The 1,153,433-nt window shown below is 46.3% G+C and overlaps 3 protein-coding genes across 7 annotated transcripts; all 3 read left to right on the top strand.

Moving 5' to 3' along the window:
- The first annotated feature begins 82,407 nt into the window (after nucleotides 1-82,407).
- SGPP1 (sphingosine-1-phosphate phosphatase 1) lies at nucleotides 82,408-188,928 on the top strand. The gene is made up of 3 exons (XM_085626204.1): nucleotides 82,408-83,534; nucleotides 144,385-144,474; nucleotides 181,691-188,928. Exons 1-3 carry the CDS (start codon nucleotides 82,977-82,979, stop codon nucleotides 182,237-182,239), a joined length of 1,197 nt encoding a protein of 398 aa, XP_085482330.1. The 5' UTR covers nucleotides 82,408-82,976; the 3' UTR covers nucleotides 182,240-188,928.
- WDR89 (WD repeat domain 89) lies at nucleotides 144,434-365,377 on the top strand. 2 transcript variants are annotated; one of them, XM_085626202.1, is made up of 3 exons: nucleotides 144,434-144,474; nucleotides 181,691-181,782; nucleotides 364,027-365,377. In XM_085626202.1, exon 3 carries the CDS (start codon nucleotides 364,027-364,029, stop codon nucleotides 365,227-365,229), a length of 1,203 nt encoding a protein of 400 aa, XP_085482328.1. In that variant the 5' UTR covers nucleotides 144,434-144,474; nucleotides 181,691-181,782; the 3' UTR covers nucleotides 365,230-365,377. The 2 variants fall into 2 exon arrangements, with proteins under 2 accessions (XP_085482328.1, XP_085482329.1); XM_085626203.1 differs by lacking the exons at nucleotides 144,434-144,474; nucleotides 181,691-181,782 and adding an exon at nucleotides 341,988-342,242.
- A 210,600-nt stretch (nucleotides 365,378-575,977) lies between these two features.
- Nucleotides 575,978-1,097,817, top strand: PPP2R5E (protein phosphatase 2 regulatory subunit B'epsilon). 4 transcript variants are annotated; one of them, XM_085626201.1, is made up of 15 exons: nucleotides 575,996-576,264; nucleotides 613,417-613,577; nucleotides 728,215-728,411; nucleotides 745,112-745,213; nucleotides 775,182-775,274; nucleotides 818,862-818,992; nucleotides 822,760-822,819; nucleotides 824,151-824,259; nucleotides 847,298-847,351; nucleotides 847,450-847,500; nucleotides 917,097-917,216; nucleotides 950,327-950,454; nucleotides 1,015,784-1,015,885; nucleotides 1,083,216-1,083,304; nucleotides 1,093,783-1,097,817. In XM_085626201.1, the coding sequence occupies exons 2-14, from the start codon at nucleotides 613,421-613,423 to the stop codon at nucleotides 1,083,301-1,083,303; spliced, it is 1,392 nt and encodes a 463-aa protein (XP_085482327.1). In that variant the 5' UTR covers nucleotides 575,996-576,264; nucleotides 613,417-613,420; the 3' UTR covers nucleotide 1,083,304; nucleotides 1,093,783-1,097,817. The 4 variants fall into 4 exon arrangements, with proteins under 4 accessions (XP_085482324.1, XP_085482327.1, XP_085482326.1 ...); XM_085626200.1 differs by having other exon boundaries at nucleotides 575,998-576,264; nucleotides 613,414-613,577; XM_085626198.1 differs by lacking the exon at nucleotides 1,083,216-1,083,304 and having other exon boundaries at nucleotides 575,978-576,264; nucleotides 613,414-613,577.
- The last annotated feature ends 55,616 nt before the right edge of the window (nucleotides 1,097,818-1,153,433 follow it).

Genomic DNA, 1,153,433 nt, shown 5'->3' with positions numbered 1-1,153,433 from the left:
GATCATGGGAGTTGCAGTTTGTTCATGTATTATTCAGCGTTTTTCATGGATGGTTGTGGTGTTTGGGGCCCTAGGCCCTCATGCTAGCAAGCACTGACGCAGACACATGGTTCTATGGTGGGTTAACTGGCCACGAGCACGTGCGCTCGGCCCTTTTATTAGCCTCGTCACCTGACCCAGTGACGTAGGTGGTGGGTGGGTGTAAAGTGTAGAGCATACACTTATGAACACTAGAACGTGTCCATGCTAGGACACTACAGATGGTTCAGTTTTCTCTTGTAACATTGCGAGAAAAAAGGAATTTTGATGCTTTTCTGGCTGCTGTAAATTGTGTATGTTATTGAAGGCGGAGAAAGGAAAGCATAATCTGAGCCTCCGGTCCTGACATAGAATCTTCCAGGTAAGTGATGTTCACATGATTCAAATCCAGAAGATAGCACAATAATTTACATTATTGGAGTTTTATGATCACAGTGTGATTAAAATAACAATAACACAAACATGTCTATTTTATATACTATCCTTATTAAGGTGCTGACATGATATGCCAGTGGAACATTACTTGTTTTTATTTGTCTTACATGAAAACATATGTGTTCATCGGAAGAGGATATAGTGCCACAGAACATAGAACAGCACTGGAAACCTGAATTATTTATACCACATATATTATTAATAGTTCGACTTGTGTATACCCCAACGCAAAATGCACTAATAAATACTACAGAGGGGAATTGTTTTTTTAAAAGAAATAGTAGTTATGTTCACTTGTATTAATTGATGTAAACCATATATTGAATACAAACTATGGTTTTGGCTTACAGTATTCCTTGTTGCTAGTACATTTTGATTTATGATCATTTGCGGGTCGCTACCACTTGCGTGAAGCACAGAGCTCAATATTTTATTTAAACACATAATTTTTAATGTATTCACAATAATACAAAAATGGCAACAACTTGTTTATAAATGTGTTTGCTTTTAGTTATTGTTTTAATGTAGTCAGTAAGCACACATTGCACTGTTGAATTTATTTTCTTTACAAAACCTAAAGCTTAACATCCAGGTCCCAGTGAAAACTGCAGAAAGTGAATAGTGCTCATCAAGACACTGTTTAACTAGTTTAACTGGTATGTTTACTGTGGTGGAGGGTACTATTTGCTCTAAATTATAGAGAACAATAAAAGCAAATGAGCCCTACTTTTCTATGTGAGTTTGAGGGGTTCGGGTTCTCACCCCAAGTGCATTTTAAAGCACAGTTTTCACACAAACTTGCTCGAATACCACAGACTTTCAAAGAGCATCCGTTAAATATTCAACTCCTTTCGTGGTGTGCTAAGCCAACGAAACCTGACTGTCCCCAGTAATTGACACTATTGTCAGAAATGACCTCTATTGTGCCTGGGGCAGTATTTTGTCATGGATGCCTTATGTGCCTTGGGTGTCCCTTGGGCCACAAATTGCATACTTAATGCCAATGCCTGAATGTTGGCAATCTTGCCATCCAAAACTATCAGTTACCCTTATGTCAAAAAAGAACTCTAGTAAGACAGGGCCAGCATTTTGTTATGGTTGCCACCTTCCCATATGTCATGAGTGTTTCCCTAATACAAAGAATTACCTCCAATGTGCCAGCACCAGGATTTTTCTATAGGTGACCCTATGCCAACAATTACCATATGCCAGCACATGCACATTGCCATGGATGTTCCATTTGCAAAGTATTACCACTGTTATGCCAGTGCCAGTTATGTGGCCACCACTGCTTGTAATGCAGGCAATTAAACGGGCAGTCTATTTTTGTATGCCCTTGTTTTGGGTCTCCCTTGATAAGAAACTCACAGCTACAACCCACTTTCCTGCCAACACTTGACTACAAAGACTATGGTTGCACCAATCTGACTAGAATAAGTAAAAGGCAGGAACTGCCCAGAATCTGTTTCAGAGCTGACTGTTGAAATACACAGACACTGCCTGCAACTTTGGTATAAGGATGGGCCAGAAACTTCCAGCCAGTGTGCCAAGAACTCTCTTCTATGATCTGTCGAATGACCAATCGAAACCGTGAAACTTTATGTATTGTAGGGTGGGTGTAGCTATCACAAACTCCCCTTGCTAGGTGTGGGACAAGAAATCTGGGAAGTTCTACCAGCTACTCCTTAATGACATCTAAAATCAACAAATTTAAGAAAGACCTAACTTCGTTCTCATTAGAGAAACTGTATCCATACATCAGTTACGAATACACTCCACCATCCATGAATCAAAAGGAGAAAGGTACTAAGGGACACAAAGAGGGCTTAACCTACTCCTCCTCTGACACAGATGAGTGGGCAGGTGACTCTGGATCCAGCAGATCCAATTGCTCCGGCTACCAAAGAAGAGAACACAGAAGGTGGACCAGACATTTCTTCGGGCCCCCCCCCAACCCACGGTAACCCCTGACACCTTGGTGCTACCCAATGTCACAATTCCAACCCCCCCCTTCCATAACCCTACTGTTTTTTGGGCAAGGGCCGAGGCAGTTCAAGAGGACGAAGAAGGCAACAACAAGCCCATGTACAGTGGAGGCCCTCACCGTCTCCCTGACACACACAGAGAATGATGAAGGGCGACTCACAAGCAGGCATGAGTAGCGGGATGAATTAGTCATTAATCTTAGAAGCCGTGTTGTGCCACCATTAGAGACTAGGTTACTAAATAAAGTGCTTGGTTTTTTCCCTGTATATAAAGGTGATGACTATGAAATACTCAAAGAACTTTCACAGGTCTTTCGCAAAATATGCTCGCTTTACTTTTTCAAACACAGAACAGACATTGACACTGGGGAAGTGCAACCAAATACGGACCTTAGGAACAAATGCACTTTCAACCCTCCTTCTCACATGGTTCCTCCTGAAGTACTGACCTTTGAAAAGGTAGTACTAAAGGATTTTGAGAACAATAAATAGAATGTGAAACGACCTTTCTACAAACTGTCCAAATTTGAACAGTCAGCTGTTACCACCCTCAGTACAGTAATTGAATGTTTATTACAGAGCTACAGCTCCTCATTTTACGGCTCGTTATAATGATGCTCACAGCTCTTTGCGATAAGCGTTTTCCGGATCACTAGCGCTGGTCACAGAGCTGCAGCCTCAATAAATGAATGTGTCCGCCTGCAATGAAAATGGTGCCCATGTAAAGCACTCTGATACTTTCGGGTTGAGTTTGAACTGTATAAAACTGCAAAACATTGGGTTTTTTTTAAACCATGACAAGCAGAGGTTTTCTTCAACATGTTTTTGTCCATCCCTACAATAGAGTTGGCAGTCATCCCTCAGTCTCTGCCTTGCAAACAAACATCTGTGCCAGCTGGGTACCACCTCGGAACCCAACTCCCTGCATTCCTGCACCAGAAACAGAATTAAATCCTGAATCCATCACGAAAGAACTGTTTTGATAGTCTTTCTGTGCCAATTTAGTTTGCACCATCAAACATTTCTCGTTGATCTTCTTCTACTTTGCTTCTAGATTGTCACTGCGATATTTCGCATACCTGAGAATTTCATCTAATGACTTTGGCAGCTAACAAATCATTTTCTGCTGTATCTGAGAACTAATTTCTGGACGCAAACTGAGAGAGAACTGAGAAAGGAAACCACTAAGATTCTTCTGTGCCAGATGTTTAACACCACTACGCTGTCTAAAAACTTGCATCAACCTCTCAAAAGAAGCATGTACAAAATCATTATACTCCTGAGTTGTTCTTGTTATTTCCAGCCAATCCACCTCTTTCTGTGGAATTTTCATTTTCAAATGTAAAATCACCTGGTTATACTTCTTCATGACAATCAGGGAAGGTGCCTTTGTCTGGGCCTCCCTCGGCGGCTCATCCACATACAACCCACAACCACTATGCATTCTGTTCACAGATCCTTGGGGACCACAACTTTTAAAAGCATATTGAATGCTACCCTAAACACTTTCAAGATTTTCACAAAACTTTCCAACTCAGTGTAACCACTGTAAAGATTCTCTCTTAACTTCAGAAATTGATTGGTCAACGAAAGAAGATCAGAGTGACTCCAGGCCACATGAACATACGTACTCTTGTGCACCTCTCTTAACGGGAACTCTCCCGCCTCTTAGTCATTCACACCAGATCTCCCTTCAGTTCCTCCTGTGCCTCCTTTCTTATTTCTTTTCCCTTTAGTCTTTATACCTTTGTATTTCCCCCCACTTCTTAGTATAGTTCACAAACACTTTAACATGCGCTTTGAAACTCAATGGTTTCATTTTCTTTACTTTATCATCCTTTATCACCATCCTGAAATTCTTCCGCAAGTTCTTATTTGAGCCTGTGGGTCAAAGTTACCCTGTCGAAATTATGTGATGTGCTGGCGATCAGCCAGCCTATTTTGAACAGCTGTGTTGACACTGCGGGTGCACAAATGAAGTGGATCTATGGCGCATTAGCAGAAATAGCTCCATCAGAACCTCACATTTTTTGCAGACATAAACCATCGGCTGAATGGTTTAACGATGATTTTGATGGTATTGAAAAAGCAGCTTGAGCACCTTTGGCACAGAGGATACGATCCTGCATGTAAAAAAAATTATTTGGCATCACCAAAAATCTACCACTGTAGCATTAATAAAACCCAGGCGTGACTTCTACACCAATAACATTCAGACTGCTCAAAGCTCTACCATTAGAGGTGGGATGTAATGCCCTAGCCCAGTTCTTTTTGGAAAAGGTAGCAAAGTTATATAATTCATTTCCTGCAAAAGCCAGAGATGCCCTGTGTTTGAGTGCCTGGTTCGACTGGAGAACAGCGCTGGGCTGTCGAACTTCAGGCCCATTGAGTCTGAAAAGCTTACCGTGCTAGCTGCTTCGAAGTCCGGCTTGCCACTGGACCCAGCATCTCCATTCATCTTGTTAAGAAGTGTGGAGGTGGTCCACCCAGTTTCAGGTGAACTGATTAACTGTTATCTGGCCTCGGGTGAGGTACCTGGGCAATGAAAGCACGCTGTGGTTGTTCCACCATTGAAAAATACCCTGGTGGATCCCTCCAAACTATCACCCGGTCTTGCTGCTACCAGCAGCTTTCAAGCTTTGTAGAGAGCCAAGACCTACTACACATAACTCAAATCTGGTTTTCGGCCCTCCTATAGCACTGAGTCAACCTTGTTGCTGGCAACAGAGTCTAACATCCTGATTGAGAGACTCTGGAAAGTTGCTGTGGTCCATAAAGCGATGAGCTGGTTCGCCTCTTTTTTGCAGGAGTGCATCTTTCAGGTTTCACAGAAACCTTACCAGTCAGAAGTGCTTCCAATGAAACAAGGAGTGCCGCAGGCCTCCTCCTTAAGTCCAACTTTGTTTAATGTGTAGCTGCAACCGCTGGTGGAGTTCATCAAATGCTATGGATTCACCATAATTTCATATGCAGATGACACTTAGTTGATCATCACACAGTCACAGGATACGTCCCACATGACCTCTGCCCTATGCCTCTATGTTGCAAAGGTTGCTTGGTGGATGGCCCTGAATTACCATAAACTCAGCGGTGCGAAGTCTGAGGTTTAGACCTTGGGCAATCAATCAAACATCTAATCAACTGTATGGTGGCCTAAGGAGTTGTGCCCAGTACCTGTTCCCAAATCCAAGGCCAAGAATCTTGGTATTTGGTTTGATGAAAATTTGGCTTATGACAGTTTTTAAGTTCAAGAAAAGGTTTATTGGAGAGATTATTATGATCATAAAAACAATACTTCATATATGCAGTTATTTGTTAATATATAAATACATGAAGGTGTAATAAAGAATAACGATATATAATATCCATTAAAATAGTAAAAGGATAATATAGAAGATGATATGAATACAAGCAAAGGTTCACAGAAATCGTAAATAACAGTACATGTCAAAAATACACAATTAAAATTAAAATATATATATATATATAGATATATATAATAGAAAATGATAAATTAAACATAATTATAAATAAACAATAGGAGGTCACGGAGGCTTGGTCACTTCTTGTTGTGAGGGAGCAGGTAAAGGAGTTTTCTTCACGGTATCGTCTAGAAATTGTGTGAGTGGGCCCCAAAGGTGAGAACGTTTAGTAGCAAGAGAGATAGGATGAACGAGTGCTGTATCAAGGCGATGATTGTGACATACAGCATACCACCAAGCTAAATAGGACAATTTAGAGGAATCTTTCCAGTTTTTTGATATTTGCTGAAAAGCTACAGCTATTAACAAATCAATAAGTGGTAACTGAGATTGACTTGTTTTCCAGTCCGGTGTTAAACTACCTAGGAAAATGTTTGTAGGGGAGAGTGGAATTGTGGTGTGAAATATAGTGTTGATTTGGTGCCAGACCTGTTTCCAAAATATAAAAACATGTGGACATGTGAAAAGCATATGATGGAGATCAGCGTGAACCTGGGAACATGTCCAGCAAGTGTTGAGATTTGTGTTGTGTATTTTATGTAGGTATGTGGGAGTAAGAAACAATCTGTTGTAAATAAAGAAGAGTGTTTGTGTTGTGCTGGCCGCTCTGGATGATTTCCTAAGTTTTGTCCAAATTCTGTTCCAAAAAGAGATAGGCCAATTTGTTCCCAGATCGGATTCCCACGAGAGTTCCACTTTGGTTTTGTCTCGGATCTCAGGAGGTACCATTAATCGGAAATAAATGGTGGACGCTTTGGGCTTTATGTGCAAAAGGTTATGCCATGGGAAAAGGGGGTGGGAGGGTGAGGAAGGTGAAGATTTGAGTTTAGCATAAGTATCAAGTATTGCTTTCTGCAAGGTCAAAAATTTAGGTTTAAAGGAAGAAGGCAAATGATAAAGAGTTTGTAATTGCGTAAATTGAATGGGTGTGCCCTGATCTAAAAATTGATGAACCCAGAGTAGACCTTTATTTCTCCAAGCCTTCCAAAATATAGGTTTCCTATTGAGAAGGATTTGTTTATTGTGCCAAATTGTGGAATTGAGAAAAGTGTCTAAATTATGTACTACTAAGTGGGGTGCAGTGGATAGTAGTTTACAGGATTGCTTAATTATGGGAGTAGAGAGCTTTTGTGGTTTGCGAGTAAAGGAGAGATATTCCTGAAATGAAAAGGGAGCTAAAAACGAGGTCTCAAGATCCACCCAGAGAGGTTTATCTTCAGATTGATTAGTGATCCAATTTGATAGTTGTCGTAACTGAAAGGCTTTGTGATAATTGGAGAAATGGGGGAAATTGACACCGCCTTCAGATTTTGGTCTTGTTAATTTCTGTAACGCCATTCTTGGTTTTTTAGCATTCCATAAAAAAGAAGTCAAAATAGAATTAATCTTTTGAAAGAATTTAGATGGAATGGAAAGTGGAATGTTAGAAAGGATATACAAAACTATCGGAGTCAACATCATTTTGATTGTGTCCAGACGACCCCACCAAGAAAGATGAAGGGGATGCCATCTTGCGACCAAAGTTTTAAGTTTGGCAGAACATTTGTCTATGTTTAAAGAGATAGATGTCTTTATAGAGGGAGAGAACCAGATACCAAGATATTTTATATGTTTAGGGCTCCAGGTAAAATTGGAGATCTTAAAATCATCCTTAAAGGTGTATTTGGTTAAGGGTAATATCTCACATTTTCCTCTATTCAGTTTATAGCCAGATACCAATCCATAGGCCTCCACCTCTCCCATGAAAGCTGTAAGTGAAGATTGTGGTTTGGAGAGAAAAACTAAAATATCGTCAGCATATGCTGCCAGCTTAATTTGTTGAGGATCCGAGACAAAACCTGTGATTGAGTTATTCTGGCGTATTCTTGAGAGAAAGGGTTCTAAGGCCAAATTGAAAAGAAAAGGGGACAAGGGGCATCCTTGGCGTACTCCTCGTTTAAGATTAAAGTAGGGGGAGATGAGGCCATTGGTAGATATGGCGGCCTTGGGCTCAGAGTAAAGTAGGGCTATTAAAGAAATGATTTTCGGTCCAAACCCAAACCACTTGAGAGCGTGGAAGATGAAAGGCCAGTAAACCCTATCAAAGGCCTTTTCTGCATCTAACGCAATTGCTGCCAAGGAGTCCGGATAATGTGATGATTTAGATAAAATGTCAAAGAATAAGCGTGTATTGTCAGTGATGTTGCGACCTTTGACAAAACCTGATTGTTCTTTTCCAAGCAGCATGGGAAGATATGGTTCTAATCTTAGGGCTAGAGCTTTCGAGAAAATTTTATAATCTACGTTAACTAAGGATATAGGTCTATAATTCTTACAGTAACGTAAATCCTTATCAGCCTTTGGTATTAGACAGATCAAGGCTTCGGAAAAAGAGCCAGTGGAATTATGGGAAGAGATAAAGGAAGAAAGAAGAGTGTGTAAGTGTGGGAGTAATAGATGAACGAAATGTAAATAAAATTCCACTGTGAAGCCGTCTGGGCCTGGGGCCTTGTCTTTTTTAAGAGTTTTTAAAGCATTTAACAATTCTGTTTGTGTAAGTTCAGCTTCCAAAGAGGCTAAATCTAATTGGGGATTAATATGTTTTTGAATCGCGGAGAAATATTGGGATATGTCTGTATCTGAGGGTGTGTTTTCTGGTGTGTAAAGGGATTGATAGAAATGTACAAATTCTTGGAGTATTTCAGTGTCTTTGAATTTCGGTGCTTGGCTATCATCGATAATGGAATCAATATGAAGTTTCTGTTGTTTAATCTTTAGATAATTGGCTAGAAGTTTGCCTGATTTATTTTGGCCACCATAATACTTTGCTGAGGATTTCAGTAAGTATAGGGAGGCCTGTTCGGTAGTGGACTTGTTAAAAGCGATTTTTGCAGTGATGAGATCTTTAAGGGAGTCCTTCGACTTGGAGGTGTAGAAGGAGTGCTCAAGTTTTTTAATCTTAGCAAGAAGTGTGTTATGTAATATGCGGGAAACTTTACGTTTATTTGACACAAATCTAATGATGAAATCCCGAGCGGTGGCCTTAAAGGCGTCCCACACTGTATGAAAGGAGACATCATTCGTTAAATTAATGTGAAAAAACTCTTGAGCGAAAGAGGTAAAAGATGAATTGAAATTAGGGTCAAGGAGTAAGGAATTATTGAAACGCCATTTTTTGGGCAATGTGGATTGATTTAAAATGTCTAATTGAATTGAAACAGGTGCATGATCCGAAATGAGTATAGGGCCTATGTCAGCAGAACGTAAGGATTGGGAAATGTTGCGGGAAATAAAAATATGGTCTATCCGAGATTGTGTTTGATGTGGAGAGGAAAAAAAGGAGTATTCTCTTGTGGATGGGTTGCAGAGGCGCCATGAGTCTAATAAGTTTCTTTGTTGAATAGTTTGTGTGAAAACTTTGTGTGGCGTGTTTGGGATAAAGGGGGATTTGGAATTTCTATCAATAAACGGGTCCATCACTTGGTTGCAGTCTCCTGCAAGAATAAAGTTTTCTGATGGGTACTTGAGCAATAATTGAGATATACGAGACCAAAACGTGGCATCACCGCTAGTAGGGGCATAAATGTTGAGCAAAGACAGAGGGGTCTTCCCCAGCAGGAGGTTAGTGAGAATCCACCTACCCTCTGTGTCGGATTCTTGAGATACAAGCTTGGCATTCAGTGTTTTGTGACAAAGAGTTATAACCCCATTCCTTTTGCCATCTCCTGGTGAGAAAAAGATTTCACCAACCCAATTTCTTTTGAGTTTTAGTGATTCTCCTTCGGTAAGATGTGATTCTTGCAGTAACGCAATATTAACATCTAATTTGGAGAGGTGAGATAAGACTCTCTGTCGCTTAATGGGGGAGTTCAAGCCTCGGACGTTCCATGTGACAATTTTCAAAAACATTTGTGAGATGAAAGTAATAAAAACATAAGTGAACCAATAAAATCTCGTAAATTGTGAACGATAGTACATGTGAAAAATTCAGCAATAGAAACTATAAAAAACATTGAAGTAAACCTTATATTAGGTACGAAGATATTAAAAGTTAAAACCCATTGAGAGAAGCTGAAAAGGTGGGAAAGATGAAGAAAAGGAAGAAGCAAGATTGGAAAAAGAGGCAAATGATAGAAACATGTATGATAAGAAAGAAGAGGGAAAAAAGGAGAAGGGGTGAGAGCTGTAAAGAAGAATATAAGAAAAAGGATCATATCCACAAAGAAGTCAAAACAATGGAAGGATGTGGGGGGGGGGAGACCACATGGAATGATGACGTACCCAGACTCCATGAGGGAAGGCGGGGAAGACTTCGGGATGTAAACAACATTCAAAACTAAAAGGTCAAGCACATGAGGTTAGGTCCTGTGTAAAAAGAAACAACAAATAGTTAATACAAACAGGATGGAATATGTCACGACACATCATGAGGTCATAATGTGAAATGGAAGAAGATAGTGAGAACAAACAGACCATTATACCATGACAAAAACCATTCTAGAATTCTGTAAGTAAAACAACATACTGAAAAGCTAAACCCTATTCCAATATATAACAGAAGAAGAGCTATTTAGAGATTCATGAGATCAAACAAACCATTATACCATGGCAAAAGGTATATTAAACTTCTATAGTTAAAACAGCACACTGAGGATTTAATCCCTATTCAAATATATTCCAGTCAAAAAACTATTTAAAGCGAGTGCTGGAAATGTCCATCTTTTCTGGGCATTGTGCATTGAGGAAACTCTTCAGCTTTGTTGGGTCCTCATAAGTTGTGGTTTTATTGTTGAGAGTGACTTTAAACAAGCAAGGATGAAGCAATCCGAAACGAGCTCCAATTGAACGCAACGCTGGACGCATATTGAGGAATTCTTTGCGTCTATCTGCTGTGGATTTGGCGTAGTCTTGCGAGAAGAACAGTTGATGACCTGAAAATGAAATACGCTTCAGGAGCCTAACTGCGGAAAGCACTTTGAGGAGGTCCGTATACTCAAGGAAATATAATATAACCCCTCTTGGTCTTTTCGTGCTTGAGGGTGTTGAATGCAGTGGGCCCAGTCTATGAGCACGTTGTATATTGAGAGTAGTGCCCTCCGGTAGATTTAGTACTGTCGGTAGAAATTTTTGAAAGAAGGAGATGGGATCCGATCCCTCCGTGCCTTCCGATAATCCATAAATGCGAAGGTTGTTGCGTCTGTTTCTATTTTCAAGGCTTTCAACCTGTTTTTGCAAGGATGTAATCTGGGAATGAAAGATGTCTACTTTGTTGTAACATGCACTGAGAGTTTCAACATTATGTTCAACCTTGGTGACTCTTTCTTCCAATTTTTCCCAGCCATCGGTTAAGATTTGTATTTTAGAATTTGTCTCTTCAACAAATGGCCGTAGAGCTCGAATTTCCTCCAGAAGGAGATCCATGGAGACAGACGAAGAAGGCTTGGGTGGAGAGGGTGGATTTTGTTTAAGGCGTTTAGTTGTTATTTTAGTAAGAGAAGAGGAGCCATTAGTCGTATTCGAAGAAGCAGCTGTTTTGGGCGTCGATGTTTGGGAGTCCTCCATTTTAATGAAGTTCACACGTGACTTTGAATGGACAATAAATCTGCGATGTGAAGATATTTGCGATGAAGATACTTTTTTTAACCTACCCATTCAATGGGGAGAGTTAAAACCTATAGAGACAAGATAATGTAAAACTGCAAGGTATAACTTACGTGCGTAATTCCACCTAATAATAGTGGGCGAGGCACACTGTAACAGAATTTGTGTGCATTTGGCGCATGACAGAATATCAAAATATACATTTACCAATAAGCATGAAGTGAAATATAAAAGTGATATCTGTATGCTTAAATGGAATAGAATATATGTATGAAATGTAAGTCACCACAATACATTACAAGAGTGTGTCTATGCCCAAGCAAACCATACCACATGCTTAGCTTAATACCATATCCAATAAAGCCACTTTAAATAAAGAATCTCGTGGTACACTCATATAACATTGTAGGTTCTGAGAGAAACACAGCTAAGAAATGCAGATATTTGCACATACACATATTAGCAACACAGGACCAAGGTTGCTGAAATGCCCATCTAAAGCCTGTTAATACAAGCGCAAGGGAGTAATGTCCAAATTCACTTTTCAATATGATTTCTAGTGTGAAACATCCATAATCAGTGAACCGGGGTCAGTAAATGAATAAAACATTGCTCCTTTCTGAAGAAATTCAGAGTGCGATGGAAATAATCTCCTCAGTGTGCCGACTGCTTTGAAGCCACATTTCTCATTCAGTTAGTCAAGAAGCCATGTGTTTCACAGAAAGGGCATTGCGGGGCAAAGTGAGGCAATAAATCACTGCAGAATTTAACTTTAGAGTTCTTCTCATGTTAGTTCAATTTGTTAACTTGCTGCCAGTGAAAATGCAAACTGAAAGGAAACCGGGCTCTCCCAGCGCGTGAGCGGCAGTTAAGCAGCTGTCACAGATACCTCAGCTGTGAGCAGAAAGGTTAATAAAAGGTCAAAGCTTGCCAGAAAGAAGACGAAAATACTTCCATTTAGAGGCTCTTACATTCCGACCATAAATTATGCAGTTTTGCAGACCTTCAAGACTCCGGTAAAGCCAGAAAATCCCTCAGAAACCCCCGTCACCTCAAGCGAGTCACAGGAATGCCGCCATCTTCCTCGGGCTCAAGCCACGCCCCGGCTTATGACAGTTAAATCACTGCAGTGGCAAGAAAACGTTTTGGACTGCTTGAGATATTGAGTAAAAACCCTTGCCTTCTGCCAAAGTCGGCAAAAAAGCCAGGCCCTGAATGTGTCTAGGTTCAACTATTGTAATGTTTTGTATCTTGGAATCACACAGGGGCGGATTAGGAGACTCCATAGAGTGCAGAACTCTGCTGCATGTCTTTTATTGAACTGCCAAAGCTTGCGTCGATCGGGGCAGTGCTAAAGAAGCTGCATTGGCTTCCGGTGAAGCAGAGATCCTCTTTCAAAGCCCTGTGGTTCTATCACAAAGCACTTGCTAGCAAAGGTCCACATTACCTTCAATCTTTGGGCAGACCACATGCAACATCGAGGAATTTAAGATCAGCAGGAGAGATGTTGCAGATTGTTGCCAGGGTAAAGAAAGTGCGCACAGGTGGGAGCTCTTTCCACTATTTGGCGCCAAAATTATGAAATGCTTTGCCCCTGGTGGCTCATCAGGTCCAGTCGGAAGATTGTTTTAGGAAAATTAAAATATGTATTATTAGCTCAGGATCTATGGAGGTTTAATAGCTGCATCTAGGCCTACGAATGCTTATACCTAGCAATGGGAACCTCGCATGAGGTAGCTATGCACTTTAGAAATGGCATTATTATTATTTATTATTAAACTTGTCAGCCAACTCTTCCAAACTAGCATGCGCCTCGCAGGTGTATCTTACAGCTTCTCTAATCAAAAACATGAGCTCAGCCTCATTGCATGCCTTTACAAAGTCTAGATCAAGAGTCCCCGTGCAAGCTCCTCAAATTCTACTTTTAATTGTGCTACATGAGCCTCTTTTGTCGGAGGGTGTGATTCTGAAACTAAAGTGGCAGTGACCACAAATGTATTAGGTACGTCTAGAGGTGGACTGGATGTGGGAGGGCACAGACCTCGCTCAGACTGGCCCTGTTCCAAAGGTGCAACTTCTCCCTCTCTGTGCCTGTTCCTTCTCTTCCTGACACCAACTGTGGTGGAGGCAATATACATTTATGGGAAAAAGATTGTATGGAGGTCAGCTAGTCATCCGTATCAGTGTCAATCTCAGGCTCTCTCTGGTCATCCTCCCCTCCCTATCATGACTTTTCTTGCCTCCGACTCCTCCTTTACAGGAAAAACACCTACCCTGTTGTCTCATGTTCCATTCTGACTCCATCCAATTTTGTTTCTCATTTGAGTTTTATATCTCTTCTTTTACTTTTCATGTGTGGCATGTCCCCATGCATTCAATGCCACAATCTGTATAGGTCTTGGATGAGCGCTCATCTCATACATAACTCTTCTCAAATGTTCAATTTTTTTCCATATTGAACATGCCTTATAAGGAAAATTACAAATATCCATCTTTTGCTGAGATCTTATTCCACTGTATGACTGAAACACGTGTAAAATCTGACATTTGTGGCAATGTCGTATGCAGGTGTACTATCTAGAGGAACCTCCTCACTCTCAAAGTAGACCAACCAACCTCAGTGCGACACCCAGTCATGTGACTCAAAACACATCACACAGCAGTTCTCACTTTGCTCCAATCTACTTCACATAAACAATAACAAAAGTACAACAATGCTTGTCTGCTTTTCAAAAGGAAAATGAAATCAGAAATTGCTCTAAGGAAAATAGGTAACAATACCCTCCTGGTACTAGCACACGCACAATGCAAGTCCTCGACCAGCGGGGATCCACTCTGACTAGTATGATCTATTACTGTGCTCAAAGGATCAACTGAACACCAATCTCACAATGCAAGTTTAATAAGTCCCTATCTTTGGTGCAGCTGTGACGCCTCACAATCGAACTCTTCAACCTTATCAGACAAGTCAAATACCAGTGAAATATATCTATCCTGGGATCTTGGATTTCGACAAATTAGATGCCCTTTACCTCAGCTTTGAACGATAAGCAAGCTAATCACAATAAGCACAAGCAAAAAACATGAGAACACTTAAATTTCCAAATTCAACAAACAGCCTTCTTTGACACCCAGAGACATCATAATGATTTTGGGGGCCCTGGGCCAAGCATATTTTGGGGGAACCATCTTCTCAATAAATTTTAATTCATTATCAATTTTGAGTAAATTCAAACCCATGTCATACCGAGCGATATTGAATTATGCATTAAAAATATCAGAAACAATGAAAGAAGACATAAACTTCTGCAGTGCTTAAATTTGTTAAATAAACAGCCAGCGGCAAACAAAGATTAGTGGAGTCCCCTACTTGTGCAAGGCCACGACCTCCAGTTGGATGTCTCAGTCACTCAAAGTATCACTTATAATAATATCAATGTGGGTTAGACTTTTGTTTAAGGTAAAAAAAATAGAGACATCTAGTGTTGTGACGCTCTCTTAGGGAAAAAAAGCATTTTGATTGGCTGGTCCAGTGAGAACAAAGGAGCTGATTGGCTGGCCACAACATGAACACAAATGTTGCGACTGCCACAACAGGATTCTGGGACTTATCCAAAAGTCCTGACACAAAAAATAAAAATGCATATAGCGGGGCAGGGTAGTGATATATATAAGGAGGGGTGCCTGTACTTCTCAGCAGCAAGCCAGTACTGTTAGTGGGTGAGTGCTGTCACATCTCAGAAGCGAATGGGTACTCTGAGACAGTGAGTACCTATACTTTCGCATTTCCTTTGAAGCACTGAAGTGTCCCAGTATTCCTGATGGGGCAGGTAACAGTTACTGAAATCCACAACAAAAGGGGGGGAGAGGACTACTTCCTACCTCAACCTCCCCAAACTTTCACTGTCCACACAAAAGAGAGGGAGGATTGGAGCATTTAACTGTATAATCTTGTGCAAGTGACATGTGATCAGTGGAAAAGAAACTGCCCTCACTCACAAATTGTGACATGCTGCATCATTGGGCTTGCTAACTAACACCCCTGCGCAGACAATGCCTGGGGTAGAACAAAGGGGAGGGGAAGACAATATGCACATACAAATAATAACAGGATCAAAAAATAATAAATGTGCAGTTAGTGATCATTAAAACTAGCTCGGGTATATCCGCTGCTATGCTTTGTTCCTGGATTACCCGGCCAGAGTTAAAAGAGAATAGGATGATGGTGAAAAAGATTGTTAGTAACCGTTCACCCCTCCTTACTGCATGTTCGTCGACATGTTTCAGCTGGTTTCCAATAGCCCTCAACGGAAGGTCTGTACGGTTTTCATCAGGACCTCCAAATCCTTTTTTAGACCCCTCCTGTCCTACCTTAATTCTGTAGGTTAATTTGGGAATTTCCCTTTTCATTCAGGGGATATGTATAACACACTCCAGTGGTATCTGTGAATATAAGTATTGCCAGAATCACTTATATAGTAGACAAAACAGCAGATAAATAAAATCACTGGACACATATAATATATCCCCAAGTGTCTACTTGTGTTAAGCACTGGTACAACTCTATCCATCGTGTACTATGCCCCCTTAAAGGGTCTATGAGACATGAATATTTGTGTGTCCCTTCAGATACATTCGACTCAAAAACCCAGTCATTCATTTTTAATTAATACTTTTAAATAATTTTAGCAAACGTTTTTACACCGGTGTACATAACCCTCTTAGTGTTCAAATCACCCATTCTGATTGTTAATCTATGGTCTTGGCATAAAAAGGCCCTATCCAGTGTCCCGATTAGTACGAGGCACTTACCGAGCCTCGTCAGTATGTGCGCTCAAAATAGCGTGGGAGTAGGACCGGCTCCCTGTAGTCACACACTGTATAAGTTAGGAGACAATAAGTTCTTAGTTTATTGTAGCATATGCTCTCATTTCTGTTTGGCCTTGTGGTCAGAGCCCTGGCACTTAATACTTTACAAATTAAGCACTGGATGCCTGTCCAAGTAATCGGAGGGTTCTGCAACGGTGCACACGCTTGTTAGTCTTGCAGGATAGGCTTTTCTAACACGCCATCTTGTAATGGCACGCGAGCTAATTCATACGATTGATTCACCCCAGATAGTGCAACCTGGTCCATGATTTAAATCTTCTACTGTGCCTCATATTGTTACACATTCCTTTATGAGGTGACTAGAGGGTGTAAAAATTAATAATTGCAGTTACTGAACACATCTGAAATTCCCATTGGGAATTACAAAGTCCCTTGAGACACTGTCATGTTTCTGCTAGAGATTTTGGCTGCTTCAAGCTGCCAACATAGTGGGGAATACTGAGGGGAAGAATTAGCAATTACTGGGTAAATCAAACTCAGAAGTGCCAGTTTCTCCAGTAATTCCTCATTATTCAGTCTTCAACCTGGAATCACTAATACATCTGCACCTTCAGAGTGAGGAGGACCCTGGTACTGTTAGCCCTTGAGGCACGGAATTAACATCTCTGCACCGGTTACTTGTGATGAGGTCCTAAGTGGTCAAGCATCTAATTAAGTTGGCCGCACATTGTGCCTTGGTGGTATTTAATATATTGACTGGCACAGTGCAAAATTGTATTTGTTTTTAAATAACCTTTCTAGCTAAACACCATAACAAAAGTAAACTTATTTTTTTAACAAATATGTATATTTTCATTTGATTAGGTAAACTAGTAACACAAGAACCATAAAAAACCTTAAGCATATACAGATGACTCGAGCCTACTGGTGTGTTAAAGTAACTTCATAGCCATGCATATTTCTTCCATTACTGGCACGCAACTCAAATCAACTCTGAACCAGGGAAGGGCTGAGTCAGACCGAAAGGATAAGAAACTGTGACCATCCATTTTTTACACATATTGTTCTTATGCTTGCTGCCGCTCCCTATCAGAGGATGTATTGCCATTTCAGCATCACCCAACTGAGATAATTTACTAGCTGGAAAAACAATTTTTTTTTATTTTTAGCACTGCCTAGTAAGCCGTTTCACTTCCCTCAACAAAGCTTATATGTGTGAGAGAGAGACTAGAGTCTTAGTAAAATGGACGAAAGATAAAGTCCAATGTGAACAAATAGTGGGTTCATTTATACCTTGCAGTCATTAACTTGGCCATAATGGGGTACCTCGGTAGTGCTGATGTATTTATATTTCTGTGCAGTGGCCTGTTTGGGTGGTGGGAGGGCCAGCATCACTTATCTGAAGGCCTAGAATGTCACTGCATATGACTCCAGGGTAAGTGTATGAGAGGCGAACTTGGCCCCTTTTATTCTAGACAGGTTCCAAAGCCTTAATTCTCCACATTCAATGCAACAGTCATCCCTCACGAGCATGTGCGAAGAAAGCGTCTTAGCAAGAAGGTCAGCAAAAAACTGACAGCACTACGCTGCCCTTGTACTCACCGTTTTGGGTGGCTTGGGCCTACACAAAGAATATTTACTGGCTCCTTCTGCATACAACCCCACTGCGCTGGCAAGGAGATGTGATGAGTCCCAGTGCCTCACTAAACAACATGCAGCAAAGCAATTAAAAAGGCATGTGTGCCTGTGCTGGGCAAGCACAGGTATCAGACGTATGCGCATGCCCAGCTCAACCAGAAAATAACCTGGCAGCCGGTGATGATATTTTTAACCTGGGGTGACAGAGGGTGTCTCTGTTGACACCGCATCTCAAAAAAGACACAAATCTCAACATCACAATCATCACAACTCTCAACCCCCCACAATCAAAACGCAAAACCAAAGATATGCTGCCCTGCTTATACTCACACTCCTAGGATACTGCCACCACTTTCAAGAAGGCCAGAACACTATCAGATATCCAAATGGGACCATGGAAGATAGGTAACGCATATTGAATTGGGGCAAAAGTTTAATTTTTGGGAGTGATTTTTAATTCATTCAGGCCCAGTTGGTACCCATCTTCTGCTAGGAGATTTGTGAGGGCTTTTCTTTATGCAAATCTGAAAACCATAAATCGCTTCAGTCGCTAGACCGAGAGTTGTGGTAATCTAAGGATTTTGGTGATCCACACTCTAGCCTGGTCAACAAATCAATACATTCAATATTATGTGAAGCACCTTCGGCTCCACAAAATGGACACATAATATATGAATATCAAACCATGAATGTTTATTAAAAGTTAATAGTTGACAGAAGACACAAATCAGTTAGCAGCAATTTATAAACAGAACGCATATGCTTCAATCAATAAGCAATCAAATTAGATCAAATTTTTCGAAGCAGAGCATGGAGTTTGCCCCATAGAGAAGGGCAACCTAGAAAATAGTTATCTCTATGACCAAGCATTCTAAAATCTTCTGCTCTGTTCTGCTCTATTCTGATATGAAAGCACACAAAATCTAACATTTTACACAATTACACTCTGTTCTCTAAAACACTTACGAATCAAGCTATAGCAAAATGATATAATTACATACTCAATAGGTTCTCAATATTTCTCACATTATAATCATCTCTCATCGCCCTTTAAACTTACACAATCTTTAACAAGATATGATATATCGACTGGTCTGCACACTGCAGGCTTCTCTTGAATGCGCTAGTCATTAAAACAACATCCCACGATAATTACAAAGAAAAGAAAACATTTCTTTATATGAGAAGGAAGGAAAAAGAACATCGTTTTCAACAGCATTTGAACTTCAACTTCACTATAAATAAAAGTTCAGGTCACAAAGCAAAGATGGCAACCAACGTTAACTCATTTTGAAATTCAGACCTACATTAGCTATAATAAAATCTAAACATGATAAAACATAACTCCTTTTACAAATAGCATTTCTGTGATTATTTGTTAATAACATGTTCATGTAAAACATTTAATATGTATAAACTCTCTCATCTGTGTTGGTGTGTGTGTGCTGCCTTCAATATTGCAACATTCATTACTGTTGGTGGGGGGGGGGGTAGGCGTCTGAGTTTATCTCATGCTTATTTGCATCGATGTAGTGTCAACCGAGCTGGAGAGGCAGAAGAGAGCTGTGTTTTATTTTTTAATCCAGTTTAATCACAATAGGTATTCATGTGACATTGTGTGCAAAAGCTGTGTACACTTTTTAAAGCAGTGCTGCTGCCAAATGAGTTTACGTCAAATTAGCAAATTGGAACAGTATTTAATGGCACGGAGAGTGTCCACGGGTACACATTTAGGTTTAAATAAGTGAGGTAACAAGTGGCATAGCAGTCTAATTTGGCGACCCAGGCATAAAACCTACAAAAACTTTTAAAAGACAGATTTGGGGGGCGTGGCCAAGATGGCGGGGTGAGCGGACGCTTCCTCCCGTAGCTCCTCCGGCCCGGCCAAGCTAGAGCCCTTTTCTTATGCTTTTCTCCCCCCGCTGAGGCTCAGCGCGGGAGAGGAGCGTGGCGTAGCATCAGGGGTGCACATTGGTGCTGTTTTGGTTCGGATCGCCTCGGGGGAACCCCCCCAAAAGTTCGATCGAGACCAAGGAACGACGACGGCGAGCCCGAGGGGCGGAGCGCATTGGAGAGCTGTCCGGGCGCCTCGGCGGGGCCTGGTGCTGAAAGTTGCGATCTGGAGGGGATCTGGCCCGCCGTTCGACGGTGACTGAAGGAGCCTTGCGGGAAGGGACCCGACGGTGTGGAAGGCTTGGGACGGGTGCCCCGGCACTCAGACTGGTGACGGCGACACCCCGCACTGCGGAGGCCCTAACCCCTAGCCGAGGTACAGCGGACTCCCTGATGGGGTTGGACCATCTAGACCCCTGTGCGTGACAGACGGGGGCCGGTGGTGGAACTTATTTTACTGTGGGGTGCCTCGGGGGGCCCGGTGGTGTCGTCGGGCCTGGTCGTTTTGGCTTGCTCCGCCCGGTCGCTATTTTGTCCCCGAAGGAGCAGTGGTGGCAGCCTTCGCCGGAGTCCTGGCTGCTGGATGCAAGCGACCCCCGCTGCTGCTGGGCTGATTACCGGAGGGATGTGCTGATGAGACCCCTCTGCTGCGGCCCCCTTGGTTGTCTCACACAAGCTCTTGCGGCTGACGGTGACCGGACTGGGCCGCCATTTTGTCACCTGTGACGCAGCGACCTCACTCGTGGGGGATACCCAGGTCGAGTGCTAGCCGGCGGCTGAGCATCCCTGGAGTGCCTGGATCGGTGCCCGACTGCGGAGCTAGCGATGTCTGGAAGAGGAGGCCCGAAGAAAGGGGACCGTACCCTGCCGGACATGCTTGGCAGGGCCCAGCACTTGCGGGACAGGGCGCAGCCCTCACCGGGGCCCTCCCGGGCTCCGGTGGATGTGACTGGAGGGGAGCCACCCGTCACGAGGGCCTTTATGGAGGAACTGTTCAGCTCCCTCAGGGAGGACTTCCAGACACTGAAGCAGGAGGTGGCCAGCGAGGTCCGAGAAGTGCGCAGGGAGGTGGAGGGCCTTGGCGAGCGTGTGGAAGTGGCGGAGACGGAGGGCCAACAGCGAGCGGAGGAGACAGTCCACCTCCAGCAGGACGTTCTTCGCCTCCGGGAACAGTGTGTGGAGCTCCAGGCCCACTCCGAGGACCTTGAGAACAGATCTCGGAGGAACAACATCCGAGTGCGGGGCGTGCCGACTGCGGACGAGGGGTCCGATCTGGGGAGCTACCTGCGGGCCCTGTTCCGAGAGATCCTGGGGGAAGCTGCGGACTTTCCCATCAGCATTGACAGGGCGCACAGGGTTGGCCGGCAGCGCCAGTCATCGGCGCCTCCACCGGACATTCTGGCCTTCCTGCCCGACTTTCCACTAAAGGAACGCATCATGGCTGAAGCCCGCAGGAAACAGCCCCTGACTTTCCGGGATCGGCCGGTGGCGCTTTACCAGGACCTCTCCGCCATCACTCTGCAGAAACGCAGGTCCTTTAGGATTGCCACTGACTTTTTGCGCGAGCATGAGACGCCGTACTCTTGGGGTCACCCCTTCCGCCTGATTTTTCGGTGGAACGGAGTGCTACACCAGCTACGCTCCTTGCAAGACATTTGTGGTGTCCTGGGGCTCACGGCGGCGGAGGAGGAGGGAGCTACGCCGTCGTGGAGGTCCTCGGAGAGACGGAACCGGCGGAGGTCAACGAGGCGGCGCTCAGCGACCAGTGTGGGGCGCCCGGACTCCCCCACCATCAGAGCGGACATGGCCGACGCCCTGAGGGTGGCGGCCGGGGACTCGACCGGCTCCTCTAGCGTGGCCTTGACGGCCTAACACACACTCCGGGGGGAGATGTCTTTTAGCTTCTTTACATGCTTGGTACGGGGCGGGGGGGTTGGGGGGGAACGGTTGGAGGTGAGTGGCTGGACGTCCACTTTGCTCTTTTCTACGGACTTGCCCGTTTTGGGGCTTGACTGAGACTATGGGGTGTTTGAGTTTGTGGGTGGCTAGTTGCCAGGGTTGGGTTTTGGGTGGGGGAGGGGGTTGTTTGGGGTTGGGAAGGTCCCGTCCGATGTTGTATGCCCGCTTTGTTTTGGCTTGTCCTGCGCTGTGGCCCCGCGCGCCCCACCCGCTGATTCCCTGCCCATTGCATGGCGCTCCCGACCCCTGCGAGGAATGCCGGGCCTAAAGGTAGTGACCCTTAATGTTCAGGGTCTGAACAACCCGGTGAAGCGCAGAGCGATCCTGTCGTTGCTGGAGGGGACGCAGGCGGACATTTGCCTTTTGCAGGAGACACACTTACTGCCCCGAGATTGCCATAGGATGCGCTCTGCTAAGTTCCCTACCCAGTTCTTTTCCTCGGCAGCGACCAAGACGGCGGGGGTAGCCATTCTCCTAGCGAGCTCCTTTCGGGGGGAGGTGTTGCATAAGTTTGCTGAACAGAAGGGGAGGCTCCTTGCGTATCGCATGCGCCTGGGAGGCATAGCATTTACGGTCGGTTCCGTTTATAGCCCAAACGATCACCAAGAGCGCTTCCTAGATTCCGCGCTGGTGGATGTCACTGCTTCCCCCGACCGCCACATTATCTTGGGGGGAGACCTCAACATTGTCTTTGACTCTGCGATGGACAGATCGGCGCAGCGCTTCCCGCAGACGGGGGAACTGTCCCAGGCTGGGAGGGCCCGGATTGCGGAAATGGATCTGCACGACCTCTGGCGCTCCATGCACCCCACGGATAGGGACTACTCTTACTTCTCGCACGCACACCGAACCTACTCACGGCTGGACTACCTCCTGGTGAGTGGACCGATGCGTGCCGCTGCCACGGCGGCGGACATCGGGGTCCTGACCCTGTCTGACCACTCCCCAGTCACCGGCGTTTTCCAGTGGCCGGCGGCCTCCCCCTCTCGGGGGGTGTGGCGCCTCCGGGATACACTTCTACACAAGAAGTCGGTGGTGCAACGCATCGGGGAGGTCATACAGGACTATCTCACCCACAATAGCAACACTGACACCTCGCGGGCGACACAGTGGGCGGCATTGAAGGCTGTCCTCCGGGGGGAATTCATCTCTATCTCCGCAGCTGAGAATAGGGAGCGGCAACTGAAGAGGGATGAGCTGACAGCTCAAGTCCGGGAGCTTGAGCAGGTCCACCGCCGTACGGGGGCGCCGAGGGTGTGGAGGCAGTTGAAGGCAGCGAGGAAGCTCCTGTCGGCTCTGGATCTTGACAGGGCGGAGTATGCCGCCCTACGCTTGAAACATGCCTACTACACTGGGGGGGACAGATGTGGCAAGCTCCTAGCCCACCGGCTCCGGGTCGCGCAACAGCGCAGCGTTGTGAAAGAATTGGTGGGCGCGGACGGGGGGGTTGTCTCCGGGGACGCGGAGGTAGCGGAGTCTTTCCGCGGCTTCTACGAGGCGCTGTATGCTGAGGAGCCCTCCTCGCCACGGGATGCCGACGGCTATTTGGAGTCGGTGACCCTCCCGGTACTGGATCCGGCTCAGGCTGACCACCTGGAGCGGGACATCCATGTTGAGGAAGTGATTTCCGCTATCGCGCGGCTGAAACATGGCAAGGCCCCGGGCCCGGACGGGTACACGTCGCTATTTTACAAGACTTTTTGCACGCCGTGGCCCCTGTCCTTACTCGGCTATTTAACTCTTTCTCCGAACCCGGAGCCATCCCTCCGGATCTCCTGAGGGCGACGGTCGCGGTAATCCCGAAACCTGGGAAGGACCGGGCCCTCTGCGGCTCGTACCGACCCATCTCGCTTTTGAATGTCGACCTCAAGCTGTACACGGGGATTCTCGCGTCCAGGCTGAGTCCACACCTCCCCGACCTGGTGGAGGCGGACCAGGCTGGTTTTGTGCCCGGCAGACAGACGGTTGACAACACCAAGAGGGTGACGCATGTTCTGGAGAAGGCCTCAAGGATCTCGGGGGAGCGGATGTTGCTGTCCGTTGATGCGGAGAAGGCCTTCGACAGAGTTCACTGGCCGTATCTTGAGCTGGTCCTCAAGAAACTGGGAATCGGCGATAAGTTCCGCACCATGGTCTTTAACTGCTATAAGCATCCTTCAGCGTCGGTGCGGGTCAACGGGTGTAGCTCCGGTGGCTTTGCCATCGAGCGCGGCACGCGGCAGGGCTGCCCTCTTTCGCCGCTCTTGTTTGCCCTCTACATGGAGCCGTTTGCTCAGAGGATTCGTAATAATCCGGATGCTGTCGGGGTCCGGATGGGCCAGTACGTCCACACCGTCAGTCTCTACGCGGATGATGTCCTGCTGACTTTGGACGACCCTAGGAGGTCGCTGCCTGCTTGCCTCCGAGAGCTGGACGCCTTTGCGGGGGTGGCCGGCTTCAAAATGAATATGAGCAAGTCGATGGCATTAGACGTGTCCCTGGCTGCGGAAACCAGGAGGGATCTTCAGCGGCTCTTCCCCATGCAGTGGTCCTCGTCCACGGTGCCGTATCTGGGGATTCTGCTGGCGCCTACATTATCGGGGATGGTTACGGCCAATTATGCCTCCCTCAGCAGGAAGATCAAGGACGAGCTTGGCCGCTGGAACAAAGGCCTGCTGTCCTGGCTGGGGCGAATCGCGGCGGTCAAGATGACGGTGTTGCCCCAGATACTATATCTTTTCCGGGCCCTTCCGCTCCAACCCCCGGCGGGCTGGATACGACAAATGCAGGCCGACATCTCCCGCTTTGTCTGGCAGGGCCGCAGGCCACGCATGAAGAGGGTCCTCTCCACGCTTGCTCCGGAAGCGGGGGGTCTCGGCATTCCGGACCTCCGTAAGTACTTTCAGGCGGCACAGCTCCGCTATCTGGTGGAGTGGAGCAGGTGGGAGTCCGACAAACATTGGCTCTTCCAAGACCAGGCAGTGGCGGGCCGCACCTTACAAGAGGTTCCATTCGTGCGCCGCGCGCATCGCCCCCCTAATCTTTACGCTTCCTTTGTTACGCGGGTCCCCCTGCGGGACGCGGTCTGTGAGGCCCGGGGCCTTACCACCTTCCCTTCGCCGCTCACGCCCATTGCGGGCAACCCGGACTTCTCCCCAGGGATGGAGCCGGGGGTTTTCTCCCACTGGGTGCGGGCGGGCTGCAGGGCACTCTTCCAGATCTATGGCCCGGAAGGAGTGGTTCCTTTTCAGCAACTCCGCCAGGAGTTCGGCCTGACGGAGCTGGACAGATTGCGCTACATGCAAGTTCGGCATTGGGCCCTCCAGCCCCAGGTGCGTGCCACCGCCGCCCGTCCAATTACACCGTATGAGAGGTGGTTGGCTACTCGGACCTCCGACGCTAAACTGATCACCGATCTGTACAAATACCTACAACCCCCGCCGTTTCACTATTACAACCCGGGGAGGGAGCGTTGGCACAGGGAATTGGGTAGGACACTCAGCCACAAGGAATGGGACAAAATTGCGTATCGGGCGCGGCACTCTGCATATCACACGGGCCTTACGGAGACCTTTACTAAGGTATCCACATACTGGTACTACACCCCGGAGAGACTGTATGAAATGCATAAACACACTGACAGGGGGTGCTGGCGGAGCTGCGGGCAGGAAGGTACCCTTACACACATTCTTTGGGATTGCCCAGTGCTGACCGCCTACTGGAAGGAAGTCTTGGACGAGGTGGATAAGCACTTTGGGATAGAGCTACCGCGACTCCCGGCGTATGTCCTGTTGGGCCTCCCCAATGACCTAATGTACCCACTGAAGTCCCGTAGGGGTAGGCAGATCGCAATCGCTCTGGGGTCTGCGGTTCAGAACATTCTAATCCACTGGCGCACAACCACCGTCCCCTCCATCACCGGTTGGTTGCATAGGCTCTGGCATGTGCTGGGGATGGAGAAGCTGTCGCTTACGGTTGCGGGGGAGATAGACCAATTTGAAGAGCTGTGGCAACCCTTTCTAGCACTGCTGTCCACTGAATTTCGGGAGCTCACCTGCCCGAGGTATCTTCGGCTGCTCAGGCTGACGCCGCCGATGACCCCGGCGGACTAGCTTACATGTGAAACGGGGACCCCCCGGGGAGGGGGGGGGGTGCGGGGCTTCCTGGTTAGGATTACTCTGATGCGGGACCATAGGACGGGGGGGGGGGGGGAGTGTTGTTGTTTAGTTACTGGGAGGATGGGGGATGGGAGGGGGGGGATTGTGTTCTATTGAGGTGTTGATGGGGGGGTTTTTATTGCTTAGATTTGGGGTGTCGGATAAGCGTGCGGGGATTTCACAGCTTGTATTTCTAGACTGTGTTTTTCCCCCTGACCCACCGCGCTACCTATTGCCAACCCTCTGGAGTTGCACCCTTTTTCTTTGATTGTATTCCATGTATCCTGCCCTCCTATCCCCCTCCCCCATGGTTTGTTTTGTCTCAATAAAAACGTTTTAAACGTAAAAGACAGATTTGCCCTCCTCGTCGTAGGTTGAAAGAGTCACATTTTGAGCAGACGTTCGTGCTTTAATCCCCTTTCATGTCCCAAAGACTTCAAAGGTAGATATTCTCCAGTGGGGCAAACTCATTTTGGGTCATGAACCAAACCCTAGCCAGGCTAGCACCCTGCACATGTGTGGGAGAGGCATGGGTCACTTGGTAAATTGCTGTCCTCCTGGCTAAACAAGACTAACCAGGCCTAAACCATGTAACACCTCTACCCCCACCCCTCCATACCTTGTTTTACATCCAAGAGAAACGTGTTGTTTCACCTCGACATGGCATCGTCATTCCATCCTAAATCTCCGTTTCATCTTCATTGCTGTGATAAAGGTGAGACTGACATTAAACTGTCTATAAGATCAGCAAAAACTGAAGATGTTGTTAGTTGAATGGAGAGGAGTCCAGAATTGGTGCTACTGCTCCAAGCGGCAGTCAGTCCATAACTCTGCCTGCATCCCACCCGCTTGTTTCCGACCCCTATGCCCTGTTTAGTGCGTGCATATTTGAAGTTTGGTTTTAGCCTGTAACATGTCACTAACACAACACTACGCCCCCCCCCCCCTGCTTTATTTATATTGAATCAATGCCTGTTGAGAATTTCTCTGGGATTCTGTTCTGCCAAGCCTGGGGAGTGTTTAAGACAGATAAGATAAAGGGACAATTGCAGATGACAAAAAGAGAATGGGGATTCTGGAGGGCCATGTATCGAAAGGCAGAGTTAAGTCTTAGATCGTACCGGGAAAAATGGTTTTCAGGCAGATACTTTTCAGGCAGGTTATTTACCTCGGTGTCTCCTTCGTTCTTTTATGTTCTTTTACATTGACATGACAGACAGGTCACATCTGAAAGCACAGACATAAGAGGTCCGACCATCACTACTCATTGCCAGCATGTACCCCTTAATGTCCATTAGGATGTCATACAGAGTCATCCTTTTGCAAGCATTTAAACTTGGTCGGCACATTGTCCTCTTGGCAGAGATTGGATGGTTTTGCTCTCTTCTTCTAGTCGGCATATTCCTTCCTGGTTCTTTTCTTATTCTCATTTTGTCAGACATTTTTCGAACCCGGAATCTTGACAGGCTGCTCTGAGGGTACAGGTGCTTAGTTTTCTCTCGAACAGCAACTCTGTGAAGGGTTCTTGTGGCAGCTCCTCTGCAAAGGCGAAGGAGCATCGCCCACTGCTTTTTAGCTGTGAAATAAAGGAAAAGTAAAATGATAATAACTCGCGTTATTATCATTTTACTTTCTCCTACTTCCACAGCTTTGTGTCAGGGGCGGGGGCAGGGGAGGAGTGGTAGCACCCGCCTAAGTGCACAATGACTACTTGGCCGGTCCTCTTGCACCTGCCAGTCTTGCGCACTTTGCATGTTCTCCATGCAGGCTGCATTACAGTCTGCGTGGAGAACATGTCCAGGCTCCCTGTAGGCGTCTGCGTGCCAAAACACGGCACTCATACCAATCACAACCCTGCTAAGGCAGCGCTGTGACTGGCTAACTGGGAGCCTGGGTGAGTTTTTTATTTTATTTTTTAATACACGCTTCCCCTGTGTCCTCTCCCTCTCCAGCCCCTGCCCCGTCCCTCTACCTCCGATCCATGCCTGCCACCGCTGCTTGCCAGTGGTGCCCTGTGGAGTTCCTCAGTAGTCCATAGGAGTTTGACAGAATGCTTCAGAAGTAGGAGCCTACGTCATGCTGCATGGCGTTCTTCAGTGTGGCTCAAGCATGCCACTAGCTTTGGGTTATAATGGTGAGATTTTGCAATGTACCCAATTTAATCTGTATAGTTAGTGAAGTCCTTGCCATTGAACGGAGGACCACTGTCAGATCTGATGACTCGTGGTATGCTTAAGGTTGAGAAGATTCATAATCGCATCAGTAGCCATTCTTTGGACAGCTACAGTTTCTACAAATCTAGAATATTCATTCATTACAATCAGAAGATGCTGATCTGAAGCAACAGACCTGTGTAAGTCAATGGTCACTTTTTTTCAAAACCCTTTCAGGCAAAGACAATATTACAGGAGTCTCAGGGGGTGTAGCATTTCAAGAAGTTGAAAAAAGGCAGTTAGCAACTTTCAACCATCTGATCCCAAAAGGGACCCCATAGTTCACATTCGTTTTGTGGCCAACATACTACAAAGTTCTTCCTATGCCAAGCCAGCCATCCTTCTCTTAAAACCTTTAGGAAAGATCAAGCTGTGCCTCATAATAGCAGACTTTTCTCATGTGCATATTCAACATACATATTGTGGAAAGAACTGAGCTCTTTGAGATCAGTGCTTGTGAAATTTCTTAACAGTCCAAATCTCTCCATCATTGGTAGTCGAATCGCTCAGAAATTGGGATGCATGAAACACTTCTGGTGCCCTGCAGAATATAATTACAGCTTACGGCATCAAGCTGGGTCTGTTGCATGATAAAAAGTAGGTATTCCTCTACAGTCAACTACATTGAAGACAATGATACTGCTGCAGATCGGCGCATATAAAATCTCCCTGCTTCCACGGACAGAGTAAACCTACAGTCACACGCACATACACGCATCATACGCTAGGGCCCATCACACTGAAATTCATACTGTTACTCTATCCACACTGAATATAGGAGAGAAACCTAAACCAATCTGCATCTAAACGAGGTCAATGCAACCATATAGTCATTGTCCTGAGTCATGATTTTGAACATAGGAAATACATTTGAAACTCAATAAATGACAAAGAAATGACCACCCGACACCGGAATTCAAACAAATGGTTGTTTATCTAGATTAGTTCAAATGAAAGTCAATCATCAGCAAAATCATTATTCTCATAGTTACCTATTCTAGCTAAATGGGTCAGGACAGGTCTCTCGGTAAAGTCTCACGAGCTGCCGTCCTCTGCATAGGTTCAGGAAGAAGTGGCCAAAATCGGGAAAATGCTAAGCCACGACCCTCTCTAGTCTAACAATATTTATACCGAAAATTTGCATATTAAAGTTACAAACAACCTTCGAATATCCGCTGAGCCGCTGAGCAGAGCGAGCAGGAAAGGATGTTGCAACATTTAGAAAAAACCTCCGCTCAGGAAAAATCACAAAAATAAAAACACGGAAGGAGGAAGCTCGAGTTTGCAAGTGATACAGTTATCAGTGCCTTTCCTCGGGACTATAGCAGAGCCACCGCAGATTTATCAATGTTCATTGTGGCTTCATTCTTCTCCAAGGACAATTGGAATCATGCCCAGAGCTGCTGTCCTCACGGAAACTTTCTATTCAGGCAGAGGCTATGGTCAGGTGACTTTCAACCATGTTCAGCAAGGCCTCTCGTCAAAATTCAATCACTCGAGCGCAGGCTGTAAATAGCAGCCATCTTTGTTTAGGCCAAAACGGACCATCTTAATTAAAAGAAACACAAAACAACGTTACCACATCATAATGATTGTTCAGTGTTAATCCCCACTAATACCCTTATGTGTATGTAATTACCTAGCTGTCTGCAACACAAGGAAGCATTAGAGCACGTTATTTAAAAAGCGCAAACTCGAAACAAATAGCACTACGACACTCATTTAGTAAAACCGCACATTGTTATTAAGCAACATATATGCATCCCACGTGTAGTTTCTTCTCATTAGTAATGTTGATTAATAAAAACAAACAAAACAAACTATTAATTAATGATTACAAATCAGTAATTTTAGTCACGACAAACAACATAAACTGGAGTTTAAATCTCAATAAATTTTCAATAGAATACTCTGCTCCAGCAATCCCCCCTTTGGTGATATATTATCACCACAAAAACCAAACCCCCCCAAAAAAATGTAGTCCCAATTTTTAGGAGAAATTGGAAATGTCTTTTATGACACAACATTAAACACCAGACTCTCTTTCATCATCCCTCTTCGACTCCAGGTAAACACTCTCCCTCATTTCTTCTAATTCTATTTCTTGTGGGTCTCTCTTTGACCTCTTTTGTTTCTTTGCAGTATTTTGCCCAATTTTCCTCTTTTTCCCTCCCCTGTTTTTACAACACAAACACAACAATCTTAGTATCAATAAAGCAACAATCACACATGTCAATGGAAATAATATTTTACCAATAAAGGTACTACCTATTTTAGCAATAAAACTCTTAACAGCAACTATCTTATTAGCTATTTTAGTCCAGATACTTTCAGCTTCCAGTGGTACTAATTCTTCATGCAAATCAGTAATATTTTTGATATAGACTTTTAGATCTTTACTTTCATCAGGAATGTAAGTGCAACAATGTTGAACTTTCAGCATTCCACAGACTCCACCCTCCTTGGCCAATAGAATATCAAGGGCAAGTCGATTTTGCATAGACATGGCACGTACGGCAATCATCTCCATATTTATCAAAAGAAACCCTCCAGCGGTACTTGTCGATAAGCGATCCACCACCGTTGATAGTTTCCGAATCCCATATGCATTTAAAGAAATTCCCACTGCTGGAATTAAAGCTCCAAAGATATCACCTACAATCTCTGACCAAGTTTCTCTCTTAAAACGTGTTAGTAGATTAATGTGTTCTACATCTTCTATCCTATCTATATGGAAAATTTTTGGAAAGACCAGGCCCACATAACACGTGCCATACCAATGGTCAGGCAACTTGTAATAAGCCTTGTTCCCACAAACATAATACACTCCTGGGAAAACCGGATCTTCTCCACCTTTAAAACCCCATCCTGTTGCAATGAAGTATGTATCATGACACTCACTAGTCCCAACAAAATAAGTATCATATTGGGATTTCCTTCTGGTAATGCATAGTTTACCCTTCTGTGGTGCATCTAAAGCCAAAGTTGGACTAGCCCCATTCTTCAACTCCTTTCCCATCTCAATATCCCAAATTGTCTCACTCACTTTATATTTCCCTGCCTTTTCATGCATTCTCATTCTCCTTTCCTCTACCATGTTTAGGAAAGCCTCCTCCTCCTCTTTTAAACTACAAGTCAAATTGTTTCTAAAAATGTAATCTAATGTTAATTCTTCTTTTTCAATAACAATCTCACAAAAAATGTTAGCTTCTTTAGCTGGATTCAGCTTTTTATCCATAGGCAATTGCCCAAAAATATTATCCTTGTTAGACATCTCATAATCTATTTTCCCTAACAAATAAAAAACACTACTTAGCACACTACATGAAATCCCATATGTAGCTGGTAAATGGTGATAAGTAACACCCTCTGAAACGGATGCAGGTAACTGCATACAGACGTAGCAGTCCCTAACTTCCATTGTCTTTACGTATTCGTACAACAACTTTGAAAAAACATTGCTAGAAAAATCATTAATCGACCTATCTTTATGTATGTAAATGTTACTAATTCTAGTTGGAACTATTTTTTGTGCACTCTTCTCTACATTAGTCACATTCTCAGGATGTATTCCAAAGGTGTCTACTGTAACCCTAAAGGTAACTAATAAAGCTAATACACCCCATAGCAGCATTAATATTCCAGTACAGCAGCAGCACATTCTACACCATCTTTTCAAAAAGGCACATCTACTTTGATTATTCTCTGTGTTAGCCATTTTACTACTTCGGCAGTGTCTTTTGACTCAGCCTCTTCTACTCCACTACTGAGTTTTTAGAACTCTAAATTATCTCACACAGTTAATTTCAGATTTTCTCTTTCACTTTTCTCCAAGTGACTCCTTCAGTTCACTCAATTTGGATTTTCATCACTTTTCACTTCTTCTTCAGCAACATCAAATTGTATCAGATCTTCAACAACATCCTGTGCGTCCGACTCCTCCCCAATGTCAGTCAGGATAACTTTCAGGATTCCAACAGATTTTCCCTCTTCCTCAACCACTTTTCTCAAGATCCCGTCCGGATTGACTTGGCTCTCTACTTCTTCTCCTTCTTCTTCAGGCAGTGCCACATAAGTCCATTCCGGTGACCTGTACTTTTGGTTGGGTTTTCTGATTCTTTTGATCTCCTCTGGTTCTCTTGATTTCTTTTGTTCTTCCTTCGCTTGATTTTGACTCGACACCTCATTCACCTGTTCAGCTTTTGATGAATTCACTCGTGTCAGTCTATACCTCAGCCTCTTTATTCTGTTAGGCCAAAGGTCTCCTCTTACGCTCCTTTTTGGTCTCACTTCTTTATTATTTCTCTCTCCGATCCAAGTTCTCTTTCTCAGAACTCGACCCTCTGATTTTTCACTCTCACTTTCATCCGATTCTGTCTCATTTGCCTCTTGTTCATGAACAATTCTCTTTTGCTCCACAGACTTTCCCACCACCAATTGAGTTTTCCCTAATTCTGTCCCTCCTCGGGTCTCCGACACGCAATCTTCTTGCTGCCTACTTGTCCCTTCACCTAGCTTATCAGATGTGTCCCCTACACCTCCTCGCGGGTCTTCCGCAATCTGTCCCTCTCTATCTTCTACTGACCCTGCTTCTTCAGGTGTAATCTCAAGTGGATTTTCAACTTCTTCATTTGACTCAGGTGTAGTCTCTGTGGAATTACTCTCTTCTCTTCTTTCTTCACCACTGTTCGTTGGAACTTCAGGCACTCTTACAGAATCCGATCTCTCTTCTGAGACTCTCAATGTTTCTCTTGAAGCCTCTCTTGGAAAGAAAAAAGAATCTCCTGACTCTCTTTCTCCTTCACCCCTTTCAGGATTTTTTCCTCTTCTCACTGGTTCAGTGTCTGGATCATCACTGGAATCTGACTCTTCAAAATACTCCTTACCAGTCCCATCCTTTGGATTTGGAACTCTCAGAGTATGACTCGCATGAACCCAGTTCTTCACACCAGCACACTTTACTGCAGTTGTCGTAGTCAGAATAACTTGTCTTGGCCTTCCCCACCTTGGAACCAAGCAATTTCTTCTTCTGTGCACCTTAATCCTCACCCAGTCCCCTGGACTTAGATCATGGGCTTGCTTCTTCTCAAGTGTGGTAGCGTCTCCTCCAACCTGGTGAAACACAGAATGAACTGCGTCAGCCAGGCCTTTACAGTAATCCAAAATCATGTCATCAGTTATTGTCATCAACTTGTTGACAGGCACAAATGCATGTCTCATCGCACGTCCCATTAATATCTCGTGCGGACTCAAACCTGTGGTTCTATCTGGAGTAGACCTAATAGTCATTAGCACTAGAGGCAAGACATCAGGCCATTTCATTCCAGTGGCTAAACACATCTTACCAATTCGGTTTTTAATTGTGCCATTCATCTGTTCAACGACTCCAGAAGCCTCTGGTCTGTATGCACAATGTAGCTTCTGCTGTATGCCCAATGCTTAACAAATTAAACCCATGAGCTCATTGTAGAAGTGTCCACCTCTGTCAGACTCAATTGTCACTGGGAACCCGTACCAAGGAATCAACTCTCTTAACAGTAACTTTGCAACTGTTATTCCATCATTTCTCCTAGTCGGATAGGCCTCCACCCATCTTGAGAACAAACAGACTACCACTAGAACATACCTCAATCTGTTCACTTGGGGCATTTCAATGAAATCTATTTGCATTCTGGTAAAAGGACCTCCTTCTCTGCCTATTGTTCCTAGACTCACCACAGTTTTCTTTCCAGTATTGAACTGCTGACAAATCAAACATCTTTGACAAATGCTTTCTGCAATTAGTCTGAATTTTGCATTGTACCAGGTTTGCTTGAATGACCTAATCATCGCATCCCTCCCCAGATGTCCTTGGCCATGATACATTCTTGCCATTGTCGACAGCATGGAATTAGGCATGACTGGTCTACCATCTCTATAGATCCAAACATGATCCGTTTCTCTTGGGGCACAACCTGCCTTAATCCAATCTCTCATTTCTTCATCTCCCGCCTCATCCTGCAACTGTTTCACTTCATCCCACGTTTCTAGGACATTAGTAAACATCACAGAACAAAAAGACATTTCCCCTTCTCGTGCCCTATTAATCGAATGATTGTTCTTTGCACAATACTGTGCTATGTCATTGGCAAAACGATTACCAAGGGTAACAAAATCATCTCCTTGTCCATGAGCTGCACATTTTACAACTGCTAGTTCTTTAGGCAGCTGTATTGCCTCAAGCAACTTTCCAATCACTTCAGCATTCTTTATTGGAGTCCCACTCGACGTCAAGAAACCTCTCTGCAGCCAAAGTTGGCCAAAATCATGAACGACTCCAAATCCGTACTGACTATCAGTCATCACAGTCACTCTCAGATTTTTCCAAATCTTGCAAGCTTTCGTCAAAGCAACCAATTCAGCCACTTGAGCAGATCTTACTCCTTTCAAAGGCGAAGCTTCCATAACTTCTGAAACCTTGCACACCGCATATGCTGCACTCAGCACACCATCATCAGTTCTCAGACACGATCCATCCACAAATAACACATGATCACTCTCAGGCAGTGGCAGATCTCTTATGTCTGGTCTAGGTTTTGTGCAATAATCAAGCACATCCAAACAATCATGATCAACATCATCTCCCACATTCACATTGTCAGCATCTGGCAACAGAGTTGCTGGATTCACATTCACACATCTCTCAAGAGTCACATTTGATGCTCCCAGAATGATTTTCTCATATTTAGTCAAACGACTATGTGACATATACTGAGTCCTGCTTCTTGTCAAAAGAATTACCACATCATGAGGTACAAATACCCTTACAGGATACTCCATTATTATACCCTCACTCTGTTCCAAACTTCTGCATGTAGCAGCTACTGCTTTCAGGCAACCTGGCAAACCCACGGCTACGGGGTCAAGTGTCGATGAGAAGTACGCAATGGGCCTTCTCAGTTGTCCATGTTTCTGAATTAATACTGAAAGTGCACATCCATTTCTCTCACTGCAGTACAACTCAAACTCCTTCTCATAGTCTGGCATTCCCAAAGCAGGGGCTTCACACATTCTGCTTTTTAACTCTTCAAATGCAGCCATCTGTTCTGCGTCCAATTCCAATGGGTCTCTCACCTCACTTTTAGTCAATTTAATCAGTGGCTTTGCTATCAGGGAGAAATTACTTATCCACTGACGACAATAACCCACCATCCCCAGAAACATCCTCACTTCTCTTTGGGTCATTGGGGCTCTCATTCCTCTGATAATTTTGATCCTGTCATCGGTCACCTTTCTCAGACCTTTTTCAATATTGTGTCCAAGATAATGCACCTCTTTCTTGCAAAATTGCAATTTGGCTGGAGATACCTTTAACCCTCCATCTGCCAGATGATTCAGTAAAGCTATGGTATCTACTTCACAAGCTTCACGTGTCTTTGATGCTACCAGTAGGTCATCAATGTACTGCACTAGTACTGAGCTTTCGGGCATGATCAAACTTTCCAAAGACCTTTTTAACAACTGATTGAATATCGATGGACTCTCTGTATACCCCTGTGGGATACGACACCATGCTAAAATACGCTGTCCAAACCGAAATGCAAAAATCGGCTGGCTATCATGATGCAATGGAATTGAAAAGAAAGCATGACACAAATCAATCACTGTGTACCACTCAGCATCATGAGGAATCTGATACAAAATCACTGAAGGATTTGGCACAATGGGACAACATGCCACCACAATTTTGTTAACCTTTCTCAAATCTTGTACAATCCTGAATTTACCATTAGGTTTCTTCAGCCCCATTATCGGTGAATTACACGGGCTACTCAGTATCTCTCTCAAAACACCCTGCTGAATCATTTTGTCAATTATAGGTGTTATTCCCTCAATTATTTCTGGTGTCAATCTGTACTGTGGGATATTAGGATAAACAATCCCCTCTTTCACTGAAATCTTCACTGGATCAAAATTATTCATCAATCCCACATCTTCTCCAGTAAAATCCCAAACCGCTGTTTTCACTGTATGTCTCAACTCCTGAGGCAAATCATCTGGATTAAACACAGCATATGTACCAACAATCTCACTCTCTCTATTGTCTAGAGTCATCCGGTACAAAACATCCTCATCTGGTGTCTCAAAAGCTATTCCATCTGGAGTACAGAAAATTGTACAATTCATCTTGCACAATAGGTCCCTACCTAACAAGTTCACCGGACTGGTGTCACAGACAACAAATCTGTGCATGTCTGAAAATTTCCCTATTCTTACCCTAACTGGTTCAGTAAGACGAGTCTTAATCTGTGTATGGCTACACCAACCACTTGGATTGCTTCATCCGAGAGAGGAAGATTTCTAATATCTGCTGACCTGACAGTTGATCTCGTCGCTCCTGTGTCTACCAAAAAAGTAACACTCTCCCCATTTATTTTCCCATCTACAAATGGTCCTGCCTGGTCTATTTCTAGAGTTGCACCAAGTATGCACTCTTCCTCCTCTCTTCGGCACCGTCAATAGTCCCCTTCAGACTCACTCCCCTCATTCTTTAACCAGTACTGCTGTACCAGATTTAAACGTCTCGGTTTGTTTACCTGCTCATCATTGTAGAATCCTGAGTCCTGGTTATACTTTTGGGACCCTCTATTCTGCGGCAAGGGCGGTTTCGGCTCTTGGCTCTGCTGTCTGACAACCTTCTGCTGTTGCTGCTGTTGATTACACCCCTCGTTCTGCACCTGTTGATTTAAGGGTTTATTTTCATTACTCACTAATGGTGGATTGGTACACTCGGATCTCCAATGCCCCAATTGTCCACAGTTGTGACAAGGGAACTTTTTCTTCGCTTCCTCTAAATTCCCCTTTCCTTTTCCCGCATATCTGGGCCTATTTCCTGGATTATTTGCTTGTTCCACCAACTGTGCTTCTTGTCTTTCAGCAACCTTCACCTGTGCCCACATTGCTTTCTCTTTCAACTTTCTCTGTTTTGCCTCAATCTCATCACTGAAGTACTTTGCATGTCTCAAGATCTCATCAATCTTTTTACTCTGCCAATCAACCGTATGCTCTCGTATCCTTTCACTGATTTCAGGTCTCAAGCCATATACAAATCTGTATACAAAATGACTCAAATCCTTGTCACCCAGATGTTCATCTCCACTAAACTGTTTAAACGCCAGTATCAGCCTTTCGTAAAAAGCATGAACTGATTCTTTTGCTTCCTGATGTGTTCGATCTATCTTAACCCAATCTGTCTCTTTCGGGGGTACCTTATTTTTCAGGAACACCATTACCTGCTCGTATTTTTTCATTACCTCTGGATCTGGTGCTCCTGTTTTCGGATCTCTAGGATACCCTTTTGCAGGCCAATCTACAACTATTTTGCACTCTGCCCACAAGTCTGCTGGAACAATTATATCAAACAGACTATTCAGGTCAATCCACAGCACTTTTGACAATTTGACAAATCTGTCTACCTGCCTATACCACTCGACGGGCTTTTCTCTCAGTCGAGGGAAATCATTCGTAAATGACAAAATATCCTGTCTAGTCCATGGGACATGTACATATCCTCCTCCAGGAATCTCTCTCATAGGATAAGCATCCACTGTTCTTTCCTTTTCTCTCATGGGAAAAGCTGAGTAAGTCCTGTCCACTGAATCTTCCCTTTTCTTGTACCACCTATCCTTCCATTTTTCTACATCACCCCATTTTCGCAATAAGGCAATCATTTCCTTAATCTGTCCTGTTCTGCCAGCACCATTTAGATTTTCAATATCCTTGTCAGTGAAATCCATCCTGTAAGACTTCTGCAAAGCTTTTACCTTATCCATTTCAACTCCTTGTTCACTCGCTATGGCTCTCAACCTGTCATGTGTACTCTTAGCCCTCCAGGTGATACTCTTGCACATGAATAACAACTCTCCATCATGATGATTTTTCAGTATATCTGTAGGAATTGTTCCTGCAATAAGTTCCTTTAATTCTATGCGCAACCTGGCTACATCAATTGCCTGTGAATCTTTATCCTTCTTTTGAAGAACTTTCAACCAATCATTCAAATCTTCAGCTGTTATTTCTGTAGACTTTTTCACTGTACTCGCTTGTTCTGTAACCCTCTGTGGTTCCAAAATCGATCCTCCCAAACAACCAACATTCAATCCTGAATTAGGCTGTACATTTAATCCTTCACCACATGTGTCATGTCTCGACTGCCTCAAATTATTTTCACCAGTCCTCATTCTTGATTCCTCCAAAGTGCAAGAACCAACTAAACCATTACCAACATAGGGAACTGTCAAACCATTTTCTCCCATTCTTTGTTTATCAAAAATAGGCACAACCGGACCTATTGTTACAGGTACTGTAACAGCCTCTAGATTTTTCGTTAGCTCTCTTATTCTTTCAGTCAGCTCAGATGTCGTTCTAGCTAATTCTCTTGTTTTCTCATCACCGACTCGATTCTCTTTCTCTCGCTCTCTCTCTCTTTCCCTTTCCGTGAAAGAGCTACCATTTTTCAGATCAGGTGTCACAATCTCAGTTTTAACAATTCGCGAAGTATCTCTTATTGGAGTAGCAACTGGCGTGCTCTCTTCTGGTTCCGGTCTATATGGAGGCGGTCTCTTGTAAATCATGTCATCCAAGACCTCATCCTCATAATCATTAGCCCTATACCTTGTTAATTCTGCATCAGGTACCTTTTCTGTACCCTTCCTTCCTCCCGTCTCTTCAACTGTCCTCATAGGATATAATCCTTCTGACATACTAGCATCTCGCCATCTCCTCATTCGATCATGATGAGTCTCACGATCATATTTCCTCCCAAAAAGGTACCTATAATTGCCTCCACTCCTCTGCTTTTCTCGCTCATGCACCTCATCTTCCCATTCCACCAACGCCTCGAACTGTGTCGGCCTTGGTCTAGGCTCTAGACACATCATCTTTTCCCGTAAATTTCTCAACGCGGCCAAATTAAATGAACCATGTTCCGGGAACGCTAAGACACCATCTTCCTTAGTATACTTAGCCCAGTTATTCAACCATATACAGGTATGATATCCATATTTCGCAACCATGAAGGATGCAGGAGTTCTAGTCGGAGGTAGCAATTCACCTTCTCTAGTTATTATGCTCTTATCCTTGTCGAACCATCTTTTAATTTTACCGAACAAGGATTTCTTTTTCTTTTCCTCCGGTTGGTAATACATTTTAACGTTTACCAATATTCTCTAGTCCCTTCCGCAACTGTACGATCTTTTATCCAATAACAGCGCGACTCACACCAACGCACCAATCCTGGAGCGTCTATGTCACAGGAATATAGGGTGACTCCTTCCAATCCCTGCGCGGCTCACACCAACGCACAAATCACAGCGCGAGCACTGTCCAGATCCACTACCCAATCACAGCACGGACTGCATGACGTCAGCAGTCGCTGCAGTCACTTCTACTCCTGTCTCCTATCACTCGTCTACCCCTCCTTTACAAAGCCTTCTTGGTAGACTTCATTTCAGATTCTACAAAATCTATTAGTTACAACATATAAACATCTCCATTGTCTGCTTCGCTAACCACAGAATAGTAAAGAAAAGTCTTTCTCACAAGAATCCCGCTTTTCTCCAGAACAGCGCTTACCTCTGCTCCACTACGGAATTATCACTTTCGTTGACACAGTAGCACATCCCTCTACTCTGCCCTTCTAGCATGCATCTATTAACTGTTTCCTCTAGGACTGCTCCTAAAAAAGTCTCACAATCAATTAAATGCTCATACACTCACGCACTTTCATACCAGAAAATGTAGCACATCTACACAGAATCCTGTCTTTCCCGAGAACAGCGAACAGTCTGTCCCTCTACAGAATTATAACACACGTTAACCAAGCAGCGCTTACCTCTGCTCAGTCCTTCAGACAAGCTCAGAGAATACCTATTACTTACTCCAGCGACAAGCTTTAGCGGCGAACCTTACGGATCCCTGGGACTTAAGACCAGAGTTTCACAGATAACCTTCGCTACCATACGCACTCCTTTTATACCGAAAATATGTCCCTAGTAGTAACACACAACGATGTCACTGATTCCGAACCCAGACAATATGACGCGCAACTTCAATTGTCACACGTTTCTCCTGCATACATACAGGTAATTCCAACAATCCTGTTTTCCCCGAGAGCAGCACTCACTTCCGTCTGCCCTACTACAGAACCGTCACCAGCTCCCAAGTTCCAGAAGCACTACATAAAACTCAACACGACGACTTTAACATATAGTATTAGTACATATACCAACATAAATCAATAAATCAATGAATCAAAAGCCAATGTACAAGCAATCTTATCAGATCAAGACAATAATCTAAACCATCATACTGCTACCAGGAAACTGCTGCAGATCGGCGCATATAAAATCTCCCTGCTTCCACGGACAGAGTAAACCTACAGTCACACGCACAAACACGCATCATACGCTAGGGCCCATCACACTGAAATTCATACTGTTACTCTATCCACACTGAATATAGGAGAGAAACCTAAACCAATCTGCATCTAAACGAGGTCAATGCGACCATATAGTCATTGTCCTGAGTCATGATTTTGAACATAGGAAATACATTTGAAACTCAATAAATGACAAAGAAATGACCACCCGACACCGGAATTCAAACAAATGGTTGTTTATCTAGATTAGTTCAAATGAAAGTCAATCATCAGCAAAATCATTATTCTCATAGTTACCTATTCTAGCTAAATGGGTCAGGACAGGTCTCTCGGTAAAGTCTCACGAGCTGCCGTCCTCTGCATAGGTTCAGGAAGAAGTGGCCAAAATCGGGAAAATGCTAAGCCACGACCCTCTCTAGTCTAACAATATTTATACCGAAAATTTGCATATTAAAGTTACAAACAATCTTCGAATATCCGCTGAGCCGCTGAGCAGAGCGAGCAGGAAAGGATGTTGCAACATTTAGAAAAAACCTCCGCTCAGGAAAATTCACAATAATAAAAACACGGAAGGAGGAAGCTCGAGTTTGCAAGTGATACAGTTATCAATGCCTTTCCTCGGGACTATAGCAGAGCCACCGCAGATTTATCAATGTTCATTGTGGCTTCATTCTTCTCCAAGGACAATTGGAATCATGCCCAGAGCTGCTGTCCTCACGGAAACTTTCTATTCAGGCAGAGGCTGTGGTCAGGTGACTTTCAACCATGTTCAGCAAGGCCTCTCGTCAAAATTCAATCACTCGAGCGCAGGCTGTAAATAGCAGCCATCTTTGTTTAGGCCAAAACGGACCATCTTAATTAAAAGAAACACAAAACAACGTTACCACATCATAATGATTGTACAGCGTTAATCCCCACTAATACCCTTATGTGTGTGTAATTACCTAGCTGTCTGCAACACAAGGAAGCATTAGAGCACGTTTTTTAAAAAGCGCAAACTCGAAACAAATAGCACTACGACACTCATTTAGTAAAACCGCACATTATTATTAAGCAACATATATGCATCCCACGTGTAGTTTCTTCTCATTAGTAATGTTGATTAATAAAAACAAACAAAACAAACTATTAATTAATGATTACAAATCAGTAATTTTAGTCACGACAAACAACATAAACTGGAGTTTAAATCTCAATAAATTTTCAATAGAAAACTCTGCTCCAGCAATACCTCTACCGGAAAATGTGAGTGTAGGAAAATGCCTAATTTTGCATGATGCAGCTGTTTGTTTGACTTTGTGCACTGGAACTCTGCTAACCAGGTCCCACTGAATGTGCTGGGATCCAAAACATGTTGAAATTGGATATAATCCAAACTGGCAAAATGTAAGTCACTTATAGGACCCTAATGTATGGTACAAATTGTACCTAGGACCCTTAAGTTAAATGACACTAATGGACTGCAGCAGCCATTGTGCCACCCACTACAGTAATAGTGCAAATATGACTAGAGGCCTACTGTTGTAGCCTACAGTAGCTAGCCAGCTAGTAAACAGCTGCAACTTTCATTCTTGGTTTTTTAAAAATATTTATTACAAGCCGAAATCCCTGGTGAAATCAGATTTGTAATACATATTTTGGAAAAGGTACGTTTAGAAACTTACCTATTCTCTGCTTGTGTCCGCTAGATGCCTATTTGCATGAGCTCCAACTGTCACCTGGAAGCTGAACAGCCCCCTTGATGAGGTGCGAAAGCTGTTCTCAGAGCCGAACAAAGGCCTTGGTTGTGGGGAGGTGTTTTGTTCCTCAGGCTTGGTGACCATCTGGGCTGTGTACAGGAACTTGATTAAATTCAAATTGGCCTGAGCTATCTCAGGCAAATGTTAGTGGACACCTGGGCAGGGCCCTTCTTTGTCCCCTCGGTCAGGCAAGTACTAACCCCAGTGGGAGAGGAGCTCCCGCCAGAACTGCTTTGAAGTGACCACAGTAGAGGGGTTGCTCATTTTCCCAGCCACACACCTGCAGTGGGCATACAGGCTCTGCACAAAGGGAGAAGGATTTCACCATCTTGGATTTGGGCAAAGAAGATGTCATGAACATAGCCCGGTGATGCGCTGCTCACCCAGTAAACGAGCTATCGACCAACACAACGATCTCCATTTGAACTACAATCCCCATGATGCCCGAGGAAGCACGCCCCACTTGATGGACGTAACGCTCGGAGGAGCGGATATAGACCGAGACGCCTAGGGGGGCGTTGCCGAAGATTCCCGGATGTTTTCCTGATATCGGCTTTCCGAATACCTGCAGTTCCCCATCGGTTGTTCCTCGATTGGGACGCCTTTCGTGTTGAATTTGAGAAAACCTTTGATCGATGGGCCGACACTTTCTCCACAGACCGTGACCTACTGGATCTTAAACAAGGCAGTTCCGACTTCATTGGATACCTTAACAGCTTCCGTCGCTTAGTGGCGGAAACGGATTGGCCCGAGTCTAAACAGTCCGCCATCTTCTACAGAGGAGTAACGGAAGAGCTGAAGGACGTCATAGCCCAAATAGACCCTCAACCTCGTACTTGTGCAGCCATGATAGAACTAGCGTCCCGGTTGGAATACCGGCTCAAAGAAAGAAGAGGGGACCATAAACGGAAAGAGAAACTCCCCTCGTCCTACGAACACTCCCGTGCTCCTGAGCATGCTCTATCCCGGGCCGAACCTATGGAAATAGGGACGGTGAGAGCATCATTGACATTGAGCGAACGAGATCACCGCCGAAAACAGGGTCTCTGTCTCTACTGTGGCAAAAAGGGCCACTTTCTCCGAGAGTGCCCCGTTCGACCCAAGAACAGCCGATTTCGCGCAGGGCAAGCTGCAACGGTGACAGGTGACGGAGCGGCGGGAAACTCAAGCGCTTGAAGGACCAGGAAGGGATGCCTTCAAGCTATCACTCCATCCCTTCTATGGAGTCAGAAGCAACCAAAGAACCGGATCATTTTTTTATCACTTTGGACGTAGTGATAAACCAGCACCCCCAGACTATACGGGCTATGATCGACTCCGGGGCTACCGGATGTTTTCTGGATAAAACGGAAGCTGAACGGCTAGGGGTACGGCTACTAACCAAGAAAACGCCAGAACTAGTCTACGCTGTAGACGGTAAGGAGTTGGAGTCCGGACCCATACGTTACGTTACGCCGTCCCTCTGGGTTACCATAGGGGGGACTCACAGCGAATGGCTTACCCTTAACGTTATCCAAGCTCCACGGTGTAAACTCATTTTGGGGTTACCATGGTTGAGAAGGCATGAACCTACCATAGAGTGGTCTACAAATTCGATATTCTTTTGCTCCGCCTTTTGTAAACACCAATGCAAGCACCCTGATTCCTCTCCGGTCCCAGTAACAATGTCCCCCCAGCACGTCGCCACAGCCGCAGAGAAAGATGTGACGCTCCCGGAATGGTACGCCCCTTATAAAAAAGTGTTCGATAAAAAGATGGCAGAGGAATTGCCCCCACATCGGGATTACGACTGTCGCATCGACCTAGTACCAGGTGCCATCGTCCCGTGTGGGAGAATTTACGCACTCACGGGTCCAGAAACCTGCCATCTTCGAGAGTACTTGGACACCTACCTCGCATTGGGATTTATTCGCCCCTCTCGGTCACCAGCAGCGTCCCCACTCTTTTTCATGCCAAAGGCCAACGGCGAGTTACGCTGCTGCATCGACTACCGCGCCCTCAATTCCATGACTATCAAGAATCAGTATCCGTTGCTTTTGATCCCGGTTTTGTTGGAACAGGTGCGGGAAGCACAACTCTACACCAAACTAGACCTCCGAGGGGCGTACCATTTGGTGAGAATGAGAGAGGGCGACGAATGGAAAACCGCCTTCAAAACGCGGTTTGGCCTGTTTGAGTATTTAGTGATGCCCTTTGGGCTATGTAACGCCCCTGCCGCATTTCAGTTTTTCCTCAATGAAGTGCTGAGGGACTTCCTGGATAAATTCGTCGTGGTGTACATCGACGACATCTTGATCTTCTCATCCAACCAGGAGGAACATGTCGTCCATGTGGGGCTGGTATTACAGGCACTGAAAAAACATTGGTTATTTTGTAAGCCTTCACTTCCGCTCCCATTTTACGGCACGCCAAACCCGACCTTCCTTTCATCGTGGACGCCTCTGACGTGGCTGTGGGAGCCGTTCTATCGCAACGTCATCCAGACACCGGACAGCTCCATTCCGTAGCCTACATGTCCAGGAAATTAAACCACGCAGAGCAGAACTACACCATCTCCGAAAAAGAGTTACTTGCCATCCGGGAGGCTTTCTTGGAGAGGAGACACTGGTTGGTGGGCGCTCAACATCAGGTGACGGTATTCACAGACCACCGTAATCTCCAGTTCCTGCGGTCAGCTCGACATCTCTTCCCTCGTCAGAAGAGATGGATGCTTTTCTTTGCGGAATATCACTTCCTCGTCACGTACTGACCCGGAACGCAGAACAAAAAGGCCGACGCCTTGTCAAGACAGGAAACAACCTGCCTCCCTTTGGTGGATATAGATCAACCCATTTTGTCCCCAGACAACGTGGTGGGAAGAGTGGAAACGGAGTCATTCGTGCTCGGTGTGAAACGAGGAATAAAGACGTTCGCCTGGACCTCCTGGCTGAGGAGCCACAAGGAATGGCATATGCAGCAGGGTCTACCCATGTGTGGCTCAAGAGTTCTGGTCCCTACTCTCCGCCTCCGTAAACTCGTCTTCGCCTGGTGTCACGAACTACCCTGTGCGGGGCATATGGGGGGAACTAAAACCCTGGAAAAAGTCCTGAGACAGTTCTGGTGGCCTTCGGTCCGGCCGGACATCTTGCAGTGGGTGAAATGTTGTTCCATATGCGCCCAAATGAAGACTGATCATCGCAAACGGCAAGGCCTCCTGCTTCCACTACCAACCCCTATGTTTCCATGGGAAAGAATTTCGGTCGATTTCATTGTGGCACTACCTAAGGACCAAAACTGCACGGCTATTGTAGTAGTGATAGATTCCCTCACGAAAATGGGACACCTTATAGCGTGCAAACAAGTGCCTACGGCTGGAACCTTGGCAAGACTCTTGTTAATAAACATAGTACGTCTCCATGGCCTTCCTCTCAGGATCGTGTCAGACAGAGGCTCCCAGTTTACCGCTCGATTTTGGAAGGTGTGGTGTGCGGAGCTGGGCATCCAATCGTCCCTGTCCACGAGCTTCCATCCTCAAACCGACGGACAGACGGAGCGGCTCAACCAGACGTTAAAGCAATATCTCTGATGCTATGTGGACAACGCTTCTGAAACATGCGTGGACTGGTTATGGGTGGCAGAGATAGCATATAATAACACCATTCACTCCTCCACTCGACAAACACCCTTTTTTCTCTCATCAGGGTATCACCCCCGTTTCACACCGATCTTACTTCCTCACACACGCGTCGGCCTTCCAGACTTGCAGAGCAGGCTTACTACGATCCGCTCGACCCTCACGAAAGCCCACGCCAACCTTCGTTTAGCGAAGACGCGTTACAAGGCTCAAGCCGACAAACACCGCAGGCCCAATCCCGTGTACCACAAAGGGGATAGAGTGTGGTTGTCCACTAAGAACATCAAATTTAGGAGACCCAGTGTGTTCAATCCCAAGTATATTGGACCCTACCCAGTGGTTCGACACGTGAACCCCGTGGCGGTGCAATTGCGCCTCCCGCCGCACCTGCACATCCACCCGGTATTACACGTCTCGTTACTCAAGCCCTCGCTCTGCCCGGTTCGGAAGGTCTCTCCTCCTGTATGGGTGCAGCATGAACGGGAGTACGTAGTGAGGCGGGTGCTCGATTCCAAGCTGGTGAAGGGCAAGGTTTGGTACCTGCTGGCCTGGAAGGGGTATGGGCCGGAAGAAAATTATTGGGAGCCGGCTGGGGCAGTTCACGCGGCCCGTCTAGTGGCCGTCTTTCACCGCCGTTGTCCTGCTAACCCCGGGGCTGCTCTCAGCGCCCGAGGAGGCGTGAGGGGGGTGTACTGTCATGAACATAGCCCGGTGATGCGCTGCTCACCCAGTAAACGAGCTATCGACCAACACCACGATCTCCGTTCGAACTACAATCCCCATGATGCCCGAGGAAGCACGCCCCACGTGATGGACGTAACGCTCAGAGGAGCGGATATAGACCGAGACGCCTACGGGGGCGTTGCCGAAGATTCCCGGATGTTTTCCTGATATCGGCTTTCCGAATACCTGCAGTTCCCCATCGGTTGTTCCTCCGTTCTAAGGATTCCCGTCTTGCCCAAGGATTTCCGGGTCCCCGAACCACTGAGTGCGCGCTCCTCCGCTCGAAACTGCTTGAGCGTTGAGTAGCAGCGCGAGCACCAGCCTTCTGAGCCCTCGGAGTTCCGGGCTCCAACGCACACCGTGCGCGCTCCTCTGCCCCAAACCTTCAGGGCATAGAGTGGTAGCGCGTGAAACCCTCCGTGATCTGCCCAAGGATTTCCGGGCACGGAACGTCAGCGTCGGCGCTCCTCAGCCCCAGGAGTTCCGGGCATCAGAGTGGTAGCGCCCTCGCCGATGGTCGTCCACCCTATAGGCTCCTGACACTGCCGAGCCACTCCCGCTGCGCTACTACACCGTGAGTACTAACGGGGTTGTAGTCGCTATTAAGGCTAGTGAGAGAGAGAGAAAAAGGTTTTGCTTTTCTTTCCACCACGTTGCAGAAGCATTGGGGGCATGAAGCTCAAGCCGCATTGTGCTGCTCTTTGCTCCATGAAGCACGCTCCTGTCTTCTTCCACAAGTTCCTCCAACTGTCACACCTTACGCCCAAGGCCACCCACCAGTGTCGATTAACTGGAAGGTGGAAGTCGGCAGCTTCGTCGAAGGAGGGCACGGATGGGGGGAGGTGGTAGCAGGTAAAGAGGTTGAAAGCAAAGTGATTGGGTTTCAAGCGGGGAGGTGGTGGGAGTGTCAATTGTCTCATGGTATGCTTGTCTCTTTACAGGTCTCTCTCCCTGCTGTTCCTACCCTTCCTTCCCTCTCTCACCTGTCTCCTTAGTCCGAGGGTGTTATACTTATTCCGGACTGGGCGCAGATGGGAGGTGGACCCCTATAGAGCATCAGCGCCATCCCGAGGAGAAGAACCCGAGGCAAACTCGACAGAAGAGCACTGTAGGATTGTTTGTAGTAGGGCCCACAGAAACTCCTCCAAAAGTGGGCAGAGTTACCCTGGGAACCTTTTCCCTACTGGTTGGCGAGGGACCAGGAGTGACCCTGCTCCCACAGGCTCTTGTGAGGCATAACTGTGGCACTCCTGTTCACCCTCTTCCGAACACTACAGCACCTTTGGAAGACAGACGAAGGACTGCACCTGCTGTTGAGACCTGTTAGACCTGGAAGATTGGACCTCCTCCCACTTCTACCCAGGACAAAGAAGTGGACTCCAACAGTCAGTTGGCTGACCTTCTGTTAAGCTATAGGGACACAAGCTGCTACAAGCCTTTTTCCTGAAGAGCCCAGCTCACCAGTTCCAACTGGACTTGCCCTGGACCCTGCTGGTTGCTTCTTCTGGAGTGAGTCCTGACTCCCCAAAGGTTATCCCTGAGGTCAAGGGACTCTTGGCTATGTTAAATTGTGCTCCCCATAACATCCTGAGAAACCTGGGACTTTCAAACTTTTTGGCTCCAAAGATCTCTGGATTGCTGGGAAAAACCTGCTGAGTCAATCCAGCAAGGGCACATTGCTGCTGGGCCAAGGATTCAGGTTGCGCCCACTCCGTGCTTTTCTGCAGAAGCAAATTTGTTTCAGCATGCCGTTGCAGAGAGGGTATTCAGCCTTATGGAGCCCTGTTGGACTACAGCTTGCAGGCTTGCTCTGCCATAGGAATCCGAGCTCTAAAAAGTAAGTAAATTCGAACATAGAAATCGTCACGGGCAAAGGCGTCAAAGGTTTCTGGCTGGCAATGGACCTTCATTGGGTGTGAATATTGAATTTCATCCGCTAGAAGGTGTAGATGGGTTCAATTTTAGAAAATTCCTATCCATCTTCAGATAGATTCCAATGCCCCTAATAAACCGCCTTAAGGTTATCTGATTAGCAGAAAGGTTGATCAGCAACTGGGTGTTATCGGCATACAAATAGGGGGTCGAAAATCACGCAGTACTGCTTGCTGTCAATGGTCTAAGATAAAGAACTGAAGAGCAGCGTTATAGGGAAGATCCATGAGGAATTCTCCAATTTAAGTATTTATGGCCGCAGCCCTATTACTTGGGTCCAACCAATCCTCCAGAAAAGATGAAAAACAGTCAAAGCCCATGCCTCTAGTTCCTATCTCAGGTAATCTTTTCAACAGTTTAAGGGGGATAACTTTGTCAATTGTGGCTGATAGATCTAATGAGGCGACAGCCCCCGAATCACCTTTACCTTACAATAACCTCAGGTCATTCTCTACAGAGATTACAGCTACTTCTAACTTTAAGTGAATTATGAATAATAAATACAGTCGTGCAGCCCCATTTTTCTTTACAATCACATTTCACAATAATATATTGCAGAGGGGTCTAGACCTCCATTAACAGGTTACAATGACATTTAACCAATTTTATGTTATGAATAATACTTGCTACTTCTCATTAATTTATTTTTTACAGTGAGGTTTTTTTGACAGCTGATCTTGTATTACATAAGCCTGCTTTTATTTTTAGCATCCCAGTACGATGTCATGCGTCTGATTTTGAATAAGATGCAACCGAGGTCAGTTAAAATGAATTATATAGATTTACTCCAAAAGGTCTTTCTTCCACTTCCAAATTACTTAAGACTAAAATTCAATGATAAGAGATAGAATAGGTGCTTTCCATCATAGATATGCGGCAGCATAAGACACGTGGCATTTTGTGAGGTAGAAGCATCGCTGCTGGATGCGTATGAGTGCAGACCAGACAGGCTTGCCTTTGGCTTACCGTGCTACAGTCTTACTTAAATATGGCCCGGTGCTCGCCAAGTGAACAGCGTTCCAAGCAGCAGGGCGCTTGACTTTACAGTTGTAAAGGAGTTATAATGGAGAAGAAACTATGACGCCTACAAAGATAAGTTGCTTAGATGTTACACATCTCTGCTGGCCAATGATAGTAAACTTGTGATAAACACTCACAGGGAAAGACAAACACATTACAAATGCCAGTTTGTAAATCTCCTTCAGAATAAACCATTTTATGACTCGAATTTTTTTTTTAAGTGAATAAGAATAGATTGTCAGGTAAGTATTGTTAAAAGTGAAAGCTGCACGTCCTTGAAACATTTTCACTTCAATATGAGTCCACGACTGCCACATGACCAGCGTCCCAGGCAGCAGAAATGCCGATTTTCTAATTGTAAGAGAGTGACAGGTGGGGATCAAATATAATGTCTTCCAAGACATGCTGCCCAGCTTCTTACACTCCTTTTATTGGTCAATGTAAGTGAAAGTGTAATACCAGTTTAAAAATCTCCTTAAGAACACACCTTTTTGTGACTCTAAGTTTTAAAAAGCAAATCTGTATAAACCGGCAGTACAATATTGTAAAAAGTGCAATAAGACAACAGAGACCTTGCAGCAGGCCACGTATGACTGCAGTCCAAAACTTCACAAGCATTCGGTGTCTTCAATCGTTTTCACAACACAGATATCAAATTCACAACAATGTTCGTAGTGTGAGAGGCATGTCCAAAAACAACCCTTGCAGGGAAGGGTCTTTTATGAACCACAGACATAGGCGAAACCTACAAGTACCCAAGATGGATATGAGGCATTTATCAGACAAAGTAAATACCGACGTGTAAGAATTTGGGGTCCTGGTTGAAGGGGATAAAACCCTTAAGCAGGAACCTCAATCCTTGTCCGGGTAAAGTCACAAGCAAACCCCAAATCGATCTGTGGTCAAACCTTGAGTAGCTTTGCACAAAGCATTTAGGTTTAACTCAGAGGCAATGTGTACATTATTGCTGCAACCATTGAAACAGTAATAAAGTCAAAACACACCACACAAGTTATACCACACAAGGTTAGAAATACAGAATACATTTTAATACATGAAACAAGACCAAAGGGAGAGAAATACAATCAGTAGAACCTGAGTTATGAATTTTCAAAGATTTAAGTGAAAATTGCACCACACAGCCACTTGTGGCCATCTGGTCATGTGAGACTGGGAGAAAGTCACAAGGTTAGGCCTACCACGATGGAGCGAGGGTATACAAGAATCAGGTTAGTCCCGCTTAAAGGGTTACCTTCTCAGTCCAGCGCCAAGAGTTCTGTTCACTGTGAAATGGCTGTCAAGGAGAAGGGAGAGCATCGCTGGTGTCTGTCAAAGATGCATGAAGAGCAGGCTGGCATTCGCAGACACTCACTGCTGTAGTGCGAAGATCCTGCTGGTGTCAGGGATGGTCGGGGCTGGCACTGCGCATTGGCAGTAACGGAGGTGGTCGATGCTGTAGTGTGAAGAGTTGGTTTGCCTAAACTTTGCATTGGTGATGGGTGCGGGCAGCAAGGTTTTGACACAAACAGGCTTGTTCGCGGCCGTGAAGAGCCCAAAAACTTTTTTTTAAACTTTATTTATATGTTTCAAAAAGAAAAAAAAGAAAACTTACAGTTCAAGACACGTGCTCGTGTGCTACAATGATTCTCTACTACACAGTGGTCTTGTACAATGCAGGTACATTTCAATGCCTGATAGTACAGTGACATTTCTCATTTGCCCCTAGTTCCCATCCCAGCTAGCTGTCCCATTTGTGTGTAGTACTCTACGGGTGGATATATTGTTCAGTCTGTGAGCTAGCAGATGTCTGTTCCAAAAATAGGACCTGGAAGGCTGTCATATATCTAACGGTCTAGACACTGGGTGCTGTAACTGTGCATATGTGTCACTGTTAGTATTACAGTATGACATGCTGAACATCCTACCCTTCAGTGTTGGCGGACGGTTACTCCCCCACGGAATAGCAACCTCTCTTTTTGCTAGCAGTAACGCAATTGCACTGAAACGCTTATACAGCTTAGCAATATCTTGCACATATCCCAGCAGCGCCTGCATAGACGAAGGAGGGAGGCCCAAACTAGACATATTCGATACTTCGCTAAAAACTTGTGTCCAAAAAAACACGCTACCTTAACACAGGTCCAAGTCATGTGCGCAAAATCAGCCATTGGAGCGCTGTGGGTCCATATGATGAATTTTAACAGGAGAAACATATGCTCTCCATAAAAATTTGAGCTGTAAGATCTTATGTTTATGGTTGAATGAAACGTTAAGCGTTTGTTCGCAGCATGCCTGCCACTGTGCGTCTGTAAGAGGGGCGGCCAAGTCCCGTCCCTAGGCTGCACGCACACCCTCATCCCTAACTAGCAGCATAGCCACAGAAGCTCAGTACATCTTGGCCATAAGGTGTTCACCAGTTGTGTCTTTAATAATTGGTGTCAGTGGAGGAAATTCCTGTGGTTCCAAAGGGAAACTCGGAACCAGGGATCTGAACTCTCTCTGCAGTCTATACAAATTGAACTGCTCAAGGAACGTAGCGCCCTGAAATCTTCCATCTTCTTCCCTGGAGAATATGTGGCCATCAGGAAATATGTCTCCAATTGTGCTCAAGTTAAATGTAGTCAAGTTCGTTGCATCGTGATCTCCTTAGTAATGGGCACCCAAACGTTACCAGCAAGCGGGAGGGCCGGGGAATACAGCAGTGGCGCTCCAGTAGCTCAGGCTAATTGCTTCCAGGCCCAGCTAGTTGTCGATAGTGTCTGTATGTCCACCGGGTCTCTCTTTAACCCAGTCGGAAGCAATGCAGACAAGGGAGTAGGGTGTTCTAAGTCTGCCTTGGGGCACAAAAATGGAACTCGTGAGTTAAAGTAAAACCATTGTCTGGCGAACCTATACTGCGCTACTAGATAGTATATGCGAAAATTAGGAGTTCTAAACCCCCCCACTCAAAAGGGAGCTCCAGCGTGTCCCAGCTAATCCTCGGCTGTTTGCCACCCCACAGAAACAGGATTAGTTTAGTGCGCAGGGTGGCAAAGAAAGTCTTATACAGTGGTATTGGAATGTTCTGGAATAAATTTAAAAATTGTGGCAAGACCACCATTTTGACCAGTGCTATCCTACAAGCCATGGCCAGTGGGAGTTGAAGCCACCTCTCTATTTTATCATCTAACTTCTCCATTGCTGGGCCATAGTTAAGTTGGAGTATTTGGGCCGGACCTCTATGTATAATTATCCCAAGATATCTAACTGAGTCATCGCACCATTTCAAAGCCAGTTCAGTGTCCCGGTTACAGGGTGCCTCCGTCAATGGAAAGATGTCAGATTTACCCCAATTAATATGCAATCCCGATAGAGCACTGAAACGGTTGATCTCCCGCAAATGAAGAGCCAGGTTTTCATTCGGGTGCCGCACATATAAAATAATATCATCGGCATATAGTGTGATCAACAACGGGCCCGTTTTAAATTGAATACCCCTGTGAAAATGATTGTCTTGAAGGTGACGCACCAGGGGTCCATTGCAATTACAAATAACAATGGGTAAAGAGGACATCCCTGGCGCGTTCCCATGACAGCGTGAAGGATGCTGTCAACATGCCATTTACCTGAATACAAGCCGACATGAGCGTATATAATAAAGAGACCACCACAGCAAACCGATAAGCAGCCTTATCAGTATCGCCTGGAGAAAGGGTCATTCTAAAGAATCAAAGACCTTTTCGGCGTCCAACAGCACTGCTGCTGCTGGTAGCGTAGGTGATATCCTGTGAAGCATGGCGAACAGGGTGCGAAGATTCAAAGCAGTAGGCCTGTGCGGAATAAACCCTGCCTGGGCGGTTGAGATCAGCTGATCAACTATCAAGGCCAGCCTGGTAGCCAGCATTAGGGGAAAAACCTAGTTCCTCTGGGGGCTACAACCCCCTCTATTTTTCATAATTTTCTTTTTGCGCTGCTCCCTCACTCATACTTCCAGCTCTACATTTGTGGATTTAGCATATCCAACATCATATTATAAAACATCCCTGAGCTCCTCCCTCTCAGAGAGGGGGTTGTAGCCCCCAGAGGAACTAGGTTTTTCCTCTGGGAGGAGAATCCCAAATGATGAAGCACGTCACCTTTGGTGAGTGAGGGATTTCATCCTATAAAGGGAGATGCCCAAAGACGTATCTATTGGGTTTAGATATTGGTTGTGTTTCACTTTTTTGTTTTGATTTAATTTTGATTTTCCACACTTTCTTAGCATTTGATAGACCTCTGGGTTTCGTATTGTTGTTTACCAATGCGTCTATAGCCTGAACTACATCATCCACCGTAAATGGGTTAGCCAGGAATTCCCTATCAGCGTTCTCCAACCATACTTACGCTATTTCATCCAAATAGGAATTGCTGGTGTCCGTGTCCGAGGGGACTTTTGTAGCATATAAATCTTTACATTATGCTAATAGTTTAGCCTCTAATACCCTTGCAATCAGCAAGGGTATCAGGGCTTACCTTCTTCCCCGTTCAGACTAGTTATGTACGTTGGGGCCCTGTGAGGCCGAATCAGTCTAGCCAATGTGCGACCTGGGCGCCCTCCCTCCCCATACCTCCTAGCGACCGCAGGCTTCCCCAGATAGTGTGATTCCCTCTCTGCTGCTTCTTGAAATTCCACCAATAATGCCACCCGTCGCCTCAGCCTAGAGGCTGTCTGATCATTTCTCTATTCTTGATGGTCACTAATTTATTTATTTTATTTATTTAGAAAGTTTTATATAGAGCGATTTACAGTTTATACATCAAGAAGGGTACAAGCAAAAAAACAGAACCAACAAAGCGAAAAAAATCACAGTCTTATAAAGTTCGGCATTCTCCTGACTCCGGCAGCTGGGCCAAAAATTGCTGCTCAATCCCAGATAGGGTAGTACGCAGGTCTTTGAGTATTCCAGCCCCTTTTGATACACACACACCTCTCATATATGCTTTAAATGCTTCCCATAGCATCGCTTTCATGTCCACTGTGCCCTCATTGAGTTCAAAATAGTCATCAATGGCCTGACCGAGCTCGCTGGCAAATACTGAAGCACACCATGCCATCTCAGGGAATCGCCATCGCTTGGCTCTAACAACTGGGCCAGGACTCTTCAGTCTCACCGTAACCGGGGCATGGTCCGACAAGGTATGTGGCAGACACCCAGCCTCACTTAACCATGTAACCACATCAGGGGAAAGGAACTAATAATCCAACCTTGTCCATGTGTTGTGTGGGGCCGCATAGTGCGTATACATCTGTGTATCTGCATGTAAATGACGCCCAGCATCAGTCAGTTGATACGCCTCTAATAACCCTATCAACATCTGCCTAGCACTTGGTTTCGTATCTGAGGTGTTTGCTGTGCTATCCAGTCATGGTTCAACAAGATAATCAGATCCCTACCCATGCACACCCGTCCTGCCCCCATCCTATCAATACTAGCATTCAGATCAACAAAAAATTCCGGGTCCTCTATATTCGGGGCGCATGCATTAACAAATAGTATTGTGATACCTAATAACCAGCCTTTTACTAGCAGGTACCTACCCGCCTGGTCGCAGTATACCTCTACTGCTCTGAAAGGAAATCTCTAGTGAATTTAAATGGCAACTCCTCTAGAATAAGAGCTGTAATTGGCAAAATAGCGGTTTGTGCCCCAACTACAGGCAAAATTGTGGGGATTATGTGGTGACAAGTGGGTGTCCTGCAATAAAGGGATGTCAACATTGTGTAGCTGTAAATAGTGTAATTCTTGGTTCCTCTTTCAAGCATCATTGAGTCTCTGCCCATTCCAGGACATAAGCGTTAAGGCATCAACAACATTGTTACTATGCATTATTCTTCAATTTAATATCTATGATGCGGTACAATCTCATTGTCAGTACATTTATGTCCAGCATGTGTCTACAAAATTGCGAATACAAATCTATAAAACGTACCCATCGCTCCCTCCCCCCTCCCATCCCCTCAACCTTCACTAGGGGGAACACCCCAACTCCCAAACATTAAAAGAATCATAATATTGAAGACGGGAAAACGTGACACACAAAAAGAGTATGTGCTTAAGCACGGGGGGGGTGACAACGCTACGCCTAGTCCCCTGTTGCACACAATCAATAAAAGAAAACAGTATGTAAATCAGCCCACCCCTCGGACAGAGAGCACCCTAATATGCAACAATGTGATAAAAGCACCAGCAATACTCATCAACTGTTTTCATAGCAGGCAGTCCATCAGCTAGCTGAAAACAATTCGGCACTGGCCCCAGAGTCCAGAAGACCAGGTGGACAATCCGGTGTCAGGGATTTCCTCTGACGCCCATTCACATCCCGCGATCGAAGAAATTCTTGAACAGCAGCAGGTGTTTAAAATATTCGGGATCGACCATCCACATCCACTCAAAGCCACGCCGGATACAACATGCCATACGTCAGTCCCGCTTTCCTCAATGCAAGTTTGACCGCAGCATACTTTTTACGTGCGTCCTGCACCATTACCAGAAAGTCCGAGTACAAAGCGATAGTCGATCCTTGCCAATCCAACATAACTTTCTCTCAGGCCATGCGCAAGGCGATGTCCCGGTCCCTAAAATTGAGAAGCCTTGCTTTTATAGGGCACGGAGGACAGCCAGGATTGGGCCGAGGGCCAAGAGTGTGATGTGCTCTTTCAACGACAAATGTAGCAGTGAAGGATTCTCGTCCGAACAATGCGACCAACAGGTCTTCCACAAATCCATCCAACCGACCTGCATTTGTGGACTCCGGCACCCCCATAATGCAAACGTTATTACGCCTTCCCAGGGCCTCCAAATCTTCATTCTTGATAGCAATTGTTTTGAGCACCCTTCCCATTCTCTCGATCTTTTTAGTGGTTTGTGCAGCGCCGTCCTCCAGGTCTGAGACCCTGCTGTCCGCCTTTTCCAATCTGCCTTCGTGTTAATCCAGTCAAGCCCCCATTGTATCAAGCCACTTGTCTACAGGGTCAAAACGCGTATCCAACGATTTGAATCCTGCACGCAGCTCCGACAGTAAAGCTTCATTACCCTGGGGTGCCATCTGCGGGGGACCTGCAACCTCGCCTCCCTCCGCCATTGATGTGCTTGTGGGGTCTGTTCCACCACTTGGCTTCTCAAAGGTAGGTTTCCTTTGCTTAGGGTCCCCCTTGCCCATGACCCACCTTGTCTGGCATATCCATACAGCGAACGAACACTTGCTGGCCAAATGATGTAGTTACCTCAGCGTGTTGGTATGCCTAAGGCCCTACAATGAATCAGGCCCAGTAATGCCCACGCTTCACTCCGTCAGACAGCACACCTCGTGGTGCAGGATTCCAGTCACATATATCTCAATTTTTTTAAATATGGGCTCGCAAGGTGGTCATGCCCCTTCTCTTTCACCTTCCCAGCAGCGCTACGATGTCGGGCTTCACCGCCCACTCCAAGCCCAGATCGTCTCCTGCCTGGGGAGTGTGTATAGCCAGCCTCTGGGCCCCCACCAGTTTTTCATGTTCTTTCCCCCACCATGCAGCCGTCCTTCGCATTGGGGGGGCTAGGGGGGACTCCGCTGGAGCACAAATATTCCTCACGTTTCTGCTGGGCAGTAATGGACAAGCTACAGACCAGCAAATCACACACCCGCAAGCCAATTCCCGTCTTCTCTCCACGCTGCCCGTAGCTCTTCCAGAGCCTCCAGGTAAGATAACTGACCCAGCTGTCTTACTTGGTCCCGGGGGGGGGGGCCGCTACAGCCACCACACCTATTCATCAATCGCCTCCCCAGGGTGCGCACCACACCGTCGATGTACGGCCGCTGTTCTCTCGAGGCCCCCGGGGGAGACGCAGAAACCCCACCTGCTTGCTTGGTTCTGAGGGGGGCCGCCACATTCATCACAGTTTGGTCGTCTCTCGCAGCTCCAGGAACGCATTCCACCTTTAGTGTGCGGTCATGCCCTACTTCCGCATTCGCGTTTCCGGAGCCTCCGAGTCAGGCCAGGCCTGCTTCGCTGTTCGTTAGTCCAGCCTCAGGCAACTCGAGTGCCCGGCTGTTCCTTGACCACGTCTCTCCGAGTCCCACATTCACGGCTCCGTTCTGCCGATTCCACTCAAATCAGGCACATCACAGCGCCCAATCTTCCGTAATGCTCCAGTCTAATCGATGCACCTCTAGGGGTGCCACCGCAGACAGGCGGCCGAAGTTGATCGGGGGTTCGACGGAGCTTTGACGCTATGCGGCCATCTTGGCACACGGCTTGGTCACGCCCCCCAAGAGCCAAAAAACTTCGGGGGAGCTCAACCGAGCCACACCAAGGGTCCAGGACCTGAGGTGGTCAGGAACTCACTCCAGCAGAGGCCAGCAGGGTCAGGCAGGTCTAGTTGCAGGTCCAGGTAGCAGGTCAGCTGGGCAGTTGCAGGGAGTCTGTGGAGCTTGTTATGTCCCTTCAGTTCAGACTAGGAGGTCAGCTGGCCCACCCTTGGAGTCACTTCTGCCTGGGATGAAGAGTGCAGATCCAATCTTCCTTCACAGCAAGCAGAGCAGCAGGGCAGCATAGTGGCAGCCCTGCAAAGCAGCACAGCACTCCTTTTTCTGTACTATCCACAGGCCCAGGATTGCACTGAAAAGTTGGTGTATGAGGCCCAATATTTATACCTGGACCCTCCTTTTAAGTGGGAGAAGCTTCTAGAGGTTTCTCTTTGAGGTGCTCGGGTTTCCTGCCTCCCCTGTCCTGGCTCCAGACTAACTAAAGAGAGTATGCAGTCACTTTGCCACTGGATTCAAGCAAGCCTGGCTGAAGATGGCTGAAATGCCAGAAACCGGTCCTAGGAAGTTGTTTCCGGTCCAGGGAAGACATGGCTTGGCAGTTCGGGCTGGACGGTTCCCATGAGGCACAGGGTCAGACTGATTTGCATATGGCCATGTCTGAACTGGGGTGGCAGAGTGGGCTAAAGAACGGTGATGGATTAAACCCAGATCAGTTGACTGGGGGTGAGTGCTTGCAATGTTCAACACTCCGTCCATCATTTCCTTTGGTTTTTGCTTTGTTCGCCATAAGTTGGCAGGGTATGCTCAGAAGTGAGTCCCTTGCTCACTTTGCCACTGGATTCAACCAAGCCTGGCTGAAGACGGCTGAAATGCCAGAAACCGGTCCTAGGAAGCTTGTTTCCGGTCCAGGGAAGACATGGCTTGGCAGTTCGGGCTGGACTGTTCCCATGAGGCACAAGGTCAGACTGATTTGCATATGGCCATGTCTGAACTGGGGTGGCAGAGTGGGCTAAAGAACGGTGATGGATTAAACCCAGATCAGTTGACTGGGGGTGAGTGCTTGCAATGTTCAACACTCCGTCCATCATTTCCTTTGGTTTTTGCTTTGTTCGCCATAAGTTGGCAGGGTATGCTCAGACGTGAGTCCATTGCTCACTTTGCCACTGGATTCAAGCAAGCCTGGCTGAAGACGGCTTAAATGCCAGAAACCGGTCCTAGGAAGCTTGTTTCCGGTCCAGGGAAGACATGGCTTGGCAGTTCGGGCAGGACTGTTCCCATGAGGCACTGGGTCAGACTGATTTGCATATGGCCATGTCTGAACTGGGGTGGCAGAGTGGGCTAAAGTACGGTGATGGATTAAACCCAGATCAGTTGACTGGGGGTGAGTGCTTGCAATGCTCAACACTCCGTCCATCATTTCCTTTGGTTTTTGCTTTGAGTGAAGGCAGGATAGTGCCTATTTAGGTTTGTGGGGCTGTGCCTAACCCCGCACTCCCATCCTGCTGGTGATGGCTCATCTAAGCACACCTAAGCAATATATTGTGTGTGGCTATCTAGGAAGAATACACAAAGTCCAACTGCCAACTACACCCAATCATCTGACCCAGAGTAAGACTGCGGGCTCTACATGGCAAAGGCAGGAAAATGCCAATTTTTGAAAAGTGGAATTCTCAATATTGTAATAAATATCCAGCGTCACCATGAAAGAGGATTTTTCATTGCAATTCCAAAGAAACTAAACATGAACTGTTTATCTGTTCCTGATTTGGATGTTACAGCTTATTAAATGTAATAAGATAACTTCAATGTTATCCTATGGGCGAGGTAGGCCTTGCAATAGTGAAAAATGAATTTATGAGATTTTCGCTATCAAGGTATGTAAATCTTAAAAGTACATGTCCTACACTTTAAACACATTGCATCCTGCCCTTTGGGCAGTTTAGGGCCTTCACTGGGGTGACATATGTATTCAAATGGAAGGTTTGGGCCTGCAAAACGTTCATTTTGTGAGGTTGAAATGGCAGTTTAAAACTCCCCTCACAGGCTGCAATGGTAGGACTGAAATATGTTTTAAAGGGCTACTTAAGCAGGTGTCCCACTAGTACTATTTAAGTTACAGGCCCTAGGCAAATTTAATACCACTTTACTAGGGACTAATAAGTAAATTAAATAAGCACATTTGGTGCAAGTCAATTCTACCATGTTTAGAGGAGAAAGCACAAGCACTTTAGCACTGTTTAGCAGTAGTAAGGTCCACAGAGTCCTAAGACCAACAAAAACAAGGTTGGTCAGAAAACTATAGAAGAGTAAGGCAAAAGGTTTAGGAGAACACAGTCCAACAGGTCTAATACAACATCACAGGATGCAGAATTTAATTATCAGAAAATTCATCCTAAAGACTCTCCTTAAGGTTCTCCCTTACTTACCAGACTTTACCCCATTCTACAGGATCTGATAGACTCTCAAAAGGATTATGCATTTTATATATATCCATATTCGTAATGAGAGCCATAGGCTTAAACATTTTCAGGCTTGAGAAAAATGTCTGCTGACAGCTTGATGAAAGCAGTATGCCCCTGTCCAGTAATAATTGTTCCTGTGTGTCCACTAAGAGAAGGTATTTTATGCTGAGAAAATCAATATTCAGCACAATCTAGAGGTACTGAAGAATAACTTGTGGATTTTCCTTCAATCCCTATCTTCAGACTTTGTGCTATCATGAGCAAGTGCTATTCTTGGAAGGTGTGAAAGGTTTTTGGGAGACTGAAGGAAAAGAGCTGGAGTTTTAATTTGTACACTTTCTAAAAACGACCCTCTGACCATATTTACTGGAGTCTCTCTTACATGCAGGAAACGTCCTTCAGACCGAAGCTGGAATCCAGCTGGGCCTTTACAGCACCGGCAAAAGAACAAACGCACCTTTAGTACACATTCATTCAGCACGCAAATCGTTATAACGCAAGTCCAACACCTTCCCTACTATTGCGCATACTGGAATTGGAATAGTAAGTTAACCTATTCCAAAATCCAGTGCCCCCCTAAGGCAAGTCAAATAACGACGTGCGTGCTGAACGAATGAGTACTACAGACACATTCATTCTAATGACGGCGCTGTGAAGGCACAGCCTGATTACGGCTTACGGAATACCGTCACACATTCATGCAGGGTACTCACCAATGGGTGAGAGTCTACAGCCACAGCCGTTAGATGCCCAGCTCATGATTTGTGGTGTGGTGTGAGGGTCTATCTAGCAACATACTTCAAGATGCTACAATCAGTGTCTGTGATGGGTCAGCATTCCCACATGAATGTCAACAGTTCACGCAGCGCATGCCATGGCATCAAAACTTGGTTAGCAGATCCCAGGGTCTGAAGAAACAAATGATGGCCCTTTATGGTTGATGGCACCTTTCGAGGTATGAACAACCCCCCCCCCCCCCTCAAAGACACTAACTGTGGTCTAGTGGTTATAAATCAAAACAATATTTCAAAGGATATTCCACCCCTCTCTACGCAAAAGGTACTGGAGTTTGGCACTACTGCATCCCTTTGGGCAGGTTCAAGATAAGCAAAGTTAGGTAGGGAACAATAGAAAATGGGTTGAAAAAAATGCCCCTTAGAACCATTCAATAACCCCCTTCTAGGCCTGGAGAGGGGCGAGGACCAGATTTGGAGCAGGAAGTGCAAAGCAGAGGCTCCACAACCCCTTCGTAGGTTGCGCCATGTCCAGGTATAGGAAAGGCATACCCTTGGGGCACTCTTCCTAGCTCTAGTAGTGCTTTTCACCTCAGGTAGTCAGCTCTTTACTCAAAATCTTTGCGTTCCAGAAATTCCGTACTGGAACCTCATGCTTCGAAAGTCCTGGGTTCATTCGGTTGAGTCCCTCGTGGATTCCTTGACGCATTGGCTCTGCTGCAATGTTGTTCCTCTTCCGGGTTTGTCCCACTATATTTGCTGGCAACTTAGTTTTTAAAGAGACCGCTTGTGTCAGGCAGAAAATTCCACCAGTAGCTACGCATCCTCTGCAGTCCTATTTCCGTGTCGATGCTGCAGCCTGATGACTGATTTTGTTTCTTCTCTTTCTGCTATCTCCCCATGTGGCTCTGCGAGAGGATGGTCAGAGCAGCAAGTGGACATCTGCCAGCACACAGGTAACTCCGGCTTAACCCTAATATATGGTACACCTTGTACCTAGGCCCTGCAAGTTAAATGCAACCAGTGGACTGCAGCACCTCTTGTTCCATCCTCTGCATTGGCAGCGTGAACATGGTTTCAGGCCTACCATTGTAGCCCGACTGAAGCAGTTTTCAATCTGTAATTTGGGCTGGCAAAATAAATCCTTTGGTCGTTCTAAACCTTCTTCAAATATTAATAAGTCACTCCTAAGTAGGCCTTACAGCCCATAAAGCAGGGTGCATGATATTTAAAATTAGAACATGTAGAACTTTAATGCTAAACATGTCCTTATAGTGACTAGCGCCTAAAGGCTATTTTCACTGTAGCAAAGCTGGCTGTTCCATAGAGAAACACTGCAATGCATTATTACATTTAATAATGATATCTGCAGTTAGGAGAGACATCTTGAAATGTAATTCTTGAACTCTTTCGAATATTAATTAAAAGCCCAATTCACTGCTGAAGTTTTGTTTTTAAGACATATTAACATAAATGCACTTTTAGAAAGTTACCTTTTCTGGGTCTAAAGTCTAAGACGCTACTTTTCATTAGCCTCCAGCTGTAACCCTTGGAGTGCTCAAGACTTCAGTGAGGTATAAAAACTGTCACGTGTGGGGTGATGTTTATGTTTCTCTGGCATGAATACCATTTAGGCAGTGCACAGGAACTTTATTAGTTCCAACGTGGCCTCCCCTATCACTGGCAGATGTCAGATGACACCTCCCTTGTTCCCCTAGTCAGCCAGGCTCCAATCCCAATGGAAAGGGAGCTTACCCCAGAACTGGTTTTAAGTGGCAACAGAGGAGCAGTTGCTCATTTCCCTGGCCACACCTCTGGGGTGGGCACAGGTTCTGCGCAAGGGGAAAAGGGTTTCACCATTTTGGATTAAGGCAGAGAGTGACACTGTGGAGTTATTTGGTATAGGACACACAGAAAATGCTTGCAAAAGTGGGTAGTGTAAACCCAGGGAATGTTTACCCTATTTGTTAGGGAGGAGCCAGGAGTCACACCCAAGCACAGGCTAGTGCCAGACATAAAAGCGGCATCGTAAGTAATCTTCTCGCAACACTACTAGACCAGAAGAAGAACAGAAGAGGACTGAACTTGCTGTCTGAGACATGAGAAAAGTCCCAAAGGACTATACCTAGTGCTAAGAAGTGGATTTCAAGGGTCATACAGCTGACCATCTTGTTCTAGCTACACAGAGACAACAAGCTACAAGAGGACTTTCCTGTTATGAAGCTGACCAGTGCCAGATTGACTTGCACTGGTTCCTGCTGGTAGTCTCTGCTGGAGTGACTCCTGACCCCCAAGTGCTGTTCCTGAGATCTATAGATCCCTGGATGTGTCTGGCTGGACTTCTTCCACCACTCCTGATAACTTGGGACTTATAAACTTTTTGTTTCCAAAGCCAAAAGAGGACTGGGGCAAACCTGCCAAGCTAATCTGACCACGGTGCATTGCCGCTGGGCAGATGATTCATGTTTCACTCGCTCTGAGCTTTTTCACAGCATCAAATCAGCAGGACCTCGCTGAGAATGCATCTGGCTTGTGGAGCCCTCTTTGTCTACAGCCTGCAGCCTTGCAACGCTGGAGGAATTTGAGCTCCAAAAATGTGTGAAAAAAGAAATCTTGACTGGGCAAAGGCATCAAAGTGTCCAGCCAGGAAGGGGCATTCCTTGGGTAAAAATGTGAATTTCTCCCACTTAGTGCTTTCCTGTCAAAAACCAACAGTTTCACTGGGAACTGGTCAGATGGCTACCAGTCCTCATCAAGTCCTCCTTGGCTACAGCCTTCTGTCTTGCCCCACTGTAGATTTGGGACTTTCTTTTTTGGGTCTAAGTCGCAATGAAGAACGTCCAACCTGATCAGACCTGCTTTCTGTATTTGACCTGCGCTTCATCGAGTTTGGCCTCAAAATTGCACGTAGGTTCCGGTCAACCACTACTATTTCACCAGAGGTGACGCCTAATGCTTTTTCTTGCTATTTTTATTCAAAACTTCGAGAATTTATATCTGCGGCTTCCCTTATTGGATTTTTGCAATTTTTGTGTAATTTAATAAAATGTACTCTATTTTCCTAAATTGGGTGGGAATTTTTCTTGTGTGGCGTTTTGACTTATTGCTTTGGTACTGCATAAATACTTTACACATTGCGGATAAAAAAATTCCATCTTGGGACCCACATCCTTTTCCAAACCATCACACAGTGATACTTTCAAAAGGCAGTACTTCTGGTATAACAGGTTAATGAGTAAAATCAGGCCAATGAACACGGGCAGCACCTCTGATGCATGTGGCAAAGCTTTTATATATATTTCTTAATGTTACACACAAATATAGGCCATATTGTGTCTTAACATGGTCACTGTTGGTGCATTAAATGCGCCTGAGCACAGGACCCAGAACATAAGCTTAGTTATCTAAATAATGCAGCTAATAAAATGTGTACTTGATTGCCATATTTTTCTGGCATGGATGCTGGAGAAGGAAACTTTTCATTCTCTCTTTCACAAACACAGAAGAGGAAATGAGGATATGAGGATAAATTACCTTATGGGCTCCTTCTTGCAGGAAGAATGAAGAAAACAGTAAGCTTCTGTGTATAATTATATTTTGGACAAGACGCATTGTTCATACTCCTTTGTAACAAAACAGGAGCCAAGCATTAACTGAACTCTTGTCACTCCATGGAGGACTTTAAATAAGACTTGCATAGAAGATACTGGTGCAGGCGTGGGGTCAGATATAATGAATAGTAGCTGGAGAGCCCGTCACAGACTTCCCAGCTGCTGAGCACCAAAGAGCACGTTGGGAAGCCATTTTGTCAGAACTGGGCACACATTCCACTAAGGAAGAGACACCGGTTCCCTCCTCTCCCTACAATACTCATCCAACCAATATTTCCAGCTACATAATCCACCACAGCCTCATCAAGGCAGTGGAGAAAGAAATTTCCTGAGACAGGAGATCAGGTCCTTGCAAAGAAAATGATATGGGAAGAGCCACGCTTCATTGGTCTCATGATGAACAAGACCAGTAGGCGAGTTTATGATAAACTATCATGCGCAGTGTGAATGGGGCCAAACAATCACAGAAAGGGTAAGTGTGGTGTAAGTGACAGTAGGATCCGGAAGCTCATGGAGCTGCACTGTAGCAAAACACTTGCAACAGAAGGAGTACCTACCCTTGACTTGGGCTAGAGACCTGAGAGTGGTGCGCCATAAGGAAGCAGTGAATCTGGTAAGTACCCATAATCGTTCACCTACTTCCTATGGTATGTACACTGTCAAAAGGAATGCCAATGCCATTCAAATGTAGGCCCAAATTAACTCAAACCCAATATTTACTTGTCACACTGTGTGCTATTTAGTAAAGAACAACTATAATTATTAGAGTAGCCATTATGAAGACCACCAAACAAGGAACAAGCAGAAGTCTGAACTTGGCTAGTCATCCATGGTCATATACTCAAATGCTTGGGGATGTCATGACTATCAGTTGTTCCCACCCCACTCACTTGTAAGGAGGCCAAAGATTAAACCAAACTCACTTGTCAGCAATACAGCATGCTGGGGGTGTCACCACTCATGTAATTGAGAAGCTGGTGAACTGGATTACCCAAGGAAAAAATGATCTGCAAAATGTGGTTGCTGAAAACAAGCACAGGAATACTACCAGAGACAACCTAAAGGTTTGTAGGACAGAATCGAAGAAAGCACCACATCACTGAGCTGATGTGTACTTAATTCTTTGAGAAACTCAACCTGTAGGTTCTCATATGAATAATCCTATATGCGATGTAATGTCGAGTCCTTATATAAATACAAGGTGTAAAAACTGAAAACTGTGGCCACAAGTATAACTAAATATGTACATTGTTCAATGTCAATTTTATCATAAATAATGTCCTCTAAGTGACTTAAAAGAACATGCACCCCTGTTTTCAGTTCACCAAAGAGAGTTCTGAAAGTATTTTTGAATTTTAGGCCTCAGTGCACATGAGAATCATGCGTGCACGCTGACGGCCCGTGTTGACTTGACGACAGCCTCAAAGCTAGGCACTCTAGTCTGGAGGGAACATCATGTGAACCGTTGTTTACTGAGTAGGACTACTGTTTGCTCACCAGGCTCAGGAAGGCTGATCGTGGTAGAAGCATGTTGATCCTATTAGCAGTTCATGCCTTTTTGCCTTGCACCTGCACTGGGTGACTGGGTTAATAGCCTCTCCAATTTAAATTGTTCTGGCAGCCCACTACAAATGAATGCCTCAATCCTTTTGTATGGGATACGAATATTGTGTGATTATTTAACATTTACCTGGGTGGCAGAGTAATCATGGAGCTTGTGTACTGTGGCAACTAGGAATGTATCTTGAATTGACTTAGTAAGAGTGGTTCACAAGACTGAGATTATAGAGAACCTGCCAAAAAAGCAATGTAGATTGCAGGGCTCCTCTGAAGCACTCCTGACATCCTTTGTTGTGGACCAGCCTCTACAGTGTGGAGGATACCACACAGAAGGTCCTTTGGTAGTGCAGGGACCGCCATTGCACACTTCTTGCTACATTCTTCCCTACGTGCTGTTACCCCCATCAGGTTAAGTGTTAGTCGAGTGAGGAAAATTCTCTCTATTTTGTGTCTTTGTTCTAAGTTCCCCTAACAGGGAGTTCCTAGCCCACTGCTCCTTCCGTTGAACTGGCAGCAGAAAAAGTCTTCTGACTGCAGTCAGTGCCAGCACTAAAATTGACAAGTGCCTTTGATGGGCTGGAGGCTGTGCAAACATTGCATCCTCAATCGACGGAGCCTTCAAACTCCAAAGATATCACCATTGAGACCCTGGACGGCCTTTCAACTTTGACTGGGTGGTGGTTTGAAGCTGGGTAAAAGAAAGGCCCCTTGAAGAGGACCCACGTTTTTCGATGAATGAGAGCACAATCACTCCTTCTCCGGAGTCGGTCCCATTCCCATTGGGAGAGTGACGCCTGTGCAATAAGGACTTGAGCCGGAGGACAGTAGGCACACCACGCAGGCAAGGGTGCAGTCACCTTGACCTCTCCCTGCAGCACAATGCAACTGAGCAGAAGCAGGATAACCCTCACCTTAGATGACGAGAGCTGCCCGGGCCACCAGAACCTTGTAACAGGTACTGTGCATAGACTTTGAACAAGGGAAAGGGCAACTAGTGGACAACCAGAACCCCTCACAGCGGGCTAACAATATCTTCCTAAAACAAGCATTCGCGGGGTGGGAGGGGGGGTCACCTGAGAGCAAAGAAAAGTGTTTTTTTTATCCAAGTTCCCTAAGGACCATTTATGCTCGATGAACAGTCTAGTACCTATAAGGACTTCCTAGGCCATATCAGTGTGTTCCCCAACAGTGATTATTTCCCAGAAATAACTGCCCATTCTGATGACCTTCTAAACTCATTTGTACAGTATTGGGTTGAGTGTAGAATGAACATACTTTTTTTAAGGAAAAACAGTGGCTGGACAATGATTTTTTTGACTGAGATTATTTGCTTCTGTTTTCAGTGTCTACCCCACACCACCTTCTGGAGTAAACCTTAGACTAGATGACTCAGCTTTCTTGAGAGTCCAGTGGACTTAGCTTCCCCACGAGTCAAGGGCTAAAGAGGTGCACTTGGTGCTCAGTTATGGGCTTGATATTAAGGCTACGCCTCAGGACACCTGTGGGACAACTCGAGCCCAGTAAGTCCTGACTGCTGCGGGACTACTGAAATAATTTCCCATACTATACTTGCCCATCCTCACAGCATATCGCTAATTTCTGTACTTCTTGTTGCAGGTGACATCACATAATGAGGAGATGGTCATACACCATGCACCATGCACCACAACATCCACCATTTCAGCTGGCACATCTGCATGCAAGGCTTCCACCCCTTTAGCTGCCAAACCTGCAACCACTACATCCACTATGCCTCCTTCCACAAATGCAGCTACCATGACCACCACTCCGGCTGTAACAATTTCTGCCATGTCAATGACCTCCTCAAACATTACTGCTAATTACACAGCTTCTCAAGCACACCTGCAGTAGGAAGTGGCCCTTCGGCCTCCACAATAAGTGCCACATCTGCCACTTCATTACTCCTGCTTCTGGTAACACTCCAACAATGACCACTGTGTTAGGTCCCACCACTGTGCCCTCTGCAGCTATGGCAATGCCTACATATCTTTCCCCTAAGGCAGCCAAGGTTGAGAGATGAGTCCAGCTGATGGGTGACGGTGACTCCCAATATGCCCTCTCTACTGAGAACAAAGTAAAATGGTCAAACCTTTACCTTGCTTGACCAGTTCACTTCAACACCCAGGCAGAAACTGTGTATGAATGAATTTAAAAGCCCTTGGTGTTGGGGTTTCAACCTAATTAGGGCACTTGCTCAATTGTTTATGGATGTTCATTTTTTGGGAATCAGTTCTGGATAAAAATCAACACAGCTGTTTATAAGCTTGCTGAATAAACGTAATTGTTTCTAAACACAATAAACGTCTACTGACCTGACTTTGCTTGGAAGAACTAGAGATTACCCACTAATCGGGGCTACAAACTGTCCACTATAAGCCACTTTTCAGCTTTTAATTTGTGGCTTGTGAGTAAATAGGAAGATTAACCAGCTCCTGTACCTGAATCGTTCATTCTGCGAGAAGGGTAGCCTGCAACTTTGAATGCACTGCGGGTAGGTTGGATGTTCTACTGGTGGGACATTGTATTTAGCCCGAAAACTCTGTGGCCAATGCTGCTGCCTTGGAAGCACTTCCACACATCAGTACCAGCATCCCCGACCCAGATGAAGTACAGCATATGGGGTAAATCTCTGCACTGCGGCACTAAATGCAGAAGAGTCAAGTCATCAGGATTGCACAGTGGCATGGACTGTACCAGTTACAGGTGGACAGAGGCTATGGGTGCATCTTGAGACATGACAGCAGATGTCAGGGATCCCAGCCAGCAAATGGGGCAGGGACATGTAGCTACGCTAGACCTCACTTAATTACCTGCACAAGGATAGAAGGCAATGAGATTAGCTCTAGAGACATACCTGTTCACAAGTACAGGGAAGATGCAGATTTTGCTGGAGCACAAATGTCAGAATGCAACCTGGATCAGAATAGAACCACTCCCTCTGTTCTTCCATCTATCTTCTTACTGTTCAGCATCAGCAAAAAGCCAGGGTTATTAGCACCTTTGAGAGGGAAGAAATATTAGCTTGGCCAGTGGTTGTTTTCAATTGGTAGAATTCCCCAAAGCACCTCTCCCTTTACCCTTGCTTTTTCTTCTGTTAAGCGGGGGCTTGGTGTGGTTCACTTGCTCTCCCCTCCTTTTGCTCCTTTTTATATCCACCCTTGGCAACATTCCTCTATTTGTAAGCTGTGGACATGTCAAGAGGGTTTAGAATCCTCTTGAAAAGCTTTGGCCTACTCCTTCATCAGAGGAGTGGTAATGTTCAGGATTACTTGCTGATAATGTTCTTAACTCTTAGTCCTGTATCCTCACACAAGTCATTACAAATGAGGTTGTAATATCCTCTGAACAAAACAAAAAAAACACAAGGAAAGGCTGTAAAACCAAGCCTCGCCCATACATCCCTGATCACCATATATGTCTTGGTTTATCCTGTCCTGCATAACGAAGACCGGAGAAGAGTAACGAGGGGCAGGGCAGGTCATAATGACTGGTATGAGGATGCTAGGACTAACAGTAATGAAGACTGCCAGTAAGTAATTGTAAACATTACCTCTACATCTTAGGTCCTCGTCCCAGTGATTACTTATGAGGCATACCAAAGTAATAATTGGTCTTTGTTAAATCAAGGACTTTAATAAATACATAGGACACTGCTACGCACAGTGCTTTAATGTAGTCCTTGGCCTTTTACACCAAAACTGATTTGAGAACCTCTACACCAAAATTCTCATCATTAGCAAAAATTCCCTATAGTCTGCAGTGAGGAACGGTATTAAGAATGGCCCAAGTTGCTCCCCTACAGATTGTTTCAAGTAGAACCTATTTACCTCTGCCCATGAAGCAGCAAGACTTCTCGTTGATCTGCCTTGAAAACCTTCCAGGAGATATTGATCAATAATAGGCGAATGGAAGATCTAATTCACATACTGCTAGTCAATAAAGTAGCCTTTTTCTCCTGACCTGAGGCCAAACGGTCAATAAGAGTCACTTTTCTTTAACAGAGATGATCTACTAATGCAGACAGTCAATACTCTCTTTACATTCAAGAAGTGCAATCTTTCTTCCTCTAGAGAGGATGGAGACAGAAAAAATCCAGGTAGAATCACTTTGTGTTGTGTTGGACTTGGTGCTCTCTGCAGGGTCATCACAATTTTGCCTTCACCCTCCTGTTTTCTGAACACATTTTTGTTGACATTTAATACTCTGAGCACTTTACCACTGCTAACCAGTGCTAACGTGCTTTCTCCTTTAAACATTGTGAAGTTGGTTTACACCCAATTAGCACATTATTTTACTTGTAAGTCCCTAATAAAGTGATACTACATGTACCCAGAGCCTGTAAATTAAGTGCTCCTAGTGGGCCTGCAGCACTGATTGTGCCATCCACTTAAGTAACCCTTGAAACATGACACAGGCCTTCAATTGTAATCTGTGTGTGCAGTTTTAAACTGCCATTTTGACCTGGCAAAATAAACAGTTTTGCCAGGCCTAAACCTTCCTATCTAATACATGTAAGTCACCCCTAGAGAAAGCCCTACACTGCCGATAGGTCAGGGTGCAGTGTATTTAAAAAGTTGGACATGTAGTTTTAACTTTTACATGTAATGGTAGTGGAAATCTCTTAAATTCATTTTTCACTACTGCAAGGTCTGCTTCTCCCATTGGATTACATTGTGTTACCTTATAACATTTTATATGTGATATATTTCAATCGAGTAGGTAGGAATGTCGAGTTTGGTGTAAAAATAATTTTAAATTAAAACCCGCTTTAATGTCAAAGAAGGATTTTAAGTCACAATTCTAAAAATATCACTTTTAGAAAGTTGGCGTTTTCTTGTCCAAACTATTTGGTACTTTAAACCTGGGTTACATGACTAGGCGTAGCTGGCAGCTGGCCTTTGTGAATTATTCTTGGATGTTGATACAAAGGTGGGAATAGGTCTTGGCAGGAGAGGCCATCTCAGACTTGATAAAGGGAAGGAGCTGTCACCTACCACACTTAAAACCACAAAGGTTCTGCCTCAGCACACTCACAAAGGGTTTCATACTAGTCTTTTGTACCCCCAGACAAGCTGGGACCAGGGCAGGGAGGCAGGACATTTCAAAAACCTTTGATGGTGGAAATTTCTCCTACTTCAAAGCTGCCACCAAGTATAAATATTGGACTCTCAGACCCAATTCTTCAGTACACCTCTGGAACTGTGGAAGACTCAAAAGGACTGCTGTGCTGCTCTGATGCAAGAAGGACTTCTACTCTACAGCATGAGTGAGAAGGACTCGACCTGCAGCTTGAACCCAAAGTGACTCCAAGGGCTAGTTGGATGGCCACGTTATCAGAGCCTAAGAGACAGAAAAGGCTCCATCCACCTTCAACTCTGCACCTTCATTCTGCCTGCTGTGAGCCCTGTTCTCCAAGTGGTGCCACCCCAATCCTGGCACTTTAGACGTGGGCCTGAAGGTGCTCTCCAAGCCCAGCTGTGGTCCCCATCGGAGCCAACTCAAAACCTTGCTGCACAGCTGCCAGCCTCATCAGCATTTAAACCAAGCTGTGCAAAGCCTCACCGCACAGCTGCCAGCTTGTTCGGAATCGACACAAAAAACGCACAGCCCCGCCAAGCTTCACCGCACAGCTGACCAGAAACGACGCAAAGCCTCGTCACACAGCTTAATCAGAACTAACGCTGGAAAACGCAAATCCTCTTAAAGCAACGCTGCGCAGATCGTGAACCAAGGACATAAGGTACTTTGTCCAGTGGACCTAACTTGGTTCCTGTATCTGGCCTGTGCGCCTCCCCGGTTGGCCTGAACTTATGACTATGTGTAGGTGTGCATGACCAGATAATCACAGTTGGAGCTTTGTGCTTTTAAGCACTGTTTTTACTTTCATCTTCAAAATTGCCTGTGTCCCATTCTACTGATTGGGTTTTTGTTGTTTTGGTCTCAAAAAATGTTTTACATTTTACTCTATTTTTCTAAATTGGAGTGGGATTTTTCTTGTATTGTGTTTTCCCTTCATTAATGTTTGAAGTGCTGCATACATACTTTACACATTGCCTCCAAGTTAAGTCTGACTGCATTGTGCCAAGCTACCAGAGGGTTAAGCACAGGTTAATTAGGTTCAAATCCCAAGGAGAAGTTCTAACTCTTCCATTGAGCGTTTTAAAAAAGTCCTTCAAAGCAGAGGTCAGACTTCCCTTTCATCCGAAAATTGAAACCTTCCTACAGACTGCATTACAGATGGAGGTTACAGTAAAGAGCTGAAACAGAATGTCACACAGAACTGAAAACTCTTCCAATGTCTTGTATCAAATTTTAAAGTGGAAGATTTTTGTGATCTCTGAATTACTTTTGACAAATGAGATGGGATTCCTTTCCTTTGTAACAACTCCAATTAATTTCCAAACAAAAAGATCTAGATGGTCTGGAAACTGGGGCAGAACCCACTAGGATGTTTTTGCCATTGAATTCAACATTTGGAAACATGACCTGCTCGTCCAGAATACCACTGCTGCAATCACCTCCTCAGGATGATCTTGATCTCCTGTAACACTTTTGGAATAAATGCAACAGGGAAAGACATACAGAAGTGTGTGTAGTCATATGACTATCAAAGCATCGTATCCCCCCACTCCCTACAAGCTGCCTTCTATGAAAACCTGGAGTAAACTTTCTGCACTTTTTCGTTCTTCTTGGTTGGAAAGAGGTCTAGGTATGGCACCCCGGACCTCCTACATTTTTGCTGGAAGAATGAAGGCAGCAATGTCTCCCACATTTTTACCCACCTACTGTAGCTCTCACTCAATGAAGGTACATGACTTTCTGCTCATTGCCCCATGCTGCGAGCAATTTCCCATCCGGGTCCTCGTTCTTGTTCCTCACTGGAGATTCCCATAAGATACTGTCACTGGATTGTCTGATTGTGTTAACATGTTTCCCTATTATTACCTTTTGGAAACGTCTTAATGTTTTCTCCACCGCCTTCAATTCCCTCCAGTTAGATGCACTGAAGGCTTTGAAGTGGCGACCATTGTTCTTGCATTGAATAGTCCTTCAATGTTGCTACTCAGCCTAAAGAACTTGCATCCATTGTAATGAAGGAAGGATCCCCCGGATAAGGAAGCATTCCCTTTGACAAGGTATCCCAATTCAACTATCACCTCAGAACCTGTTTGACAAGAGGGAAAATTGGAATTAATGTGCTTATGTCCTGGGATTCTCATCTCCAGTGAAAGTTTGGATGAAGGCTGATAGGTTACAAATGGAGATGGGCCCAGGGCACTAGACAGATGCATGATGCCATCAACTGGATGCATCAACCGTAGTCTAACCAGGGGTTCAAAATTCCGAAATAATTTTTTTACTATTTCTTGAATCACCAGTTCTCTCTGTTCAGAAAAGAACTTCATTCCCTTCAACGTCAAACTCTGCTCCAATAAACACTAGTTTCTGTGTTGTAATTAGAGAACATTTTATCATATTCATTAGGAAACTATGTTGATTCAGACATTCCTCCACAGCTCCCAACCCTCCAATGCTTTCTTCTCCGTTAGAGCATGGAGTAGCCAGTAGGCAAAATATGGGAATACACTCCTTCCCTGTAGATCAAGCAAAGCCACCAGTGTCATTATTATCTGCAAAGAATATTCAATGTAACATCTTGAAAACTGTGGCTGATCCAAAAGAAAGATGGGTACGCGCCCAACTGTTATTGTATTCCCAGAGTGTCATTATCTGTGCACTATATGGGACAAACATTGACGATCCGGAGGTTTTGGATAAGCTTTCCCTAACACTTTTAGACTGGGCAGGGGAACTTATTATTTTGGGTGGTTTTAACTGTGTAATGGATTACAGCATTGATTCAACCAATCATAAAACTACCCCTCATATGACTAGGACTAGGGCATCAATCAAAGAGCTGATTCGGCTTCATAGGCTATCTGATGTATGGAGAATTTTGCACCCAGCTAATCCTCTATATACTTTTTATTTTTGTCCACATAGGCAGTATTCCAGGATTGATATGGTGCTCGTCAGGAGGACTTTATTATTAAGTGCAGAAATAGACTCATGCCGTAGACCACAACCCACTTTGATTTACATTCTATCTCACCAATACATAAGACACGCAATCTAAGTTTTCATTTCACCTTCATCTGTTGACTAACGATGGCTATCTAACTTACACTAAAGGTTTATTGAGGGAATTCTTTGTCAACAATACAGGTACCGTGACACCGTCTATTGTCTGAAAAACTAGGAAATCTTACATTCGAGGTACCACACTACAGTTTATCATCAAACAAAAATGAGCTGCGCAGGATGCTGCACGTAAACTGCATCAAGAAATTCCACGGCTCAAAATCTTTCATGCCCAGGTAATTGTTCAAGGCAGTACAGATGAACAAGCAATCTTTTCACAACTTATTGAAAAGCGGTCTGTGTCAGGACGGGTATTGAAAGAGCAGATTGCAGCAAAGTATGTCAAAAATAAAGCGCTACAATATGAATATGGTGATAGGATCATGCTACGTTCTAGCTCACCAAATCTTGTATAAGCAGTCCAAGTGTATGATATAATGCATTAACCCGTTTACCGCGGTGAACATTCCACCACGGTGCGGCCTTTCTAAAGGGTGGGCGGTGCTGCATCGGTCAACGGTCGTGCGCAGCACTAGGGAGGGAGTGCTCGCGTCGGCCAACGGCCGACGCGAGCACGGAACGGGTTAAAGGTGTAGATGGTAATCTTCATATGAACCCAAACTCCATTTCAGAGCAGTTTTTCCTGTTTTATCAGGATGTTTATTTTCAGCCTTATGTAGACTGCCAGTTGGAAACTGCGACATACATACAGAAGTGTAAGCTGCCCCACCTAGAAGCCTATCAGGCAGGCGAGTTGGAAACCTAATTTTTTATAGATGAGGTGGAGGAGGCTTTGGCAGCTCTTCCTTCGGGCAAGGCGGCAGGGAAGGACGCTTGTCTCTTAAGAGTTCTATAATGCTTTTAAAGATGTACTAGCTGGGGAATTCTTAATGCTTGCACAGCATATCTATGATGAGGGGAAATCCCTGAATCCTGGAAGGTAACTAACATTATGGCCTTTTTGAAGAAAGGTAAGTCACCAGAGGACATGAGGTCACATCGACCCATTTCCCTGATTACCGCTTAACTGTCTTTATTAGTTCATACTCACTTGCCGAAAGTTTGGCAGTACCAATACATCAGGGTAAGGTAAGGTAAGATAATTTTATTATGCATGATTAGTTAAAACCGTTGCATACATTAAATTATCTTAAAATAAAAATCCACTATTACAAAAATGTGATCCGTTTTTAAAATTATTGTCTGTTACAAAAAGATTAACCAGTTTTAAATAATCCACGCTGTATCATACATAAAACTGTTTAAAATGCAATTAATGTTTTAGTCAGGTTAAAAGTCTATCTCATGTAAATTATGTTATTGAGCAATCAGCCCTCTAATCCATTATCAAGAGTTGTATTCAGTGCGTTAATGTTTTTTTCCATGGGGTTCCCTTGCCACTCAAATTGTTTGAGGCACCAAAAACAGCTTCAAGATGTACCTGCTGGTGTGGTCCAGATACTATGCTAAAATTATTGAGAATAACTTTCCTAAGCTGGCTAGATTAGTTCCCAGGACCATCACGTGGTGCTAGTTCTTGGCCAATAGGGATGTGTTTTTCAGTCTCTGTTCAGTGAGATCAAGGAATTTTGTAAGGCGACAATTCAACTGTACTAGGGTTGGATTGAAGCACAGGATTACCGCCTGCCTGCAAGACCTGATGCCATGCTGGTTAAATGATGGCTTTAGTAAAGTTTTCCATATGTCTTTTAATTTATCGCAGATACAGATGATGTGGATGAGATTCTCGACTCTACGAGCGCATAGCCTGCATGGCTGGTCTCCTCCTCTACTTTCCCAAAGTGGTAAAAATGGATTAATTGAACCAACTCCCAAGCGAAGCTTCAAAAAAATTTCTTTGGTTGTTAACTTTAATCCTGCGTTTAGGTAAGGTTGAGGTTTACCGGTTTCGTAATTGTTGAGCACAACCGAGCCATGAGCTCGTTTTGACAGTGCTTCCTTGTCCTCTACAGTAGATTTAAGTCTTGTTGACTTTGTGACTAGTTTTTTGAACACACAGTGAGCCGCTGAGGTATTCCAAAGGTCTGTCAGGCCTAGAGCTTTGATGGAATCCAAGAGATATTTATTATCTGGTGATTTACCTGTTTGTGTTAGTTCTACCCAAAGATGGTTATTTAGGGAACCATTTTCGGCAGCTCTGATTTTATGCCAGCATTTTGCATATGCTCCCATTCTCTCTGTCGCTTGATTTTGTAGCCCAAATTCCAACCGTATTTGGGCCAGGGAAAAGTATTTAGGGAGCTGAAATATTACTCGGTAAGAGGTTGTTATTATGCTGTTTAAAATTGCTGCATCTCTTCCTCTCATTGGGTCACTCCCGTAAGTGGTTGTCGGTTGCAATTTGGCTTGCAGGACTTTTAAGAAAGGATCTAGTGACAGGACCGGCAACATCTTCTTTAAGGGTTTAAGTGCCAGATAGGTCATAGCACCCTTCCTTCGCAGGGATTCCAGCTGCGGCTTGAAGGAATTATTTTGATCTAAAAGTATCCCCGGATACTTGTAGCTTGTTACTTGATGTAGACATTTCCCGTCAAGATACCAGCTTGGACTTGTTTTCTTATGGTAGTTTACTGTCATAATTTGGGATTTGGTGAGGTTTATTTTTAAGGCGTTCCGTTGAGAAAAATTGCTAGTCGCGTCCAGGAGATGTTGAAGTCCAATGGGGGTCCAACTGATTAGAACTAGATCATCAGCATATAGCAAGTTTGTCAGTGTCATGCCTCCTAACTTCGGGGCATGAGATGAACAACTGTCCAGTTCCCCCGGTAGGTCTGCTAGGAAAAGGTTAAACAGCAGTGGGGCTAGGACGCACCCTTGTTTTAGACCCTTAGTTGTGGGAATTCTGCTTGAGAGGTGCGTCCCGCCACCTAGTTTTATTCTGATCCACGTGTTGGTATACAAGTGCCTAAGTTGATCTAAAAGAGAAGTTGGTATCCCCCAGCTGGCCAGCTTATGCTAGAGCTTAGTGCGGTCAAAGTGGTCGAACGCTGCTGTGTAATCTATGAAGCAGAGATACAGGGGGTATTTGCCCTCTTTCGCAGCGTCCATAAGCATGGTCAAGGCCTTGATGTTAGTTGTAGTTCCTTGGCCTTGGTGGAATCCTGTTTGTGTTGTGGGGATAATTTTATTCTCTGAGGCCCAGTTGTCTATTCCTTTCAAGATGATCCCTGCGTAATATTTAGCCTCAGTGTCTATAAGGGCTATCAGCCGGTAATTGTTTGGAATAGACCTCTCGCCTTGTTTATATATTGGGACTGATAATTGAGCCTCTCCATGATTCTGGAAGTATAGGAGTTCTTAAAGCATGTCTGAAAACTGGTACCAGTGTGTTGCTCCAGAAATCAGGGTTTTGTTTAAACAGCATTGGCGGAATGCCGTTGGGGCCGGGAGCTCCCGCCCGTCTGCCTTTTGCTATTTGCTTCTTTATGGCCAGTGACGCAGGGCTATTATGCTCTTCTGCTGCAATGGATAGGCAGTTTTGGTTTATTAGGACTTTCTCCTGCTGCATCGGCCAAGAGTTGCTAGTGTTCTCTTTGCTGGGACAATGTTGACTAGTTGCTTCTATTTTTGGACTGATAATGCTAGCGTTGCCCTGGTAAGTGAAAGGGGTGTCTGATTTTTGATTCGAGTCATTGAAGTGATTAAATAGATATTCATTCCAAACCTCTTCTGTGATCTTAGAGTCGATACCAGGATGGCTGGGCCTCTGTAATTTGTTAACTGGTTGCCAAAATGTGGTGCTATTTTTCTGTTTAGTGTCATGGAGAAGTTTTGCCCATGCTTCGTTATCCTTTGCTCTTTTGATTGCCCACCTCCTCTGTTTTAATGATTTCTTACCTTCGCGGAGGGAGCTTTGCAGACTCGAATTGTTTGGAAATTTATGGAGTTGTTTTAGTGTATCATTTATAAGTTGCTTCAATTTTGTAGATACTGGAATTTTTTCCATTTGACTAGGAACATGTGAGGCATTCCTCTGTTTCAAGCGTTGCCTGTTTGAAAATGTTTCTCCAAGAGATTTGACAAAATTGACCCAGTATTCCAAAGGCTGTAATGTCGGTTCTCCCCCTTGTTTGTACAGATCTTTAGCAATAGATGTTATTTCCTCTAAATTCGCTGAATTACACCTTATTCTTTTGAGGTTGCTGGTTTCATTTTGCACTATTGTTTTACTGACGAGCGATGTCTGGCTTGAGCTTGCTTTAAGACTTAGTTCTTGTGGCATATGGTCGCTAAGTTCGTTATTGCCGATCTCAAAAGTGGCTATGTAGTTAAATAGTGTTAGAGTTGCGAAGATGTAGTCTAGATGGGACGATGCTGTGGCTGAGTGGTACGTGGCAGCTGGTGGATTATCGTCTTTAGAACGGCCATTTACAGCTCTCATATTCAAGTGCTCCAGCTCCTGAAGCAGGTATTTCGCGCTTCGCACTGGCTTGATGGCAGGGAATAGAGCTTGCATCGTAATTCCCCATGCATCAGATAGATCCTGAATTTGGTTGTCATCTTGAATGTTACCTAAGAGGTGCATGTTGAAATCTCCAGCAAGGATAATGTGATCTGTTGCTTCCTCTTCCATCAGCCTTGTTAACTCCGTTGAAAACTCCTTTGCTGCTTTTAGTTTTTCTTTTGGGTGTACGTAGATATTTATTATTATTACTTCCTGTGGGTTCTGGTTAATCTTAAGCGTTTATTTTATAGCCTGAATGCAACTTGGAGGTGATAATTGAATGTTCATTGGAACAGTCTTACCTATTTCTGTTATAGAGGTTAAGAGCAATAAGCCTCCCGAGTGACGACCAAAAACAGATTCCTTGTTTGCCGGCAATAGATGAGAGATGTAACGATGCAGTTATTAATTTCCCTGATTAACTTGGATACTAAATGGTTTGCTAAGGTCAGACTTGCCCCTTTTGTTCCGATGTTAAGTCTCTGAGCAATAGCATGGATTTGTATCAGTAAAGGATACTACCAGTCACATAAATACAGCAGTCCTCGCGTTCAACGTTAAATGGAAAACTGACACTAGGATGGGTATGATCCTTTTAGTTGCCGAGAAGGCCTTTGATCGGGATTTTATTTGGGCTACATTGACCGCCTTCGGGGTTGGGGATACATTTATACAAATACTGCAGGCACTATATAGGACCACGCGTGCTAGGGTGCTACATCTTGTGTGGTACTCAAGCACACTGCAGATACATTGTGGAACTCATCAGGGATGCCCATTGTCTCCCCTGTTTTTTTTTTATATTGAACCATATCCGAGATCGTTGTTAACGAACCCTGGCATTTCGTCGCCAAAGTTCAGTGGCTATGATCTCAAAGTCACTGCTTATGCAGATGATGTGGCCGTATATGCATCGGATCCGCTTTATACCCGAGGACAAGTTGTTAAGGAGGCTGTTGAGTTTGGAAAGCTTTCTGGGTATATGTTTAATATTTCTAAAACACAGGTCCATATGAACTTTAAGCTAGATGCCCCTATGACAGGGGTAGTTCTGACTGCTATAATCTCGGTGTGAAATTGTGCTTGGAGGTGGTGGTAATAATTAAGTTGAACTATGAGCCTTTTTTATGTCGGTCATCGCCAAAAAGAAGGCATGGAACAACTTACCACTTACTATACTCGGATGATGTAATATCGTCAAAATTAGTATCCTCCCAAAATTTCTTTATTTATTCCGGACCTTCCCTCTACGGGCCCCAGACTCCTTTTTTAGACGCTTGGAAAGAGCTATTGGAAGTTTTTTATAGGGCTTCATGCAAGCGAGACGAGCAATCCAATTTATTAAGCTCCTCCCATATAAATAAGGGGGGCTACAACTTCCTGATTTTCTGTTGTATTTTTGGGCTTCGTTCTCGGGGCGCCTGCGTAGCCTGCTAGTTCTGAACGACACAGATCAAGTAGATTTCTGACATCAATTAGCATTAGGTGTAGACTATAAGCTTTTCTTATATCGAATGGGGGACTCGAACAATTACATGAGGGTCCGCTTTAAGGTGTTAAAGAGTGCTATTCGTATTTGCCAGGAAATGTGCAACAAATATTCGATCTCTTTTTTGAATAATTCAACGCCATTGGGGGACAATCCTGCCTTTCCGTCAGTGTTTCAAGATCCAAACGGGAATGCCTGGGCTCAATATGGGGTACAGACCATTGGGCAGGTGTTTGATGTGAATGGCTTCTGTTATTTTTCTGGTTTACAAGCTAGCTATGGGCTTCCGCATCACTTTTTCGTTAAATATGTACAAACAAGAGATTATTTCTTGACACCTTGCAGTTAACCGATGGATTTTGTAGATTCTGACTTAATGGTCTGTATTTATACAGTAGGCAGGAAACCAACGATAAGCTTGGTATATCAGTCTCTTTGTCAGTATCTAACTGACAGTAATTTGTTACTGGCTTTTAAAAATGGGTCAGCAACTTGATACAGCTGTGCATGTTTCAGATAGACGGAGTGCATTGGAGATTGTTGACAGATCAGTCCATTCTATCATTCTGAATCTGCAACAATTTAAGACTATCTGTCTTTAATATTATACACCTGAAACAATCTCTAAATGAAGTTCTAATGCTCTTGGGGATAAAACTAGGTGTCCTAAATGCTGGCTACAGTAAACAGATATGGCTCATATGTTTGTTGTATGTCCCGCTCTCCAGCAGTATTGGTCCAATATAATTAAGTTAATGTCTCATTGTTTTAGTTTACATATGGTTTTGTCCCATAAAGAGATTTTGATGGGTGTTAAATACAAATGTGATGGCAGTACCAAAGGTTTAGTGTCAATATTGATAGTGTGTGCCCGGTTATGTGTGACCGTGTTTGGATCTCAGATGCTCCCCCTAAAGCATGGCGGTTGCTCCGGAGACAAGTATACATGTCTGAGCTGGCCCTTGCTATAGCAATTTGCCCTACTTCACTGAGGAAATTTGACAAAATGTGGGAGAGTCTCAGCTGGGACATGACATTACATTACTGAATAAGTAAATATATTTTTGTTAGTATTTAGGAATATCCAGCACCCTAGCTATTTTTATTTGTTTATGTTGTAAGTATATTCATATATGATTATAATGACACTCTGTTATGTATAATTGCACTTTTGTTTCTAGCGACTTGTTTTGAACAGTCTGACTGAAAAAACAAAAATCTATTTTAAAAATAAAGCAAATAGAAGACCGTATATTCTGAAGCCTTGGTACTGTCAAACTCAAGTGAAATTTAAAAAAGTAACATGAAACCCTATGGGAATACCTACCGCTCAACTAGTAATGGATTGGCTCTTAACCGTCATTACCAGCGTTAAAAAAATTAGCATTCCCCTGGCCCCAACATGCATGATTTAGGCAGAAGACTACCGAATGTTAAAATTGAATATGATGCTGTTTTAGTTATTACCTGCTGAAAACCACGTACTCTCTCGCGTAAGTTAATGGGTTAATTCACTTCAGTCGTTTTTTTCTCTAAAGTTCCATTGTTGTTCTCACATTTTTGACAGGTATGAGTCACGTTCAATAAAACGTAGAAAGAGTTCAGTAGACAAGTACAAAAAAACGCAGACGTCGTCGACTGGTGGTTAACAATACCACCACTTACACGAATGACCTTACACAATAGCAGCACTCGAGGTAGGTAACTCGAGCGCTGTTTCCGGTGAAGCGGGCGCGAGGCCGCGTGGCTCTGCACCCAGAAAGGGGCATTTTACAAACTCCGGGACAGCTGTGCCTAAACCTTATTTTTCCATTCTTATAACGCGTACTCGACCCGAGAGTATCGACGCACTTTAACATGAGCACCAACCAATTGCATTACAGACGGACATGTTTTATTTTAGGCGCGGATAGATTTAAGTGTTATGCCCAGAATCACAGGTAGCCAGAGCCTCCCGCCAAGACTCATACCCGGTTCCCCAGCTTCAAGGTCTGCCGCTGTAGACATTACAACACATCTTCTCTCGGCTCTTCATTTAATTACGGTTGCACAAGAAGCCTCTGAAACAGAGGGGGTCCTGTAATGGGCGACAGGAAGCCGCCTTCGTGCTGACCAGGAGGAAGCACTCGTAGGATCTCGTGACCGCTGTCACAGCGGCCTCCCTCTGGCGGCTAAGGCCGACTGTGTGGCTGACTGGTCTCTGTCTCGCCCCTGAAAGTAGGGTGGGTTCTCACATTTACAGGTGGGGCTTGGTTGCCTGAGCGCGGCCCCTCAGAGCCTGGAGGGAGTGGTGGGTGTACGTAGTTGACTTTGCCTCAGACAGTCGCCTCGGCTCGCGGGTTTCCGAGTCAGTCAGCAGTAGTAACGCAGGGCCTGCGCTGCTAGCCTGCTCCTCTGGTGGTGTCCTGTATTCCATCGCATCGTGGCTCCTCCTCTCAGGGGCGGAGGCCGAGCAGCGCTGACTGCCTCCAGGTGCTGGGCGGCCCCGACCCAGCCTCCCCCCGCAGCCGGATACATACAAGCTCAGGCCGGAGGGGAGATAGCCGTTATCAAGCTGCGGCGCCGAGTCCGGGCCCCGTGATTTGGAACATGGGGACGCTGAAGAGGCTGCAGCAGCTCTGCGAGGACTTGCAGCACCCGGACCAGGTGGCGCGCTTTCAGCGGCTGTGTGGGGTAGGGGAAGCCGTGGAGAAGCATTCCGGGGCGGAAGATATCGTAGCCAATGGAGGGGAGCATCAGGATCTGCGGCACAGGCCACCCAAGGACAGGGTTTGGGGGAAAGGACAGCGCAGGAACTCTCTAACCGGGGAGGAAGGCCAGCCTTTCGTGATCAGTAACCGGGCGCTGTACTACTTGTTCACCCTGGGCACAGAGCTGGGCAACGAGCTCTTCTGTATCTCATTTTTTCCCTTCTGGATCTGGAACGTGGACCCCTACGTGGGCCGGCGGCTGATCATCGTCTGGGTGTGGGTTATGTACCTGGGCCAGTGCACCAAAGACTTAGTACGGCGCCCCCGACCCTCCTCTCCGCCCGTGTTGAAGCTTGAGGTTTTTTACAACTCCGAGTACAGCATGCCCTCCACGCACGCCATGTCCGGCACCGCTATACCACTCTCTGTGCTGCTGCTATCATACGGCCGTTGGCAGGTGAGTGCCCATGGGTGTACTGTCAGTTTCACATTGGGGTCGCAGTTTTGCACCTTAGTTTTGAGGGCGAGAGTGGCTGGTGCACGTTAAGAGGGTTGCTGTCAAAGGTGTCACTTATTAAAGGAAATGGGGGGGCTATTCTATTGGGGCAGGGTGCTATCTTCCATCAATCTAATTTCACCACCGGTTGTATTGGTGCATGCGATGGGTGTCCTTAAATTGCTGCTTGTTCTCCTGGTGAGAGTGACAGGCGATGCACCGAAATATCTATGTGAAGACCGAGATACATTATCAGAGTGTCTGAGTTAATTGGACAGTCAAGTGACGGTATCTCAACGGGCCCCAACCTCAATGTGGTTAAGTCGTGTAACAACTAACAATTCTTTAAAACAGGGTCATTTTGCATGCTACGGCTATTGCCGTTCAAAAAGCTTAACGCAGCTGCTTGTCTAACGTACATATAGGAGTGAAAGAAGAGCACAGTTTATATGTAAAAACGTCCTTCTTCCACCCCCTCCCCCCCCCCCCCCCATTGTAGGACACACAAATCTCAAGCTCCATCATGTGCTGCACCCGCAACTAAGAGCATGTAGTTAATTTAATGTACTTAAAGGCATCTGGAACTAGGGAGTTCCTACAGTCTTCTTAATAATGTGCGATTTCCCTGACAGAAAAGCGAATATCTGTGCAACATGTCTGCCTGTGTTCTGCACACTTTAAGTAGTGCATATGTGGCATAAAGATGAAAATGCAGACGGGCAGGGTTGGATGACCCACCAGAATGGACTATAACATTGTTTGAAGTAATGTTTTTCCAGTAAAAATTGTTTGGAAAGCGAGAAAAGATTAGTCAATTGGTGCTAAAAAAATATTCCACCCGTTAACCTTTATTCCTACCATTGGCACTCAAAATAAACGCATCCAATCCTACGGGTACTAGTTTGTACTGGTTCAAGTAGTGCCCACCCATTTCCCACACTAAGAATGGAGATCTTAGTCTCTGTTCTGGAAGCCAAAATATATCAGTAGCACGATGCATAGAACTGTGCCTAAGAAGAGCTCCATACGTCGGATGCTTTGAGTTTTCTCAGTTCTTCACTCCCCAGATCATTTGTGCAGCATCCATCTGCTGCTATGACGTAGTACCACCACTACTACGGAAAAGCAAACCATTTGAGTCTCTGCAAATATCTTTTGTTCAGGTTGCTAATTGTTCAAAATATAGCAGGACACCACTTATTGAACCTTTGCGTTTGCACTTCAGTTGCTAACCATCTCTCTTATCTACACTGGGTTGGAATAGAGAATATGGTTTGCTATTAAGGTGGTATAAATACAGTATTCTTTCATTCATGTTCCTGCTGGAGTGTAGATCTCTGAGCAATTTCCACCTAAAATCACAGCTGCTGAGATGCCATGTTTGTTGTTAGGCTTTCCTGTTTTCAAATCAATTTTTCTTATTTTCTAGGGGTTTTTTTCCCAGTCATTTCAATACCTTAAAAACAGTGGTTACACATTTTTGTGCCGTTAAAGACAACAGAAACAGTGTTTTTCTGGTGTTTTTGGAACGTTTTGCTTTTATTATTGCTTGCTCTCTGCACTGATAGTGCATGGTATATAGGCAATTTACGTACAGTGTATATGAGGTCCAAATACATTTTTTACAACAATACTTCTTTTGTGAGTCTTTGGTCATGCATGCTCGCTTTTTCCTTCCCATGTAAGCTTTTATCTGTGAAAAGGCTCTTGCCATTGCCGCTTGAGACTTGCAACACCAAAACAACCAGTACGCAATTTGCTAACTCTGGCCATTGACCTAGCTTTCTATGCCAGTACTAGTGCATCTGAAGACTGTGATTTTCTGGGACAGCTTCTGCAACATACGTGCTGAACTGGGCTCATATGCCTTCCGAGTTATTGAAGCAGTCAAAAATGAATCAGTACTTTTCAAAGTCTGGATAAAATTCCCCTTTTATGGAAGGGATCTAGAACTTGTGCAGAGTATCACAGTGAGGCTTCATTGACTTCAAATGCCATGGTTGGTGAATGGGCAATTCTATGCATCATTGAAAGCCATTTCTCATGCATTGTAAAATAACATTTTCTGAATTGCTCCTCAGCATTTCTTTGCTCACCAAGTGGCAAGCATTCTAACATGGAACATGTTGCAGTACCAAAGTCACGATAAGTGTTGCCAGCCTACTCTAAAGGAGATGTTTCACATCTACACCAATTATGCTGAACACTTGGGAGACGAGTGTTTTCAGACTCTAGTTTCTTTTTATAATTTCCACTACTGCAGTCATGTTTTCCTGTAAAAATCTAAGAACGCAATAAGAGTAGTTTATTCACATCACTAGCAATATGCAACCGAAGATTCTCACATTTCCTTTGACATTACTGAGCAAAAATTCTGTAAATGGTTGCCACATGAATAATATAGCATTCACAGCCTCTAGGACAGAAAACCGCCATCTAAATGGCACAGTTGGGAGGACTCTTTCTCTGATGCCACACAAAGCACAAAATGAGAAATATTTGCATTTGAGTTCCCATGCTTTTTTTTTTTTACGAAGTTTTATATAGCGCAAACTTTACTCGAAGGAATCGGGTATCAGAGCGCTTTACATAGCACCAGTTGCGTTACATGAGAACACATTAAATTTTTTTGTTAGGCACAGGGAGATTAAGTGATTTGCCCAGAATCACAGGATGTGCAGAGACACGAACCCCGTTCCACAGATTGGAGGCCGACCGCCCTAGCTGTTAGGCCAACTCCTCTCCCCAAGCTTAACAAAGCGGTGCACCAGAATGAAACTACAAAGTAAATAGCATTCTTCATTAACTCTGAGGATTGTAAAGATGCTTTCAGCACATCATTTAGTAAGTGGCAAGGATCTCTTACAGGGGAGCACTTCAGATCAGGTTTTGATTTTGACAGGTCATCACGCAACTTTTCCATATACATAGCTGAATCATTACAGATACAAACAATATCACTCCAATCTTTGTTGAACTTGGAAAGAACTTTTTGCAGCTGCATTCCAAGTGACACTGCATTCCATGTTTTTCAAACGTCTGGTGTCATGTTTCCACCACTATCCCAGAAGCTTGGTGACAGCACTCTTTGCACCTGTCACTACACCTTGCATTGAATGTTTAAAGCCTGGAGTGTTTGACAATTCACCTACAATCAATATTCACTCGCTCGAAAAGTGGGCTGATGTATCAAAGGGTTTCACCAATTCTCTGTCTGTGAGTAATTGTGATGGTACATATTATCAGTGAAAGAATCACTATGTAATGATGTAAATTAATTTTGACTGCTACTGATTGACACTGCATTTAGTCTTGAGTGCTAAATAAGAGAAATACCACCCAGCAAATTCAAAAGACAAGTTATCAACAACCAAGTCTTTACTAGACAAGTGTTGAGAAGAGGTATAGTGTGCCTTTGACCTAATTGACTGTTGCGTAAGGTTCTAATGACTCTTGGGTCTTGCAGCTGATTAGTAGAGTTGTAGTTGTAAGATTAATATAATATCACATTTTGCACTTTTCTTGTAATGAACTCAAACAGTGCATGTCTGTCATTTCCCTCAATGGTAAGGTGGTAAAAAAAGTTGTAAAATTACAGGCATGATTTTTCTCGGGCAGTTCCCTATTTTTTTATGGCAAAAAAACAAATTCGGAGGTAAAATCTGGCACAAAATTGTCTGGTTCACCTCTGGATTTACCACTTAATCTCACTCAAATTGTAAAGCTAACATAGAACTGCTGTAATCAAACCTAATCAACTGTAAACTTTACCGATCAGTGCTTTTTTTTTTTTTTTTTTTTTTTTTTTTTTTGGTGTGTAGGTTTTTTCTCATGTCCAAGAAGACTTCTGGGTTCAATCTGTGCGGCGCCTGCCACGCGCCATGTCGGTAACGGACCCACACGTAGTTTGTCTCTGGTGCCTAGAGTGCGCCGACGACTCAAAGTAGTGCTCCGACTGCTGGGCAATGGCTCCAAAAGCTTTGAGGGACGGGTGACTAAAGCTGCTTGCGCCTGGGCGCTCGGGCCCCCTGTTGTTCTCTTCGGAGGTCTTGTTCACGGTCCTGGTCGAGAGGAAGGTCTGAACACTGCTCCGTGAGTCCTAAGTCCTCCCACTCAAAGTGGTCGAGTTGGTTAGGTAAGAAGCACACAAAAAAAAGAAGTCGAAGTGTGCTTAGACTTCTCCTTGGCCGACGTGACGGATGAGTCACAACGTTCCTGGAACCGTTCCTCTGAACCTGTGCATAGGTCGGCCCTGGGCTTTCCTGCCTGCCTGGGAACCGGAGCAATCCCGCCCAGCTCAAATTATTTTACGACCTCATGGTGCCGCATATTTGGGCAGCCTGACCCTACTGGTGCTCCTTCAGGCCCCAGAGGCTCAGAGGGTGCTTCACCGTGATCCGTGCCCCCATGGATCCGACAACGGATGTGGACCGATGTCGCTCATACCATTGCGACCTTCCCCAGCGTCGGCCCTGACAGACTCCAGCACCAGCCCCATTCTCATCGCTTACCAGCTGCATCGGCTTCTGCTGACGCAGATATTGGCATAGACAGAACCCCTTTAGGTCCTAGGTTGGTTCCGCAGCCTAATTCTGAGGGGCTAGGAATGGAGCAAGATTGGGATGGGTCGTTGGACCCTTTACAAGACCAGCCTTATCTAGACATGGACTGGTACAAGGAATTGGGTGAGACCAGCGGACTGGATACCCTTCAAGACTCTGGCCTCTTTTCTCCCCCTTCCGTGGCTGTGGAGGAGGGAGCATCATGCGCTATAGTTGTGCAAAGGGCAGCTGAGGTACTGGACCTTAAGCTCCCTCCAGTGGCAGTCAGACAAATATCTTGACAGATGCCTTGCAGTCAGGTGTCTCCTCCTCGGAACCCATGCTGCGCTTCAATGAGGCTTTAACATATGTCCTACTGGGAACCTGTTCCAGGCCCAGCACAGGGGCTTTTGTGAATAGGACAGTCGCCTGCCGCCATCGCCCTGCACCGAGCAACCCATATTTCTTAACAAACCACCCTACCCATAAAGAGCTTGGTGGTCCAAGCCTCAACCTCCACACCCCCGTACAGGGAATCCAAGAGGCTGGACAGTTGGGCTAAGTAAAGTTTCTCTTCCACCAGCTTTGCTTTGCGGTCGGTGAACACAGCATGCTCATTGGGCCGTTACTCCCACTCTCTGTGTGAAACCATTGTGGAAGTTCTGCCATAGGTCCTGGGGGAGTCCCGGGCCATCCTCTCCCAAGCAGTATCAGACAGGTGAGATGTGGCAAAGTTCGCCATTTGTTGTGGTCTCGACACGACCAACTCGCTGGCCAGTGCAATTTTATCGACTGTGGCTGTTCGATTCCATGCCTGCTTGAGAACTTCTGGCTTTTCAGGGGATCGCCAGACTTCTATCATGGACATGAACTTTGTTGACACCCATATCTTCGGAGACGAGGCAAACATGGCGCTGGAGTGCTTTAAGGACTCGCAGGCTACTGCCAAGTCCTTGGGCCTCTCAGTGGCCACATGTCAACATCTGCCTTTTGCCTCTTTCGTGGCTACAGAAGGGGCTTTGAGCCGTGCCAGCCGTACCTCAGCCACAAGACTGCGCAAGTTCAGCAATCTTTGCACAGCTCAGGGCGTCGGTCGGGCGGCCAGAGGTTGAGTTAGACCCCCAACCCCTGTTCCAGCCTCAACCTTTAAACTTTCCTAGTCCAGCACTTCCAGATCATGGGTGGCCAGTTGGAGGCAGGCTCAGCCATCACCTCCACCACTGGCAGAACATCACTTCAGACAGGTGGGTTCTCCTAGATAGTCTGAATGGGCTACTCCCTCCCCTTCGAGACTACCCATCCCTCCAACTTGCGACCGGCTGGCGGAGGATCACCTGACTTTGCTTCAGGAGCAAGTCATGACTGTTGGCGAAGAGAGCCACTGAGAGGGTTCCGGCATCAGAACCAGGCTGTGGTTGTTATTCCTTCTACGTTCTGGTCCCTAAAAAGGACATGAGTCTTTTCCCAATCCTAGATCTGCGAGCCCTCAACTACTTCCTCCCAAAAAAGTTCAAGATGGTCACTTTGGCTCAGGTCTTCTCTGCCATGGGCCCAGGAGACTGGATGGTAGCGTTGGACTTGCAGAATGCTTATTTGCACGTTCCTGTCCTGCCTGCTCATGGGCGCTACCCTTTGATTTGCGGTAAGCCACAAGAACTTTCAGTTCACCATGCTCCCCTTTGGCCTTACCAGCACCCCTCAGGTGTTGGCCAAGGTGATTTGCTGTGGTGGTTGCTCAGAGCAGTGGTGCCAGTCCTCTCCTATCTTGACGACTGGCTGTTGAAGGAGGGCTCGCCCCAGGCTGTCATCTCCCACATCTAGACTACATTCGCTGGGGTTCACTATCGACGTGCGGAACTCACGCCTGACTCCTCAGATGTTCCTTTTCATCTAAGCTGTTCTGGACCCGGTGCCGTTTCGGACCTACCCTGCTGAGCTGCTAATCCAGGGTCTTCAGGCTTTTATACCGATTTTTAAGCTCTATCCTGCATTTCGATGAGAATGACTCTGAGGCTGCTGGGCCTCATGGCCTCCTGGGTCCTGCTAGTGACACATACCAGCTGGTATATGCAGACTCTGCAGTGGGACTTTGAATCTAGTGGGCGCAACATTGGGGGAATCTCCAGGGGTGTGTAATTTAATGAAATACCTACTTGTCCATGGGGCAGGTTGCTTCATAAATCTACTTGTCCTGTAACAAAATCCACTTGTCCCTTTTTGTGTCATGTTATGCAGCGACAGATTATGGCAGCAATCTCATCGTATAAGAACTCTGAAATAGCCTCTGTGATTATGCCAGGACTCCTTCCATAGTAGGGTTTGAATACTAGCAATTCCCTTATGTTGCCATATTTCCGCAGATCTACAGACTTGAGCTGAAGGTAATGGTAATCAACAGTTCTAGGGTTGGAATGCCCGTTTGTGTCTGTGCAAACCTACTAACTTGCATGTTTTAAGGGTTTTCACCAACTGTTCTCAATTTTTTTTCCTTTCCCCATACTGAGAAAGTCTGGAAATATATTCCTGACCATGGCAGACATACAATTTTTTTCCGGGGCTGGAAAAAAGTGGTTGGAGGGAAAGTGAACTTGCAAAGACTTAGGATTTTGCATGAGCAAATCTAGAAGTACTATTTCTTGCCCTACTTCTGTAAAGTCTTGTGAATTCACAAAGCTGTATATCTGTACTTAATGCAAGGACGTGGGTGCACTTTTGAGACTTTATTTAATAATTGGTCCCCTAATTAGGTCTGGTGTTACCCATGACCTGTTCTGTCTATTGGCTAGCTTCACTGTGAGTGACAGCATTCTGTTCTTTCACAAGGAGCATATCGACACACTCATTTGTTTAGTGCCAGGAACTACTGTGGCAATGTGTGCTTTTTGAGACCAAAACTATTTTTGCTTTTGCCAATGTTTGTTATAATGGTGAGGGCACGGCAGCTCCCACACTAATAAGGTTTTACAAAAACCATGCCAAAACAAGTCACACATTGGCAAAACCAAAAGGCTGACCAACAGTTTCAGACCTACTGGCTTTACCAATGCTTGTTTATTGTTTGTTTTCCATAATCGTATTAAAACTGCTTACACTGGTTTTCTATTATGAGTATTTTTAGGAAATACTATCATACATCAACACATTTTACTAAATGATGCTGCAAAGAGATGGTACCTAAAATTTGAGATTGGTTTAGCAACATTTTATTGGCTTTTTTTTGTGTGAACATTTTATTTTGAAAGCAAAGAATCCTCAATCTTGCTTTCAAGCTTCTGCAAATATTTGCATCTACTCAGAGAGCATTCTGGGAGCATCATACTTGGCCTCATATAGCTAAACATTGAAAATGTGTGTACACATTTCTGTACTGGAACCACTGTCAGTAGTCTAGTCCGAGATTACAACATTTACTTAGAGCGCTCACCCTAATAATAAAGGCTTTGCATTAATGAACCATAAATACAAGTTTGAACAACATTAACACATGGGCACAAATATTACCTTAACTGCAGGCAATGCCTTTCTCTGATCCATATTGTGGTGCTGTAAATTGGTAACCAAAGGGTTTGTGCTGTAAGGGGTTGGGCCTACTTGCCCTGAGGACAAAGTACACATGAAAACTCGTTGCCCTTGACCTCAAACAATATGTCCCGGGCGTCGGGCTATAGGAATTCCACATCCCTGAATCTCTCCGACATGGTCCAAATCTCAGAGGGAACTGCACAGGACCTGCAGTGGGGCTGACCAACTCCGATTGGGTAAGAGGCAGACTTCTCTCCTTCCCCCCCCCCCCCCCAACCAGACCACACAGTAGTGACCGACGACTCATTCCTGGGATGGGGTTGCCAACTGGGAGAGGTGGAGATCAGAGGGCTCTGGTCTCCGGCGGAATCTGTACTCCACATCAACCTGCTCGAGCCCCGAGTGATCCCCTTGGCATTGAAAGCTGTTCTTCCTTCAATCAAGTTAAAGCTGGTTCAAGTGTTCACGGGCAACACCGCCACTGTGTGGTACTGCAAGAAACGGGGAAGGGAGGAGGCTCTATCAAGAAGCTCTGCGTCTCTGGCCATGGCTGGAACAGTAGGGCATATCTGGTTGTTCAACATCAGGCAGGTTCTCTGAACGCGAAAGCAGACCAACTCAGCCATCGATGCCTAGCAGGTCCCGGGTGACATCTCCATCCGGAGGTGGCGCAACGTCTCAACAGTGGGAAGAGCCTTGGTTAGATTTGTTTGCTCCTGCCGAGAACGTGCAATGCTAGTAGTTTAGTGCGCTGGAGTTTCCAAGGCAGCTCTCGCTCAAAGATGCTTTTCACCTCGAGTGGAGCTCGGGCCTCCTATACGCCTTTCCACCCATACTACCCTTGTCCAGAATGCTCATGAGGATCAGGAGCGACCGGGCCCAAGTCCCCAGGTCTGGTGTCTCAGTGGACTAATGTGTCCCCTGTAGTGGCCTTTGTTCGACCTCATGGTCATAGGTTAAAATCTCTGGTGGGTCCACTCAGCCTTTAATCCTTCTGCGGTTGACACAGTGACTACCATTGAGTTGGGTAAACATAAACCTCAGTTATTCTGCACCAAGATACCCGTCGGGGTGAACGTGCACTTTACAAATACACATTAGGTTATGTTATTCTTGTGGCGCCTGGACCCAAAAAGATCATTTTCATTCTCCTTGACTGCCCTAAAGAGTTCCGTGTGGACGACCAACTCTTTGTGGGGGTACGTGGTCCTGAAGAAAGGCTGTGCTGTGCAGAAGAGGACTATCTTGCGATGGGTCATTCTCTGCTTCACAATTTCCTACACTCGCGCCAAAAAGCAGTCTCCTGAAGGCTTAAGGGCTCACTCAGAGCTACGACTGCTACCACGACGTTGCAACGTGGAGTTCCAGTCATCGACATTTGCAAGGCAGCAACATGGGCGTCCCTGTACATGTTCACACAGCACTCTACCTGGACAGTCAAGTCAGCAGGGACATCCTTTTTGACTGCTCTGTCCTGCAGGATTTTATGGTCTAAACGTGTCCGCTGTCCCTCCTCTGGTGATGGTATTGCTTGGGTATCTAGTCAAAGGTAAGGAACTGCAGCTAGATGGCTCTATCAGATGGACCAGTTAGTTACCTTGGTTAACGCCCTCCTATCTGGTAGAGACATGATCTAGCAGCAGATTCCTTACCGACCCACTCCTACTCGCCGCACTGCAGGTTTCTGTGGCCAGGGTTGATCCCTTTCAGTTCCCTAGTTTTTCGGAAACATACCAATGTCAGTGCATTTCATGGCTCTGCGCTGCTGGCGTGGAAAGTCATGACCAGTAACTGAAATCAGCCCGCCAAGGTGGTGCCTATATAGGTGACGCAGATCACATCAACACAGTCAACGACCTCACAGAGCCGACTGACACCACCTACCGGCGCGCAGGGGTATTCCTGGAAAAAAAATCTTCTGGATCCAGTCTGACACGTGGGAAATTGAAAGGTGCGGCTAAATCATATCTATACCAATTAAGGCGTTACCGAAGGTAAGTAACTTGTCCAACATAATTATCAGTCCATCTGCTCAACAAATTAAATTTTTAAACATATTATTCTTGATTAACGTGTCATAAACTAATCTTGCAGCAGTCAATACCTACACCAAAACTGTGGTGCAAAACAGGTGCCACATTGCGAGAGCCCTCGGATTAAACAACAGCAAGCAAATCCTGTCCAAGTGGGCTGACTTAATTCATATTCAAATAATTATTCTCAATCTAAAGTCATTGAGCGCAAGGCAAGTCAAAATAGGAGCAGTTCCATAAATCTCCACAAATTACCATAGATCACGCACTTTCAAACAAAATAATTAGATCGGTCGATCTCGTGAGACCAAAGTATAGAAAAATACAACAAACAACTCTCATTACAACCCCAGTTGTTCAGTTCTGCCCAAGTGGGCAAACATTCATTTATATGCAGTAAAGCTCAGCTAAGCAAAATAAATCCGTTGCAAATAAACAAAGATCACTACATCTGTTAATCAATGTACATGCATACTAAAGGTATTGAATTCAAACATGTAGTGTCATATCTTCCCTTAGTTTATTGCCTGCGCCTGGTTCCCCAACCCCAGGTAAGTCCCCTAATACTGTGTCCCTCCCCCCCCCCCCCCCTGATATTTTTGGATACAAAGTCTTGCCTCATAGGTCGGTAGTTCTAAAGGTCTGCGCTCATCTGGTCCCCTTTAACATGTTTCCCAGCTTTGATGTGTAAGCATCTGGCAGAAGCCCACAAGCTGTAGGCTGAGAAAGTCAACAGAACGAAAGGAGACCCAGGTTATACGCCTTACTGCCTGTACAGTAAGAGGGGTCCTCTCAACTTTCTATGTAAACTAATGCGAGATAATATTTAGGAGGAATGAACAAATGAATTCTAGATCACAAGTTCTGAATTGTTGATCCTAAACAGAAGCAGTTACTGTAGGAAGTGAGCCCAATAACACATTCCCTACAACTGACACATCTAGAATGTATTTGTTTATTGAAAAACCTGTGTGTAGAGCATTGAGATGCCAGAAGAGGGTGCTGGCACTTTACTTTATCAGCAAAGAGAGTAAGAGTTCAAAATTTCCTAGCTATCGTAACAGAAAGTTACAATTCTATTAAGGATTCGAAGGGAAGGATCAGGCTTCAACTTTTTTCACTTTTATTAGCCTGCAGCCTTTAAAAGTTTTTATCAACATTAAACTACATTTCCCATAAGTCCATGGGAAACAAAAGAAAGGCTAACAGTTCACCCTCTCAACCTTCCTCGGACGTTCCATCCTCCTCTTTCTTCCCGCAAACACAGCAGATCACTTCCAGGATCACTCTTGTTGTTCAAATCCGTCCCAAAGAAAACAAACGAGTGATGTAAGGTTCCAGCTAACCTCATTACGTTATAAACGCGAAAACAGCTGATAAAACATTATGCAAATACACCACAAAATGAAATGTCGTATCAAAATCATCATCATGACAACTATACATCATCATTAAGAACATGATGATTCTTCAACTGTAATTCCTATTGGCTGGGATTAACCAATATTTTTATCAGCGGGTGGGCTAATCCTCGCTTCTGAATCCTTAATAGAATTGAAACTTTCCATTATGATTGCTAGGACATTTTTCATTTTATCTCAGGACTGGACGTTAGCTTTGAAGCTTTTTCAGCACCAGAGATGCCAGATCCGGGACTGGCATAAAATAAAACCTTTTGAAGATAGAATCTGAGGACCAATTTACAGCATTTAGAATGTCCTCCAAACGAGCTCCCAATGAAAAAGCTTAGGAGGCCATTGCCCCCCCGTACAGAATGAGCTCCCAAATGGGGAAACATCAATCCCTGCTTCTTGCATGGCCCATCGGACTCACCTAGCAATGGTAGGGGGAAAAACTCCTGTAACATAAATTTTTGTGGTAAAGGCATGCATGGTAAACCGCTATATGTGGCTGAGTTTACAACCCCCTCCTTCTCCCCCCTAAGCCCTAAATACACCTCCATCCTCCTTAAAACAACCCTGAACCCCCACCCCCTAAACCCCCAATCTGTACCCCTCCCACGCCCTAAAAACGACCCCAAACCCCCTACCTTTAAAAACTAATCTGTACTCCTCCCACCCCCTACAAAATACCCCTTAAAACTGCCCGGAATCCCCCACCCCCACAAACCCCTCCCACCCCCAAACCCCTCTTACCTGTTCCTGTCCGACGCTCCTCTGACATCCTCTCTGCCCGAATACTAGACCGACTTAGTCTAAACCACGCACATGCGTGGTTAAGGCTACGTCGTTGTTAGGCTTCCGTGACTCCAGAACTCGTTGTTCCAGAGTCGTCGTTGAGGATATTTCCCCCACTAATTAATTTAGGTTTTGGTTAATCCTAACTAATACCTCTCATCCAAATGATCTAAAAGGATTAAACTCTCCAAACTGAAAAGTTCACTTTTTTTTTGCGCAATTTCCGGGAATCGATCTTTTTGACCCAAGTTTAATAGTTTTTGTATTCATAAAACCTTCAGCAATCTCAGTGGGCCAAAGATGGTAGATCTACTGATTGAATTACTCACCATGTACCTGCACAACCGGCAGTTCCCATCCAACACAGGCTGATTGTTTTCTTATGATTTGTGCCTCATTTTCCTTTCCATGTTCTATTTCTCTCAACCGCTGCACTTTCTTTGTGTGCTAATGGCTTATTTATGACTGACTTTCTCAGCTACTGTACTTTTATTTTTGTAAATTTAACCTTAATGTACAGCGCTCGGTCATCCTTTAATTGGCTTATCAGCTATATAGCAATTGCAACTGAAAATAAATAAATACTTGCAACCAGGTTAGACGTTGCTCTTTCTACAGCCCCTTTACCCTCTAGTTGACCTGACCGTATCATCCTTTTAAGTGGTCAATTTGGGAACAAATCTCCCAATAAGCGGCCTGCGGTGGTCTTCTGTCTATTAGTGAAGCTTGCAGCTTTCTTGCTCCCATTGAAAGTAACATAAGCATGCCCCCCCCCCCCCCCCCCCAAAAAAAAAAACAGTGCACTAACTGGTTGTGGGTCTTTGCACTACTGTTGCCCATTTTGTACTGCATTGGTAAGTTAAGTTAACTTTGTTTGTCCTGTGACAATTAACTGACATTTATTGTCAGTAATAGGAAACTATAAGCAATGCATTATGCATTTTTGAGTTTCCTTAATGCCCGCCGGTCTCCAGCTGTTGTAAATATTTTGTCTGTCTTCTGCTTGCTAATGTGAGCAAACAAAGGGCGGAAGTAAAAGAAAACTAAACTTGCTTACATTAATTGTATTGTAATTTTATTTATATAGCGCTTACTACCCCTGACGAGGCATCGAAGTGCTTTTTTGCAAGTAGCACGCTACTCTGGAACCCAAAAATGATTAGTGGTGAATTAGTATAGGTAAATAAGAAATTCATTTGAGTAGTGGACATCCAAGTCTGTTAGTTGGATTGAATAGGATAATGGAGGGATAAAAGAGGGAAGGGTCTAGAAAGTGTTTGGGGAGATCATAGAAGTTGGAAGAGGTTTGGCATGAGAAAAGAAGAGATGGGGGGGGGGGGAGAGAGTGTCTAAAAGTGGATTAGGGAAAAAGATGAGGTATTAGATGAGTCATGGAGGGATTCATGAGGGAAGGGTTTTAGAAAGGCTTGTTTGGGAGATCTGAATGGCAAAAGAGGGTTTAGATGCAAGAACGGATATAGGAGGGAAGTGTCTAGAAAGTGGTATTTTGGGAATCAGAGTAGTAGAATGGCGTTTGGGATGAGTCAGAATGGAGGTAGAGGATTTATTGAGCGAGGTATAGGCAGAGAAATGGGGTAGTTCATTGGAGATGCTGAATTGGGAGTAAAGTATTCAACAGACAGACAATACATGTGTGCACTGTACCACGAAAACTGAGAAAAATAATTAAAGGGAACATTGATTAGTACCAGGCTTTAGTCTACTGAAAAATGGACGATCCGTACATTCGCCTATAGATGTTGCTTGTGGGGGTCACTCACTCCAACCATATCATCTCCAGAGGTGAGGCCCCAACCTTGAAGTAAAAATATCAATCTTATAACTCTCGTTATTGGAAATAAGGCTCATGTCTCCCCCTACAATACCAAACTGTTTGCGGTGCAGCCCACCGACTATTGAGATCACTTCACATATGTTTGACGTAGTTTCCCTACTCACCTCTGCCCTGCTACCATAGCTTCCCCCACCAATACTCTAGCTTTCACAATACTATCCCCACCCCTACCCACAGCAATAATCACCACACCCTGAACTTCAGTCTTCAGCTCTAACGGTGTACAAATCTATACAAAGAGATCGCACACTTTGCATGCATATACCACTCTACCCAAATGCATCATAGTAGATGTAGTTCAAGGCAGGCTCTAAACTCATTTAAGCTGTACTTGGTGATAAATTCAAGTGCAGCTAGTTGTGGGCATCTTGCAACATATATATGTTTTATACTTTTGTTACCTGACAGTGTTATGGGACTGCACAATTTGCGGCTTTCAAGTTTTCTCTGGTCAAATACTTAAAGCTCTTTTAGCAGGTAGAAGCTTGACTGACATTCAGACAGAAGGACTGCATGCCTACACCAGTCATCACAATTGCAGCTTTACAGAAGTAGCTCGTAGTTTAAAGCAATCTGTTAGCTGAACATTTTGCAGTATTCACTAACCAATTCAAGACCGGATTATGCTGCAAACCTCCCGACATACATGCATGTGTCCATCAGAAAAGTGCAGTCTAGATTGGGGCGCACAAGTTGTCTTCTTCTGTTCCTCTGGTCAAAGACTTTACAAAATGTAGGCCCAGACAATCCCCACCAGCTCCTCCTGTAACATGCTTTGCATTTTTTCCTGTGTGCTCCCTATTCATTGTAAATGCATGTTCCATTTATCTTCCATTATATACAAATAGGATGTATTGTTTAATAGCACAACAAATAGTTCATATCTGTAATTTGATTTATGCTGATATTAAGTTTAAATTAGGGTGCAACAATTCATTTGCTAATTTTGTGAATTTTAAATCCCAGATCACAAGGTCTTCCTTTTTAGGTCTCGCTGGCGTTGCAGCGCAAAGCGCTGCCGCCAACGAGACTATTGTTGCCGTGTTTACTCCCAAGGGAGACAGACCTGGGCACGAGCCGATTCTGGTCTGTGAACGCGCTTCACAGTGGAACTTCTTGTGCGCGTTAATTCCAGTTGAGCGCTCGTCTCCGGAAGACGTGCTGCGCATTAATTATAGTTCAGTGCTCCAGCAGCCTGGGGCGCCTGTCGACATGCTGTGCTAAGGATTACTGTGGGGTCTCATGCTGTGATAATTCTCACTTTCTGTGTTGTGATCGGGAGCAGGCGTATTACTGGCGCCACCGCCACGCCTTCATTAGTCATAAAAGCTGCATGGTAAGCGATGATTAGGGCGGCATGTTTTAGGACATTTTTAGCAATTACTTTGTTTACTTAGTGCTATTAGTGATATCTTTCGTGCATCCAATGCTCTATTTAAACGTGCAGCACTGAACATTTTCAAAGAAGGCGAATCAGCTACATTCATTGGAGACACGACCTATTTGAAGACGCTTGTTTTACTGGGGTAATTCTGTGAACTGTTTAGTTTGTTTACTTTATTATAGTATAACTGGCAGGGTTGGCTAAATTATGCGAGAATAGTAAAAATATGCAGGAGATGATGGTATGAGGCAAGTGTGGCAAATGTATAATTATGCGTACACCATATAAAAGCAAGTTGCAAAATGTCCGGTGTTGGGCGGATGGGTACACTGTGCTGTTGCGTCACCTGTAGGTGTGGTTATGAGTGCATGTGACTAGCTGGCGACATGTCCTTGTACTGTTACTTACCTTTGCACTTGTTTTGTTATATATATATATATATATATATATATATATATATATATATATATATATATATATATATATATATATATACAAATCACGAACTCGACCCGAAGTTTATTGGAGCGCTTTACACGAGCACCGTATTTACATTACACATTCAGGCACGGGGAGATTAAGTGATTTGCCCAGAATCACAGGATGTTGATGCGACCTCGGGGCTCAAACTCTGGTTTCCAGCACCAAAGTCGGCAGTTTAGCCGACGGACCACTTCCTCGCCCTTGCCCTGCTGATTTTCAGGGACGGCTGCTCTGTCTTCACAAGGGTCGGGCGAACTATGACTCCGCTGCCTGACCTGGAACAGATCTGTTAGGTGTTTGTATTTATTTTTTAGTTTTTTTTATTTAGCGCAAACTCAATTTGTAGGTATTGGAGCACTTTACATGTATACCACATCCATTATAGAAGGACACATTCATGTTTGGTAGGTACGTGGATATTAAGTTATTCATAACCGGCGGAGCCAAGGCTGGTCTCTCTACCTCTGTGACTCCGGTTGCTGCTCGCGCCTCGTGTATAGCTGGTTTACCTAGTTATCTGGCGAATACAAAAGCGGGCTTTGCTGTGTTTCTGTTTAAAGGCTACACATAAGGGGCTCAACTGATCGAATTGTAACCAGCTGTCCAACACAATACCGGCAGAAGGGCTCAGTGAGACGTACACTTGTAAGGGGCAGAGGTTACACTCCCGGCAAGTCTGCCTCAGCCTTCATTCTTCCGAGGTGGATCAATTGAATACCATTGATTGGGTAGTAGTTATATCTGTTAACCGAGCGTAGAAATGGAGCACATTTAATACGGAGGGCTATTTGAAAAGTATAATTTTTTTCCAATGTGCCAGATGAATTTGTTATTATGTTCTTGGGACTTATAAGAATCTTGTAGTGTGTACATCAGGCAGGTCATGTGTCTTTGGAAAACTAGCACCTTTTTGTGATATTGTAGTTGCATGATAGTTTCACATTATAATAGTGGGGGCTCGGATGTCAAACCTCCTTTCCAGGTGTTGGTCCTTGCCAGCAGTCATCACCTACTGCCAAAGACCTGCTTTTTAAAATGTATATCACCTGTCCACCTCCTTCCCCTTCCGGTACCCCCCTCACTAGTGCCCTCTCTCCCTTTCGTTTTCACCCTTCCAGCCTCTCTTCCCCCGTTCTCTCTCGGTCCGCCATTTCTCTCCATGCTCCCATTTCTCTCTCCCTGTGCCCCCTTTCTCTCTCTCCCTGTACCCCCCTTACTCTCCATCCTATTTTCCCGTGACCCATAGCTTTGGCTGCAGGTGAGTTGCACAACTCCTGTGAGAGAAGTGTCTCTAGATTAGGTGGCACGTGCCCCTGCTGGGACCATGGTCAGGCGTTTGTCTGTTACACAGAAAACCACGTCTCCGTTAAACTGCAGTTTGAGAGTATTTTTGGTTATTTACTGTACCAAATGAATCATGGTGGAACCGGGAATCTTATGCCAGAGCATCCCAGGAATCCAAAAAGTAAAACTGAAAAAACACATTTTGGAGAAAAATCATGTGATGATGCAGAAATCGCTTCATCTCTTAGTGGTGTTTAATGTAGGTTCATTTACAAACCCCAGCCATCATATAAGGTCTCTGGAATGCCTTAGACCTGGCAGTCTCTTGATGCCCCTGAGCAACAGTAAAGAGCATGTTCACCGCTGAAGAGAGTGACCACTTCACGATTCATCCCTTTCTGCCTGCAAACAGAGCTGAATACTTCACCTTTCACCACTTTGCATCTGCAAACAGAGCTGACCACTTCACCAGCTGAACAACATTTGCACAAGCGTCGCTGACAACCCGTACTACCTATATTATTATTTTTTTTTTTTTTTTTTTTTTTTTATTGCATATGATGCCCCAATCACTTCAAGTACATTTGTTGTGATCGGTAGTCCCTGTCCCCTGCTATACATTCCATCGTAAATGTTTAGATCCTGTTTTTTGTATTTTTATTCATCCATTCACACTCCTTTACGTTAAAATAGCCATAGCTTTACTGTACAGTTGCTAGAATAGATTATAATATGGTATAGTGTGTAATTCTTAAATCACTCCACGGCAAACAAAAACATTGATAAAAAACACTGCCATTTACAATGCCAGTAGCTCCAACTGCAACAAATGCGAGACCTATTGCATTGCAAATGCTTGTTAATGTTGAAAGTTGTCATCCATCTCACTGAATGGGACATTTCAGATTTCTATGGAGAGAAGGGCTCATGATATGCAGACAAATCGGCACTGAAGCCGTAGACTAGCTGCTCTAGTCTTATCTGTACCCTTGTAGTGTGAAATGCCAAAACAGAGGTACAACTTGACTTTGTAAAGGAAGCGGAGCACAGTAGCAGGTTAGAGTGCAAAACATCTTGTAAGAATGTGTGTCTGATGCCATCGGAGAAGAAACTCATATATAGGCTTTTGGTGCTGAACTGGTTCAGCTCCTCTCTGGACTAGAAAGGGATTAATTCCCGCATTGATTTATTAAACCGAAAACCATCTAACATGCTGTTTTATTGTCTAATTTATCATTACTGGTCTGTTTGTTCTGGTTACAACATTTATTCATATAATCTGCACTTATTAATTATCATTATAGCCTTTCAAATATTCAGTGTGGATTTCCTATGTATGTGTGTACGTACATCCATGGGAAATACAGTTCTGGAACTCGCCAATAAAACAATCTATTCTCACAATATTGATCCTTGCCCCACATTCATCATCTTAAAATAGGTGGTGGGAGGTGATTGGTCCTGATTTCCTGGCTCATAGCTGAAGGATTCCACAGGGTTTCAGGGTTTCGGATTTCTACACTTCAGGCCGAATTTGACTGTAAGAGGAGGAAGGTTGGTTGTCAGCATGTTTGTCTGGAGAGTGTGCACCATGTTTAACCTTTCTTGCCACATAAGATATCCATGCCAAACTTGCTTTTTCCCCCCCAACATTTTCGGGATTCTAAATATACCCAGGGCCTGTGGCTTCCACTGGAGAGAACAGAGAATTTCGACAAAATATAGCTACATTTTGAGTTTTTTAGGAAAAATAGTAAAAAGTGCTCCGGACAGAAGTGTTTTTCTTTTTTTTCTTCTTTTTTCCCCTTCCTAAAAATTGCATCAACCGACGAATGGTTTGCTGTGCTAAAGTCTCCATCTTACCAGCTTTCAGGAACATGCACTTGCGCTGGGACACCCATTAATCTGTTTGTTCCATTCCTATCCCGGGCATGGCCTAGCCACACAGCTTTTTTTTTTAGCAGCACAAGTGATGTAACGCTGGGTGGTAGGAAGTTTGTGGATTCATCCTGATTCCATCACAGAAGTCCAAGAATTTTTTTTATTTAATTTTAGACAACGTTTTAGGTTTGCAGGGCATTGTGAGGAAGAAAACCTCATGGGAGCCTTGTGAAGCGCCCCACCCTGAACTCCCCCAGATGCCTACGTTTCAGAAATGTGTGGCTTGGGTAGGTTACCTGGGTGGTGGCTGAACCAAATCCCAGTTAACGCGCCTAACCCTATTGCCAAATCCGGTAAATTTTTTTGACAGGAAATCTAAATGTTTCCACATTACGTTTTGGGGCTTTTCCTGTTTTGGACGCTAGTTGTTTTTTGTCACAAGTGCGGGAATGCTGGGCAATAGGATTTTTGTGAGTCCCTGTGTATTCCTGGAGTAAACGTCACATTAGTGATTTAGGGTGGTATGCAAAGCTTTTTGGGTAAGAAAACGTAATGGGAACCCGCAAGGCATACCACCCTTGAGTCCCCTCGATGTCTCGTTTTCTGGGACTGTTAATTTTCTCCAGTTGGTGGCCTATCCAAGCCCAAAAAGTGCAGCCATTCATCATGGCAAGTGGAAGATATTGGGATTTGGCCCTACTCGCCTTGCCTATATGGAAAAACACCACCCAGAAGAATCAAATGCCCTCTCTTGCCTGTGGGATGGGATGTTATAGTTCACAGGAGAGCAGAAAGACTGTTGAGGCTTTAGGGGTGAGGATGGGTCTTGATGGCAGGATGGGGCAGATGCACCCCATTCTTTAATAAATGTAATAAAATATAGTCCTGCCATCCACTGGGTTTTATGTCCCTGGGTTCAAATTGGGGGCGTACTCCTTCTCTAACCCCCCCCCCCCCCCCACCCCCCTTTGGGGTGGGGGTGTGGCCAATACTAGAGTGCAGTGCCTGTGCCCCTTTCTTTTGCCCCAAAGCCAAAATACCTTGTGGCTGGTGAGCTTTCTAAACCCCTCTCCCCCAGAGGGAGGGAAGACAAAGATTTGGGGCAGCCTCCCTAATTGGGACAAACTTCTATTGGCTTTGGTGGGAATGGGGGGGCTCACAAAGACTATTACTCCTTCTGGGGCGGGGTATGGCTCTATGCCAGCTAAACCACCACCTCCTTTTGTTTGTTTTGGTGATCTTTTGAAAATCACTGTTCTTCCCGGGGGAGGGAGGGGCACAGGAAGACTGTTACATGTTTAATGTATGTTGGGGTGGGGTCAAGGCCATGCCCTGGTGAATTTATATATATAATCTACTGGAGGTCGCCAGTAGATAGTTATAGTTACAACCTAGTTTCCATAGGAAATCTCAAAATTCTATTTTGAATAACTTTGGCGCCGGTTGACGAATCCTCGCGAAATTTTCAAAACAAATGGGGCGCTCCGTTCAGCTCCTACCCTGAAAGTCTCGGGGTGATTCGTCAAGCGGGGGGCGAGAAAAAGGGGGGGTCCCAAAACGCGTTTTCCCCATGCATTTTTCCATAGGACCTTTAGTCGCAGCTACAGCCCGAACGGCTGATGAGAATTACGTGAAATTTGGCAGAGAGGTAGCCATAAGGTCAAGGAAGTGCCTTTTGTAGGTCTGGTGTAAATGTGTTCAGTATTTCCTGAGAAAATAGCATTTAAAAGCATCAATATCTATACGCACGCACTGTGCGCGCACCCTGCCGTGCGCGAGCGCAATTCTGATTGGTTGTTAGATGTCGGTAAACATTCGAATCGGTCGAAACCAGGAAGTGTCGGCCGCCATTTTGTCTCTCGCAGTCTGAGGGGGTGGAAAAAAAAAAGGTGGAGAACGTGAAAAGGGGGCAGAGTGGACAGTTCCTGACCCCCTAGCCTTGGTCAGGGGGTCACAGAAGGATCCCCAAGGGAGAAAAAAACTATTTATTATATATATATATATTTTTTTAAATAGCGAACCGTGGGTGCTCGGTGCGCAAAGCGCACCGAGCGCCCACAGCGCGCGCATGGTGAAAAACCTGGGGAAAAAAAAATTATAAATACATAACTTGGCATTTAAAAAACCGTACAAATTCACTGAAAAAACCATAGGTTTCACACACGTTATAGTTACGAATTAGCATTTAAAAAACCTTGCAAATTCACTTAAAAAACCATAGGTTTCACACATGTTGTAGTTAGATGGACATTTCACTCGTAAAAAACCAATGAAATTCCCCCGTTATAGTTAGTGCAGGCAACTATAACTCACGTGACCGCAATCCTCTGCTGATGACGTTAGATATTACATCACTGATGACATATGTGTCTTTATGAAAAATAAATATTTGTAATATATGTATAGCTAAAGATTAATGGAAGAAGACATGGGTAAATAAGTGTCTAAATACAGTGATGTAATATCTGACGTCATCAGCAGAGGATTGCGGTCGCGTGAGTTATAGTTGCCTGCACGAACTACAACGGGGGAATTTCATTGGTTTGTTACGAGTGAAATGTCCAGCTAACTATAACGTGTGAAACCTATGGTTTTTTAAGTGAATATATATATATATATATATATATATATATCCCCAAAGCTCCTGTGATTACACTGCAGTCAGTGCACTCGCGGACGGGTGCATCATTGCATGGGGGTGTGTCTGTGCTATTATACAAACGTTTCGTTTTACTCGTGCCCAATACGCACAAAGTAATGCATTCGCGGGGGGTGAGTTCATAAAGAATTTATTCGAACTCTGCAGCAAACTGACACGTTTCGGGAGTCACCTTTGTCAGTCTGACGAAGGAGATTGCCGAAACGCTTCTGTTTGCTGTGGAGTTCGAATAAATTCTTTATGAACTCACCCCCGCGAATGCATTACTTTGTGCGTATTGGGCACGAGTAAAACGAAACGAGGGCCCTTTTTAACCCTCCCCAAGCTGACAGACGCACTCTGGGTGGGAGGGTCAATGCCTGCACTTAAGGGGTTAACTCTGACTTAAGGAATTACATCGGAAATGACACAAGATGGTAACCACATTCGACCACACCAGTTGCATTGTATACATGTGGAATGATTTCACTGACCTTGCTGCTAACATTTTTAGGGGCACCAGAACCACTGCTAAGTGGGCAAGCTAGACATTTTTTTTGTTGGTGCTAACAGAGCTAAACTCCAGTAAAAAAGGGAAGTGTGGATGTCACAATATCCCTTTTTTTTTTCTCAGAAAATTGCCAATTTTTAGGGTCTCAAGCTCTCCTTCTTCTAGTCCTTTCCAGACACCAAATTCGATTTAGAGTCTGAGTCTTTGCAGTTTATGTTGGGGGTCTTCTTTCTTTTGAAGTGCCAACTCCTCTGCCCTCTCCTCCAGAAAGCAGTCTCTCACAGCAGGAGCAATTCCAAAACTGATAGCACCACAGCCCAGGCCATTGGAGTGACTAGAAATTCACACCTGGATGTCAGTTATAGTGATATGTGTATGAAAAGGTTAACCCAAAGCCTCATCCGTACTCTGGTTCCCTTGTCAGCCTAATTTCCTTCCTGAGATGTGTGTGGGCCCCTTCTAGTGTGACCGCCCTCAAAATCCAGTGTATCCCACCCAGCTTACACAAATGCAGCAATGCACAAATGTGTGGGGGTGGATTCCTCTACCTCCTGTTTAACCATGTAGTCCTGGGTCTGCCAAAATGGAACCCAAAGTCATTCATGTATTGTACCACACGCAGGCGAACATACACCCAGCAGGTGCATAAGACATACATGCACTGCATCCTTTATGTATTGGACCGTTCAAAGGCACACATACACCCAGCACATGCATATAACCTATACGAACTACACAGTACTACATTATCCCTGTATTGTACCATTCACAGGCACACATACACCCAGCCATCTACACCACCCAAGCACTTTGCAGCACTACACACCAAACCAATGTAGGCCAAGGGTGAATTAAGCGCACAGTCGCAGTCCTTTAAATGCGGCCTCACTCCAGTGACACAAATTAAAAGTATCTGTTCACTCCTACTGAGCCTTACACGCTATACTGCCACCAGCGTGCTCATGCTGCTTGACTCCTGGTAAAGGCAGTAGCCTTTCAACACTATAAGGGTAGCGCTTTGGGTGCCCCTCCTGGTTCAACAAGACTGCAGTCCATGAGGCAGGCCTAGGTCATGGCGCGCACACATGATTCGTGTTTACCTGTGACAGCAAAAATCAGCATTTGGGATCCAGACATCATTACAGTAGGGTACGGGTGACTTCATTACCATGTGGAGGGCTTTTCCATCCCAACAAAGGCCTTGGTTTTATCTGGGAAAAATCATGAAGCAAAATAGCCCATTTGTTAGAGTAATAGTTTGCAGTGCTTGCAAGTTGGTGGTTTTCTCTGATGAAACCTGGTGAAAACCAGTTTGGTTTCTTACCTTCTCTTTATATTTTGCATCCTGCGAGCAAAAGTAGTAAAAGGAATTGACTTGATGTGTGTTGTGCATTTTGTGATGATGGTTTTGTCATGATGGTCCTTTAGGTAGGTCAGTCAGTAAATAAATCAGTATTTGTTAACCGCGACTACTCACCCGTGAGGGTCTCAAGGTGCGGGAGGCTGCTGATCCGACTGGACGCTGAGGTTCAGTCGAAGAGCCAGGTCTTGAGTTTCTTAAACTGAGTCAGCTACTGGGATAGCCTGAGGTGGGGAGGCGGGTGTTCCAGGTCTTTGCGGAGGGGTAGGAAAAGGATCTTCCTCTGACCTGGTCTGTCGGAACTGAGGGACGATAGCAAGGGCCAGTTGAGCGGAGGTGTCTGATAAGTATGTGGAATGAGAGGCGATGGTTCAGGTATGCTGGTTCTGCATGTTAGAGGGCTTTGTAAGCCTGTGTGAGGAGCTTGAACGGGACTCCTTTGTATGACTATGAGCCAGTGGAGTTCTCACAGGTGTTCGGAGATGTGGTTGTGGTAAGGGATGTTTAGGACCAGTCTGACTGTGGTGTTTTGAACGTTCTGTAGTTTCCTGAGGAGTTTCTGGGTGAAGTAGTTGACCTACTTCAAAATAAATGAAGCGGAGGTGGCAAATCCCTTACATCTAAATGCTGCAGTATGTAATAAATATGTACTGTTGTAACAATGAAGTACACAGATGTTTATAATTTACATCGAGCAAGGCAGCCACACAGAAGGCAGAATGGTTGACCATGTTTGCCAATGCCCTTATGGCTGAAAATGTGGCGTTTAAAGAGAGACTGACCTCAATGACACATTAAAAGTTTTTGGTTGCAGCTTCATGCAGAGTGGGTATTTTAATGACGACCCATGGAGGAAGAAGGAAATCCTCTGCTCTCGGTATGGACATCTATGGAGAATTGTAACACAATTTCTGAGGAGGCCATGATTAGTACCGTGCATTGCCTTAATTTCCTAGTGAATTGGCATACAAAGGGATCCTTTTGCATCTAGTGGGCCAATTTAGAATCTAATTTGTATTAGGAGAATGATGCCCTGACAGCTGCACTCCAGATTTTTCACATTTAAGTCCTACTTTGGGAACAAAAGATAAAATCTAGAAGGGCTTCCTTTGTAGTGTTAAGTAGCATGCCATGTATTAATCTAAGACTAATGTGCCTGTTCTTTGGATATCCCATAGATCTTCACTCCACCCACTGTCTCAACACTCTTTCTATCACCCATTCTATGGATTGGTAGCTTTACTTTGCTTGAATGCAAATAGTAACTTATTGTAGTATCTTCATGTAAGGTTATTACTGTTCTCCTGTATCTTGTAACTAGCTGCTCAGCCAGTGTGAGAGTTCCATGTGGAATGTTGACGTGACTGGAATGTTGGAGGTTGGTGTGGTGTGAGACAGTTGAGAGGATGGGCTGAGCAGCTAGCAGGCTGCTCCTGGTGGGGCTAATCTATGGACTTTACTAACTTAATAAATACGCTTAAGATCTATCCTGGCTACGTCTGCTGTGTCAAAACAACCTATGGAACCAGGTCACTTCAATTGGCGACGATTTGGAGACTAAAGAAACAATGCGTGTAACCTGAATAGACTGGTGTGTAACTAAATTGGTGTGACTTGAAGATGTTTACTTAAAGAAAAGAAACTCCTCATTAGGCGGAACTACCTGGCACCGTGAGCCCCACCAGTGACCACTATACCGGTCGCCCAAACCTCCGTGTGCCAGTTCGAGTGAGGAGTGGAGCTGCAAGATGTTCCCTAGTGCAGCACAGAGGTTTGCCTCAGTCCTGTGTCTACTTCGAGGTGTTGTGTCCCTGAGATGTTTGCTGGATGTCTTCGCTACCAAGATCGGTGTCTTTTGAAGGCTGCTGGCCCCTGTGTAAGAGAAGTGCTTGCTGTCTCTTTGTGTTGGACCGTGGAGGGCCACTTGACGGTCGTGAGGAGAGCGTTTGGGGAGCTGTCACCGAAGAGGTGTTTCTGGTGAGGAGTGCCACTAACCCCAGATCCCCGTGTGGTACTGTCTATACCAAGGCCAGGTTGAGTTGCAGGTGTGAGGTGTCCCTGTGTTCTGTGACTCAAGTGGCTCTGGGAAATGGATACTGCACCCTCTGTCTCTACATCACCGGAAAATATGTTTTCAAGTCTGCCTACATCTTGCAGAAGAATCTATGCCACAAAAAAAAAAAAAAGTCTACGGTATCTGATGTTGTAAAGTAAAATGTCGTTGCCTGAGTTTCCACCTCCAGTGCGGAGTGTCATGTTGCTGTTTTGCATCTTGCCTCGCTTTTTTGACATTTTAAAATTCATTTGCCTCCGTGTGAGTGCGTGCCTTGAAGAGTTCAGCTAGTGCTTGTTCACCCCATTTTTGCCTGATTACAGCGAAAAACAGACTTTTCGTGTGTTCATCTGCTGTTTGCGTTTAGAAGATTGTTCGAAAGTCTGCCTGTCGCACTTCTGAGCCAACTAGGTGAGACTCTTTTAGTTTTCAGTGTAAACTATGCAATGGTTTGTTTTTCCTACGTTCTGGCCGCTAGAGCAACAGTTACGCTCTAATATGAATTTAAAATACTGCTCGCGCCTTACCTGGTTAGTGGAGTCACGCGGAGCAGCTCAGGAGTCTTCGATGACGTCTTCTTTTCGTCCCGGTTTTCCATGCTGCCTAAGCACGTTTTGGTGCAAGAGCGCGCCGTGACCCACTCGGTGTGTGTCTCCTCAGCGTGCCGCCATCTTGGAGTTGGTGGATCCAGGTTTTCAGCATCCCTGGTTATTGTAAAGGGCTCGCTAGTACTTTGCCAACCATTGTTCATTCAATAAAGTTTTCTTTAATGGTGAATGCATTTCAGCAGCGTCGTAACGTGAGGACCTTCTTTCTCAACATGGAGTCTTCGTCTCTTCAGTTCATTGCTCGAGTAGTGAGTCCTATTATTCATGTCACTGGACACACGACTCCGGTTATTTCCATCTTCTGTGGACATTTTAGCTACTGCTGCCATCTGCTGTCAAGTACTTTGATTTGCTGGCAAGTACTATGTCTCGTTCAAGCACTGTTGATCTTCGGTGTCAGTGGGCACTGTATCGGTTGCAGAGTACTTTCTTCTGGGATGTCAACAAGTACTGTCACACGCCTGTCTATTTATCGCGCTGACAGGCACACTAGTGTAATTTTAAGCTAACCATGATAATTTTTTTAGTTTTTCTTTGGTGGTGGTCATTCAACATTTAAAAGGTGCAGTGTTTTTGAATGCCATGTCGTTTGCTCATGTGTAGTTTAGTTACAACTTTATTTTCATGTAGGTATGTTCTTTTAAACCTCATGATGAGTTTCTGGATGTGTTTCCAACTTATCACATTTTTGTTGTAGTGCTTCTAAGGGTTATTAAAGAGTTGTGTTTTGTTCAGCGCGATTGGTCCTGTGAGGCGTCTCACGTTTTTTTTAAGGATATTTCTAATTTGTCATGACTGTAGCGTGTATTAGTCGCATTGTGCTTCACGTTGTCTACTACTCTGTCTGTTGGTCATGCTGTGATTCACTTCTCGGTGTTTAGGGGGTGTTAGTCCCACCTATTTTATTAGTAATGGGTGTTAGTCCCATATACTTAGTGTTTAGGGGGTGTTAGTCCCACCTAGGTCATTGTTTATGGGTGTTAGTCCCATATACTTAGTGTTTAGGGGGTGTTAGTCCCACCTAGGGTATTGTTAATGGGTGTTAGCCCCAAATACTCAGTGTTTAATGGGGGTTAGTCCCATATACTCTGTGTTTAGGGGGTGATAGTCCCATCTACGTTTTAGTGTTGGGTTTTAATCCCATTTACTACTCAGTGTATAGGGGGAGTTGGTAAGTGGTATTGGGTTCCAATACCTTTTATAGTTTGCTTTAGGGTTTTTTCTCTCTTATGTATCTTATGTGGTATCTTTTCAATTTCCGTTTGGGAGTTTAATGTTTTTTTTCGTGTCTTATTAAAAGAGGAGGTTAGTGATAGTGAGTGAGTTTAATGTTCTCTTTTGTGTCTTATTATAAGAAGAGGATGGTGATAGTTTATTCTTATCTTTTCATCCTTTTTCTTATCCTTTTTCTGCCGTTTTATAGTCTGGGTCCCTTTCGTGGTATAGTTTATTCATCTTACCCTTGGGTTTTGGACTATCTATCTCTTGTTTATATTTTGTGTATAGTTGCTTTGAACTTTTAGTATTGTTTGTTGTATTTTCAATTGTAAAGAAGGGAGATATTATGGTATCTTCATGTAAGGTTATTACTGTTCTCCTGTATCTTGTAACTAGCTGCTCAGCCAGTGTGAGTTCCATGTGAAATGTTGACGTGACTGGAATGTTGGAGGTTGGTGTGGTGTGAGACAGTTGAGAGGATGGGCTGAGCAGCTAGCAGGCTGCTCCTGGTGGGGCTAATCTATGGACTTTACTAACTTAATAAATACGCTTAAGATCTATCCTGGCTACGTCTGCTGTGTCACATCAACCTATGGAACCAGGTCACTTCACTTATCTCCCTATTATAATGCATATCATAGAAAACACGAACGCATCCTCACAGGGATGGTTCAGCTATGTGTGAAGGGCTATTCAAATACATTTATTTTAGGTAGCGCCCCCTAAAAATGAAGCAACTATCAGTTTACGGCCAACGAGAGTGTACAAACATTCGACAAGGACATTCACAATAAAAGCAAACCGTATGCTAGTTAGAAGTGCAGCTGTTGCTGATGCACCATGGTTTGTGTGTGACAAGTTCTGCTATTTAGATAGACCATCTGGCGCCACTCCATTCATATGCAGCAGTTGTTTTACATAGTATTTCTAGCACGATGCTTCTGGCTTGCATTTGGTCATCGCGACTTGTGGGTGGCAGGGATCGGCTTATCACGTGATCTTCATATGTTCAGCGTAAAGAAAATATGCAACCGCATATCAAATAGATTTACAAACGCACATTGAGAAATGTCTGTGGAGAGAACAATGCTGCCTATACAACTTTTAACTTTCTCTGCTCCGTATTCTCTTTCCTTAACATTCAGCTGTTTGGGTTAATTTACGTAACTTGTTTTCTCCCCCTTTTGCACTGCGTTGCTCTTTCTGTAGCTTCAAGGTTTGACTGATATTGGCACAGGTTTATGTTTTCAGCCCTTTTTAGGTCTCGCCTAGCGTTGCGCACATGCGCGGCTCGCTCGGCGAGATTTAATGCTGAGGAGTACTTTCTGAAAAGGGCTTGAAGCCCCGCCGCTTATTCCCATTGGCTCGCGTCACCGTTTATGTTAAACGGTGCGCCGCCATTGGGAATAAGGTTTACAGGGTACCTCCTTTTAGCTTTTTTGCCCGGCCCATCCAGACTGGATCGCCTGCATTACGGCTGTTGTGCCGAAATTTCTTATCAGAAGCTTCGTCGCGCTGCCTTGCACGCGCCAGTCCGGCTCTCTGATTGGGACGGACAAAAATGGAGACATGGCGCCGCGTGTTTATTTTTGCATCTCGCTTTCACTTTAAAGTGAAAGTGTGATGCAAAAATAAACAGCGGATGCCTGGCCAGCGCTTGTTTACTCTCTTCCTCACTCCCGTGTTACGTCAGGGAGCCGGACGGTGCGCTTCTTATCTCTGCAGAGATAACATGACAGGTTCCCACACGACACAGTGCGGGCCCCCTCGCTAAGCCACGAAGAGACCGATAAAAACACTTGATTGTCCCTCGACTCGAGTGGCTCCCGGACAGATGGACTATGTTTCCCCTTTATCCCTTTCTTTCTATTCTTCCCTTAGCTCCCCCTTTTCTTCCGTTATTTCTTGTCTGGGTTTTTTCGCGTTTTCTCCCTTTGGTGTCTGTTAGGTGAACACTGGAGTCGGAGCTCCAAGATCATCCGGCGAGCATCCTATTACGGTCATTAAAACCTGCATAACCACCGGGTGCTTCGGCACCGTGCTTGTCAAACCTGGCACTCGGGCAGCGCCGCCATGTTGTCCCCTCACGAAGGAGGCCTGTTTGGGAGCTGGGCACCCTTTGCTATTTTGTAGGAACATTTATTCTGCACACTGCAGCGGTGCGTGTCCTAAAACAAACCCAGCCGTACAGTCACGAGCGCTGACGAGATCGTAAAAAAGAGCAGCATTTCAGTCATTTCTTTTTCTCCCTCACCTTTTGAAGTGGCTATAAGTGGAAATGTCACTAACCTCCAGCAGAGACAGCAAATACAGGCGAGCGCTGATATGGAAAGATTTACTCACTTTTGGGTCATAACGACGATACCCAGGCTCAGGCAATGTGTTCATTTGGTCTTTGTTTCAGAGCTAGTAAGGTCATCTCTGTGGCCCTGGCAGTCCACTGACTTAAGTGTTCTGTTGTTGTTGTAACTTGTCACACTGCGCGGAGCGTACTCTGCCGCACTGCAAGATATCTATTTCAGACAGCAAATCTGCAGGCAGAGCTGCTCTGTCTCGTCCTCCTTCTGATATTTATCTGATTTCAATTCAGACTGACAGTTATCTGCAGCAGGGCTGCTCTGTCTCGTCAGGTTATCATTGGCACAGCGTGGAGCGCACGCACTGATAATTAGTCAACTCTGCAGGCTGGCAGGGCTGATCTGTCTCGTCATCCTTCTGGTGCAGCCACTGGCTTAAGTTTTCTGTTGTTGTTGTAAATAAAACAGAGCACATTCAAACATGTAGCACGCCCCTACTTGAGTTCTATATGTGTGTCTGCAGCCTGGGTGTCCCCTTAGGAGTGTGAGACATAATAGGGCTGAGTGAGCGCCTCAGAACTCAGGAAAGTCTGGAGATGCCAGGGGTCATTGCCATAACGTGCTTAGAAGCTGAGCGCCTCGCACATTCCCATCTAAGTGCCATTCCATTTCTGATGCTTTGATGCAGTTTTAAAATCTTCTCAGTTTCTCGTTGCTCCAATGGGAAAGTTTCACTCCTAGTCGTTCAAGTGTCACTCATAATTGCACTGAAATTATGAAAATGTCACACATAGCAATCTGAAACCTTGGCAGCTATGGTGCTGTGGTTTCCTCTCAGTTTTTGGTAGATCCTTTTCTATTTTCTCACAATTCGAACAACTGATTTCAATTAATGTGCCGACGCTCTTCGGAGGGACTGATGGGAATGCCTGTGTTTGAAAACACGGGGTGTGTTTTGCATAATCTTGCAGAACGTGTCCACAATTCTCTAAATCACCATGAGTAAAATGTCGATCCGGTTTTGAGGGTCCTGCCCCCTTAGAGCAAGCGAGTCTAGCTTTTCACGGACACTCGCTCAGATATCGCAGCATGTCTCCCGGGGGCTCCACAAACAGTTCAATATCTCCGATACATTGAGCATGTTAAATTTATGAGCTAGCATTACTCCTTACTACATTTATTGTTATATGTTCTATAATGCTCTCGAGCACCCTAGGATGGAATTTAAATCAATGCGGATATTCTAAACACTGTATAAAAAATAAAGCGTTAAAATTACATTTTTTACTTTTGCTTTTTATACCAATGCTAATAGCGCTATGCAAATATGAACTCAACTGCAAATAAACAAAAGTAAAAAAGATTACCATTTTCAACCCAACAGCTCTAACTTTATAACAAATGCAAGACCTATTGAGGGGATTGTCCTTAATAATATGAAAAAAGTCGTCATCCAAATTACACTACCTAGTGGGGCTGATAAATATATTGTTATTAGCAATATATTTATCAATCACATTAGTAACAGCCATTACCATTTACAATGCTAATAGCTCACACTAGTGTGAATTAAATGCAATAGGTTTCGCATTTACAAAGATTTTTGCTATTGGCATCTTAAATTACAATGCCTTTTTATTTATGTTTTACAAAAGAAAAAAAAAGAAAAATCAGTCCTTTACAATGTCAATAGCTCAAAATAATGTCCTTGCGAGACCTATTGCATTGTAAAGGCTTGTTCTCCTCCTCTTCTCTTTTAGTTTTCATCATTACAGTCTGTCGCGCCTAGCCCACAAGCTGTGCTCTTCTTTCTGTTTGGTTTGCAAGTGAATACAAATAAAAGGTGATGATGACATATATCATTGTGTTTTTTTGCACAGGCAGTCTTTCGAGCTGTTTTACTAAGGACAATGGGACAGCCGTGTGCAGTTTTTAGGTCTCGCCTGACCCAGCGCTTTAGCGCTGCTCTGGCGAGAGCTTTAGTAAACGGGGGATTTGGAAGTGCAAACTAGTGCTTTTCAGGCCTCCAAATACAGTGCATGTGCGCCGGACACGCGCACCATTTGGCAGCCTGCGTGATCATTTCGCGGCTGCTTTGATGTTCTCAGTGAGCCGCGCGGCCACTGAACATCAAAGCAGCCGCGAAAGTGCACACCATTTGCCAGCCTGCGTGCCTCTCTCCCCTTAGAGGGCGCGAAGTGCCCTACCCCCTCCTTTATCCCACTTCCTGCTTGTTTAGCCTGGCTGCCCTCTCGTAATACAGACATCACACAAGTCTCCGAGGTCTCCACTGCATCCCATTAAAAGGCACTCACTGATCACGTCTTGACCTCATGAGCCACTATATGCCTGTAAATTGTGCCACTCTTACATTACTATCTTTATGAACTCAATTCTTCCAACATGTCCTTGATGAATGATGCCTTGTGCGTAGCTTGCGATAATGTTTCTCACATGTGTACTTGTCAAATATGATGCCCCGGTTTCGGTTTTTCATGTATTTAATTACGAATATAATTTCATTACTGTACTGTTTGGCACTCCGTGCTGATTGCTCTGTACTTGCTTATGTCAAAATGCCAATAAAGAAATAAAAATATAAAAAGTGTAATTTCGCAAAATTTCTATGATGTTTTGTGAAAAGATCATGCAATTTTGCACACCCTAATCCCATTAATCTGTATTCCCTACCAGAGGAGAGTGGCCTCCTCTACAATCTACTGATATTCATAGAACATTTGTGCACTTGTACTACCGTTTTCTCTTCGGCCCGCTGTTTCACCCCACACCTAAATACTGCAAACTTTGGATTTATGGAAGGGCAGAGTTTTCTTTTTACTAATTATGTGAAGGTTTTGTTTTAATATTTTGGAATTACACCATGGCACACATCGTTTTAAGCTTGCCATTTGTGGTTGTATTTATAATGCGTCTGCAATCTGTCAGGTAAGGCATTACTGCCCTTTAAGAACAATAAAACAAACCAGCATTGGGATAGCCAATAGGTCTCGCATTTGGGACATTATAAGTGATTAGCCATGCAACGGTTGATGTTGTTGCACCAAGGATATTGTATTGCAGAATTAAATACTTATAAGGTCCCAAAGGCGAGACCTATTGGCTATGCCAATGCTTGTTGATTTGTTTGTTAGCTGCTTTTAGATCAAGCCTACCAAACCTGCCTGGTTGCTAGAGTCCTATGGTCAGTTTACCAAGAACTTACAGTGAGCTTAACCCCTTCTCTGCTGGACCTTTGCAACCCCCAGCCCCCCCCCCATGTGCTAAGCCTTTTTTTGGCCATTTGGGGTAGTTTGTGCATAGCCCCCATAACATTTTGTCCACATAAGCTATCCAATGCTAAATTTGGCTTCCAACATCCTGAGAATTCTAGAGGTACCCAGGGTTTGTGAGGGGACTAAGAAATTAGCCAAAATACAGCTACGTGTGTTCCCCTAAGTCTCCCAATAAAAATGGTACCTCACTTGTGTGGGTAGGCCTGGTGCCCGCAACAGGAAACGGCCCAAAACGCTACGTGGACACATCACATTTCCACTGAAAACGGACCCATTTTTTGCAGTGAGTTTTGGGCCCTAGCTCAGGTCGCACGTAGGGAAACCATGCAAACTTGTACATTTTTGTAAACACGATATCATGGGGATTCCAGGATGGAGTGATTTGTGTGGCCCTCGCCAGCTTCTGTTACCCAGAATCCTTTGCAAACCTCAAATTTAGCTAAAAGATCAAACTTTCCTCACATTTCTGTGTGGCATGACCGCGCGGCACAAATCTCCGAATATTGAGCATTCACCTCGGGGGAATGATACCTCACTTGTGTGAGTGGGCCAAGTGCCTGCGACCGGGAAGGGCAAAAATGTGTAGATATTGAAGGTATATAATTGATAAGCGCAAATTATTTTGTAATACATTTTTAGGCTGACCCTGCTTTGGGCACTCACACAAGTAAGGTATAATTTTTATCGGGAAACCAAGGGAAACGAATGCTGGGTGGTAGGAAATTTGTGCCGGCGCGGTGATACCAGTCAGAAATGATACCAGTCAGAAATGGGATTTATTTTTTGAAAGCTAAATTTAAGGGTTGTAGGGGATTCTGGGTGAGAAAACGTTGGAGGATCCAAGCAAGCCACACCTCCCTGGACTCACCCGGGTGTCTAATTTTCAGAACTGTCTGGGTTTGGTAGGTTTCCCTAGATGGCCACCGGGACCAAAAATGCAGGTGACCCTCTTGCAAAACCAGCTTGTTTTGTGATCTATAATTTTGATGCCTCCACAACACCTTTTGGGCCTTTTCTTGTCACAGGCACTTGGCCCACCCTCACAAGTGAGCTAGCATTTTTATCAGGAGACCTGGGGGAACACTGGGTGGTAGGACATTTTTGTCTTCTTTATGATTCTGGGAGAATATGACACAGTAATACAAGCAACATGTTAATAATTGAACGGTCAAAAAAATTACCCAGTGAATATCTTGTGAGCTGTAAAGCCGTGACAATGCACCAACCGCTTTACAGGCCATTCACACCAATATCATACATGACCATTCACAGCGCCAGCCGCCGGTCCACATCAACATAGAGCACCATTCAAGGGCCCATCACTTTCATACGCTCACATAACTGACACAGCAATCACACTTCGTGGCGGAGTGTGTGCACCGGCGTTTGGCTAGCAGTGTGTGCAGTGACCAGCAGCAAGTCACAAACCGCCAGCCAAATGCCAGCTCTCACACACACCGCCAGTCAAGCACCAGCCCAGGCACGCTGCCAGCCAGGCGCCAGCCCACGCATGCTGCCAGCCAAGCACCAGCCCACCTACTCTGCGTGCCAAGCACCATTCCACGCACCCCGCCAGCCAAGCACCAGTCCACTCACACAGTCATCACAATTTCTTTTAAACAAAAAAGGAAACCCAATCCAATTCCAATTCAAAGTAGATACAAAACTACATAAATCACACAAATGCCAACCATGAAATCTGAACAAAAAATATAAAACGATACAGACCAGTCAGTTCACTTTGACGTTTGCAACCAAAACCTGTGCTTGTGGTACAATTTAAAACATGTGGGCACACATAGCCCAGTATTAGATGGACAATTGGGGCAGTACGTATGACTCTCCTTCCACATACCTCTTCGGGCACAGACTCTACATTCCTTAGCGCGTAAACTCTTTTTTGGCCGTGAGAAGAATGTGATCAGCAAAGCATCGATCTTTCACTCTAGCCACATCCTCCACTGCTGCAACTGTTGCTTATTCCACTACAACAAGGCTGCGCATCACAGTCTGCTGAAACTGAAAAAATGTAATTGTCGACTGGTGATCAATCCTTGAATACAATAAAAGCATTGAAGTTTGCTAAATGGAATAAATGGATAGCCATCTTCTTATACCAAACGCTAAACTCAGACTACAATAAGCACATGGAAGGTGTTAATAGAGTCGAACAAAAATGCTCACAGGTTTGTGCACTTCAACAACCTAACATCAAACAGTCACAGGTGAAGTACTTTCATCATGGATGGTAGTCTGCTTGTAGACATCTCTCCAGTCAAAAAATGTCACGGCCTGAAGTGCATCGCTGCGCAAGACACTGCACTGTTCCTTCGCAAGTATTTTTTACAAACAAGCATTTTTTGGGTAACCTTTACGGTTAAAGTGGATTTCGCCACCAGCAACATTGTCCACTTTGACCAATTCCCTGATCAATTGCACACCAGTGTTGAAGTTATCTGCAAATAAATGGTGACCTTTGTTAAAAAAACTACTCTATTGATTTCCCACACAATTTTCTCACTGAAAGTGGACTGACAAACGTGGAGGGGGTGGGATACTGGAATTCCTACTGGTGTACACCATGATTTTGTAGACCTATCCAGTACTACTCTGACAGCATATACATCTCAATTCCTCAACATGCCCTCTTGCTAGGAATGTACTGCCTAAAAACGAAACGGCCCTAGAACAGGACCATCTACTGCTATTTCTCTCCCTGGAACATTGATCTCTGAAAATCGATCTACAAAGTGATCAAGGTCAGGCCGAATCTTAAAAAGATGGTCATAATTGGTGATCTTGTGGCAATGCTCAAACGTTATCAAGAAAATGCAGCACCCAAAAAAGAAGCAAATACCTTTGCAACTCATGGTTGCAGGAAATATAGCTGTTACGATTAAGGGACTAGTAGACCAATATGAAGACCGTGACAGCTTCCTTATCAAGCCCATCAAAAAAGTTAAACCCAAGAACTTCAACTCATCCAGTGTTGTGGGAGTCTACCGGGTTGCTCTAGAGTGGGGCTTAAGTCTGGGACTGTTGTACCTCAAATGGTGTTCAGCATACAAATTAATCTGGTCGACAATCTCATCCAAAAATACACAGTCTATAAACAACTGCTGAAAGAAAGTTTTAGGCAAAAAGTTTTCAGTATTCACTCTACACCCTGCAATACCACTAAAGGTAGTCAACACCTGTGCACCATGGTTGGGGCATAATAGAGTCCAGCACTTCCAATGGGAAGCATTTCAGCCCCAGAATGCAATCCAGAGGCCTCTTGCTGCACTATTGGCACATCAGGGTCCTCCTCTAAAAGTGGCACTTCATCCTCACTGAGAGTGGCTTCATCATCAGATGTCAGAAAATTCCCTACCATAATCTTGGACTTCTGAGATAATCCTAGTCAGAGGAAGACTCCAAAACAATATCCATAACATCCATAACCTACCGAGCAGTAATCCTGCGGCTAGCCATAATCCTTGCTAAGAAAAGTAACTTGACAAATATTCAACAATACCCAACACTATGTAAAATAAGTAATCCACCAAGTGTGGTTTTTTCAAACGGAAAGTCTAACTACTGGTAGTCTGAAAGGAAAAATCCATCCATACAAACCACACAAAGACCAATATATGTTTTTTAAATACAATACCCCCACTTGCCATAGACAGTTAGACTCGTCAGCACCTAATCTGCACAGACACGGCAAGTCCAGTAATATCCCATTAGAAACGAAAAACAAAAGAAAATTACACACAAGACAACACAATACACATTGTGCACAAATACAAGGAGAATTTCGCACACAATTAAACAGAATCTAAATATGCTGCTATTACACCATTTATTTACAAAAGATTTATTCATGCAGGACAATGATACTCCGTTGGAGTAAACAGTACAAAAAGCTTGTTTTTACCAAACAGATACAACTGCACAAACTGAAGATCAACCAGTGGCGAAACTGCAAGCAGGAGACTCAAAGCACAGCAAAAGCTTTGCACTAGAATAAAAAGGAGAAATAAATCATTACGATCACAAATGCATATGATGACAAGAATTAAAACAGTTAACATTATAAAACACTATGCAGTCTGCCCATTACGATTCAAATGCCAGTCCACATAAACAGCCACACACCAGAACACGCAGACTATCAGCCAAACTACAGTTCACATATACAAACTTTCCCTGGTGTCTAGTGGCTTTTGCCCCCCTTGGTGCCTTCTGCCCTAAAAATATAAGGCTGATCTGCCCCCCGGGGGGGGGGGGGCAGAAACAGCCAACATTTTCAACCCCAAAACATGATGCGCCACATATAACAAAATGCCTGGTGGCTTCTGTCCCTTAGGGGCAGTTGGGCCTACAAATATGACCAATCTGCAATTGAGGGGGAGGGGGGAGAAAACAACAAAAACATTTCCCCAATAAAAGGGAGTGACATTTGCCCAAGGGGATACTTCCAGAAAAATACCAAATAATATCCCTGGTGTCTAGTGGGTTTCCGCCCCCACCAGATGGCAGATCGGTCAAAAACACGGCTGTCTCCCCAGGCACAGTGGGGAAGGAAAAACTTTATTTTTCACTGGTCTGTTCCCCCTCCCCAACCCCCCCAGGAGTCTCCTGTTGTGCGACTATCTCTTGATGCTCTGGAAACAAATGGCTTCCAGCTTGTCCCCGGCTGCACTTGATGACGTTGACGTGCCGTCCTTTGATTTCTGAGAGGGGGGGGGGGGTGTACCTGTAGTGGCATTGGAAGCGCTTCCTTTGCCATTCCTGATGGGGGGGGGGGGCCCGTAGATAGGCAGCCCACGGGGGGAGTGGGACAAGTGCCAGTGCTTTCCCTGTGGGTGGGTGCCAGGACATAATTGTTACATCCTCGACACACGAGCACCGCGGCTCAGGACGTAACCATAGCCCCCAATGGGTTGAAGCCCTCCTGTTTGCTACTGGTTGGCTTTGTTGTCATTTTCACTTGCTGCTTATTTGATGGCTTACTTCTCCATCTTGTGTTTGTCCCAGGGCATAGCCTCTTTATTGCCACTCCTCGCTTTTAGGGAGCTACTTTTTAGGTCTCGCCTAGGCAGCACATGCTCTCTCTTCGAGTCATGCTGTATCCACTTTGTGGGCTTACAGCCCGCCCATTGCTTTTGATTTGTTTCTTTGCTTGTCCTACCTAAAAGCTTGTTTCTTTGTGGGCTGTCTGTGTTTTTGTCACTCCTGTTAGGCCACTGCTCTGTGGGAGGGAGCAAGAGACAATCACTTGTATCCTTTCACTATTTCAGTTTGTGTATGCGCTCCATATTTTTTGTTTTGTTTCAGCCAGTCTGTTGGGAAGGATCCCTTTTTGATTCTTTGTAGTGTTGATGCTCCTAGTGCTGTTTCTGTAAACCGCTCTGTAAACCTTGTTCTTATCTCGTCAAATTTGCTGTTTTCCAAGGTTGCCTGTTCTGTCCACCCACCCCTTTCTTCATCGCTGCATGTCCCCTCCATCGTCGGCCGCTCTTTCCGTGTCCTCTCTGGGTCCTGATTTAGCCTCATTACAACTACTTTCAATGGAGAGCTACACGCACATGTGAGACCGCCAATCATCACACAGAGGCACAATGCATTAACAACCCAAAATGTTACAGCTATGTTTTTTTTATATAACAAACGTTCACTATTGTCTATTTCAGTTCGTGTATACTCGCTATTTTTTTCATTTCTTTCAGTCCGTGTTTTGAGAAGGTTCCCTTTTGCTTCTTTTGAGTGTTGATGCTCCTAGAGCTTGTTCTGTAAACATCCCTGTAAATCTTGTTCATATCTCGTCACATTTGCTGTTTTCTGAGGGCGCCTGTTCCATCCACCCCCCCTCATTGTTGCATGCCCCCTCCATAATTGGCTTCTTTTTCCGTCTCCTCCCCTTTTGATTCCTGCTTTCGCTTCCTGTCCCCTCATTACAATTGCTTCCAGTGAGTAGAGAGCTACACACACTCACGAGGCCGCCAAGCATCACTTGGGGGCACAATGCAATAACAATAATTATTGCAACCATTTACGCAAACCCAAAATGTTACAGGTATGTATTTTATAAAACTAACCATTCACTTTTGACGATTTCAGTACATGTATGCGCGGTATCTTAGTTTTTCAGTCCGTGTTTTGTGAAGCTTCCCGTTTGCTTCTTTTTAGTGTTGATGCTCCTAGCACTGTTTCTGTTAACAGCCCTGTAAATCTTGTCCTTATTTCGTCACATTTGCTGTTTTCTGAGGTCCCTGCTCTGTTCACCACCTTCATCGCTGCATGCCCCTCTATAGTCTACTTCTCTTTCAGCCTCCTCCCCTCTGATTTCCACTTTAGCAACCCATCCTCTCATAACCCCAGTTTTCAGTACACACACACACACACCTCCCCCCCCCCCCCAATGCATTAACAATAATTATCGCAACCATATATGCAAACCCAAAGCTTTACAGCGATGTATTTTATGAAAGGAACCGTTAGTAGTCTTGCAGCTTCCTTGCATTTTGCAAAAGTTAACATTCAGCAGCAAGGAAAGGAGTTGTGCGAGCATTCTACTTCATCTTCTTCGCGCTGAGTCACGTGACCCAAGTTAGCTGGTGGGTTGCGCAGAAACTATGTTGCAAGAGGTGATTGATTTACAGGCATTGATTCACACTTTTACATCAAACCACATTATCTGTACTCCACAAACCAGCTACCACTTATTTCGTGATGGTTCTGCCATGACAATATACAGAGCTCCACTGCCTTTCAATTGGGTTTATATAGAAGTACCTTATACAAAACAACTTCTGTAATGATGGAAGGCTAAAATAAGACCCCTGCTCCTACTAAAAGAACCAAGCTACTGCGTGCTATGCCAAAATGGCTTAACAAAATCATGTACTGTAGCAAGCTGAACACATGTCAAAGGGAACTTATGTAATCTGCAGTAATGGTTTCCAATGCCATTGAGGTAGTCCAGGGCAGTAATGCTTCAGCTGACTAACATCAACAAAAAACATTTGCAAAGCCAATAGGTCTACTGTGGCAGACAAAACATCGAACATATATCACTTAATCAGCAAAACATTAAACTATTTTGTTGACACAATCTACGCTTACTATCCACACAACTACTGTAGAATAGAGAAAACAAAAATAGAACCTCTGCAAAGGCGAGACCTATTGGCTTTGCCAATGCTTGTTTTTCTTTTTGATTAGAGTGCATGGTGTTTCCAGTTGTCTTCCTCATTCACCCTTGGGTTCTCTCCTTTTGTGTGTGTCCCCCTCTGCCCTCCTTGTGGCTTCCTCAGTTGTTTGCATCTGTTCCCTTCCTCCTCACACCACTACCCCAACCCAATAATAAGTTGAAAATACAACACAATATAAAAATCCCACTTTAAATTATAACAGTACATAATTTTTAAATGGCCACAAAAATCTGATTAAGGGAATTGGGATAGGATTTTGAGAAGCTTTAGAGTTTTCTAACAACCAAAGAAACGCACGCGCATACTGCGGTCATCTGGTCACAAAGTAAACAATTAAGGCCACCCGCAATAGATGGTGCGTCGGCTACAGGGACAAGGTACGTTCCAGTGAAAAGTTTGCCTTCTGACTTAGTCTTTTTTTCTGGTGGAATTTCCTCAGCGGTAAGGCAGGCTGCTTTCTTGAGCCGACTGCAGGCTCAAAGACAGCGGGGTGCTGCTCTGCAATGGTCCCGGTGCAATTCTCCACGTTGGGATTTAGAAATGTTTCTGGAAGTAGCGCTGGTTTCAGTAGAGCAAATCAGCAAGTTGAATACAACCGGCGAAGCAACAACAGCCGCTGTGGTTCGGCGGTGGTCCTGTGGTAGCCAATGGTTCTTTTTTTTAAAACCTAAAAGTTCAGAAAAAGTTTTTAAGTGTCTTCTACTGCAACCCTAAGTGGTAGAGGGTACTGTCTAATACCAGCCGCCAAGGGTCAAGGACCTTTTGGGCACCACTAGGTGAGTTATGACTCAATCTCCCAGAAGTCACCAGCAGGGTCCAGTGCAAATCCATTTGGAACTAGTAGGCTGGGCTCTTTGTTGCAAGTTTCTTCCTTTTGTGTACCTGGAGCTTAACAGTGGACTACCCTTTTTAGTGCACTCTTCTGTGCCCAAATCTATGCTGTCAAAATCTTCCTTTCCTGGATCTTAGCTATGGGAACACCCCTGAGGTGTGTATAGAGAAATTAAGAACTCCCTCTGCAAAAAACAGTTCTGGGACAGGGATTTCCTCCACTGGCAATAGTGCTACTCTCGCTAATTAGACAATGACAAGAGCCAGGCGTGGCTGAGAGTTAGATCTGTCTGTGACAGGGGTGGCCTCTGTGAAGCTGGTACAGTTGGATGCTGCATTCCCAGCCATCCTGTCAGGAGGAGGTCACCTCCTCCCAGCCAAGGCCCTTTTATTACCTTTCCTGACAACAAGTCACACCTCCCAGCAGGTTGCCAAGTGACAGCTCTGGATTATCTCTGAAAGGGTTATTAGAGGCTTTTGGCCGAAAAATGTCAACTTTCTAGAAGTAGCTTTTGCAAGATAGTAATTTCAAATCCGAATTAACCCTCAGTTTGGAATTCCAATTAACATTAATTGGAGTCCTTTAACCATGGTTTTAGCTATTCCCAAACTGAAGTAATACATTATAAAGTGTTATAATATAACTCAGTGCTTTTCTATGGGAGAGTCAGCCTTGCCGCGGTGGACATGTAAAAATGAAATGCGCATATCCTACTTTTTAAATTCCATGCACCCTTCCTTATTGGCACTTAGAAACTAATTTAGGGATGACTTATAAGTATTAACAAGAATGGAAAATGCAATAGGTCTCGCCCTCGTTTAAGTTAAAGCCGTCCTGTTTGTAATTCGGCGGCTCTTTAGCTTCGCTTTTATTAGTGTTTTTCAAACTTTCATGTTCATAACATGCATGTATATGTATACATGCATATATTTGTATTTATGAGAGGTAGCGGCGCAGAGAGGTAGCGGCGCAGAGAGGTAGCAGAGGGTAGCCGAGAGTAGTGGCGAGTGAGCAGAGGGTAGCTGATAGTGTGCGTAGCAGAGTGTAGTAGAGAGCTGCTACCGGGCAAAATGTCTTGTATGAGGCTAATATATAGGGTCGCCTCAGCACCAGCATTTTTAATTTAGCATTATCTGATTCAAAATAAATATACAGGGTCACCTCAGTGCTCTCTGCTGTCGAACAAATGACCTTGTATGACCCAAATATGCAAGGTCACCCTGGTGCCTTCTGCTACCGCACAAAACGGCTTCTAGGAGGCAAATATATGGGGTCACCTCCGCACTCTGTGCTCCCGAGCAAACAGCAGTGTGACTTCAACATCTAAAATAAATGTACAGCGTCGCCTTGGCGCTTTCTGCTACCAGAAAATACAATGTAAACCTGTGTGTGTGTGTGTGTGTGTGTGTGTGTGTGTGTGTGTGTGTGTGTGTGTGTGTGTGTGTGTGTGTGTGTGTGTGTGTGTGTGTGTGTGTGTGTGTGTGTGTGTGTGTGTGTGTGTGTGTGTGTGTGTGTGTGTGTGTGTGTGTGTGTGTGTGTGTGTGTGTGTGTGTGTGTGTGTGTGTGTGTGTGTGTGTGTGTGTGTGTGTGTGTGTGTGTGTGTGTGTGTGTGTGTGTGTGTGTGTGTGTGTGTGTGTGTGTGTGTGTGTGTGTATCGCTCTCTGCTATTGATCAAAATATAATGCAACGTTAACAGTTTCTGATACCAAATAGATCTACAGGGCCACTTCGACAATCGATTAAAATAGATTATAACATTATCTGAAATAGAGCAGAATGCATTCTAATGCCGGTCTCTCAATCGAGCAAAATACATTGTAACTTCAGAAGTATGTTGTCCAGATCTAAATAGTGTCACTTCAACGAGCTCTACTACCGAACTGAAAATATGGGCTGTCCTCAACACACTCTGCCACGGTGCATTATTTATTTAATTTTTTTATGTTACCTTGCGTGCATTTGTAGGGCGCGCTTACTTTTAACTAATAAGGTACACGTTGTAATTTCGACTTCTTTCAGCCACTACCTCGCAAAAAACACAGGTGACCTCAACGTTCTTTGAATAAACTACACTGTCATTTCATCGTTGTGCCATAGAACAAGATGCACTGTCACTTGACCATTAACATGCACTTCACTGCTAGTTAACCGGCAGTGGGACGTCATCGCTGTGTCACACGGAGAGGACGCAGCGTCGCTTCACTGCTACTTAACAACACGCAGTGTGAGGTCACAGTTATCTCACCCCGAGAAAACGCGGTGTCGCTTCACTGCTACTGCTTACACATAGTGTGACGTCACATCGCTGGTGTGGCAGTACATAGTGCAGTTTACGTTCTGTGCTGTCTTAAGGAACAAAATGCAACGTCGCTTCAGCACCCACTTCCACAGAGCAGAGGGTCCATTCGACTGTAGTTCGAAGTACAAACTCACATCAGCACTTTTTGAATCAACATAATAGAGATAACTGTCCAGGCTATGGTACAGAACAACAGTGGTAAGCAGCTGTGTCTCGGAGAGACAGACAGAAAAAGGAAACAAATAGTGCTTCCCCAGTAAATAAAGGCACTAGTGTAACGTCGCGGGTAAAAGATCCAATCCCGCAGGACGTAGATAAAAGGAGACAGGGTGGCCACAATAAGGGAGTGATATGCCTTCAGTGCATTCATTGCACTGCCTTTGGCATAATTTGTGACGCAAAACAACGCGCTCAAATAAAAAGTTAAGGTGGAGCTGGGACGAGGCTTCTGGAATCGCATCGATTCCAAGAAGCCTCGTATGACGAGGCAGAGCATGCGCTGCCTACTTCAGGCCGAGACCTAAAAATTAAGACTAGGTCTGGTAGAAGATATATTTGCTAGTTTGAATTTGTAGTTATAAAACAGCACACTGAGGCTGAAGGGGCAGGCCTGAAGACGTTTTGCACCTTCACTTTAGTGGTTGCACCACAGATGCTGCAGTTCCACTAGTGACATTTAACCTACGGGGTAAACAACAAGGGGGACAATGAGGGCTTGATAAAGGTCCACCGTACTTGCCCTGGGTAGAACTAGAAGACAAAAGAGGTACGGTGTTCCTGGGTGGCAAGTTGGCCACCTGGTGAGTACTCGGAGTGGTGGGGAGGTGGGAAATACCTCCTTTTGGAACTAGGACCCTCACACACCCAGCAAGCTAGGTGTCATGCTTAATCATATGGGTCTGCTCCTCGTCGAACCGGCGCTGCAATGCTCGACAGGCACCCATAAAGGGGCTCTTTATCGGAGATCTTTTGTTCCTTGCCGTATAGGTGCTGTGGGTGTGAGGGGCCTGGTAAGATGTAGATGTGGTGTGTGGGTTAAAACAGGTAAGGGAATCCTCTAGAATTATTTTTATTCTGGAGAGGTCACAACCTGATTAAAACGTAAAAAGAAGGAGGGCGACTATTTTGTTTTAATCTGACAAAAATTGCGCTCTACCCCTTAGTAGTCAACATGTTTCTCGCCTATAAAATGTCTCTAATAGATCAGTTGGCGATTTCTCAGGACCTAGTGACTAAATTAAAACTATCTACAGTGTGTGGTGTGGTTCTACATACCACTTCTTCTCTCGGTAAGATGTTCCCCCGGAGAAAAGCAGCCAACCTCTTCTGGATTTAAGTGCGGCTTCATCAGACCGCAGCGGAGTATATGGACACTCAAGGTAGTGTCGCTGCTCCCGCTCAGAGCAGTCCGGCTCACCTACCCGCTCCGCTGCATCAGGAAGGATGGGTACCAAAAGAACCATATATCAGGGGCTTACAGGTACATTAGATTTGCGAATCAGGAATTAGCCAATTCTACATGTTTTAGGGGTCAGAGCACATACACTGGGCCTGGATGTCAGCGCTTTAGTTAGCAGAGTCAATAAGCTAGTACTAAATCTAGCAAAAATGGCTGTGATCTTGCAAAATGGGCACTTCCGCAAAACAATTCTTCGGACAGTCAACTAAGTGAGCACAAATATACAAGAATACATTGTGCAAATTATGTGAGCTTTTTTCTTGATGATAGTACTAGTCTTCCTTCACCAAAAGAATATTATCTCCTTCACATTTAAACTTTAGGTTGAGGTTTATTTTTAGAAGGACCTTGGAACCACAACGCTCTTTTTGTGTGACACATATACGTTGAAAAGAACACTCCTCACAATATGTATATTTTCTCAGAAGAGATGGAGATAACAGGCTGAAATGAGGAACAATAACACTCTTCTTATGACACTCTTAACTGAACACTGCTCGTGACTCCAGTACTCTCTTTAAGGAGATAGAGATGATGTGCTGAAATGGGGGATGGCGACACTCTTTTGTTAAAACAAAGGTATGCTTAATGGAATACTGCTCACTAGGACGAACCTGTCTCAAGCACTCTTTCTTCTGTGCCAAATCTTGCGACAGGTTGCTATTGACAGAACCACAAGATGATTGCGTCTTCTAATAGGCCATCTCGAGTGTTCTATCCTTCCATAGGACTCCACAGGTGTCAGCATTCGTGTTGTTGGATTTCTTTTCGAAATGTAAATAATGACTAAAGTCTTCAGTTTGGGGGTTTAAAATGGTGGTACAAATGTGATCAGTAACTCCCTGCAGCTTGCTTTAAGCACTCGACCATCCCTCCCCTCCATTCCACCTCCCCTCAATGATGATCTCACAGGGTCCACAGCTCTTCCAGTCAACCAAGTAGTACATTTTACCGCTAACTCTTGAGTCCAGGATTCTCTTGATTTAATATTCGGAACTTCCAGTAATGGTGTCTGGTATTTTTAATCTAGTACTTAGTGCTGTTTGCTCTAACACAGACTCATGAAAGACTGCATGTATTCCAGGGCTTTCAATTATTTCTAATAAGACTGTAACTGGATATATAATCTTTTCTTCCTGATAGAGCCCCATATAACAGGGTTTAGTTTTCTATTCCCTTTGTGGCAAAGATGACAACCACACCTGTTGTCGAATGTGGAAATCGGGAGCCTGTCTTCATTTTTTTTGTCAGCCTGTGTCTTATCATTCTTTTAGTGTGTCTGTTTTCCTTGGTTGATTTATCAACTGGTTCTAACTGCTAGGCTGTTCCTTAACTGCTTGGCAAGATATTTCCTGAAACCACACTGGAGGATTTGGGTGTCTACCATAATTGAGAAAGAATGTAGTGTAGCCAGTGGATACATTTGTGGCATTATTATGTGCAAACTCAGCTGCCAATAAGCGGTCTGGCCGCTTATCTTATTGGCTTAAAAGGAATAGGCGCTGGTACTGTTCAGGTTCTTGATTGCACTTTTCTGGCTGCCTGTTTGTCACCAGGTGGTAGTTAGAAGAACATCTACCTTCTGTCCCTCGGCCTTGCATAATGGCTTTCCAAAAGCGTGATACAAACTGGGACCCACAATCCTGAAATTACTATCCTTTGTACCCTATGAGCATTGAGAGTGTACTGACTTAATAATTGCGCTAATACCCTAGCATGTGGAAAGCCTTTAAGGGAATAAAATGAAGATAGTCTTGTAACCTTGACTAGATGGTAGATCAGCAATCGGCTCCACAGTGATGGCATGTCAGTCTTTTTTAAATGTTTTATGTATTTTTTATTAATGACCGTTCTGTTTATTTCTTTGCGAAATCACCAACACATATACCAGAATGCAAAGAAAAAACCGAAATAGAGGAGAGCTTTAAACACTTGAGAAAATTTGAGCACGCTCCTATCACATCAGAGGTGTAGCTACCAAATAGTGCAACAGGTGCAGTGGCACCGGGCCCTATATCATGAGGGGCCCTGCTCACTCTAAATTAATTGCGGTTTTCATTTGGGTCAGGGAAGCCCAATTTTCTGGCTTGCAGTAGAGTCAAGGTGGCCTTGCTTTGCCACAGTGCTTTTGTGTTTTGTAAATTAGGCAAACGAGGTCCTTTCTACACAGTACTTTTTTAAATGTGGTTTTGAATATTCTCTATCTCTCCTCTTTGTGCACTGTCAAATATTAATCGGTAACTACTGACGCAGCACAGGCATATTTTTGAAACTTCAAGGCTGTAATGCAGGCATTTCCCCCTCCTTGTATTTGATTTACCACTGTTAGTAGTATTTTCTGATGGACAAAGCCAGTCGTGTGCATAGTTTTTGACTGTTGCAGAGTCTGAACGTTTATGATATTTCAGTAGTTCCTCCTCAGATGTACTTGGTAAACTCTTCTTGGGGTGTTAGCTAATTTGTTTTTTTTTAAAATGCCATATGTGTACTGTTTGACATCTACTATTTTGCTAAAGTTTCTTGGGGGAAGGGGTGAACCCAAAATCTTCCTCGCTTATGAGACTTTGGGATTGCTCACTGTGGTTTTTCTGCACCATACAGGGTAGGCATTTATGCCCACACCGATTTGAAAGTTCACAGGCGCTAATGCATGCGTTTTCATATGCTTGCAACCAGAAAGTCCGATTATTATGATTGCTGTTTGATCAACTTGCGGTGAGAAAAAAAAAATTGTGTAGTTATTTCTGCATGCTGTGTTGCAACAAGCTGCTTCACCAGAGGAACCGAAAACTTCTGTTCTTCTGCATTCTTTGATCCTTTGTGTCGAAGTCAAGTCCCCAGTTTGTTTAAGGGAATCGGAGAAAAATGTCAGGAATCCATGGTAAACCCTCCATTGCATCTTGGACCATCCCATCAGAACTATTTCAGACACTCCCTTTCCTACTCGCGGACAAGTGCTTGTTTTAGAGGCAGTTAGACAAACTGTCAAATAAGGGAGAATAGTGGATGATTACAGGCGACTGAAGTGAAAAAGGAAAGCAGCATAGCATTATTTGGAACTAATAGTAGCATTCAAAGACACTATAAATCATCAATACTACTTCAATTCTGGATAGGAATGAACAAGGTATTGTACGGAAGACAGACTTCTTTGAAAAAATGTGCTGATCCACAAATTTTCTAAAGCTCCGGATAAAATGTGACAGACATAGAGACCATGATTGCTAGAGGGACTAGACGTATGGAGTGAAAGGGCCATTAACTGAAGATAAATATTGTAAGTTGGAGAGGGGCTGTTATTTGCCTTGGACTGTAGGGTGGTAAAGTAAGAGGCAGGAGAAGGTTGGGGTGGAGCAGAATTTTTTTGGTTAGTGAGGTATGGTTGGAGTAAAGTCAGGATCCGTTGGATGGATTTGGGAGCAAGGAAAATGCATGGAGAGTAGTGAGATGGAGATGTGAAGAGAAGGTTAGGAAAGTGGTGTGAAGAAGAAAATAGTTGCAAAGATAAGACAGGTGAAATATATTGGTGAAAAGAATGCATAGCATTCTTGTTATTTTTATGGGAGTCTAAAATTGCTGATATTTTTATAGGTCTGGTGACTCAAAAGTCTAGAGGTACCACGAGTAACATGGCTGATCATTCCACTAAGCAATTAATGTTTTCCCACAGCTGCATTTATGTAGGTTTCGAAACTAAACCGGGATCTGCCGGCAACCTGTTATTCTCCTGTAGCCTCAACTTGTGAGATAGTCGTAAATTCAGGTATAGCTGTCTGGTCTGAGACCTTGACCTGTATTAAGATTTGTATGACCTTAGCCATTACTCTGTTCTCTGCATTTGTAGTATGTGACATACCCCAAACTCTCTGAAAAAGTTTTAGGATGCAAATAAGTTACTGACTCGTTGGATTGTTTAGTTGTCAGATGCTGGATGGTGAAAAGATGTTCACAATATCAATGTGCGGACATTGTGCTCACTTCACTCATTTAAGTCCGGTTATGTCTGGCCCATTGGTTTGAAGTTATTTCCATTGATATCCTAATTCTAACTTCGAATTTGGAAACGTTACAATTCCTACCTCTTCTTGGTCACAGAATGTTGGCAAGCATGTTTAAAATCCCAAAGAAATGGCCAAGAGTCTGGAATCGAACTGATTACGCCTTATATGAGGAGGCACTCATGTTGAAGTTCAAAGAAGGAAAGCTGGGGCTCTCGCAGAGGAAGTGAGTCAATTAAATAATTAAAGTGGAACAACCGCACAGCTTACGTCGATGACACTAATCATTTTGCAGACTTTTACTAGAAGCAAAATGCAATCAGTGGCTGCCTATCCATAGGATGTCTCTTGACAGTTTTGGTAATGGGGGACCATTGTCAAACGACATCTCTTGTTTTCGGCTTTCAGAACGATTAGCATCTGAGACAGCACTGGCAGATCAACCAAACATTTGCTGATGCACCAAGTCGGCAGTGGGACCAGCTTCACATGTTTCTTTAGCCGATCTAGTTTTGTGAACTAGAGCTACGTTTCTTTTCCACTTTTTTGGGGTTGGTTTAGTGCATGCTACATGTTCTCCAACATCCACAAATTATTTGGTAGTTTTAAACACATAAATTGTTAGTGAGGTCACCAATGCCCCGATTGAGGGGGGAAATGCTACTTGCTGTCGGTTGACAGTATCTGCAGTTGAGGGTTCAAAAGAAGGCCAATTAAGACCGATCATAACCATGCACAAACATTTGAATACCACCATGTTCTGGATACTTGCTTTCAAATCTCTTCAGCCACAGAAGAGCGATACACTTGGGTCTTCTGTCACAGGCACATTTATGGGATGGGAACTTCACATAGCTGCAAATATTCCTTGTTCTGTTCTTTGTCAGTCATCGGCAGCTAGGCATTATTTCAGAGCTAGTGTTTAATTTTAATGGATTGTGTACTTTTACATGCATTGCACAGATGAGATGATTTAATTTCAACGCCAGATGGTTCAATTTTTGTAGTTTTGATTTCCTTTCTAGGTCTTCATGTCTCCCACTCTACCAGTGCACCACTACCTAGTTGTCCTGTTACTTTGTGTGCCTTTTCGGTCCCTCCCATTTTCCTATTCTCTTAACCTCTGTGCAAAGCAATGTGCCTCCCTCCATGCTTTATGTTCAGAAGTTGTGGGGTACTTTAACAAGTTGAGCCACCTATCCATACATCAGTATTTGGTAACTTAAGTGCCATGAAATTGAAGAACAGCAATATTGCAACTTTTTCTTGAGCCCCAGGATCGACTAAGGTTGCTTGGCTAAGGTTATACAGAGCTGTTTTTTACTGGTTTCATTGTGAGTGACCGTACTATTGGACGCAAAACTGAGAACCAAGTATACCCCTTTTAACACGTGACCATCAAGATTGCGAAGTCAAGCAGTCCTACACTTACTGAGAGAGATGGTGTTCGGCTAGAAACTCGGCCCTGAACAAGTTAACCAACAAAAGGCAATAATTTCACATCCAGCTAATGAATAATTATTTTACTCCTTATCAGTAGACCAAGAACAAGAAACATATGTTACTGTGCAATCAGAGTCCTCAGTAGAAATCTGCGTCAATACTGCTAGTCCCTTGCCACTGGCATCAATGATTGCAACACCGCGGGCACTAGTATAAAACCCTTGCAAAGGGACTGCAGCATAAAGCTCTTGTGTATTATTTTCAAAGTCCTTATGCAACTCTTAAGTCCACTTAAACTCTTGTGGCTCCTTCAACAATTTCCTCAATCCATATGTTATTGCAAAATTCCTCACACATTTAGAATAAATACAATTCTGATAATTGAAGGAATGACCTGACCTCCTCCTTGGAAGATGGTGCTGGCATGTTTCTCATTGATTCAACAATGTCCCTTTTAGGAGAAATACCTTCTCTACCAACTTCATGCTCAAGGCCTCGTGGCGAACTTGCACTTCCTCAGTTTAGCAGTCAACCTCTTAGCAGCTACCCCTTTCTAAAATAACAATTTCAACCTGTGGTCTTGTTCTGTTCGTCTCTCCCCTTAATGAGTATATCGTCTTGGAATCAAGTTACACCTTCGAGGTCCTTAAACAACAAATGCATCAGACGCTGGAACACAGCTGTTGCCAAGACAAACGGCATGCACACATCTGTAAAAGCCAAACAGTTTGATGAATGAGTTCTGCTAGACTGGTGAAGTGTAATCTGGTGATAAACAGCTGTTAGATCGATTGTAGAAAACCACTAGACATCTTTAGTTTTTGCCAAAAGCTCATCGACCCAGGCAAGTGGAAACTTATCCACCACAATGGTTTAGTTGAGATCCCAAGAACAATGAGGAGTCTTATCGGCCCGTTGGAGTTCCGAGCTACAACCATTCTGCACTTTCCACCGGTTGAATAATTCTATTTCTCTCCAGTTTATCCAACTCTTCCATTTCAACCTCTCTCACACTCTGGGGTATCATTCTCACTGTATGACACACTAGTTCCGCACCCTCCTTCAACACGATCTTGTTCATAAATCCACTCAACTTTGCTACAGTTCCAGAGAACGCCCCAGGGAACTGTTCTTGCAGCTCCTCCACCATGAGCACCACAGGTTCCCCCAACAACAAAACTTGATCTACACTTTTGGGGTCCAGTGTGATTCTTCGATCCCCTTGATCCATCTAACTTAGAACAAAATGTCCCTTTTCTGCCACATACAATTTTCCCTGAGATTTCCTTCCTCTGAACTCGAAAATTATAGATCTATACCTGATCATAGGAACTTATTTTCCCCTGAAAGTAACCAGATGCACATTTGTAGGAACTAACTGATTACCCAGGACACTCACACACTTGACATCCCAAACAGAACCCTGCAGAATAGTATATGGAGAACCCGAGCCCGCCACAATTTGTATATCCTCTCTGCCAAGCCTCATCCTACATGATGGTTTCTTCTTAGCAACCTCATCAACTTCCAAAACCGTGTCATCAGTGCTCAGGATGCTGTCATCACATGTAGACTCATTCTTCGCACATAGTCCTTATTAGGATTATCTATCCCACACCTTACAGCGGCACTCCCAATTCTTTTCCTACAGACCTTTGCAAAATGAGTGATCCCACAATAAGAACATTTGGACCTTAACACTGGTCCGTTTTTGTTTCTAACCAATTGGTCCTTATTACCACACCTGAAACAAGTTGGGCATTTGTAACTTTTAGAATTTTCATGTACAGACTTAGTGATAAAACTTCCCAGGTTGTTTCCAGTTCATCTTCTCCCCAGCAGACGTACTTGAAACTTTACACACAGATTCTACTGTCTTCCCATTTTTAGGTCTCGCGTGCATTGCAGCACAAAGCACTGCTCTGCCTCCGCGAGAGATTTTGTGAGGGAGGACTTTTAAAAGAGGGCTAAAGCCCCGCCCCTCATTTCCATTGGCCGGCATCACCGGCCTGCCAATCGGAAATGAGATGTTTGGGTTGCCTCCCTTTGGTTTTTTGTGCCGGCCCACCCAGACTGGCTTGCCTGCTTTGCGTCTGTCGCGAAGAACTTTCTTATCTTTATGGGGCCATGTGTTTCTCATGACCCCATAAAGACAAGAAATCGGAGCTTGTTTTAACCAGTTCCCGTGTACTCGTCATCGGCCCGCAACCACCAGCGCTCCTGCCTCCGAGCCTGTCATGCGGCCTGTCACTCAGGCTCGCGCTCTCTCCTCACGGCAGGTCCCTCCAGAGGCCCGTCCTCCCTTGCCTCGCCCATGCTCTGCTTGCTCCATGTCTTCTCTCCGGCCGGCCCTGGAGCGCTGGTCCCGGTATAATGATGCCTGAGATGCGTGTGCTTGTTTTAACTAGTCCCCGTGTACTCTTCATCGGCCTGCAACCACCAGCGTTCCTGCCTCCGAGCCTGTCATGCGGCCTGTCACTCAGGCTCGCTCTCCCCCTCTCCTCGTGGCAGGTCCCTCCAGACGCCCGTCCTCCCTTACCCCGCCCACGCTCCGCGTGCTCCATGTTTTCTCTCCGGCCGGCCCTGCAAGCGTTGGGTCCCGGTAGAATGATGGCCGAGATGAGTGTGCTGTGGCTTCTGTGGGCCCCCGGCGGGGACGGCATGTACTCTCGGGAAGACCCGCTGGTCATCTTGGACTCCGACTCGACCTGCTATCACCTGCTCAACTCCAGCAGCGCCTCGTTCGCCCAGTTCTACGTGTTCTGGTGCGGACACTGCCAGAAATTCTCCCCCATCTGGAAGAAGCCAGTCTTGGACATGCAGGGTAAGAGACCCCCCAAGACAGAACGCGAGACACACAGCCAACCCGGAATGCTAACCCTGTATGCAACACGCACCTCTCCTAACAGAACTCCCCAAACATTTTAACCCAGAATAGACAGACAACTTCTCACTAAACCACCCCAAGCGAGAGACCCCTAGCAAGAGACTTCCCACTTTCAGAGAGAACACACACACACACACACACCACACACACCCACACACCCACACCCACCCCCCCCCCCCCCATTCACAGCGAGAGACAGTCAGAGAAACTCCACTCTAAAGGCACAGAAAGCCCACACAAACCATAACAATTTCTAAACCGATTCCCCAACATGCTTCAACTCTGCTCAGTGACCATTCATAGCGAGACACCCCTCCTCCCAATCTTTACCAAAGGAGAACCAGCCCCTTCTCCCCCAAAAAGAACAACCTACCAAGTTAGATTTTAAAAAAATGACATCAAAGCAAACGCGCATCTCCTTGGAAAATGTATTTGATTTCAATTATTGGTTAGAGTACGATTTTATTGTTATCTTTCTTAAATCCAGCTTCCGGTCTCCGACAGTCCAGCCACTCGTTCTTCTGCTCCGATAGACCTTTCAAGTTTCCCATGTCTGAGCGTGAATAGCTCAACTAGTCCAGGTTTCTGCTTTTCATTCTGGGATTTCTAGATCTCATTTTATAATGGAAAACCGAACTACACGTTCCACAATGCAATGGGGGGGGGGGCTGGGTGAGTTACCCGTGCATGGCCTGGGAAACTTTGGAGCTCTTACTTTGGCTGGAGGAATTGGGCTCTGCTCCCTCTGACCCCCCTCCTCCCCCAGTCTCTGGGAATGACGCCTGCAGGTGGGGAGGGAACTCGAACAGAGGATCAACATTTCCCCCAGATCAAGTCGTTCTTCAAATTGGCATTCAACCATCTTTGCCTGCTAAAAGTTGTACTGCTGCTACTCCATTACGCTTGGAAAATCGCATTAATTTTAGCTGTGGCTATGTGAAGTGTGGATGATACCCTGGTCTCCACTGTTTATCTTTGTCACAACTAGAGAGACTGTAAAACCATGCGGCTCACATTTTGTTTGGTCTGAAATGATACAGTAGCATCACACCAGCCCTGAAATTCTTATGCTGGCTCACAGTTAAACAAAAAGTGACGCTTTAAAGCCTTTTGTGATGTATACAAGGCTCTCCATGCCGCTCACAGAACTGCTTGTTCCCCCACTCTTGACTAGGAGCTTCAGGTCCACCAAGCAGGGCTAATGTTGCCCTGACCATTCAGATAACCGAGATGGTGGTCGATTGCTTAAGGTCCAGGGCTCCTCCCTAGGGAAAACCGTACCTTTGCATTCGACACAGGAAAAGGACTACTCCAAATTGAGAAGTTCCTGAAAGACCCACCTCTTTTCCTTGCCCTTTAGATAAAATGATCTTCTCCTTACTGGTAGTTTCCAGCTGTACCTGAGCCCTCCCTGCTCAGACACATAAAAGCAGCTTCGCCTTCCTCACTCAGGATTGTGGGACTCTGGTTCTTACTCTGGAAGTCATCATTTTGGGGACATATTTGACCTGGTATCGCCAGGTGCTCTCCATCCCTGTTTGGTAATTGACCAGTTCTCCGTCACTGGTTACTTGCAAATGTACTGTATTGTAAATTGCTACACACACTCTTACATGTGCCCTACAGAAACCTCTCTGATGCCACTGCAGGGTGGTTGGAAGCTTTCAAAAAAGCCAAATAAATTAAATGTATTTTGCCTTTTAACATTTTCTGAAAAAACGTAGAACAGCTAACCTGTTTCAGGGCCCAAGTACACTCCTGGTGCTATTCAATTGGTTATATTGGTTTGGGAGTTTAGATTTCTTTTCTATGGACAGTGCCATCTCTGCATGTAGTTCCTTTAAAGGTAAAAGCCTTATGTTTCATCTATAAGGTGGTAGTATAAAAAAATGCTGATTATAATTGTAAACTGATCTCGCCATCCCTTATTAAAACCTTCTTATATTCTGTGTCATGCAGCAGTTTGCCCTAAGTTTAGATTCAAGTTCAGCAATCACCTTCAGAGGGTCCATAGATTGGTGAACATGTTTCAAGTTATTTACTAAAGTTAGGAGATGTGGAACTCTCTTAACTCCAGGGATAAGTAAGGTGTAACAGAGTGTAAGGGAGCCAAGTAAGAGAAAGCCTTCAACCACACTTCTGAGTCCTGAAACGAGGATTCCTCTAGAGTAGACAAACAGAAGAGTGGAATAGTCTGAAAGTAAGATTGCTGATTGTGCCTGTCCTTCAGGAACCCAGGCGATGTCCCAAAATAAAGCTTTGGGAACCTTAAAGGAAGCCCTGTCCCGGACAGGAAGCCAATGTTGCTACTTTAAGATAGTAGACACACCGCTAATGGGAGGGCTCTGACTGCTAACCCGACAATGTTATTTTCATGGCCTGAAACTGCTCAACCAAATATTTAGCTGTCCCAAGGCAGAGGCTTTGACATCACCAAGGTTGGATATCCTGATAGCGCTAATCCTAAAGCTAGGATAGTATCTCCCCTTTTGGCACCACCCGTTGTCCCAGAGGGGTTTCTTGTTCTAATACTTGATTCAAAATTATCATCAAGTATGAGAGTTGCACGTTTTCTTTTTATCATTGAATGAGTCAACTGAGTTCTCCAATGTTTTTCTACATCTTTATTATCTTGTATTCGTTGTAAATACATCCAAAGGTTGAAAATCCCCAATGCGTTTCGGACCCATGAAGTTCCTTCATCAGGAGGTTTCCAAACGACTAGGTTGACCTCACAAGGATCTGTGTTTGAGCACTGAGAACCTTGCGAGTTGATCTTCATCGTTTGGAAACCTCCTAATGAAGGACCTTCATGGGTCCGAAACGCATTGGGGATTTTTAACCTCTGGATGTATTTACAATGAATACAAGATAATAAATATGTAGAATAACATTGGAGAACTGAGTTGAGTCATTCAGTGATGAAAACAAAACGTGAAATTCTCATAATTTATGATAAATGAGGTTTTAATCAAGTATTAGAATAAGAAACCCCCTCAGGAACCACAGGTAGTGCCAAAAGGGGAGACCCTATCCTTGCTTTAGGATTTGTGCAATCAGGATATTCACAAATTTGCAACAAATATCGGAAGTTGATACCCCACACGCACACAACAAACTCTTGAAACAAAATGACTTGGTGATGCCTTCAGGAGTGCTCTGATATTCGCAGTCTGACACTCCCAAGGTTGGACTGTCACCCCACAACCTCCAGCAAACGAGGCACAATCCTGGCAACCTCCAACAGTGGAAGTTAGAGGGGAGAGTTCTGAAGATCTTGTACATGCCCGCAACCATGAGCTCAGTTTTTCACAAAGCAGTTTTAGCAAATGCCTTTTCATTAGCTCACTGATCCACCCCACCCTCTTATGTGCTTGTGGAAAACTGCAATTGATGCTCCCCCCCCCACCTCCCCCTTCAAACAGAAGAATTGTAGTACCTTCTGCGTACATGTAGAATGAGGGCTTCTGAGGGCCAACCTGAACTTTGAAAGGTAGGGCAAGAGCATGGAATGTTGCAAGACTCCATCCACAGAAATGTCAGCTAGAGACCCTCCTCCAAGGTGAACTACTGTCCCTGTTCCCCTCTTTAGCCAAGTCTAGACAAGCATTTGCAATGCAATAGGACTCGCAGTTACGCAAGTTTAAGCTATTGGCATTGTAAATGTCCATGCCTTTTATTTGTTTTTAAAACGAAAACAAAAATAAAAGGCATTGTTATTTGCAATGTCAATAGCTCAAACCTATTGTATTGCAATTGCTTGTTTAACACTACTTTAGCACACCTTTGGACAGCTCTGCCTCCTTGTTGATGGTAATAATTTCACTTAACGAAGCATCACCACACACCCACAATTTCTCTTCAATACTAGAATTATTAGAATGCATAATGATTTGGTTTCGAATTAGTTCATCCTGCAAGGGACCAAACTTGCATGTAATCGCCAACTTTTTAAGTGCAGTTAAGTCATTTTCCACTGTTTCTGTCTTACTCTGTTTCACTCGGGAAAATTGTATCTGTCAATGGCTGTGCAGACAGCAGGTTGGTAGTAGCTGTCTAAATACTCTAATGCATCCTTAAAGGCAAATGTTTTAGCACCCGTTCTAGTCTCCTTTTCCATCTGACTATATACCTGGAAGTCTTCAGGACCCAAAATATGCAATGATTTTTTTTCCTCTTATGGGTAAACCCCTCCCCACTTTATTCTTCTATGGCGGAGACCTAGTTTAGGAAATAATCTTTCCAGTCTGACAATTTCATTTGGGGCTCTCCAGCCCGAGGCGAAAAGGCAACAGTGGAGTAAGAGAAAATGTTTGGGCACACATGTGTTGCTGTGTCTCACAATCTTCTAAAGGAAGAAGTAAAATGACACTTTAATTATGTCCCCCCTCCACCCCCCCATGTACGTGTCCAGTATCCCCGAGTAAAATTAATGGAATAGAGAAACTGCACCGCACTGTCAAATTGCCACAATAAGTTTAAATGTCTCGTAACAAATGGTGGATCACCGTAAATACACAACTACCTTGTAAATTAGATTGGAGCATTACAACAAGGGTGTGCGCATCACCAATAGATATGCCGAAGAGGTATCACAGCTGCATCCGCTGCTGTGCACAACAGAATCTGTTGCGGTCGTGTCCACTGAAGAACGTATTGTACCAGGAAACGGCTTAACAAACGGTTGTGTCCACAGAGGAACTTATTGTACCAGGCAGCCGTTTTAACAAGCTCAAGGGCCCTATCCAAAATGGCCCTTACATCCATCACGTAGCCTCACCTGCGTAGCATGTGGACGTTCATCACGTAAACTTTCAGTTGCATATCCTGCGGCATGAGCTCACTAAGAGGCATGTGGTGGATGCGCAACATGGGCTAAGAAGTTGTGGTCTCGTGCTATTGGTGGCTCGTGGAACGCGCAGACTAAGTGGCCTACGATCCCCACTCCACGGCCAAAAATATAACCTGCATTCGCCACGGGCTTCTCAAGGGGTGCTGGACACAGAAGAAATCCTCCACTCTCCCTCCTGCAAATAGCAGCGTTCCACTCGCTTGCTCTCGCACCATGGATGCACAGCAGGTACTTCAGTGAATGCTAGGAACAAAGGTAAGATCCTTGTCACCATATTTGTAGAGATATGAGGTGGTATTTAATAGGAAAGATGTTTATTGCGAGAGAAAGCAGGAGGCGCTCCTCTGCCTCCCAATACTGCTTACATCTGTCAACCTCCTAACCCTTTTGCACTATAGAACCAACCCCATGGCAACCTGCTACCCTGGATGTCGCAATTTGCTCTGTACCTTATTTATTGTCTCACTTAGGTCTTTGCTAGTGCAGCCCTGTCCAGTGGTCATTGGTGGGGCCTCACAATTTGACAAAGTGTACCCTACACAGTTACCTGAACGTGAACAGCAGTGACTGCTCCGATCCTGCTCTGTGATGTGCGATCATCACCTCCAGTGCCAGAAAGGCAGAGCTTGCAGCTCTTGAAGAGGCTATACTCAATGAATTTTGTGGCTTGGATTCTTCCCCAGGCCCAGGCACACTCCACAGCCCTCAAACAAGCTAGATGCCCACCCCTTGTGGTCATGGTAAGTGCTTGGTGGTGAATGCAAGCCTCTTGGTCAATGTAGTTCTACTCCGGTTGTGTCTTCATGATGCTTTGGTTCTACAACAGAATTTCTGGGACATCCTGTATTTCTCCATACCCTGTGTCCACAGGGGTAAACGTTTTCACTTCCACTTTGGGAGTGACTTTCAGAACCCTAAGTGTCGCTTTCGCAGAACCGTGCATGTCCTCCTATGATGCGCCGGTGTACATCTTCGACTGGTCCCGCCTCTGCTCCTTTTAGAGGCACTAACTTTTGAGTAGCATCTTTCTAGTGCAACGACAACTCTAGTATCCCATCCAGCGCACCTGGTATGTTCTCTCCTTCAAACAGGGTATAGTGACAGTCTGCCCTCCCGGTAATCTTAGACGAAGTCCCCAGGTTTCTGGTTCTGAACTTGACCAGGGAAGTTGGCAGTGGAACCTGAACCCTGGAGCGCAGAGAAATTCTCAGTCACCTCTTGTGTGTTGTCCCTAGATTCCTAGTAAAGTATTCTTGACATTCTGGCTGGGAGACTTAGCCTAACTTCATACTAAAGTGGCAGACAGAGTTGTATATTCCTTTTGCTCAGTTCTTAGACCAGTTCTGGGCTGTTCTTCTCTTTTGTTCATTTCACTGAGGCTGATCCAGACAAGGTGTTTTGCTCAAGTTGTGAGCAGGATGGTGGGGTGGAGGTGGGAGTCTGGAGGCAGGAGAAAACTAAAACAAGGGCATAAAACCAGACCGTGCTTTGTGTTGAAGTTTGAAGATTGCACACCAATATAGGTGTCTTTCCTTCAGTTAGAAAGAGAATGCTCTGTCTTGACAGTAACAAATCCAAGCTGTGCCTGTGCCTACCTATCCCTCACACAGGTGGGATTTTGAAAGCTGCAAGTAAATACAGACCATGACAAGTGTGTTACTTCACTACTTTCTAGGAGTAAGGCTAGATATCCCATGTGAACTGCTATTTTGAAGTTACGAATACACATCATTTGGGGATTTTATGTAATAACAGTGAGTAAAAAGCTACATATTTTAGATAAATTGTTGGGACATGATACATTTAGAATCTGTTCCTCCTTAATTCGATGTTTTGAAGGTCGCTGAGGTGGGCTGGGGGAATGATTTTGTAAACCTGAAAACATATTTCCATGGAACAGTGCTGTTTTTTGATAGAAATAGTGCTTAATGAGTGAAGAGTTTACTTTAATGATGTAATTATGAGGACTGTCTTTTTCGTAAATCTGTTGAAAGTAAAAAAGCTGTTCTCACCAAGGCCTAAAATATGCCAAACTGAGCAACTTTAACAGTTTTTGTTATTTAACATAGAGTTAGCAGATCGTATGGTTAACTGGGCAAATAAATACAAACCCTACCCTTAACATTGCTTTGTGATCCAAAGTAAAATACTTGAAGAAATATGCTTAGTGTCCACCTAAATGCAAATGTATGTGCACGTCCCGAAGCCATGATTCATTCATGACCAGCATAAAATGTAAAACCCTACAAGTAGGCATTGCCCAGTGACCATGGGTGTGGCAATCGATGCTTTTTGCAAGAATCATTTTAGATTATGAGAAAACCAAGAAATAATCAACAAAATGGGAGCAGGCTAGTCATTGGTGGACAATGAATGCTAAATGATATATGCATTTGATAAGTTTAAACAAATACTTTTTTAATAAATAGCTGACCCTTTTCATGAAAATTCAGTTTTATGTCAGAAATCTCTTAAAGCATTACAAGTAAAGCTAATGTGAAAACCTCTTGATTCTCGGTGAAAGGTTGGTACAAAATTATGTATTTTGGTTGTATAGATTGGAAAGCTACACGAGCAATCTACCTGCAGATTCAGTTTTGCTCAGTTGAGGGATCGGTTTCTATTTGTCAGGTTTGCAAGGTATTCTTGAGTGTATTTAACATTTTTTTTGTTCTCCTTACAGTTCCCATTTATGCTTGGATTATTTCTTGTTATCGTGTGGTGTACGTTGGTTTGTACAAGTCGCATTTATATGGGAATGCATTCAGTTTTGGTAAGATTTACAAAACTTAATTTTCACTTTATTTATTTTACTGAAGTTATTTGTAATTTGACTAGTAAAGAAAAGTTACAAGTACCATGGGCTGTTACATTTTGTCTAGAATCAATGCTTTATAATTTGTTAAATCGGTTTGAGTTCCGAAATGTTAATGTCAGGTGTCAGTACTTTGTACCTTTCAGCTCCTTTCAGCTCTTACCTGATACCAAGCGGAACCTGGGTAAAAACTTAGGAAATGCCTGTATTAGAATGTGTTCAGCTTCCTCGTTCCTGTCAGTAGGCATAATAATCACCAGCCGTCATTGTTCACGCAGAAAAGTCAGTCTGAGATAGTCATTTTGAATGCAGTGATAATTACATTAGAATTCCAAGATGATGACGATCCAATAACTGTACAAGAAACTGGATTTAATGTTTCAAGCCTAGAGATTTTATAGTATAGGATCAGACAAGATCCAGAAACATTTGCACAATACCTTTGTGCACCTGTATGTGCACCGTTCAGCTCTGCACTAACACCATACCCCTCTGGAAATGACATGCAGGGCCAATATAATTGCCCCTCCCGCATGCTGATATCTGTTCCTTTCTTACCTTGTTTCCAGTGACGGATCCGGAGCTCCCATTTGCCTCTTTGAGAAGAGTTTACCTCAAATTTCCACTGTGTGTAAGGAAGATATAACCTTCCAAGAGGACATGGTTTAGCCCTTGTAAGAACTGTTATAAACAAATGTCTGTGACAGATCCTCATCCTTTTTTGGTCTCGCTGCATGCGCTGGCTCGTGAGTTTTCAAAGTGCTGCTGGCTGGCCTAGCGCTTGTGTTCACGCGACTGTGCACGCGAACTGCTAGCCTTCAGCAGCACTTTGAAAACTCGTGCGTCATCGCGATCACTTTCGCTTTCAGAGCGATCACGATGACGCACGCTTTCAATGCTTGTGTTTTATGCTAACCAGTTCCGACAGTGCACGTGCTGCCAATTAAGCGAAAACACAAACTGAGTTAGCATCAGTGATGCGAGTACGAACCCTCGCCCTTCACAGGATGCACAAACGTAGGGTGACCAGATTCTCAAAACAAAAAACGGGGACAGGTCATAGACATAGAAGTAGGACTACGGTTTGCAGTAACCATCGACAGAAAAGTAGGACTATTTGACAGCTGTCATAGACATAGAAAAAGGACTACAATGACAGCTCCCTCCACAGACCGAGATGAAGCATTACAGACAACAAATCCGCGGTCTTTTATTGGCACCCCTCTCCTTTACACAGCAGCATTAGTACTTTTTATTACATTTACACTAAGGACTATAGCATATATTTGCCAAAAATCAATAAAACATCGCAGGCTAGCAAACGCCAGATTTACTAGCTTTATCCTTGCTAGTTTCAATAGCTGCGCGTGCATGCTCAACCGGAACAATGAAAAACAGGGACATTTCTGTGTTTAACCTGGACACTGTTTGAAAACAGGGACATTTGAGTCACTTGGAGAAAAGTGTCGGGACACGGGGACACTTCTCCAAAAACGGGGACCGTCCTGGGAAAATGGGGACGTCTGGTCACCCTACACAAACGTCACATTTACGAGCGGTCTTCGTGGGGGTGAAAGAGGACCACTCTTTATGCCAAGTTATCTGCTCCCACCTCCCAGAGGTGCTCTGGCAGAGCACGGCCTGCCCGGGGGTGAGGGGGACCCCCTTTCAGTTATTCAGTGACGGCCTAGTAAGGACATCGGATCGGCAGGCTGTTCCTACAGCCAAAACAAAGTGCACGCTCTTTCTTCGCGCACTGCATCCTGGGAAATGGATGACCTCCGGGAAGGGATGCGCTTATGCAAGGCCACTGCGCTTCTCGCAGTGTTCTAGGTTACCTCTCCGGGTGTAATGACAAGGTAAGGAAGTACTTGTACTACACATTCAGCGCCAGGGCATGGTTATGTACTTGGCTTGTTTATTGGGGCTGTGCAAAGTCTGCTTCTAAGAATTCTGCAGCCATTTGACCTGCTTAAAATAGTCCGGGGATGAGCACAACTGATGTTAAGCAGGGCTCTAAAGTTTCCTATGTTTAACTTCCAGCAACAAAACGCATATTGAGTTACTGCTTTAATCCACCCGTACCGACGCAGCACATGCTCATAAAACTTCACCAGAGTAAACCTTCAGAGAAAACCTTAGAAAAGAAACTGTCTACACCCTGGGCAGCCTCCCCCAATAGAATACAGGCACTAGCGTGCAAAATGCAAGGAACTTGGTGAATAGACTTCTGCATCCCCAAAACTTATTACCAGTGACAGGGACAGTGAATAATTAATCTTTGTACAATCACTAAACTTGAGTTATGGCACCTGCAGAACCAGAGCCAACCCCCTGAAGATTCTTCCTCACCATTAGACTCCTCATAGCATGCGCTCATTAAAGTAACTCTAGGTAAGGGTCAGAACCCCAGTCCCTTCCGGCGCGTGCACCACGCAGAATGCTCACTGAACAGTTGCTGGACCTCCGTGGCTGGCTTTCCGCTTCTTTACCCTACGACCAAGTGAGCATTTCATTCAGATTTCCTCACCTTGTGGTGCTTTTAGGAGCGTATGATGGGCACCGGCATTAGTTTCCCAAACCTGAAATTAAAGTCCCAAGAGCAAACCAAATACTATTTCTTTCTGCTCTCCATCAGATCATGTATTTAATGTGCGTTCCGAGCCTCACTTTGTGTTCTTCCACTGGTAGCACAGCTGCCGCGCGCTCCAGTTTCTGCTTACATTGGCTTAGATTCGTGGTTGGTAATTTGGAAGTTCAGGTCCTCTCTGAGCTCTAATTTATGTTGAAAACTTCCAGGCTGCAGTTCAAAGCCTTCGGAGCGCCCTTGTAGACAAACGTTTAGTCATGTTATAAAACATGCTAGCGTAATGGAGTGTGACACCTCTTCCAAGCGCAGTGCCACTCCACTTTAGCCGCGATCGGGATCGCTTTCGCGTATTTTTGTTGCTTGTTCTTCTTGCAAAAAAGGTTGGGTCCCCTGTTGCTACTCGTTTTCCTGCTGCCGCCCTTCAATACAGCTGCTCCTCTCTCACACACTCGCTGTCAGATACTCACCTACCCAACTCCCTCAAGGCCGGGATCATAGCTGCCATCTCCAGTCCCTGCTCCAGCATGTTTTCGGCTCCCTGCTGTCAGACACAACTTTCAGATCCTGATCCGGAAGCAGCGGCAACCCTCAGAAGCGTCAAAATATTCGGAATACTAGCATTCAGTCCAGGGAACCAATCAGATCTGCTGTTGTGATCATAGTTTACCTTGCAATCGAATCAGAGACAGTGACACATTGGGGCTTACTCACTCATGGAATTACAGCGCAGGCTGCTCGCAGAGTTATAAAGAACTAGACCGCTAAGTGATAACATGCTGTACTACTGACAAGACCTATTGAAGATTTTTTCGGGCTTCATGCGGCAGGATTTCATGCAGAAGGACACAGGAAGTTAGCTATACATTGCATTTCATCGTGCCGTGTTTCGTTAATACGCATTTGCAACTGGTGTTTCACGAATGAGTACAAAGGTCTGCCAAAATCAATTAAATTAAAACATATTTTTAATAAGTAATATAGCTGGTCAAACAAGACAATTGGCTATTTGTAGCATAGATGTACAAGGATTTGTAATTGAATTTATGTAGCACTTAGACACATATAGCAGTATGAATGGTCATTACTAATTTAGCATTCTTGTTTGGCCCAATAATCAAATAGAAAATCTTATTATTTTATTAACTCAGTGGATTGGCTCTCTACAGGTTAGAACATGTAGTGCATTAATGGCTGCTTGTTTGAAGCTCAAGTGTTTGTTTACCCCAGGCTTTTGCTACTCAAGGGTGTGATCTTCATTGTAGATTTAAACTAACTAATCTTGCTCTTCTGGTCAAACTTCGGCTCGCTATAAAAGGCGGCCGCTGCTTTGCTTATCACACCGTACATGTGTCAGTCTTCCTGCACATGTTACTTACCCAGAGCATTGCCAGCCGTAGACCTTTAGGACGCTTTCCCTTCAGAATGGGACTTTGCCCCTCGCGTCAGCACTGGCACCATCCGTCATTCTTGCTTAATACTCTGATTTGTACACCATGTAAGCTGGTATCTTCACTTGCTGGTTGACTTACTACCACTGTTTTCAGACAATATGAATTTAAAGGTGCACATCAAAAACAACTCGTCAGACGGAAGCAATCGTGGGAAAAAGGGACACAAGTGCTGAAAATGCTGTGGTAGAATTATTTTAATATAGAAACCACTTTAGTTTTGACTTATGCCAGATTTATTTCAATCAAGTGCAGACTCCTGCTTTCATCACTGTCGGCAATGACTCACTCATTTTATCAATTAATAAACAGTAAGTGGAGGCTGACAATATCAATGAAACCGTTCCTGCCAGGAAAGAAAGCTAGTCTGGATTCAGGGGGATGATGGCGGTAATGATTATGTGATAAAAGCTGAAATCAAACGAGGGCGTTGTGAAGCACATGGCGCCTCAAGTGGCACATGTTTTTGTTTCTCAAACTGTCCCATTAATACAACTTCGTATTTCGAACATCTAGCTCTGTTTCCAAGGAGTAGCATTTCCCACTATGGCATGCTGTGCGTAACAAACATACAGGAAATAAAAACAAACTCCGCAAAAGTGACATAGCATATGCTATATAGACCACGTTGATGCTGGTCTTTTCACAACAAATCCATGTTTTCAGATATTTTAGTCTATCTAGTTCAAAACAAGACTACAACACCCAGAGTGCCTTGGATTATCAGAAGACATTCCAAGTCTCATGGCATCGTCTGGAGAAAGAGTAGCACTAAACAGATCTGAGAATCTGTATTTAAAATCAACATTCAAACATTGTCATTTCTCTTTCTGTGAGTAAATGTTGGCTCCATCAGTATAAACTGGATCCTACAATTTGAAAGCGAGTCCCATGCTGAAGCGTTAAACTTCATACACCTCATATCACCAGGGACTATTTTTCAGTCGTGGGTTCCTTTTTTACATTTTCTGGGAATTTGACCTTTGACTCGGGTCAATCATAATTATTAGGATTAACACCAAAATGTCAGGACTGGGGAAAAACCTGAATCTGTGATATGAAGTAAGTGGTAATTGTTTGATATAAGTGAGACCAGCATTGGCATAGCCAATAGGTCTCGCTTTTGGGACATTAGAAGTGTTTAGCCATGCAACAGTTGTTGCATCACCAGGGATATTGTGCTGCAGAATTAAATACTTATAAGGTCCCAAAGGCGAGACCTATTGGCTATGCTAATGCTTGTTGCTTTTGGTGTCTGGGTTCAAGTCACGACTCTGAGGCCTGCAGTGACACCGTGTTGATGAACCCGAAGTCCATACAAGACCGTGAGGTAAAAGTTTACGTCACCAAGTATTGGAAGTCTCCACGCCAATACTGGTACAAGTCCAGGGGTCAATGTTCGCCCCATTCCCAGCCCAGAAGTCAGAGAAGTCAATCCTGAGGTTGATCATTGCCACGCTTCAAATCTTTTGATCAATCAAGACAAAACATAAAAATCCAAGCAAGACTCTGCCCTTTCCCTCCCTCTAGTACAACTGAAAAGGCAGAAGGGATTCAGCATGCCTCTCGATCTCTTCTTTAAGTCAGTCAACTTCTGAGCCCGTTCTTCAACTTGTTTCGGCACATCCAGAGTTTCTGAAGCAGTCTGCACCACCGAGGCACATCCAAGAGTTTTGTGAGACAATGCTCCAACGCTTTAGAACCCTTCCTACTCACTCTGGTGCGCCAGCAGGCCCCTCGGAGCCAAAAGGTTCCCCATCTGAAATACCACCATCAGGGTCGCCCTCTGTGCCAGTAAGACCCTCTGACACCATTGCTTCTCCACCGGTTCAATTGCTGACCTCACCACCCTCTCTCAATCATGGCAGTTCTCGGAACACCAGTGCTGATTCCATTGACACTGAAACACGAGCCCCAACCCACTGTGCTCTCCAAGTCTGTGCCACTCCAGTCTCGACCAAGACTGCGCTCTGTACGTATTGAACCACAACCATCTTCATCTGAGGTTCCTAGCGTCCCACCTACGCATGGCATATCCCATATACTACATTCCTTGTTTGAGATAGAGATAGATTCCTGTAATAACTAGGATGTGGCAATGAAATTGGCCAACCTTAACAAAACTAGTATGATGATCTCTAGGATAGTGATACTGACTCCTATCCTGATACTGCCCTTCTTTCACACCCAAGTTCTGCCACTGGAGAATGTGCCTCCATTGTAGTGGTCATGCAGAGGGTGGCAGAAGTTCTCGGTTCTAGTTCCCCACGTCGGAGGTCAAGCTAGTTTACTGACCAGTGTCCTCCAGCTGATGCAAACAAGTGCCGAGCCCAGCTGTCCTTCAATGAAACGCTCACTGACACCCTCTTAAGCACAATGGCCAAATCTTTCTCTGGTTCCCCAGTAAATTGCCAAATTAGGAGGCACCACCGACCTGCCCCCGAAACCCCCACTTTTTTTCTCAGGACCCCTCTCCTGAGAGCTTAGAGGTGCAAACGTCCACCTGTCTGGCAAATCCTAATACTTTCCCAACTACCCCCACGAATAGGGAGTCAACAAGAGTGGAGACCTTTGGGAAGAGTGTAGTTTCTTCCCCCTCCGGTCAGTCGATGCCAGTTGCCTGCTGGACTGCAATTACCATGCTCTCTGGGATTCTGTTGAGCAAGTCCTTTTGGTTGTCCAGTAGGACCTTTGCCCTTTAATGACCCAGGCCAAACAGGATGGCTGTGAGGATGCAAAGTTTACAATCCGTTGCGGCGTGGATGCCACGAATTGCATCCGACGAGCCAGTGGCACCAGTATGGCTATTCCACACCTGGTTACGGTCGACAGGCTTATCAGACGATGTCCAGTCATCCATTATGGACAATTTCTTTGATGGGAGTTGCCTCTTTAGGGACAAAGCAGATTCGGGTCTGAAGCTTGCTTCAAAGAAAGCAGGGGCACAGTGCGCCCTTGGGCGGTCTGCTCCACCATGTCAATCCTTTCATTCTTTTTGCAGCTTTGGCAGGAATACCCTTTACAGACAGTCACATCAGCCTCAGTAAGGTGGTCTGCCATGTAATGACCGAGGCCGTGGCACCCACCGACCACCCACAAACTGAGACAGCGTTCCAGTCGGTTCACTGTCCGCCCTTTGACCTCACTTCCCAAAACCCTTTAGATTGCCCTTATTGGAGCACAGCGGTCTAGTTGAAGGCAGGATCCAACGATCTTCACTGGGTTGGCAGGCCATAACATCAGACAAGTGGGTCCTGCAAATTGTCCAGAAGGGGTACCGCCTACCCTTCAAGACTGCTCTGCTGCATCTTCAACCATCCCCAGAACAACTGAGGGAGGACCATCTGTCCATCTTAAGCTAGAAAGAACGATCCCTTTTGAACAAAGGAGGTATATAGAGGATTCCTGTGCCAGAAGTGGGCTGTGGCTGTTATTCCCACTACTTTCTGGTGCCAAAAAATGATGGATGCCTTTGTCTTATTTTAGACTTACACCCTCTCAACACTTCTCTTTGGAAGGACTGGGTGTTTTAACATTGTGTTTCTTTGTCAGAATCTGAGTTCGTAGGAACAGAACTTCCGAAGGCCTATATTTCAGCACCACAATTCTGTGTTCTTGTAACCAACGTGACTAAAAGCGAGGAAAGGTTAGAAGGATGCTACTCTGGGGAAGGTGATCTGGAGCGGGGGAGTGGATTCTAGTGAGTAATGTATTGAATACCTGATCAGAAATATAAACTTTAGGTAATAAGAATCTTTGCCATAACATCGTATCTTGTGCTCTTCAGACTCTTTATTGCCAATAAATCCAAAGAATAACAATCAAATGATACACTTATAGCTATTAAAATAGATATTTATAACCATAAATGTTAAACCTACTTCAGCTACTTCATATTGCTTGCCCTTCATCATATCACCAATGTTTGCAAGAATGTCTTTTCTGAGTTTTTCACTCATAAAATCTTTGACTTAAATGTCTTTTCACTGCAGCGTTCCTTCTCGTTTTTTCTGGAGTTTTATCCGGTTGCTTTGTGCCTGGACGACTCACACAGGGATGCATATTACACTTTTATCAATCAATAAATACGAAATATAATATAACATTGGAATAGGATTGTTAGAACAACAGATACTAAAAGTCTAATCTTAACTATGTGTTCTTGTAATATTAGTTGACATCAAACATTGCTAAACTGGTTCAACTCGTTCCGCCAACACTTGGCTCAGAAGCCTAGTGCTAAAATAAACCAAAGTCAAAGGACAACTTGTTGTCCCCAAGGGTCCAAAAAGTTTTTTAGGAGTAGGCAATAGTCCACGGAACCACTGCCTACTCTTACAAATTAGTTTTTCATGCATTTCTCTTTTTTTGTTTTTGTAAACTCCTCCTGTTTTCCTTCAAGGAATACGGACTGCATTTAAGAAAAGAAAAAGGATTACTCTATTTAAAAACCAGGTGGTCTGGTGACCTGGGAAGGGCATCATTCCTTTGATGGCAGCGAATCATAGTGGGTTGCAATTTGTGACCTACCTCATTCGTATTCATGAAGTAGGTCAAATTGTGGCCCACTGTGATTTGGCATTTTGTAAACCGCTAAAAGTTGGTGCCTAGATTTCTACCATTTTCAATAGTCCAAAGTACATGCATCTAGTCGGCGCCTGATTACCTGGATTTTCTCTACAAGCACCCTACTCTGGAGAGTCTCATTGTACAGGCCTCGACCAGTCAGGTGAGCACTAATTCATGCCGAACAATGGCTCCAGATGGAGAACCCAAAAGTATTGGTGCCTTTGGCAAACCTGTTTTCTTCTGCCAGCTTGGCACTGTGGGTAGTAAATACTGTGCGTCTATAAGGCTCTATACCAGTTTCTTTTGGAACTAGTCAGGTAGATCTTGCTGCCAGTCCGGGAGGAACTTGGGACCTCTCTGGCTCAGGCGATCCATGACAGGCAGGATATGGCCAAATAGGTCATCCACACAGGCTTGAATACCATGCAGTGTTTTGGAAGTGGCAGTCGATGCCAGTGCTGTGTTATCTAAAACCGTTCTTGACGATGTTAACTGGAATTTTCCCGCAATATTCAGGCATTTCTAATTTATGCCTTTTGGTAGGTCTCCCCCTGTTCCAGACTCTTCTTTTAAGCGCTATAAAGACAACCGAGCTACAGCTCATTCCTTTGGGCTATTGACCCACAGCAAGACTGTTTCACCACCAGTTCTGAAAATGTACTGGCTATTCCAGGGGGTAGGCATACAGGCAGAAACAGCCTCTCCAGCCAATGAGGCAGCAGAATGTCACATTGATGCTGATGTTTTTTTGACAGAGTGCACGGAGGCCTGCTAATCAAATCGCAGCGCCAGTTCGCTGACCGTTAAAAGTGAATGTTTAATTGGCTTATACCCAATTGGTATAAGTCCCTAGTATATGGTATCAGAAGTATCCAGGGCCTGCAAGTTAGTGCCCCTTATGCACTGCAGCACTTATTGTGCCACCCCAAGTGTAATAAAATAAAATGTCTCCCAGCTTGCTACTGCATACTGGTAGAGTAGTCTAAACTGCTAACTCAATGTTGCCATTTAATCTAATGGCAAAGTCCAGACCTCCCTTTTTAATATGTATAAGAAACCCCTAAGGTAGGCCTGTTGAGTCCTAAGTTAGGGTGCTGTATATTCTGTATATTTAAATGTAGGACATGTGTGTTTTTATATGCCCCAACAGTAAAAATCCAAATTGTCGTTTTTACTGTGGAAAGGCTAGTAGCCCCATTTGCGAGTACAGGGTGAAAAGCGGACAGCTCAGCTGTGCTAACATCTGAATGGGACCGCTAAAGTTGATACTTCAAGGTATCAAATGAATTGTTACATTAAACCCAACTTGATGCCCAAGTCTAATTCATTGTAACTTTTGAGTAAAAGACAATTTTAGAAAGTTGCCATTCTGTTGCCGGATTTTTCCAGTGGCCATTAGAAGATGCTAGCCACAAGACGGCTTTCGGCCCTCCTTAGAAGAGGTGTGAAAAACTCCCAGGAATCAACACAGTATGGGCCTGCTGTTGAAAGAGGTGTTACCACTCTGTGTCAGGAAGCCACACAGAGTGTGAGCTCAAAAGGTGAGCTTCAAAAAGGAAGCTTCCTTTGAAGGGCAAATGGTGGACACAAGAGGGGCTGCTCTTTTGCCCTGGTAGACCGGTTAGTGCTGGGGACAGGGAGCTGGAACAATTGCCAAATCAGTCTTCTTGTTGGCTTGTGGCCCTCAAGTAACCACACCTCCAGGGTGAGCTACCAAGCTCCACACACCGAGAGAAGGGTTCTGCCATTTTGAAAGTGGGAAGAACATTGCGTTCTGGAATAGCTAGATGACCTCCTTTTCAGGATGTCTTCATCAGGCAGAAGGGGACCTGATAGCCCATTCACTAGTAGTCCCCACATCCTGAGTGCAATGTTTGAGCATAAAAATAGGCACCCAGACCTTGAATCACGTCTGCACTGTAGAAAGGACAGAAGGAATGCCCTGCGTTCCCTGGAACCAGCAAAAAAGAGTCTGCACGGTTGATTGGAGTGCACCTGCTGATCCTTGAACTAGCAAAGAGGAATGTGTCAGTGGTGCCCTGGTCTAGGAAATTTGTCCCCGAGTCCCAGACAGAAGGGGGTGAACTCCAAGAGACAGTTTGCTGATTTCCTATTACAGGTCAAGGGTCACAAAAGCTTAAAAGGCCACCATGGCTAGTTGGTAGGCATATTCACTTGGTCACCACTGCCGCACAGCTTAGGAGACTGAGTCCTGATGCTCAGCAATTGCACTCAAGTATGCTGGCCCTGGGAGAGTCATTGGAGTGAAGTTTAGTCGCCCAAGATGGACTTCAGCCTCAGTTAAAGGGAACCCCTGGTTCCACTGTAACCAGAGAACAGTATACCAGTGGCAACTGTTTGGCTGGATTTCACCAGGACTTTGAGGGACATCGACCTCTGTGGCCGTAGTCCCCCACTGTGTTTGTGGAAGACGCTTGTCGACCAGATCAGTATCTTGTATCTCTTGCACGCAGACGCCTCTATTGATGCCTATGGCGGTTTGCCCATAGAGCCTGGAACTGGGCTGGGGGCTACTTTTACTAAAAGGAAACTGTCCTGATAAGCCTTACTGGCCCCTGTGACTTGCTTCCTGCCAGAGTTGGTCGGCCAAAGCATGCCAGAGTACCTGAACACAACTTTACAAAAGTCTTCAAAGTAATCGCTATCCGCAGTAGTTTCCAATGCAAATTTGCATTTTAAGTGAAAAGCAGTGACTTACAATTTGCTTAATAACGTATATCTCTCGAACCCTCCAGTGGATTATGTTCGTTTTGGTGTCTAAACATTTGTGGAAATAAGACCCATTTTAGTAATTGGTGTTGGATTTCTTATGTCATGTGTTTTTTTTTGGTTTTTTTTCTTATTCACTTGTTTTGATACTTCTAAATGCTTTGCACTTGTTCCTTTGTTAAAGCCTGACTGCTCAGTCACACTTACCCAGAGATGAGTAAGGGTTTTACAAACTAATTTGACTGGACCATGACAGTTTTGTGATTTTATTACACAGTGAGGTTGCATAACCACACCATAAACTAAACTGCATTTCTTCACATCTGTCTTAGACCGAAGACCCCTGAATGCCTTCCTGCAGAAGGACAATTTCGAATTGCTCATGTTGGCTCATATTCTTTATGCTTTGGATCCAAAATACTGGATGCTGTCCTTGGACTTGAAGGATGCATATTTTCATATACCCTTCCTGGAGTCCCACAGGTATTACTTGCGATTCAAGAAGGCCAGAAGTATTTTCAGTTGCCGTGCTCCTCTTCAGCATTACTGGCAATCCGCGGGTTTTCACAAAAGTGATGGAGGCGATCACTGCCCATCTCTGGAGGTCAGGAGTATCTGTAATCTCATACCTCAGCAACTGAATGCGGAAGGAGGACTTGCCGCAGTCAGTCATGGACCACCTCTGGACAGCGGCTGAACTCCTGACCTTTGAGGTTTAGAGGAAACAAGACAAAGTTCCCCCTAATTTCATCACATAGGTTTCCATTTATTAGGATGATCCTAGACACGTGGAGTTCAAGGATTTCTTCTGCCACAATGAGTCTTGGACATTCAGGGTACGATCCACATGTTCAGGCTTATTCTAGGTGTGGGGGGCTCTAAGGCATCTTAATCTCAAAGCCTCGTGCATTCTCTTTGGCAACTGCGCCAGCTAGCATATGCGAGCCCAGCAGTAGAACCTTAAGTCCCAGTGGACCATGCATCTAGGCTGCCTTCCCAACACTGTCCAGATTGTTGAGGGAGATGGCCTATAATCTGCAGTGGTGACTAGCCGATCACAAGCTGTCCTGCTGCAGGCCACTCTCCCTCCCCCACCCAAAACTGACCTTGCTAATCGCATGTTACCACTGTCGTGGAAAGATCATTTGGGAGAGGTGGAGATTAAAGGCCTCTGGTCTCCCGTGGAGCGCCGCCTTAACATCAGCACTGGAACTGCAAGCCATTCATCAGGCTTTCTTGCTGCTGTCCATCAGGGGAAGCTGGTGTAGATTCTCCGGGCACAACACTGTCATGGGAGAGCATCCTGCCTCTCTTCCGAGAGGCGTTGTGTTTCTGGAGATGGCTGGAGCACCAGAACATCTTCCTGGTCACCAACCATTGAACAGAAACCCTAAATGGCGAAGTTGACAAACTGAGGTGATGTCAGTCTGATCTGGAGTGGGGCTAACATCCCACGGTTGTGCAGGGCATCTTCGACCAGTGGGGAGAGCCTAGGCTCGATGTTTTCATCACCGTCAAATGCACAGTGTTGAAAATCATGCATAAGAACATTCATTAGCAACTGTATTCAAGCTGCAATGGATCACCTTTCCTACCCTGAATTCTGAAGGTCAGGACAACTGTGCCCCAGAGCTCTTAGTAACCTCAGATTGGGCCAGAAGGCTGTGTACCTTGACCGCCTGAGCCTGAACGCCTGTCCCCCGGTGAGGCTGCTAGTTTGGGAGGATCTTTTTTCTCAGTGGCAAGGCAGAAACCTCTAACAGAATATCTGCAACTTACACCTCCATGCGTTTAAATTGAGTGGTGACAATTGATTGCTCTCTTCTTGCCGGCTGAAGTGGGGGACGTAATTCTCACAGCCACGCACCCTTCTACAAAATCTATCTAATATGGGCTCTAGGAAAGAAAGTTTGACCTGAAGAGATCCCGGGACACTGACCCCTAGAAGGGCAGTCTGTCTGATGTCCTTTTGTTGGTTTTGTCCTTATCCCCGGGCAGGTCCCAGACCAGCTCTCCCTTGTGCCAGCCTCGTCCTGTGTGCTTGCCTATTTAGCCATCTTTCTTGCTCTCTTGCCACGCCACTTCTCTGATTCTCTTTGCTCCCTTGCCACTTATTTTTCTCTAGCCACTTCTCTGATTCTCTTCTGTTATTTTTCCACTTCTTCTCTTGCCACTTTCCATTCTCCTCTTTTTTGTTCTCTTGCCACTTCCTCTTCTCTTGTTGCTTCTTTTGCTTCCCTCTTTCTTTTGTTTTCCCCGATTTTCTTCCTCCTGCCCGTTTCCGCCACTTGCTAAATTACACTCGCTGCTGCCTCCTGCCTTGCCTGCCGACCCCCTCCCAGTGCCCCTCCCTTCTCTCAGGACCTACTTAATGGAGGCCGCAGCACAAGCGTGCCGAGGACGCGTGCAGCAGGTGTGCCAAAGGCAAGCTTGTCTGCGCCTGGACTGCAACCAGCACCAAGACCACTGGTCCCCATCCCTCACAAATCTACAGCACTGTGTTCCTCCACTCCCTGAACACTGGGCGCCCCAGCTAACTCTGCTGCAGTGCCGCTCCGCACTCTGCGCTAGAACCGTTCTCCTGCGCCAGATGCACCTTCTCCTGCACCATCACTTCTACGTCCAGACCACCCTAGCGCAGCACTCCAACCCCTCGTCGCACCATACAAGATGCAAGCCACTGACTCCACGGCCTACTCCTCAACACGCGCTCAGTGGGCAAACACTCCACCAAATTATGGGACCTTATCACCACCCCCACACCCGACATCGTCTCCCTTACTGAGACATGGCTCAACCTACTCTCTGATTTTGTACATGTCGGGGAATGCTGTGTGATGTCAGGGGCACTCACCGCAACCGCACCAACAAACTAGGAGGGATGGGCAGGAAAAGCCATCCTACACAGAGGAGTCCTACAGTGCACCATCACCACCGACAATGACACCACCCACATGGAACACCTCAATTTCAAACTCCATACGGACGGCAAGAGAACCATCAGAGGCACCATTGCATACACCCACTGGCACTCGCGCTAGCTTTTGCAACGCCATTGCACCCTTAGCCCTGTATTCCAAGGCTTCAATCTTCCTCGACTACCTCAACTTTCCCATCGATTACCTCAGTGACCACAATACCGCCCACCTCCTCGACAGCATGAAAAGCCTTGGACTGACCCAGATCATCCACGACCCTATGGACACCACAGGACACACATTGGACCCTATTTTCACCTCCAGCAACCATGCCATCTACAGCCATGCCACGGAACTCACATGGACCAATCACTCTATTCACCATCTCCAGCCCCCAAGACAGCAGTGCCCCCACCAGAACAGGGGAAAAATCTCCATGACCAGCTTGATGAACCCCCTCAACACCTCTATTCCAGCCGCCGCCACCAATCTGGAACTGGGAATTATTAACTTCAACGACTGGACTACCTGCACCGACAGAATCGCCCCCATCAACAGCAACAATCGGAGAAGATCCACCGAAAAGACCAGCAGGTACACACACAAACTCAGAACAGTGAAGTGGGAAAGCAAACCGCTCGAGGGGAGATGGCGCGCCAGCAAGAACACCTCCGACAGAGCAGCGTTCAAAACCTCCCTCTACCACCGCCTGATCAGGACCACAAAGAAGACTGTCCTAGCCACACACATTGAAACCGGCACGAAGAACAGCAAGGGGGTATTCAACATCATTAAGGAGTTCTCCTACCCAGCCGTCAGCGAAAACACCAGCACACCCTCATAGGAGCTGTGCAACAAACTCCTCGACTTCATCCATGACAAGATAGCAAACATTTACAGAAACTTTGATTCCCCAGCCTTCACCCATGGACCTTCTCTACAGACTGCCCCCACCCCTCTACACACACAACTGACACAAGCCACACACTGACTACTTGGAGGCACCTCTCCACCCAGGACACCACCTTCATCATGAAGTCCATCCACTCTGGATCCCCCATGTTTTCTTTCCCGCACCACATTTTCAATCTCGGAAACCAAAAGATCGGTCAGTAGCTGAGCACCCTACTTAGCCCCTCGATCACCACTGTAACTTTTCCAGATGCCTGGAAACACGCAGAAGTCCAACCACTCCTCAAGAAACCCTCTGCCAACCCTAACAAATTCAAACATTTCCCTGCTCCCATTCCCGGTCAAGGTACTAGTGAAAGCCATCAACCGGCAAATCACAACGCACCTCAAGCAGAACCAGCTACTCGACTTATCCAATCCAGCTTCCGCAGCAATCGCAACACAGAAACAGACCTGATTGCAGCCACCATTGATATCCGAACCTTCCTCAACCGAGGAGAAACAGCAGCTCTAATCCTCCTTGACCTCTCGGCGGTCTGCTACACTGTATCACACCATACGCTGATCAAAAGATTCCACCACATCGGCATCCAATAGAAGCACTCAGATGGATCACTTCCTTCCTCATTGGAAGAAATCAGAGAATCTGTTTAACAACCTACACCTCCAAACCCAAGAAAATTGTCTGTGGAGTTCAACCTTAAGGCCCACTCCCTGCAAAGTCTACATGACGCCACTTGCCCAGATCATCAGATCGCACGGACTCAACATAATATGCTACGCAGATGACCCCCAACTGATTCTCTCACTCACTGCTACCCTACCACCATCGGAGCCAACTTCCACAGATGCATGACTGAGGTCGCCAACTGGATGAGGAACAACTGCCTGAAGCTGAACACAGACAAGATTGAAATACTGAACTTCTCCAGTATTGGGGTATCTTTCATAGATTCACATGCCTGAATCATTCCCCGTCGTCGGAGTGGGAGTCCCACGGTACATAAAAAATAGCAATAAACAAGCATATAGAAACCATATCATAGGTAACCTTGAACCAGGAAGTAAAGTAGCTTGAAATCAAATGAAAAAATCCTCCACTTTCATGACTCGTCCAAGTCATTATATGTGTATATATATGTATATATATATATATATATATATATATATATCAAAAAACACCCGTCCCGATAAAGACGAAGGCTGTCTGCTGGGCGGTCCGTGTGGGGGTAATCGGCAACCCCAATTATGCAGCACCATACACTTCTCCTCCAGGAAGTATACACGGACACCAGGGATATTTGCAGTTATCAAATTAGTTTAATGGACTGCACAAACAACGCGTTTCAGCTTTCGCCTTGTTCACGTTACAATGACGTTTTTTTGTATAAAGTTAAATACAGTTCCTGTGCACAAAAATAAACAAAATAAACAGACTCTTAGCACCAGAGAATGTGTAGAGTGGCAAATTGGTAAACTTGGCGGCCATCTTAGCCTAGTGCAGAAGATCAAACAAAGGGTATCAGTTACCCAGTAGCATTTCGAAAATTACACTTCATGCTTAAAAAGTTAGTACCCAAATTTTGTATATACAAAGTAAATGAACATATCCACTGCCGAATTACATCGTGATTGAAAACGCATTGTCATGTTATAAATATAACATAAAGACGTGTATTCAGCCCTAGTGGGCGTGCTTTCATGAATGATTTCTAATGAAATGATAAACAATCACTAAATTATATAATTTCGTAAAGGATATGCACACAATCTCGCCCCAGTGGGCATACTGAAAGAGTAAATTGATGCTTGAGATATACATCGAAGTTCTGCAGTACCACAGCATAATTCAATATCATTCTCTGAAAACGAAAAATAAAAGTTTTAGTACATTACAAAAGGAAAAAACACAGTAAATACATGATCGCAACTCCATATTCTATTTGTGTAAGTGTACCGAGAGTTCTTCACTGGAATTCAATCCTCTAGGGAACATTGTATCGAAATCTACGATGTATCTAGATTCCAATTGTCTCAGATGGAGCAATTTATTGCCCCCACGTACAGTGTCAGTCACAGCATCAATCACCACCATTTTTAACAACGCTTCATTCTGTGCATGTTGTTCAAAAAAATGTCGGGCAACAGGATATTGTTTGTTGTTGTGGCGTAAAGCCCTTATGTGTTCTAACACTCTCTTTTTGGCACGATGAATAGTGCTGCCAATATATGCCTTGTTGCATGGACAGGTTAATGCGTAAACACAATACATTGTGTTGCAAGTTAAAGCTTTTTTGATAATGAACTTGCTATTCATGCTGGAAAATTGTACCTCCATACAATCCACGCTGTTTTTGCAAGCCTTGCAATTTTTGCAACAACGGAATCCTGGTCTACCAATAATCTTCGAAGATGTTAAACTCGATATTACATTAGGACTCAGCTCATCTCTAAGAGAATTGCTTCTCTTAAATGTAATTTGTGGATGGCTGGTCAGATGTTTTTTGAGATTGTTGTCCGTTAAAAGGACATGCCAGTGTTTATCAAGAACACGGCGTACCTCCTGCGCTCGTCCTGAGTATGTGGTAATGAAGCGAAGACTCTCTGTTTCTGATGTCCGTGGCCTAGGATGCAGCAAATCATTGCGTGCAACTTTATCCACTTTGTTACATGCTTCATTGATAGTGTTGGAATTGTAACCCCTCTCTTTGAAGCGTTGTATCATCATATTTTTCTCGCTCTCATAACCACTGTCAGTACTACAATTGCGCTTTGCACGCAGTAATTCCCCATATGGAATACTGTGTACCAGCTTGCGGGGGTGTGAGCTGGAAGCACTTAGAATGCTGTTACCAGCAGTCTTTTTACGGTACAGCTGTGTGTGCATAGATTGATCCCTAATCTCCACTGTGACGTCGAGAAATTCTACAGAAGTTCTACTGACGTGTTCGGTGAACACTAAGTTATATGGATTGTCATTCAATGTGTTCACAAATGCTGTAGCAGAGTTTAAATCACCATTCCAAATTAAAAAGATGTCGTCTATGTACCGGAGCCACAGGACACAGCTGGAGAAATCATCCAATTGTGTGGCCACCTGCTCCTCCCACCAGCCCATGACAAGATTGGCATAGCTGGGGGCGAAGCAGGTGCCCATCGCTGTGCCCTGCGACTGCCGGTACACGACACCATCAAACAGAAAAAAATTGTTAGTCAGACAATATTCGATCATGGCCATGATCATTTCTGAGTGACGTAAGTAGGAAATAGAGCGGGTTTTCAGAAAATGTTGTACAGCCTGCAGACCTAACTGATGTTGTATGCTGGTGTACAGGCTGCCAACATCCAGGGTAACCAAGGTGTAATCTGGCTCCCAGTGTATCCCATCAATGATGGTTAAAAAATGGGTAGTGTCGCGAAGATAAGCTGGTAAGGCAACAACATAAGGACGTAGGTAATGATCGATATACCTGGAAGTGTTTTCCAAAAGAGACCCAATTGACGACACTATAGGCCTGCCCGGGGGGTTCACTGGGTCCTTGTGCAATTTGGGAAGTAAGTATAGCACAGGTATCCGAGGGTGAGGACATCTAAGGTAGTTGTATTCCTCCCACTCTAGCAACCCCTTTTCCCTCCATTCTACTAAAAGTTCCCAGTATTTTACATTGGAAGCTGATATGGTCTTTTTGTCTGACAATGCATAACATGTTTGGTCACTCAATTGTCTCATACCTTCTTGCAAGTAAGAAGTTTTGTCCAAAATCACAACATTGCCACCTTTATCCGATTGGCGGATAACGATGGCATTGTCAGTCTTTAAATCCTGTAATGCTTGGATTTGAGACCACTTGAGATTTTTCTCACTAGTTGGAATTTTGCCGTGTCTCATTTTCTTGAGGTCATTAAGGACACCCCTCTCAAACACTTCGATGGCATCACAATCAATATTAGGCAAAAATACAGATTAATCTTAATGTTGACGATATTGAGGTTCTTTATGCAATATCCAATATGGAAGACTATGTTTCTGACCAATGTTCCAATTTAGATGATTTTGCAATTGATATGAATGTCAACCCAGGTAGTCAATTCAAACCCAAATCTGTATTTTTGCCTAATATTGATTGTGATGCCATCGAAGGGTTTGAGAGGGGTGGATTTTCCTTGGAGGTCCTCTCTCCAATTCACACCTCCCCTACTAAGGTTCCTCTTGTATTACCAGAGCAGTTGCTGGACTATGGAGCAGATGATGAATTGGATGAGGGTGATAGGTTTCCTACTGCCAGGAGCCCTTCTGAGCTCTTCATTAAATATCAAGATGTGGATCAAGAAGATGATTATTGCCCGGGGTCTGTTCTTTCGGCTCCAGATCAAATCCCTACGTCCCAAATGCCTTTGGCTCTTCTAAATAATCTGCAGTACATGTTGGACGATTATTATCGCAGTTTCCCTCCATCTGAATCGGCTTCTTCTATACCACCTACACCTGTTCCACAATCTTCATCAGCATTGAGGTCGCCCAGACCAAATTCTCAGGTACCTTTGCATCATTCTCAGGACGTTCACACCACGGACGACGATAGGGAGGAAGGATAACTGGATGACAGATCACTCCTTACGGAATGGGATGATTATCAAATACAAACTCCGTCTCCTTCTACTCCTGCTCCGGTCGACTCTCCTCCAGTTGACATTGGAGGTTTTCATCTTCTCATGGAGAGGGCAACACAACGGTTCCTCCTTCCTATGGAAACAAAGAAGGATGATTGTTTCCTTTATGATCAACCGAGGAAACAAATACGGTCTATCCCTATTATTGATCTCATTTGGCAGAAAGGACTAAAGGTTATGAAAGCTCCTGCTTCTATTCCTGCGGTCCTGCTCCGCCTCGAGAATAAATACAAGGCACCAGACAATTCGCCAGCATGTCTGATAGGTCAGCCAAAGGCAGATTCCGTTATCGCCCAAGCAGCTCAACGACTAGCGCCGAATCCCTCCTCTCCGCTGTCATCTCTTCCTGTATTTTAAGTAACAAGAGCCACCCTTATGTCCTTGTGAACCGGGTAAGTACACAGTACAGAAAACAATATTCACAAGGAACTCATTTATAAACATTGGTCTCTCCTGTGCAACATCTGTCGTTGTTTTTGAATTAATCACAAAAAATGACCTAGTAAGCAATACAATATCACTCAGAAAATAATATATACAATGAGCCCACACAAAACCCTTTTACTTTCAGAATCTACCAAACCTCAGCCGAGGTGGGTTTATTTAATATACAATTTCTATGTCGCGGATTTATTATCCATATACAAAAAGATACAAATATTCCTAACATTAACAGTGATTTGTGACCCCAAGTGAAAGAACCATAACCACTTATTATGTGACAAAGTGAAAGACTTAAAAAGGTTATTGGAAAATTATAAGGACAGACTTTATACAATTTTTACTATAATTCAATCAAAGCTGTCTCTATATGTATTGTTGACGGTGTTTCGACCCGTTCTAGATACTGGGTCTCATCAGGACTGTGTTTCTGGGGACTAAAAAAAAAAATAACGAAGTGTAACTATGCAATTATGGACTTAGTAAAGTAATATTAATGATTGGGAGTGGGGCTTGTGGGGCAAGGATCGTGGCTTACCAGTTTAGCTCATACATGCGTTCATGTAGGATCCAGTATGGTATTGATATGCTGGATAAATGAATCTGACCAGACCTGGAAACAGGGAGTATAATGTTTCAGTTCTTATACTACGTTCCATTAAAAATTGTGATCACCCAGGTGTAATTACAGGTCCCACTTACTTTCGTTTATCTTTATCCAAAAGTGTCAGTTTGGGATATAAATCTTCTTGTTATAAAGGAATCTGCCGAAATATAGATTCCTTAGGTTTAGATCACTCCTGTGTCGAAATTCTGGAACATATTAGATGTTGGGGATTATTGGTGAATAGCTATTCACTATAATTCATAGTTATTCAAGGCAATTTACTCGGTTTTTACTTAAAGCAAGACTTACTTGTCTGGCCTTTTGATAAGGAAGGCAGAATCTTCTAATCTTTAGTTGTTACTTCAATAGTAACCCTCTACGAGGCGCTGACCCGCTGTAATTGATTAAGAGTAGATTAGCGCGAGTTCTAGAATATACTGTTATCTCTCATTAAATTTCTTTGATAATACAGAGAGCTTACTTACTTGGTGACAGTTGCCTGGTCTACAATTCAATTGCTTCCGTGTGTTGGTAGCTGACTAAATCCCGCTATAAAACCCGGAAGTGGACAATCCCTATAAATGCGAGGCTGCATGCGCATCGCAAGTAGAAAGATGGCAAACGGCGGCCATCTTGTCATGGAAAGAAAAACTTAGTGGTCCTGTAGAATATCAAGCGATGTGCTATCATGGACCATGTGGCACATAGTTTAACTATTTACTATGAAGCTTTTTATTTTTCTTGACAAAACTATGTTTAGTGCGAGTACTGCAATATATGATATAGTATTGGATTTAACTTAATTTTGGTAGACACATTGGGCACCACCTTATTTAATTACAGTTGCCCAGTTCGCTATCAAGGACTAATGCATGGACATACTCTGCTATGTAACCAAGAACTGGACATTCCCTATATTTGTGAAGCTGTTACTTACCACAAATAACGAGATGGCAAGAATGTCGGCCATCTTTAAATGGTAATACTGCCTATCATAGCCCTGTAAGATATCTATTACCATTCTTGTACAAGTAAACATAACTTAATGTGTAACCATATTAGAAGCAACAGCCATTTTGAAGTACTGAATGGATTCATTACGATCTATTCTTTCATAAAATAACATTAATTCATATGTATTCATCTACAACTATAAATCATATAACACATCACAACTCTGTAACAATCATCTATACAGTGTATACAGTGACATATTGAATTTTATAAAACAACCATATTGTCATATACCAGCCAGTATTCCTGTCCAAAAGCTATTTGAATATCTACAATCATTGTTATTCCATACATTTAAAAAGAACATTCCATAAATTTGAAAAAGCATTTTGAAAAAACATTTAGAAAAACATTCTACGGAGGGGACACCTTGCATAGTATTTTCCCATACCAATACCATTGGGTCTACATATTGTATATACCATTCATCCCAATCCATGACAGAGCCCTGTCTGATACATGGGAGACGGTGTATGGAGTAGTAGTCAGTGTAGACTTGTATATCTCCGCCACTCTTCAAGACTGTTTAGGCCATCACGGATAGATCCACACTTATCTATCCATTTACATTCCAGTGCTTGTAAAATAAGTGAGATGTCACCTCCTCTAGGTGGCAATTTCGCCTTCTCTACCACCTGCCATCGCACATCGTTGGCAGAATGGCCTTTTTCAATATAATGATCCACCAAGGGTGCATTGATCACTTGACAACGAATTCGGCTCCTGTGTTGGCCGATCCGTGCTTTTACCGGTTGTGTAGTCTGCCCTATGTAAATCAAATCACATGGGCACCAAACACAATAGATAACGTTAGTTGTAGCACAATTGGTCAGATCATATAGTTTCACATTAACATTTCCATGTTTGAAAAATGTAGTTTCCTTAGTGAAATTACAGGCTACACAACTACCACATTTGTAATGCCCTGTTGGTGCTGGTAATGACCATAGATCTTGTAAGGTCCTGTTGTTTTGATACATACTCGTATCTGAATGGACCAGATGATCCCTAATGTTTTTACCTTTTTTAAAGGAAAACACCGGCATTTCGCGACATGAATCAAGAGTATTTAATGTGGACCGTCTTCTGTATTTGCGTGCTCAATGGACAGAAGGTGGTGACACACACTGCTTTTTTTCATGGTTTTTCTGGTTGTTTTCTCTAGCAACACCTCCCGGGGGCTGAACCAGGCTCTCTTCATCGAGGTTTTTACTAATCTTTTTGGATAGCCTCTTTCCCGTAACCTGGAACTCAATATATTGGCCTCCCTGAAAAAATCTTCTTTTTCTGTGAAATTTCGCCTTAACCTCAAGAATTGCCCATATGGAAGGCCATCTTTGAGGGACCGTGGATGAAAACTAGTATACTGCAGTAAGGTGTTTCTATCTGTGGGTTTCCGATACAATGTTAAATTCAAACGGTTTTCCCGACATCTTATTTTCAGGTCCAAAAATGGTACCATTTCTTTGTCTTATATATATATATATATATATATATATATATATATATATATATATATATATATATATATATATATATATATATATATATATTGATACTTGTATAGCGCACTACTCACCCGCAAGGATCTCAAGGCGCTTGTACGAATACCGCTGTGGAACCCTTCCTGGCTTTCCCTGTGAGGTGTCCACTCCTGGGCACCCCCAAGGTGGAGGCCAGGCATCCTTAGCGTTGTGGGGGCCGTTGTGGAGATTAAGCAAGCTATTGCCCAGAGTTGCAGAGTGGGACTCCATGATTGGAATAGGCACCGAGGCGAGAATTGTCAGGTCCGTGGAATTTTGAGCCCAAGACCCGACGAGGCGGGGAATTGAACCCTGGTCCCGGGCCAGACCTCTGCATCAGGGTCTGCCGCTCTAACCATTGAGCCACACTTCTCCTTTATAGTATGTGAAAGTCAGTGCAGTTTGACATGTGTGTAAGTACGTCACAAATGAGTTAAAATCTTCCTCAGTTCCAACCCAGATAAAGAAAATATCATAGATATATCGCTTCCAACACTTTGTGTGGAAGGGATTATCGGCATTGTTGATGTACTTATCTTCTAGGTCTCCGACATAAAGATTTGCCAGATTAGGGGCAAAAATTGCACCCATAGATGTTCTGAACATTGCTGATAATAGTCTGAATTAAACTTAAAATAGTTTTTTGTCAGTGCAATTTTCAGCAAATCAATGATAAATTCAGTCGGAACCTCAACCGGTGCCGGTCGCTTATCTAGGATATGTTTAATGACCTCAATACTTGGTTACTATGGATATCAATTCGTTATATACGAATATTCCCCAACAACAAAGGTTTCAATAATGGGATTATATTCCATACCTTCTACCAGATTGATCATATAGGTACTATCCCTGACATAAGTGGGTAAAGCAGGGACATATTCCTTGATAAAACTATCGATATATTGACCCAATGGTTCCATAACTGACCCACATCCTGAAAGGATTGGTCTTCCTGGAGGGTTATCTATGTCCTTATGGTAAAGTATATAGGACTGGAGTCCTTGGGCAGCTTTTATTTAAAAAGTCAAATTCCAATTTAGTTAGAAAGCCTTCATCTAATCCTTTTGTGGTGACCAATTGTATTGATCTCTGAACATCTTTGAGGGGATCTTGAGGCAGTTTCTTGTAGTGGTCTATATTACTGATTTGTCTCATTATTTCTGCCTCCTATTTGGTTCTTTCTTGAATTACAATCCCACCCCCTTTATCCGCTGGTTTCAAAATAATATTTTTATTGTTCTTTAATGAAATCAGGGCATCTCGTTCAACTTTGGTGATATTGAAAGGGGTAAATTTCTTGTGTTCTTTCAGTTTCAAAATATCTACCAACACTCCTTTTTCAAATGCCAAAATTTCAGGTGGCATCATGCTGTTGGTAGGTATAAAGGTTGATTTAGGGCGCATCTGTGACCTAGAAGAAGGTAGAATTTCTTCACGATCACTGAAAAAAACTCTTAAGTCGTAAGGACCTGAAAAATTTGTGTAATTCTGTTTGCAACTTAAAAAAATCTGTTGTTTCAGTTAGTACAAAGGACAGACCCTTACTTAAGAGTGATAATTCATGATTGTTCATTATATGAGTAGACAAATTAAAAACTGGTATGATACCCTCCTCCTGTTGATATACCATATCTACAGGAACACTTATATCCATATCAGTTGATCTTCCATTATTACTAATCTATGAATGTTGAATTGCCTCTTCAGTAATTCCGTCCGTCATACCCACAGAGATCATCATCTGTTTCTGTCCTCTTTCTTTTTCACAGTTTACTAACTCTCTGGGCCCCATGTGTAATATTCGCGGCGCGTTTGTCTTTCTCCGGCAAACTGGTGCCAAACACTTATCTGATTCCGGTTGGCACCCCTGCCTCTCTGTACCTGTCCTAAAAAAGGCTGCTGTTGTTTCCTTGGTTGTGCCCTTGTACCTTCACCTGCGTCGTCCGAGGATTCTGACCCAGCTGAAGAATCTGAAAAACCCACAAGGTTATTGTTCTTGAAACGTCCCCAAGTCACGCTCTTTTTAAACTGCTGTGGTTGAACATAGAAATCTTCCAGTAAATAAGGAAACGCTTTTTCTTTACTGTAGGCGTTAATGTCTTTTTGGACCTTATCCGCTTTTTTCCTTAATTCACAGGAATTAGACTCCTGTATAGTATTGTTCAATTTCTCTAAGGCTAATTTAGATTCCTCAATGTTATCACATCCAAAAAGCTCTTTTTCTAAATTCTCAATTTCAATAAGTTCTTGTTTATTGTGTTCTAAGGCAGTCTCTATGCCCAAGACCATCCAGTGTCTTGAGCATGTAGTTGATATATGGAAAAAACCTCCTTTGAATTTTTCGTCTTCTCTAAAAATGCCGGGAATGTTCCTCACTATTAACCCTTGTGGGATAATATTAGCCCGTAGATACTCAGTTAACATTCGGGCATGTAACTCTGTACGAACATGTTTCTTCTTAGCCCGCTCTAATTTAGCCAGAAGAACTGCTCTAGGATTAGTGTTGACTGACTGTGTTGTTGTCGAAAAAAGAGAAGGACCACTGATCACTCTTGCAATATATTCCCCTGTGTAAAGAGGTGCCTCTCTATCTGACATACTCTTACGAATAACTCCTCAATAGAATGCCAAAACTACAGTCAATAAACTTCTTCACAACAAACAATTGCACACACAACAATATTAAAACACAAAACCCAATATTTGGGTGAAAGCAATATACACAAAAGCTCTTGCAGATGAACTGCACAATCAATATTTTAAGTAACAAGAGCAACCCTTATGTCCTTGTGAACCGGGTAAGTACACAGTACAGAAAACAATATTCACAAGTAACTCATTTATAAACATTGGTCTCATGTGCAACATCTGTCGTTGCTTTTGAATTAATCACAAAAAATGACCTAGTAAGCAATACAATATCACTCAGAAAATAATATATACAATGAGCCCACACAAAGCCCTTTTACTTTCAGAATCTACCAAACCTCAGCCGAGGTGGGTTTATTTAATATACAATTTCTATGTCGCGGTTTTATTATCCATATACAAATATTCCTAACATTAACAGTGATTTGTGACCCCAAGTGAAAGAACCAGAACCACTTATTATGTGACAAAGTGAAAGACTTAAAAAGGTTATTGGAAAATTATAAGGACAGACTTTATACAATTTTTACAATAATTCAATCAAAGCTGTCTCTATATGTATTGTTGACGGCGTTTTGACCCGTTCTAGATACTGGGTCTCATCAGGACTGTTTCTGGGGACTAAAAAGAAAAATAACGAAGTGTAACTATGCAATTATGGACTTAGTAAAGTAATATTAATGATTGGGAGTGGGGCTTGTGGGGCAAGGATCGTGGCTTACCAGTTTAGCTCATACATGCGTCCATGTAGGATCCAGTATGGTATTGATATGCTGGATGAATGAATCTGACCAGATCGGGATGGGAGACGTCTGGACGCTAATGGGAAGAACGTTTCGACCATGGCAGCAACGACCGTCCGTGCAGCTAACTCACTGGCTATCCTAGGCCGATACGACAGACAGATGTGGTCGGACATTTCTCCCTACATTGACATGTTGCCTGAGCCCTCTAAGTCAGAGGCGCTAAAGATCCTTCAGGAGGGGTAAAGAATCTCGGCTGAGATTATTGATTCGGCTGTGGATGTTGCATCTACAGGTTTTCGACAACTGACAGGTGCCGCAGTCCTGCGGCGACACGGCTGGTTAAAATCTACATCATTTCGCCAGGAGGTTCAGGCTAAAATAATCGATATGCCTTTTGACGGCGAGTCTCTTTTTGGTCAGAATGTTGACGAGGCCCTCCAGGCCATTAAAAAGGATACAGAGACAGCAAGATCTCTCGGTACTCTTCAGTTTCAGAAACCGCCTTTTCGTGGCACTAGAAGCCGTGGATCCTTCTCTGGCCGAGGAGGCTATAATCAGCAAAGACAATACCAGTCATATCACCGTAACCAACGTTACTCTTCTCAGCGCCAACAATCCTTCAGGCAACAACCAACTACCTCTTATTCACAAAACAGAAGAAAGTCATCCTACCGCGGACGTAATACGTCTAAGAAGCAGTGACCACTGCCAACTGCTATACCGCTTACCCCTTTAAAAGTTGGAGGAAGAATCTCCCGTTTTTACTCCCAACTGGTCGGTTATAACAACAGACAAATGGGTCTTGGAAATTGTGGCCAGAGGCCATGTTCTAGAGTTTGTAAAACTTTCTCCGAATTCTCCTCCCAAAGGACCACATCCAGCTCACTTCCCAGAGCTTTTTTCCCAAATAAATGTGATGTTACGAAAAGGAGCGATCGAAGTAGTTCCTCAATTACAAAGAAGAACTGGTTTCTATTCCAGATTTTTTCTAATAAAAAAGATATCGGGGGAATGGCGCCCCATTCTAGATCTTCGCTCCCTCAACAAATATCTAAAAAAGTTATCCTTCCGGATGCTGACTCTTCAAGAAATCCTTTATCTCCTCACTGCGGGGATCACATGACGACCCTCTACCCCAAAGACGCTTATTTTCATGTACCAATTCTACCCAGACACAGGAAAGTTCTTGAGGTTCAGAGTGGCTGGTAGGGACTTCGAGTTCAAAGTCCTTCCTTTCAGACTACGTTCCGCGCCCCGTGTCTTTGCCAAGGTCTTAGCACCGGTGGCTGCACACCTTCGACTTGAGGGAATTCAAATTTTTCCTTATTTAGATGACTGCCTTATCAAGACTAATTCTTTCACAATCGCATACGCAGAGATGTCTGTCTCTTTTCCAATCTCTGGGCCACTCCATCAATTTCAACAAGTCTCACCTCGTCCCATCGCAAAGGAGAACGTTCTTGGGAGCCACCATAGACACTCTGCTGACACAAGCCTTTGTCTCAAACGAAAGGCAACTGAAACTTTGCAAACTCACCCAACTACTGAGATCAAGAAGGTGCGTTTCAGTTCGGCAGTTCAAATCACTTCTGGGGATGATTTCATCCTGCATCCCTCTGGTCCCCAACTGCCGTCTCAAGATGAGACCACTGCAAGAGGAGCTCAACAAACAGTGGTTACAGGTTTCGGGATCCTTCGACGATCACATCCACATCAATCCTCTGATTGGGGACGCTTTATGCTGGTGGACTTGCAAGAAGAACGTGACAGCAGGCTGCTTTTTCCTAGTGGAAGCTCCAAGTTTCGTCATCACCACGGACGCCTCCCTCGACGGATGGGGAACACACCTGCAAAGACTCAGTCAGCAGCAAATTGGATGGTCAACAACAGACTTGGCATAACAACCTCTTAGAGTTGCTACCTATCTTTCTGGTCCTAAAATCTTTTTGCACCATCATTCTCGGAGCATCAGTGTTGGTCCAGACGGACAACACGACAAGTATCCACTACTTGAACAAGGAGGGACAAGATCCATTTTGTCTCCGCAAGCCTAGCAAATTTGGGATTGGGCGATCCGACATCGGATAAGTCTGACAGCAGTCCATGTCCCGGGAGTTTCCAACGTCCTTGCGGATTCCCTCAGCAGGTCAGCAGTTTCCACTCACGAGTGGGAGCTCCATCAACCAACTTTGGATCGTATTTTTCAGAAGTGGGGTCGACCTGATCTGGACTTGTTCGCGACCAATCAGAACCGCAAATACCCATTCTTCGCAAGCTGGCTTCCCCACAAAGGGTTGTGCGGGAATGCGTTTTTGATGAACTGGTCGCAGATCTATGCTTACGCTTTTCCACCGATACCGTTGGTTCCCAGGGTTCTCTGGAAAATGAAGAAGGAACCTTGTCGCCTAATACTCATAGCTCCCAGGTGGCCTCGCCAGCTCTGGTTCACCGAACTCCTCCTTCTCTCCAAATGCGATCCCATTCAGTTGCAACCAATACCGAAACTTCTATCCATTCAGAACGGACAGATCTGCCATTCGGATCCTGCATCTCTGCGCTTAGCGGCCTGGCGCCTGAACACCTTGAATTCGCTCACTTAGACATTCCTTCGGACTGTAGGGAAGTCTTAGCCAATGCTAAAGCGCCTTCCACAAAAAAGACATACAGGCTCAAATGGAAAAGATTTTGCCTGTGGTGTCAAGCCGCCAACATTCATTCAATCCATGCAAAACCGGAACAAATTTTGCCTTTCTTTTTACATTTGGCAAGATCAGGCCTTTCCCATTCTACTCTTAAAGTATTCTTAGCGGCTATCTCAAGATTCCAACAGGATGGTTCCAAGTCTCTTTACTCCTCTAGGATCATTCAGCAGTTCTTCAAAGGATTGTTTTGTATGTTTCCTCCCATCCACCGTCCACCTCTATCCTGGCATCTTAACATTGTGCTCTCACATCTCATGCGGCACCCTTTTGAACCAATGCATAGGGCAGATTTGAAGTTTCTTTCATGGAAAGTGTCTCTGCTCTTGGCTCTCACATCAGCTAGGCGGGTCAGTGACATTCAAGACTTCACTATTAAACCTCCTTTCCTTCAATTCACCAGGGATTCGGGAGTGCTACGCGCTGACCCCATTTTTCTGCCTAAAGTACTTTCGGACTTCCATCTCAACGAACCGATCATTTTAAAGACTTTCTTTCCAAATCCTCAATCACCTGCGGAAAGAACTTTTCATACTCTTGATATCAAGAGATGTCTAAAATTTTATTTACAAAGGACAACCGGAATACGAAAATCTGATCAGCTATTTATAGCTTATGGAAAGATGCGTACAGGACACCCAATTTCCAAACAGACCATTGCTCGTTGGATTTCTGCTGCAATTTTTCTGTCATCAGCAAGCAGGCAGACCATTACAAACAACTCCGAGAGCGCATTCTACTAGAGCAATCTCTTCCTCTACTGCTCTCTTTGCTGGTGTGCCTCTTCATCAAATTGCATAGCTGCTATGTGGTCCAGCGGGCACACCTTTACCAAGCACTACTGTCTGGAGGCTGCCAGCAATGAAGACACGTCTGTGGGACTTCGGTTCTCTGTAATCTTTTTAAATAAGGTGAGCCTCTGTTCTTCCCTCCTCCTCTTTGGTATTTTCATACGTACATATCTTCTATGATTGTTTATGGATACATGTATATAGATCTATATCTGTAATTACATATCGCCTCTGTTATGCTTATGCTGTAAAGATAATCTCACAATTATTATTGTGATCCATAGTAAAAAGAGCATAGAAGAGCCTCTGAGGTGAGGTGGGTGGGTTGCGTGAATGAACGATACCCCAATACTGGAGAAGAACAATAGTTACTTACCTGTAATCTGTGGTTCTCCAGTATTGGTATCTTTCCTAGATTCACATGCAACCCACCCACCTCACCTCAGAGGCTCTTCTATGCTCTTTTCACTATGGATCACACTTGTGCTAGAAAATCTGAGAGCCTGAGCCTCTGAGGAAAACATTCTGGAGGGTGCCGTCGCTGATTGGCTGTAGTTTGGACTATATATAATGACTTGGACGAGTCTTGAAAGTGGAGGATTTTTTCTTTTGATTTCTAGCTACTTTACTTCCTGGTTCTAGGTTACCTATGGTATGGTTTCTATATGCATGTTTATTGCCTTTTTTTATGTACCGTGGGACTCCCACTCCGACGACGGTGAATAATTCAGGCATGAGAATCTATGAAAGATACGAATACTGGAGAACCACAGATTACAGGTAAGTAACTATTTTTCTTCTGCAACAACAGCCTCTCCTCATGGAGCAACACATGGTGACCCTCAGATCTGGAACCTGCACCCATTTCCACAGAAACCTCAGAATCCTCATAGATGACCAACTAACCATGAAATCACAGATCAACACCATCTCCTCTGCCTGCTCCCTCACCCTACGCATACTATAGAAGATCTTCAAGTGTCTACCACTGCACACCAGCCGCACCGTTACACAGGCCCTCTTCTCCAGCTGTCTGGACTATGGCAACACCCTTTACATAGGAATCGCTTCACATCTCCTCCACAGACTTCAAACTATACAGAATGCGAAAGCGAGACTCTTCCTTGACCTCCCACAACAAACCCACATCACCCCCTACTTCAGGCAACTCCAATGGCTCCCAGTACAGGAGAGATGCCAATTCAAGAGGCTGACCAGTGCACACAAAGCCCTACACAACCAAGGACCCGCCTACATCAGTCATTGCCTGAACTTCCACCAGTCTTCAAGAAATATACAAGCCACCTGCCCACATGCCTCGCATTCGCAAAAGCGGAGGATGCTCCTGCATCTACATGGCAGCTAAGCCCTGGAATGGCCTCCTTACACCGCTCCAAACTATTTCCTCTCTCCCGGACTTCCAAAAAGCACTCATGACCTTGCTACTTGAATGAGCACCTGAGACCTGCAAGCACCTGGATACCCTTTCGGATGATAAGCAGCCCTTTATAAATTCAGTTTGATTGGATTGAGCCCCCTTTCATCCTTTTAACATTGCCGGTGTAACTGGCCTTGTTTCAATCACCTGTTGTGATGAGGTTTAGTAAAGGTTTGACTCGCCCTGCATACTTCAAAATTTGGACATGTGGAAAAAAGAAAACAAAAATCAAACGTTCTATGTGAAGAATGTTTTATCGTAGACTGAATTAGGCAATGCTTCATAATGAGGGTGGAGGTACTATGTCAACCACAGTTGAATAAATTATGCCAGACCATCCGCAATGGAAGTTGGGTTTTTTGTTAATTAAGAATTATTATTGAGCTGCTGGCATGCAATGTTTAGTTACTGACCTGATCTGAATGTCAATACCTAAAATATTTTTAAGATGATTTAAGTTTAATGCATTATTTGGCAATGTTGGCAATCACTTTAAGGGAGGTGCAGTTATTCTGGTTATGCTAGATTTATCTGCAGCCTTCAACACACTAACTCCAACTAGGCTGGTGCAAAGACTGTGACAGGTTGGGCTGAGGGATTTGCCATTAAACCTTCTAGACTCCTTTTTAGTAAATAGGACCCAAATTGTGAGCTGGGAGGACTTCACGGCTAAATCTTTCCAGCTTCCTCGAGGAGTTTCAGGTGTTTTCCTGTGCGGACAACACCCAAATTATTGTTTCCATATCCCATCACTGGGCAGGGGTGGCTGACAAGTTCAGGTCCTGCATGGCTGAAGTCAGAGCTTGGATGAGGGAGAATTGGCTTAAAAAGAACTCTGAGAAGACGGAGATTGTGGTCTTTGGGGCGGAGAATTTGGTTTGGACTGACCTGTGTTCGCCTGAGACATGTGGTTCGGTACCCGCTCCAGTGGCCTCTGCTAAAAATATGGGTGTGATCTTTGAGAATACTCTGCAATTTGACTCTCATGTTAATAGAACCTTGAGCTTCTGCTTCTGGATTATCAAGAGCTTGAATAAAAGTTTTCCCTTTCTACCCCGGGGAATTAAGAGTTTTGGTGGTCATTGCGCTTTTTACATCTTTCCTCAACTACTCTAATACCCTGTATTTAAATGGCAACCAGTACTTTCTCAAACTCCAGGTCGTCCAAAATACGGCTGCTTGGTACGTTCTGGGCGTTGAAATGAAAATAAAATTTATAAAGAGCTCTATTACTCTTGGGTGTCAAGGCTCTGGCTCAGGAAAGGGCAAGCCGCCCAGCAGAATTGAAAATTAACCAGATACAAACATTTAACTGATTAAAAAGCCATGTTTTTAGGGCTTTTCTGAAGGCTAGTACCTCTGACTTCTTTTTGAGATCGAGCGACATAGCGTTCCTCAACTTAGACGTATAAGTCACAAGGCTTCTGCCACCCCAATTAGATCTTTTAAATTTGGGAACAATTAGATTAAAGTTAGAGCAAGTTACAGAGTTATGCAAGGCTTTAAAGTAACACATAGGGCTTTAAAGTCTAAGCACTTCTTGACAGGAAGCCAGTTGAGTCAAGGTCTCCGAAACAGACTTGTGTCTGGGGATTTCCAGTAACCGACTTGCTGCAGCATTCTGAAGAATCCGTAATTTGCCTAGGAACATTTTCTGTATTTTTGTAAATTGCACATTACTGTATTCCAATTTAGAAGTTATCAAAACAGAGACCACAGTTTTCTGCAATTCCCACGGGATGAAAGGAAGGATCTTCCTAAGTAACTTAAGCATGAAAAGAGGAAGAGGAGATGGAATTAATCTGACCTTCGGAAGATAACTTACTCTTAAACTGTACACCCAGGTTTTTCACTTTCGTAACCGGACTGGTGAGAGAGCCAAGTTCCTTTGGCCACCAACTCTGAGAACAGAAAAGTGTTTTTGCCAAATAGCAGCACCTCCGTTTTAGGCAAGTTCTGTATCAAGCAGTTATCACCCCTCTATCTTCTGTTGTGAAGCATGCAATTATGGAACCTAGTGGCGGTAGCCTCTGGGCTGCTTGTTGTAGACACCTCAATCTGGGTGTCGTAGGACACCAGTGAGAAACCAAATAATGTTATCAAATTTGTAAGTGGAGTAACTTATAGATTAAAAAGAATAGGGCTCAAAGAAGAGCCCTCTGGAACCTCGCATAGCGATGTAAAAGAGGGTGATGTAAAATCCTCTAAGGCCACAACTTGCTCTTGATTGGTAAGAAAAGATTTCAGAAGAGCGAGAGCTCTATCACTGATTCCAATGGAGAAGAGACGGTCAATGTCGTGATTGACCGTGTCAACTGCCACTGAGGGGTCTAATAAAATCAAGGCTGTGTTTCCCCCAGCATTGAACATTTGTCTAATTTCTTCTGATGCCATTATCAAAGCCAGTTCTGTACTATGTAGGCTTCTAAAGCCAAACTGGGACTAGTTCAGGAGAAGATTATCATAATGATTTCAACTCCCGAGTTATTAGCATTCTGGACAATTTTTGACGGGAATGAAAGCTGCGAGATCAGCTGATAGTTGTTAGGATCAGTGGCATATAAGTTGGACTGCTTGAGAACCGGCAGAATGGAGGCTTTCAAAACATCTCCCGGTGAGGGAAGGATTGCGGACACTATTGGCTACCATTGAGAAAGCGGGTGATTTAGAAAGCTCTTTGGTGTATAATGCTGTTCCCCGGCAGGACTCTAGCTATCTGAGAACCGCCTTCATCTGATTTCCAAACAGACTGGTAAGATATGCAGGACAGATGGAAGTGATTGTCCCTAGATTCTGGAAAGCCAGATAGGATGAACAAGCGTTTTTCAGCGGTAGTGGTCAGGTTAAGGATCACACTCCCTGAACATATTAGGAGTCCATTCTTAGTCTGTGTTTCGTAGGCATGTGAAAACTTGGCTATTTTCGAAACACTACTGCTTCTGCCTGCTTCCCCAGTTTGCACTTGTCGGTGACAGCGTTTTATTGCCTTTTTAGTTTTATGAGCTTTACAAATTAAAATGTATTTACGCCATTGAGGGAAGAGCTAACCTTTTCCAGAATTTATGTATAAGGGTGTAAGTGTTATGAGAAAGCTAAATGAGGTTCCTGGAAATGGGAGCAAATTGAGCGATACCACTGACTGACTGATTTATTTGGTTGCATATAAGTGCTTCGTTTTTGAGGACCTTGCTGAATCATGTGATGTTATACTATAGTACAAAGCTGGGATGAAGTTTAGAAAGGATTCCTCAGTGTATACCATTTTCAATAAGCATAAACTCCGATAATTAAGAAAATTTTAAATCTATGGTGGACTTAGTTATTCGGCATGTAGAGGATTCATTAAAGGCCTCTACAAAATCTGTTATGTTGCGTTACGTTATGCAGATTTGTAGAGCGCATTATGACCCTGGAGGGTATCCTGGCACTGAGCTGGTGTAAGTCTGAAAACATTTTGGGGCTTGTGGGATTACTTGAAAAGCCTTGTCTTCAGCTTCTTACGGCATTGCAAGAAGGCTCTTATGTGATGTGGGAGGTCGTCTCACACTGTAGGAGGGATCTAGCTGAAGGCTCGACTGACTGATCTCTTTTTCCAAATGCATTGAATTTCTTCATGTAGGAGTCTGGACGAGCAACTGTGTTGTTAGGTCTGTGAAAGCAGATGCAATTGTTGAGGTATGCTGGACCAGTGGTATGTAGAGCCTTGAAACTGTGGGCGATGAGTTGGAATTGTGTTCATTTGTGAATGAAGAGTCAGTGGAGCTCCTTAAGTTGTAGTGTTATGTGAGTGCGGTATAGTTAATAGTTAAGTGATTCTGGCAGCTGAGTTTTGAATGGTCTGCAGCCTTCTGGTGAGGTTTTTTTTGTTGATCCTGGACTAGAGGGTGTTCCTGTAGTCCAGCTTAATTGTGACCAGGATGTGTGTGATTGTTTTCTGCTTGCCGATTTGAACCATTTGAAAATCTTTCTCAGCATCTTCAGGGTATGGAAGCATGAGGCAGTAACAGCATTGGCTTTTGGTGGCCATGTCAAGTGTACAGTCAATGGTGATCCTGAGGTTTTTGTTGTGGTTGGTAGGGGTTGCCGGCGCAGCTCCTCCAGATGGGCGGAGGAGCGTCGCCCCTCTGCTTTCTCGCAGTGCGAGAAGCAGAAACATAAAATAGTATTTTAAATACCATTTTATGTTTCTGCTTCTCGCGCTGCGAGAAAGCAGTAGGGTATGCCTGATTGGGGAATGGCGTGTGGGTGGTCCTGCAGGAGTCCAGGGGAGGAGTGGCTTGCCCACTCTGAGTGCGCCCCAGGGCCAACCAAACCAGTCATACACACTCTGCATTTCTCTATGTAGGCTGCAAGCAGCCTACATAGAGAAAATGGCCTCCCCATAGACGCCTGTGAGGTTGGACTCCTAGCCAATCACAACGTTGCCATTGCAGCGTTGTGATTGGCTTAGGGGAGGGAGGCTGCCTGCTTCGTGTATGGAGAGGAGTGAGGAGACTCGACACGAGGCCGGAGGAGATGGTAAGTTTTTTATTTTTTTTTTTTTTTTAAATTAAATTACCCCCCCTTTCCCCAAGCATTGGGGAAGGTAGCAGAAGAGATGTCATTCAGTATGGGTGTGAGCATGAAGCTGATGGGTTGCAGTCCTCTGAAGTAGGTGTGGTGGGGGTAGGGGTCCAATGGAGCCCCTTAGTGGAAAGACTTCATGGTGGCAGCGTTTTCTTCTGGCGTTTTTCTTCCAGGGTGAATTTGGGCCGTGTGGTTAGCGTTGCCCTTGAATGAGTAAAGAATGCAAGCGGTGAGGATTAAATGAAGGTATATGGTAACATAAAATGTAGACTTGCCCATAGTGCAGTTCTTTTGGGGGGATAGGGGCATTTTTAAAGAATATGTATGTTAAAGGCATTTGTGATAGAACCTGATAAATAACTGTTTGTAAGCTCATTTGGGTGTAACATGAATGTTAAGTGACGAAAATATTGGTTTAAGACAAGACCATGAGTAGTTCAAACATTAATAGTAAGCCATTGGAAGGACCACCTACCAATGAAGGGAATAGGATAATTTGATAATTGTTAATATATGAATTTGTTACATGTAAAGAATCAGTTGGGAGATCTGTTTATTCGGATTTAGTGACTATTTGGGAATTTTAAGACCATGTTTCCAGACAAATGTTTGGGTTTCATTTTTCAAAATGCTGCAGTTATCAAATAATTTGAAGCCATATACACACTAACTACCCTTTCTAATTGAGCAGCTAATGTGCTTATTTTTGACCATGGGAAATGTAATGAATGTTCGTATATTTTATTAGTGGATTTATGATCTCCTCTACAGACAGTAAACATACGTTTAGACTGTGGGTCCCAAATGTGACTTACATGCACTTAAATTAAGTCTCTTTTCTGTTTTTCTCACTAAACAGGACGTGATTGCTGGATTTCTGTATGCAATTCTCATCATGGTGGTCTTCCATCCTGCATTAGAACTGATTGACAACTTCAACCTAACGTTCAAGTACGCACCAATAATTATCATCGGTCTTCATTTGGCCATGGGTATATTTTCCTTCACTCTTGACACCTGGAGCACTTCACGTGGTGATACAGCTGAGATCCTGGGCAGCGGGGCTGGCATTGCATGTGGTTCTCACGTTAATTACTTGTTGGAACTAATGATTGATCCATCGCCAGACCAGTTGCCTTTTATTCCTGCTCCTATTACGCTGACTCTCTTTGGAAAAGTTGTGCTTAAGTTTATAATTGGAGTAATGCTACTGCTCTTGATAAGAGGTATCACGAGAAAGGCTACAATCCTTCTGACCTGCAAAATCTTCAACATACCATGCGACGATATTCGGATGGCACGACAACATATGGAGCTGGAGCTTCCTTATCGATATATCCCCTATGGAATGGTTGGGTTTAGTGTTATTTTTATAGTACCTTACGTTTTTACTCTAATTGGGTTGTAAAAAGGCATATTCACAGTCCAAATGCTAGAACTTGATAACCACTCAAGTTGGTGCACATTTTGAATTATGGAAGATCTTGGAGGCCTTCTTTTAACATTCTCCACATTAATTACAGGTTACTGGGCAAGAAACCACTATTATGCAATTGCTTGTTTTGTCCCAACTTCCTACAGACGATTTACATGGCATACCTTTGCACTGGATCGAGCAAGCAGTCATGTCCTCTTATAAAATTTATATTTCTTTGCACTTATGATCTAGGAGGCAGGCTTTGGTTAAAGGTATGACCACAAATGCTACTTGTTGCAGGTACTGTAACAGCTTAATGATTGTGCCTTTATGTTGCTTAACTAACATATGCCATGTAAACTGTGATCTGAAATAGGACTACAGAGTTAAAAAAATAAATCTGGCAAATTGTATTTTTATATATATTTTAGTTAATAGTAGTTTCTATTACTTGCCTCATTTTAAGTATTCCATATTTATAGATGCAAAGTATGCAGCTTGGAGAAGCTGATTGAACAGCACGGTATGTTCGCAGGAGTTGTGTGCCGATTTGTATTCCCTAAACCTAGACTGCAGATAAAAGCAAAATGTAAAACCAGACCATGGGAATGTAAATAACATATTAAGTGTTTTGGGATTGGAAACGACATTACTAAAGCCCAGTTTAAATCTATAATTTCCTAATTTTAAAGAATTGATTTAAGTCACAAGCCGTTCTACCATCGGCCTTTTTAAGAGAAATTAAATGTGTATTATTTTTTCAGATTTAGTTTTGTTGAGGAGAGAGTCCAACTGAAAACGTAAATTTCATAGGGAAAGGACCGATCTGTAAACCTCATCAGGGCAGTTTTATTTGAGCTGCATTACAGTTCACTTTACATATAAACCACATTCAGTGCACAGCATATGTTTACTCATAACAACAAGTTTGTTTCTACGTAGAAATGGATATGCTCAGGGAGGAAGGCACGGACAGACTTCGAAGAGTATTATATAAAGTTATCTGGGGCTTACAATAAAATAAACTATTGTAAGGCATCACGGTTTGGACGTTTGTAAGTTTGTATGTCACAAGTTGGTAAAGTGCTATATGTTTCGAAGTTAGGATGCAGGTTTAGCCAGAGTAAAAATTACAATAGTTACAGGGTTGTGAGTAGACTAGTTTTATAATAGAAATGCTAAACAAAGGGTTGTTTCTTGCTACTTAGTTCTTTTAGTGTACTTGGAAAATGGAAGTCTCATAACGGATGTGCAATAATGCTTTTCAGCAAATATTATTTAAGCCTACTAGATCCCTTTCATCACGGATGGAGCTCATTTCTGCCCTCAAATTGTCACAGTAAGACACCGTGATTACTTTTTCTGTTAGGCGCTGTAACTTGTTACATTTCTCCTACACTTCATCAACAACATGCTTATTTTGCTGGAACAATAGAGACAGTGTCCCACTCTCCATATTGAGGCAGAAAGTTGCGTTTAGGCAAAGGCTCCTCTCGCTAGGAACAGCAACCACAAGTTCTCAAAGATTCACAAACTGTAGCTGATGATAAGATCTGCACAGATCCCGTCACAAGGTAAATGATTTTTTGGGTCTTTTAATGGTTCCACCAGCCTGTCTCTCGGTACGCGCACATACAATTGCACAAATTGTTTACCAAAGCAAATTAGTACTCCTTTCTCTGAAATCCACTAACGTGTTTAAGGTTTTGTTTTTCTGGAGTAAAATGAACCTGAAGAACCTACAGATCACATTAACAAGGAAGTGATAACAATCCTGGTTGATTTGTTTTGTTTTTTGGATGTTGCTGTTTTTCACAGTGGCCTTACGGCGTTTCCTTGTTTACAGCTGCACCACTTAATGTGTTTACTTTGAATGTACATAAAGAATAAAACTATATAGGGCTGATGGTAGTCATATGAATAGTCTGCATTTGAAAGTTGGGTACTAGACCTATTTTAGTTGGTCGTTTCTGAATAAACAACAAGAGCATTGAACTATAGAGATCTTTATTTTATACATGTCTTATTTTAATGCCTCTTTAAAAGGCATCTTACTTCATCTGTTCAACGTTTTTTTTGTATATGTCTTCATCATTTTCTCTTTTTTTCTTTTGTAGGCATACATGTGACCATTAACATATGAATATTTGACTGTTATTAACCGTACATTAAGTGGTTTCAACCCCCTAATTCACATTAACATAATTACTTTGAGCCATGAATTTCAGCCAGTGGGTTTTCAAGTAATATGTATTAGAAATTCATAACTGGTATGGCCTGTTATCGTCTTTTCATATCATCCCTTAATTTTCCTGATGTTTACAAGCCACTCATTAGGCTGCCTACCACCTTGCTGCATTCTGGAACTATCTGCTTCCGGGTGCATTTCACATATTCTATTTCCCAAACATGTCCGCACAAAATAAACCAGACTAGCAAAAGAAACGGAGTGAATTCCGTTTCATTCTGGCTTGTAAATTTGGAGAACTTTTATTTGCTGTATTAGACCTTTTTTTCGTGTGAAACATGACCTGTGGAGCATTGAGTTTTTTTTAGTTTTTTTTTTTTTTAAATTACCCGCAACCACCCATCTCCCCAGAATATTACAACTCCCAATTTTATTGACTAGCCTCAACCGATGAAAGGTTTGGTTCAAAGTGATCACCAAAGGTCAGTGAGACAGACTTTGTCTGGGGGGTATAATTTACACACGTGTTTTTGCACTTTTTAGAGGTTTTAAAAGCTGTATCACATAGCCAAAAATCCTTACCTGTAAATGCCTCTCCCATTTGAAAGGAATTGTCTTTGCAATGCTTTAATGGTGCCCAGAGCAGCCAATGGGAAGCCTAAAAACCTTTCTTGTACGTAATCCAGGGATCGGGTAAAGTTGCTCAATAATGAGATGTGATTTATTGGTTCTGGAATCGTTCACTAACCTCCGTACTTTGTCATGACACCACAACACTTTTTTGGCCCAAGCACTACCTTGCACACTTTCTCTCTCTCTCTCTAGTTATGCTGGCACCATTCAGTGATGATAGGCTGCAAATCTGCACCAGGGCCTTAACCACAGTATAAAATACAGTTACAATATTTTAACTATATAAAATCCTCATAGGCCAGATATATATACAAAACCCTTCCAAAAAAAGAAAACGGGTACTAAACCAGTACTACTAATTTATTATTTTACACCAGTTAACTGACGATGCATAAAGAAGATGCTTTTCTACCAGCTGGAGTCTTGCTCAAGACTGGACATACTAGTCCTTTTTTTTGTTGTTTCTATGCTATTAGTCACTCTCTCCTCTACTGTACTCCACAGTCAGGCTCTTTCTTAATTTTCAATGCATTTTTATAAATGGTGTTTGCAGACTGCTTTTTTCGTTCTGCCCCTTTTGTTACAGGGGTTCTGCTCCTCTCCCCTCGCTTGTTCTTCACATTGTAATAGCAATATTAAGTTGCTCCTTGTATTCATTTAAGAGTTGTGCATTATTTTACACCTACATACATTTCCTTTGCAGGCTCCCATGGGACCAAATCCACCTTTACACTGTATAGTTTCCATTACTTTTTCAGTAAATCAATCTGTTTTCCAATTATCAAGATATCTGCTTGTGCATTTTATAATCCTAGCACTTTTTTGTCACATTATAATGGCAATATTAATTGTTACCAATGTTTAAAAAGTTGGTTTAGCTGGGGTATCAGACTGGGTATGAGTAAAATAATTTTTCAAAGCCACTGTGATATAACTATCAATATTCCAAACATTGGCTTGATATTAGGATCATGTCCAACATACATGTGGTCTAAATCATTAAAAGACTTAAGCGGTGAAAAAGCCAGTGCATTGATAATCACCAGTAACCTTAAAATGTAAGATACAGCCCAAAGACGAATATGTTGGAAATATTATCAATGTAACATACTTGTAGGACATATGTTTGGGAAAACTAAACCGAAAACTATCAAACATTAATTTTTAATTTACATTTTGTGATGTCGGTGTCAACAGACATTTTAATAGTACAACATGCTTGCAAAAAGATTATTGATAATTTGCAGGTAATAAGAACTAAATATAAAAGCTATCAGATCAGTCACCCAAAGGAACTTCAGAAAACCGTGGAATCAATCACATTTTTGGCAGTTTCCGAAGTGTAGAAAGGGGGATAGTGATAGAGTACATAGCTACACCCGATGGAGGAAATGCTGTAAATGTAATAAAAGAATATGTGAGTGAAACACAATAGTCGGTATAATAAATGTTTGAGTGGACAAATCGCAATGTCCTCCAAAGAGCTATAAAATACACAAATGGATAATTGTATTTTTTCACTAAATCAATCCATCATTATTCAAACTACACCATTTGAATGGTGGATTCAGGTCCACTACAGGCTATAAAATGAATTTGTCTCTATAGTGTAGTAATGCACAATTCTGGATTGAAAAGAAATAGTGATGTGGGAACCACAGTGTGACGAGTATAAAAGGGGAGAGTTTTTGAATCCCTTCATAAAGCAGTAGAACGAGAAGGAAAAATAACTAAAACAAGCACTGCAACTATCCAGCTGTTTTGGGGAAAATGAGGAAAGATGACTTGGCTGTGGCTAGAGTGAGTGAATATAAACAGAAAAAAAAGCACTCAATTTGCGAAAGTTGATCCAGGAAGCTTTGCTGTAAACCTATTTCTTTTTTGAAGCGTTTGAATTGTGTTTATTTTTAAACATGAGCCGACGTGTTTTCCTTGGACGTGATCGTTGTCTGGTCAGAGGTTGTTTAATAAAAATCCTTTATGATTAATTTTGTAAATATTGTTTGCATATGTGCTAATGCATTCAGATAAACTAACCCAGCTTTATTTACATCGATCCCACCATAAATTTGGCAGAGAATGAAGACGGCCCTTGCCAGATGAGAACCTTTTAGCTTTTAAAGTTGGGGAAACAAATGACAGGAATTACGTTGCAAATACTGAAATTGCCAGATGGTTCTATGATTTTGTATTGTGGACAATTAAATGCCCAAAGAACGTTTTAGATAAACTTTGCATCCATGTCCTTGAAGTGCAAGTTCTATCAGTTTTTGCTGCACTGTGTGTTGGAAGTAAAGTTTATACAACGTTCTAAATGGTACGTTAATGAAGGGTGCAGATATAAAGTCGAATGCGTACTTGTCTCATCTTAGTCCAGTGTAGCAGCACGTGGTTTTAAGAGCTTGACAGAAATCAAGACTACCCAGTCTTTTTATCAGTCGAAAGAGTTGGTCATCCTCCTCTGTAGACTTGCTGCTGAGATAAGAGTTCTATTTATACAGCCTCGTTAGAAGGATCCCAAATATCGTCTTTTTTGTATATGTTAATTTAGAAAGAAATGACAGTACAGACGTTTAAAGTACATGCCTAGGTTAAATACATATTTTGTCATATTCCTGCTAATCTAGAAGCAGCAGCACAGCCACTTACTCCATCCATCCTTTGCATGATGGCCAGCCATGGGTGTTAGCTTGGGAACGTTTGGGTATTATACTGGCGATAGCACTCTTGAGGGGTTCTGGAGCAAGTTTGATTTATGCTTTTTTTTCAGCATCTTATGAAATGGCATATGGAGCCTGAATGGTAAATGTTAAGATGGGCAATTAACTGGTGTTCGTATTCAATAACGCAATATAGTCTAAACCACATTATGCAAGCCATCTCATTCGTTTACGAAATAAAAGATTTGAGGTGCATTTACGAGACAATATTTTACCTTCATTGTAGGATGATGGCAGCTGCATTGCAGGATGCATTCTTTACTCAGTAATGTTGTTAGTTTTATAAAATAATTTTTTGTGCATGATCACAAGTTTGTCGTGTTTCACATGCATTTGTTGTGATGGTTTACAATATATTGGTGAGCGAATGCACTATCAATGGTACTACTGTTATTGTCTGTCTTTTTTGTTTCTACATTTTCAAATGTTCATGCTATATTTTCCTTTTGTCAAATAACTTTGAATTTAAAGGTTCTGTGTGTAACCCGGCCCGTAAAACGCTATTTTTATTTAATTATAAGTTCGTAATACTCTGTCAAAATCGCCTCTATTTTGAGACATTTCTGAATGTTGTAAAACTCATTAAAACGGGCATGCAGTACTACAATACAATAAGTAAAAATTTGTAAAAGAAAATTCTTTTTACAAAATGGAAATCGTGGATTGTTGAGAATGATTTCACAGAAGACAATATGATTAGAATAGTGAAGTTTTTGCCATAAACTGTTTGGCAGCTGTAACGTTGTCATTGTTGTATGGTCCTTGTTTTTCACATGTTAACATTTTACTGTTTTTGTTTTAAACCAAATGTTGTGTAAATTGCCATCTAAGGACTGTTAATTTGAGTTTGAGCTGGCTTATGAGAGATAATCAAGCTATTTTTAAATACACCATTCTTAAAAAAAATATATCTTGTCCCTTTATTTTTTGAACTTCATCAATGTCTATTACTTTTGTTTTAAACCAAGTGTTGTGTGAATTGCCATATAATGCCTGTTAATTAAAATGTACTTAGTTTGAGAGGTCAAGCAAGCTACTTTTAAATACACCATTCTTTAACAACCCTCCATTTCCAGTTATTTTTAAAATTACATCAACTTGTTGCAGTAAAATAAAATGAAGGTGTGCAGTGTTCATTACTCCTTGAGTTGTCTTGATTTTTTTATTTTTAAATCCCAGCGATAACAAACCAACTCTGAGAAACACAATTTAATCATGAACCTTGCAATTGGGATTATGTGGCCACTAACGTACCTCTGTTCATTTAGCCAAGGTGCAGAGAGCTGCCGCCAGACATGTTGTGCATCGCAACCAAAGAGCCTAGTTGATTAGCACCAAAATGACTCCTAGTTCTTAAGTATTCTTAAAATCGTAGATTCCTTACCTGAATAATATCCCAAGATACCAGGAGCATTGCTGAGAAAATTCTCAGGATCAGTCTGCATGTTAGGTGGCTCAATGGTGACTCCACATCGTGCTGGAAATGTCCAAGCAAAGACACATATAAGTGCCACCCCTGCGCGCTGACATCAGTTCCTGTCTTTCGACACATTTAGATCCGGACCTCTGCTCCTAACTATATTGTTTTTCCAAGACTTGCAACTGTACACCGTGTGTAAGAGACAATTTCTCCCCCAAAACACCAGGATTCAAGCTGTGCCATGACTGCAGTAAGCAGATGTCGGTCATGGAACCACAGCATTTGTTACTTTTGATGCTTGGAACCCGGTCACAGCTCAAAGTCATGCATTAAATGCTCCCTGATGCACCCGAAGACTATCTAAGAATGGGAAGTGAAGAAGCTGCATCTCCGGACAGGAAAAGGACACGGTCAAAAAATAGATCCTGCTCCAAGTCGTGGGGCTGTTCGCGATCATGTTCTCTGAGTCAGTCCTTCATGAATTCCTGTTTTGCTGTAAGTCTTCTGATAAGTTGAAGACAAGTCCTAAGTGCAAGAAGGCCAAGCAGGGCTTGACCCCATGCTGGCACTTGAAATTAAGTGAGAAGGCTCAAGGACATCAGTCAAAAGGTCATACCTCTCCACTAAAGCATCTTCCAACTCATATCAAGTCCAGCAGTTTTTTTTGGGGTTCTGCAAGTTCCCCGGGTAATCATCTACCAGAGAGCAAAATGCAGACTTGAAGGAGGCCATGCTGGATCACTTTCAGATGCTTCCAGCTCCCTCTGGCAAGCTTCTGGCCCCACAGAGCAGGGAGGGGCTCCAATTTGACTTCCACTTGGCCATCTCTTAGCTCCAACTGACCCTGTTGGAGTTGTACCTTGGACCCATCCAGACACTGGGTCATACTGCCAGTCCCATCTGTGCCAATACTGACTTAGCTGGGACCAAAATCCAATGCCTCTGTCTGACCCCTGAACCATTGGTGTCTCCTTCTAGGGGTATGTCGTGCTGTGAGATTGCAAATGTGCAGACATGCAATTTGATGCCAGACGCTAATTGTCAGACTCTTCCTCAATGCCAGTACGATCAGAAGCTAGAGGCATTATTTGGATCCGACTCTGATTCAGTTCAGGGGATGAAGAATGTTCTCCATGAGACTGATGATGACTAGGAAGCAAGCATCCATGTTTTTCCTCACTATACGAATGATGGGCTATCCCTCGATCTTCCATATCGAGGGACAGCCCATATCGATAGATCCACAGCGACTGAGTTAGCGGGCCACCAATGGGAGAAGCTGCCTGTTTTGCTGTAGTTTTGCAAAGAGCAGCAGAGATGCCAGATTTACAGTTGCATGCTATTGAAACCAAGGCAGATTTGTTAACTGAGGTCTTTCAGTCCGTTCCAAACTCTCCTTAGCTACTATTAACATGGATTGAGGCCCTTACAGAGATATCCTTATTGCCACTTGGTCTGTGCTCATGCCTTTCGGTCTATCAACCTGTTCCCGGGCGACATAGGCCACCCCCGGTGATCCTAAGTTTGAAAACTTGGTGGTACAGACATCGAAGAATAAAGTCACTTCTAATGACATGAATACATATGTCTCATGCCTCAACTGGTTGCTGAAGGAAGGCTCACTACAGTCATGGACCACTTTAAGACCATGGCCAAACTCCTGACCTCTTTCTGGTTTTCCATCAACAAGCCGAAGATTGAGCTGAGCCCCATAAAGAGGATTCCCATCATTGGGGTGGTTTTAGTGTTCTGGTGTTTAAGGCCTTTCCAATAATAATATTCTGCAGCACTTCCAAGTAATTCAGGGTATCATTGCGATGTGTCAGGTTCAACGCTGGATCTTAGTGAGGGCGGTTCTTTGGCTTTCTTGACTCCTCAGGTAATGAATCCTTGTTTTGAATGCCAGAACACAGATGTGGGTCCTGCATTGGAAGCTTTTGTTTCGGTGGGTCTAGTAACAGGACTGCCTCTCAGACCTGTCCCCTTGCCCTGGCAGGGGACAGGTCAGGATCTTCTGTGGTGTGACTAGTGCCAGCGTATGCTGCAACACGTCATTTTCCGTCCCTCACCCAGACTTAGCATTCAGGACAACTGCATTTCTCGGTTGCACGAATCATCTGTGAAAAGTGGATATCCGTGTCATACAGTCTCTGGTAGAGAATCTTCCCCATATAAACCTTTTGGTGCTTCAGGCGTTCTACATCTCCCTGAAAGCCTGCCTGCCATCATTCAAGGAATGGCTGCAGTAGGACCGTGCATACAACACAACTGCCTTAGGGTCCTGGAACCTGTCTCAAGAGGCCCTTTACCTATGGAAATGGTTGAAAAAGCAAAACATCTTTATGGTAGCCAACCATCTAGCAAGATCTCTGAATGACAGTGCAGACAAGCTCAGCAGACGTCAGCTGCTGAGTCATGAGTGGCATCTCCTTCCCGAAATGGCACAGCACATCTTTGACCAGTGTAGCATGCCATGGTCCGATCTGTTTGACCAGCACGGACGTGCAGTATAAGTACTACTGTCCTCTGGAGTTTTCTCCAAGAAAGTCACTGGAAATTGCATTTTAGCTGTGATGGTACATATGTCTCATGCACGCATTCCCATCACTACATCTTACCTGCCTCAGAAAGTTCGGACTAACTGGGACAGGGCAATATGGTACCCGTAGCTGCTGAGCATGAGCATTTGCTCTCTAAACTTGCCACCACTTTGGGAACACCACATATCTCAGCCACAGGGGTGGGTCCTGCACCGGAATCTCCGCCACCTACATCTTGTGCGGAAATTGATCGTTGACAGTGAAATGCATTTGATTTAAATCTTGTACCGTGATGCATCGATCAAACGTCTAACTCCCTCGAAGCACTTTGTCATGCTGCATTGGGACCTTAATTTTGTGTTTATCTCTTATGTTTACACCTTTTAAGCCAGTACACAGTTGCTCAAAGAGACCACTGGCGATAAATACTGTCTCCTAATAGCCATCACTTCTGCGTGCCCTGTGTGTGAACTGCAGGTACTTTCTTAGGAACTTCTCTACACCATCTTGTTTGCAGACTATTCGTGCTGAGGATCTGGATGGCCTTTTTACCCAAAATCATGACACCTTTCCAAGTTGGCTGGTCAGTCACTTTGCCAGCATTTTACGCTCAACCTCCCTCTTCGTAAGAGGTGAGACTCCATCTGCTCATGCCTAAAACGGCATCAAGCTTTTACATTGACCTCACAAGAGACCATTGTGCGGATTCTCTGGAGCAAAGAAAGGGAAGTCAGTTCAGAAAGGAACCTTGTCAATTTGGCTGGTGCTCCGCATTAAAATCTGGTACTGATGATACAGCCCCTGCAAGGCATGCCGACTCCTTCCACCAGGTCCAAAGCCGCTATGACAGGATTGGCATGGGGCTACTGGTTCTGGACATCTTTCAGCTGTGAAGTGGGGCATCTGTGTACATATTTATACTACTGCCTTCACAATCGGGTCTGGCATGTAGGCAATTTTGTCTGCTCTGTCCTGCTAGACTTCTGATTAAGTCCCCTCTCCAGATCCTCCTCTTTGGGAGATACTTCTGGCGTATCTACCTTTAAGGTGAGGAATCGGACTTTAGATGTGCCCATCAGAAGATCAAATTACTTACAGCATTGGTGAATTGTCTCTGTCTCTGTTCATCTTTTCATCTATATCATATCATATCATATCAAAGAAATACAATACAACATACTAAATACAAAATGGGGCTTTAGGTCATTTCTCTTCAGTAGTTGGTGCTTGAAGCAGTGAATAGGCAAAGTAGTTTAATGTGTGTTTCATTTGTAATATAATGTATTTCTCATTTTTTATCCTATGTGTGTGTGCTGCTTTCGGCATTGGCCGCATGACGCATTTTGTAGGTAATAGTAAGGTCTGGCTGGGGAATGCTTATGATTAAAACAGATATATACATAATTTATTATTAGATATATTTTTTTGCATACTTAAGAGTGAGACTGTGGCTCAGCCAGGGTGTTGTTTCGCCAGAGTATAGCTACTGATTTGGCAAACGCACAGTGTTTCCAAAACTAGAGTACTTACCCTCCAATCAGCTGTGAGAAGTGCCTTTTAGTTCCAGCCTGGGCAATCCATATGCTGCTCTGCGCGGCATGCTGTAATCTAGACTGAGTTGAAGCACCTCCCATCTTTTCCATTCGTTCCTATTTAATTATTGTTTTAATTTTTAGGCCTGTTAATGACGTGCCCACTTTCATTTTCACCATTGTGTCTTGTTTCCTCCTTCTGGCAGCCTGTGCCCTGTGCCGTCTCTCCCTTCACCCAGCCCCCACAACCCTTCCGAGATTGCTGCTAGTATTTTAAGTGATTTGCTCAAAATCTTTGTATGTTGAGCTGATGCCGAGACTCGAACTCCCGAGTCGGCAGCTCGCCCCTTCACATAATGTTTGATGCTGTTTCATTGATTCCTTTTTTTTAATCTTTTTAAATGTTGCCAGGTGGAGTCATTTATAAGCTCAAATGCTGTTCCAGTCACATTGCATATCATCTCTCCCCACCACCTCACCGCTTTCAATTTCACCATCTCGTCTTGTTTCCTGTTTGCCCTGTGCCATCTCTCCCTACCCTTTCACCACCCCTCCGAGATCGCTGCTTGTATTTTCAGTGAATTGCCCAAAATCACAGGACACCGTTTTCATTTTCACGATTGCGTCTTGCTTCCTGCTCGTGGCAGCCTGCTGTCCCTGTGCCGTCGCTCCCCTACCACTTCACCACGCACCCACCACCCCTTCGAGATCGCTGCTTGTATTTTAAGGTTGCCCAAAATCACAGGATTCTGAGCTGACGCCGAGACTCAAACTGCAGAGTCGACAGCTCTGACCGCACGCCATTCACAGCATGTTTGATGCAGTTTCATTGCAGGCTTTTTGGTCTCACCTAAGCCAGCGCATGCGCCGCTCTGCAAGGCATTAAGTAAGGGCTTTTGAGCTCTGAACACACGCTCTTGCGAGGTTTTTTTTTTCTTTTTTTTTCTGAGCCCGCAATTGGCTTGTGCATGTGTCTTTTTTAAAAACAGCACGCAATTGGTGCAAGGTGGGTGATTGTCCCGCCTTGTTTGTTGGATGGCCTAGGGTCCGCGGGTACAAGCTTCAACCTCATCTGTCTCCAATTATCGCGTTGGCGGTAATTGCAAACAGATGGTACTCTTTTTTTTTTTTTATTACCTATTTTGTTTCGTTTTGGAATTTCTCCAGCGCTAAAATCCTTAGCTGCAGCCCCATCTACTAATAGATTAAAGAACTTGCTCACCCATCTCAGGGTCACATTGAACAAACCTTTAAACAAATGAACGCCAGTCCAAATGCCTTAAGAAATGGGCAGTACGCCCTGATGTTAAAAAAACACTCGCTTTGTGGTGTGGAAAATTACTTGCACAAGACCAACAGGATCCTTGATAAATGTGTCTACAAACAAGCTGCAGCTGATTATCACAAGCTGTCCTCTGGGTGCACTACCCTTTCTTTATAAGCAAAATCTCCCAAGCCACAAATAACACCAACGTGTATTTTTGAGAGTACAGATGCTTGCCAGCCAATCCATCTTGGATACGCTTTTTTTTTTTTTTTTTTATTGTTTCCCGTAAGAATGAACCTTGTGTTCTGTGTTTAGTAAAACGTTAAACGTACAAGTGACATGCGTAGGGCACAGAGTGAAGTTGAAAAGCACAGTAGACAAATTCAGAAATCCTTACATTTCGAGCAGCAAATCCGAGTGCTGCCCTAAGCATGCTTGTAAAACTGCCCCAGGCACGAAAAAACATGTTTACAACATTTTCTTTTTTATTACACATCGATACTGTAACAAAAAGCCCTGTCTGTACCACGGAGTTGTCTTGTGTCCAGAAAGCACTGCTTGCAGATGTGCACAGCGGAAGCAGCAGCTGGTGACAAGCGCATGAGCAGGATGGGTTTAGAGTGACTCGGTCCAGAGTGAAAAGGCAGCAAATGACACATAATTACACTCTACTGAATACAACGTTCTCCCATAATACCAAACAGTACCACATAATTACACTCTACACATTTCAATATAAATACACTCCACATAATACCACTCAGTACCACATAATCACACATCACAATTACTCTATTCAATGCAACATAAATACACTCCACACAATACCACTCAGTGACATAATTATATGCTACATAATTACACTGCACTCAATACAACATATACTCCAAATAATACCACTTAGTGCCACATAATTACACTCTACTAAATACAACATACACTCCACATAATACCACTCAGTGCCATAAATTACACATCACAATTACACTCTAGTCAGTGCAACATAAATAAGCTCCACATAATACCACTCAGTGCCATAAATTACACATCACAATTACTCTATTCAATGCAACATAAATACAGTCCACCTAATACCACTCAATGTAACATAGTTACAAGCCACATAATTACTCTACTCAATAAAACAAATACATCCCACATACCACTCATTACCACATAATTACACGCCACATAATAACACTACTCAATACAACATAAATACACTCCATATAATACCACTCAGTGCCACATATTTACACTATATGCAACATAGACTCGACGACATACCACTCAGTACCACATAATTACACGTTGGATAATTACACTATTCAATGTAACATAAATACACTACACATAATACCACTTTGGCACATAGTTTCACGCCACATAATTACACTACTCAATGTAACAGAAATGCACTCCACATATTACCACTCAGCACCACATAATTACACATCACATAATTACACTCTATTCAATGCAACAGAAATACAGTCCACCGAATACCACTCAATGTAACAGTTACAAGCCACATAATTACACTCTACTCAATAAAACAAATACATCCCACATACCACTCAGTACCACATAATTACACACCACATAATAACACTACTCAATACAACATAAATACACTCCATATAATACCACTCAGTGCCACATATTTACACTATATGCAACATAAATACAGTCCACCTAATACCACTCAATATAACATAGTTACAAGCCACATAATTGTACTCTACTCAATAAAACAAATACATCCCACATACCACTCAGTACCACATAATTACACACCACATAACACTACTCAATACAACATAAATACACTCTATATAATACCACTCAGTACCACATAATTACACGTCGCATAATTACACTCTATTCAATGCAACATAAATACACTCCACATAATACCACTTTGGCACATAGTTACACGCCACATAATCACTCTCTCCTCAATGCAACATAAATACACTACATAATACCACTCAGTGTCACATAATTACACACCACATAATTTCACTATACTCAATGCAACAAAAATACACGCCTCATAAATGCACTCTATACCAGATACCATCAATCAACATAAATGCACTCCACGCCATTACACAAATTTCACTAAGCATGATTTCACTCAACACCACAGTTCCAGGCCACACAATTCAACTCCACACATTTCCAATACACACCACATAATTACACACCAAACAACATTTCAACTCCACAATCCACAACGTACCTCCAATCCACACCATATAGTTTCACCACCTGAGCACCAAACATCATTCACCACCACCATTTTGCATCAGCACACCACCCAAGCATCACGTTAGTCTGCCCTTGGAATATGGCATCTGTTGAGTCTCCCCTAGTGTCTGTCCGCTGCTCGTGTTCTAATTAAATTACTGTTTTCCAACTCCACTCCCCCGTAATTTATGTTCCGCTCCCCCATAACAAAAAAATTTATAACAAACAAGCATAAGAACAAGCAGGAAGAAGTTGCCAGCAGTGCAAGTACAAAAAAAAACTAGAAAACATGTTTTATGATAAAATCTTGTTTAATCTGGTTTTTCAGTTATATATAATATCGTCTTCGTTTGTATAAAAGTAACAAGAATGCCTAACACTTTTTGTTATAACTTTTCAACATAATGCACAGCAGCCACAATGCTCTACAACATAGCCAAAAGCTCTAGCTAAACACATAAGATCCCGAAGGGGAGACCTATTGTCTATGCCAATGCTTGTTTAAAAATGTTGCCAGGTAGAGTTATTTATAAGCTCAAATGCTATTCGAGTCTCATTGCGTTATTTGTTGTTTAGTGTGGCCTCATAGGTGCTGGTCAGGGGACTGAAACATGGTTTCGAGGTTAGCAATTGCATATCACTCAGTGGAATTTACCCCCATTGGTGCATATGCAGTGCTCACCGCCAGCGGCACGCATTCTCTAGGTATACTTGCACCACCACAGCGTATTAAGTGAATGGCTCTTTATTTTGCTAATTGTTTGTTTACGTTGCTACTTGCGTGCTGCCAATTCCATGTATGAAACTGTTCCCATCATTTCCCTGCCTGCAGGCTTGCTCCAGCGGTGTACCATTAAGGCAGACGCCGTCGCTGCTTCGTGTATTGACTTGTGATGAAGTCCTGCAGTGACAGGAGTTGAGCAAACTGCATTTCATAATTGTTAGCGGCGGCTCGGATGCTTACATGGCCTGATTATAACCAATCCTCCGGAGTACAGCCAACAGCTCCTCTCGTTCCGACACCAAAACGGACACTGGGCATATTTCTTCCGCAGCCATCTCTTTGAACTAAGAGTATTTGGACAAGATACGTTAGTATCTTATGTTGTGCAGCCAGAGTTCTTAAATGTGCACCCCTCTCAACGTGCCATAGGAATGGGTCTAGCTGTCTGGTACAAAGACAGCTATGAGCCTTGTTACTATAGCAATCTGGACGTGTGTGTGTGTGGCGTGTGGCGTGTGTGTGGCGTGTGTAGGGCGTACAGTGTAAGTCCAGGCTGTGGTGCATGCCTAGAGAGTAAGTGTTGTGTGAATGGTGGGTTACTGGTATATGAGTGCAGGATAGGCCGTTTGTAATGGTGTACCTGTGTGATTGTAGGGTGAGATGTGTGTCCATGTGAATGAGCTGCATGCTTTTGTGAGTGCAGGTGCACATTAAAGACAGACATGTTGGCACTGCCAATGCTCATTTAATTAGAGGTTGAAGTACCACTTTCATCTGGTCACTAATCGAGGGCGGCCCAGAGAGAAACCAGCACTGGCAACGCCAACAGGTCCTGGTTTAAAGTGCTTCTGCATCCGAACAAGTATGTTTAAGTGCACATTTGTGCATGCCTCTATTTGCTTGAATTAGCACTATAAAGTAAGACCTATTGGCATTGCCTGTGCTTATTTTCTTCGCATGCTCAGTTGAGGGGAAATAGTCTAACGTGAGCAAATAGTTTATTTGTTTAACATGTTCCCTTTAAGGACTGCACGCCCAAGCTTTCGTGTGCTCCTTACTGTTTGAACAAAACAGGACCTGCCTCCTTGGCCACAACCACTCCGATATGGAGTTCGTTCTTTTCACAAAAGGTCGAGTGAAACTCCTTACAGTGTCTGTTTTCCACTATTTTAACAAGAAACTGTGAACATCATTGATGTAGAGTTAAGTGGTAGATGCTGTCTTTTCCATCTGTCCGCACAGGTCAACCCATGCCTAATTGATAATCTGGGGAAAGTTACTCTAATTTAACTATCAACATGAGTGGAATTATTTATCCCAGACTGAAAAGTCCAGTTATCCCAGGATCAGTCCAGCACTATTCTAATCCCACACGTTTTAGACCGAGCACATTAAAGATGTTTAAAATCCGAGAACCATGGGTTAAGGACACTGACCGCTCTTTAAATCACACCTCTTTTGGGCTTTATGCCAGTTCATTTAATGCCCCCCAACCCTGCAGCATCCCCACCAGCCTCCCGCCTCCTGAATAAAAACTGAAACGCTTTGATAAATTCAATTTCCCGAACAGAGGCTACAGTTTAATCGAAATAGGGAGAGAAGTGAAAGGTTTGTCAACATTAACACCTTAAATGTGCATCACATGGTGCTGGGTCTAATATTTTTTTCTCCATTGAATGTAATGGGGCAACCCTGTGCCCCTCGAAACCTGGGTATAATAGATAAATGCTACAGTGTGTTCTGTCGGGTAAATCAATTGCTTTGTTTCAATTGCAACTAGTCAACATCAATCACACACTTGTGAAAGTAAAGGGATAAGTCCGCTCAACCGTCGTCGCTACTTCAGGGTAGCTGAATATGCCCCCCTGAATTGGCCACGCTAGGGATGCCTGGTGCTTGATCTCGAGAGAGCATTTGACTCTGGAGTGGGAGTACCTCTTTGCTGTGCTACCAAGGTTTGGTATAGGCCCCTATTTTCTCAGAATGGTTCGGCTATTGTCAGTGCTTTAAGTGGGAAAAAAAACTGGGGGTGCTCTAAAAGGGGCGTGGTTAATGTCTTGAAGGGGCGTGGCCTATCCGACTAGGGGCGTGGTCTAAATCAAAATAACTAGCACTGTGTGCTTACGAAAATCATGAAGTCGCATCCTCTGTCATTACACACTGTAAATAATGGGGGTTTCTCTACCCAGTGTAATGACACCAAAGGTGTCCTTTTAAAAAGCGCAGATCATTTAGCGTGACTGAGTGCATAATATCACACCAACAGTATGATTACTAAAGCAGTAATGGAAAAGCACTTTTTGAAAATGAATGCTGCAGCCACGCCAGGAAAAACACCATTGCCAAGTATCTATGATCATACTTAGATTTTCGCTGCCTAATGTTTCCAGTGGCCTCGGACATGGAATCTCCTACTATTTCGGGCCGCCCCTTTTCCACTGCAGGAAAAAACGGCTCAATGTTGTTGGCAAATAAACATTGCAAGTGTAAGCATATGAACAATATAGTTGTTACACAACTGCCTGGCGCGGTACAGTCCTGGTCAGGAGGCATTGGCTTAATGTATATGTTCCTCAAATCGTTATGAGCTTTAGGTCAGAAGGTGACACAGCACATTTCTTTTGTAGAGAAGGGACCGGAGTGATTAGGCTGTTCATTATGGCTTCAGTAATCGCACGTCTTAATCTTTACCTGCCTTCATGGTGTGATCCTTGGCAAATGACGCTCAATTCTGTCTTCTACAGTCGTGTCATAAATGTAGTAAAAAGCACAAATGCTCCAGAACAGGTGTTTTTGTAACACCTTTTGTAAAGGGTGGTTCTACTTTAAAAAAAGAATATGTATGGCCCAGTTATGCTGAAAGAGCCGCGGCTTCCTGCCTTTGTATTCATTGCTTCTTTGTGGTGGTGTGTAATGCTTGCATACAAAGCGATGACCACGTAGTTCCAAAAGTTTGTCAGCCGTGCACCATGCAAGCAGCATTTTCAGTCCTGTTTTCTTCATTGTGGGGCCGGTGTTCATCTGCTCGAGTCCCATCCCCCAGCTGACAGCTGGTGTAATCCTCGGCATGGGTTGGTGCTTACAAGCAGCCCCTGTGGCTGTAAAACCAATCCCTTAAAAATGACAGATACATTTAATTCTGGTGATTGTGCAGGAGGACGTTTGTTATGTGATCCCTAACAGTGCAGCAACAGTGGGCAGAGTCAGCACCGGCAGTTTTTTTTTTGGGCCCTCAAAACGGGTCCGAAAAAAAAAAAATATAAAGAACGGACTACCTTTAGTAGCCACGAAAATAGAGCCCGATAGAGACCCGTTTCGAGGGCCCCAAAAAAAAACTGCCGGTGCTCAGACCCGGACAGACCCGGCCCACTTAAAGCCCTGGCTATTGTATAAACGCCCAACAATTCGCGTGAAAACTGGTCCCTACATATCAGACACTATCCAGGTGGGTTGCGGGACCCGGAAAGGCTGCCCCCTTTCCCAACTCCTTTTCTCCCTGGCGGCGTTCATTCGTTCCCCGATAGACATGGGTATTCCCATGGGCGACAGCACACATACGATCTCCTTATATGCTGATGACCTCTTATTGTATGCAAGAGACCTCCACGCTATACCCCACTGGCTAGAGACTGCTTTATCACAGTTTACCGTAGTATCAGGGCTGAGGGTCAATGCAGCAAATTCCACCCTCTTCCCGTCCTCGCTGTCTACTCCAGATCCCAGGTACTCACGGGAGGGGTCCCAGTGTCATGGTGTACTGTCACATTCCGATACTTGGGTGTCCACATAGATCGTACCAAAGCTGACCTGTATGATGGGAACACTACTAGAGCCACCTCCTCCTTTTACTTTCAGATGGCAATCTGGAGGACTCTCCCTCTGTCCATCTCTGCGAGGGTAGCCCTTGCGAAAATGGTGATCCTCCCACGCCTTCTTCATTATTTTGCGACCCTGCCTCTTTATATTCCCCCTCCTACTTCAGTGAGCTGGAAGCAAAGGTCAGGGATTTTCTATGGCGGACGTCTAGACACATTAATAAGCTATATCTACCTGCAGGACAGGGTGAGCTAGCAATGCCCAATTTCGTGCACTATTACTTAGCGGCGCTGCTGCAATGGGCAGCAAGATGGCTGGCCTCCAGTCACCTGTCAGACACTGCAACAGCCAATGGCACTCCACACTTAGCTCAGCATGTTTAACCCTGGCCCTAAGCCCAGAAGAGCCGACTCTTTGCTGCTCTCCCTAGTGTATAAATGATACCGCAGACTCTCGTACATTACCCGTGGCGCCACGCCATATGCCCTGGCTATTCCTTTACTGAGGTCACGAAGGGGAGGGTCATACATCACGGCAACGGAACTGTGCAGTTGGGAAACCGCAGGCATTCATGACACAGGGGACCTTTTTAGAGACAGCACCTTAATCCCATATACAGACCTAATCGCAGAAGATGGCCTACCCCGGGGCAGTTCTTAACACATTGTGTGCTCATTGCTTTACTCTCAATCAGATGGGGTAACCTAGCAACAGAACCCCCAAACATCACCTGTCGCAGTACTTTCATATAATGGGCACAGGGGGACACTTGATACGTGCCTTTGGATTTTCCCTTCGCGTGTGAGGAGAGAGACAGACTTTCGTTGCCTCCAGCCCTGCTAACTCTGCTACCTTTCGCGACACCCGCTTCGCGGGTGCCGCTCATCTGCCCTGTGACCCTCTGCTCCCTGGTGTGAGCGGCTCCACAGCCGGTGGAGGGATAACGCGCTCCCAGGTCGAGTTAACTTAAAAGTGCACAGTGCGTGGAGCCTACCGGGGGACTGCGAGGACCAGCAGCCCCAGCTCTTCACAGCTGCTGCCTCTTCCCCCGGCGGCCACGCCCCCAGCCTTCAGCCTTATCAACGCCTGGGTGTGTCTGCTGAGTGGGTGCCTTTGGATTTTCCCTTCGCGTGTGAGGAGAGAGACAGACTTTCGTTGCCTCCAGCCCTGCTAACTCTGCTACCTTTCGCGACACCCGCTTCGCGGGTGCCGCTCATCTGCCCTGTGACCCTCTGCTCCCTGGTGTGAGCGGCTCCACAGCCGGTGGAGGGATAACGCGCTCCCAGGTTGACTTAACTTAAAAGTGCACAGTGCGTGGAGCCTACCGGGGGACTGCGAGGACCAGCAGCCCCAGCTCTTCACAGCTGCTGCCTCTTTCCCCGGCGGCCACGCCCCCAGCCTTCAGCCTAATCAACGCCTGGGTGTGTCTGCTGAGTGGGTGCCTTTGGATTTTCCCTTCGCGTGTGAGGAGAGAGACAGACTTTCGTTGCCTCCAGCCCTGCTAACTCTGCTACCTTTCGCGACACCCGCTTCGCGGGTGCCGCTCATCTGCCCTGTGACCCTCTGCTCCCTGGTGTGAGCGGCTCCACAGCCGGTGGAGGGATAACGCGCTCCCAGGTCGAGTTAACTTAAAAGTGCACAGTGCGTGGAGCCTACCGGGGGACTGCGAGGACCAGCAGCCCCAGCTCTTCACAGCTGCTGCCTCTTCCCCCGGCGGCCACGCCCCCAACCTTCTTGTACTTCATTGGCCTCAGCACCACCGCGACGCGGGACGCGCACGGGGCGAAGACCGGGCAAAGAGCGGGCCGTTTGAGGCCGTTCGAGTACGTGAGAGTCCGGTCCGGGCCCCCCCTCTTTGCCTGTATCCAAAGGTCTTTGAACCATTAGTAAAATGTGTACACGGGAAACCAGGAGCAAAACTTCTTCACTAGCTGCATCTGGGGCTGTTAAAGGCCCTATTGACACTTACTTTGCTAAAGCTGGCTCCCTTTTGATTGAGGAAATCGAGGTTCTGGAGCGCAGAATCTCACAAGAAATAGACTGGGTAAGGAGGTCTTCAATGGGCCCTATGGCCCAAGCTAGAACCCCAGAAAACAGATCTGGTCTTCCAAACAGCTATAGCACAGACCAGGCAACATGTCCACTCCCAGTCACTATTCCCACCAACCCCGAGCTCACTATTGAGGTCCCGAGTGACTTTGAGGACATGAGCCTTATGGCCCTACCTAACACCCAAATTCTCCAGCTTATAACCACAGAGAACATTGAGACAGCCAAAGTTGTAGGAACCAACTTAGATAGCAATAGGGGTACTAGGGAAGGGGCTATTCCTAAAAAGAAGCAGGGGCTTCAAAATAAAGAAGATCATAGGACCAAAACTCCGAAATCCAAGCAAGTCAGAGGCAAAAGGGAGAAAGGTGCTTCCTCTGACCCTATTGTGAATATATCAGGACCGCCATCTCCCCCTAGAATGATCAATTCAACCTCACTACCACAACTCAGCAGCAACGCACCATTAGACACTACCTTAGACGACATCACTTTAGAGGATATAGGCACACTAGTTAGGTCTCTGCTGAGCCCCCTTGAGGCAAGACTTATCAAGATCGAAGCTAGACTAGTTAGCATCGAAAAGGCAACCGTGCAACTTGCCGACTCAAGGAAAATTGTTAACAGTGGGACCAAAACAACAAGAGAGGGACCAGGACCAAAATCCACCAAAGGCAATGGTCCTCCCACAACAATAATTAATAAACCCCCACAAACCAATCCCAAACCCTCACAACCTGCACCAATCAACGCTCCGGCATCACTAGTTGCAAACAAGGCCCCTATCCCTACCCAACAAACGGCAACTGCTACCCCAAAATCAACCCTTCCACTGAAAGATAATATTCAGCCTCCGGCTAAAGCTAAGAGAGATCCTCCTACTACTGGAGAGAAACCTAATACTACTCCCAAACCTAAATCCATAAACCTCCCCCCAGAAGCAGCACCCTACACTCTAGTTCTGGCGGGGGTTCCTGAACTAAATTCCACCACATTTGAATCCACCACTTCACTCAAAAACAAAGTAATCAACTGGCTCTCCGTAAACAGACCGCTACCGAGAGGAACTACTAGCGATATATCCATGGCTAGGAGGGCAACGTGGGTGGGCTACACTAAGAAATCCATTAGAGGTGACTGTATTCTGGTCACCTTCAGAGATCCGAATACAGCCGCATATATCTGTACCTGTGCTGCTGATGAGGATTTTGCGAGCATCATCCAACCATTACCCCTCTCATTTTTTTACCCCTCAAATCTGTATAACCTTGAGGACCACAGGTGGAGGTACCATCAGGAGTTGCTGGAGGGTTGGGAAAACTGTCACAGGGAGAACAACAACTATCCGTCACACAGGGAAAGACCAACAGAGCAGTTCCCTACATATGGGGATGAGGCCGGCTGGGAAACTGTCACAAGAAGGAGGGGGGGAGGTGGTGGACACAGGAGGGGAATTCCAGGGCCACATAGAATACACTACCCCGCCTATTTATCTACCCATAACCGATACAGCAGTCTTGAAATGGTAGACTGACATGCGGTTGATGAGGGGAGCGCAACTCAAATATCTCCCACAAACGAGTCCAAATTCGCCACAGCTGCTGATACTTATTTTTTAGCACCTGGCACAGTTGATCCCAGACAGGTCCCAAGCGTTACGCCTTCCCCTCCTTCCCCTGATAACAGACCCAAGGGTACGTTCCTCGTCCCCACAAATCCACGGCCGCCCCACGAGTGTACTACTACCAACTCGGTTTTTATGGGCACGGCCTCCACCCAACCACTAGAAATAACAGTGATTTCTTGGAATGTGGCAGGCCTTGCTAGCAAAATAGATTGCACAGAATGGGGTACATACATCAGATCAAAAAATATAATTCTTCTACAAGAAACTTGGGCGCGCGAAGAAACAGCATTCCCGGGTTTTGCCTCCTTCTTTAAAGCAGCTAAATGGGGGGGAAGGGGTAGGCCATCTGGGGGACTAACTACATGGGTAGCCACGGACTTAGGTTGCCAAGCTACTTATTTAGAGACCGCTTCTGATGATCTATTGGCTGTCTCACTCGAGTGGCCGGACTCATCGAAGTTGCTAGTAATCAATATCTACTCGAGGCCGGTTCCAATGCACAAAGAATCTGGCACAGTGGATGAGCTAGCCAAGCTCTTAGAAGGAATCCCAAGCGAACTTGCTTGCCTGGTAGGAGGCGATTTCAATGCTCAATACGAACCACTGCCTGGGCTACGTGATGGTCCTTCCCTGGAGGAAGATTCATATTGGCTTATACCTGAGACGGTGGCACCACCCCCACGGGCCTGGACTCCTTTAGCCCTACAGATAACTGCCCTCACCCTTGGTTTAAGGGCATGCAACGGTCGTACCAAATCAGACACACCAAGTACCCATACTTTTAATAAATCCGGCAGCGAATCCAGATTGGACTATATTATGGTCAAACTGTTTATGTGGCCAGCAATAGTCGACTTTAAAGTCACCCCAAGATTAGACAGTGACCACAATTCCCTGGAACTGACTTATTCCCTGCCTGGGAGAGAGGCAATAATCAATGGGTCGGACAAAGATAAAACGGGCCTCCTACTTGAAAATAATCGTAGGAAGGTCAAGTGGGAGAAACTGGCCAGCAACCCAGAACGAATATCCCGGCTATATGAAAGGATAATCCCATTACTGGAGGATGCCTTCCAGCTAGGAACTAGGGTCTTAGACGATGCTACTAGAGGAGAGCTTGCACAAATACATGCAGGCATCCTCACCACCCTAGAGCAGGACCTATTCTCATCTGCAAGGCAAAGGAATGGCCCTAAACCGAAGACATCTTGGTATAATGCCGCTTGCAGGGAAGCCAAGGCCCACTTGCTACTTGCTATAAAGGAACACTATAACAAAGATGAAATCCGCGCCAGGAGAAGATCATATAAAATCCTCCTGGAGAACGCAAGGGCAGAATGGGACCACGATTACTGGGAAAACCTCACTAATGCATTAACAGCTAGAGATTCCCGTAAATTTTGGCGCGTAGTGGCGAACGGCACGGAGGATTTATCCTCCGCAATAGAGCCCAATATAGCCTCTACGGTATGGCAGACCCACTTTGAGGCCCTGTACGCAGAGGGTGGGGGTGAACAGAACAGAGATGGTCCCACAATTTCATTCTGTCCCACTAGGGTTGTTTTCACCGAAAAAGAAGTGAGGGACGCCATTAAAGGGCTAGCTGCCGGAAAAGCCCCAGGACTTGATGGGGTGCCCGGTGACCTGTTTAAGCAGGAACCCGGGATATGGGCACCCTATCTTACACTAATATTCAATGCCATTGCGGGGGGACTGGAGGTGCCCGATACTTGGAGGGGAGCAGAGGTGGTCCCAATTTACAAAAAGGGATCCCCCTTGCTCCCTTCCAACTATCGTCCTATCAGTCTAATCGACATATCCCAAAAATTGTTCGGTAGACTGATTCTGAATCGACTGCAGTCCTGGACCGAAGAAATGGAAATTTTGTCCCCTTACCAGGCAGGATTCAGGGAGGGTGTATCAACCATAGACCAAATCTTCAGGTTAAATCTCCTCTACTGGAGAACAGCTGCAATCGAGGGCGGCAGTCTATATACCATCTTTGTAGACCTACGTGCCGCCTTTGATTTGGTTCCCAGAGCGAGGCTATGGAGAGTCATGGAAGAGTTGAATGTCCCTACTGACATCCTGACAATCCTGATGAGACTCCACCACAACAACTACGCTCGCGTAAGGTGTGGCAAAGGTGGCAAACTAACCGAAAGGTTCCCCGTTCGCAGAGGTGTGAGACAGGGTTGCGTGCTCGCACCGACCCTGTTCTGCATCTTTGTGAACGGGGTTGTTGCCCACCTAAACAGGATCCCCAACTCCGATGCCCCAAAATTGACCGGCAGCAGGGTGCCTGCAATCATGTTTGCAGACGACACCCTGCTGCTGTCTAAATCCCCCATGGGGATTCAGCGCATTTTGGACGGTATTCTAGACTTTTGTAATGATCGGGGATTGGAAATCAACCCCCAAAAAACTAAGTTCATGATCCTGAACCCCAACCCCCAGAATCGAGCCCCACCCAGGCTAGGCACAACACAACTGGAACATGTGCACAATATTGAATATTTGGGGATCACGTTAAACGAACATCTATCGTGGACGTCTCATCAGGCCAAAGTGACCATCAAACTGGCACAGTTGGCGGGTGGCACTATGCGCCTGGCGAATAAATCCTTTTATCGTCCACTAACCCCAATTATTCACATATATAAAACTCAAGCACGGGCGGGTGTCGCATATGGGGGTGAGCTCTGGGGTCACACTCATCTCCCAAAGTTACAGTCCACCGAAAATAAATTCCTGAGACAGGTCACTGCCCTCCCCCAGAGCACTCCATTACTCCCCCTCAGATTAGATCTGGGAGTAAGACCAATAACAGAGGAGCTAGGTCTTAAACCCCTAACCTTTTGGAGGCGTTTGTGGTGCAGCCCCGATCTCTTAAATTACAGAGAGGAACTCCAGGAATTCTTGCAGCTGCGGAATGCCACGAGGATCCCGTGGCTGACCTATGTCAAGGGAAGGCTCGAGGATCTGGGCTACCCGGAACTATGGACGGATCCTTCCAACTCCTGTACAAAGATTTCAAAGAAGGTACTCGCGAGAGCATATTACGAACTGATGCTCACAAGAGCTATCAACGACAGCCGTGAAGGATCCCAGACACACTTATTCCTGAAAGCGAAAGACTCTTACTGTCTCGAAAGTACTCTTGATGCGATCTCCCCTCTGCTAACGAGGAAACTATTCTTTCAATGGAGATACGGATGCCTCCCTCTAGCATTTTTTACAGCGTCTTGGTCTCCTTGCTCCACCATAGCAACTTGCCCTGTCTGTGCTCATCCGAAGGAGGATGAAGTTCACGCTGTTTTCTTCTGCAAGGGCTACGAGAGGAGCAGGAAACGTTGGTTAGTCCCGTTACTCAGGAACTTGGGCTTCAGATCCTTCCAACCTGCCTATAGAGTCTTAAAGACAGATCTTTCTCCTATTGTTGTCTTTGCACTTTCAAAATTTTTAACCTCCCTGTGGTTTACTCGTAGTCGCGTGCTGAAAAGACTTGTATAACAGACCCCCTGATAGACTTTAGCACAGTACACTGTACCCTCTGTTCTCCTTTTAATGTATTTTAATGTCTTAACTATTGGATCACATCATGTTTAATACGTTTATAACTGTGTATATTTTGTTATGTATCTTTCATGATCTGTGATCGAAATAAAGATTTTTGAAATGAAATGAAATGATACGTTGGTTTGCCTCCTCCCTCCATCAACACACTGCGATCCCACTGAACCCCCCCCCCAACATCACTGGGAGGAGGTTCTGGGCTGTGCCCTGTCAGAGAGGGAATGGGTGGCAATACTGGAAAGCCCGACACAAGTCCCTCGCAATTAACGCTTCCGGGAGATTCAGTATTTTATCCTCCATCGTGCATACCTCTCCCCCTCCCATATAAACAAGTATTTTCATCGCGCCGACTCCGAATGCCCCAGGTGCGCTAACAGATGCGCATCTGCTACACATGCTATGGTCTTGCCCGACCCTAGCGGAGTACTTTCACTGGGAGGTGAACGTTCTGCGCCTCTTTCAGAGGAGCAGGAAACACAAGGTCCTCTCCCGAGTCCTAGAACTGGGCCTAGTCACGGCGAAACGCCTGATCACCAAAAGATGGAAAGCACCGGTGGCGCCTCATGCAGTTGCCTGGCCCCACTCGTTGCTCAACTGGGTCAGGGCAGAGGGGGTTAGCTTTATGGTGGGAGGACCTTCTGGGGCTATGCAAGTTTGCCTTGGCTATAGACTGGGGGGGGGGGGCTATCGTTGAGGAATTACAGACGAAAACTGCATCCACATTAAACACTTAGGAGGTCACAGGGGCCTCATTGGCGCCAGCGCAATATGCCACTACCGCTCCTGCGTCGCCCCACAGGGGGTGGCCCCCCCTTCAATCCCCGCTCAACCTGTAGCATCATGCGTCCCAACCGCGTGCTACAAGCTGTTAATTACCCGATACAACACTTTACGGCCTCAGGTCACGGACTGGTACCCCCTTCCCTCAGTTCCATTATTTTGTCCTCATTTTGTTGAACCCACTGTTCTGAGATCACACCAGACATAGACTGGCGCTGTGGTACACAGCAAGACGGCCGAACTTGCACTAGCCTTCCCTCCCAGAGGGCCGGGTGTAACCGATACCCTCATTTCCTCAGACGAGACATGACTCGCATGCTATCACTGTTATATCCTTTAACACTTGATTTACTATTGTATTGTCCCCCAGTACATTGTGTCGTTGATCTTTTATTGTACTGCATTGTTAAAAATGGTAAATGACAAAAAGATTTAAACAAAAATAAAAGTAAAGGGATAAGTCCAAACACACAGAACAAAGGTCATACTCAATTTATATCTTATTTATATATCATTTAAATGCATCATGATATATATATGGCTGTAACGCAGTTAATTCACTGGACAAAAACAACGAAAACGAAGTTACAATGACGTGGAGTGACACTGTAGTACATATTTAAAAAAACTGACAAATATACATAGACCTGTCAAGACCAAGCATACATTTTTTAAGAATCCATCCTATCGCAATGCATGTAGTTCAACTTACACCGTGTCGTGACTGTGACAATGATATATACGGTAAGGTGACTTCAGGACGTGGATGGATTAAGCGCCGACATTTTAACCCTGAGTATGTCTGTTATTGTGTGAACATCCCAATGGGTCCTCCTTAGGACAGGTATGCAACCTGCAGACAGCCAAGGTGAATGTATTCATAAAGATGTGCTAGTCCAGATGGAGTAGGAATGAATCGCAGGCGAATGTATCGGTTCTTAGATAATGGATCCTATGTGTTGTATTCCGCGTGAGTAAATTCGCAAAGAGTACTCCTCCAGGCCTGGATGAAGTACACAAGCAGGAATAATGCCCGGTCTGTTTACTCCTTGGTTCGAAATAGGGGAACAAAATAGTGTTCCGAGTCCATATCCAAACTGTGAATTCAATCCGAAGTAAATGATGGCTCAATGAATCAGCCTCAATGTAACCTTAGACATGACTTGCAGTGTACTCGGATTCACTGCAAGTTATCACTAAGGTTACATCGAGGATGATTCATTGAGTATTATTCCTGCTATAATATATATTGAGTCTGACCTTTTGTTTGGTGTGTTTTGACTTATCCCTTTACTTTCATAACAAGTGTGTGATTGATGTTGACTTGTTGCAATTGAAACTAAGCAATTGATTTAACCCAGCGTTAACTGTATAAATATGCTGTTTCCCACTGCCATCCTGGATTTCTTTATTTTGTGTATCCCTATTCTATGAGGGACATTTTTAGTCTGAAACAGGTGTTGGACACACTGTGGTCAGAAGAACTTCTTGGTGGCAATTGGAGAGAATGCCATTAATATTCTTGCTTTTAATGTCTTCTTTATTTGCTGGATGGCTTTGGCAAAAAGAGAAACAAATTATTAATTTTTTTTTTTTAAAAAGCTGTGATTTATACACAGCCATGCGTTACTCATGCACGTGTCCATCATGATAAGGAAGCTGCTGCATGATGTAAACATGCACACGCGCCACCATGTGCATTATGTGGTGGCCATTTTGTTTTCCCAATATACTTTTCCAAGATGGCAGAAACTAAACTTGTATCGGTCTACTACAAAGTATGAGCTAAATCGCATTAAAAAGAAAAGAAGTGTTCCAGTAGCAAGCGGTTACCGTTCTGAAAGCTGTGGTTTCAAGTCATCCAACCAGAACACAGTAAAAAAAGTTAACGATCCAGCTATAGAACAAAGAAATGTTACAAAAAAAATATGGAAATTAGATGAAGACGAAGCCATCCAATCGGGAGCAGGCAGCTTAGGCTGTCTGTACGTGAAATCTAAAATTGCAGCTTTTTTTTTTTACTAGTGTAATTTCCATACTGTGGTGAGCCCCGGGTCTCCCTGAAGTTTGAAGGGAATGGCTGCCAGAGCTAAATATTTGCATGCCTGAGATCCTATTTGATGGTCTGTTCACATTTTACGGTCTGTAGAACTTGACTTCTGAAGAATACTTCTACCTACAGATTCCTAACTTTTAAATATCCCAGGCACCAGTCTGAATCTGGAATCTTCAGACATAGCTCTCCTGTGCGGGTAGAGGATGCAGGCTCCGACTTGACATCCGAAACTATGTTGTGGTGACAACACTAGAGTCTTGTTGCGCCTTCACATAAGTTCTGTTTCTTCTATCCAATCTTTTCTCCTCAACCCTGGGGCGAAGAGATTTTGCTCTCTTTGTTTTGCAGTGCTAGGGACAGTTCTCCACCTTGAAGTAAGGGTTTAACCCCTACCACAGGTGTGATGGGCAAATGTCCATCACATAGACACAAGAAGACTGTTTGTAGTGCCTTTGCTCGAGAGACCGCTCATCACATGACCTTTATTTCCACATGAATCCCAAGTCCATCCAAGAGTATGTGGCTAGGTTTTTAGGTCTACGCCAAGGGTCACCACAGAGGTCACAGATGGTTAAGGTCAACAGCCAGAATGAGATCCAGGTCACCTTCACCTTCTCCTTTTTCCCTTCTAACTCTTCAAGAGAAAAGAGGAGATGCATAAAAACAACACTCCTCTTTGCCCAGAGATCTTCTCCCTGGCTCCCTCCGCTCTAGAGTTTAATTTTCTCCTCAGGCTTTGCTGGCACCGACTCCTCCGATACCAATATCAATGCCAGTGTACCCAGAGTTTTCAATGCTGGGTACCATCTTGTCCTGCCTTCTCCAGTCCTTATTCAATATGTTCAAGAGGGTAGCATTCCCCTCTAGTGACTGTCAGTACCATTTGGAGCCCATTCTTTAGTGCCAAATGGTTTTCCCTGGTGTCACCTGACTTGAGCCCTCTAGCAAGCCCTTGGTCAGTCTCCTGCTCAGACGTCAATACTGAAATCTGCATGTCCTCCACTCCATCTACAGCATCACCACCTGTAGCACCCCTGGCAGCCACCAATGCCTCTACTCAAACTCTTCATAGACATGGCATAGAGGATGACCTCTCAGAGGGGCTGAGCCGCTTTAGAAGGAAGCACAATTCTAGGTAGAAGAAGCTGGTGGTTACTGACAGTATTGGGACTCTGTACAGGATCTTTCTCGATAAGACTCCATCCAGCGGACCCCAGATGGTCAAGTGTCATGTGGTTAGGATAGACGCGGTAAGAAATGCTGCCGTTTACATGCTCACGTTTCCTAAGTTGCCTTCTCTTTTACACAGTGACTTTTGTGTGCGTGACCATGCCGGAGAAGATTCTCTGAATCTGCATTGCTTACATTTCCGCTTCCTTTGCACATTATCCCGACACCTTGAACATTCAGTACAAAGAATAAAGTTCACTGCGCAAATGTTATCAATGTTATTGTCCAGTAGGCGACTACGCTATCCAACTACAATAAACAATTGCGGCCTGACAAGGGTTGCGACATGGCCACATGGGTACTGTTGGTGTATATATATACAGAACCATTTCCTTGTTTAGTGAGAGGAGCACTCAGCAGACACTGCGGTCACAGCATGTCAGAATTCCAGCTCATCTGATTCCTGTGTACCAAGGGATGTCCAGCTCTACACCAAGACCGGCAGCCTGATGACATTCACAAGTATGGGAGAGTTAGGCTACCCGGGCAGGGACTTGGCAGATCACCCACCCTAGCTAGACAAGACCAGGTTAGGGAGCGATAGTTAAGCGTACACAGTACTTATAGGCCTACATAGTTTCACTGTCTTAACACAATTATGGAAATGTTCATTTTTTTCACTATTCTTGTAACACTAATTACTCTAATCTATTTCACTCTATTGATTATTGCAGCACACTCATTTTATACAAGAATTAAAATGCTTTTTGACAATTATTGCTGAGTATTTCTTGTGTATTTATCTGGGTATGCATGAGAGTCCAAATGAAAGGGTTCTAGATCTGTTACTACGATTTCCTTGGGGGATCAGGGTTGTCATGTTCTGAGGTTGCACACCCATTTGTTACCCTGCAAACTTTGGGGTGGAGATGGTACACTGTGGGCTAGCAGGGATAATACAGGCCAATATATCCTGAGGGTATGCATGGAATCAGTTTGGCACAATCCTGACGTTTATGTTGTCCACTAAATGCAGGTTTACCAATGAGGTACAAGCCATATGACATGGCGCCGCCAACGTTCTAGTTTGGGCTCATAGTTAATGGTTTGCCCGAGTAGTTTTCTATTGTATACCCAAATACCGCTACTCACCTCTTAGCAGCAGACGTTCTTTGTTTTGGGTACAAATCCTCCTCAGCTGAGTAGGTTAATCCTATGAATTAGCTGTAGGTTGTTCAAGCTTGAACTTTACAAAGGATCTCCTCATAGGAGTACCCTCTCTGAATCTATTAACACATTCTTATGGCTGAACCAGCAGCATTAAATATACCTGAGAATTGCAGACATGCAGTTACTCAGAAGCTGCTACAACATGATCTTGCACTTGTGGGTGGTGATGTTACCTTCAAGGTTGAAGCACATAAAGCATTCAGGACCGAGGTATTCTATACATTGGTTACATTCCCAGCAGCGAACGACCGCACAAGGTTGTTTCACACTTACACTGCAACTGACGTTCCCAATAACTATACAGCTAACAAAGCACTAGAAATACTATTATCATGCAGAGAACATCAAAATTGGTTTGGAGGTGCCCTAACACAGTCTACTGAAGAAGTTACACTAGGTCCCCTTAGCAATGAAGGAGCAACAGGGTCAGTCTTAGTCGGTTACACACCACATCCAATTATAGCTAATATAACAGCACTACAATTACGCATACAACGTATTAGTCTAATCAGAATATATAGAAGTGTGTCACAGTCATGCGAACAATGGCAATAAATCCTGTGAAGACTGCTCAAGCTGCACAACCAAAAATTGGCTACACCAGGCATTAGTACACAGACTATCAAAGATGTTATAGGTAAAATTCCCACCAGACGGGAGGAGGTTCCATTCTGAATTGCACAAAAAAAAGTCCACTTGAAGCAGTGTTTCCCCATACAGGACCCCAGGAAAAACACATAATTCTTACAGTATGGTTGCTGATGGGGATGGCTCCTCCTCTAGAGGAATGTGCCACTTGTGGCACAGGTTTTGCTGTAGTATATACCAGAACTCATGGTTCACCCTCATTATATGTGGTGCCAGAGGTGCTTAAACCGATTCAAAATGAGTACAGGGCAGCCTTTGTCCTGCATTTGGGGATGAACCCAATGGGCAATTTTGCCCCAGTATCCGCCATTATGTTGAGTAACATTAGAGGGGAAGCAGCAGCATTGGCTATACGCTAATGCCTTAGGGATTTGGCTCCGGGAGAACAGGAGCGTGAATTAGCTAAACTTATCGTATAAAACTGCGCAACAGTAGGTAGAGATAACTTGGTAGCCAGACATGGTAAACCACAAATTAAGAGTAATTCTGAAAAGGACAAGTCAAAGCAAGCACCAAGTCTCCTAAGAAGAACTGAGATAATAAGAAACAAAAGACTAAGTCACAGGATGGATCTCTTCAACAGAAGGCCACTGAATAGCACTGCAATTTGAGTAATCATGATAACATTAAAACTCCTGACAGGTATCCGGATACAGATACACATTCATCTCGTTCCTTTCAGGATACATCCGAGAAATGATCGGAGAGAGGTGGACAGTCAGAGTGCAGATCAGAGGAGTACCTGAAACCAAGTAGGACTCGCAACACTCTTCTGACTACATAATAAAAAACGAAGACAAACCTAAACAGTCAAAGCCTCAATCCAAAATGAAGGTAGCTGGACTCAAGGTCAAGCATGCTGCGGATATTGAGGATACTGCAGCTGAGTGGGGAGTAGGCTCTGACCATGCTGGACTGCTCAGCAACAGTGACAATTGTTTGCTGGAACCTGATGAATTGTCTGGTGGCAATAACGTTGAGTGACTATATCCAGGTAGAAACACCAGATACTAGGGTGAGAATACCACTTTTTGTTTTGCGATGCAACTCCAATTGGAGGGGGATGTACCTAGATACATTAATGTTCTCTTTTGGCAGAACTTGTTATTCACTAGAATATTCTCTTGGCCAAAAAGTAGTGGCCACCTGAATTTGTGATAGAGTAAGAGACTGTAATTTTACCTGCATTTTCTCACCTTGTCTCTGAATCAGTTAAACATTCATGCGCGTTAGCTCCTGCGTTATACTGCAACCATCTGAAGTGGGATGACGGTTCCCTTTATCTTTGTATTATCAGTGAGGTCATCCCCACAACCTCCAAGACAATACCCCATTAAAAATTGGGCTAAAAAAACAAGTTGTATTGATTCTCACACAATATGACTATCAAGGTGTGATAGGAAGTTCCACCACTCCTATGAATAATCCATTGTTTTCAGTAATGAAACCAGATCATTCATATAATCTAGTATTAGTTTACAGATATTTAAACACAGCTACATGAACATTAGATGTACAAAATGCGCACAGCGCAGCACTAATGAAGAATATAATGTGTAAAAAATACAAAACTACACTAAATATCTCGAATAGATTTTTCTGCCAAAATATAGCACCTGAAAGCAGGTATTTGAAAAGCTTCAGCGCTCTGGGTTCTCAAAAACAGTTCTGCCATTTATTCCAAGGATATTAGAGCATCTTAGGGTTGTTTTCAGCCCGGGTTACTGTACTTCTATAACTATTTGACAACCAGTCATTGTCCTATGTTGATAACATTTATTGGACAGATAATGACCTTTCTACACACTTGACAAGAGTAAATTGCATAGTACTGGGATTTGCTTACATTGACTACAAATTCAACTATAAAAAAATGAGATTGTCCATCTCAGTGTCCTGTTTCTGGTATACAAGCTGTGAAGTGCAGGCATAAGCCTCGCAACACACTTCTTAGAGAACTGTGTGCTTTTTCAATTCATATTGGGATTCCTACATTTTGGCAGAGCATATGTCCAGATTACGCACAACAGGTTAAACTATTCTATGACTTGTTTCGTCCAGATGTTTCAGGCACTTACTGCACCATTGAACACACACAGGTTTTGCGCTCAGTACAGGCTGACATGCTAGCTTCAAAACACTTGCGTGTCAATACCACAAACCTGGTGATCTGTATCATTGCGGGTGCATCAGGGTATACCTACTTTATATTCAGTAAAGGAGGCACTGAACCAATTGCATATAAATCACATTTATGCCAATGCTGAGATGCGTTTTGCACGGACAGAAAAGATTCTGACAGCAGGACAGACTGCTGTGGTGAGAGAGAGCGAGCATTGACTTAGGGGAAACGACTAATTGTCATGACTCCAGTGCTGGCCTTAGAAGCTATCATGAAAGCCAGTGTATCAAATGTAAAAGCATTACATCTGCGATGGATACAGTGGGCCAACTCTCTCACCGCAAGAGATGTAGACTACAGATTTGACGCTACACAACTAACAAAAGCATGCCCGCAATACAAAAATTAATACCCTGTGCCAAATGATGTCCTGCCTCTTGATCAGTATGATTACATCATCTATACTGAGGGATTTTGCACAGCCTGCCGTGGGGACAATACCACAACACTCCGCTTCATGCGCAGCCATTAAGGGTAGATTGCAGAATGATGAATTCCTTCCTACACGCAGGTGGTTGCACAGCGCCGCTTGCAGAACTAAAAACTCTCATTCTGGCACTTGAAAATATGAATCTCGAATTCCCCACATTTCTAGTGTGTGATTCATAGTATTTGGGCCAGTCTTACAATAAGTATCTACGTTACTGGAGTCAGAATGGATTCAGAGATTCCAAGGTTTGCACAATAGAGCTTTGGGGACAGGTGAATAAGCTGAAAGAATGCTTGCCACTTACTCATATGATTCACACCTTGAGTCATCAACATGTAGGAATACAAGTTGCAGGGAATTCAATGACTGACTAAGCTGCAAAAGTGCAAACTGCTGCGATTACTTGTTCCAGTACGAGGATAGACAGAGAAATTATGATGGCTGTCAACACTGCACGTGAGAACAACCCATTTGCAGAAAGCCTTCCCGGCAAAGTACTCCTATCAGTTAAGTGCGCAAAACATACCATTTGCTAATATTCCCAGAGTGGGGGATAGAGTAATACCAAACTCTGATTTCAGGTTAGGTTGAATCCTAGCAGCACATGAGGTCTTAGGCTCCGTACTCGCAGGGGTGGCAGCCACAATTTAATTATTACAGCAACGCTATTGGTGGCCAGGTCTTTACAAACAGACGAGGGACTTCGTCCTTAAATGGGACTTCTTCCAGCAGATGAATGGTTTGACCGTAGCACACATGCCACAGACAACACTATTAATATCAAGCAAGCCTCTTGCTTGTATTTATCTGGACCACTGCAGCCCCTTACGATCAGATGGGAATTAGAAATACATCTTGGTTGCAGTGGATTCCTGCTCTTGCTTCCTGTAGGTTTGGCCACAGCAATCGGCTGATGCCCGAACTGTTATCAAAGATCTGCAAGTCTTTATATAGACATTAGCAGTTGGCACATTCCATTCAGACCAGGGGCTGGTGTTCACCTCTAAGGTTCACAAGGCACCATGATGAAATTGGATGTGACAGTGCGGTACTCCTTCCCCTATCCTGAGGAAAATTTGGTAGTGGAGAGTAAGAACCAAAACTTAAAGCAATCTTTAACCGTGAGGGTATTCGTCTCAGGTCGCAGCTTGGTCCATCACCTACATAGGGTCAAGAGAGCACTCGACAATCTGCCTAGAAAATCCCTGGGTGCTCTGACTCCCTCCGAGATCCTATTTGGGGTTAAGATGTGGGTACCTGACCGCAGCACTCCCAGCACAGTGGTGACTGAAACACCTTTTGACATCAACAAACGTTTGGCTGTTTTAAAGGAACTGAACAGTTTCTGGGATGCACAGAGCAATGTCTATTTAAAACCAAGCGCCACTGTAGAGGTGAAGGAAGCACCAGCAATCTCTGGTTGGAACCCCAAGATTGGGGAACTGGTCAGGGAGAAGAGTGCCTGTACCTATCCTGGCTGTTGAAGGTACCAGAATTGTAATTCTACCGCCCTTTGTTGGTAGCAAAAACAAGAGATTTGTGTCCCTAGATCTCATTGAACTGCATCATGTGGCTACTTCAAGTTCTACACAACCTACAGAGCTGCCAAAAATAGATCGAACAGCCTCTGCCTACTTTATCGCTTTCAATGACTTCTCTTCAGATTTAACAGAACCACCACCTTAATGAGGTATATTGCGTGTATTCTACCTTTAACTTTGTGGCTTCAACTCCTTTACCTGTGGATTACAATTTTGTTACTCTACCTCATCCTTTGGATTGGTTTTGTGACCGACTTTTTCTTGCTTCTGAACGGACACGATCTCCAAGAATGCTCTGCTGTACAATTGGTCAACTTGGTTGTAACACCGCTTTCATCAACACACCATGTGCTAAGCTACCTTTCACTTTTTAACATTGCTGCTGTTCTGATTCCTGATTAAATTATTTGGGATAGGGTATTGTATGATTTATTCAGTCCTACTGAACTTTTGCAAATTATGTACAATGGGAACACTGCCCCACACCATCACGGGCTTGCTTACAAATGTTTGCACAGAAGTTTGCATATTTACCTAGTCACAGTACAACAGAGCCAGTGTCTTAGTATTACAGGCTCAAACCATCACAGAAAAATATGCTTGCTAATAAAAAAGCTGATCTACTCTGAATCTTTTCTTTTCCCATAGTCTATGCAAGGGTTTATCTTTTGGAGAAACACTGTTGATTTAAAATCAATTTGGGCAACTAAATATTGGCAGGTTCAGGGGAACGAGGCAATATTTAGAGCATTCCAGATATCACATCAAATGATTTTCCTGAACTAAACCATGCAGCAGACATCATGTCTTGGCTAAGATAAAAGGTAAATACACCGAACATTCCTGCATTTGCCCGTTTTGCAAACTGGCAACAGTTCACAAACTACACAGAGGAAACATTATACACCATGCTTCACCACGGTTCATACAGTTCCTCAGGGACCAATCAGAGGGGATGGTTAATGGGCGTTAAATACCAACTGATGTCATGCACGTTTCCTAGGTGACACCAAAGGGTTCAAGGCAGCAGCTGGCCCGACCCACATTACTTTGAGCTACAACACCTGGGGGGGAGGGGGTGTAACAAATTACAGTGTTGGAAAGTTGTGCCTTTATTGGCTTACAATCTCAATATTGTCCCAGGTGAAACAATACTTGTCCCTTCTTTCTGACGACGTGACTACAGGACATTTTATTAGGTACTCGAAAATCACACCCAAAGCGCTTCTTGTATGAAGTATAGAAGGTTTCCCAGCAGGAGGCTGCTGAGAGACTACGTGAAATTGACAGGGCAAATTTAAAAAGGCCAATAGCAGTAGTTTATAATGGTATGACTACATTGTTCACTAGGATATACTTTCTGGGTAACATAGTGTCATCTGCGTTAGGCATACAGAGTGACATGGCCTCTTTGCAGCATGTGAAAAACAGCCTCAGTCTGCACTAATTTCTTGAAAGGTTCAATCATTTTAATCCCTAAAGTAATTTCAATTAATCTTTATATTCTGATTTTCTTTCCTTTATTCGTTTTCCATTCCTTACGTATTCAATGATAGTAATGTGAGTCACATTACAATTTGTTCTTCACAATTTTCACATTGTGCCCAATGCATTTTGGTCTGGGCCCTTCATTAGGAGTATACTCCTTGAAAGTGGGTCACTTGTACGAGGCCATAACCCTTCTTTATTGTTACACGTCGTGCATCAAACTTGCGTGTGAGCACGTTCAGTTTAACCGTGAAAGTGCTTCCCTCCCCAGGTCCCTCCCGTGCGGTGTAGCGGCCAGGTAAAAAGCGTGCTGGCACTAGCTCGCTTTAAAGTAGAAGGGTCATTTGATTAATTTGAATTACTTTGGCGATTAAATTGTTTGAACCTTCAAGGAATCAGTGCAGACTAGGGACGTTTTTCACAGTTTGAGGAAAACACGTGAAATATTGAATTATTGTACATCTCAAGCCAGGAGGTGAAAAACGTCAGCACCAAAAATTACATACCTTCAATATACGTTTAAAGAATAATTTAAGGAGTGCAATTGCCTCATCTTATCTATTTTAGCTCTTTACAGCATGGGCACTCACAGCTTAGATGGATTGTTAGTAAGCTGGACTCTGCAGACATTTCGTTCGGGTCGTATACCATATCTTAATGCCACAAGCATGTTTTTACCTTACAATCTTAAAAAACAGAAAACCATCATGGCAAGGAAAGATGCAACGTACACTATGTCACACATAGCGAAGTTAAAGAAATTACCATTCACTGTTGCAGAAGTATCTTCTGCGGATTGGATTAACCACAGGTCTGTTTCTCTGTCAATGTCGACATTCCACTTCTAATACTGTTTACAAACCAATCAAGTAGGCATATACGAAGTGTTAGGAGAATATGTGCATGAGTCTTGGAATTTACCTTTCAGATATCACTGTAGCAAGGGCGAGACTGAAGTTTATCTTAGCGGGTCTGACTGTAAGAATAATTTTGCACATTCATTGGTGTGTAGTGAGGTTTTGATTCATGGGGCGTGTAATTAGTCCATGGTAAATGTTTCCTGTTATCTGAAGGGTTCCCCAGCTGCTGTGATATGTCCTGCTTTCAGATTGATCTTGAATGGGTCATTTGATGTTGAACATTCAGAGCTGCTTTGGCATGAAACCGGGCATCGCCAATATGGTGACGGTTTCTGCAGTTGTGACATGTTGCACACAAGTACTGTTTCCACCTGGCCGCACAGTTAGGGAGGCGAAGCTTTGGCCTTTGATAAAGCTTTCGAATGTGCTCTTTGATGCTTTGAGCAGACTGCAAGCTTTATTGTTCCTGAAGGATGTGGCCTTAACATCTGCAAAGTTAACATTTGATCTTCAAGTGCAAGGTCCTCTTCTGAGCTAGTCACTACTTCACACTAATTTCCCACTACATTTTGGGCAACTCGTCCACCGCATTTTTAACATGTCTAGTACCGGCACACTTTTTTAAGAAAATATGCTGTGGTGTGGTTAGTCCAGACAGTCTTCTGAGTTATTCCATCATTCATACACTGTGAAGAATTTTTGGAGTTCTTCCACTGGTCCTGTCCCTAATTGTCGGAACTTTGCTTTATTTTTCTGCTCCGCAATAGATGTCCCCTCAAGAGACCAAATGGAACTAGCACTTCCACATGTGCTCCTGTGCCGTGAATGTATGATAGTGTTTTGGCGCACACTTGCTTCAGGAACTAAATGATTACTGGTTCTTGTCCTTTCGGCCTATGTGGCTGTGCTGCGTGAAGCCCATATCCCGCTGTCTTCTGTGCATTTTCAACTGTTCCCATGACATATGCCTAGGAATGCAACTGGTTCGGTCTTTGGACATTGGCTTACTGGTGAGCGCTTTAACAGGCCATTTGTACTGTTTCCCTTTGCGCTTATAGTTGCTCCTGAACTCATTCTAAGGGCCGTCCTGGGATGCTTCTGCTCCTGGTGATCTGGATCTTGGTTCAGCTTCTGAGGATACTGCACTGGCTGCTCCTCCTTTGGTGGCTACTGAAGTGGATGGATGGGAACATGTAGCTCGATGGATCTGATTCAGTGGGTGCCACGGAAATATCTGAGGTTGCTGAGAAAGGCAATGTTTTGTCTACCTCTCGGAACACATAAACAATCTGGCAGTTTTGATTTGTGGGCCATTTTTTCATTCAGCTGTATTTTTAATGCTAAATTGCTTTTGAATTTGTTTTAAATATAGATTTTAATACTTTTAAGGATTTAAAAAACGCTTTCTCTATCCTCCTTGCTATTGAAGTCTAATGCTTATTTAGATTTTTGTAGGGTACTTCTTTAGCCTTATATTTTAGACTTTGTCTTGGGATAGCTTTTACTGACTTGTGTCAAAGGAGTGGGTGTTGAATGAAATAAGCTTTATTTCGATAAAACATATCTTAAAAAGCACATACAAATATGACATACAGAGAAAGATTTGTGGGCCCAAAGGACAAGCCATGCGAGTACAATATCGTCATGCTTCCCAAAATAAGCAAGAGGTTAAAAGTACATGTAAACACTATAAATAAGACCATTTAAAAAAAAGAATATATACAAGCAATAAAAACAATCAGCCTACTTAATTAGGGGCTGCGAGGGCTTTAGTTCTTAAGAGCCAAGACCACCTCAAAAATTTTGATAAAGCACAGACGTGGAGAGATCACGCATCTGATTTCAAGATGCGCAAAGCTATGTGATAGTCACGTGTACCCAATGTTCTACATAGGGGTTTAAGCCAGTAAGATCTTGGAACTTTGTATTTGGGGCACGCAAATAGAACATGTGCAATTGACTCAACTTTAGTCCTACAGAAAGGACAGAATGGTGATGTCTGGGAAGGTGGTTTCCAGCGTGCGGTCAACTCGCGGACCGGAAGGGTTCCAAACCTGAACTTGACGTAGAGGGCTCGGTCGTATGATTTTTGAATAATGTCAAGGCTCGTAACACACTTCGTCTTTGAGGATAAGAAACTCAATGGTTCTACTGCCACCAAGGGAACTAGAATTCCTTTTTGCAATCACCCAACTCCAGTATAATTTCTTTAGCTCTGCTTTCGGGGGTGAAGTTCTATTTACCCATGCATCTTTAAGGCCAAGGTCGGAAAGCAAGGCCTTCACGTATTTCAGCCATTTGATTTTATGCCAAGAAGGCATAGACAGTATTTCGGTTAGGCCTTCCGCATATTTGGCTAGCTCAGGGGTCCGCCAGAGCCGGGCCCAAAGGAGTAGGGGGCGTACTTTTGCCAAGTCTTTCATTGCATGGCACCCTAGATCCATTAGTAAGGGCACTAAAGGAGTGCTCTGTGGAAGTGCCATCAATTCCTTATAAAAACTAGACTCGGACTTGGCAAGCTCATCAATGTTATTTAAGCCCCATAATTCGGCACCGTAGAGTGCCGAACTCACACCTTTTGCTTTGTATATATCCAGAGCTGGAGCTATTGGCCTAGATGTGGAGGTACGATGTTCCCTAAGGAGGGCACCAGTAACCCTCTTGTGGGTTAAGAGCATCTTCTGTAAATGGGATGACCAGCGCATGGTGTCTGTGATACGAATGCCCAAATAATCGAATTCCTTTACCCGTTCAAGGGTAACCGCATTTAAGACTGGGGGCCTCCCTAATTTTCTAGGTGGATTCAGAATTAGGTATTTTGTTTTGGTAGTGTTTATAATAAGGCCTCTAGCACTACAGAAAGTTTGAAAACTATCAAGGAGGGTTTGTAGACCCATGGGTGATTTGGACAACAGAAGAGTATCGTCAGCAAACAGGAGAGTTGGAATACGTTCGCCCGCCAGGGATGGTGCATCAGAAGGTGCTTTTTTCAGATGTTCCACTACACCGTTCACATAAAGTGAAAAAAGGGTAGGGGCAAGAACACATCCCTGGCGGACGCCCCTGTTCACTGGGATTCTTTCTGTTTTCTGGCCCTGAGGGCCCCAGCGCACTTGAGCGTAATTTCCCTCATGGAGTTTTATTAATAGGGCCAGCAAATAAGAGGGAATATTCATGTTGGCCAGGACGCACCACAAGGTATCACGGGGAACAAGGTCGAATGCTGTTTTAAGGTCTATAAAGGCAAGATAGAGGCTGCCCTTTCCAAGAAGGACAACCTTCCAATAGATGAGAAACAGTCTAAAGACCTGTTCTATGGTGCCTGTCCCTACCCTAAATCCTGCTTGATAGTCTGAGAGGATATTGTTGTCATTCGCCCAGTATCAGATCCTCTCCAAAATCACTTTCCCGGTCACCTTCTGGGATGAGTCAATCAGACTAATTGGGCGATAGTTAGCTGGGTCATCTCTAGCGCCCCTTTTAAAAATGGGAACAACCTCGGCCCCCTTCCAAGATTCGGGGACCGGGGCACCGTTATTGATGGTATTAATTAGGGTAGAGAGGAGCTTCCCCCATCTGGAAGGATCTAATTTAAGGACGTCACCAGGAATGCCATCCGGCCCAGCTGCCTTCAGGGGGACGATGGACTTGATGGCATAGAGCACTTCCCTATCGGTAAAGGGGTCAACGCTCAGTGTGTCCATAGAAGAAAGCACCCCTTCAAAAGGAGGCATCCCCGCATCTTCGGGCCGAGAAGAGTAAAGTTTAAGAAAATGCTCGAACCAAGCCGTGCTCGTAATATTACATGTTAAAAGTGCATGGGCTGGTCTATTTTTAGATCTAATTGTGTCCCAGAAGGAGCCAGGGTCTCGATTGAGGGAAGCCTCTCTTAATGCCTGCCAGTACTGTTCTTCCCAAAACTTTTTGGCGTTGGTGACAGTGGTCTTATACTCCTTCCTGGCCATCTGAATCTTGGGTATAATCCTAGTTTTGAGAGCCGCAATTAAGGCAGATTTCTTCTTTCTGCAATCTTGCGTATACCAACCGTCCATAGGAGTACGTTTGGCCTCACCTCTCGGTGGGCCACCTTTGGTACGTACTCGAAATAGGTTTCCCAGCTTGTTTATGGTGTCTTGGAAGACGAATGAAACCTTATCACAAGTAATCTCATGGGTGTTTAGTGGGGTCAGCTCGTCTTGTGCTACATGCAATATTGACCTTATCAAGTCAATTTTCTCGTCATCCAACCTCACTTTGCGCCATTTGAGGCGCCTCTCACAATTGGCAGGACATACCTCATGAGTTTGCATAGGGCTGGGTGCTGGAGGGGGCAGGGTCCCATGTGCATCCTCCCATAGTGATTTAATACTGAGGGATAGCTGGTTATGGTCACTATCATATGAGGGGATTATTTCCATATCCACCTCATATGCCCAGAGATTAAGACCGAGGAGTATATAGTCGATCTGAGATGTATGGTTTATCCTATTGTAAGTATGTGTGCCTTGGAGGTCAGAAGGTGTTCTACCATTTGCCGCCCTTAATCCAAATTCTAGGGTCATAGTGTTCATAAAGACAACTGATTTAGTCCATCTCTTAATAGGAGGCAATGAGAGTATTGGGATGCCTCTTTTGGTATCGTCCTCAAGAAGATCAGGGAGATCCAATGAGGCAAGGGGCTCAAAGGAGCAATTAAAATCACCTGCTACCAAAATATGGGATGCATGATGGCACTTGCGTAATTCACCCTCAAGGAGTGTAAGTGCAGGTGACAGAGCACCACCATTTAGGCCCCTAGCATAGACATTGAAGATCTCGAGAGACCTCCTTCCCTGGGTTCCCTGTAGGGTGAGCCTCAAGATGTCAGGGGAAACAATGTGGGCCTGCCTAATGGTACACCCAAGGGAAATACTAACCCAGATCAGGAGACCACCCGAAGGGCGACCTCTTCCTGTCAATGGTGAAATGGCCGGTATAAAGAACGTAGTATAACCGACCATATGATGGGGCACTGTGCTCCATGTCTCCTGGAAAATACAGATGCTATAAGGCACTATTAAAGAGTTCCAATATGGGAGATCTAATTTGCTGGCGAGGCCGGCTACATTCCAACTTAGAACCCTAAAGGAAGAAACTTCAGTGGCTACATCTTGTGTTATGGAAGAAATAAGAAAATTAGAAATAGCCTGTGGCGAGCTATGTGAGGAGTGCGAGAATGAATAATTGCTATCCTGATGAATTGGGGTAGGCTGTAGGCTAGACTGCTGGATATTTTGGGAAGAATTCTCGACAAGATCAATAATCACATTAGCATCTTCAGTATTTTGGACTCCTAGGAGAAGGTGAGTGCCGTCCCCAAAAAAAGTTCCATGTCAGTAGGGATCATAACAATTGTAGGGTTCACAATATCTATTAGGAACAGATGAAAAGTGTGCATTTCCACTATGGAACCAGTCTCCCTTAAAATGTTCATCCTGAGACAACTGGGGAAGGGAATGCGAGTGAAGAGTCTGAATAAAATTGGCTTAAATCTGCACATCCTATGCCATTGGTATTAAAGCCTGATTGACCATGGTTACAGATTAGCTTGGTTACACGGGGGTCCCTAAAGTTTACAATGACGCAGTCGCCAGACATTTTCTTTGGTCTGTTACCCACCCAAGAAACCCTTCTAACATGGAGGACATGACCATCCAGATGTCTAGGGAGTGGCCTATTAATATTCAGCCAGTGTGTTGTTTTGTTTCTTAACTCGATGAAAGATTCTGGCTTGCCAGCTTTAAGGTGTGGTACTCCTGTTAAGACGGCAACAAAGGGTAGGCACTCCGGTGGAAGATTAATATGGGGTAACTTTTGCTCGAGATAGGTGGCAATGTCTTTCAATTGGTCTTGCGCTGGATCTTTACTAGGTAATTTAGGAAGGTTCTGTGCGGGTTTTACCGCACGTCCCGGTGCTTCGAGGGGTATGGGGCTATCAGTCAAGCCAGAGGCCAATTTTTTCTTAGTAGATAGGGTGCCCCGTTTGGATGTGGATGCTGGGGACTTGGTACCAGAAAAGATAGCTCCATTCTTTAGTCCTGAACATGAGGCAGCATTTAGCTGCAATGGAGCGGCTTGAGAAGTAGGGTCAATGTTAATAATTTGGGGGGGATCGACAGTAGGATAATTATCCTGGCCCATCTTTGAGTGTAACTTAATCAAAGATTTAAGAGAGAAGAAATTGTCCAGAGAGGCCTGTTCAAATTTCTCAAGCCTCTCGGACAATGCTCTTACTCTTTCCATCAAGGGTGATATGAGGGATTTGATGAGTGGCTCGAGTTGGCCAATAAGAGAAACTTGAATATCTGAATCTACTTGCGATTCAGGGTGTGAGGAGGGCTGCTCAGCAGAGTTTTTGGGAACCGAATTGGTGGACTGTACAGGGGATGATCTAGTCCTCTGGTGATGAGGTTTGGGAAAGGCTGTACGACCTACTTTCTTGTCAAGGTTATGACGCAATTTACTTTTACATTTCTTGGGTACTTTTGTATGGTCCTCGTTATTACCGCTACCCACTCTTTTTCTTTTACTTGGAGCGGATTTTGGGACTACTGTAGTAGATGACTCAGGGGGGACAGAAATTTCGTGAGAAGGAATTATGTTACTAATAGGTTCAGGAACGACTAGAGAAGTAACCAAAAGAGGGGAATAGGACAAATCAAGCTGTGTTTGGGAGCCATAGTCTACAGATCTAGCAGGAGTTGCATCCGCACTAATCTGCGTATATTGTGTGTTCCCCAATGTAATACCATCTAGTTGAATGTTATCTGGAACAGGGGAAACAGCTGATGCAAATTTGCCCATTGAGGAACGTTTATCTTTAAGCAGGTCAAGGGAAAGTCGGCGTTCTGTGATGGCAATTTCCTTTTCAAGTACGGAACAAGCACGTATTATGAAATGGTCTAGAGTGCCACTCACTGACGCCCCACCTTTATCACCTCCCTTACCCGAACGAGTAGACATTGCCATAGAGAGATTATGTACATGCAAGTCACAACGTATGATGTAACAAACAATATGTTGCACGTATAGCACACCAAGTCAATCAGAATAAAATGCCAATAGTCACTTTACCGGAAGATGCGGAGTCGCGGGGCCTAGAGGGGTGGCCCAGCCTCCAACGGCCACAGACGGTCCCGCCCTTGTCCCGGGCTTAATCCGGCGCCACCCGCGTCGCGGGGGCTGCAGCGATGATTTATGCGCCTCCTGGCGCGAAACTGAGCGTCAGCTGGTCTCTAGCCGCTGGGGCTGCTGGGATGTGTAGTCCCGTCTCCCCACCGCGGCCGCGATGGTTGATGACGCGGCGGCGGGAGACTGGGACAGCCTTGGCGCTGCGAGGCAACGGGAACCAGTGAAAAGGGTCCGCAGGTCCGCACAACCGGGAGTAAAAATGCTGTCAGGTAGGAAGTAGAGCCCGCTCTGCCGGGGCTGCAGCGATGATTTATGCGCCTCCTGGCGCGAAACTGAGCGTCAGCTGGTCTCTAGCCGCTGGGGCTGCTGGGATGTGTAGTCCCGTCTCCCCACCGCGGCCGCGATGGTTGATGACGCGGCGGCGGGAGACTGGGACAGCCTTGGCGCTGTGAGGCAACGGGAACCAGTGAAAAGGGTCCGCAGGTCCGCACAACTGGGAGTAAAAATGCTGTCAGGTAGGAAGTAGAGTGGGTGTTGCGTAGTCAGTTGGCCCGGTAAGAAACGCTGCCATTTACGTGCACACGTTTCTTAAGTTGCCTTCTCTATTACACATGGTGATGACTTTTGACATACATTTGCTTGTGTGGCCATGCAGGATAACATTCTCTGAATCTGCATTGCTTACATTTCCACGATGTAGGCACACTATCATGAAACCTTGAACACTCTGTACAAGAGATAAAGTTCACTGCACAAATGTTATTTATGTTCTTGTCAGGTGAGCCACAATGATATCTAACTAGAATAAACAATTGAGGCCTGGCAGGGTTGTGATATGGCCACATGGGTGCTATTGTTATATGTACAGAGCCACTTCCTTGCTTAGGGAGAAGAACTCTCACCTGACATTGCGAGGTCACTCTATGTCGGAATTCCAGCTCAGCCAATTCCTGCTTACCAGCACGAGGGTTGGCCAGCTCTACACCAAGACGGGCAGCCTAATGACACCCACAGGTAATGGGGAGTTAGGCCACCTCGGCAGGGATTTGGCAGATCACCCACCCTAGGCAAGACCAGGTTAGGCAGTGATCGGTAGGAGTACACTATACACAGTACTTATATGCAGCATATTGTCACTGTCTTAGCACAATGGTGGAAATGTTCATCTTTTTCACTATTCTTGTATATGCCTGCGTAAATTCACTGTCTTAGCACAATGGTGGAAATGTTCATCTTTTTCACTATTCTTGAAACGCTAATTACTTGAATCTGTTTCATTCTATTGATTATTGCAGCACACATTTTACATAAGAATCACAATGCTTGAATAAATATTGAAACGTCTCACTGAGTATTTCTCTGAGTATGCATGATAGTCCAAATGAAAGGGTTCTAGATCGTTAACACAGTTCTCTTGGGCAATCTAGGTTGTTACGTTTTGAGGTTGAACACACATTTGTTACACTATAAGGTTAGGGAAGCAGATGGTGCACTCTGGGCTAGCAGGGAGACCAGCGAACATATCATGAGGGTGTGCATGGAATCAGTCTGGCACAATCCTAACGTTTGTTGTCCAACAAACGCACAGTTTTACAGTTGATGTACAAGCAGTACGACACAGAGATGCCGATGATTTGAGCCCTTGCCTATGATTCAGATCTGTTGGCTTTTCAGAACGCAAGTGGGCTGGGTGTGTCACATGACATATAGATTGACCCAGTCCGTGGTACAGCACCTACAGAGATGGATAATTTTCATTCAGTGCTTAAGAAAGCGGCTAATGTATTAGAACTTCCCCTTTCTTTGGTGGAATATTGGCCAAACATTTTGACTGACTTTCTACAGTCAGCTAGCACCACAGAGACGACCCTGTTGCATTTAAATGAGGCCCTTATTAAGGCGGGTAAAGCATGATGGTCTAAATCAGCAGCATACACAATGGCCAAATAGACAGTAGCACAATGCTACAGACCAGCACCTAGAGACCCCTATTTCTTATCCCTGCATCCATCTGTGTAACGTTTGGTGGTTTAGGAATCCTCCACTAACCCTCCAACTCACCCCTTCCAACAACAGGGAGTCCAATTGGAAGCCTTGGGAATGAAGTCTTTTTCTGCAGGTAAGTTAGCATTGCGTTCTTTGAAAGCTGATTATCTTTGGGACACTACTCCAGTGCCCTTTGGGACATTGCAGCATTGTTGGCCTATGGTAACACCATCAGAGCCACTTTGCCGAAGAAGTTTGTGATGGGCAGGATGTGTGCCATCACATCATCCAGGCATGTGTAGACATAGCGGACTGTGTTGCCAGGACCATAAGCTTGCCTGTTACCCTGAGAAAACATGTCTGGCTACGATCTACAGGTTTCTAGGCGGATGTACTGAACACTTTGTTGTTCGACGAGATGCAGGTTTCTGGTCAAAAAGGGGATGCAGCGCTTCACCACTTCAAAGAAGGCAGAACCACAGTGAAATTTCTTGGACTGCAGTCGAGCATAAAGGATTTTCGTTCCTTTGTGAGACTCAAAGTCTTTAGCAGGGGCTTTTAGTGGTGGTGGAGGCTATCTACGCCAGCCCGTCAATGCGAACAGAACTCCTCAGTCCGAGTGAGGGACGCACCTGACAAGTCCAGCCTTCCTCTGCTCCACCAGCGAACCTTCAGTAGTTCCTTTGTGAAGGAACATGTGATGCATGTGGGAGGGCAGCTATTCTCTCTTCTACAAGCCTGGAAGGCCATTGCTTTGGACCAATGGGTCCTACGAATTGTAGAAAAGGGGTATAAGCTGCCCTTCCATCAGCAACCCCACCACTCCCCCATACTACTTTTCTTCAAGAGAGCATATTCTGCTTCTACAGGAGGAGATGGCAGGCCCGCTGCAGAGGGGAGCAGTTGAGTTGATGCCAGTAGAGGAAACTGGGCGTTGGGGGAGGGGAGATGCTATTCCCAATACTTCCTGTTTCCCAACAAGGAAGTTCCTAGAACTCCGATCCTATGCAAGGAGAGGTTCAGGATGGTGTGCCTCAGATTTTGCTAGTGCTGGATGTGGAAGATTGGGATGTCTTTCAACCTGCAATTTGTGGTGGATTCTGCTTATTACCAATTTGTAGGCCTTCACTTCGGACTGACTTTGGGAAAGTTGGGACTTCATCAAGTTGATGGTGGTGGTCATGGCACATCTCAGGAGGTTGGGGACTCTGTTTCCATAGCTAGAAAACTGGCTGCTCAAAGCTGGTCTGCTGCATTTGGTGTTGGACCACCTGCAGTTGACAGCTTCACTGCTGTTTGATTTGAGATGATCAATCTATTTACCCAAGTTTTACCTGGAGCCCTCCAAGTGTCTCCTGTCATAGGAGCAGTACTGAATTTGATTGTGGTCTAAAATTTCTGTTCACCTCAGAGGATTAAGGACACTCGGGATATGATTCAGATGTTTTTGCCCTAAGCTTGGGTTCCAGTCCTGACAGTATTGGGTTAGCTTGATCTGTTGTCTTCTTGTACCCTCCTGGTCACTTATACATGCTGGCACGGGAGGACCATTCAGTGGTGTCTCCACAGGCAGTGGTTCCAAAATCAGGGAGATCTGGCAGACTCGAACAGTACAAAGAGTCTGTTGAAGTGGACTATGTTGATCTCCAGGGACTCCAAAGCGGATTTGTATTGGTGGGGATCAGAGAAGACCCTGTCTCAAGGGACGTCCTTCTATCCCCCCATCTACTGTGGCCACAGTGTTAACGGGTGAGTCCACCTTCGCGTGAGGTGTGAATGTGGGGGATCTGGAGATCAGAGGTATCTGGTCACCGGAAGAGAAGAGATTACACATCAATCTGCTAGAACTCTAGGCAATCTGGTGAGCGCTGGAGGCCTTTCTCCAGTCCCTTCAAGGTCACCTCACTCAAATCTTGACAAACAACGCAACAGTTATGTGGTACATCAAGAAACAGGATGGAGTAGGGTCTCTCCTTCTCTGTAGAGAAGCACTGAGGTTCTGGTCTTTTGTGTAATAACAGGGGCTGTAGTTCATGGCGGAGATGGGGCAGGTTCACTCTGTCAGTCAACGGTGTCAGTCAGACTAGAGGTGGCTCATGGCATTTTTGCCCTTGGGGGCAAGCCTCAAGTGGACTTGCTTGCCACTAACAAGTGTCCATTGCCCGATGTTCTGTAGCCTCCAGCATCCTTTGCTGTGAGCCTTGGGAAATGCATTTCAGTTGAAATGGAAGTTTCCCCTTCACTATACGTTTCCTCCCATACCCTTGATTCAATGGGTTCTTAGCCAATTCACAGGATCGGACCCTAGCTATTCTTTTTGCCATCTCCCTGTGTGCTCCTTTTAGTCTCGCATTTAGAGTGGAACTTTTTCATTCAAAGAGCCAGAACCTGTACCCTAATCTCCAAGGATTACACCTTCTTGGAGATTTGCGGGCAATTCGAGTTCCTTTCAGCTATCACCAGAGGTGGCCGACATAAGTCTGTCAGCCTGCTGCCCAGACACTAATTCAGTCAATGCTGGGAGATGAAATGAAATTGTAGCCCGGTGCGAAACATAGACGCATTGAAAGCAACTTCCTCCAGTTCGCATTATCCTTGGCTCAACAAGGTTCACAGTTGGTATTGACTAGGAGTATATTATCGTCTTGTCGGCATTTTTATAACTCCCAGACCAAGCTTCTTTATCCAGGTCATCGGTGTTTGCCAGATTCTTGAAAGGTTTAGCACACCTATTTACTCCAGTCCCTTTTGTTGTTGTTCATCTGTAAGCCCTGAATTTAGTGTTGAACATTCTTAATAGGTACTCTGTTTAAGGCCCCTATGTAGTTGCTAGTTGAGGCCCCTTAAATTAAAGACTGTTTTTGGTTGCAGTGATGTCTGTGTGATGCATTAGCAGGCTGCAAGCTTTAAGTGTTTGTTAGACCTGTCAGCCTTAGGGTGGTCTTCCCCCAAACCTTTTGCCTGCTTGCCTCCAATTTGGCTGAATTCTTTTTGTTGGCCTTAGGACTCTTCCAGTTGATAACCAGCAATAAAGTGCTTGTGTTCACTCCCCTAAACATGGCTTTATTTGCATATACCTAATTGGCATATTTAATTTACTTGTTAGTCCCTTGTAGAGTGCTATGCCAGATAAACAAGGCCTGTAAATTAAATGCTACTTGTGGGCATGCAACACTCATTGTGCCACCCACCTAATTAGCCCTCTAAAACTTGTCCCAGGTCTGCCATTGCAACCTGAAGTCAGTGTCACACTGCCATGTCGACTTGGCATTAAAAACCTTTTACATGTCCTGGTAGTAAAAAACTGCCAAATTCGTTTTTCAAATCCTCTTTAATGGCAAAGTTGCATTTATCATAAAAAATTTGAAAATTGCACTTTTAGAAAGTTGTAATTTACCTGCTCTTAACCCTGTGTACCTACAGCCTGTCTCTGATGCTCATCTTGGGAGGTTGACAGCTGGGCTTTGTGTAGTCCCCCTAGACGGCAACACTCAATGGGAGCTTCGGTGTGACTTGATGGGCCTTCCTGGGAGGATGGGAGGGAGAAGCTGGGCACAGCTTCATACCTATACCTGAATAGACTGTGTCCTGTCCCCACACAAAGGGCTGCATACCAGCCTGTAGTAAGTCTGGAGCCAAGGCAGGAAGGGAGGACTTATGTGCACTTCAAAGACCCTTCTTTGAAGTCTTCCCCGCTTCTAATGCACCACTTGGTATAAGAACTGGACCTCCGACTCTACCACTTCAGTACACTTCTGGACCTGTGGATAGTCTACCAGGAAGGACTGCTGTGCTTCTGAAGGACTGCCACGTTGCTGGACTGCTGCCCTCGAAGAATTGCTTTCTTACTGTGCTGACCTCCTGGTCTGGGTGAGAAGGACTGGGTCATCACTTGACCCTCCCCAGAACCCAGATGACTCCAAGGGATAGTTGGCTGGACTCTTGATTTGAAGTCTCGAGGACATCAAAGACTTTTAATTATCCTGCTTCTGCACTTGGACTCTACCATCTGTGAGTCTGCCCTGCCAAGTGGTGCCAACCCAGTCCTGGACCTTTGGAAGTGGGCCTAAGGTGCTTACTTGAGCCAAATCCACGCATCGGCACAGTTGCGTGGATCAGTACTGGCACATGGCCCCTGTTGCATGACCAGAACCGGTGCATTGTCTCTGCTGTGTGTATCGACCCGATGCACCGACTTAGGAACCACAACTATGCGACACTCTACCCAGCTCGAAGTCTTCACATCTCCGTTGAGGCTAGCTTTGACGATGACGCCAAGAACTCTGTATTGCAGCCCCTGCGCACAATAGGGAGCTGCAAGACTATCATCTCTCATTGTAACAAAAATGCTGGATTGTGTTAGACTCCTGACCTGGAATGTTCGGGGGCTGAACAATCCCAAAAAGATCCACCAGATATTTGTTTATCAAGACAGGCACTGGGTACAACTGGTCTTACTGCAAGAAACCCATCTCACACAATCACATGATCTACGGGTGGGATCAAAATGGGCTGCCTCCTCATATTCTTCGTACTCCAGAGGGGTTTGCGTATTAATAAAAAAGGGAATACCAGTCGCACTTACCCATATGGAGTCAGACAACATGGGCCTCTTCACACTAATACAAGGTGATCTCTGCTGTACAACAATTACAATTTTTACTACTTATGGGCGAAATGTGAATGATCCTGACTTCTATTGCCGGATAGCGAGTAAGCTATATGCCCTACAACCACCACCAACAATTATATGGGGTGGGGACCTAAACACATACTTGTACCCTAATCTGGACCGTAGCGCAATAACTGAGTGGCATGATAAATGGTCTGCATGAGTGCTACGTGAAATTATGGACACACATAAGTTAGTTGATATATGGAGGGCATGGCACCCTACGTCGCAAGAGGGCACACGTCTCTTCAGTGCATAAAATGTGGTCTAGATTGGATTACTGGTGAATTTCAAGGGAGGCCACAACATGGGTGGGGTAGGTCCTTCACCTGCCAAGAACAACGCCAGGCCACTGGCCAGTGATGCTAGACCTAGCAATTCCCACACACTCTTCACAGCCGTTTCAATTACAAGCCCTATCCCTACTAGATACTGTATTCAGAAGGGGGGGTGCGTGAAGTAATTATCCACTATTTCCTTGAAAATAAGGCATCTGTGGAGGGGGCAGGTATGCTCTGGGAAGCTTTCAAGGTCACTATATGAGGGACATGTATAGAGTTACAAGCAGGAGTGCTCAAAGCTTTGCAATCCAGGATGCACACCATAGAGAAATGACTGGGGAGGCTGGAAAGTCAATACAAGGCGAACCACAACCTGAACACTCCGGCAGAAATTAGAGATTTGATTACCGAGTATAGTGAGACCGCAGACCAAGAAGTAAAACACATGTCCAGACGCTGGGTGGAAAGATCCTTTGGTGAGGGCGGGAGACCCGGCTGCAGTCTGGCTTCTAAGATCAGGGCGCAGCACACACAGACACACATTACGGAGCAAGAAGCACGAGATGGGAAGAAAGGCTATAGCACATCTGATATACTGTCTCAGTTTGTAGAATATTATTCAGAGCTTTACGGTCTCTGCGTACGAGACAATTACATATCATGGCTGTTCCCTGGGCAACGAGAGTTTCTAGTACAGCCAATCGCGGTCGAGGAGGTGAGGGAGGCCATTCAAACACTGCCTAATGGGAAAGCATCGGGCAGTGATGGGACACCTAGAGAATTTTACAAAACATACGCAGACCTGCTGGTGCTGCACCTACATACGATGTACATAGAAGGGTATGAGAAAGGACAGCTCCCCCCACTCTAAAGGAAGCCCTTATGATAACCTTGCGGAAGCCAGGCAAACTCCTGGCGGAATGCGACTCTTACAGGCCGCTGTCAATTCTGAATATCAATACGAAAATAATAACCAAAATTATAGCGACCAGGGTGAAGCCACTTCTGCCTCCATTGGCGCTCCCGGATCAATCTGGATTTGTTCCCAACCGATAGACCTCGCATAACCTGCGAACGTTGTTTGCACTACTTCACCAACTAGACCTAAATGTTAAGGCTGCGGCTCTGTTATTGGATGCAGCCAAAGCCTTTGACTCTATAGAATGGAGCTATATGTTTGATGTGCTACATCACATGGGAATGCCACAAGCATTTACACAATGGATACTGTTCCTGTACACAGGCCCTGTAGCCAGAGTGCGTGTTAACAACAATAACTCCTCGCTGATATCGATATGTAGGGGGAACACAGTAGGACTGCATGCTATCCCCCCTGCTGTTCGCGTTGGGATTGGAACTCCTGGCTTGTAGAATACAGCAGAAATATGCAGAGGTAGCATTGGGGTTCAGGCAGCGACCACTCACTATTTCATTATATGCGGATGATATGGTACTATGTCTGCAACCCGGAAGCGCAGCTAGCCCCCTTGATAAGGGAGCATATTAAATATGAAAGGCTCTCTGGCCTCAGTATTACCTAGGATAAGTCAACTATATTTCCCTTGACAACCAGTACCGTGCCACATGAACTCTTCCCGCTCAAGTGGAGCAATGAGCCAGTCAAATGCTTAGGGAAGTGGATTCAGAGAGATCCCGAGATCGTCCTTAGGGAGAAATATGCCTGGGCGGTGTCAAAATTTGAGGAACAGGTGGCGAGATGGATAAAGCTACCCATGTCACTGGTGGGTAGGGTGGCAGTCATGAAGATGGTCGTCCTTCCACGATTTCTTTATTTATTAACTAATGTACCCCTTAACTTGACTAAAGCATTCTTTACTACACTGCACTCCATTCTGATCAAACTAGCGTGGGCGAACAAGCAACCACGATGTCGATGGGATACACTTACCAGACCATATGCGCAGGGAAGATTCAGGGCACCAGATTTATATTTATACTATGTCTGCACGCAAGCGTACTTTGCACATTATTGGTACTTTCCTTTCCCCTATCTCTCCCACCTAGCGATAGAAGTGGACGGTGTGCACCCCGAACCACTAACAGCTAGTTTGCCAACGGCACAACTGATGAGCACCAGAATGGAAATTAGCACTATCGACAGCACTGTAAAAGCTTGGCAGTAGCTAGCAGCACAGACGCGGAAGCTGCCACTGTATGCCCCTGCAATGCCATTGGCATACCACCCAGATGTATCCGTTGCACAGGAATCCAAGGCGCTGTCTATTTTGGCAGACATTGGAATAGTCACTATGGGAGATGCATACTTGGAGGGTAAATTCATAACTCTAGAAACTATTTTAGCACGACAAAAAAGTACTCCCTTATTAGTGTTTACATACCATAGGCTAAGAGAGGTACTTGAAACACTAAACCCGCTACACCCAGCCACACCACTGACAGTGAGACCGCTCAAAACCATGCTTGCCAGCTCTTCCCGCAAAAAATGAGTCATCCGCTTATATAAGGCGATGCAGGCAGAAACTTCCCCCAATCACAGCAGATATTTGCAGAGGTGGAAAAAAGTGTTGGACACCCCAATCACACTAAAAGATTGGGAATACTGTTGCGCTTTGACTAGCCTCTGACAGCCAATTGTAATCTGTGTATCATTTATTTTAAATACATACAACAGCTGTATTACACCCTACTACAGTTACATGGTTATGGTTTACGGGCGACTGCCAACTGTAAGAGATGTAGGTTGCCAGATGCTGGCTTCATACACCTAGCTTGGTACCGTGAGAAAGTGCAACATTTCTGGGCACATGTCACTCGGGCACTGTCAGACATGGTGATAAACAGTGGCATGCACCCCACATATATGTTTGCGGGGACTCGTTGAAGACTTACAACCCAAAAGTCGCAAACTAGTGGCAAATGCACTGTTACTGGCAAAAAGCAAAGTAGCACAAACTGTGGGGGGCAGAAGAGCACCAAAACTTGTACAATGGTTAACCGTTGTAGCGTATTGCAGAGACCAGTTGACTACATATGTGTTCCAGGGCCATCGAGGCCTAAGGATACCTTGGCTCTGTTTACAGCGTACATGTTCGCAAACCAGCGAGAAGGCTCCCCAGACATTCCTGATAATGTCTGAACTGTTTCAGCCACTAGCCCCTTGATTTGTGTACGATCTATGATGTAAAATACAACTGTGTGATGGAAATGCGTCGTCGGAAATGTATGGGTATTGTGACAGTACTATTGTATGAGTTCTGCTAATAAAACTAAATAAATAAATAAAAAAGAAGATTGATTCCAGCAGTAATGGTGGCAGTATACCTGCAGTGTCCACTGGAGAAGGAAGGGTCTGCATATCCAAGGATATGGTGCCCCGTTATGTGGTGGTAGACATTGACAAGTGGTTCTTAGCATATGAAGCAGTTCTATGGGTGCACATGGTTCCTGAGGAGCACTGGGGGAGGGTAGCTTGTGGAGGTAAATGCCCACAGTGAGGAGGGACACACTCCTAACACTAGTGGAACAGACACTATACTCCCATGAAGGTCATACTTGTCAATACATTTGGGTGACCCCCAAGGGATACAGGCAGAAATTCAGAGACAGCCACAAAGGAACAGAAGGGCTGGGTGAGGGTCAGCATGGCACAAGATTATACTGGGCTGTACAATGTAATGTTGAGGGAGCACATGCTTGATATGGGTTCTACAGAGCTGCGCCAGCACCTGGTTGATAGCAAGCAGACGGACTCCTGAAAGCTTGCTGAGGACGTGGACCTCTTGGTCTGCACCAGTGTCCAAGAAGGCATCTGAGGGGCTCCCAAAAGAGTGGTCAGGGTTCCCACCAGAAGAAAGAGGGGAGTTAAAAAGGTGTTCTCTCAAGGCCCCTAAAATAATTCTCAAGGGAAAGGGTGGTCTCATTCCCAAGCTGGCCACAAGAAAAAGAGCTTCTCTGATAAGAATCAGAACAAGTGTGATCACAAGTGTCCCAAGAGGGCACAGCCTCCCACTGAAGGAAATACCCCTGTGTTGGCTGCTGTAGTGCTTTGGGAGGAGTTTGTCTCAATCAGTGGGGGGGCAGGAGGTAGTCAGTGAGGCTACCCTAATGTCCCTGGGTGAAGTGGAGATGGTGCGCACATGCCTTCCAATGCTGCAAAGTATAGCCACTGGGTCACCATCAATGGAGGAAAAAGTGAAGGCTCTGAGGGGCACAGGAGCCACTATGACTATGGTAAGGCGTCAACTTCATGTTGGCTTATATTCAGTCAATGTGGAAGGAGTGTGGAGTTACTTATACTTTTTCCACACCCTACCATCCCCAAACCAATGGGCTTTTTGAGAGATTCAACAAGACCCTGAAGGGCATGATTAAGAGCCTGCCTGATCCCAGGAGGCATAAGTGGTACATCCTTTTGCCATGCCTGATCTTTGCTTACAGAGAGGTACCACTGAAGGGGTTTGGATTTAGCCCCTTTGAGCTTCTGTTTGGTCATCCTGTAAGGGGACCTCTGTCTGGTTAGGGATGGGTGGGAACAAACTCCTAGGAAACCTCCTCAGGATGTGGTTCGCTACATGCTAGCCCTTTGGATCCAGATCAACAACAAAAGTGGGGCGACCTGGTGCCCCTCAGAACCTGGGTATAACGTCTATAAACAAAAATGGTTCTGTCGGGTTTATAATTTATCTTTGCGCATACAAAGTCACAAGAAAACACAAAATCTTTTATGGAACAAACATGGAGCACAAACTTGACCAGAAATTGACGATATCTGAAAAAATCAGAGTAGCAATGTTTGTGTATAACTTTGTATTTATCAGAATTAATTCATTTAGATGTATCCAATGTTACAAAAGTACAAAGAACACAAAAGCGGCTGTTCACAAATATATACATATAGTGCTCATGTGACAAGGTGCTGAGTGATCAACTTGGTGCAATATGTACAAGGTGGTAACAGGATTCATGTACATGGGGAATGAAAGGGAACAATGTTGAATGTTAGGCCAGAGAAACAACCAAGGAACCAACTGGATTCAGCCAGTGATATCCTTTGGATTAAAGAATGCTCCTGCCACCTTCCAGATGCTGGTGAACCAGGTGTTGGCTGGTATGGAGGCCTTCAGTGATTATTACTTGGAAGGTATAGCTGTCTTTATTGGCAGCTAGAAGGACCACCTTTTTCACTAGTAGGAGGTGCTTCAGGCCCTGTGAAATGCAGGCCTTACTATCAAGGCCAGTAAGTGCCAAATAGGGCAAGGGTCTGTAGTGTACTTTGAACACCTGGTGGGTGGCGGTAAGGTACAGCCCTTCCAGGCCAAGATAGAAACCATCATGGCCTGGCATCCCCCAAAAACTCAAACTGAGGTGAGGGCCTTCCTGGGCTTCACAGGTTAGTACAGGAGGTTTGTCAAAGGGTCTGTCTCCTTTGTTGCCCCATTGACTAAGCTGATTTCTAAGAGCCAGCCCAGAATGGTGATCTGGAAAGAGACATGCCAGAAAGCCATTCACTCCCTAAATCAGGCTATGTGCACATTCCTTGTACTCAAGGCCCCTGAATCTTCCAGGAAATTCATTGCACAAACTGATGCCTCAGAGAATAGCATAGGGGCAGTTCTTTCACAGCTAAATGATGAGGGCCTAGACCTAACCTTAGCTTTTATCTTTAGGAGGTTAATTCCTAGGGAACAGAGGAGGAGTGCCTTTGCTGTGGTCTGGGCATGGAAGAAGTTGAGACCATACCTGTTTGGGATTCACTTTCAGATACAGATAGACCCCAGGCCCCTCATGTGGCTATTGCAAATGAGGGGTGAAAATCTTAAATTGTTGAGGTGGTCCATCTCCGTACAGGGAATGGACTTTACAATGCAACACAGTCAATGCTGATGGTCTCTCCAGATTCTTCCACGTAAGTGATGAGAACTCCCAGTAGGCTGGGTAGCTCTCCCCACTGTCAGCTGGGGGTGACACGTGTTAGACCTGTCTGCCTTATGTTGTTCTTCCCCCTAACTTTTTGCCTACTTTCCTACAATTTTGCTGAATTCGTTTTTGTTGGCCTTAGGACTCTATGCACTTTTTCACTGCTAACCAGCAGGGCGGCAGCTGGGCTTTGTGTATTCCCCCTAAACAGCCACACAAAATGGGAGATTAGGTGTGACTTGATGGGTAATCATGGGAGGGAAGTGCTAGGCAAAGCCTCACCCTCACACCTGAGTAGGCTGTGTTCTGTCCTCACACAAAGGTTTGCATCCCCCTTATAGTGAGTCTGGAGCCAGGGCAATAAGGGAGTATCTCTCTGCACTTCAAAGACCCTCCTTTGAAGTATCCCCCACTTCAAAGGTACCACTGGGTAAAAGAAATAGAAATCGGACCCTACCAGTTTAGTGCACTTCTGGGCTTGTGGATACTTTGCCATCAAGGACTGTTGTGCTGCTGAAGGACTGCAACTTTACTGGACTGCTGATCTGGAAGAACTGCTTTCTTGCTGTGCTGACCTCCTGCCCTCCTGGTCTAGGTTAGAATGACTGGATCTTCATCACTTGACCCCTTAGAAGCCAGAGTGACTCCAAGGGCTAGTTTGCTTGCCACCTCATCTGAAGTCTCAGGGATATCAAAGACTTTCAACTATCCTGCCTCTACCCTGGAGTCTGTCATTTGTGAGTCTGCCCTGCCAAGTGATGCCACCCCAGTCCTGGACCCTTGGAAGTAGGCCTAAGGTGCTTACTTCAGCCAAACCCATGCATCCCCTCTCGAACCGTTGCATCGGCGCCACTGCATGGATCAGAACCAGGTCATCACCCCTGTTGCATGACCAGAACTGGTGCATCACCACTGCTGTGTGGATTGATCCGATACATAATCTTTGGAACCACCACTGGGCGATGATCTACCCGGCTCAAGGTCTTCGCATCTCCGTTGACGGCAGCTTCGATGACGGCGCCAAGAACTCCGCATCACAGCCCCTTTGATCATCGGAGCAGACGCATCGCCGCTGCTGCGTGGATCATGACCAGCACATTGCCGCCACAGTAAGGAACAACACCAACGCAATGCTTTGACATAAACGCAACGCTTCGGCTGCATTCCGCATTCTCCTCAGCGACAGGACGTTCGATGTCGACGCAACCTGGACTAGTGTACTTTTGCTCAGCAGGCCAAGCCTGGTCCCTGTAGCCTGCCCACGCTTCTTCGCGGTCAGCCTAAACCTTTGCCCTTGTTCAGCGCAACCAGATGTTCCTTGTTGGCGCATAATGCTTTTTGGTGCTATTTTTCCTTCATTCTTTCAAAATCAACATGTCCGGGTTTGATCATTGAATTTTTTTTGTTTGTTTTGGAGTCAAATAATGTATTAAAATGTAATCTATTTTTCTAAAACGGTTTGGGCTTTTTCTTGTGTTGTGTTTTCCCTTATTAATGTTTGTGCGCTGTATAAATACTTTCCACATTGCCTCCTTGTTAAGCCTAACTGCTTGTGTGGCAAGCTAACCAGAGCTAATCACAGGTTAATTTAGTGTCTTTTAGTGGTTCACCCTGCAACGGATGGTGGCTGGTGCTTGACCAGGGCTCGCATCCCAGTCAACCAACAACCCCAATTTCTCAGTGTTTGTCCACCTTTCATGAACGTCTTCCAAGATTAGCTTGTACTTGGAACTAAAGAGGCTTTCCTACTTAAGATGGTATGCCCATTACATTGTGGTCAGTCTATCACCTCGCCCAATTTCTGTCAGCCGTCCCATCTTACCAAGGAGGAGCAGCAGTTACATACGCTGCAGCCTTTGTGAGTAGTAATCTGCTATATCAGCAGCACAGATGAGATAGGACAGAAGACCAGCTCTTTGTCGGGTACACAGGCATAAAGAAAAGTAAGGCTGTTCAAAGATGAACTCTTTCTGCTGGATTATACCATGTATAAAGATCTGCTACGCAATGACGAAGAAACAACTATAGTGGGGCCGACTTTGCACCAGGGTAAAGTCTTCCGCTAGAGGCGTGCCAGTGGTAGACATTTGAAAAGTGGCAATGTGGGCTTCCCTCCACACCTTTGCAAAACGCTATTGTTTGGATTCAAAGCTGAGTACAGATGTCCACGTCACCCGCTCAGTCTTGGAATTTCCTTGTTTAATACTTTTCCTTCAGATTCACCACCTGCAGGGAATATTGCTTGGGATTGTATTCAAAGGTTAGGAATCTGCAGGCAGAAGTATCCATCAGAAGAAAAAGTCCTAAATGCCAACAAAAATGGGATCAGCAAAGCAAGGGAGTGATTGCAAAAAGTTTGGGGTGATCCTGCTGAGAGGGCCAAGTCCAACACTTACCCATAGTTGTGTGTATTTATCATAAATCTATGCGACGTCCAGCAAGGAGCCGGAAGCTTCGAAACACGTTGAGTCTTGTAATTGTTGCAATGTACTAAATCATGGTTGTGGAAGCAGATAAGGAGCGGTGTGTTTTGTTTTGATCTACTTAACAGGTCGGATGGATTTGTAGGGGCTCGCTACCCCGCCGCGGCCCTACTGTTCAAAGTGGTTCGGGTAAAGCGATCCCTGTTTGATGGTGGAATAGATATAGATAAGTATATAGATATCACAATGGAATGGCTGTTCCCCCTGCTGGAGGCTGGGAAGGAACTGGAGTGTAACACCGCTGTCAATAAAGAACTGGAGGTGCGCAATATCTTCTCAATCATTCTCCAGTTAGGTTAATCAACTGTGAAATCCATGCCAAACTCGAGTGGTCTGCAGAAAGCAATGTCCTGCTGCACTGCTTTATTTATGCACCTGCACAGTGCATGCCTTAACTTTTAGTTTTATCCAATGCCATGGCCAAATTTGTAGTCTTCTCTGCGGAGAGGTGTTTTGTAACAGGACGTAACATGTTTAGCATCTGTCCCAGTGTATGGTTTAACTTGCAGTCCTGTCGAAGGGGTGTTCTGCACTAGCGTGTGCCATTACTTTTAGGCCTGGCTATTGCATGGCATATTTTGTTGTTTTGCCCAGGACATAAGTTTAACTTGTAGTCCTATCCCACTGCTTGGCTCAACATTTAATCCTGCCCAGTGTATGTCTTATCTTGTAGCCTTGTTGGGTCTCGGCTAAGACCCTACTGCTTACCATTGTTTGGCTTTATTGCCACTTATATGCTTGCTTCCTATCTGTCACCTTCTGTCGCCTTCCATCTCCTTCATGCGTTTGTCCATCCCCTGGGGCATGGCTGTCTTACTGGGTCCTCCACTGATCGCTTTTCAGGTGCTTCTTTTTTCTTTTTGTTTAAGCTATGAAAAAAAGTGTGTATGTTTTTCATCTGTCTCCTTCTTAACCTCTTCTGTGCCCATGACGAGATAGTCTCGTCATGGAGCACGGTCCCACTGTGCCCATGACGAGACTATCTCGCCATGAACCCCACCCACTAATGCAACTCCCGGCACAGGAGGGGGAAAGGGCGTGGCACTGAAGGGGTTAAGCACTTCTACCACCTTTGTGTTCTACCACCAGTCCATCCTATCAACCCTTTATCCGCTGTCCATGTGCCTGCCCAGCACCCCCTATACTCCATTTTTCTTGTGGCTTTGCCATTGCTTGTTTTTTTCTTTTAGTCTGGCTGAAGGGGTATTCCCACATAAGTCCTTACTTGTAGCCTTACCCCAGTGCATACTGTGCTTGTTGGCTATGCGAAATGCATTATTGCGTGTGTTGTCCTATCTCATTGTTTGGCTTTGCTAGCTGCTCTCACTGCAGGGCATTGCTTTTATTGATGTCCTGTCCATCTCTACAGCTTTCTTTCAGTCAGAAACCAAAAGCTGTCTTTGTCTGTCATTGACATGAATTACCATTTTTCAGAAGGGACAAGAGAAAGACTTGCCTGTCACCTCCATAAGAGAGGACATGACGACTCCTCTTTGATTCGAATTGTACATTCGGAGAATGTTCTGCTGTATATCACATCCCATGCACGCTCAGGATTGGGCTCGGATGCAGTAGGTTGTTTTTCTTTCAAGGAGGCCATTTCTGTTTGGGAGTGGCTCGTGGTGCCTCCCCTGAAGGCCGCAGAGCACTAGGGCACAGACTCTACCTCAGATAGTTTTTTTTCTGCCATTAGGTTTGGCCATGTATCTTCAGCTCTGTGAATACTGTGCAATGGAAAACGAGCTTGTGGCACCGGACAACCAGAGCACCTACAGATGCATAATATCAAACTTTTGTAACAAGAATAATCACCATAACATCCTTGCTTCAAAACCAGCTTCTGTGACGATCCTTTGGCCAGGATGTATAAGAATGACATGTATATAGTTAAGGATTGGGTGAACAGTGAATTTCTGTGGTTGGAACAGGATCAGGACTGTAACCTATGTCTGCTTAGGGACCACAAATGAGAGCATCTGTTTAGCATCTACATTTTTAGATTGAAAAAGATAATTTGGCACTGAAACGTAAGAGGACTGTATTACTCAGTATACCGCAAGCACTCTATTAAGTTTCCATTTGCTGTGGTTGCCAAGGAAGTCAAAGGACTTGGATCCACCCCCATTTTCTGACTCATCTCTCCATTTGGATGCCCTGGTTATAAAAAGGGGAGTCCTATATATGTTCCCTCTGCCGACTCCAGAGCTGATCGGTTGCAAGGGCCCCATTAAAACCTACACCCAGGACTGGGTCAATACTTAAAGTTTCTTGTACAGACACTGAGGATCGAGCACAACACCCTCTGTTTTTTAAAAAAAAAAACACACATGAGGACCTATCCCTCCTCCCTCCTCCACAGGCCAACTGCCATCAAAACATTCGTACCAAAAAAAGCACTTGAGTCCCGAGAGATCGCAAAACGGAGACTTCCGACCTCAAGAGTGCACTGAGCGGTCATTGGCCCTGAAGTCAATGCGGAAACACTCTTCAGAATGTGGGCTAAAGAGGAAGAGTAGCAGAACCACAAGCCAAAGACCATAGAGATTGACCCAATAATAGAGCGTGTCCACCTCCAAGCACAACACTAAAAGTGTGGCCTAATTTGAGAAGGCAATTTTAGAAGATATGGCATTCTATATCCCTAAGAAAAAGGGAGACAACACAGACACCATTAGGACCAGCCTGGAACACGGAGAAACAGCAGTCGTCATCCTACTCGACCTTTCCGCAGACCTTGACACCATCTCCCATTACGCACTGTGATCAGAAGACTCCAAGACAGAGGCACCCAAAGATGCACACGCCACTGAATCTGCTCCTTCATCACGGATAGAACCCAAAGAGTTAGTATGCCACCATTTACATCAGTAAGCAAGAAACTGATCTGCAACATCCATCAGGGGATCTTCCCTCAGCCTCACCCTGTTCAACATAACATCTACGTGAACGCATTAGCCAACATCATCCGATCTCATGTCGATGACACCCAACTTCCACCCTAACGGACACGACTACCACCTCCAAAACCAACTTCGCCAACTGCTTGACCATGGTAGTAGCCTGAATGAGTACAATCTGCCTGAGGCTCAATTACAATAAGACAAGTGCTGATCTTCGGTAACGGGACTCCACCAGGTGGCCATCAGAGTTAAGGCAAACACTCACCGACTACGCTAGAAACCAGGGAATCGTCTAAGCTACCACGCTAGAAACCAAGAAATCATCTAAGCTACCACGCTAGAAACCAAGGAATCTTCATTGAAGACAAACTTTCCATACATAACAACACAATCCAACGCAGTAAAGACCTCCTGCGTCTGCATGCTACGTGAGATCTGCAAGTGGCTGCCCCAGAATCCCAGACGGATCATCACCCAAGTACTAGTCACTAGCAGGCTTGACTACTGCACGGGACCAAACATTGCTGGAATTCAGCCCTGAACCCTGGCTATTGAACTCACCTGCTACACCTGCGCTGCTGTCCTGGGTGAACCAGCTCAATTTCGCCTTTCCTCCCGCTGCCGCACCGCAAACCACCGCAGCCGCAGTGTGGAGGAACTACACTTCCCAGCTTCCCTAGCGCGCTGGGAACGGAACCCGGAAGCCTCATCCTCGCGCCTGGAGGCGTTATAAATCGCTGCCTCTCTCCGGGGGAGCGGGGGACCAAACATTGCTGGAATTCAGCCCTGAACCCTGGCTATTGAACTCACCTGCTACACCTGCGCTGCTGTCCTGGGTGCACCCGCTCAATTTCGCCTTTCCTCCCGCCGCTGCACCGCAAACCACCGCGGCCCCTGTGTGGAGGAACTACACTTCCCAGCTTCCCTAGCGTGCTGTGAACGGAACCCGGAAGCCTCATCCTCGCGCCTGGAGGCGTTATAAATCGCTGCCTCTCTCCGGGGGAGCGGGGGACCAAACATTGCTGGAATTCAGCCCTGAACCCTGGCTATTGAACTCACCTGCTACACCTGCGCTGCTGTCCTGGGTGCACCAGCTCAATTTCGCCTTTCCTCCCGCCGCCGCACCGCAAACCACCGCGGCCGCAGTGTGGAGGAACTACACTTCCCAGCTTCCCTAGCGCGCTGGGAACGGAACCCGGAAGCCTCATCCTCGCGCCTGGAGGCGTTATAAATCGCTGCCTCGCTCCCGCGTCGCGGGACAGCGTGCGGGCAGCGCTGGGCTAAGCCCGGGCAAAGGGCGGGCCATCTGTGGCCGTCAGAGGCCGAAGGAGGCCGGGCTGGGCCGGGCCACAGACCTTGGTTCAACGATCCGGAGGAGCGTATACTTCCCAACTATTGTTCACGTGAGACAATCCCATATTGTGGACCTTGCTTGTCTTTGTGTTGGAGTAATTATAATTCATATAGCTTGGTACTTTTCAAGGTCAGGATATCTTTATTAGTGCTGTTGTCCCCATTTGGTCTATTACTGTTTTATTATTTATAATATCCCAATACTGACCATGCCTATTGGTAAACATGATAAATCCGCAGCTGGAGCTGGTCTAATTGACAACTACCTAGTCAAAGTGGTTAATAAAATTAATAATGACCGGAGAGCCTCACTTGGCAAAGGGGGCCTCCCTGCCCCTTCTGATATTACCTCCAATTCTGCGGTTGGTAGTTCAAATGAGGATACCACCGGCATGAGCATCCGGCCGGTCACAACGGTTGAAGCTCAGGTTTACCTAGAGCCCTTGGAGGATCCTCCGGATACATCCACTATTGATTTAGAGGAAGCTCCCCCTAGCCCTAGACCTGTGAGAGCCTGTAGGAAACAACTTAGTAAAAGGGGGGGGAAAGCATACAAAAAAAAGAGCGGAAGCTCTGCACCAAGCTCCAAATAGTACTGCTCATGGAACCGTATTGCAGGAAGGTAACAGCTCAGCTTGTATTAACTTATCACCAGACCAATTTGCATTACTAGTATGTACCTTAGAGGCTACATTTGAGGCTAAGTTAGCCGAGTATACCCAATCTCTAATGCTTCAAATAAATACGGCTAACTCGGAAGTTAAGAGGCTTGGAGATCTCTTAGAGAATTTTTTGTCCGCAAGTGAAAGAGCTAAGGCATTAGCCACGGGTTCTGCTGTTGTCCCCCAGGGCACAACATGTGATTCTTCTCAGCGACCCACCCAGTGTTCCGTTATACTGGAAATTGTCCCCTCTGACCCTATACCACTTAATGGTTTATTTAAGCAATCTTCCATGGGTCAAGGAGGTACATCAACCCTTAGACAGGGAATAAATATTGGTTTTACTTATCTTCCCCCAGATTGCGCGCCATATGTGGTTGTCCTGACAAATGTGCCCCCCTTAGAAAATCAGCATGCTCAGCCCCGTGAGGAATCGCATGAGTCTTTAAAAAATAAAACAGTGTCATGGCTCAATAGAAGATGTGGCTTCCCGACAAACCTCGCAGATCAAATTTTATCCACTAGAAGGACGAAGTGGGTTGGCCCATCTCGAAAAATCTGTATTGGGGATTGCATTATAGTTAATTTTAAATACCCCCAACATGTTAAATCAGTCTTGCTACGTGCTGCTTCTTTGGTGGGCGATGCTAACAGTGATTGTGCGCGCCCGCTGGGTTATTTTTATACGCATTTAATTAGATCCCCGAACCGCGTGAGACCTAGACCATTTATCTTCAGGGAGCCCCAGACCCCTGTAGCCCCCCAAGTGTTTAATGTTGATAATTATTGTGGGTTTGGTTCTAACATCACCACCCATAATAGATTTGGGGCACTTACGGGCATGGAGGCCTGTGATTGACGTGAGGTCCCTGAGATACAGGGAAGTGTTAGTCCGGCTGTTTCGGGCTCCCGAGAAACTGTAGAACCAATAATGAAACATGGAAATCGTCAACCTAATTCTGACAGCGTTGTAATTGACACCTGGGAAATGGTAAAATTGTTAAGTTGGAATATTGCGGGCTTACAGACAAAAAAGAATGATAGTGGCTGGCTAAATTTTTTAAAACAATATGACATTATAGCCCTTCAAGAGACTTGGGATAAGGACTGTGACTTTTGGATTGATGGTTTTACTTCCTATTTTGTTCCTGCTCAGAGCTCTATAGCGGGAAGAGACAGGGGTGGTCTTATGTTTCTGATCTCAGTAAATATTATAGGAAGAGTTAAGAAGGTTGTATGTACCTCCCATAATTGCCTTATATTGGAAGTAAGCCTGACAAACAACACCAAGTTTATTTTAGTTAACTGTTACAACTCACATCAAGAGGAGTCCCCTAGCGAGCATATTCATTGGCTGTCAAAATTTTTAGAATCCTATAAGGAAAATCAATCCACTTTTTGTTATTATATCCTGATGGGTGATTTTAATGTGCATTTATGTAATCTAAATTGCCATTATAGAGACAAGGATGGCCCACAATTCACAACCCCTCAACATTTTGAACATAGCTCTAAGGGGGAAGCTCTGGAGACCCTTTTGTCTAATAATGAACTGTATGAAGTAGGGTTCCCTGACAAGAATATTCGTGTCCCCACGTATGTTGCTAGGGATTGTGAATCTATAATAGATTACATATTTTTATCTGCAGGGCTTTTAAGGCACGTGATTTTTTATAATGCTTTACGTTCCTGTTTTAGTGATCATAACCCGGTGGCAATGATATTAGCTAATGATTTCCCCCTTATGGATAAACCAGCTCTGACACTTGCTTTAGTTAACGTGAAAGTCAAAGATCAGGGGAGGAGATTAAACTGGAGTAAGGTAATCCCTGAAGATTTTTTTAATTCAATCACCTTAAAGGTTGGCCCACATTTAAACATATGCGCTGATCCGCCTTCTTATGGCAGGGATGTAATAACGTCTTATAAAGCTATTTGCTCACAAGTGGCTAACAAACTTACTACGAAAGGCAGTGCTGATAAAAGTAAACCTGCCTGTGGTTGGTTTAATCATAATTGTTCCTCAGCCCATAATTTACTTAAAAAAGCCCTTAATGACAATCCTAGAAATAAAGGGCTAGTTACACAGCTAAGGAAAGAGTATTCGCAAGCAATTCAGGCACGGAAAAGGGAAATTAAACAAGATGCATGGGTAGCCCTAATGGATAAAGCCACACTGAAAGGCAGCTCTAAATTGTGGGAAATTATTAATTCCCCCCTGCTAACTGGCTCCAAGAACTCTGCGCTAGAATTGAACATCTCTGAGGAGGACTGGTTAGGCCACTTTGAAAAAATCTATGGGAGTAACCTTGAGCTGGAATCCTTTGAGGTACCAATTTCTAATCCTTCCTTCCCCCCTATCAATTTTACTATTGAAGAGGTGGAGAAAGCTATTGAGGGTACGGCCGGGCGCAAGGCGCCAGGCCCAGACGGGGTGCCTTCTGATATGTATAAGGCTAACCCTAAGTACTGGGCTAAAATATTGTTAAATGTTTTTAACTCTGCGGCCGTAACAGCTTTTCAGAAGTCGTGGTCCCAATCGATTATAATCCCTGTGTTTAAGAAGGGCCAAAGGGGAGACCCTAGATGTTATAGGCCCATATCCCTGTTGGATTCTTCGATCAAAATCCTAGGAAAGGTTATTTTAGCCAGGATATCAAACTGGGCTACAGAGAAAGGTATAATTTCCAATGCCCAGTATGGTTTTAGAACAGGGAGGGGTACAGAGGATCAATGCCTTAATTTACACTTAATTGTCGCAAAATACACAAAAGCTATAGGGGGCTCGATTTTTCTAGGTTTTATGGACCTGTCCACGGCTTTTGACCTGGTTAATAGGTCTAAGCTATGGTCTATGCTCCTGGAATTGGGTCTGGATAGGCCCCTTGTGTACTTTTTGGCGGAATTACATAAAGATCTGAAAGCCTCAATAAGGATGACTCAGGAGGGGAAATGTACTGCCAGTTTTAAATCTGGTAGAGGGGTACGCCAGGGCTGTATCCTTGCTCCTATGCTATTTACATTGTACATAAATTCCCTAGAAGATGATTTGTTAACTGCATCTCTTGACATTCCACGGATAGATGGTACTCCTATACCTGTACTTCTCTATGCGGATGACAGTTTTATTGGCCCGGACTCCGCTCGGGCTCCAAAGATTATTGAATTCTTTTGGGGATTTTATGAAATCTTTGGACCTTGTGGTTAACAATGGTAAATCCCATATTATGGCACTGGGTAAGGGAAAGAACCACCTCAAAACCTTTTATTGCAGTGGAGAAGTTATTACTAGAGTGAAAGTGTTCACCTACTTGGGAGTCGTTTTCGACGATAAAGGCACCTGGGCACCTCAAATATCTACCAAGGTGAATGCGGTACGTAGCTCCTCGGCTGCAATATTGGGTTTTGCGAAAAGGCTGGGAGGGAAACCCTGTGAGGCTATTCTAAATATATACCAAGCTAAAACTGTTTCAATAGCTAGGTACGGGGCTGCAATTTGGGGGTATATTAAACCTGATCCCATACAAACAGAAGAAAATAAATTTTTACGTGCCCTTTTTGGCCTCCCTCAATCTACTGCGACACACTCGGTCCATCTTGAATTGGGGATAGGATATATCTCTGGCATCGTAAAAATAGCTCCAATTCTGTTATGGATCAGAACCTGGTTGAATCCGGACCTTACGTTGAATCATAGTATCCTGAAAGGTTGTATTAAATTAGATAATATGAAGGAAATTCAGTGGCTGTCCTACATTAAATTGATATCTAAGAAAATTGGACGCCCAGAGTTTTTCACCAATCCCGAAGGCCTGTGTAAAGCCGATCTAATGTGGGTTAAAACTAATTATAATAAGCACTGCGAGGTTGAGCGAGAATCCCAGGAGCTATGCAAACCTACAGTAAGGGCTCACTTCTTGCTTATTCTATCTTTGGCTATGCACCCATATCTGTCAACAGTTACGAATTTTTATCATAGATGGTTATTGACTAAATTCCGTTTCAACCAGATCCATTTAGTATTAAGTGTCCCACAGGGTTGGTCTAGGCCGGAAGATGTGGCCCCTTGTAAATGTGATGATTTTTCTCTCCAAGATACAATGCATTTTATGTTTTTCTGTCCTCTGTACCTTGAAGCTAGGAAAAGGTTTATTTTCCCTATTTTGAGAGAGAAAGCTTTCGTACGAATTAAACCTGCATTATTGTTTTTACAATTAATGGAATCCCCTGTAACTATGTTTGGTGTTGCCAGCTTCCTCGTTGCATCCATTAGGTCAAGGAGGAATAGACAGGCAGCCATATTGGAGGAAATTAATTAGATTTTACAAATTTGATCCACCGAGATAAATTATTTTTTAACTAGGAAACTGTTGGAACGTTTTTAAACTGTTTAATCATGTACTGTATACTTTTATGATTTTAAATAATCGAATAAAGTGGTTTTGATGATGATGATGATACTGCACTTTACACCAATGCTCTCAATGCCATAATCTCCAAGCAACTCCTACAAAGGCTCTTGACCATCAAGAATACAGCTCAAAGACTCATTCTAGACCTTCCATACCACACAACACCGCACCCACATCACACTGCACCCCATGGAGCTCCACTGGCTCCCCATACAGAAACACAGCCAATTCAAACTTCTCACTCACACTTACAAAGCCCTACACTACATCGGACGAACATACCTTAATAACCTCACATACTTTCATCACCCATCTACGCTCTACCTCACTCTCGCTCGCATACATTCCCCGCATTCACAAGAGCAAAGCACAAGGTCACTCCTCCTACATCGCACCCAAAACAAGGAACAACCTCACACACCACATTAGGGCCTCCTCCTCGCTTCTTGAGTTCCACAAGAAGCTAAAGACCTGGCTCTTCAAACAAGTGCCCGGGATCATATGCGGATCATATGTCCACTCAAGAGCCTGGATATCCTCACAGGTGATTAGTGCGCTCTACACGTCTACCTAAAGTAACATAACAGAGATAGCCACTGTATAGTTCTGTTTCAGCTGCATGTCCCATTGAAAAGCCATTTTTGATATGCTTACGCATTTTGACCAATTTGAAAATTTGGACGAAGCTTGCACATCTATTAAGTCAATCAGCTTAGTTTCAGCATGCCAAGTTTCATCAAGATCTGCCACGGGAAAATGTTAATGGAGGTTGAAAAGGTGTATTTCCCATTTTTGTCTCCTATAGGAACTTTTGGCTAAAGGTTGAGCAAAAACCACTAAACCGAATACACCGAACTTGGCATGAAAGTAGAACTTTATGCAGAAAGTCTGCTTTTTTGTTTTGTTGTATGTCTAAACAGTAGCGTTTGAGATAGCCACATTAATAATGGATTTTAAGGGTTAACGCTGTTGAACATCTTGTGGGGTAAAAAAACATTTGTTAATTTGCATATAATTTTGTCAGTTTTATGTGGAATTTTACAGACATTTATTTAGTATGTTCAGATTACTATTGGTATTTTCAAATGTGTGTGTACCCATAAAGGGGGAGGGTTAGTTAAGAACGGATGAGAAAAAACGGTTCATTTGCTAAGACGTTTGGCACTGTGATTAACCAGCACAAAATTTTGCAGAAGCTAGAAAGGATAGTTTTGCATTTGTATGTCCGCTTTTGTGCCAATCCATAAAGGGAAGGCATAGTTAAAACAAAAGGAGAGTCCGTAAAATGTTAATTTGCTTATAACTTTGGCGGGGTTTGAGCAATTTGTGTCAAGTGAGGCAAGCAGTTTGCAAGTGATACCCACTGCAGACAGGGTCAGACTGGCCGTAGCGGGCACCGGGCGTTTCCCCGGTGGGTCTCTAGGGTGGGGGCCGGTTTTTGGCCCCTGGGGGCCATTTTGGTTACCGGGGGCCTGCAATATCGGCCCCCTGTAACAAAATCAGTTGAAACCGGCCCTTGCAAACAGCTCGGCCGCACCCCCTCAACCCCCCCGGGGGGGGGGGGGGCGGCGAGCAGTTTGCCAAGGCCGGTTTCGGTTCTCAGTCCGGCCCTGACTGCAGGTATAGTGAAAGTGGGGGAATCAAAAATATACTTGATTTACTAACAACGTAGGCAACATTTGATGAAACTGAATGAAATTTGACAGGGACTTAGCATGTTTAACCTTCTTTTACTATTTTTAAGTTCATGCAAATCCACCGGGGGGATGCAGTTATAGCGAGGGGGCAAAAAGTTTTTCATTCCATTCTTTATTCTGGTCGGTGGACCATAAAAGAACATACGCAGATATATACAAACTTTGCAAAAACAGATTAAAAAGCTAAAACCCAGATAAAACAAAATTGGATTAAAAAAATGCCGTTAGATTAAAAAGATAAAAAAATCAGTCAGAATTAGATCCATTACTAATTCTTAAGAAATCTTTTCGTGCCCACCACATAGAACTTAAGAAACGTGATACAGCATAGACAATTTGGAGATCAGTATTGTATTTTAGGAGCCTGAATGCTTCATTTCAGTGTTGTGTACCTAGGTTCCTGCATCATTGGATCAACCATCTGTGTCTGGTTTTGTGGTATCCCGGACAAAAGAAAAATACATGGAGTTCGGTCTCCTCTTCCCTGTTGCAGGCTGGACTCCCCAGACTAGCGCTACTGGACCATTTATTAGTGAATGAGCGCAAGGGGAGAGAGCCATGCCGGATTTGCACACACAGTTTCCTGTCAAGAGCCGGTCATATTTCATCTAAACAGGTCTCCATATCATATATGCCCTTTACTGCCAGGAAATTTACTGTGAGCGAACCAGTGGTGGAGTTTTCGTGGAGTTGAGCAAGTTTACCCCCCCCCTGTAGCTGCTGACTAGTTGATTGTGCGTAATTACCACACAGGCCAGCACCGGGTTGTGCTATAGGTTGTCTCTACCAATGATACTAAGACCTTCCCTGATATGCGCAAACCAGCCCAATTTACCTATACCAGGGAGTCTCAGAAGTTCTAGGAGCTCAGACCTGTACTCGGCCAGTTCGGGTGTCACCCATAAGCACCGCCAGAATAGTAGGGGTCTGCAACCTATTTCCTCTGCGATGGGTCTCACCCCTAGATCCAAATGCAGTGGGACTAGTGAGGAGCTCACTGGTCAGCCAAATAGCTGCCTAAGGAAACTGTTCTCAGTTTTAATATTAGACCTGGGGAGGCAGTGCCCCCAGAGTTCAGCCCCGTACAAAGCAGCACTCCTGATTTGGGTTTTACGGATCTCTGTAACTGGGCTTACAGGCTTGTGAATAGAGTTTCTAAAAAACTTGGCCAGGCCACCAGCGGTCTGGGCCAATTTAAGGCTTGACTTATCCATTTGGGGCCCCCAGGCCATATTTTCGGTTAAAGTGAGGCCTAAATAGCAAAAAGGTTTTCCTTTACTAGTAAAACTGGATCTATGTAATGAATCTTCACACAATTTGGCAGAAGCTTGAAAGGTTTGGGTTTTGATTGGTATGTGAAGTGTTAAGTCAATCAATCAATGGGGTGGGGGATTAAAATATTTTTCATCTAGTAATAACTTTGGCACGATCTGATGGATCTATACAAAATCAGGCAGACTTTGCATGTTTAGCCTACTGTTGGTTTTTCCAGTTTCATACTGGCCTTTCAAGGGGGAGGGGAGCAATTTTAAGGGAGCGGGTGAAATAAGTGTTCATATGCTAATAAACATGGCACTATGTAAATCATCCACGTAAAAGTTTGTAGACATTTAGCAGGTTTAGCTTACTGTTGGTTATGTCAAGTTTTCAGCATATCTTTCAGGGGCCAAATATAAATGGGAGCGTAATTAGAGTTTCAGTCACTATTAACTTTAGTGCCATTCAATTAATCTGCATGAAATTTGGCAGCTAGAAAATTGAGCCCTGCAACCATCCCTCACTGCTCCCAGCTAAAGTAGATTCAGCAGTGGGCCTGGCCGAAGGCTGTGCACACCACAGAATGTGTACATTTCAGGCTGTGGGCAGTGGGGTTTGGGTGACCATGGTGGGTTGGGCACATGGCCAGCCTTACAGCCATCCGCTGAAGTAAACAGCCAAAAGCCACATGTGGTCGCTAAGGCAAGCTGAGAGGAGGGCCTGGTCTGTAAATCATAAACAAATGAAATTCACTGGAAAAAAGAGAAGTGTTAAAAAGTGAGTTTTGCTTCTAGCTCGAACTCATCAAACAACTGAAATTTGCCAGTTATAATTAGCAACAGACCCAACATACATCATAGCCCACGCCATCGGCCGTGCTCCAAACACCAATTTGGCATAGGTACAGAAAAAAAGAAATACGCCAGTTATAGTTTAGTAAACAAACTATAACTTGCACCCTCATCATGCAGTGCCTCGAGCATATTGCATCACTCATGACATGTTGATTGAGATCATTGATGAAATCACTCATGAACTCTGTCATTGCCTCCGGCCACACCCTGAATCCAGTCCACATTAGGACTCGGAGCCTAGACTCCAGCAAGGACCTGCACCCAATCCTCCGCAAGCATCAAACTTCCACTGCACATAATCTTAAGCCATACCTAAGAAATGTTTTACACATTTCATTATAATTATTGATCATTTTCTGAAAGAGGCAATACATGTGTTTTATATATGTTGCTACACTGATCTCGTCATAAAGCCAATAAATAGGCCCCCTTTTCAAATTTTGGTTCGCCGACCCTTTGGCAAAGTCAGTAACTCTGTTCTATTTAAAGTTCAGCTAGGTGCCCCCGTGGGAGGTTGGGTGCCAGGCCCTGCACCCAACATTGCACTGTACATGGCTTGTGCGCAGCTGGGTGGGTTGGGCACTAACACAGCTTAATCACACCTTAAAAGGTGCTTTATTTGTGGAAAAAATCATCTTTTCTTCCTAGAAGGCTAAAAAACAAATCGCCGCTCCATGTAATTATACAGAGGTTTACTCTGTATTCACCTTAAAAGCGATCATGCTCCGATGCACTGCGGTCTGTGGTTGCTACTACTCTCCTGTCACAATTATCATGTTCTCAGTGAAATGGAGACCGATTGAGGTTAGTTTTAATTCTGTTTATTGTAAAGTTACACAGCAACAGGAGTGAGCTACCAGCCAGCTTCACCACAGACCCTCCAACTGCCACCACTAACCCCCAGCATTCCACCTACCCACCAGTCTATAGAATGCCACCATGGCATTGGAAACCCCGATGCAACACATCTCCACCCTTATTTTGAACAATTACCAAAATCATTGAACAAGAAAACTGATGTCCTTCCCAGCAGAAAAACACACAACACACTGCCAAAAGAGAATACGAAACCAAATACACTTAGCATGATTACAATGGACATTTTTTGACAGCAAGAGTGCAGCTTAGGGAAAAAAACATTACAGAGCCCAGATTGCACCAGAACATATCCCAAGTACATAGAACCCCGCAATTTGGGCAATTTGGGTAACATAAAGAATAGCATAGACACTATCAAAGGCATAATGAACCACAAACTGGGAACAACTCATTCCTGAAACCTAATGACGCATGACAAAATCTTGGAACTGCTTTGACATGCAAAATATTTTTTCCTGCCTCATCTTCCTCTGCTCAGGCACCCCCGGGATCTCATGCCATCACAATCACACTCAATACCCAAACTCCTCACAGAAAGCTTTCCATCTATCAAACAGTCGGGCTTCTTCACTTCCTTCTTCTTCTCCTTGGATGACTCTCCATCCATCAAACAATCGGGCACCTTCACCACCTTCTTGTTGTTCCACACATTAACATCACTCAACAACACAGAATGCCAATTGACCCTCTTGATCTGTAGGATTTAGAAAATGTAGACAAACCTTTACTTTCCTTCCACCCTTTTCTTAACCGTAGCTAATCACCAACAACTAGCTACCCCTTGAGTGTACTCTTGGAATCACCAAGTAAGTCGTCACACCTCCTTTCTCTCAGTACTCCCTTAGACAGCACCGCTCTTGACTTCCTGCCCCTCATGACTTCAAACGGTATCTTACCAGTGACGCTGTTAGCAGTAGTATGAGAAGCCCATACCAGCCTACGCGCAGCAACTCTCCACTGTTCACTCTGACCTATGGCCAACTGAATTCCCTCCTTCAACAGCCTGTTCCACCTTTCCACCAGGCCATTGCTCTGTGGATAATATACAGATGACCTGAGGTGCTCTACACCATACATTTGCAAAAACTCTCTCATTGCATGGGATACAAATTGTACACCGTTGTCGGTTACGATGTTTTTTGGAACACCTTCTGTCTCCCACAGCTTTTCCAAAAATGTAATCACCACCTGTGTAGATACCTGATTCACGAATTCCAACTCAGTCCACCTGGAATAATAATCAACGGTGACCAAAGCATACACAGGATCAGCTTCTAGGACATTGTACGGCCCAGAAATATCCAAACCAATTTTTTTTCCATGGAGCATCCATCTTGTCCACATCGACCGGGGGATAAATCAGTCTTTTGAGACTTATCGCTACACGAACACGATAAGCACTCTCTAACCATCCTTTCCACATCTTTGTCCAAACCCAGCCACCAATATTCTGCTCTGATCCTACGCTTGGACGCACTCCTACCCGATGCTCCTCATGGGCCATATTCATAATGTGTGACCTCAAAACCGCAGGTACCACCAATAACTCCCCTCTGAAAAATATACCAGCCTTCATTAATGGCTCCGGGCTAACATTCCTGTATGATTCCACTTCCTTGGAAACCTTTCCTTTAACCGGCCACCCGACAGACGTGTCTCATGACTTCCTGCAAAGTCCCATCTCCCTTCACAGCCTGCAACCACTCTTCATGTTCAATGCGACCTTTTGTAACAGCAAAAACACAGGCAGCCAACTCACCCCGTCATCAGTCTCTTCAGTATTCAGACATTCCACTGGCAATCTCAACAAACAGTATGCGACAACATTTTTCCTCCTAGGCATGTATTCCATGGTATACGAAAATACCAACATTCTTAAAACCAAACTTAGAATTCTGAAGGTAGCTAGGCTGGTCCCTTTGTTGGTAAACACATCAACCAAAGAGTGGTGATCCGTACGAATCACAAACTCTGTTCCCCACACAAACTGACTATAATGATCCACTCCTCCCCCACAGACCCCCCCCCAACATGCCATTGCTTCCCTTTCAATTATGGAATACATCTGTTCGGCATAAGTGATTGAACGCCTCAAAGGGTTCTGTCAGTTACCTCGTGTCTCTGCTGACCTCGCTTAGCGTTACTTCGATACCTGCACTGATTTGCGTGTTTGCAAATTATTCTAACCCTCAGAAACCTTATAATAATAGCTTAACTCCGCAACCCTTTATTACTTTTTAACTTGTGTTCAATAGACTGTGTTTGGCAATACTTTGAATCTGACTGTTGCCTCTGACACACTTCCTGGTTCCCCGTGCTGCCATTGAGAGACGCCATCTTTGGTAGTGCGCTCTCTAGTCATTCATTTCATAAGGTTTATTCGGAGCTTAAACACAAAGTCCATAAAAGCGCATACATTACATTACAAAAACAAGCATCATGTAAATACCAAAAAAACAAAATAACAAACCCTAAAAGCAAAACTTTACACTACAGAAATCAAACAGACAAGTAAAATACGGTTTTAAAAACAGTTAAAAGGTCATACTAGGCCTTGCTTTGATTGCTTGAAGAAGAAAGGTAGCAGTAAAAAAGCATACATCAGGTGGCGGGTTAAAAAACAGTTTCATAGAATCTTGTACATTTCTAACTCCATACTTCTTAAAAATAGGTTTTAAAAAAGCTGAGCGGAAATTACCATAAAGTTTACACAACAGTAAAAAGTGCATGGTGCTTTGCGCAGTGATATTGCCGCACGGGCATGGACCAACCGGGTGTTTTTTGATACAAGGGAAGGCCACCAAATGGTGCACTATCCCAAAACGTAGTCTTGTCAATACGAACCGATGGGATGGTCTGGTTACAAAGCTCAAATACGGTTGATAACCTGCCGTCTCACAAAATCTTCCGTAGAGCAAACAAGTAGTTAAGTTACCACTGGCCCTCCCACGCCTCTCGGACTTGTGGCTCATAAAAACAGACTTCATCTCGTTTTTCGACAAACTAGAGGCTGCATAACAATCCCCTCTTAGATTGAGACCATAAATCTCTAAAAAACAACGGGTAACAAATTTAATCCATGGAATCTTTAGATGGTTATCAATAGAGAGGCAATCTTTAATGATGGCTCTATTTAAGGAGGTCTCTTCCTTTATCCAGATTGCGCGCCACAGCATTAGTGGTCTGAGGGCGATTAAATCTGATAGATGTTGAATTCCAAACTCCCTGTGCACCAAATCGGTAGAAACCGATATAGGTAAACATAGGAGTCTTTTAAGGAAGAGATTTTCCTCCGCTTGTAGACTCCCAACCGTAACATGCCCCCACACACCAGCACCATAAAGGGCAATTGAGAGACATCTCATTTGATAAATTTTTAACATATCTTTGAGCCGTTTATCCCCTATTTTGTTTGCAAACTTGAACACCCCGTGGGCACATTTCGCCATTCTAGCCGTAACGTGGGTGATCTCGCTGGACCAACTACCTGCCTTAGAAAAAGTAATACCAGGGTAGTTGAAAGAGTCCACCGTTTGCACCTTATGCCCATCAATAAAATAAGGGTGGGATTTTTTACGACCCAAACCACATTCCATAACAAAAGTTTTTGTTTTGTTAATCAACAGCTTCCTTTCCTTAATGAACAATGAAAACCTGTCCATTAGGCGTTGTAGGCCAATAGGGGTCCTGGACAAAATCACGGCATCGTCCGCATATAGTAAAACTGGGACGTAAAAATCATTAATTTTTGGTGCATCTGCCGCAACAGTCTTTAAAACGGAGTCTACCTCATTGATAAAGAGAGTAAAAAGTAGAGGGGCAAGCACACACCCTTGTCTAATGCCACGCCTAATATAAAACTTTGGGGTGCGCTCCCCTCCTGGGCCGTAGTGTACACTTGAACTTAAATTGGCATATAACCGGGCCAAGAAATAGAAAATGCCCTCAGGTGCCCCCATTTCGAGTAATTTCCCCCATAAGATGTTATGGTTCACCAAATCGAAGGCACTGCTCAGATCTGCGAAGCAGAGAAAGAGGGAACCTTTCTTGGCCTTCGTATACTTCCCAATTAATAATTCTAGGTTAAGACACTGTTCGACGGTCCCGCGTCCCTTCCTAAAACCAAATTGAGAATTCGCCAATATGTTGTTCGATTCGGCCCATTCTTCTGGTCTGACCAGAAGCACCCTACTCATGATTTTCACAGAGGAATCGAGAAGGGAGATCGGACGGTAGTTCTTTGCGTCCCTCCTCTCTCCCTTCTTATAGATAGGGATAATAATGGATTCCTCCCATGAGGGTGGGACACCATTACAAACAGCTACATTAAACACGTTAGTTAATAGCGGGCCCCATAGCTCCGGTTCTTTTTTATACACATCTACGGGCACCCCATCTGGCCCCTGGGCCTTCCCACCCCTACTAGCATTAATACTATCCTGGACTTCGGTAATGGATATGTCTAAAGGAACGACTGGCCAGCCGTTTCCACACACATCCCTTGGTTTATCCGAGTCAAAGATCGTAGAGAAGTGGGAAACCCAACTTTCCGCACTAACGTTTGCCGTCAATTCCGGCATTTCTTCATCCTTTAAAAAAGGGCAGTTAACTGTAGCCCAAAATAAGGAGGAATCCGAAGTTTCGGCTGCCTGATCTAACTTATCCTATGCCTCTTGTCTTAATTCGGCCTTCCTATATTTGACTGCAGCCTGATAGGTAGCTCTAAGCTGCCTAATCGCAATTCTATCTCTTGGTTTAGCTGCCAGTGCTGTTTTGAGTCCCTTAAGCGCAGTGGTACTAGCATGATCAAACCACCCCCTTTGCCGACATGTCTTACCCTTAAAAAACTTAGTAAATTTATTATCAATGATGAAATTGATATTAATAAACTTAGGCACAATTTCATCTGTTAATTCCTTGCTCTCTAAAATAGCAACAATATCAGTAAAACAGTCTTTAATAATGGAGTTAGACAAAATGTCTGCTTTATCCCCTTTCCACCTGATTCTGGTTCCATTTGGACGGTGCGGTTCAATGTTGGCTATTAATCTTGTTTTGGGGCCCTGCTTCACCTTCCAGAGTACAGCCTCAATAGTTAAACAATTATGATCACTAAGTAAATTATAAACTACCAAAGGTGCTGTACACCACGGGTTAAGGCTTGAGGAAATGCAAATAAAGTTGATCACAGTATTTGCATTCCTACCCGTAAATGTGGGAATAGTTACTCCAGAGGCACTTTTCGAATTTACCAGCATCTCCATATCCTAGGTCATCAAGATTTTATTCAATGAATCGCCATAGGAGTTATGGGGAAAGTGGGAAACACCCTCCCCAAAGCTATTTACAAAACCGCAGACTCTGTGGGCGGAGGAGGAACACGCAACAGTATTAAAATCCCCTAACCAAATGAAATCAAAAACAGTGTCATTCTTCGTAACAATGTCTGCCAATGCAGACTCCAAGGCAAGCACTACCTGGTGCCTAGTACTATCAAAAATGTTATTATAAAAATGTATTAAAAGGGTATTTCTACCTTGCTCCTGATAAAGCCATAAAATCTGGGAATGGGCCTCGATCAATACATGTTTCTTTACAATGATTGGTACTTCCACTGAAATCAAAACCAAGAGCCCCCCCCTTTGCTCTTCCCGAAGTGGACGCCACAGCCGGCAATTGGTAGGAAACGAAACCATTGTAATTAATAGGGTCCAGACACCAGGTTTCCTGAAGACAAATTATATTAAAAGTGTTGATAAAATCAAACCAACCCAGGCAGGCATCCTTTTGTAAAAGTCCAGCTACATTCCAACAGGCAATTGAATCTAAGCCACTATTGGCCGGTAGAATAATCTTAGTGGGATGGTCCCCTTCCCTGCCGTCGAGGACCAATCTCCCTACTTCACAGCAAACAGAGTCATTATTAGAATTAGTCATAAAACCGCTTTTGCCAATAGACCCCACAATATCTGGTACCCCAGGGATCGCACTACTCCCCCCCCCCCCCTCTCCTAAGGAAGCATCCGCAGTCCCTGGGTCTGCCAAAAAAGATTCCAGTCAGTCGTTGCAGTCAAGTCCGCTCAGGGGCTGGAATCTATTGGACGTGGTAACAGTAAAGCCAGCACACATATTCAGATTTATATTCCCCCCCCGATTGTACTCGATATTAGATTGAATATCATAGTCCCTATAGAAGTACCCAAGGGGACGTAGAGAGATACCTTGGTCTCGGGTAGGGAGTGATGCGGCTTTAAGCAATACAGTGGAGGTAAGTTGTGGGTTTCGGAAGTTAATAACTATACAATCTCCTCCGCAATTCTTACGAGAATTACCTATCCAATTAATTCTTCTAGTACTTAGAATATCCCCTGATAGGGCTACAGGGAAGCCACACTCTCGGTGGAGGCAATCCACGGTCTTGTTCTTTAGTGAGGAATGAGATTCACTGTGTTCGTTATTACTACCAGACTCTCTAACTGGGGGAACGTTGGTTAGAACTGCCACAAAAGGGGCACAAGCCGGTGGTAAATCGGGCTGTGGGCTATTTGGACTTTTTATATTATTTATATTAGGTCCCGCCTGATTCCTTAGTGCTGGGCTGGGAAAAGGTTTGGTTCGACCCGACATCTGTGGGGGGGGGGAGTTAGATACAACAGATATCTCTTCGCTAGCATCCCCGGTGCAAGGATTAGAATTAGTGCTCATAGCCGTCAATATTGCTTTATTAGAAGTTTTGGAAGGGGCCTTAACAAGTCCCTGTTCATTATCCTTAGTTTTGGGTCCTGTACAGGCATTAACATGTGATTCCAGTAAACCTCCCAGTCTGACTACTTCATCTGTAATTGTGTCAAGTTTGATCAATAGAGGTTTAACAAGTAAATCAAACTTAACATCTATGGCATTAATCAGAAAGTCAAGTCGCTCATTATCTAAAGTAATCATAGTACCATCCAGTGCTGTTTTTTGATCACGAACAGCACTGGCCAATAAAGGGTCAACTCTCTTAGTGGGACGGTTCCCCCCACGTTTTGGCTGATTAATCTTACTATTATTCCTACATGAGCGTAATAATCTTTGTGGCCTCGAGGCCGTCACGCTAGGAATCAATGGATCTGAAGTAGTGACTTGACCAGATTCCAAATCGTTAGAAGCCCCTGGAGTTATACTAACCATGCTCACTTTATCAATTGGGACATCCGGGGTGGGACTATCCATAAAGTCAGGGTGGATACTACCGTCTTGGTTACAAATAGACTGGGGAATAGAACAATTAGATGAGGGGGGAGTCGTGCCTTGTGGCCCCAAACGCCCCAGAGACTTCCTCCGTTCATGGTTGATTTTGTCAACCATCTTGACCAGATAATTATCCATAGTAGTAGTCGCTAAAGCAAGTTTGGCTTTGGACATTATGAGCCGGGCCTGGCCTGTTGCCTAACTTAACAGAAATAACCCCACAATATGCAACGCACCTATTACCTTTTACTATATTAGGCTTTTGGCCCAAGAAATCACGTTATTCCACAGCGCCAGTGACTAACCTGGTTGCAGTGATACTATTCGTTACAGCCTACAGGTTGAACATCAAGCGGCAGACATGATCTTAAACCCCCGCCTGCCCCCTCCTGTCCCGGACTGTCACAGACTGTCCGCCCTTTGTCCGGGCTTCGTCCTGGGCGTCCCGCGGCGCGTCCCGCACAGCGGTAGCAAATGATGGATAAAGGGTGCAAGAACCAATAGGCAGGTGGGCGGGCCGCGACTCAGCTGCAGACAGGCACGGGCTCCTGGGAACTGGAGTCCCGTCCAGCAACCCCTCACGTCCTCAGCAGCGGCACAGCAACACCCGACACGGCCCCTCCAGGGACAGCAAAAGCACAGTTCGTGGTATGCCCCCACAAGCGATGCGGGACCCGCGCCAGCGGGTTCCGCGAGGTTATTTAAATGTTTGTGGGCGGGTGGGCGGGCCGCGACTCAGCTGCAGACAGGCACGGGCTCCTGGGAACTGGAGTCCCGTCCAGCAACCCCTCACGTCCTCAGCAGCGGCACAGCAACACCAGACACGGCCCCTCCAGGGACAGCAAAAGCACAGTTCGTGGTATGCCCCCACAAGCGATGCGGGACCCGCGCCAGCGGGTTCCGCGAGGTTATTTAAATGTTTGTGGGCGGGTGGGCGGGCGTGACTCAGCTGCAGACAGGCATGGGCTCCTGGGAACTGGAGTCCCGTCCAGCAACCCCTCACGTCCTCAGCAGCGGCACAGCAACACCAGACACGGCCCCTCCAGGGACAGCAAAAGCACAGTTCGTGGTATGCCCCCACAAGCGATGCGGGACCCGCGCCAGCGGGTTCCGCGAGGTTATTTAAATGTTTGTGGGCGGGTGGGCGGGCCGCGACTCAGCTGCAGACAGGCACGGGCTCCTGGGAACTGGAGTCCCGTCCAGCAACCCCTCACGTCCTCAGCAGCGGCACAGCAACACCAGACACAGCCCCTCCAGGGACAGCAAAAGCACAGTTCGTGGTATGCCCCCACAAGTCTTCTGGCCGCCAGGGCTATTTCAATGCGCACTGTGCGGACGCAGGGGCCTCAAGGGGTTCTGTCAGTTACCTTGCGTCTCTGCTGACCTTGCTTAGCGTTACTTCGATACTTGCACTGATTTGCGTGCACATTATTCTAACCCTCAGAAACCTTTTAATTGTTTTTTAACTCAGCAACCATTAATTACTTTTTAACTTGTGTTCATTAGACTGTGTTTGCCAATACTTTTAATCTGACTGTTTCCTCTGACATACTTCCTGGTTCCCCGTGCTGCCATTGAGAGATGCCATCTTTGGTAGTGCGCTCTCTAGTCATCTGGCGGCTGAGACTATTTCAATGCGCGCTGCGCGGACGCTCCGCTGGTGTGCCGAAGGCACGCCTAAGGCAAGCCTTTCTGCGCCCGTCAGCGCCCCGAAAACGGCCAGCGCCAGCCACGCTGCTCATCGGGCCCCAGGACAGGGAGTCAGATTACGCTACTCTGCGGATGCTCTACGGGCCCTTGCCTCCCATACCTGTCGCTCTCAGGTAATTGGGATGTTCTTGCTGACAACAACAGGGTGCGCCCGACTTGCGGCTTTACACTGGGTTTGGGACTTGCTCCATCCGCCCAAGTCAGCACACCTTTTCACCATCTAATGAAGGCCCCTCCCATTGTTGCAGCTTTGATTAATGTCCGACCCCTTAGGAAACATCACACGGAGGTGTTTGATCTTCTTGGCGACGGTTGTTTAGATCTACTGTTTATAACGGAGTCTTGGCTCGACTCTACATCAGATCCTGTTGTTACCCTTGCCACGCCTTAGGGATATAAGATTGCTAGAGCCGACCGCCCAGAAAGGAGGAGGGGGGGGGGGGGGGAGTGGCCATATTCTACAAGAACAAGTGGGACCTACGCATTGGGATGTTAGGCTGTGAGGTCTTTGATTTTAGTATTCGCTTATCGGACCACTTTACACTGGGAGGCTCCTTGATTTACAGGCCTCCTGGTCCGGTGGGTCCTTTCTTACAAGCCTGTGAGGACGCCATAGCTCCCAGGGCGCTGAGATTCTCCCACTACGTTGTCCTAGGGGATCTCAATATACATCTTGATCATGCGGAGGCCAAGGACTCGTGTGATTTCCTGGATATTCTACAATTGGCCCAACTCGACCAGCGGGTTAGTCTCCCTACCCATCAGGCTGGCCATGTACTAGACCCAATCTGAACCAACATCCCCATTCTGATTAGAGACCCGTGTCCGATTTCTTGGTCTGACCACTTCTTGATACACTTCTCGTGGGAAGTAGCGTATACCGAGCCCTTACTGCGCTCATTATGTAAACCTGCATTTGGCAAAATTGATCCTGGTGCGTTCAACCAAGCCTTGGAAACCTCTAGAACTATCCTCTCGGGTGACCTGGAGGACCGACTTGATGGTTTTAGCAGCTGGGTTTCTAAGGCTGCTGACACACTCGCCCGCAGTGCTCTCCTAGGCTGTCTAGGGAATCTCCTTCCAAACCTTGGTACAGTCCAGAGCTTAAAGCACTCAAACACAAATGTAAGACCCTTGAGCGAGCTTGGCGTCGAAGTGATTACTGCTCCGCTGCTAAGCTGAAGCTCAGAATTAAGCAGAAAATCTACTATGAGGCCATAACTCAGGCCAAAAGGCAGTTCTACTCAAACCGTATTGACTCTGCTAAAAACAACGTGAAATAAATGTTTGCGATTGTTCAGAGTTTTACATCTTCTGCAGCTCAAGCCAGTGTGTTATCTTCCTCAGTCACCTGGTGTGATACTCTCTCGAATTTATTCTTGGTTAAGATCTGCACTATCCAGGCAGTTTTTTAGCCCGGTGACAATGGGACAGAGACTACTGTCCTGCCTTCACCCGCTTGCGCCAGAAAACTTTTGGATGCGTTCAAACCGAAGGATTTGCCTGACTCTCTTAAAATTCTTAAGAGTTTAAAATCTGGCTCTCCCTCTGACCCCTGCCCTGCTACAGTGCTGGCAGCAGCAGCTGAAACGATTAACGAAGAGGTGAACAGCATTATCAATGTATCCCTCCAGACGGCTAGTGTCCCAGTGGCCTGGAAGCAGGCCACAATTCTGCCACTTATAAACAAAAAAAATTCACTAGACCTTCTTAATCCAGGGCACTACTGGCCCATCTCCCTCTTACCTGGCCTGGCCAAGGTGTGCGAGAAGGTTGTCAACAAATCAATCAAACAATCAATCAAATATTTGTAGAGCGCACTACATACCTGTGAAGGTCTCAAGGTGTTGGGAGGGGGGGGCGCTACTGATCGAACAGCCAGGTCTTGAGTAGCTCCTGAAGGTCAGCAGGTCTTGGGTTTGTCGTAGGCTCAGTGGGAGGGTGTTCCAGGTCTTGGCGGCGAGGTGGGAGAAGGATCTCCTGCCGGTGGTTGTTCTTCAGATGTATGGGACGGTGGCGAGTGCGAGGTCGGTGGAGCGGAGCTGGCGGTTGGGTATGTAGAAGGAAAGTCGTCTGTTGAGGTAGGCTGGGCCGGTCTTGTGGAGTGTCTTGCGTGCGTGGATGATGAGCTTGAAGGATATCCTCTTGTTGACGGGCAGCCAGTGCAGGTTTCTCAGGTGGGGGGTGATGTGGCCGTGGCGTGGTACATCGAGGATCAGTCGTGCCGAGGCTTTTGGGTGCGTTGCAGTTGTTTGATGAGCTTGGTCGGGGCTCCCGCGTAGAGGGTGTTTCCGTAGTCGAGTCTGCTGCTGACGAGGGCCTGGGTGACTGTTCTTCTTGTATCTATCGGGATCCACCTGTAGATTTTGCGGAGGGTGTTGAAGCAGGAGGAAGAGACGGCGTTGACTTCCTTGGTCATGGAGAGCATTGAGTCGAGGATGATTCCCAGGTTGCGTGCGTGGTCGGTGGGTGTCGGGGCTTCCCCTCAGTACCGTCAGCCACCAGGAGTTGTCCCAGGCTGAAGGGTTGGAGCCGAGGATGAGGACCTCCGTTTTGTCTGTGTTCAGCTTCAGTCGGCTGATCTTCATCCAGTCGGCGACGGCCTTCATTCCTTCGTGGAGGTTGGCTTTGGCGGTGATGGGGTCCTTGATGAGGGAGAGGATCAGTTGAGTGTCATCGGCGTAGGAGATTATGTTGAGGTCGTGTTGTCGGGCGACGTGTGCGAGCGGGGCCATGTAAATGTTGAACAGTGTCGGGCTGAGGGAGGATCCCTGGGGTACGCTGCAGATGATCTCGGAGGCTTCGGATCGGAATGGAGGGAGGTGGACGCTCTGGGTTCTGCCGGAGAGGAAGGAGGTGGTCCATTCCAGGGCTTTGTCTCGGATCCCTAAGGCGTGGAGGCGTGCGCGTAGTGTGCGGTGGCAGACGGCGTCGAAGGTGGCGGAGAGGTCCAGGAGGATGAGGGCTGCGGTCTCACCATTGTCCAGCAGGGTCCTGATGTCGGTGGCGGCAATGAGGGCAATCCCGGTGCTGTGGTTGCTGCGAAACCCTGACTTGGAAGGGTCCAGGATTCTGTTTTCTTTGAGGTATCGGGTTAGCTGTCTGTTGACGATCTTCTCGATGACCTTGGCTGGGAACGGGAGCAGAGAGATGGGCCGGAAGGTCTTGAGGTCTCTAGGGTCTGCCTTGGGTTTTTTGAGTAGGGCGTTGATCTCGGCGTGTTTCCAGCTCTCTGGGAAGTTCGCGGTCTCGAGGAAGAGATTGATGACGTTGCGCAGGTGGGGTGCGATGGAGCTGCTGGCTTTGTTGAAGATGTGGTGCGGGAATGGGTCTGAAGGGGAGCCAGAGTCGATTGTGCTCATGGTCTTGATGGTGTCATCGATGCTCACGCTGGTCCAGGCTAGCAGGGGTCGTTGTCGATGGTGTGCGGAGAGTCTGTTGTGTTGCTGTCTGTTGGGGCTGTCTGGGTGTTGAAGCTGTCGTGGATGTCTGCTATCTTGCGGTGAAAGAAAGTGGCGAGGGAGTCACACAGGGCTTGCGACGGCGGAATGTTGTTTGTCTTGGAGCTGGGGTTGGAGAGTTCCTTCACAATGTTGAAGAGCTCCTTGCTATTGTGTGCAATGTTGTCGAGGCGGTCTTGGAGGCTAGGAGTTCTGTGGTGAACCAGATGGCCCTCTTGCTGGTGTCTCTGTGGGGGGGTTTCTTCAGCAGGGCGAGGGTGTTGGTGCAGTCGATCCAGCGTCTGAGGCTGTGGGCAGCATCATCGGTGTTGGAGGGTTCGGTGGGTGGGCTGAGAGCGAGGTTTGCGTGTAGTTGGTCTTTGGTGATTTTTCTACAGCAGCAGCGAGGGATCTGTTGGTTGCGGTGGTGTGTGGTGGGTTTCTGGAAGGAGAAGTGGATGCAGTGGTGGTCGGTCCAGAGGAGTTCGGTGGTGTGGCTGAAGGCGACGTGGGGGCTTGCGGAGAAGATGGGGTCAAGCGTGTAGCCAGCGGAGTGGGTAGGCGTTGTGACGATTTGCCTCAGCCCGAGGTTATCGATCAGGGTTGTCGAGTTGCTGTCGGTGTTGTTCTCAAGGTGAAAGTTCAGGTCTCCGAGGAGGATGTAGTCCGTGGATGTCAGGGCGTGCGTGCTGATGAAGTCGGCGATGGAGTCGCTGAACTGGGGTCGGGGTCCGGGGGGTCTGTAGACGAGGGTGCCTCTGAGGGTGAAGTTGGTGTCTGTGTGGATCTGGAAATGCATGTGTTCGGCGGTGCTGAGAGTGTCGTCGGTGCTGGTCGAGACCCTGAGGCTGTTTTTGTGGACGATGGCGATTCCTCCTCTGACTCCGTTGGTGCGGTCTCTGCGGGTGATCTTGTAGCCGTCTGGGATGGCTATGGCGATGTTGGGTGCGGAGGAGTCGTTCATCCAGGTCTCTATCAGGAAGGCGACGTCCGGGGATGATGTGTCGATCAGGTCCCAGAGCTCAACGGCGTGTTTGCGTGCGGAGCGGGTGTTCAGTAGGATGCATTGGAATTGGTAGAGGTCTTTCTTGGCGGGTTGTTCGGCGGCCCTGAGGCTGGTGTAGCTGCAGTTCCGGCAGGTGAAGGGACCGTGTGTGCGTTTCAGGGCGGCCTTGAAGCAGGTGTGGGTCCGTCTGGGGTTGAGAGTGTGGAGTGTGCTGGCATCGTAGCGGTGGTGGTCATCGTGGCGGGTGTGGGGACCAGGGGTTGTGGCGCTGGATGCGATCCAGGCACGGATGGGCGTAGACGGGCTTGCCTTAGGCACGCCAGCAGCGCGGCCGTCATATATGGGGATGTGGGTGGGAGGAGCAGCTGGGAGGCGGGAGGCAGGGGCAGCGAATGGGCAGTGAGGGGGCGGGCCGCAGGGGACGCTGCGGCGGGAGCGGCAAGGGCACCGAAGGCAACCGGGCACAATCAGGGGCAGCGAGGGGGAACAGAAGGCAGGCAAAAGAGGGCAGAAATCAGGGGCAGCGAGGGAGAACAGAAAGCAAGAGGGCACAGAATGAAGGGGCAACGAGGGGAACAGAAGTCAAGCAAAAACTGGCACAGGGCAGCGAGGGGGAACAGAAGGCAAGCAAAAACGGGCACAAATCAGGGGCAGCGAGGGGGAACAGAAGGCAAGAGGGCACAGAATGAAGGGGCAACGAGGAGGACAGAAGGCAAGCAAAACAGGCACAGATTAGAATGCAGGCACAGGGGGGAGACAGGCAACAGCGGTCACAGACACCAGAAGGCAGTATGGGCAGTACAGGGAAGACAGACAGACAGCGACCGAGATACAAACCTAAGGCCTACCACCGGCCACCAGGGATGAGGCACAGGTGGTAGCCTGCGGGTGGAGGAGGGCCTCAACATCTAATGCAGCGGCAGTTGGGGCAGTGTCAGGACACACAGGCGGAGCTGTGTGGTGGGGGAGCGACCTACCAACAAGGTCAAGGGTCGCTCTCCTCACCGCGCAGCGGCTGCCATATATGGGGATGTGGGAGAGAGGAGCAACTGGGAGGCGGGAGGCAGGGGCAGCGAATGGGCAGTGAGGGGGGTGGGGCCGCAGGGGACGCAGTAGCGTCCGAGCACCGAGTTTGTTGAGAGGGAGGGCCTTCTGCATCCGGCACAGTCTGGGTTCCGGGCTTCCCACAGCACCGAATCGGTCCTGGTGGAGGTCGTGGAGGCTATTCTGGAGTGTTTGGATGCTGGCGGGAGGGCAGCACTAATTCTGCTTGACCTCTCGGCGGCATTTGACACGGTCCCACACTCCCTTCTCCTCTCGCGACTTGCCAGGATCGGTGTGTCAGGTACTGCCTGGATTTGGCTTAGGTCCTTCTTAGAAGGACGGGCTCCGCAGATGTGGATTCCTCGGTCCACCTCCTCTCTACAATCTGTGACCACAGGAGTTCCTCGGGGGTCATCCCTTAGTCCCCTTCTCTTTAACATTTATGTGACACCTTTAGTTTATCTTGCCGAGTGCCTGGGGGCCAAGGTAATGGCCTACGCTGATGACACCCAGCTGCTCTTTACTTGGGACAATAACAATGTCTCAGTATCTTCGGTTTGCCAATGTCTCTCTTACATTTTCCAATGGCTAGCTGCTGCGCAATTAAAGTGTGATGAGGAGAAGTCAGAGATTCTCCTCTTTGGAAAATTCCCTTCTAATTTCCGGGAATCTCTTTGGCCACCTGGGTTCCCCTTGCCCACCTCTACAGGGAAGCCTGCCAAGAACTTGGGGGTGTGGTTCGATGAGAGTCTCTTTCTCAACCCATATCAAGAAGCTGGCCGGCAATTGCTTTGGTCTCCTCAAGACTCTGAGAAAGTTTTTCCCCTCTCCTTCCCCAGGCAGTGAGAGAACCGGTCACCAGTGCTCTCATTCTGTCCCGACTGGATAACGCCAATGCTCTCTACATTGGCATCCCGGGCTAAATGTTGAAAAAGCTCCAGGTGGTCCAAAATGCGGCGGCCAGACTTCTTCTGGATATCTCCGCCAGGAACAGCGTGCGGCTTCACCTGCACTCACTACACTGGCTTCCTGTGGCGGAACGGGTGAAGTACAAATCGTTGGTTCTGGCCCATTGCGCTCTTCATGGTCTTGGCCCACTCTCTTTACAAAAACGGTTCTCCTTTTATGTTCCATCTAGACAGCTGCGCTCTATGTCCTTTCGCCTTGCTCAGGTTCACCGATTGAAATACCAGAGGCTAGGAGGCAGTTCATTAGCACGGAAGGCCGCTGTTGCCTGGAACGCATTGCCCCTTGCCTAACGCAACATCCAGGATCCAGCAGTATTCAAGAAGAACCTGAAAACAAACTTCTTCGCTTAAACAGACATCTCTGCCCTTGTTGCGGGGATTCTGCTCATGCACAGAACTATGTACAGGAAACCAGGACCTCAGTAAATTGTGGTGTACCAAAAAACTCACCTCAGTACCCAGAACGCCTATCCGACTAGTATCAGTGTCTCATAAGTTCTCCGTACTACAGCGAAACTACCAATGATTAGACAACCCAGAACAAGCGACTTAGGGTACTCTCAGGAATGGTGGGAATCAAGAACACTCTTTTGTTTTTATTCTCATACCAGTCCACAACGTGGGTAATCAGAGACACGGAAAAGTTTAAAATGTTTATTTTTAACTATGTGCTCTAAGATGCAGTATTTTGGCTATCATAAGCAGGCAAATGAATAGAAATAAAACAATCAGCATTGTTACAATTCCATAAAACACAAAGGGAGAAATCATGTTACAATGATAGTGGAAACAGGTTGTATAGCACCTTGTGTACCACCCTCCCCTGGCTAGGAGCTAGGTTTTATAATAATAGAAGGTCTATAGGTTTGAACGGGGAACTCCATACCTCCAAGATCAGTTGAGGTGAATCACATCACAGGATCAATATTATCTAATGTGTAAATTCTGGAAGAAAGAGTATTAATGCTATTATCAACGACAGCAAGCACTTTTTTTTTAATTATCTTGATCAATAGCCCTCAATCTAGAAGCAGCTTCAATTTGAGATAATTTCCAAACTTCGTTGTAAATAGCATATACCCATCTTTTTGACCTGCCCCCTATAGGGCCTCTAACAAAGTCATTCAAATCAACACCGTCAGCCAATTAGAACAAATGAAGTTTAACTGATGCTAAGGTGGAATGTTTAAGCCAGTTTTGACATAATTTGCCTACTGAATAGGTCGTAACAGCATGGGAGTTTTCAAATCGGGGGTCCACCCTAACCTGTGTATAGCCTGGTGTCAGACCCAGAAAACGATGTTGGCATGAATCCAAACTTTTTTCCATAATAGCCATCCTTGGGGATCCAAGCTGGAAATATTGAAGGAGGTATTAGTAATTGGGGACTGCAATTCATCAAGGGACATATCTGTGTGATTGTCCCAGGTAAAATAAGCACCCAGATCAGGAATGGTAGGGGCATTCATTTTTTTTTTTAGAAGTAGCCAATCCAAAGCAAGTGGTTTGAAAACTAGTAGAATTAAAAAACATGTAGTTCGGGATGAGGCACGCACGATGTAAAGCCTCGGTGCCCTGCACCTGTCAGCTTTTAGAACCCCAAACAGATTTAAGATCAATTGTATCTTTCCACACCTCATAGCCCCCTGTAGCTAATTGATCCATAAAATACTTTGAATACAGCAATTTAGTGTGTGTGAGTCTGACTGGAAGTGGACTGAGTATTAATTTTGAAATAAAAGGCTTCAGGATTGGATCGACTAAAATCGGTAAAATATGTAAATCTTTTCTAATAGAGTGCTGGAACTACCTTCAATGGAAGCTGGGCAATGTTCCCATTGCGTATAATTAATCACATTTCTAAATGTATTCACTTTATGCAGGAAATGATTGCCATAGTGTTGATGATAAAACAAATGTGCATAATATGCTGAGTCCAAGTACAAGTCTTCAGCATCAAATGCAGCATAATATTTCAAATCAGATAAAAGAGCCTCAACTGCTTGGACATCCCAATCATCATTAGTCTCTCACTAAATGTGAACAGCCCAAGCAGCATGAAGCTCTGAGCTCCTCTCTCAAGACTTTCCAAATATGAACTGGGAGTGACTTTAACTAAACTTATTGGCTGCAAATCATTAAGCGCAATTTATACAGCTGACCCTGCCTTTCAAGTTTACACACACGTGATATTCTCACACTCGTACCTTCAGTGAATTAATCTGGGTGAACTCGTCTACCCTCAGCTGTTTTCTGAAGCCCTCAATTGCTCTTCCTTGCGCTACGAATAATTGCATCAATTCAGCTTGCTCACCTGTTATATGTCCTGATGATGATCTCGAACAGTTGAGATCGAAACGCCGTTGACCCTTTACAACAAAACTCTTCCTATTCTATAAAGTTGCTTGAGGAGTTTTACACTATTGTTGTCAATGCGATGCCGTTATTTTAAACTTCACCATCACTCTGCACCTCACACCTCTTTCACTTATTGTGTGAGCACCTGAATTCAATTGTTGTGGAAATAAATGTTTCACATGAACTGACTTATGTCCCTATGTACATTATTATTTTTTTTTGTTCCTTTAAAATAATTAATCTTCAACTCTCTAACCATAAGTGCTCTCCTTAGGATTACTTTATTATTGGACCTTTTGGCTACACCCGAACCATTGTTTTTTTACCGCATATTTCACCCCAGGTTCACGTATTGGGGTACCCTTGTTTTTCTTAAAACATCCCAATCATCAAAGCGTATGTTTTGTTTCACAACATCCCCCATAGAAACACGAAGTACATTGGGGACATTAATCACCATTGTTGGACCATGAATTTGAAATTTTACAGCATCCCATACAATCCCGTCTAACACAGGCCAGGCAGTGATATTGACAAAAGTCTGTTCCCTCTTCATGATGTACGATGAGGAGTGGGGTGCCAAAGTTCCATCAATTAATCTAATTGCAGATCTTTCGGTAAGATAATGTCCATTTACTAGACGAACAAAGACGACCACAAATCCAATCGACATGAAAAAAAAATAGAGATGAGCACCAACCAAATGTAAGTCCAAGGGGGAATTAAAAAATGTCTCTTAAACCAAACAGCAAAAATAGAAATTTTCGATGGGGCTCTCGATGTCGTTGAGTTAGTGTCAAATGAAAAACGTGACTGGTCAACTACACTTGTCTGCACACCAGGCAATGACACATCTGTGGGATAGGTATACTCAGTATCATCATGGTGATAACCAGCCGGTGGATTCAACAATGGATTAGTAACTGTATGCATCTCGATGGTAATGTCAGGCCTGATCGTACTTGCCGAGGCCAAAACAGAATTTACCAGCATTGCTGGACAAGAGACCGCTGGAGTCATACTAAGAAGAATCGGCCACTCGTAGTTTGACATTGTCAATGGAGATGTACCTGTTATCCTTGCGACCAGGAAGTGGAGGTAAAATGACTGTTATTGTACCCTGCACGCCAAGCACTGGAACAGGTGCACGATAAGAGGGGCCGAACTCCTCCTTGTTCTCCACCTTCTCACGGACCAGGTCACCGACTCGAGGTAGCCTGCCAACTACCGGAATCTGAAGTGCAGCATCAGTTGTGGAGGGCAAGTGTTCCTTTTCAAGCCTGTCTCAAGCCTCTTGTAGGTTCTGTAACACAGCAGAATGATCATCTACGTCAAAGGGTGTGGCCGACGCCGCCATGTTTAGACCATCAAGGTCCGGGACAAACATTTTTATGGCAAAGAGCATTTCGTATGGGGTCCGCCCACCCAGAGACCTTCTAGGGAGATTATTAAGTGCACGTTGTACGCTATACAAATGGGCGAACCAGTTTCTGCCAGTACCTATAACCCTAGCTGTCAAGGATAGCTTTAAATCACAGTTCATTCGCTCCACAACAGAATTGCCCTCAGGCCGGTATGGGGACGAAAATTTGACCTGGACCCCCAAAGACCTCATGGCTTCTTTGTACACCTTAGAGGCGAATGCTGGACCCTGGTCAGATTGGAGGGTGCCACATGCAAAAATTCCCACAAAGACACACAAATTCCTGAAGACAGTTCGAGAATCAGCACTTCTCTGTGGCAAACCAATAGAAAGCGGGTGCACGAATCCACTGCAACTAAGATGAACTTATATGCAGTATCAGAGGAGAAAGGACCTCAGTTATCTAAATAAACACACCCAAGTGGTTTATTAGATATGTACAACTGTGTTTGAGGTGGACGCGCAGCAGTCGAAGGCTTAATCTGCTGGCAAATGTCACAAGTAAGGACATAACCACGAGTCTGTTTATACAATCTGCGCCACCAGTAACGTTGCTGCAAGATAGTGAGAGTCGCTGAAATGCCTGCATGAGCCGAGGCCATGCCTTCATGAGCGGCTGTTATCAAGGAAAGCCTGCGGTCTGCATTGGGAATCAATCTGTCACCAACGTCGTTAATTCTCACATAGGGAACTTTATCAGGACTTAAATGATAAGAGTATTTAGAAGGGAAACCTCTAGGGTAATTATCTCCCTTCTCTGTTGCAGCAATAGCTGCCAAGATGTCGTCATCAATCTTACTTTTGGATCTTGTAACTGCTACTACTAAATATGTTGCCACTGCTGTTTTCACTGCTTCATCAGCTAAACTGTTACCAACAGCGTGTACTCCTACGTGCTGGTGACCAATAGTATGAATTACATTCATGAGAGGCAGACGTTCTTTAAGTTCTGCGACTCGAAACCAAAGCAGTTTGTTTGATTGTGCTACCTTTGGAATCACAATATTCATTCTGAGTCCAAAAGAATAAATTGTCGTTGAAACTCTGAACACAGTAGTAAGAGTCACTTACAATAAGAGTAGTCACACGGGGATCAGCAAACTCTAGTGCAAGCACCAGAGCACGTAGCTCTGCCAACTGGGCGGTATAGTCCCCTAATGTCTGCATGTGCACGACATCGGACTTGAATTCACCATTCACCATGCTACCTACCACTATTGCGCAGTCTGCTGAATAAGCATGCTTAGATTCCGTCGCCGGTTGCGCCGAACCGTCCGTGTACATGATACAATGGTAATCCTCAAGCGGGCGCATGGACTGAGGAGCAGGATGAACAAATTCATACTGCAAGTATTCCTGTGTTTGCAATGAGGAATCAAAGATAAACGTGACATCTGGAGACGTCAAGGAAGTGTCCCATTGTATCCAACGTGGATGCAAAGCTTTAGAATTCGGTACACTGGCTCTCATCACTGCCTCAAGGGAGTGACAACCAACATGCATTTCCCCTGCGACAGCACTCTCTCTTTGAGAATCGCCATCTGCACAGCAGTCCATACTTTTTCAACTGAAGAAAAGCGCATTTCAGCCAAAGTGCACAAGTGTGACTTGTAAGCAATAGGAACTGTGTCTCCTTCATTAAACGTCAAATACGTGAAACCCACTGTGCCTGGCACAATTCTTATTACCAGGTTTGTGTGGTTATCACGTCTCAGTAAGTATTTAGATTCAAGAAGATCAGACTGCAAAGATTGCAGTATAGCTGAATGTTCTGGAAGCCAGCAAGATTTTGTAAAAGTAGGTTGTATCAAAACATATAGTGGCTTGATACACTGGGCATAATTGGGAATGTAAGTATGCCAGAAATTCAAAAAAACCCAGCAAAGATTGTAGTTTTTTCAGAGTTGTTGGAGCGCGCAAACATGTGCATTTCTCCAGGAAGTGAGGTGCTAAACCACGTCCTTCGTTGTTGAACTCATAGCCCAAAAACAACACTGTATACTCTGCAATGTGTGATTTCGAAAAGTAAAATTTGTAACCGAAGTCCACAAACATGACAATGATGCGGTCAACGCGAGACAGATGCGGCCATAATTCGTCGTCTGTGAGATAAATCTAATCAACATACGAGTACGCATCAGGGTCGATGCTCTCTAACAGAGAGACAACACGTGCGGCAAAGACGCCTGGGCTGTTTTTATAGCCCATGGCTAATCTCTTGAACTGTTTTTGTTTGCCGCCAGAAGTAAAGGCTGTCTATTGACTACTAATAGTGGACAGGTTATGACTATAAAAGCCATTGGAAAAGTCATGTGAGGTCTTAAACCTTTTTCTCACGAGACTATCAGCCAGGGCAGAACTGTGGGTATTCTGCACTTGCGCATGTTCGACAATGAGAGTTCAAATGCCGATATTCCAAAACTAGGCGGTACGACCCATCAGGTTTGGTTACAGTGAAAAGAGGATTCTTCATGGGTGACACACGTTTCAATTACACCTTGATATTCCAATTGTTCAAGGATTTCTGCAACGGGAGCTTTCGCTTCTCGCCGCATGGGATATTGGGGTTGTGGCTATGGCATTGACCGCAATGGAATCTCATGTCTGGGAGAAAGTTTATCCCATCCGACCTTAGTACGGTATAACGCCGGTGCAAGCACCTGAGCCCACTCTTCTGCAAAGCTCTGCGCCTGCTCCTTTTGCACAGTGTGTGCGAAACTAGGGAGGATTACCTCCTCCCCTCTCGGAGCAGCCAAAACGAAAGGTGGGGGCCAGTCAGCCTCCGCTAACAAAATGTCATATGTAGAGGTCAGATTTTGCCAAAAAATCCCTTGTGTTGTATGTCACCTTCAATTAAAAGGACTATTTCATATCGTCTCTCAGGGGGAGCCCCTCTAGTGTCAGCAGTTTCCACAGTAATGAATGTGTCAGTTGCTGTCGCCTTCAGATACGGGCGCAGTGCTTGCCGCACTATTGTAACCTCCGCTGGATAGCAGCGTTAGCGCCCATGTCAGATTCCGAAGCTGTGTTCTCACTATCTGTGGCATACCTTGCAGTTAATGCAACTTTCTTTTTCTGAAATGGAGGGCGTTGACGTGGAAAGTCGTCCTGCTTGCCTTTACCATCAGCCGGGCGGGGCTGCTCACGTCCTTGCGGGGCACCCCGACCTCTGCAGGGTTCTCCTCCACCGGCTTGTGAGCCAGATGTTTCTTGTGAAGAACGAGGAGAACGTTGATCAGGAACCTGAAATCTATCAGGAGACCTAATTCTCGCGCGATCACGCAACTCATGTGCATTCAGTAGACACTGGTATTGGTGATGCAGGACGTGACCCTTGTTTCTATTGCCGCTTCCCCTGTTTTTAATTTGTCCAATTATGTTTTGGAAAAACTGGACGGCGTCTTTAGTAGACTTAACCATCTGAGTTTGCGGTTGAGCTGCTTTTTTAGCAAAAGGCTTAACACTCAAACTATTGTGGCTAATGGTCTTATAAGCCTCCGCAATAATCTTCGGTAACTGCCGGGGTTTATCAGTCGGCGATGAGGCGCAACTCATTAGACACTTGAAAGTTAACTGCATCTACCTTGACGTTAGCAAGGATGAGATCAGCAACTACGTCAAACACTCCAATAAACCTCATTCCCAACTCGACCGCAGCCTCCGGACCGTGCTCATCCTGAACACGCTTGATCACGGTGGGCAGGACAGTCATAGACGGTGTGCCGAAGCACTTCGCATAGCCTGCTGCAAATACTTTACCCCAGTTCTCACAATCGGTCACCTCAGGTACTAAGTCTTTCTGCAAACTAATCGTCAGAATTCTGTGTTTTTCCACAGGAGTCGTATTAGGAAATACTGCTTCCAGCTGGTCAAATTTCTCAGCAAGCCAATAAGGCATATCGTCCTTATTCTGAGGGCGCTTGCCCATTACCGAATTAACCATGACGGGACTAATAGAAATCCCGGCGGTCCAACTGGTTGCGTCACAACCCCAGGTGCTCCCACCTGGAGGTTGTGTGAGACGTATTGCACTAAAGCCCTGTGTACCGCTATCAAGGCGGTATGTAGCTGACGTACGTCGTCCACTGGGGATTACAAATAACGTGGATGTGGTGTGAACCCGGCCAAGACTGGCCAAGTGGCCCCAGGGATAGACAAGGGGCCTAACAGAACCGGAGTTACGGCGTGGGGGAGGGCACCATTAAACCAAATACAATGCTGCCATGCCGAAATTGGAATCTCCTGTGTCCTATATGGTGTGTTATTCTCAGTTATCGCTGAGGAGTGTAAGAATGGAATGTTTCATCATCCGCATTAACTGCAGGAAATGTAACCCAAGAGTAGAAAAGCTCAAAGGGGAACGCTGCATCGACACTCACCACAAAGATTACTGACATACCATCGTCGGGCACCCCAAACTGCGTCAGATGACGCATGAGCGCTGCGCGACTATGCGGTGCTATATTAATATCACCCATAAGGACACAGAGAAGAAAAACAATCTATATGAAATGTAGCACAAAAAGGGCAGTAATTCAAAATGCAAACCTTTCTAATTTTCAAGCTTGAATGAACCAATAATCCTAACCATATAGGTAGGTTAATCCGTCACGTCTGTCAACCGGAAACAGGAGTGAGGGTGTTGTGGACAAATATAAGCACAACTACTAAAGCGTCTTGAATACAAGACCAAACGTTGGGTGCACCATGTTGCGGGGATTCTGCTCATGCACAGAACTATGCACAGGAAACCAGGACCTCAGTGAATTGTGGTGTACCAAAAAACTCACCTCAGTACCCAGAACCCCTATCCAACTAGCATCAGTGTCTCATTCATTCTCCGTACTAAAGCGAAGCTACCAATGATTAGACAACCCAGAACAAGCGACTTAGGGTACTCTCAGGAATGGTGGGAATCAAGAACACACTTTCGTTTTTATTCTCATACCAGTCCATAACGTGAGTAATCAGAGACACAGAAAAGTTTAAAATGTTTTTTTAATTTTTTTTTAAAACAGTTTTTATGAGAAACAAACAGCAGCAATAAAGACATTATGTAGACATCTTTGGCAAAGTTATACAAGATTTAAGCATTGCATCACAACCTTCAATCCACCAGGAGCACATAGAATTACACTCTTTAACAGCTTTACAGTTACTATGAGGGTTGCAACTATGCCCCCGGGTCAGGAGAGCAACTGGTTCACCACCGATTCTCATTATTTTAGTTGCCCTGAGTGTGTGTCATCACCTCTTCATCTTCCACCTCCAACATCGAGAGTCTCTCCCGCCTCAGTTCCACCGTAGGAGAAATGCAGATTTCCCCCCTGTATTTATTCCAGCGTCCCCACTTATGGTCCCATTTTCATGGGCATCCTCTCCCTTTATACACTATTTTTTCCGCAATCATGGCATGGTCCATGTCTTTTGCCCAGTCCCGTAGATGCGGTACAGTGTCCACCCCCCACTTCTGAGCAATATTCCGTTTCGCTATACTCCATCCCATAGTGGCCCACGACTGTTCCGCTTGTGTGAAGTCCGTAGCCTCCCAGATATTAAGGAGACATAGCGTGGGAGATGGCTGTATAGGTTTGTCACAAGTCCTGATCATTTGTTGGGTGACGTCCTTCCAGTATTGTTGTATGTGGGGCAGTCCCACAGGATGTGTATGAATGTACCAGTCTGATTACAATGTCGGAGACAGCGTGCATCTGGCCTCCTACCTAACCTGAATAGCAATGTGGCATCAAAATATACCCGTGGAGAATCTTGAGCTGGACCAGCCGAGCTCATCGGAATGGCAACCTCTCGGGGGGAGGCCAGTGCCTCTCTCCAGTCCTCTTCGGCCAGTTCCCCCAGGTCTACCGCCCAACTCGACCGTAGTTTCAGCATTGGGTCGGTTATTGACCAATTTCTTATACGTGAGGGAAATGGCCTTACGGTCCATTGGGTCCAACAATAGTCTGTCCTCAAGAGGAGAGGAATCCGGAAGGGGGGTATCCTTCGGGAGGGCAGAGTCAATGGCAAGGCTGATCTGGAGATAGTGGAATTTCTCCGACGGTGCTAGTTGGAACTGAGTTTGGAGGTCTGCAAACAATACCTTCTTGCCTTTAACCCACATATATCTCCCACAGTGGAAATCCCCATCATGTCCCATTAATCAAACCCCGCACAGGCACTGAGTTGTCCCAAAATGTCTGGTTCCCACAGAGGGGTAGCCTTCGTTAGGCACCCCTGCCAACCCATCCGCCGCCGGACTCCATGCCACACTTCCACTGTACGTGCCGTGGGGACAGTCAGGCGTAGCTTTTTGTGGTTTGTGTATAATGCTCTATTGTAGCCTCCCTTACCCGTTAGCCAATGGTCGGTGCGGAAGCTGGGATCGTCATGTGGCCCAAACACCCATTATTGATGGCTGTTAGCTGCGAAGCCTGATAGTAGAGGCGCATGTCTGGCAGCCCAATACCCCCGTTGTACCATCCCATGGTGAGTTTATTTATGGCTATCCGAGGCGGCCTATTCTCCAAAAGTAAGTCTCTCACCGCTGCTTCGATATGGAGTTAGGAACTGGATTAGGCGTATTTTGTAGGGCATAAAGAAAGCGTGGTAGGGCGAGCATTTGGAATAAAGACGCACGTCCCAGTAAGAGTAAGGGGGAGTGTCTTCCAATGTGTGACATTCGATCTAAACCTCTGTAGCAGCCCCAACAGATTTTGTTAATAGAATAGTGCAGCATCAGTTGTTATAAAAATGCCCAAATATCGAAAACCCTGGGACGCCACTGGGATATTATATCCTCGAGGACTTTGCGGGGCGTCTCCCCAGAGAGAATACATCTTAAAGCACCCTCAGCGGCACTAGGGCAGCCAGGTGCAGAGTGCTGAGGCCCAATGTTATCCAATGGGGGATAGGGGGCCTCCAGTTGGTGGCTGCTCACGAGCAGGCCACAAGGTTGAGGGAGCAAAGCTCCTGGACTTAAGCTCAGGGCAAAGAGGAGGGGGTGGTTCAAGTTGGCACCTAAGGTACACCCACAGCGGCAGCCAGTGTAGGGTGCTGTTTTGGCGTCAGGTGCCCTGTTACTTTCAATGGGGATTTTCCGGTTTGCAAAAACACTGCATACTCGGGGACGAAGATCTTCTGGACGTGACCACCACTTGGAGAGGTAAGTTGGGATGCTGGGGATTGCCTGGACACCATTGGTTGGGCCACCCAAGGCCATGGGACGTCGTTTGCAGGAGTGGTGTGAAAACGTTCCAAAAACGTTGTTTATATGCTGAAGTGTCCATGCGGCCTGCCGTATATCGGCAAGACTGAAAGAAAGATGAAAACTCGACTAAATGAACACAAAAGCAATATTCGCAATAACAATCCCAAATCCACAGTAGCAGTACACTTCAATGAACACAAACACAATGTTAGTCAATTACGCTTCCTAGTGTGTGAGTCAGTTCCATTAAGAGAAGGATGTGACAACAGGAAAATTCTGATCCAAAGAGAAATCTCTTGGATATACAAAATGAACTCCATGGTACCCCTTGGGCTGAATGACCGCCTCGAACTCAGTTGCTTCATTTGACTTTGCATTGATGCCTACGTGAAAGTACAAATGTTTAGACATTTCTCACTTTAATTTTATTTTTAAATTAACTAATTTTGTAATGCTTTCAATGTTAACCAATTTTGATCCTTTCCTATTTTTTCCCTATATTTCCTTGTCTTTTCAGACATTCTTGTTTTTTCAACCTATTCCTCTTTCTACGTTCAGTTATTTCTTCATTAATATATCTCTGGACCTATTGTTGATTTTTTCCTACTTCGCACAACTTTATTGTTCCTGATACAACTTCCTTCCAACTAACACCTGATATCATAAGCTGTAATCACATGTAGTTACTTTGCACCCAACTAATCTCGCGTTATCCAGCAAACACACACGTTTTTCCTTCGATTTATCCTTCACCTATGTGCATTACACTTATGTTTTGACACCGTCACAACTTTAAGCCCATTTTTTCTTCTTAAAGATGGCCGCTATACTTCGAGTCCTCTTTTTCTGTTGACTTTTTGCTTTCCATACTTAACACGGCTATTCACACAGCAAACTTCCTTCCGGATCGGCGCATTTTGGTGATGCCCGTTTAACTAACGAACCGAGGTAACTTTGTATTTGTATTTGTATTTGTATTTTTAACTTGTAGAGCGCCTTATCACCCCGGGGTCTCTAAGCGCTTAGCAGACGAGTGAGTACTGGCAGGAGGAAAAACCGACTAGATGTTACCCCATGCCTCTTGAAAGAGCACAGTTTTTAGCTCTTTCCTAAAAGGCAGGAGTCTGGTTTCTTTGCGCAGATTTTCAGGCAGTTGGTTCCAAGCTTTGGGCATTATGTGGGAAAATGTCCGACCACCGATGGTGGATCGTTTGATCCTAGGGCAGATCAATAGGGCGGCGTTGGCTGAGCGTAGGTTCCTGTTAGGAGCATATGGGACAAGGCGTTTTTTGATGTATTTTGGGGCTTGCCCATATAAGGCTTTCTGCGTAATGCATAGGCCCTTGAACTTGGCTCGTTGATTCACTGGCAACCAGTGTAGCTCCCGGAGGAGGGGGGTGGCCGGTGTCCTTCTTGGTTTATTATATATAAGTCTGGCCGCGTCATTCATGACGATCTGGAGTCTCTGGGTGAGTTTTTTCGGAATGCCGAAGTACATGGCATTACCATAATCCAGTCGGGCCAGAATTAAGGCTGACACTGCTCGTCTGAGAGTGTCTGCCTTTAGGATGGGAGCTAGCTTGCGCAGTTGTCTCAGGAGGCCTACACAAGTGCCCACCACCGCCGAGACCTGGGCTGACATAGTGAGATTTGTGTCGATGATTATGCCCAGGCTTTTTACTGCTGTTGCCGGTATTGGGGCGTTACCTAATTCGGATGGCCAAAGGAGGTCGCACCAAGGGCTAGATGACGTTGTGATAGGTAGAACCTCCGTCTTGTCCGGGTTGATCTTCAAAAAATTTGCCGTCATCCAGTTGACTGTAAATTTTAGAATATTCTTCAATTTTTGATCAGCCATAGGGGAATCGCCTATCTGAATGATGATCTGGGTGTCGTCGGCATAATTATATATGTTGCAGTCCATCTGATTCAGAGATGAAATGAGGGGCTGCAGATATGTGTTAAACATCAAGGGGGACAAGGCAGAGCCCTGCGGGACGCCGCATATGATTTTAGCAGCCTCTGACACCATGTCATCCAGTTGTACTTTCTGAACCCGTCCACCAAGGAACGAGGTCAGCCAGGCGTGGGCCGTGCCCTTGATGCCAAACTCCCCCAACCGCGACAAAAGAAGGTCATGATTGACCGTATCGAATGCCGCGGAGAGGTCGAGTAGCACCAGGGCACAGGGATCTTTATTATCTGTTTTAAGACGTAGGTCATCAAGTACTGATAACATGACTAGTTCCGTGCTGTTGTGGGCTCTAAACCCTGCTTGGTTGGGTTCGAGTAGTGCGTTACTCTCCAGGTGGTGCGAGAGGGCGGACAGCACATGATGTTCCAGTATTTTTGCTAAAAAAGGCAATTGAGATATGGGCCTGTAATTCTTTAAAATCTTGGAATCGGCACCAGCCTTTTTTAGCAGGGGGATCAGTCTCGCTTCTTTGAGAGTAGATGGGACTAGTCCCGAGGTAAGGGAACTATTTAGGAGCGATAAAATGTCCTCCTCAAGGCCTGGCCATGCTTGTTTAAATATCTGCGGGGGGCAAGGGTCCGCTGGGGAGCCTGATTTAACTTGGTTCATCACTTTTGTCAGGGAGTCCTTGGTAAATAGGGGTAGGGAGGTTAAAGGCTCTGTGATTGCGGGCGGGAGAGTTAGCGGAGTTTCCGGGCAGTCGAATCTAGGGGTGCTTTCGATCTCTATCAGGAGGTCAGATATCTTTGAGGTAAAGAAGGATTGAAATTTATGGCAGTCCTCCTGCGTAAAAGAAGGCGGTTGTTCCTTCTTTTTCCTCAGTTCAGTAAGTACTTGGAAGATTTCCTTCTGAGGGTTAGGTGCTGTGGCAATTCTGCTCTCGTAGAACTCACTTTTTCTAGTTCTGATGGCTTGTTTATACAAGGCGAGCTTTTCCTTGTATAGAGTCTGGCAGTTGAGATCATACCCCTTCCGCCAGGCTCTCTCGCACTGACGCAGGGCCCGTTTTAGGAGTCTCAAATCGTCATTGAACCAAGGAGCGCCTTTGCCTTTTTCCCTGATTTTTATCTTACGAGCTGGGGCTACCACCTCAATTGCAGATTCTAGTTTTTGCGATAGCTTTTGACTGGCCTTCTCTAGGTCATCTTCAGGTAGTCTGTTTAGGTGGGAGGGTTGCAGTAAAGTAGATAGCAAAGTATCCGGATTAATGGAGTTCCATCTTCTCACTACCCGCCATTTGTCGGCTGAGATGCTTTCTTGTTTCGGGAAAGCTAAGCTACCCTGTAAGAGATAATGGTCTGACCAAATGCAGGGCAATGAAGTGACTGGGCGCAGGGCAGGAACAGAGGTCCATATCAGGTCCAAGGTATGGCCCTTCATGTGTGTTGGGCCTGTCACAATCTGGGTTAATTCTAGTGCGGTCATTGCGTCTTCAAGCTGTTTAGACGTAATGTCTCTAATGGGCTCCTCCCAGTGGAGGTTAAAATCGCCCATTACCACAAGACCCTCATATCTTGTACGGAGGTCGTGGACCAGACCCAAGAAAGGTTCTAAAAATGTTGGGGGGGTTTTGGGCGGGCGATATACGATGATTATCGTGAGGCAGTTTGTGGGAGAGCAGAACTTGACGCCTAGGATGTCAGCTCCCTCAATGCATTCAGCACAGATAGTTTCTGCTTTAAAGGCATTATTATATAGCAGCGCGACTCCACCCCCTTTTCTGCCATCTTTTCTGTTATGGGAGATAGCCCCAAAGTTGGGTGGGAGGGCGGCCACTAGGTCGGGTGCGGAAGAGTCATCCAACCATGTCTCCGTGACTCCAAGAATATCTATATTCCCCTCCTGGAGCAGGGAGAATACCTCTAGATGATGTTTTTGGAGCGAACGAGTGTTCAGCAAGCTGACGCTCAATGACGTTACCGTTGCTCTCCTTCTCTGATTGGTTTTTTTTTTGGCTGTTTCAGCTGCGGGTTTCAGTATGTTCTCCCGCCTCAGAATCTGCTGTGTAGATTGGCTGATGGAATAGGTAGTGCTATTAAGCGCAATTAGGTTTTCCTTGGAATACCACGGCGCTGAGCCAAGGGTCCTGGCCCCTGGTCCCGGCCGGTCGTGGACGGGCGCAGACGGGCTTGCCTTTGGTGCGCCTTCGGCGCCCCGCCGGCGCCCCCGCTGCGCCCGTCCGCTGCGCTGCCTGTATGAGGGTTCCATTTTATGCCCACGAGGGCGGGAGGGTGGGCGTGGCTAAGTGCTTGCTTCTTAGTCCCCCAGCCTTCTCCTCATCTAATATGGCCGCCGCTAATAGTCCTACCTCGAGGTCAGTGACCAGAGAGCAGGGATAGCTTAGGATAGGAAAGCAGATAGATTTTGAAAAGCAGGACCCGGCTTTCCGCCTCAGGACACTGCAGAACAGAGCGTTTTAGGCAGAGGGTAGGTACTGTGCAAAATAGCAGTATTCACAGTGCAAAACACGCAGGTTAAAAAAAGCAACAAGTATTTTTAAAATTTGTTAAAAATAACCAAACGCTTTCGTGCACAAATCGTAGTACTCACTCACTCTCAATCGGTGAGGAGAATGAAGGAAACGATTCTTTTATGCCCACGAGGGCGGGAGGGTGGGCGTGGCTAAGTGCTTGCTTCTTAGTCCCCCAGCCTTCTCCTCATCTAATATGGCCGCCGCTAATAGTCCTACCTCGAGGTCAGTGACCAGAGAGCAGGGATAGCTTAGGATAGGAAAGCAGATAGATTTTGAAAAGCAGGACCCGGCTTTCCGCCTCAGGACACTGCAGAACAGAGCGTTTTAGGCAGAGGGTAGGTACTGTGCAAAATAGCAGTATTCACAGTGCAAAACACGCAGGTTAAAAAAAGCAACAAGTATTTTTAAAATTTGTTAAAAATAACCAAACGCTTTCGCGCACAAATCGTAGTACTCACTCACTCTCAATCGGTCAACCTTTCTGATCTTGGTGCTTGGTTTTATCTCACTTATTGTTGCCGTTACCGTGTTTCATCACGGCGCATTCTCCACACGCGTCGAATACAATACAGTGGCTAGTTTGGGTATAATTTCACACGTTTGGTGACTTTTCACTATCACGTTTCTTTACTTTTTATTACGCACCTTCATTGAGTTGCCGTTATTGTGTTTCACTTTGGCGCACATTTTACACGTGTGAAACTTAAAACAGCCGTTTGGTTTGGAATTTGGATACAACGACAACAGTTCTGGTGATTCTTCATAATTGAGTTCCTTCACGTTTTATTGTGCACTTTTTCAGTGTTTGGTATCCCGGAGGGAATATGTCACATACTCATTCGTATATGGTTTTAGGTTTATATATTATGATTCTCTTTACATCATTTGTTGAATTATGGAATCCCCTGAGGGGACATGCTACATTATCTCCTATTTTTGTTATAGGATTCCTCCTGATGAAGGGTTCCAACCCGAAATGCATTGAGGATATCCGTTGGTACCGTTGTTGATACAACATATGAAATCTGTAACACAGCACAAGAATTTTCATTATGAATAAATGAACTTTGATTCAATTTTCGTTTGAGAAGACTTGGTAACTTTGTTACCCCACAGCGCTGTGCGCATAGAGGGACACCACCCCGGATGGGGCAGTGCAACTATCATTATTTACCGACCTTGGTTCAGGGGTCGCTCCTCTAGCAGCACGCCACTACCTGTTAAGATTTAACAATACTCAGAGAAAGAACTGGTGTGCGTGATATCTCAACTTTTCACTTCTGTAAGTGGACACCCTGCAGCAGTCCGGACAACCCTTATGGTGATTTAGGAGGTCATAGACAACCTTAGAAAGCTCTCTAAGTGTTAGCTGTGGAGAGCAGCCTTCAGGCTCAGTCCAGAAGGAGCATAAAGCAGCTAGTTTTACCAGAATACAATCTTATATGTATAGATTAAGTGAAAAAGAACCACACAATGTGTTTATAAAAATATTTATTTATTATATAATACTCTGTAACACATACAAATATCTCCTACCCGGAGATATTCACATTGCACACAATACTTTGCATAGAAATCATGTAAATAGCATGAAATTCACAGTGGACCCCAGGGGGGACCAAACCATATGCTAAGAAAGTGGAATAAGAACTGCAAACTTGTGTCAAGACAATGTCCAGTGGACGTAGAAGTGCTGGGCGCCAAAGGAACCACCCAAGGTGAGAGACTAGGAGCCCCACGGAGATCGTGAGCAGTGTGGGTATACGACTGCGTTCTCCATACAAATCAACGTGTAAGTCGCGGTTGGTGTTTTAAAGATTAAGGACCTTTCCCAGTGGACCCCGAAGAAACCCCGTGGAAGACAGAATGTTGGAGATTCACCCCACCAGGGGATACCCTAGTACCCAAGTTACCTACACCAGGAAAGTCAGGGGCATAGGTGAAGTGGTGTCGAAAACTTCCCCGCCAATGGAGGACTTCAGTAAAGTACCACTGCTGGAGAAGGAGAAAGTGCCCGGTGGAATCTGAATGTGGATTCTAGTTGAGAGGTACCTGCAAGCAGAGGGGACAGAGTCTGTTACTCAGGAGTGACCAGGAGATCCAGAAGACGAATGACCACCGATGTCGGGAGTTGCAGGAGAGTTGATGGTGACCTTGACTCTGCAGCTGTGAGAACCAGGCGATGCAGAGGAAGACCAGGAGCCATGCACGAGCTGTCCCACACCGGATCTCGAGAGTTGAGGGGTCGGTGTCTTGCGGGAGCACCAACAAGCCTTGGTAACTGCAAACAATGTAGAAGTCGAAGAATGTGTAATGTCTGGACCAGCAAGGTCCAGGGGACTCACCACAAGCAGAGGAGTCAGGGCAGACCCCGATCAATTGGGGGAGCACAAAAGAAACAAATATGACTCTCAAAAGGACCCACAGGCCAGAGGCACTGGAGTTGCAAGAGGACCTCGAGCAGCTCACCAAAAGATGCAGGCCACGGTGCAAACGATGCGATGTGGACAAAGACTTTAGTCACTGAAGATGCTTGAGGTTGGGGAAACTTGGAGCACAAAGATCTTGGTGGAAGGAAGCCAACAAGCCTTTGCAACTGCAAGTTGACGAGGTGCACAGGGGTTCGGTTCCTGCGGCTCCCACGAGGGATAATAATATAATAAAAATAATTTATAAAGCACCTGGTTACACCAACTGGTGTGCCACCGTGCTAGGAGCTGCTACTACATAAGTAGGCTAGAAAAGGGGAAAAGTCTTGCAGCAGGGACAGATACGGACATACAAAACTCAAGACTGAAAGAGCCAAGTTTTCAATCCTTTCCGGAAGACGTACTCCGATGGCTCAGCTCGAAGAAGAGGAGGTAATGTATTCCAGTTTTTGGCTGCTATGTAGCCAACTGAGCGTGCACCCATTTTTGCTCTTTGGATTTTAGGGACTATGAGCAAGTGAGCCCCTGTTGATCTAAGGTGACGTGTCGGGTTATAGGGGGTAAGAAGATTATGCAGGTAACTACGTTCCTTGCCCTGCAGACTCCGGTGGCAAAAGCACTGGGCTTTAAAGAGAATTATTTACTTAACAGGCAGCCAGTGCAGGGAGTCAAGGGTTTTTACAGAGGAGCCTCTCTTCGGTAGGTTGAGAACTAGGCGGGCTGCCACATTCTGAATGCATTGCAGCCTATGAAGAATTTTTTTTGTTGCTCCAAGGTAGAGGACATTTCCATACTCCAGCTGGGACGTAACAAGAGTATGAACTAGGGTCATACTCTTGTTACATTTTGAGGATTCCAAAACATTTCCCTCTAACCTTCCTAGTATGGGTCTTGAAAGAGAGTTTGGCGTCAAGCCAGACTCCCAGATTTTTAACTTCCTCTTTAGGGATAGGCGTGGAACCCAATGTTTAGGGCCACCATGCTGAGCACCAGATGGAAGGGGACTTCCCTATGACCACGACCTCAGTTTTACTGCCGTTCAACTTTAGGCAATTGCTTGACATCCAGGAAGCAAGGTCCTTCAGACAGAAAGAAAACTGGGTAGCTGCATCTTCTGAATTATGGGATAGAGTGACAACAAGCTGCATGTCGTCCGAATAGGACACAATGGTAACATTGTGTTTTTCCACAATCTCCGCCAGTGGTCCGATGTAAAGATTAACAAGCATTAGCATAGCCAATAGGTTTTGCCTTTTGGGACTTTGTAAGTGGGTGCCTCTGAAGAACCGAGAGCTTGAAGAAACAAAAGCGGTAAATAAAAATAAACAAATCAGCCATGCACTTTAAACATAATAATTTTCTTGCAAAGCAACAACAACAAAAATACACGCTATTACTGCACACCCCTTGCCTTACGTTGTGGCTGCTAAAATAGGGATGGTTGTGTATTTGGGCATAAGCAAAAGCAGAAATATCGAACGAAAGTACCTGCTTCGCAAGTTTCTTTGTTGCATTGACATATTTGAAAAGACACATCAGTAGCACAGACACGAGTTGTGGACCACCGTATTATTGTGGTTAGGATGGATTTATCTTTGCACTTAGACAAAGTGCTTAATTTGTGCCGGTTGTTGCAGGTGGTGGGCTCCTGCAGTTATTTCTGGGGACCAGGACTTAGTCTTCATAATCAGAGTTTGAACTACAGCAAGAGAGAGAAAGATGGGAACAAAGGAGGAAAAGAAAGGATGTAAAACGGTGAAAAGGTGAGGGAATCAGGGATGAAAGAGCCTGCAAGAAGGAGGAATTGCAGGGAAGTGAAAGAAAGAGGGAGAGGGAAGGAGGAAGGGAGGAATTCACTCAAGACGGACAATATATTCGCCTTGATGGGGGCCTGTCCCTTCCTACATCTCGCGCCAAGGCTGCCGGTCACGTGCAGCCAGGAAGCGCGTGCTGTGAAGATCGCAGCGCGCAGTGCGTAGCAGCCATAAGCTATCCGCGCACATGGCTGCTTAAACACCACTGTGAAACTGGGAACAGTTATCAGGGGGCCCTGTTCGTTGGCCTCCTTTTCAATATTATATATAACAAGTCATAGTTGCTGCTTATTTATCTTCTGCAGTTAACAACCATTGACAATTAAGCCAAACCTTTAATTACATTGACCACGCCCCTTAGAGAGACCCCCCCCAGTTTTTTCATCCACCTTAAAGCCCTGATTTATGATGATTATACTTGGACATTTATCAATACAACATAGGATTGTGTAATGTTTGACATACACTTTGTCCACTTTTCCTGCATAAGGATTAAGAATGGTAAATTAAAACCCCATTTTTAAATGATATAACATGAACGCACTGGTCCAATGCCCCCTCAAAACGTTGTGGTGCGACATAGCGGTGGCATGCTTTGGCGTTGTGCAAACCTCCACATGAGATAAACAACAGACGACTGGTGACTTGTTTGTTGATTGAATATATTCAGAAAATACGAAAAAACAAAGCATACATGCCCAGCAGATTGACTGTACTTGAGACTCACAGGTACTTATACAGGTAGGGTAAGAGTCTGCAGGGCACACTGGAACATCAGCAACGGGTAAAGTGACTTTCATAGGGCAAAGACACTGGCTCCATGGACCAATGAATCCACATCAGAGACCTGATGACCACAGGTTTGATCTCTATGGGTCTCTATGGGTCCCATCAGCCCTTTATCCTCCCGAAGTCGATGAAATGAGTACCATTGAGCTAGATCTCCCCCCAAAAAAATCTGTTACTCAGCACCAAGAAACATATGGGTGAGTGCGCGCTTCACAAATACAAGTTATTCATGAAATAACACGTATTCCTACATATTGCAGCATAGCTGCATGTCGTGTTTAATAAAATCGTCAAAGTGGAACGATATTTGTACTGATTTAAAGTTTTTAACAAAACGTAATCTTAAGTCCAAAAATATAAGCAAATGTTTAATTTGGCAAAAAGCTCCCGGGAATATCCCAAACGATAACAAAAACACAAAAGCAATCAGCCTTAATACAACACACCGCATCGAGGAGAACGAGCAATCAATTGCTCTCTTTTTTAAAAGAATATCAAAAAGTGACCCGCGATGGTTGGTGTCACTGCTTCGTCGCGGAACGGTACTCATTGGACCTATGTTCGAAAGACTACGGGTCGAGTAAAAATAAAAGTAACTGCGACACCAAAGCAAGTCTACTCGCTCCCGCGGGCAAAACGCTGTGGGAGTGACCCACGAGAACGAGGAATGCAGCTGCCAGCCTGCACACCACTGCTTGCTCCCGCAAGCCAAACGCTGTGGGAGTGATCATTTGCCAAAAAGGTGGTACATGCGCCCGCCTCTAGCCATTTGCAGGCTACAAAAACAAAATGACACAGGCAACAGCCAACCAAACGCGTGGGGGGAGTCAAACCCACACCGGAAAGTTTATAGTGATTACAAGAATCCTCGCAGAGCAGCGCATGCACGCTGGCTCAGGCTCGACCTAAAAAAAGTTGTGTCCAGAATTGAGACCTGTGGGACCCCTTGTGAGAGTGGCGTGCTTTTGGACATTTGTGGTCGATGTGCACCTTGAAAGCTACAATCCTGTAGGAAGGAGGTCATCCACTTTAGAGCTGCTCCGTCCAGCCAACCTGACCAGAGTCGCTGCAGGAGCACTTTGTGGGATACTGTGTCCAAGGCTGCGCTGAGGTCCAGCAGGATCAAAGCTGCAGTCTGACCAACATCTGCACGGCTGCGTAATGTGTCAGTGGCGATGAGTAATGCTGACTCCGTAGAGTCTGTGGGTCTGAAGCCTGATTGCGTGGGGTGGAATAGATTGTGTTGATTAATATGTGAAACCAATTGCATGTTCACCACCTTCTCTGCTATTTTAGAGAAGGCAGGAGTGAAATGAGACGCAGATTTTCCAACAAACCCAGATCTGCTGATGTTTTTTTTCTTAAGGGGGAGAACAATTGCTTCAAACTGGTGCGAGGGCAAGGCAGGCCTCGAGAGCTGTGGAGAACCACCACCTGTGTTGCAGAACCTTTCGGAGTCTGTAGGAGCTCAGGACCAGCAGACTGGTTAGCTTAGTTGTGGTGCTTGCGAATGCAGGGAAGTGATTCCTTTACTTCAAGGGAGATATCTTCAGATGTCTTTGATGCCTACAGGTCATAGAAGGTTCCTGTATGGTGCACAGTCACGGATGATGCGGCAGACTGGGAGGGAGATGAAGTCGAGCCAAAACGAAGGCCAGCGAAGTCAAGAGTGCCCAGACGGTAGAAGTAGAAGTGGTCTCTGACTTAAATCTTGGCCCACGACTAATTTAGGGACCTACAACCAGTTAAGCCCTTAAGTACCCTAAGGAAAGGGTTGGGACGATTCAGGGGACCCTCCCAGGGGAGGGTCTTGTCAGTGGGGAGGTTACTCCCATTTCCTTTGTCCAGTTTCGTGCCAGAGCAGGAGCCAACGGCTCCCAGGGCTGGTTTGAACTGAACTATGCAAGGAAGCACCAAATGTGCCCCTCATGCAGACTTAGTGGCACTGGCAAGAGCACCCACCCAGCCCCAGTACACTAAATCCTGGTTGGGAGGTGGTTACACCTCCCTGTGACAGGATGCCTATTGTTCTGCCTTCCCTTGCTCAAGCTTGGCTGAGCAGCAGGAGGGCAGATTTGTGTCTTTGGTTAGCAGCAGCCATTGTGTGATGTCCGGGTCTAGAAGTCTGACTCAGGGAACACTGAGAGCCTAATGAAGGGCTCTTCCAGTGCTTGGAATCATACCTCCCACACCATTTACGGTGTAGGGGTATGATTCATACATATACGGTGTGGGTGTACGAATCCAACATGTTTGATACGAAACATGATAGGATTCGTTGCAGCCAATTTCGAGATGGTCATCGCGTAATTACGCGGTGCCCCTCTATATGGTATATAGCTGTTTCACTTACAAACCGGGAGAATGGACTTCGTAGGCTGTAGGGGTGTCCTGCTCATGCATTCAGAATGAAGCAACCTGCCTTCAGGATTGCAAAGGCCTGCTGTAGGAGTGACTTATAGGTTTTAAGTACAGTGACACTAGATATAGGAAATCTATATCTTTAGTAAGTGGTGCTAGCACCGGCTTACACAGGCTGCAATGGCAGCCCTGTAGTTCCATTTTGAATGGTCTCCCATGGGTGGCATAATGCCTGCTTCAGCCTATGGGGGACCTATGCCCTGTATATCTTAGTACCGTATGCTAGGGACTGATGAGGGTACCCCAGTGTCCAATCTGGGATATATCTAACTACTTGTCATAACAATTTAAGGAAGAAAGCAGAGAGACTGGGGTCCTGATTAGCAGGATCCCAGTCAGACTAGTCAAAAACAGCTTAGCACCAGGCAAAAAGTGGGGATAACCATGCAGAAGGATCTTACCTTTGGCGTTGGGTTTTCTTACCAGCTCCTGGTCGCGGTCAGGGGGACCCTCCGGATTGAAGCTGCAGGCATCGGCTGGAGGCTCGAGATAGGTCAGAGGTCACTGGATCTTGGGTCAGGATCACCAGGGACACCTCCTCATGGTGTTGGGCCTCTCGAACTCAGGCTGTGGGCGTCTGGTGCAGAGTGGTGCAGACTTGTGGATCGGGCTGGAACCAGAGTCTGGTGGTGAGCAAATCCGGTGCTCACGGGAGACAAAAGTCTTTTTGGGGAAGGCAGGGCAGGTCCTCCGGGTTCTGGGGGGCTGCTGGCTGCAGGACATGCCCGGATTCCACTGTAGCAGGTCAAGATCAGGACAGGCCAGTAGGACTGGGGCCAAGGCAGTTAGTGCCCTCCTCTTCTTCCTTCAGAACAGCTTTTCGGTCCTCCTTCTGGTTTCTTCTTGTCTTAGGAGGCAAGGTTCAGGGTGGTCCCTAAATACTAAATTTAGGGGTGTTCTAGGTAGGTACAGGTCAGTACCAATGGGTCCCTTCCTTGGGGTGGGTACACCCTCTATTTTGCCACCCTCCAGTGGGAGGAGGGCATAAGCCTCGCTCTGGTTAGCTGGGTCCCCCAATCTTCAAGATGGCGGGGACTGAGAGTTGTGCTTCACCTCGCCTCCCCCACCTGAGGGGTGGGGTTGGCAAAGGTGGGCACACCTCTCCTCCTAACTTGAGTTTCCTGCCCATTCTCCTGTCTAAAGTGGTGGTCAAAACCGGTGGGGGACAGTTGCTGGGAGCAGCACATGGCTGGGGTAGCTTACAAAGGCAGCAAGCTTTTGAAGCTTCCCCTTTGTGGACCCTGCCTATTCTGAGGGTGGAGGCTTGGCACCTTGACCCAAGATGTGCTTTGTTTCAGGACCCCGAGAGCAGCAGGCTCTCAACATAGGGGTTCAGAAACATGTCTGGTTGTGGCAGCTGGCGAGCAGCCACTCAGTCAGGACACTGGAGTTAGGTCGTTTTTCAGGAGGCATCTCTAAGATGCCCTCTGAGTGCATTTTTCATTAAATCCCACAAAGGCATCAGTGTGGGTTTAATGTGCTGAGAAGTCTGATACCAAACTTCCCAGTTTTCAGTAAAGCCATTATGGTGCTGTGGAGTTCTTAATAGGCAAAAGGAAGTTTATAATGACATACCATATACTCTGTATGGCTATACTGCACTTACAATGTCTAAGAATGGACTTGGACACTGTAGGGGTACAGGGCTCATGCACCTGTACCCTCACCACTGGTATAGTGCACCTAGCTAGAGGGGTGGCTAACCTATGCCAGGGCAGTGGATTGCAAGCATGGCACACAGGGATGTGTGCCAAGTTGACTCTTCACTTTGCTCTGCACCAAACATGCAGCCTGCAATGGCAGTGTGTGTGTTTTTAAGGTACAGGGCCTCTAAGGGTGGCACAATAAGTGCTGCAGCCCTTAGAGGCCTTTCCCTGGTCACAGTGCCCTTGGTACCAAGGGTCCTTTTTAAAAGGGACATAAATGTGGCCAGAGAGTTGGCAATTGAGTTTTGCAACAGTACAGGTTAGGGAAAGAACATAGACCATGGGCACCTGGTTGGCAGGAACCCAGGGCGCACTCAGTCAAAGAGTATCAACATTAGGCAAGACGTGGGGGGCAACCATGTAAAAAGGGGCACTTTCCTACAGCTGCTACATGGAATGAATTCCTGTTTGAGAACAAATAAGGGGCGAAACAATTCTCAAACAGGATCTTTTTTTTAGCAGCACCAGTACCTCTAAGGAACATGAGGTGCTTTTATAATAATAAAAAAAGAAATCTTGTTTAGTTATTTAAACACGAGGATTGGAGGTCAGCTGTTTCTTGCAGGCCAGTATACCGATCGTATTTTTGCCTAATCACAGGCTGTTGCAAATTTCAAATTGGGAAGCTAGCTATTATAACATAGGTCACATTGGCAAACCAGAAACAGGTCACATGTAATCGATGCACAATTTGTGACCACTATTGGCAACATATCTCTTTGTATATCTACCCCATAGTGGTTTAGTGTTAAATGGAAGGGATGTTGGCTACAGAAGTTTTTTTTTGTCTATTGCTAAAGCTAACAAGATCAAGCAATTCATAAGACTTGACTAACATGTTTTGATAATCTTCAGCTTAAGACAGTTGGTTCTAGAATAGTACTGGAATAGCTATATATTTTTTTCTGACTGGAAAGGGTTTGTTTTCAGGACCCTTCACAATGGTTTGCGGTCTAAATTAACTTTGATGCAGACCAGCAGATTGTTCCACAGCACAGTGGCTTTGGCCGGAGAGGGATCTTTCTGCTTCTTCGTTTCTTTCTCAATTGTACATGGAGAACCAGAAATAAGGAGGGTTAATGAGCTGTGATTGTCAGAGCATACTTTCAAGAATTTGTTACTGAAAAAGGTGGTGCGGGTGCTTAAAGAATAATAGACACAATGAGTAATGTTGGGTGCCTTAAAGAGAACTCAATTACATTTCCACAGCCAGTGCATTGTTTTGCTGCTCAAGAGATATGTTTCAAGGGATCCAAGTGGAGAACCATGCACGGTAAAACTTTTGGCTGCTACGACAAGCTTTTGATCAGATAGATGCCTAGGTTGGTGCTGTTCACATAGGCAGTACTTGGGATGACCAATGAGCACTGATGGCACTTTGATGAAAAATCTATTATGAAAATAATTGGCAAAGATGCAGTTGTGGTCTCTGGAGCCCCTGAGCAGTCAACCCCAGATTAGCACCAAGTTCTTTAAATATCTATGATACATGGGACAAGCATGCCTCTATTGAAGTAAACAAGATTGCCATGGGCCAACGATGGACACGAGCGCCTACCATTACCCTGTAGGTTTTTAAAGCCTTTACCTTCAATGTGTTGAACAACTTGGAGCTGTTGATTGCTAACGGACAGATAAAAAAAACTTGATGAAAGATTCAAGATGTGGTTTCGATCGGTTTTAGTGCTGAAGAGTCTTTAACCTTAAGCACTTTCAATGATGAGAACATTGTTTAGCAGGGCCAACCATTAAAGAATGCTTCTGATTAGTAAGGTTGAAACTGGAAGCTTGGGTACACTTTATAAAGAAAATTTTAACAACCAGGGGTTATTGTGGAACCAAACATCACTAAATAATATGCCAAATGTTCAAATATGTTTTGTGTAGATTCTGCATGTTTATTTCATTATTTCATTGTAATCTTTACTTCCACATATCCAAGTTATAGTCCTGCGGCATGGATTCCAACATACCACACCTTAAGCACAAGTAGGAGTCTTATTTGATTTGAATATGTTGAAACCACTATACAACAACCAAATCAGCTGGGGCCCATTTTGAGAGTTTATTCTCCTTAAACCACTTATTTCCATATTGCCACCTTCCGTAACTGCTGATTCTTCCTTGATGTTTGCACAGCCTTGTATTAAAACCGCCAAAGCTTTACAAATGCACAAATATCACTCTTAGCACAGTAGTCGAAAAAGGTTGTCTCTGTGTACCTTTTGAGATTAGCAAAACAGCTCAATCTAAAAATATTTTATTTTTTTGCTGGTATATCATAGCTCTTCTATCAATCTATTTATGAAAAATTGTCTGTAGATCTCCTGGTTTAGTCGCTTGTATTCGTTTGACAGGGCTATTCTACCAATAATACTCGATAAACTTTAAATCAATAAGCCAAACTCACTTTTATTATTATCCTGCACTTTTGCCAGTATGCGCCTCCTAAAGATATGGTATTTTATGATTTGGGACCAAACGCTGATTAGTAACCACTACTTACAAGGGACGTGATCATTGCTGGCGAGATCAATGTGTTCTACATACATAATAAGGATTCAGGGAAAGGCCATATTTTGTTCTGTAGTCTCTCCTGTCTTTGGTAATGTATTTTTAGGGCAGCTGAACCTTTGTGATTAGTGGGTGTGGCAGAGGAGGCATCATTTAGTAAATCTAGTCACTAGATAGGCACGATACTACCAATTCTCTCAGTAAATGTCAGCTACTTAGAGCATCACTTTTACAATAAATTGCTAATATGCTAACATGCTAGTGCAATTGCTCAAGTGCTTCTAATTCCCATAGCTTTGTAGCTGATCTTAGTTGCATGTTTTTTAGACAGAAACTTAGAATTTGTGGACATTTTGCAGGCCCTAAATTAGACACAATATTTGGAATGAGGAAGTGAAAGTTGCTGCTGCCTAAAATGACTTTTCTTCTACTGGCAAGTTTCGTCTTGCTAGCGTCGCATTGGTCTAGATTTGAAGGGTGAGCGCTTCTTGGAATGTACACTAAAACATAACAGGAAGATAGCGTCACAAAATGTTGTCACTGTTTTCATAGCAATTCGATTGTAGGACAGAAGCTGCACCTTGGATCACCATTGTTTTCCAGAAGATCTCCAGACTCAAGTTAGGGAGAGATGGCAAGCTACAAATTATCACTGAATCCCTACGTATTTATTGCAAACTACTTGCGAAAAGAAATTGTAATATATACTTAATGGCCTAAGGCTGGTTTGAACAGGACTATGCAAGGAAGCACCAAATGTGCCCCTCATGCAGACTTAGTGGCAGTGGCAAGAGCACCCACCCAGCCCCAGTACACTAAAGCCTGTTTGGGAGGTGGTCACACCTCCCTGTGACATGATGCCTATTGTTCTGCCTTCCCCATCTCAAGTTTGGCTGAGCAGCAGGAGGGCAGATTTGTGTCTCTGGTCAGCAGCAACCATTGTGTGCTGTCCGGGTCTAGAAGGCTGGCACCGGGAACACTGAGAGCCTAATGAAGGGCTCTTCCAGTGCTTGGAATCATACCTACCACACCATTTACGGTGTAGGGGTATGATTCAAACATATACGGTGTGGGTGTACGAATCCAACATGTTTGATACCAAACATGATAGGATTCTTTGCAGCCAATTCGAGATGGTCATCGCATAATTACGCGGTGCCCCTCTATATGGTATATAGCTGTTTCACTTACAAACCGGGAGAATGGACTTCGTAGGCTGTAGGGGTGTCCTGCTCATGCAGGGGCACCCTCTCATTCAGAACGAAGCACCCTGCCTTCAGGATTGCAAAGGCCTGCTGTAGGAGTGACTTATAAGTTTTAAGTACAGTGACACTAGATATAGGAAATCTATATCTTTAGTAAGTGGTGCTAGCACCAGCTTACACAGGCTGCAATGGCAGACCTGTAGTTTCATTTTGAATGGTCTCCCATGGGTGGCATAATGCCTGCTTCAGCCCATGGGGGACCTCTTGGGTACCTATGCCCTGTATATCTTAGTACCGTATACTAGGGACTGATGAGGGTACCCCAGTGTCCAATCTGGGATATACCTAACTTCTTGTCATAACAATTTAAGGAAGAAAGCAGAGAGACTGGGGTCCTGATTAGCAGGATCCCAGTCAGACTAGTCAAAAACAGCTTAGCACCAGGCAAAAAGTGGGGATAACCATGCAGAAGGATCTTACCTTTGGCGTTGGGTTTTCTTACCAGCTCCTGGTCGCGGTCAGGGGGACCCTCCGGATTGAAGCTGCAGGCATCGGCTGGAGGCTCGAGATAGGTCAGAGGTCACTGGATCTTGGGTCAGGATCACCAGGGACACCTCCTCATGGTGTTGGGCCTCTCGAACTCGGGCTGTGGGCGTCGGGTGCAGAGTGGTGCAGACTTGTGGATCGGGCTGGAACCAGAGTCTGGTGGTGAGCAAATCCGGTGTTCACAGGAGACAAAAGTATTTTTGGGGAAGGCAAGGCAGGTCCTCCGGGTTCTGGGGGGCTGCTGGCTGCAGGATACGCCGGGATTCCACTCTAGCAGGTCGAGATCAGGACAGGCCAGTAGGACTGGGGCCAAGGCAGTTAGTGCCCTCCTCTTCTTCCTTCAGAACAGCTTTTCGGTCCTGCTTCTGGTTTCTTCTTGTCTCAGGAGGCAAGGTTCAGGGTGGTTCCTAAATACTACATTTAGGGGTGTTCTAGGTAGGTACAGGTCAGGACCAATGGGTCCCTTCCTTGGGGCGGGTACGCCCTCTATTTTGCCACCCTCCAGTGGGGGGAGGGCATAAGCCTCGCTCTGGTTAGCTGGGTCCCCCAATCTTCAAGATGGCGGGGACTGGGAGTTGTGCTTCGCCTCGCCTCCCCCACCTGAGGGGTGGGGTTGGCAAAGGTGGGCACACCTCTACTCCTAACTTGGGTTTCCTGCCCATTCTCCTGTCTAAAGTGGTGTTCAAAACCGGTGGGGGACAGTTGCTGGGAGCAGCACATGGCTGGGGTAGCTTACAAAGGCAGCAAGCTTTTGAAGCTTCCCCTTCGTGGACCCTGCCCATTCTGAGGGTGGTCGCTTGGCACCTTGACCCAGGATGTGCTTTGTTTCAGGACCCCGAGAGCAGCAGGCTCTCAACCCAGGGGTTCAGAAACATTTCTGGTTGTGGCAGCTGGCGAGCAGCCACTAAGTCAGGACACTAGAGTTAGGTCGTTTTTCAGGAGGCATCTCGAAGATGCCCTCTGAGTGCATTTTTAATTAAATCACACACAGGCATCAGTGTGGGTTTAATGTGCTGAGAAGTTTGATACCAAACTTCCCAGTTTTCATTAAAGCCATTATGGTGCTGTGGAGTTCTTAATAGGCAAAAGGAAGTTTGTAATGACATCCATATACTCTGTATGGCTATACTACACTTACAATGTCTAAGAATGGACTTACGACACTGTAGGGGTAAAGGGCTCATGCACCTGTACCCTCACCACTGGTATAGTGCACCCAGCTAGAGGGGTGGCTAACCTATGCCAGGGCAGTGGATTGCAAGCATGGCACACAGGGATGTGTGCCAAGTCGACTCTTCACTTTGCTCTGCATCAATACATGTAGCCTGCAATGGCAGTGTGTGTTTTTAAGGTACAGGGCCTCTAAGGGTGGCACAATAAGTGCTGCAGCCCTTAGAGGCCTTTCCCTGGTCACAGTGCCCTTGGTACCAAGGGTCCTTTTTAAAAGGGACATAAATGTGGCCAGAGAGTTGCCAATTGGTTTTTGCAACAGTACAGTTTAGGGAAAGAACATAGGCCATGGGCACCTGGTTGGCAGGAACCCAGGGCACACTCAGTCAAAGAGTATCAACATTAGGCAAGACGTGGGGGGCAACCATGTAAAAAGGGGCACTTTCCTACAGCTGCTACATGGAATGAATTCCTGTTTGAGAACAAATAGGGGCCGAAACAATTCTCAAACAGGATCTTTTGTTTTTAGCAGCACCAGTACCTCTAAGGAACATCGGGTGCTTTTATAATAATAAAAAAGAAATCTTGTTTGGTTATGTAAACACAAGGATTGGAGGTCAGCTGTTTCTTGCAGGCCAGTATACCGATCGTATTTTTGCCTAATCACAGGCTGTTGCAAATTTCAAATTGGGAAGCTAGCTATTATAACATAGGTCACATTGGCAAACCAGAAACAGGTCGCACGCAATCGATGCACAATTTGTGACCACTATTGGCAACACATCTCTTTGTATATCTACCCCATAGTGGTTTAGTGTTAAATGGAAGGGATGTTGGCTACAGAGGGTTTTTTTTGTCAATTGCTAAAGCTCACAAGATCAAGCAATTCATAAGACTTGACTAACATGTTTTGATAATCTTCAGCTTAAGACAGTTGATTCTAGAATAGTACTGGAATAGCTATATTTTATTTTCTGACTGGAAAGGGTTTGTTTTCAGGACCCTTCACAATGGTTTGAGGTCTAAATTAACTTTGATGCAGACCAGCAGATTGTTCCACAGCACAGTGGTTTTGGCCGGAGAGGGATCTTCCTGCTTTTTCGTTTCTTTTTCAATTGTACATGGAGAACCAGAAATAAGGAGGGTTAATGAGCTGTGATTGTCAGAGCATACTTTCAAGAATTTGTTAGTGAAAAAGGTGGTGTGGGTGCTTAAACAATAATAGACACAATGAGTAATGTTGGGTGCCTTAAAGAGAACTCAATTACATTTCCACAGCCAGTGCATTGTTTTGCTGCTCAAGAGATATGTTTCAAGGGATCCAAGTGGAGAACCATGCACGGTAAAACTTTTGGCTGCTACGACAAGCTTTTGATCAGATAGATGCCTAGGTTGGTGCTGTTCACATAGGCAGTACTTTGGATGACCAATGAGCACTGATGGCACTTTGATGAAAAATCCATTATGAAAATAATTGGCAAAGATGCAGTTGTGGTCTCTGGAGCCCCTGAGCAGTCAACCCCAGATTAGCACCAAGTTCTTTAAATATCTATGATACATGGGACAAGCATGCCTCCATTGAAGTAAACAAGATTGCCATGGGCCAACGATGGACACGAGCGCCCACCATTACCCTGTAGGTTTTTAAAGCCTTTACCTTCAATGTGTTGAACAACTTGGAGCTGTTGATTGCTAACAGACAGATAAAAAAAACTTGATGAAAGATTCAAGATGTGGTTTCGATCGGTTTTAGTGCTGAAGAGTCTTTAACCTTAAGCACTTTCAATGATGAGAACATTGTTTAGCAGGGCCAACCATTAAAGAATGCTTCTGATTAGTAAGGTTGAAACTGGAAGCTTGGGTACACTTTATAAAGAAAATTTTAACAACCAGGGGTTATTGTGGAACCAAACATCACTAAATAATATGCCAAATGTTCAAATATGTTTTGTGTAGATTCTGCATGTTTATTTCATTATTTCATTGTAATCTTTACTTCCACATATCCAAGTTATAGTCCTGCGGCATGGATTCCAACATACCACACCTTAAGCACAAGTAGGAGTCTTATTTGATTTGAATATGTTGAAACCACTATACAACAACCAAATCAGCTGGGGCCCATTTTGAGAGTTTATTCTCCTTAAACCACTTATTTCCATATTGCCACCTTCCGTAACTGCTGATTCTTCCTTGATGTTTGCACAGCCTTGTATTAAAACCGCCAAAGCTTTACAAATGCACAAATATCACTCTTAGCACAGTAGTCGAAAAAGGTTGTCTCTGTGTACCTTTTGAGATTAGCAAAACAGCTCAATCTAAAAATATTTTATTTTTTTGCTGGTATATCATAGCTCTTCTATCAATCTATTTATGAAAAATTGTCTGTAGATCTCCTGGTTTAGTCGCTTGTATTCGTTTGACAGGGCTATTCTACCAATAATACTCGATAAACTTTAAATCAATAAGCCAAACTCACTTTTATTATTATCCTGCACTTTTGCCAGTATGCGCCTCCTAAAGATATGGTATTTTATGATTTGGGACCAAACGCTGATTAGTAACCACTACTTACAAGGGACGTGATCATTGCTGGCGAGATCAATGTGTTCTACATACATAATAAGGATTCAGGGAAAGGCCATATTTTGTTCTGTAGTCTCTCCTGTCTTTGGTAATGTATTTTTAGGGCAGCTGAACCTTTGTGATTAGTGGGTGTGGCAGAGGAGGCATCATTTAGTAAATCTAGTCACTAGATAGGCACGATACTACCAATTCTCTCAGTAAATGTCAGCTACTTAGAGCATCACTTTTACAATAAATTGCTAATGTGCTAACATGCTAGTGCAATTGCTCAAGTGCTTCTAATTCCCATAGCTTTGTAGCTGATCTTAGTTGCATGTTTTTTAGACAGAAACTTAGAATTTGTGGACATTTTGCAGGCCCTAAATTAGACACCATATTTGGAATGAGGAAGTGAAAGTTGCTGCTGCCTAAAACGACTTTTCTCCTACTGGCAAGTTTCGTCTTGCTAGCGTCGCATTGGTCTAGATTTGAAGGGTGGGGGCTTCTTGGAATGTACACTAAAACATAACAGGAAGATAGTGTCACAAAATGTTGTCACTGATTTCATAGCAATTTGATTGTAGGACAGTAGGTGCATCTTGGATCACCATTGTTTTCCAGAAGCTCTCCAGACTCAAGTTAGGGAGAGAAGGCAAGCTACAAATTATCACTGAATCCCTACTTATTTATTGCAAACTACTTGCGAAAAGAAATTGTAATATATACTTAATGGACTAAAGAACATAAGCACACACAGGGTAAAATAAAAATGTATAAGCTTGGTTCTGTATTAACATGAAATATTTGTTGACATCACAAACTTAATGGCAGGTCGCCACCAGAACATTTAACAATCATTCCTGAAGTACACTTTTTTGCGGTAACCTTTGAACTTTACCAGCTACCAGTGTGATTTCACCACAGTGTGGAGTGATGCACTATAAGGCAAGATTTCTGCAATTCACACTGATGATATTTAGCACAAGCACGACAGAAATGAGCGAGGACTCGCAGTGGTGCACATTAGAAGCATCAATTGCTAGTTGGTCTTCTTTGTCCATTCAAAGCCCTAAGATGGTCGCCCGGGTGTGTTTGGTCTCAGAACATGAATCGAACTGTAGTCTCCGAACAGCAACATACAGCACGACAGCTCAGGAAGCCTCCCGTGTTATATTGCCTGCAGCAGTGGCTATGAGGCCAGTGTTCCTTTCACTGTGGTCTAAGACCATCAGGTGCAGAGACCCCTGACCCAACAACCACAGGATGATGGGCAGCCAGACTCCAGGCATGGAAGAGGAGTAAGTGCCTGACGGTGCTTATCTACTAACCTTCAAGCCCCGACTATCCTGCTGTTGTAAAGATTTTCATAAGGCTAAATAGTCCTTTCACCCAGAAAAGCTCTACTGCTGTCAATAAGTTTAGATCCATAATTGTATTTGAAGAGTTGCTTCTTTTCGTCAAAGTAGATGAATAATTTATTCACCTGCACAGTCTTTGCTTACCACCATCCATCTTTTTTTAATAATAAACGTCTGAGACAGACGTAGAAGAATCATAGCATCATTTTAGAATGCTAGTTCTCCACAAAATGAGTGTTCTTGCACTTTTATATCTTCCTTCAACCGCCTCCCCATCCAAGCAACTTGTTGCTGTCACATTTCAGACTGCTTTGTTCAAATTACTTTAAACATGCCAAAGCCTCAGTCACCCACAGACCCTGACCCAATCTAGCTCCTGAGAGAGTTTTCCAATAAAATTGCATTTTGTAGTCTGTTTCGATTTTGCAGCCTGTGCTGTAAAAATAAATCCTGAAGTGCCCCCCCCCCTTACCAAAACCTGCTGCCAACCCATTACCTTCTTGCTTAACTTGGGAGAGGCCTTGCAAAACGCTATTGTAGCTAGTTTTCTGCACACAAAAGTGGACAGCCACTTACAAAAACACATCACAGCACTTTCAACAAGAAACATGGCAGATTTCTAGCAATGTGCCACCGGCCACACTGTTAACGTTGTTAATTTGACGTACGACTTGCTACTCTGACCAGACAGATGAATCTATGAAAGACCCAATTCTGGAGAAGAAATATGTTACTCACTTTTAACTACAGATCTCTGGCGTTGGTGTCTTTCAAAGATTCCCATTTTACCTCTCTTTTTACCCTGACTCCTCTCCAGTTACTCTTTTCATGATCATGTAGGAAATCTGAGGTAAGGTGGTTTCTGGGATTGGAAGAGTTCAGGGGACTGTCACCTGAGTAGTTTGATTTTGGGCTTTTTCAATGAAGTGATTGTGCCTCTAAAATAGTACTCGTTTAATGACTTTTAGGAATACTATCTTCTCAGACTGCTTGCTATTCTAAAGTTTTTTTTTTATTTTTATTTTTTTATTTCTTTATTATCAAATAGCACGAGCTGGCATACATCATAGAGCGCCTACAACTCGGAGGCCGGCTACTTTTCCACATCACTTCACAGCAGCCCAACAGCTTATCCCACATCCCGGAGGCCGGGCATCGCTGTACCCCCAGTTAGTCCAGCCGTGAGGCATTCCCAGTATCGTAATAGAATGTCGCAGCTTGTATGCCCTTCCCCACTGAGGAACCACAGTTTTTATTACTGATCTAATCAAACTCCCCCAACACCCTCCCCAACCCCCCCAACATCTAGGCGTCCGAACAGCTCTCCTCTAATAGTGCATATCCCAGTTGCCACCAGTTTGCGCGGTTCACCCTGGCTCCGTCCCTTCCACGTGCCAGTCCCAGAACACTCCTGCCCCTGTATCTCCAATCTCCCCAACCCTCACATCACACTCCCCCCGCTGGTACACATATGTTCTGGCCCTCTGCACACCAGACAGCTCTCCTGTCTACAAGCAAGCACCCCCTAGGGAACCTACTGCGCCACCGTCCCCTGTACCCCAACCGCCCCCGACTCCGTATCCCCCACCGGTGCCCCCCCCTGTGGCGTTCTGTATATAGTCCCCAAAAAAATTTCGGTCCACTACGCGGCGGGAGCAACTCACTAAACACCTCGGTTTGCGTACAGCAATATAATACATCTCGAGCCCATTGTTCTACTGTGGGCAATGGCCCTCTCATCCAACAGAGTGCCACCCTTCTCTTAGCTGTTAGCAGTCCCAAGTCTACCATTTTACGAACGGCTCTAGGCAACTTCTTAGAGTAGCCCAGCAAGGCTACTGCCGGATCCGGGTCCAACTCGAGCTCCAGTAGTACCCCCAGTTTGTGGAAAATTGCTTGCCAAAACCTGTAGACCCCCGGGCATTCCCATGCCAAATGAAGAAAGTCAGCCATTTCATGACCGCATCTCTCGCACACAGCATCCTCTCGCAATCCATAACGGTGTAACCTGCCTGGTGTATAATATACTCTATTTATGTACATAAAATGTAGTAATCTGTGCCTCCCGTGCAGTTATATCCTACGTGTGCCCGCACAACAATACAGCCATATGGCGTCGTCTATTACCATCCCTAGCCTTGGGGTACAAGTGTATTCGTTGCTCCATGGTTATCTTATAGAGTCGAGATATTAGTTTGCGGGGGCATTTGTGTTTGATGATATATGTTAATTCCGGCACCTCCGGGGGCTCCACCATATCGTCCACCAGTTGCTGCCGCAACGCCCCCTCACTCTATGAAATTGGAAGCGATGCAGTTGCGACGGGGCTTCCGCCCCTGCAGCAACCTCATCCCACGTCCTCACGGCGCCATCCTCAAACAGGTCTCCCATCACATGCACGCTGAGCTCTTTAAGAGCTCGCACCACGCCTTTATCCCTACAGGGGGATAGCCATCGCGCCCACTCCACTGGCATTGCCGGTGAGTACAGTAATGCCCCAGCCTGGAGCCTAAGTATGCTATCCCAAGCGTGTCTCGTGGAGTTCAGGGAGTCCAGGTAACCCGTCCGGCGGTCGGGTGTGTCAAATAGAATCGCTGGTAGCGGGATGGGATCGGCGAACAACCGTTCCAGTATGAGATACGGTACCGAGTCCTCCCCGTGAATCCAGCCGTGCGCTTGCGCTCCCTGAGCCACTCGGTATTACAGTTCCAGATCGGGCGCACCGAGTCCTCCCATGTGGTACGGCAATGTGAGCACCTGCCAGCTGACTCGAGCCTGCTTGCCCACCCATGCCAACTTCAATAGAGACCGACGCAGCCTATCAAAAAACACCCGTGGTAACACCATAGGGATATTGACGAACAGGAAGAGGAAGCGAGGAATCACTACCATTTTCATGAACGATATCCGGCCTACTAAGGAGAGTGGGAGGCCAATCCAAATTTCCACGTCGTCCTCAAGTTTAGCTATAGCCCTGCTATAATTCTCCCTCATTAATATTTCAGGGTCGGTGTGTAGCCGTATTCCCAAATATCTGATCGCTTCCTCAGACCAGTGCAACGGGTACTCCATCTCAAAGGGGGACGTGGATGGGGTGAGCGGAAAGGCAATGGACTTACTCCAATTCACTTGCAGGCCCGAGAGGGCACCGAAGTGCACCACTTCTCTCAGCACCGAAGCCAGATTATTCTCTGGGTCCCGCACATACAGAAGAGTGTCATCTGCGTACGTGGAGACTACTATTTTATAGGTGGGGAAGTTCACCCCCCTCAGGCCATGATATTCACGCAGGGCGCAGGCCAATGGTTCAGCCACCAGCGCGTATAGTATCGGCGACAGGGGGCAGCCCTGACGCGTTCCCCTGGAGATGTGAATAGCTTCCATAACACGACCCCCCAGTCGTATCCTCGCGCTTGGCGCCGTGTACAGGACCCCCATCATTCGCGGGAATACCGGGCCCAAGCCCAATTTAGTCAACACCTGCCTCATAAAAGGCCATTCAACCGAGTCGAACGCCTTCTCCATATCTAAGAACACTGCAAGTGCTTTAGTGTCCCTGCGGACATGTTGCATGGTGCCAAATACCGTCCGCAGATTGTAGGTTAAATTCCAACCAGGCATGAAGCCCGCCTGCTCCGGAGCCACAAGCTCGGGCGTCAGCAGCGCCAGTCGCGTAGCTAATATTTTCGCATATATCTTCGTGTCCACGTTGAGCAACGACAGTGGTCTATAGGAGCTGCACTCCTCCGGGGGCTTCCCTGGCTTAGGGATGGCCACCAATATGGCCTCACTCCTGGACTTTGGCATTTGGCCCGTATCGCACATGTCGTCAAACAGCTGCGAAAGATGTGGGAGGAGGAGATCCGCGAAATTTTTATAAAAGGCGGCCGTTAGGCCATCCGCCCCGGGTGCACTGTTCGCGCGCATGCTCGCCAGAGCCTCAAGGATTTCATCCCTCTGTATGGGGAGGGCCAGAAATTCCCTACGAGCATTGGAGAGAAAGGGCATCTTTATGTGATCCAAGTATTCGCGTATCTCTTCCTCCATTCCCGTCTGCCGAGAAGCATATAATGCCGCATAGTACGACCGAAAGCAGGCTGCGATCTCCACCTCCTCAGTCAGTAGCTCCCCAGCGTCCGTTCTGACCTCGTGAATGTTAGCTTTGCTCCTTCTGGCCTTAAGTAAATTCACTAGGACCGAGCCCGATCTCTCTCCCTCTCCATAAACCCTAGCCGTAGCGTACTTCCCTAGGTGTTTGACTTCCGCATCTGCGGCCTCGTGGTACTCTTCCAATAGTGTCTTCAGTTCCTCCGTAGCCCCGCCTCCCAACTGTCTAGCCTCTACCTCTCCCAAACGACGCTCCAGGGTCGCCAATCTCCTACGGATGTCACGCAACACCCCTGAATGTTTAGCCATGGCCACCCCTCTAATGTAGACTTTGAACGTTTCCCAAACCGTCTGGAAGCTGTCAACTGAACCCACGTTAGTGTCAAAAAAGGTAGTTATAGCTTCCGCCAGTTCCTCCTTAAACAGGGGGTCCAATAGCGAATAGGGGGGGGAACCTCCACGTGAACGGCGGGATAGATTTCCCAGGCGTGTCAATAGTCAGTAAAATAGGGGAATGGTCAGACAAAGTCCGCGGCAGGACCTGACACAGGCCAACCCGCGGGAGAAGCGTCGACGACGCAAGCCAGTAGTCTATGCGTGTATGCAGATTATGGTAGGCTGAGTAGTGCGTGAAGCCCCCCACCGCGGGGTTAAGCGTCCTCCATACATCTGAGAGCGCCATGCGGATCATTTCCCTGCGCAATATCATAGCCGCAGGTGCCCTAGCCGCCCCCCCCGATCTGTCCAAGCGCGGGTCCAGCACCACATTAAGATCACCTCCCCACAGAACCTGCGAAGCATCACAGCTCCTCACGGTGTCGGCCAGTTTACTGTAAAAGTCAGGACAATCAAAATTCGGGCCGTAGACATTCACTAATAAGAAGTCTAGTCCTCTGCACTGGTAGCGCGAGAGTACATACCTGCCCCCTCCATCTGTGACAAGCAGCTGCGCAGCAAAGTCTGATTTTGGGTTAAACCAGGTGAGAACCCCTCTAGCGTGCGTTGTAAACCCAGCCGCATGCACATTGCCTCTCAGCCCCCCAGTTCGCAACATGGGACTGTGGCTCGGAAGGTGCGTCTCCTGCAGGAAGGCTACATCTATACCATGTCTATTAAGATATTGCAGGACTTTCCGCAGTTTACGATGATCATTCAATCCTCTGACATTCCAAGTCACCACCCGTATGGGGCTGGGTGACCCCTGCTGGACTGCAGTTCTAACCATTATCTTCCCGGTCACGATACAGTGGCCCCGTACTCGTAGTCAGTGGGCAATCACCAGGTATCCTCCCTCTCATCTCTCCAGTCTGTCGGACTCACCTCTGAACCAACAACATACCCCCCATCCCCTCCCCCCCCCCACAGCTGACCTTCCCCAACTCTGCCACGCTGGATCTCATTTAGAGATTTCCCCCACCTCCCTCTCCCCACCCACAAAACAAAAATCCCCGTCAAAAGTGTGTCGTGCACTCGGAGGCGGAGGTAGCTCTGTACAAAAGTATTGGACGAAATCCACTCAGTACCAAGCCCTCCCCTCCGCACACAGAGCAAAAGTACTTTCCCCCACCATGTATGGAGCCATGAGCCAGTATTCACTTCCCTGCGCCCTCGGCTCCCAAATTGCGAAGTCCCGGCGGGCTCCGCAGCCCTTTCATCAGTTCCACAGTATATCAAATCGTGACCCTGCACACAGGATGTTCACCACCGGGCCAGCCCCCCTCCCGCATGTGTCCTCCCAGCCCTGTACTGCGCTATTCAGGTAGTTGGCCCCGGTTTTCCGACTAATGCTCCAGGCTGGTTTGTGCCCCCATGGTGTCCCTCTTACCAGCTTGCCCCACGTGCTTCGCCTCCAAATCCCGTCGCCAGCCCGGTTCGTTCCCGGCCACTACATGTGTTTAGTCCTGCTGCTCCAAGGAGCCCCCGATCTCCTCGTCTCCTGAGTGCCTCGCTGGGCTGTTCCTCATCTCCCTGCTCCAGTCCTTCAGTGCCCTTTGCAAGGCCTTAGGATCAAGAAAGATGTGAGTCTTTCCTTGCCTGTTAACCCGCAGTTTCGCGGGGTATAGCATCGCATAATCCAGGCCGAGTTCTCAAAGTTGTTTTATAATCGGGATGAACTGCCGCCTGGCCTCCTGGACCCTAGCGGTGAAGTCCGGATACAGCGAGATGGACGACCCCTCGTACTTCAGCGTCTGCTTTTCCCTCGCTACCCTGAGGGCGGCATCCCTATCCCTATAGTTCAACAGCTTAGCGATGATCGGTCGCGGCGGCGCTCCCGGCACCGGCCCAGGGATCTATGCGCTCTCTCCACCACAAACATCATCGAGAAGGTTTCCGGGCCGAGCAGACCTATCAGCATTTTTTCCACAAACACCTCCATGTTGGCCGTAGGCGTTGTTTCCGGTAGGCCCGTAATGCGCAGGTTACAGCGTCGCGCACGGGCTTCCAGGTCTTCAGTTTTGTCCTGCAGCACCTGCATGATACGCCCCAGCTTTTTATGTTCGGTGTCAATCGAGGTCTGCGCCTCCTCTACCCCGCCAGCCTCTCCTCAGTTTGATCCAGGCGCTCCGCGTGTTTATCGAGTCGCTCCCCCATGCGGTCCATGCGATAGGAGAGAGCGTCGATCTTCGCCCCCAGGGAGGTGATACCTGACTGAAGGCCCTTCTCCATCGAAAGCAGCAGACTCCTGATGTCCTGGGCGTCTTCAGGGGGGGCAGTCACGCTACTCGTCGCCCCCTCCCCCTTTTCCTGGGGCTTGGGGCGCCTTTGCTCGAAAGAGAGTTTCGCCTGCGTTTTGTCTGATTTTGCCCATTGTGCCACGACCTGTCTGTGGGCGCCACCCATCTGCTTCTCCTCCGCCTCGCTCTTAGGACCGGGAGTGTATCAATAGTTCTCTGAGTGCGCTATCCGGGTGCACCACCGCTCAGGCCGCAGGCCCCAACCCTCTCGCTGCAGGCACCAGTGTCTTCAGAGACAGGACACCGCCCGCGCCAACTCACTCAGCGCCGCTTTACCTCTTCAAGCCTCAGTACTCAAGGCCTCTGCCGTGGGTCGGGGGCGCCCAGTCGGACTCCGGTCAGCCAGGAAGATACAGTGGCTATGGCGCAGACGACCCTCACCACTGGCCTCAGCGGGCGCTCCAGTCCCTCACGCAGCTCCCTCTCCAGGCCGCTCCTCTTGTGCTCCTCTTCAATCCGCCAGTGAAGGACCCTCGCGCTCAGCGCACAGGTGCCGGTGCCCACTGCCTGGACTAGCCCCCAGCATTCTCGCCGCTGTGAAAGCAGGTCCACGATCGTGCAACGCGCCGCTTCTACCAGTACCAGCAGGGAAGCCCCGAGGTCGCTAGTCCCAGCGCCTCGCCGGCCGCGCCCGTCCAGCTCCCGGCAATCTTCCTCCGCAGGCCTTTGTCACACCCCCGATTCCACCACCATTGGCTCACTCAGGGGGTCGCCGCTACTTTCTCCCTCCACTCGCCAGCCGTGGCCCCTGCAGTCAGGCCGCCATGATGAGCCACCGCTCAGTCCTCCACATCCGGGGCTTCTCTCTGTCCGCAGTGCTAGGGGATCACACCACCCACCTCGCAGTGTGTCACAGCAGTGGTGGCCCCCCGCCGCAGCAGCGCCCCTAATCCCGGACAGGCGCCTTCACCACTTCGTCACCCCCAACTCTTGACGCCGCACGCAGAGCGACGTCGCCGGACCCGCTCCTCACCCGAGAGCGGGGATCAGGGGCCTTCACTTCTCCGTGTGCCGGCGACGGTCAGCGGGCTTTCAGCTCCCTCCGCTCTCGCCAAACTCGCCCCGTGTTGGCTCCGCTCTATTCGCCACCCCTGGCAGCTCCACCACGTTCGCTCGACACGGTGTGGGGCAGGATAATTAAAGGATAGTGGCCCCTGTGTGCCGGAGCTCGAGGCTCAAGCCGCCATTCTCGCTGCGAGCCAAGCTCCGCCCCCCTGCTATTCTAAAGTTACCATAGGACTCCCACCTCAAACACAAGGAATTTTCCAAGAATGTGAATCTATGAAAGCTACCAAGGCTGGATAATTGTACTTGCATGTAAATAACTTGTTTTATAGTCTTTCACAGCAGAATGCACTTCGCTAATGTCTCACTGTTTTTGTTTTTAACTGGTGTGAAGTAAAGTTCATCACGCAGGTAAGAGTAAAATCCTTTATTTGGTATCAACGATAACTGCACCCTCAGCTTGCTGGCAAAAGGTACACGCAGTGAAGGCAACCTGTCAACATTCCAAAGCTGCCTTCATGTCAACATTCTAAGCATTACCAGTGTGAAGGGTGGAAGGGGGGCGGATGGAATGTACCAAGTGGCAAACTATAACACATCTTCCCTAAAGAAGAGCAAAGGAGATATAAGAGAAAGTGGTTTCTTTTGACATAGGGCGGATGGAACCAGGTGCCCTGTAAGTGGAGACCCCTGGACAGAGAACAAGCGGGGGAGCAAAAAGTTATAACAAATGTTCAAACCATTCTGAAATCTTTGTGCCAACTTGGAGGATTTCTTTGTCTCAGCCCCCTTCCCACTTGAGCCTCACATGCTCTGGAACTCTGGACCAGAGACCTGCTGTCCCCCTCCAGGCCTGTCTCCCTCGGACCTATGGCAACCCGATCCATGCTCCATTTTTTCCCATCTTCCAAGATGACATTTCTTTTGACCTCTCTTATTTTCTCAGGGGCGTAGTACTTATCATCTTTGCCACCTAAACTCACCGGTTTCCTGATATACACACTTTGCCCCTTGCTGAAAGACCCTTCCTTTGCACCCCATTTTCTGCCATACCACTCTTTGTACCTCTTTTGTCTGGAATGAATTTTCTTACTGATTTCTTCCGGATTGATCACCACTGAATCTTTGGGATACAACCAATTAGGGGACAGTTTTGAACCAGCCTTCCTCCCTCTCAACAGCTCAAAAGGAGTATGACCCGTGGAGAGGCGTGGTGTGGTAGGACCAAAGCATGTCTCTCAGAGCCAATTCGATAGAAGACTCTGACTTGACTGCTAGTTGGATGCACTCTTTCAACATTCGATTGGCCCTCTCTACTTTTCCATTGGCCTTAGGACAGTACAATGGGGTACGTATGTGAGTTATGGACCTGTTCTTTAAAAACTCCCTCATCTCCTCCGACACCAATTGAACGCCATTGTCTGTGATCAAGGTGGAAAGTATACCCTCCTTTGAAAATACCTCACTCAAAAATTCTATCAAAGATTTGGTGTTGATGTTGTTCACAAATTTGTAAGTGATCCAATTTGAGTAATAATCAATAAGCACTAAAAGGTACCACTGCTGCGGTCCTTTAGCCCGTATGGGGCCAGTAATGTCAAATCCTAACTTGTCCCATGGAGACCTTGGGATCTCAACAGGAATAAGTGGGGAGCGCCTGATACATCTGGATTTATCGCTTACACCACACGCATAACAATCCTTCACTTTCTCTTCCATACACAGATCCATACCTGGGAACCAATATTCAGACCTCAATCTTGCTTTACATAGACTCCTACCAAGGTGCCCCTCATGGGTGAGGTCAATGATTTGTCTTCTTAACCCCTCTGGAGGAACAATTTTCCCTGACTTGAGGAGATACCCTCCTACAATTGTCAGTTCGTTACGTTCATTCCAAAAAGGTTGAATGCACCCTGGCAGGTTTTTGCACTTGTTAGGCCAACCTTTAATTACAAATGTTTTCACATTGCTGAGGGTACTATCCTGTTCCATGTGATAGTCCCACTGTTCTTTTGTCACCGCTGGGAGTTTTACTTCCAGGACACCCTCCCTGCCCGTGACTTCTGCCTCCTGTCTTTCCACTGGGGACCTAGATAAGAAATCGGCAACTTTGTTCTGTTGGCCCGGAACGTATATCATCCTGAAATTGAAACCTTGCAAACCTAGAACCCATTTTGCTATGCGGGGAGTCATGTTTTCTAAGACCTTATTGCCAAACAAGTAGACTAAAGGTTTGTGATCGGTGCATACTTCAAATGGCAAACCCCACACATAGAAACTGAAATGTTTAATCGCCCAATACACAGCCAACGCCTCCTTTTCTATTGTAGAGTAATTTGACTCAGCCCCAGACAAAGACCTTGATGCAAAAGCTACCACTTTCACACTATTATCAATTCTTTGTGAAAGCATGGCTCCTATTCCTTTGCCACTTTCATCAGTTGTAATGATAGTGTCCTTGTTCACATCAAAGTTGCCAATAAATGGTGCTGACACAATTGACTCCTTGATATTTTCAAAAGCCAGTTCTTTTTTCTCCCAAGTGAATGGCAAGTCTTTTTTTTTTAAGATTTCTCTGAGAGGTTGTGCTAACATCGCAAAGTTCTTGATAAACTTAGCCATATATTCTGCTAATCCCAAAAATGAGAGAACTTCCTCTTTGCAAGATGGAGTAGGTGCTCTCCTCACTGCTTCAACCAGATCAATTTTAGGCTTTATCCCCTCCTCGGAAATTGTGTGCCCTAAATAGTCAACTGAAGTTACACCCACTTTACATTTGCTTTCTTTAGTAGTGAATCTTACATCTCTTAACCTTTTGAGTACTCTCTCTCTGCATTCAAATTATGTTCTTTGTCACTCGAACCATAAATCAGAATATCATCCTGAAAACACATCGATTTAGGACAATCTTTTAGAACATGTTGGATTGCTCTTTGAAACGCCGAAGCTGCTGACGCCAGCCCAAAAGGCATCCTTAAGAATTTGTAGCCAAATGGGGTGGTGAAAGCAGTCAATGGTTGCGAATCAGGATGAAGTTTAATTTGGTGATAGGCCGATGAGAGGTCGAGTACACTAAAAACCTTAGCACCTTGTAACGTGCTCAGCATCTCATGCACCCTAGGTAAAGGATGCCTGTCAACTACAATGTTGGCATTCAACGCCCTCAGGTCCACACATTAGTCTAATGCTTTTCCCCCCATCCTTACTCGTTATGACAATGGGCGCCAACCACGCTGAACATTCAATCTCTTGTATGACCCCTTGTTTGACCAATTTTTCTAATTCCATTCTTAAAGGTTCTTTCATCAATAAGGGGATCGAATGTGTTTTGTGCACCACTGGTGTAGCTCCATCCTTGAGTTCAATTTTATGCATGTAATTTTTAAGTACCCCCAAATTTTCATTAAAAACTTCAGGAAATTCTTTTACCAGATTGGCCCCAACCACTGGGGGATCAATAAGAAGTACTTGCTCATGGTTATTGGGGTTGAGCTTAATTCCCAATTCCTTCTGATGTTTCCACCCTAATAGACTTGAGCCCTTCCTGGTTACATATACCTTCCCCACCGTGTGCCTGTTTTTGAAAGAAATTCTCATTCTTACCATTTCTTCCAACGGGATGGGAACTCTATTGTAACCCGAGGGAGCAATATCAGCTGTCTCTAACTTGATGTTGTGTTTTGAAAATTTCTCATTGAACATGTTCTTATCCACCAGGGTAAAAGGAGAGCACGAGTCTGCATAAACCTTGAATTTTTCCCCATCTAGACTAATCTTACATGTGGGATACTGTGTTTTTTCTTCCTTGCTCTCATCCTCTATCTGAAAGATAAAACTCTTTTTCTCCCCTTCATCAACCACATTGTGTTCAACCACATGAACCTTAGTACTACTTACATTGCACACTTTAGAAAAATGTCCTTTTTTGTTGCACTTCCTACATATAACATTACTGGCTGGACATCACCAATTGTTAGCCAAGTAATTGTGGTTTCCACACCTAAAACATTTCAGGCCTTCCATTTTATTGCTAGGGACCTCCCTATTTTTATTTTCAACTTTGCAGACTGCCTCCGCACTAGAAGAATCTTTAAGTACAGACTTTTCCTTAACCTCCTCTGAAACTTTCATTTCTCTCATACATAGTGCCGTGTGTTCCAGACCTTTTGCTATACTAATGGCCTCCTCTAGGTCTGGATTTCTTGTAAGTAATTCCTCCTGGACCTTCACATCATTAGTGCATCTTACTAATTGGTCTCTAATAAGAGAGTCCGTAAGCGCCCCAAACTCACAAGTGGCCGCCATACCCCTCAACACAGCAACGTAAGAGGAAACCTTCTCCTCACTCCTTTGAATTCTTTTGAAAAATGTGTGCCTCTCAAGAACCACATTTATTTGAACTTTGAAATGCGCCTCTAGTTTTCGTAAAGTATATTCATAGACATCCACCCCTTCATCATCGTTATGATGTTCATCTTCCACTAGTCTACCAGTTATGTCCTCGAAAACTTTCCTACCATGTATACCAAGATTATGTAACAGTATATGTTGCTTCCTTATGTTTGAAAAATTCCCGCCCCCAGATAAGACTTGAAAATTCCTTCCCATCTTTTCCAAGGAATCTCCGGCTCCCGTAGCTCATTTAAAAATGGGGGCGGTTGACTCATTCCTGCACCTGCCATAGTGAGGAGTGTGTACAATACTGAACTAACTACTAGACAAAAGCTAGACAAGAGTTACCAACGCAGATGAAGGAAGAGCAAGATAAAGTACCAAGGTAAGGACAGTAGAACGTAAATAGTGTAGACTGAGAAAGAGTAGAGCCAATTAAAAATTGATTAAACAACTAATTACTTAATCCTTCACAATACCTTCCTACTTTGGATAATATACAACTTACCACTACAACAATATAACCCAAGAGGAACGCAATTTTCACTCGCTCTCCTCTCCTCACACAAAATTCTAGTCCTATTTTTGTGTTTAATGACAATCTCCCATAGTTCCCCCAGCGAGGCAGGAGCATACACTTCCTGCAGCTGTATTCATGAGCAAAAAAAACCAAAAAAACAACAACACAGGAAACACCGGATAACACCTCCTCTGGTAAAATCCTGACGAGAACGAAAATGTCCGTCGAAGTACGATTGCAGCTGGAGACTGTTCCGTGCCTTTGAAACCGTTGATTCTCAGTCGATCTTGAACACTTTTCTCCCTCCGAGGCCCCTACACGTGATGCGCTCGTACGGAACACAGCTCCACTGTTGCGAGAAGCTCCACTGTTGCGAGAATGCCCGGGATATGGAAACACCACCTCACTGCATCTCATCCGCTACACTTCAAATGCGCGTTGTGGGAGGCAGAAGACGCACTGGAAAACAGGTTTAATGAGGAGACGCAAGGAACCACAATGCAGGTGGAGCGCACACAACCGACTTCCTGCTGCCACCAAACCCAGCAGAGACCTTCCAGCAGAACAATATCCCTCCGTGGGGCACAACAAAGCGTAAGGATGTCCTCTGAGGGGCACCTAGCAGCGGCAGCCCCTTAAAGATGAATTGACTCCCTGAACAGACTTCGCAGGGATCACTTTTAAGGGCAGGCTCCAGAGTAGATTTCACCCCTCAGCCTCACCCCCCACTCTCCAGATAGATGAACTTAAACCCTGGATAAGTCACGGGGGGCAAGAAATCGACACCTTACACGTCAATATGTCAACGCCACAGCAAATTTCATCTCACCATCAGAGATAATAAAGACGAATCCATTCAAGGAAAGCCTCACTCGTAGAAGGACATATCGAAAACCTCCAAATGCCAGCAAGGTGTAATCTTCACAGGGAAGGATGCAGCGCTGTCCCTGTCACAGCTCCATTTTCCCTCGTCGCCAAAATGAAGTAAAGTTCATCACGCAGGTAAGAGTAAAATCCTTTATTTGGTATCAAGGATAACTGCACCCTCAGCTTGCTGGCAAAAGGTACACGCAGTGAAGGCAACCTGTCAACATTCCAAAGCTGCCTTCATGTCAACATTCTAAGCATTACCAGTGTGAAGGGTGGAAGGGGGGAGGATGGAATGTACCAAGTGGCAAACTATAACATGGTGCAAATGTATTTCCTTTCAGCTGAGTGTCCATCTACATGCCATTTCTGGCTCCTGTTTTGTGTTACCAGGATTGTCACACTATTCCTGATACTTATGTAGGAGGCAGGGTTCAACTGATTTGTGCGGCTTGCCTACTTTAGGCAGTGCCTTGTTCCTTTGCTGTCAATTGTTTCTGGAAACTGCATGCATTCAGTGTTAATGTATTTTGATTGGTCTTGCTAAACTGCACGCCATTTACAAGTTACTTCAAGGAGTGCTCTGGATAGAGAAGAAAACATTAAGTGTCTGACCCTTCTGCAGCCTGCAGTTTTTGTAGCGGGATATTTCACCTAGTGAGCTCCTCTGTCTTTTGCTCTATAGTTAGTGTAATGTTTTCGAAGACTTTACCGCTTTTGTTTTATCTAAATTGAACAAAAAGTGTATGTAAACATTTCTCTTGTCCTGCACCCTTTTATATTTGGTAGGTAAGTAATAGTTTATTGTCTGGTCAATTAAAACCTTTACAATTTCTCATAAAAGAAAAGTTATAGCAGCAAAGTTCATGATTTAAGACTAATTAAAAATAACATTTTGTGAAACATCCGTGCATTATGCTAACATCAATGGTGCAGTTATCAATAAGGTATAATACACTTTCATTGGCTCCCTCACATAAACGGTATGTTGTCTGACTCGGCGATCGTTTCCAAGAGGGGAGGTGCGGCTATGATGGTAAAATGCTCATTCGGAGATGAAGATATTTTTCTTTCTTCCTCCTACTGAAACCTGTGCCTAGGTAAGATTGCGGAGAGGACTTGACATAGTTTGCACAACCAACCATCCGTGGGCTCTTTCTGTGAGTGCCGCCTTGTCTTCTAATAGGGATAGTTTTTTCACTGTCTTGTTTACAATTTGTTTAAAACAATGGTAGGACCCTGAGGCCACCCAGAGATCCTCCAGTCCCAGACGCTCCTTTGATGCTGTCAAATAGCGCATTGCTGCGCAGTCCCTCTTTCGATGTATTTCGTTCCATAGGTAGGAATTCAATGTTCCTGCTTCGGCCCTTTTGATCCTGTACCCGTTCTTGACATAAGCTCCTTTGCGGGCTAATTCTTGGCCTTGTAGGCCAAATTCTAACCTTATTTGGGCAGGTGAAACATACTTAGGTAGATAAAAAATCATTCTGGCAGCTCTAGAGACAGTGCTGTCTAATATGGCCGCATCTCTTCCCCTCAGGCACTCACTCCCATAAGTGATCGCTGGAATGAGCTTTGTTTGCCAGACTTGTAAAAGTGGAGTAAGATTTGGGCCAGTAGTTTTATGTTTGATAGATTTCATTGCTGCCGCAATAGAGTTGCCTCTTCTTTTGATAACATCTTTTTGTGAGTTAAGTGTGTCTCTCTTGTCTATTAATACTCCGAAGTATTTGTATTGGTCGACTACTTCTTTTGTTGAGTTAGCCAGGTGCCAGGGGAAGTTAGAGGTTTTCTTTCTTGGATGAATGCTCATTACCTTTGTTTTGTCATGGTTGATGATTAAACCATTGTTTGCTGAATATCTACTGGTTGTGTCTAGTAGAGGTTGAAGGCCAATGGGGGTTCGACTAACTAGCACGAGGTCATCTGCAATTATTTTATATTTGGGGGTTTTTTAATGTCCTTTTCCACACTGCCAGCACAACTTCATACATTGAATTTCCAAGTATATAAGTTTAGATTGCACGAAAGTGTAGGGAAAGCTTTTGCAAATACTATTGAATGCCATTCTGAGGGATCCAGTGGGAACATCGGTGCTGCTGACCTCAGTGTGACATCTATGTTAATGTACGGAAAAAACAGCAATATTGAAGGAAGCCTGCTACTTAAAGGCCCCCTATTGCAATGCACAATCACTTTTGCACTACACTATTCCCATGTTCTATCATGAAACAGTGAGGTCTAAGGCTTGAATATGTGAATTTGTGATGTCTGGCTCTCTAAAGCAGACATTTCTCAAAGAAAAAAGTATTACAGTGGGAGATTTCTTAGGCTGCTGGTGTCAGAAGGCACTAACCTTGTACTTTAGATCCAACAGGAGGTGATGCACTCTTCCAGCCCTAACTGCATTCACCACTAACTACACACAATAAGAATATGCTTGCCGACAGTAAAAAAAGAGAAAGGATAGTGGGATAAAACAGAAAACACTGAATATCTGCACACTGGCTTTTCACTCCACTGAGCACCAATGTCTGAAGGTCGAAGTGGGTATTTAAAATCAAGATAAGATATCTTAATAATCTGTCAATAAAGGGTTGCATCTAAACTGACATTGGAGAGGATAAATCTTAAAAGCATATCAGGATGGATAACTGAGCAGTCGTGGGACCCTGAATCAATTCCACAGGCTTTGTAAGACTGCAGAACAGAATGCTGCCCTGGATTACTGGCCTTAAAATGATCAGGTGAGTCAGTGAGGAGGACGATGAGGGTACATCTGCCATCCTGTCGAGCATCGAAGACACCGGACATTTTCACATGGCAACCTGCTGTTAAGCCTTGGGGAGGGTCGTGAACAAGTGGGGCCACATAGGAGGTGGACAATAAAAGGGCATTGCAGGAGCCCACGAATGGGCAGACCAGAAGAAAGAGATCAAGGGGAGAAGTATTCTGAATATTAGCCCAGCCTATGTAATGAGGATGTATTAGTTGTCACTTGCCCTTCGGAATGAGGAACCCCTTACCCATTGAGTTCATAGACATGTAAGAGAGCCAGGACAAGTAAAAATATTTATAATATATTGGAAAGCTTCATTCAATGTAGTGATCCGGTGTTTATTTCGCCAAAATTCAACAGATCAAGGGATTCTTAGGAGATCAGAATCACAAGTTCTAGAGACAAAACGTGGAACTGCGATGGGTGCAAAATTTGCGCCACCCTATGCATGTATCTTCATGAGTCACGTGGAAAGATTCTGGCTCTGGGACTCATGCTTTTCTGATTTTACTACACACATTGTCTACTGGGGACGTTACATAGACGACATCCTCTGCAAATGGCATGCAGAAGCTGATCTTCTGCAGCAATTTCTGGACCAACTGGACGCCAACCACTGGAATATCAAAACCACTCACTACTTTTCACAATCAGAGGTCAATGTATTAGCTCTTACACTTTACATATGGAATGAACAACTTCACAGCAAAATAATTCATTAAAAAAATCAGTTAATTCCGTTCCTCGGGCAGACAGCTGTCACCCAAAACACAATATCTGTAACATACCGAAATGTGAATTCTTGAGGATCAAACAGAACTGTAGCAAGGATACTGTATTTTTGGAGAAAGGACACAAACTAATAACACGCCTTCACAACAGAGGACAGAAAACGCAACAGCTCAAGTCAACAATGAGTGCAATGTCCCGAATTGACAGATCTATTACACTCCGTATTAAACCACCTACAACTGCACAAGAAGGTGATAAAATACGCTTTATTAGTGATTACCATAATGGCCACCACAAAATCAGAACATTAAAACGCCATTTGCACCTGCTCAAAAGTATACGTAATATCAAGGACAAGGTTCAAGACTATCCGGAAATGAGTTTCCGGAGAGCACCGAACCTATAACAACTAGTATGTAAATCAGAGTTTTTGATAAAAGGAAAAGTACCACCACTTTTCTGGGTAGACTAGCTGGCTTCCACACATGTAACAACTGCCATGTATGCAATTTGGGCCTGAATAAAACCACACAAATTTGGATGCAAATAGGACCACCCATTTCAATAACAGAACAGATTTATGTAAGTTTGTGATTTATGTCATCCTTTGTGTCTGTAATCGACTCTATATTGGGAGCACCATTCGGCCTCTACGCACCGGAATTCAAGAGCATTATAGGAATATATGCAAATTCTCCATGGGCTACCCACTTACTGACCATTTTCATGAAGTCCATCCCCACAAGAATTTGTTCACCTTTCTGGGTATCAAAATCATTCACAGAAATCGATGTGGCGGAAATCGTGAACTCAAACTTCGCCAAATGGAGATTGAACTAATCCAATAATATAGTAGTCATAAGTCGACTTAACAAGGATGCAGAAATTCAATACTGGATAGATGGGTTCTAAGTGATCTGCCGCAGCAAAGGCTGACCAAGCATGTGTCTGTTTTTCACCCCGCTACTCCTTGTGGAGAGACCTAAGCCTAATCGTATCATTATGTAACCAGTGCTTCTATTTCTTTATGCCCCATGGTACACTGTATTATAATTTCTCTCTGAAATACATACCTTTGCATACTGAGCATAGCTATTTATGAGATTTGCTACATTGGACTTGAACCATCATAGATCCATCTTGTACTTTGAGATACCCCTTACTACATACCGATTAGGACTTCTCACGCTATATTATATGATCTGCAGATAACTCTAGCTGAATCTCTAGCAGCTACTTCCTGGTTTACCTAATTAGTGTGATCATATAGTACACCCACACGCTAGCCCATTTTGATTCACTGACCCGTTATCACTACCACACTCTGAGTTTCAGTTGATGGAATTTTTTTTTAATATATTCTGTTTATTGAAAACTTTGACAGGGTAAGATACAGTTCGCATTTCTCTGTTGATGGAATATTTGATGTGCATCCTTACCAGGCTGGCACGGCTTTTTCCCTCTCCCAATATGGCACCAAGACTGTGCCGCCCTACTGGTCTGTATTCATAACCCAGAAATTTAGCACTTTCAGTTTGCCACCTTCAATCGATGAGAGCAGTGTAGCCACCTGCCCATACCGACCGCTAGCAAACCTATCCTTGGGCCAATCGGAGATAAGGACACCGTCTAGATGATGCATCTCGCAATTAGTGGCCCTGCGAAATACCCCCCACTCAAAATCTTTCGCATTCTTATGTTTTCAGATTTTCTGATCTACATGGCCGACACAGCTCTATGGCAACACCCTGCTAATAATTTACAGGTACCAGGTCAATACGCTCACATACTTAAAGCAGTAATAAGATTCTGCAAAACTGAACCTCTGATGATTAGATTAAATGATTATTTTCTTTGCAGCAGTCTCAGACGCATTATTATTTCCTTTATTATGTACGTCTGACTAATTAACTACGGTAAGTGCCCACCCGAACAATACAAGTTATCATGGGTGATGATCACCGCTTGATCTTACACGGTGATAACTCTCTTGGGTGTTTTAATACCTTACTGATTCACAACTTTTTCACGCACAGTGAGTAAACTACTGAGGCTGCAAAACTTGGCTTAATGCATCCTCACCTAAGGATTGGCGCCCTGACATGATTTTTCTTAAAGCTGAAATTGCCTTCACTGTCTCCTTAATATTAAGGAACAGAACACTCAAATCTATATTAGGGACCAAGGCTGACACATGACGAATGGAGCCCCCACCCTGTCTGAAAACCATCTGTTGATGACAAAGTATTATCCTTGAAATCAGTTTTACCTTTTTTTTCTTTTACATATTGTATCATTACTTCTCCTATGATGGACGGATTGACGTATGTATATTACGTAATATTTCACATTTAATGCCGATCACTTTTGTATTACCGATCACGGTTCTTATATGTCTCACTGAGATTTGCTGCCTATGCATATACATATACTGTCAACAATACCACGATGGTTATATATTTCTATACCTCACATATGAAAAATTGTTGTTGTTTTATAATCATACTATATATTTTCCTAATACAAATATACATATGTTAATAATGCCAATATGGCTACGTATTTCTATATGTGACATATGGTAAACTATTGTTTTGTTATAATCATGCCATATATATATATATATATATATATATACACGCTTCAAGGTCTGGATAATCTCAATTTGCATATCCTTACTACTTTGTACTGTTCCATATTTGCAATGCCGTTGTCAATGTTTTTCCTAATTGGTACGAAATGTTCGTTCTTGTGGCCACTGGCCTCTTCTTTTTCTTTCTGTGTGTTTGATTCTTCTATTTTATATTTTACATTTAGATTTTCCTCTTGGGTTTTATGCTTTTATTGCAAAGTGGATTATTTAATCTGGAAATGCCTTCAATTTCCACAGGCACTACTATTGCTTGATCATTTTGACAATGTACATCTACTCTGTTTTTTCTCAATACTCTGCCAGCCTTGAAAAAGCCCTAAGCTTGCATGCCAAAAGGGGGCGAAACACGTGTTAGCTGTATTATGCCCATGTTTTGGTCCAGTGATTCTGATTTCCTAAGAATCACCCTTGATCTGTTCAATTTTTATGAAATAAACACTGGATCACAATATTGAATAGAGCTTTCCATTATATTTTAAATATTTTTACTTGTCCTGGCTCTCCTACATGCTGAAGAGAGAGATGACTGTGACAACACAGGCTTGGATGCTGCCATCGTGCCAGGTAGGGGTGCTGTGGCATCCATGACCAGGCCTCCTAGTGGTAGGACCAAGCCTACTGCTACAGAGCTGTGAAAAACGTCATCCGAGGCCTTTGCTCTCCGTCATACAAATGACAATTTTGAACAAGATTTTTGCAGTTGGCACTAATGAAACCCTGACCACTGCTCCACTAGTCGCACCCTTACCGCAACAGGTCTTCGATGTGCTTGGGACTTGGGGAGCTCCGCTGGCCTGTGTAGAGGAGATCCAGACTGACATAACACCTATCACATGATGAGAGAAGACTGAGCTCAGAGTGCTGAAACTGCACCAGTCACTGCAGCCCCTCCCTCTGAAATAGCCCCAAGTAGATATGAATGAAAACAATCGGAGCCTCTGATGCTAGGAGGGCCTCTGCATCCAGCGCAACTGAGCCCATCCTCAAGACTGTGAGCACCTCCACTTACACAATGAGTGTTTTCCAGGGGCACTAGACACTGGTGGCTGAGACGAGAACAAGAACCAACAACCAAAGTTGGCGTCAAAATCCTCAAACAACAAAGGCACCCTCACCAACATCCCACAGGGTGATCATGAAGAGGCCAGAGGATTGAAAGTTGGCCAAGGCGACTGCCGTTAAAGACAAAACAGTAGCATTTGCGGCACTAGCTGCATCTGCCAAGAAGTCAGACAGGGCTCCTGGGTGAGTCAGAGAAAGACTAGGGCTCTGGCGGCAGCATGGCGGTCAAAGACGCTACCCTGTGTATTCTACTGGGTCAATTGAAGAATCAAGTTGGTCATTGCCATCCTGAGGAAGACTTAGCGAGGGTTTAATAAATGTGAATCTTCTCTGGTACATTGTTTTGGATTTGGTCGATGACACTACTATATCAAGGTGGGGCAAAGAATGTAACTTTCCTCTCATTGATGCCAGCTTTCTTGGCTTATACTTGTTATTGCTCAGTTAGGATGGGTGATCTGAACATGGAAGGGATTTTTCTCCCTTGGGCTAGGTACCACAGTTGAGAGACCTAAGACAAGGGAGGGGCATGAGAGAGTCACATGCAGATTGGGCACATCATACATTGCTTTCCACGCAAGTTTGCTATTTCAGAAGCATTCACATACCTAAAAGGGGAATCTCTTGTGGGGGACTGACCTCAACATTGTTATGGACAGCACCAGGAATTGACGTGGGGCTCTTGGATGCTTGGAGACAAAGCAACAAAGATGAGACAAATTGCACTTTTTGGCAGGGACTAAGCTGTCCGAGCAAGTCAACAGCACCTCAGTAGCTTATATTGCCCTTGCTGATCATGCACTAGTCAGACGATCTATGCACTGTCTACCACTGCCTCAAGTACACTTTAAAGAACACTTTTAGAGGGCCACGGGAAAAGCAGAACCACTCGGCCCGACCATGGGAATTGAAGCTGTTTGCTCCTGATCTTCCAGGGCCAGATTTACTATGAGTCCTGATCAAACTGGTTCAAGTACCCCTTCAGCACTTGACTTCAGTAGTAGCATGGGTCGAGCAGTTCAAGGTTTCTCAGTGGAATTTGGATGCAGGGGAGTGAATAGTCTCACAACTCAAACTACCTTCAATTGCAGCAATAAATAATTTTCCAGTCAAATACTTTTATGAAAAAGGAGTATTATACACAAACAAAAAGTAAAATATAACATGCACTAAAAAAACACCCAGTTCCCGGAGGTTGGGACTCTAGTATTTGATAGGCCGGTCGCTGAGTGCCACTTTCTCACTAATGGTGGTGGATATTCCCTATTCATTATAAGAGAAATTCAGGTTTTTTTTTTTTTGAAAGCTTTATTGAAATTGACACAACGTTACAAACATTAACCAACAACACAATCCAGCAATATTACATCCTGATTACATATGTGGTACATGCCAATGCAGTCATTTATATACATCCATAGCTTTGGGTGCTCCTAACATCATGTTCGACAATTCACGGTAAGAACCCATCCACGCAGGGCCAGATCAGACCCGCCAATTCGCCCATCCAGTAGTACACATTGTCGGGCCCGGACCCCGCCATGCCCAACTGGGCGACTGCTAATCAGAATAACCGCCCAGAGTGCCTCCCCTCTCTCCCCGGCGAACCACCCCCTCCCCCTGCCACGCCCACGGGGCCCACCCCAGACCTCCCACACTCATTCATCCAGTGCAGCCTCTTTCTCACGTTGCTCCTGAGCCCATCTCACAAATGGTTCCCAGATGTCTCGCGGGCAGGAGGTGGATGGCATCAAGTCCCAGAATACGCTCAACTGCCCATGACCATAAGTTACGTCTGCCAGCCATCCGTTCACCGAGGGCACCCGGCTCCTACCCCAGTGGATCGCCACCTGTCGTTTAGCAAATAGTAGAAGCATGGCATGCAGTTTACGTTCTTTAGGCGGCGTGTTCTTGACATATCCCAGTATCCCCACCTCGGGGGAAGGAGCATCAGTGCGTCCCAACATCTGATTTGCTATCACAAACACCCGGGACCAAAATGCCTGAAGCCTGGGGCAGGACCATGCCATATGCAAAAACGAGGCAGGTTCACCTCCGCATCTCCAACAACCCACCCCCTCCCTCAAGCCCATTCTATTTAAGGCAATCGGTGTTCTGTAGAATCTATGCAAATATTTGAAATGTATGAGCCTCAGTTTATAGTTTGGGGAGAGCTCAGCTAGCTGTCCACAGCAGAAGGTCCACTGCTCCTCCGACAAGGGAGAGTCCAGCTCCTCGTTCCATTGCTGGAAGGACTGAGGCTGCACCACCGGCGCCTCAGTCTGCATGGATCTATAGAGTCTGGTGACTAATCTCCGAGGGGACGGGGAACCCACCACACCCTCCAGCGCCTGGAACACCTGGGGGGCCTCCGGAAAGTCCTCGCTCAACGCCCGGCATGTCTCCCGCAGTTTGTGGTAGAGAAACAACTCAGAAAAATGCACCGCCTGCCCCTCCGCTGCCACCGGCGGCTGTATGAAGGTATTATCCGGAAATAGATCCGCAAATGTATGCAGGTGCATCCTACGCAGTAGAGGCGGGCTAATTCCATCTCCAATACAAGGCAAGAGCGGGTTGCGCTCCAGGGACAATGACGGGGCATACAGGAGTGGCACACCCGCTCTGCGTCTAAGTTCCACCCAGACCCAGCGCAGCATCTCCGCAGTGTCCACGTCTCCTCGGGGGCGGCGCGCCTTCGCACAAATTGCCACTCTCAGCGGGATCGGAGCAACAGTGTCCTGCTCCACAGCCACATGCGGCTGGAAGGGCGTCGGATGCACCCAATAGTGCAGGAACTGCGCCTGTGCGCACATGGCATATAAGCGCATATCTGGCGCTCCCAGCCCACCCTGCACCAACGGTAAAGTCAGCACGTCCCAGGACGCGCGCGCCTGGCCACCAGCCCACACCAGTTCGATCAAGTGCGACCGGAGTGTGACGAAAAACTGCGACGTCAAAGGGATTGGTATATTCGCAAATAAGTACAAAAATTTAGGCAAAACCACCATTTTGACCAGAGCTATCCTGCCTGTTAGTGACAGGGGCAGCCTCATCCATATCTTTATCCTTTCCTCCAGCCACGCGACCGCCCGCCCAAAATTAAGAGTCCAAATGTCCTGAGGCACTCGACTCACCCAGATGCCTAGATACTTAACAGCATCCATCTCCCACCGTAAGGGGTATTCCGAATGCATCCTCGGGGTACTCTCCGTCAAGGGGAAGACCACCGATTTGGACCAATTGATCGTTATACCGGCAAGCCCTCCAAATCGGATGAATTCACGCAGCACTACGTCCAGGTTTACCTCGGGCTTAGTGAGATAGAGTGTTACGTCGTCCGCATAGAGCGATATCAACAGGCTGCGCGCGCTGAACCCAATTCCACGTGCCGTGTGGTGTTGCCGAATGCGAGCCGCTAGCGGCTCCATCGCAATGGCGAAGAGGAGCGGGGACAGCGGGCATCCCTGGCGTGTACCACGCGAAATCGGAAACGGGTCTGATATCATACCATTCACCCTAACTCTGGCACAAGGCATAGTGTAAAGTAGGCGGATTTTGCTGATTAGGAGCGGACTAAAACCTATACGAGTCAGTATTGCGAACAGATATGGCCATTCCAGAGTATCGAAAGCTTTGGTGGCATCCAAGAATACCACCGCAGCGTGCACATCTGGATGCAAGTAATGCAGTATGGAAAAAATCGTACGGAGATTATGAGACGTGGACCGCCCTGGGATAAACCCCGATTGGTCCGGCAAAGCTATCAGGGGTAGCATTGGTTGTATTCTATTAGCAAGTAATTTGGCCAGTATTTTTACATCCACATTAATTAAGGATAGAGGTCTGTAAGAGTCCATCTCGTCTTTTGGTTTGTCCGGTTTTAACAGGGTAATAATTGACGCTTTGCGCATTGTTTTGGGAAGCATTCCCACCTGTAACGCCTCCTCATACACCGCCAACAGCCGGGGAGCCAGTTCCTCCGCGTATGCCTTGTAAAAGGCCGTAGTCAGGCCGTCAGGGCCAGGGGCCTTGTCAAGGGGCAAGCTTTTGATCACCTGGGCCACATCTGCGGCGGTTATCCGGAGATCCATATATTCTCTATGTTTATTATTAAACCAGACCAGTGCTATGGAGTCAAGGAACGAGTCTAGCCCTTCCGGGCATCCCCCCTGGGTGGTAGTGTACAAGTCGGTGTAAAAGCCCGAGAAGGCGTGTAGTATGTCCTCTTGGCCTCTGATCGTGTCTCCGGTTTTTGAGCGAAGTTCATGGACAAATGTCGCAGCCCTGGACGGCCTTATCATATTCGCCAGGGTGCGCCCCGGCCTATCTCCCTCCCCGTATCTCCTGGCCTCTGCATGTTTACCCAAAAACTTAACCTCCCGCTGTGCCTCCGCATCATACTCTAATAACTTAGCCTTCAGTAAATCCAGGATGTCTGGGGTGTTCGCAGCGTAGAAGCGGCTCTCCAGATCTTTAATGTCCGCTTCCAGCGATGTGAGCGTACCCCTTATAGCTTTCAGTACCCCGGCCTGACGCGCAATACACTTTCCACGAATCACCACTTTAAAGGCCTCCCATAGGGATGCCTCCGTGTCCACCGATCCAGCATTTAGCGCAAAATAGTCAATAATGTCCTCCCGTATCTCCTCCTTAAACGCCTCGTCTAGCAGTGCATGTCGCGGCAGATGCCATGAAAAGCCCCGTGGGGGCACGCCGGGCAGTGACAATTGCAACAGGCAGGGCGCATGGTCTGAGAGCGAGCGCGTCATATGTTCGGCCTCCACTGTCCACAGAGCCGCGTCTCTAGATAGTAGCCAATAGTCCAAGCGGGACCAGGCGCACCGGCGGTCAGTGATGCATGTACCCTCTCTCAGCTCACCATGTCTAGCTCTCCACACATCCACCAGGCCCTCCTCCTCAACTATCGCCCCCAGGGCAGCACCCGCCGCAGGGTGTAGGCTGCGGACGGCACCCCGTCTATCCAGATCATCATTTAATACTGCATTAAAATCTCCCCCCCAATGAACGGTGGTGCATCCAGTCGCCCTCACCCTCGCCCATACATCCTGAAAGAACCCAGGGGAGTCTACATTCGGGCCGTATACGACCACAATTGACACCAGTAGGCCACATAAGAGACCCCGGACTAAGACATATCTACCCTCAGGGTCACAGTGCGCAAGTTCTTCCCGCCAATCCAACCCACGACGAACTAGAATGGCCACCCCTCGGGCATAAGTGGAGTACGTAGCAGAGTATACATGGCCCCAGCGGGCATGTCGTAGTCGGGGAGACGAGGGGGAACCCAGATGCGTCTCCTGGAGAAGGCAGATGTCTACATTGGGACGGACCAAAAAGGCATGCACTAACCTGGCCTTTCTACAGTCATTCAGACCCTGCACATTCCACGTCACACAGCTTAAGACGTTAGGTAACTTTTGGGTCATGTCGGTAGCCTAACGATACACCCAGTATTCTTCACAATTCTATGCACTCTAGCGACCACAGAGCAAATTACATATAAGCTGGAACCAGATACTAAACAAAAACATCCCAACATCCGCCCCCCACCCACTCCAACCCCCCAAACAGGTCGTGTATTGCCCACCCTAGAGTCAAGAACCTCCAACATAATCGGGAACCTTCCCATGGGGACGTGCCTAAGCCAGCTTCTCACCCCGGTGAGAACAGGGCGGCCAGAAGATCTGCAGGCAACCCGGCCCGCTCGAGATCATATTTACAAGATAAGGGTGCATGGCAGCGCGGCGGGAATTTATAGGATAGGGAGCTGATGTTCACAAACCATCGGTAGAACTGTTACCAAACGGCAGCGGCAGTTAAAGTACTTCTCATAAATACGATACCCATATCAGTCATTGTCACTCAGGTTTCCAGCCTCAGCCTCCGCTCCCCCCGTCTGTCGTTTTTGCTTCTTTCGGCCCACATGTTTGGCAAACTTCATCGCCTCCTTGGCCTCCGCAAAGAAGTGTGTGGTGCCTTCAAACGACACCTTGAGCTTCGCCGGGTACAGCAACGAATACGGGATCTGCGCCTGAAGGAGGAGTCTCTTGGCTGGTGCGAACTCCCTTCGCGCCGCTTGTACTGCTGGAGTAAAGTCTGGGTAAAATGATATCGCATTTCCCTGGTGCGTGATCTTTCCTCTCTCTCTCGCAAGTCTAAGGATAGTGTCTCTGTCCTGGTAGTTAAGGAGTTTAGCAATAATGGGCCTCGGAGGTGCCCCAACTGGCGGCCTTTGGCCCAGCGACCTATGTGCCCTCTCCACTACAAAGACCGCTGATAAGTGTGGGTCAAACAGCTCGTGTAGCAGGTCGGTGACGTACGTCTCCATTTTGGAGATGGCAGTCGTCTCCGGGATCCCCGTGACGCGGAGGTTGCTTCGGCGCGAGCGAGCCTCCAAATCATCATTCTTTGCCCTTATGACGCTCAGCAGCCTATCCATGTGTAAAAGCTGTTCCTTGGTCTCGACCTGAAACTCATGGAAGTCCGCAGCTCGTCCGTCCAATGAGTCCAGACGCATTTCGTGGGTGCTAACTTGCGTCTTGACAGACTCGAGCTATGATGTCAGGGTGTCCAGCTTAGTGTCGATGTTGCGGAGGCTGGATCTCATCTCCAGCATTAGGGTCCTCAAATCCTCCCCTTGATCTTCCACCACCTGGTTGGGCCTGCTCTCCGCCTGCACCTCAGCTCCTGCGTCCACCTGCCGCGTCGGCCGCTTGTTGTCAAAGTTAATCTTCGACTGTTTGGCGTCGTGTTTCCCCATGGCAGCCGCCGAGGAGACCGCGCTTGGACCACCAGACAGGGTGCGGCCCTCCCAGCCAAAGTGCAAGGCCCTGCGCTTCCCGCAGCAAACTCACAAGTAGGTGCCGGTCAGTTTCAGAACCGAAGTTGGCGTGGTCGTCGTCCGGCCGTGCCCTGGGGTCAGAGCCACAGCTCCCTCTCATACGCCGGTAGTCCGCGGGCTGCCCACCGCTTCTGCCTCCCTCTCTCCGCAGCTCGGTTATAGCTTCTCAGGTCTAGCAGCGTCGCTCTCAGGCAGGTGTCTTCACAATGCCCCCGGCCACACGACACTCCGCTCGCCCGCGGGGCACAGCTCACCTCCGCACAATGCCACGAGCGCTTCGGTGCAGGCCCACGACCCAGCCTCACATGTCCTCTCCACCGTCGCACGCCAGCAGCTCGCCAAGGTCATCCGCCAGTGTTCGTTTCCCCCAGATATCGCTCCTCAGTAGTTGCGGCCGCTCGCCATGCCAGCCCGTCAATTAGCGGGCCCACGCGGATGGCAGCACCTCGGCTAGACTCACCCGAGCAGTGGGGAGAGAGCGCACACGGTCCCTTCCTCCACAGTGCGGCTGTTCAGCCACGTTTTCTGCTCATCTCCCCCACTCCAAGCGCATACCGTCTTGAGCGCCGATCAGTGGCCTCCGTAAGTCTTCCACTCCGCACCACAGCTCGATCGGGCATCCGCGGCATCCGCCGCCTCCCATCCGTCGCCGCAGCTCGGTGTCAGGCCCCGATCTAGCTGCCCGTCAGAGACGCCGGGCCTTCCGCCACGCGGGCGCCCCGGCCTCAATTTACGTATCGCCGCCTCCAGGTCACGGCAGCGGCAGCCTCCCACAACGGCGCGGCCGTCGCAGGGCCGTATCTCCACCGTCAAAGCCTCCCGGCCTCCAAGATTTCACCTGCTGGTGCCTCGCTCCATGCGCTGCCGTCTCCGCAGATCTCGGCGGTCTCAGCGCGCCCGAAAGTTCAGGATTAGTTTCAGGATTAGATTCCGGCCGGCGGAGCTCGCTTAGGTCGCGGCCATTCCGCAGCTCGGCAAGCCACGCCCCCAGGAGACATTCAGGTTAAGCCCCACTACTAGTCTCAGTAGTCCCACTCCAACTCTTCCAAAAGAATTTCGATGCCTGAAGCACTGTGCAGCAGAAAAAGACCCCCAGGAGTCGTACCGCCCTGCATTCAATCTTACCCACTCCTGCAGGAGTTGTGCTACCGGAGTCCCTGCGATTCGGTCACTCTCAGATGTTTGGGAGGGCTGCAGCAGTTGCAGCTGGTGAGTAGTACTTACAGCTCTGCAGGAGCAGCTGCTGGTGGTCCATGGTGCTTCCTCCAGTTAGACTGTAGGTTCCTCTGATCCTTCCCAATGGTTTGGCCCACACAGGTCACCATGGGTTCCTCTCCTCTCGATGACGGTGGAACCAGGCAATATTCCTTGTTCTTCAGGGACCCCACCGACCTTACTCCGCACACAGGTGGCGACTTGAAGAGTTAGCACGGCAGTCATGCAATCTTCAAGTCGGCTCCCTCCGGCATACAGGGTTGACTACTTCACTCTGCACACAGGGGACAGCCTGATTGGTGCAACCAAGGCTAATTGAACAGCAACCCCCATTTGCATATGGGACCTGACTTGTATCTGCACACTTGGGACGACCCAATTGGTGCAGCAGACATATCCGCACACCTCGCTGCAGGGATGCATTTGCCTGGATCCCCCACTGGAACTTGCTCCCTCCAAGATCTATCCTCTTCCTTTCATAGCAAACTGTCTTCACAAGCAGGCAGGCACTGGATGTCCAGGCGCCAGGGGCATTTGGTCTTGGATTACCCTGGGTGATGTCTCCTCACCCAGCCTGGAGACTAGCAGACCTTAGCCCCCAGCCCTGGTCACAGACAGAAGTCTTGTAGAACTTCTCCTCCTCAATAGACACTTCGACTGACAGCTTGACAATTTTGGGGACCTCAAACTTCCCTTCTAGTCCATTTTCAGACACCAAATGGGGTTTACGGTCTGCGTCTTTGAAGCTTATGATGGGAGTCTATTTCTTTTTTAAGTGCACACTCTTCTGTCCTGCCCTACCTCCAGAAAGCAGTTTGTCACACCAAGGACGACTATAAATTGGATCGCCCCACAACACAGGCCACAGGAGTGACTAGAGGATCAAACCTTGATGTCAGCCACAGAGAAATGTGCATAAGACGTTACCCCAGGGCCCCAGTACTACTCTTTATAATCCTTTTATCAGACCCATTTTCTTTCTTAGATGAGCCCTGGCCCTTTTCAGTGACCTCTCCCTAAATAAGAGAGCACACTATGAAGTGTACTGAAGAACCTGGTTCTTCTCCCTCCACTGTGTCCCACCCAACTCACAGGAATGCAGCAATCCACAAATTTGCCTTGGGGGATTCCTCTAGCTCCTCCGTCTCCTCCAGTCAGCCCTGGATCTCCCAAAATGGAACCCAGATCCTTCCATGTATTGTACCATTCACAGGCACACATACACACAGCACATGCATGCAACAACACTAGTTGCACAGTGCTACATACTGATTTGATATGAACCAGTGGAGAGTTAAGAAAACAGCAGCTGAACTTTACATGACTGAGCCTGACGGCCTCACTCCAGTGACACAGGTAAAAAGGCCTGTTCATTTGTTCTCATCGGATTTGGTATGCTGGCACCTCTGCGCTCAGGCTACTTAACTCCTGGCAAAAGCAGTAGCCTTTCTCCACAACGAGATTAGCACTTTGGGTGCCTCTCCTAATCCAACAAGACCACAGACCAAGAGACAGGCCTATGTCTGCATGATTCGTGTTCACGCATGACAAAATAAAATCATCACCAGGGATCCAGACCTTATTGTAGCTGCGGTACTAAAGGCAGGGCATCCGTCACCATGCAAGGAACTTTTCCGTCCCAACAGAGACTAAACAAGTACCTCTCCATAAACCAGATGTGTGTGAGCAGACCAAGAATGGAATTAGCAACTTCATAGCAGTGACACACGAGAGGTATCGGCAACCACACTTGGGACATACTCACGGTTGATTTGAGGGGTTTTGACAACTGAGTACTTGAAGCTGGCTAGGGCAAACACCAGGGTGAGACTGGAGCTCCAACTGGCTACATTAGAAGCTGAATATAAGTGTACCTGTTTGAATAAAATCTGGCATAGAGTTTTGGCTCTTGGATATCAGGTACAACCTTTAGAACTGCAAAGAGCAGAAAATGCTCTCCTAAGAACAAAAGAGAAATACTGTTCCTCTGACTAGTACATTGCTATGTATCTAGCATCTCAGCTGAAAGTGAAAATCATGTTGGATAGGAGTGCAAGAAGTCAAAGATAAGATGGGGGTAATGGTAACAGATGACAAGGAGAGGTGAGCCTTTCTGATGGATACTTCTATGCGCAGACTCTTCACTTGTTGAATATCCCCGGCGCAAGGCTGGATCCATGAACCTGACATAGCCCTCCCACATCAGTAAGTAGTGCTAGCCCTATCACAATGCTGGAAGCAAGGCAATGGAGATGTCAACTGTGGATCCTTATGTCAGTTCCTTTTTTCCACGTCTTTCAACATGGATCTGGAGCTCCTGAATCTTCTCTTCAAAATGTTGCTTTTAGACTTTTAGTGTAGTGCATTAGGGATATCACGCCTGAAAGTCCAGATTCAAGGCCTGTTGCACCAGCGACAAATGTCCACCACAGACCTGCATGAAGAGTGTTAAGTGAGGCTAAGCTGTTCATGGCTCATGCCTGGGATGACCGTCGCACTTGATGGCATTCTCGGGCCATGTTGAGGTCACATTTTGTTCTCCATCAACATAGTCTTGAGAGAGAACAAAAAAATACACAAGAAGAAGTGAACTGAAACCCCAAGATATCTCAGGGTAATTCACCTCAGCATATCCTGCCTGGGGCTGAATCTACATCTACAGAGCCAGATTAGATGGTTATCACCCAACCTCAGGAGCCTCCTCTGGGATGACCAATGCCAACATCTGCCCCAGAGCCTTTCCTGGCTCCACTGCAAATGATTCGGCTAGCAATCTTAGTGCTGAACTACCCAGGGATTCTGACGTCGGGAATGGATCTCGTACCTTTTTTTCTATGGTGTGGGACATGCTCTGCCATGCTTGGGCCCCTTCTGGGGCATCGTATTGCCACGTGGGACCATGTATGACCACTTTCCGGCTCCTGCTGGTTCTCCTCAGCTGCAAGCATCCCAGTCATTCAATTTGGAACTTTCTGATGCTGATTAACGTCATACTGGCACAGAGTCTGGCACCTGAGCTTCCTGTGCTGATATCAATGTCAGTCCTGGTGCTACCGCCACCATCTCTGCAGCTGCCTCAGCAGACAACAAATGCTCTGCAGGAGGCCCCGAAAGTCCTAGTTAAGGTCCGTCATTCAAGAAGAGAGGCTCAGAGAACAGTAGAAGAAGAGGAATTCTGGACTGGTATAAATGGGTCACATCAAGCATAATTGCAGAGAATGTACAAGCTTTCTGGCCCTGATTCGGAATTTCTATAGTTGCCAGATGCACAACCCCAAGACTCGGATGACAGAGGTGATCACATATTCAGACTTCATTCTGTGGAGACAACTGACAACCTGGCACTTCAAAAATGCCAGCGGCCTGGGCACCTCCTCGGATATTGACATAGGCCCACTATCAGACCCACCTTGGCTCTTGTGGAGATGACATTGTTCTATTCAGTTTTAAAACAGGTAGCGGGCTGTTGAACTGCCCCTTACGTCGGTGGAGCTGAAGGCTAACATTTTGACTCTCCTACAGTTCCCCCACTTCATCAGCATAGCCACTTTTGCTTTTCAACAAAGATCTAATGGAGAAGATCAAAGATGCATGGGGCACATCAACCCCCCCTCAGTAAATACATCTGTAGCATTTAGATGAAGGCTGGCACCGGGAGATCAGACATTCCAGTCAGTCCACCCCCACCAGAAAGCTTTGTGGTTCATGTAGCTTTATGTGGCAAGCAAAACCTAGCCAAGAAGGTAGAGGCTCTTGGGAAGAAGTCCTTTTCAGCAGGAAGCCTAGCACATCGTTTCCTAAGTGCTGCATTCCTCACTTCAAGCTTTATCGGACATGGTGGTGATACCCAACCTACTGGAACATTACAAGGACCACTAAAGCGAAGTGATCTGTGATGGTCAAGATGCATCAGGACACATCATAAGACCCAGAATGAACACAGCTGAATAACTGGTTAGGGCAACAGGCATGTTGTGCTGAGAGTGTCCTGCTTTTTGTGGGTGTACAAGCTGCACTTATGGATATGACTTTTTGACTGGGTGCATCTCTTCGGAGACAAATGAAAAGCAGTTTTGCAGCATCTTAAATCAGTAAAAGCCACAGCCTATTCTCTGGCTCTTCAGGTGGCCCAGAAAGGTTATCAGCAGTTGAGGAGGTTTTGTATCAACTCTGGGGGCGTTCCATTTTCACCAGCATCAGCCACTTAGTTGCTTCTGAAGCAACCATTACTGACTCAACCAGCACCTCCAAAGCAAACTTAACCAACTGCATGTGCAACATCACTGCTTGGGTGAAAAACAACTGCCTCCAGCTCAACAAAGACAAAACTGAAGTCCTAATCTTTGGCAAAACCACTCCCCATGGGATGCCTCTAGGTGGCCCTCCAAACTTGGCCTTCACCCAGCCCAGTGGACCACACCAAGATCCTCGGGATCATCCTGGACACCAACCTCTTCATGAGCAGACAGATCAACGATGTCTCCTCGTCAGGCTTCCACATACTGCGAATGCTACACAAGACTTTCAAGTGTATCCTACTGAACTCTAGATGAACGGTCACCCAGGCTCCTATCACAAGTAGACTTGATTACAGAAACGTCCTCTACATCGGAATCCCAGCCCATGTCCTACGACGAATTCCAAACCACCCAGAACGCCGTCAGATTCATCCTGAACATATCGCAAAACAAAAACATCTCAAACTATCTCTACGAGCTCCCAGTCCAGGAAAGATGTAAGTTCAAGCTACTCACCCATGCCTAAAAAGCTCTCCACAACAGTGGTCCAGCTTACCGCAACCACTGCCTCCACTTCTACCAACCCACCAGGCACCTTTGATCTGCTTCCCAGGCAAGACATTGCTCTTCCAGATGAAACAGGCATAATCTCCACCTCAAGCCTGCCCTACTCAGCACTTGGATACCCTCACGGGTGATTAGCCACACTCTACAAATTTACATAACATACTGGGTTTGCCTATGGTTTTTGGGAGATGCTGTACAACATCCCTGATGCCTTTGCAGCAGAACTAAAAAAAAAATAATTTTAAAAAGCTTATTACGCTGACACCTCTGCGCGTGCACACCTACAAAATGAGACCGGAGCCTTTTTCTTTACCTATATGTGTTGGACCGATAAATAAAATGAAAGAAAAAACACAATTGTCTGGGAAGCAGTCAGAGACAGGAAGCAACAAGAACGGAGCGGGTGGGGGGAAGCAACTCAGAGGTCATGGATTGGGGGTGTGGGGCGGCGGGGTGAGAGAGCAATGTGGAGCGCAGGGTAGGTAAGTAAACCTGTGAGAGAGAACAATGTGGACCGTGGGGGGAGAACTACTTGGGTGAGAGAGAGAGAGGCATATATGAGTACACTAGGGTGATCGCTGGAAAACACATGCAATCTCATGGAGTGCTTAAATAAATAAATAAAAAGTAGATCCCAAAGAGTGAACAGTGGATGGGCATAAGTAAATTGACAATACTACAGGGGAGGGACGGCTACAAAATGGACAGGGAAAGTCACTGAAGAGGAAGCAGTCAAAAAAGTGCCAATAAATGGTAATCAACTGCAGGCTGCCAGCACCTCTGTGCTTTTGAAAAGCCCACACTGTCTTTCGCTACTAGACAACTGCGCTGCAGGCTTGACCTAAATATGTGTAGCAATTTTATGCGCCTAGAACAACATTTTCCATCAACATGCTTTTTTGAGTGGAACTAAACCGTCCTTTTCTAAGTATTGCTATGCTGCTCTTTCATTTTATTCTTTGTCCAGGCTTTGTTTGGTGCCCCTGATGACACTTCCAAAGTGAAGGGAAGACATGCTGCTTGTTTCCAACGCAGACCCTCCCTCTCAATAAACAAGCATTGGCATAGCCAATAGGTCTCGCCTTTGGGACCTTATAAGTGTTTAGCCATGCAACAGTTGCATAACTAAACACTTATAAGGTCCCAAAAGCGAGACCTATTGGCTATGCCAAGCGGCCGTGGGGCCGCAAAAGTGAAAGTGATCGCGATCAAACCGGCCTTGCGGCCGCTAAAGTGAAAGTAATCGCGGTAAAAGTGGCGCGCGCGCACATGCACTGTAGCTCTAGGCTGGCCTGGTAGCACTTTTTGGAGCCCTCTCAATAAGTCTCGCCAGACCAGCGCATGCGCTGGGTCAGGCGAGACCTAATAAAGAGCCTGGTGCACGCTGTTCACCCAGCTTACAGCTCCTCCATCGCTGCTCTGTGTGCTCTTGCTTTGGTCTGCCCATTTCTAGGCGGGGCTACGAGAAAAGCTCTGCGTGATTACGCGTCGTCGCCTTCAACTGTGTTTATACTATGAGACGTACAAACAGCCATGTGTGCTTAGAAGAGTTCCATAAAAGAGTCGATAAATAGGTGATGAAGTTATACCAAAACCGATAAATAACACCGACTTCAGGTTCGAGGCCTCTCGGTGCCGTGGGTGTACCTAGTAAACAGACTAATGACTGGTGAGTAAACATTTTCCAATTGCTTGTTAAGGCAGGCTTTTACTCTGAAGCAGCTGAGTGGTGCGGCTGATCGCCGAGTGCCAGCCGGTCTCAATTTTCGTCATCCGTTACTACTGTCCTTTCCCTCCTGTTTATTTATACCTAAAGTTTCATCGTCGTCACTGCCTCATTGGGTCAGCCTCCACCACGGGGCTGAGCTGCCCTGCGAACTGCGCTGGCGCTGTTTGTGATGTACTTCCGCACATCCGGCAAACGTTTGTCAGGTGTTAATTGACCATTACTCAGCGGTCGTGCATTAAAACATGCATTGGCATAGCTAATAGGTCTTGCCTTTGGGATCTTTAAGTGGGATGGAAAAAACTGGGAGAGGACGGGGGACTCACATAGGGGCGTGGCTTAAAACACCTATGCTAAAAATCTGTACTTCGCATAGTGTGCTGCCCCACTGGTATTTTGCTGCTTCTGTCCATTCATCCAGATATATAACACAACAAGTGACATTACACCTGCAACAAGCCAGCACTATTAGCTTTCTCAATGGTTGTAAATTGCATAAGGTACAAAAGCAACAACTATGAATTCGCTTTATATTATATCGAAAATGCTTACGTTCTCGTTGTTCTGTGACAGCCATGCTTTTGCTTGGAGCTTCATGAGGGGTTTTTTGCTTCCTCCCTCCCACTTTCTCTTGAGCGCTAGCATTTTATTTTCTGTCCAGCAGGTTCGAGCCTTACATTGGCTCAGCATCCTGTGATTCAAAACATGAACATGTCCTTGTATAATGTAACTGGTGCTCATGTAAAGTGCTCCAAGTTTGCGCTATATAAAACTGAAAAAATGAGTTTCTTTGAAGTTACATCAAAAGCAATGACAGATGGTGACATTGCAGAGTTACGTTTTTGTGTGTTTTTTTTTTTCACCCTGAGGGTAAAAATGGAGAGCCCGATAGAGACTTGTCTCGGCACATTTTTTTAACATCTGCTGGTGCTGAGCACCGACTGGACCCGGGCCGCTTAAAGCCATGTACAGGACTTTAAACAATCATCGGTGCCTCTGCTTTGCTCACTGAAGACCCACAGGGCTCCCCAGTTGTACTATCAGCAGTTCTGGCCATTACCCACATATTCTCCCCGAGAATTAAAGGCAGAGATTGCCTGCTCATTATTTTCATTTGACAGTAAATCCCTATGGATTTTTCCATAGATGTGTGTGATTCGTAATGTACTGCCAGTTTATGTATTGATTCAGGATACAACAGCATTCACACGTTGCGTGTTTCCATTCAGGGAGGGCGGGGGGTTGGGGGCCTTCATAGCCCGTTCGGAGATGGCGCTGACTGACAGTTGCAATACTTGGGGATCTGTAGTGCCTGTGACTGTAATGCAACTGATGCTCATGCTAAGCTTTCTGATACCTTTGGGTTGAGTTTGCGCTATATAAAGTTCCCAAAAAAGAAATGTGTACAGGATTGCAAAGTGGCTTTCTCTCGTTAATTCCGCAGATGCTCCCTGACGGGGGTTCCAACAAAAGCATGAAGGACCGCAACACGCGGTTAGTGGTGTAGGGACGGCAAGTGAGCTGAAGCAAAACAAAAAGTAGTGCACCAAACGCGCATATTTGGTGAAAAGTGACCTGATCCATGTAACTGGGTCAGTCGCCAGGACGGAAACAAAGAGCCAAAATGGGGGACAAACACAACAATGCAACCATAGAAGATGAAGATTTTATGAGGGGCACTACAAGGAGCCAATTTCAAGTGGTGGGCGTGGCCTAAGTCCACAGAGAGACTACATCGTATTTCGCAGAGCAGCGCATGCACGCTGCTAGGCTCGACCTAAAAAGTAAGGGAACTGTGATGCTGTGCACAGTGGGGACGGGTTCAAAGGCGTGGCTAGAAAACCAAAATATTATGTAACTTTTTCCGGTCTTTCACCTTCCGGTACTGTCAAATTAAATAACAATCAGTTTATATGTAAACTAAATGCAAGTCAGTCAGTGGGAAATTCACTATGTACTTTATGAAACCTATATTACTTAATGCACTGCAGATGTCTGTGACTGTAACCAGAGAGCCATGGAATTGCATCTTGATGGGGCAGTGAAAATAGTTAGGATCGTAACACTAGCCCCTGCAGCCCCTTTAGTTAAGGGGCCAGTGTTATGTACCTTTAAAAAAGCACAAACTTAACAGCTCAGCAGGTAATTCCTTTCCAATACCTCTCAAAAAGAATGAATCTGCCTCATCAGGAAGCGTCAAGTGATTCCATTAATTAAAGCCAATACAGGCTTCCAAGCTCCATTTTGACCTGTTGTGCACATTTACACTTCTTTTAGGCAAGCAGGCACCCTGGCCAGAAGGACTGTTTGCCTTCGGTTTCACAGGACAGGAGACTCCCCTGCCTTTCACTTCAGCTGAAGTGTTTCAGCTCTCGGGATTAGCCGTCCCGGGACGGTTATCGTTTCACAGAAAGTAGGGGAACTGTTTTCCTTAAACTAAAAAAGTGTGAGTAAGTCGTGCCCCTCTGATCCCACCCACTTCGACCACTGCTGTTACTCAACCTGCTTATGAAATATAAATACGTGAAATATACACCATGCTATTGAAATACTCATTTGGATTGGTTAACTTGCCCCACTAAAACACCAGTCTTGGAGGATAGGGGAAAACTTCACTGTATAGTTATAGCTTATTCCAAGCTTTAAGTGGGCTGAAAAAAGTGTGTGGTGTCTATAAAGGGGGCATGTCTTATGTAATTTAGGGCATAACTTAAACACAAAACTAAGTCGCTGTGACGCCCTTAGAGTGTCACCGCCCCCCCCGTGACCCGGCCAGTATTTTGTATCCTCGATGAGCTTTCTATTATTGTATCCAGATGTATAACACAGCAACTGACATACATCTAAAACCAGACAGGACTACTGGTTACGCCACTAGTTGTTAGCTGTTTAAGATAAATGATTAACAGTGATTTTGTTGTAAATAATTCATATTGGAAATGTATTCCTGCTGAGAAAATAAGACTTTTGAGTTAAACATTACTGATGCCTCTGGAAGGGATTTGTCTTTGGAGTGTCTCAATCACTCCCATTATGTTCACTCTGTTAGAAATGTATGCCCTTGTCTCTCCACAGCTTGTCCGTCTGCATATCTTACACCTCTCTTTCATCTTCTGCACCCTCTTCTGAATGCACTTCCTTAATGTGATCAACCACCCAATTCACCTACTCCCCTATAAGCACTGCAATTACTTTTAATTTCGCCTTGTCAATATTTTGACAACTGTGTATTTCTTGCACACACATTTGCACAGAATCACAATGCCAACTAAATTAGATGATCACTCCTCTGTGCGCTTTTCAGAGATGCCAAGCATTGGATGTGCAGGTATTTGAAACACCTTTTCAACCCACTGACAGGCACTGTAAGAAACTCGCTTTTGCCTTCAGCCTCAACTTCAGAGCTCTCAATGGTATTCCTAGTGTTATACCCTGAGCTGTACCCTCAGGGCAGCAATTTATGCATTTCAAAATTACTTCTTTTGAACCCTTCCTAAAAATACTTGGAAAATTAATAATATTCCTCAAAATATTCAAGGACTAAAGTTAGAAGAGTAAATCAGCCTCCTGTAATATATGGGAGACAGTTGCCCTTTGCCCAAATATTTGAGGACTGGAGTTGGAATAGTAAATTTGACCTTCCAGTGCCAGCCACGCCCACTGCTGACATGGGCTTGCAGTTCAGCTCAAGAAACACAAACATGCGCTCTCAAATAAGGGCGCTATTAACATCTGGAGGCGACCAAGTTCAAAGCAGGCACTATATAACAGTAAAGCGCTATTGGAAAAAAATACAGAAACACAACATCCAGGAAATACAGGAGCACTCTTATGGAATGCAAGAGTAAGTAAAACGTGAAATATAAACAGGAACTAAATCACTGACATGGATTACCTTGAAGTTGTTTACCTTCAGAAACCAATCAGTATTTTTGCTAGCATTGTTAAGGACTTGAATATAGAGCCCTACTTAATATCTTGGTCCTATTTAGAGTTTGTTTTTGTATTGTTTTAGTTGCATGCAAGATACCTACTCTGGAAATGGAAGGGTTCTGTAGGAATTCAACAGGTTGTTTAAAAAAATGTTCTTGTATCCCCTATCCATTTGGGATGGGCTACTGTCGTACTTGCAGTGCCGGAAAAGGGGATGGAAAATTACTCCGGGAATCCATAAATTGGTCATTAATGTACAGCAGCAGTAAGGTGGTGACCTCAGTATGGGTGGAGTCATGAAAAGCTGGACTTGACAGTTTATTACATTTATTTTATTATTTTTTTGAATCTGCTGCAAAGGAATTGGCAATAAGATCAAACGTGGCAATAAATGTGTGCTCTGGTTTACTTAATTTATCACAAAGAGGCTGCATTTTTAAATATCTTACAGGCGTAAGGCACCTGCTGCACGGTTCTTTGTGCCCCTAGCTATTTTTTTTTCTTCACAACATATTTTATTGTTGACATCCAATACAACACCGGAGTTTGGAGGAGCACTCCGTACATATAGCAGTGATAACCAGCAAAGGAAGCAACATTTTGAAGAATAGCAGCAAATTAGTTCCAATCAAAATATAGCACAAAAAAAAGATTATAGCCTCAGAAAGGAAGAGCAGGAGAAAAGAGAAAACCGAAAGAAAAGGAAAGGAGAGGAAAAAATTAAAAGGGCTAAAAGAACATTTGTGCCACATTGCCTGCTTTTTAGGAAACAGAATAGCCTCAAATAGAGAAGAGATGGTCCTGTCTTCTACATTCTAGAAGAGTACAAATTCTACATACATGCCAAACAGTAGCTATCACAGTAGTGGTTCTTCAGCATCAGACGGGGGGGGGGGGGGGGGAGGCTCGAGATACAGGCCTCTATAATCGGCCCGCCTTTTCCAAATTTTGTAATGTTTACGGGGGCAGCCCCTCGCCTCAAAGACCGGGAGCTCCAATCCCATGCAAAAATCTAGCCCTTTCTTCCATACTCCAAGAGTTGGTGGGGATTCTTCTTTCCAGACCCGGGCAATATCCCGTTTGGCTATTGTAAGACCGAAGAATAAGAGGTGTTGCTTGTTCCTATTCCCACCTATAACTTCCGTAATTTATAATCGAGCAAGGGTCGGTGAGAGGGTGATGGTCCACCCCAAGACCTCTGATGTGCATGTAAACACTTCCAGAACTTAGATAGTGTGGGACATGACCACACAGTATGAAGAAATGTACCCTCTTGGGATTTGCAGCGCAGACAGTGTGGGGGATGTGTTGAGTCCGGCACGCCATAGTCTATGCATGGTGTAATAGGCTCTATCCAGGGATTTGAACTGAATGAGGCGCAGGCGAGCCGCAATAGCTGCGCTGCATGGGGACTCCAGAGACTCCACTCAGTCATCCTCCTCCAGGGGACCCAGATCCATCTGCTATGTCTCTCTAGTTTTAGACCGCGTGGTGGGGGTATTGTTGATAAGTGTATGGTAGATCTTAGTAATCCTGTGATCTCCCAGATCACCCATAAAAACCTTTGCTTCAGTGGGGTTGAATTCGGGGATTTCCGTCAAGTGGGACAAGTATGGGGTAAAGGCATGTCTGAGTTGGAGATAGCAATATAATTGAGTGCGGGGCATATGGTATTCTGTTTGTAGGTCAGAGAAGGACTTAAGGGTGCATCCACTCACTACCGCCCCTCACTGTATCAATCCTAATGGCCTCCCGGAACCCGGACAGGTGTGTTGGCTGTAATAATTGAACATTATTCCACAGTGGAGTCTCCATGGTAAGTTTCCCCCACCAGCCCATCTGGCGGAGCGCCGTCTTCCAGATCCTAAAAATCGTGGGTGTGTCAGGTGGTAATTCACGAAGTAATGGCACTGAATACAGAAACATGTGGAGGGCATTATCCCCATCAGCCACAGTTCAACCGTGTGTGCCGGGTCCCGACGGTCACCATACCACCAATGATTGAGAACAAGCAAATGGGAGGCCATATAATATGCTTGAATATCTGGGGTGGCCACTCTGCCTCTGTAGGTGGACTGAAAACAGGTCCTTAGAGCTACCCGTGCTGCACTGCCTCCCCAGAGGAAGCGGGCTATAATCTCATTCAATTGGCGGAACCATGTAGGTTTTATTGGAAAGGGATGATTTTGTAGCTGGTATAGGAGATAGGGGAGGGATATCATTTAAAAAAATGGCGGATCTACCAAACGAGGTCAGAGGCAGGTGTGACCATACTCGCGTCTGATCCCCCACCTGAGCCCATAGGGGGGCAAGGTTTTTATTCCACGCCAAAGTCAGTGACGAAGAGAGATAAACTCCCAGATATTTAAAACCGTCGGGAGCCACCACCACCTCCTGTGACAGTCGCCCAACCGCTCTTCACCCCGCAGCGGCCATAGAAAGGACTTGCCCCGGTTCATATAGAGGCCAGAGGTTTCGCCAAAGATCTGCATAATGCGGAGGAGGTGCGGACTGGTCTGATCCAGATCTGTGAGAAAGAAAAGGACATCCGCCGCATAGAGCGCGAGAAACCTGGAGCCCACTCAAAGCCGCCACATCTGTGCGTCTATTCGTGTCCAAGCCCTGAGCGACTCCATGGCTAGGGCAAAGAAATATGGAGAGAGCGGACAGCCCTGATGCGTTCCCCGCCTGACGAAGAAGCCTCCAGAGACCAAGTCTGTCACGCGAACTGACGCAGTTATATCCGTGTAGAGCAAGCGAATATACCGAAGCAGCCGGAGGCCGATGTTGAGGTGATTTAGCAGGGCAAAGAGAAATGTCCAGCTAAGGGAATCAAACGCCTTGTTCATATCTGCCAACAAGAGTGTGGCTGGAGTACCAAGCTTGTGTCGCGTGGCTCGGTGTGGCATAAATCCTGCCTGGTCGGGATGGATCAGCTCTGTAATATATGGGACTAAATGATTGGCAATCACTTTAGCTAGTAGCTTAGCTTCCACGTTGAGTAAATAAATCGGGCAATAGGAGAAGAAGTGCTCCAGTGGACGACCCGGTTTCAAGAACACGACAATCTCAGCGTGTCGCCAATCAGGTGGTAGGAGTTCGCAGTCCCAAGAAGTCTCTAGGGCTGCTAGATAAGGTTGTAACAGTTGTGTGTGATATTTTTGGAAGAACTCACATGGGTAGCCATCTGGGCCAGGTGCTTTTTCCACTCGCATAGCCAATAGTGCAGGTAGGAGTTAATCCGTCAACAGTCTTGTCGAGTCTCCTAGTAAAACATATTTAAGTTCCAGATTTTGCAGTGTTTGGATTGAGAAGTACACGCTAACACCAGCCAAGGGTTCAAGACCTAGGGGTTACAACTTGGGGATTAGGACTCCAAAAGAGGCCAACAGCAGGGTCTAGAGCAGGTTCATTTGGTACTGGTCAGCTGGGCAGATGCAGGGAGAAAGGCCCTGGAAGCTTGTTGTGTCCCTGTAGCTCAAACAGGTGATCAGCCAACTGAGCCTTGAGTCACTTCTGGGGTCCTGGGTTTAAGGTAAGCATATTCAGTCTTCTTTCAGGTTGTTCGGACAGCATGGCAGGCCTTTTTAGGTCGAGCCTAGCGCAGCGCGCATGCGTTGCACTAAGAAAACGACTTCTTGGAATCACTCTGGACTTTTCACACGCTTGTGCGTGTGTTTTTTTTTTTTAGTCTTTTTTTCTATTGGGCTCTGCATGCGTCTTTCTAAAAAAGACAGCACGCAATTGGGCAAAGGCGGGTGCATGTCCCACCTTTCCCAGAAAATGTTTCCGCCCACGGCCTATGACTTGCGGTTACGAGCAGGGGCACCATCTGTTTTTCATTGGTGCGTTCGCTGCGCTTGTTCCTTCTGCTCTCACTCCAGCCGCCATCTGTTTTTAGTAGAGCGTTCACCGCGCTTGTTTATTATTATTTTTTAATTATCGCGCTTGTTATTTTTAGATTCACCCACAACAGCTGTCTAAGCCCACATCTATAAGTGCTCCCTGGTTATCCCGTCCGAGACCAGCTGGAAACTGAATGAGTGCCCGCTGGCAGGAACAGCCCCACGGCCACGGGACATCAATAACAGGGCACGCGGCAAAAATAGCAAAGCGGAAAAAGGAACTTCAGCGCGGCAACAGGTCCACACAGGAAAATAACATGTTGCTATTCTCAGAAGCCTCGTCCCATGTGTGAGCCGCGCATGACTTTTCATGATATAACTGGAAGTGTTAACACCTGCAGGCCCAGCACGGGGACATCTGCACACTGCTGAGCATATGTGGTGCAGGAACACACGGAGAGGCCACCGTGTCTGCTCTGGGACTCGGAGACGCTGGCGGGAAGTTAGCTCTTTTAACATATTTGTGTGCGCTCTCAGGGCCCCATGTTAAGGTCTTAGATCTGTGTTTGTGTGCCCCAAATCTCTCTGTGTAAGCCGGCCGTGTGTCTGCAGACACAAGACTGTTTGTGCTTTCCAAATTCCCCATACCTGTGTGCATGTCTGTTGTATAAGATCCCAGAATGAGCCAGAGGGTTGTGTGTGGCTGCTGCCAGACACTCAGAAGAATGGCTGTTGTGCTGTGTGCTCATGCCCGAGTGACTTTAAGAATGTGTGCTTGTGTAGAAAACCTAGAATGGTCCGTGTGCATTGTATGTCCGTGTGTCTCCTCCAGGCTGGGCCCCACCCCCCAGGAACTGGCAGTGCTTACTTCTTAGTTTTGCAGCATGCTAGATTAACTATTGTGGCACACAATACCTGGCGCAAATTAAGTTGTTATTATACAATTGTTGCTCCTTGTAGAGCAGACCGTGCCCTGGCACATTGGTCACCAGACACTTTAATCTGGGTGCTCCTGGCCAAGCAAAATGCATTCTAGATGTGCCTTAGGTCTGAAATTGTGAGTGCCTTTTGAAAATAAATCTTGTTTTGTTTATTGCAAACACACGTTTACATACACTAGACTGCATAGACTTTCATGATTGTGCATGCCGTGCTCGAGTACTAAGAACATGAGAACATTGGTGCATGTGTATGAGTGAATGTGTTCATGCTTCAGCCCTCCCAGCATTCTGCCAACGTGTAGAGCAGAACAGCATGCGTAACTTTGCTGGCAGATCAGTCTGCATGTGGCACTCTGCTCTTCTGCATGTTTATATGCTTTTGACGTGCTTTCAATTGGGTCCTGCATTTTACTATTATTTTTTGTGGTAGCGAATAGAAGAAATCATCACTCAAACAAGCTCTCGAATTGCAGATAGTTAAAATGTAATAAATGTACTCAAACTCTGTAAACAGCAACCTTAACAAGCATTGACCAGGCCAACATATCTTGCCTTTCGGAGCTACTGGCTTTGCCAATTACTTTAGGTGGTGCTGTACAGCATTATCAAAATCAACAAGCATTGGCATAGCCAATAGGTTTCCCCTTTGGGACCTTATAGTTGTTTAGCCTTGCAACAGTTGATTTTGTTGCACCAAGGATATTGTGCTGCATAACTAAATACTTACAAGGTCCCAAAAGTGAGACCTATTGGCTTTGCCAATGCTTGTTCTGATTCCCCACAGGTCCATGAGTGTTCTGAAGAGAGGTCTGTTGAGTCAACTTTTATGCCCAGTGCCAGCCTGTGGTAGAGGGCAAGTCTTTGCCCACCCCTTAAACCAATTATTGTCCGTTCCTTTACTCCCACTTGGTGTGATGCCAGCCTGACCAGAGAGACAAAGGGGAGGCAGGCCTAGATGTGAGCTTCATCTGCCAGTGACAAGGTAGATATCTTTTGAAGCTTAGGAAGGGACTGGACACATCCCCCATGCCATCCTGTAAAAGGAAGAGTCCCCCCCCCCTCACCACACCCAGAGCTCTTTGTCTTCTCTCTGGGAGCAACACACATCTCATCATAGGTCAGCCCTGGCCACTGGCAGGAAATTATTTTGATTTTAGGCAGGAGAATGTACTCTGTACACCGCATGTACTCTAAAATGTATTTTTCCGCATCTAGGATTGCATCAGAAGCTCCGAGCTACCACCTGCCTTGCTCTGTCGTGTCTTGACCGTAACTGGAATTCTTGTTGTCTCTACTGTGAAGATTACAAATAAATATCACAAAATAGAAGAGACAAGGGATTGAGTCTTCTCTGACTCCCACAACAGAGAAAAACTTTATAACAAAAATAGCTCTACTGTACGCTACATACGGGAAAATCAAAAGATGTCTTAATACTGCCCTCACACACTTGGTAGTGTCATGCTTCATCATTGGGCCGCATCATACATCCAGGTGCAGACCAACACTCTGGATGGAGCGCAATTTTTTAGTAAGAAGATGAAGAATAGTGGTGAGGGTAGAGTGTAATAAAGAAAGGCAAAAACCAACGATATGGGGTATTCAGGGAAGGTAACGACCCTTCTATCCCCACTGCAAATACCAACATGTTTCTGCCAGCTTTTTTTGCGCCAACCCAGGTCGCTCTGGCATTCGTCAGGGTGTTGGTCCCTATTTTCTGGTCTGTACCCCTATTAGGGTATTCATTACCTTATTACTCTGTTTGTTTGGGCTTTGCCCCAACGTCACTCTTTTCTGGAGATTTCCAAGAGGATTCACAATTCTACAATGAGAGAAAAACATAAAAGAGGGAAAACCATCCATGATTTCCATACTCATCGTTATTCTCATTAGCATTTTCTCTTTTCGAATTTCCCATGCGTTATTTAAGGGCCTCATTGCAACCTATTCATTCAACACACACCTTAACCCCTAAACGTAAGGACACCACACCACACGTGAACACAAACTACTCAACAAATGACGTGGGTGCACAATCTGAATTTAAAATCCGCACGTATATTCACAATACATATACTTAATAGCGGAGATATACCCAGCCATAGCTCTCTCAAGTCTCCCAGTGAGTAATATTGATTGCCAATACATCCTCGCAAGTCCATGTCTACTTACAAGAGTTTACGAATATTTATTCTAAACCCGGGACTGCGGGGGATGGTGCTCTTGTCGTCACACTCTAGATTCGTGTGATCCATCGAGTGCAGAGGAAAATAAAGTAGAGAAAACAGGGCAGCGATATTAGTACAATACTTCTCATATATATATATATATATATATATATATATATATGCCCCCGCCTATTATTCATCAAACTCTGCTTGATTTAGAATGTCGATATTCATCCTTCGCCCAACACATTTCGTCTGCTCTTTACTTAGAGATACAACTCAAAGTCCTACTGATGTTAACGCTAGGGATACTCTGAGAGCAGCAAAACATCCAGGATTTTTTCACAACCACATAAAGCAATGTCTACTCACTACTCCAAAGAGACACTGTCTCCAATATACCCTCACACGTCCTCCGTCGACACGGATCTTGTTGTGTTTAGCCTCCATATAAAGGGCCGACAAGTACGGTATCACCGTTACTTCCAAACGCGCTAACATATTTCCCAGGATGCACAGCGATCCATAGCCATAGAAAGAGGCTCTAGCTCTAACCTATGTATTAGAGACCGCTCGCATGGCGGCCATTTCTAAGTAATCTTACCAAAACGTAACAAACGCCTCAAAGGGCTTTACAAGAAAATTTTGCTATGCCCATATACATGTGTTCCAAATGTATGTACAACATATATTTTTCCATTTTGTATGTATAATATCTAGAACGGATTTTACAGGACCTGCTCTATCTAGTATGTCCAACCGGGCGGATCTTTCCACACATCTCTGTTCTCTCAATAAGAGGAAGCTCGAAATATCGCTCATGTTTGGCGGAATAAAGGGTTTATCCAATACTATCCACCTCAGTTCCTTTTCATTATGTTTGTACTCATTAAAATGGGCCGTGAGTTTCGTATTGGTCTTACCACAACGTATCGTACTCATATGTTCCAATATGCGGGTTTTCACTTTCCGAGTTGTCATGCCTACATATTGCATCTCACAGGGGCATTTGAGTAAGTAGATAACGTTTTCTGTGTTACATGTGGAGTGTTGTCTCAGTTCCCAAGGGCGATTTAAACCAATGTCTATACTTTTTCCATTGATTGACACTGGACAAGCTCTACAGTAGCCACATGAATAATGACCTACTACTGGTGGTAAAAATTGGTTGTGATTTAGTAAATTACCAGGGTCCCTCTGTGACGATCTTGTCCTTGATGCTCGCACTCTTTTTAAAGGAGAATAGGGGGATAGGTTGATTCAATCCATTGGAATTCAAGATTCGCCATTTTTTCTGTACAATTTTCTTTAGATGGTTAGTTATTGTATTATATGTGGTCACACATATACTCCTTTCTATTGTCTCTCTTACATTGGTTTCCAATAGAGACTCTCTATCACAGTTTCTAGCTCTTTTCTGTGCTTTTTTGATTACATTCTCGGGATAGTCTCTGTTTCTAAGTTTCACACTGAGACTCTCTGCTTCTTTTTTGTAATCAGCAACATGTGAGCAGTTTCTACGGAGACGCAGAAACTGCCCATAGGGTAGATTTTCCCTCAGTGAGCGAGGGTGAAAGCTATGGAAGGATAATAGATTGTTTCTGTCCGTTTCTTTATGGAAGACGCTGCTGATTAGAGTTCCTCCCTCTGCTTTGATATTTAAATCAAGAAAGGGAAGAGTATCATTCGTTATCATACCCGTGAAGAAAAGAAATGGATTTCTTTGGTTGAGCCAGGTTAAGAAGGTTTCCGCAGAGGATCTACTTCCCCTCCAAATGATAAGAACATCATCTATATATCTGTGCCACTCCCTTATATGATTCAAAAAGGGATTGGTAGATGGAAAAATTGTTTCTTCTTCAAACTTAGAAACGTAGAGGCAGGCCAGACTAGGGGCACAAGAACTCCCCATGGATGTACCATGGGTTTGTAAATAAAATTGATCTTCAAATGTAAAAAAAATGTTTGTAAGTGTCAATTCCAAGAGGCAGAGTATAAACGCCCTTGGAGTCTGGAATGCCCAATCTTCTGTAAAGAGAATGTTTTCAATAACCCTCAGGGTTTCTCGTTGGGGGATATTTGTGTATAGAGATTCTATATCCAAACCAATCAAAAGGTCTCTGTCTCTATCAAATTCCAAATTCTTAATGAGATTTAATACCTCACGGGTGTCTTGTAAGTAAGCAGGCATCTTTTGTACAATGGGACGTAAAAAGAAATTGCAAAATTTTGAAAGGGGTTCCAGGATTGAATTTATTCCATAGACGATGGGACGTCCAGGTGGAGGGCGTACAGGTTTATGCACTTTTGGTAAAGTGTAGAAGTATGGAACAGTAGGATACTGATTACACAAAAATAATGCCTCCTTTTGACTTATCCAGTCATTGGCCAATGCTTCCTCTATAAGCGAGGAAATCTGAACTCTTCTGTTGGGTCACTATTTAGAGTTGTATAATTTCTTCTGTCATTTAGCAGAAGCAAACACTGAGTATTGTAAGTGTCTAGATCTTGGATCACTATTGCGCCTCCTTTGTCAGCAGGTTTGATAACTACTGACAAATTGTCCCTAAGTTCATTCAGGGCTTCGTTCTCCAACAAGGAAAGGTTAAAAAAGGGTTTATTAGTTTTTGTTATTGTCAGTAAGTCTACCTCTCTTAGGACTGCCTGCTCGAAGACTTCCACTTCTGAAGGTAACTGGTTCAAGGTAGGGACAAACGTGGACTTATTCCTAAATCCTGTGTCGTCCTCCTGCTCAATGTTGTCCTTTCCTTCAAAGAATACTCGTAGACGTGCGCTACGAAAAAACCCAGCTAGTACGCATTTAAGTTTAAACGTATCGGGTTGATTAGTAGGCACAAATCCTAGTCCTCTCGATAGCACCCTCTCTTGTATAGGTGTCAAGCTCTTACTACTTAAATTCATAACTAAACTTGGTCCCTGCTGGTACTCGGTTCCCCTTCTCGGGCCATACTGCGGGTTATCCTCTGGTTCATGTCTTCCCATTGTACTCTCTGCGCTCACTGTGGTTTCTGTCTCCCCCTGCCCCTCCCCCTGCCCCTCCCCCTGCCTCTCTCTAAAAAAGGCGGATACTCTTTAGGGAAGAATTGGGGTGGGCCCATCGGAGGGTACAAGGGAGGCCAACCAAATCCCATCTGTGGTCCTGGTTGATAGGGGCGCATATATCCCCTTGACCAACCCCTGCCCCTGTATCTGGGTCTGTAGTCACTGTCGCTGCTCTCACTTCCTGAACTAGAGATGTCTGAGTTCTGACGTGTTGGCTTCTTCTGTGTGTTTAGATTTTCTTTATTTTTCACATACTCATCATTTATATACGGATAAACTTTCTCCCTGGAAAATTTCTTAAGATCTTTTTGTAGTTTTTGTACTTTAGATTACAAATAATCCTGGATGTCGCAAGGCAGCTTCTGCTGACCCATCTAAGTGAGCACATCTCATCGATGTTTCAAGTGTCTCATTTCCCAATGCCTCACGGTCATCTCTTGATATACCATGTGTGACGCAAGGAGCTGTCACAGCAAATGCCGAGGTTCATCCAGATAAAGCTCCAAAAGTTTTCAGATTCACAGACTAGAACACACTTCTCTAGACTGCCTTCTATCTGACTATCCCACCTTAGTAGAAGAAATGCAACTGTAGAAATGTCTTCTTGAAACTAGGGGCAAAACTCTTTCTCTCCCTGAAAAAGTAAGAAATATTAAAGAGCTGAATTTCAGGAAGACTCTGAAGACTTATCTTTTCTAAAGATAATGCCACAAGGGTACCCAAACCTCTCTAGCTCAATCTAGAGAACGCTCACCTTTTGTCTGGTATCACAACCAAGTTGTAGCCTTCCTTAAAAGTGTGTTAGTGGAGCGTTTTTTCCTGTATATGCAAACCGCTAGAACTGTGTTCTAGCAAAGATAAAATACAACAAAGACCACTTATAATTCAGGAAGGCACTGAAAACTTGTCTTATCCAAAGATGAGGCAAAAAGAATAGACCTTACAATCGCCCATGACTAGGAGAGACAGACAGTGGTTATTACTCACCTCCTCATGGGTGCACATTCTGTACTATGACTGATTCTGTAGTAGTTAGTCCTCTACCAGTGTTGGCTGGATTGGTTGCCCCCTGCTGTTCTCAGCAGAGCCCTTGTTCTCCCATTATGACTGCATTGTATAGCATGTACCCCAAGGGTTGTTAAATATGGATCCTCGCTGGAACCTGTAGCATATACTAAGGTATAATGGCTGCCCCTCTACTGCTCTATTCTGCCATGTCCTGTGGCTAGTTATATAATTGGATGATCTTCTTCCTCTACTCCTCAGAGCTTTACTACAGCTTACTCTAGTATCCACTCTCATAGGGTAGTTGTACAATTCTAAGTCCTTCTGATTGCTCTTTTATCACCTCTGGGTGGACTGCTCATAACACGTCCTATGATGTGATCATTCATGTGAGTTGCTCTCTGCCACTCCAAAGTAAACTTCTCTGAGCATATATTTCAATTGGCTTTAAACTTACCCTGTTCCATGGTTTATTCCTTGTTGCTTTTAGGTGTGGACTAGCTCAAAATATTTATCATTGGCAGTTGAATAATTACCAATTCCAGCAGGATGATCCTTGCCTTTCTTGCACTGAGTTCGCACACATATAATGTATCTGGTCATATAATAGCTGCTCCTCTACTGTTCCACCTGGGACCCCAAACCCCACCAGCCTCCACTTGCAATTCAGTGTGGGTGGGTGTATTAAACTCATTATTCATCATCATTGCCATCTTTATTCGGTCATATGTATGACCATAAAAGCACATTAAAATAACTTACAGCATATCACAAACATTAATAACCATGATTATACAAACTTTCATAATAAAAATTCACAGGGTATCATATAATTGTGCCTAGTGCCAATCCGTGATATATACAGTGCAATCAGAGGGTAAATCAGTCCTTTATTAAGTTTATAACCGTTATTTCTTAATTTCAAGGCATGCACAATAAAATTCAAAGCTGAGAAACATGTCGAAAGAAGACTCAAGACGCTGTAAAAAAAGCAGGCCCTCTTTATTTATGTTAAAGATCTGACGCATTAAATGGGGCGAAGAAAACATTTTCTAAAAGAAGAGTACAATGTGCAAAATAGCACGAAGTGATTAGTTGTTTGAGGAGAGACCCCATGACATGGACAACACTGCAATGAGGTAAACCAAGTTCCTGTAATTGGAAAGGCTCCTAGACAACGTATCGTAATAACTCTTAGCCGTGTTAGATAAAATCTTAATTCATGGGTCTTTATCCAGACTAAATATAGTTCCATGCCGTCAGTGGTTAAAAATGGCACGTATTATTAGACAGTGACCATATTGACTGCTTTTATGATCCTAGCATTCTCTTTATGTGAATCATACTTTTTCTTGATGATCTCCTTGTTAAGACAACTGATGTCAAGTGTGCTTTCAAAAAGACTGCTCAGACCCAACTCTCGTAAGGTGTTTTGACATACTTGAGCTACGGGCTGGCTAACGCATTTGTTTGCTTCAGGCAGTCCTCAACTATTCTGCGAATGAAGCATTCATATTCAGTGTGGATTAAACCCAGATCAGTTGACTGGGGATGAGTGCTATCAATGTTCAACACTCCATCCATCATCCCCTTTGGATTTGCTTTGTTCGCCCTAAGTTGGCAGGGTATGCCCAGACGTGGGTCCCTTGCTCACTTTGCCACTGGATTCAAGCTAGCCTGGCTGATGACGGCTGATTAGCCAGAAACCGGTCCCAGGATGCATGTTTCCAATCCAGGGAAGACATAGCTTGGCAGTTCGGGCTGGACTGTTCCCATGAGGCACAGGGTCAGACTGATTTGCATATGGCCATGTCTGAACTGGGGTGGCGGAGTGAGCTAAAGAATGATGATGGATTAAACCCAGATGAGTTGACTGGGCGTGAGTGCTTGCAATGTTCAACACTCCGTCCATCATCCCCTTTGGTTTTGCTAAATTGTAGGAGGCAAAGTGACGCAAATGTGGTAGATATCCGCATGTAGTCACACGCTTTATGGTAGGTATCCACATATACAGGCGGTCTCTCAATTTCCTTCTTCACCAGGCATATGCCCAGTTACCTTCTTGCGATGACATTCTTTGAATGGTCTCTGCCATACACGCCCGACACCAAACACTTCCCATTTTGGCCACACTGCTTCTACCCATCCGCACACTAGCATTTAATTTTTAAGCGTCCAGCCTCACGCATTTTACCTTCAAGGCAAGCCACAGTGCCATTTATTCTCACACAGCATCGAAATACTACTTGTACGGGCCACGTGAGTCTTATATTCTTCCATCCAAAGCACTGCCATGGAGTATCGTGCTGCCTTTCAGCAATCGCACTTCGGCACTTGTATGAAGTGCTACATAAACGCAACTACGATACATTTCAAAAGCCAATAGACACCTACTTGGCAATTGTTTTATTGCAGTGTGTAGAATATGCCGAGCGGTGTACTTCACTGAGATTAGATCAGTTTGTATGATATGTGCTAAATTATTCTACTTATGGTCTGTCAGTTTTTCTTGCGTTTAGTCATGCTAATTAAATGTGCCAACAACTGTTCATTAATTAATTAGCACCAGTAATTTTGTAGCTGTTGTGAGAAACACAAGTTTGATGTATACACTAGATTAAAATGGGTAATACACTGATACCACTCAGTTTTTAGGAACTGTAGCTCAAACTGCCTGTTAAATAAAATTATTTGAAGTGAATTTGAGTGAAACCACTCTAATGAGAGTCCTGCCCTTTGCGTCTCTGAAATCCAGAAATAATGTGTAAGCAAAGGGCTTTTATCAGCAGCAAGTGTGATTTGCTTAGAGGCGCAACTAGAGCCACATTTCGGGGGGGGGGGTTTAATTCTTCCAGTGACAGTCAGAGTGGAGATGCAGGGGCTCTAAGAAGGGGTGAAAAAACAACAAAGCCTCGTTAGCAAGTAAATAGTCTTTTAAAGACCTGTGAAGTACTCGGGTGCGGCTGTGTGTGCGCCCGGGAAGCTGTCTCTGCCCGGGCTGCCACACATGACGGGGGGGGGGCTACAGCCCTTTCAGCTCAATGGGGGTTGCGCACCTGGATTTGCTAGTGGAATCTGGACCTTGCTTTATAAGGAGTCTCCTACTGTGGCTAAAGAGGTGCAGCCGCCCCTGACTTTGAGCTGCATAGCAGGACTCGATGCGGCCCACTAGTTTAGCAGTGTAAATACAGCACACGCCATTTGAACGGAGTCATTTTCTCTCTCTGTTCAATTAATGCAACGTCAGAGTGGCTCTCAGACCACATTTAACATGTGTGCCTCTTCAGAGGTGTTTTCTATCCCTAACCTCTGGGTAGAGCAGTGGTCTTCAAACCTTATGCGGAGACCACCCCCCAATCAAACGTTTTTATGCATAAGGGCCCCCTCCAGGCAAAAATGTCTATAACCTTGTACTCCTTATCATTGACAACCATAAATGTTCTCCAGAGAAACGGTCAATCTGTGGTTGCACCTCATTAGTACCAGTTAAACACCCAAATATAGCAATAAGCAACAAAAAGGTGACCAGTACAGCTTTACGAAAGGCCTTCTACAGAGCGGCAACACCTGTTGCTGCTTGTTTAGTAACTTTTGAATCTTTTGAGTAAATAATTTTTCTTTGTTAAAATCAGCAGATTATGCGGCAGGTGATAGTTTATGTGGCAAATGCAGCAAATCTATAACTATGCTAAAATCGCTGTGGCCGCACAATCACAATTCCAGTGGCCCTTGGTATAATAGCTGTAATGCATGGGCTGAAACTATTGCACAGCATTAGAGGAAAGCCATACTATATTTAATGGGATGCTGACAGCTTGGCATTCACAGCTGCATGTACATGCAGGAGAACAGCAGACAAGACTGGTGCTGCTGCTGTATATTTTAAATGAAGCCACGATTGGGCCAAGTGGACTACAATTGAAGGAGGGTAAAAATAACTCCAACCCAAACTGCGATGCATAGTATTTTATTTGGTAAATTTTATACATTTCCTAGGAAAAGGTTTTTAATACCAATCTTGAAGAGCATGGATTTTAGACAATGCAGAATAGCTTACTTGAAGTTACAATCTCTAGAAAATCAGTTGATTATAATGGCTATTTCCTTATATTTAAAGACTGTTATTAGGTACAGGAATACAATGTAAAGATATAAGCCATGTAACTCTTGTTTGCTGGATATATATTTATTGAATTTACTCTGTAATATAAGTAAATGTGTCTTTAACTGTGCTTTTATGATTTTTATTTTACAAAAAATCGAATAAAGCTGAATTTGAACTCCAACCCCACATCGATTCTGCTGACCTAAGTTTACATTCATCAGATCTCTAAGCGCCAGGATACCCGTTGGGTGACAGCTGCGCTATATAAGCATTCCATACAATACATACAATACAATACATCGAGTGAACCTCAGCTGGAATCTGAGATGTCATGTTACATATCTAATAGATACCGTTTTGTGTCTTTCTTTGAATACATTAAGGGTGCACTTTGGTCTGTTTTAGTCCTGTGGAAGATCTGCCATGATGTATAGTCAATAACACTTGAACACAGGGTTGAAGCGTTGACAACATTACATTATGTCCTATGTCAGCTATCCTTGGAATATGTAAAAAAAGATATAAGGATACACTGAACAAAACATTTTTGGGACATTTTGATTATACGTGGTTCCAAGGTCTCATGTTGGTGTATGTGATCACTGGGAGATTTTTGATTTTCACTATTTATATGTTAATGTGATGTGGTGTTCTTTATGTTTTCTGGGCAGCCATTGAAAAGAGAAATATGAAAAGAGATAAATATACATTTTTTGATAAATGAAAAATAATATATCTAAAATAAGTTAATGGTTGTGTTGTGTCAGTGGTTTTTAAATATCATTTTTTTGAACCATTTTTGTTATTTGAGTTATGAGAAGCTTCACACATGTTTGTGGGATAATTTGTAGGCCCTTCTAGTATTTAATGATTAATAAAAAACATTATTTTACAATTCCCCCTGAGGAGATTTAGTTTGCCCGACACCTACGTTCTCGTGGGCAAAACATCTTTCCTGTGCTTCATAGAATATTTTCTGCACGTTCTTTTATACTGCCCTCTTCCTTCTGTAGCAGCGAGGACCATTCTCTGGTGAGATGTTAAGAAAATTCCAAGCAGTTGATGCTAAGCCTAGAGTGGGGACCCCAGCGACTGCCCACTGGGCTGCTAAGTTGTTTGTGTTGTTGTTCAAGTGTGTTTGTTTTGTGGTGTTCACTTTGTGTTGTCAAGTAGCGTTGTAACGTTGTATTGTTTTATGAGCTGTTGCAGTGTTATGGTGTGATATTGTGGTGCTGATGTGCTATGTTGTTTGAATTTGTGTCATTTTGTTGAGAAGTTTTACAGTTGTGTGTTTGTGTTGACTAGTTATTGCCGTGTTGTGTAGCCAAGTAGTACCTGGTAAATTTGCCTTGTCACCTTGGCAGTGCAGGTATATTGACTTAATATATGTAGGAGGGAGGAATGGGCAGGTGTCTGGTGCCTCTCCCAATAGCTTACCGAGCCAGCAGAGCCTTAGGAACACTCATATAATGCCAGAGATGTGCAGGGTAGATGTTTGGATTCCTCTAGACCTCTCCTTTGAATCAACAAACGCATAAGACCTCTCATTGAGATGTTTCAGAGCCTTTTATTGTAATCCAGGAAAGTGCAGAACACATGCAGAATAACAGTGGCAAATATCACACTTATTGTGGTAATAGAGAAGGCAATGTAAATATTATGAGAAAAGCTAATGTGAAATGTTGTATTTCACCTTCATGTAAACCTCCTGCCACAGATCTTTAGCAGATAAAAGCGTTGCCATTGTGAGAGATGGAAGACAATCCTTGCATGCCTGATGATAAGTGATGCCAGCAGTCTGTGGAAGGCCATGTTAGACCAGACGTTCCTGGAGTGAGGATCCTCTTTAACTGAAATGAATGTTATCTCTGCCCACAACAGAGCACGGCTCCCCGTACTTAATCATTCACACGTGGACCATAAGAAATTGTCCTTGTGACACTGACACATTATGAGAAGAATAACATGGGAATTCTTATGCAGCTGCACATATGCAGATCAGAACTATGCCTAAATACAGCACTACGATATTTTTGGAAATATATACATAATATCGAACATCAAGCAAAATTGTTATATTTGCATATGTACATAATGCCATTAAAACAGTTGGCGACCAAAGGCCCCAAGTCACTCCATGCATGCTTTTGTTGATGCTGTTGTGTGGTCTCTGTGAATGTTTTTTGTCATTAATCGCATGTTGACAAAGTTGTGTCTTTGTCACAGGGACATTGTGCAGAGCTGTTTACCAACAGACGGAGCGGAGTGGGCTGATTAGGGACCAAGGACATTTCTAAGGGTCTTGTACATAAATTGGTTTATATGTACGTGTAAGTGTGTATATGTATATTATATATATCTATTAGGGCTTGAAAGACTCGGATGTTTTTTAAGGTGGTGAAAAAGGAAGATCAAATCAGCAGGTGTGATTTCATGTCGGCAATAATTGATACCAAGGTTATGCGCAGCACCAGGAGTGAGCTTGGAAGTGTCTTTTTCCCATAGATTTCAATAAATATTTGTGTGAATTTTTGTAAATCCCTTAAAATGGAGAACTTTATCATAAGAAGGATCTTAAAATTAGTACATGCCCACTTTTTTCTACAGTCAATGCCTAAATATTACGATCCTTTTCCAAAATAATGTTTTCTTTTTTTTCTTCTTCAGATGCCCTCTTATGAACACAGCAAGCCTGCAATGGAGAAAATGCTTCAGCAGTTCTCTAATTTCAGTATAGCAAAGGATTCCAAATTGACAGAAGATTCTGTATACCTGTTGGATATAGACATTTCAAAATCTCAAGAAGAAAAGACCAGTCAATTCCTTGGCGTTTCTTGTTCTGACAATTCTGTAAAGTTGTTTAACAGAGAAAAGCTAACTTTGATAAGGGAGTACGGTGAGAATTCTGGTCTGCTGTATGGAATCAGATTTGCTCAGACAAACGAGAATGTGTTATTTTCAGCATGCAGTGATGGAACGGTCAAGTGCTGGGACTCTCGTTTATCAAGCTCCAATCCATCACAGCTGTTAAAAGGTTTTCCTTCAAATGTTTTCATCAGCTTTGATGTCAGTTGTAATGATACATTAATTTGTGCAGGCACGGAGAAAGTTGAAGATGACGCCTTCCTTGTGTTTTGGGATTCAAGAAACCCCAATAATGTATCTGCATCGAAACAGCCATTAGGTGTTTATTCAGAGTCGCACAATGATGATGTCACACAAGTCTGTTTCCATCCCACGTCTCCAAATCTCTTACTTTCGGGGTCCACTGATGGGCTAGTTAATGTATTTGATCTGAACAAAGAAAATGAGGATGACGCATTAATAGTCACCTGTAATTCTGATTCTTCAGTGAGTTTCATTGGCTGGTCTGGACAAGATTACAATCAGATCTATTGCTTGACACACGATGAAGGCTTTTATTGGTGGGATATTGCTCAGTTAGACACTCAGGAACCTATCACTTTATTGAAGATCCAGGATTCAAGGGAGGCGTTTAACACCAGTTGTGGTAACCTCGACTATCTGACTGGTGGTTTCTACAATAAAAAGGCAGGTGCATTGTTTGTCCTTGGAGGAGCACACACTGGAAACCTCTACCTAATGAACTGTCAGGCTGATGGACTGCATTATTGGTGCGACCTTCCAGGTGGACACTCTTCCACTCTGCGTTCTTTCTACTGGAACGACGAGGACCAGTCTCTGTTGACTGGTGGAGAAGATGCCAGGCTGTTGTTATGGAAGCCCAAATCTGTTGAAAAGCCTCTTGTTGGGAAAGACTCGTTAAAAATGTCTTCCTCTATACTTCAGAGAGTAAGAATTCACAGCAATTCGTCATACAAAATCAAGCAAAAAAAAGGGAAGCACTGACCTTCTCTTTGGCCTGGAGTTTTTTTCCATTTGCCGAAAAAGGCTATGACTCTGTGAGAGCAATTTGATGGTTCTTTAAATTGCATTTGTGGATTGCAAACTAAATGAATCAATTTGTAATTAAAAAAATATATCCGTGTTTTACCAATCTTATTGAAGCAGTCTTTGGATAAATTACAACAACTGAAACCGCACTAACACCATGTATGCTTGTATGAGCCAGGTGCTGTTTCCGTTACAATACTTTTCACTTAACTTCCTCCAAAAACAGTCATTAGGGCCAGTTATGCAATAGAGTGGGCAAATGAGTGTCTGCCGCTGTTACTTTAGCTGTACTGTTTATATAGAAACAAAGATTGATCAAACACTCTTGGTACCCACAGTCTTTGGTCTTGACCTTTTGGTGTGCGTCTGTTTTTTAAGATGCCCCAAATAGTCAATAAATTGCTTCAGATGTTATTTTGTTAGCCTGTGTTCTGGAGTTTCAGTGGTTTTACCATACAGGATTTGAATATGAGTGATGATTTTGAAAGTTGTAGTAGTTGACATTAATCTTGGGTTTATTTTTCTTGTTTATTGATCACAAGACTGTCTGAACATCCTAGTTATTGTTACTGGCATACCTGTTACCACAGAATATTAGGCAATTATACAGCATGGGGTTCGCTATTCCTTAAGAGCTGCTGTTCCCCCCCACTTTCAGAAATTCTCAGCGGGGAGCCAATCGGGTGTATTGGGTTTTTTGGGCTAACCGTTTAGCATTATTTTTCTGTACAATTAGTGTCTAGGGTTTGAATCGCGCTTTCACATACGTGTTTTTTTTTTCCCTTTCTTTCAAAGAGGATCGATTTTTGTACCCACTGGCTGAAAATCGTTTGATGAAGAACATTTGTTATGTTATTTAATTCTTGGTATAGTGCACGGCTCATCCCCAAAGGAACATCTCGGCGCTGCAAGGCAGGTGCATAAGCAAATGGAAAGAGGAAGTTTATTCCAGCGGAGCCAAATAGGAGAAGGCTCAGCCTCCATAGTTTGCTGTGCGAATCTGTCAGGAACATAAGAGAATGGTGGCTAGATCAGAGGTTTCTACTTGCGATATAGGGGGTATTTTGGCACGGACCCTGATAGAGATTTGTATGTCAGTAAGAGCAATTTGAATAGTGATCGCTTTTGGATAGGGAGCCAGTGTAGATCTCTGATGGGGATTGCGGAGGTTCTAGGGGATACGTTGTTAACCATATGTGCAGCAGTGTTTTGGACGATTTGTAGTTCAGACAAAAGAGATTCATTAGAGGCAAGAAACAAAGCATTCCCATAGTGCAGGCGGCTCATAATTAGCGCCTGGGTGAGTGTTTTTTCGTGAGCTCAGTGGTAGCCAACTAAAGATGTTTTTGAGCAGACGCATGATGCCAAAACATGGGCTACATATGGAGGCGATCTGGTCTTACATTGATAACTGAACGTCTAAAATGATGCCTAGATTTTTTGCGGTTCTAGTGGCCTGAGAAGCAAAGCACAGTTCTGCCAGCCCACCAATCATCCTTCCATTGACTCTGATCTGTTCCAAACTGTATAATTTCTGTCTTGCCCCCTTTAAGTTGGAGGCAGTTGAGGGACATCCAGATGGCAATCTCTTTCATGCAGGTGGGGAATTTCTGTTGACACTCTCGATGTCCTGCCGAAATGAGATAATCAATTGAGTGTCATCTGCAGGATGTCTCGAACCCATAAGATTTAATAAGTTGCGCCATAGCGGTTATATAGATATTGAAAAGTGTAGGGCTTAGAGAAAAGCCCTGAGGGTCACCTTTGCTCAGTGAGATTGTTCTGGAGTGGAATGTCCCCATGGACGTTGTATGATGGCCATTTCGTCACTCAATCATTTAATAAACCACTGTTTTATAGTGCATCGCTTAGTTTAATTAATCTCCATAAGCTGTAACTGCTGCAAAGTGAGCTGAAGTAAATGAAAATATCTGGCCACTTATTTCACTTAAGCAAAATGTTAAAGATGGCACCGGCAGATGCACAAAGGATAACAAGCAATCTATAGCTTCTGGAATAGCTCCCCTAAAAATAAAACGTTGGTAGCTCAGATCCACACTGGGATAGTAGACCTCCTGTTAAGCACTTTATTTAAATGACTACCGCAACTGGAACATACTAATCTTTTTAAATAAATTTGGGCCCTGCCCAATGAGATTATCATATGCCCAACATGAAAGTTCAACCTAGAAATTTTGCTCTAATTTTAATAGGTTAATGCGTAAAAAGGCAATTTAGAATTTCTTTGGTAAGATCTGCATAGGTGGCTTATTTTGGAAGATAATCCATTTAAACCAAATATGTTTGTCAATAAAGTGCAAGTTGGGCTTGTCCATTGTGTTTTTCATTTCAGGTTTTTAGGCAGTGATTGTTTTATTGAGGGCTCATTCGTATCAGTAGCCATTCTATTTAATCCAAGCATATTAGTTCATTACACGAGTCTTATTGGTATAGTTGAAGGGAAGGAGCACTGATTTAGTCTTCTCTACATTGTAGCCAGCGATCCAAGCACTGCTTGTATGATGGTACTTCCAAAGAAGGATCATTGAGACCAGCTATGAGGAATCTTTTTCCTTCTTGAAGACCTTTGGTGATCTCTGCATGATTTTTTAAAAACGTTGTTTTATTATCATGTTAATGAAATACAGTCACAATTACAGTTATCACTATTCTTCACTCATCAAAAGAATATCATCTGGAGTTATGACCAGAGGTATCATTTATTGTAAGTGTCTCATTGTGTGGTCTTGAAGTGTGTGTCAGGTGAAGGAACAGCTACCATCTCCTTCCTCGCACTTTAATATTTCCGCATGAAATCTCATATCTCATACCTCTCTATGCACACCATGATTCCCAGCTCATCTCCCCATTTTTTTGTGTGCCCCCTCCTTTTTTCACAATCGTATTTTTCAGCTAACATACATTAGTGCATATCCTTTCTCCATATATCGATCTTAAGTTGGGATGGGGGTGACCTGGACACACACTTGAAAAGCCTCACAACATTAGTCCTAGCCACGGTCAAAATAAGGCAGAATAAGTTTCTCCAATTTTTTCGAGGGTGGGAGGCATCTCTTAACTCAGTGTTTCCAGGATACATAGTTTTACACTATTCTAAACGGTAGGCACCTGTGAGGTGTATTAAGGATTCCACCACTCCCTTTCAGATAGAACCAAGGCATGGGCATGACCACAAGGTGTGGATAAAAGTGCAGAATTTGCCATAACCTCTGACACAAGTGCCATTCCTCCTACTGTCTTCCTCATTTAGGTATACACTGGAGTAATATGTCCTATGTAGGATATTCTTTTGTACCAGCCAGAACAGTGCCTTAATGCAGCTTCCCTCAGGGCTTGAAATGCTTCCTTCCATTCTTCTTTGGTCATCTCTTCCAAATGTTTCTTTCACTCATCTATCACGGAGTCTCCCTAAAGATTCCAGTGAGTTATTTCTTGTATATTAGGGATATTACTTGTTTTTGGGTTAGGGTTCGAAAGGAATCTTGGCTTTAATGGGAATAATCTGCAAATTCAATGCAAAATGAGATATGGTCCTCCAAGACATGCCTGTGTGTAAAATCTTTATATGCTTTGGTATCCCCTAATCCATATTCCCTCTCCAATGTCTCAGGGATTATCAGCTTGTTTTTAACCCAGACATCTCAAATTTTGCTGATTGCTATTAAGTCCTACTTCAGGATTCCAGGGATGACACTAACGTCTCTCAGCATGCCACTATCCTATAGTGGGATATCTTAGGGCAGGACCCCTTCCCACCCCAGGTATTATGTACCTGATTTTCTGAACTGCTGGCATGTGTGGGACCAAGAATCTTGTGTTGTTCTTCCTATAAAAATCAGAGCAGTAACACCAGGTACCGATTATGTTTAGCATCCTTTATAAAGGGTTCGTCCAGTGGAGAAAAGACCTATACATTCCTATCCATTTGTGTGTGTGTGCGCGCATGTGTGTGAGTGTGTGTGTGGGTGTGGGTGTGGGTGTGGGTGTTTTAAAAAAATAAAAAAACTGTTCAAGCCATGACCCACATTTGGGTATGAAACACATTTTTTCCAATGACTTCAAATACATTAGACCACTCCAAGGAATCGAAGACTTGTTTTGACCGGACTCCTGCCGATTCCAGTGCACCCTCTGCACAGGTCATATATCAATTGAAGCATGGTAGATTAAATCTAGTCCTCCTATTGGGCATTAATCCCAACTGGTCCGGGTGTGTTATGTTTTTCATTACAATTTAGGTCCCATTATCTTGTCTAGTATCCCGGTTTTGGCTTTTATATGAGGGACGTTCATCTTCTGCTTCCCCCAGTTTGTGTTTTGCCTCAATCATGGCCATACACAAATCATATGGCAGGATACCTTCTTTTCTGGCATTGTTGAAGATATTTAGCAGGTTGTTAGTCAGTTTGCTTGCCATTTTTTTAATAAAACTCCATTGGCATGCCTTTGGGTCCTGGGGCTGTACTGGCTACACCTGATGGTATTTCTTTGACTTCTGCTTTTTCCTTTGTCATTATATCAAATTGGAGGTTGTTTTGTCTTCAGAAGAGAGGCTGGGAATAATATCTGTCAGGAATACCTGAACTCCACCTGCTATACCTCTGGTTCTTAAATGCTCCTAGCCATCTGCCAATTTCATCCATTTTCTCAAGCTATGCTTATTGCTTTGACGCTTTCTTTCCTTCTTAGGGTCAATTGTGTGAGATCAAGAATTGATTTTGCACTTATTACTCATTATTGCTTGATTGTCTTTTCCTTTTAACTTTACTGAATGTTGTAAGTCTATATCTTGTGTTCATAAGTACGGCCTTAGTAGCATTAGCATATCAGTCTTAAGATGATTGGCAATAGCCCACTCCTTTATTTTATGAGCAGCTTTTAGGGAAATTGCTTGTCCTATGACCACTGCCTTTTCCAAGAGGTACCGATCGGTGGTCTTTTTTTTTAGCTCCACATCACTCTCTCTCCCCCGCAGGGTCCATGTAGCTAGCTTCGATTCTGATCAGTATATCATGTCTATGCTGGCTATTTTGGTACTTGGTTGAAGATTCTCTGAAATAGAAATTTGACATTCCTTAATCTTTTTGTATGTTCTGTTTACGTGTCATGATGTAATCTAAATGTGAGAAGGAATTGTAGGGCCCGAGTAGAAAGAATACTATCATCAAGGTGTTGTGTGCCAAAAGTTCACTAGACCTTGGGCTTCTATGTAATGGTTTAATTGTGTATCTTCTCTCTTGCCTTTTATGGTGCTGCCTGTGAAACTTGTTCATGTTGCCCTCATACCCCCGACTAAGTTACTCCAATATACATGCCAGAAGTGGTCCGATTCTGTTTATGGCCATTGTTGCACTAGTTTTTTTAATCGTGTTCAAGTGTTTTATGATTTCATATGGTTAAAATAAACACATTTTTACTTAAAGTGTGAATGCAAACCATGCATGTGAGAAATTGGGTTGATGGTTGAGGGGGGTGTGAGTCCTTCTTAAGCAACAGCCTCAATCCTTGTCAGGATGGAACCACAAAAGTCAGTAAATTAACCTGTGCTTAACCCTCTGGTAGCTTGGCACAAAAACAGTCAAGCTTAACTTGGAGGCAATGTGTAACGTTTTGCAGCACTCAATCACTAATCAAGTAAAAACACAACACAAGAAAAATCACACAACAATTTAGAAAACTTGAGTAAAATTTAATAAGGTATTTAACATAAAAACAACAAATATCCAATCAGTAGAACCAGAGATGTGCAATTTCAAGGATTTAAGGTAAATTTAGTGCCTAAAAAGACAAAGTGCCACTCGCGGTTATCTGGTCATGCGTGACCGTGTGAAAGTCCCAAGTACAGGCTGACCATGATTGAGTGTGGGCTGGCTAAAGGGACCAGGTTAGTCCTGCTGAAAAAGGTACCTTCTAAAGTCCAGCACAAACTGTTCCGGTCACAGGGGAGGAGGCCGAGATGTGCTGTGAGAGCGTCATGAATGGTCGCCGCATTTGCGTGAAAAGCAGACCGGGGTACTGCGGACTGTCGTTGCTGGAGCTTTGCATTGGCGGTCACTGTGGGCTGTCAATGCTGTAGCGCGAAGTGTAGATGTCCCGTTGCTGGTCGCGAAGATTCGGGCTTCCCAAAGCTTCGTGTTGGCAGATATTTGCGTGAACGGGCATGGTTGTGAAGAGCCCATAACTTTAAGATTTTTCCTTCTTTTTTAGGAGGAGCTCAGCTGATGCCACACCAAGGGTCCAGAACCTGGGAGGCACCTCTGGGGGATCAGTAACTCACTCCAGCAGAGACCAGCGGGGCTCAGGCAGGTCCAGTTGCAGGTCCAGTGCAGCAGGTCAGCGAACAGTTGCAGGGAGTCTTTTGGAGCTTGTTGTGTCCCTGTAGCTCACACAGGAGGCCAGCTAAATAGGCCTTATAGTCAGTAAGGTAGCCTGCAATGAAGGGAGCAGGTCAATTATTCCTTCCCAGACAGCAGGGTAGGCCTCTGGCAGCAGGGCAGTCATCCTGTAGTGTCTACCGGTCCAGGAGTGTACTGAAGTGTGGGTCTTAGGGTCCCATTTTTATACCTGGTGTTAGCTTTGAAATGGAACAAGCTTCTGGAGTTCGCCCCCACCACCCTCACAGAGATATTGGGAATTCACTACCTCCCTGCCCTGCTTCCAGTCTGTCCGGAGTCACAATAGCTTAGTGTGAAGTTCTTTGTGTGTGTGCTGAGGCGATGTCTTTGAAGTGCAAGTGTAGTAGGTGATAGCCCCGCCCCTCCTATTAAGTCATGATGACCTATCCTGCCCACACTCAGTCCCTCTATTGTGCATCTGTCTGGGAGGACTAGACCAGGGCCAACTGCCACTCACACCTGTCCATGTGACCCAGGAACAGGCTATGGGCCCCAATTGTTAGGACAGATAAATGCCACCTAAAAATGGAATTTTCAGAATTGTGACTTGAAATCTGACTTTACCATTAAAGAGGGTTTTAAATTACAATTTCTCAGACAACAAACATGACATTAATACCTGCTCCCAAGCAAAAGTTATCACAAATTAAATATGATAGGACAACCCAATGTTATCCTACGAGAGAGGCACGCCTCACAGAAGTGAGAACAAATTTGAGTTTTCATTACCAGGACATGTAAAGCTTAAAGGTACATATTCAACTTAATAATTACAAGGCACCCTGCCCTCTGGACTGTTTAGGGCCTACCCCAGGGGTGACATATGTATTAAGAAGCATTGGCATAGCCAATAGGTCTCACTTTTGGGACCTTATAAGTATTTAGTTATACAGCACAATATCCTTACTGCAACAACATTAACTGTTGCATGGCCAAACAGTGATAAGGTCCCAAAGGCGAGACCTATTGGCTATGAGCATGAGGATGTGTGCCACAGGACGTCAAATTATGGCTTTGTTCAGATCAGCAGTGATTTGCAGCATGATGCTGAATGTGTGCCTATACTAAAGTTACAGTGATACAGAGAACTACAGAGCGGTCCTGCACAAGGTACGTAACACACACATCAATCAAGAGTAAGAGGTTCTAAAGCAATGGACTACAAATGCGTATCTTTAGGAGATTCCAAGAGACCCTAATAAAAAATAAACGCCAATGACAATACACATAACACCTGTCAGCAGCGATGTTTACGTTTTGTCGAAATTTACCATTTGTATTTTGCCAGTAGCGGTCCTTGAAGTTTGACTTTTTGAGGCAGTTTTCACTATATACAATAAACTAAACTTCCAAATAAAAAGAGGTATGACTCTAGCATAAAACCAATCTCTGTCAAACCAACGTAAATGGAATTCCACCTCTGAATGAAGGATAAATAACAGAGCGTGCCAGTGTTATTCGTGTATTCGAAATTTAAAACAAATTAGTGCAAATGTTGCAGTTATAGCGCTTCAAAATTTCTTAGTGTCAGATCCTATTTAACGTTCTCTGCAGAATCTACTTACACTTCACTTACAAACCATCGTTCCGCAGCCACTAAATAAACTGCCCCCCCCCCAAAAAAATAAAAAAGTGGCCCGCCCATTGTCTGTGAACGCCATCACGAACAACCAGAACTGTGCTAGATAAGAGCCTTACCATAGGATCACAGGATGATAAGTCCATTACATATCCAATATGTATATAATTAACAGGCCTAAAGCTTTGCACACAAATATCAAATTCTGCATTTAATTACAGTTCTAATTGTACAAAACTAATAGCAGGTCACCCGCAACGAGTACGAATGTATATTCAGTTGAACAAAACCGATTCACTGATGGCAATAATCTGTGAAGTTGAAAGGCTGCAGTTGGGAGAACCTGCCACCAAGTGGCCAAAATAAGTAAAACATTTTCAACATAAATCGAGCCGCACTCTCTTTTTCGGCTTAGTTTTAGAGTGCGTTCAAATTGTTAAATACACGGTTAGGCAAACACTATGAATATATGCAGCGCACACAAATATTAAACAAGAACCAAAGCGGAAACTGTGTCGAAAAACAGAGTATAAAGGTAGTCGCACGACGCGAAAGAGAAAGTGATCGCGATCAAGCGCGCGGCGAGCGATGCGCTGCATGAGGAATGCCATATTGCGCCTCTGCTCAAGCGCGCGCCCGCACACATGCACTGCAAGCTGTAGCCGGCAGTAGCATTTTTTGAAGCCCTTACTTAGTCTCGCCAGACCAGCGCAAGCGCTGGGTCAGGCGAGACCTAAAAAGGGAGTTTTGAGCTTGGCAAAATGAACATTTTGTCCACTTGAATTGACAGTTCAAAACTACATACAGCCTACAGCAGCAGGGCTGGGGCATTTTAGAAAAGCTACTTAAGTGGGGGGGGGGGGGGGGCACAAAAATGCTGATGACCCCCAAGTAAAAGGCACAATTGATGGACAGAATGCAGAACAAATCAAAACATTCACCCCCAGTCCAGAGATCTTGGTAAAATCCATCATTCTTTTACTCACCATGCCACCCCAGTTTAGACCTCGCCATATGCAAATCAGTCTTGACCCCTCTAGTACCACTCTACTGGGGACTTCAAAGTAAATTAAATGTGGCAATTGGGTGTAAACTGATTTTACCATTTTATGGGAGCCAACATCCATGGGTTCAGAAAACAGGAGGGGAGAAGGCACATAACGTTTGGGGGCAACCCTACAGAGAGGGCCAGGTCCAACAATGCAAATAAACACAAATGTGTTTTTTCATTTGTTTGCTTCCAATGTTATTTGTATGTCAATGTGCTTTAGTATGTAAGGATGTTTGTAGCAAAAAAAATGCTCTGGCTTGTATGGAAAGCAGTTATGGATGACTCATTTAATAAAATTCCTTACCTCCATGCAAGAAGAAAATACCACTGAAATGAAATGGTCTGAACGTGTTGTTCAGAGAAAGACACTTACGGCAAAGTATATTTCTTCCTTTAAGATTTTTGGTGGTCGTTTTATTTAGTAAGTAAAAATTCAAATTGTGCTGCAGTGGTTTTGATTTCGGTTCAGAGAGGGTCAGATCAGGAACAGAAAATAATCCGGGGCACCAAACTGAAAGTGACCTCAGTAGTAAATGAGATAAAAAGAGTGGCCCACATTTGCAAATCGGGGATGTTTTGATCTTGTAAAGATACACTGTGTAAGTGTTTTGCAAGATGTAGGGAGAGTGCAAGCATCTTTGCTTGTTGCTGGCAATGTTTGTGGTAATAACGGAAATAAACAGTAAAATCTAGACCAAAAAACAGGCCAGATTGCCAAATATGCTAGTCGAACCATGCGTTCTGATGAAATAAAAGATACACCATTAAACAAGTATGAATGTATATTTTTTTTCACTAAAACGCTACCTGCATGGTTTTGGTGTACTTGTTGTAGTTAAGGGCCTGTGAACGTGAGCTAGTTTGCTTTGACTTGTTTATGTTTAGTAAAAGAAGAAAATAAAAGTAATGCATAGGCCTGTAAACCTGTGTTTAATTGTGCTTTGTTTGTTTCTCCCTTATCCATAGGCATATGTTTTGGATATTATGGCTCTTACAGTTCTAACTTCAAATTCCTCACCTTTAGAATATTCCCCTGGCGCCAGACTAGATCCGGAAACTTTTCATAGCAGTGCTCCCATGTGGCTCCATGTAGGCTTCGTTCTGCTTCAGAAGTAACCGAGTGGACCCACTCCCCTACACGCCAACATATGGTCCTTTCTTTCCACACCTTTGAACGCTGACTCGGAGCTCTGCTCCTACTTTAGTAGGTCTTTCAGCGACTCCCAAATATTGAATCCAATGTGCAAGGGCAATGTTACTGCCAAAAATGACTGGTTCCAAACTATGTTGCAACTGCAGAAACCAAATGCCGGTCACGGACCCGCATGAGGTGTGCCTATGGTGTTTGGGCTCCGTGCATGACTCCAAGTCATACAATCGGCCTGTTCTCATGCATCTGAAATCAGTCTGGGACCATGAAGTGAAACTGTCCATCGCTGAACAGAGGACAAAGTCATGGACTCAAGAAGTCGCAAGGCCATCAAGGTGCCACTCAATCTTGTTCCCAGTTCCCCATTGAGTAGCCAGTTCCACAATTTGTCCTGTTGCACCAGAGTTCCTAGAGCCATCAGCAATTCCGTAGCAAGTTGAGACTGTTAAGAAAGCTATTCTCTGCATATCTGGTAATCTTTCGATTCTCTCCTGTCATGCCATAGGGCCTTAAAGAATCTGCAGAAGCCTCGAGTTGGGTTACTGCTGGCAGATCCATCTTCAGTGCCGTCCAAGCCCTGGAAACCTGTCTCGAGTTCTGCACTGACAATGGTGCAGACTTGTGCTCCAAGATCTACACTGGTCCCTGCCCCATCCATGCCGGTACTGACTCCACAGGCACTGGCTGTGGATCTTGTGCCGACAACCATGTCTGATCTCGATCCAGCTTCGCCTGGACCCTGACCAAGGTCTTTCTCTGAACCCGCTGTAATGCACCCGGATTCCTTACCGCGTAGGTGATCCTCGGTCTCCATTACAATGGAAGTATACAATAAAATGATAAGTAGATGCTTAAATTAATCTCAGCCAATGGTAATTACTCGGCCTGCTTCCCAGTCCATTGTTATGTTGCACAGCAGCCCTCATCAGATTGGACAAAGGCATATGTAAATCAGTCTTGAACCTGCCCCAATAGGAATAGTCCTGCCTGAACTGCCTGGCAAAGTCAACCATGATTAAAAAAACAAGCAACCCAAGGCCAGTTTCTTCCTGATTGGGGCACTTCAGTCAGTTGTAGCTAAGTTCCAGTCGCACAGTGAGCAAAAGACCCACATCTGGGCATACCCTTCACACTTATGGTGTTGCACGGAAGTGCACTAAGTGATGTGTGTAATGCTTGAAATAAACTTAGCCATTGGTAATTACTTGGGCTGCATCCCAGTCAATCGTTTTTTGTATAATTCCATTACCACAGCGCCATGCTCAGAGACTCCATTATCAATTTGACTCTGATTCTGACCAGAGCTTGCCACCACCTGGAGATGATGGTGGTGGGGATGGGATGATTTACCTCCTCACTATGAAGATGACTGTTTCTTCATGGACTCGCAGGACGCCAGTGGGCTTGATACTTCTCCTGATAAAGGGTTGATTTCTCCTCTTGGGCGCCTAACAGACTAGAGTTCCTCCTTTGCTGTGGTGATTCAACGAACTGCTGAGACCCTGGACCCACAACTGCATTCTGTTGTAGTTCGGAAAATATCCTTAAAGAAGTTTTGCAACTTGGGCCTGCCTCATCTGTGCTCTTGTTCAACAAAGCCCTCACTGATGCCTTGATAAGCTCTTGGCCAAAGCCTTGTGTTTGCCTGCCAGTAAATCGGTAAGTGGCCACACACCTCAGACTTGTTCCTGGGGATCCTAACGTCCTTTGCATCATCCTACTGCAGAGAGCCTAATGGTTCAGGCTTCCACCCGCAAGGTGAGTCCCAATTAATTCTCTACAACCCTCCCAGTCAGGGAGTTAAGGAGGATTGAGGTGTTACGAAAGCACATGTTCTCTTTGCCTCGCCTATCCTCGAGGTTGGTAAATACTGCGCGCCTTTTGAACCGCTACATGGATGCCCTGTGGGACATGGCTAGTGAGATCTTGCCAGCAGTCCCAGAAGAATTTGAGGTCTCTCTGGCTCAAACCATTCAAGATGGTCATGAATCGGCCAAGTACATGATTCACGCGAGCCCGGATAATGCTGACTGGCACTAGTGTGGTACTCTGCTGCCATTTGTGGATGTGAGCTACAGAGTTTTTGGGTGGTGTGCAGGCAGCCATTAGTAATATGAGTTTTGATGGCTGTTAAGAAGAGTCTGCCACAGCACGCTTTCTGGTACTTATGGCCTTGTCCAGACAATTTTCTTATCAGTTATGGGGCTTTGGGGGCTACTCCAGGAGGCTGGCACCAGTCTCCCTAGCCCTTGCTGCAGTCATCCCAGTGGCATCTCCGAGGGGTGGGGCAGGAACTGTGCCCCAGCTCTATTTGTCCTGCCCTTTGTGTCACGGCTCTATTTGTCCTGCCCCCACCCTTGTGATCCACCACCACAGCTACTGAATGTGCCAGTAGGCAACACAGTGCACCTTGCCACATATGTTAATTTGTACAATGTGTGTCTTTGCAAAGCAGTGTTTGCTTAGAATGGTTAAGTCTGACCCCATCTATATGTAAGTATAGAACTGTATTTACATATTGATATATACACAGTGAGGGTCAAACATTCCAAGCATATGTATGTCTCCATTGTAGGTGACCCCACCAGTTTTACTGGTGGCCCATTGTGTGCCCCCCCCCTAAAATTCATGTCTAGAGATTGCATTGGTCCTCCCAGTCCCCCTCCCTAGCGGCAACAGCTTCAAGGCCTCTTCAGTTTGCCCTTTGTGGCACACAACAACCCTGTGGGAGGCCGGATCCAGTATTTTCTCCCAGGGTAGTGATCCATCATATCTGACGGATGAGTCGTCCAAATCGTTCAGGATGGTTATGCCCTACCGTTTCTTTCTGCCACTTCACAACTTATGCCCGCATTAGACCCGCTTTCAGAGGAGTACCATCCTTATTTAAGAGATGCAAGCCTCATGGGAACAGTCCAGCCCGAACTGCCAAGCCATGTCTTCCCTGGACTGGAAACAAGCATCCTTGGACCGGTTTCGGGCTAACAGCTCAGAATTAGGGAGGGTTGTTAAACTTGCCATTTCCTCGTGTCGCAGATGGATGGAGGTCTTCATCCTATCTTGGACCATTGTACTCTGAATGCCTTCCTGCTGAATGTACTTCCCCAGGAAGATGGCATTCTGGTGTTGATCCCCAGGAATAGGGTGAGTTTGTCCGCCAAGGATGGACGCAGGCACTCCTCTTGTAGGCAGACTCTCACCTCTTTCTCAAGGGGCTTACGTAGGTGGCTGGCCATGTAGGAGGCGACCTTCTTAGCTGGTGACCATTCAGAGGAGGGTGGGTGTAGGAGGTCATCCGGGCCCAACATGTCATAAGTAGAAACATCCGCTCCCTGAGGGGTGGATTGAGGCACTGGGGGTGGGGCGTTCAGAGACAGAAGGCACGGCCGGGAAGGGTCCGCTCCTTGTTGGAATCCCCATGGGAATCGTCATTGTACCTGTCTGGGTGTATGACTGGCAGGCTGTGCCCTCGAGGGGGGTGAGATGGGGATGGGGCCTGATGGCCCTGCAGCTTCCTCCTCAGTTCCCAGGGTAGGACAGGAATGCGATAGGAAGGCTTTCTTCAGCCTGTCAAAGGCACTCCTATCAACCCGTCTTGTGTTTGCATTTTGCTGACTATTGCGCCAGAAGATCACTATCCTGCCCAGCCAGTTGTAAGGGGGCCACAGGGTTGCTCTAGGTTCAAGTTTAGAGGGCTTGGAAAGACATAGCTTCCACTCAAGAGTTTCAATTGCCGAGTTGACAGACTGGCGGATAAAGGTGTCAAAAGTCTCACAGAACTCATCATTATTATTTTTGGGGATTTATGCAGCGCAACCGCTACTCAAAGAGTGTCCCGGCACTAACAGTAAAATCCAGCCCAACAAATAAAAGGCTGACTCAAAATGCCAAGTCTTGAGAAGTTTCTTAAAGAGCAGAATAGCCCTTGTGGCACGGAGTTGTAGTGGAAGAGCATTCCACTCCTTGGCAACCAAATAAGAATAAGAGCTGCCACCCCATTTTTCCCTTCTAAATCGACCACCAGCAAGAGTTAGAGGACCGAAGTGGCCTAACCTGTTGATTCGGAATGAATATCTTGGACGGGTCTTGAGGGCCTTTGTGATAAAAAGCACAATGGGTAAGAATTAAACCTTTGAACCTCACACATTCATCCTCCAGGGGGGAGGGGGGAGAGTGACTCCTCCATGTGGGCGCCTTTCACCTCATTGGGTAACTGCTTCGGATCCTCTAGCTTCTGGCAGGCTTAAGGAGGGAGGGCAATTCATTTTAGCATCCAAAGGACAACGTAGGGGTCTAACCCTGGGGCAACATACCCCTTATAACCTGTGTTGCAGTCCTGAGCTCTGTCCCATTAGTGCTGTGCACAAACTTACCATTAACACCCTACTGAGAAGAAGAGAATACAGACCCAATTACGTTGGGTGTGGACACTGCTTTGAAAATCAGATTATTGACCCCCATGCAGTGTCCAGCAAGACACGTCGTGAAGCAGCCTCTCCCTAGGGGCAGCGCTAACACCCACCCGCAGATATCTAACAAAAGTGTCACCAGTCAGGTGACCCTGCTAATAAAATGGTCGAGGCACATGTGCCCAGGGCCAGTTTTGTAACCATACATGCAGTGTCTGTGTCATCAGTTCTTTAGTATGTGGGCCTAGGGCCCACAACGTTACATTGGCGACTAAGGTGTACAACCCCCCGTTACACCCAGCTCTGACTCTCCCCATTTCACAGCAGGTGACGATCGTCCTGATGAAGGAGGTGTAGTGGAGGTGCCCTGCACTGAAGCCTCCTGGACCGTGGAGGGTCTTGTCCTGTGTGGGCAGAATCTATTGGAGCTGCCCGCATTTGCAAACTTGTAAAGCGGAAAAAAATAAGTTGGCAGCCCGCTGTAAAGGAGGTGCATTGGAGAATGATCTGGGCGCCCATCCTAAAATCAGTTAGAGGATAGAAGGGCCCTCACATGTCCTAAGGGAAGAGAGACTGCAGGAGGCGAGAGCAAGCCACCAGAGGAAGTTTCAATCCCAGCGCCTCTGAAATGGAGCAACAAAAGTCCCCGAAGTGACCCAGGTACCTGCAGCTGTGACAGGGAGGTAAGACACTGCCCGCTTCCTAGTGGGGGTCTGCCACCAGTGCACGGGGAGGAGACTGTTCTGCCTCCCACGCTGTGGCGGCTGGCAACCTTAGAAAGTGGTTTGAAGAGTGAAGTGCCTCACCACTTCCCCAAAAAACTAAATAAAGCACACCCTCCCTCCACAAGCTCATAATTAAACCCCCCCTCCCAAAAGCCCAAAATAAAACACTTCCTCCCTCTAAAAGCCTATAATAAAGCAACCCCCCCTCCACCAAAAATAACACTAACATTTTAAATATATAAAAGTTAAATAAACGGTACTTACCGACTGCCCACACGTCTTCTGGTCCTCCTCGGTGAAACTGCAGTCTGCTGTGGAGCTCCCCTACCCAATCCTAGCGTTGCTCTCATGCTGTTAACCAACATGGGAGAAGCCCCAGGTTTGGATGGAGTAGGTTGGTCGGACGCTCCCTTTGGCCCTGGAGGCCTATGCTTGCTCTCCACCCAGCTGTCTAAGAGGGCTGAGTGGAGAGCTGCAAAGAGCACAAGCCATGATGGCCGGCCAAACTGAAATGCGCACTTTGGAGCATCTGGCCAGCGCTCCAATCCACTATGCTGCCAATGGGCAGCTTGGGCCACGCCCCTTTCTTGTCTCCGGGCACTGCGTGCGGCTGCAGTAGCACCTACTTTGGAAACAAGCATTGGCATAGCCAATAGGTCTCGCCTTTGGGACCTTATAAGTGTTTAGCCATGCAACAGTTGCATAACTAGATACTTATAATGTCCCAAAAGCGAGGCCTATTGGCTATGCAAAGCGGCCGTGCGGCCACGAAAGTGAAAATTATCGCGATCGCGATCAAACCTCAAAGCGGCCGCGAAAGTGAAAGTAATCGCGGTAAAGCGGGGCGCGCGCGCCCGCGCACATGCACTGTAGCTCTAGGTTGGCCTGGTAGCAATTTTTGGAGCCCTCTCAATAAGTCTCGCCAGACCAGCGCATGCGCTGGGTCAGGCGAGACCTAAAAAAAGGGCAATTAAATCATTTCCTTCATTGACATTTTATTTTTCACGGGTGACTGGGGGGGAGGGGGGGGGGCGATGCTCCCCACCCTCGTGGAGAAACCGCCGCTGCTTCCAAGACACCCCACAGTTCCAGCATCGATTCCCAACAAGAGAAGGGAAGAGGTACATTAATGCAAGGATAGCCTTCACAGACAAGAAGGATGTCATGCGTGTGCCTGGCACTCTGCTCAGGTCCCTCCCTACATGGCAGGAGAAAGACATGCAGGGCTTTAAGTGGGCTGGGTCTCACCGGTGCTGAGCACCGGCGGTTTTTTAAAGCGGGCCTCGAAACGGGTCTCTATCGGGCTCTGTTTTGTGCCCTGGCACAGGCGTTCCTTTTTTTCTGGACTGCAGTGACAGCAGGCACATCGATTTGCACGTGGTCACACTGCTCACTTCTCACTAGTGGAGAAGTTACCGCATGACGTCATGCCAGGTGAGTGTTGTAGGGGAAGGGAAATGCTTTAAAGAGAGTCATTATCTCTCTGGATTTCCCTTCTCTTTTTGAAACTCAGGAGCAGCAAAATTGTTGTGGTGTCACCAGGGCTTAAGTGGAAGCTTTTTCAATATTGTATACAAGCCATACTTGCTGCTGATTTATCTTATGCAACTAACAACCGTTGACAAGGCCAATCGCCCTGGCCTTGTTGTAGGTGTAATGTTACTTGTATCATATATCTGGATGCAACGACAGAAACCGCAAAATACAATTTGGGCGGCACACTATGCTAAGCAATGTTTTTTTTGCTTTTGTGCTTTCATGCCACACCCTTAATTACATTGGCCACGCCCCTTTGAGAGACCCCCCCAGTTTTTCAACCCACTTAAAGCCCTGATGCCAGGGCCAGGGAAGATGGGATGGGTGCAGACTGCACTGTGTGCCGCTTTGTATCCACCCCCCTCCTCCCCACAGGCATACTAGTAAACATCAGTGTAGTGGGGAGAGACAAAAGAAAAGAAGCCCCCGGCAGACAGTGCAGTGCCTGATAGTAATTCTTCTGATCAGCCCTCACAAGGTCGTGCAAGCCCCATACCAGAAAAGAAGTGCCGAAGGTAAAGAGCGCTCGGATTCCGCCTGGAGCGGAGAGACTCCACGCCCGACAATTTCTATCCATCACTGTTATTAGGCCTGTTGAAGGATTTGGGGGGCCCTCGGCCAAACGTTTTTGGGGCCCCAGTTGGGAACAGTTTTGAATTCATGATTCAATATCAGCTCTTTCATGCAGTCTTTGGCCAGATCACTAACAGGCACACTCGTACAAATTCTAAATGTGTTTACATAAAAAATTCAGGGATAGTAATGTGTGTTTTCAATTTTGTAACACAGCAGTAGCTCACTAAAATTGCTGCAAATAATCTCCGTGACACCCTCCCATTTCTTAAATGCGAGGTCCTGTTTTGATCTAAAATAAAGTTTTTTGTATGGATGTTGCATGAAACATAAGCACAATATTTCTCTGCAAAATGTTTGTAATAGACTCTCACATATCTCCACAATAAAAACAAATTGAGGGAAACATGGTATTTAAAATATTGTGTTTAGGAATTTGTAAATGTTCTCAGGGGAAGACTCTCTGCAGAACAGAACTGGCTCTATCACGGGACCCTGGGCCAGAGCCCACTTTGCCCATGCCTTAAAACGACTCCTCTGCCTGTTGTATTTACGCCACATTAATTGAGAATTATAAGGGGCAGGACAATGGCAAGAAATGCCCACTTGAGGGCACTGTGTGATCAAAAATACCAGTAAATGATGACAGACACTCCTCACATCGGATGGGACCAACGCCCTAGAATTAAAAACAAAAGCGCGACCGACCCGTCTAGAACACAGAGAAATCTGTAATTAAGACTTTGGAGCACCTAATCTTTGGGACACACACAGAAAGTACACTAAAAGTAATGTTGCAAAAAGGTGCATTTGCCTGGAAATCAATTTTCAGTATAGACAACCCCCAACGATGGTGGTACGTTTTAAATTCTGAAGTTGTGTTTCTTCGGATCAAACACTCTTAAAGTATACTGCCTACCAGTATGGGTGACGTGACTCCTATACCTTGTAGTCCTCTTTCTGATGTAACATTTCTTGTACACTGATTTACACACGTGATTCATTGTCTGTGTAACTTGTGTGTGATGTAAAGGGCTCTGACACCCTGTACAAAAGAAGAGCATGTGAGAGAGTGGTTATGGAGACTTGAGGGTCACTGTTAAAGGGTGGTGAGGGAATTCATGGAGAAAGAGGTAACAGGGGGGCACAAGCAAAAATAGTCGCACTGGGCGCCTCCAGCCTCAAAGCCAGCTCTGGTCAGGGCTTTAAGTGGGATGAAAAAAAATGGGTGAGGGGGTCTCTCAAAGGGGAGTTGCAGATGTAATTAAGGACGCGTCTTAAAAACAGGTAAACTAAAAATCTGTGTCTGGAGCCAGCTCGGCCCTTTAGCGGGACCTTGCGAACATGGTTTAGCAGATTACTCACTAGGGCAATCTGCTCAAGCCCGTTCGCACGGTCCCGCTCAACCACATTCACACGGTCCCGCTCTAATCACCTTTCTGCAACGCGAATGGAGTGTTGAAACGGGCTTCAGGAAAAAGGTACCAACACTGCCCAATACAATTTTAAATACATAACCTCTGGTCTAGATTGGCACCTCGCCTCAAAATCCCACCATGCAAGACAAAAAAACATAGGTGGCAAATCCTTCTCTGTTCAAGCAGCCAAACTATGGAACTTTTTACCCCCAAACATAAGATCCACGGATAACTACCTTATCTTCAGAAGACTACTCAAGAGCTGGCTCTTCCCCACATAACCACCATACGCAAACAGAAATATACCGCATATCCCTCTGTATATAATCATTTATTTAGACTGTAGATGTGTACCTAGAAATGTGCATTGCTTTGTATAAATGTGTATAATAATTATGTTTTTAAATATATAGATATTGTTACTTCTGATTAACAAAAGTACATATTACTTATAGTTATATTATTCTATGTTTAACGTGTATAGGTGACTGCATAAATAAGTACATCTTTTATCATAACTATTTATCTAGAATTGCTTCACTATTGAATTACGCACAAAAAAATAACACTTGAAAGTCTGAGTTTATTAGATACAACTTAAATCTACATATATTACCTTCCTTATACATATATACCTTCTGTGTACTTATGTATCTTTATATTTCTTACATTGCTTCTAATTCTGTATCTCCAATGCACTACCCTATATCTCACCCTATACCTCTCGCAACATATATCCTCTACCTTCACTCTGACTCATCTCAAACCTCATTCTACTACTCTCTCCAATGCACTACCCTATTCCTCACCCTATACTTCTCTCAATATGTCCTCTACCTCCACTCTCTCACTCATCCCAAACCCCATTCCACTACTATGACCCCCAAAATAACCCTTTCTAGACTCTTCCCTCCTCTACCCCCTCCTTGCATAATCTCATACTTTTTTGCTATTCAGACCTCCCAAACAAGCCTTTATAAAACTTTTCCCCCCTCCACCTCCCCTTTACTCATCCCAAACCTCCTCCTACTGCTATGAACTCCAAAAAATAAATACATTTCTAGACCCTTCCCTCTTCTTCATCTCCACTATTCCTTTTCAATCTTAATAACAGGCTTACATGTCCACTGCTCAAATTAATTTCATATTCCCCTATACTAATTCACCCCTAATCCTTTTTTGGTTCCCGAGTAGCATGCTACTTGCCAAAAAGCGCTTCAACACCTCATCAGGGGCAGCAAGCGCCATAAAAATGCAATCCCTTTCCTCTTCTATCCCTCAATTATCCTTTTCAATCCAAATAACAGACTAACTTGTCCACTGCTCAAATTAATTTCATATTTCACAATACTAATTCAACACTTATCCTTTTTGGGGTCTGGTGTAGCGTGCCACTCGCCAAAAAAGTGCTTTGACGCCTCATCAGGGGTAGTAAGCGCTATATAAATGTAATTGCAATTACAATTATAACTCAATTCATGCCAACAGTACTGAGCTAGAAAATACTCATTTGTTTGCTGCAGGAGCAGCTAAGAAATAGGAGGCTTAGAGGTAGACACAGACCTATATTGGACATTATGGGGTCGATTAGGATGTAGGGCGGATCCACCCTTCCTCCTTACCCGCCCGCCACCCATTTCCCCCCGCCATATTAGTATGGCGGGGGGAACCCCGGCGGACGGAAACACCGTCCGCCGGTCGACCAGTCGACCGGGTGGAAAAGGGGCTATATATGGTGGCGGTGTCTGCTAGACACTGCCATCGATAGTAGCATGGGCAGCGGAGCATGGCTTTCCATGGCGGAGACCCCCCCATGGAAAGCCATGCGGAGTCTGCTTTTGGGGGCCCGTTGCAGGCCCCCAGGGTATTGGGGGGTGCACATTGGGGGTACCTATGGTACCCCCCTGCATTGTCATGGACATGGTGGCAGGCACCTCGCGGTGCATGACAATGCACAGAGTGCATTCCCAGCATTGTGGCGGGCGGTGATGTGAGCACCACCCGCCACAATGCTGGGAATGGAGGAAGCCACTGCCACAGTGGCGGTGGCATCCTAATTGCAGGTGCGGGACCGCCGCACCACTGGCGGCCGGACCCAGCACCGCTAGGGTGGCGGTCGGACTAAAGTCCGCCCGCCATCCCAATCGGCCCCTTAGTATTCTGATTGGTTGATGTTTTTCTGTTTTCTTTCCTGTTGGTTCATAGAAAAGGTAGTTTAAATGGTAACGGCTGCTGTAGAAAGTTGAGCATTATTCTGACAAAGACTATCGCTTTACTGATAACTCTGCTCCCTTACTTGTTTTTGTTTTTTTGCCATAAAGAACACTTTACTTTTTTAAAAAGCATTTTAAGTAGGAAACACAAACATGTATTTTGTATTTCATAAGGATATACCATCAGTATTTGAGAAAACATTTTAGAAAGTTATTAATCTCCATATGAACAAAGTAGGACTCTTTGTAGTCACACTGAAGCGTGTGGTCAAAAAGATGCTTATGATATTTCTGTTTTTTGTGTATGTTCTTATAGAGCTATACGTTGCATTTCACTGTGCTTCTGTGTTTATGGATTTGGTTATATCAATCAGGAGTTTGTATAGCATGACTACTCACCCGTGAGGGTCTCAAGGCACTGGGGGGGGGGGGGGGGGGGATTGTGGAGGGTCAGTCAAAGAGCCAGGTCTTGAGGTCCTTCCTGAATTGGGTCAACTAGGCAGATTGCCTGAGGTGGAGGGGCAGGGTGTTCCAGGTCTTGGCGGCGAGGTAGGAGAAGGATCTTCTTCTGGTTCTGGTCTTGTGGATCCGTGGGATGGAGGCCAGGGTGATTTGGGCGGAGCTGAGTTGTCTGGCGAGTATGTGGAACACGAGGTGGTGGTTCAGATATTCTAGTCCTGCATCATGGAGGGCTTTATAGGCATGTGTGAGGAGCTTAGAGGGGATTCTCTTGTTGATTGGGGGCCAGTGGAATTGTAGGAGGTGTGTTATGTGGCTGCGGTGGGAGATGTCGAGGCGTTTTGGACGTTCTGTAGTTTCCTGAGCTGTTTCTGAGTGATGCTGGCATAGTGCCGTAGTCAATTCTGCTGGTGATGAGTGCATGGGTGAGCATCTTTCTGGATTCCGTGGGGATCCATCTGACTGTCTTTCGAAGCAGGTAGAACGTGTGGGAGCAGGATAAGGATACTGCATTGATTTGGCGATTCATTGTCAGCGAGGAGTCCAGTATGATGATGAATTTGCGTGCGTGGCCCATAGGGGTGGGAAGGTTTCCTAGTGCGGCGGACCACCAGGAGTCGTCCCAGACTGAGAGGCCGGGTCCCAGGATAAGTACTTTGGTCTTGTCCGAGTTGAGCTTGAGGCAGCTATCTTTCATCCAGGTAGCAACTGCCTTCATTCCACTGTGAAAGTTGATTCTGGCGGCTGTGGGTTCGTTGGCGAGGGAGACGATCAACTGGGTGTCGTCAGCGTAGGAGACAATGTTGAGTCTGTGGCTTCTGACGATGGCTGCGAGGGGGGCCATGTAGACATTGAAGAGGGTGGGGCTCAGGGAGGAGCCCTGGGGCACTGCGCAGCTGATCTCTGTAGGTTCTGAGAGGAACAGGGGTAGTCTGACTCGCTGTATATGGCTGGTAACGAAGCAGTGGATAGAGATCAGTGCCTTGTCACGGATGCCGGAATCGTGGTCGGTTCACAGGAGTTTAGTGCTGTGGCTGTAGGTGATGTTCCAGCTGGTAGACAAAATGGAGTCAAGTATGTGTCCTAGTGTGTGGATCGATATGGTGACTAGCTGCTTGAGCCCAATGTTGGCGAGGTTCTTCAGTAGGGAGGTCGTGTTCTGGTCACTGGGGTTGTCCAGGTGGAAGTTGAGGTTGCAGAGTAGGATCTAATCAGTGGATGTGAGTGCCTGGGGTGTAATGAGGTCTACAATGCCGTTGGTGAAGGGTGGGGGTTGGGGGGCCTGTAGACAAGGGTGCCACGGAGGGTGGTGTTGGGGTTGGTCTGGATCTGGAAGTGGAGGTGTTCCATGGTTGTTGTTGGGTCATTTGAGTGCGTGGTCAGTCGGAGGGTGTTCTTGTGAATGATGGCGATGCCACCTCCTGGTCAGTTGGCGCAGTCCTTGCGGATGATTTTGTAGCCATCGGGGACGGCGGTGAACAGGGGTTGATCCATGTTTCCGTGAAGAAGGCAATTTTGGAAGAAGCGGCATCGAGAAGGTATCAGATTTTGGTGGCCTGTTTGGAGAGGGATCGCACATTGAGGAGGATGCAGTTGAGCTGGTCGGGTACACTGTTGGTCGGCTGGGTGGCATGAGGAACTGGTGTGTTGGCGTGGGTGAAAGTGTGGCTGCAGTTCCCTCAGGTGAAGGGTCCTTGGATCTCCTTCGGCGACAAAAGGTGGCAGGCAGCATGGCGTCCTTACCTGAGGGCGAGGAGGGTGCTGGTGTTGAAGTGGTGGAAGGTCTGAGAACCAGGGTCACTGGAGCTGAGCGCGGTCCAGGCGCGGACAAGTGCAGACGGGCTTTCCTTTGGCTCGACCGCTGCGTGCGGCCACCATTAAGTAGTGCTGCTGGGGGTGCTGGACAGCTGGGAGGCGGGAAACGCTGGAAGGGTCACTGGAGGGGGGCAGGGGGAGATTGCAGGGGCAAGTATGGCGAAAAAAAGGAAGAAAAAGGCAAAAGCGGAGAAAAAAAGATGAATTAAAGCAGAAAAGAGAAACAGAGGGGCAGCTCAGCAGCAGAGCAGTGACGGTCTACCACTAGACCACCAGGGATGAGGCGTAGGCTGGAGCCTGTGGGTGGAGGAGGGCCTGTCAGGGGCAGCAGCAGCTACCAGGCGGAGCTGCGCTGTGAAGGGAGCAAATCCACTAGAAGGTCAGTGGACTGCACTTTCACTGCGCAGCGGCCGCCATTAAATAGTGCTGTGGGGGGGGGGGGGGGGGGGTGGTGGCTAGCCATCTGGGAGTTGGGAAACGCGTGAGCGGTCACTGGTAGGGGGCGGCACTGCGGGAGATTGCAGGGGCTTGGGCGGCAAAACAAGGGAAGAAAAAGGCAAAAGCAGGAATGAAAGGTGAAGAAAGGCAGAAAGCAGAAAAGAGAGACAGAGGGGCAGCCCAGCAGCAGAGCAGTGGCGCTCTACCACTAGACCACCAGGGATGAGGTGCAGGCAGGCGTCTGCGGGTGGAGGAGGGCCTCGAACACCTGACCAGAGGGTGAGCAGCAGCAACAGGGCCAGCAGCAGCTACCAGGCGGAGCTGCGTCGTGAAAGCAGCAAGTCCACTAAAAGGTCAGTGGTTATATGTAAATTAATTTCTTTGTATACATTTTATTAGTCATTCCGTTCCTTAAGTTAACCCATCAGGATACAATTTCCAGTTTAATCGAAATAAGTCCTACGCCTTTGGAAAACGTATGTTATGACTTGTTGTTAGACCTGGCACCATTGGCGTGGGTCTCCCTTCCATTTTTTGCTGTTGCCTCATATGTTTTTGCTGGTTTTAGATGCTTTGGGCACTGTGCCACTGCTAATCAGTGCCACAGTGCAAGTGCTCCCTATTGTAAATTAATGTATGGATTAGTGACTCCATGATTGGCTTATTTGGTTTACTTGTCAGACCCTAGTACAGTGCACTGCATGTGCCCAGGGCTTGTAAATCAAATGCTGCTAGTGGGCTTGCAGCACTGGTTGTGCCACCCACCAAAGCAGCCTGTAAAGTGTGTCTCAGGCCTGCCATTGCAGAGCCTATGTGCAGTCTGGTACCGCCATGTTGACTGGGCAAGTGCACCCACTTGCCAGTCCCTAAACCTTCCATTTTCTTCATATCAGACACCCCTAAGGTAGGCCCAAGGGCAGGGTGCATTGTAAGTAAAAGGTAGGACATGCCCTGGTGTGTGTGGCATGTCCTAATAGTGAATTACAGCCATTTTCGTTTCTCACTATTGCAAGGCTACTGTTCCCCATAGGCCAGAACGGACAGTTTGATTATAACACCTTATAATCCTAACTGACCCAGGGAACATGGTAGAAATTAGAGTTTAGTATGCCTGAACTCAGAAGTTAGTGAAGTTGGTTTTAACATTCTGTGTTTGAAAATACCACTTTTAGAAAGTAGGTATTTTCTTGCCTAACTGTCCAAGCCTGCCTCTGCTAGGTTGTGTATTCCATGTCTGGTTTATGAGTGACGGGGGCTGGGGGATTTCAGGAGACAGGGTGAGTCAGCGCAAGGCTGAATAGAGAGATCTGCATGTAGAGTGGTGGGAGGAGTTGCACCTGGGACCTGAATAGGGCTGTGCCTGCCTTCCACAATGCTGGCTCCACCTCCTGTGGTGCGTCTGATGTCCCTGGCCCACACTGTCAAAGGAAAGAAGGAGTCCTGTAAACAAAGTGCTCCAAGACAGACCAGAACTGGTTTGGAGTAGGCAAAGGCCTTTCTGCCTTCAGAGAACAAAGAGAATAGGAGTATAAATATTGGGGCCCAGACCCCAAGACTTTAGATCACTTCTGGTAAACTAGAAGAACCTTTACTGAGGAGAGGAACCAGAGAGAGAGACTGCAGGAGGAGACTATCCCTATGCTGTGTGCTGTTTGAGGATTGGCCTGCAGTGGTTACCTGATTGCCAAAGAAAGGAGAAAGGACTTTGTGCTACTTTCATCAACTAGTATGAAGATCACCAAGGGCGTGAACTAGAGCGTGCCTCCTGCCTGAAGTCTCAGGGATACAAGACTTCACCAACCAACTCCCCTGATTTCCCTTGATCGGAATCTGAAGTGCCTGCTGTTGAGCTGGGCCTTCTGAGAGACTACGTGTCGCTGGGGGCTGGAAGCGCGACTCAAGATGAAGAAGCGTGTCGCTGCCGCAGCAGATGCCGTCACATCACTGAGGATGCGTGCCGCCGCTGCCGCTGTCACCATCGCATCGCCAAAGCGCCTCGCATCACCGTAGAGTGTCGCCGTCACAGCACACGCCGTCGCATCACCAGAGAAGCGTGTCGCAGGGCCTGTTGCGGCTCAAGAAGATTCACTGAGTCGCCGCATGGCCGTCAGGCATGCACGCATCATCCCTTCGCTGTCGCAAAATCATAAGACGCCATGTTTGTTAATTGCACCGGGTCGTCATCGCATCGCGGCGTTGCTAGTTGCATCGCCACAGAAGCGCAGTAAGAAACCGACACATCACCTCCCCAAGCGGTAAAGAACCAACGCATCACCTCCTCTCCGGTAAGGAACTGACCCATCACCGTCCCCTACGCAGCAGTAGGGAACCGACGCATCACCTCTGTGGAAATATGGATTTTTATGGTCAGTTATGTCCCCTATCTTGGACCCCAACGGTTTCATGTATAAATCATAAGTACATGTATGTTCCCTCCAGTTCCAGTTATGAAGACGCAAACACATGCGCGTCCACCGTCAACATGTCCTCTTTCAGATCCGCCATGTATGGGTCGGATATTCCATTCCTAAGTATGAAAGGCCACCGGCTTTATATGGTTCATTTATGCCATTTTATAGTCCAGACGAGTAGGCCCTGATTCTGCCATCAAGCCTTTTTTTTGCTTTCTGCCTCTGAAAGCTCCAGTCTGAGCTCGCATCTGTACCCATGAACTTTGTCCTACTCCCTGCGCGGCTAACGGTGCCTGACTCGATTTGTCTGCTTGCCAAAAACTGTATTTCACCTTCAAGATTATCTGCTCTGCTCCGCTCCTCATCCAATGCATTCCTGTCTAGTAGTTTAAGTAAACATTCTTTCAGCTACCGAGCAAAAGGCCCGGCTTCTCCGTCTTTATGCAAGTAATTCATAGCCCTGTTACTATGGAAGATTTCTGCCCTCGCATCTAGTGTAGACATTTAGACGCTTGTACATGCACTAACAGTCAGTATAGTCAGTATAGAATAAGATTCTATCCTAAGAGACATTTCTTTTTGGATAACACAGTTCTTTAAACATAGGATGTTAGATATGATTTGGGATTAGGTTGACATAACCCCAGACTTCTGTCTCCACATGTAGAGCTAAATGTCAAGTCCCCTTCAACCCCCTAGTTGCACGTCAATCACACGTCATACTGCTGCGCGCGCATCTATGCCAAGTATTTCTGCTGACATTGCGAAATTCTTTCATGAAACCACCCATTTATGACATCATACCTGATGACGTTCTTTAGTTACGCCTCCTGCATCTGTTTCACTGTAATGCCTATTGTATAAAAATGATTACTTATCAATAAAGTATGGTTCTTCACTTCCTGAACCTTCGTGGTGATGGAATATGGAGTCCTCAATTCGAATTGATTTTGGAATAAAGCCCGTTCCGAACCTCTAATACCACGGATTCTGCCTCTTATTTTACTGAGCTATTATTATAGATATTCCGCATCAAATTAAGTTCCGGTAATTAAATTATTTACCGAAGCAAGGAACCAACGCATCACCGTTCTTGCATGTAAGGAACCAACGCATCACCTTCCCTGCAACTCTTTTGTTTGTATAGCGTTACGCATCCAAAGGTACATTGAACGTAAAGTGTCGCATTTACCCTCTAAAGAGAACTAAGCTATTTCTACCATTCTAATGTACAGTATTGTGGATTTTTGTCGTTTGTGGTCTTGTGTTAAGCCTATATAAAGATACTTATTTTTATAATACAACCTGTGTGGTGTCCATCTGTAGTGTTGTTACTGTATTACTGTATGTGTTCACAAATGCTTTACACACTGCCTCTGAGATAAGCCTGCCTGCTCGTGCCAAGCTACCAAGGAGGTGAGCAGGGGTTATTTTGGGAGTGTACCCCCTTACCCTGACTAGAAGCAAGGGCCCCTATTTGGTCAAAGGTACCTACCTCTGCCAACTAGAGACCTACAAATCTAACACTTGTGTATTGCTATGTGCCTTTCCTCGACTTACAGCCTTGCAGCATCGAGTACTGGCCTCCCACTTTGCAACATCTGGGTCATGTTGTGTTGTGTCTGTGGCCGCACACGCTCTCTGTCCAAAGTGTATGCCTTGAAGTGGAGGTGCCGTAAAATAAAACAAAAGCACAAACCAATTTCATGGGCAAGAGATGCAGAGTTTGGTGGCCGTCTTTGTCGGGGACCCAGTATAAAAGGCAGCCACGCCCTAGGCTTCTTGTCAGTGGCGGCTGGCACAGATCGTGGGTGACGGCAGGGGGTGGAGGGGACACTGGCACATTGTTAAATAAATAAAAAAATACACTTACCTTGCCGCTGGGTCCCACATCTCCACTCGCCTCCGTCTCAGACTCCAGGAAACAGCCAGGCTCCCCAGACCAATCACAACGCTGCAATGCAGCATTGTGATTGGTCTGAGAGCCGTGGTTCAGTGCTCAGCCAGGGACTGGGGGCCTGGGCATGTTCTCCATACAGGCTGTAATGCAGCCTGCATGGAGAACAGGGAAAGTGTGCATGCCTGTTTGGGTGGCCCGAGAGGGCAGACCAAACAGTCATTGTGCCCTTAGGGGAGTTCTACCCCTCCCCCCTGCTCTGCAGCCCCAACCTGCCCCCTCAACCTGCCCCCTCACGCATAGCTGGAGCAGCAGGAGGACAAAATAAAATAATAACATTCCTTAATTTTCATTTTATTTTTGCCTTTTTTTACTGCTGCAAGGCAGTGGGGCAACGCTCCTACACCTTAGAGGAGCCGCCACCCCTGCTTCTTTTTCGGTATTCAGTATGGACAGCGTTAGGAAGGCTATCAGGGTTCCTTTCATAGAATTGGTTTGTGCATCACCGGAAGCCCTGAATCCGGAGGTGTGCCCTGCAGACCCATGTTTAGACCACTTCACATGCATATTAACACTAACCTTGGTTATATGTGGGTCTCGGGGCACGACTTTGGGCCACTATACTTGTTATTTTGTTTTGTTTAAACAATTTACATTGGTTTTTCATCCTAGACTCTCGGCACGATTGCAGAACACAGAAGTAAACATTATATTACAGCAGGTAGTGCATATCAAATTGTATTGAATGAGCCTCTATATGCTCCATACTGAAGCATTAAGGCATCTCATGTAAATACATGTAAGGACGTGATAAACGTGTCATCATTCAATTTATTAATTCAACTTTAAAAATTAAAAGCGAACATGGTGCCAGTAGTACACAGAATGCATTTTTTTTTTATTACTGTGGGTACCTGCTTATGGTCCACACATGTGGTTTATCGTCAGGGGTTTAATTAATTTGGTAATATGTATCCATCTGTATTTGAGGGTGGTACCTAAGATAAATAGGGACTTATTTACAAACCCCTTGCGCCACAGGTGAGTAGCTTTTAATATGGGAAAAAGTGACGTATCACTGGCGCAAGGGGCTTGTAAATAAGCCCCATAATGTCACATCTTGATTGCTCTCTAATTCAACACAATCCGCGGTATTAGTCTCTTCCTGTTTCTACCATTTAACATTTAGTCAGTCAGCTGTCCACTGGTGTTACTAATTCATAGTGGATTTGCTGGGGATTGTTACCACTTTAAAGGACAACATAAACTCTTCCCTCCAATGGGTGTATTCATAGTTGCCCTTACCCTTCCAATTTTCCAAACACAGTGCCTTTGCCACCCAATATAATATGTTTCGGAGCCATTGCTCTCTATTCTCCACCCCGAATGGATTTCCAGGTAGTGTCAATACCTTTCTTTGCCAGTACAAATACCAGGTGTAGAAATCTGTTTCTCACCTTTCTTTTTTAGGGCAAGGAAATAGCTCTAATATAAATTTTTGGGGATTCAATACACTACCTGTCAAGTGTTGTTCCAGTATTTCCCTAAATGTCTGCAATGACTACACATGTTCAAATTGAATAGAAAAAATCTGAGTTCTCCCCTCTACATCTAGGGTACTCAAAGATGGCTGTAGGTTATACCCTTGCTATACATTTAGGAGTAAGATATGCCTTATGTAGGAAGTTAATTTGTTATAATTTAAATCTCACATTTGTTGACAGTCATGAAAGATAATCCAGTTCGGTATCTCATTCCCAGTCAGACTATTCCGGGCGAAGGTCCTGTGCCCATCTGTCCCTCAACTTGGTTAGCTTACCACTTAAATCTGACTACAGCAGTGCTCTATATATGTTGAGTACCGTGCTCTTTCCTTATCCTGGTGTTAATTTCATGTACGACTTCCGGTCGGCTAATTCAGGACCGTGGGGACCCACTTACCATGCAATATACCTAAGAGTCTGACCCAATGGCATTGCATGTTCATCCATTAGATCAGTAAAGTTTCTTAATTCACAAGCAAGATGGCCGACGGGAGAGGAGCTCACTAGGAGAGCTCCGCTAGCTTGGGGATCACTTCGCTTAATATCCCTGTGTTAGCTCCATCAGACACCCTACCGACACTGAGGAAAGAAGAAATATTCTACAAGTAACACGAACATTATCATTGCTTACCGCCACCACAGCAGGGCAGTCCACAGGGTCCGGAGATCTGAGTACGTCTCCCCATCTGGCATGGCGACAGAGCTCGGAGCTCAGGGACAACGCTGTCGTTGCTGCAGTTGCTGCCGCTGTCGGTCCCCACCGGAATGCCATCGCAGAGCACTGCTAGCTGAGCGTGAGCCACTCTTGTCGGTGGTCGATTGCAGGATCAGGAGCACTCTGGAGACCGGGACGCCCCCCCTGCTGCCTATGGAGCCCGACTATGCGAGCGGTCTGATTACTTGCACCGGAGCACACGGGTAATAGGGACGCCTTCCCTGTTGGTGCGGAGGAGTTCAACAATCGAGCGAAATCACTGCGGAGCCCAGAATACTCCAAGGCAACATGAAGGTACGACGCAGAGCGCTGCCCTCTGAGCACTAGCCACTCTCGGTTGGCGGGCTCGTCCGATGTGCCGGAGTCGACCTCAGGCTCAGGAGCACTTTGGAGACCGGGACGCCCGCCCCCAACCGCCCCCCCCCCCGGTACCTGTGGAGCAAAATCCAAGACATCACGCAGGTACCAAAGCTCTCCTGGCTTGCGATCCACCACGATCCACTCCCTCCCCCCATCCCCCTCCCCTGTTCTCTTCAGCGCTGGATCCGTAGCAGGACAGCGTGAGAAAATAGAACGTCCCCCCGGGCCTCCTCCTCGACAACGGAGGGAGGGATGCCAGCGCTGATTAAGAGGCCAAAAGGCAATGAGCTTGCAAGGAGCACAGCAGGCATAGCCTGGTCTCACCCCCACCTCTCGTTTTTGCTGAGCGAGGCTGGCACACACCGAGTCACAGCGGACTCATTTTCCTTCATGTCCTCAAACTTGACACTTATTACGTCGTCAGCCTGAGTGTGACTGAGGGGCACAGGCAGGACCCCCAGCCCTTTTCACTTCGGCTGGGGTTTGCATGGCTTTCCGGGCTTTGCCCTCTTTCTTCACTTCCTTGCCACATTGCCACGCTCATTCTATGGGCCACTTGGCCCACTCCATGTCTGAAGGCACGCAGAACCATCACAACCAGATGGCTATAAACTAGGAATCCCCCCCAGGAACCCGAATTCCTCAATAGGGGAAGAACTCAGCTGCCTATGCAGGTCACACAAAATGGTCGCAATAGTTCAGTAGATAAACAATGAAAAAGGACTACCTCCCGTGAGGACCTTAATGGAAAAAGACAGAGGACTTCATTGCAAACACTGACCCAGTCAGTTAACAGAGCAGCCATCTTGGACTGACTCTTCATTCTCAACCTCGCTACACTTAATCCCCATAGGGCAGCACTTCGCACATACCTCATCCCGTCTGTCTATCACCCGCTTACCAAGTGCTCCCTTCACTATGGAGCGCACCTGTAACTTCACCTACTCCATCACTTACCCCCCAAACCTTTCAAAAAAAGCAGCTAAAGGTTTTAAACACAACTTTTTAAAATCTCATCCTGAAACCCCAATCTCTGACCCATACTTCTCAATGAACAAAGGGCTCATTAAGAATGACATCTTCTATACTAAAAGAAGAGCTCAATGGAGAAAAGCCTTTCTCGCTTTCTTTAAGGTCTCTCTCATGAAGAAAACAGCGCACGGATTCACACTCTCTATCCTCCCATCCCTATTCTTCAATGCAGCAGCCACCGTCAATATCTACCATAATGGAATCATTCTCATCCAATCTTCTGACGGCAACCTAAACCTGATAGATCGCATCTTTCCACTCATCAAGGAAAGAGTCTCTCTAACGCACCCTTCCTCCCCAGCCAATCGCTCTGAAATTATCAACTTACTTACAGACTCCCGAATACAATCTATCCTGATAAACACATACAGAGCCACTAGACACAACTCCAGAGGCATAGTTGAAAATAACCTCACTAGAATCCCCCTCACAATCGAACCCACTACAGTATCCAATAAGTCGTGGCTAAATTGCATTCTCCTAAACTGCAGATCCGCATCTAGACATGCAGCCGATATAGCTGATCTATTACTCACTACGAACGAGACATTCTAATCCTGACGGAAACATGGTTAAATGAAGCATCTACTCCCATCATGGACATTTTGCTTCCCCCTAACTATTACATCACCAGACTAGACAGAACGGATAGGCCAGGCGGTGAGATAGCCTGCATACATCAGAACAGCCTAACAGTGATCAACACCAATGCCCCCGCCTTATCCTCATGTGAATACCTCTGCTTAAACATAGCCAGTAATAACAAACAAATATGTTCTTTACACACTTTCTACCACCCTCCTGGAGATATCCTCACATTCATAGAACACATCATGGATATTCTAGCTTCAAACGACAGCCAACAAAATGAGCAAATATTCCTGGGGGACTTCAGCATTCACTGGGATGACCAGAATGACCCAGGAGTAAACAGCCTCAAAGCTTTCCTCTCTGACCTTAATCTTAACCAAATATATAACAGCCCAACTCACGATAAAGGCGCAATTCTCGACCTAGTAATCTCCAAGGTGGACTCCACACAGCTCGACTCGATCCTCCCCTGCGACTGGTCTGACCATCACGTCATTATATTCCAAGTCTTAGAAACGGTTAAACGTCTTTCAACACAACCCCTGAGAACCAAAATTTGGAAGAGAGACCTGAAAAACGTCAGCTCTGCCCTTCTAGCATCATCTAATTCAAACCTATTGTATCCCCCCGGAAGAACTAGCTGATGTCCAGGGGCTGACCAATCACTACTTTCACTCCATGAACAACCTACTGGACAAAATAGCCCCTCTTCAACTGAAAAGAAACTCCACAAAAGTCTCAAATCCTTGGTATGATGGACGGCTAAATGAAGACAGACGCTCTCTTAGAGTAATTGAACAACGTTGGAGAGCCACACCCTCAGCTGGCCTCCTCAAGCTACTAAGAACTTCCAGAAATTCCTACTTTAGAAAGATCAGAAAATCTAAAACTGACTTCTTCAGGACTCAACTAGACCAAGCTGAGAACCGCCACAAAAAGCTATTCGATCTTATCAAAGCTCAAACCAAGAACGCACCCATTCTCCCTAAGGCCATCCCAGTCACTCTACCCAATTGTGAGGAATTTGCCTCCTTCTTCGCTTCTAAAACAGAATCCATTAAATCAGACCTACTCAAGGACCTCATATCTCTCTGAGATATGCAAAATAACTCATCACTTCCCCTTTCAGTTGCGCAAGCTAATGACCTCCCAAAATTCAACCTCAAAAACAACGCAACCTGGTCCCACTTCTACACTTACAGTGAAGAAACCATATTAAAGACGCTAACCACTCTGAAACCTTCCAACCATTTCACAGACCCGCTCCCGGCCAACTACTTAAAAGACTTCATTCCTCTGTTACTACTCCTCTGGACCAAGATCATAAATACCTCCCTCCTTCAAGGATCCATTCCAGACATCCTGAAAATAGGTCAGGTCTCCCCTATCATAAAGAAAACTACAGCTGACCCCTCGGATCTAAATAACTATCGTCCGATTTCTAACATACCTATGCTAGCCAAACTCCTGGAAAAATGTGTTAACATGCAGCTGAACAGTCACATTGACCAATTCAACCTGCTTAATCAATTTCAATCAGGCTTCCGAGCAAGTCACAGTACCGAATCAGCCATGACACATGTAATTGACGACACTCTAAATATCCTGGACCAAAACGAAGCGTGTTTACTAATCCTACTTGACCTGTCATCAGCATTTGACACCGTCAAACACGGCAACTTGCTAGAACTCCTGAAACACAGAATGGGACTGTCTGGAGCTGTATTTAACTGGTTTGCCTCTTTCCTCCAAAATAGATCCCAAAGATTCAAGGTCAGTCAATCCCTATCCAACTCCATGCCAGTCACGCTAGGAGTTCCGGAAGGCTCCTCCCTCTCACCCACCCTTTTCAACCCTTTCATGGAACCTCTCACAGAACTTCTCAGCCTCGCTAAGATTCACTTCCATATGTATGCAGACGACACCCAAATCTACATCAAGATCAACTCACTTGAAGACATCAAATCGCTCAACACCACACTACAAAAAACCCAAACATGGCTGGCCGAAAACCACCTGAACCTAAACTCCCTCAAAATGGAATTCCTCCTAATCGCCCCCCCTAACAAAACACCCTCTATCCTGGACTGGCTGAAGCACTTAACTGCTCTCAAAGGACAACCTCTCATCGTTGACTCAGCGAAATCGCTAGGTGTAACTTTGGACAGTAACCTAAAAATGCAGAAGCATATCAGCGCTTCCACAAAAGGAGCTAACTTCCACATGAAGACACTGCGAAAACTGAAACCCTTTCTGCCATCCTACGATTTCAAACAAGCAGTTCAAGCTCTAGTAATCCCTAGAGTGGAATATGGGTCGGTAACCTTATGCGGCCTCCCAAGGTCGTCGACAGCCCCGCTAAGAGCTGCCACCAACTCTGCTGCCAGACTCATCACGGGCTCAAAGAGAACCTCTCACATCTCCCCAGTCCTGAGAGCCCTCAACTGGCTACCGTTTAAAGCAAGAATTCATCTGAAAATCGCGTGCATGACGCATAAGGCTCTTCACCATAACTCCCCGCACTACCTAGCTCAGAAACTGGTTCTTTCAGCCGGCATCAGAGCCTCTAGGAGTGCCAAGACTCTTCTTCTGAAACCACAATGATTTGCCAAGAAAAAAACCTACAACCGATCCTTCTCTGGTATGGCTCCTAGGATCTGGAACGCTTTGCCCATTGAAACAAGAATTAACCCCTCCACTGCCTCATTCAAAAAATGAAGTGAAAGCGATCCTCATGGCAAAATTCACGTGAACTTAGACTTATTACTGTATTTTATTACTAGTTCTGTTTTTATGCTCCATACTGTTTTCTTTCTGTTATCGTTAGCTGCTTTATCACTTTTATGAGTATTGTATATTTGACTCACTGATATCTTTGTTTGCTATGTATACTCCTTTTTTTCTGCATCCTACATGTAAAGCGATCTGATACTCGCAAGGGTCTTGTTCGCGCTGTATAAAACCTTCAAATAATAATAATAATACTTGAGCCATATAGGTCCGCCATCATTGCAATATGGTGCTCCTCCCACATCTTTGCCCTGTTCAGCACATTCCCAGATAAAGATCTAAGTGGTATATAGTAGGTATAAGATGTTACCTACTAGAATACCTTGCCATCCAGCTACGAGGGGAGGGTCGGACTTGTGGCATCCCCCTAATGGGGGATAGATAATTCTGATGTTCCCACAATATGTTTTGGGCCCTTCCCTGTCACGGGTCCTTAGCCCACCCACACAAGTGAGGTAGGATTTGTGTCGAGAGACCTGGGGGAACGCTGGGTGGTAGGAAATTTATGTCGGCCCTGTGACCCCCCAACTTTCCCACATAATAATGTGAGGAACATTTTAAAAAAATTATTAGCTAAATTTGAGGTTTGCAGGGGATTCCGGGTAGGAAAACGTTGGAAGATCTACACAAGCCAAACCTACTTGTACTCACCTGGATATCTAGTTTTCAGAAATGTCTGGATTTGGTAGGTTTCCCTAGATGTACGCCGAGACCAGGACCAAAAACTCAGGTGCCCCCCTTGCAAAATCAGGTCGTTTTGTGATAGATGATACCGATGTCTCCACAAGATGTTTTGGGCCCATCCCTGTCACAGGTACTTGGCCCACTCACACATTCAGGCAGCATTGTTATACGGAGACCTTGGCGAATGATGGGTGGTAGGAAATTTGTGTCAGCCTGGTGATCCCACAACTTTCCCACAACTTTCCCACAAAGAATTGTGAGGAAAATGTGTTTTTTTTTAGCTAAATTTGAGGTTTGCAGGGGATTCTGGGCAGGAAAAGTTTGGGAGATCCACGTAAGTCACACATCCCTGGACTCAACCTGGTGTCTAGTTTTCAGAAATGTCTGGACTTAGGTTTCCTTAGATGCCCGCTGAGCCCGGGACCAAAACGTATGTGACTCCCTCACAAAACCAAGTCTGTTTTTGTGATCGATAATTTTGAAGCATCCACAGTACTTTTTGGGCCACTTCCTAGGTCACTAGGTCTACCCTTACAAGTGAGGTAACATTTTTTATAGGAAGGATTGGAGGAATGCTGGGTGGGTGGAAGTTTTAGGCTCCCTGCAGATTCCAGAACTTTTCATCACAGAAATGTGAGGAAAATGGGTTTTATTTGACAAAGTTTGAGGTTTGCAAGGAATTCTGGGTAAAAGAACCTGGTGAAAGCCACACAAGTCACCCCGTCCTAGATCCCCTTGGATGTCTTATTTAAAAAATGTTTTAAAAATGTACAGGTTTACTAGGTTTCCCTAGGTGCGTACAGAGCTAGGGTCCAAAATCCACAGCTAGGCACATTGCAAAAAAAGGGTCAGTTTTCTGTGGAAAAATGGGATGTGTCCATGTTGCGTTTTGGGCCGTTTCCTGTCACAGGCACTAAGCCTACTCACACAAGTGAGGTACCATTTTTATTGGGAGACTTGGGGGAATACTGGGTGGGTGGAAGTTTGTTGCTCCCCACAGATTCCAGAACTTTCCATCACAGAAATGTAAGGAAAATGTGTTTTTTGACTAAGTTTGAGGTTTACAAGGGATTCTGGGTAACAGAACCTGGGGAGAGCCACACAAGTCACCCTATCCTGGATTTCCCTGGGTGTTTAGTTTTAAAAAATTGACAATGTTTGGACGGGTTCTCTAGGTGCCGGCTGAGCTACGGTCCAAAATGTATAGCTAGGCACTTTGCCAAAAAATGGTCAGCTTTAACTGGAAAAATGTGATGTGTCCACATTGCGTTTTAGGCCGTTTCCTGTCGCGGGCACTAGGTCAACCCACACAAGTGAGGTACAATTTTTTTCAAGAGACTTAGGGCAATACAGAATAGTAGAACAAGTGTTATTATCAATTGACTTTCTGTACATTTCTGCCTTCTAAATGTTAGACAATATGTAAAAAAAGAAGTAATTTTGGAAAATGCCCTTTAATTCACATGCTAGTATGGGTACCCACAATTTCAGAGATGTGCAAATAACCACTGCTTCTAAACTCCATAACTTGTTACCATTTCGGAAATACATAGGTTTTCTTGATACCTGTGTTTCACTCTTTATATTTTACCAAATGATTTGCTGTATACCCGGTATGCAATGAAAAACCATTTCAAGGCATAACTCAGTTATTGAGTCTGGGTACCTCGGGTTCTTGGTGAACATGCAAATCCTATATATCCCCGCAACCAGAAGGGTACAGTGGATGTAACTGTATATTGCTTTCAAACATCTGCCCTACTTAAAAGAAGTTACAGGTAAAAATGTAGGCCCAAACTGCTGTTTTTTTTCAACTCAATTTCAATATATATTTTTATTTCAACTTTTAGTTTCTATTGGAAAACCTTGAAGAATTTACACGAATGACCCCTTGATGAATTTAGAATGTTATCTACTTTTCAGAAATGTATAGCTTTCCAGGATCCATGATTGGTTTTACACCCATTTCTACCACTAATTGGACGGAGGTTGAAAGCACAAAAAATAGGAAAAATAGGCTATGTCCCAGTCAAATGCCAAAACTTTGTAGAAAATGTTGGTTTTCTGACAAAAGTCTGCCTGTTCCTGAAAGCTTGAAAGTATGGTGATTTTAGTACTGCAATATACAGTTACATCCACTGGACCTTTCTGGTTGTGGGGATCTATAGGTTTTGGTGAACATCTCAAACTTGCATGTCATGTCTGTATGCCTTGAAGTCATGACATTTCAACTGATGTGTTTTCCAACAGTGTTATGTCGGTATGCCTTGTAATCCTACCATTTCAAATGATGTGTTAGCTGTGTATGCTCCTTTCAGGCAAGTTTGAGATGTTCGCTCAAAATAGGTGTAGGAAATTGGATTATTATTTGTGATGGATGACTACCCACCTCAAGGAATAATCGCAACCCTTGTCAGAGACGACCCTCAAAGTTACTAAATTTACCTGGGCTCAACTTCCTGATAGCTATATCACAAAGCACACTGGCTTACTTTAGGGTAATGTGTAAAGTATTTATGCATTAACCTAAACAGTAATAAAGGCAAAATAACAAAACAATAAAAATCCCAAACTGAACAGAAAAAAGAGTAACATTTTAATTAAAAAAATGACACAAAAATAACTAAAACTATCCAATAAGGGAAACCGAAGATATGAATTTTCAAAGTTTTAAGGAGGAATAGCACCAAGAAGCACCAAGAGCCAATGATAGTCAATGGTCGTGGTAGGCTAGAACCTAGGTGTAATTTGACGCTGACCACGCTGGAGCGTGGGTCAAATACACCAACCAGATTTGTCCTGGTCACAGATTTCAGCTTCTGACTTTAGTCCTTAAATCCCAATCCACTACAGCAGTAGACTTGTAAAGTCCTATGTGACCTTAGGGGAGGCATTTTGAGACTCCCATGGTTTTAAGCAGAAGCCAAACAGCATGGTCCAGTCCAGATTCAGTACCACTATTTATATGATTATGTGCATGAAATGACTCTTGTAGCTAATTGTATCCCTGTAGCTTGAGCAATTGGTCAGCGTTATGACCCCTGGAGTGCACTTCTTTGTCCTGGGTACAAGAGTGGAGCAGGTGCAATCCCTTAGGGATCGTTTCAGGTCTCAGACAGCAGGTTTAGTCATCCTCTGATCTTCCACAGGTACATTAGTGTTCAGAAGTGGGTGCCTGGAGATGCATTTTTATGTCTGGCATGAGCTTGTGGGGGGAATGACTCCTGGGCATGCACTAATCAATGGGGTAAACACTCCTGGGGCCAGCCCTTCCCACTTTATGCAGTTTCAAAGATGGTGAAAGTCTTTGGCCACACAAACCTTGGGCTCTGTGTGTTGGGGGTGTCTGTGGGGGAGTTTACTATGGTATCCTGGTCTATCCTTTTGTTTTCACCACTAAATAGGACTACAGTTTGACCCCCTGCACACCTTACACATTCCTTTGAATTGAAGCAGTATCATTACCCCTCTCCAGTCTACGGATTTCCAGTGTGTGTTTTTATTTATGGCACAGGAACCCAGTGAATAAACTACCCTTAGAGAATCCTGTAGCTATTTTTCAACCACACTCACGTTATCCCACTTCTACTCACTACACATATGCCCTCACTAGAACTGTTTTTGCTTCACGTCGGCAACCAGAGAAGATCTCCGGTAAAGAGCCCCCTTGCGGGGCTCGTTGGGCATTGCAGAGCCGGCCCAATGAGGAGCTGCCCTATGATGACTCATGACACCCTCTGGGGTGTGTGAGGGCTCTTGCTCCTTATTGGAGCTATCCCTTTGCAATCACGCTTTTCCTTTGTAAGCACCTGGCTGTAACAATTTTCCATCTGTGGCTGTCCCCCCGTATTCCCACCCTTCCTTTTTTCATTCCCCCTTTTCCCACATAGGAACAGCATACTCTTTTCCTTTCATCATAACTGTATGGTGCCTGTATGCTGGATCTCCCAAGCCCCGTTCCTCCTCATGAGATTAATGTTAGTGTCCTCCCACATTTAACACTAAAATCCAGTTCACAGCAGTCACTGTACCCACAATAAACCCAGTGACAGAAGTTTGGTAGAACAATAGTAGGGCTTTCCAACAACCAGATAGTGGATACACAAGAACTCTTTTGGCAACCTTTTTCCATTCCTTTCAAGCATTCCCTCAGCATTACATGTAGACCCAGCAGACCCCTCAAGCAGAATTTGACATTCAGACAGGATCTGACACTCTAATGTCAACAGATGCTCACAGCCCCACGCTACATATTCTGTCAGGTTCAGAGGAGTCACCTCTGACCATTCCCGTCAGCCTATTGTTTGCACATTTTCCACACCTATTCAAATGCAAATTACTGGCTGGCAGAAGTGGAAGAACAAATGCAAATTTAGCCTCCAGGATTCAGGCAAGGAACAGGTAACTTTCTAAAAGTCACTGTTCCATAATATTAATAAAAATCCTAATTCTGAAATGATTTAGTCTATTAATTACTATTACAAATAGTTGTTTGATTATAATTTTAGCTAGTCCTATTACCTAGTATTAGTATGTTATTCTGTACTCTACATAGGATGGTTAGGCCTTCCACGGAGAAAAATAGCTTTTGGGTGCTAGTCACTGTAAGGACATGTTAACATTAAATGTTGCTACGTACTACTTTTAAATACCATGCACCCTGCCTTTTGGACCACAAGCCATACATATGGGTGATGTGACTAATTAATATTTTAAAAAGAGGTTTTGACCTATCAAAAGGTTTTATATAGCCAGGTTTAAATGCAGTGTTTAAACTGCCACAGCCAGGCTACAATGGTAGGCCAGAAGTGATGTTGACTCCTGTCACTGTAGTAGATGGCACATATACTAGGGACATATAGGTAAGTTAAATATACCAGTTAGGAAGATGTCAATTCAACCATGTTTAAAGGGGCAGCCCCGAGACTTTACCACTGGTTAGCAAAGTTCTAACACATGCAAATATATAGATTCCATAAAAAGCATAAAAGAGGGGAGCACAGACACTTTACCACTGGTTAGCAAGGTTCTAACACATGCAAATATATAGATTCCATAAAAAATTAAAGATTCAGGGACCACGCAGAAACAGCAGATTTCTTACAATAGCTGTTTTTGGCACTGTATGTTCAAGCATGTGATGTTTGTCTGCAGCGTGTAGTACTGATTCTAATCTTTCCATGCCCCATATGCGACTCTGATGCAGTGGCCTCTTATAACAATCCTAAAGGCCTCACATTCAATAAGCATGTTCAACTCTCCCCTTGTTTTCATGGAAAAACCTATCTCTTCCCCAGTCTCCGCTCTGAATGCTGAATCCTCCAGCACTGCAGGTTGGAGTCTCCAGGCATGAATGGCTTGTTCTACTACGTCCCCATGTCAAGTGCAGCAAGAATGAGCCATGATCTCAGTATATCTTACCAAGATATACCAAAGGAAGGACATCCCTGGTACAGTAGATATTATCAAGCCGAACATGTAGCTGATGCATGAATAGAATGAAAATTATTTAGGCTCAAGGTTTCCTATGCACCATACATCATTTAATTCCCAGTGGGACTGTGAGAGCTTTGTCTATTCTCACTGCCAGAGTTAGGAAGTGGCGGGTGTAACCTGTCTTTAATAACATCTTCAACCCTGTCATAATCCCTGCCTACTATCATTGGGACATCCACGATGCCAGATAGTTAATTTGTTACATTATAAAATATATTTTGTTCTGTATTGTGGACACAAATTCTCACTAGGAGGATTTCAACACCATCAGGTTTTCTCAACAATAACACAAAACAAATATCTTGATCTTTTATGCACAGGTCAGTCGCATTATCAGCGCTTGTTTTTACATCATTAGGACCTCGTAAAAGGTCTTTCCTTACATTCCATTGGAACTGCACCAGACAGTCACTATCGCCCTTGTACCTCACGGTTGGACTACTTTAGGTCATACAGAATGTGGCAGCTCGCCTTATTCTGAACATTTCCAAATGGCACTCGGTTTGAGACGGGATTCGTTTCCTTCATTGGCTCCCTATCAGGAGGCGAATTTCTTTCAAGGCCTTATGGTTCATTTTGAACGCTCTTCATCACAAGGGTCCCATTCAGATGAATGCTCTTTTTCACTGGTACACTCCTGGCAGATCATTATGTTGTAAAAAACTTAGGATGCCCAGATTTCGGACGACTAGATGGGGTGGGCGCTTCTTTTCGGTTGCTGCTGCTAAACTATGGAACACTCTGACTACCTCTGTCTCAGAAGCAGATTGTTTTATGTCCTTTAAATAACATCTGAAAACCTGGTTCTTTTCATTTCAGAAACCTTGACTCTTAGCTGTGCTGCTATTGTTGACTCATCTGTCCCGCTATAGTGCTTTGGCACCTTCAGTTTTAGTTCGCTCTATAAATTCTATCCTATGCATCTTACATTTTAAATGGCACCCTGGTTGGATCTATACCAGGGCGCCCCTAGCAAACACTGAGTATCTGGTACTACAAAGTTAGCCTCTCCATTGTCCGCTGAGCCTTATAGTCAGCATTAAGGTGCGTCCATTACATATTTTAGTGACATTATATAGCCGTAAATGTATTTAGTTCTTGAGGCAATGTAGCGTTCCTGGTATTCACTATGCCTACTGTGCTAACTCATTAAGATCAGCCCCCTGTCCCCAGCCCTCCATCGGACCATGTTTAGGTACATTCACAACCACCCAATAACTATCCCACATCTTATCTTGTATACCCGGTACAGGGCTAGAACTATACCCGTCCAAAACTTTCAACTAACTAAACTTGATTCACTCCTCTTGCTAAAAAAAGGAAGGGGGAGAGTAAGAGCTAATGAGGGTTTTTTTTAGCTAGCTGCAAATGCTTCATATTATCGATGAATCCCAGGTAAATACACTCATTGTCCACACTGTCATTTCTCCGCTGTCCACATAGTCTCTCTGCTGTTTTGGCAATGTATGCCTTTGTTTTCCGTTTAGCCTGACAAGTGAAGGGGCCTCCTTTCTAAGGCTGCAATTTTCTGTGTTTGCGGCTTTTCCATTGTCTCTCTTTAAGGGGAGTGTCGAGAGTGAGCGGTATAGTGGTTGGAGTGGGCGGAGTCAGGAGGGCAGAGGAAGGGGAGGAGAAACGGCAGGAAAAGGCAGATAGAGTAGGGACAGGGACCGAGTGAGAAGCAAGGAAATAAAGCTCATGATAAAAGCATATTGCGTGTCTTTTGTCCTTGGTCCTAGACACGACAGCTGGCGACGAGGGTGGGATACTGCAGCCCAGTGTTCCCCGAAGCATTAATGGAAGCGTCCCTGTCCCTCTGGTGCAACCGAAGGAATGCGCGTTTGAATTAGAGCACCGGTTCGCACCGAATTGGAAGTCGCCCCTGAGGTGTGCAAGCCGCGGCGCTAGTGAAGAGGATAAAGCGGGAGCCCACCCCGACTCTACTGGTAGCGCCTGTGATTGAATGACGCCTGAGATCGCATTGAAGCCTCGTGGAAGAGTGGGGCAGAAGGAGCGCTGGTGCGCGCTAAAACGAAACCTCACCCCCGATGCGTGAGAAACGGCACACGCGCGAAGAAAAACGTCGGGAGCTCACTCCGAGCCCGCCTTGCCAGGTGAATTGCTCCAAATTGTGCGCGAAGCACTGCTAGTGTGCTGTGACTGCGGGAGTGCTGAGAGAAGTGTGGCAAGCTTGATAAGAGTTACAGCCAAGACCTCGTGGGAGTGAGAGGCCCTGTGTAGCGGCCATCTTGGAGTCAGGCGGTTTCCTGGAAGACATCCCTATGAAGTCAATGGGGCGGCCATTTTGAAGTCAGGCAAGAACAAACAAGCATTTGACAAGTCGAAAAAAAAAAAAGAGAAATTAAACAAGCACCAGCCAAGGCAAGCAAGAAACAAACAAGCACGTGCACAGACAAGACGAGATCAGGAGTGTGCTGCCGAGATGTCGAACCATAGTTCGCCACAAAGAAATGAAGTCCAACCAATCATGACGGGGGTGCCACATTTGCGCTCACCAGAGCCGTTACCGCTTACGACTGGAGAGAGCATGGGTCCCAGATGGCAGGAATGGCTCGAGGACTTTGAGGATTACATCAAGGGATCAAAAGTGACAGAGGATGAAGACAAAGTGATCGCGCTGCGCAACCTGGGGGGTAAAGAAATTAGCAAGTTAATCAAAGAACTGCCAAGAGCAGACACAGGAACATATGATAAAGTGCGAGATGCTCTAAACAAGAAGTTCTTGCACAAAAGAAATGTGGATTATGAACGATATGCTTTTCACCAAGCCCGTCAAGGGAAAGAGGAAGTGATGAGCACCTTCATAACGAGACTACGTCGATTGTCCAGATATTGTGAATTTGATGCGTTCTCAACGGATGATGCCATCAGATCACAAATAATTGATGGTTGTCAGTCCGAGACACTGAGGAGGAGACTGTTAAGGAAGAGTCACAACTTGGAGGAGATAGAGTAAATGACCCGAGTTTATGATCAAGCCGAGGAGCAAGCTAAGAGCATGGAGACCGGACGCCCGGAGAGACGAGAGCAAGTATGTCGAGTGCAAGACAGTCGCAGTCACAGATATTCGAAGGAGCGACGGCACCCATCCCGACCATCCTCCCGCCAGCGACGCACGGAGCGCAGGAGGCATGAGTCGGGCAGAAAAGACAAGAGACAAGACAGTGGACGGAAATGCTATCGGTGTGGGTATGACTTCCCGCACAGAGAGGCCTGTCCAGCCATGGGTCAGCAATGTCGAAAATGTGGACGAACAAATCATTTTGAAGCGATGTGTGGAGAATATCGCAGGGAAAGAAAGAACGAAGGGACGAGGCCAACTCGCTCTGACACCAGACGACACCATGTGAAAGCCGTACAAGATCGGCCAAAATCGTCTTCTAGCTCTTCACATTCTAGCAGGGAGTCAAGGAGGTCTCAATGGGTGAGAAGATCGCCGTCCCGAGACTCTCGATCAGGGTCCTGTGAATCAGAGTACACTATGGAATATGCCAGCATGGTCGCAGATCCGGACCAACTCAAAAAATACCCGAGACTGAACATAAGTGTAGGGAATCATGCCACGCAGTTTGTTCTGGACAGTGGAGCATCGTTGAATTACATCCCGGTAACGGAATACAAAAAGATGAAGTCACCGCCGCCTTTGTGCCCAGCGTATGTCAGGGTATTCACTTGGATGTCAAAGAAACCACTTCCCTGTTTAGGAAAGTTCCTAACCACTCTCAGACACCAGAACAAGTCTGTGTCAGCATTCATACATGTAATTGATGGCCCGGAAGCTGATTGTCTTCTCAGCTTACCAACGGCGGAGCAACTTCGTTTGGTCGAGATTCTATACCGGGTCAGTGGTGACCATGACATCTTACACAAATTCCCCAAGCTGTTCACCGGGCTGGGAAAGATGAATAAATGTCAGGTTCGGCTTTACATTAACGACCAGATAAGACCTGTCGCCCAACATCCCAGGCGAGTGCCTTTCCACCTTCAGCAAGAGGTGGAGGATGAACTTCAAGAACTACTCGCCTCTGACATTATTGAACGGACTGACGGCCCCACCCCGTGGGTATCACCTGTAGTCATTGTGCCAAAGAAAGGCACCTCTGGGAAAGTGCGGCTGTGCGTTGACATGCGGCTTCCTAACACTGTGATTGAAAGGGAACGCCATCCCGGGCCTCTCTTGAGTGATATGATCACTGCGCTAAATTGTGCCAGGGTATTCTCGAAACTAGACTTAAACAATGGCTACCATCAGCTGGAGTTGCATGAAAAATCAAGGTATATAACAACTTTTGCAACTCACCTGGGTTTGTTTCGATACAAACGATTACGTTTTGGCATTTCCTCGGCTGCGGAGATCTTTCAAGAGGCGATACGCCAGACCATACAACATATACCCAACACACTGAATTACAGCGATGATATTCTTGTGTACGGGTCAAATGTTCAAGAACACGATAAGGCCCTCGATCGGGTATGTCATGCCCTTCTGGATGCCAATCTAACTCTAAACAACGAAAAGTGTGAGTTCCATCAATCCACCCTCAAATTCTTTGGGCATGTGTTCTCCGGAGCGGGAATGAAGCCCGACCCTGAAAAAGTGATGGCCCTAAACGACACCAAGAGTCCCCAAGACGTCAGTGATGTTCGTTCATTTCTGGGTATGGCCAGTTATTGCGCCAGATACATCAAGGACTATGCCACAATTAGCCATCCCCTCAGAACTCTCACAAAGCAGGGACAACCCTTTGACTGGACCCCTCAGTGTGAGCGGGCATTCCAAGACATCAAACGTGCTGTTGAGTCGGCCGACAATCTGGCATATATTAACCCCAAAAGAAAGACGGAAATAACTGTAGATGCTAGCCCGGTGGGCCTGGGTGCAATCTTGGCTCAGTACGATAATGATGGTGATCAGCGCCATATCGTAGCCTATGCGAGTCGCAGTTTGTCAGACACCGAAAAGGCGTATTCTCAACCAGAGAAAGAGAGTCTGGCTGTTGTCTGGGCCTGCGAACATTTCCATGTCTTCATCTATGGCAAGCATTTTACAATGGTGACTGATCATCAGGCGCTTGTCACCATATTTGGAAATCCCAGGTCAAAGATGCCACCTCGGATTGAGCGATGGGGTTTGCGGTTACAGGAATATACCTACACGATACTGCACAAGCCGGGAAAATCAGCAAATCCGGCTGATTACATGTCACGCCACCCTCAAGCAGTGTCGGCGTCACGAGTGTCAATAGCTGAGGAATATATCCACTTTGATGTGGGCCACGCTCAACCACCAGCGGTTCCCCTGGAGGCCATTCGAGAGGTTACTGCGCAGGATGTCATTCTGCAGAAAGTACTCCGTCGTCTGCAGACAAATAGGTGGAGATACGACAGTGAGGAGGAAGGGAAGGATCCCGCAATTAGACAAGAACTGCAAGCTTTCCGACATGTGAGTGAGGAGCTTTCTGCCACCTCGGAAGGTCTTCTGCTGAGGGACCAAAGGATTGTCATTCCGACGCAACTACGGCAGGGCATCATTAATCTCGCCCATGAAGGTCATCGAGGAGTGGTTGCAACTAAGAGAGCTCTGAGAGAGCGAGTGTGGTTCCCACTCTTGGATCAGATGGTGGAACTCGCCCTCAAAGACTGTCCACAATGCCAACTCGTCAGTCAAGGAGTTTCCCCAGCTCCTTTGCAAATGACAAAACTGCCCAGTGGCCTGTGGCAAGAACTTGCCATGGACTTTTATGGACCTCTTCAGTCAGGAAAGTATGTCCTGGCAATTATGGACGAATATTCAAGCGAGATCACCATCCATATGTGAAGGGGACTGTGTCCTCGTCAAACAGGAACAGCAAAGGAAAACGGACTGTAAGTTCAGAGCCGAGCCTCTGACGATTACTCAGAAAAAAAGTACCATGGTGACTGCAGAGTCTGACAGCCGGAGAGTTACCCGAAATGTGTCACATTTTCAGAAATGCACTCCAGTGATGAAAGAGTCGGTCCAAAAGATGTTGGGGCACCAAGGGAGTGAAGGAAGAGAACAACCTGCCGTGGCTGTCGAGGATCAGTGTCCTGATACCCACAGAGAACTTGAGTTGGTAGCAGGAACAATGTCACTTCGACCGCGACGGGACATCCGCAGGCCGAAACGACTTATTGAAGAACTGTAAACAAGTCAGTCATTTCATTTTGTTAAAAAAGGGGAAGATGTCGAGAGTGAGCGGTATAGTGGTTGGAGTGGGCGGAGTCAGGAGGGCAGAGGAAGGGGAGGAGAAACGGCAGGAAAAGGCAGATAGAGTAGGGACAGGGACCGAGGGAGAAGCAAGGAAATAAAGCTCATGATAAAAGCATATTGCGTGTCTGTTGTCCTTGGTCCTAGACACGACAGGGAGTTGTCGTTGTTGTTGTCTTCGTCTGCTCTGCCTCTCCAGCCAATCACATGCTTCTTTCTGGTCCTCAAAGAATACAGTCTGATTTTCTAAGATTTTGAGTCTGGCTTGGAAAAGGAGAGTGTACGTAAGTCCAGTTAACCTAAGCTAATTTTTACCCCCCATAAAAGTTGATCTCTGGTTCTGCATCGCAAGGGTTTAATCCTTGAAGTGCTTCAACTTTGTTCCCTCCACCATGAATTGTACATGTTTCCTTGCAGTCTGGATAATCATAGCCCTGTAATTCAAAAGTTGTACCACCAGAGGTCTCTGTGGGCTCTGTGAGAAAGTGGCCTAGCAGGCACACTGTATGCTCCTTCTAGCACAAAGCATTTTGACATGCCCTTCGTTACCACCTCTTGCCATAACTAGTCGTCAGTGTGACAGAGCCCTTTATTCATTCTGGGATGCCAGCCACTTTCACGTTATTATGATGGGATCTCACTTTGATATCTCCTTTCCTCCCTTCCAGGATTCTACTTCTATTAATAAGTTCTTTCTCCACGATCCGTAATTGAGCTTTTTCTTGGAACAGTTCTTCAGTTTTGCCTTCGTTCTTCTGAACTGTCTCTTTTGAGCTCCCCTGAGGAAAAATCAATTTCAACTGTATCAATTTTCTGTTCCATTGTCTCCTAGGTACTGATTATTGCTGCCAGTATAGTGTCTAGCTTTGCTTGTGTGCTACCAAAAATTAATGTGTATTTGTGCAAATGAACTGGTGCTATTGTGAAGCATTCCAGTATACCTTTGGGTGCTGTTGGCGCTATATAAAACTGCACCAAAAAAATATGAAATGCAAAGTCGGGGGAGAAGGGGATCAGTGCAACGGAGTTCAGCAGGGCAAGCAGCGGCGGGTGGGAGGTGAACAGGCAACCAACAGCAAATGCGGGCTGGATTAGGCACATTTTTTACTTGTTTCCAATATTTTCTTCTCACTTGTGCTTAAAAAATGCTATATTTGGAACCCCTTTTTTCATTAATTCGCAGTAAATATGTGGTGTAAAAATCTTTAATTGGAGCCATTTTTCACAAAATTTTCTTGTGGGATAATCTCCCACACCTTGCTTTTGCACATTATACTTGGGTAAAAAATGTATGCCCCATCCTTTGAAAATCCACCAGCCGCCACTGCCTGGGAGCCCTTGCGGTCCATGCGACAGATATCACTTCGTCCTGGGTGCATTTTCAATCCTCATGTTTGGCTTCTTACAACCTTACCATCACCCTATAGTTAGGATGTCAGTATTAACTTTAATTTGCCACTTCTCTTGCATAAAAGTAATGTCTGCCCTCCCGGGCCCTTCTCATTCTGTTTCTTATGCCCTTTGATACCCTGGGGGTTGGAATACATGGGAAAGTACTATAGTTCCTCTCCCTGGAAGGATTATGGCATGGCATGCGCATCATGGATCCGGGGGCCATTTTCTTCTACTATTTTACACTACTTCTACTGTGATGCCCTCTATTTACTGAATTAGATCTCACCAAAAATTCCTTGTGAGTCGCACTCTCAGGTGTCCACCAGGCTCGCCTCACTCTAAATTTCACTCAGCACAATGGCCTCTGCTCTGCTGGCTCCAACAAGAGCCCCATTCACCTGAGAGTTAAGCTCCCCTCAGGTGCATAGAGAAGCCGGCAGCAGTGTCAGTCTCATAGGCCCCTGTGCAGCCTTTTGTTTTTACTCCTGCCCCAACCCAGCCGGGGACTACTAGTCCTTGCTGAATTCTTTCAGCCGACGTACCAAGCGATTTAAGCCAAGCCTTCAGTGGCAGATGACCGACCCACTTTGTAGATTATTTCTGATTTATATGCTGGCTCCATCTAGAGCTCTGTTACGTGCATCAACTATCATTGCCTGCCTAGCAATGCCTTCGCCCCTTTCTACTATACTCCAGGGTTTTGCTGCTAATGGTGGCGAGGAAGATTTGTGTTGTTTATTGGTCTAATGTTTCCTTTACATGACCATAGTTGGGAACAAACTTACACTCTGGATAAACCAATATTTGTTTTTGATTGTTAATCATGTTTTAATTGAAAGCTAAATTAGACTTGAGAGCATTATGCTGTTAAACCACTTCGAGTTTTTGGAAGCAAGAATGATCATTTTACCCCAAACATTCTGGTATGTTGCTGTTTGAGTGGAATGTTCTTCTATGTTAGTATGAGCATGTTTATATGAGCAGATAATCAGTGATCTTGTGTTCCTATTGGAGTAGTCCTAATCCATCATTATCCTCTTAACACCTTTGTGACAAGATGTTAGGAGCCATGTTGTGAGTTATGAGAAAGACTAATTGAGAAATAGGGATAGCAATAGCGTCCAACAGCGTCTCTTCCTCTCCTTCTGTTGAGTCAGGTCCCCTTCCTTGTTGGACCATACTCCAACGCTTTCTCATCTTCTGGCCAGTCTGACAATCTGTACAGTTCAGTAATAGTATGTAGTCAGAAGGGGATTCCCTTTGGGCATGGTGCCAATCCCAAGAATATTGGAGGTTCTGACTGCTATAAAATTAAATTAAATACTTCAAGTAAACTAAGACATCTACCTTTCAATGGGATTTAATTGTTTATTTACAGTGTTTGTGAAGGGCATTTATTTCCTCTACTGAAGGTGTTGGATTGGAAAAGTCCCCATTGTGCTGGATAGGTGTGTACCCCTGCCATTAGTGCCCAACTGCTTGTGAAATTGGTATTCTTTGTTTTAGTTTTGGCCATGGTGTCATGGTAATGTGAGGTCTCTCCATAGTAATGTGAGGGTCAGAACCTGTTATGTCACTTGGAGGGGCAAACAACGTGTGCCTTCATAGTGGACATTGGACTACTACCTATGCCCTGGATGCTTCAAGTAAAGCAGTGGTGGCAGTGTGCTGGGTTAATTGGCTTTATAGTGTGACCAGCCTCTTTTCTCTGTGTTAAGGGGGAAGCAAGCCTACGGGCTCCTATTTTGTACTGTTATGCTGTTATTTAAAACCTAGAACCTTGTGCTGGCATCCATGTGCTTGTCAAGTGCATGTGTGAGCAGTGAGTGTGTAGCATATGTTTGTAGTAGGTGACCCTGACCTTGTAGTGAGGTAGGAATGGAGACAATGCTATCTTAAGAAATTCCATGAGGACCCTTTTATCAAAGGATTGCAGAATAATTCTTCCTGAGCGGAACAATTAAGTAGATGGTAAGCTTGAGGGGTGGGACTGCAGTTTCTTTTGTTCAAAGTGAGGAATTTTTAGGCAGGGCCTGCCATTTTGTTTGTCCCTCATTACTGCTTTAGGAACACCAATGATAGCCATGTGCTAAGAGGTTACATTTAATTGCGGACATGTATTGGATTCTCCTGCTTGAAGCCAGCCTAGTTGCTAACTGCTGTGAGAGCCAGCACTTTACACAATTGGAGAGCAGCCTGTGAATGATATCTGAAAAAAAACCCCAATGCTAACTGGTTCTGAAACTGAAGACAGTGGATCCACATCCCCTATCTGTAATATGTGATCCAAATTAGGGGTGGACGGTGTGAGAGTCGCGACGGTCCGGCGGACCGGAAGAGGAGCGGAGCGGATCAAGACACAACTTCCGTGCCGGAAGAGCCCAGCGGTCTAGTGGCTGTGGGGAGGATCTGAGAGGCTCACCCAATGTCATCAGGAGAAGTCCAACAAAAAGGGGTGGGACTAGACAGCGATGATGGTGGTGGTGAGAGGAGTGGAGAGAAGAACAGAGAAACGGAGAAGAGCGGAGAGCGAAACGAGCCTGAGGAGGAGCGCAGAGGAGAGAGAGACGGAAGACCCGAGATCCCCGGATTATCGTACACTGCGAGAAAACCCGGCGGCCCAGAGAAGGGAGAGGACGCCCCGGGTACCAACCCCACGGCCCAGACTCTGGGTCGTGGCACAAGGCAAGTACCCTTGAGGGGTTTGTTTTTGTGGGGGTGGTGGGGTGACACGAGGAATTAGGGCACGTGTGGTTTTGTTTGTCTTTTTTTCCACAACAGAGAGACCCTCACAGTTTATCCCCTTTCCTTGCACGACGCCTGGTGGTGGTGGCACTTCATAGTACATAAGAGGCCCTGAGACTAAATCCCGGTCTGTTGTTTTCCCTTCTTCTTTTGAGTGCTCTGGGCTGAGGGAAGACGGGACGCCCCATTGACTGTGCTGTTTCTGAACCTCGAGAGGCCAAAGGGGACGGTTGAGAGACAAGAAGTCTCTGCTGTGTTTTTTTTGTGTTTTGTTTTTGTGCTCCTGTCTTTTTGGACCTTTTTCTTTAGTTGTGATATCGGGGTCTTTTGGGACTAACAAGCGGTAAATCCCAAAAGCGGTTACCACATAGAAAAATAAAGGCCCTTAAAAACCTTTACTGTGCGTGTCCGGTGTTCCCTTCTGCCCCGAGGGCCATTAAGCCACCTACAAAGTGGTGTCAGAAGTGGGATTTTCTACCTTTCTCTACGTGTCGAACAATAACACAACCCGTGCCTGTAAAGGACGTCATAGCCCAACTGGCTGAAAGGCAACAGCATCTACAGCTTGTCTTAGAACAGAAAATCCAGACAGTCCAGTTGGACCGAGAGAACATGCAGGGGGCCCTTAAAGACCAGGCCAACCTGCTCACCACTAACCAGCAAGTGCAGGATACCGCAATATTACGCCTCACAGATGTCATTGTTAACACCAGAGTATGCCCTAATGTCCCCAGAACAGTTCTCCAGAAATTCGAAGACGGCGATGACCCTGATTATTTTTTTATAAACTTTGAGTGGGTGGCAACCACAGCGGCATGGCCCCAGGAAAGCTGGGGCCAGTATATAGCCCCACTCCTATCAAGTGAACTACAAGCGGCTTATCAGACCGCCAACCCTGCTGGTACTACCGCCTACGAGGACGTAAAAAGGGCCATCCTTGAGAGACTAGGGTGTGACTAGGAACACTATAGGAATAGATCCCGAAAAGAAAAGTGGTCTGTGGGAGACAACCTCAGTGCCCTGTATTACCGAATAAGAGACTTAGGCAACAGATGGTTAACACCCCATTCTTCTACGATGGAGGAAGTGGTGAAGAAAATATATCTAGAACAGTTTTTTTATTCCTACCCCCAATACCCGGTCCTGGGTGAAACAGCACCCTAATCTTAATTCCACAACAGCAGTGAAGATTGCTTGTGCCTTTCATAGGTTTCCTGATTTTAAGGCTGGTATAACATGACCCCAGTATAATCCCCCCCGCCCCTGAGAAGCACCCCCAGAGCCGAAAGCAAACCCAGATGCCTCCTCGCCCGGCCCCTAGACCTACCTTCCCACCTTCTGGTCCAAGCGGACAAGGACCACAGTGTTACAATTGTGCGGACCGGGGACATATAGCCAGGCTATGTCCCCACCGTACCCCGACAGTTGAACCTATGGAGGTGGGTTATACCAGGGGCCGGATATACGCAACCGGGAGAGGTCCTCATCAGCATAGGAAGGAGGTCTTCCTTAACGGAAGGAAACAACAAGCCTTACTAGACACCGGGTGTCACATCACGGTAGTAGACGGCTCTTTGGTTTCCCCTCCTCAGTTAAGAGAAACCGAACAGGTGAGAGTGACCTGTGTACACGGGGATACAAAAGCCTATCCCGTGGTGGAGGTCTTGCTGGAGGTAGACAATGATCCCCACCTGCGGAGGGTAGGGATAATATCCTTCTTACCCGAAGCAGTCATAATAGGGACCGATCACCCCAAATTCGACCTGTATATGGAGAAAACAAAGAGGAATGCCAGGACCTGGTTACAAGAAGCCCCCTTTAGTGGAACTGAGATAGAAACCCCAGATGTCAAAAGGAAAAAGGGCAGACAGGAAAAGCAACAGGATAAAAGAGGCTTTTCATCACAGCTATCACGTCCTGCCTTTCCTCTTTCCATTGCAGACACAAACAGAACGAAACCGAATATCTTCCGTACAGCCCAACGGGAGGACAACACCCTTACACATGCCTGGGAGCAGGTCCATGAACAAGCACCGGAACAGGTAGGACCCTAGTTTGTTGTAAAAAGGGGATTATTGTATAGAGTGGAGAAAGGGGAAACACACACTAACACACAGCTGATAGTACCAACACCGTTTCATGATCACGTACTTCTCTTGGCCCATAACAAGGTGGGGAGGACACTATGGTAAAGAAAATATCGTACAATACCTCTTGGAGAAGTTCTATTGGCCAGGGGTGTACAGGGATGTGGCAAAACACTGCGCTGCTTGTGTACGCTGCCAGTACACCAATCCAGGGGGGTGATGAAAGCCACGCTACAGCCTTTACCCATAATTGACATCCCCTTCAAACGGGTAGGGATGGACCTGGTGGGGCCCTTAACCCCCTCAACTAGAGGACACTGATACATCCTGGTTATTGTGGATTATGCCAGTCGATATCCTGAGGCTTTTCCGTTGTCTAGTATGACCATCCCCGTGATAGCCCAAGCTATGATAGCACTTTTCTCAAGGGTGGGATTTCCGTCAGAAATTGTAATAGACCAAGGGACCCCTTTTATGTCACGTCTCATGATGCAGATATATATGGCATTAGGCATAGATAAGATTAGAACCTCTGTTTACCATCCTCAAACAGATGGCCTTGTGGAGAGCTACAACCAGACGACCAAAAGCCTACTCCGCAAGGTCATCTCGCACTCTGGGAGGGATTGGGACCAGAAATTACCATTGGTCCTTTTTGCATTAAGGACACATGAAGAGCGATCCATGGGTTATTCCCCTTTCGAGCTGGTGTTTGGGTGAAAGCCCAGGACCTTACTTGACATGGTGGCAGAACAGTGGAAGGTGGAGGAGGAGGAGGAGGAGGAAGGAAAGCCCCTGTTACGGTATGCCGCTGACCTGAAATCCTCGTTATCCCAGCTATGGGGTATCGTACACGACCACATGAAAGAAGCCATGGGGCACAATAAAGGAATTATGACCGGAATAGCCACCTAAGAGAGTTCACCCCTGGCGAAAAGGTACTGCTTTTACTCCCTTCTACTGAAGACAAATTGTTAACAAAATGGCAAGGACCCTATGTCATAGAACAAAAAGTGACGCCGGTTACCTATAGCGTTTTAATACCACATTGGGTTGGGGGCAAACAAATATACCATGTTAATCTTTTTTTTTAAATGAGAAGAACCACAGGCATCCCAGTTGGCAAGAACACCCGCCTATCTCGCCTGTACCAACAAACAGCTAGAGATACCCCTCCTATCGGCCAAGGAATCAGTACCCGAAACGGTGCCTTTCCCACGCCCAAAAAGACCAACTAGAAATGCTATTGGAATCCTTCCCAGGTCTCTTTTCCACCCTTCCAGGGTTAACCACCATGGCCCAACACGAGATCGTGTCCCCTGACAACAAGGTTATAAAACAAAAACCATACCGCATCCCTGTAGCCCGAAGGGAAGCAGTAGAAAAAGAAGTTTCCAACATGCGCCAGTCTCATATAAGTGAACCCTCCCAGATCAATTGGAGTTCTCCAGTGGTAATCGTACCGAAACCCGACGGTAGCTTGCGTTTTTGTATTGATTTCAGGCAGGTAAACGCGATTACCAAGTTCGATACATATCCCATGCGCAGAATAGACGAGATGGACGAACGTCTAGGGAAAGCCAGGTATATGTCAACCCTTGACCTCACTAAAGGGTATTGGCAAATACCCTTGTCTCCTCAATCCAGAGAAAAGACGGCATTCGCAACCCCCTCCGACCTTTACCAATTTCGAGTACTCCCCTTTGGATTACATGGGGCGCCTGCTACTTTTCAAAGACTGATGGACCGTATTCTGAAACCCCATAGTGATTACGCCCCAGCATATCTTGACGATATCGTCATTTTCAGCCCAACATGGAGGGAACACTTAGAGCACCTAGACACTATTTTCACAGCAATACAAACCGCTGGCCTTACCATCAACCATAAGAAGTCCCTACTGGGTACCAACACTATCCAGTATCTGGGTTACACGATCCAGGAGGGACGCATTAAACCCCAGGTGAACAAAGTAGAGGCTATCAGGGCAATCCCTAGACCCACAAGAAAATGGGATATTCGCTCCTTTTTGGGTTTTATAGGATATTATCGCAGGTTTATACCTAATTTATCTTCCCTAGCCAGCCCCCTAACTGACCTCTTGACAAAGAACTGTTCTTCCCGCATACACACCTGGACTCCAGAACACAAGACAGTTTTAGCATGTTAAAACATGCCATTTGTACAGCCCCTGTATTGCGCTGTCCTGATTTTAATCAAACATTCGTTCTCCAAACTGATGCCTCAGGCCTCGGTCTGGGTGCTGTGCTATACCAGCCTGACCTCAATGATGACCTTAAACCCCTGCTTTATATCAGCAGGAAGCTCTTTGCCCGGGAGACCAAGTACTCAACAATAGAGAAGGAGTGTTTGGCCATAAAATGGGCCATAGAGGCTTTACAGTATTACTTGTTGGGACGAAAGTTCATAGTACTTACCGATCATGCACTCCTCACCTGGCTAGCAAACAACAAAGACACTAATCCTCGTATCCTTCTACGGTTCCTTGCATTACAACCTTTCTTTTTCCAGACCATCCACATTCCGAGAACAAGACAAATCAGTGCTGACTACCTGTCCCGACATCCGTCCTCTGAATGGCCCCAACGTCCATTCCTAAGAGAGGAGATGTGTGAGAGTCACGACGGTCCGGTGGACCGGAAGAGGAGCAGAGCAGATCAAGACACACCTTCGCGCCGGAAGAGCCTAGCGGTCTAGTGGCTGTGGGGAGGATCCAAGAGGCTCACCCGACGTCATCAGGAGAAGTCTAACAAAAAGGGGTGGGACTAGACAGCGATGATGGGGGTGGCGAGAGGAGATGAGAGAAGAACAGAGAAACTGAGGCGACGGAGAAGAGCGGAGAGCGAAACGAGCCTGAGGAGGAGCGCGGAGGAGAGAGAGAGAGACGGAAGACCCGAGATCCCCAGATTATCGTACACTGCAAGGGAACCCGGAGGCCCAGAGAAGGGAGAGGACGCCCCGGGTCCCAAAGCCACGGCCCAGACTCCGGGTCGTGGCACATGGCGAGTACCCTTGAGGGGTTCGTTTTGGTGGGGGTGGTGGGTGTCACGGGGAATTAGGGCACGTGTGGTTTTGTTTGTCTTTTTTTCCACAACGGAGAGACCCTCACAGTTTATCCCCTTTCCTTGCACGACGCCTGGTGGTGGTGGCACTTCATAGTACATAAGAGGCCCTGAGACTAAATCCCGGTCTGTTGTTTTCCCTTCTTCTTTTGAGTGCCCTGGGCTGAGGGAAGACGGGACGCCCCACGGACTGTGCTGTTACTGAACCTCGAGAGGCCAATGAGGGCGGTTGAGAAAGAAGAAGTCTCTGCTGTGTTTTTTTTGTGTTTTGTTTTTGTGCTCCTGTTTTTTTGGACCTTTTTCTTTAGTTGCGATATCAGGGTCTTATGGGACTAACAAGCTGTAAATCCCAAAAGCAGTTACCACATAGAAAAATAAAGACCCCTAAAAATCCTTTACTGCGCGTGTCCGGTGTTCCCTTCTGCGCCGAGGGCCGTTAAGCCACCTACAGACGGTAAACTCTGCTCCGCTGGCAGATTGCGAAGTTTTGCCCACTTCATGCTCCGCTTGGAGTGCGTAGTTTGGCAAAAAACCCACGTGGCAGAGTTTTTCATGCTCAGGGCCTCACCAACGTTAGCGGCAATATTTGAAAAATAACAAGCACTAAACCACCTCCTGGCGAGATTTTTCAACATGGGGGGGGGGTCGCAGCAGGTCGCTACTGCTTATGTTGAGAAAGTTACTGCTCGCATTGTGGAAGCAGAAAATCTACTTGAGCGACAGAAAGAAACAGCGTCCTCTGGCACTCTGCATGGTGCGGTTTACACTGGTTTTACAGTGCGGGACAAGTTCTCAGTGCTAAAAATCAGCACGAGTTGCAAAACTGACCGCAATTCCCCCACTCACAGGTAACTCCATGGAGGAATTCTGACCACCCCTAATTTAAATCACAGCACTTTGTTACAGCCCCTAATTCTTCTAGACCAACGAAGGGAGTATTCCACAGAATCCTTGAAGAGCTGTTGTGAACCAGGACTTGTGTCTCCCTGACAGCAAGTTTCTCAAAGGCTGCACTTTCTGCTGTAGGAGTGTGTGCCAGGCCCTGCAGTAGGCGAAACTATCCAGGGAAGCCAGTTTGTTCTCCGCATGAAGAGCATGCAGGGAAAGCTCACATGCTCAAAGAGCAAAGAGTGACCCTTGTCATGGAGGGATCTCTCTGGCTTCTGCCACTCAGCATAGTTTATGAAATTAATATTGCAGAAGATACAAAAAATGTAAAGGGAGCTCAAAAGAATCTTAAAAGCAACACCTCCCACTCACTTACGGGAAAAAGAATTCCAAAATGATCATCCTTCCTCCAACTAGACAATCAATCTGTATTACAAATTCTTACTACCACCAATGTTCCCTACCTAGACATCAACTAGAGGTATGGGATTTAATATACTCTGCTCAACCCGACCTCTGCTTCCTAACGGAAACTTGGCTGAAACCCCACACTGTCCCTGCTATTGCTGTGGGGGTTCCCTCTGGTTACAAGCTTGTGCATTTTGATCGGCCAGTAAAAACAGGTGGTGGCTTAGCCATCATGCATAAAGAACATCTGAAGATCATCACACTAGAACAGAAGCACAGCCCTCTCCTTGAAATATTAATTTTCAAAATGCAATATGCCTCAAATAATTTTGGAAAGGAGCCTTAGTTTATCGTCCTCCGGGGCCCTCCACTGGCTTCTCCCTGGCTTTACTGGAACTCCTGGCCCCACATTTCAAAGCAAAAGAAGATTTCCTCCTTCTTGGCGACTTCAATGTCCATGCTGATAATCCCGCACTCCCTGAAACAATCTCCTTGGTTTCTGAATTATCCTCCCTCGGTCTGACTTTGCAAAATCACGAGCCCACCCACATAGGTGGCCACCTTCTTGACCTGGTGTTCACCAATTTCCCCAAAATACAATGCTTCTCCCCGGTTCAAATAATTTGGTCCGACCATTTCATAGTGGAATTTTCAATATCTAAGGTGGATAAGCCCTCCAATAAAAACTCCCTACCACCTATCTGGCGCCAACAATGGCATAAAGTCACCGTAGAGGAATTACAAAAGAAATGGAAGCAGCCCACTCCCATAGAGACAGATAGCATAGAGACCATGTTAATCAAATTTAATAATTCTCTCAGAGAAGCAATTGATAAAATAGCACCTCTAAAATTACACAAGCAATACCCTGCCATCAAACAGGAAACATGGTATACTGAGGAGCTTAGAACAGAAAAACAAAAATGTAGGAGGTTGGAAAAAAAGTGGAGGAAAACACGAACTGAAGAAAATAAGAAAGCACATCAGGAGGCTCAGACTAAATATCACAAAAACATTAAACTTGCTCGGAAGAATAGTATCTCCCAACAACTTGCAGAAGCGGGAAACCGATCCAAGGAATTATTTAAAATTCTTCAGGATTTCGTAAAACCCACTGCATGCAAAAGCCCTGATGACTTCTCCCAACAACTATGCGACAATCTCCCTGTTCTTTGAAAATAAAATTAATTTGATATACAACAAAATTTTATTGGCTGCCACTCAAAATAGTAATAACCCCTCTTCCCTCTCTATTCTGCCCACACGTAATCAAACCACACTTACGACATTCCCAGCAGTGGGTGACTCTGACCTCACTTCCCTTATGAGCCATATAAAATCTGGTTCTCCAGATGACTTCTTATCAGCTAAAATAACTGCCTCTTTGCAACCTCTGCTCGGGCCCCATATTCAAACATTGATTAACCATTCTCTTAGGGAAGGATCTGTACCCACAGAATGGAAAAAAGCAGTAGTGAACCCAATCCGAAAGAATGCAGCAATTCCATGGACTGACCTCTCCAATCTCCGACCCATTTCCCTCCTACCCCTTCTCAGCAAGATGACAGAGAGACACGTAAACACTCATTTGTCCAAATACATCGAGGCAACGGAGGGCCTAGATTTCTCTCAATCTGGATTCAGGCCCAATCACAGCACTGAATCTGCCCTCCTCTCAGTGACTGATAACATCAAGATGTCACTGGATGGAGGTAATTCAATGATTCTAGTGCTGTTAGATTTATCCGCTGCCTTCGACACTGTGTCTCATGAGATACTCCTCGATCGTCTAAGGGAGAGGGGTATAGAGGGTGTGACTCTTTCTTGGCTGGAAAGCTTTCTTTCAGACCGCCAACAAGAGGTAAGATTGGGCTCCCACCATTCTATCTCAAGGGAGCTCACCAAGGGAGTACCACAGGGCTCATGCCTAAGCCCTACACTGTTTAACGTGTACGTAGCCCCCTTGGCGGATATTGTAAGATCTCATGTATTCACTTCTGTGTCGTATGCTGACGACACTCAGCTTTTGTTCCCCTTTAAAATCTTGACGCCCGCAATACAAAAATCCTTTGCGGACGGAATGAGGGCAATATCTCACTGGATGGCCGTTAATCGCCTCCAGTGTAACGTAGGGAAGACTGAGGTAATGCTATTTGGGGAGGCCACACTTTTGTGGTCTCCGGAATGGTGGCCCCCGGATTTAGGACCAACCCCAACCCCTAAACAGACTGTCAAAAATCTTGGTGTGCGCCTAGACAAATCCCTTCTGTTTAAAGAGCACACAAACCAAGTAGCAGGCTCTTGCTTTCAGACCATTGGACTGCTACGACGAGTCTTCCCATTTTTATCAGATTCCTATAGGAAGACTCTTGTCCAAGCCTTGGTAATAAGTAGACTCGACTACTGTAACGGCCTGCTGTTCGCGGCAAATGAAGAACAGCTACAGAGATTACAGGTGGTCCAGAATACGGCTGCGAGACTAGTCCTCAACGCCCAGCCAAGGTCTTCATCAATTCCCCTCTTGACAAAACTTCACTGGCTGCCAATTAAACAGAGTGTAAAATTTAAAATTTGCTGTATTATTCACAGTTGTCTGTTTGGCCATGGACCTAAATATTTAAAAGAACTATTCAAATCTTACATACCCAGCCGTACCCTGCGCTCTAGCAGTCAGCAACAACTTCAGGTTCAAAGGATAAAAAAAGCTAGGCAGGGAGGGCGTGCCCTGTCCTACAAAGGTCCTATCATTTGGAACTCACTGTCCCCTGCTCTCAAAAATATTACTAATTTTCAACTCTTTAAAAAGTCTTTGAAAACGTTCCTATTTGTCGCCTGCTAGGTTCCTCCCCCTCTATCTCTCTGATTAATATAAGATCTTGGCTCTCTGGTAATCATAAGCGCGGAGATACCCTTTCGGGGGTTGAGTTCCTGCGCTATATAAGAATATTAAATAAATAAAATAAATAAATGTCCAAGACATTATTACACACCTCATTCTAAGAACCATCAACTTGAACAAGACACATTTCCCATGAAAAAATCAACCTGTATTCTAGAAACCCGTAAGATCCCTGAGCTTCTTACTTTGGGGAAACAATTTTGACCGCTGTTTCAAAACAACCTCTTGCTCACATTCCCAACAAAAGCCTTCTGAACATCTTTCAATCTGGATTATGCCCTGAACACAGCACAGTAACTTTTATCCTCCAAGTTCTTGACCGCATTTTGCACATTCCAGACAAAGGTAATGACTTCCTAATTGTTCTCCTCAGCTTTTCATTGGTCTTTTTCTATAATAGACCAAGAGACTTAGCTGAGCATATTGTACTCTGGGTTGGGAAGAGAAGTCAACTTCTGAAATGGCTCGGTCCTTCTGATCATCACAATTCATACAAACAGACTTCTAAAGCTCATCAGCACTACATCAGAAGAGTAATGGACTAGAAAATATTGGAGTTCCTGCTCTTTTTCTGTAACTGTTTATAGATCAGTTCTGCGCATCCTCGGTTGGATAATTTCACAATGGCATAGGCAGTGTACACTTTGCATCTTACACCATGAAATAATGTGTATTTTGTATTCTGGCATGCTGCCACCGGTTTCAAGGTTCTGGGGGACAATATGTCTGTTTCAGTACTATCTGAAGTGGTCTAGGGTGGATGGGTGTTCATCTACTATCTCCAGGTCCTCACTTAGCATAGGGGCAGTCTGTGTGGCACTCTGTGTGGATTACTTGTAAGCAGGAGTTAGTGATTGAGCACCTGGATAGAAAAAACAAAAATAGGGCTTTGAGATTGTGAGGATAAAGAAAACTGGGAGAAGCACCACACTGTCATAGAAAAACAAGCTCAAACACAACCCTCTCATCCAGGGTAGTGAGCTTTGTCCCCTTGAATAAAGTCTTAGACCTCACTATTCAGTGTTTCCCAACAACCAAAAGAGATCTTAATTTTGCTTGAAATTAAATGTAGGTGTGCAGTTGCATTAAGGGGATGTTCTATCACTGGTTTCCTCAAATGAGGGTAAACTAAGTGGCAACCACTAGACTCACTGCAAAAATAGATCAAACCCTGCTAAGGAAGAAGGAATGTTTTAAGTCGGGAACATATCAATAGTCGTTTTTTTTATCTCCATTGCAGATGTCTACGGCAAATGATAGAAATTGTAACAATGAATATCACATTCTCAAAATGAAGTGGCTTTGCTCTCAGACCACAGAGGGATTCTAAGTTACGACATCCAGCTCTCACCGTTCAAATGCTGCCTCTTGAAACACACTCATTCTTTCCTTCAGTCCTCAAACATGCAGTCCACATTCATACTTGAACATGACTTGCTGTCTTCATTATCTCAATTTGTCCACTTCCAACTCCCTGATTGTCAATAAACTGGATTACTGCAACAAACTCCTATTCAACCTCACACAACAGTGCTTGTGCCTCCTGGATGGAAATGTACAATTTTCAAATGGCACCCGGATGCCCCCACATCCCACTGACACCATCACACAAGATAGCTTGTTCATATACCCAAGCTTCTCACCATGGGTTGCGAGTTGACTCCAATTCTCCTAACATGCCTACATCATTACCCTACTTGCTCCAGCTGGTTCACTCTGCTCAACAACACAGAAACTTATTTTCAACCCAAGCACTCATTAACCCACCAGCCAGCATGAATTCACCCAGTGCCTTCTGTGAAAAAATTATGATACTATGTTCTTCAACTGTTTCTTTTTTGATTTTCCCTTCTTTCACACACCTTGCACATGAGCATATTTTTCATGCACTCCTTCCTAGAGCGACCGTCTATTGATATACCTTCATATGTTTATTTATTATGCTATTTTCATAACAAAAGAATATAAAGAAGATTTTTTTCTCTTTAATTCAGTTGTTTTGTCTTTCTCTCTGGTGTATCTTGAAGAGTACTCATTCCTCTCTTGTGTAACAAAAACCTTCTCAGTGATTCAGCCAATGAATTTAAAGAGTCACTGCCTCTTTGGTTTTTCCAAGGAGGGACGTCAGGACCAATTGCTGTCCTTACCAGATTGTACCCAGGTCCTTTGACATATTTCGGGTTACCCCACCAGTTTGTAATGGTTACAGGACTCAAGCAGGTCCCGCTGACAAAGTATCTTTGATGGGGCAAGCGTCAGCATTGAAGACTCGTGGCGAGGAGTAGGGGAGGTGCCAAGTCGTCATCGATCCCGTGGATGGAGGCGAATCATCGGCGCCGATCCATACAGTCGATGAAGGCTTCGGTGTTCAAACCCCTTTATGATGCAGGTTCTGCTTCGAGGTCGAGCTGCGCTTTTCACGATGTCGAGCTGTACAGTCTGTTGATGTCGCGCCGCATAGTCCGTCGATGTCAATCCATGTAGTCCGTCGAGGCGATGTAGTCAATCGGCGCTGAGGGGCAATGCGTCAGTTCCGATCAGCGCAAAGTCATCACTGCACCAATTTTAAAGCAGAAACAGCTGCAGAACCCACTTCTGAAGCCCAGGACTGCATTGGCACCTCAGGCAAGGGAGGACTCGCAGATGACAGAGTCCAGCAGCAAACTTGCAGGAAGTATTTGATGGCCCTAACCTTCAAAAACAGAAAGCAAGCTAGCAAGCACTTGGAGTCACTCTGGGTTCAAGTGATGTAGGTCCAGTCCTTCTCCCCAGGCAGGGGAACAGAAAGCAGCAGGGCAGCTCAGCAGGGCAGGAGCACAGCAAAACAGAGTCCAGAAAAGCAGTAGTCCAACAGGGTGGCAGTCCATTCAGCAGCACAGCAGTTCTTCTTCCTGCAGAGTTGTCACAGGTCTAGAAATGTACTGATTTGGTGGGATCAGAGACCCAGGACTTATACCTAAAGGTGCCTTTGAATTGGGGAGATTTCAAAGAGTAGCTTTGAAGTGCACCAGTATCCCTTTCAGCTGATTCCTGTCTGCCAGGCTATTGGTGGTAGGTAATCAGTCCTTTGCGCAGGGTCAAGCCACTGCATATTGAAGCGTGTTAGCCCCTTCCTCCTTTCCTATCTAGGAAGGGCCATCAGTATGTAGATGGGTAATCCGCCAACCCAGCCTTCCTGTGTTTGTGGCTGTCTGAAGGGAATGCAAAAAGTGTAACTGTCAGCAATTCAAGGCATGTATTGGAGACAGGTTTGTAAGGCACACAGAGCAGTAAGAGCAGAGAAATGTCCAAAAGTGGCATTTCTAAAACAGTAGCGTTACATCCAACTTTACCAGTAGAGAGGATTTGTCATTACCATTCCAGAGATATGAAACATGATTCAGCTACTCATTTCTAATCAGGAATTACAGCTTGAAGGTATTTGAAGGAATTCCTAATGTTAGCCTATGAAAGTAGTAGGTTCACAGTAGTGAAAAATTGATTTAACTTTATCACTACCAGGACATGTGCATGCCCTACATTTTACTTACACATCACCCTGCCTTATGGGCTAATTAGGGCCAACCTTAGGGATGATGTATGTGTAATAAAAGGAGAGTTTGGGCTTGGCAATTAGTTTTGACTGCTAAGTCAAAGTGGCAGTAAAATGCACACACTGGCCCTGCAATGGCAGTACGTGGGACATGGTTAAGGAGCTACTTCTGTGGGTGGCATAATCAGTGCTGCAGGCCCACTATTAGCATTTAATTTACTGGTCCAGGGGCACATCCAGTGCAATTTACTAGGAACTTATAAGTTGATTAAATATGCTAAATGGTGAAGAACCAATAGTCCCATGTTGAGGGGAGAGAGAACAAGCACTTTAGCACTGGTTAGCCGTGGTAAAGTGTGTAGAGTCCTAAAGCCAGCAAAAACAAATACAAAAAATGGAGGGAGGCAGGCAGGCAGGCAAAAAGTTGGAGGAAGACCACACTAAGGCTGTCAGGTCTAACATTACCAAACAAGGGAGCTCTTTGATATTATTGTAAGTTGTGTAAAAATATATCAAATAACAAAGTGTCTTGAAAATCAGTCCATTGTGTTCCCTATAGATGCAGTAGGACTGTAAGATTAAATATTGTAGCAGGTGTCTTAACGTAGTGGGCTACCATCATGCCACAGATCTGCCAGCCTGTGAATTTTAGAAGGCCTGCACTATTTAGGAAAGGCCTTCTGACACTGCTTTTTCTTAATTGTCCACCATGAAAGGCATGGCAGTCAGGTGTAAGAAAAACCATCAATGCCCCCACTTCAAATCCCGAGCCCCAGACGCTGGGGCTTAACTGCCAGTGAATCTAGGCCATCGCTATATTGTTTACCAGAAACAAACTCCAAACAGTGCTGTGTGGGACGCCAAGATATTTTTGCCAAAAGTGCCCTCTCATTTTCTTATTTGGGTGGGATGCTACAGGACCGGCAGGTGCAGAACCACCACCCTAACGATCTGACAAGCCCACCATTAAAATTACCCCCTCCATTCCAACGCTTTGCATACAGATTTCAAGTAACTAAATTATACGTAGGCTAAAGTCTATTTCTCAAAATGTGATTAACACGGCTATATATAAACAAGCATTGCCAATATCAAGCGGGTTCACTTATCTTCACAAACAAGTGAGACCGATTGCCAATGTCTGTTTAAAGTCTTCAGTGTTAGTCAAGATCGTTATTGTAGCTCCAATATTTCTGCTGCAGTTTTTCTTGTGGCCACACAGTGGCGCTGAAAGGCCTGGTGTTTAAAAGGTTCTCGATTTACAATGCGGGCTTCACACCAGGAAGAATGACGAATCTACTGGTGCGAATCCAAAAAGCTCTAGTAGTTGGGTCAAACACAGAAAGAGAGGAAAGCAACAAATAAGAGCAAAGCAATTGAGATTGACATGCAAGCCAAAGAATCTTGAGCAAGTATTAGCTCTCTGAAGTATTGTATACAACGGAGACTGCAAAAATGGACACCTCACATTACAGCACAATTAATTACTCAATAAAACAGATGATGGTATCATGTCCCCCCTACAATTGAGGGTTTGGAATGGATTGTGTCAATGTTTGTGACTACAACTGTGGCCACCGACCATTGATGAGTTACCAAACCCAGATTTAGGTTGGTAACTGAATCAGAAACGGGAAGGGGCCCCCTTAGGCTGCCACTTTGTAAACCATTTCAGTGGCACTGGAGAAGCAGGCAGTGATGTAAAGGAACAATGTCTGCCTCCTCACAAATGGGAAACCCCTCATTATTTTTAATTCAGCAACTCCATTTATAACAGACAGGGCCTGCTTTAAAAACACTTGGAAAGCAAAAGCAGGGACAGAGATCTGATGTCACTTGCAGGCCTCTCCATATCTGCATTGGTAGCAAGTTGCAAATTGCAACAGGCTTACTTAATATTTTTAGGCTGGTAATTTTGCGATCCTCTGCAAATAGTTTGCGATGAGACCTATTGGTACATAGGCCACATCGCACATTGCATTCCCATTTGTAAACCAATTGGTGGGTACATTTTACATCCTACAGAGCTCACTATAGTTCTAAATTCCATCCAACTTTTGAATGTTAGAGTGACCCGGGAGTCATGAAAAAATGGAGAATAATGCTTACGACTAAATGGAGAGGGTTTAGGGAAATTTAAGTAGGGTTGTGGGAGGGACATATATGTATTCCGTTCTAAGCCAAAGTAAAGCACATACTCAGGGGATTGATACTCAGGCAGTTACTTTATTCCAGTACTACTGGAATAAACTAACTGCCTGGGTATCAATCCCCTGAGTGTGCGCTTTACTTTGGCTTAGAACGGAATTATAACGTCCGGTGTGCACCGCCGACTCAGCGCACCAACTACCGATGGGCTAAGGAGAACAGAAGGAGCAAAAGTTTGGGTGACATATACTAAAAATAAATTACACTTTTCCATTTATTTAAAAAAAATTAAGAATGTTATAAATTAACTAAATACATAACTTTTGACCATGTTTACTAAGTATAAAATACAAAAGTTAGGGTGAGTAATTTGTTTGAACTGTTAATTGAAAATTAACATTTATAAACTGAATGTTAATTGAATTTTTTAATTATAATATTATTTAATGAACATTTACTTTATGATTTAATGTGCTTTAATACTTTATTTTTTATTAAGTTCAGGTTATTTTACATTATTTTCCATTTATATTGTTTATTAAAACCTTATGTATAGTTTACTAACGGTAAATTTCCCTATACTTTCCCATATGGAGCTCTCCACATAGGTAGAGGAGATCAAGGGATAAAAAGTTACAATTAGTAACTTCACACTTATAAATTCTGCAGTAAAATACCCCTGCGCCCCCAACCCCAATTGGAGCAAGTGGAGGCATGTATGTCTACTCCTAGGTTTAGCTCTCCATTTGGGAGTGTTGAATAGCAAAAAAGTGGACAGTTGCACTTATGTGTTGGAGTATATATACACAAGCATAATGATACACATGCATATTTATCAAACATAAGCAAGACAGTAGACCCCCTAGCACAAATCGCATCTAACCTCTATCCCCTGCTAATCTTAAAACACCTTAACCTGATATGTGCACTCAATTTCAGCACCTACTGCCAAGGTGCAGTCCAACAAAGGGACTATACAGATTCAAATGTACAGAAAGGTGCACCATATAACAATGTTTTCATTTACATGAAAAATAAATAAACTGTCCAATAGGATTACCGAAATGTGTGCAAATCTTTTTATTCTGTATATTTTTCCAAATTTCTTACATGAAAGTTATATACAACAGATAACAGCCAACACGTTTTGTCCAGCACACTGGACTTCTTCAGGGCTATAAAGACAACATATGTAGACATACATAAAAATATACTTAAATATATATATCAACCACATCTGTGACAAAACATATATACAAATACCTTATAAGTTCCACTTGTGGACCAAAGACATCAAACCCACATGCTCATTTGTTCCTTATAAACACACATGTGCTCATGTTCCATCAAGGTTTCAGTCCATTTTTTAAGACTTAACATATCCAAACAAACAAAGCAAAACAGAATACAACATATGTCAGAAAATCACATGCATATTTGCCTTTGTGATTTGGACCCATAATATTTCCTTTTACAATCTCAGAAGGTATCTTTTCTTCACATCAGGGCTTTGTTTCACAAATAAAATTAATGCCATTGAATGAAATTCCACAGGGAATAATTCAATTAAACTTTGTCCTGAGAGACAGAAAAACAAAATACATCACACAAGCATTGACTGACTGCATAATGGGGCGCTTTTATTACAACCCTTACCATCCATAAGAATTGCTTACTCACTTCATACAATCCAAACAGAATGTCATAATACTTCGACGTGGTATATTTCTATATAGATCTGCATTTGTATCAGGTGACCAAGGTGTCCGTATGTTTGTCGTTTACAGTGGGGCATTTGTTTTGCCACAAATAGGGGCATTTATAGGATTTGACATGCATACATGGTTATGGATTGCTTATAGATGGATAAATTCATGTGTATAAGTGAACAGACTTCCTCCCTGTGTTCTTTGGAGTTTTGGTCTCTTCGTTTAGACTGTTGTTACAGCTTGCTGTTAGTTTGAGTAAAGTGGAAGCATGATCCTTGTTTTCAGTAGAATCTAGCCTATCCTGTACGCTAAAGTGGACAATCTCTATTTGGCTTACTTACATTTTCGCCTACTTTTAGAAGATAAGACTACATTTAGTAAGCCAAGGTTAGGCAGGACATGATTAGTTCTTGCTGGAGACAGCTATAACTGTTTTACCAGCCTCCTGTTTAGAGGAAAAAAGCATAATAAAAAAATATATATACAATGAATGTACATATAGTGGTGCCCTCGCTCAACCCTCTTCAACCTCTGGTCTGCTCAAGAGTCATTCACAACTTGCTTCAGCCCACTTCAGACATTGTCTCTCTTCATGGCGTTTTCTCTTGCACATGCAAACATCTGCCTAGAAAGTAGTCCACTACAGTGTCATGGCTGACAGCTCAATCGCTGCTTCCCTTTCTGGATTTCTTTCGTATAATTTTTTTTAAATGTATTTTTGGTACATTTGTTTTTTTTGCAAACATGTATGCCACCTTATGATGTCGTATTTTTACTTTTTATAAATTGTACTCAATTCTAATGCATATGTTTGAAAAAATGAAATAAAAACTGCATGCTTATTAAAAAGCAGGACCTAGTAGCTTTCTCAGTGAGTGTTCTCTATTAATTTCTCAAGGGTACCATTGGTTCGCATCCTAATATTAGGTATGCATTTATGGAATTCCAGTCTAATCAATCCCAACTACTCAATACAACAGTGCATGGCGAGGGTGCGAGTTATAGTTACCTTATGGTATGAGGGCAGCCAACCCGAAGCTGCGCATGCCTTTTGTCCGTGCATGACATAGGGTTGGACACAGGGCCTGCCAACAACCAACCCAAGGGGCTGTGAGGGGAGCCCTAGGGCCCCAGCGGCCCCATCAGATCTCCTGTCAGCACCCATCGTGAGTTACAGCGGGACCCTGCAATTCCTTTTTTTTTTTTGTTAAATAGATTGTGGGAGAGGGGTATGTATCCCTCATCCCCAAGTTTTTACAGTCCCCGGGGACTTCATTCCTCGGAGGAATATTATATTTTTTGGAGAGAAGGGTCCACTTCACCCCCTTCCACAAGCCTTTAGTGTCCCAGGGATCCCATCCACCAAGGACTTTATTTTTTGTATTAAGGAAGGGTCGTGCGGACCTTCTCCCTGAGCCACTTCTGGCCCTGGCGGGCCCTGCTAATTTATTGAGTGGGGTGTTGGCCCCCCTACTCGAACCAATAATACAAAAAATGCTTTTCGGATGGAAGCACGATCCTAAAACCTAACTATAACTTACCATTGGCACTATATATATTGCTGCTAATGGACCTGCAGTACTCATTGTGCCACCCACTTTAGGAGCTCCTTCAAACATGTCTCAGGCCTGCCATTCCCAATTCGACTTGGCAAAATAATTCCCTTGCAACTTTAAAACTCCCTTTTTATAACATATTGGTCACCACTAAGGCAGGCCTCAGACAACCCATAGGGTGGGGTGCATTGTAATTAAAAAGTTGGGCACGTACTTTTAAGTTTTATATGTCCAGGTAATGAAAAACTCACTAATTCGTTCTTTACTATCGTGAGGCCTACCTCTCCTATAGGATAACATTGAGGTACTTTATTACATTTATTAAGTGATAAGATTTGTTTGCAAGCAGGTAGATTTGACGTGTTTGGTGTCTACAGAATTGTAATTTAAAATCCTCTTTAATGGTAGAGTTGGATTTTAAGTCACAATTCTGAAAGTGCTACTTTTGAAATTTGGCATGTTCTTGTCCTATCCATTTTGTGCCTGCAGCATGTTTCCTGGGGCATGATTTGGTGTGGCTGGCAGCTGGCCTTTGTGTATTCCTCCCAGACAGCCACACAAATTAGTGTTGGCAAGATGGACCATCCAAGGCAGGATAGCTGTGCACAGCCCCACTTGTACTTCACATAGCCTACTTCTTCTCCCACATATAGAACTTCACACTAGCCTATTGTGTCCGCAGACAGACTGGGACCAGGGCAGGGAGGCAGGAAATTCCAGACTCTTCAGCGGGGAAAACTCCAGACGCATCTTCCACTTCAAAGAGGGTACCAGGTAGCAAAATAAGACCCTCAGACCAACTCTTCAGTTCACTTCTGGCAATGCAGAAGGACTCTCAGAGGACTGACCTGCTGCCTGTGGCCTTCTGTGCCCTCAGAAGACTGCCATGCTGCTTGAGACCTGTTTTCCTGCCTGAAAGAAAAGATATCCAGAGTGACTCCAAGGGCTTGTGGGCTGACTGTCTGAGCCTCTGGGGCAGAAAAGGCTACAACCATCTTGAATCCAGATCTCCTTTCCTGCCTGAACTCAAGACTTCCATAGGGACTCCAAGGGCTAATTGTCTGGCCTTCTGATCAGAGCCTCTTGGACAGAAAAGGCTCCAACCATCTTCAACCCACACCTTGAGACAGCCTGGGTATTCCTGACCTTCGAAGTGGAGCCCCTTCAGTCCTGGACACTTGGAAGTGGTGCTAAAGGTGCCCAGATAGCCCAAATCCAAAACTTAGGACTTCATTTCTTCTAAGTCCGAACATAAGCAGAGACTGGGCCCAATGCACTTTGTGTATCTGATCCGCGCCTCATCGCGGTCGGCCATAGCTTTTGACTTTGCACGGGTCTTGTTCGACTAGTTGTCTGTGGTTGGCGCTTTGATTTTGTAGGCACTATTTTGCACTTTAAACTTTAAACATTCATAACTCCGGTTCTACTGATTGGATTTTTGTAATTCTGGTGTTAAATAATTTATTAAAAATTTACTCTATTTTACTAAATTAGTATGGGTTTTTTCTTTGTTGTGTTTTTACTTTATTACTGTTTAAGTGCTGCATAGATACTTTACACATTGCCTCTAAGTAAATCCTGACTGCTTTTATTGCCAAGCTAGATGAGGATTTAGCACAGGTTAATTTAGTAACTTTTGTGATTCACTCTGACAAGGATTGTGGTTTTTGCTTGAGTAGAATTACACCCCCTCAACCATCAACCCAATTTTTCACACTCACCCTTCATTAAAATTCGGCGGGTTAAACCTGCTAAAATTCAACAGGGGAAAATGGTATTGAGAATGTTGGTGCTATGTATCACACTGTGTAACTAACATACCCCAGGATTTTGTTATTTATCAGGTGTGTTAAATAGTACTTATACTTTAAATCAAGGCCCAAGTAGTTATTGATCAGCCACATGTACTATGCTTCTGCATTAGGCTTTTCCCTGACTAATAATGCAAACTAGCATAACAACATAATTGCTGCCATTTCGCCTAGCAACTGTTAATGTGTTATATTGGAAATTACATGAGATTACACCATCTTAATTTTCCTGGGCCTATTTAGGCGGCCATTTAAGTGAAAGTAGGTACATAGCTGGTTCGCATCTGAAGAATTTTTAAGAGACTCCTGATGATGTTTGTTGGACAAGACTATTTTTTTAACAGGAAAAAAAGAAAAATGCTGCCAACTAAACATGGCGGTCCAGAGTGGCACAAAACAATCAAAGCACCCTTGGGGAACTACCGCAAGTCAAAAAGCGAAGAAGCAGAAGGAGCATCCATATCACTGTTTCTGCATGCGTAATACGGTCAATTTCCATGTGCGCATGATCATTCACCCTGCCTGTATCTATGTCACCCTCTTGGATCAACATGGTAAACATATGCGATGCTGTTCCCCCACATTTTTCAATGTATGCCACTCAGTTTTCTGCATTATTTGTAAAAATACAATCTGCAACGTAATTATATTGGCTTTAAGCGAGTAAATGTGTCACCGGCATGGAGTAATTGTACAATATCCATAATGATTGTTTTCTTTAAAAAGGCATTATTTCTTAGCAGTGATATATTTAAAGAGCAATCATCGTCGTTTGATCACTTGACTTACAACCCTGAAGTGTTTCATTAGTCTGCACACATACTACACGGTTCCTGCTTGACTATATACTATTGACTTACAAGTGGGTAATGCGCCTTTTGTCCTGCTGATTTACAGGAAATGGTTGGCACTGAATGACACTGAAAGAAATAATTGAGTATTATAATGTGTTCTGCCACTGCGGTCTATGGCATGCTGATCTGCTTTTGTTCGTGCCCTAAAGAAACTAGCACATGCTGAGAAAAAGAGCTAACCTGCCTATTTGTTGCAAGTCAAAGTTTTTTATATCTGCAGCAACATAAAGTATTACGGAAAAAAAATCCTTTCTTGAGCTAAAAGCAGCTGTTAACATTGGATGTGATATTGTTACTTTAAAAAAATGTCTTTCTCTGCTATTTAGAGTCTGAAGGGTTTTAACACAACATATATTTTGAGATCATTTCCTGCCAAAGCCTCTTAGAGATGAGTCACTGATGCTTGTACATTTTTGCACTTGCAGGTCGCTTTTAATTGTTGCCTTTTCACAAGAAAAAGCTATTCCTAAATGCCATGTTTATTTAACAATATTGAACATTGAGGCCTCATCTAAAAGGATTATAGGGTTGACTGATAGTTTACATGCGTTATAATGTAACTTTTATGAAATGCACTTGTAAGCGGATGAAGGAATACAGGGCCACCGATACCTGACGAGGTTCATTTTCTGCAATAAGACAACTGTGGAAAAACGTGTTTCTTGTAAAATCATGCCAAGAGAGAAATGTCACAGATAAGATGGAGAAGCTTGTAGTAGTAATGTTTTGTGGCTATATACTGAAGGGAGGTTATAGAGTGGATTTATAGGACGGGCATTTTGAGTATCGAGTAATGTTAATGACCTGGCGATGGTGCAATATTTATTGTGAAGACGAGAACTACAGATCTAGCCAATAGTGTGAGGTTATTAAGTCTGCAGTTGTTTTCCTATTAGCTGATCCTAGATTTCCAACTATTCAGTGCAATGTGGACAGGGAAACGACTTTAGAAGCAAACCTCTGGGGGTCAAGGGTGGGCAATGTCCAGAAAATCTTCTTTGTGTGTTTCGTAGCCACCAATCCGCATTTTCGCCTAGTGGATTGGTGTAAGGAAGAGGGGTATAGGACAGTCGCATTGTCCTAACTGAGAGGCAAGATGTATGATCGGGAGCTTGACGGGTCTTGCTAACAAAGTTGGGCATAAGGATTGGAAGTGATTTATTGGTGAATTATGCTTTCTTAAAGAAACTTTGATAATGACTCCTTTAAGTGGGGAAGGCTTTCAGACGTTTTGAAAGCCATCAACCAATGGATGCTAGAAGTGACCTGCAGACCTTGGTGTCAGTGTTACTCGAACCAGTGCTTAATTTGTAAAATAATAACTGCCAGGGCTCGCGTAAGGAGGCCACTGCAGCTTGCACCACCCAATTGCCCCTGCCAGTGCTGGCGATGACTACCTATACAACGACTAACCATCACACTCCTACAAGTGTGACAATTCAAACTATTTCAGGCCCCTAAAGCTATAAGAATAGCTAAGGTGGCAGGTCTTAGTGGTTTTAATATATATAAAATGAATAAACAACTGTTGTTCTGCTCATCTCTAAATTAAATAAACAATGCCACAATGTGGCAGACTGTAATAAGTGCCAGTGTTGACAATTAAGTGCCGGTGCCGTGCACTGGAAACCACTGGCTCAAATTAAGCACTGATAAGCACCAGAAATGGAAGAGATTCCAACAGCTAACAGACCATAATATCTGTTAGACTTCGTCTGATAGATGCCCTCTAGTAGTACATATTAAGGTTTATAATAACTGTGTGCGAAATTTGCAAAATTATACACATTTTAGGGAAAATTATGCAAAATTAGGAGCATTAACATGGAATGCAAAACAATTGGGGAGTGTATTTCAGTGTGAGATGCATCCTCGTGTTAATTTTGGAGCAGGGATGCATTTTACGCTAAAAAACACAAGTGCCACAAAGAGCAGCCTCTCGCGCTCTAGTCACTGTGCTTGCTCTAACTTTATGTCAAGAATTGAGTGAGTTCACACAACGTGGCACAATAGTATAATTTCGGGAATTTTATGTACGAAGCATAAGGCGAAATGACCAAAATTATGCAGGCATACCTGAAATTTCACGCAAGCCTAGTTCATAACACAGGCATCTTCTCTGATGGAACTTCGCAGGAAATGGGTAATCAGAAAACTTCATAGTGAAATACCTGAGCTTAGTCATTTATACTGGTAGAATCGCAATTAATCAATATGTCAGTAGAAGGATGCTTGTAAACATAAATTTATTTGAATTATTTCAAGGCATCTTTGTAAAGTATCATTTACCAGAGAAATGTGTTGTATCTGAAGATACAACGTGACATGTGTGCAAAGACTATCTCCATGGATATTGTTTTTCCTGCAGATTTAATTTTATAAATACCTTCTCTCCCACGCTTGAGAATGAGGAAGTGGAACATCATTGTCATCAAAATATTCACTTGCCAAAAGGATCAACAGTCCCTATCACCTTCATTAATATATAGTAATCATATCCCTTTAAAACATCCATGATCCAGAACAGCAGTTCATATCATATATACAATCATACACAACATTATTTAGACATAGATTATTTTTTAGTAATACATATTGATTTTTTTACAGTCATTTGATTAAAAAAAAAAGCCTCACTAACACAATACAATGATAAAAAAAATTTCCTATCAGCAACTGCCTCCTACCTTCATTCAAGCTACAAACTCAATCCGTGCCAAGATCTGCAACTATTGCACATCTTTACTGGTTTCAAAATAGAAGTTCATAGAAAAAATAATCTCTCCTCCAACAACTAATTGAACCTGTTTCCTATGGCGTGCATACATTTTACTCGTTGACTTTTTGTACTCCAAATAATTAGCATAAGTATTATGTGATGTTAAATAATCTCGATCTTCTCGGTCAAGGATCGTCTTTATGTGTAAACCTTAGCGAACTTTTAATGTGAAAAAAACTAGTCTTAATCATCCATAGTATTTGTGTTGTACAGTTGATAAATGAGAGTCTGAACGAAGGATAGGTCGTGTGCAACCTTATCAATTTCACCTATTTCTGTTTTGATATTTTCTTGTCCTCTTACCACATATCCATGTAGCCTGCAGAAGACCATCAATATTTGATACTGGGGAGAAACATTCTCCTTCCATGTTGTGAGCACCTCCTGTCTAATAACTTTGCAGTAGTAATTAATTGAGCACGCTGCTATAGTGGCGACTCAGTCTGCTAGATTATGGAAGGAGCAGTAGTGTAAGACTCCCCTGAGTGGATTCTAAGACACACACTAGAAAACAATGCCCACAAGACAGTCATCTATGTACACTAAACTAAAACAAAACAGTGGCTGCTTCCTGGACCCAATAGTCAGAATACTGTTAGCAAATGTGGCACAGGAAACAACACCGAGGGTTGAAGCAAAAAAAAGGACCATTATGTGCTTGGGAATGTCGCATCCAACCTTGGAATTAAAGGTCAATTGTAAGTGTAGTATGAGTAAGAAAAAGAAACGATTTCTCAACCCTTAAGATTTTTACTCACCCTATACCGAGAAGGCAAACACAGAAGCAAGGGAACTTGATCGAAGAAGCATCCTGGATTTGGAAAAAGAAACAAAAAATGCAGTCATGAATAACGAAGTACAGAGGAATGGTATAGGCATCACATAACAGGAATGGGAGGTATGTTAATAAAGGGTTGCCAGATAATATTAATGATACACCTTAACTTGTAGGAAAAATTGTTGAACTGTACAGAATAATTTACCTAATCAGAAAGAGGAAAAATCCACTAGATACCAGACAGGTATTTTTTGTAATCGGTGTACAACTGTCATTAAGAATTTGAGACAGATTAAAGAGAGGAATCTATAGGTACTCTGTTGTTCTTGTACATGGTAAGCCCACAAGTCAGAGGGGGAGGGCCTAGATTGGAATGCGAGCAGAGTCAAGTCCTGCATCCTATTTATTTCCACTCTCATTCTGCTTTACCCTACACACCAGTTCCACGTTCTGGGCATGGAGTGCAACGAGTGGCATGGCCGAATTGTCTTCGCTCCTGCCGAAGAAATTAATATAAACAGGGCCGGACTGAGAACACAAATCAGCCCGGGCAATTTTATTGGACCGCCCCCGTGGGGGAGGGAGCAGGAGGGGGTGAGGGTGCAAGTGTGAAGCACTGCTGCTTAACTAAACTGGCCCCCAGCACTGCTGCTTTTGTTACTGGGTGCCAACAGTGCATCACTGCTGTATATCCGGCCCCCAGTAACAAAACCGGTCCCCACCCTTCCAGCCTCTGGGGTAAACGCCCGATGCCAGCTTCGGCCAGTCCGGCCCTGAATATAAAAGTTAGTGCTTAAAGGAGATCCTTTCTGAAATCTTTCAATTGAGGAATTTTCTGGCTGGATGGCCCATAAGTAAATTAAGATGACACTCACCGTGCTAACAGCTCGAACCGTTGCCTCACAAGCAGTCCATGTTGAAGTTTGTCTTCATACCCACATAGATCTTTTCCAACATATCTTTGACCAGCAGACCTGGTTGATCATTTAGACAGTAAAAACCTAACCCCACGGTTGGTATTGGAAATCCTTGGATTCCCTTGAGTATTGTCTTGGAATGCAATATTTTATGATTGTGTATTCATATTAGTTCTCTAGCCCTAGAAAGCAGTGGCCCCCACACTGTACACATACACTGTGTAGAGGAATTGGTAGGACTTGGGTGGGGGAACCTTGAGACAATGTCTGGTTGCACTTTCCAGGCATCCAGAAAAATCATTACATCTTTTACATGAGCATGTCCTCTTATGGAAATACATTTGGGATATCTGTTGAATTGTGGTCTGCTCAGGGAAGATTTTCTTTAATTGACCTTCTTCCTACACACAAAACAACCCTTTTCAGGAAGTAAGCATTCTTACCCAGCTACTCTTATGACCCTTGGACATCTGTCCTGTCTATGATCCCTGGGAATTGCCATGGTCATTATTGTCAGGCCTTGGTGTATGCACTACGTTTGCACACCTGTCTCGGTCAGCAGCTATGGATCTGCAATCTAAGTTTAAGGAAAAAGCTTTCACAGTTCCATTGCACAATAATCCAAGAAGTATTCTACTGATAGGATGTTGCACGAGGAACCACAGTCTTCCTCCCATAACCGTTCATCTTCAAACTATGCATCCAAGCTTCTGATGAGAGTCCAGGGCCCTTACTCATAGTATTATTACTATTGCTATAGAGACCTATAGTCAACCCAAACCACCTAATCACAGCATCAGTCCTTCTCATTTAGCTCTGCAATGCTCTCAATCTCACTGTGGTGAAAACAACTCTAGGGTACATTTCTTATACTCTTCAATCAACATGGACTTGTCACAAGCTAACTCAAAATTAGCCAGCCATTATGGCACACCATCACCAGTGAAATTGGATTGTTAAACTATGGGAGAGCGAGAGGCTAAAAGACTGAAACAACCTGACCCCGAAAAGGTAAACCAAATTCTGTGTGTAATCCCTGGCTCACCTGTGGTTGATTAGCTACCCTAATAGAAATGCATGTGACACATGCACTACTACTAACTGAAAATACATACAGGTTAGAAAAAAGGAACCTGAGAGTTCCAAACAAAGTTAGTGAAAATGGTAAGGATTTAATAAGTGGAAACAGAAATGAAGAAAATTGAATGGCAGGGGATAAATGTTTTAGCAAAATGTAATTGTATTTACTTGTTGGCTAAGTCAGCTTTATGTAGCAAACCAAATATTTCTTTTTTTAAAATGACCACAGTAGTGCAGAAGATCATTATTATTTGACAGTGATCGAAAGCAATAAACCCGAAAGAAGTTTCTTTATGAGACAAGTGTTTTAGAAAAGGAAGAATTCTTAAATTCTACTCAGTTGGATTAGTATTACTTAATCTCACAAGAAATGTTTCTTTTGACTAAAAAAGTACCTTGATAAAAATAGTCTTCAGAACTCCAGAATTCGTTTTTTTAGACCCTCGTCCATGGCTTCCATTTTCAGAAGATTTCCCACAACTTCGGTTCAGGTTGAAAGTAAAATGTTCACTTCAAACTTCCTTTGCAGCAGTATCAACCTCCTCTGTCAACAAGACTTTCCAAACCCTCCAACTATTGGAGGCAAATTTCCTTAGGATCACAAAGGAAGTATGGAACATGCTGTTTCCTCCATGCTGACACCAGCTTCCTCTGCTCTAGGATCTTTTGGACCATTTAGTCACAGGAAGTAGGGTCCTCTGGGCAAACAGACTTCTTCGGCAGGACGTGGACCCTTGTAGCCATGAGGGTCAGCAAGAGTATAGCCAAGCTAGCTTTTGAAAAAAAACATTCTGGTCTTGGGAACTCAATACAGCTGATACCGTCGCTCACCACGGTCCTCTTTTAGGCAGGTAGTAATTCATCAATGCAACAATAAGTAAAGTCGACTTTTATTCTTCTGCCTGATGAAGCTCTCTCATTGGAGTAGGTCAAACAAGGTGCAAAATCAGTCTGCTTTGACTAAGACAAAAGTTCCTTCCATTCCACTTACAAAATTTACATCAGTGTGCTCCAGTTCCTGCTTTAAGGATATGCTTTCATGCAATAGCTCCTTGCACAACACAACTCACCATGGTTTATCCTTTGCACCGCTATGCTTAGCTTTCCCAGTCTCCCAACTCCATCCTTAGCCTGTCAACTTATTCCTACCATATCCACATCTCTTCTTATGGGATCTGGCACCTATGTTCTATCTGTGTGCTACCACCTCAAATAAGATGGTGCTGGAAGAGCTATCGGGAGGCAGATGTGTCCTGAAAGGACTGAGGTCAGTAATCCCTCCTGCTCCTTGGTTAAGCTGGGTAGTGGTGTTAAGGGATAGAAATTCGAATTAACTTTACCACTGGTATTTTCAGATCAGATTACAAATGGACTGCAAATTTATTCACAGAGTTAAGTTACGAGTAGTATCTTTACATCTGCAGTTGGAGATTCTACTCTGCACATGGAGTGCACTCTCCGAATAGAGTACACTACGGGTGCAGAGTGAAATCTCTGCACTACGCCCGACTGCAGATGTAACTATACTACTTGTAACTTACCTTTGTGAATACTGAAAGCCGTAAACTTAGACTTTTGGTCTAAGTTTACCTTCATGAATCGGGCCCGTAGTTTTGATAGCACTGTCCTATCAAAAGTTACTGAATTTGGGACCAGATGTACAACCATTTTTAGTAGTCGCAAACAGAGATTTGGGACGTTTACGACCGCTAAAACAACTTCTGGCATGCACTAATCCTATTTTATGAGTCGCAAACCTATTCCTGACTCGCGAAATAGGGTTTGCGATTCTCTATTATAAAGGGGCGTGATAAGGGCGTCCCTTCCTAGTAGCAAGTCGCAGGGGCATGTATGAATGTTTTGCAACCGGAATGCGGCAGCAAATCTTTCCTACTTAACCGACTCTGTGAAGGAGGTGGTAACCTATTCGCACACTGGAAAGGGCCCTGATGGATCCCTTCCCCCTTGTGAATGTGGGCACCAACATTTTTTAAGAGCATGCTGTTGTCCAACGGACTGCTGCTTACTCTTAAAGAATGAAAAGGAAACTTTTCATTTTTCTTTTGTAAATGCATCCCATGGCAGCATTTCAAAATCATTAAAAATTGCTATATTTAACAAGCATTGGCATAGCCAATAGGTCTCGCCTTTGGAACCTTATAAGTATTTAGTTATGCAGTACAATATCCTTGGTGCAACAACATCAACTGTTGCATGGCTAAACACTTATAAGGTCCCAAAGGCGAGACCTATTGGCTATGCCAATGATTGGTTCTTCTTTTATCCTTTTTGTCCGGACTCGGGCTCTTGCATGTGGGATGCAGACGCTGAACTGAATAACCCCTTCACCTTTTGTTATTTAATGAACCCTCAACAGCGCTGTGTGTGCCATCGAAAAGTGGTGAGAAAGATTTCTTAAATTAGATCATGGGTGAAAACACAGAGACCAAAGGGGAAAGACCCATTTTGTTGAAACATGTAGGGACAATAAAGCTGTCTCAGAGGGATGTATGACGTTACAACGCACACTTTTACAACGCATGCACTTACAACGCATTTTTTACAACGCAAAATCCATTACAACGCACTACACTTACAACGCATGACACTACAACGCATTTTTAAAAACTACCTTTACAACGCATACCATTACAACGCATAATATTAAATTGCATTTAAGGTAAGTATTAGATAGTATAGGGGTAAAAATTACTATTCTAACTCCAGGGGGTGCAACAGTAGGGTAAGTGTTGGATAGTATAGGGGTAAAAATTGCTATTCTAACTCCAGGGGGTGCAACAGTAGGGTAAGTGTTGGATAGTATAGGGGTAACAATTACTATTCTAACTCCAGGGGGTGCAACAGTAGGGTAAGTGTTGGATAGTATAGGGGTAAAAATTACTATTCTAACTCCAGGGGGTGCAACAGTAGGGTAAGTGTTGGATAGTATAGGGGTAAAAATTACTATTCTAACTCCAGGGGGTGCAACAGTAGGGTAAGTGTTGGATAGTATAGGGGTAAAAATTACTATTCTAACTCCAGGGGGTGCAACAGTAGGGTAAGTGTTGGATAGTATAGGGGTAAAAATTACTATTCTAACTCCAGGGGGTGCAACAGTAGGGTAAGTGTTGGATAGTATAGGGGTAAAAATTACTATTCTAACTCCAGGGGGTGCAACAGTAGGGTAAGTGTTGGATAGTATAGGGGTAAAAATTACTATTCTAACTCCAGGGGGTGCAACAGTAGGGTAAGTGTTGGATAGTATAGGGGTAAAAATTACTATTCTAACTCCAGGGGGTGCAACAGTAGGGTAAGTGTTGGATAGTATAGGGGTTAAAATTACTATTCTAACTCCAGGGGGTGCAACAGTAGGGTAAGTGTTGGATAGTATAGGGGTAAAAATTACTATTCTATCTCCAGGGGGTGCAACAGTAGGGTAAGTGTTGGATAGTGTAGTGTAATATTATGCGTTGTAATGGTAGGCGTTGTAATGGAATGCGTTGTAAAGGTAGTTTTTAAAAATGCGTTGAAGTGTCATGCGTTGTAAGTGTAGTGCGTTGTAATGGATTTTGCGTTGTAAAAAATGCGTTGTAAGTGTAGTGCGTTGTAAAAGTTGCGTTGTAAAGGTTGTTCCCCGTCTCAGAGTCTAATTCAGCCTGTGGATGAGATACATCTGTGAACGTGAAGGGAGAGTGCATGGGCAGGAAACAAATGCTGTGTGTGTTAGCTGTGAAGTGAAAACCCTGCCTGCAACTACAGATCGGAGAAAGTAAATTAACAAGATAGTGCAATGTCAACCATTTACTATGAAAGCAAGTTCCACTGAGACTCGTTGGATAGCGAGCGCATAATACAAAATGGATTCTAAATACTTTGTGGAACGTTTCATTCATGTCTAACTCCGTGCAGTCTCCATTGGCCATTATGAACACAGTGCAAAAAGACAACTTTAAAAGGTAACTCAAGCACTGTCCTAACTTAACTTATAACAAGCTACATATGCAGGAGTGGGGCAGAGTAAGCAAGGACGCGGAATGGCATTAGAGATTGGGAGGTGTAAGCAAGAGCGTGTGGGGTTCAGTGCAAGCAATGTGGGAGGAAGGCGTGTGTTAAGTTGCAGGTTCCATCGCCTGAGGGGGGTGGAAGGGGCAAACAACATCGGGGCAGTTAATGACGATGCAAGCAATGCCAAAGCTACAACGACGGGGCAAACAACAATAGAGAAACAACAGGGGAAAAAGCAACGAGCCCCATGGTTGAAAACACAGAGACCAAAGGGGAAGGACCCATTTTGTTGAAACATGTAGGGACAATAAAGCTGTCTCCGAGTCTAATTCAGCCCATGGATGAGATACATCTGCGAACGTGAAGGGAGGGGGGAGTGCATGGGCAGGAAACAAATGCTGTGTGTGTTAGCTGTGAAGTAAAAACCCTGCCTGCAACTACATATCGGAGAAAGTAAATTAACAAAATAGTGCAATGTCAGCCATTTACTATGAAAGCGAGTTCCACTGAGACTCGTTGGATAGCGAGCGCATAATACAAAATGGATTCTAAATATTTTGTGGAACGTTTCATTCATGTCTAACTCCGTGCAGTCTCCATTGGCCATTATGAACACAGTGCAAAAAGACAACTTTAAAAGGTAACTCAAGCACTGTCCTAACGTAACTTATAACAAGCTACATATGCTGGAGTGGGACAGAGTAAGCAAGGACGCGGAATGGCATTAGAGATTGGGAGGTGTAAGCAAGAGCGTGTGGGGTTCAGTGCAAGCAATGTGGGAGGAAGGCGCATGTTAAGTTGAAGGTTCCATCGCCTGAGGGGGGTGGAAGGGGCAAACAACAGCGGGGCAGTTAATGACGACGCAAGCAATGACAAAGCTACAACGACGGGGCAAACAACAACAATAGAGAAACAACGGGGAAAAAAGCAACGAGCCCCATGGGTGAAAACACAGAGACCAAAGGGGAAGGACCCATTTTGTTGAAACATGTAGACCATAAAGCTGTCTCAGAGTCTAATTCAGCCCGTGGATGAGATACATCTGCAAACGTGAAGGGAGGGGGGAGTTCATCTGAGGGAAGCAAATGCTGTGTGTGTTAGCTGTGAAGTGAAAACCCTGCCAAGTGAGAGGGTGAGAGCCAATGGTGGAGAGGGACACGTGGAGGGAATGAGGGGAAAGCGTTAGTAGGCTGATGGCAGAGAAGAGGTGAGCGAAAACACGAAGGGAAAGGTAGCGAAATAGAAGACGAAAGGCCTTTCGGAGAAAGCAAGGAAGTACAGAAAATGGTGAAGACAGACATGAAAATAACGAAAAGACAGATATAGGCACTACAAAGATACTGGTATTGGGGCCAGCGAGAGGCGGCAAAGTATTAAAATAATAAGCAAAACAACAGGAGGTAGGGGTACAATCACTTTTGAGTAAAGAAAATGAGAGAATAAGCAAACCATCTAGCTGCGAGAGAGCACGAGAAACCGGTGGGTAGAAGATCCCCTTTAAAGAGTATGGAAAATAAGGAAGTAAATGAGACATCGGGATGCGTAAGAGAAACAGCAGGGGATAAGATCACCTTCAAGTAAGGAAAATGAAAGAATAAGCCAAACATCTGGTAGGGAGGAGAAACGGCAGTGTGAGTAAGAGAAGCAGAAGAGGGTGAGATTCACAGGCTCGGGAGGGGGCATTAATGGGAGAACCTGGGTAGACACTGGAGACAGGCACTGGGGAGGATGACTAAACAGGTCAACAGGGAGCGATTTAATTTAAAGAAGGGTAGAAAGCGATACAGAACGGTGTACAGAGTGGGATGCCCAGAAGAAGGGAGGCAAAGGAAAGGTACAGAGTCATAGAAATAATGGGAGAGATGCAAGGAGCAGAGAGAAGAGAGGCAATCGAGCGTAGAGGCAGACAGAAAGAGATAGACAGGAGAGAAACAGGAAAAAATGTCGAAGGGTAGAGTGATGCATAGTGAAGTGATGCAACGAAGTAGATTGGTATTGTGAATGGAGTAAAGTGAGAACCAATGAAGGGTGGGATGAAAAAATATAAGAGATAAAAGAGGTGGGCACAAGTTAAGAAACTAACAGGGAGGACACAAAGTATGAATGAACGGAGAGAGGTAAGCAGAACGGAAGAGAATAAAGTAAGGGCGGCGAAGGGGAGAGGGTTGGAGGAGCAAACGAGAAAGGCAGCAAAAGGGTAGAAAGACGTAGGGGCCTCAAAGGAGAGAAAAGATGTGTGAGTAGACAACAGAGAGAGATGTGTCTACTGTAGAATCTGCTGGGTGGGCTTTAGCAGTGTATGGGTGACCGTACAGAAGGGTGAATGGACAATAGAGAGGAGTATGTGGACAGCATAGAGAGATAGGTAGACAGAAGAGAGGTTTGGGGAAGTAAAATGGTATGGGTAGCTGCCATAGAAGAATGGGTGTATAGCATAGAGAGATGGGTAGACTTGAAGAGAAGTTTGTGTCAGTAGAATGGTATGGGTGGATGCCAGAGCGGAACTGGTGGATGTTTCAGAAGATAGGGGTGGAAAGTAGAGTGGTCTGAGGACAGAAGAGAGGAATGGATGGACAGTAGTGAGAGGTGGGTGGACTATAGGTTAGGATAGGTGGACAGTAGAAATGCATGAGCTGACTGTACAGTGGGTAAATGGACAACAGAGAAGAATAGGTGGACAGCATATAGAGATGGGTAGATAGAAGTGAAATCTGGGGAAAGCAAAGAGGGATGAGTGGACAGTGGGGAGAGGTAGATGGACTTTAGCAATGGGTGGGCTAGCTGTACAGAGGAGCAGGTTGAAAATAATTAGTAATGAGGAGTGAGGAAACCCACTGAAAGGAGGGGTGGGGAGGAATGACGCAAGAAAGATAAAGAGCATCCGGGTGAACATAACAACAGCATGGGAAAGAGAAACAGCAAGGAGGGGGAGTGAGAATCAACTATAGGAAATCGAAGACAAAAACAGACAGAGAATTCTGGGGGAGGGAAGAACACTAATAGGAGCGATAAATAATAACAGCAGGGAGAGTCATTAGGGCAGAGAGATATAAACAGAAGGGAGAGAGAAAGAGAAAAGTGTGAGGGCAGCAGATGGAGGAAGAGTGAAGGATACATTGAACAATAAAGGGTAACACCAGAGGAGAGACAGAGCAGGTGACGGGCGCAAAAAGAGCAGCAGCAGGACAGGGCAAATCAACAGAGAGGATGGGTCGAGAAGCAGCAAAGGGAGGGTGTGAGAAACAGCAGAGCTAGGCAGCGCGGAGGGATGGGATAGCAGGGAAACTACAGTAACACGAAAGACAGGAACAGCAGTGGAGACGAGGTCTCTGAATTTATTTACATAGGTTAGGGAAACAGCAGACTGTGGGTGAAAGAAGAGATAAGGTGAGCAAAGATGTGGTGTAACGACAGAACAGCTGGTTTTGGAATTGGGCATACAGATTTGAGTCTCGGCGTCGGCTCATCAGCCTGTGATTCTGGGCAAATCACTTAATCTCCCCCTTCCTACCAAAAATGAATGTGTCCTTGCGTAATTAAACCGGGGCTTAGGAAAAGCGCTCCAATACCTTCAAGTTGAGGTCGCACCACATAAAAACTGCAACAGAAAAAAACGCGGGTGGAGTAGAGGGAAAGGCAGAGGAACAGAAGTGGGGGAGCAAAGGGAGAGACAACAGGGAAAGACAAACAGAAGGGGGGCAGAAACAGCAAGCGGGAGAGCAACGGAAAGGAGAGAGAAAAGCAAAAGCATTGACCGCGCGGCAGTAAAAGTAACGCCGCGTGGCCGTAAAAGCAAAAGTCATCGCGATTGCTCTGAAAGCGAAAGTCATCGCGATTGCGATGACGCGCTAAAGCACGAGTTTTCAAAGTGCTGCTGAAGGCTAGCGGTTTGCGCGTGCACGCTCGCGTCAACGCAAGCGCTAGGCCAGCCAGCAGCACTTTGAAAACTCACCTCCAAAATGTCTCTCCAGCCAGCGCTTGCGCTGGGCTCAGCGAGACCTAAAAAACAATCACAGATAACGTGGTCTGCTGTCCCCAGCAGGCCACCATCCCTGTGAGTGTAGGCCATTCCCTGTGGGTTGCAAATTGTGACCTGCCTCATGAATATTAATGAGCCAGGTCCCATGCAATCCATTTGGGAATCCCAAACAGTTTCTGAGACACTGTTGTGCATTTCATTTTGCGAGTCACAAAAATACACAATTCGAGACTCGCAAAATGAAATGGTTGTACATCCGGCCCTACATTTTTAATCCATGTTCCACATTGGAATATGCTGTGGTGCAGAAAACACAGTCTCATAAAAGCACGTCACATTTTAAGGTGCAAGAGGGGAACTCATTTCCTTTGCTTGTGTGCTCCATATCTGCTTTCTCTAGAGGAGCACAGGTATTTTGCACACAGACAATGGATTTTCCAGAGTAACAGTTATGGAAGTTTAGAATTATAAATCGTTGAAAATAGAACCACATTGGAATAAGGCCTTACATGTTGGCGACTTACCAATACAGAAATCAAAACACTATATATTCACCGCAAGAAAGTGGGGGAATACAGCAAAAAGTTGGATTTCCTTATATCTTTGGGGATATTGAGACATGAAGAACTGCTGTTCCGTGGAGCTGGGGTTAGCAGAGAAATTGGGAAACCCTCATCCTCTCTAGGTCTAAATCCTAATGTTTCAAGTACAGGCTGGCGTAACTCTCTCTCTGCTTCTTGTCACTCAGCTACTTCAACCAGACTTTTTCTTCTGTTCAAACCATCTGGGCCTGATCCACAGAGGTAAACTTACACTTTTGTGTAAGTTTACAGCTGTTGTAGTAAGTGTACTACTTTGTGATATTAAAAAAATACAGTGTAATTTAACTAGTAGTAAAATGATAATCTTACAATTGCTAGTAGTAAAAGTACAAGAACAGCCAGTGTAAACTTATACAAAATTGTAAGTTTACCTTTGTGAATCAGACCCTTTGTCGTTATCTATTTTGCTGACCATTTCCATCAAAACTCAGTTTATAGTCACTTCCTCTCTAGGCTGTTTAAATCAGGGAGATCTATATGGGCAAGTGTGCCTCAGGAAGTTGGGGCTCATTAGTAAAGCAACAATTGTTGGGCCATTGTTGTGTGGTCAGCACTGGGTCTGTCCTGTTGCTAGGCTCTGTAACTAAATGGCTCTCTTCATCTAGCTTTAAATTCAGAAGAGTGCTCTAAAGCTAGTTTTTATGTGATCTTAGGACTTGAGACTCTTGGATTTATGTCATTTCTTCATTTGTTTCTGCTGTGAAATCTTGTAGGGCAGATTCCGTCAAAACCCATGTACATGACTTATTACCTTTAAATATGCTGACCTTAAAGTAGTATTGCATATTTTCTAATTATGGAATGTAGGTATTAATTTTGCTTGCCCAACCAAGGCCCAAATTGTAAGAAATTGTATTTCCTAAAAATATTTGCATTCAGGCATTCAAAGGAGGAGAGATGTTTGTGCAAAGACGGCTTTTCTTTGCTTAATCCTGTGCTAAAAGTAGAAAAATAAGTTTTGCAACATCTTTCATAATTTCCTTAACTAAGCGTATTTGTACAAAGCAACACAATGTTTTAAAGGATTACGTCCCATTTATTTGTATGTAAAATATTTTAACAAATTTGTAATTATTGTGGGAATTTTACATTTAATTCTGCAAAAAATGGGGGTGGTTAGAAAGTAATTTATTATTAATTATTTTTCCATTTTCTAATATATTTAAGAAATTATATTTATTTTATTTTTTTGTTGTTGTCATCTTATGTTTGTGAGGGAGTATGGTGGGAAGTGTAAATAGCTATGTTCTGATACTTAATCAATTTTTTATTACATTTTTACATTTTAATTGATGACATTTACTTATGTAAATTAGTTATATTTATACGTAAACTTTTCTGTATGTATTTTATAATGTTGTTAATAATTTACACTTTTGTGTAATGTTTGCATGTATTTTTCATATCATAACTTAATAGATCTGTTTTAATATTTAATTCAGTTTGTTGGGTTTGTAAAGGAGTTGGGTGAAAGTGTTTTAAGTATATATATCTTTGGTTTTTTTATTTGAACAATTACATTTAAATGATTAACTTGTTTTTTGAATATGTACATTATTATAATTACTTTTTTGTAGAATGTTTTATAAATATTTGTAAATATTTGGTTCTTATGAAAAATGTTAACAAATATATATTTCATTATGATAAATACAGCTTTAGCTGCAGCTTGCATATGCTGGACTACTAGCCGCCCACTGTATAGACATTGTGTGATGCACTATTCATTTAAGCTAATAGTTGCTGCTCTTTACAAGTGCCCAGACACTCTGAACTTCAGTCAACATACTGCTAGTCATACAGATATTATCTGGTGCTCCATGGTCCATAGCTATAAGTGCTTAATAAAGTTGAACTGCCCTGATGAAGTGATGCTGTACACCATAGCATTCCAAAATACATGTTAGCTTCAAGTATTGTTCTATATATATTCACTTACTTATGAAGTTAACTGACTGTATTAATAAAATCACCATTAAAAAAATCATATCTTTACAAATTCTGAGCAACTCTACCAAGTTATCGATCAACAACTTCCAAAACAAGCCTAAGTCTTTATTTTAAAATTCTTCAAATAAACCCGTATTCAGTGTAAATCCAGATTTTCAGCTAGCCAACACGTGTATTGAGGCACACACTCTATTCCTCAGGGATTATGGTTATTTATTTTAGTTTCTACGTTTTCTTATTCCGACGGTCTTATGTAAATTAAGATATACAATTTTTAAGATGCCCCATTTCGGTACCTGCAACAGAATTTGTGCTGCCAGAGCCTCATTGCCTTATGTGTAAGGCTGGCTCTACATTTGGATATAAAATGAATAAAGGTAGATTTGAAGAAACAAAATACTTTTTATTGTGAATCACTGTGGGATGTCTTAAGTGAAAGAATGAATTACAATAATTATGTACCTCCTTCTGATGGATTTGGAATCCTTAAATCTGTCTATATCATTTTTAAATTGGTAAAATATGGACGGGGCTTTATAACAGAGAAGCTTAGTGGCTGTATGACGGAACAATGCATGCAATTACCATGCATGCCTTTACTACGCTGTCAATATAACGCATGAGTCATTACCACACAGTCATTTACAGCAAACCTTTTTACAACACATATCGCTTTACCACGCATGCCTTTACCACAAAATGTTCATAGTAAATGCATGGTTGGTAAAGGCATCTATGTCCTCTAAATTTGGCATGCGTGGTAATGAATTTCAGTCTGCCACAGACAATTGCAATTGTACTTACAGGCCAGTTTCTGTCAAGTGCAGGTTAATTCTGTGCAGATGTGTGTCATTCGGAGAATGAGCACCATTATTTCCTAAAGGAATCCGCACCCCTCACCACAGAATTCTGTTCTCATTTTAAATAATATCATCCTTTCAGCTGGGCAGAGCTCGTGGGGTCCAGTCCGCTGGTCACATGGGGACGCTCTTCCTTCAAATGAGAAGTCTCCGGGTAAATGGACATACCCTCTTTGGCTCTTCAGCTGGTGCACACCATTGGGAAATTGGGGAGAGCAACATGACTGCCCTTAGAGCTTACAACTTGGACAGATAAAATTACATTTTGCCTGCAGGGACTCCCCATGCACTGAAAACTGGCAATTTTGGGGGATTTTGTTTTGTAATTTGGCATCACTGTCCGGTAATGTTCTTGCATCTGTTCTTGTTGCAGCGGCTGCTCTGGCAGTAACAGAAATATCTCTACACCACCCACAACATCAGCAGCAGTACTGCAGCTATCAGCAGTGGCAACAGCAGTGCACCAAACACTGAAACCAGCAGCACCAATATGAGCAAATGCAGCCATGTCCACAACACCTGTAGAACTCCCCACCAAAATCTGCATCAGCAACCCAACCAGAAGTGCCAGTATCCAGCCAATCTCTTGCTGCTCCCCCGCAGCACTCACACTAGCCCAACCTGGACTTGCCTTTATAACGCATATGCCTAAACCTTTACCACACATATGCCTTTATCATTCATGCCTTTCAAATGAAATTTGTGGGAAAGGCTTATTTGTGGTAAAGGCATGTGTGCTAAACGGAAGCGTGGTAAAGGCATATGCGTAGTATTGGCTTTGTGGTAATGGTCGTGCATGGTTTTAACCATGTTGTAATGACTGTTTCCCAGCTTAGCAGTTGGTCTTTATTTGATTTTCCTTCCAAACTTAGAATCTTTAATAAATCCGCATTTCAATTTAATTCAAGTTCTTTATTCAGTTCATATATTAATAAACCATTAAAGCACACAAGCGTTTTGCATTCATATACTTAAACTTAAAAACCTTTAAAACTACATTTCATCTTGAAATAAACGTGTAAGACTACATCTCAAAACCATAACAGACTTTAAATTGACAGATTTCTTCTTAAAAGAAATACACATATCATATTAAATCAAATTTTCAAATTTCTTAAAATAAATGTACACATTTAGACCATGACTGGGAGAAGAGAAACAGATCCAATATGAATCTAATGTTGTGCCTCCTCTTGATTAGAGATTTTGATCCTTAGGGCTATTACACTAACAAAGTAGTTAACTAAAGCCTAAGAGACCCCAATTTCCTCCATGTCCATTAAAAACTGAACTGCCTTCTGTTAATGATCCACCACTTTCTTAAGAACAAAGGTTTAGAAAAGTGTTACCTGTGGTCATGATAAAATCTCAAAAAGAGAGTTAAGTGCAGTGTTGACTGGATTTTATATCACATGGGCATTTAACATCACTGGAGGCCCAGGTATTCCCATTCGAGAAGGCAATAAACTGGTAAATTATTGAAAAAATGGATCTATTATAAAAAATCTGTTATGGCCATTTGGGACCAAACTAATATATTTGTGTAGTCTGGGATCTCTGAAGTGTGATATATAACTCTTCACTGTGCATTTGATCATATATCTACTTTTATTCTCCTGAGCACCTTTGTCCAGGGCGTAGTGTTATAGAGATATTTTTGAAAATTGCACAACTTTCTCTGGGATCTCCCATAGTCTCTGACCCCATAATCTAGAAGTTTCAAGTTACTCCTCATATAAGCTTATGGTCTTTTTTTAGCATGCTTCATAGCCAGACTGCCGGCAGGAAGGATCCCTGATTGCTGACCGCCGGGGAACGGGGCGCATGGGCAGCTCTTCTTGGGCACCTAGAAGGTGATGAGTGATAGGCCTTAGGCACTGCTAACAGGGGTGGGCGCCGCTGGGGTCGGAGGCTGTGGACACAGACAATACTAGTGTCAACCACTTCGAGGGGTTGCTTCTGGCTGGCGGTATTTGGTTTTGGGGAGAGAGTCTGATGGGAATAAATGCAGAGACTATAATAGGACATGGACCGGGCTTCGCTATGAGGAGATCATCATGATAATATGAATCACTGTCTTAACACGCTGCCCGGCCCCTGGGATGTGGGCTGAATGGCTGTGTGCATTGCTATAACGATGGGTGTGATTTGAGATTATAAGCGGGTACCGGTTGCCCTAATGGATGTTTTGTTTATAATGCTGCAATAAAAACATGTTTAAAAAAAAAAAAAAATGGTTCATAGCCAGACAATCTCGAAGTATTAGTTGAGTTGATTGAGTCTCAGGTTTGAACCATATTGAGTGCCAAAGTAGAAGCGTTTCGGCCGTTATTATATCATTAATAGGATTAATACCCAACGCCATATGTGTTATAGTTTCTGCGTTAAGTGGAGGACTTCCAGTAGCCTTCTAAGCAATTTATTCTCCTGCCTTTGTAAAACTTGATTGTCTTCCACTTCCCAAATTCCTGCCCTATAGGTCTCTGCTGAAATTGTTTTGGCATTATAAAGAGTTAACGTTTATTTAGTTGGTTTGGCCCCAAATGTAGTATCAAATCAAAAATCCCTTCATTATTCCTTAAGATAATGGCAGCAGTTGTCTCTCTATGCGATTTCCATCTACTGTCTTCAGAGAAATTCAGCCCTAAGTAACAAAAGTGCTTAGTAATAGAAATTTTAGATCCCTTGATGTAGGAGGAGTGTATTTTTCGTTTCTTTCTTTCGCATGACATGGTGAAGGTTTTCCCTTGAGAAAGGGAATCCATTAAGAGGGATTGTAACACCAGCGATTTCCAATTGGAAGAGTTTTAAAATGCGGGGTGGACATAGATCCAAGGAAGAACCTGATTTCACCATAGGCATCAAAAAAACGAAACAGTTTTTATCAATGGGGGAGCACCTATAGACGGTAGTGGGATTCCTTTCTGGGTCAGGCTGTGGCATCATTGACTCCTTAGGAACGTTGGGATTACTATCCTTAGTTTTATTTATTTTATCTATGAAATAACCATTCAGAAAATCACAAAAGTCCTGAGTAGGTATGACCAGCTGAGATAGTCTATCAGTGGCTGAGAGTTAATTTGCAGTTTAAAAAAATATCTTTCTGTTTTTTGGTAGATGCTATGGTTTTATTGGTGAACGAGGAAATTTAAATATGATATCATAAAATCTTATGTCTAGTCATTCCTTTCTTGAACATCGTCCTAGATTCTGCACAATAATGTTTTAGCCAATGACTCTCTAATTGGGGTAACTTAAGCTTAACCTTCTTTAGTTCCTGGCAAAACCAGATCTGGTCCTCAACCTAGTTCTGATCTTTACTAATGGGGCATGTTGATCACCAGCTGCGTTCAGCCAGTGATACAATTATCAACAGCATTGTTGACTTCATGAGTCGCACAGGGGGTAGAGTTCAGTAATGTGTTGCTGCTCATACTCTCAGCATTTACTAAGAGCCAATTTCGACGAATGATTGATGTAGTCCTCCTAGTGGGACTTTGCTGAGAATCAGGGAACTTAAATGTAATCATATAATCGTCTGATCAGATGCACAGAATTATTTTGCTCCCGAGGTTAAATGTCCACAATGAGTATAACGAGTTGCCTTTAATATGAGTAGGGCCAGAGGTATGCTGGGACCAGAGTAAGCTATCCATCAGTTCTAGCAATTCTCATCCTTTAGGGTCTCTATGCTCCTCATTAGCCCAGTAGTTGAATTCTCCAATTAAGAATAATTGTGAATAATAAACCAAACCAACAAAGACATTTAACATTATGAAATTGTAGTGGAAAAGCAGTCATATATCTGGGAAGTCGGTAAGTTAATCCACAAATCAAATTCCGATGATGTAGCTCAGTAACAGTCCCATCTCTAGTATGTCCTCACAATGTAACAAGGAAGATTTAATATTTTAAAATAGTGTTCTAATAGTAACACCAGTCTAAACCTCTTCAAAGGTTAAGTCATTCCTCAGTACTTGCCTACACTCCACGAAGCAAGATAAAAACAAGTGTGCTCCGATTTGCAAAATCTACTCATTTATCACACAGCTTCTGGGTCTCAAAATGAATATGAAGGAGATCATTTCATTTGGTTGACTCAGAAAGTGGAACCCTTTTTGCTGTTTGTACCTTTAGGTTTAGTGGGTGTTCTTTAACGAGTCTTTCATAACTCGATTTGTTGCCTAAAACTGCTCAATGTAATTTGAATGTGTGATGCCTGGGATGTTAAGTTACAATACAAGGAAGTCTTTATGTGACTGGTGGCTACCATTGTCTGTAGAGTGTGCTTAAAGCACACACACACACACACACACAACCACATTACAGGGCATACTGTACTTTCTTTAATTATGCAAAATTAGTGGGGGGGGAAACACCAGATGTGTTTCTAATCGACTGGACCTTGTTCAATTTGATTATAACGCCAGTCCTCTTGTATTTTATGTAAGTATAATGTAAACAGTGATGATGGGTGCCACATGCATGGGACCTTGAGAAGGTAGAACTCCGAGAGAGAGGAGGCATAAAGAGGATGGAAGAGAAGGAGAGGGACATTTAAAAGAAAAAAGTGGCGAAAACAGTAGTTTCAAACTAAGGCCTGTTTATTAGTTTTTCATAGGAGATTTATAAATAGGAAGGTTTCTTTTCGAGATAGCATGATATTTGTGGATGCAAGACTGAAGAAAGCAACAACATAATTTGAATGCGAATATAGTGAAATATTAGGTACTTTTGATGGTACTAGAATCAGGCGAACAGTCTGTCCACTGCGAAGCTACCACTAGATCACTGCTCCATCAAAGTCAGCTGATCAGCACAGGGATTGGAAGAATAAAGTAATAGCTGCTGCATATACTAGGAAGTATCAAGAGGTTTAGGGTGTGCTTGAAGGATGAAGGCTGTCTCTAGAAATTAAGTGAAGACTTTGTTAGCAGGGGGCAGCTGATTAAACTTCCTGAAGCACAGCCCTGTGGTGAATAGTAGAGATGGTTTGCGCCGGGAAATTTTGTTTGTGCAAGGTGAACGGGACCCTTTAGGTGATACCCAGCCTTTTTTCTTTCTTGGCCAAACTGTTTGTTCCATGGGCATGTAGCCCCAAGGTTGCAATGCCTCTAAGATGGGCTATTAAGTTCCATACACCAACAGAAGGCTTCATCCATCTTGGGAGTGGGCAGAACAGGGCACTCTGGAATGGCTAGATGCCACACTACACAGGAAGTTGTCATCAGGCTGAGGGAACTAACCAGCCCATTGGCTAGTGACCATGACCTCTCCTAAGGGCACTTTCGGGGCATAAAAGGGGCACCTTTGACCCCCAGATCTCATATGTTGCTCGGACTGCAGAAGAGGACTGAAGAACTGCCCTGCTGACCTTGGACCTAGCAAAGAGAGGCTTCACCAAAGTTGGACTGCACCTCCTGCTCCTTGGGCTAGCAAAGATAGGACTGTGCCTGTGGTTCCCTGCTTTTGGAGGAGTCATCCCTCGAGCCCAGCCAGAAGTAGAGACTCAAACAGTCAGTTGGCTGACTTCCTCTTTGCAGCACCGGGCCACAAAAGCTGAGGAATCATGCCTGGGGGAGTTGGTAGCCCAGATCACCTGATCGTCACTCCTTGTCACAGCGGAGCCTGGGAAACCAAGACCCAATGATTAAAAGTTGCACCCAGGTCTGCTGGTCCTAGAAGAGTTGTTGCAGTGCAGTCTGATCGCCAGGAAGGAGAGTTGGTGTAAGAAGAAGTGAACTGTTGGTTTTGTTGGCCCTGGTGACCATTAGTCCAGTTGCAACTGGACTTTTGCTGGAGTAAAGAAGATTTTGAGGGACATTGAACCCTGTGGCCAAAATCACCCCACCTGGACTGTGGGCTAAGTAGTAGCCACAGGAACACCCACATTAAGCACACAGCATCTTCAGCATCCTTGAGAATCTTCAGCATATTGTATCCCTTGCATCTGGACCATTCCATAGAAGTAAATAGCAAGTGACAATTAACGCAGGAACTGGAGACTACTTTTCTTGCAAAGGTAACTGTTTCTTCAGACCTTGCTGGTCCCTCTGACTGGCTCCCTGCTGGAGTTGGTTGTCTAAAGTAATTGAATGTGACCGCTTTCAACATTGATGTAACTGAAAAGGTTTCTAACTTTCAAACTCGTTGAATTAGCCAGTGCTTGATTGTGGTTGAGTGAAAATTCTTCATTTATTGTTTCTTTAAAAATCTACATCTCTGGAACCCTCCAGAGGATCTAATTTTGCTGGCCATAAATTCATAAAAATATAATCTATTTTTATAAATTGGTGTCAGATTTCTTAAGAGTCGTATTTCTTTCATCTTCAATTGTTTTGGTGCTGTTTCAAATGCATTAGACTTGTCCCTTTGTTGGAGTCTGACTGCTTGAAACCACAGCCGCCCAAGGTTGAGAAAAGTTTGGCAAAGGAAGCCTCTGTGGTCGAAATAAACTTCATTCGGTTACATTTATAACCAAGAAAATACAAGGCAGCATAGCATCAAGCCACCGTACAAAACATCAGCAAAATTGATCGATAAAAACAGAAGATAAGATACAAGAAATATTAAAAACAGACCATAATAAATGCCATAAAGACATCAGGACAAAGCTACCTAAGACATGTAACTATCACATACAGTACAATTAATCAGTCCTGGTAAATCTCAATTGCATTGCCGCTCTTAAAAATCAAGTTACTTTAAAAATAGTGTGCTCATCAGATAAAAGCTGTAAAAACATATGAGCTGGACGAACCTGCAAAAAGTTCAGGGATTTCAACAGAGGAATGATAAACAGTCTCCTGGTAACTTAAAATACTCACATAAAATGGTAAATTGTAGGGTATCTTGTGGAGGCATGCTGTAGAAGCCACAGGGATCCAGGGAACCAGGGTCACTCCGTACATTGGGAAAAGCCAGCAGATGGAATTGCATGTTGAATCTAAATCTTGTCAACAAAATCTACCCCTATCACTTCTTACAATCAATTAAATTTCAATTTAAATCATTATTCGATCTATGTACAGACAAATCATAAAAGCACAAGTTCATCAATTAAATCCCTGGCCCTTCTATTCCTCCCAACAGGCCCATAAAATGGAAGCTACAAAATAACAGACACGGGGGTTCGAAAGAGCTTTCAGAAAATGCAGTGCCACTCTGCACTGCTAAAAACATTTCGCCTTAACATTGGAAGGAGGAACCTTTTCCTTTCATTAAGATAAAACTTACAGAAAAGAACCAAATGTAGGTCAGACTGTGGTGAACAGTTATCACAGGGGCAGGGAACTAGATCTGCATTCTTGTACCTCTTTTCTGGGAACCACAACATCAGGGGAATTAAATTCAGGCGAAAGCACAGCAGAATAAATCTGTGTTGGGCTACTGTAACGGAGGAAAGGTAGCCTTCCTCCGGTCTTGGTGGAATTTGATCAGAAAGACTGCAAGCGCCTGGGAATGCCTGTTCTTTCCCCTACGGTCCCGGTTGGCCTTCAGCAAAAGAGGTCAATTAATTTCTGTTTAGGGACCTTGATACAAGATGTTGGGTCCCTAAAGAGGTCTCCCAGCCCTATTGCATTCAATTCCATCTCCACATATCTGAGCCAGCCAATCCTGCTATGGCCCTCGAGTCCCAGGCAATCACCAATTATACATTGGGTTAAGTTGATGGTGGCCCTTCACCTAATCGAGAGCCACAACAGGATGGGTGCCATTCTGATACAGTCAGAAAGATATGGGAGGCCCAGTTCGAGATGCAAGATGTAATTAGATGTTAAAGGTGGAGGGAGACCCTGGTCTTAAAAAAGGTGTCTTCCACTATCTGCAGTTGATCGATTTGGGCCATTCCCACACTCCGGCCCCATAGGTTGCCACCACCTTAGTTTTAGCTTGGTGTATATTTTTTATTATATTAAGAGGACTGGCGTCTAATTTTTTGGCAAAACACTTTATGGCTTGGGTTCCTCTTTCCATACCCAGGGCCCATGCTGCCACTAGTTTGCTCCAGGATTGATTGTTATCAAACAAGATCCCTAGGTATGGGAAGGAATCAACTACCTCGATTTGTTTTGAGGCCAGATGAAAGTATGGTGTTTTAACGCTTCTAGGAGCTCCCGCTATAATAATGAATGATTTAGATGCATTCACCCTGAGGTCTAATGAGGCCATAAATGAAGCATACGAGGATATAAGGCTTTGAAGAGCTATCCCAGTCCTGGCGATTAAAACGGCATCGTCAGCGTATGCCAAAATTGGGAGAGAGATGTTTTCACATTTCGGCATGTCTAGGGAGAGACCAGACAGGGCCGCCTCCACCCCGTTGGTATAGATTGAAAAAAGGAACAGGGCGAGGACACAGCCCTGTCTGACTCCCTTTTCAATCTTGAATGACCGCGTGCACTCCCCATTTCTGCCATACCGCACAGAGGCGGTGGCATTGGCATGCAACTGACAGATGAAGCAGATAATCAGCGGGTCAATCCCCATGCTCTCCATCATCAGCCACAATTTCGGGTGGAACACACAATCGAAGGCCGCTGACAAGTCCATGAAGACCATGTCTAACCTCCCTCCTTTGGCCTTTGTGTACTATGCAAAGCGAGAGATTGAGACATTGATCCACTGTCCCCTTGCCTTTCTGAAAGCCATATTGCGCTTGCATTAAAATATTACGATCTTGGGCCCACTTCTCCAACCTGGCTAACAACAGCCGGCCCATAAGTTTAGCAGTTGTGTCCAGGAGGGAGATGGGCCTATAATTCCTAGGACAGCCTCCCTTTATAAAAATTAGGACTATTATGCTGTTGCTCCAGGAAGATGGGGGGGCTCACCACCGCTATACTGTTAAAAACATTTGTCAGTAATGGGACCCATAGCTCAAAATCAACCTGAAAAAGGTCAATTGGGATCCCGTCTGGACCCAGAGCTTTTCCTTTAACTCAGGCTTCCAATCCCTTTCTCACTTCATGCAGAGAGAAGGTTGGGGTCCCATTAATGTGGCAAAGTTGGTCTAATTGAGGAAACTCTTGGGGGGAATGTAACGCAAAAATGCTTTCAAAATGCCCTATCCATGCATCTTCCTCTACGTGGCTATCGAAGGACGGATCATTTGAATCTTTGAAGTATGGAGCATTTATAACTTTCCAGAACTCCCTGCTATTACGTGAACTTGCAGCTTGTGCCAAATTGTCCCAGGCCTTTTCCCTTCGTTCCTTAACACATGTACTTCTTGCCTGTTTATAATCTTTACGAAGAGAACTTATCAGTGCTGGAACTCTGGGTTTGATTTTTAAGGCGCTATCAAGGGTTTTCTTAGCTAGGGAGCATCGTGAATTGAACCACCGACCGGATGGTATGCCGTTTGCTGGTTTATGTTGGGTAAGTGTGGCTTTTAATTTTAGGAGAAGGGTTACAAGCTGGGAGACTAAAAGGGAGGGAGAGACATCCTCAGTCAGACAGAGTAGAATGTCCCCCTTCACTTTAGTTAATATATCAGGAACCAAGTTATTTTTCTCCACCTGTGCCCACTTCAGTTGATTTCCATTATTCACTAACGGATGATGTCTCTTCACTTTTTGGGGGATGCTTAAATGAATGAGAAATATTGCATGATCACTGTGGTCGGTGAATATATTGCTAGAGTGATCAAGTCTATCCTGTAATACAGAAGATGCTAAAATAAAATCAATTGTGGACTTCGAGTTGTTTCTCCTAAATGTGGGCTTAATTTGACCTGTCTTGCCACTATTAACTATAGTCGGGTGACTTGTATATATTAGCCTATTGCGCGAGTCACCATATTCGCTGTGCGTAAAATGTGTAAGTGGGTTACCTAGCGGATCTTCCAACCCACACACGCTCACCTCGTTATATTTACATAGATGGATATTAAAATCCCCCAGCCATATTAGGCTGGGAGGGCCCTTCTGTGTCCAAAAATTAATTGATCGAATTTCATTGTTTAAATTATCAACCACTTGTTTCATCTTGCCCCCAAAATTATTATTGTAATAATTAATTAATATCCAATGGACCTGATCTTTCACCTCCAATTGGAGAATTTAAAAATAATTGTTCTGAGGACCCTACAGTTTTACTTGTACTGAAAGTGTGTTAGAAACTAAGGTTAGTAAACCACCCTTAGCTCTGCCTGACACTGAAGGGAAACCTGGAGTGTGAATAGACCGAAACCCTGCAAAGAAAACTGGCTCCACTGCCCAGGTTTCTTGGAAACATACAAAGTCCCTCTTTTGCCAATAATTAAGCCACTCCACGTTTCTTACTTTTGAAGCAATTCCTGCTACTTTCCATGAAGCTAGACCTATGATGTTCCTATCCTATTTCCTGGGGTAAAACGGGCAAGATTAAAACCTGCCTAGTGGGCTCAATATTGGCTGAAGTTGTATAAGGTGGGTAGGTGGGTATTGATGGTCAGTCGCATGCTTCCATATCAGAAAGGGCTTCAAATCTGTTTGAGAGCCCAACACCCAATGTGGTGTTTTGGCAGTCTAACTAATGTGACGTTAAAGAGCCTGATCTTAGGCTGCCCCTCTGATTGTGACCTGGAAATGGGGCCTGTTTATAAAAATATTCCAATGGTAGAGGAATAATGTGCGTGTTCCTAGGGCGAAGTCTATCCAAATTTCTAAGGATTGAACATGGCAGTATAAGGGTTATCAAAATGTATCACTACGCAATCTCCAGGGAAAATTTTCATTGATTGGCCCACCAACCTCACCCTCCTGGCCATAATAATTTGGCTGGCTAACTTATGACTGCCCATACCCCAGTTCATGGATTGGCTAGATAGCCAGTGCAGGCATTTGTCCATAAGCTGCGTAGTCGATTCCTGCTGATTAGGGTGGTGCAGAAGGGGGACATTGGTCAGCACCAGCACTAAGGGGGAAGCTGCCGGTGGAAGATGGAGGCATTGTTGACGGTTATTAGCATCCCTTGCTACAGGAAGATGGTCTGTTCCTGGTGGATGAGGTGCCATTCTTAGTCCCCCTGGCCCTCGTGCATTCTGGTATGCCTTGTGTGTCACTTCTTCTTTGTCCATAACTAATAAGGATTGGGCCAATGGTTGAGGGAGGGATTGCTCATGCACTAGAGGTGGTGGACCCTCCGATATGGCTGTACCTGGGGGGGATACTCAAAGATGGTAAAGTGATCACGTCCCCACAGTCACTGGCATTTTGTTGTGGATTAGCCATGCGTAGGTGTGTAGATTCTGCCTTCTGGATTAATGATGGTACAGATATAAATTGAGACTCAAGGGCAACTTATGTTTCTTCAATCTTAGTCAATTTAAAAAGAATAGGGCCAAGAAGAGTGGTCATTCGATTGGTGACTTCTGCCCAAAAAACATTGTCCACCTCCAACTCTCAGGGCATGGCACTTAGTAGAGCTTGCGCTATCACAGTATCCAGACTATCTGGTTTTACATTTAATGCCCTGGGTTTAGTTGCTCTTGCAGGTTTAGCTTGTTTTGATTTGGCAATTCCATGCGCCTTCCGTTGTTTGAAGGGGGCAGGATTGGCCACACTGATGCAAGATGGCATTTCATTTCCCCTCGGGGTGAGTGGAGAAGGTGATTGAGTATTTAATGAGGACTCCCTTTGACCAGGTGGAAGGTCGTCAGGTGACAACGAATGGAAACCAGGGGACAGGGGGGCGATCTCAACAATGCTGCCAGGGGATGATCTATTGGGTAGGAAAAGCGGTTTCATGGACAAGCGTCTCTCTGTAATCTCTATTTCGTGAGAAAGGACGCTTGCAGCTCTAGTCAGGAACGCATCAAGGGTTGCCACTCTTCCTCTCCCTGCTTTGTCCACAACCGGTTTCTTTCTTACCATGATTAGTAAGGGGTTCAATAGGTAAAACAAATGAGAGTACCTTAATCCTGATGTCAAATATCAGAGGGAGGGCCCAGCCCGGGCTCCGATGGGTGTGGACCGGCCCGCCCTTAGCCCAGGCTTTGCCCAGGCGCGTCCTCATGCACGTCCCGCGCAGCGGGCCGGCGTCGGCGTTTTCAAGCGCCTCCATGCACTGGGGATGATGGGCTTTGTAGTTTGCCCCCGCTGCCACTGCGAGCACGCTGGTCTCCTCTCCCCGGGCACAAAACACAAGCTCTTCGCAGCTACACCGCGCTGCGGACCGGCGTCAGCGTTTTCAAGTGTCTCCAGGCGCTGGGGATGATGGGCGTTGTAGTTTGCCCCCACTGCCACTGCGGTCACGCTGGTCTCCTCTCCCCGGGCACAAAACACAAGCTCCTTGCGGTTACCAATCAATAAATAAGGTTCCATGAACTGGACCATTTTTAGGAGCATGTGACCACGTACAGAGGGTTTCAACAGTTCCACCTGCTCTCTATGAGCCATTCTACATTCAAGAAAATGATACATCACCCATTTCATCTCAGATCTGACCATGGACCGTGGGCTGAGAAATAAGTCCTCTCTCGCCAGGCTTTTAAAAGACTCCTTGATGTATGCGATCTAAGGGATCCTAGCTGCATGGTCGAGAGACAAACAATCTTTGAGAATCATCCTATTTAGATGAGATTCAGCCCTTGTCCAAACTTTGATCCAGCATAAAAGAGGCCTGAAGGTAATGCAATCCCCAATAAACTTTACACCTAGCTCTTCATGAAAACAAACTGATAGGGTACTTAGAGGCACTTCCAACAAACGCCTTAAAAACCCATTTTCAATCGTTTGTAAGTGTTCTGCTTTTACATATCCCCAAATGTCACTACCATACATGACCTTAGAGACATGCTTAGCCTGATAGACCTATGTTAAAGCTAATGGAGGCCAGCTCTCCAGTCTGTGGGAGAAGCTGGTTACAGCTGGGTTTGCCTTTATAAACTCCTCCCTCTTGTTGACAAACAGGGGTATCCAGGTTGTACTTTAATCAAACAAAACCTCAAGATAGGAGAAATCTAGGACTGTAGTCAGGTTGTGAGAACACATGCTGAATGTTTTTGTTCTAGTTGAACGTGGGCCCACAACCATAATATAGGACTTGCTAAATTTAACAGAAAGTTGCAGGCTATCCATGAATTCTACAAATGTATTCAATAGCACTTGGAGACCCAACGCGGTACTGGCCATCAAGACCGCATTGTCTGCATATATCAGCAACAGACACATACTCGACCCTACCTTTGGACAATCAATCTCAGATAACAATAGGGCTTGCTCTAACCCATTTATGTATATGGTAACTAAAAATGGGGCAATAATCTGCCCCTGTCGTACTCCTTTGGTCGTTCGCAATGGACAGCTGCAGGCAGAGTCTTGGGTGTACACTCAAACTCACAAATCCCCATTCTTATTTCGTGCCATTACCATAGTTGACAACGATAACAAAAATTCAATAGGTTCAAATATCAACTCGTTCAACTCTTGTTCCAACTTCTCCCTGAGACTGAAAGGTGCACTTTTCATTCAGTGTTTGACCAGAATCACTCCACCTTTCACCTTTATCTGGTGAGTGAACCCTTTAATCATGCCTAGTTGGTCACTAACAACAGAAGGGAAATGTTTGAGGACACTTTAAGCAAAATACGTAGATTCTACCACAGAGACCGGTTCCTTGGTGCCTGGTCTAAGAACCATCTGAAATAAACCTTGGTGAAACCACCCCAGATTTGCAAACCTTTAATGGCAACACAAATGTTTCCAAGAATTATTCTCCCTTTAAATCCTAAAATGTCCTAACAAAACCCTGCACATTCTATTATGCATCCCTCATACGTAAGAGGTGCCCTGTCTGGAGGTTCCAAAGGTCTATTCCCTCATGTTTGTTCAAACATTTCCTGTGTAATCATGGTTATACTGGCACCCGAGCAAATTAACCTTTTTGTCTACTATTCCATTCTCGACATAAGGATCAACAGATGCAGAGGCATCTCCTCTTAGGATTGAATCATCACCCATAACCATCACCATATCTCTGAGATCATCATGGATCTTTTGGACAGTTTCAAACTCCTCATAATCAACCTTGCAATTCCAGTATTTGTCACACTACTTCTGTTAAACTGGACGATTCCCCCAATGCGTTTGCCACTTTGACACATTTTGGCAAAGTGACGGACTTTCCCACAAATTCTGCATGTGACACACTTTAAAAAAATTTATATTTATTGGATTTGATTGCTTACAGTAACAAAGGAAAGACAAAAATAAATAATACGTACATTGACATTGGACATTGTATGCATCCATAGTGGCTGAGCTGAGTGATTGGGTACATAAATTATAAACAGAAGTAGCGTCCAGAACATGATATAATATATACAGCTGCTGAGGGGCTATGCATTGGCAACATAAGCAGGCGGCACGTTTGCACGGAATACAGGAGGGTAGGGCGGTGCGTCCACAGTGACATCATTAGTATCACACATAAGAAAGAGTTCTTTGGACCATTCCGTTATGGAGGGCACCGCCCCCTGGACCAACGCATAGCTATTCTACGCTTTGCAATTAACATCCCCATGAATCCTTTTTTATTTGTCTTGAATATCCTAAGAGAGCCAACATGGGGTCCGGTGTTAACAGAAGCTCTATAATTTCATTCAGTTTCTGAAATATCAATCTCCAAAATTTGGCTATATTGGGGGCAGAGCCAGGCAGCATGCATACAATCCCCTGGATTGGTACCACACCGCTCGCAATCCATTGTGTCACACAGACCAGATCTATGCAATTGAGCTGGCGTGTAGTAAACTCTGTTTAGAAATGTAAAATGTATTAATCTATGACGCCCATTTAAAGAGATGCGCGTGTTGCCTCGCAGCAATAGCCCCAGTCATCACCCAACTGTTCAAGGAGAGCTTGCCTCACCCTGTGGAAATGGAATCGCACTAAAGGGGAAACAACTGGACCTTCAGCTTCGATTTCATACCAGTCACACACAGGACCTGCCAAGAACAAATCCCCAAAGTTGGTAATGTTGAGCGCCTCAAGTGCATTGACCACCTCTCTCTCTCTACTAATCAGCAGCCACTGATACCAATCTAGTTGAGTTAATGGAGAATACAATATGGTGTATGCCTGCCTCTTCAACAGATCGTGCCAAGCATGTACTGTTGCGTTGATTGAGTCTAGGATACCGGCACGCCTGACTGAAGCTTGAAACATCAGGGTTGGTAATGGGGATGGCGCAGCCGCTACCCTTTCTATCTGCAGGTGAGGGGGGATTGCCTGTTGGTGAACCCAGTAGTAAGCATGTGAACACTGGACCACCCTGTAGTAAAGCTACAAATCCGGAGCTCCCAGTCCACCCAGGGAATAACGGAGAGTGAGAATCTTCCATTGGACTCGTGGCTGCTTGCCAGCCCAGGCTAGTCTCAACAGCAATGATCTGGTAGCTTCGAAAAAATGAGCGGGCAGAATCATCGGGATATTTAGCAACAGAAATAAAAACCTAGGTAGCACCATCATTTTCATCAGAGAGATGCGTCCAAGTAGAGACAGAGGTAGGCGAATCCAGCGTTCCACGTCTTCCCCAATTTAGCAATTGCTTTGCCATAATTCTCACTACACACCAAACCAGAGTCCATGTGAACATTAATTCCCAGATATCGCACCGAGTCGTCAGACCAGGTGAGGGGGAAGTCTAACTCGATAGGAACAGTAGCCGGGGTTAGTGGAAATATTGTGGATTTGGTCCAATTAATTCTAAGACCCGAGAATTCCCCAAAGCGCACAACTTCTCTCAATACCGGCAATAAATTGGCCTCAGGGTTTATAATATACAGTTGTGTGTCATCTGTATAGCTGGATATTATTAGATTATACCAGTGGAAACAAATCCCTCTCTGTCCGTGATATTCCCTGAGGGAACAAGCCAGAGGCTCCACGACAACTGCATATAAAAGGGGCTATAACAGCCACCCCTTGCGAGTGCCCCTTTAAATTTTGATCGGAACGGTCACCGCATCACCTACTCTAATCCTGGCAGTTGGGAATTATAAAGTACTGCAACCAGTTGTAGGATAAACTCGCCCATGCCCATCCTTCTCATTACAGAAATCATGAAGGCCCATTCCACTGAGTTGAAAGCTTTTTCTGCATCAAGAAAGACCGCAGCAGCCTTGATCTCTGGCCTAGGGTGCTGTATTGCACCAAATTCCGTGCCCAGGTTGTATGTCAAATTGCGCCCCAGAATGAACACTGCCTGCTCTGTACCAACCAGCTGTGGTACCAATGGGGCCAAGCGGTTAGCGAGTACTTTAGCAAAGATTTTGGTGTCAACATTAAGGAGTGATAATGGCTTAAATGAGGAGCATTCATTGGGGGGGTTTGCGTGGCTTCAAGAGTGTAACTATCAGGGCTTCTCTCATGGTGGGGGCATCTCCCCATTCTCGCATATTTGCTTGAACAGCGTAATTAAATGTGGAACGAGAAGGTCTTTAAATTCTTTATAAAATGTGACTGTTAGGCCATTTTGCCCTGGAGCACTACCCGAGCACATGGATTTTAAATAGCTGAGGATTTCCCAGGATTCTAAGGGCCTCATGAGATACTCTCTGTGTTCTCGTCCGCTAACCAAGGTAGTTTAATGTGCTCTAGGCAATCCGAAATATCTGCATCCTCCACTGACATTCTGGATCAATACAAGATAGAGTCGTACTGACTGAATCGGTCAGCTATGCTGGTCTGGTTTCTTAAGATCTCCCCTGACTCTGCACGTATTTCTGCAATAGCAGTTCGTTCCCTTTTGTTGTGCAGCAATGCCGCCAGGGTTGCCCAGGTCGTTCACCCTCACCGTACGGTTTGGCAACCGCGTATTTCCCCATATGTTTGACTTCGTTATCTTCAACTTCATGGTATTCCTCCAGAGTCTTTTTGAACTCCTTTGTAGTGAGATTGTCCCCCCCCCCCCTCCCAAGGCAACATTTTCTAGGTCAGCTAAGTGCTTTTTCAGCAAATCCAGCTGTCCTCTCAACGATCGAAGGACACCGGAATGCTATTCCCCGAATGTAAACCTTGAAAGTTTCCCAGACTGTTACAAATCGGGGCACCGAACCAATAATTGTATTAAAAAAGGATTCTATGGCCTCCGATATGTCAGATTTAAAAGTATTATCCAATAAAGAATATGGCAGGAATCGCCACGTGAAAGGGGCTGGTCTCTTGTGTGGGCTTTCAATGTCTTATAATATAGGTGAGTGGTCTGAAAAAGGCACGGGTGAATCGCACACTCCCTGACTCGGGGGTGAGACGGGGATAGAGCTCTGGGAATAAACTAGTAGTCAATTCTAGTGTGCAGGTCGTGTGGGGCAGAGTAGTGGGTAAAGCCACCCTTTGCAGGGAACCAGGCACCAGACAACTACCATATCTAATTTGGTGATAGCGTCTATGATTGTTTTGGCAGCAGCTGATGGGCAACGGCTCGGTCCCCCGGAGCAGTCCAGTGCCGGATCAAGAACGCAGTTAAAATCCCCGCCTCAAAGTTGCGGTAGCGAGTTGTTGGTTCTCAATCGATCCTGAAGATCGCAGTAGAATTGGGGGTTGTCGAAATTAGGACCATATATATTAACTACGAGTAGATCAGAACCTCTCACCTTACACCTGGAAATAGCATACCAGTCCCTGTATCCATCTCAACGACCTCTAATGTGATCCCTTAGTTCGGGTTGGCCCATGTGAGTACCCCCTAGCATGAGTAGAGAAGCCAGCCAGTAAGGGGCCATGTAGCTGTCTGCGTGTTAACATTTTGCCGTCCATGGGAAGGTGAGTTTCCTGTAAAAGAGCTATATCGATATGATGTCTCGTGTGGTAGGCCAGCACCTTGCACGCCTTTCAGAAGTCATTGAGGCCCCTGACATTCCATGTGAGGAACTGCAATGCACTACCCTTGCTCTATGCCATCCTTGATCTTAAGAAGCGAATATATGCAATTTCTGACTACCATGTTCCTTATTGAGCTGGTGTACAGTAAAGCACCCTCAGCATGATATTTTACAGTGTTGTGCATACTGTGATCACAACTACAAACAGTTATAACCCCCCCACCCACGCCATGTCATCCCCAACTTGTTATGGTTAGATCCCTTCCACCCCCAAATGAATATAGGTCAGGCATAACGCCATTCGGTGGGACACACACAGGGGCGGATGTTGCCTCTCCGCCGCTCTATACTCCGCCAAGGCAGAGTAGTGACCATGCCATCCATGACTACAGAGTACATTCAGCATCTAGTCAAATATAATTTCTCGGATAAATCGTAGCCAAATTCCAATGCCTCCTTATGTGCGCAAATGCCTGTTCACAACAGTAGCACTATCCCTCTGTTGGGGCAATGCCCCTATAGCTACACAGGAGAGCACATATTATAATTGCCAGTGTTCAATCCACAGTTTTACCTTATATCTCCAACAGTTAGCGACTACCCCATCCGATAGCCATCATTCGAAAGTCGGACCCAAATAAACTCCACCCCTTCGCATCAACTTGTGCATATTACCAGTCTGTCAGATTAATCTTGCTCAGCAAGGTCTCCACTAGCTGCCTCCGGCAGCTTCTTCAAGTCACTGCCCCATTTCTCCGGTTTGGAGTATTGCATAAGTGCTTTCTGTGAGGACTTGAGGTCTAAGAAGATCTTTGATTTGCCGTTAATGGTGACCCTGAGCCTGGCTGGGTAGAGCATAACATAGTCGAGGTTGTAGTCTCATAGCTTGCATTTCAGGGGAGCAAACTGTCGCCTTGCTTCCTGGACCTTCAGGGTGAAGTCAGGGAACAGTGAAATCAAGGAGCTTTCAAACTACAGATTTCCCCTTTCTCTGGCATGTTTCAGGGCGGCATCCCTGTCTCTGTAGTTCAGGAGCTTGGCAATCACTGGGTGAGTCTGCGCCCCAGGTGGGGACCTGGGGCCCAGAGAATGGTGGGCACGCTCCACTACAAATATGGGGGAAAAAATGTCATGACCCTGCAGCGTAACTAGTTGTTTTTCGATGAAGATCTCCATGTTGCCCGTGGCAGTGGATTCCAGGAGACCAATGATACAAATATTGCTTCTCCTGGATCTAGCTTCCAAGTACTCTGCCTTATCTTGCAGAACAGTGAGAATCTTGCCAAATTGTTTCTGCGTGAAATCTGTCTCTGTTTGAGGCTCCTCGACCTCGGTCACGCGTTTTTCAGCCATGTCTTGATGCACTACATGTTTATCTAGTTGCTCTGACATTCGATCCAGGCGGTAGGCCAGCGAATCACTTTTCCCGTCTATTGTGGACAGGCTTTTTTGCATGGCTGACAGAATTTGCTGGATATCTTCAGCCGGTTCTTCGGGCGCGCCCCCCTGTCTCTTGGGGGACCGGGCATCCTCCAACTCCCTATTCCTTGACTTGCGCTGCTCTGATTGCAGCTTGGACTATGATTTGTCCACCTTACCCATTGTGATGGGCCTTGCATCTAGCACCCCGCTGTCAGAGTCAGCCAAGTGCCACAAGTTTATCTCTTCTTATTCGCAGCAAGGGTTAAAGACTCCCACAAGCGACCGTTGGCCAGCGGGATGTGGCCACTCCCGAACCTGCCAGGAAGGATAATGTGGCTAGCAGAGCGGGTTGTGAGGTCCCCACGCCATCTCAGGAAAGGCCTGGCCGACTGTGACTCCAGGAAAATGAATTCCCATACGCTACGATATATCTTTTGTGGGCCAGGCCCAAGGCAGCAGATGGAGAAGCCTGGCAACTCTAGGGAGGGCCCCCTGCAAGCATTCAGGCCTGTATCAGAGGTTTTCAGTGTAGCAGCAATTACTCCCAGGTTGCCTCTCCCGACTGTGTGTGGGTGGGTTTCTCCTTCTCCATGCAATCTATTGTGCTCCTGGTATCTGCGTGATGACTGATGTATTGCCCGAGTGTGCAAAAGTTTGGCTAGCCAGGCCAGTCTTATAGTACTCGTGGCATGAGGGCCACACCACCACGCCAGCCCTCCGCCCCTCGAGTAGAAGCACCGGAGGCTATTTGTGGGGCTTCTTACTGGGCCCGGTCCTTTTTCTTATATGGGGACAGGTAGAAAAGACACCCCCAGCGTGCCACGCACCTCTCGCAGCGTCCCTCAGACCAGATCAGTCTCTCGGTCTGTCTTGGCCGCACCTCAGCTTCCTCGGTCTGCCGGTGCCAGGCCACACTCACCCAGAAGGCACCGAGGAGGCCAAGGCCCTCATCTCTATGTCAGGAGAGAGTGTGGCGCCGAACGTGGTCGCTGATGCCGCCGCTTGGCTTTACGATTCTGCCTGTGCCTGCAGCGGATCCTGTCTGTGGCTTGAGGGTGAAGGGGCGCACCGCCTCTCACTCGTCCCCGGAGACTGCTGCGCCGCTCGGCGTTGGGAGGCCCCGCAAGTATGCTGCACCTCCGGGTGCCATGGCAGCTCCACCAAGGGCGGGAAAGGTATTATTTGAGTCAGCTTCGCTGCAGCTCTGAGATGCGGTACCTGGTAGTCTGAATCTCAGCTGGTATTTGAGGATTCCTGTTGAGTATTTTAATCAATGGCTTGCATGTGACACTCTTTGCAGGGCACACTTTGTTCCCTCTACCATGAGTAGCATTGCTACATCTAAAACAAGTGTTGGCTTGCTTGAAAAAGGGTTTGTGGTCCCCTTGTGTAATTGTATTAGATATTAACTTCTTGACCTTAACTGCTCCAACCACCTCGGTGGACTTGTCTTAAAGTTCCCTAACAGAAGCGGTGGACAACTCCGTACTTTCTGCCGTGCGAATAGTTTCTTCAAGTGAAGGTTTTCCCATAGACAGTATTGGATTGTTTGTCTGAGCATTAAAAAATATATTGATCCCTGACTAGTTACTCAGTGAAACCCTCAAACTAACAGTCCACGCTTAAGTTCCGGAGTGCTGACACAAATGCAGCCACATCTTCACCTGATCTTTGTTCTCTATTGAAAAACTTGTGCCTAATGCCAAAGAGACTTGGTTGTACGTCAAAATGCAGGTATAACTTATTAACCATTTCTATATACTCATCAAGGTTCTCCTCTCCTTGAATACCTACAGGTAGATGTTTAAACACAGACCTTCCTTCAAACCCCAGAAAATGGACCAACAGAAATGTCTTTATTAGGTCTATATCGTGAAGCACAAATTACCCCCAGATATGAAACAAAAGCATCATGCCAGTTCTTCCACGCAATGGGGGGATTACTAGGTACCTCAAGGAAAGGCGATGGTGGTGCAACAGATCACATTATGAAACTTAAAGAAACCTACCACACTCACGTTTAACAATGGAGACAGTTACACCTGATAGCTTTATCACCATCCTATGCCTTTACTACATTTGTACACAATGGCAACTGTTGAGGAAAACGTCAGTAACTTTGCAATAGTATGCACATCACTGCTTTGGAAAAACCACCAGCAGTGCACTTTCGCCCAGAAACTGACCCGTCTACTATAAGCTAGGCGGGTTCATAGGTGTTCACATCACTGTGATATGTACCTTCTAAAAAAAGCTAACTTTGTTTTAGTGTGCGCATCACCACGTTGTGTAGGTGAAACAATGTGCCCGATAAATGCAGTACCTCATTATCTTGGTGTGCGCATCACCACATTGTGTTGGTAAAACAATGCACCTGTAATTGTCGATTTCAATCCTTTGGTGTAGACATCACTGCATGTTTACAAAAATAAGCGGGTGAGCACAATTCCTTAAAATAACTTTGTTATGGTGTGTGCATCACTATGCTTTGTTGGTTACATCGAGCAGCTGAGGCGATGCATGACAGAGATGAGGCTGTCAGCCCATGGTGACAGGATGCATTAACCACTCCACCACTAGGCCGCTGACTTCGACAAGACGTGAAGTCTGATCTGTTCAAAACAATGATGCCAGGAGATATGTGCAATACTCCAAAAATGGTGGAATACGTAGGTGATTTGCGTGATTTACAAAACGGCAGCCGTGTGCAATGTCAACAACTATACTGTCAGGTGATCAAAAAGGTAAATTGTGTGATTTCCAAAATGGCAGCCACATACAGCGTCAACCACTAGACCACTGACTGATCACAAATGGTGCTGCTTGCTTCTGAGTTGCCGCTGTGTGTTGCGCATGCACACTGATCGTGTAAGCTTCATTCACACCGTCCTTGGCCACACGTGTGATTCCTTGTGAATACCATCTTCTGAAAAGCTGGCTTTATGCTGTTCACTCCTTGAACTACACTGCTGGTACAGTGGCTGGATTGAGTATGGATGACACTCTTCGATCAACCTTTGAACATGGAAAGAGTGTCTTAAAAATCCGGCTTGCGGGTTCTGCAATCTCCTCTCAGATCGTCACCACAATATTTGTAGTAATTATGCTAGAAGTATTGGTTGAAGAATAGATGATTTATTTAGTAAACAGGGACTGCACAACAGCACAATTGAAAGAGCCTCAGCTGGCATAAACTGCTGTTAACTTCCCCCTCACATAACATTCCACAATAGAAGTTAACATCTTAAAGCCCTCATAGTGAATATTCCAATGGGTGCCTAGAGCGTAACCCCAGCGATAACTACTACACCTTCTTTACTTCATCTATATAAGGTTCGACCATCCTAGCAAGGGCAGATGCAAATCATTATCTGTTCGAATAGATGAGCAGTTATAATCCTGTTCAAAATGTGCTACCCACTGTTTGGCTGTTCTATGGTAGCATAAAGCCGGGCAGTTATCATTCACAAAACACGGCTGGTTGATAACATGCCAAAACAGGGAACTATTTTGACCAGCACGTGCTTGCTCTAGGTCATTCCAAGCTATTTCTCTTAAAGTGGCTTTATGTTTTTTGAGTTCCATTTTATAAGACCTTCTGCCGGCAGCTACACATTCCTGGTCTTTGGGAAGGCATTTTAATGCCTGCTTTACATTTCATGATGCCTTAGAGCAGTTGTGATCAAACCATTTTGGAGCGGATGAAACATTATTAATAGCCGGAGTGTTAAGTAAGGCTATCACCTTAAGGGAGATGCCTTCATAGGCAGTTAGAACCGCCCCACTGGAGGAGCGTAGATTGAGGCAAGCAAGGAGCTCTCGGAGACAGGCAGCAAAGAGAGATTTCTTAAAGCACCTAGGCTCTACTTGAATCCACCTTAATTGCTGGCCTCGGTCAGTGGGGAAGAGCCCCCCTCGGGACCCTCGAGGCTCCTACCTCGAGAGCCCAACCCTCTAAATGACAACAAGAGTGGGTTATGAAAGATAAATTAGCTAGGCAGAATACTAAAGTTGGAAATTGTCATACAAAGGGATGCAGATACAAAAATGAAATATATCATTGATGAGCAACCCCGTCCCGTGAAAGTTGGCAATATGCAAGGCCTCACAGAACTAATCAATTTGTCCACGCCAAAGACAAGATTATAATTATATAATATTTCATTAAGTGCTGAGCCTTCCCTGGAATGATCCATGTGTTGCCCATAAAAATATAATCTATTTTTATAAATTGGTGTCAGACTTCTTGACAGTTGTGTTTCTTTCTTCTTCAATTGTTTTGGTGCTGTTTCAAATGCATTAGACTTGTCCCTTTGTTGAAGCCTGACTGCTTGAAACCACAGCTACCCAGGGTTGAGCTAAGTTTTGACAAAGGAAGCCTGTCTGGTCCTAGGTTGACGACACCCAGCTGACCCTCTCCAACGGACCCACATTCGCCAACAACAACTTCCACGCTGTTGCCACTTGGATGAAGTACAGCTGCCTCAAGCTCAACTCAGAGAAGACTGAAGCCGTCATCTGGGATCCACTCCATCCATCTGGGAGGACTCCTGGTGGCCTGCAGTACTTGGATCCTCTCCACAGACCATGCACAAAACCATGCCATCATCTTGGACTCCTCACTCACCATGAACGGCCAGATCAACGCCCTCTCATCATCCTGCTTCCACGTGCTATGCCTGCTCCAAAAGGTCTTCAAGTGAATCCCCACTGAGTCCAGAAAGATGGTCACCCACACACTCACCAGCAGCAGACTCGACTACGGCAACATACTTTACACCGGCATCACCCAGAAACTCCTCAAGAAACTACAGAACATTCATAACGCCTCTGTCAGACGCATCCTCAATATCCCAAGCCACATCACCGGCCGCCTGAGAGACCTCCACTGGCTCCCAGTCAACAAAAGAATCACCTTCAAGCTCCTCACACATGCCTAAAAAGCCCTACACGACGCGGGACCTGCGTACCTCAATCACTGCCTCGCATTCCATGCACCCACCAGAGACCCGAACTGATCCTGTCCACTGTCCCACGTATACGCAAGACCATGGCTGGAGATCCTTCTCCTACCTTACAGCAAAGACCTGGAACACCCTGCCTCTCCACCTCAGGCAATCACCGTCACTACCTCAGATCAGGAAGGACCTCAAGACCTGGCTCTTCGACAGAACCATTCAGTCGAAGTTAGAAGTCAGGGTTGGAAATATATTACATAGTGAGTACCACACCATATAATCCCATTAGGTCTCTTTCAAGTTAATACATTTCAGAATTGGTGTTATCCAAATTGCTCTGGTAGGACCGGGAAGTGTGGAAGTTCAAAAAGAAATTCAGTTATCAATCTTTATTGCAAATCCCCAACGGTTCCCGACCTTTCAGGACAGTTGTGCTCTTCCAGAAAATATTACCAGCATATAATGTTGAATGTTAAATGCAAGCGCTATATAAATGCAGACTTTGGCTGTAAACTCGGGAGCCATATCCGCTATGTATATATGCAAGTGGCTTCGATGTCACGCAAGATGGCGCCCTAAGGTCTGAGCTCTTCTGCGTTCAGGATCTACAAATGCCGTTTCTGCATCTCTAAGGTGGTGCAGACGAAATCCTCAAGGGAGGAAGGCTTGCAGATGAAGGAGGAAAGCTCCGCTGTTGCTTTCCTTTGAGCTACCAGCAGATTCACGCTCGTATTTACAGCCGCGGCTGAAACGGCCACCATCTTGGGTTGTGGACAACTGCCGTTTTCGGCAGGAACTAACGTGGTTTGCACTGGGTTCTTTTTTTCCACGTTGTGATGAATGCCGCATAGTCAACATCTTTTAACTGTTAACTACTTGAAGGGCTTACCAAATTTATTTTCTCTCTCTTTTTTCATGAAATCTTTTCATGGCACCTTTGTGAATTATCTGCAATTTATTAAGTCCTGGTTGCTTCCTTTATGTACAGATTAAAAAAGCCGTAATTTGTATTTTTACCTAAAAAACAGCTGTTTACCACTTCTAAAAGTACTTCTACCACAGACACCACATTGTTGACGAAGTTGAATTCCTCTGGAGAAATGGCTACTTCTGCTGCTCCACGCACTTCCTCTCAGCAATCTTCCTCGAGTAAGTCTCAGTCTGCCTCTTCAGCTCCTAAGAGGTTAAAACAATACCCTACGTCACTAGAGAAATCTCTGCTGCTTGAGAAATCTCTATCTTCGATCTCTTCAGAAATATTATTGGAGGAGATTCAGATATTGAATTCCTTTGTTGAGGAGACTAATTAACGTACCCAAAATATGGATTATAAATTGACATTAATGGAAAATTGTGCCTCCTTTGTGGAGCAGAAGGTAGTGGACTTGCATGATGAAACAGCTAAAATTCAGCAATTGGAGAAGGAGGTTGGTCAGCTAAAAAAACATGCAGAAGATTTGGAAACCAGGAAAGGCAGAATAACCTACATATTTATGGTCTCCATGAAGCACTTGAAGGTGATGATCCTGTTTTCTTTTTTACCTCCTTTCTTCCAAAATTCCTAGACATGCCATCTTCCTACTCGCTTAACATCCACAGAGCTCATAAGCTAGGTCCTCATCTTACTTCCTCTATGTTGCCTGCAAAACCAGGAGGAGTCATCATATTATTTCTGCAATTTACAGATTTGCTACTGGTTCTTGCATCGCAGCCTAAGAGACAAGTGTCCTGGTTGGGACAAAGGATCTTCTTGTCTCAAGATGTTTCTAACACCACCGCAGCCAGGAGAAAATAATTCCTTAATCTTCAAAGTTCTTTAAGAGCTTTAGGTGCCAGATATGGTCTCTTTCTTTCCTGCATTTTCAAAGTGGCTTATCAGAACAATACTACTGCTTTTGAGGATCCAGCAGAACTCAAACAATGTATACAAATTCACACGTCATACGATACCATGGATACTGGTGGTCCTTCTCCATGTTGACTTTTTATCTAACAGGGTTTTTTCCAGCTGAACTCTAAGCCCTACTAACCTTATATCCTGGTTGTTGCAGATTTGATAGGTTCATTTATAAATTGATTATTCTTCCAACATGGTGTTTAAATGTTCTATTATGTTTTCTTTGTTCTTTACCTATTTTGTAATATTGTCATAATTTGTAATATAGCTTATTATTTTATTTTCCTTTTTCTTTCCACAGAATCGTCTTATTCGTCTGCACAGTACAACATCCCTCCTGCATGTATATTGTCATGATTAGGCGTACACTCCTTCCTTTTGGGTGTGTCATCTGTTCTTGTGTCATCACCACCCCATTTCTTTTTGTTCCTTTTTTAGGTATGTCTTTTCAGTCATCCTGTTTAGACTTGTACTGTTTTCTCTTCTTGCTCCGTGTTTCCGTTTCATTCCTTGCTTCTTACCTTCCTTCCTTGTCTCTCCCTTTTTTCATTCCTACATTATACTTCTTCTTTTCTGTATTCTATATTGGCTTTTTCTTATATGCCCTACTGTTCTTCAACAGTTATTCTCTTCATTCTGTATAATTCAGAGTAATAACATGGAATATTAAAGGATCTCTCAATCCAGTTAAGCGACATCTCATCTAGGTAAATCTAATCCTGATCTGGTTCTCTTTCAGGAAACTCACTTTGTTCAATCTGAATCATTGAAATTTAAGCTGGCCTGCGTGTGCCATGTGTTTGTTTCCCCATTGCTGAATAAAAAGAACGGTGTTCTGATATTGTGTAAAAAAAAAGAAGTAGATGATATGGGAAATGGATTATAGTCATTCTTATTATAGATAATGAAATGAATGTTTAGGCCCCTACACAACCTGATTTCATGATACGTACTTTATTTTAGGAGGAGATTGTAATCAAATAATTGGATCCGTTTTAGACAGATAATCCTAGGTTCAATTTGTGCCACATAAAATGTATAAGCAATTTCATTTTGCTATCTCTAAAGGAGCTTTGGTAGATTCTTGGAGGCTGTCTCACCCTACTGCCCAGGAATATACTTTTTATTCAGCTGCTCATGGCACATTTTCACGATTAGACCATATAGTTCTTTCTAAATCTCTTGCATAATTTATCATGCAGTCTCATAGCACTCCAATTGTACTTTCTGATCATGCTATAGTTATTACAGACTTGGATTTGGTTCCCCCTCATTTTCCTTTGCATCGATGGAGGTTCAAAAATTCTTTATTACAAGATGCTCAGTTTTCTTGTTCACTTGTTGCTTTTACCACTGACTTTTTTTCGTTCAATGATAATATAGATGTCTATCATTCCTTACTCAGGGATACATTAAACGTTTCGGCATGAGATTTCATTTTAAATTATGTATCTAAGCAAAAGAAGAGGCATTCAAAAGAACGTATTACATTGCTTTTGTCAATTAAATCTTTGGAAAATAAATATTTCTTTTTTAAATTGTCTTCTGACCTTAAAACTTTGCTTAAAGCTAAATTGAAATGTAATTCTGTTTCTACTAAGGAAGCTTCCTCTATGCTTCTTCAGAAAAATGCCCATTATTATGGTGGAAGAAATAAAGCTGGTAAGTTATTGGCAAATTATCTTAAGGGAAGAAGGGAGAGACACAATATTGGCTGGATTTCAATGTCCCTGGGGCAGTCCACTACTAATTATCAGGCTATTTTAGAGGAATTTGTTATATTTTATAAAGCTCTTTATACTTCGGAATCAGCTTCTCATACCTCCACAATTGTAGACTGTAGGAAGGTAGGATGCTTCGGCATGGTTACCTCCTCTTTTTGCCTGGAGTTGTTATGGTTTCTGACTAATCTGACTGGGATCCTGCCAATCACGACCCCAGTCTCTGTGCTTTCTCCCCTAAATTGGATGGTGAGTACTTCGTACATCCCAGATTGGCTACTGGTGTACCCTTGTAAGTCCCTAGTATATGGTACTGAGGTACCCACGGCACACCAGGGGTTTCCCATGGGCTGAAGCATGTATTATGCCACCCATGAGAGACCTCTCAAACTGCAACTACAGACCTGCCATTGCAGCCTGTTTAAGCTCGTGCTAGCACCACTTATGACAGCTATAGGTTTCCCTATATCTGAGGTCACTGCACTTAAAACCTAAAAGTCACCCCTAAGGCAGGCCTTTCAATCCTGAAGGCAGGGTTCTAGGTTCTAAGTGTGAGGGTGCCCCTGCATGAGCAGGACAGCCCTACAACCTACGGAGTCCATTCTCCCGGGTTGTAAGTGCATCAACCATATAACATACAGAGGGGCCATGCGTCATTATGTAATGATCATCTCTAAACTGGCTGTTACGAACCCTGTCATGTTTGATATCAAACATATTGGAATCAACTGTAAAGCTCCTCTGGGAGGCCCTCAGTACTCCCGGTACCAGTCTTCCAGAACCGGACAGCAAGCTAGGGCTGCCGCCGACCAGAGACATGCTTCTGCCCTCCTGCTGCTGAGCCAAGCTCGAGCAGGGGAAGGCAGAACGATAGATATCTTGTCACAGGGAGGTGTGACCACCTCCCAGACAAGGTTTAGTGTATTGGGGCTCAGAGGGGGTGCTTACCAGCCTAACTGAGACTGCCTAAAGGGCACATTTGGTGCCCTCCTTGCATAGTCCAGTTCAAACCAGTTCAGGGAGCTGTTGGCTCCTTCTCTAGCATGAAACTGGACAAAGGACATGGGAGTATCCTCCCCACTGTCCAGCCCCTACCCTAGGAGGGAACCCTGAATTGTCCCAACCATTTCCTTAGGGTATTTAAGGGTTTATCTGTGGGTTGGTCCCTAGATTCGTTGTGGGACAAGAGTCAGATCAAGATACACTTCATCTTCGACCATCTGGGCACTCTGGACTATGCTGGACTGTGCTCTGGGCACCCTGGACTATCCTGGACTATGTTCTGGGCACCGAGACTGCAACTGGGAAGACTCCGGCTGCTCCTGGTCTCATCCTGCTTGTCTGCTGTAAAGTTCATGCTTGTGCTCCATACAGGACCCTTTCAAGGCCTATGGACATCCAAGACAACTGAAGGAATATCCTTTGAAGTGAAGGAGTAACTTCTCTGCATCTGCAGACAACACGATCAAGCTGACCGGTCTGCTGCTCCTGGGCTCCCACGGACTCTGAAAGGCTCAGCAACACAGGTGGTGGTTCTTCAACCCCCTCAAGGCCTGCACTATCTTCACACTGAGTTTGAGACCAGTATTCCTCGTCAAAACCGCAGGAACCGGACCCCTGTGCACGGCGCCGACTTGTCAGTGCAAAGGCTTGTTGGCTCTCTGCCTCAGAGATCTTCGGGCTCCGAGTAGCCCCTACCTCAAGCATCTCCTGTGACCAAGATCTTTGTCCTCACCACATCACTTGCACCGTGTGCCTGCATCTTTTTTGATCTGCTTGAGGTCGTCTTGCGACTCCAGTGCCTCCGGCCTGTGAGTCCTCTTGAGGGTCTTCTTTGATTCCAGTGGGATCCCCTGATTGCTCGAGGCTTACTCTGACTCCCCTGCTTGTGGCGAGTCACTTGGACCTTGCTGGTCCTGACATTGCAGCTTTTTCGTTTGTGACGCTGGTTGCGGTTGCCAAGGCTTGTTGGTGCTCCTGGAGGACATCGACACCTCAACTCTCGACATCCTGGTCTTTCACAGCTTTGTTGGGACCACAAAGCTGCAGCCCCAAGGTCACCATCAACTCTCCTGAAACACCCGACATCGGTGGGCATTCAACTTCCATGCCTCCTGTTCACTCCTGAGTGGCATAGACTCTGTTCCCTCTACTTGCAGGTACTTCTCAACTTGATTCCACCTTTGGGTTCCACCGGACACTTTCACCTTCTCCAGCAGCGGCATCTTCCTGAAGTTCTCCATTGAGTTCGACAGCAATCTCCGACGCCACTTCACACCTATACACTAGGGATGGGCGGAATTTGCGAAATCCACTTCCGCAAATTATCGCAAAAATGTTTAAAATTATCGCAAACAAGCGGAAATATCGCGAAGATGCGGAAGTTTTTTTCCCGCATGTTCGCGAGATTTTCTGCATGGTTGCGGGTCGCCAACTTACCCATGTGGTTGCTCGCGGGCGCGGCCATCTTGTTTTGAGTTGTCTCGCGGTGCATGATCGCGAGAAGAAAGACGTGCTCGCGCGACGCATGACGTCACTGCGGGCGCGAACTGTCGCGAGACAGCGCAAATGGCTAAAAACAATACAACATCTCATGGAGAACGCGACCGGATCAAGAAAACTTGTCGGCGAACGCAGGGATTCAGGTAAGGCGATCGCGCGCGCGAGAATGTATTATTTTACAGCGCGAGCAAGAAACAAATTATCGCCAAGCTGCGGAAAGTGGAAATTTTGACATTTTCGCGCTCTCCGCGGAATGCGAAAATGTCAAATTATCGCAATTTCCGCGAACGGAACAGTATTTTCGCCCAGGCCTACTATACACCCGGCTTCCCTGGTGTAGGTATCCTGGTTCCTAGGGTATCCACGGGTGGGGTGGCTCTCCAACCTTCTGTCTTCCACGCGGTTTCTCGAGGGTCCACTGGGAAGGGTCCTTCTTCTTTAAAATTGCAACTGCGACTTACCCACTGACTTGAATTGAGCATGCAGTCGTGTTCCCACTCTGCACACAGCCTCTGTGGGATTCCTGGTTACTTACCTCGGGTGGTTACTTGGGTCCCTAGCACTTCTACGTCTTCTGGGTATAGTCTTGACTTGAGTCGTGGTTTGCATCTCACTATTTTAGTATATGTTTTGGTCTCCCCCGGCGACCACTGTGTATTCGTGCTACTTACCTGTTTTATTTGCAAAGTATTGTGTGCATTGTGTACATCTTTGGGTAGGAGATATTTGTATGTGTTAGTGAGTGTCTTATAATAAATACCTATTTTTAGAAATACACGGTGTGGGTCTTTTTAGCTTAATCTATACCAATAAGATTATGTTCTGGTAAAACAAGCTGCTTTACACTCCTTCTGGACTAAGCCTGAAGGCTGCTCTCCACAGCTACCACTTAGAGAGCTTTTTTAGATTGTCTAACACCACTAAAATCACAATAAGGGTTGTCTGGATTAGTGCAGGGTGCTACACTTACATAAGTGAGCACCATATACTAAGCCAGCCTCCTACATGCACTATTTAGATCATATTCCTCATTCTATCCCTTCTGATTTGGACTTGGCATCCCTAGAGAATAACCTTACTTCTGAAGAAATTGCTACAGCCTTAAAAGTGTTTAAGTTGGGGAAAACACCAGGACCGGATGGTTTCACAGTAGAGTTTTATCATCACTTTTCTAATATTCTCCTTCCTGATTTGTATCATATGTTTAACCATTTTATTGTATCTTCTTCCATTTCTGGTACCTTTCAAGAAGATATCATTTGTCTTATTCACAAGAATGGTAAAGACGCTCGGGAGAACATGGCGGCAGACGGCTGATCTGCCGTGGTGCTCCGCTAATCAGGCTCCCGTTTTTGCTTTACCTGAGTCCCTGATGCTGGCTATCAACGCGATTTCTTCCGTCTGAGCCTTTTCAAATCCTCGCTACTTGTTTCTCTGGCTCTCATCTTCGAGGACATTTGTTTTTTTGCATCTTTTTCTTTCTCGGCGTTTGGCGTCCGAAGAGGCTTTTCGACGGACTGGACCCTGCTGTTTATTTGGGTCTGTCTTTTCTTTCCATGGTTTGTGCCTGCATCGGTGTCCATGCCGGTAGTTTCCCCGGTGTTCCTGGAAGTGTTGAGTGTGTCCCTGTATGCCTCGCTCTTCCTGTCGCTGCGGGCAACCCACTGGTCCGGTGGTCGTGGTCCTCGGCCACCCTGGAGCTGCGCCGTGGCAGGAGGGCACGCAGTCTGGTGTGTGCGGTGTGCGCTGAGGATATTGCTACTCAGCAGGCTACAGTGGGGGTTTTAGAGGAAAAGGAGGCTACGCCGATGTCGGAAGGGCATACCATAAGCGAAGGGAAGGTACAGGCGCAAGAGTCAAAACTACAATTGCCCCCCCGTGGTGTACTACACGATTTTGAAGGTCTGTACTCTCAACAACATCAAGCGCCCAGAGGTAAGGGGAGAGGTGGGAGAGGTGGGAGAGGTGGAAAAGGTGGCCAAAGAAAAGGTAAGGCGCCTGCCCCTAGTTCTCTTCCATTTAGTACCACTACCTCCTCCCATTATAAGAGAGCCTCCTCCTATTTGTCCACCGAGGTTAAATCTAACGGCTATGGGTTCCAGGTTTGCGCCCGCTTATGCCGGCCTTTTTATGGGCTGGTTTGAGCGGGTGCACGCCTGGGGCCGACATGCCTCCACATGGATGGAATATGTACTTTTCTGGGGCAGGTACATTGATGATGTCATCATCATCTGGAGTGGACCTGTCCCTGATTTGATGAGTTATTTCCATTTTCTCAATGACAATCCGTACAACATAAAATTTACGATAAACTGGAGTAAGGAGAGGATTGACTTCCTGGATATCCAGGTTTTTGTACATAATAACTCAGTACAGAGTACAGTTCACCGCAAGAGCACTGCCTGTAATAGTGTATTACGCTATGACAGTGCTCATCCCCGACATGTTGTTAACAACATCCCCTATGGGGAAATGATAAGAATGAGGAGGATTTGTAGTACCCAGGAGGGATTTATCCAAAATGTGATAGAAACCAAGAAGAGATTAATTAATAGAGGTTACCCTGTGCCCCTTATGAATAAGATTGAAAAGAGGGCCCTGAAGGTGAAGAGAGAAAGCACCTTGGAGAAAAACACACCACGAATAGGATACAGTAAGCAATCCCACCACTGCCCTTGTTACCACCTACAATAGAGACAGTGGTAGGATTTATAATATCCTTAGAAAACACTGGAGATTACTCTGTGAAATACCGGGTTTAAAGGATGAAATTCCTAGGACACCCAGGGTCACCTACAGACGAGGCCACAATTTGAGGAATCTATTATGTCCTAGTTTTGTAACGTCCCCCAAAACCCCCAATTGGCTGACAGGGGGTCAAGGGTTTTTTTTCACATGTATGAAATGCAATGTGTGTAAAATGGGAAGAAATAGGACACAAACGTTCCAATATAATACTGGCAAAACTCACAAGATCAAACACACCATTACGTGTAAATCCAATTCTGTAACATACATATTGGGCTGCCCGTGTGACATCATCTATGTAGGCAGTACCAAAAGGGAACTCAAAGTCAGGATACAGGAACACCTGAGAGCGGCCGTGAAGGGTGACACTAAGTATCCCCTTACCACACATATTCAGGACAAAGGGCACAAGCCCAATGAATTGTGGTTCTTTGGGATAGACCATATACCACCATCACCTAGAGGTGGAAATAGAGAGCTGGAATTAAGACGGAATGAGGCAGGCTGGATATGTAGGCTTCGATGTGTGGAAATGGGGCATAACACCGAATCCGAAATGCATTACTTTCTTTAAAATATACCTTATGAAAGACTGATTCAGGTTTATTGTATGTCATCATATGAATCTTCTGTATCCATTCACCATCACTGCCTACTAACCTTATTATCCTTGACTGTTACCTTGGTAATACCAATGCTTTGATATTATGTACAATTTTGTTGGATTCTTGGGTCCTTGTGTATGAACTTGTAGCGGAGCAAACTGTTTTTTGCTACGCCCCCTGCATCCATTTACCATTACTGCTTACTAATCCCACTATCCTAGAGTGCTACTTTGGTAATGCTAATGTTCTGTCATTTATTTACAACTATTTTGGATCCATTGGTCCCTGGGTATGAATTTGAAACAGAGCAACCTGTTATTCACTACAGCTATTGCTTATCAATCACTTGCTAATGTTCATAACAGTGTTTATGTTGTCTCTTCTTTATACGTCAACCTATTATTCACTACAGCTATTGTTTATCAATCTCTTGCTAATGTTCACAACAGTATTTATGTTGTCTCTTCTTGGTACGTTAACCTGTTATCCACTACAGCTATTGCTTATCAATCTGTTGCTAATGTTTATAACATTATTTATGTTGTCTCCTCTTGGTACGTTAAGTTATGCCAATGGACTCGTTGAACTTTAATGGGTGATTGGCAACAAAGTAACTTATCACTAATGATGTTATACAGTTATTGTTTATTAATCTCCTGTTTATGTCCATAACAGTAATTATGCTGTCCCTCCTTGGTGCGATAGGCAATGTAACTAGACTCGTTGAATTTTGATGGGTGATCGGCAACAAAGTAACTCAACATTAATGATAGCTATAACTCGCTTTGATCCTCATAACCATAAGTATAACATCTGCTCTTTTCACACGATTTATGACATACATATACTCCAATGCAATCCATCACGAAACTGTAGTTATGAGTTGACACTTTAAAATGTTTCCGCATGTATATTTTTTTCCTTATCTGAGACATATGATTAGTTCTTATGAGTCAATATGGTGTATTTTACTTCTCCAACATGGCCGCCATGTTTTTATTTTCCGCCGTTACAGGATGCCCGTGCCATGTAAAAAACTTAAAAAGCATTCCATCTACATCAGTTGGGCTTCTTATGCCTATGTAAATTTTTTCCCTCATTCTCTGAGACATTTGATTATTCTTTAGCGCTATTATGACGTTCTTCACCTTACTTAACATGGCCGCCAGTCTTGACTTTCGCCGACATACAAAGCCCATGCCATGTAAAAACTCTAATTATATGTTATTGCTTTATATTTACTCTGTTGACGAATTAAGATATCATTTTGCAATTTTGCCTACCCAAAAAGTCGATACGACCAATTATACCTTTTCAAGCATGGCCGCGGGGATGCTTGCCTTCTGACTCATTACAGAGTTGTGACATGTCTGTGCCAAAACACCACCGATGGGCTGTCATCTGTCTAGATATTTAGTGCTTTCAACATTCTTTGATCGCTGATCTCTGGTGTTTTTTATTCATGAAATATTCTATCGTGTACTTGAACTCGCTTAAGACTAATGCACACGTTTCACTCTTCCAACATGGCAACCGAGCGTGCTTCGGTCTTTTCTCTGACCTTTTGTGATGTCAATTCCCGGCAGCGAGGCAGGCGACTCAGGTGTTTTAAGTTCACAACCCCTGGGTCAAACACTATTTAAACACGGGAGCGCAGTGTTTATTTGTTACAGACCACTGACGGATTGGGTCCCGTCCCGGATTTTGAATATGCGGAATCAGGTAGGTTCTGAAATATTTTTTTGTGTCTTATTTCTTGGAATTGAGCTGACCTAATTTTTTCTTTTCCTTTCTATTTCAACAAATTTTTATTTTTATTTAGCTAATATTTAAGGGCCTGTGGTATTTAAATAACATTTCTGGATGTCAAAGCGACATCACCCTGAACCTCTATGTTAGCACTAGGGCTTAGTTGCATACATTACCTCTAATCTTAAACATCAGTGATGGTGATAATGGGACCATTCGCTCTTATACTGTTAGTTTGTTTATAATCATTTTGACCAGATACCTCCTTTTTTGACCTATTAGACTATTCTTTTGAGCTTATAATATGAGTTTACCAACACATAATGAATGAGTGAGTGTGTCTAAATAACCTAACGTAGTTTGACTCATTTTGGAGTATTAGACTGTTGTTTCTTTACTTTATTTTTAGGCATTTTAAAGACTTTGACCTTTATCCTTATCATTGGATAAACTTTTGACTCGGTGTTATACTAAAAAGACGGGACCAGTGATTGCCATTTGTCTGATATATATCTGCATCCTAATCGACTTATTCTCTATCTCATAAATGTAAGTACATATACCCTCAGGGTGGGCTTTTTTCCCTTTCTTTCTTGTTTATAAAAATGTCTTTTTACAAAAACGCTTTGTTGGGGATATATATGGAATATCGACTTAGGACAAATACGCTTACTAATGCGTACCAGTAAACCATCTTTTATGCTTCTTCAACGTTTATTTTGCTTGTTAACTTCTTCCGGTCAGGACTAAGGTCATCATAACTAATGACATATTAACGTTAATTTGATTTTTAGAGACATTAGAAATTCCTCTGCTTAATGCCTTCTCACTTTGACTTCCCCTAGTGACATTGACTGACGCTCTAGAAATCCCCAGATAACAAACATATACCGACTTACTGTTCTTTACGGTGGGTATACTCTTGGGTCTTTCTTTTCTCTTGTTGCTTTTCTTTTAAAACTTTATTGAGTCAGTTAAGGTTACAACACGATGATGTTCACAAACTCGCTCTTTCTTTGACTAAAATCGGAAACGGTCAATGCAAATTTGGTTGAGGATTGAGCCTAGGGTTAAGAAATCAACTGCTTTCTATAAATATACGCTCTTAAACTGTTATTTAATCAGAAATATGTTGATATGTTGATAGGTTGTTCTTATCTGATAAATGATGAATATGAACTCATAACAACTGTTAATTCATTGACAAATCCTGTTTTTAGCTCGTTTATGTCTTCTATGTATTGCTAAAAGTAACGTTTGTTCTTTTTGTAAAACGCTTGTGAACTTATTTTATGTCACTAATCATGTTTGTTGGGTTTGTATATATTAGATGTGGTTATTCGTGGTTTTTATATATTGTTTTATATATGCATTTTGCAGCCCTGAAGAAGTCCCAAGTTGGACGAAACGCGTCGGCTGCTTTGGCTGTTCTTAAATGTCACTTTAACGAATGAACAATAAAGAAGAACTTTTGAAAAAGAAAACATATGATGTATATGGACTAATTTGACATTACTTACATTCGTATAAGTGGTGCGCCTTTTGCTGTTTATTTCTCACTTTGCCCCAGTGTCTGGGGAAGTATTGTGTCAGCGGGTACTACTCAAGAGCGCACACATAGGGTGAATTTGAACTATCACCAACTAACTTAATGGGTTAACTGATAATCCGGTGCTGTCCTAGAGGGATACCGCTGGCTTTGCTCCTTCTTGTTAAATCTAAAGGGTCCAGAGAGAAAATAACACGTAATCTTAATATAGGAGCAGAGGCTATATCAAAAATTACACCTTCGCTTCGTTCCTATTTTAAAGTGGTCCCATAGGTTTTGAATCTCGTTAAATCACAGGCAATGTCTGCACTGCACTGCACTGCACTGAAAAACTCTGTCCCAGCGACTCTTTCTACCCTATCCTCATCCCTTGTTCTCCCTCCCCCCTGGATGTTTCATCTACCCTTTTGGCTCCAGGCGCCTCTGGTGCCATTGGGGGGGGGGGGAAATGCCGGTAATCTCAGTAGCTTCTTCATCTGCAAACATACTGACGACTGAAGCCTCCTTGGATGAGGGGGGTAGCCATTGGGCACTTGCTGTTAGCCCTGATTTGAGGAATAACTTGCCTGTAGCTACGGATCATACTCTGGACCAGGGGGGTGGTGACTTGGACCAATCTATGGTAATCCCCCTCCCTCCTATCCCTTCTTGTGATGGTGATGTTCCGGCTACAAATCTCTCGGCAGCCTCCTTATTTGCGATGTTCACCGCTTTGTCTCAGGATATAAAACGGGGGTTTGAGCAATCTTCAGTTATGCAGACAGAGATCCGGGACTATTGTCAGTCGCTAGACAACAAGATTGATGGGTTGTCTACAAGGACTGGAGTTCTAGAAAAAAAACTAGCTACGATGTCGGTACATCTTGATAGAGCAGGAGAGGACATTGTTAATCTTAAAAGGGATGACCAAGCCTTGTTAGATAGGATGGAGGTTTTGGAAAATAATGCGAGAAGAGGAAATATTCGCATTCTTAATGCCCCCGAGGGAACGGAGGGCTCTGATATAAAACAGTTTGTAGTCTGTTTGCTGAAAGAAGCTCTATGCTTGGAGCATTCTCTGGAGCAATTGGCAATTGATATTCAAAGGGTTCATAGGGAACCATTCAAACTGAACCCCCAAAGATCCAAATCATGCAAAATCCTTGTCAATTTCCATACCTATTCCCTTAAAGAGCAGATTCTTAATGCAGCTCTTAAACAGAAGACATTACCTGGTAAGGGGTTTACTTTCCTTATCAGGTCTGATCTATCTAGGGTTACGTTGGAGAAGCAATGGGAGTTTGGTAGGCGGCTGGAGGCCTTCAGAAAGCTGGGTGCTTCCGCACAGTTGGTGATCCCGGCTTCTCTAAGGGTTATGTACAACAATAAAATGGTAAACATTAGGTCAGTCCAAGCTGCCGACGAATTCCTTTCGGATGTAGGCAATAAGTCATCTGGTAATACTACATGAAAGGTTTTCTAGATCTAGTCCTTAGCTCTGCTAGAGTTCTTATGTATTGCTCACAGGTATTATAGCATATTAAATCTCATTCTTCTAGTAATCAGTAAAGAAAAAAAAAAAACAAAAGAAGAAGAAAACAGGGGAAAAAAAAAAGGGATTAAAAAAAACTACATAATTCATAACTTATATATAGTGTGCTTTTCTCCCTTTTTCCTCACTTTATTTGCTGGATTCGGGTTGGGTGTAACGGGAGCCTGTGATAGGGGTGCCATCTACTGGACTTGATCCGGTTAGATACACCAAGGGTTCTCCACGGGGAGGGTGAAGGGTGGGGGAGGGGGGGTTTCACGGTTTAAATTTTAAAAAAATTCCTCATCAGCCAGCTTTTTTTTTTTTCTCTCTCGTTTTTGTCAGTTACACTTTTATATTGCACTGCTATTTTTCTCATGGAAGTGGGTCAGCTTATATTTGATTGTATGTGCAAGGCTGATTGCAGTTTGGGTCAGTGGGGATGGCTAGCTTAAAGATTATGTCTTGGAACGTCAATGGGCTCCGTACTAAACCTAGGGCTAGAACATTGATGCAGTATCTCCGGGACTCAGATGCCCAGGTCATCATCCTTCAGGAGACACATTTGCTCCAGTCTGAAATCGATACCTTGGCTAAAGGGAATAAATGGATTGATTTTACAATATCGACCTCTCAATCTATGACTTCCTGAGGCGTTTCATTGATTTTCAAAAAGCAGCTTAAGGCCAGGGTATTAGATTCTAAGGTGGATCCGGCGGGAAGATGGGTTATCGCCTCTTTGGTAATTATGGGTGCCCGTTTTACTCTTGTTGGTTACTATGGCCCAAATCTCGATGACCCTACATTTTTGGAAGCGATTTTTTTCTCATCTTCTGTCTTTCCCGGAACCAGTTATATTAGCTGGTGATTTCAATATTGTCTTGGATCCAGTCCTGGATAAATCCCATAACAATAGATCTCGTATTCCCTCGAAATCAAGATCTTTTTTGTTGAATGAAATGAGACAATATGGATATGTCGATATTTGGAGACTAAGGGCTGGTCAGCAGCAGGGTGTGTCTTTTAGAAACTATAAATACAACCATCAGTCTAGGATAGATTTTATATTAATTAACCATAGTTTATCCGACTCAGTTAAGGACATTCATTACCTCCCGTTACATCTGTCTGACCATTCTGCTGTTATCCTGGAACTCGTGGTTTCTATTTCTGATGAAGTAAGAACTTGGTCTTTTGACCGTACTTTACTTTCTCACCCTGAAGATGTCACTTTTCTAAAATCTGAAGTGAGGTCTTTTTTAGAGGTGAATGTGGGTTCTGCGGAACCCGGTGTGGTCTGGGACTCACTTAAAGCCGCCTTGAGGGGTCTTATCACGGGTAAGATGTCATATAGAAGGAGGGAGTATAGAGAGGCCATCGCCTTAATTGAGGCGAATCTGTCTAAAACACAGGCTGATATTGACGCCAACTTGGCCTCTACAGATACTGTTTTGGCATCCTTGCGGTTTAAATTATCTACTTTAAAGGGCCAACTGACTTCGATTCTTAACCGGCGGCTTCAGGAAAGATGGGAAGCCAGTAAAATCGCACATTTTCAGTATGGGGAATGTGCCGGTAAGTTGTTGGCATGGAAAGTAAAACCTGATCAGGTTCGTAACAACATTAACCAGATCAATGTCAATAACGTCCCTCTTTCTTCTGATGCAGACATTAGAGCTGTGTTTAGAGATTATTATCAAGGCATCTACCGCGAAGATAAGATATTGGATGCTGCTACGGTCAATGATTGGCTTGGAAAAATAGCTCTACCAAAACTTTCCGTTGATCAGTCAGCAATACTGGATAGTAAAATCTCGGAAGAGGAGGTAAGGAAAGCCATTCAGGATGCCAAGAAAGGCAAGGCGTCAGGGCCTGATAGCCTGCCTGCTGAAATATATAAAACGTTAGAGCAGGAACTTGTTCTTTTTTTTTTGTTACATTGTTTAATCAGATCCTGCTGGATGGAGTAAGACCACCTGTGTCATGGGATAACGCATCCATAACGGTTATTTTGAAACCAGGGAAGTCTCCAACAGCCTGTGGTTCCTACAGACCGATCTCTATTTTGAATGGAGACTATAAGATCTTTGCCTCCATTCTTGCAAAGAGATTGGCCTTGGTCGCCCCTTCCATTTTACATACTGACCAGAAGGGATTTATTAAGGGGCGACAGCTGTTTGAATTGACTTTCGATCTGATTGGATCAATAGATATGGCATGTTTAAAATCTTTGCCCTTGGCGGTTCTAACGCTGGACGCCACCAAGGCCTTCGACAGAGTTAACTGGTTTTACCTGTCGGAGGCCTTGGCAAAGTTTGGTGTGGTGGATAGATTTCGTCAGGTGATTGGTCTTCTCTATCAGAACCCTAGGGCTTGTGTTTTGGTAAACGGTATACTCTCCGATTCATTTGACATTTCGAGGGGCACTAGACAGGGCTGCCCTCTCTCCCCGCTCCTGTTCGATTTGTATGCTGAATCCTTTGCCCAGATTTTGAGGGATAGTGTTAACATCAAGGCATTTACGCACAGGGGATGGGAGAGAAAAGTGGCCCTGTATGCCGACGATATCCTTATATTTACTTCTGATCCGCAAGAGGCCCTCCCAGTTATATTTAAGTTGGCCTCAGAGTTTGGGATGGTCTCTGGTTACGAAATTAATACTCTGAAAACTGAAATGATGACCTGGAATATTGACCATAGTATCCTTAACTCCGAAATTAGACCGGCAAGTCGGATGAGATATTTAGGTTTGGATATAGTAACTGACCTTGACCAGATTACTATTGTTAATTTTGCAAAAGTTGCAAAGGAATGCCGTAAGTTGCTTCAGACCTGGGCACACCTCCCACTCTCCCTACTGGGTAGGGTCAGCCTTGTTAAAATGTCCATCTTACCGAAAGTTTCTTTTTTGTTTAATACGATACCTTTATATTTTGATCCCGCTTCCATCAGAAAATTGCAGTCTGACATTAGTACCTTTATCTGGAATAAACATCTTCCAAGAATTTCCTGGAAAAAAATCAGGAGGCGTAGGGAAAAAGGAGGGGCTTGCTGCTCCAGATCTCCAGGCGTACGCCTGGGCTTTCCAGCTATCACATGCTAGGATCTTATTAAAAAGCCCAGTAGGGTATGGAGTAGGGTCCCTTTATTCAATGCTATTGGATGTAGAAGGGGTAAGCCAGTCAGGGTTTCTTTTTAAATTTGGTAACCCTAAGTTTTTCAAAAAAATTACATTGAAAATCTTAAGGGGTATGGCTAAAATATGGGCACAGATGTCTAAATCTATTAAAGTTGGGTACTATGGAAGCAGGTCACCGTTGTGGGAACTTCCTGATAGCCCAGCTTGGTTAGGGGATGCATTAGCGAAACCTATGAGAGAGGCTGGCTTGAAGGATTGGGGCAACCTATTCGTTGACGGGGAGTTGTTACCCTGGGAATATCTTAGTGTTAAAATTGGTCCAAACTTCTCCAGGCTTAAGTATTTCCAAATATCAAGCTGGTCTCGTGCATACTCTGTTCAAGCTCCACGCGGTGTTAAATTTCCCTTGGGTGCATATAGTCACCTCATAACGCTTTTGGTAGATAAGCCGCCTGCCAAGAAGGAAATTTCACTGTGGTACAATTTAATTTTGGAGGAATCTGATGGAACATTTTCATTACCAGAGGAACTTTGGTCTCTCCATGTCACCAATTCCGATTTACAACATCTTTGGAATTCCTCTTGTATGATGATGTGGGATATTGTCAAACCTGCATGGTTACGCAGGAACCATTTTTTTACTATTCATCGTGCTTACTACTCACCTCTTCGTCTCTCTAAATTTTCTGAGGGGAGTAGTGTGGCTTGTGCGAAATGTGGTTTGGTGGCTGCTTCTGACATCCACATATTTTTTGAGTGCCCGCATTTGTCCCTATTCTGGGAAGACATTAGTAAAACTCTTTCTCTTTCGGTTGGAATTAACATTACCCTGGATTTAACATCAGTAATTTTTGGTTGTTATCAAGGGGTCCCCTCCTCGGCTAAAAAGCTTATTTTTTATGCTGTCCTGTTAGCAAGGAGGGAGATATGTAGGAAGTGGAAGGATTCCTTATCTCCCTCTATTAATGACTGGTATGCTTCCATCATGCTCATCTCTAAGTTGGACCTGGCTAGATCTGGTAATCCAGATACAAGATCTTTCTGGTATCTCCTGAATTGGGTTCATTGAGTATCTGTTTTTTTTTTTTTTTCCCAGGTCCAATGATTAAGCCATTAACCCCATTTTCGGGGTTACCTGTTTGGTGGTGCTAAGTTTAGTACCTTGGCTGGATTTTAGCCACTGCCTGTCCGGCAACTATTTAGCGATCATCGCTGGGTGCAACGTTGGTGCTGTGGGGTTAGTCTCTCCATTACCTTACTGCCCCAACCAGTTTTTAGTAACTGAGGCAGCACAATGCGTATAAACCTGCAAGATTGCATATTGGAACTTGAGTGGCAGATGAGGACAAAAACAAAAAAAAAACAAAAAAAGGATGGTAAAGACGCTCATTCATGTAAAAATTATAGATCTATCTCTTTGTTGAATGTTGATTATAACATTTTTGCTAAGCTCTTAGCTCTTCATTTGGAATCCTTTCTCCCTCGTCTTATAGGAAATTAACAATCAGGGATGTATCAAAGGGAGACCTATAACAGATAATGCTAGATTATTTCTTAATGTTCTTTGCAAAGCTCCATCATTAAAATCTTGCAGCTATAACGACAGATGCAGTGAAAGCATTTGATAGAATAAATTGGGATTTTATGTTTTATTCACTAAGATGGCATGGGTTTGGTCCTAAAATTATAGCTCTTATATCCTTTTTATATCATGCCCCTTGGGCGTCTGTACTAGTAAATGGTATGGCATCTTCATAATTTCCTCTTTATAGGGGGGGTCAGACAATGTTGCCCACTTTCTCCTTTATTATTTGCCTTAGCTCTCGAGCCCTTTCTCTCTGGTTTTCCTTATGGGGACCGTCACCTAAAATTCTCTGCTTGTGCAGATGATATCCTTCTATTCATTTCTTCTCCCGACAGCTCTTTACCTCCTCTCTTACAAGAAATCCATTTATGTTCAAACGTCTCTGGATATAAAATTAATAAGTACAAAACTAAAAATTCTTCCGCTTACTAAATATACTTTCAGTCATTCTTATTCTCTTACTGTTCATCAATGGTCTACTTCAGCTCAAATTAAATATTTTGGTGCTTGATTCACAAATTCTATTCATGATACTATTAAAATTAATTTGACAGAACTTAGTATCAAAGACGATAATATTCTCTTCTCTTGGAATCCTTTATGTTTATCAAGATGGGGCCGTTTAGATTCTATTAAAATGATGATTTCCCCTTTATTGTTCTATCTTCTTTCTATGTTGTCAGTTCATATTCCAAAATATATATTTTTAAAAATTAACTCACTACTTCTTAAATTTCGCTGGAAAAATAAAAAGCTGAAAGTAGCTTTAATTACTTTACAAAAGCCGAAATTAGTGTGAGTGGTCAATTTGCCACATTTTTATTGTTATCATAGAGCTTTTGCTTTACGTCAAGCGGCTCTTTGGACTCATATTTGTCCTCGTCCTTCTCTTCATTATGGATGGATATTGAGTAAGCTTCTCTTCTTCCTTTTACCTTTTAAGAAGTTTTATCTCCCTCTGCTACCATGTCGTTTCTTCACTCTCCTCTTTTACGGAACACGGTCTCGCTGATCAAATCTACTTTCCTTCTACTCACTCGGACTATGGCTTTGTTTTTGAAAATGTGGATATGGTACAATTCTTTACTTAAAATTAATAGTAGGCCCTTTTTTGGCGTTCTTGGAAGGATAAAGGTCTAATGTGGGTATCTCAACTTTTTTATAATGATTCTCCATTCTCTTTTCCTCAATTTTGCCTTATGTTTCACTGCCCTAAATCTTTTTATACTCGCTTTTTATCATTGATGAATGTGGTTCTTGATATTATTGTCCTTACAGAATTCTCCGAATTTGGTTCCCTTTTCTTCTGGTATTACTGTATTTCTGAAAACAAGCCCTAGAGCATCGGCTATTTGTAAGTGTTTTTCCCTTCCAGATCCTTCCCAAGCCAAATCTAAGTCTGAGCTTTTATGGAACAGGGTTCGAGAAGTTTCATGGACTACCCTTTTTGGAATAAGGTGTGGTCGCGCATGTTTAAAATTTCACGATCTGCTAGTATTGCACAGTCTCTATTTTTTGTATTTATCACTGGTTGTATTTTACTCATTTGCAGTGCTCCGAGTTCTCCTCAGATACTCCTGCTAAATGTTGGTCTTGCTGTTTTCCTGAAGCAGATTTTATGCATATTATTTAATTGGCCTAATACCCTTTCCTTCTGGCACAAGATTTGGCCTCAAGTCCAAAAAAAAAATTATTTAGATCACACTAACTATCTCTTCATCCTGCTTGTCTGCTGCAACGTAAAGGGAACGTTTAGAAAGATTTGTTTGGGAGATCTGATTAGCAAAACAGGTATGAGATGATGCAAGGAGGGGTAGAGGAGGAAAGAGTTATTTTGGGGATTGTAGTAGAAGAATGGGGTGTGGGATGAGTGAGAGAGTGGAGGTAGACGATATTTTGAGAGAGGTATAGGGTGAGAAATAGGGTAGTGCATTGGAGTGAGTAGGAGAAAGAGGTTTGAGATGAGTCAGAGATGAGGTAGAGGATATATTGCGAGAGGTATAGGGTGAGATATAAGATAGTGCATTGGAGATGCTGAGTTAGATGCAAAGTAATAAATATAAAGATACATAAGTCCATGGAAGGTATATATGTATAAAGAAGGTACCATATGTAGATTTAAATTGTATGTAATAAACTCACTCTTTCAAGTGTTTCTGTATTTAAATCTAATTTATTTGTTTTTATTAATTTTGCAGTGCCCTTTGTAGCAGATTATCAACCAGAAGAAGCGTCGATAGAGGGAGTGGTGGAACTTCCCATGGAAGGGCGTGTCCACCTGACAAAATCCTGTGATGTCATTTGATGAATGGCGCAGTTTACATTTAATAACCACCTTTTACATTACAAAGCGTGTAGCCACTAATAGGGTAGGACTGGCCTATAGAGCAATATAGGCAGTGACCCTTAGGCTGGTGTCCCAGGTCAGTGTATGGGCTGGGATTTTGGCTGTTTGTGGCCTGACTTATGGAGTGATGGGCCGGATTTTAGTGTTAATGTCCCTGATCTTAAACAAACATTGTCTGCAGCAACCTCAAATGCATGTTGTTTTCCACACCTTGCAAAACACTTTTACAGCATAACCTTACAAGTTCATAACTACCTCAATTTGTAAACATGGGCCACTTTATTAGCATTCTAATTTAATAATAGGGGCCACTTTTATTTTGGTGCCAAGGCGTATTTTCTTTCTGAGTCCAACCCTGGCTAGTATTATATATCCACCAAGGAAGGAATGCTTGAAAAACATGATAAATGACAAAGGGCCTGATTATGAACTTGGCGTATGGGATACTCCATTACAAACGTGACTGATATCCTGTCCGCCATATTACAAGTTCCATAGGATAATATGGAATTGTAACTGGAGGACAGGATATCCGTCATGTTTGTGATGGGGTAAACCTGTCCGCCAAGATCGTACTCAGGCCTAAAGTTATTTTAACCAATTGCTTCGTTATGACGAAGCAGAGGGCTAGAAAAACTGTGAAGCGCATTATGCACTCTGCCCACTTTCTTATACAATGTTGCCTCTATATTCGCTCTGGTAGTTAACTCTGCCGGCCAAATTACAATCAATGCTTTTCTTGTTGATTTTAATTGTATAGGAATTTTCTGCTTGGCACATGGTACTACATTCAACAACGGCTGCTTTTGATGGATTCATATTAAATGCTTTTTTTAGGATAGTCACTATTTCGAAACAGACAACAAAGGTTATCTTACAGAATATACATTGCAATTAAAGAAACAACAGCTCCAAAAAAGGTGCTGCTATCAACAATCCCACGTAAAATGTTTTCTGGAAAAGGAAGTTGTATCGCTGTTCGTGCTAAAAAAGGGAACCTATCCAAAGTAAGTTAAAAAGCGTAGAAGTATTACATTATCCTTTTTGCAGAAAATATTTTTATTCTATGTTTCCCACATAAGGAAGATTCTGTTTTAGCATGTAGTTGCAGTCATCCCATGTCTGCATCGCCCAAAAAACAGAGTGAAGTAGATTTAAGCTATATGACTGCACTCATGGCACAGAGGTGGAGCAGAATAGCCAATAGGATGGCCTTGGCATTTTATTTTATGTATATGCAACACAAATTATTGTAAAGAAGTAAACAGGCTGCTATCTAAATATGCTTGCAATACAAATGTTAAATGTAAAAAACATGATGTGGCTGTTTTGCTAGTTATGTTATTTAAAAAAAATAAAAAAACAAGCATTTTAGCTGTGCCATTCGTTTTACTACTATTTTTATGAAGAAACAATCACCCAACCAAGCACTCGAATTGCAGGCAGCTATAATGTCATTGAAAACCCTTATTACGGCAATTTGAAAAAAGAGACAAGAAATAAATCACCGTCCCTAATTGAGCACCTGAAGTGCAGGCTAAAAAAATATGTTTTTTAAAGACCGTATTCAAAAATAGAATTTAAAAAGCACTTTTCAAAAAGTGTAAATGAAGTGAAAGGATCTACTTTAAAGTGGAGGTGAACAGTATACACAAGCTTTGCGCAGTCACTTAAAGTGAAGAGAGACAGTGGGTAAAGAGGCAATGTAAATGACAATCAAACAAACCAGTGAATGAGTCCTGCTGTTAGTATATTATATGTGTATTTTGGAAAACAGTAGTCTGTCTCTTAGGCTAGACCTGAAAAAAGAACATTTTCGGACTGGAAGATGACACAGTGGACGTACTATCAAAAAGAACGGACATACCGATGGGAACAATACGGGACCAATATGATGAATATAAAAGCTGAAGAGCCAAGTAGAGTAGAGATACTTCTAAAAGAAACATTCACACCACCCAACAGGTTTGTCATTTCTAAAGTACAAATAATTTCTCGAGCTCCACTGAGACACAAAGAATTGGTACAGAACAGCAATTGGCAGAGCATGCTTCCCTCATTCACAGAAAGGCACTGTAGCATCACTACAAGCACATGTGCAACACACACAAATGGGGCCTATTTATAATGTCGGTCGGAGTTGCCTCCGCCCAACACAGTTTCGGGGAAGGATCACCCAACCATAGGTCGGCGGTTTCGACAACCCCATTAGGATGCGACTGCACATGGTTTGGTCCCAAACTTCAATTTTTCAAAAGGGAGCTTGTGTGGCAGGCCGAAACCGCCTGCAGCACAAACTCCCATTGAAAAATTGAAGTTTATAAACACGGTGCCTGCCACATGGTGCAGGGATGTTTAGGGTGGCCAGGCCCAAATGCAGAAGGCGAGGGTGGAAGTGAGCTGTCAGAAACCAACATCATAATCCCATTGGCGGAAACGCCGTCCATAAGGGCTTATAAGTGCTTTCCGACCGGCTGAAGGGCTCCTTGAGCCCACCGGAACAGAGTTGTATTCCCTCACCGGTTTAAACTCCGACCGCTGTCATCATAAGGCGGTCGGACTTTAAACCTACCATTTCCATCAAAAAGCCTCCGACCAGCGGTCAGAGGCTCCCCGACTGACTTCGTAATCAGGCCCATGGTGTCTCTGGACAGGTAATCACAATGCAAGTTTCGCTACTATGAGAAATTGGTGTAACATGGGTAGCAGATATAAACGCCACAATTGAACTCAGTTTGCACATCCAGCACACATACAATAGGTACACCTCCACAAGTGCCATGTAAACCATAACCTGCACACCAAATGCACTACTCATGACCTTGCCTTTCATATAACAGATGACTTCATAAGTAACATAAATGAACTCACTAGTGACATAACATCTTGCCTTACCATTGACATTGGGAATGACAACTATAGATACAGAATGATCTCTTTGTGTGTGAGATAATTTAATTAGGTGGCATAAAGTCCCATTGTGTGCTGGTACAAATATTCTGCATTTATATGTCGTGCATTTAGCGTGCAAGTCATAGTTTGCATGATGAGTGCAAGAGCTATGGTTTGGGCAATGATGTCTTGCCGTAGGCAACCAATATCACATGTGACCAACTGCCAGCTGCACATTTAGCTAACCCCTATTCAGGCATCTCAACTTTCATGCAAATCCATCAAATGGTGCCAAAGTTAGTAGCAAATCAAAGTGTTTTGCCCCCCTTCTCTCTTGTATCGTTGTCTCCCTAGCCCGATCTGCATGAAATTTGGGAACTCTGTACTGGGCATAACTTGATTTAGCAAAAGATAACCTGACATTAAAGGGTGCTAACACTTTCCGTCCCAGCCCTTTAACCATTTACCCACCTAACAGATCTACATGAAACTCAGCATATCAGAAGTTAGTTAAACATGCCAAATGGCTGTCAATGTGATTTTGCACTAGTTATCAGCTAAGAAAAGATTTTTTGACTCCCCTTCCTTATCATAGGTCACTGAAACAAGAGATTCCAACACTGGGCTTAACTTGCTAACAGTCTGCCAACTTTCATGCAGATTAATTAGACAGCACTGAAGATAGCAGCAATCAAAACTTTTTTACCCCACCCTTTTGACTGTGTCCTATGTTAAGACCCACAAGCTTATCACTATAGCTGTCTGCCAAGTATTGTATCTGTGACACTATGCAGTCATTATCAATTCAATGATTTTCTGGCCTCCGGCCCCAACTTTAAACCCCCCCCACCCCACCTTTTTGAATTGCATGAAGCCTGACATTGCTGCACTGGGCTTTTCATGCTGAGAGGCTGTCAAATTTGATGGCAATACATTAAACAGCATTGGCGTTATTAGCACATGAAACTGTGTTGGCTCCCCTTAATAACTTTGCCCCCTGTTATTTGATCTGCACTAAACTTGCTGTACCCACAGAAGACTAAACCTGCTACATGTCTGCCAATTTCAAGTGTCAAAACTAAAGATGCCACAGGTATCAGCAAATTACCACTTGTTTGCCTATTTGTAAATGCTAAACGTTGCCATATTTGTGCAAATTATCAAAGTGATAAACTTATAGGCAAGTTAAAAAACACTCATTCAGCTGTCAAGCTATCTTTAAATTTCAAACCTTTGAAGCCCACCCAAAACATTTTTGTAACTACTATCTCAAAAACTACTGGAAGGATTTACATGAAACCAAGCCAGGGCGATCCTCAAAGTAAAGTTATAGCTTCTCGCCAAGATTGGTGCAATTCCGTTTAATACCTTTTCTGTGAATCTTTGCTCACTGTTACAGGAATAACTGCTGAAAGATGAAAGACATTTCATCACACCTTACTGGAGGAAGTGCCTTGCATAAATCCATTCAGTAATTTTAAATCTATTAGGGTTTTGAATTTTTTTTGCCATTTTGAAAAGATTCATTTAGAGAGCCATCTGCCCTGATAATTCTCAAAAGTTCACAATCCCCGTTTGACAAGACCCCAAAACATTTTTTAAACTCAAATCTGATTGGATGTGGGAACTTATTTCATCCTCGTCCCTTTCAGAGCCACAAATTCAAATTTAGGCCCGTGGAAACAAAGATCTCTTGATTGGCCAGCTGAAACGTGAGAATAATATGGCCACCATTTCAGGTCTCCAGTACTTGGTCCCAACGTCCTGAAATTAACAAGCCTTTGCAATGCAATAGGTCTCTCATTCTTGAGAGTTAGAGTTATTGGCGTTGTAAACGACAATGTCTTTTAGCTATGTGTTTTGGCTTGAAGTGTAGTGGATGTATCAACAGAGACAAAGCTGCAGCACTGTCTTGAAGTCTTAGAATGCAGAACTACTGACGGGACCAGAGTAGCAGCTAGCAGCACTGCCTAGAGGACTTAGAATGAGGAATTACCACAGGGACCAGAGAAGCAGCTGTAGCACTGTCTAGGGGACCAAGAATGGGGAATTACTACGCAGAACAGACACAGCTGCAGCACTGCCTAGAGTACTTAAAATGGAGGAGTTAAAACAGGACCAAAGAAGCAGCTGCAGCACTGTCTAGGGGACTAAAAATAAGGAATTGCCACTGGGGCCAAAGAAGCAGCTAACAGCTCTGTCTAGAGGACTTAGCATGAGGAATTACCACTGGGACAAGAGAAGCAGCTATCAGCACTGTCTAGACTAGAGGACTGAGAATGTGGAATTACCGATGGGACTAGAGAAGCAGCTAGTAGCATTGCATAGAGGACTAAGAATGAGGAATTACCACTGTGACCAGAGACACAGCTGCAGCACTGCCTAGAGGACTTAGAATGAGGAATTGCCGGCAGGACCAGTGTAACAGCTAGTAGCACTGTCTTGAAGATTTAGAATGAGGAATTACCACTAGGACCAGAGAAACAGCTAGCAGACCTGCTTAGAGGATTTAGAATGAGAAAATACCAACGGGACCAGAGAAGCAGCTAGTAGCACTGCATAGAGGACAAAAAAAGAGGAATTACCACTAGGATGAGAGAAGCAGCTGCAGCACTGTCTAGAGGACTTAGAATGAGGAATTACCACTGGGATGAGAGAAGCAGCTAGTAGCAGTGTCTCCATTGGTTGAAGTGTTCAGCCCACTGCGTGAGATGGGTCAGTGCTTAATTTGTCCACCAACATTTATTTTTGAGAAGGGTACTTTATTATTATTATCAGACTTGAACCCAGGGAAAATGCAAAAATGCAATGAAAGGGAGAAAAAAGGAGGAAATTAAAAGAAAGCAGTGATTAATAGTGAACGCAAGGAAAAAGAACTTGCAAGAGTGAGATAAAAATATAGGAGGTGTATGGTGGTGAAATAAGGAGGTATGAAGCTGAATGAAAACTAGCCTACAGTGACATTCAGAAGCTCACAGCATTCACCAGTATGAGCAGTGGGCTCATAAAAAAAGTTGGGCCACTGCACTTATGGTTTTTTTTTTACACACTGGGTTGTGTGCGGTGTGAGGAGGACTTGAGGATTGCAGAGGTATGGAATTATGTGGCTTTTCGAATCCCACAGAAGGTGCAAATTAGCTCCAGAAGCGGGTGAGGGCTCACAACCCCTACTACAGAATCTGCAAATTCTAAAAACATATTATAAAAAACAAAGTACCTGGGAGGGTTGGCTGTCTGTGGTGGGTTGGATGCAGGGCCTGCCCGGCTAGCCAATTATAGTGGGTGGGGCACAAGGCCAAATCCCGCTGCTCATAGTTGGCTACCCAGGATGCAATGGCCCTCTGGCCATCTCCTACTGCACACAGCTGATGACCATGCATAGCAGCGGTTCATTACAAAGAGAGTATTAGGTGCAAAGAGCAATCGCATAAGGAATGTAATAAAAAAAATCTCCGAAATTTACAGATAAAACCAAGGTTACAGTGAAGTTATTGCTAGCATCTTCTTATAAGACCTTAATGTATGTTTGAAAAAAACTAGGAATTCACTGAAAATAATCACAGTTAAAGCAAAGTTATGATAAAAGAACAAGTCCTAAAAACTCATACATTTTACCAGTTATACTTAGGTAAACAAAGTATAACTCATACGCCCTACAAGTAGAGCTTGTGATCTTACATATAACATCACTCACGACATTTTACAGGATTCTGCTCACCCTGCCCTTTTTAACCCCTCTTCTCAGATCTGCACTTAACTTTGTATGCCTAATCCAAATTACTCTTTATGGGAACATTTTGTTCAGATTTGTCAAACAGAGTCAAATTATTAAAATAACAAACTATTTTTTCAATGGATACTCTGACCTGACTATAACTACTAATATTTCAATATAACTATAGCTGCCTCGTTAACATACCTGTGTACCCTAACAAAATAAAGTTGAAAGGGAGTTAAGGTTGATTAATATGTTTTCTTATAATTGCTTCACAAAAAAAAGTTGAGATTCCTGGGCTACGGTGGCCTTTATCTCGTGTCCCAACCATAAAATTTGATCCATGACAGATTTTAACCAATCAATGCATTAAACAACCGCCTGCCAGTACTGCGGCAAAACCGGCGGTACAATTAGGATCATCCGCCCCAAAAAAAAAACACCGCGGCGGAACGAGGTAAAGAAAAAATGCCCGTAGCGGGCAGAGAAGGCCAAAAACTGTCCGTGGCGGTCGGATTTGTGGTGAAAAATAACCAAACCGCCGCCAGGACAGCGGAGACATCGCACTGAAAATTAGGATATCCCCGATGTGACCGCGGTACGTTCCGCTGTTAGTGACCGCCACGGTCGTAAACAGTGATGAATGGGAGAGCCGGCTGAAGAGCTGTAGCATAGCCACCACTGCGGACGCTCCGTGACAAATATGGCAGTCGACAGAAAAAACTCAAAACAAGGCCACAAAGTGCACACAGCAAACTAGCCATGCACCCAAAAACACATAACACACCCACATGGCAAATACAAAATTACAAATCCCAGGACAACCCACACAACACACCTGACAGCAATACCCCATTTGGACACACCCACATAGCTGAGTATAAAACCAGCCCCTTCCCTGACCACAATCCCTTACAATACTCCAGAAGTGAAGGGACAAACACCACAGCTGAAAGGAGAGGCAAATCATCACACCATCACAACACACACACACCACACACATCACCACCACCACCAATTCCACACCTGCACCCATAACCCCTTTGCTCATCACACACCATGGCACGACAAAAAATGCCCAAATTCACAGAGGGTTGTCAGTCATGGTAGATGGGATAATAAGAGTAGAGCCTCAATTGTTTGGTAACCTGGTTCAACAGACACCATTAGCCACCAGAACACAAATGTGGACAAGGATAGCTGACAGGGTTAATGCAGTAGGGACCACCCCGCGCAACAAACAGGAAATCATGAAGCGGTGGCATGACCTGAAGAGTGTAGTGAGAAAGAAGAGGAACAAGAACCATGAGCTGGCCCAGAGGACTGGCGATGGCCCTCCCATTCCACCAAGAACATTCACTGCATGGTAGGAGAAGGTGCTTGCCATACTGCATCCAGAGAGTCTCACAGGAATAGCCGGGGGAGTGCAGGCTGGTAAGTACCAACAAATGTATACCATTACACTGCTATGTACTGTCTTGCACAACTGCAAAGCCACATCTCCCATGCCCAAGTACATTCATCTGCAGCACAATACTCAACACAGGTCACGCAGATGTAACATTCACTCCATCTGAATCGCCCCAAAGGGAGCCAACATTTACAGGATTGTATGTGTCCAGGCAACCAGCACTACAACTCCCACCATGCACCCCTGAGCAGGATGGAACACTCCCCCCCACCCAGGAGCATGTGGTAGCCATTGTATGGTTCACCCTCACCTAACGGGTAGGTAGCCATCTTCCCAGGGAGGGCTGTTTGGGGGTGGGAGGCCTGCAATACAACTCCCACCATGCACCCCTGTCCCACCCCTGAGCAGGATGGAGCACCCCCCCCCCCCCCAATAGGCATGTGGCAGCCATTAGATCACTACAAACGAACTAACAGGTAGGTAGCCATCTTCACAGGGAGGGCTGTTTGGGGGTGGGAGGCCTGCACTACAACTCACACCAGGCCCCCTGTCACACCCCTGAGCAGTATGTAGCACTCCACCCCACCCAAAAGCATGTGGCAGCCATTAGATCACTACAAAAAAACTAACAGGTAGGTAGCCATCTTCACAGGGAGGGCTGTTTGGGGGTGGGAGGCCTGCAATACAACTCCCACCTTGCACACATGTCCCACCCCTGAGCAGGATGGAGCAACCCCCCCCCCCCCCCCACCCAGAAGCATGTGCCAGAAAGTCCACAACAATGTGACAACAGGACAGGTAATCAGACAGTGCATGCACCCCAGCATACCTCCAGAAAAGCATGGAGACAGATGACAACACAAGGCCTCACATCACACAAAAATTGACACAGATACAATCTCAAAATACAGTGTGTAGACAGCTAAGTGTATGCAACTGTCACAGACACAGGAGTGTGACTCACCAAGTCCAATGTTGAAGCAAATCAGTGCACCAACATGCACAGCAACGGATGCTCTCTGTAAATTCCATGGGGGCTGAGCATGAAGGCCCATAGGAAAAGTAAACAAGCATGGTCTGTTGAAGAAATAAATCAAAGCACAGGACAGGACAAAGGAATGCATGAGATGAAAATGGCTAGTTAATGCGCAGATGTAACGGCTGCCAGGCAGAGCAATCAGCAAAGATGCCTCACATCAAGTTGTATATCCGACCAGTTGTCAGATGACAACCTTTCATCGTAATTATAAAATCTGCATGTGGGGCATGGTAGCCATTGACATGTCACCCCATGAGAAAATAATGTATGTACCCCCACATCATGTCATGATGTACATCACTGTGCAAACATACATGTGTGAAATAGTTAACTGTGTGTTGCATCACCTGTAAATAAGAGACAGTGAACAGCAAGCTTGAGGTGTGCATGTCAATGACCAACTCCCCTCTGTCCCACAGGTTACCAAGAACTGACTGCGGAGGACGACAACACCAACCTGCAGAGCCAGTCTCCTCCCCCGGTACATGGACTCTCTGGTGCAGACTCCCTGGATTCTGATGATATTGAGCAGGAAGCCGGCCCATCTGGTATGCCAGGGCGCAACTGGTCCCAGGACACCACAGCCACCCCAACCCCCTCAGCAACAACTACAACAACAACAATGCTGAGCCACCAGTGCTGGCTGCAACACCCGCCCTGCCACAGAGGATGTCCACCCCACCACACCCCAACAACTGCGGAGGGCAGGGAGAGTAGGCGTGTGTAGAGAGTGGTGAGCCAACAGGGCCGTGACAGCAGGGCAGGGGCAAGGCCAAGGGAGACACGAAGACAACAGGAGCATGGGACCGAAGCCCTGGCAAACATCAGCAGAGTCATTGGGGCCTACGAACAGGTCCAGAGACAAACGGACCAGGCCTACCAAGATGTACGTGAGCTCCAACAGGTGCTGAGGTCCAAGGACCACCGCATGGGCCAGATTGTGGACCTCATGGGACAGCTGGTTGCGGAACTGATGATCAGGCCTGCAGCACAAAGTACATCTCCACCTCCCTCTGGTGTCCCGCAGAATGCCAGTTCACCATCCTCCCCTGTGGACAAGGAGAGGGGACTGGCCCTGCAGCTGTAGCCCCCCCTGCCAAAAAAACAAGGAAATCCTTGGGAACAAGCCGTGGCAAAGCAACTGCAAAACGCCATCCAAGGGGCCAGCCATGATGGCACAGCTCTTCACCCTGCCATTGACTTTATCAACTATCCTTCCCCACACTGCCATGTTAATGGCATCCGTCTGTTGGACTGGGTTACCACAACAGTGTGGTGAGGAATCAATTGTCTCATCTACCATCACTGAAAACTCATTGCTTCACCCTTCACATTTTTGTAAATATTCACTCCCCTGTCACATATATCCCTTATAAATAAACACTCCTTACACACCAATGTCATTGTGTCTGCTCCATGTTTATCACAGTATGTGCATTGTTAACCATGATTACAATGTCACAGGAGCACGGATTGTCTGTAGGCAAGGAGAGGCTGAAGGGGCCTAGGAATACACAATAGAACAATAGTCACTAGTCAGGCGGTGGCATCACAGCCAACACACAACACTTGTCATCAAGGTACTCAAATCTGCACACATTACAATGAGCAACAGTACCGACATAGACATCCTGTAGCTGTGCATAACTACCCTGTTCCCTAAACATTGGCAGCCAGCACTGAGTCAACAACAGGCTGCAGTCACAAAGCTAACATCGACCTTTTCAACAACAACAACATCAGCACACAATGGCCCCATTGTACATTGTCACTCACCTTCAAGTGAAGTAGCGGTTGATGACACCTTCCTCCTCTCCACTATCCTCGTCACTGGACATGGGTTGGTTTGCAGGCGGGGGCCTCTGCTGCTCATCACCACCCAGGAGCAGTGGGATCTCCTTGCGCAAGGCCAGGCTGTGGAGCATGCAGCATGCGACAACGATCTGACACACCTTTTTGGGCGAGTACATCAGGGCACCTCCGGTCTTGTCCAGGCAGTGAAACCGTGACTTCAGGAGACCAAAAGTACGCTCAACTACACAACATGTCCTCCCATGGGCATCATTGTAGCGGACATCAGCTGGTGTCCTGGGATTCCGCAGTGGGCTCAGCAACCAAGGACGGTTGGGATATAGAGAGTCACCTAGGTGTGAGGAACACAGAGAAACCTTGTAATGTCACTGTCACAGTGGCAGAGGACAGCATGTCACATACAAAGCACGCTATTTGACTATGCATACTCACCCACAATCCATGGACGCTCAGGAAGCAGATTAGCCATCAGCTGTGGTACGATGCTGTTACGCATGATGTATGAATCACGGGCTGAGCCGGAAAATTTGGCACACACGTGCGAGATGATCATATTCGGTTGGCACACTACTTGCACATTTATGGAGTGGAAATGTTTACGATTCCTGTAGATGTGCTCACGTGCCTGTGGTGGAACCAGCCCAACAGGTGTGCAGTCAATGGCACCAACAACATAGGGGATGTGTCCAAGGGCATAAAAATCTCCCTTCACAGCCACCAATTCATGTCCCCTGGGGAAATGGATATATCTGTCCTTGTAGATCATCATAGCGGACAGGACATCATGCAGCACCATGCTGAACATAGGTAGCGACATCCCACCTGCGCTGGACACCGTGTGCGGGAATGATCCAGTGGCAAAAAAAAGCAGGGCCTCCATCACCTTAGACGTTGGGGTGAAAGCTCTTGGATATGTTCGGCGAGGCTGCAGGTGGGGCTCCAACATAGCACAAAGGTTCTGTAGGGGGGCTCTATCCAGACAGAATTTCCGGATGATCTCCTCATTCTCTATGTCTGCCAGCACTGTGAAGGGACGATGCAGATTAGTTGAGATGAAAGTGGACACATGTCAATGCAATACACCATGAGATGGGCACAAGATCTTACGTTTTGACAGACACAACGCCAACAATGACTGTCATCACAATTGAGTTATAGAGCAGGTTACATGTAGGGACACCTTCAGCTACACTAATCGTACACTTGTTCACTTTCACACAGCAAGTACCTCCAAAACAACCTCGGTCTATGAGAATGCACATAGGTATATGGCCACATCTAACATGGGCACACCTGAGAGTATATCATCCAGCATATGTGTCAAAATGCAACACTACTGTCTCTTACCTAGCTGCTTTACCGGCAACACCTTCAGGCGTAAGTTGAACATGGCACACTTCAACAACACAATTACCACAGACTGAGCGTAAACAACAAGTGTGTGCATGATCCAAGATAGGAATACGGTGAAATCTGCACATTTTTCATTAAGACATACATAGCTGTGATTTACACTGCACTTTCACACACTGACATTTGTCCACATTGGAGAGTCCATAACAACATGCTCTGTATACATGCCCATCAATATCACAAGTGACATGTGAGGGAGTACATGCCAATGTACCAAATTACATACACAAACATGGCATGTGTAGTCAGCAGTGTGTTAAATGTCACATTGGCATTGTGTGCACAATGATGTGCCATTATTCATGTGGCCACTGTGCACTGTTGATGACTGCCCATTGGCCATTGACACAGCATGATGTGTCCATAGGTGCTGTCAAAGTGCTCTGCCACCCAAATCCCGGTCACTCATGTCATTGTATGGCACCCAAAAGCGCAGTAGGCGTGCTCCGCCACCGCGGGGGCGGTCATTGGATGCATTTGAAAAAGGTAGACCTGGAACATCAATTGCAGCAGCTTAGAACCACTGAAACGACCCCAGGGGGCTATATATGTGTGGGAGAGAGCCTCACATTTCCACTGCTACTACAGTCTGCTTCCTGAGACACCTCGCCTGCTGCTGCCTCCAGGGACTGCTGCCTGAGACCCCTCACCTGCTGCTGCCTCCAGGGACTGCTGACTGAGACCCCTTACCACCCACTGCCGCTGCTGCTGTCACATGGCCACAGTGATGGGGAGAACTGAGAAGGTCCGGGCCAGTCCCTTCACCAGCGAGGAGCTGGAGGTCCTGATGGACGAGGTGCTCACACAGTATTCAAGGCTATATGGTGCCCCAAATGTCATGGTAAGTCTTCAACAGTGTGAGTGAGAGTTCAGGGGGGGCACACATGTAGTTGATCTGATGCAGTATGTGCCTGAGAGTGTGGGGTCGTGTCATGCACTGCCTAACATGCTGTCTCCAGGGGTAAGGGGTGTGTAGCCTATATCACACATTTCCCTGCCTGCACATCAAGATTGGAGGGACATGTATTGTCTTGTCAGCCATACAGTGACACTGCTAGTTGGTAATGCAGGAGTCAGGACAGTGATTGCTTATGTGAATGTCTGTGTGGGTACCTGTTGTCCATCTCAGTGTGAGCCCACCTGGCCTGCACAGTCACCGCTCAAAATGACAAGGACACATCACTGAATGTACAGAGTGTTACATGTGTCTTTTTTCATTGCTCTCCATCAATGAGCCATCTCAGCCCTGTAGATTGCACACGACAGGCCTTGTGAGAAGGGGGTGTGTTTGTGAGATCATGTCCCTCAATGTGACATCCATGACACAGTGAGCAATTTACAGGGCAAGGACATTGAGGGCTGTGCAGTGTTGGACACAGTGAGTCTACCCCCAAACATATGTTGATATGTAATGTATGTCTTGCTCTACCTCAGAAATGGACAGTAGATGTGGGCAGACTACACATGGCTTTCTGTGCTGGCATCCTGCATGTGTATGAGATGGGCAGGTACTGTGTCCACCCTCACACCTGCATGCATTTACATGTGGTTCTCCCATGGTGATGTACTATGTGAGATGCATTCTTGTCTCTGTTAGACATATCTGTGGATTTTGGATGAGTCAGTATCATGCTACTGTCCTGAGAGATGTTGGTACATAACACTGTGTCACTGATGTTTCCCCCTCTTGTCTCCCATGCCTGCAGCTCAAAGTACACCAGCGTAAGGCCGTGTGGAGGGCCATTGCAAGAAAGGTGCAGGCTCTGGGTGTCTCAAACTGTTGGCACACCCACTGCCACAAGAGGTGGGATGACATCTGCCGGTTGAGCAAGAACGTGGCGGAGATGACACTGGAGCTGCTCCCTCGGACTGGCAGGTTGGCACGGCACAGCATGACACCACTAATGGCCCGCATCTTGGCCGTGACACAGCCTAAGTTGGATGCACGATTGAAGGAGCATCAGCAGCAGACTAGGGGTGAGTATTCTGGGAAGGGTGACTTTGGCTGTGAGTGGCTGCATGTGTACAAAGCGTGGGCCAGCGCTGGGCTATGTGGTGTTGGTAGTGTGATGTAGTGGCTTGTAAGTGGCCTCTGTGCTGGGTGCAGCTATCATGCATTTGCCCTACCTGTACTTCCTAATGTAATATGAGTACTGTTCATTTACATAGCATTCTTAGTCGTGGTCTTCAGGTATCGTCTGCATTGGGGTAGTCTGGGAAATCACATGGAAGGGAACGGCAGTGTGCCTAATCTGAGTGTGCTTTCATCAATGCATGCATTGCCTGACCTCAGATTTGTGAGGCTTAGACATCTTACGCCAATGTGCAACAGTAGTTGTGCCCCAAAGTGCAACATGGTTGGTGGCATAGGCTCATGGCCATTGCGGAATGTCATGTTGGAGTCTTTATCTGTTATGTCCTCTTCTGCTCCATCCAGATCTGACAGTGGCAACATGTTGTGGGGTTCATCCTTGCTCCCATCAGGGCCCGAAGGTCTGCTCTGAGTTATTTGTGTGTTTGGTTGAACTAAGCCATGGGCAGGATATTGTGTTGTGTGGTCATCACATGGCTCACTTATGTGTGGTTTTCTTGTTTACACGCACTGTTTGAGTCAAAACTTTAGGTTGCACAATGTTATTGTACAGGGTGGTGTGCAACGTGTCGATCTCTTCATCTTCAGTGATGCTTTGCTTGCATTTGTTTGTTCTGTTGCTGCCACTGAACTGACCCTACATCTCTCTCATGCAGCATCTCCCGTGGTCACGGAGGGACAGGGGATGGACACCAGTGTTGAGGCATCAAGCACAACAGCTGTACAGAAGCACAGTGACACTGATGTGACCAGAGCCTCAGAGGGGGACAGGAGTCTGATGGAGGAATCACAGGTAGAGACGCAAAGCTCAACGTCATCTGACGCCGGCAGTGACGCATCCATGTTGGCGGGCACAGGGAATGGGGACTCTGCCTCCTCTTCCACCACACAGCGTACAGTGGTACTTCCACTGTATCGGCCCGTGTCCGCACCAGTAAGATGGGGAAGAGTGTCCTTCACCCCAGGCACTGCTGCCCCTGCCCCTGTCCCCCCTGCTGCCATCAGTGCTGAGTCTGTGGACCTTTTGCACCAGCTGTGTGTGGGCCAGACAGCTCTCCTCAATGCCTTCATAGACCACGACAAAAAGCTGGCATAGGTGGTTGCTTTCATGGAGGGCATACATTCAGACGTCGGTGAGCTACACTGGACTGTCCAGTCTTTGTCCTCCGCAGTGACGGCAGCCCTTCAGCTGGCACAATCTCAGAGTCCAGCTCCAGTCCCTTTGTCCACCCCCCTGCTAGTGGCCACATCTGACGATGCACCACAGACCTCAAGGGCAAGATACAACACACGCAGCACACAGCACCAGCAGCCCAAGCGGTCCAGGGTGCAGACACCATCCCCACAGAAAACTAAAGTCACCCCAGAGCGCAAAGACAAAAGCCCATCAGGCGACACCAAGGGCCACAAAGCCAAGAAGCAGACCTCAGGGTCACATGCCTCAGACGCATCCCCAGCCAAGGAATCTCCTGTCCCAAAAGCAGCTCGCAAAGACAAGCAGACAATTTCCGTGCCCACTGAGAAGGTTGTGCCTGCTAACAGTACAAAAAATCCAATTGGCCGCACTCTGCTCGTCCTACCAGCATGTTACCCCAAGGAACTGTAGTCCATGTAGTGGCGACGGCAATTACGCCTGTGCCAAAAGTATTTGAAGAAAGTAAGTGTCGCATTAGCCATCCCTGGACACGTGTTTCGAGGTAGTTGCCTCTCGTCAGCAGGGAGTAGGTGAGTGTGTGGGGTTGCCGCGTAGACTGCCAAAAACGTATTATCAGGTAAAGTACCACTCATGGCGTGCAGGTGCTGATCCGGGGCTCGTCAGCCCAATGGCTCAAGGGAGCCTTAATAGAAAAAATCCAATTGGCCGCACTCTGCTCGTCCTACCAGCATGTTACCCCAAGGAACTGTGGTCCATGTAGTGGCGACGGCGATTACGCCTGTGCCAAAAGTATTCGAAGAAAGTAAGTGTCGCATTAGCCATCCCTGGACACGTGTTTCGAGGTAGTTGCCTCTCGTCAGCAGGGAGCAGGTGAGTGTGTGGGGTTGCCCCGTAGACTGCCAAAAAAGTATTATCAGGTATATTTTTTGGCAGCCTACGCAGCAACCCTACACACATACCTACTCCCTGCTGACAAGAGGCAACTACCTCGAAACACGTGTCCAGGGATGGCTAACGCAACACTTATTTTCATTTTAAACTTTTGGCATAGGCGTACCCGCCGACGCTACTTCATGGACCACAATTCTTTGGGGTAACACGCTGGTAGGACTAGCAGAGTGCGGCCAATCAGATTTTTGTTTACATTCAGGCTCCCTTGAGCCGGTGGGGCTGACGAGCCCATGGCTACGCACCTGCGCGCCGTGAGTGGTACTTTACCTGAGAATATTTTTTGGCAGCCTACGCAGCAACCCTACACACATACCTACTCCCTGCTGACGAGAGGCACAACCTCGAAACACGTGTCCAGGGATGGCTAACGGGACACTTATTTTCATTTTAAACTTTTGGCATAGGCGTACCCGCCGACACTACTTCATGGACCACAATTCTTTGGGGTAACACGCTGGTAGGACTAGCAGAGTGCGGCCAATCGGATTTTTGTTTACATTCAGGCTCCCTTGAGCCGGTGGGGCTGACGAGCCCATCGCTACGCACCTGCGCGCCGTGAGTGGTACTTTACCTGAGAATATTTTTTGGCAGCCTACGCAGCAACCCTACACACATACCTACTCCCTGCTGACAAGAGGCAACTACCTCGAAACACGTGTCCAGGGATGGCTAACGCGACACTTATTTTCATTTTAAACTTTTGGCATAGGCGTACCCGCCGACGCTACTTCATGGACCACAATTCTTTGGGGTAACACGCTGGTAGGACTAGCAGAGTGCGGCCAATCGGATTCCTGCTAACAGTACACATAAGAAGAGCTCCAAGGCAGATTCACCCACAACTTTGACTCTCATCCAAAGCCCAGTGAAGCAGGGAAAGGAGGGCACTGTAGGGGGTACATCTGGTAAACAGGGGATGGAGGGGCAAAGGCAAGGGCAGGCCAAGTGTACCGCTGGATCCAGCACATCCCCAGAGGGACGGCCATCGTCTGCACCTGATCCAGCTTTGGTGGTGAGTGTGCCTGTTGTGTCCACTCCACTTCCCATTAATCCCAAGACAGGGAAGCCATTTAGAGTTCCCAAGAAGCGGAAAGGCACCCCTCCACAATCTCCCACCCACACTGTGTCTCACGTCAGCATGACTCGACCTTCACGTGCCAATACACCACCTGGTCCAAGCAGCCCTCTGGCTTCCCAAGCTACTGATGCCTCTACCTCAGCTGGGCCTCTCTCTCCCCGGTCAAGTGCTCCAACTGTCCCCGACACACAGCCAGCTCCCAGTCCGACTGCTAGCCAATTTTAACTGGTAGTCACCCTCACACACCTGTCTCTCCCACAGCGGTGCCTATACTGCCCATTGTTACCCACCTGACTGTGTTGCTGACCATAGCAGGCTACAGCCGCACACATTCCCTGTGCAGCTTCTCATGGACATATTCTGCACTTTGAACTGGCCACTGGCCTTGCTCTTGTCTAATATTGGTGCCTATCTGTGCAATATGTGAATAAAGACAGTTGCTCCTGTTGTCTGTTTTGTCAATGTCCTTACTGAACAAAGTTTTTGCTGTGTGTATATGGTTTACTGTGCCACTTGCTCTGTATGCCACTTCAACATTGCCAATGGCTTGTCTCACTTTTTCTTGTTTTTACAGGGGTGACAGGGCTTCAGTTCTTCCTTACTCTGATACTTGTGGGTGCAATGATGGTGGTCTTAGATTAATTACCGTTATCATTGTCATTCTTTGTTCCTGTTAGCTATATTGTACACGTCAGGTTTGGGGGCACTGCCAGCACATAGTGGGATTCTATCCACAGGATTGCAGACAGGCTGGCCGGGGTCATCATGTATGTGTGTTCTGACTTTATGTGTGCTCAGCAGTGTAGGTGTATAGTCATCTTGTGATGGTCAGTCATCCTAGTCACTTGGCTTTCTTTCAATGTGTGCACTTGGGTGGTCAAGAAGTGTGCAGTGTTTGGGCTGTGTTGTCTCTTGCAGCTGACATATGCTCTGTGTGTGGTGTTCTATTTGCATGTCTGTGTGTGTTTTGTTGGTGTGGTGTGTTTCATTCAGATGTGTGTCCCCAGTGTGGTGTGCCTTACTTGTGTGTCTGTCACATGAACCTAGGTCTACTCTAGGTCCTGTGCTTGTGTTAGATGCGTCCTTGGTGTTTTCTCCTCTCATATTTGAGCTGTCTCTTGTCATTCTTGTGCATGTGCCGGCATGTGGTACACTGTGACATCATGTTGACTTGATGGGTGGTGTGGTATGTTTGTCTGTGTGTCATTGTAGGCCCATTTCTCCCAGTTTGTGTCCATGTTTGTTTAGTGATGCTGCACTTCTTGTCTTTGTTGTGGTATGTTGTCTGTGCATTGTTCCTGACTGATGAGGTTGTGCACTCCTGTTCTGTCTGTGCTCCCATTGCCTTTCCACAGTTTGGCTCCACAAGTCATGTCTGGTCGTGTTGTGGTTATGTGTGTGTTTTTGTTGAGTTATGTGTTTGGCAGTTGTTTTTTGTGCAGACATTGGTTCTGGCATCCCAGTTTGTGAGTGATGTTTGTGGATACCCCCAGGGAGTGTGATTGTTTGTCTGCGTATTGACTGGACATTATTGACACCCTACTGTGTGTCTGACACTGGTGTTGTGTGCTGCAGGCGTGATGGGGGGTATGTGTGAAGATTCCTACTTGTGTTTGAGTCAAGGAGTGTGTCAATGGGCCCTGTGTGTAGTGCTGCTGACATACTCCTGTCAAGTAGTTGGATACATATCTGTGGTTGTTCACAGTTTGACTTCAGGGCCTTCCTTTCATCCCTGTGCCTATACATGGGTTGCCTTGCAGTCTCCCTGAGTTGTTGCACTGAGGTGACTGTGGTTTGATCTCACTCACTGTGCCAGCCATAGGTGATTTAATGAGCTGAGGGTGTTGTTATATGTTCCTTGTCTTGCATGTGATGTACACATGCTTGGTGGTTATCTCCTTGGCCTTCCATTTGTGTGCATCTCACTTTAGATTTCCTATATGTTGTGCTCCATTGCTGCTGGCATGTGGTCTGTGTATGTGGCTGTGTGTCAGTGTGGGGTATGTCTGTGTGACTTGGCAGGATGTGTGTCCAGTGGAGAGATTGTTAATTATCTGTGTGTGTTCATTTTGTGCTTGGAATCAGTTTTCTTGCCATGTGTGTGCTGTTGTAGTGGTGTGTGGGCTGCCCTGGGCCTGTGCTTCTGTGCTGTGTGTTCCTCTGCAGCCACTCCTGCTGTGGCTGTCTCCCTAGTAGTTGTTTGCTGTGTGGTGCAGGGTGTGGGTTCACATGGCTTGTTGTTGTGCTTGAGGGGGCACAGGAGGGTCACATGGCATGTCCCTTCATGTTGGGGGGGCGGCCAGTGTGTGGAGGATGGAGGTGTGGCCCTGAGGTCTTTGTGCACTGCCCATGCCTGGCGCTGGCCCTGCCTTCTGCATTGTGCACATGTTTTCTCGCGTCTCCACCGCTGCGGTGACGTGACCGGGACATAACTTCATGATCGCGGTAGATGGGTGACCTGGAAGCGGAGGGGTGATTTAATGACAGGTAGGACATGTGTGGATACACTCGTGGATGTGTTCCTGTCCCCACCAGGGTGTCTTGTGTGGAAAGGAACCCTATATCAGCCCATGGGTTGTGTGTTATGGTTGTGTGCAGGATTGTTATTGCATACCTGCGGCGTCGTCCGCGATGGTCCATGAGTTTCTGGTAATGTATCAGGTACAGCACCGGGAAGACGTGATCAGCTGGGGGGGTCCATTGCGGTCGGGACTGGGTGGAAGGGACCGTGAGTCTGGTTTCGCGCTCTGCTGTCGTGCTTCTGCTGTCCCCTGGTTGGGCGGTTTCTCCGCTGCGGTGCGACTGGCTGTTTGGGGCATCCTGATTTGTACTGCGGTCGGGACGTCATTCCGCATGGCGGTGAGTCTCCATTGGCTCCCACCGCCACGGTGGCGGCGCACTTTGATGGTGGTTCGCGTCACTCCGCGGAGGACGGGAAATGGGCTATTTTTGGCCATACTAATATGGCGGATGTGAGAACCGCTGCTGGCGTGCGGAAAAAAGCATTTTCCGCCAGCACCGCGGTGGTGCCTCCGCCCGCCACACCAATAGACCCCAAAGTTCTTATATGAATATTGACCTTCAAAATGTTGAACTGTCATTTTGTGCACGTATGAAAGATAGGATTTGTATTAATGGGTTGTTTTTCTTTTAAGTGCATGTGTGTGTTTAGGTGTATATGTTTTTCTATCGGTTATTCATGAATAACCACAATGGGGCAGACTTGTTATGTGCAAAGTGAAATTCCAAACGTTACTTTTCTTGTGTATGTGAAGGTATTGATTTATGTTGTGGTGTATATTGTTTGTGTTTTATATCTGTGTATGAATATTTCTCTGCATTGTGTAAAATGTTCCCTAACAAACAAATTAATGGCAAGTAAATGTTCAAAATTGAAACTGCACATGTTCCTGTATTTCATGGAGGTTGGATCCAGCAAGGCAAGGCTTTTGGCCATGACACAGCCTTTTTCATCTTGTTTGCCCCTTATTTGTACTTTTTTGTTTTTATAAACGTTATTTATACGTTATAGGTAACAATTAATCCAGGTGTACATTCCGTAGTGAGCCTTCATGAGTAGCATGGAAATAGCCACATTAGTTACATTCCCGGCCATTGGACGTACATAAACATTTGCATTTGGGTCCCTCCCAATACACCTGCCAGCTAATTCATTTCCTCTTGAGAGCTCGGGAAACTGCTATCCCCATATGTACTACAAGAGCTTGCCTGTGTCACCTCCACCAGCAGTCCTCAGCAGAGTTCCCTCCACTCTCTTAGATTCTCTTCAAGCTTTTCATCTCTACGACGCCTATTCATGTGCACCTCCTCCACTAGGGTCCATTCACGTGCATCCCTCAGCCACGCCGAGATCTCGGGTGCCCGCACCCCCATCCAGACAATCGCATCTCCATGCCGCACCAGCACTAGTAGTAGTAGCTGAAGCTTATAAACCATCTTGGTTTGTTTTATAAGTTTATGTATCAACCCTAGCAGGCAGTGGGTTGGCGTCAATTGTACAAGACCGCTACAACTGCTTCTGACCCTCTCCACTACATCTTTCCAAACCCTTATTTGTACTTTTAGTACTATTTGCGAACTTTAAACATGGCAATCCTTGATTATTATAGATCCATGCTTAAAAGGGAGTTGTTGGATAAATGTTTTTTTAAAATTTCCTGCTTTTAAAGACGAGCAAATGAGAGGGTGTGCCCAAAATGGTGACTGAATAGGAGCCTCTTCTCTCAACTCCACGCCAAAGAAAAGTCGCCCTCGAGTTCCCCTGCCTGGGTTCTCTGAGCTATCCCTGGGGGCCCTTGAGCTATAGATGTTGAGCGAGCCCCAGAGCGAGAAATTTTACAGTCTGCAGCATTTGCAGCCCATCCCAGAGGACTGTGGACAGCAGTGGCGGCCAGCAAGGGAAGTGCCAACACCGGACCGGGGCCTGCAGCTACAGAGTGCAGGTGGGGAGTCCAGTGAGTGCCCTCAGAGCGTTGGAATGGGTAACGGTGCTGAGAACCCTTCCCCAGCTGTGAAGAGGAGCGGAGCTGCTGTGGGGACTGTGCCGCGAGATCCTGTGGCAGGGAGAGGCTGCTATAGTGACCAGCTGGTCACTGTTCTAGTGTTTGTTGTACCACCCACTCCCGGAGGGGTGGCTTCACTCCACCCCACACCCATCCATCAAAGTCGTTACAGGACATGTGACCATGCTAATAAAAAGCGGCCGGCACACGTGCCCTGGGCCAGTTCTAGTAACCATATTCCTGTGTGTATGTCCTTATTATCAGTGCAGAGCCCTTTACATTGGCGACGAGCGGGTGGACCCACGTGTGCAGCCGCCCTGATGCAGGGGAAGGAGAAACGGTAGCCCATGTCGAAGGCACCCCCTGTTCTTGCTGCTAGCGTGAGGACCATCAAGGCCTGGCAGGGTGAGAAGGTCGTCCAGTGCAGTCAGCCACGATCACCAGCAATGCCCTGCAGCCCCCGTGGCAGTGATCCGCCGGGGACTGAGAGCTGGAGAAGTGGGTAGAAAGTAGCAGTCGACGCCTCAAAACTGCAGACGTTGACTGGATGAAGCGGAACACCCCCGCTCTGAAGCGCATGGGTGAACAGAAGGCGCAACACTAAAGCGGCTGCAGTGTGTGCAGGTGAGGGAAACACAGAAAGACTGCTGCGTCCAGTGTAAGTGAACCCCCCTGCAGTGGTAGGGATGGCACCAGCAGGAGAGTACCAGGGTCCACTACTGAGTAAAGCTGCTGCTGGGGAGCCAACTCTGAGTGGACCGCACCAAACAAGAGGGGAAAAAAAGCAGCACCAGAAGGGTGCTAAGGTGAAGCGCGGGCAGACCAGCATCCGCATGCCCCACATGTCACGTCACCCCAGAGAAGAGGAGACAGAGAAGAAACGGTGCAAAAACGGAGGCGGCCAAAGAGCCTCCAGGCGTCCCACTGCCTTGCCCCCCTATTGTGGTGTAATGTAATTGCCCGCAGGAGAAGGAAAATGAGACTGGGCATGTTGCGCAACCCAGCACCACAGCCGCGGTATAGGAACGGTGCCTCACTTGCCTGCTGTGCTGATGGGAGCCATGCGGGAAGGAGATGGTGAGGCACTCCATGGTGCGGGTCTGATTCTGGAGTGTGGGGCCACATGGGTGTGGAGGAGGAGAGAGGCAGCCTGCACTGTGCCCGTGTGTGCCTTTTAATTGCAGGCAGCCGTGGGGATGAAGTCTCCTTGTGTCAAAGAAAACTCCGGGATAGAGAGCAAAGAGGCCCGCAGCAATAGAGAAGCTGTTGAGGCCCAGGACAAGTGCAACAGATCCACCAACAGGTCGTAGGAGGCACCGCGGCCTGCCATGAAAAAAACGTTATTTTTAAGGAAATGCACCGCAGCACAGGGACAGCTGCTGAGGCCCAATGTTGATGGGGGAACGGGCACCTGCACAAATTGAAGTAGCAGACCCCCCAGGGCCCTGACATGCTATATGTATGCCAATGCAGGGAACACCCAAGAAGAGCAAGGCTTCCAGATAAGGAAGCTGCCGAGAGTCCACTGATGGCAAGAAGCACCAAGCGGCAAAGCCCGAGGCAGCACGTCCATGAAAGACTGAAGAAAGTGCGCTGCATGTGCGTCCAGTGACAAAAGGATGTCATTACAAGAGGAGGAACTGGGTGCGCAAGGTAGTACCCTCAGATGAAGGACGGAGAGGGCAAAAGACAATAGTGCACCAAAGACAGTGTCGGATGAACTGAGAGTACGGGCTGGAGTCTGAGAGTGAGAGCCCTGCGAGGAAAGAAGGCCTATGTTGTTACAGGGTGTGATAGACCCTGCTAAGCCTGTCTGAGTGGAGGCTGAAGAGAGGGCTATGTTGGTGTAGCCTTGAGGCGCAAGGAGTGCCTCCTCAAGAGAAGAGACCTGCAAGAGGTCAGAGGAGATGACCTGCGAGAGGTCAGAGAAGATGACCTGCGAGAGGTCAGAGATGACCTGCGAGAGGTCAGAGAAGATGACCTGCGAGTGGTCAGAGAAGATGGCCTGCGAGAGGTCAGAGAAGATTACCGGCGAGAGGTCAGCGAAGATGACCTGCGAGAGGTCAGAGAAGATGACGTGCAAGAGGTCAGAGAAGATGACCTGTGAGAGGTCAGGAAGAAGATTTGTGAGAAGTCGAAGGAAGAAGACCTAGGAGAGGTCGTGAAATGAAGGTCACAACAAGAGGTCTGATCGCTGGATGAGGAGAAAGCATCGTCCTAGGGGTAGGACACGGCCAGGGAGACCAATGTGAAGTGCACATCACATGGATAGGCCTGGTCGTAAAAAGAAGAGTAAGACAAGATGGGACCAGACCGCGTTGTGAAGTGAAAGAACAAGGAAAAGGAAGTTGTGTGGCATAAGGAGTCCAAAAAAAAGAAAAGAAAAGAAAGAAAAATAGAGTAGTGTATGATAGACATCTGGCACACCACAAGGTACAGAAGATGACTGAGTGCAAGAACATCTTAGGAGTGTTGGACATCATGAGTGAAGCACAGTACCCATGTAACATCTGTGGCACCATGAAAGGCTGGCTTATGAGAAGTCTTCAGCTACATCAAGCAAACCTGGCACCTGTAGAAGAGAGCAAGCTGGACCATTTGTACCATCTACCTTTGGGGTTGCACAGGAGACTGAATTGTGGTCCTGCTCGGACATCTGAGGGACCTCAGACGTGGGGTCTAGAACAGGTTCCGACCACTCCACAGTAGACTGTGGCGGTCCAGGGGCAAGGGCTTCAGGGATTACCGGTGACAGCGGGATCCCGACAGAAGAGATGAGTCTACAGCAGCTTCCCCGCAGGTCCCAGGAAGCACAAAGATCTCTTGTCGTAAGATGGTTCCTCCAAAGAGTATCCTGTCAGTGCCGGTGCACCAGAGTCTGGATGGCAGGAGTAATCCGATCTGGAAACAACTACCCCCTAGGCGGAGCAGGTGGCTTGAAGGTGGGACTCATAGCGATTCCGCCATGAGCCTAGAGAACGGCGTTGGAGTGACACGGCAAAGTACACCCAGTCCAGTGGAAGCCTGGTGAAGAGGACCTCAGGGGCATCCCGTGAGAGGGAAATCCCAGTATGAGAGGGGAATCCTGGTGAGAGAAGGATATCTGAACTTACTCCACCACCCTGCAGCTAGAAGCACTGCTGCATCTGTGGAAGACCCGCCAACAATAAATAGGAGGTCATCCGTCGGAGGAGGCTTGATGTTCATGGAGCCAGGACGTCCTTGTGAAAATGTAACATCCACAGTCTCCATATGCACTATCAAAGAAAACTGTGCTTATAGACCTTGGCTGTAAACTACCACGCATTGAGTCCAAGGAGGACAGGATCTGCAGTGCACCGCTGAACTGTGTCAATTAGAACTGGTGATCCTAGCTGCTGTTGCACTATTGTCCTGTTCTGAAAGCAGCCTCATAGACTCTCTGGAGGGTTCTGTTGTTCTTTTATTCTCTTCCATAGGTTGGACTTATTGTTCCAGTTTGGGAGGGATGTAGTGGCTGGCTGGTCACTGTTCTAGTGTTTGTTGTACCAGCCACTCCCCAAGGGCTGGCTTACACTCCACCCCACACTGATCCATCACAGGACATGTGACCCTGCTAATAGAAGGGGCCGGGCACACGTGCCCTGGGCCAGTTCTAGTAACCATATGTGTCTGTGTCATTCTTATCAGTGCATGGGGGACTAGGGACCCAGCCCTTTACAGCTGCGTCGTGGGCATTGAGTGCCCCTATGATACTGGCGCCTGCATATGCCATGTGTAGCAGAGGCTGCACAATTCAGATGGGTGGCACCGCACAACCCCAGGAGTGAAGGTGGCACAGCTGCAATATGGGCACATTCACACAAACTGAAATCCGACTCTCTTGTGCCCCCCATTACGGGATTAGACAGTGGGGGCACAGCCTGGAAGGCCCAAAACGCATGTGCTAGCCAGGCTCAGCGGAGAATGTCACCACCAGAAGTGGGCTTGAGGTGTTTACCCTCTATGTAAGCATAGAGCAGAAGACCACCCTGAGGAACTGGTTTGCTAACACCTATTGAGGCCTCTTGACTTTAAGCAGGCTGTGGTGCGGTGAGACCGAGACAGGCGCCCACTCCCCAGGAGCAGTGGGGAGATCAAACCCTGCTTTGGGGCGGAGTGGCTATGATTACACTGCTGGTCATGGCAGATGGTGCTGGTGGTCCTCAGGGCATACGGAGGATGGTGTCAGCCAGGAGCAAGAAAGATGACAACTTGAAGGACATCCTTGCGAAAGCAGCTGCTAAGAAGATGGAAGGCAGGAGGGATGGTACAAGTGAGGGAGACCACAGTTGGGACTCTTCTCCCAGTAGACCATCACAAGGGGCGGCGGAGACACCACTCATCTGCGCCTTTATGAAGGACTTTTTCCGCAAACTAGGCAATTGCATTGCAGCCTGGTGGGAGAACTTCTCTAAAGCTCTAAAAGAGGTGAGACACGAGTTGGGGGACTTGGGTCAGTAAATCCGTACACTGGGAATCGCAGGAGCCTCCAGGGAAAAATACATTTAAGTGCTCAGGCAGAAGTTTCTTGAACTGTGCGACCAGAATATAAACCTCCAATGCCACTTGGACGACCTGGAAAACAAGTCCTTCAGATCTAATGTTTGAATAAGGGGAGCCCTAAGCAACATAACAGAATCCACCCTCAAGGACTACATGAAGAGACTCTTCCACCATATCCTCCCCCGGCTGGCACAGGAGGATGTTCGGGTATATCGCACTCATAGTGTTAGAAGGCCTTCAGAGCCATGGAGAACCCCCCTAGATGTTCTCACCAGTGTGCACCATTTTAAACAGAAAGACGCAATCATGATGGCAGCCCTTGAAGTTGGAGCAATCTCTTTTGAGGGGGGCAGCACTTCATCTTTACCATGATATTTCACACAACACCCTCCAACGCAGGCAACAATTCCGCCCAGTAGCAGTGTACCTCACAGAGAAGAATGTGAAGTATCACTGGGGATTCCCATTTAGCCTCACCTTAGCCATCTCTGGCTCTACATGCGCAGTTCATACCCTTGCTGAGGGGCTTTGCTCAATACACTGTAGATCTCACAACCTGCTGGCACTGCTCAATGGTTCGAGGTGCCAGAGCGATGGGATACAGGGACACTGGAGCAAGGTGCAGACCTAGCTGCACGCCCATCGCCTCTCCCAAGATGAAATACACAGGGAACGGCAAGCAGTCCTTAATAAGTTACAAGCTGTGGACATGGTGAGGGTGGACTGACGTTACTGCATGCTGGGTGGACTGCATCTACATTGACTTGCAGCCGAGGTGGAGGTGACATGGGTTGTGGTAAGCTCAAAATTATGGGTGACGGGCGTAGGCATGGACGGAGAATGGGTTTAGACTCAGACTTCTTGAGCCCGATTATGGGGATTGATGATCTGAATGCTCCATGGAGGGGTGAGTGAACTTTGTTTACTGTTGTTATGCGATTACTAAGAATGGAAAGTTGGATCTATGCATATCACCACATATACACTTACATGCATATACATGCCTGGGCATACAAAGCATTCTGAGACGCTCGGGGAAGAAGCACTGTTTCTTCAGAGTTATGATGGTGAAGGTCCTAAGTTTTAAAGTGAGAGGCCTCAATGCCCCGGTTAAACGCTTGCCATTGCTCTCTTTCCAGCGAGACAAGGACTGGGTCTACTGCAGGAAACACACCTTATCAATCTGGACTGGCTGAAGCTCAAATCCCGCTGGTTCAATAGACATTTATATTCCTACGGACCTAAAAAGTCAAGGTGGGTGGCGATCTTGTTTGCTAACAAGCTTAAAGGTAAACTGATAAAAACCCTGACAGACATATACGGATGACTCCTTATGATACACATATTACTTGGATCCACTACCCTTACATTATGCTCAATTTATACTCCGAACAACAATTAGGAAACATTTCTCAAATCTGCTCTAACTCAAGTCCTACCAAAGGGGATGATGGACAGAGCGTTTGAGCAAATCAAACACTCACCCCCAGTCAACTGATCTGGGTTTAATCCATCATCATTCTTTAGTTCACTCCACCACCCCAGTTCAGACATGGCCATATGCAAATCAGTCTGACCCTCTGCCTCATTGGAACAGTCAAGCCCGAACTGCCAAGCCATGTCTTCCCTGGAGCGGAGACAAGCATCCTGGGACCAGTTTCGGGTTCATAACCCTCATCAGCCAGGCTATCTTGAATCCAGTGCAAAGTGAGCAAGGGACCCACGTCTGGGCATACCCTGCCAACTTAGGGCGAACAAAGCAATACCAAAGGCCCAGATCTCTGCGCTGGGGTGAATGTATGACATTGTTCTGCAGTCTGTCCATCAACAGTTCTTTTTGCATTTGTCACCCCGAGTGGAACGGGTATGCTCAGAAGTGAGTCCCGTGCTCTCCATGCCACTGGAATCAAGCTATCCTGGCTGAAGAGGGGTGAAACCCCGAAACCGGTCCTAGGATGCTTGTTTCCAGGCCAGGGAGGACCAGGCGCGCAACACCCATTGGGCTCACCGGGCTTCATCCCCCCCCCCGTCATGTGCGTCAGCCCGGCTGAGATAGCCTCGCGGGCTGGCGTCCGTCTGATTGCAGCCGCACCCGAGTACTTCACAGGTCTTTAAAAGACCATTTACTCGTTAATGAGGCTTTTGTTGTGTGTTCACCCCTTCTTACAGCCACTCTGCCTATGGCTGGAAGACTTAGCCCCCCGAAATCTTTTTCAGCCCCCCCCCGAAATCTTTTTCAGCCCCCCCCCGAAATTTTGCTCTAGTTGCCCGCCTGGGGAGGACCTGGCCGGGCAGTTCGGGCTGGACTGTTCCCATAGGGCACAGGGTCAAGACCGATTTGCATATGGCTGGGTCTAAACTGGAATGGCATGGTGAGCAAAAAAACGATGGATTTAGGCCCAGATCTCTGTACTGGGGTGAATGTATGACATTGTTCTGCATTCTGTCCATCAACAGTTCTTTTTGCTAACTCAAGTCCTGGCATCACCAGACAGGGATGCGTTTATTGGAAGGGATATTAGCATAGTTATGGACACTGCCCTAGACAGACCCGCCCAAAGGGTGGTGCACACCAGAGCGCGAGCCTGCGGTGGCTGTGGGATCTGGGGCTTGTTGATATATGGCATGACTTGCACCCACTGTAACAGGACTACACCTTCTTCTCAGCCTCCCATCAGACTTATACAAGACAGGATTACTTCCTGGGAATCACGCACATCCACGCACAAACCATAAGAGCCAGCATTGAGAAATCTGCGCTTTCCAACCACTCATCTATCACCATTGAATTCTGGGCGGCAGCTTTAGGCACACCTACACGAACATGGAGACTTAATGACAACTTACTGAACCATGAGCAGGCAATAGACACTTTCAAACGCAGAATAATAGACTTTCTCAACATTAGCGATACCCCTTACATGAAAATCTCGGCAACGTGGGACACATTAAAAGTAGTTATCTGGGGTGAACTGATCTTACAAGCGCCACGATTCAATAGAGAGTGACGTGATAAGAGACTGGAGCTAGAGGGGGAAGTTGGGGATCTAGAGACGCCCCTAAACAAATGGCTTCCAAACGTGTTGCCGCCAACTCACATTAGCAAGACAACTTAAAGCATTATATACTGACAAGGTGGAGCTGGCACTACTACGACTAAAACAATGCTACTATACAGGGGGCAATAGGGTGTACCATTTGCAGGCCTGCCAATTCAGAGCTCCGTGGTAGGAACGCACAATAGAGCTCACAACTATACAAACGGAGGGCAGTGAGGGCCGCTACTAATATAGCCGATGTAGTTTCTATGCAAGGCTCTAACCTGCCGACCCCCTCTCCCTCTCCAACATCAACACGTACCTAGCAGACATCTAGCTATCATCCATAACACCCAAACAGGCGAGGGCGCTAAAAGCAGATATTACAGTGGCGGGAGTCGTTTCCGCTATAGTCAGACTCCACTTGGGGAGGGCGCCTGGCCCTGACGGACTCCTGGGGAGCTTCTATCAGATGTTCTGCGTCCTGGCCACAGTGCTGACACAGCTTTAGAACGACTTTGCAAGGACTGGAGCCCTCGCTCCATCTGTACAGTACGCAGTGGTGCCTGATATACCCTGGCCTAGGAAAGACCCTGCGCACTGCTCCTCCTACAGGGCCATATCGCTACTGAACGTCGCTGCGAAAATCTTTACTGGGATATTAGCTCAGAAGCTAGCTCCATACAGGCAGTGGCTGACAGACTCATATCAAACAGGTTTCCTGAAAGAGTGTGATGTGACAACACTAAACGACTCCTACACCTCCTGGATAAAGCCAAGCAAATGGGCTACCCCATATTTCTACTCTCCATTTATGCCAAAAAGTAATTTGATTGAATCCATTGGCCATACCTAGCAGTGACACTCAGAAAAGTGGGTCTAGGTCCTTGGTTCCAGAAGTGGATATTTAGTGGCTATGCTGCGCCCATAGCAAGAGTTAAAGTCAATGCCCTCCTTTCAAGGCCATTCGCAGTGGGACGGGGGATGAGGAAGTGTTGCTACCGCCTCTCCTGTTTGCATTGTATATGGAGCCATTGGCAGAAAGAATACGGCACCATCGAAATATAAAAAGGGTTCAATTTGGTGGGCACCAACATAAAATAGACCCTTAAGTCGATGAAGTCATGGTGATGCTAACAGATACCCTGTCCTCTACACTGTATACTTTCTGAACTGGAAGAGTTTAGCAAAGCCTCTGTGTTTTAAAAAAAACACCTCTAAATCTCTAACTATGGCCCTTAATGCATCTCAGGACCTTACTGATGCCCTCGCACAGAAGTACCCACTGCTCTGGAAACAACACTACATTCCATGCTTAGAAGACTATCACTCTTAATTACACAGAATCACTCCTGGCTACCATTGTCAGAACTCACAGCTGGAGAAATGGGGGATTCACTTGGTTGGACAAAAGCAGGGCAATAAAGAAGACCTCTCTCCCTAGAATACTGTATGTTAAGCAGCCAAACTGGATCTCCCCTCAGGAGGTATGTTAGAAAAACTGCAGAGCTGCATAGATCACTTCATCTGGGAGGGCAATAAACCCCTTATGAGGACCTACCAGGTTATAAGAAAGGGGGTCTTGGAGTACCCTACCTCTCGCACTACTATGCAGCGGCACAGCTCTGTTATATGGTGGAATGGCATCACCCCACCTCTGAAAAGCACTGGTGCTTTATGGAGCAGGTGGAAGTATGTATACAGATTTGGAAAGTACCCTGGCTGGCAAAAAAGTATAGACCACCCAGCGTCTATACCTCTCCAGCTGTGAAGGTGACACTAGAATTATGGGATAGACTCTGAATTCCATATTAACCAATCCTGTGTTTACGCCAGAAGCAAATGGTGTCGCATACCAGGCCTGGCAACAGGTCAATTGAAAGAGGGTGGGTGGACTCTTCAATTCAGAGGGTATTGTATCTTTTGAGTAGCTGAAACATGACTATGAACTCCCAGAGATAGAACGAATACACTGCTGGCAAATCCGACACTGGGCCCTGCAGCCCAATTTCAAAAAGGCAGAATGTAGGCCTGTTACACCCTATAAACAGTGGGTAATCACGAAAAGGGATGACAAACACATTCTATCAAATATCTATAAACTTCCACTTCGCCGGATCATCATGGGCCGCTCCCCAGTGCAAGAGAGACGGGAGACAGAACTAGAACGGCAATTGACATACAGTGAGTGGAGGGATATACACACTGGAGCACGAGTCTTAGCTACTAGCAGCTCAGGATAGGCGCCCTGCTGCAGATGACTCATTATTGGTACTATAAAGCGGAAACTATACATAAAGGGGGCCCAGCCACGCCTTCCACAGTTTGGAGGAACTGCGGGACGTTGATGACACTAACGTACATCATATGGAATTGCCAAAAAGTAGCTGCATACTGGGAGGATGTTCTCCACCACATAGGTGCTATGTGTCATACTGAATTGCCGCAATTCACGGCTTATATTTTGCTTGGTCTACCTAATCCATTGACCTCCCATTGCGATCCCCCAGGGGTAGAGCCATAACAATGGCCCTGTGTGCAGCCAGACTGGTGATACTGGCATGCTGGGGCACTGAGAGAGCACCTGATTATGGTGAGTGGCTTCAACAACTTTGGGGCCTTTCAAGGTTAGAGAAAATCACAGAAACCATAGAGAACTGAGAGACATCCTTCCAAAAGACATGGAATTGACTTTCTGCCCCAGGAGTTTTGAAAACTCACCTACCCCTGGTACCTACGAATACTACATCTAACGGAGATACCACACAAATAATAATATTGGGCCTTTCACTCATCTCCAAGCTATCCCCAGCGAAACACCGTTGTGCTATGCCCAAACCTAATGTGTGTTTTCCTACGGAGCTAGACCTGGGGGAAGGGAAGCTGGGTCTGGGAGGGGGGATTACTTGTTGATCTGTATGCTTTTTACCTAATTTAGTTTTATTTTTCCACTGCACTGATGCTGCAAAGACACGGCCCGTTGTTCACTGTTATGTATCTTCGCTGTGCGGTATGCAACGAGTCCCGTCTGCTTTTTGCATTGGACAATTTCGGAAATGGAAGTTGAAAAACTCCAGCGGAATTAAGCAGAGGGCTGAAGCCAAAGACAGTTCCACAAGGTTGGCTACCCCTTTGGTGAAGGACTGCTGAAATGGAATTGCTGCTGTGAAGCAGAACATAGTTGGAGAAGTTGCAAAGTCGATCTGTTTGGTTCCGGTCTCCTCCTGGCTCTCAAACCACTTTTTGGCCAAATTTTCTGTCCTCAGTATGGAAATTGTTTATCTGGGCACCTTTAGCACCACATCCTAGTGTCCAGGACTGGTGAGACACCGCTTGAGGCTTCAGGACTCACGCAGGTTGGGTCCAAGAGCAGGTTCAAGCTGGGGGGAGTCATTAATGTCCATGTGGCTCAGAACAGGAGGGCAGTAAACTAGCCCTTAGATTCACTTCTTGTAGTCCTGGGTGCTGCTGAAGTTGCAAGGCACAATAGCAGGGCTGGCCTCAATGGGTTCAAGGCAGGTTGTAGGCAGCAAAGAAATCCTTCTAGGTACAGCAGTAGTCTGGCAGAGTGCGCAGAAGGTCACAACAGTAGGCAGTCCTCTGAGAGTCCTTCCACAGGCCCAGGAGCAAACTGAAGAGTGGGTTTCAAGGTCCTATTTTTATACCCCGGGGCGCTTCTTCTGGAAGGTGGAAGAAGGTTCTGGAATAGTTCTTTGAAGTATATGGAATTTCCTGGCTCCCCTGCCCTGGATCCAAGCTGGCTGAAGTGACAATACTGGGTGTTAGGCCCTTTATGTGAGGGCAGAGCACAGGCCATGCATGTGTTAGTGGGGCTGTGCTCAGCTGCGAACACCCCATCCTGCCAACAGATGGCTAATTCAGGAACTCCTAATCCCTAATTGTGTGACTGTCTGGGAGAAATTCACAAAGGCAAACTGTCATTTACACCCAGTCATGTGACCCAGGCCAGGCTACAGGCACAAAAGGGCTATGGGCAGGTGCTGGGTTTAAGATCAGCTTAGTCAGAAGGATGAGCTTAATTGGTAGTCTAGTTGAAGGGACAATTTATCAAAATAAGTTCAAAACACTCCATAGAAGATTATCCAAAACAAAAGAACTTAAAATAATATCCTTCTCTCTGCTTCTCTGTAATCCTTCTCCCTGCTTCTCTGTATCCTTTTTCTCTCTCTCTCACTCTTCTCAACAAACAATGAGGTGGTCTTCGGTTACACAGTGTCTTGAATACCCTTTGGAGGTTTTGTCTTGCCCTCAAAGTAAACACACAGAACACCGGTTCAGTCACTGTGCTGTCGCTTGAGAGATATAGGTGCTTAGGGGTTTTGTGCCCTTCACCGGGTGCCACATAAAAAAATAAACAATTATATAACGCATGCTTCATTTGTGACCTTATAGGTCCACCCACCACCTCCTAAACACAGCTATGTTCCCAGGTTGGACTTGCCTGGGACCACGACCCTCCTGGGCCATGGTTTCGGGGGTCGCAGCATCCACACCTCCTCGGGGCTCACTGAAACCAAACACAGTGCTCAGAGTGGTCGCCTTCTTCTACTCTAGTCACACCGTCAGCCTCCTCGTCCTGCATCAACCGCTCTCCGCCTAAGCTGCTTTCCCCAGTTCAACTCATAGCAGCATTTTCTCTCGTCCCGTATGCGTCTGCCTCATAAATCAAGCTTTTCTACTTCCGCTTCTCACCGCAGGAAATGGGCAGTCCTTCTTTTATGTTGTCCGCAGTTGCAGGCACTTGGCTGTGCATGGCTGGTGCGGAGTTGTCTATCCCCATGTCATCAGCGGTGACCATGTAAAAGTGCCATTTCCAAAATTGTAATGAAAAATATGTCTTTACCATTAAAGAGGACTTATAATTACAACTTCATAGGAACTAAGCACAATATATTTACCTGCTCCCAATTAGGAATTACAGCTTATTGAATGTAATGAGAAATCCCCAATGTTAACCTATGAAAGTGGTAGCCCTCACAGTAGTGAAAAAAGAATTTGGGAGTTTTTCACTACCAAGACATGTAAAACTTAAAAGCACATGTTTATCCTTTTAATTACACAGCAACCAGCCCTATGGGCTACCTAGGGCCTACCTTCCTGGTGACTTATATGCAAAAACAGGGGAGTTTAAGACTTGGAAGGATTTTTAAATGGCAAGTTGACATGGCAGTGACACACTGCATTCAGTCTGCAATGGCAGGCCCGGGACATGGTTTGGAGGCTACTTAAGTGGGTGGCACAATAAGTATTACAGGCCTACTGGCAGTATTTAATTTACACTCCCTGGGTATATGGTATACCACTCTACAAGGGACTTATAGGTAAGTTGAATAAGCCAATTAGGTATATGCCACTCAAACCATGTTAAGGGGAGTGAGCAGAAGGACTTTACCAATGATTTGCAGTGGTACAGTCCTACGGCCAACATAAATGAAATCCAGCAAGATTGGAGGTAAGTAGGCAAAATGTTTGATGGAAGACCACCCTAAGGCTGACAGGTCTAACAACAACTTTATAAAAGTTTTACATAGTTAACGGCTAGTGCAGTCCATTACAATAATACATTGAGCTAAGTGAAAAAGCAGTGATTTATTGTTCCTTCGAAAATTCCAATCTCTAGAACCCTCCGCTCGATATTTGTTGTTGAGGTATCTATTTAAAGATAAAAATACAATCTATTTTTATAAATTAGTGTTAGAATATTTACTAAGTCCTGTTTCTTTCTTATTCAACTGTTTTTGTATTCCTTAATGCTTTACACGTCTTCCTTTGATAGAGTCTGACTGCTCAGAGCCACAGCTACCCAGGTTTGGGCTAATGCTTTTCAAACAAATCTGACTGGATCCATTACAGGCAGTGAGTTTATTACGAGGTGTGGTCTCATAACCATACCATATAACAAAACACTTTCTTCACCCCCCTGCACCATTTACCATATACTCAAAGCAGATGGTAAATGTGTATGCCCCACATAAAAAGGAACATATGTGGAATACCACTTGGTAATCCCAGTTTGTACAGTAATTCCCCATTCCGTGGGGTTTGGCTGGGTCCTGCACTTCACTGGTGGATTGCTACTGCACAGTATTGGTAATAACAGGTGCACAGTTTGCATTCCGCCAGTACTGTGCAAGTTGTAATCGAGGCCATGGTGGACTACTTAAGGTGCCTGAGGCTAGATCATCAGGGATCAATTGCCCAATTATCATATTTCTCAACATCTACAAATACATACCTGGGGTACCTCACAAGAGTTTAACTTCAGCAAAGGAAAGAGAATGCAAGATTCCTTCAGAATGTAATACAGAGAGGCAGTGATACTGTATTGTAGTGTCATTTGTATAGTAATGTACTAACCCTTGGAAGCACCAATGAGCAAATATGGCAGAAATTTTGCTTTGTTTGATTCTCCTAGTACTTTGAAGCCATTTATAACATCAGGCACTATTTCAACAGAAACTGAAAGAATACATTATACATTATGTCAGGCTTCCTGATCCCAGGTAATTGTTGCATTAAGCAAAGTGTATTGTAGCTGCTACAGATCCTGTAGTATTTTTAAGTTCAAAGGTAATTTTTTGCTTCCACAGAGGCTGTTTTGAAATTGATTGGATGCCCTGCCTGGCCTTTTAACTGCCTATTCCCTGAGTTTGCACCTCCCAAGAGTAACTCCCATCACAGTCTGGGATTCTCCCCACCCTCCCACCGCTGCCGACAGCCAGGAGAGCTCTCTGTCTGAACTCATGAGATTTCCGGTCAGCTCAGCGCGGGACGTGCCTCCTGAAGTGCCATTTATCGGTGACCTGCTACAGCTGCTATCCTGTTGGTGCCATTAATGGGGGAGAGGGACAACATCCACCACGCAGCAACGCGGTGCACACGCTGACCACGTCACCATCTGTGCCTGGATGCGCTTAAATTGCTGTCGGGCCTCCTGCAGTGCGGGAGTTTTCTTTATTGCCACCGGTTTGCCGGTGACCTGCTACAGCCGCTATCCGGTTGGTGCCATTAACGGGGGAGAGGGACTAAATCCCCCACGCAGCAACGTGGTGTGCACACCGACCATGTCACCATCTGCGCCCAGAGGCGCTCAAATTACTGTCGGGCCTCCTGCAGCGTGGGAGTTTTCTTTATTGCCACCAGTTTGCCGGTGACCTGCTACAGCCGCTATCCTGTTGGTGCCATTAACGGGGGAGAGGGACTACATCTCCCATGCAGCAACGCAGCGTGCAAGCCGACCACGTCACCATCTGCGCCCGGAGGTGCTTAAATTACTGTTGGGCCTCCCGCAGCGCGGGAGTTTTCTTTATTGCCACCAGTTTGCCGGTGACCTGCTACAGCCGCTTTCCTGATGGTGCCATTAACGGGGGAGAGGGACTACATCCCCCACGCAGCAATGCGGCGCACACGGCAACCATGTCACCATCTGCGCCCGGAGGCGCTTAAATTGCTGTCGGGCCTCTCAAGGGTGGGCCCGTCTGTGCCCGTCCGTGACTGAACGAGCCCAGGCTGGGCCATAGATCTTGGCCCCGCACTATGAAGATCTGAGAAACGGTAAGGGCTGTTCCCTATTTACTTTAGTTGTAGTATTTGGAGTACCCCAGATCAAGATGGGTAAAAGAAAACTGACTCCAAGTAAAGTGAAGTCTGGGGGGGAAAACAAACCGATTACTATGTACTTAAAAAGTGCCATGGACCTTATCAATAATGAGATTGTTCAAGTGGAGGAGCAACTAGCGGCCACCAAATCAGCACTAAATGCCGCCCAAAGGGAGGTGATATTAGCCGCGGGAGACCAGGCTTGTGGAAAGGATACAGCCGTAGAGCCTGTACCTCATGATACAAAAGAAATTAAGAACGGTAATACCTCTAACATCATAAATGTGGTCTGTCCCACCTTACCGGGGCCATGTGTCTCAATACAACCGCTTGAAATATCTATGACTTCGGACACCTCCGATTTGATACCACCCCCTGCGAAAAAGAGTAAACAGCAGATTGTGGGCACGAAAATTAGCTCTCAAAACATAAACCGACCAGCTAAACAAAAGAAGGGTAAGAATACAAAACCAGATGGAAAAGGAACGGGGTCTGGAGACTCATTATACCGTATGCAAGGCATAGATACCCTGTTCAAAAAATTACACCGTAAAATTGACAATATCAAAAGACGTGTCACAAATGAAATCAAACAAGTACAAAAGGATATTGCCCAACTAACGGGGTAGGTTACAACCTATTGTCATCAAATTTGTGTCAGAAGTCCTTGCCTAGTAGTAATCCGGCTACGAAAGTACGAACTGTTCAAATTCCTTACAATGAAGCAAAAAGAGACACAAGTAACCCAACATTGACAAACTGTTTAGAGGAAGCTCCTAGTGTCAGTGCCTCAAAACATAGGGCTAATAATATACAAAATCCTAAAAATAAGTCTAACCCAGCAACGGCAGATGTAACACGGTCTAAGAGGTATCATGAGGCTCCCCTTAACTTACCACCACAGGCTACCCCTTATTTTGTTGGTTTATAAAATGTTCCCAAATTGTCGGACAATACTACAGAATCTTGGGGGTCACTGAAGAATCAGGTTGCACATTGGTTTTCAGCAAATACCCGCTTTAGTATAAGAATCCTCACCCAGGAAATAATCATGTTGAGAAGAGTGAGTTGGGTGGGTAAAATCGAAAAAAGCATGTGAAGGTGATTGCATTTTATTGACCAAGAATAGAGCCTCCCTATCCAAGAGGTAGATCTAATTATAGCATTGCGACAAATGTTACTGACCACTCTGAATAGGTTTGCCTCCTTGGGAAGTTGCAGTGAGGTTGATTGACTGGATGAGGAAGTTGTGCAACCAATTGAAAGTAATAATGTTATCCCCCCAAATAATATTTCTGGCACTAACTTAACTAATTGTCTGCCATATGGTACATTAAAATGTATGTCTTGGAATATTGCAGGGGTCAAAAACAAGTTACATGAAACAGATTGGCTTAATAGTTTCCGAGATTGTACACTGATCTTATTACAAGAAACTTGGCACACCGAATGCTTTTTTATAAATGGTTTTAAATAATTTTTACAGAAGCAACCCCATCAAAGGCGGGAAGGGCTAGAGGAGGCTTAGCAGCATTATCTGCGGTGACCTCCCCCCTGATTCAAAAGACGTCTTATACGAAATTACAGTTTTTTCAGTTCTTATTCTTTGCTGTTTAAGGGAAACAGCATTCCATTTTGGTGATTAACTTCTACAATAATATTTTTGATAAAACGAAACATGGGGTAATTATTACAATGGAAGAGGAGCTGGATGTTTTCTTGAAGGGGGAGGGGGGGATTATATATTAATCTGGGCGGGGGGATTTTAATAGTGAAGTATGTAACATTTCAATACCGGTTCAATGTGGCCATGGAGACACCCATAGCAATTGTATTTTTCACTTCCCACATAACTCTTAAGGTGAGGCAATTAATCATGTATTTATTTATTTATTTATTTATTTCAATTTATATGTCAGACCTCTAGCAGACATAGCATAACAAGCAGGCCTAACTCTTTTTACGTATGCAGACGATTCCCAGATCATCTTTTCCCTCTCCAGTACTGACCCCAGCTCGACATCCCTTCTTCAGACAGGCCTAGGGAAAATTGCTAAATGAATGAACCGCAATCACCTGAAATTAAATGGTGATAAGACGGAAGTCCTCATCCTAGGCAAAAATAAAGATCTGTGGGGCCCGCTACATTGGCCTGCTGAGATGGGCGCCCTCCCCAAACCCTCCAGTCATGTCCGTAATTTGGGGATAACTATCGATGACTCTCTAACCATGCACCATCAGGCAGTAAAGGTCACAGCTATCTGCTTTACCATCTTGAAATTGCTCAGGAAGATCATCTGGATGCTCCCAGATGACACCCAGAAAACAGTGGTCCATGCCCTCATCACCTCTCGGCTGGACTATGGAAACATCCTTTACCTTGGCTCAAACAAAGCAGTGACTCAACGACTGCAGTTAGTACAGAACATTGCAGCAAGATTACTTTGCAAGGTTCCCAAAGCCACCCCGATATCTGGCTACCTCCGTAACCTACACTGGCTCAGGGTGGAGACCCGCATTAAGTTTAAAACCCTGAGCTATATGTTCAAGATCAAAATGGGAACGGCACCACAGTATCTTAACTCTCTTGTCCGTCCCTATGCCCCCACTCGCCATCTACGATCTACCACTCTCGGATATTTCACAGTACATAGGTTCAAACTATCCAGGATGGGGGGAAGATCTTTCACTTACCTAGGTCCATCACTGTGGAACACCCTTCCTCTCGCCATACGCAAAGAGACTGTTTACACCCGCTTCCGCAGATCACTCATGACCTGGGTATTTAACCAGTAACTCCTTCTATTACTGCCTTCTATTAGCTACACCTAGTCCGCTTGGCGCCGGGAAACCCTTTTTGGGTAGCTGTTGCCCCCTATAAATTAAAATAATAAATAAATAATATAGGCCAGCTTGTACAGTGACCATCACCCTCTGCTCTTAATGCTAATCCGAGTTTATATCATACAGAAAAGGTGTTTGTGTTTACTGGAGAAATTAAACACAAGGTGAAAATGGGATCTCCATCAAGTGGTCAGGTGTTAATCCGACAGCCTTGATGGAAAACATAGTCCAAAATAATAATCATTTTATTAATATATGTCTGGACAAATCATCCATCAACACCGAGATAGTAAGTGCTTTCCAAAACATTGCTGCTGAAATTTCCAACAATTTGAAATATAGGAATAAGAAACATAAGGACCACCATCCTAGATGGTTCAATAAGCAGTGTTCCAAATTAAATAAAGATTTGAAGGAGGCACTAAAAGTAAGACCTAGAAACAGTGAAAGCATCTGCACCCTTAGGAATTTTACAAGCAAGCATTAAAATTAAGGAAAACAGAAATTAAGGACTCTGCCCTATTCTGGAAAATAATAGATCAACCGCTATTTAAGGACATTTCATCCGTCAAAGTTGAAACGTTAGTGAGCCCTGAAGCATGGCTGTCCCATTTTGAGAACATTTTTAATCCTAATCATGAGATTATTAAGACGGATGAAAACTGTAAAATTATACTCCTAAATGTTGCTAAAATAGAACCTATTATTATAGAGGAGATTAAAACCGCCTTAAAGAATAGCGTTAGTGGTAAAGCCGCAGGCCCAGATGGGGTCCCTATTGATATTTTTAAGTATAATGTTGATTTTTGGTTCCCGATTTTAGTTGCCTACAACCTGGGCGGAAAGTATGATTGTCCCTATTTTTAAAAAAGGCAACAGAGGAAGCGGAAAATGCTACCGACCAATATCCCTTCTCAATTCCACGTCCAAACTAATGGGTAGAATTATGCTGAATAGATTGGAATGTTGGGCAGAGGAGAAAAACATCTTAACAGCAGCCCAATTTGGTTTCAGAAGGGGTATTGGAACGGTTGAGGAATGTGTCAACCTCGAGCTGCTAATAGGGAGATATCCTATAGTTAAGGAAGGTCAGCTTCATTTATGTTTCGTTGACCTAACCAGCGCTTTTGATTTAGTGAATCACGTAAAGTTTTGGCAAACACTGGATGGGATGGGTGCCTCATTCGATATAAGAAGCATTTTATCACAGTTATATGCCCTCTTAACATCTAGGATACGCTACTGCCCCAAAGGGGAATGTACCACACAATTTAGAGTTACCTGTGGAATTAGACAGGGTTGCGTTCTTGCGTCCCTTTTATTTTCACTATATATTAATGGTATCGACCTTTTATTACAGAACGTAAGGGCTGGTGCTCCAGTTGTTGGTAAACGCATAACCCCAGTTTTATTATATGCAGACAATGCAGTCCTAATATCTAGGACTGCAAATGGTCTACAAAGTTTGATAGACAACTTCACAAATGTCATGACTGGAAAAGATCTAAAACTCAATTTGAGTAAAACACTAGTCATGACTTGCGGGAAAAGTAGAGCTACGAATAGAAGACATTATGTTGATGGAGTACCCATCGAAAGAACATCTACTTTTTCATATCTGAGGCTTCTTTTTAATGGTAATGGATAATGGAGCGCACACATTAATTTAACTAAATTAAAATTTATTAGATCGAATGAGGCTATTTTCAGATTCTCTCATAAAATAGGCAACAAGCCAGTATGTGAAATCCTCAAGCTATACGGTAGTAAATGTATTACTGGGGCCTGTTACGGTGGAGCATTATAGGGTAGGACAGACGCCACTGCATTACAAACCCTTGAAAATAAATTTTTAAGAAGGGTACTATCGGTAGATAACACAACGGCTACCTACATTGCTCCTAAGGAATCAAACGTACCTTATATTCGCGATTTGATTAGCATGGCTGCGCTTACACTGTGGTTTAGAATATGGTCCAAAGATGAGACTTATTTTACTAAAGATATAATTATGGACTGCCTTACACTTGATCAATGTAGGAAGGAAGATACCATGGTTAAAGTACATTCATAGTCTTTTATCTGAGTGCAGTGTGGTAATCGATTTCCGTGACCCCAAAACTATTCTGAATTATACCAAAGGGGTACTAAAAAAGAGATTATTGGAATCCAGAAAATCTGCAAGAGAGGTTGAATCAAGGAAAAAATCACTTGTTAGATCGTATTGTGAAGGCCCGATTTCAGTAGGCATCCATTCATACCTTATTGCCATAAGAAATCCACACCATATATTCTACTTAACTAGATTATGGCTGAGCACTTTGCACTTTCAGATCGTTTTCACCAAGATGGGCAAGTGGAGCTCTAATTTACCCAAATGCCCGTGCGATGGTAATACGTCTCAGTCCACTTTGCACTTTTTTGTAAATTTTATAGGGACATCAGAAATGCAATTTTACGACCTTTATTTATTGATAACAGATTGTTTACGTACTAATCTGCCTTTTACCACATATGGAATTTGGAAAATGTAATAACATGTAATATGGTTGTTCTCTTTGTTCAACTGGCTATAAAGCGAGAAAGGACCTTTCATACTTGGAATTGTTAGTTATGAAACTGAATAGCTACTTACCTTGACGAAATTGCAATGCATTTTCCAATTATTCTACTTTTTGACAGTTCTGTGAGGTCAAGGTATAACAATTATCTTGTTTTGATTACATTTTCTAAATATTTTGTGTACGGGAAACCCTATTTCAAATTTTATACATGTAATTCATTTGTATGAACTTTTACTATGATGAATTGTTTTATGTAGAATGCTTTTATGGATATATTGCATATTCTGAATAAAGCCGATTTGATTTGATTTGAACTCCCATTACCTCTGCACACTTTCTTAGCTATGTATGCTCTGTGGTTTGAACTAAATATACACAGACCACTCTATAGATGGCAGCTATTGGTGTGTGTGGCAGTGTCTATACTCACACTTCTCTCCTATACCCTTGAGTAAGTACAGCAACACGCTTGTTTATGACTAAGGGGCATATTATCAAGAACGGCGTTAAAATTATCGCCGCTTTAGCGGCAGAAAACTGCCGCTAAAGCGGCGATAATGGGCTTGAAGCCCAATAGAAGCCCATGTTGACACCAGAACATGGGCTTCTATTGGAATTCTCAAGGGCATATTATCAAGCCCATTATCGCCGCTTTAGCGGCAGTTTTCTGCCGCTAAGGCGGCGATAATTTTAACGCCGTTTCTTGATAATATGCCTCTAAGTTTCAGCAGTTTCAGCTATAAACATACACTAAAACACTTTAAACATAGGCCATACTACACTCACACACTTCTGCCAAAGGATTAGAATTGAATGCTTAAGCAATCTATCTCTCACTCATTTTCTCTTCGAATTTACATAGATAAATAGCAACAAAACACAGTAAGAGCATATGTCTTGTACAGATTCATTGAACTATATGGAATTGAATGCTTTGGAAATTACTTGGGGCAGCATCCCAGTCAATCATTATACTGCACACCATGCCATCCCAGTTTGCATCTAGCTACAGGCAAATCGGTCTTGACCCTTTTCCAAAGGGAACAGTCCTGCTCAAACTGCCAGGCCAGGTCCTCCCTGAACCGGAACAGAAGCAACCCAGGCTCGGTTATGCCCTTAATAGTGCTCATCAGCAAAGTAGAGCTTAGTTTCAGTGGCACAGTGTGTCTGGAACCAACATCTGGGCATACCTGACCCACTGAAGTATACAAAACAGTGATGGAAGGAATGTTTGAATTAATCTCAGCCACTGGTAATTGCTCAGGACGCATCACAGCCCATCATTATTCTGCACACTATGTGTATTATTTTCACACAAATTCAACATAACATATAACCCTGGTCTTAGTCTCCAAATCTATCTTTGTGTGTATTCATATCCATTAAGGTACATAGCTTACAATATATTAGCCTCACCAAACCCACCTAGTTTTCCCATTTTTGTACCTGCTGTAACCTAGTAGCCGCTAATAAATTCTTTATTTGCCCTGATAACACAATTACATATTATAATTAGAGGAGTGGGAGTGGGGTGTGGATGTGTGTGTTTTGGAGAGTGTGGTGAGGAGTGATGGGAGGGCCATCTATTATTTCCATTTTTCTGCAGTCACCAGCCCTCTTTGCTCCTGCACTATGATTACATCATATACAGAGGATAGCTAAATACATAATCAAGAAAATGCATAGATATTGATGATACTAAAAAGACCACATGCCTCACCTGATATGTCAAAGGCCCTACCATCCTTAGGGAGTCATTCAGAACATGGTGTTCAGTCAGCAGATCTGTAAGGGGGAAAAGCCCATTTCAGTGCTCAAAAGTTGGGGGGCCAATTAATGACCAATGCAAACCCAAAGCACTTACAACAATGGCCTCCTATTTTTAGCGTATTCAGGCAAATGGATCATTGCCACTGAGATAAAATGGAGCTGTAGTAAATTGCATTTCAAATTGCACTATCATCTTTCAGTATCTTAATGTTCAGTCAATGATGAGAGGTTTGGAATCATTTCAAAGCTTTGTTTCTCATTAAGAGTGTAATGGGCACAGAGGGACAGAGAAGGAGTTTGTTTGGTCAAATCAAAGTTTTCTTTATTGTATCGGTTTCACACTACTAAACACAAGAGGTTATACAGCTTCCATCTTCTTGCCAGAGGAAGTGTTCAGGGTCTTCTCTTTTCTCTTTCATTCGGTGGTTGAGGGGCTTCAGGAGTTAGCTCGGCATAAACAAAAAGACATATGTTTTAGGGAACCGAGGCGTTTTATGAACCTGACTCACGGGAAGAAGGGGAGTGAGGGAAGGACACCAATATACCACCACCACGGGCTTTCTTTAATTCACACTGTTGCACCCGGTACTAGCAGATAAAGGAAACTGGTTTGGGTGAGAATAAGTCACCCTTCCACTCCCCTTTCACCGGAGCCTTCGCCCACCGGCCTCCCCTTCCCAAACCAGTCCCGGATACGATTACGTACCTCGGGTAGCCACGCTCCTCCAGGAGCACTGCGGGTCAGCTGACGATACCGGAGGGGGTCCGGTTCCCTGCTCTGCTCTTCAGGATCCCAGGCGTCCCGGGGTCTCGGACGGCGTCTTCTCTTCGCTCCCCACGGTTGGCGTGATAGGTCGCGTCGGGTGTCTGCTGCTAATCCGCTCCGGATGCCCTATGTAAGGATTCCCTCCTGTTTCAGCCTCGCGACGAGCGTCTTCCTTCCACCGTGGGTCCGCTAAAAAGCTGGTCTCCTCCGTTACGGGGATGTCTATTGGAGCATGTGACCCTGTCACATGACTGGAGTTGTGTTCCAGGAAGTGTGTGGAATTAAAGGGCTCAACACCATCTCCTGTCGCAGGTGACTGCAAATAGAACACAGGGGAAATGTAAGGAGGTAAGGGGTCACTGTCTCTTCTGTGTCCCAGGGTGGTCCATCATGACACATCCCCCCTCCCCTAGCCAGTTCACGTTCGGGGAACTGGGTCACCCTGGAAAGAAAGTCAGCGTTCCCGTTGGAGGCACCCTTACGATGCCGGACCTCGAAAGAAAATGACTGGAGGGAGAGGAACCACCTTAAGACGCGGGAATTATTCCCCTTATTGCGGCTTAACCAGAGGAGAGGGGCATGGTCCGTATATAGGATGAAGGGAGCGCCCTCAAGATAATAGCGTTGCTTGTCTACTGCCCATTTGACAGCAAGGCACTCTTTCTCAATGGTAGGGTAGTTCTTTTCACGGGGGAATAGCTGTCTACTGATGATGAGAACCAGGAGTTCTACACCATCATTTGAGATTTGGGATAGGACGGCACCTAGACCCGAGTTTGACGCATCTGTCTGGAGGATAAACTGCTTTGAAAAATCCGGGGAAACAAGCATAGGGCTGGAGGTGATTGCCTGTTTGAGTTCTTGAAAAGCGTGGCGAGCCAAAGGGGAAGGATTGTGTAACTCTTTGGTCCCGATGTGTTTCTTAAGGAGTTCTGTCAAAGGGGAGGCTATGTCAGCATAACGAGGAATGAACCTCCGATAATACCCCAAGAGACCTAAGAATGCCCTGATCTCTCTTTTTGTGGTGGGGAACGGGGACGGGTGATAGCCCTGACTTTCTCTTCTTGTGGCTCTATGACTCCGTTACCCAGGAGGTACCCCAGATAGCGGACTTTTTGGTAGCCGACCCGGGATATTTTTGAATTAACATGAAGTCTGGCGTTAGCAAGGGCCTGGAGGACCTTTTGACAATGCTCCAGATGTTTATCCCAATTCGGACTGTATATGATTATATCATCCAAATATGCGGCCGAGTATCCACGATGGTCCATCAAAACCACATCCATGAGTCTTTGGAAGGTGGCGGGAGCACCATGGAGGCCAAAAGGGAGGACAGTAAATTCATATAGTCCTGAAGGGGTAGAAAAAGCAGTCTTGCCTTGGTCTTTTACGGATAGGGGTACTTGCCAGTATCCCTTGGTGAGGTCCAATGTGGTAATATACTGGGCTTCACCTAACTGTTCTATTAACTCGTCAACTCTTGGTAGGGGGTATGAATCAAACTGAGTGATAGCATTTACCACCCTAAAATCAATGTAAAATCTCACAGAGCCGTCAGGTTTGGGCACCAATACTATAGGTGACGACCAGTTACTATGAGAGGGACGAATGACCCCCATGGCAAGCATTTTTGTGATTTCTTCTTCAACCGCCTTTCTCCGAGCTGCTGGAATTCGGTAGGGGCGTTGTCGGATCACCTTCCCGGGTTCTGAGGGGATGGAGTGTTCTACTGGATGCGTATGACCTGGAGTGTCGGTGAATATGTGGGCAAAGGAAGACAGTATAGGATCTAGTGCCTCTCGTTGGGGTTTAGAAAGGGTCTCACTGATGTTTAAATCGGGGAGAGTGGTCACTGCATCTTTAGTTTCAGGGGTACCTAATAGGACAGTCGATGGAGGCGGACCTAACCATTTTTTAGAAGGTTTATATGGAATAAATGGTTTCTGGTTTTACTTAACCGTAGACGATATGTGGTTAGTCCTATCTTTTCTATAATTTCGTAAGGACCTTTCCACTCAGACCGGGTTTTCGTGAGGGAAGAGGGTAAAAGCACCAATACACAGCCATGAACCTTTAGGTGTCACCATTTTTTTCCCCTGTCATAAAAAGTCTGTTGACGTATTTGAGCCTTCTCTAAGTTAGCATGGGCGAAATCGCGTAGCTTATGGAGGCGCGAGCGTAGAGTTTGGGCGTAGTCCAAGAGGGACCGAGTTTCTTCAGGGTCCTCCCGCTCCCATGCCTCTTTGGTCATTTCAAGAAGGGTGCGCGGTTGCCTACCATACAGCAACTCGAATGGGGAACAACCTAGACTATTCTGGGTCTGGCACCTAATGATAAACAAGGCCAAGGGTAGCAGCACATCCCAGTCAACTCCCTCCGCAGTCATCATTTTTTTCAGAGTTAATTTGATGGTACTATTGTATCTTTCACACAACCCGTCTGTTTGTGGATGATAGACGGAGGTTCTTATCTGAGTGATATCGAGGGATTTACAGACTTGTCGCATCAGACGAGAAACGAATTGGGTGCCTTGATCCGTGAAGATCTCGCGGGGAAATCCTACTCGGGAGAATAATTCCATCAGTTTCTCACAGATAGTGGTGGTGTTGGGGGTACGGATGGCAAAGGCTTCGGGGTATCGGGTGGCATAATCAATGATAACTAGGACATATACATTCCCTTTTTTAGACCTTGGTAATGGCCCTACAAGGTCCATCCCCACTCGCTCAAATGGCTTCCCAATAATGGGGAGTGGCTGTAGGGGAACGGCAGGAGGGCGATATGGGTTTTTCTTTTGGCATATTTCGCGCTCCTGGCAGTACTTCCTGATGTTAGCGTGGATGCCAGGCCAGTAGAAATGCTTCAATATGGTTTGAGTCGTTTTCTGGGCCCCTGTGTGCCCAGCTATGAGATGACTATGGGCGAAGAACAGCATTTGATTTCTATAGATTTGGGGAACGAGTTACTGTTTCGGTTCAGAGGGACCTCCTTTTCTATAGAACAAATCTTCTTGTACCATAAAAGTGGGATAGGTATCAGGGAGAGGTATGGAAGAGGATGCTTGATGCCACGCTGCCCTAAGAGCGGGATCGTTCTTCTGTGCATACCGGAAATGGCGATCCCTTGCCAAGGTGCTTGAGTAAGAAGAACAGGGGTTCTCTTGATTGAGGTCTTAACTTTCTGAGTGAGAAGAGACATGAAGTCGGGGTTATCTGTCCCTAGTATTAGTTTTTCAGGCAGTGTAGGAAGGACCCCCGTGGTGACCTGTACTTCTTTACCCTCTGGTAACCTGACTTTAACAGTAGCAAGGGGTTACTCTTTTATGTCTTCATGAACACCAACGTATGGGTACTTGTTGTTTCGGGAGTATATTACTGTGACTAACTAGTGCTGAGTGAATGACTGACTGTCTACAGCCGGAGTCGAGTAGAGCTCTGACATGAGTGTCATTGAGAACAAGACTTACATAGAAACAGGTCCTAAGTTCTTCTGTATATAGGACATGTTTGGGTCCATCTGCTCCTCGACATTTTTCCTTTGTGGACAGAGACAGGCTATGCGCCCCCAGGTCCCGCATTTGAAACATTGAGGTCCTTTGGCAGTCACTATGTTGCTTTTAACTAAACGGGATTTCGCTATTTCGGTAGGGGTTCTATGGGTATTTCTTTTCTGGTTTGCTTGACTGGGGTTGTAGGGTTTTGTCGCTTCCCATAGGCCAGACTTTGGTTGAGCCCGGGCAAATGTAGTAGCCATTTCAACTGCTTGCTCCACAGATAGCTGGTTGTGTTGTCGGAGCCATCTCTGAGTAGGGAAAGGAAGAGCCTCCATAAACTGTTCAAGATATATGAGGCACATGATCTCCTCTTTGGTTCTTTCTTGGGGTCGTAGCCACTTATCTGCAGCTGTTTTCAGTTTAAAAAACAAGGTCTTGGGGCTATCCCCTGGACACCACTTCTCCTTCTGAAGCGCACGCGATAAGCTTCCGAATCCATTCCGAGGTTGTGAGAAAGTGGCTCTGTATATACTGTTCCTTAATAGGTACAGGGTGTACAGAGTCCACAGTCCCCCAGGGTTTGACAGAGGTTAAAGTTAGATATAACCTTACTCTCTAAAGTGGTAGCTTGGTCGAGCAGTAAGGCAGTATCAGAGGACAGTGTAAAGCATTTGTTGTACACACTCAGTCAGCAAATGGTCTCACACACTCAATAACTGAACTCTAGGCCAATGGTTTATATATAAAAAAAATATATGCTTGTTTTATTTTAGAACCAACACTTGGATTTAAAATATACTTTCTCAGCAGGAGATGTTTCATATAAATACTTTTGCAATATGCAATAGACTTTTGTAAACAGTTACAAGTGGTTGCAGTAGGCAACTCTATTTTTAAACACAACAATACATTGAGCTCAATGGTAAATTCAAGTTATTTGCAACAGATTACTTTTTAGATTACTTTTGGAATTCCAGGACTGGATCCTAGATTCAGTCCTGGGTCAGTTCTCAGAATCAAGTGATGAAAGTCGACTTAATTACTGTAATGATTTTTAAACAATATTTAGCTATTTTAAAAGTTGACACTTAGAAAATATTTCAGAGAAAACAGTCAATGATTCCCTATGGAAGAAAATTCAGGTTACAGGTACAGTATGTTCTCGTTACTTTTGTAATCCAGTACTGGGTGCCTAGACTCAGTACTGGGACCTTTATCCAAAACAGGTAAGTAATTACGTTTTCAGATATAATACGATTTTTGAAGAATATTTAAAGATTGCAGAAATCGACACTTAGAAGAAATTTCACAGAAAAACAGTCAATGGTTTCCTATGGAAGAAAATTGAGTTAAGGGTAAGTACAGTTGTAAGTATTTTTCAGAGTCAGTGCTGGGCACCAAGATCCAGCACTGGGAGCTCACCTAAGAGCAGGTGAGTAATTTCGTTTTTGTCACTCGGCTGATTTTTGGTGAATATTTTAAGATTTGAAAAGTCCACACTCAGAAGAAATTTCAGGAAAAAGCCAGTCAATGTTACCCTATGAGGAAAATAGAGTTTGCGGTTTAAGGGTAAGTACTCGACTGGCAGAGTTGAGGTTCTGGGCACAGACTCTGGGGTCTCCAAGGGTCAGGTAGGTACAGTTGGTTCACCCTCAGAGGCTCTAGGGCGGCCGGGTGCAGAGAGAGTTAGGCCCAATGTTATCCTATGAGGGATATGGGGGCCTTGGTTGGTGGCTGCTGACTGGCAAGCCACGCGGCTGTGGGAGCTGGGCTCCTGGTCACTTACTCAGGGCAAGTGGAGAAGTAGGTAGGTGTAGAGCTTTCACTGCCAAGGCCACTCGTGCGGCTGGGTACAGAGGGCTTTTGAGCCTTCGGGCGCTCAATTGATCTCAATGGGAAATCTCCGGTTTAGAAAAAGACTGCAAGCTCGGGGACGAGGACTCTTCAGGTGCCACCACCACTTCGAGAGGTAAGTTGGGTAGTTGGAGGATAGGTAGGTACCCCGGGATTGGGCACAGGGGGCCGTGGGGCGCCGCGTGCAGGGGTGCCTTTTGGTGTCGGGAAATCTTACCCTCTGTTGATCGCGGTTGGGGGGGCACCTTGTTCTGAGGCTGCAGGCTTCTTCAGGAGTGTCGAGGGAGGTCCTGGGGTGCCGGACTCGGGGTCACAGTCGCTGTGGGGTCGTCCTCAGGGTCTTTGTTCACTCCGGCACTGGCCAGGCTTGGCTAGTGCAGTGTGCTGGGTTCGCGGTTCCAGGCTGCTGCCAGGGGTTAGAGATAGGTTTTGAGTAGAGCCTCTACTCATGGGAGTCCCAGGGGCTTAGAGCCAAAAGGTAGCCAGATCCTCCGGGGTTGGTGAGGTTGCTAGCCACAAGAGATGCCGGGTTGGAGCAGGAGCAGGTTCGAGGGTCGACAGGCCGGTAGGGCTGGGGCCAAAGCAGTGGGGGTCCTCCTCTTTTCAGCAGCAACAGGGCAGGTCTTCTTTCTTCTTGCTCTTCGCAGTTTTGAATCTGGAATCTGGGGAAGAAAGGTTCAGGGTGCCCCTAAATACTAGATTTAGGGGCGTTACAGGTAGGTGAAGGGCAGGGACCAATGGGTCCCTGTCCTGGGGTGGGTACACCCCCTATCCTGCCTCTCTACTGTGGGAGGGGGCAGTAGCCTAGTCCTGATAGGGTAGGGCTCCTCATCTTCAAGATGGCGAGAGCCCGAAGATGTGCTTCACCTCGCCTCCCCCACCTGAGGGGTGGGGTTGGCAGGCTGGCACATCCCCTGTCCTTATTTGGTATTTCCGGCCAAAGCTTCCCGCCAGAGTGGGGGGTTGCAGGGGCCTGGGGAAGCTCACAGAGGCGGCATGCCTTTGAAGCTTCCCCCTGCCCATCCTGGGGGAGGAGATTTAGCACCTCGCCCAGGATGTGCATTGTTGCAGGCCCAGGAGAGCAGGAGCTCTCCTACCCAGGGGTCCAGCAACATGTCTGCTGGGTGGCAGCCTAGGCAGCCTCAGAGCAGACGTGGATTGTAGGTTAGGTTTAAGGGGGCACCTCCAAGATGCCCTCTGGGGTGCTGGGTACATTAAATCCCACACTGGCATCAGTGTGGGTTTAATGTGCTGAGAAGTTTGATACCAAACTTCTCAGTCTTTAGTGTTACCATTATGGTGCTGTGGAGCTCGTGTTTGACGAGATCTCAGCACCATGTACTCTTAAATGGCAGCACTGCACTTACAGTGCTCAGGAATGGACCTGGACACTGTAGGGGCACAGGGCTCCTGTGCCCACACCATTGGCATAAGGCACCCAGCTAGAGGGGTGACTGATGTATGCCATGGCAGTGTAGGTGATGGGCATGGTACACAGGGGTGTGTGCCATGTCGACTTTGTTTTTGTCTTGCACCCAAACATTCAGCCTGCAAAGGCAGTGTGTGTGTGTAAGGGTACAGGGCCTCTAAGGGTGGCACAATGAGTGCTGCAGCCCTTAGAGGCCTTCCTTGGTCACAAGGCCCTGGGTACCTAGGGTACCATTTACCAGGGGCTGACATGTGGCCAGGGTTTGCAAATTTGGGTTTTGGTTTGTTTTAGGGAAGGAACATAGGCCCTGGGCACCTGATTGGCAGGAGTCCAGGGTACACTCAGTCAAAGTACATTCAGCAATTCAGCAAAAAGTGGGGGCATACCATGCAAGAAAGATGGCACTTTCTCACAGAGGTGTTCTAATATAATTTCCTTTACCTCTTTATACGTAGTATTACCTTGGGGATTGGCGACTTGATAAGCCGCCTGTGCCTCGCCGCTTATTAATGGGGCTAGAAAGAAAGGCCATTTTTGTTCGGGCAAGCATGATGCTTTAGCAGCGCGTGCGAAATTCAAAAGGAACGCATCCGGGTCGTCCCCTGGTACGTATTTTTGAAGGGCCACAGAGGGGAAACCACCCTGGGACCCGACTCAAGTAACGGGAAGTGGGTCCTGTCTTTCGGACATTCGTTGGAGGCTTTCCAGGTGTTGGGTAATGGAAGTAGATAACATTTCCCTATCGGCTTGGGCCGCAATCGTTTGTCTCTCTACCACCCATTCAAGCTTCTCTTGTCCTCTTATTAGTTGTTGTATTAAGTTCTCCATTTTACCGCTTCCATGGTGGACTGCCCGCATTCTCCACCATGTGTAATGGGCACAGAGGGACAGAGAACGAGTTTTTGGTCAAATCAAAGTTTTCTTTATTGTATCGGTTTCACACTACTAAACACAAGAGGTTATACAGCTTCCGTCTTCTTGCCAGAGGAAGTGTTCGGGGTCTTCTCTTTTCTCTTTCGTTCGGTGGTTGAGGGGCTTCAGGAGTTAGCACAGCATAAACAAAAAGACATATGTTTTAGGGAACAGAGGCGTTTTATGAACCTGACTCACGGGAAGAAGGGGAGTGAGGGAAGGACACCAATATACCACCACCACGTGCTTTCTTTAATTCGCACTGTTGCACCCGGTACTAGCAAATAAAGAAAACTGGTTTGGACGAGAATAAGTCACCCTTCCCCTCCCCTTTCACCGGAGCCTCCGCCCACCGGCCTCCCCTTCCCAAACCAGTCCTGGATATAATTACGTACCTCGGGTAGCCACGCTCCTCCAGGGGCGCGGCGGGTCAGCTGATGATACCGGAGGGGGTCCGGTTCCCTTCTCTGCACTTCAGGATCCCGGCGTCCCAGACGGCGCCTTCTCTTCGCTCCCCGCGGTTGGCGTGATAGGTCGCGTTGGGTGTCCGTTGCTCCTCCGCTCTGGATGCCCTTCGTAAGGATTCCCTCCTGTTTCAGCCTCGCGTCGAGTGTCTTCCTTCCACCGTGGGTCGGCTAAAAAGCTGGTCTCCTCCGTTACGGCGATGTCTATTGGAGCATGTGACCCTGTCACATGACTGGAGGTGTGTTCCAGGAAGTGTGTGGAATTAAAGGGCTCAACACCGTCTCCTGTCGCGGGGGACTGCAAATAGAACACATGGAAAATGTAAGGAGGTAAGGGGTCACTGTCTCCTTCTTCTGTGTCCCGGGGTGGTCCATCATGAAAAAGAGATTAGTATTGTTTTTGTCATTTTTATTCAGATTAGACAAATTACAGAATTATCGAGAAAAGTTTTTGTAAGAGTCAGCAGAAATTAGTGAGCGTGTTTCATAAATGAAATAGTCCTAATTTAATCTAAGAGTCCTGGCCTAAATAAGAACCCATAAAAAGTTCTTTCATAAAACAGCAAGATTCCGGAGCTTCTAGTTAGTCAATGAATGAACTCCCCATACAGAGCAGCTTCGGAAACTCAGCTGAGTTACCCAACAAGTTGCAGAAGCAAATGGTAATAAGAATGGTAGAAAGAAACTAATCACAGCAGTAGCTGTGATCAACATGAGGAGAAAGTCTCCCTGCAAAAGGGTCAGCAACCTGGAGAAGAAGAAGAAGGGAAAACAATGCAAAAAGCATCAAGGATTCAAAGCATAGGGTCGCAATGGGAAGAAGGAATATATAATAATAATCTTTTTAACTAGGAACAAGTATATATGAAAACATAAAACATTATTGCAAAATTTAGCACGGTTAAGTCATCCTTGTCCAATGGAAACGGATCTTCTGATGGTCTGTCGTTTCTCCTCCCATTTCCCACTGTAAGCATTCATGCCAGTGAACAGTTATTTAAAAGTTTCTAAATTGCTTGAGAACCTTTGCAAGCCTATTCTGTTAGCTGTTGTCAGTATCCCATTGTGTGGACAAAGGGCTAGTCTAAAGCAATGAAACATTTCTATCAGTAAGTATTGATGAGACCATGCAAAAGAATATCTTTAGTAAGCTTAAAATTACTTGTACTCTATTCATAATAAAATATAGTGAAAAACAGATGTGAGAGAGAGCCCAATCCCAAGCCACCCAAAACCCATTACTTACCGTGGGTTGAAACACCTCCTTGTGGAAAGCAGCCGAGACCACCACGGACCTGGGGAAAATAAAAACAAGAAAGGGTAATCCATTACTCCCGGCCACTCCCATACAGGAAGGAGGAGGAGCTCACCACGAGAGGGACCAATACGGAATTCACGAGGGAGGAGAAAAGGCGAAACAGGAAGGGGAAGCGGTGCCCGGAGAGGATGTCAAGAGGTGGAGACAGAAGGAACTGGAGGACACCGAGGAAAAGAGACCACGAGGGACCCCGAAAAGTGGAAGCGGGGAATTGGAAGAAGGTTTTGGTGATGACAAAGGACCGACTGAGGAGTGGAGCGAAGACTGGTGGATTTCCCCGAGGAGTTGTGCAAGTGCCGCCGCAACTCAGGAGAGCTGCGGCACAGATGGTGAGTGACCCTTAATTGGGCGACGCTGAGGGAGTGGGACTGAGTCTCGAGAAAGCGGGGTGGGTAGCAAGGAAACGGGGTGGAAAACCCTCAAAGGACCGTCAAGGTTTTCTCTTACGTTTTTCCTTTCTTTCTTTTTGCCACGTCGAACTGTCTATATATAAAAGCAGCCAGGTATCAAAGAGCACTCTTATACTCAGGATACTAAGTGGGTGAGGAATCTTGGTGGTTTTGGTGGCGATATCTTTTCTTTATGGTTTATGTCCTTATTGTTAATTTTTATTGTGAAATGGGATGAGAGTGTGGGGTGGGAGGTCAAGACATGCCCACCTTTAATTCAGCTAAACCTTACACCTGACCCTAAGAAGTGTGTGAAACCCCATCGTTTCACTCTCAGTTTGGTGGAGGAAGCTATCCCAACTCTCAGTCAGAACATACCTACCTGCAGATACTCACCATCCTTTTTCTTCTCTTGGGCCTCGTGGGGGATCCGTGCCTGAAGACAGGGAACCTGAAACAGAAAAAGAAGAAAAGTGGTAAGCATATTTACACAGAGAAAAACTAGAGGAAGACTTATAAATATAGTCTGGGAATTAAGAAGCAAAAATTGATAAACATATCAAGCCTCCTAGCTTCCATTTCTTCCTATCCCTCCCACAGGTGGCGTCAGGCGTGGGCTCCCAGGAAATGGAGGCAGTCATGCACAAAAAAACATGAAAAGCTGGGAAAATAATGAAGAAGTTCCTAGCGGTGGCTGAGGAAGACAGAGGAAAGCTACACAAGACCCTCACTGAGCAAAGCCACACCCAAGAAACTGTGTTCGGTAAATTAGCTGAGATGCTCAGTCAACAGAGGTCCCATACTACCCTCCCCTCGGTGGTCATGCAGAAGTCTGTCAGTGGAGAAGATCCACATTTCTTTCTCTTTAATTTCAAAAGAATGGCAAGGGCAGCTACACGCCCTTGGATAAGTGGCGACAATACCTTGGTCAGCTTCTCTCTGGGGGCTTCTCCAATCTGCTTATCAAGCGGACAATCCTCTTGGGATAACCCCATATGAAGATGTTAAAAGGAGTATCCCATAATGCACGGGTGTAGACGAAGAGACCTACAGAATCTGTCTGAGGCAAATTCGAGAAGGAACCCAGGAAACCCCAAGGGCTCTATAATATAGGGTAAGGGACATAGCAGACCGATGGTTGAAGCCCTACCAAAGAGGAAATAATGGAAAAAGTATACTTAGAACAATACTTATCATCCTTACATCCACCCATTTAAAAATGGGTGCAGCAACATACTCAGCTTACCCTGGAAAGGGCTGGTGAAATTGCCAACGCTTTTAGTAGAGTGCAAGAGATACAAAGAGGATACGAGGAGTCCCAGTGGAAACATCTGGGAGGGGGGTTGCATCCAGAACACCTAGAGGTTGCCCCATAAAGAAATCAGAAACTGTGAACCTATTACCGGGACCTTTACCTGTAACCCTGAGACCTCCACCTAACCCTGGACCTCAGTGCTTTCACTGTGGTACGTTTGGTCATATCGCCCGGTGTGCCCCCAAAAGGAAGAACCCATGGAGGTGGGCCTAACCAGATTCTTCTATTGTACATCCGAGGGACATAAACCCCCACCCTATCACTGAAAAGATTCGATTAATGGGGAACCCCTCGAGGCTTTCATAGGCACAGGGTGTCTCCAAAGTGTCATACAACCCCAGGCTGTCCCGGGAGGGGTACGAAACACTACTGGAGTTGTAAACATTCAATGTGTACACAGAGACAACAAACAATATATGACCACCGAAGTATGCATACAACATGAGCCATCGACCGATCAGGTGCCCCTTAAAATAGGATTGATTCCCTAACTATCTGACACCCTGGTTTTGGGTAATGACTACCCCTTAATGGATAAATTAATAAGAGAACAATAGACCGAGGGAGACGAATGTAGGAAAACTGCCCATTCTCCCAGATATCAGACCAGTAATAGCCCCAAGCAAAGCCCAAGAAGAGTAGGGGACAGAGGAGAAGAGAAAATAAGACTGGACCCGGATTGCTTTAGCTCGAGCAGACGGGACCAATTTTTGGGAACATGGTCAATGTTTCCATGCTGCCCAAAGGGGAGATCCCACACTTCAAGAAGCCTGGAAAAGAGACCTTGAGGATTCCCATCAAGTAGGTCCCCAGTTTCTTGTAAGGAAAGGGTTATTGTACTGAAAGGAGGGAAAAGGCCTAAGCCACAGTTACTAGTACCACAGTCATTCAGGAAAAAAATCCTTGCACATAGTCATCTACTTGGGAGGCATTTTGGAGGGGAGAAAAATGAGAAGGCCATCCTAGAAAATTCTATCGGCCTGGAATTTACCATCAGGTATGTAAATATTGCCAGGAATGCCCAAATTGTCAAACAAGTGTTGAAATCTTCCCAGGAAAGTTCAGTTACAACCTCTACCGGTAATAGAAGAACCATTCTCCAGAGTTGGAATGGACATAATCGGGCCCCTACTTCCCTCACGCAGTGGACACCGTTATGTCTTAGTCATAGTAGACTATGCAACCTGATTCCCAGAGGCAAACGATTTAAAGACAACCTAATGCCACTCAGATAGCAAAAGACATGATTAATATCTTCTCCAGAGTGGGGTTCTCCAAGGAGATCATAACTGACCAGGGAATACTCTCTGACCACATTTAATGAAACAGGTCAGCCAACAGTTGAGCATAAAATAATTACGCACTGCCGCTTACCATCCACAAACAGACGGATTAGTAAAAAGGTATAACGCCACTCTTAAGACCACTCTAAAAAATGTACTAGAACTAGAGACCCAAAAATGGGAAGACATGTTGCCCTTACCCCTTTTTGCTATCGGGTGCAAACAACAAAAGAGCACTGGGTATTCCCCTTTTCGAGCTTTTATATGGGAGACAACCCCATACCTTGCTGGATATGGTAAAGGAGGAATGGGAAGAAGAACCCAATGGAGCTAAACCACTTCCTGAGTATGTATGGAACCTGAAATCCCCCCTACATCAGATCAGTAGTATAGTTAAGACCCACCTTGAACAGGCCCAAGAGGCCCAGAAAAAAACCAGTATGACAAAATACCTACAGAACGAACCTTAGACATAGGCTATTTAGTCTTATTGATGATGCCCACTCCTGATCACAAACTGATAGGTCAGTGGCAGGGCCCCTTTAAAGTCCTTGATAAGATGACCCCTGTCACCTATCACCTGGAGCTAGACCCTCATAACAAAAAGAAAACTAAGATCTATCATATCAATCTACTTATCAATCAATCAATCAATCAATCAATCAATCAATCAATCAGTCAGGGGTTTATAGAGCACACTACTCACCCGGGAGGGTCTCAAGGCACTAGGGGGGAGGGAGATGCAGCTCCGGATCAGCTGAAGAGCCAGGTCTTGAGGCTCCTCCTGAAGGTGTGCAGGGTAGGGGAGCATCTGATGTTGACTGGGAGCTCGTTCCAGGCCTTTGCCGTGACATCGGAGAAGGATCTTCTGCCTGCTCTGGTTCTGCGGATGCACGGGGTCTCGGCTAGAATGAGGTCAGTGGAGCGGAGGTTTCTTCTGGGTATGTGGAAAGAGACTCTTTCGTTGAGGTACTTGGGTCCGATGCTGTGGAGGGATTTGTAGGCGTGGGTGAGTAGCTGGAAAGTTACTCTCTTCTTGACGGGGAGCCAGTGGAGGTCTCGCAGGTGCTGGGTCATGTGTTCATGTCGGGGGGTTACGAGGACGATATGGGCTGCAGTGTTCTGCATGGTATTGAGTTTGTGTAGGAGGGATTTGTTGATTCCAGTGTAGCGGGCGTTAAGGTAGTCAAATCTGTCGGTTATGAGTGCGTGGGTGACAATCTTTCTGGCTTCGGGGGGGAACCACTTGAAGGTCTTGTGGAAGATGCGGAGGGAGTTGAAGCAGTGGAGGCGACGGCGTTGATCTGGCAGGTCATGGTGAGGGAGGAGTCTAGGATGATGCCGAGGTTCTAGGCGTGGTCCGTAGGGGTGGGTGGGTTTCCGAGGGCCACCAGGTGTTGTCCCAGGCCGAGGAGGAAGGTCCAAGGACGAGGATCTCTGTCTTCTCCGAGTTGAGCTTTAGGTAGTTGTTGTTCATCCAGGCTGAGACATCCTTCATTCATTTTTTTTTTTTTAGAGTTTTATATAGCGCAAACTTGACCCAAAGGTATCAGGTATCAGAGCGCTTTGCATAGCACCAGTTGTGTTACATGAAGACACATTAATTTTTGTTAGGCACAAGAAGATTAAGTGATTTGCCCAGAATCACATGATGTTCAGCATCATTGCCGAGACTCGAACCCAGTTCCCCAGATTTGAGGTTGACCGCCCTAGCCGTTAGGCCAACTCCTCTCCCCTTCCTTCCTGGAAGCTGAATCTGGTGTCTTCATGGTTCTTTGTGAGGGAGAGAATGAGTTGGGTGTCGTCGGCGTAGTTAGTAGTACTTAAAAAATGGGAGGGTGTTAGGCCTGCCCTATTAGGGAAGATAGAGAGTCACACCCAATGTATCAACAAAGCATAGATTCTGACTTGCCTACTCACCTCCAGCAAGAACTGAATACTTGGTTACCCCCTTTTCACGACGTCTTTTCTTTAACCCCGGGGAAAACATCCCTGATTCAACATGCAATACATACAACCACAGGTAAAAAGGTATGGCTACGACCCTATCGCATACCTGAGTCTTGGCGAGAGGCCAACGAAAATGAAGTACAACTAATGGGGATAATTGAACCCTCCATCCGTGAATGGTGCTCGCCCATCGCCATAGAACCCAAACCTGATGGCTCTATCAGCTTTTGTATAGACTTTAAAGAGGTCAATAAAATATCCCAATTTGATGCATACACCCTACCTCGAGTAGATAAAATGATTGAGAGACTAGGTAAAGCCCAATACATTAGTACAATGGACTTACGGAAGGGATATTGGCAGATACCGCTACGGGAACAACAAAAGGAAAAAAACTGCATTTTCCACACCCGGGGGTATCAATTTACCATGCTCCCTTTTGGGTTACAAGAAGCCCGTGCCACTTTTCAGAGGCTGATGAATAGGATTCTTAAACCATGTGATCCCTTTTCTGCAGCTTATATAGATAATATAGTTATTTATAGTGATTCCTGGGAAAACACTTGACCCATCTATACAAAGTAATCCAGGCTTCAAATCCTGCCAAGAGGAGTTTAGCCGCCCGCTCTGTGAAATACCTTGGATACCTCTTGGGGGAGGGATACATTAAACCACAGGAAGAAAAGATAACAGCCATCTCCAGGCTACCCTTCCCTCATACAAAAAAAGACCTACAAGTTCTCTGTACACTGGAGTGGCTCTCCGAAACAATGGACACAATGACAGGATTTTACGTTGGTTCTTAGCTTTATATAAAACTTTTTATTAACAGTCATCGACAATGAAACCATTGTCACAATAGAGCAAAATCAATATATATAGGCATGACAATCAGAGGCGGTACATTTCAGTATTATACACAGCAGGGGCTGATCAGCGAGGTGACAAAACATTTGGCATGGTGTACTATGGGGGAGCGGAGATTCCTCCACTCTATGGGTTACACAACATTCTTATGTGGGAACACACATCAAGGCAGGCACGGGCCACCTATCTCGCCTCTCTCGGGACACCGACAATACAAATATGATGCTCTAAATACAAATATTTCTGCACATTATGACTATTAAGAGCCATTCAAGGAGGGAGCAGATCATCAAGTTCAACATTTTGCAGGGGTGCAGATGTCGCCCCGATATGAGTTCCACCCCGGCCAAATACTGGACCATTTTCTGGGGCAGCCCCGGGCAGTGTATACTGTCTTTTCCCGGAACATACACCAGTCCATACTCTCTTTCCATGCTTCTAGTGTGGGAGGTGTTGCTGCTCCCCAGGCCTGAGCGATGTTTCTCTTGGCAATCATGAAGCCCAGAGTGGCCCATTGTGTTTGGTAGGTGCCTAAATCGGTTGGTTCCCATATATTTAGCAGGCATCTACGTGCTTCAGGGTGAATTGGAACGTTTAGGACTGCTCTCATCACCGCGTGTATCTCTTCCAAGTGCCTCTGGATGAGTGTACATTCCCATATAATGTGCATAAAGGTAACGATGTGTCCGCATCTTCTACGACAGTCTCCTGTTTCCGCTCTTCCCATCTGTACAAGCCGCGGTCCAGTCATATATATCCTATGCAGGATTTTCAGCTGTACTAACCGTAGTCGGGCTGGGAGAGCCACTACTCGAGGAGAAGATATTGCCACCTGCCACTCCTCATCATCTATTTCTATGCCATCCACTACCCATTTTTGCCGCAGTGGCAAGAGGGGATCCTCCATGTTATTAATTAGTTTGTTATAAATTAAGGAGATGGTCTTGTCTGGTACGTGACCGTCTAATATTCTATCTTCCAGTGGGGATGATTCAGGGAGGGAAGAGCCTTTTGGGAGGAGGGAATATAGTGCATGACTAACCTGCCTTTATCGGAAGATCTCAGCGTGCTGAGCCTGGAAGGTGGCAAACGACTTCACCACCCCCGGTCCATATATCTTTTATTTGTGAGATGCCGATCATGTCCCACTTATCAAATCCTTTCGACGCCCAAAGATTGCCCACTTGCGCACAGTCCCACAAGGGAGTAGCCAGTGTCAATTTACGTTCCCAGCCTAGGGATTTAATAGCAGCGTGCCATACACCAACTGAGTGGCCGGTAGGGCCTGTCAGCCGAGGTCGGCCAGGTTTTGAGTAAAGCGATCTATTATCGCTCCCTCCCGGGAGGAGCCACCTATCCATACGATAACCTGGATCTTCAGGGCCACCGTATGTGCCATGGTTGATAGCCGCCAGGTGCGCTGCCCAATAATATTTCCTGATGTCCGGTAGACTGATGCCACCATCATACCATTTTAGCGTAAGTTTACCCAAGGCTATATGAGGCGCCCCATTCCACAGTAAGTCCCTCTGGAAGTGTTCAATTATTTAAAATATTTCGGGGGGGACAGGGTCGAGCGAGTTCTGAAGGGCATAAAGGAAGCGGGGGAGTGACATCATTTTAAAAAGCTGCCTTGCCCAGAAGGGAGAGGTGAAGAGACTTCCAGCTAGTTATGTCTCTCTTCAGACGGAGCATAGGGTGAAGGAGATTTTTTTCGTATCGAAGCGTGGGATCTAAGGAGATGAAAATACCTAAGTATTTAAATCCAATGGTGTTGACCTGGATTGGACATTTGCGGGGAAGGTCGGGCAGGCCTCCTTGTAGGGGGTATAGATAGTATTTAGACCAATTTATAGTAAACCCAGAATATTTGCAGAATATCGCCAATATGTCCAGTAAAGCTATTAGGGATTTTTTAGGGGAGGTCAGATAAAGTAAAATATCGTCTGCATAGAGTGAGATACGGTCCTCCCATTCATGAGACCAACGCATACCTCGGATAACTGGATCCCGTCGGATCCAAGCCGTCAGGGGTTCCAGTGCTAGGGTGAACAGGAGGGGGAACAGCGGGCATCCCTGACGGGTACCCCGGCTCACCACAAACGTATCTGATTTTTTATTGTTAACCACAACCTTCTCCAGTGGCGTCGAATATAGGAGGTGAATCCACCGAATAAATTCCTGGCCGAACCCCATTTTCCGAAGGACCGCCATGAGGTAAGGCCATTCGATGGTGTTGAACGCCATTGTGGCGTCCAAGGAGACAAGGATAGCTGGTTCCAGGATTGTGTCCATTCTACCTAAGACCCCGTGGACTTGGCGCAAATTCAATGCGGTATTTCGATGCAGTATGAACCCGGATTGATCTGGGTGGACGAGATCATCGATTATCTTAATTAGACGGTTGGCTAATACTTTGGTGAGAATTTTAGGTTCTGCATTAAGGAGGGATATCGGCCTATATGACGCACTCTCCGTTTTGGGTTTGCCTTCCTTGTGTATAGTGACTATAGTGGCAATGCGTTGATCTATTGGTAGTTCGCCCACGTCCCTACTTTCCTCAAACATGCCTTTAAGATAGGGGAATAATTTGTCAGGGTTAAGTTTGTACAGTTCGACTGGTATGCCGTTGGGACCTAGGGCTTTTCTGGAGTTTAGTGCTCTGATTGCCTGCGCAATTTCGTACGTTGACAAAGGGCTATCTAACAAATGACGGTCTGCCGGGGAGAGGGAGCGGAGCGCGATGTCTCTAAGCAAGTCAGCTGAGTCTTCTTCGGTGTAGGGTGCCACCGGGGTGCATATCCTTTCAAAGTGTCTAGCAAAATGATCCGCTATGCCTTGGGGTTCAGTGATGTGAGAGTTATCAGCATCCCGCAGAACCGGGACCAGTCGATTCGCCCACTCCCGTGTCAAGCCAGGCTATCAGCTTCCCAGCCTTATCCCCCAGGTCGTATATCCTTCCAAGTTTCTCCCTCCCCAATGTTTTGGCTTTTTCGGTAACCAATGCTCTATACTCCTCCTGTTTGAGACGCAACAGGTGGAGTGAGGTTGGTGTTGTTGCTACTGCCACGTCTTGCTCCAGTTGGTAGATTTCATTCTCTATGTTAGACATTTCCTTCCGCTGTTCCCTCCTCTGTCCGGCTATCAGTGATAAGGCTTCCCCCCTAATTACCGCCTTGAAGGCCTCCCAGAGTGTTTGGGGGGAGAACGGAACCCACGTTTTCATCAAAATATGTGTCCATTACCTTGTTGAGGCCTTCCGGATTTTGGGGGGTTCTTAGCTTTAAAACCGTTTAGAATCACTACCCTCCATAGAAAAGGAAAAGAACAAACCAATGCTGACTATCTCTCTTGGTATCCCTTGGATCTGTTTCTTGCAAGGAAGAAAATTAGAGAAATGGGATGTGAGAAAGAGCCTGAGCCACCCAAAAGCCATTACTTACCGTGGGTTGAAACAACTCCTTGCGGAAAGCAGCTGAGACCGCCACAGACCTGAGGAAAACAAAAACAAGACATATAGGAAGGAGGAGGAGCACAACGTCAGAGGGCCAATACGGAACCCATAAGGGAGGAGAAAAGGCGAAATAGGAAGAAGAAGCGGCGCCTGGAGCGGAGGTCAAGAGGCGGAGTCAAGAGGAACCGAAGGACGCAGAGGAAGAGAGACCACGAGGGATGCCGAAAAGTGGAAGTAGGGACCCGGAAGACGTCTTTGGTGACAATGAAGAAACGACCGAGGAGTGGAGCGAAGACTGGTGGATTCCTCCCAGGAGATTGTGCAAGTGCTGTTGCAACTCAGGAGTTGCGGCAAGGACAGTGAGTGACCTTGAACTAGGTGACGCTGAGGGAGTGGGACTGGGTCTTGAGGGAGCAGGGTGGGTAGCAAGGGAACGGGGTGGAAAACCCTCAAAGGACCGTCAAGGTTTTCTTTTCTTTTTTCCATTCTTTTGAGTTTTTCCTTCCTTTCTCTTTACCACTTGATACTGCTATCGATAAAAGCAGCCCGATATCAAGAACACTCTTATACTCAGGATACTAAGTGGGTGAGGCATTTTGGTGGTTTTGGTGGCAATATCATTTCTTTATGGTTTATGCGGTATAGCAGCAATACCAGGAGGAGTGAGGGTGAATTCCCAGACAAAATAAGGCAGAGAACCTCTCTCCTATACCTACTTTGGGTTCTTAAGTCCTGTTATCAATACCTTCAGAAAGGCTCATTGTGGACACTAAGTTGCGGTTGAGGTGGATGTTCTTTCTCCTTTTGCTAATTCTATTTGGGATGCACTCCTTCTTGGCCTTTGCAAAATAGAGGACCATTCTATGTTTAAGAAGCCTCTTAAAATGCATCTGTCTTATTAATTAGCTTCATATCTTTTTTGATGTTGTTAGTCAGTTCAGTACTAAGATGCCTCAGGGCATTTGTCAACTAATATGTTGTATCCATGGATTTTTAATATATCTAATAGGTGCCCTCATGCACTAAATGGTGACAGTTTTAAAAAAAAACTGAGCAGAAATGATGGTCTGTGGCTCTTGCTTTTGCCCTTTGGTGATGAGCATTGTAACCTGAGGGATATCTCAGGTGTCTGGTGCCTGATCTATGGTAAGACTAAGAGATAGCTCAGCTATGTGAAGCCTGAACATATAATTTATGTCTAACCAGAGGCAAAACTCTGCTGCATAAACCAAACGCCTTTAAGACCAGTTTCTAAGACTACAAGACAGATGTAGAATTTGCTTTAACGTATGCCCTGTTTTACTCTGGGGTGGTATCTATGCAAAGGCAATAGACTCATGTGCAACTTTTGCAGACATTGCTTTGGTGTCCTTCCTCTTCAAAAAATGTTAGTGTGGCAGCAAAATGCTTGTGAAAACCTTATTCTGCTATCAAATTAAATGTGGATCTGTCAATAGCAACATAATTCTCTGTACAATAGTCTACCAATGTAAAAGCACCGCACAACACAAACAATACTGTGTGCACTACTTGTTCAAGTGTTACAATTACAACAGTGGTCAATTTGTAAAAAAATTAGTCTCGGGGCTCTCATCAGGAGGCAGCTTCGACCAGCCCATTTCTCCTGTTAGTGCTGCCAAACACAGAACCAACAAACCATACAAGCGGGAAGAGGACATGACGTGATGGCCAGAGCTACCAACTTTGGAGCGTGAGAACCAGGTTCAAGTCTTGGCATTGGCTCAACATCCTGTGATTATGGGCGAATCTCTTAATCTCCCTGTGCCTACCAAGAAGGAATATGTCCTTAACTGGTGCTCAAGCGCTGGTGTTGATGATTAAGTGCCAGTGCTGAGCAGAAACCACCGGCTCAAATTAAACACTGAATGACAAACTTGTTACAATACTGTTTGCTTGGTGTTGCTCTTGTATCCCATTCAAGGTTGACCCTTTCTCTATTCAGTCCCGGCAAATTGCTATAATTAGTATAGATAGTTAGGAACAACCATTATAGAGAATATGGCCATTCTTCTCAAAGGAATTTTGGAGGAATTTATAACAAATGCTACTTTTTATAAGTTGCATTGCCCCTACAGAATTTAAAAACAACACATATTTTAATGGATTTGACAGTTTATGCATTGTAGGCTTCAGAACAGAATTAAAATGAACCTGGAATTTCAAGCCACAACCAAGTTCAACTTGAATATTTGCCTCGTCCAACAAAACTGAAGAAACCTCATGAAAGGAGAAAATGGGAACTGTCTGGTATTCTTTAGATCAAACCATGCAATTCAGTCTCCTGAGAAGGACGTCCCTCAACAGATGGATTTCCTCCATATTTAAGTGGTGATAGACCAGCTACTGATACCTCTCAAATTGAGGAAGCGTCTGCGCCCTTTGCCCTTCTTCTCTACAATAAAAAAATATTGCTTAGAAAGCCTTTGATGTGTATTGCCAACCTGCAAATGGCTTCTTTCTTTTCCATTTCTGACATTTATGAGAACTGACTCATGCTCTGTGAACCTCAGTGGTTTGTGTCTTATTGTTTGCACAGGGGGAACCATAAAACTTTATGTAATACCTTAAATGCTTTCCAGAACGCAAGAGGTCCCTGTAATTTCCATCCATTCCTCTAGAACTCCCCCACTCTCCACAACCACTCTTGCCCCCAACCTTAGAAGGGAAAACAGGATAATCCTTACAGGAATAACCTCCTATGGTGTTAGCACCTCCTCAGAAGTACCTCCTGCCTCTGGCATAGCCTGTCTATAGGAAGATGGTCATTAAATGTTTTCCAACTTGCCAGCCGTTATTCTGCCTACCCTCTCCTGGGATCCATTGGAAGGGACAGTCAGAACAGTCCCACTGGCTCTTCCAGGCCCACTGAAAAACGTTCCTAAAGATTTCTCTTATCAAAATCTGAGCCTCTTCAAGAGCTGTGAATGCCACCACAAAATTCCCGTTTCTTTAAAAAAAGGTTTTTCAAAGAGGAATCCCCTGTTCTGCAGGACTGCCTTCTGATGTAACCAGTTACCCCAATTTCAGATCTAGTTTGATCAGGTGAGATCAGTGTTTCTCTATCCACAAAGCACAGTTAGCATTTCCCAACTTGCAGATAGCTCTCTGGGACTATCTTGAAATGATCTTGTGCGGTAATTTAACTCCACGGGCCCTGGCCTCCTCTGCCATGTCCAATATTTTAGTGAGGAGTCCCACCACATCCATTTTATCTAAGCAGACCCTCCAGGAGTGGTCTAGCCCCTTCTTGGGACATTTAATAAATCTCGCCAAAAAATACACATTATGTTGTCTATATCTGGGGTCAGTTATCATTGGACTCCAGAGTGGGGAGGAGGATCCTAAACTTCTTTTTTCCAGTGGCTGCCAAATTTTCTTTGCCAACAAATCTCCCACTATGGACACGTTGTACAATTGCTTAGGATTCAACATATCAGATATCTTCTGGTAACCATTTACCCCTCCAATCGACTGAGGGTCAGGGCGCAAGAGTTTGCGGCACCACTGCTTCTCATCAGACGCCTTTTGGTTGTCCAACTCACCCTTCCCTTCTGGGGGGAGCTGGGGGGGGGGGAGTACTGGTGTCAGCCGTGGGGATCGAGGTGACATGCAACGTTTGCGATATGCCGTATATATGTAGTGACTCCTAAGAATAAGCTGGAGAGAAGAGGAGTGAGAGATAGAGACACATTTGTACATAGCATAGTTATGCTTAGTTGCAATGGTGTGAGCTTATAGTGTGGCCTAGGTAGGAAGCATTTTGCTGTGGAGTAGGATGACCAAATAGAGGCACCTATTGTGTTGCAGCTATACTTGAGATGTGCTTAACCCTGAAGAGGAGCCAGGAACTCTCTAGGAGTGAGAAATTCATGCTCATAAACTGGTGACTATCATCTACATGTGGGTGACAGCCCTAATTTGTAATTTTGTTAGGGTCTGGCACTACCTTGTGGTCTGGTGTTATGTGCTGGGTAACAGCCATGCTTTACTGCATTCCTAAATTCCATGTTGTCTGGGTTGTTTCTTATTTTTTCCAGAACATAGTTCCAGAATTTTGCTACCTAAGCAAAGAAGGAAGTTCCACCAAGGGACAGGGTTTAGGCTGTGTATGTCACCAAAGCTTTATTTGGATTACACAGTTTGCCATCAAAAACGCTTCGAAGGGAGAGGGTCTGGTTGTGGGAAGCCAGTGACGTATGTAAAGAGATAAGAGTAATGAGGTCACTTACGTGCAGTGGGAGCAATTGCCTTGCTGCTGCATTCTTTGTGGTCTTATGAATAAGTATTTTCCACCGGTGAAGATCTCTATTTGGTTGAACTGAGCTTCAGGTGGTTCATTTGCATCCGTTTAGTTCATGGCTTCGAAGTAATCATTTAGGTTGAAGCAGATTAAGACTACCTGTCCCACATGAGAATGATTTGGGTGTGGTCTCTGTCTTTAGAACAGGTTGGATTGAAGGACTTGAGGCCTGGCAATGGGCTGGGGAAAGTGTGGCAGAGCAGTGAGATTTGCTAAGCTTGACAGGAAGGATCTTGCATTCAGTTACAGAAACTCTTAGAATTTTTTTTTAAAAGGCCACTCAGAAAGAAACACCTCAGAGCAGTACTAATTTATTTATTTTATTTGAAGTTTTATATAGCGCGAACATGACCCGTTAGGGTATCAGAGCGCTTTATAAGGAAAGATACGATACGTACAGGATAGCATAGGTAAAATACAGGGATGGAGGTTAGGGAAATGTCAATAGTGGGACTAAGCCATGGATATATACAAGAGTCATTACAGTTCCAAAATCAGTGAGCGACTTGAATACAATAGGACACAAGAAAGAGATATATACAATAAATGAAACAGTTCCAAGTACCGGGTGGCCTAGGCAAAATACAAGGAAGTGGGTTAGGGAAATGACAATAGTGGGACAAAGCCATGGATATATACACTAGTCAATACAGTTCCAAAATCACCGAGTGACTTGATTACGATAGGACAAAGAAGAGATATGTACAATAAATGGTGCAGGGAGCATTAGAAGGAGTGAGGGTTGTAACATGAAGGAGGTCAATCAAAAAAGGGGATTAAGCGCAGAAATAAAATCAAGAAAAGGCGGTATGTGCACCAAGGGAGAGTTATTGGAGGAATTTGCTCATTAAGAATGTTTTAGCTTCTTTTTTTGAAGAGCGCCAGAGAAGGTTATCTTCTGATGGAGAAAGGAAGCGAGTTCCAGATTCTTGGTGCAGCCCCGGATAATGCTCGATTGTATGTTTTTACTTTGCGGAAGCGGGGTGGCTGGAGCACACGGTCTCTGGAGAATCGTGAGTTTCTGGATCTCCCAGATAACACAATTTTCTTGGGGAGATATGCCGGGGAGTTCGTGTACAAGGCTTTGTGAGTGATGCAGACCAGCTTGAGTGGAATTCTGCCTTCAAGGGGAAGCCAGTTCAAGGCCTTCAGGTGTGGTGAGATATGGACAAATTTCCTTGAGCCAGATACGAGTTTAGCTGATGCGTTGAGGCAAGCTTTTAGGGGGGGCTACAAAGTCTTAGGTAGGTCAGATAATGTGGAGCAGCCATATTCGATTCTGGAGATAGCTAACGCCTGCACAGCGGTTTGTAGGTCGGCAGTTCCAAGGAAGGGTTTTAGTTTTCTCAAGTAGCTCAGATGGAATCTGGCAGTTTTGGCCATCTCGTTGATATGTTCAGTCATATTCAGGTTGCGGTCCAAAGTAATCCTGAGAGATTTGGAAGAATCCACTATGGTAGGGGTGCAGTTGAGTGCTGTGAAGGAGTTAGTCCATTCCAGGATGTCATTAGATTTTTATGGGGAGGAGATGAGAAGAAACTCAGTTTTTTGGGCTTTCAGTTTGAGCAGGTTGTTGGCGAGCCAATGGACAGTCAGTTTCAGGGCATCATTTAGAAAGGTGATCTAATGATAAAAGCCACTGTAGAAATGCTAACAAGATAACAATTCATGTGGACAGGATAGTAACCTATGGTACAGAACTAGTACTGGTATCGGCTTTGTGCAGAGCTGCACGTCGTGTTTTTAGGCTAATCACTGAATCCAACTTTGTTCTTTCTGTGGACATCCCCACAACAGATGAGTCTTAGCTACATTTAAAGTGGTTTTCCCGAATATAGCTGGGTCTCTTTTTACCATTTTTATGTACACATTGGTAACCCAAGTAGACTATATGTTCGAGTAAAGATTGGTCAAAGTTGATTTGGGATTTAAATATGGACATTGAAAACAACCATTTGGGAATACACACCTTTTTGCCAATGAAATCCTTGCTCTGTGATATAAGATAGAGTGAGAGGAAAGTGTGTTTGGTGCAGAATGAGAGAGAGAAGGGTAACAGCGACTACATACTCCTGCTCAATTTCTACTGTAAATGATTTCTTAGTTTTCTACTCTCCCTCTTCGCACAAGCCAAGACAAGGCATCTGGGAGAGACTGAGAACCAGAAAGAGATTTATGTGTCTTACTTATTGCATGTTTTGTAAAGCACGACCATGACCAGGAAGTATCAGAGCACTTTATAGAATAAAACATGCATAGAAAACATATGAATTTCAAGTGCAACAAGCAACCAAAAACAGGGTACAAGAGTATGGTTAAGAATTTTATAGCAGATCCAGGATTGTTATAGTTGTCCTTAGCTATTCTCTTTACATAGTCAAATCACTCAGTGCAATAAGTAAATTTTGAACAGTAGAGATTCTATGCTCTTCTTATGCGTATCTCCAGTGGTGAAGAGTTCCATATCGTGGGTGAACTACCAGAGAAGGAGCGAGAGAAGAATCTCTCTTTGGATCTTGGTGGCTCTAGGAGTACTCTTATTGAGTGGCAGCCTCGGGAGAAGTTGGGTTTGTCTGCCAGGTTCTTTGGAGATCCCATGGTGCAGCACTTTGCGTGAGATATACGCTATCCTTAGGATGCAGCATGCTTCGATAGGTACCCACTTGAGCATTATCAGAGCGGGATTGATGTGTTCAAAGTGACTAACTCCTGATACTAGTATAGTGGCTGCACTGAGAATGGCCTTCATTGGTATCAAACTTCTCAGCACATTAAACCCACACTGATGCCAGTGTGGGATTTAATGAAAAATGCACACAGAGGGCATCTTAGAGATGCCCCCAGAAAAACGACCTAACACTAGTGTCCAGGCTGAGTGGTTGCTTGCCAGCTGCCTCCACCAGACATGTTTCTGGACCCCTGGGTCGAGAGCCTTCTGCTCTCGGGGGACTTAAACAATGCACATGGGCAGGGTCAATGAAGGGGAAGCTTCAAAGGCTTGCCGCCTTTATGAGCTTCCCCAGGCCTTCTGCTACTTTCAGCAACTGGCCCCCACCGGTTCTGACCCCCTCTTTGGGCGGGAGAATCAGGGGGAAAACCAAGTGAGGAAGGGAAGTGTGCCAGCCTTTGCCAACCCCACCCCTGAGGTGGGGGAGGCGAGGTGAAGCACAACTCTCAGTCCCCGCCATCTTGCAGATTGGGGGACCCAGCCAACAAAAGTGAGGCATATGCCCCCTCCCACTGGAGGGTGGCATAATAGGGGGTGTACCCACCCCAAGGAAGGGACCCATTGGTCCCAACCTTTACCTACCATTAACGCCCCTAAATCGAGTATTTTGGGGCGATCCTGAACCTTACCTCCTCAAACAAGAACCGACCAAGAAGGAAAGAAGTAGGACCCAAGAAGCTGTGCTAAAGCTAAGAAGAGGAAGACGCCCACTAACTTGGCCCCAGCCCTACCGGCCTGTCCCCACCTCGAACCTGCAGAAGTGAAATCCCAGTGTGTCCTGCAGCCTCAAGAACCCAGAGGTCCTGCCCTGCCTTCCAAAGAAAAGACTCTGTCTCCCATGAGCACCGGATTTGCTCACCCACAGACTCAGGCTCCAGCCAAATCCACGAGCCTGCACCACTCTGCACCGGACGCCGAAGGCCCGTGTTCAAGTGGCCCAACACCACGAGGAAGTCTCCCTGGCGATACAGACCTGAGATGTGGTGATCTCTGACCTGCCTCGAATCTCCAAGCGAACCCTGAAGCCTCTTACTGGAGGATCTCCCCTAGTTGGCTGGCCTCCTGATCTGAAGCCTCAGGGGCACAGCAGGCTTCCAACAACCTTGCACCTGCACCTGGACTCTTCCATCTGTGAGTCTACCCTGTCAAGTGGTGCCACTCCAGTTCAAGACCCTTGGAAGTGGACTAAGGTGCTCTGTCAGCCTATATGGATCCCACGGAAACATTGCATCTCCTCTGCTGCGCGGTGCAACCCCCGAGCAGAACTGACGCATCTCTTCGACTGTGTGGATTGGACCAATCGCAAAGACCTGCAACACAGCTCTTCAGAACCGCTGCTTCGCCCCACAGGCCCTCGTCGACAGGAGCCTTGGCGATGATGCTGGACTCTACATCGCAGCTCTTTGGAACCAACGCATTGCCCTGACTGCTCGCCACATCCTCGACATCCGACTTCGCATCACAAGCCCCATCGACGGGATTCTCGACGATGAAGCAGGCCCTCGCATCGCAGCCTTGTTGCAAATCGGAACCGATGCATCGCTTTCGCTGTGCAAGGCATATTCGACATGGATCCACGCAATGCTCCGCAAACTAGGCTTAAATGTACAGTGGGCCTAACTAGGTCCCTGTATCCTCCATCGTGGCCGGCCTGAACTTGAGACTTTGTCCCGGTCCAGCGTGACCAGATATTGATAGTTGGCGCTTTGCGGTGCTATTCTTAGTTGAATCTTTAAAATTGAATATCTTCGGTTCTACTAATTGGATTTTTATCATTTCTTGTTGTATTTATTAAAGAAAGTGCTATTTTTCTAACTTGGTGTGGGATTCTTTGTGTGTGGCGTTTCCACAGTTTTACTGTTTGAAGTGTTGCACAAACACTTTACACATTGCCTCTAAGTTAAGCCTGACTGCTCTGTTTCAAGCTACTGGGAATTGAGCACAGGTTAATTTAGGTTGGCTTGTGCTTCAACTTGACGAGGACTGTGGTTGCTACTTGACCTAGGAACACACCCCAGTCAACCAACCACCCAATTTCTTACACGAAGCATATCAAAAACAAGAATATTTAAAGAGAGTTGGATAATGAAGTAACATAGAATAAAGATTGAACCTCCTATGTGTTAAATAGCTGGATCATGATGCCATCTACTAGTGACAGCAAGAGTTGTTTTTTAAAACATCCTGTTCTGCAAACAACATAAAAATAGAGGGTGCTGGAAAACACACTACAATGAGAACATTTACTAAAGTACTGTCGTTAAACTGTAATATTTGCAACCAGTTTTCCAAGACTATTTTGAACAGCACATGCCATACTAAAATGCTAGTCTGCTATTAACATGAAAGTATGGTGTACTAGTAAATACAAAATGAACCTAAAAATAAATGAAGAAATGTGTTTATAGCGCACGATTTTGCTACCAGTTTTTCAAGGACTGCTTTGAGATCAGATCCTCAATGATTTTGTAGACGTTGCTTTGTTATGTCCTATTAGTCCCTTGCAACTGGCCTACTGTATTTAGAATGTACAGTTTGCCATGGATTGTCCTGTAAACAGAAACGCAACATTCCACACTGCATTAGGCTTGGGCTGTTTGGCCCAATATGTCTTAAAATGTAATATTTACCATTCATTTTGCTACATTCATTGAGAGAGAACTCCAAAACCCAGGTATGTGTTATTAAAACGTCATGTTGATAAATATTTTGCTGACCTTCTGTGCTGTAAAATTTGTTGTTCACCACAAACAGCCCAGAGGATTGACACCCCTGGTCATGCAATGTAGCAGAACAGTGATGAGAGCCCCTGCCCTAGTTGTTTTTCACCTAGCTCTTAGGAGGCCTCATTGCCCACTATTCGGCGTTACCCCCACCCCAAGTTGCACCCTTGATTCCACCTCACACCTCTTTCTTCCACAACTGTACAGCTCCCTCCTCTTTATGTCACTCTTGTAGGGCAGGAAATGAGGGGGGTCCAGCAGGATCCAGGATCTTGGCTGGCCCCAGTGAAATATGGTAAATTTCTTCCAGTGTAATATGCCAACACCAGGACACAATCAACAGCGCTAGCTAGCACCTTCTATGATTTACATTGCAAGTAGCATTGTGGTGGGCTTTCTTATTTTATCCTGCACAAAAAAAGGTGTGATTAAATGGCCATCAACCCTCTTTCTGTTTGAGTATCATACTGGCAGGTAGCTCTGTGGAGTTTATCACCTAGCTGTCAATGCAAAAACAGGAAACAAAGACACACTGCTTGTTGTCATGACACAGGTACTTAAGAGACACTGTGATTTGAATGCATGTTTTTTTTAACTTTATTCATGCTTTGTATGCAGGGCCACTGGAATTGTGCAGAAGGGGAGCACCAAATTATGCAGCAGAGTTCACTAAATGATGCGTCAAAGAAAGGCAAATTATGGAGCACTTTTTAAATAGAATTGTTTCATCATTTTCTCATTTCACATATTAATACTGTCTGGGCAAAGATTTCACCTCATTAGTACCAGTTTATATTAGAGCGATTGCAATCTATGAGCTACGGGGTGAAAAGGGATCTCTGTCCAAAAAAATACCTATTTACACAATAATACACATTTCTGATCTGCATGTTACACGATGTGCTTTGCAGGAGACACCTAGTCCTCTATGGTACTTTGAGTCAAAGCTGTGACTAAACTAAGAAAAGATTTCGTCAACAAGTGCTTTAACCACCTCGATTATCGTACCAGTATTATTATCCTCTGAAAATTGTTGGGCACACAAAGATCTCTGCAGTAGGTGTCTTAACGCTATACGATAATTCAACATGCAGCCACTTCGTTGCCTATTTAGTGAGCCAGAACAGGTTCCCTGTCACGTTTGTCATTGTTACAAATTTCCTTGCTGCCGAGTTTTAAAAACACATATATGAAGAAGTTGGTGGTCGGACACTGCTTTTCAAGACTTCGCCTCTCGCGGCTCTACCTTTTTCCGTTGCTAAACCTTCACGTCTATTTTATGGCTCCTGCAGAGGTGTTTTTTCCAAATCCAGCACTGCACTCTTGCATTGTGTTTTTCTATCCGTGCATTCTCTCGGTTTTCCTTGCTTCCTCCTTTCTTTCTTACATGGTCGCTTTTCTCTCTATTGCACTGTGTCAAAGCCTGATGGTATAAAAAATCAGCCTGGTCGGGAGAAACGAGTCAGCCACCTCAATAATTGCACCGATGCTCCCTCTCCGGCTTCTCTTCTATATTTCCTCACTTGTTTCTCAGTCCCTCCAACCCCATTCCTTTTGAGAAATGTCCACCACACGCCCTGATCCTCAATTGGTATCCGTGGTCCCGCTGTAAACAGCATCATGCATAGAGCTCAGGCTAAACATAGCAACCAAACACAGCTTGACTGGAGTCCCCAGTACAGGAAGCAGTTCTTCTTCTGCCCTCTGTCTCTCGGTTCCACTCGCCACTATGCCACTTGCTCCGCCTCTTATGACCTTCTCACCCAATAGTGGCCAGAGGCGCACAGAAAGCCCAATGCAGGAAAGGGCGGGGTTTGATGTTCTCTACTACGCATGCGCAGGAGCCTGAAGTGACGTGCGAGTCACGTGACGTCAGCGTCGTCGCTAGGTCGTTTCCTGTGATGGGAACTGGTCGCTGCCTCTGATGGGACCCGCAGGATCCTTGGAGTAACAGGAAGGAGCCGGGGCTGGACAGAGGCCTACACAGCGCTGCCGCAGCCCGAGGGGACCCGCGCCGGGAGCCGTAGCCCGCCCCGGAGGAGCCCTGACCCGCAAGGCCCCCGCCGCCTGTCCGCACCTTCCTTCCCCTAGCAGCACCTCTGAGCCTGGATCAGCAGCTTCAAGGTAACCCCAGTTTCCCAGGCAGCAGGGCAATCGGAACCAGACTTTGCTTTGAAGATCACACACCGGGGCCGAGTGCATTTGCTCTTGAGTGTGCTCTGTGCATGATAGTGCATCTCCCCGCCCCCTGCGGCCTAGTGTAGGAACTCTGCAGGGTGCACTGCTTGACTATGCCCAATGAACACTCACTCCACTTTTTGGCCTAATGCTGGCGTCCTGCAGGATGCACAGTTCATAGTTGTACCTTTGAACATCAGGTTCCGCTTTGACGTGGTGCGGGAGTGTTGCACGGTACACTGTGCACTATCGTGCCTCTGAACGTGCAATCTCAGATTTTATAACTAAAGGGGAAATACTTCTGCTCTGTCATTAAACACGGGGATTCACAGAAGTGTGTTTTGAGAGTCCCTCACTTCTTTGATTATTTAGATCTAGACTGTTTTACCCGAACCCAGGGCACTAAGTACCTGACAATATTGTTAGGAGGCTGCAACGCGACAGATCACCTGCATCTGTTTGCTTAAAACGTAGAATGCCATATGCAGCGCATCTATAACCCCACATTTGCTGTCAGATTTTAAAATAAAAAAAGCCCTGTCACGGTTTTTTAAGGATATGTATTTAGGGTGTGCAATCCTTGCAGCTTGTTCGGCTTATATGTCTGCTGCGTTCATAAATGATTAACCTATCCTTTCAGTTCCCACGGGTTGGCTCAGCCGTTCATCCTTCGAAGTCGACAAAATGACTGCCTTTGTTTCAGCAATAGAAAATATCTGTGGTTTCCAGAACAGCTTAACTGTAGAGCCGTGGCAGTAATGTGTCCACCACACTCATATTTTCAGCACAAATATCACCCAGAGCATGCTCTAGTTAGCTTAACAAGATACAGTGCAAATAATCTCATATACTTGCTAGCTCTATTTCAGGGTACACTTTCAATCAATCAATCAATCAAAGGCATTTATAAAGCGCACTACTCACCCGGAGGGTCTCAAGGCGCTGGGGGGGGGGGGGTCCGCTACTGCTCGAACAGCCAGGTCTTGAGCTTCTTCCTGAAGGAGAGGTGGTCTTGGGTCAGGCGTAGTTCGGTGGGGAGGGCGTTCCAAGTCTTGGCGGCCAGGTGGGAGAAGGATCTACCTCCTGTAGTCGCTCTGTGGATGCGGGGGACGGCTGCGAGGGCGAGACTGGTCGAGCGGAGGTGGCGTTTGGGAGCGTAGAAGTTGAGGCGGCTGTTGAGGTAGGTCGGGCCTTGGTTGTGTAGGGCTTTGTGTGCGTGGGTGAGGAGCCGGAAGGTGATTCTTTTGTTGATCGGGAGCCAGTGCAGGTCTCTCAGGTGTCTGGAGATGTGAGTTCGTCTGGGGACGTCGAGGATGAGTCTCGCCGAGGCGTTCTGGATCCGCTGGAGTCTCTTCTGGAGCTTGGCGGTGGTACCGGCGTAGAGGGCGTTGCCGTAGTCCAGTCGACTGGTGACGAGGGCCTGGGTGACTGTTTTCCTGGTCTCGGTGGGGATCCACCGGAAGATCTTACGTAGCATGCGCAGGATGTTGAAACAGGACGAGGAGACGGCGTTGACTTGTCTGGTCATGGAGAGGGAGGAGTCCAGGATGAAGCCCAGGTTGCGTGCGTGGTCTGTCGGTTTGGGTGCGTTGCCCAGGGCAGGGGGCCACCAGGAGTCGTCCCAGGCGGAGGGTGAGGAGCCCAGGATGACTTTGCAGGTAGAAACCCGAGACCCGCACATATTGTGAAACTAGTCAGTGTACCTCTGGACCATTTAACTCGCTCCTGCAGTATAAATCACTTCCAACTTCTTAGAAGGCACAGAGTGCCTTCTGCCCTCAATAGTTAATAACGGAACACTACCAACTGTTATCAAATGTTGTAAACTTGTACACATTTTGCCCAAGTCATATTTAGTTGTAATATTGTAGTTTTCCTTTAAGGTGATAGTCTATTACATTTGTTAATTGGTCACACAGCAGCTGCTATGAGCCATGCCTCATTTACTCACTTTTGTTTTGTGTTAACCCATCCACTACGCCAGTGTTTCCCAAACTGGGGTCCGAGGACCCCCAGGGGTCCGTGGCACATTCCCAGGGGGTCCGCAGGCAGCAGTTCTAAAAGCACTGCAAAGTTCCTTGTAAAATTAGCAGTTTTCGAGCAACTATAAAAGTGTCAAGAAAATGCCTGTGATTAATGTACCTGCTGGAGAGAGATGAGAGTTTTTTCCAGTGGCAGCTTTGACTTATCTAATGTAACACAGAGGGTTAATATGCCTACTGCAAAGAACGTGTACAATGCATTTTAAAAAACAGTATTTTATGTGCATAGGTCAGTGGGTTACTGATTTTTTTCACAGAGATTCTTTTGTCACTGTGCAATTCATAAGGGACAATCGTAATCTAGCACAGTGTCCTATAAACTGTCAAACAGCTGCTTGCAAACTGCATGGTAAAATTTAGCAACATATGTTTATTCCCAGTCTATCATTATACTGATACTGCTATGTTCCCACTTCCTGCACATGAACAATTTTGTAATGCCTTTTTGTCACTTCTATGTGTGACACATGGAAGTTGCAAAATGTCATTTTTTATTAAAGATTGTTTATGTGCAGGAAGGGTCACCTTCCTGAACATAAACAATCAAAGGTGTTTTGCTTTTTCCGTTGGAAAAAGCAAAAACGAGGAAAAATATGGCATTTCTTCTTCTATCGCCAACTTAAGACCAGGTTTTTCATGGTCTTAATTTTGGTGCTGTCTCATATTTAAGCTGACTTTGTAAATAGAGGGCAGCATCAAAATCAATGGGTGTTGGAGTGAAACTCCCACTGCCCACCTTTTTCATGCTAAGCATTGCGTGAAAGGGGGCCTTATTTACAAGGCAGCGTTAAGCCACAATAAGTGGCTTAACGCTGCCTTGTAAATAAGGCAAAGCCCCTATTGCCACAGGAACATCGCAAAATGTGACGTTCCCATGGCAATAGGGACTTGTAAATATGCCCCTAGAATCCTTAGTAATTTGAGTATTTGTTTTGTGTGCACACGTGCGTTTTTTTAATTCAAATTACTGTTTTAATGTTTGAAATTTAAATCCTACAAATTGCTTGGGGTCCCCGGCTTCCAGTGGTGACTCAATGGGGGTCCTCAGAAGTCAAAAGTTTGGGAACCACTGCACTACGCCCATCTTGCTGTGTACGGATTCTGTTCTTTTTTTAGAGCTTCTCTGTTCAAAATAGTATTGCCATAAATAAATGAACTAATAAGATTTTGCTTCCGAATCTCATGCCCCGGACCTTGTGCAGGGAGCTGCCGAGGATATGGCGATGAGTATAGAATTGCACGTCTCGACAGTATACCTCTCACGGGCCTAGTACAGAAATCTTAGCGGGACTTAGTCCAGTGTGCAATTTTGGGACGGGTTTAGAGCGCTCAGCATGTTTCAGTGATGTGCCTTTAAACACCATGATGAGACTGATAAAGACTGTCCATCAGGATGCTCTAGAGTGCAGTCATAATTTAAAATCCTGTCCTCGACCTGTAGATTTAGTGATCATAGTCAAGTTGTGAGTAAGTGGGAGAAATTGCCTGCTTTCTTCAGATCTACTTTGTCATTTTCATGAAAATGTCTGTAATTCTTGGCAGGCATCTCTGAAAATTGTACGTGAGGTGTACCAAAAAAGTAACATGTTCACTCGCTCATTAAAGTTTCCATACCGTATCTAAAGTTATGTGGTGAATGTTGCTGGAGTTCAGTGTATCTAACGTAGATTCTTCCTTGTGAGTGTGCCATCTAATCAATTTTCAATGTGTAATACAAGCATGTTTGATTGTCGTGTATAAGGATCTGTCTTGTACTCCATATATAATAATGGGGGCATTGTAGTTTTTCGAGAATCAACAATAAATGTACACCAGAAGTATAAATGATGAGGTGTCTCTGTTGGTCGATTTCTCAACGCGGAAACATGAAGTAATATGCATGTTTCGAGTTTGAATCCTGACAGTGCTGACTTGACTTTTCATCCTTTCTGAGGTGTTACATCGAGTACCACTCAATTGGACAATAGTAACACTAGCTACTTACATTGTTTAGAAATGGAAGTAGTGAAATATGAAACACATCTATGTATATATGTGTGTGTATGTATATATATATATATATATATATATATATATGTATTGACAACAGGGACAGCTTATCTTTTACACCCCTAATGTTAATTTTTATCTCCTAAATCCGTTGCTTCATATTTTTTGGGCTAACATTTTTTTGAAAAGGAACCTTTGTAACAAAGGTATAATATATAAACGTATCAGCGCAATTTTGTCAAAGGAAAGTACTTGATTTTCTTGTATTTCACTACGAGGGTGGGAGCATAGGTTTCTTGAGGTCGAGAGGTTATTGGCCTTCCTGACCAGTTGTCTGCCATCTTCCATTCATTTTTGTATATTTTAACTGAGTGCACAATAAGTATTTTCTCTAGCCCTTAAGCGGCATGAAAGTATCATACCCCCCATGCTTTGCCCTCAGTGCCAAAGTGTAAACATGAAGCAGTGAATCCAGAAGATTTAATAGTTATCTGTAAAACCACAAATAGATAAAGGTTAAGATGCCCCACAAATTATACTTCCCATACACGTTAAAAAACACAAAACAATCAATGGGTCGATGACCTGACCTCTCGCCTTGGCCCAGATTTATAACGTGTTGCCAAGTTAGTCACCTTTTGCCAAGTTAGTCACCAATAAATATCACAGTGACATGGAATCAAAGGTTTCCAGACATGAATATTGTGCCTGTCATCTCAGCCCACTCCATTGTCCTAGACCAGCGAGATGACAGTGCACCGAGCAGGACTCAGCAGATCTGCCATGCACTCTGCAGAGACAATGCATCATTTTGCTAAAAAACACCTCAGACTTGACATGATGTTGCTGCCAAAGAGTTTCCCTCTGATTGCAGTGCTGAAAGTTGCATTGTGCCTGCCAGCGCCACATAACACTACTAGTTTAATAACAATTATTTATATAGCACATTACAGCTTTAGTCAGCCGTTTCTGAATGAACGTTCGGGAAAGTATAAACTTTAGGATGCATTTAAAGTGAAATGTGACAATACCACATTTTTTTAAAAGAACATTTTAGTACCTATGCAAAAAACAGTGGTGAGTAATTACAGCTCAGCCTACACAGAGAAGTGCGTCTCACACCCATCTGTGCGAGACATTTTTATCAGTACATCATTTTTTTACATTTCGGGTATAATATAAAATTGTAAGCTAAGATTGAATTTCAACTGGCTTGTATATGAAGCAAGATGTAGCTTGTAAAAATTGTTATTCAGTTTTCAAAACAAGCACTGGAAATGTCAATAGGTCTGGCTTATGAATGAAAGTGCCTTTTGCATCATTGATGCATTTAGGCTCTCAATTCAATATAACTTTATTCGATCTAAAAACGATAGACCATAAAAGTACATAGAAAATTATTACACATGGCTGTAAGCACTCAAGAAATTGAAATAATTTTACAGTAAAAACCAGTTAAAAATGAGTGTGTAAAAATTACAAAGTTTAAGAACACAGCGAGATGTGTGCCAGATATCCATACTTTGGATGAGCAAGGAGATACAAATGAACTCAGGTTTCAATAAGCAGCATAATATTGTTGGCGGGAACTGCATTTGACGCATGTAAAGGGGAGATAGAAAGAGGACAAAAACCTCAAAATAGGGTCCGCCGTGCTAACCCAATATCCCCCATTGATAAGCAGTATCTTTGCCTAGTCTATATGAAAAAAAACACCCTATCCCTGTCCAACTAGCCCAGGATAGTATGTCTTGCCCTTAGTGCCCTTAGTAAGGGTATCAAAAGGTGCCTTTGTGCTTCACTGGGGAAATTACAGAAAAATACAAAGTGCATTAATGATTGTGCTGAATGATTGTTGCAGGAGAAAACTAAGTTACCCTTGGAATCAGAAAAATGTTTGAAGAAAAAAGACCAATAAATCGTCCCTGCTCTGAAGCGGAAAAGAAGAGACCGCTCCCATCTTGACAGTTTCATCGACAAGTACAGTGGGGAAACGTCTGTGTATAAAAAGCTATAAAAGGGCAACACCGAGGGTTTAGAAAATTAATGTTTCAACCTAATGTTTGCACGGTGGTTCTTACATTTTTTTCACCTCAGTCCTAACATTTTTGGTGGATGTGACTGGGTTCGACAAGCCACTGAGCTATACAGAGGGCTCCAAAAATATCTTGTATTTAGCTCAACCAGGGTATAGAGCCCTATCCAGCGTCATACAGTCAGATACTATGTCACTGCAGAGTTTAGCGGCGGGGTTCAACCATACGCTTACCCACAATAAAAGAGGCACCAGTTGTCTCATGTCCTCGATTAAACCCTGATTTAATTCAAGATGAGTAATAAGAATGTGGGTGGACAGAGGGGTACCTAATAGCTGTCGTAAGAAATGGTTTTCCTCTGTCTGGAGGGAACCGCATTTGATGAAACCCCATACTCCAGCGCCATGGGTAGCTCTACTAATGCATTGTAAATTATAGACGTTCAAAGGAGGAAACACTGACCCCCTTCATTTGGGGTGTAAAAAGGTTACAGATTGTGCCCGCAGTTTATAGTTTTAAACTGGCCTGTGAATGATGGGGGTTCCTTGACCCTGCTGAATTAAAATTCAGCCCTAAATAACAAAAGTCATCTACAGTCGTCCGAGTGTGTCCATTAATGCTAATTTTCTTTAACCTTCATTTACCCTGGTCGCAAGACATAATATGCGATTTAGAGTAATTGGTATTTAAATTCAAGTTGTGCATAAAGGAAGCAAAGCAAACCACCTGATGTCTCAGTGCTTTTTGGGTGAGGGCTAACAGTACCGCGTTGTCAGCATATTATAAGGCAGGAGTAGGATAACCTGTGATTCTAGGTGTGTCTGTGTGGAAAGTATGGTGTCTGTTAATATATAAAATAAACAATAAGGGTGCCAGAATACAATCCTTTCTCACTCCAGTCTTTAGAGGGAATTTAGAAGAAAGCTCCCCAAGAGAATTTATACGAACCCAGGCTGTAAGATAAGAATGCAGGCAATAAAGATAATTCACTATAGGGGGGTCCACGCCTTGGTCCTGCAACATTAACCAGAGTTTGGTTCTGATCACTGAATCGAAGGCGGTGGATAGGTCCATAAAAGCTAAATAAATAGGGGAACGCTTGGCCTTAGTATATTTGGAAATGATCAGGGCCAGATTCAGGCATAGTTCGGTGGTTCCTAATATTGGCCGAAATCCAAATTAAAAAGGGGAAAGTAAGTCCTTATCAGCCGCCCACTCGACCAAACGGTCATAAATGGCTCTGCTGATGATTTCAATCGTGCTATCGATGAGGGAAATATGTCAATAGCACTTGGGCGACATACAATCACCCTTTTTAGGTCTCGCATACCTAGCGTTGCAGTGCACGTGCGCTGCTCGCTCTGCGAGGCATATTGTAGAAGGGTATGTTTTAGAAGTGTGGTGGAAGCCCCGTCCCTATTTTTCATTGGCTGGGTCGTCTATGGTAAACGCTGGCTTCCGATTGAAAATGAGGTTTCTTAGTCCCTCCTTGTTACCGCCCTGTCTCCTTTTGGGACTGCCCATCCGGACTGGATCGTTTACTTGCGGCGTTATACCGTCTCCTTCATTTACTCAGTAAGCACTATGTTATTTTCTTTCTGCTTTGGCAATGGGGACAGCTTGTGTTATAAATCGCATACGGCGGTCGCACAACTTTATCATCACACGCGCCGCCAAAATGCTTTTCTTTTAAAATGTATATGTTTTTTATAAAGTGCAGCACGCCAAGCTTTGTATTCATGACGGCAGCACACATTTCTCCCACTTCGTGCGCTCCCTGTACGGAAAGGACTCCTGGCACTAAACTCACGCTTGGTTTATTTACTTGTTTTTTTTTGTTGCTGGTTTTTATTCCTGCCTCACACCGAATCTCCGACAGCTGCGCTTGGTTCAGCTCCCTATGCCGCCGGTTACGCCCTCCAAAGTTTCCCAGTCACTTCCTCGCAGGCTGCCTACTGAAGTTCCTCGGCCCCCAAGCCCTCTGTGAGCGCTTGTTTACCAAGCTCGGTTACCGTTTCTGAGCTTGGTTGCAGTTCTTGAGATGGCTGTGGCTCGTGTACTGCCAGCTTAGAATGCTTTGCTGCAGTTGATGTGCTCTTAAAAACCCCACTGCGTTTGTAAGCTGCATGTTTTAAACCAGCCTTTGTGTGCTTTGTGTTACTAATACTCAGTTACACAGGAGTGTTGGCAGTAATCTTCCTGTAACCTGCGTAGAAGTGCAGATTTGTATGCATGCTTCCATGGTCCCCCTTAGTTCTTCTGCTTCGCAGCTCGACTCCTACGCGCTTTAAAGCCCAGCGACTACAGTTTGTGTGCTTAGAAACTGCTCCGGTGTATGTTGAGAAACCTGCTTACAGTCAAAATGTAGATCAGAGAAAATGTGCGCATATTACAGAAGAGCTCAATTCAAGCTGATTTGATGGTTCTGAACAGTTTAAACCAGACAGCCACACGCAGCAGATGCCAGCCCTGCCATATTTTGGCAGGGCTGGCTACAGACCCACCCAGAAAATCAAATACAGCAGAGCTGTTTCAAGAAGCACAAAATGAAAAATGCCGCTCCTCACTCACAAGTTGTAATTCCAGAACCAAGTAGAATTTACTTAAAAGTGCAAATGGTGCTTTTGGTTTACAAAGTCGGAGGAACAGTGCATGCATTGGTCTCTAGAAGGTGCGGTTAATGTACCTGCCAACTGTTTGATTAGCAGCCTTGGAAGTTTCTGCACGATTATTTCGGGCGTCAGGTACCAGTGAACTAGCCTCTTAACCCCTTGTGTGCCCATGACGAGCTGGACTCTTCATGGAGCACAGTCGCGCTGTGCCCATGACGAGTCCAGCTCGTCATGAGGCATTCCCTGGGGAATCCCTCTGGTGCGGGCACCAGAGGGATTCCCTTTTACTGCAAATAGCCTCGGGAGCTGGGGAAGAGCTTCCCCAGCTCCCGAGGCCCCCCATCCCTCCCTTTCACTGTAATGACGATCGGCGCGCACGTCGTGCCGACATCATAACATTGAAAGTGAAACTGAAATGAGCCAAGAGGCTCATTTCAGGTTTCACTTTGTACGTGCTCAGGGGGCTATCTCAGCCCCCTGAGCACGTAGAAAGACGGGAGAGGTATCGTTGGAAAGGGGAGAATCTCCCCTTTCCAATGGTACCCCTCCCCAGTGGATCCCTGCTTGGGGATCGCCACAGGAGGGCGATCCCCAAGCAGGGATCCACCCACTAGACACCAGGGAGGGGGGGAGCGTCCCCTTGGGCAAGGGCCTTTGCTCCCCCAAAGGGGCAGATGGGGCAGTAGCCCCCAATCTGCCCCCCCCCGGGGGGGGGGGCAAAAAGCCCACTAGACGCCAGGGAATTTTTTTGACAATAAAAATAGGGGTGGGGGCTGCCCAAAACGGGCAGGCCCATGCCCCCACCCCACCCCCCAATTATCACAGTCTTTCTGCCCGCCCCCCCCGGGGGGCAGATGGGGCATTGGCCCCTAATCTGCCCCTTCGGGGGGGCAGAAAGCCCACTATACACCAGGGATTTATTTTCAGTTTTTTTAGGGTGGGGGCTGCCCGAAACGGGCTCGCCAATGCCCCCACCCACCCGCCACCATTACAGCCTTCCTGCCCCCCCTGGGGGGCAGATAGGGCATTGCCCCCCAATCTGCCCCCCTTTCCCCCCCCCCCGGGGGGCAAAAAGACCACTAGACACCAGGGAATTGTAAAAAAAAAATAAAAAAATAGGGGTGGGGGCTGCCCAAGACGGGCACACCAATGCCCCCACCCCCCCCCCCCCCACAAAAATGACAGTCTTTCTGCCCCCCAGGAGGCAGATGGGAGCTGTAGCCCCCAATCTGGCCCCCCCTGGGGGTGCAGAATGCCCACTAGAAACCATGGATTTTTTTGTTTTATTAGTGATGGGGTAGGGGCTCCCCAAAATGGGCATGACAATACCCCTCCCCACCCCCAGAGAAATTCCAGTCTTTCTGCCCCCCCCGGGAGGGCAGATGGTGGCAGTGGCCCCTGATCTGCCCCCTGGGGGGGGCAGAAAGCCCACTAGGCGCCAGCGAGTACGCAGGCTTTTTTTATGCGTGGGGGTAGGGGCTGCCCAAAATGGTCATACCAGTGCCCCCACAAAAAATAGCCACAGTCTTTCTGCCCCTTTAGGGGCATATCAGGATGAAACCCCCTTCCCCGATTTCCCCCCCCCAGGGTGGCAGAAAGGCCACTGGACTCCGGATTTTTTTTTTAGCAATGTGCATACCTGTGGATTTTGGGCCCTAGCGCAGTTGGCACGTAGGCAAACCTAGCAAATCTGTACATTCTTTAAAACTAGACAACAAGGGGAATCATGGATGGGGTGACTTCACTGGCTCTCACCAGGTTCTGTTACCCAGAATCCATTGCAAACCTAAAAATGTGTCCAAAATAACACATTTTCCTCACATTTCTGTGGTGGAAAGTTCTGGAATCTGCGTGGGTCCACAAAATTCCACCCACCCTGCGTTCCCCAAAGTCTTCAGAGAAAAATGGTACCTCACTTGCGTGGGTAGGCCTAGTGCCCGTGTCAGGCAAGGGCCCAAAACCTATTGAGGAGACATCAAAATTACCTATCACAAGACAACCTGGTTTTGCAAAGGTGGTCCTATGAGTTTTTGGCCCCGGGCTTGGGGGCCACCTAGGGAAACCTACACATTTCTGAAAACTAGACACCCGGGAGATTCCAGGGAGGTATGGCTTGCGTGGATCCCCCAACGTTTCCTTACCCAGAATGCCCTGCAAACCTCAAATTTAGCTGAAAAAATCACCTTTTTCACACATTTGTGTGTGGGAAAGTTGTGGTATCACCGGGCTGACACAAATTTCCTACCACCCAGCGTTCCCCCGGGGTCTCCCGATTTAAAAACGGTCCCTCACTCGTGTGGGAGGCCCAAGTACCCGCGACAGGCAAGGGCCCAAAACGTATTGAGGCGCGCTACGTTTAGGACCCTTGCCTGTTGAGGCGCACTACATTTTGGACCCTTGCCTGTCGCGGGTACTTGGGCCTCCCACACGAGTGAGGCACCGTTTTTATCGGGAGACCCGGGGGAAAGCTGGGTGGTAGGAAATTTGTGTCAGCCCGGTGATGCCACAACTTTCCCACACAAAAATGTGTGAAAAAGGTGATTTTTTTTGCCTAAATTTGAGGTTTGCAGGGCATTCTGGGTAAGGAAACGTTGGGGGATCCACGCAAACCATACCTCCCTGGAATCCCGGGTGTCTAGTTTTCAGGAATGTGTGGGTTTGGTAGGTTCCCCTAGGTGGCCGCCGACCACCGGGCCAAAAACTCAGGTGACCCCCGTGCAAAACCAGGTCGTTTTGAGGTAGACAATTTTTATGTCGCCTCACTGCGTTGTGGGCCCTTGCCTGTCGCGGTTACTTGGGCCTCCCACACGAGTGAGGCACCATTTTTATCGGGAGACCCGGGGGAACGCTGGGTGGTAGGAAATTTGTGTCAGCCCGCTGATGCCACAACTTTCCCACACAAAAATGTGTGAAAAAGGTGAATTTTTTTGCCTAAATGTGAGGTTTGCAGGGCATTCTGGGTAAGGAAACGTTGGGGGATCCACGCAACCCATACCTCCCTGGAATCCCCCGGGTGTCTAGTTTTCAGAAATGTGTGGGTTTGGTAGGTTCCCCTAGGTGGCCGCCGAGCACCGGGCCAAAAACCCAGGTGACCCCCCTTGCAAAACCAGGTCGTTTTGATGTAGGCAATCTTCATGTCGCCTCAATACGTTTTGGGCCCTTGCCTGTCGCGGGTACTTGGGCCTCCCACACGAGTGAGGCGCTGTTTTTATCGGGAGACCCGGGGGAACGCTGGGTGGTAGGAAATTTGTGTCAGCCCGGTGATGCCACAACTTTCCCACACAAAAATGTGTGAAAAAGGTGATTTTTTTTCCAGCTAAATTTGAGGTTTGCAGGGCATTCTGGGTAAGGAAATGTTGGGGGATCCACGCAAGCCATACCTCCATGGAATCCCCCGGGTGCCTAGTTTTCAGAAATGTATAGGTTTGCTAGGTTTCCCTAGGTGCCGGCAGAGCTATGGTTAAAAAACTACAGCTAGGCACTTTACCAAAAAAGGGTCATTTTTCACAGCGAAATTGAGGTTTGTCCACGTTGCGTTTTGCGCCGTTTCCTGTCGCGGGCACTAGGCTGACCCACACAAGTGAGGTGCCATTTTTCTCGGAAGACTTTGGGGAACGCGGGGTGGGTGGAAATTTGTGGATCCATGCAGATTCCAGAACTTTCCACCAGAGAAATGTGGGGAAAAAGTTTTTTTTTGGCCATTTTTTAGGTTTGCAAGGGATTCTGGGTAACGGAACCTGGTGGGAGGCAGTCAAGTCACCCCATCCTGGATTCCCCTGGGTGTCTAGTTTTCAAAAATGTATACGTTTGCTAGGTTTCCCTATTTGCCGGCAGAGCTAGGGTTAAAAAACTGCAGCTAGGCACTTTGCTAAAAAAGGGTAATTTTGCATTGTGAAAATGTGGTGTGTTCACGTTGGGTTTTGAGCCATTTCCTGTCGTGGGCACTATGCCTACCCCTACAAGTGAGGTACCATTTTTATCGGGAGACTTGGGGTAATTCAGATTTGTAAAGGAACTGTTATTACCTATTGACTTTCGATGCATTTCTGCCTTCCAAATGAAAGACATTGTGTAAAAAAGAAGTCATTCTAAAAAATGACTGATAATTCTTATGCTAATATGAGTAGTCCCAATTTCGGAAATGTGCAAATATCTACTGTTTCTAAACCCTATATTTTGTTCCCATTTCAGAAATACATAGGTGTCTTTCATACTGATTTTTCCATGTACACATTTTTACAGAATAATTACTATATACCCGGTACATAATAAAAAAACCATTGCAAGTTGCTGCTCAGTTTTTGGCTCTGGGTTCGTCGGGTTCTTGGGGAACCTACAAGTCCTATATATCCCCACAACCAGTAATGTCCAGCGGATGTAACGGTACATTGCTTTCAAAGAGCTGTCATAATTACAAGAAGTTACAGGTGAAAACGTTGACACAAAAGGCGCTTTCTTTTCAACAAATTTTCAATTTATCCTATATTTAACTGTTAGTTTCTATAAAGAAACCTTGATGGATCTACACAAATGACCCCTTGCTGAATTGTGTCCACTTCTCTAAAATGTATAGCTTTCCAGGATCCATTATTGCTTCTGTACCCATTTCTACCATTAACTGGAAGGAGGTCGAATGCACACAAAATAGCAAAAATAGGCTATGTCCCAGAAAAATGCCAAAACTGTGTAAAAAATGTTGTGTTTCTGACAAAAGTCTGGTATCCCCTAAAAGCTGGGAAAATGGTGATTTCAGCCCCACAAACCCTTTTTTGATAACACTTGCAGGGAAAACCCCAGAAGCTTTCATTTGCAGCCAGTTTTCCCATTTTTCCAAAAAACAAAACAAATTTTACTGTATTTTGTCTCATTTCTGTGACCCCTCCAGGGGAATCCACAAACCCTGAGTACCTTCAGAATCCTCATGATGTTGGAAGAAAAGGACGCAAATTTGGCGTGAATACCTTATGTGGTCAAAAAGTTACAGGGGCCTCAGCGCACACTACCCCAAATAGCCAAAAAAAGGGTGTGGCACAGGGGGGGAAAGGCCTGGCAGCGAAGGGGTTAAAAATAATACATTAGGTTGATTTTGCAATTGCTTGCTATTTTTTTTGCATTACACGTTAATCTCAGAAGTGTAGCCTGTATGGCCAGGACTCAGAGTTGATATTTTTTTCTCCATCTGTAGAAAATACGATATGACTCTTGTGTTTGCCACATTTGAATAATCCACCGCCTTCCCTACCAAGCATTATCTCTACGGGAGCAAATGGGCTGGGCAAATTAATAGATAGAGGACCTAGAAACCGGCAGGAGAGGGTGTAACTTTTCATCCCCTGCCGACCCCTTTTCCCACCGGCATTAGATGGTAAAGTGTGTTTTCTGGCTCCACCTCATTTCTTCTAAATGCTGGGTTCACCACCACCTTCCTGACAGATTACTCATCGAGGTTCAATCTTCGGGCGTTTACCTCACCCTCACTGCTTTAAACTCTGCATTACAGCTAATTTTAGAGTAATTTATAATGTTGCAGCATGGGTAGTCCAGTGGGTAATATTACAGAGCGCCATTCGTTGTGGGGGTAAACAGCCAGGCGTGGTCCCCTGCCCGCTCCTTTCGAACTAGAGGTTTTCTGCCTTGTGCTGTCTTCCAGCCCGATTGTTTATCTGTACACACATTTCAGCTGGCAGCGAGGCAGTCCTGGTTTTGTGTCCGTAAACGTGTAGTCTGGGGCACGACTTTAATCAAATTTAAAAAGTATGTGGGTGGAGGGGGTACCTAAAAAGAGCGGGTCTTATGAAGCAAAACTAGGAATCCTTTCCAATAGGTCAGACCTAAGTAATTAAGAGCACGACTTTAAATGTGTACATTAAAAACCTGTGCTTCCCATTGCAGCCATCTGACGAGTATTTATTTTGTCTCTGTGAGCTTTCTGTTATTATCTCCGGACATATAATTAACAACAACTGACATAGGCCTAAAATACGCTGGATCTATTGGCTTTGTCAATGCTTATTAACTGTATAAGATAAATAAGTAACAATGATTTTATTGTGACTAATTAGAATTGCACATTTTTTAATTGTGAAGTTTGAGAGTGTGAATTAAACATTACTGAGGTCTGTGTAAGGGGTAGAGGTCTTCGGAGTCTTAATCGCTCCCGTTCTTCACTTCACACCTCTTTCCTTTACGGTTTCTCTATTCGAACACTTTATGCCCCTTTTCTCTCCCCATCTTTCTAAAACCCTCCGCCTGCATATCTCACACAGCAGTTTCTTTCCACTGACTCTCTCCTGCACATACTTCCAGGCATCTCCTTCACTTCACCATTGCCCTGCACACACCCACTAACCTGTAAGCAATCCCCTTTCACCTTTTCTTTTACTTTCGCAAAATGCAGGACTCTAAAAGCAGTTCACACTGTACAACGGCATTTATTCATAGTGTCCACCTTCATTGTTAATCGCAACAATAATCCCCATATTTAACAAGCATTTACAATGCAATAGGTCTCGCAATTACGCAAGTTTAAGCTATTGGCATTGTAAATGACAATGCCTTTTATTTATGTTTTTGTTTGTGAAACATAAATAAAAGGGATTGTCATTTACAATGCCAAATAGCTCAAACTCGCGTAAATGCGAGACCTATTGCATTGTAAATGCTTGTTAAATATGGGGATTATTGTTGCGATTAACAATGAAGGTAGAATAATAGTAGATAATGAGGAGTAAAATGTGTTCGTTTTCCTTGAACTGATTCATTTTATTGTGTCCCAAAAGGTTTTGCTATCCTTTCCACGTGACGCATGCTCCAAAAGTTCCCAGTCTTGTTTGCATACTTCGCTCCTTCTATGAGTAAGTGCAATTTTATATTCAGTACGAACCACGGAAATATTGGACTTTATCCTGGGGCAGGAATTTAGGCTTTCCTCAGCTTCCTGTTTGCCAGGGAACAGACGCAGTCAAACCATCTTGGGTCTAAATTTGAGCTGCAAATTGGTTTGAGCATGGAGTCCTGATTGTGAGGATTAGCCTATTATAGTGGGGGGACACAGATCCCTCTACACTATCTGATAGGCAGTAAAATAATTTGTTTAAGTGTGACTCGAGCAGAGTAGCTAACAACTCTTTTGGGTTTTTCATACGCCAGACTAATTGAAGGCCATCCGAGGAAGGATGTGCGATAGCTAAGTTACTGCTACGGGCAAGATGCTTGAGCGGTAGAAACATGTGAGCGCTCAAAGCGCTACAATCGCCCCAATCTGTGGTCAGAATCTCACATTTGAGAAACCACTATAAAAGATCGGGGAAGACAAACATATAATCAATGAGGGAAGTCCTCCCCCTCCTCTAAATGACATCCGCGTGTTACAGGACCCCCCCCCCCCCCATAAATTTCAAGTAAGCCAACCAGGCCGTTAGCCATAAGGTGTTTAGAAAGTTCTGCGCGTCTTGCAAAGCCTATTCGTGTCAAAGTCTTGCAGCTTGTGACTCTCTCTCTAATCCTGGCATTAAAATCACAGCTAAGAAAAAAATAAACTTGGGATGCTCGGTGGTTAGCCTTGGATTGGAGTAGGAGTATAAAATTAACCCCTTCGCTGCTAGGCCTTTCCCCCCCTGTGCTAAGCCTTTTTTTGGCTATTTGGGGTAGTTTGCGCTTAGGCCCCTGTAACTTTTTGACCACATAAGGTATTCACGCTAAATTTGCATCCTTTTTTTCCAACATCATGGGGATTCTAAAGGTACCCAGGGTTTGTGGATTCCCCTGGAGGGGACCCAGAAAGTAGCCAAAATACAGCAAAATTAATATTTTTTTTGAAAAATGTGAAAAAAGGGCTACAGATGAAAGCGTCTGTTTTTTTTCCCCCCTGCAAATGGTATCAACAAAGGGGTTGTGGGTTGAAATTACCATTTTCTCAGCTTTCAGGGACAAGCAGACTTTTGTCAGAAAACCCACATTTTTTACTCGGTTTTGAAATTTTTCTGGGGCATAGCCTATTTGTGCTATTTTTTGTGCTTTCAATGGTAGAAATGGGTACATAAGCAATAATGGATCCTGGAAAGCTATACATTTTGGAAAAGTAGACAAAATTCTGAATTCGGCAAGGGATCATTTGTGTAGATCCTTCAAGGTTTCTTCATAGGAACTAACAGTTAAATATAGGAAAAATTACAGCCATTTGTGCAAACGTTTTCACCTGTAACTTCTTTTAATTGTGACAGCTGTTTGAAAGCAATATACCGTTACATCTGCTAGACTTTTCTGGTTGTGGGGGATATATAGGACTTGTAGGTTCACCATGAACCAGACGACCCCAGAGCCAATAACTGAACAGCGTCTTGCAATGTTTTTTCATTATGTTCCGGGTATATAGCAATTAATTTGGTAAAACATATACATGGTAAAATCGGTATGAAAGACAACTATGTATTTGTGAAATTGGAACAAAATATAGAGTTTAGAAACAGTATATATTTGCACATTTTCGAAATTGTGAGTACCCATACTAGCATGAGACTTCTAGGTCATTTTTCAAAATGAATTCTTTTTTACACATTGTCTTTCATGTGGAAGGCAGAAATGCATTGAAAGTCAATGGGTAATAACAGTTGCTCTACAATTCTGTGTTACTCTAAGTCTCCCGATAAAAATCGTACCTTTCTTGTGTGGGTAGGCCTAGTTCCTGCGACAGGAAACGGTCCAAAACGCAATGTGGACACACTTTATTTTTACAGTGAAAACTGACCCTTTTTAGGACTCGCCTGAGCCAGCGCATGCGTTGCTCTGGCGAGACATTTAGTAAGTGGGCTTTTAAAAGTACGACCGCACTCTTTTGCTGGCCTCGAGCTTGCGGTTACGCGCGCGCACGCGCACAGCCGCCATCTGGCTTTCCTTGCGGCGCACTTACAGCGCGCCTCGCTCCGCCCCTCCCCCACCACAGAGCGCTTCCCCGCGATCGCTTTCATGGGCGTGTTACTTTTACGTCCGGGCGGCCAATGCTTGTAATTTTTACATATGATGCAGTTGACCAAATGGTTTAAATTAAACACCGAAGACCGGAGGCGTGTGAAGCAACAACATCATTACAACGTGCCCCCATGGAGAACTTTGATCGTTTGATCTACAAAAGCCATCAAACCTGCGCGCAAACAACAAATACATCCTGAGTGTGAAGGCACCAAAGTGTCAGCAGTCCATGAGAACATCCATCGGTTTGAAGCCAGTACGGCGGATACATCATGCTTGTCAATAACAAGAAAGGACACCGCATAACACGTGACGGCGCAGACTTTTAAAATGTATATGACCTTTTACATTAATAGGTCGTCTAATTTTTTACTTCCTGCGGTATAGATTTCTCCAACGTCCACTTCGCGCCACTGGTAAATGAAAACGCGGGTGTCTGTTCACTATGCGGTTCAATGTACCAAATTATAGATGTATTGATCTGTGAGTGCACTGCTAAATAAATACATGGCTAATACACACGAATACATACTTATTTACATGCACTCAGATATGACGTAATCTACAAATAATTAGATGTTCGTAAACATACAAACTTTAGCGCATCATTTCTTTTTGAATATTGTGAAACACTATTTTTACCATCTCAAGAAATTTTGAAAAATGCCTAAGAAGCACGCACACAAGGGCATGTATGCGCACGTGGCCTTGCTATACCAAGCTGTTATCACAATGCTGTAACGTGAACAGTTCTAACCATCATATGATCCTGTAGTAGCAATAAAAAGTTGTCATCTAAATATTCTGTACTCAATATGCCGTCCACAAACCTAATTCGAAACCTACTTTCCTCCCTCTCCCTCTCACACAAACACACACAAACACCCTCCTCTCTCATACTTCACCACCTGGTCCAAGTATGTATCGGTACCTTTAGGGGGGGAGACCGGGCATCGAAACTTAGCATGTCTGTCTGAATCACAGCACATTACTAGCATAAAGCAGGAACCGTAGTTCTAGACTGAACACATGTATTGCATACAGACTTTGTTTCATTGTCTACACTCCCAAAAGCCCCACCCGCGTGCTCACGCACACACATACATGTGCACCCACATACACACACACATGCTCTTCCCCCGTTCTATGTCCCTTTTTAACATGCCTGCACACACGACACATCGCTCTCCCAAAGCTTTTTCACACACACACACCCCACCTTTCTCCCCTTCTCTTCCTCTCACTCCGCACCCTTCATATGTCTTTCTCACCATCTGATACATAAAGGTGCACTACTCTCTATTTTCGCTCTTTCACACACCACCTGCCTCGCATGTATTCTTTTTTTCTGTCTTTCAAGTACACACAAACTACCTCTTCCCCGACACACAAATACAGTCTTGTTTCTCTCTCTCTCACTCACTCTCTCTCTCTCTCTCTCGCTCTCTCTCTCTCTCACACTCACTCTCACACTCACACTCACTCTCACTCTCACACTCACTCTCACACTCACTCTCACTCTCACTCTCACTCTCACTCTCACTCTCACTCTCACTCTCACACTCACACTCACACTCTCTCTCACACTCTCTCTCACACTCTCTCTCACACTCTCTCTCACACTCTCTCTCACACTCTCTCACACTCTCTCACACTCTCTCACACTCTCTCACACTCTCTCACACTCTCTCACACTCTCTCACACTCTCTCACACTCTCTCACACTCTCTCACACTCTCTCACACTCTCTCACTCTCACTCACTCTCACTCTCACTCACACTCTCACTCACACTCACTCTCTCTCTCACACTCTCTCTCACACTCTCTCTCACACTCTCTCTCACACTCTCTCTCACACTCTCACTCACACTCTCACTCACACTCTCACTCACACTCACTCTCTCTCTCACACTCTCTCTCACACTCTCTCTCACACTCTCTCTCTCACTCTCTCTCTCACTCTCTCTCTCACACTCTCACTCACACTCACACTCACACTCACACTCACACTCACTCTCTCAAACTAGGTCTCTTGCACTCATAAATTCTTTCACTTTCACACACACTCCTCCACTTGACCACTGTCTTACACACAATACGTTTGGTCTCTGGCAAAAACACACTCTTCCTCACACACACACACACATGCAGTTTCTCACAGATTCACAAACGCTCATACACACACTAACCTCTATGTTCCTCTCTCACGTCACACACTCTGCCTCACATACATATACCATCGCTATCCTTATCCAGACACTTTAGCTTCGTTCTCTATGCGCCTCTCTCATACACACACACACACACACTACCTAATTCTTCTGTCTCCTTTCTGTCACACACTGATATATCATTTCTGGATCGCTTTCACACAAAGTTCGATTCTCTCACAGACACCTACAACAACCCTTTTCTGTATTTCTGTCTCAGTCACACATTGACATATGCACAAACTCTGACTCAAACTTTCTTTTACCCACACACATTATATTTTTCTCTTACACTCACACCATTACTCACCCGCCTTTCCTTGTAGCTCACACACACACACTTGTCTCTCGCACACACAAGCACACATTTAGCTTTTATGGACACTCTTATCCCTCACTATCTCTTTCACACATATTTTCCACATAATTTCGATTTCACTCCTATCCATTTGTGCTTACATGTGCAAGAACAAATACAGACAAAGAAACACACTAGGAAACAGCTGTTTCGGTCTACTGGAGACTCGAGGCAAGATGGCGGCCACCGGCTCAGACGTGTGAGCTGGTTGCTCATGTCCTCCCGCACCCGTAAGGCAATACTGGCGATATCTGGCGAATTATGAGAGGATCAGAGTGGAAAATAAGTGGGAAATAATGCTTATTCCGATGAATTCTATTCACGGAGGGAAGGCATGTTTAATTTTTTCTCGGCAGCAGGGTATCTAGCCAGTAAAACACGAACTGGATACATTGTAGCTGGATTTGGGGCTGCAATGAGAGATCGGGTTTGGACGCAGAGTCAAGCGGGAGTAAAGGCAGGAGTGAAGGCGGGGACTGCGGCAGGCACGACTGGTGAAACTACTGGAGGCTTTTCTGTTTGGAATTCTGTGGGCTGCTTCAGATTGCTGAGAATGCCTCCTAAAGGAGGTAGAGGGAAGGCTAGGGTCCCGCCTGACTCGGACTCTGCCTTCACCGCCGTCGCTTTAGCTACCGCGGCGCCCACTGGTTTTACTACCGGTACTGAAGATACAATTCCGGAGCAGCCGAGCACTAAGAAACTGGTTAAAAATAACGGAAAATCAAGCAAGGGCGCGAGTGGAGGCATCGTTAACGTTGCGGGCTTGGCTACCCCCCTGAAAGGTACGATTCCGCAACTGTTTGCAATGGGGAAAGCTGGCAAGAAAGTGGAGTGCCGGGGAGCCCAGGACCCCCCTGTAGATAAGACACGCCCAACATTGGGTAATGAAGGGGTTGTGCGACCCATCAGCCATTTGGCGGACATGATGGGGGCAATTGAGGCTGAGCAAGACATCCGCGAGGCAGCGGGGGATAAAGATCAGGGCGACAATCCCTTAGGAATGAGCAACAGTGATGGGGAACCCCCGAAACTTAGTATCCAAGATAGTGAACCAGCTGCAACACATAAGGTTCATTTGGATGACAATCTATTGGCTGGAACTATGAGTCAACTGGTTGGTATAAGTGGGGCCCCTACTGGGACAGACTCGGTCAGCATAGAGTCATTAGAGAAGGAGGCCGAATTGGTTGACCTTGTGGAGAAGTTTTTCTCATTATCAGACCATTCGGGCCACTCGGACATACCCAGTGTTGACAGACTGAAGCAAAATGCTTCATGTATGGAGGAAAACGATGATGAACTGTCTGATTATAGCACGTTTCCATCCGAGGAATTGGGAGGGGAGTCGTCGGAGGGTAGCCCACAGACAATGCGAAAGAAAAGGATCTTGATAGAGGGGTCTCATCGCTATGTTAACTCTCCAGCGCCGGTACGTAAGCTAACTCCCCACCCCCCAGATGAAATTAACTCCCCTGTAACCCAAAGACGGCTAGAGTCTTTGGAATAGGCAACTGAAGAAGTATCTTTGAGCCTCATATATAGAACAATTATGACTCACAGAGAGGAAACTCGCTCTGAAAGCTTGAGGACACAGAACGTTTGTCGCAAACTGCAAAACGGAGGATTGGCAAAATATGTTCTGAGTTTACTGCAAGAATTACCGAGGCAGAATCGCGCATCTCGCAGTTGGAGGATGAATTAGCCTCGCAGAGGGCAGTGAATGAGACTTTACGTGCAGTAAAGGACGACATATTATGGAAACTGGCAGATTTGGAGAATAGGGCCCGGCGGAACAATCTGAGAGTTCTCCAAATCCCTGAGGGAATTGAAGGCCAGGACCCTCATAAATTATTTATCGACTTGTTTACGGAGGCATTCCTAGAACTAACTCAATGGAATTGGCAGAGAGAGGTGCAGAGAGCTCATCGATTTCCTTTTTCTGTCTGGGCTGGGCCAGGCCAGGGGGCAGAGGCGGTTAAACCCAGGGCTATTCTGATATCATTTAACAACTTCTTGGCACGGGAAGCCGTCTCTGACCTGGCCCGCCCGACAGGAAAAAAGCTGCTAAGGGGGTTGAATTCTTTGTTAGGCCTGACTATTACCACCAGACGGTTGAGAAACGGTGGCAACTACGCCAACTTATTGCACTGTTTTAAAGGAGGACAAAAATGTTATATATTACTTTATTAGCTTTTATTATACATCTGATTAAGTATTGTATCACTCTGATCATCAAAGTTTAAGTCCCCCTCACAGTAGGGTGTGTTATAGGTAAAGGGAATATGAATTATTGTTCTGTTTTCTCTATTGATGTATAAGCTATAGATTCCTATTGCATTGTTGGTTTGTTAGGATTTTCCACTGGGAGGGAGCTCACAGGGATGGGGGGGGGGGGGCACTCTGGGTGTAGGGAGCATGCCATCCCAAGGACTGTCAGTCCTAAAGCCTCAAGGTAAGGGGGGGTGGTGGGGGTGGCTGGCGGAGCGGCAAGGGGAGGTGGGGGGTGGCAGGGGTCAAAGAAAAGAGAGCTTCATGGCAGCAAAGAAATGCTCAAGAAAATAAAAAGATTTTTGTTTAGGTTTTTTGGTCAGGTAATTTGGAAAACATGGCAAACGTAGGCCTCCGATTATGCACACTGAATGTGTGCGGCTTAAAGAACTACAATAAAAGGCAGAGGGTCTCCAGAGAGTTGCGGGTGGTTCAACCCGATGTGGTGTGTCTGCAGGAGACACATATCCCATGGGTAAAACGCAAGGTCTTAGAAGAATTAGGGCATACGGTATTAGTATGATAAGAGGAGTGGCGATATTGGCAAGACCTTATATCCAAACCACTGGGCGTACTTTGGCTGATAATCTGGGACGCTGGGCAGTCGTAGAATGTTGGGTCGGGGGCGTGCCATTTACCGGTGTACAGTTTACGGGTCTAATTTGGATGAAGCCATAATATTGGAATATCTGAATGGGGAGCTCGCTACATGGCCCACCCCTCTGTTTTTATGTGGGGACTTTAATATAAATTTGACTAGGGAAGACTTTCAAAATCGGGGATAAAACTATAAGGGTAGGAAACCCCGGGTGAATAAGGCCTTATTTCAATTATTAATCGATCATGGGTTAATGGATGAGTGGAGCAGTTTGCATAGACAAAACCCAGGATTTACATTTTACTCGTACCCTCATAATCTGCATGTTAGGCTTGATTATTGCTTTGTACCGTCAGTAGTGTTTACTGGGCTGAAAATTAGTATATATCCACGGGTGACATCGGACCATGACCCCTGTTAGTTGAAATCCCGATGATAGCTAGAAGCGCACCCCCCAGAATGTTTACATTTGACAGGAAGTATTTGTTGTATTAAAAATGTATTGAGCATATGAGGGCGTGGATAAAGGAATTGTTTCAAATTAATAGACACTCTGCGCCCTGGGGAGTTGTATGGGATACATTTAAAGCGGGATTTAGAGGAGAAACGCAGAGCTTTGGTTTTCTAAAATGTAAAATGGCGAAACGGGCATTGCAGGCCCTGTATGATGAGCTCAAGAATGCCAAGGAGGATTTAATCATTGCTTTAGCTGCAGGCGATAACACTGCTGTACTTTTGAATAACCTAGCGAGATGTAAGGCCAAAATTAATCTTGAGTGGAGTAAGGAGATCGCCATAAAATACCAAACTTATAGAAAGGAATGTTACGAGTATGGCGAATCCACGGGGCGGTGTCTAGCTCAGAAATTGCAAATCAAAGAGTCTGAACAAAGAATTAAGGGGATTCAAAATATGGCGGGTGTTATCGTATCTGATCCTCAGGAAATTCTTAAAGTATTCCATGATTTGTATTCAAAATTATATACTGAGACCCAGGTGGGGGATTCGTCCCTAATCGATATGGAACTACCACCCACCTTATGGGGCCAGCTAGAGCAAACTGATCTCAAAGACTTGAGGAGCCAATTTCAGTGTGGGAATTAGAGCAGGCCATTAGCTCATTGGCAGCAGGGAATGCTGCAGGACCCGACAGGCTCCCCTTGGAAGTATTCAAAACTTTTTTTCATGAAATTAAAAATGATATGCTTACAGTGTATCAAATCGCGCAAAAAGGGGATATTCCACGAACCTGGTCTGAGGCTAATATCTGTGTGTTTAAGAAAAAGGGGAAACCATCAGAACTACCTGGATCATACCGCCCAATCTCTCTCCTTAATGCTGACGGTAAAATGTATGCGGTTGGCTAAAATTATACCATCTATAGTTTCGCTCAAACAGCATGGCTTTATACCTGGGAGAAGGACGGTCGATCACGTGAGCAGAGTTATAACCCTCTTTGATATCGCACAGGGTGAATCCCGTGAATTAGGCTTGATTTTACTCGATGCCGAAAATGCGTTTGACCGGGTTTCGTGGAATTTCCTCTGGCGGGGGCTGCAACAAACGGGATCTGGACAAGGGTATATACTGGCTCTAAAGGCCCTTTATTATCTCCGGTCTGCGAAAATCTGTTTAATGGGACATTACTCTCAGGCCATCACAATCTCTAGAGGTACACGACAAGGATGTCTCTGCTCACCACTTTTATTTGCGTTCTATATTAATCCTTTTATTCTTATGTTAGAACAAAGTAGAAAGATTTTGCCTGCATAGTACAACAAGAACGCTCTTCTGTTTTGACCTATGCCGATGATATAGCAATTGTCACTTCTAATCATAGACTTTCAAGAAATAGAATGTCTGGGGCAGCCTCGGGGTATAAACTCAATACTGCAAAAACCCAAATACTATGTACAAGCCATGTAATGGATGGGGATGTTATATCATCAGACCCCGTTAAAAATGATGAAGTGGGGGTGGGGGGTCAGCATGATGGGAGGTGCTTTCGCTGTGGTAAAGACAGTGAGGATATTGTCCATTTTTTTCATGTGAGGTACTGGACCCTCTGATAGAATCTATAGAGAAGTTTTTGACAGAAATAACTGGTGATGGGGTTAAAATCTCTCAATCTATGATGTTGCTTGGAATAGGGGAGGAGGTCGGGGAGCGGCTGTCGTTATATAAGCACCGGTATTTAATTTTTATGGTAACGTCGGTTGCCCGGTTGACAATCACATCTTTGTGGTTACAGCAAGAGGCCCCATCTTTTGAGCTGTGGCGGACTAAGTTTCTTAATGTTTATAATTTGGAATATAGCTTCTATGCTGTGAAGGGATTTAGGAAGAAGAAATTAGGATGTTTGATATGGGGGGCGGTGAGGGAGTATATGGCTGGGTGATTTATTTTATCATGTATAATATAGGGGACACTATGTTTAATTGCAAATCGAGGATTTCGCCTAGGACTTGGGCCTTAAATGGTAATAATGATGGTTGTTGCATACTAGTCTTATTGGTTGTTCTACTTATGTCTGTCTGTTGTATTTTTGCTGCTATGGAAGCCGCTGTTTCTACATTATCATTCCCTCTTATTGTCACATCTCAAATACAATCTCTCTGATACATTTGCTATCTTAATGAAAACACTCATAAATAGTCGCACATGCAGGCACATACTTTCTGTACCAAAAGATCTGTTTAAAAAAAAAAAACACTTAGAAATTCACTGAACAAACCAACCAAAGGTAAAGTAACGTTCTAGTTAGGTGAATTTGTCAGTGACAACATTAATGTTTTGAACTTAAACACAGAAATTCACCTGTAACAGTTAGCAGAGCTTACTATAACTTGGACCCCGCCATGCACTGCTTATGCCCTCACATATGTGATCACTCATGAAATGTTACATGGTATCATTTATGATATCACCGATAACTCAAATGACTCCTAAGGCTGCTCCCTCCTGGCGGGAGCAATATTTTGACCTGTTTCCAAAAGTCCGCTCCCATCGGGTGGGAGCATTTTGAAAGTTCCCACCCACTGGGAACGGACATGTAGTTTGCTCCCGCTTGGCGGGAGATTAAACAAGCATTTGCAATGCAATAGGTCTCACATTTACGAGAGTTTAAGCTATTGGCATTGTAAATGACAATGCCTTTTATTTATGTTTTAAAAACTAAAACAAAAATAAAAGGCATTGTAATTTATAATGTCAATAGCTCAAACTCGCGTATGCGAGACCTAATGCATTGCAAATGCTTGTTTTGCAAAGCGCCTAGCTGTAGATTTTGAACCCTAGCTCTGCCGGTACCTAGGGAAACCTAGCAAACCTATAAATCTTTCTTACCACCCAGCGCTCCCCCCGGGTCTCCCAATAAAAATGGTGCCTCACTCATGTGGGCGGCCCAAGTACCCGCAACAGTTTTTATTGGGATACCTGGGGGAATGCTGGGTGGTAGGAAATTTGTGTCAGCCCAGTGATGCCACAACTTTCCCACACAAAAAAACTGTGGAAAAATTGTTTTTTTTTTTTCCAGCTAAATTTGAGATTTGCAGGGGATTCTGGGTTAGAAAATGTTGCGGGATCCACGCAAGCCATACCTCCCTGGAATCCCCTGGGTGTATAGTTTTCAGAAATGTGTGGCTTTGGTAGGTTTCCCTAGCTGGCTGCCGAGCACGGGGCTAAAAACCCATGTGACCCCCCGCCCCCCTTGCAAAACCAGGTCGTTTTGTGATAGGCAATTTTGATATTTTTTGGGCCCTTGCCTGTTGCGGGTACTTGGCCCACCCATACAAGCGAGGTACCATTTTTCTCGGAAGACTTTGGGGAATGCGGGCTGATGGAATTTTGTGCTTCCACGCAGATTCCAGAACTTTCCACCACAGAAATGTGAGGAAAATGTGTATTTTTGGACACATTTTGAGGTTTGCAAGGGATTCTGGGTACCAGAAGCGGGTGAGAGCCAGACAAGTCACCTCATCCTGGATTCCCCTGGATGTCTAGTTTTCAAAAATGTATAGGTTTGCTAGGTTTCTCTAGGTGCCGGCAGTGCTAGGGTTCAAAATCTACAGCTAGGCACTTTGGAAAAAAAGGATCCGTTTCCACTGTGAAAATGTGGTGTGCCCACTTTGCGTTTTGGGCCATTTCCTGTCACTGGCACTAGGCCTACCCACACAAGTGAGGTACCATTTTTCTCTGAAGACTTTGGGGAAGGCGTGGTGGGTGGAATTTTGTGTGTGGATTCACACAGATTCCAGAACTTTCCACCACATAAATGTGGGGGAAATGTGTTTTTTTATACAAAGTTTGAGGTTTGCAAGGGATTCTGGGTAAAAGAACCTGGTGATAGCCAGACAAGTCACCCCATCCTGGATTCTCCATGGTATCTAGTTTAAAGAAATGTACAGGTTTGATAGGTTTCCCTATGTGCCAGCTATGCTAGGGCCCAAAATCCACAGGTAGGCACATTGCTAAAAAAAAAGTCTGTGCCTAGTGGGCTTTCTGCCGTCCTGGGGAGGGGGGGGGGAGAGGGGGGGGTTTGCCCCGATATGTCCCCATGGGGGGCAGAAAGACTGTGGTTATTTTTTGGGGAATGGGGGCATTGATATGCCCATTCTGGGCAGCCACCACCCCCACGCATAAAAAAAGCCAGCGTAATCGCAGGTGCCTAGTGGGCTTTGTAGCCCCGGTGGCAGATCAGGGGCCACTGCCCCCCAGGGGGGCAGAAAGACTGGAATTTCTCTGGGGCAGTGGGGGTATTGTCATACCCATTCTGGGCAGCCCCCACCCCCACGCATAAAAAAGCCAGCGTAATCGCAGGTGCCTAGTGGGCTTTGTAGCCCCGGTGGCAGATCAGGGGCCACTGCCCCCCAGGGGGGCAGAAAGACTGGATTTTCTCTGGGGGAGTGGGGGTATTGTCATGCCCATTCTGGGCAGCCCCCACCCCCACCCATAAAAAAAGCCAGCGTAACTGCTGGCGTCTAGTGGGCTTGCTGCCCCCCCCCCGGGGGTGGGCAGATCGAAGCCACTGGCCCCATCTGCCCCCCCCCCCGTGGGCAGAAAGACTGTAACTTCTCTGGGGGGGGGGTATTATCATGCCCATTTTGGGCAGCCACCACCCCTACATGAATACAAAAAAAATCTGTGGTTTCTAGTGGGTTTTTTGCCCTTCCCCGGGGGGGCAAATTGGGGGCTAATGCCCCCATCTGCCTCCCAGGGGGGGGCAGAAAGGCTGTAATTGTGGCAGGGGGAATGGGGGCATTGGCTTGCCCGTTTTGGGTAGCCCCCACCCAATTAAAATTCCCCCCCAAAAAATCCCTGTTGTCTTGTGGGCTTTCTACCCTCCACGGGGGCAAGTTGGGGGGTACTGCCCCCATCTGTTAACTAGGGGGGGGCAGAAAGGCTGTAGTTGTGGTGGCGGTGGGGGCATAGACATGCCCGTTCTGGGCAGCCCCCACCCTCATTGAAATTGCACTAAAAAAAATCCCTGCCGTCCATTGGGCTTTCTTCCCCCCTGGGGGGGGCAGATTGGAGGCTACTGCCCCCCGGGGGGGCAGAAAGACTGAATATGAACAATATTTTTGGGGGGAGCAGAGGCCCTTGCCCAAGGGGCCGCTCTCCCCTCCCTGGTGTCTAGTGGTGGATCCCTGCTTGCCTCAAGCAGGGATCCACTGGGGAGGGGTACCATTGGAAAGGGGAGATTCTCCCCTGTCCAATGACACCTCTACCGTCTTTCTACGTGCTCATAGCCCCCTAAGCACGTAGAAATGGAAACTGAAATGAGCCTCTAGCCTCATTTCAGTTTCGGTTTCACTGAAATGACGTCATCACGACGTGCGCGCTGATCGGCATTTCAGGGAAGCCAAGAGGGGGGCCTCGGGAGCTGGGGAAGCTCTTCTCCCAGATCCTGAGGCTCTTGGGGGGGAGGGGGGGGGGGGGGGGGTAAAGGGAATCTCTCTGGTGCCCGCATCAGAGGGATTCCCAGTGCCATGGCGTCGGACGCATGCAAGCTGCCAGACGAGCATGAGCACTGATGCGGCGGATGGCTCCTGCGCGTCCGCATCGAAGGGCTTAAATTAGGCACTCAATAAGTCATCATACATACACTCGGTCTCTCATGTTTAATTACACTCATGCAAACATCTATTTGTCTGATTCATTTTTGCCTTTAACCATCTCACACAACCATAGCAAAACACATACAAATTCAACAACATATGTGACCTAAAATGAAAAAAATAGAAGTAGTTAAAAGAAAACATGCTGCTGCCTAAGCATGGCGGGCATATGCTTGCAGTAACCAAACTAAACCTGGCACCAAGTATTACGCTTGCAGTGATACTGTTCGTAGTCTGTTTTTTTTACAGTTTCAACATGGCTGCCACGTTTAGAACCAACATGTTGGCTATCCTGGAATCTGCAAATGAAATAAGCAGCATGCAAGCGGCCTGTTGGCGCTGCCTGATGAGCTGCAGTATCATCTTAAGAATATTTTAAAAGAGATTCAAAGTAATGAAAGGGAGGCTATAAAAGGAGAAAAAGGAAAACGAAAGGATTGACCAGCCAACCCTGACACATTAGCACATTAATTTTCTAGTGGATGTGCAGATGTAATAACAAAATGGCATAATTCAGGGGGCAGAGAGCCAGTGACTGATGTTGACTGAACCATTATCTCATGTAGCATGCATTCATGGGCAGAAGTACAGTGTAAATATTTCTCCTACACACCAGTGGCAGAGAAGGGCTGATCCAAAGGCCTCTATGTATCTATATTGTTAGACCTGGCATCTTTTGGCATTTTCCCTCGTCTTTTTGCTTTCTGACCTTCTTTTTACGTCTCGCGCCTAGCGTTGCAGTGCGGAGCATTGCTCGCGCAGCGAGAGGTTTCTTGTAGTGGGTTTCAAAACTAACCTAGGAATCGCACCCGCTTGTGCGCGTGCTTTTCATTTTGCCCCACGCTATTGGCCTTTGCGTGCGTCTTTTTAACAAAGCCAGCACGCAATTGGCCAAAGGGGGGCGCATTGCTCCGCCCATGGCCTATTGGTGTTGGTTACCCGCACCACCGCCATGTGGTTTCAATTATCGTGCGCAGACACGAGCCTGATCATTGAAACCACATGTCTCGCTGTGGCGCCTTTCGCGCACCTCTCGCAAGCTTGTTTGTTTTACAATAGTGATCGCTTTCACTTTCGCGATCGCTTTCACTGCCGCTTGTTATTGCAGCTCCAAGTTCTTAGAGTGTCTTGTTCCAATAGGTGTGATTTCTGATATTTATGTTCCCCTCGTCTTCATTGCTTGAGTTTGCTCGCGAGAAAGTGTCACTCATAGTCGCTGAATGTCACTAATATTATATAGAAATTATGAAAATGTCACACGTAAGCAATCTGAAACCTTGACATATATGGCTTTGCTATAGATACATTTGGCACACACACATTTTAAGACGGCCACTTCGTTCACGTACATTTTAAAGCGATCCGTTTACACTCTTGCCCCGAATCAGTAGTAGTGAATGCTTGTCAGTTGCCATGCCAACCACCGAACTCTCAGTAAAGAAAGGCTGAGAGTTCTCGTTTTTCTTCTGCATCTCGGCAATGGAAACAGTAAGTGTTACCTCCTACACTTCCCGATGTCTCACCCTCGCCCAGTCACAGTGATGGAGTTGGCACCCTCACAGCACACGCGACTGCAGAATTTGTGAAAACTCCATGAGCTGTACACAGAAGTAATCACACGAGGCTGCTTCTAATCAAAGTGAAGGAGTAAAATATATGTACCTGGTGATTCGCTCATGAACATACCATTAGATTCGACCACACGACGCTTGCAAAGGTTTATAAAGCAAAGCTCCTTTGCCTAATGTCATTTTTCATTCCAGAGATACAAATGCTTTGCCTTTGCGGGATCCTGACATCGCGTTCCACTGCGCTAACTACACTACAGTGGCCATGTTTTGTTTGAGGGTACGACAGGCAAAACTCGATTAGAACAAAGTTTATTTCGCCCTTCTGTAAACCGCTGGATTCAAAGTTTCACACAGTGTATGGTGCTGTAACAATTTTCAATGTCTTCAAAATAATAATGCTTTTTATTATTGTTTTTCTTTTAAAACCATAAATAAAAGGCATTGTTATTTACAAAGCCAATAGCTGAAACTCTCGTAACTGCGAGACCTATTGCATTGCAAATGCTTGTTTTTGATGGTATGCTGGACTTTGTTTTTGCTGGTTTTGAGTCTCTGTGCACTTTCTCACTTGTATTCAGTGCTAGTATGCAAGTGCTCCTACTGTACATTGTGTTATGATTGGTTATCCATGTTTGACATTTTTGATTTACTGGTAAGTTCATAGTAAAGTGCACTGCGTGTGCTCAGGGCCTGTAAATTAAATGCTAATAGTGGGTCTGCAGCACTGATTGTGCCACCCACACAAGTAGCCTTTCAAAGGTGTCTCAGACCTGCCACTGCAGTATCTGTGCATGCAGTTTTGACTGCCATGCCTACCTGCCAAGTGTACCCACTTGTGAAGGCCTAACCCTTCCCTTTTCTTACATGTAGGTCACTCCTAAGGTAGGCCCAAGGTACCCCTGTGGGCAGGGTGCAGTGTATGAGAAAGACATTTTTTAGTAGAGGTGTCTTTTAAATTGTGTGTTTGAAAATGCCACTTGTAGAAAGTGGGCATTTTATTTCTTAACCATCCTGTGTGCCTCTACCTGCTGTGGATTCACCATATGGTTTTAGACTGACAAGGGCTGTTTGAGCATTTACACAATACCTTCAAGTCAATCGCACTGTCTAAAAAAAAAAAAAAAAACTAGGGTTCATCATTGCCCATAGGCCAGTGCGCAACCGTGCAACCTTTAGTAAATGTAAGCGCTAGCCTTTAATATATGTGTGATCTTTCTCCTTATATTTAATATTATAATACACGCTTTAAATGTATGCTTACAGAAAGCAAATAAATCAAGCGTTTGTTTCCAAACAAATGTATTGCCAACCTACTTTATACAACTCTGTTTTATTTGAAAATGGTCAGAGTCCCAAAAGCGTATTAAAGCATACACTGTAAGCAGAGTTCCCAAAAAAGTACACCAGTAAAGGTCACATGCCTCATGTCTTTGGTTTTCTTGTATTTACATTTTTAGGTCGAGCCTAGCGCAGTGCGCGTGGGCTGCTCTAGGATAAAACGACCTCTTGGAATCGCTCTAGACTTACGGCCTATGGCTTGCGGTTACAAGCAGTGTTGCGCGAGTGCGCGCACACCACTCGACTCACGGTACGCTGCAGCTGCATTCGCGGCCACGCTTGTTTTGAGGGTCTCGCTCTGGACTTCCGGCCCGCTTAGTTTTACGTATTTTGTTTACTGTTAAAATATGTCGCATGGGTAATTTCCTATCAATATATTTTATTTGGTTTACAGTCTATCTTTAAATTAAATTTGTAATATACGTTGTTTGCTTTACTTTTGGAAATGTCAGTAAACCATTGTTCCTTTAGAATAATTGGTACGGATACACAAATTTAGGACCAATATGGCCGCCACATTTCCAAAATTCAATCCACAGAATGCCTTTTACCTATAATATTGACGTTCCAAGATGGCTGCACATCCTAGTCTTTCCTTGGTTTCTATTTCCAACGACATCTCAGTTTCCGGTCAGTGTTGTGCCGCTGTTCATCTCTAACTAGCATATGAGAGTCTCTAGACGCTGCACTGACAGCAAGTGTGTCAAAATATGCCAAGCCTTCTGTATCCGCCGGTGCCAGACTGAGAAGGACACTGAAACAAAAGGGAATGCCATTTAAATAAGAGATGGGAATAGCCCCTCAAAACCAAGCTTTTCCCGTCTTTGCGCATCCTTTCGCTGCGACTCTTTCCGTGTGCCATGCGGTACCTTTTAAAAGGGAATAATTACACAGGAGGGTAGTGAGAGGGCTCAGCTACTTACTGCGCCAGTTGCCTAGTGCTTTCTGTCATTTGCTGCTCACAGATATTAATGTAGGCAGGGCAGACTCTCCCTTTCGATGCTAATGAAATTAATACCACCAAGCATATCGTATTTTTGTTATCGCTTTGACAGTTTCAATGGGGAATTGGCGATGCCGTGTTTATTAGTATTTATCAAATGAACAAGATGAACAAAGGTTGAAATGGATGAGCGTTCAGTGGGGCACATGTTGGATAAGAAAACAATCTTGAGTAATAAAACTAGAAGCAAATAGTTAAATCTGGGCCTAAGAAAGAACAGGGATGTTCTAGTACATGAAATAACAAGCATTGGCATAGCCAATATGTCTCGTCTTTGAGACCTTAGGTGTTTAGCCATGCAACAGTTGATGTTGCACCAAGGATATTGTGCTGCATAACTAAATACTCATAAGGTCACAAAGCCCCAGTTACTTTACACAAACACACATTTTTAGTTGTTGGCACAGTAAAATTAAGTAATTTGACCAAAAAGACAGGAAGCTGAGCCTGTGCTGAGACCTTGACCTGGTTTCCAAGTTTCAAAGTCATCCGCTTTGGACATGCAACCCTTATGTAATGTAAGCAGTAGCTTTTTGTATATGTGTGATCCTTCTCTGTAAAAACTTTTGCATTTCCTCTTGTTAAAATGTTAACTGATGCCCTTAGGTTCACCTTTAAAACAGGTATGTATGTGCACAAAAAATAAATAGATTAGGCATAAATTTGACATCTCCACATGCAAAAGGCATGCATAGATGAATTGTAAAGACTACCCTGCCAGAGGCACACAAAGATGTTAAACACTACGATGTGAACAAATGCGCGATGGCAGAGTAAGTGAATGAAAGGCCTAAATAAATGTATACTCACCCAAAAAGCTTATATGTAAATAATTGCTGTCGAAGTAAAAAAGCTCGCTTTAAATGCTTGCAGTCTGAGGGAATTTAACTGAATGCTGAACCAAGTAATAAAAGTGTAAGATAAATAACAATGGTAGCTAGTGAAATTTAAGGATTTATTTGGGCTCTGTTGCGTAAAATAGTATATTTTATTTTATGGGTATTTCAGTGTGGGAATTTAAAAAATACTTACTGTATTGCTGTTTGTACAGCTCTCCTGCCGTTTAAAAGTGCTGGTAATAACAGCTACTCATTTGAGCGCTTTTACATGAGCCCTAGTTCCGTTACATAAAGACACATTATTTTGGTAGGTACGGGGAGATTACGTGAAATGCCCAAATCTACAGGATGCAATGCTGGCGCTGGATTATGAAGCCAGTGCCCCTTGTTCCCAAGTCGACAGTAATGTGCGACACGGTTTCACTCGAAAACGAGCAAGCCGATGAGCCAAAGTACTTCAGCAAATGCATGCACGCTGTGAAAGTTAAAAGTACAAATAAGGAATAAATGTATGTAAAATTAAAGAAATGGAGAGGAAAGGGATGCGTGACCTGGTTTTCGCGGCAAATAAACAAGTTGTCGAAGGTAAATGCCGAAATAAGTATGAAACATATCGGAGAATGAAACAAATGGAGACGGCATTGATGTGCGACACGGTTTTACTCGAAAATGACTAAGCCGTGAAAGTTATAAGCCAAAAGAAGTTAAGAGCCTAAAAAAAATTCAACTGATCTGAGAATCAAAGAAATGGAGAAAGCAGTTCTGCCAGTGAAAGTAAAAAGAAAATGTGTGAATCGGTTTAATGCAGCCAGGGACAGTTAAGCCCCCAAAAAAGTTCCGTACAAAAGCGCATGAATACTGTACTTTGGAATCGGGGACTGATAAGAGCCCCTTTTATGATATATTGAATACAAGAGATATCACAAACCGCGCAAGCGCTTTGTAGGCAAAACCTAAAAATGATAAAAAATTACAGTTGGTTAAGCAAAACACCATCTTCATAAATTCTCACATTGCAAATCTTCTAGACCCACAGTTTGTTGGAGGGTGTATCCAACATTCACCCCCCTGCCCACTGCCCACTATATTAACCTGTGAGATTCCATGTAACAAAATACCTATCTGTATGCTTTGATAGAGAGCAATAACAATCCACTCTAAAATGCCTATTGACTTTAACACACGCTTTTACAATAAATACGTCAAATATACTGCCTTTATCATAACCTCTCATAACAAATATTGAGACCTATTACCCTTATCATTAGTTTTTCACCATGACCAACTCAAACCTACTGTGTTGAGCATAAGCTTTCCCATATGGCCACCATTTGGTATATACCAAGTATGTAATTTGGAAAGAAAGAAGTGCTGGGACCTCAAATTGTCCTTAGAAGCCTCTTGCCCGTGCTGTTGAATGTCTGCTTGCCAAATCTCTTTACTCTTGAATCCACTTCATAACTCTTTAGTCTACTACCAGACACTCACTGCCCCTTTATCTTGGTCTTGCAGGTTCCAGCTTTCTCCCTATGTCACAGTTTTTCAGTCTGTCTTTGTCCTTTCCACCATGTGTGTTTTTTCCATCTCTTGCTCTGGGTCAGAGTCCGATGAGGGGAAAAAGAGTGCCATTCCCCAAAAATGAGTGCCAGTATGCCCCACCTGTATACTAATTCGTACACCATTTCTGATGTCAAGTAATTCAAAACCTCTCCTAAGGGACTTTAATAAGTATTATCATGGTGTATTTCTTCGGTCCCCCATGGTTTGTTCAGGTGGATCACCAACACCTAAACCCTTGCCTTCTACGATAATATGTGAGATTGCATGTAACAAAATTCCCCCCTACTGTAGTTTGTGCAGTTAATAATAATCCACCCTTTAAACGTATTGACTTTAACACATGCTTTCCATAATGAATACGCCAGGCCTACTGGTTTTGTCGGTTCAGCAATATTTTGTAACCTGTTTAAATTCCAACTAGGCCATGTAATCATTCTTCAGTGGCTGCCTTCACTTTTGGACACCTCCTCCTTTTCTAGGTACAATAGAGCAATAAGTGATAACACAAATTAAGGTACCTAAAGGGCTGGCAATCCTTTCCTGTCCTATGCATTATTCTAAAGCCAAGGCAGTCATAAAGGCTTTCACCAATAATCAAGGTAAATCATTTGCTGTACAGTGGATCCTGCAGGGCGTGCCGCAAATGACACCCCACTCCCCCCAGTGTTCTGGTTATTTAGGGACTGGAAATGATGCTTGTCTGATAACCTCACAAATCCCCCAAGTGCTTGTTCTCCCTGTGATTGTCTGTAATGCGACACACGCTTTCCATTCTTTCAACACCTCCCTTGTAGTTAGCATGTAAATCTCATGAAATGATGAACCAAGGCATATTTCTGATTGAAATGCCCCCATTTTGGTGGATTTTCCTAGACTCAAACTGTCTCTTCTGTTTTTCGGTGTTCCTTTAAAAAACTCTTGCTGGCGTACCATATACTGCAACATAAACAACAATGAACAGCATCTTTTTAGAGACAGTAACGAGTCACCTCTAATTTATTAAACCATTGTTCCCCATTTATACTTGTGAAGGCTTCCAGGAAAGAGTTCTCAATTAAGACTCAGAAATACTTGTGTTGCCTAGCTACTGGTTGTTTGCTTTTCTCAGCAACCGACTTTGTCCCCTCCTTTGATCAGAAGTCATAACCTTTGGTTTTGCAATTTATATCTCATTTATATTCTTTATGCTTTAGTTCTTTAAGCAACATAATCTGTGAAGGCTCCAGGTAAGTGACCAATCAGTGATGTGCCATCTGCATACAGAAATATGGTAGATTGTCATTGTTATGCGCGGTTTCCGGTTTAAAATGGCATAAAAACAGAAATTATTTGTAGCAAATATTATTTTAACTTGCCTCAGAATATATGAATGTGATAAGTGTCTGTTTTTGCTTTCAGTGATCTTTTTTATAAACCATTGTCAAAAATAGTATAAACTGGAACATTGTAGGGCCTTTTTTATTCATTGGTTAGCTTGATCTACTTGGAATTTCATTGTTCATGCACTCTTTCTAATAATTATTAGTTTGACTTCTTGTATTTTATTTAGGATTTTACATGTTCGTAATTATTATCCATTTCATTCAGTAGGGCTATGTCCTCAGCAGCAACCACTCCTCCATCAGTGGATAAAGTAGACGGATTTTCTCGGAAGTCCGTCAGGAAAGCAAGACAGAAGAGATCACAAAGCTCTTCCCAGTTTAGATCTCAGGGGAAGCCCATCGAGTTAACCCCACTGCCTCTGCTTAAAGGTAAAGTTGAAAATTTTGAGCAATGTGTTATGCGATTGTTTGTTTTGTAAAGCTCATAAGTACAGAATCTTTGCTTTGAAAATGGCCATAATAATTTGCAGCACATACCTTCGCAGTGCCGGTGCTGCTTTTAGTTTTCTATTTGTAGATTTGTTTTGCATTGGTCCTGCCTTACATCACCAGGTAGGTTGACCTGGACCTCATTATATGCAAGGTTTTAAGTGTTGATGCTTGCAAAGTAGTTTTGTATACTACTGTGGACCAGTTTATTGGGGATGAGTTCAATACATGAATGCTAAGTAGCATACGTCTTGTTCTTGTTCTTGGTGCTCTTGTGTTCTCCATTCACGTTCTTGTTTTAAAAGCACTGAATAAACTTTTTGAAGTTATCCATTGTGATTGAGGAGGTATATCTTCTATTAAAGACATTCTGCCTTACCAGACTAGAATACCGGTGTCAGCTGATTTATCTTAGTATTGTTGGAGTTTCTGAAAGGCCAGTGGGAAGGAATGTATAAAGTATCGCTCATTATGGTTCACTTAAAAATGCATTTGGGCCATTTAGCTGGTATATAATTTCTTTAACATATAGTTCAGTTGAGTACGTTCATAGTGTAAAACGTGCTTTCTGATGCTTTGATTTGAGATTAATACTTTGTTTTATAATTTTTCAATTTATAGAAGAAAATAACAAATGTTTTTTAGCACAAAGGGATATAGAGTGGTTTTCCGAGTGGGGAGGGAGCATTGACCTTTCTAGGTGTGACCACAGATTTCATAGTTGTATTAACTTTGGAGTAGTGGGAGAACTATGGGGATACAATCGTTATTCTGTGTACATACAAAACAATCCCCACACTCTACCAAACTGCCCAATGTGCCTTGATTGTGGCCAACGTGCTTCATTAGACAAACATTCCACGTTTATAAACCACCATATTAGTGATGGTATTTCTAGAACTCATCAAGTTTCAAGGCTTCTACCATATTTTCTGCTTTGAGGATGACAGCTTCACCCAGATATCAAGGGTAGCCTCTGGGTTCCAAAGATGTCACTGTTCATAAAGATTTCTAATATAATGTGAATGCCTCAATGATATTGGTGTTTTTGTGAAGTAACTTCTCTTCGCTATTTATGATTGGGTGTGTTTGCTTCCTGGATTGTTGAAAAAAACCCACCTTAGATCCCTCGTAGCCTAAGAACTATCGCCCAATAGCTGGTCTGCCTAGAGCAGCTAAAATCTTGGAGAAGTCAGTGAATAAGGTACTGACTGAGTACCTGGACACCTACAATCTGCTGGACTCGACTCAGCATGGTTTTCGATCACACCATTCCACAGAATCTGCTCTGATTGTAGCAGCTGAGGAGATCGGAGAAATAGTGGATAGAGGGGGCAAGGCAATCCTCGTACTATTAGACCTGTCGGCAGCTTTCGACACCGTGAATCACACTGTGTTAGTACAGAGGCTGCAGGAGGTAGGCATCGAGGGCTCCGCTTTGTCCCTCCTCATCGTTTCTGGAGGGGAGGGAGCAGAGCCTATATTGGGAGGGCATGCAGTCACAGTTTCCATCTTCCTTGTGGGGTTCCACAGGGATCATCCTTGTCACCTAGGATGTTTAACATCTATGTCATTCCCATGGCCAGACTTATCAGGAAGCATGGTTTCGCCCTAGTGTCTTACAAGGATGATTCTCAACTTATAATCTCGATAGCTAAACAGCCTGAAGACACAGCTGTCAGGTTTCATGCGTGTCTCACTAAAATCATGACATGGATGAGCTATAGCTTCCTGAAAATCAATACAGACAAGACGGAGGTCATTGAGTTTGGTCGGGCGATCCCTGTGGAACGACTCCTGGTGGGCAGTGAGAGCTGGAGAATGCCCTAGCCCTGTACCCAAGGTGAGAAACCTCGGAGTCCTCTTTGACAGTCAGCTAAACTTCTCTGCTCAGGTGAATAGTCTTACCTCTTCCTGCTTCTTCCTAATAAAAACTCTGAGAAAGATTTTCCCTTTCGTTGCGCAGGAATTACAAAATACAGTGGTGGTGGCCCTTCTACTGTCCAAGCTTGATTACGCAATGCTTTGCTGTTGGGGATTAACAAAACCCAGATGAGTAGGCTGCAGTCATTGCAGAATGCTGCTGCGAGGTTGCTTCTAAATATACATAGAGGCCAATCAACCTCTGCTGGAATTGGAGCACTCCACTGGCTTCCTGTACAGCAACGTGTGGAATTCAAGGCATTCTGCCTGGTTCATAAAGCATTCTACGGGGGAGGAGCTAAAGACACACAAAAAATGCTAATGCCCTATACCCCCGTACGTGCCCTGAGATCCAGTAAGTTGGGCCTTCTCCAGATAAACAGGATTAGGAGAGTAGGATGGGGTGGAAGAACCTTCTCAAACTGTGCAGCAAAGTTGTTGAATAATTTGCCAACAGCCATGAGATTTCAGCCAAACCGACCATCTTTAAGAAAAGATCTGAAGACCTGGCTGTTTGCGTCAATATAGCTCTTGTAATGTAGATTGCACCACTTCCACACTCACCAGCGCCAAGACGCCACAGCATTCAAGCGCTTTATAAACTTATATCCTATCCTAATTCAATAGACTAGTCATTTATTTGCTTTATTTCTCTTCTTTGGAAACGATTGTGTTGCATACTGTTGTCAGTAGTGTTTTTAGAACAAAGTGGCATCTAATTCACCATTCATATTTTGTTTGAGGATCCCATTTCTAAATGTGTGATTATTTGCCCCTAGATATTATTTACTAGTCTATTAGGATTTGCTGTCTTTTGTTGTACACTGCTGAAGACAGAAGGCTCTAGATGTCCAGTCCAGAATTTCTGTGTGAGTATTTATTGCTTGTGCAGGCTTCTCCATGTAATTGAGAATTTTGGCAAGCTCCATCTCAGTGTTTCAACTAACATGTTGGATTTCCTTGCTGCCTCCTCATGGGCATATGTGATACAAGAACTACTCTATCACCATCTGTGTGCCTTCCTTTACTTTTGTAAAACATTTCTGAAGTCCAGAAACAGAGCTGAAACTATTTTAGAGAGTTGCTTGGTTTACTGTTTGGGGCTAATTCAGATTTTGCCTATTTGCATTCAGAGTATGAATTATTTATTTGTCTATCTTCTATTTGGCTTATCTTTGGTAGCCTACCTGTCTAGTTTGGACTGTTTTCTGAACATTCCTTTAATTTACAGTTTTGAGGGTTAGAGTGCTTTGAATGTGGATTATACATTTTCATTTTCTTTAAGCCAGTAATATAACCAGTACACATTCTCTTCAAGGGTACTATTTATTCTCCGGTTTTCCAAAAACTATTTTATTGTTAATTTACAGCTAAACATAGCATTCCACTTGCGATTTACTGTTTCTGTTGTATGTTCCTCATTCAGACTTTAGTTTTTTTTCTCCTCATCATTGTATTATCAATGGGCAAATCAGTCGTTTATCCATTTATTTCAGAAATTCTATTGAGTTGTCTGTTTGGAAAAGATCTGTGTACTTGATTTTAAAAAAAATATTTTATGGCTTTTTAAATTGATCAGGCATTGTAAGAATGCATGGTGGAAATATTTTACTGTTCTGCTAGCTCATTTTGCAGCATTTAGGGATGGTGACTTAATTATGACTAGTCGATTACACCTTAATGCTTTTGGAGTGTGATTAGGTGAGGTATGCCTTTGTAATGGGAGATGAACACATTTCTCTAGCATCCAAACCAAAAAAGGAAGTTTCATATTTTGCAGAAAATTAGCCAATTCCCCTGTATTCAGAGAGGGCCTCTTTAGAAAGGGAAGTATGCGGCCTGAGGAAAGGAACCATGAGCAGGACAACAATTTGCTAATGGTAAACACAGTTGTGCTCATGGGTCTGAGCAAACTTTGAAAAATGTATGTACATCAATTCATAAATGTGCTTTGGGGTAACACCTCTTTGTTCATTGGTCTTTTCAGATGTTAGTCATATGTAGCTTCAACCCACCACATCATGCTGCATGTGGTAATATCTCAGTCCACTTCAAGCATTCGGTCTCTTGCACTGTGAGCGGCAGCATTTTGCCTGATCACAAGTGCACATCTGCTTAAAAGGAATTGTAGTTCAGTGCCATATCTGTTGAGCCAGTACTCTATATTACAATATATATTTTTTTCTTTAAATTTGTATCCTTATTTGTTTGTCATCCCTAAGAATGATCCAAGAGATACAGTATCGACTCCCCAAACGTTTTCTATGACAAGGTGAATTTAAGATGAAAAAAAACCTGTTTGTTTTTGGGTGCAAAGTGTAGTGGGTTCAAAGGAAGGGGCAGGACTACTGGTCATAGTGCTTTGAGTTAGTTTTATTTAAACAGTACACGTCTTCTTTTTGAGTCCCGAATTTTAGATTTAGATCATGGTAGGAGAGAAGTAAATCCTTTTGTAAGGTGGAGAATGCTGGTAAGGTCTTCCTCCGAAGTCTTCAGAGAGGTGACGGGATTCTTCGCTTCTCCCGGGTCAGGTGTTTGCTCTCATGGCAGAGAAGAAAGAGAGAACGAATACCGGTGAGTGATCAGTCTTTTGAGTGCCCAAGCAAAAACCGGGAAGGTAGTGAGGGGAAAACCACGCAGTGCAACACGTCGACGGCAAGAGAAATAAGGTTGTGCGAGTGCAGGGGAGGGTACCTTATTCTAAGGGGAAAATGAGGGGGCTCTGTCCCTTAGTCGTCGGACCTCACCCGCCTCCCTACCCAGCCCGCAAACTTCCCACTTACCTGGAATAGCCACGCTCCTCCTGGAGCATGGCAGGGCACAACGTGGTCTCGGCTCGGCTGCCTGCTCTGCGCTCCGACCGGCATCTTTGGTAGTCGCTGCCGATTCGTCTGGGTTTCGGTCTCCCCTTTGATCCGCGTTCTTCGCTTCTTCCGGTTCTCCGCTGCTCCTCCGTGCTTCGCGTCCTCCGTCGGTGTACCACACACTCTTCCTGGTGTCCTCCGAGCTTATTGGCCTCCACCTCTCCACGTAAGCACAGGGGGCGGGGTCTTCAGGTGGTGTGCTCCTGTTAAAGGGATAGTTCTCCTGTCGTAGCGAAGTGGGACTTGCGAGGGATTTCCACTCTTCCTGTTGTGGCAAAAGAAGAGGTTGTTTTGTTGTAGAGTTTTCACGCAAAAATGGTGCACTATAGTCCCTTGGCTGCTCTACCCCATGACACACCACCTCCCCTGGATTCTCCCGCTCGGGGAGAGGGAACACCCTGGACAGGAAATCTGCACTACTGTTTTCTATCCCCTTCCTCTGTTTTACAGTGAACGTGAAGGGTTGTGGGGAGAGGAACCCACGGAGAACCCTAGGGTTGTTTGCTTTGTTTCTGCTCATCCATTGCAGGGGAGCGTGGTCAGTATACAGAGTGAAGGGATGACCCTCTAGGTAGTATCTCAGTTTATCTACTGCCCATTTGATTGCCAGACACTCCCTCTCTATCGTGGGGTATTTTGTTTCTCGGGGGAACAATTTCCTGCTGATATACAGGACAGGATGGTCCACCCCGTCAGAAGACAACTGTGAGAGGACAGCCCCTATCCCGTAACTAGAAGCGTCGGTGTGTAGAGAAACGGCTTAGAGAAATCAGGGGATACCAGGACCGGGCTGGATGTGATTGCTTTTTTAGGGATGTGAATGCCTCAATCATTGGTTCGGTGGGATGAAACAACACATTAGGACTTAGGCCTTTCCGTAGCGTGTCAGTGAGGGGGGCAGTAACCTCTGAGAACTGGAGAATAAAGCGCCTGTAGTATCCGATCAACCCTAGAAATGCCCGCATCTCTCGTTTTGTCCGGGGAAAAGGCGTGTCGGTTATGGCCTTGATTTTCTCGTCTTGGGGGGGCGATCAATCCGTGACCCAACACATGCCCCAGGTATTTCACTTTTTGATACCCCACTCGTGATTTCTTTGCGTTTATATGTAATCAAGCTTTTTGTAGTGCTCGTAAAATGGTCTGAAGATGTTTCAAGTGGGTGTTCCAATCTGGACTAAACACGACAATGTCGTCCAAATGCGCGGATGAAAAGGACTGATACTCCTGTAGGAGGGTATTCATTAGCCTCTGAAATGTAGCGGGGGCCCTGTGTAACCCAAACGGGAGCTCGGTGAATTCGTTCAAGCCATCGGGGGTGGAGAAGGACGTTTTCTTCCTGTCTTCTTCCCGTAAGGGCACTTGCCAGTACCCTTTCGTTAGATCTAACGTGGTGATATACTTCGCGTCCCCGAGCTTTTCTATTAATTCGTCGATGTGAGGAATAGGAAAGGCATCAAATGCAGAAATCTCGTTGAGGGCTCGAAAGTCCATACAAAAGCGCCGGCTTCCATCAGGTTTTGCCACCATGTTTTGCCACCATCACAATTGGAGACGACCATTCACTCCGGAACGGATGAATCACTCCCAACTGTAGCATATCGCGTACTTCTTTTTGAATGGCGGTAGGAATACGAAAGGGTCGTTGTTTGATGACCTTCCCTGTTGGGGTTTCGATCCTGTGCTCTGCTAGGGAGGTCCTCCCGGGTTTGTCTGAAAATATAGAGGCAAACGGAGTCAACGTTTGTTGTAAGGTCTTCTTTTCTTCCAAACCGAGGTCCTCATTAATCACTAGTTGTTGGATGGTACAGGAGTCTTACTCAGGAGAGGGTAGCGTGAGGTGGGCGGCCTTAGGCACCGGGCCCAACCATTTCTTTAGATTAACATGGTACGTTTGAGTGCGGGTTGGGCCCACTTGTACTCTGTATGTGGTTTTCCCGATAGTTTCCACTATCTTACACGGGCCTTTCCATTTGGCCCGGAACTTGTTGGAGTCGGGAAGTAATACTAACACCCACTCCATGCAGGTCAAACTTCCTCCACCTTTTCCCTTTGTCATAGTAGTGTTTCTGTAGTAGGGGATCTCTGTGTATAGTCATAATCTAGTGAATAGTCCCGCCCATGTGCGTGGACCTCGGAGCAATAAAAAATAATCTCTAAAGGTGACAAATCATGCAGACCTGCATACACCTTTAAGAGAGAATTTAATTTAAAGACAGATAATGCAGCCTATACCCACAGGCTACACTGTCCAGTACTTCAACTAGAATTCCACCAAAATCCACAACAGCACTGCCTGTCTAGCTTTTCTCCCCAAGGGAAAAAACCCTGCCTCTACCAGCAAAAGCCTCTGGAATGATAGAGAGGAAGGAGAGGACAGACAAGCCCCATAGGCTGCCATTATGTGGCTTAAAACAGGATACTGTGCCTTTAAGAAAACTTTCCAGATTTCCAGAACTTTCCCCAGTATCCCAGAATGCCCAGCAGGTCCCATTTACTTTCAGTTCTTTTTTCCGGCTCCTGCTAGCAGGACCCTGGAGCATTGAGCTCTCCCTTTTTCAAGGGTTTAATTGAGATTTTGGCAATTTTTGTCACTTTTTCTGGTGTTTAGTAGCTGGTACTGTCAACATGCCTGGCTTGTTCGACAAGTGCCCGGAATGTGGTCGAAAGAAGGCTAAAACTGACCCACACGAGGTGTGCATAGGTTGCCTTCCCCAGTCCCACGTGCCTGAAAGCTGTACCATCTGCCACTCGTTCTCAGCCAGGACCCTGAGGGACAGGATGAAAAGCAGGCTTCAAGCTCTGGAGGAGCGAAGACTGAAGGCACCAGGTGGGTCTGGAGGGGCTGATTTGGCCCATACTGAGGCCTCTGGGGGGCTCCCCAGGGGCAGGAAGACCAGTAAGCGCTCCCACTCCCCGTCGACGTCGAGGGCGACGTCGAGGAGGATGACCACCGTCTGCTCGCCGTCTCCCCAGGGCTCTGGGGAGAAGCGGCGTCGACGATCGCCGTCGAGGGACCTGAATAGGCCGCCGTCGACTACATCGGCGTCGTCGGCGACGCCGCCGTCGTCGGCTCCGTCCAGCGGTCGGCGTCGAGAGAAGACCCGGCGTCGGCGTTCGCCGTCGAGGGATCGCAGCTCGCCGTCGATGAAGAGGAGAAGGAGATCGCCGTCGAGGCGTTTGAGATCGCCGTCGAGGCGTTTGAGATCGCCGTCGAGGCGTTTGAGATCGCCGTCGAGGCGTTTGAGATCGCCGTCGAGGCGTTTGAGATCGCCGTCGAGGCGAAGGTCGCCGTCGAGGCGAAGGTCGACGCCGAGGAGAAGATCGCCGTCGAGGCACAGGTCGCCGTCGAGGCGAAGGTCGCCGTCGAGGCGAAGGTCGCCGTCGAGGCGAAGGTCGACGCCGAGGAGAAGATCGCCGTCGAGGCACAGGTCGCCGTCGAGGCACAGGTCGCCGTCGAGGCGAAAGTCGACGCCGAGGAGAAGGTCGCCGTCGAGGCACAGGTCGACGTCGAGGCACAGGTCGACGTCGAGGCACAGGTCGGCGTCGAGGAGAAGATCGACGTCGAGGAGAAGATCGACGTCGAGGAAGAGAGAGTCGCCGGGATCGGTGTACTCGGTGGTGTATACCCCGCCTCGGATGCCTCCGTCGCCTCCGCCTCTCCCACCTCTGCCACCACCGCCTCCACCAACGTCTCCACCTCCGTCACCGCCTCCTCCACCACCGCGGCCGCTGCCTCCGCCACCCCCGCCTCTGTCGCTGCCACGCACTCCTGTGGGACCGCCGCCGGTTCCCCCGAGGTCGGTTTCCCTTCCGCGGTACCCGACTCCGCCGCAGGGGACCCCGAAGCCACGACGCCCACGGTCGCCTGGACCAGCGAGACCGGCGGACAGGCCTAAGCCGAAGAGGTCGCGCTCCCGCTCTCACAGGAGGAGACGATCGCGGAGCCGCGGGCGGTCCTCGTCGGACTCAAGACGACGCCGCAGGAGGTATAGGTCCAGGTCGCGCACGCGCTCCTCGGACAGAGACCTTTCCCCGACGCTGTCGGACTCCCCGGGGACTAGGGTGTCTCCGGTGGACGACTTGGTCTCGTTCCAAGAGGTGCTGTTGCGAGGGGCTGCGAAGTTGAATATCACGGTGACGGTTCCAACACCCACGACGTCCGTGATATTTGAGACGCTTCATAAAAGACACTTGTCTCGCCCCCTCCTGCCTCTCGTGCCTGGACTGGTGGAACCAGCCTTGGAACTGTTCCTCACTCCCGCGACGACGAAGGCCGCTCCGTCCAGGCTCATGAAGAAGTATAGGGCCCCGGAGTCGGATCCGTCCTTTTTGAGAGTGGACCCGAAGCCGGATTCGGTTATCGTGACGGCGGCGAGAAAACAACATGCGACCGCCCCGGCCTCCACGGTTCCACCGGACAAAGAAAGCCAGTGGCTGGACTCTGCGGGCAGGAAGGTGTGTGGTACCGCCGCCACCACCATGAAGGCGGCGAGTGCAGGGGCGTTCTTGGGCCGTTACGATCGGGCCCTGTGGGAATCCCTGCAGCAATATGCGGACCTCCTGCCACGAGACCAGAAGGAGGACTTCTTGGAGACGGTGCGCGAAGGCATGCTGGTTTCTAACCAAACGATCAGCGCAGCGGCGGATGTATCGCTATTGGCCGCCCACGCCTACTGTCATGGCGTCCACCAGCGGCGCCATTCGTGGTTGCGCCTGACGTCCCTCAAGCCAGAGGCGCAGCAAAGAGTGGCCAACCTGCCCTTCTCGGGGGAAACCCTGTTCGGGAAGCATGCGGACGATGAGATGGCCCGCATGAAGGCTGAGGCGGAAACCCTGACGGCCGTCGGGTTGGAGAAGGCCGAGAAAAAGAAACGCCCGTTCCAGAGGAGGTTCGGGTCGTCGGGCCGAGGGCGTGGGCAGGGCTCGGGACAGCAGCAGCCACAACAGCAGCAGTTCCGCAAGCCCTTCCAGAAGCGCCAGAGGGGTAGAGGAGGCCAGCAGGCTACTACCACAAACAAGGGCCCGGCCGGGTCTCGGCCCTGAGCAGCTACTTCCCCCTCAACCGTTACCCACTCCAGTGGGGGGAAGCATTTTTCCGGCAGAGTGGAGAAAAATTACTCAGGACAAGTGGGTGCTGAATATTGTTTGCAATGGATACAGTCTTCGGTTTATCAGCCCGCCTCCAGCGATCCCGCCGGTCAGCTCTCGATTCCAGCTGAGAGAGCTCCAGGCGGAAGCAGACATCTTGTTGAGAAAAAAGGCGGTAGAAGAGGTACCTTTGTCTCAAAGGGGAAGGGGTCTGTACTCTCGGTTTTTCCTCGTTCGCAAGAAGGACAAGAACGAGTTCAGGCCCATTCTGGATTTGCGACAAGCAAACAAGTGGATTCGCAGAGAGAAGTTTCGCATGCTTTCGTTGCACCAGATTTACCCTCAGCTGCAACGGGGAGACTGGCTCTGTGCCATAGATCTACAGGATGCATACTTCCATGTGCCCATAGCACGGAAGCACAGGAAGTTCCTGCGATTCCAAGTCGGCGCCAATCACTATCAATACACAGTACTGCCATTCGGGCTAAAATCTGCGCCCAGGACCTTTTCGAAGTGCATGGCGGTGGTGGCGGCACACCTGCGGAGGAACAAGGTGTTTGTCTACCCGTATCTGGACGATTGGCTGATCAAGGCATCATCCTTCGAGGAAGCGCGAGAACACTTCCGATGGACGTGCGAGCTCTTGAACAAGCTGGGGTTACACGTCAACATGTCCAAATCGGTCCCGACTCCGGTACAGTACCTGGGGGCCTCCATCGATACGCGGTCAGCAAGCGTGTCTCCTTCGGAGGAGAGACGGTTATCACTCCTTCGGAAGGCTCAGGACCTCAGGACGGCTCCATCGACGACTGTGAGGAAGGTGTCTTCTCTACTGGGATCGATGGCCTCCTGTATCTTCCTCACTCCTCACGCACGGCTACACATGCGACCTCTGCAGGAGTGCTTGGAGGATCAGTGGGATCAGAGGACAGGCTCTTGGGACGACCAGATACGACTGTCTCTGCATGCCCTTCAGTCTCTGAAGTGGTGGTGTTCGGCGGAAAACCTCCTCAAGGGGGTTCCCTTCCACAAAGACATTCCCACGACGAGTGTGGTGACGGATGCTTCTCTCCAGGGCTGGGGAGCGCATTCCGGGGACTTGCAGATTCAAGGGAAGTGGTCTCCTTTGGAATCAACGTACCACATCAATTTCCTGGAACTCAGATCTGTCTTCCTGGCACTGAAGGCCTTCCTTCCGTCCTTCCGTCCTTCCAGACCAACTTGCTGCTGATACAGACGGACAATACAACCACGATGTATTACCTCAACAAGCAGGGGGGGTTGAGATCGCGCACTCTGTCGCAGGAGGCGCAGGCGATCTGGCGCTGGCTGCTGGCCCGAGGACTGACGATTACGGCCACGCATCTGCCAGGGGTGCAGAATGCTCAGGCGGACGCCTTGAGCCGGCTGATTCAGGAAACCACGAATGGGTCATAAACGACGAGGTACTAGGAGAAGTCTTCGCAAGGTGGGGGACTCCAGACGTAGATCTGTTCGCCACCGCCGAAAACAGCAAATGCCGAGACTTCGCATCCAGGTACTACCAGCGGGGGACGCTGGGGAATGCGCTATGGATCGATTGGTCGAACAGCTTTCTGTACGCTTTTCCACCCATTCCCCTGATTCCGGCGGTGCTCATCAAGCTGTCCCAAGCCAGGGCGCGGATGATCCTGATCGCCCCGGAGTGGCCCAGGCAGTGGTGGTTCACGGACCTTCTTCACCGGTCTCTCCTTCCTCACATGCGGTTGCCGTGCAGGCCGGACCTTCTCACGAAGTTCGGGGGGCGGATGGTGCACCCCAACCTCTCGTCTTTGAGTTTGGCGGCATGGCTCCTGAAATAGTGCAATATGGCCATCTGAATCTACCAGACGATTGTATGGACATTCTGAAGGAGTCTAAGCGACCTTCCACTAGGACATCCTATGCTTACAAGTGGAAGAGGTTCTGTATCTGGTGTAAGTCCAAGAACTTTGATCCGACAACATGTAAGGAAGATGTCATCCTTCCATACCTTTTACATCTGGCGCAGTCTGGCCTTAATTTCCATTCCATTAAGGTTCATCTGGCTGCTTTGACTGCTTACAGGAAGTGCCCTTCACAGACTTCCTTCTTTCAGATCCCTGTGGTCAAGGATTTTTTGGAAGGCTTGAAGAAAGTGTTTCCTCCTGTCAGACTTCCCTCGCCTTCTTGGGACTTGAATGTGGTGCTGTCCAGACTGATGAGGGAGCCTTTTGAACCTATTCACAAGGCTTCATTGCAGCACCTATCCTGGAAGGCGGCGTTCCTAGTGGCCATTACATCGGCCCGCAGGGTGAGTGAACTTCAGGCATTATGTTGTCAAGAACCTTATACTGTGTTTCATGCTGCTAAGGTTGTGATGCGTACTCACCCTAAGTTTCTTCCTAAGGTTATCTCTGACTTTCATGTCAATCAGACCATAACTTTACCTACGTTCTTTCAGAATCCCTCATCGCCAGCGGAAAGGGCTCTCCATTCCCTGGATGTTCGAAGGGTGTTGAAATTTTATCTGGATAAGACCAAGGATATTCGTAGGTCTGACCAATTGTTTGTTAATTATGGCTCAGTCAGGACTGGTCTTGCGACCTCTAAGCAGTCCATCTCTCGGTGGAATGTGTCCTGCATACAATTGTGTTATCAAAAGGCTAATAAGACCTTAGGGGGTAAACCTAAGGCTCATTCCACCAGGGGCAAAGCTGCCACGACGGCTTTGCTGCGTAATGTTCCGATTGCGGAAATCTGCAAGGCGGCCACTTGGAAGTCGGTCCATACCTTTGCTGCGCATTACTGTCTGGACACGGATGCCAGGGCAGATGCTCAGGTTGGGCAGGCTTCGCTGCGAAATTTGTTCGCACAGTAGTGGTAGTGTCTTGTGTGTTCTCCACCGCTTTTGTTGTGTGGGGATGGGCTTGCCATTCTATTCACTAGATTATGACTATACACAGAGATCCCCTACTACAGAAGGAGTAGTTTCTTTTCTGTAACTCCAGTTCTGTAGTAGGGGTATCTCTGTTATAGTCATAAGCGCCCGCCCTCCTCCCCGGTGGAGAGATACTTATTCATAGGTAGAATGCTACAGGTCTGGCGTGCTACGCCTTCAAAAAGAACTGAAAGTAAATGGGACCTGCTGGGCATTCTGGGATACTGGGGAAAGTTCTGGAAATCTGGAAAGTTTTCTTAAAGGCACAGTATCCTGTTTTAAGCCACATAATGGCAGCCTATGTGGCTTGTCTGTCCTCTCCTTCCTCTCTATCATTCCAGAGGCTTTTGCTGGTAGAGGCAGGGTTTTTTCCCTTGGGGAGAAAAGCTAGACAGGCAGTGCTGTTGTGGATTTTGGTGGAATTCTAGTTGAAGTACTGGACAGTGTAGCCTGTGGGTATAGGCTGCATTATCTGTCTTTAAATTAAATTCTCTCCTAAAGGTGTATGCAGGTCTGCATGATTTGTCACCTTTAGAGATTATTTTTTATTGCTCCGGGGTCCACGCACATGGGCGGGACTATTCACTAGATTATGACTATAACAGAGATACCCCTACTACAGAACTGGAGTTACAGAAAAGAAACTACTCCTTCTGTTTTCTTTGATGTTTCTCCAGATTGGAATATGCCAGATCTGAGTTTTTCTAGTTTTGCTTTTAGCTTCTGGGTGTACTCGAGCATGTCTCTGGTTTCGGTCACGCCTTCTTTCTCCCAGGCCTCTTTTGTTATTTCTGGGAGACTCCGTGGCTCCTGTCCGTACAGCATTTCGAAGGCCGAACAGCCAAGACTGCTTTGCACTTGTCCTCTGATCACGTAGAGGGCAAGAGGCAGTATCTGGTCCCACTCTCTGCCGTTTATTATCCGCATCTTCCTCAATGTGGACTTTAGCGTGCCGTTGTATCGCTCCACGAGCCCGTCCGTTCAGTGCAAGGATTATCAAACCACCCTTTCGGTCTTTATTCAGCCCCATGGTGCTTCACCAAAGTTCTCAAGTCAGTGGTGGAGACACTAAGAGCGACATTCTGCTCCTAGAGCAATGTCCGGTCAACCTCAACAGTTTCAGGAGACGGTAGGCCTTCTCCAGAACCTGGGGTTTGTGATCAATGCCAGGAAGTCGCTCCTGTAGCCATCCAAACTAATATACGATGTTACATCGTGGTGTTCACACCGCGATACCTTTACAACACAGGCATTACAACGCAAGTCGTTACAACGACTTGCCCTGGACTTAGGAATAGTATGATTTACTATTCCAACTCCAGCCTACGTTACTGTAGGGAAGGTGTTGGAATAGTAAATCATACTATTACTTAGCTTAGAGCGCCATCCAGTGCAAGTCATTGTTATGACTTGCGTTTTAATGCCCGCGTTGTAAAGGTATTGCTGTGTGAAAACCACAATGTAATCGATGTTTCCCTATCCAAACTGGTGACCTTCTTGGGGTTTTTCATAAACTCGGTGACCCGCACCCTGAGTCTCCCAGTGAGGAAGATGGCCAAGATTTGCAGGGAACTCTGGCAAATGCTAGCCTTCCCTTACTTCTCAGGAAGGAAACTGTTTACAGCCACTTTCGTAGGAACTTAAAGGCATGGTTATTCAATCAATAGATCATGGACAGCTTGGCTACTTGCACAGTGGCGCTGTGAAACCTTTTTGGTAGCTATGCTCCTTATAAGATTAATAATAAAGCCTGGAATGGCAGAGCCATCTTTGGCTGTGATTCAGACTTAGTGATAGGATCCGGCGCCAGCAAATCAGGATGGGGAGCTCGATGCTGCTACTGCTTTACAGGAGGAAAGTGTTCCGCTGACCGAGGAAAGCCGACTCCACACTATTTGCCTAGCGCTGATGGCGGGTTCCTTCATGATCCAGTGTTGGACGAAGGACAAGTTGTCTTGCAACGTCCTCCTGAATATGGACAATGTCTCGGCGGTCCGTTACATCAACCATCTCGTGGGAACGAAGTCCAAGGTCCTAGCGAACCTCGCCAAGGACCTTTGGACCTTTTGTCTCTCCCACAACATCTGTGAGAGCAAAATACCTCCCAGGAACTTCCAATGTGATAGCAGATTGGTGCTCCAGGAGCAGGTCAGCCATGAGCCTGTGGCAGCTACAGCCACCGTCCTTTCAGAGACTCAACAACATGTGGGGCCCGTTCTCTATAGATCTCTTTGCGTCCCATCTGTATATCACCAACTATCACGATTCTTCAGTTGGAAGCCAGACCCTCTCGCTACTGCGACTGATGCCTTTCTCCAAGATTGATTCAGTTCGCGATGATAATGGGATTCTCTGCACAAATCCGCAGACAACAGGTGAATGTGGTGTTCATTACTCCGTATTGGAGGTCTCAAGTGTGGTTTCCATTTCTAATGCAACTTTCCTGGGATCCTTCTACCCAGAGATATATTATTGAGGGTTCCCCAAGGCAATTCCCCTCCTCTTGTCCAGCAAGGGTGAATGCCCTTGGTGGCCTGACGGATTTCAGGCATCGCTGGAGAGTCTCAGGCCTATCGAACAATGCTCAGAGATTACTGGGAGAAGCTTGGGCTGACAGCACAAGCAAGTGCTACAGATCAGCATGGAATAGATGGGTCGAATATGTGACGTTACAACGCCACATATTACATCGCGGTAGGTAACAACGCAGTCGTTACAACGACTGCGTTGTTACCATGCGTGCCTTTACAACGAAAGTCGTTTCTACGACTTGCACTAAATGGCATGCTGGACTTAGGAATAGGATAAGTTACTATTCCTACTCCAGTTAATGCAACAGCAGGGAATGTGTTGGGTTTAAAATCTAACACATTCCCTGTTGTTGCACGCCACCTAGTGCAAGTCGTAGAAACGACTTGCGTTGTAAAGGCACACGTGGTAACAACGCAGTCGTAACAACAGTGTTACCTACCTGCGGGGTAAGAACAGCGTTGTAAACACTGTTTTTTCCGATGGGTCAGTTGGTGTTTTCGAAATGACCTAAGATCCCATGGGGTGTGAAGTGGTAGCCATTATGAATTTCTTGGCGTCATTAGCGGCCCAAGGCCTACCGTACCGCACTATCAACTCTTATAGGTCAGCGATCTCAGCAGGCCACGTGCCCGTTCAAGGGGCCCCAGTCGGAGAACATCAGATCTGTAAATTGATGCAAGGAATTCACTTCACACTTCCACCGGAGCCCAGGTACTTGTCATTATGAAATGTTTTATTATGCATATGTCTAAACTTACAATAGTTTGATCACGGAGTAATGCTTATACAAACATGCTTCTCATCACAATTCGCTCCTCCCAGAGGCACATACAATCATTACATTGAAATTACAATGAAGTGAGTAACACCATGTCTTATCTTTTAATCACTAATGTCTATTGCTGACTCATCGTGAGGTGGAGCACAGATATTCCCTCTAAAGTCCTTCCACTTTCCCCATACCCGCTTCCATTTCTTAGGGCACCCTCTATGTGTATATACTGCCTTCTCTGCCACCATAGCTCCATCCATATCGCTACATCATTCTCGATGTGTTTAGCGATGTTACGTTTGGGGAACATCATACCTAATGTTGCCCAGTCTTGAGCTGTGTGGTTAAGATCTGTAGGTTCCCAGATATTAAGGAGACACCTCTTGGGCTCCGGTGACAAAGTGACCCCGCTAACTTGTGAAATTGTGTGCATATTTTCCCCCCAGTATGTCACGATCTCCGGGCATTCCCACAGTGTATGGTAAAAGGTGCCGATCGCCCCGCATTTCCTTAAAGCGCGCCATCAGACCGGTACTAGTCATTATGGAACGCCAATAAGGTTCTACACCTATTCCAATCAAGGCAACCCAACAAATATTTGTCTCGTAAGGAACTGTCAGCTAAACTGTCAACTGTCAGTGTCATGTCACTGGGCATGATCTTGTGCCTGGTGTCATGTCGGCGCGTGTCCGATGTTAGAACGGTAGACATTTCTGGAAGGGTTTTCACCCCTCAAGGGGTCACCTTCCTTATTGTTCGTAGAACCAAATCAGATTCTAGAATGGTGTCCTATCCAGCATTTGAAAATTTCCCGTTGGCTCAAAGAATATCAGAGTATGATGGAAGAAACTTGTCCACCAGGGGAAAGCCAGTTATTTATTTCCCTTGGGAGGCCTCTGAAGGTGGCTTTGCCACCAACCATAGCCTGCTGGATCCGATGGGTGATGCAGGAGGCGGGTATTAATGTTTCGCAATTTGGCACCCATTCAGTGAGGAGAGTAATGGCTTCAAAAGCTTTCTCCCTGGGGGCCAGGTTAGAGGATATTATAAACGCCATAGACTGGTCATCAGATTCTATGTTCAAGAGATTCTACTTTGAACCAGTCATGGACATGGCGTCGTTGGTGGTGGGTAAGCTGTGAACGAGCATAATCCTCGTCTCCGGTCCTGACATAGAATGAAAAATTTCCTAGTAATCGTGGCGGAAAGTTTCAATTCTATTAAGTTAGCGGAGGCGAGGATTATTCCTGCCTGAGGCTCCTAGAGACCGGATCCCAGCCCGGAACCGTTAGGACATATGACCATTAAGGTGGTGCCATGTCGTATGGTATAAGTATGTGCTTTTTTTTTTTCTTTCCATGTGACAGATCTTTGATAATAATATTTTATTAAATTTTGTCAAGCACACAGATAGATTCACATTTGTGTCCGCAGCACCATAGCACACCAAAATGAATAACATATGTAAGATTACATTCACAATGTTAACACTTTTCTAAGTTCCTTCCGCCTTAACGTCAGGTCCACCAACGGGGATGTGCATAGGGACCCTCTATAGCTATTCCACGCCTTCCATTTCTTTTCCCACTTTCTGGGGCACCCTCTAATGATGAACACTTCTTTTTCAGCTATCATGCATCTGTCGAGCTCCTGTACCCACACTCGTATGGATGGTGCCTCAGCAGCCCCCCAGTAGCGTGCTATCTCTCGCTTGATCAAAGTGAAGCCCAACGTTACCATCTGCTGCTCGATCTCGGTGAGGTCTGTGTCTTCCCATATATTAAGTAGGCCTAACTGAGGCGTGAGGGTCAATGTTTTTCCCAGCGCGGTATGAAGCTTAGTCGCTGCCCCCTCCCACAGTGATCTGAGTGCAGGGCATTCCCAGACCATATGATAGAACGTGGCCTCCTGCTGACATCCCCTGCTACAGAGTGAATCGTCCTTGGCCCCCATTCGTGCTAGGACCACCCCTGTCATATAGGACCGATGGAGAATCCGTAGCTGGATAAGTCGGTGTCTAAGGGTAATCGCCGCCCGTCTAGGAGACATCAGTGCTTCCCTCCAGTCCTCTTCCTCAAGGGGTCCTATGTCCTGTTGCCACTTCTCTCGGAGCCTCTCGAATGTATCAGGGAGGTTGTTGCAAAGCTTTTTGTACGTCAGGGAGATGGCCTTCGAGTGCAGTTGGCCATCTAAGAGTCTGTCTTCGAGGGGCGAAACGACTGGAATATTCTGCAAGTCAGTAAACGCCGTCTGGAGGGCATGGCGGACCTGAAGGTAGCGAAATAGCTCACTTTGCGCCAGATGGTAGGTTCCCTGAAGTTCCTCAAAACTGAGGATGGCACCGTTTCGTATCAGGTCACCGACCTTTGAGATGCCAATCATGTCCCATTTGTTGAACCCTGGCTGGAAACAAAGGGTACCGAGTTCCTGGGCTTGCCATAATGGTGCCGCCTTAGTGAGGGTATTCGCCCATCCCAGTTGAGAGTTCACTCGGCGCCAAATGCTGACTGTATGGGCCATTGGGCCCATAAATGCCGGTTTCCTCCCTTTGGAGTAGAGCGCTCCCAGATATCCTGCACGTCCCGTTTGGTAGTTATCTAATGTGAACGCCGGGTCGTGGGGGGGTCGGTATATCCAATGATTTACCACTACCAGCTGCGAGGCCCAGTAATATAATTTCAGGTCCGACAGGGCTATACCGCCATCGTACCACCCTTTGGTAAGCTTCCTCATCATTATCCTGGGGGCTCCACGGTTCCATAATAAAGTACGGATCTCTCCCTCTACCGCCGTGAAATAGGCATCTGGAACTTTATTGGGGCAGTTTTGAAGGATGTATAGGAAACGCGGGAGAGCAAGCATTTTGAAGAGGGCAGCACGGCCCGCCAGGGAGAGCGGCAGGGACCGCCAATGCTCGACGTCAGACTTCAGCCGGGCCAGTGGGGGGGCCAGGTTGTAGTTGTGAAACAAAGCCGGGCTCGCCGTAGCATATATTCCCAGGTATCGAAAACCATCTTCTGCCACCTCCAACTGACAATCAGCCGGGAGGGGAGGGACCCTCCCGTGGAGCATATATAATATGGATTTGGTCCAATTGATGGCGTACCCGGAGTACTTCCCAAAATTGGTAAATATGTCTAATACCACCCGGATGGACTGATAGGGGGAGGCAAGATAGAGCAGGATATCATCCGCATAGAGTGATATTTTATCCACCAGGTCTGGCGCCCATCGCAACCCTCTTACCATGATGTCACGCCGAATCCATGTCGCCAGTGGCTCGAGCATGAGAGAGAATATTAGCGGCGAGAGCGGGCAGCCCTACCGGGTCCCTCTCCGGAGCCGGAAGGCCCTGGATGTATGATTGTTAACCCGTATTTGACCCCATATGTCTTCATAGAGTAATCGAACCCACTTTAAAAACTTAGGACCGAACCCAAATCTCTCTAGTACCTCAAATAGATGAGGCCATTCTATGGAGTCGAAAGCCTTGGAGGCATCTAACGATAAGATCGCCGCATCCTCCTCCAAGAAGCTTTGGCGGGCTAGAACGTTCTGAAGCCGACGAATATTTAGTGCCGTATTCCTCCCTGGCATGAAGCCAGATTGGTCCGGGTGTACTAGAGAAGAAATGACTGCAACCAACCTGGAAGTATGTGCTTTTGATACTGTCTGATCTTTTAGTTTGTGACCCCATTTGGGGGGCGGATGATGTATGTTTCCATTATTGTTCATATTGTGATATGATTGCACCATGGTCTAGTGATGCTTTCCTGGGTTTACCTTGAGATCAGAGGCATTGGTTTGTTTTAGACTTTTTCCAGGTTCTGAGAGTTCCAAGGCAGACTGACAGGACTCGAGGATAATGTGGTCGCAGTCCAGAAAGAGGAAGTCACGTAGGAAGCATACACCCTTGTAGACCATGTGGACTGCCTATTTTTGGATCGTGAATGACCTTTACTACATGCTTCATGGAAATGTTTGTTTTTGTTGTTTAAAGTTGAAGCTGCTCGAAAAGGAATAAAGAATGCATAATCCTCGCTACCGCGTCCTTGATAGAATTTAAACTTTCAGTCATGATTACTAAGAAATTTTCCATTTTCCATTCTTGAAACGTGACTGCTGGAATTCCTGTTATGTGCAAATCCTTCATTTTTGCTATATCAAGACATGAAGTTTGTGGCACTGTTTTGTTCATGAAAATCATTTGATGTGGTATAAGGACTCCGTTCCCCGAACTGCCCAATTTCTTGTCCCCCAGAAAGATTTTGTCTGTGGTGTCTTACTGAAAGTTGAAACCCTGAATGGACTGCTGGGAAATAGTCAGCAGAGTATATCAGCTTGGTGTTTAACATAGCTAGCTAGGTGTAAGCCTATAGTAATAGGAGGCTGGGTCTGATGTTTAAAAACCTGAAAAATCATCAAACCGCTGTGCAAAAGTCTTTGAACTGCCTTTCAGCAGTGTTTGTCTGTGTTCCCGTTGTATGTAATTATACTCCGAGCGTGGGATACTAGCTTTATGTTAAAAATGGTGTCCGTAATGCTGGTAACAGAACTTGTCTCCAAAATTAATTGTGCCATCATACAGTTCATCATTAGAAAATGCAGCTGATAGCTCTAATTCTGAAAGCAAATTTTGCACAGGTTCAATGTCCCAATCATCAGAGAAAGCACTAGAGGTGATGATGTCCTTTAAAGAAATTTTAAACAAATAAGGAATTTGTAAAAGTTTAGTAGGACCGTACACATCATACGATACCCTGTCCTATACAATTCCTTCAGGAACTGGAACTGCTGTAATGTTCACTGGGGACAGGTCCCTCAGTTCACTGTGCACAGGTCCCTCAGTTCACTGTGCGATGATGCATGTGGTTTAAGAACCAAGGTCACAAGTTGTACTGCAGAGCATTCTGGGAGAAAGTGTCACTCAGAAGAAGGAAAAAGACAGTCAATATACCAATCCAAAGTACCAGGAAAAGTAATCCGATTATAATCCAAAGATGTATCCAGGGAACAACAAAGTAAGTCTTTTTCAGCCAAAGGTAGAAAGCATACACTCATAGCTTGAAAGGGAGAGGCGGGATTGACAGTTAAGGCTTACTTTGATCTGATGAAAAATTGTCTTAATGCACAAAGTATACACAGTGGGATGTTTTCAATAAATTTATTGAACCAACGATGCTAACCCTACTTTAAGTGTACCTAGGGTGTTTGTAAGTGTAGAGCGAAGAATCCACCAAGGGATGATCCATAGTTGTAGAGCCAAGAATCCCCCAAGGGACGATCCAACCCCATTATCTGATGGGGTAGAAGAACGGAGCCTGTATGGGTGGATGAGTGTGTGCATGGGTGTGTTAGTGAGTGAATGACTGTCTCAATAGTGTCTGTATGAGTAACTACATATGTTTTAAACTAGTATATGCGACTATTGGTGTATATAAGTGAGTATATGTGAGAGTGAGAGATTGAAAGAGTTCCTGTATGAATAAGTATGTGTTTCTAGAAGTGATTGTTTAAAAGACTAAGTATGTGTAAGTTTCCGTAGAAGTAAGTGTGGTGGTGTGTGTGTGTATAACTGTATATGCAAGTAAATGGATGTTTGATTCTTTATTAGCATGAGTGACTGTGTGTGAGAAACTTTTTTTTTTTTTTTTTAATATATTTTTATTACCTTTTCCCCAATTTTTTTTACAGAGCATAATCAACATAACAATCATATTACAGAGTACTACATAAATCCATGTTTAAAACCAAAGCCAGGTATGCAATGACCATTGTAGCTAAACCTGAAAAATAAACAAAAAATGTTAGATTCAGATCTTACTGTGTCAGTAATTTTTAATTTTCCTTCCACTTAATAATGGGTTCCCAAATTTGTAGTCCTAACTTTCTTCCCCTTTTGCCCATCCTTGCGTATATCTCTTTCTCGAGGTTGTATACCGAGAGCAGTCTCGCCAGCCACTGATTAAACGTCGGTGGGATTCGTTCCAGCCAGGCCGAGGCAATACACATTCGCAAAACAGCCATAGCCACAAACATAAAAAGGCATTTAGGATCCACTATACCTTCATTATTTAACCCCAGCAGTACAATCGGAGGGGTGAGGGTGACCTCGCTTCCCAGTAATCTGCCTAAGAAGACTTTTTAGCCCTCTGAGTCGGAAGTAGGTGTGGGCAGGTAGCGAAGACATGTATTAAGTCTGCCTCAGAGCTATTGCACCTAGAGCAGGTAGTACCAGCCACCCCTCCCCACTGCGCGATCCTGGCTGGTGTGTAGTATAATGAGTAAATTGTTTTGTAATGCTGAGCCTGAAGTGCAGCTGAACAAAGAACTTTCTGTGCTAATTCTAATGAGAGTAAAAAGCACTCCTGACCCACTCCAAGTTTCTCGTCCCACTTCTTTTGGAATTTCACTAGGTCATCTTCTCTTCCCGCTATAAGTTCAGCATAGAGTTTTTTAATAGTACAGCTCTCCCTACCCCCAATGATTTCCATAATTGCGTTTTCCACAAACCCGGCAGACCCACCCTTTTTGGTGTTTAAAAAGCTCCTGACTTGTAAGTATTTGAAAACACTTCTACACTCCACCCCATGAGTTATTTGAATATCAGCAAACTGTCGTATTCCATTTATGTCCATTAAATCCTTAACCTTCGTTATACCTCGGCTCCCCCAATCTGCAAAAGCCGAATCTAAAAATATGTCCCCCGGAAGAGTGTGGTTTTTATACAATTGAGTGTATGCATTGAATCTCCCTAGTCCAAATCTTTTCTTGAAGGATAGCCATATCGTATGGGCAGCTATCAGCGTCTTGAAGTTTGTCCTTTTAAAGTAACTTGGGTCAGTGTATTTCAGAAATGCATTCTCTGCTTCTTCTCCTAATAATATCGAGTAGATAGATATAGAGCCAAAAGTGTCCTCTGAGTCAGTGTTGCCACCACCTAAAAGGCCAGACATATACTGTAAGGCTGCTGCCCAATAATACATTTTCAAATCAGGCACCGCCCATCCTCCCCTATCTCTAGGGAGTGCCATATAACGTAAAGCCGTTCTTGACTTACCGTGTGCCCACAAGAATCTATTTACCATCTGCTCTATTATAGTAAACCATTTTACCTCAAATGCAAGTGGAATTGATCTAAAAAGATAGAGCAATTTTGGCAGAATTATCATTTTAATGATATTCGTTCGTCCAACTATAGAGAGATGCAGGTTATGCAATTTATCCATATCGATTTTTACTTTCTTTATTATTGGATCTATATTCCTTTCCACAACCTTGTTCAAATCCGCCGAGATTATAACCCCTAAATAGACTCCAAATTCCACTACACGACAGTCGAGGCAGTCTGTGTTGTCGTTTTTAATTATTTGTGTCTTTGGCCCATTCAAAGCATATCCAGAGACCTGGCCAAAACTTAGGGCTTCCCTCTCAACCTCCCTTATGGCCTCAATTTGTGCCGGGGTAAGAATCGCCACGTCATCAGCGTATGCAAGAATTTTACAATCTATACCATGACTTTTTATAGGGGGAATCCTATTGTTCGCCTCCAATTTACGTAGAAAGGGGTCTATATATAGCGCGAACAGAAGTGGCGAACATGGACAGCCCTGTCTCGTACCCCGTTTAATCTGCAGCGGCTTTGTGTGTCCAGCATTCACACGAATTCGAGCTGTAGGAGCTATGTATAGAGCCTGAATAGCTTTTATAAATCCTTCTCCAACTCCAGCCCATCTCAGTGTTGACCACAGATACTCCCAGGAGACCCGATCGAATGCTTTCTCGGCATCGAGTAGCATAGCTGCAATCGGGCCTCCTGAAGCCTCTGTAGCATCGAATAGAGTAATAACTCTGCGGATGTGCTGAGTTGTGCCTCTTCCTGGAATGAATCCATGCTGGGTGGTACTAACCAGGGTGTCTATAACCTTTGATAGTCTGGTGGCCATAACTTTAGAAAATATTTTAGCATCCGCATTCATCAGCGTAATTGGCCTATAAGACCCTGGTTCTGTGGTCAACTTTCCCTTCTTTAAAATTACTACAATGTCTGCTCCTGCCCAAGTGCTAGGAACCGACACCCCTGCCTGGGCCTGTTGTAGAGTGGTACTTAAATCCATAAAGATTTCATCCCGAAAAGTTTTATAAAATTCCATCGGGATTTGATCGGGCCCAGCTGCCTTCCCTGTCACTAAACTAGCTAGTGCAGTGGATATCTCCTCTGCACTCAGGGGAGCCTCTAGAGCTTCTGCTGTTTCTTGTGATAAAAATGGGGCAGGAATATCAGTGAGGTAAGAGTGGATTTCTAGAGAGTCCTTTGGATGTTCCTCATCATATAATGAAGCATAAAACTCTCTAAAAACCTCACGTATTCCCTCCGGGTCCGTACGTAGTTGCCCCGAACCATCAGTAACCCCTTTAGCTTCACCTAAAGCTGCTTTCTGCCTTGCACGTACTGCTAAAGTGCGTCCCTCCCTTTTTACTAAGTATGTGGCCGCAACCTTCCTAGATATACTTTCTTCTGCCCTCGCTTTTGCTCTGGTGACTTCAATAAGTGCTTGATCTAAAGGAGCACCAATTATAGACAATGAGGCCAAGTTATCTTCGGCTTCCACCAGAGCCTTACTTAACTCTGAAGCTCTAAACTGCTCTTGTCTCTGTCTAAACAAGCTAAAACTTAGCGTTTCACCTCTAACACCTGCCTTAAAAGCATCCCAAGAGATTCCCGAGGATGTACTACCTCTGTTGACTTCCCAGTATTGTTTAATCCAGGCTTTAATGTGACCTACATAATCATCATCCTTTAATAACCCCCTCTCAAACGTCCAAGCCCGTACATTCTTCAGTAGTTTTGTAGTGTCTAAAGAGAATACCAAAGGGTTGTGGTCAGAGAGGACACAAGGTAATTTTTCAATCTGGGCGTTTGTCAACAGTCGAGCAGAAACTAAGAAGTAATCCAGTCTAACGCTGACCTTGTGAGGAGCGGAGAAAAAAGTGAACCCAGAGTCAGCGGGTTTCAGCCTTGCCCAAGCATCTACTAACGCGTTGTTCCTTGCTAAGCTTGAGATTGCAGAGCACACCCGCTTCTTACGCCCCTGATATCTCCCAGGATGATTCAGGCCCAGGCCTCCTACTCCGTTAATATTAAAATCCCCACAAAGAATAACATGTGGAGCCCATGTGGCCAACTCTAGGTCTAAAAAGGAAAAAATCTCCGGGTCATCTTCAGTGGAGCCATATATTGATCCTATAGTAGTCCAATCTCCAGCTATAAGGCACTCTATTAAGGCTCATCTGCCCCACTGATCCTCTAATCTTTTCCTTACTATCACGTCCTTCAGTCTAGTTAGTATAGCCACCCCTCTAGTCTTACCCCCCTGTTTTGAATGAGCAAGCAGATAGAACCCCAATTGTTCCAGTAGGTAACCGTTCGCCCCTTCAATATGAGTCTCCTGCAGACAAATAAAATCCGCTCTAGTTGCTCTAAGTAGTGCCGCTACTCGCTGCCTCTTAAGATGATCATTTAAACCACAGACATTAAGTGTAATTATTCGTGTATACATTAAAACACATCGAATGGCAGTCTTCTCAAGTTAACCAGCGCTACAAATATCAAAATGATACTTTTCGTTTCTTGCCCTTCAAAGTCCATCATATTTTGTGCCGACCAATATGTAGCCTCTCTGTAATCCATAAAAAACCTGACTGTATTGTGCCCTGTGCCCGTGCCCGTGCCCCTGTCCAGTCTCCCCCCCCCCCCCCCGACCTCCCTCCCCCAGAAACCCCTTACCCCCCTTACAGGCAAATAGGTCAGACATGACCTATGTGTGACGGCTGTGTGACCACGGGTGCTGCTTCCCCAAACCCCCCCCCCCCCAGGTACAACCCCCCCCCCTTTTTTTAAAAAAAAAACTTTTAATGCTTTTTGGTGCTATCTATCAATACAATACAATACCCTATGCCCTGTGCCCCAAGTCGTAACCACCTAGAAAAGTCCAAAAATACCTCATCTTAAACAGCTATCCCAAAGTCTTCGCGCTAGGTTACAATACCTTGTCTCAACCTTATCTCAACCTACTACACCCCTAGAGTCTCTCTGATCCTCTGTACGCCTATGCTCCCTTCTCTCCCTTAGCTCTGTCAAATATATTTGAGCTTTTATTTCGGAAAAGAACATCTTAAATTGTCCATTGTCTAGTACTTTGAGACGAGATGGGAATAATAAGAAAGCCTCGCAGCCCAGCTTCTGGAAAGCGCGAATCAGCTGTCTCAGCCGCCATCTTCTCTCCACCGTGATATGGCAAAAGTCAGGGCGCGCAAAAAATGTTATACCCTCAAATGTGCGTCTGGCTTCGGGTTTTGCTTTGGCCATGATTTCTTGTCTGAGGAGGTAATTCCCGACATATACCAATATGGCTCTCGGTCTTTCACCCTGAGAAGGAAAGTTCCCTTTCTTTTGAACCAGGGGTAATCGGTGCACCCGCTGTACTTCGATTTCCCATTTCCATTCTGTCATCTCCGGGAAGGACCCCCTAAACAGGTTGATAACGAAAGCCCGAACATCCTGCCCCTCTGAGCCTTCTGCCACCCCCAGCAATCTGATGTTGTTCCGCCTTTGACGATTTTCTAAGTCTTCGATCTTCCACTGTACAGCCTGTGTTGCCTTCTCTTGTGCTTCCTTAAATACCTCCCATTTACTAAAATCGTCTTCGAGCTTCCCCGTCCTCTCCTCCACCTGGGAAACTCTACCTGCAATATCAACGTAGAGCTTGTTCATTTTCCTTAGTGATCCTTGAATTTTTTTAGTCGCCTGTTTAGCCCTCCGACTCTCTGATCTAGCCTCCCCCTGCATCTGCTTTAAAGTAGTGTACGGTAAATCTAATGTGGGGATCTGCCCTTGGGTATCGATGTCAGGCTGTGCTTCCTTTTGCGCATCCAAGCCTCTGTTTTCTAGGTATAACTGAGTTGTGGCAGAGTAGTCCCAATCCCGCTTCTTGGCCACCGATGGAGAGCTTCCGCCTAGCTTTGATTTAGCGTGAGGTCTGTCTTTCTGACTGTGCTGTTTGATCTTTTGAATTGCTGACCCACTCTGCATTGTGGTGCCCTCTATTGCCGAGTATTCTGAATCCGAGCTTCCCGTGAGGCTCTCCCCGCTTGAAAAGGATGAACCAGAATCGTCATTAAGAGAAAAAAAGCAGTCATCATTAGGGGAACCGGGTGCAGGTGCAGGGGCGAGGAAACCCATCTTCTTGGGGCGTGTGACAGTGGTGACAGCGGCGCCAACATTAGTTACTGTAGCCGGTGAAGATGGGTGCAGCCCAAAGAGAGGGGTATCTTGACTGTCATTAACAAGCTTCTCAGCGCGCTCAGTTATGCCGTTACCAGAGTTACGGGGGTATAGCACCAGTCCCTGATCAGCAGAGGTCGAAGCCTGCCCCCCCTTGAGTACTTGTAGAGGATCCGATATCCCCCCTACACCTATTTTTAAGAAAGTCTCAATCTCAGTCTCGGTGTATGCAGTATCAGTGTTGCCAGTGACTGACTCAAGCCCCTGAACAGCCAAGACGATCTCCTGTACCTGATGCTGCTGCTGCTCTTCCTGATCTTCCAACGACCGAAGGGTGCTTTGAGCCACAACTGCTAGGGTGCATCCGCCATCATCCCTGCGCCGGCTCATTGAAGGTCGTAGTCCTGCATCGATGCATTCACGGCTCGTCTGGTCTTGTCTTTCTGGTCTCTCCGGTCCCGCCGCCGCCACTATCGCAGGGGATCTCTGAGAGCGGGAATCATCCAAATCAGCAGCATTGCCATCACGGCCGCCTTTCGGAGCCGCGGGGAAGGATTCGAACAAGGTAGGTTGCCTGAGCAAATTATCTTTACCTTTGACATCGCCTTCATGCCGGATTCTCACTGCTCCGTGAGTAGTTGGGGATTCTCTCGCCCCCGAGGCTGTGTGCTCAGTTCTGACTCCAGTCCCGCTATCCTCCGCGTTCTTAACAGCCAGTCTTCGCGCTTGTGCCGGGCCTCTTTGACTCAGGGGCAGAGTCAAAGACGGGGTGGGTGCTGTCATTTTCCTCCCTTGAGCATCTTTAGTTTCTTTAGGCAATGTGGATCCTTTCCGCTCCTTCAGGGACTTCGGGCCTCTCGGTGCCATCCCGATTCCGGCTTTAATCTCACTTTCTAGCCTGCTTAGATTTCGTTCTAGGAAGGCCTTCACCACCTTCACCTTTATTTTCCCGGAGCAGCAGATAGATTGCAGCGGGGAGTCACTCTCTTGAGGTTCTTGGGCCTCTACGTTGTAGAAAAAGTCCAGCACTTGCCGGAGACATCTAGGGGCAGTCAGCATACCGTAGCATCACTGCATTCCAGTTTTCACGGCCTCTTGAAAGTCTTTAGGGGGAGAGGAGAAGAAGAGCGTCTACCCGCTACGGTCTGTCAGCGGCCATCTTGCCCCACCGTGTGTGAGAAACTCTATGGATGAGTGGCGTTGTGTAACAGGATGTATAGGTGTATGAGTACATATGAGTGAGTACATGTATGAGTGACTGTATAGTACTGTTGGTGAATGAGTGGATGTGTATGTGGATCTTAGAATTACTAAATAGGTTGTTGGAACTGGTATTGGTATTTCCATTGTTTTGAAAAATGTTGTTTCTATTTTTGAATGTGTGTATCAAAGGTTATATTAGGGGGAGAGGAGGTCTGCCACTCTATCACAAGGATGATGTCATCAGTGATGTCATGAGTGATGTCACTGACCATGTCATGAGTGATGTAATATGTGACGTCATCAGCAGTGCATTGCGGGCGCGCGAGTTATAGTTAGCTGAACTAATTATAACGGGGGAATTTCAATGGTTTTGTACAAGTGAAAAGTCCAGCTAACTATAACGCCCCTGAAACCTATGGTTTCTTCAGTGAATTTCAAAGGTTTTTTAAATGCTAATTTCTAACTATGCCTACAGAGATAGTTCATGTGAAGAAAAAACGCACAGAAAGGAAAAAAAAAGAAAAAGAAGCAACAGAAGTCCTCAAAGACGAAGAAAAGTGCAGGAAGAAGGATAACGTGCAGAAAGAACAAACAGAAGAGCAGAAAGAAGCCTTGTTGCAAAATCATCCTGTACCCTCAACTTTTTCAGACGGATACTGGTGGTAACTGAGTCTGACTAACCAGTCCTAGAGCCAGTGCTATGTTAAAAGACACTCAGAATACAGTGAAAACACCTACATACACTAGGGAACCCTATGCGTTGGGGTCCCCCTGTGATTTGCATGACCTCCTCTGTAAGCCCCTAGTATAGAATAGGGCAGGGGATTAAAACTACCTCTTAAAACGCACCACAGGGCGTGTTTGCACACGTCACCTCAGGCTCCGTACCCTCCCTTCCCCACTGTGTAAACACGCCCTGTGGCCGTTTTAAGTTGGGAGATTAAGTTCCCTTGAATCCTGAGGGTCCCTAGGGGCAAAATAGCCCACTAGGTACGTCCAGTAAGCGCCATTGCAGAGAGGTGTAAAAAGGGGCACGGCCTGCACCACCTCTCTGCAGCGCAGAGCAGTGGCGCTTACTGGAAGTACCTGGTGGGCTAGTTGGCCCCCAGGGTCCCTCAGGATTGAAAGGGAATTATTTCCCCAACTTAAAACGCGCCACAGGGCATGTTTGCACACGTCACCTCAGGCCCCGTCCCCTCCCTTCACCACTGTGTAAACGCGCCCTGTGGCCGTTCTAGGTTGCGAGATTAAGTCCCCTTGAATCCTAAGGGTCCCTAGGGTCAAACTAGCCCACTAGGTACCTCCAGTAAGCTCCACAGAGCTGCGTTGCATAGAGGTGTAAAAAGGGGCGTGGCCTCAGAACACCTGTCTGCAACGCAGCTCCCTGGCGCATACTGGAGATACCTGTTGGGCTAGTTGGCCCTCAGTGACCCTCAGTATTAAAGGGGAATTAATTCCCCAACTTACAACTGGCCAGGGCGCGCGTTGGCAGAGTGCTGCAAGGAGGGGGCGTGGCCTCCGGCGCGATGCCAGTCTTTTATTTATTTTATTTTTTTAAGAAGGAGGGCTGTGTGGCCCCCCTTCTTTTTCTAATTTATTGGCCCTGGGGACCCCATCCCGCAGGGCCTGCACCCTAATTGTTTTTGTTGAAAAAAATAAATTTGGAAGGGGGCCGCGTGGCCCCCCTCCCAAGGCCTTAATCGGCCTCGGGGACCCCAACCCCTGGGTCATAAACTTTTTTTATTTTTTTTATTTTTTAGGAGGGGGGCTGTGTTGCCCCCCTCCTCAGGCCACTTATGGCCCCGGGGACCCCATCCTCCGGGGCCGGCCTTTGTTTTTTATTATTTAAAAAAAATATATATTTATAGAAACACCTAGGACATGCTGGACAAACCGTATGTACCTATCACCATGCCGATTTGCGTGATATTCATTAAAAGGCGACTATGCATACAATGAATCCACGTGGAATGTATTTACACCGCTAGTGAAGCGCTGACGTGTCTGACACCCTACCATGCCTAATCCCGGCGCCCCCGCCGGTGGGTACTCTCCAAGTAGACACCCTTGTCGATTATTTATACAAACATGGGTAGCTATTGACGGGCACATTTAATACACACGTACACCAAGCCATTCAAAGGGGATTCGACAAAAATTCGACCAAACTATGCAAGAAACCCCCCCTCACGGTTAATAAAACACACATCCACCGCCGGATGTGTAATACTTTTTATTTTACTCTCTGGAAAGGAGACGAACCTCCCTTGAGAGTCACAGAGTGCTCCTGGCTGAGCCCAATGCTGTGTTACACACACCAGTGCCCGCCGAGTGCCACTCACCTCTGTGTTGTATTCCACCAGCTAGTGCGTATGCTATGACACTCTCTAGCCCATGTGCACTGTAACACCACCCTGTGAATATGTCATGCCACACTTGCCTTCGCACGGGTTATATTGCCCCATCTAACGTGCCTTCCTCGATGTGTATGTTATAACGCACAGCACTATGCCGTACATATCACAATCTGGGATCCATATCTTTGTCACAATGCATATGCAACGTTACACTCCCCACCACATATTTTATATTACAACTTTAGAGAGTAGTTAGGTTACACAACACTGCCCAGTGCATATTACACTCCAAGGCGCATATCGCATAGCACGCGCGAGTGCCTGTGCTATCTCGCGCTCTCCAATGAATCTGTCATTGCGCTCAATGTATTGCATATTATATTTCACGCCCCGGTTCATCTTATATCACACGTTTTTGGTGCATAGTTTATACCATATACTATATCTAGTTTTCATTTTCAATCGTGCTCTCAGGACTTTGTTCTATATAACACCGTGTCCGCCTACCATTTTCAAGGGCATTGCATTTTGCGATGGGGGGTGGTGGGTCAGGGGGTGTCTCTGCCAAATGAGCCCGGAGTCACAGTCACAAACGTCCTCTTCTTGCTGAATAAAAGTGAGATTATGCTGCATACTTGTTCATATTTTAAGTAGCTCGCACAGACACACATTTTAAAAACAATAAAGTTCTTAATACCCACCATCTCTGAACAGTTAGCTTGCAGCCCCATCCACCTCCTCCCTATCCTCTGTTGTCTGAATCCATGGACTAGCCTCCTCCATCCTGCCATGCATGGTCTGATGTGCTGCCACTGGTCTCCATTTAGCATGATGTACCAGTCCACTCCTCCTGCCCTCCATTGCCCAATTCTATGGCCCATCATTGACCTCCTTAGCCTCTGTGCTTAGCTTGCTGCCCCTATTCTCCTTCCCCCTGCCCTCCGATGTCTTTGTGCATGCCCCTGCTCCATCCTTTTTGCCCACCATGTTCCATGGACCTGCCACTCCTATCTACTCTGAGTGTTCTGTTGAGCTGCCACTCCCCTCCCACCTGCCTAGCATTGTCAGATGACTGTAACCTGTCCCTGCCACCTCCCCCATGCCTGTCCACATGCCATGCCCCTATCCCCTTCCTTCTGTCCTCCATGGTCCATTTTACTGCCACACCCTTCTGCCCTCCCTGGTCTGTTGTGCTGCAACTGCTCCTCCTGCCTGCCCCGCGCGGTCTGTTGTGAGGCCCCTTCCCCTGAACTCTCTTGTCTGTGCCCAGGTCCTGAACCTCCCTTCTATCCTCCATGGTCCTTTCGGCATGCCCATGCACCCTCCTTCTTGCCCATCATAGCCATTTTGCTGCCACTAACCCTCCTGCTTGCCATGCATGGTCTTCTGTGCTGCCATGGCCCCTCCCTCCTTCCCTGTGTGGTCAGCTAGCTGCCCCTGACCCCCTCCCACCTTCCCTCCATGGTCTGTGTTATGCCATCATAGTCTTACTGTTGCTCTCCATGGCGTATCTTGTTTCCAGTGCCCATCCTGCCTGACCTCCATGGTCATTACAAAAATGGGGTGACCCAGTAAATTAAGGACCTGGGTGAAATCTTGATACAAAAGACAGTGGTCCTAAATTAATGATTCATACAAAGTGACAAAGGCACTTACATGAGTTAATTGATCTGCTAAGTCATGAGCTGGAAAAAAACAATTATAGAAAGCTCACAATGTACAATCTAACATTTGAATATGAACCACAACATCCAAAATTATAAATCACCAAAGCTTTACTTCATTTGGACAATTCAATTACAATTTTTAATACAGTGTTAGACTCGAGGTTGCTCCAGAGGGAACGTGCAATAGGTGCAAGTGCTAAGAAGTGAGTATAAGAGGAAAAGAGTAATAGAGCATAGTTGTGAAAGATATTCTTTGAATTCACAGAAGTGAACGGTTTATAATTCACCGTCACTAACAAAACCTGGTCACGTACACAATTTACAGCAATTCATGTTACATGATTATTTAGAGACAATTCAATTGTCTGGCACGAGAAAAATTGGCGTGTCCCAGGTAGGAGGGAGGGGGGCGTCGACGTTTCGACCCGACTAAGGGGCCTGGAGGGAGATTTGAACCTCGCCCATGCGGGTCTTCATCAGGACCAGAAGGGCAACCTGAGTGACTCCTAGACGCAAGAGGGTGCCTAGGGGATTAAAAACAAAAAGGGGGTGATCAGGATGTTGGGCAGATTTAAGATGAATTATTTAAAAAGGGGGGGTGGGCCTAAGAGGCCTTTTACCTGAATTAACAGGGGCCCGTTATGGTTAGGGGCATGTGAGGTAACAGTTCCAGACGTCCCTCGTGATTTAGGGGTCGGTTGTCTGCAGAAATTTATATATATAGTGTCACTTAGCAATACGTCACATTTCGATTCTCAGATAGTCAGGTAAGGAGGAACCATAATTACCTGGTTTCTTCTCTCAGCGGGGTAAGAACCTCTTTAGTTGATCAGGTTCAGAATGGAACTGTCAGTGAACAAGAGGGACCATTAGCTTTTGAAAACCTGACATGCAAGGACTAGAAGCGTTAGCAGGGTTCAAGTAAAAGAAATTTACCGAACGCCGAGTTAATCGGTGTGTAGAAATCTCTCAAAGCGCAGGTAACTGACTCCGCGCTGGACCGCGAGGACGTCGGTTACCGGAGCAACCGGCAACGTGATATTTAGATGCACGGGGGAAAGGGTAAAAAGACTAAGTTGCGGGCAATGGCTGGGGGCTCCGTGGATAGTACCACAGCTGTGCATCCAGGTACCCTGAGAAACAGTGTGTTGACTCAATGTATAATTAAATTCAGCGTGTCAAGTGTAACACGTATAATTTCAATTAAAATATTCTTTATACAATGGACAGAACACGTATGTCACACAAACAACTTTTGATGAAAAAATACATAAATAACAAAAACGACTTCTGAAAAAAATTATATATATATACATCCAGTTACATAGTATCATATCCAGGAGAAAATGTAAGTGTGTATACATACAGTCATACTTGTAACTCCAATAATCATATGTGGGTATGTAGAAGTGGGAAGGACTGGGCTCATTCAGTGAGAGGGAAGATGAATTATCTACTGTTGATAATGGCCACTTGTTTGGTAATCTCCTCAAATGAGTTCAAACCTTTAGCAATTGTGTCCAGAGAATGTATCCACCTACATTCACGTTTGTTGAGGATAGCAGCGAAATCTCCGCCTCTGGGATTGGGCTTGACTTTTTCAATAATCCACCACCTCAGGCTGTCTGCATTGTGTTCAGCGTTCAAGAAATGTTCTACCAAAGGGGCCCCAGGTGTCTTGCAACGGATACGGCTGCAATGTTGCAGGATCCGGCATTTCACCCTCTGGATTGTCTGTCCGACATGCATCAACTCACAAGGGCACACAATCGCATAGATCACTCCTGATGTGTTACAGTTGCTGTGCTCATTGAGGACATATGTGTGATTATCATGAGTAAATTCTTGAATGTTGCTGGTCAGAAGACAGGCTTTACATGAGCCACATTTGTAGTGTCCCCTTACTAACGGAAGACCCCATAAGGTGGTTTGAGTGGGGGTCTTGGAGAAGGGTAGAAGGGATTTCACCAGATGGTCCCTTATGTTCTTACCTTTCTTAAAGGCATGAAGTGGGGTTGGTATACTGCCTAGTTCATCAGACACAAGGTGCCAGTGCTGATTAATGACCTTTTTAATGATGGTGCTTTTTGTGTTAAACGTGGTTACGCATACCAGCCTTTCTTCTTTAGATTTCACATTAGTCTTGGGGGTCAGAAGCAATTCTCTGTGGTTATGCCAGGCACGTTTCCGTGCCTTTTTCAAAAGGCGCACAGGGTAGCCACGTTCGATAAGTCTAGCGAGGAGGCCCGCCGATTCATTGAAAAAATCAGGGACCATCTGGTGAAATCCCTTCTACCCTTCTCCAAGACCCCCACTCAAACCACCTTATGGGGTCTTCCGTTAGTAAGGGGACACTACAAATGTGGCTCATGTAAAGCCTGTCTTCTGACCAGCAACATTCAAGAATTTACTCATGATAATCACACATATGTCCTCAATGAGCACAGCAACTGTAACACATCAGGAGTGATCTATGCGATTGTGTGCCCTTGTGAGTTGATGTATGTCGGACAGACAATCCAGAGGGTGAAATGCCGGATCCTGCAACATTGCAGCCGTATCCGTTGCAAGACACCTGGGGCCCCTTTGGTAGAACATTTCTTGAACGCTGAACACAATGCAGACAGCCTGAGGTGGTGGATTATTGAAAAAGTCAAGCCCAATCCCAGAGGCGGAGATTTCGCTGCTATCCTCAACAAACGTGAATGTAGGTGGATACATTCTCTGGACACAATTGCTAAAGGTTTGAACTCATTTGAGGAGATTACCAAACAAGTGGCCATTATCAACAGTAGATAATTCATCTTCCCTCTCACTGAATGAGCCCAGTCCTTCCCACTTCTACATACCCACATATGATTATTGGAGTTACAAGTATGACTGTATGTATACACACTTACATTTTCTCCTGGATATGATACTATGTAACTGGATGTATATATATAATTTTTTTCAGAAGTCGTTTTTGTTATTTATGTATTTTTTCATCAAAAGTTGTTTGTGTGACATACGTGTTCTGTCCATTGTATAAAGAATATTTTAATTGAAATTATACGTGTTACACTTGACACGCTGAATTTAATTATACATTGAGTCAACACACTGTTTCTCAGGGTACCTGGATGCACAGCTGTGGTACTATCCACTGAGCCCCCAGCCATTGCCCGCAACTTAGTCTTTTTACCCTTTCCCCCGTGCATCTAAATATCACGTTGCCGGTTGCTCCGGTAACCGACATCCTCGAGGTCCAGCGCGGAGTCAGTTACCTGCGCGTTGAGAGATTTCTACACACCGATTAACTCGGCGTTCGGTAAATTTCTTTTACTTGAACCCTGCTAACGCTTCTAGTCCTTGCATGTCAGGTTTTCAAAAGCTAATGGTCCCTCTTGTTCACTGACAGTTCCATTCTGAACCTGATCAACTAAAGAGGTTCTTACCCCGCTGAGAGAAGAAACCAGGTAATTATGGTTCCTCCTTACCTGACTATCTGAGAATCGAAATGTGACGTATTGCTAAGTGACACTATATATATAAATTTCTGCAGACAACCGACCCCTAAATCACGAGGGACGTCTTGAACTGTTACCTCACATGCCCCTAACCATAACGGGCCCCTGTTAATTCAGGTAAGCGGCCTCTTAGGCCCACCCCCCCTTTTTAAATAATTCATATTAAATCTGCCCAACATCCTGATCACCCCCTTTTTGTTTTTAATCCCCTAGGCACCCTCTTGCGTCTAGGAGTCACTCAGGTTGCCCTTCTGGTCCTGATGAAGACCCGCATGGGCGAGGTTCAAATCTCCCTCCAGGCCCCTTAGTCGGGTCGAAACGTCGACGCCCCCCTCCCTCCTACCTGGGACACGCCAATTTTTCTCGTGCCAGACAATTGAATTGTCTCTAAATAAGCATGTAACATGAATTGCTGTAAATTGTGTACGTGACCAGGTTTTGTTAGTGACGGTGAATTATAAACCGTTCACTTCTGTGAATTCAAAGAATATCTTTCACAACTATGCTCTATTACTCTTTTCCTCTTATACTCACTTCTTAGCACTTGCACCTATTGCACGTTCCCTCTGGAGCAACCTCGAGTCTAACACTGTATTAAAAGTTGTAATTGAATTGTCCAAATGAAGTAAAGATTTGGTGATTTATAATTTTGGATGTTGTGGTTCATATTCAAATGTTAGATTGTACATTGTGAGCTTTCTATAATTGTTTTTTCCAGCTCATGACTTAGCAGATCAATTAACTCATGTAAGTGCCTTTGTCACTTTGTATGACCTCCATGGTCATCTTGCTGCTCCTGCCCTGCCCCCAGCCCTCTGTTTCCATGTGCAGACCCCTATTCCCTCCCTCCTGTCTGTTCCATTGTAATGCCCCTGATCCCTCCCTCCTGCCCTTTATGGTCTGTTATGCTGCAGCTTTCTCTCCTGTCTGTCCATTATGGTCAGCTAGCTACCATTGCCTCTTTCCCCTCTGTTCTCTGTTGTCCATGTGCATGGTCCTGTCCCCTCCCTACTGCTTTCTATGGATTGTTGTGCTGCACTCCCGTCCCGCATGCCCTGTGTGGTGTATTGTGCTGCTGCAAACCCTGATGCCTTCCCTGTAGGGTCAGTTTGGTGCACCTCTCCATGTCCCTCCTGTTCTCTGTTATCCAAGTCCATGTCCCTACCCCAATTCCTCCTGCCTACCATGATCCAATGTACCATACTTGTGAACATTTTGAACTTGGTAAGGGGGAGATTTTGAATAAAAACTGGAGTATTGATTTTCTGCTTTGAGTTACATTGAAAAAGAGGAGGTTGTAGACAGGAGAGAGATCAAATAAAGCCCATTTGAGCTTTAAAACATTGGACGTTTCCTGACTGAAATGGGTCTGTTGGCATGTATGGTTGTACTACCACTGCCTCTTCCTTCTGCCCACAATGGTCTATTATATTGCCACAGCCTCTCTTGCCAGTCCTGTATTGTTGGTTTGTTGCCCCTCTTTCAACTGCCCTGCATAGTCTGTTGTGCTGCCACTGCCCTTCCTGCCTAGCCAGTGTGGTCAAATTGAAGGCAGGTAGGAGAGTGCACAGGCAACAATTTTCAGAGTCCGTGCCCCTGGCTTCTGCCTCTCAACAGTATCCCAATGAACAACTAGATTACTAACATTCTATATGTATTACAAAAGTGTGGAACGCCTGACGTCATCTTGATGTAATCAAAACTGTAATACCTAGAGCATTTCCTTTAGAAATTACATATATGAGAGGGTCTTATTTGCATCAAAATTATGGTTAGTGCTCTAAAAAACTAAAATGAGGACATATTTTCTGAGTTTTCAAATGGCGACGAAGAACTTTTAAATTATTTGTAATCTTTGTTTTTTTACCCAGTTGACCACTTAATTAAATGTTGCACCTAGGGGAGAGGATGTGGTGTTACTTACAGAGCTGCAGACTTTGCAACTGGGGAACCAGGTTGGAGTTTCTGCTTCAGCTCAACATTCTGTGATTCTGGTCAAATCACTTAATCTCCCCATGTCTACAACCAAAATAAATCTTGTGTGATGTAACCAATGGTCATGTAAAGCACTCCAATACCTAACAAGTCTGCACTATATAAAACGGCAAATACACAAAAAATAAGTGTTTTGCACACTTCTGTCATTGGGCTACATGTGGGCTACATCTGAGTGATATTTGTGCTGCATTTGGGCTCTTTTGTCTCTGGTGGCCATCTTGGGAGATTTATTTGTTACTAAGTTTCCTAATTTCCTCATTTACTGCAGTCTCAGTAGGAAATGCTTTCAGTTTTTTACTTTGATTCCATCAAGAAGGTATTCAGATATGTCACACATTTGCCGTAAATTTAGAATGTTAGTACTCTAGTTGCTCATTAGATCACTGTAGTAAAGCTACTGCTCCCCACTGAAGTCTGCTGCTGGTATTAAAAGTACATGTTTCAGTCTGCATATCAGAATTTTTTAATGAAATAGAAGAGGATTTGAGAAGTCACTCAATATGTGCCCTAATTTTTCTTTCTTCAGCACTAATCATAATTTCTATGGCAAAATGAACCCCCTCATTGTGTTCCTTTTTAAATAAAATGTTTGAAGTGTTACCAGTTTACTCCAATCAAGATGGCTTCAGGTGTGCCATACTTTTGTCATAAGTAAGACAGTAAGCGCTCTAGTTGTTCTTAAGAACACTCTGGGACATTCTGTCATTGGGCTATACTTGGGTTACATCTGGGTGATATTTGTGCTACATTTGGGCTCTTTTGTCTCTGGTGGCCATTTTGGGAGACTTATTTGTTATGAAGTTTCCTAATTTCCTAATTTACTACAGTCTCCCGTAGGAAATACTTTCAGTTTTTTACTTTGATTCCATCAAAAGGGCATTCAGATGTGTCACACATTTGCCATAAATTCAGAATGTTAGCACTCTAGTTGCTCATTAGATCACTGTAGTAAAGCTACTGCTCACCAGGGAAGTCTGCTGCTGGTATTGAAAGTGCATGTTTCAGTCTGCATGTCAGAATTTTTTCATGAAATAGAAGAGGATTTGAGAAGTCACTCAAAATGTGCCCTAATTTTTCTTTCTGCAGCACTAATCATACTTTCTATGGCAAAATGAACCCCCTCATTTTGTTCCTTTTCAAATTAAATGTTTTAAGAATTACCACTTTATTCCAATCAAGATGGCTTCAGGTGTGCAATACGTTTGTCATAAGTAGGACTGTTAGCGCTCTAGTTGTTCTTTAGAACACTCTGGGAAGCTGCAGTAGAACACAAAGGAATCAACTGACAGTCTCTGCCCTTGTTGGATGTACATGTTTTACTGAGAATGTCAGACTTCATTCTCACATGACTGAGAAAGATAATGTGAATTTACAGAAAATATGCTCTCAGTTTAGCTTATAGAACACCTTCCAAACCTCTGTGGGAAAAGAATGAGAAAATACTTTTCTCTCAAACATGATTCATGATATCACAGCAGAAGGCTTTTTCACATGGTAAAATCACCTTAGAACACACCACAATTCCTAAAATGAGTATGGTACCATCAACAAATGATGTATAATGTAACTAAAGTCTTAAAACCTTCTATTAACTGCAATGCTTTATAATGAGGTGCTATCATGTATATTGGTCCCAAGATGGCTGTCAACACTTCTTGGATGAAGTACTGACAGCCAATCAGATCTCACAATGAGATGTGTGGTTAGGATCCGCCCAGATATATATATCCTTTTAACTCTAATTTTCTCAAACTACTGTATGGATTTACACCATTTAAGCAAAAGGCACGAGTCTGAACTGAGGACTACCTCTTTGCCAAATTTGGTGTAATTCCGTTCAGCAGTTCGGGCTGTAGCTGCCTCAACAGGTCCTATGGGGAAAATGTATGGGGAAAACGCGTTTTGGGACCCCCCTTTTTTTTCGGCCCCCGCTTGACGAATAACCACGAAATTTTCAGGATAGGAGCGGACCAAAAGTTTGGAAAATTTTGCGAAGATTCGTCAATCGTCGCCAACATTATTCCAAATACAATGTTGCGGATTTCCTATGGAAAATAGGTCCTAACTATAACTACCGGCGACTGCCAGTAGGATGGATGGATGGATGGATATATATAGTAGGGTGGCAGACTAGCATAACCTCAGGTCTGGTTCTAGCCATGTGACCCAAGCCAAGTGTTATTTTGTAATCCAAAAAGCTTTCTTAAGACGAGGCTTTCTAGCTGCTCTGTGGATAAGTTTAAAGTCCGGAACAGGATCATGTCAGGCCACCATATTCAAACGTAGGAGTATTAAACACAATTTGATGGTTGAATAGAATGCCTATCATATTTATGGATAAAATGACAACAAGCCTTCTCAGTAGACTCTGTTCAGAACTACGTTGTGTCTTCCACTACAGAGTTTTGTCAAGAGAACACCGAGGCATGTATAATGTTATCCATTTATGGTCCAACACCTCTGAAAAGGTTCCCCTGAGGACAAGAAACTAAATTTGTTCTACAGAGAAATGGATCATGCCCATAATAGCATGCACTGGTCTTGTAGCCATTTAGTGCATTTTGAAAAGTGTGGAAGTTGGACAGGACTGTTTTTATTTAGCGAAGCTATGGATAAGCATTGACACCAAAAACGGCTCGATATTACGCCTGTATAAGCAAGTAGTACTCAGAGCTGCGGCCAGAGGGTAGACCCAAGTATTTAGGCAGAATATAGGTAAGACCAGTGGGAGACCTAATAAACATTATTTTCTCCATAGAAGATTTGTTCAATTTGCTCGGAAACGTTTGAAAAGTCAATGAAGGCAGTGTGTAGGGATTTAGCGCAGTGGCTTAAACCCCAAAAAGCAAGAAGTCTTAAGATCACACCCCTGTGCACAAAAGCTAGACCATTATGAATTTCCATTAGTGTAAGGGCGAAAATCACATGAGCTTAGATCTTTTGTTGTAATACTACCCAAATAATTTTGGAGAATAACTTATCATACAGGGGATACATGTATTTAATTCCAGTTTCTCTAGTGATCCCTGAAATACCACCTTCCTAGGAAGATCTCTATACAATAGTTTCCCATGGAGTTTTCTGTTTGATTTTAAAATTTTATATATTTATTTACAGTTTTTCAGTGTATCTTTTTGTGTTTTTTGAATGTTTTATTCTCAGGTGCTGATGTTTAGGTTATATAAAAAACAGAACATTCACCTGTTAATTTCTCTTGTTTTCGTGGGAAAAACTTTCTTAGATCTTTTCTTTCAAGCCACGCTTCATTGTTAACCCCTTCCCTGCTAGGCCTTTTCCCCCCCATGGGCAAAGCCGTTTTTGGGCTATTTGGGGTAGTGCGCGCTTAGGCCCCTGTAATTTTTTGACCACATGAGGTATCCACGCCAAATTTGCGTCCTTTTTTCCCAACATTATGGTGATTCTAAAGGTACGCAGGGTTTATGGATTCCCCTGGAGGGGTCCCAGAAATTAGCCACAATACAGCAACATTTTTTTTTTGGGGGGGGAAAAACGGGTTGCAAATGAAAGCGTCTGGGGTTTTTCTCTGCAAATTGTATCAAAAAAGGGGTTGTGGAGCTGAAATTACCGTTTTCCCAGCTTTTAGGGAATGACAGACTTTTGTCAGAAAACCAACGTTTTTTACACAGTATGGCATTTTTCTGGGACAAAGCCTTTTTTTGCTATTTTTTGTGCTTTCAATCTCCTTCCAGTTAATGGTAGAAATGGATGTGAAAGCAATAATGGATCCTGGAAAGCTATACATTTCAGAAAAGTAGATAACATTCTGAATTCAGCAAGGGGTCATTTGTGTAGATCCATCAAGGTTTCTTTATAGAAACTAACAGTTAAATATAGGAAAAATTGAAAATTAGTTGAAAAAAATAGCCTTTAGTGTCCACGTTTTTACGTGTAACTTCTTCTAATTATGACAGCTCTTTGAAAGCAATATACCTTTACATCCGCTGGACCTTCCTGGTTGTGGGGATATATAGGACTTGTAGGTTCACATGAACCCGACGAACCCAGAGTCAAAAACTGAGCAGCAATTTGCAATGTTTTTTTATTATGTTCCAGGTATATAGCAATTATTGTGGGAAAATGTATACATGGAAAAATCGGTATGAAAGACACCTATATATTTCTGAAATGGGAACAAATTATAGAGTTTAGAAACAGTACATATTTGCACATTTTCGAAATCGGGAATACTCATACTAGCATGAGAATTATCGGTCATTTCACAATGTCTTTCATTTGGAAGGCAGAAATGCATCAAAAATCAATAGGTAATAACAGTTGCTTTACAAATCTTAATTACCCTAAGTCTCCTGATAAAAATGGTACCTCACTTGTATGGGTAGGCATAGTGCCCACAACAGGAAATGGCTCAAAACCCAACGTGAACACACCACATTTTCACAATGAAAATTTACCCTTTTTTTGCAAAGTGTCTAGCTGTAGTTTTTGAACACTAGCTCTGCCGGCACCTAGGGAAACGTAGCAAACCTATACATTTTTTAAAACTACACACCCAGGGAAATCCAGGATGGGGTGACTTGACTGCCTACCCCCTGGTTCTGTTACCCAGAATCCCTTGCAAACCTAAAAAATTGTCAACCCACATTTTTCCCACATTTCTGTGGTGGAAAGTTCTGGAATCTACGTGGATCCACAAATTTCCACCCACCACGCGTTCCCCAAAGTCTTGCGAGAAAAATGGTACCTCACTTGAGCGGGTCGGCCTAGTGCCCGCGACAGGAAACTGCGCAAAACGCAACGTGGTCACAACTCAATTTTGCAGTGAAAAATTACCCTTTTTTGGCAAAGTGCCTAGCTGTAGTTTGTGAACCCTAGCTCTGCCGGCACCTAGGGAAACCTAGCAAACCTATACATTTCTGAAAACGAGACACCCAGGGGAATCCAGGATGTGGTGACTTGACTGTCTCCCACCAGGTTCTGTTACCCAGAATCCCTTGCAAACCTAAAAAATTGTCAAAAAAAACCATTTTCCCCACTCTTCTGTGGTGGAAAGTTCTGAAATCTGCGTGGATCCACAAATTTCCACCCACCCCGCGTTCCCCAGAGTCTTACGAGAAAAATGGTGCCTCACTTGTGTGGGAGGCCCAAGTACCCGCGACAGGCAAGGGACCAAAACGACATCAAAATTGCCTATCTGAAAACCACCTGGTTTTGCAAGGGGGGGTCACCTGGGTTTTTGGCCCAGTGCTCGGCGGCCATCTTGGGAAACCTACCAAACCCACACATTTCTGAAAACTAGACACCCGGGGGCTTCCAGGGAGGTATAGCTTGCGTGGATCACCCAACGTTTTCTTACCCAGAATCCCAAGCAATCCTCCATTTTAGCTGGAAAAAAATCACTTTTTTTCACACATTTTTGTGTTGGAAAGTTGTGGCATCACCGAGCCCGGCTCGTCCTGAGCACCGAAGGGGTTAAACCAAATATATTTTGTGTTCATTAGGAATATGCACTTCTGCTTTTAAATTTTGTGCTGTTGTTTGCAGCTCCCCAATATTATTATTATCGTTCTGTCTTGGGGGAATGCAAAAATACACTTGAGTGACCTACAACAGATAATAGGAAACGTAATTGCTCGTTTTAAACTACTGTAAAAGGTCCTTTTAGATGATGCCTGCTCATCAGGTGTAGAAGAGCAGCCCTCATTCAGCATGCCCAGTTGGATCTCTCTCTCTTTGCAGCTTTTGATCAAGTAGTTGCGACACGGTTCAAAAAAATTCCAGGTTCTTGAGGCTGAGATCCTGTGGTAGATTTGGAAGCGAGAGAAGATCAGGCGTAAGGGGGTGGAAAAGGCACTTTTGGTTGCTTGTTTTACCTGAGGTTGGAGTGAGTGGTTGAGTCCTTGGTCACATCCAACGCTTCACTTTGATGTGCCTTGGGTCCAGATTTGTTAGGCCTGCATGGTGAATGGTTTGTATTTTGTCCAATCTTCGCACCATAGATATCAGTTTTTGAGGAGCTGTGTCTTAAGTTGCTCAGGAGCATCGAAGCGTCTACTGCTTGTAGACAGTAGCCAAGTCCTTGCAGGTCTGATGGCTTTGTCAGTTTTAGAACAATTTGTGTTTAATCAATGTAGCTATAGTAATTGATATGCTTTGAGACATCGTAGATGTACATTAAAAAGCAGGGGACAGCTTTTGAGCCTTGAATGACCTAAACAAGGGCTGATTAGTGGCAAGCATAATGAAGTTATCACTATGATTCGGACTGTGACGCAGTTAGATCTTAATCCAATTAAAGACTGTCCCTTGAATTTCTGTGCCAATTAGTCTTTAAAATACGAGTTGATGATCAGTAGTGTGAAAGGATGATGATGCGTCATGATTAAATTGGAAACCGCATTGTTTTTTGAGGTAATACTAGAGTTGCAGTTATTACAGATTGTCTGCCTTTTTAGAGATGAAAACCTCTATATCTGAGAGGAGGTTGATTTGTTCGACGAAATGAGACATTCGAATGGACATTTTCTTTTCAATGAGCTATTCAATAAATCGAATATTTGATATTGGCCCCTTGTTCCTTGAGTCCTAATGATCATGCCCTCACTTCTTCATACAAATAATTTAATTATGGCACCGAGCTGTAGAGCAGAAGGCAATGCCAGTTGAATTATTTTTTAATGTGTTTGAGAGTGGGGGACACACATTTATTAAATTAAGGTCTTATTAGCTGTAATCCAACCAATGACCAGTTGTTTATTTGCTACCCCTAGTCTTGTATTCACTGCTGACTGGTTTTGTCTTTCTCCTTTGTGTGAATGTATCCAATTTTCATTGGATGACTTTTTTAGCCTGAAGATTTGATGTTATTTAGCTAAATAAATAAAGGCGCTTTTTTAAAAAGCAAGCTAACAAAAATCACACTTCGAATAGAAACAAATGGAAACGTATGCTCAGCTGCAAACTTTCTCTTTATAATTGCAAATACCAGGCGTTTGCATGCCCTAATTGGGCAAGAATTATAGTCCTCGAAGTATACTGTGATGTAGCACCAGGGGACTTTATCGTTAGAATTTACCTGTATAGTTTTTCTGTCATGAATTCATTATAATTGCCATGGAGCAGCAGGTGGAAATATTCACCCATGAAATTATTACACCGCATAATTTTTTTTCTCCATTAAAGCCTTAACTGAGATTTGCAAACTAACAAGCAGCTGCACAAGTCATTTGACTGTAAACAGAATTTAAAGTGTATAGTCCATGCATGATGATCAATCCAAAACCATACAGTGGCACATTTTCAAGTTTTTTTCTTCATAATATATACAATAATTGGTTGTAATATTCTTGCATGTTTGGGAATACTTTCTATTAAATCCGATTCTACAGTCTTTTGTTTCATAGATTATAAATCAGATGATTCTCCTAAAACAAAACCAAAATGAATTACCGTCTCCTTATTGTACATCTCCAACAAGAGTATAAACGTGTCCAATCTCATATCTAGATGGATGCACTCAAGCTTTTGGCTTTAAGGTATGTAGGCTTGAAGATCGTGAGTTATAGTGTCTGCTTGACTTGTATCTTTTTGGGTCTGGCCTAGAGACTGCTTGATTAGCCTCATGTTTTCCAAATGATTTGCAGTTATATACATACATATGTACATCTCAATCAGAGGCCTTCTGCCAGCCTTCTTCATTCATTGATCTGTTGAAGTGGTTTTCACATTTCGGCTGAGCCCACCACAGCATTACATCATGTGACAGGGGCACCGGCCACTTCAGCCATTGGGCCTCTGCAGTATGTGTGACGGCATATTGCTTGAACACATGTGAATAGCCACAAAAAGCTATATTTCGGTGCCCGGGCTAGTCAGCCAACCTATGCTTTCATTTCATCTTTTTTTTTTATTATGAAATTTATTTTTAAGATCAGCAATTTGTTTTCTCAATTTTTTAAAAAAATGCACACCATCTTTGTCTGCGTTGTTACTTTGAAACCTTTAATGCGTATTGCATATGTTTGCAAAAAAATTGTTTAAAAAAATGCAAGCATGCCATATCCAGACCTTTTGGCTTTGGTAATGCTTGGTTCCTATGCTGAAGAGAAGAGTCTTGAGCATCATAAAGCTTTCAGTTTTTTGATGCATACTTTGCTTCCTTACACGCTAAGTACTCTGCCTGCTGATTACCCCATTGCAGATCTGTGATCATTGCGAATTATTTTTGAATGGGACACTAATTTTCTAATACAAGGTAACTGTGAGTGACTGGAGACCTGTCTGGTTTTCATCCAATGTTCAGTATGAAACACCAATGCACAGTCCTTTCAGATAATTTTGACAATACTAGACTGTCTTACAATGAAATCAGTGGCAGAAGTTTTTTTTTAAAAACTCTGATCTCTTCTGCCAGGATCCCTCGGTCCTGCTTCTCCTTTCTTCTTCTGCTTCCACCGACCAGACTCCGAAGGCCAACTACCCACAATACACCATTGCTTAGCCAGTAGAAATAAATGACTTATGGTGTACTAACCCATGTCACAGTGCTCCATTCATTCCCTCTTCCATGTTGCCTACTTTCCTCTGCTCCAGCGGGAAAGGGCAAATTTACATATCCTCCCTGCGTCACAGACTCTTCAATACACTTACTCATTCACGCATACATTCATTGGTGGGGCCCATAACACCAACACTCATACGTATCACTCGAATCTGCACACAGGAGGAAGAGAAGCAGCGCTGGACATGTGGGGGGGGTACCTTATTACCTATAGAAATAAATATTTACAGTATTTACATATCATACATCTGCACTCATAGAATCCTAACTTTAACATCAAGGCACTCCACCACTTGTTCGATGGACCAATTAGTTGGGCTGGTTGATGGCGGTTTAGAACCAGCTAAGACACATTTAAACTCATTCTCTGTTAATAATTGTTTAGTTTATCTAATTAAATTCACCCTCATTGACATAATCAGCATTATAATCAATCAGAATATTAATAACATTGGCATAAACAGTATGACAATTATATTTACCTAATCTCTGATTTTGACGACCATTCTCCCGCAAGATATCAGCCCTGCATAAATCAAATCCCTTCCGATGTAACCCTCCAATCGAATGCAGGCTACAACCCCAATCGGTCCGGACAAAAGTTCTTTCGCTCGGCACAGCACAGTCCCATAGATCTCCGAGGACCCGGTACTCGTGCAAGCAAATCGGTCAACGGGGATTCGGATCACACTCCTGGAATGCAACAACCCATACCCCTCTACTAACCCCCCTTTTATAATAACATTTGGGTAGCATGCTACATCTGCTACATTGGGACTGTCTCGGATTGGCTAAGCCATCACAATTTGCAATGTCGAGCTTTATTCACAGAGTTCTTTGTTTCTCACGCGACCGAAGATGTCATTCCATGATTTGGACAGTTCTCATGCGAAAGGGTCCGAAGTATCAATATGCAGGCTTCTAGGGACAGGTATCCTTTGTATTCTCTGTCAGTCACACTAGTTGAGTTTTGGCAGTCCTCCACGTTCCTGTCCTTGACGAGGAACACTGTGACCCGGTCAGAGGACGCCTGGAGATCTTCAGAGCCATCTGAGTCTGCGCTGTAGACATCGCGCTCACATGGCGGTGGCCACTTCCGAGCTCCACTTTGGATATTGCGGCCTAGTGGGCCCGAATGCCAACTTCAGCGAAACAAACATAAAGAGTAATTAATATACGGAAATGAAGATTCTAATGTTTAAACCCACACCAATCCCTTTATATATCCATATTTTCCTAGCTTATAGCAACGTTTAAAGCAATAATACTCATTTCGTCCTACCAGGAACGCAAACCATTACAAAAGCAACATAAATCATGCAAAATTCCTATCCCAACACATGCTACAATTAATATGCGTACTTCAGTTAGTCATTACAATTATTTGCCATGCACTTAGCATTTTAAACCCGCGTGTAATTCGTGTTTATCAAGGTGTGATATTGGTTAATGTCAACACTCCAAACAGTTAATACAGGTTAATAGTTAGAAAGTTACGTAATTAGTATTTTATCATGCAGAATAGAGAAGGTATACAAAATTTTGTTTTACCTGCTCCACCACCTCTCTGCTGGTCTTTTTTTCGCACCATCCCTCTAGACCATGCTACCTTCCACTGCTGTCCGGAATGATTAAAGCACCATAAAGTATCTGAACTGGTGTGGGGAGATTTCTCCTAAAACAGATTTAAGTGTGCATGATGTTCTCTCAGACCACCTTCCTGTGGTAATTAACGGAGGTCTTTGAAATTATTTAGTCCTATGCAAAGAAATGATGGACAGAATGCTAAATAAATTATACATTCACCCCCAGTCAAGAGATACTGGTTAAATCCATCTTTCTTTTGCTCACCAAACCACCCCAGTTAAGACCCAGCTATATACAAATCAGTCTTGATCTTGTTCCTCATGGGAACAGTCCAGCCTGAACTGCCATGCCAGGTCCTCCCTGGTCCGAAAACAAGCATCCTGGGCCCGGTTTCGGGGTATTACCCCTCATCAGCCAGGCTAGCTTGAATCCAGTGGCACAGTGAGCAAGGGACCCACGCCTGGGCCTACCCATCCCACTTTGTCCACGTAATTGGCAAGTGTAATGCGATTTCAATATATGTATGAAACTGCTTCTGTTTAGCTGTCGACTGACTGGTTATTTTCTTTTACCTTCAGCTGGTAAAACCCCTCTTCCACGTGCTCCTGACACCCGCCCCCCCAACCTCTTTTGCTGCTTCGCCAGTTTGATAATTGCTTTTACGCCCTTTAGGGGCTCTAACAAGCTATATCAAGCGTAAGCCCCTCTCAGCACCACATCATGCATTGGAACTTCGTTTATGACCTCTAATTTATTGACCTGACTGACATTTGTAACTATTTTGTGCTTGTCTTTCTCTTGCGTGTTTTATTAGCTATAGCACAGTGTTCCTCTTTTTTGCACATCGCTCTGACGTCGCCAGGCATGGTTTAAGCTTAATATAAACTGATAATGCATTAATAAAGAAATAAGCCATCAACATGCTTCAAAAGTAATATAGATTAGAATTTGGTTCTAGATAACATAGTTAACCTTAAAGCACGTATGATGTACTGGTAGGTATCGAAAGCGATTCAAAATTCCTGGTAGCCACTTGCTTCCCTATTCTTTCAGACCGATTTCTGTTTGCAGACATGTTTAAGACATAATACTCCTTGAAAATTATGTAATGTTGATATAGTTTGCAGTGTAAAACTGCTGCTTTTTATGGGCTATATTTTGATTGAATGTAATTTGTGACTGAGGCATTTTAATTGTAGTAGACAGCATCTTGAATTCAAAATTGTATCAACTTTTCAGCTACTGCTTTCTGTCTACGTTTCTTGTGGTTGTGCTCTAAATTCTAAATCAGATCATTGGCCAGTTTTGATTAATAATATGCATTCTTTTTGTAGGCATTTTGCATTTTGTGTGTTGCCTGCTAGTTATTAGCTAGTTTTGTGGGACTTAGGTTTGAGATGAGAACACGGAAACAACCCGTGGGCGCTATGATTACTATTTTAGGGTGCATATAGAATGTTTTTAGTGACTGGCTTTCTAAGCTATGGTTTGACCAGAACAGCTGTTTACCATACCTATAGTTATGCTTTTGTTTTTTAAAAAGAGTTGGCTCCCCCCAGATTGGTATTTGTGTTTGACCACCAGTTAATGGCTATTTATTTGAGCACTTATGCCATACATGCATTGCACAAAAGCAACAAAAATAAAGGCCTTATCACTGTTATATGGTCTGAATTGGAAAAGAGGAAATGCGAAAGCACATCTGAACATGAAGTGGTTTGTAGCACTCCTGAAATTTGATGGGATTTCATGAGTCGTTGTGTAAAATCGTATTTTTTATCCTAGCGTTCTGTGGTCAGGATGAATGCATTCTGCCATGTTTTACTCTATTATCCGTAGTTCACTTGTTATATTTATTAACAGGGATGTTCTAATTGGGATTCATTTGCTGTTTATGTGGGAGGGAAGTTAAAAGATCCTCTTGGCAAGAGCACATGTAGAAATATACTTTAGCGTCATTGTTATTGGCAGTGGTGGGTTTTTGGCATAGAAGGTGCGCATTATCTGAATGCTTCTCCTGATATAAACTTGAAAAAATAAACACCTAATTTTCAAAAACGTAATTGTTTGACCATTCTGCACTGTCTGGTGATTCGAGAAGATACTGTGATTTTACATTTTGTGAGCTCAAAATATTTTGAGGTTTAGGAGAAGAATGAACCAAGCGAAATAATTAATAACCATCAATAGATCAAATGAAACGTAGCTATTCACCAAATGTAGAAAATATTGTGGAAGAGTTCAAGGAAATAAATGGAGCAACTTATAAACATATGATAAAATAGTAGATGTTTAATGCTTACTAAGCAGCACTCTGTTGTAAGTGAAGTGTGAATTCTAATCTTCCATATGTGTGTCAGTTGAATTTGTCTTCATTGAATACCATAGTCCATTGCCATGGACAAGAATAATGGAAACAAGCTTTGGCAATGTCAACGTATCTGGCCTTGCCAAGCTGGTGATTCCTAATTATTTTTAATATTGGAAGCATATGCCATGAAAATTAAAAAGGGGGGAAAAGTACAGCATGATGTCTCCTAACCTTGGTTGCAATGAGATTGTGATACCAAATTTAATTTAATAACAAAACTTAACAGTGGCATATACACCTCATATATTGTGTGCAACCTCGCTGGGATTAAGTATGTGCAATGGAGCAAAATTAAAGGGCACTAATCTAAATCTAGCGTTGCTTGCTATATTTTGTACCCGAAAAAAAGCTTCCATCTATTACTGATCTGTAAGGGGCTCCTGTGTGTCACCATACTATCATTACTTCTCTCTCAGAGGTGATCATGTCTTATTGTACTTGATTGAGTGTCTTATAAGGCGCAACACTAGTTTTCTACCCTGTTCTGACTCCAATGTACCTCAGGAGCATCAGAGGGCTCCGGGGCAGATGGGAAACCATTCCAGATCTCTTTGACAGGATTCCTCAGTTCAGCGTGTTGCAAGAGATGCCCCTGACCTACCCTCAGTGAACGCCACATGCTCCTCCTCTAGTGTCACATATGCTTCATCGGTGTATAAATTGCCTAGGGACATACAAACTTCCTCCCTCCATCTGGCCACAGACATGACTTGAACGTTGTCTGAAATAGCTGGAACCACCAGACATGAAAGTATTTTGAGAATGGGGGCCTTTTCAATACGCTTTTTATAACCCCTTCCCATGCCTGCGCCACCTGACGTGACTGTACATGGACTCTTTTCCAAAATACAATCACCAAACATGAGGAAGACAGGTAGTGTTGTTTCTCTCAGTAGTCCTCTAAGCATTCATTTCTCCTAATTGTCCTCATCTGCATTCAAGTGAGCTGCATGTTGCATTTGTGCAGATAGGCAATATAATTCCAGGTCAGCCAGACCATAACCCCCTTCCTCGCCATCTCTCTTTAAAGTATCTGGTTTCACTCTATTCCCTTTGCCAGCACAAACAAATGAGATCATCATGCCATCTAATTCTTTGAAGATCTATTTTGTGATGTGGCACGTAGAGTTTTGCACAGTGTATATGCATTGGGGAAGCAACACTATGTTCTCGATCGTGATCAAGCTCATGTTCGGGAGTGGAAGTGTGCTCCAGAATTGGATTGACATTCTTAGGCCCTGTAGTAACTGAAACATATCTAACAACCTCTACCTCCTATTGTAGGCCGCCAGCCAGCCTTCCCAGTTAGTTACCTACATTAAAATAAAAATCCTCTAGCCTCATATCTAGCCAGCCTATGTGCAGAGGGTTAAGAGTTCCTGAGGGACATCCGCCCCCTGGTGGAGGATGAACGTCACAGATACTCCCTTCTTAGGTGTCATTAATTAGTAAGTGTTTAACCGTTGTACTGGACCCCAACCTCCCATGTCAAGTGTTCTATTTCTGCAGTATTTCCAATTCTAGTATCACCTTATTTTATCTCTTTTTTGTTTTCACTTTGTGTTTTAAAGGTGTTCTGTTGGCAGCCTGATCACTGTTCATTGCAAAAGTACACATGAAAACAGTCTAAATGCTGTATTATTCCTTAACAAGGAGAGCACAGCCCGGAGGAAGATGAGGGGGGGGGGTTATTGGGGAAGCATGGGGATGCTGTTGGTGTTAGATGGACAGGGACGGCGCAGGGAAGCCACAGCACAAGGAAATCTCCGAGCCCCACATTCCCAAACCTTCTTCTGATAGTCCAAGAATAGTCGTAGTCTCCTGTTACATTGAGGCATCACCCACTTCAGTTACAGGCATCTCAGCTTGATCCTCTGTGCTGGCGCTAAATTGTTCCTACAACCCAAGCGTGGCATCTCGTAGGACATCCATTCCTATATTGTCTGGTGTTGATCTTCATAATCTTTTGTCTGATCTGTCAGTTTTATCTTTGAGCATCATTTTGGGATCTCCTAAGTCTGCTATGGGGTAGCTTTAGCCCTGGTCTGTTACCCATCTCCTGCCAGTCCACACCTCTTCTGAGCTGTTAAAGAAGTTAGATCACCCATTGTGTAGTATTTTCAGTTTGGCGGGAAAAAGTAACACATATTTTATATTCATGGCACTTCGGTGCAGGGTTGTGTCTTCCTTGGTACTTTTTGAGTGTTGTCCACGAAGATGCTAATTATTCATATTGAATCGACTTCTTGTGTCTGGCCCATTGGAGGAGAACATCCCTGTCGCTGTAGCTAAAGAGTTTGGCTTCTCTGGCCCCTGGAGGGCTAGCAGCAGGGTGAAATGAAACCAATATGCACTCTTTCAACAGTAAAAAAATCGCAGCTAGATATTCTGACTTCAGTGCAGTTTTAACCAGCTCTCAAGAAACCGCTCTGGGGCATCACACGCAGCCTTCTCCAGAAACCCTATACAACTGAGGTTATTCCCTCTATTTAAGGGTCCCTTTGTAAGAAATGTGATTATTAATTGGGGTGGGCGACTACCCACCTCAAAGAATATTAACAACTCTTGTGAGGGTAGTCCCTTTTTACTTGAAAATATTAATTAAAAAAACTCTTGTGAGGGTAAACCCTCAGTCACTAAATTAACCTAAGCTCAAAACCATGAGCAGACAGGCTCAATTTACGGTAATGTGTAAAGTAAAAATGCAAAACAGTAAAAACCCCAAACAAACCAAAAAAATAAAGGAACATTTAAGAAACAAAATTACCAAAATCCACTAAGAGGATCCAGAAATATGAAGTTCGAATAGTGCCAAGAAGCTTAAGTGCCAATGATAGTCAGTCAGTGTTTGCAGCAGACTGGTTTCGATGCTCCTACGAGTTTTGTCGTGGTCAAATAATTTACTTTCTGATTTTAGTCCTTCAAGTTCCAATCCACCACAGGAAAAGCCCCCAGGAACCTTGAAGGAGGCACTTAAGTGAGTCACAGGGTGTTAGACAGAGGCCAAACTGCGGGGTCCAGTTGCCACAGGCCAGCTGCAGGCAAATGCGTCTTTTAGTTTGTTGTTACCTTCTAGCTTTAATAACCTAATGACCTCTGTACCTGGGGCAAAGAAGTGGACTTAAGCGGAGCTGGGTTCAAACCTTCAGGCTCCTCTCAGGTCGCAGACAACAAGTTTAGTCCTCTTCTGATATTACTCATGTCCAGGAGTGTCCTGAAGTGGCTGCCTCGAGATGGCACATTTATGCCTGGCACGAACTAGTGGGTGTGAATGACTTCTCTACATTCCCTAAGCAATGGAATAAACGTTTCTGAGACCATCCCTACCCACTTTGTACATTTTCCAGGTGACAAAAGTCTTCGGCCGCACTAAACTTGGGCTCTGTGTGTGTGTGTGTGTGTTAGGGTTGAGTGGATGAAATGTACTATGGTAATCCTAAAGTCCTCCCACATCTAACAATAAAATCCAGTTTGGGAAAGTCACTGCTCCCCCCCCACCCCAAAAAAAAGCCCAGAGACAGAAGTCTGGTTGAACAAAAGTAAGGTTTTCCAGCAGCCAGATAATGGATACACTAGTAGTGTTTTGGGTTCCCGTTTAACTTCCTTTGAGGTGTGCCCCCATTATTATATGTAGAATTCTGGAGACCTGTCTAGCAGGATTTGATACTGTAATGTCAAAAATGATGCTCACAACTGGACACTGCCTATTCTGTCACATTCACAAGAGTCATATCTGCCTGTTCAAGGCAGCCTATTGTTTGCTACTGGGAACCGTCTAACATTCTTTCCCACCTATTCAAATGCTAGCTACTGGCTGGCGGAAGTGGGAGAGCAAATTCAAATTTAGCCTCTAAGAACTTCAGGCAGGGAAAATGTTATGTTCGAGGCATATGAGCTGCAGATTATACACTGTGCATAGATTGCCATCTGGTGTTGGGCCCGGATGTTTGCAGTTTGTTTTTCCTGTTGGAAAGTCTTTGGAAGTCACGAGTTCGGTGACTCCTCCTCTGGTTCGTATTGCGCATGGGCTTCGGCTCCATCCTCAGATTGTTTTTTTCCGCCATCGGGCTCGGATGTAATACTTCGCGCTCCGGTTCCGAACTTCCCAGTTAACCGATCGACGCACAAATCCTAGCTCATCGAGCTTCTTCAAAGATATAAATCATCTTACTCATCATCTCTTCGGCACTTCTTCGATTCCGGTGGTCGACGGCGGCCTTCGGGCCTACTCCGGCTCCGGTCTCGGCTGATGGAAAGAACTCCCTTCAAGAAGTGCCCTCGATGTGGGTCCAAGTTTCCCCACACCGATCTCCATGAGGTGTGCAACCTCTGCCTCTCCCCAGAACACGAGGCCCGAGACTGTCCCGCCTGCAAGTCTTTTCGCTCAAAAAAGACCATTCGAGATCGACGGGCTAGACGCAACATGGCGCACTCCTCGACCTCCGCTCCAGTCGACATCTTCAAGGACGTCATCGAAGCTCCGGGACATCAGGACATCGAACAGGAGGACGACGACCTCGTCAGCGCTTCCGAGGCCGACGACTCAGATGTGGAGGACATCACCCCGGCGCAGCGGGTCGTGAGTACAGTTCCCCTTCCCCACGTCCACGCCGATACCGAAAAAGGCTTCGGTCACACCTTCGCCTCCGGGCCTAGGCAAGACCAAGGACACTGCTTCTCACACCCCACCTTCGGGCCCGGTAAAGAAGCCTATTAAGCCTTCCGGCAGCTCGGGCTCGAGCCAACCGACCACCGGTGCCGAGAAACACCCTTCGGCACCGAAGAAAAAATCAGCCTCCACCTCCACACCGAACCCGGCACCGAAGTCTTCGGTGTCCAAACCTGCGCCGACCAAACATCACAAGACCCTCGGCACCGACACTCCCGTGCCGAGACCTTCTTCGGCACCGACCAAAAAAACGGAGGTTCCAAGGAAGCACGGCTTCGACAAACCTAAAAAGCCATCGGCCCCGAAACCTTCGGCGCCGACCGAACAACCAGTGTCACAGGAGCTTTTCACACCGGATCCTTTGCAAAAAACCCTCACCAAGGATCCAAAGACTGGACACTTGACATTGTCTTCAAAAAAGAGACACTTAGACAAGTCAGCTCCACCTCCGCCTCCACCTCCAAAGAGAAAGGACATTGCTACCTCTCCTTCCAGGGTGCCTTCCCCACCTCCTCCACCTCCTCCACCCCCTCCACCCTCTCCACCCTCTCCACCCCCACCCCCACCCCCTCCACCTCATCGTTCCCCCACCTTGTCTCCTGTCCCAGACGATTTGGGGGACCCTTACTATGATACAGCAGATGTGCCACAAGATCCCACCCCTACTGGATCTCCAGACCCATGGGATGATTATAACAATCCGGACATCCCAGATGTCCCACAGGATGACCTTTATCCATCTAGGCCATCCCCTCCTGAAGATTCCTTGGGTTTTCACCATTTGTTACAACGGGCGGCACACTACCACGGGGTGGAGTTACATACCGATCCAGTGGAGGAGGATTTTCTCCTAGACACCTTTGACGATACACATAGGTCCACTGCCATTCTACCTATGTTAAAGGGCGTAATTAATCTTGCCCCTGAGGTTTTCGAAGACCCAGTCAGGGCCAGGGTCCTAAACCCTCGGATGGAGAAGAAATACAAAGCCGCCCCCACAGACCCTTCTTACATTAAAGGCCCTGCACCATTAGATTCCCTAGTGGTATCTACAGCTAGGAAGCGCTCAAATTCTCAGGCGTGAGGCGAGGCGCCCCCACCTGACAAAGAGTCCAAGCTCCTAGATGCGCCAGGGAAGCGCACTGCGTCACAAGCGGCCAATATATGGCGTATTGCCAATACGCAAGCTCTGTTGGCCCGATACGACAGGGCGCATTATGATGAGCTAGAGACCATCATGCACCATCTCCCTGAAAAGTACAAGACTAGGGCTAATGAACTTATTCAAGAGGGAAAAACAATAACCAATACCTCGATACGATGTGCCCTAGATGCAGCAGATACAGCCTCCATGGCCATAAACACCAGTGTCCTTCTCCGTCGCCATGCCTGGCTCAGGGTTTCAGGGTTTCAACCAGAGGTACAAGCCTCTATATTAAATCACCCTTTCGACCAAGATCATCTATTTGGCCCTAAAGTAGACGAAGCCCTCGAAAAAATGAAAAAAGATACAGACACGGCGAAATCTATGGGAGCCCTACAGACACAGACTCCCAGGCGCTCCTTTCGCCGTTCTTCCTTTCGGGGCACGGGCAGAGGCTACTCCTCGGACAGTGCATCCACGTCCTATAAAATCCCCTCAATCTACCTTCACGAAGGGTTATCAAAGAGGCGGATACAGAGGCAATAATAATAAGGGCAGAGGCAAAACAAATACCGCCCGCTCTGCCACACCTCCTGCCCAATGACTTTCCCCCGCTCCCTCCAGACCATTCCACTCCGGTCGGAGGCAGACTGCAACATTTCCTTCACCTCAGACAGATGGGTGACACAAATTATTCAGTCAGGGTATTGCCTAGAATTAACATCTACACCCCCCAACATTCCACCCAGGCACCGCCCTATGTCACAAGAACATACTGCGCTACTAACACAAGAGGTGATCTCCCTCCTGCAAAAAAAAGCAATAGAGCAGGTCCCCATAAATCAACAAAATTTAGGGGTCTACTCCCTGTACTTTCTAATTCCAAAGACGGATGCGACCCTACGACCTATCGTAGATCTCAGACCTCTAAACACCTACATTCATTCAGACCATTTTCACATGGTAACCCTTCAACAGGTTCTTCCACTTCTCTCCCAGAACAATTTTCTCACCACTCTGAACTTGAAAGACGCATATTTTCACATCCCAGTACACCAGTCTCACAGAAAGTACCTCAGGTTTGTGGTGGACGGACAACACTACCAGTTCAAGGTGCTCCCGTTCGGGGTAACAACAGCACCAAGGGTTTTCACCAAGTGCCTGGCAGTAGTGGCTGCACATCTCAGAAGACAGCACATTCACGTCTTCCCCGATTGGCTGATAAAAGCAGCGTCCTACCAACAATGTGTGCAACATACCGCCGCTACGGTCCAACTACTTCACCAGCTAGGTTTCACGGTGAACCATCAAAAATCCCACCTGGTACCATCACACACAAAACAATATCTCGGAGCCACCATAGACACCTCAAAAGCCATAGCCTATCCTAATCCTGCCAGGATTGCAAAAATTCAGGCTCTGCGTCAAAAATTCCTATGTCAACACTCTCTCCCAGCAAGAGTGTTTATGCAACTCATAGGGATGATGGCCTCTTGCATTTTTATAGTGCCTCATGCAAGACTCCAAATGCGTCCACTCCAAGAGTGCTTGGCGTGCCAGTGGAACCAGGCCCAGGGACAACTGACAGATCTGGTGTTGGTAGACGGTCGCACCCATCGCTCTCTGCAGTGGTGGAACACCACAAACCTTTCCAGAGGTCGACCGTTCCTGGACCCGGTCCCACAAATAATCCTAACAGCAGATGCATCGCTCTCCGGCTGGGGAGCTCATCTGTTACATCTCACAGCACAGGGCACATGGACGCCGCAACAGAAGTTACTCCACATCAACCATCTGGAGTTACTGGCGATCTTCCTCGCCCTAAAATCCTTCCAAGCGCAGATTTCAGGCAAGGCAGTCCTCATTCGCACAGGCAACATGACTGCCATGTACTACATTCAAAAACAGGGGGGCACACACTCTCCACAGCTCTCTGTTAGCACAGAGCATATGGAGATGGGCAATTCCACAAAAGATTTTTCTCCTAGCCCAACACGTCCCAGGCGTACAAAACACCATGGCAGATCTGCTCAGCAGACAGACACAGCAGATCCACGAGTGGGAACTTCACCCACAAGTTCTTCACCCGTTCTTTCAGAAGTGGGGGCATCCACTTCGCCGCCAGATATCCACACCCATTGTCCAAAGGCAATGCGATATGGATGAACTGGTCAAACAAATTTGCATACGCTTTTCCACCTCTCCCACTAATTCCATTAGTGGTGCGAAAGCTACAACAGCATTCCCTAACTCTGATCCTAGTAGCTCCAACATGGGCCAGACAACCGTGGTACACCACACTGCTGGAACTCTAAGTAGTACCACACCAAAAGCTATGCCTCTCACCATGCCTCCTAACCCAGAACCATGTAGAGATCAGGCACCCGGACCCAGCTCAACTCAACCTTGCGATCTGGCGCCTGAGGTCCTAGAATTTGGATACCTTAACCTGCCCCTTGATTGCATGAACATTATCAGGGAAGCTAGACGCCCTACTACTAGGGCGTGCTATGCAGCAAAGTGGAAAAGATTTGTCGTTTACTGCCACAACAACGCAATCAATCCTTTAAATGTATCCATACAGCACATTATATGCTATTTACTCCATTTACAAAGGTGTAACCTAGCATATACTTCCATTCGGTTACACCTCGCTGCAATTGCTGCTTATTTACAGAATAGGCAGCACCTCTCACTTTTCAAAGTGCCTGCCATCAAAGCCTTTATGGAAGGCCTCAAAAGAGTAATTCCACCCAGAGTGCCACCCTCACCGGTTTGGAACTTGAATATAGTCCTCACGCGGTTAATGGGACCCCCTTTCGAACCATTACATAAATGCGAGCTGCAATTTATCACATGGAAAACAGCTTTTTTTAGTGGCCATCACTTCCCTCAGAAGAGTTAGTGAAATACAGGCACTCACTATACAGGAACCTTTTCTTCAGATGCATCACAACAAGGTTGTACTCCGCACCAATCCCAAATTTCTACCCAAGGTCATTTCTCCATTCCATCTAAACCAGTCGGTAGAATTACCAGTCTTTTTCTCGCAACCCCAAACAGTTGCGGAAAGAGCCTTACACACACTGGATGTTAAAAGGGCTTTACTTTACTACATCCAAAGAACACAACCTTTCAGGAAAACCAAACGGCTATTTGTCTCCTTCTCCCCACCAAACAAAGGCAACCCTATTTCTAAATCAGGGATAGCTAGGTGGATTGTAAAATGCATACAGATTTGCTACCACAAAGCAAAACGAACGCTATCTGTTCCCCCTAAAGCCCCCTCTACAAGGAAGATAGGGGCTCCTATGGCTTTCCTAGGGAACATACCACCAGATGACATCTGCAAAGCAGCGACATGGTCAACACCGCACGCCTTCACAAAACATTACTGTGTAGATGTGCAAACCAAGCAACAAGCTAGTGTGGGCCAAGCTGTACTAAAGACACTGTTTCAAACAACTGCAACGGATGCCGGTGGTCACCGCTAGGGTTGGGTATTGCTATATAATCTATGCACAGTGTATAATCTGCAGCTCATATGCCTCGAACGGAATATGCTACTTACCAGTATGCATCTGTTCTTGGCATGTAGAGCTGCAGATCTATACACGCCCACCCGCCTCCCCGGCTACATGTATCCGTTCCAGTCTTATCTTATTTAGATACAATACACATGGGTTTCTTTACTGTTACTACTACGCTCCATCTTTCCCTGATGGCGAAAAACAATCTGAGGATGGAGCCGAAGCCCATGCGCAATACGAACCAGAGGAGGAGTCACCGAACTCGTGACTTCCAAAGACTTTCCAACAGGAAAAACAAACTGCAAACATCCGGGCCCAACACCAGATGGCGATCTATGCACAGTGTATAGATCTGCAGCTCTACATGCCAAGAACAGATGCATACTGGTAAGTAGCATGTTCCTTTCTAAAAGTAACTTTTCCTTAATATTTATTACAAATCTGAAAATGTAATTGGATTTTTAATAACTATTAAAATAGTTGTTTCATTATTTTTCTAGCTGGTCCCATACTCTAGAAACAGTAAAAGTATATTAATCTGCACTCTGGTTTTCTACATTGTACAACTAGCCTGATCACAATTAAAATAGCTTTCTTTTTTGGGCCTTGTCACTGTAGGGACATGGAATATTAATTGTCCCACTATTAAATACCATGTACCCTGCTGTGTGGGCTACAGGGCCTAAATATGAATGAATTACTAATATAATAATGGCTATTAAGGGTTATTTTGACAGCTCTCTCTACAGGTTTTACCCTGCAGCAGAAAGGGTAGACCTGAAGCCATGTTTGCTCTGCCACTATAGTGGATGGCCAGTAGGTGCTGTAGTCCACAAGTGGCATTAACTCCTAGGGCCAGGGTGCACTAAATACTGGGGAACTACAGGCTACCTAAATGGGCCAATTGGGAATAACCCACTCTTAACTATTTTTAGAGGGAGAGCATTGTCACTTTACTTTAGTCTTGCTTTGTAGAGATAAAGTGCATTGAGTTCTAAATCCAGCAGAAATTGAGTCCAGAACAAGTTAAGGAATCTGAGGTGACCACAGAGAAAAGGCGAATTTTCTACAGTCATACATTTTTAGACATGTGCCCAGGTCATTAATGCCTGTATTCTTTCTAGTCTGTCAGCAATATATTTTTAATAACTCCTAATGTTTGTGTTACTGGTCTTTAAAGTATAGGGGCTCTTGACGGTGACCTGTTCATTTTCTTGCTGTAGTTCATTTTATGGTGCATGTTGGGCTATGCCAGAAATGAAACATTAGCTTGTTTAGACTTAGTTAAATATAGCATCACATATGTTTTTCCTTTCACCCACTACCATCTGGCTGTTCATAATTGTAGGATTCAAAATTATCCAGTCAAAATACAGGGACCTATTTGGATTTACAGTGATCTCTTAATGTCTTATAGAAATGCCCAGCAACATACTAGACCATCAGTTTTTGTTTAGATGAATATGTGGGACAGACACACATCCAGAAGCCTCTGTTAGTGCTTGTGCATGAATCTACTAATTTTCACACACTCAATTGTCAAGATGTATGTAGGCTGTAACTAACTGATTTTTTTTATTACAGCATTCAGAGCCCTGGCCATTGGAGGGAAGATAAATTATTAAAGACATAGAGATTAGTAACATAGCTAATAATAGCAGAGTACAATGGACATAGAAGATGAAACCATCAGCCTATGTGTCACCCTATCCGTTTCCTGTAGTGGTGGTTTTGGAGAATAGTAGTAAATTGGGAAAAGAAATTACCATTGAGACCTCAAAGCCCGAGGGACAGTAATCATTGGAGAAATAGGTGGTAATTTCTGTTGAAGAGGTTTCAGTTTTTTGTTTCCGTCTTTAGAGAGACTTTCACATTTACAGCAGACGTAAGGCAAATGTGAACTTTAATGGCATGGGCTTGTTGCTCATATTGTGGGAGAGTACATGGCGCAGTGATCACATGCTTCAATAATCCTAGAGTAAACTGTTCCTCTGCTGATGTTTAACTTTAGTGATTCAGTCTCTTTTGGAGACTACAACTATTTCACATCTCTGGTCAGATAAGCGGCAGAAGGAGTACATAAGTGCAACTCAAGAATGGTCCGGTCTGGAAATAGGCTTTTGAAGTAATCTCAATTTGACCTGAGTTTTTAATCCTTCTAAACTTCCCTCCTGGCTCTGCTGCACCTAGGGAACTATACCCTTATCTTGATTGATCGTTGCTGGGCCACAACCTTGCTGATTATACCACGTTTGTGGATGCTGAGTTAAGGGAGTGGACAGGAAGCAAATTTCAAGCCGCATGACAACACCAAGTCAGTCAGAGGCAACATTAAAAAAAGAAGGCGCTGCCAAGAGGAACACTTGCAGCAAAAAACAATGACTGCAAGTCCCTACTGTTCTGGTGAGAGGGATGATTCCCCTCACGAACAAACAAGCAATTATTGGCATGGTGTCGCTTCCTTTGTAGCCTGGTCCTGCGTAGGTGTTTCCCTTTAGTGAGACTAAAGCTTTCACTTAAGTCTCTAAGGGTTTAGTTTTTGTCCATGTACAAGTGTCCATTACAAAAAGCAAGAATGGACTTGGTCCAGTAGGCTTCCATGCATTGTTATCCAGGATTAGGTGGTAACTGGAGTGTTGTGTACGGCTTTCTTTCATTACTTTTGAGAGGGTGCCAGTCAGAAGTTGTGTTCTCCACATTATTTGTTTGAAGCATTTTACTATTTAAGATAAATATGCTTTGATTAAGTTACTCAACCAAACTGCTCAATATTCATAAATGCAGATAAAATAAATCATAAAGTTAGACATATTTTTATCCCATCTACCAAGCCTACCCAACTTTCTTTCTCTCACCTGCTCTATACATGAGGTCTAACACACTGTGCACTTTAAATTTGATGGCATGAAATATATACAGCACTAAAAATTCTCCTGTATTATGGGTATTTATGCCTTGAATCGGTTTGTCATGTACATTGTGTAAACAAAATTTAAAGGTCTACGTTTGGACAGGCATGTGTGTAACTTGCACTTTCTAGTCTTCTTATATGTTTAATAAATGTGCAAAGATTTTTTTTTTAAGTATGCCCTTAAAGGGATGTGTTCTGTTAATATTGTTTCACATAAATTGCATTTTTGGAGTGTTAAGTTTCCAGGTCTTCCACATTACAGCAATGACCTGCTTACCTGTTATGGTTAGGTGCCAGAGTAGAATATAATAAATTTGATTTTTTTCATTTTTAAGGATCATTCTATTAGGCATGCAACAAGAACCTTCGATTAGTTTGTTTCTAGGGGTTGATAAAACGTCACTAAATTCCTTTAATTCAGACCTTGATCTTATTTTTCTCAGTTGTACTAAGTTGATTTAAGTGAGCTGTGAGACGGCAAATTAAATTGTTCTGCTAATATTTTGGAACGGTCTTTCGTATTGGAGGCGCTGTAGTCTAAGCTTAGTAGTTCAAACAGACTTTAAGAACAGAAGCATGAATGGAAAAAGCAGGTATCCTGTACTGTTATAAAGCGCAGTAACAATACTTTCTTTGTTGTTAAATTAGCTCAATTTTTGGACCCACCATTTCCTTCGAGGGTCCTCTTATTAAGCGTTTCTTCAAACCTCTACTAATCTTGACCGCAAACAATTACATGTTATTGCCACTACTTGAACACTTTGTCCTCTGGAAATAGATTCCTGTACTTTTCCTAGCAATTTTTCTACAAGAATAATAATAACTGGCCCCCCGATATACTTCCGTAAAAAAATGGTTGTCCAGAGATTTTCATTTTTGTTTTGTGTTTTGGATCATTAGAGAAGTCATTTAGCTTGGGTAGACATTGCTGATCCAGGCTGAATTTTTTTGGGCAACATTTTTGAAAAGGGCTGATGTGTTGCAGTGATGATGTAATATTTCAGGAACCATGAGACCTGCATACTTCATTTTGGTGTCAAAACATATATTTTAGCGGTCAAGTAGTCATATAGAAACCTAAAATAACTTCTCAGAGCAACCCTTCCACCATTTTCTAAAATGGCGGCTATAATAGAGAAAGAAGAGACCTATGTAGAAATGAAACAAATAGTAATGGTTTGTAATCCTTTTATGTATACACCAAACTATGTTTATGATCTGAATATTAAAAAAAAAGTTTATCACTCCTATTTTTGACACATTTTCAGAGTTCACTGTATTTTCAGCAATCTCTCAAGATACATTTGCAGAATGTTGAACATTTTAGAAGAGCATATCCATAGGGATATATTTTTGTAGTTCAGGTTTTGCAGGTACATGTACGTTTGTTTTGTGGGTGGAGGCTTTAGAAATTTCGTAGGTTTTAGCACTCCAATATCTTCCCAACCAAATTGACAAGTATCTTTCTCTACGTATGCATAATCTAAAACATTTACACATCTTCTGATCAAGTAAAAGACTCTTTTAATGTGCCTATGCACAGAATATGAAGTCGGTGGGACGTCACTTAGCGCAACTGATCTCTTGAACTCACTGTACCGAAGATCGCCAAATGTGTGACAGAAATCGTTTTCCACACACCCACAAGGTATTTTTTAGGTCTCGCGTGGCGTTGGAGCGCGCATGCGCTTTCATTGGGTAGGGTCAGCATTTATGTTAAAACTGGCTTCCCATTGAAAAGGAGGGTTTTAGATTGCCTCCCTTTCGCCATTTTGGACGGCCCCCAAGGACTTGGTCGCCTGCATTACGGCTGTTGTGACGAAGTTTCTTATCAGAAGCTTTGTCACGCTGCCTTGCACGCGCCAGCCCGGCTCTCTCATTGGGCGCTCCTTTGATACTGGACACCACTTGTTCAGCTGAACATGCTTGTTTCCACCTCCTGCCCTCGTGTCTGACTTTGCTTTTTTTTGGTGCTTAGTCATGATTTTATAATTAGCGTAACATAACTGAAAGTTCCCACAGTGCAAAGGAAAATAAACTGGACCTTGTGAGCTACTCGCTTATAAAATATGGAAACTTGAGACCTCTGACTTGAGTCGTAAAATCAAATCTCTGGACTTCCTTCCACGTTATCAGTGTTTGGAGCCGAGGCTATGAGGCGACGCAGCCCCTGTGAGGCGAGGCTCGCGAACTTAGGGTGAAGGAAGGGCACGAGGGCAGACACCAGTGAAGTTGGAGCGCTGAGGCCGTGAGACCGAAGATCACTGAAGCCAGCGGGGCAGGCACCCAGGAGGCGCTGCTCAAGTTCTCACATGATTCAGGAAGGGCCGTGCTCCAGTCCCGCCCCCAGGACAGACTCCCAACTTCTCAACAAGCTGAGATCGGAACGGCATGTACTGAGGAAAGGACCGAGGAAACGATACATGTTCTGAAGCCGGAAGAAACCTGCCGTGAAAACTGTAAGTAACCCCCTCTATTTCCTCCAACCCTCTTTGAATCTGTGCCTCCTAACAGATGAGCAGCCCACGGCACAGGGACTCTCTCCCTTTCCTCCGGCAAACTTATTGTTTTTGCTGTGCCTGAAACTTAACGACCTCTGCCTCTCAGTCTCTTGGGGTATTTAGGACCCCGAGCTTTCCACGGTGTTGCAGACCACCGCCCTCTGTCGCCTCTCTGAGAGGCCCTGCGCCACTTCCCTTTCCAGGTTGTCCTCCTGCGGAAAGGCTCAGCATTGCTTCCCGATCGGCTGAGAGGCAGTGCACACTTCCATTCCAGGTTTATCCCCAGCTGAGAGACCATGCTTTACTTCCCATTCGAGCTCTATGGTCTGCCATGACATGAGGCCCTTAAATACTTGGACTCCAGCTGTACCTCACTGACAAGCCATGGAGCGTCAGGAGCCCGGCTCTGCCCCTATATCCTGGCCCCTCAGGCGTTTTCTCGGTTTCTTCTGCCCCTCCCGGACTGCAGCCCGAGTCTCCCCCTTCTACCTGTAATACAGCCTGCTCTTTATTTCTGCCACCCCCTCCCCTTCTGCTGCCGTCCAGTTCCGAGACTATTATCTACTCACTCTCAGCATGCTGACTGTCCCACCTGCCTACACTCCCCTCTGCTCCCCTCCCAGCAGCGCTCGCTTACTCCTTCCCTACGCACAGCCCTCCACCGGAAGACTTTTTACTCTCACAATAAAGACGCTTCACTTTTACACACACACTGCACCGAAGCTCGCTTCCCTCTGCCCTGTTCTGCTACTCCTTCACTTTCTGCCTTCCCTTCCCCTCCCTTCCCGCCTTTCTACCCGCTTCCAAAAACCCTCCTCTAAGGCTGGCGCTGCGAGGGCACTTCATCAGACTGCGAGGATATTACATGTCGTTGCTGGATAGGCTTGGGGGTTGGTGGTGGGGGGGGCGGGAGGGGCTCGGGGGGAGGGGTTATTAGATACCCCCTGCCATACCCACCGCACACCTCTACACACCACAACACTCCTGGAGTGGACAGGCTTTGCACACATCCCTCAGTCAGGCTATAAATGTTGTTTTACCCACAGTATAGACGAATTGCAGTGTGTGTGTTTGCGCGCCTGTGTGTCACTTTGTCATGGTGCGGATGTCTGTGTGCCCTTGTGCACGTCTTTATCCGTGTGTCATTGTGTGTATGTCTCTTTACCCGTCTATCGTTGTGTGATGTGTCCATCCATATGTTTCTCTATCATTGTGTGCATCTTTGTTTGAGTATGTGTTTGTATTTGTGTGTCCGTTATTGTGTATGTGTGCCTGTCTGTCTGTGTGTGTGTATCTATGTCTCTGCCATGGGTTTGATTTGACTAAATTGGTCTGGGAGCTTTTACTGAGTTGTTTCCGGATGTACGTGTTGTGCTGGTTTTGTGAGCCTTAAGACACATTCTTTGAAGTTGTTTTCCCTCTACGTCCTGCGCCATTAAGGGGTAGACAGGGCTGTCTCAGTTAGGCAATCGTGTGTCTGTGTGTGTCTGTGTGTCAGTCATTGTATCTCTGTGCGTCCCTCTATAAGTGTGCCGGCCTTCGTTGTGTCTGCCTGTGTGTCCATCTCTGTGTGTCTCGATCAGTGTCCAATGCAAAAACAACAATTGATGGACAGAAAGCTGAACAATATGATACATTCACCCCCAGTCACAAGGATCTGGGTCTAATCCATCGTTTTTTTGCTCACCATGCCATTCCAGTCTACACCCAGCCATATGCAAATCAGTCTTGATTGTGTCTGTCTGTGTGCCATCCGTGTGTGTCTGTCTGTGTGTCCGCCTTCATTGTGTCTGTCTATCTGTGTTTCTGTGTGTGTCTCTCCATCAGTGTGTCTGCCTTCATTGTGTTTGCCTGTGTGTCCCTCTGTGTTTGCCTCTCTATGTGTCCGCATTCATTGTGTCTGTCTGTGTGCCCATCCGTGTGTCTCTATCAGTATGCTTGCCTTGATTGTGTGCCTGTGTTCCCATCTGTGTGTGCGTTTGTTTTTGTGTATGTGTCTTCCTGTATGGTTGTTTATATACGTTCGTGTTTGCGTGCAACTGGGCCACTATGTGTCTGTCAGAGTGCGCATGTCTGTCTGTATGCCTGAGTGTTTATGCCACGTGCGCCAGTGCTGTCTCGGTATTTGTTTTCCAAGAGGTTGTGGGGGGCGATGCCATGCCCACCTGTACTGCCTCTGTGTTTGTGGTGTGTGGGGGCATCTATGCCACATGCACCAGTGCAGTCTTTGTATTTGTGAGGTGTCTGGGCACTGCCGCTGTATTAGTTTTTTTTGGGGGGGGGGGGGGCAGTGGGGGGTTGCTTCATGCTGCATACCAGTGGGTTCCTGTGTCTTGAACTGCCCCTCAGCACTTGTTTATGTCGGACTAGTGTTAGTACTTAAATGTGTTCTGAACCTAAGTGATTCAATTACTGATGATTGAAGTACAAATGCAATGCAATAGATTTCGTAATTACAACAAGGTTGAGCTATTGCCATTTTGCATTCCACCATTCGATTAATGCTTCACGAAGGGAAAAAAAAACAGTAATATTTACAATGCCAATAGCTCAAAACAATGTCATTGCGAGACCTATTGCATTGTAAATGCTTGTCTATCTTCGGTCTTAGCAAATCCTTTTAGAAACTTCACAGGTTAAGCAGTTAAAGCTCCAAGCTTTGTTCCAGTTTTACTCAGTGTTATCACTTATAAGAATATGTGCCTTGATAAAAATACTGGGCATCTCTGGGTCAAGTTTCTTGTACAGAACATGAAACAGGATTAATGTCTTTTTTTGCCTGTTCCATAACGTATTCACAAATCTGACAATCCTTGACTTATGAATATTACAACAAATCTGAGTAGCAGAATAATATCGGTGTCACTTGACAGTACGATGACTTGATTGATACCATTCTGAAAAGCTCACTCTACATGTGGCACAATACGAAGGTCGGCTTCCTCCAATTTGCTTAAAGTTCTTGAGCAATATGGCCTGTACATTTTGAATATATCTCTGCAGGCACCAACTCCTCATTGTCAATCATTCCACATGCAATAATTGCTCATGCTTCAGTGAACGCTGAATTCCCAAAGTTTTGGTGAGTTAACATCTCCAAGTTCTTCTTGTTCGATGTTGATGAGCAGAATTGATCATATTACACAGGTATTAGTGTTGAATGTTTGATACAGGCAAGGCCAATTGTTCCACTTGTAGACATTCATCTGATTCTCTCACATTCTTCGACAGATAATTCAAGATAACTGCCATTCTTGCAAGCTGCACACTGACTTTGATATCTATAGAACAGTCAGAATGACCTCTCAATTTTTGAATGGATGAAATCTTGACCATTCTCAATTGTGAGATAGTCCACAACAAAAGCAGTTTTCAATGAGAACACCTTTTCCAATTGAAATTCTTCAGGTAAAAGTTTTGTTTGAGCTCTTGTACGAGTTTGTGCTTCACTAGTTTAGTTGCAGAATCTCCATCAAATAATGTGTTTGTTAGAAGAAGATCAGGTGACAGAATGGCTTCGATTAATTCACCCCTTTCTTTTGCTATCATGTGTTACACATTTCCCCACCATTCGCAAAGTTTTGATTTTTCTTTACATTCTTCGACCAACTCTACAAACTTGCTTTTCAGGTTTTCTGATTCTGAACTGAGTGTATTGAACATTGCCTGGCTTTGCAGTATGTCTTTTGACTGAAGTGCACCCTGTGCCTTGTTCACTTCTGTGATAAGATATGCAAAACCAAATTTGTAATTCTTGTTCCAGAAAGCTTTCAAACGCAATGTTTTTGTAGCTTCAGATATATGAGCATACCTTGTAATGAACAAACATAATAAGCTGCGCACAATACTGACTGGACAATTTTGCTTTCAAAGGTTTCAGCCTCAATAAGTGCATCATCTATACCACATCCAGTGAGATAACTTCCTGCACATAGCAATGCAACTTTTGTCATGTGGAACATGCCCAACATTATATAAACATCAGATTCTACAGGATTGCTCATAAAAATGTCAGCTACAATACGAAAAAAAGAAATCAAAGAAAATTGTCAGGATAGGCTGGTCTTCAAGCTGAGCACGCACATTTTGGAAAGTTTTTAGAGCGGTGTATACTGTTGCGTAGTTTGTGAGTGGAGATGGTATTATTGTTAAAAACCCAACCTTCTTTACTGGGACTGTATAATGGGAGATCAGAACATGAATTCAAGCCCATGGAGGAACTGGCTTTTCTTTATCCTTCAGTCCGCACCAAATAAGCCATATGATAAATTCAGTTAAATCAGCTGATGCGGACCAAAGCATCAGGTAGAAGATCCATGTCCTCCGCCACTTTGAAACTTTCTGGTAGACTGGTAAACTCATCGCACCCCACGCCATCGTCTCCACGGACTACATAGTCATTGGAGACCTGAACTTCCACCTCGACAACCTCCGTGACCCCCAACTCCACTGCCCTCCTGGACAACCTTGCCGACATCGGACTGAAGCAGCTCGTCACCACCCCTACCAACAAGGCAGGACACACACTTGACCCAATCTTCGCAGGAGAGAACAACGTCCGCTTCAGCCACACCACGCAGCTCCTCTGGACAGACCACCACTGCGTACTCTTCTTGTTCAACAATGCCACCGCTCACAAACCCACTCCACGTCCACCGCGAAGGATCTGGAGCAAGGGCACAGAGGAGCCCCTCAACTCCACCCTCATCCACTGAGACTGACGCCAACTCTGCAGCCAAAGAGCTACACCGGTGGATCACCAACTGCGCAGACCAGCTTGCACCCCTCCGCAACCCCGGCAGACAATGTCCCTTGATGGACACCTGGTTCACCATTGACCTCCCAAGAATCCAGACGCACCTGCAGACACGTCGAAAAACGATGGAGCAACAGCAAAACCACTCCAGACCACCTACAAGAACGCCATGACCGTATACCACCAACTCCCGAGATCCACCAAAAGGACCTTCATCCGGAGTAAAATCCTCACCAACTCAAGGAACTCTTGAGCATCATCCAGCAATTCACCAAACCCCTCAGCAAAGCCACATACGTCACACCCTCCCAGGACCTCTGCAAAATGCTCGGCTCCTACTTCCACCTGAAAATCAAGGCCCTCCTCAAGAAACCCTCTGTAGACCTGAGGGACCTGAAAAAACTACGACCCATCTCTCTCCTTCCCTTCGCAGCCAAAGTCACAGAGAAGATCGACAACGCCCAGCTGACAAACTTCATTGAAGAGAACGCCATTGTTGACTCTTCCCAAAACGTTTCCGCAGTAACCACAGCACTGAGACCGCTCTCCTCTCCGCCACAGACGTAATCCGCACGCTCCTCAACCAAGGCCAAACCGTGGCCCTGATCCTACTAGACCTCTCCGCAGCTTTTGACACCGTCTCCCACTGTACTCTCGCAGCCAGACTCCGCAACGCCGGCATACAGGGAACTGCCCTCGACTGGCTCCGCTCCTTCCTTGCCGGCAGAACCCAAAGGATCAGACTCCTGCCTTTCCTCTCCGAACCCACAGAGGTCAACTTTAGAGTACCCCAAGGATCATCGCTCAGTCCCACGCTCTTCAACATCTACATGGCCCCCCCTCGCCGCCATCGTCAGACAGCATGGACTCAGCATAGTATCCTGCTCCAACGACACTCAGCTCACCCTCTCTCTCACGAAGGACCCTGAAGCCAATAGACTCTGCTTCCAGGAAGGATTGAAAGACGTCCCAGACTGGATGAGCAGCAGGTGTCTGAAACTCAACTCTGTGAAGACAGAAGTCCTCGTCCTTGTACCCACCCCCTCAGCTTGGGACCCCACCTGGTGGCCTACCGCATTCGGCAACCCCTTCACCCCCACGGACCACGCCTGAAATCTTGGCATCATACTCTACTCCTCCCTCACCATGACCCGCCAGATCAACGCCGTCGCCTCCACCTGCTTCAACACCCTCCGCATCCTTTGCAAGACCTTTAAGTGGATCCCCCAGAAGCCAGAAAGACTGTCACCCACGCGCACATAACAAGTAGACTGGACTACGGAAACGCCTTCTATGCTGGAATGAACAAATCCCTGCAACGCAAACTCCAGACCTTCCAGAACTCAGCAGCACGTCCTTGGCATCCCATGACATGAGCACCCACCCAACACTTTTGAGACCACCACTGGCTCCCTGTCGAGAAGAGAGTAACCTTAAAGCTACTCACCCACACCTACAAATCTCTCCACAACACCGGACCCAAATACCTCAATAAAATAGACTACCTCCACGTACCCAAAAGACACCTCGGCTTCGCCGACTTCGCCCTAGCAGCAACCCCATGCATCCGCAGAACCAGAGCGGGTGGAAGAGCCTTCTCCTACATCACGGCCAAGGCTCCCGGTCAACATCAGACGGTCCCCTACTCTGCACACCTTCAGGAAGAGCCTCAGGACCTGGCTCTTCGACTGACCCGGAGCTGCCCTCCCCTCCCCCCAGTGCCTTGAGACGCTCACGGGGGAGTTGCCCGCTTCACAATTCCCTGATTGAATGATTGATTGATTGACTGGGATGTCGAGATGGCTTGTAGTGTTTTTGTACACTTTGGCAAGGCAATAGGATTATAAGTTTGCAGCTCCTTTTGTTTATGCCTACAGCTTATACTGCTTTTTTTCCATCAGCTACTTCATTGGTACAGTTTTGAAAATCAGAATGGCAGTGTCATGTGTGCTGGGTGTTCCAGACAAAGAGCTGTCTTAAAAATCAAAATTATCAAGAGCAGCAATTGTCAATCCTTTCCTGGTAAGGTGACTTGAAAGTGGTGTGCTGTCAGATTCACAAGCTATCCTTCTCCGTACTAGGTCATTGTAATTTGTTGATACACAAATCCTATTCATTGAAATGATTAGCTTTCTACCTTTGCACTTGTCATACATGGATTGTGTGAGCAGTCTTCATGTGAAACCAAGTTTTCTTTTTGCTGTGATGTAATTCATAAAACATGATTTGGAAAAAAAGAGTACATTTGCACAGCTTAAGAGTGTCGGTTTATGGGATTGCCTTCCACTTCTTCACTAATCTCTTCAAAGCCATCATCAATGTTGTCGGCTTCTGTTCCGAATTCGAGAATGTTAGTTTGTAACAGTTTTGCTTTGCTGATACTAAACAATGATGTAAAAATGTTAAGACCACATCAGACATTCTTGTTGACTCCCATGATTTGCAGAGCTCTGGGGCATCACAATTTTTGTCATCCAGTCCAAAATCTAAATCTTTCAGGACATGGTTCCTGCTGATTTTACTGCATTTTGTGATCTTATTTGGCAGCCAGAACTTCAGGAGTCAAATCAACTGAGAACACTGTAAGTGGCTCATACTTTTTGTTAGACTGACACATATGAATTCTGTCGTACATTCTCTGCATAAAAATCTTAATTTCATTATTATGGATCAATACAGTTTCATCAGTGTTGACCATTATTTATCTGATCTTACTGAGTGTGAACCCGTAGCCAGCACTAAAGAGTGGCTTTCAAACTTGATTTGCTTTTTCAAAATATGCAAACTTAACTGAAGGCTGGCTGTTACGTTGCTGCTGGGAGCTCATTGGATATTCATATTTTCTAATGTATGCATGCATGCAGTTCAGTTGGGTATACAAATCCACTGCAAACCCATTCCCCTCACCGTTTAGATCAGCTATTCGACCGAAAACTTCATCTTGGAAGAAACTAGCTGCTGATAAATACAAGCTTACCCTTTGAGACTCACATACTCTGTACTTTGTTCTTTCATCAATCGCTTTGGCCGTTGTTCTGGCTAATCCATTGATAACACATTGAAGATCCTCTGCTTTCTGACCAGTTGTTGGAGGTGGACGAGGGGTAGCCATCTAACTTCTAAGTGGATGGACATTGGGTTTGGTTGTCTTCGCTTTCTCAGATGAGTCAGTTTCCAGTTGTGATTCACTGGTTTCTGCTATTATTTGACACTTTTTTCCCCAGGCTTTTTTCCATTGTATACGACTTGTAGCCCTTGTTGTTACAATGATAAAATATTTAATCCTCTTCGCTCATCAGTTTCAATCTTTTGTGAACTTTGTTCTAATGTATTTCTGCAGCATCTCAAACTCTCTTCTGCCCAGCTACAGTTGATAATAGCTTTTCTTTCGGATTAGTTTGGCATATGATACAATTTTCTTTGTTGAAGGAGTTTTCTAGTTAGTAACACTGTCATGAGTTAAAGATCCTCTGCTACCACCTGCTTCGCTCATGTTTACAAAATAGAATCAACAGAAAAACTGAAACAAAAACTATATTAAAATATTTTACCAATATGATGGGTAAAACACATCATTATAGAGCCACCATTTGGCAAAAATAGTGGAAGCGTTGCTCCGAGGAGTTATTTTCTGTCCATATAAGACTACTTGACCCCCAAAACCTATGTTTTGACATTGTTTTATATTTCTCGCATAGGTGAGCCAGGAAGCAAAAGGAGGAGTACCCCCACCTAATAACCAAAATCAAAGCCTGCCCCAATCTTTAAAGGTTGGAATGGTATTGGTCCAAATGTAACTAACCCAGTGAGACACCATTTTCAGTATAGATAAAAGTCTACTTAAAGTTGTGTGCCAAGCTTCATGAAAGCAAACTACATTTATGATTCACTGCAATGCTCGTGAATCAGTCTAGACCCCAAAGTGGTAAAATAGAAGGTACCTCATAGGACTGATAATGAAGAACACAGATACAGATGCTGGGTCCTAGGCTTCTAATCATTTGTGCTCACTACTGAATAGCTGCTGGCCTAGTGTAGGAATGAGTTGTCGGTCTGTCATAATCACAGTTGCGTATCAGTCACAGAACCACTATGTTAATTTAACTAGGTCTACCTAGAACTAGCCGAGACACTTAAAATGAATGGTGGTTCTTGTAAAAGGTCATAGCCTGGCTATTGATATCCTCCATATACTAGTGAATGTATCACAACAATGTTATTGCATTTTTATATTAATGAGTTATGTCCCTGCAAAAGTTAAAACCAGGTCGACATGTTTCATTCCCATTAAATTAGTCGAAAAGTAATCGGGCCACGCGTATAGTGGGTCAGGTGACTCCGCTGTGCTGGCGGTTCTGGCGCAAAGCACGGTGGTGCATAACAGCACTCTGAATTTGGCTCGAGTCTGTGCTTCCATACCCGGTTTCCTCCTCTATGAGGGGGCCTGGGCTCGATGTAGCCCCTGGGCCCCTACAGGTGATAAACAGAAAAACAGGGTGCACTACTAGGCCTTCTCCATTTTAGGGTGATGCATCCCGTACCCCAGCAGCAATTTGGGTTCCTCGCCGCCTAATTTCCCGGCAGTGAGAGGGGTTTGGGTGTTTACAGGGCTGTTTAGTATTGTGTGCATCTCCCGTTCACCTTTGCACCTTATTTCTCTCCTGCTCTTTGCTTCCTGCTAAGCTTGCCACCAGGTGCTGACGCGGCCTGCCCGCCGGCCGCGTCAGTTTTGATATAGCCCCCGGAGCCTGGCCAGGCTCCTGGTATAGGAGCGGCATGTGGTCTTATCTGCGGGATGCTTTAGGGTGGGATGTTCTACTTTGCAATTGCTGCTTAATGGCTCCTGCAGCCAGGACTTGGCAGTGCGGCCTGTTGTTGCACGCGCTCCTCACTCATACTCTCGCCTCTTACTGCTTGCCCAGATTGGCTCAGCTTCTCGTTGCTCTCGTCACCGGTGAATTTCTTGGTGCTTATACAGCCGAGTCGCTTCCCTGCCGTCACTAGCCCCATCTCTCAGCGGCACCGCTACCGCCCGGCGGCTCTGGGGAGGGGCAGCGCTCGCTGGCTCCACGCCGCCCCAGCAAGATGGCCACGGCCCGCAGAATGCGCAGCTCCAGAGAAGGGGCTCCCGCAGGGTCCGTGCTGTCTTGTACTGCCCGTAGTCTTGCCTCTCCTCCGCCCACCGGTGCCAGCCGCATAAGGGCTAGGTTAGGAGTCACGATGGCATCTGTGGCTGAATTATTCAGGTGGATCAGAGAGCCTCGATGCGGAGCCGCTTCTGAGTGCGACCGCCGTCTTGGCCGGTTAGCCACACCCCCTGCAACTGTCTCAGTCTTGTTTTATGTGTGTGCTCGTTTTATTTAAGCAAATATTCAGTCAACATGTTGACTATGATTAAAATAATAAAAAGGTGTGGTACGCTTCTAGGGGTAAAGATGAATGAGAGAATCACATATTTTGCTTTTTTTAATATTCTGACGGTTACCTGTGAACCCATTATAGAAATGTATTTGCAGAAGTTAGTGTATTTGAAATTAGTTATTCTAAAACAATATAAAAATAAGTGTCATATCTGTAACTCAGAAACCAAGTGTTTGATCAATTACAATGGGGTACAAAAGGGGGTGGTGATGGACGGAGCATCCGGAGCATCAGAACCAATCAAACACTCACACCCAGTCAACAGATCTGGGTTTGATCCATCACCGTTCTTTAGCCCACTCTGCCACCCCAGTTCAGACATGGCCATATGCAAATCAGTCTGACCCTGTGCCTCATGGGAACAGTCCAGCCCGAACTGCCAAGCCATGCCTTCCCTGGACCGGAAACAAGCTTCCTGGGACCGGTTTCTGGCATTTCAGCCGTCTTCAGCCAGGCTTGCTTAAATCCAGTGGCAAAGTGAGCAAGGGACTCACGTCTGAGCATACCCTGCCAACTTATGGCGAACAAAGCGGTACAAAAGGGGGTGGTGATGGACGGAGCATCAGAATTAATCAAACACTCACACCCAGTCAACAGATCTGGGTTTGATCCATCACCGTTCTTTAGCCCACTCTGCCACCCCAGTTCAGACATGGCCATATGCAAATCAGTCTGACCCTGTGCCTCATGGGAACAGTCCAGCCCGAACTGCCAAGCCATGCCTTCCCTGGACCGGAAACAAGCTTCCTGGGACCGGTTTCTGGTCCTAGGAAGCTTGTTTCCGGGCCATTGCTCCATTGGTGGTTGTTTTTCCTTAAGTACTTCCCATTATCCTGCATGCTGATTGCCTTTAGCTAAATATTTTCTCTCGTGGTGTTTTTTATTCTTCTTCATACTGAGGGGTTTTCTAACTCTAAAATACATTGACACACAAAGCTCTTCCTTGGCAATACTTTGAATTCGCTTCTATTATGGAGCATAATCATTGATGGGTACTTGGAATGCTATTCTCCATTATGCCATAGATTTCAACATTTTTATTCTTTAATGCAGCATATAGATGACATTGCATGGTGCGAGTCTTTGGATAGAGTTCTTGTTCAGTAATGTATTTTACTTCTGTTTTGCCCTTTGGACTATGTGTAGAAGAATATATTTTAGTTGCAATTGCTGTTATTTTTCACAAAATGTTTTTTTTCTCTACTTTACGCCTTTGGCCATTGAAGACCATTTAATTTTTTACACTCATTTCAGTAAATAACTAGAACAATGCATTAAGTTGTTGATTCGTGGGCTGCAACAGTTTTCTTTGTCCAAACGTGTAAAGCTAGTCCATCTGGTTATTTTTTGTTGATTGTCAAGCTCTCCTTGGTTGCTAATCTCTTAGAGTTGTGACCAATATGTAACCAGAGTAACTGATGTTTAAGAAACCAGTAAATATCTGTCTTGGGTAATGTCTAGCTGGTTTTACCGATTGCGTTATGTATGATTTGTAGCCCAGACGACTTCTCTGTATGCTATTCTTCCCTCCTCTGTATTTGCCCGGACTTATTATTTGGGAGAATCCAGAAGCACATCTATGCAAGAGTTCAGTTTGTAGAGTTTTATTCACATAGTTGTATGTATTCCCTTTTTCAAAAAAAACAATTTTCCTTTGGAAAACAGTTTTATTATAATTCAGTTGCGTAAAATTAACAATTTCTATTTTCCCCAACTCCTTAATATGCTGATATGGTTTATTTTATGGAACATAAAATAACCAACATTTGTATAGTGCATTCCATCGAGGAGGTTACTCTGCCATTTTTGTGTGCAGGTCAAACATCTTATCATAGAGGAATATCGTAGCAAGAGACGTGACATTATTTGAGCGTGGTAGAGAGTATATGGAGGGGGACACAACGTGATATGGCAGAATAACATTAATGTAACATTCCTATGATTCAATGTAATCTCATGGGGCAATTTATTAACCCCTCTCTATTCGTGCAGCTTCAGCTTCATCTCGGAGTTGGACCCAGGAATTGGGGGAAGTGGGATTAGGCCATGGATCTTGTATCTTACTGCAAAAAGTGCTGCTCACTTTTCAGTTTCTGATACCTAGGTTCTGAGCCCAAAAAGCAAGAATATTGGTTGAATTGGTTAAAGAGTGGACTTCTGTGCTTTAATTGTTGCTTAGCCAGCATCGACAAAGCCAGTGGTTTCATAGTGTGTGTGTGTGTATATATGTATGTATATATATATGTGTGTATATATATATATATATATATATATATATATATATATAGATATATATATATAGATATATATATATATATAGATATGTCTCAATTTTCACTAACCACACAGAACAAGTATAGTGTATCAAGGAACAGTTCTTGCTTATTCAAACACAGAACACTTAGAGCATGGGCCATATCAATGCATGCTTTTTTTAAAACGTAAAAGGTACAGTACAGCCGGCAGCAGAACCCTTTTGGCTCGATTAGGAGGGTGGGTGGACACCCTATCGGAAACTGGACCGACCGACTAGCTGTCGGCGCCCTGCCATAGGGATTATGATGCGACCACCTGCAAGGCGGTCGCACCGTGCATTTTTTGTATTGCGCAGAGTGCTGCTGGCTGCGGCACCCGCTGCAATGCACTAAATGCACCCTGTACATATCCCTGCACTACATGGCAGGCACCATGTGGTGCCTGCCACATGGTGTAAGGATATGTAAGTGCCCACATCGGAGGGCCAGGGGGGGGAAGGAGGGCTCGCTTCGGGCCCCAAAGTCCCTTCCCGCCTGCCTGTTCATGGCGGGTTAACCGCCATGAACCAGCGGGCGGAAAAGGACATTGTAATTCCTACGGCGGTGCCTGGTAGATACTGCGACCATTGTAGGGAATACGGCCCCCTCTGCCACACCAGTGGGCTCAAGGAGCTGTCAGATGCATGGTCTTTCCAAACGCCACCCAAATTCCCGCCATTGAAATATGGTCTTGGATATGATGTGTCCAATGGCGGTAGGACTGCCACCGACTGGCTGCATGTGGCGTTCCCACCATCATCCGAATCAGGCCCTGTGTAAGCAAACATGCCGTATTGTCACTTTGGGCCTTTGCTACCTCTTACCAGTGCATACCTACAGTTTACCCCTCTTTCACTCGTGGGTTAATTAGCATTCACTATGGTTACACATCTCCGGTCTGTAGCATATGCTACATTGTTCCTGAACAGACCAGATCGTTTATTATGGCTGCCTGCATCTAGTACATGTTGAATATTGTATCACAATTGCTACTGCCCATAAACTGCTGCAGAGGTCTATAGGCGAGACCTAAAGAAGACTTTCGACGAAATGTATGATAGTATGGTGATGTTTCTCACACAATGTTAAGGACTGTCAAAAATTTGTCTTTTCCAATGTACTCTGTTGGAAGTAAATTATCAGGAAAATTAACAAAGCAATTCAATTTGCTTATGACACCGAGACACAAATGCCTTGCTGATTAAATTCTAAGGCATAATGTGAATCCAAAAGGGAAGCATAAATCCGTTACTCATAGGTTTGATTCGAGTCAGGACCGAGATATAATGCCACCAAATAAAGTTCATGAAATTAATTAGTTCTGTTAGTTCTGCACTACCTCTTTACCTAGTGTCCCAAATCATTTAAATGTTATTTTAAGACACCGGTCTGTCTGATATTAATGTCTATCCGACTTCCCATGTTTAAAGCAAATTACACATGAAGCCCAGCTGCCAACCCGTCCTGTATTCGTTGGCCTTTTCCCCCAAGTCTTACGATTTGAGCATGCGAGGGTAGGTTAAAGCTGTTCCCTAATCTTGTACTGTTTGTTTTCTGTTAAGACTTACTCATCGGACCTACATCTGAATTTCCTCAGCTGGGCATAGAGTTCAGCAAATAATCCAAATAACTTCTGTAAAACATCTTCAATTACTGCTGCGTATGGATGACTTCACTGGTCAGTGTGAATCATGGCTGAATGGCATTCAGGGAAAACATCCAGCCTAGCCCTACAAAGGCCGACCTCTTGCAAATTTGACAGGGCTTGAAGTTGACATATATACAGAGGTTTAGATGTGCAATTTGTAGACCACTCTAACCCCTCCGATTCTCATGACGGAACCATTCCGTCATGAGCATCGGTGCTCCTGTGCTCATGATGGAACCATTCCGTCATGTGGACAGGGGCACGAAATCCCTCTGCTGCAGACAGCAGAGGGATTTCTTCTACCCCCCCGCCCCCAAAGCCTCGGGAGCTGGGGAAGAGCATCCCCCAGTCCCGAGGCCCCCCTGCCGTTTCTGTGAACTGACGATGAGCGCGTGCGTCGCCCTGACGTCATTTCACAGAAACCGACATTTCAGTTTCACTTTCTACGTGCTCAGGGGGCTATCTCAGCCCCATGAGCATGTAGAAAGACGTGAGAGGTATCATTGAAAAGGGGAGAATCTCCCCTTTCCAATGGTACCCCTCCCCAGTGGATCCCTGCTTGGGGATCGCCCCAGGAGGGCGATCCAAAAGCAGGGATCCACCCACCAGACACCAGGGAGGGGGAGCTGCCCCTTAGTCAAGGGCCTTCGCTCCTCCCATAAACAAATTAGCATACTATAGTCTTTCTGCCCCCCAAGCCCACTAAACCCCAGGGATTTTTTTTGCGCAATATTTTTTAGTGTGGGGGCTGCCCGAAATGGGCACGCCAATGCCCCCACCCCCCTGCCACCATTATAGCCTTTCTGCCCCCCTGGGGGGCAGATGGGGACATTAGACGCCAATCTGCCCCCCAGGGGGCAGAAAGCCTACTTGACGCCAGGGATTTTTCGTTGCCATATATAATTAGGGTGGGGGCTGCACAAAACGGGCATGCCAATGCCCCCACCCCCTGCCACCATTACAGCCTTTCTGCCCCCCCTGGGGGGCAGTTGGTGGCAACAGCCCCCTTCCCCCCCTCTTTTAGGGTGGGAGCTGCCCGAAACGGGCACGCCAATACCCCCACCCCCCGCCACCATTACCCCCAATCTGCCCCCCCCCCCTCCCCCCTAGGGGGGGCAAAGAGCCCACGAGATGCCTGGGATTTTTCTTTGGGCAATTTGTGTTAGGGTGGGGGCTGCCCAAAACGGGCATGCCCATGTCCCTCCCCCCTCCCCCCCCCAAAATGAGTCTTTCTGCCCCCTCGGGAGGCAGATGGGAGCTGTAGCCCCCAATCTGCTCCCCCCCCCCCCCCTCCCCGGGGGACAGAAAGCCCACTAGGTGCCAGCGATTACGCTAGCTTTTTTTATGCGTGAGGGTAAGGGCTGCCCAAAATGGTCATTCCAATGCCCCTACCCCCACAAAAAATACCACAGTCTTTTTGCCCCCCTTGGGGGCATATCAGGGCAAACCCCCCTCCCCCAATTCCCCCCCAGGGCGGCAGAAAGCCCACTAGGCTCCGACTTTTTTTTTTTTTTAGCAATGTGCCTACCTGTGGATTTTGGGCCCTAGCGCAGCTGACACGTAGGGAAGCGCAGAAAACCTGTACATTTTTTAAAACTAGACACCAAGGGGAATGCAGAATGGGGTGAGCTGTCTGGCTTTCGCCAGGTTCTGTTACCCAGAATCCCTTGAAAACCTCAAACTTTGTAAAAAACACATTTGTCTCACAATTCTGTTGTGGGAAAGTTCTAGAATCTGCGTGGATCCACAAATTTCCCCAGATCTCCTGATAAAAAGGGTACCTCACTTGCGTGGGTGGGTCAAGTACCCACGACAGGCAAGGGCCCAAAATGTATTGAGAAGACATCAACATTTCCTATCACAAAATGACCTGGTTTCGCAAGGGGGGTTGCCCGGGTTTTTGGCCCCGTGCTCGGCGGCCAGCTAGGGAAACCTACCAAGCCCACACCTTTCTGAAAACTAGACACCCGGGGGATTCCAGGGAGGTATGACTTGCGTGGATCCCCAAACGAAAAATCCCCTGCAAACCTCAAATTTAGTTGAGGAAATCACATTTTTCACACATTTTTGTTTGGGAAAGTTGTGGGTTGACACAAATTTCCTACCACCCAGCGTTCCCCTAGGTCTCCCGATAAAAATGGTGCCTCACTCGTTTGGGAGGCCAAAGTACCCGCGACAGGGAAGGGCCCAAAACATTTTTTGATAGCCAATTTTGATGTTGCCTCAATACATTTTGGGAGAACGCTGGGTGGTAGGAAATTTGTGTCAGCCCAGTGATGCCACAACTTTCCCACACAAAAATGTGTGGAAAAAGTGATTTTTTTTTTCAGTTGAATTTGAGGTTTGCAGGGGATTCTTGGTAAGAAAACTTTGGGGGATCCACACAAGCCATACCTCCCTGGAATCACCCGGGTGTCTAGTTTTCAGAAATGTGTGGGTTTGGTAGGTTTCCATAGGTGGCCGCTGAGCACAGGGCCAAAAATCCAGGTGACCCTTCTTGCAAAACATGTCGTTTTGTGATAGGCAAATTTGATGTCGCCTCAATATGTTTTGGGCCCTTGCCTGTCGCGGGTACTCAGGCCTCCCATATGAGTGAGGCACCATTTTTATCGGGAGACCTAGGGGAATGCTGGGTGGTAGTAAATTTCCTACCACCCTAAATAATGTGTAGTGAGAAAATCATTATATGGCGTTCGGGGTGATTTTAAGATTTTGGTGATGCATTGATATCAGTGATAAGACATAATTTGCAATAAGTTCTGATGTCTGCATTATGTTAAGTAAGTGAGACTGTCTCCATTTTAAATATCAGCTGGATAAAAACCTTCTTTGTTTTTAGGTCGAAGCCTACTAGACAGTGTGGGTTGCTAATAACATCTTGGGGACATTCAGAAAGGCCCCCAGGGAATGCATGCTGCCCATTGCTTACCATTTGTTTTGTGGTTTGGAACTAGCTTTTGGCGGTGAACTCCCTTCGCTGAGCTTTTCGTGCTACGCAGAGCTCTGAAAAACTCCGCTCATACCACAAAGGAGAGAGGACTTATTTCCCTGCTCGTCCTCCAACGTTAAGTTGGCAACCGTAAGCGAGTAAAATCCAACGCTTGACCACCTCCCAGCAGCAAGATTTCTCATAGTGGATGGCCGCAGATGGCTGCGACTGCTTGCGTGGAGAAACCTTCCTTATGCTTTGAACAAACTGCTGCTTGAGTGGACCATCTACTCGAAAGGCAGTAAGAAGTAGCGCTCTCAAGCACTGTGCATGGTGCCGTTATTGCTGGAAAATGTCTGGCGCTAAAAATTAGTGCTAATGGTGTGATCTAATACTGTCCGCCCAGGCCTATTTGTAACTAATATTTGCTTGCGTTCTGTTTGCTGGCTCTATTTGTTTTAGGCTGTCCAGCTTGAGTTTGTCCCTTCCCATGTCCAAACCCTATTTACTGTATTCTTCCAACAAAACACGATTTGTTTAAACCACCCTTTAAATCACGTTCTGATCTTGTCACATTTGCTGTGCATTCAAAGATCGAGGTCAAATACAAATTCAGCGTTATTCGATTTTTCATTCAGTAAAAATCGTAAAAGCACAGTAAAAAAAAAAGCAAAAAAAAAAAAAGCTAAGACTTTTCACCTTCGTTATGAATCCAAAGAAACAGGAGTGACATCACTTTAAAAACTTAAGACTGTATTCCTATATCTAATAACAGATTTTAAAAATGAAGAGATGGCCACAATAGTCTGTTCGTTTTCTAAAAATTGTAACCTCAGGAAAGCTGCTCTACATTGTCTTACGCCCATGCTCTTCAAAATGGGAATTAAAAACCTTTCCCTAGGTAAAGGGAAGTATTTACAAAATAGGATACAATGCAACATTGATTGAGTTGAAATGTCATCACGCGGACATGGGAGTAAATTTCTCGACCAATCATTAACTTCTGGAAAGGTAATCATTCTATAAAAAGACCCAAAGCGAAAACGGGTGTTGAAAGCACTAAAACTTCCCTGAACCTCTACCAAATAAGGTTGTATGCCTGGACATATTATCATCAAATGGTTATCCATGACTGATATTTTATCTCTTTCAGTGAGCCATCGCTTATTCTCTAGATGGTTCAGGCAAGCTGTTTTCAGGGTTTTTCTAGGTATTGTTTCCAAACTCTCTGGAGTATCAAAATATCTGGGATGGTCAATATCATACGCCATTTTTTTTATATAACAGATCCATGGTATTTTAGCCACCTTATCCAGTTTTAAACAATCCATGATTACATCCCGGTTAAAACCTGTCTCCATGGAAACCCAGACCTTATGCCAAAGTAAAAGGGGGTTAATTCTAATGATATATCAGAAATGAACGGGAGACCAATTTCCCTATGACAGCTAAAAGTAGCAGTGGAACTAGGAACCGCTAGCAAATCAAGAATAAAGGCATTTTCACAGTACAGAATTTGTTGCGCATCTACGAGGCCCCAAATACCTGTCCCATATATTGCTGTTGATATACATTTTGCTTTATAAATGTCTAAAAGCTCAGGCACAGGTCTACAGCCTAATTTTTTTTAGAATTTAATAACCGCTCCTATTGCTCTTGAAAACGTTAACTTTCTTGCCTGCATAGCCGATTTCCAAGAAGCAGACCTATCAAAATTAATTCCCAAATAGGAAAACTTATCTGTACTTTCAATTTTATTACTATTAATGAAAATGTCACATTTTGTACTCCCTTTTTATACCACAGCTCATTGTATATTTCTTGTTGATATTTATATTTAAGCCCCTGTCTTGCATGTAATTAACAAAGTTAGTGAAAGTTTTTTGTAAGCCTATCTGCCTCCGCGCCATGATAACTGCGTCGTCCGCATACAGTAAAATGGGAACGGGGGTTTTCTTGATGATTGGATAATCCTGCCGGTGTTCAATCAGGTATTGACCCAGGCTGTTAATATACAAGGAAAAGAGGAAAGGGGCAAGTATACAACCTTGCCTCACCCCCTTTCTTATGCGAAACTTAGTTGAACCCTCCCCCTGCCTCCCATAACTCACCCTTGCCCCCCTGTACAATTCCTTGATACATGATAGCAGATGTCAAATGTGAGGCTTGGTGTTACTTTTCTTTTTCGGACTTCAAAGTGAGAGAGTTTGTGACGGGCAGGCTAGTGCTTGAGAAATGCTGTATGATCCTTTTTTTTTTGCACTCAACAAAATTTAAATGTATGTAAATGAGCTGTGCAGATGTTTCGGAATATATCTGTATTAAGCACAAATGAAGCCCATTTTTTGATAATTCTCAAGTGTGGTGGAAACAATTTTTAGACAGTTACACACAATGTGTGTGCACTGTATACTTTTATCAGTAAAATTGTATGTCTGTGCAAATGCGTTACTGCATTCTACTCTGCACCACTCCTCTCTGCCACTTCACTCAATGCCTCTCTACACCACTCTATGCCAATGCACTCTATCCCACAATACTTTACTATGCTCCATTGCACTCCCTGCCACTGCAGTCTGTGCCACTGCACTCTATGCCAATGCACTCTACTCTGTAGTAATCCACTCTACACCAGTGCACTCCTTGCCAGACATCTTTGCCACTCTACATCTACTCTATGCACCTCTTTTCCACTGCAATCTACCATGCGCAACTCCCCTCTACTCTGAAACAATGTACACTCCCTGCCACTGCAGTCTGTGCCACTGCACTCTATGCCAATGCACTCTACTCTGTAGTAATCCACTCTACACCAGTGCACTCCTTGCCAGACATCTTTGCCACTCTACATCTACTCTATGCACCTCTTTTCCACTGCAATCTACCATGCACAACTCCCCTCTACTCTGAAACAATGTACTCTGACGGAATACCACCAACGCATCAGATCCACCAAAAGGACCTTCATCCAGAACAAGATCCTCGCCAACTCCAGCACCTCAAAGGAACTCTTCAGGGTCATCCAGGAATTCACCAAGTTCCCCAGAGAAACAACGGACATCACCCCTTCCCAGGACCTCTGCAACAAGATTGGATCCTACTTGCACCTGAAAATCAAGGGCCTCTACGACAACTTGAACGACGATACACCTGAATCCGAAACCATTTGCTACTCCAGCAAGGCCAGCCAGCCCTCCATCTCCTCCTGTACCCCAGTCACCACCGAAGACACCACATTGACCATGAACGGCATCCACTCAGGAGCCCCCACGGATCCCTGACTCCGTACATCTTCCACAGAGCCGCCGCCTTTGCTCCAAAACTATGACGCGCCACTTTCGAAACAGGCATCCTTCCCGATGACTGGAAACAGGCAGAAGTCAGACCCCTGCTCAAGAAGCCCTCAGCAGATCCCAAGGACCTCAAAAACTACCTACCCATCTCCCCTTCGTGGCCAAAGTCACAGAGAAGACCGTCAACGCCAAACTAACAAAATTCATCTAAGTAACTCCATCCTCTACCACTCCCAATCTGGATTCTGAAGCAAGCACAGCACTGAGACAGCGCCACTCAACATCTGCGCCCTCCTTGACCAAGGATACACCGCGGCCCTGATCCTACTCAACCTCTCTGCAGCGTTAGACACCGTCTCCCACCACAAACTCACCGCCAGACTCCATGACTCCGGCATACAGGGAACCACTCTCGACTGGCTCCGTTCTTTCCCAAAGAATCAGACTGCCACCCTTACTCTCTGAACCTACGGAAATCAACTGCGGAGTACCCCAAGGATCGTCGCTCAGCCCCTTGCTCTTCAACATCTACATGGCCCTCCTCGCCTTAATCATCAGACAGCACGGACTCATCATAGTATCCTACGCCGAGGACATCCAGCTCATCCTCTCCCTCACCAAGGAACCCATCCCCACCAATCTCAACTTCCAGGAACGAATGAAGGACGTTGCATCCTTGATGAGCAGCAGCTGCCTGCAGCTCAACTCTGAGAAGATAGAGGTCCTCAGACCCTCCCCCTCTGCATGGGGCAACACCTGGCGACCCACCGCCCTTGGCAGCCCTCCCACCCCTACGGACCACGTCCAAAACCTCGGCATCGTACTCAACGCCTCCCTCTCCATGACCCGACAGGTCAACGATGCCATCTACAGCTGCTCCAACACCTTCCGCATCCTCTGGAAGACCTTCAAATGGATCCCCCTGAATCAATGAAGACCGTCACCTATGCACTCATAACCAGCAGACTGGACTACGGAAACGCCCTCTACGCCGGGATCAGCAAGTCTCTGCTCCACAAACTCCAGACCATACAGAACACCGCAGCCAGACTCGTCCTTGGCATCCCTCGACACGAACACATCACCCAACACCTGCGGAACCTCCACTGGCTCTTTCTTGAGAAGAGAGTAACTTTCAAGATACTCGCCCACGCCTACAAATGCCTCCACAACACTGGACCCCAATAACTCAACAATAGAATCTCCTTCCACATACCCAAGAAGAACCTCCGACATGCCGACCTCGCCTTTGCTGAACCTCTGTGCATCCGCAGAGCACAAACGGGGGGAAGAACCTCCTCCATCGCGGCCAAGACCTGAAACGAGGTCCCGATCAACATCAGACGCGCCTCCACTCTGCACATCTTCAGGAATACTCTCAAGATTTGGCTCTTTGACTGACCGGAGTTGTTCCAAAACCTCACCCTCACAGCACCTGGAGACCCTCACGGATGAGTAGCACGCTTAAAACCCCCTGATTGATTGATTGATCTGCCACTGCCCTTTGCGCCATTCCAATATACTCTGCGCCATTCCAATATACTCTGCGCCCCTTCCACTAAACTCTGCGCCCCTTCCACTAAACTCTGCGCCCCTTCCACTAAACTCTGCGCCCCTTCCACTAAACTCTGCGCCCCTTCCACTAAACTCTGCGCCCCTTCCACTAAACTCTGCGCCCCTTCCACTAAACTCTGCGCCCCTTCCACTAAACTCTGCGCTCCTAACTCTGCGCCCCTTCCACTAAACTCTGCGCCCCTTCCACTAAACTCTGCGCCCCTTCCACTAAACTCTGCGCCCCTTCCACTAAACTCTGCGCCCCTTCCACTAAACTCTGCGCCCCTTCCACTAAACTCTGCGCCCCTTCCACTAAACTCTGCGCCCCTTCCACTAAACTCTGCGCCTCTTCCACTAAACTCTGCGCCTCTTCCACTAAACTCTGCGCCTCTTCCACTAAACTCTGCGCCTCTTCCACTAAACTCTGCGCCTCTTCCACTAAACTCTGCGCCTCTTCCACTAAACTCTGCGCCTCTTCCACTAAACTCTGCGCCTCTTCCACTAAACTCTGCGCCTCTTCCACTAAACTCTGCGCGTCTTCCACTAAACTCTGCGCCTCTTCCACTAAACTCTGCGCCTCTTCCACTAAACTCTGTGTCCCTTCCACTAAACCTGCGCCCCTTTCACTTCCACTAAACCTGCGCCCCTTCCACTTCCTACTAAACTCTGCGACCCTTCCTACTAAACTCTGCGACCCTTCCTACTAAACTCTGCGACCCTTCCTACTAAACTCTGCGACCCTTCCTACTAAACTCTGCGACCCTTCCTACTAAACTCTGCGACCCTTCCTACTAAACTCTGCGACCCTTCCTACTAAACTCTGCGACCCTTCCTACTAAACTCTGCGACCCTTCCTACTAAACTCTGCGACCCTTCCACTAAACTCTGCGGCCCTTCCACATCACATTGCTCAAAACTAGTGCACTCTCTGCCAATCTACTCTCTACCACTGCACTCTACACCACTATTCTCTTCAACACTCTACGCCATTGCACTCTGCACCATTTTACTCTATGCCACTCTATTCTACGCTGCACCTCTGTACTCTGTGCTCATGCTCTCCACTCTACTCTGAACCACTCTGCGCCACAACACTTCACGCCAATGCACTCTACACCACTCTACCTTATACCACTGCACTCTTATGGCAGTCTCCTCTGCAACACTGCTATCTCTGCTACTTAACACTATGGTACTGCTTTACTATACACCACTACGCTTTGTGACAATGCATTAAACCCAACTCAACTCAAAACCAATGCACTCTACACCAACTACTCTGCTCAATTGCACTCTACGACACTAAAGTCTATGCCACTGCACGTTAAGCCACTCTATTCTACTGTGCCACGCTACTCTGCGCTGCTGCACTCTATGGCACTCTACTCTGCAAGACTGCACTCTCTACCACTGAACTCAATGCCATTCTACTCTGCACCACTGCAGTCTATGCCACTGCATGCTAAGCCACTCTATAAGACTGCATTCTACTCTGCACCACTCTACTGTATCTTACTGCACTCTACTCCAGTGCACTCTACACCAATCTGCTATGCATCTCTGTACTTTAATCCACTTCACTCTAGGCCACTCTACTACACTGTATGACACTACACTCTACGATACTCCACTCTGACACTGTACTCCATTGAACTCTGCTCCACTCTATGGCACTCTACTCCACTTCTGCCACTCCACTGAACTACACAACTCCACTCTGTGCCACTCGTCACACTGCTCCACTCTACAACGGTCTACGTAACACACTCTTTACCACTCCATGCCACTTTACTCCTCTTCTACAACACATTACTCCACTCTGAGCCACTCTGCTTTGTGCCACTCCACTCTTCAACACTCTACTCCACTCTGCCATTTCACTCTACTACACTACTACACTCTACGTCAATCTACTCCGCTCTACACCACTTTAGTCTACAACACCCTACAGAACCCCCTCTATGCCACTCCACAACACTTTTTCAGTCCACTCTACGAAACCATACCCCACTCAATTCTGTACCCTGCCACTCTGTCACTTTACTTTACCCCACTCTATGCTACTCCTCTTTACAATACTCCACTCCGCGTCACTCTTTTGCCTCACTAACTTTTAGCCAAGCTAAACAGCAGCAACGCTGGTGTACAACATGGCTAAAACATATTTGCAAAGCCAATAATTCTTGCATATGCAAAAACAGTTGATAGACAGAATGCAGAACAATGCCATACATTCACCCCAGTACAGAGATCTGGGCCTAAATCCATCTTTTTGTTGCTCATCATGCCATTCCAGTTTGAACCCAGCCATATGCAAATCAGTCTTGACCCTGTGCCTCATGGGAACAGTCCAGCCCGAACTGCCAAGCCAGGTTCTCCCTGGACTGGAGCCAAGCATCCTAGGACCGGTTTCGGGGTTTCACCCCTCTTCAGCCAGGATAGCTTGATTCCAGTGGCATGGAGAGCACAGGACTCACGTCTGAGCATACCCGTCCCACTCGGGGTGACAAATGCAAAAACAACAGATTTGGCAGGGTATGCCCAGACGTGGGTCCCTTGCTCACTTTGCCACTGGATTCAAGATAGCCTGGCTGATGAGGGTTATGAACCCGAAACCGGTCCCAGGATGCTTGTTTCCGGTCCAGGGAAGACATGGCTTGGCAGTTCGGGCTGGACTGTTCCATGAGGCACAGGGTCAGACTGATTTGATATGGCCATGTCTGAACTGGGGTTGTGGATTGAGCTAAAGAATGATGATGGATTAAACCCAGATCAGTTGACTGGGGGTGAGTGTTTGATTTGCTCAAGTGCTCCGTCCATCACCCCCTTTGGTATAATTCTTGCATAGGCACGACCTATTGACTTTGCCAATGCTGCTCTTTAAGATTGCCTTCCACAGGTCGGTTCTGTCATTTGAAGTGTCGTGTTGCAGTACTCACTGCAATGGCTTGCTTAACGTGATCCAAAAGTTTCATTTGTGTATGAATCCCACTCACTCCCTCGCATCTTCAACTTTCTGTAGGCATTTTTCCACACGAGAGACCTGTAAACGATGTTTTTGAAAGGGAGTGGTATTGATGACAAGAGAACGTCCTTTCCAGTAAGTGACAGGACTGACACCTCATTCATTGCAGCTAATTGATTTTTCTCTTTTCTCCTGAAAGCTATATTTCATTGCATATAAATCTAAATACAAAAAAGCCATCTTTCCACATGACTATTTGCATTATCAAATTGGTTATGTGCTTCGACACACAAAAGAACTGAGTTTTGTCTAACAAATAGGTTTTTGTATACTGTAATAGTACAGAAAGACACATGCTTGCTCACACTTACGCACAGGTCATGCATATTTGAAAACGGATCAAGACTTACATTTACATATGCTCCCAGAGCAGTGAGCATAGCAGCACCGATAATCTACAAATCTGCACACTCTGACAACCTACAAGAAAACACAGACATTTAGTCGCGCACAGATAGATGCACAGGGATGAACTGATTGAAGTTGTGCATGCATGTGTATACATTACACCATAGATAATGTATATCTGCATTAATATAGATGGCACAACACACCTACATTCATCCATGCACATATACCTGCTGTTAAACAAGTACTTATGAATAGATGATTGGCCAGGCCCATGCATGCTTGGGGCCCATTTCCAGAAGTGGTCCCGGAAAATTGCACCAGGCGCAGATTTCCAGGCGTACATTGTGTTATCACCTATAGGCTCATTTTCCACTTGTTAATAAATCTACATCACATATATTTTCAGCACAAGGAGAATGACATGGGGAAAACATTTATCTCCATGGAGGAAGCTCTTCCCCTACACCCCCAACAGATGTTTGGGCTGATTTGTTCCTCTTTCTGTCCTGGCAAAGCAAAGTACTCCCAACACTTGTAAGGGGTAACTTTCTGACTGTTTCAATTCTGGAATACATTTAAGATAAAAACCTCACCATGCAACACCCACTTCATGCCAAAGCTTTTTCTTATAACACTTGTGTTCAATCAATCAATCAGGGGTTTATAGAGCACACTACTCTCCTGTTAGGGTCTCAAGGCGTTGAGGGGAGGGGGAAGAGTGCGCAGCTCATGTGGCCACATTTGAAGAGCCAGGTCTTGAGGTCTTCCCTAAATTGGTTTAGTGTCGGGCTTTGCCGGAGGTGAAGGGGGTGATCGTTCCAGGTCTTGGCTGTGAGGTAGGAGAAAGACCTTCCACTCGCTCTGTTCCTGTAAAAGCGTGGGACGGTGGCTAGGGAGAGGTCGGCTGAGCAGAGGTTTCTCTTGGGGGCATGGAAGGAGAGGCGGTTGTTGAGGCATTGTGGTCCGATGTTGTGGAGGGCCTTGTAGGTGTGCGTGAGCAGCTTGAAAATTATTCTTCTTTGGACGGGGAGCCAGTGGAGGTTGCAGAGGTGTTGGGTGATGTGGTTGTGCCGTGGTATATCGAGGATTAGTCTGGCTGCGGCGTTCTGGATGGTCTGGAGTGTACGGAGGAGTTTTTTGTTGATTCCAGTGTAGAGGGCATTGCCGTAGTCCAGTCTGCTGATGATGAAGGTGTGAGTGACCGTTTTCCTGGAGACAAAAGGTATCTATTTGAATGTTTTATGTAGTATGCAGAGGGTGTGAAAGCATGCGGAGGAGATGGCGTTGATCTGGCGAGTCATAGTGAGCGATGAGTCCAGTATGATGCCGAGGCAACGTGCATGGTCTGTCTGGGTGAGTAGGTTTCGTAGGGTGGGCTGCCAGCAGTATCATCCCATGCGGAGGGGGGAGGTGGGAGGAGCTGAGGATGAGGACTTCAGTTTTCACTAAGTTGAGTTTCAGGCAGCTGTTCGTCATCCAGGCTGCGATGGCTTCCATCACCTCTTGGAAGTTGTGCCTGGTGATGTTGGGGTTCCTTGGTGAGGCAGGGGATGAGTTTGGTGTCATCGGTGTAGGAGATGATGTTGAGCTCATGGTTTCTGACAATGTTTGTGAGGGGGGCCATGTAAACGTTGAAGTGGGTGGGGCTGAGGGAGGATTTGTGGGGTACTCCGCATCTGTTCTCTGTTGTTTCTGAGAGGAAGGGCAGGAGTCTTATTCTCTGTGTTCTGCCTGTGAGGAATGAGCGTGTCCAGTTAAGGGCCTTCCCTTGGATGCCATTGTTGTGGAGTCTGGTGGCTAGTGTGCGGTGAGAGACGGTGTTGAAGGCTGCCGACAGGTCTAGGAGGATGATGGTTGCTTTTTGGCCTTGGTCGAGGAGGGCGCGGATGTCGTCTGTGGCGGCGAGGAGGGCTGTCTCGGTGCTGTGGTTTCTGCGGAATCTGGATTGGGAGGTGTCCAGGATGTTTGCTTCGATGAAGTAGGGTGGCTGTGTGTTGGCCTCCTTTTCGATGACCTTGGCAGCGAAGGGAAGCAGCTAGATGGACCTGAAGTGCTTGAGTTCTGTCGTGTCTCTTTTCTTTAGGAGGCGGTTGATATTGGCACGCTTCCAGTTGTCTGGGAATGTGGCGATCTCGAGGGAGCAGTTGATGGTTCGGTGTAGCTCGGGTGCGATGGCAGTGGTGACCTTGTGGAAGATGTGTCTGAAGGTGCTCTGGAGTGGATGCTCTTCATGGTCTTTAGAATGTCTTCTGTCGTGAGTGGGGTCCAAGTAAGTAGGGTCTGTTTGGTGGCCTCGATGGGGGTGGGGGTTGAGGCGGTTCAAAGGTCTTGGTCGTCGAAGTAGTCGTTTAGCGTCTTGATCTTGAGGTGAAGGAAGGAGCTGAGTCTGTCTCAGATCTTTGGAGGGAGAAAGGAATGTCGGTTTCGCAGTTGGGCTTAGCAAATACCTGTATGATGGAGAAGAGTTCCTTGGAATTGTGGGCGTTCAAGAGGATTCTGTCTTGGAGAAAGTTCTTCTTTGTGGATTTGATGAGTTCGTGATGTTCTCTTGCTCTTTCTTTCATGGGCTTTTTCCCCACTGAAATTCCCCCATGCCATGTGTTTCTTTTCCCTCGCAGCTCATGTCATTTCTCATGCCTCCTCCCATCATACGCCTCCCTGTGCTTGTTCCCACCGCCCTGCTCTTTTTTTCTTTCTCGCTTTGTTTTTCTTTGTTTTTCTTTGTTTTTCTTTGTTTTTCTTTGTTTTTCTTTCTTTCTGTCTTTCTTTCTGTCTTTCTTTCTGTCTTTCTTTCTGTCTTTCTCTGTCTTTTCTCTGTCTTTAACTCTTTCTCTTTCTCTCTTTCTCTTTATCTTTCTTTCTCTCTCTCTTTCTCTCTCTTTCTCTCTCTCTTTCTCTCTCTCTTTCTCTCTCTCTTTCTCTCTCTCTCTCTCTCTCTCTCTCTCTCTCTCTCTCTCTCTCTCTCTCTCTCTCTCTCTCTCTCTCTCTCTCTCTCTCTTTCTCTCTCTCTCTTTCTCTCTCTCTCTCTCTCTCTCTCTATTTCTTACTTTTTCTTTCTTTCTCTCTTTCTCTTTTCGTTCTTTCTCTTTCTTTTTTCTCTTTCTTCCCTTCTTTCTCTTTTTTCCCCTTCTTTCTCATCTTTTCTTTTAATTTTCCTCCCACCTCATTTGTTGCCTCAGCATTATATCTCCATTATTCCCCCACCCACCATTGCTATCTGAAATGTTTAATGTCAACTGATGACTTGCGAAGACTTGCTAAGGAAATGGGCTCACAAGACATCCATCTTTTAGTGAAAACCAAACATTTATTACAAAAATGTAAGCATTCAGAACCAAGCAAGCCATCAGTTTTAACAGTCCGCTTTATCAACATATGGGGTTTACTGTAAAAATATAATAATGCATTAAAGTATGTGGCTCCTCAAATTAAATCTTTGGCACTGAAGCAGAAAATCTAAACACTTTGGAAATTCCAGCCGATCATTGAAGGAATAGTTCTAATGGGAAGCCATCTCATCTACATTATTAAAAATGAGTCTTAAGATATCTTGATTCTCATGCATGCAAGTGGTAGATTTGCACTGAGTTAATTTCTTTATACCTAGTGATAATTAGATTATATTACATTTGTCGGTTGTGTGATAAAAAGGTAATATATAGGTATATTACATAAAGACAAATTATTTGTAGTTCAACTGTCAATGCCCATCTTTCACTTTGAACCTTTTCTGCTGGGAAACTTCACGGGGCAGTTGAAGGCGTTTACATTTTGGCTACATTTCTTACTTGGACTTCCTACCAGTCCTCAGGTCTGATTCTTGAGAGGTGGGGGGGTGAGGGGTGAAGTTCGTATCTGAATGATGAGTTGGAGAGACAAAATAGCTTTCTTTTTTCCCCACTGCCTGCTATCTGGTAGTACCCTGTGGGTTATGCATGGTTAGTGGGTGGATAGTGCCCCCCCATAGATAGGAGCTACTAAGCAAGGCTTAAGGGCCTTGTATGAGGACAAAGACATCATACATTCTTGTGCTTAATATTGATAATTTTAAGGATTTCTATGTATGGTAGATGCTATGCTTACTCTTGATTAAGTGAATACACTATGAGGGTGAGCTACTGTCAAACTATTGTGAAGATATGTAAAGTGAGAGACCAACTTGCTTTATTTCTGTGAGGTGGTGTAATAGTAATACTGAAGGCTGCTTGCAGTGAGGAGTTGTTGTGGTGCTGTTTTGGGATCATCCTGCTCGATAAAATGTATTGGGATTCAAACTTAAATGATTAGGGACCACCAATTAAACTAGTGTTGCATAAGAGTTTGCTTGGATTTAATCTATGCTGGAAGAGCACCCCTCAAGAAGGCAAACACTGCCAGCCTTTCATCCTTCTGGTCAGTACTGTTTTAGTGTCGTCCTCTTTAGGTGGTTTAGAATTTTTTTTTTAAACTAAATTTAAAAAGGAGTTTGCAGGCATAATGCTGCCTAAGCCCCTGCCAAAGCTGTCTTGCTGCATTTTGTTTCCTGAGCTGCTTCTCTCCACCTCTTAGCACTTCTGCCTCTTTGGTGTTGCAACAGTCTCTGGGTGTAAGCAGAGTCAAATATTCGTTCAAACTCCCAAAGTTTTATTTCCCCTCTTAGCAGTGTTGAATGCACAGGTCTCTGGCTGTGGTGAACCTTCTTTCATGCTATGTGGCGAAAGGGACTATTGAAATAACAGAACAAGAATCACTGCTTCAGCCATTTCATTTATTTTGTTTGAAGTGCCTCAAATTATGTACATATAGAACCTGAGGCACTGGTTATCAGGAATGGGGTTATTCATTTAGGTGGTGGTGGTGGTGGGACACTACTAACTTGTAAAATCCATGTTTGTGAGGTCAAAACGCTGGTCTGAGAGTATCATTGGTCAACCCCTGTTGGCTGTGGCACATGAAGCAGACCATTCCAGTAAAGGTCAGTGTGTTAAATTCACGCAGTACCAACATTTTGAAAGTAAAGAATACAACACAATAACATTCTCAAACCAGTTTAGTCAGATAAAGAAAACATAATTTGCAAAAGAGATACCAAGATCATTAAAAATATGCTAAGGCAAACCAGAGATATGAATTCCTAAAGTTATGCAAAAAACATCTATCAAAAGCCACTGTTCGTGGTTTAGTAGGACCTTGGTGCGATTTCAGGCCGAACTAATGGAACGGAGATTGGATAGAAGTGGGTTATCCCTTTTTAACTTCTGACTTAGTCTCTGAAATGGAAGTCAAAATCTTCAAGCTTGGCTAGTGAGCGTTTCTCCAATTCTAATACGTCATTGTTGAGCTCTCACTGAAGTCCTTGTTTTTTTGGGCAAAAGTCCTGTGCGGGATAACCTGTATTTCTTAGCTGCCTAGGGCTCTTCACTGATCTGATGGATTTACTGCCTCACCCTTGTCCAAGATTTTAACGTTGGACTTAGTTGCATCTTTGCAGGGCAAATCTTCCAGCGGGGCAAGGCTGGAACCTTAAACCAGACACTTCTCCACGAGGCCAGCTACTTTCACCACAGTGTCGTGCTGCACCAGTTTTCAGTATGGAAAAAATGCCAGTGTGAGATGATTGGTTTTCTTGTCTAACTTGGGTGCTACCTCCCTGGGCAGGCACCATGTTATGTTCCTGTAAATGTTTTTTCTGGTCAGTCCTGCCGGGTTCTAGGCACCAGGTCTGTCTCTGGCCAAGTCACCTGCAGGGTCCAGTTCTCATTGCTCAGCTTGTCGCTCTTGACACCAGACGTTCTGCTGCTTTTTGTGTCTCTGAAGCAAGCAAACAAGAGGGCAACAACTTCACCCTTGTAGAGCAGTTTGCCTATGGGTACCAGCAGGATTCAGAAATCCATGACTCCTTACGTGAGCCCTCTTCCTTCAGGAATCTTAAGACATAGTCCAAGAATGGAATGTTTTGAGGAAGTGGTAGTTGAGTGAGGTGCTATATTTAGCTTGTACTAGCCAATGATTAGAGAAGTTCTACCACCCAGTTCTAATTATTTTCTTGGAGTCCCTCCAACTTTTGCAGCACTTCCTCTTTTTGTTACATTAAAATTACCCATGAACCCCTGTTTCAAGATAGCAGACCCAGCTTTTTATCGCTTTAGCCACTGTCCTATCAGTATGACCTATCCGTCTGTCTGACAGAGTAAAAACAAGTGCTCTCCTCTACTGTGACTGGAGCCAGGTGGTCTAGGAATGAATAGGAAGAGCTTTGCCTGTCATCTACAAGTCATGCATTCATACTTAAACTGCCAGTTCTGCCAGCTGGTCCTGTCCACTCCCAAATTGATAATCTAAGTGGTTAGCTGGTAACACTCATTTGCTCTTCATGAGCTTACTGGCAGGCTGTTGTCTTCTGAGCCAGTCAGTAATTCTCCTAGTTGGGGATGTATATTCCAGCTCTGGAGATTTGATGAGTGGCAGCCATTTCTGACTCAGCTGATAGTATATTTTAACAAACTTGCTTTTCCACTTCAGCTATTAGAAATCTGTTTTCACGTTTAAGACATACTATGAAAATTAAGTTGGAAATAACATTAAAGCATTTTCTAGCATTTCCCCAGTGGAGATAGGAAGGAAAGATTTTAATGCCATCAAGGCCAGTTCAGAGAACTCTATTAGGGCATATACAGGGATAAAGCTTTGGGGTTGTATTTCACTTTGAGAGCACACCAATCCCAATATGTAGTCTTTGTATATTTTTTAGGTCGAGGACTACCGGTCTGCCGAAGGCAGAACCGGAAGTCGGAAGATTTAATGTTTTCTAGAGTGGCTATTTAGCCCGCCTCTCTTTTTGCTTCTCCTCCATTGGCTGGCTTCCTAAATGGAGGCCAGCCATTGGAGGAGAGAGCCGTCCCTCCAAATAGGCTCCGTCTTTTTCAGATTCGGGGGCGTGTTCCTTGCTGTTCTTTCCACTTTTTAGCCACGCCCTTTTAGAACAGCAGGAACACGCCCCCGAATCCGAAAAAGTTTCGAAGCTTCGATCCGCCATTTTTTTACTGTCGTCTGGCCGTGAGGATCCATCCGTCCGGCGCCGTCAGGGCTTAGGCTGGAGGGGGTGGGGGCCCTCTCTCTCCTCCTCATAGACTCCTGTCTCCCTCGTATCGCAACTTGTCCCCACCCCCTGATTACTCTCCACCTGGGCAGTATGGTGTTTCCCGCAGGTCTCGCTCACCGGGCTCTCAGATGCCTAAGACCTCCAGGCATTACGGCTCATTTCGCAGGTCTCCCTCCCCGCGCTCCCGAAGGTACCCTTCGCCCCCTTCAGCAAGATACCACTGAGAGCCGGAGAGCAGTAGACGGGTGAGTGCACTCTCGTGCCCGAGGGGGGGAGGTCACGAATCCGCAGATGAGAGGCGGTAGCAAACGGCGAATCGGGTGTATATGTCACCAGCATGGCGCAACGACAACAGAGATCATTAAAGGCGAACGATCCCCTTTCTCCTGGGGGTCGCAGACCTTCGTCTCCTCCCCGGCGACCTTTCTCCCCAGGATCCCGCAGGCCCCTCTCTCCCCCTGGATCCCGCAGGCCCCTCTCTCCTCCTCATAGACTCCTGTCTCCCTTGTATCGCAACTTGTCCCCACCCCCGGATTACTCTCCACCTGGGCAGTACGGTGTTTCTCGCAGGTCTCCCTCACCGGGCTCTCAGATGCCTAAGACACTTTGGCTGACATAGCATTCTCCTGTTCAAATTAACAGACGCATTTAGCCCAGTTTAAAAAAATGTGTTCAGGGTTAGGAAATGAACATTGCATATCTGCAACCGCTGACAGAACCTGGAAACAAATTGATAATAATCTGCCCACGTTTGCACTGTACTTGATTTATCGAACAATCAAATTATACACCCACTAGTGAAGGAATTGAATAGTAATTTGATATTTTTTTCCACACCAAATTTTTCTTCCTCAGATCATAGTACTAGTCATATTAAATGTTTTAGATCACCAAACACACATTAATTGATTGAGACCTAGACATATCACATCCCACAAGGGAACACGCTGCACTGTAAAGCCACACATGCTCTAGCAGAATACCTTACTGGATTACGTCAAAACGCAAAGAGGAACGTGCAGGATGCGGCACGTCATGCCAGTGGCACAGACAAACAAGATGGTAAAGACAACCCGTGGCCAGTGCAGATGTAATACGAGGGTAAAATCCGGACACGGAGGCTACACAGACATTCACGAGGGTAAAGCCACGTTTGGAACAGTGCAGATGCAATACAAGGGTAAAATCGGGACACCGGCTGTACATAGACAAGAAGATAGTGAAAACCAAAACACAGCCTGCACAGGTGGGTAAAACCATACCAGGACCAGAGCAGATGCAATACAGAGTAACATCAGGACACCGTCTGTAGAGAAACGGGATGATAGTGAAAACCAATGCACAGGCGAAATAAATAGTAAAATGATACCAGTGCCAGTGCACATGCAACAAGGGAGTACAACTAGGGTACCGACTGCACAGAGACAGTGGTAGTGAAACCAAGAAACGGACTGCACAAAACAGTAGGACAGTAAAACCAGGACACAGGAAACATATAAGGGCAAACGCATCAAGGCAAGTGCAGAGATTCTTCAAGTGGCTAAAAGTATGGCATAGGCTGCACAAATACAAGATGATACTAAAACCAGAACACAGGATGCAGAGACCAAATATGTGGGTAACGCCTTAAAACAAGCAACAGAGATGTACTGGAAGGGTAAACAGAGGGTGCTTTCTTTATTAAAATAAGGTCATAGCAAATCGATGGCAAAGACTACACAGATAACAGTATGAATGAACGTGGAAGTGATATTGATGCACATGGTATACACCACTGTCTCTTTCACTACCTCTCTCTATCTCACTACATCACAACACCACTCTGCTTACATCTCACTACCTCACAACATGCCTCTCCCTCACTACATCACTGTTTCACTACCTCACTCTCTCTCACTACATAACTCTCTCTACCTCACTACTCCACTCTATCTCACTACCTCACTATCTCACAACTTCTCTCTCTCAAAACATCACTACCTCACTCTCTAGCTCACAACCTCACAACTTCACTCTCTCTCACTCACTACCTCACTCTTTCTATCTCACTAACTCACTTTCACTCTCTTTCACTACCTCTCTCTCTATCTCACTACATCACAACATCACTCTATGCTTATATATCACTACCTCACAACATCCCTCTCCCTCACTCTTTCACTACCTCACTCTCTCTATCTCACTACCTCACTCTCTATCTCACTACCTCACTCTCTATCTACCTCACTCTCTCTCACTACCTCACTCTCTATTTCAATACCTCACTCTCTCTCTCACTACCTCACTCTCTCTCTGCTAATGCAATAGGTATCACATATGCAAAAAAAAGCTAATGCCAATAGAAATGACAATGCCATTTATTTAGGGATACAATAATGATAAAAAAATAATGAGCAATACCAATAGCTCTACCTATAATATTGCCGAGACCATTGCATTGTAAATGCTTGTTTTTATATGTTGGCACTGTACCCTGTGCTCTTACTTATTCATACTTTAGGTGAATCAAATGGGATTTTCCTACATGGCAAGGACACTTTTTCCTACCACCTGTGACTGCAGTGCTCTTAAACTACAGCCCAGCCAGAGCGTAATGGTGCTCCTGGCAGACGTATGTTGCCATATATGTGGATGTGATAAATACACACTGCAGCCCACATGTGGCATAGGTGTATTTTCTGTTTTTGTGGTAAGTAGATCAGTTGAGTGAAATCAGTTTTTTACCAGTACCATTCTAGGACCTGAGCATTCACAGCATGCCACTAATTAAGTGTCTCAGGGCACAAAATCCTAGTACCAGCAAAAATAGGGACTAGGAAAATGTTGAAATATCCAGCCTGACCCCATGCAGAAAAGGCAGAAATGCTTCAGTGGGGGCCAAATCCGTTTTTCCATGATCACTCAAATGGAGATGCTGGAATACAAACCACATCTCCCCGGTCCACAGTCCTCAACTCTGCCTCGAGGCAGACATCATACCATACGTATGTGTGTATTTACTGACCACTCTGGTTGTAATGAAGAATAGTTTACCCTGATACATTTCCTGTATGACAGTCTATAATTTTTATTTTTAAATAAGGCACTGCACCATTTACTGTTTAGTGTTAAAAGTGGGAAATCTGAGTTCCATGTTTTACCAGTTGAACAAACACCTGCTGTAAAAAATGCAGGAAAACGAATTTGAGAACATTGTGTGCAGGAACTTCCTGATAATTCTGACAATGTCCTTTGGCAAAAATGCAAAAAACTGTTTTTTTAAAAAAAATATATATTTTTTTTAAAAACGCCCTGAAGCTGCATGTGGAGAGAACCCAGATGACAAAATGGTGACTCAAATGAGCAATTTCAAAAGCATGTCCCCATAAATTATATACAATTGGTTTGGATTTTAGTGGGACAAAGAAAGTCCTTTGACTTAACTCTGAGATTTAAAAAACTTGTTAAAGATAGGCCAATGTAATGATAACTTTTTAATGTGAATGTTTCTTCATTTCGCTGCTGCTCTGTGGTTACTTTATAATTGCTGAAAACATCTGGATCAATCTTAAATGTATGTGACTTCAGAATGGTTCACCATACACTTATGCAGTGGTCCAAACTTTTCTTGTGTAAAGTGATCTGTTTACTTTTACAAATTACTTGCATACATGTGGGACTGATTCGCGTTTATGGTTGATTACAAAAAAGAGATTTGCTGCAGACTTTACTTCACACCATGAAATTGCTTGTTTAAAGTGTGTAAAAAGAACAATTGATGAACAGAATGCAGAACAATATCATACATTCACCCCAGTACAGAGTTTTGGGCCTAAATCCATAGTTTATTTGCTCACCATGCCATTCCAGTTTGGACCCAGCCATATGCAAATCAGTCTTGACCCTGCGCCCAACAGTCCAGCCCGAACTGCCAAGCCAGGTCTTCCCTGGACTGGAAACCAGCATCTTAGGACCGGTTTTGGGCTTTCAACTCTCATCAGCCAGGAAAGCTTGACTCCAGTGGCATATAGAGTGTGGTGCAGCTGGTACCTTTGCTTTGATTCTAGTAAAGGCAATTCAGCATTCCCGGGATTACTGTTTGGTGAACCATCTTCGTTTCACTCAACTCTTCTTTCACCTTAGATATTGTTTCTTACTCCATACGTGTCATGTAATTTGTAGTTTATTACTTGCAGGGTGTCCGCAAGCTCTCTGGGCACCCTAAAGGACGAAACATTTTGCATCTCTATTTATCTTGCAGTTTTACATGCTAAGCTCCCATGTGTGTATCTCCCATGTGTACTCATGCTATAATTTCCCTTACTGACTGTGGCAAGAGCAAGGGGGAGCTGTGTTTTCTGATGCATGGCTGGTAGGCCACTATGGGGCAGGTGCAATGGAAGATGAGGTGACACATTCCCTTCAGCAGCAGTGCCCAAAGCACAGAACCATGAACTCCTTGGATGTTCTAAAAAATAGAACTGGCAAAAGAGTATTAGAAAAAGGACACACTATTTAAAAGGTTTGATTATTTGCATTAAAACATTTTCATAGCTATCACGTCAAGAATTTTCAGTTCCACTTACTTTACTGCAAGAAACACAACGGCTAATCACATTACAGTAAACATAAAAACGTAATTTCCCATGAATCAATACCATGACCTCCATACCATCCACCAATTAGGGCCCTGCTCACCCTATAAGACCTGCTGTCACCACAGGTCTTCCTCTTTCTTCGCCAGTCTCATAGCTTAACCAGAATCTTTTTTTTTTTTAATTGTCCGCCATCCAACTTAAGCCTTGAAAATTTCCATCCAACTGCTCTTCTATAGGTATAGCAAGACAAGTCCTCCAGGACCATCACATTGAAGGAACAACAAATCACCAATCATGAATCAAACTTCATCCAAGACAACATCCGCTTTCAGAACGTTCAACTCCATTTAGTATCTAAACTTGTGAACAAAAGACATAACAGCCGTAGCATCAATTATAACTCCTGTAATTGCATACGCTGGGCAATAATATATGAATAACCACTGTACATTTTCAAAACATTAACTGTCATCTTATGTATGCTTTATTTTAAAAGCCATCAAAATAACTCAGGGTGTAATAATCCTCGCCTCCTTGTCCTTAATAGAATTGAAAATTCTTGATGCGTACCTGTAAAACTATTTATTCTGTCACAAGACTGGAGGCTTTAGATTATGCTTGTTCAAAACTGACCCACCACAACAGAAGCTACACTCGCAAGATATAAAGTCTGAAAGTTAGAATCCGAGGACCAATTGGCCACCGCCGTGATATTCTCTAATCTGGATCCCAGGTAATTTGGCATTAATGCCATTGCTCCTCTGACAGAGTGGGCCCCGAGCAGTCCTGTATCTATACCTGCCTCTGCCAGCAACCATCAAACCCATCGGACCAATGTAGCTGATTTCACTGGGCTGAAGGGCTTTTGTGAAGCCATAAGCAACTGCCCTCCTGTAGGCTGACTCAACTTTCTGGTGCAATCTTCATAAATGTTTTAACATCTTGCCACATCAAAGCTTATGATTGTCTGGAAAGGCTGGGTGACTTGTGCAGCGTGAATGTGTCTTAGTACAATAAGATATTCTAAACGTCACCCTGATGAAGAATAAACTCTACCTGTTAAGTAAAGGGATTTTACATCTGAGATGCTCCAACAGGAAATAAAAAAAGACACACAGATGATGGACGGAATGCAAGGTAAATCAAACATTCACCCCTTGTGAAGAGATCTGGGTTAAATCCATTGTTCTTTTTCCAACAGGAAATGAGACACAAAAGTACAGTAAGGTTATCTGACAATTGTTTCCTAGATGGATCTTCATTTACTTGCCAGGCTCTCAGAAATCGAAGAAATCCATCCATCCATATCCAATAAGCCCAAGCATCTCCTCTTGAGAGGCTGAATTAGCCAGATACCTTGTAGGAGTTTAAAACTGTGGGACGTTCCCCCTACTGGCTTACTATCCACTGGGTGGTGTACTGCAGAGATGACGTACTGAAAATTGTTCACTGATTAGTACGCCAATCCTTGCACAGTTAATTAAGAAAAAGTTAATAATCCGATGCAAGTCTGCTCACACAGGGATCCACACCCAATTCGTTGCACCAACAAACCTGTTGTCTCCATGCGGCTACATATCTTTTATGAGTGCTAGGTGACCAAGACTGCTTGAAGTAGAACAAAGCTTGTTCTGAAAGACCTGTCATCTGCCAAAGTCTCCTGAAACTCTGCAAGCCATGAGCGATAGCTGGCCTGATAGTACTAGTGGGTGAGGCAAACTGGGATCTGTGAGAAGGTCCTGGAAGTTCTAAATTTGAATCTGCGTCTCACACGACGTATCAAGCAACAAAGGGAATCAAGGCTGCACCCTCCAATAAATGAGTCACCAGAATCCATTCCGCCTGTTGTCCTCGCATCTGGGAAATGATTTTTGGACTAATTTTAAAGGGGGTGAGGCATAATGCAGATTCCCCTTGCAGCTCTGAAGAAAGGCGTCCTCACTTACTGGTAGCGGGCCTGGTCTTCAACTAAAAAATATTGGCAGTTGCATTTTCAGCTGCGAGGCGAACAAATCCGCCACGCATAAACCCCACAGATGATTGCGGGAGAGAAAAGCTTGGGGATGAAGTCTCCAGTCACTGAAACCCATCATGAAGCGCAAATTCCAATCTGCAATGATGGTCGCCCTTACCGGAATGCATTCTGCAATCACTGATATCAGATGCTGGAGACAAAAAATGACAGAAGTCCACCCAACTTGTTGATGTACCTCACTGCAGAAATGTTGTCCATCCACAGAAGAATACAGCACTGTGCTTTGTGAAGAGATAGCGACTCGATTGCAAACACCCCCCAATAGTTCCAAGCAATTGATGTGAAACTATAACTCTCTGGAACCATGACTCACGTGTTGGGTTCATCCCATAAGCGCATCTGGGTGTAGTAGGGATTCTGTTTCCTTGGCGTGGACCACCATTTGCAGGATTTTTGTCAGTGGCCCTGATAAGACCAGAGGCGTATCCTGACAACTGCTTCAGGTGCAGTACATCCCTTTTTTTTTATGCTTCTGAGAAATTTTTCAAGAGGACAGCCATACTCTGGGAGATCTCTAGAGTATCAGCAACATTCCTAATCAGAGAAAAGCGGGAACATTCTGACTGTAGTTTTGCCCTAACCTCTTTCTCAGATGCTTTGCAAAAACAGGACTGGACGTAGGCCTCCATGTCTGTGGACGGAAAACCTCTCCTCAGACCTGGGACGAATGACCTCTGGATAAAAATCCAACCATCTATTTATTCTGTGACTCCAATGTCTGTTCGGTTGTGGTATTATAGTAGGTTTTGCGTTTCCGCACATCCGGTCTGCTCGCCTCTTGGCGGAGGTCAGATTTGGAGGACTTTGAGTAGTTATCACCTTCTATTAAGTTCCTTTTTTATAGAGGACCCCAGATGGCCTGGGGGTTCAGAACCCCCGTAACCATGGTTCAGAACCCCTGTAACCATGGTTCAGAAGAGCATTCTAAAACATAAGACCTAGGCGCGCCCTGCCCAGATCTCGTGGGCGTAGTGTGTGAGAAAAGGGGCATAACACGATTACCAGCGCTCTGTTCAGACTCCTGCATGGAGCCATCAATGACCTCATCAAGTCACTTATAAAAAGAGATCATTGGCAGGGGAACCCCTGTACTTATCATAACCCTCCTATTCCTCAGGGTAAAATTCTGCCACGTTGACCAACCGTCACTATTTTTGCTTTTCTCACAAATGGAATTGAGGAGGGTGGGGCGCAACCCCAAAGCGGCTCAGGTGTAGCAGACGTATACTGATAGTCCCTGACAGGCTATAGAGGGAGCATCCTGAAGCCGCTAGAGCAGTGCTCTTAGCAATTTTGCAGCCCCTGCGAGGGTGCAATGAGGAGGATTAAATTCAGCGCTCCTCTAGGCAGGTCGGCCTGTGCAGGCTGTGACGGTTGTTCTTGATGGGAACACTTTGAAAGACGCGCAGGCACCTCACACATGCCTGATTGGGCACCCACAATAAACTGGGGACTCTGTGCCACTCAGAGAGGAGGTCATATTCTCAAGACTCCTGAACTCTCGCTCCACACCGGGCGTTTTCAACATGCAAGGATGCGCTCTGCACAGACAACATTTGGCATTCAGCAAAAAGGTCAGTTGGAGCCACAGATTAAAGGAACACATGAGTCGTCCTGTGGGGAGAATCAAGCACCTTCCTTGGATGTGGTTGCTATAAAAATCAGACACAAGGGGCATGCCAGTAAATTAACAACATTTGCATTCTCATTTTAACAGCAGTAAGATAATCCATCAAGAGCCACTTATCTGTGGCTGCTGGAGCATATAGAAAGTGATAGCACTGTGGCGACAGCAGGTCTTTTAGGGCCAGCAGGCCTCTGATTGGTGGATAGGTACGGAAGTCATGGTAGTGATTCATGAGAAATTGGATTTTTGTTATATTTACTGTAATATATTGGCTGTTGTGTATTTTGTAGTATAGCAAGAGAAGCATAATGTGAGGCCTCCAGTCCTTACATGGAATACAATGTTCTGACAAACTGGCATGTAGCTCTACTGGTATTTTTTGGGTTATAAATTAGAAGGCTTCGAAAGGTTGCTTGTCCATTGAACAATGTGCATGTTTTCAAGTGGTTCACACATGTGACCACAGAAGACTGTGTGTTATACATAGTTTTCAGAGACGAGAAGTTATGTACTCTAAAATTTGTGTTTGATTTGATCAAGGTGGTCTTCAGCATTGGGGAAGACACCAAACCGGTGCAAACAGCAAATTCCAGCATCCTCTTTGTCCCTGCACCTAAGAGTAGTACATATTTAAATTGCAGATGTCCTTGCTCAGAATAGTTATCTTTGTCTTCTCTCTTGTATTCTAAGAGGGTAATACAAGGTGTTTTTTTGCTTCTATGAATAGGTGACTCCTCAGTTGTGCTGCTGCAACATTTGATTTATGTAATATTATCTGACACGTGGATATTTTTTATTTGTGATACAAGTTAAATGCTTGATGCGATAGCAAGGAGACTGTGCTTGGGTGTTTTGGTTAGTGCTTTTCTATTTTTGGTGGGTTTTGTTCCTTGGTACATTTGGAGCTGAGGATCGTATGTAGCTCTTAAATTTATCACGCAGAATTAGCACTCTGAGAAGGACAGAACATTGTGCGAGGTAAATGGTGCATTAGATCAATCGGTTTTTTAAAATTCAAAGTTGATTCTTAAGATTCTGGAAAACCATGCAGAGGTAAGCCTGGAATATGTCATGTTTTTAACTTTCCTCACCTAGGTTTCTTCTCCTTGTACTTTCTAGTGCTCTGTTGCTGGCTTTGAGTGCTGTAAGCTTCTTGGTAAACTGATGTGTTCAGTGTTGTATCTGAAATACCATTTGTAAATCTTAAAATTATTTTCATCTATATTTACATCCTTTTCTGGGTTGGCTCTTCTATCCCATTTACTGCACAAGATACACTTGCAGTTATCAATTTTCATCTCTTTTTCATGTTTATTAATGTGAGCCTGTTTACAGAATTGAGATTTCTGGTCAGATGCTTAATATTGATTGAATATTAGGTGTGTGGCAGACGTCTGCTCTATTAAGGATTTATTTGAGCAGGAGTTTCACTGTTTTTACTCTTGGTCTGAGATTGAGCAATCCAGTGACGAATCTAAATATATTATTACAATTTATTCTTAGATTCTTAGCTACAGATTAGAACGTGGAGACACAACTGATTGGCAGTGATCCTTTGTGGTTCCTAGTCCCACAGATCGCTCTTTACTAAACTTGGATGGGGCACCAGTGCAATCTCTACATTGACATTATATATTGTATCTGAATGCAAGGTTACTATACTTTCTCCTGCCTGTGCAGAGGGAGATTATTCTGCTTTACATTGACAAAGGTATAGTGATGGTCTAGATGAGCACACATTAAAATATTAACTCCTTTCACACATGCTGTCTGGCCTCAGTTGGATTTGATTGCCTTGTTATGGACTTCAAAGCACCACAAAATCAATTAATTGTTTGCAACAAACTACAGTTTCTTGTCTAATACAAACTAGTTGTTAGTATGTATATCTCGAATTGTCACCTGCCTGGTTTGAGTTGTCCAGCCACTCTTTAAAAATAAATAAAATAATAATAATTTTTGTTTAGGATGAATCTATCGGACAGCAAAGCCGATTGGTAGCTTTGTTAGGTTACCAAAAACCTTCAGTGGGCCGAAAGAACTCCTACTCTTTACTATTTTTGGCTTTGTAATCCTTCATAGTTGATGTCTTGCGTTGTCCATATTGTGTTTGTCACTCCACCGGAGCATAGTTTCTTTACCTGTGTCCTTCCACTTCTTCCTTTTAGGGAACTACTGTTTTCTTTTTGTTTAAGCATTTCATTTATCTCCTATCAAGCTGGTCTTCTGGTCTTGAAAGAGGCATATAATGACAACGCCTCTGCTTTCCCATCTCGGTTTTTGCAGCGCCATCTGCTGAAGGCCATTGACAATCCATGCCTTAGAGACTTTAGTAGACACTGGAAAGATTGGCTTCTATTTCTCCTTTCCCTAACCCCCTTGCCTCACTGTGGCCCCAGAACCCTCTTGAGGACACTGCAAAGCCTCATAAAAACACAAGCACCTGCACAATGCCTTCTCTGGGCTAAAGGGGGCGTTGCCCACCAGCACAACCTGCTGGGAGGAATTGCCACGCTGCATCAAACATGATGCCTGACCTAGTCTTTGTCCCTTGCACTCCGACCTTCTACCTTGGAGGATCCCATGCCGTCCGAGGCATCGCATCAGCATTGTCCTCCAGCAGTCCAGCACTTCCTTCCCTTCACTCCCTCCCAAACCAAGGTAAGTCAGACTTTCATGTATTATTCACCTCTGCCTTCTATTGGAGGGTGAATTGCTCTTTCCATTGTGGTGTTCCATAACTTTTGACCTCCGGGTTCTTCAAACAGTCTCCGGGTATTGGGTAGATTTTTGGGATATGCCAAACCTCAAACCAGTCAAGCCCTACACCTCTGCCCCTTTTTTGCCCCTTCCTGCCCAAAGAATCTGCCCTGGTGCACCATGGGGGTCTCAGAGATGGTCCAGAAAGGCACCATCATTCCCTCCTTCTTCGAGGGAGGATTTATTAGCTCGATCGTTCTCATCCCCAAAAAGCCAAAGGGCTTTTACCCTGTCCTTAATCTTTGAGCACTCAGCCATTTTATCTTTACAACTACTTCAAAATGGAAGGCATCTAATTCCTTCAGGATACCTTCTCCCTGGGGTCTGGTTGGCCAGACCACGCCTCAAGGACACCTATTTTTCAATTAAGATCTACAAAGACAGTCAATCTTTTCTAAAGTTACAATGGAGATATCAGATGTGGCAATTCCGCTACCCCCGCCTTGGCATTTCCTCCACTGTTTGGCACTAAGCCAAGGTCCTTCATGTAGAAGTCCCGCATCTGAAAGCCAGTGGCTCCTTATGCATCAGTCTCCAAAAACATTCTCTCAGCAGTTATAACTGACAGTCGCCCTTCTTCACAACGTAGGCTTTATGGTCCATTTCGAAAAAGTAATCTTGCACACCTTCTCAAAGTACATACTTTGCTTTATGGTAGACACAGTCACCAGATCACTCCAGAAATGAAGCCTAAGAAAATGGCAATTGAACGCTGCCTTATTGCTCCACACCCTTCCCCTAAAGTCCCCTGCTTGCCTTATTGCCCTCTTAGCTCAATCCTGGCAGTCTTTCCAGACCGCTGCACTATCGAGCCCTCCAATGCTGGAAGTCCGATCTACAGTGCCAGTGTCTCTTCTACATGCACCATATTCCACCAAATGAGGATTCTTGTTCTGAACTTCATTCTTCTGTCAGCAGACTTGAATAGAGCAACAGTTCAAATTCTGTTAGCCTGGGGCAGGGAAGAGTTTCCACATAAACACCCTTGAGCACCTCACACTCCCCATTGCTAGAAAATACTTACTGCCTGTTAAGCTGACTGGCATGTAGAGCAGCAATGAAGGATCTAAAACTTCCGTCTGTCTTAGGAAAGTTTCTGTATGGTGCCCCAGCTGTGGTTCAGGGCCTTCATTTCTGTTTCCACAGTTTACCACCAGGTGTTCTTTGGTGTGCCTCTCTTCCATTTGGCAGCTGTTTTTGTGATGAAGTCTTGTTCTCTTCTGATGGTGTGTCCTATCCATCTCCATATTTTTCTCATAATGATGTTGTTCATGCTCTCTTGCATGCATCTAGTGAGCGGTTCCTGGTTGGAGTAGGTTCGTGGCCAGAAAACGCATAAAATGACCGCTTGATGATGTTGCTTTTTGTCATCCACCAGCATTCTGATCCATATAAGAGAGTTGACAAAACTCTGATCTGGTAAAGCTTCACCTTGGTGTTGGAGCTGTATTGCGATGACCACCACACATTCTTGAGATTACTGAAGGCAATCTTTGCTCGTGATGCCACTACCTTCCCCTTTGTCATGGCTGATAGTACTGCCTAGGTGTGTGAACCCTTCACTCAGGGTTAGGCCCTACCATCCACCTTGATTAGTGGAGGAATGGAATGTTGAGTGATAGGACTAAAAATTTCTTCTCACCTAATCGTCTGGGCCCATTTGCTGTGCATAGATGTTGCGGATGCATATACTGGTGTATGAAGGAGCAAGACTAGGTTATCCGCGTAGCCAAGGTCCTCCGGTGCAAAGAATAAGGTTCATCTCATGCCTTACGATTGTTGTTCAGTTGTGTGTCACATCACGCAGTTAAGAACTAGGTTGAAGAGCCATGCTGACTGCACACATCCCTCTCTCTTACTCCGAATTTGACTTAAAAGTAATACTATCTCCCATGTTGCAAGTAAAATTATCATAGAAGTTCATGATGAGGAGGCATCTGCTACGGTATAACACAGGCTTCCAGTGTGAGCTAGAGGCTTTTACAGTGGGTACTGTCAAAGGCTTTCTCCAAATGAATGACATTGATGTGTAGTTGTCTGTGCACTGCTCTGTGATGTTGCATAGTGAAAGGATCTGATCAACACACCCTCTGTCCTTGCGAGCTCAGCCGGTTCTTTTCTTAACTGCTTGTCCACGCTATCAGAATTTCGCTGTATGCTGATTTTCATCAGGATTTATCTCAGGATTAACAGAAGGGGGATTTCCATGGCAGTTGTTACAGTAAGTTAATTCTCCCTTCTTTAAAATCTTGTGGATAATGTATTGGTTCCAGTCATCTGGCACTTTCTTACCTCCCCAAACCTATGTAGACAGTGGTTGGAGGATCCTTGCTGATGTTTCAAGGTCTGCCTTGAACATTTCTACATTCATGTTGTCCTGGCCAGGAGCTTTTCTGTTCTCGAAAGATTCGGATGGCAGTGTCGATTTCTTCTTTCTGTGATGGGGTGGTGTTCACCTCCAAGTCTCCCTCTGCTTCATGGATATTCGTTTCGCTTGTTAGTGCTATTCTGTTTAAGCAGGGCTTGAAAAATCATAAAACGTTTACCAGACCTACAGTTGTAGTAACTTTAATAATCTACTCAACCTAACTGTAATATACTTGACCCATAAACTGGTCTCAAATTGTGTGATCCTAGGCAAATATTTTGTCTTATGGAGGCCCCTTTTTCTTTATTATCACATTAGAGAACACTTTCCCCTATGCAAGTTCAGTATTTCTGCGGTACAAAAAAACTTTTTATTTACTAGACAAAATGTTTGTTTCATATATAACAAGAATTGAGTCCATATATAAGGCACACATGATCCCTAGCTTGCCTCTTAGTTCACGTACAGCATTGCCATCTAGGCAGGAGCAGTAATAATTCTCAGTTAATGTTTAAAAACTCACTTTTCATAAAAACTTTACCAAAGCATGATGTGGTAGTGCACTGTCATCTACAGATAGCATATTTCCCACAAAGCTTTCCCACTACCATGTGCTCTTACTGATAATAGTGCATAAACAATGTTTGGAAATTGGGTTTCCAAACATTTAAAATTAGCACATCACCAAGTAGAGTGTTCTAATTTGTTTTGATCCTATAAAACTATTTTTTTCACCACAGAATAAAAAAAATGGGACTTCATAACTAGTGAAATATATTTGAAATGTTTGAACAGTTCACTATTTCGGTGTTGTGTTGGAAGAAAGCTTGACATCTTGTAGCCTTTTGTTTAACATGCTTTGCACAGACCAATTGTCACACAATTCACTTTACAAAATCCTCTAACTTCAGTCACCATTTACTTTTTGTCCTGTAAGAGGATTTTCAACTGCAGTAGTCCCTAAAAATAGCTCTTCCTGCATAAATCTTGCGAGTGGGCAAGTGGATTTTTTGAGCCCTGGTTTAAGATTTCTTTGAAGTGCTTGGCTCAACGTGCTTTCTGCTCTTTTTCTAGTATGAGTAGTCTGCCTTGCTTGCCCATGATAGGGTTTTTGTATGTTGCATGAGATTTACCACTAACTAGTCTCGTATTCTCGTAGACCTTCCACCATTTGCCTCTACTGGTTTCCTCCTCTGCTTGGCTGGCAAGGTTGTCCATGTACTCCCGCTTGTCTGCCCTTGTCATTCATTTGACTGTTCTGTTTGCTTCTATATACTGCTGCTTGTACTTCTCCTGCAGCCTCTCATGTTTGGCATCCATAAGTAACTTTGTTGCTGCACTGCCGTCTTCAATAGCTTACCATGTGTCTGGTCTTATCCATTGTTTCCTCTTCCTTGGATTGGTTCCTAGGCATGTTTCACTGCTCTTCACCTACATTAAAGAGACCTTTTCCCGCTTTTTGTTGACTGTGTCTGCAGCTGGCTTAGACTGATCTTCCATACCTGCTAGGAGTTGGCACCTGTCTTCTCGGTCTTCTGGTCCTATAATTTTCCACATCGAAGTGGTGACATCCTGATGTTTTGCCATCTGTTTTGCTGAGCTTTAGCTTCACAAGAGTGATCACTAGATGGTGATCACTGCCGATGTCTGCTCCCCTCCTCACTCTGACATCCTGCAGTGAGTGTCTCCAGGTATCACTTACCATCAGGTGAGTAACCTGGTTTCTATCTATGCCATTGGTTGAGTACCAAGTTAGTTTGTGAATTTCACGGTGGGGGAACAGAGGCCCTCCTTTAACCAGATCATTTGTGGCACAACATTTCAAGTTGTTCTCCATTGCTGTTCGTTGTGCTGCAGCTTTTCTTTCCTATGGCTCTGTCATGGTTTGTGTTGTCATTTCCCACTTCAGCATTCAAGTTCCCCATCACCACCTTCAGGCCGTGGTCCGGCACAGCTTCAAGACCAACTTGCATCTGTTGGCAAAACATGTCTGTTCCCTCTGTGTCAAGTGGTGGAGCTTAGCACTGGATAATGGTGGCATTGATGTTATGAGCCTGCTGTTGACTGGATTCCACTTAGGCATTTCTCTGTCCCCTTGCTCAGGGCGATAGCTACTCCTTTGTAATGTTGCCCATCGTCCCTTTCTGAGTACAGAACCATCTCTCCTGGTGTGGTTTTCGATCTGTCCGATCTGGTCCACCTGCTTTCGCTGACCCAGAGGATGTGTAGGTTGTAGCACCTTCTCTCAGATGTTACTTGAGACAGCTTTCCTGTGTCATACATAGTCCATAGTGCCAGGTGTACGACCAGAATTGGATTCTGGAACATAGACTATTTATGTATCGCCATAAAGTGCATCACCAAAATTGATTCCCTCTGTTGCATCTTGCTGCACAAGGACAATGTATCAGTGGTAAAGAATGTAAACGAATTGGGAGGCTTGAGATCCAAACTCGTTTTAGGCTTCTCCTGGGATCTCTGGGAAAACGAACCTTTATGAAACGCACAGAAGATGATGGGAGGCTGTTTGCAATAAGTCTAATCGCTGGCAATTCCTTGTGCAACACTCCACCCCCTTGTTCTTTTGCTCACCATGCCACCACAATTTGGACCTAGCCATATGGAAATCCGTCTTGACCTTGCTCCTCATGGGAACAATCCAGCCCGAACTGCCAAGCCAGGTCCTTCCTGAACTGAAACACAAGCAGCCCGGACCGGTTTCTTCCTAGTTACGGGCTCATCAACTGGGTACAGATTGGTTCCAGTAACACAGTGAGCACGAGGAGCAGGGTCAAGACTGATTTGCATACGGCTAGGTCCAAACTGAGCTAGCCATTCGAGTTGTTGCAGGTGTTTTGCAGTATAAGCTGTTTCTTGAACAGTATGACCAAGAGCCAGATGTATAGATAATTGGACGCTAACTGTGGATGCCCGTTACCATTTGAGCAGGTGCAAGTATATTTGACATGACATAACACAGGCTTCTGGCCCTTTAATATGCATTGTGACTTCGAACTATTAAGATTGCATAACCTCAATATTTTTCCCCACAGATGTACTAACATTGATGCTAAGTTTGACTGGTCCTTGCATGACTAGTTAAGCCAGTTCTGTGTTTTTCTTAGAATTCTGGGTCCTGTAGTCTTATTTAACCAAGTATAAAACCAGGACTACATGTTTCAGAATTCTAAGAAAAACTGGGACTGACCAATCTAATCGCGCATGGACCTTGGACACCTGGCAGCTATATACTTGTCCACCTTTTTAGCTCAATCGTCGTTGTCGTGCAGTGAACATCAGTGAAAGGATAACTGACTATGTGATGTTTCTCAAGCACCTCCTTTCATACATAGAATGCACATCACAGAAAAGTGATGATCTTTGTTTCTTATCCGTGCTACAATTTGAATGGCAAATTTTCCTTTTACAAGTGTACTCATCCTCACTATCGTGTATTTTTTTCTTTCATAGACGCACCAAATTCAGAGCAATCAGAACTATTCCTGAAGAAACTTCAGCAGTGCTGTGTGTTGTTTGACTTTATGGATACACTTTCCGATCTTAAAATGAAAGAATACAAACGCTCTACACTCAATGAATTGGTGGACTACATCACGATAAGCAGAGGCTGTTTGACCGAGCAGACGTATCCCGAAGTAGTAAGAATGGTGAGTTTTCTTTCTGCTGAGGCAAGAGTCTCTTTTTTCGACAATCATTTAACCTTCACAGTCTGAAATGTCTTAAACCTAGGTTTTTAATGAGGTTCTTTGCTATCCGCAGTCACACCAAGTTTCTTCTTGATCACAATCCTCTCATTGTGATTTTTGGGTATTGGTTTTGGCAGTTTAGTTGTCAAACGTGCCTGCTGCTTAATTATACACAGAGTGGACGTTTTTGTAAAACAATTTTCAACCATGGGCTTTCTCCTACATGTCTTTTTAATGTATTGGCTTCAGGTTTGTCAGTCACACTTTTGGTTAGCCCATTGGGGTGGGCGTCTTTCACTAAATCTGTTGGCTGTTTGAGTGTACCCTTTTACCTCCATTCCAGTGCCTGCATTGAACTGCACGAGGTACTATTTTACAACTAAGAAACCTTCAAAACAGCCTACCATCCTGGAAGAGGATGATTTAGTGTTACTCACTGTTTCTGTCTCTAGTTACTTGTCTAATCTAATTTTTAGCCAAGTCTGTTCTTGTCAATGGTTTTAGTGATCCTGATCCATTGTTTTATTTGGAATAAAAATACACTTCCAACTGACTCATGCAGGTTTTGCTCAAGCAGAGACTGTCAAGGGCAATGGTAGTAGACTACAGTGGCAATTCATAGACCTTCATTCTATCTATAAAGATTCGGCGATTGAATGTTCTAGTGAAGTTTTTGCCTGTCTTGACAGTGCTACTTATGCTGGTGACATTTTAGATTTTTGTAACAAAATATGTCTATTAAAAGCACTAGTATATTTATTAGTCACTCCACTTCTCTAAAGGTTTTTCATTCTTTCTGTATTAAGGCACATCAGAATCTTATTTATGCACTTAAAAAGGGATCCCCGGTTATAATTTGAGGTCTTCAGTTGGAGAGCCATTTATAAAGGGAAATAAATGGAGATCAGAAAGGCAGCTATTAAAGAAGAATTCTGGGAAAATATGCAAGTGTTCTATAATTTAAGGGATATTGTAAATCAGACAGCTGTACACTACCAAAACTGCTATATTTTGATTTGGTTGTTACCGGACTACATTTATCCGGGAGATTCATAGTTGAGACCGCAGCAACCTACAATCACCACCGTCCAATAAAAGCTGGCTGTGATGAATATCATAGTTCTAATAAAGAGCTAGAATCTTCACCTATTAAAGAGAATAGATCTACACTGGGAGACCTGCTGCTGTAGACGACCGCTTTAGAATCCTTCACCCTTCTGTACAGAATGCCTAATATGTATATGAACATGCTTCTTATCGCAGCTGCTACAACTTCCTGAAGTAAATGAATAGCCACAAACATTCATTTCCATGTGTCGATATGTTCTATTTGAAGTGTTCCCAATGAGTGAAATTCTCATAGTCTATGAAAGTTTTCAGTGTTTAAAAATAGTACCCTCGTTGTTTTTTTTCTGATTTACAATGTAAATTATTTAAAAATATTTGTAATCACTTCTTTGACTTTAGCAGTTTGTAAGGTAAATGGAAAGAAATGTTCTTATTTTTATCTCCTAATAAAAATAATTTTAACACCAGAGCCTTTTCATGCAGAGAGGTGCCAAAACTGACAAGAGGATGTGGGAAAATAAAAATAAAAAATATCCAAACAGCAATACCTTTGGAGGCAGCCTGCTACCATTGTAATATGATTCTATTAATCTAAAATATGAGATCTGCCCGTAAAGGACACCTCTAAAAAACAAAAATCTACTTGCATACATTTAAATGAAAGACTACAAATATCTCTGCTTACCAAAAAATTACTGTTTTAAATTTAGGGAGGTATTGAGTAACAGAGAAGCTAGGTATCCTGAGTAGACATGTATTGAAAGTAATACTGGGCTTATGTAGGAGTATCTCACCTTAACTCTTTTTAACCCTTCTAAAAATGTACCAATGATTGAAAGCTCCTACTTCTCCTCACATTATTTACCAGCTAGTTCCGTGTCTGAATTAACACCTCAAAGCCCACTTACTTAATACTTTTCCGTGGAAAAAGGCATTATATTTAGAAGCTCCTCTTCCTACAAAATGTCATTCGGAGGTGCAGCACTGTTGTTTTCAATACAGTACGTCAGCACTCTAGTTGTTCATTTGAACTCTGGTGAAGCAACAGTAGATCATTAGAGAGTTAACTTGACATACTGCTGCTCGAGTTGGAGTTAAAGTAAGTTTCACTTCGCATGCCAGACGTTTGTCCTGGCATTCATGAGGAAGATATTTGTTAATCTTTGGAAAAAGTATCCTCATTTTTGTTTTGTAGAGCGCAAACTATAATTTCCATGAGAAAAGGAAATCCCTTATTGTTGATTTACTGCAGTCTCCACCACAGCAAATGCTTTTGGTTTTAAAGCTCTGATTTTAGCACCATAGTGTTAAGGTGTGTCTCACATTTGTAATGAGTGTAGAATGTTAGCACTTCTTTTGTTCATTAGTACTCTGTTGAAACTGTAATAGAACACTAGGGAATCAAAAGACAAATTGCTGCTGCTGTTGAATGTATATTTTGCTCAGCATTTCAGACGTTCACATGGCTGAGAGAGATTTGTGAATGTATAGAAAAGTGTTCTTATTTTACCTTCCGGAGCATCTTTAATAACTTCAATGAGAAAATCATGAGAGAACTTTTTCTCTCTCTCCAACATGGTTTATAAAATCCCAGCTGGGAATCCACTTTTTTCTTAGGGTAATTATCATTGTAGAACTAGTCACAGTTTCTAATATTGGTATGTTATCACTAATAAATTATTTATATTGTGACTAAAATGTATTATTGCCCTTTATATTTTATCCTTTTTCTGACTCTCAAAGCCAGGCATTCACTACAATGAATTTCATTGGGACAAAATGGCGCAAATTGATCATTTTAAAGAAATCCAATAGGAATGCTTCTTGTAACCTTAAAACCTAAATAGCTGCATAAAAACACACCATCTAGCAATCCATTTTATGACTTCACCCCCAAATAATTTTAAGGGCCTGATATACAGTGCCAATAATATTCAAGGGGGGGGGGGGGAGGGCAATGCTAGGTAGTTATTGAAGGAGGTGGAGTATGGACCCTCTGCTTCTCCTTTCCTTTGGATAACTTTGATTTAATAATATCTCTTGGAAAGTAGCAAATTTACAATTTTTCAGCAGCCATTTAAAGTCCTCAATCGAAATGTGTTGGCAAGCTCATTTGTGTGGCTCTCATTTAATACAAATTACCATTCATCTATAGAGGTCACATTTTTTTAATAAAGAGGAACCGTTTCAGCCTTCTATCTTGGAATTCTCTTACCAACAAGTTTGGATGCTATTAATAATAGTCTTTCTGGTAAGACATAGGGCTCTGAGGAGGTTTCCATGGATGTTTATGATTGTAACACAGATCTGTGGGCCCCTCTGCTTACCAAAGTTTTGAACACAGCAATTTGTTCCGGCCTTCCAGGACCCTGGTCCCATTCAGTTATTGTGGAGGATACAAAGGTGACTGATGTTATCATCCCATTTCACTCATACACTCAATAGCAAAATTGGTAGTTAAAGTCACCCTTGAACGACTTCTAACTTTGGCTCTGACAGCAATGTCATACAGATATGCATTAAAGTTCCAGAGCTGGTTTTAGTGACTAATGAAGAATGTCGAAATCATCGTCTCTTGCGCAATAACCAAACTATTTCTAAATAGGGCATCACTGACCCACCCTTAATGGACCTTAGGTCAGCTTTTGATCGCATAAATCGGTAAACATTGTGGGTCATTCTTGCATCAATGGGAACTGACCCTGACCTTATTAACATTGGGTGTCCACTTCATGAAGGGCTCTTTACTAAAGTCAGATATGTTGTTGATGATGAGTCCACTGAGCCCCATCATTCTAGAAAGAGTTGTGCTCCAGGGCTGTTATCTCGCACCTTGCCTCTTCAGTCTGTGCATAAACAACTTGGATAATACCCAAGTGGATCAGGGTCAAGATGTAGCTCAGTTAGGCCATCATCCACCCCCTGCCATGCTATTTTCTGTCAATGCTGTATTAACGGCATGTTCAGCAAATGGTCTCAAAAACTAGTGTTTCTTTTTTTTACTTTAGTGGATAACCTTGATCTCATCAGTAGCTTATCTAACACTTTAGTAATAACAATAGTCTAAATTTGCTAAGTCTCACAAATATATGCTAAGAAAACAAGGTCACCATTTCTTACCTTGGTCACATCTGATACTTCAGGTCACTGGTCTAACCTTTTATCTTCTAGACAAAAGCAGTTTATAAAGCTGTTTAGCAGAGTTTTTGATTTTGCAGTTGCACTGGAGCATACGTTTTTAAATCCCATGAGTAAGTTCTATAGAAGTAAATGTGTTTCCATTCCAGGGTATTGTTCCCGAGTTTGGGGTAGGCATATTCTGTTGAATTTGAAACTGAGAATAGATTTTGTAATCATGTACTGTCTCATCATTCTAGCAGCTCATATTATATAGGTCATGGCTAACTTGGATTGGCTTATTTGTGTGCAAATCAGTCTTGACCCAGCTCCCCATGGGAATAGCCAACCCGAACTACCATGCCAGGTCCTCCCTGGACTGGATATGAGCAAACTGAGACCAGGTCCTTCCTGGACCGGAAACTAGCATTCTAGGACCAGTTTCAGGATATCACCCCTCATCAGCCAGGCTAGCTTGAATCCAGTGGCACAGTGATCAAGGGGCCCACGTCTAACTAATCATTAATAGTGGGTTCTTATGTAAGTTCATGCAGATGGTTGGTGGGAGAAGTAGGTGAACTAGAGGAAATACAATTCTGTTAAGTTGCAAGGCTTAACTTTCAAATGAGGGCATTTTGTGATCTTCGATATGAAACATCAAAACAGAACTTGGTTACAGTACAAAATTCGATGAGCATTTCAAAGTGCAAACAACAGACAAATAGAATTAATAAACACATTATGTTACTTCCTCATAACTACATTACACTCCTTTGTGTAAAATAGGATATGCACACATCTTTTAAGTAGAACCAACTCCACCACCCAAAATAAAGAGATCACTGCATTTTTCTAAAAAAACGAAACAAGCATATGACTTTTTTGAGGGCAGCCTTTAAAGTAGAATTTGTGTAAAGTCAATCATTGGGCACAGTAACATCTGCATTTATTTTTGGTCGGTAATTTGTGAAGGGCTTTGGTCTTGGCAATTTCATGTGTACCGTTTTATGAAGCAGTCTTTGGTTGATGTTCAGCTCAGTGTAGTCTTGTATGGTGGACTTAAAAAGCAGTTGAAATGCTAGGAGTGTTCGCCAACATTCCAAGAGAGTTGTAACATGGCTGTAATTTCTTCAACTAATCATTTCTTCCTGAGCTGTGATTAGGTTATTAAAAGTACAATTTGTTTTCACGTTAAGAGGTCTGGTGCCAGGAGGCCTCTTATGCCAATTATTATTTAATCGCCCTGCCTAGTCCTCAAACTAGCATTTCATTTTGAAATGTTGGTTGTGGGAGGGGAGAGGTGGAGCAGCAGCTCATTTGAATTAGCTGTTCAGTAAGACTCTGTTGTCCATCCAAAACAGCTATGGGTCCATAGGCAGGTTTGCCATTATAAACAGAAACAGGTAGACCTCAATGATAGGCCTCTTTATCCTGCCTGGAAGAAAAGAGATTGGAAGCTGCTGGGCCTGCTGCCAAACACTGTTGAATCAGAGGCCCATCCATAATCCTTTTTACTGCATTGGTACGACAGCAGTCTGTTGTCCCCACCTGCATGTATTATGATACGGAAGAACTGGATTGTGAAGGTAACGGATAAGAGTTGTGGAGTTTTTTTGATGCACAAGAAATTGTGGACTTATGGGGTTTGATTTTGTATACCGCATTTCTACCATGTGTATGTTCCCATAACAGTTTTGGAATTTCGTCATCCTTTACAGTTCTGGGTTACTTTTTGGTTAATGTCAAAATGGTCTGTGGACATTTGGGTATATTCATTAATGTTTAGAGATGGGTCATCTGGATAGTGACCTTTAAGGGTAGGTTAGACTGATTTATATTGTTTAAAAAAACACTATATACAGTAATGCCAGGTTATGGTCCAGATTCAGAAAAAACTAGGATCTCCCCTTAGAACCACCAGGAACCTGGCGGGATCAACATGTGAAAGCAATGTTTCACAGAGGTGTATTCATAGAAATTTGTTTTACTTTACACTCAGACAACTGATACATGTTCATTGCAGCTGCAATTTGGATTTGCTGCAATTGCCATTTTCACATGGTGTTTCTACAAAAACTTTATGCAAGAAGTCATCCAGTGACAAAGCCATTAGTGGAAAATATACTGAAGCATTCAACTAGACTAATTTATGGATCAAGACATTTTTATTGTAAGTTACAATTTATAAAATAACCATCGCCAGCCTCCCACTCAAGATTTGCCGCAATGTTGTTAGTTCCACTTGTGCAGGGTCAGCGGCCCCAAGTATTCGAACAGCTCATGCCAAGGCTACTCTGTCCTTAGGTAAGTGAGTCAATTGGGAAAAAGTTGAATAGTGCAGCCAAACTGTTTGTAAAGTGCTGCACTGTTCCTTTAATTTCTGTGCCTTCTTGTCCAACCCAAACAAGTGCCAGAGACTGTAGTACCTGGCCAGTACCACTGGAAGCTCTCCTTTTCCCTACCTCCCCAGCAGCGCCTGTTGGCCGTCTGCAGGAGCAGCAGCAGCAGCATCAGTTTAAAACTCCTGATTTTACCTCTGCTATCAAGCCTAGTGAGGTGCTCTTTGCTTGGGCTGGGACCTTTATTTGTTTTTTAAATTATGGTATCTATTCTCGCAGTGCAATAGGGTGCCTCTCTTCCTTCATTTCCTGAAGCAGCAATCAAACTGCCTTTTGAATGCATTTAGTCTGGTCGGAGTATAAGGTAATCTGAAGAGAATTTAATGATTTATTCCCAACCCACTCACACTCATGAGCCCTCTACCCAGCTGACGCAGAATGCCAGCCTCATCCATGTCTGAGAATGAGAAGTATGAAGTCTTTTCTCAATGTTCTGGAACCCTCATCAAGTTCGGGATTTCACTGACTGTAAGAGCTGATATAGTTTGGATGTCAATTGTTTATCGAGGCTGCAATATATTAAATGTTTTTCAAAAGGGGTGACCTCCTACAGTACCCCAACCCTAACGAAGTGGCGCAGATGAAAGTTGAGGAACCCATTGTCTTAACCCAAACCGAAGTCTAGCTTAATCTGCTTAAATGGTTTAATAGTCTCTTTATGAAAATGGTCTCCCGGCATCAGACTTCTATCGAAAGCATGAGTTCCCAAATAAAGCAGTGACCACAGAAGAATAATTTCAGTGTCTTCGTATTATCAAGTTCGAGGCATGTGGGCTGCTGAATTCATATCCGTGCATAGATCGCCGCCTAGTGTTGGGTCCGGATGTTTGCACGTTGTTGTCCTGGAAGAGTCTTCGAAGTATCCTGGGATAGGTGACTCCTCCCCTGGACTACAGTGCGCATGGGCATCCTCTCCATCCTCAGATTGTTTTTTTCCGCCATTGGGTTCGGATGTGCTTATCTTGACTCAAGTTAGGAAAAACTTTTTCCAGGCCAAAAGGCCTTTAGTTCGCGTCTGTACTGTTCCCGATCGGTATCGATAGTATCTTTGTTAGTTTACTAACTTCCAGAACCAACTTTTTCGCATCTTCCCCGACCATCGACCCGACATCGACGATGGAATCGAGGACACCATTCAAGCGGTGTCCTGTATGCAATGCGAAATATCCCCATGTCGACGTCCACCCGGTGTGCAACAAGTGCCTTTCACCGGATCACGACGAGTCTACATGTATGGCCTGTGCCCGATTCCGATCCAAGAAGACTCTCCGGAATCGACGAGCAGCGAGACTCGAAGCGCAGCAAGCGGCACCGGCCCCGACCAACATCTTCAGCGCCGAGGACGAAGATGTCGAAGACGTGGAGAACCTACCCTCCAGCCCCGCTTCCGAACACGACTCCGGATCGGAGGACGTCGAAGAACGACTCTTTCACAGAGATGAAGCCGACACCGAGGTAGGAGACTACGATGAGGCCTTAGGGGCCGAAGAGAGTAGCTCCGGTGACGAGCAAGGCCTACCCGTACAGACTGAGGATATCCCAGTGCGCCAGTCTATAGCTCCGGTCGAGCGATCGCCTTCGGGCCTTACCCAAGACCTATCCCGCAGTTCTTCGGCCCCGCCCTCTGGCCCGGCCTCGGACATTCAGCCGCAGCCATTACTACCCAAAACGGCTGGTTTCCCTTCTTCGAAACCGAAAGCTGTATTGGTTCACCAGAAACCGAAACCAAAAGTGACGCTGGTCGGATCGAGGCCCACCACACCTTCCACGCCAGCAAAACCCGTCTGCACCGACCGCACCAAACGAGACTTCGGTGCCGAGCTTGCAGCAGCCGACGTCGGCGCCGACACACGGAAAAAGACCTTCGGTGCCACCAAACCTACTCGGCTCCCGGCACCGAAACAATCGGCTCCGACCCCAAAGGTCAAACTGCCTGCTGCGTCTCACACCGCTTCGGCAGCACCACCAAAGGCACACTCATCGTCGACGGCCACTACCGCTCCTCGACTCGATGACCCACTGGCGCCGAAGAAGTCCACGCCCGCCTCTACAGAACCGGTCGGCGCAAAAGAATCGATGGCGCTCCAGGTGCGGCCAGTTGCTGCGCAACGCGTCAAACACAAGGCAGTCTTCCAGGACACGTCAGGCCCCGAGCCGATTAAAGCTCCAACAGCCTCTTCGGCACCAGCCAACAAAACTTTTGGCCTGCCGCCATCCACGGCCCCAAAACTGTTCCAAATCAGAACACGGGTCACCCACACCCCACGCCTGCCGAACGCTCTCCTGCAGAGACTTCACCATCACACATCATCGACGCCGACACCGGCAGGATGATGCTCCACAAGAGGAGAATAACTTCCGAGCCAGCTTTAGACTCCTACCGGATCCCGCTTAAGAAAAAGCTGCCAGTGGCTTCGGAACCAGTTCTTTACGAACCTCTCCATTCCTCTTACCAAGATCCACAGTCCTTCTCTCCCACACACTCCGAAACAGACGTTTTGGAGGACTACATAGGTGACCACGTCCCCTACCCCGGAGAGATGGACCCTGAAGGCCAGCAGGACCCTGACCAAGCTTGGGATGACCCTGTAGACTCGGGTGCACCTATGGATACACAGGACCCGCAACTCTATGGAGCAAAAACGTCTCCCACAGAGGACACTGCCGCATTAAACGCCCTCCTTGAACGTGCTGCGGCCAATCATGGTGTGCAACTCCACTCTGACACCGTCGAGGACGACTTTCTCATGGATACTTTTGCATCCTCAGAAAGGAATATAAAAACTCTACCCATGTTGAAGGGTGGCCTCAAACCAGCAAAGGACATCTTCAAGGAACCCACCAGGGCAAGAGTAATAAACCCCAGGATCGACAAGAAATACAGGTCGGCACCTGGGGACCCTACCTACATTAGAGGCCAGTTACCTCTGGATTCCATAGTAGTTGCGAATGCTCGCAAACGGGCACACTCGCAAACAACAGGTGATGCTCCTCCCCCGTACAAAGAGTCCAAGGTGCTAGAGACCTCCGGCAAACGGGTTGCGGCCCAGGCAGCTAACATATGGCGCATTGCCAATACTCAGGCGCTCCTCGCTCGCTACGATCGAGCACACTACGACACATTAGAACAATTACTCCAACATCTCCCTGACCAATTCAAAGAGGGAGCAGAGATCCTCATCAGGGAGGGACAGCTCCTCACAAACGCATCCATTAAGTGTGCACTGGATGCCGCGTATACAGCTGCCAGAGCCATAAACACTAGCGTCATGTTGCGACGATACGCCTGGTTACGAATCTCCGGATTCAAACCTGAGGTACAAAATAACATCCTCAACCAGCCTGTCAACTCCGACTACTTATTCGGGCCAGAGGTTGACACCACCCTAGAGAAAATAAAAAAGGACACAGACACTGCAAAGTCCATGGGGGCTCTCCAAACGCAGTCCTTTCGGAGCGGCTCCTTTCGACGCCCCGGAAATAGAGGAGCAGGTAGAGGACAGGGGTCACAGCAAACCTACAACAAGGATAACACACAAAGTTCCTACGATAAAAACACCCGGGGTGGTTATCGTGGCTCAAGCACAAAGGGCAGAGGACGCGGATACGGCAACACCAGGTCCTCCCCCAAGAACAAACAGTGACGCCCTCTCCCTTCCTCCCGACCACATAACACCTGTCGGGGGAAGGCTACAAAGGTTCCTGTCCACGTGGAACTCCATCACCACGGACAGGTGGGTCAAAGATATTGTCAAACACGGTTACTGCCTAGAATTAACCTCGACTCCACCCACAATACCTCCAAAACACCGTCCTATGTCCTCAGAGCACTTAACGCTCTTACAGCAGGAAGTGCTAAGTATGCTACTAAAAGGCGCAATAGAGGTCGTACCCGTCCACGAGCAAGGTACGGGGGTGTACTCCCTGTACTTTTTAATACCGAAAAAGGGCGGGTCACTCAGACCTATACTAGACCTGAGACCCCTGAACCGCTACATTCTCTCCGAGCATTTTCACATGCTCACTTTACAGCAAGTCCTCCCGCTGCTCAAGCAGGGAGACTTCCTGGCCGCACTGGACCTCAAAGATGCGTATTTCCACATACCCATTCACCCCTCACACAAAAAATACCTCGGGTTCACTGTTCAGGGGCAGCACTACCAATTCAAAGTCCTTCCCTTCGGCGTGACAACAGCACCCAGAGTTTTCACAAAGTGCCTAGCTATTGTGGCTGCACATCTACGGAGGCAGCACATACACGTCTACCCTTACCTGGACGACTGGCTTGTTCAAGCAAAGTCATCCCAGCAATGTGCCAGCCACATGTCCCGCACCATTCACCTCCTTCACAGTCTGGGGTTCTCACTAAATTACCCAAAATCCCATCTCCAACCCGCACACGTACAACAGTACCTAGGTGCGACTATAGACACTCTGGCGGCCACAGCTCAGCCAAATTTAGTGAGAATCAACCGCATGCAAATGCTGATTTCCAAGTTCAAACCACAACACTCCGTTCCCGCGCGAGTTTTCATGCAGTTGGTAGGCATGATGGCCTCCTGCATTTTCATAGTCCCACACGCGAGATTACATATGCGCCCACTTCAGGAGTGCTTAGCACGTCAGTGGAATCAGGCTCAAGGACAGTTGAAAGACCTAGTGTTGGTGAGCGGTCGGGCATACAACTCTCTGCATTGGTGGAATCCACAAAACCTTTGCAAGGGCCGACCGTTCCAAGAGCCTGTTCCACAAATAATACTGACAGCGGACGCGTCTCTCCAGGGATGGGGAGCTCATGTACTCAACTACACAGTGCAGGGACTATGGACAACACAACAAAAGAAGATGCACATCAACCTTCTGGAACTGATGGCAATCTTCCTGGCTATGAAAGCATTCAAAGTACACTTGTGCAACAAAGTCGTGTTGATCCGGACGGACAACATGACTGCCATGTACTACATACAGAAGCAGGGAGGAACACACTCTCCACAGTTGTCTCATCTGGCTCAGAGCATGTGGAAGTGGGCCATTCAGAGGAACATGTTCCTCATGGCGGAACACCTCCCCGGCAAGGACAACCAGATGGCGGATCTGCTCAGCAGACACAGCCACCAGATGCACGAGTGGGAGTTACACCTATCAGTACTCCAACCGTACTTCCAGCAATGGGGTCATCCAGAGACAGACCTATTCGCCACAAGCGAAAACGCAAAATGCCAAAGCTTTGCCGGCAGGTTCCCACATCCACAATCGCAGGGCAATGCGATATGGATGAACTGGTCCGGCAGATTTGCGTACGCTTTTCCCCCAGCGCCGTTGATACCGCTGGTGGCTCGCAAACTCAGACAACACTCCCTGACACTCGTCCTGGTTGCTCCAACGTGGGCACGCCAGCCATGGTACACCACTTTTCTCGAACTTTCCGTGGTGCCGCATCAAAGGCTGCGGATCAAACCCGCGCATTTGACGCAGAACCATGGAGAGATTCAACACCCAGATCCGCAACAGCTGAACCTGGCGATCTGGCTCCTGAAGTCCTAGAGTTTGGCTACCTAAACCTGCCACCTGACTGTATGGACATCATTAAGGAAGCTAGAAGACCCACTACCAGAGCTTGCTATGCAGCCAAATGGAAAAGGTTCGTCATTTATTGCAATAATAATGACATTAACCCGCTAGACGCATCCATCCAAAACATAATTTGTTACCTCTTACACCTATACCGATGCGATCTGGCGTACACCTCTATACGTGTCCATTTGACCGCAATATCAGCCTATCTCCAGAACAGGCAGCACCTCTCTTTATTCAAAGTGCCTGCCATCAAAGCATTCTTGGAAGGACTCAAACGAGTAATTCCTCCAAGCCACCCACCGGCTCCAATGTGGAAACTCAACTTGGTCCTCACACGCCTGATGGGTCCACCCTTTGAAACTCTACACTCATGCGAGATTCAATTCCTTACCTGGAAAGTAGCTTTCCTAATAGCGATCACTTCTTTAAGAAGAGTTAGTGAACTCCAGGCAATAACCCTGCAAGAGCCATTTATACAGGTTCACGCCAACAGGGTCGTATTACGTACCAACCCCAAATTCATGCCCAAGGTGATATCGCAGTTCCACATGAATCAAACTATTGAACTGCCTGTTTTCTTTCAAAACCCACAAACTGTCGCAGAAAGAGCACTCCATACACTAGATGTGAAGAGAGCCCTCATGTACTATATCGACAGGACTAAGATCTTTAGGAAGACAAAACAACTTTTCGTTGCCTTTGCCCCACACCACAAAGGTAACGCTATCTCCAAAGCAGGTATAGCCAGATGGATCGTTAAATGTATTCAAATTTGCTATCAAAAGGCTAAACGCACATTAACGATTCCCCCACGAGCCCACTCAACACGTAAGTTAGGGGCCTCCATGGCTTACCTAGGAAACATCCCTTTGCATGATATATGTAGAGCAGCCACCTGGTCCACTACACACACATTTACCAAACACTATTGTGTAGATGTGCAATCAAAACAGCAGGCAGCTGTAGGACAGGCTGTTCTCCAAACTCTTTTTCAGACCGCTGCAGCTGGCACTGGTAGCCGCCGCTAATAGGAGGTACTGCTATGTATTCTATGCACAGATATGAATTCAGCAGCCCACATGCCTCGAACTGAATATGCTACTTACCAGTATGCATCTGTTCTTGGCATGTAGGGCTGCTGACATTCATATCGCCCTCCCTCCTCCCCGGCGCCTGTAACAGCTGCAGCTCTCAGAATTACTGTAAGCATGGTAATCACTTTCTGTACCTACTCCATCACTGCCACAATGGCGAAAAACAATCTGAGGATGGAGAGGATGCCCATGCGCACTGTAGTCCAGGGGAGGAGTCACCTATCCCAGGATACTTCGAAGACTCTTCCAGGACAACAACGTGCAAACATCCGGACCCAACACTAGGCGGCGATCTATGCACAGATATGAATGTCAGCAGCCCTACATGCCAAGAACAGATGCATACTGGTAAGTAGCATATTCATTGCCTTTCAAACCATCAAGGTCTCAGGAAACAAAGTGAAACAAGACTAGGAGCTGTTGCCAGGTGTATATTTTCATGCACATCGAAAACTTACCCACAAAAGGAATTAATGGTATGTTTTATAGGAAGTATCTGATATGTATTCACACTTTTTATCTACTTTAAGCGTGTTATATAATTTGATTCGCTATTCCAATAATATTCATGTCATTTCTTTCTTGACAAATCCACATATTTGATGTGCTGAAGGGATGCAACACCTATCATCTGAAGCATCTAGAAAAGTAACTTTGCAATGACACCTATTTGAAAAAAAGAACAATATGTAAAGGAAGAATTATGCATTGAATAAAACTGACTTTCACGGCACCATGTAGTCCTTCTAAATTACTTTATCAAGAATCAGATCATGGGAAGCAATAACTGCTGATTGTATCAACTGTAGTCTAAATATTTGTAAGAGAAAACTCTGGATTTATTTTGAAGATTCAGAAGTGCTGTACATATAGAGTAAGTTCTAATCTTTGATAAACTCTGACTTCCTGGGTACTAAGAATCTATTAAAGTTGTATAGAAAATTCGATATCCTCTGAGACGTCATGTTCATTAAACCAGATTTAAAGCGGCATCACTGCTTTGTTTTTGTTTTTTTTCATGTAACCATTGCCGAAATTTGTAGACCTCTACTCCTCATGTCTTCTGTAAGCAGTAGTCCCAAAATGCACCTTCCTGTATGATGATTTTCTCCCAAAATCTCTTCACAGTCTGTTTGTTCGAAGCCTCTCTCCTTATGCTGTCCCACATCCCCGCATTTTTTGGAATGCTGAATCTAGTTCTCAACCAAGTGGAGGAGAAGGGAAATGGGAAATAACCTTCATAGTAATTCGTATGCTTTTAGCTCTGGCTTGCCCTCTTCACAAATCCTGTATAGCCATCCCTTATGTAAGCATATGTCATTCTTTCAAACCATCAAGGTCTCAGGAAACAAAGTGAAACAAGACTAGGAGCTGTTGCCAGGTGTATATTTTCATGCACATCGAAAACTTACCCACAAAAGGAATTAATGGTATGTTTTATAGGAAGTATCTGATATGTATTCACACTTTTTATCTACTTTAAGCGTGTTATATAATTTGATTCGCTATTCCAATAATATTCATGTCATTTCTTTCTTGACAAATCCACATATTTGATGTGCTGAAGGGATGCAACACCTATCATCTGAAGCATCTAGAAAAGTAACTTTGCAATGACACCTATTTGAAAAAAAGAACAATATGTAAAGGAAGAATTATGCATTGAATAAAACTGACTTTCACGGCACCATGTAGTCCTTCTAAATTACTTTATCAAGAATCAGATCATGGGAAGCAATAACTGCTGATTGTATCAACTGTAGTCTAAATATTTGTAAGAGAAAACTCTGGATTTATTTTGAAGATTCAGAAGTGCTGTACATATAGAGTAAGTTCTAATCTTTGATAAACTCTGACTTCCTGGGTACTAAGAATCTATTAAAGTTGTATAGAAAATTCGATATCCTCTGAGACGTCATGTTCATTAAACCAGATTTAAAGCGGCATCACTGCTTTGTTTTTGTTTTTTTTCATGTAACCATTGCCGAAATTTGTAGACCTCTACTCCTCATGTCTTCTGTAAGCAGTAGTCCCAAAATGCACCTTCCTGTATGATGATTTTCTCCCAAAATCTCTTCACAGTCTGTTTGTTCGAAGCCTCTCTCCTTATGCTGTCCCACATCCCCGCATTTTTTGGAATGCTGAATCTAGTTCTCAACCAAGTGGAGGAGAAGGGAAATGGGAAATAACCTTCATAGTAATTCGTATGCTTTTAGCTCTGGCTTGCCCTCTTCACAAATCCTGTATAGCCATCCCTTATGTAAGCATATGTCATTCTACAATGTTACCCTTGAACTGAACGGTCTGTGTGTGCAGGGGCATGCCAAGTGCACTAAAATGGAGAGGGCTCACAGGGATCCCCTAGTAATCATTCAAAGTGACTGTTTTCTTCCGAAATCTCTAACGTAATTATTTTACTTTTATGTTCTCGTGTCAGCTGTCTGCTTGAACCTAGAGAGAGTCCTCCCTTCAGCTGGTACAACTTGAGGATATTGTCTGGCAAGAAAACAGATTGACTCTAGATTGTTAATAAAGCAAATGCAGGTCCCTGCAACGGAGACTTTCACTTCCACAACATGCGTTGCTATTCCCTCTCCCTAGACTCCTCCCACCACTTGTTGAGGTTGAGTCCGGTAATCTAACCATTCACATGTCCCAAGTTGTACACTTCTATGACCTGAAGTGTCCATATAGTATTAGCCTTCAATTCCGCCTTTCGGTCTAAATAAAAGGGCATCATAAGAAAGTGGAGACGGCCAAAGGCCAACAGATTTAATGAGACTAATGGAGAGAAGTGCAGGAATAGTATTTAGACTACAAGGCAAGATGTAGCCCCCTACTACCCTTTCGTCCCCCTCCAGTTTACGTTTATCTTTTACTGACACTTCACTCTTCTTTGCTTGGCTCCCTAAAATCCTATTTAATTAGAGTTGGTAGAGCGTATTGCATCTAGGAGTTAGATGTTTATACTGGTAAACTTTTATGAAGAGGTCTTCTCTTTAACATGTTTGATGCACCTTCTGATATCTACTATGTCATTACATTGGCGATAATGAACTGTCACAGTTAAAGACATTGCGAACCCTCAGTACCTCCTCTGTAGCTGCATGTTTTTAATCTAATGCCATGTTAATTTTCAATACACTCTGATAATATGATATTGCCTTGAATAATGACACTATTGATACATTTATATTGTTACCTCACTACCTTTTTTTGGAATATAGTGCATTACTTCCAAGTATTGAGTAAACCATTCTGAAATAGGTTTTTCCTATAAAGAAGCAATTCATTAAATTGTATTAGGAAAATAAAGAAATACTCCACATATGCTTGCCTATTTTGCATTATTCACAGTGTTTCTAAAATGTCTGTCTTGTTCGTTTTTTTTTTTTGTCTTTTGTAGGTGTCGTGCAATATATTCAGGACCCTCCCTCCCAGCGACAGCAATGAATTTGATCCAGAAGAAGATGAACCTACTCTTGAGGCATCATGGCCACATTTACAGGTATATTGGAGGCATGCTGAAGCAATAACTTTTGTTTAAAAAAAATAAAATATATATATATATTTTTCAACCTATGCATTCCGACTGACTGGTTCTTGCGTTGTCTTTCATGAGTAGCCATAGAAGTATATCAGAAAAAAAAACTGACTGACCTCTTGCATCCTAAAAGGAGATAAAAAGCTGTTCACGGTAAAGCTTTGTGTAAACTGGTACCTAATTTGATTATGCCTGCGTGTGAAAATTGTGAAAATTGTGAAGTTTGCAGAGTTTTTCCCACTCTGCGCTATGCGTAGTGCACGGAGATCCGAAAAACACAGTTCCGCTGAGTGGAGCGGAGTTTTTTTCTTGCTCACGTCCCTAAACGTTAAGTTGGCAAGTGAGAACAAAGCGGGGCGGTTGCGGATGGCCACTATTGTTTGCATTGAGAAATCTTCTATTGGCGTTGAGGAAGCTGGGTAGAACATCTACTCGAGCGGCAGAAAGAAGCATCGCTGTCTTGTGCTGTGCATGGTGCGTTCACACTGATTTTCCTGTGCAACCCAAACACCTGTAACTAAAAATTAATGTTAACGTTATGGCCTAACTCTCTCTACTGCTTGCGGAACTCCGCATAGTGCGGTAGAGTTTTTTGGTCCCTCCGCCGAGGCCTAACGTTGATACCAGATCACATTAGTCTGGTCTACCTGCCGACCAGAAGTTCATAAACCTGTATAAAAGGGAGGAAAAATTAGGAATGAAAATTCAAGTTATCTTGGGTAACAAGATATTCTTTACCTGAGCTTCAAAAGCCTTTAACAATTCCTTTTACATTGTGACGTGTAGTGGTATATCTGAAAGAAACACGTTAGTTAGATTCCTTACCTTAGAATATCCCAGACGTCAGGCTGGATCTGGAAAGATTTTTCGTCAGCCGTACCCTTGCGCGTCGGAAGTTGTCGTATGCGACTCCGCGTCGGCCGTCAGTGTCGCCCTCGCGCGCTTACGTCAGTTTTTCTTTTTTCCGCGCCAGTAAGCGCAGATCCGGGAAGAGCATACCCTTAGTCACTTTTTGACTAACTTTTTGGACATTTTTGTCTCCCTTTTCGAGTCGACTTCGACTCCTTGTGCCGGTAGGGATGCCCAGGTTCAAGCTGTGTGACGTCTGTCACCGACTGATGTCGGTTACCGACCCCCACCAGCGGTGTCTCTACTGCCTTGGGGCCGACCATGATCACAAGTCGTGCCCCGACTGCTGGGCCTTGACCTCGAAGGCTAGGCGGGAGCGGTCCTGCAAGCTCCTCGAGATCCGGCAGTCGGCTCCACGCCACTCTAGGTCCTGGTCGAGGAGGAGGTCGAGGGACCTGTCGCGGAGCCGAAGTCATCACCACTCGTCTGGATCGAAGTCCTCGCATTCAGGTAAGTCGAGGCACAGTAAGAAGTCGAAGAAGCGACACCGCTCTTCTGACTCCCCTCGCCGGTCGCGTGACTCGGCCGAGGGTTCGGGTTGCACCACCTGCGCGGCGCTGCAGGAGTCTCGTCCGGCCCCATGCCCTCCGGTCCCTGGGCCTCACGCGACTCCGGGTGAGATTCGGGACATCCTCGTGGCCATGAGAAGTCTCGCTCTGCCGTCGAGGCCTGCCGGCGCGCCTCCGGGCCCCGCAGGTCCGACTGGGGGGCCTAGCGAGCCGGCGGCTTCGGCCCCGGCGCTGACTTCGGTCCAGACGCCGCAGGTCCCCGTGGGATCCAGGCCTGGATCCCGGTCGACGCCGGTTGACCTTATGACCCCTCCGCCTTTGCGGACTCCTATGGTGCCGCCCCCGGCGCCGTCTTCGGACGCCGTCGCCCCTACTTTCAGCCCGATCCGGCAGATGGATGAGCATTTCATCTATAACCCGGCTCCGTCCTTTCTGCCTGTATACCAGTAGACGGGTGAAGGGGAGGACTGGGAGGGGTCTGAGGACTCTCTGGCACAACAGTGCCAGTTAAGTAGGGACTGGGCTTGACGAGCTGGGGGATGCCAGTGGTCTCGACGCTTCACCTGCTGACACTGGCTTCATCTCTCCTCCTTCCGTGGCTACGGAGGAGGGTGCGACTTCTTCTGTGATGCTGCGCAGGGCTGCCGAGGTCCTTCACCTGGAGCTCCCTGCAGCGGCCGTGAGGACTAACCTCCTCACTGAGGTGCTTCAACCGCCAGTAAGCTCTTCGGAGCCTCTACTGCAGTTCAATGAGGCCCTCACTGACGTTCTGATGGGCACTTGGTCCAAGCCCTCCACAGTCTCTCCTGTGGATCGGAACGTGGCCCGGCGCCACGGCCCTGTTCCGGACGACCCCAGCTTTCTGTCGGTACACCCCACCCCTGAGAGTCTGGTTATCCAGGCCTCTATGTCCCAGACCGCCTTCCCATCCGCTCCTCTGGATCGGGAATCCAAAATGTTGGAGCAGTTTGGGGAGAAACGGTTTTCCTCCCTCAGTTAGGGGTTGCAGTCCATTAATACCACGTGCCTTTTGGACCGTTATACCCACTCCTTGCGGGATACGGTGGCAGACGTGCTGCCCCAGGGTCCGGAAGAGGCCAGGACACGACTCGCCCAGGCTCTTGCTGAGGGGCGGGATGCAGCAAAGTACTCTATTCGATGTGGACTTGACACCACGGACTCGCTGGGTAGAGTGATTGCGACGACTGTGGCGATTCGTCGTCACGCCTGGCTGAGGTCCACGAACTTTTCAGGGGATGTCCAGAGCACCCTCATGGACATGTCCTTCGATGGCCGTCGCCTTTTTGGCGTCAAAGCGGATAGTGCCCTGGAGCGCTTTAAGGACTCCAGGCCTACGGCCAAGTCCTTGGGCCTCTCTGCCCCGTGCCCGCAAACTTCAGCTTTTCGCCCCTTTCGTGGCCAAGGGAGGGGCGCCTCCGCACGTTCGTCCAGCCACAGGCCGCAGAACCAGCCTCAACGCGGTTGCGGATGTGGATTCCGCCGTGGTGGAGCAGGGGGACAGAGAGCCGGTCAGTCCACATCTGCCCCCGCAGCATCTGCCTCAAAGCCTTCCTAGTCCGAGCTTTCAGGCCCATTCCACGCCAGTGGGAGGCAGAGTTAGCCATCACCTGCTCCACTGGTGTACCATCACGTCGGACATGTGGGTGCTGCAAATCGTCCAAAAGGGCTACTCCCTCCCCTTCGAGGCGACCCCTCCAGCCATGCCACCGCAGTACCACCGTATGTCGGGGGATCACTTGCAACTTCTGCAGGAGGAAGTTAAGGCCCTCTTGGCCAAGGGGGCCATAGAGCGCGTTCCTGGCCCAAAAGTAGGACGGGGTTGTTACTCCCACTACTTTCTGGTTCCCAAGAAGGGCAAGGGGGGCCTACGCCCTATCTTGGACCTCAGGAGTTCAAGATGCTGACTTTAGCTCAGGTTCTGGCTGCCCTAGACCCTGGAGACTGGATGGTAGCGTTGGACTTGCAGGACGCATATTTCCACATCCCCGTCCTGCCGGCCCACCGGCATTACCTGCGGTTCATGGTGGGCCACGAGCACTTTGTTTACCGTGCTCCCCTTCGGCCTCACCAGTGCCCCTCGGGTGTTCACGAAAGTGATGGCGGTGGTCGCAGCTCATTTGCGCAGATTAGGGATTCCAGTCTTGCCCCCTATCTCGACGACTGGTTGTTGAAGGCGGGCTCGCCCCAGGCAGTCGTCTCCCACCTCCAGACTACGGCCGACCTGGGGTTCTCCATCAACGTGCCAAAGTCACATCTGAGTCGCTCCCAGAAGCTCCTTTTCATCGGAGCGGTTCTGGACTCGGCGCAGTTTCGGGTTTATCCTCCCGAACAGCGGTTTCGGGATATTCGGGCTCGGATTCCGATCTTTCAGCCTTTATCCTGAGTCTCGGTCAGGATGGTCCTACGGCTGCTGTGTCTGATGGCCTCCTGCATCCTGCTGGTACATCACGCCAAGTGGCGGATGCGGACTCCGCAGTGGGACCTGAAGTTCCAGTGGGCTCAACATCGGGGCGACCTGTCCGACCACGTTCTGATCTCAGAGGGCACTGCGAGACAGTTGCAGTGGTGGCTCATGGACTGCAATTGGGTCTGCGGCAGATCCCTCTCCCTACCCCAACCGGAGCACGTAGTGGTGACGGATGCGTCCCTCCGGGGCTGGGGGTGCCACATTGGAGGGGCGGAGATCAGAGGCCTCTGGTCTCCGGCAGAGTCCCGGCTCCATATCAACCTATTGGAGCTGCGGGCGATCCGGCTTGCACTGAAGGCATTCCTTCCCTCTGTCCGTGGAAGTGTAGTGCAGGTGTTCACGGACAACACCACCGCCATGTGGTATTGCAACAAACAGGGCGGGGTGGGGTCGTGGACCCTTTGTCTGGAGGCTCTGCACCTTTGGACCTGGCTGGAACATCAGGGCATCACCCTGGTGGTTCAACATCTGGCGGGCTCTCTGAACGCCAGGGCGGATGAACTCAGCAGCCGGTGCATGATGGATCACGAATGGCGTCTGAACTCGGACGTGGCGCAAGCCCTCTTTCGGCAATGGGGAGAGCCTTGGTTAGATCTATTCGCCACCGAAGAGAATGCGCAATGTCATCAGTTCTGCGTGTTGGAATTTCCAAGACGCTTTTTGTCGCGTGTGGAGTTGCTGTCTGTTATACGCCTTTCCGCCTATACCACTTCTGCCCAGAGTGCTGAAGAAGATCAGGCACGACCGGGCCCACGTCATCCTTGTGGCTCCGGATTGGGCACGAAGATAATGGTATCCTGAGCTACTCAGTCTGTCAATCAATCCCCTGATTTGACTGCCTCTTCAGGAGGACCTTCTGTCGCAGCAGCAGGGGACGGTCCTCCACCCGAACCTGACCAGCCTCCACCTCCATGCGTGGAGATTGAGCGGCGGCACTTGATGCCATTTGACTTGCCTCCTGAAGTCTGTGATGTCATTCTGGCAGCCAGGCGTCCCTCCACTAAAACGGTATATACCTGCAGGTGGAGCAAAATTGTAGCATGGTGCACAGCAAAGGCCGTGGATCCCCTTTCCGCCCCTCTTTCTGAGGTTCTCCTTTCCCTGGCCCAGCAGGACTCTGCTCTGGGCACCATCAAGGGATATCTTTCAGCTGTTTCTGCCTTCTTACGGCTTCCTGATTAGCCTTCTCTTTTCAAGTCCCCTGCTGTAAATAGATTCTTAAAAGGCATTACTCACATGTTTCCTCCTTTCCCCTTTGTAATGCCTCAGTGGGACTTGAATCTGGTGTTAACCTATCTGATGTGTGCTCCTTTTGAGCCACTTCATAACTGTCCTCTTCGTCTACTGACTCTCAAGACTTCTTTCCTGGTTGCCATCACCTCTGCCAGAAGAGTGAGTGAGCTCCAGGCTCTTTCTTCTAAACCTCCTTTCCTCTCTGTCCATCCGGACAAGGTTGTTCTGCGGACTCGCCCTTCTTTTCTTCCTAAGGTGGTTACTGCCTTTCACATCGGGCAGTCCGTTACCTTGCCCACCTTCTTTCCGCCTCCCTCGAAAGAGTAAGAGAGTCTCCACCGTGTGGACCCAAAACATGCGCTCTCCTTCTATTTGGACCGCACCAAAGAGTTCTGGGTGGACGACCAACTTTTCGTTGGCTACGTGGTCGCTAAGAAGGGGCGGGCAGTGCACAAGCGGACCATCTCTCGGTGGGTCGTTTTGTGCATTAAGGCCTGTTATTCCTTGGCTAAGTAGAATCCTCCTGTGGGGCTGAGGGCCCATTCCACTCGGGCCACAGCGGCTACTACTTCCTTGGGATGGGGAGTCCCTCTTCAGGACATTTGTCAGGCAGCAACGTGGGCCTTGCTGCACACGTTTGCCAAGCATTACTGCCTGGACAGCCAAGTCCGGAGAGACTGCTTCTTTGTCCGTTCCGTTCTCCAGGACTTCCTGGTGTGATCTTGATTTGCAGACCCACCACCGGGGTTGGTATTGCTGGGTATCTATTCTAAGGTAAGGAATCTAACTAACGTGTTTCTTTCAGATGAACAAGTCACTTACCTTCGGTAACGATATATCTGTAAGACACATTAGTTAGTTAGATTCCTTACCGCCCCACCCATCCTCCCCGTTCTGCGAACTGATATCTAGGGTTGGGGTCATCCCTTTCAGGGCCCTAGTTTCATGGCACCAGTGTCGGTTTCTTGCATGGCTCTGCATTCCTGGCGCGGAAAGCTATGTACAGAACTGATGTCAGCGTGCGAGGGCGGCGGCGAAGTACTCCTGACGACATCATCCCGGCGATCACGACGACGGACGCGGAGTCGCAGACGATGCCTACCGACGTGCAAGGGTACTGCTGACGAAAAATCTTTCCGGATCCAGCCTGACGCCTGGGGATATTCTAAGGTAAGGAATCTAACTAACTAATGTTTCTTACAGATATATCGTTACCGAAGGTAAGTAACTTGTTCTTCTGGTTCCAATTCTTAGGCATAGAAAGGGACATGGTTGACCCTGGAGTAAGAAAACTAAAACCAGATGTAAGACCTCCAGGTACTTGGGTATCTGAAAAAAACAGTTGGTTATAGATTCCTTACCTTAGAATTACCCCCAGGCGTCAGCAGTACCCCTGAGCATCGGAAGGGGGCATCGGTCAACTCCACGTTCGTCGTGGTCACCGGGATGACGTCGCTGTACCCCTGAGCATCGGAAGGGGGCATCGGTCAACTCCACGTTCGTCGTGGTCACCGGGATGACGTCGCTGTGGCTACTTAGACGCCGCCCTCGCACGCTGACGTCAGTTCTTTCTTTTTCCACGCCAGCAAGCGCAGATCCGGAGAGAGCGGTACCTCCAGCCACTTTTTGGCTGACTTTTTCTCGACTTTTGTCAACTTCATTTTTTGGGTTCATCGACTCCTGGTGCACGAGGGACGCCCGGCTTAAAGGCTTGCGGTTCATGTAACAGACTGATGTTGGTGACGGATCCGCACCGCGTGTGCTCTATTGCCTGGAGCGCGACCACGATCCCAAGTCGTGCTCCGACTGCCGGACCATGGCCCGAAGTCTTTACGGAAGTGGTCCCAAAAGCTACTCGAGGCCCGGCAGTCGGCTCTGCACTGTTCGAGGTCCAGGTCGGGCAGGAGGTCGAGGGACCGGTCGCTGAGCCAATACCATTCTTCATCCAAGTCTTCTCACTCAGGGTCAGGTAAGTCGAAGCACAAGAAGAAGTCGAAGAAGCATCGTCCCTCTTCGACTTCTCCATGTCCGTTGGCCGATGCGACTAGGGGTGTGAGTGGTGCCCCTCTCTCGCTCTGTGTGCCAAGCCTGTAGGGTCGGCTCTGGGTTTCCCCCTCTTCCTGTGACCGGGAGCGAACCCTGACCAGCTTAATCAGTTTTACGAAGCGATGCACGCCATCTTTTGGCAGCCCGACTCCGCCGGTGCACCTTCGGGCCCCGCAGACTCGTCTGGGGGCCATCGGCCTTTGATGCCGGCGGCTTTGGCCCCGGTGCCGCAGGGTCCCGTTTGATCCAGGCCTGGAGCCAGATCGGTGCCAGCCGACCTTGTTACGCCTCACCCGGCACTGATTCCACCGGCACCCCTTCCACAGCCGGCGTTGGCTGTGTCCCCAGCCCACATCGACCCCGGCCTCCACCTCGAGGTAGACACGGAGCCGGACCTGTGCTGATGGGTACTTTTGTGCCCCTGTTCTTCCCTGGCTCTTTGAGACCAGATTGGCAGCCAGAGGTGGGTGAGGAGGACTGGAAGGGGTGTGGGGACTCTTTAACCGACCAGTTAGGTTAGGAACCTGACTGGAGAGAGGAACTGGGGGAAGCCAGTTGTCTGGATACCTCCCCAGACCTTGGCATGTTGTCTCCTCCTACCGTGGCTACGGAGGAGGGAGCGTCGTATGCAGTGGTGTTGCGTAGGGCGGCCGCGGCTCCCCACCTCGAGCTACCTATGGTGGCAGTCAGGACTAACCTCCTGACAGAGATGCTTCAACCGGCAATGAGCTCTTCAGTGCCCCTACTGCCGTTTAATGAAGCCCTCACGGACATCCTTTTGGGCACCTGGTCTAGGCCCAACACAGGGGCTCCTGTGGACAGGATGGTTGCCTGACACCACCGCCTGGCCCCGGGCGACCCCTTTTTCCTCTCTCAACACCCCGCCCCTGAGAGCTTGTTGGTCCAAGCCTCCTCCTCCAAAGGCGCATTCCCTAATGCACCACCCGATAAGGAATCCAAAAAGCTGGACCACCTTGGGAAGAAAACGTTCTCTTCCTCCAGCTTGGGACTGCGGTCGGTAAACATCGCATGTCTGTTGGGCCGTTACACCCGCTCACTGTGGGATACAGTAGCGCAGGTGCTGCCCCAGTGCCCGGAGGAGGCCTGGGCTGTGCTCTCCTGTGCAGTTGCCGAAGGGAGAGACGCAGTGGATAGATAATGTGGACTCACTAGGCAGGACGATTTCCACGTTGGTAGCCCTTCGACGCTACGTTTGAGGCCGACTGGTATTTTTGGGGATGTCCAATCCACTCTTCTGGACATGCCCTTTGATGGCCGTCGCCTTTTCAGCGACAAGGCAAACAACGCGCTAGGGCGCTTTATGGACTCTAAAGCTACGGCCAGGTCCTTGGGCCTCTCCACCACCCGCCCTGCGCAGTCTGCCTTTCGCGGCTACGGAAGGGGTGCCCCACCACGTCCCGCCCAGGGCCACAGGCCGACGCAAGCTGCTCAGCCTCTGCGCGGCCGGGGACGTGGGTACCAGCGCTCTGGTTCTGGGGGCTAGTCGGTGGGCCAGTCGACGACAGCCCCCTCTGCAGCACCCTGCAAACCCTCCTAGTCCGACCTTTCAGGACCAAAATGTTGACGCTCGCAGGTCCTGTCTGCCCTCGACCCTGGAGACTGGATGGTAGCGTAGGACTTGCAGGACGCTTACTTTCACATCCCCGTCCTGCCGGACCACCGGCGCTGCCTGTGGTTCAAGGTAGGCAACGAGCATTTTCAGTTTACTGTGCTTCCCTTTGGCCTTACCAGCGCCCCTCACAATGCTTTTCGTCGCAAGTGGAATTGCGGTCTTCTGTATGCCTTTCCCTCTTCCGCCCAGAGTGCTGAAGAAGATCAAGCGTGACCAGGCCCAAGTCATTCTTGTGGCTCCGAATTGGGCATGAAGAGTCTGGTATCCCGAGCTGCTCAACATGGCCATCGATCCTCCGATGCCTCTTCGGGAGGATCTTCTGTCGTAGCAGCAGGGTGGGACGATCCTCCACCCAAACCTGTCCAGCCTCCACCTCCTTGCATGGAGATAGAGCGGCGGCAGTTGATGTCGTTTGACCTGCCTCCCGAAGCCTGCAGATGGAACAAATTTGTGGCATGGTGCACAGCAAAGGCTGTGGATCCCCTTTCCGCCCCTCTTTCTGAAAATTTGCAGCGTGAATCTTTCTGGATTCACTATGCTGTGCATTATTCCGTGGTCTGGTGGTTGGGTCCGGAATCGTAGTCTGTCTTTTGTCTTTTTTTTTTTTTTTTTTTAGCCCAGGTGGGCGTCGACGTCCCACCATTTGGTGTACTTCTCGTGACGTCGGCATACTTCCTGCGGAAGTCCCACCTTGGGGCGCTATCTTCAGATTCTTTTTTCCGCTGTTGGGTCTGGATCGTCACCGAGAAGCTCCAGAGTTTTTTAACGAAGAAAGAAGAAGAGCACGAGTTTCATCGAAGGAAAATTAAAGGAGACTACAGACAGGAAGAACATCGAGCCGGGACGACCAAGAAAGAGGAGAACCTCGAGATCTTCGACGTCCAACGGAGAATGCGCACTCAGGGACACTGAGCGCAGGAATGGGCAAAACACCTTTTAAAGTCTGCCGTAACTGCCACCACAAATACGCGCAGAAGGACCAACATCCGGTCTGCAACCTTTGCCTGCCAGTCGACCACGAGAGCAAAGACTGCAACGCCTGCTCCGCCTTCACACCGAAGACAGAGAGGCAGAGGAGAGCCAACTACAACATGGAAGGCAAGGGTAAGGCCCCGTCTCTGTACGACCTGGGCCTCTCCACCGACGATGAAAACAACGTCGCCGAGGGACCTGATGACTTCACGGTCGCAGAGACCGATAAGAAGACGTCTGACAAGGTAGGAGAGACGTCGACCACTAAAACCCTGAAAGGACTCTCGAAAACCAGAGTCTAAGTCTTCGAAAGGAACACTGGCGCCGAAAAGTTAGACGACCGCGAGTGGATCCAAGGACGAAAGGCCCAGCGGATCCTTCGAGAAGGACTCCCAGGTGCCGAAGGCCGCCAAAAAACAAAGTACGTCGAAACAGGCCCACGAGGTTGGGCGTTCGACGACGAAGGACAAGGTCGCGTCGACGCAAGCTCCGTCGAAAAGGCCAGCTCTCGACGCCGAAAATGCCTCCGAAATGGAGAAGAAAAAGAGAAGGCTCGAGGCGGAGATGGAGAGCATCCTTTAAAGGAAGAAGGAGTTTGACGAGAAGATGAAGAAATTCACAATCCCAACGAAACCGCCGACGGTTATCGTCGTGGTCGAAGAGCAGGACGAGTTCGACACCAAAGAGCAGTCGAAAACTCCCGAAGAAGAGGAAGATGATTTTCTACTATGAGGGAGAAGAAGAGGAGGAACAGCAATCAAACTACGGCTCTGCGCCGTTGACGACGCAAGACCTGGAATGGCAGGACCTCGACGCTGAAAATCCAGAAGAGCCCGTGGAGACTTATCCTTCGAGGCCTTCGCCGCCAGATGATATTGGGGCTTAGAACATGGTCGTAAAGAGCGCGGCTGCAGCTTTTGGCGTGAAACTAGAGGAGGAAAAACCGAAAGCGGACTTTTTACTCGAGACACTGCTCACCATCCAAACTAGGAGCCAGTTCCTCCCCATGCGTCAGAGTGTCATGAACCAGGGGAAGGAGGCGTTCAAGGACCCTGCAACATGCAGATCCATCACACCCAGAACAGAGAAAATATATAAACATTCCTCTCAGGACACTCCATACATCAAGGGATCTGTCACAGCAGACTCCATTATCGCATCTACAGCCAGAAAAAGGGCCAATGTTCCGGCAACCTCTGGACCACCTCCTGACAAGGAGAGCAGAAGGATGGACCTCACTGGCAGAAAAATAGAGAGAAACGCCGCAATGCACTGGCGCATGGCGAACTCCAATGCACTACTGAACAGGCACCAGTACCAACATTGGGACGAAATGGGGGACCTAATCAAGCATCTCCCTAAGCAATACCAACAAAGATCTTCGCATCTAGTGGAAGAGGGGAAGAATATAGCAAATTCATGCCTTAAAACAGCGTTGGACGGGGCAGAGACATCAAGCAGACTGATGGCAATAGGAATCACTGAAAGAAGACAGGCCAGGCTCAGAATTTCAGGATTCAAGCAAGAGGTACTGAACAACATCCTGAACACCCCTTTCAACGGAGAAACGCTGTTCGGGGCACCAGTCGATGAGAAACTCACCCAACTCAAAAAAGAGAATGAGCCGGCGAGGTCAATGGGGGCCCTGCAATTCAGAGGGATGAGAAGAGGTACCCCGACACGGAGACCTTACGGAAGGGGAGGAAACCAGTCAGGAACATCACATCAAACATTCCAGCAAGGCGAGGGTCACGGGCAACAGGGGCAGCAGAAACAGAACTGGCAGTACCAGCCTCGGGGCCAGTCCTTTCGCAGTAGGGGAAACGGACGAGGCCAAAGAAGAAGAGGGGGAGACCACCCCGCCTCAAAGGGACTTTGCACGGAGGAGAGTGCTCACCCACAACATCCCTCCAAGGGTAAAGTACAAAGGAACCAACAAAAGAGGGTTACACGAACCAAACGCCTACGAGCATGCAACACCGGTGGGCGGCAGACTCAGATTCTTCCTCCAAGAATGGAGAAAAATAGCAACAGACAAATGGATACTCAACATCATACAGTACGGATACTGCATAGAGTTGGAAAGGAGACCTCCAAACAAAAAACCAAAGAGAATGGAACACTCAGGACAAGAGCTACCACAACTCGTAGAGGAAGCACTACAGCTACTCCAAAAGGAGGCCATAGAACCAGTACCATTCAAAGAAAGGAACAAGGGAGTGTACTCAAACTATTTCCTGGTACCAAAGGTGGACGAAACACTAAGACCCATCCTGGATCTACGATTCCTAAACAAGTACGTAAGTTCGCAAAAATTCAAAATGACATCCCTACAAGAATTAATCCCACAAATGAGAGACGGAGACTTCATGTCCACCGTGGATCTCAAAGATGCCTACCTGCACATCCCAATGAACAGGCAGCACAAGAATCTGTTATGGTTCACCATCAACAAGGATCACTACCAATTCACAACCTTGGCATTCGGTCTAAAGTCCGCACCAAGGGTTTTCATCAAATGCCTTGCAGCAGTAGCAGCGTACCTGCGGAGGGAAGGGATTCACGTGTATCCTTACCTCGACGACTGGCTAATAAAGGCAAGTTCACGCCAAAAATGCGAGGAACACGCACAGCGTGTCACAAGAACACTAACAAAGCTGGGTTTCTCAATACACTGGGGGAAATAATCAATGGAACCAGAACAAATGAAGATCTTCCTGGGGGCGCAGATCAACACCGTAAAGAGAACGGTGGTGCCCAGCGAGAAAAGGACACTAGCCCTGCTGAAGGAGACGCGCCTCTACCAGAAGGGGCGAGCTCTGACAGTGAGAACAGTGAGCAAGATCATGGGGATGATGCGTCATGCATTCACCTAGTTCCCAATGTGCGCCTACACATGGGACCATTCCAAGAATGGCTGTAACAGCAATGGTCACAAGCAAAAGGAAGTTGGGAGGATCTAGTGGTTGTAACGCACGCAGTGCAAGAAGAGATAGCATGGTGGAACAGGGAGAACATAACAATAGGGAAGTCCTTAACACCACCAAGCCCAACAGTGACCATCACCACAGACGCATCCCAGATAGGATGGGGAGCACATATGAACAAGCTCAGAGTGAGGGGTCTGTGGACTCCAGCAGATGCGGTCAGACACATCAACTATCTGGAATTATAGACCGTACTGCTAGCACTGAAGGCCTTCCAGAAAAAACTGTACAACCAAAGGACAATACTACAACTATGTTCTACATAAACAAGCAGGGAGGGACACAATCGTTCCCCCTGTCCAACCTGGCACAGGAAATTTGGAGATGGGCCATCACTCTCATAATAGACTGCCTGGCCATACACCTACCGGGGAAGGACAATGTAGAAGCAGACTGGCTCAGCAGGCAGACTTCAGCATCCCACGAGTGGGAACTCAATGGGCAGGAAACGCAAAAACTATTCAAGAGGTGGGGCACACCGACAATAGACCTGTTTGCAAAACACCTGAATGCAAAATGCCAAAACTTCGCATCCAGACAACAAGGAAAACTATCCCAGGGGAAAGCCCTATGGATAAGTTGGTCAAGAACATTTACCTACGCTTTTCCACCGATGCCACTGATACACAGGGTACTCAACAAGTGCAGGACCAGCAACATGACGCTGAACCTAGTGGCACCACTGTGGGCAAGACAGACATGGTACTCGCAAATAGTGGAAATGGCACAGGGGCCACCACACAAGTTCACCAAAAGAAAAGACTTACTCTCCATGCAGAACGGAGAAGTTCTACACCCAGAGCCACGGAGCCTCTACCTAGCGGCATGGCTCCTGAAGACCTAGAGTTCGCACACTTTAAGCTACCTCAAAGCACTATGCGAGTGCTCCGGGAGGCAAGGAGACCGACCACACGGAAATGCTATGGGGAAAAAAGGAAGAGGTTCACACTGTGGTGCAGAAAAAATAAGCTGCAAAATAAGTTGACAAGGCAATCAACGGTGCTTAGATACCTCACGCATCTACTAAAAGCCAAACTATGTTGGTCTTCGCTAAGAGTCCACCTAGCGGCGATTGTGGCCTACACACGAGGGGAGACGGTAGAAAGTTTCTTACGTCATGAGTAGTAAAGAGATTCCTGGAAGGGGCAAAAAGGATAGCGCCACCAAAGAGGATTCCGCCGCCGGCATGGAACCTCAACATAGTCCTGACGGAACTTATGAAGGCACCCTTTGAGCCCATCCACAAGGCCTCACTACAACAGCCTTTCTGGTAGCAATAACCTCGCTGCGCAGAGTGAGCGAACTGCAAGCGTTAACGCTGCAAGAGCCCTACATCCAAATACACAAGGACCGAGTCGTAATGAGGACTGACCCACACTTCATGCCTAAGGTCGTGTCAGCATTCCATATGAACCAAAATATACAAATACCTAGTTTCTTTCAAAACCCACTCACAAGCGCAGAGAGGGCACTACACACTCTAGACGCTAGAAGAGCGGTGATGCACTACATCGAGAGAACAAAGGAGCACAGGAAAACCAAGCAGTTTTTTGTGTCCTTCGCAACCAGCTTCCTGGGTAGACCAGTAACGAAAAGCACCATTGCGCGATGGATCGCACTAACGATACAATTCTGCCACAAACAGGCAGGTCAAGAGCTAACGGAGGGGGCACGGGCCCACTCCACAAGAAAGAAAGGAGCAACGATTGCCTTTCTGGCAAACACACCCTTTCAAGACATATGCTTGGCGGCAACATGGGCTTCAGTGCATACGTTCACTAAGCACTACTGCGTGGATATACAAATGAACAAGGAAGCACAAGTAGGGCAAAGGGTGCTTCAACATATATTCAACGTCCAACGCTCATCTTCCACCCAGCCGCCACAAAGATGACAAACCGCTACAAAGTCTATGCACACCATAGTGAATCCAGAAAGATTCATGCTGCAAAACGAATAGTTTCTTACCTGTCGGTGAAGTTTTGCAGCTTGAAGATCTTTCTGGATTCACTAGCGAACCCACCCACCTCCGCCAGAAAGATGAGGCAGGAGAAGAAGGTGGAAGGACAGAGTAAAAGAACAAAAGAACAAAAGAATACTGAAAGTGGATACATTGAACAAGGAAAATACTAAAGAACGCCTAGGGCTCAAAAAAACAAAAAAAACAAGGAAAAAAGAACCCGAAGGTGGGACTTCCGCAGGAAGCATGCCGACGTCACGAGAAGTACACCAAATGGTGGGACGTCGACGCCCACCTGGGCTACAAAAAAAAAAGAAAGACTACGATTCCGGACCCAACCACCAGACCGCGGAATAATACACAGCATAGTGAATCCAGAAAGATATTCAAGCTGCTAAACTACACCGACCGGTAAGAAACTATTAGTTCTCTTGTTCCTCCTTTCTTTGGCCCATCAGTGCTCTGCTCTGGGCACTCTAAAGGGCTATCTCTTGGCCATTTCAGCCTTAGGCTTCCTGATCAGCCTTTTCTTTTCAAGTCCCCTGTTGTAAATCGATTCTTTAAGGGCATTACTCATCTTTTTCCTCCTGTTCCCTTCGTAATGCCCCACTGGGACTTGAACTTGGTCCTTACATATCTTATGTGCGCTCCCTTTGAGCCGCTACATAACTGTCCTCTCAGACTTCTCACTTTGAAAACTGACTTTTTGGTGGCCATCACCTCTGCACGCAGGGTGAGTGAGATACAAGCTCTTTCTTTCAAGCCTCCCTTTCTTGCTGTCCATCCGGACAAGGTCGTCCTTAAAACTGGACCTTCCATTCTTCCCAAGGTGGTTACTTCTTTCCACATTGGCCAAACCCTCACTTTGCTCACCATCTTTCCGCATCCTTCGAAAGAGGAAGAGAGGCTCCACCGCCTGGATCCAAAACGTGTGCTTTCCTTCTACTTTGATCGCACCAAACAATTCCGGATGGACGACCAGTTCTTTGTTGGTTACGTGGGCGCTAAGGAAGGTCGGGCCGTGCACAAACAGACCATTTCCAGATGGTTCGTTCTGTGCATCAAAGCCTGCTACTCTTAGGCAAAGAAGGAGCCTCCAGTGGGGCTGCCTGCCCATTCCACCAGGGCGACTGCAGCTACCACTGCTTTTGGACGAGGAGTCACCCTAAATGACATCTGTCAGGCAGCTACGTAGGCATCGCTGCACATGTTCTCCAAACACTACTGCCTAGACAGCCAAGTTCGGAGAGACTGTTTTCTTTGGCAATTCTGTTCTCCAGGACTTTCTGGTGTGAACTTGATTCGCAGCCCCGCCTCAGGGTTGTTATTGCTGGGGTATCTATTCTAAAGTAAGGAATCTATAACTGGTTCTTTCAGATGAACAAGTTACTTACCTTCGGTAATGATACATAGGTTAGGTATAGATTCCTTACCGTCCCACTCATCCTCTCCGTTCTGCAAACTGACTTCTAGGGTTAAGGATTTCCTTTCAGGGCCCTAGTTTTGTACAGAACGGACATCAACGTGCGAGGGCCGCATCTAAGTAGCTACCGCGACGTCATCACGGTGACCATGACGCCGACGTGCAGGGGTACTGCTGACAAAAAAACTTACTGGATCCAGTCTGACGCCTGGGGGTAATTCTAAGGTAAGGAATCTATAACTAACCTATGTTTCTTACAGATATACAGTTACCGAAGGTAAGTAACTTATTCGACTTTACCTGAAGTGCTGAACTGACTGGTAATTTATGGGGGTTACCTACAGAAGGTCTTCGCCAAAGGATCTTCATCTAGAACTATTGCTCTCTCTATGAAAATACTTAAATGTGGTCTTAAACTGAAACATAGAACTGGGAACTGGGCATCCCATAGCAGCAACATAGTCCAGGCCAAGCACTGCTGTTCCATTCCCTGTCTCATAAGTTGGCATGTGTAATTAAATTTGAAAGCTAACCATTGTTTTCCAGGCCAATTAAGAAATCTGCTACAAAACCTGGTGAGGGTGCTGTGATTATACCTACGGCTTTATCCTATGCAACCATTTCTGTTGATGCCTCAGATAAAACCATGAGTAATGAGTCACCAGGAGAGGGTCATCTTTACTCCCTTTTAGTATAAGTGAGACTCTTGGATCGGTTATTTCCTTGAAAAAAGAATCCATTGGTGGATGAGTATTTTCTCTTGATGTCGTTATGAGCTCATCCATGGTGAGGCTGTTTGCCAAATGTGGTTACCCTGAATGGCCCACACATTATTTTAGGTCAGAGACTGCAGACTGGGAAGTATGTTTGGTTTTAACAAAAATGGCACATGGGCGCCCCTTTCTAGATGCTTATAACATGTTGATACACTTTCTGTGTGTAGAGGGAGCAGTTAATTTATACTGGAAGTACCGTTACAGTTCCTGTTGGAGATTTTAAGGGGATTATTGCACGCAAATTTTACGGATGATGTAAATTGGAGATTAGACTCATTTTTGGCCCTTTGCGACTCTTCCGTCCTTATTCCCTTGAAGGCTTAACATCGAAGCATCTGTGGTTTGTAATAGGAAGCCAACATTACAAGTATACATGCCTGCCTTCCGAACCTTGGTCTTGAAAGTGACTGCATATCTGCATTGTAAGACATTCCATCGGTACCCCTAGTTATAACGCCAACTGATCCTGCCCTGGTCAGCATCCCACCCGTTCCCAAGAATATAGCTTGCTGTGCACGTTGAGGACGTTAGCCAACCTGAAAAGAATCGCAGGGCATCCCTTGCCAGAGGATTAAATTAATTCAAGCATTTATAAACAGTTATTTAGGCTTTACCTTCTGGCTCCAGAAATGTGTCTGGCACTTGGATAGATAATTAAACTTTTTCCTTTCATGAAATGGCAACAACTTTGTGGTATTAGCTATTGCCACCTTCATATACTTAAGTTAATTACTTGGCCAGAGTGAGATTGAAAAGGCTGGAAGAATATCTTGTTGTGCACTAAATTCTCTAGAAATACATTTAAAAAAAAAAAATGTTTGTTTATAAGTAATTATTTTTTTTTTTTTGAAAAACCTTTATTGACATTTCAATCATTAACAAGTATGGGCCTACAACCCCCCGGGGCCGGCCGCTAAGCAATCAGAGCAATGAAGATCAAATGTAAACACAGGCGGCACCTCAGAGAGCAGAGTCTTCATGCTAATGTAGTCCGGCCAGTGAGCCGCGTAGGTAGGACACCAGGAGAAAAGGGTTTTTCATTTTATAAGGGAACAAGACAGTAGGATCAGGTGCCAAACAATTTCTCAACAGCGATAAGAGGCAGGCAGAATAAGAGACGTAGGCAATAAACAGCAATCTATTGGATCAATGGTGCAGACACAAGAAATTCAGGATGGGGAAGAATATCATAAACAATTGCGCCTGCAGGCCCCCGTACCTAACGCCCAGAGAACACCCCGGAAACTGTGGCACACATGAAAAGGCAACGATTCACAACAAAGGAGGTGTACCGCGCTGATCCCAGAAAAGAAAAAACAGGAAGAAGCGGAGAAGAAAAAGGAGGCCATGGAAAAAGAGATAAAGACTAAAGAATCCCCTCCCCCAACCCCCCACCCTGCACCTCTGCAAATGAGTACGGCCCCCCCCCCAGCAGTGTGCCTGTCGCCCTGGAACTAGCCCCGAAATATAGAAGAAACAGGGAAAAAGGAGTAAGAAAGAACCCCACCAGACGGGGGGTAGAGACATTATAATAAACTGGAGGAGGGCCTTCAGAACATACCCCCGGCTTCTCCCTCCCGCACGGTGAGGTCTCCCCACAGCAAACAATAAGCAGCACCAAATCGACCATATCAATAGAGGGATGGGGAGCATTATGCACCAAATATGCTAATAGCTATGTCATGAGAGTACGCAACCATGAGTCCGCCCGTCCACCAGATGACCACCCCCGAAGGATCAGCCCCATCCTTGACCACTCTTTACAATTCTGCCCATGCCTACCCCTCGACCCAGCGCCATGTCCGATGTTCCAAGGCAAAGGAGTGTCCAAAAACGACCGGGAAGCGGCGCACACAGGTGGGGTGGAAGTCTCCGAGCACCAACACAGTCCGCATCATGGAGGGGCGTCTTTCCCAGTGCTGCCCCAGGATCTGCACTGCACACAAGGTCCAGGAAGGCTGAATCAGCCAAAGCAGACAACTGTTGCTGGAATTGTCCCTGGGTCTCCTGAGGCCAAGCACGGGACGAGGCCACCACCTTCCACTCAGGTCCAATACCTCCGGAGCAGATCAAACCCTCAGTTAGCCGAACACACGGTAGCATACTGTCCAGAGCATCCAGCTGTGCACTAATCGCAGGGGTGGCCGCGACATTGTCCTCCTGTGTGCAGTGTGGGAAGGCCCCGTGTACCTGTGGTCTGGCAGGCCGCCACTGTCCCAACGCTGATGCCACACCATCGAGCTTACTCCCCAAGACCCCAACGCCACGAGCCAAGGAGAAATGAAGGGCACCAAGGGCCTCTAGGAGGTCGCCGTACCCGAGCACAGCTCTCTGCGACCGCTCCGCCACACTCCCAAAAGTCACACACTCCCAATCCTGCTGCGACCCAGTGGACAGGATGGTAGGCTGCATCGCAACAAGATGGCCGCCGGGGAGGCCCGACCCGTATTGGGGCCGGGACCCAGGGACAAGCGCCTCGAGGTCCACGTCGCTGGAGACAGGGTCCGGGGGCAGGCAAAAATTCAGCCGTTGCGTGGTCACGGGCAACAGTCGTCCCCACCACGGACCAGCTCCCGCGAAAATCCGGGAGCAGCCCGCAAGGATCAGGGCGAGCCAGGGGCGGCGTCCGGGCAGCTCACCGTCAAAGGCAGGGGCAAGCACCGGAGAATCTGAGAATTGCACCCCCGGGCATGCCCACGTTCCGCTACGCTTAGCAGTGGGAGCGACCACGGCGAAATGCAGGCCGAGGGTAGCACCGCTCCGGTGGACCGACTCCACCCAGTCACCACAGGCCGCTGTTGTTAAACTGCCACCCGGCCAAGGCGTCCACCCGAGGTCCCGGCTCCGGGGCCGCACGGGCCGCAAAGTTCAATTGCATATTTCTCCGGCGGTACCGCAGCCAGAAACCTCGGAGTCACACGATCGGTTGCCACTCTCATTCACGAACACGATCTCATGGCACAGACTGAGGATCTCGTGCAGGATATCCGTGCGGGATGCGGAGGTTCACGGAGCCGGGAGTCTACGCTGCCGTCCCGGTCGCCATCTTGGCTCCTCCTCTATAAGTAATTTTTGCTTAAGCTTTCACACTTAACAAAATGTAAACAAACAGTAATTGATTGCAACGAATATCAAGCAAGGTAAGCAGTCAGTCAATAATGAGCAGTTCACGCGTTGAATTCCAAACTGTTGCAGCTTTGCAATCATCTTTTGGACTTTGTGCTTTGAATTTTGGAATTTTCCTGCTGCATTGTGGATGCTGTACAGAAGGCTCCTACTCTTTTCAAGCTTTCCATCTGCCTTGTGTCACATCAGATACTTTAGGGGTGTAGTAAGGGTCACTTAGGGGTTCCTTTGACACTAAAATAAATACCAGAACCCCCTGTCTGTGACCCTGTACTGTCTCCTGCATCTTAATCCTCTGCCCTAACTGAGTTTTGTACACAATTTGGAGCGTCTATCCCACCTACTTATATTCTATCTTCAGGGGTGCTGGTTATGCCAACTCTGTGTCAGCAGTCTGTTCTGATTGTTAACCAGATGTCTGTGCTGGATGCAAACAAAATGCACAGTTACTTTTAGTCATTAAGAACAATATTTAATGACTTTTTATTCAATGTGTTTGGTCTGGCATGATTTTACTACCAATATTGTTATTTGTATTGATGGGGTGTAGTGCAGTGTAGGTCCCTTCTTGCAAAACAGTTTCATAAGGAACAACATGGAAATACATGGATTTCCGATTGATACTTCCAAACATGGATTCCTCACATTTAGAATATCCCAGGCGCAAGACTGGATCTGAAAGATTTTTCAGCACAGCCCCTGCATGTCAATAGATGGAGTGATGTGGCTCTTTGTTCGTTCCACTTCTCCCCGGATGTGCCAGCTAGAGCCACATATAGGTGCCACCTAAGCGTGCTGACATCAGTTTCCTTCTTTGCGCATGTTTGTTTATGGATCCAGAGCTCGCTCCTTACATTTCTTCGGCAGATGACTAGCTTTTTCTCTACAATTATTTTTCCAGACTGCAAGGGAGTGTCCACTCAAGCTACAAGGTTCATGCCTTGGAGGTACTCTTGCGGACAAATGTCTGTGACAGATTCCCACAAAGTGTGTCTCTGGTGTTTGGACCTGACTCCCAGTCGTGTAAGGAGTGTGCCCTGTGCAGCCAAAGGCTGTATGGAAATGGGAAGCCAAACTGTACATCACCAAACACAGACTGAACTTGCGAGCACAGGTCTGCTCGAAGTGGACTACTCAATACTGCTCCCGCTCTCTATGCTGGTCCCACGACGGGTCGTCCTTGTGATCCAGTTCTTCAGGTAAGTCAAAATCCCCAAAGAAACACATGAAGTCCAAATAGGGGTTTGTCCCAGCCGTACCACCCTCCATCTCGGAAGTCACTAGGACTTCAAGGTGACTCGTATTCCTGCTCCCACTCCTCTACGGGGGAACCGATTCTGTAGCTGAATCCGATGCACCCCTAATTCCCTGGTCTGTTCACGCCGCAACAGATTAAGGCATTAAGAGAAAATTCTTCACATCTTGTGCACCGTACCAGCTCACTCTGGTGTGCTTTGGGGCCCCATGGATCCAAAGGAACTTCCAGTCAGGTTACCGCTGGCAGGCCTTCCTTTGACACTGTCTGAGCTCTCACCCTGGAGCCGACTCCATGCCAGATTCCTGCTGCGTCGATGCTGGCACCAACGCCGGACGGGGAAGCTGATCCTATAGTCCTGTCCTGATCCAAATCAGTCTTTACCTCAGCTGAAGCAGTGCTCAAACTCAGTTCCTATGTGTCTGACCCCCATACACAGACTCTGAAAAGACAGTGCCTTAGCTCGCAAGACTCCCTTCAGTGCTCGAACAACTGTTCTGATTGAACTCTGGCCAGAGCCAACCAGGTTTTGATGATGGTGGAAATGAATTTGTCCCTCAATATGATGATAATTCTAATGTGGACCGATGAAAGGCTAGTGGGCTGCACACTTCCCCTGGCACGGGACTGATCTCACACACTGGCCCTTTCACAGAAGTGTATGCTTCATTCGGTATGGTCATTTGAGTGGCTACAGAAGTCTTACATGTACAGTTGTCTTCTATTGAGGGTAAAAAAAACAACGTCCTCATGGAAATGTTACAACCAGGACAATCCTCTTCTGAAACCCTACTGCCATTCATCGAGGCCGTAACGGACACCCTTTTGGGCACCTGCCCCGGCTCAACCTTAAAGAAACAGGTGGCGCGTCATCACAGAGCTGGTCTGGTTGTCCCTTCCTTCCTGATTTATTTTTTAAGACATTTTACTGAGTTTTAATAATTTGCATTTCAAACAGTATTTTAGGCATAATAAACTTATCAACCAATCATGTACAAATTGTCAAATTATAGCCTTATAAATCGCCGTCATTCGATGGTATGTTTTCAAATCTTTTACAAAACACACAACCAAACATGAGCCTTGAAACCATCATGGTGCATGAACGTAGGTTAAGTTACAGTGTCCTGTTGGTGAACCATCTGCAGGGGAGAGGTATGCAGTGTGGTGGCAAGAATTGGGGGGGGGACATGTTGAGTGCTAAGGAGGGGAGGGCCATTGCAAATATTCAACTGGCGTTTAAGTACGCTTCAGATCTAATCATACCGACCCCTCATCATTCGGGGTCGTTGTTGGACGGTAAGTAACGCATCCCACTCTGCCGCTATAGGGTGTCTACGCAAGCCCTGTATGTCTTCGCAGATCAAAACAGCTGCCTTTTTTCCATGCTCCACTGTATGGCACACCGGGCAGAATCAAGGCCTTTCAGTACATTACGATTGCCTGCTTAACATGTAACAAGGCCAGGTCTTTAAAGCGATTAGGGCACTACCTAATTTGCAGCTCATAAATAGGCCCAGCAATCAGCTTGTCATGCACTCCAAATCCCCCCTGTTTGTGATACGGGAGAGTAGGGTGCAAAACTTTGCCCACGGTGCCCTAACCCATTGGACAATTCCAAAACACGTGCCATATCAGCCACCGGAGCCCGACACCGACGGCATTCGGAGATGCAGTGGGGTATATCCTATGTATCTTAGACGGCGTTAAGTAGGCCCTGTGTACTTTATTAAACTGTATATATCGGAAGCGGGCATTGTGCGAGACCTTCCTGGGGTACATCAAAACTCTGCGCGTTTGGGTCAGTGCACGTTATACGTCTCCGTCCCAGGCTTCCTGAAGAACACTCAACGGGTCTTGAGCAGTTTAAGGAATGGTCCTAGTTAACCATGTAACCAATCTTTTCGTATTACCCATGGTGTAGAGGACCTGTGTCAGGAGGTGCATTTCATTTTCAGTGCCAACAATACCCCACATGCACTCCAGCGTTCTCATAGGCGCCTGTGCTCCAGGAATTGCCCCGCTGGAAGACCAGTCTGCTTAGCCAGGAGGTCAAAAGGGAACAGGGCTCTATCTTAGAACAAATACTCCAATGTGCCCATCCTGCTGATTCCCAGAGTGACAACCCCTTCCTACCAATATCTGTTCTGAATTAATAAATGGCACTCAGCTGTATCTCAGGAACATATAACGTCAATCTAGGCGCAATCCTCAATGCTGTACGGTGGCACAAATATGCCACACTGAGGGCGTTCAAAGACCCAAGCAACTCTGAGTCGGGCAGAAACAGTTCCTGCACTAGTCTCAAAGCCCCCCTGCTCTGACTACAGGCACACCTCTGACAGATGGTGCTGAGCCAGCCAACAGGTTGGCCACTGGTGCTGTGCTGCCAGGTAGCAGTGCACAAATACAGGAGCTCCCAGTCCCCCACGCTTAGTTGGCAGTTGTAATTTGGCCAGTACCACTCTACGTCTCTCTTTATTCCACACGGGGCCACCAAATATCCTATTTAATGTCTTGAATGTGCTGTGAGGGACTAGGATTGGCAAATTGGCCAAGTACTTCAGGAGCCTCGGAATCGCAACCAATTTCGAGAGATCACCCTCTGCACTGTCCAGGTGAGAGACCACCACAAAGTAATTTGTGGCCGTAAGGAGCAGATTGCCTTCCTGAGAATACCATCCAGGATATCCTGAGTCATGTGATATATATTCATACACACATATCGAAGGGTGCGTGGCTCTCACTAAACTGTTTGTTCACCAAGTGCTATGGGATGTGGAGAGCAGTGGAGAGCAGTCGGGTCGGAGTGGGAGAAGACAGGCCTTATGCCAATTCACTCCCAGTCCTCTACTATTCGTGTGGCTTGCCAAATGCCATCATGGATATTCCTGATGTACAGAAGGACATCATCCGCATGCGTGTGTGGCGCCACCAATTGGTATGTCCCAGTCTTGCCCATCCTGCTGAATTAGCTGTGTAAGTGGCTCTACCTCTAGGACAAAGACCAGTGCGGAGAGAGGACAACCCTGACAAGTAGCCATGCCCACTGGCAGAAGAGCAGGGATACGATAGCCAATCCTGTCCCTTGCTGAAGGTGCATATAAAGTAATTTTATAATTTGCAACATCCTGCCCCAATACCCATTTTTTGCAAGGCCGCAAACATATAGGACAGTCCAAGGTGTTGAAGGTTTCTCCAGGTCTAAAATCAGACATACCCCATCTAGGTTGCTCCTGGTGGCGGAGATTGTATCAAGGGTTTTGTCCAGCTTTGCTTTTATCGGGTCAGGTGTCGATAGCATGCTGCCTCCCATGCATGTGGGGGCTCACGGCTCATTCAGCGTGGATCCCCTAGAGGCACTGCTGACAGGTGGGTTCCACTCGCCCCACCACTCTCCATTCGGAAACCTTACTGCCCTACGTGGCACAGCTGGAAGTTAGATCCTCATCAGTCCCGGAGGCTAAGGGCAAGATTGACAGTTGAAGTCGGGGGCCGGCAGGCCTGACTGGGGCACCCTGCAACGCTGGATCCCCCCACTGCTGATGTGGCCGGCTTGGTCTGGGCTCCAATCTTCAGTCTCTCACATTAGCCCTTTCGTACTTCTGCTTTGGGAAGGACTCCACTGTATTAGTGCCCCAGTTCTCCACTTAAAGTGCTGATACACCTCTTAAGGGTGCAGGGACCACCTTCTGGCTCCAAGCCATGGCCCTTTCCCTACCTTCCTTATGTAGCACTCTACTCCTGAAAGCCTGGTAGTACAGGCCTCCACTGGCCGGAGAGTCCAAATGAATTGAGACTTTTGTGAAGAGTGTTTTCCCCCATCGTCCTTGCCTTTATACCAGTCAATGGCTCCGGATCTCAGTCGCTGAAATCTTACTAGTAGTCGTGGAAAAATGTATCTCTTGTATTTTGAGGACTATTTAAGATAGCCAGAATGCCGCCAAATACATAATCTGATCAGGTGTGGACACAACAGACTGAATAGGTAGAACAGTTGATACTAGCATGGTGCTCCAAAGTCACACACAGGTTCTACAAGCTTCTCGAGTGATGTTCAAGGGTTACTTATGGACATGCTCTTTGATGGGTGTTGCCTCTGGCCCACTCCGCTGTCAAGTGGTTCAAAGAGAGTAGTGATACTGTGTGCTCCTCTGGTCCTTCTACACCCACAAAGCAGTATCCTCAAATTTTCTCCCACTTTCAAGACATGACTAGGGGCTCCACCTACAGACTCTGTCAAGGCGCACCACCCCAGCACCAGGCACCACAGTCAGGTTAGGGAATCCCACGGGCAGTGTTCAGGCCCTTCTGGCAGCAGCATCCAAGTGGCTGTAGGAAATGGCTGTGGTCCCAGCATACTTATATTTGTTAGGGGTCCCAGTGTTCTCCAAACTCGACGACCGGCTTCTAAATGCAGTCTTGCAACAGTCAGTTGTAGACCACCTTCCAATGACGGCGAGCCTCCTTACATCATTGAGGTTCACAATCAAGGTGCCAAATTCACATATGACACCTTTGCAAAGGCTGTCTTTCATTGGAACCATCCTGTTGATCCTTTCATGCCTTCCCTTGAGAACAACAAACCCAGGACGGTCTAGCTATGATCCCAATGGTTCATCCTCAATCCTGGGTTTTAGTCAGGATGACTCCGAGGCTTTTCAGCCTGCTGACCTCGTCCATCCTGCTTGCTGCACATGTCAGATGGCACATGTGGGCTCTGCTGTGGGATCTGAAGTCTCAGTGGACCCAGTACCAAGGAAGGGTACCTGTGAGATTATATTCTGGTTTGATGGAAACTGCAAAGGATCTGAGATGGTGGCACTCAACCTTATTTGACCTGTGACAGACCCATCTCTAGAATGGCACCTACACCCACAGGCATCTTCCAGGAATGGGGAGAACCCTAGCTCGATCTCTTCTCCACTGCCAAGAATGTATAGTGTCAACGCTTCTGCTCAGTAGAGTTCCCAAGAAGTCTCTCTCTCTGCAGCTCATGCGGCTTAGATTGGAGTATGGAACTACTGTATGCATTCCCACCGTTGTCTCCTGCCCCATTTTACCAAGAAGAGCAAGAATGGCTGGGCTCACGTCATCCAAGTGTCTACAAAATGAGACAGGATAGTGTGGCATCCAGAACCTATAGGCATGTGCACCTGTCCTCGGCTCAGGCTGCCACTTCAGGAACATCTCCTATCTCACCAGCAGGGTACGGTGCTGCATCCAGGCCTGCACAGTGTACACCTCCATTTGTGTAGATTGAGGGGCCAATTGACTACATTTGATCTCCATCCCGAAGTAGTGGATGAAATCCTGGTGATGAGAACAGAGTGTTTCCTTTGGAGAAAAGGCTAATTCAATACTATTGACTAGATCTACTACTGCACGACGCACTCACCTGCATTCAACCTTTCAACATACATTGAGGGAACAGTATAATTCCAACCCTTTTCCTATTGAATACGCGACAAAAGATTTAAAAAATATTTTCAGTTTATTTCTTTGTTAAAAAAAGGCATGTGCTTAACAGTACATAGATACTCAATAATATCTAAATCTCGTCAAGAAACATAATAAAAACATATAAAATTCATTAATAAAAAATGTACATAAAAAACAAGGAGAGTACACATGAAAGACAAAAGACTATGTCATTGAGTGAACACATCCGTGGTTATTTCATTTAGTAACTGAGGCCTGATACCGAAAAATAATGAGCACTCAAAGGTCCCAGTTTTCTCACAGATTGGGTTCTGTTTATCAATTGTCAATGCGATTCGATGGTGCCTTTATAAAGCCAATTTTTTCATTTGTAACTCTCACAGATAATAATAAAAACCTGGAACAGTTTGGACCACCTTGATCAGCTGTAATTTTTCATGGATCTGAATGTCAGGAAATCTGGTAGGATCCTAGGGGGCATCTACCTCCCTCTGTCCTATTCGAATATTTTACACAGAGTTTTGATAATCATAAAACAGACTGGAAGCCAGTAAATATTGCCAGCGGCTGAAGGTCTCGGTTCGGCCCACAGTCCCGTAGTAAAATTTAAAAGATTCTTTAAATATTATATACCCTCTTGATGGGGACCGATTTCCATTGACTGGACACTCCTTGATGTGTAATGATGGACCAAGCATGGATACCTTTTCTAATTAGGGTTTATTAGAGGGTTGATTCTCCTTCTCAGTGGCTCTGTTCGTGTCCCGGGTGCTGCATCCAGGCCTGCACAGTGTACACCTCCATTTGTGTAGATTGAGCGGCCAATTGACTACATTCGATCTCCATCCCGAAGTAGTGGATGAAATCCTGGTGGCCAGACGATATGACAAGTTTTTGGTTTGGTGTGGCACTCATTGCAGCCCAAAGGGCGTTGTACTGTTTTTTTCTGTCTTTGTCCCATCAAGCTCTTACAGTGGGCACTGTTAAAGGTTACTTGTCGAACCTTTAGGCCTTTTTGCGTTTACCACACCAGATGTCCTTGTACAGATTATCCGTTGTAATCTTTAAAGGTTTAGCCACCATGTTCCTGCAAAGCCTTTTGTGAATCTTCAGAGACCTTTAATATGGTCCTTCCTTTTCTTAATTTTACCCCTTAGAACAGTTTCAGAGCTATTACGTGCATTTCTTGAGCCTGAAGAACTGTCTCTCATTGCGATCACCTCCTCTCATCGTATGAGTGAGGTTTAAGCTCTATTCAGTCTTGCTGCCCTACAACCCCTTTTTTCATGACTAATTGGTGCTGAGGACTAGAATGGCCTTTTAACTGAAGGGTGTTGCACCCATTCACATCAGACACTTTTGATGTTCTTTGCCCACCTGCTCCCTTTAAAGAGGAGAGACTCCCTTTTTAGAATTGCGCTTAAGACTACCAGGGGCCGTATTGCAGATGGTGCCCCAGGGCGCAACGGGCTTTTGCGCCAGCTTTGCGCGCCCCCAGGGCACTTTAGTTTTCTAGACGGGGACGCAGACGCTTGTACGTCCCCTTCAATAATACTGATAGCGCTGGCTCACTTAAGCGCCAACGCTATCCACAGAGGGTGTTCCCTCATTTCTATAGGGGCGTGCCCTATGCAAATGAGGGAATTCCTTTTATTCTGCACCTGCACCATATTACAGACTCGGGCGCATAGTCAAAGATGCCTTCAGGGGGCACACTGACACTGCGTGATTTAAAGGGTGGCGCACTGTCAGTGCGCCTCCTGACAGCAGCCCTCTGCAGGGGGTAAAGGGGGTCCCATGGACCCCCCAGACATCCCCCTGCAGGCAGGTGCAGTAACTGCCTGCACCTGCCTGCAAGGGGATATCTAAACCCCTTTGAAAGTGTAGTTGGGTGCCACCTGCACTGTGAAAACATTGAGCGGCTACTCAATGTTTTCACTTGAATGTTCTGCCCCTAGGGCAGCGCGAGTTCGCTGATGCCCTAGGGGCAGCGCAAGTTCACGGCTGCCCTAGGGGCAGCACATACACCATAATGGGGAGCGCCGGGCGCAAACAGTGATAATGTGTTATACGGCCTTGGGTAGAAATGTAGCTCTTTATAGGGTTCTGTGGTGCAAAGAAAGGCAAGGCAATGCAGAAGAGCTTATCCAAGTGGATGGTCCTCTGCATCAAGGGCTGCTACATTTTAGCCACGAAGCCGCCCCCTGACATGTTGGGGGCTAACTCCACCAGAGCCAAGGGAGTGCTACTACTATGCTGCCACACAGGGGTTCCAGTCTGATTTGTCATGTTACTAGGTGGGCATCCATGCATATGTTCACAAAGCATTATTGCCTTGACACCCAGGTCTTACAGGAAGGACATTTTGACTGCAGGACCTTTTGGTTTTAGTCATTCCACAGACCCATCACTTGGAAAGGTACTGCTTTGGTATCTATTTTAAAGGTGAGGAATCTGATTTTAAAAGTATCCAGCAGAAGTTCAAGTTACTTAACTTCTATTACGCTCTCTCTGGGGGATACTCTATATGCAAATTCCTCACCTCCATTCTTTTCCATTTAAAAAGGTCCCAGTTTAGACAACTGGCTCTTGGTAGATTGGAAAATAGTTTTTGGGGCCTTGTGTCCAAGGGAGTATACAGTGTCACTTCCTGGTCAGAACACAGTTGACACGGAGCCACACAATGCCACCCACTGATGTGCAAGGTATTGCTAAAATAAATTGACTCCAGTCTGACACCTGGGGATATTCTAAAAGTGAGGAATCTGTGGCTAGCTAGAGTATCCACCAGAAAGACTGTTACAGAAGTCAAGTAAATTGTATGATTGTTCTACATTTTTACTGTTTTATTTCAAGGGCACACCTACAGATCACCACCATGAAAACCACCACATTCATGCACTTGTTTTGACAGTGTTTGTCAAACAAACCTGCTAATTTCAACTAAATTATAAGAGATCCCCCATGAAAGTTACAAGGCCGTATAAACAAATTGTTACGTTACATTACATCAAGTGTATAATACGCATGTTTGTTCTACAGTTCATTTTGAGTTAAAAGTTGATTAATAATTGAATTGAAATGTTTGGTTCTTTTGTTATGTTAAACGGGGAAAAAGAGGGAAAATAGTTTACAAAATAATCATTATTATTTAATTCCATTGTGTCTTGCAGCTTGTGTATGAATTTTTCATAAGGTTTTTGGAAAGCCAAGAATTTCAGCCAAGCATTGCCAAAAAATACATAGATCAGAAATTTGTATTACAGGTAAGTGTTTTGAAATATATATTTTCTCAGATAATACATTTAACCCCATTAATGATTTTAAATTGAAAGGGACCTAAAAAACGTGTAGGATTGTAGAACACAGACCGAGATTAAACTAACGGTATAGGTAAAATAACAGTTTAGACAATGCATAGTAATTGATGTGATAGAGGATCAGAGCCTTCCTCCCTTTTGATGGCTGTGATCTCAACCCCCCCCCCCCCTCCCACTGAAACCCGTTGTTGACAGAAGAGACTGCACTTAAGATACATATAAAACAGATAGTTTTAACTTCATTGGCATCAAAATATCACAGCCAGCGCCTTACAGTTCAACACACAAGTCTGACACCATCACCCAATTTAAGCCTCACAAAATGGGACCAACTTCGAGGCAGTGATTGTCCTCAAAGCGCTTCAGCCACAGGTGCATTATCATATTCAAAAGGAGATTCAACTTCATGCCAATGGTCCACTCTGAATAGAGGTTTGTTTTGTGTTTAGAAAGGTACTTGACACCTGACTTTTTGAGAAAGGATAAATGAGAAGAGCTTCAGACTCCAGCACTAGATTGACATAGATAGGAGGCACTGTAGAAGGTACCACTTTAAAAGGAGGATGAGGTCAAAAGGACAGAACAGTGGAAACTGGTTTCTCCTTGGGGAAAATGAGATACTGGTACATCTGTTTCCACAAATATGCTGGGACCCTGTAACTTAAAGCTAAGAAAAATACCCATACACTAAGAAGTAGGTAATGTATTGGCACAATAGCCACATCCCTACCAGGGACACCCATTCCACAATGTAAGCTGCGTAACAATCTTAAACTGACCTTTCGCAAAACTATTTTAGTGGAAGTGTTCCAGTTCACAAGAAACACACAGTTATTATGCTTGAGTCTCCTGCACAGTTTCCTGTGCTTTAATCACCTTGAGTGCCATCTCTCACTAAATCTGAGGTCAAAGAAGTTCTTTCAGCAATAATTCTCACACTGTCCAGTAGCCCTGTCCTTCCTTCAGAATCACGAATAACCACTTCACCCATAAAAGTCTTAAATAACCAAATCATCGGTAACATTGGATGTAAAATCTAAGTCGCAATTATTGAATAAAGGGACCAACTAATTTTTTAACACATATGTTTTGATAAAAGGTCCTAAACATTGCAAGAGAAAATATTTCTTTAAGTAATGGATGAGAAAATCCACAAAGGAAGTTGGATATGGTGAGAAAAGTGGCACAAATGTAATGGGAGTGATGGATGTTCTTAAGCAAGCTAAATTGTAAAGAATAAGCTTTTATGAAAAAACGTGTGAGGGAGAGTCGAGGAATTTCCTTTTCAATTTTTTTTGTATCAAACTAATTCAGTTTACATATATGAATGATTTATCACTGATTACATTAAATGAGAGCAAAAAATACCCTACAGAATTGATGGAAAACAGAGTTATAATTTGCAATGGAGTAATGCTTTTGTTTGATGTCTGCAAAATTACAAACCGTATAAGTTCACAGGCAAAAAAATGGGGAAGGAATGGTTAAAGTGAAGTGCCAAATATAACAACTGTAATTTCCATTGCCTACTTATTCTTTGGTGAATAATTTATAACGTGGTTTAGAGGTCTGTTTTTTGTCATAATCAAATTACTTTACTCGGTCAAACAATTATGACCATAAAAGCACATAAATACAGACACAATAAATACATGAAAAGAACACAAACTAAATATAACATGCAGTTCACTATGAAATGTAATACAATGAGCCGTAATGAAAGGTTGCCATGCTAAGAGGCTGAATCTAGGCCACAAATAAGATTACCAACATAAAAGATTCACAATATGAAAATACCATTAACCATCAAGATGCATCCTAAGTTTAACTTCTACAATTAAAAAAGCAAGCAATTGAATGACAAAACCTTCATGCAACAGTTGTAAGAACATTAGTGTACTTTAGTAAAATTCCTGCCCTTGAAAAGGTGGAAGGATAAAATCCTTTTGATGCTGCATGTAGTGTCCACAGAACATTACGAAATGAAGGGTATCTTTGGACAAAAGAGTCGCAACTATAAGGACCATAACTCTGGAAGCCTTGTGGTGGGGAACGCCAGCCACCAATGCACTAGATTCAACCAGAAGCTGGTTAACAAGATGTGATGATAGCTCCTTTTAACAAACCGCAATTACGGTTCAGTATAAGGCAAAGTTTTAACCAAAACGTGTCTGGACGGAGGACTTAATTACTTCCATTTCTCTGTTGGAAGCAAACGCTGCAAAAAAAAAAATCTGATTCTGGAAGTTCATATTTGGTAATACTGTTTGGGGGTCTCAAATAATTCACGTATACCCAAAAGGGTGAAACAGTCCTTAACATATTTCAAGCATTTGCTGGGCAGAAAGTTATGAAGGGCAAGACAGTCACCTAAAATTGCTGTATTTGATAGAGACTTCTAGCCCCAGGTTCCTTACCTTAGAATATATTAGGCGTCAGACTAGTTAGACATTTTCAAACAGTACCTCTACACACCAGCAGGTGGTGTCGCTCAGCGGCGTCCATGCCAGAAGTGGTGTGCGCGATGCTTTGATAGGTGCCACCCCAGCAAACTAGCATCATTACTTTTCTTTCTGCGCCAGTCAGTGCAGCTCAGAAGGGAGCTACCTATGTTCAGTTTTTGGGCAACCTTTTTTCAATCTTTTGTCAAGCCTTTTTTCTAGACTTCTTCTCTCAGTGTGTGAGGGATGTCCTCCAAAAACATTTGGGGTTTAAACTCTATGGTTTTTGTCACAGAAAGATGTCTGTGACAGATCCCCATCTGGTTTGTATGTGGTACCTGGAACTGGACCCCAGTTCTAAGGCCTGTGAGGGCTGCCACGCCATGAACCCCAAGACGCTGCGGAAGCTTTTCTTCTAGCTCCTGGTTGCCAGATTCCATGTGTCTCCACTATGTTTCAGGTCCTGGTCACGTTCTCAGAGCTGTTTCAGGTGCTCGTCATTGCGCTTGAAGTCTTCAGGTAAGCCCCATAGGAAGTCAAAGAATTTGAAGCGATCTTAGACTTCTCCAGCCCAAGTCTTCGGTCGATGCACAGGAACGTCATAATTCTAGGCCCCGCTCCCATGTGGAGCCTGCCTCTGGGTCAGCTCTGTACCTCCATGAGTTTTCCAGAGCTGGAATGACCTGCACCCAACTATGAAAATTATTTTAGGGTATGTACCTCATCTGTGGGCGGGCTGATCCCTCCGGAAAGGCTTCAGGACATATAGGTTTGGGGGTGCCCCTACTAGATTTCCATCGGCGGGTTCACTCTCTGCACCAGAAGGGCCCTCTGGATCCAGTTCTGGATATGGAAGTGCTTAGATCACGAGAAAGACTGCGACCTTCCCCGGAACCCATCCCAGCGATGCTGTTCCTGGCACTGCTGGCGGCCCATGGCGGCACAGACCTCATTGTCGTACTCAACTCCGATACGAAGCCGGATCAGCGTTGACTTCAGCACCAGTTGGATCTCGACCTTCGAAGTCGGAGTCAAGACCTGCTTTCTTCGATAGGCCAGGGGAGGAGTATACATGGGCAGGATATGAAGATCCTTATGAATACCACAACCCTCTAGGAGAGCCCGAGGACATCTGGTACGAGCAACTGGCCCATTCCAGTGGTCTACACATCTCTCCTGACACTGGCTTAGTCTCTCCTCCTAGTGTGGCTATGGAGGAAGGGGCTTCCTTTGCCATGATGGTGCTCAGTGACAGTCGAGACTATTGTGTTGACAGAGGTGCTTCAGCCGGGAGTCGCGCACACAGAACCTCTCTTCCCTTTGAATGGAGCCCTCACAGACGTCCTGCTCTGAGCATGGGCCAAGCCCTGCATAGGAGTTACTGTGCACAGAACAATTGCCTGCCGCTATCAATCCACTCCTGGGGACCGAGCTTTACTCATCCAGCACTCCACCCCGGAGAGCATGGTCGGGCAGGCCTCCATGTCCAAAGTCAACCCTATCATGTTTCCTCCAGTACCACCCGATAAAAAGTCCAAGAGGCTGAATACCTTTGGCGAGATGATCTTCTTTTCCGCAAACCTAGCTTTTTAGTTGGTGAACATGGAGCGCCTCGTGGGCAATTTAGTTGTGCAAGTTCTGCCCATGGGCTCTGAGGAGGCCTGAGCCATACTAATTGCTATTGCTGACAGCAGAGACGCAGTAAACTGCAGTGGACATGCATATCTGAAAGAAACACGTTAGGTAGATTCCTCACCTTAGAATATCCCCAGGCGTCAGACTGGATCCGGAAGATTTTTCGTCAGCAATACCCCTTGCGCGTCGCTAGGCGTCGTCTGCGGCTCCGCGTCCGTCGTCGGCGTCGTGCGCCGGGATGACGTCGTCGGAGTACTTAGACGCCGCCCTCGCGCGCTGACGTCAGTTCTTCTTTTTTCCGCGCCAGTAAGCGCAGATCCGGGAGAGCTACCCCTTTTAGTCTTTTTTGACTAAATCTTTTTGATCATTTTTGATCCTTGTCTGTCGACATCTGGTGCCGGTAGGATGCCTGGGTTCAAGGCTTGCGAGGATTGCCATCGACTGATGTCGGTGACCGATCACCACCGCCGGTGCCTCTACTGCTTAGGCCCCGACCACGACGCGTAGTCGTGCAACGACTGCCAGGTCCTGACTTCGAAGGCTAGGCGGGAGCGGTCCCGCAAGCATCTCGAGCTTCGCCACTCGGCTCCGCGTCGTGCGAGATCCCGGTCCAGGAGGAGGTCCAAGGATCGCTCGCGGAGCCCTAGCCGACGCCATCGATCGTCCGGCTCCAAGTCGTCGGGTAAGTCCAAACGCTCAAAGAAGTCCAAGAGGCGACACCGCTCTTCGGACTCCCCTCGCCAGTCGCGCGACTCGGCCGAGGGTCAGGGTGATTCCACCCCCGCGGCTCCGGCGGAGCCGCAGGTGCCGCGTCCGCCCCCATACCTTCCGGTCCATGGGACTGACGCGGCGCCGGCGGAGATCAGTGCCTTCCTCTCGGCCATGAGGAGCCTGGCCCCGCCGTCGACGCCCGCTGGCGCGCCTTCGGGCCCCGCGGACTCGATTGGGCGACCTTGCCTGCCGGCGGCTCCGGCGCCGTCGACGACTCCGGTCTCGACGCCGCAGGTCCCCGCGGGGCCCATGCCTGGGCCCCAGTCGACGCCGGTTGACCTAGTCACTCCGGCGCCGGCGACTGAACCACCGACGCCGTCACCGGCGCCGCCGGCGCACACGCCTACACCTCCGGCGCCTTTGGCGCCGACACCGCCCCAGTTTAGCCCTCATCCGGACCCGGCGCCGCAGCGGCGTCGACCGACGCCGCATCCGACGCCGCTTGAGTCCTACCATCTCTACAGTCCGGTTCCGATCATTCCTCCTGTTTATCAGGAATCGGAAGAAGGGGGCGACTGGGAGGGGTTCGTGGACCCTATGGCTGTCCAGTCACAGCTTTCTCAGGACTGGGCAGATGAACTGGGGGAGGCCAGTGGGCTGGACACCTCGCCAGACACTGGATTCACTTCTCCTCCGACCGTGGCTTCGGAGGAGGGTGCAGCATTTTCTGTGGTGCTGCGCAAGGCGGCCGCGGCCCTGGGGCTCGAGTTGCCTGCCGTGGCTGTGAGGACTAACATCCTCACTGAGGTGCTTCAAACGTCAGCAAGCTCCACTGAGCCTCTGCTGCCGTTCAACGAGGCCCTCACTGACGTTCTGCAGGGCACCTGGTCCAAGCCCTCCACAGTTCCTCCTGTGGATAGGAACGTTGCCAGGCGCCACCGCCCTGCTCCGGGCGACCCCAGTTTCCTGTCCCAACACCCCACCCCCGAGAGTCTGGTTATCCAGGCCTCTACCTCCCAATCCTCCTTCCCGACCGCTCCGCCGGACCGGGATTCCAAGAGACTCGAGCAGTTTGGCATGAAACTGTTCTCGTCCCTTAGTTTGGGCCTGCGGTCCTTAAATACCGCCTGTCTCTTGGACCGTTACTCCCATTCCCTGTGGGATACGGTGGAGGACGTGCTGCCCCTGTGTCCGGAGGAGGTCCGGACGCGTCTTAACCAGGCTTTGGCCGATGGGAGGGATGCAGCACGGCACGCCATACGATGTGGGCTTGACACCACGGACTCGCTGGGTCGGGCGATTTCCACCACGGTGGCGCTCCGCCGCCACGCCTGGATGCGGTCCACGTCATTTTCCGGGGATGTCCAGAACACCCTCATGGACATGCCCTTTGATGGCACTCGCCTGTTTGGTGAGAAGGCGGACAGTGCGCTGAACCGCTTTAAGGACTCCCGGGCTACGGCCAAGTCCTTGGGCCTCTCGGCTCCGCGGGCGCACACCTCCGCTTTTCGCCCCTTTCGTGGCCAAGGAAGGGGCGCCTCCTCACGTCCGCAAAGCCACCAGCCGCAGAACCAACCTGCGCGCGGTCGCGGACGTGGCGGAAATGGGGGCCGACGTGGTCAGCCCACTTCCACCCCGGCAGCATCCGCCTCAAAGCCCTCCTAGTCCGAGCTTTCAGGCTCATACCACGCCAGTGGCCGGCAGAGTTCGCCATCACCTGCTCCACTGGCGGTCCATAACATCGGACAGGTGCATGCTGCAAATCGTCCGAAGGGGCTACTCCCTCCCCTTCGAGATGACCCCTCCGGCCATGCCACCGCAGCACCACCGTATCTCGGGGGATCATTTGAATCTTCTCCGCGAGGAAGTTTCGGCTCTCTTGGCCAAGGGGGCCGTCGAGCGCGTTCCGAGTCCAGAAGTAGGTCGTGGTTGTTATTCCCACTACTTTCTGGTTCCCAAGAAGGGCAAGGGGGGCCTACGCCCTATCTTGGACCTCCGGAACGTCAATGCCTTCCTCCGTAAGGAAAGGTTCAAGATGCTAACGTTGGCTCAGGTTTTAGCTGCCCTAGACCCTGGAGACTGGATGGTAGCGTTGGACTTGCAGGACGCATATTTCCATATCCCCGTCCTGCCGGCCCACCGGCGTTACCTGCGGTTCACGGTGGGCCAAGAGCACTTTCAGTTTACCGTGCTCCCCTTCGGCCTCACCAGTGCCCCTCGGGTGTTCACGAAAGTGATGGCGGTGGTCGCAGCTCATCTGCGCAGATCAGGGGTTCCAGTCTTCCCCTATCTCGACGACTGGTTGTTGAAGGCGGGCTCGCCCCAGGCTGTCGTCTCCCACCTCCAGACTACGGCGGATCTCCTGCATTTGCTGGGGTTTTCCATCAACGTGCCGAAGTCACACCTGAGTCCCTCTCAGAAGCTCCTCTTCATCGGAGCGGTTCTCGATTCGGCGCAGTTCCGGGTCCATCCACCGGAACAGCGGGTCCGGGATATACAGGCCCTGATTCCCATCTTTCGGCCTCTATCCCGGGTTTCGGTCAGGCTAGTGTTGCGGCTTCTGGGGCTGATGGCCTCCTGCATCCTACTAGTGCATCACGCCAGGCGGCGCATGCGGGCTCTGCAGTGGGACCTGAAGTTTCAGTGGGCCCAGCATCACGGCAACCTGTCCGACCATGTCTTGATCTCGGAGGGCACTGCACAGCAGTTGCAGTGGTGGCTCACGGACCGCGAGTGGGTCAAGGGCAAGAGCCTCTCCCTTCCCCAACCGGAGCATGTCGTAGTGACGGATGCGGCCCTCCTGGGATGGGGTGGCCATATGGGAGAGGCGGAGATCAGAGGCCTCTGGTCTCCGGCGGAGTCTCGTCTCCACATCAACCTGTTGGAGTTGAGAGCGATCCGGCTTGCACTGAAAGCCTTCCTTCCCTCTGTCAGGGGAAGTGTCGTGCAGGTGTTCACGGACAACACCACCGCCATGTGGTATTGCAACAAACAGGGCGGGGTGGGGTCGTGGACCCTTTGTCAGGAGGCTCTGCGCCTCTGGACATGGCTGGAACACCAGGGCGTCACCCTAGTGGTTCAACATCTGGCGGGCTCTCTGAACGCCAGAGCAGACGAACTCAGCCGCCGGTGCATGATGGATCACGAATGGCGTCTGAACTCCGAAGTGGCGCAAGGTCTCTTTCAGCAGTGGGGAGAGCCTTGGTTAGATCTATTCGCCACCGAAGAGAACGCGCAATGTCAGCAGTTCTGCGCGTTGGAATTTCCAAGGCGGCACTCGCTCGGCGACGCTTTTCGTCACGAGTGGAGTTGCGGTCTGTTGTACGCCTTTCCGCCTATACCACTTCTGCCCAGAGTGCTGAAGAAGATCAGGCACGACCGGGCCCAAGTCATCTTGGTGGCTCCGGATTGGGCACGAAGATACTGGTATCCCGAGCTACTCAGTATGTTGACCGATCCCCCGATACGTCTGCCCCTTCGGGAGGATCTTCTGTCGCAGCAGCAGGGGACGGTCCTCCACCCGAACCTTTCCAGCCTCCACCTCCATGCGTGGAGATTGAGCGGTGGCAGTTGATGCCATTTGACTTGCCTCCTGAAGTCTGTGATATCATTCTGGCAGCCAGGCGTCCCTCCACAAAGTCGGTATACGCCTGCCGGTGGAACAAATTTGTGGCATGGTGCACAGCAAAGGCTGTGGATCCCCTTTCCGCCCCTCTTTCTGAGGTTCTCCTCTTCCTTCTTTCTCTGGCCCGGCAGGGCTCTGCCCTGGGCACCCTGAAAGGTTATCTTGCTGCCATCTCCGCCTTCTTGCGGCTTCCTGATCAGCCTTCTCTTTTCAAGTCCCCTGTGGTTACACGCTTTCTCAAAGGCATTACACACACGTTCCCTCCTGTCCCTTTTGTAATGCCTCAGTGGGACTTGAATCTGGTATTGACATTCCTGATGTGCGCTCCCTTCGAGCCTCTTCACAATTGTCCTCTTCGTCTTCTGACTCTTAAGACTGCTTTTCTGGTAGCCATCACCTCGGCTAGACGGGTGAGTGAGCTCCAGGCTTTATCTTCAAAGCCTCCTTTTCTATCTGTTCATCCGGACAAGGTTGTCCTTCGGCCTCGTCCCTCCTTTCTTCCTAAAGTGGTGACTCCATTTCACCTTGGGCAGTCTGTCACCTTGCCCACCTTCTTTCCGCCTCCGCATCCTTCCAAAGAGGAAGAGAGGCTCCACCGTCTGGACCCAAAACGTGCGCTCTCCTTTTATCTGGACCGCACCAAACAGGTCCGGGTGGACGACCAGCTTTTTGTTGGGTACGTGGGCGCTAAGAAGGGGAAAGCTGTGCACAAAAGGACCATCTCTCGGTGGGTCGTTTTGTGTATCAATATTTGCTATTCCTTGGCTAAAAAGGACCCTCCTGCTGGGCTGCGCGCCCATTCTACTCGGGCCACGGCGGCTACCACTGCTTTGGGACGGGGTGTCCCTTTGCAGGACACCTGTCAGGCGGCAACGTGGGCTTCGCTACACACGTTTGCCAGGCATTATTGCCTTGACAGCCAAGTCCGGAGGGATGGCTTCTTTGGCCGTTCTGTCCTCCAGGACTTTCTGGTGTGATCTTGGTTCGCAGACCCACCACCGGGGATGGTATTGCTTGGGTATCTATTCTAAGGTGAGGAATCTAACTAACGTGTTTCTTTCAGATGAACAAGTTACTTACCTTCGGTAACGATGTATCTGTAAGAAACATTAGTTAGTTAGATTCCTCACCGACCCACCCATCCTCCCCGTTCTGCGAACTGACATCTAGGGTTAAGGTTGTCCTTTCAGGCCCCTAGATTTTATTTTTGGCACCAGTGTCGGTCTTTGCATGGCTCTGCGTTCCTGGCGCGGAAGGCTATGTACAAGAACTGACGTCAGCGCGCGAGGGCGGCGTCTAAGTACTCCGACGACGTCATCCCGGCGCACGACGCCGACGACGGACGCGGAGCCGCAGACGACGCCTAGCGACGCGCAAGGGGTATTGCTGACGAAAAATCTTCCGGATCCAGTCTGACTCCTGGGGATATTCTAAGGTGAGGAATCTAACTAACTAATGTTTCTTACAGATACATCGTTACGGAAGGTAAGTAACTTGTTCTTCACCTGGAATATTTTTACCATCACGCTTAGTTTTCTTGCCCAACTTAGAGGCAAAATCGAAAACTACAGCAACAGCCCTCATAAAATAACTTTTTTCCCTTTTATAAGGGAAAGCCAGGAGCCGACACTATCAGATACCACACATATAGGGGGGAGATATTTATCCATGACCTTGTAGTAGAAAAGATCTACTGTTGGTCGACCTGGGGCCTGCCAGCATTCCATAAGAGTTGTTAAAATTCATAGACCTGTCCAGTGCATCTATAAAAGCCACAAATTAATTTGTGATTGAAGCCCTAAGGCAGTTATAACTAGGAGAACCGCATCATCTGCATAGAGTACAGCAGGAAGCAAATCTTCCCCTGCTTTAGGTAGAAAAAGCTTATTCAACAGCATGAATTTTTCGAAATTATTGAAATAAAGCAATAGAAACAACAGGGCTAAAATGCATCCCTGTCGGACCCTTCTTGCCACTTGAAATGGGTCTGTTCATGAGCCGTTATTATTATGAATGGCAGTCCTATAACTATAAAGGTTTCTTAGGAAAAAACACATCCTGGTCCACCCCCTATGTTTAGGAGGATATTCCATAGCTTAGGCTGCTAACTCTATCGCTGAGGTAAGATCCATATAGATAGAACTTGGCTTAGCCACTGTATACTTGCTATCTGATAAACATATCTAGCCGCAGATTCCTTACCTTAGAATTTCCCAGGCGTCGGGCTGGAGCTAGAAGACTTTTGCTTAAGCAGTACCCATGTGCACCCGTAGGTGGTGTCGGTCAGCTCCGCATGATGTCGTCTGTGGGTTCCGCGCCGAAAGTGACATCCACGCCTAAAGTGATGTCTGCTTCACCTATATAGGTGCCACTTCGGCACACTGATGTCCATTCTTTACTTTTCGCACCAGCTGGTGCAGAACCCTGAAGAAAGCTACCCTCTGTCACTTTTTGACAGACATTTTTGGACATTTTGCCAACTATTTTTGACGTGTAGGTTTTCCACTTGTTGATCACAGTGTCTGGATTGAAACCTTGCGGTGTCTGTGTGAGAAAGTGGCTCTGTATATACTGTTCCTTAATAGGTACAGGGTGTACAGAGTCCACAGTCCCCCAGGGTTTGACAGAGGTTAAAGTTAGGTATAACCTTACTCTCTAAAGTGGTAGCTTGGTCGAGCAGTAAGGCAGTACCAGAGGACAGTGTAAAGCATTTGTTGTACACACTCAGTCAGCAAATGGTTTCACACACTCAATAACTGAACTCTAGGCCAATGGTTTATATATAAAAAATATATGCTTGTTTTATTTTAGAACCAACACTTGGAGTTAAAATATACTTTCTCAACAGTAGATGTTTCATATAAATACTTTTGCAATGTGCAATAGACTTTAGTAAACAGTTACAAGTGGTTGCAGTAGGCAACTCTATTTAAACACAACAATACATTGAGCTCAATGGTAAATTCAAGTTATTTGCAACAGATTACTTTTTAGATTACTTTTGGAATTCCAGGACTGGATCCTAGATTCAGTCCTGGGTCAGTTCTCAGAATCAAGTGGTGAAAGTCGACTTAAGTACTGTAATGATTTTTAACTAATATTTAGCCATTTTAAAAGTTGACACTTAGAAAATATTTCAGAGAAAACAGTCAATGATTCCCTATGGAAGAAAATGCAGGTTACAGGTACAGTATGTTCTCGTTACTTTTGTAATCCAGTACTGTGTGCCTAGACTCAGTACTGGGACCTTTATCCAAAATAGGTAAGTAATTACGTTTTCAGATATTATACGATTTTTGAAGAATATTTAAAGATTGCAGAAATCGACACAGAAGAAATTTCACAGAAAAACAGTCAATGGTTTCCTATGGAAGAAAATTGAGTTAAGGGTAAGTACAGTTGTAAGTATTTTTCAGAGTCCGTGCTGGGCACCAAGATCCAGCACTGGGAGCTCACCTAAGAGCAGGTGAGTAAATCCGTTTTTGTCACTCGGCTGATTTTTGGTGAATATTTGAAGATTTGAAAAGCCCACACAGAAGAAATTTCAGGAAAAAGCCAGACAATGTTACCCTATGAGGAAAATAGAGTTTGCGGTTTAAGGATAAGTACTCGACTGGCAGAGTTGAGGTTCTGGGCACAGACTCAGGGGTCTCCCAGGGTCGGGTAGGCACAGTTGGTTCACCTTCAGCGGCTCTAGGGCGGCCGGGTGCAGAGAGAGTTAGGCCCAGTGTTATCCTATGAGGGATAGGGGGGCCTTGTTTGGTGGCTGCTGACTGGCAAGCCACCCGGCTGTGGGAGCTGGGCTCCTGGTCACTTACTCAGGGCAAGTGGGGAAGTAGGTAGGAGTAGAGTTTTCACTGCCAGGGCCACTCGGGCGGCTGGGTGCAGAGTGCTTTTGAGCCTTCGGGCGCTCAATGGATTTCAATGGGAAATCTCCGGTTAAGAAAAAGACTGCAAGCTCGGGGACGAGGACTCTTCAGGTGCCACCACCACTTCGAGAGGTAAGTTGGGTAGTTGGAGGATAGGTAGGTACCCCGGGATTGGACACAGGAGGCCGTGGGGCGCCGCGCGCAGGGGTGCCTTTAGGTGTGGGGAAATCTTACCCTCTGTTGATCGCGGTTGGGGGGGGGGCACCTGGTTCTGAGGCTGCAGGCTTCTTCAGGAGTGTCGAGGGAGGTCCTTGGGTGCCGGACTCGAGGTCACAGTCGCCGTGGGGTCGTCCTCCGGGTCTTTGTTCACTCCGGCACTGGCCAGGCTCGGCTGGTGCAGAGTGTGCTGGGTTCGCGGTTCCGGGCTGCTGCCAGGGGTTAGAGATAGGTTTCGAGTAGAGCCTCTACTCATGGGAGTCCCAGGGGCTTAGAGCCAAAAGGTAGCCAGGTCCTCCAGGGTTGGTGAGATTGCTAGCCACAAGAGATGCTGGGCTGGAGCAGGAGCAGGTTCGAGGGTCGACAGGCCGGTGGGGCCAAAGCATTTGGTGTCTTCCTCTTTTCAGCAGCTGCAGGGCAGGTCTTCTTTCTTCTTGCTCTTCGTAGTTTGGAATCTGGAATCTGGGGAAGGAAGGTTCAGGGTGCCCCTAAATACTAGATTTAGGGGCGTTACAGGTAGGTGAAGGGCAGGGAGCAATGGGTCCACGTCCTGGGGTGGGTACACCCCCTATCCTGCCTCTCTCCTGTGGGAGGGGGGCAGTAACCTAGTCCTGATAGGGTAGGGCTCCCCATCTTCAAGATGGCGAGAGCCCGGAGATGTGCTTCACCTCGCCTCCCCCACCTGAGGGGTGGGGTTGGCAGGCTGGCACATCCCCTGTCTTATTTGGGGTTTCCGGCCAAAGCTTCCCACCAGAGTGGAGGGTTGCAGGGGCCTGGGGAAGCTCACAGAGGCGGCATGCCTTTGAAGCTTCCCCCTGCCCATCCTGGGGGAGGAGATTTAGCACCTCGCCCAGGATGTGCATTGTTGCAGGACCAGGAGAGCAGGGGCTCTCCTACCCAGGGGTCCGGAGGACTTTAGCTCCTCCTGGGAGGTTAGCTGATGTCGCTTGCAGCTCTGGACATTGCCCTGTCTACTTCTACTTCCATATAACTGTGGGTTATTTCAAGTACCCAAGTCTTTCATCACGTAAAGCCTCATTTTACACGTGTTTCTTCTTAGTCTATATCAACTTTGTGTTCCTCACTCAGACTCGCGTGAGCACGTCCCTTCCTGCGCTGTGTCTTCGTGCAGGTTAGCTCAGCCGGCAAACTCATGTGTGGTGTCCTGCTTTCCACATACCCCCGCTTTTTCACAGTTGCCTACCTGCTAATGCATCCTTCCCCTCTGTGGCTGCTCAAACTACCCTACAAGGGTTTTTTTTCTTCTACCTCGGGTGGTTCTACCGTCCTCAAGGTATACTTATGGTCCTGTCTTCCACATGACTATCATTCTTCCTGTAGTCCCGTGTTCGGAACTTATCATGGTTGCCATCGGCCCTCTCTCATGTCTTGTGAAGGGGCGACTGCGTGCTGGAATATATTATGTTCCTGGTACTATCAACACTTTCTGACCATTAGTCGGTATCCTGCCAATGCTATCCCACGTCTCTTAGCTGGTGCAGGTTCTATGGTGCTTGTTTCCACTGTTGTGGACGGGTATGCGCTGACACTGTCATACCAGTTTGTCATCTCTCTGAATTTTATTCCAGTCGACATATCAGATTCTGCGGATCCATTGGACCCTAGGTTCAATTCTCATCTTTGCAAAGCGAAGACCTCTTACTTCCGCTCCGGCATTCTAGCTTTACGCTTTCTTCTCTCAACCCAATATACATACAGGGTTTACCAGCTGTCTTGGACGGCTTCCGGTGCCCTTGCCTCCCATTGTTAACGCTCTTTTCAGAGCTTCATGATCTGGTGTGACTGCGCTAGCTTGCAGTCCCTACTGCATTTAGTCAACATGCTGACGTCCCAGTTCCCTCAGGAACTTGATAGGGTTCAGTCGCAGACCCGCCTCCTCTATGGGTATGGCTTTGGTATTGATTCTAAGTTAAGGAATCTGCGGCTAGATGTCTCTATCAGATGAACAAGTTATTTACCTTCAGTAACGATGTATCTGGTAGAGACACAGTCTAGTCGCAGATTCCTTAACGCCCGCCCAACCTCCCCGCTATGCGAGGACCTTTTCAGGTTGGGCTTCCTGCATTCACCTCCCGTCGGGTGGCTTTGTCTTTCTGCAGTGTGACATCTTTCACTTCACTCCTACACTGAATAATTAATTCTGTTTTGCTTGCTCCACTCCGCCGTTCGCATGATTAGGTAGTATGCTCATGTCCATTGTCCTTTTCAATCCGTACGCCCTGGGTTGTCCAGTGGAGATTTACTCCTCTCTCTCTCCCCCTTCTTAATCGCCTTGGGGTCTCTTACCTTCCCAGTGGCCCATTAGTTTGAACTCCATTGAATCTGCCCCTGTCTAATGGGTCTCTTACTGGGGATACGACATCCCTTTCTGGGGCCGTCTTTTGAGGGATTATCTTTGCTCATGGGTTCCAGACTTGTTGTCCTTCACAGTTATCCATTATGGTTGCAGACTTCTATCGTCTGCCACAATGTTTATTTTTTCCGCACATCATCTTCTACCTCCGGGGGAGATTTGGTAATCGCTTTTGTGGGATTGCTCCTCAAAGCGGTGCTATGCTGTTTCCCTTTGCTAGTTTTCAATAAACAGTGCCTGGCACTGTCCTTTATGGTGCTGTTTTTTCACCATTCGCTTTCTTTCGCATTTTCTATCTTTTACGCACACTGTTCCCATGTTCTCCCAGTTTTTGGTGGTGGCTCCGCGTTGTGCGCTGAAAAGTCTCTCTGGCGAAAACTGACGTCAGCGCGCTGGGAGGGGCATATATGGCTCCACTGACGTCGCATCCATGGATGACGTCAGGGCGGAGCCGTGCGGCACCGCCCCCAGGCACGCAGAGGTGCTGCTGCGGAAAGATTTCCGGATCCACTCTGACAACTGGGGATATTCTAAGTTAAGGAATCTGCGGCTGGACTGTGTCTACCAGATACATCGTTACCGAAGGTAAGTAACTCGTTCGTCAGGTTAGAGGCATAAGAAACACAATCTCGAAGCAGGCTTTAACTTCTCCCCATCCGTCGGCTGAAGGTACGTAGGAGCCTCGATGCTCTAGGTCTTGTTATGCAGAACCTGCCCTGGGTTGGCTCCGCACTTCCCTGCCTTTCCAGGAGCTGTAGCGAATCCTGCCCAAATTAAAGAATTTTATGATGCCATGGGCCTCATATTTGAGTGACCTGACCGTCTCCATGCACCTTTGGGGCCCATGGTGGTGGTTGTGCCACTGCAACCTTCCCCAGCCCCTGCGCTGAGGCTCCCGAGGCCGCCTGCGCCCCATCTTGATTTTTATCTTCAACGAGCTGGATAGGCACTCACCTATGCTGATTCCAGCACTGACGGCACCCTTGGCTACTCCTTCGGTTCCTTAGCCTATTTTGAGGAGCTAAGAATGGAGGAAGATTGGGATGGGTGAGTGGAACCTTTTACAAGACCAGCCTGAGCACGAAATTGACTGGTATGAGTAACTGGGTGACCTCTCCAGATTTTGGCTTACTTTGTCCCCCTACCATGGCTCAGGAGGAGGGAGCTTCATATGATATTGTGGTGAGAAAGGCAGTTGAGGTCCTGGACCTTCAGCTCCCTTCAGTGGAATTCCAGACTAACATCTTGATGGAGGTCATAAAGCCGGGTGTCTTCTCCTCGGAACCCCTCCTGCCTTTCAGCGAAGCCTTGACTGATGTCCTTCTGGGAACCTGGTCCAAGCCCAGCACAGGGGCTCCTGTGAATAGGACAATCGCCCGCTGCAATCGCTCTGCTCCAACCGACCCAAAATTCCTCACCAACCACCCTACCCCCGAGAGCTTGTTGATCCAAGCCTCTACTTCACAAAGCGCGTTCCCTTCCGCTACACCGGACAGGGAATCTTAAGAGGCTGGATGGTTGGGACTAAGAAAATGTTTTCTTCTGTCAGCTTTACTTTTCGGTCAGTAAACACTACAGGCCTGTTGGGCTGTTACACCCACTCTTTGCGGGAAACAGTTGCACAGGTGCTGCCACAGGTCCCGGGGAAGGCCTGAGCCATTCTCTTCCAATCAGTAGCAGATGGGAGGGATGCGGCAAAGTTCGCTATTCGTTGTGAGCTTGACACGACGACTTGTTAGGCAAAGTGATGTCATCGACAGTGGCTGTTCGATGCCACGCCTGGCTGAATTTTCTGGGGCTGTCCAGGCTTCCCTTTTGGACATGCCTTTTGATGGCACCTGTCTCTTCAGAGACCAGGCAGACATGGCCCTTCAGTGCTTTAAGGACTCCCGAGCTACGGCCAAGTCCTTGGGCCTCTCAGTGACCGCCCGTGCCTGCCTGATATACGCCTCTTTCGCCAGTCATCATAAACCAGCCACAAGACCGTGCAAGTTCAACAAACTCAGCGCAGCTCCTTTTGACGCTGTGGGTTGGGCGGCGAGAGGTCGAGTCAGTCCACTCCATCATGTCCGACAGATGGGTTCTCCAGATAGTCTGAAGGGGCTACTCCCTCCCCTTCGAGACCACCCCTCCCTCCATGCTTCTGATTTCCAACCGGCTAACGGAGGACCAATGAACTTGCTTCAGGAGGAAGTCAGGGTTCTCTTAGCCAAGGGAGCCATAGAGAGGGCTCCAGTGCCAGAAGTAGGCTGTGGTTTCTATTCCTGCTACATTCTGTTCCCGAAAAGGACAAGGGCCTTTGTTCTGTCTTAGATCTGCTAACCCTCAACTACTTCCTCAAAAAGGAAAAGTTCAAAATGCTCACTCTAGCTCATGTTTGTCTGCCCTGGACCCAGGAGACTATATGGCTGCGTTGGAATTGCAGGATGCTTATTTTCACATTCCCGTCCTGCCTGCCAATCCTCTCTACCTGTGGTTTATGGTAGGCTGGGAGCACTTTCAGTTCACGGTGCTCCCCTTTGGCCTTACCAGCACACCTCAGGTGTTCACCTAGGCGATTGCGGTGGTCGCAACTCATCTGCGCAGATCAGGGCGGCCCGTCTTTTCCTATCTCGATAACTGGCTGTTAAAGGTAAGTTCACCCCAGGCTGTCGTCGGCCACCTCCAGACTTCAGCGAATGTTCTGCGCTCGCTGGTTTTCTCCATCAACGTGCCAACGTCTCACCTGACTCCCTCTCAGATGCTCCTTTTCATTGGAGCTGTTCTGGACACAGTGGAGTTTCGTGCCTATCCTCCCGAGCAGCGAGTCCAGGATATTCAGGCTATGAAACTGATGTTTCAGCCTTTATCCTGTATTTTGGTGAGGACGACTGAGGCTGCTGGGCCTCATGGCCTCTTGCATCCTGCTAGTTATGCATGCCCAGTGACATATTCAGGCTCTGCAGTGTTGCCTGAAGTTCCAGTGGGCGCAGCATCAGGGGAATCTCTCAGACATGGTCCAGATCGCTAAGGGAACATCACAGGACCTGCAGTGGTTGCTCACCAACCGACATTGGGTCAGAGGCAGACCCTCTCTCCCTTCCCCACCAGATCTCACAGTTGTGACAGATGCGTCACTCCTGGGATGAGGCAGCCATATAGGAGAGGTGGTGATCAGAGGACTCTGGTCTCCTGTGAACTCCGGACTCCACATCAACTTGCTGGAATCTGAGTGATTTTCTTCATTCCACCAAAGGAAAGCTGGTTCAGGTGTTCATGGACCAAACCACCACCGTGTGTTACTGCATCAAACAGGGTGGGTTTGGGTTGCGACCCCTCGGTCATAAGCCCCTTTTTCACTGAATGGCTGGAACAGCAGGGCATATCCCTGGTGGTTCAACACCCGACTGGTTCCCTGAACGCCAGGGCGGAGAAACTCCGCTATCGATGCCTAGCGGGTCACGAATGGTGTCTCCATCCGAAGGTGGTGCAAGGTCTCTTTCAGAAGTGGCGAGAGCCTTGGTTAGATCTGTTTGCATCTGCTGAGAAGGTGCAATGTCTGCAGTTTGTTTTTTTTGCATGATGAAGTTTCAAAGGCAGCGTCCACTCGACGACCCTTTTAGTCTCAAGTGGAGCTCAGGCCTCCTATATTTCTTTTTGCCAATACCTGTCCAGAGTGCTCAAGAAGATCAGGAGCTACTGGGACCAAATTATTCTTGTGGCTCCGGACTGTGCACAGAGTCTGGTATCCCAAGCTTCTCCAACTAAGCATCGATCCTACGATCAGCTGCAGCTTGATTTAGTTCTCCATTTGAACCTCTGCACAACTGCCCTCTCCCGCTGCCTACCATCAAAACAGCCTTTGTGGTGGCTATAACTTCTGCCAGGAGAGTGAGCGAATTGCAGGCTCTGTCATCCAGGTTTCCTTACCTGACCATCTTCTCTGATAAGTTGGTGCTTTGCACTAGGTCCTCTTTCTTAATGAAAGTGGTTACACCATTCCACGTTGGGCAGTCAGTAGCCTTGCCCACTTTCTGTGCTCCTCCGCACCCCTCTAAAGAGGAGGAGCGTCTCCACCGTCTGGATCTGAAAACAGCGTTGTTGGTATACCATGACTGCACTAAAGAAATCCAGGTGGATGACCAACTCTCCGTGTGGTTCGTTGGATCAAAGAACAGTAGTGCCATGGAGAATAGGGCTATCTGGTGATGGGTAGTCCTCTGCATACACATTTTCCAAGCTCTGGCCAAGAAACAGCCCCTTGAAGGTTTAAAATCTCATTCCACCCACCAGAGCTAAGGCTGTGCAACCACAGCATTGCAACGTGGTGTTCCTGTTCTTGACATCTGTCAGGCAGCAGCATGGCCATCTCTGCACACGTTCACTAAGCAAGTCAGTATGGTTGGCCTTTTTGGCCGATCTGTCCTGCAAGGCTTCCTTGTCTAAACTTCTCTGCGGTCCCTCCATGGTATAGCTTGGGCATCTTTGCTAAGGTGAGGAATTTGCAGCTAGATTTCTCTATTAGATGGACAAGTTACTTACCTGGTAGAGATATGAACTAGCCGCAGATTCCTTACCGACTCACCCATCCTCCGGCACTGTGGACCGAGTTTTAAGGTTAGGACTGATCCCTTTCAGGGCTCTATTTGTTCTAAACACAGCAGTGTCTGTGCACTTCACGGCTCGGCGCTCCTTGTGTGGAAAGTCAGGAAAAGTAACTGGCATCAGTGCCGAGATGGCACCTATATGGGTTACACGGATGACGTAGCACGGAGCCGACTGACGCCACCTACAGGCAAAGCAAAGTTATTGCTCGGGCAAAAGTCTTCCAGATCCAGCCTGATACCTGGGAAATTCGAAGGAAAGGTGTTAGACCTGTCAGCCCTTTGGCAGTTCCCTCCTCATTTTTATTATTTTTATCCCTTGTCCCCTTCTCATTTTTTCTGTCTACTAAACTTTTTGGGGTGCTGATGTAGAGGTTCTGGGCGCCTTTTCCTCATCACCTGAGGGAAAGGCGCAAGGTGCTCCTCTGAGGAAAATAGATGAGGTAGGTGAAATCCACAAAATGGTGGCTCCAACTGTCACCTCAGCACCTGGGCAATGACTGTCATGAGAGGTTCCGGAACCTTCCGGGTCCCTCTGGCAAGTCAGACCCAAGGTGATATATAGGGGTGACAGGACGGCAGCCATTTTAGAGGAGAAGAGACTGCGTGGTAATCAGGAGTAAGGCGCCTGTGTGAGGAGGTGGTTGTACTTGGGGAGGAAACGGACTGATCTACAGATCTGCACAAATTCCCAATCCTAGTGACATCATCCCTCACCTTGCGACCGGTCCCTGAGCGCAGTCAGTGATCTGGTTGAGCAGCGTTACTGGGGTTCTCACAATTGGCCATAAACCCCCAAGGAGACCCAGGATTGCTGGCTGGGATCATTCCATCCCGCATGCCTTCGTGGTTGAGCGGAAGAAGTAGACTGGCCATGGCAATGACCCTTCATCCCTAATCAAGGAGGAGAGGTTCGCACCTGTAGCTAGAAGGGCCGTGACATTCCAGTCAACTGCACCGGAGAGCTCCCGGCAGCGTCTAGTACAACCCCCCCCCTACTGCTTCCCGTTTTACTACTTGCCCGAGTTCCTACCTGGTGTGGACCCCGCCACCACCCAGTGATCGGCAAGTGGCCAGTTATCCACTGGGAGGGCTCGCTGATGTCCCGAGTGCTGAAGGGGTGAGGGGCTGGGAGCCAGCGACACCGCCGATCGTCTGAGGAGAGTTACGCCAGGAAGGAAGGGGGCGTGACTGACCCTGAGGCTGCCGTCCTCCGATCACATGGAAAGGGGCTGAAGCGCCGCCCTTCCCTTTCTGTAAAGTTGTGGAAAACCGCGCCCCCAGCCTGCGTCGGAAGGCGGTGAGCAGGCAACTTCCAGGTCCCCGGTTTGTATCGATACAGTGTCCGGCTGACAAGAGGCCGTAGAGGGGGAAAGCCGGTATTGTGGAGATCGCTCGAGTGTGATCACCTTCCCGGAGGGGAACTTCCATTAGGTTACTCATCGGGGGTGGGGATTGGTGGAAATTACCTGATTCTCATCTCCGTGGGGAGCGATCACTTCATCGGCGTGAGGCCCGACTCTCACAACGTAAGAGAACTCAACTCCAATTCCGGCTGGACTCCGAGAGCAGAGGACACCGGGACTGAACAGTAAGCTGGGCAATGAGTGAGGAGGGAAGGGGGAAGAAAGAGAGAGTCCAGAGTAACACGTAGCTAAGTTCAGTCATTGTCGTGATTGACCCCTGTAATCTCTCACACGCAAAGCTCCCGGAAAGACAACAGAGACATCTATGCGAGTAACGCCTAGGTAATGTGGAAATGAGATGTTGGAACTAATTGTAAACCTCCAGTTGCCAGGGTGAGGGAAATGCCGATAATGTATGCCATGTTAGCGGGTGATGAAGTAAGTTGCTATAGTGCCTAGAGGTCATCTGCTAAAGACCGTGAACAAAGTGAACCTTGCATTTACTGCCAACTGTAGTAGTCATTGAGTAGAGGACAACCTTAAGGTCCAGAAAGGATAGTTAAGGGAGCCCGGTTCAGTAGAATGTGGTATAGACTGTGAACCATCTGTTATACCGGGGAATGTAAATGCTTTGAGAAGCGTGTCTAGGTGGAATTAAATTGACGCTCCAAGAGCATAGAGTTGGGGTTGGGCAACAATGGTGGGGTGAAGATGAATGTTACATTGGGGCAACGAATTTCAAACTAAATGTATTGTAATGTTTCATTCAGAGAAATGAGGTTGTTTTACCACAGTTAAAAAAAGAAAGGATAAAGACTCCTGGTAATCTTTTACATTAAACAGTGTAGTGTCTTTTTTTTAGTAGTGCTGCGCTAGATTGCGGACTGAGCAGGATGCAAGCACGAGACGCTATGTTGAGAGGTATGCCTGTTAACTTGAGCCAAGCTACCCCCCGGACCTAGGTCCAACAAATTGGTGCTCAGCGGTGGGATTACTTTTTCAGTGCTTGCATCCGCTTAGTGGCAGTTTTGCGCGCATCACCACCTACACTGTATTGTTTTGACTGGAGTTTTCTCCAGATTGTTCTTAATTGGAGGTTTTTAAAATTGTCCTGTGGATTCTTCTTCTTGAGTAAAGTTCTTGTTAACTGTGTTGGGGTCCCATCTGGCAGGATGGAATTCGAAGTGGGTAGGCTGGAGGAGTATACAGCGGCCCAATTGAGGGAGTTCTGCCAGGAACGGGGGGTATTCTTTAAGCAGGGGGCGAAGAAGACAGAGCTCCAGGCAAGTTTAAGAGCCTGGGTTATGGCCCACCCTAGCGGGAAACGGGAAGAAGAACCAGGACTAGATCTCCAAGAAGAACCGGAAGTCCTTCTTCCCCCTGGGAGCGGAAATATGGACATTGGGTCCAGGGCCCCATCAAGAGTGGGAAGTAGCGCCTCAGGGGGGAGCCTGTCCTCTGCTGACCTAGTTGATCGGAGGGAAGAGAGACAGCTTAGAATGGATCTGGCCCGGTTAAAAAAGGAGAGGGAGGAGAGGAGGTTCCTCCACGAGCTTCACTTAAAAGAGTTAGAGCTCAAAGCCCTTCAACTTGGAACCCCCAGCAGTCCAAATGGTGGCAGCATACAGAGAGAAGTCCCGAGAGAGTCCAGGCCCTACCTGCCCAAAGATGTGGTTGCTAGCTATGGTATAGGGGATGATATTGTAAAGTGGCTGGCTGCCTATGAGGTCTCTCTAAGAGCCCATGGGGTCCCCGAAGCCCAGTGGGGGGGTGGCCTGTATAGGTATATGCCTCCGGTGGGGAGGGATGCCTTGCTAGCGCTAGAACAGCTAGAACAGCCAGACCAGACCCGGTACCCCGTTATGAAGATAGCCCTAGTGAGGAAATTTGGGTTGACCCCTGAAAAATTCAGGCAGAGGTTCCGGGGTAGTCAGAAGTTGTCCACTCAGAATTGGGTGGACTTCTTGGACTATGCCCGGAAAGCCTTAGAGGGCTGGGTGCAGGGTAGTGAAGTCAAGGACTATGAGGGACTGTACAATTTAATCTTAAAGGAGCATCTCCTCGAGAAAAGTTTTCCAGAGCTGCGTCAGCACCTAGTAGACAGCAAGCTCACCAATCCCAGGAAGCTTGCAGAGGAGGCAGATATCTGGGCCAGTACCCGGGTATCCTCAAAAGGGACTGGAGGGAACTTCCAAGGGGCTGGACAGGGCGCCCCCCAGAAGAAAGGGGGGGAAGACAAAAAGAGGGAGTTCTCTAAAGGCCCCCAAAAGAGTTCACCAGGGAAGGGAGTAGGATTCCCTCCTAAGGTTGTTCCCCACAAACCCCCTTATCCTGACCGTGGTCAGCAGCCTAGGGTTGTCCGATGTTACGAGTGTGGTGAGGTTGGGCACTATAAGGGGGATGCCAAGTGTGCCAAGAGACCACACCCTCCCATTGGAGGAAAGACCCCTGGGGTGGCGAGTGTAGTGCTCGGGGAGGAGTTGCCCCTAGATAAGGGAGGTGAGTGGGCAGGGCTAACCTTAGTGTCCTTAGGGGATTGTGAGATGGTTCCTAAGACCCAGATGCCTTCGAATACTACTAAGTACAGGCAATGGGTCACCATCAATGCCCAGAGGGTGGAGGCTCTGAGGGACACAGGAGCCAGCATGACAATGGTGAGGAGTCAGCTGGTGTCCCCAGAGCAGGTGGTCCCCAATGTAGTCCACCCGGTTGTGATGGCTGACAACCGAGAGGGTCACTATCCGGTGGCCCAGGTTCCCTTTGAGTGGGGAGGGGTGGCGGGTCCTCTACGAGTTGCGATCAGCCCTGCCATGCCGGTCGACTGCCTGTTGGGAAACGACCTTGAACACTCGGCGTGGAAGGAGGTTGAGTTCAGGGCCCACATGGAAATGTTGGGGACCCCTGAGTGGACGTGTGCCCATACTCGGTCCATGACCACCCGAAGAGGGGACACACAGAGGTTGGAGCCTGGGACAAAGGCCCAACCAGCTGCCGGAAAGGGTAGACGGGGACGGGGAAAGCCTGCCCCGGCATCTGACCCTCCAAAGGTGGATGGGGCAACTAAGGTGGTCCCGGAGTCTACGGAGGGGGATGTAACATCCCTGGAGGGCTTGCCTACCCCTGCAGACTGGCAGGTGGAGGGAGGACCTACTAGGGAGGAGTTTTGTCGGGCCCAGAAGGAGTGCCCTACCCTTGAGGGTTTACGGCGGCAGGCCGAAGCCCAGGCAGCGGGTAACGATTCGGGGAACTTCCACATATATTGGGAAGATGGACTCCTGTATAGCGAACCCAAGGCTCCGGTGCATGGTTCATCCCGGGCCTTGGTAGTTCCCCAGCGTTACCGAGCCTTCCTATTAGGACTGGCTCACGAAATACCCTTGGCAGGACACTTGGGACAAGACAAGACCTTTGCTCGACTTGTCCCTCATTTTTACTGGCCTCAGATGAGGATTGCGTCCGATACTTTTTGTAGGACGTGTGTAACCTGCCAAGCTAGTGGGAAAACAGGGGTGAAGCTGAAGGCTCCCCTGGAACCACTACCTGTCGTTGGTACCCCCTTTGAAAGGGTGGGCATCGACATTGTCGGGCCATTAGATCCACCAACGTCGGCCGGTCACAGGTTTATCCTGGTGCTGGTGGATCATGCCACACGGTACCCAGAGGCTATCCCTCTGAGGACCATTACTGCACCTGCGGTGGCACGGGCCCTTATGGGAATTTTTACCCGGATGGGATTCCCCAAGGAAGTGGTGTCGGACAGAGGTACCAACTTCATGTCGGCATACATGCGGGCTATGTGGAAAGAGTGTGGAGTTACCTACCGGTTCTCCACTCCTTATCACCCCCAGACTAATGGTCTGGTGGAAAGGTTTAACAAAACCTTAAAGGGCATGATCCGGAGTCTGCCCGAGAGCCTGCGGAGGAAATGGGACGTCCTCCTGCCTTGTTTGCTGTTTTCGTACAGGGAGGTACCACAGAAGGGAGTGGGCTTCAGCCCCTTCGAGTTGTTGTACGGGCACCCTGTGCGTGGACCCCTCAGCCTGGTGAAGGATGGATGGGAAAAGACTCCCAGAAAACTTCCACCAGATGTGGTGAGCTACATGCTGGCCTTTCGTAGCCAAATGGCTAGGTTGTGGAAGCAAGCTTCTGAAAACCTAGAAGCCAGCCAAACGGTCATGAAGGAATGGTATGACCGAAACGCTCACCCCGTGGAGCTGGAGCCTGGCCAGAAGGTGTGGGTGATGGAACCTGGAGAGCTTAGCGCCCTCCAGGATCGCTGGTCAGGCCCCTTTGAGGTGGTTGAGAAAAAGGGCAAGGTTACCTATGTGGTAGACCTTAAGACCCCCAGGCAGCCCCATCGGGTGCTCCATGTCAATCGCCTCAAGCCTCACCAAGAGAGACCCGAGGTCACGTTAATGATGGTGACTGATGGGTCAGAGGAAGAGGAAAGTGAACCTCTTCCTGATCTGTTTGCGTCCCAAGAGAAGGATGGATCGGTGGAGGGAGTGATCCTTTCACCGTCACTAACTCCTGAACAACGGAAGGACTGTCGCCAGGTACTGGAGCAGTTTGCTTCCTTGTTCTCCCTTATCCCGGGAAGGACTCATCTGTGTACCCATGACGTGGACACAGGGGACAGCCCACCTGTGAAGTCCAAGTCCTACCGATTGTCGGATAAGGTGAAGGCTAGCATCCATGAGGAAGTTACCAAGATGCTAGAGCTAGGAGTGATTGAGCCTTCGAGTAGTCCCTGGTCCAGTCCGGTGGTACTGGTACCCAAAGCTGCCCCACCGGGCACTACCCCAGAACTCCGGTTCTGTGTGGATTATAGGGGACTGAATTCTGTAACAAAGACAGATGCTCATCCAATCCCGAGGGCGGATGAGCTCATTGACCGGTTGGGAGCTGCCCAATATCTCAGTACCTTTGACCTCACCTCCGGGTACTGGCAGATTTCCCTGACAGATGGAGCCAAGGAAAGGTCAGCCTTCTCCACACCCGAGGGTCACTACCAGTTCTGTGTGATGCCCTTCGGGCTCAAGAACGCCCCTGCTACGTTCCAGCGATTGGTGAACCAGGTCCTCTCTGGTATGGAAGCCTTTTCAGTTGCGTACCTGGATGACATCGCTGTCTTCAGCCGCAGCTGGGAGGACCATTTGTGTCACCTTCAGGCTGTACTTCAGGCTTTGCAGCAGGCAGGTCTGACGATCAAGGCCAGTAAGTGCCAGATCGGGCAGGGGTCGGTAGTGTACCTCGGTCACTTGGTGGGTCGGGGTAAGGTGCAACCCCTCCAGGCCAAGATCGAAACCATCATGGCCTGGGAGCCCCCCAAGACACAGACAGAGGTCCGGGCCTTCTTGGGCCTCACTGGTTACTACCGACGCTTTGTCAAGGGATACGGTACCATTGTGGCCCCCTTGACTGAGCTCACTTCCAAAAAGCACCCTCGACGGGTGATCTGGACCGAGGGATGTCAACAAGCTTTCGACACCTTGAAAAAGGCCATGTGTGCGGCACCTGTTCTCAGGGCCCCTGACTTCGCTAAGGAGTTCATCGTCCAGACAGATGCGTCGGAGCACGGTATTGGGGCAGTGCTGTCGCAACTCAATGATGAGGGTCTAGACCAACCGGTGGTTTTCCTATCTAGGAGACTACTCCCCCGGGAACAGAGGTGGAGTGCAATTGAGAGGGAGGCTTTTGCGGTGGTGTGGGCTCTGAAGAAGCTGCGGCCATACCTGTTTGGCTCGCACTTCCTGGTTCAGACCGACCACCGGCCCCTCAGGTGGCTGATGCAAATGAGGGGCGAGAATCCCAAGCTGTTGAGGTGGTCCATTTCCCTACAGGGGATGGACTTTAGGGTGGAACATCGCCCAGGAGTGGACCACGCCAATGCTGACGGTCTCTCCAGGTATTTCCGCCTTAGTGAAGAGGACTCCCAAGGGGTTGGGTAGCTCTCCCCACTTTCAGCTGGGGGGGACGCGTGTTAGACCTGTCAGCCCTTTGGCAGTTCCCTCCTCATTTTTATTATTTTTATCCCTTGTCCCCTTCTCATTTTTTCTGTCTACTAAACTTTTTGGGGTGCTGATGTAGAGGTTCTGGGCGCCTTTTCCTCATCACCTGAGGGAAAGGCGCAAGGTGCTCCTCTGAGGAAAATAGATGAGGTAGGTGAAATCCACAAAATGGTGGCTCCAACTGTCACCTCAGCACCTGGGCAATGACTGTCATGAGAGGTTCCGGAACCTTCCGGGTCCCTCTGGCAAGTCAGACCCAAGGTGATATATAGGGGTGACAGGACGGCAGCCATTTTAGAGGAGAAGAGACTGCGTGGTAATCAGGAGTAAGGCGCCTGTGTGAGGAGGTGGTTGTACTTGGGGAGGAAACGGACTGATCTACAGATCTGCACAAATTCCCAATCCTAGTGACATCATCCCTCACCTTGCGACCGGTCCCTGAGCGCAGTCAGTGATCTGGTTGAGCAGCGTTACTGGGGTTCTCACAATTGGCCATAAACCCCCAAGGAGACCCAGGATTGCTGGCTGGGATCATTCCATCCCGCATGCCTTCGTGGTTGAGCGGAAGAAGTAGACTGGCCATGGCAATGACCCTTCATCCCTAATCAAGGAGGAGAGGTTCGCACCTGTAGCTAGAAGGGCCGTGACATTCCAGTCAACTGCACCGGAGAGCTCCCGGCAGCGTCTAGTACAACCCCCCCCCTACTGCTTCCCGTTTTACTACTTGCCCGAGTTCCTACCTGGTGTGGACCCCGCCACCACCCAGTGATCGGCAAGTGGCCAGTTATCCACTGGGAGGGCTCGCTGATGTCCCGAGTGCTGAAGGGGTGAGGGGCTGGGAGCCAGCGACACCGCCGATCGTCTGAGGAGAGTTACGCCAGGAAGGAAGGGGGCGTGACTGACCCTGAGGCTGCCGTCCTCCGATCACATGGAAAGGGGCTGAAGCGCCGCCCTTCCCTTTCTGTAAAGTTGTGGAAAACCGCGCCCCCAGCCTGCGTCGGAAGGCGGTGAGCAGGCAACTTCCAGGTCCCCGGTTTGTATCGATACAGTGTCCGGCTGACAAGAGGCCGTAGAGGGGGAAAGCCGGTATTGTGGAGATCGCTCGAGTGTGATCACCTTCCCGGAGGGGAACTTCCATTAGGTTACTCATCGGGGGTGGGGATTGGTGGAAATTACCTGATTCTCATCTCCGTGGGGAGCGATCACTTCATCGGCGTGAGGCCCGACTCTCACAACGTAAGAGAACTCAACTCCAATTCCGGCTGGACTCCGAGAGCAGAGGACACCGGGACTGAACAGTAAGCTGGGCAATGAGTGAGGAGGGAAGGGGGAAGAAAGAGAGAGTCCAGAGTAACACGTAGCTAAGTTCAGTCATTGTCGTGATTGACCCCTGTAATCTCTCACACGCAAAGCTCCCGGAAAGACAACAGAGACATCTATGCGAGTAACGCCTAGGTAATGTGGAAATGAGATGTTGGAACTAATTGTAAACCTCCAGTTGCCAGGGTGAGGGAAATGCCGATAATGTATGCCATGTTAGCGGGTGATGAAGTAAGTTGCTATAGTGCCTAGAGGTCATCTGCTAAAGACCGTGAACAAAGTGAACCTTGCATTTACTGCCAACTGTAGTAGTCATTGAGTAGAGGACAACCTTAAGGTCCAGAAAGGATAGTTAAGGGAGCCCGGTTCAGTAGAATGTGGTATAGACTGTGAACCATCTGTTATACCGGGGAATGTAAATGCTTTGAGAAGCGTGTCTAGGTGGAATTAAATTGACGCTCCAAGAGCATAGAGTTGGGGTTGGGCAACAATGGTGGGGTGAAGATGAATGTTACATTGGGGCAACGAATTTCAAACTAAATGTATTGTAATGTTTCATTCAGAGAAATGAGGTTGTTTTACCACAGTTAAAAAAAGAAAGGATAAAGACTCCTGGTAATCTTTTACATTAAACAGTGTAGTGTCTTTTTTTTAGTAGTGCTGCGCTAGATTGCGGACTGAGCAGGATGCAAGCACGAGACGCTATGTTGAGAGGTATGCCTGTTAACTTGAGCCAAGCTACCCCCCGGACCTAGGTCCAACAAAAGGAATTTGCGGCTAAAATATGTCATAAGTGTAAGAAACTGGCTCTATATATACTACACCAATATGAGGTATAGTGTGTATAGAGTCCATTTGTCCCCAGAGGGTAAAGTTAGATAGAACCTTACGCTCCAATTGTGGTAGCTAAGTCGAGCAGTAAGGCAGTATCAGAGGACCGTGTTAAGCATTTGATGTACACACTCAGTCAGCAAATGAATTCATACCCTCAATAACTGAACTCTAGGCCAATTGTTTTTGTATAAAAAAAATATACTGTTTTATTTGTAGAGCCAAGCAAGCCTGGTGCAGGTTTGAATACAGTTCGAAAATGCAGTAGAAATTGTACTTGGTTTGATTTACAGATAATGTAGTAGATTGCAACACTCAGCAAACACAGTACATTGAAATGTATAGGCTTTTTCAACAAATTGCAGGTAAGTTACTTTTACGTTACTTTTCCTAACTTGTTGCTGGATACCTAGATTCAGCACTGGGACATTTCCTGGAAACAGGTGAGTAAATGTGTTTTTGTTATTTGTGCGATTTGTAAGCAATATTTTCAGATTTCAAAACTCCACACTTAGAAACTTTTTGGAGCTGTGCATTGAAATGAATAGGCTTTTTCAACAAATTGCAGGTAAGTTACTTTTACGTTACTTCTTCCAACTCCGTGCTGGATGCCTGAATTCAGCACTGGGACATGTCCTGCAACCAGGTGAGAAAACACGTTTTGGGTATGTGCACGATTTTTAAGGAATATTTTTAGTTTTCAAAATTCAACACTTAGTCGTTTTTTTGGAAGCAAAGTTGTCAATGTTATCCTAAGGAGGAATAACAGGTTATCGGTTTGCAGGTAGGTAATCGACTGTCAGAGTTAATGTTCTGGGGTTAGACTCAGGGGTCCCCCAGGGTCAGTGATGCACTGTTGTTGCACCCTCAGCGGCACTAGGGCGGCCGGGTGCAGACTGTTGAGGCCCAATGTTATCCTATGGAGGATAGGGGGTCTCCGGTTGGTGGCTGCTAGCAGGCAGGCCACGGGGTTGTGGGAGAAAAGCTCCTCGGGTGTTGCTCAGGGCAAGTTGGGGACCAAAGTAGCACCCAAGGTGCACCCTCCACGGCATTAAAGCAGCCGGGTGCAGGGTGCTGTTTTCAGGTCGGGTGCGCTGTTTCCAATGGAGAACCTCCGGGACAAAGAAACGCTGCAGGCTCGGGGACGAGGATCTTCTGGGTGCGACCACCACTTCGATGGGTAAGTTGGGATGTCGAGGATTGGTTAGGCACCATTGAGTTGGGCACTCAAGGCTGTGGGGCGTTGGGTGCAGGGGTGCCTTGGGATGTCGGATTTTCTTACCCGCTCTGGTAGCGGCAGGGGGGATCCTCTGGATTGAGGCTGCAGGCGTCGTCTGGAGGCTTGAGGCAGGTCAGGGGTCGCCGGATCTCAGGTCAGGGGTCGCCGGGGTGACCTCCTCGTGGTGTTTTTCCACTCGAGCTCAGGCCGGATTCGGTGGGTGCAGAGTGTGGCAGGTCCTCCGGGGTTTTTGAGGTTGCTGGCTGAAGGACACACCAGGGTTTCGCTGGAGCAGGTTCGAGGGGAGACAGGCCAGTAGGGCTGGGGCCAAGTCAGTGGGCGTCGTCCTCTTGTTAGCTCTGCACGGCTCTTCGGTCCTTCTTCTTGTCAGGCTGGATCTGAGGAAGTAAGGTTCAGGGTGCCCCCTAAATACTAAATTTAGGGGTGCTACAGGTAGGTGAAGGGCAGGGACCAATGGGTCCCTTCCCTGGGATGGGTGCACCCCCTATTCTGCCACTCTCTGGTGGGAAGGGGGCAGAGGCCTGTCCCTGGTTGGCTGGGTCCCCCTAGCCTCAAGATGTCGGGGACTCGAGGTTGTAATTCACCTCGCCTTCACCACCTGAGGGGTGGAGTTGGCAGAGGTGGGCACACCTCTCTTCCTTGTTTTTCCTGCCGGTTCTCCCACCCAAAGTGGGGGGTAAAACCATTAGGGACCAGTTGCTGAAATCAGCAAATGGTCTGGAAAGGCTCACAAAAGGCGGCATGCCTTTGAAGCACCTCGTCTCAAGATGTGCATTGTTTCAGGCCCCCGAGAGCAGCAGCTCTCGACCCAGGGGTCCAGAAACATGTCTGTTGGTGGCAGCCTAGGCAGCCACTCAGTCAGGTCACTAGAAGTTGGTCGCGTTTCAGGGGGCATCTCTAAGATGTCCTCTGTGGTGCATTTTACATTAAATCCCACATTGGTATCTGTTTAATGTGCTTAGAAGTTTGATACCAAACTTCCCAGCTTTCAGTGTAGCCATTATGGTGCTGTGGAGTTCGTAATGACCACCTCCCAGTATCATATACTCTTAATTGCAGCACTGCACTTACAGTGCCCAGGAATGGACCTGGGTACTGTTAGGGGTACAGCGCTCATGCACCTGTACTCTTACCACTGGCATACGGCACCCAGCTAGAGGGGTGACTGATGTATGCCAGGGCAGTGGTTTGTGGGCATGGCACACAAGGATGTGTGCCATGTCGACTCTTCACTTTGTTCTGCACCAACACACGCAGCCTGCCAAGGCAGTGTGCGTGTCTCAGGGTACAGGACCTCTAAGGGTGGCACAATAAGTGCTGCAGCCCTTAGAGGCCTTCTCTGGTCACAGTGCCCTGGGTACCTGTGGTACCATTTACCAGGGGCTGACATGTGGCCAGAGATGCCAATTTGGTTAGTTTTTGGGGAAAGAACACAGGCCCTGGGCACCATATTGGTAGGGACCCAGGGCACATCAAGTCAATGTGCATCAGTAGTCTGGCAAAAAGTGGGGAGGTTACTGCAACAGAAACTCACTTTCCTACAATAAAGTGTTACAGAAGGCAACTAACTTAGCTGATAATCCTATACAGCTTTAAACACTGATCATTTGTGCCCAGGCCAGGACTAAACTCATACTGCACATCAAACAAGATGTGATTTTCTTCAGCCCATGATGATAGCCTGTTGGCAGTTATTCTCCCTACGACTTTTACTACTGAATCTATTAACGGATATTTCATAGCAATTCGCAGCGTTCTTTTTGCCCTTTTAGTGACTGGTATTGTAAGAGGTTGACCCCGATAAAGGAGGATCTTCTCATAGAGCAGCATTTATTATCGGAGTAAAAATAAGGCCCCATCATCGCTACAGCAGAAAACAAAGGAGATGGAATCCCATCCAGTCCAAGGGCTTTATTTTTCAGCTGCTATGAAATAGTCGCTTTAACCTTATCTAAAGAAAAACTAATTGAAACGGTCTGGTCGCTTAGTCAGCACCTACATATGCTGAATTTTCAGGTATGGGAATATAAATACTATTGAATAACCAAAACTCAGGCAAGATGTTGAAACTGAGAGTCCCGCTATTAGACTAGGACAAAATGGGCAATTAATGATTTCCAAAACATAGAGGCTAATAGCAAAGCAACTAGCTTGTAATAATTGGTCCCAGAGCTTGTCCTTGAGCGTTTGTTTCAGCCTTTTATCTCCAATTTGTTATTTGTATGACAGCTGGTTATCAGCAGGTTGTTTCTCGGACTGGACTTAATCGCCTTAAGCAGGTTCCTATGTACCTTAGAGCAGTCTATATCAAACCATATAAGATGGGGAGCTTGTAACTTGTTTTTAGCAAAAGCACCTTAGATATCATGAATTGAAGAATCGTCATTCAGTCAAATTGTAAGATCCTTAGAGCCCCTAGCAAGCAACTCTGTGTTAAAATTTTTTTTTTTTTTTTAAAATAGGTTTATGATCACTAAACCCACCCGGCTCAATCTTAAAGTCTTTGATTAAGCCGGACAAGGAGGCTGAGACAAAGATAAAATTGGTTATTTTAGAACAACCCCGACCTATAAAAGTTGCGAGTAAAGTGGAATCACTTTTAGTAGTAATGAGATGCAGGGGACTTACCATGTAAAAGTCCTTTAAAAAAGTGTTTAAAAAGTCCCCTTGCAGTGAGTATTTCAGGTTGAAACAATTATTAGGGGTACACCTTGTTGTTGACTGAGGGAAAAGATGCAACTCCAAATGCATGTTAATATTAAAATGCCCCAGTAACCTCAGCCAATTAACAGCAGAACTCTTACTTCTAAGAAAACGTGCAATCGACCTCCAAGTTAAGATGTTCAAGGGAGCTGTTCATAGCAATGACATTTTAAAATGTTTTAATTAATATATTTTTCAGTTTAAAAAAAAAAAAACCTGCAGATTGACAGACTCCTTAAACTTACAATTAAGAGAATGTTCCAACTATTAATAACAGGCAACTTTTGGGTCTACCAAACGAGGGTGCAGTTGCAAGTAAAGCAAATGATTTATACCATCTAGATGGAAAGAATTGGACAAGTCTCAGGTTTCCTGAAGGCAAATTATCTTGAATTGCTTAATATAATTAATCCAAATTGTATCGTGTTTCTTGATGTTTAAACCAGCTATATTCCAACCAACATTATCAATGTAGCCACCATCCAGGTATCCAATGCAGAAATCACACAATAACTAGAAGGGGGAATCGCTAAGCTCGAATTTAGAGTGAGATCGGAAGCTGGTCTCCGATTAATAGGGGGCTGAGAAATTAAGCTCGGATAGCTAAAAAGATAAGTAACCGAGCTTAATGAACCCAGCCATTGATGCTCTCCAAAGAATTCAGTGGTTCAAGCCGATTGGATGTGTGTACGTTAAACGTGTGAGATTTGAACTGAGCACTTTTCAGTGGGGCTAGATCCGAGAGACAGACATAAAGCGATGGAGCCTAGCCGAGGAGATTTCAGGGTCTATAAAGAAAACCCGATGGCAACACTACAATGGAAGAAGAGTCACCAGGAAACCTAGGAGCCTGCGCCAGGACATAAGAGGCCACCCCAAAGCTATTTAAATTAACCATTACACCCTCGAGGCACTTTTGGTAAACCCCAATCCAGCTCACCCTCCTCAACATATTATGTACTGACCGGTGAACGTCACCCCCGAACATGCCTGCTAAACCAGTGCGTAGCTTTATATTCATTTGGGAATACCCTTTGCATGCACCATCTGGTGAATGCAGCAATTTACCCAAGACAACATATGGTGTTGCTTCAGGTGAAAAATGTGGACCATTCTTTTGGAGGATGAAAACGCACCACAGAGAGTACCCAGTGTTGCAGCCGGTCATGGAGCAAAATATTGGGGCAGGGATTCCAGGAGGGTTAGGCGGGGCTTGAGGCAAAGGTGATAAAGGCCCTAAGGTTGGGCCACCCGCAACATCAGAGAGATTACACATTAGATCACCTGGTCCTGAATTGGAATGAAAAACTGTTTTCCCATCAGAATTTCCCACCCCAGTGGCTCCTGACACAACATTCTTCTCAACCCCCAAAAAACCAACTGGCTCTGGGGCGGTGGGCACCCTCTCGGGGTGAAAGAAGCCATGTATTTTGAATAGGAAGGAAACGACCCCTAGCCGGCCTTCACGCACAAAGATTCTTTTCGCACATGAACAAAAAAGGAAACTTATGCAAACTACCTAAAAAAAAAAACAATAACTAATAACTAACTGCCAGGAGACTATGCGGTTCAGCCGCAAAGAATGAGCCAACTGTCAACAGTATAGGCGGATGGGGGGAGGCAACGGGGGCAGGGGCCCCAAAAAGAGTGCCCCGGGAAGGGGGCCAATCTCCTCCACAGTCCAGGGCAAGCAGGGCGAACGCATGATGCAGCTTCCCCCCACACAACTACTCTGAAGCTTCAGTCCCCCTGTCCTCTGAGTCCCGCTCCACTCCATGACGAGTGTCCCACAATTTGGCAATGTCACCCCCGGACTCCGCGTATACGCCGCTTGGTGGTCTTATCTTCAGCGTTTATCACCCGTTCCTCAGCCCGTACCCAACAGGTTACATCTGCCTCCCACCTGGTAACCAGTGGCGGATTCCCTGCTTTCCAATGAAGAGCGATTCTCCGTTTGGCCAGGAGGAAGGCCATATCTACAAATCTGTGCCCCAACTTACGGGCCTTGGGTCTTGGGAAGAGGCCCAACAGACAAACCTCAGGGCTGCACTGCAAGGTGCGATCCAATATTTTATTAACCAGATCCACAATCGTGTTCCAATAATTGGAAAGCAGCGGACAGTACCAGATCATATGATCGAAGTCCGCGTTCCCCAATGCGCACCTAGCACAGGCCTGATCGTCTCTATTATAAACCACATTCAACTTATGCGGAGTGAGATCGGTCCTATGCAGTATGTTAAATTGAAGGACCTTAAAGGCCGTATTCCTGGAGATCTTCTTTGGGCTCATTAGAACTTTCTGCCATTCCTTATCCGACAATGGTCACCTTAACAGGTTCTCCCATCTTTCCCGTATACCTGGAAGCTCGTTCGGCGCCAGCTCTCTTATAGCCAGATAAAGCCAGCGTATCAAATGTCCCGCGGAACCCAGAGTCACCATCGCCTCCAGGACCGGATGTGTGTCCGGTTTGCCAGAGGCTGCACCCCAAAGCTCCGACACTGCCCCACGGAGCTTATGACAGTTTAAAAACTGACCGGGAGGGGGGGGGGGGGAGGAGTTCATGGTATGTAAGAAACTCAGCCAGCGGGAGCCATTCTTTATCCTTGTAACAATCTCCTACAGTACGTACACCCGCCTCCTCCCAACCCAGTAATTGTCGCTGCGCGAGGGGGTGGTGACCCAGCCCCGCCTGAGGTATATCCACTAGCAGAAGACTCAGGGCGTATTGCTGTCGCATTCGGGACCTGGCGACACATCTGTCCCAACACCGCACCGCCACTGAAAGCAGCGTTCCCATATTGGGAATCTTCTGATGACGGTTAAGGATTCTGGGAAGTAACCGTGTATATAATGCCCCAGCGGAGAGTGAGAACGTAGACCGGTCCCTGCCATCAAGCCATCTAGCCATCCATTGGAGTTGGGCCGCCAAATAGTATGCCTCAAAATCTGGGGCCCCCAATCCGCCCTCCGTAAGTGGGAGGCGTAGGGTCTGTAAAGACACTCTATTACGGCCGCCATTCCAAAAAAGATCTTTAAGAAGCCCATCCAACGTCCTAAACCAAGATCTGGGTATCAATACGAGTAGATTGACAAAATAATACAGTAGGCGGGGGAGAACAATCATTTTCGACAGTTCCAACCGAGCCATGAGTGGCAACTTAAGAGTGCGCCAGAAGGCCACTTGCGAACGCAAAGCTCTCAGGGTTCCCCCAAGATTCCCTTCAAACAAGTCAGCCTGCGTATGATAAATCTGTATCCCCAAATATTTGACAGACACAGGAGCCCACGCCAGGGATGCCGGAAGACTCAATGGCCGAGGCATGGACGGGTGTAGCGGGAACACAAATGTTTTTTTCCCATTCCCCCGCAGGCCGGACAAAGCTGCAAACTCCTCCAGGATGTCCATTACTGGACGGACCCCTGAGGTCCCATCCCGCAAATAGATAAATACATCATCTGCGTAAAGTGAAACGATCTGGGGGGTCCCATCGAGCGTAACCCCAAACCTATCGCAGTCCCTTCGCAGCCTAGCCGCCAAAGGCTCCATGGCCAGAGCAAAAATTAGTGGCGACAAGGGGCACCCCTGCCTGGTCCCTCTATGAATGGGATAGGCAGCAGAGGCAGTAGGTCCTGTTCGTACACTGGCCGTGGGCTCTCCGTATAGCAGGCGGATCCACTGCAACCACCCCTCCCCCATTCGCAAGGCTCCCATCACTGCAAGTAGAAAATCCCAGCGTACAGTGTCAAAAGCTTTTTCCAAATCGATCGCCACCCCTACTGCATCAGGATAATCTCGCAGTGCCGGATGAAACATGACAGGATACAATCGTCGAAGATTACTGGACGTGGAGCGTGAGGAGATAAACCCACACTGATCTGCATGCACCAGTCGGCACATGTGGGGTAGGAGTCTCAGGGCTAATGCTTTACTCAATATTTTTTAATCCATATTTAACATGGATAGTGGTCTAAATTCCGTCAATTTAGGGTGTGCCAATTTAGATTTGGGCAGGGGGGATCACCAATGCCTCCCGGAGCGAGGGTGGCAGACACAAGTCATGGAGCGCGGTGGCATACATCTGCTCCAACCGCGGCACGAGTATGTCCACATAAGCACTATAAAATTCTGCTGGGAGGCCATCCAGCCCAGGTGTCTTCCCTCTAACCATGTCTCTAATAGCCACCCGTATCTCTCCCACTCTAAGAGGTAAGGCCAGTTGGTCTCAGGCAACCTGATCCAACTGTCCCAATCGTTGCTCCTCTAGGTACGCCTGCAATTCCCCCCCCCCCGTGTCGATCCCGGGGAACCGTACAGCGATTCATAGTAGTCCTTGAATGCGTCGTTAATTATTCTCGGGGAGGTAAGAACACTGCCCTGAAAATCCGTGACACTCACCACAGGTGAACCTCTGCTCTCAGGCCTAATTAACCAAGCCAGGAGTCTCCCAGCCCTGCCCCCCTCCCTGTGCTGCGTGGTCTGATACTGTTTAAAGTTAAGAGCTCTCAATCTGTCCCAGTTAGCATTGTAACAGCTTTTCACCTCCGCTAGTTTCTCTAGATCTGGAATCGTCCCCACAGTTCCCCTATCGAGGGTCAGGATCTAGGCCTTTAAGTCCGTCAACTCCTGTGTAATCGGCCGTCTGGTGCCTACAGACTTGCCAAGGCAATGTCCTCTCACCACCACCTTAAACGCCTCCCATTCCACCAGCGGACAGCTTGCAGTTCCCTGGTTGACTAAGAAGTAAGCAGACAGGGCTTCAGAAAGCCCCTGTCGGAACACCTCATCGTCCAGCAGTGACGGATCTATCTGCCAGCGCGGAATCGGGGCCCTCTCCAAGACCGGAACGAACCCCATGAGCAAAGGGCTATGATCAGAAAGCGACCGGCCGAAATATTCGGCCCTGGTCATCATGGGTGACAAGGTGGCAGAACAGAAGAACATGTCCAAACGTGTGTGTAAATCATAAAGGTGTGAATAGTAGGAATATTCTCTACGTCCTTCATTGTGTATCCGCCACACCTCATGAAGGTCCCAACCCTTCGCCCAAGCCCGCAGTCCCTTAGCAGAGGCAGCCGCCGTGACGCCTCGCAGAGGAGGGGTAGACCTATCCCGCTGAATATCAAAAACACAATTAAAATTGCCACCCAACGCCACGTTCCGGACAGCACGATCTCCCTTATTTACAAAAAATTGATTAATGACCGCTCGGGCTTGCTGACTGGCCTCCGCGAGGCTTGGGTTGCCGATGGGCTGGAGTTGGACGACGAGGACTGGATTTCCGCGGTGGCCTCTCCGAATGAGGTGGCCATACCGGCTCGTCTTCGCTTCGTCCAGCTAAAGATCCTCCACCGGGTTTACATGACGGGGCCAAGGCTTCTGCGTATGGGCTATGCCGAGGATGGGCTGTGTAAGCGTGGGTGTGGTGCTTTGGCGACTTTTTTGCATATTTTGTGGGAATGCCCGAAGGTGGAGCGATTCTGGCGTGGTGTGCATGAGGTCCTGCGAGTGGTTACGCGTGTCGCGCTGCTGCCTGAAGCGAGGAGATGCTTGCTGAATGTGTGGGAACCAACTGATTACTCGGTTCCGCAGACGCGATGGGTGACTCTGGGATATATGATAGCTAAGCGTGACATCGCGCAGCTGTGGGGATCCCAGAGGCCCCCGGCGGTGTCGGCCTGGAAAGAACACATGGATTGGTGCATGTTCCGAGAAAAGGTGGTGTATGTGGCGAGAGGTAAGCCTGGGGCGTGGGTGAAAGTTTGGGGCCCCTGGAACGCCTACCGCGGGGGTATTTGTGAGCCACCACTGCTGCCGGCTGCCTCACCAGCTCCGTCCCCCTAGTTGACCCCCTCCCCCAGCCCCGGGCACAGGGTTCCCCAGTCCCTGATCTGTTCCCCTTCCCCTCTTTAGATTCTTGTGGATGGTTGGGGTCCCCCACTTAAGGAGCACGTGCTGTTACTTCGGATTGCGGGTTGCCTTGCGGGTGTGGTTTTTTGTGTTGTTGTGTTCGTATAAAATGAAACCGTATTGTGGGCTCGGAGTCATGTGGCCCACGTCGTTGATACCTCCTGATTTACTTCTCTGCAACGCCAAGTGCCTTTTTGTACGTATGTCATATGCTTCTGTCATTCTAGCGGCCGGCCGGAAGGTTTAGGCCCATACTTGTATATATTTGAGATTGCAATAAACGGTTTCAAACAAAAAAAAAAAAAAAATTGCCACCCAACAATAAGGTCTCCTGGGGGAACCCCGCCAACATCCTAGACAGCTTATCCAGGAATGAAAGTTGCTCCCGATTTGGGCCATAGATACTACCCAAAGTGATCTCCCTGCCTTTCAAAGTGCCCGTAACCACCACATACCTCCCCTCAGGGTCAAGTACCTTCCGATGTAATTGGAAGGGCACCCCCGGCCTAATCCAGATCAATGCTCCCCGAGAGAAGGCCGAGTAGGTAGTAGCAAAGAGCTGGTCCCGCCATCTGCGCTTCAGGCTTGCACCCTCTCCTTCCGTGAGATGGGTCTCCTGTAACAACAGTAGCTGCGCTCTCCTTCTCTTAATATAGTTGTAAATGTTGTACCGCTTTGCAGGTGTCCCCATGCCCCTAATATTCCAGGTCAGAACCTTCAACCCTTCAGGTCTACCCACAGATGCAGCCATCGGATCCACAAGACAACACCCCAGCCCCTCCACCCCCTCCCTCCACCCCCACACACCAACCGCTCTCCTGGCAGAGAACAAACCCCCTTAAAACAACTCCCCATCCCAAGAGCGGACTGACAACGGTCAGTTGCCCAAACACACATACAAATCGCATAGTGAAAACTCACACCAGTTCGGAAAGATCCAAGGCCAACTGCTCAAGGACCTATGGGGGGGCGCAGCGTGACAGAAAACCAACCATTTGTCTAAATCACAGTCAATACTAAGCAATAGCCATGGCAGGCCGTTCCAACCCGCACCCGGGCACGCCCACCCAAGGAACCCCCCTCCACCTACAACACCCTCCACCTCCAGCAAGAAGAAGAGGGTATCCAGGGCAAAGACCACCCCAAGTAGATCATAAAGGATATAAATCCCCACTACAACAAGACAGAAGAGTAGAGGAAAGGAGGAAGCAGTCCGTCCCACCACAGGCCCACAGATCACATGTCGTTAGAAAGCTGCGGAGTCACAGTGGGCATATTATCTCCTGAGGTCTGAGAGGCATCGGATTCAGCTCCTTCCTCGCCATACTTGGTTTCAGAATCAGTCTCCGCTGAGGATACCCCAGACCTCCCCATGAGTAACACGGCCTCCAACGCCGCAGCTCTCTCCATTGCCGTCTTGGCCGGGCTCGGTTTCTTAAGTTCTGGTTTCTTCCGGCGTTTCCGCACCCGTCTCCCCGGGCGTTCCACCCCAGGCGGCCGCCTCTCTGGTCGAGGTTGTAAAGGGCCCCCGCATGGTAGGACTCAATCCAGTCCCAGGCTGCTTTTGGATCCTCGCAGAAGTGGGTCAACCCATCGAGCATGATCTTGAGCCGGGCTGGGAACAGCAGCGAATATTGTATCCTTTCTGTCCGCAGAGCTTTTTTAACCTCTAGGAAGGAGGAGTGACGCCTTTGAACCTTCAGTGTATAATCGGGGAACAAAGTGACTCTACTGTTGTCTATGAGAAAGGGACTAGCCTCTCGAGCCTTCCTGAGTAGCAAATCTTTGTCCCGGAAATGGAGGAGCCTGGCCACCTCAGCACGGGGTGGCCGACCCGGCGCCGGGCAGGCACACGGTGAGCCCTCTCCAAAGTGTAGAAGGAAGAAAGTCCTTGAGGTGCCACAACCTCCCTCAGCCATGTTTCCAAATAACCAACCATGTCCTGCCCCTCCACTCCTTCCGGAAGGCCCACCACTCGGACGTTGTTCCGTCTATTGCGCCCCTCCGCGTCTTCTGCCCGCTTCTCCAGGTAGCTAACCCTAGAGGCAAGCTCTCCCACCTGGGCCGATAGTGCCTGCTGGGCTGGTTCCAGAGCCTCCAGGGATGATTCCGTTTGTTTTACCCTCTCGGACAGCTTAGAGTGTTCAGCGCGCAACAGGCCAAGGCCGACCGCCACCGTGCTAATGTCCTGGTGAAGGGTCGCTTTGGTTTTCCGATATAGCCTCAAGAATTTTGGCCAGTTGATGAACCAGCACCTCCGCCTGTTCCTCCCCAGTGTCTTTTGTTGTAGAGTCCCCCTTGTCGTCCTCAAGGTCTGGGGGGGGGACCGACCTGCCTCCCCCGTGGCTTCCCCATAGCTGGACTCTCTCCCCCTCCCCGCCTCCGCTCTGGTGCGGCGGCACTTAAGGGGACAAACAACTGTCTCCTGCCCGGCTGGTACCCACCACTCCAGGTTCTTCCACCGACTGGCGGGCCTCGCTGATTCCCCTCTGCAAGCCGCCGCCAAGGCCAAAGTTTAGGAAGGACCACTCCACATCACAACCAAGGCGTAGGCCAACGACAACGGGAGCAGGCCACCTGCAGGTCCTGTTGGAAAACCCACACAATCTCATCCCCTAGGTCCCGCACCGCCTCTCTGGCACCAGCCTCCAGTAGTGAAAGGGAGGAACTGCCCACAGCAGACTTCAATCACCCCAGTCGGCCCCTCCTGTCCATACAGTGCGGGTGGTGCACCGGCATCACAGGACCTTTCTGGCTTAGACTTGTCCCTCAGTCCGCTGCCAGGTAGGTGCCCACCTCCAGCCCATCTCACCGCAAGTCCAGACCCCCTCAAGGGCCGCCGTGCAGCATCCGGTGGCCTGCGCGGCTCCACAGGTGACCCCACCCCGCTCTGCCTCACAGCGCTCCGCCCTCCAGTTCTCGCTCTGCCCGCTCCACCACTTGCACAGTTGTGGCCATCCGTGTCAATGCAGCAACCCCACCGTGTCAAAGTGCTATCGAGCGACCTTCGATGAGGAGAAAAGCCTGGGGGGACAAACGCTGTCCAAGGGGCTGGTATGTTATAATTGTGTGATCGTGCTACAGGTTACGGTCTCCAAGCCCCTAGAGAAGCAACAGGCAATTGAACTGTGCAGGAGCCAGTGTTGTAACCAATACCGGCAGTGCGTCGAGCTATCACTATCAAGATATATAGGTCGTAATGTCCGATCTCACCACTTTCCGCACTGGCACAATTGTCTGGTGTAGTACCTTGCCGCTGGTGAAAGGTTGCAATGATCTATGTGGGAAGTATTTCACGGGACCCTCCCGCTCCAAAGAATGCAGACCGCTCCACTACACTCCCGTTCTCTCCCGTTGCCACAGCCAGCGCACAGGAATTCTGTGGAGATCGTGGGCACTCAAGCTCAGCCAAATGGTGCGCCCTGCAAATGAAGTCAGCCAGGCGTATCGCTCACGCTACACCCGCAGTGCCCCCAATTATCACCAGTCTGCGTGGGTAGAGTCCCCGCTACGCACCTGAGGGCTCACAGCTCACTGTCTTTTATGGAAGCGTCAAGCCCCCGGGGCAGCGCTGGGCATGGGAGCAAGACGCTGCGCTGCGTTCCGGCACTGCAGATTAAGTTCACCGAGGCCGCAATGAGGCCCTCGTGCCAGCGCCGATCGTAATTGGGATCCAACTCCAGGCGGGATGCCGATCACGTACAAGATCCAGCTCCTACCATCACGGGGGATTCTGCAGAGACCCGGCTGCAGGCATGGCGTTCCTCGCCCGCCACAGGCAGGCAATGTCTCCATATTCGGCTGTGACGCAGAACAGCTCTGCTCGTCACACCTCCATTTTCCCAGAGACCCGCCGGCCTCCGCCCGCTGCAGCAGCAGTCTCCAAGTAACGCACGCGGTCCCCTGGGGCAGCATCAAACACTCCAGCCGCTCCCCTCTGCAAGACCCCCAGGAGGGCACCCCCGGGCCAGGGCAGGATCTCCGATCAGCAGGAGAAATTGCTTGGCTGGCGCGGAGCTCTCAGCTCACGCGTCCGCCATTGAGCGATGCGTAGCCACGCCCCCCGCGCGACCTGATAATTGTGTTAAAGATAAAGTTCAAGAGTACAAAGTATTACGTAAAACACTACATGAATATTACTGAACTATATCCATGGGAAGATCACTTTCTGCGCTCCATCACACATGTTCAGTACTATATCTAAAATAAAAGTAAAATCCCCAAAACACAAGGAGGAGTTGGAGGGAGTTTGAACATACTCATTAGCTTGAACACAGGTTTCGAACACACTTTCATTCAGCATGATTCTGCAAAAAGCTAAAACGTACATCTAAAGGTGCCCTTTGCATAAATTGTGTGTCCAAGAACTCAGAGCTTGCTATTTAGCAATGTTAAAATAGCACAAATAGATGTTCTTTTCTGCTGTTTGAGGGAAATGCCTGTACTAGTCATGGTTAAAGACCAGCTGCCTTTTGTATCTATTTGTAAAGCGTGTCACTGTCTGCAGTGCACAATAATTGAATTTTGTACATGCCTTTGCATTTTTCATTATTAGCAAAAGATTCTATTGCCACACAAGTAAGTGTCTGTTCAAACATTGTAATTTAGCCACATTTTAACGCATCTAATACAATGATTCATTTGTTCTCTTTTTCAGCTTTTAGAGTTATTCGACAGTGAAGACCCTCGAGAACGAGATTATCTAAAAACAGTCCTACACAGAATTTATGGCAAATTTCTTGGTCTTAGAGCATTTATCAGAAAACAGATTAACAATATTTTTCTACGGTATGTGGAACAGAGAAGTGTGAAATTGCAATACATGTATGTTTGGCTTGTTTTAAATGTTATCATGATTAAGTATTCAGAAAGTGAGTCTATATAGCACTAGGTATGGTGGTGTTAGATAAGCTTCTCCCAAATAAACTAATATGCTCCATCAGATGAGTGAGGCTTCGAAATTTTACAAGAAAAATGAGCCTGATCTAGTGATTTGAAATTTTTTGTTTCTCCGATATTTTGTTTTTGTAAATTAAATTGATTTAAATTGGAATATTTTTCTTCATCTTGAAGGATATAAATCAATATTTTTTTTATAGTAATAGCTTACAGAGTTTCTGATGGATACTTCTGTCGGCAGACTCCTCACCTTTTCAATCTCTACAGGTGCCAGCCTGGATCTGGAAAATTCATCAATAGTTTGCAAGTGCCAGCAGGTGGCACAGTCTGCTTCATAGCATCTGTCTTGCCTCTGGATGTGATGACATGAAGCTACATGCAGTTGCAGACATCACCTCTTTTTCAATGCTCGACAATGCGGAACTGGAGCTCGGCTCCCCACCTTTCCGTGGTTTTACCAAATTCTTTCAAAAATTACTGGGCAGGGATGTCTCCCTCCCTTAAAATGACATGTTGGAAAGCGTGCCACACTTGCAAAGAGCAGGCGTTGGTAGCGCATCTGCACAATGTCTTTGGTGCATTGAATCGAAATACTACTCCAAATCCTGTAGAAAGTGCTCCCTGATGAGCACTTGTCACAGGAAAAAGAGGGGTCAGTCCGTTCCAGGTCGAGAGGCCATTTACAGTCCCTTTCTCCATCCTCTGGTAAGTCCAGGGCAAAATTGAAAGACAAGTTCAATGTCAAATATAAGAATTCAAGCTAAGGTTCGATGCCTCCCCGATGCTCCCTTTCTTGAAAGAAGTTCCAATCTGATTTAAGCAGGTCCCAGTTCTGAAGCCAATGCACCCTGAATTTCCAGGGCCATTGTCGACTCTACAGCAAACTGAGGACTTTTAAGGGAGCCAAGGTTTGATTATTTAAAAAGGTTGTAGGTCCTCAGAGAGGCCTTCGGGTTTGTCTGGATGTCTGGTTAGGGAACTGCCAGCGGGTCCTTCCCCACGCCTTATGACACAGTTCGGCCGAAACCGGTCCCAGGAGGCTTGTTTCTGATCCATGGAGGACCTGGCTTGGCAGTTCGGGCTCGGCTGTTCCCATGAGGAACATGGTCAAGGCTGATTTGCATATGGCTGGGTCCAAATAGGGGTGACGTGGCGAGCAAAAGAATGATGGATTAAACCCAGATCTTTGTGACCGGGGGTGAATGTTTGCATTGTTCAGCATTCCGTCGATCATTTGTTCCTTTTTCTTTTGTCTCCGTAAGTGGGAAGAGTATACCCTGACGTGGGTCCTGTGGTCACTGCGCCACTGGATTCAAGCCAACCTGAATGTTGAGGGGTGATGCCCCGAAACAGGTCCTAAGATGCTTGTTTCTGTTCCAGGTAGGACCTGGTTTGGAAGTTGGGACTGGACTGTTCCCATGAGGAACAGGGTCAAGACTGATTTGCTTTTGGCTGGGTCCAATCTGGGGTGGCATGGTGAGCAAAAGAACGGTGGATTAAACCCAGATCTTTGTGACTGGGGGTGAATGTTTGCATTATTCAGTAGTCCGTCCATCATTTATTCTTTTTGCTTCTGTGGAGACTACAGAACGCCTATTAACTGAGATTCAGGGTCTTCGATGTCTGAGCGCTTGCTGCCATCTAACTACACGCAAGAAAGTAGCAACCATGACCTTCTTTCTTAACATCCCACTAGCTGACAAATGTAGCTTACTCACTTGGACAACCTCGTTCACTTTCACTAAGCACTATTTTGTGGACATCTTAGCCAGCCAGCAGGGTATGGTAGACCAGACAATCTTACGTCCTTCATGTCACTCATCTACATGATCGATTTACTAGCCACCGCCTGGTAGAGGGTTTATAGTCTATGCAGAGCAGGTGTATCTACAGCAACACATGCTATGAACAAAATGTTAACCTGTAAGTATCTGTAGCGTTAATTGCTATAGGTTCACATTTTGCCTGACCACCTCCTTTTGCTTGCAGCCCAACTTGCAGTTCTCTGCTTAAATTTTTTTAAGTTACTTGCACAATATACATGGTGCACCATGCTGTGTTCACTCACTACTCCATACCTACTCTCACCAGCTGTGCGGAAAACAGTCTTAACAAGCTGTGCAATTCCATGCACATTGCCTACTAAGCACCCTTGCATCTTGTGACTTGAAAGCCTTTCTAAGAAAAACAAGTTGTAAAGGTCTGAGCTCAGCGCTATATGGCAGGAGTATGAAGAACATGCAAATCTACAACGCTACACGCTGCAAACAGATGCTTGCAGGGTAAGTAACATTTTCCTTCTGTTTCACTCTGTCCTCCATGAGAGTGCAAGTGTTCTTCAGCTCTCTCCTTTGTGTGCCACTTCACCTCTCAAATACTTCCTTTCGTTGTGTTGCTCCCCACTCCTTTTTGCACTTGCATTCAGTGTACAGTTGTACCATAACATACATGTTGCTTTGTCTCTGGTATTTTGACTTTTTTTTTTCTTTAAACAATACTTTATAGACAAATATGATAAATCAGCTCGGCACTCGTATTATAAAGGTGAGACCTATTGGCCTTGTCCGAGCTTGTTTTAATTACTGTTACCATTTGTTCATGCAGTGAAGGCAACCGTTTCCTCGCATCACATTTTGCATTTTGTTTTACTAAGTTTTTCTTACAGAACTCTTTGTCACACAATAGTCACATTGTTCATCTGGGACTGTTGCCATTTCTCGGGGATCTCTGTGGGGAGAAAAATCTTTGGATCAGGCTTTTAAAAAGTAAAGTACAGTTCACATTCAGTAAGAGCGGTTCACTCTTGTTTACTTTGAAGAAACATTTGTAACAAATGTGTTGCCCAATAATATGTTCTGTAACCTAGAGGACATACCCTTTGTGTCTCTGTTGTACAAAGCATGGCACATTTTTGCAATTGCTAGTTCTCTTGCTTTTGGGCAAGCAAACCGGCTCAAAGCCTGCTTGTCTCACACTCAGCAAATTGCTTATGTAGAGAATGACCATGCTACTCCATGGTCTTTTTTCATCTTTTTGTGCTGTTTTCCGTGCATCCTTTTTTCCATCAGTTTGGCTAGATTATGATGCAACACTCCAACTTAAAGCCATGAGTATTGTGCCATTGGCTGTTTACCGCTGCAGATTCAGTTCTAAAGACCATTTTGGTCAGTGAAGCAGCAAGCAATCTCTCTGAGACCTTTTCAGATAGCAATTTCCCACACTACACCTATGCAAGTGGTATGAGTAACCTTGGGGTACAATACTGGTTAGAACCAGTTAAAAGGGCCTGTTAGAAAAATCTGGTTAGAATACCGTTTTCGCCTTGTACCAAGCAGCCTGGGCAGGATGAGAAGCAAGAATAACGGGCACTAGAACCACTGTTGAGGCAATATTTTATTCTTTTTCTCATCAGCATACTTGTTTTAAAAATGTGCCCTTTGCTGCAAGTGTTTCTGTACATTATTTATGCAATTGATTACAATGTAAAGTAAGAGCAGTTGTTTTCATAGACATGTTAAATGCTATATGAATAAATGTCAATTATTTGTATGCTGTAGAATAAAGAGAGGCAGTTCTTGAATTGCTTCTCCACATGTATCAGTAGCAAATATGAATATTTTTCTTCAGTTAATTTCATAATGTTACTTCTTTTGTAGATTTGTTTATGAAACAGAGCACTTCAATGGTGTAGCAGAATTGTTGGAAATTTTAGGAAGGTAAATACACTTTAAATTAAAAATTACTTTAGTGTTGTAATTCTCTACATGGTACTCAGTTTGACAGCACATTCTATTTGACAGAAGTCTAAACAACATGCAAAATCCCCAAAAACAGATAGAAAAAGCTAATTGCAAGATGGAAAATTGAACAGTCTGTGGAATAAAATAAAGCAACCAAGTTAATAGATTGAATGTACCCAAACTTTCTTAAATCCCGTGCCCTTAAAGATTGAAGAGACCCATCTCATCATACACAAGTCCCCATTATATAGAATAGTGTAACCCCCCATCCCCCACTCCAGCAATGGGGTCAACATTTTTTGAGCAAAGTTGGGTGCCAGTATAACCTTAAATGACTAAATACAGAGATATAGCCCAGAATCACTAAAGCAAACATGTCTCCCGTCTAATTTTAGAAGCCTCAAGCTGGCATCACTTGAGCAAAGTATCTGCCCTAAGCCATGCCTTAGTATACCAGCTACTATTTAGCACTAAATAACCACAGTTTTGAAAGAAATTATTAAAGGCCTTGAACACAGTTTCACAACCTCAACTAGCCTGCTGCAATATCTCTCTTGCCAGGAATTCCACCTTTCATATCTTATCACTTTTGTCCCTGAGAATGAAAAAATATATTTCCCTATACAGAGTTGGATGTACCACAGCTAAGTAGGTGCATTTCCTTTTAGTCTTTTATCACCACTGTTTTGTCAGACTTTCTGTTCCTAATATTTTTCTCATAAACACTAAACCACCCCTCCCCACCCCATCTGTCTTTCCTTTCATTTAAGATTGAGTTGAAGACTGAGAAGGATTTTATGTCTCTAAAAAGGTGCTTAAAATACACTAATTTATGTCTCTCTAGTTCGTAATTAAAGCACTGTGGCTATCTATATTTACAGTCCCCATAGTTTGTCTAGTATTCTACATAAACAGTGTACCCTCAACAGAAAATGCTTCTGGGCAGCCAAATAAATTATCCATTTGAAGATAAATAGAAAGAAGGAAAACACAAGCTGCATGTTTCCGTAGCATGCATTTATTTGTCTATAGCTGCTTTGCTGTGTCTGTCAAGCCTTTATCAGTCCTAGCACTTCTTGTTAGCATTGTCCCCTAAACAGTTTAGATAGAAATGCAACCCAACAGCAATTGCAGTATGTTTCAGATTGTATTCTTTGCGAAGCTTTCATTAAACAAATTATTAAAAGATAATATGGGTTATGTTAAAACTATTTGTAATTGTGGTGTTTCAGGGAATCTTTTTGCACATTTTAGTTTGGCAGTTAGAATGTCAGTTTTCAAGTTAACATTTCTGTTTTTACTTCTAGCATTATCAATGGTTTCGCATTACCTCTTAAAGCAGAACATAAACAGTTTCTTGTGAAAGTGCTGATTCCATTACATACTGTAAGGAGTTTATCGCTATTCCATGCACAGGTAGGATTACAAAATCTTTATTTTTGCTCTATCAAAAAGAAGTCTGCTTTTAAGATTAAGAAATCTGATTGCACATAGGGGACTATCTCAATTTTAGAGTCACTGAAATCTAATCTGCAGGTTATATTAAAGTGGGTTTTACATTTCTTTTGATGTCTTTATTAATGTTGACCAGTTACTGCTGGGACACAAGTGACTTTTCATAGTATAAAATAGGTGATCACTTTGGGCTAGCTCCGTTACACAGTTTTAGTTTGCGAGCTCAATTGATGTTCTTAAAGTGATTTCAGATAATCGAATGTCAATATTTACATCTGCTTTTCTTTTTACATGATTCCAACTTTGTAAATTATTCTGGTAATCAGAGGAGGGTGGTGAAACTAAAATTCAGAAGTAATTTTGCTTGGGTGGGTTCACTGGCCAATGTTGAATCACTTTGTGCTGCTCATGACAGTGATATGTTTCTACTTGACTGTTTACCTAAGCTGGAAGTCAGTGGAACTTGCTCCTCTCCTTTTGAGGGAAAGCCAGTGTGGATCAGACACCTTCATTCAAAGCTTGCTTACTCTCTGGGACAAATTGTAAAACAGCCCCATTTGAAAATGTCACAGGAGGTTTGTCCAAGATAACTATTGGTCTGCACAATGAAAGGGCTGCCTAAACATGCCCCGCAGTTACACACGTTAAAGAATGCACCAATTTATTGACCAGTTCAAAGAGCTCAGAAGATTCCTTCTAGCAAAGATAAAATATTGTGCTATATCAATCCTATCTAGAATAGCTGCTGAAGCTTAAATGAATTAAATGGCTAATAGAAGTTTTAAGTCTGGTACAAAACTACATTGGCCTTGACTTTCCAACAAGTACAAGCCTAGGCACTCGCCGTATGCTCATCACTTCAGCCACTGCACCAAAGAACTCTATCACTTCTTTCCCTTGTGCCTCATTGATTCAAGCAAGGTTTTCTCAAAGGTTTTTCTTATTGGAGAAAAACAGAAGAGCTAATGCTTGTTTGTTCTACATCGAATACCAAAGTTTAATTTGCTACTTGTTTGGTATCACACCCTTTTCTTCAGACCTTATTTGATGTGTGGGTTTATGCTGTGAGGCTTCAAAACCTGAGGGATTCCAACTGATTTGGAGAATGTCAAAGTGTCCCATCATTCTTCATGTGCTAGACCAGTATTGATGCCATCCAGGCTGGGTGATGTCATGAGTTGTGGAAATACCCGATTGACTTCCTTCTTGATCACTCCTGCTGATAAGTATGGTCTGATAAAGACATCTAGCTGCAGATTCCTTACCTTAGTGTTTCAAAATCATCCTGTGTGCCCAGTGAACCCCCATTTTTTGCGGACTAGTACTGGTGGTAACTGACTCGGACTGTCCCTGGGCTCTGCCTAACCAGGCCCAGGGCCAGTGATATGGGGAAAACACAGTGAAAGCACACACGCACGTGAGGGTACACTATATATCTGAAAGAGACGGTTAGTTGTAGATTCCTGTCCGTAGAATTTCACCCAGGCGTCAGACTGGATCCGGAGATTTTTCTTTAGCAGTACCCCTGCGTGTCGGTAGGTGGCGTCTGTCGACTCTGTGTCCGTCGTCAGCGCCATGGTCACCAGGATGACGTCGCGATGCCTACTTAGATGCCGCCCCTGATCTCTGACGTTAGTTCTTTATTTTTCCGCACCGGCCTTGCACAGATCCAGTGAGAGCTATCCCTTAGCCACTTTTTGGCTAGCCTTTTTCCGATGTTTTGTTAACATCTTTTCAAGTCTATTGACTCTTGGTGTGCAAGGGATGGCCCATCGTCTGACCCGTTTCAAGCATTGCAGGTCTTAGCACAGGATGATGTTGGTGACAGACCCGCACTTCGTGTGCTTGTGGTTTCTGGAGCACAACCGCGACTCGAAGTCGTGCTCCGACTGTCAGGTTATGAATCCTAAGACTTTGCTGGAGCGGTCCCGGAAGATGTTGAAGGCCCGGCGGTCAACTCCGTTTTGCTCTCTGTCTCGTTCGAGAGGAAGGTCACGAGGCTGTTCGCAGAGCCCCCACTCCTCGTCGCACTCCAAGTCGTCGAGGTCTTCAGGTAAGTCCAAATCCAAAAATAAGGCGAAGAAGTATAAGCACTCTTCACCTTCTCCCCGTCAGTCGGCTGATGCGACACGAGATTCGGAGCGTTGTCGCTCAAAGGCTCCATCTCTGGTGCCTGCTTCAGGGACAACTCCGCACCTCCACCCATTTCCGGGAGCCGTAGCGCCCCCTACCTAACTTCATTAATTTTACGAGGCCTTACACCTCATCTTTGGGCAGCCCAACTACACCGGCACGCCTTCAGGCCCCAAGTGGCGGGCCGTGGTACTGGGCCTTTGATGCCAGCGGCTGGCGCCGGGGACCTGCAAGGATCCAGACCTTCCCAAGCGCCAATCCAGACAACTATGCCGCCCCCATCCTCATCCCCGAATTGGAGCGGACCGATGCCGGAGGGTACTATTGTTCCCCTGTTAATCCCTGGTGTTCCCTATCGACCAGAGGTTGGTGATGAGGACTTGGGGGAGGGGGGGGGTGTATTTGCTGGACCCTTTAACTGACCAGCTGAAAGAAGAACTGGACTGGTGAGCGGACATGGGTGATGCTAGTCGCCTGGACACTTCTCCAGACACTGTCTTGCTTTCTCTCCCTACAGTGGCTACGGAGGAGGGAGCGTCCACTTATGAACCCCTATTGCTGTTTAATGAAGCCCTTAACTGACGTCCTCCTGGGCACCAGGTCCAAGCCCATCAAAGGAACTCCTGTGGAGAGGACGATTGCTTGCCGCCACCTCCCGGCCGCAGGTGACCCAGTGTTCCTAACCAAACACCCTTCTCCCGAGAGTTTAGTGGTCCAAGCCTCTTCTTCAAAGGGCGCATTCCCTTCTGCCCCTCCAGATAGGAAATCCAAGAAGCTGCACAATCTTTGGATGCGTATGTTCTCCTCCTCCAGCTTGGCACTGCCATCCGTGAATACCGTGTTTTTCTTGGGCCGATACTCCCATACCATCTGGGATAGGGTTGCGCAGGTGCCACCTCCGTGCTTGGAGGAGGCCCGGGCCGTTCTCTCCCAGGCAATAGCTGATGGGAAAGACACAGCCAAATTCATCATTGGATGTGGACTGTATACCACCGAACGATTGCCACGTTGGTAGCCTAGGCACTACGTCTGGTTGAGGACATCTGTTTGTTTGGGGGATGTCCAGTCAACTTTGATGGACATGCCCTTTGATGGCCATCGTCTTTGTGGTAACAAAGCAGACCCGGTGCTCGAGCGCTTTAAAGATCCTCGGGCTACAGCCAGATCGTTGGGCCTCGCTGTGCCTTCTCGCCCACTCCAATCTGCTTTTTGTCCCTTTCATGGCTACAGAAGGAGTACCCGACCACGTCTGGCCCAGTCTAGCCACCGGCTCACGCAAGCTGCCCAGCCTCTGTGTGGCTGCAGACATGGGACCCAGTGACCTCGAGGGTCTGGGAGCCAGTGGGCGAGCCAGTCCACCCCCCCCTGCCGCAGCCTCTAAACCTTCCTAGTCTGACGTTTCAAGCCCATCAATGGCCAGTTGGAGGCAGGATACGCCATCACCTCCTCCACTGGCAATTTATCATGTTGAACAGGTGGGTTTTGCAAATTGTCGAACGATGCTACTTCCTCCCCTTCTAGACAACCCCTCCCTTCGTGCCACCTTCTTTCGATCGCATGTCAGAGGATCATTTGGCGCTTGTCCGCCGGGAAGTCTTAGCTCTCTTGGCAAAATGAGCTATAGAGAGGGTTCCTGCGCCAGAAGTAGGTCATGGTTGCTATTCCCGCTGCTTTCTGGTGCCCAGAAAGGACAGAGGCCTGCGTCCTATTATAGACCTCAGGGCCCTCAACTGCTTCCCCCGGAAGGAGAAGTTCAAAATGCTCACGTTGGCTCAGGTCCTGTCTGCCCTCGACCCCCGAGACTGGATGGTGGCGTTGGACTTGCAGGACACCTATTTTATATTCCCGTCTAGCCAGCTCACAGATGCTATCTATGGTTCACGGTGGGCAACGGGCAATTTCAGTTCACAGTGCTCCTCTTTGGCCTTACCAGTGCCCCCTCGGGTGTACACAACGGTGATGGCGTGGTCACAGCTCATTTGCGCAGATCAGGGGTTTCAGTCTTCCCCTTTCTAGATGACTTGCTGTTGAAAGCAGTCTTGCCCCAGGCTGTCGTCTCCCACCTCCAGACTAGTGTGGATATCCTGCATTCACTTGGTTTCTCTATAAACGTGCCACAGTCACACCTGACTCTTTCTCAGATGCTTCCTTTCATCTGAGCTGTTCTGGACACAGTGCAGTTCCGGGCCTATCCTCCTGAGCAGCGAGTCTGGAATATTCTGGCTATGATACTGATGTTGCAGCCCCTATCCCGGATTTTGTTGAGAATGTCTCTGAGGCTGCTGGGCCTCATGACCTCCTGCATCCTGCTGGTGAATCATGCCAGACGGCATATGTGGGCTCTGCAGTGGGACCTGAAGTTCCAGTGGGTGCAGCATTAGGAGAATCTTTCCGACTATGTTCAGATTTCAGAGGGAACTGTACCACAACTGCAGTGGTGGCTAACGAACCAGGCTTGGGTCCGAGACAGATCCCTTTCCCTTCCCCAACCAGATCTAACAGTAGTGACAGATGTGTCACTCTTGAGATGGGGCTGCCATCTAGGAGAGGCGGAGATCAGAGGCGTCTGGTCTCCGGCAGAGTCCGGGCTCCACGTCAACCTGCTGGAGCTCCGGGCGATCCGATTGGCACTGAAGGCATGCCTTCCTTCTCTCAAAGGGAAAGAGGTGCAGGTGTTTACAGACAACATCACCCCCATGTGGTACTGCAACAAACAGGGCGGGGTTGGGTTGTGGACCCTATGTCTGGAGGCTCTCCGTCTCTGGACATGGCTGGGACATCTGGGCATGACCCTGGTTGTTCAACACCCAACGGATTTTCTGAATGCCAGGGCTGACGAACTCAGCCATCTGTGCTTTGTCGATCACGAATCACGTCTTCATTCAGAGGTGGTGCAAGGTCTCTTTCACTGGTGGGGAGAGCCTTGGTTAGATCTGTTCGCCACCGAAGAGAACGTGGAATGTCAGTAGTATTGCGCTTTGGAGTTTCGAAGGGGGCACTCGCTCGGTGATGCCTTTCGTCATGAATGGAACTGGGACCTTCTGTACGCCTTTACGCCTATACCACTTCTGCCCCGAGTGCTCAAGAAGATCAGCGCGACCCGGCCTAAGTTATTCTTGTGGTTCGGACTGGGCACGAAGAGTCTGGTACCCCAAGCTCCTGAGCATTGCCATCTATCCTCCAATCAGACTTCGCCTTCGGGAGGATCTTCTGTCGCAGCAGCAGGGGACGGTTCTTTACCAAAACCTGCCCAGTCTCCTCCTCCTTGTGTGGAAATTGAGCGGCGACAGTTGACCGCTTTCTACCTTTCGCTCAAAGTCTGTAATGTCATCTTGGCAGCCAGGCGTCCCTCCACTAAATCCGTATCCGCCAATAGATGGAACAAGTTTTTGGCATGGTGCACAGCAAAGGCTGTGGATCCCCTTTCTGACCCTCTTTCAGAGGTCTTTCTGTATATACTTTCTTTGGCCCAGCAGGGCTCTGCTCTGGACACTCTCAAAGGTTATCTTGCAGCTATCTCTTCTTTTCTTCGGCTGCCAAATCAGCCATCCTTGTTAAAGTCTCCTATTGTTAACAGATACTTTAAGCGCATTAATCATCTATTTCTTCTATCTCCTTTCATAATGCCGCAGTGTGACTTGAATCTTGTTTTAACTTATCTTATGTGTGCTCCCTTCGAACCTCTTCATAACTGTCCTCTTAGGCTCCTTACTCTGAAAACTGCCTTCCTTGTGGCCATCACCTCTGCTCGCAGGGTGAGTGAGCTGCAAGCTTTGTCTCCCAAGCCCCCTTTCTTCTCTCTGCATCTGAATAAAGTGGTGCTTAGAGCGAGGCCTTCGTTGCTTCCTAAATTCGGTACACCCTTTCATGTAGGAAAATCTATCACTTTGGCCACCTTTTTTCCACCTCCACACCATTCCAAGGAGGAGGAGAGACTCCACCGTCTGGACCCTAAACGTGCGCTGTCATTCTACTTTGACCGCACCAAATATTTCCGGGTGGATGATCAACTCTTTATTGGATATATAGGTGCCAAGAAAGGCCTGGCTGGTCAAAAACGTACCATCTCTCGATGGGTTGCCCTTTGCATAAAGATCTGCTACACTTAAGTGAAGAAGGATCCTCCAGCCGGACTGCGTGCTCATTCCACTAAGGCTACGGCAGTATCCACTGCATTGGCACGTGGAGTCCCACTCCTTCCTACCTGTCAGGTGGCAACGTGGGCATCTCTGCACGCGGTCACCAGACATTACTACCTGGACAACCAAGTACTACCTGGACAACCAAGTCCGGAGGGACAGCGTTTTTGCCCGTTCGGTCCTCCAGGACTTTAGTCTGAACTTGGTTCGCAGACTCTCCTCCGGGAATGGTATTGCTGGGGTATCTATTTTAAGGTAAGGAATCTACAACTAACTGTCTCTCTAAGATGAACAAGTTACTTACCTTCGGTAACAATGTATCTGTTAAAGACATGGGTTAGTTGTTGAATCCTTACCGCCCCACCCATCCTCCCCACTCTGCGAACTGACTTCTAGGGATAGGGACTTCTTTACAGGGCCCTAGTTGTACCGCACCAGTGGTCAGTGTCTTTCATCGCTCTGCTTCTGGTGTGGAAAGTTGTGTCAGAACTGACGTCAGCGCGCAGTCTAAGTAGGCACCGCGACGTCCCCCTGGTGGCCATGTCGCCGACGATGGACGACGAGTTGACTGACCTCACCTACCGACGTGCAGGGGTACTGCCTAAGAAAAATCTTGGGATCCAGTCTGATGCCTGGAGGAAATTCTAAGGTAAGGAATCTACAACTAACCCATGTCTCTTACAGATGCATTGCTACCGAAGGTAAGTAATTTGTTTATTAGGGTGAACTTCTATTTGCTTGACCTACCCTATAATTCCCTAGTACATAATTGGGCAAGGGGAGTAAAACTACCTTTAAGTTCCTAGTATCTAATAGTTTAGAGGCCTAAACTTCTGAGAGCCTAAGGTAATTTTAAAAGCAGCCCTGTGTTACAGCACTGCTTTTAAATGTAAATTGTTCTCACACTTGACTTTAGTGGTAGGGGCACTTAAAGTGCTAAACTACAATATTTTGGCATATTAGGTGTCCCAGGGTTTCCGGTACTTAAAAAGAGCACCCTTATTAAAGAGGTTTTATATGCCCGGGAGATGGAGAAATTGCACATTTCACTTCCCTCATTATAGTAAAATGCTACCCAAAATCAACTTTTGTGCTAGGAGCTCTGTGGAGTGAGGATCTACACCATTTTTGAAAATTCAGGACCCCTAAAGTCTCCTCTAGGTTCGCTGGGGTGGGTGGGGGGGGGGCAAGTAGCTATAAGCATGGTCTTTATAAAATATGTTTTATATTCCCTTGGGTTTAGAGGAATTGCACATTTCATTTTTCCCATTGTAGATACCCAGCCACATAGGTTAATATGGCAATAGTTTAGTAATGAAGAACTATCGCTAGGAATTCTTGATAAATATCATTCACGGACTTAGGAGAATGGTATTGATAAATCCCGAAATATGTTATTGTTTAATTTATCCTAAAGTATACAGAAAAGAAGTAATAAGACTTTCTTGTCTGTATACCAAAATTCAGACTTCCTGTGGTCTCCCCATGAATGGTCAGAGTTAAAAGGATTAACCAGACTGCTTTGAAGAAGTGATAAGTGGCTCACCCAGTGAGAGGCTATCTCTTGGAAGAGAGCTCTGTTACACAAGAGTGCCAGGGCATTGAAGGAGGGGTTGTAAACCATGGAGCTACAAGATGGTATAGGCCAGGCAGAGAATGCCAAGTTCATCTACCCCGCAGCCCTCAACGCAGCCAGGAATTTGCAGATGGTTAGGGTAGGAGAGCTATGGAAATGAGCCATACTGGAGGTTGGTTTAACTAGTTCTTACTCCTCTGCAGCAAGTTCAGCCATATTGAACTCAACCAAGTAGCACAGTTGGGCTGCCTGGTAACCTAATTGGAGGTCTGAGATGCCCAAGCCCCTGGCGCTAGGGGCGAGAAAGCCCAAGGCTTTCTTCATGCGAGGTCTCTTCCCTTGCCAAATAAATTGCAGTAGCTCTGCCTGAAGTTTAGAGATGATGCCCGTTGGCAGGGGTAGGAGGAGAGTTTGAAAAAGATATATTCTTTATGGAACAAATCTGTTTTATTAGATATTTTTGAAAGGTGACTCATTAGTTGCACACAGCCTTCTGCCTACAACCACATGGGCCGGCGGCTACAAACAGTGCTTTCAAGGGTGTACAAGAGGTGCTGTAATAAAGCCAACATCCCGGAGGCAGGCGTCTAGTAGAATCAAGGCTAATAAGTCCAAGCGGCCTGTATCTTCAGAGAGCAGAGTGGCCCAGAACCAGAGTCAACCCAGAGGGGGAAACAACAATGGGAAGAAAAAAAACCCTCCCTCCCGCCCACCCACCCACCCCATCATAACAGGAAAACGAAAAAGAGTAACTCCTTATCTAAGAGTCAAGAGCTGTAGCGAAACCTTACTCCACTAACCCACCCACTCCCGCTACTTAGGGTCAGCGCAATTCACTGAGGGAGGTATCAAATGCAGAACTTGCAAAAGCTTGGGGCAGGTGACCTCACGAAGATCCTTCGATAGCAATGCAATGAAGGGAGCCCAGAGTTCAGCATATTTCTCAGTTTTCTGAGTTTGGATTAGTGAGAGCCGTTCCATTGCCAAGGTCATCCAAAGCCTATGGAGCCACGCCGAGTTATCTGGAACGGTTGTAGTGCCCCAGTGTAGTAGGATCTCCTGCCGTGCTGCAAGGAGAGCCAATGCCATTTGCCTGCCGCGAAGTGACCGCAGTGGGAAGGTAAGGGGGTTTGATAGCCCTAAAAGTGTGTAGGCTGGGAAGCGGGGTTATCTCGGTGTCAAAAGCTGCATCAATATCATTGAGGACCAATTTCCAGAATCGCTCCAGCCTCGGGTAATGCCATAAAAGGTGCGCAAGGGAGCCTGACATCCCACAGCCAAGCCAGCATTCTTCGGTGTGGTTTTTGTTCCATTGGTGGATCCTAGCAGGGGTGAGATACCAATAGGTTCGAGGCATGTGGGCTGCTGAATTCATATCTGTGCATAGATCGCCGCCTAGTGTTGGGTCCGGATGATTGCACATTGTTGTCCTGGAAGAGTCTTCGAAGTATCCTGAGATGGGTGACTCCTCCCCTGGACCACAGTGCGCATGGGCATCCTCTCCATCCCCAGATTGTTTTTTTTCCGCCATTGGGTTCGGATGCAACTATCTTAGCTCAACTTCGGAATACTTAGTTTTAGGCCAAAAGGTCTATAGTTTTCGTCGGTACAGTTACCGTTCGGTGTCGACTACTAGTTCTAGTGCTCCACACCCTCTTCCAAATTTCGGACCGAATTGGTCCAAACTTCGACGCTCGATCGACGATGGAATCGAGAACTCGGTTCAAGAGGTGTCCGTTGTGCCACGCCAAGTACCCTCACATCGACGTCCACCCGGTCTGTAACAAATGTCTCTCGCCGGATCACGACGAATCGGAATGCATCGCCTGCGCGCGGTTCCGATCCAAGAAAACTCTACGGAACCGACGGGCAGCGAGGCTCGAGGCGCAGCAAGCAGCGCCCGCACCCACCAACATATTCAGCACCGAGGACGAGGACGCCGAGAGCGTGGAAGAAATACTATCTAGCCCCGCTTCAGAGCATGGTTCCCGATCGGACGAAGATGACGAAGAGCTCTTTCGACGTGAAGAAGCCGTCGACTAGGTAGGGGACTTCGACGAAGCCTATGGGGCTGAAGAAGACAGCTCTCCCGAGGAGCTAGGCCTATCCGTCGAAACGGAGGCCGGCATTAGTCGTCAAGCTCCGGTCGAGGGATCGCCTTCGGGCCTTACCCAAGACCTAATCCATGGTTCCTCGACCCCGCCTTCCGGCCCGGCATCGAACACTGTGCAAGAGCCAATATTACCCAAGATGACCGGGTTGTTAAACCCTAACACATCCATCGCTCCAGTCCCTTCAAAATCGAAAGCGAAACTGGTGGTGGTCGGATCAAAGGCGTCGAAACAGTCCACTGCCCCGGCGCCGACGCCGAAGAAAGTCGTCGGCTCCGAACGCATACAGAAAGACTTCGGCGCCGAGCTCACCGCAGCAGACTCGGTCGACGCACAAAAGAAGCGCGCCCTCGGGCACCACAAGGCACCGACACCTTCGGCGCCGACACCGAAGCCTGCAACCTCCGCAGTAAAAATGGCCGCCTCGGCTACGTCGACGCCTAAAGCACCGATGCCGAAGAAGTCCTCGACTACGTCGACTATCGATGCATCCCTTCAAACCAGTGACCCCCTTCCGACAAAGTCGGGGTCGGCCTCCACGCCTACTACCAAGATGCCCACCAAACCACCATCTCAGTTTGCTGTGCAACAGGTCTCTGCATCTCTACAACGTATCCGGGACCGGGTAGCCCTCCACTCTACCTCGGGTCCCGACACTACCTCACCCTGTAGAGCGCACTCGGAGCCCACCAACATTACCTTTGGGCTGCCGCCGACATCGGCACCGAAACTCTTTCAAATTCGGACACGTCTCCTCCACACACAGTCCACCACCTCTGGCCTAACAGAACAAGACTCTTCAGGGCCACAATTTATCGACGCCGACACTGGCAGGCTCATGCTCCACAAGCGCAAAATCACGCCAGTCAGGTAAGAGGTGCCATACAAAATTCCCCTCAAATGCAAGCTACCGGCGGAGCAGGAACCAGTGCTACAAGAACACTTCCATCCCCTCCAACTGGATCCGCAGTCCTTTTCTCCTACCCCTTCTGAATCGGACCCGATGCAGGAATATGGTGGGGATGATACCATCTACCCCGGGGACGCAGATCCCGATGAAACGCAAGATCCTGATCAGGCATGGGATGACCCCACAGACCACAGTGTCACGCCACATACTCAGGATGCGCAACTCTACAACATTAAAACGTCTCCTACAGAGGACACGGCCGCATTTAATGCCCTTATCGAACGGGCTGCTGCTCATCATGGGGTGGAGCTACATTCTGACGCCATTGAGGAGGACTTCCTGCTTGACACTTTCGCATCTTCAGAAAGGACTGTCAAGACTCTGCCCATGCTTAAAGGGGTTCTGAAGCCTGCCAAAGAAATTTTCAAGGACACCACAAGAGCCCGGGTGTTAAATCCCAGGATTGAAAAGAAATATAAGCCTGCACCTGGTGACCCTAAATACATTAGGGGTCAGTTGCCATTAGACTCTATGGTGGTTGCCAACGTTCGTAAAAGAGCCCACTCACAGACAACTGGTGATGCTCCTCCCCCAGACAAAGAGTCAAAGGTCCTTGAAACATCGGGCAAACGTGTTGCAGCGCAAGCAGCCAATATCCTGCGCATTGCCAATACACAGGCACTCCTGGCACGTTATGACAGGTCACATTATGACACGCTGGAGTCACTGCTCCAACACCTACCGGAGGAGTATAAAGAGTCAGCCGAACTCCTCATTAGAGAAGGACAACTCCTCACTAATGCGTCCATAAAATGCACCCTAGACGCAGCTGACACAGCGGCCAGGGCAATAAACACAAGTGTCATGCTGCGACGCCATGCCTGGTTACGCATCTCAGGCTTCAAACCCGAGATCCAAAACAATATCCTCAACTTACCGGTTAACACGGAATTTTTATTTGGCCCAGACGTCGACACTACCCTAGAGAAAATAAAAAAAGACACAGATACTGCCAAATCTATGGGGGCGCTACAAACCCAACAATTTCGGAGTGGCTCCTTTCGTCGCACTGGAAATAGGGGAACGTCAAGGGGTCAGGGGTCACAACAACAGTATGCTAAAGGTGGCACACAAACCACCTACGACAAAAACAACAGGGGTGGATATCGTGGATCCAGCACCAAGGGCAGGGGACGTGGATATGGCAACACCAGGTCCTCCCCAAAAAACAAACAGTGACGCCCTCTCCCTACCCCCCGACCACTTAACACCTGTCGGGGGACGACTCCAACTGTTCCTGCCCGCGTGGAAGAACATCATCACGGACAGGTGGGTCAGGGACATCATTCAACATGGATACTGTCTAGAACTAACCTCCACTCCACCCAACATACCACCAAAGCACCGTCCTATGTCAGCCGAACACTTAGATTTACTCCAGCAAGAAGTGCTTGCTATGCTCGCAAAAGGAGCCATAGAAGTAGTGCCCATCGCCCAGCAGGGCACAGGGGTGTACTCTCTGTACTTCTTGATCCCAAAAAAGGACGGCTCGCTCAGACCTATCCTAGACCTGCGACCCCTAAACCTATATATACTATCGGAGCATTTCCATATGCTCACCCTCCAACAGGTTCTCCCACTACTCAGTCAGGGGGATTTCCTAGCTACGCTAGACCTGAAGGATGCATACTTCCACATACCAATACACCCTTCACACAGGAAATACCTCAGATTCACCATTCAAGGGAATCACTATCAGTTCAAAGTTCTCCCCTTCGGAGTAACAACAGCACCCAGGGTCTTTACCAAGTGCCTGGCGACAGTGGCCGCGCATCTGCGAAGACAAAATATTCACAGTCTTCCCTTATTTGGACGACTGGCTAGTTCAGGCCAAGTCAGCACAACAATGTGCCACCCACATGTCCCACACCATTCACCTTCTTCACGATCTGGGATTCTCACTAAATTACCCAAAATCAAGTCTCCAACCGGCGCACGTACAACAGTACTTAGGCGCGACAATCAACACTCTGGCTGCCACAGCTCAGCCAACTTTAGTGAGAATCAACAGCATGCAATTGCTGATCTCAAAATTCAAACCTCAACACTCCCTTCCGGCCCGAGTGTTCATGCAGTCGATAGGCATGATGGCCTCCTGCATCTTCATAGTCCCACACGCGAGACTGCATATGCGCCCGCTTCAGGAGTGCTTAGCACGTCAGTGGAATCAGGCTCAAGGACAGTTGAAAGACCTAGTGTTGGTGAGCGGTCGGGCATACAACTCTCTGCATTGGTGGAATCCACAAAACCTTTGCAAGGGCCGACCGTTCCAAGAGCCTGTTCCACAAATAATACTGACAGCGGACGCGTCTCTCCAGGGATGGGGAGCTCATGTACTCAATTACACAGTGCAGGGACTATGGACTACACCAGTGGTTCCCAAACTGGGGTCCGGGGACCCCTGGGGGTCCCCAAAGCCTATTCAAGGGGTCCGCAACTACTTTGAAAATCGAATAATAATATTAACTGATCAATAAAGTGTAGATATATAAAGAGGCTAAATGTACAATTCAACATTTTAAAACATACTGTAAATATGAAGGAACTCGAAACTGGAGGCAAAATCTTTTATTAGTATCCTCAGATTGATTTGCGGGAGCAGTGCAAGTGCATCAAAGTGAATATAGTATGGATGATGAGCGGCCTCAATTGAATTTTGAAAAGCTACAACCATTCTAATAAAATTACATTTTGATTTCTTCTTTATTTATATGTTTTCTAATTAAATACAATGTGTTATTTGTGTATTTGTTTGATGAATACTTTTTTTTGTATTTTTGTGTATTGTTTTGTGGTTCAAATCATCAACATTGCTTAGGTCAGGGTCCCCGACTTCCAGTAATGACTCCTGGAGGGGTCCCTGGATTCGAATAATGTTTCAGTTGGGGTCCCCGGGTTCCAGTAATGATTAAGTGGGGGTCCCCAGAAGTCAAAAGTTTGGGAACCACTGGACTACACAACAAAAGAAGATGCACATCAACCTTCTGGAACTGATGGCAATCTTCCTGGCAATGAAAGCATTCAAAGTACACCTGTGCAACAAAGTAGTGTTGATCCGGACGGACAACATGACCGCCATGTACTACATACAGAAGCAGGGAGGAACACACTCTCCACAGTTGTCTCATCTGGCTCAGAGCATGTGGAAGTGGGCCATTCAGAGGAACATATTCCTCATGGCGGAACACCTCCCAGGCAAAGACAACCAGATGGCGGATCTGCTCAGCAGACACAGCCACCAGATGCACGAGTGGGAGTTACACCCATCAGTACTCCAACCGTACTTCCAGCAGTGGGGTCATCCAGAGATAGACCTATTCGCCACAAGGGAAAACGCAAAATGCCAAAGCTTTGCCGCCAGGTTCCCACATCCACAGTCGCAGGGCAATGCCATATGGATGAACTGGTCTGGCAGATTTGCGTACGCTTTTCCCCCAGCGCCATTGATACCGCTGGTGGCACGCAAACTACGACAGCACTCACTGACACTCATCCTGGTTGCTCCAACATGGGCACGCCAGCCATGGTACACCACCTTTCTGGAACTTTCCGTGGTGTCGCATCAAAGTCTGCGGATCAAACCCGCGCTTTTGACGCAGAACCATGGAGAAATTCAACACCCAGATCCGCAACAGCTGAACCTGGCAATCTGGCTCCTGAAGTCTTAGAGTTTGGCTACCTAAACCTGCCACCTGACTGTATGGAGATCATTAAGGAAGCTAGGAGACCCACTACCAGAGCTTGCTATGCAGCCAAATGGAAGAGGTTTGTCATTTATTGCAACAACAATCACATTAACCTGCTAGACGCATCTATTCAGAACATAATCTGCTATCTATTACACCTATACCGATGCAATCTGGCATACACCTCAATACGTGTCCATTTAACAGCAATAGCAGCCTACCTCCAAAACAGGCAGCACCTCTCTTTATTCAGAGTGCCTGCCATCAAAGCCTTCTTGGAAGGACTTAAACGGGTGATTCCCCCAAGGCACCCCCCAGCACCGGTGTGGAACCTCATCTTGGTCCTCACCAGACTAATGGGTCCACCCTTTGAACCTCTCCATTCCTGTGAGATTCAATTCCTCACCTGGAAAGTGGCTTTCCTGGTTGCCATCACTTCCTTAAGAAGAGTTAGTGAACTCCAGGCACTAACCATTCAAGAGCCATTTATACAAGTTCACGCGAAACGGGTCGTACTACGTGCCAACCCCAAATTCATGCCTAAAGTAATATCGCAGTTCCACATGAACCAAACCATTGAACTGCCTGTTTTCTTTCAAAACCCACAAAATGTCGCTGAGAGGATGCTCCAAACACTAGATGTAAAGAGGGCCCTCATGTACTATATTGACAGAACTCAAAACTTTAGGAAGACTAAACAACTCTTTGTTGCCTTCTCTCCACAACACAAAGGCAACGCCATTTCCAAAGCAGGTATAGCCAGATGGATCGTTAAATGTATCCAAATTTGTTATCAAAAAGCTAAACGCACATTAACTATTCCACCACGAGCCCACTCAACACGAAAGTTAGGGGCGTCCATGGCTTTCCTGGGAAACATTCCTTTACAGGAAATATGTAGAGCAGCCACATGGTCCACTATACATACATTTACCAAACACTACTGTGTAGATGTACACTCAAAACAGCAGGCAGCTGTAGGACAGGCTGTTCTCAAAACTCTTTTTCAGACTGCTGCAGCTGGCACGGGTAGCCGCCGCTAATAGGAGGTACTGCTGTGTATTCTATGCACAGATATGAATTCAGCAGCCCACATGCCTCGAACTGAATATGCTACTTACCAGTATGCATCTGTTCTTGGCATGTAGGGCTGCTGACATTCATATCGCCCACCCTCCTCCCCGGCGCCTGTCGCAGCTGCAGCTCTCAGAATTACTGTATAGCATGGTCATCACTTCCTGTATCTACTCCATCACTGCCACAATGGCGAAAAACAATCTGGGGATGGAGAGGATGCCCATGCGCACTGTGGTCCAGGGGAGGAGTCACCCATCTCAGGATACTTCGAAGACTCTTCCAGGACAACAATGTGCAATCATCCGGACCCAACACTAGGCGGCGATCTATGCACAGATATGAATGTCAGCAGCCCTACATGCCAAGAACAGATGCATACTGGTAAGTAGCATATTCAGTCGCAACTTTAAACGCGGATTCAGTCCCAGCTGTATTATATGCTGTGTGTTGTGCTCTATTATGAATGTTATCCCATTCCTTGTCTGTGAGGACCCTACCTAGCTCCGCCTCCCACATGAGCTGTCCATGAGTGTGAGTCCCTTTCTGCTTTTGGGTAAGGAGCACATATAATTCCGTTATGAGGTGTTTGTCGTCCTCTTTCTTTGCTACCCATTGTTCAAAAGGGTTATGTTTACGCGAGGCCTGTGGATGCTAGGCCCGAGAGGTGGCCCAATGTCACAGTTGTAAATAATAATATTCATCTGAGTGGGGGAGGTCAAGATCAAGGTGCACTCAGCTAAAGAGAATGATGCCCTTGAGATCAAAAAGGTGGCCAATGCACTTGCAGCCCGCTTCTCTCCATCTTTGGGCGACCGCGGACTTTATACCCTGGGGGAAGTCCGGGTTATCACGAGTGGCGTCATTGAGGAGGGGAATGTAGTGAGGCCTTTTGCGAGTGCTACCTTATCCCAAACTTTCATGGTGGCTGCCGTAACCGGGGACTAATAAAGGCCCCAAGAGCGGAGGCGGCGGGGAAGCCAGATCTCTCGCTAGATATTCGCACTTGCTACCGCTTGGTCCATGAAGGTCCAGTGCTTCTCCGAGAACTTGCGATTCCATTCCAGCACATAACACAGATGTGCAGCCTGCAAATATATATGAATGAGAGTTGGCCTCACCCCACCGTCGTTCCCTGGAGCGCGAAAGGTGTGCCACCGAGAGGCGTGCCTTCTTATTACCCCAAATGAAATTATTAAAAGCCAGCTGCAGTGACTGCACGTTGCTAGGCAACGGAGTTAACAAGAGGGTCTGGACTAAATACAAAATGCATGGCAGTAGCGTCATCTTAACCACCGCAATGCGCCTGAGCCACAATAGCGTGTGTTTAGCCCACCCATCCAGGGCTCTTTGCGTCTGCGCCACTAGTGCCATATAATTCACTTCCAGCGTGCGTGGGAGCGAGGGGGTCAGAAGAATGCTCAGGTAGGGAACAGGGTCATGGGACCAGTGCAAGGGAAGTGACCGTTGGAGGGCCTCAACCTGTATTTGTGGTAGGGACAGGTTAAGGACCTGAGACTTGTTAAGGTTCACTTTAAAGCCCGATATCTGGCCAAAAGCCTCAAGTTTGTCTACCAGTGCGGTAAGGGAGATAAGTGGCTGCGCAAGGGAGACGATGATCTCATCGGGATACAGGCTGACTTTGTGGTAGTCACCCCCGGATTTGAGGCCCTGAATGCCCAGATGGTCCCGGATTTTCTGTGTGAGGGGTTCCATGTAAAGGGCAAATAAAAGGGGCGAGAGGGGGCACCCTTGTCTAGTGCCCCAAGCAATTTTAAAAGGAGATGAGGAGACCCCGTTGACTCGAACAAACTCCTGAGGAGCCTGGTATATTCACTGTATCCAAGTGAGGAAACGGGGACCGAACCCGAAACTTCGGAGGACGTCAAACGGGTATCCAGCACACTCTGTTGAACAGCGTCGACCGAAAAGAGCACTGCGCCCACCTGAGAGCAGTGAACACTATCAATGAGGTGTAGGAGGCTCTTGGTGTTGTCGCTTTCCTGCCGAGTGGGGCTGAATCCTGCTTGGTCAGGATCGATGAGACCAGCCATGAGAGGATTCAGCCGTGCAGCCAGGATGCCCGTGAACAGTTTTGCGTCGCTGTTAAGTAGCGAAATAGGGCGGTATGAACCGCAATGGCCTGGGTCGTTATTAGGCTTAAGGAGAACCGAGATCGCTGCTTCTCCCATAGAGTCCGTCGTCACCCCACTATCTTGGAAGGAGTTGAATAGACGAGTGAGGAGGGGGCCAGTTTGTGACAGAACGTTTTATAGAAGAGGGCTGGGCGATTTATCTAGCTTCATTTTATCAATGGCGGAGATAACCTCTTCGAATCGAATAGGATTTTCAAGAGGGTCTGCTTCTGCCTTCGGGAGACGGGTGAATTTGCAAGTCGCTAGGTAGTCCTGGGCCTCAGGGATGTCCTGATGGTCGGGGCTATAGAGGGTGTGATAGGAACATCAAAATTCTTCGACAATCTGGGAATCCAGATGGAGTTCCTCTCCCGTAGAGCTTCTGAGGAAAGGGATGGATCCTGCTTCCGACCTGGCACGCAGCTTCTGTGCTAGCACCTTCCAGCATTTGTCACCTCCCAGATAGAACTTGTGCCGTAGGCGGATTAGGGCGTTTTCGGCCCTATCAAGGTCTAGACGTTTAAGGAGGGTTTGTTTCTTTTCCATCTCGCGCCATACCCAATGAGCGCCGGTACGCTTGTGTATTGCCTCTACCTCTGCCACCTCCTGTTCAAGAGCTAGGCGAACCTCTTTCCGTCTGCGTGCCTCAGCAGAGGAGGTGGCCATGAACTCCCCGCGGAGGACAGTTTTGAGTGCGTCCCATATCGCAGCCAAGGAGATCTCACCGTTGTCGTTAAGTTGTAGGTAATCCGTGATCTTGGCGCGCACTTCCTTCACCACAGCAGGTTAGTGTAGGAGGCCCACGCGCAGCCACCATCGAGCAGGTGCATACCCAATCCCCTCGGGGCACAGGGAGAGGGAAACATGTGCATGATCCGATAGGGAGCGCACAGCTATTGAGGCGTCTTGAACCCTAGGGAGGAGCGTGCTAGAAACCAGGAGCCTGTCTAGTCTTGCATAAGTTTTGTGTGCCGCCGAGTAGTAGGTGTAGACGTGCATGTCTGCATGACGTAGGTGCCAGGCATCATGGAGGCTGTTATCTTCCAGCCAGCGCTTCCCTTTGGGAGGGAGGGCTCCTATCTGTGTGTAGCGTTGCCCTGACCGGTCCCTCTCGTTATCCATCACTAGATTGAAGTCCCCACCTACCACTAATACTGAGTCAGGGGAGACCAGTCCCTCCGTTAAATGCCTGCGGATGAAGGCCTCATGCTGTGCATTGGGAGCATATATGTTGAGTAGGGTGAAGACAGTGGAGCCCCATTGGATCCTAAGAGCTAAAACTCTCCCCTTGGACTCATAGAAGGTAGACAGGACCTTACCCTCAAATTTAGTCCCTAACAAAATGGCCACCCCGTTCTTTTTCACCACCCCAGAGGACCAAAACTGGTGCGGAAAGCGTCGGGAACGCAGGCGGGGAGTGTCCGTAGCAAGTAAATGAGTCTCTTGAAGCATACAGATATCGCCATCGGACTGCTAAAGAAGTGAGAGGATCGCAGTGCGCTTCACGGGGTGATTCAGGCCTCGGACATTGAGGCTAACAATTTTCAGGTCTCTTGGTATAGGCAGCGGCGGGGAGCATCATTACTGGGCTCTGAGGGCGTCTGAAGTGCTGCGCAGGAAGCGCCGGGGTTGGGGGGGGGGGCAGGAGTAGCGGTACATGACACGGAAAATCCCCCAAAGAAAAAGAAAGGAAACCTCAACAAGAACACAACAACATTTTTGCAATCCCAGAGGGCACAGTCCCAGAAGAGAACAATAACCATGAGTTGGTCTATACTAAGACCAAGCGCTACATGTCAAAGGCTTGGGGCAAGAGACCAAAGTCTGTCTGGTGGAAAATAGCAGGGGGAAATGGGACCTTGATGAAATGTCTCAGAACAAAATACCAGGCGGCCTGCGAGCCGCAAAGGGGAGTCCAGGCAGTCTGAAAAGGCGGACCACTCCTGGGCCCCTCCAGCTCCACAACGTTACTGCCATCCCCTTGGTGTAAGTGGAGGTGTTTCACTTAGTGCACGGGCGGTCTTGGGGTCTGCAAAAGGGTTGAGAGCATCGCGTCCCGCTCTTTCGCCATCTCTTCCGGGCCTGGTTTGGTGGAGGCCGATGGTTTGCCAACCGTCTGCCATCGGGTAAGTCTTTTCCTGTCGTGTTTTGAGGGACTGTCCTTTGGCGCCGGGTTCGTATCCTCACCAGTCCCGAGGAGATCCATAGTGTCAGCGAAGGAACGCATTTGCCTCAACTTCCCTTGGTGTTTAAAGATGATACGAAAGGGGTGGCCCCAAGAATACGGTATCCCCTTGTCCCGGAGATAGGATGTGACGGCTCGGAATTCGCTCCGCTTAGCGAGAGTTGACGCTGTCAGGTCTTGGAAGAGGGCTGGTGTGTGCCCTCGGAACTGAATCGGTTGGGCCGCTCTAGCCATACGTAAGATCTGCTCCTTAAGCTGAAAGTCATGTACACAAACCAGCACATCGGGCGGGGGGGGGGCCTCTGCCGCCTCTGGGGAGGCCCACTTGGTGAACGCAGTCCATCTGGATCTTTTGTGGGCAATCTTCACCCGAAATTGCTGGAAGAGGGACAGGACATAATCTCGCAGGTCATCACCTTCTGCCTTCCAGGGCACCGCGCGGATATTATTTCTCCATGATCGGTTTTCAAGATCCTCCGCGTGGGCCTGGAGGTCTAGACTTTGGTCCCGCAAATGGAGGACCTCCTGCTGAAGTTGGTGCAGATCATCCTCTCTCGCCAGTTCGTGCTCCTCCAGTACGGCTACTCTTTCACCCACCTCATCGACATCTTGACTCACCTCCTTGAGATCTGATGTGAGCTGCCCCTTCAACTCCAAGATGTCTTCCTTAATGGCGGAGAACAGTTCCAGCATGAAGGCCTTCGTGGCTGGGCTATCTGCCTCGTCGATTGAGTCTGTGTGCCCCTGATCCTTAGATGCTCCTTGGGATGCTTCAGAGCTCCCAGGCTGCTTGAGCAATAGTTCCTTGAGGGACTTCTCCCTTCTTGCTCGGGCTGAGGCCATCCCTGCACACCGAGGCGTAGAAGGCGGGTGGAGAATGTTCTCAGACCAGAAGATTTACCGCAGCCTCTGTTATGGAGCTATTCCCGTGATCCAGGTCTGGGCTTGAGTCAAAGTTGTGCTGAGTGTGTGGGGGCCGTCAAGTCTTTTTATCCCAGTAGAAGGCCGCGGTGCATCTATTTGTGGTGCACATCACAAGAGCACCCCACACCGTAGATCACAGTGCCCAGGCGAGCGATGTGCGAAATGATGCTAGGGGCCAGCAGCAGCGTCCAAAGGACCCTCCTCCTCTGTCCGATCAGGGACCTGAGTGCTGCCTTGCGGGGAGAGCTGACCAGGGCGAAGAGCCCCCCGGTCACACGGCTGCGCGGGAGGGAAGCGCTAAACCCTCCAGAAGCTATCCTGCACTGTTCAGAAGCCTCAGGGACCAATGTTGGAATGCCGGGGGGGGTGCGTCCACAGGCCCCTCACCCAGCGCCCAAGCGTTGGGCGACTCATCGGAAAGCAGCCTGCTGCCGGCCGTCGGGCGAGTCGTCCGTCGTGGTCGGGTAAGCTGCGTCCCGGACCAGGCCCACTGCTTCAAGATGCGGGAGTCTCCCGGGACCTCCAACCAGCAATACGGGCAGCCGCCGAAGCGATTTGGGTGCTCCGGAACACACAGGGGCCGTGTTGCAGCGCCGGGGGAGCGGGACTTTCAGCGCCAATCTAGCGGCCTCCATCCTGGCCGCAGCAGCCCCAGCGCAATCCCCGGCAAATTCTGGCAGGAGCGCTGAAGCGATTTAGATGCTGTCTCGCTAAGGCACCAGGGTGATCAGGAGTCGATGCCCTTCGCCTACCGGTAAGGTACAGTCCAGGGAATGGGGCAAATACAAGGCTGTTAATTCGGCGGGGCCAGAGGTGCAGAGTTCTGCGTTCTACCGTGCCGCTATCTTGGCCACGCCCCCAGATATATTATTTCTAATGTTTCTTTGTTCTTTTCAATTAAATATATTTAGCCAGTTTTATGGTGAGTCTTAAATTTGCTATACATTTCTAATGTCATCATTAAAAAATGTAGTAGGCGTTAAGCCTTTGAAGTAGTGATACCTCCTTTTCTAAACATAAATTTTGGCAGGCTGCAAACTGTGTGGTGGGTGATCACTTTGGTGATTAAATGGTTCCAGTGAGTGGAAGCTTAGCTCAGGTGAGATCCATTATTTAAAAATATAAAGCTGACTGCCTTTCCGTTCACTCCAGGACAACCTTATCAGTGGAATACCTTTCTTTTCTTTAAATGTACAGCCTATAACTATGCATAGATCTGCTCACAGTTGGTAATGGAAATCACTGTGATGTCATTTCCCACAGAGAATAAAGTAGGAGTAATAACCTGTTCTCCTTATTTAAGGTCAGGAAGTTTATAGAACCATGATGGAGATGGGCATTTCGTTTAGTACACTTCACTTTATTGAACTTTAGACGGCAATACATGATTACCTTTCAGGCTTCAGTGTTTGACTATAGAAATGCCTTACACAGGGTCTATTGGTTGGGAAGTTAGAGCACTCAAATTTTACCTGTACAGTTTGAACAGTATAAATACTTGATATGTACCCTCCAACTTTCAGAGATCAGTTAAGGGGGTTACTGTTTACCGACTTATAAAATACTTGCTTTTAGAAACCTTTTTTACAGAAAGATTTCATTATAGAATAAGGATTTTTACATGAGGGTTGCATATGAGAAATATATCTAATATAATGTGTATTTTTAAAGAGCACATCATCGTGGGCTTCTTGACACAGATGTTTATTACCCCACTTAGAACGGAATCTTGAATCAACCTCAAGGATGAAGGCTGGGTGGACCCTTAGGGATTTTGACCTGTGACAATGGAGCCAAACACTAATCCCTGTGATGGATGCCTTAATCCCCTGGGCCAATATACCAAGCAGTTTGTAGTTTTGTTAAATCAAGGTCAGCTTAAATACTGCATTGCTTCTCATACATACACTGACAGTTACAGTTAAAATCCTATGAACCCACAGACTCCCTGTGCAGTCGAAGAAAAGTATTCATAATCTGAAACTGTTGATAGTTTTTCAATGCTATTGAGTTTTTCTTTTAATCTTTTTATTCATTCTGAGTATGATTATATTTTTATGTTCCAGCTTGCATACTGTATAGTACAGTTTTTGGAGAAAGATCCATCACTTACAGAACCAGTAAGTATTGTCTGGTAGCACGTTCAATTTTCAAGCAAAATATGATTCTTTAAAGATGGAAATTGAGGTTATGCTTTCTTTTTTATTTATTTGTTTAGGTCATTAGAGGTTTAATGAAATTTTGGCCTAAAACATGCAGTCAAAAGGAGGTAGGTGTTTTTATATATATATTTTTTTTAATTTGCAATCATTTTAAGTATCTTGGCTGTGAAACACTGTTTAAAAAAAAAAAAGTAGAATAAATATAGGATGTGCATTCTATAGAAATATTGGTCAGCAAATATGAAAAGGTTCAGCACATTTTCAGGCGTCCCAGGGCAGATTGGTTACTGGGCCCAGATTCTGTCATTCTGAGCCTTTTACCACTGATGTCCTGGGACTTAACCGAACTGTTGAGTTCCAAACGGAGAACGTAGTGTACCCCTTTAGAACTTGACTCTAAGGGTAGCAAAATTGAGTAATTCAAGGCGACTCAGGAAGGTGGTGTAAACATTGAGACTTGGAACTCAATCAACCAACCAAAACAATTCAATAACTCTATCTCCTTTCAGTGTTTAGTCTTTGAAAAGAAGTACTTTATTCACAACATACAATCCATTACCATGAATAATATCACATCCAGTTCCAATTTCTACTGGGAATACTGATACATTTCATTGTTTAGTGTGGAAGCAGCCTGCAGTATTCCCTAAGGACAATTTCTGTAGTATTTCCCATGCAAAAGTTTGTAATTAGTCCTTCTGGATCTTCTATGTGAGAGCTTGAATTGGGGAAGGCTGACCTGATTGTTGGTCAGAACGACTTGCTATTCCATCCTTGTTATCAAGGTTTTTGCGCTGTTCCCAGACACTCCTAGGTGGATCCTTTTTGTTGTTTGTTGTCGGTGCAGGCAGCGTCTGCGTTCTGTGGTATACACTGCATAGCCTATGGAGCATGATGAGCTGTGATCTTGGCCTGTCGAATTGTGCGTGAGCAAAGACTGTTGCGAAGTGTAACAGGAAAGAGGAGGCAGTGTCAACTTCATCTGAGAAAGCGGCGGCAAAATCGAGGTGCTTGCAACTTAGTGAATCTCAAGGCTTTTTTTTATTCCTTCGACTTAAAGACCAAACACACCATCCAAATTAGATAAGTGCCTGCCTCTGGTTGGACTTAACTTTTGGGGAAGTCTCATGGTGATGTGGTTCTCCTTCTGCACACTTGGTATCTTTTGGCTGGACTGTTGACTTTGATCTATTTGTTTAAGAACGTATGGCTTCTTGGAGCTCTGCCCTTCTGCAAAACTCAACTGGACACCAGTTCCTTAGTACCGTCTGGCCACCTTATTATATAATCTCGCTTATACTGTGAAGGTCTAGTACTTAATTTCTGAAACCCGTTCTGTGGTGCAAAGCTTTGCTCATAAGCCTGTGGCTGATAACACAAATATCGGTGACCAGTGATACAGGTGTTAACCTGGAAGATGCAGAACTTCAGCTCATCCAGTCTTGGCTCTTTCACAGCCCTTCTCCTTCTGAGCAGTATCTTCATTGTGCAAGGCAACTCCGATGCCCTTCTCTGCTGTCTACTTCGAAGCAGGTTCAAGACAGCCCCTCCTGGCAGTCTTTGTCCAAGTTCTTAAATTTGGGGATTGGGGGGAGTTGCAAGTAATCCGGTTGCAGATGACTGGTAGACCAATTTAAAACGGTTGGAGAGACCAATAGGCAATTCTTCCTGGTACAGATAAAAAGAAACCCCTTGCTACTATAAACTACATCTCTGGCAACATGGTCAATCCTCTACAGCGAAGGGCACTTGCAGTAATCATGTTTGATAGAAGATGCCCATGGTGTGTCCCTCCAGACCACAGATTTCTGCTCTGTGTTTCAATCTGTGTCAAAAATTCCTCCAATGCACACACATGATTATCATGTATAGTTTTCTGAAACAGACTCCAGGCAAGAGCTCATGCTGTTCCATGCCATACAGCAATTATTTCTACATTCCAAAATTGTGTATATGAAAACTAACAAAAGTTTTGCCTGACTTAGATATTTTTTTTAATGCTTTTTATTTTAAATAAGGCAAGTATGACTGCGCCTGTATAGCACAGAGCGCCAGCCCCCCTGCCAGTTTTTGGTCCCACTCCACACATAGAATGTTACTCGAAGAAAGAACTGTTGGCCTTCAATGAATTAGGTAAGAGTGCTAGATGTCTGCTGCTAGTCTTGAAACCTTCTAACAGCGACTCCCCATTTCCTGTCAGATGTGTGACTTTTCTACTTACATTAGGGACTGTAAGGCAACAGCTAACAGCGGTGGATAGTAACGCCATGTTAAATTCCTCTTCCCATGCCAATCACCTTTCCAATGATACTAAAAACACCAATGTCAATACAAAACGCTGTGCCTTAATCAATGCAAGATCTCTATCTTTCTAGAGACCTATAATATAGGTTTGAGGCATGTGGGCTGCTGAATTCATATCTGTGCATAGATCGCTGCCTAGTGTTGGGTCCGGATGTTTGCACGTTGTTGTCCTGGAAGAGTCTTCAAAGTATCCTGGGATAGGTGACTCCTCCCCTGGACTACAGTGCGCATGGGCATCCTCTCCATCCTCAGATTGTTTTTTTCCGCCATTGGGTTCGGATGTGCTTATCTTGACTCAAGTTAGGAAAAACTTTTTACAGGCCAAAAGGCCTTTAGTTCGCGTCGGTACTGTTCCCGATCGGTATCGATAGTTATTTGTTAGTTTACTAACTTCAAGAACAACTTTTTCGCATCATACCCGACCATCGACCCGACATCGACGATGGAATCGAGGACACCATTCAAGCGGTGTCCTGTATGCAACGCGAAATATCCCCATGTTGACGTCCATCCGGTGTGCAACAAATGCCTTTCACCGGATCACGACGAGTCCACATGTATGGCCTGTGCCCGATTCCGATCCAAGAAGACTCTCCGGAATCGACGAGCGGCGAGACTTGAAGCGCAGCAAGCAGCACCGGCCCCGACCAACATCTTCAGCGCCGAGGACGAAGATGTCGAAGACGTGGAGAACCTACCCTCCAGCCCCGCTTCCGACCACGACTCCGGATCGGAACACATCGAAGAACGACTCTTTCACAGAGACGAAGCCGACACCGAGGTAGGAGACTACGATGAGGCCTTAGGGGCCGAAGAGAGTAGCTCCGCTGACGAGCAAGGCCTACCCGTACAGACTGAGGATATCCCAGTGCGTCAGTCTATGGCTCCGGTCGAGGGATCGCCTTCGGGCCTTACCCAAGACCTATCCCGCAGTTCTTCGGCCCCGCCCTCTGGCCCGGCCTCGGACATTCAGCGGCAGCCATTACTACCCAAAACGACTGGTTTCCCTTCATCGAAACCGAAAGCCGTATTGGTTCATCAGAAACCGAAACTGAAAGTGACACTGGTCGGATCGAAGCCCACCACACCTTCGACGCCAGCCAAACCCGTCGGCACCGGCCGCGCCAAACGGGACTTCGGTGCCGAGCTTGCAGCAGTCGGCGCCGACGCACGGAAAAAGACCATCGGTACCGCCAAACCGCCTCGGCTCACGGCACCGAAACAATCGGCTCCGGCCACAAAGGTCACAATGGCTGCTGCGTCTCACACCTCTTCGAAAGCAGCACCAAGGGCACAATCATCGACGCCGTCGACAGCTACTACCTCTCCTCGACTCGATGACCCAGTGGCGCCGAAAAAGTCCACGCCCGCCTCTACAGAACCGGTCGGCGCCAAAGAGCCGTCGGCGCTCCAGGTGCGGCAAGTTGCAGCGTCCTTGCAACGCATCAAAGACAAGGCAGTCCTCTAGGACACGTCCGGCTCCGAGCCGAAAAAAGCTCAAAAGCCTTGTCCGGCGCCGGCCAACATCACTTTTGGCCTGCCACCATCTACGGCCCCAAAACTGTTCGAAATCAGAACACGTGTCACCCACACCAGGGTCACACCTGCAGAACGCTCTCCTGCGGTGACGTCACCATCACACATCATCGATGCTGACACTGGCAGAATGATGCTCCACAAGAGGAGAATAACTTCCGAGCCAGCTCTGGACTCCTACCAGATCCCGCTAAAGAAAAAGCTGCCAGTGGATTCGGAACCAGTTCTTTACGAACCTCTCCATACCTCTTACCAAGATCCACAGTCCTTCTCTCCGACACACTCCGACACCGACGCTTTGGAGGACTACATGGGTGACCACGTCCCCTACCCCGGAGAGATGGACCTGTGCCGACGACCTCGCCCCACTGAAGAACCCACCCACCAAGCCCAGAAGCAAGAAGGCCCCCTGGTTCACCGACTACCTCAGGGTCTCCAAGAAGGCCTGCCGCACACTTGAGAAGGCCTGGCTCCGCGACAAGACCGCCAACAACATGACCGCCCTCAAAACCGCAACCCGCAGACATCACCAGCTCATCCGCATCACCAAGAAGAAATCCCTGAAGGAACGACTGGACAACAACGCCCATGACAGCAAGGAGCTCTTCAGCATCGCCAAGGAGTTCTCCAACCCCAGCACCGGAAGGAACGACATCGCCCCTTCACAGGACCTCTGCGACTCCCTCGCCTCGTACTTCCACCGCAAGATTGCCGATATCCACGAGAGTTTCGGGACTCCGCCCCCGCACCCATCGGTAGAACCTCCGCACACCACCGTCACTCTCCAGACTTGGACCAAGGTGACTCCCGAGGACACTGCCCGCATGATGAACACCATCCACTCCGGCTCTCCAACGGACCCGTGCCCCCACCAGGTCTTCAACAAAGCAGCCTCCACCATCGCACCCCACCTCAGAGACATCATCAACATCTCCTTCGACACAGCCACCTTCCCGGAGAGCTGGAAGCACGCCGAGCTCAGCGCACTGCTGAAGAAACCAACAGCGGACGCAACCGACCTCAAGAATTTCTGCCCTATCTCGCTCCTTCCTTTCCCCGCCAAAGTCGCCGAGAAGATCGTCAACAAGCAACTGTCCACCTTCCTCGAGACGAACGGATCCCTCGACCCATCGCAATCCGGCTTCAGAGCCAACCACAGCACTGAGACCGCCCTCATCGCAGCCACCGACGACATCCGGGCTCTACTCGACAACGGGGAAACTACGGCCCTCATCCTCCTGGACCTCTCCGCAACATTTGACACTGTCTGCCACCGCACCCTAGTCCAACGCTGTGAGAAAGTGGCTCTGTATATACTGTTCCCTAATAGGTACAGGGTGTACAGAATCCACAGTCCCCCAGAGATTGATAGAGGTCAAAGTTAGGTATGACCTTACTCTCAAAAGTGGTAGCTTGGTCGAGCAGTAAGGCAGTACCAGAGGACAGTGTAAAGCATTTATTGTACACACTCAGTCAGCAAATGGTTTCACACACTCAATAACTGAACTCTAGGCCAATGGTTTATATATATAAAATATATGCTTGTTTTATTTTTAGAACCACAAAGGGAGTAAAAATATACTTTCTCAGAATGAGAGGTTGAATAAAAATACTTTTGTCTTAAGCAATAAATTTGTGTAAACAGTCACAGTTGGTTGCAATAAACAATCCTATTTCCTAAACATAACAATGCATTGAGCTCAATGGTAAATTCAGGTTATATGTAATAAATTACTTTTCAGATTACTTTTGGAATTCCAGGTCTGGCTCCTAGAACCAGCCTGGGGTCAGTATTCAGAATCAAGTGATGAAAGTCGACTTAATAACTGTAATGATTTTTAAATAATATTTAGCTATTTCAAAAGTTAGCACTTAGAAAATATTTCACAGAAAACATTCAATGGATCTCTATGGCAAGAAATTCAAGTTGCAGGTAGAGTACTTTATCGTTACTTTAGTAATCCAGGACTGGGTGCCTAGACCCAGGACTGGGGTCCTTATCAAAAGCAGGTAAGTAATTTCGTTTGCAGAAATGGTACGATTTTTAAAGAATATTTCAAATTTTCAAAAGTAGACACTTAGAAGAAATTTCACAGAAAAGCAGACAATGGTTTCCTATGGGAGAAAAATGAGTTAGAGGTAAGTATAGTTGTGAACACTTTTCAGAGTCAGGGCTGGGCACCAAGATCCAGCACTGGGAGCTCACCTAGGAGCAGGTGAGTAAATTCGTTTTTGTCACTTGGCTGATTTTTGGTGAATTTTTGCAGTTTTGAAAAGTTCACACTTAGAAGATTTTTGAAGAAAAAGCCAGTCAATGTTACCCTATGAGGAAAATGAAGTTAGCGGTTTAAGGGTAAGTACTCGACTGGCAGAGTTGAAATTCCGGGCATGGACTCAGGGGTCCCCCAGTGTCAGGTAGGTACAGTTGGTTCACCCTCAGCGGTTTCAGGACGGCCGGGTGCAGAGAGAGTTAGGCCCAATGTTATCCTATGAGGGATAGGGGGGCCTTGGTTGGTGGCTGCTGTCTGGCAAGCCACGCGGCTGTGGGAGCTGGGCTCCTGGTCACTTACTCAGGGCAAGTGGGGAAGTAGGTTAGTGTAGAGAGGGCACTGCCAGGGCCACTCGGGCGGCTGGGTGCAGGGTGCTTTTGAGCCTTCGGGCGCTCAATGGAAATCAATGGGAATGTTCCGGTTTGGAAAAAGGCTGCAGGCTCGGGGACGAGGAGGTTTCAGGTGCCACCACCACTTCGAGAGGTAAGTTGGGTAGTTGTAGGTTAGGTGGGTACCCCGGGATTGGGCACAGGGGGCCGCAGGGCGCCGGGTGCAGGGGTGCCTTTTGACGTCGGGAATCTTACCCTCTGGTTGATCGCGGCTGGGGTGGCACTTGGTTCTGAGGCTGCAGGCTTCTTCCGGGATGTCGAGGGGGGTCCTTGGGTGCCGGACTCTGGGTCACAGTCGCCGTGGGGTCGTCCTCTGGGTCTTTGTCCACTCCGGCACTGGCCAGGCTTGGCTGGTGCAGAGTGTGTTGGGTCCGCGGTCCCGGGCTGGTGCCAGGGATAGCAAATAGGTTTCTTGAGTAGAGCCTCTACTCGTGGGAGTCCCAGGGGCTTAGAGCTAAAGGGTAGCCAGGTCCTCCGGGGTTGGTGAGGTTGCTGGCCACGAGGGATGCCGCGCTGGTGCAGGTTCGAGAGTCGACAGGCCGGTAGGGCTGGGGCCAAAGCAGTTGGTGTCTCCGTCTCTTTTTAGCAGCTGCAGGGCAGGTCTTTGTTCTTCTTGCTCTTCTTGTCGTTTTCTATCTGGAATCTGAGGAAGGAAGGTTCAGGGTGCCCCTAAATACTAGATTTGGGGGCGTTACAGGTAGGTGAAGGCCAGGGACCAATGGGTCCTTGTCCTGGGGTGGGTACACCCCCTATCCTGCCTCTCTCCTGTGGGAGGGGGGCAGTAGCCTAATCCTGATAGGGTAGGGCCTCCCATCTTCAAGATGGCGAGAGCCCGGAGATGTGCTTCACCTCGCCTCCCCCACCTGAGGGGTGGGGTGGGCAGGCTGGCACATCCCCTGTCCTTGTATGGGGTTTCCGGCCAAGCTACCCGCCAGAGTGGGGGGTTGCAGTGGCCTGGGGAAACTCCAAATGGCGGCATGCCTTTGAAGCTTCCCTTGGCTCATCCTGGGGGAGGAGATTTCTCACCTCACCCAGGATGTGCATTGTTGCAGGCCCGGGAGAGCAGGGGCTCTCCCACCCAGGGGTCCAGCAACGTGTCTGCTGTGTGGCAGCCTGGGCAGCCTCAGAGCAGACGTGGATTGTAAGTTAGCTGTAAGGGGGCATCTCTAAGATGCCCTCTGGGGTGCTTCGTACATTAAATCCCACACTGGCATCAGTGTGGGTTCAATGTGCTGAGAAGTTTGATACCAAACTTCCCAGGCTTCAGTGTTGCCAATATGGTGCTGTGGAGCTCGTGTTTGACAAGCTCTCAGCACCATGTACTCTTAAATGACAGCACTGCACTTACAGTGCCCAGGAATGGACCCGGGTACTGTAGGGGCACAGGGCTCCTGCTCCTGTGCCCACACCATAGGCGTAATGCACCCAGCTAGAGGGGTGGCTGACATATGCCTTGGCAGTGTAGGTGATGGGCATGGTACACAGTGATGTGTGCCATGTCGACTCTTTGTTTTCTCCTGCACCCAGACACTCAGCCTGCAAGGGCAGTGGGTGTGTAAGGGTACAGGGCCTCTGAGGGTGGCACAATGAGTGCTGCAGCCCTTAGAGGCCTTCCCTGGCCACAAGGCCCTGGGTACCTAGGGTACCATTTACCAGGGGCTGACATGTGGCTAGGGTTTGCCAATTGGGAGTTTGTGTGGTTTAAGGAAGGAACATAGGCCCTGGGCACCTGATTGGCAGGAGCCCAGGGTACACTCAATCGAAGTACATTCAGCAATTTAGCAAAAAGTGGGGGCATACCATGCAAGAAAGATGGCACTTTCTCACACAACCCCCCCCCAAACGAAAGGTGATGAGACTAACCTTGTCCTATGGAGTCTTCATTGTCTAAGTGGAAGAACCTGGAAAGTCCATCTGCATTGGCATGGGCAGTCCCTGGTCTGTGTTCCACTTCAAAGTCAATTCCCTGTAGGGAGATGGACCACCTCAGTAATTTTGGATTTTCCCCTTTCATCTGCATTAGCCATCTGAGAGGTCTGTGGTCAGTTTGAACTAGGAAGTGAGTGCCAAACAAGTATGGCCTCAGCTTCTTCAGGGACCAAACCACAGCAAAGGCCTCCCTCTCAATGGCACTCCAACGCTGCTCTCTAGGGAGTAGTCTTCTGCTTATAAAAGCAACAGGTTGGTCTTGGCCTTCATCATTGGTCTGGGATAGGACCGCTCCTATCCCTAGCTCAGAGGCATCAGTCTGCACTATGAACTGCTTGGCATAATCTGGAGCTTTTAGAATTGGTGCTGAGCACATTGCTTCTTTTAGGGTGTCAAAAGCCTTTTGACAACTAACTGTCCAGTTAACTTTCTTGGGCATTTTCTTGGAGGTGAGTTCTGTGAGGGGGGTCACAATGGACCCATACCCCTTCACAAACCTCCTGTAGTACCCAGTCAAGCCAAGGAATGCCCTGACTTGGGTCTGGGTTGTTGGAGCTATCCAGTCCATGATGGCCTGGATTTTGGGTTGTAAGGGCTGTACCTGGCCTCCACCTACAAGGTGGCCCAAGTACACCACAGTGCCCTGCCCTATCTGGCATTTGGACGCCTTGATAGTGAGACCTGCACTCTGCAGAGCCTCTAAAACCTTCCCAAGGTGGATCAGGTGATCCTGCCAGGTGGAGCTAAAGACAGCAATATCATCAAGATAAGCTGCACTAAAGGACTCCAACCCAGCCAGGACATGGTTCACCAACCTCTGGAAGGTGGCAGGGGCATTCTTTAACCCAAAGGGCATCACAGTAAACTGGTAATGCCCATCAGGGGTGGAGAATGCTGTCTTTTCTTTTGCTCCTGGGGCCATGCCAATCTGCCAGTACCCTGCAGTTAAGTCAAAGGTACTGAGAAATTTGGCAGCCCCCAATTTGTCTATCAGTTCATCTGCTCTTGGGATAGGGTGAGCATCTGTCTTGGTGACAGAGTTGAGCCCTCTATAGTCCACACAGAACCTCATCTCTCTCTTTTCACCCTGTTGATGAGGTTTGGGGACCAGAACCACTGGGCTAGCCCAGGGGCTCTCTGAAGGCTCAATGACCCCTAACTCCAGCATCTTGCTGACCTCAGCTTTGATACTTTCCTTGACTTGATCTGACTGTCGATAGATTTTGTTCTTGACAGGTGCACTGTCACCAGTGTCCACATCATGGGTACACCAGCTTGTCAGACCAGGGGTCAGGGAAAAGAGGCTAGCATATTGTTGCAAGACTTGCTTGCAGTCAGTCTGCTGTTGGGCAGAGAGGGTGTCTGAAAAAATCACACCATCTACTGACCCATCTTTTGGGCTGTAGGATAGGAGGTCAGGGAGTGGCTCACTCTCTGCTTCCTGTTCTTCATCAGTCACCATCAGCATGGTGATGTCAGCCCTATCATTGTAGAGTTTAAGGCGGTTCACATGGATGACCCTTTTGGGTGTCCTGCTAGTGCCCAGGTCAACTAGATAGGTGACCTCACTATTTCTCTCTAGGATAGGGTAAGGGCCACTCCATTTGTCTTGGAGAGCCCTTGGTGCCACTGGCTCCAAAACCCACACCTGTTGCCCTGGTTGAAATTCAACCAGTGCAGCTTTTTGGTCATACCAGTGCTTCTGGAGCTCCTGGCTGGCCTCAAGGTTCTTGGATGCTTTTTCCATATACTCAGCCATTCTGGACCTTAGGCCAAGCACATAGTCCACTATGTCCTGTTTGGGTTCTTGAAGAGGCCTCTCCCAGCCCTCCTTTACAAGACACAGTGGTCCCCTTACAGGATGACCAAACAGAAGTTCAAAGGGTGAGAAACCTACTCCCTTCTGTGGCACTTCCCTATAAGCGAAAAGCAAGCATGGTAACAGGACATCCCACCTCCTTTTGAGTTTCTCAGGGAGTCCCATGATCATACCTTTCAATGTCTTGTTGAACCTCTCAACAAGGCCATTGGTTTGTGGGTGGTAGGGTGTAGTAAACTTGTACTGCACTCCACACTCTTTCCACATGTGTGTTAGGTAAGCAGACATGAAGTTGGAACCTCTGTCTGAAACCACCTCCTTAGGAAAACCCACCCTGGTGAAGACACCCAGGAGGGCCTTGGCTACTGCAGGAGCTGTAGTAGTCCTAAGTGGAATTGCTTCAGGGTACCTAGTAGCATGATCCACTACTACTATAATGAATTTGTTCCCTGAGGCTGTGGGAGGTTCGAGTGGACCCACAATGTCCACACCTACCCTTTCAAAGGGGACCCCCACCACTGGTAGTGGAATGAGGGGGGCCTTTGGGTGGCCACCTGTCTTGCCACTGGCCTGACAGGTAACACAGGAGCTGACAAACTCCTTCACCTTTTGGTGCATCTGGGGCCAGTAAAAGTGACTCACTAACCTTTCCCAAGTTTTGGATTGCCCCAGATGTCCAGCTAGGGGGATGTCATGAGCCAAAGTTAGGAGGAACTGCCTGTACTTCTGTGGCACTACCACCCTCCTGGTGGCTCCAGGAGTGGGGTCTCTTGCCTCAGCATACAGTAATCCCTCTTCCCAATAAGCTCTGTGGGTACCACTGACATCTCCCCTGGCTTCTGAAGCAGCTTGTTGTCTCAGGCTTTCAAGAGTGGGACAGTCTCGCTGACCCTGGCACAGCTCTTCCCTAGAGGGTCCCCCTGGGCCCAAGAGTTCAACCTGGTAAGGGTCAAGCTCCATGGACTCAGTTCCCTCAGAGGTATCTACATCCTCTCCAGGGGGAGAGGGGTTCTGAGTGTTTGGCTGTACAGAAGCTGGTCCCCCAGTCTTCTTGCCCTTCCTCTTGGTTGGTTGGGCCATTATTCCAGGCTCCAAACCTACTTTTTCACCCTTCCTCTTGCTCTGTGCTCTGGTTTGCACACACACCAATTCAGGGATGCCCAGCATGGCTGCATGGGCCTTTAACTCAACCTCAGCCCAGGCTGAGGTTTCCAGATCATTTCCAAGCAGACAGGCAGCTGGCAACTTTGGAGAGACCACTACCTGTTTCAGGCCAGTAACCCCCCCCCCCAGCCTAATGTTACCATGGCCATGGGATGACTAGTGGTGACACTGTCAGCGTTGGTGACTGGGTAAGACTTCCCAATCAAGTATTGCTCAGGGGAAACCAGTGTGTCTTTCACCATAGTGACACTGGCACCTGTATCCCTCAGAGCTTCTACCCTAGTTCCATTCACCCAGGGGTACTGTAAGTATTTCTTCAAGTTGGGGGGCCACACAGCCACAGTGGCAAACTCAACTTCTCCCAAGGAGACTAAACTTGCTTCAGTGTGTTCCCAGATTTGCTCAGGGTACACCTCTGATCCCATTTGTATACTTGCTGCCCCAGGAGTGGCTGTACTGGGTGCCTTAGGGGCTTTGTTTTGGGGGCAAGATACAGTTAGGTGTCCCTGCTTCTTACAGGTATTACACCAGGCCTTTAAGGGATCAAAGTTCTTCCCCCTATATGGTTGGGGCACATAGGGAGTAGTTTGGGTCCCACCCACCTGAACAGGATTTTGGGGCCCTTTGGAAGACTCAGACTTTTTATCTTGGGGATTCTCACCACCTTTCCCCTGGGGAGGTTTTGTGACCACCTTCTTTTGGTCACCCCCAGTGGTTGTCTTGGTCACCCTAGTCTTGACCCAGTGGTCCGCCTTCTTTCCCAATTCTTGGGGAGAAATTAGACCTAGGTCTACCAAATGCTGATGCAACTTTTCATTTGTGCAGTTACTCAAAATATGTTCCTTCATGAATAAATTGTACAATCCAGTAAAATCCTGCACACCATGTCCAGCTAACCAACCATCCAGTGTCTTCACTGAGAAATCTACAAAATCAATCCAGGACTGGGTCTGGGTTTTGTGAGCCCCCCTGAATCTAATTCTATACTCCTCAGTGGTGAATCCAAATCCCTCAATCAGAGCTTTCTTCATGAGGTCATAGGATCCTGCTTCTGGCCCAGAGAGAGTCAGAAGCCTGTCCCTGCAGTTACCAGAGAACAGTTCCCACAGGAGTGCCCCCCCAGAGAGGTTTCTTTACTTTCCTGATATCACAAGCCCTCTCAAAGGCTGTGAACCATTTGGTGATATCATCACCTTCCTCAAATTTAGGGACAATCCCTTTGGGGATTTTAAGGTCAGAAGTTTCCTCCCTATCCTTGTTTTTATTATTGCTGCCACCACTGATGGGTGCTAAACCCATCTCTCTCCTTTCCTTTTCTAGGGCCAGGAGTCTGGACTCTAGATCTATTCTTCTGGCCAGCCTCACAAGGCTGTCCTCTTCACTGGGGGGTCCCCCAGTGTCGCCTCTGGGACCAGAGCCACCTGTGTGGTCTCTAGGTGCCCAGATGCTATGTCTTGAGTTGGAGGGTATGGGTGCCATCTCCTCCCTAGGGAATAGTATGGGGAGGTTGCTGTCCACCTCCTCTGTTTCCCTTTCCTCATCTGACTGGCCATCACCATGTTCAGATGGGTGGTCTTTAGCATACTCAGCCAGGAGCTCCTGGAGCCCTTGTTTGGTTGGATGCAGACCCATTTGTAAATTTTTAAGTTTGCATAAGGACCTCAATTCCTTGAAAGACAAGTGTAAGTAAGGTGTGAGGTCGAGCTCCTCCACCAGGTCCATGTTATTATTATCACTAATAGCTGGGTTTGTTTGAGACATTCTAACCTGACAGTTCTAACCCTCTACCCTGACTATAGTGACTTTTATTTTTCTAAAATTCTAATGGGACTTAAGCAAGGCCCTAGCAAGACTTTTAGTAATTTTGGAAAAACCAATCAGAATTCTAAAGGCAATTTTTCAGAGTTCTGTCGTGTGATCAGATGGTAACCAAGTAGTCCAACAAATGCAAGTTTGTATCCCACCGCTGATCCACCAATGTGAGAAAGTGGCTCTGTATATACTGTTCCCTAATAGGTACAGGGTGTACAGAGTCCACAGTCCCCCAGAGATTGATAGAGGTCAAAGTTAGGTATGACCTTACTCTCAAAAGTGGTAGCTTGGTCGAGCAGTAAGGCAGTACCAGAGGACAGTGTAAAGCATTTATTGTACACACTCAGTCAGCAAATGGTTTCACACACTCAATAACTGAACTCTAGGCCAATGGTTTATATATATAAAATATATGCTTGTTTTATTTTTAGAACCACAAAGGGAGTAAAAATATACTTTCTCAGAATGAGAGGTTGAATAAAAATACTTTTGTCTTAAGCAATAAATTTGTGTAAACAGTCACAGTTGGTTGCAATAAACAATCCTATTTCCTAAACATAACAATGCATTGAGCTCAATGGTAAATTCAGGTTATATGTAATAAATTACTTTTCAGATTACTTTTGGAATTCCAGGTCTGGCTCCTAGAACCAGCCTGGGGTCAGTATTCAGAATCAAGTGATGAAAGTCGACTTAATAACTAATGATTTTTAAATAATATTTAGCTATTTCAAAAGTTAGCACTTAGAAAATATTTCACAGAAAACATTCAATGGATCTCTATGGCAAGAAATTCAAGTTGCAGGTAGAGTACTTTATCGTTACTTTAGTAATCCAGGACTGGGTGCCTAGACCCAGGACTGGGGTCCTTATCAAAAGCAGGTAAGTAATTTCGTTTGCAGAAATGGTACGATTTTTAAAGAATATTTCAAATTTTCAAAAGTAGACACTTAGAAGAAATTTCACAGAAAAGCAGACAATGGTTTCCTATGGGAGAAAAATGAGTTAGAGGTAAGTATAGTTGTGAACACTTTTCAGAGTCAGGGCTGGGCACCAAGATCCAGCACTGGGAGCTCACCTAGGAGCAGGTGAGTAAATTCGTTTTTGTCACTTGGCTGATTTTTGGTGAATTTTTGCAGTTTTGAAAAGTTCACACTTAGAAGATTTTTGAAGAAAAAGCCAGTCAATGTTACCCTATGAGGAAAATGAAGTTAGCGGTTTAAGGGTAAGTACTCGACTGGCAGAGTTGAAATTCCGGGCATGGACTCAGGGGTCCCCCAGTGTCAGGTAGGTACAGTTGGTTCACCCTCAGCGGTTTCAGGACGGCCGGGTGCAGAGAGAGTTAGGCCCAATGTTATCCTATGAGGGATAGGGGGGCCTTGGTTGGTGGCTGCTGTCTGGCAAGCCACGCGGCTGTGGGAGCTGGGCTCCTGGTCACTTACTCAGGGCAAGTGGGGAAGTAGGTTAGTGTAGAGAGGGCACTGCCAGGGCCACTCGGGCGGCTGGGTGCAGGGTGCTTTTGAGCCTTCGGGCGCTCAATGGAAATCAATGGGAATGTTCCGGTTTGGAAAAAGGCTGCAGGCTCGGGGACGAGGAGGTTTCAGGTGCCACCACCACTTCGAGAGGTAAGTTGGGTAGTTGTAGGTTAGGTGGGTACCCCGGGATTGGGCACAGGGGGCCGCAGGGCGCCGGGTGCAGGGGTGCCTTTTGACGTCGGGAATCTTACCCTCTGGTTGATCGCGGCTGGGGTGGCACTTGGTTCTGAGGCTGCAGGCTTCTTCCGGGATGTCGAGGGGGGTCCTTGGGTGCCGGACTCTGGGTCACAGTCGCCGTGGGGTCGTCCTCTGGGTCTTTGTCCACTCCGGCACTGGCCAGGCTTGGCTGGTGCAGAGTGTGTTGGGTCCGCGGTCCCGGGCTGGTGCCAGGGATAGCAAATAGGTTTCTTGAGTAGAGCCTCTACTCGTGGGAGTCCCAGGGGCTTAGAGCTAAAGGGTAGCCAGGTCCTCCGGGGTTGGTGAGGTTGCTGGCCACGAGGGATGCCGCGCTGGTGCAGGTTCGAGAGTCGACAGGCCGGTAGGGCTGGGGCCAAAGCAGTTGGTGTCTCCGTCTCTTTTTAGCAGCTGCAGGGCAGGTCTTTGTTCTTCTTGCTCTTCTTGTCGTTTTCTATCTGGAATCTGAGGAAGGAAGGTTCAGGGTGCCCCTAAATACTAGATTTGGGGGCGTTACAGGTAGGTGAAGGCCAGGGACCAATGGGTCCTTGTCCTGGGGTGGGTACCCCCCCTATCCTGCCTCTCTCCTGTGGGAGGGGGGCAGTAGCCTAATCCTGATAGGGTAGGGCCTCCCATCTTCAAGATGGCGAGAGCCCGGAGATGTGCTTCACCTCGCCTCCCCCACCTGAGGGGTGGGGTGGGCAGGCTGGCACATCCCCTGTCCTTGTATGGGGTTTCCGGCCAAGCTACCCGCCAGAGTGGGGGGTTGCAGTGGCCTGGGGAAACTCCAAATGGCGGCATGCCTTTGAAGCTTCCCTTGGCTCATCCTGGGGGAGGAGATTTCTCACCTCACCCAGGATGTGCATTGTTGCAGGCCCGGGAGAGCAGGGGCTCTCCCACCCAGGGGTCCAGCAACGTGTCTGCTGTGTGGCAGCCTGGGCAGCCTCAGAGCAGACGTGGATTGTAAGTTAGCTGTAAGGGGGCATCTCTAAGATGCCCTCTGGGGTGCTTCGTACATTAAATCCCACACTGGCATCAGTGTGGGTTCAATGTGCTGAGAAGTTTGATACCAAACTTCCCAGGCTTCAGTGTTGCCAATATGGTGCTGTGGAGCTCGTGTTTGACAAGCTCTCAGCACCATGTACTCTTAAATGACAGCACTGCACTTACAGTGCCCAGGAATGGACCCGGGTACTGTAGGGGCACAGGGCTCCTGCTCCTGTGCCCACACCATAGGCGTAATGCACCCAGCTAGAGGGGTGGCTGACATATGCCTTGGCAGTGTAGGTGATGGGCATGGTACACAGTGATGTGTGCCATGTCGACTCTTTGTTTTCTCCTGCACCCAGACACTCAGCCTGCAAGGGCAGTGGGTGTGTAAGGGTACAGGGCCTCTGAGGGTGGCACAATGAGTGCTGCAGCCCTTAGAGGCCTTCCCTGGCCACAAGGCCCTGGGTACCTAGGGTACCATTTACCAGGGGCTGACATGTGGCTAGGGTTTGCCAATTGGGAGTTTGTGTGGTTTAAGGAAGGAACATAGGCCCTGGGCACCTGATTGGCAGGAGCCCAGGGTACACTCAATCGAAGTACATTCAGCAATTTAGCAAAAAGTGGGGGCATACCATGCAAGAAAGATGGCACTTTCTCACACAACCCCCCCCCAAACGAAAGGTGATGAGACTAACCTTGTCCTATGGAGTCTTCATTGTCTAAGTGGAAGAACCTGGAAAGTCCATCTGCATTGGCATGGGCAGTCCCTGGTCTGTGTTCCACTTCAAAGTCCATTCCCTGTAGGGAGATGGACCACCTCAGTAATTTTGGATTTTCCCCTTTCATCTGCATTAGCCATCTGAGAGGTCTGTGGTCAGTTTGAACTAGGAAGTGAGTGCCAAACAAGTATGGCCTCAGCTTCTTCAGGGACCAAACCACAGCAAAGGCCTCCCTCTCAATGGCACTCCAACGCTGCTCTCTAGGGAGTAGTCTTCTGCTTATAAAAGCAACAGGTTGGTCTTGGCCTTCATCATTGGTCTGGGATAGGACCGCTCCTATCCCTAGCTCAGAGGCATCAGTCTGCACTATGAACTGCTTGGCATAATCTGGAGCTTTTAGAATTGGTGCTGAGCACATTGCTTCTTTTAGGGTGTCAAAAGCCTTTTGACAACTAACTGTCCAGTTAACTTTCTTGGGCATTTTCTTGGAGGTGAGTTCTGTGAGGGGGGTCACAATGGACCCATACCCCTTCACAAACCTCCTGTAGTACCCAGTCAAGCCAAGGAATGCCCTGACTTGGGTCTGGGTTGTTGGAGCTATCCAGTCCATGATGGCCTGGATTTTGGGTTGTAAGGGCTGTACCTGGCCTCCACCTACAAGGTGGCCCAAGTACACCACAGTGCCCTGCCCTATCTGGCATTTGGACGCCTTGATAGTGAGACCTGCACTCTGCAGAGCCTCTAAAACCTTCCCAAGGTGGATCAGGTGATCCTGCCAGGTGGAGCTAAAGACAGCAATATCATCAAGATAAGCTGCACTAAAGGACTCCAACCCAGCCAGGACATGGTTCACCAACCTCTGGAAGGTGGCAGGGGCATTCTTTAACCCAAAGGGCATCACAGTAAACTGGTAATGCCCATCAGGGGTGGAGAATGCTGTCTTTTCTTTTGCTCCTGGGGCCATGCCAATCTGCCAGTACCCTGCAGTTAAGTCAAAGGTACTGAGAAATTTGGCAGCCCCCAATTTGTCTATCAGTTCATCTGCTCTTGGGATAGGGTGAGCATCTGTCTTGGTGACAGAGTTGAGCCCTCTATAGTCCACACAGAACCTCATCTCTCTCTTTTCACCCTGTTGATGAGGTTTGGGGACCAGAACCACTGGGCTAGCCCAGGGGCTCTCTGAAGGCTCAATGACCCCTAACTCCAGCATCTTGCTGACCTCAGCTTTGATGCTTTCCTTGACTTGATCTGACTGTCGATAGATTTTGTTCTTGACAGGTGCACTGTCACCAGTGTCCACATCATGGGTACACCAGCTTGTCAGACCAGGGGTCAGGGAAAAGAGGCTAGCATATTGTTGCAAGACTTGCTTGCAGTCAGTCTGCTGTTGGGCAGAGAGGGTGTCTGAAAAAATCACACCATCTACTGACCCATCTTTTGGGCTGTAGGATAGGAGGTCAGGGAGTGGCTCACTCTCTGCTTCCTGTTCTTCATCAGTCACCATCAGCATGGTGATGTCAGCCCTATCATTGTAGAGTTTAAGGCGGTTCACATGGATGACCCTTTTGGGTGTCCTGCTAGTGCCCAGGTCAACTAGATAGGTGACCTCACTATTTCTCTCTAGGATAGGGTAAGGGCCACTCCATTTGTCTTGGAGAGCCCTTGGTGCCACTGGCTCCAAAACCCACACCTGTTGCCCTGGTTGAAATTCAACCAGTGCAGCTTTTTGGTCATACCAGTGCTTCTGGAGCTCCTGGCTGGCCTCAAGGTTCTTGGATGCTTTTTCCATATACTCAGCCATTCTGGACCTTAGGCCAAGCACATAGTCCACTATGTCCTGTTTGGGTTCTTGAAGAGGCCTCTCCCAGCCCTCCTTTACAAGACACAGTGGTCCCCTTACAGGATGACCAAACAGAAGTTCAAAGGGTGAGAAACCTACTCCCTTCTGTGGCACTTCCCTATAAGCGAAAAGCAAGCATGGTAACAGGACATCCCACCTCCTTTTGAGTTTCTCAGGGAGTCCCATGATCATACCTTTCAATGTCTTGTTGAACCTCTCAACAAGGCCATTGGTTTGTGGGTGGTAGGGTGTAGTAAACTTGTACTGCACTCCACACTCTTTCCACATGTGTGTTAGGTAAGCAGACATGAAGTTGGAACCTCTGTCTGAAACCACCTCCTTAGGAAAACCCACCCTGGTGAAGACACCCAGGAGGGCCTTGGCTACTGCAGGAGCTGTAGTAGTCCTAAGTGGAATTGCTTCAGGGTACCTAGTAGCATGATCCACTACTACTATAATGAATTTGTTCCCTGAGGCTGTGGGAGGTTCGAGTGGACCCACAATGTCCACACCTACCCTTTCAAAGGGGACCCCCACCACTGGTAGTGGAATGAGGGGGGCCTTTGGGTGGCCACCTGTCTTGCCACTGGCCTGACAGGTAACACAGGAGCTGACAAACTCCTTCACCTTTTGGTGCATCTGGGGCCAGTAAAAGTGACTCACTAACCTTTCCCAAGTTTTGGATTGCCCCAGATGTCCAGCTAGGGGGATGTCATGAGCCAAAGTTAGGAGGAACTCCCTGTACTTCTGTGGCACTACCACCCTCCTGGTGGCTCCAGGAGTGGGGTCTCTTGCCTCAGCATACAGTAATCCCTCTTCCCAATAAGCTCTGTGGGTACCACTGACATCTCCCCTGGCTTCTGAAGCAGCTTGTTGTCTCAGGCTTTCAAGAGTGGGACAGTCTCGCTGACCCTGGCACAGCTCTTCCCTAGAGGGTCCCCCTGGGCCCAAGAGTTCAACCTGGTAAGGGTCAAGCTCCATGGACTCAGTTCCCTCAGAGGTATCTACATCCTCTCCAGGGGGAGAGGGGTTCTGAGTGTTTGGCTGTACAGAAGCTGGTCCCCCAGTCTTCTTGCCCTTCCTCTTGGTTGGTTGGGCCATTATTCCAGGCTCCAAACCTACTTTTTCACCCTTCCTCTTGCTCTGTGCTCTGGTTTGCACACACACCAATTCAGGGATGCCCAGCATGGCTGCATGGGCCTTTAACTCAACCTCAGCCCAGGCTGAGGTTTCCAGATCATTTCCAAGCAGACAGGCAGCTGGCAACTTTGGAGAGACCACTACCTGTTTCAGGCCAGTAACCCCCCCCCCCAGCCTAATGTTACCATGGCCATGGGATGACTAGTGGTGACACTGTCAGCGTTGGTGACTGGGTAAGACTTCCCAATCAAGTATTGCTCAGGGGAAACCAGTGTGTCTTTCACCATAGTGACACTGGCACCTGTATCCCTCAGAGCTTCTACCCTAGTTCCATTCACCCAGGGGTACTGTAAGTATTTCTTCAAGTTGGGGGGCCACACAGCCACAGTGGCAAACTCAACTTCTCCCAAGGAGACTAAACTTGCTTCAGTGTGTTCCCAGATTTGCTCAGGGTACACCTCTGATCCCATTTGTATACTTGCTGCCCCAGGAGTGGCTGTACTGGGTGCCTTAGGGGCTTTGTTTTGGGGGCAAGATACAGTTAGGTGTCCCTGCTTCTTACAGGTATTACACCAGGCCTTTAAGGGATCAAAGTTCTTCCCCCTATATGGTTGGGGCACATAGGGAGTAGTTTGGGTCCCACCCACCTGAACAGGATTTTGGGGCCCTTTGGAAGACTCAGACTTTTTATCTTGGGGATTCTCACCACCTTTCCCCTGGGGAGGTTTTGTGACCACCTTCTTTTGGTCACCCCCAGTGGTTGTCTTGGTCACCCTAGTCTTGACCCAGTGGTCCGCCTTCTTTCCCAATTCTTGGGGAGAAATTAGACCTAGGTCTACCAAATGCTGATGCAACTTTTCATTTGTGCAGTTACTCAAAATATGTTCCTTCATGAATAAATTGTACAATCCAGTAAAATCCTGCACACCATGTCCAGCTAACCAACCATCCAGTGTCTTCACTGAGAAATCTACAAAATCAATCCAGGACTGGGTCTGGGTTTTGTGAGCCCCCCTGAATCTAATTCTATACTCCTCAGTGGTGAATCCAAATCCCTCAATCAGAGCTTTCTTCATGAGGTCATAGGATCCTGCTTCTGGCCCAGAGAGAGTCAGAAGCCTGTCCCTGCAGTTACCAGAGAACAGTTCCCACAGGAGTGCCCCCCAGAGAGGTTTCTTTACTTTCCTGATATCACAAGCCCTCTCAAAGGCTGTGAACCATTTGGTGATATCATCACCTTCCTCAAATTTAGGGACAATCCCTTTGGGGATTTTAAGGTCAGAAGTTTCCTCCCTATCCTTGTTTTTATTATTGCTGCCACCACTGATGGGTGCTAAACCCATCTCTCTCCTTTCCTTTTCTAGGGCCAGGAGTCTGGACTCTAGATCTATTCTTCTGGCCAGCCTCACAAGGCTGTCCTCTTCACTGGGGGGTCCCCCAGTGTCGCCTCTGGGACCAGAGCCACCTGTGTGGTCTCTAGGTGCCCAGATGCTATGTCTTGAGTTGGAGGGTATGGGTGCCATCTCCTCCCTAGGGAATAGTATGGGGAGGTTGCTGTCCACCTCCTCTGTTTCCCTTTCCTCATCTGACTGGCCATCACCATGTTCAGATGGGTGGTCTTTAGCATACTCAGCCAGGAGCTCCTGGAGCCCTTGTTTGGTTGGATGCAGACCCATTTGTAAATTTTTAAGTTTGCATAAGGACCTCAATTCCTTGAAAGACAAGTGTAAGTAAGGTGTGAGGTCGAGCTCCTCCACCAGGTCCATGTTATTATTATCACTAATAGCTGGGTTTGTTTGAGACATTCTAACCTGACAGTTCTAACCCTCTACCCTGACTATAGTGACTTTTATTTTTCTAAAATTCTAATGGGACTTAAGCAAGGCCCTAGCAAGACTTTTAGTAATTTTGGAAAAACCAATCAGAATTCTAAAGGCAATTTTTCAGAGTTCTGTCGTGTGATCAGATGGTAACCAAGTAGTCCAACAAATGCAAGTTTGTATCCCACCGCTGATCCACCAATGTGAGAAAGTGGCTCTGTATATACTGTTCCCTAATAGGTACAGGGTGTACAGAGTCCACAGTCCCCCAGAGATTGATAGAGGTCAAAGTTAGGTATGACCTTACTCTCAAAAGTGGTAGCTTGGTCGAGCAGTAAGGCAGTACCAGAGGACAGTGTAAAGCATTTATTGTACACACTCAGTCAGCAAATGGTTTCACACACTCAATAACTGAACTCTAGGCCAATGGTTTATATATATAAAATATATGCTTGTTTTATTTTTAGAACCACAAAGGGAGTAAAAATATACTTTCTCAGAATGAGAGGTTGAATAAAAATACTTTTGTCTTAAGCAATAAATTTGTGTAAACAGTCACAGTTGGTTGCAATAAACAATCCTATTTCCTAAACATAACAATGCATTGAGCTCAATGGTAAATTCAGGTTATATGTAATAAATTACTTTTCAGATTACTTTTGGAATTCCAGGTCTGGCTCCTAGAACCAGCCTGGGGTCAGTATTCAGAATCAAGTGATGAAAGTCGACTTAATAACTGTAATGATTTTTAAATAATATTTAGCTATTTCAAAAGTTAGCACTTAGAAAATATTTCACAGAAAACATTCAATGGATCTCTATGGCATGAAATTCAAGTTGCAGGTAGAGTACTTTATCGTTACTTTAGTAATCCAGGACTGGGTGCCTAGACCCAGGACTGGGGTCCTTATCAAAAGCAGGTAAGTAATTTCGTTTGCAGAAATGGTACGATTTTTAAAGAATATTTCAAATTTTCAAAAGTAGACACTTAGAAGAAATTTCACAGAAAAGCAGACAATGGTTTCCTATGGGAGAAAAATGAGTTAGAGGTAAGTATAGTTGTGAACACTTTTCAGAGTCAGGGCTGGGCACCAAGATCCAGCACTGGGAGCTCACATAGGAGCAGGTGAGTAAATTCGTTTTTGTCACTTGGCTGATTTTTGGTGAATTTTTGCAGTTTTGAAAAGTTCACACTTAGAAGATTTTTGAAGAAAAAGCCAGTCAATGTTACCCTATGAGGAAAATGAAGTTAGCGGTTTAAGGGTAAGTACTCGACTGGCAGAGTTGAAATTCCGGGCATGGACTCAGGGGTCCCCCAGTGTCAGGTAGGTACAGTTGGTTCACCCTCAGCGGTTTCAGGACGGCCGGGTGCAGAGAGAGTTAGGCCCAATGTTATCCTATGAGGGATAGGGGGGCCTTGGTTGGTGGCTGCTGTCTGGCAAGCCACGCGGCTGTGGGAGCTGGGCTCCTGGTCACTTACTCAGGGCAAGTGGGGAAGTAGGTTAGTGTAGAGAGGGCACTGCCAGGGCCACTCGGGCGGCTGGGTGCAGGGTGCTTTTGAGCCTTCGGGCGCTCAATGGAAATCAATGGGAATGTTCCGGTTTGGAAAAAGGCTGCAGGCTCGGGGACGAGGAGGTTTCAGGTGCCACCACCACTTCGAGAGGTAAGTTGGGTAGTTGTAGGTTAGGTGGGTACCCCGGGATTGGGCACAGGGGGCCGCAGGGCGCCGGGTGCAGGGGTGCCTTTTGACGTCGGGAATCTTACCCTCTGGTTGATCGCGGCTGGGGTGGCACTTGGTTCTGAGGCTGCAGGCTTCTTCCGGGATGTCGAGGGGGGTCCTTGGGTGCCGGACTCTGGGTCACAGTCGCCGTGGGGTCGTCCTCTGGGTCTTTGTCCACTCCGGCACTGGCCAGGCTTGGCTGGTGCAGAGTGTGTTGGGTCCGCGGTCCCGGGCTGGTGCCAGGGATAGCAAATAGGTTTCTTGAGTAGAGCCTCTACTCGTGGGAGTCCCAGGGGCTTAGAGCTAAAGGGTAGCCAGGTCCTCCGGGGTTGGTGAGGTTGCTGGCCACGAGGGATGCCGCGCTGGTGCAGGTTCGAGAGTCGACAGGCCGGTAGGGCTGGGGCCAAAGCAGTTGGTGTCTCCGTCTCTTTTTAGCAGCTGCAGGGCAGGTCTTTGTTCTTCTTGCTCTTCTTGTCGTTTTCTATCTGGAATCTGAGGAAGGAAGGTTCAGGGTGCCCCTAAATACTAGATTTGGGGGCGTTACAGGTAGGTGAAGGCCAGGGACCAATGGGTCCTTGTCCTGGGGTGGGTACACCCCCTATCCTGCCTCTCTCCTGTGGGAGGGGGGCAGTAGCCTAATCCTGATAGGGTAGGGCCTCCCATCTTCAAGATGGCGAGAGCCCGGAGATGTGCTTCACCTCGCCTCCCCCACCTGAGGGGTGGGGTGGGCAGGCTGGCACATCCCCTGTCCTTGTATGGGGTTTCCGGCCAAGCTACCCGCCAGAGTGGGGGGTTGCAGTGGCCTGGGGAAACTCCAAATGGCGGCATGCCTTTGAAGCTTCCCTTGGCTCATCCTGGGGGAGGAGATTTCTCACCTCACCCAGGATGTGCATTGTTGCAGGCCCGGGAGAGCAGGGGCTCTCCCACCCAGGGGTCCAGCAACGTGTCTGCTGTGTGGCAGCCTGGGCAGCCTCAGAGCAGACGTGGATTGTAAGTTAGCTGTAAGGGGGCATCTCTAAGATGCCCTCTGGGGTGCTTCGTACATTAAATCCCACACTGGCATCAGTGTGGGTTCAATGTGCTGAGAAGTTTGATACCAAACTTCCCAGGCTTCAGTGTTGCCAATATGGTGCTGTGGAGCTCGTGTTTGACAAGCTCTCAGCACCATGTACTCTTAAATGACAGCACTGCACTTACAGTGCCCAGGAATGGACCCGGGTACTGTAGGGGCACAGGGCTCCTGCTCCTGTGCCCACACCATAGGCGTAATGCACCCAGCTAGAGGGGTGGCTGACATATGCCTTGGCAGTGTAGGTGATGGGCATGGTACACAGTGATGTGTGCCATGTCGACTCTTTGTTTTCTCCTGCACCCAGACACTCAGCCTGCAAGGGCAGTGGGTGTGTAAGGGTACAGGGCCTCTGAGGGTGGCACAATGAGTGCTGCAGCCCTTAGAGGCCTTCCCTGGCCACAAGGCCCTGGGTACCTAGGGTACCATTTACCAGGGGCTGACATGTGGCTAGGGTTTGCCAATTGGGAGTTTGTGTGGTTTAAGGAAGGAACATAGGCCCTGGGCACCTGATTGGCAGGAGCCCAGGGTACACTCAATCGAAGTACATTCAGCAATTTAGCAAAAAGTGGGGGCATACCATGCAAGAAAGATGGCACTTTCTCACACAACCCCCCCCCAAACGAAAGGTGATGAGACTAACCTTGTCCTATGGAGTCTTCATTGTCTAAGTGGAAGAACCTGGAAAGTCCATCTGCATTGGCATGGGCAGTCCCTGGTCTGTGTTCCACTTCAAAGTCCATTCCCTGTAGGGAGATGGACCACCTCAGTAATTTTGGATTTTCCCCTTTCATCTGCATTAGCCATCTGAGAGGTCTGTGGTCAGTTTGAACTAGGAAGTGAGTGCCAAACAAGTATGGCCTCAGCTTCTTCAGGGACCAAACCACAGCAAAGGCCTCCCTCTCAATGGCACTCCAACGCTGCTCTCTAGGGAGTAGTCTTCTGCTTATAAAAGCAACAGGTTGGTCTTGGCCTTCATCATTGGTCTGGGATAGGACCGCTCCTATCCCTAGCTCAGAGGCATCAGTCTGCACTATGAACTGCTTGGCATAATCTGGAGCTTTTAGAATTGGTGCTGAGCACATTGCTTCTTTTAGGGTGTCAAAAGCCTTTTGACAACTAACTGTCCAGTTAACTTTCTTGGGCATTTTCTTGGAGGTGAGTTCTGTGAGGGGGGTCACAATGGACCCATACCCCTTCACAAACCTCCTGTAGTACCCAGTCAAGCCAAGGAATGCCCTGACTTGGGTCTGGGTTGTTGGAGCTATCCAGTCCATGATGGCCTGGATTTTGGGTTGTAAGGGCTGTACCTGGCCTCCACCTACAAGGTGGCCCAAGTACACCACAGTGCCCTGCCCTATCTGGCATTTGGACGCCTTGATAGTGAGACCTGCACTCTGCAGAGCCTCTAAAACCTTCCCAAGGTGGATCAGGTGATCCTGCCAGGTGGAGCTAAAGACAGCAATATCATCAAGATAAGCTGCACTAAAGGACTCCAACCCAGCCAGGACATGGTTCACCAACCTCTGGAAGGTGGCAGGGGCATTCTTTAACCCAAAGGGCATCACAGTAAACTGGTAATGCCCATCAGGGGTGGAGAATGCTGTCTTTTCTTTTGCTCCTGGGGCCATGCCAATCTGCCAGTACCCTGCAGTTAAGTCAAAGGTACTGAGAAATTTGGCAGCCCCCAATTTGTCTATCAGTTCATCTGCTCTTGGGATAGGGTGAGCATCTGTCTTGGTGACAGAGTTGAGCCCTCTATAGTCCACACAGAACCTCATCTCTCTCTTTTCACCCTGTTGATGAGGTTTGGGGACCAGAACCACTGGGCTAGCCCAGGGGCTCTCTGAAGGCTCAATGACCCCTAACTCCAGCATCTTGCTGACCTCAGCTTTGATGCTTTCCTTGACTTGATCTGACTGTCGATAGATTTTGTTCTTGACAGGTGCACTGTCACCAGTGTCCACATCATGGGTACACCAGCTTGTCAGACCAGGGGTCAGGGAAAAGAGGCTAGCATATTGTTGCAAGACTTGCTTGCAGTCAGTCTGCTGTTGGGCAGAGAGGGTGTCTGAAAAAATCACACCATCTACTGACCCATCTTTTGGGCTGTAGGATAGGAGGTCAGGGAGTGGCTCACTCTCTGCTTCCTGTTCTTCATCAGTCACCATCAGCATGGTGATGTCAGCCCTATCATTGTAGAGTTTAAGGCGGTTCACATGGATGACCCTTTTGGGTGTCCTGCTAGTGCCCAGGTCAACTAGATAGGTGACCTCACTATTTCTCTCTAGGATAGGGTAAGGGCCACTCCATTTGTCTTGGAGAGCCCTTGGTGCCACTGGCTCCAAAACCCACACCTGTTGCCCTGGTTGAAATTCAACCAGTGCAGCTTTTTGGTCATACCAGTGCTTCTGGAGCTCCTGGCTGGCCTCAAGGTTCTTGGATGCTTTTTCCATATACTCAGCCATTCTGGACCTTAGGCCAAGCACATAGTCCACTATGTCCTGTTTGGGTTCTTGAAGAGGCCTCTCCCAGCCCTCCTTTACAAGACACAGTGGTCCCCTTACAGGATGACCAAACAGAAGTTCAAAGGGTGAGAAACCTACTCCCTTCTGTGGCACTTCCCTATAAGCGAAAAGCAAGCATGGTAACAGGACATCCCACCTCCTTTTGAGTTTCTCAGGGAGTCCCATGATCATACCTTTCAATGTCTTGTTGAACCTCTCAACAAGGCCATTGGTTTGTGGGTGGTAGGGTGTAGTAAACTTGTACTGCACTCCACACTCTTTCCACATGTGTGTTAGGTAAGCAGACATGAAGTTGGAACCTCTGTCTGAAACCACCTCCTTAGGAAAACCCACCCTGGTGAAGACACCCAGGAGGGCCTTGGCTACTGCAGGAGCTGTAGTAGTCCTAAGTGGAATTGCTTCAGGGTACCTAGTAGCATGATCCACTACTACTATAATGAATTTGTTCCCTGAGGCTGTGGGAGGTTCGAGTGGACCCACAATGTCCACACCTACCCTTTCAAAGGGGACCCCCACCACTGGTAGTGGAATGAGGGGGGCCTTTGGGTGGCCACCTGTCTTGCCACTGGCCTGACAGGTAACACAGGAGCTGACAAACTCCTTCACCTTTTGGTGCATCTGGGGCCAGTAAAAGTGACTCACTAACCTTTCCCAAGTTTTGGATTGCCCCAGATGTCCAGCTAGGGGGATGTCATGAGCCAAAGTTAGGAGGAACTCCCTGTACTTCTGTGGCACTACCACCCTCCTGGTGGCTCCAGGAGTGGGGTCTCTTGCCTCAGCATACAGTAATCCCTCTTCCCAATAAGCTCTGTGGGTACCACTGACATCTCCCCTGGCTTCTGAAGCAGCTTGTTGTCTCAGGCTTTCAAGAGTGGGACAGTCTCGCTGACCCTGGCACAGCTCTTCCCTAGAGGGTCCCCCTGGGCCCAAGAGTTCAACCTGGTAAGGGTCAAGCTCCATGGACTCAGTTCCCTCAGAGGTATCTACATCCTCTCCAGGGGGAGAGGGGTTCTGAGTGTTTGGCTGTACAGAAGCTGGTCCCCCAGTCTTCTTGCCCTTCCTCTTGGTTGGTTGGGCCATTATTCCAGGCTCCAAACCTACTTTTTCACCCTTCCTCTTGCTCTGTGCTCTGGTTTGCACACACACCAATTCAGGGATGCCCAGCATGGCTGCATGGGCCTTTAACTCAACCTCAGCCCAGGCTGAGGTTTCCAGATCATTTCCAAGCAGACAGGCAGCTGGCAACTTTGGAGAGACCACTACCTGTTTCAGGCCAGTAACCCCCCCCCCCAGCCTAATGTTACCATGGCCATGGGATGACTAGTGGTGACACTGTCAGCGTTGGTGACTGGGTAAGACTTCCCAATCAAGTATTGCTCAGGGGAAACCAGTGTGTCTTTCACCATAGTGACACTGGCACCTGTATCCCTCAGAGCTTCTACCCTAGTTCCATTCACCCAGGGGTACTGTAAGTATTTCTTCAAGTTGGGGGGGCCACACAGCCACAGTGGCAAACTCAACTTCTCCCAAGGAGACTAAACTTGCTTCAGTGTGTTCCCAGATTTGCTCAGGGTACACCTCTGATCCCATTTGTATACTTGCTGCCCCAGGAGTGGCTGTACTGGGTGCCTTAGGGGCTTTGTTTTGGGGGCAAGATACAGTTAGGTGTCCCTGCTTCTTACAGGTATTACACCAGGCCTTTAAGGGATCAAAGTTCTTCCCCCTATATGGTTGGGGCACATAGGGAGTAGTTTGGGTCCCACCCACCTGAACAGGATTTTGGGGCCCTTTGGAAGACTCAGACTTTTTATCTTGGGGATTCTCACCACCTTTCCCCTGGGGAGGTTTTGTGACCACCTTCTTTTGGTCACCCCCAGTGGTTGTCTTGGTCACCCTAGTCTTGACCCAGTGGTCCGCCTTCTTTCCCAATTCTTGGGGAGAAATTAGACCTAGGTCTACCAAATGCTGATGCAACTTTTCATTTGTGCAGTTACTCAAAATATGTTCCTTCATGAATAAATTGTACAATCCAGTAAAATCCTGCACACCATGTCCAGCTAACCAACCATCCAGTGTCTTCACTGAGAAATCTACAAAATCAATCCAGGACTGGGTCTGGGTTTTGTGAGCCCCCCTGAATCTAATTCTATACTCCTCAGTGGTGAATCCAAATCCCTCAATCAGAGCTTTCTTCATGAGGTCATAGGATCCTGCTTCTGGCCCAGAGAGAGTCAGAAGCCTGTCCCTGCAGTTACCAGAGAACAGTTCCCACAGGAGTGCCCCCCAGAGAGGTTTCTTTACTTTCCTGATATCACAAGCCCTCTCAAAGGCTGTGAACCATTTGGTGATATCATCACCTTCCTCAAATTTAGGGACAATCCCTTTGGGGATTTTAAGGTCAGAAGTTTCCTCCCTATCCTTGTTTTTATTATTGCTGCCACCACTGATGGGTGCTAAACCCATCTCTCTCCTTTCCTTTTCTAGGGCCAGGAGTCTGGACTCTAGATCTATTCTTCTGGCCAGCCTCACAAGGCTGTCCTCTTCACTGGGGGGTCCCCCAGTGTCGCCTCTGGGACCAGAGCCACCTGTGTGGTCTCTAGGTGCCCAGATGCTATGTCTTGAGTTGGAGGGTATGGGTGCCATCTCCTCCCTAGGGAATAGTATGGGGAGGTTGCTGTCCACCTCCTCTGTTTCCCTTTCCTCATCTGACTGGCCATCACCATGTTCAGATGGGTGGTCTTTAGCATACTCAGCCAGGAGCTCCTGGAGCCCTTGTTTGGTTGGATGCAGACCCATTTGTAAATTTTTAAGTTTGCATAAGGACCTCAATTCCTTGAAAGACAAGTGTAAGTAAGGTGTGAGGTCGAGCTCCTCCACCAGGTCCATGTTATTATTATCACTAATAGCTGGGTTTGTTTGAGACATTCTAACCTGACAGTTCTAACCCTCTACCCTGACTATAGTGACTTTTATTTTTCTAAAATTCTAATGGGACTTAAGCAAGGCCCTAGCAAGACTTTTAGTAATTTTGGAAAAACCAATCAGAATTCTAAAGGCAATTTTTCAGAGTTCTGTCGTGTGATCAGATGGTAACCAAGTAGTCCAACAAATGCAAGTTTGTATCCCACCGCTGATCCACCAATGTGAGAAAGTGGCTCTGTATATACTGTTCCCTAATAGGTACAGGGTGTACAGAGTCCACAGTCCCCCAGAGATTGATAGAGGTCAAAGTTAGGTATGACCTTACTCTCAAAAGTGGTAGCTTGGTCGAGCAGTAAGGCAGTACCAGAGGACAGTGTAAAGCATTTATTGTACACACTCAGTCAGCAAATGGTTTCACACACTCAATAACTGAACTCTAGGCCAATGGTTTATATATATAAAATATATGCTTGTTTTATTTTTAGAACCACAAAGGGAGTAAAAATATACTTTCTCAGAATGAGAGGTTGAATAAAAATACTTTTGTCTTAAGCAATAAATTTGTGTAAACAGTCACAGTTGGTTGCAATAAACAATCCTATTTCCTAAACATAACAATGCATTGAGCTCAATGGTAAATTCAGGTTATATGTAATAAATTACTTTTCAGATTACTTTTGGAATTCCAGGTCTGGCTCCTAGAACCAGCCTGGGGTCAGTATTCAGAATCAAGTGATGAAAGTCGACTTATTAACTGTAATGATTTTTAAATAATATTTAGCTATTTCAAAAGTTAGCACTTAGAAAATATTTCACAGAAAACATTCAATGGATCTCTATGGCAAGAAATTCAAGTTGCAGGTAGAGTACTTTATCGTTACTTTAGTAATCCAGGACTGGGTGCCTAGACCCAGGACTGGGGTCCTTATCAAAAGCAGGTAAGTAATTTCGTTTGCAGAAATGGTACGATTTTTAAAGAATATTTCAAATTTTCAAAAGTAGACAGAAGAAATTTCACAGAAAAGCAGACAATGGTTTCCTATGGGAGAAAAATGAGTTAGAGGTAAGTATAGTTGTGAACACTTTTCAGAGTCAGGGCTGGGCACCAAGATCCAGCACTGGGAGCTCACCTAGGAGCAGGTGAGTAAATTCGTTTTTGTCACTTGGCTGATTTTTGGTGAATTTTTGCAGTTTTGAAAAGTTCACACTTAGAAGATTTTTGAAGAAAAAGCCAGTCAATGTTACCCTATGAGGAAAATGAAGTTAGCGGTTTAAGGGTAAGTACTCGACTGGCAGAGTTGAAATTCCGGGCATGGACTCAGGGGTCCCCCAGTGTCAGGTAGGTACAGTTGGTTCACCCTCAGCGGTTTCAGGACGGCCGGGTGCAGAGAGAGTTAGGCCCAATGTTATCCTATGAGGGATAGGGGGGCCTTGGTTGGTGGCTGCTGTCTGGCAAGCCACGCGGCTGTGGGAGCTGGGCTCCTGGTCACTTACTCAGGGCAAGTGGGGAAGTAGGTTAGTGTAGAGAGGGCACTGCCAGGGCCACTCGGGCGGCTGGGTGCAGGGTGCTTTTGAGCCTTCGGGCGCTCAATGGAAATCAATGGGAATGTTCCGGTTTGGAAAAAGGCTGCAGGCTCGGGGACGAGGAGGTTTCAGGTGCCACCACCACTTCGAGAGGTAAGTTGGGTAGTTGTAGGTTAGGTGGGTACCCCGGGATTGGGCACAGGGGGCCGCAGGGCGCCGGGTGCAGGGGTGCCTTTTGACGTCGGGAATCTTACCCTCTGGTTGATCGCGGCTGGGGTGGCACTTGGTTCTGAGGCTGCAGGCTTCTTCCGGGATGTCGAGGGGGGTCCTTGGGTGCCGGACTCTGGGTCACAGTCGCCGTGGGGTCGTCCTCTGGGTCTTTGTCCACTCCGGCACTGGCCAGGCTTGGCTGGTGCAGAGTGTGTTGGGTCCGCGGTCCCGGGCTGGTGCCAGGGATAGCAAATAGGTTTCTTGAGTAGAGCCTCTACTCGTGGGAGTCCCAGGGGCTTAGAGCTAAAGGGTAGCCAGGTCCTCCGGGGTTGGTGAGGTTGCTGGCCACGAGGGATGCCGCGCTGGTGCAGGTTCGAGAGTCGACAGGCCGGTAGGGCTGGGGCCAAAGCAGTTGGTGTCTCCGTCTCTTTTTAGCAGCTGCAGGGCAGGTCTTTGTTCTTCTTGCTCTTCTTGTCGTTTTCTATCTGGAATCTGAGGAAGGAAGGTTCAGGGTGCCCCTAAATACTAGATTTGGGGGCGTTACAGGTAGGTGAAGGCCAGGGACCAATGGGTCCTTGTCCTGGGGTGGGTACACCCCCCTATCCTGCCTCTCTCCTGTGGGAGGGGGGCAGTAGCCTAATCCTGATAGGGTAGGGCCTCCCATCTTCAAGATGGCGAGAGCCCGGAGATGTGCTTCACCTCGCCTCCCCCACCTGAGGGGTGGGGTGGGCAGGCTGGCACATCCCCTGTCCTTGTATGGGGTTTCCGGCCAAGCTACCCGCCAGAGTGGGGGGTTGCAGTGGCCTGGGGAAACTCCAAATGGCGGCATGCCTTTGAAGCTTCCCTTGGCTCATCCTGGGGGAGGAGATTTCTCACCTCACCCAGGATGTGCATTGTTGCAGGCCCGGGAGAGCAGGGGCTCTCCCACCCAGGGGTCCAGCAACGTGTCTGCTGTGTGGCAGCCTGGGCAGCCTCAGAGCAGACGTGGATTGTAAGTTAGCTGTAAGGGGGCATCTCTAAGATGCCCTCTGGGGTGCTTCGTACATTAAATCCCACACTGGCATCAGTGTGGGTTCAATGTGCTGAGAAGTTTGATACCAAACTTCCCAGGCTTCAGTGTTGCCAATATGGTGCTGTGGAGCTCGTGTTTGACAAGCTCTCAGCACCATGTACTCTTAAATGACAGCACTGCACTTACAGTGCCCAGGAATGGACCCGGGTACTGTAGGGGCACAGGGCTCCTGCTCCTGTGCCCACACCATAGGCGTAATGCACCCAGCTAGAGGGGTGGCTGACATATGCCTTGGCAGTGTAGGTGATGGGCATGGTACACAGTGATGTGTGCCATGTCGACTCTTTGTTTTCTCCTGCACCCAGACACTCAGCCTGCAAGGGCAGTGGGTGTGTAAGGGTACAGGGCCTCTGAGGGTGGCACAATGAGTGCTGCAGCCCTTAGAGGCCTTCCCTGGCCACAAGGCCCTGGGTACCTAGGGTACCATTTACCAGGGGCTGACATGTGGCTAGGGTTTGCCAATTGGGAGTTTGTGTGGTTTAAGGAAGGAACATAGGCCCTGGGCACCTGATTGGCAGGAGCCCAGGGTACACTCAATCGAAGTACATTCAGCAATTTAGCAAAAAGTGGGGGCATACCATGCAAGAAAGATGGCACTTTCTCACACAACCCCCCCCCAAACGAAAGGTGATGAGACTAACCTTGTCCTATGGAGTCTTCATTGTCTAAGTGGAAGAACCTGGAAAGTCCATCTGCATTGGCATGGGCAGTCCCTGGTCTGTGTTCCACTTCAAAGTCCATTCCCTGTAGGGAGATGGACCACCTCAGTAATTTTGGATTTTCCCCTTTCATCTGCATTAGCCATCTGAGAGGTCTGTGGTCAGTTTGAACTAGGAAGTGAGTGCCAAACAAGTATGGCCTCAGCTTCTTCAGGGACCAAACCACAGCAAAGGCCTCCCTCTCAATGGCACTCCAACGCTGCTCTCTAGGGAGTAGTCTTCTGCTTATAAAAGCAACAGGTTGGTCTTGGCCTTCATCATTGGTCTGGGATAGGACCGCTCCTATCCCTAGCTCAGAGGCATCAGTCTGCACTATGAACTGCTTGGCATAATCTGGAGCTTTTAGAATTGGTGCTGAGCACATTGCTTCTTTTAGGGTGTCAAAAGCCTTTTGACAACTAACTGTCCAGTTAACTTTCTTGGGCATTTTCTTGGAGGTGAGTTCTGTGAGGGGGGTCACAATGGACCCATACCCCTTCACAAACCTCCTGTAGTACCCAGTCAAGCCAAGGAATGCCCTGACTTGGGTCTGGGTTGTTGGAGCTATCCAGTCCATGATGGCCTGGATTTTGGGTTGTAAGGGCTGTACCTGGCCTCCACCTACAAGGTGGCCCAAGTACACCACAGTGCCCTGCCCTATCTGGCATTTGGACGCCTTGATAGTGAGACCTGCACTCTGCAGAGCCTCTAAAACCTTCCCAAGGTGGATCAGGTGATCCTGCCAGGTGGAGCTAAAGACAGCAATATCATCAAGATAAGCTGCACTAAAGGACTCCAACCCAGCCAGGACATGGTTCACCAACCTCTGGAAGGTGGCAGGGGCATTCTTTAACCCAAAGGGCATCACAGTAAACTGGTAATGCCCATCAGGGGTGGAGAATGCTGTCTTTTCTTTTGCTCCTGGGGCCATGCCAATCTGCCAGTACCCTGCAGTTAAGTCAAAGGTACTGAGAAATTTGGCAGCCCCCAATTTGTCTATCAGTTCATCTGCTCTTGGGATAGGGTGAGCATCTGTCTTGGTGACAGAGTTGAGCCCTCTATAGTCCACACAGAACCTCATCTCTCTCTTTTCACCCTGTTGATGAGGTTTGGGGACCAGAACCACTGGGCTAGCCCAGGGGCTCTCTGAAGGCTCAATGACCCCTAACTCCAGCATCTTGCTGACCTCAGCTTTGATGCTTTCCTTGACTTGATCTGACTGTCGATAGATTTTGTTCTTGACAGGTGCACTGTCACCAGTGTCCACATCATGGGTACACCAGCTTGTCAGACCAGGGGTCAGGGAAAAGAGGCTAGCATATTGTTGCAAGACTTGCTTGCAGTCAGTCTGCTGTTGGGCAGAGAGGGTGTCTGAAAAAATCACACCATCTACTGACCCATCTTTTGGGCTGTAGGATAGGAGGTCAGGGAGTGGCTCACTCTCTGCTTCCTGTTCTTCATCAGTCACCATCAGCATGGTGATGTCAGCCCTATCATTGTAGAGTTTAAGGCGGTTCACATGGATGACCCTTTTGGGTGTCCTGCTAGTGCCCAGGTCAACTAGATAGGTGACCTCACTATTTCTCTCTAGGATAGGGTAAGGGCCACTCCATTTGTCTTGGAGAGCCCTTGGTGCCACTGGCTCCAAAACCCACACCTGTTGCCCTGGTTGAAATTCAACCAGTGCAGCTTTTTGGTCATACCAGTGCTTCTGGAGCTCCTGGCTGGCCTCAAGGTTCTTGGATGCTTTTTCCATATACTCAGCCATTCTGGACCTTAGGCCAAGCACATAGTCCACTATGTCCTGTTTGGGTTCTTGAAGAGGCCTCTCCCAGCCCTCCTTTACAAGACACAGTGGTCCCCTTACAGGATGACCAAACAGAAGTTCAAAGGGTGAGAAACCTACTCCCTTCTGTGGCACTTCCCTATAAGCGAAAAGCAAGCATGGTAACAGGACATCCCACCTCCTTTTGAGTTTCTCAGGGAGTCCCATGATCATACCTTTCAATGTCTTGTTGAACCTCTCAACAAGGCCATTGGTTTGTGGGTGGTAGGGTGTAGTAAACTTGTACTGCACTCCACACTCTTTCCACATGTGTGTTAGGTAAGCAGACATGAAGTTGGAACCTCTGTCTGAAACCACCTCCTTAGGAAAACCCACCCTGGTGAAGACACCCAGGAGGGCCTTGGCTACTGCAGGAGCTGTAGTAGTCCTAAGTGGAATTGCTTCAGGGTACCTAGTAGCATGATCCACTACTACTATAATGAATTTGTTCCCTGAGGCTGTGGGAGGTTCGAGTGGACCCACAATGTCCACACCTACCCTTTCAAAGGGGACCCCCACCACTGGTAGTGGAATGAGGGGGGCCTTTGGGTGGCCACCTGTCTTGCCACTGGCCTGACAGGTAACACAGGAGCTGACAAACTCCTTCACCTTTTGGTGCATCTGGGGCCAGTAAAAGTGACTCACTAACCTTTCCCAAGTTTTGGATTGCCCCAGATGTCCAGCTAGGGGGATGTCATGAGCCAAAGTTAGGAGGAACTCCCTGTACTTCTGTGGCACTACCACCCTCCTGGTGGCTCCAGGAGTGGGGTCTCTTGCCTCAGCATACAGTAATCCCTCTTCCCAATAAGCTCTGTGGGTACCACTGACATCTCCCCTGGCTTCTGAAGCAGCTTGTTGTCTCAGGCTTTCAAGAGTGGGACAGTCTCGCTGACCCTGGCACAGCTCTTCCCTAGAGGGTCCCCCTGGGCCCAAGAGTTCAACCTGGTAAGGGTCAAGCTCCATGGACTCAGTTCCCTCAGAGGTATCTACATCCTCTCCAGGGGGAGAGGGGTTCTGAGTGTTTGGCTGTACAGAAGCTGGTCCCCCAGTCTTCTTGCCCTTCCTCTTGGTTGGTTGGGCCATTATTCCAGGCTCCAAACCTACTTTTTCACCCTTCCTCTTGCTCTGTGCTCTGGTTTGCACACACACCAATTCAGGGATGCCCAGCATGGCTGCATGGGCCTTTAACTCAACCTCAGCCCAGGCTGAGGTTTCCAGATCATTTCCAAGCAGACAGGCAGCTGGCAACTTTGGAGAGACCACTACCTGTTTCAGGCCAGTAACCCCCCCCCCAGCCTAATGTTACCATGGCCATGGGATGACTAGTGGTGACACTGTCAGCGTTGGTGACTGGGTAAGACTTCCCAATCAAGTATTGCTCAGGGGAAACCAGTGTGTCTTTCACCATAGTGACACTGGCACCTGTATCCCTCAGAGCTTCTACCCTAGTTCCATTCACCCAGGGGTACTGTAAGTATTTCTTCAAGTTGGGGGGCCACACAGCCACAGTGGCAAACTCAACTTCTCCCAAGGAGACTAAACTTGCTTCAGTGTGTTCCCAGATTTGCTCAGGGTACACCTCTGATCCCATTTGTATACTTGCTGCCCCAGGAGTGGCTGTACTGGGTGCCTTAGGGGCTTTGTTTTGGGGGCAAGATACAGTTAGGTGTCCCTGCTTCTTACAGGTATTACACCAGGCCTTTAAGGGATCAAAGTTCTTCCCCCTATATGGTTGGGGCACATAGGGAGTAGTTTGGGTCCCACCCACCTGAACAGGATTTTGGGGCCCTTTGGAAGACTCAGACTTTTTATCTTGGGGATTCTCACCACCTTTCCCCTGGGGAGGTTTTGTGACCACCTTCTTTTGGTCACCCCCAGTGGTTGTCTTGGTCACCCTAGTCTTGACCCAGTGGTCCGCCTTCTTTCCCAATTCTTGGGGAGAAATTAGACCTAGGTCTACCAAATGCTGATGCAACTTTTCATTTGTGCAGTTACTCAAAATATGTTCCTTCATGAATAAATTGTACAATCCAGTAAAATCCTGCACACCATGTCCAGCTAACCAACCATCCAGTGTCTTCACTGAGAAATCTACAAAATCAATCCAGGACTGGGTCTGGGTTTTGTGAGCCCCCCTGAATCTAATTCTATACTCCTCAGTGGTGAATCCAAATCCCTCAATCAGAGCTTTCTTCATGAGGTCATAGGATCCTGCTTCTGGCCCAGAGAGAGTCAGAAGCCTGTCCCTGCAGTTACCAGAGAACAGTTCCCACAGGAGTGCCCCCCAGAGAGGTTTCTTTACTTTCCTGATATCACAAGCCCTCTCAAAGGCTGTGAACCATTTGGTGATATCATCACCTTCCTCAAATTTAGGGACAATCCCTTTGGGGATTTTAAGGTCAGAAGTTTCCTCCCTATCCTTGTTTTTATTATTGCTGCCACCACTGATGGGTGCTAAACCCATCTCTCTCCTTTCCTTTTCTAGGGCCAGGAGTCTGGACTCTAGATCTATTCTTCTGGCCAGCCTCACAAGGCTGTCCTCTTCACTGGGGGGTCCCCCAGTGTCGCCTCTGGGACCAGAGCCACCTGTGTGGTCTCTAGGTGCCCAGATGCTATGTCTTGAGTTGGAGGGTATGGGTGCCATCTCCTCCCTAGGGAATAGTATGGGGAGGTTGCTGTCCACCTCCTCTGTTTCCCTTTCCTCATCTGACTGGCCATCACCATGTTCAGATGGGTGGTCTTTAGCATACTCAGCCAGGAGCTCCTGGAGCCCTTGTTTGGTTGGATGCAGACCCATTTGTAAATTTTTAAGTTTGCATAAGGACCTCAATTCCTTGAAAGACAAGTGTAAGTAAGGTGTGAGGTCGAGCTCCTCCACCAGGTCCATGTTATTATTATCACTAATAGCTGGGTTTGTTTGAGACATTCTAACCTGACAGTTCTAACCCTCTACCCTGACTATAGTGACTTTTATTTTTCTAAAATTCTAATGGGACTTAAGCAAGGCCCTAGCAAGACTTTTAGTAATTTTGGAAAAACCAATCAGAATTCTAAAGGCAATTTTTCAGAGTTCTGTCGTGTGATCAGATGGTAACCAAGTAGTCCAACAAATGCAAGTTTGTATCCCACCGCTGATCCACCAATGTGAGAAAGTGGCTCTGTATATACTGTTCCCTAATAGGTACAGGGTGTACAGAGTCCACAGTCCCCCAGAGATTGATAGAGGTCAAAGTTAGGTATGACCTTACTCTCAAAAGTGGTAGCTTGGTCGAGCAGTAAGGCAGTACCAGAGGACAGTGTAAAGCATTTATTGTACACACTCAGTCAGCAAATGGTTTCACACACTCAATAACTGAACTCTAGGCCAATGGTTTATATATATAAAATATATGCTTGTTTTATTTTTAGAACCACAAAGGGAGTAAAAATATACTTTCTCAGAATGAGAGGTTGAATAAAAATACTTTTGTCTTAAGCAATAAATTTGTGTAAACAGTCACAGTTGGTTGCAATAAACAATCCTATTTCCTAAACATAACAATGCATTGAGCTCAATGGTAAATTCAGGTTATATGTAATAAATTACTTTTCAGATTACTTTTGGAATTCCAGGTCTGGCTCCTAGAACCAGCCTGGGGTCAGTATTCAGAATCAAGTGATGAAAGTCGACTTATTAACTGTAATGATTTTTAAATAATATTTAGCCATTTCAAAAGTTAGCACTTAGAAAATATTTCACAGAAAACATTCAATGGATCTCTATGGCAAGAAATTCAAGTTGCAGGTAGAGTACTTTATCGTTACTTTAGTAATCCAGGACTGGGTGCCTAGACCCAGGACTGGGGTCCTTATCAAAAGCAGGTAAGTAATTTCGTTTGCAGAAATGGTACGATTTTTAAAGAATATTTCAAATTTTCAAAAGTAGACAGAAGAAATTTCACAGAAAAGCAGACAATGGTTTCCTATGGGAGAAAAATGAGTTAGAGGTAAGTATAGTTGTGAACACTTTTCAGAGTCAGGGCTGGGCACCAAGATCCAGCACTGGGAGCTCACCTAGGAGCAGGTGAGTAAATTCGTTTTTGTCACTTGGCTGATTTTTGGTGAATTTTTGCAGTTTTGAAAAGTTCACACTTAGAAGATTTTTGAAGAAAAAGCCAGTCAATGTTACCCTATGAGGAAAATGAAGTTAGCGGTTTAAGGGTAAGTACTCGACTGGCAGAGTTGAAATTCCGGGCATGGACTCAGGGGTCCCACAGTGTCAGGTAGGTACAGTTGGTTCACCCTCAGCGGTTTCAGGACGGCCGGGTGCAGAGAGAGTTAGGCCCAATGTTATCCTATGAGGGATAGGGGGGCCTTGGTTGGTGGCTGCTGTCTGGCAAGCCACGCGGCTGTGGGAGCTGGGCTCCTGGTCACTTACTCAGGGCAAGTGGGGAAGTAGGTTAGTGTAGAGAGGGCACTGCCAGGGCCACTCGGGCGGCTGGGTGCAGGGTGCTTTTGAGCCTTCGGGCGCTCAATGGAAATCAATGGGAATGTTCCGGTTTGGAAAAAGGCTGCAGGCTCGGGGACGAGGAGGTTTCAGGTGCCACCACCACTTCGAGAGGTAAGTTGGGTAGTTGTAGGTTAGGTGGGTACCCCGGGATTGGGCACAGGGGGCCGCAGGGCGCCGGGTGCAGGGGTGCCTTTTGACGTCGGGAATCTTACCCTCTGGTTGATCGCGGCTGGGGTGGCACTTGGTTCTGAGGCTGCAGGCTTCTTCCGGGATGTCGAGGGGGGTCCTTGGGTGCCGGACTCTGGGTCACAGTCGCCGTGGGGTCGTCCTCTGGGTCTTTGTCCACTCCGGCACTGGCCAGGCTTGGCTGGTGCAGAGTGTGTTGGGTCCGCGGTCCCGGGCTGGTGCCAGGGATAGCAAATAGGTTTCTTGAGTAGAGCCTCTACTCGTGGGAGTCCCAGGGGCTTAGAGCTAAAGGGTAGCCAGGTCCTCCGGGGTTGGTGAGGTTGCTGGCCACGAGGGATGCCGCGCTGGTGCAGGTTCGAGAGTCGACAGGCCGGTAGGGCTGGGGCCAAAGCAGTTGGTGTCTCCGTCTCTTTTTAGCAGCTGCAGGGCAGGTCTTTGTTCTTCTTGCTCTTCTTGTCGTTTTCTATCTGGAATCTGAGGAAGGAAGGTTCAGGGTGCCCCTAAATACTAGATTTGGGGGCATTACAGGTAGGTGAAGGCCAGGGACCAATGGGTCCTTGTCCTGGGGTGGGTACACCCCCTATCCTGCCTCTCTCCTGTGGGAGGGGGGCAGTAGCCTAATCCTGATAGGGTAGGGCCTCCCATCTTCAAGATGGCGAGAGCCCGGAGATGTGCTTCACCTCGCCTCCCCCACCTGAGGGGTGGGGTGGGCAGGCTGGCACATCCCCTGTCCTTGTATGGGGTTTCCGGCCAAGCTACCCGCCAGAGTGGGGGGTTGCAGTGGCCTGGGGAAACTCCAAATGGCGGCATGCCTTTGAAGCTTCCCTTGGCTCATCCTGGGGGAGGAGATTTCTCACCTCACCCAGGATGTGCATTGTTGCAGGCCCGGGAGAGCAGGGGCTCTCCCACCCAGGGGTCCAGCAACGTGTCTGCTGTGTGGCAGCCTGGGCAGCCTCAGAGCAGACGTGGATTGTAAGTTAGCTGTAAGGGGGCATCTCTAAGATGCCCTCTGGGGTGCTTCGTACATTAAATCCCACACTGGCATCAGTGTGGGTTCAATGTGCTGAGAAGTTTGATACCAAACTTCCCAGGCTTCAGTGTTGCCAATATGGTGCTGTGGAGCTCGTGTTTGACAAGCTCTCAGCACCATGTACTCTTAAATGACAGCACTGCACTTACAGTGCCCAGGAATGGACCCGGGTACTGTAGGGGCACAGGGCTCCTGCTCCTGTGCCCACACCATAGGCGTAATGCACCCAGCTAGAGGGGTGGCTGACATATGCCTTGGCAGTGTAGGTGATGGGCATGGTACACAGTGATGTGTGCCATGTCGACTCTTTGTTTTCTCCTGCACCCAGACACTCAGCCTGCAAGGGCAGTGGGTGTGTAAGGGTACAGGGCCTCTGAGGGTGGCACAATGAGTGCTGCAGCCCTTAGAGGCCTTCCCTGGCCACAAGGCCCTGGGTACCTAGGGTACCATTTACCAGGGGCTGACATGTGGCTAGGGTTTGCCAATTGGGAGTTTGTGTGGTTTAAGGAAGGAACATAGGCCCTGGGCACCTGATTGGCAGGAGCCCAGGGTACACTCAATCGAAGTACATTCAGCAATTTAGCAAAAAGTGGGGGCATACCATGCAAGAAAGATGGCACTTTCTCACAAACGCCTCAACAACACAGGTATCCAAGGGAAGGCCCTGGAATGGATCACCTCGTACCTCGCCGGCAGAACACAGAGAGTTCGCCTCCCTCCGTTCCGATCTGAGGCCACCGAAGTCATCTGTGGCGTCCCGCAAGGATCGTCACTCAGCCCCACCCTCTTCAACGTCTACATGAAACCCCTCGCGGCCATCGCACGCCAACACAACCTCAACATCCTCTCCTACGCCGATGACACCCAGCTGATCCTCTCACTCACCAGAGACTCTGACAACGCCAGGACTAACCTGCACGAAGGGATGAAAGACGTCGCCGAGTGGATGAACCTGAGCCGCCTGAAACTGAACACGGACAAGACAGAAGTCCTCATCCTTGGACCATCACCCTCCGCATGGGACGACTCCTGGTGGCCCCCAGCCCTAGGCACCGCACCAAAGCCAACGGACTACGCACGCAACCTGGGCTTCATCCTGGACTCTTCCCTATCGATGACCAGACAAATCAACGCCGTCTCCTCATCCTGCTTTCACACCCTCCGCATGCTCCGCAAGATCTTCCGATGGATCCCGACCGAGACCAGGAAGACGGTCACCCAGGCCCTCGTCACCAGCAGACTAGACTACGGAAACACCCTCTACGCCGGAACAACAGCCAAGCTTCAGAACAGACTTCAGCGCATCCAGAACGCCTCCGCCCGACTCATCCTAGACGTCCCCCGACGCAGCCACATCTCGAGCCACCTGAGAGACCTCCACTGGCTCCCTGTCAACAAGAGGATCACGTTCAGACTCCTCACCCACGCACACAAATCTCTCCACGACATGGGCCCAAGATACCTCAACAACCGCCTCGCCTTCTACGCGCCCTCTCGCCAGCTACGATCCGCACGCCTCGCCCTCGCCGCCGTCCCTCGCATCCAGAGAGCCACCTCCGGAGGAAGATCCTTCTCCTACCTGGCGGCTAAGACATGGAACTCTCTGCCCATCCACCTTCGGCTGACCCAGGACCACCTCGCCTTCAGGAAACAGCTCAAGACCTGGCTGTTCGAGCAGTAGCAGACCCCCTTCCCCTAGCACCTTGAGACCCTTCCGGGTGAGTAGTGCGCAATATAAATGCCTTGATTGATTGATTGAAGGCCAACAGGACCCTGACCAGGCTTGGGATGACCCTGTAGACCCGGATGCACCTATGGATAGACAGGACACGCAGCTATATGGCGCAAAAATGTCTCCCACAGAGGACACTGCCGCATTCAACGCCCTCATTGAACGTGCTGCGGCCAATCATGGTGTGCAACTCCACTCTGACACCATCGAGGACGATTTTCTCATGGATACTTTCGCATCCTCAGAAAGGAATATAAAAACTCTACCCATGTTGAAAGGTGTCCTCAAACCAGCAAAGGACATTTTCAAAGAACCCACCAGGGCAAGAGTAATAAACCCCAGGATCGACAAGAAATATAGGTCGGCACCTGGGGATCCTACCTACATTAGAGGCCAGCTACCTCTGGATTCCATAGTAGTCGCGAATGCTCGCAAACGGGCGCACTCGCAGACGACAGGAGATGCTCCTCCCCCGGACAAAGAGTCCAAAGTGCTAGAGACCTCTGGCAAACGGGTTGCAGCACAAGCAGCTAACATATGGCGTATTGCCAATACTCAGGCACTCCTAGATCGCTACGATCGTGCACATTATGACACATTAGAAACATTACTCCAACATCTACCTGACCAATACAAAGAGGGAGCAGAGATCCTCATCAGGGAGGGACAACTCCTCACGAACGCATCCATTAAGTGTGCACTGGATGCCGCAGATACAGCTGCCAGAGCCATAAACACTAGCGTCATGTTACGGCGACACGCCTGGTTACGAATCTCCGGATTCAAACCTGAGGTGCAAAATAACATCCTCAACCAGCTGGTCAACCCCGACTACTTATTCGGGCCAGAGGTTGACACCACCCTAGAAAAAATAAAAAAGGACACAGACACTGCAAAGTCCATGGGGGCTCTCCAAACGCAGACCTTTCGGAGTGGCTCCTTTCGTCGCCCCGGAAATAGAGGAGCAGGTAGAGGACAGGGGTCACAGCAAACCTACAACAAGGAAAACACACAAACTTCCTACGATAAAAACACCCGGGGTGGTTATCGTGGCTCAAGCACAAAGGGCAGAGGACGCGGATACGGCAACACCAGGTCCTCCCCCAAGAACAAACAGTGACGCCCTCTCCCTTCCTCCCGACCACATAACACCTGTCGGGGGAAGGCTACAAAGGTTCCTGTCCACGTGGAACTCCATCACCACGGACAGGTGGGTCAAAGATATTATCAAACACGGTTACTGCCTAGAATTAACCTCGACTCCACCCACAATACCTCCAAAACACTGTCCTATGTCCTCAGAGCACTTAACGCTATTACAGCAGGAAGTGCTAAGTGTGCTACAAAAAGGCGCAATAGAGGTCGTACCCGTCCACGAGCAAGGTACGGGGGTGTACTCCCTGTACTTTTTAATACCGAAAAAGGACGGGTCACTCAGACCTATACTAGACCTGAGACCCCTCAACCGCTACATTCTCTCGGAGCATTTCCACATGCTCACCCTGCAACAAGTCCTACCACTGCTCAAACAGGGAGACTTCCTAGCCACGCTAGACCTCAAAGATGCGTATTTCCACATACCCATTCACCCATCACACAGGAAATATCTCCGGTTCACTATTCAAGGGCAGCACTACCAATTCAAGGTTCTTCCCTTCGGCGTGACAACAGCGCCCAGAGTTTTCACAAAGTGTCTGGCTACTGTGGCCGCACATTTACGGAGGCAACACATTCATGTCTACCCCTACCTGGACGACTGGCTTATTCAGGCAAAGTCAGCCCAGCAATGTGCCAGCCACATGTCCCGCACCATTCACCTTCTTCACAGTCTAGGGTTCTCACTAAATTACCCAAAATCACATCTCCAACCCGCACACGTACAACAGTACCTAGGTGCGACCATAGACACTCTGGCGGCCACAGCTCAGCCGAATTTAGTGAGAATCAACAGCATACAAATGCTGATTTCCAAGTTCAAACCCCAACACTCCCTTCCCGCGCGAGTGTTCATGCAGTTGATAGGCATGATGGCCTCCTGCATTTTCATAGTCCCACACGCGAGACTACATATGCGCCCGCTTCAGGAGTGCTTAGCACGTCAATGGAATCCGGCTCAAGGACAACTAAAAGACCTAGTGTTGGTGAGCGGTCGGGCATACAACTCTCTGCATTGGTGGAATCCACAAAACCTTTGCAAGGGCCGACCGTTCCAAGAGCCTGTTCCACAGATAATACTGACAGCGGACGCGTCTCTCCAGGGATGGGGAGCTCATGTACTCAACTACACAGTGCAGGGACTATGGACTACACAACAAAAGAAGATGCACATCAACCTTCTGGAACTGATGGCAATCTTCCTGGCAATGAAAGCATTCAAAGTACACCTGTGCAACAAAGTCTTGTTGATCCGGACGGACAACATGACTGCCATGTACTACATACAAAAGCAGGGAGGAACACACTCTCCACAGTTGTCTCATCTGGCTCAGAGCATGTGGAAGTGGGCCATTCAGAGGAACATATTCCTCATGGCGGAACACCTCCCAGGCAAAGACAACCAGATGGCGGATCTGCTCAGCAGACACAGCCACCAGATGCACGAGTGGGAGTTACACCCATCAGTACTCCAACCGTACTTCCAGTAGTGGGGTCATCCAGAGATAGACCTATTCGCCACAAGCGAAAACGCAAAATGCCAAAGCTTTGCCGCCAGGTTCCCACATCCGCAGTCGCAGGGCAATGCGATATGGATGAACTGGTCCGGTAGATTTGCGTACGCTTTTCCCCCAGCGCCGTTGATACCGCTGGTGGCTCGCAAACTCAGACAACACTCACTGACACTCGTCCTGGTTGCTCCAACGTGGGCACGCCAGCCATGGTACACCACCTTTCTCGAACTTTCCGTGGTGCCGCATCAAAGGCTGCGGATCAAACCCGCGCATTTGACGCAGAACCATGGAGAGATTCAGCACCCAGATCCGCAACAGCTGAACCTGGCAATCTGGCTCCTGAAGTCCTAGAGTTTGGCTACCTAAACCTGCCACCTGACTGTATGGACATCATTAAGGAGGCCAGGAGACCCACTACCAGAGCTTGCTATGCAGCCAAATGGAAAAGGTTCGTCATTTATTGCAATAATAATGACATTAACCCGCTAGACGCATCCATACAAAACATAATTTGTTACCTCTTACACCTATACCGATGCAATCTGGCATACACCTCAATACGTGTCCATTTGACCGCAATATCAGCCTATCTCCAGAACAGGCAGCACCTCTCTTTATTCAGAGTGCCGGCCATCAAAGCATTTTTGGAAGGACTCAAACGAGTAATTCCTCCAAGCCACCCACCAGCTCCAATGTGGAACCTCAACTTGGTCCTCACACGCCTGATGGGTCCACCCTTCGAACCTCTACACTCATGCGAGATTCAATTCCTCACCTGGAAAGTAGCTTTCCTAGTAGCAATCACTTCTTTAAGGAGAGTTAGTGAACTCCAGGCACTAACCCTGCAAGAGCCATTTATACAGGTTCACCCCAACAGGGTCGTACTACGTACCAACCCCAAATTCATGCCCAAGGTGATATCGCAGTTCCACATGAATCAAACTATTGAACTGCCTGTTTTCTTTCAAAACCCACAAACTGTCGCAGAAAGAGCACTCCATACACTAGATGTGAAGAGAGCCCTCATGTACTATATCGACAGGACTAAGGTCTTTAGGAAGACTAAACAACTTTTCGTTGCCTTTGCCCCACACCACAAAGGTAACGCTATCTCCAAAGCAGGTATAGCCAGATGGATCGTTAAATGTATTCAAATTTGCTATCAAAAAGCTAAACGCACATTAACGATTCCCCCACGAGCCCACTCAACACGTAAGTTAGGGGCCTCCATGGCTTTCCTGGGAAACATTCCTTTGCATGATATATGTAGAGCAGCCACCTGGTCCACTACACACACATTTACCAAACACTATTGTGTAGATGTGCAATCAAAACAGCAGGCAGCTGTAGGACAGGCTGTTCTCAAAACACTTTTTCAGACCGCTGCAGCTGGCACTGGTAGCCGCCGCTAATAGGAGGTACTGCTATATATTCTATGCACAGATATGAATTCAGCAGCCCACATGCCTCGAACTGAATATGCTACTTACCAGTATGCATCTGTTCTTGGCATGTAGGGCTGCTGACATTCATATCGCCCTCCCTCCTCCCCGGCGCCTGTAGCAGCTGCAGCTCTCAGAATTACTGTAGGCATGGTCATCACTTTCTGTACCTACTCCATCACTGCCACAATGGCGAAAAACAATCTGGCGATGGAGAGGATGCCCATGCGCACTGTGGTCCAGGGGAGGAGTCACCCATCTCAGGATACTTCGAAGACTCTTCCAGGACAACAACGTGCAAACATCCGGACCCAACACTAGGCGGCGATCTATGCACAGATATGAATGTCAGCAGCCCTACATGCCAAGAACAGATGCATACTGGTAAGTAGCATATTCAATATCCTGTTTGTGACGGAGACATGAGCAGATTTAACGTTTGGCCCGGATATGGTTACAGCCACTCTGCCTGAATATTCCAACTACAGTGTTGATCAAACAGATAAAAGGGGTGGCAGAGTAGCCAGTCTCCCTCCTGCACTGCGAAGCACTCTCCTTCTCTGTTAAAATCCTTAATGCTCAATCCTTCAACAGGTTTCTAATCTATCGCTCGGCTGGCCGGAGACAGACTTTTACACAGGCCATGAGGCCCATACTGGAGTCAGGCACTCTGGCTACTGACTTTACTATGCTTGGAAACTTCGATCATTATCTAGAAGATCCCACTGATAAAGACACAGGCTCTACTTGATTTGATGTCCAGTTCCTGTCTTACCCAAATAGTTAAAAGCTCTACCCACACTGCACGCCAACGCTTGGATGGAATATTAATGAAAAATCCTTGGCTAAATAATAATAGGATTCTGCTGAAAACTTGGTCAGATCGTCAGACAGTAACATTGATTTCGGCGTGCGCTCACAGCCCCATATAGGGGAAAACCTCTCTTAATAACCAGTCCACTCATCTTGGCACAACATACTTCAAACCAACTGGCTCTGAAGCAGTCCCAGCCCATTTGACAGAGGACTTAGAAGCTTCTGTCAATAAATACTACGCATGGATTGGTGACACAGTCCACACTTTAGCTCCAGCTAAGACATCTCATCACAAGAGACACTAACCCTCATTTAATTAAATACTTAGAACCCAAAAGCAATGGTGCAGGAGGCAAGAACGTAAATCGAGAAATGATTACCTTCTTTCTGACCAAGAGATCCACAAGTAGTATATGAATGAATAGAAAATGTTGCTTGAAAGAGAAAAATTGTTCTATTGCTCCCCCCAAAAACCGAGGCAGCTAAAAATTTGGTGAAAGAACTTTACCTAACTTTGAACAAATTAACTTCCACCGCTAGTAACAACTTTCTAGTTGCTAGTCAAACCTTTTGTGATTACTTAGCTAGCTTTTTCCAAAACAAGGTTGAAGAGGAATATAATAGTTTCACTGCCTCCCAATGTGCAACTCTAGGTGTCTCAAGTAGGTTATCTTGTAAGATTCATGAATCCAACTACTTAGCAGGTTACTCAGCTCATTAAAATCCTTAGGTCTGGGTCCCCCATGGATCCATGCCCAACATCTGTGGGAAGACTAGCACCCGACTCCTAGCTGCCAACTTAACTGGCTTATTTACACACATGTTTGAAACTGGCTTTTTTCCCATGCAATGGAAGATTGCATCTATACTTCCACTGCTAAAGAAATCTTCTCTCAGTCCAACTGATCCCAACAGCTACTGATGCAAAAGAGTACACAGTTCCTCTAGTCGAAAAAGAGAGGAAAGGGGGAGGGAAGGGGATGGATACACAGGGATGTATTGTCACATGTCAGGGGAATAAGGCCTGGTCACGAGTAATGCAGGTCAAGAAAGTAGAAAGGGGGGGGGAAGAAAGGGGGGAAACCCTTATTAGAACTAGGGCTCTCACACACCCAGCAAGCTAGGTGTCATGCTTCATCATTTGAGCCTGCCCCTCGTCAGGTCGGCGCTGCAATTCCTGAGGGGCTCCCAATATTGGGGCTCTTTGGCGGGGATCTTTTGTTCCTGCCGAAGGGTGCCGTGGGGGTAAGGGGCCCTAGGAAGTGTAGATGTAAATTAATGTATAAAATAGGTACTGTTAGTCCACACGTAAATTTTATTAAAGTGGTAAACAGCCTAATTAAAAACAATGGAAGTTGAGGTGGGTATAGACACTAGTGATTATGTAGCTAGTTATGCTTACCCTACTCTCAAGAAGATCGACATGTTTCGTGCTTTGATAGCCAAAATGGTCAGAGCACTTACTCAGGATCAGAAAATAAGAACTATCTACAAACAAGGTAAGTGACTGATCTACATACCTAGCAGGTGCAACAAGGTAACCTGCAAGGGAAGATAAAAGACAACAACGTGACAATAAACAACAAAAAACAACACATTGAAATGCACTCACATGATGAGACTGTCGTCAATGGGAGGCTCTAAGTGTCAATGGGAATACACACGGGTGCAGGGAAGTGGCAGTCACCCAGGTGGAAGGTATAAAATTATTCACAAAATGTGATGAAAGCAATATGTGCAGTAAACTGAATAATTATAAAATATCCAATCAAGGCAGTGCAGGCAAAAAACTCACCAAAACTGCTATCAAGCCAATCTTGCAGCAGAGACCGGCGGGTATAGAGGACTCCAATGTGGGTGATAAGGATTGTTGTCAGAAGGGTGAGAAAAAGGATTAACATAAATGTAAAACCGCCACAGTACCGGTAACGGTACTGGAAGGAGTCTGGAGGATCAAACCATGGCGCCCACGTTGGTGAGGGAGACCAAGGACAGTCAGGGCGGCCCATCGCCTCATCGTAAACTCGCACGGGCGGTAAGGTGTGCAGCCATGGTGACCCAGCAAAGCAAGGGGCAGTCGGCGCGGAGGCCAGGAACAAAAAGGGGGGTTGTGCCGCCACACGCCCACGCTGTCATCCTGGTGTCAGGGACAAGTGCCGCCACCCCTCGTTGCAGGCGGGCCAGGTCACGGACGGTGGCGCCCATGAAGTTACAACAATGGAGTAGGTGCCAAAACCGCTCCGTGATGAAAACTCACCTCAATGAGGGTCCGGACCACGGAAGAGGATACAAGTATTACTCACCGCGTCGAAAGGCGCCTGTGCTCCTAAACCTACCCCTACCGCCGGCCCTGGGATGGTTATTGGTGGGTCTGAGTACGAGCCTGATATGCTGCGTTAGGATGACGTGTATCGCGTCATGTGACCACTAGCGTGAGACCCCAATGGTGGAGTTAGTAAAGCCGGGGCTGCCATGATGGAACGGGGCAGGAACTAAGGTGGATGCTTACTGGTGACGTAGAGGACGTCATGTGACCAGCAGTGCCTATCAGCAGGTCAGAAGCGGCCGCTGCAGCCGCGGCGGCCATCTAAGACCGGGAAAGAGTAGTATCGCCAGCGTAAGGTACGCTGGTTTAGTAACAAAATTAGTAGCGTGGGTACAATGAAGGTTGGATCTAAATGTAAAGTTACAAAATTAAAAAAAAATAATTTAAGAACCAAAGGGGACAGTATACATCGGGGTGCCAGGGGGGGCCCATGCGGTATACAGGGTCCTAATGAGAAGGTCATTAAAAAATGTCAGATGATGTAGTAAAGGGCACAGACCCCAGGGTGTAGCTGGGTCTAGGAGATAAGTCATATCTCAGTGGGGGATCAAACTCAGGTAGAAGAACTGTGGGCAGGAGGATCTCATCCAGTGAGTGCACCCCATGGGATGTCGTCGTTAAGGCCTGTCAGGTGTGTGGATAATCTGAGGACCCACCTCTGCTCAAGCCTGAACAATGCATTTTTAGTGATCTGCGGATGAGCCTCTAAGACTAACCAGCTCATTGAATCAGCATGGTGTTGCATTTCCTTGAAATGTGTGTAGAGTCTAGTTGTCACTCTCTGACAGCGTATGTTGCTTCTGTGCTCCGTAATCCTAGTCTTAATCGTGCGAGTAGTCATACCTATGTAATGTAGGTCACAGGGGCATGTAATCATGTAAACACAATTCTTTGTGTTACAATTAGTGTGTCTGGTCAAAACCCAGTGGAAGTCATTTTTGAAAGTGATGTCCTTGGTGGTGGTGGTCAAATTACAGGCCACACATGAACCACAAGGGAAGTGACCTTTTACTGTTGGTAAATCCCACATAGTGCGTTGTGTGTTGGTCATGATCGATTTAGGTCTTGTGTGGACCAGAAGGTCCTTGATGTTTTGTGTTCTCTTGTATGCAAACCTTGGTTTGGGTATGTTCAAGCTACCTGTCTCTAGAATACTCCAGTTTCTCAGAATAATTTTCTTGATTCTAGTAGAATCAGGCGTGAAAGAGGTGACACAGGTAAGTATCTTAGTTTCAAGTTTCGTTCGTGACTCAAGGAGTGCCTCTCGTGGGTTATTTCTAGCTCTTTTCATGGAGTTACGGACCTGTCTTTCGGGGTAACCCCTAGCCTTCAGATTGGATGATAAAACTCCAGCCTCTGTGTTATAGTCTGCCACCCTTGAGCAATTACGTCTAATGCGTAGGAACTGACCAAATGGTAGATTGTCCCTCAATGTTTTGGGATGATGGCTATCATAGCGCAGTAGACTATTGCGATCGGTTGGTTTTTTATATAATGTTGTGCTAAGAGTACCATCTAGAAGTGTGATGTTCAGGTCCAGGAATGGTACTGAATGTTCTGATATTGTGTGCGAAAATCTGAGGTATTCATTTTCTTCATTGATCCATTTAGTGAATTCTGCACAATCAGTGAGTGTACCATGCCAAAAGATCAGTATGTCGTCGATGAATCGTTTCCAGAGTGTAATGTTGCTACGGAAAGGATTCGAGATATTAAAGATCACGTTTTCTTCAAAAGCTGCCATGTAGAGACCCGCTACACTAGGAGCAAAGGTGCTCCCCATCGAAGTACCTTGGCTTTGATGATAGAGTTGTCTGTTGAATTCAAAGAAATTCTCAGTCAAAGCCAGGGTAGCACAATCAACAATGAAGGTTATGGGCGTGGATGATGACCAATTAAGTGCCCGCAGTGCTGACTCAATAACTGCCAAAGTGGCCCTCTGAGGAATATTAGTGTAGAGGGCCTCTACATCCAAGGTGACTAGATAGTCAACATTGCCTGTGTCAGTGAAATGGTCAATTATCTTAAGGACATCAGTGGTGTCTTTTATGAATGACGGGGTGTCTCATACCAAGGGTTGCAAAAAGTGATCACAAAATTTAGACAGAGGCTCGAGGAGTGAGCCAATGCCAGAGACGATTGGTCGACCCGGGACCGGAGTAGTGCCCTTATGAATTTTTGGTAGGGTATAGAAGAACGGAACCCTCGGTTCTCGAGTTATCAAGAACTCTGCTTCTTTGTGGGTAATCCAACTGTTGGATTCAGCCTCATGAACCAAAGTGGTAATGATGGTTTTGAGTCGTGGAGTCGGGTCTGACGTGATAGGAGTGTAATATCTCTCATTACAGAGTTGGCGTCTGCATTCTGTCTCATAGTCAGTGGTGGACTGGATAATAATGGCTCCACCTTTGTCTGCCTGTTTGATGGTGATAGAAGTGTCATCTGAGAGGTTCTTGAGTAACAGGGTTTCTTGTTTAGTAAGGTTGTGAAAAGGTGTTACCCTGTGTGGCAAGTTCAGCTCTTTAATGACTGCTTTTTCAAATGTAAGGACCTCCACAGGCACCATGTTATTATGTGGAGTGAATGTCGATGGGTTTCTCAATCCTGAGTCGCTCTCTTCCATGTGAGGTTGGTCCTGAGAAACAGATTATGGACCTCACAATTATCCCTAAACCGGTCCACCCTGGGGGTAGGGACAAAGCCCAAGCCCTTTTGTAGTAGGGATTTCTCAGGGACAGTAAGGATCCGGTGTGAGAGATTCACTACTAGCTTCTCTTGTCCTTCGTTCTGCTCCTGGTGTCCATGCCGCTGGTCGGTGGCTCTTGCCAATGGACCTGTTTTTGTGCGCCTCTTCTGTTGCGCCCTCTTCCTCTGCCCCAGCCTCTGCCTAAAAAAGGTTGGTTGTTGCTATTAATGAACTGAGGAGGGCAATGTTGATATTGAGGAAACTGCCAGAAGGGTGGTGGTGGTGGTGGACCCTGGAAGATAGGGGGACCATAAGATGGTGGCCCATTGTAAAACCTATTAGTACGCTGATTCCTCCTAGAATTATTGCTGCCCCAACTGTTGGTGCTGGAGTTGCTGTCACTGGAGTCTCTCCTATCTGAGGTGTCATCAGAGGAGTAGCTTGTTTTTTCTGAGGTGTAATCAGCTTTGAGGTATGGATATACTTTCTCCTTATCGAACTTCTGTATATCCTTTTGTAATTTCGTTATTTTCTGTTTCAATAGGTAGTCTTTATTCTCAGCAATCTCAGCATTGATCTCTGCAAGTTTTGTTTTGAACGCCGTGATCTGAATGGATGTTTTCAAAGCTCCTTCAGCGATTTGGATCCTCACGAGGATGGCATCAGCCAATCTCCTCGCGGTATTGATTATTAAGACTAGCCAGTCCCTAGTGCATTTCCATGCCACTAGGGACCATTCCTTCTTAAAGGTGGCGTCATCTAGAAATAATCTAGGGAAGTTATTGACAATAAGGCCGGAGGGTGCTATATTGGCCCGCAGGTATTCTGTCATGAGTGCCCCATGTAAAGTTATCTTAAGCCACTCCCTTTTCAGGTGGACTAAAGCAGTCCAATCATCTGACTGTGAGCCTGTCGCTGCGTTGCCATCGGCCCCTAGTAGGGCTGGTGTCCTGTCTAAAATATCCGTAACTGCATCATCGTTAAAACTCAAACCCTGGTGTGAATCCATAGTGGGTGAGTATTGTAATGGAGAAGAGAAGGTGGGCCAGTCAGGAAATATATATTATAATCCGCTGGTAACCTCAGGGTCCCACGGATGAAGATCCGTGCAAATGTGTCAACAAATTAGGGACAAAGGGGTAGGTTTAATGAGGTCCAGTGTACATACCCCGTCAACTACTAATGCAAAAGAGTACACAGTTCCTCTAGTCGAAAAAGAGAGGAAAGGGGGAGGGAAGGGGAAGGATACACAGGGATGTATTGTCACGTGTCCGGGGAATAAGGCCTGGTCACGAGTAATGCAGGTCAAGAAAGTAGAAGGGGGGGGGGAAGAAAGGGGGGAAACCCTTATTAGAACTAGTTCTACCGCACTTTTTCCCGTCTGCCATTTCTTGAAACATATTAGGAAAAATCATGAATATATATTGGCAGCCTTCATACAGGACAGTGATCACTTGGACCGCCACTCATTCTGGTTTCAGAAGAGGCCACAGCACTGAGATAGCCTTGATCATGGCCACCAAAGAGATCAGATAAGTCCTTGATCAAGGAGGGAGTGCAGCCCTCCTTATTAGACCTATCAGCGACAATCAAACATTAGCTTCTGATCAGCCGCCTACAAAATATTGAAATAAAAGGACCTGCCCTCGCTCTTCTGAGCTCCTTTCTTATAAGTCTGGAACAAGTAGTGGCACTCAGTGAATATACTTACAAAGCTTTCTCTCTTCCTTGCGGGGTCCCCCAAGGCTCCTCGTTAAGCCCCATGCTGTTTAACGTCTGTTACACACTTGGCTGCTCTTATTAGATCTTTTGGGTTCTCCCTCATGACCTATGTGAACGATACTCAAATTGTTGTCTCCCTAACCAAGAAGGAGCAGAATATAGACACTAGATTTCATGACTATGCAGGCAGTCACTGCATGAATCTCTCAAAATGTTATTCAGCTAAACTCTGGAAAAACAGAGAGAATTTTATTCGGTAACCATACTTCCTTTTGGATCCCTTCGTGGTGGCCTTAAGAACAGGGCTCCCTTCCGCAATCATGCAAAAAGCACCGAATTTGGGAGCTTTAATGGATGAGAAACTTACTTGGGGAGCCCAGGCTAATGCAGTCACATCAGCATCCTTTTATACACTGAGGACTGTAAAGAAGATTCTCTTCAGAGCGCCAAAAACTAGTCACATCCATGGTTCTGTCGAAAATAAACTACAGTAATGGTCTATACACAAACATGCAACAACAACACCTGATTTAATTGCAAATTCTGCACCACACTGCTGCACAAATGTTGCTAGGAATCCCCAATTTTAAATCTGCTTCTGGGGCACTAAAACAGCTACACCGTCTACCGGTCAACGCAGGATAAATTTCAAAGCCTAGGACCAGACTACCTGAGAAAAAAATTCAAATGGTATCTGCCATTCAGAACACTATGCTCTTCCTCAGCTAAGAATGTGATTGTTCCAAAATTCAAATTTACTTCCTGGGTGGTAGAAGGTTCGTGATTTAGTGCAGCAAAAACCTGGATCACCATTCCTCTCCTCATTAAATCCATTAACAATCTGCTTCTATTCAGAAAAGCTGCTAAAACACTACTTTTTCGGGCCCTGTAAGCACTGTTGAGACCCCGTGAGCACTGGTGATTCTGGCTTGATTCAAGCTATGACCAAGACAACCTCGGAAAACTGGTCCTTGAGAAATACATTTATCATGGCATAAAAAGGGTATTTCCACTAAAAGCTAAAATTAGAAAGACAGCAGTTTACTGAAGATTATCAATAGACACAGTCCAGCAGTGTAATAAATCCATTGTTTCAAGCTTTTGGGCTTATACCAATTTTGTAAACAAAACTGAAACCTCTTTACACTTCGTGGTCTGTATAGGAGGTAAGGACGGGTGAACTGACAACCATAAAATTCACATACCATGTGTCTGTGGAAGCCCTCTCCCACCATACTTCCCCCGTTAGAATTTTCTTGTGGGAAGAAGAGTCCAGAAAACTGCCATAAGTATGCCCTCACCCACCTTTTCCCCCTCAAACCAATTCCAGATGAAAAGTTATCCCAGTCTCCACACCCCTTGCTGAACTGAACCATCTTTACTTCCTCCGCAAATCCGCTTCGCCTGATTTGCCGCGAGGATCGCTTGGAGGACTACAGTTCCCAGGGGGCCTGCTGCCATCGCCCTCACCTGGTTGCAATTTGCCATCCTGCCAGGCGCCTTTAAAGCGCCTCGCCGCTCCCGCTGTCGCGGGAGCCGCTTCGCCTGATTTGCCGCGAGGATCGCTTGGAGGACTACAGTTCCCAGGGGGCCTGCTGCCATCGCCCTCACCTGGTTGCAATTTGCCATCCTGCCAGGCGCCTTTAAAGCGCCTCGCCGCTCCCGCTGTCGCGGGAGCCGCTTCGCCTGATTTGCCGCGAGGATCGCTTGGAGGACTACAGTTCCCAGGGGGCCTGCTGCCATCGCCCTCACCTGGTTGCAATTTGCCATCCTGCCAGGCGCCTTTAAAGCGCCTCGCCGCTCCCGCTGTCGCGGGAGCCGCTTCGCCTGATTTGCCGCGAGGATCGCTTGGAGGACTACAGTTCCCAGGGGGCCTGCTGCCATCGCCCTCACCTGGTTGCAATTTGCCATCCTGCCAGGCGCCTTTAAAGCGCCTCGCCGCTGACGCGCAGCGGACGCGCACGGACGCCGCCGGACGAAGCCCGGACAAAGGGCGGACAGTCTGTGACAGTCCGGGACTGTCCGAGGCTGGGCTGGGCCCTACCCTGTATGTCGACCTAAGCAGCCACAGAACACTGAAGACTTCCAAGCTGGTAATTTCGTCAAAGGGTTGACTGTACAGTCGAACTATTAACTGGTGTTAATTGCCCTGGTTATTGTCTTTTGTCTTTTTGTTTGCCTTGACCATGCCTAAAAGCTTAAGGGATCCAGGGCTAACGGGGACCGGCCCTCTTGATAACTATTTAGTTAAAAAGGTCAATAAAATTAACAGTGACCGACGGGCTTCCCTGGGGAAGGATTGCCTCCAGGTGAGCCCCCAAAATCCTTTAACTAATGAGAGTTCGCTTTCGGACAAAGTTGTTTGTGTTTCCCCTCCCCTTACTCAAGCAAGCGCTATGATTACGGCCACTGCCCAGGTTCACAAGGGCCCTGTAGATCAGGATTTGGATGTGAACTCTGCAAGTGATGAGACAGTTGAGGATACATATGTTCCCAGACCAGTTAGGACCTGCAGAAGGAAACAAAGGAATAAGGGGGGGGCTTCTACCAAAGGGAAAAAAAGGGAGAACATTGGAGAAAAATCTCATATCGTGCCAGACGAGCCTTTAAACAGCAGTCCTGGTGCAACAACTACTTTACTCCCTGACCATTTTTCAAAATTGTTCAGCTCCTTTGAGGTTTTACTCGATACAAAGCTAGATCTACTTTTTCAACCTCTGGTAAGGAAACTCGATATGGTCGCTGACGAGGTAAAAAGGTTGGGAGGATTATTAACAAAACATCTTGATTGGGTTGACTGTAACAAAAAGAAGGGGCAGTGTGTAGCTGGGCACGTCAATCTGGGTAGAGTAGAAAACCCACAAACTTCTTCTCAGCCCGTTAGCTTTAATGCTAGTGTCACGCCATCATCACCTATGATTACTATAGCCTCAAACACAGCTTGCCCAATAGAAAAGGAGCGGGTTTCAGTGTCTAAAGGTGAGGCGGTAACGAAAGTTAGATCTATTAACCTCCCCCCGGCTTGCTCTCCCTACGTTGTGATCTTAGCCAATGTCCCTCCCCAGGATAGGTTGGCAGTTCCCTTGCAAGAGGAATCGCACGACTCACTTAAGCAAAAGACAGTGTCGTGGTTACATAGGAAGTGTGGGTTCCCTTTTAACATGGCGAACGATATCTTAAGTACTCGCAGGGTAAACTGGATTGGGCCTTCCAAAAAAACATCAAATGGAGATTGTGTTATAGTCAATTTTAAACACACACAACATGTGGCTACTGTTTTACTGAGAGCAGCTTCACTGCCATTAGATATTAATAGTATTCAAGTACGCCCCCTTGGATTCTTCTACTCTCAATTTCCACGGAGAGATAGTTTCCATCTGATTAGACAGAGAAACTTCATCCCAGCATCAAATTCGCTGCCTCTTTTTCACCAGGGGGCAGGTGCTCCCCACCAGGTTATGGGTGGGCTAAATATACCCACATCTAATCGCTTTGAGGCACTCTCCCTGTTAGATACGTGCGACTGACAGGAGGTTGGTATACGGGGGGGGGACGAGTCATCCTCGGTTAAGGCTCTTCACATAGAGGATCAGCCCCCCGCATTACCTACAGAGAGTCATCTGCCTGCCGATGACCGCAAGGGGGGTTCACCCAAAAACTTGATCAAACTATTAACATGGAACATTGCCGGTTTACGTGCTAAGAGTGATAATTTATTTTGGTTAAGCTTCTTGAAGGACTTTGATATCTTGGCATTTCAAGAGACCTGGGAAACAGAAAGTAATTTTTGGCTAGATGGTTTTACTTCTCACTTTGTTCCAGCTTCTAAATCAGTTTCCGGAAGGGCCTCAGGAGGCTTAGTGGTTTTGCTCTCGGTGAAATTAAAAGGAACCGTTAGCAGGATAACTTGTACATGTAACAACTTTCTTATTCTGGAATTTAAACTCCCCAATGATAGGAAGTTGTTACTGATAAATTGTTATAATTCTCAACAAGAGGTCGTGCCGAATGAACACTTGCTATGGTTGGCGAATTTTTTAAAAATGTATTCTTTGAAGCAAACCACTTTTTGTTATTATATTTTGCTTGGTGATTTTAACGTACATTTATGTAGTCATAACTGTTGTTTAACTGATACTGATGGACCTGATCTGACATCACCCCAACATTTTGAGCACTCAAGTAAGGGCGAAGCTCTGGAAAATCTTCTTATTGAAAACCAGCTGTATCAACCAGGCTTCCACGAACAAACCGTACGGGTGCCCACCTTTATTGGAAGGGACAGTAACACCATTATTGACTACATATTTCTTTCACCTGGACTTTTACAATTTGTATGTTTTTATAACGCGATTCCATCTATTTTTAGTGACCACAATCCGGTGGTAATCGAAATGTTAGATGGCCTCTCTCTCTTAAATTCCCTTGCCTCACCCATGTTGGACAATAATCTTAGGGCAAAGGATCAGGGTAGAAGGTTAAATTGGTCTAAGGTAGTTCCAGAGGATTTCTTTAACTCAATAAAGCTAGAGGCGGCCCTAGACTTGGAAATCTGTGGGGACCAACTTTCTACAGGGAAGGAAGTAATCTCCTCGTTTGAAGCCGTATGTTTCCTAGTGTCAAAGGACCTAACTAGTAAAAGTAGACCAGTACAAACTAAAGTAGTCTCCGGCTGGTTTGACCATAACTGCACTAAAGCTCATAACAATCTTAAAATTGCACTTCAGGCCAGCCCGAGGAATAAAATTTTAGTGTCGCAGTTAAGGAGCGACTATAAAGAAGCACTGTTGGTCCGGAAAAAAGAAATTAAACTTAACGCCTGGGCCGATCTTATGGACAAGGCAACTCTAAAAGACAGTGCGAAATTTTGGTCTATTATCAACACTCCTTTATTCTCTGATGTTAAAAATGGAGTGTTGGATACTAATATAACAGAGAAGGACTGGTTAAGCCACTTTAAAATTATATATGGTAGCGACTTAGATTTAGAACCCATAAATAGGCAAGATTCGGCTTCTACTTTAATTCCAGTTAATTTTTATTTAACTGAAGTTTTAAAAGCAATTGAAGACTCTGCGGGTAAGAAGGCTCCCGGACCGGATGGGGTCCCCACCGACCTGTATAAGGCAAATCCGGTTTTCTGGGCCAATATATTAACCAATGTATTTAACTCCTCGGTTATCGCAGGTTTTCCTAAATCCTGGTTCCATTCTACCATAATACCGGTGTTCAAGAAAGGCCAAAGGGCAGACCCTAAGTGCTATAGGCCCATATCCTTGATAGACTCCTCTATAAAAATCCTGGGGAAAGTCATACTTGCTAGGATAACCAAATGGGCCTCGGACAATAACATCTTGTCCGATGCTCAATATGGCTTCAGAGCTGGCCGGAGCACGGAGGATCAATGTCTGAACCTCCTATTAGTAATAGATAAATATACTAGGGTGGCCGGGGGCTCTTTTTACTTGGGCTTTATGGATTTGTCCACGGCCTTTGATCTTGTTAATAGGTCAAAGCTGTGGACAATGCTTTTGGATTTGGGACTCGACCCCCCACTTGTGTATTTCCTTTCAGAGCTCCACCAAGATTTGAATGCATCGATAAGGATGACGACGGATGGGAAGTGTACGGCCAGCTTTAAGTCTAGTAGAGGGGTACGACAGGGATGCATTCTTGCGCCCATGCTGTTCACCCTATACATAAACTCCCTGGAACAAAATCTGCTGGCCGCAACGCAGGACATCCCGCGCATGGGAGGTACCCCGATACCGGTCCTCCTATACGCGGACGATGCTGTCCTGCTGGCTAGGACTCCCCTGGCGCTGCAAAGATTGCTGGACTCGTTCGGGGACTTTATGCATAGCCTGGACTTGGTGGTTAATAACGGCAAATCTCACGCTATGTCGTTAGGCCTTGCGAAAAATAAGGTAAAGCCTTTTTATTGTAGGGGAGCCGTAATCTCAAGAGTAAAGACTTTCACCTACTTGGGAGTAGTCTTTGACGACAAGGGCTCATGGTCCCCCCAGCTCTCTATAAAGATAAACTCAATAAAAATCTCAACTGCGGCTGTACTTGGCTTTGCAAAAAGGCTGGGGGGTAAACCGACAGAGGCAATACTAACAATTTACAAAGCCAAAACAGTTTCCATTGTAAGGTACGGGGCGCCAATCTGGGGTTACATTAAACACGATGCGATCCAAACGGAAGAAAATAAATTTCTTCGCACCCTCCTCGGCCTCCCACAATCTACTGCTTCTTTCTCAGTCCATTTGGAACTCGGGTTAGGATACATAGCAGACATGATTAAATTAGCCCCATTATTGCTATGGATTAAAATTTGGCTAAACCCGAAACTTACTCTAAACCATAAAATACTAAAGGACTGTACTCGACTTGACAACATGAATAAAATTCCATGGCTGTCAAATATCGAGAGGTTATCTGCCTACATTGGGAGACCGGAAATTTTTTCTAGCCCTGACACTCTCTGTAAGGCAGATCTTGACTGGGTAAAATCCAACTTCACGAAGTTAAGGGAGGCCGAGCGGGAAGAAGTTGAACTACGTAAACCTTCCGTCAGGGGACACGTCCTGGTATCTCAATCCTCAGGGTTGTCTTTATATCTTACAGTGGTAACCCATCCCTTTCACAAATGGTTGTTGTCCAAATTCCGGTTCAACCAATTACACCTTGTACTTTGGGATGTGGCTGGCTGGCATAAGCCTGAAAATGTTGCACCTTGCAAGTGCGATGATATTTCTCCACAAGACACTACGCACTTTATGTTATTTTGCCCCTTTTTCAAACATGCCAGGAAGAGGTTTATTATTCCCTTGCTAAAGAGTAGGAATTTTACTCAGTATAAACCAGCTTTATTGTTCCTAAGCATGCTTGATTGTCCATTAATTATGTTCTGTGTCGCTAGTTTTCTGGTGGCAGCTGTTAGAGAAAGGAGGGTGAGACTAAAACCTATACAGGATGTGGAGCCTATCTGATATATGGAATTTGATTCTGTATTATTGATTGCACGTTGTTTATGGTCTTTTATGAATTTTTATTAGGACTTGTTTTTAACTGTAGATTTGTGAATCGCATGATTTTATGTATTTATTTGTGTAGTATACTTTTATGATTTTAAGTAATCGAATAAAGTGGTTTTGACTTGACTTGACTTGACTACTTCCTCAGTCTGTGTAAATGAGTGCTTCCTTTTCCTAATCCTCCATTTTGTACTTTTAAAGGGTGCCCTAATGTTGCATCTAATTTCAGACGGTTTGGTTCCTTTTTAATGTCAGGTACGGTCCTCTTGCAATTTACAGTCTCTAAGCTGAGTTTGAGAAACAAGAAGTGGCAGTGGTCACCACAGTGGACCTCTATAGACATTATAAGCGATGTCAAGACTATTTGGGAGGTCTCTTAATCTCAACACAGCATTATTTTTCCTACCATCTTGCCACTGCTCCACCCTGTTCTCAACCTCAACTTGTCTCCTTCCCCCAAATGTGTAGTTATATTCCTTCCATTTCTGTGCTTATTGTCCAAATTGAGATATCTGGTGGCAGCCCAAAGATCTGGAGTAGTAGTTTCCTACTCCATTAATTCTCCAGAACCCCATGTTCCATCCTCTGAAATCAACATTTTGCTCCATGATTCTCTGTCCTATTCTGATGCTGCTCCACATGTCTGCATCTTGTACTCCTAAGATCTCTTTGTGCTGAAAGGTTGTTCTCTGTTTAAAGAAATCCTGCATACTATATTTTAGGGCCTTTTCCCCCTGCCATGGCATGTCCTTCAGTTCAAAGAAACATTACTTTTGGACCTCTGGCTCACAGATAAAATGTAGAGCGAATGTGAGCACTTGTTGCAGTCGCAATTGGCTCTGGCGTCATTACTCGCCCCATTGATTCCAACCCTCCGTACCCCCTCCCCGGTGGATTCTACGTCTGTGGGAGTTTGAACCCCAATAATATTTTGAACCCCAATATCGTGATCACCCCAAAATTAAATCTGGTAATAAGGCTCCAGCTCCCGTAATCTAGCATTAGGCAATACCACCCTCCACCACGTTCGCCCCAACAGATTGCAGAGTTAAAACAAAATCACAGTAGTGACTGGATCCACTCAAGAACAGAGTTCTAGAACAATGCGTAGTTTGAGAGTATTACAACATTTTAAAATAGGCAACACAGGGTAAACCAATGCATGCCATGAAGGCACAGATATAGAAATACAAAGAAAATCATTTGAAATATCTATAATTGTTGGGTTCAAATAAAGAAAACTGACAACATTTCTAAAAGTGGAAGTTTCTCAGATATCAGACATGGTTGTGAGAAAATTTAAAGTCTTGCCCGAATGGACAGAGGTCAGTGAGGAAATCATAAGTCGCTCCAAGCACATAAATGCAGGTTTTTTTAAACTTTTCTTTTACGCATAAGCAATAAGGACAAACTCCAGATTCAGCATAGCACGATTATCAGCAGTGCATTTTAGACAAATCAGAAAATGGGTTGTGACAAAGTCTATAACACTAGTCCACTTCTAAGACTAATGAAGAATCTTCCATTACCTTCCACAGCAAAAGAAATCCGGAGGTGCAAAACACAATATGAAACATTATCTAAGAAAGGCTAATTCATTAATGTGCTAGCAAACCACTATTGGAACTTCCAGCATAAGTGTCTTTCCAGAAAAGTTATGTTCGAGGCATATGAGCTGTAGATCATTATGCTTTAGCATAGATCGCCATCTGGTGTTGGGTCCAGATGTTTGCGCTTTGTTTTGTTCGAAGAAGTCTTTGCAGTCACGAGGTAGGTGACTCCTCTTTTCGGTGATAGTGCACATGGGCATCGACTCCATCCCCAGATAGTTTTTTTCCGCCATCGGATGTGTATTGCTGCGCTCCGGTTCGGTAACGTGCCGATCATCCCGATCGAAGAAAACCATCCGTGATCGCTGGGCTCGACGCCACGTGATGCAGCGCGGCAGCGCCTCCGTACCGGACATCTTCGGCTAAGACTTAGAATTCCACCGTCCTGACGCAGAAGCTGAAGAAGAACCGGGCTCCATGTCCGAAGCCAACTCCGACATGGATGAAGACCCGAACGTCACTCCGGGTCAACATACCGTGAGTACAGATCCCCATGTGCCCCCTCAACCAAAACACAAGGTTCCTGTGTCACCATCGGGCTCCGGTTGACACCAAGAAGAAGTTTCAGATGCCCTGCTCTCCAGCCCGGCTATGAAACATAAGCACAAGCCTTCCCGCTCGGGCTTGAGCCACTCCCACTCTGGTGCCGAACCGACACCTTCAGCACCGAAACATAAGGAGAAACACCTTCCACACCGAAGGCCTCGGAGCCGAAACCCTCCAAATCAAAAGATTCTGAGCCGAGGTCATCCAAGCCTAAAGCCTCAGAGCTGAAATCCTTGACACCCAAAGGCTCGGAGCCGATAACCCCTGTGCCGAAAAGTTTGGAGCCGAAAAATGCCACTCCGAAAGACTCCGGCCCTAAGCCCGGCTAAACCTAAATGCTCAGATTCCAAACATTCGGCACCCAAGGACTCTCAACCCAGATCTTCTGCACCAAAATCCACTCCTACAGAAAAGGATACTCCTTCCAAGGAACCTCAATCCGAATACATACCTTTGGATCCGAAACAAAAAAAGACTTAGGGCCATATGTAGGTAACATACTATTTACAGATTCATAAATACCGAATTTTACCGATTCGGTATTTATGAATCAGTAAATAGTATGTAGGTAAACAAACGGTAATTATTACCGATTCTGTAAATATCGGTATTTATGAATATGTATTTACCGAATCGGTAATAATGCATCCCTTCCCATTCATTCCTATGGGCCTGGAGGCCCATAGGAATGAATGGGAAGCCATCTACTATTACCGATTCTGTAAATACCGAATCGGTAATAGGGGAAGCATAATCATGGTTGGCAGGGTGTCACATTGACACCCTGTTGCACCCCTGATTCGTGCATGTGTGCACATGTGGCGCACATACATGCCCTAAGGGCATGTATGTCTGCCACATGGCACTGTCAAAACAGCAAAAAATTGATTTTTGAAAGGTATTCGATATTTTTCACCAACCTGTGTTTGGTGGTAAATACCGAATCCTGAATACAATGTAACACTCACTTGAGTGCTCCCTACATATGATTTAAGGAGTCGGTAATTTACCGAATCTGTATTTTACCGATTCGGTATTTTACCGATCCGGAATTTTACCGATCTCTTACCGATTCGGTAAATTACCGAATCCTTAAATCATGCCTCCTACATCTCAAATGCCTAAATACCGGTCGGTAACGGGATATTTACCGAATTTCGGCCGTTACCGACCGGTATTTAGCTACCTACATGAGGCCCTTAGTATTGATCCTAACACTGGACACCTCCTTGCCACTCTTCCTAAAAAAAACGGAAGCTGGATCTCAAAGGATTCCCCTATACCTCTAAAGAAAAAAGATACGGGTACTAACCCTTCTCCCACTTACATACCTCCCTCTCCTCCTCCTATTCCCAAACTACTAACTACACCATCAAATTCACCTCCACTGTCACCTGACACACAGGATATGAAGACTATGGGGGTGGAAACGGGGATGATGAGGATCAAGATATCCCACAAGGTCACCATATACCACTGGACACTGATCCCTGGGAAGATTATAATAAGGATCCAGATCAAGATAATAACCCTGACTTGTATCCCTCCAGACCCTCACCACCTGATGACAAAATTGGCTTTGCACAGCTTATCAATAGGGCTGCTCAATATCACAGGTGGAGCTACATACGGACCCTCTATAAGGAGATTTCCTTGTGGAGACATTCACACACTTACAAAGGTCTACTAATACCATACCAATGCTCAAGGGTCTGCTATAACACACAGACTAAGTATTCAAACACCCAGTTAGAGCCAGAATACTTAAACCTAGAGTGGATAAAAAATACAAAGCCGCTCCTACAGACCCTGCATATATAAAGGGCCAGTTGCCCTTAGACTCTCTTGTTGTCTCTAACGCCCACAAGAGAGCTAACTCTCAAACCACAGGCAACTCCCCTCCTCCTGATAAGGAGTCTAAACTTATTGACGCCTCAGGCAAATGAGTAGCTTCGCAGGCAGCTAACCATTGGCGTATTGCCAATGCTCAGGCTCTGTTAGCTCGCTATGATAGGGCTCACTATGATGAGTTGGAAAAACTCATGCAACATCTGCCAGACAGAGGAGTATAAAGCCAAAGCTAACTATCTCATTCAGGTAAGGAAGCTCATCACCAACACTAAAATGTGCGCTAGATGCAGCAGACACAACATCCAGTGCCATCAACACTAGCTTACTCTAGCGCAGGCACGCCTGGCTTAGAATCTCTGGATTCAAGCAGAAGGTACAATCCTCTATACTTAATCAGCCCTTTGATGAAGAGCATCTTTTTAGGCCATCAGTCGATACTTCATTAGAAAAAATGAAAAAAAGACCCCAAAACTGCGAACTCCATGGGGGCCTTACATTTACCTTCTAGCAGAGATTCCTTTTGCCTCTCCTTTTACAGGGGTTGCTCAAAAATGGTTTAATCAGAAATACCTTCCTCCTCTTACAAAGGTAACAACCAGTCTACCTCCCCCAGAGGTTATTTTCGAGGAGTATACAGAGGAAATAATAATAGGGGAAGAGGCAAAGGTAACTCCACACGCTCTTCCCCTACCAATAAGCAGTGACTCCCCTCCACTACCCCCCCCAGTCCATTCCACTCCTGTTGAGGGACGTCCCTCACAGTTCCTACCTGTCTGGAATTCAATCACCTCAGACAAGTGGATATTACAAATGATCCAGTATGGTTATTGCCTGGAACTTACCTGTACTCCCCCAACTATCCTTCCAAAAGAACGTGCAATGTCGTCCGAACATCTCACACTCTTACAACAAGAGGTTCTCTCCGTATTACAAAAACATGCGAGGGGTGACTGAGGAATGCCAGGGCAGTGTGTTTGTGGGCATGGCACACAGGGATGTGTGCCATGTCGACTCTCTGTTTTGTTCTGCACCAAGACACTCAGCCTGCAAAGGCAGTGTGTGTGTGTCAGGGTACAGGGCCTGTAAGAGTGGCACAATAAGTGCTGCAGCCCTTAGGGGCCTTCTCTGGTCACAGTGCCCTGGGTACCTATGGTACCATTTACCAGGGGCTGACATGTGACCAGAGAGGCCAATTGGGTTTAGGCGTCAATGCAGTTTTAGGGAAGGAACAGAGGCCCTGGGCACCTGATTGGTAGGAGCCCAGGGTACACTCAGTCAAAGTACATCAGCAATTCAGCAAAAAGTGGGGGCATACCATGCAAGAAAGATGGCACTTTCTCACACCATAAATGAACCATTTTTACAAATTCACAAAAATAAAGTGGTTTTTAAGACTAACCCCAATTTTTTACCCAAAGTAGTTTCTGCCTTTCATCTCAACCAGTCTGTTGAGTTACCTGTGTTTTTTCCTCAACCAGACTCCGTGGTAGAATGTGTTCTTCACACGTTAAATGTTAAAAGAGCATTACTTTATTACATTGAAAGAACTAAATCTTTTAGGAAAACCAAACAACTCTTTGTTGCAATCCCATATCAAAAGCAGGTATTGCATGGTGGGTAGTTAAGTGCATACAAATATGCTACCTTAAAGCCAAACGCACACTAACAATTCACCTAGAGCGCATTCTACATGCAAACTAGGGGCTTCTATGGCATTCTTAGGGAACATACCCTTAGATGACATCTGCAAGGCTGCAACATGATCTACACCACACACATTCGCAAAACACTATTGTGTAGATGTGTTAGCGAAACAACAAGCTAGTGAGGGCCAGGCTGTTTTAAAAACCCTATTTTATACCACTGCAACAGATACAGGTTAGCCACCTCTTGGGAGTAACTGCTGAATAGTCTATGCTAAAGCATATGATCTGCAGCTCATATGCCTCGAACGGAAAATGCTACTTACCCAGTATGCATCTGTTCTTGGCATGTAGAGCTGTAGATCATATGCACCCACCCGCTTCCCCGGATACCTTTATCTGTTGCAGTACTTTCTTACTTAGATACACTATACATGGACATCTCTTTCTACTTTTACTAACTCCATCAACCTTACGGCAAAACAATCTGGGGATGGAGTCGATGCCCATGAGCACTATCACCAAAAGGAGTCACCACATACCTGGTGACTGCAAAGACTTCTTCGAACAAAACAAAATGCAAACATCCGGACCCAACACCAGATGGCAATCTATGCTAATGCATATGAATCTACAGCTCTACATGCCAAGAACAGATGCATACTGGGTAAGTAGCATTTTCCATCAGGAACACGATGAAAAGCTTCATTCATAATACATGCTCTCAAAATAAACAGTCAATTGTGTCACTTCACACTCCACAGAAACTGCAGGGAGAGAAGGCTTGTAGGGGGGACATTTATTGCGAGGGGAAATGAGCAGGAGCAAGATGAATAAAAGACTAGAAACTTCATCAATTTTAATAAAATGGTGTCCACAAAAATGTACAATGGCTAAACTACATTATTAATCACACTTCTAAACATTTCTGTTAATTCCTTATAAACGCAACATCATTAATTCATCTGTTACTGCTATTATTCAACATACAATTATTAATTCATATGCATTATTTGTTGCTCATAACTGCGCACATAAAAACTTTTAACATTTCCACTCCTCTGTTTTCTTTGGATCGTGCATTTCAATAGGTGTATGCAAACCAAACCCTATAGAGTGTTGTTGAGCATTAGTCTGTGGTGCTTCTGTTTAGTTCATGTGGATCCCGCATGGGTACTCGCAAGGATTGAATTACTAATGTGCTAGAATACAATTTAGTATAAAGTCTGTGGCTGAAAAGCACAAATGTTTGGCATATTGGTAATTGTAAATAAAAGGGAAAAGAAAGAAAGGTGGGTATGATGGAGTTAGCATCTGAAGACAAGAAGTGTCATGACGTAGGCTCTAGACCTTGACTCCTCCATAAGTTCAGGTATTTCTCTGGAATTTCTGAATGAATCACAGTTTCACACCTTTCCTGGAGATACCTCAATTAGGCCTCTGATCTGATTTGTTCTCTCAAATCCCTCTAAGTCAAGTAGCCTGAATGTGTGTCTTGGCCCTTTGTGCCTCTTCCTCCTGCTACAGTGCACCCTAGTATTACAAGTGGTTCTGGCTCCTTTCAGTCGAGGTACGCTTTTTCACCTCAGTGTGTGTGGGCTTTCCAAAGTACATTGACCTGGGCCATTGTTTTCAGAGGACTACATATGGACTTAAAGGAGGTGACATCTTGATAGATAAACTAATTGATTGCATTCTCTGTGACACGAGCACTGAGGTTCTTTGTGCTGTACCCAATTCCAGTGCAACAAGAAGAAAGTGATGGATGGCCACTTGAATTAATTTCGTCCGCTCTCAATTGTTGGGCTGCATCCCAGTCCTTAGTTTTTCATCCACTATGCATCTCTAGACAGATACCGATTATATGCAAATTTGTCTTGGTCGTACCCTAATAGAAACAGTCTAGCCGGTACTGCCAGGCCAGTTCCACTCCAGCTGAGAATGCAAGCAACCCCAGAGTGGTCTCAAACTATTTGGGACTCATCTGTGAACTGTAGCTTGAGTACTGTGGGACAGTGAGTACAGGACTCACTTATGGGCATACACATCACACTTAGAGTGTCTACTGCTACAAGAACAAACTGATGGAATCTTAAATTAATCTCAGCCATGGGCAATCGCTTGTGCCACATCCTAGGCCATTGTTTTGCACCCACTTTGCCAAAATGATTAACTGGAATACGGCCCGAGCCATCACCAGTGGCTAAGACTAATTCAGGCATTCCATCCATCACCACCTTCTTCATAAGTGATGATCTAAGTGTGACGGGTATGCCTAGATGTGGGTCTCATGCTTACTGTGCCATAGCACTCAAGCTACACCCTACTGACAAGGACCAAATGGGGCAAAAATAGCGTTGCTTGTGGTCCCTTCCAGAGGCTTCCTTTCCTGACTGTTCGGGATAGACTGTCCCACGAGGAGCAGGGTCATTACTAATTTGCATATGGTGGACATTTGTCTGGAGTGATATGGTGGGTGAAAACAATGGACTGGAATGTGGCCAAAGCGATCACTAGTGGCTGGTATAAATTCAAGCTTTCCATCCATCAACTTGTGTGTTGCAGTACTTCATTCCATAATTGATCATATTAGGCACCTGAAATAAAAAGTGCCAGGATAGGTCTGTGGGATCTCCCTAAAAAAGAAACCACTTACCAGATAGTGCTAGTACAGACTGAATCTATCTGTGAGTCTTAGTCTAAAGATTACTAACTAATGAGATATAAATTTAAGAAAACGGGCACACCATAGTCCAATCTTAAATGAAGTCCATATGCCACTCTTCTTCAGGATACTATCCTCACAGATTGTCATGATTAGTCCAGTTTGACAAGGTGTTGTAGGACAAAATGTTTATTTTGATTGACATTTTCATAAAGTATCTTAACTTTGTTTCCTTTCCTAGGTCATGTTTCTTGGTGAGCTAGAAGAAATCTTGGATGTCATTGAACCTACACAGTTTGTAAAAATTCAGGAACACTTATTCAAACAGATTTCCAAATGTGTGTCTAGTCCTCACTTTCAGGTCAGTGTTTAAAAACATTTTTTTTAATAGAAACTCTTGTGGTAAGTAAATATGGTATGCAATTGATTACAAGGAAGATCATATTCTCCTTTATATAACCTCAATTTCAGCTTGGGATATCAGCCATCTATATATTCCTCATTATGTCCACTGGACTTGCAATGATTGTATGAAGCTCAAAATGTATTCTCCTTTATTGAGGTGTTGAATCATTTTATGTATCATTCTCCCCACACACATTTATAAGAACACGTTAATAAAACATCCAGAATTCCTGCTGTGGAAATGCATGGTACATACCTTCATGTAGACAGCAGTGTGAGCAGGGGATGGACAACATTCATTTATCAAGCAAAATATGTAAGAAAGATGCAGAGATAATACAAAACATATGCACTCAATAATTGGCAGTTTAAGGGGATACATTTTTAAATAAAGTTATCAGACTAAAACAGTCCATGTCATATAAAGTGACAATGAAGTTATTAAAACATTCTGCTGGAACACTACACCACTTGTTTTTCTGATCTAGTACATCCAAACTGCACATTCCTGAAAGCGTTGCTAGAAAGGTAGCATTGTTCTACTGACCAGATATCAGTCTCTTATAGAAATATATCTGGGTTAGTAAAAATGCACGGTAGTATTATTTTAGCCGAAAGTCTGCCATAGTTACTGCTGGGAAATAAACTCTGAAGCAAATAATTATTCTTTTGGCCATGCTGAAGGAGTACAAAGGGTGTTCTTTGACTCGATGTCACAAGAAAGCTTCTAAATCTTCTGCCAAGTGCACTGTTATTTGACGTTGCTAACATTAGTTAATACCCCCATGGCCGTCTCAGATCATAAGTGCCGTAATTGATAAATAACTTGTATGTAGTCTAGCAGAAGTAGCATTATTGAACTGATAGATCTACTCAAATACCCCTTTCTGTTTTCACTGATTCAGGTAAAATATAGGAATTGAACAACGTATAGCAACTTCAAGGTTAAAGACTTTTGTGGCTTCCCTCTACAGTGACAGTGCTGTATTTAAAGCAGCATACATTCAACACTTTTGGTTCAGAGAAGCACTACTGTGGAGACAAATTGCATGGAAAACCTCCTTTTGTTTAGACACCTCACCAGTACACTTGGCTATATTCCGACAAGTCTCAAATTGTACATGTCCGTGAAATGCCGTTGTTGGAATAGCCTTTCTCCAGTTAATCACCTGCCCTTCCAACTCTCTTGGGTGCCCTGACAATACTCAATCCTCTGTAATCAAAGTGTGCTTATTCCGTATATTTTAGGTATTCTAGATCAGTTTGTCTTTAAAATTGGCTAAATAACCAGTGGAATTATTCACTGGAACCTGTGATCACAGGACACATTTACGAAAAAAATTATCTTTGCTTTACTTATAGTTTGAAATCTGGAATTATTGGAATCATTGCACACCCATGGTTTTACTCAGAATTCAAGCAGCCTAACTCATTAGGAGGGTCACACTAGATCTTGTTTTACATTGAATTTCAATGTCTTTCAAGCATTGGTATAACTTCTGGATTCATCCATTCTTCACTTGCTGAATTTCTTCACTGTTGGATGCCTTGGCCAAAAATCATTCTACAAAAATCACAATCTGGATTCTACCATGTAAAAATAACCTTTGAATTATCCCCTGCGCCAGACTGGATCCGGAAATCTTTCTACAGCAGTACCTCTGCACTTCGATAGAGGACATTGAGCGACTCCATAACATTGTTGTCCACCTGATGTGATGATATCAGAGTCCATATAAGCACTCCCCTGACTCTAGTTTCTTTCTTTCAGGCGCTTTCACGCGGATCCAGTGAGCAGTACCTCTGGCCATTTTTGGCCTACCATGACGAAACAGTGTGCTTTTTGTCTACATATCTTCGAGGTCCTGTGTCAACCCTGCACCGTCATCCTATTTGCATTGTGTAGGAAAGTGCCCCTTTTTGCATACTTACCACACAACTTTTGCCCGACACATGATGCGCTTTGACTTGGTGTGCCCTGGGTCCCTGCCATTCAGGTTCCCAGGGCCTGTTTTCTTTCCCAAAGCTGCACCTTTGTACCCACAATTGGCACATCTCTGGCCACAGGTAAGCCCCTTATAAAAGGTACCATGGGCAATGTGACCAGGGAAGGCCTCTAAGGGCTGCAGCACCTCCTGTGCCATCCTTAGAGGCCCTGCACCGTAGCACCCACACACTGCGATTTGCAGGCTGCGTGTTTTGGTGCAGAAAAAAGTGAAGTCAACTTGGCACATGCCATGTCTGCAACCCACTGCTTGGGGCTTAGGTATGGTACTCCTCTAGCAGGGTGCACTAGCCACCAGATGAGGGTAGAGGGGCATGAGCCCTGTCCCCCTAGTGTCCAAGTCCATTCTCAATCATTGTAAGTGTAGTAAAGCCATGGAGTATAGGGTCTGAGAGCTGGTCATTACGAACTCCACAGCTCCATAATGGGAAGTTTGGCAGCAAATTAAACCTACACTGATATCAGTGTGGGAGTTAATGTAAAATGCACACCGAGGGCATCTTAGAGATGCCACCTGAAAAATAACCAGCCCTGGTGTGGTTCCTGAATGGCTGCCAGACAGGTTTCTGGACCCCTCAGTAGAGAACCTCCAATCTCTGGGTCCAGGAACAAAGCATATCCTAGGCAGAGGTGTCATGCCTCCTCCCCCAGGATGGGTTGGGTCCATGAGAGGGAAAGCTTCAAAGGCCTGCTGCCTTTGTAAACTGTCCCTGCCTTTTGCTGCCCCCAGCAACTGGCTTCCACCGGTTCTACCCCCCACTTTGGGTGGGGGAATTGGTGGGAAAACCGAGCTAGAAGGAGAGGGGTGCCCACCTTTGCCAATGCCACCCCTCAGGTGGGCAAGGCGAAGCACAAGTTCCGCCCATCTTAGAGATGAGGGGACCCAACCAATTAGGCAGAGGCTCATGCCCCCCTCTCACAGGAGGGTGGCATATTAGGGGTGTACTCACCCCAAGGAAGGGACTCTTTGGTCCCAACCGACACACCCCTTTTAACGCTCCTAAATTCAGTGTTTAGGGGCCACCCGGAACCTTGCCTCACCAGATTCGTGGAAGAAAGAAGGACAGAAGAACCGTGCTGACCTAGGAAGAAGAGGACATGAACAGCTTTGGCCCCAGCCCTACCGGCTTTTCCCGACTTCAACCTGTCTACAGCGAGAACCCCGGTGAGTCCAGCGGCAAGCAACCCCCAGAGCCCGGAGCCACTGCCCTGCACTCATCTAACAGACTTGTCTCCCATGAGCACCGGGCTTGCTCAAGCCAAGACTCACCCACAGAATTCAGATCTAGGCGGCTCAGCGATTCTGTACCACTCTGCACCCCACCTCCCGAGTTCAAGTGGCCCAACACCACGAGGAGGTCTCTCTAGGGATCCTGACCTGGGATCTGGAGGTTCCAGACCTCCCTCAAGATCCAAGGCGACCCCCCCCCCCCCCACCCCTCCAACCGCCACAGGAGCTGGTAAGAAAAACCTAATGCTAAAGGAAACCCTTGCACCTGATGCCCCATGGTTTTAGGTGGCCCAACTGACGGTGTCCAGGCGTCCTCCAAGATCCCAACTTGCCTCTCCAGCCAGTGGTCACCGCCAGGAAGTTTCCCTGCCCGAGCCAGCAGCATCTTTACCGAGCACAAGATCTCCATTATCTGAAAGAAACACGTTAGTTAGATTCCTCACCTTAGAATATCTCCAGGCATCAGACTGGATCCGGAAGATTTTTCGTCAGCAATACCCCTTGCGCGTCGCTAGGCGTCGTCTGCGGCTCCACGTCCGTCGTCGTGCGCCGGAATGACGTCGTCGGAGTACTTAGACGCCCCCCACTCGCGCTAGCGTCAGTTCTTCTTTTTTCCGCGCCAGTAAGCGCAGATCCGGGAGAGCTACCCCTTTAGTCACTTTTTGACTAACTTTTTCGATCCTTTTTGATCTTGTCTCGACTCCGGTGCCGGTAGGATGCCTGGTTTTAAAGCCTGTGCTGACTGTAGCCGCTTGATGTCGGTTACGGACCATCACCGCCGGTGCCTTTACTGCTTGGGCCTCGACCACGACGCGGCGTCGTGTTCGAACTGCAAGGCCCTGACCTCGAAGGCTAGACGGGAGCGGTCCCGTAAGCTTCTCGAGATTCGCCACTCGGCTCCGCGCCCCTCTCGATCCCGGTCCAGGAGGAGGTCCAAGGATCGGTCGCGGAGCCGCAGCCGACGTCATCATCGGTCGTCGGGATCCAAGTCTTCGGGTAAGTCGAAGCACTCCAAGAAGTCCAAGAGGCGACACCGCTCTTAGGACTCCCCTCGCCGGTCGCGCAACTCGGCCGAGGGTCAGGGTGGTTCCACCCCCGCGGCTCCGGCGGAGCCGCAGGCGCCGCGCAAGTCCCCATACCCACCGGTCCCTGGGACTGACGCGACGCCGTCTATGCCCGCTGGCGCGCCTTCGGGCCCCGCGGACCCGACTGCGCAACCTTGCCTGCCGGCGGCTCCGGCCCCGGCGACGGCTCCGTCCTCGACGCCGCAAGCGCCCGAGGGACCCGTTCCCGAGTCCCCGCCGACGCCGGTCGACCTCGTCACGCCTCCTCCGCCGGCGTCGACACCAATACCACCTCCGACGCCGACTCCGCTCGGCATCGAACCCCAGTTCAGCCCCACTCCGGGCCCGGCGCCGTTACGGCGTCGATGGACGCCGCGTTCGGCGCCGCTGGAGACACATTTTGTCTATCGCCCGGCTCCGATCCTTCCTCCTGCATACCAGGAATCGGATGATGGGGGCGAATGGGAGGGATCCGAGGATCCTATGGCCGCTCAGGCTCAACTGTCACAGGACTGGGCAGATGAACTGGGGGAGGCCAGTGGTCTGGATACCTCTCCAGACACTGGATTCATCTCTCCTCCGACTGTGGCTTCGGAGGAGGGTGCTTCTTTCTCTGTGGTGCTGCGCAAGGCGGCCGCAGCCCTTGGGCTCGAGCTACCTGCCGTGGCGGTAAGGACTAACGTCCTCACTGAGGTGCTTCAGTCTGCAGCAAGCTCCACTGAGCCTCTGCTGCCATTCAATGAGGCCCTCACTGACGTTCTGCAGGGCACCTGGTCCAAGCCCTCCACAGTTCCTCCTGTGGACAGGAACGTCGCCAGGCGCCACTGCCCTGCTCCGGGCGACCCCAGTTTTCTGTCCCAACACCCTACCCCCGAGAGCCTGGTTATCCAGGCCTCTACCTCCCAATCCTCCTTCCCGACCGCTCCGCCGGACCGGGATTCCAAGAGACTGGAACAGTTCGGCAAAAAGCTGTTCTCCTCCCTTAGTTTGGGTCTGCGGTCTTTGAACACCGCCTGTCTCTTGGACCGTTATTCCCACTCTCTGTGGGATACGGTGGAGGACGTGCTGCCCCTGTGTCCGGAGGAGGTCCAGACACGACTTACCATGGCTCTGGCTGATGGGAGGGATGCAGCGCGACATGCTATCCGATGTGAGCTTGACACTACGGACTCGCTGGGTAGGGCGATTTCTACCTCAGTGGCGCTTAGACGTCACGCCTGGCTGCGGTCCACGTCCTTTTCGGGTGATGTCCAGAGCACCCTCATGGACATGCCCTTTGATGGCACTCGCCTTTTCGGCGAGAAAGCGGACAGTGCGCTGAATCGCTTTAAGGACTCCCGGGCTACGGCCAAGTCCTTGGGCCTCTCGGCCCGCGGTCGCAAACTTCCGCTTTTCGCCCCTTTCGTGGCCAAGGAAGGGGCACCTCCTCACGTATGCCTAGCCACCAGCCGCAGTACCAACCTGGTCGCGGGCGTGGTTTCCGCCGAGGCGGTTCTGGAGGACGACGAGGTCAGCCCACATCCACCCCGGCAGCATCCGCCTCAAAGCCTTCCTAGTCCGAGCTTTCAGGCCCATTCCACGCCAGTGGGCGGCAGAGTTCGCCATCACCTGCTCCACTGGCGGTCCATCACATCGGACAGGTGGGTGCTGCAAATCGTCCGAAGGGGCTACTCCCTCCCCTTCGAGACGACCCCTCCAGCCATGCCACCGCAGCACCACCGTATCTCGGGGGATCATTTGAATCTTCTCCACGAGGAAGTTTCGGCCCTCTTGGCCAAGGGGGCCGTCGAGCGCGTTCCGAGCCCAGAAGTAGGTCGTGGTTGTTATTCCCACTACTTTCTGGTTCCCAAGAAGGGCAAAGGGGGCCTACGCCCTATCTTGGACCTCCGGAACGTCAATGCCTTCCTCCGGAAGGAAAGGTTCAAGATGTTAACTTTGGCTCAGGTTCTAGCTGCCCTAGACCCTGGAGACTGGATGGTAGCGTTGGACTTGCAGGACGCATATTTCCACATCCCCGTCCTGCCGGCCCACCGGCGTTACCTGCGGTTCACGGTGGGCCCAGAGCACTTTCAGTTTACCGTGCTCCCCTTCGGCCTCACCAGTGCCCCTCGGGTGTTCACGAAAGTGATGGCGGTGGTCGCAGCTCATCTACGCAGAACAGGGGTTCCAGTCTTCCCCTATCTCGACGACTGGTTGTTGAAGGCAGGCTCGCCCCAGACAATCGTCTCCCACCTCCAGACTACGGCGGATCTCCTGCATTTGCTGGGATTTTCCATCAACGTGCCGAAGTCACACCTGAGCCCCTCTCAGAAGCTCCTCTTCATCGGAGCGGTTCTCGATTCAGCGCAGTTCCGGGTCTATCCGCCGGAACAGCGGGTCCGGGATATTCAGGCCCTGATTCCCATCTTTCGGCCTCCATCCTGGGTTTCGGTCAGGCTACTGTTGCGGCTTCTGGGGCTGATGGCCTCCTGCATCCTACTAGTGCATCACGCCAGGCGGCGCATGCGGGCTCTGCAGTGGGACCTGAAGTTTCAGTGGGCCCAGCATCACGGCAACCTGTCCGACCATGTCTTGATCTCGGAGGGCACTGCACAGCAGTTGCAGTGGTGGCTCACGGACCGCGATTGGGTCAAGGGCAAGAGCCTCTCCCTTCCCCAACCGGAGCATGTCGTAGTGACGGATGCGTCCCTCCTGGGATGGGGTGGCCATATGGGAGAGGCGGAGATCAGAGGCCTCTGGTCTCCGGCGGAGTCTCGTCTCCACATCAACCTGTTGGAGTTGAGAGCGATCCGACTTGCACTGAAAGCCTTCCTTCCCTCTGTCAGGGGAAGTGTTGTGCAGGTGTTCACGGACAACACCACCGCCATGTGGTATTGCAACAAACAGGGCGGGGTGGGGTCGTGGACCCTTTGTCAGGAGGCTCTGCGCCTCTGGACGTGGCTGGAACACCAGGGCGTCACCCTAGTGGTTCAACATCTGGCGGGCTCTCTGAACGCCAGAGCAGACGAACTCAGCCGCCGGTGCATGATGGATCACGAATGGCGTCTGAACTCCGAAGTGGCGCAAGGTCTCTTTCAGCAGTGGGGAGAGCCTTGGTTAGATCTATTCGCCACCGAAGAGAACGCGCAATGTCAGCAGTTCTGCGCGTTGGAATTTCCAAGGCGGCACTCGCTCGGCGACGCTTTTCGTCACGAGTGGAGTTGCAGTCTGTTGTATGCCTCTCCACCTATACCACTTCTGCCCAGAGTGCTGAAGAAGATCAGGCACGACCGGGCCCAAGTCATCTTGGTGGCTTCGGATTGGGCACGAAGGTAATGGTATCCCGAGCTACTCAGTATGTTGACCGATCCTCCGATACGTCTGCCCCTTCGGGAGGATCTTCTGTCGCAGCAGCAGGGGACGGTCCTCCACCCGAACCTGTCCAGCCTCCACCTCCATGCGTGGAGATTTAGCGGCGGCAGTTGATGCCATTTGACTTGCCTCCTGAAGTCTGTGATATCATTCTGGCAGCCAGGCGTCCCTCCACAAAGACGGTATACGCCTGCCGGTGGAACAAATTTGTGGCATGGTGCATAGCAAAGGCTGTGGATCCCCTTTCCGCCCCTCTTTCTGAGGTTCTACTGTTTCTTCTTTCTTTGGCCCGGCAGGGCTCTGCCCTGGGCACCCTGAAAGGTTATCTTGCTGCCATCTCTGCCTTCTTGCGGCTTCCTGATCAGCCTTCTCTTTTCAAGTCCCCTGTAGTTGCACGCTTTCTAAAGGGCATTACTCACACGTTCCCTCCTGTCCCTTTTGTAATGCCTCAGTGGGACTTGAATCTTGTTCTCACATTTCTAATGTGCGCTCCCTTTGAGCCTCTTCATAATTGTCCTCTTCGTCTGCTGACGCTTAAGACTGCTTTTCTGGTAGCCATCACCTCGGCTAGACGGGTGAGTGAGCTCCAAGCTTTATCTTCAAAGCCTCCTTTTCTCTCTGTTCATCCGGACAAGGTTGTCCTTCGGCCTCGTCCCTCCTTTCTTCCGAAAGTGGTGACTCCATTTCATCTTGGGCAGTCTGTCACCTTGCCCACCTTCTTTCCGCCTCCGCATCCTTCCAAAGAGGAAGAGAGGCTCCACCGTCTGGACCCAAAACGTGCGCTCTCCTTTTATCTGGACCGCACAAAGCAGTTCCGGGTGGACGACCAACTTTTCGTTGGATACGTGGGTGCTAAGAAGGGGAAAGCTGTGCACAAACGGACCATCTCTCGGTGGGTCGTTATTGCATCAAAATTTGTTATTCCTTGGCAAAAAAGGACCCTCCTGCTGGGCTGCGCGCCCATTCTACTCGGGCCACAGCGGCTACTACTGCTTTGGGACGGGGTGTCCCTTTGCAGGACATCTGTCAGGCGGCGACGTGGGCTTCGCTACACACGTTTGCCAGGCATTATTGCCTTGACAGCCAAGTCCGGAGGGATGGCTTCTTTGGCCGTTCTGTCCTCCAGGACTTTCTGGTGTGATCTTGGTTCGCAGACCCACCACCGGGGATGGTATTGCTTGGGTATCTATTCTAAGGTGAGGAATCTAACTAACGTGTTTCTTTCAGATGAACAAGTTACTTAACTTCGGTAACGATGTATCTGTAAGAAACATTAGTTAGATTCCTCACCGACCCACCCATCCTCCCCGTTCTGCGAACTGACATCTAGGGTTACGGTTATCCTTTTCAGGCCCCTAAATTTTATTTTTTGGCACCAGTGTCGGTCTTTGCATGGCTCTGCGTTCCTGGCGTGGAAAGCTATGTACAAGAACTGACGTCAGCGCGCGAGGGCGGCGTCTAAGTACTCCGACGTCATTCCGGCGCACGACGCCGACGACGGACGCGGAGCCGCAGACGACGCCTAGCGACGCGCAAGGGGTATTGCTGACGAAAAATCTTCCGGATCCAGTCTGACGCCTGGGGATATTCTAAGGTGAGGAATCTAACTAACTAATGTTTCTTACAGATACATCGTTACCGAAGGTAAGTAACTTGTTCGACAGCACCGTACCCGCAAGTGCCTCGCAGGCAGGTAATCTGGACCCGCACTGGTGCTTGTTACCCTTTAGGCGTCTCCTCGACCGGGAGTCGCACTGCGGCGTCTGCATGGCTGGGGCCTACTCATACTATGAGTATGGCCCCCATTCCACTCGGCGGCTTGATAGCATTGAATAATAGGAGCGGTGGGACGCCTTCCCAAGTACCTGAGGTGGGTGTGGGCACACAGGATAGTACCGGGCTCCAGCTGAGTGACGGACGGAGCTCAGGCGGAGATGTCTGCTCCAGCTACCATCTTGGCAATGTACTCCCTGTAGAAAGTTAATGTTAACATGAACGTATAGTGACTACCAGTCAAAAGGTATTTTCACTGTGGCAGGCCTAGCTTTCCTATGTTGAACATATATAAAGATTAAAAATCCTAGTACTGTATCTCGGGAATGGGACTGGGTAGAAAAATATTTCTTAATAATACATATTCATATTTATTCATATTAAACATCCTATTAATTGGTGAAGTCAGATTTTAAATAAATGTTATCAAAAAGAAACTTTTAGAAAGCTAACTTTTTCCTGCATGAAGTTATTGGAGACGAAATGTGCATTTGCTATCCCACTTTTACCAGCCTGAAATTTACTTTTGAATCTATGTGAAAAGCTTCCCGGCTACAAACAGTAGGCTGACCTGGACGGGCAGATACGAGTCCTCTGAACCTGACAGAAAATGTAGGGTGGTGCTGTGAGTCCGTTCCTGCTTGAATGTCAAAACTGCTTGACAAGTCTGCAGAGTATTGCATATAACATTGGGGGCACTCTTGAAATGAAGGGAAATAGGATGGCAAACCATTTCTTGTGTATTCACGCTATGGTTGCTGGAAAACCTTGCTTTTGGTCTACCAGACTACTGTGTCTAGGTTTATTGTAGGTGCAGTGGCTGCTCCAAACTAGATTTTAGTGTGAGATATGCGTGGACACCAGGGTAACCACAGTTCACTCCCCACACATTCACCCAGCCCTCAGCACCCAAGTTTAGTATGGCCAAAGACATTTGCTGTATTGAAATAATTCTCTAAGTATGTAGGGCTGGCCCTAGGAAGTTTTATCCCCTTGGTTAGGATGTACCCAGGAGTCACTCCCACTCCTGCCTGGGATAAATGTGACACTTTCAGAAATTCACTTGAGAATACTCCTGAACCTGCAGAAGATGAGAAGAGGACTAAACCTGCTGTCTGTGACCTGAGAAGAGCCTTTATGGACTGGACCTGCTCTCTCTTGTACCTAGGATAAAGAAGTAGACTCCGAGGGTGACAAGCTTCACTTCCTGTTAAAGCTACAGGGAGGCTACAAGTGGCCTTTTCCAGCAACTGCTCAAATGACAAGTGGACCTGAACTGGATCCTGCTAGTTATTTGGTAGGATGAACTTTTATGCTTCTTGATCAAGGTCCTCTGGCAGTATAGAAATGGCACAGTCACTGCAAAATATTAAGTGCCATCCAGACAGTACTATCGAGACCAGCCTTCCACTCCTGCCAGCTTTTGAAGGTATTTCTCTTTCAAGACAAGGGTGTCCTTTCACTTCAAAGAAGTGTTTCGGAAATTGCGTAGCATGACAATTTTCTCCACTCTTTAAAAAAAATACTGCATTTGGAGGTAATCTTAGTAACTTCCGCCCAGTCTCCGGCCTACCTTTCCTCACAAAAATCTTTTAAAGCTGCTTTAACAATTAACTGATGGTGATTAGGACTGGCAAAAACCTCTTGACAGTTTCCAATACAGTGGTGATCCTGTATATAGAGTCTGCTCAATCTGTTGGCGTTTTATTTACATCACACACCGTAATGTCCACATTCATATCTTAAAACTCTGCATAGGTTTTGAAGACCAGGTATATGGTTGGTTTAAATCCTACTTTGCAAGTTGTTCACAAATCAAAATATGCAGTTCTTTCTCAAGCCCTGTACCTTGACTTCAAGAAGGCCTCTGTGATTTTAAATTTCCATTTTGAACCACTGGGTGACCTCATAAAAGAGCCTGGTATATTGGATTACCAGTATTCTGTTAATATTCTGCTCTACCAGAAGATTTTGGAGTTCATACTTGTCTGTCTCTTCCCCAGTCTTTCTCCACCTGCGGAATTCCAAGCGTGTCTGGACTCAACTGATATCTTAGAAAGAACTTGACCATTATTGTAAGCTCCAAATCGCTGCGATTCATTGTAACCAACCATCTTATTTTTGACAAACCATATAGTAAAATGATTAGAAATGCCAGGCACCTTGAGTTGCTTTCCTACTGAGGACAGGTATGCCTAGAAGTGTGTGTGCTAGGTGCAGACACTTTAACATTCTTTTCCAGTCCCATTGACTGCCCAAAAATCTGAAGATCTCTGGAGTTTTATGCTAACTTCGCTCGTCAGTCACTTTTTTCCTTGAAATCCCTATCGACAATGAAAATAAAATGCAGTATGTGGTGCTCTAGATCACATGCTGTCTGCAAACACTCCTTGCATTTACTGTTTGGCTCGGAACGTTACAAGCCACAGCTAAAAAAGTATTTCGCCTATGCCAGACATCCGCCAGGTATCTGCAAACAGCATACACAATTACATTGGAAGTATCACTTTTCAAAATAGTATAAGCATTCAAAATCGATTAACACTAAGGTTTATACGTACTGGGCGTATCCATTTACTTCAAAAAGAGTGTATGGGGAACAAAGAAACGGAATATGCTCCTCAGTCTCAGGGCACAGATTGGACACTGTACCATTTTTCCAATGGTTGGTGAAACACTTCAATGGTAAAGAGCCAAAACGGAAACACACACATAAATTCATGGCAAGTAGAGAGGAAATGAAATCCAGAACGGGCTCAAATTGCGGTGTTATTTTGAGCGAAAAAACTGGTTAGAAAAACGCACATTGGACACACAAACAGTGTAGTTTTCTAGCACCTGTGACCAATAGTGGGATTTTAGATTATTGGCTTGTGATTTGCTAATTCTACTGGGGTTGTCCCACCAACTCTGGATTCCGAGCTTCTGGAACCAGTTAAAGATGAATTTCAACCACTGAACTGTCAATGCATTTTTTGTGCCAGTAAGTCGCTAAGGAAATCCCTGAATTATCTAAGTTCTGGTGTAATCCAGAGTCGAACCCAATAAATTAAAGGTTTCAGTACTATCCCATCTGATATTAGATTTAAGACTAGGTCTAAATAAATTGGAACCAAAGGGGTACTGTCTGGGTATGCAAGTAGGGATCTAGCAAAGATGTTTTTTGCTAAGACTAAAGAATGAACCTTAGAGTACCCCCACAGCTCTGCTCCAAAGGTTGCAGCACTTTGTGCCTCGGTGCGGTAAGCCTTCAAAACGGGCAACACCACCAGTGAACGTGTGCCCTTATAAAAAGGCATGTTAGCATTAGACTTGGGCTGTAGAAGAAGGGAGCAGTTTTTAAGTTGAGGTTCCCTTCGACATTTGTCTGAAACCCGGACTCCTAGGTAGTCAATGCTATGGACTCTAAAGCTTCACTACCCACCTTTACTATACAATTTTTAACTGCCCCAGGACTAAACACCATAAACTTGGTTTTAAATGCATTCAAAGCCAAGTGTCTTATTTTCCAAAATACCAAGAAACTATCAATAAGGCCTTGAAGCACCATTGTTTTCTTGGCTATAAGAAGAACATTGTCTGCAATAAGTTTCATGAGTATCTTTTTGTTATTTAAAATAAATGAATTGTTCCGAGACGCAAGGAGTGTCTGCACCACATCATTCACATATAAGGAAAATAAAGTGGGTGCAAGAACGCACCCCTGACTTCCACCTTCTTGAGTGGGTGTGCGATCTATTCATTCTACTGTACCTGGGCATAACTGCTTTCATGCAGCTGTGCGATTAATCGTACTAAGTTCCCAAGGGCACCCATGCAGCGCATAACATTCCACAGTTTCTCCCTGGGAACCAGATCAAATGCGACCCTTAAATCAACAGAGGCCACATACAGTTTCTATTTGCCGTGTAGTACAGATTTCCAATGGAGAAGGGTGAGACAAAATAACTGGTCGGATGTACTGATCTTGGGTCTGAAGCCTGCTTGAAGCATGGATAACTCAATTTGCTTCTGCCAGGACAAAAACTTGTCAAGGATCTGGCTTGTAAAGACTTTTTGCTGATTATCAATAAGACTAATAGGCCTGTAATTAGAGGCCATACATGGGTCATCCTTTTGTACACCGGTATTATTTCAGCCCCTCCAAGTATCGGGGATTTCTCCCCCCAACTGATACAGCATTGGAGATTCATTTTATCTGGACCAGGTGCTTTGGCTGGTTTAAGCGGATTTATGGCTTTATTAGTATATTCCAAAGAGAATAACACTGGATCCATAGCATCTTCTTCTTCAGTCGCCACGTTTATTCTAATGGAAAATGATGGTATCCCTGATTTTGAGGGCTCAGGAACTCTGATTGGCAGCGGGGGGCGTACAGAGTAGCAAAATGGGTGACCCATTTCCCCGAGTTGGATAATGGTGATGGTAGGTCCTAGCATCATCAGTTACCATATGAGAAAATCTTCCAACAAGACCTATTGTCCTCTTGCTCTATAGCCAAAGCAAGTCCTGCCAAATGTTATCCTTCCTGTTTCTCTTGGCCTTAGCATGAGTGCTTTTGTAATAGCGTTCTAGCCTCTTGTAGCTCCACCCATTCACAATCTCTAACATCTGTTTCAGTTGTAAATTTGCTGCTAGGCATTTGGCATTGTTCCATTTTTCTCTCTTTCACTGCAGCAGGCTGTCTAGGTTTTTTTGTTAAAAAAAAAAAAAAAGCCTTAGAATTAAGTGAAAAGTATCTTATGGATGCTAAGAATCGTAATTTCAGAGATTGAAAACATTTCAAAATTTGAAAAGGCTGCCACAAGCAGACCATAGATTTCGGCATAGATTTCGGCATACAAGTGTGGGTTAGCCATTATACATGCCCATGAGACTCGTCGTTGATTATTGGCTAGCAAAGGTTCAGGTACTGCAGTACTGCAATTGTTATTAGACCTTTGAAACACATAATCAAAAAGAGATAATGGTTGGGGGTTATGCTCACTTTGTGATGAACGTCCACCTTCATAGCCCCCAGCAGAGGCCACAATCTAGTCTAAAAAGATGTAATCAGTGACAATAGTATAATGGCCACGCTTGAAAGTTGGCATCCTGCTGGAATCCGAGCGTGTTCGTCCATATCTCATCCGACAGTAATTGAAGTCAAGTGAACAGCAGCACAAGAACATTTTTGTTGTTGCCTTCCAGTTAATTGAGGTATGCAACATCGCTCATCCTCTAACTTAGTAAGGTCATTAATGTGGAGTAAGAGCTCGAAAGAGGTTTTTTTTTTTTTTTTTTTTTTTTTGAAAACCTTTATTTAGCAATGTGTACAAGACAAATACGGGCCTACAACCATCCGGCCGGCCTCGACACTTCTGAAGCTTGATAGCAAAATATACGGCCACTCGGTGGCACGGCAGCACATAAAAGCATACGACCTATGTTACAAAAAATCCACGTGCACCGAGTGGCAGGAGACAGTAAGGTTAATTTTAAAAATTTTGAAATATAAGGAGATACAGAGCTAGAACGGATCAGTGTACAGAACAGACGATCATATGATAAATGGGTAACAGCCAACAGGAGAGTCAACTAACAGTGAACACATCTAAAATGGCGGCACGAAACTATAAGTCCAGGATAGAGATACGCAGCGAAGCGTGCCTCCCAGCCGCTACCCTCCTAACACCAGTCCCCCCCACTGACCCTAGAAAAAGACGTAAGAAAAGGACGGAAAAAAGAAAAAGAAGGCCCATAGAAACAAAAAAAACGTACCAAAGAAGACCCCCCACCCTACACGCATGCCGAGGCTATGGCCTACCCCCCCCCTAGCTACGTGTCTGTCGCCCCATAGAAACCCGAAATGTAGAATTAAGGAAAGAAGAAAGGAAAAAGGACCATTAAATCACGGTTGAACCCAGGGAGAAAAAGAAGAGTGCACTACCCTACTACTCCCAGGGAAAGGAAAAGCGGGGAGGAGCCCACCCCACTGCCGAACTCCCGGACTCCCGCGCCGCCCATACATCCTGCGCCATGTACAGTACAGTATCAGAAGACCCACGTAAACCCGGTGGTCCCGAATCAATAACACCCAGCACTTCAGCACTTCACAAGTCCTCCCCCCGGCAGAAGAAGGAAACAGGAGGCGAAATCACAGCGACATGTAACAAAAAACAGGTCATTAAAAACTACTCAGCCAATATTGCAAAACGTGTATCAGTCCAGGTCCCCGTCTGCCGATCCAACCAAAGCAACAACGAGCATGCCATCACCCCTGTCCGGACCGGCAGATGTGGTTCAGGCCCGTCCTTTGCTGCGAGTCACCTTCAGCCAGGACAAAGAGACAAGATGGCCGCTCTCGAGGAAAGGGGACAATGAAAACGTATCGTACCGCAGGGTCCCAAACGCAGCAGTAACATGCCACAGAAGCTCCAGCGACAGGTGCATTCAGGGTAACATCTGGCAAGGGAAGTGAAAGGCTAGGTCTCAACAGGTAGTTCGTAGGCAGAGTCACAGCGTTCAAAGTGAAGGGTGTCCCTGCAACTGTATCCGTGTCGATGGGTTGACGCGTTACATTGTAGCCAGGAGGACTCCGCGCCACCGTCCCTCCGCTCTGCAACATTGTTTCACCTCCAGGAGAAAACATGGGCGGCGGGGGATCCTCCAGCCGGGAACGTCCCGTTGCAAACAGTGCCTCATCGATTCTCCGGGTCAGCGCCCGGCAAGTACTCTGCATTGCCACTTTTAACGCCACGAGGGCGGCCAATACATCCCCACAGGTCGGGTCTCTCTTTACCAAGCATCGGTCCGCACTATCCCGCTGCTCCTCCGATGCGGCAATCAGCTCCAGGGCACATGGGCGCGCAGACACTGCGAGTCTAGGGTCAGCCAGCGTCTCAGCAAGAAGAGCAGGCGCCATTTTCATCTCCACTGCGGGCAATTAGTGGCGGGACAAAAGTGACTATGTATACCGGAGATCCGAGGATGTAGACACCGGAAAAGCTTCGTGCTCCACTCGGGAACTGCACTGGGCGAGAGCGCTCCACGGTTACCGCGAGGACCGGCCGTTCGCCGCGGGAAGACACTTCAAAATGGAGTCAGCTCGCTTTTCTTCAGGGTGGCGGAGGAGAGCTAGTATTAGGGGGCTCCAACGTCGTCCACACCACTGCCAGCGCGCGGGGGAGTCCGACCCGGACATAAGGGTCTGACTCCAGTCGCACAGCCAGCGTTTTCACCCCCGCGACCACCCGCAGTATTCCAGCTCAGCACCCCGTCCACATCCCTCGGCGTCCAGCGGCGGCAATCTACGCAGGGACCAGGGGGAGCGCCGGAGGTCGAAGTAAACACCGAGTCTGCTGCCAAATCCACCGACAAAGGTGTCAGGAGAACGCCAGTCACTTCAGTGCCGGTAATCCGCGGCGGTAGGGCGGCGCAGGTCAGGAGAATTGATCAGGATTAACAAAGGAAGCCAGACGGTCCACGGAGCCGGGAGCTCAAGCGTCCGTCCCGTCGGCCATCTTGGCTCGAAAGAGGTTTTAAAGTCACCCGCCACTATTAGCCTAACTGCTGGTTTCAGTTAGCCCATCTGACTGGGCTAGGCCAATGACTCACTGCCATTTAAACTGTTCTAGCATAAACATTAATCAACCCCAACTAGAGACCTGTAGGAAAGGTAAGCAGAACACCCATTATATCATAGGAAACCGTTTTCATTTCAAAATGTGAACAATGAAACTTATTCTTCAATAAAATAAGTAATCCTCCTTTGGCTCATCTTCGCTTCCCAGGGGGTTGGGCCTCAGTATTATATGTTAAAAATCCTTCTATGCACTCCCGGTCGGTAGCCCAAGTCTCCTGAAACATGCAAATGTCATAATTGCTAATATAGGATACCCATTCAGGATCTAACAGTTTACTTTTTTACACCACCCAAGTTCCAGGAAATAATGGACAGTCTTTGGTAGATGCCCTTGTCTCTTATTACAGATAGGGCTGCAATGCCATAATTAGGGTAAAGCTAGCTGAGTGATTACTGGAATCCTCTAAGATTTGATCCATCCTCATTGCTAGCTCTCTGATCACTATCTCGAATCATAACTCCAGAAGCAGAGTACCCGCCTGTTATAAGTGAACCTGCCAGAACAGGTAGTCATTTGCATGCAAGTTTGATTTCCTCGATTGCACAGATAGATTTGGATTCTGAAGATTGTCAATAGAAGAACCTTCATTACAGCATGGAAAGGGTGGGGGGCAATTTCAGTCGTTTGCCACTTTGCAATGTACCTCCAAAATTACAGTTGCACAATTAAAAATCAATAAGATTATTAACTAACAATTTGTCCTTCAATAATAAAGAGATAAAATCATATGCCGACCCATCAGAGCTACATCTTTCAGCATGTTCAATATCAGATTGAATTACAGAGAGACAGTTCCGTTTTGCTAGCGAATGTGCAGCCTTGTTGATCCATGTTCTCATGAGTGACTCCAGTGATAGCTTAGGCACCTGGACCATGTATAAAGTTCTTCCAAAGCTTCCACTGACAGATGATTACTGGTGGTACCACTTGCATAGGTTGAGACCATTGTCAGTGTAGCTATTTGGCCCAGAGATAGGTTTACGCAAGTATTTATGGCTTCGGACATCAGCTGAGGGGACCATGCTCTTATTCATAAAGTTTGATGGCCCTGGAGGAGCTGTATTAAAGATGCTCTTGGCCCAAGACATTGACACTCCTGTCACATAGTACTTCTGGTGCTAAGTGATACATTTTTTATGTTGTCAGCTGTGGAATTGAATCATGTTCTCTAGGGGTCTGAGACTCCAATTGAAGCACACATGGACCTAGAGGTTCATACAAGGTTTTAGTAGTCGTCTCCATTGAATCCAAAGGCCCAAATCTTTTTAAGCATGGAATGTTCGGTGTTCTGTTAATTGTAGGGCTGAGAAGATGTCTAGAGGCTGCTATGTAATTTGTAAAGCGGGTGTTGCTAGCAATACTTTCTGAAGAAGCTACATTAGCAAGTATATGAGGTTGGCTCAGCTTTAGGTCTATAACTTTGCCTAAGTGACCACAATTAAAATGCCTGTTCAAAAACCAGTCACAAATTGCAAGAAAACTGTTAGACACTGATGGAACACTTAAAGGAGTGGGGTATGACAAAGTGGAGAACACTTTTGGCCAATAAAAGAGACAAGTCTATGAATATTGTACCCATCTTTTTTGCATAAAGGCATATGTAGCAGCTGGTTATACAGCCCGCTGAGTGTTCAGGCCACTAATTCCCATGGTCAGTGATGGGCAGTCCATTAACCCTTTCTACAGTGGCTCCATCTCTGGATAGTAAAGCACTGTATGGTAGAATTGTGCTTCTGCTCTCGCACATCTGAGGCATGCTGCTTGATGTTGATGTTTATACATTTCATGGTATTTTCCAGGGGTAAGGTATGCCCTATGTATTTAAGTAAATTGGGTGCATTTAAAGCAGTAGTTTCTGTACACTTTGTGAGTGTACAATGACACAAACGCAAAGTATTGGGCTGCCTCAAATGGTCAATATGCTACATAGAGAGTTTGATCCACACACGATTAGAAGTAAGTAAACAGTTCCACCAAAATATCTTAATTTACATATTCCTTTACTATGATTTCTTTCTTCATAGTAGCCAACGCGTTTCGTCCTGTTTAAGTACTTCTTCAGGGCTCATTAACTGTCCTCTGAGCTGTGTATGTTTTCTTCTAACTCTGGTGCCACATCGTATTTGTCCTGTCTGTATCACTGGGATTTCATAATCCCCGGTCACAACAAGATATTTTAGAGTTCTCTTCTGTGTTTTTTCTTTAGAAATGATAGCAGCATCACATAGCTGTGCTTGCATATTAAAGTCCAGGGTTTTGGCATATTCAAATCCACGGTTTGGCAGGTTTTTATCTAAGGCACTCCTTAGGTGAAATCAGGTCATGGTCGACCCATAAATCATAAAATGCGTTCCGGGCAAAGGGTTCCTCCTTCTATGTACAGCGCCGTCAACAGTGCGGTATTGCATCCTAGACCTCCTCTGTGAATCCTCAAATGGTCAATATATTTTGCTTCCTCCTCGATCACCACTTTATGTTCCTGCTTCCATCTTCTGAACATATAGCAAGCTCTACAGTAACTGCAGTCAGAGTTTTGAGGAGGTTCACATCTCTTCCTTCTCCGTTAAGGGGCACCTCTAGTGAGTGGATAATATAAAGCTGTATTGCTTCATTTTGGACTATAGAAGGGCTAGCCTTGGTGCACGACTTCCTGCAGCATTCTCACCCATTAAAGTAAAGGAGGTGTTTGTATACCGTTCTAGGCACTGTTGCAAGATTTCTAAAGTGCAGGGCAGGAGACAATGGAAGGGGGAATCTAGCTTTTTGCAGCGTGAATCTTTCTGGATTCACTATGCTGTGCATTATTCCGCGATCTTGTGTTTGGCTCCGGATTCGTAGTCTTTTCTTTCTTCTTTTTTTTTTTTTGTAGCCCAGGTGGGCGGCGACGACCCACCATTTGGTGCACCTCCCGTGACGTCGTCGTGCTTCCTGCGGAAGTCCCACCTTTGGGCCGCCATCTTCAGATTCTTTTTTCCGCCGTTGGGTCTGGATCGTCATCGGGAAGCTCCAGGATTTCAGTCGAAGGAAGAAGAAGGAAAAGCGAGTTTCGTCGATAAATAACTACGAAGAGATCACAGGAGAGGAAAATATAACATCCGGAGCGCGAAGAAGGAAGAGTTCCGCCTTTTTCTTCGACGCCCTTGGAGAATGCGCACTCAGAGGCCCTGAGAGCAATGGACAAGACGCCATTCAAGTTCTGCCCTAACTGCCACCACAAGTTCGCGCAGAAGGACCAGCATCCGGTCTGCAATCTCTGCCTACCGGTCGACCACCTGAGCAAGGACTGCAACGCCTGCTCAGCCTTCGCGCCGAAGACGCTCCGGGTGAGAGAACGTCAGAGAAGAGCCAACGCCAGCATGGAAGGCAAGGGTAAGGCCCCGTCGCTCTACGATCTGGGCCTCTCCACAGACGATGAGGACAATGTCGCAGAGGGACCCGAAAACTTCACGGTCGTAGAGAACGACAAGAAGACTCAAGACGAGATAAGAGTCGTCGAGTTCAAAACACCCGAAAATGCCTCGAAAACCCGAGGGTGACTCGAGAAAATCTGAGTCAAAGTTCCCTAAGGGAGCCCCGGCGCCCAAAACTTCGTCGACCAAGGGTGGAGCCATGGACAAGAGGCTGAGCGGATCTTTCGAAAAGGACTCCCTGGTGCCGAAAGACGCCGAAAGGCTAGGTTCGTCGAAGACAACCCATGAAGCGGGGCGCTCGACGCAGAAGGACAAGCCGGCGTCGACGCAAGTTCCGTCGAAGAGGCCCGCGGTCGACGCCGAAAGCATCTCCGAGATGGAGAAAAAGAAGAGGCGGCTCGAGGTGAAATGGAGAGCATCCTTCAGAGGAAGAAGGAGTTTGACGCCAAGATGAAGGAATACAAAATTCCAACGGCTCCGCCGACGGACGCCGTCGAAATCGAGGAACAGAACGATTTCGACACCGAGGGGCTGCAGAGAGATCTCGAAGAGGAAGATGAGACCTATTATGAGGGCGGATCCGAAGAAGACGACCAGCAGTCGTTCTACAGCTCGGCGCCATCAACCAGCTACGAGATAGAATGGCAGGATCTCGACACTGAAAACCCCGAGGAGCCCGTCGACACGTACCCTTCGAGGCCATCGCCGCCCGACGACATCGGGGTGTACAATATGGGGGTCAGGAGCGCAGTAACAGCCTTCGGCGTGAAACTGGAAGAGGAGAGGCCGAAAGCCGATTTCCTCCTCGAGACCCTGCTCCCCATCCAGACGAGGAGCCAATTCCTTCCCATGCTACAAAGTGTGATGAATCAGGGAAGAGAGGCCTTTAAGGAACCAGCGACTTGCCGTTCGATCACGCCCAAGACTGAGAAAAAGTATAAGCACTCTTCTCTGGACCCCCCTTACATCAAGGGTAGTATCACGGCCGACTCCATCATAGCTTCCACGGCCAGGAGGAGGGCCAACGTGCCAGCGACTTCGGGGCCACCACCCGATAAAGAAAGTAGGAGGATGGACCTCACAGGAAGAAAGGTCGAGAGGAACGCCGCAATGCACTGGCGCATGGCGAATTCCAATGCACTTCTCAATAGACACCAGTACCAGCACTGGGACGAGATGGGGGAACTAGTGAAACACCTCCCCGAAGAATACCGCCAAAGAGCCTCCCACCTGGTGGAAGAGGGTAAAAACATCGCAAACTCTTGCATTAAGACTGCGTTGGACGGGGCCGAGACTTCGGCCAGACTAATGGCCATAGGGGTCACCGAGCGAAGACATGCATGGCTAAGAATCTCTGGATTCAAACAGGAGGTGCAGAACCACATTATTAGCACCCCCTTCAACGGGGAAACACTGTTCGGAGCAACAGTAGACGAGAAACTCACCCAGCTGAAAAAAGAAAATGAGACGGCGAGGTCCATGGGGGCCCTACAGCTCAGGGGGATGAGGAGAGGCAATCCCTCTAGGAGACCATACGGTCGGGGAGGAAGCCAGCAGGGAGCGTCGCACCAAACGTTCCAGCAGGGGCAGCAGGGTGATAGCCACGGACAACAAGGTCAACAGAAGCAAAACTGGCAGTACCAACCTCGGGGCCAGTCCTTTCGCGGGAGAGGGAACAGACGTGGCCAAAGGAGAAGAGGGGGTGACCAACCCTCATCCAAGTGACTCAGCACGCAGAAGGACGCCTACCCACGACATACCACCAGGGGTGAGGCGCAATGCAGTAACATCAGGGAGGAGAGGAGAATCAAAAGCCTACGAACATCCAACGCCAGTAGGCGGAAGACTGAGTCTCTACCTTCAGGAGTGGCGACGTATAACCACAGACAAGTGGATACTGAACGTCATGCAATACGGATATTGCGTGGATTTGGAGAAAAGACCTCCAAACAGGAAACCAAAAAGAAGACAGAGATCGGGTCAAGAGCTTGCCCTACTCAGAGAAGAAAGGCTGAAACTACTAGAAAAAGCATTTGCAATGCAATAGGTCTCGCATTATTAAAGTTTGAGCTATTGGTGTTGCATTATTTAGCAATGCCAATAGCTCAAACTTTAATAATGCAAGACCTATTGCTTGTTGATCTTTTTAAGAAATATATAGGTTCGTAATATTCTGTGTTTCCGGGTTGCATGAAAGCAAATCCGATTGTTGGACATATTCTGTACGCCCCTTGAGTGTGAGAGAGTTGTAGTATGTAAAACGATCTATGATTGGAGCTTTCTCGGCATCTCAGCCAATCCCGGTGCGTGCGTGGAACTTCTAAACGCTAATCGGCTGTGAAGCTACTACTAGGCATGAACACTTTCTCAGCTGTATACTCTCCGGTTCGGTGGGTGCTACGCAGGAGGGAACTGGCTGGCTGACCAGGTGCTAACATTTGGTCTGTAGGGCATGCGCGGAACCGGTCACTTTCGCGTGCCCAGTGGCGGTGCGTGCAGCCGGTGAAGACAGCGCCTGTCCCCTTCCGGGGCTCCCGTGGTGAAGAGGGAGCCCCAGCGCCAAAGAGGAAGTGCGGGAGCAGAAGTCCCGGATCCCAGGAGGGGGCCCGGGTGAAGAGCGGCCAGTCGCCGTTCAGGAGGATTCCGCCCGCAGACTGGGTGAGTGGGGGATTCTCCATTCGTCCAGTGGTTTGTTTCCTGAGCGGAGCGGAGTTTAAAAAAAACAAAAAACAACCGAAAGTGAAACTTCATGCTGGCTTGCGAGGGAAGGGGGACAGGAGATGTGCACGACGTGTGGCTGTAAGCGCGTACACAGGCTCCAATCCGCCAAAAGCCTGCGCGTGCCCATCTCCTGTCCCACTTCCGAGGCAAGTCGGCAACAATAGATCTCGCTGGCGACAGCAGCGCTTTGCGCTGCGTTCGCTAGGCGAGACCTAAAAAGGAGCCATAGAGGCGGTGCCGTTCAAAGAACGGAACAAGGGGGTCTACTCGAACTACTTCGTGGTACCGAAAGTAGACGGAAACCTCAGACCCATCCTGGACCTGCGGTACCTAAACAAATTCATCAGAACGCAAAAGTTCAAAATGACTTCGCTGCAGGAGGTGCTGCCCCAAATAAGGGACGGGGACTTCATGGTCACCGTGGACCTCAAGGATGCCTACCTGCACATTCCAATAAACAGAAGACACAAAGGTCTTCTAAGGTTCAACATCAACCGGGAGCATTACCAGTTCACAACCCTGGCCTTCGGGCTAAAATCAGCGCCAAGGGTTTTTACCAAATGCCTGTCGGCAGTCGCAGCCCACCTACGAAGGGAGGGGATCCATGTCTACCCCTACCTAGACGACTGGCTGGTCAAGGCAGACACACGCGAGAAGTGCGAGAGACACGCAACACGCGTGACAGACACTCTGACGAACCTGGGGTTCTCGATACACTGGGGAAGTCATCGCTGGAACCGGAGCAGGTGAAGATTTTCCTGGGAGCAAAAATCAACACCCTAAACAGCACAGTGGTGCCCAGCGACAGGAGAACAGATGCCCTACTGAAGGAGACGCGTCTTTACCAGAAGGGGCGAGCTCTGACAGTAAAGTCAGTGAGCAAGATCATGGGGATGATGGCGTCGTGTATCCAGCTGGTGCCGAATGTACGCCTGCACATGAGACCATTCCAAGAATGGCTACAACAGCAATGGTCACAAGCAAGCGGAAGTTGGGAGGATCTAGTGGTTGTTACGCACGCAGTGCAGGAGGAGATGACTTGGTGGAACAGAGACAACATGACAACAGGGAAGAGCCTGACACCACCAAACCCAACAATGACCATTACCACGGACGCATCTCAACAGGGATGGGGAGCGCACATGGACAATCTCAGAGTGAGGGGTCTGTGGGCTCCAGCAGATGCGGTACGCCATATCAATTACCTCGAATTGAAAACCATCCTGCTAGCCCTGAAGGCATTACAGAGACACCTGTACAACCAGAGGGTGTTGGTTCAAACAGACAACACCACAGCAATGTTCTACATCAACAAGCAGGGGGGGACTCAGTCGTTCCCCCTCTCCTCTCTGGCACAGGGGATTTGGAGATGGGCCATACCTCTCAGGATAGATCTACTGGCAATTCACCTTCCAGGGAAGGACAATGTGGAGGCAGACTGGCTAAGCAGGCAGACCTCGTCATCGCACGAGTGGGAGCTCAATGGCCAGGAAACGCAGAAGCTTTTCCAGAGATGGGGAACTCCCACAATAGACCTGTTTGCAACACGCCAGAATGCAAAATGCCAAAGCTTCGCGTCCAGGCAACCAGAAAAGCAGTCTCTGGGCAATGCCCTATGGATAAGCTGGTCAAGGACATTTGCCTACGCCTTTCCACCGATACCCCTGTTACACAGAGTGCTCGACAAGTGCAGAACCAGCAACATGACACTGATCCTAGTGGCTCCGCAGTGGGCAAGGCAGACATGGTTCTCCCAAATTCAGGAAATGGCGCAAGGCAATCCCCACAGGTTCACAAGAAGAAGAGACCTGCTCTCCATGCAAAACGGAGAGGTCCTACACCCGGAGCCAGAGAGCCTCAGCCTGGCGGCATGGCTCCTGAAGACCTAGAGTTCGCTCACCTTAGATTGCCTCCAAGCACTATGCGGGTGCTGCGGGAGGCAAGAAAACCAACTACACGCAAATGCTACAGCGCGAAATGGCAGAGATTTACTATGTGGTGCAGGAAGAAGGGGCTGCAAAATACAATGACAAGAGACTCAACAGTACTGAGGGTATCCCACACACCTTCTAAAGATTAACCTCTGCTCGACCTCCCTAAGGATACACCTAGCGGCGATCGTAGCCTACACCAGAGGAGAGAAGGGTGGAAGTTTCTTCACATTGCAGGTGGTAAAGAGATTCATGGAAGGAGCCAAAAGAATTGCTCCTCCTAAAAGGTTGCCGCCGCCAGCATGGAATCTCAACGTGGTACTGACGGAGCTCATGAAGGCACCGTTTGAACCCATTCACAAGGCCTCACTGCAAATGTTGACTATGAAAACGGCCTTTCTGGTAGCCATAACCTCTCTACGCAGGGTGAGCGAGCTTCAAGCGCTAACGCTACTGGAACCCTACATTCAAATTCACAAGGACAGGGTTGTCCTGAGAACAGACCCACACTTCATGCCCAAGGGGGTGTCGGCGTTCCACATGAACCAGAGTATTCAGATACCGAGTTTCTTCCAAAACCCGACTTCAAACGCAGAAAAGGCTCTACACACTCTTGACGCTAGAAGAGCGGTGATGCACTACATTGAGAGGACCAAGGAACTCAGAAAATCAAAGCACTTGTTTGTGTCCTTTGCTACTAGCTTCATGGGTAGACCAGTGACTAAGGGCACCATCGCTAGGTGGATTGCCCTCACTATTCAATTCTGCCACATACAGGCTGGACAGGAGCTAGCGGAGGGGCCTCAGGCTCACTCCACAAGGAAAAAGGGGGCAACCGTGGCCTTTCTGGCAAACACGCCCATTCAGGACATTTGTCTAGCGGCAACTTGGGCATCTGTGCACACGTTCCCAAAACACTACTGCGTGGACATTCAAATGAACAAGGAAGCACAGGTTGGACAGAAGGTGCTTCAACACATTTTCAACGACCAACGCTGATCTACCACCCAGCCGCCACAAAATTAGGAAAACCGCTACAAAGTCTATGCACAGCATAGTGAATCCAGAAAGATTCACGCTGCAAAACAAATAGTTTCTTACCTGTCGGTGTAGTTTTGCAGCTTGAAGATCTTTCTGGATTCACTAGCGAACCCACCCACCTCCGCCAGGAAGATGAGGATGGAGGAAGAGGGGGTGAAATAAAGAAAATCAGAAGGAATGAAAGTACAGAAAATTGGACATAAAGGATTAATCAATCGCCTAGGGTTAAAAAAAAAAAGAGGAAAAAAGAACCCGAAGATGGCGGCCCAAAGGTGGGACTTCCGCAGGAAGCACGACGACGTCACGGGAGGTGCACCAAATGGTGGGTCGTCGCCGCCCACCTGGGCTACAAAAAAAAAAAAAAAAAAAGAAAGAAAAGACTACGAATCCGGACCCAACCACAAGATCGCGGAATAATGCACAGCATAGTGAATCCAGAAAGATCTTCAAGCTGCAAAACTACACCGACAGGTAAGAAACTATTCGATTTCCCTTTGAGGGACAGTATATCGAGGTGCACCTCCCTGTGCTGCTGCAACATCTGTGTCTTCCCTTTTCAGTCTTCTATCTCACCTCTGCTGCCGAAAATCTGACAGTGACTGTATGGTGCCTGTTTATATGGCTTCATTTAGAGGGCTGCAACTATGTTTTGATGGGGCTATTCTGCCCCAGCTACAAGAACTATCAAAAATGCACTTAATTTGTTTGGAACACCGTTGAGAATCAGCACTCTTAGTCCAGCACTTTACAGTGACTCATTTAATTCGAAGTTTGCTTTGGAGACCAGTTGTGGACCCAACTGTTTCTCTCCTGATGATGACCTGGAAAACTTTCACCAGTGCGGAATCGTTGTCAACCCTTTAACAAACTGTATGAAGGAGGGTTATCGCAGTATGACTGATGATGACATGCTGCTATAAAGATAGTTTTTAGTCATTTGTTCTTGTATATACACAGTTGCACTTTTGCTTACATGTTATTTAATGTGTGATCTCATGAGACACTCAGCACTGTTTGTCTTTTACTTGATTGATAAAATTTGTGTGTTGGCTTTGTGTATTATTAAACCGCATTTATTATGTTTAGTTTAAGCCACATTGACTGTGTTGAGTCAAGTCATGTTTGCCCAATAGTTTATTACATGTATGTTAAATGAGACGAGAGTTAACCATTTGTGCACTAGATGGGATTATGCATTGATAAGGAAGAATTTTTAACACCTTGATCGTGTGTTGCTTCCTTCCCCAGGTTCACAATCGGGGAAATATATACCGTCTCCACCTACATACCTCCTGGCCTCAGTAGTTGCATTTTGCAGCCCCAGCCAGCATGGTTCATCTTTCCTTCCACCCGCTGGATTCAGTGTGGCTCCCGCACTATTTTAGCTTCTGTGCTCATTGATCCCACTGATCCAGAATTGGTCACAGCTGGGCCCCCTTATCACAGAGCCGCCTCCACTGATGAAGCAGTCGTTATGTAGTACCCATGTTGCGTTTCACCCCACTACTTCAAACTGAGCAGCTGCAGCCTGCTCAGCCACAGCGCCGCTCCACTCAGCTGACCGAGGGGTCTTGTAGCCCGCATCACACAATCTTTTCCTGTTATTTGGGGTTGTAAGCTCACAATGTACAGGGATTCGGTGTGACTAGGTGCGATCGCTGGAGGTTATGTCTTACTCCACGAGTGTCCAGCCACTCCTTCCTGAGCTTAAGGCAGGTTAATTCAGGTTATCGTATTAAACTACCATGTTTAGCTAAAGTTTTCAAGTGTTTATCTCAGAGGTTCATCAGCATCCAATAATCAAAAATAAATGACAGTTTTCCTCAGCAGGAACACCTGCCCAAAATAAAAAGCTGGGCCTCCCACTCCAAGGTCACCTTGTCAACCATAACTGCTCTTTCAAGAAGGTCTGCTCTAAGTCCAGCCGGGTCAGTATTCCACAGGAGGTTTTTGCTGCAACAGATGATTTAAGACCAGAGGTGCCTAAGGTAGAGACACCTCTACCAACTAACCACGATCTTCCTCTCATTTCCTCCGACCACTCAACACTTGTCAGATGAAGGCTATTTTTATGCATCCCTCTCTGGGTTGGCAAAATTTGTGAGCAATGGATGTTATCCACCATTGCCAAAGGCTGCTGCTTGGAATTTTCCCCCAACCCACCAGTCATCCTCCTTACTTTCGCCAAATCAACAAGGATCTCTGCAAACTATTAATGGAAAAGGTGGACATGCTCCTACTAAAGGGCACAGTAGAGGTAGTGCTGCTAAACCTACGACGACAAAGAGTAGTGTCTCTGTACTATCTTAACCTAAAAATAGGACAACATTAGTGGCCAGTCTTGAATCGGACGTCTTTCAACTTCAACATCCCATCCAACAAGCTCCAAAATGGTAACTCTGCAGCCGGTCATTCAGCTACTGATAGCAGGAGCCCCCTTATGATGAAACTCTATCTCAAGAATATCTACTTCTCCCATCTCCATATACCTGGGTCATCACCAGTAGCGGAGGTTTGAGTTAAATGGAAAGCATTACCAATTAAATGTTCTACATTTGGTGGTCACTAGCACCCTATAAGTGTTCAATAAATGTCTACCGATAATGCCAGCACATTTGCAGCGATTGCCGAACGAAGAGGACAAGTCAAACTCAGTGCCTTGCCCACACTCCGCAAACTATACTATCACTACACAGATTAGGCTTCACAATCCTTATTAAAAAAATGTAACCTGTATCCCAAACAATTACAGGCATTTCTAGGAGCCATATTCAATGCAGTTACAAGGAAAGCTTATCCAAGCATTGAAATAGTGTTTGTATTTCAGAGGCTGCTTCCCCTTTATAGATGTCATGTCCTCTGCCACTAAAAATAATGAAGAAACTTTTGGAAATGATGGCACCTCGTATTGCTCTAGACCTGAACAAAAGGTTACTCGGAAATGTCTTCCAGACCATGGTTACCTGTCGCTGGGGACATGTATGATCTAGTGTTCGTAAAGCCCAGTGTTTAGTACAGCTGCAAACCGTAGTCGTAGATTACCGCCAGAGCAGACATGTGCTTCACGGGTTAGGGTGCTTACTTTATCAACCTTGACATTCAGAATAACTGGACCTCACAAGAATCATTCTTACACATCATTCTGCTGTAGCTTAAAGCTTTATAGCCTTTCAGGCCAGACTCTGCAACAAAAAGGACCTAATCTGAACAGACTGGTATGGCAAACTACATACTGAAACAGGGAGGCACACACACCACACAACTCTCAAGGCATTGGGCATCCAGGCTATTCTTGATAATAAGTGCTACTTCAAACTAATATTGGAACCCACATGAGTTAAAGACATTATTTGAACATTTTGAATTTGAATGCTTAATAAACTGAAGCAACTTTGGAGCAATGCCACCGTTTACTTCATTTATTTAAGTGGAGGATTAAATTCCATTTCAGAGTGCAGCACGAGTGACACGCTCCTACATAGGAACGTGCAACTACCTATATTTGCATCCTGACTCAGGGGGATTAACTCGACTGCACCTACGACCTACCTGAAACCTCAATTACCTTATTTATTTAAGCGTGAGTGCGCACATCCTGTTCTAGTTTCGCTTCCTACTCACACTTTGTCATCTTTCTTGCCAGCAGATTTGCCCAGCACCCTTAAAATTCTTAAGGCTTTGAAATCTGGTTCTCCAACTGATCCCTGTGCGGCCAGACTTTTGGCCACTGTCGCAAACATTATCAATCCTGAAGTTAATCAGATCATTAACATGTCTTTGCGGGATGCTCTTGTCCTGGCGTCCTGGAAGCAGGCAAAAATCCTCCCACTCCTTAAGAAGCCATCCCTGGACCCATTGACTCTCGGAAACTACCGCCCTATCTCGTTTTTGCAAAGTCTGGCCAAGGTTTGTAAAAAGGTGGTCACAAATCAACTCACCGAATACGTCGAGGCCTCTGGTTTTCTCCACTCGGCTCAATCTGGCTTCCGGGCCTCGTATAGCACGGAGTCTGCATTACTGGAGGTGTCGGAAGCGATCCGTGAGTGTCTGGATGCCGGCGGGAGGGCAGCATTGGTTATGCTGGACCTCTCGGCGGCATTCTATGCGGTGCCCCTTTCCTTGCTTCTTGATTGATCGCCTCTCGGAGATTGGTGCATCCGGGTCTGTCTGGGGATGGATCAGGTCCTTCTTGGAGGGTCATTCGCAGCAGGTCTGGCTTCCACTGTATGCCTCTGCTCTCCAACCAGTGGCCAAGGGTGTCCCGCAGGGGTCATCCCTTAGTCCCCTTCTTTTTAACATCTATATCACCCCGCTGGTTCATTTAGCGGAGGCATTAGGGGCTAAGGTGATGGCCTATGCTGACGACACCCAGCTTTTGTTCTCTTGGGGACGAGACGATGATTCAGTCCTCTCCGCTCAACACGGTTTGTCTTCTGTCTTTCACTGTCTTGCTCAGGCACAGCTTAAGTGCAATGAGGAGAAATCTGAGATCCTTTTGTACAGCATATTTCCTGCCTACTTCAGAGAGAAGCTGTGGCCCTCAGGTTTCCCCTTACCTAGTTCAAAGGGTGACTCTGTCAAGAATCTGGGGGTTTGGTTCAATGAGAACTTGATTTTCTCATTTCAGGTCAAGAAGCTGGCTGGTACCTTTTTTAGCATCCTGAAAACTCTGAGGAAGTTTCTTCCTCTCCTTCCAAAATCTGCAAAGGAAACTGTTGTCCACGCTCTGATTCTTTCCCGTCTAGATTACGCCAATGCACTGTATTCTGGCATCCGGGTTACCTCTTGAACAAACTGCAGGTGATACAAAACTCGGCTGCCAGACTCCTGCTGGGCCTTTCCAGCAGGTGCAGCATTTGCGATCTCTTCACTGGCTCCCGGCGGAGGCTCGAATAAAATGTTATCTATTACCCACAGAGCTTTCCATGGTCTGGGACCCATCTACTTGCAGAGGAGGTTTGCTTTTTACTTTCCGGTGAGACAGTTGCGTTCTTCCTCCCAACTTTTGGCGCAGGCCCCTCGGTTTAACCGCCAAAAGCTCTTTTGCCCGGATAGCTGCGCTGGCATGGAATGCATTGCCATTGGCTTTGCGCAGCATCAAAGATTCTGCGATTTTTAAGAAAAAGTTGAAAACCTTTCTTTTTTAGCTCTCCCTTCTGACTCTGACCGCTTTTCAGGTTCGTGCCGTGACACTCCTTGGAGTATCTGTGCACGTTACAAGTTCATATAACATAACATAACATGGGCCTGTTTGACACACAAAAATGCAAAATGGTAAAACTTTGCCTCCACATACCCATACACTAGTTCCCTGGGCAATCCCTTAAATGCAAGTTCATCAGAGATATTTTTTTACGCTCTTTGCCATTGATTCCATACGTAGTACAAGAAATATCTGGTGCCTCTGATGTTAATTTTTATTTCCCAAATACGGGCCCTCGAGCTGCAGTACCGTCTACTTTTAGATACGTCTATTCACCTGCATGAAAAACTACACCTGCATCCACACTTCTGTCTGCATCAGGGTTGGCCGTTTCATTCCAACCACAAATTCCTCATACTTGTAGTCTTGTTCCTGATTTCTTAGAATTTGCGTATTTGTAGCTACCCAGCAGAAGTTATGCAGGTTCTTTAAAAAGCTACAACACCTATTGCATGTGCTTTTCTGCACCTAAATAGAAACAATCAGCAATTTGCTCTACCAGTTACAACATTCAGTAAACATTGTTTATCGGATACGCTTGCCAAAAACCGGGCTAACCTACACTTTTAATATTCATCTAGAGGCAATTACGGTATCCCTTTAAAATAGAGAACCCAAGCCTGTGTTTAAAATTCAACTCATTGAGGCCCTTGTGGAAGGTCTTAAAAGGGCAATTCCCTCCTAGGTTATCCCCAGTCTCTTCCTTGGACCTTAATAATGTCCTCAGTAGCTTCATGCTTGGGCATCGTGCGCCCAACACCCCCCACCCCCGTCAAAGAAACCTTTATGGCAGGTAGCGAAGGATTGCATTGGCAAGCATGACTGGTGAATTTCAGGAGGCTGTCCGTTTTAATTCTGAACCAAAGCTATGCTGTGGTTTGTATAGTAAATTTCAGAGTATTTTTTAAAATATGCCTTATGGTGTTTTAACTCAAAGCTAACCATAACTCCATTTTAATTGTTTTTTCCATGAATTTCAGTTTGTTAAAAAATAATCTACTGCACCCAACTGAAACGTGCACAGGTGGCCAAGCCCTTGCTACACTCTGCCTTCAGCCATATGCTGCAGCGGTTGGCAGCAGAACCTAGTATTGGTCCAAATCCTGAGCCCACCACCTTGGAACAGCCCTCATCTGCTATGAATGGCCTCCGGCTGTGCATGAGGGTAGTTGGTTGCATATTGGTCCTAATAGCTCTATAATTTAAGTCTTGGAAGCCCACTCAACACCTTTTTGTTGCACACTTTTTTCAAAAACTGCTGGGCAGATTTACACCAATGCAATGCACACCTTTGAGTAAACTATTTCTTCTATCCCTCCCTTCCTCCCCCGTGGCCCCCTTTCCATCTCACCAAAGCACAGATGTGCATGAAGCCTGCACCAATTAATCTAAACTGGAATTACTTTTTTTAATTTCATGCAGATTCATCAATAAGCATTTAGGATAGTTTCAGTCGACTTCTGACTGAACCATGACCACAGTATCGCTATTGCAATTCTGTTATATAATATACATGTGTACATGTATGCATGTATCTTGAGATCGATTCTGTTATACAAGATACATGTTTATATGTATTTTAAGATGGATAATGCACAACATTACGTAATAAACATTTGCTTGTTTTAAGAGTTTAAATTGGAGTACTGCTTTTTATTTTCAGATACAAATGTAATTTTATTTAAAATTTTACAAAATTCTTTTTCAAAAGGTGGCAGAAAGGGCTTTGTATTATTGGAACAATGAGTACATCATGAGTTTGATAGAAGAAAACTCTAATGTTATCCTTCCCATCATGTTCGCCAGTCTTTATAGGATCTCTAAAGAGCATTGGAATCCGTAAGTTTGTGAACTTTTCTTAATTGTTGTTCTCTTCCCTGCCCTTTAACTTCATTCAAGGTTGTATATGTTAACAATCAATAGTTCTTAGCCAGCATGTGTAAACACTATATTATTTGTTGCTTGCATATTCAGCTTAAACTGACAGATGAGGGTTTCATTATGTATTATGCAGTCTAATGATTGAAGCTACTTTTGTAAATACATCTTTCCAAGAGCAGATGATGGTAGTTAATTATGAAGAGTGAGAACTACAATATTCAAGACATATATTTTATTGTCTTATTTCTATAGAATTTCCCATGAAGTTCTTATACAAGTATACATTTCTTTTCTGTATGTTCATGGGGTATGGTTAGGTGTTGAAGTCTCTGGGCTCCCAGAAGTTCACTAAGGTTGTTTGACTGCTTTGTTAGTCTACTAGTATTTTATGTATGGCCTCTCTTTTCCTAAAACTCTTGGGATGACCAGTGCCTCATACACAGATACCCAGTACTGGGTCATACATAGCATGCCCAGCAAGAGTTGGGGGGGGGGGGGGGCGCGGGGGGAGGGGTGTGTGTGTGTGTTAGTGTGTTAGTTAGTTAGTGTGTTAGTTAGTTAGAATTGATATATGAAAGAAACACGTAGTGATAGATTCCTTACCCTAGAATTGGCGTCAGGCTGGATCTGGAAAGTTTTCGTCAGCAGTACCCCTGCATGTTGGTAGGTGGCATTGTGCGGTTCTGGCGTCGTGATCGCCGGGATGACGTCGCGGGCAGTACTTAGACGCCGCCCACGCGCGCTGAAGTCAGTTCTTTCTTTTTCCACGTCAGCAAGCGCAGATCCGGGAAGAGCTAGTACCCCAGTCATTTTTTGACTGAGTGTTTTTTTTAGGCATTTTGTCTCCTTTTTCTTGATTCGATCGACTCCTGGTGTTGTAGGGATGCCCGGGTTTAAGAACTGTTGGGACTGTCACCGCACGATGTTGTTGACAGACACATACCGCATGTGTCTCTACTGCCTGGGGCGCGACCACGACTCCAAGTCGTGCCCTGACTGCCAGGCCATGGCGCCGAAAACTTTGCGGGAGCGGTCCCGAAAGTTGCTGGAAATCCGGCAGTCGGCTCCGCGCTGTTCAAGGTCCCGGTCCCGTGGGAGGTCGAGGGACCGGTCGCAGAGTCGTCACCATCTTTCTTCTGGATCTAAGTCTTCGCACTGTGGGTCAGGTAAGTCGAATCATTCCAAGAAGTCGTCGAAGAAGCATCGTCGCTCTTTGACTTCCCCTCGCCCGTCCCGCGACGCGGCTGAGGATGCGGGCGGTGCCACCCCCGCGGCTCCGGCAGAGCCTAGGACATCGCCACCGGCCTACCCGCCCTTCCCGGGTCCGGCGGCGACTCCTGCCCAGGTGCAAGAGTTTCCTGCTGCCATGGCCCGACTCTTTGGGCCGTCTGGCCCTGCCGGTGAGCCTCTGGGCCCCGCGGGTCCGACTGGGGGTCCTGTTCCATCACGGCGGGCTCCGGCCCCGGCGACGCCGATGTCCCCACTGCCGCAGGCCCCCATGGGATCCAGTATCGGACCCCGATCGATGCCGATTTACCTTGTTACGCCTCCACCGACGTAGACCCCACCGGCACCACCTCCGACGTCGCCCGCTCGTCGGGACGTCGTCATCCCCGGCTTCAGCCCTGAACCGGACACGGCGCCGGATCGACGTCGCTCAACACCGCTTCCGACGCCGATGGGATTTGTTCCCTATGTCCGTCCTCTGTATTTTCAGCCTGTTCCACAGACTTCGGAGGAAGGGGAGGACTGGGAGGGGTCTGAGGACCCTCTCGCACAGGACCGTGCTTATGATCTGGACTGGGCAGAGGATTTGGGGGAAGCCAGTGGTCTTGACACCTCGCCTTGGCATGCTGTCTCGTCCTACCGTGGCTATGCAGTGGTGTTGCGTAGGGCGGCCGAGGCCCTCCACCTCGAACTCCCGACAGTGGCCGTCAGGACTAACCTTCTGACAGAAGTGCTCCAGCTGGCAGAAACCTCTTCGGAGCCATTGCTGCCCTTTAATGATGCACTTTCGGATGTTCTTTTGGGCACCTGGTCCAGGCCCAACACAGGGGCTCCTGTGGACAGGAACGTGGCCCCACGCCATCGCCCGGCTCCGGGCGATCCCCTCTTCCTCTCCCAACACCCCACTCCTGAGAGCTTGGTTGTCCAGACCTCTGCGTTCCAAAGCGCGTTCCCTTCCGCACCTCCGGATGGGGAATCCAAAGCGCGTTCCCTTCCGCACCTCCGGATGGGGAATCCAAGAAGCTGGAGCAGCATGGCAAGAAGCTGTTTTCATCTGCCAGCTTAGGACTGCGGTCGGTGAACACCGCATGCCTCTTGGGCCTATTACCTCTCTGTGGACACGGTTACGCATGTGCTGCCTAGCTGTCCAGAGGCGGTCCAAACAGTAGTCGTCCAGGCTGTTGCTGCTGGGAGAGATGCAGCTAAGTTCACCATTCATTGTGGGCTTGACACCGCCGACTCGCTGGGCAGGGTGATTTCCACGACGGTGGCGCTTAGGCGCCTGCCTGGCTGAGAACAACTGGCTTTTCGGGGGATGTCCAGAATACCCTGATGGACATGCCCTTTGATGGCATTCGCCTTTTTGACAATAAGGCAGATAGTGCGCTGGAGGGCTTTAAGGACTCACGGGCTACGTCCAAGTCTTTGGGCCTGTCGGCCACTCTGCCTCCTCCATCTTCTGCCTTTCAGGCCGCGGAAGAGGCACCCCACTACATTCGCAGGGCCACAGTCCAGCGCAGCAACTTCCTCAGCGCGGACGTGGGAACCGTCGAGGCGGTTCAGGGGGCCAGCGGGCGGGTTAGTCCACCTCCAACCCCGCGGCATCCACTGCAAAGCCTTCCTAGTCATCTCCTCACTGGCGCACCATCACTTCGGACCAGTGGGTGCTGCAAATTGTCGGAAGGGGCTACTCCCTCCCCTTCAAGACCCCCTCCAGCCATGCCACCTCAGTATCACCGCATGTCGGGGATCACTTGACGCTTCTCCAGCAGGAAGTTGCAGCTCTCTTGGCCAAGGGGGCCATCGAGCGCGTTCCGATGCCCGAAGTAGGTCGTGGTTATTATTCCCACTACTTCGTGGTTCCAAAGAAGGACAAGGTTCTGCGTCCTATCTTAGACCTTCGGAACTTCAATCGCTTCCTCCGGAAGGAGAAGTTCAAGATGCTCATATTGGCTCAGGTCTTGTCTGCTCTAGACCCGCAAGACTGGATGGTAGCGTTAGACTTGCAAGACGCCTACTTTCATATAGTATGCGCAATGTCAGCAGTTCTGCGCGTTGGAATTTCCAAGGTGGCACTCGCTCTGAGACGATTTTCGTTGCAAGTGGAGTTGCAGTCTACTGTACACCTTTCCGCCTATACCACTTCTGCCCAGAGTGCGGAGGAAGATCAGACACGACCGGGCCCAAGTCATTCTTGTGGCGCCGGACTGGGCTCGAAGAGTTTGGTATCCCGAGCTACTCACTATGAGCGTGGATCCCCCGATTCGTTTGCCTCTTCGGGAGGATCTTCTGTCGCAGCAACAGCGGACGGTCCTGCACCCGAACCTGTCCAGTCTCCACCTCCTTGCGTGGAGATTGAGTGGCGACAGTTGATTCCCTTTGACTTGCCTCCTGAAGTCTGTGATGTCATTCTGGCAACCAGGCGTCCCTCCACTAAAGTGGTATACGTCTGCAGGTGGAACAAATTTGTGGCATGGTGCACAGCAAAGGCTGTGGATCCCCTTTCTGCCCCTCTTTCCGAGGTCCTTTTGTTCCTTCTTTCTTTAGCCCGGCAGGGCTCTCCTCTGAGCACTATTAAAGGCTATCTTTCTGCCATTTTGGCCTTTTTCAGACTACCTGATCAGCCCTCTTTTTTAAAGTCCCCTGTTGTAAATAGATTTCTCAAAGGCATTGCACACCTTTACCCTCCTATTCCGTTTGTGATGCCACAGTGAGACTTTAATCTAGTTCTCACTTATCTGATGTGCGCGCCTTTCGAGCCTCTTCACAACTGTCCTCTTCGTCTTTTGACTCTGAAGACTGCCTTCCTGGTTGGCATCACCTCTGCTAGGCGAGTGAGTGAGCTCCAGGCTCTTTCTTGTAAGCCTCCTTTCCTTTTAATTCATCTGGACAAGGTGGTGCTCAGGCCACAGCCTTCCTTTTTGCGAAAAGTTGTCACGGCCTTTCATATTGGGCAGACTGTTACCTTGCCCACTTTGTTCCCACCTTCACATCCTTTCAGAGAGGAAGAAAGGCTCCACCGTCTCGACCCAAAAAGTGCGCTTTCGTTTTACCTCCACCGCACACAACAGTTCCGGGTGGACGACCAACTCTTTGTTGGCTACGTTGGCACCAAGAAAGGTCGGGCGGTGCACAAGAGGACTATCTCCCGCTGGGTTGTCTTGTGCATCAAAGCCTGTTACTCATCTGTCAGGCAACTACATGGGCCTCGCTGCACACGTTTACAAAACATTATTGCCTGGACAGCCAAGTCGGGAGAGACGACTTTTTTAGCCGTTCTGTTGTCCGGGACTTTCTGGTGTGATCTTGTTTCGCAGACCCACCACCGGGGTTGGTATTGCTGGGGTATCTATTCTAAAGTAAGGAATCTATCACTACGTGTTTCTTTCAGATGAACAAGTTACTTACCTTCGGTAACGATGTATCTGTAAGAAACATTAGTAGTGATAGATTCCTTACCGCCCCACCCATCGTCCCCGTTCTGCGAACTGATTTCTAGGGTTCAGGTCATCCCTTTCAAGGCCCTAGTTTCAAGGCACCAGTGGTCAGTATCTTGCATGGCTCTGCGTTCCTGGCGCGGAAAGTCGTGTAGAGAACTGGCGTCAGTGCGCGTGGGCGGCGTCTAAGTACTGCCTGCGACGTCATCCCGGCGATCACGACGGCTGCGAAGCCGCACAACACCACCTACCGACGTGCAGGGGTACTGCTGACGAAAAGTTTCCAGATCCAGCCTGAAGCCTGGGGGTAATTCTAAGGTAAGGAATCTATCACTACTAATGTTACCGAAGGTAAGTAACTTGTTCGTGAGGACCTTTGCTTCTAAGTTAAACCTGCCCATTTTGTGTTTACGGAGCCCCCTAGTCTGATTTCAGGCTCTATAGTGTTCTCACGTGTTAAAGCACTTTTTAATCATCTTCATCTGAGTTCGTACCTTTGTACTTTTAACCTTCATTGCAATAAATAGAAGTATGTAATCAGTAAGTAGAGCAAACTCCGTGGCCTTTTGAGGTGAGCTATCTTTCAATTTCATAGGCTTCCATACTCCTGACCATTTTGGGAAGTTCACTAAGACCGTACACTGCTGGTACCATTAACGAGAAAATAAAGCATCCAGGTTTGGAACTTAGGTGCCTCTACTGTCACCTCACTTTGGCTTTTGACAGCTGGAGCTTGTGTCAAAGTTCAGCTACCAGCGTAACTACTAGAACGCTCCTTTCAAATTAAACTGTGTGGCTCATGTCACTACTATAGTTGAGTAGAGTTTGATGTGCGCTGGCTTGTGCAGAAGGCAATGGTGTAAAGTGATTCTGCAGAGGGTTTAACAGTTCTAAGATGTCTTAAAACCCATCAAAAAACCAAGGTTGGAGTCTGGCTGGTCAGCCATACTGTACACCCATCTGGTGATTCTTTAGTGTCCTTTCTGGGATTCCTCACAGTTCTTTTTCTTTTTTTTTTCTTTTTTTTTTTAACATTGGCTTAAGGTTTGTGTCTACTGATTCATCTGCTCAGAAAAATCTTAATGGAGATCCTTCTCAGTACTGTCCCTCTCATCTGATGCTAAATTGGCCTGTCAAGTCATCCTCCTCAGTGCAATTGATCCTTGGTGGAATGGTATGTCTTGTCATGTGACATGGGTTCAGACCTGTGTGTGACCCAGGGCGGTGTCTTGAGAAGTTAGACTGACAAGTTGTCTCCTCAGAAAACATGTTCCAGAGGGGAACGTCTTGCAAGAAGAGGATGCTTCCTATTGGATTGGCCTTGTAAGGGCTGCCCATTTTGCATACTATCCTAGGCTCCTTACACTGGTATTGTTGCATAGGGTCAGCAATACATATATATTGTCTGATAAGGGTCTTCTGTAGTCTAAACTTGGCTTCCCATGGTTCCAAAGCAGGCAAGAACAGGCCTTGTCAAAGGACCGTTGATGGGCCTATTTTTTTTTTTTACTTGTGTTTTTTTCCATTTTCAGTAAAGACTTGCAGTATACACATCTTCATCAGGATGAAAAGCATATGCGGTTTACCAGTTCTCGTTAGTGACTTACGGGGCCCTTCTCCATGAGTTTAGGTGAATAGTGCGCAGGGTCCAAGGCAGCACCAGCAGAACACCACCAGCGGCACTGTCCCAGATTTCCGAAGTATCCCATCACAAAGATTGCTACTTCTGAAAAGTCGTGTCGACCTCAGTTTAGCTCACCTTGGTGGTGGTACTAGCCTGGGGGTGGCACGCTTACCTGGCTAGCTAATTTTCCCACCTGCCCGAGTTCCAAAGGATGCTCTGGTAAAGGGGTTTGGATTCTTCTCCTGTGAGGGGGAGCCAGATTCAAAGGCAGCTGCTCTTTGAAGCTTGCAGGCCTAGGAAGGCTAATCAGCAGGTCATTCTGTGGGAGGGGGTGTGACACCCCCTTAGCTGACAGGCTTTTTTTCTGGGTCTCCTGGGAGCAAAAGGCTCTCCCCCTAGGAGGTCAGAACAGTGTCCCGGGTTGCAGGCTGGCAGACACCATTCAGGAAGTACACCAGAGGCTTGTAGGGTTTCAAGGGGCACCTCTGAGGTGCCCCCCCGGGTGACGGTACTGGTAAATCAATCGCTGGAATCGGTGTGGGTTTATCAATACGAGACGTATGATGTGAAACATCCCTATCTTCAGTGATACCATCATGTAGCTGCAGATCTCGTTTTCACCAGTGTCCAGCACATGTTTTAAAATGGCTGATCACTTGTAGGTATGCCCACACGTGAATTTCTGCACCCTTCCTTAGGGCTGTCATGCCTGGTGTAGGGGTGACTTACAAATATTACATGCAGTGTTAGGGGACATGGCACACAGTGATTGTGAGAAAGTGGCTCTGTATATACTGTTCCCAAATAGGTACAGTGTGTACAGAGTCCACAGTCCCCAGAGGTTTGGCAGAGGCTAAAGTTAGATATAACCTTACTCTCTAAAGTGGTAGCTTGGTCGAGCAGTAAGGCAGTATCAGAGGACAGTGTAAAGCATTTGTTGTACACACTCAGTCAGCAAATGGTCTCACACACTCAATAACTGAACTCTAGGCCAATGGTTTATATTAAAAAATATATGTTTGTTTTATTTTAGAACCAACAACGGGTATTAAAATATACTTTTTCAGAATGAGATGCTTTAAGTAAATACTTTTGCAATATGCAATTGACTTTTGTAAATACTGGTTACAGGTTTTTGCATTAGGCAACACAATTTCAAACACAATAATGCATTGAGCTCAATGGAAGTTTTAAGTTATTTGCAATAGATTACTTTCAGGATTACTTTTGTAACTCCAGGACTGGATCCTAGATTCAGTCCTGGGACAGTTCTTAGATACAAGTGATAAAAGTCGACTTAGTTACTGTTGTGATTTTTAGGCAATATTTTGCTATTTTAAAAGTTGACAGAAGAAATTTCATAGAAAAATAGTGAATGATTCCCTATGGGAGAAAATTCAAGTTGCAGGTAAATATGTTCTCGTTACTTTTTGTAATCCACTACTGGGCTCTTAGACTCAGTACTGGGACCTCTATCTAAAACAGGTAAGTAATTACGTTTTCACAGTTGGTACGATTTTTAAAGAATATTTGTAGTTTGCAACAATCGACACTTGGAAGAAATTTCACATAAAAACAGTCAATGATTTCCTATGGAAGAAAATTGGGTTAATGGTAAGTACGGTTTTGAATCTTTTTCAGGGTCAGTGCTGGGCACCAAGATCCAGCACTGGGATCTCGACTAATAGCAGGTGAGTGTTTTTGTTATTCGGTTAATTTTTGGTGAATATTTTATGTTTTAGAAACTCCACACTTAGAAGTAATTTCAGAAGAAACCAGTCAATGTTACCCTATGGAGGAAAATTGGGTTATCGGCTTTTGGGTAAGTATTCGACTGGCAGAGTTAAGGTTCTGGGCACAGACTCGGGTGTCTCCCAGGGTCAGGTAAGTACAGTTGTTACACCCTCAGCGGCACAGGGGCAGCCGGGTGTAGAGTGAGTTAGGCCCAATGTTATCCTATGGGAGGCAGAGGGGGGCCTTGGTTGGTGGCTGCTGACTAGCAGGCACGCGGCTGTGGGAGCTGGGCTCCTGGTCACTTGCTCAGGGCAAATTGGGAAGTAGATAGGTGTAGAGGTTACACTGCCAGGGCCACTCGGGCGGCTGGGTGCAGTGTGCTTCTGAGCCTTAGGGCGCTCAATGGATTTCAATGGGAAAGCTGCTGGTTGAACAAAGGCTGCAAGCTCGGGGACGAAGATTCTTCAGGTGCCACCACCACTTCAAGGGGTAAGTTGGGTAGTTGGAGGATAGGTAGGTACCCAGGAGTTGGGCACAGGGGGCCGCCAGGTGCAGGGGTGCCTTTTGGTGGGTGGGGGGGGGGTACCTGGTTCTGAGGCTGCAGGCGTCGTCAGGAACATCGAGGTGAGTCCTTGGGTGCCAAGATTCGGGGTCACACTCGCTGGAGGGCCGTCCTCGGGGTCTTTGTTCACTCCGGCACAGGCCAGGCTTGGCGGGTGCAGAGTGTGCAGGGTTCGTGGTTCCGGGCTCATGCCGGGGGTTAGAAGCTGGTTTTGAGCAGAGCCTCTGCTCATGGGAGTCCCAGGTGCTTAGAGCCAAAAGGTAGGCAGGTCCACCGGGGTTTGTGAGGTTGCTAGCCACGAGGTGCCGGGATGTAGCAGGAGCAGGTTCGAGGGTCGACAGGCCGGTAGGGCTGGGGCCAAAGCAGTTGGCGTCTTCCTCTTCTTAGCAGCTGCACGGGAGGTCTTCTTTCTTCTTGCTCTTAGTTTTTCGGAATCTGGAATCTAAGGAAGGAAGGAAGGTTCAGGGTGTCCCTAAATACTAGATTTAGGGGCGTTTACAGGTAGGTAAAGGGCAGGGACCAATGGGTCCCTGTACTGGGGTGGGTACACCCTCTATCCTGCCATTCTCCTGTGGGAGGGGAGCAGTAGCCTAGTCCTGATTTGGCAGGGCCTCCCATCTTCAAGATGGCGAGCGCCCGGAGATGTGATTCACCTCGCCTTCCCCACCTGAGGGGTGGGGTTGGCAGGCTGGCACATCCCTTGTCCTTATTTGGGGTTTCCGGGCCAGGCTTCCCGCCAGATTGGGGCAGCAAGTGGCCTGGGGAAGCTCGCAGAGGCGGCATGCCTTTGAAGCTTTCCCCTGTCCATCCTGGGTCAGGAGACCTAGCACCTCGCCCAGGATGTGCATTGTTGCACGCCCAGGAGGGGCTCTCCTACCCAGGGGTCCAGCAACATGTCTGCTTTGTTGCAGCCTCCCAGACCAGACATGGATTGTAGGTTAGGTTTCAGGGGGCATCTCTAAGATGCCCTCTGTGGTGCTTGGTACATTAAATCCCACACTGGCATCAGTGCGGGTTTAATGCCTCCGCCGACACCGGTTCCACCCCTGGCGCCGTCTCCGGACGATGCCATATCAGGACGATGCCGTTCCCCGGTTCTGCCCCGGTCCGGGCCCGGCGTCGTTGCGACGCCGTCCGGCGCCGACGGGTGACCATTTCATCTACCGTCCGGCTCCGATTATTCCCCCTGTTTATCAGGAATCGGATGACGGGGGCGACTGCGAGGGGTCTAAGGACCCTCTGGCCATGCAGGCCAACTTGTCTCAGGACTGGGCAGATGAGCTGGGGGATGCCAGTGGTCTGGACACCTCACCGGACACTGGTTTCATCTGTCCTCCGACTGTGGCTTCGGAGGAAGGTGCTGCATTTTCAGTGGTGCTGCCAAAGGCGGCCGAAGCTCTTGGGCTGGAGCTGCCTGCTGTGGTCGTGAGGACTAACCTCCTCACTGAAGTGCTTCAACCGTCAGCAAGCTCCTCGGAGCCTCTGCTGCAGTTCAATGAGGCACTAGTGGACGTTCTGAAGGGCACCTGGTCCAAGCCCTCCTCAGTACCTCCTGTGGATAGGAACGTGGCCCGGCACCACCGCCCTGCTCCAGGCGACCCCAGTTTTCTGTCCCAACACCCGAGAGTCTGGTTATCCAGGCCTCTACTTCCCAATCCTCCTTCCCGTCCGCTCCCCCGGATCGGGAATCCAAGAGGCTAGAGCAGTTCGGTAAGAAGCTGTTCTCTTCCCTTAGTTTGGGACTGCGGTCCTTGAACACCGCTTGCCTCTTGGACCGTTATTGCCGGAGATTTTAGGAGGTATTTGGGGCAGGGATAAACCCGTTCTGCTCTGGGTGTATCAGGCCCTGCATACATGGCCCCATTTGAGAGGGCAATACCTTGCTCAACACCTTAAAGTCAGTATTGAGCATTAAAAGAGGTTGGAAGTCTGCGGTGCCAGCCCTGGGCGATTTCGTTTTGGGAAACCGTACAACCAAGGCCTCTGAATAAGATGCCCCAGCTAGAGTGCTTCCTTATAAAGAGTTTCCAATTTTAGAGCCAATACCGCCACACACATCGCATAAACTCCAGGGGTAGCCCCTCGGGTCCAGACGATTTGCCAGTAGCCATGCTCTTTATTGTGGCTTTTATGTCCGGGGCTGTGAATGATCCCGCCAGTGTCTCGGCCTCTTCAGCAGAGAGCCTCTCAAGCTCTATGCAGTCTTTGAGTACGCCTGGCATTTGCAGTTTTTCTGCTCTCATTGGCCCACAGAGCAAAACATAATAGTCCCTGAACACTGAGTATATGTCTGTGGGGGAAGAGAGCAGGCCCCCCCCCATTCACCCCCCCACCCCCCAGAGACATAACGTGGGTTATGAATGTTTCCCTACCCTACGGGCGTATCAACCAGGCCAGTAGTCTTCCTGGTTTCCTCTCCTCTTTGTGCGCAGGGGCCAGATACTTCTAAATATTATGGCAACGCAGATGCTCCATCGCAGAGTTATACTGCTCTCTGGCCTCCGTCGAGCTCATGACCGATCCCCACCATCTGGCTCAGATTATGCTCCCTTAATTGCCTCCAACTCTACCAGCCTGTTCGAGGCTGTTCCAGTAGTCTCTGTGAAGTTTTGGCCTCTCTGATCAAGTCCCTAAACACCACATTTGTCAGGGCCATTAAGTGTAGGGGCCATGTTGGGATCTTAGGGCGCTCATACCCCGGCTGAAATGCCAAGAGGACATGAGGGACCGGACTTTGCCCTAGTACTCGGTGTGTGTCTCCAAGTGGCACATTTCCCTGGGCAAACAATGCATTCCAGTCTTGTGTGCATTGTGTATATTGGTGGAGTAAATTGGTAGTCCCTGTCCATGGTGTGATAGGTGCGCCACATGTCCTTTATGTCCCAGTGCCCATCCAGTCCCCCATGTCCTCTGCTAGCCTAAGGGCTAGCACCTGGGATGATCTGTCCAGAGTGGTGTCTAGCACGGGGTCGATCTGTCTAGGGTGGTGTTGGCACACAATTAAAATCCCCCCCCCCCCGCCCCCCCCCCCCCAGTTGCATGGTCTCTTCTGCCAAGTGGCCCACATATGTTGATGAGGAACTCATGAAAGGGGCATGTTTTTACTTTGGTGCATACAAACTCCCCAGTATCACCACCGTTCCCATATTCGGCCCTCCACCAGGACGTATCCACCTTCTTTACCAACTTTAACCATTGTTGCCTCACCCAAATGAGTGCATCACGTTCAAACTGAGTATGTGGTGGCGTGCATCTATCCTCGCCAGCGATGCTGTAACCTGTCACTCTACTTTCATGAGGTGCGTCTCTTGCAGCATATCTATATGCACCCCCCCCCCCCCCCCTTCTCTTGAGGTACATGTACATCTTGTGGCATTTGTCAGCCACTCTGATCCCCCTAATGTTCCATGTCATACGTTTAAAAGTCTGCAGTGGGGAAGTCATGGCGGCTGTTGCGCTGCTTCTTCTAGTCCTTCCTCCACAACCCCCACACCCAAATCTTTCCTCCTGAGACTAAGAAACATAACAAAGAAACCATGAGTACTAATTCCCCGGCCCAAGAGCAGCCCAGCAATGGCTGGCCATCCAAACAGTAATACTTGAAAATATTGTCATAGCGTTCATCCTCCATCCCAACTGTGTGGGATTGGAGGTGTGGGTCGGCCCAAATTCAGGTCAGGTTCTCCGCCTTAGTCTTACCGCACCAGCCTCCTTGTTTCGGCATTCCCACTGGATGCCGCAGCCTCTGGGCTGACCACAGCATTCGCATCGAGGGCCTCTGGAGGGAACCATTAGGATGGGCCGATCCCCTCTCATGTCCCTGTGCAGCTCTCCCACTGCCCAGGCAACTCAATCTTTTCTGCTACAGTAGATCATCTGCTATTTTGCGAGTGACTTCTGCGGGGAAGGTCTGCAGCTGACTCCGATCCTTCTGACCCCGAACCCCCCGGGTTCCGTGTCCCGAGGGCGATTCCCCCTCAGTATCTGTGATCTCCGCTGCTGCTTGCAGGGCCGCTGCCCTGGTGTGTTTTACAAGGGCTTCACGGCGAGGGGCCCTCCGGGAGCAGCGCCTCCTTCTCTCCCCTCAAGGCCATCAGAGACCTCTTCTATCCTGCTCAGTGCACTTCTATCCAGGACAGCGCTTCCTCTGGATCCTTGTAAGGGAGACGCCATCCTCCGAGTTTTAGGTTTACTGGGAACTAGAGCGAGTAACGTAGGCCCTCTTCTTGCAGTGCCCTCTCAACCTCTATAAAAGATGTTTGGCCTGTACAGCAGCTATATAATCTGGGAAGAGAGTCACTTGGCCATTGTCTACTTTGAATGGGCCGCCTCTTGTGCCTGTTGCGGGAGGGGGGTTTCTATCCTTATAATGTAACAATTTGGCGACCACCAAAGTTGTCTGGTTCCGTAGTTCTCGGTCCACCTGTCCTGTGAGGCAAAGTTGTCTGGTTCCGTAGTTCTCGGTCCACCTGTCCTGTGAGGCAGAATGCCCCGTGCTGGACTCTAATTGGTACCCTACACCGACATGCACCCCGCAATGGTGTCCGACAGGGCAGGTGGGCAGGAGGGGAGGTGTTTACGACACCGCAGGCCTTGTCACTTCTCATGTTCTTCTGCAAAGCTGGGTTAGGAGCAACCCCTCTCCAGCTGGTCCAGGCCCCCTACCAGTGCGCGGGACACTGGGCTCTTACTCCTTCTATTGATCCCCAACAGTCAGACCATTCCTTGTCTCTTTGGACACCCCCATGCGCCCTGTGGCCACATCAGCCCTGCTGGCTTATTACTCACCTCAAGCAGCCTTCATGGTTCTCAGCCGGGGTCCCAATCTTCAGATCTAGGTGTGAATCGGACACATAGTAATTGCGGGCAAGGGGAGTTCACAGCTTGTGTCTCTTCACGCTACCTCCTCAGGGGATAGGCCCGGGCCGCATTTCCCTCCCAGCAGGTTCAGGCCACCATGCCCTGTGGTAGAGCCCAACTCGTAGGCCTCCAGGCACCTCCAGTCTCATGGTGGGGGTGCATTCAGGGTACAAAGTGAACCCGTCTGCCTTCTACGTGACTCGCCCTGACATGGGGATCAATGGGAGCTGTCCCGCTTGTGTGAGGGCCGCTCGGGTCAGTACAATCAGCCCTGGTGCTGTTGTCGGTGATGCCAGAGATGGAGGCCCCTCCTCAGGCTGCCTGGCTCCCACCTCCAATTGCTCCACTGTGCCTGAGATCAGCTGTTTGTTGTGGAAGACTCCCTGACTTTGCGATTCTCGGGACTCAGTATTCCTCGTTGTTGGGGCTGTGCCGGGAGGCCAGGCGTAAAACCGTTGTGTTCTCACGGCACCCTTCTCCTCAAGTTTTCCCTCCTGGAGTAGGAAGCCGGGGTAGGTTCCTTTCCCTCACCGCCGTCACTCGGGTCTGCTAACTGCTCTGCCGCACCTCGGGCGATTGGCTCAGCAGGTCTCCTTGCCAGGCAGCCCTCCACCATCCGTGCTTGGATTACGTCCAGCGACCCCATCTTGGCTCGCATAGCCACAACGATGGGCCTCACTTGACGTGAGCATGGCATCAGAGTTTGAAAGGGTTTCCTGAAGGCTCTGGTTCAGCAACGGGGATCTATTTTCCAGCTCTGCTACCACCCACCCTGGATGCCACTAACCCTACAGTGCACTCTGTTTTTGGTTACCTCAACTCTTTGTGATGTTAAATGAGGATGTTAAGTATTCTGATGTAACTGGCAAGAATGTACACAAGCTCCTTTTTGCAGTTTAACACACTTAACACAGTTACTATACTAGTGAAGTGTAACTCATTGATGTATGCCTCAAGCAAACCACCACCGTCCCCCCATAGTCTGCCTTCCACTAGGACCTGAAGTCAGCAAGGAAATGTCTTGAAGAAAACTTGCTGTGTTTTTATGAAAGAACCCTGTTATGTTGCGCTGAAATACACTTCTCTGTATGGACTAGAGATAAATGTAAGGCACCAAGCTTGGTTACATACAGTCATCCTCTCCCGCTGAACACACTGACATTCAGTGGGGAAGATCTGTATGCAATCAAATGACAAAGAGTTTATGAAGTGTAAATCCATGACACTGCTTCTTGCCGTTTCATCAGGTCTTGATCTGGTCATTGCCGTTGTAACAATGGCTTGAGTAGGAAAGAGTGGAAGCCCACAATATCTTCTTGAAGAGGCAAAAAAAGCAGGTATGATTTCCTTGTGGGTGTTATAGAACACCCACTCCATACAAGAAGGTGAATCTAGCCTTTTCAACTTGGAAGATAATTAGCTATACCCTGGCCATTTCAGTGGAGGGTGACGGGTTCAGGCTTTCTGTACGTCCTTTTCTTGATTCTTCCATCTCTCATTTCCAGTCTCTCGTTCTTTTAGGTGAAAGGCAAAAATTATTAGCTGCCACCTAATAAAATTCTGAGTATCTGAGAGAGCAGCCTTCAATTTTACTTCATGTTGTTAGTAATGTTATAGGAGTACAAAGCTGGTGTTGGATACCTCTTAAGACATCCAGCCATTTCAGCTGTTCCTTCCCAACAAGCTCTTTAGATTAGTCATTTTTGACAATTTTCTGTTACTAGTATGGATGGATGATTGGTTGTGCTTTATGAAAACCTTTTCCATGTTTCAATTTATCCACATCCCGAATATTCAGGGGGTTTGTGGGAAGGGAGCTGTCCGCTAACTGTAGTAGATGCCCACCTTTTGGGCTAGCCCAATCTCTCTATTTTAAACTGAGGTCATGGTGTTAGTGACCTTCCAATAGTACGTCTCCAAGTGGATGTCCTCCCACATACTTTGACCAGAGGCTGTTGTTCATTTGAGGGGAAATGGATATCTAGTTGAAGGATGTTCTTTCGTCACTCAAGAAAAGTTTTTGCATTACTTCAACCCTCTCTCATGTCGGTCATACCAGACAACCCTGGTTGCTGCTTCTAGAATAGTCCTCTTCTGTACTTAAGGATTTGAAGGATTCAGATACCTATGGACACACATTTTTCAAATTACTTAGAGACAACGTAATCTTGTGTGGTAAATAATTTAATTACCGGGACTGAATTTAATACGGAATCTAAATAAAATAGCTCAGGAAAATAAGAGGCAGAATCCGTGGTATAAGAGGTTTCTGAATGGGCTTTATTCAAAAATGGCCGACTCGAGTCGCGGCCTTCATGTTCCGTCACCACGGGGGTTCAGGAAGTGAAGTACAGTATTTTATTGACAGACAATCATTTTTATAGAATGTACATTACAATGAAGCAAATGCAGAAGGCGTAACAATTGATAAGGAAAATGATAGTTCATATGCGTAACCGAAAATGGGCGTAATGAGGAGTAAAAAGAAACATGATTGGTTATGATGTCATATATAGGTGGATCTATAAGATAATACTTGGCATAGATGCGCGCGCAGCATCATGACGTGTGATTGACGTGCAACTAGGGGGTGAAGGGGACTTGACATTTTAGCTCTACATGTGGAGACAAGAAGTCTGGGGGGTCAAGTCAACCTAATCCCAAATCATATCTAACATCCTATGTTTAGAGAACTATGTTATCCACAAAGGAAGGACTCTCGGACAAAATCTATTCTATACTGACTGCGTGTGCGTGTACAAGCGTCTAAGTGTCTATATGAGATGCAAGGGGCAGAAACTTTCCATGGTAACAGGGCTATGAGTTACTTGCATGAGGACAGAAAGGCCGGGCCCTTTGCTCGGTAGCTGAAGGAAATGTTTACCTAAACTACTAGACAGGAATGCATCGGCTGAGGAGCAAAGCAGATAACTCGAAAGTGAAATACGGTTTCTTGGCAGGCAGGCAAAACTGGCCGAGGCAGGCACCGTTAGCCGCACAGGGAGTAGGACAAAGTTCATGGATACAGATGCGGACTCAAGCTGAAGCTGTCAGAGGCAGAGAGCAGGAAAAGCTTGATGGCAGAATCGGGCCTACTCGCCTGAACTGTAAAATGGAGTAACTGGGCCATATAAAGTCGGTGGCCTTTCATACTTAGGAATCGAATATCCAGCCCATTCATGGCGGATCTGACAGAGGACATGTTGACGGTGGACGCACATGTGTTTGCATCTTAAAAACTGGAACCGGAGGGAACATACATGTACTTGTAACATGCATATAGAACCGTTGGGGTCCAAGATAGGGGACATAACTGATCATGAAAATCCATATTTCCACATTCCCTCCTTGTCCCCTACTTGCCCATCAAGAGACATCAATCTTCATTAATCCATCGATTTGCTCATGGAGCATCATTTCTTCTTCTTTCTTCTTCCGGGATCTTGAGTGAAAACCTTGATGTGGAATACACGATGTGGCACACAGACCACAAATCGCTGGTCTACATTGCAGGCATAAGCAGCAACTGAATAGTATAAGAAGGCCAATACCTAGGAAGGATAGAACTCTCCATCCCCAGGCTGATATCACACTCCAAAACCACCCGGACCAAGTCCAAGTGCCTGGATTCTGGTGTATCTGGCTCACAATCTTATGTAGGCGAGTTATAGCTTTATATACAGATGGCGAATTTTCTGGTATGAATACGCAGCAGCTTGATCCGATGACCCTACAAGCTCCGCCCCTATCGGCCAGGATGACGTCAAGAACAAGACGATTTTGAAGAACAACAATCCTCATCGCAGATTGCTCCTCTGTCAGGTTGCCTAGGGCGGCAATAGTTTCATTCACTACAGCTTCAAGAGTCTTAGTTAATCTACGTATTAGCTTACTATTTGAAATTGTACCTATATAGGGAAAGATGCCTTTATTAAAATCTACATATTTGTCCCATGCCGTCTCAGTGTAATCGACAATTGGGAGATCTCTCCGCTCTCTATTGTGTACTAAATGAATATTTCTATAATAATCAGGAGGGGCTAGAAAAACAGGTGGCAAAAGGAATGCAATGTAGCAGGTACCATCCCAATCTAGAGGTAGACGCATATATGCAGTCTGACCACATATGAAGTAGGAGTGGCGAGAAGCTCTAAATGAAGATTTGCCTTGATCACTGAATTCTACTATAGTAGTGCATTTACTATGGCCCATATGTATGGAACCACTTTTCCTTACACACAATTCACCTTTAGCTGGAAATACTGACATGGTTGGCAAAACTAGTTCAACTTCGGATTCGACATTCAGAATCATGAGATTAGGTGTAAAATTACCTAATCCATATACTTCATTTTCTAGATCAGTTCCTGTTCTTTTGGGGCGACCCTCCTTGTCAGGGTAGCAGACCTTGAGTAAAACTAGGTTCAGATTTCCCCATACCCAATGGTCTTGATAAACTGCTGTGTCTGAGTCTATGGAACTGATTAAACTAAACCATGCTCCACAGGAGCCATTATGTGTAAACGGATGTGGAAAGAAAGGCAGAACTCCTTTATAATTCTGATAGGGAGGGAGTCGGCCACACACCCAACAATTAGTAGCATTACTAGTCTGATGGGAATGATGCAACATACTAATGAAAGTGTTATTGCGCAGCGCAAGTCTATAGGACAATTCATGCGGAGGTAGGTCACTAAAAGAATGTTCATCAGCTATATTGAAAGCATGTTTAGAAATAGGATAATATATATGCAACAATATACTTGCAGTAATTATTATAAAACTCAAGAAAAACAAAATTAATAACGTCACTATACAGTGGCTACGCAGTGATTTACAATACGCGTGTCGTTTCAACATTTTTCGCCATTTCTCATGATTCGGGTCTAAGGGATACATGTCGAGGACAGATTCAACCGCTTCACCTTGGAGAGGACTTAAACAATCGAATCGTCCGATGGCTTAGGCCTAAGTTTCAATTTATAAAGTTCCTTACTGGTAGCCTCAGCCAAAGGTAGTTTTGAGTCAATGGGTGAAGACACACGAGGTGGGCTATTTACATCCGAAGGAAGTCCATGAAATTTCTTGATATGACTTGAATGCACCCATCCTTTCCTGCCTTCGATCTTCACGGCTGTCCTTGTGGTGAGCAGGACCAATTTGGGTGTTTTCCACCTGGGTTCCAGTTGAGTCTTTTGGTCGAAATTTCTCACAAGAACAAGGTCCCCCGGAACTACGTCATGGGGTTTCACCTCAGTGTTGTCAGGAAAGGCTGCAGCTACCTGTGAACGACAAGATTGTAGTGCAGACATCAAGGAAGCCAGGTAATCTGTCAGCATGTTACAGTCAACATCAGTTATTTTACGGGGTATAGGCGTCCCCCACATATTCGGTGGTCTGCCAAAGATCACCTCATAAGGGGATAGCCCTGTTCGAGAGTGTGCTACCATTCTCATGTAAAAGAGTGCAACTGGTAAGGCTACTATCCAATCAACACCTTTCTCCCTGCATATTTTGGACAATCTAATTTTCAGAGTTTGATTATGTCGTTCCACGAGACCTGCTACCTCGGGGTGTCGGACACAATGAAACTTCCACTGATATCCTAGCAAGAGTGAAACATGTTTCATCAGTTCGGATGAGAACGGCTGGCCGTTATCTGAATAGACAACACGTGGTAAACCGTACCGTGGGAAGAATTCTCGAACTAGCTGCTTGGCAGTGGTCGGGGCAGTGTAATCTGATACTGGGTAAGCTTCGGTCCATCGAGAAAGAGCGCAGACAACTACGAGAACATATTTAAATCCTCAACATCGTTCCATCTGGATATAATCCATCTGGAGGACTTCAAAAGGGTGATCAGGAGGCTGAAATCCACCCTGCTCTACGGGGATGCTTTTTCCTGGGTTGAACTGACAACATATCATACAGGTACGGACTTTTTGCTTAGCTGCTGCTCGTAAATGTTTGTTGAACCAAATGTGTTGAATGCTGTCTAGCATAGCTTTTTCTCCTAAATGTGCCGGACTGTGGATCGTAGTTATGATAGCTTGGACCATAGAATCAGGAAGAAACCATACAGATTTCTCCTTCGTCATCCATCCCTGATCTGTTTGGATCCCTCCTAACTCAGTCCATTTCTTTATTTCGTCTGCTGTAGCATGTGTCTGTATGTCAATTATGTCAAGTGCGGGATCCTTAATCGTCATACAATGTGTTGGTGTCGGAACTATTGGCTTTGTCATGTCGGATGTGCGAGACTGAGCAGTCTGTTTAGCTGTTCTGTCAGCTAAATCATTGCCTTGAGAAATGATATCAGTAACCTTCGTATGTGCTTTGCATTTCATAATCGATATAGCAGTGGGCAGATGAATTGCGTCTAACAGAGCATGAATGAGGGACCCGTGCTGTATGTGGGTGCCATGAGAAGTTAAATAACCTCTCTCTCGCCAAAGCACCCCGAAGTCATGTACAACTCCGAATGCATAACGTGAATCAGTGTATATGTTAACTTTCTTATTTGTGGCTTGAATACAGGCTTGTGTCAGAGCAATAAGCTCTGCTGCTTGGGCTGATAAGGTATTTATACAGTTTGTTTCAATGACTTCAGTATCTGTTGTGACTGCATACGCGGCCACTAAATCTCCTGTACTTGTTCTCATACATGATCCATCTACATACAACGTCAGGTCTGGATCTAACAATGGAACGTCTGTCAAATCTTGTCGGGGTTTCGTTGTTATTGTAATAACTTCAACACAATCATGGGCTAGTGGGTCTGTTCCGATTATAGGTAAAAGTGTAGCAGGATTCAATGTATTACAACGTCTGATTTCTATATGTGGCTGAAACAATGTTAGTTCATATCCTGTAAGTCTTGCTATGGTCAAGTGTTGTGTTTGTGTTCGGTTCACAAGAACCTCTACTGCGTGTGGTACTTGTACTGTCAATGGATGTCCTAACACTATGGCATCGCTTTGTCTGATTGCTAAAGCTGTTGCTGCCACTGATTTCAGGCACGCAGGCAAAGCCTGAGCTACGGGATCTAATGTACTAGAGAAATAAGCACATGGCTTGCGTGATCCTGCTTGTTCCTGAGTGAGTACTGACAAAGCAGTACCTTCACGTTCTGTAACAAAGAGTGTAAAAATGTTTATAGTAACATGGTGTCGCTAAAACAGGTGCTTGACATAGAGCTTTCTTTAAGCTTTCAAAAGCTAGTGTGTGTTCCTGGATCCAAGGGAGGACAGTCGATGTGGCCGCCTCCTGTGTTGTCAACTGAATGAGCGGTTTTGCTAGAAATGCATATTGAGGAATCCACTGCCTACAGTATGAGGTGAGGCCTATAAAAGCCCGCACCTCCTTTTGTGTCTTGGGTATTGGCATGTTAGCGATCAACTGAATGCGGTCGGGTGTAAGCTGCCTTCCCTCCTTGGACAGCGAGTGACCAAGATAAACAACTCGCTGTACACAGAATTGTAGCTTAGAAGGGGACACCTTGTGCCCCTTTTCGGCTAGAAATTGTAAAACTGTCAGTGATGCTTTTTCACATTCAGGCTCGCTTCGGGCGGTGACCAACAGATCATCGACATATTGAAGTAGTGCGGTGCAAGCTGGCATGTGGATACTGTCAAGTTCTCGTTTCAGTGCTTGGCTATAGATGCTGGGGCTTTCTGTGAATCCTTGAGGAGCGCGGGTGAATTTAAAACTTCGTCCATTTAAACTAAATCCGAACAAGTATTGGCTTTCCGGATCTATGGGGACGCTGAAAAAGGCATTCTTTAGATCAATTACTGTAAAGAATGTGGCTCGTGAGTCAATGGCTGTCAGTAATGACGAGATATCGGGGACCACAGGAAACTGTGGCACAATGCATTTGTTTAATTCGCGCAGATCAATAACCAGTCGATATACTGGCGGGGCCATTGGATCAGTTCGTTTAAGAATCGGAATTATCGGTGAATTACATACATTGGAGTCGGTTTCCACAACCACTCCTTGGGCAATAAGCTCGTCAATGATCTTCAGTAAAGCCACTACAGCATCTGGTGGTAACTTGTATTGTCGCATTCGTGGTAGCACCACTCCTGCCTTCAGTGTGACTCGATATGGTGTAATGTTCATGCAACCAACATCAGTAGGGCCTTGTGCCCATAAATGTGCGGGTAGAGTCTGTAGTCGGGGATCCATGTCTCTGGACACATAGTGACCTTTGAAATCACGTAAAAACAATCTTACTCCTTCCGGAGAACAACATATAATAGCCCCTAGAGCTTTCAATGTCTTTATACCTAACAAGTTTTCTGGGCATGATTTGGTAAGCAATAAATCCGTAGTTCGTGTCAAGGGACCAATCGTGAGTGGAAGTGGCTGTGATACTTCATTAACAATAGGTTTTCCTGAAAAACCAAGGGAAACATTTTGAGAGCCTGAGAGGGGTGCCCCTGGGACTTCACTGCGTTTTATTGTTGTTCGACTTGCCCCTGTATCAAGTAAAAATTTTCTGTCTTGACCTAATAATTCACTGTGCACATAAGGTCCTTCTTGATCTACAGGGATCTCAATAAGGGGTAAGTCAACTTCCCTCTCTAGGCTGGTTCATGCGTAACGTTGATACTCAGGATATTCATACTGTGCGGTCTGATACATTTGTCGTGTTGTCGTTTGTGTAGCAGCAACGGGCAGCGCTGGTGCAGCTGGCACAAACTGTATAGGCTGTTGTGAGGCTGGCATGGACTGTTGCTGAGCTGGCATGGACTGTACATGCTGTGGAGCTCCTTGTTCATTCTGATCCTGTCTGACTGGTCGTGGTCTTTCCTTTGCAATACCTACAGCTATATTACGCTTCAGGACTGGACAATCGTGTACATAATGACCTAGTTGTTTACAGTAATTGCATGTTCCTTTTACAGGAACTGCTGAATCTCCGGAATGTGTCACACCCTTTTTGTGACCATCCGCTGGTACTGTCTGGGAAACTAGCATTTTCATTTTAGTGTCCTTCATACGTCTTTGTTCGTGTTCTTGTTCATCTCTAATTCTATTGTGATGATACTGTAACATTTGTAACATTTGTGACGGAGTGTTACCTTGCCATGTACTCTCGAATTTCAATACTCTATTCTTCACTTGAGGCAAGGAGTTTTCCACTAATTTTGTCACAAATAAATGTGGATATGACTCACTATTTGCTTTTATACCACTATTTATACCAAAACATTTTTCAAATCGGGCATAGAAATCACTAGTGTCCTCATCTTGTTTTTGTTTACAGGCTGAGATTGCACCCCAATCTTCCTTTTTCGTAGCTAATAAACGTGGCAGTACCTGTACCAGTAAACCTGGTAGTGCTTTAACTTTATCCCCAAGCCCTGAACCTGCAGTTCGGCCTCTTTCTTCGGTTTCTAATGCTGTCCAGTCTATCTTTTGGTCTCCCACTTCCCACTCTTTTTCCTTAAGTTTTTCATAAATGCCAGCAGGCATTAGCACCTTTAATATCGTCATAATGTCAGGATAGGTATACTCTCCCATCAGTAACATGTCTTTGATTTCTCGGTGGAAACCTGCTGGGCCCTTGTCATGACTGGGTACCACTTTCTTCATTTCTAACAATTCCATTTTAGATATGGGTGTGTATACAAATACACGGTGAAAATTATTGTCCTCTCCCTTCATTGGGTGCACTTCTCGTAAAGGATTCTGTCTATCCATGTAGTACGGCGTTCTTTCCTTGTTGGGCAGTGAGAAAGGATCTGGGCTTACAAAAAGAATGTACTGCTTACGTGATACTAGTATTTCTTTAATTAACTTATTACCAGAACCTCTCCATCTATTCGTGAGTAGTTCAGTTAATATATCAGGTAAGGGACCAGGATCGGCATGTTGGTTCTTATATAATATAAGAAGTTGCTGAATCATATAAATTCCAGCTAAACGTTGCTCATCTGGGCTGAGGTTCAAAAACGTGTGAGCTACTGTATCATCACCATATTTTCCGGGACTATCAATCCAATAAACGGCTGACCTAGCTAATTCTTGCTCATCCATAGAATCGAGGAGGTGGTAACCCCCTCGCTCTCGGAGTATTTTGTCAGCAGCCTGAAATGAATGTTCGAGAGACTTCAGATTTATTATAGGCGTCGGATAGGTTCTGTTATTATCTGGACATATTGAATGTATCGGATCAGAAAAACATCTAGTATTATTACAGGACCTTCCTCTACCTACATAGGCTATGGTGTCTGACTGTCTTACGGGATCCCCTGATTCGGACGCCTCGTCTTGCTCGAACTCGTCTGTCTCCAATCTCTCTTCATGTATACGTTCTATTTCTTTCCTGATTTTTCGACACATGGCTACTATACTTCCTTGTTTATCATGTCTTCCGTCTGATATATTCTGACTCCATCTCGTAAGAGTTTTCATTATTTCCGGGTCCATCCCCGGTCGGTCTTGGTTTCTGATCACACAATTTACGAGAAAACGTAACAATTCCCCCTGTATCTCCACTTTCTGATATTCCATAGCTCTGTTAATGCATTCAGGATCTCTCCCTGTTTGGACAAAATGATATATGTTATCCAGATGCATAGTCATTCCTGGTAGCTTCCCTAAAAACGATGCAGCTCGTCTGACACGCAACGATGCTAGGACCATTTCGTCCTCTTTGCCAGGCACCGGATCATATCTACAATCTATCAAAAGGTCCTTAAGCATGCGGGGATTTACAAGTTTGGGCGTACGTGTATGTACAGGTTCTTGAAAAGTAAGTTTACTTATTCGGGGTGGCGTAGAATAGATGCTAGTAACACCTCCGGTAGCCCCCTCTGGGGTACTGGGCGCAAAAGGATTCGTTGAACGTGCTACAGCAACTACAGGTGTGGGCACAACTGTAGAATCGGCTGCGGGGACAGGCGCGGAAACAGATGTGCTAGCCGAAGCTTGTGTCGGAGTTTGTTGTTGCACAGAGACAGATACCTGATCTTGACGTTGAACCCCCCCAGCAGACGGTCTATGTGGTGCGGGGTTAGCATACTCGGGAGCGGCGTCATCTAAATATGAGGAAAGAAAAACATCTTCTGCGGTTCTGGGATGTCCTTTAGGATGTACTTTTATTGGAAACAATGGGGGTGGCAAGTCCTTCGGTATCTCCGTAGTAGCCTTAGGTAATCCTTCGGCCAGAAGGGGATACATACCTTTCATAAGGGCATTTCTTTGCCTATCGGTTTGTTCTGCTTTGACTCGTGTACCCTCTTCAATCAACAAATTTTCTCGGACTTTATTTGCACTTTCTTTACTTCTCTCTTCCTGTCTTAGCGCTTTTTCGGTACGTCTATGCGATTCTTTACGCCATAATTCAACAGCGTCTTTCTGTGACTGTCTAGCTTTCCTCTTCCACAACTCTTCTTCTACTTTCATAATGCATTCTGCATCCCAGGTCCCAGCTACGGGCCACCTCTGATTTTCTGGTAATTCTTTGGTGTAGTCCACCCATAAATCAAGGAATAATATGGCATCTAAGCCATGTTTGTGATACATGAAGTGCCCTGGAGTGTCCCTAGGAGGAATAGGAACTGCTTCTTCAAGTACCCCTTTTCTAGTAGTGATCTGTCTTAATTTCGAAAATAGCGGCATATTGACAACTGATCTGATACTTAATCTTGAACACACTTAGTACAAAAAGCACAACAATGAACAATCATTCATACCACAATATGCAAGACGTTTTTAACACATTAAACATTAAACATTTTAACCTTTAAAATGACCAACAATGATGATCGTCTGCACAACTAATCACCAAGCATAATTCTTGACAATAACTAGATACTTCGGAGTACTTGATATACTGCTAAACAGTACAGATACACTGCTGAAACAGTGCAGACCGGATTTGTGTACCCAAATCCGTCTTGACCGGCACAACCTAAGTGCACGTCAGAACGCCTCCCCAGCAATGGTACTCACCGGGTAGCTCGGAACGGAAGGCCTCGGAACGGGACTGGACTCGACTCGACAACAGCGGACATCGGACCCTCTGGACGTCGGGACTTCGAAATCTGGTGGGCCTCTGTATACCTCGGATCTTGCTCTCTCTCTGCTAGGCTCTGGTCGGGATACTTCGCACTTCTCACCGCCTCGTCTGGGTTGATCGCAGCCTCAGTCGCCCCCGCTTGACCGGAGGGAGCTACAGGAAATCCTGCTGGTACGCGTTATGGTCCGTCCAGCTGTTGCAGGAGACCGGGCCTGCAACGCACCACCGGCGCGTGAGATGAGAAAGTGTCCCTGTTCGGGCGCCAAATTATGTGGTAAATAATTTAATTACCGGGACTGAATTTAATACGGAATCTAAATAAAATAGCTCAGGAAAATAAGAGGCAGAATCCGTGGTATAAGAGGTTTCTGAATGGGCTTTATTCAAAAATGGCCGACTCGAGTCGCGGCCTTCATGTTCCGTCACCACGGGGGTTCAGGAAGTGAAGTACAGTATTTTATTGACAGACAATCATTTTTATAGAATGTACATTACAATGAAGCAAATGCAGAAGGCGTAACAATTGATAAGGAAAATGATAGTTCATATGCGTAACCGAAAATGGGCGTAATGAGGAGTAAAAAGAAACATGATTGGTTATGATGTCATATATAGGTGGATCTATAAGATAATACTTGGCATAGATGCGCGCGCAGCATCATGACGTGTGATTGACGTGCAACTAGGGGGTGAAGGGGACTTGACATTTTAGCTCTACATGTGGAGACAAGAAGTCTGGGGGGTCAAGTCAACCTAATCCCAAATCATATCTAACATCCTATGTTTAGAGAACTATGTTATCCACAAAGGAAGGACTCTCGGACAAAATCTATTCTATACTGACTGCGTGTGCGTGTACAAGCGTCTAAGTGTCTATATGAGATGCAAGGGGCAGAAACTTTCCATGGTAACAGGGCTATGAGTTACTTGCATGAGGACAGAAAGGCCGGGCCCTTTGCTCGGTAGCTGAAGGAAATGTTTACCTAAACTACTAGACAGGAATGCATCGGCTGAGGAGCAAAGCAGATAACTCGAAAGTGAAATACGGTTTCTTGGCAGGCAGGCAAAACTGGCCGAGGCAGGCACCGTTAGCCGCACAGGGAGTAGGACAAAGTTCATGGATACAGATGCGGACTCAAGCTGAAGCTGTCAGAGGCAGAGAGCAGGAAAAGCTTGATGGCAGAATCGGGCCTACTCGCCTGAACTGTAAAATGGAGTAACTGGGCCATATAAAGTCGGTGGCCTTTCATACTTAGGAATCGAATATCCAGCCCATTCATGGCGGATCTGACAGAGGACATGTTGACGGTGGACGCACATGTGTTTGCGTCTTAAAAACTGGAACCGGAGGGAACATACATGTACTTGTAACATGCATATAGAACCGTTGGGGTCCAAGATAGGGGACATAACTGATCATGAAAATCCATATTTCCACACTTGGACCCATCAAAATGGGGTTCCGATCCTCACACAGCACTGAGACTGCCTTAGTGACGGTCACAGATCACATACGACTAGCTCTCGATGCTGTATGCCATCTATGCTTGTGCTGTTGGATTTATCCGAAGCATTTGGCACTGTCACTTATCGTAGGCTGATTCAAAGGTTGTATGAAATTGGAATCTACGGGATAGCCCTACAATAGTTCTGTGACTTTTTAAATAACTGACTCCAAACCATCTTTCTGGGCTCCTTTAGATCCCTCACCATACCAATAGACAAGGGATTGCCCGTGTCTAAGTCCTACGCTTTTCAACTTATATGTTGCTTCCCTTGTCAAGATCATCAAATCCTTCAGATTTGAAATTTTGTCCTATTCTGATGACATGAAGTTTGACTAAATCTGGTTAAAGCAAAAAGCGCATGGCAACAGGGATTAAAGCAATTGTAACCTGAATGTCCTCCAACTACGTATAATTGAATGGAGAAAAAACGTGATCATGCCATTTGGTAAGGCCCAACAGCTTTGGTCGGCCGACTGGTGGCCTGCAGAACTTGGAGCTGCACCAACACCTAAACAGGTAGTCAAGAACCTCTGTGTCTGACTGGACCAAACTTTAACTATGAAAGAGCAGGTTCTGTCTACGGTCGGCACATGTTTTCACATGATGCACCTGTTAAGGAAAGCTCTCCCTTTTCTTTCTCGATGAGCGAGGTAAACTTTGGTACAGATGCTCATTAGCGATAGATTAGATTACAGCAATGCTTTACTCCCTTCTGCTGATGCAACACTACTTTCTAAACTTCAAGTTGTGCAAAATACAGTGGCCCGTTTCATTTGCAGTCTTTCCTCTGGTACCACCTCAATACCGCTTCTGAAATCCTTACTTTGGTTGTCCATAAGGAAAATAATATTTTTTTTAATTTGCTGCCTCTCTCACAAGTCGCTAATAGGGAAATGCCCCACGTACTTTAAACTGAAGCTTAAATAATACTGTCCATTTAGGCTTTTGAGGTCCAGTGACAAAGCCTTGCTCACTATCCCGTGTGTCAGAAGACCTACAGGTGGTAGGTTTTTTACCATCTGGCCTCCTCTTACTGGAATGAACTGCCTTACTACATCCGCCCATGTACAGATCTTAACAGATTCAGAAAAATGTTCAAGACTGTGTTGTTCTAACTGCGTGCCTACTGCTGTCGATCTGCTTTAGCGCTGAGATAACCCTCCAAGGGTGATTTGTGAAGGAACACATTGCTACTTTTCTGAAGAATACATCGAACTGCAGATTCCTCACCTTGTGGATATCCCCAGGTGTCAAACTGGATGTGGACATTCAATAAGCAGTGTTCTATCACTCGGACAGGTGGCAAATGTGACTCTGCTGCAACTGTGTTCCACTCTGGATATGGCTAGCGGAGCTGCATGTTAGCACCACTCATGTGTGCTGACGTCCATTCCTTTCTTTCTACGCATTCAGGCGCCGAGCAACAGTTTACTCCTTTTCTTCATTTCTCGAAGAGTTTTTTACATAAAGATTTTCTTTCTTAAATTCTTCCAGTGTGCAAGAGAATGTCTTCCCTAAAATTACATTGTTTAAACTTCATAGGGATCGTTGGTAACCGATGTCTGTGAATGGGCGCAACAATGTGTGCCCCTGGTGTTTGGGTTCAACTAATGACTCCTAAGAATCCAACCTCAGGGCCTGGTGTCTGACCTAGTTGTATGAGATAATATAGGTAAGTGGTTTGAGGCCAGTGAGGTTATCCTCGAGATATACTGGGTCCCTTAGGAGGAAAGGGGAGCCAGACTCTGGGGGCATTTCCACTGAAGGGAGGGATGCACTGCTAGCCATAGGGAACAGGACATGGTGAGGTATCCCCTAGTGAGTGACATACTTATCAATAAATATAGTCTCACCCCAGAAAAGTATAGGCAGAAGTTTAGAGACAGCCAGAAGTTGCCCCAACAGCCCTAGATAGATTTAGTGGACTGGAAGTGAGGTAAACTCCTACGAAGGGCTGTATGATTTGGTTTTCATAGAGCACATGTTCAGTCATTTCCAGAACTACACCAACGAGGACCGCAAGTTCACTGACCCCAGGTAGCTTGTAAAGGAAGCCGATCTCTAGACTGGTGCCACAGTCTATGAGAAGGTACCTTGAGGAGACCCCAATGGGGGTGATTCAGGTTACTCCCTACAGATTGAGGGGGATGGCCACAGAAGCCCAAGTAGGTCCCACAATAGTGTTGGGAGGGGGGGGGGCGGGGGAGGGTTCTCATGCCCCTTTATAGAGTAGGAGGAGAGGTTTCCAACCTTGCTGATTTGTGGGTTTCCAGTTAGGACTGACAGAATTACCCTGCTGAGGTACTAAGAAACTATCCACTAGTGGGTGCTCCTCAGGGGTAGGTGGTCCCCAGATGCCCATTGACTGGATTCTGGGTGATGAACTACAACCAGTCTTATCTGACCGGCAAGTGACAGCCACCCAGGGAAAGGCTCACACCTCCCGTCCAGCTCAGCCTCCGGGTACAGACCCTGAGCTGGAGAACCAGTCTCAGTATACCACCTCTGGACTGGTGTTTAAAGGAGTGGAAGTAAGGTGCCTAGCACCCAGGGAAGTTGCCCCCCCCCCCCCCCACACACTTTGAGACAACTCAGAGGTAACAGAACCCAAGGTAGCCCGGAGCCTGGCTCTTGACACCGACGGCTGTCCATGACTTTTGTTTGTTGCTGTGTTTATGGGCAGATGATTCCTTGAGTTGGTGAGAGAAGTCTGGTCCAAGGGAGGAATGGGCTGTATCACTTTGTTGGCCATGGTGGTACTGTCTGCCTACCAAGATGCATCTGTGAGCAATTTAAGGTTAGGAGCTGCACAGATGAGTCACCAATCTGTCATCCTGGTGGCTTAGCAGAGTGAAGACCGAGGGATCCAATTGAGTTCAGAGGAGAATAGAACTGACAAGCTCCAACCATGGAGCCCCATCAAGGTATTGAATAATCTAACCTGGCTTTAAGCTGGGGGAAGGTCATATTTGACCTGCCCCTCTCTGCATTGTCACCCTCAAACATTTTATCTTCTCTCATCTTGTTTTCCTGAATTGTTTTTTTGGCTCTAGGACTCTGCAGAGTTTACCAATGTTAAACGGTGATAAAACGCTTGTGCTCAGTTCTGCAGACATGAATTCTCTGCAGAGGAGTTTTGCAGCCAATCTGCTAGAGAGGTTGCAACTGCTTCAGCATTACTATTGTTTCCCAATCCTTTAAAAACCGTTTAGTCCGTTTAGTCTTCTCTGCAGTCTATACTTAAACATTAGTGCCTTGATTCGGATGATGAGAATGATACCCTCTTTGTCCTCAACCCTCCTCGTTCAAGGATACTTGGGTCAAGTACGAAATTTGCCAATGCAAATATAGATTAGAAGAGCAAGTTGCTTACCTTGGGTAACCTTCTGTATCATGTACTTGGCAGATCCGCAGATTCCTTACAGGCCCTCGCTTCTCCCCTGCTGAGAATTTCTTATTATTTTCCTTTAGTTCTAACCTTTGTCAGTTATGTGGATGTGGGGGGAAAACAGATGGAAATAACCATGATTGGCACATGCAGCACCTTATGTGAAGCCACCATGTCACTTCTGATGTATCTGTATAACTCCAGTCCTGGCTCCAGTGAATAAATTTGAGAAAGTGCCATCTTTCTTGCATGGTATGCCCCCACTTTTTGCTGAATTGCTGAATGTACTTTGAGTGTGCCCTGGGCTCCTGCCAATCAGGTGCCCAGGGCCTATGTTCCTTCCCTAAAAACTGTGCTGAAACCTAAAACCCAGATTGGCAAACCATGGCCACATGTCAGCCTCTGGTAAATGGTACACTAGGTACCCAGGGCCTTTTGACCAGGGAATGCCCCTAAGGGCTGCAGCACGTATTGTACCACCCTTAGAGGCCCTGTACCCTGACACAAACACACTGCCCTTGCAGGCTGAGTGTCTGGGTATAGAACAAAACAGAGAGTCGACATGGCACACATCCCTTTGTACCATGCCCACAACATACACTGCCCTGGCATACATCAGCCACCCCTCTAGCTGGGTGCCCTATGCCAGTGGTGTGGGTACAGGAGCACAAGCCCTGTGCCCCTACAGTACCCAGGTCCATTCTTGGGCACTGTAAGTGCAGTGCTACTATTTAAGAGTATATGGTGCTGGGAGATCGTCAAACACGAACTCCACAGCACCATGATGACTTCACTGAAGACTGAGAAGTTTGGTATCAAACTTCTCAGCACATTAAACCCGCACTGATGCCAGTGCAAGATTTAATGTACAATGCACGACAGAGGGCATCTTAGAGATGCCCCCTGAACCTAACCTACAATCCACATCTGGTCTGAGGGGCTGCCTAGGCTGCCACACAGCAGACATGTTGCTGGACCCCTGGGTAGAGAGTCATCCGCTCTCCTGGGCCTGCAAGAATGCACATCCTGGGCGAGGTGCTAGGTCTCCTCCCCCAGGATGGGCAGGGGAAGCTTCAAAGGCATGCCACCTTTGTGAGCTTCTCCAGGCCACTCGCTGTACTCTGCAACTGGCCCCTACCGGTTCTAAACCCCCACTCTGGCGGGAAGACTGGCTGGAAACCCCAAGGAAGGACAGGGGGTGTGCCAGCCTCTGCCAACCCCACCCCTCAGGTGGGGGGAGGCGAGGTGAAGCACATCTCCGGGCTCTCGCCATCTTGAAGATGGGGAGCCCTGCCCAATCAGGACTAGGCCACTGCCCCCCTCCCACAGACAAGTGGCAGGATAGGGAGTGTACCCACCCCACTGGGTCCCTGCCCTTTTCCTACCTGTAACACCCCTACATTTAGTATTTAGGGGCACCCTGAACCTTCCTTCCTTAGAGCCAGATTCCGAAACAGCAAAGAAGATCAAGAAAAAAGAAGACCTGCTGTGCAGCTGCTAAAAAGAGGAAGACACCAACTGCTTTGGCCCCAGCCCTACTGGCCTGTCGACCCTCGAACCTGCTCCTGCTAAATCCTGGCATCTCCCGTGGCCAGCAACCTAACAAACCCCAGAGGACCTGGCTACCTTGTGACTCTGAGCATCTGGGACTCCCACGAGCAGTGGCACTGCTCAAAGCAAGTAACTGACCCCTGGTATCAGCCAGGAATCGCTAACCCTGCACACTCTGGACCCGCCAAGCCTGGCCTGTGCTGGAGTGGACAAAGACCACGAGAACGTCCCCCCAGCGACTGTGACCCCGAATCCGGCACCCAAGGACCCACCTCGACGCTCCTGACGATGCCTGCAGCCTCAGGCTCAGGGACCCCCCCAACCGCGATCAACAGAGGGTAAGATTTCCCGACACCAAAAGGCACCCCGGCGCCCTGCGGCCCCCTCTGCCCAACTACTGGGTACCTACCTATCCTCCAACTACCCAACTTACCTCTCGAAGTGGTGGTCGCACCTGAAGAATCTTCGTCCCCGAGCTTGCAGCCTTTGTTCGTTCTTGAGCTTCTCCATTGCAATCCATTGAGCGCCCGATGGCTCAAAAGCACCCTGCACCCAGCCGCCCGAGTGGCCCTGGCAGTGCAACTTCTACTCTAACCTACTTCCCCATTTGCCCTGAGCAAGTGACCAGGAGCCCAGCTCCCACAGCCGCGTGGCCTGCTAGTCAGCAGCCACCAACCACGGGCCCCCTGCCTCCCATAGGATAACATTGAGCCTACCTCACTCTGCACCCGGCTGCCCCTGTGCCGCTGAGGGTGTAACAACTGTACTTACCTGACCCTGGGAGACCCCTGAGTCTATGTCCAGCACCTTAACTCTGCCAGACGAGTACTTACCCAAAAGCCAACAATTCACTTTTCTTCCATAGGGTAACATTGGCTGGTTTCACTTGAAAATTCTTCTAAGTGTGGAGTTTCTAAACTTTAAAATATTCACCTAAAATCAACTGAGTAACGAAATCGAGAATACTCACCTGCTATTAGGAGAGATCCCAGTGCTGGATCTTTGTGCCCAGCACTGACCCTGAAAAGTAATTACAACCATACTTACCGCTAACTCAGTTTTCTCCCATAGGAAACGATTGACCTTTTTTCTGTGACATTTCTTGTAAGTGTCGATTTTTGCAAACTACAAATATTCTTTAAAAATCGTACCAACTGTGAAAACGTAATTACTTACCTGTTTTAGACAGATGTCCTAGTACTGAGCCTAGGAGGCCAGCACTGGATTACAAAAGTAACGAGAACATACTTTACCTGCAACTTGAATTTCCTTCCATAGGATAACATTGCCTGGTTTTTGCTGAAAAGGTTTCTACAAGTGTCGATTTTGCAAACTTACAAATATTCATTAAAAATCGTCTGTATAAGCTAAACACATTCTCTCAACTGCTTACAGGCGGTACACTAGTGCTGGATCCAGGATCCAACACTGAGCTAGAAAAAGCAACAATAACCCCACTTACCTGCAAAGTTAATTTCCTCCCATAGGATAACATTGGTGATTTCATTAGGAAAAGTTTCTAAGTGTCAACTTTTAACCCCTTGCGTGCGCATGACGGAACCACGCCGTTATGAGCCACGGGCGGCGTGTGTTGATGACGGCGTGGTTCCGTCATGCTGCGGCCGCTCCGCCCACGCGGCACTAATTCCCCGCCTGTGCGGGCGAAATGAAGAGTGGGCGGAGACGCGACGGAACCACGCCGTCATGAGCACAGCTCGCCCGTAACTCATGACGGCGTGGTTCCGTCACGAGAATTTGCGCCGCGGCGAAGGGGTTAAAATACCAAAATATTGCTTAAAAATCACAACAGTAACTAAATCGTGTTTACTCACCTGTTTCAAGGAACTGTCCCAGGACAAAATCTAGGATCCAGTCCTGGAGTTAGAAAAGTAATCCTAAAAGTAATCAATTGCATTTAACTTGAAATTCCCATTGAGCTCAATGAATTATTGTGTTTGAAATTGTGTTGCCTATTGCAACAAACTGTAACTATTGCATTTAAAAGTCAATTGCCATTGCAAAGTATTTAACTAAAGCATCTAATTCTGAGAAAGTATATTTTGATACCTATTGTTGGTTCTAAAATAAAACAACCATATATTTTTAATACAAACCATTGGCCTTGAGTAGAGTTCTTGAGTGTGTGAGACCATTTGCTGACTGGGTGTGTACAACAAATGCTCTACACTGTCGTCTGATACTGCCTTACTGCTCGACCAAGCTACCACTTTAGAGAGTAAGGTTATATCTAACTTTAGCCTCTCCCAAACCTCTGGGGACTGTGGACTCTATGCACACTGTACCTATTTGGGAACAGTATATACAGAGCCACTTAACTAAAATAAACATTTCTGAAATGGAAGTTACAGACCCTGTCTGAGGCCTGGCTGGGGTTGCAAATGAAGGTTCCACAGATGGTGTCATAGCCATGGGAAAGAACCTTGACAAAAATAACTGTTGGAGGCATTTGAGCTGTAGACCGCATACTTTTGCATAGATCGCCATCTGGTGTTGGGCTCGTATGTTTGCACTTTAATTATTGTAGAAGTCTTCGTAGTCACAAGATAGGCGACTCCTCCTTTGGTTAGTAGTGCCCATGAGAGGGGCACATGGGGTCCACAGATTCGGGCAAAGAGTTTATTAGTGGCCAGATCAACGGGGGCACTCATGGGGTTTACTAAAAGACTGGGAGCTAGGCCAATGAAAGCCCTTTTAAAGGTTTACAACGCAAAATGCAATCGCAATTGCGATGTACGGTTCTACCTTGTGGGGTTATGTACATATGGAGCTCATCCAGAGGGTGGAAAACAGGTTTTTGCGAAATCTGTTGTCTGTACCCCAATCGACCCCGACTTTCTCAATCCATGCGGAGGTGGGTCTTGATTATGTCACAGACAGACTAAACCTGGTGCCGTTAACATTTTGGCTAAAGATCTGGCTCAATAAGGAATTGACCCTTAATCATGCCATCTTAGCTGATGCAATGTCCCTGGACCACTTTAAAAAGGTACCGTTGTTAGATTACCTGTTTAAGTCCTTTGCACAATTGGGACGCCCGGACCTCTTCTTAGAACCTTCTGGTATTAGGAAGGTGGATGTGAGTCTGGTTAAAAAATTATTCATGGAAAGGGCCAGATTATCCGGGGAGGAAATAGAACTGCAGAAACCGACTGTGAGATCCCATTATATGTTATTAGGCTCTAACTCTCTTGCACAATACCTTGTAACTGTTACTAAGCCATTTCATAGGTTTTTATTGGTAAAATTTAGATTTAATTTGATTCATTTTTATTTGGGGAACTATCCAACCTGGACCAAACCTGATCTAGCAACACCTTGTACTTGTGACCAATTTTCAGTCCAAGATGCAATGCATTTTACTATGTTTTGTGGGCATTTTCTGGACATCAGAAAGAAATATCTATTGCCAATACTGAAGGAGGCGGGCTTCACGTTCGTGAGGCCGGCTTTAGTTTTTCTCCAATCTCTAAGTAGTGTCCGCATTACATTTTGTGTTGCTAATTTCCTAGTAGCGGCATCAAGGATAAAATTAAATAATGTACCCCGATTCATGATCCAATGAAATTTTAACTGTAATACATTTTTATGACCGGATATTTTCATTGTATCAAATGTATTATATCACATATATATATTAATGTTTTTATGCCTTTTATGATTGTTATAAATCGAATAAAGTGTATTTGACTGACTAGTAGTGCGCATGGGCATTGACTCCATCTCCAGATTGTGTTTTTTACGCCATTGGGTTCGGATGTGATTTGCTGCGCTCCGGGTCGGTGTCACTACGATTCCCCTTTGACGCGTAAAGCTCTCACCGTTCGATGTTATTGTTTCGATCGCGATCTCTTGACGTACATCTACTTTCCAAATAGATTCTCGAGTCCGGTCGTCGACGTGGGCCGGTGGGCCGGTAGGCCAATCGGCGGCATCAACCAGCATATGGAAGGGACTCCATTTAAAAAATGCAAGTGTGGGGCTAAATTCCCCCACACAGATCTCCACGAGGTCTGCAATCTGTCTCTCTCCAGAACACGAGAGTCGACACGGTCAGGCCTGTGATTCTTTCAGGTCCAAGAAGACTATACGTGATTGCCGGGCTTGACGTCCCAAAATGTCCAGATCAACAGTCTGGGAGCCGGAACACATCTTCGAGGCAGACCCAGATGATCCGGAACCATAGACCGGAGATGAACAAGCCAGCGTCTCCGAAGCCGATGACTCAGACGACCAGTCGATTACTCCAGGTCAACGAACCGTGAGTACTGACATCGACGCCCCGAAAAAACACAAGGCTCCGGTGACACCTTCACCTTCGGGTCTGGGTCGACACCGTGATACTGCTTCAGAAGCCCCGCCTCCGGGCCTGGCTCCGAAGCCCACTAAGCCTTCAGGCAGCTCGGGATTGAGCCAGCCACATCACGGTACCGAAAAACCCTCTTCGGCACCGGAACATAAGCCCAAGGTACAGTCGACTCCAGACTCCTCAGCACCGAATCCCAAAATGCGAGAAACTTCGGCACCGAAGCAAACTCCATCCAGAACTTCGGATCCCAAAAAAACGCCACACAAGCAGGAGGACACAAAAAACTCCTCCAAAAGCTAAGGAAAATAGGCCATAACACCACTCGGAGCCTAAGTCCTCGGCACCGAAAAAAGACAGTGTATCCAAGGAACTTTTCCATCCAGATCCACCGGACCTAAGCAAAAGACACTGCATATTGACCCCATTACTGGGCAAGTCACCTCTATGCCACCTAAAAAGAGGACATTGGACACCTCAAACACCTGAGATACCCTCAAAGAAAAAAGACTCCGCCACCGAGGCCTTCTTCACCACCTCCACAGCTTCTGACCATTATACTTTCTCCAGCACACTCTCCAGTACCACCTCTATCACGTGTAACACAAGATGACAATGAGGATTTAGAGGGTGGGAATGAAGACATAGACCCACCACATCACGATACAGATACTGATTATGACACCCACAGTATTCCACCTCATGACTCTTGGGAAGATTATAATGTCCCAGGGATACCTGAGCCAGATTTATAACCCTCCAGACCATCCCCTACAGATAACAACTTAGGGTTTGCACAACTAATAAATAGAGCTGCACAATACCATGGGGTTCACTTCCATTCAGCCCCCCTGGAAGAGGAATTTTTATTAGAGACTTTTTCACAGCCTCAAAAAAACAACAAACACTCTCCATATGCTTAAAGGGATGATTAAACATGCCCTTGATGTTTTTAAAGACCCTGTGAGAGCTAGGGTACTCAATCCTAGAATTGAGAAAAAATACAAATCTGCTCCAAGTGATCCAGTTTACATAAAAAGTCAACTTCCTCTGGACTCATTGGTAGTGGCCAATGCCCGTAAACGGGCACATTCCCAAACCACAGGTAATGCACCTCCGCCGGACAAAGAGTCCAAATTACTAGACGCATCAGGTAAAAGAGTTGCGTCCCTGTCGGCAAACTTCTGGTATATCGCCAACTCACAAGCCTTACTAGCAAGGTATGACAGTGCTCACTACGATGAGCTTGAAAAACTCATGCAGCATCTCCCAGACCAATACAAGACCAAGGCAAACGATCTTGTACTAGAGGGGAAATTAATTACAAACACCTCAATTAAATGTGCCCTAGATGTGGCAGATACAGCATCTCGCACAATTAATACAAGTGTATTTCTGCGCAGACATGGGTGGCTACGCATATCTGGTTTCAAACAAGAGGTACAGTCTACCATCCTCAATCAACCCTTTAATCAGGAACACTTGTTTGGACCTACTGTGGACACATCTTTAGAAAAAATGAAAAAGGACACAAACCGCCAAATCCATGGGGGCTCTACAAGCAACAACCATTAGAGATTCCTTTTGTCGCTCCTCCAATTGGGGCACCTCCAAAACAACTGGCACGGAAAACACTGCTTCAAAATACAAAAGCCCCACTCAAACTTCCCTTAGCAGAGGATATTTTAGAGGGACTTTCAGAGGCAATAACAACAGGGCCAGAAGACTTGGGTCTAATACCTGCAACTCCCCCACCACAAAACAGTGACTTCCCTCCACTCCCCCAGACCACTACACTCCGGTCGGGAGAAGACTATCACAGTTCCTACCTGTTTGGAATTCCATCACCACAGACAAGTGGGTAAGACAAATTATCCTGTATGGTTACTGCCTGGAACTTACTTCTACCCCCCCCCCCCCCCCGCCTCCCCAACATACCTCCCAAACAACGTCCAATGTCCACAGAACATCTAACGCTTCTCAAGCAGGAGCTTCTCTCTCTCTTGCGAAAACATGCAATAGAACCGGTTCCCCTACACCACCAAGGTACAGGGGTTTACTCCCTTTATTTCCTCATTCCCTAAAAGGACGGCTCTCTCAGACCAATATTAGACCTCGGACCGTTAAACCTGTACATACAATCCGACCACTCCCACATTGTCACGCTACAACAGGTCCTCCAACTGCTCCAACAAGGTGATTTTCTTGCCACTTTAGATCTCAAGGACGCCTACTTCCACATTCCTATTCACCCTGCTCACAGGAGGTACCTACGGTTCGTATTGGCCAGACAACATTACCAATTCAAAGTCCTTCCGTTCGGGGTCACAACGGCTCCCAGAGTCTTCACAAAATGTCTTGCAGTGGTAACAGCCCACTTAAGAAGACAACATAGTCATGTGTTTCCATATCTAGACATCTGAAAGAGACACGTTATTGATGGATTCCTTACCTTCGAATATCCACAGATGTCAGACTGGATCCAGAAAGTTTTCATCCGCAGTACCCCTGCGCGTCGGTAGGCGACGTCGTGCGGTTCTGTGTACGTTGCTGGCGTTGTAGCCGCTGAGATGACGTCGTCGGAGCTACTTAGACGCGCACTGACGTCAGTTCTTTTTTTTTCCGCACCAGCAAGCGCCGATCTGAGAGAGAGCGGTACTCCTAGTCATATTTTTGACTTGTTTTCTGAGACTTGTTTCTCTTGTTTGTCAAGTACTCGACTTCTGGAGCAGTAGGGACGCCCGGGTCTCAGTCCTGCTGGGACTGCCGTCTGATCATGGCGGAGGACTCGCATGTCACGTGTCTCTTCTGCTTCGGGCACGTCCATCACCCCGAGACGTGCCCCAGTTGTCGGGTCATGGTGCCGAAGACTTGCGGGAGCGTTCCAGACAGTTCTTTGAGGCCCGGCAATTGCTCCACGCCACTCGGAGTCCCGCGCCTGTGGGCGGTCGAGGGGCCGGTCATGGAGCCTACACCATTTTTCGTCGGCATCGGTGTCAGGTAAGTCGAAGCGCCATACCAGGTCAAAGACGCGGCGTCGCTCTTCTCCTACCCCACACCGGTCGCGGGACGCGGTGGAGGGGGCGGGTGGTCACTCCCCTGCGGCTCCGGTGGAGCCTCAGTTGTTCCCTGCGGCCCTTCCGCTGGATCCGGCCTCTGTGCCACTGCTGGCTCTGTCCTCAGCGCTGCAGATGGCTCTAGGCCCGGCGTCGGATACGGTGCCGTTGCCTCCACAGCCGGACTACGCTGAGCTTGGATTGCCCTATTGTCCACCAATTCCTAGCCCGGGAGAGGCAATTATCTCTCTTTTCCTGCCTCCTCGTCCTTCTCGGCCTCTTACACAGCCGACGGCAAAGACTGGGAGGGGTCTGGGGACCCTCTCGCAGCTCAGTGTGAGGATGCGCCACACTAGAATCCCCATGTGGGGGATCTGAGTGATCTGGATTTCTCTCCATGCCCTGGTACACTGTCCCCTTCCTCCGTGGCTATGGAGCAGGGATGGTACATTTCTGTCGCGCAGGGTGGTGAGGCTCTTAAACTCAAACTCCCTACATTGTCTCTCTGGATCAATCTCCTGACAGAGGTGATTCAGCCAGGAACCTCCTCCTAGGAGCCACTGCTGCCCTTTAACAACGCACTTCCAGACATCCTCTGGGCGCCTGGTCCACGCCTCCCACAGGCACTCCTGTAGATAGGAGTGTGGCACAACGGCATCGCCCGGTCCCGGGCGACCTCAGTTTCCTCACATAACACCCAACGCCGGAGAGTCTGGTTGTCCAGACCTCTGCTTCTCCAACTGCATTCCCTTCCGCACCTCCGGATAGGGTACCAAAAAAAAAAAGAGGTTGAGCGGTCTGGGAACAAGGTGTTACCTCTGCCACTTCGGGACTGCGGACCGTGCATACTGTATGCCTTTTGGCCCGCTATTCCCACTCTGTGTGGGACACAGTGGCGATGGTGCTACCACAGTGTCCGACGGACGCTCGGACGGTACTCTTCCAAGCTATACCGAGGGGAGAGATGCTGTTTTCAACAACAGTGATCCCATGTGAGATGCAGCTCCGTTTACTATACGTGGTGGCCTTGATACCGACGACTCCTTCGGCGGGGCTATTTCCACAACTGTGGCGCTCCGCTGTTCAGCCTCACTCGGAGCCACTGGCTTCTCAGGGGATGTCCAACAAGGTCCACAATGCCTTGTTGGACATGCCGTTTGATGGCACACGCCTCTTTGGTGACAACCCGTATGGAATGTTTTGAGGACTCCTGGGCAACGGCCCAGTCCTTGGGCCTTTCCACCACGCGCTCTCCCTCGGGGTCTGCCTTTCGTTCCTTTCCTGGCAGGGACAGGGCGCCCAAAACACGTTCCTTTCAAAGCCGCAGGTCTGCGCAGCAGCACTCTCGATGCAGCCGCTGAAAGGGGACCTGCAGAGGTGGGTCACAGGGCCAGCGTCCGGGTCAGTCCGCCGCCACCCCTGCCACCACGGCCTCCAAACCTTCCTAGTCCAGGGTTTTCGGGCATCCGAACGCCCGTGGGCGGCACGATTCGCCATCGCCTCCCCCACTGGCGCACCATCACTTCGGACAGTGGGGTTTTGCTAATAGTCTGAAGGGGCTACTCCCTCCCATTCCGGACTGCCCCTCCAGCCGTGCCCCTCCGTAGCACCGCATGTCGGTGTATCACTTGGCACTTTTCCAGCAGGACGTTCTGGCCCTTTTGGCCGTAGGGGGCTGTTGAGCGCATTCCAACGCCCATAGTCAGTCGTAGTTGTTATTCCCACTACTTCTTGACCAAACAAGGATAAAGGCCTGCGTCCTCTTTTAGGCCTCCGGTGCGTCACTTCCGTCGGAAGAAAAAGTTCTAATCGGGGGTGTGTCTTCCCCTATCTAGACTACTGGCTGTTGACCGCGGGCTCGCCCCGGGCAGTCGTCTCACACCCCCAAACTACAGCCAACCGCCTACATTTTCTGGGGTTCTCCATCCACGTGCCGAAGTCTCATCTGGCTCCCTCTCAGAAGCTCCTCTTCATCGGAGTGGTTCTGGTCACGGCGCGATTTCGGGTTTATCTTCCCGAACAGCGCGTCCGGGTCATTCCGCCTATTAGTTGGGTCAGCAGCAGATCCCTCTTCCTTCCCCAACCGGAGCACCCAGTGGTAACAGATGTGTCCCTCTGGGGTTGGGGCGGCCATATGGGGGAAGACGGAGATCAGAGGCCTATGGTCTCTGGCGGAGTCCGAGCTCCATATCAATCAGTTGGAGCTTATGGCGACCCTGCTTGCACTTGAACCATTCCTTCCCGCTGTCAAGAGGACAGTAATGCAGGGGTTCTCGGACGAAACCACCGCCATGTGGTACTGCAACTAGCCAGGCGAGGTGGGGTCGTGGACCCTATGGCAGGAGGTTCTGCACCTCTGGACGTGGCTGGACTGCCAGGGCATTCTACTGGTGGTTCAACGCTTGGCAGGTTCTGTGCACGCCGGGGCGGACAAACTCAGCCGCCGGTGCATCATAGATCACAAATGGCATCTTCACTCAGAGGTGGCACAAGGTCTCTTTCAGCAATGGAGAGAACCTTGGTTAGATCTATTCGCCACCAAACAGAACGTGCACTGTCAGCAGTTCTGCGCGTTGGAGTTTCCAAGACGGCACTCGCTCGGAGACGCTTTCCGTCGTGAGTGGAGTGGCGGTCTGTTGTACGCCTTTCCGCCTATACCACATCTACCCAGAGTGCTGAAGATCAGATGCGACTGGGCCCAAGTTGTTCTTGTGGCACCGGACTGGGCTCGAAGAGTTTGGTATCCCGAGCTACTCTGTATGAGCGTGGATCCTCCGATCCTACTGCCTCTTAGGGAGGATCTTCTGTCGCAGCAATAGGGGACGGTCCTCCACCCGAACCTGTCCAGCCTCCACCTCCTTGCGTGGAGATTGAGCGGAGACAGTTGATTCCATTTGACTAGCCTCCTGAAGTTTGTAATGCGATTCTGACAGCCAGGCGTCCCTCCCCTTAACTGTAAACGCGTGCCGGTGGAACAAATATGTGGCATGGTGCACAGCGAAAGCTGTGGACCCCCCTTTCTGAGGTCCTATTGTTCCTTCTCTATTTGGCCTAGCAGGGCTCTGCTCTGGACACTGTTAAGGGCTACCTCTCTGCTCTTTCAGCTTTTTTCAGGCTGTTGTCCACAGATTTCTCAAAGGCATTACTCACCTTTTCCCTATTCCTTTTGTGATGCCTCACTGGGACTTGCACCTGGTTCTCACATACTTAATGTGTGCTCCCTTTGAGCCTCTTCATAACTGTCCTTTACGGTTATTGACTTTGACAACTGTCTTCCTGGTGGCTATCACCTCCGCTAGGCGCGTGAGTGCACTCCAGGCTCTTTCATGCAAACCTCCTTTCCTGGTGGTTCATCCAGACAAGGTTGTGCTTCGGCCATGTCCCTCCTGTCTACCAAAAGGAGTCACTGTCTTTTATCTGGGGCTATCTGTCACTCTGCCCACTTTCTTTCCGCACCCTTCCAGGGGGAAGAGAGGCTCCACCCTCTGGACCCAAAATGTGTGCTTTCATTCTACCTCAGCCGCACACAACCGTTCCAGGTTAATGACCAGCTCTTTGTTGGCTACGTGGGCGCCACAAAAGGCGGGGCTGTGCACAAACGGACTATCTCCCGCTGGGTTGTCTTGTGCATTAAAGCCTGTTACTCTCTGGCTAAAAAGGAACCTTTGGTTGAGTTGCGCGCCCATTCTACCAGGGCGACAGCAGCTACTGCAGCATTGGGACGCGGTGTCCCCCTGCAAGACATCTGTCAGACGGCCCTTTGGGCCTCGTTGCATACTTTCACTAAGCACTATTGCCTTGACAGTACGGTCCGGAGAGACTGCTTCTTTGGCCGTTCTGTTTTCTGTAACTTTCTGGTGTAATCTCACTTCGCAGACCCACCACCGGGGTTGGTATTGCTTGGGTATGTATTCTACGGTAAGGAATCTATCACTAACATGTCTCTTTCAGATGCACAAGTTACTTACTTGTGTAACGATATATCTGTAAGAGACATTAGTTAGTAATAGATTCCTTACCACCCGCCCATCCTCCCCATTCTGCGAACTGTTCTCTAGGGTTCAGGTCTTCCCTTTTAGGGCCCTAGTTCTATTGCAGTAGTCGGTCTCTGGCATGGCTCTGCGCTCCTGGCGCGGAAAAGTTATGGACAGAACTGACGTTGGTGTGCATGGGTGCGTCTAAGTAGCTCCGACGATGTCATTTCAGCGGCTATGACGACAGCGATGTACGCAGAGCCGCACGACGACACCTTCCGAAAGCAGGGGTACTGCTGACGAAAACTTTCCGGATCCAGTCTGACGCCGGGGGATATTCTAAGGTTAAGGAATCTATCACTAACTAATGTTTTTTTACAGACATATCGTTAAACAAGTAAGTAACTTGTGCTACTGGCTCATAAAAGCCAAGTCACGCAGCAATTGTGTACAACAAACGCACAACACAATCCAGCTGCTGCGCAACTTAGGATTCACAATAAATCTCACCAAGTCACATCTCCAACCTTCCCACACCCAACAGTATCTAGGTGCAACAGTAGATATTTCCTAAGCCCTTGCAAACCCCTATCCAGCCAGGGTAGCCAGAATGCAAGCCCTCATAACAAAATATCAACCGCAACACTCACTACCAGCTCAAGAGATCATGCAGTTAATAGGGATGATGGCCTCTTGTATCTTAATTGTCCCTTACGCAAGACTCCAAATGCGTCAGTTACAAGAATGTCTAGCACAACAGTGGAACCAAGCTCAATGTCATTTTACAGATCTAGTATTGGTGGACAGTCGCACATATCGCTCTCTGCAATGGTGGAGCACACAAAATCTTAACAAAGGGCGGCCGTTCTTGGACCGGTTCCACAAATAGTACTAACAGTGGACGCATTGCTCACCGGCTGGGGAGCTCATCTCTTAAACCACACCATTCAGGGTATGTGGACCCCTCAACAGAAACTGGAGTTACTGGCCATATTTCTCGCCCTAAAGTCATTTAAAAAACATCTCCTAGGCAAAACTGTCCTCGTGCGGACGGACAACATGACATTAATGTACTATATACAAACACAAGAGGGGGACACTCTGCAGCTTTCACGCTTGGCACAGAGCATTTGGAGATGGACCATTCCTCAAAGGATATACCTCATATCAGAGCATCTACCTGGGATACACAATCAAATTGCGGATCTGCTCAGTCGTCAGCAACAGCAGATTCACCAATGGGAACTTCATCCGCAAGTTATTCATCTGTTTTTCAAATGTAGGGCTACCCAGACATAAATCTGTTTGCCACACATTTAAACACAAAATGCCCACACTTCGCCTCCAGGTATCCACACCCGTTGTCCAAAGCCAATGCAATATGGATGAACTGGTCAGGCAGATTTGCGTATGCTTTTCCGCCTCTCCCGCTCATTCCGTTACTGGTGCGCAAGCTCAAACAGTTTCTCACAATGATCCTGGTTGCTCCAACATGGGCATGACAACCATGGTTCACGACACTGCTGGAACTCTCAGTAGTCCCACACCAAAAGCTGCACCTTTCCCCAAAGATTCTCACACACAACCATGGAGAGATAAGACATCCAGAACCAGCTCAACTGAACCTAGCGATCTGGCTCCTAAAGTCTTAGAGTTTGGTTACCTCAATCTCCCACCAGACTGTATGAACGTCATTCAAGAAGCTAGACGTCCTACCACTAGAGCATGCTATGCAGCTAAATGGGAAAGATTTGTTATTTACTGCAATAATAACACAATCAATCAACTAGATGCTTCAACTCAAAACATCTGTTATCTCCTGCATCTACAAAGATGTAATCTAGCATGTACATCCATACGATTTACATCTTGCAGCTATAGCAGCTTACTTACAGAACAGACAACACTTGCCATTATTTAGGGTACCTCCCATCAAACCATTAATGGTAGGTCTTAAAAGAATAATTCCTCCCAGAATTCCACCCTCTCCAGTATGGAATCTATTGTCCTTACTAGGCTTATGGGTCCCCCATTTGAACCTTTACATAAATGTGAGTTGCAGTTCTTCACATGGAAAGTAGCTTTCCTTTTGGCCATCACATCTCTCAGGAGAGTAAGTGAACTCCAGGCATTAACCATACAAGAACCATTTTTACAATTATCCAGTATTGGGGTATCTTTCATAGGTTCACATGCCTGAATCATTCCCCGTCGCCGAGGCGGGAGTCCCCGGTAAATAAAAAAGTAGTGCCAAAATGCTAGTAGTAGTAGTAGTAGGCCCAAAGAAAAGGTCAAAAGCCTGTATCTTAGCAGCCTATCTACCTCATTATGCAAAAAGAACCAAGAATTTGGTAACAACCAATCAGACACCAGCACCCTTCTAGAACCCTCTCAGCAGAGCCAGTTCTCCTCAGATTTTCACCTCACGTCGTGTGGAAGGGAGTCTCCCTTAGTGCCTCTCAGTTTTCTTTCAACTTGCTTCAGCATGTCAGACAAGAAGGCCTTGTTTAAGTCCTGCAGGACCTGCACCAAGAAGAGAGTCCATGTTGATGATCAACATGTAGACTGCATTTACTGCCTCTACCCTAAACATGAGGCAAAAGATTGCAAGATTTGCCGCACCTTCCCTACAAAAACTCTCAGGGATAGGGAGGCGAGAGTGCTTTTGTGGCTTAAATCCTCTTCGGCTGAGGAGGATGACAAAGCCTCTACTTCTAGCAAGAGAGCTAGATCGCAGGACAGCTCTTCCAGCGAAGGGAAGAAGCGTCAGAAATCGCATCATTCTACTTCTGATGCGCACTCTCCTCAGGAGTCTACAGTCAAGCAAACTGTGAGTAAAAGCCTTTCAAAATCTTTGGCTTACTCTAAATCTTCAGTTTCTGTCACCTCGTCTGCTTCTTCATTGACGCAAACATTCACGACGACGGCGCTTACCTCTCCATTAAGTCTACGAAGACAATTATCAAGGGCATTACTATCAGGAAGACATAGTGGTTCCGCATCATAGACCCTGCTACACACAACCTCGTAGGAACGAGATGTCACATCTGCCTCCTACTTTGATACAAGACCTACAAGCCATGCTTGCAGATTATAAGCAGCGTTTTCCACCGCAGCCAAACGTTCCACAGGTTCCACAGACTGCGCCGCAGCCGGACCCATTGCCTCTGCCTGAGGGTCCAGCCCCAATGCCTCAACTGCCTGATCCTCCACAGGACCCGCATCAGGATACAACCTCGGAGGAGGAGTACGAAGAGGGAGAGTTGCCAGACCCAGCAGACCCTTGGGATTCATATATAATCCCTATGCCTTCGCCACCTACCCCACTACCATCTGATTCGCCTCCAGAAGATATAGGGGGGTTCCATAACCTTATGCAGCGAGCTGCGACCAGATTCAACTTGCCGGTTACCATTGAGCAGTCTCACTGTTTTCTGCATGACTTTAAAGAAGAGTCAAGAAAGGTTACGAGAGCTATCCCTATCATTGACTATATTTGGAAAGAAGGGGTTAAAATCATGAAAAACCCGGCATCAGTACCAGCGGTGCTTCCACGGATTGACAAAAAATACCGTGCTCCAGCCGACAGTCCCTCTTGTGTCATTGGTCAACCGCGTCCAGACTCGGTTATATCTCAGGCAGCCCAACAAAAGTCTAAGAATCCGGCAGCACCGATCACTACACCACCGGATAGGGAAGGACGCCGACTGGATCTAATTGGGAAAACATTTTCAACTATGGCAGCTGCTTCCATCAGGGCAGCCAACTCCCTAGCGATAATAGGGCGTTATGACCGCCAGATGTGGTCAGAAATGGCAAGCTTTATCGACCTCATCCCAGAGGATAACAGGCAAGATGCTCGAAAGATTTTGTTGGAGGGTGAGCGTGCAGCCTCAGAGACTATCGACTGCGCACTGGATATTGCGAATACTAACTTTCGCCAGTTGGCTGGGGCTGCGGTTCTTAGGTGCCAGGGTTGGCTGAAAGCTACCACGTTCAGACCAGAAGTCCAGACAAAAATATTGGACATGGCCTATGATGGCGAATCATTGTTTGGAAAACACATAGATGACGCACTCCAAGCAATTAAAACGGATACTGATACTGCAAGATCGTTGGGCTCCTTGCAATACAAAAGAGGTACCTTCAGAGGAGCAAGGGGCCGTGGATTTTCTTCCAGAGGAAGTTATCATACCCAACAAAATAGGTACCAGCCTCAGTATCGGCAATCATATCAGTCTTCCTACAGACAGACCAATACATCTGGTTTCTCTCGTCAAGGCGGACGAAAAAGATCGCAGAATCAGGGAAGAGACACCTCACGGAAGCAATGATTTCTGCAGGGCGCCTTCCACTCCTTTTCCCCTCCCTGTGGCTGCGAAAATTTCAACTTTTGCGACCAAGTGGCAAGAAATTACGTCGGACCAGTGGGTTCTGGACCTGGTTCACAACGGTCATACCTTAGAGTTTGTCACCAAACCACCCAACAAACCACCCAAGGGACCCCCTCCCCCTCGTCTTCACTTACTATTCAAAGAAGCTTTAACAATGCTCCTCAAGAACGCAGTCGAGAAGGTTCCTGCGCTTCAAAAGGGGACAGGTTTCTATTCCCGCTTTTTTCTCATCAAGAAGAAATCAGGGGAGTGGCGCCCAATCTTAGACCTTCGCAATCTGAACAGATTCCTCAAGAAGCAGGGATTTCGCATGATCACTCTGGCGGAAATTCTAGGTTGCCTCAACGAGGGAGATTTTCTAGCTTCCTTAGATATGGAAGACGCTTACTTTCACATCCCAATACATCCGAAGCATCGCAAGTATCTTCGCTTCACAGTGGCTGGCGCCCATTACCAGTTCAAGGTGCTCCCGTTTGGGTTAAAATCTGCCCCAAGGATCTTTACGAAGTGCCTAGCTCCAGTGGCAGCAGTGTTGCGCTCCCAAGGAATCCAAGTCTTTCCGTATTTAGACGACTGGTTAATAAAGGGTCCTTCGGAAAGATCAGTCAAGACTGCCGTGACAACATCTCTTCGTCTGTTCCATTCTCTGGGGCTTACGATCAACAGGAGCAAATCTCAATTACAACCAAGGCAGATCCTTCCTTTTCTGGGCGCGCTGTTAGATACCGTCCGCTGCAAGGCATTCTTGTCTCACGAACGGCAGGTTCGTCTTCAAAACTTAGCAATCCGAATTTCCAAAAGAAAGTCAGTTTTCTGTCCGGATGTTCGCGTCGCTGCTAGGGATGTGCTCCTCTGCAATACACCTCGTTCCTCTGGCGCGGCTCCGCATGCGACCCTTGCAGGAGGAGTTACACCGTCAGTGGCAGCAGGTGATGGGCTCCTTCGACGACATCATCAGAGTCACTTCAGGCATGAAGAGCGCTCTAGGTTGGTGGTCCCATATTCCCAACTTACCAGAAGGGCTTACTTTCATTCAGAGGATTCCAGACTTTGTCCTCACTACCGATGCTTCCATGGAAGGATGGGGAGGTCATCTCCAAGATTTACAGATACAGGGGAAGTGGTCCCCAGAGTACAAAAACAAACACATCAACAGTCTGGAATTGCGAGCAATTTTTCTGTCTCTGCAAGCTTTCCTTCCAAGGATTGCAGGTTCTTCGGTTCTGATTCGAACCGACAATACCACCAGCATGTTCTACGTGAACAAACAAGGAGGAACAAGATCAGCAACTTTGTCCACGGAAGCTCAGGAGTTGTGGGAATGGGTCACACTCCACAACATAAGCCTCAGAGCAGAACATGTCAGAGGTCTCTGCAATACATTAGCGGACACGCTCAGCAGATCCCAATCAGATTGCCACGAATGGGAGCTAGAGCAAGCTCAGGTGCTCAGAATATTCAGAGCTTGGGGAACACCACCGCTGGATTTGTTCGCCACGAAGGAGAACAAGAAATGCCGCTTCTATGCCAGCAGATACCCTCAACAGGGCTCAAGGGGGAATGCCCTGTCCATGCGATGGTCAGGGATTTGTGCTTACGCTTTTCCCCCGATACCCCTGATACCGAGGGTCATACGCAAGATGAAGTTGGAGGGCTGTCGTCTCATCTTGATTGCACCCAGATGGCAACGCCAATACTGGTTTCAGTAGCTCCTATTGCTATCACAGGACCAGCCGATCAGTCTTCGCCCGACGCCCACAATGCTGTCAAGGAACAGGGGTCAGGTTCTCCACCCGGACCCTCAGTCCCTACATTTACACGCATGGCTCCTGACTTCTTAGAGTTTAAGGACCTGGATATCCCTCAGGACTGTAGGGATATATTAACAAAATCACGAGCTCAGAGCACGATAAAAACTTACAGTCTAAAATGGAAACGGTTTTGCTGCTGGTGTGAAGCAAACCAGGTGCACCCGGTGGACGATCCTGCAGAAAAGATCCTTCCTTACTTGTTACACCTGGCAAGATCTGGACTTTCTTTCCCTTCAGTCAAGGTCCACTTAGCTGCACTTTCCAGATTCAGAAGGGGTGCTCATGGCCCTTCTCTTTGTTCATCCTCTTTAATTAAACAGTTTATGAAAGGACTATTCCGAGAGTTTCCTCCGGTCAGACTTCCGCCACCGGAATGGGAACTCAACACAGTCTTAATGCAGTTAATGAAGCATCCATTCCAGCCCATCCACAAGGCTGACCTAAAATTCCTTACATGGAAGGTTGCTTTACTTCTGGCTTTAACATCAGCTCGAAGAGTGAGTGAAATTCAGGCGTTTACTGTAAAGGAACCTTTTCTACACTTCACTAAAGACTACGTGCACCTCCGAACTAATCCAACGTTTATCCCTAAGGTGCCTTCACAGTTTCATCTTAATGAACCAGTGACGTTAAAGACTTTCTTTCCTAATCCATCCACCCCAGTGGAACGAGCCTTACACTCTCTCGATATCAAGAGATGTCTTAAATTCTATCTTCTGAAAACAAAGAACCTTAGAAAGTCCGATCAATTATTCGTGGCTTGTGGCCAAACTACTCTGGGAAAGGCGGTTACAAAATCCACCATTGCCAGATGGATAGCATCTACAATACTTTCCTGCCATGACAAGGCTCACAGGCCTTTGTTGAGGAAACCCAAGGCCCATTCCACGAGGACAGTAGCAGCGTCTACAGCATTGTTTGCTGGTGTGACTCTAGAAAATATCTGCCGTGCTGCGACATGGAAAAATGTCCACACTTTTACCAGACATTACTGCCTCCAATCTACGCATCGTGATGATGCAGTAGTTGGGCAAGCTGTACTACGACATCTGTTTCTTTGAGATACCTTCAGGTACCCTTTTTTCATATTTTAATATGTAAGATGTTGATATCTTTAATATAACAATGCAATGTGTTACAATGATGATTTGCTTTCATGTTTACATGCTTTTCTCTTTATAGATGGCATATTTCGAATTTTAAGATCTTTTCTTATACCTCTTGTTAACAAGCTGTGGATGCAATTAGGGAGTATCAGCACTAGTCTCCCGCCATCCGCAAACGACTGTATACTTGGTATACTGCTCGCTATTCTGATTCAGGCATGTGAATCTATGAAAGATACCCCAATACTGGATAAGAAAACAAGTTACTTACCTGTAACTACAGTTATCCAGTATTGGTATCTTTCATAGATTCACATGCACCCACCCTCCTCCCCGTAGAGTCAGTTCTATATAATTTGGGACGTTCACGTCCCACTTGTGCTACGAAAATCTGAGGAGAACTGGCTCTGCTGAGAGGGTTCTAGAAGGGTACTGGTGTCTGATTGGTTGTTACCAAATTCTTGGTTCTTTTTGCATAATGAGGTAGATAGGCTGCTAAGATACAGGCTTTTGGCCTTTTCTTTGGGCCTACTACTACTACTACTAGCATTTTGGCACTACTTTTTTATTTACCGGGGACTCCCGCCTCGGCGACGGGGAATGATTCAGGCATGTGAATCTATGAAAGATACCAATGCTGGATAACTGTAGTTACAGGTAAGTAACTTGTTTTCATACATCACGACAAAGTGGTTCTTAGGACAAACCCTAAATTCTTACCTAAAGTAGTTTCAGCTTTCCATCTTAACCAGTCTGTTGAGCTCCCAGTATTTTTCCCTCAATCAGACTCAGTAGCTGACTGGGCTCTTCATACACTTGACGTCAAAAGAGCTATTCTTTACTACATTGAAAGGACAAAAAATTTCAGGAAAACTAAACAACTTTTCGTAGCTTTCACACCGCCACACAAGGGCAATCCTATATCAAAAGCTGGAATTGCCAGGTGGATCATTAAATGCATACAAATATGCTACCAAAAAGCAAAACGTACGTTATCCATTCCCCCTAGAGACCATTCCACACGCAAAATAGGGGCATCCATGGCATTCTTAGGAGACATCCCCATGGATGACATTTGCAAAGCCACAACATGGTCTACACTGCACACTTTCACAAAATGCTACTGTGTAGATGTGCATGCAAAACAACAAGCTTGTGTGGGCCAGGCTGTACTAAGAACACTTTTTCAAACTGCTGCAACACATACAGGTAGCCACCGCTAACGGGGTAACTGCTGTATATTCTATGCAAAAGTATGCAATCTACAGCTCATGTGCCTCGAACAGAAAATGCTACTTACCAGTATGCATCTGTTCTTGGCATGTAGAGCTGTAGATCTGCATACACCCACCCACCTCCCCGAACACCTATATGTGTTGCAGTACTATCTTGCTTAGATACATTACACATGGACATCTTTTCTAGTTCTAACTATCATCACCCTTTATGGCGAAAACAATCTGGAGATGGAGTCACTGCCCATGCGCACTACTAAACAAAGGAGGAGTCGCCTCTCTCTTGACTACAAAGCTACAATAACAAAGTGCAAACATTCGAACCCAACACTAGATGGCGGTCTATGCAAAAGTATGCGGATCTACAGCTCTACATGCCAAGAACAGATGCATACTGGTAAGTACCATTTTCCTTACCCTTAATACCATGAAGTTTATCAGCATTGTTGTTACCTCTGCCACCATTCAAGAAATTGCAAACGTTTAATTAGATTTAAAATAAATAAAAACAAGGACCAAAAATTAGACCTGTTTGCTAGACGTTACTGGACTTAATTTACATGCAGAAACCTGTAGGCATAAGTCAAAGATGGAGCTGTACAGCTACTTTAGGCGAAAATTGCATCAATAGTGGCACTAGCTGGGACCTTGGTAAAGATCTAAATGTGTAGTGAAGCTATACACTGGTGAGATGTTGCATTTCCTTCTAGGCTCAACAGCCTTAATTATGCTTTGCAAAAGGAACATGGTGATCTTTGTTAAACTTTCTAAGGCCTAATTGCACAAGTTCACGGATGACAAGTTGATTTGCACTATAATTTTTCAGATACCGTCTTATCAATAATTAAGATCTTACTGCCTAATATTCTGCCAAATACCAGACCACACATGTTAACAAAGACGTTTCTGGAAGGAAGGGCTTCAGACCAATAATTTCAATTACTTTTAAAACTGAACATATGGAGTGTGATGCCTGTTCATCAACCCTTTGGTTTAAAAAATTCTACGGGATCAGAACGTGAGAAATGTGGGGCTGCGCCACAGTCGGCTTACATTTCGCGCAACAGTATATTTTAACTTGCACCAGATGAACTTTGATGCATGTATTTTGATGTCTGGCACAGCACTTAGTCCTTCAAAGCCCAGTATTGTACCACAATCTGTATTCGGTGGTACCATTCTTGCGTGACATACTTTCTTTGTGGGCACAGCTAAAGCCTGCAAGTAACTCCTGGTGAGGTAAAATTACTGGATTAAGTGACATTTCTTTTAACTCCAGACCACTTGTTCAAGCCTGAGCCAGTCTGCTGGATGAGCAGTTTCCATTTAGGTGTTAAAGATCCCACTAAGACCCAACTCCCTTCCAACCCAGAGAGCTGTTCCACTGGCATTAGAGCTTTTGGCAGAAGTGGAAGCTTGTTGCTTAATGGTATTGAGTCCATCTCCATTTCCGAGTTTGGGCCTCTTGGTTATATTCCTCACACTCTTGTGTGGCGGGATACAATGATTTTCCTTTGACTTTCTGGTTTCAAAGTCCTACTGGGTATCAGCTAAAGTTAAAATGATGAAAAGATCTTGCGCAGGAGCTAGACCTTTTCCCTCCAAGAAGAAGAAAGCGAAGTACAAGTGAGTTTGATCCCTGCTAACCCAAAAGTAGAATAACATTGGATGACAAATCTGTCCCTGACCAGCTGCAACCAGTGCTTTGTTCTCTGTAGTTAGCTCATCGTGTTGCTTTGAGTCGATAACCTTTTTTATGAAAAAAAAACTCTTCTAAAATGGGATCGTGTAACCGCATCAGCAAATTCAACAGTAAAGTACTACACCTTAAATCTCAGGTCCTGTGCTGGGTAAACAATGGGAAGGAATGCATTTGAAATCATTTAGTTCAGCTGTTTCATGCCTCCCTGGGGGCACGCGGGTCTGTGCTGGTTGACCCATCGGGGTTGGAGGGCCGACACAGCACTGTGGACCTGGAGATAGGCTGGACCCACCTCGGCCTGAAGACGCCGGAGGGGTGACTGGGGGTGTGGGTGCCTCGGCCCCCATCCAGAAACTGCTACCTTTGGCCCGCTGCACGGATCGGTGCAGGGTCGGTGCCTGGGGCCCTGAGATTCTCACCAGGCTGGTATGGATGGCCTGTAGGGGAGGGGGGACTGACGTGCTACCCTGGGCTGAGGGATGACCCCCCGCCCGCCTACATGGACACTGGGCCCATGTGATGCATGATCCGTCTGCTCAGACCCTTTTTGGCCCAGCGGGGAAGTGAGGCCCTGGGGCGCGGACCAAGCATTGGGTCCACCTGGCCCTCTCCCCTTCCCAGGTGGCTGGTCCTCCTGGCCCACTGACTCCTCCACACTCAACAGTACTCAACCGGGGAGGTGGCACTCGCCTTCGCTGCATGACTTGGCGGGGGCTCGCATCTGCAGGGGATGCCTGCCACCTGTCCTCCTCCTCATCCGCTCCTCGGCACCTAAGGTGAATGGAGGATCAACCAGTAGATGCAACTCCTGTTGTCCCCAGAGGCCTGACTTTTTTGACTTAAAGCGAGGATCTGGTTCGGCAGAGGCTCAGGGACGATTGGGCAATAGGGAAGGACAGGGCAGCACATGCGGTGTCCAAGCAGATGCCAATAGACCACTACACCTCCCGCTCCGGTGGTCCTGCTTCGGGCCCCACTGGCTCTGATAAAGCTGAGGCCCCGACCAATGACCTCTCAGTCATCCTACAAGTGATCCAAACTAACCCTGGGCATAGTTCGTGTAGTGGCGCTACACTACGCTAAGTGCACTTTGCACTACGTGGCGCTACACGAACTGCGTAGTGCAGTTGGGAAATGCTGTTCGCAATGATTGCACAGTGCCGGATGCTTGTCCGCACTGTGCAATCATTGCGAACGGCATCCTGCACAGTGCAAGCGGTCGTTTTCTGCCGCTTGAGTAGATTTGTACTTGAGCTGCAGCTTTCTCAACGCGGACTGGTAGTTTCTCATCGCAAGCGGTCGCGAGCATATGCGACCACTCACAATGAGAAACCTGACCTCCCCGCGTTGAGAATCTCGCCGGGAGGTTTATTTTCCACGCTCGCAGTCGCCAACTTGACGTTGAGGACTGCGAGCAAGCAAAAAATGGCCACTGCGCGTTTTTGCACTGTGCTGCGGGCGATTCGCGTAGCGCGTAGTTGCGCTCACTATGCACACTCCGCTAGCGTAGTTTTCCGCCCAGGGTTAATCCAAACTTCCCAGGGCGTGGTGGAGGCGAGAGTCGGGGAAGTAAAAATGGAATTCACTTTGCTCTGCCAAGACCTTCGCAATGCCATAGACAGGATCACAGAGACTGAGTCACATATCTCCACGGTTGAGGACAAATTCCCAACTCTCAAATCCCAAGTGTCATCTTTCCTGACACGCATGGCGGAGCTGCACGCGCAGGCGGAAGATGCAGAATACCGCTCACAGCATAATAATGTCCTCATCATGAAGGTTCCTGAGTCTGTCGGAGATGCGTCCCTGCAGCAAATGGCAGACCCCATCGAAAAGTGGCTCAGACCTGGATGCCTGAGGGGTGCTTGTCCCCCTGGTTTACCGTTGAGAGGATGCACTGTTCCCTGGTGCTGCCCCAAGACCAGGGGCGTAACACAGGCCCCCACAGTGCGGGGGGCCCCTTTAGCACAGAATTTCGGCCAGAGGGATCCTGATTGAATCCGGAATGGGGCCCCTCCACGTACCTTGCAGGGGGGCCCCCTCAAGGTTCACTATGCCACTGCCCAAGACTGATCATCGCCCACATCCTAAACTTCCGTGACGTGGTTCTTGGTGAGGCGTGCTCCTAGCTGGACCTCCAATACGATGGCACTAAAGTCCTGATACTACAAGACTACACCAAAGAGGTCCACCAACCCAGCTGATCCTTCCAAGACGTCAAACAGAAGCTACGGAACATTGGTCTGCAATACTGCTGCCTTTTCCGAGCCCAACTCTGGGTCATCTTCCAAAATAAGTCCATCTTTTTCGACACACCCGACGCAGCCTGACAATGGCTAACAGAGGAAAGGTCACTACGAGAGCGCCCCTCCCTCTCCACCGGCACCTGCGGCCAGGCGATGGACCTTGACGCTCGGTCCCAACCTCGATCTAGGGGGCGACGGCACTGCTCACCGAAGCAACGTAGTGGAACTCACTCGACCTCTCCACTGAGCTCCCCCCGGCCAACATCTATAGATCAGTTGACTGGCGACGACAGGAACGACTCGAGAATGACAGGCATCCTCCGTCATTGTCCTTGAAAACCTCCTCGGCCCCTCCGCCAGATTCTGACCTGTCCCGTAGTCCTATACTTATCCCAGCCTCAGACCTGGAGCACGCCGCCTGACCTGAGCGCCATGGACCTCCGGTGTCCACCGGGACACAACGACATCTTGACTTGCTGCCTTAATTGGACCTTAAACCAACTCGACAACGCAGCCAACGTTAAAATATCCAGTCTCTACATTGGTTCACCCCAATCCTTATTGTGTACTGTTCAAAGCAAACTTATATTGACTTTCTTATTTTGTTTTTTTCTCTTGGGCGACAGATGCTTCTGGGGTTGAAGTATGCAAAGGGGAAGAGTAGGGGAAGGGGGGGTCAGTTATGCATATTTGTTGACGGTTTACGATATTTTCCTTTCCTTAGGCACAGGCACACTGTTATGTTATGTTAAAAGCACTTCTAAAGCGCATGTACACTAAACGGTTTCATGGCGCCGAGGGCAGAGAGGTGACAGCAGGAAGCTAAGTTCAATCGCCGCACGCTTGAGCAAACAGCTGAGTCTTAAGCAGTTTTCTAAATAGTGCATTGGAGGTTAGCAACCTCATCTTCACGGGGAGAGAATTCCAAAATTGTGGGGCCAAGACAGCGAATCTTGAGCCTCCATGCTTTTTGCGTTTGTAAGAGGGGCTGACTAACAGATCCATGTGAGAATAAACGCAGATCTCGAGTGGGAATGTATCGCTGAATCCTGGAAGAGATGAATTCTGGGCTATTGCCATAAAGGGCTTTAAAGATGGTGCATCCCAGCTTGAAAGCATAGCGCTTGGCCACAGGTAACCAGTGAAGATTTCTCATAAGGGGTCTGACATGCTGCCACTTAGGTAGATGGAAGATAAGTCTGGCGGCTTGGTTCGAACCAGCTGAAGACGTCTAAATTGATAGGCGTGGATGCCAACATACAATGAATTGGCATAATCCAGTCAGGAGATAACCAAGGCTAAGATAACCAGGGTCAGAGCTTCCCTGGACAGAACTCTACTAATCTTCCTTATTCTTCGCAGTTGGAAAAAGCTGGCAGAGACCACTGAGCCAATCTGGGCATTCATCGACAGATCATCGGAGATCACTATACCCAAACATTTGGCAGAACTTACTGGCACTGGGGAATTACCCAATGAGGAGGGCCAAAAGTTGGAGTGCCAAGGGTTGGCTGAGCCACCCGTAAGAATCAGCTCAGTTTTATCAGGATTCAGCTTTAGTTGGTTGTTGTTCATCCATTCACTTATGAAGATCACGGTGGCTTGAAAGTTGGATACAGAGAATGCTGATGAATTGATGTCAAACACTATTTGGAGATCATCCGCGTAGTTAAAAGTTTCAATCTTTCTTTCTTTCAAAGAACGAATTAAAGGGAGGAGGTACAAATTAAATAAGAGCGGAGAAAGAGAAGAGCCCCGGGGAACCCCACAAGTCAGTTCCCTCTTGTGGGCAGAGAAGTTGGCGAGCCGTACTTCTGGAGACCGGTTGCTAAGAACGGAGGAGAGCCACTTCACCGCCAGGCCCTGGATCCCAGCATTTCTGACACGGTCAATCAGAATATCATGATCGACCATGTCAAATGCTGCTGACAAATCCAGGAGTACCAGGGCCTGGGAGATGCCATTGTCAGCTCCTCTTCTTAGTACGTCCAAGACTGTAAGGATGACAGATTCCGTAGAATGTGCCGGTCTAAAACCTGCCTGATGGGAGTCCAAGGCATGGGAATGCTCAACAAATGAACTGAGGCAATTTGTCACATGAGCCTCTAGAACTTTGCTCAAATAGGACAAAAGAGAAATGGGCGATAATTACTGAGAACTGACTGATCCGCACCCGGTTTCTTCAAGATTGGAATGATTTCCGCATTCTTTAACGTTTCATGGACAATGCCAAGTTTAAGTGATTTATTAAGAAAAGAAAGAGGGGGGTCTGGACAGATAGAAAAAGCTTCTCGAAGTATGTAAGGAGGACAGCAGTTAGTGGGTGAACCAGAACTAACCTTGTTGAGTAGGTCGAGAAAAGTCTCCTTTGAAATCGGGGGAATTTGATCCAACCGAGAAGTTCTGACATGTGATAGGATCGGGAGTGGAATAGGTAGAAGATGGGATGCTGGCTTTGATAGCGGCAATTTTATCAATGAAATATGAATTAAGAGAGTCACATAGGGACTGTGAAGGGGCTGGCTTCATCATGACTCTGTCTGGTTTAGAGAGCTCATTTACTATAGAGAAGATCTCTCTAGATTTGTTAGCCGAAATTTCGAATTTTATTAGAGAAGTATTCTTCTTTGGTTTGAAGAATCTCCTTTTTATATTTTTTCAAAAGAGTTAAATATATAGCCTTCTTATCTGTAAGATAATAGCGTCTCTAGTTATGTTCTGCCTGTTTTAGAGCAAGTTTCTTAGTTTTTAGGTTGTCAGAGAACCATCGGTGAGCATCATGAGATCTAAGGATCTTAATTTTCTTGAGAGGGGCGACAGTCACTAGCCCGCTCAAGCCATGTCTTGATGCTCTCTGGCTGGGTCTGGAATGCTCCTTGTACGGACGGGGCCGTGTCAGTTAAAAGTGAACCAAAATGGTCAAGATTTGCACGTCCCCAATTTCTTGTTCAGTTAGGTTCACTGTACGTTGGGATTTTTGGAGGAGGAACGCCAGAGAGGGAGAAAGTTATAAGATGATGGTCTGACCAAATACAGGGGAAATCAAAGGAATGGAGATCTCCAAGTTGGATGTGCATATTTGGTCTAAAATACGCCCTTTTATGTGTGTAGCTGCCCTTACATGCTGGGTACAATTCATCCCAGGTACAAGATCTGTCAGTTCCACCGAGCTAGAGCTTTCCCTTACGCCGTTAGGCCAATAATTAAAGTCACCAATTATCAGAATTCTCGCATGGTTGATAACAAGGTGGGAAATCATTTCCCCCAGTGCTTGAGGAAACATAGGCATGGGATGAGGAGGTCGATAGAAAAGGGCACAAATAAAAGATGACTGGGGAGACTCACATTTCAAGACTAGGCTATCAACTGAGGGAATGCCAGAGACCCCTAGAGAGGTAAACTGGTGGTCCTGACGGATAATGGCTGCAACCCCCCAACCCCGCCCCCAGCTTCTCCTGGGGAGCGATTGGCCTGTAGGATGTAATAATTATCCAGTACTGCTGCTAATATATCCGGAGCAGATTCCTCAGTAAGCCACGTTTCGGTGAGAAGAAGGTCTGGATTTCTAGCTGGTGTCTCACCATGGAGCGGGTGTTTAGATAGCAGACTTATTAGTCCCTTTGACTCATGTGTTTTAGAGATCTCCGAGTCAAGAGAGGTCGTGATATGAGTATGAGAGGCTTTACCATCAGTTTCAAATTCAGGGAAGGTAAGTCTGTGAGCTAAGATACCCACTTTTTCTAGATTAAGTCAGGTAATTTCCTCAATTTTAGGGTTCCCAATACCTTTTCAGCTCCCTGGCCGAGTATCGGAGAAAATGGGCATTGTGTATGGCTCCCAGCCCCGTTCAGGTGCAGACGGGCTTGCCTTTGGCACGCCGGCGGTGCGTCCGGGGGGGTCATCTGGTTTAAATCCTTTCTCAGCTCCCGCGACCAGCCCGACAGCCAGCCGGAAGTGGGGGTGGTGTAAGTGTGTGGGAGGTATGACCTAGAGCGTTTCTCCATACAAGCGGCACAGAAAAGCCGTGACGGAACGGAAGCGCTCAAGTCTAAAATTAAACTGAGAGCTGAAAGTAGTGCAAATACGCAAGAAGTTGAGAGTTAAAACAATAACATCCAACCACAAATTTGAAAACAAATGCTTTCCCAGAGGTTCCCCTGCCCAACGAAGCAGACCTCAATCCGCGCCTGTAAAGGCTTCCCATTTAAATCTTACTCGGTATTCTCTCTGACAACCATGATCACGCAGTCCAAGGCATTCTTGGAGCTCCCCTGAGGCGTGCCGCACCATCTCGCACTCCCGTGGACACTTTGCCGGGCGCACTGCTTGCCTCCTGCATCCACTTGACCACACCTATCACATTCACGGTACTATCATGGAATGTTAACCGTCTTCTAGACCAGATCAAGCGCTAGGCGGTCATCGCATTTGTCCATCGCCACTTACCAGAAGTCCTCTTCCTGCAAGCATCCAACTTGCAATGCGAGCGCTGCCCCTTTCTGTCCTGCAAAGGCTACGATTGGGTCTTCCATGTGGGGTTCGTGCGGGGAGCAAGGGAGGTTGCCATTCTCCTGCACCGTTCCTACACCCTGGTGGTTGCTTGAATTTCCCATGATCCCCAAGATCTATTCAGAGGACACTTTGGAGGGATGGGTGATCGTTCTGTTGTCCATTTATACCCCCCTCCGCCCCCCCGTCCTCCCTGGGAAGCTGTCTGCGAGCCTTGTCGTCACTTCTCACCCGCCTTCCTCAGGGCCTCACCATGCTGGCTGGCTACTTTAATGCTGTTTCTAGACCGACTCTCAACTGCACCGGACCCACTGCTTCCAGGGACCCTGGGATCAAGCTTCTTACAGACTGACTCTCCTCCTGGGGACTTTGCGACGCATGGAGAACATGGCACCCGACACTCCGGCAATACGCGCACACCTCCGCTTCCCATCTCACACACACCGTCGCGTATTGGCCTGGTACTTCTGCCAGCCCCTGATTGCCATTCCCTGAGCCATTTCGAGATATTGCCTAGAGGGGTCTCGGACCACTCCACATGCTCCTGAGAGGGCTCCACAACATTGCGACTCATGTGGCGCCTCAACACGTGGAATTTCCATGACCTAACCTTCGTCCAAGCACTAAGAAACGAGTTTCAATCCTACTTCCTCCGCAACTCTGGTTCAGTGGCCCGAGTGAGCACGCTCTAGTCCACCAGTAGGGCTATAATTCGTGGATTCGCGAAACACTTGGTCAGGTCAAGGGAACGCAAGCGCCTTTCCCTTATCATGCAGCTGGAAGCCCACACCACCCACCTGTAGCAGCGCCTTCTCTCTGACCCGGGGGAAGCCACTGCACGCCAGCTGCGTCTCGCCTGGGAAGACATGCGCTTTCGCTCTCTAGAAGCAGTCTAACTCCTCTGGGGAGCAACGAGTGTCAATGTTTACGGCTTGAGTGACAAGAATGGGAAAATGCTGTACTGGTTGCCCTCTCATCAGCAGGCTACTAGAATAGTCCCAGAGATTAGAGACGAAATGGGCCACATGCATCAGGCTCTACCAGACAATGCCCTTTGCCCGTTACTATGAGGATCTGTATTCCGTGCCGAGCTGCAGAGAGCAGGAAACCGGGGACCGCTTCCTGGACGTTGTCGGCCTACCACCCCTCCTCCAGGGAGAATTCCAACTCCTAGAGGATCCCATCCAGATGGAGGAGGCTCTCTCGGTGCTACACCCCGGGAAGACTCCTCCAGGCCCAGACAGGTTCCCCATGGAATACCTGCTGAAAAACCGAGATTTACTGCTCCTCCATCTCGTCGCCCTTTTCGAAGAGGCATGTCGCCTTGGCTCCTTCCCGAAGACCTGGACTCTGCCATTATAGAGGTGATCCCAAAAATGTAGCCACCCTCAATCTCATGCGCTCGTTATCGCCCCATCTCCTTACTCAACTGCTAAGTTGAAGTATTTGCCATCATTCTCGCAAATAGGCGTTCGTCCACCTGGACCAGTGTGGCTTCATGCCGGAAAGAAGCACACTACACTGCATTCGACGGCACCATGTGGCCCTAGCCTACCGTCACTCTTTACCACACGTCCTACCCTTACTTCTCATCGATTTTGAGAAGGCGTTTGATACAGTGGGCTGGGAATATCTTCGCAAGGTGCTGGTTAGTGCCGGTCTCTGCCCACGCTTTCGCAGTATGGTTGATGTACTCTACTCCCATCCCTTCCCTATTCAATCAATCGGGGGCTTTAAAAGCACGCTACTCACCTGTGAGGGTCTCAAGGCGCTGGGGTGGGTGCATCTTAGGGTCAGCCGAAAAGCCAGGTCTTGAGGCACCTCCTGAAGGTGTGCAGGGTAGTGAGCGTCTGATGTTGACTGGGAGTTCATTCCAGGCCTTGGCTGTGAGGTAGGAGAAGGCTCTTACACCTGCTCTGGCACTGCGGATGCGCAGGGTCACTGCAGCTCGGCTAGTGGAAGTTTCTTTTGGTTGCGTGGAAAGATTCTTTTGTTGAGGAATTTGGGTCCGATGTTGTGGAGGGATTTGTAGGCGGGGGTGAGTAGCTTGAAAGTTGCTCTCTTCTCGACGGGGAGCCAGTGGAGGTCTTGCAGGTGTTGGGTCATGTGCTCCTGTTTTTTGGGGCGCCATGAACTAGTCTGGCTGCGGTGTTCTGGATAGTCTGGAGTTTGTGTAGTAGGGATTTGTTGATTCCAGCGTAGAGGGCGTTTCCGTAGTCCAGTCTGCTGGTTATGAGTGTGTGGGTGACTGTCTTTCTGACTTTGGGGGGGGATCCCCTTGAAGGTCTAGCGGAGGGAGGCAGGGATGCACCTTGTCCCCCCTTCTCTTCGCCTTAGCGATGGATCCCCTAGCACGGCTCATTCGCTGTAACCCAAAATGTGGGGGATGGAGGTGGGACCCCAATCATGAGGACCGCATCGCCCTCTATGCAGATGATGTCCTTGTGTACTTGGCAGACCCAGCGCAGAGCGGCCCCCGCTGCCTTCACTTACTTGAGGCCTTCGAACGAGCCTCTGGGCTGAAGATCAGTCCAGCCAAATCCGTGCTGGTTCCCCAGGCCCAGTCAAGGGACTGTTTCGACTTGGTCAAACATTCCCCTTCACAGGCTAAGCTTCAAATACTTGGGCGTATGGGTGGCACTACATCCTGATCTCACCTGGGCCCTGAACCTACCACTGCTGACCCAGAAAACGAGGTCTGACCGGACTACGTGGCAGAGCCTCCCTCTTAATGTGATGGGCCGGATTGCCTTATATAAAATAATGATCTTGCTCCACTTTCTCTGTGTCTTCCTTAACATCCTCCATCAGATTCCAAGGTCCTGGTTCCCCAAACTGGGGAGCGGCGCATGTTCCTTTTTATGGTGGGGCGCCAGGCCGCATTTCGCGCTAACCTACTGCCAACGAGGCTCATATGACGGCGGACTGGGCATGTCTAAACTATACCTCTACCATCTCGCCTCTCAGCTCATTGTCGTGCACGATTGGTATAGCGGGGGTGGGCACACACGACCTATAAACTAGAGCTCTGCGACTCTGCTTCCCTGCTTTACAGACAATGCTATACGGTGCCCCAATCCCCTCCCGCCTGCCCACGGTCGCACGGGTGGTGCCTCTAGCCTGGCGCGCCTCCCTGCATCCTGTGCAATGGGATGGTAAGCTCACACAGCAAACCCCGCTATGGCATGGCACCTGGCTGAAGGAAGTGACAACGCTTAAAGGCTTCAGAGCATGGGATAACATTGGGATTTCTCAACTTGTGGACATGTGCTCAGGAACACCCATATGCTTCTTTGCCAACCCCCAGGAATCATTTGCCCTCGCCCGTTCCCAATTCTACAAATAACTCCACATGCGCAACACAGAATCCCTTCCGGAGGTTAACCCCCTTGAAGCCTAAATCCTAATGGGTAACCTTGGGTGCAGAGGTGTGCCTCAAATCTACTGCACTCTGGTAATTAATCCCCCTGGGTCCCTACACCATCTGTGGACCCAATGGGAGGGTTGGGCGGGTCTCCTAGATGAAGCGTATTGGCGCGATGCCCTGAGGCCCCCGCAAGCTCACTATCTCCTCCAAGCTGAGGCTAATACAAATCTACTATCTTCATTCAGCATATCTACCCCCACACGTTTACATAGGGCCGGACTCTGACCTGACGCCTCCTGTCCGAGATGCACAGCTAAGCCTGCAGATTTCTTCCACGTGGTTTGGTCCTGTGCTCCAATACAAACATACTAGGACGCAATAACAAGCGAACTGTCGGAGGTGCTGGGGTGGACGATACCCCTATCTCCGAGCCTGATCCTTTTAGGTATAATGGAGGGCTGAGCGGGCCTTCCTATGTTCGGCCTTCCTTGCCGCCAAGCACGAAATAGCGGCACGGTGGATGAATACCACTCCCCCTACTGTCACAAAGTGGCGCTGTGGGGTTGACTGGTGTGCCCAGAAGGAGAGAGTAGTGTTTGAGGCAAAAGGCTGTCCCCATAAACATGGTAGTGTGTAGGGGAATTGGTTGCACTTTAGACTAGCTATTTCCATGCCCCAACTCCGGCCATACTCAAAGATCACGATCTATTTATGTATATGCCCTGATTCACTAGCTGTATTTGGTATATGTGATGCTGAATATTTAACTTGTGCCTACTCTTGTTAGCCACCTTGTGGCTGTTAAAACTCAATTAAAGCTTTAATAAAAATAAACAAAATGTCCGGCATAACAGTTAATTTGAGAAATGTGCATACTAAGAATACAAGTGTGTATTTTATGTCTACTCCACACACACTGCACTATGTTAGCAGTTACTAACCTGTAAACTAAAGAGCACCTTTTGTGTGATACAGTTATGTCTACCCGTCAGACACAAATTAACAAGTAGAAAGGGATTGCAGATATGGGAAACAAAGATTTGTCGGAGACACTTCAGCTGACTTTTCCAAATCTCCAAAAATTACTTGGGCCCATTTTTACCTTATCTGTACCACTACAGAAGGGTATCAACCCCAAAGAAATTGACCCAATCATGTTAATAAAGTTGCAATATATGCCAAACCCGACATACTCTCCACATCAGTCAGTTAGTAAGATGTAACTTGAGGTGGATTAATGCATTCTTCAGTTGTCACCTCCCTATAACATGGGGCACGTATTCTAAAAGTCTGGTTCTGTGTGTACTGAAGAACAGAAACCTTCAGGCACCTATGCATGTTTTTGTCCATGGGGAAACACAAGCAAAATTACATTACTTTTCTTCTATTTATTTCTTTGATCACAAGTAACACTAGATAATGCAATATTAATAGTTAGTCTCAATATTACCTAACCTTTTAGGTGGTTGCGATACTACTCCTAGTTTTGTTCACCTTTCAAGACGGTTTTTTACTTGATATCCATTCTTTAGAAGTCCCTCTGAAAATTGCAGTGATCATACATTGCATGAAGAATACTTGTTTTTCTGATTTCTTTTTTTTCAACATTTCATTTGCTCTTTACTTTCCCCCTCACAGAGCAATTGTGGCCCTAGTCTACAACGTATTAAAGGCGTTTATGGAAATGAACAGCACCCTGTTTGATGAGCTTACAGCAACATACAAGTCAGATCGTCAGCGGTAACTTTGAGCTTTTTTGTTGTCTGTAGAGCAGATGTCTTACTAATGTACTGTTTGTCCTACTGGTGTTGGTGTGTTGATTTTCCTGTATGTTTGTGTCTCCTGTTGTTGGAAAATGGCAGATAAATTCAGAACTATTGTTCACTTCTGAGGATCTTTAGAGTGACAGGATGTTTTCTGAAGGTGGATACCAAAATACTTTGATTCTCATTTTGTAACTTCTTAACCCCTGGTGGGTGAGATAATTTACTTTCTCTGTCTGTGCCACTTAGTGTGTGTCCCATAATATGCTATCTATAGGATACATCTTATAATTCCTAGTTTGCAGCATAAGTAGCTGTTGCTCAAAATGCTGTGCAAACTCCTCCTATCCGGATGTTTTTTTCTTCCATTGGGCTCGTATATGTTTAGACTACTCGGTTACCCACTCTGCATTGGTCCACTATTTCAACCATTTCGAACCAGGAAGAGAACATTTCTAGCATCAAAAAGTGCCAGCATAAATGTGGCTTTTTTGGAACACAGTGATATGTAGAGCTGAAGCCGCCAGACGGAGGTTGACACACAAGAGAGGAGGGTATGGAAAATACATCCTTAAATTCATTTAAATCCTGCCCCACCTTGAAATAGTAAAACAGTATATTTCTGTTGCTTGACTATTATCAGGTCTGTAACCAGTGCCCTCCCGGAACCATGATCGGATCTGGGTTCTCTGGTGCCAGATCTTCAGTTGCAAAAAGTTAATTCATCTCTGACATGACTTGAGGGTAAGTGTATTATGCAGAGATGTAGTACCATGACTCAAGTGAGACGCCTCCTGGCATTGAGGGTTATTCCTCTGACAAAGATTTGGGGGCTGGAGAGGATATGTGAGTGGGAACGCTATTGAGGGAGATAGTCCAATTTCTGTGTCCTCCAATTCAGACATCAAGGACTGGGAAAAATATTTCCTGCCTCGAAAGGACACTACTCACTCGCACTCAAAGTGAGGCATGCCTCTATGCTAAGCAGTGAGCACCACACTTTGATCAACATGCAAGCAGTAGAAAAGCTTTAGCAATCTGCATCGCAAATGGTTGTCGAGAAAGTTTGATTTCAAAAGGCACTTTAGACTTTGAAGTAGCCTTGAAGTAGAGACACCCAATCCCGGAACTGACATGGGTAAGACATGCCGTCTGCACTGAAGTACCTTTAGAAGACTAAAAGTACTTTGATCCGAGCACACATACGCCACAGGAGAGCACTAGCACTCAAACCTCACTACATACAAGACGGAATCCAGGGGTCAACTTTAGTTGCCCCAGTTACAAGTTATATATTTGCAAATCCCCATCAGTCTGTACAGTCAGCCCACAAAATGTGCAGACTCTTGGGACCAACCTGCTTAAAGCATTCGCACAAGATGATGCATCTGTTTAATCGCATGAACTACAGCTCGTCACAACGTTCAGCAGCACAATGAGGAACAAAGTGATGATCTCCTAATAGATATATTATCTATCGTAAGAGTGCTCAAATTCTGTTAGTTTTGGAAACTAAGGTGGTGTTCAGGCAGAAAACATCAAAGATCTGGCAAAGTCAGGGTGGTAACACCATTAGTGGAGAGCAAATAAAAAGCAGCTCCAAAAGGTCCTACTTTCACTTACGGTCATTTGCCCCCTGATTCGCTAGTTGTCCATACTGCCAGGAAAAAGGCACTAATGCAAGGAACACTGTTGCACCTCCAATTGACAAAGAAAGTCAAATGATTGATGCTGCCAGCAGGTGTGTCAATATAGGAGCAGCTGTTTAGTGGCATATAACTAACTCTGACCATACTTTTACGGTAGAATAGGTATTGTTGAGGAAACAAAGATTTTATGTAGTGAATCCCAGAGACCAGTAAAAAAAATAAAAAAAGCGGTAGCAAAAGTATTCATGAAGGATAGCTCACGTCTAACACCAATAATTTTGTGCATTTGATGCTGCATGTAGGGCTTCCAGACAATCAGTACCAGTGCTTTGCTAAGACGACTTGCCTGGCAACACCAGCTAAAAAACAGGCCATAGTACCACGACGTAGAAGTGCCAACAACGACCAGCCCTTCTTGAGTGACAACTGTCAGACAGCCACGATATTCAAAAGGAACCCTTTGTGGTAGTGAGAAAGGTTAAGGCCAGAGGTGCACAAGACAGAGGCAGCTATTCAACTAAAAAGTGACCATCCTCGCAGTCTCCCTGAGCATAAAGCACTTGTCTGGATAGTACTGGGGTTATACAGTCCACTATGAGGATGTAACCTCAGATCATTAATGTGAGGATTACCAAGAGAGGGCATTTGGCTCTCCCTACATGTTGGGAGCAGGAGTGCACGTTTTGATCTGGCAGAAGTTGTGTGTGTCCACAAAAACATGCTCACCCGAGTTGGAGATCAGCTCTCACATTTTGCACATATTATGGCAGCTTTGGGGGACCCTAGCAGAGCACCTGTTCTCCACCCACAAAAACACAAACTAAAGCTGTGCCTCCAGGTACTCGCCTCACTTTCTCTGGGCATTGTCCTATGGATGAGTTGGTCACAGTTATTTGCCCACGCTTTTCCCCTGCTGTCACTGGTTACTTCTGTAATACAGAAAATCAGGCGATCACCATAGTAGATAATTCGCATTGCCCAGTTTCTTTTTCAGCCGTCGTACTCTGTCAAAGATATCCTTTCATCCAAACGAAAAGCTACAACTTTGCCCAGAACTACTCAATGCAAAGGAAATTTACTGTATCCCAATCTCAAGGCTTTCAGGATTTCAATTTAGCACCTAAGTTTGCTGAATTTGTCTGTTTAGAGATTCCTGGGGACTGGCTGCAATTTCTAAGTGAGCCTAAGAAGGCTACCAATAGAACGTCTTCTACAGCATATTGGAAAAGCTTTGTTGTCTACTTTACCTTTCTTCATATTGATCTATTAACAGCTACATTACAGCACATTGTTTGTTACCTGCCACAGCTGCAATACCAGGCTTCGCCTACACAGATATACAGCTTCAAATAGCTACTGTCAATCTTGATTTAAATTCCAAGCATCGAGGCATTCATGGAATGTCTTGAAAGGGTCATGGCTCTGCCCCAGTTCCTTTCTGGAAGCTTAGTATTGTTCTCACCAGGCTTTTTGGGCCCCTTTTGAGCTGCTACATTTGTGTCCACTAAATTTTCTATCTTAAAGGTAGCATTTCTTGTATCTGTTACCTCTCTGTTAGGTTCAAGCATTGTCAGTTGATGAGCCATTTATGCAAGTATTACAACAAACAAATGATGGACGGAATGCTGACAATGCAGACATTCTCCCCCAGTCAAGAGATCTGGGTTAAATCCATCGTTCTTTTGCCCACTACGCACCCCAGTTTAGACATGGCCATATGCAAATCAGTCTTGACCCTGTGCCTCATGGGCACAGTCCAGCCCGAACTGCCAAGCCATGTCTTCCCTGGACCGGAATCAAGCATCCTAGGACCGGTTTCTGGCTATCAGCCGTCATCAGCCAGGATAGCTTGACTCCAGTGGCGTAGTGAGCACGGGTCCAACGTCTGGGAATACCCATCCCACTTAGGGCGAAAAGCGTTACAACAAACAAATGATGGACGGAATACTGACAATGCAGACATTCTCCCCCAGTCAAGAGATCTGGGTTAAATCCATCGTTCTTTTGCCCACTATGCCACCCCAGTTTAGACATGGCCATATGCAAATCAGTCTTGACCCTGTGCCTCATGGGCACAGTCCAGCCCGAACTGCCAAGCCATGTCTTCCCTGGACCGGAATCAAGCATCCTAGGACCGGTTTCTGGCTATCAGCCGTCATCAGCCAGGATAGCTTGACTCCAGTGGCGTAGTGAGCATGGGTCCCACGTCTGGGAATACCCATCCCACTTAGGGCGAAAAGCGTTACAACAAACAAATGATGGACGGAATGCTGACAATGCAGACATTCTCCCCCAGTCAAGAGATCTGGGTTAAATCCATCGTTCTTTTGCCCACTACGCCACCCCAGTTTAGACATGGCCATATGCAAATCAGTCTTGACCCTGTGCCTCATGGGCACAGTCCAGCCCGAACTGCCAAGCCATGTCTTCCCTGGACCGGAATCAAGCATTCTAGGACCGGTTTCTGGCTATCAGCCGTCATCAGCCAGAAACCGGTCCTAGGATGCTTGTTTCCAGTCCAGGGAGGACCTGGCTTGGCAGTAAGGGCTGGACTGTTCCCATGGGGCACAGGGTCAAGACTGATTTGCATATGGCTGGGTTCAAACTGGAATGGCATGGTGAACAAAAAAACGATGGATTTAGGCCCAGATCTCTGTACTGGGGTGAATGTATGACATTGTTCTGCATTCTGTCCATCAATTGTTGTTTTTGCATTTGTCACCCCGAGTGGGAAGGGTATGCTCAGACGTGAGTCCCTTGCTCTCCATGCCACTGGAATCAAGCTATCCTGGCTGACGAGGGCTGAAAGCCCGAAACCGGTCCTAGGATGCTTGTTTCCAGTCCAGGGAGGACCTGGCTTGGCAGTTCGGGCTGGACTGTTCCCATGGGGCACAGGGTCAAGACTGATTTGCATATGGCTGGGTTCAAACTGGAATGGCATGGTGAACAAAAAAAGGATGGATTTAGGCCCAGATCTCTGTACTGGGGTGAATGTATGACATTGTTCTGCATTCTGTCCATCAATTGTTGTTTTTCCATTTATGCAAGTACACATAAACAGAGTTGCGCTGTTTACTCACCCTTCTGTTCTGACAGACGTAGTGTCATCATGTCATGGCAAACAGCCCTTTGTATTACCTTCTGTTTTTTCCACAGCTAGAATTACTAGTGGTAAAAGCTCTGACAACATTACATGTCCAAAGGGCCACTATGTACTATGTTGAATGGACTTGGTCTATTAATCAAACTAAAGTGTTTGGATTTTAAACTTTATGTTCGAGGCATATGAGCTGCAGATTGTACACTATGCCTAGATCGCGATCTGGTGTTGGGCTCGGATTCTTGCAGGTTGTTGTCTTGGAAGAGTCTTTTGTAGTCACAAGATAGGCGACTCCTCCCTTGGACGACAGTGCGCATGGGCATCGACTCCATTCTCAGCTAGTTTTTTTCCGCCATTGGGTTTGGATGTAACTTTTGCGCTCTGGTTGGGCACCTTATTCTCCAAACCTTTTCGACGGCCAAATTATCTATAACTCTACTGTATTGTTTTCGATCGCGTGATCTTCGACGCACATCTGAATTACTCAATTCCAGTCGTCGACGCGGGCCACTGGGCCTATCGACGCCGTTCGGGCCTACAGCCCATGGAAAGGACTCCCTTCAAAAAATGCCCCCAGTGTGGAGCGAAATTCCCACACAGTGACCATCACAAGGTCTGTAACCTGTTTCTCTCGCCCGAGCACAACGAGAACAATTGCCAGGCCTACGCCTCTTATCGATCAAAGAAGACCATCCGTGATCGCCGGGCCCAATGACACATCATGGCACAGGGACCAGTGGACATCTTCGATGAAGTCCCCAATGTCCCGGAGGAGGATTCTGAGGACCTGGCAATCGTGTCCGAAGCAGACGACTCAAACGACCACATCACTCCTGGTCAACGAGTGAGTACAACTGCCCCTACCCCAACTCCACCCAAAAAAAAGAAGGCCCTGGTCAAGACTTCGCCTGCTGGCCCCAGTCGCGACCGAAAACCAGCAAAACCAAAGGAAATGATGGACGGAGTGTTGAACATTGCAAGCACTCTTCCCCAGTCAACTGATCTGGGTTTAATCCATCACCGTTCTTTAGCCCACTCTGCCACCCCAGTTCAGACATGGCCATATGCAAATCAGTCTGACCCTGTGCCTCATGGGAACAGTCCAGCCCGAACTGCCAAGCCACGTCTTCCCTGGACCTGAAACAAGCTTCCTAGGACCGGTTTCTGGCATTTCAGCCGTCTTCAGCCAGGCTTGCTTGAATCCAGTGGCAAAGTGAGCAAGGGACTCACGTCTGAGCATACCCTGCCAACTTATGGCGAACAAAGCAAAATCAAAGGAAATGATGGACGGAGTGTTGAACATTGCAAGCACTCACCCCCAGTCAATTGATCTGGGTTTAATCCATCACCGTTCTTTAGCCCACTCTGCCACCCCAGTTCGGACATGGCCTTATGCAAATCAGTCTGACCCTGTGCCTCATGGGAACAGTCCAGCCCGAACTGCCAAGCCTTGTCTTCCCTGGACCGGAAACAAGCTTCCTAGGACCGGTTTCTGGCATTTCAGCCGTCTTCAGCCAGGCTTGCTTGAATCCAGTGGCAAGCTTCAGAAGCCCCGTGTCCGGCTCCAAAGATCAAGGACAAGCCTTCCGGTAGCTCGGGACTGAGCAAACTGCATCTCAGTGTCCCGCAGGCACCTTCGGCACCGAAGACGGGAGAGCAACCTACTCCCAAAAAGAAGTCGGCACCGACTACCTCGACGCCGAAAGGAAAGCCATCAGAACCGAAACCAATGCCTTTGGAACCGAAAAAGATTTCCGTCTCCATAGCCAAGCCAAAGGACCCCAAACCACCTCTTAAGGCCTCGGAGCAGAAATCCAAACCCCGCTCGGACCCAAAGAAGTCTGCGCCGAAAGCGGTTATCGAGGAGGAAGAACTTTTTCGACCGATCCTGTTGATCCGAGGCAGAATAAACTCCATATAGACCCCAAAACAGGACCTGTGGCTGCTGTTCAACACAAAAAGAGGAAGCTGGACACACCAGACACTCCTGCAGTGCCTGTAAAGAAAAAAGACTGTGCCACTTCACCTATAAGACCCTCTTCTCCTGTCCTTCCTCCTAAGCCTGTCTCTCCTCCACAGCCTCCAAGACTTTCACCACCACCGCAGGATGACGATGATGATTTAGGGGGTGGGGGAGGCAACAATGACCCTTACTCTGACCCTTATGAAGACACGGACGTACCACAGGACGATTGGGATGATTATGATGACCCAATAGATCCCCCAGACTTCTCTGATCCCCAGTCATATCCAAGAAAGCCATCTCACCCAGATGACAATATTGGCTTTGGTCAGCTTGTAAATAGAGCTGCTATCTACCATGGTGTTCAAATGCATTCTGACCCTGCAGACGAGCGAACAGTCACAGAAAGCTGTCCAAATCCTGCCAATGCTAAAAGGGGTCATTAAACCTGCCCCAGACATATTCAAAGACCCTGGGCCTCATGTAGGAAGCCAAATACCGGTCGGTAACGGCCGATTTTCGGTAATTATACCGTTACCGACCGGTATTTTGGCTTTTGAGATGTAGGGGGAGAATTTCTGTATTCGGAATTTACCGAATCGGTAAAATTACCGATTCGGTAATTTTACCGATATGGTAATTTTACCGATTCGGTAAATTCCGAATACAGAAATGAGATGTAGGGGGAGTGTGTGGGTGTTGTTTGGAGTCGGTATTTACCACCAACTAATAGTTGGTGGTAAATAAAGAATGGATGTTGAAAAGCATTTTATAGCGCTTAGAAGTGTGCAATGTGGCAGACATACATGCCCTTAGGGCATGTATGTGTGCCACATGTGCACACATGGCCGAATCAGGGGTGCAACAGGGTGTCAATGTGACACCCTGCCACCCTTGCATGTGCTCCCCCATTACCGAATCGATATTTACCGATTCGGTAATGAGGCATACCTTCCCATCAATGGGAAGGTATGCCTCATTACCGAATTTTCCGAATCGGTAATATTTACCGACTCATTACCTACATTGCATTTACCACTTCATAAATACCGAATCGGTATGATTCGGTATTTATGAAGTGGTAAATGCAAGCCCACCTACATGAGGCCCCCTGTGAGAGCTAGAATTCTCAAGCCCAGGATTGACAAGAAATATAAACCTGCCCCGATGATCCCACCTACATCAAAGGGCAGCTACCGTTAGCTCACTAGTAGTAACTAACGCTAGGAAACGTGCCAACTCACAAACCTCTGGTGACACATTACCTCGGGATAAGATATCTAAGTTGCTAGATGCTTCTGGCACAAGAGTTGCTGCCCTAGCAGCTAATCACTGGCGCAAAGCCAACACCCAAGCATTACTTGCTAGATACAATAGGGCTCATTATGACCAAATAGAAACACTATTACAACATTTACCTGATCAATACAAAACCCAGGCAAATGAGTTAAATCAAGAGTGCAAATTAATAACCAACGCATCAATCAAGTGTGCCCTTGATGCAGCTGGCACAGCCTCTAGGTCCATTAACACTAGTGTGCTACTCAGGCGACATCCCTGGTTTCGCATCTTAGGATTTAAACAAGAGGTACAAACAACTATCCTCAACCAGCCGTTCAATCAGGAACAACTTTTTGGACCAGCTGTAGATACCACTCTAGAGAAGATGAAAAAAGACACGGAGAATGCTAAATCTATGGGAGCATTACAGTCTCCATCTACACGTGGTTCCTTTCGTCGCTCGTTCGATAGAGGAACATCCAAAAACATTGCAACAGACACCTCCTCCTCTTCCGACAAAAACCACGCTAACATCCTTCAACAGAGGATATTTTGGAGGCGGGTACAGGGGAAATAACAAAGGGAGAGGCCGGGATAACAACATTCGCGCCTCCCCCACTAATAAACAGTGACTTCCCTCCGCTCCCTCCAGACCAATCCACCCCAGTCGGAGGGAGACTCTCACAGTTCCTACCTGTCTGGGATTCCATCACAACAGACAAGTGGGTAAGACAAATTATCCAGTATGGTTACTGCCAGGAACTTACAGCAACCCCACCCACGATACCACCCAAACAGCGTCCAATGTCCACGGAAAATACCACACTCTTAAAACAAGAGGTTCTCTCACTGCTTTAAAAGCAGGCAATTGAACTAGTTCCCTTACAGTATCAAGGAACAGGGGTTTAGTCGCTGTATTTCCTAATCCCCAAAAAGGACGGGCCCCTACGGCCAATACTCGACCTCTGACCCCTCAATCTCTATATTCAATCAGATCATGTTTGAGGCATGTGAGCTGCAGATCACACACTATGCATAGATCGCCATCTGGTGTTTGGCCTGTATGTTTGCACTTTGTTTTTGTCTTGGAAAAGTCTTTGGAAGTCACAAGATAGGTGACTCCTCCTTTGGATGATAGTGCGCATGGGCATCGGCTCCATCTTCAGATTTATTTTTTTCCGCCATCGGGCTCCGATGTGTTTCTCGCGCTCCAGTTCGGTACCGTTACTGATCCTACTTTCGACGCACAATCCTTCACCCTTCTCCGGTATTGTTTTCGATCGTGAGCCCTAGTCCTCTCGCATCTCTTCAACATCGAAGTCCTCGATTCCGGTCGTTGACGAAGGCCTTCGGGCCGACCTGGGCCTCGACTTTTGGCTCATGGAAAGGACTCCATTCAAGAAGTGTCTTCAATGTGGGTCGAAGTTCCCCCACACAGATCTGCAATCTGCATGAGGTGTGTAACCTCTGCCTCTCCCGGAGCACGAGGCCAGAGACTGTCCAGCTTGTGCCTCTTTGCTCTCCAAAAAGATTATTCGAGATCGTCGAGCTCGACTAACAGTGGCTCGCTCATCGACCTCCATCCCCGACGACATCTTCCATGAGGGTGTAGATGTTCCAGAGCAAGTGCAGGCCGAAGAAGGACTCGTCAGCGCATCCGAAGCTGATGACTCCACCGTCATCAAGAACATCACTCCTGGGCAGCGGGTCGTAAGTCGAGACGTTGACCCCAACCCCCCCCCCCCCCCCCCCTCGTCCTCCGCCTCGGTGCTCACTACTGCCTCCACATCCCCGCACTTGGCACCAAAATCGACTACAACCAACCCCTCGACTCCAAAGAAAACATCGGAACCGAGCAAAAATCCCCTCCCAAAAGGTTCACACACTCAGCCTTCGGAACCGAAAAAGCTGCCGGAACCGAAGAAACAACTGGGCACGCACGCTTCTACAGAGACTTTAAACCCTCACGGTTCCAAGCCTAAAGAACACAAAACCGCCTCGGAGTCGGTGCCGCGCAAGTCTTCAGAACCGAAAAAATTCGGCACCGAAAGAACAGCCTCCAAAAGAAGAGCTTTTTAAACTGGACCTCACCCAAAAAACTCTTCTAAGAGATCCAAAGGCTGGTCAACTCATTCTTGGCTCCAAGAAACGACCACTGGACACTCCTACACCGGCTCCACAACCTAAAAAGAGAGATATTGCAACATCTCCTCTCAGGATCCCTTCTCCACCTCCTCCTCCGCCTCTCCCACCACACCACTCTCCTACACCATCTCCTCCACCAGTGGACGATGATGATACCTCTGATCACACTGGGGACGATGCAGACGATGAGCCACTAGGAGATCCTAGCCCACCTTCTACCCCAGACCCCTGGGATGATTATAACACACCAGATGTCCCTAATGTGCCACAGGACGACATCTATCCCTCTAGACCGTCCCCTTGAGAGGATACTATGGGTTTCAACCAGTTAGTCCACAGAGCTGCACAATACCACGGGGTCGACTTACACACAGACCCCGTGGAGGAAGATTTCTTATTGGATACTTTTGATATCTCACAAAAGTCCGCCTCCATCTTACCCATGTTGAAAGGGGTAATTAAACACGCACCAGAGGTGTTTAAAGATCCTGTTAGGGCTAGGGTTATTAATCCCAGGATTGAAAATAAATAAAAAGCTGCCCCGGCAGACCCAGCATCCATCAAGGGCCACATACCGTTAGACTCCTTGGTAGTAACCAATGCCAGAAAGAGGGCTAATTCTAAAACCTCAGGAGATGCTCCACCTCCCGACAAAGTGGCTAAACTCTTAGACGCCTCTGGTAAGCGCACAGCGTCACAAGCAGCTAACATATGGCGTATCGCCAACACTTAAGCTGTGTTAGCGAGGTATGATAGGGCTCATTATGACGAGCTAGAGACCCTACTACAGCATCTTCCAGAAAAATATAAAACTACAGCTAACGACCTAATACAGGAGGGTAAGCTTATCACCAACACCTCTATCCACTGCGCTCTAGACGTAGCAGACACCGCCTCAAGATCTATCAACACACGTGTCCTGCTGCGTAGACATGCTTGGCTACGCATTTCTGGTTTCAAACCTGAAGTCCAGACTGCCATTCTTAATCAGCCATTTGACCAGCAACACTTGTTCGGACCTACCGTGGATTCATCTCTAGAAAAGATGAAGAAAGACACTTGACACTGCTAAATCAATGGGAGCCTTGCAATCGCAAGCTCCCAGACGCTCCTTTTCGTTGCTCCTGTTACAGGGGCACCTCCAGAGGCTACTCCTCAGACAACCCATCTACATCTTAAAAAACTCCCACCCAAACTACATTCACCAGAGGTTATCAAAGAGGAGGCTACAGAGGCAATAATAACAAGGGCAGAGGCAAAACTAACAATACCCGCTCTGCCTCCACCACTACCCAATGACTTCCCTCCGCTCCCCCCCAGACCATTCCACTCCGGTCGGGGGAAGATTGCTACAGTTCCTTCCTGTCTGGGCCAACATCACCACAGACAGGTGGGTGAGACAAATAGTTCAGTCAGGTTACTGTCACCAGAACACTTATCGCTGATAAAGCAGGAGGTAATCTCCCTCCTACAAAAACATGCAATAGAACCAGTTCCACTGCATCAACAAAACACAGGAGTTTACTCCCTGTACTTTCTCATTCCAAAGAAGAAGACCTATATTAGACCTCAGACCCCTAAACCTGTACATACACTCGGACCATTTTCACAGGGTCACACTTCAACAGGTCCTTCCTCTTCTCACACAAGGCGACTTCCTTGCCACTTTAGATCACAAGGACGCCTACTTTTATATTCCCATTCACAGCCCTCACAGGAAATATCTCAGGTTTGGAGTGGACGGTCAACACTACCAATTCAAGGTACTCCCTTTCAGAGTCACCACAGCACTCAGAGTATTCACCAAGTGTCTGGCAGAAGTCGCAGCTCAGCTAAGAAGACAGCACATTCACATCTTCCCGTACTTAGACGATTGGCTCATAAAAGCCAACTCATACCTTCAGTGTGTACATCACACTCACACCACAATCCAGCTACTCCACGACTTGGGGTTCACAGTATTTAACGTCTCACCTACAACCGTCCCACATACAACAGTACCTAGGTGCCACAATAGACACCGCAAAAGCACTTGCATATCCCAGTCCAGCCAGGATAGCAAGCATACAAACCCTCATAACCAAATTTCAGGCGCAACACTCTCTTCCAGCTTGAGTGTTCATGCAACTCATAGGGATGATGGCCTCTTGCATATTTATAGTACCTCACGCAAGACTCCAGATGCGCCCTTTGCAGGAATGCTTAGCACGTCAGTGGAACCAGGCTTAGGGTCAGCTGACAGATCTGGTGTTGGTGGACGGTCGCACTCATCGCTCTATGCAATGGTGGAACACCAAGAACCTTTCCAAAGGGCGACCGTTCATCGAGCCAGTTCCACAGATTGTGCTAACAGCGGACTCATCGCTCTCCGGCTGGGGAGCTCATCTATTACATCATACCATGCAGGGCAGGTGGACTCCTCGCCAAAAGATTCTCCACATCAATCACCTAGAATTACTAGCCATATTCCTGGCCTTAAAGTCATTCCAAAAGCATATATCGGGCAAGGCTGTCCTAGTCTGCACCGACAACATAACAGCCATGTACTACATACAGAAACAAGGCGGGGACGCACTCCCTACAGCTTTCGCAACTAGCGCAAAGCATATGGAGATGGGCTATTCCTCAGAACATTTTTCTCCTAGCCCAACATGTCCCGGGAGCCCAGAACAATATAGCCGATCTGTTAAGTCATCAAACGCAACAGACTCACGAATAGGAACTTCATCCACAAGTTGTTCAACCGATTTTGCACATGTGGGTGCAACCAGAGATAGATCTCTTCGCCACACACGAAAACACCAAATGCCCAAGCTTCGCCGCCAGATATCCACACCCATTGTCTGAAGGCAATGCGATATGGATGAATTGGTCAGGCAGATTTGCATACGCATTTCCGCCTCTCCCACTCATTCCACTGGTCGTGCGCAAACTGCAGCAACATTCACAGACTCTAATCCTAGTTGCTCCAACATGGGCCAGACAACCGTGGTACACTACATTACTGGAACTATCCGCAGTCCCGCACCAAAAACTACATCTCTCCCCACGTCTCCTAACCCAGAACCGTGGAGAGATCAGACACCCGGACCCGGCACAGCTCAACCTAACGATCTGGCTCCTGAGGTCCTAGAATTTGGTTACCTTAACCTTCCCCCTGACTGTATGAATGTTATCAGAGAGGCTAGACGCCCCACCACTAGAGCCTGCTATGCAGCCAAGTGGAAAAGATTTGTGATATATTGTCACAACTTCATCATCAATCCTTTAGATGTGTCTATTCAACACATCATAGGTTATCTACTGCATCTCCACAGGTGTAACTTAGCATGCACATCTATTAGATTACACCTCGCTGCCATAGCAGCCTATTTACAAAGTAGACAACACCAGTCACTATTCAGAGTACCTGCCATCAAAGCGTTTATGGAAGGCCTCAAAAGAATAATTCCTCCCAGGGTTCCACCATCACCTGTGTGGAATTTGAACATTGTTCTCACAAGACTAATGGGCCCTTTATTCGAACCTCTGCACAAATGCGAGCTAGAATTTCTAACATGGAAAGTCGCTTTCCTAGTGGCCATTACTTCACTTAGAAGAGTCAGTGAGCTACAGGCACTCACTATCCAAGAACCATTTTTACAACTACATCATAACAAAGTGGTTCTCAGAACGAATCAAAAATTCCTTCCTAAAGTTATTTCTCCCTTCCATCTCAACCAGTCTGTAGAACTGCCAGTGTTTTTCTCGCAACCACAGACAGTCGCAGAAAGAACTCTTCACACTCTCGATGTTAAAAGAGCACTGCTTTATTATATTGAAAGAACAAAACATTTTCGCAAGACCAAACAACTTTTCGTGTCATTCTCACCACCACATAAAGGCAACCCCATATCAAAGTCTGGGATAGCGAGGTGGATTGTTAAATGCGTATAAATTTGCTATCACAAAGCAAAACGTACATTATCTGTTCCTCCTAAAGCTCACTCTACACGAAAGATAGGGGCTTCAATGGCATTTTCAGGGAACATTCCCCTAGATGACATCTGCAAAGCAGCTACATGGTCTACACCGCACACATTCACAAAGCACTATTGTGTAGATGTGCAATCTAAACAGCAAGCTAGTGTGGGCCAGGCTGTACTCAAAACACGGTTTCAAACTACTGCAGTAGATACTGGTGGTCGCCGCTAGGGATGGGTACTGCTATACAATCTATGCATAGTGTGTGATCTACAGCTCACATGCCTTGAACGGAAAATGCTATTTACCAGTATGCATCTGTTCTTGGCATGTAGAGCTGCAGATCCACACACGCCCACCCACCTCCCCGGCTACCTTTATCTGTTCCACTACTATCTTATTTAGATACAGCATACATGGGCATCTTATCTGTTTCTCACAAAACTCCATCATTTCCCTGCTGGCGAAAAATAATCTGAAGATGGTGCCGCTGCCCATGCGCACTATCATCCAAAGGAGGAGTCACCTATCTCGTGACTTCCAAAAACTTTTCCAAGACAAAAACAAGTGCAAACATCCGGGCCCAACACCAGATGGCGATCTATGCATAGTGTGTGGATCTGCAGCTCTACATGCCAAGAACAGATGCATACTGGTAAGTAGCATTTTCCTTTCATATGATCACTCTCCAACTGGTCATCCCACTACTTCAACAAGGCGACTTCCATGCCACACTAGATCTCAAGGACGCCTACTTCCACATTCCCATACACCCTGCTCACAGGAAGTATCTAAGGTTCATAGTGGACGGACAACACTATCAGTTCAAAGTCCTTCCATTCAGGGTGACCACCGCACCCGGAGAGTTCACAAAGTACCTTGCAGTGGTAGCAGCACACTTGAGAAGACAACAAATCCATGTCTTTCCATATCTCGACAACTGGCTAATAAAAGCCAAGTCATTCAACCAGTGTGTTCATCTCACCCATCAAACCATCCAGCTGCTACACCACTTGGGATTCCCAGTAAACTACCCCAAGTCAAGTCTTCAGCCCACCCACATACATCCGTATCTAGGGGCCACATTAGACACCTCCAGAACTCTAGCATATCCCAATCCAGCCTGGATAGCCAGTATGCAAACCCTAATTTCCAGATTTCAACCACTGCATTCCCTCCCAGCAAGGGTATTCATGCAACTCATATGGATGATTTCCACTTGCATCTTTATCGTACCTCATGCAAGACTTCAGATGCGTCACTTACAAGAATGCCTAGCACGTCTGGAACCAGGCTCAAGGTCAACTTACAGATCTGGTGTTGGTGGACAGCCGCACACATCGCTCTCGGCAGTGGTGGACCACACAAAACCTTTCCAAAGGGTGGCCGCTCCTCGAGCCGGTAACACAGATAGTGCTAACAGCTGACGCATCACTCACAGGCTGGTGGGCCCATCTCCTAAACCACACAATTCAAGGCAAATGGACCACGCAACAGAAAGTGCTCCACATCAATCGCCTAGAATTACTGGCAATATTTCTAGCACTAAAATCTTTCCAAGTACATCTACAGCACAAGACTGTCCTAGTCTGGACAGACAACATGACAGCCATGTATTACATACAGAAACAAGGAGGCACACATTATTTGCGGCTGTTTCAGCTCGTGCAAACCATTTGGAGATGAGCCATTCCACAAAACATATACCTTCTGGCAGAACATCTTCCAGGAGTTCACAATCAAATTGCGGATCTGCTAAGTCGACAGACACAGCAGATACACGAATGGGAACTTCATCCCCAAGTTCTTCAACCATTTTTCCAAATGTGGTGCCAACCAGACATAGATCTGTTCGCCACTCATGCAAATGCAAAATGCCCAACCTTCGCCGACAGGTTTCCACACCCCTTGTCTAAAGTCAATGCGATATGGATGAACTGGTCAGGCAGATTTGCGTACGCTTTTCCGCCACTCCCATTGATTCCCCTAGTAGTACGCAAGCTCAGACAACAGTCTCTCAAGATGATCCTGGTGTTTCCCACATGGGCATGGCAACCGTGGTTCACAACACTACTGGAACTCTCAGTAGTTCCACACCAAAAACTACGCCTCTCCCCAACATTGCTAACGCAGAACCATGGAGAAATAAGGCACCCCGATCCAGGTCAACTCAATCTAGCGATCTGGCTCCTGAAGTCCTAGAGTTCGGTTATCTTAACCTTCTGCCGGACTGCATGAACATCATTAAAGAAGCCAGACGCCCTACTACTAGAGCTTGCTATGCAGCAAAATGGAAAAGATTTGTCATCTATTGCAATAACAATAAGATTGATCCGCTGGATGCTTCAGTCCAAGACATAATTTGCTATTTGCTACACTTACAAAGCATTTACACTTACTAGCATATTCATCCATACAATTACATCTAGCAGCACTTGCTGCTTATTTACAAAACAGACAACACTTGTCACTATTTAGAGTATCTGCAATTAAAGCCTTTATGGAGGGCCTTAAAAGAATAATTCCTCCCAGACTGCCACCGTCTCCGGTGTGCAATTTAAACATTGTTCTTACCAGGCTCATGGGTCCCCCATTTGAACTTCTACATAATTGTGAACTTCAGTTCCTCACATGGAAAGTAGCTTTCCTTGTCACAATTACCTCTCTCAGAAGGGTAAGTGAGGTCCAGGCCTTAACCATACAAGAACCATTCTTACAAATACATAGTAATAAAGTGGTTCTCAGAACAAATCCGAAATTCCTTCCCAAAGTAATCGCTGCTTTCATCTTAACCAGTCAGTTGAGTTACTGGTGTTGTTCCAAAACCCAGACTCTGTGGCAGAGAGAGCTCTTCACACACTAGACGTCAAAAGAGCCCTACTTTATTACATTGACAGGACTTAACCCTTTAGAAAGACAAAACAACTGTTTGTAGCCTTCTCCCCTCCTCATAAAGGTAACCCCATCTCCAAAGCTGGGATCACGAGGTGGATAGTAAAATGCATTCAAATATGCTATCAAAAGGCTAAACGCACTCTCCCTAGAGTGCATTCAACACGCAAACTAGGGGCTTCCATGGCATTCTTAAGGAACATTCCCTTAGATGACATCTGCAAAGCAGCAACATGGTCTACCCCACACACCTTCACCAAACACTATTGTGTTGACGTGTAGGCCAGGCTGTTCTTAAAACACTTTTTCAAACTACTGCAACAGATACAGGTGACCACCGCTAGGGGAGAGACTGCTGTACAGTCGATGCATAGTGTACAATCTGCAGCTCATATGCCTCGAACGGAAAATGCTACTTACCAGTATGCATCTCTTCTTGGCATGTAGAGCTGCAGAGTTGTACATACCCACCCGCCTCCCCGGAACCTGTATCTGTTCCAGTGTTATCTTAATTAGATACATTCACCTGGATATCTCTTACTTCTTACTGACTCCATCATTTCCCATTATGGCGAAAAACAATCTGAGGATGGAGTCGATGCCCGTACGCACTGTCGTCCAAGGGAGTCACCTATCTCGTGACTACAAAAGACTCTTTCAAGACAACAACAACGTGCAAGCATCCGAGCCCAACACCAGATGGTGATCTATGCATAGTGTACAACTCTGCAGCTCTACATGCCAAGAACAGATGCATACTGGTAAGTAGCATTTTACTTTCATTTTTTCAAGGAAAACACAACTTTAGCACAGGCACATCAGCATTATATCAATATCATTACATTACAATTCAACTATCCACTTTAGTTTATCCCAACAAGTTTTTCATAACATTAGCAAACTGCGTCCTTTATTAGGTGCATGAGCATGTTCCTTTCTCCAATGGACATGCACATCTCGTAAATATGCGTTTCATTAGGGGGTATTCATGTAACACAGATGGCTTTTTAGCAGATTTGTGGAATAGTGCTAGCCCAGGAAATACCAGGAGGCCAATCGGTAGAACCGAAAGTTTTACCACTAGCACTATTCCACAGGTTAGGGTGCGCCTTAGCGTGCGCATACCGCCGTGGAATTTCAACTGGTCCTGAAGAATGCTTAGCTAACTTGCAATACAAGCAGAAACATGTTGACCATATCTTTTCACTGATTTTAAAACCGGACAACCTTGGTTATCCTAACCAGCCAGTCTTTGTCCGTCTCACTTGATTTTTAATGGTCGCTGGTTTACCTAGAATAAAAAATTGTTATCGGTTAAAACCATCCACCTTTTAATTCACATTTTCCACCACTATTCCCTCAAGAAACCAGCTCCGCTGTAACTCGGGCGTCGTAGCACACCAGGGAGGCATTCGGCCTCCTTGGTGGGAATCCGATGATGAAGCATGTCACCAACCAGGTTGGTTAGTGAGGGTTCTTTTACAAAAAATGTTTTTGTTTTTCCCACGCTGTTTTATTTAATTAGCTCTATCCGTTTAATGTTAATCACTCTTTTGTTGTTTATACAAAAAGATTACACCACCATGAAAGGTGCAGGAAGTCCGCTTCAGGCTCGCCTTGTTTCCTACACCAGTCTGATCGTAGTTTAATTTTGCATATCTATTTTGGAGTATGGTATATTCTTTGTAAATATTTGTAATTAATTGCCATTCACTGAAATAGCTTTAGTTTAGGAGCAGCAGTATTCCCACTGTCTGTCCGTTAGCAGGATTTCCAGGTTAGCCTATCATTGCATTCTACCATTCAGTGTGGTCTTTGTAAGGCATGATGGGATCATCCTACAGTTTTGATACCAAATTGCCTTCGTCCTAGTTAAGTACTTAAGCTGGGTCACTTCTGGTTGGCGTGGGAATGCTTTGCACCTGATGTTTAAAGCTAGCTTTAGTCTTTATTATAGAAATACATGTTCGAGGCATATGAGCTGCAGATTGTACACTTAGCATAGGTCGCCATCTGGTGTTGGGCCCGGATGTTTGCAGTTTGTTTTTCTTCTTGGACCGTCTTTGGAAGTCACGAGTTTGGTGACTCCTCCTTCGGTCCGTACTGCGCATGGGCTTCGGCTCCATCCTCAGATTGTTTTTTTTCCGCCATCGGGCTCGGATGTGATACTTCGTGCTCCGGCTTCGAACTTCTACGGTTCCAGCCTCGACGGAAAATCCTCGATTCTTCGAGTTCCTTCATCATCTTCATCTCTCGAAGCGGCACTTTCTCCATCCCGTACATCGACACCGGCCTTCGGGCCCTCCGCGACTCCGGTCCCGGCCGATGGAAAGGACTCCGTTCAAAAAGTGCCCAAAATGTGGGTCTAAATTTCCCCACACCGACCTCCATCAGGTGTGTAACCTTTGCCTCTCTCCGGAACACGAGGCTAGAGACTGCCCCGCCTGCAAGTCTTTTCGATCGAAGAAGACCATCCGAGATCGAAGAGCTCGACGCACCATGGCGCACTCATCCTCTGCAGCTCCACCGGACATCTTCGGAGACGACGCCGAAGCTTCGGGGCAAACACACACCGAACAGGAGGAGGACATCGTCAGCGCTTCCGAGGCCGACGACTCCGACGTGGAGGACGTTACACCAGCGCAGCGGGCCGTGAGTACTATGCCCCCTCCCAACCCCGCGCCGAAAACCAAAGAGACTCAGGTTACTCCCTCGCCTGCCGGCCTGGGCAAAACCAAAACCAAAGCCTCGATCACCCCACCTTCGGGCCCGGTGTCGAAGCCCCCAAAGTCTCACGGCAGCTCGGGATCGAGCCAGCCGACGCCCGGTGCCGAAAAACACCATCCGGCACCGAAGCCTGCAAAATCCAGCTCGACTCCGAAACCACCGGTGCCGAAGCCTGGACACTCGGTGCCGACCAAACACAAACACAAATCTGTCGGCACCGATGCTCCGGCGCCGAAACATCATTCGACGCCGAAACACACGGAGACCTCAAAAAAGCATGGCGCACACAGACCATCGAAACCCCCGGTTCCGAAATCACCGGTGCCGACAGACGACTCGGCACCATTGGCTCTGTTTACACCAGACCCTTTACAAAAGACTTTGTCCAGAGATCCAAAGACTGGGCTTTTGACTTTAATTACCAAGAAACGACGCCTTGAGGCTCCGGCTCCTCCTCCTCCACCCAAAAGGAAGGACTCTGCTACTTCTCCCCTCAGAGTGCCCTCCCCACTGCCACCCCCCCTTCCTCCTCCACCTCCTCCACCCCCTCCACCTCACAGGTCTCCGCCACCTTTACCTCACTACGATCCGGCCCCATCCCCAGATCCGGATGACGGGGACCCGGACAATTACCCGGCGGACGCCCCAATGGATCCCACTCCACCAGGGACCCCAGATCCATGGGAGGATTACAATAACCCTGATATACCCAATGTACCTCAAGACGACCTATACCCATCAAGGCCGTCTCCTCCAGAGGACTCTTTAGGGTTTCATCATTTAGTGCAGAGAGCAGCACACTACCATGGGGTGGACATGCACAGTGAACCAGTGGAAGAAGACTTCCTACTGGATACATTTGATATACAAGACAAATCCACTTCTATATTACCCATGCTTAAGGGTGTCACCAAGCACGCTACAGAGGTTTTCAAAGACCCTGTCAGGGCCAGAGTACTGAACCCTAGAATAGAGAAGAAGTACAAGGCGGCACCCACAGACCCTGCATACATCAAGGGCCCTGCTCCCCTAGATTCCCTAGTTGTCTCCACAGCTAGAAAGCGGGCTAACTCCCAATCCTCAGGAGATGCCCCACCGCCAGACAAGGAATCAAAACTTCTGGACGCGTCTGGTAAACGCACCGCCTACCAAGCTGCAAACATGTGGCGTATTGCAAACACCCAAGCACTGCTTGCGCGATATGATAGAGCACACTATGACGAACTAGAGGCTCTTATGCAGCACCTTCCAGAAAAATACAAGCGCCAAGCTCATGACCTGATACAGGACGGTAAACTAATTACAAACACCTCCATTAAGTGTGCCCTCGATGCAGCCGACACTGCCTCTAGAGCCATCAATACCAGTGTCCTGCTTCGTCGCCATGCCTGGCTCAGGATCTCAGGGTTCAAGCCTGAAGTCCAGGCATCCATACTCAATCACACCTTTGACCAGCAAACACTCTTTGGGCCAAAGGTAGACGAAGCGCTGGAAAAGATGAAAAAAGACACAGACACAGCAAAGTCTATGGGGGCACTCCAAACACAAGCCTCTAAGCGTTCCTTTCGACGCTCGTCCTTTCGTGGCACAGGCAGAGGCTCCTCCACCGATAATGCCTCTACCTCCTACAAATCCCCTCCTCAAAATACCTTTTCAAAGGGCAACCAAAGGGGTGGTTACAGAGGCAACAACAATAAGGGCAGGGGCAAAACCAACAACACCCGTTCTGCCACCCCACCCGCACAATGACTCCCCTCCGCTCCCCCCAGACCATTCCACTCCGGTCGGGGGCAGACTACAAAATTTTATCCACGTATGGGAGTCCATAACATCGGACAAATGGGTGACCCAAATCATTCGGTCAGGGTACTGTCTCGAGCTAACATCTACCCCACCCAATATCCCACCAAGGCACCGTCCAATGTCTCAAGAACATTCCACACTGCTCAAACAAGAGGTACTCACACTCCTCCAAAAACACGCTATAGAGCAGGTACCCGTCAATCAACGAAATCTAGGGGTCTACTCCCTATATTTCTTAATACCAAAGAAAGACGAGACCCTCAGACCCATTCTGGACCTCCGGCCTCTAAATGCCTACATACATTCAGACCACTTTCACATGTTCACCCTACAACAAGTCCTCCCACTCCTCTGCCAGGGAGACTTTCTCACAACCCTGGATCTGAAAGACGCATACTTTCACATTCCAATACACCCCTCTCACAGGAAATACCTCAGGTTCGTGGTGGACGGGCAACATTACCAATTCAAGGTTCTCCCCTTCGGGGTCACCACTGCACCACGGGTGTTTACCAAATGCCTAGCAGTAGTAGCAGCACACCTCAGACGTCAACATATTCACGTCTTCCCTTACTTAGACGACTGGCTGATAAAAGCCGCGTCCTACCACCGATGCGTGCAACATACAAACAGCACCATCCAACTGCTTCATCAGCTAGGCTTCACGGTGAACTACCAAAAGTCCCACCTCATACCATCTCACACAAAGCAATATCTCGGGACCACTATAGACACCTCCAAAGGTATTGCCTATCCAAACTCAGCCAGAATCACAAGCATTCAAGCCTTACGCAAAACATTCCTTCCTCAACACTCTCTTCCAGCAAGAGTGTTTATGAAGCTCATAGGAATGATGGCGTCTTGCATCTTCATAGTGCCCCATGCAAGACTCCACATGCGTCCACTTCAGGAGTGCCTAGCACAACAGTGGAACCAGGCCCAGGGTCAGCTGACGGATCTGGTGTTGGTGGACGGCCGCACACATCACTCTCTGCAGTGGTGGAACACCACAAACCTTTCCAAAGGACGGCCGTTCCTGGACCCGGTTCCTCAACTGACTCTAACAGCGGACGCATCGCTCTCCGGCTGGGGAGCGCACCTCTTACACCTCACAATGCAAGGTCTATGGACGCCACAGCAAAAAACGCTCCACATCAACCATCTGGAGCTTTTGGCGATCTTTCTAGCCCTGAAATCTTTCCAAAAACAGATTTCAGGCAAAGCAGTCCTCATTCGCACAGACAATATGACTGCGATGTATTATATACAGAAACAGGGGGGGACACACTCTCCCCAGCTCTCCCGCTTAGCCCAGAGCATATGGAGATGGGCAATTCCCCAAAACATCTTTCTCCTGGCACAGCATGTTCCAGGCGTACAAAACACCATAGCAGATCTGCTCAGCAGACAGACGCAACAACTACACGAATGGGAACTGCATCCACAAGTTCTTCACCCATTCTTCCAACAGTGGGGGCATCCTCAAATAGACCTCTTCGCCACCCACGAAAACAAAAAATGCCCAAGCTTCGCCGCCAGATACCCACACCCATTGTCCAAGGGCAATGCGATATGGATGAACTGGTCAGGCAGATTTGCATACGCCTTTCCACCTCTCCCACTAATTCCATTAGTGGTCAGGAAACTACAACAGCACTCCCTCACACTCATTCTGGTAGCTCCGACGTGGGCCAGGCAGCCGTGGTACACCACGCTACTACAACTATCAGTGGTACCACATCAAAAACTGCACCTTTCCCCATGCCTCCTAACCCAGAACCATGGAGAAATCAGGCACCCGGACCCAGCTCAGCTCAACCTGGCGATCTGGCTCCTGAAATCTTAGAATTCGGATACCTTAACCTTCCCCCTGATTGCATGAACATCATCATGGAAGCCAGACGTCCTACCACTAGAGCATGCTATGCCGCAAAGTGGAAAAGATTTGTAATGTACTGCCGTAACAATACAATCAACCCTTTAGATGCATCCATACAGCACATCATATGCTATCTGCTCCATCTTCACAGGTGTAACCTGGCATATTCATCCATACGCCTACACCTAGCAGCGATCGCTGCCTATCTACAAAACAGGCAGCATTTATCACTCTTCAGAGTGCCCGCTATTAAAGCCTTCATGGAAGGCCTTAAACGAGTAATTCCTCCCAGGGCACCACCTTCCCCTGTATGGAATCTAAATTTAGTTCTTACACGACTAATGGGTCCGCCCTTCGAACCAATGCACAAATGTGAGCTACAGTTTCTCACCTGGAAAACAGCTTTCCTTGTAGCTATCACTTCCCTTAGAAGGGTTGGTGAAATACAAGCGTTCACCATACAGGAACCCTACATACAAATGCATCACAGCAAGGTCATACTTCGCACAAATCCGAAGTTTCTGCCCAAAGTCATTTCCCCCTTCCACCTCAATCAATCAGTGGAATTACCTGTATTCTTTTCGCAACCCCAATCTGTTGCAGAAAGGGCCTTACACACACTTGATGTAAAAAGGGCGTTGCTATACTACATACAAAGAACGCAACCCTTCAGGAAGACTAAACAATTGTTCGTTTCCTTCTCTCCACCACATAAAGGCAACCCCATTTCAAAATCAGGGATAGCTAGGTGGATTGTAAAATGCATACAAATTTGCTATCAGAAGGCAAAGAGAACATTATCTGTTCCCCCCTAAAGCCCACTCTACAAGAAAGTTAGGGGCTTCTATGGCTTTTCTAGGGAATATACCCTTAGATGACATCTGCAAGGCAGCCACATGGTCTACACCGCACACCTTCACAAAACACTACTGTGTAGATGTGCATTCCAAGCAGCAAGCTAGGGTGGGCCAGGCTGTACTAAAGACACTTTTTCAAACAGCTGCAACGGATACCGGTGGTCGCCGCTAAGGTTGGGTACTGCTATATAATCTATGCTAAGTGTACAATCTGCAGCTCATATGCCTCGAACGGAATATGCTACTTACCAGTATGCATCTGTTCTTGGCATGTAGAGCTGCAGAGTTGTACACGCCCACCCGCCTCCCCGGCTACCTGTATCCGTTCCAGTACATCTTATTTAGATACAACACACATGGGTTTCTCACTATGATTGCCAAGCTCCATCATTTCCCTGTTGGCGAAAAACAATCTGAGGATGGAGCCGAAGCCCATGCGCAGTACGGACCGAAGGAGGAGTCACCAAACTCGTGACTTCCAAAGACGGTCCAAGAAGAAAAACAAACTGCAAACATCCGGGCCCAACACCAGATGGCGACCTATGCTAAGTGTACAACTCTGCAGCTCTACATGCCAAGAACAGATGCATACTGGTAAGTAGCATATTCCTTATGGGAGTCCTGGTGTCGTCTTATATAAATCTCACAAAAACAACGCTTGTGTCTTATACTTTTCCTAGGGCAGGGCAAAACTATATATAGAACCAAGATCTCACGCAAACCTTATCCTTACACAATAGCTCGCAAGTCTCCAATCCACACAAGAAATGTATGGCCCAGAGGGTTAAGTTTAAATACATTTCTCATTTTATTTTAAAAAACAGCACTACAATTTATCCAGTCTTTCACAACTCATTATTTCCATATCTTCAGGCAGACTGTCCTGGATCTTCTCAATGCAGGTCTAGTGAGAAACATCAATATTCGATCTTAAAAACGTTACACTTGATATGCATTCATATCACAAACCACATCCATCCAAAAGACTTTTCATTCATCTCCCACACATACTAAAACAACTTCATATTCCTGATATGGTAAATTGAAAATGAATCTTGAATTGTTGTATCCTATCCTATTCCATTCTATGCTTACAGATATTGCTTATCTATTGGATAGCTATTGTGTAGGGATACGGTTGCCGAGGGATCTTTGTTCTTTAATAGTTTTGCTCTGCCCTTGGAACCGTATATGACGCGAGAGGTTCTTTTTGTGATTATTTACCCACAGCTGTACTGTTGGACGGTTTGTTTGTCATTTATGTGCATGTAGTGTAATTGAGGGACACACCACGGTAAAGGTTTGTACACTGGTGTTGGGAGTGTATATGTTGTGTTGCTGTTCTAGGACCATAGTTGATTAGTGATTTGCCTACCAACGATGGAGATGCTTAAATCCTTAGGCTTTAAAGATTAGAAATATTCCTAATTGGTGGGTAACCAAACCACGTTTTGTATTCAGTCTATCTGAAAGAAACACGTTGGTTAGATTCCTCACCTTAGAATATCCCCAGGCGTCAGGCTGGATGCGAAAAGATTTTTTGTCAGCAATACCCCTTGCGAGTCGCTAGGCGTCGTCTGCGGCTCCGCGTCCGTCGTCGGCATCGTGCGCTGGAATTACGTCGTCGGAATACTTAGACGCCGCCCTCGCGCGCTGACGTCAGTTCTTTTTTTTTCCGCGCCAGACAGCGCCCATCCGGGAAGAGCTTACCCCTTAATCATTTTTTGACTAAACTTTTTGACTCTTTTTGGTCTATTGTCGACTCGTCTCTGGTGCCGGTAGGATGCCTTGGTTTAAAGCCTGTGACTCCTGTCATCGACTGATGTCGGTGGCGGATCACCATCGCCGGTGCCTTTACTGTCTGGGCCCCGACCACGATGCGGAATCGTGTATCGACTGTCAGGCCTTGACCTCGAAGGCTAGGCAGGAGCGGTCCCGTAAGCTTCTCGAGCTTCGACACTCGGCTCCGCGCCGTTCAAGGTCCCGGTCCAGGAGGAGGTCGAAGGACCGGTCGCGGAGCCACAGCCACCATCACCGGGCTCAAAGTCTTCGGGTAAGTCGAAGCACTCAAAGAAGTCCAAGAGGCGACACCGCTCTTTGGACTCCCCTTGCCTGTCGCGCGACTCGGTCGAGGGTCAGGGTGGTCCCACCCCCGCGGCTCCGTCGTAGCCGCAGGAGCCGCGTCCGTCCCCATACCCGCCAGTCCCTGGGACTGACGCGTCTCTGGCGGAGATCAGTGCCTTCCTCTCGGCCATGAGGGGCCTGGCTCCGCCGTCGACGCCTGCCGGCGCGCCTTCGGGCCCCGCGGGCTCGACTGGGTGACCTCGCGAGCCGGCGGCTCCGGCCCCGTCGACGACTTCGGTCCAGACGCCGCAGGTCCCCGAGGGATCCAGGCCTGGATCTCTGCCGGCGCTGGTTGACCTCACAACGTCTCCTCCCCCGGCGCCGACACCGGTTCGACGCCGTTGCCCGATTCAGCCCCGGCGCCGGTGCAGCGCCGTCCGACTCCGCATCCGACTCCGCATCCGACACCGATGGATGAACATTTCATCTACCGCCCGGCTTCGATTATTCCCCCTGTTTATTAGGAATCGGATGACTGGGGCGACTGGGAGGGGTCTGAGGACCCTATGGGCAGGCAGGCCCATTTAGCACAGGACTGGGCAGACGAACTGGGGGATGCCAGTGGTCTGGACACCTCCCTGGACACTGGTTTCATCTCTCCTCCGACTGTGGCCTCGGAGGAAGGTGCAGCTTTTTCAGTGGTGCTGCGCAAGGCGGCCGACGCCCTTGGGCTGGAGTTGCCTGCTGTGGCCGTGAGGACTAACCTCCTCACTGAAGTGCTTCAACCGTCAGCAAGCTCCTCATAGCCTCTGCTGCAGTTCAATGAGGCACTAGTGGACGTTCTGCAGGGCACCTGGTCCAAGCCCTCCACAGTACCTCCTGTGGATCGGAACGTGGCCCGGCACCACCGCCCCGGGCGACCCCAGTTTTCTGTCCCAACACCCCACGTCCGAGAGTCTGCCGCCCGCTCCTCCGGATCGGGAATCCAAGAGGCTGGAACAGTTCGGAAAGAAGCTGATCTGAAAGAAACACGTTAGTTAGATTCCTCACCTTAGAATATCCCCAGGCGTCATGCTGGATCCGGAAAGATTTTTGTAGCAATACCCCTTGCGCGTCGCTAGGCGTCGTCTGCGGCTCCGCGTCCTTCGTCGGCATTGTGCGCTGGAATTACGTCGTCGGAGTACTTAGATGCCGCCCTCGCGCGCTGACGTCAGTTCTTCTTTTTTCCGCGCCAGTAAGCGCCGATCCGGGAAGAGCTTACCCCTAGTCCCTTTTTGACTAACTTTTTGACCTCTGTTTGTTACTCGACTCGACATCTGGTGCCGGTAGGATGCCTGGATTCAAGCATTGTGACGCCTGTCACCGACTGATGTCGGTAATGGATCACCATCGCCGGTGCCTGTACTGCCTGGGGGCCGACCATGACGCGGAGTCGTGCCCCGACTGTCAGGACTTGACGTCGAAGGCTAGGCGGGAGCGGTCCCGTAAGCTGCTCGAGCTTCGACACTCGACTCCGCGTCGCTCTCGGTCCCGGTCCAGGAGGAGATCCAAGGACCGTTCGCGGAGCCGCAGCCATCGACATCGCTCGTCGGGATCTTCTGGTAAGTCCCGTCACTCCAAACATTCTAAGAAGTCCAAGCGGGGTCCTCGCTCTTCGGACTCCCCTCGCCGGTCGCGTGACCCGGCCGAGGGTCCGGGTGGTTCCACCACCGCTGCTCCATCGGAGCCGCAGGAGCCGCGCTCGTCCCCATACCCTCCGGTCACTGGGACTGACGCGACTCTGGCGGAGGTCAGTGCCTTCCTCGCGGCCATGAGGAATCTGGCTCTGCCGTCAACGCCTGCCGGCGTGCCTTCGGGCCCCGCAGGGTTGACTGGGCGACCTCGCGTGCCGGCGGCTCCGGCCCCGGCGCCGTCGAGGGCTCCGGCGCCGCAGGTCCCCGAGGGATCCAGGCCTGGATCTCTGCCGGCGCCGGTCGACCTCACGACGCCTCCTCCGCCGGCGCCGACACCGGTTCCGCCCCCGACACCGGTTCCGCCCCCGACGCGTTCCCCGCACGGCGTCGAGCCTCAGTTTAGCCCTATTCCGGACCCGACGCCGTTACCGACGCCGATGGGTGACCGCTTCATCCACCGTCCGGCTCCGATCATTCCTCCTGTCTACCAGGAATCGGATGATGAGGGCGACTGGGAGGGGTCTCAGGACCCTCTGGCCGAACAGGCCCAATTGTCTCAGGACTGGGCAGAGGAATTGGGGGACGCCAGCGGTTTGGATACGTCTCCAGACGCTGGATTAATCTCTCCTCCGACTGTGGCCTCGGAGGAAGGTGCAGCCTTTTCTGTGGTGCTGCGCAAGGCAGCCGAAGCCCTAGGGCTCGAGTTGCCTGCTGTGGCTGTGAGGACTACCGTCCTCACCGAGGTCCTTCAACCGACAGCAAGCTACACTGAGCCTCTGCTGCAGTTTAATGAGGCCCTCATTGACGTTCTCCAGGGCACTTGGTCCAAGCCCTCCACAGTCCCTCCTGTGGACAGGAACGTTGCCCGGCGCCACCGCCCTGCTTCGGGTGACCCCACATTCCTCTCCCACCACCCCACCCCCGAGAGCCTGGTTATCCAGGCCTCAACCTCCCAATCCTCCTTCCCGTCCGCTCCTCCGGATAGGGAATCCAAGAGGTTGGAGCAGTTTGGCAAGAAACTGTTCTCGTCCCTGAGTTTGGGACTGCGGTCTTTAAATACCGCTTGCCTTTTGGACCGTTATTCCCACTCGCTGTGGGATACGGTGGAGGACGTGCTGCCCTTGTGCCCGGAGGAGGCCCGGGAGCGACTCACCCAAGCACTTGCTAACGGGCGAGATGCAGCACGGCACGCCATTAGATGTGGACTAGACACCACGGACTCGCTGGGTCGGGCGATTTGCACCACGGTGGCGCTTCGGCATCACGCCTGGCTGAGGTCCACGTCGTTTTCAGGGGATGTCCAAAGCTCCCTCATGGACATGCCCTTCGATGGCACAGTGCGCTGGCCCGGTTCAAGGACTCCCGGGCCACGGCCAAGTCCTTGGGTCTTTCGGCCCCGCGGCCGCAAACTTCCGCCTTTCGCCCCTTTCGTGGCCAAGGAAGGGGCGCCTCCTCACGTCCGCCCAGCCACCGGCCGCAGAACCAACCTGCACGCGGTCGCGGACGTGATTTCCGCCGAGGCGGTTCTGGAGGACAACGTGCCGGTCAGTCCACATCCATCCCGGCAGCATCCGCCTCAAAGCCCTCCTAGTCCGAGCTTTCAGGCCCATTCAACGCCAGTGGGGGGCAGAGTTCGCCATCACCTGCTCCACTGGCGTTCCATCACTTCGGACAGGTGGGTGCTGCAAATCGTCCGAAGGGGCTACTCCCTCCCCTTCGAGACGACCCCTCCAGCCATGCCACCGCAGAACCACCGTATGTCGGGGGATCATTTGCATCTTCTCCGGGAGGAGGTTTCGGCCCTCTTGGCCAAAGAGGCCGTCGAGTGCGTTCCTGGTCCAGAAGTAGGTCGTGGTTGCTATTCCCACTACTTTCTGGTTCCCAAGAAGGGCAAAGGGGGCCTACGCCCGATATTGGATCTCAGAAGCGTGAACGCCTTCCTCCGGAAGGAACGGTTCAAGATGCTAACTTTAGCTCAGGTTCTTGCTGCTCTAGACCCTGGAGACTGGATGGTAGCGTTGGACTTGCAGGACGCTTATTTCCACATCCCCGTCCTGCCGGCCCACCGGCGTTACCTGTGGTTCACGGTGGGTCAGGAGCACTTTCAGTTCACCCTGCTCCCCTTCGGCCTTACCAGTGCCCCTCGGGTGTTCACGAAAGTGATGGCGGTGGTCGCAGCTCATCTGCGCAGATCAGGGGTCCCAGTCTTCCCCTATCTCGACGACTGGCTGTTGAAGGCGGGCTCGCCCCAGCAAGTCGTCTCCCACCTTCAGACTACGGCAGACCTCCTGCATTCGCTGCGGTTCTCCATCAATGTGCCGAAGTCGCACCTGAGTCCCTCCCAGAAGCTCCTTTTCATAGGGGCGGTTCTCGATTTGGCGCAGTTCCGGGTCTATCCGCCGGAACAGCGGGTCCTGGTCATTCGAGCCCTGATTCCCATCTTCCGCATCTGTCCTGGATTTCAGTCAGGTTGGTGCTGCGGCTTCTGGGGCTGATGGCCTCCTGCATCCTGTTAGTACCTCACGCCAGATGGCGGATGCGGGCTCTGCAGTGGGACCTGAAGTTTCAGTGGGCCCAGCATCGAGGCAACCTGTCCGACCACGTCTTGATCTCGAAGGGCACTGCGAAACAGCTGCAGTGGTGGCTCACGAATCGCGATTGGGTCAGCGGCAGATCCCTCTCCCTTCCCCAACCGGAGCACGTGGTAGTGACGGATGCGTCCCTCCTGGGATGGGGGGGCCATATGGGAGATGCGGAGATCAGAGGACTCTGGTTTCCGGCGGAGACTCGGCTCCATATCAATCTTTTGGAGCTGAGGGCGATCTGACTTGCACTGAACGCCTTCCTTCCCTCTGTCCGGGGAAGTGTCGTGCAGGTGTTCACAGACAACACCTCCACCATGTGGTATTGCAACAAACAGGGTGGGGTGGGGTCGTGGACCCTTTGTCAGGAGGCCCTGCGCCTCTGGACATGGCTGGAACACCAGGGCATCACCCTAGTGGTTCAACATCTGGCGGGCTCTCTGAACGCCAGAGCGGACGAACTCAGCCGCCGGTGCATGATGGATCACGAATGGCGTCTGAACTCGGACGTGGCGCAAGGTTTCTTTCTGCAGTGGGGAGAGCCTTGGTTAGATCTATTCGCCACTGAAGAGAACGCGCAATGTTAGCAGTTCTGCGCGTTGGAGTTTCCAAGGCGGCACTCGCTCGGAGACGCTTTTCGTCGCGAGTGGAGTTGCGGTGTGTTGTACACCTTTCCGCCTATACCACTTCTGCCCAGAGTGCTGAAGATCAGGCGCGACCGGGCCCAAGTCATCTTGGTGGCTCCGGATTGGACACGAAGATACTGGTATCCCGAGCTACTCAGTATGTCCATCGATTGCCCGATACGACTGCCTCTACAGGAGGATCTTCTGTCGCAGCAGCAGGGGACGGTCCTCCACCCGAACCTATCCAGCCTCCACCTACATGCGTGGAGATTGAGCGGCGGCAGTTGATGCCATTTGACTTGCCTCCTGAAGTCTGTGATGTCATTCTGGCAGCCAGGCGTCCCTCCACAAAAACGGTATACGCCTGCCGGTGGAACAAATTTGTGGCTTGGTGCACAGCAAAGGCTGTGGATCCCCTTTCCGCCCCTCTTTCTGAGGTTTTCCTCTTTCTTCTTTCCTTGGCCCAGCAGGGCTCTGCTCTGGGCACCTTGAAAGGTTATCTTGCTGCTTTCTCTGCTTTCCTACGGCTTCCTGATCAGCCTTCTCTTTTCAAGTCCCCTGTTGTTTCACGCTTTCTCAGGGGCATTACTCATATGTACCCTCCTGTTCCTTTCGTAATGCCTCAGTGGGACTTGAACCTTGTTCTCACTTTTCTGATGTGCGCTCCCTTTGAGCCCCTTCATAACTGTCCCATCCGTCTTTTGACTTTGAAAACTGCTTTCTTGGTAGCAATCACCTCTGCTAGGCGGGTGAGTGAGCTCCAGGCTTTGTCAACCAAGCCTCCCTTCCTTTCAGTTCATCCGGACAAAGTTGTCCTCCTGACACATCCTTCTTTCCTGCCTAAAGTCGTGACTCCCTTTCACATTGGGCAATCTGTAACGCTGCCCACCTTCTTTCCGCCTCCGCATCCTTCAAAAGATGAAGAGAGGCTCTACCGTCTGGACCCAAAACGTGCGCTATCCTTTTATTTGGACCGCACAAGACAGTTCCGGGTGGACGACCAACTTTTTGTTGGATACGTAGGGGCTAAGAAGGGTAAAGCTGTACACAAGCAGACCATCTCTCGGTGGGTCGTGTTGTGTATTAAGACCTGCTATTCTTTGGCGAAAAAGGTTCCTCCTGTTGGGCTACGGGCCCATTCTACTCTGGCCACAGCGGCCACGACTGCACTGGGGCGGGGCGTCCCCTTGCAAGACATCTGTCAGGCGGCGACGTGGGATTCGCTGCACACGTTTGCGAGACATTACTGCCTGGACAACCAAGTCCGAAGGGATGGCCACTTTGGCCGTTCTGTTCTCCAGGACTTTCTGGTGTGATCTTGGTTCGCAGACCCACCACCGGGGTTGGTATTGCTGGGGTATCTATTCTAAGGTGAGGAATCTAACTAACGTGTTTCTATCAGATTAACAAGTTACTTACCTTCGGTAACGATGTATCTGTAAGAAACATTAGTTAGTTAGATTCCTCACCGACCCACCCAGCCTCCCCGTTCTGCGAACCGACATCTAGGGTTAAGGTTCTCCCTTTCAGGGCCCTAGATTTTTTGGCACCAGTGTCGGTCTATGCATGGCTCAGCGTCCCTGGCGCGGAAAGCTGTGTACAAGAACTGACGTCAGCGCGTGAGGGCGGCGTCTAAGTACTCAGACGACGTCATTCCGGCGCACGACGCCAACGACGAACGCGGAGCCGCAGACGACGCCTAGCGACGCGCAAGTGGTATTGCTACAAAAATCTTTCCGGATCCAGCCTGACGCCTGGGGATATTCTAAGGTGAGGAATCTAACTAACTAATGTTTCTTACAGATACATTGTTACCGAAGGTAAGTAACTTGTTCTTCTCTTCCTTTAGTTTGGGCTTGCGGTCTTTGAATACCGCTTGCCTCTTGGACCGTTATTCCCACTCTGTGGGATACGATGGAGGACGTGCTGCCCCTGTGTCTGGAGGAGGTCCGGACACGGCTCGCCCAGACTCTCGCCGACTGGTGAGATGCAGCACGACATGCTATATGATGTGGACTAGACACTACGGACTCGCTGGGTAGGGCGATGTCAACCACGGTGGCGCTCCGTCGCCACGCCTGGCTGCGGTCCACGTCTTTCTCGGGGGATGTCCAGAGTACCCTCATGGATATGCCCTTTGATGGCACTCGCCTTTTTGGCGAGAAGGCGGATAGTGCGCTGGTGCGCTTCAAGGACTCCCGGGCTACGGCTAAGTCCTTGGGCCTCACGGCCCGCGACCGCAAACTTCCGCCTTACGCCCCTTTCGTGGCCAAGGAAGGGGCACCCCCTCACGTCCGCCTAGCCACCGGCCGCAGACTCAACCTGCACGAGGACTCAACCTGCACACGGTCGCGGAGGTGTATTCCGCCGAGGTGGTACCGAGGGACAACATGCCGGTCAGTCCACATCCACCCCGGCAGCATCCGCCTCAAAGCCCTCTTAGTCCGAGCTTTCAGGCCCATTCCAAGCCAGTGGGCGGCAGAGTTCGCCATCACCTGCTCCACTGGCGTTCCATCACTTCGGACAGGTGGGTGCTGCAAATCGTCCGAAAGGGCTACTCCCTCCCCTTCGAGACGACCCCTCCAGCCATGCCACCACAGTACCATCTTATGTCGGAGGATCACTTGAATCTTCTGCGGGAGGAAGTTGCGGCCCTCTTGGCCAAAGGGGCCGTCAAGCGCGTTCCTGGTCCAGAAGTAGGTCATGGTTGCTATTCCCACTACTTTCTGGTTCCCAAGAAGGGCAAAGGGGGCCTACGCCCTATCTTGGACCTCAGGAGCGTCAACGCCTTCCTCCGGAAGGAGAGGTTCAAGATGCTCACCTTAGCTCAGGTTCTGGCTGCCCTAGACCCTGGAGACTGGATGGTAGCGTTGGACTTGCAGGACGCTTATTTCCACATCCCTGTCCTGCTGGCCCACCGGCGTTAACTGCGATTCACGGTGGGTCAGGAGCATTTTCAGTTCACCGTGCTCCCCTTCGGCCTCACCAGTGCCCCTCGGGTGTTCACGAAAGTGATGGCGGTGGTCGCAGCTCATCTGCGCAGATTAGGGGTTCCAGTCTTCCCCTATTTCTACGACTGGCTGTTGAAGGCGGGTTCGCCCCAGCAAGTCGTCTACCACCTCCAGACTACGGTCGACCTCCTGCATTTGCTGGGGTTCTCCGTCAATGTGCCAAAGTCGCATCTGAGTCCCTCCCAGAAGCTCCTCTTCATCGGAGGGGTTCTGGACTCTGCGCAGTTCCGGGCCTATCCGCCGGAACAGCGGGTCCGGGATATTCAGGCTCTGATTCCCATCTTTCAGCCTCTATCACGGTTTTCGGTCAGGTTGGTGCTGCGGCTTCTGGGTCTGATGGCCTCCTGCATCCTATTAGTGCATCACGCCAGGTGGCGAATGCGGGCTCTGCAGTGGGACCTGAAATTTCAGTGGACCCAGCATCAGGGCAACCTGTCCGACCAGGTCTTGATCTCGGAGGGCACTGCGAAGCAATTGCAGTGGTGGCTTACGAACCGCGATTGGGTCAGCGGCAGATCCCTCTCCCTACCCCACCCGGAGCACGTAGTGGTGACGGATGTGTCCCTCCTGGGATGGGGGAGCCACATGGGGGAGGCGGAGATCAGAGGACTCTGGTCTCCGGCGGAGTCTCGGCTCCATATCAACCTTTTGGAGCTGAGAGTGATCCGACTTGCACTGAAGGCATTCCTTCCCGTTGTCCGGTGAAGTGTGGTGCAGGGGTTCACGGACAACACCACCGCCATGTGGTATTGCAACAAACAGAGCGCGGTGGAACATCAGGGCATCACCCTGGTGGTTCAACATCTGGCGGGCTCTCTGAACGCTAGAGCAGACAAACTCAGCCACCGGTGCATGATGGATTACGAGTGGCGTCTCAACTCGGACGTGGCGCAAGGCCGCTTTCGGCAGTGGAGAGAGCCTTGGTTAGATCTATTCGCCACCGAAGAGAACGCGCAATGTCAGCAGTTCTGCTCGTTGGAGTTTCCAAGGCGGCACTCGCTCGGGGACGCTTTTCGTCGTGAGTGGAGTTGCGGTCTGTTGTACGCCTTTCCGCCTATACCACTTCAGCCCAGAGTGCTGAAGAAGATCAGGCGCGACCGGGCCCAAGTCATCTTGGTGGCTTCGGATCGGGCACGAAGGTACTGGTATCCCGAGCTACTCAGTCTGTCAATTGATCCCCCGATACGACTGCCTCTTCAGGAGGACCGTCTGTCGCAGCAGCAGGGGACGGTCATCCACCTGAACCTGTCCAGTCTCCACCTTCATGCGTGGAGATTGAGCGGCGATAGTTGATGCCATTTGACTTGCCTCCTGAAGTCTGCGATGTGATTCTGGCAGCCAAGCGTCCCTCCACTAAAACGGTATACGCCTGTAGGTGGAACAAATTTGTGGCATGGTGCACAGCATAGGCTGTGGATCCCCTTTCCGCCCCTCTTTCTGAGGTTCTCCTCTTCCTTCTTTCTTTGGCCCAGCAGGGCTCTGCTCTGGGCACTCTTAAAGGTTATCTTTCTGCTATCTCTGCCTTCCTTCGGCTTCCTGATCAGCCTTCTCTCTTCAAATCCCCTGTTGTTTCTCGGTTCCTTAAGGGCATTACTCACATGTTTCCTCCTGTCCCTTTCGTAATGCCTCAGTGGGATTTGAATCTTGTTTTGACATATCTGATGTGCGCTCCCTTTGAGCCACTTCATAATTGTCCTCTTCGTCTCTTGACGCTTAAGACTGCTTTCCTGGTAGCCATCACCTCTGCTAGAAGGGTGAGTGAGCTCCAGGCTCTCTCTTCTAAGCCTCCTTTCCTTTCTATTCATCCGGACAAGGTTGTGCTCCGCACTCGCCTTTCCTAAGGTAGTGACTGCCTTTCACATCGGGTAGTCTGTTACGCTGCCCACCTTCTTTCCGCCTCCGCATCCCTCGAAAGAGGAAGAGCGGTTCCACCGTCTGGACCCAAAACGTGCCCTCTCCTTTTATCTGGACCAACTCTTCGTTGGCGCTAAGAAGGTGCGGGCGGTGCACAAGTGGACAATCTCTCGGTGGGTCGTTTTGTGCATCAAAGCTTGTTACTCCTTAGCTAAAAAGGAACCTCCTGTTGGGCTGAGGGCCCATTCCACTCGGGCCACGGTGACGACGACTGTCCTGGGTCGGGGAGTCCCCTTGCAGGACATCTGTCAGGCAGCGATGTGGGCCTCGCTGCACACGTTTGCCAAGCATCATTGCCTGGACAGCCAAGTCCGGAGAAACGGCTTCTTTGGTCGTTCTGTTCTCCAGGACTTTCTGGTGTGATCTTGGTTCGCAGTCCCACCACCGGGGTTGGTATTGCTGGGGTATCTATTCTAAGGTGAGGAATCTAACTAACGTGTTTCTTTCAGATGAACAAGTTCGGTAACGATGTATCTGTAAGAAACATTAGTTAGTTTCCTCACCCACCCATCCTCCCCGTACTGCGAACCGACATCTAGGGTTAAGGTTATGCTTTTCAGGGCCCTAGACTTTTTTGGCACCAGTGTCGGTCTCTTGCATGGCTCTGCGTTCCTGGCGCGGAAAGCTATGTATAAGAACTGAGGTCAGCGCGCGAGGGCGGCGTCTAAGTACTCCGACGTCATTTCGGCACATGACGACGGACGCGGAGCCGCAGACGACGCCTAGCGACGCGCAAGGGGTATTACTGACGAAAAATCTTTCGGATCCAGCCTGACGCCTGGGGATATTCTATTCTATTCTAAGGTGAGGAATGTAACTAACTAATGTTTCTTACAGATACATCATTACCGAAGGTAAGTAACTTGTTCAATACACCCCTCCTACATAATGAGGAGTGAAATAAGTTAAAAACAGCTAAAAAAACAAAATCAAAAGAATCACATTGAGAGTTCATGCCTCAATACTTCTTTGCAGGGATTATACCCCAAGGTTTATGAGTGAGAAAGATTCCGGGTTTAATTGTACAAATTTTAACATTTCTAGAGAGTTGGTCCCTGATCGCCAACAGATGTTCTAGGGATTGGATGATGTTGATAGTGAAAACAGTGAGAGAGATGGATTTAGCTCTGATGAAGGAAATGCTGGAGCTAGAAGACAAAGTAAAACAAGCACACACCCTTGAGGAAGTCAATAATAAATTGAAGGAAATAGAGAGAGAGCTGAACTTGTTCAATGCATACCTACTTAAGAAAAAACTGATACATTGAAAAAGATATAGGGTATTTCAAGAAGGAAAGGTCTTATCCTTACTTCTTGGATGACTATTACAACCAAGGCCAATACCAAGAAGGAGAATCATAGGGACAAGGACACAATACAAATAAAGTGTTTACATTCTCAGATACTTCTGATTCAGAGAATAAAGGCAGCTTTCATCTATTTGTCCAAACAGGAAGAAGATTAATGTTTAAACAGAGATCTGGTAACAGTTCTCCTTTTTTAGCCAGGAGAGGCAAGCAAAGAGGTCCGAAGAGACGGATTCCAACTCTGATATTGAGGAGGGTTCTACCCCAAGAATAGTGGACACCAATACTTGGAGACCTGGAATGGCCAGCATTGAAGATCATGAAAGAGATTCCCATTTTCAGTCTCTCACATACCTCCTTAGGTGTAGCCACCAAATCTTTACCAATTCGAGGTTTATCATATGTTCCGCATGCAACAAATTTGAACACTTTAGGGATATCCTAACCTATCCTTCTTTAGAAAGATATGCCTGAATAAGTTTTGCAGACAAAAGAATGGCCTGGTCCAGGTCAGTTCAATGACTCGGGCCTCAAGCCTCTTGCCACTCTACCTTTACTCCTTCATTAGAGCAGCTGGGTCTAGAAGTTGCCATTTTTGAGCTGGTTGTGTTCAAAGGATTGAAGGAATGTTCTGGCTATATCCCCAGACTGGTTCAACATTTAGAAAAAGACTAGCCTTGACAGCTTTAATGGCGAACAAACCGATTACAGTTAAAAACAGTGACAAGGAAAGAGTGAGAGTGTTATCAGACACTGATCAATATGTTGAGTAATACAGAACACTATACAAAGGTCGGAGTGGACCCAACTAAGAGTTTGAAAGAAAATTCATCAGCTGACCACCTTGAATGCAGGGATTATTTGCACCAATGAATATGATTTTTTAATGTCCTCAACCCACAGATGACAAGCGTCTATAGAGTCCCTAAGATCCATAAAAATCATCAACTAGATCCTCCATATGGACCCATAGTTACTACAATAGGGTCGATCACAGAGCATTATCCAAGTATGTTTTTTCGCCCTATGCTTCTACTAATTAAGTCATACATGAGGGACACTAGGCATATGATTACATCCATTGAAGGGGTGAATTTCAACAAACATAGAGACATTTTGGTCATCCTAGACATAGAAACACTATACAGTAACATTCTGCAAAAAAAGGCTATACATGTGGTGGACCTATTTATGCAGAAGCACTTGAGAAACGCCCACAGTGCTTTTATTAAAGATTGCCTAAATAGTGTCTTTGAAGAAACCCTTCTTAATTTACGGGTGCACTGTGCCAACAAATTAAGGGAGTCATTACGGTCACCTCCTGTGCGCCCAGCATAGCAAATATCTTTGAGTAATTTTGAAGACACATTTATTCATAATGAACTTGCTCTCTTCTTTGAATCAGTGAAAACATGGTCACACTACGTAAATTACATTTTCTTCGTTTGGGTGTGAGAAAAAGAAGACCTGAAATTATAGATTGAATGGCTGAACCTGTGTAATGACAATTTGAAATTCACAGCCAATGTTCGCAAGCGACAGGTGGACTTCCTGTATATATGGGTCGCCAGAAATCAGGAAAACTAGAAGTGGAGTTATTTGTCACCTGCACAAAACAACCTACTCTATTTCAATAGCTACCAAGGAATCAAAAACAAAGTATCCTCTTTGTCCAGTTCCTGAGATTAAGGCGCAGTTGCACCATTCTTGGAGACGATGAGGACAAGGCTGTCACCATGAAGGAACGAAAAATTCGTCACATGAAGGAATCCAAGGAGACTAGTGAGAGAGGCTTACAAACGTGCAAGATTTTATGACAGAGAACACCTTTTGCGGAAAGAACACCAACAAAGTGACCCGGAATTGGTATATGCACTAGACACTTTGTTTTGAATGAAAAGGTACACCAAATCATGAAGTAGAATTGGCACATCCTTAACGTTGATTCATAGAACAGTGCTAAAATACAAAAGCCCCAATTTGCACATCACTGAAATAAAAACTTGAAGACAATGTGGTGAGTTCTCGGTTTCCGAAGGAGGCGAAATATGTAAAAAAAACATAGATGGAAATCAACGCGGTTAAGGATAACCATAAGTGTGGTCAGTGTATAGCTTGCAATAGCGCGATTGAGAGAGAGAGATATACACACAATGGATACATTATACAACTTAGTATCTTTACTAATTATAAAACTATGAATGTCATTTATTTACTGATATGCCCGTGTGGATTTGACTATGTAGATCAAACAGGAAGAAGTTTTTTCACTCGTGTCACAGAGCATAGGTCAGCGGTGAATACACAGAAGATGAATGCGCCTATGGTTCAACGTTACATGGATAAGGGATTCAACATGAGAAAATCCAGTGGCTGATTACAGAATAGATCACAGTGAGGGAAGGTATGAAACAAGAAGTGCAACAAAACAAGAAAGGAGACTCCCTTTAGACCTATATTTCTTTTGTTTGATTCAACACAAATCCAAAAGTGGGCTAACATCAGTGTTCAACATCAACAATATGCAAAAAACATCAATATTCTTATCTATTTATATATTTTTTATTTTGTTTCTTTTATCAAATTTATTTTAATCATTATTTTTAAATACTTTAAACATGAAATTATTCTCATCAGCATATACACATTGTTATCAATGACTCCTATAGTTATACATCAATATTGAGTCAAAAAAGAAACATTGAGCAACCCCGGGTAGAGAGACAACAATCACCCTATCAACAGCCTTTCGTTCATACACATCTCTTCCATTCTCTTCACACCACACTCATCACTTCATACATCTGTAAAGTCAAAGACAATAATTCTTCTCCACTGACACTTAATTGATATAGTCCGCTGTGCCAAAAGTTTTTTTAGTTACTGCATTCTCAACTATATCCAGTCTGATGTATAGTAATTATAGTAACAAGGGATAAGTTCTGATCCCAAAAACGTGCAGTCCTTTTATCTCGTATTTTGAGTACACGCTCACTTCTCTAGTCTAAACGCGGTGTGTCCAGACTCCGTCGGACACACCGCGTTTGGCCAGTACTGATGAGAATATAGTCGTAGATGCAGCCGTGACCAAGAAGCCTTGAAATATAAACTGAGGTATTCCGGAAAGTACACGCTGCTTTAGAAATGATGGGCTACATGTTATGCTATTCAGATCCTGCTATATGCAGTAGTTCTATATGGTCGTAAAGACTATAATACCATCTATTGTCTTTTACTTTCCAGATGTATGAAGTGATGAGTGTGGTGTCAAGAGATTGGAAGAGGTGTGTATGAATGAAAGGCTGTTGATAGGGTTATTGTTGTCTCTCTACCTGGGGTTGATCAATGTTTCTTTTTTGACTCAATATTGATGTATTACTATAGGAGTCATTGATAACAATAATGTGTATATGCTGATGAGAATAATTTTATGTTTAAAGTATTTAAAAATAATGATTAAAATAATTTTGATAAAAGAAACAAAATAAAAAATATATAAATAGATGAGAATATTGATGTTTTTTGTATGTTGTTGCTGTTGAACACTGATGTTTAGCCCACTTTTGAATTTGTGTTGAATCAAACAAAAGAAATATAGGTCTAGAGGGAGTCTCCTTTCTTGTTTTGTTGTACTTCCCCTCTTCTTCCTGACCTTGTACATATTTTTCAATATTCCTAGATGGCTATGTACTTAGGCATACTGTCACCTTGTCTTGAAATTGAAATCTCTTTATGCAGGATGGTGGCATTGTATGCATTCAATTGCAATAGCAAACAATAGCAGGGATAGTGGACACCCCTGCCGCGTGTCTCTGGTTATGTATGTTCGTGCTTAGTGTGTGCCACTGATTGACTCTTGCTGTGGGGTTCATGTATAATACCTTCAGCCAGTTAACTAACATGGCGGCCAGACCATTAATTTTAATAACCTTATCAGTAATCCCCATTCTAACTAGTAAAATGCTACAGCCACAGCTAAAAGTTATGTAGCATAGAAAAATTGGTCTGCAGTTATTAGCAGTAGCCATCCATGGGATAAAGCCAGTGTGCTCTTGAAGTACAGTGTCAGGCATACATGAGAGCAGTCGGTCTGATTTTGACCAGTATTTTACTGTCTTTATGAATGAGACACACAGGTCTATATTACCCACGTTGTGCTTGGTCTTTATCTGGTTTTAGCAATGTTTAGCAGTGTTAACTCGTCGTTGGTACTGACCCTGTACTTATTGCTTCTTGATATACACTTCGTAGATGGGAAGCAATTAATGCCATTGCTGCCTGGTACCTTACCGCTTGCCAAGCCGCTAATGGTATTGGTAATGCTTTCTAGTGTGATTGGTTGTGCAAAATAATTCTGGTCGGCATCAGTGAGCCAGCCTTATGCAATTTCATGCAGATATTCTTCAGTTCGTGTTTTACTGACACAGTGGTTGTGTATTAACGCGTATAGTAGTTGATAAATTCTTGCTCTCCTCTGCTTCTACTATCCTATCGCCGGCAGGATTATGAATCTGTATGAAATCTATGAATTGTCGAAGGGTGAGGTTTTACTAGCCCTGCTAATGATTGGCCTGGGAGTTCTCCCTTCTGTTTTTTGTTGGCCATGGCATATTTGTTCACATAATATATTTCTCTCTCCGTTTCCTCTGAATATGAATATTCTCGTAAAGTATCTAATATTTCTCTCTGAAGGGCAGTATGAGCCATGTCTTCCTTTTACCCTCAAGGTTTTGAAGTTTCTGTTCTAATCCTGATAACCCTGAATGGATTAATTTTAGTATACCTGACAGTTTTGCTATTCTTATGCCCGGAGTATAGGCCTCCCATATTAACCCTGTGCTATCCACCGACCCTGTATTTGTATTAAAGTATTCGAAGATCTGCCTTTCAAGCTCCTCCCTGAACTATCCATCCAGAAGTGCTCAAGCTGGGAATCGCCAAGGTATTATTCTGTTTGTGGGCTGAGAGTAGTTTGAACGTCAGCTTTACCATCAATTGATCCAATACCGTTCTGTCTGAATGAGCTATTTTGACGTCCATGTGCTAATGGTTGTTGGTGTGGACCAATAGTCCAGCCTAGATGATGTTTCATGGATGATATTCGGTATGATGGTTTCCTTCCTAAAGTTTTGAGAGAAACACACCCTGCCATACACCACTAATTTATCATTGAGCATGTAGGTGGTGCGCGCTCCTGGAGTGCCACCATGTGGACTTTGGTAAGCCACTCATGCACTGGATGAGTGGGTTGGTGTCAATGAGGAAGGATGCAAACTTTGGCTACTATTTGAGATGTGACCAACTATCGGTGAGCATGGGAATCCAAATGTCAGTTGTGTTGTGGATCAGCGTGAGGGGATGAGTGTTAGGGGAGTGTAAAGCCACATTTGCTCCCATACCTTAGTCCATTTGACTTGAAACTTCACACATTACCAAAGGAAATTATAAAGATCACAATTACCCACCCCACAGTGCAAACATAGAGCATGTGGCAGAAGCCGTGTTTAGTACAGCTTCCGCGGTGTACAATACCGGTCACTTTTGACCTTGAAATAAACATTTTAGTCTAGATTTCAGAAGCACTCTATTGTTGTACAGCAGCAGCATCGCCCAGTCTTCCAGTGAGTATTTGTTACCCAAAAGTACCTGCCAGTGAGGTCTAGTGGTATTAAGGGAAGGACTTGAATGTAGTGACTCTATCAAATCCCTGTTGTGTTTTTAATAAAGCTTTGGGTATCTCTGTTCGATCAATATGTATTGTTACTGATTAATTCCTGGATGTGATGGGCAATATAAAAAAAAATGCAATGTTCAAGGTGGGCTAGCAACAAAAGCCTCTTGCTTAAAGATTACCTATTGTAGCTTTTCAGAAATAAAGGAATTGACATTTACAAAAAGCACTAATGGGGTAATGCAGTAATTAGGTTAATGTTGCCAGAAAAAAAGCACCACACAGTATAATTTCAATTAAGAGATATCATTTTAATTTATAAAGAAACCCTTGGCACTAGTTTTGAAAATACAGAATGTCCAAACTTCACATGCAGCATTCAAGCTGAAACATCATTTGTGACATCCTTTGATAATTCACTTTCACCAAGTCGTGGCATAATTCTCTTTATGCAGCGAGCTGATTTCCAGAGTGATAAATTACGATTACAAATGCGTTATGATATTCACTACAATTTTGAGTCCGGCAGATTATTTAGGACTTGTGCAAACCTTCTACTGTTCGAAGAGAAGAAATTCATGTGTTTGATACATGCCCAGATACTTTATTGCTACTTCGTGTAAGATTTATTTTCTGCCTTTGAGATGGGATTCTGTTAAAGGGCCTTTCAATTCTTCTATTTATTGAAGTCACTTAGGTGAAAGAAAAAATAATACTAGGGTACTGTTGTTGAAAGAGTTTAATTTATGCAGAGACAAAAATATTTTTATTAAAAAACTCATGAAGATATTTTTTTAACCTTTGCACAATGTGGTGAATGCTTTTTTATCTGGAAAGTAGAATTTTCATCATCTTTAGAGTCGGCTAGTTAACTAAGTGACGTTTTTGCTGTTTGTTGTAAGCTAACCATTGTTCATCGGATAGTAAAGTTGTTCTTGAAGCACATGGTGATAAAATGATGGAATGGATTGGATGTTAACGGTATTGCAAATTAACAATGTTATAAAATGGCAGCGTTTTGTACTATTGGCTCTTCTGCCTAAGGGTGAGATGGCCTTCATGCAAGATATCTCCTGATGGATAATCTCTCGCATTGTTTTTAGCTGGCTCGCTTCAGGGCAACTTTAATGCTCATTCAGTAGTATGTAAGGTTACAATTTCACTGCTATTAAATTACATTTCCTCAAGAGCTATTACTAAAAGAGCCAAGTAAAGCATTGCTTCTAGAACACCACATTTTCTGTGTAACCTAACCATGTCAATGTAAACAGGATCTTATTCTTGAGAAAAACAACTACTAGGAATTGTCTTTCCAGCCACTTCATCTTCTTTACAATAAAAAGCAGTTCTTTCCATCACAACCTTCCTTTACTTTGGTGCTCTTTGTAGAAGATCAAACCATATTTTCTACCAAAGAAACCTGCAATGCTGCTTAAGGCTAATGTTAATAGGGCTTGGAAGATTTCATTTGGGCCCAGAAATTTAAAAAGCAGCCCTAATAAAGCTGTGGAGTTAGAAGAGAGTTCACATAATACTCCACTGCATGATGGAACACAATTATACATTTTGTCTCTAAGAAAGATTGTATTTAAAACCATAGCACGTCAAGTACATTTGGGTTGAATTGTTTTGATAGTAAGGAAATTTATCAACAGGATGTATGCTTTGGTTTAATCGTTTTTCTTATAGTGCCACTTCTTATTAGTGCTATATATTTTGTCGTTCTTTTATTCAAGTAGTGGAACTATGTATTGAATAGATGAGAGGAGTTCAAAGGGTGATAAGGACAAGACACCAGTGGCAATTCTCTGGCCAATCCAAATTTAAAGTAAATTGTTGCAGCTCAAACCTCTTCCAACTACAGAGCTAAAACGTGACCACACTTGCATCAGTAATGTATGTAGGTCAGAAAACAAAAGGCGTCCTTGCAGAACTTTTGCATTGTGTCCCTGTGGGCTGGGATTTAAAGTGCAGCTGTTACTGGAAGACGGGCGCCAAACCAAGGAGTTCTGAGTATCCGGGATAGGGAGTTTTGCTCACACTACTGTTCTCTGCCTGTACTCTGTTCGGGAAGAGCTGGAGTTCAGAGTGGCGACAAAAGGAGCACAGAGTAGATTGAAGTATCGGGATTAGAGTTACTGTTTAGGAGTGGGTTTCTTCGGCCATGCAAGAGGATGCCTCAGGCTTGTGGTAGAACACAAGGGAACAGGAGCAGCCAATATCAATGCGTACTATGGTATTACACTACCATTCATATATACCCAGCCACTTAGGATGGTGGGGTGCAGAGGCCATCTTTAACGGAGACAAATGACAATGAGTTCCTGGAGAAAAAAAACAGTGCTGAAGCACCAAGCCTAGTCTGTTTTTATAATTGTGAAAGCGCAAAGGGCAATGAGCGTAGTCCCATTGACACACTAAAAATTGAAGGGTAATGTAAACAAAACTGGGTGCACAGCATAGGAAAATTTGGATAGTCCGCTGTGTCAAAGCCCGCTACATTAAGGTACACACAAGGGAAACTAATAAAAGCAATATGAAGGAGCGGAGCGTGGCCGTCTAAGTTGGCTGTCCCTCACTAAAGCCCCTCTTTTTCCTCACAATTCTGAACAGACCAGTGACAGATTAGGACTTACAGATGGCCAACGACTGAAGCAGAGGCAATGCAGCATAGAATGACACAACAGCAAAGAATCGAGCCCAGAGCACCATAGCGTTTGAAGTCTGAGAGGAAGAACCCGTTGACCATGAGCTGGAGTGTCTTTTCAACCTGGAGCATACACAGAGCTGGGAGAAGACAAAGAGGCGACCCTAGAGGAGTGAAAAAGATATGAGCTGGAAGCAGGGCAGAGAGGTGTAAAGTAGCCTTACAGCGACGAAGCCCCAGATGGTGCAAAACTAAGATGGAGATTACGTCGCACAGTTGAAGCAAGTGACCTGAATTGCACAGCGGTCATATCAGCAGCCTATAAAGGCCTTATTCAGTGTGGCCCTACAATACGGAAGATAAAGGGAACTATAACAACCTTCTCAACACTGCTTACCCTTGTCAGGCAATTTTAGTCACAATCAAGTGGATTATTGCTGGCCCTGGAAAAAACAAACAAAAACAAAGAATCCGTGTACTTGAGCATTAAACATTTTATAATGGAACACTAAGCAAACATTAAGACCTGGAACTGCCTCCCTTCATTACTGGGACTCGCACTGAAAGATGTGGAGATATACTAATATCAAGATGATGAATTAACTAAGGGAGAGGAGGAAGAGACACCAAACTAAAACACTGCCTGTTTGAAGCTATTAATAGTTCCCTGAAGCCCTATATTGGCAATCATCTGCAAATTATGAAAGACAGTATGGGTTAAAAAAAAAATAAGATTACTAAAACTGTAACAAAAAATACCATTAGAGTGAGTGCTTTTCCTTTTGTCTTAAACCAACGTGGCACCTTCAGTGTGTCTGGAGATGTGTAAACACTAAGAACATAAAGGCAAACTGTCTAAGACCCTCAAACCCAACCATGTGACACATAGATATATGATTATAATTTCTTTGAATGTTAAAGCCCATCTATTACATAAAGACAAATTAATTGGCCAACATTGAATTGATTCAAGAAACTCACCTTTTACTAAATGAACCCCAAAAACTAGAGGATCGATTGGGTGGACAAGATAATCCATGTGCATAAATAAACACACATGCAGTCAGGGAGAACAAAACGATAAATATGGGCATCTCCAGAAGGAATGGAGGAGCTATCCTTTTTCATAAATCACTTCCACTTAAAATACATGTAATGTAATTTTATTTTGTAAAGCACGCAATTACCCAAAGGTGTCTTAGCACTAACAGTTTATCTCCAGAAGGTCATAAAAAAAAGAGCAGGTCACTAAGTAACTGTGTGATTCAGGAAAAAGCTAGGGTTTTAGCTGCTTCTTAAATTGTAGCAGGTTGGATTGGAAGCACACAGTTGGAGGCAGAGAATTCAAAAGTTTACTAGCACAGAAGGAGAAAGTCCTGCCACCCCACCTGGTTTTGTTTATTCTGGGGACAGTTACCATTCTGGCCGAACTAGATCTAAGATTCTGGTTAGGAGAGTGCCAGGTGAAAGTTTTCTCAAAATATTCTGGTCCAGTTTGGTGAAAAGCTTTATGGACCAGAGATAATGCCTTAAACTTGATCCTGTTACTAACTGTGAGCCAGTGTAGACCCTGCAGCGATTGGGGAATGGGATCAAACTTAGAAATATTGTGTCTGGTAGCTGCATTTTGTAGAGACTGAAGTTGTTTCAGCAGATACCTATGAGTGCCCAGGTACAAATTATTGCAATAGTCAATTCTTGAGCTAACCAGCGCCACCCTAACTGTCTTTTGCAGTTGCAGAGGAATGAACGGAAAGATCTTCTTTAAAGTCCTGAGCAAGAAAAACAAGAAGAGGTGATTTGATTTGTTTGCTCCGAGAAGCACAGTTTGGTGGCAAAGATGACTCCCAAATTTCTAGCTTTTTGAGCTGGAGAAGCAAGGGAGCCAAGGTCAGATGGCCACCATGAAGAGTTCCAGAAGATGGAATGAGTCGCAAAAAGCAAGACCTCGGTTTTATCTGAGTTTCGTTTCAAGCAGTTTCTACGCATCCAAATTTGCAATGTAGAACTGCAACTACAAAAATTGTTTGCCTCCTCTTCAACATCAGCTGATATTGACACCACAATTTGTGTGTCGTCTTTGTAGGAAAAAAACGCGAAGCCAAAACTGCGAATGAGATTTACCGGAGGGGTAACAAATATTGAAAAGCATGGAGCTAAGAGAGGACCCCTGAGGCACCCCACAAGGAAGGGAGAAGGGGTCCGAGATGAAATCTTCTAGCTCATCTGTCAGCTTCCTGTCACATAAGAACGAGCTCAGCAAGGCTAGTGCTGGATTCCTAAAGCCCAGTGTCTTGAGCCAGGTCAGGAGGAGTGAGTGGTGGACCGTATTGAAGGCGACAGATAGGTCTACTAAAATCAATGCCACCATTACACCCTTGTCAACCACCATTCTCAGTTCTTCAGAGGCTGCTGCCAGAGCCGATTCAGTACAGTGGTTTGCTCAGAAACCGTACTGTGAGCAATAATGAAGCTGATTAGCATCCAAAAAAGATATAATCTCCTCTTTCTAATATCTTGGCAGGAATGGGAAGGTGAGATACAGGCCTGTAACTTCTTACATCTTGCGGCCATTTCCACATTATTATCTGACATTGGATTAGAATTAGGATCAAATTTGAGGTTTTGCCAGGGACGTTATGTAACGGTTCAAGATACATTTATGCAGGGTCCCTTCTTAGGGGGAGTTTTAAGTGAAAGGAAAATGGCATTTTGGTCAGACCATACTATAGAGAGGATCTTCTCCAAACTCATATCCTGATTTTTAGTAAATACACCATCAAAAGTATGATTGGCCTTGTGATTGGGTTCTTTTATGATCTGAATAATATTGAAACTATTAAGGTTATCCACCAGATGATCAGTGTCTGAGTTGCTTGTAAGCTCTAACTGGAAATTAAAATCACCCATAATTGTAAAATTTGGAAACTCAGCACAGGATTCTATGTAATCATGTATCTTTTGGATGAAATTGCCCCTGGGGCCAGGTGGTCGATAAATAAGAAGGCCCTGAAAGGAATATGTATTGTTCAGTTTAAAATGTAATTTAAGAGCTTCACATTCAAGCTGGAAGACTGGCTGGAAGATTGCTTTCATGGATTTGCAAGAGATTATCGCAATCCCCCCCCACCTCTTCTATCGGTCAACTCTTTCTCCGGAATGGCAATTTTAAGATCTGGGTCTAAGGAGTTATCTATCCAGGTCTCCGTGAGAAATATAACGTCAGGTTTGTGTTGTAGCACAAAATTAGCAAACTCAGTTGTTTTTGATTAGGGCCTGGTGTTTAGTACTACACAAGAAATTGCTTTCCAGGTGTCTTGCCTCTGTTTTCACAGCAGGGAGTGTCTGAGATAAATGTTGTCCTTGCTGAGAGGGGATGTCCTTATTAAAAGCGCAGTTACATAATTGGTATTTGTAACTGCCTGAGTCTCTATTAAAATCATGGGTATCTGATAGAGACTACTAGCCGCAGATTCCTTAACGTAGAATTATCCCTAGGCGTGAGACAAGACCCAGAAAACTTTCTTTGCCCCAGCATCTCTGCGCGCCTGGGGTGGTACTACGCCATTCCGCCCTGACGTCGTCTGCGGCCGTGACGTCAGCGAGGTCACATAAGCCCCACCCCGGCGCGCTGACATCAGTTTCCTTCTTTTCCGCGTGCAACGCGGATCCGGATCGTGTCCCTGCCTGTTTTCAGGCCTTTCTCACGCTTCGCGTGGTGGGACAGTGTGCGAATGCCTTCAGGCTTTAAGGCGTGCAAGTCTTGCGCACGTCAGTTGTCGGTGTCGGACCCTCATTCGATTTGCATGTGGTGCTTGGGCGAGCACCATGATTCCACGGACTGCGACGTTTGCCAGCATCTGAAGCCTAAATCCCGGCAGGAGCGCCGGATGAAGCTCCTTTCGGCCCGGTTTTCCAGGTTGGTGTCATCTCCGCGTCTGTCCCCTACGGAAGGGTCCACGACTCGTCGCTTTCGCTTCTGGCATCGCCCGTCACCGAGGCCCCTAGGGCGTTGCTCGCCCGTCGGTAAGTCATACAGCTTGTCCCCGAGGCCTGGTCCCCGCTCGGCGGAGGGTGCGGGTTCTCCGTGGGACATGCTGCCTCATTCGTCGCCACCCTACCCGCCGTTTCCCGGCACCGAGGCGACTAGGGCCCAAATGGAAGCCTATGCTGTGGCTCTGCCGGCTTCCTTGGCCCCTCCTCCTCCTGGGATGTCCGCGGATCCCTTACCACGTGCAGGGCCTTATGTGGCGTCGCCGGCGTGTCCTGCCCTGGCGCGGACTGGTTCGGCTTCAGGTGTTGGAGGTGTGGAGTTGTCGGGTGTGGCCCTGTGGGCTTCCCCTCTTCGGCCCACGGCGCCTCTGCCTTGCCGCAATCCCCGAGGGGGTCCCTGTGGTTTCGCAGGAGGTAGTCGGGGCACCTCCCCTCGGTCTTCTGGGCAGGCGACGGCCTTGCCTGGAGCTGACGCCGCTCAGGCACCTGTCGGCGCCACGGGTGCTGGCTAGGGGCCGGGGCATGTCCCCGGGTCCTTCCCGTTTCTCCACGCCGGCGGCTGCTTCGTCGGAGGTCGAGTCGACGCCTTTTCGGCGCCGTTCTTTCATCGCACCAGTGCCAGCCCGCCCCATTCTCATGGGCCACAAGTGGTGGAGGAGGTCGCCTCGGCGTCCCCTCCGGCGCCGCTCGACGTCACGCCGACGCCTGTGGCGGACTCCACAGCGTCGGGTTGTCAACTCAACTTTTTGTCTCTTCTTCCCCGGAGACGGGCTGCCGTGTTGTGGCTTTTTCCCCAGCGTCTTCCAGGGAGGGCTCTTCGCCGTCCCCGCGGCCTCAGCCTTCACCAGAGGCGCCTGAGGTACCCCACTCGTCTGTCAATCTTCCCCCGTTCCGAGGCTGGCCATTTCTTCCTCCAGCTGGATTCGGGGATGGCAGGCTTAGTTTATAGCCGTCGCCCACGGAGGAATTGCCCGCGGACGACGTCAGGGCGGAGTCGCGTGGTACCGCCCCCCCGGCACGCAGAGATGCTGGGGCAAAGATAGTTTTCCGGGTCCAGTCTCGCGCCTGGGGATAATTCTACGTTAAGGAATCTGCGGCTAGAATCGTCTCTACCAGATACATCGTTACCAAAGGTAAGTAACTTTTATGTTACAGAAAATAGGCTTACCTTCATTGGGCAGTTCCAAAAGAGCTCCTCTCGAGTAAATATATTGTGGAAAAAGGCCAAGGGGTCTGATGTCTTCCATGTGCAGACAAGCTTCCCTTTGGCGCGCAGGCGGCGCATCCGCAGCACGCCTGGTCTGTCATCGGGTTTTATTAACGGAGGTTTGGTGCACTAGACCGCTAACCTCCCTAATGGCAAGCAAAATAGGCGGAAGTGAGGGTGTCAGCAATTGGCTTTCTCCGCTCAAACGGGAAAGCCAGCGGCGGACCGGAAAGCCAAGTGGTCCTAATAGAGGTAAGTACAGAATTATAAATTAACAATGCCTCCAGTCAATTAAAAATGCATTTAAAAATAATCCCAAGGCTAAAAACTGAAACGGAAAGCATGCAAGGAAAGCCAGCCTCACTGCTTTCGATAACCGCATAAAACTGGGTTGACACAGAAGGGTGATACAGGGGTACATGTTAGTAGTGGATACTAATGGCACCAAAAGACCTTTTTCTTCAAAGGTACTGATTGTTTGTAGAATTTGGCAAAACTAAGACAAAAGTGAGGGGAGGCTGAATTCTGACCATAGACCCCTTCCTAGACAAATCCAATAGACCAGACCCAGGTCCTCAATTGTACAGGGGTATTTTGGCAGATGTTATGACAGATTTTTGACTACCTATTGTATGGAAATCCTTACACCCACATGAGAGGAATTACTCTTTTATATCGCGTATGCACGGTACTTGCACTTGAAATAGACTACGTCCTCACATTGGCCAGCTATCTGCCACTTATTGCATTCTGCAGTATTTTAGAAGGTAGCATTTCTAATGACCATCATTTCTGATTACAGCTAGATTTAGAGATTCTACTTTCTACTAAAGTCTTCGTGGCCTCCAGACAATCACTATGGGTGAAGAACAAAGCATGTGTTGGAGGGTACATGATGAAGAAACTGCAACACACAAGAAAATAGCACTTGAAAATCAAACAACCTGAAAAAATAAAACTATGGGCATCAAACTGCAATGTAACTCATCACCTAATGAGGAACTGTTGCAACAATTGACTAGGGCTAAATACATACTCAACTACTTGTTCACACCTCCAGCAGAACATGCACCAGACAGAGAAAGTAAAAATATGAACAATGGGAAATAAACAGACACGCGACTGGTGCTACAGTTGCTCCAAATAGAACCATTATTGGCCGTCCCAGCCATACGTACCTCGTCAGTAGACTGAAGAATTCACTAGATTCTTTACTACTTTATATGGCTTGCCTTGGGCAGATAATGGTAGGTTTGGGTGATGAATTCCCAGCTGGAATAACATGACTCAAACTGATGATGGCAGACTGAATCCCTAAATAGTAGCATCACAGAATAGAAGTTTAAGACTGTAGTCAATGATGTGAGTACTAATAAAAACACTGGAAGAAAACGAATTTTATATAGCCTACAGCAAAATTAATAAGGATTGGATAGCTCAGGTGTTCTGTGTGTTCAAAGAGGCAGAGCACGGAAAGAGGAGTAAAACACAATTTTGATTGGTTAATCGTCACACTTTTTCCAGAATCTGGTAAAACCATTTGATTTGTGCAACTTATAGGCCCCATATCCTTACTAAATACAGAATTAAAGATCCTAGCCAACAGACTGACTTGATTAATACCAAAACTCATATACTGTAATCAGTCAGGATTAGTTCCAAGCAGAACATTAGAAGTGTCTGCTACATCTGCTAGAAATTACCAGTCAGACGGGGTATCCCTATGTCTAGATCCTGGAAAAAAGCATTCAAACGCGTGAAGTGGGGCTACTTCTGCAGAACATTAGAAAGAACAGGTATGTTACCAAATTTCGTAAACAAAATCGAATGGCTATAAGATGCACCCACAGCTCAGATCTCATGCATCCTTTATCAACCTTTTGCTTAATTTGAATTTATTTAAACAATTTTTACATTTTGAGGTTCAATATTATTTCATTTTTTGAATACAACAAAAACTACATGGGACAAATACATATGGCTATAAGATGCACCCACAGCTCAGATCTCATGCACACGGCTCTCTCCACACCATTTCCCATTAATCCCTAGACCAGCCAAAGGTTTCCATTATCACGCAAGGTAGCACACCTAGTACACCTGTTCACTAATAATCGACCAAACCCCTTGTGCACACACAATCAATAACTTTCTACAAAGAGCGACGCTGACTTCATATACAGTAAAAATATCATGACGACAAACACATAACCCTATCACACATGCCACTGTGGTGGCCTGGCAGGAAACGTAAACTTCAGATTGCAGTATACATGAAGGAGCCCAGTTCTGGTGAAACAAAGGAGCGATTATAGGTAGCAAAGCGATAGGATGGCGGGAGTGATCAGAGGCAGGCATACACAATATCGAGGAAGTCCTAGACAAAGGACGATAGAACTTTTATCAACAATTATTCACTGATTTTGGACTGTGGCACACGGAGATATGGTGGTACCAACAGCTTTCAGTATGAAATTAAAACTCTGAGTTACCCTATACTTAACAAATTCTCCAATTCCCAATTCTTTAGACTGTTGGGCAAATACAGTGGAGTAAATCTAGGACAATGTGGAGCAATGATTAACTCACTTTTATGCACATCGAGCCTCGCATCCCATAAACCGGTCAGGATAAACTCTTGCTACAGTTCTCTGGCTAAGACCCGTCTGGTATCCTACTATTTCATCCTAAAGGGCTCAGAAAGGCAAGACTGAAGTTTAACTACTTTAAAATGCTCCATGGATGGTGTTAGTTCCTCCTCTATATGCTGCAGATGCATACATTCACGCTGTACTTCACATATTCTGTTCATATCATTACTTGGCTCAGTGCTGGTCTCAAATCTGTCAAAAAACGTATACACGGTCCAGGCTCCAATCAGTAAGGCTGAGCCTAATATAGCAAAACCACAAGAAGATGCCAATACTGATAATCCATACCACTTTAACTTCACTGGTGCCTAGAAAAAATCTACAACATCCTTTATCAACCTTTTGCTTAATTTGAATTTATTTAAACAATTTTTACATTTTGAGGTTCAAAATTATTTCATTTTTTGAATACCACAATAACTACATGGGACAAATACATATTAAAACAACCAACCAACCAATCTTGGGGATAATGCCTATAGCTGCTGTTGTGCACTGTGATTTGTATTGAAGCATTTATAAAGGTGTGATATATGTTTCTGTTTGTGCATTATAAAGGATTCTTGTTTGCAATAGGTGATGTTTGGTGGTTATCCCTGACACTAGACTTTGATTCAAATGGGCAGTTCAGTCAGGGTGTGCTAGTTATTGTAGAGGTGTGGTTGGAGTTGAGTATGGGTTATAAATGTGGATTGAATGTAATATGCAAGTAGAAAGTAAGACTGGTTGAGTGAGTGATGTTATTTTGTAATCAAATATCTGGTTGGTTGTTTTAATATGTATTTGTCCCATGTAGTTTTTGTGGTATTCAAAAAATGAAATCATTTTGAACCTCAAAATGTAAAAATTGTTTATATAAATTCAAATTAAGCAAAAGGTTGCTAAAGGATGCTGTAGATTTTTTCAAGGCACCAGTGAAGTTAAAGTGGTATGGATTATCAGTATTGGCATCTACTTGTGGTCTCAAATCTGGGCATTCATGAGAACGTCAGATGGCTCACAGTTTCAGATATAGGTACTGCTGACCGTCATATACGACATGTGAGGACTCCGCTAGCCATGGTAAAATTGTGCATTGGTACTCTGAAATTTTGACTATGGCAGGGCATGAAAGTGATTTATTTTCTAAACTAAAGAATAATCTGATATTTGTTAGGCTGCCTGAGGACAAATTATCAATCAAGTCAAGATAAGCTTTATTCGGTGCATAGTATACAGCCATAAAAGCATTCTAATCAAAAGAACATTCATACTAATCAGTAGGGTTTATAATAAAAACAAGGTGATTTACTTTCATACAGACATCTCATATTTAATTGATAAACAAAGGCAATTCGATAATTGGAGTATAAAATGCGCATTTAAAAATATTTCTAGGTCCATGCAAATATAAAAACAATATATTTCATAATCATGTAACTCATTTGGGTAAAGTGCATTTTCACGAGATGCATAAAGTGCAAAGTAATAGCTCTGATTTAAAACCTATAAATTCCATGCAAATGTTAAAAACTGTATATTTCATAATCATTTAACTCATTTGGGTAAGGTGCATTTTCGTAATGTGCATAAAGTGCTGAGTGGTAGCTTGTTTAAGGAATAATAGGACTTCTAAAAATCAGACATCAATTGTACAAGGGATATTTTCCTATAGTACGTAAAGTGCAAAGTAGTAACATATCGGAATAAAAGTTAATGGTAATTCTAGGTTCAAACATCGGGTTTTTCATACGTAAGAGCCTCTAAGTGAGAGTTATCCTTTCTTCTCCTTATTGCCATTTGAATGAAGGCGATAACTGCATTCGTAATTTTTACATCTTCCTGACTAGAGATGTAATTAAAAGCATGTTTATAATGATAAACCTTGTTAGCCAAAAAGAGTTGTTTTAACACAAGTTTCTGAATAGCCAGATAAAAACTACAAAAAAGATAAAATGCCGCGTAGTCTGAGGGGATTTACCATCACAAGGACAATTTGGGAGATTATGGCTTGACTTTCCTGTTCTAGGGAATGCAATTATATAGTGTAGGGTGCCAAACCTTAGCCTCGTTAAATAAAATCTGTGCTGTGTTTTTCTTACCGAGATAAGATATGATTGCCTGCCCATCAGTAATGGGAGCTCTCGATAAGCACTAACACTCTGTTTTAAGCTAGCTTTGTCATCTCTTGCATGTTCCCTGGCGGTAGTAAACCTTATTTTTAACTCCCTTCTGCTATAATCCTGAACTGATGATAGCTCCTTTCGATCATGATCTACCTTACAGTATTTTAAAAGATTAAAGATGTACTCTAACCAGGGGATTTTCGTACTATGGGTGAGGGCAAGGCAATCCATTATTATGTCTTTAGTGAACTTGGTCTCATCTTTTGTCCAAATCCCATACCAAAAAGTAAGTCCTATTGTGCTTATAAAATCGCTGATAAATGATAACGACAGCTCTTTGTGTACAATGTAGCTGGAAGTAGAACTTTGGACTGCCAACACTCTTTTTAAAAACCGATTTTCTTGAGTTTGTAGGGGAGTTATGTTGGCCCTTCCCCATGTAGCTGCCCCATAACAGGTACCGGTAATACATTTACTCCTATATAGGGCGAGAATTTCCCGTGTTGGATTGTTACCTATTTTTTCAGGAAAATCTAAAAATACCCTCCCTTGAACATAAAAGCCAAGATATGTAAAACTTGTGACTCTATTGTGGTGCCTCTCACGTAATGTCTATTCTTCGCTCTGGTTTTCCCGCATGTCATCACAAAAGTTTTACTAACATTTAACTCTAATTCTTTTTCGGTCATGTATTGCGTACATTTTTCTATTAGACATTGCAGACCGTTTGCAGTCCTCGACAACAAAACCTGCATATAAAAGTACTGGGGTGGGACGTGGCCCAACTCTTGGGGCATCTACATGTAAATTTTGTAAAAAAAGGATCAACATTATTAATGTATAAAGAAAATGAAAAGGGCGCTAAAACACATCCTTGTCGTATCCCACGTGTCACTCTGAAGTCCGGGATACATTTACCATTTGTTTCAAATCGTACTCTAGCTGTTAAAAAAAAAGTATAGATCTGGGATAAATAAATAATATTGTTTGGAGCACCTAGCCCTTTCGGTGTTTGCCATAATTTAGCGTGATTGACTAAGTCGAAAGCACTAGTTAGGTCAGCAAAGCAAAGGTGTAAGAGACATTTCTTTGCTAGGGTATATTTCCCTATCAATAATTCCAGGTTTACACATTGTTCCACCGTTCCAATACCCTTTCTAAATCCATACTGAGCCTCAGTTCGAATGTTATTCTTGGTGGCCCAATTTTCTAGTCTCCCCATTATGATTTTGCCCATCAATTTGGATGTGGAATCAAGAAGGGATATGGGACGGTGGCATTTAGCTTTCCTTCTGCCTCCTTTTTAGGTCTTGCCTAGCGTTGCAGCGCGCATGCGTTGCTCGGCGAGACAAATTGTGGATGAGGAGATATGAGAAGGGAACTTGAAGCCCCGCCCCTCTTTTTAATTGGCTGGCATCACCGTTTATGTTAAACGGTGCCCGCCGATTGAAACTGAGGCTTTATGGTTGCCGCTCTTTCCCCTTTTCATCCGGACTGAATCGTCTGCTTCACAGCTGTCGTGAAGCAATTCCTTATCTTTCCAACTTTTTCTAATTGGCCTGGCCTTAGCGCGGTCACACACCCGGCTCACAGCAGACAATGGAATTGCACGGCCTGCCCAGTGTCCCCCCCCCCCCCCCCCCCCCTCCCTCTCCCTCTCCTCACACTGGCTCTGGAGTTGCTCTGCGTGCCCTGCTCTCTGCACCCCCTCCCTCTCCTCACACTGGCTAAGCACACAGCAACCGATATGCTGCATAAATGCTGATATTAGTCCACACCGCCAATGGAAATCATGCTCTGGGATAGCATAAGCGCTATAGAAAAAAACAAGTCTTTACCTGTGTCTAAATTTTATTGAGAAATTTGTGGAACTTTTAGTAATTCAAATTGACTTGTAATGCTTTTACCTACTACGAGACACATTTATGAAGGGATTTAAATAATTGTAGGTATTTTGAGATTATTTTGTTCGGCCTTTTCAAGTCCCGAAACAGGGACGCGCTTGAGTAGTAGTCCAAACCACAAGCCCTCCCAACTTGAAGCTCTAAGAAAATGCTTCACACTCTACGTAAATAACCCCGCCCAACACAGCTGTGACCACGCCTTATTATGATGTCAGTCTGTCTGACCCACACCCCCTTTCGCCTGTCGCACACGACGTCACCCTACCAGCCAACCGGAAACGAGTCTCTGTAGGCTTAGCTGCCACCGCCTCCTCCTCCATCTGCCGAAGCAGCTGCTGCTTGTTGCCCGGAATCTGACAGGGTGTACAGGATATAGAAGCCATGACCCGCTGACCGCACTAGAGCGGGAGGACAAGGAGCGAGCGTCCTGCTTACAGGCAGGTAAATCGGAGGGAATTAAATGGGGAGAAGGGCTTTATGATGGAACACAGGCTTTTCGCCCGATCCTGTTGGCTGTCTGTGGTGCTCCAGGCCGAGCGCGAGCTGGTTTTTAACTGCCAGTATGGACACCAGCTAGCGAGCTGTTTTTTAATTGCCAGTATGGACACCAGCTACATGAGCCCCTGGTCTGAGAAACAATGAATCTGGCGAGGGTTCTCTGAGCTGTCAGCCATTTGCGAAGCTGTGCCTCCCGAACCCCACCTCTCAGCGGCGCGAGAGCCCCTGCGGTTGGTACGGTTCTGTGCAGAGGACGTGTCATGGGAAGGGGCGGGTCTAAGAAGGGTGTGGGGGCTCTGACAGCCTGAGTACCTGGCCCCCTTAAGCTTCATTTGACTGTTCTTCTGGTGAACGTTAGTGTGTCCGCACTCCTCCCTCAAAAGGCTACGGGGGAGGGGGAGGGCGTTTGTCTGAGGAAATCCAGCTCTCTAATTGGACAGTATCCCTAGCACACTGATGCCAAGAGCTGGATGGAGACTTGAGTGTCCAGTAAGAGAAACATCCTTATCACTATTCCTGGTTTGTAGGTTAACCGCGAGTTAATCCGTTGTCATTTATGTTTGAACACACTCACACTGGTTCTGGAGTTGCTCGTCCTGCCCTGCTCTCTCCAACCCCCTCCCTTTCCTCACACTGGCTAAGCACACGGCAACCGACATCAACTCACAGTCCCTTGTGGGAACATAGACTGTGCTGGTAAGACTGCTGCTTGAACGGCGGTCGCATCTGCATGTCGGTCGTCCGTTCAATCGCCCCCGCAATAAAAACATATCTGGAGTGTCTGCAACAGGTTTGCGACCCGTGTGTCGTTTCTTGTTAACCCTGCCCATAGAGTTCGATAACTTAAAACCGAATTAACCGTGCAACCCAAAGCTCGGTGGTCGGGATTTCCGTGCCGAGCCCATCGTCCGAGATTTCCCTTTCGGTAATTCCGATTCCAGGCTCAGATGAAAGTGTGCTTTGGTGCTGCGCCCCAAGTCTGCGAAGCAAGCATTTTTAGTCTGAGCAGCGCACCCCCACTTAGGCACCGTCTGTGCCCTGTTTTCGTTGCGTTGACTCAGGGTGCGACGCGGGCACTGTGTGTTCACATGTCTCTTCCTGCCGGAAAAAAAGAGAGAGCTCATTAAATTACAATTGGTGACAAAGACCGCAAGCGCATTTTTTTTGCAGTTTTTGACAATCGGGCTTTCATCATGGGTGTCAGCGACAGAGAAGCGGGCTCCTTTGTGTCTCAAAAATACCCAAGGTGGGCAGAGGCTGCCTTGTTTGTGGCTGGCTGCTCTGGGCTGCGGCCACGAATGAGCAGATCCCAGAAGAGGACGAGAAGGCCCCTATGTTTGGGATGAGAATGGCCCTCTTTCTGGCTGCTGTTTGTGTCATTCTGGCCCTGCGGCCGCATAGAGCCAAGTGCCCTTGCACCCCCGCCCCATTCCTTACCCGTTGGACATCAGACAGGAAAACGTGTTCATCCAAGGCTAAAGCACATGTTGTATTTTTTTTTTTTTTTTTAAAGTTATATGTCATAGCATGGACCTAGCGCCAAGGCGCAGCAATCGCTTGAGAGAGAAGCCGCAGCATGCCCTTCATATGTTTGTTAATGTCACAAAAGTGCTCAGTGGACATAAGGTGGTCGTGCAGGGGCAGTCAGGGGGAGCAGCCTTTCCTCTGGGGTACCCCAGCACATCCCCGAGCCTGGGACTAAAAGGCAGAGAGGGCGTCAGAGGTATGCAGGGGGCACCTGAGAAGGAAGGCGCTGCTTCTGACCAAGATAACGTACTTGTAACATGTCTTTGCACGGGAATGGTGAGTTTTGTCTTGGAAAGTCATATATGCAATATCTTTTCTACGCTGTATACTTCAGAAGTCCGAGGTAGAGAAAATAATGGCAGCGAATGTAAACCTTTGAGTGAGAGGCCTCAAGTAGAAAAGAGCTAAGGGCGCATGTTGAGACAAAGGCAGGGCGGCATTGGCACTGCCGAGCTGGGCGCAGCACTCAAGGCGCTCTCCAGTGAGTCACCACAGGGCTCTGCCCCCCAACACACTCCTTTATTTCTTTTTTTTTGTTTTAACTTTATTAAGCGCGGCGCCTTCTTCACAGACACCGCACTATGCAATGCAATAGGTGTTGCTTTTGGTATTGTAAATAATAATGCCTTTTATGTTTTTTTAAAGGCATTTGCCATTTACAATCTCAATAGCTCAAAATAATGTCATTGCGAGACCTATTGCATTGTAAATGCGTGTTTAAAAATAGGTACTATTACACTTTCAATCCATGATGCTGGTAGCGCTCCTCCTAGGGTGGCATTAAAAACACTTAATAAAATAGGTGACCAAAAATGTATATTATGTTTAAAAACATCGATGGGTGCCCCAACAGGTCCTGCGGCTTTGCAATTTGCACTTTTGTTTATGGCAGTTTTTATTTCATCCAGAGTTATTAAAGCTGTTTTGACTGTTTCTACTAAAATAAGGTTACTGTTAGTACGATTGGTAACATTAACAGCTTCTGGATCGAAAATGCTCCCAAAGTGAGTTATCCAATAGTCTGGTGGGACTATAGGATCTATTTTTGCCGCAGCATTATCCTTAAAAAAAGGGTGGTCTATCGTTTTCCAAAATAAAACTGCATCACATGTCTCTGCAGCTTGGATCAGTTTGTCCCAAGCATTCTCACTGATATTTTCCGTAGGTTCAGAGTGTTTTCTTATGTTTTCCCTAAATTACTTATCCTTTCACTATCCCTTGGCCTTGTTTTTAGAGCTGTTTTAGTTCCCTATTTAACGTTGAGCACTTCTGATTAAACCATTTCGGGCTGTGATCGCAATTTTTCTCTTTTTTCGTTTTTACCGCACCGGCAATTTCAGACTTGATATTATAAAAGGAGCTTACAATGTCTGAGTTTAGCGACGAACTATCCAAACGGGTATTAATATCTTTTTGTATTTTCCCTATAAGGTTATCCATAAATATAGTTGAGTTTACACCTGACCATTTAATAGAGACTCCGTTGCTACCTTGAGTCTGAATATTTATATCCGCTGTCTTCCCCCTTTCTTGCCGTGACAAGCTAAGTTTCAAATGCATAATTAGTGGGTGGTGGTCACTAAACAGGCTTGCAGAAATAAAACTTTTCAACTTAACCCCTGCATAACTGTGATACAATAAAGTGGTCGATGTTCGAGGAAGATTTAGCCCCTACATATGTTTTCATGCCTATCTCTCCTTCAAGTTCGTCCGGTTCCACAACTACTAGATTATATTTGTAAATAGCGGTGTTAATTGCTTCCCCGTAAGTATCATGTGGGAAGTGAGGAATTCGGTCACCAAAACAATCACAGTACCACATTGTTCTCCTGCTAAAATTCCACATTTGTCACTATTAAAATCACCCACCCAAATGAGTATATAATCTCCCCCCACCCCCTTTAAAAATGCATCCAAGTTTTTTTCTAGTGTCTTAATCTCCCTAAATCTTGTATCATCAAAAATATTATTATAAAAGTTTACTACAATAATAGGCTGTTTCCCCCCTGAATAAAGATATAAAAACTGATTAAACTGTGACGCGGTGTAGGCTTACCCTAGTGTTGAAGATGAGGTTACTGAAATTAAGGTAACTAGACAACCCTTAGCTCTCTGCAATCTAGACGGGATAGCCTGTGTACAAATCATTTGGAAGCCATTGACAAAGAAAGTCTCAGTGGACCAGGTTTCCTGCATCAAAATTAGGGCACTATCTATCATTTTTATCCATTCCCCATCATTGAACTTAATTTTTTTACCCCAGCCACGTTCCAGGACATAATGGCTAAAGACCCATGTATTGGTACGCTGGGAGTAAAACTATACTCCTTGTTACAAGCTAGTGCCCTGCAGACATCCTCCACATGTCAATTAATTTCACTACAACTTCTAAGGGGGGGGGGGGGGAGTAAATATTGTATGAAGGGGCAATCGAAATTGGGTCATACCTGTAGGGTATGATCGCCTTATAATGTGTGCACTCCTTTCTGGGCCTAAAGAAAAAAACGAGGGGACGGCAATTATATAATTATCCTGTTGAAAAAAAGGCTCAGTAAATTCAATCGTTAGAACTTCCATCAGGTCCCTCATCGGCTCCCGACTATGAAAATTCACAACCACAGAGTCTCCCAGGCATGATTTGCTAAAGCTGCCCACCCAGTTCGCTCTTCTTATCATTATGATATTCTGTTGTAGTAAGTTAGTGCCATACTTCGACTTTGCAGAAAGCCAATGTTCAACTTGATTTTTCAATGTCTCATACGATCCTGTATTATTATCCATCAGTTCCGTGACATTTTTCAGAATAACGTATGGAGTAGCCTGGGGGGAAGATGTAATGAGTCCTCAATTATATCTGTAGGTTGTGGGGTCCTGCTCATTTTATTCATCTGGTTCGCAATTGCCTTCCTGGGAGAGTTAGTAATCCTTGCTTTATTAACCCTTGGTTCATGCATTCATTCGAAGGGGTACTGGGAGTGAGACCTCTTGTTTTTACCAGCCGTTAATGAGTTACCTAGTCCTTCATTTGACTTCTCGACTAATTTAGTTACAGTGGGTACCTTATTCGATGATTTAAATGGTAGTAATTCTGTAACCAAGTCTGTTAAATAGGTAACATCCTTTTGGACTAATTTGATTTCCGACATCAAGCGCCGCTCGATGTTATCCATTCTTCCGTGCAATTTTTTAAAAGTGTTTCCAGGTTTTTGTTGGTTTTGTGTTTGATTAATGAACTTGTTAGTCTCCTCACCTTTTATCACCCCTGAGTTTTTTCCTCCCATTTTTTGCTTGGTTTTATTATTTGCTGACTGTTGGACTATCTATCGGTGCTTTAGTCTTTGAAATAGTTGTTTACATTAAAGACCTAATGTGCAATGTATTGCTGATATCTGCTTCACAAATCAATATTTTATAGCTGACTTTTCCTAAAAATAAAAGTATACAATGATGCTTCAAATAAATATGCTAGGATTACCCCATGTGATGGGTAAGGCCTTGCTTACCATTGATTACCCCGTATTTCATTCTCATCACTGACCACTCCTTTTTCTTTTAATTTTTCTAAAAGGAATATCTATATACAACCAAGATATGAAGTTTGGAAAAGTTAGCAATGTTATGCTGTGAATACCTTTAAGATGAGCGAAGAAAAGTTAATGTCAGTATTGGAATATTTTTGATGTAACTAACTGATAAAAGAATAAAATAGCAAATGATTGTCTATAAAAAATATGTACCCCGCTCCATTGACCAAAAAAGAAGTATGATGAAGACTACATTGAGTGCAATCTGGGACCCTTTGACTCCAAGCTTGATGGATTGAGAGTATTGTGCCCTATTAAAGGTAATCAGATGTTTGGAGATGTGTTAGAGCCGTGGGTTGATCTGCAGATGTGTAAAATGCAACACAGAAGGAGAGCTCTGTAAAGTGGTTGTATCCCTTACTCAGAAGAATGACTAAACATCTGAAATCAGAGTGCCTCAGCCTGCCAGTAAGAAATGAATTCCATTAACATCTGATTGCCAGAGTCTTTAGCAAGTGCTATACCAGGCTGATCGAAAGAGGAGTAGTCAATTGTGCTCATGGCTGAGGTTGACCTCCTGCAGAATCCTGGTCAGTGGAACTCTTTACAGTCAAAACACCTTTGTATTGATTTTGTTTAGTTAGGTTTCAAGGATTCTTCTCAAGAGAGTAGTTGAGCCAGAATAGTACAGCAACTTGAACTGCAATACAGATAAGGCATTGAAAATCCTAACCAATTACTATTGTGGGTTAGGTGAAAGAGCACAAGTTTTCCTGATGCTGTCAGTTAGCTCTTGATATAGCTGATGGTTTAGGAAAGAAGAAGCCGCGCCAACCAGGAGCAGATGTAGGGCAGAATATTGTGATCCTTGTCATTGCTTGGTTGTGATAGCTATTTCAACCTGGCCATCCGAAGGCTCACAGTATATAATCATTTCATTGGCAACAGATCCTGTCACCACATGTATTAGAAGACTGTTGAATGGCCTTGAGACTAAATAAAATTGCTTTTATTTCAGTTAAAAAACATAAAAAGCATATATACAGTTAATCCAACACAGAGCGCATAAAATGTTATTAAAGTGCTTTCACAAGCAGAACTGTTAAAACTTCAGTCCCCACTTTATTCGCACACAACCTACTGCTAACAAATATCTGCTTAGGATAAAAACTATGTGCAGTATTGTGGCACTTTTTAAGACTCTCATAGCATCTGAATATTTCCTAAATCCCAAATTACAACAGATCGGACAGATCCATTTCCTTCTAAACTTGGCATATGCTGTTAAAAAAAAATAGAACAATAGTTAAGTGCATAATGTGCAAATGGATTCATTAGCAGGATTATTTGGTTTCCACCTTACTGTGAAATCTTTGATCTGAAGAGTTTCAAAACGAAACTTCATATGCAGTATTTTTTCCAAGTGAGGTTGAATATCATCCAAGTACTCTTCAAAACTTGGGTTTGGTTTTATATACGGAATTGTGTAGTCAACCTGCCCTATCTTGGGTTTTCGAGAAGGGTGTTCAAAACACACTCCCAGTATATCTGTTACCACTGTTTTTTTGTTTTTGTGTGCAGTGTTAGTGCATGGGGATCACTCCAAAAGGAGGATAAGCCTAGCTTTTCAAGCCATATCTGGACATGGCGTAACCAGGAATAAGTAAATAGTTCATCAACGTCCGGAAGTTCCCTTAGGCCTTCTTTATAGTGTGCCAGTTCCTGCGTGTCCCATAGTTTTATCCAATACCACATAGGTCTTCGAACAGTTATCTGTCCTATTCTTCTAAGATTTAGGTACTGGTACATGGGTATCAATGGTGTGGATGTAGGAAAGGTTAGTAAACTCCTTATGACCTTGCTTCCACTTAATATCAGCTAATAGTTCTGCCCCATATAGGGATGCTGCTTGGGCCCAATGTTTATAGATGTCAGGGCTGGCGAAATTGCGTTTGATGTAGTAGTTTGGTGTTTTTAATGATGGCCATTGAGCTATGGGCATGGGCTATGGGCTATGGGCATGGACAGCCTTAGCTTTTTCATGTGTGTGAGCCTAGAGTCAAGCACTGTACCCAGATAGCTAAAGTGTGTTACATACTCTAGGTTTTGCTCCTAAACTGTGATATTTTTCCTAAAGGTCTTGTGGGGTCTAATGGCCATGTATTTATTTTGACTAGAGTTGGCGATGCAGTAGTCATTACAACTGTCATGTAAGTTTTGAAGGCCTTTTTGAGTCTGTGATACCAAGGTCGTGTCATCTGCAAACAATAATGTAGGAACTGTCCCCCCGCATACCTTAAGGGAGTAAAGATTACATTCCTTCAAATACTCTATGACCTTGTTGACAGAAAGAGAGAACAGGGTGGGCGTTAATACATATCCCTGTCTCACTCCCCTTTTAATGGGGATGGGTTCTGTAAGTTCCCCACTTGGGCCTCAGCGGACTTTGGCATAAGCACTTGGGTGTATTCTTACTATCTGTACTATCTGTGTTTGAGACTAAAATTATTAAGGGCCTATTTAAAGTTTGACGGACGAGATCCTCCATCATAAACATGGACGATGTCCCTTCAACTGTAGTATAAATGCATTATAGCCTGTGGCACTTGCACTAGGGCAGACGATTATCGCTCATGTTTTGACGAGTCCCCTATTAAGCAAACTTTAAATATGGCCATAAGGGCCGGCCTGATTTAGATTTTGGAGGATCGTTTTATATTTGTCAGGGTGATGGATTAAACCACTCCATTGCTCTAATGAACATCTTGTGCCCCAAATCTAGAGCTGTGCTCCGTCCCTGCAACACTGCCATCATGGTGATTCCTGTTAATGTTCTTAGATTTTAATGCACGCTCCACCAAGCTGAACGGCCTGCCATCAGAGTTTTACTTTTTTCAAAAACAAACTCCCAAAGCAGGAGTTTATTTTTGAAAAAAGGAAAAACAATGTCCTTTACACCATAGGAGTTTTTTCCATGATGTGGGAGCAATTTAAAAAAAAAAAGTTACCGCCCATTATCGCCAGATTTTCTTGGCGGTGACGGACAGCAAAAAGAAACAAAAAAAACTACCCACCCACTTGAAATTGGGCAGACTATCATATGGCTATCCTCTGATGGTTCCGTACCCCATCTGAGGAGTATGTTGACGACGGAGCCAGAGTACTCTCTGTCATACACATACTACAGGTCCATATAGCTCTAGATCGGGGGAGTGGACAATGAGCTTAACGATGAGGGTACTTTGTCACCATTGTGAGAGAGTACACTCTCTGCCAAACTTTAAATCTTTTTTGTAAATCTTCAATATGCTCACCTTTTGCTCAGCATTCAGGATGGTATGTCACTTCTAGGATAATCCTGTTTTAAAGGTTGTTCTGTTTAGTTTTTGTCACCAAAATATGACAAAATCCAGTTATTCCCTCGTTTGTATTTGTATTGATTTGTAGAAAAATAGTTTATTGTTCTGTTGTTCACCATTGGCTTGTGGAGACAACAGATGGCTTGTCTCACCTGTTTTTGTAGGATGCATGAGAGTAGTTTCTCCCACATCTAACAGCACACAAACAACGAAGGTGTACTCTGTTTTTCACAAGCTACTAGTTAAGCCGTATTGCTCACTGCTTACATGATTAACAGTGGTTAACACCCTCTGCGTAGGCCTTCTCTGCCCTCTACAGATGGTGTGAACTGCTGTTAATTGCCCATCCTGCAATTAGGGCCCTGGCCGAGGGCATTCGGTTGTGAGCAGGTCAATTAACAGATTTTAACATCCAACTGCATGTGGGCTACAAGGCTTCCAAGCACCATCCTCTTAATTTTACCCTACACAAGCAGAAAATGTCTGCTCCATTTCTCTCTTTTATGTACTCGTACTTAGAATGCCGGCATACAGCAGTTATTAGAGGTAGCATTCTGATTGGCTGAGGCAACCCTAGCCTTCTTAACCACTTTAGTCGGATTATTCTCTATATTTCATTTGCTCTCAAAAACTCAGTAACCTCAGTGTGTCACCATAGTTCAGTATGTAGCGAATATTGGATGGCTGTTCATGAGATGAGATTGTCTGCCACCGTAGAATTGCAGTCTATGTAGGAAAATCTAGTGCTACCTGGATTCCTTATTGTTCTCTTGCTGTTTTTTCAGGTTTAGGAGGGGGTGGGTCCCATCCCCCGACATGGCATCCAGTGACCCTCTGCTTATTTCTACTGCAAACACAATAAAAGAACAATGAGGTATCCAGATACAACTTACGTTTTCTGAATATGCCGTAAAAGTGTGTTACTACTTAGTGCTGGCTCGTGCACCTTTCACTTGGAAAAATTTCAGAACAACGCTGACTCTAGAACTCTACGTTCACCAATAACGTGTAGTAGTACTGTATGTTCAGACATTTTGGATGGATTCTCAGTTATAATGCTGTGCATGGTGTGTCATTACTACATGCATTGGTGTCTTTTCAACTTGGAATGTAAAGTCTAAAGTGCTTGAATGTGTTCGCCTTTGATTGTACTGTTATGGTTTATTTAACTTTTAGCAATAAACTTTACTTATTGTATCGCCCTTGTTCTAACGTTTATTTCAGGTAGTGAACCTCTGTCTATAATTTGTCCATACTCTTAAGTATTAGGCCACTGAACTCAGTATTGAATCCTTTATGATTGCCTGTGTTCTGAATCTACACAACAGCAAGGTCTTGATTATTTGTTATTTTGTAATACCTGCACAAATGCCTGTTTGCACAGGGATCACAATTACAAGTGATGTGGCTTTCATTAAACCCTATAATTAAGGGGTATAAGGTCTGCACCCTTGCAGTTTCTCCCCTGTACATTTTCCAGGTAAACCCTGACAAAATTTAAAGGGAGAAAAGGCCTGGTGAATACCGAAACATGTAGATTTTGGTATTAAAAGCACGATTTTTAGAGGGAAATATGTTAGTGATGCCCTTTTTCACACGTGATAAATTCCTTCCCCGAGTATCAGGAAGAGTTGTACAGCACCCTTCGAGGAACTCTTAATCAGGGCCAAAGAATCAATTTTCCGAAAAGCATTGTTTACTGCCATGTTTTAATCATTCAAAATACTTGTGGGGCATGAGTTCCTGTGACCTTTGCAACATCTGACTCTTAGAGAGCCAAAGTATTGATAACTATTGAACGTAGAACGTACAATCTGTATAAAATGAGCTTTTCATTTAGTCTTTGCACATGCAATAAAGATTGGGTCACAGAGTAATTTCTCAGCATGTCTTTCTCATTGTTAGCCTGAGATAATGTAAAAAAGCATTCTGATGGATACATCTGCCAGTGGATTCCTCACCTTGTGAATATCCCCTGCGCCAGCATTCCACGGAACTTTTCTTCCCCAGCATTCCACGTCGACGTGGGCGACGTCACAATACATCGGCTCCGCACGCGACTCCGTACGACGTCATCGGAGCCATAAGAAGCCCACGTCGGCGTGGTGACGTCAGTTCCCTTTTTTCCGCGCCGTCGACGCGCAACGGTTTTTTCCCAGTGCTCTCTAGATACTTTGTAATCTAGTGGTGTATTCTTGTTAAAATCGGAATGTCTTCGACGAGGAAGTCGGGCTTTAAGCCCTGTAGGGAGTGCGGAGGCCTGATGTCCATGACGGATCCGCATCAGAATTGTTTATGGTGTCTCTCTTCTGATCATGATGTGGATGAGTGCGGGTGCTGTAGGAGCATGAATCCTAAAGCACTGAAGGAGAGGAAGACCAAACTCTTCATGAAGAAGATCGGTGAGGAGAAGAGAGGGAGGAAAAAGGAGAAGTCCAGGCGGGAGTCTTCGACTTCGAGGTCGTCGAAGTCGAAGAAGCACCATAAGAAGAGGAAGCATTCTTCTCGGCGTCGGTCCTCGAAGTCTAAGAGGTCGAGGTCGGCTTCGCCTCGTCGACGTCAGAGCAAGATCTTGTCTCCTTCGCCTTCTCCGGATAAGTCTTCGAAGTCTCCCTCTCCGAAGCGGACTCCGGCTCGTTCCCCGACGCCGTCTCCGGCGCCGTCCAAGGCTTCGACTCCTGGTCGGGTGGAATCTGATGTGGAGCAGGAGCAGGAAGAGTCTGTCCCGGTGCCTGATGACTCCGTGGTTCCGGTGGAGGATTCGGAGGAGCCGACGCCGGTGGCTCCACAGGAGGATACAGGGGCAGTTCCTTATCCCCAGTTCCCGGCTCCAGGTACGGATCCTTCGGGATTTCTGAATGCCATGTATGGCATTTTTCAGAGAGCATCCTTCCCATCCGGAGCACCAGCAGGTCCCGTGGGTCCGATGGCGTTTTCTCTGGGAGTGCCGCAGCAATATGCTCAGGCTCCTTTTATGCCTTTTATGCCGATGGCGCCTTCTTGGCAGTTTCCGGCGCCGGTTGGGAATCCGGCTCGACCTCGGATGGATGGTCAATCTTCGGAGCCTTCTTTGACGCCGAGGCCGACTCCTTCGACGCCGCATCCGGCGCCGCCGACTCCACCTGTAGCGCCTCCGACGCCGATGCCTTTGGCTCCACCGACGCCGCGTACGACGTCGACGACGCCGGCTCCCCGGAATCGATCGAGGCGTGAAGCCCAAAGGGTTTTGGAGGAGGAAAGATTTCGTGCTGAGGTGGAAGAAGGTGAGGTCGACTCTTCTTCGGACGAGTTTGGAGGTATAGAGGTGGCAAGTGGTTTGGATACCACCCCGGAGTGGGAGCATGCTTCTGCAAGGTCTTCTCCACCACAGGAATTGGCGCCCTACCATGTTGTGATCAAGAAGGCCGCGGAGTTGTTAGATCTGCAGCTGCCCTCTGTGGAATACAAGTCCAATCTGCTCACAGAGGTGTTGCACTCCCCGACGTCGGCTTCTGAGCCTTTGCTACCTTTCAATGAGGCTCTCTTGGAACCAGTATTGGAGGTGTGGAAGAAGCCTCTGTCAGCTCCAGCAGTTTGCAGGCAGGTGGCAAGGAGATACAGGGTTGCGCCAGGAGACCCGGATTTTTTATCCACGCATCCTTCTCCGGAGAGCCTAGTGGTGCAGGCTTCATGTTCTAAACATGCTTCGGGTGCTTTCCCCCAATCTCCTGCTGATAGGGAGTCGAAGAAAGTTGATCAGGCGGCCAAAAAGTCTTTCTCCTCAGGAAGTATGGCATTGAAGTCATCAAATGCTACGTGCTTGCTGGGGCGTTATGTTCATGCCCTGATGGACTCTATAAAGACTCTGGCCCCTAAGTTACCTGAGGGGGATAAGTCGTCCTTCATGGAGGTTGTGGCGGACACTCAGGCAGCTGCCAGGCAGGTGATCCAGTCTGGGCTGGATACGGCGGACTCTGTGGCGAGAATTATGGGGTCGTCCATTGCCGCAAGGAGACAAGCTTGGCTCCGTTCCTCAGGGTTTTCTGCGGATGTCCAGGCCACGCTGGTGGATCTGCCCTTTGATGGACAAAAGTTGTTTGGGGAGAAGGCAGATTCTGCTCTTCAACGTTTTAAGGACAGTAGGTTAACGGCGAAGTCCTTGGGTCTGCAGGTTCCTGTGAGAGGTTCAACTTTCCGTAAGGTTAGGGGATTCGGAAGGTCATCCTTTCGCTCCTTCCGACAGCCACAACAACAGCAGCAACAACAGCAGCAGAATCCCCTCTATCGCTCCTATAGAGGGAAGCAAAGGGGTCGGAGAGGTTCTGGTCGTAACCCCTCTTCTTCCTCCTCCTCCTCTGCTCCAAGTGAGGCTTCAGGGAAGCAGCCCTAGATCCCCCATCCCGGATCATGTAAGACCTGTGGGGGGTCGGGTGTCCTACTTTCTACGGGGTTGGAAATCTGTTACAACCGACCTTTGGGTTTTGAACCTCGTAGAGACTGGGTACGCCCTTCCCTTTCGGGAGTTTCCTCCCCCTTACCCTCCTTGCCAAGGTTATTGCTCGGAGGACCACCTGCTTCTCCTGCAGAAAGAAGTTCTGGCCTTGTTTCAGAAGGGCGCAATAGAGGTGGTTCCGGAGCAGGAAAGGGGTCAGGGATGCTACTCCCGGTATTTCCTGATCCCCAAGAAGGACGGCAGATTGCGTCCGATTCTGGACCTCAGAATCTTGAATTTTTACCTGAAACAGGAGAAGTTCAAGATGCTGACCCTTGCGCAGGTTCTTCAAGCGTTGCAGCAAGGAGACTGGATGGTGTCGCTCGACTTGCAGGACGCGTACTTCCATGTCCCAATCCTGAAGTCGCACAGGAAGTATCTCCGTTTTACGGTTGGGTCGCAACATTATCAGTTTGCGGTCCTCCCGTTTGGTCTTACTACTGCACCTCGAGTCTTCACAAAGGTGATGGCAGTGGTGGCTGCTCATCTCAGGAGGTCGGGGATTCCGGTTTTCCCCTACCTGGACGACTGGCTTCTGAAGGCAGAGTCCCCGGAGATGGTGCAGCGTCATCTGCAGGTGACAACTCAGCTGTTATTCGACTTGGGTTTTTCGATCAATGTGCCCAAGTCTCACCTGGTGCCCTCTCAACGCAACCTGTTTATAGGGGCAGTACTGGACACTACTGTGTGTCGGGCATTCCCTCCTCCTCAAAGGATTCTCGACATTCAGGAGATGGTCCCTTTATTCCACAGTGGAGCGGTTGTTCCAGTTCTGAAGGTCCTTCGCCTGCTCGGTCTGTTCGCTTCCTGCATTCTGTTGGTCAACCATGCACGCTGGCACATGAGGGCGCTCCAGTGGTGCCTCCGCAAGCAGTGGTATCAGCACAACGGGGATCTCGGGGAGTCGATCAAGATCTCCGGAGAAGCTGCAGCGGATCTGTCTTGGTGGAGCGTGGAGGGCAATCTGTCCCAAGGAAAGCCTTTCCATCTACCTCCATCGGTGGCCACAGTGATAACGGATGCCTCCACCCTAGGGTGGGGAGCTCATCTGGGGGATCTGGAGATCAAGGGTCTTTGGTCTCCAGAGGAAAGGTTGTTTCATATCAACCTTCTGGAGTTGCGGGCGATTCGTTTGGCACTCAAGGCCTTTCTCCCTTCCCTTCGCGGTCGGTCAGTTCAAGTTCTGACGGACAACACGACCGCGATGTGGTATATAAACAAACAGGGAGGAGTAGGGTCTCTTTGTCTCTGCAGAGAGGCCCTGCGGCTGTGGTCCTGGGCTCAGGACCATCAGATTTGTCTGATGGCAAATCATCTGGCCGGGGTGCTGAATGTGCGTGCGGACAGTCTCAGTCGGCAGTTCTCCGCCGACCACGAGTGGAGGCTCCATCCGGAGGTGGTTCGTCACGTCTTTCGGACGTGGGGGACTCCTCGGGTGGACCTGTTTGCCACCCGAGAGAACGCGCACTGCCCGTCATTCTGCAGTCTCCAGTTTCCGATGCAGGGGGCGTTGGGGGACGCGTTTCAGTTGAGTTGGGGTTCACGACTCCTTTACGCGTTTCCTCCCATACCCTTGATTCCTCGGGTTCTGAGGAAAATTCGCCAAGACCGGGCCCAAGTCATTTTGGTCGCCCCGGACTGGCCAAGAAGGGTGTGGTACACAGATCTTCTCCACCTCTCCTCGTGCCCTCCGCTCCGTCTCCCTCTGAGGGCAGACCTCCTCTCGCAGTCGGAGGGGCAGGTTCTACACCCCCACCTCCAGAGCTTACACCTTCATGCCTGGAGATTGAACGGGGCAACCTGAGTTCCTTCTCTCTCCCACCTGATGTGGTGGACGTTATTTTATCGGCCAGGCGACACTCCACCAAGTCCATATACTCCTACAGGTGGTCTAAGTTTGTAAAGTGGTGTGGAGAGAGATCCATTGACCCTTTAAAGGCTCATCTTTCTGATGTGCTTCAGTTTGCTCTTTCCTTGGCTCAGCAGGGCTGTGCTGTGGCCACGGTCAAGGGCTACCTTTCGGCCTTATCGGCATTTCTGTGCCTTCCAGATCAACCTTCGTTATTTAAATCTCCGGTTGTTCTGAGGTTCATCAAGGGCCTTACAAACATGTTTCCTCCTACTCCATTTGTAATGCCTCAGTGGGACCTTAATCTTGTCTTAACCTTTTTAATGGGGTCCCCATTTGAGCCTCTTCATAATTGTCCTTTGAGGCTGTTGTCCTTTAAGGTGGTTTTTCTTGTAGCCATAACCTCGGCAAGGAGGGTAAGTGAGCTTCAAGCTCTTAGTTCCAAACCTCCTTTTCTTACCTTACATGCTGAAAGGATGGTTCTCAGGACCAGGGCTGCTTTCCTGCCAAAAGTTGTTACTCCTTTCCATTTGGGGCAGTCTATTACCCTCCCTGTTTTTTATCCACCCCCTCATCCTTCCAAAGAGGAAGAAAGACTCCATCGCCTTGACCCGAAGAGGGCTATGAGTTTTTATTTGGACAGGACCAAGGACTTTCGTGTTGATGACCAGCTTTTTATTGGCTACGTTGGTCGTTCTAAAGGTAAAGCGGTGCACAAGCGCACGCTGTCAAGATGGATAATACTGACCATCAAGATCTGCTACGCCCTGGCTGGTAAGACTCCTCCTGAGGGTATTCGTGCTCACTCTACTAGAGCTAAGTCTTCAACATCTGCTCTGGCCCGGGGTGTTCCTGTGGCAGATATTTGTAAGGCCGCGACTTGGGCCTCCCTCCATACTTTCGCAAAGCATTATTGCTTGGACTCTGAGATGAGGAGGGAGGGCCACTTCGCGCGCTCTGTCTTGCAGGACTTTCTGGTATAGAAAGGTGGACACCCTCCTCCGGGAGTGGGGACTGCTGTGGGAATCTATTCACAAGGTGAGGAATCCACTGGCAGATGTATCCATCAGAAGAACAAGTTACTTACCTTCGGTAACGATTTTTCTGGTGGATACAGTATCTGCCTGTGGATTCCTCACCAACCCACCCGCCTCCCCGTTGTCCACCTTTTGTATACCATGAAATTAGTCTTGTTTGAAATGCTTATATTTTCTCTTGTACATTTGTAGGTAATGCTTGTTTGATTAGCATTCCCTTGTTTTGTATGCTATGTATATGTATTGGTTTTCTATATACTGTGTATACTTGGGTTTGTCGTTGGTTCACCTGTTCGCCTCGAAGGCACGGAAAAAATGGGTGGAACTGACGTCACCACGCCGACGTGGGCTTCTTATGGCTCCGATGACGTCGTACGGAGTCGCGTGCGGAGCCGATGTATTGTGACGTCGCCCACGTCGACGTGGAATGCTGGGGAAGAAAAGTTCCGTGGAATGCTGGCGCAGGGGATATTCACAAGGTGAGGAATCCACAGGCAGATACTGTATCCACCAGAAAAATCGTTACCGAAGGTAAGTAACTTGTTCATCAGGGAGTAACATCAGTACTATACATACTGTAGTCTGAAGGAGTACTTCAAGCACCAGTAAGCATTCCCGCAATTTACAAAAAACATCATTACCACAATTTTATTATATCACAATTTATAATTATTTGTTCATTTTAAAACAGCACATTTTTTGATCACTACAAACCCCAATCACTTCTACAGTCTCTTATTCATAACAAACACACATACTCAAAATAAACATTCTTCATGACCCCCGGATTTTCTTAGCTCGGCATGGAGATCATTCTATTTAACTAACGTAGTTGTTGTTGTGGCAGGGAACTCTGACATCTGTCAACGCACGTTTCAGTAGAATACGTAATTGTTGACCACCTTCTTCAGGACCTCTGGCTGTATATTTTCTTCCCAAAACGCATATGAGGGGGTTTGTTTTAGAAATTAAAAATCTACAAGCAGTCTGAAGGACTAAAAGGACAGCACTATTTTTCAGTTCATCTGTCCAGAAGACCCCTTAATTTGTTTTCAGTCAGTCATCAAATCACAAAGGTTCAGAGAATATTAAGGAACACACACAATGTGTAAGTTATGCTTCTACCAGAGTGTAAGTTAAGTCTGCAAATTCACTTACATTTCCTTGCATAGTATGTATATTATGTATGATATTTTTCATTATCATGAATTCCTTTTGTAGTGTTTGTAAATAATGCTTGACATAACATGGTCATAGAATTGTGTGTAAAGCTAAAGAATAAAGTACATTTTGGCCAGGAGTCTTGCTTCAGCACCTGAGGTAGCGAACTTCCATATTGCCAACTTCAAGGTGCAAATACTGACATTTACTTTTTCAGTGTGGTCAAATCCCTCCTTTTGCCAAAAACTAAGAATAGAATCCACATGTGTTATTTCATATTTTCCCAGCTGCAGTTCCTTATTCAGGCCCTGCCAAAAGGAACATAGGAGCAAATTCCATTTCCTTTGTACTACCCTTTGTATGACCACTTTTCTATGCCTACTTATAATTTACATGTGAACAAGTTATGCTTTAAAAGCATATATCACTCACAACTAGGATACATAATTTGCGCTTGTTTTTCTACTATTGACCTTGTTTTATGCTTACTTAAGTTAGGATTTTTTCTCCCGCAAGTGTCAATGCTGCCAGGAAAAAATATTGGACTTTTACTTTTTCACTCTTTTTCTGTGCTTCAGGCCTTCTCTTTATTTATTTTAACAACATTTATTAAGCGCATAGCTACCCTAAGGCATCCCAGCACTAGCAGCAAAAGCAGGGAAGATTTGATAGCTCACAGAGTGGTATTATGAAACAGCCAGCTTTTGAAAGGGAAGATGGTGAGTCTCTGAGCGAAGGTGCTATTGATGGGTGTCCCAGAGTCTATCTGTATTGTGGGAGAAGGAACTGATCCCACTCCTCATCCTTCTGATTTTAGGAATAGTCGCTAAGTTCAGGCTAGCAGAGCGAAGGAATTTCCTGGGGCGATAAAAGGTGATGAGAGAGCCATTAACTGGGGGGACTTTTCCCCCGAAGAGTCTTATGGGCTATACACAGGAACTTAAATTGTATTCTTTCCGGAATGGGCAGCCCCAGTTTAAGGTCTTCAGACCTGGCTTAGCCGACTGAGTTTTAGGAATGGTAAGCAGCAACCAAGCGGCACAGTTCTGAAGAACTTGAAGTTTCCTTATTGTGGATTTAGGTGCTCCCAGATACTGGGAGTTGCCGTAGTGCAATCGAGAGAGGACCAAGGATTGGACCATAATTCTCCTAGCCCCCATGGGTAGGAGAGGTAGAACTTTCCAAAGCAGTTTAAGAATTCCATAGCAGGCTCCTGGTATTTCCACTGCTTGCTGGTCAACTTTGAGTGATTTGTCCAGCCGACGCCTAGACTTTTAATCTTAGGCTTAGGGGTCGGGGCAGGTCCAAGGCAAATTGACCATGCATGTTGAAGGTCCATATTAGGCGAGTTTCCCAGGAGCATTATTTCATTTTTTTCTCCATTGAGCCTAAGACAGGAGTGTTGCATCCATATTGCCACCTTTTCGAGACAGGACTCCAGGTCAGATGGAGAATTCTGAGGATGGTTAAGGGCTACTACCAACTGAGTATCATCGGCATACGTGACAATTTTAATGCCATATGGCAAGATAATCTCAGCAAGTGATCTCATGTACATGTTGAATAGAGTAGGGCTCAGTGACGAGCCGTGGGGCACTCCACAACTGAGTGATAGGCTCCTAGAAGTTTTCCCCTGCAAAGCCCTGGAATGGTCTACCATTTAAGTAGGATCGGAGCCAGGTAATGACTCCACATGACTCACCGGCATTACTAAGTCTGTTAAGAAGTATGTCAAAGTTGACCGTATCAATTGCAGAGCTAAGATCAAGGAGGATGATGGCTACTGCTCCTCCTTGGTCGAGGATTTTCTTAGATTCTTCGACTACGGGAAGAAGAGCAGTTTCTGTTCCATGCTGAGGACGGAAACCGGTCTTACACTCTCTCAATCTTAGCCATTACATTGTCTCAATCTCAGCCCCAGGGTATTTTGAAGTGTATATATATTTTTATTTTGTGGAAATAAAAAACCCTGTTTCTCTACATTCGATATTTCAGTATTTTGTTGAAATTGCATATATGCCAGTTTTTGTTCTTCAAACAGCGTGTTTCTTGGTGTGGCTTATGACTGAAACATGTAGTTGCTGTACCCACTTTACCTATCAAAGGCTGCACACATTTTTAGCAAATTAATACACAAACTGAATAGTGTAACACCATGGTCATTTTGCATCTGGTAAATGCAAGGAGTTTGGCGGACTTCAATTCAAACATGCACTTATTGCTTCAAAGCCACCACCCCTGGAAAATGTTTGCCAGAATTGGGCGTTCCTGTGGTTTGAATTTTACTCAAATTCAATAACTTACAGCATTTCCCCTATTCGCACTGTTTCTGTCCACAACAGCCCTTCCGCTGGATGATATTTGGCATTGTAACATGTTGAATACGAAAACGTATAAGAATATCACTGAAATACATGAATTCAAAATGTGGTATTGATAGTCACCTGATTCAAATTAATTAATCGGAATCCAGTGATCAACTATATGGATGCCACGTAAGTTTGAAGTAAATTTGTTGAAAATTGATTTGTGTAAAGAAATAATAAATATTAGGAGTACATTTTGGGAGAAATTGTATCATAATGCACGTTTGCAGGTACAATTTGTTTTGCTATTCAGGATCCTTGACATTTTTGCATTATACTGTTTAATTATTGTCATCTAATTGTGCTTGGGGAGATGTTTATCGAAGATGGTCAAAGAAATCAATTGTCAAATTCCTGCTTTGGGATTGACATGAGTAAGTCAGTAGCGCTCTGCATTTTTAAGCACAGATCTTTCATGCAGATTTCAGAATTTATTGCACTTTTCAATTCTTCTTTCTTTATTTGCAGGGAGAAGAAGAAAGAGAAGGAACGTGAAGAACTATGGAAAAAATTAGAGGATCTAGAGTTGAAGCGAGGTCTTAGAAGTGATGGTATAATTCCAACTTAACAAAAACAATTGGCTGCATTATTATCCCGTGGAGTCACACATTTATGTAGTAGAAGATGGAGCAACAGTTATCTGTATTGTGCAACTTTACAGTAGATTTCACATTTGTTTCATTATTACTGCAACACTGTATATATCTGTCTCTAAGAAGCGAAAAGGAATACAGACTTTTATCCAAAGTTTGGGCAGTAGAAGGACTTCTCAGAACTTTAGAAACATAATCATTATTTAACCCTACCTTAAAACCAATCTTCAAGATCCACTTACGGACATATCTTTGTCACGGATCCAACACCAGGAGCTCCTTATTTATCATTGGCAGAGAAACAGTTATAAAATGTGAACAATCCTATTGCATTTAGCTTGTCTGCTGAACTGCTAAAAATCTATTTATAGTACAACGAAAAGACATTTCTGTACGAGTTTGTGTAACATCCTCCTTCTCTGGATAACTTTTAAAATTTCACACTTTTACTTTTGCACATCTTCAAGATTTAAATGTCCTTGCAGAACAGTGGCCCTGAAATGTCTTCCCCAGTGGGGTGAGTTTGTTTTGGGTGCTGTCCAAAGGACTGGTGCTTCATCATTTTTAAACTTTGGCAAATGAAATCATGAAATAATGAAGTGAGAGAATGAATAGCAGGTTACTGCATCTGCTAGGTTGCAGAAGCTGAATTTCAGCATCTAGCCAGTATTCATTATATTTGTTACATTGTTAGAAGATTGAGAGCTGTTTAAGTGATTGCAATATTTTATCTACAGCATTCTGTACATTTTATTGGACCATTGCAAAATAATGAAGACAAATGAAAAACAGTACAAGCGGGTTTTCTAGGAACCAAACCTGCTTGGGAAAAGAGTTGAGCAAACAGTTTGGGCTGTTTGGAGTTGTTGCCTTATTTTCTAATATGTATTTATAAAGTATTCCAGCAAAAGAGGATGTATTCACCTCTAAAAAACATACTCCAGTGTTTTTTTTTCCTGGCGTTTTGAGTTCTTTTGCACATCAGCAAGTCAGCCCAACTTTTGGAGCTGTAGAGAATTTTGGATAACATACTTCTGCATTCTCAACTGGATGCTCATTCTTAACTACTGTATTTGTTACCGGAGGTGGTTCTACAAGTGCTACTGAAAGACACTCTGGAAAACTCCTATTGTCCTGAGTATTAAAAATACATTTTAAAATGCTTTTATATCAAAGGTGCATTGTGACCAAATTGTTTAAACAAAACCTCGAGGGCTGCATTGTAAGTGACCAGTATTGTCGTTCATGCTTTTTATTTTCTTAAGTGGAATTATGGTTACAAGTAGGTAAAATGGTAATAGAACTGTGTACAATATATATTTTGCTATTGCAGTTGTATTATTTTATTCTGTATCACTGCGTACGTATTTCAGGGTATTTTTTTCCAGGATGATGATATTAGTGAATTAGTCATCCTAAACAATCAGCCTCTCATTCATTGTTAAATATCATGTTCGTTTATTTGCTGAAATGAACATGTACTTTAGCAACGCTGTTAGCATTTCTAGAAATATTGTATAAATCAGAATACATATAGCCTGTATATTTTTCTTACAAACATTCAAGTGTGCTGTAAACAAGCTGTTGTCTTTCACTGGTCAAGATAAAAGGGAAAGCTCCCTGTCTGCCATTCCTTGTTATCCCTGTATGCGCCACATAACCTTATAACTGATTTTGGATGATCAAGTCACAGTGTGCACATGGTTTACCTTGTATGAATACTGTAAACTCTACAACTTTGTAAATCTTCCAATTGTACATTTGAGAAAAACTGGCAGAAATAAGTCTTATGCATCATAAAATACAAGTTAGCTATAATGGGATCAATATTAAAACTTTTGAAAAGAACTGGTTCAGCCTCGAGATGACTTGGCACAGGCTTTTAAGGACTTTTATTTAACTAGTTTTCAAAGCATAATTACTATACAAGACTTCAAACCATTTGTTAAATTTCAGAAGTTGTGTTCTACAGATTCTGTAACCCTGTGTTGCTACCAATGCGAGTTTGTGCCTCCTCTCAGCGCTCGGTTCAACTAGAGTACTGAAATTCATACTGGCCTGTGGACAAAACATTAGCAAGTAAAAACATAATTTTTAGTTGTTTGCTAAGAACACAGATCTTAATGTCTTGTTTCTATTCAGTAACATTTGACAGTTCCTGGATACTTGTACTGCTACCAATCGAGTTTCAATTGCTTGCAGGTGGCATTGGTTTTATTTCACTATTTCAGTGGTTAAAAGTATTCAGAAGCAATATTAATTTATATGTCCATGGTTATTGGGTATTTACAATTTTCCGACTGGTAACCGCAGGTAACTACTGTGATCAGAAACAAGTGAAGCATATAGAGGGGTGTGGTGCTTTTGTGGTTGGGGCCGCCTTCTGGCTGAATGCCGCCCAAAAGATCTCACCACATTTTACTGATGTGTTGGGGTGTCATGATTTCCAGAATCTGGAAATGTATTTGTTTTGCCCTTTTAGTTCACACGGTGCAAATGTGTGAGCTGTTGTCTGTGAAAAGAGAATGGAAATTTTCAAAGTAGCCCCTCTCTGGATTAACAAAATCTTTCAAGCTATAAACCTGCCATTGTCAACTCAGAATAGATAGTGCACGTCCTTGTTTCACTGTCGAGCACATATGAAAGAAAATTATTTTCCCCTTATTCTTTATCTCTTTATGAAGCACTTTGAAAAAAAGATTTTTAAACCCGCCAGATAGCCCAGGTTTGGATTTTTGGAAAATAATCTCCCACTTGCTTGTGTAATTTTATGGATTTAACTGGTTTTGTAACATCTTTTAGCAGCAAATAATGAAGGTTGCAGTTGCTCCAGCTTTATTTGTACGGATGCAGCATAAGTACCGCCGCCTCCCGATCCGTTTCGCTATGTACAAATAGTCTGGAGTTAAAATCCATTTTATCTGCGAGGACAAAAGTAGATTTTCATGGTCTCCCCAGGAATTGCATTTGTTTTCGAGCGAGAGATCTGCTAACTGTTGCTTTGGATAGAGTGAAGGACAAAACACAAATTATTAGAGGCAGTAAGCGAACATAATGGAGACTCCAAATATGGACAGACTGTTTTATGTGGTTCTCTCTTTCGTTTTTTGAAGGAATCCATTTACCCAATAAGAAGAAATGATAATTTGTGATCAAGTAGAATGTATTTTAAAGGAGCGGCATACACAACAAAAACCTCTGTTTCAGAAGAAATGTATTTTGTTATGTATTTCTGAAAAAGGTTGTGAATGAACAGAGCCCTTCAAGTAGCATTGCTTTGTTTCACAAACGGGCATCAAGACTTCAGTATGATCACCTTTGTTGAACACTTGCTGTAAATAAAATGTAATCCAAGACCGTGTGTGTGTACAATTTTAAAAATCAAAATCTTAACCAATGCAGAACATGTTATTTCATAACAACGTTTTTTTCCGATATTGAGCTTTGTGTTTTTATGTATTTAACATTTAGTTTTTCAGTTATTTTGATTTCGATGCATTTCTTTGTCTAAACAGGAGAGGGCAGCAAAAGATGAATTTTGATTTCTTCCCTGGAAAATCTGTACTCCGTTACTATCTTAATATAAGATGCTGTAGGCCACAGAATATGAGCAGGATTAAATGAAACACTTTTGACACGGAAACGTTGCATAGACTAGATAGAGTGGCTGGACCCAAAATGTATGATGTGCTGAACTAAAATACTGCAAACCTATCCTCCTCGAGCAAAATACAACATTTAAAAAGTGAGATTGGTCTTAAACGCATTGGATTCCAAATGTCTTTTTTTTTCCCCCTGAAGGCTCGTTTTGAGAACTGATGCCCCAGATTAAATGTAAATGTCCTCTTTTGCATGAGCAAGGGAGGCACTGTACTGTGGGGGCATCTAAATAAAGACACAATGAAGATTTTCTTACTTGCCTATTGTGTTTTCTCACCTGCTTTCTATGTTTCTCTGTGCTTTACTAAGACTGCTTTTAGCGTTGGTGGCCCTGCAACGTGTTTGCAGTTGTAAGCAATTTATTATGAACACATTCATTAAAAAGATGGATGCTGCTGAGTCCTGTTGGGAAACGAAACCCACTTGTCTACCTTCAAGTACTCTACATAATCATGATCATTTTTTTTAATCTGGTGGTTTATTACACAGTAGGTCATAAGCCCTTAAAATACCTCGGGTGTCAGATAGTCCATGTGGATACCTTGTACTCTATCATGATTGGAGTGGAAAACTGCTTCTTACGTGCAAGTATTTATGCTAATCTTGATGCAGATTTTGCGATCTCACGAACTGTAAATAACTGGTGCTTGATATTTGATGTTAGGAGTGACGCCTTCCTCATGGTATTTCCGGCGCTGATATTAATGGTTCTTTATATTCATATATTGTTTCATTCCTGAGTGATATGGGTAGAGAATGCCATAGGGTTGGACCGAGACAGGCAAATGAGCGACCACCCATCCGTGAGAGTTTAACCCTGGGAACCAAGAATTTCCCCTGAGTAGTAGAGCGTAAGAAACGTGGAGGTTGGTAAAAATGAACCAAATCTTGCAAATATTGTGGGGCAGTACCAAACTTGATCTTGATCATGTAGCTCAAGACTTTAAATTTAACGCAATTAGCAACCTTGAACCAATGAAGATCTTGCAAGGAGCCAGAGATGGAAGCAGTTTTGGGGATCTGACAAAATAATCTGGCAGCAGAATTCTGCACCACCTGTAGTTTCCGTATCACTTCCTTTAGTTGTCCTTCTTTCAGGGCCTGATAGGAGGACTATGTGAAATTTGGACTTTAAAACAAGGTAAGAGAGGGGCTCTGTATTCTCAAAAAGGAAATAGAGCTCCGACAAACTGTGAAGTAAAAAATGTTTTCCTTTTCGAATCCAATGTTTGCTAATTCATTCACACATGTTATTGGTAACAACTACCAAGGTCAGGTATTCACAAAATCACTCATTCTGGTGGAACACTTAAATGCAAGGCAACGTCAATTTATAAAGAATCAATTAAATGGTTTATTTGATTCACAAAGTTTCTTTAACCACAATCAGATCATAAAAAATGCATTAGTTTTTAAATAAAACAAAGACACATTAAAAACAAGTTAAATTAAAAAATACTGAATGAGACAAAAGCACAAATCAAGGAGATTTTGAAAAAAGACAGTCAATTTGTCATAAGCCAGTTAATTCGGAAACCTTATGGGCAACAATTGAATAAGGGTTAACTTCCTCATTTGACACAGGTATTGTATGCCCCCTTCCAAATTTAACACAACGGAATTGCGTCGACGCGTTTCGGAGGTTATTCGAAGTTTGTGACCTCCTTCTTCAGGACTATTAGAGATGGAATCTCCTTATCCATGAACGTTTGCCTAAGGCACAAATGAAAAACAATTTTTACTATCAATGTACATGATGTTTTCTTTCCCCCTTTTTTTTTAAAAAACAGGAGTCTAAAACATATATATCATGTCTTACGTGTATGCGACAACTACAGTTTTCTAACTTCCTACTAGTGTGGAGTTAAAGTATGAATGATGAGTAATGGATCGAGTGACTAAATGGAAACACTCTTGAAGCTGGCCACGTTGCTATATAAAAACAGAGAATTTAGATAATATGATTATGGTTATATATCCATGAGGGTACATTTCTTGTGTGTACGAAAGAATGAATAGTTAGAAAACTGTAGTTGTCGCATACACGTAAGACATGATATATATGTTTTAGATTTTTTAATTTAACTTGTTTTTAATGTGTCTTTGTTTTATTTAAAAACTAATGCATTTTTTATGATCTGATTGTGGTTAAAGAAACTTTGTGAATCAAATAAACCATTTAATTGATTCTTTATAAATTGACGTTGCCTTGCATTTAAGTGTTCCACCAGAATGAGTGATTTTGTGAATACCTGACCTTGGTAGTTGTTACCAATAACATGTGTGAATGAATTAGCAAACATTGGATTCGAAAAGGAAAACATTTTTTACTTCAAAATTTGGACTTTGGCCATCTTTTTATTCCGGGTTCATTTACACTATGCTTGATCAAAGCACCTAAAGCTTCTACAGAGTGACTGGCTGATATTAATTAGATGCCACGGCTGGAAGTGAAATCCATTTACGAGTCTATTGTAGCTAGAATCTGTCCCTAGAATGGGTTGAAGAAAAGCTTTTGTTTGATGAATGGGTGGCTGTAGATGCACATGCTGTGCATACTCCTGCATTCTAGTGTTGGGCCCGGATGTGTACAAGTTATTCTTCGAAGTAGTCTTTCAAGTCATGAGGTACTGTGACTCCTCTTCTTATTGGTAATGTGCAAAGTCATCGGCTCCATTGTTGTTTTGTTTTCTGTCTATCGCTGAGTTTGTACAGGTCCTCCTGTGCTCCGGTTCGGAACTATCTCTGTTCTCTTTTCGGTCTACATGGGTCCCTTCCCTCTGTCATTATTGTAATCGAATGCGTCTCCTTTTCTTTCTCCGTCTCGGGTTGATGTTGGTGACTTCGCTCGAGTGGGGTTCAGGTCGACCGGGGCATCTCTTTCAGGGCCTACTCCCGTCTCTTGGTTGTGTCTCTCCACCATACCTCGACGGTGATGTAACGGATGCCTTTCCGCAATTGTCCGTGCTGCAATGCACAGTATCCTCACACTGATCTCCATCAGGTCTGCAACTGATGTCTTTTGCCTAAGCACAACGAGGCTGCTTGCGACGCGTGCCACTTCTTCTGCTCCAAAAAGACCTGTAGAGACCATCAGGCTTGGTGTCTCAAGATGTTGTGTTGGAGCAGAGACGACACACCGGACATTTCTGGCCCAGAGGACATCGAGGGTGAGCACCATCCAAAGCCCTCGGCTGTGTATGAGGAAGTATTTTCCCCGGAGGACCGCTCCGGCTCTGATTTGGAGATCAAGGACATTCCACTAGATTAGCAGTCAGTGAGTACTGTATATCCTACCCCTCACCACCTCTCAAGCAGCGCAGCCCTTTGCCAAGGGGCATTGAGCCACTCTGGAATGTCAGACAAACCACTGGGCCACCCCTGCCTTTGGGGCATGGTCGGCACCGACAGTCACCTTCGATGTACCATCCAGCTCAGCACTGAATAAATCAGTGAGAGTGGCCACCTACAATCGACCACACCTCCACTAGCTCAAGCTTCAGCTCCAACTGCTTCCATCTAAGCCATCTTTGTCGCTGAAACCCTTTGCGTCGACCAGCAAGTTCAACCTGTGCTCCAGCACTGTGGAAACGATTCTCCACAAACGTCTTAAGATCAATGCTCGGCAAAGACACTTGGTCATCCATCCCCACACAGGCTACCCTTCGAGGGCTGCTGCTGCTCAACCCTCCAACAGTCAGCTGTCCTTCAAGAAGCCTAGGACATTCCATTCCCAGCAAAGCAGTGCAAGAAGACGGACAAGGCTACTAGCCTCTTACTCTTCACACATACATCACCCCACCCAATCCTCTTCCTATACCTTCAACTTTCCAACCTTCTTCAGGGAATTCCCTTGACAGTACACCTCGGGGTCACCTCCTTCTGACACAAGTGGTCATGGGGGAGCGGGGGGTGGTGGTACACATTTGATGATCCTCCACAGGGCATCCCATGGGACTCCTATAATGCAGCACACTAGGAGATGCACACCCCGACTTCTACCCTGCCCGGCCAGACTACTCCCCATCCTATCAGGAACTTGTAGGTAGGACCTCCTCTTTACATAAGGTGGATCTTCACACAGCAGACTTCCCCTTTGAAACCCCCTCCTCCACCCACCGCTCCACCCAGTACCTTCCCATGCTCAAAGGCATGCTCCCCCACACGACTGACATATTGCAAGTCCCCGTCCACACTAGGGTCATAACTCTGTGAGGCCAAAAAGTACAAGTCCTCCCCTACTGAACCCATTTACATTCGTGGGCACCTCCCATCTTACTCTTGGTTGTCACCACAGCCTGTAAGAGGGCGAACTTACAGGCTTCTGGTCATGCCCCTCCAACAGGCACAGAGAGTAAGCATATAGACATTGCAGGGAAGAGGGTAGCCGAGTATTCAGCCAATTATTGGTGCTTTGCTAATTCCATCAAGCTACTCTCCAGATATGACTGCACCCACTGGGACGAAATTGAGGAACTCTTCCAGCATATCCCAGAGGAGCACAGGAAAAGAGGTTATGAGATTGTCTCTGAGGGGGAGCAGATCTCTAACACCACTGTCCAATGTACATTAGAAGCAGCGGACACGGCCGCCAGAGGAGTGCACTCCAGTCGCCTCCAGCGCAGACACACCCAACTTCTTATTTACATCACAGGCTATTTAGTAGTCAGCATCTAGTCAGTCCGCAGGTAGACTAAACATTAGAAAATATTTAAATAGATATGGCAAAGGCTATAGTGCGGTTCAAACACCGAAGCCTCACGTCTCCTTTTGTGGCACCCCCTACCGTGGAGGCTCAAAGACTACCTCCCCATACTAACAATGTCCGCAGGCTCAGCAGCCCTCTCCCAGAGGCTACTTCAGGGGATCCTACAGAGGCAGTATTTCTGAAGGTATAAGTCAAGATGTCTCCCCCAAAAGAAGCTTCTGCCCCCTACCAAACCCTGCCATGCCTCTCCCCCACCATGCCCCCTCCCAGATTACACAAAACCTGTCGGGGGCTTCCTAAACGGTTCTTTCCTACTTGGCGGAGCGTCGCCTCCGACCAGTGGGTGTTTGACATTATCCAATATACTTATCACCTGGATTTCATTTCCACACATCCTACTATTTCACCTTGCAAACACAACCCCCACCAAGGGTTACTCAGGGAAGAGGTCAAAGCACTACTTCTCACAGGGGCTATAGAACCCATCCCCCATCATCACCAGGGCATGGGAGTATACTCGCTGTATGTCTTAATTCCCAAAAAAGACTGCTGTCCCAGGCCCGTTATGGACCTCGCATACAGCGCGGGACAGACGAGCCACACCCGGGAGAGGCAGACAGCAGCGCCACCACAGACACGGAGAGACACTTCATCAGCTTCGAACGTTGTTCAGAGCCGAAGCCACGACGATAAGAGGAACACATCTTAAAAGTGGCATGTCACGCCCAGAATGGCACACTATGTAATCTCTGCCACCCTTAAGCACAGAGGAAGCTGAGACGGAGCTGTGACAGGGCAACTAACTTCACCCCCATTTCCCCCGCTGACACGACAATCATTTCCCTACGTCGAGTTGGAGTCGAAGATTCCGGCAGTTTGTTGATTATCGCCGGTACCCCAGCAGTGGTTGAGAAGCTGCGGAGTCCTTAGTGGTTTCAGTGAGCTTCACGTTCAACACTCCAGTGGGGAGGGACTGCAGCTGCGGCCAAGTGCAGTCGGCGGGAGTTTTTTTTTTTTTTAACTACGGAAAAGATCGCTGTGCCTGAGGGGATAGTTCGCTGGTCTGGCAGTTTGTTTTTCAGCAATATTACCACTCCTGCAGTATACTCTGAATGAATTAACTACGGAGACAGGTTTTCAAATACCACGCCAAACAGAACAGTGAGTCGATATTCGTTCATTTATTTGAACTGAACTTGATTCCTCCTCGCTCGCTCGATGTGACAGGAATGGCAATTGTTACAACGTGTTGCTACATTGTATCACCTTCAACCGCCTTAATTCTTTGAGCTCACCAGGAGGGGCTATTGAGGCTGTGACGAGTGCGGATGGTAGCCTTTGCAAACCTGACTGTTTGAGAGTTTTCCTGCTGGGTTTCAAACCAGTGTCCTTGATGTTACTCATGCATCATTGCAGAAGGCATTATACTCATATCAGCGAGAGGAGTTTGCAATTTCAGCGGAACTGTAAGTCCCAGGGACCCTTCTGAGTAACTGCCCACACCTGTGCTCATCTGCTGGACGCCATAAAGCACCTTGTGGCTCCCGCTTCGCGTCTGAGCCTGTCGGAGACTGGAGTAGGCCGGGCCCCCCTCTAAATTCGACCACAGTACAAGGTCAGTGCTGCTAACATATTATCTTGCACTCCAATAACTTCAGAGTACATAGTCTAGTGCCTTGGTTTTAATTTAAACCCAAAATGAGCAAGCGAGAAGGGAAGATGGTAGCCGCGCTCCAAGGCAGTAGTGTGGCAGGGGCCTTAGATCATTTTATACTGAGAGCAACCTCTGTCTTGGAAAAAGAGATAGCTATTACAGAGCGCCGCTTATATCTCGAACCGTTACCATCTAAAAGGTCCTCCCTCGGTACTATGGCTTCAGCCCGCACTCCCGATAACTGTACTACAAATGCAATTATGCTATCAACAACGATGAGGTGAGGGGTCACATTTCCATTCCAAACGGGCCATTAGAGGAGTTTGCAAAACTGCCTTTAGTTGCAAATAAGTCTCATCAGTGTGCCTCAACGAACAACTACTAGGACTGTGTCGGTGACCAAAAATAAAAACAACCAAGCTATCCCTGATCCCGCGGTATAGAGAAAGAGGGGAGGAGGCCCGAAGAGACCTAAAACCGCAAAAGCGCCTAGGACACACCAAAACGGAGGATGTGCCACATTGGACGAATCCAATTCCATAGAAAATGCTGCATTCATCCGTGCGGATTTTAACTTTGATTCTATAGGTGGTCTTGGCCAAAATTCCAATGATGTGGAGAAGACTCAAATCTATTGTCCACATTGTTAACTCCTATCACCTACAGATTGAGTCGGATTGAGGACCGTTTAAATAACTTTGAGTCTCAGGTTAAGACCGATTCTTCCGTTCTTGAGGGCCTTCTTGCACTATCCAAGTCTACAGCAGCATTCATAACCAGCAAACTGGATAATACTGTTCCTGTTTTAACCACAGCAAATCTTAAGTCTCCCGGTCTGAAAACAACTGCTCCTAGGATGCCTACTGAGCTAGCTGTCACTTCATATAAAAGTCTAGTTCCATCAACTGAAATCCACAATGAAATTGGGTATATGTCCAGTGAATTCGCCCAATCCACAATGAAGGAACTGTGGTAGTTGTGACAGCATTAAACAACGCGCCAGATGTTAACATCCATAAAAGCTGTGCCCCAGCAAGACAAGTTTGTACATCTTGCGGACCTCAGGGACGCGGAGGGCTGGAATATAATACACCCAAAATTGATTCTCAGCCCTTACATCTTCCTACGGCAGCAGCTCCTCTAGTGGTTGTTCTGAGAAATGTACCAGTTTTGCGGGAGGGTCAGATTGAAACCCCTGAACAACTACTATCTAAAGCCCTGCACTGGTTTAAGACTCAACTGGAGGGTTTTGGGATTTGGGAGGTGGGCATTGTTAATCACATGATAATGGCTAGACATACATCATGGATTGGTCCTTCGAGGAAGGAAGGGTATGGTGATTGTGTAGTTGTGAATTTTAATAATGAACATACAACTAGATTTTTGTTGGATAATTTGGGCATAAGTCATGGGAGATACCTGGACAAAATTTCTATTCTACCGCTAGGGTTCTTTTATAAACCTGGGCCCCATCTTAATACTGAGCTGAGTTGTACTAGGGTAGTAAGACACCCATGGGTACCAGTTAGATCCGTACAAAGACTTATAGAGGTTATATTGTCCAATAGATTTGCCCAGTTATCTGATTTAGATCTATGTGATTAACTACAATCACCTATCCCGACTTTGTCAGAGAATACAGCCATCCGACCTATTTCTCCTTCGATTCTCCAAGTAGGATTGCAACAAACGGAGGCCAAGCAGCAGGCGAGTCTGGAGATTTTATCACCTCCTGTTAATTTTGAAGGTTTATCTCACTCTCTAATCTCCTTCCTTTCATGGAATATTGCCGGCTTATCCTCCAAAATTATGTCACCTGATTGGTCAGACTATATTGAGGGTATGACTTTATTGCTTTCCAGGAGACATGGTCTGCGAATACGATTTTCCGGCCAGGTTATCTGGCTTTTGCTAAAGCGGCAATCATAAATCGCAAAGGGAGACCTAGCGGGGGATGGATTACTTGGGTTAGGCAACAGACATCCTTTCAAATAGAAGAGATATTAATAGATAGCCCACATATTCTTGCTATTAAAGTTCGATCAGAGGGTGAGCCAGATCTTATAATATTCAATGTATATGCGAGAGGGATTGTGGGGGGAAAACATCACCAACTATCTCCCACTTGGATACCTTTATAAATGATCTAGATTGTCCAAATTTATTGGTGATTGCAGGTGACCTGAATTGTACGTTTGAGCCTCTTGGTCTTGACGACTATAGTCTTAGTATGGAGGAGGACTCGAACTGGGGGATACCATCTTTATCGCTGCCGCCAATTAATAAATGGACCGAGGCGGCGTTACAACTAAAAAGCTTATCTCTCGGGAGGGGTCTCCGGGCAGTTAACGGGAGATCCCCCTCTGATATGGAAGGCACTAATACTTTTAGCAATGGGATAAGAAGCAGCAGAATAGATTACTTTCTCATTAGTTTAGAGCTTTGGCCGAGACTTGTGGATATGACGGTCCAGCACAGACCGGAGAGTGATCACGACCCCCTGTTACTAACTTTAGCAGGAAGGGTACTGGATCCCCCGGGGGCTAGCGAGGAATAGTAACAAGAGAAGTAATCATGTCACAAGACTGTCAACGGCTGAAATGGGCAGTGGTATCAGAAGACGAAAGTACCTTAAACCAGATTAAGCAAACTATAGAAGGCACACTAATATCCCTTTCTTCTTTAGATACCCATGCTGACTTTTTTCCTGGTTTTTCGAAGGTGCATGAGGACCTTTTCCCAAAATTGAAGACCTTTTTTACAAGAAGTAGGAGAGCACCTAGGTATCCAATAAAGAAATCAGCCAAATGGTATGACGATGCATGTGGGACTGCATTTAGGCATCTCTCACAAGCAATTAAGATGGGTGTCTCACAAGAGGTCAAAATTGCAAGGGCAAATTATAAAAAAGCTCAACATGGGGCTAAGAAGAACTTTGACGAAGGGAGATGGAGAGAGTTAACCAATGCTAGTAATGGGAAGAACTGGATTACATTCTGGCAATTGGTTAAATGGGGCAGTGGAAAAATGGGGCCTACACCTGTTAATAATGTGCCCCCCGAACTCTGGGTTTCACACTACCAGGCCCAATTCGCCTCCCCGTCAAGTACCCTAACCGAATATCCTCAGTTGATCCCTGGTGATGTTTTAACATTTGACATAGGGGAGATAGACAGAGTCTTGGATGGTGTCCCAGCAGGTAGGGCCCCCGGTCCGGATTGTATTCCAGCCGATATATATATATAAACATGATAGGAAGAATTGGACTAAATATATCCATACCCTCATAAATGCCTTTCCCACAGGTGTTCCAATAAACGAAACCTGGCGTGGGGCTGAAATTATCCCAATATAGAAAAAAGGGGATCGCGCGAGTCCATACAATTATAGGCCGATAAGACTGATTGATACCCTACAAAAAATCGTGGCTAGATTAGTGCTAGGTAGAGTCAACGAATGGGTAATTGAAAAGGATGTATTATCTACCTATCAAGCGGGTTTTCGACCACGTGTTCAGATTTATGATGATCTATTGGAGTACTGTGATCCTTGCAGGGGACACTTTATATGCTGCCTTTGTTGATTTAAAATCAGCATTTGACCTAGTGCTCCGTTATAAACTATGGGATTCCCTAAAGGAGGCTGGGATGCCACTAGAGCTCTTACATTTTGTCATCAAGTTGCATGAGGCCAACTATGACCAGGTAAGGTGGGGACAACAGGGCGAATTAACAGATTGCTTCCCTGTTAATAGGGGAGTGCGGCAAGGATGTGTTCTTGCCCCAACTCTGATTCTCCCTGTTTATAAATAAGGTTATCTTATATTACACCAATTTTCCAACTGATGCTCCAACCCTTGCCGGATCAAGGGTACCTTTTCTAATGTTTGCAGACGATACTCTAATATTGTCTAAAACTCAATCTGGTCTGCAACGTGCCCTTGATAGATTTACTGTTTTTTGCAATGACCATGAACTTGAAATAAATGTAGATAAGACCAAGTTCATGGTGCTGCATAAACACAAAAACATAAAAGGCAGAGTAGTAATGAACAACGTATATCTGAAAGAAACACGTTAGTTAGATTCCTCACCTTAGATTACTCACCTTAGAATATCCCCAGGCGTCGGGCTGGATCCGGAAAGATTTTTTGTCCGTAAAACCCTTGTGTGTCGCTAGGCGTAGTCTGCGGCTCCGCCGTCAGCGTCGTGATCGCTGGGATGACGTCATCTGAGTACTTGGACGCTGCCCTCGCGCGCTGACGTCAGTTCTTTTTTCCGCGCCAGTAAGCGACGATCCGGGAAGAGCATACCCTTTTAGTCACTTTTTGACTAAACTTTTTGAACTCTTTTGGTTCCATTCCTCGTCGACCTCTCCTCTGGTGCCGGTAGGGATGCCTGGCTTCAAAGCTTGTGACTCCTGTCACCGACTGATGTCAGTCACGGACCACCACCGCCGGTGCCTCTATTGCCTTGGGGCCGACCACGACGCCGAGTCGTGCCTCGACTGCCGGGCCTTGACTTCGAAGGCTAGGTGGGAGCGGTCCCACAAGCTGCTCGAGTTCCGGCAGTCTGCTCCGCGTTGTTCAAGGTCCCGGTCGAGAAGGAGGTCGAGGGACCGGTCGCGGAGCTGCAGCCATCACCGCTCGTCGGGGTCCAAGTCTTCGCGATCCGGTAAGTCGAAGCATAGCAAGAAGTCGAAGAGGCGACATCGCTCTTCGGGCTCCCCACGCCAGTCGCACGACTCGGCTGAGGGTTCGGGTGGCACCACCCGCGCAGCTCCGTCGGAGCCGCAGGGGTCCCTTCTGACCCCATACCCTCCGGTCCCTGGGTCTGACGCGACTCCAGCGGAGGTCAGCACCTTCCTCATGGCCATGAGGAATCTGGCTCCGCCGTTGACGCCTGCCTTCGGGCCCTGCAGGCTTGACTGGGAGGCCTCGCCAGCCGGCGGCTCCGGCGCCGTCGTCTACTCCAGTCCTGACGCCGCAGGTCCCCAATGGATCCAGGCCGGGATCCCAGTCGGTGCCGGTCGACCTCACGACCCCTCCGCCGGCGCCGACTCCTCCGATGCCGATAAGTGGCAATTTCATCTTCTGCCCGGCTCTGATCATTCCACCTGTATACCAGGAATCGGATGACGGTGACAACTGGGAGGGGTCTGAGGACCCTCTGGCCCAGCAGGGCCAGTTATCTCAGGACTGGGCAGATGAACTGGGGGATGCCAGTGGTCTTGACACCTCCCCTGACACTGGCTTCATCTCTCCTCCGACCGTGGCTTCGGAGGAAGGTGCTACGTTTTCTGTGGTGCTGCGCAAGGCGGCCGAAGCCCTTGGGCTGGAGCTGCCTGCTGTGGCCGTGAGGACTAACCTCCTCACTGAAGTGCTCCAACCGTTAGCAAGCTCCTCGGAGCCTCTGCTGCAGTTTAATGAAGCACTGGTGTTGACGTTCTGAAGGGCACCAGGTCCAAGCCCTCCACAGTTCCTCCTGTGGACCGGAACGTGGCCTGGCGCCACCGCCCTGCACTGGGCGACCCCAGTTTTCTGTCAATGCACCCCATGCCAGAGAGCCTGGTTATCCAGGCCTCTACCTCCCAGACCTCCTTCCCATCCGCTCCCCCGGATCGGGAATCCAAAAGGCTAGAACAGTTTGGGAAGAAACTGTTCTCCTCCCTTAGTTTAGGGCTGTGGTCTATCAACACTGCGTGCCTTTTGGACCGTTACTCCCACTCCCTGTGGGATACGGTGGAGGACGTGCTGCTCCAGTGTCCGGAGGAGGCCCGGACACGGCTCGCCCAGGCTCTTGCCGAGGGGCGGGATGCGGCACGGCATGCAATCCGATGTGGACAGAACACAACAGACTCACTGGGCAGGGCAATGTTGACCACGGTGGCGCTTAGTCACCACGCCTGGCTGCGGTCCACAAGTTTTTCCGGGGATGTCCAGAGCACCCTCATGGACATGCCCTTCGATGGCAGTCGCCTTTTTGGCGACAAAGCGGATAGTGCGCTGGAGCGCTTTAAGGACTCCAGGGCTGCGGCCAAGTCCTTGGGCCTCTCTGCCCGCAAACTTCCGCTTTTCGTCCCTTTCGTGGCCAAGGAAGGGGCACCTCCTCATGTCTGCCTAGCCACCAGCCGCAGAACCAACCTCCACGCGGTCGTGGACGTGGATTCCGCCGAGGCGGTACAGGGGGACAACGTGCCGATCCGTCCACATCTACCCCAGCAGCATCTGCCTCAAAGCCCTCCTAGTCCGAGCTTTCAGGCCCATTCCACGCCAGTGGGAGGCAGAGTTCGCCATCAGCTGCTCCAGTGGTGTACATCACATCGGACAGGTGGGTGTTGCAAATCGTCCGAAGGGGCTACTCCCTCCCCTTCGAGGCGACCCCTCCAGCCATGCCACCGCAGTGTCACCGAATTTCGGTGGATTACGTGCAACTTCTGCAGGAGGAATTTACGGCCCTCTTGGCCAAGGGGGCCATCTAGCACGTTCCTGGTCCAGAAGTAGGTCATGGTTGCTATTCCCACTACTTTCTGGTTCCCACGAAGGGCAAAGGGGGCCTACGCCCTATCTTGGACCTCAGGAGCATCAACGCCTTCCTCCGGAAGGAGAAGTTCAAGATGCTCACCTTAGCTCAGGTTCTGGCTGGCCTAGACCCTGGAGACTGGATGGTAGCGTTGGACTTGCAGGACGCTTATTTTCACATCCCCGTCCTGCCGGCCCTCCGGCGTTACCTGCTGTTCACGGTGGGCCAAGAGCATTTTCAGTTTACTGTGCTCCCCTTCGGCCTCACCAGTGCCCCTCGGGTGTTCACGAAAGTGATGGCAGTGGTCGCAGCTCATCTGCGCAGATTGGTGGTCCCAGTCTTCCCCTATCTCGACGACTGGTTGTTGAAGGCGGACTCGCCCCAGGCAGTCGTCTCCCACCTCCAGACTACGGCCGACCTCCTGCATTTGCTGGGGTTCTCCATCAATGTGCCGAAGTCACATCTGAGTCCCTCCCAGAAGCTCCTCTTCATCGGAGCAGTTCTGGACTCGGCGCAGTTCCGGGCCTATCCTCCGGAACAGCGGGTCCGGGATATTCAGGCTCCGATTCCCATCTTTCGGCCTCTATCCCGGGTTTCGGTCAGGTTGGTGCTGCCGCTTCTGGGTCTGATGGCCTCCTACATCCTGTTGGTGCATCATGCCAGACGGCGAATGCGGGCTCTGCAGTGGGACCTGAAGTTTCAGTGGGCCCAGCATCGGGGCAACCTGTCCGACCACGTCATGATCTCGGAGGGCACTGCGAGACAGTTGCAGTGGTGGCTCACGGACCGCGATTGGGTCAGTGGCAGATCCCCCTCCTTACCCCAACCGGAGTACGTAGTAGTGACGGATGCGTCCCTCCTGGGATGGTGGGGCCACATGGGAGAGGCGGAGATCAGAGGACTCTGGTCTCCGGCGGAGTCCCGGCTCCATATCAACCTTCTGGAGCTGAGGGAGAACCGACTTGCACTGAAGGCATTCCTTCCCTCTGTCCGGGGAAGTGTAGTGCAGGTGTTCACGGACAACTCCACCGCCATGTGGTATTGCAACAAACAGGGCAGGGTGGGGTCGTGGACCCTTTGTCAGGAGGCTCTGCGCCTCTGGACATGGCTGGAACATCAGGACATCACCCTGGTGGTTCATCATCTGGCGTCTAAACTCGGACGTGGCGCAAGGCCTCTTTCAGCAGTGGGGAGAGCCTTGGTTAGAGCTATTCGCCACCGAAGAGAACGCGCAATGTCAGCAGTTCTGCGCGTTGGAGTTTCCAAGGCGTCTCTCGCTCGGGGACGCCTTTCGTCGTGAGTGGAGTTGTGGTCTGTTGTACGCCTTTCTGCCTATACCACTTCTGCCCAGAGCGCTGAAGAAGATCAGGCGTGACCGGGCCCAAGTCATCTAGGTGGCTCAGGATTGGGCACGAAGATACTGGTATCCCGAGCTACTCAGTCTGTCGATCGATCCCCCGATACGACTGCCTCTTCAGGAGGACCTTCTGTCGCAGCAGCAGGGGATTGTCCTCCACCCAAACCTGTCCAGCCTCCACCTCCATGCGTGGAGATTGAGCGGCGGCAGTTGATGCCTTTTGACTTGCCTCCTGAAGTCTGTAATGTTGTCTGGCAGCCAGGCGTCCCTCAACAAAATCCCTTCTCCCTAAGGTGGTAACTGCCTTTCACATCGGACAGTCTGTTACTCTGCCCACCTTCTTTCCGCCTCCGCATCCCTCGAAAGAGGAAGAGAGGCTCCACGGTCTGGACCCAAAGCGGGCGCTGTCTTTCTATCTGGACTGCACCAAACAGTTCCGGGTGGATGACCAACTCTTTGTCGGCTACGTGGGCGCTAAGAAGGGGCGGGCGGTGCACAAACGGACCATCTCTTGGTGGGTCATTTTGTGTATCGAGGCCTGTTACTCCTTCGCTAAAAAGGAACCTCCTGTAGGGCTGAGGGCCCATTCCACTCGGGCCTCAGCGGTGACCACAGCCCTGGGCGTCCCCTTGCAGGACATCTGTCAGGCAGCAACGTGGGCCTCGCTGCACACGTTTGCCAAACACTATTGCCTGGACAGCCAAGTCCGGAGAGACGGCTTCTTTGGCCGTTCTGTTCTCCAGGACTTTCTGGTGTGATCTTGGTTTGCAGGCCCACCACCCGGGTTGGTATTCGTGGGGTATCTATTCTAAGGTGAGGAATCTAACTAACGTGTTTCTTTCAGATGAACAAGTTACATTAGTTAGTTAGATTCCTCACCGCCCCACCCATCCTCCCCGTTCTGCGAACCGATATCTAGGGTTGAGGTCATCCCTTTCAGGGCCCTAGAATTTTTGGCACCAGTGTCGGTCTCTTGCATGGCTCTGCATTCCTGGCGCAGAAAGCTATGTACAAGAACTGACGTCAGCGCGCGAGGGTGGCATCTAAGTACTCCGACGTCATCCCGGCGATCACGACGACGGACGCGGAGCCGCAGACGACGCCTAGCGACACGCAAGGTTATTGCTGACGAAAAATCTTTCCGGATCCAGCCTGACGCCTGGGGATATTCTAAGGTGAGGAATCTAACTAACTAATGTTTTTTACAGATATATCGTTACCGAAGGTAAGTAACTTGTTCCTTTGGAGCAAACTGATACCTTCACATATCTGGGAGTTACCATGGGTAGAAGGATGAACTGGAATTCCCAGCTAGATCTGCTAGTGCTTAGGCACTACCAGCTAGCAGGAGCCCTACTAAAAGAATATTGACTTTGACATACTAAACCGGTGGGGCACGTGATAACCATGTATAATGGGAAAATCAGAGCATCTATAATTTACGGTGCAGAGCTCTGGAGATTCGAAGATCTATCCCCCCTAGTCCTTGCACAAAATAAGTTTTTGAGGTCATTAACCGCACTTCCCCAATCAACTCCTATCAAGCCTCTTTTGTTAGATCTAGGTTGTACCTCATTTGGTGAGGCTGCAGGATTTAGACCCCTAGCCTATTGGAGGAGGCTATGGACGACACCAGAGTTAGCATCTTACGCCAATGCAGTAATACATATTAGAAAAGCAGACCTGTCCTCAAAAAGAAATGGTTGCAAAAAATCAAGGGATCTTTGCGTGATATGGGGCTCAGCCACCTGTGGGAAGATCCAATAGGGAATTAATTTCCTAATAAAAATGAGTATAAAGCTCTCTACTGGGGCATGATCAGTAAGAAGACCATGTCAATGGTGAGTAGCAGCTCCCTAACAGGTATCTTCATGGAGCATAAGCTTGTAATGAGAACAGAAGTTTATTGGAACTTTATCACAAGACCGGGTGATAGGAAATTATATCACCAATTTAGAGTGGGCACCCTTCCGTTAAGATACTTTACGGCAAAGTGGAACAATACTTTAGACATCAATTGTCCCACGTGCCCATCCATGGTAGAGTTGATAGCTCATGTACTGTTTGTGTGCCCAGCATATAAGGGCCTGCAACTCAGGTGGTTTAAGCCTATATGTTCTAATCTTAGCACCAGATCATGTAAGACAGCTATGCGTATTTTGACAACTAATACTTGTGAAGATATAGCCATTGCAAAATTTCTTAGCTGGTGTTGGGCCCTGCGTAGAACAAACTTGGAGGCTGCTCCAGCTATTCTTTATATTATTTAACTCTGTATTTTTGGCTAAAAGGACTGTTTTATGACAGAATTTTAAAGATATTTTCCTTTGTATGGATTCTATCTTTTTTTTTTAATTATTGATTTTTTTATGGAATGATATGAAGTTACAGGTAATCGCTAGGGAATTATTCGATAACACATGGAATGTGTGACTATTTGTAACTTTTATTCATTTTATGCCCATTTGATATTTTTATGTTTGTATTGTGTCTTTTATGATAGAAATTATCGAATAAAGACTTATTGAGAATGAATGACCTCACGTGCCTCAATGAATAAATCCTCTCAGAGCTCTTTCATATGCTACTTCATGACTGCTCTCGAGCTGAAAGAACCCCTATTTCCACATGCCAATACACCAGACGCATTGCCTATATCTCAGATTTTTGCACAGATAGGGTGTTAATGTCTTTCCTACCTGAACTGGACAACAGGCTGATCAAAAGTGTCACCCGTCAGCAATGCCGCAAACACACCCTGATTACGATGACTTTCCTACACAACCAAGGTATTGCCATAAGTGCCACCAAATCCCACCTACAACCCCTCCAGATCCAACCCTACCTAGGAGCAATTCTCAACTCTGAGGTTGGCATTGCCTATCCAAGCCCAATCTAAATCCTTTCTAGCAGTAATCCCTTTTTTCCAACCAGACTGTCAGGTGTCATTTTGAACAGTCTTGTGCCTCCTTGGCATAATGGCCTCCTGAATTGCTATGGTACCCCAAGACACACATGTCCATTGCAGGAATATCTAGCGCAACAGTGGTCTCAAGCGGACGGTCATTAGGACGATCTAGTGTTGGTCGGCCGCCACACTTGTCGCTCTCTGCAGTGGTGGAACATCAACAACCTGTTGCAGAGGAGGCCTTTTCTTAACCCAGTTCCACAGAGGACCATTAAAAAGTATACCTCCCGTGTGGGGTGGGGCGCACTCTTGCAGGATCTGACTGTCCAGGGCCAGTTGGAAACAAAACATCAGGGCCCTCCACATCAACTACCTAGAAAATCTAGCTATTCACCTAGTGTTGACGCCTTTCCTACCTCATCTGACACACAATTTTGTTCTTGTCTGGACGGACAACATGACAGCCATGTATTACCTTCAGAAATGGGGGTGGCATCTGGTCTCCCCAACTCTCGCAGCTAGCCCAGAGCAATTGCAGGTAGGCTCTCTGCCACAAAAGCCGTCTGCTAGTGGAGTTCCTTCCGAGAACAGACCAAGATTTTGCTGACCTCCTCAGCAGATGCAGCAACAAGTCTACGAGTGGGAACTGCACCCTCAAGTCCTCCGCCAACACTTCTGGCATTGGGGCTTCCCAGAAATAGACCTTTTTGTTACAGCAGAGAGCGCCGAATGCCCAAAGGCTATGCACTATTGGTGAGTTGGTCAGGGATTTTTGCCTATACTTTTCTGAATCTCCCTCTGCTTCCATATGTGGTTCGGAGGCTCTAGCAGACATCTCTCAGCCTCATTCTGGTCTCTCCCACATTGGTCCTCCAGCCTTGGTTCCGCATGAGAAGCTCCCCAGCAGGCCAGAATTTCTCACACAGGACTATGGAGAAATTAGGCACCTAGACCCCAGGTCTCAACCTTGCAATCTGGCTCCTGGTGTCATAAAATTTAGGTACCTTTATGTTCCACCTTAATGCATGAGCATTCTTGGAGAAGAACGCAGATCTACCACTATTCCCTTTCGGGTTCCACCAGCCCCTGCTTGGAATCTCAACATTGTACTGACAATACTCATGGTCCACCATTTGAGCCCCTCCACTTCTGCTCCACATCAGCTTCTTTCTTGGGAGGTGGCATTCTTAGTTGCTACCACTTCAGTAGGGGCGTGTAAGTGAGCTACAGGCACTAACCCTAGTGTAACATTTTTCCCAAGTTCAAATGGATAGGGTCGTCCTTTGCACCAAACCCAAATTCCTCCCTAAGGTAGTCTAACAGTTCCACGTTAATCAATCCATTAAAGTCCATGTTTCCCCCCACCTGTTTTTGAGACCATGGGTGTATTTCCGCACCATACACTATGGCCTTATAGACAAATTAAACATGCCAGCCAGGGATTAGTCAATTTCTCTATGTTTTAGGGGTTGGAACGCATACATTGTGCACTGGACAGTAGTGCCCCAGTGTGTAGAGTCAAAGAACCAGCAATATAATAGGATCCAGCAAAGTGCGGAAAATCTGGGGCAGATTCCTACAGTCTTCAACTCTGTGAAGTACATGCAAGGCTCATAGAGATAGGTTGCCATCTATAGTCTGCATTTCATTTGCTTGTTGTGTAGTATGTTTCCACTTCAGTCTCTTTCTTGTTCTCATCAGTTTTAGATTGTAGGGGCCAAAATATAAAAACTGCCTTTCTCATTACTGCTGCCAAGTAATCTTTTTAACTCCGAATCATTTAACCCATAGGCTGTGCAGATTGTAGCTGAAACTATAAGAAGGCCAACATAATAACTCAGATAGTGCTATAGCCCAGCATAGCATCAACCTTAAAGTCGGATGTAATGTGACATTTCAAGCATTTTTTGATAGCTTTAGATACAAGTGAACTAGTTTGCGTCATGGTTCTTTGCGATGCAACCTAAAGTCTGCAACACAGTAAGTGTTTGAAACACAATGATAATAGCAAAGTCCCAAGTAACTATGAAGACAGATTTTATCATATCTGTATCCAGTATATGGAATGTTTTTCCTTCCAACGCATAATATGGAATGTCTGTCCATCCAAGCTAAATTCAACCGTTCAATTCAGAAAAATCTTTAACCGTCTCTTTTTTGTCTTTCTTTTTACAGCAATATAGTTTCAAGCATTTTCATGATCACCCTCGGTCCTTTTCTCACTCCCCCCCCCCCCCCCCTCCCGATTTTATTGTTGACAGATAATAAAAGCCCAGAAAAGGTCCAGGGCAAAGCATCACATATACAATATGATGAAAGGTAAGAATATCAACGTTTTACAATGAGACCTTCTGAAGCATGAGGGTATATGAAACAATCTACAAAAAGAACATTGCAAACCAAAAATAAAGGTGTCACCTGATCTACATATCCTACAGTTATACATGAGTCAAATAGCAATATTACAGTACTAGTACAGCCAGGCCTAGAGCCTGCATCCAACATGAAATCAACAGGGCAAATCTTCAATGCTTCGCGCAGGAGGAACTGGTTCAAGGAAAAGACCACGATAGTCGGCCCACCGCTTCCATATATTCGGGTGTTTCTCAGGGCAGCCGCGTGCCTTAAATTGGAATTTCAAGCCCCATAGAAAAGTCAAGGTCACGCTTCCAGGCCCCAACCGAGGGCGGGGAGGTTGCCTTCCATGCCCTGGCGATGTCGCGCTTAGCAAGGGTAAGCCCTAAGAATAGCAGATGACATTTATACCTATTCCCTCCGATTTTGTCAGTGATATGAAGCATGGTTAAGCGCGGCGAATGTGGGATGTCCCACCCCAGGACCTCGGAAAGGCAGGTCAGCACCCCACACCAGTTTTGTGACCGGGCTGTGCATTCCCAGACTGTGTGGTGGAAGGTGCACTCGGCTGAATCGCAGCAGAGGCAGGAGGGAGAGCCAAACCTGGGTAAAGTATGCCCTATGGAGGTATTTAAATTGTATCAGTCGAATACGTGCTGCTATGGCAGCACCGCGTGGGGATTTTAAAGCCTCCACCCAGTCTTCGTCATCAAGGGGACCCAAGTCATTCTGCCAAGCCTCCCTAGTCCTATGAAGAGTATCCTGACTATGAATGACCAGGGTGCGATATAGGGCTGCGATTTTGTGTGCTCCCATCTCGCCCATGAACACCTTGCCCTCAATAGGGCTAAAGTCGGGAATTGTATTTTGTCGTGTGAGATGGGGGAAAAGGCATGACGCAATTGAAGATATTTATAATTGGAAGCGGGGCATTTGGATGTCTGCCTGCAATTGTTTGAATGACTTGAGTCTAGCCCCTAAGGTCATCCCCGATCATCGAAATTCCTATAGCATCTGAGCCCGCAAACCCAGGAAGCTCGAGCAGCTGTGGCAGGTGACCATTATGCCAGAGGAGATTCTGCTGGTAAGTTTACCCCACCAACCGATTTTGTGCAAAGCCTGTTGTCAGATCGCAGAGACAGTCCGGGTCACGGGTGGCAGCACGCCGAGCACTGCGTTGGAGTAGAGTATCATATGTAGTGATTTAGGGTCCATCAGCCATCATTCAAGCGCATAGGCAAGGTCCCGCTGGTCCCCATACCACCAGTCATCGAGGACCAATAGATGTGAGGCCTCATGATACAATTGAACATTTGAGGTCGCAAGGCCCCCGTCGTAGGTGGATTGAAAACATGTTCGCAGGGCGACCCGCGCGGGCCCTCCACCCCAGAGGAAATGACTGAGAGCTGAATCGAATTGTCAGAACCATGTGTGGGGTATGGGATAGGGGTAATTCTGAAGTTGGTAGAGCAGGTATGGTAGCGAAACCATTTTAAAAATGGCCAACCTGCCAAGCAGCGTCAGGGGCATAGACGACCACGTGCTCACCTGTTGCTTAATTCGAGGCAGCAGGGGAGCTAGATTTTTAGACCAGGAACCCGGTTGTGATGACAACAAGCGCACCCCAAGATATTTAAAGCCATCAGGCAGAACTGTGACCTGCTGCGTCCAAGTCCCTAGCTGACCGCCCCCCCCCCCCTGCAGGGGTCATAGACAAGACTTGTGTGCGGTCATATGGAGGCCATAAGTTTGACAAAATATTTCCATTATGCGGAGTAGCCGGGCGCAGACCTGCTCTGGCATGTAAAAAAGAAGAGGACGTCATCAGCGTATAGCGCTATACGATCGGACACTTCGCTCGACGACTCGAAGCCATACACCTGAGCATCAATATGCACCCAGGCCGTGCGGCTTGATGGCTAGGGCGAATAAGTAGGGGGACAGAGGGCAGCCCTGCCTGGTACCCCGCCCAATGTAGAATGGTTGAGAGACAGAATCAATGACTCGCACGAGGCCGTGATGTCAGTGTATAGGAGTCGGATGTACTGTAAAAGTCTATGTCTAAGCGGGTGAGGAGCGTGAACAGATAGGTCCAACTGAGGGAATCGAACGCCTTGTCCATGTCGGCCAGAAGAAGCGTTGCCGGTACATCTAACCGGTCCACGGAGGCAATCGCTTTATGCACCCGACGGATATTGTGCCAAGTCGCCCAGTTGGGCATAAAGCCCGCCAGATCGGGATAACCAATCGTAAAAATATGTGGGAGAATGCGATTGCCAATGATTTTGGCGAGGAGCTTGGCCTCAATGTTAAGGAGGGAGATTGGTCTGTAAGAGGCATCAGGATGCGCGCAAGCTCTAAGCAGGAAAAAGATCAGTGTGACATTAACAGCAAACAATTTCAAAACACCCCAACCCCCATACCTCAAAAACGCTGAAGCATCTGTCGTGGTATGGCGAGCGTCCCTTCCCCAACGGGGGTGAGAACCACTCCCATCCAATGGATCCCAATGAACCATGAAGGGTACATCTGTGCAATTAAAATCTTGCCAAAATGTACAACACTATACAGCCCACAGTATATTGCCATCTAGAAAAATGCAGCCTTAACAGGAGTCTAGAAGCATATCATCATATTGGACTGGGATTGCCGACCATCCGTTGCCCCCCTACGAGATCCACTGTGGGGTCTGGATCCACGCCTAGAGTGCGACCGGCGTGGCTGTTTCCCAGTGGGCCCATGCCCATCTCGATCTGAGCCTGCTGAAGTAGCGTCAGAGTCCATACCCGAGGGGGTGTGAGTCTTCTGTTTAAGCGATTCGTCTGTCCACAGGAAGACTTCTTCCGGAGAGTCAAAGAAATATGTCCGTGATTTAAACACGACATGCAGGCGGACCGGGAATAACAGTGAATACTGGAGTTTCAGGCCACGCAGGTGATTGCCGGCGCTGCTGGACTGATTTGGTGTAACCTGGTATCATGATAGGTCGTGAGGCATACGTGAGTACCCCTCTGATTCGGGCCTGCTGTAAGACGCAATGAGCCCGCTCAATGATGAAGCAGGGAGACCAGAAATTATGAGGGAGCCAGTCCGTAAGCCATTTGGCCAAAAAGGCGGCAGCGTCATTGGATTCGCAGTCTTCGGGAAACCCAACGAAGCAGAGGTTGTTCCTCCAGGCCCAGCCCTCTGCGTCTTCCACCCTGGCCGTGAGGCAGCGCGTTAGCAACCCTAAAGAGGAGACCTTTTTCTGAAGTGTGGTGACCACATCTTCCGTCGCAGAGATCTGCGTTTCTGCCTCTGTGATACGCTGCACTGCATTAGGAAGGTCCGGCCGGAGGAGCATGACGTCAGATCCCACCGCACCGATTTTGGCTTCGAGGGCATCCCGGGACTGCGTAATGGCCGCCAACAGTGCAGCCTTATAAGGAATGGCAGGTGCCGCGACCCCCAGGCCCGGAGGTGGGGCGGCAGCCTCGGTGTACTTGTCTATAGTAGGCTACTTAGACGTGGCCCCGGTAGGTTTGTCCCTAGCCATCATAAGGAATGCTGGGGAGGATACTCCAGCTGTAGTTGATTGGGCAGGAGAAGGTATCTTGGCCCAGCCACAAGGACACATCACTAGTAGGGCAAAAGCAGTCGTAGGGGAGGGCCTAATACCCCCAAGCTGTACCGGGACCTGACCCAGCCACCTTCGCAGACAGAGACCCCCCCTCCCCCCCCCAATGGGCAGACCCTGAAAGTAGCGTTGCGGTGTGGTCCTAATCTCCCCAATGTAGGATAGTGAGGAAATCGTGGGGGCCAGAGCACCCACCAAGGCGACATTCCAAGAAGGTCTCACAGAAGTTGCAGGCAAGCCGGTCTCCAAACCACCGCCTGGGCCCAGGTCCACCAGAAATGCAGCCAGGGAGCAGATCAAGAGGCCAGCAGTCGTGCCTTCCTGGCCCCTCCACGTGTAGGATAGGACGGGGAGGGTGAGGGGGGAATCACTTCTCCAGCACTCGCTGCAGCCCCCAGGCCATCCACATGGCCACTCCAAACAATCCCAGGAATCCCAGAGGGGACTCCGATGTAATTCGGGAAAGGGGGGCATCACCTCCCGCAAGGCCGGCCCTCCAATGGCACGAGCGGCCACCGTAAGGCCTGCTCGGCAGGATCAATGCAGGGCAGCCGATATGCCCTTACAAAATGCCAGTCCGTGGCCCGCAGGGCTCCTCCCAAGGCTCCGTTGTCGGAAGGGGGGGATGCAGAGGCAAGGAGTAGCTCCCGCCATGCCCAGTTGGCAGTCAGGAGGATCCCCAGGGCCAGACACCTCACATGCCCCACCGCGGGCAGCGCCGAAGTCTCCTCGCAGTGGCTGCGGGGCACCCCCAGAACGATACCCGGCCACGCCGACTAGCATCACAGGGCCGCAGCAGCTGGATGTTTGGAACACACCCAGGCAACGCACCAGGAGTTCACCACAGCCCGCTGAGGTGCAGGGCATAGATATTTACGGTGAGATGGCAGGATAGTCGAAGGATTGATGTGTGGCTGCGGAAGCAGTGTTAAAAGACGTCCGCCATGTCAGACCGCTTGGCCACGCCCCCCACCCTCGGTCCTTTTTGGCCCATTTATATTGTCGGGTGCTTACCGTAAAGCTCAGCAAGCGGTTCTAGTCAACCTCTAAACATGTCACGATTATTCAGGTGGATCTGACTTAACTAGTTGACAGCACTGGTAGATGTATTTTTCTCTGACTTCTTATTGATGAGAAAAGAAATCTCTTACCTTTCCCCAAATGCCCCTCCCAGAGAACACATGCATGATTGAGCTACAACTCAGTAACTTCTGAAAAAATTGCAGTATGGCATATCCTTGCAGCAGAGAGGGGCCAAGAGCAACATCTGTATTCTGCTCCTCCGACCACTTACAGGCTACTTGGAACATGGTGCAAAAAGGCACGTTCTAATCTGTGGGCAAGAGTGCCCAACACTTTTTGGAACAGATGTGTGAGACTGGACCTTCGAGATCTTTGAGTGGTCTGTATACGCCAGACCATCAAAAATATTTTTCGGATCTAGTTTTGAAACTTAAGGTTACATACAGCTTTGGCACTTTCTGCAATACTTGCATAGGGTACCTGACAACGTTTACTTTTCCTTGAGATTAAGGCCTTGTTCAGTGTCTAAATGACCAGGTTGGCCTGTGCCCCTGATTGTTGTAGAACCCATGGCAATGTGGGTCTGTGATGCTGCTTCTCCCGGTCTGCTTTCTGAAGTTGGGAACAATGCATCTAGTACCTCTGTATGCTTCAAATGTGAAAGTTTATTCACAATCTTTTGCTCTGGACAAGCAAATGAATTCTGATGGAGACTTCTAACTGCAGATTCCTACCTTGTGGATTTCCCTCAGGTGCCAGACTAGATCCTGAAACTTTAAAGCAATTCTCTTGTGCTAGCAATGCTGTCTTTTGGCAGACTTTTTTCTCTCAGGAAAATTTCTCAAATTCTCAAGTGTGCAGATATGGGCCCGAAAACGACATGTTTAAAGCTGCGGAAACAACAATCTCGGGTCTTGGCTAGATTGGCAGCAAGGCCTAGCCTAATATCAAAAAACAGCAAATGCGCCAATACTGCACTTTGTTGAGCCAGTTGACAAAAGGCTGTAGTTGGTCTTCCTCACCGGTCCAAATCATAAAAACATCATCTATGTATCGGACCCAGCTGCCAATTCTGTCGGCAAAGGGATTGTTGTCATAAACAAAGGTCTCTTCGTACTTTGACATAAAGAGAACTGCTAATTCAGGGGCGAAGGGACAACCCATTGCCATGCCCTTTATTTGGAAAAAGAATTCATTGTTAAAGCTGAAGTAGTTGTTTTTAAGTGCAAAGGTGGCTAATTCCATGATGAATTGTGTGGGCACTCTTTCTGGTTTAGGTCTGCTGTTAAGAAGACTCTCCAATACAGCTAGGCCCTCATCCTGTGGTATCTCTGTGTACAATGACACAACATCTAGTGTGTATTGTTCTGTATTTGGTCACTGTTGTCTAAATGTTTCAAATACACAAAAATAAACATGTGTTGTGAAAATATTTTGTACATCACTATGAGATTTGTTTTTAGGTTTGTGGTACAATTATTGTAAAATGTTGATTTGATTTTGAATTATGTATGATTAAATCTGACAGAAAAAGGAGTCACCAGTGTTAGTGTTTCAGTCATTACACTCTGTGAGAAGTTGTTTGGAGTAAAGTGCTGTATTGGCGCATTTGCTGTATTTTGATGTTTAAAGCTGCGTCATGACTGTCACTGAGAGATGCTGGTGATGGGCACCCACAACTTCTGCCCATGTACCCTCAGCAAGTCACATGACTCAGACGTGTTCCTGCTGTGCGAACATGAATCGCAGTCATCCACGAATACAGAGCCAAGTTAGTCATCACAGAAAAAGCGGTCCAGGTTGAGAGCACAGGGGCGCTCTTGTTCCGGAAGTCGCTCACACAAGGGTTCAAAATCAAAGTCAAGCGATTCAGGTATGCCAAAGAAATCTTACAATAGGCAACACAAGTCAAAACACAGAGCAGTGTGAGTAGCAGGATGAAGGAGACCTGAGTTGTGACGCCCGAGGTACCTCTAGGCTGTGGAGATGTTCTGCAGAACAAAGTCCAGCATTGTTCCTGCCTCCACTCCCGTTCAAGCAAACTCCTTCATACTGGAACACTTATGGTTCCCAAAGAACTGAGGAGGCTGTTGTCTGGGACCACGTCTGTGGATTCATCCCCGAAGTCGACTGCACAACTTGACCTGTGCCCTTTCCTTTTCTTGAGCACGGTGCAGCCGGATCCAGCCTTGGTGCTGGTACCAACATCATCCTTTTAATGATGGCCTTGTTGTTGTCCTGATGGGCACTTGGGAAAAACTGGGATAATTCCCTTCTTTCTCATTACCCCAAGTGATTAGTCAAGTGGCAAGACAGTATAGGCCTGCTCAAGGGACCCAGATTTCCTCCTTCGGCACCCCACCCTGGAGAGCAAAGTTTTGCAGGCGTCTTAACAGCGAACAGAATCAAAATGCTTTCCAAGCAACCCTGTTTGAACAAGAATTTAAAAGAATGGAAATGTCCGCAAAACAAATGTTTTCCAGTGCTAGTATTGCCCTTATATCTGTCAACAACTCATGCCTCCTGGGTAGCTACTCGCACACATTGTGGGCCAGTGTGGCAAATCTCTTGCCGGCTGTACCAGAGGCATTGGCGTGACCCTACAGCGTCTTATTTCTGATGGTCAAGAAGCGGCAAAGTACACAATACGCTTAGGCCTGGAAACTACTGAGTGCCCGGGTAGTTTGGTTGGAACCAGCATTGTGCTGCGGCACTACACAGGACTCGCTCCAACATGTCTTCCTCAGGCACCCAACAGTCTCTAATGAATATGCTCTTTGACAGCTCTTGTCAGTTTGTAGCGAAGACTGGCTTGTCCTTGCAGAGATTTAAAGAAAGGAGTGCCACCAATTGCTCTCGCGGCCCAATCAAGTCTGCTCGGCAGTCCATGCCCCCCCCCCCACACACACCAGTGCCACTTTTGAGGCTTCATCAGTAGGGGTTTCCAGTAATGCATCGACTATACATATGTCAGTAGCTACAGGCCTCACAGTCCTTTCTAGGGCAAGGCTGGGAAGTAGGCTGATATCATCCAGGCCCCCAGGAGCAATGCACTAGCCAAACCCCCACCCTGGCAGCCGCAGCAAAACCACTTTAATTGGTCCTTGTCACACGATTGCCCTGTGGGTGATCAGGTTACCACCTGCCTTCACGAATGCCGAAGCATCACGTCAGACTAATGGGAGCACCAGATTGTTGAACAAGGATAATCCCTGCCCTTTCTATCCTACCTCTACCCCCAATCAACATGTTGCCCATACAGCAACACCTTCCGGAGGAGCACTTGTCCATACTCCATGGAGATGTTCAAGCTCTCTTGGGCAAGGAAGCAATAGAGAGGATGCATATATCAGGAATTGGGAATGGGTGCTACTTCCGTTACTTTCTGGTGCTGAAAAACAATAGAGGTCATCGCCCTTTCGTAAATCTTCGCACTCTGAACTTCTTCCTCCAGAAGGACAAGTTTAGAGTGCTCACAACGGCCCACATTCTGTCTGCCCTGGATCCATGAGCTACATGGCAGTGTTTCACTTGCAGGACACATGTTCACATTGCCGTCGTACAGTGTCACAGGTATTACCTGTGGTTTCAGGTAGGCCATGTGAACTTTCAGTTCTCAGTTCTCCCTTTTGGCAGTACCAGCTCACATCAAGTGTTCACCAAGATAATCATGGTGGTCACAGCTTATCTGCAGACGTTAGGAATACCAGTCTTCCCATACCTCCACAACTGGTTACTGAAGGGAGGGACTACTTCAGGCAGTCCTAGGACACCTCCAGACGAAGGCCAAACTTGTCCATCAACGTGCCAATGTCACACCTGACTTCTTCAAAACAACTCCCTTTAATTTGAGCTATCCTGTATGTGGTGCTCTTTCAAGCATTCCCTCCACCTCAATGAGTCAAAGACATTCAGACTATGATCCTGATGTTTCAATCCTTAACCTTGATCTCTAACATTTATGGTTCTCTTGGCCTAATACACCCTACGTGTGACCCATGCCACTTGGCACATGGGGACTCTGCAGTGAGATTTGAAATCTCAGTGGGTTCAGGTCCAAGGGGACCTTTCAGAGTTTATTCAGGTGTGGAATGAGACTGCAAAAGACCTGCAGTGGTGGCTGCTTGAATGTGATTGGACAGGCAGCAGACCCCTCTCCCTACTTCACCCAGACCTAATAGTGAGGACCGATGCACGGTTGCTGAGTTTTGGAGGTCATCTAGTAGAGGTGTATGTCAGTGAACACTGGTCTCCGGTGGAAGCTTACCTCCACATTAATCTCATGGAAACTGTCAGGAGGCCCTGTGCCTCTGGAACTGGCTGAATGCTCATGGAATCTCCATGACCACACAGCACCTGGCAGGATCTTTGAGCACCAGGGTGGACAAACTCAGCCAACAATGCCTCACTGGGGGAGGAGCCTAGCGCTTGACCAAGATGGCCGCGTGAGCTTTGAGCTCCCGAGACCCACGCGCCCTCCGTCGACTATCCTGTCTTCAATCCTGTTTTATATGCACGGCATCTTGCAGATGACTCGTTATGGAGGCGATTGATGCTGCCCGAGTTCGGATCGCCCACCGGGAACCGGAGTTGTGCACGGCGGAAGATTGAGGCCTATCTCCGAGGGATGCCAGGGGCTGGCGTTGGCAGGATGCCCGACCTCTAATTGAACAACAGCGGCCAGGCGAGGTGTGAACTGTCGGACGGAGAACCCCGTCCTTTCACTTTCTCGCCCTTTGTCTGCCTTGGCCCGGGAGTGCTTTCGGCTGCTTTATTATCCTCTGGACGCCCTGCGCCCTACTCTGACTGGCTATTGCAGATCTGACTTCTCCTGTTCCCTCTGACTGAGAGAGGGCCGTCTTTTTGCACTGGACTGCTTGGTGCCAGACATGTCGGGTAAAGCAGAGGTGGATCGGCTGAAACCCAAGGCTACCAGGCGGGGTGCCTATACTCAATCCAATAATATGGACCGCTATGCCCAGCAGAAGGGGTCGCCTGGTGGATCGAGCCAGTCGCTGGATGTACAGAAGACTGCCTCACCCTTGGCCTCGGAGCTCTCGTTGCAGGATGTCATGGGCGTGCTCGAAGGGATGCAGGCTTCGATTGGGAGACAGTTCGATGCCCTGGCGCACAAAGTGGATACCATCTTGGTGGACGTTAACCTGATCCGCGCGGATTTGGGCAAAACTAATGAACGGGTTAAAACCCTTGATCTCAAGACCACGGGCCTCGCTGATGATGTCTCGGAACTTCAGACCGAGGTTCGTAAGCTGCGGGCCGAGAGTGACCTCTCCGCCCGTAGGCTCGAGGACTTTGAGAGCCGTGCCAGGCGCAACAACGTGCGCATTATCGGGGTCCCGGAGTCCTCGGACGAGATTTCTGTAGACCTGCTCGTGGAGGACTTGGTGCTTAACCATCTGAAGCCTAAGGGCCTTGGGAAGTTTTTCGCAGTTGAGCGAGCTCACAGAGTGCCGGGTGGGAGGCCCAGGGTGGGAGCTCCACCGAGACCGATTGTCGCCCGGCTCTTTCACTTCCGAGATCGGGACGCTATCCTGCAAGCATCGCGGGTGACGGGCCCGGTCCCTTTTCAGAACGCGTCAGTGAGTTTCTATCCTGACTTCACCCAGCTGGTGCAAAAGCAAAGGCAGAGCTTCCTGGGGGTGAAGAGACGGCTTCGGGAGAGGGACCTGAAGTATGCCATGCTTTTCCCTGCCAGATTACGTGTGGTGTACGAGGATCGAACTTTCTTCTTTGAGTCGCCTGCTATGGCCGGTGAATGGCTGGACGCTTTGCCCCGACGACGGACTGGCGAGGATGCTGCCGCAGACGGGGAATGTGGCCGGGATGGGCAGGGTTGATGCCTTTGGAGCCGGACTGACTTGATTTGGTTCCAGATAATGACTTGAGCTGATTGCAGTAAATACGGAGGGTTGCGGGAGGACGATGGGAGCTCTTTCCTCCCTCAGGGTACTTTTTGTAGATTTGGGTTCTGGTAGGGCGACAGGCACACTGCAAGTTGGGGGGGCTTTGTAAGCTGCAGCAGGGGTGCAGGGTGGGGGGGATAGTTGGGATTTTGGGATTGTTGTTGGGGGGTTTGTTTTTGCAAGGCGTAGTAATCATTGTCAGGATTGTTCCATGGTGGCTCTTCGGGTGTGGGGTGGGCCTCTTTGTGTGTGGGGATGGGGTGTAGGGGTTTAAATGTTCTTAGCTGGAATGTTAATGGTTTGGGGGATCGCATTAAGCGGGGGATAGTCTTGCAGTTCTTGAAACGGTCTCTGCCGGATGTCGCCCTACTGCAGGAGACACACCTTATAGGTAATACTTGCTATGCTCTTAATAGGAAAGGTTACAAATTCATAGCCCACTCGGGATTCTCCTCCGGCTCCAGGAGTGTGCCCATCCTAGTTAGAGCTTCACTACCGTTCGAGGTGAACTCCACCATTGTTGATGATAGGGGGAGGTTTGTGGCGGTGGCGGGGAGGTGGGAAGGAAGAACTTTGGTTTTGGTTTCGGTCTATGTCCCTCCTGCCCTGCAGGCCTCCACATTTACAGATCTGGGTAGGGCCTTGTTGGACCTCCCGGAGGGTATGCTAGTGGTGGGGGGTGATTTCAATGCTGTCGGCTCTGGGCTGCTGGAGAGGTACCCGCCCAGGGACACCGGGGGGGGCTCAGAAGTGGCTTCCAGACTTTATAGACACACTCGGCCTGGTAGACTGCTGGAGGCTCCGGCACCCCACACAGAGCCAATACACCTTCCACTCCGGGGCGCATGGTAGCCTCTCTCGGATTGATTACCTGCTCACTCTGGCTGCGCACGCCTCATTGGTATCTGAGGCCAGGCATATGGCGCGGGGCATATCGGATCATTCGCCAGTGTGGGTCCGGCTGGATGTCGGCCGCGAGGGAGGGGGCAGGGTTGCTCCTATTAACCCCTGGTACTTTCGTGACCCCAAGATGCGCAGTGCGCTGTTGAAGACAGTTGATCACTTTTTTAAGGACAACCAGGGGTCCGTTGACTCGGCCGTGTCGTTGTGGGAAGCATTTAAGACCGTGCTGAGAGGAGAGGCCCTCTCCTTGGTAGTGGCAGCCAAGCGGCGGAGAGATGGCGAGGTTATGCAGGTTGAGGAGGAGATCGCGGCTTTAGAGGTGGCCCTGGAGGGGGAGGTTACAGCGGCCTCACTGCATGAACTGAGCTTGAAGCAAGCCGAATATAAGGACCTGGTGACGAATGCCGCCAAGACCCTCAGTAGGGAACAGCAGGGTCGCTTGTATGATGTTGGTGATAAGGCCGGGAAACTCCTAGCTTGGCTGGACAAAAAAGAACGTGTTAATAGAGTGGTGCCGGAGCTGACGAGAGAGGGGGGAGAGGTGGTTGTTGATCCTGAGGGTATAGTACAGTGTTTTTCGGACTATTTCCGTATGGTTTATGCCTCAGTTTCGGATAGGCCGACCGAGGATTCGCTTGACCTCCTGCGTGACATCGCTCTGCCCTGCCTTTCTGATGTAGATAGAGATGACCTCGATGGAGACATAACGGTCGATGAGGTGGCTGGTGCCATCCGCGCGCTGAACTCGGGCAAGGCCTCAGGCCCTAATGGTTTGCCGATTGACTTGTATAAGTTGTTCCCGGATAGGGTTGCCCCTCTCCTGCGCGCCATGTTTGTGGAGGCGCGGGGGGGGGGGTGGGTCCCTTCCGTTGGACCAGAGACTTGCGACGATTGTTGTAATACACAAGGAGGGTAAACCCCGAGATAAGTGTGCCTCCTATCGGCCAATATCACTCCTTAATGCTGAGCCTAAAATTCTGGCAGGCCGCTTGGTCAGGGTGCTTGGAGACTTGATCCATCCGGATCAATCCGGCTTTATCCCGCACCGTAACACTGCGTTAAATCTTCGGCGTCTCCATGGAGTGATTGCCAGGGCGGGCACGCTCCGAGAATCAGCTATTGTGGCATCTCTTGATACGGTGGAATGGGCATATCTGTGGGCTGTGCTTGCCAAGTTCGGCTTTGGCCCTGGTTTTGTGAGCTGGGTGAGGTTGCTTTATGAGGGCCCCCTTGCGAGTGTTGTGGTAAACGGGCGGGCGTCGACTCCGTTCCAGCTTGGGAGGGGAACCCGGCATGGTTGCCCCCTGTCGCCTTTGTTGTTCGCCCTTGCCCTCGAGCCGCTGGCGGCGTGGATACGCTGGCATCCGGATATACGTGGACTTAGATGGTCGCCCGAGCACGAGGACTGTATATCGCTCTATGCCGATGACATCCTGTTATATCTCGCCTCGCCCAAGAACTCGCTTATAGTGGTTTGTGACGTTCTGACTTCCTTTGGCAGGAACTCGGGCCTCGTCATCAATTGGAGTAAATCGTATTTGTATGTTCTGAGCGGCGATGTTCCGCCTGTGACGCGAACTTGTTCGATCCGGATCGCCCAGCAGGGCTTCGTGTACCTGGGGATTTTTATCTCCACTGATTCCAATCTGCGGTATGAGAGAAACCTGCTCCCCCCACTGGCGCGTTTGCGGCGGGATGTTGCGGGCTGGCGGAAGCTGCCGCTCTCCCTCGTTGGGCGCGCCGCCTTGTTTAAAATGATGTCTCTCCCCCGGTTCCTCTACGCCTTGCAGAATACCCTTGATTGGGTACCGGCCAGTTACTTTCGGGAGGTTGAAAGCCTCCAACGATCGTTGTTTGGGATGGACGGCCGCGCATAGCGATTGCTAAGTTGACGCTTCCGTGGTACGACGGGGGTATTGCGCTTCCGGACATCCGACACTATTATTGGGCCACCCAGTTGAGCGCGATTAATCATGGTTTCTATGGTCCGGCTCTAAGCCCCGGCTACGCCATGGACCGATGGTTGCTGCGCGGCGGTAATTATCATAGAGCGTTGTACTCGCGGGCGCTGGACTCGTCCCTCACGGGGCCCACTGGGGTGGCGGTGCGCGTGTGGAGGTTGGCGACTGACTCGCTGGGCTGGAAGGATAGGCTCACCCTAGCTACCCTGTTGTTTGAATCCGAAAAATTGGGGAGGCTCTGGCATACGAAAGGTTTTGATAAATGGGACTTGATTGGAATCTCCAGGGTTGGAGATTTGCTGATTAAGGGGAGGGTGAAGTCCTTTGAAGAGCTGCAGCAGGAGTATGAGTTGGGGAAATCCGAGTTCTTCTGCTATGTTCAAGTGCGTCATGCCCTGCGGTCAGTCCTCGTAGAAGGTGAGAAGGTGCCTGAGTCCTCTCCATTGGAGGATCGGATCCTCGACGGCCATATGCCAGAGAGTAAGATTTCTCTCATATATAAGAAATTGATAAATGTTAGGGCGGACCTGCTATTGGGGCTGAGGGACCAGTGGACTAGGGACGGACTTGAACTGGATGACGAGGACTGGCAGTCTGCGGTCTCCTCTCCTAAGGAGGTCGCGATCCCATCACGTCTGAGGCTGGTGCAGCTCAAAATACTCCACAGAATCTATGTTACGGGGCCAAGGCTGGTTCATATGGGATTTTCTGAGGAGGGCTTATGTAGGAGGGGCTGTGGTATGGTGGGTACCTTTATGCATATCATTTGGGAATGTGGCGTCATCATGGAATTCTGGAGGAGAGTCCATACGGTGATGGGGGAGGTGACGGGCATTGTTATGCAGCCGGAGGCGCGGTGCTGTCTCCTGAATGTTTGGGGGCCTATCGATCACGATGAGACACAGACCCTGTGGGTGACCCTGGGTAATATGGTGGCTAAGCGAGACATCGCGCGCCTGTGGGGCTCTGCGGGACCCCCCACATTGACTGCGTGGAAAGAAAACATGGACTGGAGTATGCTTAGGGAAAAGACAGTATATTGTGCTAGAGGGCGCCCCCGGAAGTGGCATGCCATTTGGGGGCGGTGGAACCAGTATAGGGGGGGCATATGTCTGGCCCCTGATTTGGATCCCCCTGATGAACAGCTCTCTCCTTAACATTCTTTCCAGCTTTGGTATATGTATCTGATTGTTAGTTGACTTTTTGGGCCTCTGCTTTTCCCCCTTTTTCCTCTTATCACAGTATTGTGACTGTTAGACGAGGGGGGTCTGCTCTCCCCTGAGGGGCAATCACCAGTGGTATTCAGTGTCCTTCGCCTTGCTGGGGTTTTGTGTGAGTTTGTGTTTATTTAAAACAGAACCTTTTCTGCTTCTCCTTCTATGCACTGTGGACGTTTCTTTGTTCTGCTCTCTCAAAGCTGACGAACCTCCGGGATGTCGGCTGAATAGCTGTGTCCAAGTTTTTTGAAGAATAAAGGTTTTAAAAAAAAAAAAAAAAAAAACAATGGCTCACTGATCATGAATTGCAGCTGCACTCCGACGGCACGGGGCATCTTCGAGTGAAGAGGAGACCCTGGCTTGATCTGTTTGCCACTGTAGAGAACCAGCAGTGACCAATGTTTTGCACGTTGGTTTTCTCAAGGCAGTCTTCTGTCGGCAGACACCTTTCACCTTTACTAGGGGTCAAGACTCCTGTATGCTATTCTTCACCTCCCTCTCCTGCCATGAGTGCTCAAGAAGATCAAGGGCCCAAGCCATTCTAGCGGCATTGGACAGGGAGAGGTGAGTGTGGTACCCCAAACTTCTTGCCATGAGCATTTGTCCGTTGATCCTAATGCCCCTTCAGGGAGGACATCCTGTCTCAGTAGCAGGGCAGAGTCCTGCACCCAAGCCTGCACAACCTACACCTCCATGCATGGAGAGTGAGCAGAGACAGTTGACAGCTTTTGATTTCCTCCCGAAGTGGTTGGTATCCGGTTAGCAGCCAGGTGTCCATCTACCAAATTGATCTATGCTGGATGCTCAAAGAAGATTGTTGATTGGTCTCTTTCCGAAGTATCCAACCTCTGAATGTGCATTTATCAGATAATATCTTGTTTAGTACGAGCCCAGCAAGGACTTACTGTGACAACAGTTAAAGGTTATCTCTCGGCCCTTTCAACCTTATTATGTTTGCCTGACTTGCAATTGCTTTAAATTTCCAGATTCAGTCTGGTGCGTGGAGAAAATTCACATGGAGAGGAATCTGCTATTAGACAGTCTCTACCAGAAAAGGCGGCACGGAAGGTAAGTAACTTGTTCATCTGTGTCATTCTAAACTTAAATTTAGTCCTCACTAGGAGTAAAAAGAGATATGCTAAACAGTACTGAGGAACATAGATGCTAAATAGGTATTGGATGAAAGGTAAAGAGGTGTCCATAGAAGTTTACATGCAGGGTTGAGGGGCAGGGAGTATATTGTTGAATCAAGCCACTGACTGATCATCTAGGTGTTCAGTGGTAACCTATATACAATATAATAATTCTTCCTAAGCTATGACATGGCCTGCGCAAGGAGGTAGTGCCGAACAAACCAGATGTATTAGTAGATGGCTGTTGTACATGGTCCATTGCAGGTAGTTCAGAATTATATGTGCAACCAGTGTGTGCTCCAACATTGTTTGACCAATAGGTGTGCAAACTGGGTGAGTCAGAGTGGAATTTACTGTTACAGTAGGGTTTAGCAGACCAAAAGGGCAGAACGTTACTGGAAGAGGTAGTTGAGTCGGTTAGCCCTTCAGTGATCAAGGTATCTTTTTCAGTGCTCTTCACTGGAGGCTATTGGTTGGTGTGTTCCTGGCACTGACAGCCGTAGCCTAGGATCTTACCAACATTAAAAGGTTTGTTTAATGCAATCAAGTATCTTATTGTTGAATACGACATACAAGCGCGTGCAGTACTCTGCAAATAATCTGCCATCTCGTTTAGTAGGTAATACACGAGTGACTGTCATTCCCTATTGAGTGGTAAGAATATTGCTTGGTAGCCTTCTTGCCACCCATGGTCAGTCATGGCATGTTCTGTAAAGGTCCAGTGCATGCATTTAGATGCCCCTAAGAGAAGAGGGCATAGTATCACTGAGGATATTCCAAGAAGGGGGATAGAAACACATTTGAAATCCCTGCTCCAGATCAAGGGGAATCCCTGGTAGGATTAGGACCTGGAGGTAGGTTGTTAATTGAAGGAAACATCATCGTTGTTGAGTTTGTTCACGTTGTGTAGTTGAACTTGTATAGACTGAAGTGGCCTGTTAGCAGCATGTAACTGCCTAGCTTGTTGCTTTGAACAGAAGGCTGAAGGGGCCCCTTCTCTAAATCTAGACGCAAAAAAGGAGTGGCATAAAGTATTTTTTTTTATGTTAGTGCACTAAATGGATTACTTAAAGTGCTTTATCAGCATTGTGGCGCTGAAGAAATTAAAAGATCTTAAGGTGCCTAATCATGGAGCTGGTGTCTGATACCACATCCAGAGGAGACATTGAGGTGAATGGATAGTTTCAAATATCAACTACAATGAACAAAACAAGTACTGTAACAATTGCCAAAAATCAGCAAAGACACAAATCAAGTGAAAATGTTTCTTCTGTGTACTTATTAACCAACTAGGCACTCACGCCGCCACCTCCCTATGCTTGTCCCCAACTGGCAGTACAGTATGTAAGGCATTTGGTCTGAAAGAAGGACTGAGTTAACAGACATCAAAAGAAGGAACACCTAAAAAGGAACCACATTGCAGCATGCTTTCGAGTGTGTTGCTGACCTGAGAGCTAGGGGGTACATCATAAAATAAAAGTGTGGTTTGGTGGCGGCGAGGTTAAACCCCCATTCACGTTAGCCGGCGTCTGTCCACATTGACAATGAGCTTGCTGGGAGGGAGTAAAATGTGTGGGGCTGGAGAAGCCCCGCTGAAGTCATTATTCTTGATAAAGAAGGTATTGGAATGTCTAGCGATTAAAGCAAGTTTAGGAATCCCGGAAGGTGGCACAGACCTTCATCATCATTATTTAATGTCCTGCTTTTGGCTTTGACAATAGCAAAAGGTACGCCGATTAGAGTTGCCATTGTGGCTAAATAAGGCAAGAAGGAAAACCTGGTGCAGTCGTGACCTAGTGATTGAGCCTGGAGTGCCAATTCCCATATAGAATCAATAGTGCTGTACAGTAGTACAAAATAGTGCTCCAGGTTTAGGGGGGTTAGTAGAAACGCGGTAGAACAAGGCAGCACCTCACCTGGTGAGACACTCACGGCCTTGATTCCGAACTGCTTGTAATCCAGGTGATTATTAAAAGATAATTGTTACTCGGATAGAATTCTGTCAGTGCCCCACCCCCAACTCTCAGATGTTATTTTCTGTCTTAAAAGAGTTCACAAAACACTCCCTTGCGAGAGATTATTAGATCCAAAGAGAAATTTAATTTGATTCCTGAGATTACTCCTAACATGGCTCCGGGTATTGATAGTGTGCTGGACAAATCTCCACTATCTAGTTTCTCTCCTTTTGACAACGATTAATTTTTAGATCAATTCTCACAGGTTCCCTAGGAGATCATTTACCTGCCAGTTTGTATAAAGAATATAAGAGAGGACCAAAACTGGGTAAGAGCCATAGTGAAGTCTTTGTGGAGAGTTCTGACATTTTTCGAAAGGGCATCAGTCGTCCTGTCATTAAAAAACAAAAATCGGCCTGTATCTGGAAAAAGTTTCTAGATCAGTCGCACAATTATCTTTTTTCGGTAGTACTGGAAAAAGTGGCGTTCCATCAGCAGTCTAGTTTTGACTCAGGCAGCTGGACTTGAGCTGGGCCTTTGACACCATTAATTGCTTGATTATTCTTACCAGACTTCCCAAATTAGGGATTCGGCGTTTTGCCTCGTTTATGGACTTCCTGCAATATAGATCATTACAAGTTAATATTGCCTCTATTTGAATCGTCGCCGTGGCAGTGTTCTTGAAATGTTCCTCGGGGATCCATTTTTCTACTCTTCTTTTTAACTTTTGTATTTTATTAGTATGGCCCATTTGCTCGAATATTTGACAATTTTAGTTATACTGAGACTTGCAGATAACCGCCAGTTTCAGGCAGGGTGACATTAAGGCTTCCTCAGATCTACATGATAGTTTAGTGAGTGTAGATCGTATGATGAATTTTAACCACCTAAGTTAAATGTCTCAAAAACAGAGATCCTTGATCTTTTAAAAACCTGCAACGCCATCTCCGTTTAACTTCTGGCCCTCCAGCCTGGGCCCTACACCATCACTAATTCCGGTGGCTAAGAACCTTGGAGTCAAAATTTATACCTCTTTAACCGGATACGTAGCGGCAGTGGTTAAATCCTGTCTGTTTCAGCTATACTGTCTCAAACGAGTCCATCACCGGTTTACTTATCTACATGACTCATCTGATCAAGATCCCAGATTCCCATGAGATCTTAAGTTTGAAGACAACACAGACTGCCTACTACACATATCAGACTGTCTATGCCATGCCTTGATACAAGAAAAAAAAGTTTATTCCTGATTGGAGAGAAAACTGAAATGTCTGTTAATCTGCTTAGCACCACTTACATTTCCTAAGCTGGATTCTTCCTCACACCCACCTCTTGGAAACAAATTACTTTAATTTTTGCAGTAGTGGCTTTCCACCTTAATTATTGAAAAGTTTTTACATTGGCTTCTCCAGCAAATACGTTTCCAAACTCTCAAAAGTCCTAAATCATGCCACCCATTTGCTCTTTGGCTTAAATCATTACAAGCTCATCACACATAAATACCCAATATTTCGTCCCATGTTTCCGGTCCAGGGAAGGCATGGCTTGGCAGTTCGGGCTGGACTGTTCCCATGAGGCACAGGGTCAGACTGATTTGCATATGGCCATGTCTGAACTGGGGTGGCAGAGTGGGCTAAAGAACGGTGATGGATCAAACCCAGATCTGTTGACTGGGTGTGAGTGTTTGATTGGTTCTGATGCTCCGTCCATCACCACCCCCTTTTGTACCGCTTTGTTCGCCATAAGTTGGCAGGGTATGCTCAGACGTGAGTCCCTTGCTCACTTTGCCACTGGATTCAAGCAAGCCTGGCTCAAGACGGCTGAAATGCCAGAAACCGGTCCTAGGAAGCTTGTTTCGGGTCCAGGGAAGGCATGGCTTGGCAGTTCGGGCTGGACTGTTCCCATGAGGCACAGGGTCAGACTGATTTGCATATGGCCATGTCTGAACTGGGGTGGCAGAGTGGGCTAAAGAACGGTGATGGATCAAACCCAGATCTGTTGACTGGGTGTGAGTGTTTGATTGGTTCTGATGCTCCGTCCATCACCACCCCCTTTTGTACCGCTTTGTTCGCCATAAGTTGGCAGGGTATGCTCAGACGTGAGTCCCTTGCTCACTTTGCCACTGGATTCAAGCAAGCCTGGCTGAAGACGGCTGAAATGCCAGAAACCGGTCCTAGGAAGCTTGTTTCGGGTCCAGGGAAGGCATGGCTTGGCAGTTCGGGCTGGACTGTTCCCATGAGGCACAGGGTCAGACTGATTTGCATATGGCCATGTCTGAACTGGGGTGGCAGAGTGGGCTAAAGAACGGTGATGGATCAAACCCAGATCTGTTGACTGGGTGTGAGTGTTTGATTGGTTCTGATGCTCCGTCCATCACCACCCCCTTTTGTACAGGAATCATTTTAGTCAAAGAGAATTCCGAGATACGAAAATCTCGTAGTGACCCCAATTTTCTGTCCTGCCACAAACATATCCTTGCACTTCTTGCTACCGTGGCCACACCGCATAATGAAGGTCTTTGAGGTGTTCAGTCTTAGTCCTAGATCTCCCATAAAACTAGAAAAAGCATCTCAAATCCTCTGGAGTCCTACTTGAGTACGGGACATCAATACCGCATTGTCTGCGTATAAAAGCGCTGGTATTGGGCGTCCTGCTACTTGGGGAAAGTCTTGATTTCCTTGCAGGAGTGCATCGTCCAATCCATTTATATAGAGGTTATTGAAAACGGGGCCGAACACTCGCCCTGTTATGAACACGAGCCTTTGCATCAATATAAGAACGCTACTGAAAATAGATAATCTGTGCAGCAACCCCCATATCTTCTAATATTGACCAGAGTTTACTATGAATCACGCAGTCGAAGGCTGCTGTGAGGTCCACAAACGCTAGAAACAACTTACCCTTCTTTGCCCTAGTGTATTTCCCCACCAAAATTGAAAGATTTAGACTCTTCTCTACCGTCCCAGTGCCTGAGCGGAAACCATATTGTAGGTCAGACAAAACTGAGTTTTCCTCTGCCCAGTCCTGTAGGCGTTCTAATAATATACATCCTACTATTTTTGTCATGACATCCAGCAAAGATATGGGTCTATAACATCTTGGATCCTGCCAGTCCCCCTTTTTGAAAATAGGGACTATAGTAGATTCCACCCAGGTAGGTAAAAACGGGGTACAACAGCTAGCAGCAATTACCTGGCCGATTATTGGGCCCCAGAGGGAGATGTTTGACTTGTATAAGTCAACAGGTACACCGTCTGGGCCGGGAGCCTTGCCACCCTGGCTTGAAGAAAGTGCCCGGTTCACCTCGTCCAAGGTAATCTGCAAGTCTAAGTGGGGAAATGTTGTCACCAGAGTATGGTCCTCATCACCGCAACTACTCGTCACATCGAGATTAACCTCGCCATTATACAATTTGGAAAAATGTTTGATCCATTGATCTTCAGTTATGGTGATTTCAATGGATGGTCCTCCTTCATTAGTCAGATACGGCACTTTGACCGCCTTCCAGAATGCCATACCATCTTTCTGTAGAGATGCATTATGTAGGTCCTCCCAGGCCTTGTTCTTCAAGATAGTTTTTCTATTTCTAATAGCTTGCTTATAATCTGTCCGAGCCTGTCTTACTCTGTCCAAATTTCTCGGGGTCACATGTAGAGCATCTTTTAATATAGAATATGCTGAGCTACACCCTGAGTCAAACCAGCCCAGTTGTTGGCCCTTATTACGTTTCCTCCTTAACAAGGACTCTCTTACTGTATCAGTTATCATTTTAAAGGAGGATAAGATAGTGTCTGGAGTGGCTGATTTGCTCAGACATGTTTCAAAGGCGAAATTACATTTAGTGACCACGACCTTAGTAACTGCTTCTTGGTCTACCATCGACCAGCACAAAGAATATCCATTTGTTTTCCCCAATGGCTATGTTTTCTAGCAACTGGTTGTCTTTATTATGGCTGGTATGTTCATTTGGAGTTAACAGAGTAGAAAGACAGAGGGGGAAATGATCACTCAGAGAAATGTCATTAACAGCAAGTGAGTGAACGGTGTGCGCATAAATCAATCAAACATTTGTAGAGCGCACTACATACCTGTGAGGGTCTCGAGGCGATTGGGGGGGGGGGGGGGGAGGTGGCGCTACTGATCGAACAGCCAGGTCTTGAGTAGCCTCCTGAAGGTAAGCAGGTCTTGGGTCTGTCATAGGCTCAGTGTTCTAGGACTTGGCGGCAAGGTGGAAGAAGGACCTCCCGCCGGTGGTTGTTTTTCGGATGCGCGGGACGGTGGCGAGTGCGAGGTCGGCGGAGCAGAGCTGGCATTTGGAGATGTAGAAGGAAAGCCGTTTGTTGAAGTAGGCTGGGCCGGTCTTGTGGAGTGCCTTGTGTGCGTTGATGAGGAGCTTGAAGGATATCCTCTTGTTGACGGGCAGCCAGTGCAGGTTTCTCAGGTGGGGGGTGATGTGGCCGTGGTGTGGTACGTCAAGGATCAGTCGTGCCGAGGCATTTTGGATCCGTTGCAGTCGTTTGATGAGCTTGGTCGGGGCTCCCGCGTAGAGGGCGTTTCCTTTTGCATAACTATTCGATATTAAAGTGAAATTTATTGTGGTGTATAAACCTCTACCATTGAAGGTCCATGGCATGGGGGCAGAGAGTGGGCAAAGTTCATTCACAAAACTCAAATCAAGACTACAAATTAATTCGTTAAACATCTCTCCCAGTACAGAGTGCCGGAAATGAGTATTACTTGTCCCTTCATCATTTGAGAGACCACATGAGTTGTCACCTGCATTGGGGCACAGTGCACAATTGAAGTCCCTTACCAGCACTAACACACTATCTTTTGACTTGTTATTGCTGGTAAATTTTAAGTCACTGGTTTTTTGACTGTGGATGCAACTCTTTCCGGAGGAATATTATTATAAAAGTTAGTTATAGCTATACAATGTTTCCCGCCAGCATGGATAACAATCATTTGATAGTACACTTCACTTATAAGCATTGTTATCTTTTTAACATTGAAACTACTTGATACATACATGCATAACCTACCCTTGGCGCTTCCCCTCACCACATCTACAGCAGACGTATGCCAAGTCCTAAACCCATTCAGGTGATGCGCTTCCTTAGACCATGTTTCTTGGAAACAGATTATCTTAAATTTTATTATGAAGTCTGTTGTGATGGGTTCAGGAAATGAAGACCGGAAACGTTCCGATAATTAAGATGATTTACTCATGGCACAACCTGGCATCCAGCTACCTCCACGACCCAGCTGCAACTGACACCTGTGGAGTGCCGTCTGCCTCACATTCTATTCACGAGGACACAGAACTAAGAGAAGCTGAACACTCGGAACAAGGTAAGCGTAGAGCCCACCTAAGTACACATCACAACACATCCTCTTCTCTTAATAATAACACAAAGAAAGAAAAATATAGAAAACACGAGAAGGAGAAGCAAAGTACAAACTAAAACAAGAAGAAAACATTCACGATCTAACATAATCTTGAAGATAACCAGGTGGTCTACGGTTCCTAACTCCCAACTCAACCGGAGTATCACACAACACATCTTGATCCACTCCCCTACAACCTCGAGTAGAAGGACATTGATCATTGAATTGAGACACATCTTCCGCACGTTTAGAATCAATCTTGACAACCCTGTCAGGCAAAAACATAGCACCAGAACAACTTCCACCATCATTACAGCTTTGATCAACAAAACCTCCCTTTTGATATAAAGCTACTCTGCGCAAATTCCAACGCTCTCCACCCTCAATGACAACAAAATACCTACCAACACTCACAACCCGACATGGACCTTTGAATTTGGTAAGACCACCCTTGATCCTACCAGATTTCAATTTGACCCAATCACCCACCGAAATCTTGGAAGGGAACACTTCAATGTCACTTTCTCCTCCAGAGGACACCCACCCCTTAAGCCAAGCTGGAACAAGACGTGACCCAGGATGACGACCTCTCATAACAAAGAATGGAGATTTCAAAGTAACACTGTGTGAAGTGGTGCAGTAAGCCCACAGTGCATCTTGAACAAGACGACCAGGAGACAAACCATTTGCTAAGGCAAGTTGTAAAGTACCTTTGACAAGCCGGTTCGCCCTCTCAACCATACCATTGCCCATCGGATTGTAAAGGGAGGTACAAGAATGCTTCACTCCACATCTCTCCAAAAAACAACGCATCTCACCAGAGGTGAGTTGCGTCCCATTATCTGTAAGAAGGACTTGGGGAATGCCTTCCCGTAAAAATAAAGTCTCGAGGACTGAGATTTTGGACCTTGTTGTAACATCCTTCAAGAATTCCAAATGTACCCACCGCGAATGTACATCCACCACCACAACTGCAAACTTCATGTCCACCGGCAATTCTGAAAGAGGCCCAATAAAATCCAGGCAAATAGTATGCCAAGGTTGACCCGGATCTGCGATGTGACCCAAACAACCTTGCGAGCCAACTTTCAATCTTTTCTCACTCTCTTTACAAAAAGGACACTTAACCACCCATTCTCTGATTTGGTCATCCATAGCAGGCCACCAAAACTCTTGTTTTATGCGCCTGATGGTCATACCTTGACCAAGATGACCCTCATGGGCAATTTTAAAAATGTGTGGTCTAATGGCACTCGGAACGAACCTCTCACCTCTCATAATCACATCCTTGCCATTCAGAGAAAGTTCATCCAACAACTTCCAATAGGGCCTAAGAGAAGTGGAAACCATGCTTTCGCGGGGAGCACCTTTCTTCATAAGGATTACAACATCTCGCAATATAGGATCCTCACTCATAGCTTCAGACCACTGTGCCTTTGAGAAAGATCCCAGGCTGCATTCGCAAACATCAAACACAACTACAACGGCCTCTTCATCTTCTAATTTTTTGACAATTTCTTTATCTACAGTTTCCCAATCCAGTGACAAACGTGATAGGCAATCAGCTTGCAAATTTCTCCAGCCCTGAATGAACTCAATATCATATAGATATTCTTGTAATCTTGCCGCAAACCTAGCAAGACGTGCTGATCCCTTTCCTGCCCCACCTGCAGACAAAATTTTGATTAGAGGTTTGTGATCCGTCCTCAAAACAAAACGTGAACCCCATAGAAATATTCTGAAATATTCTACACCCCAAGCTGCAGCAAGAGCTTCGCGCTCAATTACTGAATAATTCCTCTCAGATTGAGTGAGAGTTCTCGAGGCGAAAGCAATGGTCCTCTCAGTACCCCTCTGAAACTGTGAGAAAACCACCCCAATTCCAGTAAGGCTTGCATCCACTGTAAGGAACGACTTACACAGAGGATTAAAAGGTGCTAGAATCCCCGCATTACAAATCTCCATTTTAATCTTTGAGAATGCATCAGATTGCTCCCTTTCCCAAATAAAATTGCACCCTTTGCGAAGGAGTTTCCTGAGTGGTTCAGAAATATCCGCAAAGCCGCGAACAAATTTTGAGTAATACTCAACAAGACCCAGAAAGGACCTGAGCTGATCTTTGTCCCTTGGGAAAGGAGCATTCTTAATGGCATCCAAAAGATTCTTTTTGGGAGCAAAACCACCACTGGAAATCGAATATCCTAAGTAATCAACACCTTCAGTCAAAAAACAGCATTTGTCTTTGTTAACCGTAAGACCCTGTTGTTCAAGCTTCCATAACACTTGCCTAAGAGCCACATTGTGTTCTTGTACAGATTTCCCTGAGACCAAAATATCGTCTTGGAAATAAACTACCCCAGGCAAACCTTTCAATAAGTCAGACATCATTCTCTGAAACACACTCGCGGTAGAAGCCAAACCAAAAGGCATGCGAGTGAATTGAAAGATCCCTTCTGTAGTGATGAAAGCTGTAAGAGGCTTTGACTCAGGATGCAATCTAATTTGATGGTAAGCGCTCCTCAAATCGATCTTGGAGAAATATTTCCCACCCCCAACAGACTGTAACAATTCGTTGATGTTAGGAAGTGGAAAGGTATCAATAATTATGTCACGGTTAAATGACCTAAGGTCAATGCAAAAACGGAGACGGCCATCCGACTTCAGTGTCAAGACCACTGGAGAAATCCATGGAGATACATCCACAGGCTCAATAACACCAGATTGCAATAACTCATCCAACAAATCTTTAAGGCCATTCCTAACCGAAAGAGGTACCTTCCTGAGCTTGTGTTGTATTGGGCATGCATTAGGTTTAAGAATAATTCTATGCTGATACCCCTTAACACAGCCAAGCCTATCTTCAAACACCTTGTGAACATCTTGAAGAATATTCTCAACCTGTACATCATCTTCCACAACCATGATTTGGTTTGTGGCTCTAGGATTGATAACAATGTGCAGATCATATTGATGCATCCAACCTAGGATTGGCGGACCCTCTTTAGCCACATAGACCTTACCCACAGTGGTGCGAGATTTGAAGGAGATTCGACCAGACATATACCCCACAACATCTATAGGCTGACCTTGATACCCCACTGGATTGATGTCTTTTTCCAAAAGAGAGACTCCCTGCCAGGTAGCATAAAAAAGAGATTCAGGGATGATAGTATACATGGAGCCCGAATCTACCATCAATGTGATGTCCTTGTCACAAACACGAAATGTAGCTGTGGGTCTGATTAATCTAGGAGACTCTAGAGTGGCACCCACCATCGTTTGTTCACATTCTTCTCCCACAACCAAAATGTTGTTTACAAAGGGGTGATGGGCATCGTCACCATGTACTACACTTATTTTTTGTTTCGACCTATCAACAGGATCAGATTGTTTACACATTCTAGAATAATGCCCTTTCTTACCACAGCGCCTACACGTCTGGTCAATGGCATAGCATTTTTTAAAATCTGCTGAATGGTACTGACTACCACAACGTGAACACTCTTTGGATTTTGCTTTAACATTGTAACCAGTGGCATTACTAGTTTTAACATTCCTTTTCATTACAGCATTTACATCTATATGCTCATCTCTAATCTCTATGTTGCCTATTTCCTGAAGAGGTTTATCCTTCTTGCCCAACTCTTTGATGCATCTTTGAGACTCTTCAATGACTTTAGCCAAATCGATGGCATCTTTCAAGGATGGGTCTTTAGCAGCCCATAACCTTTCTTGGATTTTCTTGTCATAACATTGAACGATCAGTTGATCACGGATCAATTCGTCAGACATGGTACCAAAGCGACACTTGACGGATAATTCGCGTAACCTTGACCCAAAGTCATCGATGGTCTCTCCTTCCAGTTGCGGCTGAGTATAAAATTTGTATCTGACTAAGACTAAATTGATTTCTTTTGCAAATCTGGTTTCAAGTCTCTTGATAGCGTCCTGAAAAGGATCATCCATTGGTTGCCCATTTGGTCCCATGGCCACCGGTAAATACTTAAAGAGCCGTTGACCTTCAGTACCTAAATTGCTCAACAACAAAGCTTTCTTCCTGTCAGGAGAAAAATTGGTACCATCCAGAGCTACTATATAATTGTACAGCATTTCCACCCAATCTTCCCAAATGATAGGTGGGGGACCTGGGTTAGCCAGAAACGTAGGAGGCAGCAACACATTTGACGCATTGGCAGCCATTCTAAGATATAAAGAATGGAACAGAACAGAGCTAGAATAAACACAGTCAAATACTGAATGTCAAACAATCGTAAACCGAAAACAAAATTTTGCAGTAACTACAATAATGTAGGCTTGTACGATTCCAAGTTTGACCACACGATGGCAGCACAGTACAGTCAAAACACTGCTAAAGCAGAATAAGATCGCCGCTCGTACTCCTTAATGTATCACCACACAGTCGTAATACACAGTACCAAGAGTCTCCCAATTGCAGAGGAAATAGGCTCACCCTTGCATGGAGTATTGCAGGACACTGCAATGATGGTCACATGAGAAGCGTTGAGTGACAAGAGAGTGCTCACCTCAGGAAACAATCCGGATGAAGAAAACAATATGGCGGCACGTCACGTAACTTGCGTTGCGCATTACGCGCCTGACCCGCAAACTACCTTTACGCACGCCATGCGTTCCACTGACGTTTCAGGTGATCGGAGCGGAGCTCGCGCTTCCAACGGCTGCCACAGGAATTCACCAAAATCTTCCGATTTTTTCCGCAGAAACAGACCACGACTTCAGGGAAAAAGAGCCGGAAACCCACGTGGAAGCCCAGAAGTGCGCTGAAGTGCTGGTACTGGAATTGGAGACAGGAAGAGCAGGAAATCGTAATCCAGGCGAAAAAACGATACCAGGTTGTGCCTAACCGGTCCCAAGATCGTCGCCAAAATTGTTGTGATGGGTTCAGGAAATGAAGACAGGAAACGTTCCGATAATTAAGATGATTTACTCATGGCACAACCTGGCATCCAGCTACCTCCACGACCCAGCTGCAACTGACACCCGTGGAGTGCCGTCTGCCTCACATTCTATTCACGAGGACACAGAACTAAGAGAAGCTGAACACTCGGAACAAGGTAAGCGTAGAGCCCACCTAAGTACACATCACAACAAAGTCCCACCACATAGTCATTCAGCTTGGAATGTATACCAGAGATGTTCCATAAAACAATGTTACAATATACTTGATTGCTATTAGGAACAGTATTAACTGTGACCGCTTTTCTGCCTGGCGACCCTGCTATATTATTGCTTACATGTTCTGTGTCTAGGTGTTCGTTTGGGGTGTCTATGTTCAAGTTAATGCTGCTTAAATCTCTTTCTTCCAACTTCCTTGAAACAGGAAAGGGCAGGCTTTTCTCTCTCTCTAAATGTGCCAAGGCGGGATTACTGTTCTGTAGACTGACATAGTTGCTCCTTTTATCATAAAGGCCAAAATTAAGAGAGGTATGGCCAAGGAAGCCTGTGGGCAGTCAGTCTATCGCTTCGAGTGGATTCAGAATGTCAAAACGATTACTTACAGGGACCAGATATCTGGGCAGCCTATTCCCTAAGTGATTCACCTCCACAGGTGGGTGCCAGCGAGGTCTAGTGGGTTGGTAAAAAAAGCCCAGTGGTAGTATGTTTATATCCTGTGCATTAACAAACCGATTGCCACCCTTATCAAGGATTGTCTGCACTAAAAACGGTGAGCTAAAGGTTAACACTATACATTCCCCCCCTAGGTTTTTTTTCTGAGTTGCCCACCCACCCTATTCTCCTGGCCATTTTAAATTCAGAGAAGAGAATATCATTAATACCAGTCCTAGAACTTAAGAAATGCAATGACTTATTTCTTAAGGTGGACCAATGCTCAAAGGCATTGTGTAAAAGGGATGGAACGTTTGCCAGGACAACTGTGTAAGGGGTTGCCTCTGGCGGCAGGTGTAGATTTTGTGTTGGGTTAATAAAGTTACCACAAGTGGGTTTCTGATGCTCTAAAGTATTTGAACTGCTCCCTCCAACCCCTGCGGAAGCTGGAACATAAGGGTCAGCTCTGCTTTGCGAATGGCCATAGGGGTCTGCTGCAGCGGGGGGTATGGGGGGGGGGGAAGTCCGCTGAACTGGGAGTGGAATTCGTGTTAGTCAAAGTAGTTGAATTGGTGGTTAGGTTTTGAGCCTGCCCGTTAGTAGAGCTAATCTCAGCTTGATCCACCCTCTTGTCCGTCCCCCTGTTGCGGATACTGTCCACTCCTGTGCTTTGACAAGGGGCCGTATGCACTGTGATTTTACTAGTGACAAGTTCCTCCAGTTTTGCAAGTCTAGATTCTATCAGAGTAATTATTTTGCAGTATCAGCTCTAATAATACTGACACCAAAGTCTCTAATCTGCCCCAGTAGTCTTCCTCATTTCTGCATTCAGGTATCCTCTCCGTAGCAGTATGTACAGCAGATGCGGAGGGCCCTTTGTCCTGAGCCCTATCTTTAGTAGTGGTTTTGAGCTTCCTCCCAGCTGGATTCGGGTCAGGTTTAGGGTGTTTCTGAGGCCCTCGCCCCTTACTTTTTTTACGACTGGGGTTCATTGACGGTTTCAGGGCTTAAAGTAGTTTTCCGTCCTCTGGTGGTTGCATTGAGCCTGTCAGAACCACTTTCGAAATCAGGAGAATTAGGGGAGACTATTTCTATTTCCGCCTCTGAGTGTTGTGTCAGGCTAATTCGAGAGGAGGGCGTTTCATGACTATTTGGGGCAGACAACTCAGCGAGGGCAGGTCTGGACTGTGAGGGCAGGGGCTCCAAGGATAGTCTGCGTTCCGTCAGTTGTATCTCGTGGATAAGTGCAGACTCAGCCCTCAATAAAAAGGCGTCGAGTGTCCCAACGACGCCCTGTCCTGCACCTAGTTTACATTTATTCATGATGACGACACCAAAACAATAACGGTGAGGGAGGCAGAAAATGATGGTTCACCAAAGTATTGTAGACTGTCCCGGAAACGAAGAATTTAGGGGGTTGGCCCAGCCCGGTCTCACTTGGTCTAAAACGGGCGCAGACGGGCCCGCCCTTCGCCCCCGGACACGCCCGCGCACGTCCCGCGCTGCGGGAGCCCACGGCTGCTTAAGAGTGCCGCCTGATGCGTATAATGCTCGCTGGCGCCTCCAGGCGCAAAGGCTGCTGGGCGTTGTGGTCCGGTCTGGTCCCTGGCGCCGGTAAAAGTGCTCTGTGCAAGGTAAACGGCAAGGTAAACGGCTCCCGCCCCGTGGCCGCTTAAAAGCGCCGCCTGACGCACACAATGCGCGCTGGCGCCTCCAGGCGCAAAGGCTGCTAGGCGTTGTGGTCCGGTCTGGGTGTCAAAATCTAGTGCAATATTATATGTCACAGTTTTGTTTGGAGTTCCCGTCCATTATAATAGAATGCCATTTTAAGGCAATTTGTGGCAATCTGGCACCCTCTTGTGGTCATATGTGGGAGACCCGTAAACCACTCTGTAGTAAGGTTCAAAGTTGGAAAAGACGATGTTTCGTAATGATTCTTTCTCTATGTGCTGCAATGTTATTATTATATGGCAGTTACACAACATTAAATCTTGTAAAGCAGGGTGTAATGCCCGAGGAATAATTGTGTTGTTTCCCTAGTCCGTTTACACTCCATCTGTTATATAAGATTCATCGTCAATTGCTATTTTTCACCATTGTGGCATAATTGCTTGTTAGGTTTTTTTTTTTAATTTATTCATCACAGTTTGATATAACGCATAGTCCGAAGATAGTGGAGCGCTTTACATGAGTAGCAGTTACATTAGCAAGGACACATTCATGTTTTTTTAAGCACTGGAAGGTTAAATGATTTGCCCAGAATCATGGATGTTGAACCGACGCCGACACTCCTCTCCACCAAGGATGGCAAATACGTGCTCAGGAAACCCACATGAGTGGAAGCGAGCTGATGGGGTGGAACATGACGGAGTGAGGAAGGACGGGGTAATGAATGGAGTCAGCCCGAGCAGAGCGAAAGCCAGTGAGCGTATGCACTCTGCTAGGACACAATAATTGGTTTAACAAAACCTGCCCCAAAGGAAATACATATTGTGACTTACTTCATTGTACACACCCAGCCCGCATTCAAGCAGGCGAAGGGCATAAGACACATACTTTACGCATCTGTGTGTATCCCGGAAACCTCAGAGTTTAATCCCGGGAAGATAGTTCATGGGTTTAATGCGCTTGTTATAGAGAGCTGTGTGTAAGCTTTGATTATAGATGCGAACCCTCAGAAAAGAGCACAGGCCCCATTATGAAGGTGTCAGAATGATTATTTACTACTCCCGGGGTCGAGGTGTTTGCCAGGTGTGGCAAATAACTCCTACTGCACATTTTCACCCTGGAGCATGCTATGCTGATCTCTTATTTATCGCACAGAAAACCGCATCTTTAAAAAAAAAATGTATCAGCTCTTTTTCTGGATACATTTTACAGATACTGCCTGACTAAGTCTGCACGGGGAAAACAGCAGGGGCATGATAATTCCTCCAGAATTCGAAATTCTTATGCTAATGCAAACTGCCATTTGTGCAGAAATCAGAATTTAACACCCTGCGCATGCTCAAAGCCTAGAGTGGTAATCAGCCTGCTGCACAGCGTTGTGTGTAACCTGAAAATCACAGGTTTGTAAGATAGATCAGTGGAATAATGAGTTTATTGCAAATATTCTTTTATATTTTGCAGGTCACAAGCTATGTTCCTGGTAAAAATGCTCAATGGGATATTCATCTGCTGCAAACAGTTATTTGTACCGTGCATAAATGCAAAGATTTGAAATCTTTAATATTTTAATTCAGTGATTAGTTGTTCTAAGTTTACTAACATGGGTGTCAATTAGTTAGAAAGTCATAATGAAAAGTATTGAGAAGTTACACAAATGGATTCCATATATATTTGTTATGTGTGATTTAAATTGTCCGTATTAGCGCAGTTACCCACATAGCCCCATACATCTGACATTTATTTCTAAGCCGCTGGAGGTGTGGATTGTGGGTTTGTAATTTTTTGTGGCTCTGTTGCCGCCCGTCACTAAAACAAGTTTCTATGGGATCTGAACCCTTCACGGCAAATGGCTAAGCTGACTGGCATGACCTAATACCTCATTTTATGGGCATTAGTCTGGCACTTTGTCCCACTATAGATTTTATTGCAAGCATGTTTAGATCATTTGAATTTTGAAATATTGAAGCTTATTATATTCACGGTATTTCTGAAAGTTTATATCTAGCATTGCATTGTTCCATTTGTATGCACAAAGTTTTACAAACCTTGGCCACTTTCTTCACCATTTCTGAGAGAGAACCTAGTTCACTAAAGGTCAAGAGCAATTAACACTCACACAAAATATATGTTTTACCAGGGTGAGACAGAGCAACGGGGTTAATATTGTCTTGTACCTAAACGTGTATGCATCACACCTGCTGTTCTTCCAAATCACTCTTATTGTTTTTGGGAGCAGAGTATCCCAACCCAAGGCAATCTTTAAGCTGTCTAGTTTTCCTAAAATGTATTGTGAGGGAACAGAAGAGAAATGTCATCAGTGTGAGATTGACAGCCCATAGCAGCGCTTCAGTATTGTGTAATAGCAAGCCTCTAATTCACTCAAGCATAACAAATGAGTCCCACCCTCTCTCCTGTGTATATTTTGAAGAAGTGGAACAAAACACTTCATTTTACCTTAAGGTTGTCTATAGTATCATTTTGTTTTTTGAGACAGTAAAGTGAACGTCAGGAAGTGAAGATGGCGGAGCGTTGCTGATTGGACTCACGTGCCCCAGAGGAGTTCTACTGGCTCCGCACCATTATTTGTCATTGAAGAAGTTATAGCTTCAATTTGCCAGACCGATGCACTGCAGGAGGAGGGGCAGCTTGATCACACCATGTGCCAGACAGGATTTCGGCAGAACAACATCGGGACCCTCCAGCCAGGGACTGGGGTCAGCAGTGAAGCAGCGCTCTGAGCCCTCTCTTTTACCATTCGTCCTTCGATGGACCTTTTATTTTCTGACTGAGAGGTGATAGGAATTAACATTACATCAATCAATTTCAATTAACAGCGGATCCAATTTGGCTACACAATAAGGACCAGTAATCGGTAACTATGATTAAGAAGATTTATTATAAATTAGCAATCAAGTTAAGGTACAGGACTCAGCACTATGCTATAAAGATACAGAATACCAACTGGGAAACCTAACCTCCTAAAGAAGTTTAGGCATACCAGTATCAAGCAAATAAGAAGTTCAGTCACAGCAATACATAATATGAACAAGAGTATCTGATGCTCAGAGAAGAGTCTCAGTTTTTCTTGCCTATACATGAGTAAATCTAAATTACCTAAATTACATTCCAAGCTAATAGGTTGGGTCTTGAACCTTAAGGACCTCAAACTCCGGTAGCTTCTGTAAAGAAAAATTAGAACAGGGCAGGAAAAGTTAGGTAAGAAGGTCTTAGTATTTCAGAAGCTCTGCAAAGAGTCTTCTTGGGTCAGGAAATTAAGTGTTAGCCAAAACCACACTCAGCAACCGTTTAAGGGAATCATAGTAGTCTAACCCTCTAAAAATCTAAAGGAAAGTGGGGTTAAAAGGTATGGAGAGGTTATGAAAGCAATCTGGGGTCATTCTGGAAGAGATCTGATCTCAAACGGTGTGAATACTAAGTTATAACACTCAAGAGCCATTTGGTAACACCTCTCTATATGCAAATCAAATCAAATCAAACCAAGCTTTATTCGATTTTGAGAATTAAAATCATAAAAGCAAACATATTAATAAAAACAACAGCTAAAAATAGAAGCATTGGTTACATATAAGATACATCGTTCTACTGTAAATACAGAACGTGTGAGAGATGATGAAAATATATTCATAAAATACATCTGATCCAAAAGAGGGAAAGTTTCATGAACGAGTAATGTCGCCCTGACTGATTCCAACCTGTGTCGAATTTGAAGATTTAATTATTTACACATTTTCTAGCTCGTAACACGCCCTTTAAAAAACCCAACACTGATCCAATGCAATAACAATTTTCCAGCTTCTGTAAATACATGAGTGCAGGGCGGCATTGCCTCCATCCACCTTGTTTTAAAAAGGGAATCAACCATCTACGCCTTTCATTAATATAAAATTTACAAAATAAAATGACATGTATAGTAGATTGCGGTGAAATATTGTCACATGGGCAGCAGCAAAGCTCCCTCGACCAATCATTAATTTTAGGGTGGGTGGTTAGGTGATAAAAAGACCCAAATCTAAATCTGGATAGCAAATATCTGTCATACCCTCCTGCAACCCATGCTAGGTATGGTTGGATCTTGCATGTTACAGTAATAATTTGGTGATTAATCACCGTGATTTTATTCAATTCTTGGGCTAGCCTGACTTCTTCTAGGTGAGTCATGCAAGTTTTTTTGAGGTCCTTTCGATTAAAAGAATTCATATTTTCAGGTAAAAAATAAAAGTCTGGGCGGCCAATATCATGCATGAACTTTTTGACATATTTGAGCCAGGGTATTTTGTCCACATTATCCAAACTCATGGCGTCCATAATAATGTCCCTATTTAAGCCAGTGCTAACTGAAGTCCAAATTCTGTGCCATAACAAGATTGGTTGGATTTTAATTAAGTCAGAGATATAGACGACTCCGAGCTCGCTGTGGCAGTTAAAAACTGAAGTGCTAGCTGGAACCCCCAGGATATACCTTAAAAACCCGTTTTCAATGTATTGTAACGAAGCACAATCATGGAAGCCCCAAATGGCCGCCCCGTAAATGGCTGTGCTGACGCATTTCGCTTGATAAATTGTTAGTAATATTACGGGCGGCCTTTTCCCCAGTTTTTTCGAGAAGTTTTTTAAAGCGGCAATGGACTTCATAAAAAGTAGGCTTCTGGCCTTGACTGCTGCGGTCCATGTGCCGGTTCTGTTGAAAAGGACGCCCAGATAGCTGAACCGGTCAATACTTTCCACCCTATCTCCACCCGCCTGATAGCTTCTGGCTTTATTAGTGGTCCCCCCGCAGGCCATGACAAAACTTTTCTTAGCATTTAACCTCAGGCCCAGCCTATCCATAAAACTCGTATAAAAAGAAAGAGCCCTTTGGAGGCCAACCTGTGTACGAGCCATGAGCACCGCATCATCGGCGTAAAGGAGGGAGGCTATCGGGCGTGCGTGTACCCTCGGGGGATCCCTGGTGTGTGACACCAACTCCTGTTCCAGGGCGTTCGTATAGAGTGAGAACAGGAGAGGTGCCAAAACGCAACCTTGCCTGACGCCCCTCTCCACCTTAAAAAATGCAGAACACTCGCCCTTCAGTCCATAACGGACTTTTGCCCTTGCGCCAGAATACAGCTGTCTCAAGAAAAGTATTAGTAAGTATTATCACAGGGTCGACTTTTAACGCATTAAGGACTTCCCACAGCTTATCATGTATTACACAGCTTATCATGTATTACACAGCTTATCATGTATTACACAGTCGAAAGCGGCTGTGAGGTCGACAAAAGCCAGGTAGAGTTTCCCTGTCTTTGACTGTGTATATTTACCAATTAATATACTAAGATTCAGGATCTGCTCATTAGTACCTAACCCAGCTCTAAAACCATATTGCACATTGCTTAAAATGTCGTTTTCTTCTGCCCATGCTTGTAAATGATCTAGGACAATTCTACCGGCGATCTTCATAAGGGAGTCCAGCAGGGATATTGGACGGTAGCAGGCGGGGTTCCCTCGCTCACCCTTTTTAAAAATGGGAACTATGATCGATTCTGACCAAGTCTCAATAAAACCTTTTTCGCAACAGGCTTGTAGGACCCTTGTCAGGATGGGACCCCACACCTCAAGGTTTGATTTATAGAGGTCTATAGGTATCCCATCTGGGCCCGCGGCCTTGCCTCCACTACTGGCCTTCACTGATGTCCTGAAGTGAAATATGAAGGTTGACAGGCCTGAATTTCTGTTTCCCTCTAGCAGTATCTTGTTCCTCGTCAGTGGGCACCCCGTCACCCTCTATTGAATACACATTGGAGAAAAAATCTAGCCAGGTTCTCTCGTCGATTGCCACCTCCATAGTTGGTTCTTCCAGGTTATTAACTAAGAATGGGGCGTTCACAGCCGACCAAAATTTGGAGCTGTCTTTACTCTCGGCGGCCTCGCAAAGATTTCTCCAAGCATTGTCTTTCAATTTGTTCACCCTGGATTTTCTTGCGGCATT

This window comes from Triturus cristatus, chromosome 9 (genome assembly GCF_964204655.1).
Source record: "Triturus cristatus chromosome 9, aTriCri1.1, whole genome shotgun sequence".
NCBI lineage: Eukaryota > Metazoa > Chordata > Amphibia > Caudata > Salamandridae > Triturus > Triturus cristatus.
This window is presented reverse-complemented; position numbering and strand designations above follow the sequence as displayed.

What these genes read in the sequence shown, in the direction of transcription:
- SGPP1 (XM_085626204.1), top strand. Translation starts at nt 82,977, where the DNA reads ATGGGGACGCTGAAGAGGCTGCAGCAGCTCTGCGAGGACTTGCAGCAC. An exon ending in TATCATACGGCCGTTGGCAG is followed by an intron (nt 83,535 to 144,384) that starts GTGAGTGCCCAT and finishes TTCTCCTTACAG; the next exon opens with TTCCCATTTATGCTTGGATT. An exon ending in TGGGAATGCATTCAGTTTTG is followed by an intron (nt 144,475 to 181,690) that starts GTAAGATTTACA and finishes CTCACTAAACAG; the next exon opens with GACGTGATTGCTGGATTTCT.
- WDR89 (XM_085626202.1), top strand. Translation starts at nt 364,027, where the DNA reads ATGCCCTCTTATGAACACAGCAAGCCTGCAATGGAGAAAATGCTTCAG.
- PPP2R5E (XM_085626198.1), top strand. Translation starts at nt 613,421, where the DNA reads ATGTCCTCAGCAGCAACCACTCCTCCATCAGTGGATAAAGTAGACGGA. An exon ending in TATCGCTATTCCATGCACAG is followed by an intron (nt 824,260 to 847,297) that starts GTAGGATTACAA and finishes TTTATGTTCCAG; the next exon opens with CTTGCATACTGTATAGTACA. An exon ending in TACAAGTCAGATCGTCAGCG is followed by an intron (nt 1,015,886 to 1,093,782) that starts GTAACTTTGAGC and finishes CTTTATTTGCAG; the next exon opens with GGAGAAGAAGAAAGAGAAGG.